The sequence below is a fragment of the Ambystoma mexicanum genome, chromosome 11 (assembly GCF_040938575.1).
Source record: "Ambystoma mexicanum isolate Mex_15411 chromosome 11, UKY_AmexF1_1, whole genome shotgun sequence".
Classification (NCBI taxonomy): Eukaryota; Metazoa; Chordata; class Amphibia; order Caudata; family Ambystomatidae; genus Ambystoma; species Ambystoma mexicanum.
In genome coordinates this window covers 439,282,320-440,435,752 of record NC_090934.1, presented here as the reverse complement: position 1 = coordinate 440,435,752, position 1,153,433 = coordinate 439,282,320, and positions in this window count along the sequence as shown.

Here is a 1,153,433-nt window from a genome sequence, read left to right as displayed (position 1 = left end):
GACCTTGAAGCCCTGCTGGACGAGAATAATTGCTGACACCCTCCTTCACAATCTGAAAACTGTTGTGCCTCCAAGGACTGACCCAGAGAGGACCTGGTAAGGAGCCCTCTTCCCGAGCTACGAGGGACCATCGTGCACCAGCTGACCTTTGCCAAAACTCCCTGGTAGACAGACCTACGACTTGCTGCTGACCGGAGATGGGGACTGCCGCAGAATCCCAAAGAGAAGCGCCCGGACTGTTGTCCGCCACTGTCAACGACCGCTGTCGCCGACCGGAGCCGCCGTGCTCCTGTTTGCCTAAGAACTTAATTGGATCCAAGGACGCTCTTGTCTGCATCGCCGCCCGCTTTATCCCGCTGGAGAAGACCCGACCGTCGACGCGCCAAGGAGCAGCCACCGGTGGGATTCCCACCACCTAAAGACCACAGAGACGCCAATGACTCGACGCCCTTGCTGGGCCACAGTTCATCATCTCTTTGCGGTCCAGAACTATCGTCACCGAGGTGCCCCGCACGCCTCTTCCTTGCAGGACACCAACGCTCCGTCGTCAGTGAGCACCGCTAGGAATGAAGCTGCCACTTCACCGCCATAGTTCACCCTGTTCTCCGTCAGACGTTCGACGACACGTGACTCCTGCCTTAAAGGGAGGGCATTCAAGAAGGGCTGTCGATTTCCCATCGACGAACGCTACAATTCCAGGTACATTGGGGCTGTAGAACTATTGTAGAAGGAAATAAGACTCATAGAACAATATATGGACACGGCTCGTGTTATATCTTTATCTTAAAGGTTGCCCAGGTGGGGGGAGCTCCACACAGAACTGTGCTTAACGGTAGAGGCCAGTATTCTGCCTATTGTTTCAACCATCTTGCTTTCCTTCCTATTTCTATTTCTGCTTTCCTTGTTATTGATCTGTGTGACATTTTGACAGTATAGTTGATGCACTTTAATGAGATCTGATAACACTTGTGGTACCACTTTAGAACTGTATATATTTACCATTGTTGATTTTCTGAGCACAAAGTGAGTTATTGTGATAGTGTACATAACCTTGAATATTAATTATATAAAGACTGTGTTTGAACTAATACAGTGTGTGGACATTCCTTTGTGGGGGCTTGGGGTCTACACTGCACTTAAGAACCAGACTGCATCACCTCCTGAGAAGCTAGACCTTGATTGGTCGACTACGTTACCAATAATAGAGAATCTTGGCTGGGGTCCTCTGTGCCTCTCGTCTACCATATAGAGAACAGAAGTACACACACTGGAGGGGGGCAGTCTTTACACTCACAGCCTGCATTGCTTGTGACTGTTGTTTTAAAATAGCACCTAGGTGTGCTCACATCGTGCTTTGCTTGTGACTGTTGTTTTAAAATCGCCCTTAGGTGTGCTCACATCCTGCATTGCTTGTGTCTGTTGTTTTAAAATCACTACTAGGTGTGCTAACATCTTGCATTGCTTGTGACTGTTGTTTTAAAATCGCACCTAGGTGTGCTCACATCCGGCATTGCTTTGTGACTGTTGTTTTTAAAATTGTTCCTAGGTGTGCTCACATTCTGCATTGCTTTGTGACTGTTACTTTCAACATCCACGTGGCTGCCTGTAAATTAAGGTCAGAACTGTGCACTGCAGCACCCCTGCCCCCTCCCCTCATTATCTCCTTGTCTTTGGAATATTTACTCTTGCTCTGAGGTGGCACTCTCCATCTCTCCAATCTACTCCAACTGCTACACTATCACCTATCCACCTGTTCTCACAAAATCTGGATTGAAAATGCATAAAAAAGACATCCTTGCTGAAAACCCCAGCCTCCCAATTTTAGACACCTATGTCAGTGCATCCTCCAGAGAAATCTTCACTGACATCCTTTTCTCTGTCACATCTCCATACCTATGGACTTCTCATCTCATCTCTACTCTCTCCTCATACTCTTCCTCTCCCATTAATGGTGGCACGAAGTGGGAACTCCTCCAAAAGCCCTGCCAACCTCGTGCACAGACATCCATCCGATGAAACAAGTGTCAGCTGCTGCCTTCACTTTCACCATAATTCCCCCTTGCCCACCCAACTCAGACTCGGCTCTAAGCAACCTCTACCTTTCCATCACCAACACTCTTCACATCCTTGCCCCTGCCATGAGGATCCACCTGAAACCTGCCTCCAAGCATAACACCTGGTATGACTCAGAACTTTCAAACCCGAAATGTAAGTGCAGGGCCGCAGAACGTAAGTGGCAAACCTCAGGTTCACCCTCTGGCAAACTGGACTGCTGTCTGTTCCAATGGCCTTACAGACTCTCTATCCATGGCACAAAAGGGCCCATATTCAGGCAAGAGTATCTGGCACGTCCACCAACACGCCTGAACTCTTCCAAATCCGCAGGGAACTTGCCAACCCATCCGCAATATCCTCTGCCCCTACTCCTTCCCAGGCCCTTTTACAATGCACTCGCCACTCATTTCACCTCCGAAACCCAGGACATACTGAACAGTCTTGTCACACACTCTTCCAACCCATCCCTCCCCCCTTGCCTCCCCTGACCACTTACCCTCCTCCTTCCTCCTTTTCCTGCTTTGCTTCCGTCTCTCCGAAAGAAGTCACCAGATTTGTCAACTCCATGAAGGTCTCTTCCAAACAGGTTGCGCCTTACTCAGCCAGAACAATCAAGGACAACATTTCCTCTCTCACCCCTGCTCTCGCTGATCTTTATAACCACTACTTTGTTACTGGTTATTTTCCGTCCCCCTCAAGCAAGCCCTGGTGTGCCCTCTCATTAAAAAACCATCAGCAGACCCTTCCTGCCCAGCCAACTATCGCCCCATCTCCATCACCCCCTTCCTGGGGTAACTGCTTGAGAAGTTGGCCCTGCCCCAATTTAACCTCCACATTGAACTTGTTGGCGGTCTCCACGACCATCAATCTGGATTCTGAGCCTCCAAAAGAGCAGAAACTGCTCTTCTCAACACCTGTGAAGAACTGCTCTCACCCCTTGTTTCCAACTCCCCTGCTGTCATCATCCCCATTGATCTCTCTTCTGCATTTAACACAGTGAACCACTCCATCCTCATAAAAAGGTTCCAAGACACCCTTGGTTCTCAGAGCAGGCACTGGACTGGCTGACCTCCTATCTTACTGACCACTCGTCCAAAGTCATACTGGGCATCTTCTCCTCCCCTACTTCCATCTCCACCTGTGGCATCCCCCAGGACTCCATTCTTTCACCTCTGTTCTTTAACATTTACCTTACTCTGCTGGCACGCCTCATTTTCTTGTTCTCCCCTAACGCCCAGTGCTACGCTGATGACATACAACTCTTCTTCAAACTTCCTACAGACTCCCATGCACCCTGCATCATCCCTGATTGCCTCTCAACCATCCAAGCATAGTGTATCTCCAATGATCTCTGCCACAATGCCAGCAAAACAGAGATCCTCGCTATTGGGACCCCGGAACCCGACTTCTTCCATTCACTCTGGCCTTCGTCCTTGGGCTCTCCCCTTGCTCCCTCGTCGGAAGCCAGAAACTTTGACTCCTCTTTCTCCTTCCTCCCTCATACTCAGGAATTCCCACTTTCAGCTTTTCCTCCTGAAAGGAATTCTACCTTTCCTCACCTTCCCCCAGAGACTTAAAGTTACCGAGACGCTGGTTCTCTCTTGGCATGAAAATTGCAATATCCTTCTCCTTAATCTCCTTGTGTCCACTCTGCGACCCCCCTAGCTACTCCAGAATAAGGCAGCAAGATTTATCCTTGGCCACAAACCCAGGGACTGCATCTCTCCTGCCTGCCCTACAAAATCTTCACTGGCTCTCAATTGCAGCACAGATTAAATTCACATCCCTCTGCATCATCCACAAGGCTGTCTGGGGCCGTGGGCCACTCTATCTGCAACTCTTGCTGACCAACTATTCCCCCTCTAGATGCCTATATTCCTCTGGCACCAACTGCTTGTGTGTAAAGCGGTTTGCTAAACTGAGGGTGCTCAAACACTTTCTTCAGCGGGCTCTGTTCGTTGGAACAGCCTCCCCCTCCCACTTCGTCTTGAGCAGGACTGCCTTAAATTTCGGAAAAACCTCAATATCTTTCTCTTTACCTCTTGCTTCCCTCTGCCTCTCCCCTGCTAATCAAACAGTAGTTTGATTCATATGATCCCAGCTGCTGTCTATTTTCTGCACTTGCCTTAGCTCACACTCCACCAGGTGAGTTGCACTTAACTTTCTTCATAGCACTTCACCTTATGCTCTTGGGAGCACCAACACACCTATCCCATACCCCTCTGCAGTTGCACGTTCAGAACATTCACAAGGCATAGTAGGTTTGTCTTCCCCTCCCCATCGTCTCTTCTTACATTGTTGTATTGAACTATTTAACTTTGTTGTAATTGTCTATCATCCCCTGTCTCCTCCCTGTTGCCCAATATTTGCTTCCTGTATAAGCGCCTGACAAGTGAACAATAAATAAATACATTTCCATTCGACAAGCAGAAGAGGTAAACAATTTTCAACAGTGGTTGTCTGAAAAGGGTAACATGGCAAGCCAATGAGTCAGGAAATTTGGGAAGCATGTGTCAGATAAGAATGTACTCACTACTTTTTCAAGTCGGTAGTTTGAGCTGATAGTAATGAATTTTTTTAGGGCGCACAAAAGTCAATTTCATTACCAGTGGAGGTATTTTGTATGCAAAATATTTTAGTAACACATATTTCTTTGCACCCAGTCATTTTTGAAAATGAGGGCATACATTTGTGCTTTACAGTTCTTCTTCAGATCAGGCAGTATTAACATTCGAGTTTGTTGCTGTGACATTGCTGTGCTGGTAGCAATGAACCTATTTTATATTTTATTTTATTTATACTGCTTAAAACAATGACCTAGCTCGGGAGCAGCGCAGCACTGTACAGAGTGTGGGTAGCTAGCATTTGGGATGCCATATTTTAACAGTAGCACAGTACTGGGAGGTCTGTGCATCAGATTGTGCATCAATTGGAATTAGTCCTGGGTCAGGTGCTGTTGAAAAAGCAATGTTTCAAGAGATTTGTTAAATTAGATCAATGTGTGGGAAGTCCGAGCCAACACCGGGATATTGTTCCAGAGGGTAGGTGTATGACATGAGAAGAAATGATTGTGGGCCCTCTCTTTGCGGATGACCTGTGATTCAAGCCGGTTGGTCGATTTGCTCCACAAGGAGTTTGTGCCACCAGCTATGTGGAGATTAGCCACATGGTACGCTGGTGTGCTACTTGTGACTGCTTTGTAGATGATACATGCAGTCTTGAACAGTATCCTGGCTTAAAGTGGAAGCCAATGGCGTTCCCGTAGAATGGGGGTAATTCAGCCTGCACTACAGTCTGGACATCCTGCGGTGGGATGAAGGGTTTGCAGAGCCAGGATATTTCTGTCTTCTTGGGTATGTGTTCCTGGAAGGACAAGCTGCTGTAAATTGTGACGCCTAAGGCTTTTGCCCACTGTGTAGGGGACTGTTTAGGGGACATGCCCAATGTGTCTTGTATTTCCTAGTTCTTGGTTGGGAGTATTGTTTTACATATGGTTTATTTATGTGTTTATTTATTTTAATTTTATTTAATTTTTACTTTTATGTTTCATGAATTCATTGCAAATTATTTGTAGGTCTGGGAATAACTAAATCAATATAGTAGAAGGGCCTGCTGCTAGTATACTCTCTAATTGAGGTGCTACTTCAGCTCAACTGTCAACTTCTTGGATTAAAGCAATGCCTGTTCAAGGGTAAAGGCGACATGCTGAAAATCTGCACATGGGACACTGAAGAGAGCACTGCGCACAGCATCTCTAACACTGAATAGACTGATGGCAAACAAGACATTTCAAACGAGAGCTGTGGCAGCTGGTGAATTGTTTTATTGGAGGGACATAAATGTTTGCCACAAATATGCCAGAGTGACCAAGCATAACGAGGGAGCACAAACCAACCAAGGGCAATTAGTTGGGACTTCCCTTTCCAAACATCTTTTGAATAATGGGTTGAAATGGTGGATTATGCAGTGCCCTTTCTATGAACAATTAGGTAAAAAGCCAGACAGTTTGCAATTAGTTTTGTAGGCTAACTCATGAAGGATCCAATAGATTGAAAGTCACCAACAGTGCACAGAGCCTTTCCCTAAACAGAGAACTTCATGTTTCCTGCATATGCACGCAAGAGCTGTAGCGCTACTTTGTCAGCACTCCGTTCGGTCTGAATGTGCGGGGAGGGGCAGGAGCACTCCATCACACATTCTGATGTGCAATTACCAGCATGCATCTCAAATGGATCAGACAGGGCTAGACTAGTAAAACACCCCCACCCTTGCATGGTCAATTGGACATGCATGCTGGGGTACTTGAATTGTCAAAGAGAAACCACATAGTCACAATGAGGGGGAAAAGTGAGAGAAGGGGAATGATGGGCTAGACAGGGATTGATGGGCAATAAAGCAGACAGAGAGCAGTGGGCCAGAGGTGGGGCAGTGGGCCAGAAAGCATATATGAAGGGGTTGGCCGGAAAGAGACAGCGAGCTACAGATTGGGAGAAAGAATGGTGGGGACTGTTGGATACAATGGGAGAAAGTATGCAATATGAAGAAGGAGCAAGGAAGACAGAACGACTGTAGACTGCAGGAGGAGCTTGGGAGTGTAAGGTGTGCATTGAAATCATGGGTTGGATTGTGGCAGGGACTGGGAGTGCAAGTTGCAACTTGGCAGTGTGACAGAGCATGTCATTATTCACATGACTGGCAGAGAGAGAGAGGTTTTGGAGTGAAAGTTGTGATGGGGAATTGGTGAGGTTGAGAGGTGCTGGTGAATGAGGTGTGTGGTTGCTTGGAGAACTTAAAAGGGAAATAGTGTCACCATTACACTTAATAATGTTCAATATAATTAATAGTATTACATAGGCATGCACATAAACCAGAAATGTAGAGCAAAAGAAACACTTTTTTGCCAAGCCATGGACATCTTACACTCTTCTTATTAAATGGATACAAAAGAAGCAAATAATGATATCCAAGCCTTCTTGTAGCATCACACAATGCCTCTTTATTTACAAACTGCCAATCTTACACCCTCCAGTCAATGGCACAAAAATGCTGCAATAAATTCAATTCTGTGCTGCATAATTTAATTGTTTATACTCCAAAATGTTCAATTTCATGATGCAATAACCTGGAGATGTTTCAGCTCCAGGACTGGATGTTGTTAGTCAGTTTTCACGATGCTTGCTTTCATGTGCCTATATATCCAAGACACAGAAAGAAGCTAAAGTTTGTCATTGGCATTTCTCACTATCCATTTTGAGGTCTTCCTGTCAGTTTCACTTTCATCCCGAGGATCTTCACAAAGTTGATGGTAGCGGTGGCAGTGAATATGAGGGGGGATTCACATCTTTCCCTACCTAGATTATTGGCTTATCGAAGTTCATTCCCCTGAACAGGTTCTTGAACATCTCTACAGAACCTGCCACTCTAACCACAAACTGGGCTTCTCTCTCAATTTAAGGCAGTCCCAACTGATACCTTCTCAGAAGCTTCAATGTACTCTTCTTCTGGGTTAGCTTCCCCTCCGAGTTAAAGACTCAGCATATCTTACAGATGGTAACGAGATTTCAGAATGCCCTATGTATTCCTGCATTCGACTTTGAGGTTGCTGGTTCTCATGGTATCCTATGTTTTCCTGGTGCCAGAAGCCTTACTAAGGATGAGCTCCCTCCATTGTCTCCTCATATCCCAATGGTCACAGTTCTCAGGAAGGGTGAAAGACCTTCTCCAGGTCGGGAGCAAGGTTGCACAGGATCTCACATGGTGGATCTGCAAAGAGAACGTGATGATAGGGGAACCTTTTTGGCACCCTAGCCCGAAGATAACTAGTCAGTGATGCTTTCCTCATGGGATGAGGAGCTCACATGAGCGCTCTGACAATTAACCCACCTTGGTCCCCTGCAGAATCAAGATTACACATTTTAGAGCTAAGGGAGATCAGACTGGCGCCAATGGCCTTTTTGCTTTCCATCCAGGGAAAGAATGTCCTGATAATGACTGACAGCACGGTGGACCTGCATTACCTCCACAAGCCAGGAGGTGTAGGGGCACTACCATTGTGAAGGGAGGCAATGCATGTTTTATTTTGGGCTCTTAAAAAAGGATCTTGGTCTGCTGTTCACCTAGACTTGAACAAAATAAAGGACCCTGGTGTAATGTATAGAAGCTCCCATGATATGCCAAAATTGAATGATGTGTGCATTGTGAGTTAAACTGCCACTTGCAAGGGCATTTCACAGGTATGCGGTAGAAGTGCTAACATAGAAAGATGTTGTGGTGATATCATTTTGTATATAAACAACTGTGTTACCAAAAAACAGGTAAGGTTCCCGAACTTTTTTATCGGGGGACCCAGACTCAAAGGGAACTAGCTCGTAGATGAGCACAATATGCAACATGAAAGTGAGTCTGGTACCCCTCTTTCCATTCCCCAGTGTTCTAAAACGAAGCAACAATTGAATCAACCACAGATGCCTCACATATAGGCTACTGTCTATAAACCTAAACCCAAAATGTATATAATGATTAAAAAAGACTTGATTGAAAAATTTATTATTTGCACATGTTGTCTAGCAATTAAAAGGCACTAAGTGCCAAACACACAATAAGACACATTTTAGGGCACTTTGCCAATGAATTAAAAAGGTATGAATCACAAGAAAAAACCAAAAAAAAAAACGTTGTTCAACAATCAAACGTCTCAGAAAAGGGATACACACAACAACAAGGTCTTATAACAAGGTTTCATATCATTCGAACCACTTTGTTCATGTGAAACACAATCCCATATTGAATTAGCATGGGTATTCTAGATCGTTGTCGACATGTTTCGGCCTTTAATTTATTCCAGACACTATCCCTAGTGTCTTTAAACTTTCTTTTCTATGGCCATCTTCAGGACAGAATTTCTTCAAAATAAGTCAACATAGACTTTATACCCCAACAGTAGATTTGAACAACTGAATCTAAAAAAATATAAACAAAAACAACATATCAATCTCAAATACATTCATTTCATGGGTTCAATTATTTACAAGGTCTAAACACCTAGCAATTACTGTTAGGTGTATTACTTTGGCCTATTCCTACTCCTCGTTTAAATAGACCTATTTAAGGCTACAACAATACAAAACATGCTTCACTTCAAAAACTATTTAACACACCAGGGCAATGTAAGAGATCTGTGCAAAGACTACAGCTCCTTTACTTAATTTACAGCTCATAAATGATGTTCTGACTCTTACAGTCTTTCTCCAAATACAATTGCAGCTAGACAATTAATAGGCTTGCCATCTCTTATGTAAACTTTTTTATAATGCCAGATGTCACATCTAATTACTCCACCAGGGTGCGCTCTGTAATCTGCTTATTTATTTAACTCTCTGCTCATACTTATTGGCATTGGTTTTGACCTACAGGTAAGGGACATACCACCAGCACCTATCATAGCCCCTAAAAAGGGGCCAGAGTATTATATGGACCATACATATTTTAATCAGCCTGGTTCTGTTTCAAATGCCTAGTTCTATTTACAAATCATGCACAAAAAATGTGGTGATGCCACTTACTGTTGTTATCTAAAAATACAAATTTACCTTTTCCAAATATAGCCCGTGATTTATTAAATATACAGGCCTCTCATAGAAAGTATCCCACGGCACAGCTACACGGCTTCTTGCGTTGCCAAAATCATCCGGAGGGAGCGAATGCCACAAGACAAAGGTCATTTACGCTGTCCTGGGGAAAGACCAAAACACGGCGAAAAAACTTCGTCACCACCACTTTTCTAAATAAAGGTTGCTATAGTCACAGTGGAGCTGGCAATTGTTCCATTGTTTCCACAGAAACCCACCACATCAGACTATTTAGACACAACCTTCCCTCTGTGGTTTGTTATTGAAAAAATCGCGAATACTCCTAGAGGGGGCAATAGAGAAAGGAAACTGGCATTGTGTGAACAAAGATGGATTTACACTTTAAAGACTGCCCAACATGGCCTGAACTTATCAGTAGAATGGAACACCCTTCTGTAAAGCTGTATGGTCCATATAATACTCTGGCCCCTTTTTAGGGGCTATGATAGGTGCTGGTGGTATGTCCCTTACCTGTAGGTCAAAACCAATGCCAATAAGTATGAGCAGAGAGTTAAATAAATAAGCAGTTTACAGAGCGCACCCTGGTGGAGTAATTAGATGTGACATCTGGCATTATAAAAAAGTTTACATAAGAGATGGCAAGCCTATTAATTGTCTAGCTGCAATTGTATTTGGAGAAAGACTGTAAGAGTCAGAACATCATTTATGAGCTGTAAATTAAGTAAAGGAGCTGTAGTCTTTGCACAGATCTCTTACATTGCCCTGGTGTGTTAAATAGTTTTTGAAGTGAAGCATGTTTTGTATTGTTGTAGCCTTAAATAGGTCTATTTAAACGAGGAGTAGGAATAGGCCAAAGTAATACACCTAACAGTAATTGCTAGGTGTTTAGACCTTGTAAATAATTGAACCCATGAAATGAATGTATTTGAGATTGATATGTTGTTTTTGTTTATATTTTTTTAGATTCAGTTGTTCAAATCTACTGTTGGGGTATAAAGTCTATGTTGACTTATTTTGAAGAAATTCTGTCCTGAAGATGGCCATAGAAAAGAAAGTTTAAAGACACTAGGGATAGTGTCTGGAATAAATTAAAGGCCGAAACATGTCGACAACGATCTAGAATACCCATGCTAATTCAATATGGGATTGTGTTTCACATGAACAAAGTGGTTCGAATGATATGAAACCTTGTTATAAGACCTTGTTGTTGTGTGTATCCCTTTTCTGAGACGTTTGATTGTTGAACAACGTTTTTTTTTGGTTTTTTCTTGTGATTCATACCTTTTTAATTCATTGGCAAAGTGCCCTAAAATGTGTCTTATTGTGTGTTTGGCACTTAGTGCCTTTTAATTGCTAGACAACATGTGCAAATAATAAATTTTTCAATCAAGTCTTTTTTAATCATTATATACATTTTGGGTTTAGGTTTATAGACAGTAGCCTATATGTGAGGCATCTGTGGTTGATTCAATTGTTGCTTCGTTTTAGAACACTGGGGAATGGAAAGAGGGGTACCAGACTCACTTTCATGTTGCATATAAACAACTGTGACAATTTATGAGCCCTGTTCATTACAGTGGTATCCCTCTTTTTAGAATTATTTTTAATGTCCATCTGTCCTTGACAATACCCACTTCCTTTGGAAAAACACTTGTCAAAATCACTTCTGCAAAACTTCCAGTGAATATCCATTTTTCACAGAGATTACAAATGAAAGGCACCAGCCTGGTCCTCCACCAAGGTAGTATGCTAACACCACCAAACATGCACTCGAACAACCAATCTGTCATCTTGAGAGACCAAGGAAAACGACACTGAAATTAAATCCTTCCAAGACTAAGGTATGTATAACCCACGCATGACACAGGAACAGCCCCACATCCATGCACTGTAGAACACTGATATGGCTATGCAAATTCCGGTATAGCAGCTGGAATGGCCATCCACACCAAAACCTCTGACGTACCACAACACTTCTGCCATTAGTATACCGTGATAACCTATGAAAAAATTCTTTCTAGCTGGGCAATCATTTAATATCCTGCAAAAGCACTCTATCCTAATCCACCAACAGCACCCACTGATGTGCCTGATTGCGGGACTGCTTGCTGGGGCCTAGCCAACCCTCCTAAATCCTAACCTGGCAGAATGCACACATGCATCATAAACCTAACTCTAAGAAACTCTCTTACATGTACTTCGGTTCATGAGGCCATTCCAACCACAACGTGCATTGATGCCATACTAATGGAGAAAGGGCACTATATAAATGACAATTACAATATAATATGGTATTTCACTCTTTTTTCTTATGCTCTTGATTGTGGTAGTGTTTCCCCTTCACGCATCCCCATTCCATCTGTATCGCTATGCTGTTTTTATTTTATCTCTTACCTACCATTCCCAATGCATTCAGATGGCACCTATACCTTTCACCCTGCCACAGATGGAGTCCACGTTTTTATCTTACCTCGAAGCCTGTTATATTTCCCCTTTGACACCTTTAAACCTACTACTTCAAAATGTTTTACTTGAAACCTACCCTTCAAAAATCTCAGCACTTTGCCTGCCCTTGCCTAACATACCAAGGAACTCATCAGGAGTTGGGCGATATCCCAGAATTAAATCTGCCAGAATGCTACCCAATGCAATCACTGTTAACGGATCACTGGTGGCGGTGTGTGTACTCATTTTTTTTGGAGTGCATGGAGCTCAATGGGGTATTTTTGGCACAATTACGTCTGTGGTAATTGCACCAAAAATGGGCGGAAAGTCAACTTATTCACCTCAAACTCAGAGCTGGAGGTGAATCCTCTGCCTTTCCGCCAAACTCGTGATTGGGTGGTGTGGTAATGCGGTAATGCAGTAATGCAGTAATGCGGTTGTAAAGCTATTACCACCACATTTTTACAACACTGCCCAACTTTTCATCTTAATTGCCCCCTTTCATCCTCTTTAATAATCATTTTGGCTCCAGTGGCCTTATCCACCTATCATTCCCTTGATTACTTATTCTTTTAATTTCAATTAATCTCTCCCCTCTCCTTACACGTTAGACGCATGCACACCAATTGTCATACTGAAGATTATCACCCTCCAGGCATTAAGCACAACTCTTCTAGACATTCGTCCTTGAATCCACATAGAATGTTGTTAGCACATTTGGTGCTAATCCCACACCTGGAACTACACTCCTCCCCTTACAAGTCTCCAACTGGGGTCTCCTAGAATTCTGATCACCTTCAAACACATACAACCCTGTCACTACTTCCCTCGCTGGTCTTCTTTACCTCACTTCATCTCACCTCCATGGCAACAAATCTAGGACACAATTTATTTCATGTATTTTGTGTATTAGCTTGTAAAGAATGCCGCAACCCAAAAGTTTGAAAGTGCTAGGTAGTATGATAGCAAAGTAACCACCTATCAGTTTAGGTCCTGAGACCAAGCATTGAAAGGAATAACAGTTGTTGTGGAACTTCCAGTTCATGAAATACTTGCAGAATTTGGTGGGTTTTGTTTATTCCACAAATTTGGGCTCAAAATGGAGGTGGACTGGTAGGGTAATTAAATAATGATGCAACTGGATAGTCAAGCTACGCCACTGGCAGGACTGAGATTGAAACAATGAGTGCAAAGTAAATCATGGTTTCAGGGTCTAAATCAGAGGTCTGCATTATTTGGCTATCCATATGTTTTGGGGTAAAACTCCCATTCAGTCCTAACCAGCACATTCAATGGTAAGGGATCATGGAAGTCGTAATCTGGACATCAGGATAGCTGCAGGCCCATGATATAGGTGATTTCCTGGGCTGACATCTGGAGAATCCATGGATGTGTTAGTTGGAGGCACTTTGGAGGATACTGAGAACAGGGTACACTGGAAAGCCAACCACTTAAGGCTGCACAGGAAGGGGGTAGCATGTCTGCAAAGTGGATAATTAGTGATGGCTTGAGCTACATTGTGTTGAATAACTTGTGGTTAGTGGGATTTGCTATAATCTATGTTGGAACGACTATGGCTCAAACTTCAATATTAACATGATTTTTGGTAAATAAGGGCAGATATATCTGAACAGGTGAGTGTTGTAGTAGGCAGAGCTTAAAACTGATTTATCTTACGCTGGCATCTTCATATAAGTGTTGAAAATGCTGTCCGAAGTGTTCTCGTTTAGCAAAACAAGTAATGTGATGGATGGAATATGTGTGGGAGTGGACCTCCTATCTTCTTACCCAAAATTGGCCCACCTTATAAGAAGCGGGTGCATGGTTGTCTGTAAAGCAGGTTTATTGTATACAAACAGCCGGGAGGGGCCAGACAATGCTATAGAGTTGGAACCAACCTGATTCTATAAAAAACACACAAAGGGTACACATTCTATACATTCTGCAACACTCCCACATATCCTATTACAAAGTCATCGCCCCAAACATGATTGGTAAACCCTGTACAAGAAAATCTAATCCCACAAGTTCCCAGGCTCTCATTGGATACATTCACTTAATCATCAACCCCTTTCAACATACACTTGAATGATCTCATATAACAGCCCACTGGCCACATCCTGGTAATTCCTGAGAACTTGATTGAAACCCATAAACCATTTGTCAATTCTGCCCTTAAGCATTCCCTTGATCTGGATTTATTACCTGGCCCCAAGTCGACCCTACCAGGTGGCAGACTTCCCTAGTAACTGAATAACATACTTCAATGTACTCAGGAAGATCTCATCTTCTCTTCACAATAGCACCAAGTCGTAAACTCTAGCCTGGCAGCAACTGATCGTTTGATGTTATTGCTGCTCCCTGAATGCAATTAGCTGTCTTCCTTTAGCCTTTGTACTCAATCAACTAGCTTTACAGGTCGCACACAGTTTAACTTGCCCGCCCCCCGGTTTCTGCAGCCTACACATACCACAACTTATTCACCTCAAACTATGAGGGACCCACGGTGCACAGATGTGTGTATTCACCATGCACCCCCTTCTTCCCCAATGGTCACAAACACATTTCCCTGAAAACCCCATGTATATATGTCTGTGAATATGTGTTCAAGACTACCGCTTCCCCTCACAGTGGCTTCTCCATCTGCAAATCTCCTTTCTTGTGTGCGCATATGAAGCTCTTAACCTTTTGTTTCCTGCAGAAATTCTTGATGATATTTCAAAATCATTACCTTATATCCACGAAGCACCTAACCCAAGTGATCGAGTGGAGTCTCCATACTTCAAACCAAACTAACTCTAACAATCTTACTACAGAAATCAATAATCTAAACACAAAAGCCAAACCTGAGGCACAAAATGTAAAAAAAAAAACATTATTTTCCTTCCCCAATTTCATAAGGCTTCCCCACAGCCACTCACCTCAGTCGCTTTCACCACAATCACCTTACTCGCTATTCACTTGTAATTATACTTCACACTCTTACACAAAAGACTGCATATTATCAAGAAAACACAATGCCGGTCCAAATTCTCTTTACTTCTTCTTCATCTCTTCTTGATCTTGATCTCTTTTACAACACATTCTACTACAAAGTTGTGCTTTTCTAATTACGGAAAGATACCTTTAAATACTTTGAATAACCAGGAAAAGAAAATAACAAACTAGGCAAAAATAGCACCTTGGTGGGGTGAGGGTGGAGGCAAGCAGACAAGCAAAATGAAGAGTGGCAGGGCACACTCCACAAAGGTATCTAGAGGAGGACTTACTAGTAAGATTCCACCACACCACCCTATGTAAAATAACAAACTAGGTAAACATATATATAAAAGGGAATTACAACATGGAACAGTTCATCAACATCTCCAAAACACTCACACTTTCAACCCACCTAACTTTATCAGACTCCACATATACAAGCCTAATTTATTGAACCAGAAAGACCCAGAACCTCTTATTTTCCCCTATTCCCCTCTTGCTTTACCCGCAAAAGTACTCTCACGTCAAATGTTCTCTGAAGTGCTCCAAAGTGATGCTCATTCAATTTTTCCTGCAAACAGACCATTAACCAATATGGCACTTGTAAGCCTCACCTTTTAGCATGCATGAAAGGCTGGTCCCCACAGAGAAGCGCTGAAGATGATTTGTGTGTACCGGAAACCACCAGCATATCACAAAGCCAAGAGATCACGTTGGGGTCCCCAAATGTGGGGTTAGACCTTGGATCCCCTTGCCCAAAATAGTCCCACCTCTTAAGAAGCAAGTGCTCGTTTGTCTTTAAAGCAGGATTATTGGATACAAATGGCTGAGAAGGGCTAGCAAACGCTGCAGAGACAAAACCAACCCAATTCTCTCTGAACCACACAAAGGTTATACATTTTTTACATTTTTCAACATTTAACAAACTCCCACATATTCCATAACAAATTCATTCACTCAAATATGATTGGTTAGCCCTATACATGGAAGTCTAATCCCCCCAGATTTCAACACACTCATTGGATACATTCAATTAATCATCACCTCCTTTCAAAATACATTTGTGTGAACTCGTATGAACAGAACACACCCTTTTCAGGATCTTTCCATAGTCCATAGTGACCTCATCACATAGTCACATATTCAGGTACAAGATACCTACAAGATACCTAATTTATTACAAGTTCCATCTGGTCGGGGACATCTAACACCGGTTGTGATGCACATGGATTTACAAGGACACTTCAACAATATGAGGAGAGAGAGAAACAAACAAGTACCCTTTGAACGATGATAGCCATCTTATTCAGCCAAACTTACTGGCATCCCTGTTATCTCTCACTGATTGAAACCCATGAACCATTTGTCAATTCTGCCCTCAAGCACCCCTTGAGTTTATTGCCTGGCCCCAGGTGGTCTTACTAACTTGGTCACTGAACAACAAACTCCCTTGTACTCAGGAAGATTCCATCTCCTCTTCACAATAGCACCAAGTGGTAAACTCTGGCCTGGCCACAAATGACCTTTTAATGTTGAAGAGAGGGTCCCAGGAATACCCCTACTTGCACCTAGGAACATGACAGGTCATACAGCCTGGAATACTCTAAGTCAGCTATCCTATTTCAGACAAATCCCAAGTGCATTGTTTGCTGACACATACATGGACAGATATCCTCTTACTCAGCCATACAGACCCAATCGTGCATATTCTTACAGGTATAGGGGAGACCACAGAGACTGTAGATTCGAATATTGTGATGGACAGTCTTGATTGAGCACCAAGAAGCCACTATGTTGACGTGTTTAGTTATACCACGTCAAAACAGCGTTAGTCATGAAGGACACTCACAACCATGCACCACATTACACAGACACACACTTGGATAAAGGAAGGACATGCTTACACAGTTCTATAGTTAGAGGATGGATGCATATACATACAGTCAAAGCTTTTATTATTTTCTCTCATTAGCCAAATGCAGTAATGCAGAAATGTAAGGCAACAAGAGATCCTGAGCAAGATTGTAGATACATATGCAGAATAATCCTATGGAACTACAGGAGTGTATATGGCGCCTGGCAGAATCATGTGTGACTAAAAATAGGTGACGGAGTATAACACGAGCATGCATAAATCATATTATAAGTCTAAGGAGATTTACAGGAGGCCTCAAGCCACAGAGCACGAGACAAGAAGAGCTGATTCAAGCTACACAGAGCTCAAAGCCAGCTCACAGCCAAGGCAAGATACGCAGTTGCATTCCAAACGCTAAATGACAAGAGACCAGCTGCAGAGAAACCGAATAAATCCTCATAAATGCAAGATCAAGAGCTTGATTTTGTGGTCTACAAGCACATGATGCAGCCGAGCCAGACAATGGGCATTCACCTGTGGTGAGAAAGCTGAGCCCATCCCAGCAAACCAGACGAGGAATGAAACAAGTGTTACAAAAGTGGATTTCTCATTTCGGAAAACGGACCTTGAACCGCGCATTACCCGACCATTGGGAGTTGCAGGACGCTGCGCCTGTGCCTGGAATAAGCGCTGGGAGTTGCCATCACTCGCGCACCCACAGGCAGCCACAGACAACTGCTCGCTTCCTGGAGGAGGCAGAGCTTTGTGGCTCACGTGACCGCTCACGTGACATCCTCTGCCACAAAAGCAGAGACAGCGCTGCCGAGCGGCGCATTTCTCATTTCGGAAAACGGACCTTGAACCGCGCATTACCCGACCATTGGGAGTTGCAGGACGCTGCGCCTGTGCCTGGAATAAGCGCTGGGAGTTGCCATCACTCGCGCACCCACAGGCAGCCACAGACAACTGCTCGCTTCCTGGAGGAGGCGGAGCTTTGTGGCTCACGTGACCGCTCACGTGACATCCTCTGCCACAAAAGCAGAGACAGCGCTGCCGAGCGGCGCATTTCTCATTTCGGAAAACGGACCTTGAACCGCGCATTACCCAACCATTGGGAGTTGCAGGACGCTGCGCCTGTGCCTGGAATAAGCGCTGGGAGTTGCCATCACTCGCGCACCCACAGGCAGCCACAGACAACTGCTCGTTTCCTGGAGGAGGCGGAGCTTTGTGGCTCACGTGACCGCTCACGTGACATCCTCTGCCACAAAAGCAGAGACAGCGCTGCCGAGCGGCGCATTTCTCATTTCGGAAAACGGACCTTGAACCGCGCATTACCCAACCATTGGGAGTTGCAGGACGCTGCGCCTGTGCCTGGAATAAGCGCTGGGAGTTGCCATCACTCGCGCACCCACAGGCAGCCACAGACAACTGCTCGTTTCCTGGAGGAGGCGGAGCTTTGTGGCTCACGTGACCGCTCACGTGACATCCTCTGCCACAAAAGCAGAGACAGCGCACCCTCGCAGCGTTGAGCCCGATAGGAGTAGAGGGCGTCGGCTGTTGTGTGGCTGTTTGGTGGCGTGGTGACTGCGCATACCCCTACACTTGATCCCTACTCAAAATAGTTGCTGGGATGAAATCATTCCTTGCAGCTACAAATAAGCCGGAAACGGGGCTAAGAACAAGGCTGCAGGTAAGGCAAAGACTGGCGTCACTCCCAGGGGTGACTGAGAGCAATGAATATCCCCAAAAATCGCAAATGCTGAAACAGACTCGTCTACCTTTCTGTAAAAAGCGAAAAAGCGGTTCTGTGGGGGATATTACAGACATGGGGAGTATTAGCCCCCCTATAAGATCAAAATTAGACACTCTCTTATTAGTACCAAATACCCCGACTCAACCAATGGCCTGTACGGTTCCTTCACTTGGTGAGCCAACTCCCCAGACAATCGGAAGTCAAGCTCAACCTACAACACTCAAAAGGTCATTAGATCATGTAAAGGGAGGTTCGCACCTTAGTGGGAAGCCAGAAGGAAACCACCATTGTGAGAGGGTCACTCCTCCTATTGATTATACTATGATCGCTGCTGAGCCCCATCTCCCACTGGAAGATCGACCAGGGGAGACCTTGGATAACCTAGACAATATGGGACTTGAGGAAATAATCGAAGGACAGGTTCCTGAAAGCAACCTAGTGATGAGAGAGGCGTTACCGGGACCTCCTAGCGAAGAGACCCCCTCTTCGGGTGAACTAGGTGATGACCCGATACAAAGATCTAATCAAACAGGCATCGAACTTGAGGTAGGTATGGTAGGCTCACAAGAGGTTAGGGAAAAGCCATGTATAAGTACCTCCCCTAAATTACCAAGAGAACCAGCAAATAATCTGGAGGGGGAGAGGGAAACACCCAATTACATGAGCAAGGATCCTCAAGTGTTTGAGGATTTTGGAGATCACTGGGAAGACCATGAAATGGCCCAATGGGAAAAGGCCCACATCGATTCTACAACTGTCAAGGAGGGGAAAATATCACAATTGAACCCAAGGGGGTCAAACCTAGAAACTTTTGACATTTTTCAACCTTATAGAGAAGATAACTGTGCTCCCTTAACTAAGGTCAAAAGTATTCAGAAAACACAAGATGGAAACCAGGTAGCCCAACAAGACTCAAAACCAAAAGAAGTCACTGAGAGGAGTTGTACATACGGGCACTTTGAAGAGTTATCGATTGAAGTGCCCGTTTGTAATGAGAACTACCCTCCAAAGAATTGCCTAGATAAGCGAGGTCCAATGGAAACGGAAGGAATGACCCTCCCAGGTACTCCGGGGACTAGCAGCAACTTGATGCAATCACCAATAAAATTGACTAACTTAAGCCTGGCAAATAAAATCAAGTATGATATCATGATACTGACGGGGAAAATTGAAAGGGAAAAAAGGAGAAGCTTTTCCCTAATAAATGAGAGGATGGCCGCTCTGGACAGGGATCAAACCAAAGGGGGACCCTGTATGATGGATGACGTGGAGACTACTTTGAACTCCCAGTCACCCATCAATCAACTGCAAATGACCAACTTCGAGAAAACCAAATCCATTTCAGATAAGCGACATCAAGACCCTAAGGGACAATCAATGGTCAATGATCACAATAGGGCATCTGAAATGACACAGACCTCGATAATGGATGAGGTAATGACACCGCCAGCTCTCCTTCAAAAAGACCAAATAATACAACTTATCAGTGAGGCCTGTGCAATTGAGAGAGCTAAGGACAGTGAACATATTCAAAAAGTGGTGATGACCTCATTGAATATTTCGCTGGCTCCTTTTCTGAAACTATATGAAGTCATTAAAGATTCAGTCCAAGAGGTAACCACGACGATTCTGCAAATTAAGGAAGCAAATCGGCAAACGGGTCTCTCTCTACAGAATTTAAACTCAAGAGTAGATAAAGAAGCAGAACAAACTCAGACTTGGCAAAATCGTCTGGGTGACTTGGCCAGAAGGGACGCTAGTGATAAATCACTCCTTATGGAAGCAGTATTAGAAGACTGTAAATGGATGAGATCCCAGCACAAACAAAGTAAATTGGACCTGCAAGTTGTAGAACAGCCTAACCGAGGTAACGGGCCAATGAATTTGAAACAAGGAAAGGTCACTAAGCCCATCGAACCAGAACAGCGATGTGGAGATGTAATTCTTATCTCCCCGAGCAGTAAGGAGGGCCAAAAACAAGACAATTCCCCCATAAAAGAGCAATTGAGCTTTGCTATCTTTGCAGGGTAATAAATCCAAGGAACATCAACCTGAAACCTTGCCTGCAAACAATTTTAAAGAAAAGGGGAAAAAAACCAAAAACGAAACACTTAAACGAAAGGTGAATGGATCTAGAGCATTCCTGAGGAATCTAAGAACACCACCGAGAAGGGAAAACCCACAGTGTACCAAGAAGCCAAGAAGAGAACTCGTGATGGGTGTCTTGGATTGCATAGAAGCCGAGGGGGAAACTGCATCTAAAACATCTGTGGCATCAGCAGATGAAAAAATGGAGGACTTTGAACAATCAGCCGTTTTGAGTGATTTAATCGAACTTTTCTCAAATAACAGCGATGAAGAGGGGTGGGGAAACATCACGCCGTCAGAATGGAAAACAATTGACAACTGGGAGAGGGACGAGCTGAATTGCCATCTGAAGGACAAGCAGACAGAGAAAAAAGATCGATCTAGTAAACCTAGGAAAGAAACAGAAAAAAGTATGATTTCGCCTTGGAATGATTATGACATGGAAATAGAATATTCGAGGTTTAAAACACTAGAAGAAAAAAGGAGGGAGTTGGTTCATAAGAGAAAAACCGTCCACTTTGAACCAAGGAAGCCTAGTCTAAAACAAAGAAGTCACAGTAGAGAAAAAGATCGTATGGGCAGTAAGAACAGTAGAAAGTCGTTAACTGATAAGCAAACACCCTCCTCCAAAGACCACTTTGTGAAACTGGGAACTACATCGAAGGGGCCGAGGAAGGTCCTCTTGAATAGATGCTACGTGATGTCTCTATGCAAACAAACTCCAGCGCTCAGAGCGATTTCAGCTGACGATATAAGAATTGTGGAATTCCCAAAAGAAGGAAGGATGGATCAAGTAATATTACATCTCGTCTCAAAGGAAGTAAAACAAAAATTCCTAAAGGCTGAAGACTGCCTTAAACTAAAGGGCTATCGACTGGAGGACATAGATTGCAGTAGTCAACTGAAGAATCCAAAAGAAACAACAAGGGGCAAAGGGAGACCCAGGGAAGTGGGGATGGAGGACGGCAATAATAAAAAATATATGGTGAAGGACTATAATAATAAAGGACGAGATATGGAGGAGTTGGGGAAAAGGCCCAGAAAACTAAGTGACAAAGTGAAGGAGGTGGAAATAAAGAGTGATGCTAAATCTCAGAAAGCAAATGCCACCTCGCTGAAGTTCTCAGATGAGAATTTGAAAAATCTGAGATTTACGGTGGACAACTCGGATAACCCAAAGAAGGGTAATTCTACATTGAACAAAAAAGGCCTGAAAGCGAATGAGCGGCCTGAACCAAAGAATACGAGCACCACTAAGAAGAAGCAATAGAGTGAGGAGGCCCAGCAAAGATCGGTCTCCTGTGCCTCATGGAATACCCGAGGCTTTCAACACTTATTCTCTAAGGAAAGTGATTTCCTGGCTGACTACGACCTAATTTCGATCCAGGAGTCGTGGCTGCGTGAAGCACCTATGTGTGAAGGCTATGAAGTCTACTTTAATCCGGCTAAGAAAGGCCCTAGAGGTAGACCTTATGCAGGCCTCATGGTATTAAAGAAATTGGACTCGTCACTACAAGTTTTGGAACATGTGATCCCAAATCCCTATGTGCAGATATTAACAATCAACCTTAAAGAAGACACTAAGGAGAAATCTGAGAACATGACAAATAATCAACAAAAAAAAAAATGACGACGATGACTCTAATCAATACCTATTGGAGTGAAAATATGCTGAACCAGAAAAATTATCTAAAAACCATCACGAATGCAATAGATAAATCTATGATTGAAGACAAAGAACGGCTAATTTTACTAAATGGGGATCTGAATATCAAACTCCTTGACAAGAAAGGTAAAATAAGAGATATAGAAAATCTACGAGGTAAAGAAAGTCTTTGGACAAAGGAAATGTGTACTCGTGACATGAGGATGTTAAATAGTCAGACCCAAGGTGATCTAATGGGTGCGAATACATGGCATAGCGGTAAAACAGGGGCCTGTTTAGATTACTGCTTTGTCGGAAACAACACGCTACCCTGGATCAAAACATTTACAATAATCAAACAAGCAAATAGCGATCACAGCCTCTTGAGAACTGAACTAGCATGGAATAGCACATTACCATCATCGATGAAAAAATGGAAGGAAACAGAAGTATCCTGGGGAAGAAACCGACTGAGACTTAAAAATCAAGTTATACCGAAGCTGGTTAAAGACTTTAAAGAAGCGGGTAACAAAGGCGATGAGACAGTAGAATATAAATGGCTCCTGGAAGCTTTTGTAGTTAAGTATGAACCAGCAAAAGTGAATAAAATTGAAAGAAAGCATGCGTACGATGATTCTGTGGTCACTAAAAGGAAGCAATATAGAGCAGAACTTAAACGTATTAAAAAAGAAAATTCCCCGGTGAAAGAGATTCTCCTGCGGAAATGCCGGCAAACCTATAAAAACTGGCTGCGCTCGACCCGCTTCTTAAGAACTCAAAGAGACGCGGAAAAAATGTTGGCGGCACTATCTACCAACAACTCAAGAAGTACCTGGGACTTAATTAATAATAGAGATCTGAATCAGTCGGCAATTGGTGTAAATCAAGTCTCAGAGGAGGACTGGTATCGGCACTATAATGCATTGTTTAAGGGGAAAACCATGGGTACACCCCCAGAAAAAAGAAATACGACTTCAGCATGGGATTTTGAATTCGACAGAGAAGATATACGGATGCTTATTAAAAAGCTTAGCAGTTCCAGGGCAACAGGTCCGGATGGCATTTCCAACAAAAAGCTAAAAGAGAACTGCGGAGATTGGACTGATTTGATCTATGCCCTTTTAAAAAAAATAGCAAAAAAAAGGCAAATTCCAACAACATGGACGGAGGCGTATATAGTTCCGATCTTCAAAAAGGGGGATCGATCGAACCCCAAAAATTATAGGCCAATAGCCTTGTTAGACTCTATTGGGAAACTCTTTGCGGCCATTCTACTAATGAACTTAAAAAAATGGGCCATAAGAATCAACATCCTAGATGAAAGACAAACCGCTTTTATAAGCGGGGTGGGGACATCTCTAAACTTGTTCTTGTTAAACCTTTTGAAAGCTAAGGCTTTGAAAGACAATGCAACAACTTATCTGGCTTTTATTGATCTTCAACAGGCATTTGATAGTATCAACAGAGAGCGACTATGGTCGAAATTGAGAAGCTGGGGATGCCCGAACGCCCTGTTGGCAGAAATCCAAGCGCTGTATACTAATACCTCAATCCAGGTCCAAATTACTGCTAATGGAGGGTTATCTAGAAAAATCTATACCACTCGGGGAATCAAACAAGGATGTGCTCTGGCTCCCTTTCTATTTGTCCTCTATATGGCGGATATGAAGACATCCCAAGAAAGGATCCGTGCGTTCCCTCCAAAAGTGAACGGTATGGAAGTCCCGTGGATGTTATACGCAGATGATGCTGTATTTGCTGATCAGACCCCTATTGGTCTGCAACGTAGAATTGAAGCTTTCAACAAATATCTGAAAGAAAATGACATGCAAATCAATGTAAAGAAATCAATGATACTGTGCATGAAATCGAGTCGTGGAAAAAAACCTGCAGGGAAACGACAGATATGGATGCTGGATCAAGAGAAACTTGAAGAAGTGGATACTTCCAACTACCTGGGTATTAGGATAAATAAAAATTGCAATGAACAAGCACAATACACCCTTATTCGAGAGAAACTCGCAGCGCTAACTAATCAAGGAATCCTACTGTACTATAGATATGGAAAATTTTCATTGCAGCCAATCATCACATTTTATAAGCAAAAGGTGGTGGCAGTGTTAACATATGGAGCAGAGGCACTTTTGTCTTTGGGATGGGAAAGCTGGAATCTGTGCGAGGCCTACTTTTGGCGAAGGATCTTACATCTTCCGAATTCACTGCCCTTAGTTCTGATAAGATCGGAACTTAGACTTCAATCTATGGTTTCAATCACGGTGTGGAAATCTCTTTCATTATTTCGGAAGTGTATTTTGGACAAACCGGCGCAGCCATTTAATGTATTAGCAAGACCTGGTATGCCCAATGAAGATATAATTTTTCATGAATGGAAGAAGAGATGTGAGGATACCTTAGAACATCTAGGTATCTCACTGGAAATTCTAAAGTGTAATCCTGATAAGGCTAAAAGAATCCTGCGGGAAAAAGACTGGGAGGAAACCCAGGTCACTAAATTGGCAGGAAACTAGGCTCACAACATCGTCTGGGAACGCAAAGCATTAAATATTCTCCCACCATATCTTCAGAAATTTGCATCTAAACATTATAGAGATCTGCTATTACGATGTAGATTAAATATCTGGTATTCCCGAGAGGTTAAGCTGAGAAGACGGCTCATTGAAAAAGCATCAGCGATCTGCAGGTTCTGCAAAATGAAGGACCAACTTGAATCAGTGCGACACGTGATGCTAACATGCCCGGTTCTGGTACCAAAGCGATTAGCGTTTTTGGGCAACTATATAAGCAAGATCACGATGGAAACAGAAGAAGAATACTGGGAACGCCTTCTAACAGCGGAAAAGGTGGGTCGAACTATTGACGCACTAAAGTTTGGCGAATCCCTAAATCTGGACCAGGAAGAAACGGAAATGGAGGAGAGATAGGAGCCCTAAAGACTACTGGGTGCATCTGTTGCGGTAAAGACTTCCATTGGAGGGATAACTAAACCGATTGGAACTCAAATAATACTTTAGTAGAGGAACTTTGGACTCTTGTTTCTCGGACTCTTATTTGAGGTTTGTTAAAGGTTTACCTATGATTAACCAATAAAACAAAAAAAAAAAAAAAGTGGAGAGCACTCTCATAGGGAAAGGTAGTACACAACCTGAAACAATACAGACACATTTACGTTCAATTATTTTTGAAGAGGTGCACAGAGAACTGAGAACCTAATTGTGTCCCAGGCCTGGAGAGACCAGCTCTAGCCAACCACAGAAAAGAACATCTGATGTGAATGGCAAGGGGCACGAACCAATGGTAAGCCCACTACTCTGCAAACATTTGATAGATAGTTCCTTGGGGACAGGGCAGGCCAGCCACCTGACATGCAATGACCAGTAGAATAACCCCTATAGGGTACCACTATAGGGAATACCACTCTCAGTGCCCACTCATTTGTGATGATAGGTTTTTTGGGTAAGGGCCCAAGGATGAGGTAATGTGTCCACAAAATTGCAACTAACACCATGGAGAGCTGAGAAGTAGTAGAGAATATTGATTGTCTTGTTTGATCCCTGTTGTTTTTTTGTAATAAACTGCAGTTCTAACTTGCCGTTGGTTGAGTCTTCCATTTATTTTGGGGAAGGGTGTTGGGCCACTGAGAGTCAGGCGGCTCCCCAGATGACCTCATATATACCTGGGAAAACTACCCCGACAAGTTGGTAGCAGATGATTGGTTTGGGCTGCGCCGGTCAGGCATGAACCTGACTCTCATGCCGCAGAGCCTGGAGGGCTGCGGGACACCTTGCGTGTTTTGGGAAAACAGGGAACATGTGCCCCGTGGAAAGGTCATCAGGAGCCAGCCTGGGAAATACCCTGTCCAGAGAGCGTCAGGCGTCCAGCGGACCAGATGGGTGTAGTGGCAGGTATAGGAGACGCGGCAGCCGAACCGCATCATCAGAATATAGAGTGTAAGTATTGACCCAGCTACACAACAATCTGGGCGAAGGGAGAGTAATGGGGGAGCGAGGGAGGTATTGAGTATTTTTAAGTATTGTCGAGCAGTGTTTAGTAGTGTGTAGTATTGTTAACTTTAGTAGGGACAGGAGCAGAGGTAGATGTCATTTCTCTGTGGTTAAGGCACATTTGCGATTGAGGTAAAACGGTTCTGGTGAATAACCTAGACTATTGACTCAAGGGCACGGATGACAGAAGTTATGTAACTAGTGGATTTCCTGTGGGTTGGGCATTTTAGCTCAGTCATAGATGACGGTATCCCTGTAAGGGTTAGCAAAGGGAGCTGACCTGGATTGCGGAAGGTGAGTCGACTGGTTAAGTCTCGAGGAGACGTTTTACTTGTAAGGCAACGCTACAGATACAGATTGAACACAAAAAATATTGGTATACTCTACTAGGAGGCAGGAAGACAGCCGTGGGGTTTGTGTTGGGATTGTGTGAATTTTTGGGCAACAGGATTCTAGCATTGTGTGCCCTGTAATTGGCTTCTTAGCACTACCTTGTTTAGTGAATTGGTGACGTCACCCGTAGGCTTGTGCACAGGATTCGGAGAACAGGAGACGTTAAGGAATAAGCATTGAAAAGTTTGGGTTTGGCAGACGAGGTTGTACAGTGGCGATGCGTGGAAGGCGCATGAGCAAGAGAGTGGCTGTGCCCCAGAAGGCAGAAAGTGTGAAGGGGCGGTGCACGGAGCACACCTGACAGATGTTTATGGAGACAGAGAGGCTCAGAGAAAGTTAAAGGAATTACTATTGTATCGTGTTTTTTTCTAACAGCAGGATATCGAAATTCGGGATTTGAGGCCAGGTGAAAGCAAGAACAATGTATTAGGGGAAGTGTGGGGGTGACACACCCCTACAGCACCTGTGTAAGACCCTCCCACATTATAAGAATAAGATTTACAAATACAGCATAGAATGGACTTAAAGCACTAAGGGAAACTTGGTTGAATCATGGCCACCATTCAAAGTTTCTCCAAAGATGCTCAGCAATCACTTCTGACACACATACAGGGTACCTTAAAGGGAAGAAGCTAGCAAGCCGCATGGCAATATTCGAATTATAGAGAATGGTTCAGGAGGGCCAAGGGGACGCAGCAAGACGTCAGTGGATGCTGAGTCAGCAGGATGCGCAGGGCCCGTAGCCCGACCCACTGCTCCCCCTCCCACTCCAGTAAGCAAGGCCTCCGAAGACACAGATGGCGAGCATGGAATGTACCCATTACGAGAGTTAAAAGCAGCAGAGGGATATTCAAACCCCATATATAAACCACACCATATACCGAGGAAGAGGGACAGAAAGGAACGGGTCTGCAGTTTGGGTAAAAGGGAGCGAGCAGCGAGGCGCAGAAGGGCACGATGGAGGGGCTGAAGGGCATAGCAACAAACGAGTGGGTAGGGGGACAGATTCTTCTAAAGTTCGAAGGGAAGACACCAGGAGAGGCAAAGGGGGTGACCAAAGAAATAGAGGGCCTTAAGGCGATCAGTGAAGCCAAGGACTGGGCAGAGATAATGCTGGAAACATGGAAAGAGGAAGAGGGAGGAAGAGAAAGAACAGGAACAGCTGAAAAAAGGAGAAGAGAGCAACAAGAGATCAAGAGACAAAAGGGAAGCAGAGAAGAAGGAAAAAATGTTGTTAATAGACGGAATGAAGGAAGTGGCAGATAGAACGAATAGCATGAGGCAGTGCACGCAAGGAGGAGGAACATGTGATTAGAGACGTAAAGACACGATGGAGAGTGGGCATGGGAAATGACAGAGCAGGAGGGGACAGATGAGTGAAGCTGGACAGCATGACTACACAGGGTAGGACTATCACTGTATCAGACAGAGCCAGCCTGGGGACCTGTGAGGGTGGGGGCAGGCACGACTTGCATGACATCAACTTTACCATGAAGCCTACCAGAGACACCACTTCTAGGAGACTGAGTTTTGTGGATTACTTTTGTAGTAATATGGGCGTCAGAATCAGAGGACGAAGCAAAAGACAGTGGGGATGAGGGGACAGGGCGACTAAAGCATCAGTCCATGTGGACAAATGTGTGACGTGGGAAAGGGGGACCAGTACAGGGGGAGCTACAGGAGATAAGGACGAGCAACATCATGGGTGGTGGACGAGCTATGCCACCTCGATGACCTAGTCCCATACATTGAGAGACTTAGGGATCTCCCAGGACTAAGTAATTTGGGGGCAGCTATGGTATGTTCTAGAGATAGGATCACAGGGGAAACCAACAACTGTATGCAACTGCCCAGAGAAGAGGTAGTAGACCTATACACTGACATTAGAGATGATGACAGGCAGATCAGGTTGACTAGAGGAGCAAGTGGGGAGGTGGGGTTCACACAGCTGCTCCTACTGGAGAAGGGAGGGGACAACCTCAGTATGTACCATAGAAACATATTGACAAGGTGAACATGATCTGTAGGCTACCCTCATTAACAGAGCATGTATGGAAATGGATAGATGACATGGAAAGAATGACAGCGGGACAGAGATTAGTAGTGGGGGATGTAAAGGGACTACTAGTGGCTATCCTTATGATGTATGGAAAAGGGCGGGGTTCCCAGGCGTGACCACCTAGGACACGGACATGGCACACAATGGTTCAAATTGCAGATCAGCCTTTTGGCAAGCTTTGAGGACACAATACCCAGACATGCCAGACATTAGTAAATATGGCCCTCAAGATGGGGCCAGATGATGACCATTTACACTATATTCAGGCGATCCAAGAGCTTTGGTGCCTTGAAACGTGAGAGCCGTACGACAAAACAGTAGCCTTATTTTGCCACATTTTGTGTCAGGAACTGCCAGAACCAGTACAGGAGCAGCTTAAGAAGTTAGTAGGCATGGCAGCCAAACCTTGTCCAGAAATACAGCTCGCCATATTACACAATTGTACACTATTGCAAGAGAAAAAAAGGAAGAAGAACGAGGAAAGGAAGCAAGAGGAAGCTAGGCTAGTGCAGAAGAAATGATCAAAATACACCTTGGAAGTTGCAGTACTGACAATCGGAGGATCACAAGGGGCACCACAGCAACAGCATGCACTGCCGCCCTCAAGGGGAGGATTTGTGGGGCTGGAGTACATCAGCATGAGTTTCAAGGGAGATGGGGACCACCCAATGACGGGGGTATGGGCAACAGCTACATTACAACCAAAGGGGTTTCCCAGGAGGGTTTCAAGGATATGGACAACAGGTGAAGCAGGGCCCAGGGGACTATGCAGGAGGTTTTCAAGGGCAAGGGAGGGAGCTGCCACAGTGCTGGTTGTGTGGGCAGGTACGGCACATTTTGAGAGTGTGTAGAAGTAGGGGGTGCTACAGAATGGGGGAGTGCAGTACCAACATGCATATCAATGGGACCAGGACAAGTACTACACACAGGACCAACACAACAACAGCAAGGGCCGACACTGAACACTGAGTGCAAACCCGCAGACATACCAGCCCATGACACAGATACCACAGATGCAAGCACCCATACCCCAGTATTGCAATCACCCCAGACTTGAGGTGATGCACAGCAAGTAGCAAAGATAGAGAACAGCATACCGCCAAACGATGGGACAATGGCATGCATAGTCTCCATAGCAATGACGCCCATTAGGAACATGGGGGGTCACCATGGTGGGGAACATTAATTTTCATGGAATGGGAAGTCCTTATACACTCAATAGGACAGCCCACAGATGAACTTGATGTATTCTATCGTGTGAATTCCACCCAACCCTGCGGAGGAACCTTGCATAGAGGTGGTGATAGGTGACAAAACGTTTTCCTTTCTTGTAGACACAGGGGCGACTAGGTCCTGCATTGAAGAGGAAAATTATAGGTTGTCATGTGATGCCATGAATACTCAAGGATTCTCTGGGGCTGAGGAAGTGGTTCCCTTTACAGACAATCTTTCCCTTTCTATAGGGGAGCATGATATATCTTTGCCTTTACTTTACTCTTGACAGACTCCTGCAAACATATTGGGTAGAGTCATTATGAACAGACTTAAAATAACGATTTCATTCACAGATAATGGGATAGTGTGCTCTATGGCAGGGATACACTTTCTCAACATAAGGGAAATCATTCAATCCTTTTGTGGACAAAAGGTACAGAGGGGGGTGCCAGTGGACGAGGAGCTGTTCCAGTACAGGACTGAGATTGCAATTGCATGGCTCCCAGGGATTCAAGGGGAGATGTGGCATGTTCTGAATTAATATTTGTTCAGAGCAGAGCAATCATTGGATGAGACAGAAGGGAGAGTGATACCACTAGAGATCGAAGCAGTGATTATGGGAAACAGTGAATAGCAGTACATGGGATGGACAACACAAGAAGATCATGGTGAGCAGTGATCACTGTAGCTGAGGTGGACGGATTGACAACAGTGACAGACAAATAACTATTCAGAGACAACAGATCAGACCATGAGACAGTGTTCAAAATGAGTGTGACATATTGGATAAAGATACATTACAGAGAGGTACCACAGAGGATGGTGATGGCGCTGAATGCACTACCATCCTTCTGCGAGGAGGATTTGGCCAAGGTGCCAAGCAACCTAACGACCGCTAGTCCCTATTATGTGGGGCTTTTGAATGGAGTGGGGGGAGTGAAGATAAACCTGATGCGAGGAGCAATTTTACCCAGAATTAAACAATACCCACTATCAAAGAAGACCGACAAGGGCATTTATGAGACCATTGCAGCACTATTAGAGCGGGTATTCTAATACCATAAGAATCACCATGCAACATTGCTGTGTACACAGTCAAGAAAGCAAAAGGGGGATCATGGCATTTTATCCAGGACTTGCATCCTCTTATTCATACTATAGAGGCAGATTATTCTCTGCTTCTGAATCCAGTGACATTTTTGTGCAGAATTACAGCAGAAGCTGCCTGTTTCACGGTCATAGACTTCAAGAATGCCTTCTTCTCTATACCACTACACCCAGACTCACAAGATTTGACTTCCATTATGTATTGAAACAGGAAGTGTAAATATACAAGACTTCCCCCAGGGTACTGTGAATCACTCTCCATATTCAATAGGGTACTCCAGATGGACCCAGGCCATGTACTGATGGAACACATGGTCAAACAGTACATAGATGACATTTTGATTTGCAGCACTATAAAAGAACAGTGTAGGGATGATCAATTACACATGCTGATGGTGTTAGCTGACAAAAGGTACAAAGTGGAAAAAGTTAAATTACAGTACTGTCATAAAGAAGTGCTCTACATTGGACAGATGATCTCCCAATGTGGCTGACAGGTGATTCCAGAAAGGGCAGAAACAATACCCAGGACAGCAAAGCCCACAACAGTGAGAGGAATGCAGCAATTCTTAGGGTTATGGAATTGTTGCAGGGCATGGGTCTTTGACTATAGCACCTACACCAGACCTCTACAGAGTGCTCTGCAAAAAGCACAGAAAGGACCCAAGATGATATGATGGACAACAGAAATGACTGAGGAATTCAATGAGCTAAAAGAAGCGATATGCGCAGCTCCAGTGTTAGGGATCACCGACTAGAAAACATTATGATTTTTGTTCTCGCACTCTGATGGGGTTGTGATGACAGCAGTTCTGACACAGAAGACAAGCTTGGGGCACAAGCCACTAGCATACTGCAGTGGGAAGCTAGACTCAGATATGAGAGGAAACTATCCTGGCAAACAAGCTTTGGCTGCTGCTGCATTCACATGGACAAATCAGCAAGTATTACCATGGGGTGCAGCACCACTCTTTACATGGAGCAGGCACTCTTTGCAATATTGGAGAAACCAAAGAGCACACTGACAACACAGAGAGCATCAGAGTATGAGGTGTTACTATCAAACCCAGGACTTAAGGTAATGAGATGCAGACTTGTCAACCCTGCAACTCTTCTCGCCAGCATCTTACAGGACGGTGACTATGTACACAACTGCACAGAGAACATACAATAATTCAGTGACACCTGCAAGATGCAGGAGGACACACTTGAGGGGGGATAGGTGGTTACATTTATGGATCATTGACGATTGATCAGACAGATGGTGTCAGACATACAGGTACGGCAGTGGTGAGGCTAAGATCGGATGGAACAAGTGAGGTGGTGGTCAGTGCACGATTTCCCTAACATTATTCAGTACAGGCAGCAGAACTAGTAGCCCTATTATTGGCATTGGAGCACAGCAGAAGGAAGATGGTGACCATTTATTCAGATTCTGCATATGTAGCATCTACAGTGCAGTCAGGACTGTCACGTTAGATGAGGAGGGGCTTCAGGAGGGCTGATGGGTCCCCAGTACAGCATGCATTTGTGTTGGGCAGGCTAGTAGAAGTCATACAGTATCCTGAGCAAATATCCATAGTGAAATGTCAAGCGCACACTCAAGGGGAAGACCCGGTCTCAAGGGGGAATTTCGCAGCAGACGCAGAAGCAAAGTATGGCGCATATTTTGTAGAGCTTCTAGACATGGAGGCTTCATCACATGCCCGTGAATATTCAAAAACAATGATACTAAAAGAGGGGTACAATATATTACCAGCAACATAAATAATGGAGCTGCAGGGAGCTGCACCCAGGGAGGAAAAATACCTATGGACTAGGAGGGAATGTACAATATCTCTGTCAGATGTCCTGTGGAGGCAGAACAATACAGGGAAAGTGGTCATGCCACTAGCATTGTTGTACACCCATTGACACACACAGTGAAGGAGGTACTTGCCGCCCATATTGAAAAAACATGGTTCTGTCCTAATTTGGCAGAACACATGGCTGACTATATGCCTAGTCTGCAAGCAGTACACTGCTGGACACACATTGAGAGTTGTGAGAGGAGGCACACCTCACCCAGTCGGTCCATTTCATCACCTCCACTATGTTGACATGATCCAGGTTTGCCAAGGATACCACTACATGATAGTGGTTGTGTGCCCATTCTCTCGGTGGATTGAGACAAGCGCCTGTTCCCACCCGGACGCCTTCAGAGTAGCAAAATTCTTAGTAAGGGAAGTGTTTTCAAGATGGGGTGTGTGTGAGGTCCTGCGGTCTAAAAACATCCCTCACGTTACCAATGAGATGTTCAAACATAACAACATTACTGGGCATTCACCACAAATTCTCCTGTGTGTATCACCCACAAGCAACTGGGGTGTGTGAACGCCTCAACAGCCTTTTGAAGAAAGCATTGCCAGAACCAAAAATAGTACAAATAAGAAGTGGCTCTGTTGCTTACACCTTGCACTCTTTGCATTGCCAAATAAGTCCGGGTCTAACCACCATTTAACCCCACATGAGGTGGTGACAGGACGGCACATGCAACTTCCCCTGGCTCCTCCCACTAGAATGCTAAAAGTCACAGAGAGTAGTGCGACTCTGTTAGGATAAAACATTTTTGATTACGTTACTTGCTTGATTACTATTGCCTCTTTTATTTCTCACCAGATACAATGACGCCAGGGAGGTTCTGAAGTCAACAGAGACAGACAGCAACAACATCAATGACCCAAAGGATTTTTTGAAAGAACAACTTGTTTCCCCTGAGGACCACGGCCTGTTGAGAAATGTTCTATGCTGACGCGACGCACCCAGATACACCAGTCCGAATACTGTTGAAGTGGTGGCTGAAAGAGCTGTGAAATTAGACGGAAAGACAGTTTGGAGCCACCTCTCAGACATCAAGCCCTACAAAGCTGTAGCCTCACCAGGCAACGAGATCGACAGGGCAAATGATCATCAGCATGAGGAGCAATAAGATAATTCTGAATTTACACTACCGACTGGAAGACACCCAATGGTCAAGGGCAGCAGAGATAGGACAAGGATTTCCCACACATTGAGAGTGACGATACACTGTCTGTTTGTTATTTTATTCTCTACATACATTCTTTGTGAAAGCGTGACTATGATATTTGATTATTGTTCAGGTTGCCCAATGATTTCCAACCTGATTACTTTTCGGGCCAGTTTGTCCATTTTATTAGAAGACAGAGCTGATTCCAAGTACGTTCACCTAGAGTATATTATCTTTTCTTCATAGCATATTTGGCCTGAGTTTACCCACAACTTGAATGGGGAAACCCTTCAGTTCATGCCATATTTAGAGACCCTGCAATTGGAAGCGCATGGTAACAGCTATTTGATTTTGCCATAAATGACTACATGGTTCACAGGGCTTAAAACGAATCTGACACTTAACAAATTACGCTCACTTTTGAACATTTCAGGCGGGCAACTGATATCTTCAAGCCACACAAGGATCCAGCAGCACAGGTAAAGATGTGTGAAAAAACAATCTGCTTTTTTTGTCATGTCTCTTATTTCCAAGTGGGGTCTTTGTATTAATATTCTGGGGAATATTGCTTGTGAAGCCGTTGTATCCTCTACTAACATTACCCTTACCCTGACCCAAGCAGGTGGAACGACCAAGTCAGGTGGACAGGAGAGCACTGCAAGCATGGTATGGAGAGGTAAGCACAGTGTTGATGCAGACATGGGTTGGGTTGATTTGTATATCACTTACACTGCTCGAGGCTCTAATGACATGTGGTATAAGCACATGACCATAGTAGGCAAGGAAACCACCGGGGAGAGCTGTTATGTCTGCTTATTAATCACCTACACATGCTTGCCTCCAGAACATTTATAACAACTGAAATACCAGCAGCAAAGAGCACAATGCCAGATGTACCCATGTAACACACATGCTTTTTATGCAGTTTTCCCCCATTCACACAGCCTCACTGTCAATCACACAGCAGGGTGGCTGCCCTGGCGGGACAGTCACCACAGCCAATCATACATACAGGGAGTCTCAAACCCTTCCCTCACATCCTTCCCCCCTCAGACATTCAGGCGCCTAAGGAGGACTTCTGTGCAGAAGCCTGCCAAGGGACGGTGAACAAAGGAACCAAACCTGGGTTAGCACGCAGAGTAAAACACGAGAAAGACCTTTACAAAAAGAAATGGAAAATAAACCCAGCCTGAACTAATATAAAATAAAAGGGGTCCAGCGGATTAAAGTTCGAGGCTACTAACTTAACCTAAAACAGTACCAAGGCTAATTTCATAGACCGCTGTAGGGAAAAAATGGTAGATACCACTGCCACCAGCCAAATTCTGGGATACAGTAGTCCGTCCCGGAAAATGGAGTTCAGAGTGGGAAGTCTGAAAAAGACAACCCTGTGTCACTGCACTAAAGGTGCTGTGTGACACACAGTAAAAAGATGATGCCTGTGGAGTAGGTGAGACTCCACAGTCCATGACCACATAAAATGTACAACACATAGCCAAAAACACATGTAAGAGTGGGGAAAAAAGGCTTGCACTCTTACTAACTGAAAAAAAATAAATCCTAGAAATCCAGCAAAGCTGTTGAGGGACTCAGTAGGTAAGGGAAATTAGCCATTCTGGAGAATCCCCCCTAACAGGACTGAAGAGAGATTCCCAGGAATGCCCCTCCTCATTCCCAGGAACATGATAAGATGTAGAGCCAAGAATGCAAAGTCAACCATCTTATTTCAGATGAATCCCAAGTGCACTGTTGGCAGACACGTACATGGAAAGATATACCCTTACTCAGCCATTCAGATTGAATCCAGTGCATATTCTTACAGATGTATGGGAGACTACTGAGATTGTGGATGGGAATGTCTTGATTGAGCACAAATAAGCCACAATGCTGACATCATTAGTGACACCACGACATAGCAGAGTTAGTCAAGAAGCACACTCTCAGCTCTGCACCACATTACACTGACAGACAATCGCATACACGAAGGACATGCTTACTGTGAGAAACCCAAAGTTGTCTCATTTACTAGTTCCCTGGGATCTTTCATCCAGGTGGCCAGGACACGGCCATTGCTATTGGACCCAGTTCCTAGGGGTGGACCAGTGGGGGAGGATCACCTGGGTCAGGGGTCTTCGGGGAGTGGAAGTGGGCACCAAGGGTTGAGACGTGGTATCCCCTTCCTGGTAAAACATTTTTGCCATACTACCCTGTAGGATATTCTGAAGCTCTATCCCCTTTTCCAACACAAAAACCTTCTTACACTGTAACAGACAATGGACTAACACCAGTGCCTTTTACCTGACATGTCCTAACACACGTGTCAGGCAGAGTCAGGCAATTGACACTTACCATGCACACCTGATGGCCCTCTACCTCCCCCAAAGGGATAAAAGGGGGAGCACAAAAGCACACTTCAAGCAAGACTGAATGCACAAGGAGACAGCTACACCAAACCGGGAGTTCAAATGAGGGAGAAAGGCGGTGAGACCTGGAACGATGACGAAGGGGGAACTGCCCTTGCCCTTTTCAACTCAGACCCGCAAAGCCTCCGAAAGGGAAATCATAAGATCAGGAGTTACAGCTGACATGCATAGTACCAGATGTCAACGGTGCATGGCGGCCCTTGGAATTGATACACAGGCGGGGAGGCATGCTGGCTACTGTGGTACGGTCCTTGACTCTAGAGGCAAGGCAAGTCAACGGGTTCAATACAGCCGGTGAGTCGGAGAAAGCTTATAGCAAACTGTTGTGTGTTGAGCCCAAGGTTGCAAGTAGCAACATTAGATGAACGCAAGAACCTGAACAAAGAACTTTTGTGTGTTTGAACTTTAAGTGAAAGCCCAGAGAAGGGCCAGCTGTACAGTGGTGTGGCGCCATAGGCATGCTCAGTTGAAGGACTCCCACGAGCCCCTTTTGTGTTAATAACCGCAAGTACAAGAAGGCCCTTGGAAAGGGTAATGTGAGATGTCAGAGTGGTCCTACAAAGGTCATATCAAATCCTTTGTACAATTGAAAGTCTCTGACCCACGGCAGAGAAAAAGCTAGGGAAAGGGCATTTGCTTTCTGATAAAATTGTGAACTGTGGAAAAAGGCAATTGTCCATCTGACAGAGGGATGCCGAAAGAAAGCTAGGAGAAGGAAACCTACACTTTCTGAGGAAAATGAGTGAATCATGAACTGTGCTGAAATTGCATAAACTGTGTTAGAGAAATGCCATAGTGAACCAGACGGTGGGAGGCCCAAGTTCACAGGTTGAGATACAGAAAAGTAAACTGTGAACATTGTGTTAAAATGGCTATATGAACTCGACGGAGGGATACCAAGGAGAGAGCTGGCGAGAGCGAATACCATACTGTGATAAAGTAAGTTGAACTGTGTATCTGACAAGAGTGGCAAGTTGAATTGTATATCTGACAAGAGTGAACCTGGCCGAGGGTTGTCCACAAGAAGAAGTTGTTCACAAGGATTTCAAGACTCTAGAAAATTGCAAGCTGCAGTTCAAAGGCCGTAGTGAACCCGACAGAGGGAGGCCCAAGTTACAAGGAGGACCAAAACCGATAGAGGGAAATCATAGGGGCAAAGAGGAATGACCCAGGTGCAAAACCACCAAAGGAACTTTTGTTTGTATGTTTGTCATTGTGAATCAGTAACCTCTAAACAGGTAATCTCCCTCAATTTTTGTTTACGGGGGGTCAAAGTCTCGGAACGGGAGAACAAAGCTGAGAATGTTATACAAAGATGAGAGTATTGACTACCCAACTCATAGTCCAAACAAGCTAGGCTTGGTGGTATATGTTATCTACTTATTTTGTGATTAATGCCTTCCAGATTGGTACCACATTCACAATTTTCAAAATTTTCAAAAATTAATTTTTTGCAACAGTTATCAACAAATGCCACATGCTATTGAGACAATACATGGAACCATATCGCTTACACACCCTGAAGAGTGAACACTAAAAATCATCAGTCATAAATTAGTTCATATCAATTTATTATTAAGACAAATTTAGAAAAGTTAAAAAAGAGAGAAAGCAGAACATACAGATATGTCACAAATCAATGCTGCATGATCGACTTAATCTAATCCTAAAAACAGAGTCAATTATAGGGGTTAGTTCAATTAATGGAAACTGACTTATATCAATGAAGCAGTATTTAAAGACTTCAAAAAGTTGGTAAGTTTTTTGTCAAGTGTCAACATGTTTCGGCCTTCTGGAGATTGAGGCACTATCTCTAGTGTCTCTACACCCATAGTTTTTTCAACGGCCTTCTTCAGGACAGACAATTTCTTTAAATCAGATAGGAGACCTCTTTCATATACCCCGACAAGTTTAGCGCAATCTTTTTTGTGCTCCGAGTGATATCTGTTCCTTGCAGTACTGAAAATGGGAATCTTTCAGTCTTTTGCAGCAAGCTCGTCTCTGCATCAGTTATTGCTCCATCACACCAGATTTCATGATAAAAAGGACATCACAACCCTGTGCTTGGATGCCGTGCCTGTACATGGCCCCCAGTGATACACAAAGCTCCTTCAGACCGCAGTTGCAGATTTTCTTTAGAGAGAAATTCTCCTGTGCTTGGATATCGTGCCTGTACAGGGCCCCTCAGTGATACACAAAGCTCCTTAAAACTGCAGTTGCAGATTTGGTTTGTGAGAAATTCTCCTTCTCAATCCTCCATCAACAATTATTAAACCAAATTTCATTACTGGACATATGACCCACGTAGCGGCCTCTGTTTTCCTACACGCCCTGTGCTTGGATGTCGTGTACAGGGCACCCACTGATACACAAAGCTCCTTCAGACCGCAGTTGTAGATTTTGTTTGTGAGAAATTCCCCTTTGCTTGGATGTCATGCCTGTACAGGGCCCCCATTGCAGGCAGCATCCTCTGGAAATGTACGGTGAAGAGACGGAAGCAGTAATTCGTTGTATTGTTCTGAGCACATGTTGACATTAAAAATTGAGAATTTCTCACAAACCAAATCTGCAACTGCGGTCTGAAGGAGCTTTGTGTATCAATGGGGGTCCTGTACAGGCACGACATCCAAGCACAGGGGAACTTCTCACAAACAAAACCTACAACTGCGGTCTGAAGGAGCTTTGTGTATCAGTGGGTGCCCTGTACAGGCACGACATCCAAGCACAGGGCATGTAGGAAAACAGAGGCCACTACTTGGGTCATATGTCCAGTAATGAAATTTGGTTTAATAATTGTTGATGGAGGATTGAGAAGGAGAATTTCTCACAAACCAAATCTGCAACTGCAGTCTTAAGGAGTTTTGTGTATCACTGAGGGGCCCTGTACAGGCACGACATCCAAGCACAGGAGAATTTCTCTCTAAAGAAAATCAGCAACTGCGGTCTGAAGGAGCTTTGTGTATCACTGGGGGCCCTATACAGGCATGACATCCAAGCACAGGGTTGTGATGTCCTTTTCATCATGAAATCTGGTGTGATGGAGCAATTACTGATGCAGAGACGAGCTTGCTACAAAAGACTGAAAGATTCCCATTTTCAGTGCTGCAAGGAACAGATATCACTCGGAGCACAAAAAAGATTGTGCTAAACTTGTCGGGGTATAGGAAAGAGGTTTCCTATCTGATTTAAAGAAATTGTCTGTCCTGAAGAAGGCCGTTGAAAAAACTATGGGTGTAGAGACACTAGAGATAATGCCTCAATCTCCAGAAGGCCGAAACATGTCGACACTTGACAAACGACTTACCAACTTTTTGAAGTCTTGTACCTATAATTGACTCTGTTTTTAGGATTAGATTAAGTCGATCATGCAGCATTGATTTGTGACATATATCTGTATGTTCTGCTTTCTCTCTTTTTTAACTTTTCTAAATTTGTCTTAATAATAAATTGATATGGACTCATTTATGACTGATGATTTTTAGTGTTCACTCTTGAGGGTGTGTAAGCAATATGGTTCCATGTAGTGTCTCAATAGCATGTGGCATTTGTTGATAACTGTTGCAAAAAATGAATTTTTGAAAATTTTGAAAATTGTGAATGTGGTACCAATCTGGAAGGCATTAATCACAAAATAAGTAGATAACATATACCACCAAGCCTAGCTTGTTTGGACTATGAGTGGGGTAGTCAATAGTCTCATCTTTGTATAACGCATTGTGAATCAGTAGACATTCTCAGGCAAGAGTCTTTTGCAGGAAAGAAACTTGGCCTCTGAAGTTTTTGATATTGTTGAACTGGAACTGTGAACCTCGTGCTACCGAGGCGCAGGAGTGTGCTGTGCTCAGAAGTCCCACCTTGTCCTGTGCTTAAAACATGGGGAAGGGAGACACAGCCATGCCATCTTAACTTATCATTTTGTGGACACTTATTTCCTTTCTGGTGAATAGTATCCCACACTCTTTTTGTAACTTAGTAGTAAGGATTGGCAATAGGTTTTTTAGTATAGGCCCTTTTTATTTGACAAGACGCCACTAGAAATGCCTTATTATTGTTGAGGGTTGTAGCTTGCTCCCATCCTAGATGTAGGTTCAGATTAGGTGTTTTTCTCACCCCTGCATACAGTTTAAAAAACACACTTGAACTGTGATCACATGTGTCTGTCTTTACTGCTGCCACCATGAGTTCCTTACATAACACAGTTCTATAGTTAGAGGTGCAGAAAGCTTTTTGACATATTGGGCCTCATTACGACCCAGGCGGTAAGGGGTTTACGGCAGCGTAAACAGCGCCGACCCTCACCGCCTGATTCCGAGGTCCCTTAGCGCCATGGAGGATTTAACACCTGCTTTTAGCAGGTGTTAAAATCCATGGCGCTAAGGGACCTTGTTGTTAATTACGCCACCGTAATTTACGGTGGCGTAATTAACGCCTTCCCCACTCCCATTATGCCCTATGGGGCAAAAATGGGAATGGGGAAGGGTAAATGGGGATTGGGGACTTACCGCCCCGCCAACCTCGGAATGGGGCGGTAAGTCCGCCAACCACCATGGCGTAAACGTAGTTTACGCCATGGTGGTAAAGGTACGACCCAGGCGGTAACTTACCGCCTGGGTCGTAATGAGGCCCATTGTTAAAGCTTTTATTATTTTCTCTCATTAGCCAAATGCAGTAATGCAGAAATGCAAGGCAAGAAGAGATCATGAGCAAGCTTGCAGATGCTTATGCAAAATAATCCCATGAAACTACAGGAGTGTACATGGAGTCTGGTAGAACCATGTGTGACTAATTTATAGGTTACATGGTAAAACACGATTATGTAGAAATCATACTATAAGTCTAAGGAGAATTACAGAAGGCCTCAGGCCTCAGTGCACAAGACTAGAAGAGCTGATTCAGGCTGCATGGAGCGCAAAGCTGGCTCACAGCCAAGGTCAGGGATATGTGGTCACATTCCAAACTCTAAACGACAAGGGAACAGCTGCAGAGAATCTGAATAAATCCTCATAAATGCAAGCAGAAGAGCTTGATTATGTGGTCTGTAAGCACGTGATGCAGCTGAGCCAGACAATGGGCATTCACTGGTAGTGGGAAAGCTGAGTCGATCCCAGCAAACCAGACAACAAATTAAATAACTGTTGCAAACATGGAGCAGACTCTCATAGGCAAAGGTGGCACACAACCTGATACAATATGGACACATAGATGTTCACATCACCGTGAGGAGGTGCACAGAGAGATGAGAATCTAATTGAGTCCCAGGCCTGGAGAGATCAGCTCTAGCCAATCAAAGATAGAAAATCAGGGGTGGGTGGAAAGGGGAAAGAATCAATAGTAAGTCCATTACTCTTCAACAATGTAATAGATATTTCCTTGGATACAGGACAGGTCAGCCACCTGATATGCGAGGACCAGTAGAATAACCCCTATAGGGTACTCCTATAGGGAATACCACTCTAAGCACACAGTCATTTGTGATGATAGGTTTTTCGTGGAAGGGCCCAGGGATGATGCAATTTGTACACAAAAATGCAATGCACGCCATTGAGGGCTGAGAAGTACTGGAGAATCTTGATTGTCTTGTATGATCTCTGTTGGTTTTTTGTAATAAACCGCAGTTCTAATTTGCCGTTGAGTGAGTCCTCCATTTATTATGGAGAAGGGTATTGGGCCCTTAAGAGGCAGGCAGACCCACCCCCAGATGACCTTTGGTATACCAGGGAAAACTACCCCGACAATGTTATCACAGCTGCCCGAATGCAGTTAGCTGCCTTCCCCCAACCTTTGTACTCGATCAACCAGACTCCAGGTCTCACAGAATTTATCTTGCCACCCCCTGTTTCTGTAGCCTACACAAACCCCAACTATGAGGGACACACAGTATACAGATTTGTGTATTGACCATGTACCCCCTCGTTCCCCAACTGTCCCAAACCCATTTTTCTGACGACTCCTGTATATATGTTTGTGCAAATGTCTTCAAGACTACAGCATAGCCTGATAGCATTAATGATGGCATGCCTGATGGCATTGCCCAACAATGCCAGTCCAGCCACTGTGAGAATACCCCCATCATGGCTTTGTCTCATAAGGATAGTCATGCAACTGTAAGAAAACACTTCTTATGGCTTTACCCCAAGATTCCAAATTCTGCCACATTTAGAAGACACTTTGGATGGACGTGCCCCAAAATGCTGGTATATGTCTCTGTAAGAACGGAGTTGTTAGGGGTTTGGCCTCATGCCAATATTTGCCTTCTTGAGAAAACACTTGTTATGGATTTGCCACAAAAGACCAGTATTCGACAATGTATGGTGGCTTTACCCAAACATGATGGTATTTAATCCGGTAAGAATACACATGAGATGACCTTTCTCTAAAATGTATTTAACCCTATCGGAACACAATTGTGATGGTTGTGTACAAAGATGCCAGTGTGTTCCCCTTTGCTGCTAAATATCAGTATGTGAACCTGTAAGAAAAAAACGTGTGATGGCTTTGACTCAAATTGCCAGTATCTTCCAATGTAAGAACTCAATGTTCATGGATTTGCCTCAACATGTCAGTATCTGTTCCTGTTAGGACACACTTGTGATAGCATTCCCCCAACATGCCAGTATTGTCCTCTGTAAGAACACATATATGATGGATTTGCAATATCATGGCAGAATTTGCAACTGTAAGAGCACACTTGTGTCGGCTTTGCCCCAAATGCCAGCATTTGCATCTGTAAGAAAAACTTGTGATGGCTTTGCCCCAAATGGCTAGTATCTGCCCCTGTAAGAACTAAATTTGTATTGCTTTGCCCGACATGGCAGCATCTGCCCCCATTGGAAGATAATTGTGATAGCATTGCCCCAACATGCCAGTTTTTGCCGCTGTAAGGAAACACTTGTGGTGGCCTGCCACAGCATGCCAGTATTTGTATCTATAAGAACACCTGTTTGTTTTTTTCCCCAACGTTCCAGTATCTGCCCCTGTTTGAAAAACAGCTGTGATGGCTTTGTCTCAACATGCTAATATTTGCCCCTTTATCTGTCCAAAATGCCACTATATTCTGCTGTAGGAAAACACTTGGGATTGCTTTGCCCTTGTAAAACCCTCTTTTGATGGTTTTATCCCTGCTTGCTAGGATCTGCCCCTAGAAACCACACACTTGCAACAGAATTTCCCATTACTGCAGTATTCTTCTGTGCACAATTACACCACAACCCCATCTCACACATACTCATATATCATACTCTTTACCCGCACAACCCCCTCCCAATCATGCACCCCATGAGTTTTTAAAGCCTCCCTGATGATTGTCAAGAGCATTTCCATTACTAGTCACCTCAACTCCAGTCCTCTTCCTCTGCCTGCGGAACAGTAGGAAGGTGGAAGGGACGTTGCTTTACTCTTCACTCCCTGAGTCCCACTCTCAAAATGAGATGCCCTCACTGCTGTCTATACCCCAGGCTTCCTTGTCGACACCTGCACTCTGCAGGTACAGGTCTTGCATGTCTTCATTTAAGATGGCATCACAAATGAGGGTCTCCAGTGCTTCCGTCCTGAAAACAACATCAATTATTCTATCATGCAGAATGTTGCTGAAATGAAGCATTGTGCATGACAACATGAGTGACGGCTGGTGCAAAATGGGAGGGGCTGAGTCCCACCGTCCATTATATGGCATCCACCACTGATATTGGACCTAAGGGATGGGGAAGCCGTGAGAAACCAGGTTATCTGGTCATGGGAGGAGTGATTTGTTAAACAAAATGGTGCATTTCTATGTTCAATAGCACACTCAATCTGAAAAGTATGCATCTGGCAGCAGTTTGGAATCCAACATATGTTTTAAAAAGCGCACTTAGCATAATGTGACTATGTTGTACTTTGTGGTGCCATTTTGTGGCAATTATGAGTACGCTTGGTAGGCTCAGCCCAGTAAGTGCCAAGTAGCTTAAACTCTTCTCAGGCCACTGCTTAGGAAAAACACTTGTCGAGACCCACCTGCTGGGGAAAAAAGATTTTGGGGGAGAAAGTAACATAGATTGAGAGAGGTGGGAGATACCAGTCAATGGGCTTCATTACAAGGTTAGAGGTGTGTAAAAAAGTGTCAGTAATTTGTTACTGATATTTTACACACACCACCAAACTACAAATTTGGTGATGGGGTGTCCTAATTTTCCACACACCCCCCCACACAAAGAAGGCATTATTATGGGCAATTCCCCCCATGGAGTCCTATGGACTCCAGAACTTCCAGAACTATTAAGCACAATATTGGCCCTCTTGCCCCTGCACTTGCCGATTTCTGCAATCAGTGCAATCAATCATTTGCTACTGGGTCTTTGCCCTCTTCCCTCAAGCACTCTCTTGTGCACCCCCTCCTTTAACCTTCTGCAGACCCATCTTGTCCAGCTAACTACTGCCCCATCCCTATAGCCCCCTTCCTTAGGAAACTCTTGGAGAAGCTGGTCTTTCCCCAACTGACCCAGCATACTGATCTTGTTGGTTGCCTACACAACCCTCAATCTCAATTCTGAGCATCCAGAGGCACAGAAACTGCTCTTCTGCACAGCTGTGCATAACTGCTGACATCTCTTGATTCTAACTCTCCAGCCATTCTCATTCTACTTGATCTCTCCTCTGCATTTGACATGGTCAAACACTCCATCCTCATAAAACAGCTCCACAATACCCTAGGTATCTCGGAGCAGGCACTGCACTGGCTGCCCTCCTTCCTCAATGACCGTCCCTCCCAGGCTATCCTGGGCTCTTTCTCTTCTCCCACCTCTATCCCCACCTGTGGCATCCACAAGGGCTCCACCCTCTCTCCTGGCTCTTTAACCTCTATCTTGCTCTGCTTGCACACCTAATTTCCACCTACTCCCCTTACTTCCAGTGTTATGCAGATGACACACAACTCTTCTTCAAACTTTCAACTGATCCGCTCTTTACATCCTCCAATCTTTCTGACTGTCTATCTGCCATCCAGTCCTGGTCCTGGTGTGCCTCCAATGATATCTGCCTCAATAGTAGCAAGACTGAGATTCTTTCCACTGGGACTCCTGCCCACTCTTTCTTCCCCTCACTCTGGCCACCTTCTATGGTTTCTCCCGCTTCACCTTCATCTGAAGCCAAACGCCTTGGAGTCATCTTCGACTCCTCTCTCCCCTTCTTCCCTTACATCCAGGACCTTAGCAAGAAGGCCCATTTCCAACTCCACCTCTTCAAAGGAATCCTTCCTTTCCTCACTTTTCCCCAGAAGCTCAATGTCTCTAGATTTCTGGTACTCTCCAGGCTTGACTACTGCAATAGTTTCTTTCTTAATCTACCCTCATGCTCTCTACATCTCCACCAGCTAATCCAAAATAGGGCTGCAAGACTTATCCTTGCCCTCAAGCCCACTGACCTCATCTCTCTAGCCCTGAAAACTCTCCACTGGTTCCCGGTTGCAGCAAGGATCAAATTCAAGTGCCTCTACATCATCCACAAGGCTGCCTGGGGCCAGGGACCACAATATCTACAAATGGCTCTCACTAAATACACTCCCTCCAGATCTGTACGTTCCTCCAGCACCAACTCTCTGTGAAGCAATTCGATAAACAGTGAGCTGGTGGACAATCTTTTTCCTCGGCTGGCTCTCTCCTAGGGAACGAATACCATTTCACCTAATGGCTCCTTCTCATTAGTCGGGTGGAAACGGCGCTACGTTTGGATACGCACATGCGTTTATATAGCGGAACCGCAATTGCAAATTTATTGGATATCTATCTGCCATATATAAAGAACTAGTGGCAAGTCTTCTCAGCCTTGGAAGAAGAGCTCTTGCTCGAAACACGTGTCGGCTGTTGTTTGAATTGCATTAAACTACGCCCAACTGAGCACTTTAATTTTTTGGTTGTGTGCACAATTCTTGGGAGCAAAACAACCCTCAAAATGGTACATGTGTAATGCATAATAGGTGGGATGTGGGGTAAGTGTATACGTTAGGGTAGGTAGGCTGTGTGGGGCATTATTTAAAAAAGTTGAAAAGTAGATTTCTTTTTTTCAGTGAAATGGATTCAGTGAAATCTCCATTAGGTGAATACTTGACTGTCTGAAACATACTCCCTAGCATTTCCCTCCTTGTTTGTATTTGTATTTTATTTGTATTTCATTAAGCTCCTTATACCAAAGTGCTGTACATAGAATACAGAATGGTTACAAAATAAATGTATAAACAAGAAAATCCAGAAAACAATCACTCAAAGGTGTTGAAGTAGATGAGATTTCAGAGTTTGACAGGTTTTGACCATTTATGGACGGTTGGGTTCTGCAGAATATATGTTTTTTTAGATCATATTAAAGACTACAAATGAAGACGACTTTTGAAGATTTTATTTTTTGTTGGTCAATGACAGTCCAATCCTGAAGAAGACAGGCATCAACACTATTACAGCCTTAGATGCTATATAGTCGAAACTAAGATAAGGAAAGTTCTTTGTAAGAAATAGGAAAGACTAATGTATCTGTGAACAAACGTTTGTCGACAATGGACTGTATTGTATGAACTTTGAGACAAACGATTGGAGACTAAAATATGAGCTGCTATGCATTTTTTATCACAAAGTATTGCACATATTTTCTAACATTCTTCGGCATTTGTAAAAACAGGAGGATTGCAATTAGGGTTGGTGCTTTTTAATGGACTTGTTCATTCAATTGATTTGTACTCTGCACTTTGCACTTCTATACCTGCTTTTTGCCTAGCCCCTTTTTTCCTATATGCTAAACAAAATTTGAACGTAAGGTTTTCTATTTGTATTTTATCACATAGATATGGTGATATTATGATGTATATATGATAATAAAATGTGCTAGTTTTGCAGAACTTTGCTGTACTGATTGTTTCACTACTGTCTAAACCCTTTTAGTCAAAGAAATGGGTTGACATATTTGATCCGTGAGGCACAGCGCTCACAGTTTATATTATCATCATTCCCAAGGTGACTACAATGTAGGGGAACACCCACACATAGTTTCATGCATTGTGTATGTGCCATCGTCTTGGAAATGGGGATATGTGACATGCACATTTGTTGCATGTCATTGAGGGGGACAGGCAGTGTGGGGGTTGTTGTTGTTTGTCAGTGTGTGTGCTTTGTGTGTTGGATTTGAGTGCAAGTGTGTAGGTGTTGCTGCATGTTGATGGCTGTCTTGTGAGTTGTTGTTTGCATGTGTTGTATTTCACTGAGGGGGGCCCGTGGGTCTTGATTTCTTGGGTGCATGGATGTGTTAGCTGCACTCTGTTTCATTTTGTTCACAGTCTGCAGATCCTTCCACCAGGGAATGATGGCTATTTCATGGGATGAAATTTGACTGTCGACTGCATGCAAAGGGGACAGGTAAGATGTGCTTTTATCTTGATCGCTATTGAATGGGTACTTTATTTGCTGCATGTCTGGATGTGGCTATTCTGGTGTGCCGCCCTCTTTGTCACAATTGTAAAGTACCTCTTGTAAAAAGGGTTTTTTGTATGGGGTTTATTGTGGTCATGTTGCATAATTGAGTGACCTGTTGATCAATACTGCACTGCTTTTCTACGACCCTCAATGGGGACATATTTGTGCTCATCATGCACATTCTAGAACATGTGTGTAGCTATATGCCATTGTGCTTATTGTATTTTGTATCCATGTTAATTTTTGGGCCATGCATGGCTTGCAGCTCAGACATGATGTTTATGGATTTATTGCTGCTTACACGTTGGACAGGTAAGTTATTTAGTGATATTGGGTGTTTTCTTGTGCCAAAATGGTGATTTCAATCAATGGCTGGCATGGTATTAGTGGTCTACTCCTAATTCAATGTGTTTCTTTTGGAAACACAAAAATAAATGTTTTTTTTTAGTTCTAAGTGATGCACACAAATCTGCACTTCCAAGGGCACTATCTCAGGGTGGTTTTGTGGGCACAGTGGATTAGCCCATTGTCTTCATTGAATGGCACCTGGGATTTGTTGGGAGTGTGTGTACTCCACAGTGGATGGATTTTTGGTGAAATAAGATTGCACAAGCTGGGTATGTGCAGCCTCTCCATGCACCATTTGCCCAGCCATAAGCAAGCAGTGTGCCTGTGGGTGTGGACGGGGTGCCACCACCATGTCCATCGGGACTGTATACCGTTTTGCAAGATTGTGCAGGACACATGCTGCCACAATGATCCTGCAGACTACTGGTGGTGCCTATAGCAACACACAACTTGAGTGGTTAAGGGAGCGGAAACGTGACTTGAGCACTCTGAGTGTGCGTTCCACTATGCCCCGGGTCACAATATGGGCAGTGTTGTACCTTACCTCGGCAAGTGTGTTGGGGTTGCGCATTGCCGTCATTATGTAAGTGCTCATAGGGTAAGCAATGTCCTCTGTAGAGGTGAGAATGGTTGTCATTGTCATTTGTTGACAGTGTCTATTAGTCTGTGTGCAACATTCATGCATGTGCACGGACATTCATGCTCACCAGTGAGCCATGTGTTGTCATGCTTCCCAGCTTCCAGGGCCCGGTGTAGCAGGGACATCCTGAAGATGTAATTATAATATGTGCTGCCCGGACAGTTGGCATATACTTCAGTAATGATGCCCTTGGGATCACACACAACCTGAACATTGAATGAGTGCCAATGTTTCTGGTTGTGATAGATCTGCTTTTTTGCTCGAGGTGGACTTAGAGCAACATGGGTGCAATCAATGGCACCTAGCACTTTTGGGAAGTGTGCCACCCCATACAAATCCTGGATTACTGCCTTCATTTTTGCCCATGTTCTGGTCATATAGATATGCCAGCGGACAGAAGGACGTACAGTTATGATTGCCACCACCTTGTGTAAGCAGTGTGACTGCGTGGACTGGGAGATGCCACCTACTATAGCGTTAGTCAGCTGGAATGAGCCAGTGGCCATAAAATACAGAACTGTGAGCACCTTTTTGCAAGCAGCTCAGTGCTTGGGAGCACAAAGTGAGTAATGTGGGGTCATCGTCCCACTCTGTGACCAGGTCGAGGATGATATGGGGGGGAAGCTATAACTGCCATAGACCTGGACGTCAGGCATCCCACAAAGGCTGGTCCTTGTTTGAAAGATCCAAGCCCTGGCCATCCTCCTCCTCCTGCAGTGTCCCCGGATGACTGCTGCAACAAATGGTGCATTCATTGTGGCTGCATCCATGCGTTTGTTGATTGCACATGCTTTTTATTCATTTGTTAGTGTGCGCATTGACGTTTACGCCTGCTATCGTGTGTGTTTCTGGATTTGCGTGTGCTTTTTTGCGTGCCGGCGTTCCCTGTTCAATTCCATGCTTAATTTTGTTTTGCACGTGTATGGGCGGTGAAATTGTTTGCAGTGGAACTTCCCTCGTAATGCCCACATTTTCGCTTGTTCTTCCTCATTCCATGTGTTCCGCCGCCTTTTTAGGTGGCTGCACAAGTCCGTCTGGCACTTCTCGTGCAAGGCGTTCGTCGGGTCACAGTGACGTGGAGGACCAGCTCGGATTCCTCGCAAGTCTCATGTAAGCTCTCCACATTGTATTCAATGAACCAACGAAAGGGGACTGCCCGGAATTTCGCACGCAAGTGCAGTTTTTTCTGCACAGATTATTCCACAAATTGGGCCCAGAAGCCAGCAGTATATTAAAGTTTCATATGCTGTTTGAAGTACATTACTAAAATGGTAGAGCATTTTTCCTAGAGATACATGCATATTTTCTGATTGGATTAATGACCAAACCTATCAGAACAGGTTCATGAATCTGTAGGAAAGGGCTGTGGCATTTCTATAACTCACCTCCAACTGTATATCAAAACTTAAAATACTGCTGGATTTTATGTGCTTCTCACAGTTCATAATATACTTATAACCACAACTGGGGTTGCTTGTGTTTCCATTTATAAGGAATGTGGCCTAGCAGTTCGAGGTGTAATACTCCCAATGTTGGCAGGAACAAGACTAATTTGCTTATGGCTGTTCGCCTTTCCAATGACGTAGACAAGCTAAAAAGCAATGGCGTGAATGTTTTCCCAGAGCAGTGCCAGTGGTTAATATGAATTCATAGCTTTCCGCCCACAACATCCTTATGGTTATAGTGGTCCCCCTAGGTGAGAGAGGGTATGCCCGTATGTGGGCCCCTTGCTCGCTGCACCATAGAAAACCAAGCTGCACATCACATATGAGGCCCAGCAAGGACAAAACAATTCTGGGTTGCCTGTGTTTCCACACAGTAGGGGGGCAGGGCGTAGCCATTCAGGCAGGACTGGTCCTATCAGTGAGAGGACCAAGACAGATTTGTATTTTATTTATTTATGTATTTGTTTCTATAGCGCCAGAGACCACAGGCATCAGGGCACACTACAACTAGACAAGGACAGACCAAAGACAGACAGGACATCATGGTATCAGTACAGTTGTGGTAGGTTTATGGTTTGTCTTGACAGTTGTCTATTTCAACAGCAAGGTGTTCAGTTTTTTCCTGAGCTGTAGATAGTTGGATTCAAGTCTTAGATGGCTTGGAAGCTTGTTCCATTTGGGGGCTGATTTGGAGGGGAAGGCCCTACCTAGTCCATTGGTTTTTTTTGGGTAGCTGAATTTCACTAGCCCTTGGACCTTAGAGTGCAACTTTGTTCATGTGGGGTGACTTGATTTTTTAGGTAGGCAGGGGCCGAACCAAATAGGCAGTGATGAACGATGGACATTGATTTAAAGTTGATGCAGTCTTCCATGGCTAGCCAATGAAGGGACTTTCTGTCCACCGTAATATGTTCCCTTCTTGATTTTCCTCTGACAGTCCTACCCGCATTATTCTGAATGACTTTATCTTGTTTAATGTATTTGCTGCTGGCCCCAGCATCATTGAGTTCCCATAATCCAGTCTTGATAGGATCATGGTTCTGGTGATGATAGAGCTGTTTTGTCGACTTAGCAGGGGTCTGATCCATTTGAGTAGTCTCTGATGATATTGTCAGTTGCATTTCAAGTATGCAACGTGAGCATCAGCTGCCAAGGCCACTTGGAAATAGACACACAGTGTCTTGACTTTGTCAGAGACCCCAACCTTTGAGTCTTTGATTTTAATGGACGAGTAGGCTGGCTCTAGTTTATCCCTGGCCTGAGGGGATCCAAATATCATGAGCTTGGTCTTGCTTCCATTGAGGCACATCCAGTTTGTCTTTATCCACGCCTCAATGGAGTTGTAAATCAAGTAAGCTTATTGTTGTCTGTGGTGTGACAGCCACTTAGTTCGATGACCAATTGTGTGTCGTCCGCAAAGTTTGTAAAAAAGACACCTAGGTGGGTGAGGAGAGTGCAAAGACAATGGAAGTAGAGATTGAAAACGAGGGGTGAAAGACTTGACCCCTGGGGCACGCCACAGTCAACAAGTCGGGGGGTGGAGGAGTGGTCACCCCATTGGGTCTTGGAACACCTATCTTCTAAAAAGGAGGTTACCCAGTCAATAGCTTCTTGAGAGCAGTTGCCTAATTTGTCTAAGGCCTCCCGGAGCTTCTGATGGTCAAGCAAATCAAAAGCTGACGCGAGGTCCAGTAGTATTAACATGCCTGCCTTTCCCTCATCCAAGATGCTGAACATCTTAGTCTGGAGATCTAGCAAGGCAGACTCTTTTCTGTGTGCTCTTCTAATCCTGATTGCTGAGAGTGCAGGAGTTCATTATTCTTGAAATATTCTTGAAGTTGACTAGTGGCAACGTTATCTAGACTTTTCAATAGAAAATTACATTCATGATAGGACAGAGATTTGCAGGGTCATGTTGGTCTAAGCCTGGTTTCTAAACTAGAGGTGTGACAGTGATGGTTTTAATTGTCACAGCTACTTTGTGGTCACTAAATGAGGCATTAACCATTCTGCAGAGATAGAGGGCAAATGTCTCAGCATTGTCCTGGATTAGTTTTGGGGGTAGTATGTTTTCTGAGCAGGATGTACAATTGATAGTGGAAAGTACTGTATTTATTTTTGTCTAAAGAGACAGAAGAGAAACAGAATGTGTTCCTCTCAGGGTGATTAGGCTGAGAGTTGGTTAGGGTTTGGAGAGACTGGCTATCTACCCTACACGTTTTTATTGTTTTGCGGGCTTTTAAGATTTTATTGTGGAAGGCTGTTTGAACTTTCTTACAGTCTTCGTGAGACAGTGAAAGTGGGGTACAGGGTTGTTGCTTTTTTGACTGATTTCAAAATCTGAAATAGTTTGTCAGTTGAACTGCAGGCTGTGATGATCTGTTTATTATAGTATTTTTTTTTGTTGTTTCTGTCAGTTTTTTCCTGTATAAGTTGTTACATTTTTTCCAGTTCTCATTGTTATTATCGATGGGGTCTTTTTGCCACTTTCTTTCCAATTTCCTTTTTTCTTTCTTAAGCTTACTGGTTTCATCATTAAACCAATTGTGGTGGTTTGGATTGGGTATGATTTGTTTGTTTTTGATGGGGGTGTGTTGGTCTAAAAGCTTTTGAAATTCGTTGTGTGTGGTCACTATTTTATCACAAGAGACCTCATCCGTCGTGTTCATGATGTTATTTATACCTTGTGTCAGGATGATGGGCGGGATTTGTTTAAGATTCCTTCCTTGGACTTCAATGGGTGTTTTGTTCAAATTCCTAACTTTTTCTCTGGGTGTCAGTCTCAATTCAATTTTATGATGGTCAGACCAAAATGCATGGTAAGGTTCCAAGCATAGTAATTTCCACATTACAGTCCACATTACAGTCAAGTTGGTTCCCTTTATTTGAAGTGGGGCTATTGTTTATCAAGAGGAAGTCTGTAGTTTGTAGATCTTTCTCGAGGGATAGGGCTTCCTTGTCTTTGGTGTTCCCTTTCCACCTATTAAGGTCTCCCAGGAGCACCATCCCTATGTTGGGTCCTTTTAGATTGTTTAGTAGGTGAAATAGGTCATCATTGAAATCAGAGGTCAGTGAGGGAGGTCTGTAGATTACGATTTGATTCATACAACTATTTTTTGTTTGTGACATTTTGAGCAGAGTATTTCCAACCTGTACAGTGGATCGGGGTGTGGAAAATATTGAGATCTTGTTTGGCTATTATGGCCAGTCTCCCTCCCTTTCCCAATTCACTATTTTTAAAGTAGATGTTATATCCTTGGGGGACATGGTAGGACCAACGGGTTCCTGCAACCAAGTTTCAATTAGACATAAAATGTCAACTTGTTCCTGAATAATGATGTCATGGATATGCTGGGCGTGTTCGTTCAAGGATCTGGTGTTCAAGAGTCCAATTTTGACCTCTGGGGACTTTGTTAGTTTTATCAAAGAGATTTCTCCTTGTAGGACATTTTTCTGTGTATCTATATTCAGATCTGGCAAGATAGTCGTATTTGTTTCGGTTTCTAAATGCCAATCACCTTTGTGATGTTGGGAGAATAGGTTTTGAGTTTGGTCTACCCCGAGGATAGTGTATGACGGTGGTACATCCGGTGCAGTGTCCAGAATGCTTGGGACTGGAGAAAGGTCTTGTGTATCCCATCTGGTGTCAAGGAAACGCTGCACCGTGAACAGTTGGTGCAGTTATTTCACCTAAGTCGCAAATTGCAATATCTTTAGATAGCCCATCCCTTGTTTGGGACTCCCTGTAGCAAGATGGTAGAAGGAGCAGAATGTCTTGCTGAATGCCGATGGATGACGGGACCGGCGTAGACGGGCTTGTCGCAGAAGCGCCGGCGCTGAAGCGCCTGCCGTTTCTTGAAATGTGACACTGGTGTTGCTGGGAAATGTACTTTCCCAAATGTGTTTTATTGATACCAATGCGGGCAAGCTTGCGTGTAACCAAGGTTTTCCAGCAGAGGAAGAGCGTGTCAGTCCCTTTAGTGGGTAAGTAAGATTGTCAGTAAAGAAATAAAAAAAGATGTAACAGTGCTTTTTTTCCCAGGCGAAGTGCTGGAGTTTAAAGAGCCACCAACACTCACAAACAATAAACACAAGAGCAAGCTAGTGATAGGAAGTTTGTTTAGCAATCCCCAAGGAGAATGTTAATCATAGTTAGAAGCAAAATAATCAGTTCTGCAACCAAAAACACGTTTCAAATGCCGTTATCTCAGTCTCAGTTCAAAATTCAGTATTCAATTGTTCATATGGCGCTGCAACGTGACAGTGTGTCAGCGTCTGAACTAATCTGTTCTAAGTAACCTTTTTATATGGCTTGTCATCTTAGTAATGGTGCAGATGGCCTTAAAAAAAAACAATGGTGTGGAAAATTGACCAAGGCAACACCACTGGTTAAGATTAATTCCCAACCTTCTACCCTTCACATTTTGTTGGTTATAGCGAACAAGACAAGTGCCATCAGGTGACAGTTGGGAGGAGGAGCAGACGGAGCTGAGAATCCCAGTTCACAACATTTTCAAAATGTACACGCACAGGATTGTTTTGATAGAAAGAAGCAGAGATTCATGGAGGCAGGAGATAACAGTCAGTGGGTGAATGACACATTTGAATACCATGACTACAACTGGGGAAGTGGGCATCACCTTTATCAATAAAAAGTTTGAATAATGTTTAATCAATGGCTTCTTGTATTTGGATCACGACAGCCTGCCACTCTCGCAGGCAGTGGCTATATTAATATTTTTGAGTTTGAGTCCAGGGGTAAGGACCGCCAGCACTGTCTGTCCTCTTGCAAGTATCCTAGAATATCGCTGCCCAATAGGTAATTGGTTACAACTTTCTATACTCTGTATTAAAAAAATCTAAAACGTATATGAAACCACTGTTGGGTAGCATAAAATGTGGATCTTAATCGGGAGACGAAATAGGAGAATAAAGAAGTCCTCTGCATTTCGGAATATGGTAAATCCTTCATCAGCGACCAAATCCATCCCTTTTCCAAGTACTCATACCACATTTAGATTTCAATTGTCAAACTGTTGTTGTTTTGTTGGGGTGGCAATATGGACTTGCCGCTGAGTTCTTTGATGACAGCTGCGGCTGTCAATCTGGCTTGCTAGCATGACCTATTGACCTATTGAGCATCAATATACTTCACAAGGGAACTGGAGGACTATACATTTGAACAAAATATCTAGAGAACCCAAAGGAGCCAGAGCCATGGAGAGATGTGATATGATATGATATGGCATTTATAACACGCCAACACACAAGTGTTTCAAGGTGCGACATGGTCTTTTCAAAGGTCATGTGCTGCTCGTGGTCTTTTCAAAGCTGCAGCATCAGTTGCTCTGTGTGCTGTTGGTGACAGAATTCAACTTAGTCATTGAAGGTATCATCTGACTCACATTCCACACCCTGCCCCCCCCCCCCATCGCAAGTTGTCCTGGAGCTCTTGCAACATGCACTAATAAGTGTTCCAAACTGCCATGCTCTTAAAATCAAGGAGGATTTTTTATGTACATAAAATTATCACAGATATCGCTATTTCACAATAAAATTGGTTATATGGTTGAATGACTAAGTAATAAATGCACACATTGGGCCTCATTACGAGTTTGGAGGCAGCCATGGCTGCCTCCAAACTCGGGTCCGGGTCCGTGGTCCCAGAATGGGGAATTACCAGGCCATTACAACTTTGGAGGGCCCGGTATTTCTCCATTCAGTGAACCCGGACCCAGACGTTCTCCATTCCCATTTGAGCCCCCATAGGGCTCAATGGGAATGGGGAGCATGCTAACAACGTGCCCGTTGTTAGCATGCTAGCTCCCTCGCGGGTCCCGCAAAGGACGTCTGGTCTGACCAGACGTCCATAGCGGGACCCGCGAGTGAACCTCGTAATAGGGCGGAATGGGTTTAACAAGCACCGGCACCTTTACCGGCACTGTTAAACCCATTCCGAAAGGGTCGTAATGAGGCCAATTGTCATGATAATCAATTTCATTTTTCACAACACTCATCTAAGAATTAAAGTGTTTGTAACCAAAAAACATACATGTTCATTCAGACAGTGTCAGTATTTGGATGTGAGGACAGAATGGCTGTCACATGTGTCACTCCTGGGGTCTGAGGGCAGAGCAACTTCTAAATTTCAAAAACATATTTACTCTTCTATTGGGCTTGGGAGCTTCAATAAGTTTTTAAAAGGGACAAGGAGATTAAGAGACATTTTAAATTCAACTATTTTAGTTCCATTTTACAATTCGTCAGCACACTATCATGATGGCGATTTCCGTTCTATATGTTTATTGCAGCCTAAATAACAGGCTTAAATCCAGCCGAAAAGTTGTATATCAGACATTTTGCTTGGTCACTCTTCAGGTCTACTAACACAGAAGGCCAACATATACCGTGGTGTGGATCTCCCATGTCTTAAAATAGGGACAGTAGAACAGAGGAGTGCACAGTACCATAATCTGACAGTTTACTCACACTGACTGCTGTCATTAAAGCACCTAGCAGGGGTCATTTTGTCGCCTCTCTAACCACGGGGTCTAGCAGGCATGGGTCTTGGTGAATGCCACTTTCCCATCCTTTCCCTCTGCGTTCCCTTTTAATTTACCCATATTCACCTTTGAATGCCTAACTCTTGGCTCTGGATCTGCCGTCAGTAAATTTGACACTCCCAGATGAAGTCCTTGGTGACAGCAGGTTTGAGGGGCTTTTTAAAATGTATCCACTGGTGAAGTTTACACAATTCAAGGTCACACTTGAGCACACCTCGAACCCATCACACAACGATGTGCTGACTAATTGCAGCATCAGGTAACACAGTGCCAGAATTACCTACACAGGAAACGTTCAATATCACGGGTAGGTTGTATTGTACTTTACCTACCCAGCATCACGTGTGATGCATTATACATGATTACACAAGCACACCTACTTCCACAATCCTACACACTCCCATTTAACCTCCTCCTACTTTTCAAATGGTGTGCTATCTTTATCCTACTTCTGATTCATCTAGTCTCTTTTCTATTGCCATCTTTCCACTCCCTCCCCCCCAGACCAGTGTCTAGTTCCCCAACTGGTTGGAAAATACACCCCTGCCCGGGCAAGCCACTTGTAGTATAATACCTTCAATGAAGACAGGAGCCTCTGATCTGGTGTCGATGTATTTATTCACTTAGACAGCTTTGTGCAGCATGCAGACACATTTGTGCATTAAAGATAAAGACCAACGGGCCTAAAGTGGCAGAGAGAATGCTGCCGTGATGATCTGGGTCCAGGTCGTGTAAGGAGCAGGCCCCGTAGCAGGAGGGCTATGCAGGACGCACCTTCACGTCCTCCGCTCGTCCCGTAATGCGCGCGAAGCGCGCAGGGGCGGAACTTGGTCCACTGGCGAGATCTCGCGAGAGCGCGGGCTCTCGCGATGTCTCTACACATCTCCCCTTTTCAACACACATCAAACTCATTGTAAAACATAGTCATTATATCTCACCGGTCTTCTGTGTTCCCTTCTGGGACGATCAACAGTCTGGGTGAAATTCTCTTGTTGCTCCTGATCAGGATCTTCACCCAATGGTTCCGGTTCAACTTCTGTTTCACCCCTCTCTCTGTCGTCTCTATCTGGTTCTCTTTCTTCGCCTGCTCCAAAATCCCTTTCGGTTTCCGCTGGTGGTCTCTCTGGGGTCTTTGCTCCTCCTCGATTCTTCTGGTATAATGCTACTCTTTCTAAATTCCACGCTCGCCCATCTTCCGTGCGGATGTGGTTTGCCCCTTTGTGGATCACTCTGATGGGTCGGCTAAACCGAGACCCTGTGCTTTGATCCTTCTTTGGTAACTGGATTTTGACCAAGTCTCCCTCTCCGATGTTTGACGTCTGCTTGGTTCTTCTTCTTCGATCGCTCCATGATTTCATGCGTGCCTTGTCGCTTTCAATTCTCCAGACTACTTCCGCCATGTCCACCGCATCATCCTCACGTATTTTCGACAACCATGGTGGGATCAGCGTGGATGCAGCACTCCTCCCTCTCAACAATTTGAACGGGGATATTTGGGTGATCCCATTTGGTGTGAGTCTGTGGGCTGCTATGGCCTCCTTGGTGGTTTTGAGCGGGTCCATGCCCGAAGCTGTCGCCAATTGGATGGCGCCTTTTATGAACCTGTTGGCCCTTTCGACAAGCCCATTTGCTTGTGGGTGCTACAGGGCCGCTTTCTTTTGTTTTATGTTGTTTCTTTTTAAGAACTCCTCCATGTCTTTCGAGACTAGTTGCACCCCATTGTCAGTGACTACTTCCTTGGGAAGACCTTCCCTCTGAAAAATTTCTGTAAGTACTTCTATTACAGTTGCCGTAGTTATGTTCGGGACGAACGCGGCCTCCACCCACTTGGATAGGTAGTCAACCAGTACTACGCCGTACCGGTGTTCCGGTGCCATTGCTTCCAAAGGTCCTATGAAGTCAATGCCGACCTTTGACCACACCGCTTCTGGAGTTTCTGTGGGTATTAGGGGTGCTTGGCGAACCTTGAATCTCTTGTCACTGTTGAGGCATTCATGGCAACATTCTATCATGGATCGAATTTCCTGGTCCATGGATGGCCACCAGTAGGCCTCTCTCACTCTGCGACGGGTCATGGTGTTTCCCAAGTGGCCCGCGTGGGCTCTACCTAGGATGATTCTTCTCATACCTGTGGGAGGAATAATCTGGTCTGACTTCATGATTATTCCCTCCGTTTCCGATAGTTCATCCGACACCTTCCAGTAGCGTCTCATGCCCTCGGGTAACGCCTTTTCACTCGGCCAACCTTCCTTTGTCCATTTGCGGATCATGGCCATGGTGGGGTCTTTTCCATCTTCCTCTTCCCAGTGTCTCTCACTGAGTTCCAGGTACTCTGGCGCTCTCACATCCATAATCGATGCCACTATGCATTCTCCGTGGAGGAAAGTGGTAGCTTTATCCTTACCCTCCGGCAGTTTCGACATGCAGTCGGCTTGTGAATTTTTCCAGCCTGAAATATGCTGGATCTCAAACGTGTACTCTTGCAGCTTGGCTGCGATGCGTGCCAATCTGGGCGTGGATACTTTTGTGCCTCCCGGGCTAAGCATATGGATCAGGGGCTTATGGTCAGTTACCAACTTGAATTTGGTGCCCCATACATATGTCCTAAAATGCTCCACCGCCCATGCGCAGGCCAACATTTCTTTTTCAATGGTGGAATAGTTCTGTTCCGCCTCTGATAATGCTTTCGATGCAAAGGCCACAACATGTTCAGTGTCGCCTTTCTTTTGCGTGAGCACTGCTCCCAGCCCATAGGCACTGGCGTTGGTGGTGACAACCGTTTCCCACGCGGGATTGAACGGTTGGAGGCATGGTGCTTCTACGATATGCTGTTTTATCTTCACCATCGCTCTCTTTTGGGGTTCTTGCCACACAAATTCCGAGCCCTTTTTGAGTACTTCTCGAAGGGGTGCCGTGGTTTCGGAAAACTTCGGTATGAACTTCGCATAGTACTCAGCCAGTCCCAGAAATGACCTTACTTCCTCTTTGCTGACTGGTTCCGGTGCTTTAATGATTGCTTGCATGAGATTCTGTTTGGGACTGATCCCTTTTTCTGAAATCTTATATCCTAAGTATTCAACTTCTTTCACTCTGAACAGACATTTCTCATAGCGTAACCGCACCCCAGCTTCTTGTAGCTTGTTTAAGACAATTCTCAACGTGGCGTCGTGCGTCTGATCATCTTCCGCATACACGAGGATGTCGTCCTGGAAGTACACTACATTTTTAACTTTCTTCAGCAAGACGTCCATCATGCGTTGGAATGCCGACGCTGCTGATGACAACCCGAATGGCATCTTGGTAAATTGGTATGTGCCAAATGGAGTGATGAATGCCGTGAGGGGTTTCGATTCATCATGTAGCTGTATTTGGTGGTATGCATTCCTCATGTCCAGTTTCGAAAATATCCTGGCTTCTTTCATTAACAGAATGAGTTCATTTATGCTTGGAAGGGGGTAGTTATCAGTGATGACTTCCAAGTTTAAGCTGCGTAAGTCTATGCATACCCTGAGTTCCTGTGATTGGGGTTTCTTTATGAGCACGACGGGGCTCAGCCATTCTGATGCTTCGATTTCTTCTATAACGCCCTCCATTTTCATCTTTTCCAGCTGACTTCTAAGGGTAGCCCTTGCCGTGGCAGGTACTGGCCTCACTCGGTGCTTTACAGGGACGGCATTCCTTTTGAGTATTATCTTGTGGAGAAAACCCCTGATGTGTCCCGGCTCCTCAGAGAAAAGTGTTGGGTAGTCGCTTTTGACCACGGGTCCTCTCGTCACCCTGAGTGACAGGACTTGTTCTTCAGTGCTGGGATCCAGTCTGATCTTCAGCTTGTCCTGGTCGTCCCACCCTAGCACTGCTGGGCCTTCATGACTGAAATAGACCCTGGTCGTGGTTCCCCTTCCTTTGAATTCCACTTTGGCTTGGATATATCCTAGTAGTTCGACCGACGCCCCTCCAAACACCGTAGGTTTGTGCTTCGTTGTGAGCACTTGCACCTTTTCCTTTCCCACCATGTCCTTGTACGTGCGAAGGGGAAGGATCGTTAGATCGGACCCTGAATCTGCCATGACCCTAGTTTCTATTCCATCAATCTTGATCACGCAGTGGGGCTTCTCTCTCCTCGCTCTTGTGCTGTTAACCATGATGACAGTGGGTCTCCCTTCATCTTCGGAGGATGACTCTTTCTCCGGATTGCGATCTGCATTGATGCTGGAGACTTTCTTGTTCCTCCACCGACACACGATGGAGAAATGGCCAATGCGTTTGCAAATGGAGCACTCCTTGTCTCTGGCTGGGCACTCCCTGTCAAACGCCAGGTGTTTCGTGCTGGTGCACCTGTGACACTTTAGGGGTTCTTTTCTGTTCCCTCTCCCTTCTTTCGTGTCAGCGGCCATCCTCTCTTTTCTTGCATGGTAACCCACTGCCTGTATTTCTGCCGAACTCTGAGCCCCCGTGAGCTCCTTACGTCTTCCCGCCGTTTCTTCGACTGCCCTGGCGATCTCAATCGCTTTCTCCAACTGCAGTTCTTTTTCGACAATAAACTTATCTTGGACCTTCCGGCTGTTGGTGTGGACGACCAACATGTCACAAATGAGACTCTCCGCGTTGTTGCCAAAGTTACACAGCGCCGCCAATTCCCTCAGCTTGGTGACGTAGTCGTCAACTGGTTCAGATATTTCTTGCTTTCGTGTGTAAAACCGTATTCGGTGGAGCACTGTGTTCTCTTTACTGGCAAACCTTTTTATGATTCTCCTGACAGCCTCCTTAAAAACATCGTCATTGTCGCCAGCCACTGGTATCAGGGTGAGACTCTCAAATATTCTCTGTCCTTCCACTCCCAGGGCATTTAATAGCATGGCCCTGCGTCTAGCCGCTGAAAACCCCGCCCCTCCTAGGTCCTCCACATATGTCGTGACTAGGGGCTGCCATTGTGGCCATGGAATGGCAGGCCTACCTGGAGTTTGGAGAAATGGCGGCGGTGGCGTTGCTCCTTGCATGTTCCTCCGTGGGTTCTGGTGGTGATCCTCGTCGCCAATTTATGTAGTATAATACCTTCAATGAAGACAGGAGCCTCTGATCTGGTGTCGATGTATTTATTCACTTAGACAGCTTTGTGCAGCATGCAGACACATTTGTGCATTAAAGATAAAGGCCAACGGGCCTAAAGTGGCAGAGAGAATGCTGCCGTGATGATCTGGGTCCAAGTCGTGTAAGGAGCGGGCCCCATAGCAGGAGGGCTATGCAGGACGCACCTTCGCGTCCTCCGCTCGTCCCGTAATGCGCGCGAAGCGCGCGGGGGCGGAACTTGGTCCACTGGCGAGATCTTGCGAGAGCGCGGGCTCTCGCGATGTCTCTACACCACTGTTCCCTAAAACCATTAATGGGGTGATAGGTGAAGTATTAGAAACCATTCACATCACACTCTGCTGCCTGTCTCAAACATTTTTAATGTGGTAATTTATTTTGCCACTATCAGGTATTCCCTGTCAGCGAAGACTGCCCCTAATTCATGGGCGCAACACCATCAGACAAATCAGGCTTTAGTCACCACTTCTGGGCTGTTATTGGTGGGCCATTTCTCATCCATAGAGCCGTCATTATCAGAAGAGGACACCGATGATAAACAGTGCCTGGAACTGTGTGCGAAAGGAACGCAAGGTTGCAAAGGCCTGACAGTTACTTCCGTGATACATTTATTTGTCCCCAGCCGCGCTTTTCGATGCATGAATGTGTTGGCAATTGAAACTGTACTGGGAAATTTCCAGCTGAATGCCTCCACACAGCTGAAATCACCTTCTAAATCCACGCTTGCTTTCAAGCCAATTAAAGGGAGTCACAGGTAGGTTATTTTTAACAAAAAGGCGCACATTTTGAAGTGTAGCAGATGAAATCGTATAGCACATTTATACTAAATCAGGTCTCAGTTAAGGAGTCGGAATGTTGCACTTGTATGGAAGGAGGCCAGGCGGACACAATTAAGTGATCAAAAATAAAAAATAAAAAATATAGCAGACGGCAAATTTGGAGGGTTCAGGGAGACAGGACACAATTCCTCAACCCAGCAATCCTCGTCTGATTTCATACACGAAGGGGAGTGTAATGGCAAGCTGCAACTGGAGAATCTCACTTAAGTGCGTGAAGTAGTTAGAATCCCTAACACCACTTTGGAGCTCATTTTGGTGAGGGCATAACGTTAATGGAAGGCGCAAAAGTCTTGTGTAAGGCTCCTATGCATTCCACTAACGTCACGCCCTATTTTCTTCCATTTGTATGCCGGAGAGGAGGGGCTGCACCAGGGACGTCATTTCCCCAAAATGCCACGTGTAGCGGAAGTGACATCACACGACCCTTGACCTATGATGACATCACAGGAAGCAATTTCATTTGACCCCCAACACCAAAAGTCACATCACAGGAAGTGATGGAACACAACCTTTCACCCCTTGACAAAACAGGAATTGGCATCACATAGCATTGTTTCTAAGTACACTACGAAAAATATGGTTACAATATCACTATAAAGTGATATACATTTCATACAAGAACAGATCACCATATGTGTCATTAATATCAGCGCGTATAGGCCCATTTACCACATTTCTGTGAATGCAACTTCAAAGGCCAAAAGATAATGAGGTGTTATTGTATAGCACTTACGCATAAGCGCTTCATAGAGAACACATATGCATACAATATCCATGGCTTTAAGTGGGGTAAGAAATCGAGGGGGGCCCTCATTTGGGGGCGTGGCTTGTGGGGGGCGTGGCCTAAAACGTACGCAAATCGTAAGGTATGCACACACACATATATATTCATGTTATATATCTGTGTGCGTACCTTACTATGGTTTGTGTACTTTGCAAGCCATCTTTTCTAAACATAGAAATACGTATTTCTATGTTTAGAAAAGATGGCTTGCAAAGTACACAAACCATAGTAAGGTACGCACACAGATATATAACATGCATATATATGTGTGTGTACATATCTTAAGGTTTGCCTACTTTTCAGGCCATTTTTTTTTTTAAACATTTCGGTTTTATAAAAGATGCCTTTGAAAGTACACAATTCAAGCCATCTTTTATAAAGCTTTGACTACGGACAAAATTGTCCGTCGGCAAAGCTTTATAAAAGATGGCTTGAATTGTGTACTTTTCAAGCCATCTTTTATAAACCTCGAAAAATGTTAAGGGATCCCCAGGTTCGCCGAGGGTTAAAGACGCCTCGGCGACCTGGGGAAACAAAGGGACAGTAACTGCCTCTGGTGACCCCTTGCGCGAGAGGTCACCAGAGGCAGTTACTTTGACTTACAGAAGTGGCAGCCAGGCACAGCATCGCTGTGGTTGGCTGCCACTTCTGTCAGATCGCCTGACTTCATGGCAGGCGCATCTCCCGTCGCGGCTGCCGCCGCAACGGGATAATGCATCCCGGCATCCCGCCAATGTTGCGTGTGGTGGGACGGGGGCCCCGGCAGGGCCCCGGCTCAGTCCCACTTTTTGGAGACTGCCGGGGCCCGGCCCCAGCAGACCCCGGCCCACGTAAAGCCCTGACAATATCCCCCAACCTGTGTTGCTACTCGTTTATCAACCACAGCAGGATGAAAGGTTGAGTTGATCTTGCCAGGAGCTGAACCCGCAACCTACAGATCACACGCACATTTCAGCAGTGAGCGCTTAACCCACTGAGCTATAGCTATCAGAAAATGAGCCACCCTAGAAGCAAAGAACTGCATGCTGCCACAGCCCAGGAGCCTCAATTTAAAATTAAAATAAATAAAGAATTTGTTTTCAACTTCATTTGTTTTTTGGTATAAGGTGGGCCACAGGGGTAGCAAGGGAGACCACAGGGGGTGCAGGTGTGACCCCTGGTGACCCCTAAATGACGTCCCTGGGCTGCACCTCCTTTCCTCTCTGCCATATAAATGCTCCAGCATGTATTCGCATGCCAATGCAAACGCTGGGGATCCCTATGGAGTCCACCAGCTTTATGTGCCATCATAAAACAGGGGGATTCCTTAGAGATCCATTGCAAACTTTGATGTCATGCGTGCATGGCAGGCAACGTTTACTTCATTTGAATGTTGGAGAGAAAATGTGCAGGGCAAAAGGTGGCGTACAAACTTGCACACTGCCATTTGTCCTGCGCTTGTGCACTCTACCGTGCAAATTACCAACATTTGGTGGTGGGGATCTCTGCATGTCAAAGCGCATAATACAGGTCCTGCCAACCAAATTACATCAGAGATTCGAATATGAGCCCCCTTATGTCAAGATTGCCCAAAGTGGAACGTTTGATGGCATCTATGTTTATAAATATTTTTCATTCATTTATAGAAGTCTTTGTACTTTGTTCTAAACATACTAGTTGGTGCTGCTGTTGTGCCTCTGTTGTGAGCACACAACATTACAGCTAATTTGCTGTAATATTCATGTATTTACAGAGCAGCAAACTGAGTCCATGAGGTCTACTAGTTTTACATGCACAAACATAGTTTTGCATTCTGGTACTTTTAGTCTTACTCTCAGGATGTTGTAAATCAAGCTACTATGACACTCTTTTGGCTTAGCATGTTTCGATACGTACATTTGCTAGGTTGCTTGAGTTGAGTCAATATACTTTGCAAATACATTCTAGAAGACTGTATTATTGTAGTTCTTGAAAGCCAAAATTGTAATATTTGTCCAATTAGACCTTTAAAAGTATGTGGTCAAGTGCCTAAATTGCTGAGTGGGTTAAAATCCTGGCTTCACTACCAAACTGTGTCATCATGGGCAAACAATGTAATCTCAATTGGCCTTACCTGCAAACATTGACCATTTTGGGGAAAACATTGTGTTCCCCTGGTGTCATCTGTCTCTGTTGGTGGCCCCAAAGGCTTGCATCTAGAATTGTATTATTGTAGGACTGGCCTTACCTCAGTCCAAATTCACTTGATTTGACAGGCCGATATATGCTCTGACTAGGCAGCCAGAACGCCAGAGGTGTCTTCAGCAGAACCAATAACAATGTCCTTCCCTGCTGCTGCCAGGTAACCGAAAAGCTGGATCTGGTCATTGCCGTCTCCCACAGGAGAATGAGTGCAACTCTTGGCAGTGCCCTGCTATGCAATGCTATTGAGTCTTGTACGTCACAATCTCTGCCGTTTCCATGGTTTCTTGGTGCGTTAGGATCTTCATGAGGAAGGATTCAGGACTAATGTAAGGTCAGGGCGTACATGTCAACGTTAGTGCGTTGCAAACAAGTGTGCAGATTTGAAAATATATGGCTATCCCTCGGTGCTTAAGGGGAGTTGTGCTGACACATCTGTGTTGCATCACTGAGTTACTTAGGGAAATCTAGTCAGACACATGGCTTTTCGGTTGGTGTATGTTCCATTGTATTAACCCGTGTTGTATTGGTGCTGGAGTTGTATGTGTGTCGATATGTGTTATCGGTTAGGATGGGTGGTGAACTGACTTTGAGTGGATGTTTGTTAATATACATTGCCTAGAGGACAGCTCAATAACAACTAGGGACAATATGTTTCACTGGGGAAATATAACAGCAAGTCACCCTTAATTGGTTATATACATGCTTAACACTCCTATGCCATAATCCATACCTTTTTATGCTATATTCTGTGATGTAAGATAAGTCATGCTATGTCAGGTTTAGCTATGCAACGGCACAGATTCAGTGCCCACAGTTCTACTCCGTTGCCTGGGTACTCCGTTCTGACTACCCATTTACACCTGACGACCCTGCAACCTCAGCACCACACGGTCTTGACATGGTATTGTAACACAGTGCAGCATGGACATGCAGAATGGATTAGCAGCTATTTGTGGCGGGTCAAAGCCCATTCACTTCTATCGGCGCGTAATGGGCTTGGCGGTTGAGAGACTTGCTTAAATAGCAGGCGTCACCACCAAATGCGTGAGATGCATGGCATAACTTCCCCCAAAGGCCACATCCACACACCTTTCAGGTTGCAGTTTATAAGTAGCAGGAAGGGGCACTACTGGCGAACCCTGGAGCAGAAGCCCTTGAAGGAGCATTGGCTTAAGGATACTGACGTCCCCACTTTTTCTAGTAGCGTGCAGTAATGTCTACCAGCAAGGACAAGTTGTGGCTAAGGATCCATCAATCGTGCCCTCTCCCACGTGACCATGTACCATCTCTCACACTACAGTGCAACCTCTAAAGGAATAATGTTCAAAGCTGTTGGTTCTATGACTATTGCATGTCCGCTTAAAGTTGCTCCATAAAAAAGCCCTTTTTGGGGTGCCTCAGAGTGGCCTCAAATAGAGCAGTGTAGGCTTTTATCGGCGGGTGGCATTCCTCGAACCTCCAATACCAATCGTCTCTCACCCTCTACACTGGCCCAGCCACACCTCCTCTGCCATGCCTTTCGCTTTGAGTTCCCCCTTCCAAACACTCCATGGTAGGTTCTCCCTTCACTACTCGTCCAAGCTGCTGCAACCAGATCCCCTCACACCTCTAAGCCCTTATCTGGTTCCCAGACCAGGGATGGATTGGGAACCAAAAGAGCCCCTGGAAATAATGTTCAAAGTGGTCCCATATTAAAAATGTTCAGCCATCCCAACCATTTCCCTGTGGGAACATTTGGAAATACCACACGAAAGAGGCCCATGGTGCAGAGGCCTAGCGGGACATCTCCAGCGTTCCCTATATGCCCGTCCACTCCTGCCTGGGACTGCTCTGCTCTCTGCAGCCCACCAATCTCACTCTGGGGTTCTGGGGCTGCGTTCCCTGGGTGGCCTCTCTTCTGGATAGTCCAGGACAGGTTGTATCAAGTCTCTCATTGAAACGTTCTTCTAAAATATAGTCATTGATGGATGAAACGTGCCTACATCCACCTGGTAGTTTAACTACTGGCAAATCAAGGCCAATCCCCACTTACATTACCACAACTAATGTGCAGCAAACAAACAATGCACGCGTGTGTGACCTGAAGACCTGAAGACATGCCCACACAATTTCCGTTGGGAAAATAAAATAGCGTAAAAGCAACATACTATCCAACATATTCATATCAAAATACATGTGCGAAACACATAAAAAATATAATCTTATTCAAATAGGTCAACATTAAAAAAAAATGCATATGGAGAAGCTAAGAATCAAACCTTCGTCCACACATTAATATACATCAATTATAATAGATACTCTGAGTTAACACTAGCCAGAGCGGTTACACATTTAACACAGAAAATAAGACTCAGATTTCAAAAACATAGTAAGATATTAAAATAAAATAATTCGTTCAAAATTTATTTGACAATTGCAGCACTTTAGTGTTAAAATATCTGACTTAAAATCAATGTGCACACAACAATCACTGCCTGATACGCCAGGCATGAAGTAAGTATTTTGTTGTAGAATAAACTGCAAAGCTATCTTTAGAATTGGAACATAAGGTCAGTGCTCATATTGTCCTGCCCAGAAAAGAGGTATGAAGGTTCTATTCCTCAACGACAACTATTTTTGACAAATAAGCAAAAAGTTAACTGGATGTTCAGCAACACCTGGGCTGAATTGGCAATGAGGAGAAACACTTTAATTCCATGTGTTGCGCACACTCGCCAGTGGCAATAGTCTTATGCAGAATTTGATGTGCAGTGTGCATTCAATTATTGGATTAACATAGTCCAAATATGTTTCAGAACCCATCCCCATTTTCTTGGCCCAGTAAACTGACAACAAGGTTGGCCAATGCTGCAGGGCCTCCCAAAGCGAGGCAGGATAACTGCTGGTACCATACAGCAGACCCATGAGAAGGGCAGCTTGGTGTCTAGTCAAAGGATCGATTACAAAAGGCTCGAATGCAAAAGGTGAGAGTCAATAGGGTCGAAAACCAATGGTTCAATTTTTTTTTATTTATATATTTATTTTTGGGTTTCCATGTAGGTAAAAAAAAGTGTTTTTTACCACAATAACGGCGGTTGGGGGGGTACCGCCCCCCAAAACAAAATATATATATATATATATATTTTTTTTATTTGTAACATCTAGTTTTTTTACAAACTTTTATTACAATTCATACCAGTTCATAAGTCCCAATTTATCTTTACAATTACATTCTATGCTTTTCAGTTTAGGACCTTATCTAGAAAATTTATCACTGAGCAGGTTAAATGTACCGAGCTTCCACTCAGTATCCGGATCCACAGGTCTTCCATCGAGTCATTTGCAGGCTTGAATTCACTCAAGTGGATGGATCTCAGCCCATTTAAGGCCACACATTCAATTGTTAGGTGTTTTATTGTCTCTACGTGGATTTCACAATGCCGACAAGCTTCATCGGTAGCTAGCTTTATTTTTCTCAGCACCAACATTTGGTTTGTTTTCAGTAGGTTCAGTCTAAGTCTGAGAAACCGATCTCTATGATATCGTGAAGGAAATTGGCATAGATATTTCGGCATATTGTCCACTTTATTCTTTGTCGGACCCAGGTCTAAAGCTGTCGGCATCTTTGCGTACCTATCCAAATTGTCTATCCATAGCCACTCTTTCAATTTAATTCTCGCAATTTGCGGGCGATTTAACAATGTATCCATTGAGATTTTTGCATCTAACATGATGGCTTTCACTTTATCTGACCATCTCAAAAGCAAGCCTGTATGTTGATGTTTTCCCTCTGATCTTAATATTTTAAAGGCTGGTTCACAATGCATTATCTCCATCTTGCGTAGCAATGATAAGGATTTCCAGAGTACTGTTCCATAGAGACTTTCCAGTGCCAGTTCGTGGCGTATGATCCTCATTGAGAGATATTTAGGCAGTCTCAGAACTTTCCGCCAGAATAAGCTTTCCAATTTGGTTCACATCTTATGGTCCAAATTCCAGCCGGCTTCTGCTCCAAAAGTTATTGTAGGCACTACTTTTTGAAGGTAGAACATGCGGAGCGGTATTGCCGAAAACTTTCCATACAAGGTGTGTAGTCTCGCTACTTGTAGGGAGAGCATTCTGGTCCGATTGAACAGGTCTTGGACCCAGCTCCAATCCCGTATTGAGATGTTCGTCAATATTCCAAGATAGCGAATTTCTTTGACTTCTTCAATGACTTTATTGTCGATTCACCATTTAAAGTTCTTATTTTTGGCGTTCCGATCACTGCCAAACTTCGTGATTTTGGTTTTGTTCACATTGATTGATAGATCGTTTTCAATCATATAAGTTTCCAGTTTCGACAGCAGCCGTTGTAGGCCTATCTGAGTTTTATCAAACAGTACTATGTCGTCAGCATAGATCACGTAACTTATATGATGTCCGTTGATTTTCGGAGGGAAACAATTCACATTTGCTAGGGCCATGGGAATGTCAGCAATATAAAGCTTAAACAGATTGGCAGCAAGTGGACAGCCCTGTTTCACCCCTCTGGTAGTAATGATTGATTTAGACAGGTCTCCACTTGCATTTAATCTTACATTGATTGAAGTGTTGGAATGCAATGCCTTAACCGGTGACAGCAAAGAGTTTGGAGAGTTTATTTTTTCTAACTTCTCCCATAGTTTATTTTGACTTATTGAATCGAAGGCCTGTTGCAAATCGATAAAGGCCATGAATAACTGGGCCTTATTATTCAGTGCTTCTAGCTTCAATAGGTTCACCAAGGTTAAGTTGTTCTCTATGCCCACGCCCTTTGTAAATCCTGTTTGTCTGATATCTGGTAGATCGATTTCCTTTGCCCATGAAGTTAACTTTTTTTGCAAAAATGTCGCCAGCACTTTGCCGATAGTATCTAGGAGGGCAATCGGGCGGTAGTTGGCAGGATCGTCCCGACTGCCCTTCTTGAATATTGGTACTATTATTGCTTCAGTCCATGATCTCGGCATCTGCTTTCTGTCTGCTATCGCCACAAATAGCGTTCTGATGAAAGTTGACCCCGCATATCTGTGTTCTTTTAACTGTGTATTGCTGATCCCATCCGGTCCAGCAGCTCTCGATGTCTTTAGTTTGTCTATAGCCATAAGAATATCTTCTTTGGACTCAATTATGTTCCAGGCTGTATCAGTGGTGCCACTTTCAGCGCGCTGTATCATCTCCATTCCTGTAAAGACCTTTTGATAGTGCGTCACCCAGTCGTTTTCCGTCACTCCATTTATCATTAGGGCGTCCTGGTTTGCTGTTCCTTTATTCAGGATTACCCAGATTTCTCTTGAGTTGTTTTTTTTGATCAGTGCCAACATTTCTTCACCACGTTCTTGGTCTCTCAAATAGGAAAAGGATTTCAACCAATTCGGATATTGTTGTTTTCTCTGTTTTAAGACGCTCGTAGCATTCATTCCATACTCCTTTTTCAGCTTGATCAGGTCTTTCCTTAGCTGCTTTTTTTGGTTTTTCACGATGAAACTCCATTTATGCTTGTGCTCATTAAGACTTTGATAATTTCTGTTTGAAAAATCTTGTTTCAAACAAGGGAGCAGCGGTATATAGTCAAATGACTCAACATTGTCATGGTATGTTTCCTGGATTTCATTTGATATTTTAATGATTTGACGGTCATTTATACGTAGACGGTTTCTCCCATGATTTACTTCTAGTACTTGACTATTGTTGCCAGATTGCTTTTTGCACATTAGCTTCCAGGACATTACTAATATATAGTGGTCACTGTTTGTGGTTGATGTAATTTGTAAATTATTGATTGTTACAAAGACATTTCTCGATGTCCAGAAATAATCTAAGGTTTTTTTGTAGCCCATGTTTTCCCAGGTAAAATTTGGTGGTATATCGCCTTTCACATGGCCGTTTACCATCATACAATCGCGGGCTTCCAGATTTCCATGCCATTGCGATCTTCTTGCATTACCTTGGCATCCGACAATCGATTTGTCTTCTACAAGCTTCTTGTGTTCATCAAACCATGAGATGTTCAAATCTCCACACAAAATAATTGCAATGTCCAAGCAAGTTCTCTGGTAGTTATCAATTATTTTCATTACAGCAGATATGAATGCATCAGCAGAGATTTTTAGTGGGTTCCAGTACACGTTCAACAATAAAAGATGTTTTCTATTATTGTGAGCGTTAGTGGTCTGAAGTAATGTTCCTTGGACATAACTGTTGGGGTTGATTTTTTCCATTATTTCCCAGTTAGTGCCTGATTTTATCATGGTGAGTAGACCCGAAAATGGCCGTCCCTTGTTGTTTTTTACGGCTGGATTTAGCAGTGTCACATAGCCATCTTTAACCGGGGGCTCACGCATCCAGGTTTCTTGGAGACAAATTGCAAAATTGTCGGTTAGCTCGACCGGAAAGTCATTATATAAATGACTAAAGCCCCTCGTATTCCACGAAATCACAGTCACAGGCGCATCATTTTCATCTTTCGTGAGCTACTTCTTCGTTGACTTGACTCCAGCTCTCCCGTTCTTTAAGTTTAACAACGGTGCAGTATTAAACTGTCTCCGTAGGTCTTCACGTCGCTGATCCATGGATACTTTTACGCTTTTGGACTCCGGTGTCTCGAATGTACTTTGCGTACTTGTTGGATCATAAGACGAGATCTCAAACCCCAAACATAGAAGATCTTGCTTCGCGGTTAATAGCATATTACGTACCGCTTGGGAATTAATGTGCAGTAATACAACATCCACTCGATCTTCCGATAAGTATTCGACAATGCGGATGTCATCGGACGTTATGGTCCGCAGCACTGGTACTGCATGCAGTAGGCGCATAGTGTTAGCACGATTCAGATTGACATCTAGTTCATTTCTAAATATATTTTCAATCATTATTTTGTTGAGACGCAACCTTAAAGGCACTGCAAGGGGCTTCATGTGATTTCGAAGGAGAATGTCGACTCTGCGCTGTTGTGTGTTTTGGATTTAATACAGATCGGCAGTTATTTGATGGCTTGGAACTAGAATCTATATGTCTTTTTTTCCATTCGAATTGAGTTTTATAGGAGGCTCTTTCTTTGGCCCATAACTCTCCATTTTTATCTTTATGGCAACTTGTCTTAATTAAGTGATGTTTCTTTTGTTGTATTCGGCATAAAGAGTTAGAGCTACTTGTCGACGTATTCCCACCGTCCACCACAGATCCTCCAGAACAATCTTCAGCTTCGCCATCAGAATATGTGGACATGTTACATAACTCTTCCATTAGAACCGCAGAGGAAGATGAACTCACGTCGGATTCAATTCTCCTCCGCTTTTTTGGATTTACAATCACTTTATTTGCAGGTGCTGCATTTTTCTCTTCGTGTCTATCTTTGTTATTTGTGTCCGGTTTGCCAAGTATTTTATTTTCATGTAGCTTAGCTTTTACGGGTATGGTCAGGTTTCTTATAAATTGCTTTATATTACTTCTATGTTTTGTAGAAGTCTGTATATTCTTTTTTTTCCAGCTTTTTCTTGGCGTTGCCATTTTTCTGTGAGATTAGTTTTTCTTTAATTGCCATGATCTCAAGATTTTTAGCCGGACCACTGAATATGCCATATGATGCCTTTGCAGAAGAACACGAAGGAATCTCCAAACGCACCTCCGGTGTCGTATTTGCCTCGCAGGCCTGGTTGCTGGAATCAGCCATCACGTCTTTGGTACCTATTGCAGATAGATGTTTTACGCTGGCCGTGATTTTGTTTGCTTCATTATTAGTTCCATTTGTCGTTGACGTAGCTGTTGTTATTCCACTTTTTCCTGTTAGGCCAATAAGAACGTGTAAGTTAGGCTCATTGGCTGCTGTATTTCCGTCATTTGAGTTTCCTGCTACTGCTGTGTCCACTTCTATTTTGCATTGAATCCCTACATCTGTGCCACCGTGGGTGATGTTTGCAATAGAAGCTTGTTTCACCAGTAGTTGAGATTGCATTTGTTTTGTGTTGCCAGATATTCCATCTAGAAGCAGTTTGATTCCTTTATGTTCTAACAACATCTGCTCAAAGTGTCTGCTTGTATGTTCGGCAGATTGAATATTTTCAGCTTCTTGTTTTATTTGAAAAGCCACAAATTGCGTTTCAATTTTATTGATTTTGTCATCTAGTTGCCTCATTATAGCTCCATTATTTTGTGAAGATTCATTTAAGCTTTCATACAGCTTTATAAATGGTATCAAGGCTAGTGAAGTGGCAGCCAAAATATTGTTGTGAATCTGTATGGCAGCAGCAACTCACAAGTTCGATTTTAAGGCAGGGTCTTTACTTTGCGGGCTGCCGCTATTCTCCTTACTTGGTGAACTCAGGTCGCTCCTGTTATTCGCTGGGATGGTTTTCGGCCGTTGCTGCATGTGCTTATCTGACACTTGATCGCTCTGACTTTTCGATTTGGAGCTGGGATCATCCTTAGAGCAAAGGTTCTTTCCTTTACTTTTAAAGCACTCCGTTGTTACATTCGCCAGGTTTAAGCCCAGATTAGCAGTGTCGTTTTCCAGCTCGATAGATTTTTGGTTCGAGCCTGTCGCTTTACCACTGGTAGAGCGCTCGTGTTCACCTTCTTTATTATGTCCCATGGCTGTTTCCATAGTAGTGATATCACTTAAGGTGCCTAAAGAAAAGCTTGCTGTTAATCTCTCCTTCATTTCCTCAAAGTCGGCTAGGAGTCTCTTGGTCAGACGTGCTTCTCTCGCTGCTAAGTCGATCTCCTTCAAGGGTAAGTCATTGCGGGAACCCTGTTGTATTCCATTAATTAAGTTCCCCATTTCAGCTCGTGAAGAATTGTCACCACTGTTTAATCCGGTTGAGGCATTGTTTTTACTGCTATTGCTATTACATGCAAGTGTTGACTTCATGTTTTGGTTGATGTTCTTAGGACCAATTGCAATTTTCTGTATAGGGGTGCTTTCCTTACGTAAGTTCACATGCTGTTTAGCAGACACTGGGAAAGTAAATTTCAGCAAGCTTTGATCTAATGCTATATTCGGCACCTCAAGCGCAAGTAATTCATTATCGGTCACATCAAAAGGAGATTGGAATGCTTCCGCATTTATTTCGATCACTTCTGCAGCATCGTGCTCACAGTCGTTTACCCCATTATTCAGCCTAGCACTTGGTAAAATGCTGCCCCATGTATTCATAATATTTATACTATGCAGGTTCGTGGGATCCATACGATGTTCAACAACAACATTGTTCTTGCTAACCATTCCATTTTTCAAGGCTACAGTACGCGCGCTGACTGCCTGTGCAATTTCGTGGTTCGCTAGGTCACCTAGATATAGTTGTTGTGGTATGGAAAGTACTTCGTCATCAAGGTTCTCCATGGGTTTTACCTCAGTGTCTGCCACCGAAGCCTGAGCAGGCGCTGGGGCCTTTAGTGAGTTATCCGAGGTCGTCTCGAACACCGCAGACACCGGCTCGAGCTCTGCTTGAGTCCGAGTTTCTAGAGTGCTCGATGCTGCTTTTGTTCGACTCTGGGACATCCCCTCTCGCACATCCAAAACTGTGTCCATAGTGCATTGGACCTTACGAGGAGCGGAAGTAACAGCGGGTGCCAGTCCACTCCCACTCCCACTTCTTTCTTCGCCCCCTTCATTTGTATCGTCGGGATGACGCGGCCTTAGAACACTCCCATTCTCGTTTCCACTTTCAACATCACTCCCCGCGACACTATCTACACATAAGTCCATATCTGCAGTGGTACCGGGGAGGGGTACTATTGAATTCTGGGCTCGTTTTAGCTTAAGCCTTGTCAATGGCCCATTGTCACCCATGAGTGCCTCTTACCTCTTGATTTCAGGCAAGCGCCGCTGCCCTCCGCCACCCGCTGCGGACTGCTGCAGACTGGACTCTGCGCACGGACTCCGCGCACGCTCCGTGCTTTGCTGGTCTTTTTAAGGTCAGTTGTGCTTTTTATTTCCTTAAAGGCACATAGAATGCTCAAAATCACTGGAAGCAAAGTTTGTGCACCGTAGCTGAAGCTCCTCTCTCCTTCTCACACTACTGCAGACTGGACTCTGCACACGGACTCCGAAAATAGAGAAAGAGTTTTCCCTCGGCAATTTGAAGGTGTAGATAAGCTATTTTTCATGCTCTCTTTGTGTACTGGTCAGACTCTTCACTTAACGCCTACTACAGATCTCTTTTGATCACATCGCTTCACATCGCTTCAACGATCTTACTGTGGCATGGCATTTGTTACAGGGCATCTTGCAAGCTTTGTATCTGGCAGATCGCTGAAAAGGTTAGAGTCTCCGTCTTGATCTTGATTTTAACCTTTTGTTTTCAAGACTATTGACTAGAACCTTTTTGTCATCTGACCCTTTGCAGTCGATCCTTTAACCTATAACCAGGCAGCTTTTTCCCCCATGCCTGACCCTCTCCTCATCACAGTCAGAGACACACAGTCTCTCCCACTACAAAGACAGGGAAGGGTGAGGTGTGAGCAATCACCTCACCCTTCCACAAAACAACAGGGTGCTAAGCACCCAGAGAAAATCACCAGTCAGGCAGGGAGAACACAATGCCTGCCCCCCCGGGGGGCCAGACAGTCGGCTACTGCCGGCCAGGGGGTTGGGCTTCAGCCCCCCCAGCCACACTTCAAATACCCAGGGCTACCCCTGGGTCTTATAAAAAAGATGCACAGTTCTCACAAAATACAAACTGTTTGTCGACCCTGAACGGGGACCCAAACAGTCAGGAAGTTCACTGTTAACTCAGTGTCTTCCATCTCGTTCTTCTTTCCCCAAAACCCTCCCACCCTAGATAAGAAGGAGGAAGAACAAAGGAAGAGAAAAACAGGACACTGTACGGTGACCGCAACAAGTCATGGGACAAGAAGGCGGCAAGGGCCAGAGGGGGTTACCTCATGACCCTGTGCCCAAAAGTATGATAGCATAAGGATAAGCGATTATTGTTATTGTTTTCATAACCATATCAGTAACAATAAAATCCTACAGCCTTTTATTGCCAACACTTGTAACCTGTGTGGTCCACCTTACTTTACGGGAAGGGTAGGGTCGGTTTATTGTTACTGCATGCATATGGGTCCAGCAGTTATGATTTTTCAATCCCCAAAGTGATTGTCTGTTCCAGCTTAAGTTCATATGCCTTTTGACTACGGCTTTGGTCCAAGGAGACACACTAGTTGGGGTAAGTCAAAGGTTGCTTAACCCCAGGAAGTCCAATTTAATTTGATATGGGGAAACAAGGGAAGCGCTTTCCCTCCAGTTTGGGATAGCAAATCCATTGCCACCTCTCTGAACGTATGCAACTCACTAGCAGACCAAAGCCTCGCCGAATAGTAGACAGGACAGGACCTGCAGAACAACTCTACACACTGCATTCCAATTTCAAGGTGTTCAAGAAAGTAAGATGCACTATGGGGGAGGTCAAGAATGTTTTTGAGGAATTTGTTCGCCAAAATCACAAGCTTAGAGCAGCCAGAGATACCCCACAAATTGGCCCCAAAAGTAGCTGCCTCTCTGACTTTGGCCTTATAAGCTTCAATAGAAACACACACCACCAACCCCCCTACTCATTTCTTAATCTCATTAATGCTCCACTGTTCCTAGCCAGTGTGAGGCCTGTCTTGGCTACTAGGGCATCCCAGCAGCAATTGGCCATCAATTTCACCCCAAGGAATTCACATTGATTAACCTGTTTAAGGGATCCTTCTTTCAGTTGCAGTTGTAATGTCCCTCTCTGCCTCTTACCGCTATGGAAGATCAGGAATTATGTTTTAGTCACATTGACTAAGAGGCTGTTCATGTTAAAAAAATTCTTCAAATACAGCCATACCTACCTGTAAAACTGCTGGTGTAAGGGAGAGAAGGACTGCATCATGCGTGAACATTAAGACTGGGATTTGTCATTTAGCCAAGGTGGGGGTATTCATCTTGTGCGGTAACAGTTTTTTAATGACTCTATTTATGAATGGATAAAACAATCTAGGGGCCAGAACACAACCCTGGTGGACTCCCATTTCAATGTTAATAGACTTGGGAAGAAACAAAAAAACAAAAAAAAAAAAAATGTTAATAGACTTGGGGCCTCATTACGACCCAGGCGGTAAGTTACCGCCTGGGCCGTGACTTTACCACCATGGCGTAAACTACGTTTACGCCATGGTGGTTGGCGGACTTACCGCCCCATTCCGACCTTGGCGGGGCGGTAAGTCCCCAATCCCCATTTACCCTTCCCCATTCCCATTTTTGCCCCATAGGGCATAATGGGAGTGGGGAAGGCGTTAATTACGCCACCGTAAATTACGGTGGCGTAATTAACTCCATGGTCCCTTAGCGCCATGGATTTTAACACCTGCTAAAAGCAGGTGTTAAAAGCACCATGGCGCTAGGGGACCTCGTAATCAGGCGGTAAGGGTCGGCGCTGTTAACGCTGCCGTAAACCCCTTACCGCCTGGGTCGTAATGAGGCCCTTGGTTGTGCTCCTGTCCATGCTCCACCTAACAGCAGCTGTGTTACCAGAATAAAGGCGACAGATTGCATTCAGGAGTCATTGGGACACCCAAATCCTTCAATACATTTCAAATCCATGTCCTAGGAACACTTTTGTAAACTGTGTGCAAATCAATAAATACAGCATATAAGTACATTTTTCTCAATGTGACATATTTCTCACAAATCAAATGCAGGCGAAGATTTTGATTGGTGGTACCAATGCCGCTACAGAAGCCAGACTGAAGATGGTTGATGGCTTCTTTTGCTGAACCCAGGCTTCGAGATGCTCCTAGAGGACACAGTCACATATCTTCCACTGCACATCAAGAAAGGAGATTGGGCAGTAGTTGAATGGAGCAACCCTCGCTCCTTTTTTAAAAACCGGCACATCTCGGCACTGGTCCAAGAAGACGGGAATATACAGTAAATATATTAAACAGTTTTGTTAGATATGGGATCCGCATTTTGGGATCTGAAACAAAAGACTCTGCTGGGTCATTACCAGGGCTTGGTGCTTTGCCTGGACTTTGGCTTAAGGTTGCTTGCCCAAATTCTTCTTGTGAGAAACTCGTCATTGGGGATTTGTGGGTTGAGACACACCTATTAAAATTACTGGCAATTAGTTCCCTAATTTCTCAATATAAATTGGAGAAATTATCTGCCCACTAAGCTTCACTGATACAACACTGGAGACTATTACTTTCTAAAGGCTTTCCCACGCTAATTAAGGTCCAGAGCCCCCTGGTATTACCATTATCAATTGCAGTGAACAATGAGGACCAAAGGTCTTTGGTTCAAATAGCTATTTTTTTCCTTTTTAAAAGTGTATCATAACTATTCCTAACATCTCAAATTATAAGCATGCCCTCATCCTTGCTTGACTTAGCGAATAAGTTTGTTCTTGGCTTGATGGCAGTCTTTGTCAAAATAGGGCGTCCTTCTGTTTGCTTGACGCTTGGCTATTTTATGTGGTTTAGAAAAACAGTCCCCTAGGATTCTAATTAAGTCTTGGTAGTAGGTGTGCGCTTGAAATAATTTTTCCAGTATAGGGAGGATGCTGTTATAACTACTGGCAAAGTTAGATCAAGGTTTAATTTGTCCCATTTTATTGTACGTCTAGCAAGGCCAGGTAATGTCAATGGTAGTCTACCGGGTAGCATGGGTATGTTTTTAACGCCCCCCAAAAGCATGCGCTACCTCCAGAATTTGTGGATGATTATCACTCTCTGGTTTTATCCCAATCGTAAAATCCCTAAGTAGGGACCAAGCTTCCAGAGTGACCAAAGTGTAGTCGATCAACTTTTATTAGCACCATTCACAAAGGTCATCTGGGCTGGAGAATCCTGCAGCAGCTGACCATTGCATGCTCTTAGACCAGAAGTTGAAAGTATTATAGCCACATCTTTTGTGTTTTTATAGCCATGCTTAGGTTTAATGGCATTAAGTTGGTCTACGCCCCAAACTGCATCTTCCTCTTCTTCAAGTAATTCTCCTATACAATCGAGTGGTTCAAATAGGCGATTGAAGTCCCCGGTGACCACAAGGACTTTGGGGCCACAACATTGAGATCTCCAATAGCTAAACCTCTCCTGTAAAATAAGGAAAAGTCTAATTCCTACCTTCTTGGAGTTGTGATTGTATACATTTATAAAGAGTAGTTGAGATCCATCACAGAACTAAATTTGGATGTCCAGAAGATCATTTGAACTTTGTATGTGAGTTGTAGCCAAATGTAGGATAGATGTACTTAGTGAAGGGAAAAGGCATCGCAAGGAGACAGGGGAGTCAGCGCTGCACAAAGAAGTGTGCAGTCAAAAGGTAAGTAGGGCCGGGGTGTAGCGGGTAAGGGGATGTGGAGAAACCTAATTTGAATGATTACACTGCAGCACAATTTTCAAATTTGACATTTTCAAATTTGTAATTTTGCGCCACAATGTAACAGGTAGATGTACTAATCCATGTTAGAAGGCCCCCACTGGGAGACAACAGTGCCTGTGAATGGCAGGGATTGAAAAAAGTAACATATCCTTGTCAATGAGGAGCCACATCAGTGCAGGTTTCCTGGAGGTTAATCACATCATAGGAATGGACAAAGTTAGTCCACTTTGAATCACATACATACTTGTTGACCCCTGCGATGGCCTATGACAGTACTCAAATCCCATCCTCACTCTGGGGGTGCTTGCCTGCAGCTTCAATTTGGCAATTGGTTCTCACTGCAGTTAACCTACCCCCACACTTCAAGCTTCCACTGTTGAGCATGGGATGTGTGTTCCGTCATACGACATCTTCAGTAGATGAACCAAGTCAATAAGATTATTGAGCCCTCATTTTGACCCATCAGAGATGGACCTTATTGGTTGCTCGAGAACTATCAAATCTTGATGGGGGATTGGATGGGAGCCAGATCCTAAATCCGGAATCTGGTTAAATGCCACTAACATGCCCTGGGTTGCAACTTGTTCTGCTGGATTACATCCTGAAGTTAAATGAGCAGGACCCCCATAAGTGCTAGTACAAAAAGAAGTAGATGGATTTTGTGAAACTATTTGTTTATCAGATTTGAACATATTAGTTCTAGAGATGCTCATTTTAATTATAATTTCCAGATCAGGTGGAGGGAGTGTCCACTGTTCCATACTTATAAGCCCATCCACATGTTACTTATTAGCCAGCTGGTCTCTAATGATATCCCTGTCATGTGGTTCTGGTAATCTAGCACAGGCCACGATGTCTGATCTAATGATGGAGTAGACACTTCTTTTAATCCTTAGCCAATGGATGACCTTGTTGGTCAAACTATACTCTGCTTCTTTATAAGCTTATTTCTTCAACTTAGAGACATTCACACAGAATACAATAGGATCATCGAGGGCATCAGGCTCGTGGAGGTTAGACAAAGTCTGCTGTTTCAATAATTGTGACACTTGGGGTAACCTTGATTAATTTCTCAAGCTATTTTTTTATTTTGTAATACTATGGTATTTATTGAGCACAGGCCTAGCTTCGAGAAGCAACGGAGCACTTTTCCAGAGGTATACACCAATACAGATATATAATAGAGTGCTTTAGGTAGGTATACAACAGTACAGATGCATAACAGAGCGCTTTTCAGAAGTAAAAACAGAACAGATATACAACGGGGGATAGGATACAGAGAGGCACAGAGGAGTTGCATGGCTCTACTAGGTGGTAAGGAGGTGAGGAGCAGGCGCCATCTAGTGAGTCATGTGGTGTGAGGGACAATATGATGGCCTAGATGTTGAGGAGGAGAGACTCTTTTTTTCCAACTTTATTTATTATTTTACACTAACTCATAAAACATTAGAACACACATGTTAAAGTGAATTCGCAAAAAGTCCACAATATCAGGTATTACATAGCACATTTAATTTCAAAGCATCTTATCATATCTCTATCAGAAACCCACCCCCACATCTCATCTCCATTACAAAAACAATAAAAACAGCACAATAGACAAGACAAACACCCTCCCACCACCCACCCCCTATATTATTTACACACCTATTAAACAAGTTCTACACTTTAATCAAACAAACTATTGAACGAACCCCACATCTCGGTATATTCCATCTCCCGATCGCGATTCAAAGTTTGTGTCTTTTCATACCACAAAAGTGTTCACATATCCGATACCCAATTTCCATAGTGATGTTTTTTCCTAGATTTCCACACCTTCATAATATGCTTAATAGCCACCAACAGCGCTTTATCAATCCAATTCAAAGAGTCACATATATCTCCACTTCTACCGTCAACTGAAAGAAAAATTACTGACTTAAAAGTCTGAGGGAATAAATCATCTACCACCAAATCAACTCAATCCAGAACATCCTTCCAAAAATGTAATACTCTATTACAGTCCCAAAGCATATGCTGAAAGGTTCCTCTCGAACAATTACACCCCCAATATAAGTATGTATCTGCCAATCCTCTCCTATTCATTCTCACAGGAGTCCAATAAATACGCCCTAAAATGCGTTGATGAATGTATCTCAGGTTTAGATCAACTTTGTCTTTTACCGCTATTTTCCAGGCAAAATTCCATGATTCATCAGATAACTCTGTGCCCACTTCTGATTCCCATTCCATTCTCAGCTTATCCCAACAGTTCAACATACATTCCTGCAGAGGCATCAACTTGATAAAGGTCGAAACCGCCCCTGGTCGTGTAGTAAACAATTCACAGATTTGAGGTCTACAATTCAAAGGTTCATCCAACGTTTGTAACCTTTCCCTTGGCAGCTGTTCCAGAGATCTATATCTCCTAAACTCTCTATTACGCAAACCATAACAACCAACCAGATCCTCAAATGGAACCATCATTCCTTCCTTCCAAACACCTCCTATCTTTAAAATACCCTTGTTGGCCCAAGCTCTCCAATTAAGCATTTTATTTTCAATTTGCAACCCCGGATTCAGCCAAATTGACGCTGAATCATAAAAAAACAAAGATTGTCCACATCCTTCAAACCAAGAAATAAGAGCAGATTTCGAAGCTGCTATTGTTTCCAATTTTATCCCAGAGTTTGGTATGCTTCCATAGGAATATAAACAATTCACAGAAAAAGGATTTAATCTCTCCCGCTCTATCAAAAGCCAATAAGGATCAGGGTTCTTTCTTTCTCCAAAGTAATAGGATGCTTTCTTTAACAGAAAACCCGTATAATAATTTTCCAACTCTGGGTAACCAAAACCCCCACCTTTAACCCTACATATCATAATAAATCTTGGAATCTGTGGCCTATTCCCTTTCCCCCATTAGAAATCCCTGAAGAGCATATCAATATTTTTGAGCGCCTTCTTGGTAAACCAAAGAGGGAGAGACTGAATGTAATATAAAACCTTAGGCAACAACACCATTTTTATTGCTTTAACTTTAGCCCAAATGCCCCAAAGGCAATCTATCCCATCGTTGTATATCTCTAATAAGAACTTTTTCAATGTATCTGCATTATATTCAACCATTCCTCTAATGTCACACACAAAATAAATACCTAAATATTTCACAGAGACTTCAGCCCAATTGCAGTCCCAATCCAGTGATCTTCTATTTAGTGAGTTTATCTTAAGCGAAAAAACCACAGTTTCCCCCAATTTACTTTGTACCCATATAACTCCCCTACTTCCTGCAACATATTCTTTAGTAACGGCCCCCTTATCTCCGGATTTGTCAGATCATCAGCGTAAACCAAAACGTTCACCTCTCCATCCCTTAACATCCATCCACAAATATTCCATTCCTGTCTAAGATATATCAACAATGGCTCAAGAACTAAATTAAACAAAAAGAACAAAAGTGGGAAGCCCTACCTAGTACCTCTATATAACCGAAAAGCTTGAGACAAAACATCATTAACCCAGATTTTTGCTGAAATATTATACTGCAAAGCACCTATTGCATTCAGGAATTGTGGACCAAAGCCCATCCAAAGTAATGTAAAATTAAGAAACAACCAATTCACACAATCAAATGTTTTTTCAGCATCAAAGAAGATAAGGAATATTTCTTCCACGGTCTCTCGAGTCAAAACTATTATATTTAATAACGTCCTAATGTTGTCATATCCATGTCTGTTATCCATAAACCCTACTTGTGAACCATCTATTAATTTGCCTATATACTTTTGTAACATTATAGCCATAACTTTAAAAATCTTTACATCCACATTTAGCAAAGAAATAGGGAGATAAATAGCACATTTTGAAGAATCCTTCCCCTGTTTAGCAATTAATGTGACAATTGCCTCCTGCATCGAGGTACATAATAACCCATCAGAAAGAAACCGATTAAATAAAACATACAAGTTGGGCACCAAAACTGAATCAAAGGACCTATAGAACTCTACAGGTAGTCCATCTGAACCTGGAGACTTACCCAAATTGAGTTGACGAATAGCATCCCCTATTTCAATTTCTGAAATCTGAGCATCAAGCGCCTCTCTACCTTCCTCCGACAAACAGGGAATTTCAATTTTAGCAAAAAGCGTGTTCAGTTTCTCTTCTGCGACGCATCCAAGTAAAGAGAAGTATAAAACAGTCTAAAACAGTCTAAAACATTTACAAATATCAACACTTTTAATCTTCAACCCTCCTGCTCTGTCCTCAATCTTTTGTATAAATGATCTCTCTTATAAACTCTTTAATTTCCTAGCCAACAAACTTTCTTCCCTATCCCCTTCCTGCCAAAATTCCTGCCTCATAAAATATAACCCTTTCTCTGCCTGCTCGTCCAAGGTATTCTTCAATCTTTCCTTAACACATTCCATCTTTAACCTATCTGCACTTTTACCAGATGAAGCATATTGTTGTTGCAGATAAGGTCAAATTCCAGATTTCTAACTTTCATCTCACCTTCCCTCCTCACCCGATCTGTCCAATTAATCAATTTGTCACGTATAGTTGCTTTGAAAGCGTCCCACACCACCAAACAGTCAGCAGAACCTACGTTATCTTCAAAAAAATGAACAATGGAAGCATTGATTGCATCACATATTTTCTCTTCTTGTAATATAAACGTTTTAAGCCACCATTTAATATTGGTAGGTCTGAACATGTTCTGATTCATAGTCAACTTTACCAATGAATGATCAGAAAGGCACTGTTCCCCTATTTCCACAATATCTGTTACAACAACCAATCTCTCCGAATTCAATAAGTAATCCAACCTTGAATGAGAGTTACGGACAGGAGAAAAAAAGGAAAATCCCTTCACAGCTGGATTTAACAATCTCCAATGGTCGACCAAGGCAAAAGTATCAATAAAATCACAAAAGGCACCACTCAACCTTTGACCCGTAAACCTGCACATTGATAGCCTATCTAAAGTGGCATCTAAAATCACCTCCACGAATATTGTGTTTGCCACTCATGTTTCTCAGAGAAGTCTTCAACTCATCTAAAAAACTCATGCCATTAGAGCATGGACTATAAACCGAACCTAGCGTCAATATTTTCCCTTCATGTTTAACATCTGCTAATAGAAAACGACCCTCAGCATCCACAAGTACATTCTCCACCACCATTCCCAATCTCTTCCGAATTAGTAAACCTACTCCTCTCGAACTGCTTGAATAACAATTTAACAAAACCTTCATGAATTTAGAGGCCCCATAAAACTTGTCTGGATTATCTGTCAGATGAGTTTCCTGTAAAAAAATGACAGCGGCTTTCTCACGTCGTAATCTAGCCATTACCTTTCTCCCTTTCTTAGGGCAATTTAGCCCTTTAACATTCCACATAACAAACGTCAAAGATCCCATCTAGATCATCTAAAAAATCAAAACAAAATAAGACATATTGAATGCAACTCCTCAATGTCTCAATGGGATTTGAATCTTTCATACATAACTTTCCAAACATCTCAAGTAAGAAGAATCTCAGATCAATAATGCAGTAGAACATTGACGTTACCCCCACATACACAACACACCCCACACATACACACAACATATAACAAAGTCCAATCATATGAATTGGAAATTGTCCATACCCAAGCAATATGATGAGGTACACACGCACTAAACCCTACTTCTAAACTGTAACCCTAGAATCCTATGCCCAGATATTTACATAAAAAATATAACCCCTCCCCTTATACTTCCTAGCCATAAAAGCAAAAATAAGTATATTTTCTAAACCCTATCCATATTCACATTTTATACCACTCATCAGTCAATGTATAAGTTACAAAAATATACACCCCCCCCATTCCATCCTTGTTACAGTCCTATCTATCCTTAATTTCCCATACTATTGCATATGCTGGATTCAGGCAATGAATGAACCTAAACCAATGAATGTTATACCTACTTCATGCATTAATGTATTCTACCATTATTAAATACATTTGACACCCTTACAACAAAAGCCACTAAAACCACACTTATATTTTCACACTTCAAAACTGAACTCATACACAATCTAACGAAACACATACATAACTGAATAACATTGGATCCATTAGCCATTAAACCATGCATTAAACCTACACATTAAAAACTCACCCACCACTATGGCAATGTAACACAGTAACAGAACCTATCATCCACCTCCACCAATGATCCATACCCCGAATGAACACCATCAGCGAAAACCCATAGTGCAATCTGTGTCTGAACTGTGAAATTACCTTTAAATACCCAACATGTTTCAACAGGGATCTAAACCAATGCAAGAGCCACCCCACAAAAGAATTCAAAGGAGATAACAATTCACCATAGACAGTCAATATAAGTATCATACATAAACAAATCAGAAGCAATTAGACGTCAGCAATGCAGAATAACGTTTCTGTATATATATAATCAGCAAAATTACAAACGTGTCCAGATGGCCCAAACAACTGAGACAACTGTGCATCAAAATAATAGACTAGGGTGTGGGGGCGAGTCTGATGCTGACAGAGAAGAGGTTCCATAGTCTTGGGGCATAGGCAGATAAGGCTTGTTTTCTGGTCCTTTCCTTTTTACAGCAGCGGATTTCAAGTCTGCACATGTTCTGGCTTCTGGTGGTGTGCTGTCCACTATAGATACTGACTTTCTCTACGAGGTAGCTGAGTGACGTGAGGGCGACTGTCTTATAGATAATGCAGCAAGGCTTGAAGATGATTTGTGCATGCAGTGGGAGCAAGTGAAGGTTGATGAGGGCTGGGGAGATATGGTCATGTCTGCATAGACCCTTGATGGGCACAAGGGAGGAAAGCGGGAGGCTTTCAAGGAGTGCATTGCCCCTATCCAGGTGGAATAGGACCAGTGCTTGAATGGTGGAACTAAGGCTGTCCGGAGAGAGGAAGGGCTTGACTTTCCACATGAGTGAGACCTGATTCCAAGGTGTCTGAGTTGTCTTAGCTATGTGTGTCTTCAGGGAGAGGTACTTCTTGATGTGGAACACAAGGGAGTTGACGCAGGAGGGGAGCTCGGGTGTGAAGCTCTCAGAGTTCATGATTGATATTCAGGTCTGTGTGTCTGGGTGTTCTGTGCTGTTGGTGAGGAGTAGGAATTTGTTCTTGGAGGGGTTGAGCTTCAAGTATGCATTGAACATCCAAGACTGGATCAGTGAGAGGCAAGTTTTGAGCCTATGGATGTCCTTGCTGAAGTCGATCTTGAGGTATAGCTGTGTGTTGTCTGCATATTGGTAGATGTGGATGTTGTGTGTGGCTAAAGTGGCTCTGTGTATAGATTGAAGATCATTTCAGAGAGGATGAAACCCTGTGAGACTCCACAGGGGACGGGTAGCATTGGCGATTTAGAGGAGTCCATCTGAACAAACTGCTGGCAGTTTGCAAGAAAGGACTTGAACCAGTGTAACACAAGGTTCCAGATCCCCATGCTGTAGGGTGTCCAGAAATGCCTGGTGGTTGACTGTGTCAAAAGCGGCCAAGAGATCAAGTAGAACCAGAAGGCAAGCATAGTCATCATCACGGATGTGGAGGGTGTTGTCAACCACCTGTATGGTTGCTGTCTGTGTTGCATCTGGGTCTGAAAGCGGGTTGGTAGGTTTGGAGGAGTTTGTTGGTGTCAATGTGTTTATGCAGTTATGCTGCTACTGCTTTCCCGATGATCTTACCTAGGAAGGGAAGACATGTGATGGAGAGATAGTTACCTAGGTTGCCAGCATCCAAAGTGGGTTTCTTTAGTAGAGAGCATATTTCTCCTGTTTTTAAGGTCGATGGGAAGGTGCCTCGAGTTAAGGAGCTCTTGATGATATCCAGGTAGTGAAGGAGATCTTCTGCTGGGAGGGTCTTGCGGATGGATTCTGGGAGGATGTCCTCTGTATATGATGTGGCTTGGAGGGCGGTCAGGGTATCTACCAGGTCCTCTGTCGAGTGTGTCTTGAATATTGTCCAGGGTGTGTAGATTTCACAAGCAGAGATGTGAGGTGGATCTGTGGATGCAGAGCTTGTGTCTATGTGCTGGCAAATCTTGCTGATTTTGTCGATGAAGGTGTTGATGGTGATGGATTGTTCAATGGAGTGTGATACGACAGGGCTGGGTAGCGAGTTGACACAGTGCTTGACCACTTTGAAGAGGGTTATGCTTTTGTTGTTGGCTTCTGTGATGGTATTCTGATAGCAGAAGGCTTTGGCTGTGTTGATTAGTTGTTGATGCGTTGCTCAGAGTTCCTTGAGGAGTGCCAGGTTGGATGCGTTGCTAGAGCGGCACCAGCGTTTCTCTAGTTTCAAGTGATTCTTTGCCCCATAAGCCTGTATGACTTCCAATAATGTATTGTTGTTTGCACCATGATTAAAAATGCCCTCATTTGTTTGAACTTTCTTCAAAGAAGGATTTACCACTGAATTAAAGGGGGCCATTTTAGGGGTAATTGCAACTTTTGCGGGTTTCACTATTGCAGTCCTTATCCGGGGTCGAGTAATCTTGTTTCTTTGACAAAATCCAGCAAGCTTACAAGTATTTCCTTAATGTCCATAATGTTTTGTGCAGGAGAGTGATTATGTGCCTCCAAAGAGGACTTTAAAGTGGGCATTACACCCCTGGCAAGCAGAATATCATCCTGAATGGGTTTATGGTTTGTGCGTTTTCTTATATTTGCCCTGTCTCACACTAATCCAAAAAATCTTCCACTTTGGATGATACCCTGCTCTACAACAGTGAGGGTTTCTAATAATGGTAGGAATCTATTGTATATTGATAGTTCAGGTGGATTAGAAATGTTTGGAGAAGTGGCATGACTCTCATTCCCAATTAGAAAAGGTCCATGAACTAGCGTATTAAATTAAGCTCTACTGGAATATTATAGGTTTAACCTTCCCTCATTTTGTAGGGTTTGGGACCTCATAGCCCGGGAGGATTTTACCAACCTCAACCAGTGGTATTTCTGTGGACTGTATGCTGTTAAATGCCATCCTCAGCATTTTCTCATTACTATTTTGGTAGTTGCACTTCACTCAATTGGTGGATGGCACGCAGTGGAATCTACTGAGGGAACTAAAGAAGATAGCTCCTCACAACCAACCGCCACACATTTAGCACTAACTTCTCCCATCAGGACCTCACACCCCGCTCCTCTCTCCCCTCTTTCCTAATACCAGTAGTCTTTTTGTTCCCTGGAGAGTGTTGCAGGCTGATATGGTAAAGCAAATGGCAAATATAAGTGCAATCACAGTGCAGCCAAAAGATGTTAACAGACTTTATGCTGAACATTAAAGTGCAAAATGGGGCCGAGCCACATAGATTGCGCAAAAGGCAGGTTAAATGACTGTGCTTGGCAGTTAAAGTGCCAGGTGAAATGTAGTTCAAGATCAACGCAATAATAGCAGTACAAAGCAAGACTAAGCATTACCAAATTCTTAAATTGTCATGCAAAATATCACAGCAATGGGCAGCATGGGCACCCAAAGAACGGGCATTGAATAAAATACATTTAAGAACTTGATTAGGTGGAAGCTAGACCAGGGAACACAGCCCTTGTACCTCCCATATCTACTATGCAATCCATCTGATAGCCACAGACGGAAAATCATAGAAAACAAATCGTACATTGTATGTAGCCACTGAGAAACATGATGTGCAACTTTCCTTCAAAGTGCATAGCTTTAGGGATATTAGTTTAGTTTTAAATGTGCAGCTTCTATTATGGCAGGTGTGCCCATTTCAAAAAATTGGTACATTTACGCATCCTTTATGATGCATGTCAGGATTTAAGAAAACGAACTGTTCCTTTCACAAGGCTTAGCCATGTTATGTCACTTTCAATACAAAATATATTTGTTTTTTAAGATGTATAACAGTGCATGTAAGTTCGCAACATGTTTTTATTACCTTCCATGTCGTAAGTATGGACGTTTAATTACACACACAGCATGGTGTACATAGTTACTTTTTTATCCGGAACAGCTTTTTAAAAAAACAATGCAGGTACAATAGGTGACTACATAATAAACACACAGAAATATGGGTACAGTTTACATATTCTGTACATTGCATGTTATGCTAGCAACATAACTGTTAACAGAAATGACATGCATCGCTGCATGTATTGTAACAGCCTTAAAAAAAAAAAAAAGGAATACATCGAAAATGTAGGTACGTGACATTTAGGGGGTAATTCACAGAATTCAGCGCACAAGTGGCGCACGCGGCTGGCGCACAGTGTGCGCGTGCGAATCCCTGCGCCAGCCGCGTGCGCTAAAATCCACTTCCGCGCACAGCGTATTCATGTATTCCAGCCAGCAAAACCAGCCGTGGCGCACAGTGGCGCAGCGACCCTACAGCAGCGCCAGTTACGCCCCCAAGAACGCCTCTCACGCAGGGAAAAGCCATCAATATACCCAATCCAGCACAAAGGGCTGCGCTAACCCTGTACCAGCACGGCAAGCGGGCTACGTGTATCACTGGGGTGCGCGGGAACTACCACACGCGATTGGCCCCGTGCGAGCAGGGTACGCATATTTCAGGGGTGCGCGGGAAGTTCCACACGCGATTTCCGCAGGGTACGCGTATCTCAGGGGTGCGCGGGAAGTGCCACACGCGATATCAGCAGGGTAAGTGTATTTCAGGGGTGCGCAGGAAGTTCCACATGCGATTGGGCCTTTGCGAGCAGGCTACGCGTATCTCAGGGGTGCGCGGGAAGTGCCACACGTGATTTCAGCAGGGTACGTGTATTTCAGGGGTGCGTGGGAATTTCCACACGCGATTCCATCAGGGTACGTGTATACCAAGGGTGCGCGGGAAGTTCCACACGCGATTGGGCCCGTGCAAGCAGGGTACGCGCATTTCAGGGGTGCGCGGGAAGTTCCACACGCGATTTCCGCAGGGTACGCGTATCTCAGGGGTGCGCGGGAAGTGTCACACGCGATTTCAGCAGCGTACGCGTATTTCAGGGGTGCATGGGAAGTTCCACACGCGATTTCCGCAGGGTACGCGTATCTCAGGGGTGCGCGGGAAGTGCCACACGCGATTTCAGCAGGGTACGTGTATTCCAGGGGTGCGCAGGAAGTTCCACAAGCGATTGGGCCTGTGCGAGCAGGGTACGCGCGTTTCAGGGGTGCGCGGGAAGTTCCACACTCGATTCCATCAGGGTACGTGTATTACAGGGGTGCGTGGGGAGCACCACACGTGAATTGCACGTGTGGGTCCTCCCAGGTGTTCCCTCTACACCCTCCACGGCCCCTGCAGGTGGCTCACACCACAGGGGCCTACCCTGCACATGTCCTGCAGGCACACCATCCACCATGGCCATGACCCCCAGCCAAACCACATGTCCACTTGCACTACTGCCCACCAACGCATGTCCCCCTGCGCCCCCAGTCACCAGGGGCACCCCCCACCAGGCCCCCACCCATGTCTCCCAGCACCCCCACCCCCCAGCAGTGCAGGGGGACCCACCACCAGGCCCCCACCCATGTCTCCCACCACCCCCACCCCCCAGCCCCCAGGGGCACCCACCACCAGGCCCCCACCCATGCCTCCCACCACCCCCACCCCCCAGCCACCAGGGGCACCCACCACCAGGCCCCCACCCATATCTCCCAGCAGCCCCACACCCCAGGGGCAGCCTCCACTAGGCCCCCACCCATGTCCAACTCATTTCTCCCACCACCCCCACCCCCCAGCACTGTGGGGCACCTGCCAGCAGGCCCCCACCCATGTCCAACTCATGTTCCCCACCACCCCCACCCCCCAGCAGTGCAGGTGCACCTGACAGCAGGCCCCCACCCATGTCCAACTCATGTTCACCACCACCCCCACCACCCAGCACTGTGGGGCACCCTCCACCAGGCCCCCACCCATGTCTCCCAGCACCCCCAGCAGTGCAGGGGCAGCCTCCACCAGGCCCCCACCCATGTCTCCCACCACCCCCACCCCCCAGCCACCAGGGGCACCAACCACCAGGCCCCCACCCATGTCTCCCAGCACCCCCACCCCCCAGCAGTGCAGGGTCACCCACCACCAGGCCCCCACCCATGTCTCTCAGCACCCCCACCCCCCAACAGTGCAGGTGCACCGGACAGCAGGCCTCCACCCATGTCCAACTCATGTTCACCACCACCCCCACCACCCAGCACTGTGGGGCACCCTCCACCAGGCCCCCACCCATGTCTCCCATCACCCCCACCCCCCAGCAGTGCAGGGGCAGCCTCCACCAGACCCCCACCCATGTCTCCCACCACCCCCACCCCCCAGCCACCAGGGGCACCAACCACCAGGCCCCCACCCATGTCTCCCAGCACCCCAACCCCCCAGCAGTGCAGGTGCACCTGACAGCAGGCCCCCACCCATGTCCAACTCATGTTCACAACCACCCCCACCACCCAGCACTGTGGGGCACCCTCCACCAGGCCCCCACCCATGTCTCCCACCACCCCCATCCCCCAGCAGTGCAGGGGCAGCCTCCACCAGGCCCCCACCCATGTCTCCTACCACCCCCACCCCCCAGCCACCAGGGACACCCACCACCAGGCCCCCACCCATGTCCAACTCATGTCTCCCACCACCCTCACCCCCCAGCACTGTGGGGCACCTGCCAGCAGGCACCCACCCATGTCCAACTCATGTTCCCCACCGTCCCCACCCCCCAGCAGTGCAGGTGCACCTGACAGCAGGCCCCCACCCATGTCCAACTCATGTTCACCACCACCCCCACCACCCAGCACTGTGGGGCACCCTCCACCAGGCCCCCACCCATGTCTCCCACCACCTCCACCCCCAGCAGTGCAGGGGCAGCCTCCACAAGGCCCCCACCCATGTCTCCCACCAGCCCCACCCCCCAGCCACCAGAGGCACCAACCACCAGGCCCCCACCCATGTCTCCCAGCACCCCAACCCCCCAGCAGTGCAGGTGCACCTGACAGCAGGCCCCCACCCATGTCCAACTCATGTTCACCACCACCCCACCACCCAGCACTGTGGGGCAACCTCCACCAGGCCCCCACCCATGTCTCCCACCACCCCCACCCCCCAGCAGTGCAGGGGCAGCCTCCACCAGGCCCCCATCCATGTCTCCTACCACCCCCACCCCCCAGCCACCAGGGGCACCCACCACCAGGCCCCCACCCATGTCTCCCAGCACCCCCACCCCCCAGCAGTGCAGGGTCACCCACCACCAGGCCCCCACCCATGTCTCCCAGCACCCCCACCCCCCAGCATTGCAGGGGCAGCCTCCACCAGGCCCCCACCCATGTCTCCCACCACCCCCACCCCTCAGTCACCAGGGGCAGCCTCCACCAGGCCCCCACCCATGTCTCCCACCACCCCCACCCCCCCAGTCACCAGGGGCAGCCTCCACCAGGCCCCCACCCATGTCTAACACCACCCCCACCCCCCCAGTCACCAGGGGCAGCCTCCACCAGGCCCCCACCCATGTCCAACTCATGTCTCCCACCACCCCCACCCCCCAGCATTGTGGGGCACCTGCCAGCAGGCCCCACCCATGCCCAACTCATGTTCCCCACCACCCCCACCCCCCAGCACTGTGTGGCACCTGCCAGCAGGCCCCCACCCATGTCCAACTCATGTTCCCCACCACCCCCACCCCCCAGCACTGTGGGGCACCTTCCAGCAGGCCCCCACCCATGTCCAACTCATGTTCCCCACCACCCCCACCCCCCAGCACTGTGGGGCACCTGCCAGCAGGCCCCCACCCATGTCCAACTCATGTTCCCCACCACCCCCACCCCCCAGCACTGTGGGGCATCCACCACCAGGCCCCCACCAATGTCTCTCACCACCCCCACCCCCCAGCAGTGCAGGGGCAGCCTCCACCAGGCCCCCACCCATGTCTCCCACCACCCCCACCCCCCAGCCACCAGGGGCAGCCTCCACCAGGCCCCCACCCATGTCTCCCAGCACCCCAACCCCCCAGCCACCAGGGGCAGCCTCCACCAGGCCCCCACCCATGTCTCCCACCACCCCCACCCCCAGCAGTGCAGGGGCAACCTCCACCAGGCCCCCACCCATGTCTCCTACCACCCCCACCCCCCAGCCACCAAGGGCACCCACCACCAGACCCCCACCCATGTCTCCCAGCACCCTCACCCCCCAGCAGTGCAGGGTCACCCACCACCAGGCCCCCACCCATGTCTCCCAGCACCCCCACCCCCCAGCAGTGCAGGGGCAGCCTCCACCAGGCCCCCACCCATGTCTCCCACCACCCCCACCCCCCAGTCACCAGGGGCAGCCTCCACCAGGCCCCCACCCATGTCTCCCACCACCCCCACCCCCCCAGTCACCAGAGGCTGCCTCCACCAGGCCCCCACCCATGTCTCCCACCACCCCCACCCCCCCAGTCACCAGGGGCAGCCTCCACCAGGCCCCCACCCATGTCCAACTCATGTCTCCCACCACCCCCACCCCCCAGCACTGTGGGGCACCTGCCAGCAGGCCCCCACCCATGTCCAACTCATGTTCCCCACCACCCCCACCCCCCAGCACTGTGTGGCACCTGCCAGCAGGCCCCCACCCATGTCCAACTCATGTTCCCCACCACCCCCACCCCCAGCACTGTGGGGCACCTGCCAGCAGGCCCCCACCCATGTCCAACTCATGTTCCCCACCACCCCCACCCCCCAGCACTCAAAGGCACCTGCCAGCAGGCCCCCACCCATGTCCAACTCATGTTCCCCACCACCCCCACCCCCCAGCACTGTGGGGCACCTGCCAGCAGGCCCCCACCCATGTCCAACTCATGTTCCCCAGCACCCCCACCCCCCAGCACTGTGGGGCACCCACCACCAGGCCCCCACCCATGTCTCCCACCACCCCCACCCCCCAGCAGTGCAGGGGCAGCCTCCACCAGGCCCCCACCCATGTCTCCCACCACCCCCACCCCCCAGCCACCAAGGGCACCAACCACCAGGCCCCCACCCATGTCTCCCAGCACCCCAACCCCCCAGCAGTGCAGGTGCACCTGACAGCAGGCCCCCACCCAAGTCCAACTCATGTTCACCACCACCCCCACCCCCCAGCACTGTGGGGCAACCTCCACCAGGCCCCCACCCATGTCTCCCACCACCCCCACCCCCCAGCAGTGCAGGGGCAGCCTCCACCAGGCCCCCACCCATGTCTCCCACCACCCCCACCCCCCCAGTCACCAGGGGCAGCCTCCACCAGGGCCCCACCCATGTCTCCCACCACCCCCACCCCCCCCCCCAGTCACCAGGGGCAGCCTCCACCAGGCCCCCACCCATGTCCAACTCATGTCTCCCACCACCCCCACCCCCCAGCACTGTGGGGCACCTGCCAGCAGGCCCCACCCATGCCCAACTCATGTTCCCCACCACCCCCACCCCCCAGCACTGTGTGGCACCTGCCAGCAGGCCCCCACCCATGTCCAACTCATGTTCCCCACCACCCCCACCCCCCAGCACTGTGGGGCACCTTCCAGCAGGCCCCCACCCATGTCCAACTCATGTTCCCCACCACCCCCACCCCCAAGCACTGTGGGGCATCCACCACCAGGCCCCCACCAATGTCTCTCACCACCCCCACCCCCCAGCAGTGCAGGGGCAGCCTCCACCAGGCACCCACCTATGTCTCCCACCACCCCCACCCCCCAGCCACCAGGGGCAGCCTCCACCAGGCCCCCACCCATGTCTCCCAGCACCCCCACCCCCCAGCCACCAGGGGCAGCCTCCACCAGGCCCCCACCCATGTCTCCCACCACCCCCACCCCCAGCAGTGCAGGGGCAGCCTCCACCAGGCCCCCACCCATGTCTCCTACCACCCCCACCCCCCAGCCACCAAGGGCACCCACCACCAGGCCTCCACCCATGTCTCCCAGCACCCCCACCCCCCAGCAGTGCAGGGTCACCCACCACCAGGCCCCCACCCATGTCTCCCAGCACCCCCACCCCCCAGCAGTGCAGGGGCAGCCTCCACCAGGCCCCCACCCATGTCTCCCACCACCCCCACCCCCCAGTCACCAGGGGCAGCCTCCACCAGCCCCCCACCCATGTCTCCCACCACCCCCACCCCCCCAGTCACCAGGGGCTGCCTCCACCAGGCCCCCACCCATGTCTCCCACCACCCCCACCCCCCCAGTCACCAGGGGCAGCCTCCACCAGGCCCCCATCCATGTCCAACTCATGTCTCCCACCACCCCCATCCCCAGCACTGTGGGGCACCTGCCAGCAGGCCCCCACCCATGTCCAACTCATGTTCCCCACCACCCCCACCCCCCAGCACTGTGTGGCACCTGCCAGCAGGCCCCCACCCATGTCCAACTCATGTTCCCCACCACCCCCACCCCCCAGCACTGTGGGGCACCTGCCAGCAGGCCCCCACCCATGTCCAACTCATGTTCCCCACCACCCCCACCCCCCAGCACTGAAAGGCACCTGCCAGCAGGCCCCCACCCATGTCCAACTCATGTTCCCCACCACCCCCACCCCCCAGCACTGTGGGGCACCTGCCAGCAGGCCCCCACCCATGTCCAACTCATGTTCCCCAGCACCCCCACCCCCCAGCACTGTGGGGCACCCACCACCAGGCCCCCACCCCCACCCCCCAGCAGTGCAGGGGCAGCCTCCACCAGGCCCCCACCCATGTCTCCCACCACCCCCACCCCCCAGCCACCAGGGGCAGCCTCCACCAGGCCCCCACCCATGTCTCCCAGCACCCCCACCCCCCAGCCACCAGGGGCAGCCTCCACCAGGCCCCCACCCATGTCTCCCACCACCCCCACCCCCCAGCAGTGCAGGGGCAGCCTCCACCAGGCCCCCACCCATGTCTCCCAGCAACCCCACCCCCCAGCACTGTGGGGCACCTGCCAGCAGGCCCCACCCATGTCCAACACATGTCTCCCAGCACCCCCACCCCCCAGCACTGTGGGGCACCTGCCAGCAGGCCCCCACCCATGCCCAATTCATGTTCCCCAGCACCCCCACCCCCCAGCACTGTGGGGCACCTGCCAGCAGGCCCCCACCCATGTCCAACTCATGTTCCCCAGCACCCCCACCACCCAGCACTGTGGGGCACCTGCCAGCAGGCCCCCACCCATGTCTCCCACCACCCCCACCCCCCAGCAGTGCAGGGGCAGCCTCCACCAGGCCCCCACCCATGTCTCCCACCACCCCCACCCCCCAGCCACCAGGGGCAGCCTCCACCAGGCCCCCACCCATGTCTCCCACCACCCCCACCCCCCAGCCACCAGGGGCAGCCTCCACCAGGCCCCCACCCATGTCTCCCAGCACCCCCACCCCCCAGCCGCCAGGGGCAGCCTCCACCAGGCCCCCACCCATGTCTCCCACCACCCCCACCCCCCAGCAGTGCAGGGGCAGCCTCCACCAGGCCCCCACCCATGTCTCCCAGCACCCCCACCCCCCAGCCACCAGGGGCAGCCTCCACCAGGCCCCCACCCATGTCACCCACCACCCCCACCCCCCCAGTCACCAGGGGCAGCCTCCACCAGGCCCCCACCCATGTCTCCCAGCACCCCCACCCCCCAGTCACCAAGGGCAGCCTCCACCAGGCCCCCACCCATGTCTCCCACCACCCCCACCCCCCAGCAGTGCAGGGGCAGCCTCCACCAGTCCCCCACCCATGTCTCCCAGCACCCCCACCCCCCAGCCACCAGGGGCAGCCTCCACCAGGCCCCCACCCATGTCTCCCACCACCCCACCCACCAGTCACCAGGGGCAGCCTCCACCAGGCCCCCACCCATGTCTCCCAGCACCCCCACTCCCCCAGTCACCATGGGCAGCCTCAGGCCCCCACCCATGTCTCCCACCACCCCCACCACCCCAGTCACCAGGGGCAGCCTCCACCAGGCCCCCACCCATGTCCAACTCATGTTCCCCACCACCCCCACCCCCCAGCACTGTGGGGCACCCACCACCAGGCCCCCACCCATGTCTCCCAGCACCCCCACCCCCCAGCAGTGCAGGGGCAGCCTCCACCAGGCCCCCACCCATGTCTCCCACCACCCCCACCCCCCCAGTCACCAGGGGCAGCCTCCATCAGGCCCCCACCCATGTCCAACTCATGTTCCCCAGCACCCACACCCCCAGCACTGTGGGGCACCTGCCAGCAGGCCCCCACCCATGTCCAACTCATGTTCCCCAGCACCCCCACCCCCCAGCACTGTGAGGCACCTGCCAGCAGGCTCCCACCCATGTCCAACTCATGTTCCCCAGCACCCCCACCCCCCAGCACTGTGGGGCACCTGCCAGCAGGCACCCACCCATGTCTCCCACCACCCCCGCCCCCCAGCAGTGCAGGGGCAGCCTCCACCAGGCCCCACCCATGTCTCCCACCACCCCCACCCCCCAGCCACCAGGGGCATCCTCCACCAGGCCCCCACCCATGTCTCCCAGCACCCCCACTCCCCAGCCACCAGGGGCAGCCTCCACCAGGACCCCACCCATATCTCCCACCACCACCACCCCCCAGCAGTGCAGGGGCAGCCTCCACCAGGCCCCCACCCATGTCTCCCAGCACCCCCACCCCCCAGCCACCAGGGGCAGCCTCCACCAGGCCCCACCCATGTCTCCCACCACCCCCACCCCCCCAGTCACCAGGGGCAGCCTCCACCAGGCCCCCACCCATGTCCAACTCATGTTCCCCACCACCCCCATCCCCCAGCACTGTGGGGCACCTGCCAGCAGGCCCCCACCCATGTCCAACTCATGTTCCCCAGCACCCCCACCCCCCAGCACTGTGGGGCACCTGCCAGCAGGCCGCCACCCATGTCCAACTCATGTTCCCCAGCACCCCCACCCCCCCAGCCCTGTGGGGCACCTGCCAGCAGGCCCCCACCCATGTCCAACTCATGTTCCCCACCACCCCCACCCCCCAGCACTGTGGGGCACCTGCCAGCAGGCCCCCACCCATGTGCAGCTCATGTTCCCCAGCCAACATGTCATCACAATCTAGATCCCTGGTCCCTATGGTCAGCCTCCAAATGCAAAACACCCACCCGAGTATTGCATCCACCCACTCATAATTTGCAATTACATCACAGAACACCAATTGCAAGTTCCGAAACAAACACATTTCCCTCACATACACCCAATGGGTGTCAGTGAATCTCAAAACACATATCATGAAATGCATGAAACCAATGAGATACCACACATTGAAGTTCACCAAAAAAAATATGTATTAAAGGAAACATAAATAGAATAAAAAATGAAGAAACAGAAATGTGAATGTACAAAAATTAAAAGAAGCATGTCCGTAAAAAAAAGCAAAACCAAAAATAAAATTCCAAAGTAATGTTGTCCAAAGTCAATGTCCACAACCAAAATCCAATGGGAAATAAAAAAGAAAGCCATTGCTCCATGGTTAAAAAGTGAAAAAAAATACAATCCAACAGTGAACTATGTACATGTGAACAAGCCAGGGTCCATTACTAACTACACTAACTAACAAAATAAACTATATACAAAAATGTGGCCAATGTCCGAAAGGTCCAAATAAAAACAAAACAAAAATGAAACCTAACACTACCTACATAACTATGTACAAGGGCAGCGGGCTAGTTTCACGGCTCACTTGTGGATGTCCCGGGCCAGGGCATCATCATACTCCTGCTCAATGTCCCGGAGGCGGTCCTCTTCCATGGCCCCGAGGGTCCGCAGGGCCGTCGCCGTGTCCACCTCCAAACCCCTGCGGATTGCCTCGAGGCACTCGGCCCGCCTCAGGGCCCTCCGCATGGAGTTCTCCGCCCTGACCATTGTGAGCCGTGCCTCTTCGGCCCGCTGCCGCTCGGCATCTATGGCGTGGCCGAACCGCTGCCACACGGAAGACACTCTCTGTCCTGGGTCCTCCTGCCCTCCGGCCGATGCCTGCCCCTCCGATGTTGAAGGCCCCAAGCCTTCATGGCTCCCACCACGTTGCTGCTGCTGTGCCTCTGCCCGTGCACTGCCTCCTGCTGCCTGCACATCCTCCGCCGGCTGGGGTGCAGTCGTAGATGTGGCCACCCCTGCTGGATGTCCGACTCCGGACTGTGGCAGGGATGCCTCCTCCACCAGCCTGGCCGCACCTTCAGAGGCAGCTCCACAGGGCACCCAGGTGACTGATAGGTGGGAAGATGGCACAGAGGATGACTGGCGCGTAGGGGGTCCAGTTGAGGAGGGGGTCGTAGCAAGCCCCATCAGACGGAGGAATCCGGCCTGGGTGACCTGTCCCAGCAGGCTGACGTGGTCAACGAGCCATTCGAGATGACGTGCAGTCTCTTCATGAAAAGACTGCAGGTCACCTCGCATGGCCCGTTGATGCAACGCCACACCAGCCAGGACAGGCTCAACCTGGACCTGGATAGCCACGTCCGCAGGAAGAGGAAGGCCAGTTGACGTGAGCTCATCCCCTGCCTGAAAACGGGTCTGGACGTAGGCATCCCTGCTGGTGCAAGATGATGCAGGGACAGGATCAGGGACAAGATTGCACACAGGCACCTCCGCGGCGGCCTGTGCTGCCTCCTGTCCCTGGTCCTGCACTGCACCACTAGCACCAGTGGGATCCCCACCTCCAGACCCCGTCTCTGGTGCTTGCACAGCCTCTTCCTCCACCAAACCCCCCACCAACCTGGATGACTCCGTGCCATCTTCCCCTGTTGGGCCCTGTGGGGTCCCAGCTGCCCCTTCTGCTGCCGAGGAGTCCAACTCCAACCTCCGCCTCTTGGACCTCCCCCCGGCAGCTGCGGCCTGGGACGCGGCACCGGACTCCTCACTCCCCGACGAGATCACAACCTGAGAGGGGAGCCGGGCCTTGCGTCTCCGGCTGGCGGTGGGAAACCCGCCCTTGTGCTCCACAGCATCTTCTCCGCCCTCTTCATCAGTTCACGCTGCAGACAGGGAGAAACAAAACACAGGCATCAGGGCACTGTACAATGGACACATACACACATGACAGTTGTACATGAGTGGCGTTGGCAAACCTCAGACATGTCATCACAATCCCCAACACACATGTCATTACGACTCGCACACATGAGCCATACCACAGCCATATCGCAACTGCCACCACCATCCATACACATACAACAGCATGAGCAGCCAAAGGTGAGCCAGACATCACATGCAACACAGGAAGTGCACCACACATGTACACACACCACCACACTTGCATGCATGTGTACACCTCTGCCAAGTGTTGCAGTGTTCAGACGGGCATCCATGTCACATCTGCCAATCAGGCTTCCACATACCGCTGTCACATGCATCCATGTTGCATCACTGTTGCACCCTTGTCAAATACACACATATGCACATGTACACAGTGCTGATACATGCAGCCGAAAACAACATACATGCGTGACATCACGGACATGTCTACTTACATACACATTCATCCAAACATGTGTGCCCACACAACTGCATTTGGCATGCAAGCCTACACACACAAGCACCATCCATGTCTCACACATTCCAGCCCTTGCATGTGTCAGCCCCACGGCCCTGTACACCCCCACCCATACTCGACCCCATACAAACAGATGTGCAACCTGCACACTACTGAATAATCACCACACGCACTGCTCACAATCAGGATGCATGTACACTCACCGCTCGACTCCAGACGGGACTGCCTCTCAAGGACCTGGACGTGGAGCGCTGGGGATATGCGTTACAGGACCCTCATCTGTTCTTCCGACAAGTGGCCCCGGCGCCCCTTGGCATCCGCTGCCTTCAAGAGGCGCCGGGCCTTGTTCAGGTTCCTGGACCTGAAGTCCTCCCAGCGCTTCTTGACATGTTGTAAGTCGCGGACTGCCACCCCCTCCGCGTTGATGGCAGTCACAATGTCAGTCCAGATCCGAGTCCGTCCTTCCTTGTCGGCGCGGGAACTTCCGAAGAGGGCATCATACTGCCCCAGGACTTGCTCCACCAGGACACCAACTTCGGTGGCACTGAAGCTGGTGCCCCTCTGCCTCTCTGGCCGGGGGTTGTCAGTGGTCACAGATGGTGTTTGCCCCGACATGACAACCCCAGAGGCAGGAGTGGGTGGGCAACTGGGTCCTGGGGCTGGGCTGTGGAGCGATGGAATCCCAGTCGGGAGTCTTCGGTTCCAGCAGGGGTGGTCACAGCAACAGCACCCCTGGCTGATGTGCAGGCAGCAAATGGCAGGGCACGTGGGCAGCAGGCAGTCAGGCAGCAGCAGATGGCAGGTGGGAGCGTGCTCGGGGCTCTGGGGGGCAGTAGTTCGGCCTTCTGGGCAGGAGCGTGGTCTTCCGTGTGCTTACACGTGGCCAGCTTGATACGGGTGATTTGTCACGTGAAAAATCTGCACGTCAGCGTGTAATTCGAGGAAAGGCCCTTAGCGCGTAAGCGCGTCTGCACGCATATGCATTTTCATTGGACAGAAGGCCCCTCAAGCGCAAGCGCCCCTGTGACGTGACGCGTACAGACGTGCATGGGCATTTCAGCGCGCGTGAAAAAATGCACTTCCGCGTGTAATACGAGGAAAGGGCCCATGCGCGTAAGCGCTCGTGGAAAACTGCATGTCCGCGTGCAATACGAGGAAAGGGCCCATGCGCGTAAGCGCGCGTGAAAAACTGCACGTCCGCGTGTAATATGAGGAAAGGGCCCATGTGCGTAAGTGACGTGACGCGCGCGTGCGTTTCCCTCAGCACGGGTTAAAGGTGAGCGGGCCGAGCAGTTCGCTGTACGTGCCTTTCGTGGAGACCGACGTGTGTTGCTGCTTCCTGTTGTTTCGCGCGCCATCACAACTTCACAGCTCTCAAGGACGTATCTCTTCTTTTGGCGGGGGTATTAGCTACGCTTGTTTTTCTGCATCGCGCTAGTCAGACGGTGAGTCGCACACGCTCTTTTTCCCACTGCGGGTGCCCCTGTGTATCGCACCCATTTTCGATGTCATAGTAGCCTGCGTGTCCCACGCGTACGCGTTATTCGTGTTACTGGGTGCCACCGCGTACTGCGGGAGGTTGAATCCACGCACGTAGGCTGCAGGGTTGCGTGCACGGTTTTACTGCAGTTTTGGGGTGCCTGAGCGTTGCGTGACCCGTTACCACATCACCGGGGTCACATACAGCCTTGCTGGTGCTGGCGGGCTGTTAACATCTTGCTTCCCACCCCCTTCACCCCAATTGCCCGGGTCAATTGTGGTGTACACCTCCCATTGGCACCACTCCATCTGTGCCAGCACTACTACATCTGTGCCATGGTTGGGAGGCCACCAAAGGTGAGGGGTGCCTCAGCTGGTCGTACTCCTCGTGGCGGGTGTGGTCGGGGACGTGGCCGTGGTGACCAGGGAGTAGGGGGACTCCAGGGTGTCCGGGGCAGCCACAGAGGGGGAAGAGGCAGGGGTGCGCCACTTGAGCACAATGTTGTGCCATGTGTCGGTGCAGCCATGCCACCGCCCCCTGTGGTTCCGGGGGATGCAGCTCCTGCATCTGGCACTGGCACCCATATGACCCGGCAGTCCGTTCCATCGACTGCCACGGGCCCAAGGGTAGTGGTAGCTGCAGGTGCAGCTGTGGACACCACCACCCAGACTCAGGGTCTGCCAGCGCAGGCTGCGTTGGCACTTGAAGAGCCCTTGGTAGATCTCCAACAGGCCAGGGGGAAAACCATAGGGGCAGGCCGGGCTGCTCAGACCAAGACACGTGTCCCTGGGGCAGTCATGTCATCTGCTGCCCCGAACAGCCGGGTGCTGGCAAGTGCAGGGGCAGATGCACCCAACAGCACCCCGGTTGTGAGTCTGCCAACCAGGACCGTTGCGGTCAATGACCCTGCCACAGCTGATGTTGCTGCGCAGGGTCCTTTAGTGGGCACCCAGCTGCCACTGACACAAGTCAGGCCTTTGGTCATCCCTCCACCTGCCACTGCCTTGGCTCAATCCACCGAACCCACTGGCCATACTGGTCAGGGCGGCATTAGCCAGCCAGGATCTGCGCCACAGTCCAAGAGGAGGAAGGTTGCACCTGCAGCACAGGCTGGGACCCCACACACAGCCCCGACCTCCTGCACGTCGAGGAAGAAGCCTTTCTGTAAGCAGGAACTGGACTTCCTCGTGGACTACGTGCGGGGCCACAGCCGTGACATGCTAGTGGTTGCCAATAGTCAGACTACGGCTGCCCAACGTGACACCCACTGGAAGCATGTTGCAGAACATGTCAGTTCATTCGCCCATGAGGTGCGCACGGCGCAGGAGTGCAAAAAGCGTTGGAATGACATCAAGCGCAGCACTAAGGCCAAGCGTGCCTCTAATTACAACTTGACTCTGGTGACTGGCGGTGGGCCTGCACCAGAGGAGGAAGAACTCACACCGCATGAGGCTCTCGTTGCGGAGTTCATACCACCTGAATTGGTCGAAGGAGTGGGAGAGATGCTGGACTTTGATGCCCAGTCCAGTGAGTGTTGATGCATGTTTGTTGAGGACGTGTGTGTTTCACTTGTGGGATGTGTTGTGCATGATTGCTGCTACATGTGACGTGTACATGGTTCTGATGTGTAAGTAATGCAATGCTACCGTCATGCATGTCTCCTCTGCCTGCATGCGGGACTCCATGTGGGCATGCTCCCTTGCCCCTCCTCTGCCATTCTGCACTCCAGTTCCACCTTTGCACTGGTCTGCTCCAATCTTGCCAATGTGTAGTTTCTTGTTCATGTGTCCTGTGTAGATGCTAACTTCCAGCGCAGAAACTGCCAGACATATGCCGTGTGGTACAGCCTTAGTACTCGATGCAGGGTATCTCACTTGTACTGTGCATGGGTCAGATGTCCCGCAGGGACATGAGTGCCCATTCATGCTCCATGTGCATTGCACGCATGCCCCTATGTGTCCTTGACTGGATGATCAATGTAATATGAGTCCTTGGTTACATACATTGCCTGCCATCTCATCGGCCTCCCCATGTCAACTGTGGCTCAGTCCTGCGTTGCACACATGTTTAGGCCCTGACAATCTGTGTGGCTCACAGGCCTCAGCCTGTTCAATGGCCAATGACTCTGTCCAACTCTTGTGTCTTCTTCACACATGGGCGGCCTCCGGAGTTTTCATCATGTGTCCTGCCCACTGTCCCAGCATCATTTGCAGTGTTGTAATTTGAATCACATTAAGCTGTTGATGCAAGTCAACACTGCCTGTCAATACACAGGTGTATGGTCAGCCTTTTGATACCATGCTAGGCATCCCTGCTTTGGTACTGGGGTGGAGGGGTGCTTGGCTTCTAGACATGGTACACATTGAATGCACAATGCACGTGATGTCTGAATTTGACATTGCACTGCCTTCACATTTCCTGGCACACACCATGTAGTGCTTGTACATGTAGGTAGTGAGTGGCGTACACATTTTCTGCACTGCATAGACCCACTTCCATGGAAACTGCCACCTTTCAACAGGTCTGATCACAGAAGCTATTCAAAGTAGACCCAGCATGCATGCCAGGTCATAGTTGTGTGTCACATGTCTGCCGGATGCCTTTGCTGTCGGTGTGTGTGTGTCGTGTGCTTCTGACATGTGTATTGACCTTTTTCTCTCTATTTTTCAGGTGATGACGCAATGGAGGCAGAGGATGGTGTTGTCATGCCAGACACAGGGTTGGTAACACCACATCAACCCGGCACTAGTGGGGATCGTGGGGTGGTAGGCCACAAAAACCCCCAAGTGCTGCAGTCCATCTTGTCTCTGGCTGTCTATGAGTCCTGCCTTGATGACGACTCTGACGTCCATGTTGAGATGGATGAGCATCAAGTCCATGTGTCAGGGGTGAGTGATTTTGATGTGGACACTCCTCTGTCTGCGACACCTGCACTGAGGGATCAGACAGTCTTGGTTCCTCCGCCCGTGGTGGATCGGGACGCAGGGTCACCCTCCACACCAGTCACTGATGTGCCTGGGACATCACGTCGATGGGGGAATGCAGTCGTGCAGCCGCAGGCGGTGCCAACACAGCGAGGACCCCCGGTCCTTGGGTCCCGTAGGGGTCAAGCCCGGCAACGCGGTCGCCGCGCGCAACCGCTGTATACTGAGTGGGAGCAAGACATGACTGTCAATTCCGAATGGCAGGGGGCAGCAATGGAGAACATCGCTGAGAGCATGGAGCGTGTGGCCCGATCTGTGCTCCCCCTGCTAGGCAGGTGCTTCTCCTGTAGCAGGCAGCACGGTCCACAGCCCGCTCGCTCAGGCTGGGCATGGCGGCCTCAGACAGGGCACGCCAGGCTGAAATGTCGTCTCTGCGTCAAGCAATTGCTGCTCACGCAGAGGCAAACATGGATGCCCTGAGGGAGGAGTATGCTTCCCTGAGATCCACTCTGGGTGTCCTTATGATGTCCCAGAGGCAGCAGGCAGAGGAGAGGTTTGCACAGCTTGAGCGTACCATCTCGGCTGAGCTACAGGCTTGCCGGGAGGTGCAGCGGTTGTCCAGCCAGGCCTTGCAGGAGGAACTCTGTGTTACACGTGCTACCTTGCAAGAGGAAGCATGTGTATCAGGTGAGGTTCTGAATGCAGACCTACGTCACATCGCCACACAGAACCAGGCTCACCCGTCCGGCAGACTTGCTGCCGACGAGGGGCAAGCTGCGGCTAGGCGTGGCCAGGCTACTGTGCCACGTCCTCCTTTCCAGGATGAGCCAGACTCGGACGACCATCTATCTCCCACATAGGTCATGCTGTGCAGGCATTGAGCCCATGGAGGATTTTTTTTTGGCTCAGCATCATCGCATGTGGATGTTGAGCAGCACTCTGTACCTCCCCCCTCCTGGTTGCCTCCCCTCCCCCCCGGGTAATATCTGGCCATTTTTGATTTTTCTTTTAGTTTAGTTAGTTAAGTTTCTGGTTGATGGTTAGTTTAAATAGGTAATGTAGGTTTTCCATAGTTAGTGTAATTAGTTAATAGTTGATTTAGTTTAAAATTGCTAGTCTATTGTGCTTTCATGTGACGGTGCGGTGCTTTGTGGCTTTTGAAGGCATCCACTGTCTGTTCCAGCTGGGCCCTTCATGGTTGTCTTGTGTATGTGTTTGCTGCTTGGGGTCCTTGACTCACATATGCCACTCCTGCCTCCCTTATCCATGGGCTTGCAAGGATGGTTCGGTGTTACAGCATTTTACACAAGGGCTTTGGACTGTCATATCTGTGGCATGTCTGGTGCTGTGTGACTTGTGTTAACACCCCTAGTGGGGATGATTTAGGTGTCATTGTCCACTGTTCAGCTTTTGCTAGATGGGGTGTGTCATGATTAATGTGGACATTGATTGCTATGCATTATGTAGTATGTTTCATATCTTTCCTGTACATGTGCTTGTTGCAATTCATGCTGTAGATAGTGTTCCACACTTTGGAGGTGAAAGACGGACTGATGGTGTGATTCGTGATGTGACTCTCTGACATGGTCAAGTAATGAGATGCCTGATGAGACACACACAGATGACTTTGAAGCATTAATCATGTGTTTCATGCCCTTTCTGCAGGGGGATGAGCCTCCAGAGCACCTTTGCCAGCAGACATGGCCCATTGGACGACGGAATTCTGGACCCGTTTGTTGGTGCCCACATGCACATGTGTGCACAAGCAGAGGCACAGTGATTGCAGACCCACATCCTAGAACTGCTGACATGTTCCAAGGAACTCCAGGCAAGGTGAGCATCACAGGGGGGCCACGACACAGCAAAGCTTGCACCAGGCGAGTTGCACATGCAGGCTTAGTCACAGCACTGAGGGTGAGCTTAGACGAATATTGGTGTTGAAGCACACAATGCAGCTCAGATGTGTTTGTGGACTGATGGCTGTTGATAGTAGGGTTGTCTGGGACACATGCAGGGGCAGTGGCACATACCCTCCGGTACACCAAGGTCCATTGAGGCACTTGTATCAACCATGTAGCCTTCCGAGACATGGAAAGGGGCAGCTCACAGGGACATACAGCCAACTTTGTTTCGGTCATGGTGGTACGCAACTTGCTCTGTAGTCATGGCTTGCTATATGGGTCTGTCTGCTTACCCAGGGAACATTGCATGTTGTGTGAATTGTGACACATTGGTGTTCCATTTGCCACGCACCCACCAGCGGCTGACTTACTGCATTGACTGTGTATGACCCGTCACAGGGGTGATGTTATATATGGGTACAAAGCATTGAGCACAGAGTGTCTGTTTGTAGAGTAGTTTGTTGCTATGGGGCATGTTTGGTGTTGTGTTTTTGTGTAATTGGCACATTCAGGTTGTTGACTGTGGCTCTCTTTGCAGCATTGCAGTGCTCCTGTAACCGGACCTGAGAGTGCGGAGGCAGGAGGCCAGCACTCAAAACCAGAGCTAAGTGTCTTGTTGTTTTTCTTACGAACTGCTCTGCATAGGCTTGCTGGGGAGTGTACTGATGCATGGATGTATGTGTGGTTCAATTTGGTATGTTTTTTTCTCCCTAATCACCCGTGATCCTATGCAATTTTGAAACCTGTACCCTCTACCCGGTGTTCCTGCTTCCCGTGCCTATCCAAGCAACGTTCCCTGACCCTCTTTCCCCACTGGGGTTGCGGATGCCTGTGTAAGCCCCGAACTTGCAGGCGCCAAAACCCTAGAGGGGGTGGTTGGTTCGTACCACTCCTGAGCCTGGACTACAGAAGGCCATGACAATGATGTCCAAGTTTGTTTGGATTGTGTATGTGTTCATGCAGGTTGTACATTTTCGTGCATTCCCTAGTTTCATGTGTCATTCATCCTCCCCTCTCCTGCCACTCATTCCAGTCATCCAGTGTGTCAACACCTGTCCCGACTGCATATCCCTGAACCTCATTCCCCACCAGGGTCTCAGGGGCCTGTGTGAGTTTGACCTTGCAGGCACCCGGGACATGGTGGGGGTGGTTGTTTCGTGACACTCCTGCGCCTGTACAGGGGACCTGTGACAGTACACATCCATTCATGGTGCATCATCCTATGTCATGTACCAGACATGTCTCACATCCTGTTGTGACATTGTTTTGCTGTGCTACCTTGGTTGTTGCATCATTGTGGTAGTACTTTGCCTTTGTGAGGTACTGCTATGTCAAGTCATCTACTGGAGGGTGTTCAGGTTCGTTTTTATGCCTTGGATTTTGTGATTTTGGAAATGAGTGTGGATTCTGAGGGTTCAGGCATCTTTTTACACACAAGGTGGGAGATGGTGACGGAGGGTAAATGTGATCATGTGGCCAGGTGGAATTGGGGTTTGGAGGCTCCATGACCCAGGTGCAGTTGATCAGTGGGTCATGGTCATTTGTGAGGGAGGGGGGGGTTGTAGTTGAAAGTTGCCTTGCCCTGCAGTGTGATGGGAACTCTGACATAGTAATGGTGGTATCCTATGTACATGTTGTGTTCTGCTGATCAATGCCTGTTCATGTGTTGTGTTTTCCTTTCAGGTGCGAGGGGATAGTTGTGGTTTGACATGCTGGGGTGTACACATGGTGGATGTTCACATGTGATGTGTAGGGAACACTGATGGTCACTTGAGTGCACATGCATATGTGGAGTGCATGTCCTTGCAGGACCACACACTTGCACTCTGATGCACTACATGTACTCCCACCCTTGCATATCCACGTGTACACTGTTTGCCTTCTGGTGCCCACTGTGTCCCGGCAGCACATGTTCTGTGACCGATTATGGATCCAGTACATGCCTAATTTGATGTTTGACGTGGTCTGTCACTTAGATGTGATGCTCAGGGTGTGCATCACACACAATGGCTGTTCACTGTGCTGTGCACTGAGCAGTGTGATGCAGGAGTAGGACACTGCACACATGAGCTGCAGTGTTGATTTTTCAATGCATAATGTGCATGTAGACAGGCATTCATTGTGATGTTACGTCTACGACTGTTGTAATGCATTTGGAAATGACTTATTTTGGGTGGGAGATTTTGTTGGTCTGTCATTTCATCTGATTCCGGGTCAGGCAGCAGTGTCCGATGCCACTGTACATTTAGTACATGGCAATGTGTACCTTATCGTTACTGCGTTGGTGTATGGGTATTGCTTGCCATGTCATGTTGATGTTTGGGAGGGTTTGAGTGACATGACAGTGATGGCCATGGCCTGTTTTGCAGGTGTGTGTGATGCACACCTTGCATGTCCGGGTCATCCGCTTCTCAGAGCAACTAGCTGGGGGTAGATTTCTCTCCGCAGCAGGGCCCTCCCCCTGGAACAGACTTCCGGCCTGTCTTGAACTTGAGGGGAACCATCTCCAGTTCTGGAAGCACCTCAAGACCTTCCTCTTTGCTTCTGCTTACTCTCTGCCTCTCCCTTGCAGAATACTTCACTGGAACTGCACAGGAGCTGCAACTGGGCCACTCTCACCTACCGCGGTCCCTGGCCCATCCACTCTCCACTTGCACTGCCTCCCTGGCAACCCCTGCACTGCAGTACTGTCTCTCTATCCCTACAGCCCTCCCTTCCCAGCACTTGTCTGCACTTACCTTAGTAGTTGCTACCAGGCGACCTATGTATTGTTTTTTTGGGCTACTTCCCCTGTACTGGACTCCCCCCCACCCTTCCCCTTGCACTTTTCCCATTCCCCCTACCCCTGCACTTGCACGATCTCAATGACACCTGGCCTAGTAGTACCGTTCTCTGTGTTCCCTTGTTCCCCCCTCCCTGCCTCATTGCGCCTTGGAATACTTCTGTATGGCGCATATCATGTCATATGTCATATGTGTGCCTTTTGGTCACACAGGATAGCTTGTGTTTAGTAGCTAGGGATGCAGACGATGTGGCACTTCCATGGCAACTATCTCAGGGTGGTAGGGTTGTGACAGTTGACTGTCTCTTTGCCATCATCGATTGTCACCTGGTATGTGCCAGGCCTGTGTGCACTCCGCAGGAGTGGGAGTTTAGGTGAAAAATGTGGCCACAAGCTGGGTCCGGGCTTCCTCGCCACGTGCCCTGTCCCCTCCCATGGGCAGCGCCTGTGCCTGTGGTTGGGGATATGGGGGCACCACCATGTCCACTGGGACGCCCTGCCTTGTTGCAACATTGTGCAGGACACATGCTGCCACAATGATCCTGCACACTACTGGTGGTGCATAGAGTAGTTGGCCACCAGAGCGGTCAAGGGAGCGGAAACGTGACTTGAGCACTCCGAATGTGCGCTCCACTATGCCCCTGGTTGCAATATGGGCGGCGTTGTATCTTACCTGGGGTGGTGTGGTGGGGTTCCGGATTGGCGTCATCATGTGGTTGCTCAGAGGGTAGGCACTGTCCCCTGGGGAGGTGATAATAGTTGAGATTATTAGGGTTTGGATGTTTGTCTGTGTGTGACTTGCATGCATGTGCAAGGGCATTTGTACTGACCTAGGAGCCATGTGTCGCCATGCTGCCCAGCTTCCAGGGCCCGGCTCAGGGCGGACATTCTGTATATGAAACTGTCATGGGTGGAGCCAGGGTAGTTTGCATAGACAGAGGTGATGATTCCCTTTGCATCACATACCACCTGTACATTGATGGAATGCCAGTGCTTGCGGTTTCGGTAGATGTGCTCAATGGCCCTAGGTGGACGTAGGGCCACATGGGTGCAATCTATGGCACCGAGCACTTTGGGGAAGTGTGCCACCCTGAAAAAATCCAGGACAACGGCCTGCCTTTCTGCGGTTGTTCTGGGCATGTATATGTACCTCCGGACTGAGGGGCGCGCTGTCATGATTGACAGTACCTGGTGTAGGCAGCGTGACTGCGTGGCCTGTGAGACCCCCCCACTATGGCAGTGGTCCGCTGAAATGACCCAGTGGCCAAAAAATGCAGGACATTGAGCAGCTTCTCCAAGGGGCTCAATGCTTGGGAGCAAAGGGTGGGGGATGTGAGGTAATCTTCCCACTCCCTGACCAGGTCTAGGATGATATGGGGTGGAAACCTATACCTGCCGTAGACCTGGTCGTCAGGCATCCCAAAAAGGCTTGTCCGTGGTGCGATAATGCGTGCCCTGGCTATTCTCCTCCTCCTGCGGTGTCCCACGATCAGTGCAGCGACAAATGGGGCATTCATCGTAGCTGTATATACGCGTTTGTTGTTTGCGCGCAATTTTATGCTGTGCGCGGGGACGCCTCTGCCTGCCTTCGTGTGGGCGGACGCGTTGACGCCTGTGCACGTCTTTTGCCGTGCGCGGGTTTCCCGTATTCGGATACGTGGTAAGACTGTAGGTCCGAGTGTCATTGCGTGTGATCGGAGGGGAGTGAGCGTACACGCGATTGGCCTGGGTACGTGTATTTCGGGGTGCGCGGGAAGTTCCACACGCGATTAGCCTGGGTACGTGTGTTTCGGGGTGCGCGGGAAGTTCCACATGCGATTAGCCTGGGTACGTGTGTTCCGGGATGCCGGGAACTTTCACACGCGATTGGTGGAAATCCACGTGTGTTCTGTCATCACGTGCAATGAGGGAAACACCTGCGCGCGTCACATCACAGACGCGCTCACGCGCTGAGGGCCTTTGGTCCAATGAAATGCATATGCGTGCTGCCGTGCATACGCGCTAAGGGCCTTTCCTCGTATTACACGCGGACGTGCATTTTTTCACGCGCGCTGAAATGCCCATGCACGTCTGTACGCGTCACGTCACAGGGGCGCTTGCGCTTGAGGGGCCTTCTGTCCAATGAAAATGCATATGCGTGCAGACGCGCTTACGCGCTAAGGGCCTTTCCTCGAATTACACGCTGACGTGCAGATTTTTCACGTGCCAAATCACTCCGTATCAAGCTGGCCACGCGTAAGCACACGGAAGACCACGCTCCTGCCCAGAAGGCCGAACTACTGCCCCCCAGAGCCCCGAGCACGCTCCCACCTGCCATCTGCTGCTACCTGACTGCCTGCTGCCCACGTGCCCTGCCATTTGCTGCCTGCACATCAGCAAGTGGTGCTGTTGCTGTGACCACACCTACTGGAACCGAAGACTCCCGACTGGGATTCCATCGCTCCACAGCCCAGCCCCAGGACCCAGTTGCCCACCCACTCCTGCCTCTGGGGTTGTCATGTCGGGGCAAACACCATCTGTGACCACTGACAACCCCCGGCCAGAGAGGCAGAGGGGCACCAGCTTCAGTGCCACCGAAGTTGGTGTCCTGGTGGAGCAAGTCCTGGGGCAGTATGATGCCCTCTTCGGAAGTTCCCGCGCCGACAAGGAAGGACGGACTCGGATCTGGACTGACATTGTGACTGCCATCAACGCGGAGGGGGTGGCAGTCCGCGACTTACAACATGTCAAGAAGCGCTGGGAGGACTTCAGGTCCAGGACCCTGAACAAGGCCCGGCGCCTCTTGAAGGCAGCGGATGCCAAGGGGCGCCGGGGCCACTTGTCGGAAGAACAGATGAGGGTCCTGGAACGCATATCCCCAGCGCTCCACGTTCAGGTCCTTGAGATGCAGACCCGTCTGGAGTCGAGCAGTGAGTGTACATGCATCCTGATTGTGAGCAGTGCGTGTGGTGATTATTCAGTAGTGTGCAGGTTGCACATCTGTTTGTATGGGGTCGAGTATGGGTGGGGGTGTAGAGGGCCGTGGGGCTTACACATGCGAGGGCTGGAATGTGTGAGACATGGATGGTGCTTGTGTGTGTAGGCTTGCATGCCAAATGCAGTTGTGTGGGCACACATGTTTGGATGAATGTGTATGTAAGTAGACATGTCCGTGATGTCATGCATGTATGTTGTTTTCGGCTGCATGTATCAGCACTGTGTACATGTGCATGTGTGTGTATTTGACAAGGGTGCAACAGTGATGCAACATGGATGCATGTGACAGCGGTATGTGGAAGCCTGATTGGCAGATGTGACATGGATGCCCGTCTGAACACTGCGACACTTGGCAGAGGTGTACACATGCATGCAAGTGTGGTGGTGTGTGTACATGTGTGGTGCACTTCCTGTGTTGCATGTGATGTCTGGCTCACCTTTGGCTGCTCATGCTGTTGTATGTGTATGGATGGTGGTGGCAGTTGTGATATGGCTGTGGTATGGCTCATGTGTGCGAGTCGTAATGACATGTGTGTTGGGGATTGTGATGACATGTCTGAGGTTTGCCAATGCCACTCATGTACAACTGTCATATGTGTATGTGTCCATTGTACAGTGCCCTGAAGCCTGTGTTTTTTTCTCCCTGTCTGCAGCGTCAACTGATGAAGAGGGCGGAGAAGGTGCTGTGGAGCACATCGGCGGGGATCCCACCGCCAGCCGGAGACGCAAGGCCCGGCTCCCCTCCCAGGTTGTGATCTCATAGGGGAGTGAGGAGTCCGGTGCCGCGTCCCAGGCCGCAGCTGCCGGGGGGAGGTCCAAGAGGCGGAGGTTGGAGTTGGACTCCTCGGCAGCAGAAGGGGCAGCTGGGACCCCACAGGGCCCAACAGGGGAAGATGGCACGGAGTCATCCAGGTTGGTGGGGGGTTTGGTGGAGGAGGAGGCCGTGCAAGCACCAGAGACGGGGTCTGGAGGTGGGGATCCCACTGGTGCTAGTGGTGCAGTGCAGGACCAGGGACAGGAGGCAGCACAGGCCGCCGCGGAGGTGCCTGTGTGCAATCCTGTCCCTCAACCTGTCCCTGCATCATCTTGCACCAGCAGGGATGCCTACGTCCAGACCCGTTTTCAGGCAGGGGATGAGCTCACGTCAACTGGCCTTCCTCTGCCTGCGGATGTGGCTATCCAGGTCCGGGTTGAGCCTGTCCTGGCTGGTGTGGCATTGCGTCAACGGGCCATGCGAGGTGACCTGCAGTCTTTTCATGAAGAGACTGCACGTCACCTCGAATGGCTCGTTGACCACGTCAGCCTGCTGGGACAGGTCACCCAGGCCGGATTCCTCCATCTGATGGGGCTTGCTACGACCCCCTCCTCAACTGGACCCCCTACGCGCCAGTCGTCCTCTGTGCCATCTTCCCACCCATCAGTCACCTGGGTGCCCTGTGGAGCTGCCTCTGACGGTGCGGCCAGGCTGGTGGAGGAGGCATCCCTGCCACAGTCGGGAGTCGGACGTCCAGCAGGGGTGGCCACATCTACGACTGCACCCCAGCCGGCGGAGGATGTGCAGGCAGCAGGAGGCAGTGCACGGGCAGAGGCACAGCAGCAGCAGCAACGTGGTGGGAGCCATGAAGGCTTGGGGCCTTCAACATCGGAGGGGCAGGCATCGGCCGGAGGGCAGGAGGACCCAGGACAGAGAGTGTCTTCCGTGTGGCAGCGGTTGGGCCACGCCATAGATGCGGAGCGGCAGCGGGCGGAAGAGGCACGGCTCACAATGGTCAGGGCAGAGAACTCCATGCGGAGGGCCCTGAGGCGGGCTGAGTGCCTCGAGGCAATCTGCAGGGGTTTGGAGGTGGACACGGCGACGGCCCTGCGTACCCTCGGGGCCATGGAGGAGGACCGCCTCCGGGACATTGAGCAGGAGTTCGATGATGCCCTGGCCCGGGACATCCACAAGTGAGCCGTGAAACTAGCCCGCTGCCCTTGTACATAGTTATGTAGGTAGTGTTAGGTTTCATTTTTGTTTTGTTTTTATTTGGACCTTTCGGACATTGGCCACATTTTTGAATATAGTTTATTTTGTTAGTTAGTGTAGTTAGATAGGTTTCCTTTCTTTTGTTGGGATAATGGACCCTGGCTTGTTCACATGTACATAGTTCACTGTTGGATTGTATTTTTTTTTCACTTTTTAACCATGGAGCAATGGCTTTCTTTTTTATTTCCCATTGGATTTTGTTTTGTGGACATTGACTTTGGACAACATTACTTTGGAATTTTATTTTTGGTTTTGATTTTTTTCACGGACATGCTTCTTTTAATTTTTGTACATTCACATGTCTGTTTCTTCATTTTCTATTCTTTTTATGTTTCCTTTAATACATATTTTTTTTGGTGAACTTCAATGTGTGGTATCTCATTGGTTTCATGCATTTCATGATATGTGTTTTGAGATTCACTGACACCCATTGGGTGTATGTGAGGGAAATGTGTTTGTTTCGGAACTTGCAATTGGTGTTCTGTGATGTAATTGCAAATTATGAGTGGGTGGATGCAATACTCGGGTGGGTGTTTTGCATTTGGAGGCTGACCATAGGGACCAGGGATCTAGATTGTGATGACATGTTGGCTGGGGAACATGAGCTGCATATGGGTGGGGGCCTGCTGGCAGGTGCCCCACAGTGCTGGGGGGTGGGGGTGGTGGGGAACATGAGTTGGACATGGGTGGGGGCCTGCTGGCAGGTGCCCCACAGTGCTGGGGGGTGGGGGTGGTGGGGAACAAGAATTGGACATGGGTGGGGGCCTGCTGGCAGGTGCCCCACAGTGCTGGGGGGTGGAGGTGCTGGGGAACATGAGTTGGACATGGGTGGGGGCCTGCTGGCAGGTGCCCCCAGTGCTGGGGGGTGGGGGTGCTGGGGAACATGATGAGTTGGACATGGGTGGGGGCCTGCTGGCAGGTGTCCCACAGTGCTGGGGGGTGGGGGTGCTGGGAGACATGAGTTGGACATGGGCGGGGGCCTGGTGGAGGCTGCCCCTGGTGGCTGGAGGGTGGGGGTGCTGGGAGACATGGGTGGGGGCCTGGTGGAGGCTGCCCCTGGTGGCTGGGGTGTGGGAGTGCTGGGAGACATGGGTGGGTGCCTGGTGGAGGCTGCCCCTGCACTGCTGGGGGGTGGCAGTGGTGGGAGACATGGGTGGGGGCCTGGTGGAGGCTGCCCCTGCACTGCTGTGGGGTGGGGGTGGTGGGAGACATGGGTGGGGGCCTGGTGGTGGGTGCCCCACAGTGCTGGGGGGTGGGGGTGCTGGGAGACATGAGTTGGACATGGGTGGGGGCCTGCTGGCAGGTGCCCCACAGTGCTGGGGGTGGGGGTGGTGGGGAACATGAGTTGGACATGGGTGGGGGCCTGCTGGCAGGTGCCCCACAGTGCTGCGGGGTGGGGGTGGTGGGGAACATGAGTTGGACATGGGTGGGGGCCTGCTGGCAGGTGCCCCACAGTGCTGGGGGGTGGGGGTGCTGGGAGACATGAGTTGGACATGGGTGGGGGCCTGGTGGAGGCTGCCCCTGCACTGCTGGGGGTGGGGGTGGTGGGGAACATGAGTTGGACATGGGTGGGGGCCTGCTGGCAGGTGCCCCACAGTGCTGGGGGGTGGGGGTGGTGGGGAACATGAGTTGGACATGGGTGGGGGCCTGCTGGCAGGTGCCCCACAGTGCTGGGGGGTGGGGGTGCTGGGAGTCATGAGTTGGACATGGGTGGGGGCCTGGTGGAGGCTGCCCCTGGTGGCTGGGGGGTGGGGGTGGTGGGAGACATGGGTGGGGGCCTGGTGGAGGCTGCCCCTGGTGGCTGCGGGGTGGGGGTGCTGGGAGACATGGGTGGGGGCCTGGTGGAGGCTGCCCCTGCACTGCTGGGGGGTGGGGCTGGTGGGAGACATGGGTGGGGGCCTGGTGGAGGCTGCCCCTGGTGGCTGGGGGGTGGGGGTGGTGGGAGACATGGGTGGGGGCCTGGTGGAGGCTGCCCCTGGTGACTGGGGGGTGGGGGTGGTGGGAGACATGGGTGGGGGCCTGGTGGAGGCTGCCCCTGGTGGCTGGGGGGTGGGGGTGCTGGGAGACATGGGTGGGGGCCTGGTGGAGGCTGCCCCTGGTGACTGGGGGGGTGGGGGTGGTGGGAGACATGGGTGGGGGCCTGGTGGAGGCTGCCCCTGGTGGCTGGGGGGTGGGGGTGCTGGGAGACATGGGTGGGGGCCTGGTGGAGGCTGCCCCTGCACTGCTGGGGGGTGGGGGTGGTGGGAGACATGGGTGGGGGCCTGGTGGTGGGTGCCCCTGGTGGCTGGGGGTGCAGGGGGACATGCGTTGGTGGGCAGTAGTGCAAGTTGACATGTGGGTTGGCTGGTGGGCATGGCCATGGTGGATGGGGTGCCTGCAGGACATGTGCTGGGTAGGCCCCTGTGGTGTGAGCCACCTTCAGGGGCCGTGGAGGCTGTAGAGGGAACACCTGGGAGGACCCACACGTGCAATTCACGTGTGCTGCTCCCGGCGCACCCCTGTAATACACGTACCCTGATGAGATCGCGTGTGGAACTTCCCGTGCGCCCCCGAAATACACATACCCCGCTCAATCGCGTGTGTAACTTCCCGCGCACCCCCGAAATACATGTACCTCGCTCAATCGCGTGTGTAACTTCCCGCGCACCCCCGAAATACACATACCCCGCTCGCACAGGCCCAATTGCTGTATGTTGCCACTTTTGTGATGCGCTGGGACTCTACCGCCTGCCTTCGTGTGGCGGACGTGTTTCAGCTTGTGCGTGTCTTTGGCTGTGCGTGGCTTTGCCCTATTCGATTCCATGAATACGTGTGGTTCGATTGCGTGTGGCCGTTCCGTCTGCTTCCCTGCAGTACATCCCCAGTTACGCCCTTATTTTCCCGCGTTGTTCCCCATTCCGCGCGTTACGCCCCGTGTCCCGCCCACTTTCTGGTCTATGCGTCGAGGTTGTGCGCTTTCACTGTGCGCGTCGCGCACGCCTTTCGGGATGTTGCAGTGACTTGTGCGCCATGCACGGGTTTGGCGCACATCCCGAGGTGTACACGCGCAGGGACTTCCATGAATCGCACGCGTGCACGTGCGCCTGTTTTTTTCCGCTTGCGCCTGCTTGCCTGATTTTCGGCGCACGTTTGTTCCATGAATCGGCCCCTAAAGCTCCTTGCTTCTAAATATACATACACTATTATGTATCTTATGTCAGATTGCCATCTAAAAGCATGATGTTACATAAACCAATGTGCATGTTTGCAACAAAAAAAACGAATACCATTTCAAATAAACCATGTGCATTGAGATGTGTTAATCATTCACTGTTACGTTTGCATATGGGATCTTAGTTACAGTTACAAATTACAATTTGCGTATCTACTGTTGTTGACTTTAATGTTTATTTTGTTTTGACCTTGAGAGAGTTCAAGAGAGTCTTGAGTAGAATGGACTGAAATCACACTCCCCGTTTGCAGTTCTGGATGAAGCATATCTTTAATTTATTGATCCCTACTTCCATTAAACATTGCAACAGACCGACATTTATTTGATGTTTCTTTGAAAAGCACTATTACAAGAGAAGTTGCCATGAGAGTGCCATGGTACAATACAGTCTGTTTTCTGTACTCATTATATAGCAATATATGAAGTAACACTTGTTTATTACTCTGTGTTGTTTGTACAAAGTGCACTCAACAAATCCACCTCTTCTCAGTAGACAGTTTTAAAAACAATGTGAGGTAAAGTAATTCAGCCAGGATAGTATCATAAGGTGCAATGGGGAAGCAGGGATTTCATTGCAGCTTTCCTGCTTCCACACTTTTCCAATTTGCAGCAAATTACTTCTTCTGCCATCCCATATTAAGTCTTAAAGAGCAATGCATTCTGCATCGTTGGCTGTACGAGGCTAATCAACTATTCAATCAACATTGATTCCCCTGAACAATCTCAACATTCTGTGAAAACACATCTGTGTTTGCACAGACAGGGTCCAGCAGCATTCCTCAATCTTCTAATTCTCCATACTCAGCTATCCTAGTGTGTTTTACGTGCCATAACTTTATTCATTGTGTCTGGAGCCCAATACTGCCCATGCTGCAGCTCTTGACCTCAGGAGATAGAAGAGGCAAAAGAGAACCCTCTTTTTTGTTGAAGGGGCCTGACTCTGGAGGGTAGGTAGATTAGCACAAGGAAGAGAAAGAGAGTCAGCGACTATCCCTTTTCAGAGACACATTTAAGCTAGGTACGGGATGCAGCATGGACTATGTTTAACAAATACTAGCCAGAGAAACGGTCACAAAAGGAGGATTATAACTCAACATGAGGCCTTAAAAACATAAACATAAACCAAAAACCAAGAGGAAAAAGTGCAATTACACAATTAGCTACACATTTTTGTGAGGGTTAGTAGCAGGATTATTTGTGCAATTTCATGTACTACTTGGCAGTAGTTGTATACAATTGTTGTCGACAAAATAAACAATGGGTGTTTCTGGTTCGGAACAAGAGTAGCCGACAGATGTTGCTGGATGTAAACCAGTTGTCTGAAGGGATCAAACTGTCATCAGGACAGGGTTGATGAACAACAGGTATTGTGATGTACCTATGGAAAAGGATGACATGATGTGTGTCAGGGGAGGTTGACTAAGAGATAGACTCAGGGTTAGAGAGAGAGGATGCTGCAGTTCCAGGACCTACCTTGGTAGTGTCGTCTCATGAAATGCATTGAGTGAAGAGACACAGTCCGTGGTATTGGTAAGCTTGATTGGTGATCCTGCTGTAGTTAGGATCTAAAAAGAAGTGTACATAATTACCAAGTGAGTGATCTAGGAGGAAAGGATCTAGGTGGCTGTCAAAAAGGTATGAATGTAACAGCAATGTATTGAGGTACTAGCCACGTACCTTGAAAAAAGACCGAAACTGGAACAACCAACAGTCTTCCTACTGGAGTGCACCAGAATTGCCCTAACAGAGAACTATTTTTTCCTAAGTATTAATAATAATTTAGCATTTATATAGCGCTACGAACCTTCAGGTATCTGAGCGCTGCTTATTATTACCCACAGTGTGTGGTGCTAATTTATCGACTTCGGAAGGATGAAAGGCTGAGTTTGGCCCTGCCAGGATTCAAACCTGTGTCAGCAGGGTCTGCACAGGTGTCAAAGAGAGTGCTCTACTCGCTGTGCCACTTGACCGGCTATATTATGTACATGATAAAGACTAATTTGCCATTAAACAATAAATAAATAAATAAATACATAAACAAATAAATAAATATTATTATACAATGAATGTGATTGATAATAATAAACCCCCTCTTTTATCGGCCACTATGGAATATGTGAAAGAAACTCTCAACTTATATGGATATTTTTATTTTCTCGAGGGCCACCTCTATAGCCAGTCAATCTGTCTAGGGTCAAACACACTTCTTTTGGCCAGTGTACTAATGTAGCTGTGCTTGTTAATGGCCATAGGGCCGTGTCACTATTGTGTGAGACATGAGTGAAGTCAAAACTGTATTTTAAATCACGCAGTATCTCACTTTTGGCTCACAGTTAACAGAGAAAGTGTGGTGTGCATTAGCACTAAGCACCCTGTTCCACACGGAGAAGATGAGTCCTAACACTCTGAGCTTCCCTTGAATGCAGAACATAGGCCCAAAAGCAGCAAAAGCCTTTTTACTGCTTTGTTCACACAGAACTAATAATGGAAATTGTAATGCATACTTGAAAATACAAAATGAGTCCAATAGACCACAATAAACACTAGCTAAAACATTCCAGGAAGCAAATATAATGTTCTACACAGAATCTTAGAAGGTATCAAAACACAACTAGATCCAGTAAAAAACATTTGTAATTGGAACTTGAAAGAAGATTGCTTTTACACAGTGCCAAGTACCTGTTTCAAATATTTAAATATGCTTTTCCATCCACACCAATGCACAACATTTTGCAAAGTAAGCGTCAGCATCTTTAGGCCAATGTAACACCCCAGCACGTGGCCCTGTGATAATGAATTGTGCCTGATCCATAAAGCATGTTTAGTGGTTGTAAGCCTACCACAAGTCCCATTTATCCTTAAGAGTTTTTTCACTAAATCTGTCCACGAAAAAGAAGCTGCCATGTCCCCACTTAAAAATATTTTACATTAATTCGCACCTTGTGAGTCAGAAGAAGCATGGAGGAAAACCAGTTGTGTTACAATAGTGTGTGTGTGTGCATGTGTGTGTATTAATGTTTGCAAACGTGTGTGTGTATGCATGTACAAGCAAACAAGCAAACATGTGTGCATGTGTGTTTGCCTGTGTGCTTGTATGAATGTATGAATGTGTGTGTTTCTGTGTTTGTGTGTGTGTGCTTGTGTGAATGTGTGCATTTGTGTGTGTGTGCGCAAATATATGTGTGTTTGCAAACATATTTGCGTGTGTGTGTGTGCAAACATGTGTGTGTGTTTGTGTGCATGTGTGTGCGTGTGTGCATGTGTGTGATGCAGGATCTCTGCAGAGATTACATTTTGCTACAAAAAAGTAAATATATATTAACCTATATCCAATTGGAATGCAAAGTTATAATCTTGGAAGTCATGCATTTTGCAAAGAGTTCACACTATTTGAATTACAAACCCCATTTTGTACACTTAAATTCAAGTGGGATTAAGTAATTGGCCAGAATCACACACTTTGGCTAAACAGTGAAGCCGGATTTTAACCCACTCAGCAAATTTTACTTCAGACATTCCAAGCTTTACTATTTTAGTTTTCGGTTTTCAAAGCCCACAATAATACTGTATTTTAGAGTTTACTGACAAAGCACAAAAAATTGTCCAGCCAATCCACATAACATCTAAAACCTTATAGCAATGTGTTAAACCAGAAAAATATCACTGTGGTTTTATTTTTCACATCCTGAATGGCAAACTACATGCCCCTGAATGCACGGACTTGCAAACCTGACACATCTATTTAACTCTGGCTGTACCTTTAGTGCTTAAGATACACCATTAAAGAAGTTGGGTAAAACCCCAATAGATATGGAGACTCTTTGTTACAACCTTCCTGCTCTTTGTTATACCTGATGCTAAGAACATTTCATTAGTAACATAAAAGCAACTATCTTTTTTCTACATGCCAGAGACTAGCAGACATCAGGTTGTCAACAAATCTTTAAAGGTGATATTAAATTATACATTTTTAAACATATAGAACACAGGTCTTACAATTCCCCCAAAGCATACATATATGTTTAGTTTGAAAGTAATAAGCAACTCACCTTAATCACCATCAGCAAGGTTTGCAGCTGATAATTCTGTTAGAACACAGCAGTGGCTCGCAATCAGAGCTCCCCATGGGTCAGGCCCTGCCCAGTGTCTGAGTGTTTCAGCTACGGAAGATCAAATTAACTCCACAGGGTTTCCCTGTTGGCCAGCAGCTCAAATCAATTGGCCCCACAGCAAAAGAATCCAAATGCCTAAGTCATCCATTGTCCCAATCGTCAGAAATTCAGCTCCCCCAACAATCCAAATAAGATCCAAGGATCTCCCTCCCTCCAGAGACAGAGGAAGTGCCCCTTATAGGAAGTAGCGACAGAACCCCCTCACCCACGCCCCCCACCCCCAACACCCCATTCCAAGACCCTGATGCTTCCTGGGCATAGAAGCACAAAAATTGTTATTTTTCAAAATACAAACCCTTGCTGGAAGTGTTATCAACAAACCACAGGTATCCTGCAGCCCGAGTATTTTCTCATGATGCAGCAAAAATGCACAGATTATGAAACAGATGTCTCCTTTTTCCTTCATATCAGCCCAGTGTCATTGTATCAGAAGATAAACATAGCTCGGTCACCACAGATGACTATTGATAATCAGCCCCTGTGTGCATTTTGTGCACCAGTATTTGCACATTGCGAAGGCTGGAATTCTGTCATCTGGTGTTCACACAGCAGAGCTAACTTATCAAAATACAAGCCCTTCTTATCAGTACCCACAACTGTTCTCTGTTGACACCTGAAGAATGCACAAATGTCAACATACAGTGTGAACCATGGGTCTAGACTGTCCTTTATAATACTGCAAGTCAGAGGCCACAAATAGCCAGGCCCTCTCTGGGCTGCACCTCTGTTTACACAGCTGGCACTGACCATTGCAAAGAAAGCCAGGTGTTGTCCCAAACTGCCCCCTATCACACCCTTCCCCACAGACACATGCTTCTGAAATATTTACTGCAAAAGCAAACACTTCTTGCTTGTTGGCAAAATCTGAGATTACGCTCTTCGGCCTTGTCACAGGGCCTCAGAGAGTACAGGATTTTACACTGTTTAGGACATGCCTGTTTCCATGGGTATTCACTTCAGTTTGTATCTGTCTGCTAAAAGGTTGGTAAGCCTTGAACTGTACTGGTCCCAGAAAAATATCATGGGGTGCCTATATATACACATGTGTATGCATCCACCACCGGTTTAACGTAGTAGCTAGGGGTCATTTACAACCTGCTTGGTGGCTCACTGTGATTTGAAAGAGGGCAGAATGGGGATCTCCTGGAGGTATGGTGTTTTTGCACAAGATTACACTGAATGTTTAAGTGCAGAAGGTGGGAAGTTGGGAATCACATACAGTTGTGATGATAGCCTGGTCCTTACTCTGTAGGCTTTTGGGGGTAAGATGTGACAGCACTATTCCATTTAAAAATGAAGGGATTATAGAAGCACTTGCGTACATGTATATTGTAAATGACTTATCATATCGTTCTCGGAGGATAGCTCAAGTGCAACATGATCACCTTCGAAATAAGATGACACAGAGAATCACAGCTTCGGTCCCCGGGGGAAACCTCTGGGTATTATGCGTGTTATAAATGACCTATCATATCACATCATTGAGGTGGGGTGGGGATGTGGACACCGGCACCACGTGAGGAGCTGGTGTAGGCCAATCCTTAAGAAACAACTTTTGCCAAACCTGACGCTTTGTGCCTTTGTGTAGGCATGTCCATGGCAAAGCTTCATGGCGCTGGCTGTTTTAATTATTTAGAAGAAACATGCATTGGCAATGTCAACAGTTCAGGCTTTTGTATAGGTGTGGGAAACACACTTTGCGTTTAAAGCTAACCCAAACGGGGTTATTTCAGTTTGCAATCAAAGGTCTGGACCGTCCTCATGTCATTTAGTTATTCTATATATACTATTTATATCAAGTTGCTATCACATTTTGATATTACTAGGTGATGAGGTGAACTCAAATGTATAGGTTATTTTAGGATGCCAGCAGACATCTGGGGTGTCATGATGTCACCTGTTTATGCACATTGATGACTGTCTTATCCATTTTATATCACATTTGAAATAAAACACATATAAAAATGTTTGTGTTGATTATAATATTTTGGGGTTCATTCAATTGATATCAACATTATTGGAGTATTTGTCAAATTGATATCAAACATTTTGGGAGTCAATCAAATTGATATCAAACATTTTGGGGATCAATCAAGTGTATATCAAAGGGGCAGGGCTAAGACCGGCAATGGGGGTGGGACCACCTGTCAAAATTTTACATGGAAAGAAAAGGTAACCCCTTCTACTAGTAATGATGAAAATAATATGCAAGGAGGAATTTCAAGACTAAGCGGCACAACATTTGCAACCAGTAAATCAAATCACAAATAAGTTGCAATGACACAATGAATTTATGTAAACAGTATGAAAATGGAAATAGACAGCGACTAAAGGTCAAGGTTGTAAGGCTTTGGATCTATGGCACAAGGCTTGCACCATGTATGAGAGTGTTGCCCTTGCCAACAGTGGATCACTGAGAAGTTTCCAATACATTATGGCTGGTTGGCATTGTCTAAAGCCACAATTCTTTAAAATTTGATAATATTATTTCAGACGAATATGGTTGTACTTTGAGCACAATAAAAACGAAATGGACCACTCCATAGTGCCACGATAGAAAGGGCATTAGTTAGCGTGATTAACACCCTCGTACAATAACCTAAGCATATTTACTATGGGGAGAAAACCAAACCTAAAAGTTTTTCCTTTGACGGGTTACCTGTCCAGCTTAATTAGCCATCCATGTGCCTGTACAACGAAATTATATAATGCAATCTAATTGAGGGTTTGCTAGCTTAGCAAGCCTCCTGAACTCATTGAGATATGTAAGCTACATGTTCATGGTTAACAGTTTATCTAACTTGATAATAACATCACGATAGGCATTCCAGTGTTCAGGGTTAATTAGATTCACTACAGTTTCTATGTCCGAAAGCCGGGGCATTTCTAGATCGACATCCTGTGTTAAAATATCACCCATGTAAAATCTGCCCGGATGGTGTTGGGTCAACCAAAGTGCAGTTTGGAGGCTCAGTATCTAATTGTTTTAAAACAAAGATAATCAAATTCAGGTTATGTTACATGCTGGATGACATTGTGTGTTTTTTGTCATATCCCACTATTTTTCTGTGCTTCAGGGCTCATGTTAGTAAAAATGTTCTTAGAAATGGGAGTAATGCTGGCATGTAATGTGGTGTGATTTAAAAAAATACATGAACACCAGCTTGTCAGCATGTCTTCAATATCATAAGTGTATTTAAAGGCTAAACAGAAGTGATATCCCTTTCGGTGACTTCTTTTGCAAATAAAGTGATGATAAACACTTAGGACATGACATCTGTTTTTGGTACAGGACTGGAGTACTTACAAATCCTCGAAGAGAGGCAGTCATAATCCCAGAGCCCTTTACAGGAAAGCTTGCATATCGGATTCTAAACTACAAATGGGACATGGTTCTTTACTAGCACGTGGCTTGTCATTCAGGGCTAATGCCCAGTACATTGCACTTTAGCCAACAAAAACACGTTCTGCTGAAAATATCAATCTCCTTTTATTCACAAGAAATTTTCCACCATTCAGACATTTCTCTGTGCATTGCTTATTTGCATGGTGCACTCTGGAAAACTCAAGATTTGCTCGCCAGCATCATTGGAATCAATGTCAAGAGGAATTGAGATCTGTCGGCTGAGTTTACATTTACTAAGTTCAAACAAGTGGACTTTCTGTAGCATTCTCTAAAACAATACCAAATTGCTAAGAGTATGTTCCTCTAGGGATATGTAGGAATAATGACTTCAACCGAATAGCTGCAGTATTTATGTATCTAATTAAAATGAATTAAATTGATTAATCTTTTATAACACTTTTAATACCGGAGACCATTCTAAAAGGACAGGACCGGGATTCAAAAATTGTTTTGCTTACAAGACAAACACGCTGCCCTTGAGCTCTCCTATCAGCCCTACTCACCTTTCTTTCATCATTTATGCATTTGTTGGTTGTTCTTTGAGGCACCACATGAAGCCATTTTAGAGCACTAAATGTAAGATTGCTAGACAAAGTGGAATCAGAGCTTCCTATCACCAAATGGGGTGACTGCAGTTAACAGGGAACAGCAGAGGCATCCTTGATTTTGCTTAGCAGGCTTCTGAGATGGCTGGTCAACATGCCAAATTAATGGTCCCTGATGAAAGAGATGCATCACATTTGCCGTACTCCCTGCACATAAGGAGTGCAGACGTCATAATATACATGCCCTACAATGGTTACACAGATTGTAATTGTCATCGCAGAACACTTTGAATTGCAGTCTGGGCTGCAGTGAGCCTGTGAGAGCTGCTACAATTATTGGAAACACACAGAGATTCCAGTAAAGCCAGTGTGAGAAATTTGATGGACCACGTGGTGGGAGTGTGCTCACCTGGGCTTTTTGAAATATTACATCAAATAAAATGATGGTAGACCAACCTCAGAAAAATGTGTCCGGCTAATCCACACACATTTTACTATTTTCACACCATGACAAATGCATAGACCTGTGCACTTTGGGTGGACACAGCCTGCAGGCCCAGTCCACCCTGTCATATTTAGTTGGAATCTGATTGCCAGGAGTGAACTATGCCTTCCCCAGGAAGGGGGAGGACCAAGCTTTCCTCTGCCATGGCCAGCCTTATCAACTAACAAAGGCTCCATGGATCCATCCCTGCTCTTGTGTTAGGTCCTGCGGCTGGTGGCAGTGATTAACATACCGATAGATGGTACTTCAAGCTCACAGAAGTTAACAAAGGATACAGGAAACCCACAAACCTTTCATATGTAACTGTGTCCACCTGAAGCCAGAGTGAACCCTCAGTATCAATGGCAATGAGCTGTCATGTCTGGGATGGCTATTTAAAGTAAGCCACCCCACTAGGGGGATCCCATTCATACGGTACAAAAATGTGGTTTGCAGGAGCCAGAGAGTCTGGTCTGGCCACATCTTCAAGGGAGACCTGCCACATTAACAGGGAAAACATACAGAGGACCATTAACCAGAGACGCTATTTGAACACAACAGACAGTATGATGGGTGGAACCTAGTGCCACAAGGAAGTATGGCCAGAGATTTCTGTCAAGATAAGGTTTCTGTCATTTTAGTTTTGGTGCACACCATATCCCTGTCTTCACCCCTTTACCTTTCCTGTTGAAAATCACTCTGTTTATGACCTCACACATACAGGAGATTGTTGATATGGACCCCAGGATTGGTTCATTAAGGAAGGCTTAGCCTACACCAATAACTGTGGCCCACTTGGTGTTTAAAGAGGGCTGAAGCCCTTCTTTAAGGAGATGATCTGAATATTTTGGATGAAGCAGCAAGAAAAACTCAACCTTAGACCATGGCTGAAGGTACAGTGTGCCTTACAGCTTCCGCCAGTGAAGGAAGGCCAAGATCTCCAAGGCTAGGAAGCAAGATCCCTCTCCTACACATCTGCAGGGATCAGAGGGAGATGCAGTACTCAAAGGACCCTCCAACCACTCCAAAAATGCTAGCCAGGCAGCACACAGCATGCCCTGCTAGGCCCTACAGCAAGCTTCCTTTATAGGAAGTACAAGAAGGTCTCTGAACCTAAAACCAAGGCAAGGAAGCTGCCTGCAACACACTCCAAAACTGTGGGCTGTCCACCTTAAAGGATGAAACAGGCCGATTGAAGAAGCTGGGAGAAGTGCCTTAATGAGCATATATCGACATTTGGGAGCCAGTTTAGATCCTTGATATGCAACCAACGGCAATGCTTCAGAACCACAGATCTACACTGAGACAAGGATTCCTGACCCAAGCCACCATGTTGGCCAGCCTGCAGCCGTTAGTGCATCTTTTTTATGCCAAACCGTCTTGCTGCCTAATACCAGCAGCTGACTCCCATCTTGAACCCTGTCACAGAGGTTGCAAAGTGCCCTGTAGCTGACTAGTCCGCGTCGAGCACCAAGAACACCTGCAGCACAAGGTACAATGTGATTCTTTCCCCCTGGCCCTTCCCCAAAGGCCATTATAGACATATCAAGATGCATTGCTACTTGTGTGCTGATGCCAAGAAATCTTAAACTGTTGTGGTTAGTAACCATACCCTCCTGTCAGTATCCAGAGTGCATCTCTTTTCCTTTCTTAAAACGGTCTGTCCTATTCCTTTACAGTGAGGGTTGTATTTTGTACTGTTGCTAGAACTGTCTCTTGTCCTATAAATAAAGTAGATAGTGTTTACACAACCTTGACTGGACAGTACCTTTTATCATTGGGTAATAATTGTATTTTTGCACTGTTGCAACTACTCAACGATCATTGACCTTTCGGCGATAAGCCTGCCGTTCCATCCACGTTACCAAAATTGGACGAGGAGGTTTATGATGTTCTTGTTATTCCAATCTGTTTGGATCTCTTCTGGTGCGTTAGAGGTGTGGGGCTGATTGATGGTTAAGGAACCAATATTCAACCCTGGGCCACTGGTACACTAGGAGTTGATTCGTCACAACCAGATTGCCCCCTCGGCACATGGGATTTCTGTAAGCAAAAAGGAAGTGCACCAAGTGCTTTTGGAGTATACATAGAGCTCCACAGAAAACAACACAAGAGTTATTCATCGAGTAACACTAGAAATGAATCATCAGATCTCACACAAGGCTAAAAATATTCTACATAGAGTGCCACAACATGAGCAGGGCACACGCACTTCATCAGAGTAAAGAGAGAGATCTCTGAGGTGCAGCACATGAAGAGGTCATCAAAGGTGATACAGAGATTTCGGTGCAGCCCAGTGCTACAGAGGGAAGACATTGTAACACAGCACACACAGGGATCATCATAGCATACAGAACACCACTTTGTCCCCATCTTCTTCCCAAGTGAACTTTATTATTTATTTATTATTTGTTTGATTCTAACCCACCACAGCCCGCAGGCATCAGGGCGCACATAGACTTGAGGATGATTCAAGCGGACAAGGCAAGACATAGAAGGAGGTTCCAGATCAGCTCACTATGCAAATAGTAGAGTGTTTAGTTTGTGTTTGACGTTTCTCAGCTTTTTTTAATACCTGTGAGAGAATCTGAAACACAGTATTTGATTGGATTAGGAGGCAGCCACAGTAGGAAAATCTCTGTGAATGCACTGATGCTGAGAGTAGTAGGAAGAAGAGACTCTGTTGCAACTGGACCAGTTGTAATGCTGTTCGTAAGATCCATTGTTCCCATTTCCTTGGTGTGTATTGCTTCCCAGGGTGCTTCAGGCCAGCCTTCCAGCCAGCCTTACAGATGGATAACTCTTAGGGGAAAGCACAAACATGAAAGGAATAGGACAGTGGGTGCTCCCAATTCAAAGCACTTCTCACCCTGCCTGAGTGTCCCCTGTTCACTGCTTTGACAATGATTGTCATGTTTCCAGGGTCTGTGCTACAGCGTGAGACTATCAGTGTATAACATGCAACACAAATAATCCAGTTCTAGTAATGCAACACTTCTGGTTAATTCTCATTCTGTAGTAATGTGTGGGTTTAGCCAAATGCAGTAAATAATGTTCAGCTAAAAGCAATATATCGCAGGAAATTAATACATGTGGGTGCTTGTATAGTGTTTACACTACACATGGCTTTTTAAAAGCGCTGAAGTGGTAAGAAGGCGGTAAGGGAATGCTATAGTAGTGAGATAAAACTGATAATATTCATCATCTGACTGGTGACCCCGTTTTTTCTAGTGAATATTACTGCATTACAAAAACCTTATGTAACAAAATCAAGCAAAATCCTGTTGTTTTCTTGTTTTCTTGGTGACATCCGTTGAAAAACAAATGCTGTGCCTTGTTTACAACTGAGGTGGTTTGACGATTCACAGGTTTTCGTCACTTTTGTACAGAGTGGAGCTCTTCTCTATGAGGGTATGGAGGTGGAGCAATTCAAACCCATGCTGCCTCAAGCAATGAGAGGCAGTCGGTCTCTGAAGAAGAAGCCGTAAGAAACTTTTAGGGCTGGAGTAAATCCGACTCACTGCAAAAGCAGGGAGCAGTGGAACTGCACAACCCAAAGAGGAGGAAAGCTGGAATATATGAGGAACTGTGCAGAACCAACAGTGACCTGAGCCCCTGGGAGAAACGGTAGTGCTCCCCAGTGAAAATACAGGCAACAGGAGTTGTGGGAAAGCCAGATAGACTCCAGGGAGCCTGAAGAGTGGAATATTCCCCCGGAGTGATTTCCCTTGTCACAGTATTGATACCCAAAGTACCAAAGCAGTAGTGGTACCCACAGAACCTCGAGTCAAGTATTCCTCAGGAGTTATCTTCCTCATGACTGTAGTGATACCAAGAGGACCAAAAGTCAAGTATTCCTTGGGAGTGATCTCCCTCATCAAAGTAGTGATACCCAAAGAACCAAGAGTCAAGTATTCCACGGGAGCAATCTCTCTCTTCACAGTAGTGATACCCAGAGAACAAAGAGTCAAATATTTTTCTTGGAGTGATCTCCCTCTTCACAGTGGTGACACTCGAATCCATAAATCGCAAGAGTGCCTTGAGAGCGAATTCCCTGGTCACAGTGGGAATCCCAAACTATGTGAAAGATAACAAAAGGTCCAGAACTGTCAGGGAGACATCTCCCCAATCGTCCAAAAATAAAGTGTCCTGAGAAAGTGCCAGCAATAAGAACAAGAATTGATAATGCCTTAAATCTGTGGCTTGAAAATCCTCGAGAGGAAGCAAAGAGACTTCTAAAAACCTGTACAAAGAACTATCAAGAGACAGTCTCCAAAACTCTTCCAGACAGACCAGGAGAAGGGTATCATCTCCTGGTCTATTGCAAGAGACTGCTGTTAAGCCAGCCTAAAACTTGATTGACCAGGAGAAGGGAGCCATTCTCTGTGTGTCTTGGGTAAGAAGATCATTGAAACCTTTGTTTCTTGGTCTTTTTCTTAGAGGTAGGGATAGAGAAGTTGGTTTGGACAGAGGACGGTATATTGATTTTTGACTTACATCCTGACAAGCACCTGAGTTATTCTGTGTTGCAGTAAGGAAACCCACTCTAGAAATAGGGAGAGAAGAGGTTATTTTCTTTATTTGAATAAAATTCTATAGCCAAAATGATACCACAATGTCAGCCTCCTTTCTTCATCACACCACATCCAATGTCCATCATCAGGGCTAGTTCTGCAGGTGACATACAAAAAGATATGTTTGTTACAGTTTCACTGTGTTGACCTATATCCTTCCTTTAGTAGAAATTGGATTAAAATGAATTAATCGAATCCAAAATGTCCAAAAGAGAAAAAAACAAAAGTTATTTTACCGAAATTAACATTTGGTTTGCTCTCTCCCAGACATTTCTGACAACCCACTTCCACCCACCCACTTACTCACCGGTGGGCAGCACGTCTCCTTTTGTGCTGCTGTCTGCATCCCTCGGCAATGCTGGTTCCCTTCACTTGTGTGCATGGGAACCGGCACCGTAGGGTACTCTTTTCTTTTTTTTTATAACATTATTCTAACGGGTACAGGGGACACCCCTGCTGACATTATAGTGAACAAGGTTTCGGGGGACACCCCCACAGCCCCTGCTGCCCTTGTTCACTATAATACAGTTGAAATTCGAACAAATATCCCATTCGTTTTTTTTTTTTGTTTTTAAAGCAATTATATGGATTCCGTAGAAATGTATGGATCGCTGTAAAGTCATACCTGTCTGCCTGGGCATATGTGTCATCAGTTGAAGAATACTGATAAAGTAGAGCGATGTACCACATACATATCTTTATTTATTATTTATAGGGCTAGCCCTGATGATGGACGACCAGTCTGAAATGCATCGGCTTGCGACTCTGTCACATTGTGATTGTTTTACCAATTGAATTTGTAATGCAGTAGCATTCACTACAAAAAAGGGGGTCACTCGATGTGATGATGAATATCATCAATTTATTCTTACTGTTTCATTCCCTGGAAAAAGTCCATTCCAGGTTCTGGTAAACCCCATGTATGTGTTTGCCTGATTGAATGAGTTGTATATAAATGTGTGGTGCACGCCCATACCCCAAGTCAAGGGAATGTTATTATGCCACGTCTGTTGTCTAGTGCTTACACTGTCCCCAGTCAGCTTGAAACCTCTGAGAAGGAAGATGTGGGAGGTGGTGAGAATAAAGGAAAGAAGACAACCTAATGTTATTTTATTTGTTGTATGGTGTTTCAACTTTCTAAGGGTGCTTCAAAACATTGATGGAGAAGAGAGATGGACGTTTTGATGTGTGGAGTAGTAGGGGGTGTAGGAGAGAAAATTGGGTGGTGGTATTAGAAATGAAGGGATTAGGACCATGAAAGCAATAGGCCCGACAGTTTGAAGGACAATGGAGAAGTGGATGTGGGATCGGACATTTGTGGTGTGCGATGAGAGCAACCAGGCGCAGCATTACAAAATAGCTATGAAACTAGCCCACTGGTATCCCGGTCAGCAACAGCAGCAGGTGGAAAGTTGAATTGTTTGTGTGCCAGTCCGAAATCTTAGCGAGTGAGGCAGCTGGGTGCTTGCACATGTTCCCAGCCTCTCTAAAGGAAGTGCTTATCAAAAGACCAGTCTCTCCTAGAGTACCTCACAATGAATCGCTGTAAGTTGAAAATTGTCTGCATGCACTTTCAAAGTCTCTGAATCTCACATGGAAAAACAAACTTTTCAGCCACAATACATTTGAATGTTTGCAACCTGTTTGTGATCTTTGTTCTTCCTCTCACTTTTCCATGCAGTCAGTAGGCTTCAGAGTCACACACAGTCAGGAGACCCCAGGTCGGGCATGGTAGCAACAATGTTTCCAGCCTGCCTCAGTTTAGAGCCTCCCCTGGTCACTCTCTTCTTCATTTCACCAATTTAGCTGTCTTAAATGGTCCTTTGCAGTGCCTGCAGCTTCTGCTGTCAGCACATGAGTATGCATAGAAGACACATACTGCCAGTCCAGGCCTCAACTGATCCCTTTCATAACCTGCCAGCACTCTCCTGCTGGGTGGGCTCAGGCAGCACACGCTTGTCAATGATCTCTGACTCTGATATGTATTCTTTGCAAGATCCCAGCCTCTAGCCCACATGGTTAATGCTCTGTAACATTTGCTGGGTATGATTCTCAGGCAGCTCTCTAAAATCAATGGTACTCCTCACCACTGCCCTGGAGATGTTGGGCTAAGGTCTGCATGTCAAAGTGTGTTAAGATCAGTCATAGGTTCTGTGTCTGCCTTTTTAGTAATACATAGAACCAGGAACGGTATATCTGGTCAGAGGATATGGACCGGGTGTGTGGAAATGTAAGGTCAGAGGCCCTTTTCAGGAGAGTGCTAATGTTCAAAGTAGTAAACTGTTAAGGAGTCCAGTCTGGCGTCACACTCCGGACCAGGACTCTTGCCCTTAGCCTATGATGTAGCACTCAATTAGAATCATTTTTTTCTTTATTTTCTACAAATTCGAATTGAGCTGGCACCCAACCCATCTCACACCCCCTTTTACAAAAACCATGGATCACAATGGACCATGAACTAGGCTGGTGGTTGGGAATACAGTATTAATTTATTTTAAAATCAAAGAAAAGCACACAATTTTAATATTGGGCAGCAATCACCGATGGGGTGATAATAACAATCTAAACTAATGAAATACACCCATTTTGACCTTCTACAAGAACATTGTAACGCTCAACTGATATCCACGGGGACGCCACTCAGTCTGGTTGGACCACTTCCGACTTTGAACCCCCTCCCTTGGACTCTTGTTCGGCCGAGGACCGGGTCTGAAAACACAGGAATTTGGGTTTAGTTTTATTGTCTCTTCCGGCCCAAAGCCCACCTCCCTTGTGGTCCCAACTACGCCCTGCATGCTCTCCTCACCTTGTTTTATTATATGGTGTGCTCCCCGTCCTGCTGTTCTGCACAGGGGCGCGTTGTTGGATGGGTGCGGTGCAACCTAGATGCTTTACTGGTGCGGGCCCTTAGTGTCCAGACCTGCTGCGACTCCTGTTTGTCCAGGTAAGACTGCTGGTTTGGCAGTTTGTTCTTTACTTTGCAATTACCCCTATTAATATCTCTCCTTCTTCCTTAGGTGCGAATGGAGTTCCGGTGGTGTGTTCTGCTTGGGGCTTTGCACGAGATGGTAAGTGAAAGCGTGATGCACGGCGCTATGTGCCTTATCTTGTGCTGACCTGTTTGTTCTCTCTTCTTTTCAGGCCGCTGCGATGTCCCGGAATGGATGCTGCTGAGAAGATGCTGCTGAGAAGATGAAGAGAGGTGAGTAAAACGTAGCACGTGCCGCCTTCTTGATCTCTTGTATGCTAATAAGTGTGTTCTTCCATCTTGCAGTTTGTTAAAATGGCCCGGAATGGACGTGGGCCAAGGACGAGTCAACCCCAGGAAAGCGTGCGCTTATTTTGATTGTTTTCTATATTGGAGAATAAACGCTTACTAATGCTACTTTTCTGTTCTTTTTTCTTCTCAGGTGTGGCTGTTTTGAGAACACCCCCTTTGCAGCCGGCTTCAGAGACCAAGCACTGGTCTCTAATCATGAACATTGATAAAGTCCGTTTTGTTTAGACTAACCAAACTGTGCAGTCTCATTACATCATGTGATGCGAATCATAATTCAACAGCATCCAAAGTGTAAATTTCTTGCAATATGGGCCTTACTGTATGTACAATTCTTCTTTACATTTTATGAAATGAAGAGCAGGCTCGGACTGGCTTAGGGGGGAGTAGGGCAATGCCCGAATCAAAAACACAAAATGCTAGGGTGGGCCCATTTTTTGGGGTCAAAGTGGGCCACTTACTTTTTTGGCTAATGTGGGCCATTTTGATGAGTTACTTCGCTATGCGGCTAGTTGCTTTGACCATAGTTGCTGAAGAAATATTCTTGAAATAGAACCATTTTCATAACATGTTATCAATAACCTCCCCCCGATCCCGTAAGTACTATTCTAACAGTCTGTCACAAAAGGAATGCATTGCCATTTGCAACTGTGTCCCACATTTTGGTGCCCAAGACAATTTGATGCCCCAGTCCGACCCTGATGAAGAGGACATTCTGTGGTTTGCGAAGTCTTTGTACATAAAGGACCTCAGCTGGACGGATGTAAGGTGCCCGTTAGAAGTAAGATTAGGATTAAGTTTAGTAGATGACCATAGAAATAAGACATACGAGTTAACATTTGGCATCATTAGTGACGTTTGAATTTTTGTGTAGTTATTTTGAGGAGCACTTCTCCATATGATGATGGCTATTAGATGAGCCTAAACGCGTTGAGGAACGTGGAATGTCCTCCCACGTTCAGATAATGTGAAGAAGAATTGTACATACAACATTGTACACCTTACAAAGAATTTAAAATAAAATAATGTTGAATTATTGTTACTATTTCAAAGGTTTTAATGAGCGCGCACAGCTCTCTCAGTCTACACAACATTGACGTTATGCTTGTTCTCGATACTAGCCCGCTGATGCATTGTGGAGGTGCTCAGCCAGGGATTTCAAAAAAGCTGCTGAAGGGAACTCACAATTCTCTTTCTACCTTTTTCCTGGTCAGTGTGAATGCAGTAAAAGTGCTCACAGTAAAGGGAAATCCATGCCGCAGCCTAATCAGACTAGGATTATGCATTTCTAGGGGGGATTCAATTTATAAATGCGTTCTGAACCAAACTATGAAGAAGACATGGCTGCCAACTTTGAAAACCCTAAGAATGCAGAGTGGTGATACATCCCCTCAAATCCATCTCTGGGCACTCGCAATTTTTCAGTCAGCATTACTAGTTTCGAGTTTGCTGACTGTTAAAAAGAAGTGTACATCTAATGTGCTTGCACTTCATCTGTACCACTCGTCATTGGACAGGAAATCTGTTGTAATGTAACCTGTGCGTGTTTACCTGTTTTTACTTCCAGCCATGGGTCCATCTCCCTTTCTGTTGAAGTTGCTCGACGGCTGGGTGGCCATGGTCCATTTCCAAGTAATAAACGTACAGTTCCTTACCTTTTCCTCAGCTTGAGCCTCCTCACTTCACTGACGATGAGGACGACGAGTTGAAGCAGACCCAGGGAGCCCTCATGCGTGCACCCAGCAATTTATGGAAACGGGAGTGCATCTCCTGTACCAGCCCGGAGCTGTGCGAGTGTTTCGGGTGCAACCAAGGCAAGTCCGGCTCCCCATCTGCATTTGTGGAAGCATTGAAGAGTCTCGGCTCCACTGCAAGGGCATGAGTACAGCCCAACTGTGCGTCCTCACAGTTAACTGAGCCTGTCTGAGGAAAGGACCCAGCTGTGACCCTGTAGGTTGCATAACAACCCAGCATCTACAGTGAGATAATACCTGCCCTGATCCGAGGAAAGAGCCCAACTACGTCACTGGCGTGGTTGACATTTTAGGTTGCCTAGCAACCCAGCACTTACTGTGCGGCTTCATATGCATTTATTCGCAGCACCAGCCCTGCATTTAAGTGAGCATTGTTGGAGTGCACACAGCACACGTGAGAGCTGGCACCAGAGGTTCGATACCAAGGTATTTCCATCACATTCAGGTGCAAGTAAGCAAGAAAAGGGTGTTCTTCACAAGATCCTCTATACCAAGGTACTGTCAGCCATTCAGGTGCAAGAAAATAATGTGTTCTTTCTGCACAAAGTACTCTCTACCACATCATTTAAGCAACTGGCAGATCTCAAGGGGAGTGCTTGTGATTCATTACCATGCAACAAAGCAATGCCAGGACCCCACCCGCATTTCTGGTTACTTTAACTGAACTCCTAGTATTATGGCATCTCTGGATTGAAGCTTTCAAAGTGTATTTGAGGGCAGCTGGCGGCACTAAATACACTGACAATGAAAGGGAAGCAGTACTTTTGAACTATTTGGGAACTGAAGGTATTCAGACATTTGCCTGGCGATGATGTATGTGTGCCAGGTGAAGTGGAAGGAGAGACTATAGTGGGTATGTATGAGAGAGCATTGAAAAGGTTGGAAGGGCGTTTTGACAAAAGATCAAATGTGGTATTGGAGAGGTACCACTTCTTTTGGAGGGTACTAGGAGCCGGTGAGTCAATCAACTTGTCACAGCAGTATGCACTCTCATCTTGACCTGCAAATTCACTGGCATACATGACAAATACATAAGAGACCAGGTAATGATGAAAACCAGTAGTGTCAAAGTGAGGGAGAGACTATGGATTAATAGGGACCCAACCTTAGAGAAAGTGATTGAAATAGACAGGGCCATTGAAGAGTCTTGGGTGAGTGTGCAGGCTGTAACAGAGAAGGTGGACAGGACGTGCCAAGGGGAGCCGGTACAAGCTGTCTTAACACCAAAGAAAATCACTGGGGATAATAAAGGCAGAACTGACCAAGGAGACAGCCACTCGAACAAGAGTAACAGGGGACCATCTGGTCCTATTGGCAGGCAGGCTTGCAGAAGATGTGAATGGATGGGTCACTCCACTGGAGCCAAGGAGGGTTCCGCCTGGGCAGTGGAATGTTGGAGATGTAACACCAGAGGACATTATGAAAGGATGTGCAGAACGAGTAATGAGGGAAGACAAGTGGTCAGATTGGGAGAAGCAGAGGAAGGTGTGGATGGAGTGGTGGGGTACATAAGCAAAGCAGCACGCAAAGGTGTGTTATTGCATGTGGGATGCGTTGACCATAAATGGAGTGCAAATAGAAATGTTAGTAGATTCCGGGTCACTGTACGCAATGATATCACTGGAATTATACACAATGGCCCTCATTACGATACTGGCGCTAAACCATGGCGCTAATAGCACCATGGTTGGTGCCGGTATCGTAACGAGTCCGCCAATGTTCAATGGGGAATTACCACCCCATTCCAAGGTTGGCGGGGCGGTAATTCCCCATTGAACATTGGCCCTTCCCCATTCCCATTTTTGCCTGATAGGGCTCAATGGGACTGGGGAAGGCGCTAAGTACGGTACCGCAAATTGCGGTACCGTACTTAGCACAAAAGTCCCTTTGCGGGTCCCTACTTTAACGGCTGGTCTAGACCAGCCGTTCAGGTCAGGTCCTGCAAAGGGACCTCGTAGTAAGGCGCTAATGGGTTAATGGCGCAGCAGCCTTTTACGGCACCGTTAACCCATTAGCGCCAGGGTCGTAATGATGCCCAATGATTTAAGAGAAGGCACTATCAGCTCTCAAACCTGCAAACATCAACCCCTGTGCATATGGACAGGTACCCATAAAGGTTTTGGGTAATGAATTGGCACACATAGAATTCAAGGGATGCACTACAGAAGGGAAGCTATTCAGACTCGTCCAAGAGGCATAACTGCCTAAACCACATTGGATTGAATTAGTCTTCAGTGCTTCAATGAATTGATATGAAGCTTCTATGTACTGCTTTATGTTGAATTTACCTATTGATTGTAATTTTCATGCTAACAAAAGACTAGCTATCAAAGCCTTAACTGTATGTATAGAGAGCCTCCATGCCTGCAACCTACCAGTATACTATATCTGCCTATACTGGACCAGTAATCTAGCCACTATTGATGTGTACTCTCTTGCACATTGCCTAACTTATTTACCATAGCCATCTAGGCGCACTGTACTAACTGTGACGCTGTTGCCATACTGCTCGATCACTCCTACTGCTACATTGCACCACCTGCTCTAATACACTGTGTACCCCACTCTGCTAAACCTAGTCTACATAGGTGCCCTACCTAGCCTATTGGTACTATCCACTATGTTTATGTCCACTAATACAGCAGACACAGTAGACACTCACACCTTGACCTCCAAATTAACAACAGACAAGTCTAGTATACCCATGAGCTCACCCTTCCAAAAGACCCCATGCAACACGGCAGACAGAAACCTTAGACTCCGGGCACAGCTGCCAAAACTATTTGAACCCCCTATCAGATATGAGGCCAACCCAGACCACTATAGATCAGAGTATCTCATATGCCCATAACTAAGACACTCCCCACTCTCAATACCAAGCACCTCTCAAAAAGACTGAAGACTTGCACGCACACATGTTCACCCTCCATACCCCCCAACTTCCTCCACCAGATAAGTTTGTACCAGACCTCAAAGGAGCCCTAATAAATGCAAGATCCTTAGTTGCTCATGCAACCGAAATAGACAAAGTTATCCTAGCAAAAGACTATGACTTCATTGCTATTACAGAATCATGGTTACACGAGACGGCAGGCCCTGCGCTGACCTTAGCAGTACCAGATGACTACACTATCCTTAGCCTAATAGGCACTTCTGTCAAAAACATTCCGAGACTTCAAATCACACAGAACAACGCCTTCAGAGCAGCCCTCAATATTCCTAGGAGGGAACACATCTCTCTAGCAAGACAAAATGCCCATTGGCTCCCAGTCAAAGAGCCCATCCAGTTCAAGAGTCTCACTGTCAAGACCGGTGGGGGGGTCTGTACTTCCGCTCTCTATATGGTAGAGGAGAGGCACAGAGGACCCCAGCCAAGATTCTCGATTGTGGTAGCAATGGACGAGCAATCAAGGCCTAGCTTCTCAGGAGGTGATGCAGGCTGGTTCTTAAGTACAGTGTATCCCCAAGCCCCCACAAAGGAATGTCCACACACTGTATTACTGAAAACACAGTCTTTATATAATTAATATTCAAGGGTTATGTACACTTATCACAACAACGCACTTTGTGCTCAGGAAAACCAATAATGATAAATATCTACAATTCTAAAGTGGTACCACTAATATTAGACCTCATAACAGTGCATTCACAATACTGTAGCAATGGCACGCAGATCAATAAGCAGGAAACCAGCGAATAGAGAGAGGAGAGATAACAGATGGTTGAAACAATAGGCAGAAGACGGGCCCTTGCTACTGGACACCGTTCTGTGTGGAGATCCCCCCACCTGGGCAACCTGTAAAATAAAGAGATATAACACAAGCCCAGTCCATATATTGTTCAACAGTCTTATTCTCTCCTACAATGTTTTTACCCCCCCAATGTACCTGGTGGAGTCGAGTTCTTCGAAGAGGCGTCGACAGATCCTTCTTGAATGACCCCCTTTAAAGCAGGAGTCACGGATCGTCGAGAGGCGTCGAGAAACGTCGAAGACCTCGGGGTTCGGCGACGGGGAATCGACGGCCCTTCTTGAATGCCTTCCCTTTCAAGCGGGAGACACGGGGCGTCGAACGTCCATCGACAAACGAGGTAGAACGATGTCGAGGAGGCGGCAGCTTCGTCCGAGCGGTGCTCGTCGGCGTCGGGGCGTCGGCGTCCTGCAAGGCGGAGGTGTGCGGGGCACCTCGATGACAATAGTTCTGGACCGCAAAGATTGTAGAGACGGGAGCCCAGCAAGGGCGTCGAGTCGCTCGAGTCTTTGGGATCGTGAGGTGGCGGGAAACCCACCGGCGGATTCTCCTCGGCGCGTTGGTCGTCCTCGACTTTCTCCGGCAGGGCAAAAGCGGTCGACGGTGCGGACGAGGGAGTCCTTCGAGTCAAATGTTCTTAGGCAAGGAGCGGACGGCTCCGGTCGTCGGCGGCTCGGCGTCAAGTGGTTCCCCCGGCTGGGCAACACAACTTCGACGGGCCTCCAGCGGTTGCACAGACCTGCGAACCCTGGTCGACGGCAATGGACTTCGACAGCGTCGATGTCCGGGTGCTTTACTTCGGTCTCCTCGGCAGTCCCCTTCTCCGGTCGGCAGCCTTTCGATGGTCTGGCGTCCAGGGAGCTTCGGCGAAGATTCAGCGGTGCTCGATGGTCCCTCGGAGCACGGGAAGAGGGCGCCTTACCAGGTCCTCTCTCGGGTCAGTCCTCGACGATTTCGACAACCTTCAGTTCCGTCGAAGCAAATGCCACAGCAAGTCTTCTTCTTCCAGCTGGACGTCGAGGATCAGCAAATCCAGTTACTCTTGAGTGGAGACTCAGCTTCTGAATGCTTCTGAACAATTTCCAGTGGTGAGAGGTCCCCAGATATACTATTCTGTCTCTCATCCACACTGCTGGCACACACACAGCAGCCAATCACACAGAAGGGCATTCATGCAGTCAGTCAGCCAATCAGGCACACAGTGCATTCAGGCCACACTCCTCCCTTTCAGACACTCACAACAAGGAATGTGGATTGGGACAAGTACCCAGCCATTCAACACTACACACTGCATTCAGGCCAGTTTCGGGCAGGGCTGTCTCAGTCTTTGTCTCTCATGCCAGAAACCAGACAACCACAACAAGGAGTGTATATTGGTCACACACTCCATTCACCCAGGTCCCACCCACAGGAGGTACCCATAACATACAGTCACTGGGAAGGCTCCAGTCAGTCTAGCTGGGCCTTCACAACAACACCATATATGGAACTTCCACCCAACAGCCAGCCAGGGGGAAGGGACAGAGCCAGGGCTTCCCAGGACTTTGGGAAAAACAAGACAACAGGCAATAGAAAGCAAGAGGCCACAGGGGCCATCTTGTTTCCATCAGGAATCAACTGATCCCAATGGCAGGGCCTGGGTATCCCAAAATGGAGGACACCCAGAGCACCTGTCAAGTTTAGCATGGAGCTGCCACCAGCCCATACCCTGCTCTGTGGGCCACCCACAGGTGCCCAAAAACATACACTAGGGGCACAGGGTTGTACCCCTACCCATGGGTGCCATAAGGGTATCCCATGGGTCTGTTCACCAAACCAAAAGAGAGCTGCACTGCCAGGAGTCCCTCATGGACTCCTGGGCAGAAAACATGACAGAACACACGGTAAAAACAGAAAAAGGACAAGGATTCAGAGGCCCTGTCCCTCAGATGCATTTCCGGCATCACACTCACCATTACACACAGATGCATATCCCAATCTGCTGCTAGCTACCTTACTGAACGGATACAACCAGTCCAGTCACTCAGACCCAAAAGGGACATGTACGCTAACCAACTCTCAATCCCCAACTTCACCAGAGCTAAAGCTGGCAGCTCGAGTTTTGAAGTCCTAGCGCCAAAAGCTTGGAACTCCTTACCGCCTAAACTGAGAGCTGAAACATCCCTCATAGCTTTCAGAAAAGCACTGAAAACCACCCTATTTAAGTGAGTCCCACTTAAAATACTACTGCAATGCAATAATGTCTGTAATTTACAACTGTGCCCACGTTCACTGTTCCCATGTAACCTCAGAACTTTAGCTATGTCTGTAACCATGTCTCCATTTGTTCTCATGATACTCACCCATGCCAAGTACACTTTCTTGTAACAGCGCCACTATGCCCGAGGGCAGCTTTGTGCTTTAAAAATGCAAATATATAAATAAATAACAAATAGAATTAGGGCTGATAGACATGGATCACGAGGCAGAGGTTTAGCTATCATTGCCAAATCGAATCTCTCCATGAGAATAACCTCTTTGCCCAATATCAAATCATGTGAATCCATGTCAATCAAATTACCCACAGCTAATTCTCAAACTTTGAACATCCATCTCATATACAGACCCCCTGGCCCAATCAATACTTTTAACAAAGACATCTCTACTATCCTGTCGGAGAACTTAAAAAACACATCACATACACTACTGTTAGGAGATCACAATTTAAGATTCAACGACACTGTGGGTATATTGACCCACTCCTTTGCTATACTACATCACTTTGCTGCAGTGGTGCAAGAAACAGAAAAATGGCACGCTGACTCCTGTGCACGCCAGGATCTCTAAACTGCATTTTTGCAACAACCAGAAAATGGCTGCACCACCCTGCCACACACATTTCAGGTGGGGTGGAATAAAGTACTCACTGCAGGAATGTGCTCTGCAACATTTAACATGGAGTGAAGTGAAAGATGCAGCATTACTTTGTTGAAAACCCAAAATGCCTCTTTAAAATGACATTTTTTTCAAACTTTAGAAGTGCTGTTTAGCGCTAAACTCATCCAGTCCTTATAAACCACTGTGATTAAAAAGGCCCTGCATATGCCCAGGATCATCCATTGTGTCTCAGCAGAACCGGGCCTAATTCTTGAATGACAGCTCCTGTCAAAAGTATCTTTGAAAAATCAACCAGGGGCTTTGTTTTAATTTTACACGGGAAACACGTCTATTTTCTTTGCAAAACTATCCAAAAATCAGCTGTTCAGAGAAAGACTCTAAATAGATGCATGTGTAAATGTATCCATGCTGCAAAATAACTCCAGCACTCAAGAAAAGAACAATAGCTGCATAAAGTGGGTATTTGCTGGAGATGAAAACCGAATTTAAAGAAATAGTAAAATGTGCTTTTTCTAACTGAAGAGAGAAAATCACCTACTTAAAAGTAAATTGTTGTGTGAAGGCCTGCTTACTTAGCAATGTAAAAGGATGTGTTGCTGGTAAAAGTACTCCTATAAACTGTTTAGATTCCACATGTTTAAGTCAAGATGTAAAATGAGAAAATAGAAGCTAAAACTCATAGGCTAAGTTGGCAAGCTATAACAAAAAAAACCTGCTCTGCCAGTTGCTAGCCTTGAGAAAGGGGAACACCTCATAAACTTCTGGTACAGGAAAGCACTAATTGACACCTTGAAAGACTTTGAATGCACCAGGAGAAAGAAACTCACAAGCTCGCCAGACATTCGTCTTTGCTCCAGGCTGGGTCAATAGCAGGCTGAGACTCTCAACTGTCAAGTGTGAGGGGCAATAAAACCTTCAATCAAGAGAGAGGCCCCCTATCCCGCTTCAAAGAAACTGACAATTGACAGTTCCATATCAAAAAGTATATGTTTGATTTCAATTTTAAATAAATACATAAATATTACCTTTACCAACCAGCCTGTTTCCTGGTCCATCGTGACCCTGGGTATTTGAAGAGGGGTGTGATATGAGTGGTGTATCTCTCAAATATTGAACCTACATATATAACAAAATAAGCATTTCGGTTATGTGCTGCATACTAGGCTGAGACCAGGGTATATCGCCTGATTGAAATACTTAACAACACTAACACCAACAGGCCACCTCTTTAGCTAACATCCTGACAGAACTTGGCTTCACCCAGGGAGTGAATGTTTCAACTCATAATAAAGGGAAAATTCTCGACTGGGTGGCAGATCATAACTGTAATGCCTCTATCACCTCCAATCTCTCCCCAAATCTGGACTGACCATCACCTTATATCTTTTACTTTGGCAACAAAAAGACTTATCAGACAGCTACCACCACCTGCCCTTCCTACACTAACTAGAAATAAGAAAAATATCACAGTAGACAAACTCCTTACCCATATCCTTCCTATTCTCAATTTACTACCAGACATTACAGACCCTACACTATTAGTCGAAGAATATAACAAAGTTATGACTACAGCTCTTTACAACATCGCCCCATTGAAATTAAGAAATAGCAAACCTAAATGTCACCTCAACCCTTGGTTCACTCCCTGTCTGAAAAACCTAAGGTTAGATAAAAGAAAATGTGAAACTGTGTGAAAATAAAATGAACTTAGTCAATATTTCAACCCAATAAAAGAAGGACATCCTCTTGGCAAAACAAGAAACTTATAACAACAGAATCACGCAAGCTAATTCTAGTATGAAGGAACTCTTCGCAATACTAAAAGAATTAGAAACTCCTATCCTAGCAGAAGACAACTGTGTCAAAAATAAAATATGGTGCTCCGACATTCAGCACACACTAGTCAACAAAGTCACTAACCTTCAGAATAAAATAGCCGAAAAAAAAGCTTCACTAACATCATCTCCAACACCCTCTAACAAAACACCTCTGCCCAAGACTCAACACCTCACCCAATTTAACTTCTCTAAAGTCTCCATTATCGAGGTTGAGAAAGTTATACTTGCACTTAAACCCTCAAACTGCAATGGTGACCAATGCCCAGCACAACTAATCAAGGATGATGCCAGAGTCTTAGCACCTTTCATCGCCAAACTTATCAATGCCTCCTTCACATCTGGCACCATCCTCGCAACCTTAAATAATCCTGGGTACTCCCACTTCTCAAGAAACAAACGTTAGACCCCACTATACCATCTAATTACAGGCCAATCACCACAGTACCATTCCTCCTGAAAATCTTAGACAAGGTAGCATGCACCCAAATTCAGAACTTCCTAGAACTCAACCAACTCATAGGTTCTCACCAATCAAGTTTCTGGCCACAACATGGTACAGAAACAGCACTAATTGATTGTAAGGGTCAAATAGATAAACTAAGAGACAATGGAAAATTAGCACTACTCCTCCTCCTTGACCTCTCGGCTGCATTTGACTTGGTGGACTACAAAGTCGTATGTAGCCACCTGGACCCAGCAGCCCACTTCTCCAAGGAGGCCATAGCATGGATAGAGTCCTTCCTTACTGACAGGACTATTATGGTTTTCTTGCCATCTGCAGCTGTGGACCCTATCCCCATCACTGTTGGGGTGCCCGAGGGATCATGTGTTTCTCTGACTAGGTACAACATATTCGCCAAGCCCCTTTTTGATGATCTTGATCATCTGGGTATCACCTACACTAACTATGCAGATGATACCCAGATTCTCCTACCACTTACTGGGGATTATGATAAGGATTTATCCTTGGTGAATGGAAGCTACAGCATCGTTCAGGCATGGACAGGCCTTTGCCTGAATGATGATAAAACAGAGCTCATCATCCTGGGCACTGCACCTCACCGTACCAGACTTAGCCCTGATTATTCATCCTTCATTATTGATGGGAACTCTATTAAAGTTGCCAAAGAAGTAAAAACCCTAGGTTTTTACATAGACTCAACCTTAACATTTACAAAACAGGCAAATACTCTGGCCTCATCTACAGCATACACATGCAAATTAATTAGAGCTGGTAAATAATTCCTATCATCTAACAGTTGCATGATTTTAGCCAGAGCTCTAATTTTATCCAAACTTGATTACTGCAACACCCTTTACATCGGTGCAAACAAATACATTATCAATAAAATATAGATACTCCAAAATAATGCCCTTAGAGTGGCCCTAAGCATTTCAAGAAAAGAACATGTCTCTGAAATAAGAAGGAAATAAGAAAAAATAAAAAAAATAAAAAAAAAATAAGGAAAATAAATAAGGAAATAAAAATAAATAAGAAGAAAAAATAATACAAGTGGTTATCTACACACAAGAAAATCAGCCTAAAACAGCATCCCTTATCCACAAATGCCTAAACAATAAGGCTTCACGTTACCTGATAGTAAGTATTTCTAGAAAAACCTCAATCAGACCCATGAGATCAGCTAACTCCAACCGTCTTCAGGTGCCACACTTTAAACTTTCCACTATTGAAGGCACCAGCTTCCCAGTCAAATCGGCACAACTGTGGAACTCCTTACCATCCTCACTGAGAATAGACCAAACCTTTACCAAATTCAGGCAGAATTTGATCAAATGGCTCCTAGAGAATGATAAGTAAAGTCCTCAGGCTACAACTACAATTGTAAATAACACTCCTGCTCTACACTCCACATTAGTTAGCATCCCACATGTATATATTTGCCTGTACCCTACTGTAGGTATCGTCTATATTATATGCTTCTTTGTATTTACTTGTTATATCTTATGCTTTTTTAAAAGATGTATGTCATTTCACAACATTGTAACCAATGTATTAAGCTGTATGCCTTCTTACCTCCTGTGCCCTGATACTCTCAGGTCTGGTGCGCACAATAAATAAATAAATAAACAAACAAACAAACATGGGACACAAGAGTGAGAGTGTCCTAGGTTGGGACAAAAAAGTTACCCTGGTTATAGAAATAAACCCTGGTAAGTCTATTCTGGTGGTGTGCGTGGAGGAGGGAGAGCTAGTGCGGACAGGAGGTGGTGTAACAGCTAAGTATTTGTCAAATACCTTCCTTTTTTGTTTTTTTTGTGGATAATTTAGGCATGTTGGGTGGCTTGTCCCATAAAATTGTGTTGAAAAGAGGGGCAGTTTGCAAGGCCCATATGGTCAGGAGGGTATCAGTGTTGCCAGAGAAGGACGAAATAGTGAACTGGCTAAACTTATGGAGGCAGGTAAAATAGAGATTGAGTATTCCGAGTGGTTGTCGCCGGTGGTCTTTGCACGCAAAGCGGATGTCGGCCTTAGGATGTGTGTCGATCTGAGGGAGCTTAATGCTAGTATCTGGGTAGAACGACCATCCATCACCCAATATCTATGAACTCTTGGCTACTGTAGGACAATCAGCGTGGTTTCCTACATTTGACTTATCTTCTGCTTACCATCAGAGTAATTTGTACGAGGAATCTCAACCCCTCACTTCATTTGTCACACTATTTAGGGCATACAGATTTTGTTGCATGCCGTTTGTACTGGCGTCTGCCTCCGCCATGTTTCAGTGACTGATGCAGACACTGTTTGGGGAGGTACAAGGTGTAAGCTATACATGCATTGGTCAGGGTGATGAGAGAGGCACACTCTCCTGTGAGTAAAGAGCAACGCTCCTGGGCATGACGGAATACTATGTCAAGTTTATTCTGTCCTATGTGGAAAAGACTGTATGCATGCATGCATTGCTGAAACAGAATGTCAGGTTTGAGTGGATTAAGCATTACCAAGAGGAGGTTATCAAATTGAAGGAGGATGTGGAAAATACCCCACCACTGGGTTTGTTTAACTGAAGGAACAAAACTATGCGTACTGTGGATGCTAGCGATGGAGTATTGGGGGCAGTGTTGGAGCAGTGGCAGGATGGCAGGTTTAGACCCATTGTGTTTGCATCCAGAGTGCTCAGGGATGATAAGAGGCATATTGCAGTGATTGAAAGAGAAGCTTTGGTGGCATCCTGGGCATCAAAACATTTCAGGACATTTCTTTGTGGCATCCGTTAATTAATTCGAACAGATCACAAGCCCCTCACGTATGTGTTAACCACTAAAGTCATGGGATATGTGTCCATGAGGATAGCGAGATGGATGTCAGATCTATAGGAGTTTAATTTTAGGGTGGAACACATTGCCATGTCTATAAATATGGTGGCTGATTGTTTGTCTCGGTTGCATGGGACTGTCATAAGGTAGAGGAGGAATGCTAGAACAGTACCCAAGTTGCTTTTGTTCTTCCAGCAGTAGACAGGTGTGAATGGAAGAAGGTGCATGCAGAGGATGCAGAATAAGCCTGGATTAAGAAAGGTTTGCGTGCCACTGGAAGGATGTGAATGTCAAGGAGCATGGGAAAGGCTATGTACATCTTTTGAATGAGTTATCTGAGGGGCGGTGAGGTGTTGTGAGATGTGATAGGTTAATTCCTACTCTCAGTTTAAGGCCGAAGCTTGCGGAGTTGGTGCACAAAAGACATCTGGACAGGTCCTTGATGAAAAGAATATTATGGGAATCATATTGGTGGCCAGGAATCAATGAAAAGGTGGAACAGGTTGTAAAGCAGAGTGTGGCGTGTTCCGTAAGGGATAAGAGTAGGGTATTGCATCCACAGCCGGTCTACCTGGTAGAGGTTCCTTGCGAGATGTGTTCCAAGTTGGCATTAGACATAGTGGGCCCCACTGATGGACTTGGTGGAGAGCTGAGGTTTGTAGTAATTTTGCGGGATTACACATCATGGTGGGTAGAAGCTGCTGCGTTGGAGTCAGTAACTATGGAGAAGATTGTGGGCTTTCTGTGCATGGTATTTGATAGGGATGGGATTCTGGTCAGCATTGCTAGGGACAATGCAGTTTATCTGGTGTGTGGCTGTATAAAGGAGATTTTGAAGAATATGTGCATAAGGCATCACAGGACCTTCTTATACAACCCCTCTGCCAACAGATTGGTGGAGAGGATGAACAGATGTGTCAAGTGGCCGATTCAGTTGGCAGTTGCCAATGGGTTGGTTTGTACCAAGGTTTTGTCAGAAGCATTAGCTGCTTATAGACGTATGCTAGCAACTGCCACAGGATGCACTCCCTTTGACCTTATGAGGGGAAGGAAAGTGTGTTCGAAGTTGAGGACGGCGGCAGAGGTGAATATGTCAAAGGTCTTGGAGCGGGTGCGTGTTCATCAAGAGAGGATGGGGTTGCAGCAAGTGAACAGGAAGCCACTTGAGGTGTTGGTCGGTGATAACATTCATGTGAGGAACCCAAGAATTGTGCCCAAGGGAGGCAGTGTGTATATGGCCCTGTGGACTGTGGTGAAGGTGGGTGCAGGATATGTAGGCCTGGATGATGACTCAAGGTGGAGCAAGAGAAGGTCGGTGGTGAGAGAGAGGTACACTTGTGGTGCCAGTTCCTAATAAGGACGATGATTCTGTTTGGGAACCTGATGGGTGTTCTAGTTCTAATGGGTCTGCGGGTGAGCAGGAAGTGTGATGGTACAGAGAGGAAATGGTGTGAGCGAAATTATAATGAAAGGTTTGACTGCCATGGTTGTTGATGACGGTGTGGGCTAGAGGGCTGAACAGGAACAAGTTGGTACTGCTCGTGCTCCGAGGATCAGGTTGCCTCCGATCAAATTTAGAGACTACGTGGAGTGGGTGTGGCAAGGTGACCTCGTAGTGTGGGTTGCTCATGTTCCCTCCCACTTCCTTTCGCACCTCCCTGCCAGTTCTTCAGCAGAGAGCAGGGGGGAAGATTGCTTTGTTTGGGAGAAGCTGTGGAATGTCTTTGAAGCTCAGTGTGGCTGGCTTTAACTTACTTTTAAAACAATGTTTAAAATAGTCTTTTTCTAAAATACAATTTACATTTTTACAAATATAGCCACATATCTCTTAATTCCAGCCTTTTTAAAACATAGAGATTGAATTGTCACCCTACATTGCTTTTGATGGGAAGTCTCTTCTTTTTCATACTTTGATTTTAATGTACAAGTTTAAACTGACAAGTTAAGTAAATTATAGTTTCTGACACAGGCGAGCGACAGTACTGCACCATTTCTGACATATTGTACCCATGCAAGCACCTTTGAATGTGGATTTTCTTATGATGAAATGTGTTTCTGCTGAAATTGTGCTTAGGTGGATTCTTCAAATAAAATGATGTTTAACACCGAACAAGGATGTCGGATCTTTTCCTGTTTGAGAATCATTATTTTGCAAAGAAAAAACTGATTTTTAAAGCAGTTCTGGGTTTCCTGCTTTTTCAAGTAGTTTCATTTTACTCTGCGGGCAGCCCAATGATAGGTTTTGGCAGTGGTCTCTTGTGTTATCACTGACCTAGGCAAAAATTGATTGGTGGCCTATTTTTCAGGTTTTCCTGCGCATTTTCACAGATTTTTAGCGCATAGATCTTTTTGCGGCCATCCTGTTGTTTTTGATGAAAAGAGCGCACAGTGATATTGCAGGGTAAAGACTAGTGGGTTAGAACATCCCACAGATGGCACACTTCCCCAAAGTGCTTGGTGCCATAGATTGCACCCATGTGGCCCTACGTCCACCTAGGGCCACTGAGAACATTTACTGCAACCGCAGGCACTGGCATTCCATCAACATACAGGTTGTATGTGATGCCCATGGATTCATCACCTCTGTCTATGCAAACTATCCTGGGTTTACCCATGACAGTTTCATATACAGAATGTCTGCCCTGAGCAGGGACCTGGAAGCTGGGAAGCATGGCGACACATGGCACATTGGTGAATACAAATGACTTTGCACATGCATGCATGTCACACACAGACACATACACAAACCCAAATAATGACAACCATCATCACCTCCCCAAGGGACATTGCCTACCCTCTGAGCAACCACATGATGACGCCAATACAGAACCCCACCACACCACCCGAGGTATGATACAACGCTGCCAATATTGCAACCAGGGGCATAGTGGAGCGCACATTCGGAGTCCTAAAGTCTCGCTTCAGCTCCCTTGACCGCTCTGGCGGGCAGCTACTATATGCACCCCCAGTAGTGTGCAGAATCATTGTGGCAGCATGTGTCCTGCACAATGTTGCAACATGGTGGGGCATACCAGTGGGCATGATAGTGCCCCACATCCCCAACCACAGGCACAGGCGCTGCTCATGCGAGAGGAAAGGGCATGTGGCAAGGCAGCCAGGACCCAGCTTGTGGCCACATTTTATACCTAAACTCCCACCCCTGCAGAATGCACACAGGCCTGGCACATACCAGCTGACAATCGATGATGACAAAGAGACAGTCAACTGTCACAACCTTACCACCCTGAGAATGTTGCCACAGAAGTGCTACATTGTGTGCATCCCTAGCTACTTAAACATAACCAATCCTGTGTGACCAAAAAGAACACATGCAAGGTGCATATCACACCACCCCCCTGCAAAACAGGCCATAGAAATCACTGGTATGTCACCCAAACCCTCCCAACCCATATCACCCTTGTTGGCCACACCATGACATGGCATGCAACAGCAAACGAGCAAACCAAAAGCACAACATATGACCAATTAGATACAAAGTGACACGTGATAAATGGAAAGAGGCCTGGGACAATCACACCTGACATGGAATCAGATGAAATGACTGACCAAAAACCTTCCACACATACAAAGTCATACACAAATGCATGCCACCAGGAGTATCATCAACAAAAGACAGAATTCCTGTTGGCATGCACATTGGCCAATCCAATTACACAAATCCCAAACCTGTGTGCTGTGTGTGTCTCCTGCAACACACTGCTCAGCACACAGCACAGTCAGCAGCCATTGTGTTGGGGATACACCTTGGGCATCATATAAAAAGGACAAGCAACAAAAATAAGCCAGTGATGCATTTACATGATGCCCAAATGGTAAGTGATCAATCGCTGCAGGGACACAGCATGCCAGTGAAGGCAATCTGTGTGCACCTGTGGGCATGGAAGGGTGGTTGTATGTGTGGTGGAGCCTCAGTGTCCTGTAAACATCACATGTGAACATTACCCATGTGGACACCCCAGTATGTCAAACCACAACAATCCAATGACACCTGAAAAGTAAACCCAACACAGGAACAGCCATTGACCAGCAGAACACATCATGTACATAGTACCCCTGAATGACAATGTCAGAGAGTGCCCAATCACTGTAGCCCAAGCGTACTGTCCGACAACAAAAGCCCCTCCCTAATTTACTCATCACCATGACCTTCAGAAGAACTGTGTCTGGGGTCCGTCGGCTTCTTCCTTCTAGTCTACCTGGCTTCAGGATCCCCCTTCCCCTTGGTGTCCTTGTTCTTCCTTTTGTGTAAAAAGGGTCCGGCCCCCTCAGAAGCCACCTTGACTAGTAAAAATACCAAATCGCAGAGAACTCCAAGGAGCAAAACCCCCAAACCAGGACAAAAGACTCTAGGCACCAAAAAACCCTGGAAGAGTCTCCAGTAGATTGCTTGAAGTTGCAGAATATGGGCAAGCACATGTCCAAGCAGAATGATAGAATAACTACTATAGTAGCACAGTTGAACAATGGTCCAACAGGATGGGTAGCAATACGAGGACACAATAATCAATGAGGGTGCCACAACTGATGGCTAGTGTCACAGCTCTGGTCTCCAGGTGCAGGAGTGGAACAAACCAACCACTCCCTCTGCGGTCTGGGCGCCTGCAAGGAAAAACTCTGAGACCCTGGTGGCGAAAGAGGGTTAGGGATCCTTTGGTTGGATAGGTATCGGTATTTAGGATAACCGGCAAGAGGGTCAGGAGAGAGGAGGTGAATGGGCAGGGGAAAGTAGGGAAAATACAAAATACAACAATTGACAATTACACATACTCAATTAGAGAAACCATGTTCCTCATGCACATTGTACAAACTGGCTCAAAGGCAAGCCAAAGAGACTTATCTCTGGGGTGAGTGCTGGCTTCCTGCCTGCGCACTCTCATGTCCAGTAACAGGAACAGTTCAATGCTGCAAAGAGAGCGTGAGTTATTATTCTTTGGGTGTTGCCTCACACACAAATAACACCATTCATGCCTTGAAATGAGTGACTCCTCCCCAAATAAGCACTCTTGTCTGTTGCTTTGTTCATATTGTTTTGCTTGCCCCCATGATGGTTTATACACTGTTCATACGGTAAGGTAGCCGCACGTGGCTCCACGGTAAAAGGAAAACCATGTGTTAAGAATCACACATGATAGTATGGGCCTTGGATGTGCTGCTAGCCATGTGTGGCTAGGTGCGACTTCAACGTGGGCAGGGTTTTGTAGTTCTTGTCCCGGTTTCTGCTAGGAAAGGTAGTCTGGAGGCTCCTTTTCCTGCAGGAAGATCATAACAGCCTTTTATAAGGCTGGAATCTTTTCTGTGTGTGTTTCTTTATGCTGCTTGTTACTGGGCCATGTCAGAGACCTACATCTGAACTCCACCCACATAACCCCAGGCTCTGTATCCTGGGAGGTAGAGCTGGAACTTGAGTAGAAAATAACCAAGGAGGCTGGCACAACTGGATCGTTAAGCTGAAACACAATCAATCCTTGATAGCATGAAGGAAGAAAGGCAGAGGCAGCAAACATCTGGAAGGCACAGTGAATGGGAGATAGACAGAAATAGCTGACAGCAAGGTAAGAGCCACAACAGTTGAATAGCATTGGTAAAAGCCAAAAGTCACCATAAAGGCATGCATGTAATAGATGAAAGACAGGAGGAGCGACAGAGAGATGCTGTGGAACAGACGTGTACTGAAGAAAACCAAGGCAGTGTAAGAGTATGTGGAAATAACTGCCCTAGAGACAGGTGGACAGATCTGCAACAAGGACAGTAGCAAGAAGAAAAACAGAGACTAAAGGCACGAGAGTGTGAAAAGAAAAGTAAAGAGCTGTAGTCCAGTAGGAAAACTGCACCGTCAGGCAGCACAAAGTCCAAGAGGGAAGACAGATACAACATGCGTCCAAATGGAACGGAGCGGAGTAGTAGTATAGGCAGACATCTCAGGTGAGGACTGGACTGTGAGTTGTGCCTCTTGGGTCACATACCTAATGCATCCTCCTTTGTCACAATCCCCAGGGGCTGAACTCAACACGTAACAACTTGACATTGTCACCACCCGGCCCCATCCCACCATCAGTGAGACTTTCACAGCTAAAGGGTGCAGGCTACCGTCTACAGCATGAAGTGCATCAAGCATGTATACAGTCAAGAATTGAAAATACATCACAGTCAACATCAATCAATAGACAGTTCAATAAATGTACTCACCAAAATTGATTGCAGACATGCCGTGGAGAAAACATCCATAATCCCCACTAGGGGTGTAAACACAAATAGTACAGCAGCAGACAGGCCACAGATATAAGGAAAGTCCAATGCCCTTGCGTACATTGTTGTCACACCGAACCATCCTTGCAAGCCCATGGATAGTAGAAACAGGAGTGGCATATGTGTCAGGACCCCAAGCCACAAACACATACACGAGACAAGCTTGAATGGGCCCAGATGGAACAGACAGTGGATGCTTTCAAAAGCCACAAAGCACCACACCGTCACATGAATGCACAACAGACAAACAATGTTAAACTAATTTAACTGATTAAAATAATAAAATTAAAAATGGCCACATACGACCCAGGGGGAGGCACCCAGGAGGGGGGAGGTACAGAAAGCAGAAGGTGGACGTGGCACAGTACCCTGACCATGCCTATGCGCAGCTTGCCCCTCGACGGCAGCAAGTCTGCGGGACTGGTAAGCCTGGTCCTGTGCGGCGATGTCACATCGGTCAGCATGCAGCACCTCACGAGATACGTGTGCTTCCTCTTGCAAGGTAGCACGTGTAACACGGAGTTCTGCCTGCATGGCCTCACATGACATCTGGAGCACCTCCCGGCATGCACGTAGCTCAGCCGAGATAGTATTCTCAAGCTGCTCCAACCTCTCCTCTGACCGCTTCCTCTGGGACATGTTGAGCACACCCAGAGTAGATCTGAGGTATTGATGGTCACCCCTCAGGGCCTTCTTGTATGCCTCTGCATGAGCAGCAAGAGCTTTATGCAAATACACCATTTCAGCCCGGTGTGCCCTGTCTGAGGCCGCCATGCTCAGCCTGAGTGAGCGGGCCATGGACTCTGCTGCCCGCTGCTGGAGATCCATCTGCCTAGCAGGAGAGAGCACGGATTGTGCCACACATTCCATGCTCTGAGCAATCTTATCAATAGCTGCCCCTTGTTCTTCTGAATTGGCATACCTGGATTGCTCCCACTCAGTATACCCCGGTGGCGCACGGCCACCGCGTTGCCCGACTTGACACCCGCGGGGCCCATGGAGCCATGGTCCTCGCTGGAATGGCACCGCCCGCGGCTGCAGGACTCCATCCCTCCATTGACGTGATGTCCCAGGCACATCAGCAACTGTGCAGGCGGAGGTTCCAACACCGTCTGGCCCCTCAGTGCAAGTGTCGCGGACAGAAGATCGTCCACATCAGAATCACTCACCGTCGACGAATCGACGTGACATGTATCCAACTCAACATTGTTGTCAGAGTGATCATCCGTGCTAGACTGATTGCCAGCCCTGGACATGATGGTCTGGAGCACAAGTGGGTTCTCGTGGCCTACCACCCCACGACACCCACTTGTGCCAGGTTGCTGATGTAATAGCAACCCCGTGTCAGGAATGACATCACCATCCTCTGGCTCCATTACGTCATCATCTGTAATGTGGAAAAACAAACATGAGTACACATGTCAGAAGCACATAACCCACACACACATAGACATCACATCGACACCCAACACATGAAGAAGACATGTCACGCAGAATGCATCCAGTTGCATTGATATGCAAACACATCCCAAAAGCAGAAATTAATGTGTATAAATAACGAAGCCTACACATGTACTGAATATAGTATATCACCTCCATCACACACCACCTCTGTCAGGCACTTGTCACAGGCAGAAATGACAGATGGAAACAAAGAGATGGCACATACCATAAGCATGTCTGAACTGCCAAATGGTCACAGCTGCAAGTTAATCCAAACATACCAAAGACACACGTAATATGCATGTACACATGCATCACTAAATCATCATCACCAATATAGCTACATCCATCTGCAGCTCGGCCCTTACCGGGCGTCATGGATCATGTAGACATAGTGAATGTCTCGAGCAAAGCGAGGGCCTGCAACCAGGCATGAGGGACCATAACGCCCAGTACGGTCCGATCTGGCGGCCACAAAGCCTCCAGAACACCCCTCAGGGCCTGATTGAGCACATTGTGCATTGATTGTGCCCTAAACCATTATTCAGTGTGTCAAATCATCACGGCCAGGCCCCACCAGATCAGCTAAGTGGGCCTGGGCATACACATACTGCACGACAGTGCACCTTCAGGATTGTGCCAGTTGAACATAACGGCGCAAAGCTGAAATCTCAGCAGCATTAACGTTAAGCAACTACATATTAGTCATCCAACAAAAAAGATGCAGAGGACACATGTGTAAATGAACACTATCACACACACATACGTGAGTAGCCACAATGTTGCACTACACAATGCTGACGCTGCTTGCATATGTACTTGTGAAAGTGTTCAAAAACACACGTGTCCATATACACCCGTATGGTGATTATGAACAGCATCCTATACAGCAAAGCAAGCAGCTACAACACTTTCATTACAACCCGATTGGCAGGCTATACTCAATCTGCGGCCTATATCAGTTAGTATAGGCCGCAGATTGACCAATCAACTTTGCTAAACACCTGCTAGGGTGTTCCAATACTGAGTACATGTGTCACAGGATGCACCTATGCCTGTGCCTTTCATGACAGTGAAGGGATGACAATCTGACCATACATGCCAGGTCACTTTGACATTGCAGCAGTGAGTAGGCATGTAGAATGGTGTAACATGGCTCAGAAGTGGGTTGGTGCAGTAGAAAACATGTGTATGTTACCAACTATCTACATCAACAAGTACATTATGATGTCAATCAATAAACATGAAGGCAGTGTAAGTGCAAGGTCAGGCATCAAGTGCTATGTGCATGCAATGAGTTGCATGGCTACAGGCAAACCTCCCACCCCCTTAGTGAAAATGCAGGGAGGCATTGCATGGCAGTGAAAGGTTGAGCAGAGAATTGTGTATTGGCAGACAGTATTGAGTAGCATCAATTGCATCATCTGAGTCAACTGACAACACAGCAGGTGAGTATGGGACAGTAAGCAGGACACATGATGAACCCTCTGTAGTACACCCATTTGTGCAGAAGTCACTACACCAGTGGAAATGGTCAGGAGCCTGAAACCTGGGGAGGTCTGTGCCCCACAAAGACCATGACACCCTAAACATGTGCGTGATGCAGTATGGAGCCAGAGTGGGCAAGGAATGGATGATCAAAAGCCATTAAATGTATGTCATCCTGGACACGTACTACTGTGATCTTCCAGCCAAGGAAACATAGGGACATGCATGGAATGCACATGGAGCATGAATGGGCACTCATGTCCCTGCGGAGCATTTGCCATCTGCACAGTCGAGTGAGACACCCTACATCAAGGACAAAGGATGCACCCCACAGTATATGTCTGGCAGGTTGGCAGGGGGAAGTGTGCATGTACACAGGAGCGTTGAACAGGCCATTGCAGTAGTCCAACATGTTACCCAACAGTGCCATGGTGAAATTGGGGTGCAGGGGGATGAAGGGGCAAGGGAGCATGCCTACATGGAGTACCCACATGCAGACAGAACACACATGCACGTCAGTCATGCGATGACAATAGTCCGAGTGCTGAGTGGAAAGACACCCCAGGCTACATGCAGAAGGGCCAGTGAGCTGGAACATGGACCGAAGGGGCAGCCGGGTGACTAGCATGTGAGTAGGGTGCACGTGTGGTGATGAGGACAGTCCATGTCTCTTCTACATGTCCAGCATGCTGCACAGCAGGCACGCATTGCATGACTCGCACATGAGAACCATGTACACATAGCATGTAGTGGCAGTCAAGCGCAACACATTACACAAGCAAACCACACATGGGATGGAGAAACACGCAACAACACTCACTGGACAGGGCATCAAAATCCAGCATCTCTCCCACTCCTTCGACCAATTCTGCCGGTATGAACTTCGCAGCGATCAACTCATGCAGAGTGAGTTCTTCCTCCTCAGGTGGTGGCCCACTGCCAGTCACCTGAGTCATGGCATAATTGGAGGCACGCTTTAGATTAGCACAGCATCGGAGGTCATCCCAACGCTTTTTGAACTCCTGAGCTGTGTGCACCTCATGTCCAAATGCACTGACACCCTCTACAACATGCTTCCAGTGGTCCATACACTGGGCAGTTGTAGTGTGACAATTTGGGACCACTATCATCTCACGTTCGTGTCCCGACACGTAGCCCACAAGGAAGTCCAATTCCTGCTTGCCGAAAGGCTTCTTCCTCGATGTGCCAGAGGTCGGAGCCATGTCTGGGGTCCCAGCCTCTTGTGCAGGAGCAACCTTCATCCTCTTGGGCAGTGATACTGACCCTGACTGACATATGCCGCCCTGATCAGTAGGGGCTGTGGCGCTGGTGGATTGAACCAAGGGACTTGCAGGTGGAACTGGGACGGAAGATCTGACTTGCGTCAGTGGCTGCTGGGTGCTTTTGACTGGACCCAGCACAGCAACAGCCGCTGTGCCAAGGTCATTCACTGAGACTGTCCTGGCTGGCAGACTCACAGCCGGGGTGATGTCGGCTGCATCTGCCCATGCTGTTGCCAATACCTGGCTGCTCGGGCCAGCAGATGACAACACTGCCCCAGGGACATGTGCCTCGGTCAGAGCAGCCCTGCGTGCACTTACCACGTGCCTCCTGACCACCTGGAAATCATCCTGGGACTCTTCAGGTGCCAACGCAGCATGCCCTGGCCGACCCTGAACCTGGATGGTGTTGGCCACAGCTGCACCTGCAGCTACCACTACCCTTGGGCCCGTGGCAGTGGACGAAACTAACTGCCAGGTCAGATGGGTGCCAATGTCAGATGCAAGAGCTGCATCTCCCAGAACCACAGGGGGTGGTGGCATGACTGCACCAACATGTAGCAGAACATCCTGCCGAAGTGGCGCACCTCTGCCTCTTCCCCCTCTGCAGCCAGCATGGACACCCTGGAGTCCCCCTACTTCCTGGTCACCCCAGCCATGTCCCTGACCAGGCCCACCACATGGAGGATGCCCAGCTGAGGCGCCCCTCACCTTTCGTGGCCTCCCAATCATGGCACAGATGTAGTAGTGCAAATGGGAGGTATACACAACAACTGTCCTGGGGTACTAGATGTAAACAGCACCCCTGTGCACCTGCAAGGCTGTATGTGACCCGCGAGTCACACAATGCTCAGGCACCCCGAAACTGCAGTAAAACTGTGTACGCAACCCCCGGTAGCCCATGTGTGTGGAATTAACCTCCCGCAGTGTGCGGTGGCACCCAGGAACAAGAAAAACATGTACGCGTGGGACACGCAGACTACTATGACCTCGAAAACGGGTAAGCGATACACAGGGGGCCCCGCAGTGGGAAAAATAGCATGCACGACTCACCATCTAATTAGCGCAGTGATGAAAAACATGCGTAGCCAATACCCCTGCCAAAAGAAGAGATACGTCCTTGATCCGCTGTGAAGTAGTGATGGCGCGTGAAACAACAAGAAGTAGGAACATGCGTTGGTCTCCACGAAAAAGTACGTACAACGAACTGGTGGCCCCGCTCACCTTTATCCTGTGCCGAGGAAAATGCCTCTGTGTGTCACGTCACTTATGCGTTTAGGCCCTTTCCTCGAATTACACGCATTAACACCCGGACATGCTGTTTTTGCAAGTGCAGATTCACTATGCACCCGTGCCGAGGGGAATGCCTGCGCGCTTCACGTCACTTACACATTTACACGCTAAGGGCCTTTCCTCGAATTACACACTGACGTGCTGTTTTTTCACATGCCAAATCACTCCGTATCAAGCTGGCCATGCGAGAACACATGGAAGACCAGGCTCCTGACCAGAAGGCCATTTTCCTGCCCCCCAGAACCCTGAGCCGGCTCCCACGCGTCATCTGCTGCTGCCTTCCTGCTGGCCACGTGCCCTGCTATTTGGTGTCTGCACGTCAGCCATCTGCAGGGTTCCAGTTGCTGTGACCACCCCTGCTGGAACAGAAGACTTCCGACTGCAGTTCCATCGCTCCAGGACCCAGTTGCCCACCCACACCTGCCTCGGGGGTTGCCATGTCGGGGCAAACACCATCTGAAACAACTGGCAACCCCCAACCAGAGAGGCAGAGGGCTGTTGGAGCAAGTCCAGGTGCATTATGATGCCCTCTTTGGAAGAACACATGCCGACAAGGATGGACGGAGGAGGATCTGGATGGACATCCTGGTTGCCATTAACGCGGAGGGAGTGACAACCCGCGACCTACCACACATCTATAAGAGCTGGGAGGATTTCAGGTCCAGGACCCTCAGGACGGCCTGTGCATCTTGGACGCAGCGGATTCAGTGGGGTGCCAGGTCCACTTTACCAACGACCAGATGACGGTCCTGGAATGCATTCACCCAGCACTTCACCTCCAGGTCCTCAAGAGGCAGACACTTCTGGAGTCGAGCAGTAAGTGTCCATGCATTCTGATTGGACGCAGTGCATGTTGAGGTGTGCCAGGAGTGTGCAGCTTGGACATATGTCCGGAAAGGCCCATGTATGGATGTGTATGTGCAGGGACATGACCCTGCTGCATGTGAGTCCAGTCATGTGTGATGCACATCAATGGTGTATGTGTTCCAAAGCATGATGCACAACTGCATGTGGAGACGCACACATGTTAGCATTTCTGTGTATGTACTATGCCATGGTTGGGGTGTGACACATGGATGTTGGTTCCACCTTCATGTACGTGCACGGTGTACATGTGCATGTGTGTGTTTTTGACATGTGTGCGACTGTGATATGCCATGGATGCATGTGACACAGACATGTAGGAACCCGATTGGCAGATGTGACATAGTTGCCGATGATTGCACTGTGACAGGTAGTGGAGATGTACAGATGCATGTCTGTCTGTTGGCGTGAATACATGTGTTCAGCACTCCCCATGTTGCTTTTGACGTCATACCAACCTTCGGATGTTCATGCTGTTGTGTGTGTATGGATGCTGCGGCCGGCTGCACCATTCCTGTTAATTTGTGCATGAGTGTGGGTTCAAATTATATGAATGTTGGGAGTGTGATGCCATCTGTGAAGTTTAACACTGCCACTCATGTGCAACTGTCATGTGTGTATCAGACCACTGTACAGTGCCCTGATGCCTGTGTTCTGTCTCTCCCTGTCTGCAGCGTCGACTGATGAAGAGGGCGGAGACGGTGCTGTGCAGCACAGCGGCAGGGATCCCACCACCAGCCGGAGACGCAAGGCCCAGCTCCCTTCCCAGGTAGTCATCTCTTCCTGGATTGAGGAGTCTTGTGCCGCGTCCATGGCCGCAGCTGCCGAGGGAAGGTACAAGAGGCAAAGTTTGGAGGTGGACTCCTCAGCAGCAGTAGGGGCCGCTGAGCCCACACAGGGGCCTACGGATGTAGATGGCATGGAGTCATCCAGGTTGGTGGGAGGCCGTGGAATACCCACGCACAGAGCCTGGAGGGTGTGATTCCACTGATGCTAGTGGTGCAGTCCAGGGGCAGGGACAGGAGGCAGCACAGACCACCGAGGAGGTGCCTGTATGTAATCCTGTCCCGATCCTGTGACTGCATCATCCGGCACCAGCAGGGATGCCTCTGTCCAGACCCGTTTTCATGGAGGGGATGCACATACAACAACTGGCCTTCCTCGCCCTGCGGACGTTGCAATGCGTGACTGGATTAGGCTTGTCCTAGCTGGGGTGATGTTGCGCCAACGTGGTATTCGGGATGACGTGCAGGGTTCTCATCTGGACAATGCTCGTCATTTCGAATACCGCTTTGGCCGCATCAACCTACTAGGACAGGTAGTCGGCACTGGGTTCATCTGTGTGCTGGATCTTCTTTTGACCCCCTCCTCAACTGAACCCCCTATGCGCCAGTCATCCTCTGTGCCACCTTCCCGGCCAAGTATAACGTGGGCCCCCTGTGGAACTGCCCCTGAGCCAGCGGACAGGCTGGTAGTGGACACATCCCTACCAAAGTCAGGAGTCGGTGGTCCAGCAGGGGTGGCAACGCCACCAACTGGACCCCAGCAAGTGGAGGATATGCAGGCATCAACAGGCAGGGCACGTGCACGGCAGCAGCAGGCTCAGTGTGGGAGCGATCGTGGCTCGGGCCATCAACATCCCAGGGGCAGGCATCGGCCGTTGGGCAGGAGGACCCTGGATTGGGAGTGTCTTCCATGTGGCAGAGGATGGCCCGGCAAATAGATGCAGAGCGGCGGTGGGCAGAGAGGGCAAGGCACACAATGGTCAGGGCAGAGAACTCCATGCGCCTGGGCGTTGAGGCAGGCTGGGTGCCTCGAGGCAACTCGCAGGGAGATGGAGGAGGCCATGGCTGCATGCTTGTGAGACCTCGAGGCCAGGGAAGAGGCCCGCCTCCAGGACATTGAAGTGGAGTTCGATAATGCCCTGGCCCGGGACCTCAATGTGTGAGCTGTCGGACTAGCCCGCCACCTTTGTAAATAGTTATGTATGTGTAGGTTTCCTTTTTTGTTTATTTTTCTTTGGGGCGCATGGAATATGCCCCGCCTTTTTATAAATAGTTATTTATTAGGTAGGATTTTGGTTAGGTTTCCTTTGGATTGTTGGGCTCATGGAGCCATGGATATTTATTTGTATATAGTTATGGACCTGGATTTTCTTTATTTTTTGACCCACGGAGGAATACTTTGCTTTTTTTTTAACTTTGGTTTTTGTTTAATGGAGTGACGCTTTGGAGGCATTTTACTTTGGATTTTATTGATTACAGCCTTCATTTTTTTTAATCATCTTCTTCTTGTGTGCTTTTGTTTTATTCATTCTGTTTATGATTTAATACAGTTTTCATGAGCCAGGGCCTGCTCACAGGTTGCTGTCAATGGGGGTGGGGTGGGGGACATGAGTCGGGGCCTGCTGGCAGGTTGCTGTCAATGAGGGTGGGGGACATGAGTCGGGGCCTGCTGGCAGGTGCCCATCACTAGGGGTGGGGTGAGGGACATGATTCAGGGCCTGCTGGCAGGTGCCCATCACTGGGGGTGGGGTGGGGGACAGGAGTCGGGGCCCGATGGCAGGTTGCCGTCAATGGGGGTGGGGTGGGGGACATGAGTTGGGGCCTGCTGGTAGGTTGGCGTCAATGGGGGTGGGATGGGGGACATGTGTCGGGGCTCCCAAGTGCATGGTGACATGTGGCCTCCCTGCGGGTAATGATCTGGTCTGGGCTGCCTGCAGGGCATGGGGAGGGCCCACACTGCCAAATCGCGTGTAAAACTCCCATGCTCCGCTCGGTATACGTGTACCCCGCTCGAGCCAGGCCAATCGCGTGTAAAACTCCCCGCGCACCCCTCGGAATACACATTCCCCGCTCACACCAGTGAAATCATGTGTAATACTCCTCTGGAACCCCTCGGAATACGCATACCCCGCTCGCGCCAGGCTGTTGCGTGTAAAACTCCCCACGCACCCCCAGAATATGTGTATCCCGCTCACGCCAGGCCGATCGCATGTAAAACTCCCTACACACACCGGAATACATGCAGCAGCCCATCCACCCTCCCCATGCCCCGCAGGCAGCCCATCACCCCAGACCAGGCCCCACAGGCAGCCCATCACCCCAGACCATGCCCCGCAGGAAGCCCATCACCCCTGGGCATGCCCCACAGGCAGCCCATCACCCCAGGCCATGCCCCACAGGTAGCCCATCACCCCTGGCCATGCCCAACAGGCATCCCAACCCCCCTGACCAGGCGCCACAGGCAGCCCATCACCCCAGACAATGCCCCACAGGTAGCCATCACCCGAGTCCATGCTCCACAGGCAGCCCATCACCCCAGACCATGCCCCACAGGCAGCCCATCAACCCAGACCATGCCCCGCAGGCAGCCCATCCACCCGCCCCTTGTCCCGCAGGCAGCCCATCACCCCAGACAATGCCCCACAGGTAGCCATCACCCAAGTCCATGCCCCACAGGCAGCCCATCACCCCAGACCATGCCCCACAGGCAGCCCATCACCCCAGACCATGCCCCGCAGGCAGCCCATCCACCCGCCCCTTGTCCCGCAGGCAGCCCATCATCCCTGGGCATGCCCCACAGGCAGCCCATCACCCCAGTCCATGCCCCGGCGGGCAGCCCATCACCCCTGGGCATGCCCCGCAGGCAGCCCATCAGCCCAGTCCATGCCCCACAGTCAGCGCAGCCCATCACCTCAGGGCATGCCCCGCAGGCAGCCCATCACCCTAGTCCATGCCCCACAGGCAGCCCATCACCCCTGGGCATGCCCCGCAGGCTGCCCATCACCCCTGGGCATGTCCCGCAGGCAGCCCATCACCCCTGGGCATGCCCCACAGGCAGACCATCCACCCTCCCCATGCCCTGCAGGCAGCCCATCCACCCTCTCCATGCCTTGCAGGCCGCCCATCCGCCCTCCCCATTCCCCGCAGGCAGCCCATCCACCCTCCCCATGCCCCGCAGGCAGCCCACATCACAGTGGGGACTTTTTCCATGCGATTTCACTGGCGCGAGCGGGCTACGCGTATTCCGAGGGGTGCACAGGGAGTTTTACGCATGATTTCGCTGGCGCGAGCGGGGTACATGTATTCTGAAGGGTGCGGGGGGAGTTTTACACGCGATTTTGCTGACACGAGCGGGTTACATTTGTAGCGCATTTTCATGGTTAAGGGGCTGTATGCTGGTCCACTGGCCTTTGCGCCATGTAAGGGATTTGTGCAATATTTGTGGAGCACAGGACGGGGTTCGGGGCATAACTGGCGCTGCTGGAAGGTCGCTGCGCCACTCTGCACCACGGCTGGTTATGGATGTAAGAATCCATGAATACGCTGGGTTTTGGCGCATGCAGCTAGCGCACGCTGGCACACGCTCCCTCTCTGCACTGCCCGCGTGCGCTGCTTCTGCGCTAAAATCTATGAATTACCCCCAAGATTTGGAGGTAGAATCTAGAAGTTATGTCACAAAATTAAAAGAAGATTTGGCTCTCCAACAGCAAAATAATGCAGATCAAGAGACCCAGTTAGAGGCATTGAAAGAGTTGTGTAAGGAAAATGTTGACTCTGCACGAGAGTCAACAGAAGTTAAATCAACAGATACATTTTAATAGAGCTTGCACGGAGCAGATAGGAACCTACAAGATCAGATAGAGAAATTGAAAGAGGAAAATAATAAATGAATTATAATAGACCTCCACTCTCAAGCAGAATTTGATCAAGAGCACCAGAAATCCAATACCATATTGAAACAAAGGGATGACCTGGCTGCACAGAGGGGCACCCTAAATCAGGAGAAAGACTTGCTAGGCCAGGAAATAAGCAAGTTAAAAACAGAGTTGCAAGGAAGTGAGTTAGCCCTCCAGAAACTAAATGAACTCAACACAGAGTATGGGAATCTAGTGGAGCACCCAGACGGGTAGAAGGTACTCTGGAAGAGAACAACCAAACCAAAGATGCACAAACTCAGGAGGTGAGTCTCCTGCAACAGAAAGTATCTCATTATTTCCAAATCATACAGGAAGCGCAGGGAGACAATGAAGCCCTCTGTGAAAAGAATGATGGGCTCTGCAGCAGGTGGTAGCTCAAGAGCAGGTCATAGACGCCTGTAAAGCCTTGATAGCTGAGCAAAAGGCTAAGATCTTTGCTTATTATCAAGAAGTAGCGGCTGAGAAGGAGAAACTAGCAAGGTTGGAGAAAGAGGGTGCTAGACTTAATCCTAACTGGAGGGACCCTGAACAGGTAGAGAGGGACAGATCAACCCCTGATCATAGTATAAGGACCTCTGTACTAAGGGACTCAAACCTCTTTAACACTTTGTACACTGCTGACTTCATGGCTGCCGGTTCACATGAGCCGGAGACCAAGAGGCCATCAGAATTTAATAGACCAAGCGTGATGGAACTGATAGGTCAGCGCCCCCCCGAAATTGATGGACGGGCACCCCTGTATAGATACCCAAACATTCAGGCTGATGTCTCTGACAAGGAAGATTCATGTGAGGGTAGAATCAGGGAATTAGTTCCACAGAAATACTACCTCCCAAGGGACCAGTTGGTTCAATTTGATGAAAAACCAAATGAAATGAGGCCCAAAAAGAACATCATGAAGACATCTACCCAATTAGGGCAGTGGGGGTGGTATTCTGCCCACCGTGGGAGCAGGGAAGAGTCAGAAGACTATTCCCCTGAGCACCACAGGAATAGAGAGACTTGGCCCCTCCATTCTGCGAGCCCCTCTCAAGCTCACAGAATCAGGAAGCGCCTAGATGATCATGAGGGAACCTCAAGTAGTAGCACCCTGAGTTTGAGGGCGAGTGGAGTTGGGTGACTAAGCCAAAGAAGGTAAATAAACTCAAGAGAATTAAGACAAAAGACCCCATTAGGCAGATTAAGGCCATTAGGAGTGTCATAACCCCAGAACATAAAAATGCAAAATATTCTGTTTGTGAACACTTGGAACTCTATGAGCAGATGATGGACACTTTTCATCTGAAAGACAACCACAACTGCATAGAGCATGTAAAATGGACCTTCTCCCCTGAGTAGTCTAACTTCTTTGCTGGACTGGAGGAACACAATCATTCAAAATGGTCTGTCTACAGGGTGGCCATCTTGAAACACTTTTCCGGCCACAGAAACCCCCAAGAGGCTCGCAAAGCGGCCTACAATCTGCAGTGCAGGGAAGATAAGGCCCCATGAGAATTTGTGCAGGAGCTCACACGCACCTTTGCACAAACCACTAGCAGGGTGCGCACGGATAGCAGGGAGTTTGTAACAACCTTCTTTCATGTACTCTCAAAGTATATTATGACCCAGCTTTTGAGGGATTGCCATGACAAAAGATCTCTGGACTGGGTCATAGAGCAGACGACACACATTTATGAGGTCCAAAAACATACAGAAAATAAAAATCTGGCCAAGAACCCCAAACCAGCCAACATCCCTGCTGCTGCTAAGGTGGCTGAGGTGAAGGTTGCCCCCATTTTCATCTAGAGATGGGGGGCCTAAAAATGCACCTACACAAAATCAGCACAATCAGAGACCTAGAAGGCCTGGAGGTCAATCTCTAACAGGTTGTAGTCAGGGAGGTAATCCCACTAATGGTACCCCTAACTCCCCTGATTATATCAGTCCCCTATATAAGGGTAACCAACCAATCTTGGGGTATGTATGGACTCCCCCAGCCCATGGGGGATCCAATCAGTTAAGTACTACCCCGGGAAACGTCCCTCCTAACTTCCCCAGAAGGGCAGTAATTCCTCAAATGCTGGGTTAAGTTTCTTCCCCAGGTACTCACAAAAACCCAACCTGCAGGACAACAACTCCTTTTTTTTCCTGCTTTCATGGAACCAGACAACCCAATCCGGGAGAGGGGAGGCCAAGGGTGGAGGGTGATTAAAATTCACCATATTCAGGGTTCTATGGGAGAAGGGATAGTTACCCTTCCTGTGATCCGCCTAGATAGGGACAGAGATCACCGTACCAGCCGGAACTGGTGTCCCAACTGGAGCGCCAGGTCCAGAACCTAAACCAGGATCTGGGTCTCATGTTGAGGGCTCTACAGAACCCTCAGATGAACATGGCAGCTCGGAACCCCACAATCCAAGGGTCTGGTACTCCAGAACAATGATGCGGCGAGAACCCTGACAACTCAACGCTTCCAGAGGAGGAGGCGCGGGGGGAAGGGAGGTGTAGAGCCCTACTTGAAGCTTCCTTCCTTACTTGTGAAAAGCCCCTGGATACCCAGAAACCGGAAAACAAAAATCTCCTGCCCCCGAAAATCTGCAACCCAAGGAACAGAGGGTGGGTAGGAGAAATAAAGAACTCAAAAAATCCCATTTTGTGGAGGAAGTTAGTGTCCTCCAATTTGAAGGGGAAGAATCCTAAGAGGATTCTGGGAAAAAGATCTTCTCCTTCAGAGATGGGGGAACCCCTCTGTAGGAATGTTTGTTGTTCAATAACAGACTCGAGCCTCTGATAGTTTAAGTGTGTTTACTTCTGTTAATCGTGGGTTACATGTGCATATTGAAGTTTGATGCAAGCATAAGGTAAACATCTACCAGCCCCCATGTAGGCTGGCTCCAACTGTCATTCCCTGGAACACTCGCACCATTCACATTCCAGCCATACCTTTGATTCCACCATGATGACATCACACTACAGGAACACTGTGACTCTTAAACCCACACACAGGGAAAATATGTATACAGATCACTACATATCTCCTCCTCATACAATATTGAAATAATTAGAAAATCAACTATAGATCACTCCAAAGAATTTACCAACCTAAAGTCTGAACTCCAAAAGCTTCCCAACACCTGTTACCACATGTAGTAACACTAACACACAAAACCACATCATAACTGCGGGCCCTGCAGCTAACCACATCAAATGGGAACCAGCCCCACACTAGAACATCTATCTGAACCAATCCTCCTCCTTCTGACCCAACTACCTTGATTCCCCAATACACCAAAAGTGCACCTCAACTTGCCAATGAAAGCCAAAACTCTTCACTAGTCAAGGAACCACCTCTGACTCACTAATAGAGGAACCATCTCTGGCTCCCAGTGGGTTTCACGTGATCCCAAAGACATCAGAAATGGAGCAGACTTCAATACGTTTCCAACCTTCCACTCTGACTGGAGAAACACCCCATTGTCCCCCTTGAATGTCCTACATTCCAAACACTGATTCCAAAGGAAATCCAATCTCTTCCCTATGTGCCCACAGCCGGATTCCTAAAATCCATTCACTATACATAGGCTGCATTTATAACCTTAAATCCACCTCTGTGGTCGCAGCCGGATTACCCAAGTCCCTTCACTATAACATGGGCTGGATTTACAACCTTAAATCCACCTCCGTGGCCGCAGCCGGATTTCTCAAATCCCCTCACTACAACATGGGCTGGATTTACAACCTTAAATACACTTCTATGGCCGCAGCCAGATTTCCCAAATCCCTTCATTATATCATGGGCTAACACGCTCCAAAATATTCACCACCGGACCGTCACCTGTACACAACCCATTACCGCATTGCTCCCCTCCTCACAGGCAAGCACTCTTAGCGATCACACAGGACATGCAACGAAAACTTCAAACACACACACATACACCTCTTAAACATTTACACTCCATACTTCTATGTGGTAGTTGACATCAAAGAACACTTAAATCATTTCAGAATTCAGGATAGCGTCCCTTAATTTCCGGTGAATGTGAATATAAACCCATCAGTAGGACTGGAGCAAGTTTTCCCAAAGCCCAAACAAAAACAGAAACATTTCTTAACTACAGTGAAAAACAACAGTGCAATCTCACATCGTTAACCCACAGCAGTCACAACAGAAATGCATCAGCCTACAACATCTCAAACCAAACTCTCGAACCACAAACCAAAACACATTGCCACCCCAAGCATTTAAATTTCACTGTTACAATTCTCTATCATAACATCTACAGGTTCACCGCCAATAAGCTCACCAGATGATCTGCAGTGCCCCCATGGTTCTTCCCAGTGGGCATCAAGCTCTTTAAGTGCTCCAAGGAAACAACTGCAGAGTGCTACACTTCTGTCCCGGTAATCCCAAAACCCATTGGCAAAACATTTTTTTCTCCATGCCGTGAGCGGCCCCAACCTCTACCTGTGGCAAATGCAAATCATCCTGTAAATATGACCAGTTTTGAGAGTTGTTTCTTAGTTGGTTTCCAACATTATACATGTTGATATGTGTCTTATTGCAGGGTTCATGTGCCTCCTTACAGGGTTCGGTTAGTTGATCTCCACACGCCAACCTCAACCTCTTGCCATATTGTGGAATATCCTGACCCTATAGTCCGTTGCCTGCCATGTCATTCCTCTCAACCTTCTGCTCGATCACATAATCCTGTGAGCAAAATGAAGCCCAACGAGACACTTCCTTGATTAGAGAAGAGAACCTTGCTGACGTTTCCTGCGTCATCCACAAATGACCCGCCTTCTAATGCAATTCGAATCTTGTCATTCTTCAAGTATGGCTCCTTTACCGATGACCCGCCCCCAGATGTCATCACAGCTCTTGGAGGCTCCATTTGAACAAAGTTCCCTCACTGCAGACACAAATCGCCACTAGAACTACATGCACACCCTGTGTACAAATAAAGCTTCTCTTCACAATATCTCTGTTAATATTAATAACGTTCTTTTCCTCTCATATAAGTCTCATGTACGAACATTAACGCTGTATCCCTTGTCAGCAGAGCCCAGATCTTCCACTGTATTTAAGTAACACAGACCGTGTACACTCGACTGCAAGCAAATGTTGCCATAAAATTCATGGTCAGTCTCAAATCATATTCTTTTGTAAGCTCTGAAAAATTCAAAGCTACTGATAATTTAACTTTATGCCGTTATGCGCAACTGTCCCCCCAGCTGTCTGTAATACTGTCTAGAGCCAAACCGCTCACCTGGAGCCTGGGGGGGCTGGTAGATGCCTTCTTCACAGATGTTTCAATGCTTACTTACTCCTGTCGGCGAGCGGCAGTCTCATGTGTGCACCTTGCACACTTTCCATCAGTTCATGCTAAGACTGTTTACTGTCCACCTTAGACCGCCGCTCACGCACCGACTTCACTCCTTTCCTTCTGATGCACCAATAGATCCTCGTCGTCAATGTAGGAATGTTCGTTGTTCAATAACAGACTCGAGCCTCTGATAGTTTAAGTGTGTTTATTTCTGTTAATCGTGGGTTACAGGTGCGTATTGAAGTTTAATGTAAGCATATGGTAAACATCTACCAGCCCCCATGTAGGCTGGCTCCAACTGTTATTCCCTGGAACACTCGCACCATTCACATTCCAGCCATACCTTTGATTCCACCATGATGACATCACACTACAGGAACACTGTGACTCTTACACCCACACACACACAGGGAAAATATGTATACAGATCACTACACCCTCCCAAAGAAAAATGGGTCCCAAGAGATCTAAATGAAGACTGGGTGGGTATGGGGACTGAATCATAATCACCCATCCTTGAACCCCAGAATGAGCATCCATGAAACCCAATAGGAACAGAGGGATCACAACCTCACAAACCAATTCTGTTGACTGCCTCCAAAAAGGGGGGCGGGGGTCAGCCCCAAATTCAGAAAAAGTGGAGCCCGAAACTCCCCTAATATCACAATGTAAACCTTTTCTTTCGGATCCCCAAACTCCAACACAGAATTACGCCCAAACTACCCCTGTGTCAGAGTCAAAAATAAGATCATTGACCACCCAACTTGCACAAACTGTACATTACCTTTGCCCATTGGAGGAGAAAGAGGGTAGATTTTATGCCCCAGTCCAAGTGCAAGGTCAATGTACATTATTGACGCGGGGGGACACTGGATCCCAAGCCACTCTTCTGTCAAAAAGGGCCTTCGAGCAGCTAAATTCAGGAAGGGGGGGAGAGATACCAGATCCCTTTCACCCCTCTTCCTGGACAACTCTAGAACTTCGATGGGAATGAAATTCCTGTCGAGGGGACTGCAGATTTGGAAATAAAAATTGGCCAATACAAAGTGAAACACCTGGTCATAGTCGTGACTCCAGAGGGCACACCCTGTCTACAAGGTAATGACATCCTGCGTAGGTTGTGCCCTCTAATAGAATGTGTGAACAAGGTCCTCTGGACTCAGACTAACAGGTCAATAAAATTGAAGCAGAGTGTCAACCATGTTACCTTAGACCGCCGCTGACGCACCGACTTCACTCCACAACCATGTTAGTTTAAATGGCACATGCCACATGGTTGAACAAAAACCTGATCATATTGAGTTTCATTTCCAGAACAATCAAATATCTGACGTGACAGAATTTGCTGTAGGACAACAAACTGGTGATGGGAACGCCTCTCCATTCTTGAAAATCAACCTTCCTTCCAGTTTCAAGTGGCATTCCACACTGGAAGGAAATACTTTGAAATGTTATACCAATTCACAATCAGAAAATTCCAATTCCATAACCAGAAATAATAAGAAACCAGCTCAAAGTTTAGCTGATATTCAGAAAATTAGAGAACAGTTGTTCATCCCTATTTAGTTAAATGAGGGGAAGGAGGCTGTTCTCGCCCGGGTGTGCATGAATAACGTTAAGAGCTTCATCAGCGAAGCCACGTTCAGGCAGCTCCTAAAATATCCAGCCATTCCCACATTTAAATTGATCGATAAGTGGGAAATGGGCCTGGAAACTCCCAGTTCCAAACATCTCCTGCCTAGCAGAAGTATGCTCAAAATTTCCATATGAAACAAAAGCATTGTACATAATTGTTGGCTTGTGTGAGATGCCCCTGCTGCATTCTATTTAGGCAGTGACATTCTCAACCATTTTGCCATTAATTTGGACCTGATAAATTACAAAGCCATGGACTTTGATGAATCAGAAAAAACATTTCGGTCAGCCCAATTGCTGTTGAAGTTCAAATTGGAGAGGAGGTCACCATCCCAGGATGGACATGACTATTCCCACTTGAATTAAAAATTAAAAGAGCACAGAAATTGAAAAACTCTGACGCATATCTACACCTCAATGCCCATCTTCAACAGCAGGGGTTGGGGTTAAACCCAACGCCATTAGTCAATGTAGAACACTAGACCATTCCAATATTGATGGCTAACAGCGACCTTAGGAATATCACTCTGGGCGCAGGCACCAATATTGGAATGGCGGTTGATGACCGACATTTTTCCATGGATCTAGGTAATTAACTGATAGGACCAATCCTCAATGACTGTTTTGACAGTGATAGTGACAATGGGCCTCATTACAAGTACACCGGTCCGGAGTTAACGCCGCCGGTAAAACCATACGGGCACCGTTTCCACGTCCGCCCAATCATGATCCACGGCCCTGGAAATAGCACCTCCCCCAACCGCTACCGCAGAGTTAAGGGTCCCGTAAAGTCCACCTGCACGGAAACCCCTCCGTTACCAGCAATACGAAACACTGCGAGCATCACAACTAGTGCGGACACGGAAACACTGCCAGAAAAAACCGTGATCACGGTGTCGGTACCACCGCCACCGTGAACATGACATTAAACAGTGCCTGCTGAACTGAATCAGGGCACAGGATCACCAAATCAGCCCACCTGGACCCAGCAGCACACTGGGAGCCTACAAAAGGGCCACACCCAGCCCAACACAACACAGAACCATGCAGGCAGCAGTTCTAGTAGCACTTGGACTGGGCCTACTCAACCAACAGGCAGCACTGCAAATGATGGCAGTAATGGTGCAGAGGAGGAGGCGGAGGTGGTGCAGGCGCGAACCAGGCGACACTGCACCTATGGCAAACCCCATTGTCCAGCCGGAACAACACCGCAGGCAGCCTGCAATACCACGCATCAGGGCGTCACCCTGGAACCTTACCCCAGGACAGATTCACACACTATACCGCCTGGACCGCCCAACAATCCTGTAGTACATCACTGCCATGATTGAGGACAACATCAGCAGCCACATAGACACCCCCACCGCCACCCCTCCCCCCTCCTGAAGGTTGTGTCTGTGCTGCATTTCCTCAAAAATCCTGGTACAGGTACTGGATGCCCTGTTGCGCCATGTGTCAGAACACATAGCCCTACCCCGTACCCTCCCCGAGGTCATTGCCAACAAGTTGGCCTTCCATGCCATACCAGGCATGCCAAATTGCATAGGTGCAGTTGACTGCACCCACATTGAGCTGACAGTACCACGTGCAATTGAGATGGTGTTCCGCAATAGGAAACAGTATCACTCGTTGAATGTACAGATGGTATGTGATGCCACGCTACTGATTACACACTGCTGCACACGTTTCCCAGGCTCAACCCATGACTCAATGGTACTGTGGAATTCCACGTTGCCACAGTACATGGAACGCTATGCTGGACAAACACATGGCTATTAGGTGAGTACAGCTGACAATGCTCCGACCCTGTTGAAGTGGTGTGTGTGTCTCCAGGCCAATGAGCAATGTGAGTGTGCCACTGTGACCGCACATGCATCATCCCCCCTGCCATCAACCAAATAGACAGCGGATCCCAAACATCACAAAGGAAGACATGACAGGTCAACACAGCGTGCCCGTACACAGCCTGCCACATGACACACACAGCCGGTACTGTCACTGTCCCCTATACCTTGTGCCACTGCAAACACCCACCCACAAATGGAACACTGCCCTGCCATTGCACATGATGCCTGTAAATGAGACGTCCTGCATTAACTACTTCATTACAGTGGAGTGACTCTGCCATGTGTGCACATCACTGCACTATGCCATACTCACAATCAAATGTCACCCGCAGGGCAGAGTACACATGCACATAAATGTGTAGGTCAATATCCATTTGGCTACATCCACTGTGATGCCAATAAACACTACCAACCACTGCATGGCACACATGCATGAATGAACAATGATACAAGATAGCACAGCATCAGATGAAGACATGATACCACAAACACTGACATGTCCCCCCATCTACATCCCATGTAGGTGATGCTGGATATGCGCTGACACCATGGATTATGACACCTGTACAGAGACCAAGGAACAGGGATGAAGAGGCGTACAATAGGGCACATGTCCGCACACGTGGAATGATTGAGAGGACATTCGGACTGCTGAAGGCCCTGTTCCGCTATTTGAGCAGATCTGGCGGATCACTGCTGTACAGCCCAGTGAAGACGGGTAAAATCACGCTCGTATGTGCCATGATGCACAATCTCTGCCTGCGCAGGAACATCCCAATGCCCCCAGATGCAGATGAAGAAGATGGGGATGGAGATGGGGATGGGTATGGGGATGGGATGGCACCACCTCCCCCTGGGGGTCCACTTGATGGCCAAAGAGCACGGGATGAACTGATTCGCATTTACTTTTGAGACAAAGCACATTCACAGCAATGCATGTACATAGTGATGACAATAAATGATTTGTTGTACTGCAAATGAAATGATAGATGTCCACACATGTATGTTTTGATTTCAAATGATGATATATTGATGAATTAACAACAGGGAAGGAGGTGCAATGGTTAGGGAAGCTGTACACCCGTGCCCACCTACCACCCAAACGTACCCACCCCCACCCAGGCCCCAATGTTCAAACACCCAAAACATGCTCCCCACCACCCAAACGTACCCACCCCCACCCAGGCCCCAATGTTCAAACACCCAAAACAACCTCTCCCACCACCCAAATGTACCCACCCCCACCCAGGCCCCAATGTTCAAACACCCAAAACAACCTCCCCCAACACCCAAACATACCCACCCCCACCCAGGCCCCAATGTTCAAATACCCAAAACAACCTCCACCACCACCCAAATGTACCCACCCCTCACACCCTTCAAGTCCACATGTGTCCTGCAGTGCCCCACACAGATGCCATCACTTCCATGTGCGCTTCTGTGCCTGTGCATCCTTGCCCGAGAGCCCCGTTAGCCGACTCAAGCGCCTCCTTGTACTGGCAGTAGTGGAGCTGGATGGGGTGGTGGTATTGGATGGCACAGAATCAGATATAGATGGCATACGTGCAAAATTTGCCTGTTGCCCAATCAACATGGACTCTATGAGCCTGGAGGTGTTGTCATTACCCTCCTGCACATGGCGTGCCAGGGTGACAATAGTGCTGGCAAAGCAACCAATGGACCTTGATAGGTGATGCATTGATGTGCTGTAGCACTCCCTCTGCAGCCTAGATTCCTCGAGCTGTCTCTCCACCAGCTGGGTGAGGGTAGCCTGCTGCTCCTCCATCCGCTCCATGCGGGAATTAAGTTCTGCCATAGATGGGGTGGGTGACCTCATGGGACTTCGGAGTGATGTGGGACTAAACTCCAGCTGATGGAAGGATCCCAGGTCATCAAATGTGGGCATCTCCCCCTGTGGCCCAGTATCAGAGGGCTCTGCCGGGCACTGTTGTCACTACAGGCCGCCTCCTCTGCAGTGCAGCTGCCTTCTGTGTTGGTTTGGGTGGGCATGATGGGTTCCCGTGGCACCTGTGTTGCCTCAGGCAGCATGGAGACGCTGGGGATGTTGGTGGTGGTGGCCTGCACATTTCTTGCAGTTGGTAGTGGGGGCAGAGATGCCGAACTGCTGGCAGCATCCTCTTGTGCAGGGGCGGTGGCTTGGACATGTGCCGGTGCAGATTGCCTGGCCTGTTGTGCAGTATCACTGTCACTTGATACGGCTCTGGGGACACAGAGGACATGCAATTAGTGTTGTGGTGGTGGCTGATGGGTGCATCACATGCATCATACATGTTGTTCATTCAATAATGTTAGTTACAAGCATCTGATTGTTGGGGGTGTGCATTGTTGTGATATTGGTTGCCATACGGATCATGATGGGTCCTTTGGCCCAGTCATGCACTGCTTGGGGGGGGGGGTTGTTAATGGGTCCTTTGGCCCAGTCATGCACTGCTTGGGGGGGGGGTTGTTAATGGGTCCTTTGGCCCAGTCATGCACTGATTGGGAGAGGGGTTGTTAATGGGTCCTTTGGCCCAGTCATGCACTGCTTGGGGGGGGTTGTTAATGGGTCATTTGGCCCAGTCATGCACTGTTTGGGGGGGTTGTTAATGGGTCCTTTGGCCCAGTCATGCACTGCTTGGGGGGGTTGTTAATGGGTCCTTTGGCCCAGGCATGCACTGCTTGGGGGGGGGGGGTTGTTAATGGGTCCTTTGGCCCAGTCATGCACTGCTTGGGGGGGGTTGTTAATGGGTCCTTTGGCCCAATCATGCACTGCTTGGGGGGGTTGTTAATGGGTCCTTTGGCCCAGTCATGCACTGCTTGGAGGGGGGGGGGGTTGTTAATGGGTCCTTTGGCCCAGTCATGCCATCAACATATTGTCATGTGGCATTCATGTTTCACCACTTACCAGCATCTGCAGGTGGGCTCACTCCTGCCTCAGCCTCCCCAATCCCATGAATGCCCTCAAGGTGGAGGACACTGCTGCAACCTCCTCCCATGCTGGCAGCCTCAGTGGGGAAGGGGGTCCTCCACCTGTCCCACTGCTACGTTGGCGGTCTGTGGAGATCAGGTTCCGAACCCTCAGCCTGAGGTTGTCCCACCGCTTGTGGCAGTCCTTGACGCTCCTCACAGTCACGCCCACAGCGGTGCACTTGCGTGCTGCTTCCGCCCACACCTACTTCCTCCGCTGCTGTGTGTCACGCCGTTGATCGGCACTGAACAGCATCTCTGCATGCTCCACTATATGCTCCACCAGAACAGTTAGCTCCGCCTCACTAAAGCGCTGTTTGCGCTGCCTCTGAGCTGGAATCCTGGCAGACATGCTGGTAGCCCCTTTTGCCTTCTCACAGTGTGGATTCTGCTTGTGCTGACTCTGGATGCCAATGGATTGTGCTTTATATGATGGCCGCCTCTCTGTTTCCTGTTTTGGCGATCATGGTATCTCCGTCGCCACGGACACGGGTTTTGCGCTACTTGTGGCAGCTCTATGTCCATTTCTGTGGCTTTTTCCGTGATGGCGGTAACAACGTTTCCGCGTCCGTGTGGTGCGCGCGACCGACAGCACGTAATCGGACGGTCTTTCCGCCACCTTGCGGACACGGAAACTTTGTTACCGCTGTCACGGAATCACCGCGGTCCAAACCTGGCAGGTTCTAATGAGGCCCAATGACTTACTACCAGACAGGATCTTCACCTGGCAATGGGGGAATTTCCTGGTGTACTTTTCCTGCCCCACAACTCTTCAGGAGCTAAGAAGCCTCCTTGGACTAACTAATTACAGAAGGAAGTTCATTGAGGATTACACAGAGGTCACAAGACCCCTGATCCATCTGTTGAAGGGGGGGTCAAGTGGGAGTGGGGTCCAAGACAAGCCGAGGCAGTAAAGTAACTCAAAAGAAGCCTCTCACAAGCACCTTGTCTAGCTTACCCTGTCACAAACTAGGAGTTCTTCTTGGAGACAGGGTTCTCGAATACATGCTTGACAGCAGCATTATATCAAAAGCATGACAAGGTCAATAAAGTCATCTCCCATGCAAGTAAGATTTTATCATCTGTGGAGGAAAAATTCAATGATTGTGAGAAGGCACTCCTGGCAACGGTGTGGGCATTGAAAAACTACCGCCCGTTCATCCAGGGGGAACACATCATAGTGGAGACTCCACACCAGCCTTTGCAATACCTCCAAAGTGACAGAATCTGGAAATGTGAGTAGTTTCAGAATTACTTCCTAGATTCTGTCAATTCAAGGCTTTCCTGTGGAGGTCAGATATAGCCAAAACAAGAAGAGTCCGCTTGCGCAGGTCTGGCTGACTTAGATGATTGTGCCAGAGAATACTGTCTCGAGGACGAAAGTCTTAAAACCGAGAACACCATGGAGGTGTACCTGAATTCCCTGCACAAAGTTTATGAAGAAGACAAGTGTGAGGGAATGCCCACAGTTTATGTGGATGGGTGCTCTTACCATGTTGACAACAAAGGGGAAAAAGAAACTGGTGGCCGGTGTTGGGAATGCCTGGGTGAATGATGCCCCGCAACCCTCAGCTGGGTACAAAATCAGTCCCTGCAGTAGTCAAGTGGTGGAGTTGATGGCGGTTCATCAAGCCATCCCCACTGCCATCCAACACCAACTCCACGAACTGGTCATATCACCAATTCAGATTTTGACCGGAAGATGTTCGTGGAGCACCTGGAGGCATGCTATGTGCTGACAACTAACTGTTTAAACATTGCAAACTCATCCAAACTATTGATCATCTGGTAACCTCTAGTGGGATGACCATCTATTGGAAGAATATCAAGGGTCATTCCAGAACAAGGGGACCAGACAAAACTGGAAATGACCTAGCAGATCAGCTGGCCAAAACCGGAGCCATTCAGGGGCATCTCCTTGAGATCAAGTCCCTAATGGGGTAAATCAAGTTCACTGCTAGCACTAGGTCACAGACAAATGCTCACAATGAACTTCCAATTGCCCAGTGGAATAAGGAGACCCCAGATGCTGATTTAACCATGGCACAAAAAGGGAATCCGATTATTGGTAAATTTTATCAACACATTGAGGACCCTGAGAACTTTCTCTTGACCAATATTGATTACATTGGGAAAGAGGACCTCAGGGTGTTTATGAAATGTCCAAAAATGTTCTGAATCCAAGACAGTTTGTTGTTAAGGAGATTCAAATATGGCTGTGACCAGTGAGTGGTCCCTACCTCATTCCAAAGCCTGATGTTAAGTCACGTCCATGACGCAGCCACAGCCGCTCATCGGGGATTTCACACTACTTTAGAAATCTTGCAAGAGGTTGCATACTGGCCACACATGGGGCAGGACCTTGCCAAATACTTGAAGGGGTGTCTTGTGTGTGCACAATTTCAGCCAACATTACTCAGTGGCCAGACACTGCATTGGCCAGATTTACAAGTAGATTTTATTGGGCCCATGATTTGCTCCTCTAGAGGGAACAAGTACATGTTAACCGTAACATGCTTGTCTACTAAATGGGTGGAATGTCTCCTGGCCCTAAATTGCAAGGCAGAAACAGCAGATGCCCTGATGATCAACCACATCTTCTCGCGTTTTGGCCTACCCCAAAAGATTGAGTCAGACTGAGGTAGTCACTTCACCAGCGAAGTGATGACAAAGATGTGGGAGATACCTGGGGTAAAAAGGAAACTTCACATTGCGTACCGGCGGTCCTCTAGTGGTGGAGTTGAGAGGTACAATAAAACTATAGTGGGCATTCTAAAAATGTTTGTGGCAGACTCTGGGCCAAATTGGAACATCTGATTACTGCTTGTCCTCATTGCCATCAGATCTACACCTTTTTCTGCAACCAAGATGTCTCCATTTGAGCTGATGACTGGATGAAGGATGATGCTACCTCAGCATTTGCTCTATAGAACACAGGATCAGACACTGATAAACGCCTCCACAACTCATGAGTATGTTGAGAATCTAAGAAAACACCTTTAACATGCTTTTGCATATGCTCAGCTGAATCTAGAAAGATCTGCAGAGGGTATGAAGACTCAATGAGATCTAAAAACAACCAAAAAGGAATACCAAGTAGGAGACAGGGTCTACTTGTACAATTTCCAATGGAACTAGACCAAAGAACATAGATTTTTGTCCAGTTGGTGTGGTCCTTTTGAAATTGTAGATAAAATTTCACTGGTCGCCTACAGAATCTGCATCCCCAAAGGCAAATTGACAGAAGAGAAATGGGTCCATATTAATCAGCTAAAGAGTTCTCACTCTAGGCACACTTTGCAGCAAATTGAGGAGCCAAGAGAGAATCAAATAAAGGAGACATCTGAAGAATGAGAATAATAAAAAGAAGAATCAGAAGGGAATGAGGGATTTATAAATATAATTATGTAATAGGGAGTATTTTTCTTCACTATCCATTGTCATTATTGAATGCATGTGTGTCCTACTCATCACGAAATTAGAAAAGTATGACTGGACTTATGTATACACTCATTCTTCATTATAAATCTGACACCTATATTTAGAAAACCTCAAAAGTATCTTGACATTTTCCCTTCTCCAGCTTCACGTAGATTTATTCTCCTCTTGAGGATAAATAAAATAGCTCTGTTGTCTATCATCGGACCAAAACTTGACTTGCCTAAATCTGCCTTAATCTGCAAGAACATGTTGAGTATGCAGTATTCTGGGGTTAGAAGAAACATCTCGCCATAATTTAACTGAATGTCATGAGTATGGGCCTCTGTATATGAAATTGTTGGGCTCTTTTGTTGTTAATCTTGAAAGTATAAACAGTGATTTGTTCTGGTGTTACTGTTTGAACATAGACAGCTTGAAGGGAACAGGGAAACCTGGCAAAACGTAATTATCAACCAAACTGTAAGATTGTTAATTGCTAATTGCTGGTGCTGTATTATTTGATTAGGATCTTAAAAATATTTTTGTCTATGTGTGGTTGGTGTAGTTGTATTGATTTGTGTATAGTGGTATCTGTCTCCATATGGTTTTATATATGTGCCTATGGTACTTTTATGTATATGAATGTTGTATAAAACAGGAGCACATGCTATTTTATGTATGTCTAATTGTTTAATGTGAAAGATCATAAGAACTAAACACATTATTAATTCAAAATAAGTCACAATGCATGCTGTTTGGGTCTGCCTGCAATGTGAGTTTTGAATTAGAAGTCACATTCAAGAGTAAAGCTGAGAGACTTAGTATTGGGTTAGAATTGAGGCCTTAATCCGTCAAGATTCAGAATATCTATGAATCACTCTTTCCTGTAATTAGCATATTTCCTATTGCGTCCATGTCCCATAAGGAAGGGCTTCACTGTTTAGTCCTCTGGTACCAATGAATGCGCAATTGTACATGTAACACTAATAGAATGGAGCAGCCACGCGCATGAGCTCTAGCATCATTGAGAGTTGGATTCACTCTCTTGGCTTCATGCCATCCTGCTAGGTGCACTGCTTTGTCAAGGGTACTGGTGTGGCTGGGGAGATAATGTAAGCTGCAGGTGTAACCATGGTGTGGCCGCATGCATGAGGTAGAGGCAATCCAATGGAGTTCACTTTTGCTCAAGCAGTTTGTTTCTGATGGGTGCCACAGCCATGGATGTCATGCTTTAAACACATGTGGAGACATAATGGGTACATGTGCGATGGGTCATCCAGCTTAGGGCATGAGAAGGGTTTTACATGTCTGTCGTGCCCTGCAGCTCACCTATGAGGGCAATACAGGGGACAGGGTTCCTTCAGTGAGGGATGTGGATCACTAAAGGAGAACGAAAGAAGAGAGAAAAAAGAGAGGAATGGCCAGGTAGGATGGACATTAGGGAAAAGTTCAATGTGAATGGTAACAAACCAGAACTGAGTTTGACTACTTGTATTATTTACTAGTAACGGTCCCCCTATATTTTACCACCATTTTTACAGCTTCAGAATTGTACTTTTTGCATAGAAAGAATACCTCATAATGTTTCTACATATTTGCTCCTTGGAGCTTATCACTTCAGGTGATCTTCTGCTGAGCTAGTAAGAATTAAAACAATGTGCAAGCAGAGGTGTAGCCAGTATTGTCTAACATATAATTGGGTCCACCACAGTGACATTAATATCTGTAAATGCAGACACAGCACTGCTGAGTGGGCATTTACAGATTTTGGGTGGGCCTTGCCCGCTCAAGCCATACCCTGTATACGCCTCTGTGTGTAAGACATTGTTAAGATCTGCCTTCCAGTTCATGTCCGCATGTGGAAGCTACTGGAGGGGAGTGCTTGATCTGCTTAAAGAAGCACATTTGTGATGTAGGCTGCACAATTGTAGAAACACATATCACATTATGCATCTATGCTGTTCATCTTAAAATGCCTGGCAGAGCGTTGATGGCTTATTCTTTAATCTATGCGTTCCATTATGTGTGCTCTTTTCTGTTTTTAGCTGACTAAAATCATTCACAATTATTGTTCACATAAAGACAACTTCTGAACCACTTTATGGGCATTATCAACACAGCATTTTTAAGAGTCTCTATAAAGGGACAAGATCGTATTTGTACATGATTTCCAATCTCTTAAAATTGAAACAAGAGAGGTGCTGTGGACAGGAGGGCTTGAAAGTGATCCAGTCTGCAGGATTATAGTGTGGTGGGGCATAAAGTGTACGCCCACGCCCGGTTCGTATAGATGAACAGGGTGCACAAGAAGGTGCCAGAGGGGACATTGATGAGTCTCTTCTTGGACGAAAAGCGTGTTTGGTCCCATAACATAGGTGATGAGAATCTTGAGGGAAGGACCATTAAGTGTTGCTAGGCATGGTTTAAAATCCCTGCTATGTATATGAAGCTCATGGAGTGCAAGATAGGTGTTGCAGGTCGGAGGGAGTGGTTGGGTGGTGGTAATGTGTGCTTGCTTGAGAGACTAGCAGGAGCAAAGACAAGCGATTAGGCAGCCAGAAGCATGGTTCTCTTAGTGCTCACTCTACAGGTATCATGTGGACTGTGCTGGCGTGCATGTAGAGTCCCAGATAGTGCTGGCGGAAGTGACTGTGCAAAGAAGCACCATTTCCGGCATGACGGATATGGGTGGAGAGGCTGCAACTATGAGGGGGGAGAGGGAGATCAGGTTAGCAAAACGTGTGCCCTACTGACTTGGACTTGGACTTGCCCATTGCACAGTCTGCCAAAGCCCAAATGGCTAGCCCCAAATGGCTAGTGTGGGCCTTTTCTGACTTCATGTGAGCGTATTTCTAATTGCTTAGTCACAATATCAGTCCATAGCTGTCCCGGGCAAGCAGTAGTGTTCCTTCCAGCCACAGCATGAATACATGTTCTCAGACATGCAGAATGCTACCAGATTCAACCTGGTACTTTTACCTGCTCTATGCCTTGTCCGTACAATTGTTCATCAAGAACAGTTTGCGTGCTGCTGCCTGGCAGCATAGCTTAGAGCAGTGTGGCAGGAACGCTTACAGTGGCAACCACATGCAGCAGTTGTCTGCTGTTGCCACTTTTGCCGCTCAGTCCAGTTTCTCACTCCGGAAGCCCTCCTCCATTGCATATTTCCATGACACCATCAAGCTCTCGCCATTCCAGCAGGATCCACACAACCAGGTAGGAAAAGCTTGCAACCAAAGCAATGTCAGGTGGGTGTAGCCTAAAACGTTCTTTCTACAACTTGACCCGTCCCCTGAGATGTAACCCCGGAGTGTTCATAATGTTTCTTTACACGTTTCGATCTCCAGTTAAAATAACCAATCCTATCTGAATTAATCCTCCATCTTCGCCTAGATCTTATCCTGCTCCGCTCACTTCATGCACAACTGCAAACTTCATTTCTTACCTCCACCTTGATCCACTTCAGAGATATATTGATGACCACCATGTATTTTGCCCTTCGCAACATTGGAAGCAGTAGATACTGCACTACCTTCATACCCAGCCACCTTGTACTCAGCGTCCACAAATCCCTCATCATTGCTTTAATGGTTTCTAGGCGTACCCTCGCACAAAGTCATTTTACCCAGCATGTATCAACATCACATAAGATATCATTTTTCTACCTCTCAAATCAATCTACATCAGCAGCAAATTAGTTACTTGCATTCCCTCTCTCCCCAACCTTACTTCACCACCTTCTTTCAGTTAAAAAAACTTGTCATCTGTATATGGACTCCAGCCCACTTTACAGTGGACTATCAATAGCTCACAATCATCACCAAAGGTAACACCAAAAGCGTACCTGTGCTGCCCCATACCACTATCTGTCGCTTACCTTTTGAAACATTTTGTACCTGGCAGCCACAAATGCACTGTTTCCTGTTTCATTCCCAAATACTCTCATATTCCTACCCCTGGATACATTGTATACTGTACACAGCCTTAAACAATAACATTTAAAACTGTGGAAAACAACACCTGGGCAAACATTTCCACACCCGTCAGAACACCACTGAGGTCATAGCTTTCCCCATGGCTGGCCGCTGACACCTCTTCCTGGTCCACCATTTAAGCATCATGCACTCCATCTGCTTCTTTAGGATCATATCACAAGAACCGTTTAGAATAGAAAGCAACTCCCATCAAGTTGGAACGTATTGTGGCTGGTGGCACACCTTTTGTAAATAGAAACCACTAAAAACCTCATCATCTTTTCCTTCCTGATATCCAACGTTGCTACCATGCTGCCCTCTGGATTAGTGGTCTTTTGCTGACACCTTCCAGAGAGAATGCATGATTTATCAAACAATAGTCCCCAGAGGCAATCTTTGGAAGATCATAAAAGTTGAAATAATCATACAGTCAAACTGAGGCTCCATGAAAGGGGCCACAGTCCTTCCCTCAGCCAACCCCTTTGCCAACTTGTCCCACACAAAACAGGGAGATTCCTCAGCTGATTTCAAATTGTCGACCCATCCTCCAATTCTAACTTGCTCCCTTGTAAGGGATCAGAAAGCCCTGCATGAAAATCATCTGATGCTAAGATTGCCACCTACTTTTCTGGGTCATCCAGAATTTTCCCCTACAAATTCCGAGAAATGTAACTGCCTTGTCCCACGTGAATCTCTGTAGGTTGTGCCTTCTCTGTTGTCCAACTCTTCTTTCTTTCATCACTTGATTGTAGCACTAAATTAGAGACATCATTCTACAGAATTGAGGAGCTCATGTTTGAACCAAAAGGCTGCTCCCAATGCAAATTCCTGTGTTGAAGGCTCACAAGAAGCCATCATGCTCCAAATTCCATCTATTATTGTCGTCAAACACCACCCCATCCCGGGGTCGGATTGATCAAAATGTGGATGTACAGAACTAGACGGCCACTGCTTTGTTGAAACACTATGCTGGAAAGACCCACACATGCAAATATATCTACCCACAAGACAAGAACAGATCTTACATCATCCTCAAAATAAATCCTCATCATACGTGATCCAAGCAAATTTCCCAATTCTTGTTTCTGTCCTTTTGGATTGCATACACATATTTAAAGAAAGCCACTGCCTTTCTTAGTAAACCGTACAGTATACACTTGTTGGAATCAAACATTAGGCACACAAGTTGCATATACTCGGGCAGATCGTTCTCCTCCTACTTGAATTATATTGTCAACCCTATAGCGTTTTGGAATAATTTCATTATCTGAATGCACTTCCCCACACTATCTTGTGTTTAGTACCTTAATTCAGATAAGAACCATAGCATTTAGTGATGCACGTATATATATCTGCAAAACTACCCAATGTTCATTTCTTCCTCCAGCAAATACCTGGCACCCATACCTCCCACATTCCTCTCTCTGTCCGTTTATCGTCTACTCATACCTTGGCTTCCTACTCTGTACTCTTGACCCCGCTTCTGCTTATACCTGTGTTCACCTCTTATATGGGGGTATGGCAGAGGACACAAGTAATTCTGTGCCTAACATCACATGACCCCCTTTTCAATAAACCTTCATAGTGCCTCCCAGCATTCACAATGTTACTGAGCTTACTTTAAGCCCTCGGACCGCAGCCAAGCCCACCCCATTTACCCAGTACAACCATATCTGCTCCCTTCCAGCCTGTAGTTGCTACAACCTACTGGGCCTCTCCAGACTCAGAAAGACACAAGCTCTAAAAGATCTCCATATGTGGTCACTGCCAACCAGCACTATTCCTGGTACAAAGGTAGCCATTGGGGGCTCTTCTTTTGATGGGCCGCCTTATAACCTCACTTATCTGCCTCATGGCAGCTGTCCTATGCAACATCTGGTACTCAATTTAGGGAAGATTAGATAGCAGTTATTCCATGCACCACTATGCTGTAGAATAGAGAGCTGCATTATGCCCTGCCAGGACCACTTTGATGGCCTGCGATGCTATGCAACCTCGACTTGTACTTTCTGGCACAACACTCAGAACCTTATCAACATTGTGAGCCACTTTCTTTGTTGCCCTTCCACTTTTGTCTTCTCCCAAAAGTATGAACTGCTTTCTAAGGTGTGGTCTGCACCATTAGCCGCTGTGAAACCTACACCCTCGGCAGGGACCCATGTGCAATATTGCTGTTCCAACCCCCATGGAGGGTGCAACCATGCCCACACTGCCCCTCTTGACCAGTGCTGCAATTAATTTTCCCCAGCCCTCTGTCAGAACTTCCAGCTTCTGTCCCTGCATCTCTATTTGCACTGTTCCAATGGATTGTGCCCCTGTGACTTCCCCTCCTTCTTGTTCTTTTCTCACATTTTGTCATCAGTATGATCAACCACTACAGGAGTGGATCAAATAGGCAAACCAATGATGCAAGGCGCTAATCCACCTAATCCACCACCACATGCAGGGAAACCACTTTATCAATCAATGGCACCATTGGAAACGAATGATTGACACATATATTAATGCATTAGATAAACAGAACAAGTTACACATAAGCAAGGAAAACAATTATATTGATGAATAGCATAGACACTGAAGTGCAGAGAGGGCTTAACAGTTTACCCAAGTACGAAATAGCAGCAGATGAAGATGATGTGCACGTTGAAATGATTACAGGGCTACAGAAAAGATATGATACGAAATACAACATAGCCTTTTACAGATTGGACTTGTAGACCCAAAGAAAAATCAACGACGAACCAACTGATGATTGCATTCAGTCATTAAACGATGTGCTTATGCTGTGTGATTTCAGGACAACAGCAGCAATATGATCTGAGACACATAGGGGCCGATTCATGGAACAAACGTGCGCCGAAAATCCCAGCTCAAGCAGGCACAAGGTGGCGCAAGCGTGAGAAAGCAAGCGCATGCGCACGCGTGCGATTCAAGGAAGGCGCTGCGCATGTATACCACTGGTTGTGCGCCAAATCCATGTGTGGCGCATGCGGGCGCACACGTCATCAAACGTCATCAAAACAGCGAAAGCGCAGATAGAGCGGCACACACAACAAAAGTGGGCGGAACAGTGGGCGTAACACGCGGAATGGGGAATAACGCGTGAAAAAGAAGGCGTAACTGGGGAAGTACTGCAGGGAACTACACGGAACGCCCACACGCACGCGAACAACCCGTATTCATGGATCCGAATACGGGAAACTTGCGCACGGCAAAAGACGCGCATAGGCGTCAACGCGTCCGCCAAAGGAAGGCAGGCGGAAGCGTCCACGTGCACAGTATAAAAGTGCGTGCAAACAACAAACACGTGAATACCACTACGATGAATGCCCCATTTGTCGCAGCACTGATCGTGGGACACCGCAGGAGGAGGAGAATAGGCAGGGCACGCATTCTTTCACCCCTGACAAGCCTTTTTGGGATGCCTGACGACCCGGTCTACGGCAGGTATAGGTTTCCATCTCGTATCATCCTAGAACTGGTCAGGTAGTGGGAAGATAACCTTACATCCCCCACCCTCTGCTCCCAAGCATTGAGCCCCTTGGAGAAGGTGCTCAATGTCCTGCATTTTTTGGCCACTGGGTCATTTCAGTGGACTACTGCCATAGTGGGGGAGGGTCTCACAGGCCACGCAGTCACGCTGCCTACACCAGGTCTTGGCAATCATGACAGCGCGCCCCTCAGTCCGCAGGCACATATACATGCGCAGAACACCCGCAGAAAGGTACGCCGTTCTCCAGGACTTTTACAGGGTGGCACACTTCCCTAAAGTGCTTGTCACTAGATTGCACCCATGTGGCCCTACGTCCAGCTACGGCCACTGAGCACATCTACCGAAACCGCAAGCACTGGCATTCCATCAACGTGCAGGTGGTATGCGATGCAAAGGGAATCATCACCTCTGTCTATGCAAACTACCCTGGCTCCATCCATGACAGTTTCATATACAGAATGTCCGCCCTGAGCCAGGCCTGGAAGCTGGGCAGCATGGCGACACATGACTCCTACGTGAGTACAAATGCCTGTGCACATGCGTGCATGTCACACACATACACAAATACACAAACCCCAATAATCACAACCATCATCACCTCTCTAGGGGACAGTGCCTACCCTCTGAGCAATCACATGATGATGTTCCAATCCGGAACCCCACCACACCACCCCAGGTAAGATACAACACTGCCCATTTTGCAACCACGGCCATAGTGGAGCGCACATTCGGAGTGCTAAAGTCACGCTTCTGCTCCCTTGACCGCTCTGGCGGGCAGCTACTCTATGCACCCCCAGTAGTGTGCAGGATGATTGTGGCAGCATGTGTCCTGCACAATGTTGCAACACGGCAGGGCGTACCGGTGGTCATGGTCGTGCCCACACATCCCCAACCACAGGCACAGGCGCTGCCCATGGGAGGGGACAGGGCACATGGCGAGGCAGCCCGGACCCAGCTTGTGGCCACATTTTTCACCTAAATTCCCACCCCTGCGGAGTGCACACAGGCCTGGCACATACCAGGTGACAATCGATGATGACAAAGAGACAGTCAACTGTCACAACATTACCACCCTGAGGATGTTGCCATGGAAGTGCCACAGTGTGTGCATCCCTAGCTAATTAAACATAACTAATCCTGTGTGACCAAAAGGCACACATGCAAGGTGTGAATCACACAGACTTGCAAAACAGGCCATGACTATCACTGCTATGTCACCCAAACCCTCCCAAACCACAACATGACATGACAAGCAATAGCTATACACCAACACAGTACCAATAAGGTACACATTGACATGTGAAAAATGTAAAGTGGCATCACACAATGATGCCTGACATGGAATCAGATGAAATGACTGACCAACAACCTCCCACCCAAAAGAAGTCATACCCAAATGCATTCCAACAGTTGTAGTTATAACATAACAATGAATGCCTGTCTACATGCACATTGTGCATTGCAAAATCAACACTGCAGCATCTGTGTGCCGTGCCCACCTCATGCAACACACTGCTCAGCGCACAGCATAGTGAACAGCCATTGTGTATGACGCACACCCTGAGCATCACATCCAAGTGACAAACCACATAGATCATGTGCTGCAGGGACACAGTGGGCACCAGAAGGCAAACACAGTGTACATGTGGACATGGAAGGGTGGTTGTACATGTAGTGGATCATAGAGCGAGTGTGTGGGTCAGTAGGGACATGCACTCAATATATGCATGTGCAATCAAGTGACCATCAGTTTCCTCTACACATCACATTTGAACATTCACCATGTGTACACCCCCACAGCTATTCCCTCACACCTGAAAGGTAAACACAACACATGAACAGGCATTGATCAGCAGAATACATCATGTACATAGGATACTGCAATTACAATGTCAGGGTGTGCATCACACTGTAGGGCAAGTGAACTGTCAACAACAAAACACACCCCTCCCTCACAAATCACCATGACCCAATGAACAACTGCACCTGGGGTATCTAGCCTTCATCCTTGAAGTGCACCTGGCCACAGGATCACCCTTCCCTTTTGTCACCATCTCCCACCTTGTGTGCAAAAAGTGTCCATCACCCTCAGAGGCCACCATGACTTGCAAAAACACCACATCAAAGAGAACTCAAAGCAGGCCAACACAGAAGCCAAGCAAAAAGCCTGCTGGCAGCAAAACAAACCAGAAGACCCTCCAGTGGATGACTTTAAGTAGCAGTACGTCACAAAGCCCATGTACTACCACAATGACATAACAACTGAGGTAGCACAGTAAAACAATGTCACAACAGGATGTGTACCATGTGTGGTACATAACACAGAATAATGCACCACAAACTGATGTGTACTGTCACTGCTCCCGTGTACAGGTGCAGGAGTGGCACGAACCAACCACCCCCACCGTGGCTGGGTGCCTGCAAGGTCAAACTCACACAGGCCTCTGAGACCTTGGTGGGGAAGGAGGGTTAGGGATATGCAGTCGGGACAGGCATTGCTATACTGGATAACCGGAATGAGGGACAGGAGAGGGGAGTAGGATTCACATGGGAAAGTAGGAAATGCACAAAACTGTACTACTCACATTAACACATACACAAGTAAACCAAACCTGATCATCATGCTCATAGTAACAAATTACTAAAATGGAAGACACACAGAAACTTATCTCTGGGGTGAGTGCTGGCCTCCTGCCTGCGCACTCTCAGGTCCGGTAACAGGAGCAGTTTAATGCTGCAATGAGAGCCACAGTTACTAATCTGTGCATGTCTATAACACACAAACACACCACCATATATGCCCCAAAGTAACAAAATACTCTACAAACAAACAATCTGGTGTGGATGCTTCGTACCCATACGTAACATTACCCCTGTGATGGTTCATACACAGTCAATGCAGTAAGTCATGTGCAGCTGGGTGCATTGCAAATGGAAGACCAATGTGTCACGAATCACACAACATGTAATGTTCCCTGGGTAAGCAGCCAGACGCATATAGCAAGGAATGGCTTCAGAACAAGTCGTGTTCCACCATGACCCAAATAAAGTAGGTAGTGCATGTGTCAAATTCTACATGGTAATGAAATGCACTGCACATGAGTCTGTCCCTTGCTGTCTGTCCCTGTGAGCTGCTTCTTTCCATGTATCGGAATGCTACATGACTGATACAAGTGTCTCAATAGACCATGGTGGACCGGAGTGTATGCGCCACTGGCCCTGCAGGTCCCCCAGACAACTTTCCCATCAACTAGCCATTAGTCCACCAACGCATCTCAGCTGTATTGTGCGCTTCAACACCAATATTTGTCCAAGCTCACCGTCAGTGCTGCTACTAAGCATGCATGTACAACTGTCCAGGTGGAAGGTCTGCTGCGCTGTGGCCCCCCTGCCCTGCTCACCTTGCCTGGAGTCCCTTGAAATACGTCAGCTGTTTTCGGATGTATGAGCGCAATCCCTGTGCCTCTGCTTGCGCACACATGCGCATGTCTGCACCACCAAACGTGCCCAGCTTCCAGACGTCCAATGGCCCATGTCTGCTGGCAAAGGTGGGCTGGAGGCTCATCCACCTGCAGAAAGGGCATGACACACATGATTAATGCTTTAAAATCATCTGTGTGTGTCTCTTCAGGCATTACATGACTGGACCATGGGCCTCATTACGACCCAGGCGGTAAGTTACCGCCTGGGCCGTGACTTTACCACCATGGCGTAAACTACGTTTACGCCATGGTGGTTGGCGGACTTACCGCCCCATTCCGAGGTCGGCGGGGCGGTAAGTCCCCAATCCCCATTTACCCTTCCCCATTCCCATTTTTGCCCCATAGGGCATAATGGGAGTGGGGAAGGCGTTAATTACGCCACCGTAAATTACGGTGGCGTAATTAACTCCATGGTCCCTTAGCGCCATGGATTTTAACACCTGCTAAAAGCAGGTGTTAAAAGCGCCATGGCGCTAAGGGACCTCGTAGTTGGCGGTAAGGGGTCGGCGCAGCTAACGCTGGCGTTAACCCCTTACCGCCAGGGTCGTAATGAGGCCCCATGTCAGAGATGTACAACACAAATCACACCATCAGTCCGTCTTTCACCGGCAAACTGTTGAACACACCATCTATGCCATGAATTGCAACAAGCACATGTACAGTATAGATAATAAAGATACTACACAATGAATAGCAATGAATGTACACATCAATCATGAAACCCCCCACCTAGCGAATGAAGAACGGTGGTCAATAACACCCCTATCATCCCCACTAGGGGTGTTAACACAAGTTTCACAGCAGAAGACATGCCACAGATATGACAGTCCAGAGCCCTTGTGTAATAGGCTGTTCCACTGAACCATCCTTGCGAGCCCATGGATAAGGGAAGCAGGAGTGGCATACGTGAGTCAAGGACCCCAAGCTGCAAACACATACACAAGACAAGCTTGACAGGCACAGATGGAACAGACAGTGGATGCTCTCAAAAACCACAAAGCACCAGACCGTCACATGAGAGCACTATAGACAAACAATTTTAAACTATATTAACTAATTACACTAACTATGAAAAACCTACATTACCTATTTAAACTAACTATCAAAATGAAACTAAACTAACTGTGAGAGAACGGACCTCAACGACCGGTGGGGGGTGTCTGTACTCCCACTCCCTATATGGTGGAGGAGAGGCACAGGAGACCCCAGCCAAGATTCTCTATTCGGTAGCAATGGTCGAGCAATCAAGGCCTAGCTTCTCAGGAGGTGATGCAGGCTGGTTCTTAAGTACAGTGTATCCCCAAGCCCCCACAAAGGAATATCCACACTCTGTATTGGTTAGAACACAGTCTTTATATAATCAATAGTTAAGGTTATGTACATTTATCATAGTAACTCACTTTGTACTCTGGCAAAATCTACAATAGCAAATATTTACAATCCTGAAGTGGTACCACCCTAGATCTCATTGAAGTGCATGAACAATACTGTACAATGTCACACAGACCAATAGAGGGAAACCAGCAATAGAGAGAGGAGAGAAAATAAGATGGTTGAGCAATAGGCAGAATACTGACCCCTACCACTAGGCACAGTTCTGTGTGGAGATCCCCCCACCTGGGCAACCTGTAAAGAAAGATATAACACAAGCCCAGTCCATATATTGCTCTGTAAGTCTTATTCTCCCCTATAATGTTTTTACCCCCCCAATGTACCTGGTGGAGTCGAGTTCCTCGAAAAGGCGTCGACAAACGTCGAGGGACTCGCTGTTCGGCGACGGGGAATTGACGGCCCTTCTTGAATGCCTTCCCTTTCAAGCGGGAGGCACGGGGCGTCGAACGTCCGTCGACAAACGAGGTAGAACGATGTCGAAGAGGCGGCAGCTTCGTCCGAGCGGTGCTCGTCGGCGTCGGGGTGTCGGCGTCCTGCAAGGCGGAGGTGTGCGGGGCACCTCGATGACAATAGTTCTGGACCGCAAAGATTGTAGAGACGGGAGCCCAGCAAGGGCGTCGAGTCGTCCGAGTCTTTGAGGTCGTCGGGTGGCGGGAAACCCACCGGCAGGTTTCTCCTCGGCGCGTTGGTCGTCCTCGACTTCTCCGGCAGGATAAGCGGTCGACGAAGCGGTCGAGAGAGTCCTTCGATTGAATGTTCTTAGGCAAAGGAGCGGACGGCTCCGGTCGTCGGCGGCACGGCGTCAAGTGGTTCCCACGGCTGGGCAACACAACTTCGACGGGCCTCCAGCGGTTACACAAACCTGCGAACCCTGGTCGACGGCAATGGACTTCGACAGCGTCGATGTCCGGGTGCTTCACTTCGATCTCCTCGGCGGTCCCGTCTCGGGTCGGCAGCCTTTCGAGGGTCTGACTTCCAGGGCGCTTCGGCGAAGAGTCAGCGGTGCTCGATGGTCCCTCGGAGCACGGGAAGAGGGCGCCTTACCAGGTCCTCTCTCGGATCAGTCCTCGACGAATTCGGCAACCTTCAGATCTGTCGAAGCAAATGCAGCAGCAAGTCTTCTTCTTCCAGCTGGACGTCGAGGATCAGCAGTTCCAGTTACTCTTGAGTGGAGACTCAGCTTCTGAACGCTTCTGAACCCAATGGTCGCTTCTCAACCAATGGTTCCTTCTGAACAATTTTCAGTGGTGAGAGGTCCCCAGATATACTATCCTCTCTCTCATCCACGCTGCTGGCACACACCCAGCAGCCAATCATACTGCAGGGCATTCATGCAGTCAGTCAGCCAATCAGGCACACAGTGCATTCAGGCCACACTCCTCCCTTTCAGACACTCACAACAAGGAATGTGGATTGGGACAAGTACCCAGCCATTCAACACTGCACACTGCATTCAGGCCAGTTTCGGGCAGGGCTGTCTCAGTCTTTGTCTCACATGCCAGAAACCAGACAACCACAACAAGGAGTGCATATTGGTCACCCACTCCATTCACCCAGGTCCCACCCACAGGAGGTACCCACAACATACAGTCAATGGGAAGGCTCCAGTCAGTCTAGCTGGGCCTTCACAACAACACCATATATGGAACTTCCACCCAACAGCCAGTCAGGGGGAATGGACAGAGTCAGGGCTTCCCCGGACTTTGGGAAAAACAAGACAACAGGCAATAGAAAGCAAGAGGCCACAGGGGCCATCTTGTTTCTATCAGGAATCAACTGATCCCAATGGCAGGGCCTGGGTATCCCAAAATGGAGGACACCCAGAGCACCTGTCAAGTTCAGCATGGAGCTGCCACCAGCCCATACCCTGCTCTGTGGGCCACCCACAGGTGCCCCAAAACATACACTAGGGGCACAGGGTTGTACCCCTACCCATGGGTGCCATAAGGGTATCCCATGGGTCTGTTCACCCAACCAAAAGAGAGCTGCACTGCCAGGAGTCCCACATGGACTCCTGGGCAGAAAACATGACCGAACACACGATAAAAACAGTAATAGGACAAGGATTCAGAGGCCCTGTCCCTCAGATGCATTTCCAGCATCACAGTCGCCCCCCCCAGACTGAGGTGGAGGGTGTCTAATCTCCCACGGGATAGACACCCTCATCCAGACGGTCAACATACCTTCTGGAAAGGCCATCTGCATTATCGTGACTCTTCCCTGGTCTGTGCTCTATGGTGAAGTCTAGCCCTTGTAGGCTAATCGAAAACCTGAGCAATTTCGGATTCTCACCCTTCATCTGCATAAGCCACTTCAGGGGCTTATGATCTGTTTGGACCTTGAAGGTGGACCCCGTAAGGTAGGGCCTAAACATTCCTTTTCAACAGTAGCCCACCTAAGTTCTCTACCCTTGAGATGTCTACTGATGAATATGATAGGATGTTCTCTCCCTTTGTCAACTAACTGGGACAAGACAGCTCCAATCCCGGTGTCGCAGGCATCCGTCTGGACGATAAAGGGTCGGCTGTAGTCAGGCGCACTCAACACAGGTGCCCTACACAGACTTTCTTTCAAGCCATCAAAGGCCCTCTCACAGTCTTCGGTTCAATTAACCTTCCTAGGCTGTTTGGCCGAAGTTAGAGCTGTCAGGGGTGCAGCTATGGTTCCATAGTCTGCCATGAAATTGCGATAGTACCCAGTGAGGCCCAAAAAGGCTCTCACCTGGGTTTGAGTAGTGGGAGTCTCCCAGTTCTGTACATCCTGTACTTTACTGGAGATAGGTTGGATTTGACCCCCTCCTACCTCATGACCAAGATAGGTAACTTTCCCCTGAGCTATCTGGCACTTGGTGGCCTTGATAGTGAGGTTAGCCCTTTTCAAGGCCTGCAACACCTTATCCAGATGCGTCAAATGCTCTTCCCAGGTGGAACTGTAGACGGCAATGTCGTCTAAGTAAGCCACACAAAAGGCTTCCAGCCCACTGAGCGCATGGTTGACCAATCTCTGGAAGGTGGCAGGGGCATTCTTCAACCCAAAAGGCATGACCCTAAACTGGTAGAGTCCCTCAGGTGTGGAGAATGCCGTCTTTTCCTTGGCATGGTCCGTCAGAGCTATTTGCCAATAGCCTGAGGTAAGGTCAAAGGTGCTCACAAATTTGGCAGCACCTATGGTGTCCACGAGCTCATCAGCCCTGGGCAATGGGTGCGCGTCAGTTTTGGTGACGGCATTGACTCCTCGGTAGTCCACACAGAACCTCCAATCCTTGGTACCCGCCTGGGAACTTGCCTTGGGGACAAGGACCACTGGACTGGACCAGGGACTGGTTGAGGGTTCAATAACACCCAGATCCAACATCTTGGCGACCTCAGCCTGGATGTGGTTCTTGACGGTATCTGACATACGGTAGCACCTGCTTTTGACAGGTACACTGTCACCAGTGTCAATTTCGTGCTTACACCACGGTGTAAGGCCTGGTGTCAGTGAAAACAGAGAGGCGTACTGTTGGAGCAAAGCCCTGCAGGCCCTCTGCTGCTCTGTTGTCAAATCGGGAGAGAGTTGTACTCCCTCCACTGAGCCATCCTGAGGGTTGCTATGCAGCAAATCAGGAAGGGGCTCACTCTCATCCTCTTCTTGCCCTGAAGCTAGCAAGAGACATGAGACCTCTGCTCGCCTGTGGAAAGGCTTGAGCCTGTTGACATGGAATACCTGAGGGGCTACCCCAGAGGCACCCATGTCAACCAGATAATTGACTTCGCCCATCTTGGAGATTATCCTGAAGGGTCCAGTCCATTTGTCGGCCAAAGCTCTAGGCTTTGTAGGCTCCATCACAAGGATTTCCTGTCCCGGAGTCCAATCCACTTGCGAAGCTTTAAGGTCATGCCAGTACTTATTCAACTCCTGGCTGGCCTTGAGATTTGCTGTTGCCTGACCCATCATTTGTGTCATCCGCCGCCTGAGGCCTAACACATAGTCCCCCACCTGCTTGGCGGGACCTGGAGGAGTGGCTTCCCAGCCTTCTCGGATCAAGGCGAGGGGCCCCCTCACGGGATGTCCAAAGAGTAACTCAAAGGGGCTGAAACCAACACCCTCCTGAGGTACCTCTCTGTAAGCAAACAGCAGGCATGGCAGGAGGAGATCCCATTTCCTCCTTAGGGGCTCTTCCAAAGCACCTAGCATGCCCTTGAGAGTTTTGTTAAATCTCTCAACCAGACCATTGGTCTGGAGGTGGTAAGAGGTGGAGAACTTGTAGGTTACCCCGCACTCTTTCCACATGGTTTTCATGTAACTCGACATGAAGTTGGATCCTCTGTCAGAGACAACCTCCTTGGGGAATCCAACACGGGTGAAAATGCCCAGGAGAGCCCTGGCAACCACCTTGGCCGTAACCGTCCGAAGGGGTATCGCCTCAGGGTACCTGGTGGCATGATCTACCAAGACCAGGATGAACCGATGTCCACCTGAAGTGGGAGGGTCAAGAGGACCGACGATGTCGATGCCCACCCTCTCAAATGGGGTGCCAACCACTGGCAACGGCTGCAGTGGGGCAATGACACTGCCTCCAGTCTTGCCAGACAACTGACAAGTTGGGCAGGTCCTGCAGTGGGACTCCACTTCTACTCCCATCCGTGGCCAGTAGAAATGGGCAGAGAGCCTCTGCTTAGTCTTCTTGGTCCCAAGATGACCAGCCAAGGGCACCTCATGCGCCAACTGCAGTAGGAAGGGCCTGTAAACCTGGGGTACCACCAACCTCTTGCGGGCACCAGGTTCAGGCTTAGTGGGCTCACTAACAAGGAGCTCACCCTCCCAATAAATCCGGAAATTCCTAGGCACCTCTCCTTGTGCCTGGGCCAGGGCCTGTTTCCTCAGCCCCTCGAGAGAGTGGCACTCTCTCTGTCCCTTACAGAAGTCCGCCCGGGAGGGTCCCCCTTCAGTTAACAAGCATTGAAGGTCGGGATGATCCTCCGGGTTGAGCACCTCTCCCACAGGAGAGTCTTCTGTCTCTTCTCCCAAAGGAGTTGAGTTTGGGTTTTCCACTGGACCCAGCTCGTCCGGAGCATGGATCCCAATGGGTGCTGTCGGAACAGCAGGAAGAGAAGGTGCTCCCTCCACAGAGGTGGCCTTCTTGGTCTTCCTTCTTCTTGCCGTAGGCCTCGCCTTTGGCTCGGGTACCTGACCCACAGCCAGACCCGGTGTCACCTGTGACCTAGTGACTGCAGCAGCAGTCATGGGAAGACCATCCGAGATCAACCCTAACTCTACTAGATCATTCCCTAACAAATTGTTAGCAGGGACATTGTCCTGAACCAGGACAGGAAGCTTCGCTGTCTTGTCGCCAATCATGAGTGTGACTAAGGCTACAGGTGATAATTTGGGAGGCCCACCAGCTAACCTGGTGGTTTGCAGAGGAGCACCTTCATAGTCCTCTGGCCTGAGCAGGGTCCTGTCCACCACTGTCATGCTTGCCCCAGTGTCTCTCAAACCAGTAGAAGGCTGGCCATTCAAGAGGACACTTCTCAAAAACCTACGGGTGTTCTGTGGGATAGTCGCCAGTACTTCCGCATACTGGTCCCAGGCCCCCAGGGACACTAAGGAAATCTCCACCGGAGCACCAAATGTGCTCCCGGCAGAGGAGGGGAGGACAGTGGCCTCCACCTCAGACACGGGGTAAGGGTAGGTCAGGCTGACAGCCTGTGCTCCAAGTGCCTTACCGTTACACTTGGGGTCACCCCTTCTGTGATCCAGAGCCCCACAGTCCCAACAAGCGCCAGGAGTGCGGGGTACGGTACTGGAACCACTTGGAGCCTGCTTTGCAGCAGGTGGACCACTACTCTTATTCCCACCCCCAGATGACTTATCCCCACTAGATTTTTGGGTCTTAGGAGAGGAAGGTTTTGGTTTACCCGACTGTGCCTGCTTGGGGGACTCCTCAGCTTTCTGAGAGGCCACCTTCTCTTTGTCCTTGTCCTTCCCACTGGAGTCCTTAGGGGACACCCGGTGGGAGACCCACTTGTCAGCCAACCTAGCCAGCTTAAAGGGGTCCAAAATGTTCTGGTCAGCCACATACTGACGCAGCTCTGGTGAACAGGCTTCAGAGAAATGCTCAAAAAACAAGAGGTGGGACAATTCAACAAAAGTCTTAACCTTGTATCCATCGATCCACCCCATCATGTTCATGTGCACAGCACTCACCCAGTCAACCCAAGACATATTCTCCTTTTTCTTAAAATCCCTGAACCTTCTAAGGTATTGGGTAGGTGTCTTGCCGAACTTGGCAATCAAAGCAGACTTCATACACTCGTACTGACCCCTTTCTTCCACACTCAGCTTCAGAATACAGTCATACCCGGTTTGAGGCACTCTGCTTAACAAACACTTCGCCCAATCTCTTTTATCCACATCATGAATCTCACAAGCCATTTCAAACGCTTCAATCCATTGGAGGATATCCGAACCCTCCACAAATACACCAACCAAATCTTTCATAAACTTGGTGGCGGGGGACCTGACACTCTCACTGGTTCTAGCTGAGGTCTCCACTCTAGCTTTCTCTAGCTGGATCCTCTGACATTCAGTGTCCTGGCTCTTGAGTTCAAGGTCCTTATTTTTGAGTTCAAGATCCCTATTCTTGAGCTCCACTTGTTGAGCCAACTCCTCTTTCTTAAGCTCAGCATCTATTTCCAACTTGCGGTATTCAAAGGCCAATTTCATCCTTAATAACTCAAGCTCTAAGGAATTGCTGGAGTTTGGAATAGAGGCAGCAGGAATGGCGGCATTCCCAGAAACAGATTCAGCAGAAACCCCAGGGGCAGAGTCCTCATTGGTTGCATTCCCCCCCTCATCAAGAGTTTCACTATCAGTCTGGTAGTCCACCAGGGCAGCTATCAGCTCAGCCCTAGACTTCTCCACAAAGTCTAACTCCCTAGCTTCACAAGCACTCTGGAGAGCCTCCAAGCTCATCCGAGTTAATTTGCCATTCGCAATAGACTCCATTGTTTGTAATGCAGTTACCTTGTACACAACTAAACCTTAATTTAATAAAGGGCCAATATCGTTTGTAAGTGGCACGGTTATACACTGATTCTTAAAACCATAAGCATCCCACCGCTGCCACCAGTGTGAGAGAACGGGCCTCAACGACCGGTGGGGGTGTCTGTACTCCCACTCCCTATATGGTGGAGGAGAGGCACAGGAGACCCCAGCCAAGATTCTCTATTCGGTAGCAATGGTCGAGCAATCAAGGCCTAGCTTCTCAGGAGGTGATGCAGGCTGGTTCCTAAGTACAGTGTATCCCCAAGCCCCCACAAAGGAATATCCACACTCTGTATTGGTTAGAACACAGTCTTTATATTATCAATAGTTAAGGTTATGTACATTTATCATAGTAACTCACTTTGTACTCTGGCCAAATCTACAATAGCAAATATTTACAATCCTGAAGTGGTACCACCCTAGATCTCATTGAAGTGCATGAACAATACTGTACAATGTCACACAGACCAATAGAGGGAAACCAGCAATAGAGAGAGGAGAGAAAATAAGATGGTTGAGCAATAGGCAGAATACTGACCCCTACCACTAGGCACAGTTCTGTGTGGAGATCCCCCCACCTGGGCAACCTGTAAAGAAAGATATAACACAAGCCCAGTCCATATATTGCTCTGTAAGTCTTATTCTCCCCTATAATGTTTTTACCCCCCCAATGTACCTGGTGGAGTCGAGTTCCTCGAAAAGGCGTCGACAAACGTCGAGGGACTCGCTGTTCGGTGACAGGGAATCGACGGCCCTTCTTGAATGCCTTCCCTTTCAAGCGGGAGGCACGGGGCGTCGAACGTCCGTCGACAAACGAGGTAGAACGATGTCGAAGAGGCGGCAGCTTCGTCCGAGCGGTGCTCGTCGGCGTCGGGGCGTCGCCGTCCTGCAAGGCGGAGGTGTGCGGGGCACCTCGATGACAATAGTTCTGGACCGCAAAGATTGTAGAGACGGGAGCCCAGCAAGGGCGTCGAGTCGTCCGAGTCTTTGAGGTCGTCGGGTGGCGGGAAACCCACCGGCAGGTTTCTCCTCGGCGCGTTGGTCGTCCTCGACTTCTCCGGCAGGATAAGCGGTCGACGAAGCGGTCGAGAGAGTCCTTCGATTGAATGTTCTTAGGCAAAGGAGCGGACGGCTCCGGTCATCGGCGGCACGGCGTCAAGTGGTTCCCACGGCTGGGCAACACAACTTCGACGGGCCTCCAGCGGTTACACAAACCTGCGAACCCTGGTCGACGGCAATGGACTTCGACAGCGTCGATGTCCGGGTGCTTCACTTCGATCTCCTCGGCGGTCCCGTCTCGGGTCGGCAGCCTTTCGAGGGTCTGACTTCCAGGGCGCTTCGGCGAAGATTCAGCGGTGCTCGATGGTCCCTCGGAGCATGGGAAGAGGGCGCCTTACCAGGTCCTCTCTCGGATCAGTCCTCGACAAATTCGGCAACCTTCAGATCTGTCGAAGCAAATGCAGCAGCAAGTCTTCTTCTTCCAGCTGGACGTCGAGGATCAGCAGTTCCAGTTACTCTTGAGTGGAGACTCAGCTTCTGAACGCTTCTGAACCCAATGGTCGCTTCTCAACCAATGGTTCCTTCTGAAAAATTTTCAGTGGTGAGAGATCCCCAGATATACTATCCTCTCTCTCATCCACGCTGCTGGCACACACCCAGCAGCCAATCATACTGCAGGGCATTCATGCAGTCAGTCAGCCAATCAGGCACACAGTGCATTCAGGCCACACTCCTCCCTTTCAGACACTCACAACAAGGAATGTGGATTGGGACAAGTACCCAGCCATTCAACACTACACACTGCATTCAGGCCAGTTTCGGGCAGGGCTGTCTCAGTCTTTGTCTCACATGCCAGAAACCAGACAACCACAACAAGGAGTGCATATTGGTCACCCACTCCATTCACCCAGGTCCCACCCACAGGAGGTACCCACAACATACAGTCAATGGGAAGGCTCCAGTCAGTCTAGCTGGGCCTTCACAACAACACCATATATGGAACTTCCACCCAACAGCCAGTCAGGGGGAAGGGACAGAGTCAGGGCTTCCCCGGACTTTGGGAAAAACAAGACAACAGGCAATAGAAAGCAAGAGGCCACAGGAGCCATCTTGTTTCTATCAGGAATCAACTGATCCCAATGGCAGGGCCTGGGTATCCCAAAATGGAGGACACCCAGAGCACCTGTGAAGTTCAGCATGGAGCTGCCACCAGCCCATACCCTGCTCTGTGGGCCACCCACAGGTGCCCCAAAACATACACTAGGGGCACAGGGTTGTACCCTTACCCATGGGTGCCATAAGGGTATCCCATGGGTCTGTTCACCCAACCAAAAGAGAGCTGCACTGCCAGGAGTCCCATATGGACTCCTGGGCAGAAAACATGACAGAACACACGATAAAAACAGTAATAGGACAAGGATTCAGAGGCCCTGTCCCTCAGATGCATTTCCAGCATCACAGTAACTAAACTAAAAGAAAAATAAAAAATGTCCACATACAACCCAGGGGGGACGAACCCAGGAAGGGGGAGTTACAGGGTGCTGCTCAACACCCACATGCGATGATGTTGAGGAAAAAAAAACCTCCATGGGCTCAACGCCTGCACAGCCCGACCTATGTGGGAGATAGATTGTCATCCGAGTCTGGCTCTTTCTGGAAAGGAGGACATGGCACAGGAGCCTGACCACGCCTAGCCGCAGCTTGCCCCTCATCGGCAGCAAATCTGCCGGACGGGTGAGCCTGGTTCTGTGCTGTGATCACACGTAGGTCTGCATGCAGAACCTCCCATGACACACGTGCTTCCTCTTGCAAGGTAGCACGTGTAACACGGAGTTCCTCCTGCAAGGCCTGGCTGGACAACTGCTGCACCTCCTCAGCCAAGATGGTACGCTCAAGCTGCGCAAACCTCTCCTCTGCCCGCTCCCTCTGGGCATACTCTTGCCTCAGGGCCTCCATGTGTGCCTCTGTGTGAGCAGCAATTGCTTTATGCAGATACGACATTTCAGCCTGGCGTGCCCTGTCTGAGGCCGCCATGCCCAGCCTGAGTGAGCAGGCCGCGGACCGTGCCGCCTGCTGCTGGAGAAGCACCTGCCTAGCAGGGGGGAGCACGGATTGGGCCACACGCTCCATGCTCTCAGCGATGTTCTCCATTGCTGCCCCCTGCCGTTCAGAAATTGCAGTCATGTCTTGCTCCCACTCAGTATACTGCAGTTGTACACGGCGACCGCGTTGCTGGGCTTGACCCCTGCGGGACCCAAGGACTGGATGTCCTCATTGTGTTGGCACTGCCCGTGGCTGCACGACTACATGCCCCCGTCGACCTGATGGCCCAGGCACATAAGTGACTGATGTGGAGGGTGACCCTGTGTCCCGATCCACCACAGGCGGAGGTTCCAAGGCTGTCTGACCCCTCAGTGTCGGTGTTGCGGACAGAGGAGTGTCCACATCAGAATCACTCACCCCTGACGTATGGATCTGATGCTCATCGAACTCGACATGGACGTCAGAGTGGTCATCAGGGATGGACTCATTGCCAGCCAGAGACAAGATGGACTGTAGCACATGTGGGTTTTCGTGGCCTACCACCCCACGACCCCCACTTGTGCCGGGTTGCTGTAGTGATGACAACCCTGTGCCTAGCATGACAACACCATCCTCTGGCTCCATTGCATCATCATCTGAAAAGTAGAGACAAAAAAAGGTCACTACACATGTTAGAAGCACACAACACACACACACAGACACCAAACACATCAAGCAGACATGTCACACACAAAATAGAACCTGCCATGCATGTGGGTTCAATTTGAAATTGCTTCTCTGATTAAGCATGTCGAAAGGTGTCAGTTTGCACTGAAGTGGGTCGATGCAGTTCAGCAAATATGTACGTTACTCACTATCTACATGTACAAGAACTTCATGATGTGTGTCAGAAAATGTGAAGGCAGTGCAAGGTCAACTTCAGGCATCACGTGCAATGTGCATTCATAGGGTAGCATGTCTACAAGCAAACCACCCCTCCCCCCAAGTGCAAATGCAGGGATGCCTAGCATGGTATCAAAAGGCTGAACATAGACCTGTGTATTGACAGACAGTGTTGACTAGCATCAACTGCATCATGTGAGTCAAGTGACAACACAGCAAATGATGATGGGACAGTAAGGGGGATACATGATGAAACCTCTGGAGTACACCCACGTGTGAAGAAGACACTACACCATTTGGCCATTAAACAGGCTTAGGCCTGTGACCCACACAGACTGTCACACCCTAAACATGTGTGTGATGCAGGACTGAGCCACAATGGAAATGGGTAGGCTGATGAAATGCCATGCAATGTAGGTCCCCCTGGACTCCTACTACAATGATCATCCAGTCAAGGACACATAGGGGCAAGAGTGGAATACACATGGAGCATGAATGGGCACTCATGTCCCTGCGGGGCATCTGACCTCTGCACAGTCCAAGTGATACACCCTTCATCAAGTACAAAGGATGTACCACACAGCATATGTCTGGCAGATTGGCTGCTGGAAGTTAGCATGTACACAGGATGCATGAACAGGGAAGTACTCAACAAAATTGAAGCATACCAGTGTTAAGGTGGAATTGGGGTGCAGAGGGGGGGTGGAGGGGCAAGGGAGCATGCCTACATGGAGTACCCGCATGCAGGCACAGGACACATGCACGTCAGTCATGCTATGACATAGTCCCTGGGCTGAGAGGAAGGTCACCCCACGCTACATGCAGAAGGGCCAGTGAGCTGGAACATGGACTTGAGGGGCATCCTAGTGACAAGCATGTGAGTAGGGTGCAATAGTGGTGATGCGGACAGTCCCCGTCTGCTCCACATGCCCAGCATCCAGCAGAGCAGACATGCATTAGGGAAGCATTGCATTACTTGCACATCAGAACCATGTACACGTCACATGTAGTGGCTATCATGCACAACACATCCCACAAATAAAACGCACACGTCCTCAACAAACATGCATCAACACTGCCTGGACTGGGCATCAAAGTCCAGCATCTCTCCCACTCCTTTGACCTATTCAGATGGTATGAACTCCGCAACGAGTGACTCATGCGGAGTGAGGTCTTCCACCTCAGGTGCAGGCCCACTGCCAGTCACCAGAGTCAAGTTATAATTTGAGGTACGCTTAGCCTTAGTGCTGCGTTTGAGGTCATTCCAACGCTTTTTACACTCTTGCGCCGTGCGCACCTCATGGCCGAATGCACTCACATGTTCCGCAACTTGCTTCCACTGGGTATCACGGTGGGCAGCCATAGTCTGACAATTAGGACCCACTAGCATGTCACGGCTGTGGCCCAGCACGTAGTCCACGAGGCAGTCCAGTTCCTGGTTGTAGAAAGGCTTCTTCCTCGACGTGCTGAGGGTGTGGCTGTGTGTGGGGTCCCAGCCTGTGCTGCAGGTGCAACCTTCCTCCTCTTGGATTGTGGCGCAGACCCTGGCTGGCAAATGTCGCCCTGATCACTATGGCCAGTAGCACCGTTGGATTGAGCCAAGGGAGTGGCAGGTGGAGGGTCAACCAAAGGCCTGACTTGCATCAGTGACAGCTGGGTGCCCTCTAATGGACCCTGCGCAGCAACATCTGCTGTGGCAGGGTCATTGACCGCGACTGTCCTGGTTGGCAGACTCACAACCGGGGTGTTGTTGGCTGCATCTGCCCCTGCACTTGCCGACACCCGGCTGGTCGGGGCAGCAGATGACATTACTGCCCCAGAGACACGTGTCTTGGTCAGGGCAGCCCTGTGTGCACCTACGGTTTCCCTCCTGGCCTGTTGGAAATATTCCAAGGGCTCTTCAAGTGCCAACGCAGCGCACGCTGGCAGACCCTGAGCCTGGGTGGTGGTGTCCACAGCTGCACCTGCAGCTACCACTACCCTTAAGCCCGTGGCAGTCAATGAAACAGACTGCCGGGTCACACGGGCGCCAGTGCCAGATGCAGAAGCTGCATCTCCCGGAACCACAGGGGGTGGTGGCAAGACTGCACCGACACATGGAACAACATCGTGCTCAGGTGGCACACCCCTGCCTAGTCCCCCTCTGCGGCCACCATGGACACCCTGGAGTCCCGCTACTCCCTGGTCACCCCGGCTACGTCCCTGACCACGCCCACCACAAGGAGGATGCCCATCGGAGGCACTCCTCACCTTTGGTGGCCTCCCAACCAAGGCACAGATGGAGTAGTGCCGGCACAGATGGAGGAGTGTCAATGGGAGGTGTACACCACAATTGTCCTGGGCAATTGGGGTGAAGGGGGTGGGATGCAAGATGTTAACAGCCCCCCTGCACCTGCAAGGCTGTATGTGACCCCCCCGGTGATGTAGTGACGGGTCACGCGACGCTCAGGCACCCCAAAACTGCAGTAAAACCGTGCACGCAACCCTGCAGCCTACGTGCATGGAATCAACCTCCTGCAGTATGCGGTGGCACCCAGTAACACGAAAAACGCATACGCGTGGGACACGCAGGCTACCGTGACCTAGAAAACGGGTGCGATACACAGGGGCACGCACAGTGGGAAAAATAGCGTGCACGACTCACCGTCTGACTAGCGTGATAATGAAAAACATGCGTAGCCAATACCCCTGCCAAAAGAAGAGATACGTCCTCGATCTGCTGTGAAGTTGTGATGGCGCGCGAAACAACACGAAGCAGCAACACATGTCGGTCTCCACGAAAGGCACGTGCAGCGAACTGCTGGCCCCGCTCACCTTTAACTCGTGCTGAGGGAAACGCCCGCGTGCGTCACGTCACTTATGCGTAGGCCCTTTCCTCGGATTACACGTATTCACACGCGGACGTGCAGTTTTTTCACTCCGTATCAAGCTGGACACGCAACAAAACACGGAAGACCTCGCTCCTGCCCAGAAGGCCAAATTACTGCCCCCCAGAGCCCCGAGCACGCTCCCACCTGCCATCTGCTGCTGCCTGCCTGCCTGCCTGCTGCCCACGTGCCCTGCTATTTGCTGCCTGCACATCAGCCATCTGCAGGGGTGCAGTTGTTGTGACCACCCCTGCTGGAACTGAAGACTCCCGACTGGGATACCATCGCTCCACAGCCCAGCCCCAGGACCCAGTTGCCCACACACACCTGCCTCTGGGGTTGCCATGTCGGGCACACCACCATCTGGCATAACTGGCAACCCTCAGCCAGAGAGGCAGAGGGCCACCAGCTTCAGTGCCAGGAAAGTTGTGGTCCTGGTGGAGCAAGTCCTGGGGCAGTATGATGCCCTCTTTGGAAGTTCTCACGCCGACTATGAAGGACGGACCAGGATCTGGATGGACATCGTGACTGCCATCAACGAGGAGGGGGTGGCAGTCCGCAACATCAAACATGTCAAGAAGCGCTGGGAGGACTTCAGGTTCAGGACCCTCGACATGGCCCGGCGCCTCTTGAAGGCAGCGGATGCCAAGGGGCGCCGGGGCCATCTGTGTGACCACCAAATGAGGGTCCTGGAACGGATATTTCCAGCGCTCCACATCCAGGTCCTTGAGAGGCAGACCCATCTGGAGTCGAGCGGTAAGTGTACATGCATACTGATTGGACTCTGTGCGTGTTGTGGTATGCCAGTAGTGTGCAGGTTGCACATGTGTTTTTGTAGGGCCATGTATGGATGTGTATGTACAGGGGCGTGAGGCTGACACATGCGAGTCCTCTCATGTGTGAGACACATGGATGGTGTATGTGTGGGTATGCATGTAGGCCAAATGCAGATGTGGGAGCACACATGTTTGAATTACTGTGTATGTACGTTGGCATGGTTGTGGTGTCACGCATGGTTGTTGGTTCCAGCTGCATGTATCTGCACTGTGTACATGTGCATGTGTGTGTATTTGACAAGTGTGCAACTGTGATGCAACATGGATGCATGTGACACTGATATGTAGAAGGCTGAATGCCAGATGTGACATGGATGACGATCTCATCACTGCGACAGTTGGTGGAGATGTATACATGCATGTAAGTGTGGTCGCGTGTGTGCATGTCTTGTGCACTCCCCGTGTTTCATGTGATGTCAGGCTCACCTTCGGCTGCTCATGCAGTTGTATGTGTATGGATGGTGCTGCCTGGTGCAATATTGCTGTGGAATTGCTCATGTGTGTGAGCTGAACTGACATGTGTGTTGGGGATTGTGATGCCATGTCTGAAGTTTGACACTGTCACTCATGTGCAACTGTCATGTGTGTATCAGTCCATTGTACAGTGCCCTGATGCCTGTGTCCTATCTCTCCCTGTCTGCAGCTTCAACTGATGAAGAGGGCGGAGATGGTGCTGTGGAGCAAGGCGAAGGGATCGCACCACCAGACGGAGACGCAAGGCCCAGCTCCCCTCCCAGGTTGTCATCTCGTCAGGGCGTGAGGAGTCCGGTGCCGTGTCCCAGGCCGCAGCTGCCGAGGGTAGGTCCAAGAGGCAGAGGTCGGAGTTGGACTCCTCAGCAGCAGAAGGGGTAGCTGAGACCCCACAGGGTCCGATGGAGGAAGATGGCATGGAGTCATCCAGGTTGGTGGGGGGTTTGGTGGAGGAGGAGGCCGTGGAACGGACAGACACAGGGTTTGGAGGTGGGGATTCCACTGGTGCTAGTGGTGCAGTGCAGGGGCAGGGACAGGAGGCAGCACAGGCCGCCGCGGAGGTGCCTGTGAGTAATCCTGTCCCTGATCCTGTGACTGCATCATGCCGCACCAGCAGGGATGCCTACGTCCAGACCTGTGTTCAGGGAGGGGATCCGCTTACAACAACTGGCCTTCCTCTCCCTGCGGACGTGACTATCCGGGACCCGGTTGAGCCTGTCCTGAGTGGGATGGCGTTACGTCAACGAGGCATGCGAGGTGACCTGCAGTGTTTTCGTGAGGACACTGCCCGTCATCTCGAATGCCTTGTTGACAGCGTTGACCTACTGGGACAGGTCACCAGGGCCGGATTCCTCCATTTGCTGGACCTTGTTCCGACCCCCTCCTCACCTGAACCCCCTATGCGCCAGTCGTCCTCCATGCCATCTTCCCACCCATGTATCACCTGGGTACACTGTGAAGCTGCCTCTGACCCTGCAGGCAGGCTGGTGGAGTACACATCCCTGCCACAGTCGGGAGTCGGACGTCCAGCAAGGGTGGCCACCTCAACAACTGCACCCCAGCCGGAGAAGGATGTGCAGGCAGCAAGAGACAGGGCACAGGTACAGGCACAGCAGCAGCAACAAGGTGGGAGCCATGATGGCTCGGGGCCTTCAACATCGGAAGGGCAGGCATCGGCCAGAGCGCAGGTGGAACCAGGATTGGAAGTGTCTTCCGTGTGGCAGCTGTTGGGCCAGGCCATAGATGCGGAGCGGCAGCGGGCGGAAGAGGCACGGCTCACAATGATCAGGGCGGAGAACTCCATGCGGAGGGCTCTGAGGTGGGCCGAGTGCCTTGAGGCAATTCGCAGGCAGTTGGAGGTCCACATGTCATCGACCCTGCGAACCCTCCGGGCCATGGAAGAGGACCGCCTCCAGGACATCGAGCAGGAGTTCGATGATGCCCTGGGCCGGGAAATCGGGAAGTGAGCCATCAGACTAGCCTGCTGCCATTGTAAATAGTTTTTAGAGTTAGGTTTCCTTTTCCTTTTCTTTTGATTTGTGGTGAATGGACTATGCCATACACATTTGTATATAGTTTTTTTATTAGGTAGTTTCTTACGTAGGTTTCATTTCTTTCGTTGGGCTCATGGATCCTTGACAATGGATTGTACATAGTTGGACAACCGATTATTTTGAACTTTTTCTTTTGATTTCACCATGGATCAATGGATTTATCTTTTTATGTTTCCTTTGGATTTGCGTTGGTGGAGAGTTTGGACTATTTTTCTTTCGGATTTCTTTGGATTGGTTATACTTTTCATTTACTCATCTTTTGCACATGCTTTTCATTTCATGTTTGCTATTTTGTTATGCTTTAATTTCATTGCTTTATTTTTGTATGTAATACATTTTGATATTTTAGTTCCATGTGTGGGATTCGCTCATTGGGTTAATGCATGTGAAAATGTGGGTTTACACAATCAATGCCAACCAGTGTGTGTGTGTGACGGACATGTGTTGATGTACATAGTTGACTTTTGGTTTGTGTCTTGAGATAGGGATGTCAGTGTGGGGTGGATTGGGAAATCATTGTGTCTCAAGAATGGGGTGGCGTGCTGTGGTATTTTGGTGTAGAAGTGGGCCATGATTGTGCATCTTTATTTCATGTAGGGGGGGAACATGAGTGGAGGCCTGCTGGCAGGTGCCCCTCACTGCTGGGGCATGGGGTGCAGGGGGACATGAGTGGGGGCCTGCTGACAGGTGCCCCTCACTACTGGGGGATGGGGTGCAGGGGGACATGTGTGGGACATGAGTGGGGGCCTGCTGGCAGCTGCCCCTCATTTCTGGGGGGTGGGGGGTGCTGGGGGACATGAGTGGGGGCCTGCTGGCAGGTGCCCCTCACTGCTGGGGGGTGGGGGTGCAGAGGGACATGAGTGGGGGCCTGCTGGCAGGTGCCCCTCACTGCTGGGGGGTGGGGGTGCACGGGGACATGAGTGGGGGCCTGCTGGCAGGTGCCACTCACTGCTGGGGGGGGGGGTGCAGGGGGACATGAGTGGGGGCCTGCTGGCAGGTGCCCCTCACTTCTGGGGGGTGGGGGTGCTTGGGGACATGAGAGGGGGCCTGCTGGCAGGTACCCCTCACTGCTGGGTGGTGGGGGTGCAGGGGGACATGTGTGGGACATAAGTGGGGCCTGCTGGCAGGTGCCCCTCACTGCTGAGGGGTGGGGGTGCAGGGGGACATGAGTGGGGGCCTGCTGGCAGGTGACCCTCAATGCTGGGGGGTGGGGGGTGCAGGGGGACATGAGTGAGACATGAGTGGGGGCCTGCTGACAGGTGCCCCTCAGTGCTGGGTTGTGGGGGTGCAGGGGGACATGAGTGGGAGATGAGTGGGGGCCTGCTGGCAGGTTCCCCTCACTGCTAGGGGGTGAGGGTGCAGGGGGACATGAGTGGGGGCCTGCTGGCAGGTTCCCCGCACTGCTGGGGGGTGGGGGTGCTGGGGGACATGAGTTGGTGATCATATTGCAACGTGACATGTGGCTTGGCTGGGGGGCATGCCCATGGTGGATGGGCTGCCTGCAGGACATGACCAGGGGTGCATGGTAGTCCCCTGTGGTGTGGGCTGCCTGCAGGGGCCGTGGAGGGGCTAGAGGGGACACCTGGGAGGACCCACACTGCCAATTCACATGTGGGACTCCCTGCGCACCCCACTGGATACACGTACACCGCTCTGACAGCGAAATTGCATGCGAAACTTCACGCGCACCCCCGAAATACACGTGCCCCGCTCTGACAGCGAAATCGCGTGTGAAACTTCTGACAGCGAAATCGCGTGTGAAACTTCACACGTACCCCTGAAATACACTTACCCCGCTCTGACAGCAAAATCACGTGTGAATCTTCACGCGCACCCCCGAAATACACGTACCCCGTTCTGACAGCGAAATCACATGTGAAACTTCACGCGCACCCCAGAAATACACGTACCCCGCTCACACAGGGCCAATCGCGTGTGAAACTCCCCGCAAACCCAGTAATACAAATACCCCACTCGCACAGGGCCAATCGCGTGTGACACTTCCCGCGAACCCCAGTAATACTCGTAACCCGCTCGCACAGGGCCAATCACGTGTGAAACTTCCCGCGAAACCCAGTAATACATGTACCCCGCTCGCACAGGGCCAATCGCGTGTGAAACTTCCCGCGAACCCCAGTTATACACATACCCCGCTCGCACAGGGCCAATCGTTTGTGAAACTTCCCGCGAACCCCAGTAATACACGTACCCCGCTCGCACAGGGCCAATCCCGTGCCGGGGTTTACATGTATTCGGAGGGGTGCACGGGGAGTTTTACAGGTGTTTTCGTGGTTGGGGCCTGTGCGCCATGTACGGGATTTGTGCACTGTGCATGGCACACTGGGAGAGGTTGGGGGCGTAACTGGCGCTGCTGCAGGGTCGCTGTGCCACTCTGCGCCACGGCTGGTTTTGGATGTTAAAATCCATGAATACGCTGTGCGTGGAAATGGATTTTAGCTCACGCGGCTTGCGCAGACTGTCGCACGCACTCACTGTGCGCCAGCCGCGTGCGCCACTTGTGCGCTGGATTCTATGAATTATTCCCATATACTTCATAGCAAGAATCCAAAGAATCAAGGTAAGCTACTCCATGCAAAAGATACAAGCCTGGACAAATATTTTACTAGATGAAGAATGGTGGAAGGGGCGGTATGGTGAAAAGTGCTGCAAAAGAAAGTGTTTAAATGAAACAAGAAGAAAACTTCACACAAAATATGCACACATGGACAACTACAGTAAACCACAAGTTGAAATTAAAGACCTGTGTTTCAGATGCATCAGCCGGTCTCATAGAGCTATTTTCTTTAATGTTATTATATGTGATTTTGGTTGCCCAAACTCAACCTTGCACAAGTTAAAAGAAAACATTTAATATACTGCTATACAAACATATTTTATTAAAAGTTCATATAAAATAAACCTTACATAAAAAAGAAAATGTAAGAAAAACTAAAAACCACATAAAACCATGTGCAGGATAGTTCATACAACATAATTCTACTATAAACTCATCAATAGAATCCTAAGGGAAACAGAAAGGAACAAAACAACACATTACCATCTTAACCGAATCACACCAGCTGTCTTGAGAATTCTAATAACACCAATCTTGGTAATGGATTCCTCGGCATATGAAATTCATGTAAAGAAAAACTTTGGTTCCAACAGTGCACAACTATGTACAAAATGTTCTAACTATTGCATTCTAATGTTGTTCAGGGCTGGACAAGACAAAATAATGTGCTCTCTATTCTAAGTCACAAGGTCCCTTTTACATAGCCAACAACCACCGTTTCAGATCACAAAGATCTAATATGGCAAATCTCACCGGTGGGTAACAAACCTAACCTAAATCTCAGTCATTAACTAGCCCAATAGCCATTCAGGATTTTTTGATAATTTTTATTAAATATGGTAATTAGTCATTAAGAATATAACATGTAAGTTGCATGCAATTTTAAGAGTTGTCAGATATTTAACATATATTTAGCATATTTGAATATCAGTAGATCAATGAATATAAAATTGTTTAAACCGGTAAGAGGTGATGAACTGGGTGTACGAACAGGATAAGAGCAAACGGAGAGATAGCGGAGGGATAGAGCATTATAAAAACGATATAATGACATTTTAACCTTCTAATTGTTTTAAATAGTCTGATTAAGATATTGAATAAAAATGTTCAATTTTTTTATCAAATGTATGCAAACATGAAGTAGAAATAGCATGGTACATTTCTATATGATGAATAGAACAAATGTAGTTCCACCAGGCAGTGTATGAGAGTTTGGTACAATCTTTCCAGTTGGAAGCGATAATATGGAATGTGTACCAATCATCTGGTTACAGAGTGATAGTTGTTCTTGAAAAGGAAAACATATTTTGAAGAGAAGACCATGCTTCAAGCCAAAAGTTATGTACATATTTCCAATCAAAAATTAGATGAGCAAACTTTGCAATAGGTGAATGGCAAGACCAGCAAATTGTGGAGGAATTGTTAGAGATGTTTGCAATTCTTGAATGGGTAAGGTATGCATAGGGCACAATGAAGAAAAGTGTTTGAGCAAGTTTGTCAGTGACTGAGGAGGAGTAATATAATGTCCAAATGTCAGTCCATAAATTTGGATTGGGTTGGAAGTTCCAGTCTAGATCCCACTGTCTAATGATAGTAGAGTTCAGCGAATTGGTATTGTAATTATCATTTAGAAAGGAATATAATTTGGCATCTTTAGTGGAGGGTCTAAATAGAAAGGAAGTTAGAAGGAGTGAAGGAGATTTTTGGGCTATAGTGGATAAGGATTTGATTAGTGTGTTCACAAGTGATTTGTGAATTTGTGAAAGTAGATATCCATTTCTAGGACATTGTATTGATGGCATAGTTGTACAAAAGCAATTTTAATATTATTGTGAAATAGATGTTGGATTAGTTTGCTACCTGAAGAGTACCACCTATATGAAAGTTGGCGTTATGGGGAAGCTTTTGAAATACCAAAAGAAAATATATTTTGTCTCGGATTGGAAATAAAAGTTTGGAGGAAACTTACTCCATATGGATTTTAAAAAGTGAAGAGACGGGTAAGAAGTACTTTTGGACAATGAGGGCGCTAAAAGAAAGTGAGTGGGGTAATAATATTGGATTCAATGTTGATCCAATTAGGGACATCATGGAGGTGATTTTCATAGTGGTAGAATGTTGCCAGTTGTTTTAGCACAAACGCTTTATAATAGGTTAGAAAATTGGGAGACTTAACTCTTCCTACGGGTTTAGAAAGTCTGATTGTATAGAATTAAGATTTACAACAACAAAAAAAGCTGGTTGGAATAGATATTGGTCTCATGGATAGAAAATTAAAGATGGTGGGACTAATCATCATTTTTATACAGTCTAAGACCCCCACCATGATAACAAAAGAGGAGAGCAACCTGAAACCATTCTAGAAACTGTCTCTGTCATAAGATTAGTGTTAAGGGAAATTGTGATGTGAATATCCTTAGCAATATGAACTCTGAGCTATTTGATGGATGAGGGTTGCCAAGACATTCCAAACAAAGGAGTATTAGATAAGTTGGAAGCATTAGTAATGGACATAATTTCTGACTTGTGAAGGTTAAGTTTATATCCGGAGACCTTCGAGAAATCATTAATAGTGTAAATTAAATGCTGAATACAGATCCAGTGTCAGAACGATTAAGTAATATATCATCAGAATATGCTGAAATTTTAACTGTTGAATTTTTAATCAGTATATCTTTAATATTAACATTATTCCTTATATTTTGTAGTAAGGGTTCCAACTCTAAATTGAACAGCACTGGTGAAAGTGGGCAGCCTTGGTGAGTGCCTTATAGAATTTGGAAAGAGGGAGAGAGTGATTTGTTGATGAGGAGTCGAGTAGATGGAAAAGAGTATCGGATTTGGATAAGATTGATGAAAGGGGGTGAAAAGACATGCCATGTTCATTATTGCAACATGAAAGTCCAGGGAACGTGGTTAAACTCTTTCTCGGCATCTAAGGCAAGAAGGGCTAATGAGTCATTCGATGTTTGGGAGTGAGATAAGGCATGGAAAAGCTATCTAGTTTTCGAGGAGGCGATTATTGATGGACCCAGTCTGATATATGTGGATAAGCTTGGGAGAAATATTTCTAAGGCATTTGGCAAGGATTTTGGCAAAAACTCTAGAGTCTGAAATGATTACGGAAATGTGTCTATAATTTGTGACGAGAGATGGGTCTTTATCGGGTTTAGGGAATAGTATGAGGAGTGCTTCTCCAAAAGAGCCTAAACTTTGTCCAATCTCTGTAAAATGAGTATATCATTCTCAGAGTTTGGGAGGGATAGATTCAGTAAATGTCTTAAAGAAATCAATGGAAAAACCATGTGGACCGGGGGCTTTATCTGGTTTGAGGTCTAAGATTGCTTGATTAATTTCTATGAAAGATGTGGGTACATTTAGGGATGATAAGTCAGTATGGTTATCAGGGTTTTTCTTATTCTGTTCAAAGAAGGAATGGATATCTGGTAATTTTATGGAAGAGTCTTCAGAGTAGAGGCAAGAGTATAAATCTACTTATTTATTTATTTAGCATTCGTAAAGCGCACCAAACCGGTGGGTATCTGGGAGCTGGAAATACAGAGTAAGAAACATTTGCAGTTACAGTAGTCAACACAGGCAACTTACAATAGGTCATTAATTCATACTGATACATCATTACATAATTACACAGCCTCGTTTGTGGCTGTGTAGTTATAGTTAAGTTGCTAATCCCATAGGAAGGACACTTTTTCGGTGGCTTATAACTTCGCTCTCCATGGACGAATCCTCACCAAACTGTGCAAAAAAAGTATATGGCCCACTATGAATTAGCAAAGTTTGATGAGGTTTGGTCCATGGGGAGCAAAGTTATAGGCAAAATGTATTTTTTTCCCATAGACTGAATGGGGAAAAAACTTTGCTCACACCTACAGCCCAAACCGCTGGACGGATTTTCACCAAATTTGCGGCAGGATCAGCGGCTTGCTCCTGAAAGCATGCTTTTGTACATTGGGTGAAAATCTGTCCAGTAGCTTTTTTTTTAATTACCAAAAAGTAGGTCACAAAAAATTAGTAATATCTATGTCCACTCCACGGACATACTTCCCTGTTCGCTCCGCGGACAGGACACACATTGGCTAAACGGCTTGCGTCATGTCCGTGGACACGTGACGTGTTTGCTGATTGGCTGGAATGAAGCATGAGGTGCGTCGCATTGTGTTGATGCGCCCGCCATCTTGGATCCGCGGACAGCGCTGCGACGAATGGGGAAGAAATACAAATTTGGCAAGTGTGTTGGTGTGTAAGAGTGCTTGGGGAGGGTGGGGGAGTAAGAGATGGGTCAAATGCTATATTTGTTCAGGTGGCTTAGGTGGCAGGCACCCCTGATGTTTTTGTCATGTCCGCAGTCACAGCGGCTGTCCGCAGACATTAAAAATGCAATGCAGCTTACTATATAGCCAGTTAAAATGTTTCATTCTATGGGTGTGAGTTTAGGACTAAGAAATCCAAGTTTTCCAACCCCTTTTACTGTGTATTTCAAATGTTTGCAAACTCAAAAATGTGCTGTTTCCCTTTTTTGTTTCTCCTGAGATTTGGTTGTGTGTTTGTTCTATTAGGCTTTGTGCAACTTCATCCATGTGCTTCACTTACTTTTCCTTTGTATTCCCAATTGTCAAAATGTGAAGCGCAAAAAATGATTTCCACTCTTCTCTTTCTTTTTGAGTCTGTTGTGTTTGTGGAGGTAGGTCATAGTACCATGTGTCCACATCCATAGCCTTTGGCAAGTGAGATGTATGATTGTTGGAAGGAAGTGGATAGAAGATAAGAATAACATAAGAGGGTTTCAAGAGGATGATGTGGAGGAGGCTAGGCTATTGCGGCGGATTGCCAGGGCATGGGGTCCTTGTTCCAAAACAAGTGGAAACTTATATCAAATTTACTAGGAGGCCATTGACATAATGTCATCAGGGGAGAGGTTTGTGGAATCAGGATGCACTACATGGTTTCCTGGATGATTTCTGAATAGATCAGACACAAATTTAGAAAGAGTTAGAAGCAAATGCTAAGGAAGAGGGGTGGCAGATAAATATAAGTGATGGGGCTCCCTGGACGAAGATGAGTAGGGCATGAATGTGGTAATCCTACGGGAGACTGAAGAGAAACAGGTGAATAAGGCTGTTCTGGTACCTCAGCAGATGTCTAAGAAGAATGAGATTGACCTTTTGATACATCCCATGTTCCTCTGCTCTTTGTGAATAGCATGCTCATTTTGCACTAGTGGGCCATCCACCAGCAGTATTACCATCTTCATCTGCACATCAGCTTTTTAGTTATGGTGGGATTAGCTGTTTATTCAGTCACAGATGGGCTGACTGATGGGACATGCAGGTGCATACATTCTGTGTTGCCAAAATACCATAAATCTGCAGGAGATACACTCACAGCAGTGAATGATGCAGAGAAATAATGCATGATCCAGCACCATCTGACTTTCTTGTAGGCTGTCCGCAGACATAAAACATGCAATGCGTAGCCCATATAGCCAGTTAAAATGTTTGATTCTATGGGTGTGATCTATGTGTGTGATATACTGCGGTGGTTGTGGCCAGGGCCTAGAGTCTTGGGTGCATGGCCTACATTTGCAAACACAATTGGTCTGTATTGTGTAAGTAAATGTTGTCAACAATTGGTGGTAATTGGTGGTAATTGAAATAGAATATGTATTGGTACATTTGCCTAGTAATTTACACCAGTTATATTTGAAAATTTGAATGGACTAGATAGTTCTGTGCCCAAGTCATTTCTTCGGAATGTGTGTTGTTTCTTTGAAGAAGTACCTGAGTTATTTTTAGTAGTAGATTCTTCTTTGGTTGTAGTAATTGATGAAGTATTAGCTTCTTGTACTCTCTTTGGAGTGAGATTCTGTTGCATTTCTGTTGGAAGTAGTTTTCTTTTACAACGTTTTGCTTTTTGTGGAACAATATAGGTTTTTAGATGGGGGTGTATAATGAACGTATTCTATTGTATTCTAAAATACAAGGAATATCAGCGTTTATTTTAATAGCATCAAAGTTGATTAGAAATAGACCGTCAAGTGTACATAAGCATGATAGTACTAGGTAGCTTGTGCCTTCTTTAAATACTTTGTTCCCAATATCTATCAATGCTTTATCTAGGGTAAGACCTTGTGATTTGTGAATGGTGACTGCGTATGCTAGAGTTAGAGAAAATTGTTCTCTATGTACATACATGTCTTTGAAAAGAATGAATCGAGCTGTTGAGCATCCTATCCTTTTTACTTCTGATAGTTTGTCAAAGAGAATATTGACAAACTGAATGTTGTTGTCACGTGGGTATGTTTCAAAGTCACCAACTGTACCAAGTGCTCCATTAACTAGTCCTTGCTCCACGTCAAGGTTAGGTTTAAGCATTACTCTACAGTTTAAAGATAATTTCAATATTTTCTCCAAACCACCTTTGTTGGAGATAGAGTTTTCTAAGGTATTTAGTCTTGTTGTGGATTTTTGACACATGGAAAATGTCATACCATGTACGTCCAGTTTGTCTGTGGAGCAAATTTCAATTATTGGTTGCATTTCTTTTTTCAACATTGTTTCATTAAATTTGGAACAGGTTGCAAGAGTTGGCATCAAGGACATACAATTGACATTTTTCTGTGCTAAATGTTCCATGACATCAGTAACACATGAGTTATGGCCATAAAGTGCATGGATGTGCCAGGTTTTTAAAATTACTTGTGCTTCTTGACATAGTACACCAACTCTAATAGTTTTTAAAATGTTGGCGTAGGTGAGGTCTGCAGACTGGTGCATGTTTTCTGTTAATTGTGAACATTTCCTATGCTGCCAACAGTTTTACGGCAGCGTTTGTGTCATAAGGTTTTAAAAATACGTTCCCCTTTCACTGGTGTCAATTGAAGAAGATCTCCGAAAACAATAATGTGTTTTCCTCCAATCTGAGCTGAATCAAAGCCTACATTAGGTTGGATACCATGCTCACTTCATCTATTAGTAGCATTTTTATTTGTTTTAACACTCTGCGTAGTTCCATTGCAGCATCTGTAGAAAGTTTGCAATATTGTAATTTGTTTTGGTGTTCTACTGGAAGGAGTAGTAATCGGTGTAAAGTGACACCGTTTATGTTGTAGGCAGCTACACCTGTGGGGGCAGTTACAACAGCTGACACTTTGTTGTTTGTCAATTGTTGAAGGAACTTGCTGATGATTTTGATTAAGAATGTTTTGCCTGAACCAGCTTGACAACTGACGTATAGAAGTATAGGTTTGGAATTTTGGCAGGAACATTCTTTATTTTCATGTTGTACACCATGTGCAATTTCTTTTGTTACTTCTTGAAAAATGCTACGCTGCTGATTGTTCAGTTTTGATTGCAATACAGTTAAGTCTTCTGTATCTTCTTCATAGTAACACATGGTTTTTCTACTTCTATCATAGCTAATTCTGCCTCATTTGTTATTAGTGGTTGTCCCAGTGGTTCTTGGCTTCCTGTTACAGAAGGTTGACGACTGTTGGGAGTGTCCTTATCTAGTGTGCTTGGATTTCTTCTTCGTTTGCTGTTCATTGTGCAACATTGTTTTATACTGTGTAAAGTTTACATCGGTTATAGTGCTTTAATTTGCTTTGAAAGCGTCTTCATAGGAGTCATAGATATCTAGTAATTCATTTTCTTTTCTCCATGGTTTAAAAAGTTGTAGCAGGGGCATGTAATATAGTTTTTTATGTTGAGGAGTTTTTAATGACAATTTAATATGATTAATTAAGCTTTGTTTGGTAAGTTTCACTAAGCTGCATTCACAATTTGTCACTCTGTATCTACCTTTATTTTCATTGGGTTTTATATAATTTTTGTATGTGAGCTTTTGGGCTATGTGTTATAGACACATGGGGACTCATTATGAGATGTGCGGAATGGGTTTAACGGCGCCGGTAATGGTGCTGGCGCCGTTAAACCCACTCCGCACTATTACGAGGTTCCCTCGCGGAACACGCTGTGGACGTCTCGTTTATCCAGACGTCCATAGCGGGTTCCTCGAGGGAACCAGGGAGCTAACAATGGGCCCATTTTGAGTGGGCCCGTTGTTAGCTCCCTCCCCATTCCCATTGAGCCCTAAGGGGGGCTCAAATGGGAATGGGGAAGGACCGGCCCGGGATCCCTGAAGGAGTAATTACCGGGCCCTCCAAACTTGGAATGGCCCGGTAATTCCCCATTCAGGGAACCCGGACCCGGACAAGATTTTGGAGGCAGCCATGGTGGCACTAATAGTGCCATGGCTACCTCCAACATCGTAATGAGGCCCATGGTTTCCAAAGTGGTACTCCTGTTTGGGTAGTATGTGTCTAGTAAATTGTTTTTCAAAATGTCTTGGTTTTGGCTGTTGGGATCATTTTTGGCTATTTTTTCTATGCCTTCATATGATTTGAGAACTCTTTTTCTAGATTTAGCAGGACCAAGACTTAGCCATACCATATTTTCTGATTTTCCATACAAAGCAGCACCAGTTAAACGATCTGCAGCTTCATAGGAGCCACATTCTCTATGAGAGAGCATTTTTATGCCTAAGCTGTACAATTTCTGAGACAGTGTTTTGTCCTATGATAGGTCATTCCAGAGGTCTTGAAGTTCTGTTTTTTTCTGCTTTTGTTAAGTAGGCTGTAACATGTCGGGCAACTGCAGTGGAATTGTTTGCATTCCAAAAGAGGGCAATTATTGCATTGTAATGATTGATATATTTTGCTTATTCTGTTCTTTTTATGTAATATGTGTTCTTAGGTGATTTACCTTTAACACTATGTCTAACTGAAGACATGAAGTTGTTCACTCACCTGTTTCTGTAACTGGTCTAGGGAAACCAAAGCAGCATTTGGTGCAGTATTTCCTTTTGATTTTGTATGTGCGACGACAATATTTCCCACATTGTGTCTTTGAAATTGTACAATTTGTGCATGAAGATCACTATTTGTTGCTTCTGATAGAATTTCACAAGTGACATATTTTTCGATAAACTGTAAAACCGTGGCATCACTGTCTTGACCAAATTTAGGGACATCTTTAATCCATAAAATCATGTGGCTATGTGATGCTTCTCTGGCTTGGTATTCTTTTCTCCAAAAGAAGTGTTGCACTTCTCCGAGGGGAGGAACAATTTTATTACAAATAAAGTGTAGCATAGCAATGAAGCGATGATGGAAATATCTTGAAATATTAACAGGTTCTAGAGAGCAAAGTTCTCCAGGTGTTACTATATCTATGTTTGTTTTGTTTTTGTTTGATATGCATAGGAAATCATGTAAATCTTCCCATGCATATTCTGCACAACTTAATGTAACAAACCAAGTGGGTGGGGCAAGGTTTCTTATCATACAACGTACATCACTGCGACATCGGAACCAGTACTCATATTTGCTAACAGATTTGTAATGCTTGATTGTAGAACCTCCTCTTTTCTTGCACTTTTTGAAGTAATTGCATAGCTGACATATTTTGAAAGTGGGTACCTGATTTCAATGTGTGTGCAACTCCATAGCATAGAGTCGCTAGTTCACTTTGAAAGAGTAGGTGGAATATGTATTCCACATTTTGTCTAAATCTGGGATTTTCAGAATACATTTGTAACAAGCGGTATTCTGATGGTGTTATCTGAATGGGTCTATCATCGTACCTTCCTCCTTTCCCAGTAGGAAAGAGTAGAGGAACAGCACATGCTTCTTTACTTTTCTCCCATATGCTGATTGGTGATCCTTTGGTTTGTCGCATTTGGCACATTTCTAGTGCATCATCTATGGTGTCATTAGAGTGTAATGGATGAATTGTATAATGGTCTAAAATATTGGATATTGTAGCAGGATCTTAAGTTCAAATTGACCACTTTCTGGTGAGTCTTGAATTATTTTAGTGGTTACCCTCAAGTTTTCTTCAATATTAATTTCTTTGTAGTATTCATTATTGTCTTTTAGATATTGCAAGGCGTGTCTAACTTTACGTAAGTCCACGAGTTGCTGCCAAATTTTTTACTAAGACAATTAAAGATTGCTCTATTGGACATTGCACTCCCAGAGTGTGCACATTTTCTTTCAGATCTAATGGTAAAAAAACTACTTTGCCACAAATGCCTATGTAATTTTGCTGTTTTTGGTTGAAATGGGTGCACTGTTTGAATTATGATGCTCTCATATAAATTGAGTTTTTGCAGGATTTTTGGTAGTGGGAATAATTCCAAGTTATTTGTGATAGCACGTGAAGGAGTTTGTTTATTGTCATGTTTTGTAGTGCAGTAAATGCTAATTATTAAGGGGTCAGTCATTTCATATTTGTTTTCTGCTACAAGGAAGAGAGGTAATTCAAACCATTAGGAAACTTCATTGTCTTCTATTTTGTATGTTACGTCTGCAGTTTCTGTGTTAATTTTATAAAACCTCTGCGGCAACACACACACACATGGTTTGATACTTCAGTGGATGTACTTTTAAATGTTAGTATTTCATTTTTTTATGTGTGTAGTAGAAGGTTGCCATCTGTACAATTGTAGCTAGTCTATTGTAAAGCTATTGCATTTTGTAAGTGGCTTACACTTCCAAAATATTTTCTCTGGATATGCTCTATTTCTTCGAGTAGGTCTTTGGCTGTACCATGTAGAAGATTGTTATTTAAATTGTCTAGTGCTAAAGCAGGAGTTTTAGCATAGCACGGTTTATAGACTAGATTTCTTATAGTTGAATGATGTGTTGATATCATTTTGATATGATGGAAGGTACTTTTGCAAATAGGTCCTGAAATGCAGGCTAATGAATGTCCTTGTAGTCCTGTGTGTTTGCGCACTGGACAGGTATCCATATTTTGTAGTAGTTTCATATTGATTTTGTCTTTGCCCTTCACATACTGAATGAGGAACTGGCGTAAAGATTTGAAAGATTTTTTGGCAATGTTACACATTGATGTGCACGGCCATTTGTATACTGGATGTTTTGGTTCAGTTGAATAGAGAGGTGATACAGAGTTTTCTGAGGACATTTTTGTAAGCAGCATTTCTTGTTGCATTATGGTATTATTAAGTTTTTCATACGCTCGTCCACTGTTATGTCTGGCAATTGTGTTTGTTTGCTTTTGTTTGTATGCTTCTTCATTTAAATATGGTTCTGTGCTCGTGGTGTGACTCCATTCACCTCCACAGATATTTAAGAAGTCCTTTTTGTTGACATTCTGTTTATTGAGAAGTGTTTTATTAATTTAGTAGTCAGTTTTGTTAGTGGTTTCATTCTGTTTAACACTAAAATAAATAACATTCTTTTGAGAAGGATTGTACTGTCTATCAATGCTTCTGAGATTAATTTTCTATGGTAGGTTTTAAGGGTTGTGCATGATTTCTCTCCTGTTTTTATAAGATACTGAAGGACTCTGTGGCGGAACATTTTTTCTAAAATATTTTTTTTGGTAGGGTTACTTGCCACTACATCAAAATTTATAGGAGCAGTGTTAGCAGTAGTGGTGGCTGAATTCTTGTTATTCACTTTCTGTTTCGTTAGACATTTTGAAAGAACAGGAAAAGTTTTTGTATTGGAAGCTTGTTTTATTTCGCTTAATGACTCTATTAGATCTTTTGTTTGAACTTTTTGTACAAATTCTGCTAGAGATGGATGCTTATTTTTAACACTTATTTTCATTTGCTCTACTTCTGCGTTGCTCTCTATGGACTTGCGGCTTGGTAGGCATTCTTTGGGGTCTGTTGAAAAAAAGAAGGTATGGGTTGGGCTGTTCTGCAATGTATATGTGCTGTGTGCATGAGTGTCTGAGTATGATGGTAAGGATGTATGTGGTGGTGTGTGATTGTGCATTGGGCAGCTACAACTAGTTGGGAAGGTTATTCTTGTATTTGTGTGTTACTATAGTGGGGTTCAGATGACAGTTCAAAGTAAGCTAGTGGTGAGAAGAAGCACTAATCCTAAATTGAATGGTTTAGAATTAAAACAGTTCTTTGTTCTGTAATACTAACATCTAGGGGCTGGGTTATGTCATTTGTGCGCCGAAAAACAGGGATTTGTGTGCCATTCTGCCTGCTAATCCCTGTTTAGCAAAAGGGGATTTGTGGGCAGAATGGTGCACAAATCTGTGTTTTTCGGCACACACATTCCATGAATCAACCCCACAGTGTGTTTGAGTAACAGTAAGAATATTATGGTAGTATTGTACTTACTTTTTTTGTTTGGAATGAGCAAGTTTCTTCTGAGTTGTTGTTTGTACTTCAGATGCTGCTGCTTTTCAGGAGAGTAGTCTTCACTGCAATTGTAAAGAAATAAGTTAGTAATTTTGTGTGTTTATAGAACTGATGTTAATTTAGATGTTGATTTTTATGTTTTTGTAGTAGTATTTTTGTTTGATAACTGACCATAGTGTGTGAATGCAGTTTACTTTTGACTGTGTGCAGACTTTGGGCCTCATTACGACCCTGGTGGTACGGGGTTAACAGCGCCGTAAAAGGTGCCGGCGTCGTTTACCCCATACCGCCTCATTGCAAGGTCCCCTCATGGGACCCAGGAAGTAACGCCTGGTCAAACCAGGTGTGCTTAGCCGGTCCCGCGAGGGGAAGAGGGAGCAAACAACGGGCCAACTCGTAATGGCCCATTGTTTGCTCCCTCTCCCATTCCCATTCAGCCCTATAGGGGCTGAAATGGGTATGGGGAAGGACCGGGTCCGGGTGGGTCCTAGGAGGGAGGAAGTACCGGGCCTTCCGAACTCAGAATGGCCCGGTAATTCCTCATTCTGTGGACCCGGACCCGGACACAATTTCGGCAGCAGCCATGCCGCCAATAGCGGCATGGCTACCGCTGAGGTCGTAATGAGGGCCTTTATATTTTACTTACAATATGTTAGTTCAATATGCTTTACAAATAAGTAGAATACTAAGTGTATGAAATGCACTTGTTTTCTTAAGGCTGTGTTATTGAATGTTAGGAGATAGAAGAAATAATGATATATGTATTTTGCAATTTTTATAAGGTAAATGGCAGAAACTCTATAGAAAAGCATGGAATGTATGCATTTGTGAAGGTATGGGTAATAAAGCAGAAAGATGTGATTTACAGGCAGTGGTGTTACTTCAGCTGGGAGGTTTTCAATGATAGTGTCTATCTGTGTGAGTGTATGAGGATGCATGACATATTCCTGGCTGTGTGTAATTTTATAATACACTACTAAGTGTTTTTCTACAATTACACTATTATTTCTCCCATCTTTTAATAGTATATTTTTTTAGATAGCTGTGTGTGCAAAATAAAAATTTAGATGGCAGACAGGTTTGGAAGTGACAGTTGATTATAGCAGATGGGAAAAATGACAGTAAGTTCATTTTATACGTTATACATGTTAAGTGGCAGTTACTCTGTTTATATGCATTCATAAGAGCTGTACATGTACTGTGCAGAAAATATGCATACCTGTATTTTGTATTCATGCATGTGGATATGCATGCAGCTGCAAGTAGAAATCTTGGAGACTTGTACAGTAGTTTTTGTAGTAGGTGCTTTCCAATGATATGAAACTACTCAGAGTGATCAACTGTACATTTGAAGTGAAGTGCTGAACTCTGATGATGGAGTTAGATGTGGAGGTCTTGGATGTGATTGGTAGATGGTTGTGTGACTGCTTAGCTGTATCCAATGAGGGAATGGCACAGAAAGTGAAGAGGAAAGGGTAGAAGGGCTGCCAAAGAGGTACGTTTTCCGCGGACACTGCGGCTGTCCAGGACAGGGCATGCCACATCCTGGGTTTTCCAGCAAATCCAGCATGGAAAGGGGACTGTAGGGATTACCCAATCAGATGTTGAGGTTGGGATTTGTGGTGAAAGAGACTGTGTGTACTGAAGATGGCAGAGGTGGAGAAAGTCAGGGTGTTGGTGCTTGGAGATATGTTTGTGCATGGTTTACAGCAGCATGCTCAATGCAGGCATGTGGCAAACAATTTTGATGTTAAAGGAGTGGAGTGTCACACTCACCTGGTCTCCATGGGGGCGTGCTCGTGTCCGCAGGATGATGTCTGCACTGGTGTTGCTCCGCTTCAATGGGGGTGCTAGCTTGCGTCTTCCCTTTGTTCTTGCCTCAGGAGAAGTTCGCCAGCAAGTCGAAACACGATATTAGCCAACTGAATGGAGCTGGTTTTGGTTTTCTCCTCCTCCCGATTTTCCTTCTCTTCCTCTGGCTCACCTTGGTTTTTTAATGGGTGAGCTCTCCGTCCTGCACACTCTGGCAGTGGCGTGGTTACACTGTCATTCCAGGATCACGTTACTTCACTGATCCGATGGAGGTTGCTGAAGTGGAAGGACCGAAGTAAACAGGTAAGTCTCTATTCCGATAACTCCTTGGAAAAGCTGCTTTAAGTCTTTCTGCACAAGGTATCTAATGTTCGTTCTTGTTTTTCAGGTGCGGCATTAAGTTGTTTGCGTATGATGGGATGACTCTTCTGACAATGATGAGCAGGATTCCTGCAGGTAAGTATAGCGCTGTGCGACACGCGCTAATTGTTCGCTTTATTTAGCTTTCCTTTGCTGTGTGTGACTAACCTGCTTTGTCTTTTCTGTTCGGCAGGTGCGGCGCAATTCCAGGAAGAAGATGGAAGAACCGTTTGACTTGTCGAGTGGCGGCACGATGCAGAATGATGGAGAACTGCTCGATGGAGTTCCTGGAGGTGGCTGATTCAGGTGAGTAGTTACCCGAGAGGGTACCTTCTGTTCAGTTCTTCTACAGATGCGGTGGTCCGTGGGTAAGAAGAAGGCGAGGTCAGGATGTTCTGCAGGTAAGGCCTTCAATGCGTGAATAACTCCTGTTCTCTTTTCACAGGTGCCGATGGATAGAAGACTCTGGACGGGCATGGCTGAAGGGAAGCAAGAGCTGAACTGACACGGTGAGCGTTACACTGCAGGAGTGCAGAATAATGTGGAGCGTGTTCAGTTTGCAGGGTGCGGTTTAAATAGCCTTGCAAGTAGTTCCAGGAAAATAGTCCCCTTAACTGTATCCTGCCTCTCAGGTAAAATAGTCCCAAGCCACACCCTGTACTGAATGGCTTAGCATTTCAGAGCCAAGTATATGGACCATATATTTAACACCTACCATGAGCCTGGAGCCAGCGGTGCCAGGACTGAGCCCAGGTAAGCCTAGCTGGGGCCTGAGAAGCCCCCAAGTAAGCCTGAGGCAGGGATGGGCTCACCAGTTTCAGAGTTTTGGGAGCATGTACCATGACATGGAGGTTTTATGGAGCACTGTGCCTGATTGCAATATAAGGGAATTGTGCAAGTTTGTAAAGATATGGGCAGGATGAACAGTCCCCATGTGGTAGTTTTGCATGATGGTGCTTTCCATTTGGGCTATGTCAGTTCCCCTACTTTGTTGGCAGATTTGGAACACTTGGTACAATAAGTAATGAACATCCTTCCAAATGCCAAAGTAATTTTTTCTGGATTGGTACCTAGGGCATTATGGGACAATAGTTCTGTTTTTTGTCCTCAGCAAAACATTGCTAGGTGTGCAATCAACCGAGGCATGTCTGCTTTTATGCTTAGAGCTTGTATGTTCTTCTGTAATAATGAGAATATTGATTCCAGTAATGCTGTTTATTTTGAAGAAGATGGCATTTCCTTATCTTTTTTGGGAAATGCTATGCTCTTTTGGAATATAAGGGTTGCTTTGGAGAAGGTTATTTGAAGATTTTAGTAATAAAGTAAGAAGAAAAAAAAAAACAAAAATACAAAATAACAGGTGTCTGTCAAGCATCTGCAAAAAGACAAAAAAAACGGCTCTTTTAGGAGCCAACCTCAAAGGGGAAATGGGGCACAGTATTTAAATTTACATTCATCGCGCTCAGATTTTCGATATGTCCGCGGACATTGCAGTAGTCCGTTGAAACCGCGTATTACATACAGGGATTTTGGGGTGGAGAGGCATGCAAATGAGAATGAGCAGAGCAAGGGATCGGTCAGTAAAGTTTACTGTGGGTGTTCTGCAAGGAGAGAGTTTGTCAGAAATTATTTTTTCTTGAGAGAATAATAGATAGCTATGGCTGTGTGTTTCATAAAACAGATTAGATGGATTTTGGGAGACTCATGGATACATTGGTTGGAGGTGAATGCAGAACGCTGTGGAGTAGCTGCAGATTCTGGATTCCCTCATGTGGAAGTGCACTGGCATTGAATGTGTGGAATGAAGTGGCTGGACTTGGTACCTCTCTGTCCTGGTTTGGAGACAAAGCATCATCCAGACATAATTATAATTCATTGTGAATGGAACAGTTTAGGACATGTGTCTGGAATTTGATTGCAATTTTCAATCGAAGAATGATTTGGGAATGTTATGGACATGTTCCCAAATTCCCAAGTAACTTTTTCTCGTATTGCACAGAGACAAATGCGGTTGCGTTCTTCTTCATTTGGTCCACAGATGGAGAAAGCGAGGCACATTGTCAACAAGGCTGTTTGTGCCTTTCTAAGAGATGTTTGCATGTACTCTTTTCAGAATTAAAATATTATGTTTCGAAGCACATACATTTTTCACAGAGATGAAGTCCATCTTACTTATGCTGGCAATCAGATTTTTCTGAGAAATATACAAAATGCATTGCAACCTTTTTTGGAATTAAAGCCATCCATTTTGCAGTAGGTGTTGACCATTTGAAGTTTTTCAAACACACACACACACCACCAAAAGGCTCATTTCAAAGCCACCACTTCCTCCCACAGAAAAGTAAAATGGTTTTGATAGGGCATCACCCCAAAATTTAAGATGTCCACGAACTGTCTGCAGACTTCTAAAAAATGCACAGGGCCCTGCTCCATTTATTTGCCACTTCTATTTTTAAAATGTGAAAGCCGGCTCTGAAAAAGCCTTTTTTTTGGATTTGTGTTTTATATTTTTTTTAGTTTTTTTTTACACACAACACATTCGGAGAGGAGGGGAAAGGAGGGTAAAGAAGGGACACCAACCACGGGGATAAGAAAGGGCAGGTGGAGAGAGGAAGATGTAGGGTGGGCCTTATTTAGGTCGGTAGCAAACCTTCTGGTGCTCCTTGACCACAGTCTCAAAAGCACTTCGAAGATTCTCCCCCTGCAGAGTACTGCATTGCAGTACATACACAATATTGTGCCCCTCGAAAGGTAAGGGTCAACAGCATCATGAATGGCCTGTGAGGCAGCTGGAGGGATGCGCTCTCCCACACAGAGTGTCTCCTGTGGTGACAGGAGTGGAAATGGAGGATGTGGTAGAGGAACTCAACCTACTACGTTGATCACAAGGTACAACCTTGCGAATGGCCCCACCGTGGAACGACCTTAGGTGTTACTTCATGGATGTCGTACCAAAGCTGTACGAACCACGCCTCCCACAACTCAGCACCATTTTTCACTGGTTGCAGGTGACCTTGTTCACACATGCTTTTGGTACGTCACCATGAATGGTAAACAACAGCCACACCCAAGACTCACAGCGAGTGCTGGTAGTAGGGACTTCCACTACCTCATCCTCTTCATCCTCTTCATCCTCCTCCTCTACATCCTGCCTGTTCCCCTCTGCAGGCCATTGGGGAGGTGGTGGTGGATGGGTTCTCAGTGCTCAATCTCAGTGTAGTATTAGCAGGAGTGAATGGACAATGTGCAGTGAGGTGGGTGCAGCAGATGTGGGACTAGGTATTCAGTGAGAGGAGCCACATTTTGAGTTTTCTGTGGCATGAAGAATGGGATGGATCAGTTCTGATGGCTAGAGGGAGAGTATTCCAGCTTTTAGCTGCTACAACTGGGATACTGTGACCACAGCTTTAGTGCTTTTGAATTTGTGCACATAGATGAGATGAGCTGATGTAGCGTGTGTTGGCTTAGTAGTTTGTGTTGGGAGGAGCAGGTTGGTGAGATATTTGGGTGTAGTATTGGTTAGACATTTATGGGTTATCCCACAGTGTTTTTAATCTAATTCTGTCATGGGCTCACAGCCAGTGCGCATTGCAAATCTAATTTCCAAGATATGCTCTGTTCTGGGAATGTTTAAGGCAGCTCGGAGGGTGCTGTTTTGTGTGACTTGAAGCTTTTAATGCTGCTGATCAAGGTGCCAGCCAGCAGAACATTACAGTAGTCGAGTTTCAATAGGATAAGGGCTCTGAAAAAAGTGAGGCAGCTGTCAGGTGAGAGGTATGGTCTACATGCGTTAATGAGTTTAGCTATATAGGCTGCTGATGAGGCAGTTGCATTGACTTGTCTAGTTAAGGTTCATGAGGAGTTCAGGTATACGCCCGGTGTTTTGATTTCTTTTGAGATGGTGATAGTGTTCCCATCTATTATGAAAAGTTTGTATCTAGGGTTGAGTTCTTTTAGGCTTGTTGATTGTGTGCCCACCAGTAGTAACTCAGTTTTGTCGTTGTTTAGATAGAGTTCATGTTGGGCCATCCACGATTGGATCATTTGATAGAGGTTACGGAGAATGAGAGATTCTTTGCCATAGTCTCCCGAGAGGTGTACTAGGATCTGCGTGTCATCCGCATGATTAGTGTATGACACTCTAAGTACCTCTAGGCGGTCGAACAGATGCTTGGTAAAAATGTTATACAACATTGGTGGTGACACGCAAGACCCTTGGGGCACACCAGAGAGGACTGGGACAGCGTTTGTGATGTTAGAAAACACTCTCATTGTCCGCTATGAGAGGAAAGATTATATTCATGAGATAGCTTTTGAAGAGAATTGGGCAACGCTGGCTAGGTGACGACACAGTATTTTGTGGTTCACTAAATCAAAGGCAGCAGAGAGGTCTAGGAGCAGTAGGATAGCTAGGTTACAATTGTCAATTATGAGGTCCATTTGGCTTTTAAGGTCTCGGAGTGCTGTTTCAGTGCCATGTGTAGGTTGGAATCTTGAAAGACCTTATTAATATCCTTTTGATTACTCAATCTTGTTCCATCTGTAGAGGAGATAGAAGTAATAAATGATTTTTCTTTCTTATTTTTAAGATAAGATGCTAAAACCTTTCCTGCTTTGTTAGAGCTGCTATAGAATTTGGATTTAGAGCGACGTATATCAATTGATGCTTTATTAGTGTATAACCTGTTGAATTTAATGAGTTTATTCATAAGGTTTTTGGCTGTATTGAGATCCGGAAAACTATAATATAATTTCTCAAGATCTGTTTGTTTGTTTGTTTGTTTATTTATTTATTGTGCGCGCCGGACCCTCAGGTAGCAGGGCGCAAGTGAAAAGAGGGCTTACAGCTTAGTTACAGAAGTTACAAGTATACAGAGCATGGTAAAAACAATTTCCTTAGGCTCAACAGGATGAGGGTAAGGCAGTAAGGTACATGTACAAACCGTATGTAGACAACATGTCGTCATAAAGCTGACATTTACATAATGGCAAATCTATATCAGGTGCATTACATGCAGGTGTACTAAGTAGGTACGTGGGGAGAATGCGGGTTACATATCATTCTCAGTGAGCCATTTTATTGTGTTCTTTCTGAATTTGTTGAACGTTTGGTCAGATCTAAGTGCTTGAGGTAGAGAGTTCCACAATTGAGCTGCCCTAACTGGGACGCTGGACCCTCCAATAGTGGTCAGTTTAAACCTGGGCAGTAGAAGGCAGTTGGGGCTGACTATTCTTGTTGGTCTAATGGAGTTTTTTTTCTGGTAAATCATTCTGTTAGGTAATAGTGGGCTTTGTTGTTTAAGCATTTGTAGATGAGGGAGGCAGATTTGAGGTTGATTTTTTCCCTGGGTGGAGAGCCATTTGTGTTTCCGTCCAATTTCAGAAATATGTGCTCTTCTGGGAATATTTAGGACAGCCGTAAGTGCATTATTTTGGAGCACTTGTATTCTATTGATGATTTGTTTGTTTGCCCCTATGTAGAGGGCATTACAATAATCTAGTTTTGATAGGATGAGGGCTCTGGATAAGATTTGGCAACCGTCATCTGATAGGAATTGTTTCCCGGCTCGTATTAATTTACATGTATAGGCCGTGGATGAGGCCAGTGAATTTACCTGTTTGGTAAAGGATAGGGTCGAGTCGAGGTAGAAACCCAGGGTTTTTACTTCTCTGGCGACCTTGATAGTGTTCCTATCAATAATAAATGCCAAGTAATTTGGGTTGAGTTCTGAGATGCGAGCTGCGGTGCCCAGGATGATGAGCTCTGTTTTATCATCGTTCAAACATAGGCCATGGTTGGCCATCCATGCCTGAACGATGCTATAGACTCTATTCACCAGAGCCAGATCTTCCAGATAATCCACAGTAAGTGGTAGGAGAATCTGGGTATCATCTGCGTAGTTGGTATAGGTGATACCCAGATTATCAAGATCGTCAAAGAGTGGCTTGGTGAAGATGTTGTAAAGTGTTGGCGAGACGCATGATCCCTGGGGCACTCCACAAGTAATGGGTTTCGGGTCTGCTGCCGCCGAGGGGGAGAACACCCTCATGGTCCTGTCACTAAGGAATGACTGTATCCAGACTATAGCCTCCCCTGAGAAGTGGCCCGCAGAGTCCAGGTGATTAAACAGGACTCTATGGTCCACCAGGTCAAAGGCGGCTGAGATGTCTAGTAGGAGGAGGAGTGCTAATTTTCCCTCGTCTCTGAGTGAATCTATTTGGGTCTTTAAATCGATAAGGGCAGTCTCTGTGCCATGTTGAGGTCGAAAACCAGATTGGCGAGCACCAAGGAGATAGTTCACCTCAAGGAAGTTCTGAATTTGGGTGTATGCTACCTTATCTAGTATTTTTAGTAGGAATGGCACCGTGGTGATGGGCCTGTAATTTGTGGGAATGTTGGGTCCAGTGTTTGTTTTTTCAGAAGGGGGACTACCCAGGATTCCTTTAGGTTGCACGGGATGGAGCCAGTAGTAAAGGAGGCATTAATAAGTTTGGTGATGAATGGAGCTAGATCTCTAGCAGGGTCCTTGATCAGTTGTGCTGGGCATTGGTCGCCTTTGCAATTGGATGGTTTAAGTGCAAGGATAGTTTTCTCTACCTCAATCACTGAGACATTAGAGAAGTTGAATTGGGTGAATTCTTTGGGTTTCGAAGTTGGAGTTTTGTTCAGGGGAGTTTGGGTTTGGGCTGATAGTGAAGCTTTCTTTAGAGCAATTTTCATTTGGAGGTTGGCCACTTTGTTGGTTAGTGCCAACTGAATGTCTGTACACCAAGTTTTATCTTTAATAGAGTCATCCTGTACTGCAATTGGGGTTTCCAATTCTTTTAGAATGGAGAAGAGCTCCTTCATACTGGAGTTGGCTTGGGTAATCCTGTTGTTATAGGTTTCGTGTTTAGCCAGGATGATATTCTTTTTGTATTGTGTTGAGATATTTATTAGATTGGTTTTATTTTCTGCGGTAGGATGTCGGTTCCACACCGTTTCACATTTTCTTTTCTGTAATCTCACGTTTTTTAGGTGGGGTGTAAACCAAGAGTTCAGATGCTTTTTTGGTTTACTCTTCCTAAGTTTAAGCAGAGCAATGCTTTCGAGAGCAGTGGTCATAGCCTTATTGAATTCCTCCACTAGAGAGCCTGGGTCACTATGGTCTGGTAAGGAATTAAGATTAGGTAGGATATGGGGCAAGATATTGTCCGTGGTGATGTTTTTCTTGTTTCTAGTTAATGTAGGTATGGCAAAGGGGGGTGTTGGTGCAGTAGGTTTTTTAGTATTAAGAGTAAAGGAGATTAGGTAGTGGTCAGTCCATATTTGGCGGGAGATGGATGTAATGGAGAGGTTGCAATTGTGACTGGCAATCCAATAGAGAGTTCTCCCTTTGGTATGGGTGGGCATATTCACTTTCTGCGTGAAACCTAGTTCTGTTAGGATTTTGGCTACGGAAGTAGCCTGGTGATCATTGATATCATTGTGCCCTAGGTTAAAATCTCCTAGCACTAAGGTTTGTGAGGAGTTTTTTTAGCTTCTCTGAGATAATAGTGGTAATATCTTCATTGAAGGTGCCGATTGGGCCTGGGGGTCTGTAGAGGAGATGGATATTTAATGTTTGAGAGTTGGCGGTGGGTAGTTTAATGGAAAGAGTTTCATGCAAGTTTAATGCAAGTTAATAAATCGTTATAATTAGCTTCAGATTTTAATTTTTGAAAGCTACATATTGAATAATGAACCCACACCAAGTGACTTTAAATGCATCCCAATTATTGTGGACCGAAGTATATATAGGGTAATTATGACGAAATCATTCTGCAATAAAAGAGTTTGTTTTTTGAACAAATATATGGGGCCTGATTCATGGATTGTTTGCGCCAAAAAAAACGTGATTTGTGCGCCTTTCTGCCCGCAAATCCCCATTAGTTAAAAAGGGATTTGTGGGCAGAATGGCGCACAAATCCCGTTTTTTTGGGTGCAAATAATCCATAAATTAGGGGCTTTGTCTTGTAGTAGAAACAAATTGAATCTCCATCTAGGAGACAAGTTAGGTGCAAGAGACCAATCTAGGGTAGTCATGGCCTGGGCAGGATCGGAAATGGCTATATGGCACATTTCAGAATTATTAAGGAGGAGGTTATAGAAGGGCTGATGAATATGTAATCACTACATCGAAGAGGATTGGTGTGGAGGGGAAAAAAACGTGAAGTCTTTGACATCATGGTGACAAAAGCACGAAGAGTCTACTAAATTTAGATTCTCTAAAAAGCTAAGAATGTTTTTGCAGGATTTGGAGTTAATAAAGTGGGAAGAGGATTTACGATCAAGACCAAAATCAAAGATTTGATTAAAATCACCACATACAATAATGCGATAAAAATTTCTCTGCACTAGTTTCAATTTGAAATTAGACCAAAGAGGGGGTCAGGGGCAGGAGGGTCATATGCATTAACCACAATTCCTGTTATATTGTTAACAGTTGCCGCTATAATGATCCACCGGCACTGAGCGTCTTTTCCCCCATTAATTATTGAAAAGGTTAAGAGCTTGAAAATCAAAATTGAGACACCTCCTTTTTGTCAACTGCATTGGAAAATAGGGTATGACTGACCCATGAGGCTTTAACCAAATTTTTCTCATCATCCGAATTCTGGTGAGTTTCTTGTAGACATGCAAGATCAACCTTGGATTTAGTGAGATGAGAAATGGCTTTGCAGTGCTTAATGGGGTGGTTTAATCTGTATACAAATTCCAGATGATGAGTTTAATGGTCATTGTTCAACATAAATGGAATGTTTAAATATCTGTTATGATATGATATGATAGTTTATTTATATAGCGCCTATACACAATGTGTGTGAAAGTGCATCAAGGCAAGGGAGGAAACAAGTAAAAATACAATAATTTCTTAGGGTCCATTAACAATACACGTGTGAAATTAACTATCTTACTTGGCCTGGCGACATTTAAGAGCTAAGACATATATAATGAAGGGAGGAGGAGAGGGGGAAGGAAATGGAAACAGACAGGTGACTACCGTACTAGGGCTGATGAAATTTCTGGTAGAGCCGGAGATTAACAAAAGGTGAGGGAGAGCGCTGCAGAAAGGTAGGGGAGGAACAAAATAAGCGACTAAAATACTAGGTGTGACGACATTTCAGACAGTGCTGGGTGGGGGGGAGAAAACAAGTAGGAGAGGTAGAGGAGACAAACAAGGTTGCTAGCATACTAGGTCAAGGACAATTCTGATAGAGTAAGTACATACAGTATGGGGAGAAGGGGAGGAGATAGGAAAAGGGAGAAAGGGAGAGGAGGAGAGAACAGAGAGTGAGCAGTGACAAAGTGGAGCAGCAAGAGGGGAGAGCGAATACAATTGCAGAGGTCAGTAGTAAAGCATACTGTTGCGAGAGAACAGCAAATACAATCCAGGATTCACGATGAAAATGGGAACAGCATGATTCAGGGCCACCATGAGTACAAGATGCAGGAGAAGTCCAGCATGAGAGTTGAGAGAGGGTGACGCTCTGTGAGTCAATGAAGTCCATAAAAGTCAAATCCAAGCATTGGCAAAAGGCGTTGATGGTGAAACCAGAATGTATCAGGACAGACTCCTGCAGAGGTAGGATGTAGGGGGGAGAGGGATGGAAGGGGGAGGGGAAGCAGGGTAGAACAATCAAGCAAAACAAGCAACTCCTGTATGCAAGAAGGGGGGCACAACGGAACATCACGGGAGACCAGAGGTGGGGATGGCCTGTGGGGACAGAGGGAGTAAACACATGTTGGTGAATGCTTAACTGCTGCCTGGGCAGGGGTTCGTGCGCTGGGTCCTTCTGGTCCGAACAGGCCCAAACAGGAATTTCCAATTTCTTCATCTGCCCTTCGCTTCGGACACCCGGGCGAGAGATGCCCTTGACCTAAGAGTTAAGAGCAAAAGGCAGGGCTAAAAATGAAGGCGAGGCTTAGATGAGGTGACCTAGATCCACTTGTACCTGCTCCCCATCTGCAAAGGAAAAGAGGCTTGAGGGCTGCTTAATTAGGGAAAAAGAGCGGCAACCAGGAAAGCACCAGGTGGGCAGGGCTTAGGCCTAAAGAGTGACTACCAGGAAAGCACCCGGTGGCCGGGACTAATGCCAAAAGAGTGGCAACCAGGAAGGCATCAGGTGGGTGGGGCTTAGGCCTGGTGACCTAGATCCACTTACACCTGCTGCCCATCTGCAAAGGAAAAGAGGCTGGAGGGCTACTTGATTAGGCAAAAGAGCTGCAACCAGGAAGGCACCAGGTGGGCAGGGCTTGCCAAGTAGGGAAAAAGCACGGCAACCAGGAAGGCACTAGGTGGCCGGGGCTGTTGAATGTGTATAACACAGAATACAGTATTAAAAACCACATTAGATCAAATTAAAATGCAAATTGAATATAAATGAAATGTTAACAGCTTTGCGTTGCAGGTAAACTGATAATCTAGGGGAAAGATGTGAGGAGGGAAACATTTAAGGGGAGGTCAGACAAAAAAAGTTATTGATATCAAGTAAATTATTGTGGGAATAATGAGAAATAAAAACAAGGAGGAGTAAAAAGATCCGCATATGGTTGTTGTAGGGGGAGAATATCATCGGGGTTGCAAGGGCACACAGAAAAGTGTGACACAAGAAAAGAATAAGCCAACAGGAGATGACGGTAACACTATTGTGCGGTTAATGTTAAAGGACATTTGTACTGTGCACTATCACCACCGGAGTGGTCCCGTAGTGCTCTGGCGACTCTGAAAAAAAGGGGTAGGGTTGAGTTAGTGGGAGGAAGCAGGAAAAGTGCAAGAGAGCAGTGATGTGCTGTTGGCGGTCTCAGCCCGGTGGGTCCGTTGGCTGGGCCTGGGGTGTTTGTGGCCGGTAATTGTCGTGTACTGTTTTGCGAGTCTATGTGTCTTTTTTGTTTTGTTGTTGCAATGTTGCAATTATAATATCAAGTAATGTTCAGGCTAGATGAATGTTAAAGGACATTTGTACCGTGCACTATCACCACCGGAGTGATCCCCTAGTGCTCTGGCGACTCTGAAAAAAGGAGGCGGGGTTGAGTTAGTGGGAAGAAGCAGAAAAAGTGCAAGAGAGCAGTGGGGTGCTGTTGGCGGTCTCAGCCTGGTGGGTCCGTTGGCTGGGCATGGGGTGTTTGTTGCCGGTAATTGTCGTGTACTGTTGTGCGAGTCTACGTGTCTTTTTTGTTTTGTTGTTGCAATGTTGCAATTATAATATCAAGTAATGTTCAGGCTAGATGAAGATAATAACTTGGGAGGACAATTGAAGTTTAACTTTCCTTGAAGAGTGTAGCCAAAAAGGAGAGATATGTTAAAGTATGTAATGTAGAAATCGAAGGTTCACCAGCTTTAATGGGTAATCTAGATTTGTCTCTGGAGCAACTAGGGCTTCAAGGCGGATCCAAAGGAGCCGAAGATTCAGACCTGCTTTGTGCAGTGCGGAATTTGCTTTGTTTACTCTTAGCTCTTTTACAGAATGGCTGATGCGGGTGATGATCCGATACAGAGGTACAAGTAGATGAATCTGAGGGAGCTGAGACATCAATTGAGATAGGTTGAACTGATAGGAGCAAGTTGAAAAGACCATTAGGGTCAGTGAATTCCTGGTGCGACCATCAGGGATTGTAATAATCATTTTGGCAGGATTGAGTAGTCCATATCTAATGGCAAGGTTTCTCAGAAGGGGTCTCATATCAAGGAATCTTTTTCTTTTGGCTTGTGTGGACTTTGATAAATCAGGAGATATAAAAAGAAACTGAACTTGGAATGAAATAGGAGATTTTTTCCTGGTAGAGTCTGGCGCACTTGTTGGTGTCTTAGGAAACAAGCTATGAAAGGTCTGGGCGTGTAACTGTTGGTAGCTAGTTGAGGTTTAATTCTATGAGCTTACTGCAGTTCTAAGGGTGGATTGAAAGTAATACCTAGGGTTATAGCGATCCACTTGGTGAGAAAATATATAGGGCCATCCAATTCTAGTTTTTCTGGATCCCATAAAATCTGACATTGTCTCTGTGGTATCTATCTTCTAATACAGTAACATCAAGCTGCAGCTGGAGTATTTTCTGCTGCATACTTTCAAGGCCTTCAACTTTGTCTTTGACAAAGGCTATTCTTTCCTCAGCATCAACTAATCTGCCCACCACAGTTTTCATATCATGTTTAAAAGTTTTATTTTCTTCTTTTATGTTAGAGGATCTAGCGTCAAGTGTGGTAATTGAGGAGTGAATACCATGAAGATCTTCAAGTATTTTTTCCATACAGATATTGAAAGTTGAGTTGTCTGACAGAGATTTGGTAGTGTCAGCCATAGTAGTTGATAGCTCCAAAATAAACAGTAAGAGTATCTCAATAGCAGATAGGATGTATGCAATATTTTGTTTGAGCACTGGGAGTCAACACTGAGTAGGCCCAAACAATTTGTGTGTTCCCTTGCAATATTGATTTCCACTGGGGTCGCCATTCCGGAAATATTAATTTCCTTCTGACTTATCTTAGGGTTACTTTACTTTTGCAAATAGGCCCAACTCCTTTGAGTATTTCTTTTGAAGGGTGTTTTTACAGAGTAGCACAGTATGGTAATCCAACAAGGTATATGTACCCCGTCAGAAAACATGCTATGTTAGACTGTCACGAGTGGTATGTCTTATTCAGGATCCCGCAACGAGCCCCCAAGCTGTAAGTGATTTCAATCCGGCACACACCCAAGTCAAAGCTCAGCATGTAGTGCACAACTGAAATCCTTATTTATTTTTGTCTAAAAATTCAGTATTCTGAACGATATACCACTCATATCACACCCTTCTCCTGAAACCACCCCAGTCACACTGAACAAGGAATCAGGCTGGTTTTCAAAGGTAAATATGTATTTATGTATTTGAAATTTAATCACACAGGCCCTCATTACGACCCTGGCGGAAAGTGACTGACCGGACCGCCACAGCGTAAATAGCGTTTCCGCCATTGCACGAAGGAGCAAAGTGCGGCCCATTCCGACCCATCGGGCACGAGCACCACGGCATGGCGGAAGTGCAAAGTCCGCGATGGCGGAAATGACCCCAAAACGGCCCACACCGCCGCCGTACGGCGCCCTAGGTGCAATACCGCCACCCCTCTTAGCGGTCACCGCAGTGTGCGCCTACCGGAAAGTACGGTGACCGGAAATATACGGAAACGGAAGTTAAAACATGGCCCCGGAATGGGAAACATCCCGCCGTACACCTATAAAACCACTAAAACCACACAACCACTAAAATCACTACCCTGAAACACACCCCAACCCGTCATCCACCCTAGCGAAACCAAGAAAAATGGGAAAAGTAGCGAAGAAAGCGTGCGACCGCAAGCGGCAGGTCCACTTCTCCCGTGAGGAACTCACCGTGCTAACAGAGACCCTCCAGGAGAATGCTGCCGTCGTCTTCTCCACGCAAATGACCAGAAAGGCACTTGCAAACAAGAAGGCCATATGGGCTCTGGTGGCACAGCGGGTAAGTGCGGTGGGGACCGCACCCCACAGCAATGCCGCAAGCGATGGGACGACCTGCGGATACGCGTCCGCAGCATACTCTCTGCCAACCGCAACATTGCCACAGCCACCGGGGGAGGTCCTGGATCACCCATCAAGTTGACCCCCTGGGAAGAAATCTGTGCGTCCACCATCGGAATGGAGAGCATAGAGGGAGTCGGAGGGATGGAGAAAGGAGTGCAGACATCCGAAGATTCAGGTAGGGGGGCCAAATAAAAAAATGCCAAATCCACACAGTCCATCCATGTGAAGTACCATGCGTCCACATAGTGCTACAGAAACACATGTCCAGGAGAACGTCCACACACATAGGCCTGATAGCGCACGTTAAAACCCACAATAAATACATAAATAATTAAAATCCCCTAAAACACGCACTACACGTGCAGCAGGCACACCCTAACTGCAGGCTGCCAAACAACTGCACCCTCACTCCACACACAAATGAAAGCACCTCCAAGGCCCCGACCCAATTCACCCTCAGGTACCACTCCAATGCATGTGATACAATGCCATTCCAATTCCCACAGACCCATCAATAACCCTCTCCCTCCTTTACTCCACCACAGGGTCCGATCCAAACGACGAGCTTCAGGACACCCCTACCAGCACACCTGCAAAGAGGGCCAAGACCAACGGCCAGAGACCCTCCACCTCAGCTGCACGCATCAAGACACGGCAGCAGCACAAATCAGGTGGCAGCACAGAGGAGGGAACATCAACAGGCACCCCAGCAGCCAGCATGGGCACACCACCACCACCACAGGTCCCCCCAATGGATGCCACAGAAGGCACTGCCTCTGGTGGCAGCAGCACCATAGGTGACACCCCATTGATGGCAGCATGCTCGGACACCAAAGACGGGGATGTCGAAGTCAGATCCATCCATGACCTGTCCCAATCCCCCTGTCTGTCCCATCCCGTACAACATGAGGATACCACGCAGGGGCACCCACAAGACGACGACTGGCCATCCCCCACAAGCCCTGTGGCAAGGCAACATGAGGACAACAGCCCCTCTGTGACACCCCCGCAAATGGCCATGGCCCAGCAGAGGCAACAGTCCCTCGACCAGTTAATCGTGCAACAGCAGCAAATGGCCACGCTCCTCAAGGACCATGCCGATGAATGTGGGGGCACTAAGGCAGACATAGAAACATCAACTGAGACACTTAGGGCAGAAATGGAGAGAGGTACAGAGACGCTAAGGGCACAAATGGAGAGAAGCACCGAGAGCCTGAGGGGGGAACTGCATGCGACGTCCAAAGACGTATGTGCCGAACTTGCCGCAGTGCGCCGTGTGCTCACTGAGCTCTCGCAAACCCTTAGGGACATGCATGGACGTGAGCAGGCAGAGACATCATCCGTTGCAAGTTCCGTCCAGGGCAGCCCCCAACGTAGATCTGGGAGGAACCTGCGCTCCACAGGCAGGGGTGCCCCTGATACCCGCAGAGGGGGCTTGCAATAGCGACAGCCCACTGACAATGAGCATCTTTGGACACTGGTGTTCGGGGGGGAGGTAGGAGGGTGGAGGGGGTGTGTTGGGCTCACTTGGGTGGCGGGTCGATAGGGTGTTCAACATGATATCACATATGCCATAAACAGTGCACGATCAACCAATGAGATGTGTGGACATTGATCTTTGTGTACTAGGCCATCATAGGCGTACAGTCCATATTGTGCATGTCCCAGACACACACAGTGCCACGAGTCCCGTGTCCATGTATCAGCCACCAGGCGTGAGTGCTAGAAGCATGCATCAATGAGATGCTGACGAATGTCACGGGCCTCCGGTGCCTTGCAGACTCCATGAGGTGCTGCCACATCCCCACCCTCATCATGACCATCATCAGGTGCTTGCAGTTCTGCGTCAGGGGGCATGGGCACATTTCTACGTACGCACATGTTGTGGAGCATGACACATGCCATCACCATCTTTGCAACCTTCTCATGGCGGTACAGGAGTGCCCCGCCAGACCTGCTGAGGCAGCGGAAACGAGTCTTCAGTAGGCCGAATGCCTGTTCAATGACTACACGGGTACGTGAGTGGGCATGGTTGTAGTCCTCCTCATGCTGGTCCCGTGGGTTCCGGACTGGTGTGAGGAGCCATCTCTTCAGTGGATACCCAGCATCACCTGTATGTGGACGAGAAACGCATGATGTGGAATGCCATTGCTACGTACGCACACCCCCCCCCCCTTCCTGCCAGGTCATTGCCAAATCACATACCACACATATTCATGCATGTAATGAGACTCACCGAGTAGCCAGGATCTGTTCCCTGCGTGTCGCTCCATGTAGCGTGGTATTGTAGAGTTCCTCAAGACCATAGAATCATGGGTTGATCCAGGGAATCGGGCACAACAATGTGTAATGATCCTGTTGGAGTCACACACCATTTGTACATTCAGGGAATGAAATTGTTTTCGGTTGCGGTACTGGGCCTCCATGGCATGTGGGACGACCAATTCAACATGGGTGCAGTCGATGGCACCAATGCAACCCGGTATGCCGGCAAGTGCATGGAATCCCACTTTTGTGTTGGTAATTTCCTGCTCCGAGCGTGGTAGAGAGATGTAGTCGTCTGCGTGCTGCAGGAGGGCATCGAGCACTTGCAATAGTGTCCGTGAGAACAGTGGCTGAGAAATGCCATGCAACTGTCCGACTGTGTGCTGGTAGGTGCCTGTGGCCAGGAAGTGTAGTACAGACACCACCTTCAGTAGGGGTGGGATGGCGGTTGGGCTATCTATCATGCTGACAAGGTCAGCCTGTGTCATGTCCACAATGGCGGCTATGGTGTCCCGGTCCAGACGGTAGAGGGTGTGGATCTGCTCATCAGTGAGGTTGAACGGATGTGCTCGGAGGCGTGGGATTGCGGGCTGCCTGCGTGGTGGTAGTGGCTGTGCTGGCGGCCCTTGCTGGCCCTGCCTTGGCCTCCTCCTCCTCCTGCGTCTCCTCCGTGCGGCCGGTTGTAGTTGGTGTTCGTCTTCTTCTTGGAGTTGGAGTACTTGCAGTGCTATCAGGTCCCCCAGGGCCAACATCGCGAGTCCTGCCGGTAGCATTTCGGTGTGGTTGTGGGAGGAGACTGGCTGTGCAATTTATGTGTTTTCAGGCTGTATGGCCTCCACCTGTGGTGATTAATTCCACCTGTGCAAACTGCTCTCCCCTTTGGCCGGGCACGTCCCGCGCACAACGCTGCAATTCGGGGAATGGCATCTTGCTATTGCAATCATGTATTTGTACCCGATGGCCGTGTAAGATTGGTTGATATGTTCATTCTGCTGTGGTCCCATTGTTTCACATACTATCTGTGCAGTCGCGAACAGACTTGTGAAGGGTCAGTGGAACGTAGTACTCGAGTAACGGTGGGCCCTCATGCATCACTGTACCGAGTTGCAACGACGGGCGGGGCGTCCCATTTGTGGGTGAAGGCAGTTGCCATTTTCACACACAGCCGCACTCGATGGAATAATTAGTGATTTCAAACGGCCACAGATGCCTTTTCGACGTGATGTTGCAAATGAGGAATTCGAAGGGCGGCGCTTTCGGTTTCCAGCTAGCGGCGAGGAGATGCCCACAGGTCTGACTGCAAATATAACGTTCTATTGTTCAATGTCCTTGAGACAGGGGCCATGGCGAGGAAGCAATGATTGATATGAATAGTTTGGGATGCGCAATAGCTACGTGGCCGATGAGGCCGGCCGTTCCCAAATACATGTTACTTCACGACACTGGAATTACGGGCTGGGGCACTGTGGATTTTGCAGGCTGCATAACGCACAGACTCAATGGATGTTTCTAATGTCATGTGAGTAATTATTCAGGCGTTTTGATCCCGGGATGAGGGAATGATGAATGGATGCATGGGCAGGTGATTTGATACAGAGTTTGCCATGTACAGGGCTTCTTGGGATCTATCCGCCTCCCCTACGCTATGTGATGCAGGGCTGCCATAGTGGGACCATCGTCTATCTGGCCTTGTTGAGCCCTCCCTGTCTCGACGCGCCCTCAGACACTTGTGTCCATGCACGTTAACATTCCCATCTGATGGATTCTGTTTTGACAGACGCATGCACAGGTACACTCGTTTGTGATGGTGTTTGCACCTCGATATAGATGGTTATGAGTCGCAAGTGGTTTTGGGGTGGTGATGATCCTTTGGAGTGGGCTAGCATGCATATGGCTGTGGATTTAGTGTGATCATTGAAGTGAGTTGTTGGAATGTAGTTCTGATGGCCATTCAGTTCTTTTTCTTTTCTTTTGGTTGACAGGTATCTCCTCCCCTTTTGCCACTGCCATCTGTATGCCACTCCTGCAGATGGATTTTACTCCCGACACCTGCTGCTTCGTGTTAATCAGTGGAGCAGCATTACGATCTTATGGGACGATCGCCAATGGCCCACATGCCCTTACGCAGTACTGGTGGCTCGGAGCAACATTTCGGCCTTTCAGCTGGACTAGTGCCTCCCCATTGGGACGGCCCTGCGGTTGTGTGCGCTTCCATGTTGCCTTTTCGTACGTGAATGTGGCTCTGTGTACCATGAGGGAACAGGGCGTCACACAAGTAGTGGCTGGTCATTTCTTGCGGATGCAGCCCACAATGGTGAAAAGTGTTTTGGAGTTCATGGCCTGATGGCTGTATGGGCTTGGTGATTTTGATGTGCATTAAATTTCTATTCTGATTTGGCCCGTGTAGCGTTTTTCTTTGCAAGTGATGTGGCATATGCCTATTTGGGGGGCGATGTATTTTGGGGAGATCTGCATTGGGTTCCAGCTTCGGAGTTTAGTTGCGTGGTACTGTACTGGGCGCGTTTGCCTACGAAGCCCGTGAGGTCAGGGATGGGGGCTGCCAATATGACAGTTTGAATGTTGTCATGCTCAGGGGCGGGGGATTGGGTTTTGTGTAACAGATGCCGGTCAGCCAGGTGGACTGGTGGTATGATGTGATTCTCGGAATATTGCTGGTCACAGGTGCCTGTGTTTGCGTGCGTTTCTTGGTGGGGGACTGTGGTCATGTCCATTGGGATGGCTTCTGTATTCGTGCCATCTGTGCCCTGCAGCTCCCATTGGCCCCTGTAGTGTTTCTTTTGTTCGTTGGCATGCATGGGTGACTTGTACATTTCAATGGTTGCATTGTGACTTCATTGCACCTACGGGGAGTTGTACTTTGTGGGCAGGGAGCGGTGTACAGGCACTCAGTGGGGCCGTTTACGGTTGATTCGCGATGCCGTACTTCTCACCATGGCGGAATGGTACATTCCGCCATGCTTCATGGCGTTAGGTACATGTCCGCTAGGGTCGGAATTGGCGTACCCTTGCGCCATGGTGGTGTTTGCGGTTTGGCATGGCGCGCGCGTGCTTGGTGCAGTTAGCGTTGGCGTTCACTACGGTGTCGCTAATGGCTTCGTACTTTGCGGTGACGGGTCATAGTCGCACCGAGCGCTATTCGATGGCGGTATTGCATTTCCGCCATCGTTTTCCGAATTCCGCCAGGGTCGTAATGAGGGCCACTATGTTTTAATAGATAAACAACAATCACCAATGGGGTGACAGAACACTGAATATTAACTTTAATACACAAGGAGTAAGCAATGAGCAAAACAAATGCAGCACAGAAAATAATACTTTTGTGTTGGTCCAGATCATATAGCACTGTGGTTAGCAGTTCCCCCTGCAACACCTCTCAACCCCCCAATAGGCAATGTAAAGAGATAGGAGGAGAGAGCAGGTATTCAGGAATGGCACAAATCAAACAGAATATCAGTCCCACTTTCCCCCTTTCAAACACAAGAGAAAACGGAATTGAATGTCCAGCTGTAAGAATGGCTTTTAAGATTGTCTTTAGAATGGACTGGGCAAACACCAAGAGGGTAATTCATAGAATTTCGCAGAAAAGTGTCGCAAGCGGCTGGTGCAGAGTGTCCGCGTGCGATTGTCTGCGCCAGGCACGTGCGCTAAAACCGATTTCCGCGCACAGCGTATTCATGGATTTTAGGCTCCCAAACCAGCCGTGGCGCAGAGAATCGCAGCGACCCTGCAGCAGCGCCAGTAACGCCCCGAAGAACGCCCTCGCGCAAGGAAAAGCCATCAAAATCGCTAAATCATCGCAAAGGGCTGCGCTAACCCTGGACCAGTTCACCGGGCTGGCAAACAGCAAATGCCAAGCGGGGAACGTGTATTTCAGGGGTGCGCGGGAAGTTCCACACGCGATTGGCCCAGTGCGAGCAAGGTATGTGAATTTCAGGGGTGCGCGGGAAGTTCCACACGCGATTTCAGCAGGGTACGTGTATTTCAGGGGTTCGCGTGAAGTTTCTCATGCGATCGGGCCTGGGGGAGCGTGCTACGTGTATTACAGGGGTTCGCGTGAACTTACTCACACGATCGGGCCTGGGGGAGCGGGCTACGTGTATTTCAGGGGTTTGCGTGAACTTTCTCACGCGATCGGGCCTGGGGGAGCGGGCAACGTGTATTTCAGGGGTTCGCGTGAACTTTCTCACGCGATCGGGCCTGGGGGAGCGGGCTACGTGTATTTCAGGGGTTAGCGTGAACTTTCTCACGCGATGGGCCTGGGGGAGCGTGCTACGTGTATTACAGGGGTTCGCGTGAAGTTGCACACGCGATTGTCCCAGTGCGAGCAGGGTACGTGTATTTCAGGGGTGCGCGGGAAGTTCCACACGCGATAGTCCCAGTGCGAGCAGGGTACGTGTATTTCAGGGGTGCGCGGGAAGTTCCACACGCGATAGTCCCAGTGCGAGCAGGGTACGTGTATTTCAGGGGTACGCGGGAAGTTCCACACGCGATAGTCCCAGTGCGAGCAGGGTACGTGTATTTCAGGGGTGCGCGGGAAGTTCCACACGCGATACCAGCAGGGAATGTGTATTTCAGGGGTTCTGGGGAGTACTACACGTGAATTGGCCGTGTGGGTCCTCCCAGGTGTACGCTCCACAACCTCCACGGCCCCTGCAGGCAGCCCACACCACGGGGGACTACCCTGCACCCCTGCTCATGTCCCGCAGGCAGCCCATTCACCATGGGCATGCCCCCCAGCCAACCCACATGTCACCTTGCACTACTGATCAACAATGCATGTCTCCCACCACCCCCACCCCCCAGCAGTGCAGGGGCAGCCTCCACCAGGCCCCCACTCATGTCCCCCTGCACCCCCACCCCCCAGCATCCAGGGTCACCCTCCACCAGGCCCCCACTCATGTCTCCCACCACCCCCACCCCCCGGCAGTGCAGTGTCACCCTCCACCAGGCCCCCACTCATGTCTCCCACCACCCCCACCCCCCGGCAGTGCAGGGTCACCCTCCACCAGGCCCCCACTCATGTCTCCCACCACCCCCACCCCCCTGCCACCATGGGCAGCACCCACCAGGCCCCCACTCATGTCTCCCACCACCCCCACCCCCCTGCCACCATGGGCAGCCCCCACCAGGCCCCCACTCATGTCTCCCACCACCCCCACCCCCTGCCACCATGGGCAGCCCCAACCAGGCCCCCACTCATGTCTCCCACCACCCCCACCCCCCTGCCACCATGGGCAGCCCCCACCAGGCCCCCACTCATGTCTCCCACCACCCCCACCCCCCGGCAGTGCAGGGGCAGCCTCCAGCAGGCCCCCACTCATGTCTACCGCCACCCCCACCCCCCAGCCACCAGGGGCAGCCTCCACCAGGCCCCCACTCATGTGCCCCACCACCCCCACCCCCCAGCCACCAGGGGCAGCCTCCAGCAGGCCCCCACTCATGTCTCCCACCACCCCCACCCCCCAGCAGTGCAGGGGCAGCCTCCAGCAGGCCCCCACTCATGTCTCCCACCACCCCCACCCCCCAGCAGTGCAGGGGCAGCCTCCAGCAGGCCCCCACTCATGTGTCCCACCACCCCCACCCCCCAGCAGTGCAGGGGCAGCCTCCACCAGGCCCCCACTCATGTCTCCCACCACCCCCACCCCCTGGCAGTGCAGGGTCACCCTCCACCAGGCCCCCACTCATGTCCCCCTGCACCCCCACCCCCCAGCATCCAGGGTCACCCTCCACCAGGCCCCCACTCATGTCTCCCACCACCCCCACCCCCCTGCCACCATGGCCAGCCCCCACCAGGCCCCCACTCATGTCTCCCACCACCCCCACCCCCCGGCAGTGCAGGGTCACCCTCCACCAGGCCCCCACTCATGTCTCCCACCACCCCCACGCCCCGGCAGTGCAGGGTCACCCTCCACCAGGCCCCCACTCATGTCCCCCTGCACCCCCACCCCCCAGCATCCAGGGTCACCCTCCACCAGGCCCCCACTCATGTCTCCCACCACCCCCACCCTTCTGCCACCATGGCCAGCCCCCACCAGGCCCCCACTCATGTCTCCCACCACCCCCACCCCCCGGCAGTGCAGGGTCACCCTCCACCAGGCCCCCACTCATGTCTCCCACCACCCCACCCCCCGGCAGTGCAGGGTCACCCTCCACCAGGCCCCCACTCATGTCCCCCTGCACCCCCACCCCCCAGCATCCAGGGTCACCCTCCACCAGGCCCCCACTCATGTCTCCCACCACCCCCACCCCCCTGCCACCATGGCCAGCCCCCACCAGGCCCCCACTCATGTCTCCCACCACCCCCACCCCCCGGCAGTGCAGGGTCACCCTCCACCAGGCCCCCACTCATGTCCCCCTGCACCCCCACCCCCCAGCATCCAGGGTCACCCTCCACCAGGCCCCCACTCATGTCTCCCACCACGCCCACCCCCCTGCCACCATGGCCAGCCCCCACCAGGCCCCCACTCATGTCTCCCACCACCCCCACCCCCCGGCAGTGCAGGGTCACCCTCCACCAGGCCCCCACTCATGTCTCCCACCACCCCCAGCCCCCGGCAGTGCAGGGTCACCCTCCACCAGGCCCCCACTCATGTCTCCCACCACCCCCACCCCCCTGCCACCATGTGCAGCCCCCACCAGGTCCTCACAATCCCCAATCATGTGCGTAATGGTCAGCCTCCACAGCCAAAAAGCCCTACCAAGTAACCCATTCACCCACATGGAAATGGAAATCACATGTTACACCCCCAATGTTCATGAAGCTAATGAACCCATGTCAGTCACACACATTTTTTGCAATTGAATGGGAAAACACACAACATGACATGCATGAAACCAATGAGATGAAACCACACAGTGAACTATGGCAACAAAAATGTATTGAAAAAAATAAAGAATGCTAAAGAAAGAAAACTAACTACAATGTAAATGTGAAAAAATAAGCTGCATGTCCGCATAAAAACACAAAACTGGAAATCCAAATCCTAAAAAAGTTTGTCCAAAGTGAAATGTAAAAAACTCTCCATGCAACAAAGAACTATGTACAAAAATAACAAGGGTCCATGATCCCAACTGAACTAAGGAAACCTCCTAAAAAACCTACCTAAATATCAACTATATACAAAAAGTGGAGCAGTGTCCGTCGACTCCAAATCATAATAAGAACGAAAGGAAACCTAAAACTAAAGAACTATATACAAAGGCGGCGGGCAAGTCCAGCGGCTCACTCTGTGGTGTCCCGGGCCAGGGCATCATCGAACTCCTGTTCGATGTCTCGGAGGCGGTCCAGTTCCATGGCCCCGAGGGTCCGCAGGGACGACGCTGTGTCCTCCTCCAACCCCCTGCGGATTGCCTCGAGGCACTCGGCCCGCCTCAGGGCCCTCCGCATGGAGTTCTCCGCCCTGACCATTGTGAGCCGCGCCTCTTCCGCCCGCCGCCGCTCCGCACCTATGGCGTGGCCCAACCGCTGCCACACGGAAGACACTCTCTGTCCTGGGTCCCCCTGCCCTCCGGCCGATGCCTGCCCCTCTGATGTCGAAAGCCCCGAGCCTTCATGTCTCCCACCATGTTGCTGCTGCTGCTGCTCTGCCTCTGCCCGTGCACTGGCTCCTGCTGCCTGCACATCCTCCGCCGGCTGGGGTGCACTTGTTGATGTGGCCACCCCTGCTGGACCTCCGACTCCCGACTGTGGCAGGGATGCCTCCTCCAACAGCCTGGCCGCACCGTCAGAGGCAGCTCCACAGGGCACCCAGGTGACTGATGGGTGGGAAGATGGCACAGAGGACGACTGGCGCGTAGGGGGTCCAGTTGAGGAGGGGGTCGGAGCAAGCCCCATCAGACAGCGGAATCCTGCCTGGGTGACCTGTCCCAGCAGGCTGACGTGGTCAACGAGCCATTCGAGATGACGTGCAGTCTCTCCATGAAAAGACTGCAGGTCACCTCGCATGGCCCGTTGACGCAACGCCACACCAGCCAGGACAGGCTCAACCCGGACCTGGATGGCCACGTCCGCAGGCAGAGGAAGGCCAGTTGACGTCAGCTCATCCCCTGCCTGAAAACGGGTCTGGACGTAGGCATCCCTGCTGGTGCAAGATGAAGCAGGGACAGGATCGGGGACAGGATTGCACACAGGCACCTCCGCGGCCGCCTGTGCTGCCTCCTGTCCCTGGTCCTGCACTGCACCACTAGCACCAGTGGGATCCCCACCTCCAGACCCTGTCTCTGGTGCTTGCGCGGCCCCCTCCTCCACCAAACCCCCCACCAACCTGGATGACTCCGTGCCATCTTCCGCTGTTGGGCCCTGTGGGGTCCCAGCTGCCCCTTCTGCTGCCGAGGAGTCCAACTTCAACCTCCGCCTCTTGGACCTCCCCCTGGCAGCTGCAGCCTGGGACGCGGCACCGGACTCCTCACTCCCCGACGAGATGACAACACGGGAGGGGAGCCGGGCCTTGCGTCTCCGGCTGGCGGTCGGATCCCCGCCGCTGTGCTCCACAGCACCTTCTCCGCCCTCTTCATCAGTTGACGCTGCAGACAGGGAGAAACAAAACACAGGCATCAGGGCACTGTACAATGGACACATACACGCATGACAGTTGCACATGAGTGGCATTGGCAAACCTCAGACATGTCATCACAATACCCAACACACATGTCATTGCAACTGGCACACATGAGCCATACCACAGCCATATCGCAACTGCCAGCACCATCCCTACACATACAACAGCATGAGCAGCCAAAGGGGAGCCAGACATCACATGCAACACATGAAGTGCACCACACATGTACACACACCACCACACTTGCATGCATGTCTACACCTCTGCCAAGTGTCGCACTGTTCAGACGGGCATCCATGTCACATCTGCCAATCAGGCTTCCACATACCGCTGTCACATGCATCCATGTTGCATCACTGTTGCACCCTTGTCAAATACACACACATGCACATGTACACAGTGCTCATACATGCAGTCGAAAACAACATACATGCCTGACATCACGGACATGTCTACTTACATACACATTCATCCAAACATGTGTGCACGCACAACTGCATTTGCCATGCAAGCCCACACACACAAGCACCATCCATGTCTCACACGTTACAGCCCTCGCATGTGTCAGCCCCACGGCCCTGTACACCCCCACCCATACTCCACCCCATACAAACAGATGTGCAACCGGCACAATGGCGAATGATCACCACACGCCCTGCTCACAACCAGGATGCATGTACACTCACCGCTCGACTCCAGACGGGTCTGCTTCTCTAGGACCTGGACGTGGAGCGCTGGGGATATGCGTTCCAGGACCCCCATCTGTTCTTCCGACAAGTGGCCCCGGCGCGCCTTGGCATCCGCTGCCTTCAAGAGGCGCCGGACCTTGTTCAGGGTCCTGGACTTGAAGTCCTCCCAGCGCTTCCTGACATGTTGTAAGTCCCGGACTGCCACCCCCTCCGCGTTGATGGCAGTCACGATGTCAGTCCAGATCCGAGTCCGTCCTTCCTTGTCGGCGCGGGAACTTCCAAAGAGGGCATCATACTGCCCCAGGACTTGCTCCACCAGGACACCAACTTCGGTGGCACTGAAGCTGGTGCCCCTCTGCCTCTCTGGCCGGGGGTTGTCAGTGGTCACAGATGGTGTTTGCCCCGACATGACAACCCCAGAGGCAGGAGTGGGTGGGCAACTGGGTCCTGGGGCTGGGCTGTGGAGCGATGGAATTCCAGTCGGGAGTCTTCGGTTCCAGCAGGGGTGGTCACAGCAACAGCACCCCTGGCTGATGTGCAGGCAGCAAATGGCAGTGCACGTGGGCAGCAGGCAGTCAGGCAGCAGCAGATGGCAGGTGGGAGCGTGCTCGGGGCTCTGGGGGGCAGTAGTTCGGCCTTCTGGGCAAGAGCGTGGTCTTCCGTGTGCTTACGCGTGGCCAGCTTGGTACGGAGTGATTTGGCACGTGAAAATCCTGCACGTCAGCGTGAAAACCGAGGAAAGGCCCTTAGCGCGTAAGCGCGTCAGCACGCATACGCGATTCTATTGGACCAAAGGCCCTCAGCGCGTAAGCGCGTCTGTGACGTGACCCGCACGGGTGTTTCCCACACAGCACGTGATGACAGAGCACACGTGGAAAGACTGCACGTCAGAGTCTCATCGCGTGTGATTGGTGGAAATGGCCGTACACGCAGAAGTGACAAAGCGTGTAATTGGTGGAAATGGCCGTACACGCATAAGTCACAAAGTGTGTAATTGGTGGATATGGCCGTACACGCATAAGTCACAAAGCGTGTAATTGGTGGAAATGGCCCTAGCGCGTACACGCCGCGTAAGTGACGTTGGACGTGTGGGCCTGTATAAAAGGTAGGCGTAGAACACCATTTCCTTTAACGTGCTTTTCGTGGAGAGCGAGTGGGTGAATTCTGTACTTCTTGTCGGTTCACACGCGATTTACTTCACGGCGTTTCAAGTTCGTATTCCCTGTTACCTCTGACAGATTTTTCTCTTTTTTCTCTTTTACTGGTTTACCTGGGCCTGTTCCCTCAAACAGTGTTCCCTTCTACTGTTGTCCTGTCTCCTCAGACAGCGTACAAATCTTCTTTTGGCGGGGGTGTTGCCAACCAAACGCGCTCCTTTTTCACGTTCTTTTACCTGGCAGACGGTGAGTCACGCACGTATCTAACATCTGTGCTTGCCCCGTGTGTAGCCTACCCCTTCAGAGGTCATTCTAGGCTGCGTGTGACAGGCATACGTTCATTCTTGTGTTACTGGGTGCCACAGCGTAGTGCAGGTTTTTCTTTCTGCACACGTGGTCTAGGAGGGGTTGCGTGCACGTCATCTCCCTTTTTTGGGGCTCCTGTGCGTAGCGTGACCCGTCATCTTTCCCCAGGGGTTACAATCAGCCTTGCAAGAGCACTAGGGTACAATTACCATCTGGTACCCAACCCCTTTGACCCCCAATTGCCCAGGACAATATTTGACAGCCACTCCCATACGCACATCAACATCAGTGCCATGGTTGGGAGGCAAGGATTCCGTAAGGGTGGCAAAGGTGGAAGAGCCACAAGTGGTGGCCGTGGTGGATCCGGTAGGGGACGTGGTCGTTACTTGCAGGGTGAGCCTGTCCCCCATGTGTGGAGGACCAGTCAAGGGCACCCATAATCCCCCCCCCCCTCCCGTTGAGGCTGATGTGGCTGACACCATCCATGCTCAGCCCTTGTTGGACCAGCCCATTGTGGCACCAGACCTGGCTGATTCCATGGCTGACTTCCAGGTCAGCAGGCCTATGACACGTGCGCTGGTGCACGTTGATGTCACCATGCCACGTGCATCTGGGGCAGCAAGGTCATCTGCTGCACCAAGTAGGCAGGGCGGAGAGGCTGCAGGGGCAGCTACGGCTCCATCCACCCCAGCCCTCACACACCCATCCCGGACAGTGTCGGTCCAAGTCCATGCTGCTGATATTCCCCCTGACACCATCACACTAGAGCCAATGCCTGCACCAACTCCCATGCTGAGTGTGCAATCCCACACTCCTGATACAGAGTCCACCAGGGCTCCTGCCCCTAGTGTCCAGAGCGGCGCAGGACACTCAGGATCACCACCACCTTCCAAGCGGAAGAGGAAGAGTGCTCGTCCGGCACAGGCTGATGCCCCAGACACGGCTACACAGTCCGGCCCGTCCAGGAAGCCCAGCTTCACGGATGACGAACTGAATGCACTTGTCGAGTATGTGTCCGCACATGACAACGAGATGGTCATTGTTGCAGGATCCAAGACCACACCTGCACAACGCCAGGCACACTGGCAGACCGTTGCGGACATCGTAAGTGCCCTTGGAATCGTGAGGCGCACAGCCAATGATTGCTATAAGCGCTGGAATGACCTAAAGCGCAGGGCAAAGAGTAAGCTGGCCTCAAGTCATGCCGCAACTCTAGTGACTGGAGGTGGGTCTCCAGTAGTAGACATGGAACTCACTCCACATGAGTCAGTCGCTGGGACCTACGTCACGGAGGAACAGATCCAAGGCGTGGGAGATCTCCCTGATTACGAGGCATTGTCCGGTGAGTGCACATGCATGTGTGTGTCATCCATGTGCATGGTGTGTGTGAGGGCTTCTGTTTGTGTGCCAGGTGAGAGTGTGTGCGCCTGAGTCGTATGGGTCATTCATGTGCTTCATGCAATACATCCTGCGCAGCTGCATTTGGCGATAGCTGTATCCCTTCTGCCAACAGTAGACATATAGTCCAACTGCACGCCAGTTGCCCTTGAAGTGTCACCTTGCCACAACATTGTTGCAAAATTTAGCACTGTTCATTTAGTCAGATATTTACCATTCCACCACTTTTACTAGGCATGTCGCAGTCCTCTAGTCACATGTCTGACATGGCTATGGTAAAGTTGAGTGACTTTGTTACCTGGATATCATTTGTTCAAACATGTCCCTGTGCAATTGCACCATTTCGGACTGGCAGCTCCAGGTGAAGAATCTGACCTGTTAGAATTAGAAAAGCTATTACATGCGGGAACTGGACAGTATGCATAGGTGCTGCCCTCCTCTCCATCTTCACTCAATAGCAATGGTACATGCCATCTGTGTGATGGCATGTGTGTTTCACCTGCCAATCACAGGCCAATGTGTGATGCCACTGCCAGGCAGCATGCAGAAAATGTGTTCATCTTCAATCTTGGTGTCATCAGTGTGTGCCATTTGCCTGCCCTTCATACGCAGTGAGGCTGCATGCATGGGAGGGTTTTAGTCATGTGGGACATGTGTCAAACAAGTACTGTTTCTCTTGCTTCTCAGCCCTCATTGTGTGCCATGGTGCTAATGCCTGTTTCCATTTCTTTGTTTTTATGTCTTTGCAGGGGAAGACGAACCTGATACTGCTGGGGTTGTGGAGATGGTGCTGACCCAGGAGGGGCCCGAGGGCCGACCAACCACCAGTGAGGGACGTGGTGTGGTGGTGGGTGAGAACCCACAAGTGCTGCAGGTCCTGCTCTCAAGGGGTGTCTCTGGCTGCACCTCCCCCAAGCTGTACTCAGGTGTTGATTCAGATGAGACCTACGTGCCGTCGCAGGTGAGTGTTCCAGGGAGGGATTCTGTTCTGTCTCACCCACCTGCACCAGGGTCAGAACCCTCAATGGGGATGTCAGTGTTGGCAGCTACGCCTTTGGTGGTTACGGATGCAGGGTCACACTCTGCGACATCTGATCCTGTTCCTGGGCCAGCAGATCAGAGGGGGAATGCAGTCCTGCAGCCTCAGGCAGTGTCGGCACAGCAAGGCGCAGTTCGCTTTGCCCCAGACAGGTGTGGTGCCCGGCGACGTGGTGGCCGTACGGCACCTGGCAATACTGCATGGGAGCAATCCATTTACGGTATGGCAACCCAACAGGCAGCATCATCCGAGATGATGGCTCAGGCCATGGATAGGGTGGCCACTTCCATTGTCCCCCCTGAAAGGCTGATGGAGCGACTAGAGCAGGCAACCGACACTATCTGCCAGTCACACAGGGAGGACATGTTGGGGTCCAACAGGGACAGGCGGGCGGCACTGGCGACTCTGCAGGAGGCCATCTCCATTGAGTCCCAGGGCCACAGGGAAGCCCTGAGGCAGGAGCTCCTTCACCTCAGGACGACTCTTGTTGAGCTTGAGGCTTCTACACACCAAAGGACAGAACAGCAGCTGGAGCGTCTCACCCGTACGCTCTCAGCTGAGATGCAGGCAACGAGGGCGGAGGTCCGGGCATCCCGTGAGTTGTTGCATGGGGACCTCCGCACACTCATCCTCCAGAACCAGACCTACCACACCCGCATGCTTGCAGCCATGGAGGAGCAGACTAGGGCCTTGCGTGGGCTGCCTCCCATAGTGCAACCACCTCCGGATGCAGCTGCACAGGGTGATAATAGCGACAGCAGTGATACTCCCACAATAGGGTAGCCGTGTGGGTCATGAGCCCATGGAGGTGTTTTTTTTCCCAGGATCCACGCAGGTGGGTTCTGGTGTGCATCCTGTCCTCGGACCTCCTGGGTGGCCTCCCCAACCCCCCCGGGCCCTTCAATGGCCATTTTGGATTTTTATTTTTATTTTTTTTTATTTTTATTTTTATTTCTTTTATTCCCAATTTTTTTGGGACGATTTGTTGGCTTCCGTGGTTCCTGTGGGCATACGCTGCATTGTGGCTGGGCACATGCAGGCATGTGATGTATTTGGTTCAGATGCTTGGGTTTGAGTCACACACACCCCTCCTGCTTCCCGTTTCCATGGGCTTGCAAAGGGTGTGCCCAAGTGACAGTGAATTACACAGTGACGTTGGACTCCCATGAGCTGTGTGGGCAGTCTGTAGTCAATACTGTGTATACATTCCTAGTGCATAATGCTGTTGTGTTGTACACTGCATGTTGCATTGATGTGTAACTCATCTTCTGTGTCTACCTCCCAATTTGCAGGTCCCTTCTCATGTCTACACAAGGACCTCTAGTCTGGAGATGTGGTCCATGTTGGCAGCAGTGCACCTACAACTCTACAGGCGCCAACACTGCACAGTTGGTAGTGGTGGGAGTGCAGGCATTTCCAGGTGGTGAGACTACTAATATTATACATTAGTGATGTCATGTTAATGGTAGTACGTGCTCAAGTTTGTTGTTGGTCCGGCATTACTGTGAGCATTTCAGGTGTTGCAAGTTTCTAATAGGGATACTGTACATTGTGACACTAGTGTCATGTTGTGGGGATTACTTTGTTTACGTGCAAATAGCATGACATGGCACGGTGTGTCGTGTGGCGGTGCTGGGGTTGGGTTGGCTGACATGGCACTGTCCTCTTGTTGCATTTTGCAAGTGGGTATTCATTTCACCTGCTTGAATTTGTAACTTCACAAAACTGCATTGGTGGTGTCAGTGTGGGTAGGGATGCACACATTGTGACACTTCCAGGTGAACAATCTCAGGCTGATATGGTTTTCACGGTTCTTTCTCCAGACATTCAGGATCAGTGTCAGGTTGAGTCATCATTGATTGTCAGATGGAATGTGCCAGGGCAGTGTGCACTCCACAGGGGTGTGATTTCTATGTGAAGTAATTAGCCACTAGCTGTGTACGGGCTGCCTCCCCCGTGCCCTTTCCCCTCCCATGCGCAGCGGCTGTGCATGTGGTTGGGGATGGGGGGGCACCACCATGTCCACGGCCAGGCCCCGGCGTGTTGCAACGTTGTGCAGGACACATGCTGCCACTATGATCCTGCACACTACTGGGGGAGCGTACAACAGCTGCCCGCCAGAACGGTCATGGGAGCGAAAGCGTGACTTCAGCACTCCAAATGTGCGCTCCACTATGCCCCGGGTTGTAATGTGGGCTGCGTTATATCTTACCTGGGGTGGCGTGGTGGGGTTCCGAATTTGCGTCATCATGTGGGGGCTGAGAGGGTAGGCACTGTCCCCTGTGGAGGTGGTGATTGGTATCATTGGTGGGGTTGTGACCTTGCTCAGTATCTGACATGCATGCATGTGCAGTGGCATTCATACTCACCAAGCAGCCATGTATCGCCATGCCGGCCAGCTTCTAGGTCCCGGCTTAGGGTGGACATTCGGTAAATGAAGCTGTCGTGGGTTGACCCAGGATAGTTGGCATATAGTGAGGTGATGATTCCCTTGGCATTACATACTACCTTCACGTTGATGGAATGCCAGTGCTTGCGGTTCCTATAGATGTGCTCAGATGCCCTGGGGGGACGTAGAGCCACATGGGTGCAGTCAATGGCACCTAGCACTTTGGGGAATCGTGCCACAGCGTAGAAATCCAGGGCGGCAGCATGCCTTTCTGCAGGTGTTCTGGGCAGGTATATGTGCCTGCGGACTGATGGGCGTGCAGTGATGATGTTCAAGACCTGGTGTAGGCACCGTGACTGGGTGGCCTGTGATACACCACCCACAATGGCACTTGTCCGCTGAAATGATCCAGTGGCTAAGAAGTGCAGTACATTGTGGACCTTCTCCAGGGGGCTGAGTGCTTGGGAGCACAGGGTGGGTGATGTGAGGTCGTCCTCCCACTCACTCACCAGGTCCAGTATGATGTGTGGTGGAAACCTGTACCTCCCATGCACCTGGTCATCAGGCATCCCGAAAAGGCTGGTTCTGGGTGTGAATATTCTGGCCCTGACTATCCTCCTCCTCCTCCTTTGGTAGGCCACGCCCACTGCTGCTAGGAACGGTATGTTCATCCTGGGTCTGAGCTAGTTATTTTGTTAGCGCGCAAATTAATGCGTTGCGCGTGTTGTAGGCGAGCGTGTGACCCGCACACCCCTCCAATCCAGTGCCCAGTACAATAGCGTGTGGAAATTGGCGCGCACACCGGGATACAGGTGCGCTGACGTACTTGCGTGTGTAAGTGTCCACGCACACCTGATATACACGTACATAGGCCAATCGCGTGTACACGCACTTTTGTCCAATTACACGCGATGAGACTCTCACGTGCTGTCCAATTACAAGCGATGAGACTCTGACGTGCTGTCCAATTACACGCGATGAGACTCTGACGTGCTGTCCAATTACACGCGATGAGACTCTGACGTGCAGTCTTTCCACGTGTGCTCTGTCATCACGTGGTGTGTGGGAAACACCCGTGCGGGTCACGTCACAGACGCGCTTACGCGCTGAGGGCCTTTGGTCCAATGGATTCGCGTATGCGTGCTGACGTGCTTACGCGCTAAGGGCCTTTCCTCGGTTTTCACGCTGACGTGCAGGATTTTCACGTGCCAAATCACTCCGTACCAAGCTGGCCACGCGTAAGCACACAGAAGACCACGCTCCTGCCCAGAAGGCCGAACTACTGCCCCCCAGAGCCCCGAGCACGCTCCCACCTGCCATCTGCTGCTGCCTGACTGCCTGCTGCCCACGTGCACTGCCATTTGCTGCCTGCACATCAGCCAGGGGTGCTGTTGCTGTGACCACCCCTGCTGGAACCGAAGACTCCCGACTGGAATTCCATCGCTCCACAGCCCAGCCCCAGGACCCAGTTGCCCACACACTCCTGCCTCTGGGGTTGTCATGTCGAACATACAACATCTGTGACCACTGACAACCCCCGGCCAGAGAGGCAGAGGGGCACCAGCTTCAGTGCCACCGAAGTTGGTGTCCTGGTGGAGCAAGTCCTGGGGCAGTATGATGCCCTCTTTGGAAGTTCCCGCGCCGACAAGGAAGGACGGACTCGGATCTGGACTGACATCGTGACTGCCATCAACGCGGAGGGGGTGGCAGTCCGGGACTTACAACATGTCAGGAAGCGCTGGGAGGACTTCAGGTCCAGGACCCTGAACAAGGCCCGGCGCCTCTTGAAGGCAGCGGATGCCAAGGAGCGCCGGGGCCACTTGTCGGAAGAACAGATGGGGGTCCTGGAACGCATATCCCCAGCGCTCCACGTCCAGGTCCTAGAGAAGCAGACCCGTCTGGAGTTGAGCGGTGAGTGTACATGCATCCTGGTTGTGAGCAGGGCGTGTGGTGATCATTCGCCATTGTGCCGGTTGCACATCTGTTTGTATGGGGTGGAGTATGGGTGGGGGTGTACAGGGCCGTGGGGCTGACACATGCGAGGGCTGTAATGTGTGAGACATGGATGGTGCTTGTGTGTGTGGGCTTGCATGGCAAATGCAGTTGTGCGTGCACACATGTTTGGATGAATGTGTATGTAAGTAGACATGTCCGTGATGTCAGGCATGTATGTTGTTTTCGGCTGCATGTATGAGCACTGTGTACATGTGCATGTGTGTGTATTTGTCAAGGGTGCAACAGTGATGCTACATGGATGCATGTGACAGCGGTATGTGGAAGCCTGATTGGCAGATGTGACATGGATGCCCGTCTGAACAGTGCGACACTTGGCAGAGGTGTAGACATGCATGCAAGTGTGGTGGTGTGTGTACATGTGTGGTGCACTTCCTGTGTTGCATGTGATGTCTGGCTCCCCTTTGGCTGCTGATGCTGTTGTATGTGTAGGGATGGGGGTGGCAGTTGCAAAATGGCTGTGGTATGGCTCATGTGTGCCAGTTGCAATGACATGTGTGTTGGGGATTGTGATGACATGTCTGAGGTTTTCCAATGCCACTCATGTGCAACTGTCATGCGTGTATGTGTCCATTGTACAGTGCCCTGATGCCTGTGTTTTGTTTCTCCCTGTCTGCAGCGTCAACTGATGAAGAGGGCGGAGAAGGTGCTGTGGACCACAGCGGCGGGGATCCGACCGCCAGCCGGAGACGCAAGGCCCGGCTCCCCTCCCGTGTTGTCATCTTGTCGGGGAGTGAGGAGTCCGGTGCCGCGTCCCAGGCCGCAGCTGCCGGGGGGAGGTCCAAGAGGCGGAGGTTGCAGTTGGACTCCTCGGCAGCAGAAGGGGCAGCTGGGACCCCACAGGGCCCAACTGGGGAAGATGGCACGGAGTCATCCAGGTTGGTGGGGGGTTTGGTGGAGGAGGGGGCCGCGCAAGCACCAGAGACGGGGTCTGGAGGTGGGGATCCCACTGGTGCTAGTGGTGCAGTGCAGGACCAGGGACAGGAGGCAGCACAGGCGGCCGCGGAGGTGCCTGTGTGCAATCCTGTCCCCGATCCTGTCCCTGCATCATCTTGCACCAGCAGGGATGCCTACATCCAGACCCGTTTTCAGGCAGGGGATGAGCTGACGTCAACTGGCCTTCCTCTGCCTGCGGACGTGGCCATCCAGGTCCGGGTTGAGCCTGTCCTGGCTGGTGTGGCGTTGCGTCAACGGGCCATGCGAGGTGACCTGCAGTCTTTTCATGGAGAGACTGCACGTCATCTCGAATGGCTCGTTGACCACGTCAGCCTGCTGGGACAGGTCACCCAGGACGGATTCCTCCGTCTGATGGGGCTTGCTCCGACCCCCTCCTCAACTGGACCCCCTACGCGCCAGTCGTCCTCTGTGCCATCTTCCCACCCATCAGTCACCTGGGTGCCCTGTGGAGCTGCCTCTGACGGTGCGGCCAGGCTGGTGGAGGAGGCATCCCTGCCACAGTCGGGAGTCGGAGGTCCAGCAGGGGTGGCCACATCAAAAAGTCCACCCCAGCCGGCGGAGGATGTGCAGGCAGCGGGAGGCAGTGCACGGGCAGAGGCAGAGCAGCAGCAACATGTTGGGAGCCATGAAGGCTCGGGGCTTTCGACATCGGAGGGGCGGCCATCGGCCGGGGGGCAGGGTGACCCCGGACAGAGTGTGTCTTCCGTGTGGCAGCGGTTGGGCCACGCCATAGGTGCGGAGCGGCGGCGGGCGGAAGAGGCGCGGCTCACAATGGTCAGGGTGGAGAACTCCATGCGGAGGGCCCTGAGGCGGGCCGAGTGCCTCGAGGCAATCCGCAGGGGGTTGGAGGAGGACACAGCGTCGTCCCTGCGGACCCTCTGGGCCATGGAACTGGACCGCCTCCGGGACATCGAACAGGAGTTCGATGATGCCCTGGCCCGGGACACCACGGAGTGAGCAGCTGGACTAGCCCGCCGCCTTTGTATATAGTTATTTAGTTTTAGGTTTCCTTTCTTTTGAATTATGATTTGGAGTCGACGGACACTGCTCCACTTTTTGTATATAGTTGATTTTTAGGTAGGTTTTTTTAGTAGGTTTCCTTTGTTCAGTTGGGCTCATGGACACTTGGTAGTTTTTTATACGGACATGCATGTTTTTTGTTCTCATTCACATTGTAGTTAGTTTTCTTTCTTTTGCATTCTTAATTTTTTTTAATACAATTTTGTTAGCATACTTCACTGTGTGGTATCATCTCATTGGTTTCATGCATGTCATGTTGTGTGTTTTCCCATTATATTGCAACCATTGTGTGTGACGGACATGGGTTCATTAGCTTCATGAACATTGGGGGTGTAACATGTGATTTCCATTTCCATGTGGGTGAATGGGTTACTTGGTAGGGCTTTTTGGATGTGGAGGCTCTCCATTACGCACATGATTGGGGATTGTGAGCACCTGGTGGAGGCTGCCCCTGCACTGCTGGGGGGTGGGGGTGGTGGGAGACATGAGTGGGGGCCTGCTGGAGGCTGCCCCTGGTGGCTGGGGGGTGGGGGTGGTGGGACACATGAGTGGGGGCCTGGTGGAGGCTGCCCCTGGTGGCTGGGGGGTGGGGGTGGTGGGAGACATGAGTGGGGGCCTGCTGGAGGCTGCCCCTGCACTGCTGGGGGGTGGGGTGGTGGGACACATGAGTGGGGGCCTGCTGGAGGCTGCCCCTGCACTGCTGGGGGGTGGGGGTGGTGGGACACATGAGTGGGGGCCTGCTGGAGGCTGCCCCTGCACTGCTGGGGGGTGGGGGTGGTGGGAGACATGAGTGGGGGCCTGCTGGAGGCTGCCCCTGGTGGCTGGGGGGTGGAGGTGGTGGGACACATAAGTGGGGGCCTGGTGGAGGCTGCCCCTGCACTGCTGGGGGGTGTGGGTGGTGGGACACATGAGTGGGGGCCTGCTGGAGGCTGCCCCTGGTGGCTGGGGGGTGGGGGTGGTGGGAGACATGAGTGGGGGCCTGGTGGAGGCTGCCCCTGCACTGCTGGGGGGTGGGGGTGGTGGGAGACATGAGTGGGGGCCTGCTGGAGGCTGCCCCTGCACTGCTGGGGGTGGGGGTGGTGGGAGACATGAGTGGGGGCCTGCTGGAGGCTGCCCCTGCACTGCTGGGGGGTGGGGGTGGTGGGAGACATGAGTGGGGGCCTGCTGGAGGCTGCCCCTGCACTGCTGGGGGATGGGGGTGGTGGGAGACATGAGTGGGGGCCTGCTGGAGGCTGCCCCTGGTGGCTGGGGGTGGGGGTGGTGGGACACATGAGTGGGGGCCTGGTGGAGGCTGCCCCTGGTGGTTGGGTGGTGGGGGTGGTGGGAGACATGAGTGGGGGCCTGCTGGAGGCTGCCCCTGCACTGCTGGGGGGTGGGGGTGGTGGGACACATGAGTGGGGGCCTGCTGGAGGCTGCCCCTGCACTGCTGGGGGGTGGGGGTGGTGGGACACATGAGTGGGGGCCTGCTGGAGGCTGCCCCTGCACTGCTGGGGGTGGGGGTGGTGGGACACATGAGTGGGGGCCTGCTGGAGGCTGCCCCTGCACTGCTGGGGGGTGGGGGTGGTGGGACACATGAGTGGGGGCCTGCTGGAGGCTGCCCCTGGTGGCTGGGGGGTGGGGGTGGTGGGACACATGAGTGGGGGCCTGGTGGAGGCTGCCCCTGGTGGCTGGGGGGTGGGGGTGGTGGGAGACATGAGTGGGGGCCTGCTGGAGGCTGCCCCTGCACTGCTGGGGGGTGGGGGCGTGGGACACATGAGTGGGGGCCTGCTGGAGGCTGCCCCTGCACTGCTGGGGGGTGGGGGTGGTGGGACACATGAGTGGGGGCCTGCTGGAGGCTGCCCCTGCACTGCTGGGGGGTGGGGGTGGTGGGAGACATGAGTGGGGGCCTGCTGGAGGCTGCCCCTGGTGGCTGGGGTGTGGGGGTGGTGGGACACATGAGTGGGGGCCTGGTGGAGGCTGCCCCTGCACTGCTGGGGGGTGGGGGTGGTGGGAGACATGAGTGGGGGCCTGCTGGAGGCTGCCCCTGGTGGCTGGGGGGTGGGGGTGGTGGGAGACATGAGTGGGGGCCTGGTGGAGGCTGCCCCTGCACTGCTGGGGGGTGGGGGTGGTGGGAGACATGAGTGGGGGCCTGCTGGAGGCTGCCCCTGCACTGCTGGGGGGTGGGGGTGGTGGGAGACATGAGTGGGGGCCTGTGGAGGCTGCCCCTGCACTGCTGGGGGGTGGGGGTGGTGGGAGACATGAGTGGGGGCCTGCTGGAGGCTGCCCCTGCACTGCTGGGGGGTGGGGGTGGTGGGAGACATGAGTGGGGGCCTGCTGGAGGCTGCCCCTGGTGGCTGGGGGTGGGGGTGGTGGGACACATGAGTGGGGGCCTGGTGGAGGCTGCCCTTGGTGGCTGGGGGGTGGGGGTGGTGGGAGACATGAGTGGGGGCCTGCTGGAGGCTGCCCCTGCACTGCTGGGGGGTGGGGGTGGTGGGACACATGAGTGGGGGCCTGCTGGAGGCTGCCCCTGCACTGCTGGGGGGTGGGGTGGTGGGAGACATGAGTGGGGGCCTGCTGGAGGCTGCCCCTGGTGGCTGGGGGGTGGGGGTGGTGGGACACGTGAGTGGGGGCCTGGTGGAGGCTGCCCCTGCACTGCTGGGGGGTGGGGGTGGTGGGAGACATGAGTGGGGGCCTGCTGGAGGCTGCCCCTGGTGGCTGGGGGGTGGGGGTGGTGGGACACATGAGTGGGGGCCTGCTGGAGGCTGCCCCTGCACTGCTGGGGGGTGGGGGTGGTGGGACACATGAGTGGGGGCCTGCTGGAGGCTGCCCCTGCACTGCTGGGGGGTGGGGGTGGTGGGAGACATGAGTGGGGGCCTGCTGGAGGCTGCCCCTGCACTGCTGGGGGGTGGGGGTGGTGGGACACATGAGTGGGGGCCTGCTGGAGGCTGCCCCTGCACTGCTGGGGGGTGGGGGTGGTGGGAGACATGAGTGGGGGCCTGCTGGAGGCTGCCCCTGCACTGCTGGGGGGTGGGGGTGGTGGGAGACATGCATTGTTGATCAGTAGTGCAAGGTGACATGTGGGTTGGCTGGGGGCATGCCCATCGTGGATGGGCTGCCTGCGGGACATGAGCAGGGGTGCAGGGTAGTCCCCCGTGGTGTGGGCTGCCTGCAGGGGCCGTGGAGGTTGTGGAGCGTACACCTGGGAGGACCCACAAGGCCAATTCACGTGTAGTACTCCCCAGAACCCCTGAAATACACGTACCCTGATGGAATAGCGTGTGCAACTTCCCGCGCACCCATGTAATACACGTACCCTGCTCGCACTGGCCCATTCGCGTGTGGAACTTCCCGCGCACCCCTGAAATACACGTACCCTGCTCGCACTGGCACAATCACGTGTGGAACTTCCCGCGCACCCCTGAAATACACGTACCCTGCTCGCACTGGGACTATCGCGTGTGTAACTTCCCACGCACCCCTGAAATACACGTACCCTGATGGAATCACGTGTGGAACTTCCCGCGCACCCATGTAATACACGTACCCTGCTCGCACTGGCCCATTCGCGTGTGGAACTTCCCGCGCATCCCTGAAATACACATACCCTGATGGAATCGCGTGTGGAACTTCCCGCGCACCCATGTAATACACGTACCCTGCTCGCACTGGCCCATTCGCGTGTGGAATTTCCCGCGCACCCCTGAAATGCACGTACCCTGCAGAATTTGCGCGTGGAACTTCCCGCGCACCCCTGAAATACACGTACCCTGCTCGCACTGGCCCATTCGCGTGTGGAACTTCCCACGCACCCCTGAAATCCACGTACCCGGCCAAATCGCGTGTGACACTTCCCGCGCACCCCGGTATACACGCACACGTATTTTTTGTCAGCGGGTCCGTGTTTGTGGGTACCCCTTTGCACGTCATTTGTCCTGGAGGGCCACAGTATAGGACATTCATCATGGCAGTATATAGGTGCTATTTGTTGGCGCACCTTTTGGCGCACATTTCTTACAGCCGCAGAGACGCTACCGCCTGCTTTCTTGTGGCGGTCGTGTTTGTGCCTGTGCGCTGGTTTGAGCGTGCGCTTTTTTGCCCTATTCTATTCCATGAATACGTGTTGTAGGCTAGCGTGTGGGCGTTCCGCGCACTTGTGCCCTGTACTTCCCCCGTGACGCCCACGTTTTGGCAAGTTGTTCCCCATTCCGAGTGTTACGCCCGTGTTCCGCCTACTTTTGTTGCGTGCGCCGCGCTATGTGCGATTTTCGCTCTGGCCTGTGCGATTTTCGCTGTGACCTGGCGCACGCTGTTAGATGGCCTGTGCGCCAACGTGCGCCGCGCACTTTTTTATCGCACATCCGCTGGTTTTCTCGCGCACGGACTTCCATGAATCGATGTGCGCTGCTTTTCGTGCGATTTTCGCACTTGCACTGCGATTTTCGCTATTCCACTGCGATTCGCACGTTTTTGCCCACTTGCGCCGCGCTAATTATTCCATGAATCGGCCTGTTTATCTGGTCAAAAATACTAAAATGGTTATAAATTCCTATGGGAGCCGCTTTGAACAGTTGCACACAAGCAATGATTTGGAAAGCAGAAAATAATGGAAATCTCAAGGTCCAAGTCGGAAGCAGTTTAGAGCTATTTTACACGTGTAAAAATTTCAGATTTTTAAAATTGCAGCAAACTTTTCATTGCGCGATATTCAGGATAACGGGAGAATCACACTGATTTGCAAGGCGTCAGATTTGTAGCTACATCAAGGACCTGTAATAATCAGGTAGGATTTTGTTTAGAGTTAATTTTGGTGAATCGAAAAAAAAAACTGAAATACATACTATTTAGAGGAGCATAGTACCTGAGATTTGTAACTTGCAGAGTTAATCCGCCAGAAACAAGGGGGAAGTAGTTGAGGCAATCAAATATACATTCCAAAGGCCAGCCGATGTGGAAATGTTAAACGACCTACAATGGTCAAAACAGGAGTCACTGAATGATATTTTACTTAAAAACTTTCAGTGCGGTTTTGAGTTGAAGTTTTGTTTCCATCACAAAAACTGAGGGAGTTACATAGGTTTTAGTAAAGGTTGTTTTTTGAGAGATAGGCACGAGAATGGAAAACAGGAATACACTTTGAATTGACAGATAGGTTTTCTTATGCTATATTAAAGACTACCAAAAGGTGGAATGCCACACAGGAAGGTCATTCACGGCCGCTCATAACAGTTCAGGTGTGACACTCTACTTCCTGTTTGGTTTGGGAATAACTTTCTTAATCAATCAATAGGAAGTTAGGGTTTATGAACACATATGAGAGAAGAGTCCGGGCAAAGATCGTTCTAACAATACTGGTACAAAATGAGAGATAGGATGGGTATAAACTAGTGACAAGACTATGCGACGTACATACACTATGGTACACAATTCTTCCTATTTATACTCACTGGATAAGTTTTTAAATGGGACTGTAGGCTCTGGTCAGGATTGGGTCTGGTCTAGGAAAAACAGCACATCAGGCACGGGACAGGATCCTCTAGGCCAGTCACCAGATTGACACAGGATCTGGTCTCCTGGTCTATGGGTTTTTGGATCAGCTGGATGGCGAGTTCCTCAGGCAAGCCTAGTGTGGCAAGCCAGAGAATTTCTGGATACTGGTTCAAAATGACCTTCTCACACCACACCCCGCTTTACTGAGTGGAGAGAATAAATTTGAGGGTTGGGGCCTTGCTGGAAATCAATAGTCTCTATTGCTGGCACGAGATTTGGCATCTGGATCTGGAAGAATATTTAAATCTGAATGTAGAAAGCTGGATCCGAGTGCTTGTCCGGAATCAGGAAGGTGGCTGGATCAGGGAGTCCCTATGTGCTCTCAGCTGCCTCTATTTATGCCTTAAAAATGACATCACAAAGGAGTGTATGGGCCGGCTTAGCTAAGCTTCCCCTGTGAAAGGTGATTGGGTCAGAGTCTACTCTCTGCCTTGATAGGAGGAGAGAAACAGAGTGTCATCTTTATGGTGTCATTTTTTGATGCTGAGAATCCACCCCAGCTATTCCTCAAAACCCCGTAGCTGTGGGATCTTGTGTCCGCTTTCTACAGAATTTTGCCCTTTTCACTATGAACACACTTTCCAATTTTTCTGCAAATTTCCACAAGTGTGCATGTTTAGATTTTTCACAATTCTAACGGTAATACATTTTGCGTAAAATCACATATCTTGCCGTTCCTGGCCAGAACATGTAACACAGTTCTGCCATCTCTTCACACGTGCAGCCAGAAATTAAATGAACAATGAATTAATTAAATGAACAACTCTGTCATTTTTATATTTTTCAACATTTTGAATAGTAAGTTTTAAGTCTTTTAAAAAGTGTTCTTTTTTCAAGTTTAACAACAGATGGTCACTTGGCTCCACCTCTATTTGTCTCCCTGCAGTCCAGGGGCATGTTCCTCCTTGTTTGTTCCTTCCAGAGGCCATTTACGACCCTCTTCACACTTCTAGTTTCCTGAGCTGCAGCTTGTCATTGTTCCTTTGCTATCTGTAGACCAGATTCTGTCCTACCCTGCAATTCACACCTCCCGGTGTGTTTCTGCTGAGGGGAAAGCCCTCCTTCTGGGAAAAAAACCCTGCTTTCCCAGTTTTTTTCAACTTCAGCCAAGCTAATTACTTCTTAAACTTAACACAAGCTACATTTGTTGCATCACCTGCAAATACATTTCTTTCTTGGCCCTAAAATCTGTGGAATCAAAAACACAACTAAAATCAGTATTCCTTTTTGGCAACAATCCTATTTATGTTTGCTAATTCAGCAGACTTTTGTTTGGGTTTTATGCCATTTTAAAGCTGCCTTAGTACTCCTCTGACAACTGTCATTCAGGCCGCCCCCGGTACTGCACCCAGATTTTGGCATAGAGGCTGTCAGTTTTCAGACTTTGTATGTTTCACCATGTTTCATTTGATACATGGATTTTAGCACCAGGCAAGACTGAATGTTGAACAGGGTTGTGTTATAGGCATTTTGGAGTTTTTTAGAAAATGACAATTGTAGGCACATTTTGGGGTTTCACTTGCAAAGTGTTGCTTTTCTCTCTGCACTCTGCTTGCTGGTCATGGAGCCCACTGTCACATTTCTGCAGGGTGTGATCTATTACACTGCACATGCACCATGGGTGGCTGGTTGTGCATCCCTCTTTTTTTGTGCTGAAGCACACGTTTTTGTAGATTTTTTTGTAGGTTTTTGGTGCATGCAAGGGTTTTGCCGCCATTGTTGCTGTTTCTTTCCCCACAACTGGCAGGGTGATGCCGCATAGCATAGTGGAGTCGGTCAATACATCCCATTGTTTTTCATCTTGCCTGCTAAAACAGTGCCAGAAATGATCAGACTCCCCTTCTCTGGACCCTTTCCAAGCCCCATAGATGCCATTATGAAGCTGATAAGGTACTGGTAAAGGACTATTGTAACCAGTGCTTTAAGTGGGGTAAGAAATTGAGGGGGGCTGCAAAGAGGGGGTGTGGCCTAAATTATGGGCATGGTCTGAAGTGTGCACAGCACAGGACAATAAAAAAGAAAAGTTGTTGGGTTACATTTTTATATTGTCTCGTGCTGGGGAATCACCCGAGCCTTCATCCAAATTGAACTATGCTGTTTTCATTGGTGCTCAATTCATTTTGTTTCATTTAATAGACCGTGTCAAGCAGCCAATTGAATGAAAACAATGATATACAGCACCTACGAAATAGCATAGTGTGATGTGACACTGGCTTGGGTTTGAATCCCCAACAGAGGACAGTAAAAAAGTTTTTTTTTGTATTGTCCCACGCTAGGGATTCCAACCTGAGTCCTGCCACTGAAAAAACAGTGTTGCAGTGCACTCTGCTGTTTCATCGGTGCACAATTTCTTTTGTTTCATGAAAATACACTGACAAAAAAACCTGTTATGGGTTACATGTCAAGCAGTCAATGAATGAAACAAACTAAATCTACCAACTTAGCAATAGCACAGTGCAACGTGACACTGGCGTCATCCACAAGGCATTCTGGGGCCCCTGGAACCGTGCTACATCCAACTCTCTCTCCCTAAATACCTCCCTGCTAGCGACCTTCGATCTTCTAGCTCCAACTCTCTGTTGATCAGACGCTTCACTAAGCATAGAGTGGAGGGTAGATCTCTCTCACCCGCAGGAGCTTCTCTCTGGAATGGTCTCCCTGCCCCTTGCAGGCTTGAGCTGGATCTCCTTAAATTCCTTAAGCTCCTCAAGACCCTCTTTTTCTCTTCTTTCTTCCCTCTCACCCTCCGCTGCTAACACTCCCATCTGATGCAGTGACTGGCTGCCTGGTTCCCTCTGAGTTCTGCAGGGCACCATGCCCCCACCCAGTCCACCCCGCTCCTCGCACTTAGCATGTGGACCCTCACCCCTGCACCCCATGCAACTCCCTGGCACTTGCATTCCTGGCCTCCCCTTAGCACTTGCCTAGCCCCTGTTGCCCTTCCCCCATCACCACCCCCTTTTACTTGCACTCCCTCCTCTTTACCCTGCACTTCCCTTCCCACCCTAGCACTTTGCATTCGCGCAGACTGGCAATTCCCCCAACCCCTCTCCCTCGCACTTCTTGTTACTGCACTTGCATGATCCGAATGTCACAAGGTGTAGTAGAACCATTATTGTTATCTTTCTCCTTTGTCCCCCAGCCCCATTGTTTGTCTTGTTGCACATTGAAACACCATTTGTTGTATAGACACCTTACAATTATCCAATAAATAAATAAAATAAACACTGGCAGTGTGCAGGTTCGAACCCTGGGCATGGAAAGTAAAAAATAAGGAGTTTTCGTGGCTGACTGGTATAATGTGAGCTCCGGCTCAATCAATGTTTTAGGAGACTCCCGGGGCTCAGCCCCAGCTAGACCCGGCCCACTTAAAGCCCTGATTGTAAGTAAACACAGATATTGGAGCCAAATGTACCTTCTGTTTGTTGGTGAACCCGGTGGTTAGAACACTAACCTACCAGCTGGTAGAACTGTCTCCCTCAAAAAAGGAGCCCAAAGTCCTTGGAAGATGCCATTCGGTAACATGTTTCACGGAATATACAGTTTTGTACATGTGAGAGGCCGTACTGCTTGTATGGATGTTCCTATCCATTGATATATGTATCACACTAGATAGCTTTGCATGATTTTCTGCTTGTGGTATTGCTGTATATGTGTCAGGCCCCCGCCTTTTCCTGCTCGCAATTTCCAGTGCATTATCATAGATGCTCCCTGGATGCGCGCATGAACTTGTTTGTGCACAGCTGCTTTTCTCACACATAAATCTAAATACCTTTGCTCTGAATGTGAAGGACGGCATAGAGAACAGCACAGAATAATGCCGCGGAGATGCAATTTAACAATAATCTGCTGTGATGCTGGCTCGCGGTGTTGCAGAGCGTCTGCCTCGTCTTTGTCATTTAATTATCTCCCCGGTGTGAGATAATTTTTATATTGCGCTCATGATGAAGAAGAATTTCCCTGACAAAGAAACACAAAGAGGAGGCAAAGGGAAAAGTGCTTCCTGCTCAGATCCGGGCACGCGTCAGTTTCAGCTGAGGCCCAAACCTGTGAAGGGATCAGAGGTAAACTATGAACTGCTCGTGGCTCAAACCTGGGCAACAGTTGCCAAAAGAGGATCTTTCATGGCTGCTTATCCAGCGAGTGTTTCCTACTCATGGGGCCTCGTTCACACCTTGACTTCACACCAGAGCTCAGGACAGCACTTTTATGCAACACACTTTCAATGGAAGGGCAAAGAAGGTTTGCACTGACTGCACAGGCCAATCAAGAAGACGGTACTACATATAATGATGCATTTATAAAAGACCAAGCTAGAATAGAGCACAGTTTGAGAACATATGATGCTTGAAAATACAAACCTCTTCAGACACCATCAATCAGACACCAAATCCATTGATCATTGTGTAGATGCACTTCAAAAACGAGCCAGCAGCTGTGCATTTGCTGACATGGGAGACAAACGTTTCCATGAACAGCGTGTTGCCCACTGTCATGCTTCCAAAATCGAAGATGCATTATAGATGATAGTCAACCCCTTTCATGATGAAACAGTTACCATTATGATGACAACTGGACAATCCATCCAGGACACGAAAGAAATGAACTGATCTGACTCCAAAGACAAAGTGTGTTCAATTTCCAGGCAATGCTTTAAAAATGTTAAGCCATGGTACGATTAGAGATTTAGATATACAACCACTTGCAAAGGTGACAGACACATCAAATCCTAGGTCAATATCTGTGAATGGGTTTGGTGTGGCCGCTGTTCCTTTTTACCAACCACAAAGACTTCCTGGCTATATGAAACAAATGCATGGAATGTGGCAAAGTGTACATTTCAGATCTTTGCTGTGAACAGAGGCGTTGCTGGGGGGGGGGGGTCAGGGGGCTATAGCCCCGGGTCTTTTGGTTGTAGCTCCGGATAGAAGCTGAGGGGTTACAACCAAAAAGGCTAGCTAGCCCCCAGTCCCGACAGTCCCAAAATTAGCGTAGCCCTGTATCTTTTCCAGACCTAGCAACACCCCTGGCTGTGAGGAAGTGCCCTACCTCTGCCTAATGTTTAGGGTGGGGATGGACATGGAATCCACAAGCTGCCGTATGAAGCTGGCCCCTGAGGATGTAAATGGGGCTATCCAGTCCATTCCATCTCACTCTCGCTTAGTGGCAGGTGATTATCACAGGTTCCCTTTTATATAGAGAATATTTGAGATTTCGAACACTTGCGAGTCAGCCTCCAGTGTGGGCCCGAGAATACTGGATAAACCAAATATCATATCAGCTGGTGCCATGGTAAAATCCTCATGTCGAGAACACCACTGTAGGAGATCGATTCTCTCCATGAGAAGTCTTTCAGTTAGACTACTGCATTCCGAATAAGCAGAGGCTGCTAGCTGTAGAACTGCTTTGATGCCACTCCTCTGAGAAAGACAAATACAAAATGGAAGACCACCTTAAAGAGGGCTTACGTTCTGCAGCAGATCTGCATGTGATACACCTGATCTTAAGAGGCCATTGCCTACCAACCAATCTCCATATACATGGAATAATCCTTAACAGGTAAAAACTCTCAGCCAGAGATCGGCCCAAAGGAGGAACCAATTTGGGATAAGAAACAACTTGGGAGAGGTTGTTGGCGTTAGGCCGTGGCAAATGCAGTGCGGAGACCAAGAGCGGATAGAGGAACAGGTTGCAGAATTGGAGGGAGCACAAAGAAGTTCAGCTTTACGTGGAGAGTGGGAGAGTTTGGAGGAGAAAAAAGGAGTGAAGGAGGAGGTTGGAGAAGGTGTGACGGAGAATGGTGGACAGTGGAAGGAGGTTGGTAATAACTGGACAGGGCAAGAGAAATATTCAATGGATGCAAATTGAGTATTTGGAAACTGTGGGAGGTTGGAAAAAATTGCTTGCATCTTGGTGAATGAGAAATCCAAGAGGAGCCATTTAGCGAAACAAGATCATGGCAAAACCTTGAGGAGTTTCCAAGGAGGAGGGCATGGAAAAGGTAGTAGGTTTAGACAAGACCAGAATCTCTTTAAGAACGAGCACATTGGGAAACTTTGAGAAGAACAATTTAGAGTTGAAAGGTGGTGTCAGGAGCCTTAGAGAGAGAAATGACAAAACAGATTTAGATCAATGATTCAGCTGTTGGTGAACTCTGTGCTGCTGGTTCAAGTCCCAAGGCCAGCCACCCCAACGCAGAATTGGGAGGGCAATGTCCTAACATTACCCATAGACCTATATGGCTTGGTGTAAATATACAGCCCACTTGACCATGCTGGAAGAGTCCCCCTACTCGAGGCCAAGAAACTGAAAATGTCAGACAAAACTCCAAAATGCCAAGAAAGAAGTACATGGTATACTTAAACCACAGATTGTATTGATTGTTGCTGGTGCTATGATCTGAAATGGCTAAAATAAAAATTACTTCACTATTGGTGTTGGGGACCCGAAACAAAGGGGAAGTTACGGACAGAAGCAAGTAAGAGAGACATTTTTCTGCGAGCAGACAGAAATTGGAGCATCTATATATTTTGCGATAACCAGAACCTAGCCAATGTGACGCCTAAGTCTAACTTTGAAAATAGGGTGAAGAATACGCTGAGGTAAGCAGAGATTCAAGGGAGCGGGAAGCTACCAACTGGGTAGAGGTTGGCAGGCAAATTGGCAGCAAGGGATCTACAAAAAACCAGGAAAGAAAACACGGGGGAGCAAATAACGCAGTCTCAGGTTAGGTAGGGAGTGGAGAGTGTTTTGGACCTATGTGTGTCACGCTCACCCGAGTCTCCGCTGGAGTGATGGATTCCTTCGACCTCTGCTCTGCTCTCCGCTCACCCGGAAACCAACTCTTTCTCCCTTCACCTGGGGTTCTACCTGTAAGATAAATTGATTCGTTTATAATAGTGCCCAGGCCCATAGACCCTCCCTCGAGACTCCCCTTGGGTTCAAGCGCTGTGTCTAAAGGGGGCTCACCTCTTGGTTTAGGAAGGTGGGCTCTCTGTCCTGGCTCTGCAAGGGCGCTATGGTGCGGGCAGGATGGTTGCCGTGCTGACTTGAAGCTGTTCTTACTGCTTGTTGTGGTGGTGCTGCTGAGAAGGCACTGCCGCTTCCCTTGTTGGTTGTTGAAAACGTTCAAAAGTCCCGAATAATGTTCCAGGGCCAGTTACTTCACTGGACCCTTAGTGTTCCGATTCTGTTGAGTATAATGTCCCAATGTCCTCGGATTTCCCAGTTGCTTCACTGGGTTAGCAAGGAAGAAGTGCAGGTTTGTATTGTCTTTGCGGATTTTGCTCACTGAGTGTCTATAAAGACTAACCGTCTTTCTCTTGTTTTTTTTCCTTTGCAGATTGCCAAAGAAACTCCAACGGGCAGTGAAGATCAGAAGGTCCGCAAATGAGGGATGAAGCTGCCAACACCATCGAAAAGCTACTGAAAGGTGAGTAGAAAACTGGCGCTGTACTAATGCTTCTGTTCTTTCTCTTTCAGATGCAGAGCTCGTAGTAGCAAAGATGAAGGTCCAGTCGGGCACCGGAACTGCTGGAAAAGCCATAGAAGACTCCGTAGATTGGGATCAGGTGAACGCGTGATCGATGCAACAGAGGAACACACGAAGCAAGTCTTGTTCTTTGGGTGTGGCTTTTATAGAGAGCCTCGCCCAAAGACTAGAGTGTTGCATTAGTTCTGGTTTGGCCAAAAAGGGGTCCATGCTAGTGGAACAGGAAGTCTCATGTTATTCTATGGCCGCAGGGGGTTTCATTGGCTGACATGGATATTAACCCTGTTTTTGTTCTCCATGCTTTCACCCATAATTCTCATGCCTGTCTTCCCTTCTGCCTACCATGAACTGGATATGTGGGCGACTTGATAATGTCACCTAGTCCAGTACCCATGACAATGTGTTTGGGTGGAGCCATTCCTTGAAGAGGAGGGTCTTGGGCTCCTTCCTGAAATGAAGAAGGGATGGAGTGAACCTGGTGTTGACTGGGAAAGTAACCTAAATATACCTTGTGTAGGGAACGTTTTCTAGTTGAAGTACAGGGGGATACCTTCTGATGACTAAATGTCCCAACTTTTACTACGCATCTTGGAAGATGGTTCTTACAACAAGAGATCAAAGTGATACTGAAATATCACAATTGATAGGGTCTATGTTAAATTGCTGGGCCACTCTGGCACACACAGCATTGCAATTGCTGAGTGCAGCTACTTCACACTCCTTCCAAATTCCTAATTAGATTCAAATGCTTCTTGCTCCTCATATAGTACCTGATGCTAATGTGGGTCGTGAATGCAAGCTACTGGGATACAAATTGCACAATAATCATTTCAAAGGGTAATTATTGACACGCATGGTGTGAGGGCCATATTCTCAAAACATTTTGTGTGCAATCTCATTACTATGCATAGGAATGTGCACCTCTTAGATAAAAGGATACAATGAAAGGGCAGGTCGGGGTGGGCTGGTTTAATCAGGATTGTACGAGAGTACAATCCAGGTTACTCAAAAGAATTGATAGTCCCCTGGTTTCTAAAGCTGGCATAGTTGGTTTAAGAGCTTCCTTTAAGAGGGTCATTGCTAATAGAAAAAGAGGGATCGAAGTTGATGCATGGGCTGACTGGGTCCGTGCATCCACTAGAAAGTATTTAAAATTATCTCGGGAAATTGCAAATAATGGACCATTTTACAAATATAAGCCTAAAGTGATGGATTCCATGGCCTATGGCCTGGCTTGTTTGTCCCATTTTTCTTTCTTAAATAGTGCCGGTCCTGGGTGAGTTATTTCTGAATGCTAGAGGATATCTCGTTTTTCATGGGGTTAGACAATGAAGAGAAGATTGTATTCACTGCAGGTGAAATTACGATTGCTATTAAGTGTCAGCATGGAAACAGGGCACCTGTCGCAGATAATGTGCCTGCTGACCCTTTTCAACCTGAGCCTGATCTGTGGACACCAATTCTGATTTTGGGTTTTAATGCGATATGTGCAAGGGGCATGATCCCGGAGTCCTGGTCGCATGTTATTATCCAACTAATTTATAAGAAATGGCTGTGGGTTCTACCTGCTTCAAATAAGCTAATCTCTCTCAGGATTCTCTCTTTAAAATCTTTGGGCATGCCATTCTGCCCGGGATAAATGCTGGGTAGAGGGTAGCAACATTATTTCTCTGATAAAGCTAGGGTTCAGACCTGGTCTCGGGGCTCTGGAACAGTCTCTGAGTCTCTGTCTTGACGTGGCCCACTCGCTCTTTGTTAAGGCCACAGGCTATAATCAATCTCTTGTCTGGATTGCACTATTCAACCCAAGCCCATGTGAGGGGTGGTGCAATGGGAGAAGCACTGCCCCTTTTCCAGTGGAGCTGGGGTTGTGGCCGGGTTGTGTCCTGGCCCACCTGCTCTTTTATTTGTACATCAATGGCCTACATGATTGTCTCTTAAGCTGCTCTTAGTGTATGCGGACGGTACAATCGTAATGGAGCGTACCCCTCAAGCATTACAGAAGCATATTCATGACTTCAACCTTATTCTTTGGATTTAACGGATAATGCTAAATAATCGCCATGGTGACCTGTGGTAGGGGGAAGCGCCCTCTGAAATGTTAAGCTATGTTCAGTAAGGGTGCTCTGATCCCAAGGGTCCATAGCTTTGAATACCTTGGAGTCAGGTTTTCTTCCAATTTTAGTCCTGACCCACATGTAACCAAAACAACTGTGAGATTTGAGCAGGCCATGGATGGGGTGACCAGAGTCATGGTTATGTTGAAGGCTAAATCAGTTGATCTGGTGTTAAAACTGTATAATGGAAATGCAGCCTTCGTTGCAAGGATTGGCATGGATCAGTGGGCCTATATTAATGTTAATTCTATTCTGGTGGTAGATAATCATTTCCTTAAGAGAGTTTTGGCCATTCCATGTTCAGTTCATGGCTTTGGAGAAATAGAACTGGGTTGTAAATGTGTTACATATTCTCAGCACAGCCTGTCTGTCATTGGCTTTCACTTTGTAATACTCCCAATGCTGTACTGACCATGGAGCTAATCAGATATTTTGTTTCCTATGCTCCCAATGGGAGGATTCCCTGGCTGAAGTCAAAACTGGCAGAAAAATATGCAACCTTTCTGTTTCTTCCATTGGACATGTTGTCTGCCTGTGAACTAAGAACTATAAGAACAAGGGTCTATTTGCATATTTCACCGATCACAGAGTTCCAGGAGATTATAAAACTCTCAAATAGAAACCATGCAATTGTTTCAGCCCATGGTCCTCAAAGCTATCTTCTATGGGCTGTGAATCCCTCTCAATGTATCCTTATAACTAGGGCACGTTTTTACTGTTGTTTTTTTTTTTAGGAGCAGTGGTGGCAGCTTGGTCTAATGAAACTGACAATCGTGCCCTCTGTACAATGATATGATATGACATGATATGATATGACATTTATAACGCGCCTATGCACAAGTGTTTCAAAGTGCGACACGGCAAGGGAGGGGGAACAGATGGATACAAAGATAACGATCCTACTAGGCCAGGTGTCATTCAGATTGTGCAAGTGCAGGGGAAACGGGAAGGGGAAAAGTGTGGGGGGAGAGACAGTGCATTACATGGGGTAAAAAAGAATAATAAAACAATAAGTGTGAAGGGTAAGTGCAGACATCACGTGTCAAGTGCTGGTGTTGGACTGTAGGGATGCAGAAAACAGTCCCTAAGTGCGAGGGTTGCCAGGGAGGCAGTGCAGATGTGCAACTGGCAGGGGAGGGGACCTGGGCCCGAGATCACAGGGTGGCCAGGTAATCAGTGCAGTTTCAGCCAGGAGTTCAGCAGGGGAGAGGAGGAGAGAAAGCAGAAGTAAAGAGGAAGGTTTTGAGGTGCTTCCGGAACCGGAGATGGGTCTCCCCAAGTTTCAGGGAGGCTGGGAGGCTGTTCCAGAGGGAGGCCGCAGCTGAAGAAAGAGATCTACCACCATCTCGTTGCTTGGAGAAGCGACTGACCCTGAGTGATTTGGAGGCGGATGACCGAAGAGCTTGAGAAGGAAGATATTTAGGATGAGAGAGTTGAAGCTATTGAGGCTCCAGGCCCCAGAAGGCCTTGTGGATAATGCAGAGGGTTTTGAACGTAATCCTCGCAGCCACTGGGAGACAGTGCAGAGATTTCAGGCCTGGAGAGATATGATCCCTGGGCTTGAGGCCAAGGACAAGTCTCGCAGTCCTGTTCTGGATGAGTTGCATAGGGCAGAGAGTAAAAGCAGGCCGATTTAGAAAGAGGCTATTGCAGTAGTCCAGACTGGAGAGAACCAGAGCTCTGGATACAGTGAGCTTCTGGGGGAAAGAGAGGAAAGATTACTCTGAGGAGGTGCAGCTGGTACTGTGACTTCTTAGAGACATCAGAGATGTGAGGAGAGAAGGAGAGAGTGGAGTCGAAGATGACCCCAAGGGTTTTAGCCTCGCAATTGGGAGCAGGAAGAGGGCCAAGAGAGGCAGGCCAGAGAGTGACAGGAAAGGAGGGGGTGGGTGTGCCGATGCACCCAGGGAGGCACTGGACCACCTTTTACAGTCTTCCCCTGTTTATTATAGACTGACAGGGCACACATTAAAAATACTCTGCTTTAGTTGGGTTTCTTTCAGTATAGACCCACCACCCTGTGCTATTTGTTATGGGCTGACTCAACTTGTGTGGCATGGGCACTACTGTCTTTTCTGAGAAGAGCAGTATCTATTAGGAAATACTTAATGGAATCTATAGCTATCTGATTTAATTTCTTTGTACTGAATTCTGATGATTTGTGTCTTCTGCAAATGTTACTGTTATTTTATACTGTTGTTTTTATGGAAATAATGTTGTGTTTCCAAAATTAAATGTTATGATGACGAGGTGCCCCTTTTAAACCCTTTGGGCAGTTGTGCAAACCAGGTGTCACTTTTGTACATTTAAATGTGCATCCTGAATTCACAAATGGGATGTGCTTCATAACGCACAGGCCCTCCTACTGTTTGGAGCAGGTGAAGGGGAAGCACATTGCATGACAGGGTATTTTTTTAAGTATGACTGTCACTGTACGAGCTGCCTCTTTCCACTTGTGTTCATATCCCTCAAACAGGGACAACATTCTTTATTTGTCCTCACGTTTTAAAGTGAGAGACTCTTTTTAAAGCTCTGTTTCTCTGAAATGCTCTTACATCAATCATGTAGGGTTGCTGTGAACTAATCATACATTAGTTTTGGGACCACACTCTCAACACTGGCCTTGAATACACTGCATCTTTGCAGTACTGTCCAGCCCCCCTGAAATGCACATGTCTCACCTCCCTTTTTTTCATCCTTTGTACATTGTCTTTTCAATTAAATCTAATGTATATGTGCATATACAAATGCTCGGTAACCATGTTATTGACAACAACTTTAACTTTGAATGTTTTATCACCACTACACCTCACACCACTGTTCTTGGATGGCTTCCTGTGCCACATACAATATGTTAAATTAACGTGAATGTTCCTTTTAAAATCAAAAATAAATGCTAAATCTCTCGATGTCACTGCGCCGGATGTACACACTGTAACACATCACACGATTTCCATCACCTAATCACAGCCTTGATAAAGACTTCGGTTGAAACGCGCGTTGGCTACCCCTTTTCACCACCTTTGAGTGACTTGCCTCACCATAATATATCTAATTCTTGTTGTCACCAAAATGCGTATCAACCAATTGTTTTGTCAACAATAAACGCACACAATCACCAAAATATATGATCAAAGGACTGGACTCTTACTAGACTGGACAAATGTCTCTAATTGGGCTAACAAACCCAGCCAGCGCCCACAACTAACAAAGGTTTGTCACCCCACCAAGCACCAATTCAACTGGGAACCTAGGAGTTGGTCCTCCAGACAAACCACGTGCTAGGCGGCAGGCCTAACCACTACCACCAAGAGAAGGTGCGCAGAGGACCAACTGTCCCGACACCCAAGACTCCACATCCCTTGAAACACACTGAAATAGTACATGCACACATGTATATTATGTAAAGAAGTTGTTCCAGTCAACCATACCGTCTGCCCAGTACCTTTGGGTGCTTGAGAGGAACTTAAAAGAGTTACCATAAGACTTCATTGCTGCATCCATAAATGAAAACATCAGAGCCAGTGAATGGCTAACCCCCATGGTTCTTACAAGGAATGTGGATGACAAAGTCCTCTGCTTATGTGCCGACCTCTGCAACCTCATCAACAGTACAGCCAGGGACTCGTACCGCCTTACCAACATCACTGAGCTGCTCCTTCGACTGAAGGAAGCACATTGGATCTTAAAAGAGCACATCATCCGATCAGGCTTGACCATGAGAGTTTATTTCAGTATACTACATAGACCTTTCAAACCACGGTATTCCAGTGCCTCACCATAAACCATCGAAAAGGCAGCCAACATTTGTATACCTCCAGGACCACATGTGGTTTAAGAATATGTCAAAAGCATTCCATTTGCATGTGTGCGGCAGAATATACACAGGCCGATTCACGGAATCAACGTGCGCCGGAAAAACGGTGCACGTGTGCGAAAACGTGCGATTCGCAGTGAAATAGCGAAAATCACAGTGCAAGTGCGATTATCGCAGTGCAAGTGCGATTATCGCACATTAAACATCGCACATCTATTAATGGAAGTCCGTGCACATGCAAAATGTGGGATGTGCGCTGAAAAAGTGCGCGGCGCACAGGTCATCGAACGCCGTGCGATAAGGCCACAGCGAATTCGCACATAGCGCAGCGCACATAACAAAAGTAGGCGTAACACGGGGCCTCACACGCAGAATGGGGAACAACTCGTGAAAATGTGGGCGTCACGGGGGAAGTACAGGAGGCAAGTGCGCAGAACGCCCACACACTCGCCTACAACACGTATTCATGGAATGGAATAGGGAAAAACAGCGCACGGCCAAAGACTCGCACAGGCCCATACATGTCTGCCACACGAAAGCAGGCGGTAGCGTCCCTGCGCAGGAAAAAAATGTGCGCCAAAGTCCTACACGCGCGAGAAGGCCCACACGCGATCGGGCCTGTGGGAGCGTGTGCGTGTATTCCAGAGGTGCGCGAGAAGTTTCACACGCGATTGGCCTGGGCGTGTGTATTCCAGAGGTGCGCGAGAAGTTTCACACGCGATTGTCCTGTGTGCGTGTATTTCAGGGGTGCGCGAGAAGTTCCACACGGGATTGGCCTGGGCGCGTGTATTCCAGAGGTGCGCGAGAAGTTACACACGCGATTGTCCTGTGCGCGTGTATTTCAGGGGTGCGCGAGAAGTTCCACACACGATTGGCCTGGGCGCGTGTATTCCAGAGGTGCGCGAGAAGTTTCACACGCGATTGGCCTGTGCGCGTGTATTTCAGGGGTGCGCGAGAAGTTTCACACGCGATCGGGCCTGGGGGAGCGTGTGCGTGTATTTCAGAGGTGCGCGAGAAGTTCCACACGCGATTGGCCTGGGCGCGTGTATTTCAGAGGTGCGCGAGAAGTTCCACACGCGATTGGCCTGAGCGCGTGTATTTCAGAGGTGCGCGAGAAGTTCCACGCGCGATATGACCTGTGGGAGCGTGTGCGTGTATATCAGAGGTGCGCGGGAAATTTCACACGCAATTGGGCTGCGTGCGGGTATTTCCGGGGTGCGTGGGAAGATTCACACGCGATTGGGCTGCGTGCAGGTATTCCAGGGGTGCGCGCAAAGTTTTACACGCGATCGGGCCTGGGGGAGCGTGTGCGTGTATTTCAGGGGCTCGCGGGTGGTTTTACATGCGATCGGGCCTGATGGAGCGGGGTACGTGTATTTCAGGGGCTCACGGGTGGTTTTACACGCGATCGGGCCTGGGGGAGCAGGGTACCACTCACCGTCTGCCTTGCATGTAGAAGAACGCATAGCCAACACCCACCCGCTGTGAAGTAATAGCGTGTGAACCCCAACGCCTGCAAGACACACGCACCGCACCCCACAAAAAGCAACGCCCGTGTGCGATACGTCACAGACATGCATACGCGCTAAGGGCCTTTGGTCCAATGGAATCGCGTATGCGTGCTGACGCGCTTACGCGCTAAGGGCCTTTCCTCGATTCACACGCTGACGTGCAGAATTTTCATGTGCCAAATCACTCTGTATCAAGCTGGCCACGCGTAAGCACACGGAAGACCACGCTCCTGCCCAAAAGGCCGAATTACTGCCCCCCAGAGCCCCGAGCAGCCTCCCACGACCCATCTGCTGCTGCCTGCCTGCCTGCTGCCACCGTGCCCTGCCATTTGGTGCCTGCACATCAGCCATCTGCAGGGGTCCAGTTGCTGTGTCCACCCCTGCTGGAACAGAACACTCCCGACTGGGATACCATCGCTCCACAGCCCAGCCCCAGGACCCAGTTGCCCACCCACGCCTGCCTCGGGGGTCGCCATGTCGGGGCAAACACCATCCGAGACCACTGGCGACCCCCAGCCAGAGGGGCAGAGGGCCACCAGCTTCAGTCAGAAGGAAGTTGGTGTCCTGGTGGAGCTTGTCCTGGGGCATTATGATGCCCTCTTCGGATCACCACGCGCCGACAAGGAAGGACGGGCCAGGATCTGGGACGAATTTGTGGTTGCCATCAACGCGGAGGGGGTGGCAACCCGCAACATCAAGCAAGTCAAGAAGCGCTGGGAGGACTTCAGGTCCAGGACCCTCATGAAGGCCCGGCGCCTCGTGGAGGGGGGCCGGGGCAGCATGAGTACCATCCAGCTGAGGGTCCTGGAACGCGTACGCCAAGCGCTCCATGCCCAGATCCTTGAGAGGCAGACCCGTCTGGAGTCGAGCGGTAAGTGGCCAAGCATTGCTGTGTGAGACAGGGCATGTTGCAGCATGCTGGTTGTCTGATACTTGCCTGTATGTGTGACATAGGCCATGTACACGTGTGTGTGTGCAGGGACATCATGGTCATGCATGTGAGACCAGTAATGTGTGAAGCACACGGTTGGTGTATGTGTTGAAATGTAACATGGGGAGCCCTATGCGGAATGGACACATGAGAGCATGCCAGTCTCTGTTCCTGGACATGGGTGTGGGTGAGGGATGGGTGCTGATGCCATGTACATGTATGGTGTCCATGTCTGTGTTTCTGACCTGCGTGTCTGTGACTTGTGCATGCCATGGATGCATGACACATGTCTGTGACAATGTTCAGATTCACTGATGCAGCCTAGTTATCCTTGCATCCACTGTGTCTGGGGTGTACGAGTCCAGATGGATGAAACTACGTTGAAGTGTGTGCATGTGATAGGCATGACCCATGATGCATGTGAGTCCAAAAACAACATTGTATGCTTCAAGAGTCCCTTGGACATGTTTGCTTATGTCCATAGCATGTGCCATGCCTGTTACTGCATGTGTTTTGCCTGCACTGACCCATGTGTTGTGGAGGGACATGATGAAAGTGATCTTTGACAGTGCCACTCATCTGCTATTGCTTCCTGTCTAGGGGCCCATTGTACAGTACCCTGATGCTTGTGTTCTATGTCTCCCTCTACACAGCGCAAAGTGAAGAAGAGGGCGGAGACGGCGCTGTGGAGCTAAGCGGCGGGGATGCCCCCACGGCTGCAGCGGAAGGGGTGGGTGAGCCCCCACAGGGGCTTGCAATGGCGGAAGACGGTGTGGAGCCATCCAGGTTGGTGGTTTCCACAGAGGAGGAGGAGGCCGCTACTGAACCGCACATGGGGCCTGGTGGGGGCATACCTGCTGGTGCAAGTGGTGCAGTCCAGGGGCAGGGGCAGGAGGCAGCACAGGTCACCGTGGAGGTGCCTGTGCATGTCACTGTCCCAGACACTGTGACTGCACCACCATGCACCAGCAGGGATGCCCCATCCCAGGCCCGTCCGCAGGTAGGGGGGATGTCCATGTCATCTGACTCCCCTCCACCTGCGGATGAGGGGACCCCTGGCCGTATGGAGAAGGTCCTGATTGGTGTCGCGTTGCGCACGGCTGTCATTCGTGATGAGGTGCGTGCTTCCCGGGGGGAGCTCGCACGTCATCACGAAGAGCACTGTGCCAACGTGGCCCAGTTGGGAGCGGTCATGGTCGGGGGTCTCGTACATGTGTCGGGCACTCTGGCGACCCTCTCCTCCTCTGTGGAGGCTATGCGCCAGTCGTACTCCATGCCGTCTTCCGGCCCAGATGCCACAAGGGCCCCCTGTGGACCTGCCCCGACCAAGGCAGCCACCTTGGTGGGGATTCCATCCCTGCTACAGTCGGGAGTCGGAGGTCCAGCAGGGGTGGACACACCAGCAACTGGACCCCAGCAGATGGAGGATGTGACGGCATCATCGGGCAGGGCACGTGCACGACGGCGTCGGTGGTTTCCATCAGCCTGGATGCCGTCGTGCTGGCACAGGCAGCTGCGTCGGAGGCAGCAGCAGGCTCGACGTGGGAGGGATCATGGCTCGGGGCCATCAACATTAGGGGTGCAGGCATCGGCCGGAGGGCAGGAGAACCCTGGAATGGGAGTGGCTTCCGTGTGGGAGCAATTGGGCCAGCAGATAGGTGCGGAGCGGCAGCGGGCAGAGGAGGAATGGCTCACAATGGTCAGGGCGGAGAACTCCATGCAGAGGGCCCTGAGGCGGGCCGAGTGCCTCGAGGCAATCCGCAGGGGGTTGGAGGTGGACACGTCGACGGCCCTGCGGACCCTCGGGGCCATGGAGGAGGACCGCCTCCGGGACATTGAGCAGGAGTTCGATGATGCCCGTCAGACTAGCCCGCTGCCCTTGTACATAGTTATGTAGGTAGTGTTAGGTTTCCTTTTTTTTAAATTTATTTTGGACCTTTTGGACATTGGCCACATTTTTGTATATAGTTTATTTTATTAGGTAGTATTTTTATGTAGGTTTCATTTCTTCAGTTGGGATCATGGACCCTGGTTTGTTTATCTGTATATAGTTGACTGTTGGATTTTATTTTATTTTTTTTGATTTACCCATGTTTTTACCTTGGATTTACTTTCTTGAACTGTGACTTTGGACACCTTTCCTTTGGATTATGATTTGTCGTTTTTCCTTATTTTACAGACATGCTGCTTTTGGTTTTTGATTCCCATTGTCATTTGTTTATTTTTTATTCCATTTATGCTGTTTTTAATACATTTTTTTTATCAAACTTCAATGTGTAGTATCATCTCATTGGTATCATGCATATCCTGATATGGGTTTTGAGATTCACTGACACCCATTGGGTGTATGTGAGGGCCATGTGTTCATTTCCAAACTTGCTATTGGGGTTCTATCATGTCATTGCCATTTCTAAGTGGGTGGATGCAGTACTCGAGTGGGTGTTTTGCATTTGGAGGCTGACCATAAGGGCCAGGGATCTAGATTGTGATGACATGTTGGCTGGGGACATGTGTGGGGGCCTGCTGGCAGGTGCCCCGCAATGCTGGGAGGTGGGGGTGCAGGGGGACATGAGTGGGAAATGAGTGGGGGCCTGCTGGCAGGTGCCCCGCAATGCTGGGGGGTGGGGGTGCAGGGGGACATGAGTGGGACATGAGTGGGGGCCTGCTGGCAGGTGCCCCGCAATGCTGGGGGGTGGGGGTGCACGGGGACATGAGTGGGACATGAGTGGGGGCCTGCTGGCAGGTGCCCCGCAATGCTGGGGGGTGGGGGTGCAGGGGGACATGAGTGGGACATGAGTGGGGGCCTGCTGGCAGGTGCCCCGCAATGCTGGGGGTGGGGGTGCAAGGGGACATGAGTTGGTGATCAGTAGTGCAAGGAGACATGTGCCTTTGCTGGGGGGCATGCCCATGTTGGGTGGGCTGCCTGCGGGACATGACCAGGAATGCGGGGTAGTCCCCTTTGGTGTGGGCTGCCTGCAGGGGCCATGGAGGGTGTACAGGGGACACCTGGGAGGACCCACACTGCCAAATCACATGTAGGACTCCCCGGCACCCCTGAAATACACGTACCCTGCTGGAATCGCGTGTGAAAATTCTCACGCACCCCTGAAATACACGCACACGCTCCCCCAGGCCCGATCGCGTGTGGAAATTCTCATGCACCCCTGAAATACACGCACACGCTCCCCAGGCCCGATCGTGTGTGAACCACCCGCGAGCCCCTGAAATACACGCGCCCAGGTCAATCGCGTGTGGAACTTCTCGCGCACCTCTGAAATACACGCGCCCAGGCCAATCGCGTGTGGAACTTCTTGCGCACCCCTGAAATACACGCACATGCTCCCCCAGGCCTGATCGCGTGTGAAACCACCCGCGAGCCCCTGTAATACACGCGCCCAGGCCAATCGCGTGTGGAACTTCTCGCGCACCCCTGAAATACACGCACACGCTCCCCCAGGCCCGATCGCGTGTGAAACCACCCGCGAGCCCCTGAAATACACGCGCCCAGGCCAATCGCGTGTGGAACTTTTCGCGCACCCCTGAAATACACGCACCCAGGCCATTCGCATGTAATACTTCTCACGCACCCCTGAAATACACGCACACACTCCCCCAGGCCAGATCGCGTGTGAAACTTCTCGCGCACGTGTGTTCCCGACACCCATAATACGCGTTCCCCGCTTTGCGTTTGCAGTTTGCCAGTCCGGTAAACTGGTACAGGGTTGGCGCAGCCCTTTGCGATGGTTTTGCGATCTTGATGGCTTTTCCTTGCGCGAGGGCGTTCTTGGGGGCGTAACTGGCGCTGCTGCAGGGTCGCTGCGCCACTCTGCGCCACGTCTGCTTTTGGAGGTGGGAATCCATGAATACGCTGTGCGCGGAAATTGATTTTATCGCACGCGGCTGGCGCAGACATTCGCACGGGCATGCTGTGCGCCAGCCGCGTGCGACACTTTTGAGAGGAATTACATGAATCGGCCTGACAGTTAGCTTGACTTTACACAGAGACAAATGTAAATAATTCGACATGGTGTGAGTGAGCATTTGGGCTACTTCATTTCAGAAGCAGGCAAATTACCAAATTCTGCAGATGGGGAGCAGGTGCAAATGGATCTAGGTCACCTGGACTAAGCCCCGCCCACCTGGTGCCTTCCAGGTTGCTGCTCTTTTCCCCCACTTATCAAGCCCCGCCCAACTGGTGCCTTCCTAGTTGCCACTCTTTTTGCCTACTTAAGGAGCCCTCCAGACTCTTTTCCTTTGCAGATGGGGAGCAGGTGCAAGTGGATTTAGGTCACCTGGCCTAAGCCCTGCCCACCTGGTGGCATCCAGGTTACCACTCTTTTTCCCCACTTAGCAACCCCGTCCACCTGGTGGCTTCCAAGTTGCTGCTCTTTTACCCCACTTAGCAAGCCCCGCCCACCTGGTTCCTTACTGGTTGCCACTCTTTTTCCCTACTTAAGGAACCCTCCAGCCTCTTTTCTTTTGCAGATAGGGAGCAGGTGCAAGTGGATCTAGGTCTCCTGGCCTAAGCCCTGCCGATCTCGTGCCTTCCATGTTGCCGAACTTTTTCCCCACTTAGCAAGCCCCACCCACCTGGTGCCTTCCTGGTTGTTGCTCTTTTTCCCTACTTAAGGAAACCTCTGGCCTCTTTTCCTTTGCAGATGGGGAGCAAGTGCAAGTGGATCTAGGTCACCTGGCCTAAGCACCACCCACCTTCTTAGCCTTGCCTCTTCCTTCCTGCTCTTAACTCTTAGATCAAGGGCGTCTCATGCCCGGGCGTCCGAAGTGAAGGGAAGACAAAGGTCAATTCCTGTTTGGACCTGTTCAGACCAGGAGGACCCAGGACCCGACCCCATGCTCAGACAGCAGGTAAGCATGCACCAACATGTGTTTACTCCCTCTGTCTCCACAGGCCATCCCCACCCCCTCATTTTCCCCCTGTGATGTTCTGTTGTGCCCCCACCCTTCTCGCACGCAGGTGCTGTCTGTTTTGCTTGATTCTTCTACCCTCCTCCTCCTCCCCCTCTCCAGCCTACTTCTGTAGGCGTCTGTCCTGATACATTCTGGTTTCACCATCACTGTCTTGTGGCCAATGCTGGATTTGACTTTTATGGACTTCATTGATTCATGGTGTGTCACCCTTTCTCAACTCTCATGCTGGACTTTCTTTGCATCTTGTACTCACAGTGGCCCTGAATCATGCTGTTCCCATCTTCATTTTGTATCCTGGCTTGCAACATTATGTGTTACTACTAACTTATGCAATTGTATTTGCTCTCCCCTCTTTTTGACTGGTTACTCTCTGTTCTCTCCTCCTCTCCCTTTTCATATCTCCTCCCCTCCTCCACTTACTTTCTTCTATGCATTTATTCTATCAGAATTGCCCCTGGGCCCAGAAGGATAGCAACCTCATCTATCTCCTCCCCCTCCCCTTACCTGTTTTTTTTTCCTGCCCTCCTCCCCTCCAGCACTATCTGAAATGCTGTCAGGCCTAGTACGATAGTCGCTTGTTTTGTTCCTCCGCTCCCTTTCTGCACCCCTCTCCCTCATCTTTTGTTTTTTTCTGGCTCTACCAGAAATGTTGTCAGGACTAGTACGGTAGTCGCCTGTCTGTTTCCATTCCCTTCCCACTTTCCCCCTCCCTTCCTTATCTATGTCTTAGCTCTTGCACTATCTGAAATGTTATCAGGCCAGGTCGATAGTTAATTTCACATCCTTACTGTTCATGGCATGTTGGCCTGTAAGAATGTCATTGGGGGTCATTACGACCCTGGCATTAAGGGTTTAACGGCGCTGTAAAAGGTGTCAGCGCCGTTAAACCCTTAATGCCTGATTACGAGGTCCCTTTTGCGGGTCCCGACCTTAACGGCTGGTGTGCACCAGCCGTTAAAGTAGGGACTCGCAAAGGGACTTCCGAGGTAATTACGGTACCACAATTTGCGGTACCGTAATTACCGCCTTCCCCAGTCCCATTGAGCCCTATGGGGCAAAAATGGGAATAGGGAAGGGCCAATGGTAAATGGGGAATTACCGCCCCACCAACCTTGGAATGGGGCGGTATTTCCCCATTTACCATTGGCGGACTCGTTACAATACCGGCAGCAACCATGGTGCTAATAGTGCCATTGGTTACCGTCGGTGTTGTAATGAGGGCCATTGTGTTTTCCCCTGCTCCCTCCCTTGCCTTGAAGTGCTTTGAAACACATTGTGTATAGGCGCTATATAAATAAACTATCATATCATATCATATCAAATACATTTGCCAAGTTCTTTTTTATGAACTATAGAGACCAACTTCGGTCTTTCATTGACATCATAGTGCATTGCACCAAATTCATGGAGAATTTCTCAGCTAAGATGTTTACATGCAGATGCTTCGTTTCACTAACTTTCCACAACTGCACAAATCAGGGAGCATCTCTGTGCATTTGAAAGCTCAACCCAAACGTACAAGCAACTTTGAAATGTGCATAAATTAAACACATTCCCTGTGCTTGTTTGGGACAGGAGCTGGGGGATGCGCAATGGATGAAGCATTCATTTCTGACGCTGTCATGCTTTTTGTATTGATGTCAATTCGTTTCGACTTTAACACCACTTATAAAGCCGAAACTGTTGAAATAGGAGTACAGATAGGAAGAAATGGGAAGCCAAAATGTACCCTCTCCTTGATTTTGCCGTTGTATGCAGTAACATCAAACTGTAGGTTTTTGTTGGGTTGTTGTCATGTTTAAGCAATATTCTGAAAGGTAAAGACTTAATTGAAATTGGCAATCAGTTCCTATTTTTATACAAATGACTTAACAAAGTGTGCCTCAAGCCAATTAATTGATTGTCAGCAATGTCTGTGCCCTAGATTGCGTTGGATTGCTGTTAAAAACAAGGAATGCAGATTATGCATTTGTATAGATATTATGTAGCCATTTTCCAAGCACTGCCATCATATGCCATGGTACTCACACCATGTTCCAGCTTTGCCATCATAGGGCCAGGCATTACCACTATGACAGTGAAGTGGAACAGCAGAGGCATGACACATTATTGTCAAATTTGCATTTCTCCCACCCAAACAGGGATAGAAACCTTTTGTATTCTATCTTGTGACATTTCACTATAGAATGTGCACCCAGTATCTAATTGATGTCTGGTAGCCTGTTATGCATGATGCTGATACTAATGCATGCAGTAGGGCTGTTCATTTGCAGTGGTGTGCAGCCCCCCAGGAAATGTGCAGGTCATCTTTGTGAATAAGGTGACTTGCACACATCTTAAAGCAATGTCTCTAACCTTGCCAGCCAGACAAGTGCTTGATCCCACACAGTAGATGTCAAATTATTTGGAGGCTGCCATAATACAGAAAGGAAAATCCACCAAAAGAGCCTCCTGGTTCTTTGCAGACCGTTACACTAAAACAGAAATATTTTAACGGACTTGAGATATTTGCAAGCAACTGGCCCAGTGAATATCTCAAGACGTTTCACCTGAACACAGACCACAATGCATTGGTCATATCCTCATACCTGTAGGGTCAAGAAAAGTAACCTCACATGTATCTGCGTTACAAGAATTCATGTTCCCTATTAAGTTGGTCAGAGGATGGCGGAGTAGGCAAACAAACTATCTCTCCTGGCTTCCAATGTATGCCAAGTACCACAAAGAGTGGCTTCCATCCAGGATAATTCTATGGAGATTGTGAACTGTATTAGTGAAGCCACGTGGACTGAGCATGTCATCCATGATATGTCATTGCAATGCTAAAAGCATGTATAAAGAATAGAACACATTTGCCCACTCTATACAGCCCTACTGGAAGTTTGCATCAGCAATTATAGAGGAAGGTGGATTCAATGGTGGATTCAGGAATGATACACAGGTGTCACTCACACCATTGCGAGGAAATATCTGTCAGTAAGTGCCAACCAGACATCACATTATCTAAAAGGCTCCCACGAGAAAAGAACTGATGGCCAATCATGGGCAAAGAGGTAGACAACCACATTAACTTGTGTTAAACATGCGGTGACAATGACAAACCCTAATCATGCATTCCCACTAATGACCAGGCTTGGAGCGGACAGCAAATGTATGGGGAAAGTGAACATCCATCTAGTTTACCCCACATGACATGCCATTCAAGAAATGCCATGCTCTGGCGAATGTTTTGCAGCAAATAACCATTGCTCCAACTCTTGACATAATAAGGTAAGTATGATGCGGAAAGAATTGCCTTCAGTGCATAGTTTCAAGCAGTGAGGTCCACTTCACCTCAAAGGACAGGCCCTTCCATCCTGTGAGGGGCATCGTCCATCACTGCAATGGGAAGGTGTGCTAATAAATTCTTGAAAGGCAGTTTGCAACAGGCCACAACTCCTGTTATTGAATGTGATAATGCAGTGAAGCAAGCTATAACAGCAAGCTATAACAGCAAACAGCATTACTGGAAACTGCAAAGGATCGCACCCTTTGAACTGATGAGAAGTCTTCAGGTTCAGACAAAACTGATGCCATCCTGGCCTTACACCAAAGCCTTTTGACATGCAATCTGCGGAACTGCGAATTGAAACAACTCTGAACCAATGCTCCTGGCCCGTCAGGAAAGCCAAATTGAACCTTGAACAAGGAGGCTGAATTACATCTCAATCCAGAAGCATAATAGTTTCCACAAGAATTTGGAGCTACATTTATATGAAAAACCGGCTTTAGTAAATGAAGGTTGTCGTACTGTCCCTTTTAAAAACTGGCAACACGTTTGCTTTTCTACAGCTGCTGAACAGTTCTTACAGAGGCTATTGTATAGTATAGATTCAACACTAATGGTCCTCAAACTCTGTGTCAAACGTGTTTAATTCTATTGGTCACCACTATAGACCCTGGCCTTTGTTTTGAGGCATTGAGTGTATTAAATATCTGATCTCTTAAATATTGAACCCAAGACCGTAAAACACCAGCTTGCCTCCCGACACAAGATCCAGGTCAATACCTTTGTTATTTGCCCCTCTCCTTTATAAGAATTCATAAAAGCACAATAAGTGCTTAGTCCAATCTGCTTTTGCAATGTCTGTACTAATACCATCTGGAAGTTTAGATTCCCTCATGCCCATTGCAAGAGGATGCCTGAAGAGAGATGATGGTTACCCATTGCAACTAATGTGTGTAATTAATCTTAGACCTCTTCTTTGCATTCAGTTACTAATACTAATTATTTTCTTGGCATTTTTCCACTATTGGGTGAATTTGGATGATAGCAGAGGATGCTTCAGAAATATCCCCACCACTTCTGCATTTATCCATCCTTGGCCTCCCCAACTGTTTCTCGTGTTTATCTGTTCAATACAGACTTTGGATGCAGGGCTGAGTCACTGCATACAGTATTAGGGTACTCCAGGAACCCACACAGTGTTTCTATGTGGATAATCTGCACAGAAATACCTCCAGCGTGCACTGCAGCCTCTGTGTGAAAGCATTAGAGCAATGTCCAGGCTTCGAAACACATGAAGGCCAGGAGTGGAAGGGCCCTGACACTCACCACACTCAACAGCAAAGACGTGTTTTCTTCCCAATTCCTCCTACAACTACCAGAACTCCTGGAATCTGCAGGAATATCATGAGGCATACTTGTCGCTTGACCAGCTACCCTCCGTTATCAACCCAAACCAATGGGTTATTCTCCAGGACCGAGCCTGGGAGGGCAGAAGAACATATTTTCGGATGACAAGCTCTGTGCCCGGATCTATTGCAGAGTTAAGGTGGAGGCTTGTATCTTTGGGTGCGAGGTGTGCAATATCAATCTTTACTTCAAGCTGTAGGCGGATATATATGTCAAGCTCAAAGAATTGTTTGCCATAGCTTTGAGCATGATTAATTCCCCTGCCTGATTCTGGAGACCAGCAAGGTGATGACTCGTGTGGGGTGGGGGAGGCAGGGTGATACCCCAAGCCAATGGCTATTGTGCCTGGGGTGGTATGGGAGGATATCCTTGTTACCACAACCTGGTCCCTGTCACATGGCACGGTGGCAATCACAGTGGCACAACAAAGACAACTTTTTCACATGTGCAGGCTATTCCTGGAAGCTTTGGTCCTGCCCAAACCCTGCTGACACTTGCATGGATATATGTGTGCACCCCTCCAATACTGACAGAGTATGAAGCTCTCCGTGTATAAACCCAAAATAACAACAGAGGAAACGAAAGCTTTCGTTTTCAGGCAAATGATTCCTCTGTGCTTAATGATAATAGTAAATCCTTTGAATCTTTTGCAACTTTACTCAGCAATTGAAAGGTCTGAGTTCATAAAGTGCACGTGACCCGCTGTGAACTCCAGAATTTCAATGTAGCCAGTTTCAGTTTGCAATTTCCTGAACACAAGAGTTCACTACAAATTTAGAGTTTCAAAAGCATTGTTTTCTGGTAAGCAGCTCGCAATAAAATGTTTCTATTTCCCCACTTGCTGAATAAAACAAAACATCCTGAAAGCTTATCTATTGTGTTTCCAGCCTCTAAAACACAAGCTGGAAACACGGAAGAATTCACTACAGCACAAGCAGGGCCCAGGAATGTCAGTGGAGAAAGATGAAACACCAAGATGGTGGACTGGCCCATTATAGTCTTTGGTCCAGCCCTTGAGCCCTAAGCAGGCTCAGATACATTAAGGGATGACAGCCTTTCTGTCCGACGCTAGCTGTTTGACCCTCGCTAGAGCCCTTATACTGTCCCGCCTGGACTACTGTAACGCTCTCTATCTTCGGTCATCTAAAGCCACCACCAGCAAACTTCAAACTCTCCAGAATAACGCTCTTAGAGCGGCACTGGGTATTGCCAGAAGAGAGCATATTACAGCATATTCCCAACAGAATAATTGGCTCCCCATCAAAGACAAAGGGCCTCATTACACGTTGTGCGATAATGGAATACCGGTACCGGTAAAGATTTACCAGTACCGTTAATTCCCTAAGCCAATCACGACCCAGACCCACCGCTATCTGCGCACCCGTTAATTACGGTGCCACTAATAGCGGCAAGGCCGCGGGCGCGCAACCCCCATGCCGGAATTAGCGCCATGGCGCTAATACCAGACCATCACAAGCCATGCGGACATGGTATTAGCGGCATGTAAAACACCCAAAAACCCCTTATCGGCATGGCGCTAATAACGGCATCGAAAAACACCCGTTAAGAGACCTGAGCAGTGTAACCATCAACTACAGGTGGACACAATCAGCACAGGTGCATGCAATGGAGACAGGCAGCACAAAAGAGCACACCACACCCCTACCCACACCCCTTCCCACACCAAGATGGTCCCAATAGCAGCAGCATGACATGACAGCCTTGACTACATGATAGCAGTGCAGCACCAACAACAACAGCCAGCTCCAGAGGTGAGCCATAACAGGTACCCATTCCTCACACCATACAGGCGATGACAGCCATCCACTGAGGAGGTGGCTCCTAACCCCTGTATGGAACCAACAGAACCATCAGGAAGAGGACAACAATATTGTACATCCTTCCAATGACAGTGCTCCGCTGCCTAAGCAGCCTGGGTGTGGCACTCCTGTACGGCCGTGTCAAAGTGGCAAAGACAACCATGGCATGTGTAGAGCATCACAAAATGTGCATATGATGGAATGTGCCTATGCCACTTGAAATTGACATGCAACCACCAGAAGAGTATGATGTGGCTGGGGATGAGTGCGGGTGAAATGCCCCGGCAGGACATGAAACAGGCAGTGCCAAGGAGGCACACGATGTGCATCAGCATCTGATTCTGTAATCTCATCATGCACCAAGGTGAAATAGCATGGACGTAGATGGGAATTGTTGCCCTGGTGCATGTTTCGAGGCCCACAAAGGACCCTGTCCACAATGAATGACATATACACAATAATGGAGACCACGCTTGGGTTTCAAACTCAGAACAGTGTATATTGAACATAATGTGATACTAAAGTGCATTACCCCAACTCCCAAAATACACCCTTACCCCCCTCCCCCTCAACACACCCAAATACACCCTTACCCCCCTCCCCCCTCAACACACCCAAATACACCCTTACCCCCCTCCCCCCTCAACACACCCAAATACACCCTTACCCCCCTCCCCCCTCAACACACCCAAATACACCCTTACCCCCCTCCCCCTCAACACTCCCATGTGAGTCTCATGACGTGAATGTGTCCATTGCCACATGTGGCACCCGAATCCTGGTGGCCCTATTTGCCAGTGCCTGCATCATCATCTGGTGGTTGTGAAGCCGTGCGCCGCAGGTTACGCATAGACCGGCGTAGGGGACTAGTATGGCGTGAACTCCCAGACGAGGAGGGGCCTGGTTCTTCCTGGGCCGTGAGTGGGCACTGACGCTCAATAGCGTCTGCTACGCGGTTCATGGCCTGCCGCAGTTGGGCCATTTCACTGCAGATTCGGCTGGTGCATGCCTCCATGCCCTCCCTTGTCTGCTGTGCAAGTGTAGCAATGTCTTCCCTCAGGCGGGCTGTCTCTGCCACATGTTGCCCTACTAGGCCACTCATCTCGGTCTGCCTCTGGAAGATGGTCAAGAGGTCATGTCGCATGGTGGGTGCTGGTGGGATGGCTGATGCACCTGGACCCATAGCACTTGCATCAGGAGAGGATATCTGGGGGCTCCATATCCCTTCAGGGGTGGGTGAATCTCCATGACTACCCGGACCTGAAGAGTACCTCGGGCTTGCCAGTAAGGGGCTTGTTGGTCTGGGGCTCTGGCTATCAGCATCAATGGCAGGTGTGTCCTCCTCATCTGAAGGTGGGGCCATGGCTGCTGCTTCACCCGTTGAGCTGGTGGCAGCAGAGTGCATTCACTCGATGCTGCCCTCACCTGCTGGGAGACACACTTCCGTGGGTGCCACGACGGGAGCAGCCATGGCCGGTGGATGCGTGCAACTGGTGTTCCGGCTGCCTTTGTCCCTGTGGTCATGGTCACTCGTCCTGGCTGCCCTTGTGGATGTGGCGGTGACCCCTGTGGCATCCCTCCTGGCTTTTTTGCTGGATGTGGGAGCAGGTATGGAAGTGCCTGCCTCCTCAGTGTCAGTGTGTGATCCTGTAAGGGTGAGAAATGTTGACAACCATCAGTAATGGGTCGACCTGCCTTGAGCAAAATGAATACGTCATGCCGTTCTATGCATTCCGGGCTCTTTAGTGTGGATGCAGGTAATGGGGATGTTGGGTGGGTCATGCATGAATGGGTCTGTGTTGTACGGGTATGTGGTGATGCATGCATGTCTGTTTGTGGCTGGAGCCACGGCATTCATATGGACACATGATTGGGGGGAACATCACACTTCACTGTGCATTGTTTAATGCATACACTCACCTCCATCGGACGAAACGGCCACGCCATGCTCCATTTGTCCAACTCCCTCGATGCATTCCACCCCGATGGTTGATGCACAGGTCTCCTCCCACTCAGTGAGCTTGATTGGCGATTCACTGCCTCCTCCTGTGCCCGTAGCCAGGTTGTGGTTCACGGATAGAATGTTCCGCACACGGAGCCGGAGGTCATCCCACCTCTTTCGACAGTCTTTGACTGTGCGGGTTGTGGTGCCTACCGCGCTGACCTTGTGGGCTACCTCTTCCCAGATGGCCTTCTTCTTCACAATGGTCTCCCGACGCATGTCGTTATTGAAGACGACATGAGCATTGTCTGCTAGTGTCTGCGTTAGCATAAGGAGCTCCTCCTTGCTAAATTTCTCCTTGCGTTGCCGCTCAGACGATTTTTTAACGGCCTTGGGCATCTTAAGGGTGTCCTTGGTGTATTTTCCAACGTGGTTCCTGATAAGGTGTCCTGGATAAGGAGGATGGCAATGGATTGTATTTTTAAAGATGGCAGCCATGCACTTTCCAGTTCCGGTGCGATGATGCTATTTCCGGTTCCGCAAAATTACGGTAACCGCTATTAGCGGTGACCGCTAATTGTGGTCACCGCTATTTGCGAAGACCGCTATTTGCATGTGGCGGCAGGTCAGAAGTGCTAACAGCGCTTTCGACGATGCCGTTAAGGGACTTTTTGGGGACTTTTGCGGTATGGCAGTAGGCTCATTACCGGCATGGCGGTAGGCTTGTGCCCGCGATCTCGTAATGGCACGCAATTTGCAGCCTCTTGCGAGGGCGGACACGCTAATTACGCCATGCCAGTAATTAGCGATTTTTACCGCCTACCGTGTAATGAGGCCAAAAATTCTCTAAAAAACTGCCTCACTCACTCACAAATCCCTCAATAACGCTGCCCCTATCTATCTGATCGACAGATTTCATAGACAGCCTTCACTGAGACCCACAAGAACTGCCTAAAAAGACTGCCTTTCTGTCCCCAACTTCAAACGCTCCACTATAGGGGGTAACAGCTTCCCAGTGAAAGCAGCTAAACTGTGGAACTCTCTACCACCAATTCTCAGAATGTATTTGCCCTATCAGAACTTCTGATCTAAGTTTGTTCTATGGTTGAAAATGTAGGCCTCCAAACACATCCAGGATCCTAGTCTTTCATACTCTAGCCATCTGTACATAGTTTACTGCCTACTGCCTGTACCTACTGCCTATTTTTATATATGTTTATAATTCTGATATTACTTTTACTGTGTGTATGTATATATTTTTGTGGTTGTAACTAAGCTTCGCAATCTCATGTAAATGCTGCACACTGTTACCTGAGGGTGTGCTTGTGTATTACAAATAATAAAAACAAACAAACAATCACACCCTTCACCCAATTGCAGGCTCCTGCCGCTCAGACCATGACTGGAAGACCCACCTAGGGTGAGAAGGGAGAAAATGATACAAGCGCCCAGTGCTACATGTTAAGTGTGGACGAAGGCTTAAGAATGGTGGAAGAAGCAGCTGCTGGAAAGACAGAGAGAAGTGGAGAGCTGGAAGCAGTGGAGAGCAGGAGGAGGTGGTGAGAGCTTAAATATTCAAGGAATAGGTTGGGAATCAGAGATTGAGGTAAGAAAGTAGTAGTGACATCAGAGGGCAAGGGGGGCAGGAGGATATGGTAAAAACAAAGGGAAACACTGAACGGGAGGAGGTGTTATCCCTGGAAGAGAAGGTGACAAAGGAGGGTGATTGAGAGTACGAGGAGGTAGTGAGATCTAAATGATATAATACAGGAGATAATTATATTAGCAATTTGACTGTTGAGGAGTAGACAATACCATCCAGACAGTTGTGTTGAAGTCACGAGTACAAAAGTAAGTTTTGCCTGAAACAGTAAGTTGCAGGCAAAACTAAGTAGGTTTTGCCTGCAGCAGCACCACTATGCCCAAGGGCTGCTTTGTAAACTTTATAAATGTAATAAATACATAAATAAAATATGAGCCAGGTTGCAGAGAGGATGTGGAAAGCCCTAAAGAGAAGCACAAAGGAACACTATCAGAGAGCTGAAGTAACACAGAAAAAATAAGAACAGGGAGAGCGAGAGAGAGAGAGAGAGAGAGCGAGAGAGAGAGAGATTTGAAGAGGGAGGGATACCACAAGGTAGAGATGGTAGTGAAGGTAGCAGGGAGGTGATTGGAGAGAGGGCAACCCAATGGTGGTAATGTCAAGAACAGGAAGTGACTTTGTTGCTGCCACAGTTGGCAGAGGGACCAGAGTAGACCCAGTGTCTATATCTGAAGTGTTAAACATCAACTGGTGAGAGAAGGATTAAGGTGCAGAGAGAGTAAGAATATTTGCAGAGCCAGGGCAGGCATGTTCGGTGTTGCCCGGTCAGTTCAAGGCAGGACCAAACAATGGAAAGATAAACAATAGTGGGCCAGGGAAGCTATGTGAGATCAGACAGATGGAGAAAATTGAACCAGAGGAGGACCAGCACATTCCATATTCTAGGGACAGCTCTCCTGCTCTCTTTGACAGCTGTGTCCATTAAATGATCTGCATACAAGACTTTACAACAGAGTCAATCATGGATTACAATAAACAGGGAAAGCCTGCACTATTTGAGACCAAGAAGAACGGTTTGGTTCACCCTTAAACTTGCATCGCCAGGAGGGGAATCATAACCCTCATGTGTATTTTATTAACTAGGATCCTAACTGAACACAAAATGCAATAGCTCTATGTATGAATGATTAAGCATGTGTTTTGATAGTTACTGAATCTCCTCAAAATGTGTTCTTCAGCAAGCACCAGAGAGGCATAGAATTCCTGTAAAAGAGATCAATTACCACGACTTTGCTGCTACATGTTCTGTCATACTCAGTCTAATGTGTCAACACTTAATACCCTACTAGTGTCATGCACACTTCTTCACCCTCTCTAACACCTTTCTGTAGGATATCTGTGCCCCGTCCCGGCCCCTCCATTGCAAGCACACCTACGTTCCCGGACAGGAGCCCGCCCGTGGCAACTCCCATGGCGTTTGTATCCGCGAAGGGCAGTCCAGCGGGGGCCCGTCATGGCAAGATTCATCAGGAGCGCCAGCCCAGGCAAAGGAATTACAGACATGCCACCACAGAACTCTGCACGTCAACTCCCATGACAACGGTCCATGCTGCCATCACGTGACGCACAGACCATAATCACGTGACTGCAGCAACAGGCATTTAAAAGCCGGTTCCTGTACAATCAGTGCTTCTCAGCTGTATTCACAACGTTTGGCTTGCAACCTCGTTGGACCTTGCTTCTTGTTGCTCTGGCCACGGATCTCATTTACCTGGATTGATTTGCTACTCCCTTCTGGTTACATTGCTTTCGAATTGAACTGCAGGATTAGAACAAACGTTTTTTCAAACACGGACTGTTTCACGGATTGCGCTTGGATTCCCTTTGGTTTACTGAACTGCTGTTTGAATCCACGAGCCCCAATAATCCCGGTCTTTCAGATTGCTGCTGCATCCACTCAGGTGCTGCGGGTGAGCTGACTGGGCTCTTCACGACCATCTCCCTTTGTTATCCCACTCCCAAGCTCACCCACTCAACAGGAACCATAGTGGGGACCCCCAGTCCATCACTGTATTTCGATCAACACAGTGTTCATCCTCCAGTAGGTGCTCTGTGGCATTTCAAATTCTGGTAGTAGACATATATTGATCCTTGCTTTAACCTGCTCAATTTACGTTCAGCAGCCATCTGGAGGACCCAGTGTCCCTGTTTTCTTCACCTGTGGCCCTAATCCTCCAACAGAGAGTTTCTTTAATCTCGCTGTTGGTTGCTTAGGGACGGAGGTATTCATATTCCACGCTAAACTCAAGTCCTGACAGACTGAGAAGCCTAAATAGCCTGGAGTATGGAACCCTCTGCCGGAGACCCAGTGGCTGCTTTAGTCCAAGCCATTTCTGTAATATGAGCAGACATGGCAGCCGCCACAGCGGTGATCCATCAATGCTTCGACACTATACAGAGTGAGCGCCATGTACTACCAGCAGACCCTGAGTTTGATCCACAACCATAACCCAGTGTTCCCCAGGCCAGTCTTCCAGCTCCAACACAAGTCTATGTTCCCACTTCGTTTCCACTGCGGCACCCGAGAAATTTCAGGGGGACCCCCGCAAGTTCCGTACATTCCTAAACCAGTGCAAATTGCACTTCCTGTGCAGACCACAAGCATTTCCAGATGCTACCACCAAGGCAGCCTTTACCTTATCACATCTGGGTGGCATTGCTCCCACCTGGGTCAACCCATTGCTTGAAAACAACAGTCCCGCTCTGTACGATTTCGATCTTCTGGTGGCAGAGATGACCAAGGTCTTTGACATTCGGCACAAGGCATAATCTCGGGACCTTGAGCTTCTCAACTTATCCCAATGCAAAATGTCACTCCTGGAATATATCACCCGATATAATCAGTTGGCTGTTGAAACGGCCTGGCCTGAAGATAAGAAAGCCCTGTTTTTTTACAAAGGCCTGAGTGACACCATGAAGGATGCTCTTGCTGTGGTCCCTTCCCTACCTGTCCAATACCACAAACGTGTAGATTTGACCTTACAGGTCAATGCCTGACGCTCTGAATGCAAGGCAGAAACCTGTTTTGCCCCTACTCGACCCCTTGCCGTACCAGAATCACCTGGAGAGCCCATGCAAATCGGCGGGATTTGTAGTCCCATCACAGCCATAGAAAGGGAGCGAAAGAGAACCGCCAACACTTGTTTCTATTGCGGCCTTATCGGACACTACGTCAAAGAATGTCCTCGCTGTCCCAAGCTCAAAACACAGGGTTTTCTGAAGGCCCGTCCCTAGACTCGGGGGACAGACAGGCTCGCTTCTGACCCACTTTGTCTATGGAACCATGAAACCCATTGCTATTCAGGCCAACCTGTTCCTTGCTCATGATATCAAACATCTGGTCCTCCCCGTTATTGACTCTGGAACTACCGGCAATTTCATAGACATCACCCTAGCGACCTCCCTCAACTTGCCAGTACTTAACAAAAACAGACCAGAACTAGTACAAGCAGTAGATGGCACCTCCCTAATCTCAGGACCCATCCGACAACAAACGGCTCCAATGTCCCTAGTAATCCAAGAGACACATACTGAATCAATTACCTTCGACTTAATAACCATACCCCAACACAGTCTTATTCTTGGAATACCATGGTTACGCACCCACAATCCGGTTATTGACTGGACTTCAGGTCGGTTGTACTTCGAGTCCGCTCACTGTCAGTCATCCTGTCTCACACTGTCATCCGCCATCACGGCCATTGCCGTAATTGGCGGTTGTATCCGCGTTGGAGATGGAGACACAGAGGTAGGGTGTTATAGTCCTTTCTCTGTGTATTGAAACTCCCCGCCTCCTGGCAGACGCTGCGTTGCAACCCACTTTTGACACTTCCTGTTTCCGGGTTTCCTCGCTCCGATCCTCTGCCGTTCTCCAGCTTCGGATCTGCCAGAGGGTTTTCCTGTTTTTCTCCTGTGTTCCTGTTTCTTTCCGCGGAACGCTACTATTTACTTCCGCTGCTCCGGGCGGTACTCCGGTGTGCTTATCTACTATTTACTTCCGCTGCTCCGGGCGTTACTCCCGTTTGCTTATCTACTATTTACTTCCGCTGCTCCGGGCGGTACTCCGGTGTGCTTATTTCCGTTTCTCTCTCTCTTCTGATTTCGGGTATCCTTCCCGTACTCTCTTCCTGTTGGGCTCCTCTGAGCTGGCTTGCTGCATACCTATTTTTCCTCTTTCTGGAACCAGTGCCATTTCTTATAACTGCCACAAGGAGCCTCTGTCTCCCCGGACTCTACTACTTCATGGTTTAGATGGTTGGACTTCTTCTACTCTGCTATCCGCCACGCTCCATTGGTCTCATCAGCGACTATTCTGCTCCGCAGGGTTTTTTCCCTTTCGGGTTTTTCCCTGATTCCGGCTTGGTTCTGGAAAGGGAGTCACGGGACAGCTGTTTATCCAGCGGTCACTGTGGCTTCCCTCCGTGACAAGCACATTCATCATAAGAAGGAAAGAGACTACCTTGCACAACGACATCTACAAGAGACCGCCAACTCAGACAGCTCAGGTGAGGAGAGTGTGCTTGCGGGGGAGAAAGAGTTTGAATTGCACCACTCGTCAAAGATGTCTGCTGAGGATCAGGTTCAAGAACTGTGGAAGGCTTTTCAAGCAATGTCTCAGGAGCTACAAGGAGTAAAGACCGAGAATGCTCTGCTTAAACAGATGGTATCAGCTAGAGAACCTGCCCTCCCGGAATTACCACCCATGGCGCTGTCCTCTGGGAAATTTGATGGATCTCCCAAAAGGGTGAAGGAGTTTCTGGAAACATGAATGGTATATTTCACCTTTAGGCCTCATACCTTCGCTACAGATCAAGCCCGGGTGGGTTTCCTAATTTCAAATATGATAGGTAATGCACTGTCCTGGGCTACACCATTGGTGACTAGTGAAAACGCCATTTTGCAGGATTTTCCAGGGTTCCAAAATTTACTGAAACAGACTTTTGAACGACCAGAGCTGTCCTTTACCGCCTGTGAAGATTTACTGGATGTCAAACAAGGTTCTCTAGATGTATTGTCTTACATCTCCTCTTTCAAAACCTTGGCAGTTGGAGCGGGGTGGCCTGAGACAGCACAATATGCCATATTCACGAGAGGATTGAAGGAAGAAATCAAAGATGAACTGGCCAGGTCTCCTCGTTCACCCACTTTTTCAGACCTGCTAGCGGCTGCTCTTCAGTATCGCTTATAGGAAAGAAGGGCAGAGCGTCGCAAACAAAGAAGCCCTGGTTATCCTTCAGAACCCTCTACACCATGGGTGCACAACATAGGGCCCGCGGGCCAGTTGCGGCCCGCCATGCCGTTTTGTCCGGCCCGCGAGGCTCAAAGACTTTCCTAATGGAGGGCGGCCCGCAAGCAGCATCGGCCCTCCATTAGGAAAGTCTCTCTTGTCTTTCGGGCCGGACAAAACACTGGCCCTCATTGGTTCAGTGCACACGAACCACGCAGCTCCTACGAGCCACGTAGTGCGTGTGTGCTGCACCAATGGAGTGCCAGCACTACGGCTGGCGTGGCCAGTAAGGCTTGATGCCGGAAGGCATTTCAGCCTTGCTTGCCACGCCAGCCGTAGTGCCAGAAGCCTCGCCAGTGTTCCAGCACGTCTGAGTAAGTACATGGTGTGGGGGGGGCTGTATGTTTGTGTGTGTCTGTCTCGGGTCCGTCCTGACTGTGTTTTTTGTTTTTGTATGTATGTTGAGATGCAGAGGTGGGGGGGTGTGTCGGGTGTGTATGGGTGTGTTTGTGTGCAAGTGCAGTGTGTGTTGAGATGCGGAGGGTGTGTGTGTGTCGGGTCTGCCTGAATGTGTTTGTGTGCAAGTTCAGTGTATGTTGAGATGCGGGGGTGGGGTGTATGTCGGGTCTGCTTGAATGTGTTTGTGTGCAAGTGCAGTGTGTGTTGAGATGCAGAGGGAGTGTGGGGGTCGGGTCTACCTGGATGTGTTTGTGTGCAAGTTCAGTGTATGTTGAGATGCAGGGGTGGGGTGTGTGTCGGGTCTGCCTGAATGTGTTTGCGTGCAAGTGGATTGTATGTTGAGATGCGGAGGGGAGGGGGTCGGGTCTGCCTGAATGTGTTTGTGTGCAAGTTCAGTGTATGTTGAGATGCGGGGGTGGGGTGTGTGTCGGGTCTGCTTGAATGTGTTTGTGTGCAAGTGCAGTGTGTGTTGAGATGCGGAGGGGGTGTGGGGGTCGGGTCTGCCTGAATGTGTTTGTGTGCAAGTGAAGTGTATGTTGAGATGTGGGTGTGGGGGGTCCGGGTCTGCATGCGTGCATGCTTGTGAGTTTGTTTGGTGAGTTGGGGGTGGGGGCTTTGGGTCTGTATGGGTGCATGGTGTATATTTGTGAGTTTGTATGGTGAGTTGGGGGTCGGGTCTGTATGGGTGCATGGTGTATGCTTGTGAGTTTGTGTGCTGAGTTGGGGGTGGGGGTTCGGGTCTGTATGGGTGCATAGTGTATGCTTGTGGGTTTGTGTGCTGAGTTGGGGGTGGGGGTTCGGGTCTGTATGGGTGCATGGTGTATGCTTGTGGGTTTGTGTGCTGAGTTGGGGGTGGGGGGTGGGGTCTGTATGGGTGCATGGTGTATGCTTGTTAGTTTGTATGCAGGGGTGGGGGGGTTGGGGTCTGTATGAGTATGTATGCATGTATGCATGGTGCATGCTTGGTGGCATGGGGCATAGTGTTTGCTTGAGGGGTGGGTGTCTTGGGGCATAGTATTTGCATGAGGGGTGGGTGTCTTGGTGCATAGTGTTTGCATGAGGGGTGGGTGTCTTGGGGCATAGTGTTTGCATGAGGGGTGGGTGTCATGGGGTATAGTGTTTGGTCGGGGAGTGGGGGCTATGGGCATAGTGTTTGCTTGATGGGTGGGTGTCTTGGGGCATAGTGTTTGCATGAGGGGTGGGTGTCTTGGGGCATAGTGTTTGCATGAGGGGTGGGTGTCTTGGGGCATAGTGTTTGCATGAGGGGTGGGTTTCTTGGGGCATTGTGTTTGCATGAGGGGTGGGTGTCATGGGGCATAGTGTTTGCTTGAGGGGTGGGGGCTTTGGGTTATAGTGTTTGCTTGAGGGGTGGGTGTCTTGGGGCATAGTGTTTGCATGAGGGGTGGGTGTCTTGGGGCATAGTGTTTGCATGAGGGGTGGGTGTCTTGGGGCATAGTGTTTGCATGAGGGGTGGGTGTCTTGGGGCATAGTGTTTGCATGAGGGGTGGTTGTCTTGGGGCATAGTGTTTGGTTGGGGAGTGGGGGCCATGGGACATAGTGTTTGCACGAGGGGTGGGTGTCTTGGGGCCTATTGTTTGCATGAGGGGTGGGGGCCATGGGGCATAGTGTTTGCTTGAGGGGTGGGGGCCTTGGGGCATAGTGTTTAATAAAAATTAGGGGTTGAAAAAGCCTCCTGCAACGCCACGCCACGCCTACTGCCCCACCCACATTTACTTTTCGGCCCACTATAGCCATCATGTAGGGTACTTCGGCCCTCTGTCAAAATCAGTTGTGCACCCGTGCTCTACACACTCACTCCCTGGTCGCTCTACTGCTGCTTCTTCCGAAGAACCAATGCAGATCGGCGCCACCAGAGCACTGTTATCAGCTGCTGAAAGACGTTGCAGAAGAGAAAAAGGATTATGTGCCTACAACATCTTCTCAAAGACTGCACAGAATTACCAAACAAGAGATTTGGAAACGAATACTCTCGGCGTCAGTAGGGACAAACGACCGGGGGTCTCCCAACATTTCTCACCGTCCCTATGTCTCTCTTTCAGTTGCATCTTCCGAGTCCAAAGAGGACTCCAGACTCATAGTGATTCCTGTACATCTTGACCTAGAGAACATACAAGTTAAGACCCTAGCCCTACTGGATTGTGGAGCGGCGGGTAACTTTGTTGACACCCTGTGGGCAGACAAGGTGGGGCTCTGCCGGATACCACGGAAGGAAGGTCAGAAGGTTGAAGGAGTGGATGGGACACCATTGTCTTCTGGTCCTATTACCCATAATACGGAACAACTTTCTTTGACGATAGACCAACACAAGGAAGTCTTATGTTTTGACATCATCAGGGCTGCCCATTTTCCCATCATATTGGGCATCACATGGCTCTGTAGACATAATCCATTGATAAACTGGTCTGAGAATCAGCTAAGCTTCAATTCCCCATTTTGCGCTACCAACTGTTTTCGGTTAGAGTGTAGGAGAGATCTACAGCCGGTCAAGATTTTTTCCAACAATCACGTGGGAGTCCATGCATTGCCCAGTTTTTGCTCAGGATTTTCAGAAGTGTTTCAAGAGTGCCTTCATGCCAAATTGCCGCCTCATCGGCCAGAGGACTGTACCATCGACTTGGAACCCAATGCCCTGGTTCCGTTTGGTCGGATGTTCTCTCTCACGTAGACGGAGAAACAGGTTCTTCGGAAATACTTAGATACCAATTTGGAGAATGGCCTGATACAACCTTCAAAATCCCCTGCAGGAGCCCCTTTATTTTTCATTAAGAAGAGAGACTCCACCTATCTTAGACCCTGTATAGACTAACGGGGTTTAAATAAGGTTACCATTCATGATAGGTATCCGATGCCCCTTATCACTGACATCATTGAGGCTGTACAAGGGGCTAGAGTACTTACCAAGCTTGATCTTGGAAACGCATACCATCTGTTACGGATTGCCCAAGGAGACGAATGGAAGACAGCATTCCGTACCCCTCTGGGGTTGTTTGAATATAAGGTAATGCCGTTTGGATTGGTGAATGCACCAGCGGTATTCCAGAGATTTATGGACTGGATGTTTTCCGACATGCTTTCGATATCAGTCATCATTTATCTGGATGTTATCTTGATTTTTTCATCTAACTTGGAGGATCACATCGAACAAGTCAAGCAAGTTCTGAATTGCCTACAAAAGAACAATCTACTGGTCAAGGCAGAAAAATGCAAATTCGCTGTTCCTTCGGTGCAATATTTGGGATATGTACTGTCTGAGGAAGGGATCGCCATAGACCCAGACAAGGTACACGCCATTCTCAACTGGTCAGCCCTTACTTCTGCTCGGGAGGTGCAGCGGTTCTTGGGTCTCTCGAATTATTATAGGAGATTTATTCCGAACTTTTCAGAAGTGATGTATCCCATTACCCGATTGCTCAAGAAGGAGGCCTACCCGTTTTCCTGGTCCACTGAGGCGGAGGAGAGCTTCTGTCATCTGAAAAGTCTTTTCTGCTCAGCCCCGATTCTACAACATCCGGATCAGACTCTACCTTGAGACGGACGATTCTGCCATTGCTGTTGGGGCCGTGTTGCTTCAGACCTTTCAGGATGTAGAACACCCAGTCGCATACCTATCTAAGACTCTCTCCCCCAGCCAACTCAATTATTCTGTTCTTGAAAAGGAGTTACTCGCGATGAAATTGGCTTGTGAAGAATGGCGGCACCTCCTCATGGGTGCCCGCCATAAGTTCCTCATCCGCACAGATCACAAGAATCTGAAGGCCTTACAAGAGATGGAATGTTCAAACTCCAGACAGGCAAGATGGGCTTATATGTTTTCACAGTACGACTTCCAGATCACATACATTCCGGGGTCACTCAATCAATTAGCTGACGCTTTGTCTCGTAAGGACTCCCATACTGAAACAGTGTCGGTCAAGACCGAGCCCATGTTCCACCGAAACCAGATCCTAGCAGTGGTGGGTTCTTTTCTTCAAGAGGTGAAGGCTGCTGTCATGCAAGAAATGCCTCAAATCTCCTTCTTTTCCAATTCCCCCTTTCAAGTAAAGGATGGATGGGTGTTTTATAAGAAGTGGTGGTATATCCCAGAAGGTCCGCTACGCAGGAAGATCCTGAGATGGTGTCATGACTCACGCATGGTGGGACACAGAAGTGTAGACGGCACCTTAGAACTCATCTCAAGGTCTTTTCTCTGGCCCAACATAACAAAGAAGGTGTTTGAATATGTGAAATCTTGTCCTATTTGTGCCAAGGCCAAGTATGCCTCGGGCAAACCTCTAGTACTCCTCACTCAGGTGGAAAAGCCGACTCGCCCATGGGGACTCATCTCCACGGACATTATAGTGGATCTACCGGAGTCCGAATCTTGTACTTGTATCATGGTGACGTGGATGCTTTTTCCAAATTGGCACATTTCTCGCCCCTTCCGAGATTACCTACCTCAACCAAGATGGCGGAGACCTTTGCCCGAGACATTTTCAAATTACATGGTCTCCCTGACAAGATAATTTCTGATCGGGGAAGTCAGTACATTTAAAAATTCTGGACAGCCTTGTGTAACCGATTAGGAGTAGAAAGCGCCCTTTCTTCCGGTTTCCATCCGCAATCAAATGGCCAAACCGAGCGTCTCAACGCCACTCTATAACAATATCTGAGATGTTTCATTTCTCAACACCAAGACAATTGGGTCTCTTTACTTCCCACGGCAGAGTTCTCCTCCAATAATTCCAAACACTCCGCCACAGGCCTTTCTCCGTTTTTTTGTACTTACGGAGTTCACCCAAGATTTCTAATACCAGAGGTACCCCGATTTTCCAACTCACCAGCCGCTGAAGAGGTTTTGAGAAATATCCAAGAGGCACAGACCAACGCATTGCAAGGATTGGAAGATAGCAGATGAAGGAATAAGGTTGGAGCTGACAAGCACCCCAGAGAATGCCCTTCATGGAAGCCAGGAGACAAGGTGTGGTTGTCTACAAAGTACCTTCCCCTATGGACAAGACCTTCCAAACTGTCTCCACGCTTCTTGGGGCCTTTTTCCATTCTCTCCAAGATCAATCCTGTGACCTATCGTCTTCAACTCACCCCTTCTCTTAAACGCATTCACCCTGTTTTTCATTCATCTCTCCTCAAAACTTACTATACAGATCCCCATCACAGATCTCTCTCCCGACAAATTCCTGTGCCTACATCCACCCAGGAGGAGTATGAGGTTTCTGCGGTTAGAGATTCTAGGTTTTACCGTGGTAGGTTGGAATATCTTTTGTCATGGAAGGGTTACCCAGAGTTGGAGGACTCCTGGGAACCGGCTTCCCAGGTACATGCCTCCTGGTTGCTTGCCAGATTCCACCGCTTGCACCCGGGGAAGCCAGGGTGTTTGCGGTCTAAGGAGGGGCATACTGTCATCCGCCGTCACGGCCATTGCCGTAATTGGCGGTTGTATCCGCGTTGGAGCTGGAGACACAGAGGTAGGGTGTTATAGTCCTTTCTCTGTGTTCTTGCTACCAGCCCCAGTTACGTGACGCAGTGCCGCTGGAAGTATTTAAACTCCCCACCTCATGGCAGACGCTGCGTTGCAACCCACTTTGGACACTTCCTGTTTCCAGGTTTCCTCGCTCCGATCCTCTGCCGTTCTCCTGCTTCGGATCTGCCAGAGGGTTTTCCTGTTTTTCTCCTGTGTTCCTGTTTCTTTCCGCGGAACGCTACTATTTACTTCCGCTGTTCCGGGCCGTACTTCGGTGTGCTTATCTACTATTTACTTCTGCTGCTCCGGGCGGTACTCCGGTGTGCTTATCTACTATTTACTTCCGCTGCTCCGGGCGTTACTCCCGTTTGCTTATCTACTATTTACTTCCGCTGCTCCGGGCGGTACTCCTGTGTGCTTATTTCCGTTTCTCTCTCTCTTCTGATTTCGGGTATCCTTCCCGTACTCTCTTCCTGTTGGGCTTCTCTGAGCTGGCTTGCTGCATACCTATTTTTCCACTTTCTGGAACCAGTGCCATTTCTTCTAACTGCCACAAGGAGTCTCCGTCTCCCCAGACTCTACTACTTCATGGTTTAGACGGTTGGACTTCTTCTACTCCGCTATCCGCCACGCTCCATTGGTCTCATCAGCGACTATTCTGTCATCCGGATTGTAGAGTCTACACTGCTCGGCAGGGTTTTTTCCCTTTCGGGTTTTTCCCTGATTCCGGCTTGGTTCCGGAAAGGGAGTCACGGGACAGCTGTTTATCCAGCGGTCACTGTGGCTTCCCTCTGTGACAAGCACATTCATCATAAGAAGGAAAGAGACTACCTTGCACGACGACGTCTACAAGAGACCGCCAACTCAGACAGCTCAGGTGAGGAGAGTGTGCTTGCGGGGGAGAAAGAGTTTGAATTGCACCACTCGTCACACACACACCCTGACGGTACTGATACACCATCCCAAGTACTCGGAGCCATGGCACAGCTCACGCTCAACAATTCATCACCTATGGATGAGGATCTGCCTCGGCATGTAGTTGGAACCATTGCAACAGTGATCCCAGTAGAATACTTAGATTTTCAAGAGGTATTCGATAAGGGATATGCAGAGGCCCTCCCGCCTCATAGGCCTTATGATTGCCCGATAGATCTCTTATCCGATACCAACATACCTTCGAGCTGATATATTCCTTATCTCCCACAGAGGATTTGGCACTCAAAGAATACATCCACACAGCCTTACGCCTTGGTCACATCAGGTCTTCTGTATTGCCTGCTGCTAGCCCTGTCTTTTTTGTCCCAAAACGGGAAGGGGATCTGCGTCCGTGTATTGACTATAGGCGACTGGACGCCATAACAATTGAAGACCGTTATCCGATACCACTCATAGGCCCTTTGTTAGACCGATTGACCCATGCTTCCGTGTACACCAAGTTGGATCTCAGAGGTGCTTACAACCTGATCCGGGTGCGTGAGGGGGATGAATGGAAGACGGCCTTTTGTACCAGGTACAGGTTATACAAATACCTAGTAATGCCGTTCGGCCTATGTAACGCCCCGTCCACGTTCCAAAGGTTAATGAACGACATCTTCAGCGATATCCTGGACGTGTTCGTCATCGTCTATTTGGACGACATCTTGGTTTTTTTCTCCGTACCTGCAAGAGCATGTGAGTCACGTCCGAGAGGTACTTACTCTACTCCGTAAATATGTCCTGTTTGCGAAGCTTGAGAAATGTCTGTTTCATGTTGATCAGGTTGACTTCTTGGGCTTCCACATAATACCAGGGGGGTTAGCCATGAATACGTCTAAAATCCAGGCAGTCTTGGATTGGCTGATTCCTACCACAATAAAGGCACTTCAATCCTTTCTTGGTTTTGCCAATTTTTATAGACACTTCATTTCTGGTTTTTCCACTATCACGGCGCCGCTCACCTCTCTCACCAGTCCACAAGTTCCGTTTGTCTGGACATCGCTACAACAGGAGGCGTTCATGACACTGAAGGCAGCATTCACGTCCGCCCCTATTCTTCAACATCCAAATCCAGAAGCACCCTTCATAGTGGAAGCCGACGCGTCCTCATTCGCAATGGGGGCAGTCCTTTCCCAAACCTGCACAACTACAGGCCGACTACATCCTGTGGCCTTTCATTCGTGCAAGTTTACTACAGCGGAAACTCATTATACGATCACCTAGGAGGAGTTATTGGCCATAAAGGAGGCCTTCCAGGTGTGGAGAGACCATCTCTTGTGGGCCTCCCACCAAATCACTGTGTATTCCGAACACCGGAATCTTCAAGATCTGGAATCTATGAAATGCACTAATAGCAGACAAGTCCGTTGGCACTTATTCTTCTGTGCCTACGATTTCATCATCAAGCACAGACCTGGAAGCACACATGGCAAAGTTGACGCCTTGTCCCGTTCCCCGGGGGGGTTTCTTTCCCGATTTACCCTGAGACGTTAATAGAGAAAAGACATGTTGTTTGCCTCTGTACACCCCCACCCGATATGTTGTCTTCCATTCGCAGTTGGGTTTCTCACCATTCAGAACAACTAACAGAATGGGGTTTGCTGGTTCACGAAGGTCTGCCCTTCTTTCAAGAGAAACTTTAACTTCCTACTCCTGATATGCGCAATCAGGCCAAAGAATGGTCCCATGATGCCCCCATCCATGCACACCCTGGGCAGAAACGCACTTTGGCCCTACTACAACGCTGGTGTTGGTGGCCCTCGATGTGTAGAGATGTAAAAGCCTACGTTAACACTTTTTCTGTCTGTGCCCAATGTAAAAACAGAAAGGGTCATCCTCTAGGTTTGCTTGAGCCATTGCCCATACCATCCAGGCCCTGGCACACACTCACAATGGACTTTATCACGGACCTACCTAGAGCCAAAGGGTTTGACACCGTATGTGTGGTGGATGACTCCTTCACTAAACTGGCACGTTTTGTGCCTTGTTCTGGCATTCCCATAGCCCTGCAACTAGCGAGCATGTTTTTCCGGGGGATATTCTGTTTTTTTGGGTTACCCTCTTTTGTCACATCCGACCGGGGCTCTCAGTTCACGTCCAGGTTCTGGCGGTCCTTAACCCATTTACTCGTAATCGATGCCGGTTCTCTTCCGCATATCATCCGTAGACAGACAGGCAAACGGAATGGGTAAACCAAGATAGCATATTGTCTTTCCGTTCCTGCTTCTTGGCGGGTTCATCCCATTTTTCACACCTCCCTTCTCTAGCCCTTTCTCGATGCCATGAGGCTGGTATTACCGCCTACTCCGGTGGTGCGTGGCGACACAGTACGCGGTCAATGCCATACTAGGTTCTCGTGTCATCGGGAAACGGTAACACTACCTCGTTGACTGGTTGGGGTATGGCCCAAGGAGATGTCCTGGGAGCCTGCTTCTGCTGTTCATGCTCCCCTCCTTGTCTCACGCTTCCATCGGGATAATCCGTCCAGCCCACGGGGTCGTGGGCCCTTCGGGGGGGGTCCCGTCATGCACACTTGTTCACCCTCTCTAACACGTTCCTGTAGGATATCTGTGTCCCGGCCCCTCCATTGCAAGCACACTGCATTACCCTATGTGCGCCGTGCCGTTCACATGCAGCACCAGAGGTATGGCGGGGTACGTCTACGTTCCCAGACAGGAACCCACCCATGGCAACTCCCATGGCGTTTGTATTCGCGAAGGGCAGTCACGGCAAGATTCATCAGGAGCACCAGCCCAGGCAAAGGAATTACGGACATGCTGCCACGGAATACTGCGAGTCCACGTCCGCTCCCATGACAACGGTCCATGCTGCCATCACGTGACGCACAGACCGTAATCATGTGACCACGGCAACAGGCATTTAAGCGCCGGTTCCTGTACAATCAGTGCTTCTCAGCTGTATTCACTGCGTTTGCCTTGCGACCTCGTTGGACCTTCCTTCTTGTTGCTCTGACCACGGATCTCGTTTACCTGATTGATTTGCTACTCCCTTCTGGTCACGTTGCTTTCGGATTGAACTGCTTTCTTCTGGCTTTGATCACGGACTTCCTTCTGGACTGCCACTGCCTAACCCTTGTTTGCTTGTTTGAATCCGTTTTTGTTTTTTTGACCACGGACTGTTTCACGGATTGCACTTGGATTCCCTTTGGTTTACTGAACTGCTGTTTGAATCCACGAACCCCAGTAATCCCGGTCTTTTGGATTGCTGCTGCATCCACTCAGGTGCTGCGGGTGAGCTGACTGGGCTCTTCACGACCATCTCCCTTTGTTATGCCTCTCCCAAGCTCACCCACTTAACAGGAACCATAGTGGGGACCCCCAGTCCATCACTGTATTTACATCAACACAGCGTCCATCCTCCGGTAGGTGCTCTGTGGCATTTCAGATTCTGGTAGTAGACATATATTGATCCTTGCTTTAACCTGCTCATTTTACTTTCAGGAGCCATCTGGAGGACTCAGTGTTCCTGTTTTCTTCACCTGTGGCCCTAATCCTCGAACAGCGAGTATAATAATAATAATAATATTTTGGCACTTATATAGCTCTACGAACCCTCAGGTATCTGAGCGCTGCTTATTATTACCCACGGTGTGTGGTGCTCATTTATGGACCTCGGAAGGATGAAAGGCTGAGTTTGGCCCCACCGGTTATGTCAAAGCGAGCGTTCTACTCGCTGTGCCACTTGACCGGCTTTTATCTTTAGATCTTTTATCTCGCTGGTGGTTGCTTAGGGACGGAGGTATTCATATTCCACGCTACACTCAAGTTCTGACAACTAGGCATGCTAACCTACCCTGTACCCTGGTTTCTAGTGTCAAACACTGCAACATGAGGTAAATCTGCTTCCATCTCTGCTGTGTATTCTCTTGCACGCAAGCTGAAGATCCACAATGGCTATTGCCAGTACATCGATTCAGCACAGCCCCCACCTGCTATTAGCAGATGCCAACAAGCAGGCAAGGTTGGTGGTAATATCTGTTTCAATGTTAGCACCTGCATAGTTTCCGAAGGAGGACCCACATGGTGTGAACAAGCAGACTGGCAAACTGTGGTCTAACCTGCTTTGTATGTTTCCTGCATCCACACGGTGTTTTGTGTACATAGAATGTGAATGAAAACTGTTTGCACCATTGCACGTGGCCCCTTCCCGCCCCTTCCCACTACCTTTCCTTAATGTAAAGTGACTTGTGTTAACGCTGGTATTGTATTTTGAGGCAAACATGTTCTGAGCATCAGTCAAATATCTGTATACATTTGAGTTGAACTCTGAAATCCACATGCGTGGTGCCATGGAGAACAGCAATCCACTGCCACTGTGCTAGACCCCAACAGTGACTCAAAACAGTGAGGTGCTCCAAGGTACAGATTTTGTTTGGCATACCAGACATGACTCGATGTAGCATTTCCTTGTCAATGCTCTTGACCAGTCATGCTTTGATTGTGAATTCATATTTTTGACTTTTTTGATTCACAACAGCAAATCCAGGACCACAATCAGCTGGATATAATGAAAAAGAAAAAAATCCATTACTGGACCAGCACATACAGAATGTGAATGGTGTTTCAATGACGTCACCTGCAATGGTGGTCGCATGGATTAAATACATTTATGTCCCAGGGTAGTGACGAGGCACTCCCCCATTGGCCAATCTGTAGGCTATAAGAGATGGTATGCATCGGAAATTCAGTATAGCTCAGAGATTAGTCAATGGTATAGGCATCGCTATTCCCCCAGGCTCACTGAGCTAACAGCATGGCTCGCAGCACGAAGCTCCCTCATCACGAGAACGCTGCACTGAGCTCGCCACTCCCGTAATGAGAGGGCTGCGTTGACAGCCATACTACTGCATGGCTCTCAGTGTGGTGCTCCCTCTCATCATGGAAGGGCCACGCTGAGAGCCATGCGGTTCATGGGTCCATGGTACATTGGCCATTTATTTTGTTTTTATTTTTTTAGGGACATAATAGCTTTATAGACCATGCATCGTGCTGTACCAGGAGTTATGGGTTCTGAATACCTCAGTACATTCCCTCGCTGTGCTTGGGCCTATAATTTGGTCGTCATGGCCCTTAGCTTCTGGTATGGCCCTAAAATGAGGGCTATAAAGATTAAATATGCATTACTAAATAACTTTTACAGTACCTCCCCTTTTGTACATAGTAGGTTTTATAAACCATTAAATTGACGCTTATTTCACTATCACATCAATAAACTTTGGAAATCAGATTGTATAAGAAAATGTCCCTTTGCACTCATGGAATTAATGCTCAATGTAATTAAATCAAATGTCTTACGAATCTCATTAAGTCCCCTCAAGTATGTCAGCGGAGCAACAATAGTGGGTGGATGCATGACATTTACAAACGTAAATATGTTTTACCTATAAGTTGTGAATGTATTTAGTAGCATGAATTCTCATATCATATTCACACTTGGAGGGGCCACACAGGACACCAAGACCTAGCTTGAGGTGGTTGAGCAAGAAACAAAGAGGAAGACTAATTAAGACAAGTATAATATATGCTCGGGAACTGTGGAGTTTGCCCTCTTTGTTGGGTTGGGAAGCATGCTATTTCTGTTTGCTATCAAAGGTGAAAACATGTAGTTTTACAAAAATGTTATTTTCTTTGCAGCTGGTTGGAAGTGAAAACGTATTCATTCATAATAAGACGCCTCCGGGCTTGACATAGAAGAAAAGTGCATCGGCAGAGCTGTCAGTTTGGCATCAGTGTCGAGAGCACAGCAGGAGTTGTGTTTTCTGCAGGGCCCAGCTTTCATACTCAGTAGATTATTTCTAAAAAGCGATGCTGGAATGTGTTAACACGAAACACTTGGGAACATCGGCCTTCTTGAATGCTGCTCTTCTAACACAACATCTTGCAGTTTTCTTCCAGCAGACCCGCCGACCGACCAGAGGTTTGCTCATATGCTTGAATAGCGCCAGCTTCTCTTTCCAGGTCCTCAGGAAGGTGGAACGGTCACGTATGTGTACGTGATCCGGCAGCGAGAGGGCTGGAGGATGCCCGAAGCAAGAGCTGCACTGAGCAGAGAGCAGGCGCAGCGGCAGCACAGCAAGAACCGAGAAACTGCTGGTTTTCTGGGGGTGCATGTTATTCAGCAAAAGCTCCCTACTAGAAAGTCTGAATGCAGAAACCAGGCTGATTATCCTCCCTGTCATTCCATCCCAGATCGTCTGAGTGTTGCAGTGGATGTTGGTCGCCATTTTTAGAAGTGTCTTGACGCTAACCGCCTCTCAAACGTCATTACTCTCAACTTTGAATTGTTTGGTGATAGCTGCAACACTAAAGGTACTCGTCTTTCTATGGCCCTTACTTTTATTATATTGATATTGTAATTTGGAGGTCCCAAAGGAGACATTGAAAAATAGGTGTATTACACAGAGAGGACAAGAACTAACTTTATAAGGGCACAAAGGAATCCCTGAAAAGGGGTGTGCTTCACCTGGCGCACACCCAGCTGTCCCATACTCACTGTGCCTATGGAAGTGGGCCGTATTAGAAGCCAAACTAGCCAATGCGGAGGAAGTGCTTGCCACCTGCTCTGACTATTAGGAGATAATACTATCATTTGTGTGCATGAGATAAGTGTTCCTGCAACAGCTCAAAGCCATGGTGTTAAAAGGAAAGGGCAAGCTGCAGAACTCTGCATGTCCAGATTCAAGACTGAGCCTGTCACCTTTAATGAGATGCAGGAGGTGTACGTGGAAGGGTCCTCGACCTGTTCCGCAGTCGCTGTGGTGCATGCAGAGAAGCACGCAGAATCTGCACCTCCCGCTGAGGGAGAAACTGAGGATCAGCTCCAAGATGAGGCACAGCCCGAACTTTAGAAATTCAAACTCTGCATACTGAGGAGGGCCAGCACTGGCCCTGCTTGGGCCTGTAGACCTCTGCTCTGGTCTGGGCACTCGGCAAATATACATCTGCAAAGCTTTGAGCTTGGAACTCATAAAGCAGTGATGGAGGTCCTCCAAACAGGTGTTTCTCGAAGTGTGCTGCATAGGGTTGTGGTACACAAGTCAATCTGTATCCGTGCAGCAGTATCAATGTGCGTCCACCCTAAACATCCATGAAGATCTGCTCACCAACCTTGACTCTAACATTCCATCTGTCCTCATCCACCTCGATCTTTCTTCTGCTGCCTTCGACACGGTCAACCATACCATCCTGCTCAACCGTCTCCGTGAAAACCTGGGTATCAGGCTCTGGCCTGGCTGACCCCTTTCCTCTCAGATCGACCCTCCCAGGTCCAACTTGGGTCCTTCCTTTCATCTATCTTCCTCTCTACCTGTGGTGTTCCCCAGGGGTCTAACCTCTTGCCCTGGCGTTTCAACCAATACCTGGCAACTCTCGCCCACTGCATTGCCATTTTCTGCTCAAATTTCCAGTGCTACGCTGACGACACTCAACTCATTTTCAGGCTGCCCTCTGCCACCTCCTCTCCCTCTCTCATCTCTGATTGCCTAACTGCCATTCAAGATTGGTGTGCCGCCAATGATCGTTGTCTGAATGCCAGCAAGACGGAGATCCTCCTCATTGGCACACCTTCACCATCCTTTCCCCTCACTCTCTGGCCGGCCTCCTTGGCCCTCCTCCTACCCCCACCTGCGAGGCTAAGAACCTCGGGGTCATCTTTGACTCCACCCTTTCCTTCTCCGCCCACATCTCTGAGGTCTCTAAAAAGTCAAATTTCTGACTGCACCTCATCAGAGGTACTCTGCCTTTCCTCTCCTTCCCCCAGAAGCTCATGGTATCTCAAGCTGTGGTTCTCTCTAGCTTGGACTATTGTAACAGACTTTTTCTAAATCTACCTGCCTCTACTCTCCGCCCTCTGCAACTAATCCAAAACAGGACTGCAAGACTTGTCATTGGCCTCAAGCCCTGGGATCGTATCTCTCCAGCTCTGAAATCTCTCCACTGGCTCCCAGTGGATGTAAGGATTAAATTCAAAACCCTCTGCATTGTCCACGAGGCTTTCTGGGGCCTGGGTCCAAAATACCTTCAGCTATCCTTCCGCAAATACCTCCCCTCTCGAGCTCTTCGCTCCTCTACCTCCAACTCACTCAGGGTCAGTCGTTTTTCTAAGAAACGAGCTGGGGGTAGATCTCTGTCTTTGGCTGGGGCCTCCCTCTGGAACAGCCTCCCTGCCACTCTAAAACTTGAGGAGAACCATCTCCGGTTCCGGAAGCACCTCAAGACCTTCCTCTTTTCTTCTGCCTTCGCTCCCCTCTCCCCTTCTGATCTGTTCTCTCTTGGCACCATGCACCTGGCCACCCTCTGTCTTTTGGGCCCAGGTACCTACTCATCCTGTCACCCTCCCGCACTGCCTTCGGGCCACCCCTTGCACTGGGGTCTGTATCTGTACCAATACAGCCCCTCCCTTTTTCTTCCTGCACTTATCGGACCTACACTGTCTGCTGCCTTAAACCTAGCACTTGCAAATTGCTGGCTACATTACCACTGTTTGTTGCCTTTATTATTTATTTATTGTTATTTATCTGTTTCTCCTCTGCTTCGCACTTTCCACCTCTCCCCCTTCCATGCACTTTTCCCCTCCCCCCTCTCCCATGCACTTGCTCGTTCTCAATGTCACTGGGCCTAGTAAGATCGCTGTTATATTCTCCCCTGTTCCCCTCCCTAGCCTTGTCGCGCTCTGAAACACTTGTATACGAGCATGATAGAAATAAAATATCAATCAATCAATCACCCCAAAGCCTGCTTGATGAAACATTGTACCCCACAGACGCAATGGCCAAAGTTCTTTAAAGCCCAACGTCTGTTATTGCTGCACTCGAGTTTTATATATGGAACAGGGGTGAATGCCCTCACAATTGAACAGAACAAATGCCACCCTCTGAACACTCGGATTGTCCCTTAGCAGTCGAAGTAAGTTTGCTACCATTCAAAATCAGATTTTAATATATAGTTCTATTAAAACACAGGATATTTCCAAGGTAAGGCCTAAAATGGCACCTGACTGCACATGAGGATATGCCAACATCAAAAACTCAGAACAGCCAAGTTAGAAACATTTTGCTAAAATATTTCGAAAAGCAATCAGGGGAAGTGGCCACCCTCCAATGAAGTCTGAACATGCCCTGGATGCCACTTGTGTAGTTGCATGTATTGGTTCAACTAGGAAAGGAACAATTTTGAAGCCACATTGAATCCAAACCAAATCTCCTGCAGCATTTACCTACTAACTATGTTGAAAAATGGTTGCCCAGATATTGAGGCCTGTTTACTTGTTACAATCCAGTGACATTTTCTAGCAAGAGGCTTTCCCTATCTATTTCTAAATGCCCGTTGTTTTTGTGAACATGAGCAAGAGCTTGGTTGTAATAGACATGTAGAGAGGCAGATGTATATGTCATCTCTAGTGCCTGCCCCCTCACCTCTGTCATACTGAAAGAATAACAGGAAGATACTGCATATGACACCAGGTATCGTCCTATTACTGCATCGAAGATACGAGAGCCGTTATGCACTCAGACAACCATATCAAATGTACCTCACACTGGCGTGGTGGAAGGATGTCTGCATACACCAGTGGACATAGAAAAGCTGCATACACCAGTGGACATAGAAAAGCTGTAAGAGAAATCAGAACTGAATAAATGTCTTAAAGAGAAGACACAAGGATGCACTGAAACGATAGGAGAATACTTAAAGAACACAGATGCAACTGAATTAACAAGAGAAACCTTTTTGCAAATACAAAGAAATGTATATTGAGAAGATAAGTAAGAAGAAAATCAGTAAATCAGTAATCCAACCACACCATTCGCCTGAGGTTTGACATCACAAGCAAACACTGAACACTGGACCTCAGCTGTGGAGATATAGGAATGAGTCTAAAATTCCCCTCGGGTGCTGAAACACCAAGGGACTGATATGGAGTAGCCAATTATTTATTGAAGAAAATGTTTGCAAGATGCCTTATTGTTTTCCGTAATGTCTCTTACATTCAGCATATGGAGTTCACCCATGGCTTCACACATACGCACAAGGCTGCGTGCCATTGTAATCATATAAACTCCTGAATTCATCACGGTATCAGACAACGGTGCCTGGCGATGTATACTTCTGCCTGCCTGAAAGACCACCTTCTCCTTCTTCATATATAAATGTGATCTAGCAAATGTTAGCTCCTGTGATGGGATCAACTGGGATTTCTCTGACGAGTCAATTATCCAGAAACAAGAGTATTTTGATGTCTTCCAGAAGAAAATAGTATACCAGAGAAGCCAGATGTTTTGTAAGCACTCTAGGCACTGTCCTCAGCCCATATGGTAAGACGCTGACATGGTAGTGTTCCCACTCCATGGCGAACCTCAAGAACCCTTATTGACTTTTCCTGACTGTGATATGGCTATGTGTGTCCTGGAGCTTTAATGACTTTATCCAGACCCCTTTTGATGAGAAGGGCATATTTTGTGCAATGTCTCCATATTGAAATGTATCTGGGTTAAATATTGCTTTAACAACTTCAGGTACATTAACAACCTCAATTTGCCCATTGTTTTGGGTACCATAACTAATATCAAGTAACATTACCACTGTGGATGGCCCATCATACATTTCCTTTTTCTCCAGAAATTCCCATTCCGCCCTCCTCATGGCATACCCCTTGGTCTTACTTCTTGGAGTTGGGGTCGTGATCATTTCTGTTTGTATAATTTCTGTTTGTATAGGAGCTTTTTTGAACTATACTTGATACCTCCATTTCATGGTCTTGTTGGCCCACGTGTCTGAGGACCATTTATCATGAAAACAGGTTTTACCTGCTACCCACAGGCCATTCTTGATTTTCTGGAATTCTACATCTTGGTTGGTGATAGTCATTTGCCTCAATTGCACTGAAACTTCTCTCACCTCTTTTACCAAAATCTGGTCTTGGAGGAGGTCTGCTCTCTGCGGACAAGGACTAGGAGGAGCATAGCTGCTGTGTTATGGACTCTTTGGAGTTTTCTGAGTTGAGACGCAGGGATGTCTGGGTATAGGGATTTAGGGTAGTATAGGCAAGATTGGACGATAGTCATGGTTGCTGTGACTCTGTTGTGAGATGCATTGGAGAATACAAAGGTGTATATAGCAGGATTTAGAAACAAATTTGATGTGGTGTGAAAGTGAGAAATCTGCATCTATTGTACATCCCATTTTCTTTACTGAGTTGAATGTAGCAAGAGGAGTGCCTAGAGAGGACAGCCACATGGGAGGTGGTGGAAGGCGGCAGTGTTCCCGCAGGTCATGATTTCAGGTTTTCCAGGCTGGAATACCAGTAGTCACTTTCTGTGAGGCATGAAGCAAGGGGTGGGGAGGTTTGAAAGGTTTTAGGGATCTTGAAGATGATCTGTGTGTCATTGGCGTAGTTGTAGCAGGTTAGGCTATTTGCACGAATGAGAGCAGGGAGGGGACTCAGGTAGTGGTTAAAGAGGATGAAGGATTGGGAGGTGCCCTGACGTTCTTCATTGGTAACATGGCGTGGGGTTCAGGATAAAGGTGGTACATGGATAATTTGGTTGGTGAGGAAGGGGGGTATCCGCATCAATGGTGTAACCTGGATGCCGAATTAGTGGAGTCTGTCTGTGAAGGTGCAGTGGTCGATAGTTGCAAAGTCTGTTGAGCGGCTGAAGAGGATAAGTGAGGCACTGGCTTTCAAGTCTTCTGTTCTTTTGAGGTAATCTCAGACGGAGACTAGGGATGATTCAGTTCCTCTTAGGCATCTGAAGGCGTACTGTGCAGGGTCGAGAAGGTTAGATTCAGTAAAAAGGCAAAGCTGGGAGAACGCTGTTTGGTAAGCTGGTTTGGCTATGCAACGGTTGTCAGAGATAGATCTGTGGTTGGCCGTAGGAGGGGGACAAGGTTTCGTTTTAGCAGGGGCTTGATGTGGGATGTTTTGAAAGATGCTGGGAATGTATCTCGACGGAAGAATACATTTTAGGAGAGCAGGAGGCACAAGTCTCCTGGGGACCCCGAGCGACAGCTGCTCGCAAGTAGCTTCAGGAATTCATGGGAGAGAAGGAGGAGCAGATAGAGCAGGCTGTGGGAGGGACTGTGAGGTGCAGTGTGGGTAAATGTGATCGGGGAGGAAGAGCAGCTATTTTAGCACTGATGGTGCAGTTTCTTTCCACTGCTATGTTGTGGCTATAGTCTGAGAAGGCATCACAGAGTGCTTGGGAGTGTGGAGGGGGTACAAGTGCAGGGAGGGGCTTTGAAATCTGATATGATCTTGTGGAGTTACCTGCGGAAGTTACTTGTATTAGAGATTCTGTTCCAGTAGAAGGATGTTTTGGTCTTCTGGATTTCTGCCTTGTAGGCTTTTATCTGACAGGCATATGTAGCTCTGTTCTTAGATGTTGGGCCAGCCCACTATTCATTCAGTATGTTGTTTTGTCTTTTGAGAGATTTGAGAGATGGTGTGAACCATCAGAGGAAGAGCCTTTGTCTGTGTGAGGAAGATCTGAAGGGGGAAAAGGGAGGTCTGGGGGCATTGGAGTGCCATTGGTCAGAAGGGATGATGGTTGGGAGACATCCCTGAAGAGGGAGATTTGGTTTGGAGGCAAGCAGGGAGTCAGCCAAGTGTCTAGTTAGCATGACCTTGTTCCTCAGTGGGAAGTGGGTAAAGGGTTCAGAGATTGTCAGCCGGGGAGGAAGAAGGCTGCATGGTCCATCCAGATTAGTGGATGGGGGACAGAGTGGTGATAAGATTGGAGGGGGAAATGGTTCAACACATGGCAGTCACAGAAAATGGACAGTGAGCATACAAACACATGCAGGGGATGCGGGTGAATGTGCCATCCTTACTGTTCATGGCCTGTAAGAATGTCATTGTATTTTCCCTTGTTTCCTCCCTTGCTTTGAAGCACTTTGAAGCACATTGTGTATAGGCGCTTTATAAATAAACAATCATATCATATCATATAATACCAATGCACATGCATGAAACGTGCATGCTGACACATGGACAGATGAGAAGCACCAATGTGTGCCAATATTGTCCATGTCAACGAGTAATACCCCACTACATACATGACAAAATCCCACCTTGGCAGGCCAACAGAGAATGTGCACATGTGTGCACCGTGTAGACCCTTTGCAGGCACTACCCTCACCTACAAGTAGGTGCACTCATTGAACTACCCCACGCAAGCCATTGGCATGAAATGTGTATCTCTGTGACACAAACAATGCTGAATGAGTTTAATGTGAGCCCACAGACCTGTCCGCTAGATGACTCACAACGTGTCATTTAATTCCCTGCAGGTACACAGTCCATAGGCAGAGAAGAGGCCGGACCCTCAACTGCAGGCACACCACCTGTCCCTGCCCCTGCACAGGCCAAACCACTCATCAGCAGGAGCATACAGCAGGGCAAAGCTGCAGTAGCAGCACATCCACCTCCACCTCCACCATCACCATCTACTACCGCCGTGCACACACTGGCAATACCTGAGGGGGACACAATCCCCATGGCAATAGACAGTGGCCTCTACAACAGCCATGCAGGTGACAGCTGTCACTGCAGCTTTCAGTGCCATGCAATAGCCACCACCTGTAGTGGCACACACTGATGAAGTCCAAGCAGTGGGTCACTGACCACATGGGTCCTGCACGCCCGTATCCCCATCATGTGGAGTGCAGCCACTGGCACATGTCCCTACCATGGATGAGGAAGAGGGAGAGGAGGAGTATAATAATAAATAATAATAATGGACAGTATGACCAAACATAGCTGATAACACACTATGCTTCAGCCCGGCACCACCACAAAGCTGACACAGCCCACCAGCATTGCCTGTGACTAACATGTCTGCAATAAGTGCAAGGCTGGATGGCATTGAGAGGCAGCAGGCTGCCAAACATTCACTTGCAGGCCAGCGGCTGCATGAAAATACAGGACTGCCTAGAGGGGTGTACCCTCAAGATAGCCCAATCCGGTCGGCCATGGCACCACAAGCCATGGTCACACTGGGACAGAAAGTGAGTCAGCACACACACGCATCTTCGGCCAGTGCTGAGTTGTTCAAGTAGGCCATCCAGCTATCCCTGCATTACATCCATGTGCTGGGGTTTGAGCTATCCACCTCTATGACCCCCATAGGAGGCTACCTACCCAGCACACCAAGGTGCAGTCCACTGCACTACCTCACTGCCAATGAGCAGGAGAAGGGGCCCAAGTCAAAGAGGAACAGGAAATGACAGTCAGACACTGGAAGGGTGTTTTGAGGGTGGGTCATTGGGGATGATGTTTTAATGGTGGGTCACTGGGGGGGTGTTGAAGGTGGGTCACTGAGGAGGGTGTTTTGAGGGTGTTGTGGTGAAGGTGCAAAGTTACACGTTGAAAGTTGCAAGATACAATTATATTCACTTGAAACAATAACTGGACATTCCTTACTGTGTGCATGTGTTTAATGCTTGCAAGAAAATAGATATATACAAAGGTGCAAGGGGAGTGCAATTTGGTGACTTCATCAGAAGAAGTTTTCAATAGGTTCCTGGCAAGTCAATCACCCGAGCCTGGCCTCCACATGCTCAGTGGGTGCATGCATGAGACCTGCAGCCACCACGTCATCATCCTTATGGGATGGCATGTCCACATCTGGGGCAGGGGTATATTTTGCCAGATGCAGGTGTTATGCAACATTGCACATGCCAGCACAATCTCCAGCTTGTACATGTGCGCACCCCCCATCCGGTGTAAACATCGTAAGCAGGCATTCCACAAAAGGTGTGCTCAATTGACACCCTGGTCAGGACATGGGCCTGTTGTATGCCACCTCCTGTACTGTCAGGGGATTCCTCAGAGGAGTCATCAGCCATGAAAGCTGTGGGTATCCAGAGTCACCTGCAATGGGAAGATACATAGGTGTCAATCAAGGTGATGTCTGGATGTGTTGCCCGTAACAGCAGCATCTCAATGGACAGTCTGTGCATATATGTCCCATGTGTCACTACACCTCACTATTTTACATTCCAGCCCTTGCATGTGGAGTCAACTACTCAGAGGGGGATGGTCAGTCTGTCATGGTTCATCTTGCACAAAGCTCACACCTAACACTTGTAGCTTCCATGTTCGGTGATTGACAGGGCAGCATGCCATGTTCAGTGATTTGGGGCTGTGCATTGCTCCTGTGCATGGTTCCTGATGGGGCCCTGGTTACATGCCATGTCTAATGCCAGTGTCATGTCCCTCAGTTGCAGTTTTTCAGGATGTTATTACATGTATGGTAGTGTTCTTCAGGTCTCAACATGATGGACACTCAATGGGTGCTATTGGTGTTGGATGTCCCTACCCCTGGTCGTTTCTCACCCCAAACCCGTCAGCTAGCACCAAGAGTGTCTGGGGCTGGACAGGCTATTCAGACTTCGAGGATGCCGTAGTAGCAACTACACTCCGTGTGTTTAGTTTGTAATCTGTTGTTTGACTTAGCATGGATGGTACATACGTCACTGGGTATGTTGCCATCTGTTCGGTTCACACTTCTTCCATTGCTCTTTGGACAGCCCATGGACTTACTTTGGACACCCCTAGATGGGCAGTCCATGCTTGTAGTGTGATGTGTGATGTTGCATTCTGGTAACTGAAGTCTAGTGTCTGTGGATGGCCTGTTGGGGAAGCATGCCTTGGCCATTCGCTGCTGGATCGTGAGTCATGCCCTACTCCTTTGGGTTGCAGCATGTCATGTGTTGGGTGTGTGGGTGTGTCCTGCATATATGGGGCCTTGTCAGGGTGGTAACACCCCAATTGCATGCCATTTCTTCAGCAAGGTAATTGTGATGGACCATGACATCATCGTTTTATACTTGGAACCGGGCACAGCAGTGGGTGATCGTGAGGTCACCATCACATTAAGTGATTGGAACTGCTTCTGGTTCCTGTAGACCTCTTCCGAGGCCTAAGGAGCCACCAGCTCTACCTGCATGCAATCCATTGCTGCAACCACTTTGGGCATGTGTGCAACGCCCTAAAATATTGCCTTTGTGGCCTTCAACTGTGCCGGGTTGGTAGGGAGTGCAATGTGTTGTTCCTCATGGCGCAGGAGTGTGTCGAGCACCTAACCCAGCACTTTGGAGAATGCATGCTGCAAAATTCCATGTACCTGGCTCACAGTGTCCGGGAACGTGCCTGTGCCAAGGAAGTGAATGCCCAACACCAGTGAACCCATTTGGTCCTTTTAATTAAGGTAACACATCGTACGATGGATAGGAAGCAGAATAACTCTTACATTAATAAGAAGACTGACTCAGGAAGTTGGAAAATTGTCTGTTTTATTTTCAATTATCTAAATCAGGAAGTTACAACCGAGATCAAGGCTTGTCGCACAGCATGGTCTCAAAGTATTTCATGAAAAAACTGTACTTTTATAGCAACAACTTGTCATATCTGATGTCATACTACGTGGCAAGCTAAGAAAACCTATGCGGGATTGTGATAGGATTTAGGAGTATTTAAGTATACTTTCTATAAGGGATTGGACTGTGATTGGGTGTCTATAGCCAGGTGGGCAACTTATGCCCACTCTTAGTGCAAGTCATCTTCAACAGGTATTAGAAACACAATACATACACAGGCTCTCAAACTATAAGGACCTTCATTATATGTTCCCCTACAATTGGTTGGCACGCTTGAATCCTTCCGGAACAATCAATTCTCTATTAGCACGTAAGATGGTACCCCAGATGCTGGTGGGTGGACTTGACCGGACCTCCCCACCCGATTAGCCCAACATCTCTCATCGCTCATGCCTTCTGCCATTCAGATTGTCTCTGAACTTGGCCTCGCAGTTGATTTTCTTCTCTGAAAATATAAGGGAGTGTGAGGATGTTCTTATCAATGTTCAGGTCTACATGCCCACTTCTATTTCCATCCTGGACTCACATGACAGGAGACCGTGAATCGGCCCATTTTATAGCATTTAATTTTCTTGAATAAAGAAACATGTTAATCATCGTGTTCTCTCTTTGCAACTTAACAAGGGATACCTCGGCGTCTCACATTCACTGTTCTTCAAGGACTGATAACCAGTTTTGGCTGGCTTAGCCTTTTACACCATGGAAAACCGTCTTCCTTTGGTCCCTCTTCAAACCACTGCTTATTTCTTTACTGTGATGCACAATTAGCTATCAATCCTCCTTTCTCCACGGGTTAAGCTTACTAAAATTGTAACATCGAATGTCCAGTTTCTACATACATATATACATATATATATTGGAGGCACCGCCAGCAGTCTATTCACTATGTATAGCCAGCCTTCATGATTTCTTAATCTATGGCATCCGTACAGTTATAAAACATCTTGCATGTTCTGCAGTGCTTCTCACACAAGTAATTTTCATTCCGCATATGAGCGTTTTCTCAATTCTTTAGTTCACCATCAGATTCTATAAAGTCTATGGATTCTCTTCTTCGGTCATTCTTCTCAGTGTGTCACACTCATTTCTTGTGACATCACCAGCCTCTCTTTTTCACATCTTCACACTTATTCGGGGGTCTCCCCCAGGAGACCATCATCTCTTTGGGGAAACATCACATAGGGGGTTCTCAGTGGATAACTTGTCTCAAAGGCTGTTTGTGTAATCGGCACCATTACTGGCATTGTACATGTCGCAATTTCCGGTTCCCAACATATAGGCAGAATAGGGGCGGATCTTCCTGCAGAGGCATTCAGCTGCTCCTCTACACACGCTTTTCCAGCATTGGTATGGCTGTCCTGTTGCCTATCCTGCTCCCTATGTCAACCTGGTTGAGGAGGTCTGCAATGGTCTACCTGTTGAGGCGGTAGAGGGTGAGGATGTGCAAATCAGTTAGGGTCCATGGTATAGACCATTCACAGGATATGGGTGGATGCCTTGTGTGGTGTATCCTCCTCACAATCCTCCTCCTCCTCCTCCCCACTGCCTCTTGTTCCCTCTGGTGGTACTCCAGCCCCTGCAGCACCATGTTGGCCTGGAGCAGCTTCCTGTCAATGCTGACTGTGATTAGTGGCAGAATGGTGGTGCAGAGAAGTGTGTTTGGGGAAGGTGTGGCCTTATTGTACTCTTCCTGGGTGCATTGGGTGCACCTTAATGCATTGGGTGTGCCTGTTGGCCTCATCTACATCACCCTTATGCATTTACTGGCTGCTTTCTGGTGTATGTCTCTCTGACTTGATTTCAAAGGTATTATCAGTGATAACACAGCAGTGTTATCTCCATTTCCCGACTTGTATTCAGCCAGTGATACTGCTGTGCTGGTAATACCTGTGCTGGTTGTGCCTCCATCAGATATTCCATTGCTGGCTTTACCGGCACCGGCATTTCCAGCACTAGAAATACCAGCACCCGTAATACCGGCAATGGTATTGCTGGTAACTCATAATAATAATTTTTTATTTGTTATTTTATTTGTTTGTAACGTTCCGGAGCCCGCAGACATCAGGGCGCAAAACATACAGACGACAGATGAAAAATGTAAGACAGGACTGTGGACAAAGGCTTCATGGTTGAGGATCTAGATTTTAACTGAATAGTATTGTTTTCAATTTCTTCTTGAAAATCAAGAAATTGGGTTCTAGCTTTAGTACGGCCGGCAGCTTGTTCCATTCTGCTGCTGCTTTAAACTGTGAAAGATCATCCTAATCCGTTAGCTTTCTTAACGCAGATGGTTTTCACCAAACTTTGTACTTTTGATCTCAAAGACCAACTTGGTTCATATGATGTCATTGGCTCCTCTAAGTATGTCGGGGCAGAGCCATAGAGGCAGTGGTGAACGATTGAGACTGCTTTGAAAGTGATGTGGTCTTCCATGGCTAGCCAGTGGATTAATTTCCTATCATCAGTAATGTGATCCCTCCTAGATTTCCTTTTAATGACTCTCACCACATCATTCTGTATGACCTGGCATTGGGTAATAAAGCTTTTGTTAGCTCCGAGTAATAAGGCATTTCCTTCGTGCAGCCTTGAGAGAATTGTAGCTCTAGCGATGGTAGTGCAGTTTTTCTCATTTAGAACAGGCCTTATGTGCCTAAGTAGCCTTTAGTAGTACCAGCAGGTTTTTTTTCAGATGTGTTACATGGGTGTCAACCCCAAGGGTTGGCTCTAGGTGCACACCTAAGGTTTTAACTTTGTTAGAGCCTAAGATGTTTGAGTTTTTTATGTTGAAACAAGTGTAGCCTGGGCGGAATCGAATATCATAAGCTCCGTTTTACTACCGTTTAAGCAGAGCCAGTTTGCTTTCATCCATGCTTCAATTACAGTATAGATGTTTGAAACCTTAGAGCTGTCTACGCTGTGGCACCCGCTTAGCTCAACTATCAGCTGGGCGTCATCAGCGAAGTTGGTGAATAGCACCCCTAAGTTGTTAAGAAGGATGCGAAGACAGTGGCGTTATAGATTGAACGAAAGTGGGGATAAGCTTGCCCGTCACGGTATCCCGCATTCTATGCGAGTAGGCTTGGAGGTTTTGTCTCCCCAGTGTATTTTGGAACTTCGATCCGCAAGGAAGGAGGAAATCCAATCAATAGCTTCCAGGGAGCAATTTCTGAATTTTGCAGTGCTACTTAAAGTTTGTGATGATATAGCAGATCAAAAGCTGCTGATAAGTCTAAAAGAATCAGCAAACCAGACTTTCCTTTGTCAAGTATGTTCAACATTCTGGTCTGGAGGTCGAGCAGCGCAGTCTCGGTGCTGTGAGAGTTTCTAAAACCAGAATATTGAGGATGAAGCAGATTACTTTCGTCCAGGTATGTTTGGAGCTGCTTGGTCACTTCCTTATCAAGGATCTTTAATAATAGATTACAATTTGTGATTGGACAAAGGTTTGTTGGATCTTGTTGGTCTAGTCCTGTTGGTTTAACTAATGGTGTAGCGGTCACTACTTTTATGGCTGTTGGAACCTTTTTGTCTCTGAAAGAGGCGTTGACCATTCTACAAACAGTGGAGCGAATTTGTCAATATTTGCCAAGATGACTTTCGGAGGAAGGATATTTTCTGAGCAGGTGGTCCACCTGATAGTGGATGTTTGGTCATTATAGACATTTGTCTTTGCTTCGGTCGCTTTTACTTCATATTGTTTGTCTAGTTCTTTCCATTTCTGCTTGTTTTCTTCTGTTGAGTCTTTTAACCACAGTCTTTCGAATCTCCTTTTTGCTTTTTTCAATTCTTTGGTTTCTACATTAAACCATTTATGATGGCTTACATTTGGTCTAACCTGTTTTTCCTTCATAGATGCGAGCAAATCTATGAATTGTTGGAATTTGTTGTTGTACATCGCTACAATCTCCTCAGATCTGAGGTCAAAGTCATGATTTTAGTAACAGTTTGCGCTAAAATATCAGGTGTGAGATTTTTTAAATTTCTACTCAAAAACATTTTGGGTGTATTGTCAGGTTTCTTGAGGTTGCTTTTTTGTGCCATTTTTAACTCTATTTTATAATAATCGGACCATATGCAGGGAGTTGTCTATTGTGTCGTAATGTGCCCATTGTTGGATATTACCCAGTCTAATTGGTTTTCCTTGTCAGTGGTGGGCTCATTTTTGACCACCAAGTAGTTTATAGACTTTAAGTCTTTGTCGAGAGAAATGGCTTCTTTGTCTTTACTGTTACCCCTCCATCTGTTCAGGTCTCCCAATATCATGGTCCGTCTATCAGGTTATTTTAGCGTGTTTAATATCTCTACTAGGTCTTTGTTGAAGTCTGTAGTCAAGGATGGAGGTCAATAAAGTGGTATGATGTTGATGCAACTGTTTTTAGTTGGTGTCATTTTAAGTAAAAGGGTTTCTCACCCTTGACAGTGGATTGGCGATGAAAACAGGTGTAGTTGACTTTTAGCTATTATAGCGACCCTTCAGCCCCTCCCTAGGTCTCTGTTGGCGTAAAAGATGTTGTATCCTTGGGGCACGGCAAGGTCAACTGTGGGGCCTACTGGCTCTTGGAGCCAGGATTCAGTTAGACATAAAATGTCCAAAATCTCCTGAATTATGTAGTCGTGTATGTTCCGAGTATGATTGTTGAGCGACGTGGTGTTAAGTAGGGCTATCTTGGTGACGGAGCTCATTGTTGTTCTCGGCCTAGGGAATTTATAAGTTATGGGTTTATTCTGTCTGTTTTTTTCATTTGATACACCTAATTTAGTTACTGTTTCGACATCTATCTGGGGGTTTGTCGGTAGGAAAACAGTTGTCCTAGGGTTCTTGACAATTTCTTCCATTCTATTATCCACATAATGCTGCACAAGGTTAAAACGGTGCACCCGTGATGCCTGTGTCAGAAAATGAGTTACTTTGGAGTACCCAATAGCTTACTTGTGAGAGTGGTCCATCTGTGAAAAAGACTACTGGCTGAATACGCAGATGGAGAGGACCGGCGAAGACCGGCTTGCTGCGGAAGCGCCGGCGCTGAAGCGCCGGATGTGCGCCTGATGTTTCCCTAAATGAGGTGCCGGGCTGCTGGGAGATGTAGTTTCCCAGTAGCCTGAATGTCGGTGTGCTGGGTAATACAATGCACACGTGTTAGCAGGTTAATGAGTGCCTGCAGCAAAGATGTATCGTGCCGTGCCTTGCAATGGTAAGTGGCAGAGGAAATAACAAGACTATGATTGCAAAAATGTCTCTGGCAATTACGTGTCTCTTAGTAACGTGCTAATTTAACAGTCAATCAATAAAGTAATATAGCCCCAAGATGCAGTACGTGTTCCGGCGTACTGGAGTTTAAAGATCCTCCAGCACCAGCAGTCTGGGGGAAAGGGTGAATTCAGTAGTATGCAAACGTTGTTCTTACTTTCGTACAAATAACGAGAATCAAATGCAAAGCAACAATAGCAAATGGCGCGCAGCGTAGCGCAACTTAGCATTAATGCCTTCCTTAGCTGGAACAATAAAAGTGCCTATAACCGATTGACCACCTCATTTACCGTATGCTGGTAAAATCGTAATGCGCCCCAATCTGCTTTAAATTGGTACACCTGAGTTTAACGAAGACCATTCCCTTTGCTCTAAGTGGAGGGCGCTGTATTTGGTAGCAGTTCTCCACTGAATGCACAGTTTCAGGACCTATCGTATTTAAAGACATCAAAGGAAAGGACATAATCAATGTAATTCTGGCATGGCTTTATCTAGAGGTGGTCTAACACGTTCTCTTGAATTACCAACTCTCCATTCCCATGACCTGGAGATTAAGTCATGATGTCAGTGAGACAGCAGCAGTCCTCACGGGGAGATGGGATAAGGAAAATATCATAACAAGAAGCCTAAACTAGACAGGGTTGCAGTTTGACAAACAGACTTTCATACACCTAGCACCCAGCATGGTTGAAACTGATTGGAATGGCCACACCCTGTTAATACTTTCAAAAGTGTAAAGATCACCTTCCTTGACCAGACAAAGATTAAGGGAAATCAGCTGGGCATCATGCAGCAAGAACAAATTACCAGAACCATAGTGAAAGGTGACCAAGCTTGGACAGTGGACATGATTTGAGTCAGAAGGCAAAACGGAGTTGGAGCACAAAAAACGAATGCCCTTAAATAAGTCTGACTTCCTCCACAAACAGAACACCTTTTCAAGACCAGTCACTCCAAGGAGACAAGGGTCAATGAAATATGAATGAACCATATTTATAATGAATGTACCCAAACTGACTATGATCGTAACAATGGATATACTGACCCATAAAGTATATAATTTGCTCAAAGTGAAATTGGGTGAAACCATTGTAAGAAAACGTGTTCTGAAGGTGTTGAAAAGAAGACATATTATTGAGTGGTACTGAACAGAGAAAGTTGTTCTAGTGGGTTGGGTGTGGTCATGCCCAATTGCTTACACTTGTAAGTTGGATCTTAAGGGAAGACTATTTAGCAAAGAGAGAATAATTCCATCTCAGCAAAGAGCTCCGTCACATCAGCAATAAGGGTGATTTAGCAATGCCTCCAAGCTCAAGACCTTTCAGGAAAGCAAACACAAAAGTTTGGTTAATCAAATTGTGCTAGGAGGAGCTGCGGCAGAGTCCGTTTCTGTCAAAAAAAGAACAGCCAAGGTAACGCTCACTGAGAAAAAAGATGTAATTCAATGGAGACAAAATCTAGGCCCACACTAGTTTCAACGTACAAGAGTGAGCAGAGCATGTAGGAGAACAGAAAAAGGTTACGGAATGTTCACCTATCAGCCCTGACAATTGTACAAGATGTGACTAGATGAAGTGGAAGAGATAGTAGAAGAAGCAGCATCCACACAGTTTTTATGGAACAATGCAGGATTGCCTCAGAAATGTGGTTGCCCAGATCTCATGAGATTTCTGCTCAATGATGACGTAACCGCGTGGCCTAATGCTTTGGTTACTTACATTTTCAATGCAGGCATCTATTTGAATTTTTGTAAACCAGCCTTACAAGGCTTTGAAGGAAGAAATATGGAAGGGTTGCAGGTCTCATCTGTTTAATGTTGTAAAAAGCACAAGACTATCCAGTGTGCTCGAATATTGCAATAGCAGAGGACCATTATCTTTTAGATGGCTTCATTTTGTGGGTAATCAACATGGAGGCAAATTCCCAGTACGGCAACGGTTTCATCAAGTTTATGGAAAGCATAAATAACGAATCAAACTGTTGCCCCACTTGAAGGGTAAACAACCCTTCACCTAAATGCAAAAAGGGAAAATGGGACAGCAGTAGTGGAAATGCATAAGACATACTTAGAGAGTTATTTTAAATGAAATGCAAATTGCATTCATGGGACCTCCAATGTATGTAACTACATGCTGTTCGGGCTCATACATGCACCTTTAAACATTTACAAAGCTCAGGTTGTGAACAGTAAAACAGGGCAAATTCACCTGTACCGTTCACATTTCTATTTCATTTCTAAAAAATACAATATACCACCTTCAAATTATGTTTTGGCGGTACCATTCCTATGGAATCTGACAGTCCATTAGCAGGCCCAAATGCAAAGCAGATTCATTTGTAATCCATTGCTTTTATTATTTCAAGCACACCTATAATGTTTTGCTATTCCAAGATGTGATGTAATATGTCATTTGTATAGCGCCTATTCCCATTGGTATGGCCTCAAAGCTTTGTAGGCGAATGCCCTTAGTGGGACCTAATTCTGTGGTTTGGGAGGTTCCTCAGAGGTGATTAGAATCTGTGTGGTCATTTAGCCAATACGAAGGTAGGTAGTGGTGGCCAAGTCCCTGATAACGACCCATATCAAGCTGGCTTTTGGATGGTTGCTGTGAGGTTGTCGGAAGAGTATGCTATCCCAGAAGACTGATTATGTGTCCAGCTAGACCTAATTTTTGTCGTGGGACTTAGCTAGATTCTAATATCAGAGGTGTTGTGCAATGTGTCTTGAAGTAGCATATGATTTCAGGTGTGTGCAGTTGGGTGGCCATGCAGAGTGTAATACCTACCCAGGAGTCCTAGATGGTTTCTTGTTTCATTGACGTGGCACAGGGTTTGTCCTGTGGTTTCTCTGCATTACTCAGTACATTCTTGGAGGGACTCATTGATGCCCCAACCTATCTGGCAGGGGTTTAACATAACCCAAGGTGTGTAATGCGTTTGTCAGGATGCAGGGGGAAAACACAGGTCTTGAGGGCCTTCCAGAAAGTAAGGTGATCTTTTAACCGGCAGATGCTCAGGGGAATTGTGCTCCAAATTGTAAGAGCTTAAACAGAAGAGGAGGATCCCCTATTCTGGTCAATTTGAAGGGAGGGATGACAAGGAGGAGTGCAGTGTCTGATCTCGGGTTTCTATTGGGTTTGTAAGGGATGAGCCTGTGTTGTAGGTAGTCTGGGCCTTTCTTGTTCAGAATATGGTTAGTGATGCACATGGCTTTGATAGTGGAATGTTGCCCAACAGGTTGCCAGTGGAGGACACAGAGTGCGGGTGTGATGTGCTCACTGGGGGTAAGGGCTAGGAGGTGCTTAGCTGCCGTGTTTTGGACCCTTTGGAGTTTAGGAAGTTAGCATATTCTAGGCGAGAGATGATAGTCATGATTGCTGTGACTCTGTGACTCTGTGAGGGTAGGAGAGGAAGGGGACGATGTGTCAGAGAATGCAAAGGTGTAAATACCACAATTTAGAAACAGAGTTGATGTGGTGTGAGAGTGTCAGATCGGTATCTATGGTACATCTCAGGTTTTTACTGAGTTGGATGTAGCGGGAGGAGCACCTAAAGAGGATGGCCATGGGGTGGGTTGGGGGAAGTGGGCAGTTTTCACGCAAATCATGATTTCGTTTTTCCCGGCGTTGAGGAAGAGGTAGTTGGCTGTCATTGAGTGTACTATTTCTGTGAGGAATGAGGTGAGGTCTGGGGTGTGCTTTGGTGTGGTCTTAAGGATCTTGAAGATGATCTGGGTATCCTCTGCGTAGTAGTAGCAGGTTAGGCCATGTGAGCGAATGAGAGCAGGGAGGGGCCAGGTACTGGTTAAAGAGCAGGAAGGATTAGGAGGTGCCCTGAGATGCTTCATTGGTGACATGACGTGGGGTTGAGGAGAAAGGTGGTACATGGATAATTTGCAGTTGGTCGGTCAGGTTGGAGGATATCCACATCAGTGATGTGTCCTGGATGCTGAGGGAGTGGAGTCCGTCTGTGAGGGTGCAGTGGTTGATAGTTTCAAAGTCTGTTGAGAGGCTGTGGAGGATAAGAGAGGCACTGCCTTTCGAGTCTGCAGTTCTTTTGAGGTAATCCCAGATGATGACATGGGATGATTGAGTTCCTCGTAGGGGTTTGATGCCAGACAATGCAGGGTCAAGGAGGAGATTGGATTTGGTGAAAAGGCAAAGCTGGGGGTAGGCTGTCCGGTCAGTTGGTTTGGCTATGAAATGGTTGTTAGAGATAGGTCTGTAGTTGGCTGGTAGGAGAGGGTCAAGGGAAGGTTTTTTGAGCAGGGTTTCATGTGGGATGTCTTGAAAGTGGTTGAGATTGTGCCTGATATGAGGAAGAGTCAAAGATAAGTTTTTCAATGCTGCCTGGACAGGTTGAAGAAAAAATGTCCTTAAGGAGAGCAGGAGTGCATGGGGATACCGAGGGACGGCTGCCGGCAAGGCGCTTCAGGAATTCATGGGAAAGAAGGAGGAGAAGAAGGCAGTATGTGGGAGGGACTGTGAGGTGCAGTGTAGGTGCAAGTGATCGGGACAGAAGTGCTGCTAGTTTAGCACTGATGGTGTGGTTTCTTTCCACTGTTATGTTGTAGAAGTGGTCTGAGAGGGCATCACAAAGTGCTTGGGAGTGTGTAGGGGGGAAGGTGCAGGGAGGAACATTGGATTCAGAGATGATCTTGTGGCAATCCCTGCTGGAATTTCTAGTATTATAGATTCTCTTCCAGTATAATGATTTTTGGAATTCTGGATTTCTGTTTTGTAGGCTTTGATCTGACAAGCATATGCAGCTTTGTTCTGGGGTGATGGTTCAGCCCCCCATCTGCATTCCAGGGTGTGTTTTTTTGTTTTGAGAGGTTTAAGAGATGGTGAGAACCATAAAGGGGAAGGGCCTTGTCAGTGGGAGAAAGATCTGAAGGGGGTGAGAGCTCTGAGAGCATTGGAGAGCCTTTTGGTCAAAATGGCTGAAAGATAAGTGACATCCCTGAGAGGGAGATTTGGTAGGGAAGCAATCAGAAAGTCAGCCAAGTCCTGAGCTATTATGACATTATTCCACACTGATAAGTGGGTAAAGGGTCTTGGGAAAGTCAGGTGGGGAGGAGGATGTGCTGTCGATAGCATGAAGAAGATGGCTGTGTGGCCCATCCAGATTAGTGGATGGGGCAGAGTGGTGATAATATTAGAGAAGCTGAAGATTGAATCTAGAGTATGCCCTGCAATGTGTTTAGGACCTGATACCAGTTGAGTCATGTGAAGGTCTTCCAGGTTGTCCAGGAGGTGTCATATCATGGGGTTAAGTGAGAAATCGAACCATATGCTGAGTTGTCTTAGCGTGGTGAGGGAGTGGTGGGTGACCCGGATGGCCACTAGGGAGTTGCTGAGGATATCAGTGCAGTTTCTGTTTTAGCTGGTGAGTCTGTATATGAGGAAAACGCTGTGAGTAAGAGAGGGTTTGATGAGAAATTTCATTAGGAGAGATTTGCAGTCTGTAGATGGAAGATGAAAGCAAAGTAGAGATGCACACTCTCCTTTTCTGCCCTCTTGTATTTGTATTTGTATTTGTTTATTTGTATTGCACACCCGGCTCGTGGGCATCTGGGTGCATTACTTGAAGGTACATAGGCTACAAATCTTATTCCTTGGGTGGGCACACACATGCCCATAGAATGTACATGTAAGGCATACATGGCTAACAACCTGCTTCTATGCCTTACATTTGCACTTAAATGCATTTAAGGAGCCTCCCTTAGTGCACAGGGGAACCCCGTTCTCAGTCATTCCATGACCGTAATGGATTCTAAAGGCAAGTAGCAGATTTGATGTCCACTCAAAATACTTACCCATCTTTGAGCTGGATGTTCCAACATACAATTCCTGGGGTGCAAACAATGTTATTGATTACATCCTGCTGAACGTGGGCCACTGGGATAGCTAAAGACGACTTTGACCTTTGTAGTGGATTAGAAAGTGAGCAAAATATGTTTTTGCTCTGGGGAAGCAAGAAACATTTTGCATTACACAGCAGGGTTATAGCAGAGTGCCGTTGGAAATGGACATGGAGTAACATGAGGGTAATATAGGGACCTAAGGTAGAAGAACCCGCCAGGCTACTCTGGCTACATCTGGGGGTACAGATGATCTCATATAGGACATAATGGACACATCCCTATGTAGGGACCATGAGAAGATAATCCCCAGAGATGACATGCTGAACTTGTATGAAAATCTACTGGCATCATTGACCCTATTTCTTTTAAGGGACACGCGGATGAACTCGAGGTCTGCCCTTGGTAGTAAGGAATCTGGCAGCTGGTATGATTATGACTGCACTAAGTAGAAAACATCTGCAAGAAATAATCAGGGGAGTGTTGGGAAGTCGTTGGATAAGAAATCTACAAGAACAGCACAGGTTCCTAATTAAAAGTTAATTAAATTCACCTGACACAAAAGAGGATTGTGATAGAGAAAACAGTTTGAGTTAATAGCACAGGAACATATTAGTTACTTATATTCAAACGGATGAGCCTCACAAGCTCATCCGTTTGAATGAAGGACACATATTAGATGAAGACCATGTACATCCTTTTTATCAGATCTTCAACAAAATCATAACATTAAAGAATGTTCAAGTGGGCTATATCCAAACCCCGCCTAGTGAAGTAGGGTAACTCCCCATAACTCATCCAGAAGAGAGAGGCAAGAAATGCGTCCTGAAATGTTGAATGATGGAAAGTGGTTGTACAATTAGTACAAAGAGCTACTTTCAACTAAAAACTTAAAGATGGTCATAAATGATTTGGTGCAAGGAAAAGTAGCAGGTCCGAACACCACTCTACAGAAGTTTAGAAACATTTGAATTATTGGTGGGCACTGATAACAGTGGCTTCATTTCAGCATTTTGCAGATGGTAGTACCTTCTCAGACTCCTGGCACAAAAGTGTCATTGTTGCCTTACTTAGGAAGAGAATAACAAGTAAAATTAGTAAAAATAGTAGTAGTAAAATGTATTTGTTTAAGTGCAAACCTCTCACTGGAATTCAGTATCATGGTGCTAGACAAGCATTAAACACAAAAAAGAACATTTTAAACAGAACAACATAATATAAATACATCCCATAAAAAAAAACATAAAGTTACAAGGCAATTCTTCAATTTAAAACTTTCAGCTGTCTGTAGAGAAAACACATATTGCTTAATCCTAATTTTAAAAGTCAGCGACGAAGTGCATTTTCAAATAGTTTGGGGCATTTTATTCCACAGGCCACACCCCAAAGTGTGCAGCAACCAGCCTCCATAGCGGTGCTGTGATGTATTTGTCTAGTACCATCAGCTCCTTAGTGCTAGACCTCAGAAAAAGAGCTGTATTTGAGAGATAATAAGGGCAATCCACTTTACAATTTTTCTCAAAAACTCTCTATGGGTAAGCAATGCAAAGATCTTCTTGCCTCTGAGATGTGGTCAAATGTTCCGCTTCTCTCATATGCCCAAGTGCATAGATAAACAATATTGCACACGAGATAACACCACTGCTTCAACTTAAGTTTTTACATTTTGTTGATCTAGCAAATAAAAAAATCTACTGATAGGTGAAAGTGTGCACTTTTGACAACAGCATCTATTTGTCTAGAAAAAGTCAGCTGATCATCAAAAAGGACACCCACATTCCAGAAATCAGTCGGCATCATATTTATCGATATGCCTGATAGCTACTGATTTCTCGATAAACCTAATAGCTATTGATTGCCAGTGTTTTTACAAGGCTAACCTTAATTGCAGCAAATACCTGGGTTAAGGGTAATGCAATATTCAAGCCAGTTCTGCAACTGTTCAGAGTTTGGCTGGCAATGGTTGACAAGATTTTAGCTTTACAGCACTTGCGCCACAAGCAAGCCATTGTACAGAAACATGGTCTCCTTCCTCTCTTTCCCTGGTGTTAGGGAGAATCATATGCAGTGCCCTTTGGGAACACCACACACAATTAAGACCACAAGTGACAGTACAAATTCACCTTTGGTACAAGCCTGTACTACAAAATAAAGCGGTAGTGATGGCTCAGCAGCCAGACTTATCTCAAAAGCAGAGTGACCAGTATCAGAAGTTACACAAAGGACAGCAATTACTAAGGTTCAAACAAACACTGACTGAAGGTTTCTGAGTAAAAGGATATACATTTATTTACACCATCATTTGTAAAAACAGTTCACTTATATAAAGCAGCAGAAAATCACAATCTTAATATACTACGCACAACCCAATGAATTCTGGACAAGTTAGGCTAAAAATGAAGTGTGAGCAAAATGGCACTCCAGCAATTTAAAAAGGGAGGGAAAGACAAGGTTATTTAAAATCAAGCAGCACCAACAAGTAAGTAGGCAGGGGAATCTAGAAAAGGCTTACTACAGCTAGGATTCGAATCAATAGGCCTGGGCCAATGTTAATGGATCAGAGTCTTTGCAGAGGATCACACATTTCAGAGTAGTTTGCGGTTAAGTCTTTGCCAAGAGTTTGAAATGAAGTTGGTCGAAAGAAAAGTAAATTAAAAGAGTAGAGAAGGACAAGCCCTCAGATTAGCTAAAGATTTCTAACACTTTCACCGCGGTTGGACGGAATGAACAACCGGATTTGAACAGTACCTTAATAGAAGAAGAATGCTGTAGCTGAGGCAGAAGTTCCTGGGAGGTCCTGCAGGCTCACGGTTCCTGAAGTGACTCTGGTACTGACAAGAAGGAGGAAGACTGGAGGGTCTGCACAGCCCAGGGAAGAAACCAGATGCCGAGCAAAGCAATGAATAAATGTGCGCTCCTTAAAACCCAAACCGGGTCCGGTCCTCCTGGCTATCCCGTTCACTGCAGCGATGCACAGCAAATTCGACCAGCAAAGGGAGGCCTTGCTTGGTGTTTGGCGAACTGGTTGGTCCCAGGAGCTCAAGGGAAGAAGACTCCTTGCAGATCTTCTCTGTCATCGAAGTGTAGGAGATTCAGACCCACAGCAGCACTTCACCAGGAGGTTCAGTAGTTGCAGTAGTCCTCTTCCTTCAGCTTCTCTTCGGTTCTCTCGATCAGTGGCGACTCTGCCTTCCGAGTCCCAGAGAGCTGTGTTTTATGCAGTTTTTCCCCATTCACACAGCCTGGCTGGGCTGTCAATCACACAGCAGGGTGGCTGTCCTGACAAGACAGTCACCTATCCAATCAAACAAGAGTGTGACTTGGGTCTCCAAGGAGACCCTGTGCAGTGGGCTTAAAACCCCTCCCTCACATCCTGTCTACCTAGACTCTCAGGCGCCTAAGGAAGGCTTCTGTGCAGTAGCCCGCAAAAGGACAGCGAACAAAGGAACCAAACCTGGTTTGGCGTGCATAGTAAAACATGAGAAAGACCTTTACTAAAAGAAATGGTGAATAAACCCATCCGGGACCAAATAAAATTAAAAGGGTTCCAGTGGATTAAAGTTTGAGGCTACTAACTTAGCCTAAAACAGTACCAAGGCTATTTTCATAGTCCGCGGTAGGGGAAAAAGGGTAGATATCACTGCCACCAGCCACATCTTAAAGAAAGGGGAACAAAATAATGTTCAATAAGAAACTGACAAAAAGGGATAACCTTTAACCCTTTCCAGTACTTTATGGAAGATGGTTTGTACTGGATCTGTGAATTTAAAAAGACTAATAAAGTCAATGGTAACTTTACATGTTCTGTGAGAGAGTAGTCAGTCCCAGAAAATGGAGTTTAAAGTTGGAAGTCTGAAAAAGACAACCCTGTGTCACTGCACTAAAGGTGTTGTGTGACACACGGTAAAAAGATGATGCCTATGGAGTAGTTGAGGCTCCACAGTCTATGAACACAAAAATGTAAAACACACAGGAAAACACATGTAAGATTGGGAAAAAAGGCTCACACTCTTACCAGGTGAAAAAATAAATCCTATAAATCCAGCAAAGCTGCTGAGGGACTCAATAGGTAATGGAAAATAGCCATTCTGGAGAATGTTCCCTAACACTCGACACCCGCCCCCCACGACTAAGGGACAGGAGGATTTAATCTACTCCTGGATGAATCTCTTCACTCTAGTTGGTTAAAAACATCCTAGAGCGAACATCTGCGTTTTGGTGTTGACATCCTGATCTGTGTTCAATGGTGAAATCAAATCCTTGCAGGCATATTGACAATTTTAGCAATTTTGGGTTTTCCCCTTTCATTTGAAGTAACCATCTCAAGGGTTGGTGGTCTGTCTGTATCACAAAAGTAGATCCATACAAGTATGGTCTAAACTTCTTCAGAGACCACACAATGGCAAAACACTCAGGCTCTATGGTTGCCCACCTTGTTTCTTGTTCCTCCAGCTTCCTGCTGATGAAGCAAATGTGGTGCTCCCTACCTTTCTCATCCAGTTGGTTAAGGACTGCACCTACACCTGTATTGGATGTATCTGTCTGCACAATGAAGGGTTGGTGATAATGAGGAGCTCTTAGGACTGGAGCTTGACAAAGGGTTTTTTTCAGGTTTTCAAAGGTTTGAGTGCACTCCTCATTCCATCTAAACTTTGTAGGGAATTTTGGAGAGGAGATTACATTCAAAGGAGAAGCTATGATCCCATCGTTCTCTATGACATTCCTGTAGTACCCAGTGAGACCTGGGAAGGCTCTCACTTGGGTTTGAGTAGTAAGGGTGGCCCAGTTTTTTACAGCGTGTACATTGCTAGGCAATTGCCTTATTTCACTTCCTCCTACCTCATGACCAAGGTAGACCACTTTGCTCTGACCAATTTGACATTTGCTTACCTTTATGGTCAGATGGGCCTGCTCAAGAGCCTGCAAAACATATCCTAAGTGATCAACATATTCTTTCCAAGTAGGGCTGAACACTGCAATGCCATCCAAGTATGCCATGCAGAAGTCCTCCCTCCCATTCAGAACTTGATTGACCATCCTTTGGAATGTACCAGGTGCATTCTTTAATCCAAAAGGCATACTCTTAAACTGGTAGAGTCCTGCTGGGGTTGAAAATGCAGTTTTCTCCTTGGCATGATCAGTCAGGGCTCTTTGACAATAGCCTGAAGTAAGATCAAATGTACTGAGGTACTTGGCTGCACCAAGTTTATCCACCAGTTCATCTGTTCTTGGCAAAGGATGGGCATCAGTCTTAGGGACTGCATTTAAAGGTCTCTAGTCCACACAGAATCTCAACTCCTTGGATCCTGCTTTTGGTACTAGAAAACTGGACTAGACTATGGACTTGTAGATGGATCTATAACCCCGATATCAAGAATCTTTTTGACCACTTCCTTTATGTGGATTCTTACATGTTCTGACATTCTGTAACCTCTGCTTTTCAGAGGTAAACAGTCACCAGTGGGAATATCATGCTGGCCCCAAGTGCTCAAGCATGGTGAAAGTGAAATCAGGGAGGCAAACTGATGTAACAGACATTTCCACTCCTCCTGTTGTTCAGATGTCAGATTAGAAGAGAGATTAACTCCTTCTATGCTCTCATCCAAAGGTTGGCCTCTGAGTAGGTCAGGTAGAGGTTCATTCTCCCCCTCCTCTTGAGCTGAAGCTAGAAGCAAAGCTCCCACTTCTGGTCTCAAGACGTATGCCTTCAAACGGTTGGTGTGAAAGACTTGAAGGGTCTTTTCCACTTGTCTGGCAAGGCCCTCAGACTTGTTGGCACCATAAATAGTACAAGCTGGTCTTGAGTAAAATCAACCATGTTGGCCTTCTGGTCATGCCAATGTTTGACCAGAGCCTGACCTGTTTTCAAGTTATTGCTAGCTTCTGCCATTTTGTGTGAGATTCTCCTCCAGAGACCTATCACATAGTCAGTCACTCTGACTGGCTTGGGGGAAGGAGCGCTCTCCAACCCCTCCTTAATCAGGGCCAAAGGACCTCTGACTTTATGGCCATAAAGAAGTTCAAAGGGAATGTATCCAACTCCCTCCTGAAGGACTTCTCTATAAGCAAAGAGAAGGCATGGCAGTAGAAGATCCCACTTTCTTTTAAGGGGTTCTTCTAAAGCACCTATCATGCTCTTCATAGTACTATTAAACCTCTCTACCAGTCCATGTATCTGTGGATGGCAGGCTGTAAAGAACTTGTCAGTGACAGCACAGTTTTTCCACATGGCTTGCATGTAGTCGGACCTAAAGTTGGATCCCCTGTCGAATATCACTTCCTTAGGAAACCCTACTCTGGTAAAAGTACCAAGTAGAGCCTTAGCCACAGCCCGAGCAATAACAATCCTCATAGATATTGCTACAGGATACCTAATAGCATGGTCTACTACAACCAGGATAAACCTGTTTCCTGAAGATGTGGGAGGGTCAAGGGGACCAACAATGTCGATGCCCACCCTCTCAAAAGGAACTCCCACCACTGGGAGAGGCACCAAGGGTACCACATTCTTTGCTCCACTCTTGCCAGAGGTTTGGCAAGTGTGACAGCTCCTACAGAATGTGTCAACTTCTGATCCCATCTTAGGCCAGTAGAAGTATAAAGAGAGCCTTTCCTTGGTCTTTTTGAAGCTCAAATGACCAGCCAAAGGCATCTCATGGGCCAACTGTACAAACTGGAGTCTGTTTTCTAGGGGCACTACAAGTCTTTTACAGTCCCCAGGGATAGACTCAGTCGGTTCACTGTAGAAGAGGCCATCTTCCCAGTGCAACCTATGCTTCCCAGGCTCTTGCCCATTGAGCTGAGAAGCTGCCTGTAGGTGAAGACCTTCAAGAGTAGGACACTCTCTTTGTCCTCTGCCGAAGTCTGCCCTGTTGGGTCCAACTTCTGCCAGTAAAGACTGCAGCTCAGGATGGTCAACAGGATCCAGATCTCCACCTAGATTAATGTCTTTTTCCAGATCTGACTCTTCAGAAGCTGGCTCAATCACACAGGGTTGTAGCTCACACTCAACCTCCGCCGGTGGAGGAGTCACAGGTGTGACTTTGGACAATCTTGGGGATGTCCTTGTTGGTAGCAAAGGGGTGTTACCTGCTTTCTTCTTGGAGGTCTTCGGTGTCCTGTTTGCCTCTTTCTTTCCTGAAATTGCAGTGAGCAATTCCTGTGGACTGGGGGTGATAGTTTCCTCTATCAATTCAGATGGAGAGCATCTCATGGTCCTCTCCCTTGCAGGCCTAGTGAGCTACTGTCTCCTCTTACTCGGAGGCCTAGGGGTACAACTCCAAGAGTTTTCAGGTCATTACCCAACAGGACTCTCCCAGGCACTTCACTCTGCACACTAACAGGTATCTTGACAGTCATGTCATTGCACTGGGTGAGAGCTGGTAACTGGGGAAGCATTTTCACAGGGCCTCCAGCTAACATGGTTAGGTGTTTGGATGTCTTAGCAACATCCCCTACCTTGAAAAATGATTCATCAACCACAGTTTTGCTGGCTCCAGTGTCTCTGATGGCAGGAGTCCCCTGACCATTCACAAGAACGCTATCTTTTATAATACTCTTTAGTATTATCCTGGATGGAATTATAGATATCTAAATTATGTTGTTCCCACAAAACCAGGGACACTAAATAAACACTAGCTGAGACTTTCATGGGTTCATCAGCCAGTAGGGGAAAGTTTCCACTTGCCAAAGGTACTTCTTCTTCTGGAGAGAAGGCTAAGGAGACAGTGTGGACCCCTGAAGGTTTACCCTTTTATCTGGGATCCCCTTTCACATGGTCAGTTGACCCACAAACATAACATTTCCGAAATGTTTTGATGAATGGGGGTTTGTTCTGACCACCATCTGGTTTGGGTCCAGATGGTACACTAGCCTGATTCAGTTTCCCTTGTGGTTTACCCTTATTGTTTTGTTTGGGCCTTCTTTTGGATTGGAGGTATAAGAATTATCCTTGTTATTTTTCTTTGGCTGCTTTCCCTCATCCTTCTTCTGAGTTGCCCCAGAATCCTTGTGAGTAGCCCTGTTGGCAACCCACAAGTCAGCAGACTTAGCTAACTTCTTTGGGTCTAACTCCTTAGAATCATCCAAGTGCTGTCTGAGCTCAGGAGATCAGGCATCATAAATTGACCCCAACATAACATGATTCTCATACCTTCATAAGTGTTTACTCTGTAACCCTTCACCTAACCATCTATGTTTTTCAAACATTCACATACCCAGGTAGCCCAAGGGGTACCATCATGTTTTTGAGGGTCCTAACCCTCTTAAGATACTGGGAAGGGGTCTTCCGAAATCTAGCAATTAAAGCTGGCTTCACACACTCATAATCCGTCCTATCCACCTCCCCTAACTCGATCGCAACATCAGATGCAACAGTGGGTAGCGTAGAAAAGAGGCAAGGAAGCAACTGATTCCCTGTAATGTCTTGAATCCCATGGTTATACTCAAACATTTTCAACCAATACAAAATATCAAGCTTAGCCTCATACATACCAACAATTTATTTAGGCATACACAGTCTCTTAGGACTGGAAGACCTAGAAGACTCTTGGAGAGAAGCATTTCCAATAAACAACTTTTTCATTTCTAAGGCATAGTTTATCTCCATTTCTCTGAGCGTAAATTCTTGATGCTTTTGTTCAGTTTGAGCATTGATACGTTTGAATTCCAATACAAGCCTCATCTTTTCTAGACTTTGTTTCGCTAACAATTTTTCAATTCATTCTGCCTTTTTGCCTTTAACAGAGAGATTCCTTTCTCTACACAGATTTTTCAGATAATCAACAGTGTAACTAATGAGGGTCTCCTGAGTGTAGCTTTCCATATCAGACATGATTAAAATTGCTTTTTTATTGATGTTTAGCCTTGTGGTTAGTTGATCCAAGGTAATAGCAGCACTCTAATTGTAATCACTATAGTTGATCCTCACCGCTGTACATCAGTGTTAGGCAGAAGCACATGCAGTACCCTTTGGGAACACCACACACAATTAAGACTACAAGTTACAGTACAAATTCACGTTTGGTACAAGTCTGTACTACACAGTAAAGTAGAGGCAATGGCTGAGCAGCCAGACTTATCTCAAGAGTAGAGTGAGCAGTAGCAGAAGTTACACAAAGGACAGCAATTACTATGGTTCAAACAAACACTGACTCAAGGTTTTCTGAGTAAAAGAATATACATTTATTTACACCATCATTTGTAAATCAGTTCACTAATATAAAGCAGCAGAAAATCACAATCTTAATACACTACACACAACTCAATGAATTCTGGACAAGTTTAGCTCAAAATGAAGTCTGAGCAAAATGGCACTCCGTCAATTTAAAAAGGGAGGGAAAGACAAGGTTATTCAAAATGAAGCAGCACCAACAAGTAAGTAGACAGGGTCATCTAGAAAAGGCTTACTACAACTAGAATTCAAATCAATAGGCCTGGGCCAATGTTAATGGTTAGAGTCTTTGCAGAGGATCACACAGTTCAGAGTAGTTTGCGGTTAAGTCTTTGCCAAGAGTTCGAAACGAAGTTGGTCATAAGAAAAGTTTCTTAAAAGAATAGAGAAGGACAAGCCCTCGGATTGCAAAATATTTCAAACACTTTCACCGAAGTCGGACGGACTGAACGACTGGATTTGAACAGTACCTTAGTAGAAGAAGAATGCTGTAGCTGAGGCAGAAGTCCGTGGCAGGTCCTGCAGAGTCACAGTTCCTGAAGCGACTGAAGAACTGACAAGAAGGAGGAAGACTGGAGGGTCCTGTACTGCCCAGGGAAGAAACCAGCAGAAGAGCAAAGCAATGAATAAAAGGTGCGCTCCTCAAAACCCAAACAGGTTCCGGTCCTCCTGCTTATCCGGTTCACTGCAGCGATGCAAAGCAAATTCGATCAGGGGAGGGAGGCCTTGCTTGGTGTTTGGTAAACTGGTTGATCCCACAAGCTCAAAGGAAGAAGATTCCTTGCAGATCTTCTCTGTCATCGAAGTGTAGGAGATTCAGACCCGCAGCAGGGCTTCACCGGGAGGTTCAGTAGTTGCAATAGTCCTCTTCCTTCAGCTTCTCTTCGGTTCTCTTGATTCAGTGGCGACTCTGCCTTCCAAGTCCAAGAGACCTGCTTTTTTGCAGTTTTCCCCCATTCACACAGCCTGGCTGTCAATCACACAGCAGGGTGGCTGTCCTGGCAGGACAGTCACCTAGCCAATCAAACAACAGTGCGAGTTGGGTCTCCAAGGAGACCGTGTGCAGGGGGCTTAAACCCCTCCTTCACATCCTGTCTACCTAGACTCTCAGGTGCCTAAGGAGGGCTTCTTTGCAGAATCCCGCCAAAGGATGGCGAACAAAGGAACCAAAGCTGGTTTGGCGCACAGAGTAAAACACGAGAAATACCTTTACAAAAAGAAATGGCGAATAAACCCAGACGGAACCAAATAAAATTAAAAGGGGTTCAGCGGATTGAAGTTCGAGGCTACCAACTTAGCCTAAAACAGTAGCAAGAATATTTTCATATTCTGCAGAAGGGAAAAAAAGGCTAGATACCACAGCTACCAGCCAAATCTTAAAAAAGGGAAACAAAATAATGTTCCATGAGAAACAGACAAAAAGGGATAGCTTCCAATCCTTTCCAGTACTCTATGGAAGATAGTTAGTACTGGGTCTTTGAATTTAAAAAGACTAATAAATTCAATGGCAACTTTACATGTTCTGGGAGACAGTAGTCAGTCCCAGAAAATGGAGTTTAAAGTGGGAAGTCTGAAAAATACAATCCTGTGTTACTGCACTAAAACTAAAACGATGATGCCTATGGAGTAGGTGAGGCTTCAAACATGTAAAACACACAGCAAAACACATGTAAGAGTGGGAAAAAAAGTTCACACTCTTACCAGGTGAAAAAAATAAATCCTAGAAATCCAGCAAAGCTGCTGAGGGGCTCAGTGGGTAAGGGAAAGTAGCCATTCTGGAGAATTTTCACTAACACCCTGCCTTTGGCTTTGCCCACTTATCCAATCTCTGGGCTTAATTAACAAGAGTGGACCTGGATGCAAATTGACTGATGATTGTAAGGGAGTAGTATATGAACAGTACAGCACAGGTCCATTTTGGACGGGTTGGAAGCTCTCACAGGAATTCCTGACAACCCGAAGGAGTAAAACAAGACTTTTTTTTAGCTCCTTTACTAGTCAGACTATTTATAAGTCATATAATGTACACAATGTTGGAAGCAGCAAAAGATGTTCCATAAACTGGCAATCTGCCAATTTCAGTGAAACTTTATGTTATGTTTTACTGTTGGGATTTATGGTGTGCACCGCTGCTATTACAAATGCCATTTCATATTTGCATGGTCTCACGGAGCTCTGCCAGCTCTTAAATAGAAGGGAGTGGGTTGTCTTAGTGGGAATCATTCTTCATTAATTTTAACCCAGCAGAATTGTTCTCATCTGCTCTCTACTTCTATGTAACCTGTGCCAGATACATCTCCCATGATAATATGACTCTCAATACTGATGATGGTGTTTTTTATTTTGACCTAATTGTAGTGCCTGAGCTTGCTCACTGTCCTTAGTGATCCTTGATCTCCCAAGGAGCAAACAAATAAGACTGCAAGGTAGCTTTTCTGTTCTGTTGATGCATTCAGAACAGAAGTGCCCTGAGCTATGCATGCAGCTCTGTCTCGAAGTGTCATGTGACAAGAACACAGAGGCATGAGTGACCAGATGGGAGCCTTGTGTGCCTGTCATGTTAGGATGCGATGGGCTGCACTGTGATGTGTACATTAATTGTAGAGCTCGGGCATTCTGAATATTTGATGTCTGTTGGGAAGGTTATCTCAGCATCTCAAAGTCACTGTGATTCACTGATGGCACCTCATAAATCTACTCCTATAACAAATACATATTATTCAATTGCTGTGTGAGTGGCTTAGTTGGTACAACATAACAAGGGCTGATCGCAACCGGAATTTCTATTGGAGTCAAGTTTCTAAAAAAGGGGAGTATCCCCTGATTTTAGGGTGACATACAAAGTCCCCCTTCTTTCTAATGCAATTTATTTTCTTTTTAGATGAAAGTACATTTTTGTTTTTTGCTCTTAAAACACAGATTTTGGTCCTGTCCACCCCAGAGCTCAGACCAACACACTCTTAAATGTCTTTGTTTGCTGAGCGGCACACATCATCATACCAACCAGCCTTCCCAAAAGTGTCCTTTCTGAGTGCTTTGAAGGGGACAGTAATAAGTGGACACATCTTTGCCATAAGTAATTCAGACAAAATTGCCATATTAGTGTTGTCTGCCTCAAGAATTGTCTTCAAATTATGTAGAATTATATCATAAATGTGTGGCAATATATTACGATCCATTAAGTTTGACCATTTCAAATATTTTCATGCATTGCTTTCAACCCTTAACTGCTGAGAGTGGAGGGCTGAACAGACATTGGGACAGACTGAGTTGGATGTTGAGAAAGAGATCGACAGAGGGAGGTGATCACTCTCAACCCTCTAGAGTTTCACGAATTTGGTAATTCTTGCCCAGTCTTTGGCTGAAATTAAGATTTAATCAATGTGGGAGCCCCCATTGTAACCTTTGAAAGTATAGCATGTGAGCTGGTCATTTGGGAACTGCCGATTAAAAGCCCGCAGATTTAAATTAAACATTATGGAGGCTGATACAATCCAATATCTTCTAGGGGAAGGATTACCTATCAGGGGTGGGTTGTTCCAGGCTAAATCCTGATCATCCCAAAGCCCCAAAAGTTCCAATGATATATTTTTCCATAATTGATGTTGGTGCAAATGTTATTTATGAGACCCTGGAGACATTACAGGGTGACTAAGCAATGCGTTAGCAAAGGCCTGCTATAAATGTCGATTAAGCAAATCAGTGCATCATGACCGACCCGAATAAGCAGCATTTAAAGGTCTAAAGAGTTAGTTTGTACAACCTCCAATTTCCCATCCAATGACACATCAATCCATATTAGTAAGCCTCCTGACAGCCTTCCTTTAGAATCCTTCATTGCCGGAAAATATGAAAAAACTGGTAACCCTGATACACAGCAGGATCGACCGCCCAGGTAACTTGGAAAACAATAATGTGAAAACTGCAGAGAAATAGACACCAATCCTGGGCATCCAGCAATTTACTGATTACCGCAATGTTCCAAAATATAATATAGTAACATTTAGAAACCATGAGAGGGGCAGTCGACCCCACAGCTTGTCTGTCAATTTATTCCAAAGCACTACAGCTCCCTGCTTCCCCTAACAGGGAGACCTTACTCCCAGGAATTGGAGCACTCGCCCCCTCAGTAATTACCCTGCAGACTCAAGAAACATTGAGCTTAGTGGGAGACATATACTCAGAATGAAAACAAGCGGGAGCTCTGATTACGGTTTTGGCTTTGTCGCTTGGAGGCAACTTAAATCAATACTTAAGAGGCCCATAGCAAGGGACTCTGATGTAAAAACAATTTGGATGAAATCAAGGTTTGAATTTGGGATTCTACCAAGCCGGCATCTCACAATATCATCCCTCATGATGGAAAAACAGTTTTTGATATGTCAGAAGATATGAAGATTCAAAGTCCCGCTCCTAAGTCTGGTTGCATTCACCATGTAGATGGATCAATCCTGCTTGTTGGCAACTTTCACACCTCTTTGACTGATGCTGACTGTCCGGGACTCTCTTGCCTTCACCATAGTTTTTAGGTTGGCACTGGACAGACTTGGACCCTTAATGCCATTGTGGCCAGAGCCATGCTTGTAGCTAGGGCTCAGAAGGGGGCAGGGGGCGCGCACGGAAGGTCGTGAAACACCAGATATATACAGAGGTCCCTCAATAGAAAAAGATGACTGGCTAGGAGCAAGACACCAGGTGGGCTTGTCTGCTGGAGGGATGAAATGCGAAAGTGGACCAGAAGGAACAACAGGCAAGCAAACACCTGGGTCCACAGTGGTTTACTCCAGGGACAGGACCTTGGCCTTAATCTTGTTAAACAGATCACATGCTACACTCAGCCATGACTCTGCCATCTAGAGGACCAGTTATTTGAGGCCCTTAAAAATGTCTTCCATTTTCTGAGATATTTCAAGCCTGTTCAGGGGGACAGCAGTCTCTGCTACGCTAGTTTGGGTGCTCATATTTTGAAGAGACTTTGTCGAAGGAGGTTGGGCCAAAAGCACATGATTTATGGATGAGTAGGGTTCCCCCCCACACTTCCTCCTCTTTCTATACAAGACAGTCATCCAAGGAGGAACACTCGGAGGAGGTTTAGCAGGGGTGGGGGCAGGCAATGCTCAATTAGGGGCCAAAGCCAGAGTGGGAGGGGTTCCTTCTGAAAATAAGTCCAATCAAAAGGTGAGGGTAATAGAGATACTAGGGCGGGCTCCACCAATGCCGCCATCAACTCCGTCAACAGGTGAAGACATGACCCTCCCAGTACAGCTAGATGCCCCTTCTCCCCTGCACCTTCACCCTCCTCAAGAGCAAAATCGCCACCAGTGTGAGGAGCATTTGTTTCATTTAATAGTGTGTCAGGCTCCTGATCGCTCTCATGGCCAGCCAGCTCGAACAGTGGTGACAGCGGTAGAAAGGACTTCTCTGTCTGATGAGTTTCGATGAAGCTAGGCCCATTACCCACTGAGGCAGGCCCCTTGAGATCCACTGGGATTAGCTACTTATGTCCCGCCTCTTGGCCCACCGGGGTTACAGTTCTGCTGGTGGTTGAAATGGACTTTCTTTCCTCTGTCTTGCACTGTGTCCATGTCGCAGAAGGAGATAAGGTTGGCATCGGTCGACTGAGTGATGCAGTTAGATTTTAAGTTGGGAGCTGATGTAGGGGCAGCAGTTACCTTAGAAGTAGGGCCGCTATGGGCCTTTGGATGAGAAATGCCCAGACCATCAATATCCATTAGTAAGTCTTCTATTTCGAAAATCAGAGAGTTCACTTCCTTGATGGCTTAAACATCCTGATGATCTTAGTTTGGCTCTCCCCCATTGTTGCCCCCCCCCTAGCTTTCCTTTTCCCCCATGGTGGGGGGCATTGTGTAAAAATGGTAAGGCAGTACACTAATGCAGGAGAAAACAGCAATACCAAAACAAAGTTCCACAGTGAAATGCTGTCTCGCTTTCTCACCTTCGCAGGTCAGCTCACCAGCTCATCGGATCATTGGGCCAGAACAGTGTAGGTGCCCATTAGTAAACAATTGCAGAGTAGGGACAGCTAGGGAAGCGGAGCACTAAAGCCCAAGCAAGTGCCAACACCCCATCCCTTCACTCCCCGCGTGTATTGCATATAGAGGTTAGGGGCGTGGGATTGCCAAACACGTTTTCACCAGGGCATAGTCTGAGCAAAGCAAGGCACTTTTTGAAATCATGTCATTAAATTTAATGACAAGGATAGGTAGTTAGCCCTACAAACATAATAAAAGATATGTGTAAAACACGAGCAGAGAGAAAGAGAGAGAGAGGGAGAGAGAGAGAGAGTGAGAGAGAGAGTACTCCGCATGTGACCGTATTTCTTACTGCAATCTCATCCCTACTGATTGAAAACCATGGTTTCCAATCTCCCTCTAAGTACCCCCAGCACAGCACATTTCACGCTACACTTGTTGCACTGTATGACTGCACACTAAAGTTTTCTTCAAGAAGCACCCACGTGCAGAAATTCTTAACAAGGTAGAATAATTACAAACCAAATGTATCAAGAGGGAAATAGACAGAGTCGAATTAGCTATTGTCCTATTTCTGGATTGCTCCTTTAAAATACTTGGCTAGGTATTCTTAAAAAACCTAAATGATTGGATAGAAATAAATGGTATGTTACCCTCTGTCCAGTTGGACTTTCTGAAAATGGTGAGGACTCAGCATAAGTCACTTAACTTCTACTTTTAGTAGCAAAATCACTCTTTATTAAACTAGAACATATACATGTAATTTTCATGGACCTGACAACCGCTTTTGAGTTGGTAATTAGAGAAAAACATGGGAAACTCTATGAAGGTTGGGGTAGCATCAGAAATTGTACACATTTTAGTTTCCTGGCATACTGATAAGTGTGTAGTATGAACTGTAATCCTACAGAAGGATAGTCACCAAATATTTTGAGGTAAAACTGGGTGTTTGTAAATGTTGCTTTATTTATGAATATGTATTTATTTTGCGCATAAAAGACAGGCCTGCAGGCATAGTAGTACACACATGACAAACACATAAAAATCAGCACCTATAAATCTCAGAGGTTAAGAAGAAACCAGTAAATTCAGGTATTCAGCATTTGTTTCAACTTGGGGAGAGACCCACATAGCCTCAGATCAAGTGAAAGGTCATTCCAGCTCTTTGAGGCAGCATAGCTGAAAGACCCTTGTGACACAATCTTCAGTTTGAGCTTACATGCCCCTCATGCTCAGTTCCTGGTAAATAACTACACCCAGAGTCTTAACCTCAGGGAGAGTGGGAATACTGCAGCCACCTATCTAAAATGCTTGCTAGTCTGGAGGAAGTTTCTTAAACCGTGCCGCTGTGCCAACTATCATTAGTTCTGTTTTTGCATCATTAAGCACCAGATCGTTCTCCAACATCCCACATTGTATAATGGAGTATACAGAGTTGATGGCCTCAGTGTCTCTACTATAGTCACCAGAAAGCGGGATAAGACACTGAGTGTCGTCTGTATAGTTGGTATACAGCACTTTGTTGGCATTGAGCAGTTCAAAGAGTGACATAATGAAGATGTTAAAAAGAATGGGTGATCAACACGAGCCTTGAGGAACTCCACAGGGCTCTATAAAAATAATCTGCCCTCTGGGAATCAGAGAAAACGTATTGGCCCTTGTGTTATTTAACCTCTGTACAAACCAACCACATAAAGTCTTGTGTGATTGTGGATCAGATATTCAGAAAACTGTTGACATCCCAATTCCTGTATTATGTTATGTGGACAAATGCATACTACTTGCAAGAACTCCAAGTTCCTTCAGAAAATGCTGGGCACTTATTTCGAGCATATGGTCTCCCTAGGTTTAAAAGTAAATGCTGATACAACCTCTGAAGTGTGTTAGGACTTTTGTCATAGGGAGGACATCTATTCCAGTAGTAGACCATTTTCACTACCTAGGCATGAGCTTTTCTCTGTCTGTGTCTGCATTAGCACATGTTAATAAAAAGGATAGGAGGATGAAGAAGACAATATTGGTATATGTACTAGGCCCTTATCAGGCCAAAGCAAGTCCTAAGGTCAACTATGTGGCATGGGTGTGTTTTTTGATAAAGGGAAGGCTTTGGAAAGGACTGGAAATGAGTGTTGAAAGGAGTTACTAAATGTATCCCAATCTTCTCCAAACTACTCGTTTCACATAAAATGTATCACGGATTGAAACCATTTTGCCCCTATTGACCTACTCTTGAATATTTTATAGAGTAAGCTCTTGAAGACAATCATAGGGCATTTGCAATAGTGAGGGATAGTTAGGAGCAAACTATAGTTAGTAATAGTAATCATGAAATATTAACCCTCTGAGGGGTATACAATATTACTTAGTTTGGTTTTCCCAGTTTGCATCATTGAAGTATAGTTATTTAAACTACACGATTCATTTGCCTGCCCCTTAAATCACTTATTGGTGGATGGGTTGCAAAAGGAGTTGAATTAACCTACCAGAAACTTTCTGTTGATGAGCAAGGAAGAGCAACACATTTTCTCTTCCTCTGTCTGAGCTAAAGTCAGATTAGGCCAACGATATCACAACCATTTTATGCTGAGCCCCCCCTTGAGTGACAATATTGTTGTCTGGTACCCTACAAGTTATAATTGCTTACATTTCTTAATAAAGGCAGACACTGTAATCCCTTTTTAAAATGCCACAAGCCCCCCCCCCCATAACCTCTTTCATGCCCCCATACGGGGGCCAGCCCCACAGTTTAAAGACCAGTTTATTCGACAAAGCACACTGAAACCACCCGTAATTGAATTCAATTTTAGACAATGGCGACCGACCCTACTATTTCTGCTGTGGGTGAATTATTCATTTTGCATGCGGGTACTTATGCATTTGTTAAGGAATCCGTAAGAAAAGTGTGATAGCCTAGTAAAGATTGATGCACTAATTGAGACATAAGATGTGATCTATGTCTTGGAAAGGTGTAGCAGTAAGGACTTATTGGGCTTCATTACAAGTATGCCAGTAAGTAATCCCAGTTTTTCCGGCATGCCAGTGCCATCGTTTCCAGCAACCCATGATGCCAGAATCTTCAGGTGATTACGTGTTGTTGTGCACACGCATTCCGGAATGCCAGAAACAGTGGTACTGACATTACAGAAACCCCATCAGAACCCACAAAAAATATCAACACCGTTGTACTCGGTGTCTGTGCCTCAGAATCTGGCAACACAGTCCAGACCCACCAGCACCAGAAACAGTGGTCCCGCAATTACCGTGACTGGAAATAAAGTGATCACCAGAACAGGAAATCGGCCAGCAGCCATTAAAAAACACAATCCATTGCAATCCTCAAAGCACAGGTGACATCCACCCCTCCTGACCAGACAAACTCCACTGTGAGCATGACATCTAGAGTCTTTGAGACCTGAAAGCGGAAGGCACACTTCTCTGAGCCCGAGTTGAACATATTAGTGGACACCACTGTCCAGCATGCTGCAGAGCTCTTCACCAACGACCAGCACAGGCAGGCCCAGCTGCGCAAGAAGAGCATCTGGGAGGAGGTGGCCCAGAAGGTGTAGGCAGTTGGCACAAACCCCTCACAGTGAGAGACTGCCAAAGGATGACCTGCGATTTAGGGTACGCAACCTGACCACTGTTACACAAAAAGGCAACATGTGACCCCCTCATCCCAGCCAGCCTGAGCCCTGAGCATAAATACACAACTGTCCCTGTAACTGCTACAGGCAGCAAGCCCATGCTGACCACACCCATACCACAACCCTCCCCACCCCAACATCCCACAGCGTGAAGTCCCCACTAAAATTGTACCCAGCAATTGACAGTACACCACAACAGTATCCCCAGCGCACTACTCTACCATGTACAAACATCACACTTCCTCCCACTCAGTAAGTATGACACAAACATGTGTGCACCATGCCATCTACCCCTCCATGTCCCCGACACAGCACAGCCACAACCAACATAATGCGTATCTCTGCCTCATCAATCCAAACTGTTCATTGACAACCTGCCTTTCTGACTCCCTCAGGCGCATCATCTGACAATGAAGATGCCCATCCAAGCACCTCAAGGGGCCCCAGCCGCCGCTGCTGGACACCACGGAGCACCACCACCATCTCCACCCAGGATACGAACACCTCCACCCAGGACGCCACAGCCTCAAATGGCACATCTGCCAGCACAGCTGCGCCCATCTTGGCAGCACCTGTCATCCCAGCTGTGCCCATCCAGGCAGCACCAGTCATCCCAGCTGCACACATCAAGACAGCACCAGTCATCCCAGCTTTGCCCCTCCAATCAGCACCAGTCACCCCAGCTGCACCCATCCATGTAGCAAAAGTCTTCCCAGCTACTCTTGTCTAGGCAGCAGCAGCTGCTGCAGTACCACCACCACCACCAGCAGAGCAGCCACATACACGTGCACATCTATCCAGTGCAGAGTACATAGCTGACTATGATGGAGTGGACACAGAGGAGACCATCGACCATAGCACCTATGAGCCAATGGTATTCAGCCCCATGGACCCAATGAGCCCACAACTCCCACCCTTCCTCAGCAAAATGGATGTCAGACTCCGGTGCATCGAGAACCGTCAGGATGCCTTTGTCACAACTCGCCCGCCGTGGAGACTATACCCAAGATGGAGACTGGAAAGAAGGTAGAAGACGGACTCCTTCCCTGGAATCGCTATGCGCGTTCTAGTCTTTTGACTTTATATTCCCGGAAGTTGCTAACGCACTTGCGTTGCAACTTCCAGTGTTTTGGAAAGTGTGTCCCAGCGCTCGTGTGTTATTTTCCTTTTTTCCTCCTGGCCGCTTTCCGAACGGCTTCCCCTTTCCGTTTCTGCCGTTCTCGGACGGCTGTTCCACTGTATGCTGTCTACTGCTTACCTTACCTTCTTGGAACTCCCTCTTTCCTAAACTCGCAGTTCTTGCGAGGAACCTGATATTCTTCTGCAAACTAGCCCTCCGGACTCCTAGTATCCTGCTGATGCTGCTGGTGTATATCTGGAGCCATTGTGGACTTTGCCTACTCCTTCAGTATCTCAGTGCATTCTGGGACCAGTAGTCCCAGCAAGATATCACAACCTACCAGGGTTTTTTCGGCAAGGCTTTTTCCCTGGTCTGGGGTGGGCTCCCTGGGGTCCCCACTGCCAGGCAAATTGCATCTCAGGCAAAGTGGCCTCTAGTGGAGCCCATACCCATCGCACCAAACCAGGAGTAAGGACGCCCAAGAAGCCCAGCGACTCTTGGAGACAGAGAAGAAAGGAGATACCAACGGATGAATCCTGGGACTCTGATTCAGACGGTACCTCAGCCATAAAGACTTCAGGTGAGGAGGGGGTTGGTGGAGATAACAAGGATCAGACTGAATCTGAGAGATTGCAACGCCCAGAGATTATGGCCTCCCTAGAACAATACCAGGAAATGGTAAACGCCATCCAGGCCCTGACGGCTGAAGTACAGTCCCTAAGAGCTGACAATACAGCATTACAGCAACAGGTTCAACAGTTGGGACAACGGGCACCTCAACGGGATGATAACAGAGGAGAACTACTCCCTCTTCCCTTGTCGTGTGGGAAATATGATGGGGACCCAAAGAAATTAAAAGAATTCTTGGATGCCTGCACAATCCAATTCGCCTTTCGCCCCAGGACCTACGAATTAGACAGAACTAAGGTTGGGTTCTTGATATCCAATCTGACAGGCAACGCTCTGGCATGGGCTACGCCTTTTGTTACTACTTCAGATCCGATTCTCATTGATTATGGCCTATTCACACAACGACTAAAAGAAAGGTTCGAGAGACCGGAGGTCTTGTATTCCGCCTTTGAAAATCTACTCGACATACGACAAGGGTCATCGGATGTTCAAACGTACCTTGTGAGATTTCAAAGGATAGCTGCAGAAGCAGGATGGCCCGAAACTGCCCAACAGACTATATTCCGAAGAGGACTCCACGAAGACATTAAGGACGAACTGGCAAGAGTTGCCAGACCTAATTCTTTCCAAGACCTGGTCTCCTTAGTCTTACAAGTAGAGTTCCGCATGGCAGAAAGGAAGGCAGAAAGAAGAAGACCATGCAATTTTTTATCAGGACCAAACCCCTCTTCGATGCCTGAAAAGAGATCCACGGAAGAACCTATGCAAATTGGAACCACACGTGGACCTCTATCTACTAGCGAACGCAAAAGAAGAAGGGACTTCGGCTTGTGTATGTATTGTGGGTCGAACAGCCATCTATTAAGAGATTGTCCTGCAGTACCCCCCAAAAGACAGGGAAACGAAGGACCCCAACCTTAAACAGGGAAAGGGAAGGGGTGAACACCATAAATCCCTGTCACTTAGCGCAGCCTTCGGCTTTGGACTGTTGCAGTCTTATGGTGATCAAGATACTAATAGAATGGGAGCCGACAGGGTCCGTGGAGTGCATAGCCATGTTAGACTGTGGAGCGGCTGGCAACTTTGTGGACGACAAGTGGGCAAAGGAACATCTCTTATCCAGACGACCGAAGATCAGATCTATACCGGTGGAAGGAGTCGACGGTACCCCACTAACATCAGGCCCAATTAGTCACGAAACACAGGAGTTGAAGATAAAGATGGCTAATCATCAGGAATACCTCTCATTTGATCTGATCAGGGCGGCACATTTTCCGGTAATACTGGGTATTCCCTGGTTAAGAAAGCACAATCCTCACATTGATTGGAGTTTGAACACAGTAGACTTCAAATCACAGTACTGCAGTCAAGATTGCTTAACTACAGAAATCACCCCAGTCATTCAAGCAACACTGCATCATTCCTTCAGTGTCAACATGATACCAGCTCCCTATCAGGAATTCATTGATGTATTCACAGACACACAACCCCGCCTTCTACCACCACATCGCAGAGAAGATTGCAAGATTGATCTGACACCGGAAGCAGTTGTGCCTTTCGGGAGAATGTTTCCGTTGTCACTACCGGAAAAGCAAGCTCTGAAAGAGTACCTTGCCACCAACCTAGAGAACGGCCTTATTAGAGAGTCATCTTCCTCAGCAGGGGCTTCTCTCTTTTTTATTCCAAAGAAAGGAACAACAGAACTACGTCCCTGTATAGATTACAGAGGTCTGAATAGTCTTACAGTGCGAGATAGATACCCTATGCCATTAATGAAGGACATCATTGAAGCTGTCCAGGGGGCCCGGGTCTTCAACAAGCTGGATTTAAGAGGAGCTTATCACCTTTTAAGACTCCGCGAAGGGGATGAGTGGAAGACGGCTTTCCGGACACCTCTAGGACATTACGAATATAGAGTAATGCCTTTTGGACTAGTCAATGCACCGGCACAATTCCAACGATTCATGGACAATGTGTTTTCAAATATGCTCTACTCCTCAGTGGTCGTTTACCTAGACGACATTCTTGTCTTTTCTGCCACCCTGGCTGAACATCGTGTCTTGGTAACAGAAGTCTTACAACGTTTAAGGAGAAACAGTCTACTAGCTAAACCCGAAAAATGCATATTTGAGGCATCCACAGTACCATATTTGGGTTTTATATTATCTGCAGATAACCTACAGATGGATCCAGCCAAGACGAATGCCATTACAAATTGGCCTGTACCCTCTAATGTCAAAGGAATCCAACGATTCTTAGGACTAGCGAACTTCTATAGAAAGTTTATCCCCAATTTCTCTGAGATTATTCTACCTATCACCAATCTTCTTAAAAAGGGGGTGAAATTCCATTGGGATTCCGGCACTGAACAAGCCTTCCAAACCTTGAAAAGATCTTTTGTAACAGCTCCGATCCTCAGACAACCAGATCAAACACGCCCGTTCATAGTGGAAACTGATGCTTCCCTCGGTGCTATCGGGGCAGCATTACTACAGAAGGAGGAAGACGGCTTAGAACATCCTGTCTCTTATTTTTCGCGCACGTTGACCACTAATGAACGCAACTATTCCGTGTTAGAAAAAGAACTCCTGGCCATCCGACAAGCGTGTGAGGAATGGAGACATCTGCTACAAGGCTCTGTAGTCCCGTTTTTGGTCCGTACGGATCATAAAAACCTTAAAGTCCTTCAAAAGATGGAATGCCGCAACTCACGACATGCTAGGTGGGCGTATTTCTTCTCACAATTTGACTTTGAGATCACCTATCTCCCAGGAAAGGACAACACTCTGGCAGATGCCCTTTCTCGGAGTATGGGTGAAGATTCGGGAGATCCACCAGAACAGGAACTTATGTTAGCAGGGAAGACATTCATCGTCAACATAAACACATTTTTGGAACGGGTAAAAGCGGAACAACAGAACAATAGGAGTTCAGAAATGGATTTGAAAGGGAAGGGCAACTTTCTCTTTAAAAAGGAAGCTTTGTATATACCAACCCGAGAACTCCAAGTACAAGCAATGTCCTGGTGTCACGATATTCCCTCTGCTGGACACAAGGGCCAAAGAGCCACTCTAGAGTTAATATCTCGCCAATTTTGGTGGCCTTCCCTGGCTAAGGATGTGAAGGAGTATGTAAAGACCTGCCCTGTGTGTGCTCAAAACAAGTACGATTACCACAAACCCCTAGGACTTCTACAACAAGAAAAACAGCCCGAAGGACCTTGGCAACAGATATCCACGGATTTCATAGTGGAGCTGCCAGAATCCTGTGGACACACCGCCATAATGGTCACAATCGATTCCTTTAGCAAGCTGGCTCACTTTTCTCCTCTTAAAGGACTCCCTACTGCCAGCACGACTGCAGAAGTCTTTCTGAGGGACATAGTCAGGCTTCATGGGATTCCCACCAATATAGTCTCAGATAGAGGCGCTCAATTCACGTCCAAATTCTGGACAGTTCTGTGCAGAACATTAGGAATCAGGAGATCTCTTTCCTCAGGGTTCCACCCGGAAAGCAATGGGCAAACTGAACGTTTGAACGCCACTCTCGAACAGTACATACGGTGTTTTTGTAACCAAGAACAAGACGATTGGTTCCATCTTCTGCCCATGGCCGAGTTCTCTTATAACAACACTAGACATACCTCCCTAGGCATGAGTCCTTTCAAGTGCACCTATGGTTACGACCCAAAGCATATACCTCTCTCTGGTATCCCTCCTACAAACACACCTTCAGTGGATCATCTACTGGATACCATACAGAGGATGCATCGAGTATCAGAATCCAATCTCGCAAAAGCTCGACAAGACTGTAAAAGATGGGCAGATCAAAAAAGAAGCCCAAATCCTCAGTGGGAAGTAGGAAGGCAGGTGTGGTTATCCACCAAGTATTTACCCAGATGGGTTCATCCAGGAAAGTTTGCACCCAGGTATCTTGGGCCCTTTCGTATCTCAGCCAAGATCAATCCTGTGGCTTTTAGACTGGACCTTCCCTCGATTCTCAAAAGAGTTCATCCGGTCTTTCATACCTCACTCCTTAAACCATATATTGAGGACCCTCATTCACGAAAGACAAAAAGCTCCCCGCAAAAGTCTCCAAAGGCCACTGAGGAATATGAAGTTTCCGACATCATGGATTCCAGATACAAAAGAGGTGTACTACAATACCTGGTTTTTTGGAAAGGATACCCAAGGACAGAATGCACATGGGAACCAGTTAAGAACATTTCTGCTCCTCGTCTACTACGGAGATTCCATCACCTCCATCCCGGAAAACCAGGGGGTGGAGGCCTAAAAAGGGGTCATACTGTCACAACTCGCCCGCCGTGGAGACTATACCCAAGATGGAGACTGGAAAGAAGGTAGAAAACGGACTCCTTCCCTGGAAACCCTATGCGCGTTCTAGTCTTTTGACTTTATATTCCCGGAAGTTGCTAACGCACTTGCGTTGCAACTTCCAGTGTTTTGGAAAGTGTTTCCCAGCGCTCGTGTGTTATTTTCCTTTTTTCCTCCTAGCCGCTTTCCGAACGGCTTCCCCTTTCCGTTTCTGCCGTTCTCGGACGGCTGTTCCACTGTATGCTGTCTACTGCTTACCTTACCTTCTTGGAACTCCCTCTTTCCTAAACTCGCAGTTCTTGCGAGGAACCTGATATTCTTCTGCAAACTAGCCCTCCGGACTCCTAGTATCCTGCTGATGCTGCTGGTGTATATCTGGAGCCATTGTGGACTTTGCCTACTCCTTCAGTATCTCAGTGCATTCTGGGACCAGTAGTCCCAGCAAGATATCACAACCTACCAGGGTTTTTTCGGCAAGGCTTTTTCCCTGGTCTGGGGTGGGCTCCTTGGGGTCCCCACTGCCAGGCAAATTGCATCTCAGGCAAAGTGGCCTCTAGTGGAGCCCATACCCATCGCACCAAACCAGGAGTAAGGACGCCCAAGAAGCCCAGCGACTCTTGGAGACAGAGAAGAAAGGAGATACCAACGGATGAATCCTGGGACTCTGATTCAGACGGTACCTCAGCCATAAAGACTTCAGGTGAGGAGGGGGTTGGTGGAGATAACAAGGATCAGACTGAATCTGAGAGCCTTGACTGCCCTAGTGCAGTAACACCTCCAGGAGGTGCAGCTGATGTGGGAGAGTGTCCAGGCCAGTGGGCGTCAAAATGCACGTGACCTTGGCCGTTGCACTACTGCCATTGTACAGACGGCCAGGATAGTACGCAAGGTCAGTGTCATGTCCTCCATAGCCGAGACAATGGCAATGTGCCTTCAGGCATTCATCGACAGACAGCCTTGGAATGGGCACACACACCATCCACAAGTTCCACGCCTGCTAGTTCTGTGCCCAGCAGCCCAAGGTGATGTTCAATTGGGCTGACCAGCTCTGCACACAGTCACATGCCAGATACAAAAAGGGGAAGCAAATAGGCCCAGAACTCACATGTGCCCTTTCTGTAACTCATGCAAGGACTACTTGTAGAACATGACAGAAGTTGTGGAGAGACAGTTAGGGGTGGGGGTGGCGAAAAATAGTTGGGGAGGGGCAATGGGGAGGGATATTTTTGGTAGTTGTTGTAGTTCAACATTTGTTATTCATTCCATTATATAAATTACTCTGGGTGTTGCACTGAAATCATAACTTGGTATTTCCTTTATTGTACCTGAATGATTTATTTCCAGTTCAGTGCTTAGTGTGTTAGCTGTTCTAGGATGTGTTTTTGTGATGATCTCAGAAATAGTGGGTAATCAGTGCATTCCGTGCCTCACGGCCATCCACGGCATCCCTGCGATGTGCCAATGGCAGTTCATCATCACTGTCATTCTCATCCTCTGCATCATTTCGGTGCATGTCCATGTCCAGGGCAGTGGTATGTTTCGCCTTATACATATGTTGTACAACATGGCACAGGCCAGGACTATCTTTCCCACCTTCACAGTGCTGTACATAAGTGCCCCCAAATTTGCTCAGGCAGTGGAACCTTGCCTTTAACAGGCCACATGTCTGCTAAATCGTTGTTGCAAAAGCTTTAGAAAGGGACTGGAATACTAAAAAAGAGGCATATTTCCTACAACAAGATAAGTCTAGGACCACGCAAATTTATGTGCTCCCAAAGATTGACAAATCCCTCACTAGAACACCAGGGAGACCAATCTTGTCAGGCTGTGAATCAGTTCTAGAACCCCTCTCAAAGTTCGCAGATGCATTCATGCAACCCATGGTAAAAAAAAGATGTTGTCCTTTGTCAAAGACACTACTCAACTAATAAAAGAAGTAGAAGGGAGACCTTTTAATCCAGAAGACGAAATCCTGATTTGCCTAGATGTGGTTGCACTTTATACCAATATACCACAGCAGGCATCCTTAGAAGTCCTAGAGGAAAGACTTTTGAGTGAAATAAGAGACAGGAAGACCCCAAGTTCCCTGATCCTGTGGTGTGCTGAAGTAGCACTTACAGAGAATTACTTCCATTTCAACTGAAAGTTTTGCAAGCAAATACAAGGAGCAGCAATGGGGGCTGTGTTAGCCCCCGTATAGCCAACCTATATGTGAAGGCATTTGAAAAAAAGCATCATCTACAGTGAAAATAACCCATACAAAAATAACATCAAATTATGGAGAAGGTACATAGATGATGTACTTGTAATATGGAAAGGTGATGAACAAAGAATGATGGACTTCTTCGTAGGGTTAAACCTGCAAAATCAACACCTGAAGTGTACATATAATCATAGTAAAGAAGAAATTGATTATTTCGACATCACCATAAAGGCTGACATAATGAAAGGCACACTCTATGTAAAACCATATAGAAAGCCAACAGATCGGAATTCCATCTTACACTACCAAAGCTTCCACCCAGTCTATATTAGAGACAATTTGCCTTTTGGCCAATTTTTGAGGCTCAAGTGTAACAGCACTAACAGAGAAGCACTAACAGGCCAAATGTCTGCCAAATCGTACAATGAGTCTTAATGTGAGCACGGTTGTACCCCTGCTCGTACTGGTGCTGTAGTTGCCTCATGGGGGTCATCAGCCATAGCATCAATGAGTATCCAGCATCACCAGCATGGGAGCGACACAAAGGGGCAAAAGCTATTGTGGGGCCTAGATCATGTTGGTAAAGTCTGTATATTGTTCACTAACTAATGCAATATTTAACATGCAAATGGCTGAAGAATAAGCATATGTCATAGTAGAGCATGTTAACATGTGCATCGTCAGTGGGAATGGATGTTCATGCATTGTATGGAAATGTTTCAGTGGAATCAGGCTGGTCATATGGATTTATTCTGCAGTCATCAATGCCAATGCAAATTGCAAGTGTGGCCTGTTTGGGTGTAAGTGTGCCGATTCCATTACCAGGTGTTATGTTTCTAGTCTTGCAAATTAGTAATTTGCCTGATACAGCCGGAGTGGCCGACACAGCAGTCTACCGGGGATGCAGACCTACTAGGCTAGAAGATTCCCTATTCATTTGAGATTCAGTACATGCCTGAAGGCCTACTTGCATTTTGATGCACAGGATGTGCTGCATGGAAGTGGTTGCATGGCATCAATGATTCTTGAATAAATGTGGATGTGGATGTATACACAGAGGGGTACCATACAAGGAATTGAATGGATAGGGAAGGCCCTATGATTGCCAACCAGCCAATACACTTTGTCAATATTCGTGGTGGATATGTGATTTGCAGGCCCTTTTCCATGGCCAATTCACACCCACCTTGACCTCTGACATGTTCACTACAACACACGCAAATTAAACTGATGGATGTTCTTATTTAGTTCTGATTTGCATGTCCTATTATGGGCATATAACCCATTCATTGATATGTCAGGCTATTATATTGCCATTCTGGTCACATGCATATGTGCACTTGAAATAGGCAGGGGAGCTGGCTACTTGGTGTGTAGTACGCTAGTGGGGATGGGGTGTTGTGATGCATGATCATTAATAGTCTGTGCTGCAGGTGATGTGGGTTGTGCTGAGTGAGTTTTTGCAGGACTTTGGGGCATTGGTGTGATGCATTCCAGTACCTGTAGTTCATTTGATGATGCAGTACAGCGTTGATGTTGTTATGCATATGCATGCTCTGTCCGGCCATTTGACACACGCCAGTCAATGCCTTCAACTCAGGCATGCTATTTGTGTGTCGGACATTGCATTGCACACATGCACTGCAGATAGGTGTGCCCCCACCCCCCAATTCAACAGTGCACATGCTTTGTTAATTACACTCAACCCACAGCCAGGTACGCTATGTTGAATTATGCCCCCACCACCCTAAATTCAACAGTGCACATGCTTTGGTAATCACACTCACCCAACAGCCAGGTACGCTATGGTGGACTATGCCCCATCCCCCCAATTCAACAGTTCACATGCTTTGGTAATTAAACTCACCCAACAGCCAGGTAAGCTATGGTGTATTATGCCCCACCAATTTAACAGTGCCCATGCTTTGGTAGTTACACTCACCCAACAGCCACGTATGCTATGGTGTATTATGTCTGCCCAATTCAACAGTGCACATGCTTTGGTAATTACACTCACCCAACAGCCAGGTACGCTCTCCTCTGTGACATGCCATGAAGCCTGGCAGTGTGGAGTTCCTCAGCACCATGGAATCATGGGTTGAACCTGGGAATCTGGCACAGCAATGGATGATGAGGTAGTGTGCATCACACAACATCTGCACATTGACTGAGTGGTATCGTTTCGGTTCCTGTACACTGCCTCAAAGGCATGCCTGGTCAACAGCTCCACATGTGTGCAGTCCAATACACCAATTACATTGGGCATGCCTGCAAGGGCATGGAATGGTATGTTCATGGCATGACCTGGTTAGCTCTTCTGGGTAGGCCTATATGATCTGACACGTGATGCAGGAGTGCATCAATACACTGAAAGAGGACCCGCAGTGTGTTGGTAGGGGCTGGTGGCAAGGAAGTGCAGCACAGACACTACCTTGAGCAAAGGGGGAAAGGGTGGCAGTCTGGATCTGTATGAGGCTGACAAGGTCATCATGGATCAGCTCCACTATAAATGTGATGGTGTCCCTGTCTAGCCGGTACAAGGTGTGTATCTGGGTTTAGCTCAGGTCGAAGGGTGTGGCCCTTATGTGTGGTATGGGTGGCTACCTGTGGGCTACAACCTGCTACCCATTGTTTTGCATGGCCATGATGGCCCTCCTTCTCCTCCAGCACCTCTGCCGCATCCTCTCCCTCTCTGCCTCTTCAAGTTGTATCCCTGCATGCAGGACCTCCAGCTCCAATACTGCTACTGCTGCTGGAAGCATGGTAGCGTTGGAAGGGGTGTGGGGTGTGGGAGTGGTCCTTTTGTGCTTTTGCAGTGCTCATGGTGGCCACACGGGCTGATTTGGGCTACCTGTGGCCTGTTTCTGCACACCTTACTATAGTTAACGCCTGGTGTTTCGAGGGCAGAAATGATGGTGCTTTCAGCACATTCATGCCAGTGTTTTCGTGTACAATGTGCTCAGAATGTACAGATACTAACGCCATGCCAGTGTCTTTGGCACGGCTGATGCGTTTTGCCGCAGATTCTGTTCATGGGGTATGGTAGGTCAAATGCGGTGACAGTGTGTTAGGGAGAATTCTCCAAAATGGCTAATTTCCCTTACCTACTCAGCAGCTTTGCTGGATTGCTAGGATTTATTTTTTTCACCTGGTAAGAGTGTGAGCCTTTTTTTCCACTCTTACATGTGTTTTGCTGTGTATTTGTCTGTAACATGTTTGTGTTCATAGACTGTGGAGCCTCACCTACTCCATAGGCATCATCTTTTTACTGTGTGTTACACAGCACCCTCAGTGCAGTGACACAGGGTTGTCTTTTTCAGACTTCCCCCCTCTGAACTCCATTTTCTTGGACTGACTACTGTCTCCCAGAACATGTTAAATTGCCATTGACTTTATTAGTCTTTTTAAAATCATTGATCCAGTACAAACTATCTTACATAGAGTTCTGCAAAGGGTTAATAGCTATGCCTTTTCGACTGTTTCTCATGGAACATTGTTTCGTTCCCTTTTCATTAAGATTTGGCTGGTGGCAGTGTTAACTACCCTATTTTTCCTACCGTGGTTATTTTAAATAGACTTGGCATTGTTTTAGGCTATTTTAGTAGCCTCGAACCTAAACCCGCTGGACCATATTTACTTTGATACAGTTCCTGCTGGGTTTATTCGCCATTTCTTTTTGTAAAAGTCTTTCTCGTGTTTTACTCTGCGCGTCAAACCAGGTTTGGTGCCTTTGTTTGCCGACCTTTGTCGGGCATCTGCACAGAAGCCCTCCTTAGGCACCTGAATGTCTGAAGGGGGACAGGATGCGAGGGAGGGGTTTAAGACTCCCTGCAAGGGTCTCCTTGGAGACCCATGTCGCACTCTGTGTGATTGTCTGTGATGACTGTCCCGCCGGGACAGCCATCCTGCTGTGTGATTGACAGCCAGGCTGTGTGAATGGGGGAAAACTGCATAAAAAGCAGGTCTCTGGGTCTGAGAAGCTGACAGAAGAGGACCTCAACCATGACTGAACCCCGCGGTGAAGCCCTGCTGGGGGCCGAATCTGCAAACTTCGATGACAGGGAAGATCTGCAAGGAATCCTATCCCCCTTGAGCTGGTGGGATCAACCAGTTCACCAAACTGTAAGCCAGGCCTCCCTCCTCTGGTCAAATTTGCTGTGCACAGCTACAGTGAACTGGATAGCCAGGAGGGTCGGATCCTGCTTGGGTTTTAAGGGCCACACCTTTTATTCATTGTTTTGCTCTGCTGCTCGTTTCTTCCCTGGACAGTGCAGGACACTCCAGTATTCCTACTTCGTGTCAGTCCGACAGTCGCTTCACGAACCGTGAGCCTGCAGGACCTGCCAGGAACATTCACCTCAGCTACAGCTTCTTCTTCATTTAAGGTATTGTTCACATCCGGTCGCTCGTTCCGTCTGGGGTAAAATGTTTGAAACCTTTTGCCAATCCTAGGGCTTGTCCTTCTCCATTCTTTAAAGTAACTTTTCATCCAACCAACTTCATTCTGAACTCTTGTCAAAGACTTAATCGCAAACTACTCTGAAATGTGTGATCCTCTGCAAAAACTTTGGTCCATTGACTTTGGCCCTGGCCTCTTGATTTGATTTCATCACTGTAGTTACTCTTTCTAGATTGCGCTGCTTACTTACTTGTTGGTGCTGCTCAATTTCTGTCTAACTTTGTCTTTCCCTCCCTTTTAAATTTCTGGAGTGCCATTTTGCTCACACTTCATTTTGAGCTTAACTTGTCCAGAATCTATCAGGTGCGATTTTTCTAACGCTTAATAATAGTGAAATGTTTTATAACTGATGTGTAAATAAATGTATATTCTTTTACTCGGAAACCTTGAGTCAGTGTTTTTTGAACCATAGTAACTGCTGTCCTTTTTGTAACTATTGGTACTGATCACTTTACTCTTGAGATAACTCTGGCTGCTCAGTCATCGTTACCACTTTACTGTGTAGTACAGGCGTGTACCAAAGATGAATTTGTACTGTCACTTGTAGTCTTAATTGTGTGTGGTGTTCCCAAAGGTACTGGTGGCAGCAGTGAGATCAAGTATAGTAATTATACCTAGAGTGCTGCTGTTACCTTGGATCAACTAACCACAAAGCTAAACATCACTAAAAAGCAACATTAATCATGTCTGATATGGAAAGCTACAGTCAGGAGACCCTCCTTAATTACACTGTAGATTATCTGAAAAATCTTGTAGAGAAAGAAATCTCTTTGTTAAAGGCAACAAGTGTGAATTGAATGAAAGGTTGTTAGAGAAACAAAGTTTGGAGGGTGGGTCTGAAATACCTAACCCCTCAGTAAATGTGGAAAGTTATGAGGACGATAATGTGTCTATTATTGATGAGTTAGATGAAACAGGTGTGTCCCACAATTTAGGCCTCACTGCTCCTTTACCTGCTCAGCAACCTAAAGCTGTGTCCACTGAGACCCATAAAGGTCCTACACTAAGTCCTGAATTCATTGCTCTAGAAAAGATGAGGCTTGAATTGGAATTTAAACGTTTAAATGCTTAAACTGAACAAAAACATCAAGAACTTAAGCTCAAAGAAATGGAGATGAACTATGCCTTAGAAAGGAAAAAGTTGTCTATTGAAAATGCTTCTCTCCCAGAGTTTTCTAGGTCTTCCAGTCCTAAGAAACTCCTGTGGGTCATTACGAGTTTGGAAGTAGCCATGGAGCTATTAGCCTACAAACCCGGTCCAGGTCCGGTCTGGCTGAATGGGGACTTACCGGGACATTCCGACCTATGCGGACCCGGTAAGTCCCCATTCAGTTTACCATTCCATATTCCCATTTGAGCCCCCATAGGGCTCAATGTGGAAGGTGCTAATTTGCGGGCCCGTTATTAGCTCCAAGGTCCCTTAACGGGGTCAGACCAGCTGTTCCGGCTGGGACCCTTGAAGGGACCTCAGAATAGGGCAGTAAGGGTTTACTGGCACCAGCATCATTAACGGTGACCGTTGAACCTTATGGCCCAACTCGTAATGACTCCCTCTGTATGCCTAAAGAAATTGTTGTTGTGTATGAGGCTAAACTTGATATTTTGGATTGGCTGGCAATGTTTGAATATAACCATGTGATTCAAGACTTTACAGGGAATCAGTTGCTTCCTTGACTCTTCTCTAGGCTACCCACTGTTGCATCTGATGTTGTGATGGAGTTGGGGGAGGTGGATAGGATGGATTATGAATGTGTGAAGCTAGCTTTCATTGCTAGATTTGGGAAGACCCCTTCCCAGTACCTTGAGAAGTTTAGAACACTCAAAAACATGATGGTACCCCTTGGGCTACCTGGGTATGTGAATGTTTGAAAAACTTAGATGGTTGGGTTAAGGGTTACAGAGTAAACATTCATGAAGGTATGAGAAATCTTGTTATGTCGGAGGCAATTTATGATGCCTGCTCTCCTGAGCTCAGACAGCACTTGGCTGATTGTAAGGAGATAGATCCAAAGAAGTTAGCTAAGGGTGCTGACTCGTGGGTTGCCAACAGAGCCACTCACAAGGATTCTGGGGCAACTCAGAAGAAGGGATGAGGGAAAGCAGCCAAAAAAATTTAACAATGAGAATTCAAATACCTCCAATCCAAAAGAGGGCCCCACACAGTAACATAAGGGTAAACCCCAAGGGAAACCGAATCAGCCTAGTGCAACATCTGGACCCAAAACAGATGGAGGTCAGAACAAGCCCCATCCATCAAGGCGTTTGGGAAATGCTATGTTTGTTGGTCAACTGACCATGTGAAAGGGGATCCCAGATATAAGGGTAAACCTTCAGGGGTCCACACCGTCTCCTTAGCATTCTCCCCAGAGGAAGAAGTACCTATGGCAAGTGGAAACTTTCACCTACTGGCTGATGAACCCATGAAAGTCTCAGCTAATGTTTCTTTAGTGTCCCTGGGCTTGTGGGAACAACAGAATTTAGATGTATATAATTCCATCCCAGATAATACTAAAGCGTATTATAAAGATAGTGTTCTTATGAATGGCCAGGAGACTCCTGCCATCAGAGACACTGGTGCCAGCATAACTGGTTTATGAATCATATTTCAAGGTGGAGGATGTTGCTAAGGCACCCAAACTCCTAACCATGTTAGCTGGAGGCCCTGTGCAAATGCTTCCCAGTTACCAGCTCTCATCCAGTGTAATGAAATGACTGTCAAGATACCTGTTAGTGTGCAGAGTGAAGTGCCTGGGAAAGTCATGTTGGGTAATGACCTGAAAACTCTTGGAGTTGTGCCTAGTACCCCCAGGCCACCAAGTAAAAGGAAACAGGAGCTCAGTAGGCCTGCAAGGGAGAGGACCTTGAGAGGCTCTACAGGGGAGGAGATAAAGGAAGCTATCACCCCCACCCCACAGGAGTTGCACACTGCTATTTCTAGAAAGAAAAAGGCAAAGGGGAAACCCAAGACCTCTAAGAAAAAGACAGATAGCACCCCTGTGCTACCAACAAGGACATCCCCAAGAACTGTATAGCCAGGAGGATCGGATCCGGCTTGGGCTTTAAAGAGGACACCTTTTATTTGTTGCTTTGCTCTGCTGCTGGTTTCTTCCTTGGGCAGTGCAGGACCCTCCAGTCTTCCTACTTCGTGTCAGTCCGACAGTCGCTTCAGGAACCGTGAGCCTGCAGGACCTGCCAGGAACGTCTTCCTCAGCTACACCTTCTTCTCCATTTAAGGTACTGTTCACATCTGGTCGCTCGTTCCGTCCGACCACGGTGAAAGTGTTTGAATACTTTTCACAATCCGATGGCTTGTCCTTCTCCATTCTTTAAAGTAATCTTTCTTCCGACCAACTTTGTTCTGAACTCTTGGCAAAGACTTAACCGTAAACTACTCTGAACTGTGTGATCCTCTGCAAAGACTTTGGTCCATTGACTTTGGCCCTGGCCTCTTGATTTGATTTTTTGATTTCCTCAATGTAGTTACTCTTTCTAGATTTCCCTGCTTACTTACTTATTGGTGCTGCTCAATTTCTGTCTAACTTTGTCTTTCCCTCCCTTTTAAATTTCCTGGAGTGCCATTTTGCTCACACTTCATTTTGATCTTAAATTGTCCAGAATCTATCGGGTGTGGTGTAAGCGATTTTTCTAATGCTTAATAATAGTGAAATGTTTTATAACTGATGTGTAAATAAATGTATATTCTTTTACTCAGACACCTTGAGTCAGTGTTTGTTTGAACCATAGTAATTGCTGTCCTTTGTGTAACTATTGGTACTGCTCACTTTACTCTTGAGATAAGTCTGGCTGCTCAGCCATCGCTACCACTTTACTGTGTAGTACAGGCTTGTACCAACGGTGAATTTGTACTGTCACTTGTAGTCTTAATTGTGTGTGGTGTTACCAAAGGGTACTGCATATCATTCTGCCTAACACAGTGTTAGCGATATTGCGAATCAGAGTATGCCGGTCTGGATAAAAACCGGCGCTGCTATTTCCGGACCGGCATACTTGTAATGAGGCCCATTGTATAATTGTATAATACCTTAAAAATGTTGGTGATTTTATCCAGGAATTGTGTAAAGTTCTATACCTTTGAGGTAAGGCATACGATAATGTCACGTTAAATTGTATTTCTTATCTTTTATACTTTGTATCTATTATAGGTCACCAGGATTAATGAATATTGTATGATCTGATGTTGATTGGTTATATAAATAAAACTTGTGTTTGGTCATTTCCTTTTACGCAATGTTGAATTCTAACTGTATAATTTGGTGTAAAATTTTAAAATATGATTCATTTTACCAAAATAAATTGCTGACTGACTGACTGAATCTTGAACTAAGATATTTAAAACATATTCAAAACACCAGAGAGAAGTAAACTGTCTGAACAAATAGACGCATTTTGACAATGTAAACATAGCAACAATATAAAAAAGTGGTACAATAGTAATCGATGAGAGTGTAACAAACGGAGCATGAGAACAACCCTGCTGGATCAAAGGACATTTCAAAGATTTGCAGTATAAGGAATAGGTAGTGATAGAGCTTAGAGAAAGAGGAAGAACATTTCAATGCATAGGGCAAGGTGAACAAATATGTGAAAGCTTGATTGGGCACAGGGGGCTGCAACAACAAGACAAAACTGAGAGCTAGAGCAGAGAGAGCGGGGGGGGGGTGGTATAAAATGAGACCAGTGAGGAGAGGTAATCCGGGGTCAGACGGTTGATATGATATGATATGATATGATATGATATGATATGGCATTTGTAACGCGCCTATACACAAGTGTTTCAAGGCGCGATAGATAGATTTAAAGACAAGGGATAGAAAGTTGAATTTGAATTGTACATGGAAGAGAAGCCAATGAAGAGTGAGAAGAGCAGAGGATATAGAGTCACGTAAGGTCAAACAGAAGAGTACATGAATAGCGGCATTGAAAACAAATTTTAAGGGAGCAGGTCGAGAGGTTGGGAGACCGAAAAGTGAAGTGGAACAATAGAAGAGACGTGAACAATTGAGTGAAGATATATGTACCTTTGTTTCATCAAAAGTTAAGAAATAGCGAACATTGGACATATTGAACACACGATAGCGGCAGGCACGAGAAGAGATAGAGATGTGATGTATAAATGATAGGGGAGAGTCAAAGTAGAGTCCTAGAAGTCTAAGGACATACTTACCCAACATGTAAAATGATGTGGCATTACAAGAGAATAATGAAATCTTAGTTGCAAGCAATAAAGTCTGTGAGATGTGGTGGCTTGAATATACACATTTCATCAGTGGAAGCAATCATTTGGTATGACCTTGAATTAAATTACAATTACATTCATATGCAAAAAAATACCTTTTCCGGTGACGAGGCACCTGCATGTATCTTCAACAATGAAATCTGATATATCTGCGATAGCATTACCTTTACATTGTTTTTCAGCACTTGGGATTGTTTGTATTTTAGTTTTCATTGTTCTCTCATCCTCTGTCTTTCATGACTAGCATTCCTTTTGCATTATTTGTTTGCCACTCTTTGTTGTTTTTTTCGTTTATCATTCACTCTTTCTGCACTCGTATCGCACACGCTGCCTTTCTCTATCTGTCTTGTCACACGTTTTTTGTTTGCACGCCCATGTGCTTTCCTCCAGCATACAGGTTCAATTGTGCACATCTACCGTTTCGTCAAGCGATGGTAAATCCACCGGAATACTGCCCAACTGAATTACCGTTACCTCAACTTGGTCCGGATGAATTACCGCCAGATTACAGGTGGCAGTGGTGGTGTGATTCAAAATTGTTTTTGAGTCCATTGCACTGAAAGGGGCTTTATTGGCAGAATAACCAGAGCAGAAATAATTCAGCCGATTCTGCCAATTTTGACGGCAATGAGTGGCAGAATTTACCTCCAGGATTTTCCTGGAGGTAAATCCTGAACTCCAGGGCCAACCTTATAATTTGGCAAAGTGGTAATACCACTTACCACCATACTCATATTGAGGCCATATATTTGCACATGGCACATGACATGACTCTGCATTACCAGCATTTTGCACCTTGTCTGGACCTAATTTCACAGGTACTCTGTCAGGGAAAGGTAACATTTCAAAATTGGAAATCATTCACTCAAGTGACTGAAACCACCATTATGACACTCAATTCACTGGGAACGCATCAACAATTCCTGAACAGCTACTTGTTAAACTGGAACCATTACTTTCCCAAGTCATCAGCCCTGAACCAGTATAGATAAACTTGCAGATTTCAGCTGGACTATGCTATTAAAGATATAGATGAGCTGGGAAATAGTACCGCCTACAGGAATGCTTTTGCACCAGCAATGAAAAATCCATTTCCACGTCATGATATTGAACCAAGATGACCAATCCTGGCCAGAAATTCCATCTTCCATTGTACATTGATTGAATATGAAGGATGGAGAAATAGAGCCTGGTCTCCTTGAAATGTCATGTGCTCAAGACTGCATCCTGCAGTTTAAGATATATCTGTTTGTGAAGAACAGATGCACACTCCTCTGTGCAACTGTTAGCAAAAAACCTGTCTTTCAAAGACATGTGTGGGTATGAATGAAATGACGAACTATGTGATAATAACTATCCCACTCTGCTGAACCTTTCAGACTGTGACAATGAAGAGGATTTCTGCAAAGATGATTTTGATGCAATTAGGGTCCTACTAATGTAGTAATTTTAACAGTGCACTTCTAAAAAACAATCACATTTAATATTGTTAGGCTGTATTGGAACATCCAATTAAAAGTAGTAATGAGGTTACATATAAGAACATGTATATGTTGAGGCACCATTAACTAAGTTAATCTTGTTAGAATAACATTTTTGGGCCTGAATATATCTTCCAAATGAGACCATAGGAATTCAAATCCATCCTTAAATAACAGAGATAAGGAACAGTTTATGAACGTTGTGTTGTAGCCGCCTTGATGACATCATCAGTCCTTCAGGCCATACACTATACAGTGACTACATGGAAATTACCTATGTATTGGTACATTCTAATGACAAGACCAGTCACACCTTTTCTTCACTAAAACGGCCAAAAACGTACACATGCTCCCCTTCTATCTTGTAATGCATTGTTCCCAACATGGTTTACTTTTTGCAAGATATTCTATGCTTGTGTGGGTGAGGCTCGTGTTTCTTATACTTTTTTGCCTGGGAGGTGTCTCTCAAACACCCCAATCCTCTTGTCCTCTGCATGCTTCCTTTTCTTGAACATGATTCACAACTCACTCTGTAACCAGCTTCCCAGCTTCTGACAGTGTGGTTGTCCAACACAAACGTAACAATCCATGGCTGCCATGTTCCATTCATACTGAGTAAATTCAACCATGATCATCGAGGTCCTCTCATTCCCCAGAAAACCATGCCCGCCACTCCATTGATCGGAACCTGAGGAATGCTTATGCTTGCACATTGTATTCATCCATGCAGGGCCAACCGCCTACACTGATATCTGTGGTTTCACAGCTCCTCATGCCAGTCTTGTCTTTCAAACACTTCTACAATCAACGGTGTGCATTTCTCCTATGGACTGTATGACTATGCTTGGCCCAGCTAGATCCTCATTTCTCCAGCCGACTCTGAGCCTAGTCTTTATAACCTCTTTCTGGGCACATTAATGTTCCTGGCCCAGGAGTGCAGGCCATAGAACTGCTCATTGCCCCTGCATAATTTACCCAGGCTCTGATGTTCCTTCTCCATAAATTGGGCCTCCTTGCCCAGCAGAGGAATAGGAAGGTACCCTCTTCCCTACAATTACCTTACATGGCAGTCTATGTTTCTAGGAGATGCTCTACTTTTGTTGCTCTTTAAAGCCAAGCGGATCGGATTTGAAGAAGGAGAACAACCATATTTCTAACGTAGGTCTCTATCAGAAGGACAGGACATGTTTTAACTGAGGGATAATGGGAAATCGTGGGTCTTTTACCTCCACATAGGAAAAGCGCTGAGCTAAAATGTTGTGAAAATGGGTTCCTGTTTTGGTTGTTGGTACCTCACAGGTAGGTATATATGCAAGGAAGAGTACGACTAGGAGTACTGATGACTACTAATCATGTGACAATGAGTGAGTACCACATATTCAACGCTGCACCTGAAAATGGCAGATCTCCCAATGTTGGCTCCAAAACCCTTCTGCATTTCTGAAGAGAAACCTTTGTTTTGAACCTCTGTTGTACTCAACAAGAAGGTCATGCAGAGGTCCAAATACTGTGCAGAAGCCACTATGAACTACTTCAGTGAGACTCAGAAGATCACAGAGAACCAATAGAAACTGTGGATGCTGGAAGATATGCTCAAAGCACAAGGCTGCTCGAACATCACAGCTGTGTCATTCAATATTTGTTGGAGTTTTTTCAACAGGCAGAAGAAGGGATGGCATACTGGAGGATTCCCAAAGTAATTAAATGCTGACGCACAAGTCTGTATGAATGATTTTGGTTCCATTATTGAAAAGAGGAAACACAAACCCTTCACTGTCCTCGGGCACGGTATGCTTCTTGTGCATGCATGACCACAAGTTGTACACCAGAGTCAAATAGAGTGCCCAACCTATTAGTAAATCGTATATACCTTTTATTAACCTTAGGACTATATTAGAATTCAGGATACTCTTCTCTCTAACTCTTGTATGGTTTAAGACATGTTCTCTTCATTCATGTGTCCAGTGTCCACCTCAGTCAGGCAGCTGGTAAGGCAATCATAATATGTCTCATGCCTGCCTTGCAAAGATCTGCCAATCTGAGTGTACATTGGACGTGTAGGACCACCAGCACTGACCTATGTGTGACTTCAAAAGGGGGAGAGGGAATAGAAATCTAATGCAAATTCTTAGTTACCTGTTATGCACTTCTTTGCAGGAAATTGTCATACATTGTAATATTGCCCTTCACAACACCACACTCATCCTAATTTCTTACAGATTACCCATGTGCACCAAAACAGCACACAATCAATAGTATTAAGGCTCTTTGACAGGTCCAACAGGTCAAGGGCTGAAACAAATGATAATTAATTACCATAAGTAATCCATCCCCCAAATAGAAGGGTAGACTACTCCATATCCACCACCAAAGTCATACTATGGAGCATAAAGGAAGGACCTGCCATCTAGAAAAAGCCCACCTTCTGCAATATGGTGCATGCAAATAGCAAGTTAGATACTGGACAGTACTGAATGAGTACAACAAAATCAAGACCTGCTTTAAGAGTGGACACATCCCACAACCTGACTGGGTCCTTCTGATTCCTGCGGGCTTTATTGATGATCTCTACCAAATCTGGAATCATTGTTCAGATTGACTTTATTTCCTGTCTATCCAAGTGGTAAGGGTGAGAAGGCTGGCACAATTCGAAATGTTCTACACCACGTTGTTCCCCTGGGTGAAGGCAACAAATGTGTTCAGCTGACGTAGAGATAGCAACACAGATGCAATAGATCCAATTAAAGGAAATGAAGGCATTTGTAGTATTTTCGCCAACAAACATAGATAGCAGCTACTCACCTTCCTAAAGTGTTTGACATGTCTCTTCATACTGCAACCAAATGCCTTTAGCCCAGGTGGCAGATTCCTTTAGTTGCCTAGTCAGCCATCAGCTGAGACCATATGCAGTGGTGCAGCGTCTAACAAAATTCTTGTTGCTGAGTTTAAGCAAGTGGAGTATGAAGGAACATTGATGATCTTGTAAGCAGGCACCTTGCATACAATGACTCGTGACGAAAATGTGAGCGCCAATGCTCAGCATCAACATGGTCATGTATCCTCATGTGATCACATTCCACTGGCTTCAGTGACATACAAAAAAATCTGGATCGTTGCTGTAAAATGGAAATAAGAAAGCACTGGGGTGGCGGGATGGCGGGGCGGAGGGGTGGTGTTTGCGGTTACTCGCCTTATCTGATTAATAAAATAAAATATCACATGCATTTAATCCCTCTCTAGTTCCAAAAATTCAGACTCTCATCAAGGTATGCTTCCAATATACCTATTCATTTATTTTCAAAAACATGTTTATGGATAATTTATCCAAGTCAAAAATGATGTTTTTTTATGTAGATATCCAACATTAAAACCATTAGTTATGTATTACACCACGCACATCTAATTAAACCAAAATGTGTTTTACTCAAGCTTCGTCAATGCCAATTATTTCATTGTTAATCCTAAACAAAAATAAAAAATAAAAAACGGACAACTAAATATAGCATCAGCTACATGTCATCAATACTCAGCCAACATTTGATTTGGCATTGATTTAAACACTAAACATCTTTTTAGTTAGTCTGAAGTAAAATGTGTTGCAACTTCCAAATACCTGTGACTCGAAAAATCCTAAGAGTTGCACTTGTTTTAATTAAAACTTTCCAAAACTGCTCAGTGGTAGCAATGTCAATATTTCAGAAAAAGATGTCCATGTGCTAGGAACCCGGGTCAGGAAACCACTTGTCGAAGGAAGTGCCCTCTCTTTAGATTCTTCAATCATGTCTTACCTCGCTCTTTCACACTAGAGGAGACATATCTATTTCCATATAATTGTGGTCTCCCCATTCCGAAACCCTCTCTGGGCCTAGAAATATTCTTCATTTGAGCCACACCTCACTAATGAAGCTGAACAAGGCAGATACATGTGTTGATGTTGTTGTTCAAAAGAGAGTCACATCACTTTTGAATTTGGGAGGATCATTGTGGACAGGATAAGGCTGGTATGCACATTATTATGTATTCTATGGTATCGCCTTGCTGCAAAGGCACCACAAGTTATGTGGCCATGTTTGTTCTTAGTAGAGGGCATTTTTAGCATCCTCCTTGGAGAATGTTAAATTCTGTCACCGATGTTAACATTGTCTGAAATATAATTGGTTCCAGCTGCCTCTTAAGACAGGCCAAACATGTTTTATATCCCCTGTTCCTGTTTTGTTTGTTTGTTTGTTTGTTTATTCATTTATAATGCACACCAGACCCAGGGGTATCAGGGCACAGCCATTACAAGGATATGCAGGACCTATTTAACAAGTTACAGAATATAAACAGAAACAAAAAAAATGCAAAGGCGAGGTAATACAGGTATGATACAAGAATGCATGTTAAAATACATAAAGGTACAAGGTATGAGTCACACGTAAACAGGCATTAATTATCGTTAGACTTGAGCCAATTGGTGTAACTGAGTATAACATTCAGGTAGGGTTGATCTTTTCTGATAGGATGTGACAGGGAGTTCCATAATTGGGCCGCATTAAGGGGAAGCGTCTGCCACCTAACTTAGAAAGCTTAAATCTGGGGATGGTGAGGCAGTTGGTATTAATTAGTCTCATAGGTCTGGCGGAGGTTTTCCTCTGGAATCTGTCCATAAGATAGCTGGGGCAGCATTATTCAGTGCTTTATGAGTAAGGGATGCAGTTTTTAACTGAAGGTTGTTTTGGGTTGAGGGCCAGTTGTTTTGACACCTTATCACAGATATGTGTGATCTTTTGGCCACGCTGAGTGCTGCTCTTAGGGCATTATTTTGGAGGATTTTTATCTCCTGGATAATTGATTTATTGGCACCAATGTATAAGACGCTGCAATAGTCAAGCCTAGAGAAGATAAGGGCTCTAGCCAGGATAATGCAGTTGTCGTCAGATAGAAAAGGTTTGCCAGTTCTGATGAGCTTACATGTGTAGGCCGTGGCAGAGGCCATGGCGTTTACTTGTTTGGCAAAGGAGAGGGTTGAATCGAGGTAGAAGCCAAGGGTCTTTACCTCCTTGGCCACCTTAATGAGGTTGCCATCGATTATGAAGGATGAGTAAACCTGGTCTAGTTTCTTGAGATTGGTGTGTCTACCCATGATAATGAGCTCTGTTTTGTCATCATTCAGGCATAGACCATGGGTAGCCATCCATGCCTGGACGATGAGATACACCCTGTTCACCGAGGCCAAATCCTTAACGTAATCCCTGGAAAGTGGGAGGAGAATCGGTGTATCATCTGCATAGTTAGTGTAGGTGATACCAAGATGGTCCAGATCGTCGAAAAGAGGATTACTAAATATGTTGTATAGTGTAGGAGAGACACAAGAGCCCTGTGGCACCCCACACGTGATAGGAATGGGGTCTGCTGCTGCTGAGGGGGAGAAAACCCTCATGGTCCTGTCACTTAAGAAGGACTCAATCCATATTGTATTCTCTTTTGAAAAATGGGTAGCTGAGTCAAGGTGTCTGCATAAGAACTTATGATCCACAAGGTCGAATGCAGCCTAAAGGTCGAGAAGTAGGAGGAGGGCTGTTTTCCCTTTGTCTCTTAAATCATCGACTTGTGTCTTTAAGTCGATAAGGGCAGTCTCAGTTCCATGTTGGAGGCAGAAACCTGATTGTCGCACTCCTAGGAGTTTGGGGAGTTCCGAATACTTTTGAATTTGAAGATAAGCAATCTTATTGAGTATTTTTTACAGGAAGGGTAGTGTCATAATGGGGCGGTAGTTTGTAGGTATGAGTGGATCTAGGGTTTGCTTTTTTAGTGGTGGGAGCAACCACGATTGTTTAAGATTGGATGGGACAATGCCGGATGAAAATGAGGCATTAATGAGTTTAGATATAAAAGGGGCAAGTTCTCTTGCGGCACATTTTATGAGCTGGGCCGGGCTAAGGTGGCCCTGGCAGTTGGAAGGCTTGAGTGAAAGAATAACTTTCTCTACCTCAAGGATGGATGTTTTAGTGAAGTTAAATCGAGCAGTAGGGTTAGATGGTGTTTCCTTCAAGAGGAGGTCTGGGGTACTGTTGTTAGGATGGGATGGAGGATTTAGGGATGCTTTTTTAGGGCTATTTTATTTTGAAGGGTGGTTACTTTGTTGGAGAGTGCCTGTTGTATATCTGAACACCATGTTTTATCCTTAGTAGAGATGTCAGGAGTAGGGATAGGAGACTCTAGTTCCTTAAGAATGCTAAACAGTTCCTTCATACTGGAATTCGCATAAGAGATCTGTTTGTTGTAAGAGTTTCGTTTAGCCCTGTAGATTTCCTTTTTGTATTGGGGTGAAATTGCGGTAAGTTAAGTTCTATTGGCTACTAACGGGGGTGATTTCCAGGAAGATTCACAATTCCTCTTTAGGAGTCTTAAGTCTTTAAGTTATGGGGTGAACCACTTGTTCAGGTAAGTTTTAGGCTTACTTGGTCTAAGTTTGATTGGAGCAATAATGTCAACTGAAGTTAGCATAATTTTGGTATACTCCTTAACAAGCGTTCCTGGGTCTAGGTCGTCCGCGAGCAAGTTCAGGGTAGGGAGGATGGCAGGGATCACTTTGTCCACTGTAATGTTCTTTTTGTTTCTTCTTGGGCATGGAGGGGCAGTAGGAATAGCTGGGGTGAGTATTCTATTAGATAAAGTGGAAAGGACAGGAGGAAGTGGTCTGTCCAGGGTTGTGAAGAGATGGAAGTGATGTTAGCAGTGCAGTTGTATTCCGCCACCCAATCAAGGGTTCTCCCTTTGTTATGAGTAGGTTGGGTGATTTTTTGGGATAGGCCAAGTTCAGATAGAATGTTGGCAGTGGCTGTGGCATACTTATCTGATGGGTCATTGAAGCCCAGTTTGAAGTATGCCAGAACTAACGAATGGGAGGTGGTTTTAAGATTGTTGGAAAGTAGAGTGTAAATGTCCTCCTCAAACGTTCCATTTGGTCCGAGGGGTCTGTAGATAAGGTGAATAGTAAGAGTCTGGGAGTTGAGTAGAGGAAGTTTGACTGTGAGGACTTTGCAGGATTGGGTAATTTGGGGGGGAGCTAGTCTCATAGAGAGGTTGGATTTGGAGATAATGGCGATACCTCCACCTCGTGCCTTATCTCGGTCCTTTCTAAGTATAGTGTAGCCATTAGGGATTGCTAAGGAGAGCAAGCGTCCTGCTGCTTCATGCAACCATGACTCGGTGATGGCAAGAAAGTCCAAGTTGTCTGCCAGTATCAGGTCGGCGATGTCTGAGGCATGAGCAAGCCGGGACCTTGCAGTTATTGAGGCTGCTTTGAGAGGAAGGGCTAATGTTTTGGTGGTGGCCAGTGTATAAGTTAGGTCTCCTTTCTTAGATTTGTGCACGGTATGTTGCTTGGTGGTAGCCTGAGGGCAGGGCTTGATACTGTTAGGATTATCGTTGGTGGTCTTCCGGCTAATAGGGAGATTAGTTTTGTTGTTTGCCATAGGTAGGGAACTGGCAAGTGGTTCAAAAAGTTTATTAAGTCAGGATCAGAGTCTAGAATTTCTGGCGCCTAAGGTACAAGGATTACTTGGGAGTAGGCCTGGTGTGGGATAGCTCATGTGTGCACTGGAGTGGGAGCTGTTTAGTGTCATTTTGGACAGGGTAAATGGGGCTTGTGCGTTAGGTGTAGAGAGGCACCATAGTATGTTGAGCAAAAATAGGATGCTAATGGAACAGAGGTTGAAATTAATGTGTTCATGTTGAGCTGGGGGTTCCAGAGCGTGAGTATTTACTAGAGTGGGCAAGGCAGCGTTCAACATAGACTTAGGTATAGGGTCGACAGGCGGGCCTAGGCAGGTATTAAAAGTAAAAAATAATAAGCTAGGTAGGCTAGTCCAGTAAGAACCAGCTAAAATCGTAATCAACAGAGGAGAATCAATTCTGCAGGCTCGATCGGGATATAGCTAACATGCAGGCTAACGGCTAGAACAAAGAGAATAGGGTTAACATGCTGGCTGCATGCTGGAACAATAAGGCTGGAGTAGTGCTATGGTATACTTGTGCTATGTTTGAATAGATAGGGGAATCAATATGAAAATCTAGTTCAATCGTACAGACTAGAACAAGATAACAAGCTAGGCTAGTCCGATTTTAGCATAACTAGGTATAAATGGGGTCATCCATAGTCTAGGAGTAAAACATAGCTTTAAGTGAATGGCTATGCAAGAGAAGACAATAAAGATCATAGCTACACATAAGCAGGTGAGGCAGTCAAGGATCATCAGGCTATTAGGTAATCAGTAATCATGTGCTCATGTTGAGACAATTGGTAGTGTACAAACATTGTGATATAAACATTGTGATACATACAGTGGGTGAGTACTCACTATGCTGACGATCAAATTTGTAGTCGCGGAAAGAAGGTCCAAGGTATCTGGCCTAGTACGGCAGTACACAGACGTTCATACCAGTACTGTGCCGCATCCGTAAAGTGAACAGTTTGTCAGTGCCACAGATGTTAGGCTCAATAGGAACGTGTTTGCGGGATTCGTTAGTCTGTCCATGTACAGTTAACAGTAAAAAAGTGTCAATTGGACCATACATTAGAGGTGGCTGAATCAGTATTTATACATTTGCAAAGATAAGCAGTTTCCAGTTGGGGTTGTTGGAATGCCCAGCTGAAGAGGAACAGATGCAGCGGAACACCGTGTCATTAAGGTAATGGGGTGTAGATTTGCTGGGCTGGGGCAAAGGCAGTGGGCCACGCCACACTCCCATACACGAACATGCGCAGAATAGGTCTTTTCCTTCGTCTGCCTTTATCCGGAGACGGCTGGCTTCCAGCTGCCGGCGGGGCCTTCTGGGATTATTGCTGTGGTGTTGCTTGGCAATCACAAGCAACCTCATTCTCATGCCGCAAAAGAGGTCGGCCATTTTACAAACAGGCACTTAGCGGGAACAAAGGCTTCCCAGCTGATCGTGTGCAACTCCTAGGCAACAGCTGCTAGGAGCTCACCTCGATACAAAGTAGGTAGTAGACAGACTCTGCTGCAACAAATTGGGCCTCAGCTTCTGGGTGCTCAGTAGAGAGGACTCCTATCCTCGTAATCAACCAAATTTGGGCGATTGAGCAGTGTTTGTTGATGATGCTCCTGGAAGGATGAGGCTCGGTAGGGGCTCCTGCCCGCTCCAGGTCTCCGGCTGTTCTGTGGAGGGGGAGCACAGAACAGGCCTTTTCCTTCATGGGCCTTATCCAGAGAGGAGCGGCTACCACCGGGGCCTTCTGGGATTATTGCTGTGCTGTTGCTTGGCAACTCACAAACAACCTTGTTGTTATGCCGCAAAAGAGGTCAGCCATTTTACAATCAGGCACGCAACAGGAACAAAGGCTTCCCAGCTAATTGTGTGCAACTCCTAGGCAACGGCTGAACCAGAGCTCACCTCGGTACAAAGTAGGTAGTAGACAGACTCTGCTGCAACAAATTGGGCCTCAGCTTCTGGGTGCTGAGTAGAGAGGACTCCTGTCCTCTTAATCGACCAGGCGTGGACGATCGAGCAGTGTTAATGCTGCTCCTGGAAGTATGAGGCTGGGGAGGGGCTTTTGACTTGTCATCCTTTGACAATGGTGTGCTTGAAATGGTCTTGCATATTTCTGCCTATTACTTGAGTGCTTCTGAACTCTGCATATACCTCACCACTAGCCCACAACCCTCATTGATGCATTCCAGAATCACATTCATCACACAATGTTGTCCTCTTTTGTACAAGTATGAATAGTGCATTTTCGTTTGCACTTTCTTTTCCTCAAATCAAGGAAAAACTGATCAGGACATGAATCCCTAATTTCTTGCCACTGGTTTTATGAACATACCAGTGCCTTCTGGAAGTTGCCTTGTACACCTCATGCTCAGTCTGTCATGGGGCAGTTGTTACCGCTCTAACTCTGTTCTTCCAAACCAAACTTTTGCAATGTCATTGTTGCTTTTCGTGTTGGTAATTGCATTCCTGTTGGAGGCTGCTGTCTTCCATTTGACGGTGTGTGAGGAAAGTGATACTCATTTTAAAAGTGATGGATGTTTGTTTGCAGTCTCTTCTTGTATCAGGGCCATCTTAAGGGATTGTGGATCCATAAAGCAATGATAAAGTTGCCCACAACCCCACAATATGAAAGAATTAAAGAATCCAGAATTTCTTGTCATTCTCTTGTTCGCATGACATAATATGCTTAGATGTGTGTTGTTTGGCCGTGGCAGAATTGTTCACAGTCTAATTGATTGTAGTCAATTTCACCACAAAAAGAATTTTACTGTGGCAAAACCCTGCAAATCTCTGTCCCCTCACACCAATACATCCCCCACACCCCAACTTACCTTTTCTGCGTCTGCTTCCTATCCTGACCTTCGCCTCCAAACTACAGGAAGCGGGGAACACCCCTGCAACCCCACAAGGACAACAATACTGATCATGGGGAGCGGGTGACACCACTACTCTCCATGTTTGGTATTTATTACCCAATTTGATCTAATCAAATAGATCGAATGGTACTGGCTGAATTCGGTCAGATGTAGCTTTCGATCAATATCATTCCATCAAATTGGGTAGTACCATATGCTTGCTGACATCAACAATCAAAATAAGTATAGATACCACCTTCAAGTCCTGTTACTATTACACCACCCGTGCTGGAACCAGAAATATAAACAAGTGGCATTTGTAGGGCAAAATTAGCAGTCCACAGATAAGGTATTTCTTTTCTAGTTTAGGTACAGGACAGTTTGTAGCAATAAATACCACAAAAAAAGTATAACCACTGCAGAATGGATGAAGGAAACAGATCAGTAACCATATAAACAAGGTTCTGCAACCAAAGAATAACAGGTGACCAGCCTCACAGAATGGTAAAGTGCTCCATCTTGGATACAGGAGTCATAATCCAAGCAAAGAGGATGATACACACCATAGAAATGCACACATAGAATTGTGTCGCGTGGGTTGTTTTAATTAGGGGACAACGAGATCAGGGAAATTTTTCACCCACTCCAAATCAGGTGCACACAATTTCCAATCATTTAAGAAAGTTCTTTTTATGAACCTGGGACTACGAATTTAACAATATTGATTCCCTACAGCCTCGCTGACTTTTTGGGACAAGAAACAAACACAGTTGCACTGATGATCTGTTTATTGATAAAATAGAAATAATTGAATCAATTTAAATACACACAAATTATTCATCTATGAAATTCCATTGTAGATAATGACTTCAATGAAGAATAATGAATGCATGGGTAACATCACCTTTCTATGCTACCTTTACATGAATGTGGCCTTTTGAAACACACACACAGACATCATCATGTATGCATTTTATTTACCCTAAACGCACATGCACCATTGATTGAAAAATGTATCAGCGCCCAGGATAACCTGTATTCGTTAAAAACAAAGTTAAATCAGAACATCCCTGCCTAGCAAAATCTCTCTACTTCCCCTTTATTGAAAATAGATATCTCTGCTGTTTACACATTGAACAGTGTTCTAGAAACCTCAATTAAAATGACAAGATACTTAACATTCCTGCATGTAAATCAGTTACAAAATGAAAGTGTATGTTTGCAAAATTCCCTTTAGTGGTGTTTGTATTGCATTAATGTTTAATAATGTAAATTTCTCATTTTCAATGGGCAACTTAAAGGCTGGAAAACGGGAACCAGTTAACAACCCTTCCTAGTTTTCTTGAATGATGTAGCCCTGGTGACATGACTCTGCTTTGTGATGTAACCAGAGAAATACTTCAATTATATTACCCTCTTTGGCATTTGCAAAGTGAGATACCAGTTCCTAGTCTGCACTTGGCCATTGAACAGAGAAGGAGCCAAAGTTCTCCCAATGCACACATCCTTTACAAGAATATTCTATCAAATCTAAAATCTCCAGAAGCACTTAATTGTGTTGTCAACTTATGTACCAGCCCCCTCAAATCAAAAGGGCTGATAGTATCACTCCCAGAGAGGTGCACAGTCTCTTAAGGACTGGTTCAATTCTAAGTGGACATCAGTCAGCAAGATGGTGTCAGCTTCCCTACGACCTGGTTTCCCTCATTCTGTATTGGGGCCTGTTTTATGTATTTTCCACTGAAGTAGGCGTGGGACATCACCTCCAGGTAGGACTCTCTAACATTGTCGCTACTAGTAATCCAAAATTGGCCCAAAAATAAAGCAATATATTACATTCTTGTTTCTGTTTTCTCCTTTCACTCCTTCTAATACATCAGTCAGCCAGTTAGTGAATGTGCAAGTGAATGGGTCCAGAATCTATGGGTCTGAACTTTTACTGGGAGTCATTTCTAAACCCAAAACACCTCCCATTTGATGTGATGTTATCTTGAAGATTTGTCTATTAGACATGTGTAACTTTCTAAAACACCATATTCCTCACATGTGATCATGTTACTAATTGGTTTAAAAGATTGTTCTCACTTACTGTGATTTCTATCTTGACAAAACCTATGGTGGGAGTGTTACAAAGGTTGGCTTTTTACTCTGTAACACGTGTATACACAAATTGCTTTTCCATCTCAAAGTAACAAGCTCACAGGCATGGATGCTAGGATATATAAATAACAGGACATTCAAAAGGCTAAGAAATATGTGTTGATATTGAAAACAGACACTTTTTGATCAGGAAGCTACACAATTACTATTGCTCATGGTTGAAATGACACCATCTTTCCTGTCGAACCTCAATTTGGAGGGATCTATATGTAGCCATCTGCACACATGACACTAAACAGTTGTGGTTGCTATTTAAAACCAATGGCTCCCAGCGATAGTTAATCCCATCGCTATCAACGTCTCAGAGTTTTATTTATGCTCTAACTTTTCTGGCAGGGCGTTGTATTGCTTTGCCTCCCGACAGTTCTTTGAACGTATCCTTTGATAGGGATTCCCTGGTTGCTATTCTAAGTAAGTTAAAACAAAATCCAGAGCTCCATGCCCGGCCCCGGATGGTGTGTGTAACATAGTGATAAGGGCTAATCCAGAGCTTGGGGCAGACATACTATTAACCCTGTTTTGGCAAATTGTGGAGGTTAGCCTAATTCCTGATTTCTGGAAGGAATCTGATTTTATCCCCATATTTAAGAGTGGTAAAATTGAGGATCCAACGAAATATAGGATAATATCCCTCCTGAATGGGCCGAGCAAAGTTTTTGCAAAATGTTTATTATTAAAGATTGAAACATGCATAGGTGAAAACCAGATTCTTAGCTCCTTTCAGAAGGGATTTAGGAAGGGCTTCTCTGCCAAATATAATGCATCTGTTTTGAATTTTTTGATTAGACAAGCTCATGTAAAATCTTTGCTTCTGCTTTATGTATTATTCGTGGATTTTGCCTCCACATTTTATACATTCTACCGATTATTACTGTGGGTCAAATTAAAGAAGCTGAAGATGCCAAAAAATCTATTCTTGGTATGTCAAGTATTACACAAAAATAATACTGCTTGTGTGAAGTTCAATGGTAAGGGTGAACTTGTCGATTTATAATCCAATCAATATTGCTAGGGGTGTGAAGCAAGGTTGCATTTTGACCCATGCTTTGTTTAATCTGTTTATGTCAGATATGTGGGAATCACTAAATAACATTTATAACTTCCCTCTTAAGCTAAGTAATCTGAAGTTCTATATCTTGCATAAGCCGACGACCTGGCAATTTGTGATACTACATATGTGGGTGTATGTAGAAGCGTGAATGTTGTAATAGAATACACAAAACTTAACAACTTGGTTTTAAATCTAGATTAATCTAAATGTATGCACTTTGATAACACCAAGACAGAGAAACAATGCATTGGTAAACCTGCAGGGATTTTGCACCGTGTGAATAATTACTGTTACCTTGAATACAGGGTCGAATCACTTCTAAATGAGGTATTAACTCTAAATAAAAACATTATGCTAGAGCGATTACAATAATGTTGGCAATAAAGAAAAATGTTCTGTCCATTGTAGGTTTTAGATTGATTGGGATAATAACACTCTATCAACAAACATTTTTAAAAATGATCTCATATGCACTGGAATGTTCTTATAACAGTCATGACCACTGGGCCAACTCATTGGAGGGTAGGATTTGGCACCGTATTCTGGGGCTGTCAATAGCGACATCAATCCAGGCTATAGGATTTGAGTTGGGCCTAACATCTATGAGCACGATTATGCAGGTGAATTGAGGGAATCAATTTATTAAGGTAATGTGCGATGAAACATCATCTTTGTTGGGCCAGCTTAGGCTAGAACTGCTTGGGGGTGCTAGCAGGTTTTTATCTATGTTTCGTATAGGAATGAGGATTTTTTCTTGTGTCTGTTAGGGTGCCCTGAGTGGGCGGATGGTTTTGGCTCCTTGTTGGCTGCATTTAAAAAAAAAAGTCCAGGAATGGAACTGGGCATGCAACCACGATCATGTTGCAATGTTATCCTCTTTAAGTACCTATTCAAAATTGTTTTTTTCCTATCGAAAGTCCAAAAGTAGATTCATCAATACCCAAGCCCGGTAGCTAAGCAGAGATTCAATTTGGATGAGGCTCAATAAACTGCAGGTTGTGGAGATCAAAGGTTGTTGGTTGAAGCTTCCCATGGAAGAATGGAGTTGTCGTCTGTGTAAGGGAGCGGGAGTTATTGAATCCCTCCAACGTGTACTTACATCCTATAGTAATATGAACGTATTATGTCAAATATTATATGGGTTTTGTCAATGGTTGGTAGGATCACACAGGGGATTGTTTTGGCTAAACAGCCTCTCAGGCTGTAGTTCGAAAAGATCACTTACTTTGGTTTAGGTTTGGCAATTTTTGAGTTTGAAATCGTTGGCTTGCGAGAGTGTCTTTTTTTTTTAAAGGGGAGGGGGAAAAAGTTGTGGTGCCAAGAGATTTTTGGTTTATTGTCGTTTTTGAAATTTGATTAGATGATCTGATTAATTGGGATAAAACTGGGATTTTTCTTTTTTTAAATAGTAGAATGTTTTTAATTGGAACCATTTGTATTGTATATATACATTGTATATTTTGATATGTTGTGATTTGTTTTAAAATGTTGTGAAACTTCATAATAAACTACAGCACAATAAAAATAAAAATAACTGGCTCGTGCCATTTCTGTGTGTAGCATTTCACATTGCCCAATTTCCATAATTACGTTTCGTAGAAAAAATAACTTTACATTCAACTGATAGAGCTTTTCACCCGAAATATTTTAAAAAAATAATAACTTTCTACTTTGTATCAATAGTTGCAAGCACTACCGGCAGAGATGAAGTGAATTTATTGGGAATTCATCTGCCAATTATCAAGGTGAAAATTTCAACTTTCAACCTGGTAGTGGCTACAACAACAGGTCAATGTTTGTGTGTGGAGGGGGCAATACAAAAGCACACAACACACTCACCAGTATCTACTCTTGCTACTTCCCTGTGCTGCCCATAAATAAAGCAAAGCAGCAAAATGCTACAGTCAGCCAGTCCAGGAGTCATACAGTCCCACACATGTGAGGTCATGTGCTCAATCCCAAAGGTTGACTTCTCACTAGTGTATACTGTTGAAAGATGCTGTATTGATGATTGAGTCTGCAGTCTGTCCTTTTTGTGGGGTGTATTTCTTTCTGGTTAAAGGGGTGGTTTCAGCTTGATTTCTTTCTCTCCTGCTGTATCATCGTTTTCCCCTACCTTTCTTTTCTCTTTATCCCGAGTCACTAGTTCAATGGTACATGTCCAGTCTCTGTTTGTAAGCTCCAGCCGCTGAGTATAAGTAGTGATTCTGTTTGCACCTGTCCCCCTAGCAAAGTTAACTTCCTTGCCTGCATTCCCATGCTTCAGGAAACGTCCAACTGCCTTACCATGTGTGTCTAACATATCTGTTTCAGTGCTCTTCCTGTCTTTATAACAATGTTTCAAGGCAGCCTGGGTAACCAGTGCAGAGCAGCTTTATGGTGCCTCACACACACGGGTCACATTAGCCCTGTTTTCCAGACAGATGCTGGGTCACTGTGTAACAAAAAACAGGAGAATTATACATCTGCAGAGTGTCCTATATGAGCATTATTTAATTGTCCTACTGACATCTGTATTATTTTCTCCTGCTTTGCTCTTTCTTTCCATTCATTATATGTTTTTCTACTCTTTCCGCGGGTCTTTCGACTGCAGGTTCTGTTGAAGCCAAAATAAATCCTCATCTGTTTTTTTTTTATTTAGTTTTTATGATTTGTATGTTCTGTTTAAATTCTTAAATCTGCATTACATGGAATATTATTTGTCATAGCTTTTATTGTGTTCATGGTGGTGAAAGGCAACATGTATAAAAAATAAAATGAAGTTATAAAGCAGACATTACTCCTCTATTAACAGTGACCACAAGAGCTGGAGAATTCCAGTTAAACAAAGCATTGACATACTTACAAATATCTAGGTTTTTTGACGTTAGTTTGAATGTATGCAGCTGTATTTTAGCAGTACGTAACGAATGGCAAGAGGTCACTTTAGGTAAATTCTCAATGGGAATCTTAACTACTGTGCAGACCTTTTTCACACCTTGTTTAACACTTCTTGCTGTGCTTTACTGAAAGAAAGACAATGGGCCTCATTATGAATGTTGGGGTAAGGTAACAACGGCGCCGGTAGTGCTACCGGTGCCGTTGTTGCCATGCCGCAACATTACGAGTTACCTCATGGGGGGGCGCTCTGCACGCCTGGCCAGGCCAGACCAGGCTTGCAGAGCAGCACCCGCAAGCAGACAAGGATGGTAGCAACGGTACCATTATGAATGGTACCGCTGCTTCAATCCTCCCCATTCCGATTGAGCCCTCTGGGGGCTCAAATGAGAATGGGGACGTACCGGGTCCGGGTCCCGCAAAAGGGAGTTACCTGGACCTCCAAAGTCGGAATGGCCCGGTAAGTCCCCTTTTGTGGGACCCGGACCCGAGTTTGCGGGTAGCCATGCCCTTACTAAGGGCATGGCTACCTCCAAACTCGTAATGAGGCCCAATGGGTGGTAGGAGAAATATTGGACTGCAGCTATGCAGAGCGAAGTCACTGAGGTCCGAGTTAATTCCCAGTGAATAGATAGCAGAATGATATCTGGGAGTTGGGAAATGTCTGAGCTCTATGCACAAAGGTTACAAAATGTTACTTTTTGACAGGACTACATGATTGGATTGATTGTCTGTGCGATACTGAACTTCCCAATGAAAGGCATACACTCTTCAACACACAATTGCTCAAATATCCTGTTTTCCTTATCAGCAAATACCTCTGTGAACCGTTTCATCCAGTGCTTGAAAATCAGCATGGTTTATAAAGGCAAGGATATTTCTCTAAATTGTGGGTACATATTAAGACACAAGACATTTTGAATACTTGCTGTTATTCCATATCGAAGCTCTGACCTAGAGCAATACAATGTTTATTTGAGAAGCGTTCCCAAATCTGAACTGGTCTGTGGACTACCTTGTCTCCTCGTGGCTCCCCCTAGACGTTCATTCTAATAATAACCCCTTCACAATGTTTAGAGGCGTACCCTGCTGACCAATCCTATTACACATTTTTTTGAATATCTTGTTTTTCTTTATGTGCTTGAGGGCATCTTATCTCATTCTGACACTGCTTAGAATGTGAACCACCCATGTTGGTTGCTGTCCTTGTGATAAATAACCCATGTGGGGTAGCTCCAGAAAATTCTGTGAATACCTAGTGCACCATAATGCTTAGATGTCAAACGCGTGCATCACACAACCCAACCGCAATGGAGAGACTACACTACACATCATTTAGACTGAGATCAAATTATATCTTGAGGACACCATTGCAGTCTTGTGAATGACCAGGGCATGGGCTATTTTGTGAGCATTGCTTTGAATTTGAACCACATCTAAGATGCTGTTTTATCATCTCAAAATCCTACAATGGCCTTTCCCAGAGATTCTGGCTATTAAACCTTTAGACTGGCTGTCAATACTCATGGGTTGCATGTCTTCACATGGTTGTTGTTCCTGAACCACTTCTACAATGTGTCTTCCTAATGCGCCTTCACCTGCCTTATCATACTTACTCAAGGGCTTCTGCCCCACAGCATTCCTTATATTGGAAGCGGGATCCTGCCCATCACCCGACACTGCTTCACCACCCTCCTCTTTTGAAAGAGGGTCCCACCCTTCGCCCCTGACTGACTTGCCCTCTGTCCCACTCACATTGGGCCTCATTCCGACCCAGGCGGTAAGGGGTTTACGGAGCGTAAACAGCGCCGACCCTTACCGCCTGATTCCGAGGTCCCTTAGCGCCATGGAGGATTTAACACCTGCTTTTAGCAGGTGTTAAAATCCATGGCGCTAAGGGACCTTGTTGTTAATTACGCCACCGTAATTTATGGTGGCGTAATTAACGCCTTCCCCACTCCCATTATGCCCTATGGGGCAAAAATGGGAATGGGGAAGGGTAAATGGGGATTGGGGACTTACCGCCCCGCCAACCTCGGAATGGGGCGGTAAGTCCGCCAACCACCACGGCGTAAGCGTAGTTTACGCCATGGTGGTAAAGGTACGACCCAGGCGGTAACGTACCGCCTGGGTCGGTATGAGGCCCATTGTTATTGTTCCCCTTTGTTTCTTCTTTCAGCTCCCTGTCCCAGATGTACCCCTTCCACACACCCCTCTTGTATGGCACAATTCAGTTCAGTATTCTAGTCTTGCATCTTTCCATATAACTTTCGGCAAAAAATGTTTCAAATGAACTCTTTAGAAATAACTTTTCATATGTTGATGCTGGAATTTGTTTTTAAGCACTGGTATAGCTCATTAGTTCAAAATCATCTTATTCCCTAATTTCCTGCTGATTGTCTCAAACTGTTTTTTACGAGAGCATGAAGTAGTGGGATCACATGTTTTATGGTTGCGTTCTCTTTGCTGACAGCTTGAATCTCTTATCCTGGAGACTATGTGATCTTTATCATCCTTACTAAACAGGGATTTACTGTTCATAGATATAAAACATTGACCTTAAACAAGTTAATAATGAGGCGCTATAACCCTAAGAGCTGGGTCAACCCTGCAGGTAACAACCTTCCGTCCAAGCTAAGGGCCCAAACAAGGCATTACCGGTGCGGTTGGGCCTGCCTCAAGGCTTATATAGCTATTAGCACCTGTGTAGTTGATACTCGGGTGCTAATGGTGTGTTTAAATAAAAAATAAAGTACAAAAAATAAATGTTGCATTGCAGCATTTGTGCCACACAGCACTTCCCTAGTCCATTTACCATGTGTATGACTGTGAAGTCATAAACAAAGAAAGTGGACTGGCAAAGAGAAGTGTGGCATTGGATCACAAGGTAAGATTTATTTTTTAAAATACACCCGTACACCCATGTGTTATCTATGCAGGTGGTAATGGGTGAGGAGAGACCGGGACGAGAAGGGGGAGCAGGTAGGCAGCACTTAGGCTACCTCAAACATGGGCTTATTGCAGAGAATACAGCCTGCGTTCTGAACTTCCTGATTGGCGAACACGCCCTTCCAGGATGCTAATGTATATGAGAAATAGAGGGAACTATGGCAGCATTATTACTCAAGATTTATTCTAGGATCCTCCACTCAAAACGGTATGATGATTAGTGTGAATGGAGCACAATGCCAAAATTGATTTTAAAAATGTCTTTTCCTCAATAAACAGCTTAACAGCTCTGTTTGTAGCCCAGTTTGGTGCTGATCTTTGTGAGGTCAAGATAAGCTTGAACGGGGGGCCCTCCAAATACTGAGCATTTATATGCAAAAGGTATCAGGATTTAGAATCAATATGGGAAAGTCAGTCCTTTTCCCCTTTAGCCAAGATGCACGTGATCAGAGGAAGGATATGGTTGCACTCGGGATTCAGATCGAAAATGAAAGCATAAGGTACCTGGGAATATGGATACCTAGGAACCTAGATGACCTGTACTTCATTAATTACTCCCGCTACTGTACAAAATTTCCAGAAACATGGAGGTGTGATCAAGGCCCACCCTGCCATGGCTTGATAGGCTGAACACCGTTAAAATGACACTGCTTTCCAAAGTATTATATTTCTAACAAGCATTGCCTATTGCGATTGCCAGACATCCATTCTACAGAGCTGAAGCAACGAATCAACAAATGTATATGTCAGGGACAAAAACAAAGGGTGCCATACAGGGCGCTGATACAACCGAAGGAGTGGGGTGGGGTTGGGGTGCCAGACATGCGCACGTACTACAGGGTGGCACAGTTCAGCGTGCTGGTCCACCACCTGAGAGGGACACGCAGAGGCGATGGGTGCACATAGAGAACCACATGTGGAGGCCAGTTTCAATGGGAGAATGTCTCCGAGTGCCCCAAAGGCGATCAAACAAAATGGTCATGGGCATCACTTCCTAGGCCTGTTGTGGGCATTATGGACAGCCAAAACGGAAATGGCTGGAGTCACAACGTGCCCGTCCCCACTGAGCCATATATATGCTCCCCCGTTATGGGATTATATTACGGACCACGCCAGGTTTCAGGATTGGTTTGAGGCAGGTTTTGAGAGGGTGGGCCAGATAGTGAAGTGAGAGGAGTTTTGGGGAATAACTGTGTTGGAGGAGAGTTTGGGCATAGGGACATTGTTGGTGTTGAAATACCTTCTGCTTAAAGGAGCATTGATGTCAGTGAGGTGAAGGATCCTCTGCAGAGGGAGCCAACCGCCAGGAGGCGGTATTGAGCACTGATACATCTATGAGAGGCTTGATCTCAAAACTGTAGCAGACGCTACTAGCCACACTGGGCAGGTACATAGAAAAGCACAAGAGAAGATGGGAGACAGATTTGGGGATAGATCTGGAAATGGACCAGTGGAGAATGTTGTGTAGGAATGCCCACAGAAAATCGATAGCATGCCAATATAATGGGCACATCATTAAGCTATTGTACAGATGGCAATGGAACCCAGTAAGGCTATCTTAGATGTTTTCAGGGGAGGTGCAGGTCTTCTGGAAGGAAGTCCTTGGTTGGACAAAGACCCTAGATTGTATAGAGAAATGCCTCCATCCCATGTTGGTGCTGTCTGGATTTGAAGTCCTTGAGGGAGAGTGGAGGAGATTGCCAAATACGGGCGCTTCCTGCTGTTGGATGTGCACGACTGCCTAGTGGGGGACGGAGGTGGCGACAATGGGCTCTTAAAGCTTGAGATACATTGGAAATGGAGCTGCTGACTGGGTTGTTTCATGATTAGCAACCATCACGTGCTATGGAGTGGTCAGTAAATATGGCCCGAGAATGAAATGCCTAAGAAAGTGTGAAAAATAAAAGAGAGATGTGTGATAGTCAGGCCCAATAAAAATCTGGGGAGGATGTCAATGTTATGTAGAACATTTGGACAGGCCTCCTAACCTGACAAGAGAAGGCGGGCTCCCATTGCCATTGGAATGACATTGGGCTGTGGCGTGTTTTACATTGGACTTTTAAGCCACATCTCTTTGCTACCCGGGGAGAGGTTTGGGTAGGGGGCAGACAGGGGGATTCCTTTTTTTGGCATGTGAAAGGAGGGATGCATTTTTGTTGTTGGGGAAAGAAATGTTAAAATACGCAGTTGTAGCCTATCTGACCAAACATTGTTGATCTACTGACCCATTTGATTGTTTTTGTCATGGGTGATTTGGCCTGCGGGGCACTCTGCTCCCCATGTTTTGTATTTTGTGGTTTTAGGGGTGCAGTGGTGTCCCTGCTTCCTTAAAATTGGAGATAGGGAACAAAAACATTTTTAAAAAATGTGCGTTTCAATAGGGCCCAAACAGATACTTTGCGGTCAGTTTGCTGCAAATATAAAAAGATTGTTAAACAACCCCAAACCAATGAAACAGGTATGGTCTCGTTATGCATGACTGAAATGGTGCAACTGCACAAAAATAAGGTTGGTGGCCTGCACAATTTGCAAAAGGCCTCCAGCTTGATTGCACTTAAATTGTCAGTGAAAATTCAACATAGGAAATTCCCTGATCTGTTTTTACTGTCAGCCTTCAAGGGTGAAATTACAAGACCGCAGTCTCCTTCCCCCACAATAAGTATTTTTACTTAATGGGGAGCACCCTTTCTTTCGTAGATGCCCCATACTTGTCAATAAGGCCCTGAAGATCCTTAAGGTTCATAATACTGTGTCATCAGTTTAGCTTAGCAACACTGGGGCGAAACCCTTTCCAGCAAGTACATCCAGAAGTCTTGCAAAAAGGGTAATTTCCACACCATTGATGTTGAAATAGAATAAAAAAGGAACAACAACACACTTTTGACCTCACACTTGCACTACAGAAAAATGTTTAATCACTTCCTCCAATGCCAAACTGCACACAAGCCACATTATTTTGATGGAGTAACTTCAAGATGGTCAAAATATCTGATGCTATCCCAAGGACGTTCAAGATTGTCCATAAAGTCACCTTGCTAACCGGGTTGAAAGAATCTGAAAGATTCATAAATGCTAGGTGCATGTGCATCTCTGCACCAAAGTAGCACTTGATGATTAATAAGTATGGCTTTAAACTTTGTTCAGCGGTTTAGTGGCCCATCCTAAACTCCCCATTGGATAGAGGCCAAAATGTGATTGTTAGAAATACAAACGTAAAAATGGAAATGTGCCATCCTACCAAATAGTTTGAATTTCACATCCAAAAGAGAAATCTAGTAGAAATGGCTGACCTTTTTCAGTTTTGGCTATTAGGTGGCAATGAAGAGCCACATATAAGCCAAAACCTTTGCATTGAAATACAGCCATAAGGAAGTTGGCATGTGAGGAGGGGCACACATATATGTTTATATTTACCCACCCATTGATAGTCCATGGCCATGCTAATCCCTATGATCATTAAAATATACTACCTCCTTTTGCCTGTGCATACAACTTTTACTTGGTTTCTCTATGAGATGGCTTCATCAAGAAATAACATCAAACTTTGGGCTGTGCGTACCGCCCAGTGTTATTTCAAAACAATGTTCTGAGAGTTAATAACTGAATTGCAGATATAAATGTGATACTTGTGTGACAAAAATGTGAAACGCGTTGTGTGCGGGTTGTGCGGGTTGTGCTTACGGGCGTCCTGCCTCTGTTTTTGCTGCTGCTTTTCCGGCTGTGTATATTTTTTTAGGTATTTTTGCAATTATCATTAAATTCCATGATTATTCTTTCTACTGTGAGCTGCGCTATTTTTATCTATTTTTGGTTTCCATTCGATCCGCGGAGAGTGTGGTTCCCTTTATCCTCTTTGGTTTTCTTTGATATATATATATATATATATATCCAGTGAAAAAAATGGTTAAAGGGACGTAACGGTTAAGTTACACTAATAAAAACCTATCAAATTCAGGGGAAAAAAACTTTGTTAAAGAGATGTTATGGTTACAAGTTAAATCGAAAAAACCCAAGAAATTTGGCAGTTATGGTAAGCTATGCAACCATAACTTGTGCCACCGCCATGCACTGCTAACACTAACACCCAGCATATCAATGATGACATCACAAATGACATCATCAATGATATCACTGATGACATCACATATCTAGGGTAGCTGTTTTTATCTGTGACAGTATTCATTTTAAACTGAGGACTTCATGTGGTTATACTACATTGAAACCATGATAGACATACTATAAAGGTGTATAAGAGGTACTAAGCCCTGCCCCCTCAAACTGAATATACATAACATAATAGTGATTTTTGAAGATAAAGAGTGCATATAGGGCAACATATATTTTTAGGGTCAGAATGACTCAGGAAGTAAAGGGTGCCTCGGGTATTACAGGCACATCATGAATTATGCAAAGATATAAGCTGAACACTGGACAGAAAATGAGTTATGCTCGAAAGTAAATTGATTTGGGGTTTGGTAGCCAAACATCTAGGCTGAACAGACTGAGATATGTTCTAAGACGGATGCCAAAAATAAAATGGTGTCTGGAAAGCAGGTGTGTAAAGCCCTGAATCATCCTGATATTGAATATTCTTTGGCATTATTTCAATGTGAGATAAGCCCATCTGGTATGGTATATTTAGAATTTCTTGGCACTTTGACCCCATTGCTGGTCCCTTGTGGTCATTGCCAGTGGCCAGATTGTCCTAGTCATTGCCATGACCCGGAAAATCTGGCCACTGTGCAAGGCCACATTCACAGGCGATATCTCTGTCAGCAAAGTTATATCACAATTTTGTTTACCTACATAATGACACTTTTCAAAAAATAAAACAGGGATACATTTGCGAAACCATGCTTTTGGTTCCTTGCCAATGCTGCCTGAACGAGTTTGCCGCAAATCTGTCCATCTATTATTTTGTGAAAAGTGTCAAAATGTATGTATAATAGTTATATAACTCAGCCCCAACATGGTAAAATTCATTCAAACTGTGCACACACTTTTAAGGTTGCATCTATAATATATGTACAAACGATTGTGCAGATTCATCAAATGACACCAAATGTACAAGCATTTCAATTATTTTGGGACCCCCCTCTAATTTTTGCCGCCTCTTGGCGAAACAGCACCAAAAATTGCAAAACCATTCAGAGTCGGGTCTAGAATGATATTGCAACAAAAAAAAAATCATGCAGTTTGATTGAGTGGCCCTAAAGTTATAGGCCATATCCCATCCCATCCTCATCACCCCTCAGCTCCCCAGACATTTTTGCATTTATTTCTTCAAAAAGTGTAATGTTTTTTTTTTTTTTTAATGTTTTTACCGTGATGTTCGTGGACTATGGGTGAAGTATTCAAATCCAACATGGCAAGTGTTTCAAAGGTTTTCACGCACCTCATGTTTTAATTGACCAATCAGTGAGTGTGTATGATGTCCCTGAACATCATGCTGCTCTTTGATTGGTCCTAGGTGTCCACAGTCTTTGAATCAGGAATTGAGTTTGCTGACCGGACCCAGTAGTTTCTTTCAAACTACTTTTTGGCCATTTAAAACAAAAAAAAATAACTACTGGACAGATTTACACCAAATTTACAAAAGCCCACTTTCCGGAACAAGCCGCCACTCTTTGTACAAGTTGGGTGCAAATCCGTCCAGCGGTTGGGCTGTAGGAGCAAGCAAATTCTTTTTTACCATTGTGTCTATGAGGAATATAAACAGGTGGCGAAGCTAGAGAATTCATTGGTAGAGAAGATCCATCACTGAATTAGGGGTTGGGTTCGCTCTCAGAGTCAAACATGAGCTAGCCTGGCAAAATACCAATACCTGGCTTCCTGCTTTCCCAGCCCACAACACAAAACCTATACATGCACCATGTGTACACACCCACCACAAAAAAACACTTTCACTTGTCATCCTGCATACTCACCAGTATTCTTCATCTTGTGTGAGTGGGTTAATGTGCTTGAGTGTCACAGACTTAGTGGGTCATTCAGAGTTGGGTGGTAACAGTAAAATCATCATTTTTTGGCAAATACTGTTAATTTTACTGTCCACTATCTTCAGGGTTTCAAAACTTGATCAAATTCCATCAGTGGTACTTCATGAGAATTCTGGTGGTTGTATTTTAGGTGTACCTTTTGCAGAAAATCTGTCTATTTTACCTCCACCTTGAAGATGGATTTGAAAAATCCAAACTGGCCACATATTTTTCAAATGTTTCTGTCTAATGTACAAAACAGAAGCACAGGTGTTTTCCTTCAATAGATGGGGTACAAAGGTTGCCATCTCTGATTACCTCCTCCTAACACCCCAGACATATGATGCAGAATCGACCCTTTTGTGCATGAACATAATCAGCAGTAGTGATATGAGCCACTACTGTATATAATCAATTTTTCTGTTCACACTGATGCTGAAAATGGCTACAAAACATGTTTAAAAACCATCACAGGTGGGATTTCTGAAATAGCACTGGAGGTATTCCAGAAATACCACCTCTGGTGGTGGTAAACCTTGAGTAGGACATATTTCCAGAAACTCCACGGTTGAAGCTGGTAACTATCTTCAGCGTTATTAGTAAATCTTCCGAACTCTAAATGAACCCGTTGTAGTCTCCTAATAATTAATATCTGAATACTGCATGCATCTTTCTACTTGTGTTTTTCAAATGTGTCCAAAAGTAAGCACCAAACCAGTACAACATCCATTTCTAGAACCACTATATTAAAGCATACATGGGTGCTATTCAGGTAGTTATTAAACCCTTTTTGTATGAACAGACTGGTGATCAAGAAATTCACAAGAACATGGGAGATGCATACATACAGAATCAGACCGAGGACAAATTCGAATAAGATATGGACTGTTACTTTCTTATCAAGTAGGAGTTGTGATAAGCTGCTGTGGATTGTAACAGACCAATTGTGTATGGCGGGCAGTGGTGAGAATATTACCATCCAGGGTCCCTAAATCTGTCATTTAAATGCATGCATCGTCACAGGGCAGTATGAGCATGCCCCTGCAACCTAGATTGCTTTCCCTCTTACTAACTGTGGAAACCCATGTGTGGGAGCCATCCAGGCACATTGCTGCATCAAGACTAATGCTTCACCAGATTTAGACAGAATCTGAGCAGGCTTTGCAATACTCCTTTCATTTGTGACAGGCTAGATTTTGAAGGATTTGATTTTTTTAAAATCATTTGTTTATATTTTGGAGCTCTGGCCCATGTGACAACAGTCCAACCAGCCTGGGGGTTAATTAGCCATTTGTCCCATCCCCAGACCACCCCTGAAGAGGCACCACACTCTGGGCTCCTAGGCAGCCAATTGAAGTGGAAAAGGGAATCCACTCAGAGCTCCCTTTGCCATTTCTATGTCTCTCAACCTACTTTGTTCACAAGAAACCACTCACGTTCACTACATTATCTATTTCTTTTGGCAAACCATGCCCAGAGCACTCCTGGCTGTTTGCATGGGTTCTTATGCCTATGTAGGACAGATGTATGTAGAGTCATCCTGGCAAGTAGATGTCCCATGCAATCAGGCTGTGACTGGCTAGTTCCAATCAGAACCCTACATTATCACTGCGTTATCACTGCCTTAAATTGAAAATACTAACACCAATGATTGCATCACTTAGAAGGGGAAGAGGTTTGGCACAAAGAGCTATGTAAAAATATGATATATTTATACGTCTATAACAAATGAAGTCCAGTGGATAACGTCCATGTTCTAAATACTGATTGTGGATACATTTCAATTTTTGACACTAATATATAGCCTCTGGCCCACCAATGCCCAGGTCTCTGCGATCCGGAAGCTGGCAAACCATGTCAAAATGTCAATAAATCCCGCTTTCAACACAAGCGCAACATTTTAAAATCATTAATTTCCCACACTCTGAGAGGTTTCATTCAATCTTCGACAGGTGTGGGCTGCTCCTGGCGATTTAATGCTAACATTTATTGAGCCCTGTTTTCGCAGAAGCACTTATGAGTGCAAAGCGTGATGATAGTACAAAGATTGATACGTGGACTTGGAGCACTCAGTACAGGCAATCATTGCTGCTTCTCTGGCAGAGAATGGGGAGGTTTCAGCTGCACAATAGGTGCTCAAGCTATGCAGACCACTAAGCACACGGTAGGGTTTGAAGGGATCCTAACCACAATCGGGGACATTTAGGAATTGGCAGTGCTAGGATCTCTAATGTGTCAGGTGTTCCGACCTCAACTAGTTTAGCACATCTGTGTAAAGGGAAATTCATATTGGAATATGAGTGGGTAGAATGTCGAATTGAGGTGTGGATCTGTACATCGTTTGTGGTTCTAAAAGTGGAATACAAAGATGATGTTTATTATAATGTGTAATGATCTGGTCCCACAGATGTATCACATTCATACATAATTACTCAGACAGTAATGAGATTTGTGAGCTCATGCATTTTATTATGTTCTCTTTATTCTCCAACCAAAACAACTTTTCCACCCCTTTCCCTTTTTGTCACTTCCTATTTCCTCTTGTCCTCCTCTTAGGCATGCCCCCTATAATGATGAGGAGAGGCTGTGTGCTGGACACTAAAAACTCTCCCATAAGTATGAACAAATCTGTTACCCCATTTCCTCAATACTTCCAGTTGGTCTTTTCCTCACTCAAGGGGGTCAGCTTCATATGTTCTTAGGAGTGTGTTCTTAGCAGTTGTTTCTTTGCCTGATGTGTACACATTCTCCAAAGGTTTATTGTCACCAGAGTAACCTATATCACGTCCCTCCTATGTTATTTGGTGAGATTGCTTGTTGTGTCTTCTTAAATAGCTATCAGTGACTTGTAATGTTATTTGTCTCATCCCCTATTGTTTTATTGGATCCATTTGTCTGTGTTGCAGTGAGAAAGTCTGGGTCAAAGGATGCAGAGTGGTGTGTATCATCCGTTGTCTACTAGGTTCAGTTTCACTAATCCTGAGTGATGGGTCTATGGCTTTTCTTCTGTTGTCAGAATATTGCTTCATTGCTTCTTTTGTTTTCTTTCTTCCAAAATGCCTCACCTTCCTTGTACCTGTCTGACAGTGTTGTGTCCTGCGGCAGACAGGTGAGTGTGGTTCCTGACCTTCTCTGGACACACGCTGTGTGGTGTGTTTCGGTAGTCTTTTAATAGGTGATATAGCATTTGTGCCACAAGTTGTTTAGTGAGATAGAACACTTGTAAGGCTCTTTTGACATTTTCCATGAAGAGCTCAGCAATGCCTTTGGCTTCTGGCCATGGTGGTGTGATGCATCTGTGTAGGAAGCTCATGCATTCTGCAAACAGGTGGAAGTCCTGAACTGTGAAAATTGGGCCATTGTCGGATTTAACTACACGTGGTACTCCGTAGACGGTGAATATTTTGTCCAACTCTGGAATGTCATAGGAAGAAGCTGTGGACAGGATTAGCTGGATCTCCTCATAGCTAGAGTATTCATCCATGAATATTAGAACATATGCATTTGACTTCATGGTCCAGAGAAGTCAATTAGTACAGTGTGCAAGTACAGTCTTGTGGCAGTCGTACCTGTGCTTTGGATTTGAGAAGGTTTTTATACTTTTGCTGGAGACTGAAAGAGAATTCCACTTTAAACAGCTCAATGCCCACTCAAAGAAAATAACATTGTGTTTTAGTCCTGCTCTGGCACCGCCTATGGAGAGAGCTCCAGCAAGCACTCTGAATACTGAAATACAGACTTCGCCTTTGTCTGTTGCTCCAGTTTCACAGCTGTCCTCCATCAGACAAAGTGTTACTGAGTGTACCCAACTACTATGGTGGGTCCTTGGAGCATGATTCTCTTAGTCACACCCCTAACCTAATGAATGTGTCAGTGTATTGTGAGAAACCAGAGGGTGCCTGACCCGCTAGTCCCTGTGGATCTCTCTCTCAGATGACCAGGGCACAGACTTTGTCTTTGGATCCAGACCCTGTGGGTGGACCAGTGTGGGAGGATAACCTAGGTGAGGGGTCTTCAGGGAGTGGGGCTGGGGCAGCTGATGGTGAGATGTGGTATTCCCCCCAAATTTTGTTTATCTAACCCATGCTATTTCTTAAGATTACCTGTGGTCCTAACTCCCCATGTTTACACAAACACTGGGCCAAGGAAGAGGGTGACTGAGAGTAACAACATTAACTTTCACACATCGTACTGGACATGTCCCGCTAATCAGGAGAGGCAAAGTCAGGCACTTCATTTTGAGTGCATACACTTGATACCAATTAGTTCTCCTCACACGAATACAAAAGACAGAACCTATAGACACACTCTGCGTAAGGCGGAACACGAGTGGAGTGGGGGCAAACCTACTGGAGCAGAACGATGGAACAAGGCACAAGAGCAGTGTGTTTAAATCCCCAATAATTCCCTACTGGAGGTTGTTGCCTTTGACAGGCCATGAAAGACATGTGGAGAAGGCCAGACCCTACGTCAGAAGGCTGCATTGCGTTTTTGGACGCCATCGACCCTCCCCAGTGAACAGCAGACCTGTGAAAGAAATAAGGACAGCTGTGAAATCAGTAATAATACATAACTGAGTGGTTGGGCGAAAAGAAGTAGCCCACTCAAAGGTCTCTGTGAAAGGTCCATTGTTTGAAGCGATAAAGCGACTGAACATTAAAAATGAAGTAAGCAAAATTAACAAAAGGGAGAGGGAAAGTTAAACAGTGAACCTTGAAAGAAATGGTCCTGCGGTGGTCTGTAAAGAAAGCCACACACATTCGAAAGTCTTCAACATCCGAAAGTAGTCTGAGCCCGACAGTGGAAGACCCGAAGTGTAATAAGCTTGGGGAAGGGAGCCCCCTTGCAAGTTTTTGTTAAACTTTGTTGTGAAAGGTCTGAGCCCAACCAAGGGGGACCTAATTGAACTTTGCTGTGAGAGATCTGAGCCCAACACAGGAGGACATATGTGAAACTTTGTTGAAACATTATTTGGAAGTCAGGAAAAGAGACTTTAACGTGGAAGTGAAGCGGGTCTCGAATCACGTTGTTTAACTCTTTATTGTGTTGAAAACCGAGCCAGAGTGCTTCATCCTGCCTACAGGGACAGCCATATTCTGTCTAATGTGTGATGGAGAGCTGGTTCAACCACATTTATTAATTTGAACACTGATTTTTCCTTTGCATTAATTTCGCCTGTATACACTTTTTGTCCCAGAAATAGGGCAGGCATTAGGTTTTGTTAGCATAGGCCAATTTTTGATTTGATGTACTCCACTAGCACTGATTTGTTTATCATTTGATTCTTGAGACACCTCCCATCTTAGTGATAGGCCAAAGTTTTTCCAGCCCCAACAATTTCAATAAAGGTTTTTACAAAGTGCACCCATTGTGTCAGTGTCATACTTGTGATACCATGCCTCACCTACACTATGCTTCTGACTCATCTCTTACTTCTTTTGCTTCCACTCTGGGCCAAGTACCCCTGAGACATCTGTTGAAACTGCTCGAACGGGTGGATGGTAACATTAATGAAGATGTAGCAGAGCAGGAGAGTTTATTATCTGAGATTAACCAAGTCCTCTGTGCTTTGGTTTCCTTCTGAGGGATTACAAATGGCACCTCAAATTCACTGCTAGAATCCCTCCTGTTTAAATTTGAGCTCATAGATATTCAAACCAAATTGTACTAGTTTTTAGAGGGCAACCTGTTTGCTTACCAGAAGGTGGCAGAGTTGGCCTTTCTGCTCAGACAGAGAAGGACACTGATATATTTTACTGATTGCGGTACATTGGTAACGCCTCTATTCCACAAACGGTTGGTGAATGCAAGCAAGAAATTAGATTAATCCACCTTCCACCAGGAACCCTACCTCAATTGATTTAAATGCCTCTCAAATAGTGGAGGTGTTTGTTAAAAATCATTAATTATAAGTACCTGCCAAACTGCTGACCATAACGTGGATTGCCTGGAAGAAGGAAATTATTGTGTAGAGCCCTCCCTTTTAATTGAACATCCTGAAATTGAAATAAGTTACAAATCTGGAGATGGACCTCGGCCTAATGCTTCTGCTATGAAGAACTCTAAAATCAAATCTGAGTGTAAGGCTCTGAAGCAATCGTTACACACATTTTTGTGGACTTTGATTAATCAACCATCAATTGCTACAGTTCTGAGTAATCCCCCCAGAATTATTTTTTTAAGTCTTTGCTTTGTTGATGCGCAGATGTCGGTTAGGTTTAAGACTACTGAGTCTCAAGTTGTTCAGATAGGCACTTGTGTGACATCTGTCAATTCTGTGTCCGTCTCTGTGACGGATACGCCTTCTATAACAAAATATTGCTCAGCCTCTGATCAGCCTCATCTTTCTTTCGTCCCTCTGAAACCTGCCTCTGGAAATTCAATGTCAATGCTCGAGAATTTCACCTTACATGTGTATGATAATGCTCCTCAATTGATTAAATTGATTTTTGGCCATCAACGTGCAGTATGCTCCTTTCCTACAGTGGGAAAAGATTTTGAGCCCACTCTTGTTCTCATCTCCCTACAAACTTGACTTCTTGTAATTCATTTGGTTTGCATCAGGTCCAAGTGAATGGCTCAGATCAATCGATACCTAGTGGTCTTCTAAAATAATTTAAACACATAGTGTTAAGAGCTATACAGAGCATTCTGAAGAGCTCTAAGGGTCCCAATATACTGCCTGGATGTGAAGTGCCAAGCCAAACTACCAGAATTAGCCAACAATTCAACACTGATGGATGCTTGAATGGTGAGGTTTTGCTTCCTAGTGGTCGACAGAAAATCATTGTTGAAATTCTTTGGCCTGAAAACCGTGATATTTTGTAAAACAGAGCAAATATAATGCGACTCATCGGTATGGTTCCTAATTTTCACGCTCTGCCATCATTGGATATTTACAGAGTTGACTTCATAGATCTGCACAGAACAGATTGAGCCATCATGTTTATTAGTTTGAAAATTGTTATGAATACCATCTTGAAAGAAATGTGTTCTTTGTGACAATTGGGCTTTGACTTTTGTATGTATTGTGATGCTGACTGTAGTGACAATTAATTTTGGTAGTATGTTGCCTGTTCCGATGCCAAATGAGATCTTAGTTTCGACCAATTTTAGCAGGAATATAAGGAGATGGGTGTGTCTGTCAAAGGGCAACTCAGAGAGTTCAGCCAAAAATCACAATTGGTCTTGGCTGACGGGTGCACTTTTTCATTCTATGAAAGGTAACCACTCATGGCCATATTGACCAAACGAGATTTCCTGATGCCCTATCATTCACATACTGTAACTCCAGAGGCCATCACAATTTATTTACTAACTCTGTTTTGGGTAACTTACTAAAAACGTGTCACTTGATCTTTCTTCAAGAAACATGGCTGATTGAAAACCCCTTGTTTGATGGCTATCTTTCCCTTTATCAGACAGCACAGAAAAGTGCTCCTGGTTGGCCTTCTGGGTGCCTAGTTACCCTAATAAAATTGAGTGGGGGATTAGTACCTCTAAATGAAACCAAGATCTGAAGGGGAATTTTGGCCTCTCATGTTAAGACGGAAACCTAAAATTTGATTTTCTATTTATCAATGTGTATTTGCACAAATGGATCATTTATTTACATGTAGCTTTGGATACACTTATCACTTTTGTACATAGTTGGTGTAAAGAAACAGGAGGGGGTTTTCCAATCATACTATGTGGCTTTAATGCTCAATGTATCGATGTTGACCTTGAGTCAACTGTTATCCCTAGGTTGGTTAACACAAATGTTGGGCTGGGAAACGGGCTGACGTGGATGTGAGCTCTTCATGTGTTGGGGCTCAAAATGTTCAATGGTGTGGTTCCCGGTGACATGCCAAATAATTATACTCAGAGTAATGTTACCAATTCCTCTACTATCATTGGGTGTTTGATCGATGCAATTTGTTAAAAATCATTCCTACTGCATTAAGTGATCATTGTATGTTGCACACAGAAATTGATCTAGGGGTAGCATGTGTAGCCCTGGATGGCCCACGTGATCTTTTGGTGAACTCCACAGGTAACAGAATCTCCTGGAGTCCTCATAATATTGAGCTGGTTAAGGACGCTGTTGCTCATTGTGTTCTGGCACACCCCTCAAATCTGGAAACTATAATACCTCCTCAGTGGATGCTTTCAAACCTTTTCTGGACGGTTTCCGTCATTCTATACTGGGTCATTCCTCCATGAGCAGTAAACATAATTATAAACATACTCATATTTTTGAGAAAGAGGTATTTGACAGGTAACGTATTATGAAATCTCAAATCAAAGCATTAAAAGGCAGAAAGGTTCTGACTTTGTCCATAAAATGAATTGAAATCACAAAGTAAAATCAGGTTATAAAAATTGGTTGAGAAATCATCATGCATTGCTGTCCAAAAGAGATTCAGAGATTATGTTTGAACAATTGAAAAACAAAAATTCCACTGAATTCTGGAAAATTATTAATGTCAATGTAATCAGGCAGGTTAATGCCCAGACAAACTGTTTCCGAATTGGTCTCACTATTCAAACGTTTTTCATGAGAAGAAGCCTGGCAATTTTACTGTATTTCAGCGCAATGAAGACCCTGCAAAGTGTGGTGCTTGCCAGTTCATCAGGAGATTGTAGAAGGTGTTTTTTTTAAAAGATGACCTCCTCGCCTGCCTTGGTCCCTAATAAGCTATCAGATTAATTGTTTGAAAGTGCCCACAGGGAGTGGTCAATAATGATATCTATTCTATTTGAGCTGCTCTCAGCAAGCCACCAATTCCCAGGATCTTGGGGTGTGGTGCCCTAGAAACTATTGACCGATATCAATTACTGATGCAGAAAGTAAAGTTTTCACCACACTGTTACGTGTACATCTTCAATTATGGGTGGATGAAATTGGCCGCTTGCAAAGCTGAAAGACAGGGTTCCACAGGCAAATGAGTACAACCCTAAATGGTACAGTACTGAAGTGTTTCCAGTCTTTGGCCTAGACAGGTAAGCTCAACTCCATTTGTATTGTTACCATTGACCTGTCTGCCGCCTTCGATGCAGTAAACAGAAATATATTGGAGACCAAGTTGTGGAACTGGGGCCTGCCCGAGGGCTAGTTGCATTCTATTATTGGCCTTCATGACCAAACCACAGTACAGGTTAGGTTGAATGCGGAAGGTGGATTATCAACTGAATTTCAACATCAAGGGTCATCAGACAAGGGTGCACTTTGGCCCCTTGTTTTTTATTTTTTTTATTTATATATGTTGATTTTTGCAGGACTACTAAACTCCAGCCATCTTGGCTTCACCTAAACGTGATACTATGAAAGTACTATGATTGGGTTACATGCATGATTTTTAATCTTCGATAGTACTGAAAATGGTCTCCAATGGCTTTGAAATGCTTCACTTTGCAACCATTATTTCCTTAGAAAGGTCATGCACTGCATTTTAAAGAAGCATTTGACTTCTTTTGAATAGTGAACTGGATAGTCCAGCCCCTTTCTTGAGCAGCAAGTACCCTTGAGATGGATGGGGATGCAGATCTTACTCATACATCAAATAATAGAGCCGACTCAGGAAGTTGACAAAAGGAAGTCTTTTTATTATCAATTGTCTAAAACAGGGCACATAACGAACATCAACACAAATGCTCGAGCTTCAAACTCAAAGCATTTAAGAAAAAACAGTACTTTTATAAGCAAAATGTGTCATCAATGACGACCTAAGTCACTACAGACACCATCCTACATGGCAAACTACAAAAACATATAAGCATGGGTGAGTGGCTCTGAGTGAACATCTAAATATATGATCCATACTAGTCTAAAAAAGTGTACCTATATGATTGGTTACTTAACATCAGGTGGTCAACTAAGCCATCCTCTAAAAATGACCACTATGAATGTCACTAAATACACAAAGTCCCATTGGTTTAGACAGTATAGGACCCCTGAATACGCAGGTCCTCTACAATTGCTTGGCACGTTCTCCATTTTCAGTACTTTCCCACTAACGTTAGCAGCCTGCAAGCTGGCCATCCAGATGCTGGTGAAGTTGCTTTAACTTTAGCTTCCCACCAATTAGCATATCAATCCATCATCACCTCAGTGGTCTACTATCAATTAGGCCTTTCAACTACGTCATTGAGAGTGTTTTTAATGCTGAGAAAATTAGGGAGTGAGAAGCACACTCTGCCTTCATTCGTAGGTGCAACCATCTTGCTCGTCGAACTGCATGCTTCCATGTGACTAGAGACCATAAAATGAAGACTTTTCGTGTATTTAATATTTTATTCCAATAGACCTCTGACGTCTTCCTTGTTATGTTCATTCCTTCTGGACAGGAGATTTGTTTTTTCACATGATTCTGTATCCAAAGTCAGTTTACTCCAGTTTGATAAGACCTTGGCTCCTTGGGGCTCATCCAACCTCGCCTTTCTGAGCCCCGCTTCTGTAATTCAATGTCTGCTTTTTTAACTGTGACATACTGAACTGAGGCCTTTTTGCTAACATCCAACCTGCTTTAATACACTTAGTGGAGCATCCATAATTCTCTAATTTCCTATGTATTTATATGTTTCCGCTTGCCGCAATCTATTTTACTATAAGCTTAGAGCTAGCTTCATGATTACTTTGCTGCTTGTGTTTCTTCTGCATCTGTACACATGTAAAATGATTTAATATCTTCATCTGTTTCTGCGGCATACATTTCTATACCTTGAGCCAAAGATGTCACTTATCCTTATTGCTTTCATGATGCCTTATAGAATATCCACATTCTCTGATCCCTGCATCTTTTTATGCACTTCATCTTCAGCTCCATATAACATATACTTGGCAATGGCTAGTAATTCATCTTTGCCATTTATTGGTTCTGCTTCTTCAGGGATCTCATTCAGATGACCATCATATATTTTTGTATGCAGGTAAGGTTTTCTCAATGGGTACCTTGGCTCCCAGATTCTCTTAGGTACTGGCCCTTTCACTGGCACTGAACTGGAGTCCATATACTGCTCTTTGTCAATTCAGCTGTTCTGTATATGTCACATACTCTGGTTTCCAGCATACATGTAAAAGGGGTGGGTCAATTGAGGTGGGGGTACTTGGCTCCTTCTCTACAATGGTCTGCATAAATTGAAGCCCTGGAAAAATTAGAAAGCTTTATCTATCTGTGCTTCCCTACTCTCCAAACCACATAAATCACAAATTAGAGAGTGGGTGTACTCTCGAGTATCAGCAATAGCTTATCAAATGATTTGGTTGGATGCATAAATCGGTACATTTTCTCTAATTCCAATCCTTTGTAATTACTGTTTGGCAGGAAGGACCACCTCAATGGTGCTTGCATTGGTAGGTTTTATAAACAGCTTGAAGCTAAATGAGTGTGTCACTCAAAGTATCTTGTAAATCTGTTGAACTCAGGTACCCCACCGGCAAACTTGTAGATGGCCCGTAAGGTAATGTGCTGGCATACGTTAATACCGGCACGTTATCACGGCACTGGCCAACTTATAATGAGCCCCATTGTCTGACACACAGTGCACCATTAAAGAGTGTCTTCCGCCATTGCATCAATTCTTGGAAACCACATATTTTGTCACAGAAGCCATTTCGTCGAGAAGACTCCTCTGTGTCCCTCATGGATGATGAGTATATTTTTTGTCTTAGTACGGCTGGAATGCTGGTTTTATTTCATTGTATTATTATTTGAGTACCATACATTGATAGGTCATCTTTTACTAATATATTTCAGATTTTCCATTTCCCAATTTGAGACACTCAGATTATTGATAGGGTGGTGACTCATGCTGATTTGTTTTGAACATTGTCTGACTCATTCTTTGAATTGGCATGAAGTACTGTATGCTTGATATACCAATCAGCTATGGATTTTCCTGGATTTGATTAATGTTTCAGGTGTCATGCGAGGAAATCAGCTAGTTTAGCTGCCTTTCCTGTTTTCTGAATGATGCGAAATGTGCAATCCTGTGGGTGTAATCACCATCTTGCAATCCCAGGTGGTGTGTATGCATTCTGGCAATCAAAAAAGTGATGGGTGGAAGGTTCCTAATACATTTGAACCACTGGCAATGATCTGGGAAATCTTTGACACCACCATCTTTTAGCCTGTCTGCACCATTGCAAAAGGGGTGCAGCCATATGCAAATCAGTCAGGTACTGCCACCAATGTTAGCAGCCCAACATGAACTGCTAGGGTAGATCCCATTTGCACGGAAACACAAGCCACCCCAGACATGTTTTGACCTTGTTGGGCATCCTCATTGAGGTGCAGCTTGTTTCCCTATGGCCCAGCGAGCTAGGGACCCTCGCCTGGGCGTACCCTCTCACATAGGGAAACAAACGACAACCAAAAAAGTGATGGATTGAAGGTTTTGAATCAATCTGAACCACTGGCAATGCTCTGGGCAACCTTCCACACAACTGTTTTTAAGCCTGTCTGCGCCATTGTGAAATGGGTCTAGACATATGAAAATCAGTCAGGTGTTGCCACTAACAGTAGCAGCCCAGCCTGAACTGCGAGGCCAGGTTCCATCTGCAGGGAAGCGGAAGCAACTCCAGACATGTTTCGGCCTTGTTGGACCCCCTCAGTGAGGTGCTGCTTGATTCCTTAAATGGTGAGGAATGTGTGGTGTCCATTATTAATGTGAATTCCTTACAACAGAGGAATAAGTGGGAATGTTTTTTCAGTGGCTGACAGGCTCTGACTTTCTATTATTTTGTGGTCATATGATAGCTAGGCCTACTTGGCTGGCATTCACTGTTATTTTGGTATTAATGTTTGAATCACAGTAGACTGTGTATACTGATGTTGCAATACTTTGGCATTTTGTACCATGCCTCCTGGACATCTCGAGACCATATGAATTCTTGGTTTTGTTTGTATAAGTTGTATAATGGTACGGGGAACTTTACACTGTCTCATATATATATTTTAAGGTAACTGGATAGACCCCGGAAAACGCACCTTTCAAATCTATGTTGCTGTTGTGCTCTGGTGGTGAGGGCTAAATCCATTTCCAGGTCCAGTTCAATGGCTTTTTCTGAGAATATGTTTGCAAAAGTAAGTGTCTGCTTTTGTCCTTGTTCAGAGTTAGGTGGGTGTCTTTTAGGGCCATGCACATGTGTTGTAGAGGGTCATGCGGCTCCTGTGTACTGCCAAATGCAAGATGCTCCTGCGTACTTCCAAATGCAAGATGACATCACTATAATTTAAGCAATTGGGAAAATGCGAAATTATTTTGAGGATTTTTTGGGAGATTTCTCCACTGCTGAGGATAGTCCAAATGCAAGCTGTTTGTAGCAGTATGATCCCACGTGTGTGACAACAGTCACAATGTTACATGATTCTGGTCATAGTTCTAGCTGGTGGTAACTTTTGTTAACCTTTGTTAGGGTCCAGTTTGGAGTATACTTTTCTTCATTTAATAAATAAATGATATCTGAGATCTTTGGGTCATGATGCCTCACACTCCGAAAGGCTTGGTTGGGAAGTATCATTTCAGATGCAAACTTGTTGCTGCAACCCTATTTTGGGAACAGAGATGATCGACAAAGCCCACAAGTTGGGACCCATAGCTGAATATGTGATATCTTTTTTCCATGAGGTGTCACAGTTCATTCTCTATTTTTAGTTGTATTTTGAAAGGTCATCAGCTAAATGCTTATGCCATGTGTTTCCCTGGCTGATCAATGTGCAGTTTCAATGGGAATTGCTTCATCTTACTTAAACACTTAAAGACTGAGGGGAGTAGCTTGTCAATTTTGTCCTTGGTGTCTCAGAAGTGGTTGGCCAATACGCGATAACGTTTTTGCAGCTGAATGTGCAGCCATTTTGGATCGTGGCTACAATCACATGAAGTAAGATTTTTTGGTGAATGGGATTTGCAGTTGCATGGGGCCAAGAACATGCCATAGCATGTGAATGGCTTGTGTGATCAAAATTGAAATATGTCGATATCTGGCTTGAGCAGCTTTGGTGAATATGTCAGTCTGAGATAATTGTATTGTACTATAACGTTGACCATCACTCCTGTCATGTTATGTTATGTTAGATAATTTTTTGAAGCGCACAGTTGCCCAAAGGGATCATGACTCTAGAGAGGGAGGAGCCCAGAGACCAAAACAAAGGAAAAGCAACATCACAGAATCAGATCAGAAATGTTTTAAGAACCTTTCAGAAAGAGAGATGTTATGTTAGATAATTTTATGAAGCGCACGGTTGCCCAAAGGGATCATGACTCTAGAGAGGGAGGAGCCCAGAGACCAAAACAATGGAAAAGCAACATCACAGAATCAGAACAGAAATGTTTTAAGAACCTTTCAGAAAGAGAGATGGTTAGGCAATGACTTCAGTGAGAGGGGGAGTGTGTCCCAGAGCTGAGCACCAGATATGGAGAAAGCATGGCCCCCCACCGGTATGTGCCGAAAGGATGGCACAGAAAGCAGCCCAGAGGCAGCACACCTCAGGGGCGATTGGGAACATAGAGCGTACACTTAGTGCGCAGATATTCCGCTCCCTGGTCATAAAGAGCGTGGTGCACAATACATAGAGACTTGAACTGAATGCGCTTAGCCACCGGAGCCAGTGCAGGGAGCGTAGCACAGGGGTAATATGGGCCCATAGGGGTACCCAGTTGCCATACGCGCCTCCATGTTTTGGAGACGTTGCAGCCGACCTACCAAGCCCTTAATTTAAGTTTAGCAGGAGCATTCAGTGATGATTTGTTTTCAAAGATGAATACATTTCCTTTTTTCCTGTCTTCCCTTGATGAGGAGCTGCATTCGTTATCTGACAGTGTTATGGCATGCCAATAGCATAGTCACCTCTGCTATTTGTATGTTTGTCTCCATTTCAGTGATTCACAGTGTGGTTGGGAAAATTCTTCTTTCTCTTGATCAACTTCTGAATCTTTCTTCTCTTGACAATGGTGTGCAGTGTTCCATCCTATGTTGACTTTTCTCTTAATAGGACGTAGGCTCGGTGGGTCTGTATGCATGTCATACAGCCATAAAGTGATTTTCCATTCCACATGCAGTGAATAACCGGCCAATGGCTGTTCATTTTCCTCCTGGGGAAAATCATGTCCGCTCTTGTAAACTGTTTTCCAACTGCTGGTGCTGGAGTTGAGGCAATTTGGTGAACCTGAGCAATGATAGTAGGGTTGATTTAAATTTTATACATGGATTCTAGTTGCTTCTCTTTTACCTACGCAGTCCTTGCCGCAGTAAATACTTCCTCTAACAAGTGTGTTTTTTTCAATAGTTACTTACGAAATGTTGATGAGTCACACCCCGTGATTACCTGCACTGTTATCACTTCTTCATTTGAGTATTAATGGAAGTTGCAGTTTTTTACTCTTGTTCTCAAATGAATCATAACATTGATTCCTGTCTTGTGGTGTGAACAATATGACATTCGTAATAAACATTGGCATGTGGTGCAAACGTTGTCATTAGGTTCTGCTTGAGGACTTGAAAGTAGCAATTTCTACCTCTGGCAGGTCATAGATTATGTCTCGAACCTGAGGGCCTTCCCATGTTTGTTTTCATTCGGTCCTATTCCTTCAGCATATAATTCGAAATATTTCATCCGCGTAGACCATCTGCCCCCGAGGTTGCTGGTCAGTCAGGTCAAATAGGAGATGTGCCCGCAGCACCAGTGCTTTGTGGCATACGTGATGCATCAACATCAGAGGGATGATGTGGCTAGTGAATTATATTACTTCTTTTGACATGTTGTCTGTGTTTTATGATGCTTGTGCTTAACTTGTTTGCTCTGTTATTGACTGCATTGTGTGGTTGAAACAGAATGGTGTGCTGCCTTGGTATCTTTCTGTTTTATATTTCAAATCAGTTACTTTGCGTTTAACTAGAAATTCTCATGCACACTTGTAGGTAAGGGAATGGAGAGTATTGAGAGTGTTGTCATGCCACCGTCACCCACCTTCACTCACGAACCCGTAAACAGATCACCTAGATGCGAGAGTTGCTTGCTTGCATTAGGAGAGCTTTTTCTGCATTTGACAGGGCCCATCACGTGCAGTGGGGGGTGCAGAGTCTTGACAAGTTTGTCAACTATAGTTCACAATTCTTACTCATCACTACTTAGCAGTTCGTGTATCAGCTGTTCCTGTGAGCAGCATTCAGTGCAGCTCTGCCTTGCATTAGTCCTGCCTTTTCATGTGCTTGGGAGGTACTGTATTAGGCCAGGAATAGAAGTGTTCCACACAGCACCACCAATGAGGAGAGCAGATACAGGTGGGTCCATGTACCTATGTTGCCAGCCTAATAATCTGACCCCCTAGTTGTATCACACACACATATAACTACTCACTCAGTAATGAGAGTTGGGATCCCATGCATTTCAGAACATTCTGGTTAGTCTCCAACCACAACAACTGCTGCCTCCACCTCTTCCCTTTTTTGGTCACTTCCTCTTTCCTCTTGTCCTAGCTTTTTGCCCACCTCCTTCCACAATGATTAGATGCTCTAGACTGGACACTAGATGGTTGGCATGCATTACCACGGTATGTTTATTATTATTATTTATTAGTGTTGTTGGTTAGTTAAAACCATTAACACAAAATATAGACATCATTAAAAAAACAATTTCATCACACATAAAAACATGTTTTTCCAATATCATCAATATTTGAAGAATAGGTTAATACAATTTTTTTAAATGTCTTGCCACATATAAAAAATTGTTACACTCACTACACGAAGGTGCCAGCATAGATGTTACTCAAAAATATATCAGAATGAATAAAATACAAATCATAATTCAATCTGCCATATCCCTTCAAATATAGGTAATTTACCATTTTACAATTAGTCAATAAATGTCTTGATGTCTTGATTGTTAGACCACACAACCTGCATAATCCTTCCACCACTGGTATGTCAAAACAAGGACCTATGCTAGCTAGTGTTGGTAATAGACCAACAGGCCGATTCATGGAATAATTAGCGCGGCGCAAGTGGGCAAAAACGTGCGAATCGCAGTGGAATAGCGAAAATCGCAGTGCAAGTGCGAAAATCGCACGAAAAGCAGCGCACGTCGATTCATGGAAGTCCGTGCGCGAGAAAACCAGCGGATGTGCGATAAAAAAGTGCGCCGCGCACGTTGGCGCACAGGCCATCTAACAGCGTGCGCCAGGTCACAGCGAAAATCGCACAGGCCACAGCGAAATTCGCACATAGCGCGGCGCACGCAACAAAAGTAGGCGGAACACGGGCGTAACACTCGGAATGGGGAACAACTTGCAAAAACGTGGGTGTCACGGGGGAAGTACAGGGCACAAGTACGCGGAACGCCCACACGCTCGCCTACAACACGTATTCATGGAATAGAATAGGGCAAAAAAGCGCACGCTCAAACCAGCGCACAGGCACAAACACGACCGCCACAAGAAAGCAGGCGGTAGCGTCTCTGCGGCTGTAAGAAATGTGCGCCAAAAGGTGCGCCAACAAATAGCACCTATATAATGCCATGATGAATGTCCTATACTGTGGCCCTCCAGGACAAATGACGTGCAAAGGGGTACCCACAAACACCCGCTGACAAAAAATACGTGTGCGTGTATACCGGGGTGCGCGGGAAGTCTCACACGCGATCGGGCCTGGGGGAGCGGGCTACGTGTATTACAGGGGTTTGCGTGAAGTTTCTCACGCGATCGGGCCTGGGGGAGCGGGCTACGTGTATTACAGGGGTTCGCGTGAAGTTTTTCACGCGATCGGGCCTGGGGGAGCGGGCTACGTGTATTACAGGGCTTCGCGTGAAGTTTCTCACGCGATCGGGCCTGGGGGAGCGGGCTACGTGTATTTCAGGGGTTCGCGTGAAGTTTTTCACGCGATCGGGCCTGGGGGAGCGGGCTACGTGTATTACAGGGGTTCGCGTGAAGTTTTTCACGCGATCGGGCCTGGGGGAGCGGGCTACGTGTATTACAGGGGTTCGCGTGAAGTTTTTCACGCGATCGGGCCTGGGGGAGCGGGCTACGTGTACTTCAGGGGTTCGCGTGAAGTTTTTCACGCGATTAGCCAGGGTACGTGTATTTCAGGGGTGCGCGGGAAGTTCCACACGCGAATATCCTGGGCGCATGTATTTCAGGGGTGCGCGGGAAGTTCCACACGCGATTAGGCTGGGTGGGTCACAGGTGTTCCCTGTACACCCTCGACGGCCCCTGCAGGCAGCCCACAAAACAGGGGACTACCCTGCGCACCTGCTCATGTCCCCCTGCACCCCCAGCAGTGCAGGGGCAGCCTCCACCAGGCCCCCACCCATGTCTCCCACCACCCCCACCCCCCAGCAGTGCAGGGGCACCCTCCACCAGGCCCCCACTCATGTCTCCCACCACCCCCAGCCCCCAGCATCCAGGGGCAGCCTCCACCAGGCCCCCACTCATGTCTCCCACCACCCCCACCCCCCAGCATCCAGGGGCACCCTCCACCAGGCCCCCACTCATGTCTCCCACCACCCCCACCCCCCAGCATCCAGGGGCACCCTCCACCAGGCCCCCACTCATGTCTCCCACCACCCCCACCCCCCAGCAGTGCAGGGGCACCCTCCACCAGGCCCCCACCCATGTCTCCCACCACCCCCACCCCCCAGCCACCAGGGGCAGCCTCCACCAGGCCCCCACTCATGTCTCCCACCACCCCCACCCCCCACCATCCAGGGGCACCCTCCCCCAGGCCCCCACTCATGTCTCCCACCCCCCCACCCCCCACCATCCAGGGGCACCCTCCACCAGGCCCCCACTCATGTCTCCCAGCGTGCTACGTGTATTTCAGGGGTGCGCGGGAAGTTCCACACGCGAATAGCCTGGGCGCGTGTATTTCAGGGGTGCGCGGGAAGTTCCACATGCGAATAGCCTGGGCGCGTGTATTTCAGGGGTGCGTGGGAAGTTCCACACGCGAATAGCCTGGGCGCGTGTATTTCAGGGGTTCGCGTGAAGTTATTCACGTGATCGGGCCTGGGGGAGCGGGGTACCATTCACCGTCTGCCTTGCGTGTAGAAGAACGCGTAGCCAACACCCGCTGTGAAGTAATAGCGTGTGAACCCCAACGGATGGAAAACACACGCACCGCACGAAAAGCACGTACAGAACATAAAGGCACGCGGGATCACCAAGCCCTGCCAGTGCAACGCCCGTGCGCAAAACGTCACAGACGCACTAACGCTATAAGGGCCTTTGGTCCAATGAAATCACGTACGCGTGCTGACGCGCTTACGCGCTAAGGGCCTTTCCTCGATTTTCACGCTGACGTGCAGGATTTTCACGTGCCAAATCACTCCGTATCAAGCTGGCCACGCGAAAACACACGGAAGACCACGCTCCTGCCCAGAAGGCCGAATTACTGCCCCCCAGTGCCCCGAGCAGCCTCCCACGTGCCATCTGCTGCTGCCTGCCTGCCTGCCTGCCTGCTGCCACCGTGCCCTGCCATTTGGTGCCTGCACATCAGCCATCTGCAGGTGTCCAGTTGCTGTGTCCACCCCTGCTGGAACAGAAGACTCCCGACTCGGATAACATCGCTCCACAGCCCAGCCCCAGGACCCAGTTGCCCACCCACTCCTGCCCCTGGGGTTGCCATGTCGGGCACATCAACATCTGGCAACAGTGGCAACCCCCAGCCAGAGGGGCAGAGGGGCACCAGCTTCACTGCCACCGAAGTTGGTGTCCTGGTGGAGCAAGTCCTGGGGCAGTATGATGCCCTCTTCGGATCGTCCTGCGCCAACAAGGAAGGACGGGACAGGATCTGGGCCGACTGTGTGGTTGCCATCAACGCGGAGGGGGTGGCAACCCGCACCATCCAGAAGGTCAAGAAGCGCTGGGAAGACTTGAGGTCCAGGACCCTCATGAAGGCCCGGCGCCTCGTGGAGGGGGGCCGGGGCCGCATGAGTTCCATCCAGTTGAGGGTCCTGGAACGTGCACACCCAGCGCTCCACGCCCAGGTCCTTGAGAGGGAGACCCGTCTGGAGTTGAGCGTTAAGTGGCCAAGCATTGCTGTGTGAGACAGGGCATGTTGCAGTGTGCTGGTTGTCTGATACTTGCCTGCATGTGTGACATAGGCCATGTACGCATGTATGTGTGCAGGGACATCATGGGAATGCATGTGCGACCTGTAATGTGTGAACCGCACGGTTGTTGCATGTGTTTGAATGCGACATGGGGAGCCCTGTGCAGATTGCACACATGAGAGCATGGCAGTCTCTGTTCCTGGACATGGGTGGGGGCGAGGGATGGGTGCTAATGCCAGATACATATGTGGTATCCATGTCTGTGTGCCTGACCTGCGTGTCTGTGACTTGTGAGTGCCATGGATGCATGACACATGTCTGTGACAATGTACAGATTCACTGATGCAGCCTAGTCATCCTTGTATGCACTGTGATTGGGGTGTACGGGGCCAGATGGATGTGACTGAGGTGAAGTGTGTGCATGTGATAGGCATGACCCATGATGCATGTGAGTCCCATTACATTGTATGATTCGAGAGTCCATTGGACATGCATTGAAATATCCATAGCACGCACCATGACTGTCACTGTGTGTGTTTTGCCTGGACTGACACATGTGTTGTGGTGTGACATGATGGAAGTGTACTTTGACAGTGGCACTCATCTGCTATTGCTTCCTGTCTAGGGGACCATTGTACAGTACCCTGATGCTTGTGTTCTATGTCTCCCTCTACGCAGCGGCTAGTGAAGGAGAGGGCGGAGACGGCGCTGTGGAGCAAGGCGGCGGGGATGCCCCCACGGCTGCAGCGGAAGGGGTGGGTGAGCCCCCACAGGGGCCTGCTACGGCGGTAGACGGCGAGGAGCCATCCAGGTTGGTGGTTTCCACAGAGGAGGAGGAGGCCGCCACTGAGGCGCACATGGGGCCTGGTGGGGGCATCCCTGCTGGTGCAAGTGGTGCAGTCCAGGGGCAGGGGCAGGAGGCAGCACAGGTCACCGTGGAGGGGCCTGTGCATGTCGCTGTGCCTGTACCTGTGGGTGCACCACCTTGCACCAGCAGGGATGCCCCGTCTCAGGCCCGTCCGCAGGTAGAGGGGATGTCCATGTCATCTGACTCCCCTCCACCTGCGGACGAGGGGACCCCTGGCCGTGTGGAGAAGGTCCTGATTGGGGTCGCGATGCGCACGGCTGTGATTCGTGATGCCGTGCGTGCTTCCCAGGAGGAGCACGCACGTCATCACGAAGAGCACCGTGCCGACGTGGCCCAATTGGGATCGGCCATGTTCGGGGGTTTCCTGCATGTGTCGGCCAATCTGGCGGCCCTCTCCTCCTCTGTGGAGACTATACGCCAGTCGTTCTCCTTGCCGTCTTCCGGCCCAGATGCCACCAGGGCCCTCTGTGGACCTGCCCTGACCAATGCAGCCAGCTCGGTGGGGATCCCATCCCTGCCACAGTCGGGAGTCAGAGGTCCAGCAGCGGTGGACAACACAGCAACTGGACCCCAGCAGATGGAGGATGTGACAGCATCATCAGGCAGGGCACGTGCACAATGGCGTCGGTGGTTTCCATCATCCTGGATGCCGTCGTGCTGGCAGAGGCAGTGGCGTCGGAGGCAGCAGCAGGCTCGACGTGGGAGGCATCATGGCTCGGGGCCATCAAGATCAGAGGGGCAGGCATCGGCCGGAGGGCAGGAGAACGCTGGGATGGTAGTGTCTTCCATGTGGGAGCAGTTGGTCCAGCGGATAGGTGCGGAGCGGCAGCGGGCGGAAGAGGAGCGGCTCACCATGGTCAGGGCGGAGTTCTCCATGCGTCGGGCGTTGAGGCGGGCTGAGTGCCTCGAGGAAGCTCGCAGGGAGTTTGAGGTGAACATGGGGTTATCCCTGCGAGACCTCGGGGCCAGGACAGAGTCCCGCCTCCAGGACATCGACATGGAGTTCGATGATGCCCTGGCCGGCAACATCACAGAGTGAGCCGCAGGACTTGCCCGCTGCCATTGTATATAGTTATATAGTTAGTGGTAGTTTTCCTATAAATTTTATTTTTTTTTATTTGGTTGCGATTGGACAATGCGCCACTTTTTTGTATATAGTTCAGTTTTTAGTTAGTTGACATAGTTAGGTTTCATTTGGTTGGGCTCATGGACCCGCGATTGTCTTGTAAATAGTTATTCTATGGATTTTTTGATTTCTTGGATTTTTTTCATGGACATTCATCTTCTTTTTGTTGTTTTGCTTTGTGGTTTTTCTAATTTCATTTCCATTCAAGTTGATTTTCAATACATTTTTATTTTCATCCTTCAATGTGTTGTATCATCTCATTGCTTTCATGCATGTCATGTTGGGTGTTTTAACATTCACTTGCAGCCATTGTGTGTGACAGACATGTGTTCATTTGCATTATTTACATTGGGTGTGTAACATGTAATTGCCTTTGATATGTGGGTGGATGTGATAGTTGGTTGGGCCTTTTGGCAGGGGAGGATGGCCATTACGGACATGATTGGGGATTGTTGGGACCCAGGTGCAGGGGGGCATGGATGGGACATGGGCGAGGGCCTGCTGGCAGGTGCCCCACAGTGCTGGGGGACATGAGTTGGACATGGGTGGGGGCCTGCTGGCAGGTGCCCCACAGTGCTGGGGGGTGGGGGTGGTGGGGGACATGAGTTGGACATGGGTGGGGGCCTGCTGGCAGGTGCCCCACAGTGCTGGGGGGTGGGGGTGGTGGGGGACATGAGTTGGACATGGGTGGGGGCCTGCTGGCAGGTGCCCCACAGTGCTGGGGGGTGGGGGTGGTGGGAGACATGGGTGGGGTCCTGGTGGAGGCTGCCCCTGCACTGCTGGGGGGTGGGGGTGCAGGGGGACATGAGCAGGTGTGCAGGGTAGTCCCCTGTTTTGTGGGCTGCCTGCAGGGGCCGTCGAGGGTGTACAGGGAACACCTGTGAGGACCCACCCAGCCTAATCGCGTGTGGAACTTCCCGCGCACCCCTGAAATACACGCGCCCAGGCTATTCGCGTGTGGAACTTCCCGCGCACCCCTGAAATACACGCGCCCAGGCTATTCGCGTGTGGAACTTCCCGCGCACCCCTGAAATACACGCGCCCTGGCTATTCGCGTGTGGAACTTCCCGCGCACCCCTGAAATACACGTACCCTGCTGAAATCGCGTGTAAAACTTCCCGCGCACCCCTGAAATACACGCGCCCAGGCTATTCGCGTGTGGAACTTCCCGCGCACCCCTGAAATACACGTACCCTGCTGAAATTGCGTGTAAAACTTCCCGCGCACCCCTGAAATACACGCGCCCAGGCTATTCGCGTGTGGAACTTCCCGCGCACCCCTGAAATACACGCGCCCAGGCTATTCGCGTGTGGAACTTCCCGCGCACCCCTGAAATACACGCGCCCAGCCTATTCGCGTGTGGAACTTCCCGCGCACCCCTGAAATACACCCGCCCAGGCTATTCGCGTGTGGAACTTCCAGCGCACCCCTGAAATACACGCGCCCAGGCTATTCGCATGTGGAACTTCCCGCGCACCCCTGAAATACACGCGCCCAGGCTATTCGCGTGTGGAACTTCCCGCGCACCCCTGAAATACACGCGCCAAGGCTATTCGCGTGTGGAACTTCCCGCGCACCCCTGAAATACACGCGCCCATCCTATTCGCGTGTGGAACTTCCCGCGCACCCCTGAAATACACGCGCCCAGGCTATTCGCGTGTGGAACTTCCCGCGCACCCCTGAAATACACGTAGCACGCTGGGAGACATGAGTTGGGGCCTGGTGGAGGGTGCCCCTGGATGGTGGGGGGTGGGGGGGGTGGGAGACATGAGTGGGGGCCTGGTGGAGGGTGCCCCTGGATGGTGGGGGGTGGGGGTGGTGGGAGACATGAGTGGGAGCCTGGTGGAGGCTGCCCCTGGTGGCTGGGGGGTGGGGGTGGTGGGAGACATGGGTGGGGGCCTGGTGGAGGGTGCCCCTGCACTGCTGGGGGGTGGGGGTGGTGGGAGACATGAGTGGTGGCCTGGTGGAGGGTGCCCCTGCACTGCTGGGGGTGGGGGTGGTGGGAGACATGGGTGGGGGCCTGGTGGAGGCTGCCCCTGCACTGCTGGGGGGTGGGGGTGCAGGGGGACATGAGCAGGTGTGCAGGGTAGTCCCCTGTTTTGTGGGCTGCCTGCAGGGGCCGTCGAGGGTGTACAGGGAACACCTGTGAGGACCCACCCAGCCTAATCGCGTGTGGAACTTCCCGCGCACCCCTGAAATACACGTACCCTGCTGAAATTGCGTGTAAAACTTCCCGCGCACCCCTGAAATACACGCGCCCAGGCTATTCGCGTGTGGAACTTCCTGCGCACCCCTGAAATACACGTACCCTGCTGAAATCGCGTGTAAAACTTCCCGCGCACCCCTGAAATACACGCGCCCAGGCTATTCGCGTGTGGAACTTCCCGCGCACCCCTGAAATACACGTACCCTGGCACCCTGGCTAATCGCGTGTATAACTTCACGCCTACCCCTGATATGCACGTTACCCGCTTTGCGTTCCTTGTTTGGCAGCCCTGTAAACTGGTCCAGGGTTAGCGCAGCCCTTTGCGATGATTTAGCGATTTTGATGGCTTTTCCTTGCGCGAGGGCGTTCTTGGGGGCGTTACTGGCGCTGCTGCAGGGTCGCTGCGATACTCTGCACCACGGCTGGTTTGGGAGCCTAAAATCCATCAATACGCTGTGCGCGGAAATCGGTTTTAGCGCACGTGCCTGGCGCAGACAATCGCATGCGGACACTCTGTGCCAGCCGCTTGCGACACTTTTCTGCGAAATTCTATGAATTACCCTGCAAGTCTAAGCTGCATGATAAATCGTCTGACTTTTGGGTTTGAAGTATGTTTGATGTAAGGACATGGAGAGCCTGTAGAAAAAAGATTGCATTGAGTATTCAGTATAGGTATGTAGACTAGATAATTTAAAAGTTCTCATATGTCTGTCCCGTATTGCTGATTTTTTCTTAACTTCCCTTTCTATTAGAGACGAATTTTCAAATTCTATAGTGTTGCAACCAATTCTAGTTAAAAAATCTAGAATCTCCACCATCCATTGTCTAAATGATCGGGAAGGTGTATTTACATCCATTTGGTTATAAAAATTAGAGTAGGTAGAGTTATGCTTGTCAAAGTCTCCATGACTTTTAAAAAAGAAAAGCAATTTGAGACCATTTTAGGATTTTGTAAGGATATTAAACCTAGTTCACAGCAAATCAACTCCACCAGCACCCCATTAAGGAGACCAAGTGCACTTTTCCATTCACAATATGTTTATGGTTTGAAACAGCAACCTTTCTTCTAATACCCCTCCCGCACTCCAAGTGTGCTTCTTCCCAGCCTTGCCACACCTGTACAGTGTGGGAGCTGAGGAACATGGGTGAGGAGAGTGAGAACTATGCATGCATGAAAGTGTGAGGTCTGAGAGAAGGAGCCAGCGTGCAGTATGTAAGAAGGAACCAAAGAATGACTGAAGACTTTTGATTTGTTTTTTCTGAGCAGTTACCCATGTGAGCCATACCAGCATAACTATATAATTACATATTGAATTATCAAAGTAGCAACAAGCTTCCTGGGTGTGATCCACTACCCATATCTGCATGTCTCACTCCAGCGACTCCCTCACTATCTCCTACTGCCCTCGGTATTTGCTGCTTAGTGATAACTAGGTAATTGTAGTAAAGTGCAAGGAATTAGCGTTACATTCCCTTACATTACTGCAGTCACATGGCTCTCTGCCAAACAAATGGGCCCAGTAGCATGGCATCCCGCATTCCTGACTTACTTGGAGGCACATATAGACTGGACTTTCTTGCAAACTTTCAGAGGACACTGTGGAAGCTCAAGGAACAGAGGGCCAACCTCTCTTTGCCATAACGCCTACCTCCCACCTTTCTGATGTTGATGACATTGATGATGTATTCCTAGAAGCTCCTACTCATATCAAACAAGGGTTCCGAAAAAAGATGAAGGTAGTATTGGAGCGTCAGAACCTCTATATTCGGTTACAAGCTGTCGTATAGCCCATCAATTAATTTATATGTATTGTAATGTGAAGTTGTGGTATAGAGCGCCCTTATGCTATGTGTGTTGACCTTGATGCCCATGGCTCTTTAAGAAAACAGGGATGGGGAGGTTTTGTAGTGGGATAGCAGGAATGGCAAATGCAAAACCTATGCCGTTGATGGGTGCAAATTGCAAGTACCCGTGATCTGACTGCTGTTTTGATTCCATGGGAATAACAGAGAAACTATGGACTATGTTATTTTGAGCGGTGAGCCCAAGATTGTATAGACTATGCTTTTGGTATAGTTAGCGCTGAGGTGGGGGCGTGTGGTAGGGCTAGAGAGGAGAGATTAGCCAAAGCGTAAATAATGCTTATGTGGTAGTGGCTAGACCTGTGGTGGCCATGTGTAGGGGCTTTCAGGTGTGTAATGTAAGGAGGTAGAATATTTTAACAGTGAGTCAATTGGTTGGGGAAAAAAGGGCAGTACTGAAAGTCGCGGGATAAGTGGTGAGGTAAAGAAGCATTGGGCATCAGTCAGTAGAGAGGCAATAGTTTGCATTTGGGAACATGTTTAAGACAGTCTATTCGATGTTTGTCTAGGAATTGTTTCAATTATGTATTTGATTTGTGTGTTAGGTCTAGATGAGCCTGTTATGCAATGGTGTCTGTTGATGGGTTGCGCCTGGGATTCTAGTGTTTAATGTGGACAGTTTCAATGTATAGCCCTGTTATATAAAGCCTGATGTTCTGGGTTGTGTAATATGCAATTGAGAGTGCTAGTTCTGCTGTCTAAAGCCTGATGATGTGAGGTGCAATATGTGTCTTTTCGGGTAATAGTTTTGCTGTCAGGTAAGGTGCTTCATGTGCAAATTAGGGGGATAGCTTGCTGTATTAAATATGGCCATGCATGATGCTTAAGGTTATGTTGTTATTTTATGGGGATTCATAGCACCCTGCAATGTACTGTGAGTGTGTTACATGAACTGGAAAGCACACTCGTCGTCAGAGGTGTCAGTGATCACAGTTCCATGACAAGCTAATCGTACATTGCTACAACTCCAAAATATAAGATGCACTGTGAAAGAACAGTGATCAGCATTGCCAAAATTGTTGACGATTCAATTAGCTGTGTGCACAAAGCTAGGAAACAAGTGTGCACCCTAACTGGGAGTCACTTTGAGGGTAACAGCAGACAAGAGGACATAGGAGCACTGTTCTAGGGCTGATGCTGCTGGAAGATATGACAGGTATGGCAGATGCAGAGGCATGTTATGTGAATGCTACTCCAGAAAGTCATCCTTCATTCTTGGGTGGAATGAACACCACTTGCTCTGCATCAGGCTAGATTTGTGTGGCACCTTTCCAGTGCCCTCTTTTCACATGTGTTCATGTACTGGTCCGCTTCAGCAGCATGCTCTCAAATCGTACGTGCACAAAATTATGCTACTACAAGAGGCTGTTGCTATTAAACAAAAGGATTATCCAGTCCCTCTGAAAGTTCTGCAAAATCTCTGTGACTTACTTAACAGACTGAACACTGAATACATCATTGAACCTATGGAAGCAACAGTATAGCTAAGCACACTTGTATTAAACAGGAAAGCCAAAGCGCAAGGCCTTGGAATTTGCATAGAGCTCAGAGGTCTGAAAGACATCATTACAGACTGTCACCCACTACCAAATATCGTTCACTGGTCATTCTAGTCAAGGATGTCAAATATGACTTCAAATTCGATTGAAAGTGCACCTTCATGCTGATTCCAAATCACATGTAGCACATGTTAGCTATTAATGTGTCTTTCAATAAACTTGCAAGGACTTTCATATACTGTCTGCGGCATCCACTTTTTCAAAGCCTTGTGACACATCCATTAAAGGTCATACTTAACTCATATAAGTAGAACAACATGTTGGTGCATGTCAACTTGTAGAAAACACATATTGACTGTCTGGATCTAGAGCAACAGGAAATAAAAGAGACGTTGCAGAGAGGGAAAATACAGAAGACACTTCCTGCAATCACAGAAAGAATACCTGGTCCATATCATATTGGAACAGAGTGAAGCAAAACAATTCCCCTTTGCCACAACCAAAGATTTGCTTTGTTCTTGGGCCTTTGCAAAGACAGAAAGACGTATTAGATATATTTTCTGGAGGAGTTACACCTAATCTTGGTGTGTTTTATTATTGTAATATATAGTGGTATCTTATTGTGGTATATTATTATTGTAGTGATGCATTGGTGGCTTTCCTATTTATAGTGGTAACACTCCCCTCAGAATCTATCCTAACACCTGTCCTTTATTCCAGGGTTTCTCCAAATACCAGTCACTGGACTTAATACACTTGGCTTGGGCGGTAAATTGATCATTCAGCAACTTATCTACAATGCTGAAAAATGCCCTGAGTGCAGATCTGCACAGATATAAACATGTGCAACGAAATACTACACACTTGCTCACTTTCTATCTATAGAATTCACATGCAATCATCCCCATAAAAATATTCACTGTTGCATACTTTTCTGTGGATGCATATTAAATAGAATAACCAGAGGTCACAAAATGCATCGGGACATGAAGTAATTATACTGTGCCTTTAATATGACAGATAAACTTACCAATTACACTTGGTAACAGCTCTGCAATGAGCACATTTGTTAGTGAGAACATGAGAAAAAGAAATGATTACTAACGGCACATCTCAAGAATAAAATGAACTGATTTCAATGGTGTGAGAAAAAACTGAAGTACTTGGGAGTTTGGTTGACTCCGGGTGTAAGTGATATGGTTGAGGAGAACATGGGTATGGTTTGTAGGGAGCTGAAATGGAACGTCCAAAGGTGGTCGGTTTTGCATCTATCTCTGTGGGGTAAGGTGAATGCGCTCAAGATGAATGCTGTGCCAAAAATCAATTATATTCGGAGTATGCTTTCCCTGAAAATTGGTCAATGTTATTGGAAGTTGATTGATACCAATCTACAGTCCTTTCTTTGGGATGAGAAACTGCCAAGACTGAAGCTTTGGAAGCTCCAGCTTCCGGTCGAGAAGGGGGGGCTAGGTGTACCAAATTTTAGGGCATATCATTTGGCCTTCTCTTGCCAATTTTTTCTTCCCTTTTTGAAGGAATCTCCTAGTGAGTGGGCTATGGCTGAGACAAGTGTGATGGGCCCACTCACCCCAAGAGCGATATTCACGACTGTTGGCAAACACGGTAGGAGATGTCACTTGACTGAGTTTCTTAGAGATGTCTGGAAGAATATCTATGAGATGTGTGGCTCGGTTGCTCTGAAATCACCTGAGGCATCGATTTGGCTGAATAAAGCTATAACGGACAACGGCAAGGTGTTGTTTTGGCCAGAGTGTTTTCTTGGAGTGATTCAATGGATTAGTCATGTTTTTAAAAATGAGAAATGGATTGACTTTACTGAGCTAAGTGCTACTTTTACTGTTGAAAATATTTGTATCTCGGACTTCAGGAAATTGAAGAGATGTATTGGTGAAGTGGATTGTGACAGGGATGCTAATGTTGAACTTTTCACTACTGGTGTTCAGTCACTTGCAAATAGGGTTTATCATGAAATTGTATCGAATTATAAACAGAATACCGAATTACTTAATGAATGGAGCAGAAGAGTCAGTTGTGAAATCACTTCTGACCTATGGCTTGTGATGTGTGTGAACGTGAAGCTTTGCTCGATAAATTTGACTGAACGTTCAAGACAAATTAAAATTCTCAATAGAGTTTTTTGGAGCCCGGAAAAGCTTAAAAATAGAGGTTTGTGTGATGCAGATATTAGTTGGTGTTGCTGGAGTGAGAAAGGCAGTATGGAACATCTTCTGTGGGACTGTGTGAGGGTTTGTGGGTTTTGGCATGAGGTTTGTATTCTTTGTCTCAGGGTTTTCAACCAAAATATTGACTTGAATTTTAAAAGAATGGTGCTAGGCTGCAATGATTTGCTTGAAGACCTTTCACTGTCAGAAAATAACTTTTTGTTCAGAGCTACTTCTATTTGCAAAAAAACATTTTGAGGAGCTGTAAATCTCGTGACTCACCAATTTTGGAGGATTGGATTACAGAAATGAACTGCTTAGTGAATATTGAGAAATGTATTTACAAAAAAATGGGAAAATTGAGTTTACATGCAAAGGTCTGGGGAGCCTTTTGAGTAGGTACTAGTTCACCTTGAAGATTGTATATTGATGTCTTCTTTTTGTTTTTCCTTTTGTTTCTGTTCCTGCATTTTTTGTATCCTTTATGCTATGTTATGAGACTTTGTGATTTATTGCCGATTCTTGATCTAATTACAAAAATTTTAAATAAAGAATTAAAAAAATCAAATAAAAAAAAGAATAGAATGAACTGTAATCAGTCCTGTTAACCCAACCGTGGAGTACCTGAATTACACTTTGTGAATATCCAACTATAAAAAACAGAACCTGGTAAATTCAGAATTGCATTCACTGTTGACATTAAAATATTGCACATGAAATTAGTCCTCCCTGACTGACTAACAAACAGGCACTTCAAGCACCACCTCACTAAAAAAACATAATTACCTAGAAATTGATGAGATTCTTGGCACTGCTGACTGTGGAAAACCCCTCTCTCTTTGCCGTCATGGATAAGGAAGGTCGCGCTCCCAGCACTGACTCAGCCCAGTTCCCGGCAGATGATCCCTGCTTCCCAAGTCACTCCTACACATCCGTCTGCAAGTCTCCCAGGAAGCTTCTGAACATCTGATCTGCACGCCCTCTCCCAACTCCTTAAAAACCCTCCCACAGCCACTCAAACCAAATCCTTCCCCTTTGACTAGATCATGTCAGAATGCCAATCCCACTCACTACAATGGAATCATCTTCTCCTTCCTGCACACACAATGAGGTTGTTCTTTAACAGCATAACTTCCTATTTTGCAGCAGGCAAAAATTCCACTGCTATGCTGCGTGTTTAATAAATCTCATTGAATAATCCCACATGCATTTAAAATTTGGATTCAGAACATTTATTCCGATGTAAACTAATTTGCACTCCATGTTAAGGATATGGGATTCAGTTTGTTGAATGGGATTCATTAAGTTAGTATGTTAATGTATATTAGTTATTAGATTTGATGCAAATTCAGCCAAATGGAACATTATCCTGAAATTAATTAATTTTAAGATGTGCTCACTGCAATGATGTGTGCATTTCAATTTGGTGCACGTGCTGGCTATTTATGATGTTTGTATTTCTACATGAACCCCCTACCACTACATATGTATAAATCCCTGTACCTCACATACTTACCCCTACAGACTACACAACCTGCAGAAGAAAGGCACCACCTTCTAAGGATACTGGCAATGCTAAGCTCCCTTCTGCTCTATAAAGCAAACAATCATGAATGCAACTTGTCTGCATTTATTTCAACTGCACTGAAGGATGATCATTTCATTGGATGCCACCGTCTATGGGCTATGAGGTGTCAAGTTGCAAAAGGACAAGCAATCCTAGTATTATGTGACCTTCGCCTCTTGATCTCTGACCAACGCAGAAATGAAATATTCAGTTCCTAATTGCAACCTGGGTATCATTTGCCAATCTAGTTCTCTCTCTCTCAATTTGCCCTCTCAATCTCTCTGTCTCTCTCTTTCTATTTCTCTCTCACACGCACATGCACACCCTGGGTATTTGTATCCTTTACCGTGGGCAAGAATCACATTGTGAGGTGTGAATTTACTAGAGCTACCCCAGCTTTTGCTGACAGCAGTAAAACCAGATGAAACACAATGAAATATTGTCATCGGTGAGATTGTGAGAGGAGGTAATGCTGTGTTTTTAATAGATACAAATAGAATGAGGGCATAAGCAAAAGAGACAAATCTTGAAGTGAGTATAGGCCCCGCCTTTGGAGGCATACATACATTTTCCTTGCATGTGTCCTGCAGGATTACTGCATCACAGTGAGGTGCTTTCCCTTCAAGGTGAGGGAGATACAGAAAAGCTCTGCAGGGGGTGCTGAGTTGGTGCTCTCAGAGGAAACAGATCATTGATTGTAATCTGAATGCAGCCCTCTTCAATGGGGAATGACATTTAGAGAGATACAATGATGGCTGTTCCTAGAAATAAGCTATTCAAAAAGGAAATAAATTAGGTTTACTTACATTGTAAGCTGGCTATGTTTCAAATTGTACAGTGTTCCATCTTAATGATCACCTGCTGGCATGTGTTGTAGTTATAGGAATGTTACAACTATCTCATTGAGGAAAGCACATTATCAAAACTCAGAGCCAAATTACCATTATCATTTATTTTCTGAAAAAAATGATATAATTCCTAGATGCATAGTCGGGCATGCTCCTATTGTACTCTTTTGAAATACCTCTATGGGGAAGGAGAAGGGAACAAATACTCCTAATGAGGATTGGCTGTTTCGCATAACACCCAAGAGCATGTTGTGAACAGTATCGAGTAATTTTTACCACAGCAAAGTCAATGCAGATTTTAAAGCAAATATTTGCTGCAAAATGCAGAGAGGAGGCTTGGGTGAGGCAATATTTATGATGGGGAGAGGGTGGGTGGGAAAATGGGGACGGTGGAAGGCGGTTACTTCAGACGGGGAGAAATAGGGTTGAGTGGAGCAATCAGAGATTTGCAACATGTTCTTTGAGGATTAGGGACTTCTGGTCCTTCTTGAACTGTAGGGTGGATGGAACCTGTCTTCCGTTGTTAACTTGTTAAAAAGGGTGCAGAGCAGGAAAAGGGTTGTTTTCTTTTCTCGTTTTTTCTCTCTTACAGTTATATATTTCCATCATAGTGACCTTATGGCTTTTGGAGAAGAACTGGTCTCCAGAGATGGTCAGCTTATCAGTCAACTAGAGTGCTGTTTTGTTTGTGATAGCTTTGTAGGCGATGCAAACAGTCTTGAACATGATGTGTGCTTGAAGGAGAAGCCAGTGTAGCTCCTTTAGAATGTAGGCTATGTGGATAAATGTTCTTAGTTCTGTGTTGAGGCATGCTGCAGGATCCTGGGTGCCTTTCAGAGGGGCCAAGAGGCACTGGGACTCCAGAGAGCAATGGGATGAAAAGCTGAAATTTGCATAGGGGTGCACGCTGGTACCATGCTTCTTGTGTGTTCCTGGATATATGTGTTTTGAATAAGAGGTCGCCATCAGTAAAGCTGAGGGACATTGCATTGGGTGAAAGTTCAGACATGAACCCATTGAGATTCTTGTCAAGTAAGCCAAACCAAACTACAACATTGCATGTGTACCCACTACAAGTTCCAAACAATTAAGCCATTACATATTTCATAGAATTGTGGTATCAGTGCTTGCTCCACATCCCGAAAGACTGAAGTCTATTGTGGACGTGGTCAACCCTGGCATCTTGACTTGTCAGTCCCAGTATGACAATGTATGTGTTTGTTTTAATTGTTTGCAGTATAAAAACTATGTAACATAACATACACTATCATGATCCAGGTGCCTACTGTGATATGGCTGTACTTAATGGCATGACGGAAATTCTGTGCTGCTGCATGTTTGTATTGCACACCTTTCACTTTCATTCCGATTGTAATCAAAACGATTTGGTGGTCACACTGTGTGCTGCAAGGTTTTGTTGTGTAGTCACGTGGCAGTTTTTGTTTGTGGCATGGGCCAAAATTCAGGTTCCTGTTATAAGTATATTGACACATTCAACCTGACCATTTCATCTGCAATTGGCCGTTTGGTAGGCCGCTCTGTTGATGATATTTTGCAATGATGTCACTCTACTCATCGCAGCTTCTCTGCTAACCCTGCACACCCTACTGTATTGCTCGCCAAGAGTGCACAGACAGTTATTTATCACCAGTACTTTTGCAGAGCTGAGCAAATACTTTGAACACAGGTAGACGGAACAATAACTCACAACCAGACACGCAGTTAGAGGATAATGAGCACTTATACGGCTATGTATTCATAGTTAAGCATACATAAGCAACAAGTGATAACACAGAAATAAATCACAGAAAAGATAGGGAATTAAAAAGAATACATCACCATGGTCGTAACTGAATCCCTCATCTCACCAGAAGCAGCTGGAAGACCCCGGTAACAGCCAGGCCGAGAGCAAAACAGCCCACAGGGAGGTCAGAACAAGGCGTCACCCCTCCGACTGAGGTCTTTGTGTTTTTCCCGCCTGACCTTTCCAGAGCTCTGCATATATGCCCTCCTCAAAAGGTGTGGCAATTTCTCAAACCTTCTGGCATTAGCGCTTGCGCATTGATGAGTAACTGTTGGTTGCCAGCCGGGCCAACCGCCAGTAACCCCAAGGAGCAAAGCGCTTCCCTCTCCTAAAGCACCATTGAAAACAATTCCATAACTCATCTTCAACCTTGGCACGGGAATTATCTTCTTATCGGCTATCAGCCGGCACCTGTGAATCCCAGTTTTCCCAGCGCAGTGTCCTTGGCTGAGGCCTGCATACCAGGCTCAGCAACGAATAACGTTGAAAACATGTTTTTCAGCAAAGCAAGTGCAGCTTTTCACAGAGGCATGGAATAAATATCCATTATGGCTCTGAGTGCCCCCAGAATGCACTGCACACCAGCGCCATGTTTTAGCTCAAGCATCACAATCCACCCTTGGATATTTACCTTCCATAGCCTAGTGGTAGAGGAGCCGGTCTCTGAAACCGACGAAACATCAGAACTAAGTTGGGAATACATTGAATACAACAAGAACCAGTTATTATGATAGCCACAATAATACAAATGCAAGCAAAGGCGTAACACAGTGTACCCCCAATATCAGGAATCCATGAAAATAACCAATCCCACCAATTCCCAGTATGATCTTGAGACACTTGGGAAATTAGGTCCCTCAAACCTCTAATATGACTTTCAATGGATAGTGAATGGTCACTTAGATTGAAACAACACATACCTTCAACTGCGTTACAGCCCAAATTATGTTTCAGCAAGAGATAATCAACGGCAGCCCTGTTTTACAAAGTTTCTTTTCTAATAATCATGGGAGTTTGGCTTTTTGATACAGCTGGTCCTGTGGGCGACTCCTTATTCTTCCTATTAGTTGAAGTAAATACGAAATTTGGTATTTATAATACCGTTATCATCAATTGTTGCAGTTCATCGGAGTCAACAGTACAATGCCTAAACCGTTGTTAGTTATAATGGAATATTGGAAGATACTCTGTGAATCTACGCCAAAATATTTGCGCTTAGTTAGATTGAATTGTATAACAGACCCTTGATTTTTCAACCTTGGTTAGATTTTATTGCATTTCTAGCCCTTGATAACACTTGTTTCCGCTTCAGAGCCTTTTTCAAATCTGGGCTGATGAAACAAACTGTATTTAACCAATCAAATTGTATCACAATGTTTCCAGATTGTTCATGGTATATTTAGTCAATATGATGGTGGACAATTATCTTGGGCTTAATCCCAGACTTCCTTCCTCAATACTCCTATGTCACTTGCGTTGGCTCTAATCTCGTTGTCCCAGACAACGAGAATAGAGCCAACGCGAGTGACATAGGAGCATTGAGGAAGGAATGCTTTTCTAATAACTTTGCTATCAAGGAGCAACTCTTCAAATGCTTGAGAAGTATGATTAAGTCATTTTACCACTAAACATGCTAATTTAATTAAAGATTTGTAACCCCCAGCGGCTAAACCCCAAACTCCCACTAATGAAAGGGCTAATGCTAGAAACTCAGCCTCTGATAACAAATACACATGTGAATCACAATCTGGGGATAAACCCACAGATTCAAAAGTTGGCCTTTTGCTTCGAGACATTGCTGGGTGTAAAGGGAACATCATTAGCCCTAATCGAGTTAAGGCACATGGACCTCCGGACATGTTAGCTGGAATGTAAGTGTATTTGATGTTGCCACATGAGAAAAGCCATCCTGTTAGAAGTTTCACATGATTTAGATGACTGGCAGCTATCACTGTATGATTGCAAGACATAGGGCCTCATTACACGGTAGGTGGTACGGGTTTACCAGTGCCGGTAAGGGCGCTGGTACCGGTAAACCCTTACCACCTTACTACGAGGTCCCTTTGAGCGACCCGACCTTAACGGCTTGTGTAGACCAGCCGTTAAAGTTGGGACCCGCAAAGGGACCTTGGTGCTAATTACGGTACTGCAATTTGCGGTACCGTGATTAGCCCCTTCCCCATTCCCATTGAGCCCTATGGGGCAAAAATGGGAATGGGGACGGGCCATGGAGAAAGGGGGAATTACTGCCCCGACAACCTTGGAATAGGGTGGTAATTCCCCTTTTTTCCATGGTGGTACCGGTATGGTACCGGCGGCAACCATGGTGCTAATAGCACCATGGTTTACCGCATTCCGTGTAATGAGGCCCATAGTATTATTCACACTGGTACATGTGCTTGGAACTTGTGAACACAACCTTTTCTCAAACGCAGTTTGATGTTTCTGTTTGGTTAGATTCAGTTGTTGGCATTTGCCAATTTCTTTTACATTGCAGGTCATAAAGTAACACACATCACCTTGAGTTATATTGTATGTTATAATACGTGTCAAGTTTCTCCACTTGTGATCTGTTTCCTCGCAAAACTTGCAGTACTCATAGACTGAAAAGGATTGGCTGATATCGGAATCCTGAACTGCAGAATCATTGTGCATGACGTCGAAAATATGCTTTAGAACCGGAACTGGCATTGTCACCGCTACTAAACAAGTAGTCAGCAAAGCTTCTGCATGATGCACATCAGTAAGGCAAAAGTGCGTAATGTTGAGTACCTGTTGTGCCAAATATGTCCACATATTCTCTGTTTGGGTAATCATCGGGGAATATTTTTGCCGTCCTAAAGACATCTGTTGTATAGCTGGCATCAACGTGGTTTGCGTTTGCACTTGTGTTTGCCGCATTCCACAAATCCATTTCTTTAGTCTGGCTGGCTTTTCGGCATCGACATAGGGGTGCTTTCGACATCATTGCCTATCATCATCAGTTTCCCATGGATCGCTGGCACAGATGTGACACTTCTCATGGGTAGCAGAATGCCGTTTGCCTCTCCCAAATGGGGTCCATTTAGTCTCACAAATACACCAGCCAGACCCAGGATCTACAAGGCAAACCCAGAAAAGAGATATCAGTGTTGAAAATCACTCTGTTAGGTAACATCTGTCTGCGGGCACATAATGCCATTTTTCTTTTCCGGGTTCCATTACTAAGACTACCTGGTCCTTGCCCGATGCAATAACATCTGTGGGCACCGGTGGACCCCTTGGTCTTTCGACCCACACCTCTGCACCCGGTACCATACTGTCTACAGAGCCAAAACCATGATCCCCATGAGTAGTTAACACTGTGGGAGGCTCCCCCTTTTTGATAATGGACAATTTAACAGGAACAATAATCAATTGGGCCACTCAATCACCCTTATGAATTGGTAACACTTGCTCCCCACTATTCATTAAGATAAATTTGATCTCGCCTTGGTAATCGGCGTCAAGGACCCCTTCCAGTACTTGAACTCCCTTCAATGCTAAGCCAGATCTAGGGGCAATCCATCCCATATGCTCTGGAGGAATGTGTGCCCCAATCCCTGTTTCAATCACAACAATCCCTCTTGGGTCTAATCTAATTTCTTCATGAGAATGCAAGTCTATCCCTGCTGACTCTGGAGTCGCCCAATAGGGAGCTAAAGAACCCGGGGTAATTTCCCAGTACAATAGGTTCTCTCTACCTGAGTTGGGTTGAATCTGTAAAGCAGGAGTCATTAGTCGCAACAATGGAGTTTCATGATTATTCACAGGCCTATTGTTTAACACTTGCACCGCATCAAACACACTATCACCCCAGCCTGCTAAACTGCCATCTCCAGATTTGCGCAGCTGTTCTTTCAACAATCCATTGATCGTTTCAATTAATACTGACGCTTCAGGGTGATAGGGCACGTTGTAGAGCCACTCAATACTCTTTTCCTGACAATATTTCTGAATTAATTTGCCTTTGAAGTGTGACCCATTGTCACTTTGAATTTGCAATGGCACTCCGTAATTCAACATTATCTGATACAACAACTTAATGGTGTTCAGTTGTGTGGCACGTCTGCATGGCAAAACCATCATATATCCAGAGTATGTATCCACAATGGTGCATGCATACTGAAAGCCTTTGCTGATTGGCAGAGGACCGATGTAATCAATCTGCCAAATTTGACCTGGTAATTTTCCTCTCCGCAACGTGCCCTGGACAATCTGAGGGATAGGCCTATGCTGTTGTGGTTGACACACTGGACATTGCAAAATGATTGTTTTCCCTACCTCTTAAGGAATACTGATTCCTCGAACTTGTGCCCACCTGATAGTAGCCTTTTCTCCAAGGTGCCCACACTTCTGTTGAGCCCACTTGGCCAAACCCTCCAAATCGACTTCCTGAGCCTCCGCATCCACAGATGAAATCTTGGTGTGTTCATCTGCAACAGAATTAAACCAACGTTCTAATGAATCTGTAGCACAATGCTCATCCACATGATACACAGCGACTTCACTTTGTGATAACATTTCCGCAATATCTTGCCACAGTTCTTTCTCCCACAAATCTTTTGAATGAATCTTCCACTCATTCTTTTGCCAGGTTGGCAGCCACACCGCCAATTCATGTGCCACTGACCATGAATCAGTGTACAAATGACATCGACCAGGGGTCTCTTGTTTCAATGCTTGGTAAACTGCGTAAAGTTCTGCAAACTGACTGCTCTTCCCTTTCCCTGACGTTAAAATCTTTTTAGTCTTGGGACTGTATGACACTGCTTCCAATATCACTCGGTTCCCACATATTGGGCCAAGCCATCTGTAAACCCGGCATGCTCTGTCTGCTCTACGGTCAAATTGCCATAAGGTACTCCCCATTTCACGGGAGACTCGCATTTCTCAGACACTTCTGGTGGTATGTAATCTGAGGGTGGTATTTTGGCTACTTGCTCGTGTAATTTTGCAACCCCACCCTTCCCTGATTTAGCTCTGTCTTGAATGTACCATTTCCATTTGATTATGCTGGCTTCTTGAGCGTGTCCTATTCTGTGTGTTTTAGGAGAGCTCAGCACCCATTGCATAATCGTGATTTCAGGCCTCATCAACACATCATGCCCCACTGTCATTTGCTCAGTATCAACCAGGGCCCAATAACATGCCAGCAACTGCTTCTCGAACGGAGTGTATGAGTTACCAGCATCGGGCAACTTACGACTGCAGAACCTCAATGGCACACGTTTCCTGTCCTGTTTCTGCCACACACTCCAGTTAGCGTAATTGTCTTGCACAGACACATTCAACTCCACTTCACCTTCCTTCAATGACCATAAATCAAGCAGCTGCTGCACGGTGTCTTTCGCCAAATCAAATGCTTTTTGCTACTCTTCCCCCCCAGTGAAACTCATATTTATTTCATGACACTTTGTAGAGGGGAGCCAGTATCTGCCCTAAATGTGGAATGTGCTGTCTCCAAAACCCAAACAGTCCTATGAACTACTGAGCTTGCTTTTTTGTTCATTGGAGTGGTAAACTCAAGTACTTTCTGTCGGGTCTTCTGCACCATCTCTCGATGCCCATTATGCCACAGAATCCCTAGAAATATCACTGTCTCAGCTGGGCCTTGAATTTTGTTCGGGTTAATCTCCCACCCTTCCTTCTTCAATCCTTCAATAATGACTTCTAACTGGTTTTGCACACTGGGCTCATCCTTGCCCTGGATCAAAATATCATCAATGTAGTGAGAACTGTGTATGTCAGGTTTACACGGTATCTTGTCTAAGTGCTCTGCCACCAGCCGGTGACAGATATTCGGGCTATGTATGTACCCCATAGTTAACCTTGTGAAGGTGTACTAACGCCCGCTCCAGGAAAATGCAAACTGCTCTTGGCACTCTTCAGCAATTGGCACAGAGAAAAATGAATTGGCTAAATCTACCACTGTATACGAGGTCCCCTCAAACTTCTGGACATTCTCAATCATGGTAATGGCATCTGCGACTGCAGGCACCAATGGAGGAGTGTGTTTATTTAACTTGCGGTAATCCACCGTCATCCTCCAAGACCCGTCCCCTTTTTTGACAGGCCAGAGTGGGTTGTTCCACGCAGTAGTAATAGGGCGTAACACACCCACCTCTACATACTCTTTGATGGTGTCTGAAATGTTATTGTGCCCCCCAGGAATGCAGTATTGTTTCATCGCTACCTGCTTGGTTGCCACAGGTACCTGCACTGGGGGCATCTTCAATTTACCTATGGTAATGGGTGTGCAGGTCAATGCTCTCACCCCAAACTGATAAGTTTTTCCCCCAAGTCCCAAAGTCAATCCTTCTAGAATGACTAAGCCAATTATGTACTCAGGTATCGGGACAATTAACACTTGGTATTTCTGCCTAGTCAAATTGCCTATTTTCATATCCATTTCTGTTTGTACTGCGGAGGTCTCCTCCCCCCTAGCCCTGTAATGGTAAAGTGTCTGCCTTTGAATCGTGTTGGATTTCCATGAATCAGAGAGGCCTCCGCTCCGATGTCTATCAATGCTCGCACACCTTGCGTATTTCCTGGCCCCCAAAACAATCTTAACATTAACGTGGGGTCGCCTATCAACTTTTATGCGAGCGGACTCTGCGGAGCTTGGCCGTAACCCTAGTCAAATTTTGAATGAGTGCAACCTGACTCTGCCTCTAACATTGCACTCACCACCTTCCTTAAATCAGCATATGTTGGCTGGTGCGGGGAAGGAATCCCCATAGACCCTTCTTCCTGTTCTTCCTCAGGAGGGGCAGAAGGTGAGGTGTCCCCCTGTGGCATAGTCACCACCTGTTTCTTAACCTGTTTTTAGCACTCTTTGGCTGCACACCCCCTCTTTTTGTACAGTTCATACATTACTCTGGTTTCAATGCCATCAATCTCTTCTCATGGCACACCATCTTTTAGCAAGGCCAAAAACATGTCTTTCCGGGACACTCATGATTCTCTACTATCTTGCCTCTTGCCTTCAGATCTTCTCTTACTACGCCCCTCTCTCTCTTGCGGCTTGTCATCACTCTTGTCCCACTCCTCTAAGTCTGCCAATTGCCGGATGGCATCCACTACTTCATCAGTGGGTTTGCCCGTCATACCTACGAGCAAAGTCATAGTGACACTTTTGTATGAGGGCGGAGCAGTTCTGATCACCATATTCCTGGTTGAAACTGAAAGCGGTACGATACACATGTGTCCTGGTTCATCTACATGAATTTCCTCCTTCATAGTATGCTCCCTGACCTTTTGAATCACCTCTTTCAAAGTGTACCACCTCTTTTCCTCTCTAGGACAATCTGTGGTAATAGGATACTTGTGGTTACATGCCTGGGCTGCTAGGTTCAACAATGACCCCTGTGAAGCTTGCCCATTTTCGTCAGGGGGCGGCCCTGCCCTTAAGACCTCCTGTACATTGGTGTCAGTTGACAAAGGTTGACAAAAAGCGCGGTTTATCTGTGCAATCTACCAACAACCCTGCGGCGCCCCCATCTAGCAACCTTACCATCCATGTCAGTAAAGGTTCCCTTGACCTTTGCCTCAAACGAGTAATGATTTCCCCAACCTCCTGCTGGGTGTAATCTGCCAGCGTGGTTAAATCCACAACCCCGCCTGCAGGATTCTGTGGGTGGGGTCTGGTGCGCCGTCTTCTAACCGGCTTCACTGCCACTGTCTTTTGATTACGTTCTGCATTGGAATCTGATTAATTTGCCGAGCTACTCTCTGGGCTTGTTGAGCCAAAAATGTCTACATCCAACTTATCAGGGTCCCAATCCACACCTTCGGTAGCGATTACAGCTGCCACTTTCCTTTGGTTGACCCCCTTCGCCTCGTTTTATACTAGTACCGGGCTACCCTAACTGCGGCCCCCTCTGCCACAGCCTGATATTTATCAGCCTTGTCTTTAAAAAGTTTAATCTGAATTTCCTGCATCAACACTATCTGCTGCTTGGCAGCCAACTCTTTTTCTAATTGCAAAATATGCTCTTTCATTTCTACATTTTTTTGATGTACTTTCCTGTAGGCATGCAAGATGACCCACCCCCGCCTGCCCAACGCGGCAGATTCCTTTCCCCTCTCTACTAAAATCTGTTGTAAACAAAACATTACTTCTGACGGAGCAGCTTCTCCCATACTACAGTTCCATGTTTCACTCAGCAACTCCACACGCCCACACCTGGGCTAGCTTATCATATGGGCTTTTAGCCCACCCTGGAATCATAACTTCGGGACATTCACCGCCAGCGGGAACACCCTTTTTCCTGAACAAACTATCCATCATTACAGTAATTTGCAAAACCTTTTTTTTTCTCTTTCCACTCTGGAGTCACTCGTGAAAGCACGCACACACACACAAAAAAATAACAGATTAACACAGTCCGACACTCACTGCCAAATGAAAAGAAACTTTTGCTTGTAATGTAAGCAAAGCCTATCTGCGTTCAAACAGATTCTTTAGTATTTGGAGCAATTCATCACAAATATCCCATCCTCGTGGCCAAAAACGTATTGCTCGCCAAGAGTACACAGACAGTTATTTATCACCAGTACATTTGCAGAGCAGAGCAAATACTTTGAACGCAGGTAGTTGGAACAATAACTCACAACCAGACACACAGTTAGAGGATAATGACTTATACGGCTATGTATTCATAGTTAAGCATACACAAGTAACAAGAACAAGTGATAACACAGAAATAAATCACAGAAAAGATAGTGAATTAAAAAGAATACATCACCATGGGCGTAACTGAATCCCTCGTCTCGCCAGAAGCGGCTGGAAGACCACAGTAACAGCCAGGCCAAGAGCACAACAGCCCACAGGAAGGTCGGAACAAGGCGTCCCCCCTTCGACTGAGGTCTTTGTGTTTTTCCCGCCTGACCTTTCCAGAGCTCCTCATATATGCCCTCCTCAAAAGGGGTGGCAATTTCTCGAACCTTCTGGCATTAGCGCTTGCGCATTGATAAGTGACCGTTGGTTGCCGGCCGGGCCAACCGACAGTAACCCCAAGGAGCAAAGCGCTTCCCTCTCCTAAAGCACCACGGAAAACAATTTCATAACTCATCTTCAACCTTGGCACGGGAATTACCTTCTTATTGGGTACCAGCCGGCACCTGTGAATCCCAGATTTCCCAGGGCAGTGTCCTTGGCTGAGGCCTGCATACCAGGCTCAGCAAAGAATAACATTGAAAACATGTTTTTCAGCAAAGCAAGAGCAGCTTTTCACTGAGGCATGGAATAAATATCCATTATGGCTCTGAGTGCCCCCAGAATACACTGTGCACCAGCGCTATGTTTTAGCTCCAGCATCACACCTACTTGGAACTCCTTGTTATGTCCCGTTTGCATAGCTGAACGTTGCTTCCCAGCTAGGTTCGCATTTTATAAATACCATAATATATATATACATATCTAAATGAGAAGTAGAACTGTCCTCTCTCTGCACTGGACATATTCAGTGCGCTGAAAAGGTGTGTGTGAGGAATTGTACCATCCACATGGTGGGCAAGCACGCGCCTGAGCTCTTTGAAATTTTGAACTAAATGGAATGATGGTAGAATAGCACACATTTTCCTATGCTCACTCCACAACAAACACATAGACCTGAGTACTCTGGGTGGACACAGCATACAGGCACAGTCTGCCTTGTCATATTTATTTGGAATGTGATAGCCAGGAGTTCACTATGTCATCTCCAGGAAGGGGGGGACCAATCTTCCCACTACAATAGCCAGGCTGATGAACTAAAAAAGGCTCCATGGTTCCACCTCGCTCTTTTGTTATGCCCTGCAGCTGGTGGCAGTGATTAACATACCAATAGGGGATACTTCAAACAGACCTCACAGGGCCTGTCTGCACAGGGTAATCAAGTAGAGAAGGAACCCAACAACCTTTGGCACGCAACTGTGTAAACCTGAAGCCAGCTGTCGCCCTCAGTATCAATGACAGTGAGCTTTCATATCTATGAGTGCTGTGTTCAGTAGACCATCCTGCTAGACGGTACCCCATTCATAAGAGATGAGAATGTGTTTTGCAGGAGCCAGAGAGTATGGTCTTGCCACAATTTCAAGGGGGACCGCCGCTTTAACAGTGAATACATAGAGAGGACCATTAACCAGAGAGACTCTTTTATTAAAAACAGAATGGAAGAGGGGTGGGACTTAGTATCACAAGGGAGTGTGACCAGAGATCTTTCTGCTGAGTGAATATTTCTACCATTTTAGTTCTGAGGGACACCTTGTTCTTGTTTCCACCCCTTTACCTTTCCTGTTGCAAAGCACTCTGGTTATGGACTCAAGCATACATGAGATTGTTGGTAGGCATCCTAGGTTTGGTTAATTATGGTAGGCTTAGACTACACCAATCACTGTGGCCTACTTGGCTTTAAAAAAGGGCTGTATCCCCTCTTTAGATAGATCATCTAATGACTTTGCAAGAAACAGCACGAAGAACTCAATCTTGGACCCAGGCTGAAGGTACAGTCTTCCTTACATCTTCCACCAGTGAAGGAAGGCCAGGATATCCGAAGAGAGAAGCAAGAACCCCCTAAACATCTCACAAGGAACAGAGGACGCTACAGAACTCAGAGGACCCTTTGGCTGCTCCAGAACTAGTAACCAACCAGCACACAGCATGCCCTGCTAGGCTCTGCAGCAAACCTCCTAGGTAGAAAGTGCCAGAAGGTCCGTACAACCAAGGACAAGGCAGCTGCCTGCAAGACACTCCACAGCTTTGGGTTGTCCGACTAAAAGGACAACACAATCCCATTGAAGGAGCTGGGAGAAGTGCCTCAACGAGCATCTACCGAAATCTGCTTCTGCTTTAAAGGACATTTTTGACCCAGTCGAGTTCCTCAGTCTGCAAACAATGGCAACGCTGACCATTGTCAAAATACAGTCGCTCAAAGACATCAGAGACGTCTCAACCAGTGCTTCAGAACTCCCAATCAGCATTGAGACACTGATTCCTGACTCTGAGCTGCCGTATAGGCCAGCCTGCAGCCATTCATCCAGCTTCGTTCGTTGACATGTCTTGCCACCTGATACTCTTGATCGCTGTCACAGAAACCTGCAAAGTTCCCTGAAGCCGACTCAACCCTGTTGAGCACCAAGAACACCTACAACACAAGGTAGATTGTGGGTCTGTCCCCATGGTCCTTCCCAGAAGGCCCCTAGAGACATTTTACGAGATATTGCTCCCTTTGTGCTGAAGCCAATAAACCTCAAACTGGTATGGTTATTAATCATACCAACTACCCTCCTGTCAGTATCCGGAGTGCATCCCTTTTCCTTCCTTGAAACTGTCTGTCCTCTGCATTCCTTTACTGGGTGAGTTGTGTTGCGTAGTATTGTAGACTGCCTGTTGTAATATAAATAATGTAGATATGTTTGATACAACCTTGACTGGACAGTACCTTTTATCATTGAATAATAATTATGCTGTATTGCAACTAACCAACGATCCACGACCTTTCAGAAATAAGCCTGCCGTTCCGTCCATGTCACCAAAATTAGACAAGGAGGTCTATAATTTGCTTGTTATCCCAATGAGTTTGGATCCCTTCTGGTGTATCATAGGTGTGGGGCTTATTGATGGTTCAGCCCGGACCACTGGTACCCTGGAAGCTGAGACGTCACCATGTGCAAGTATATTTGCCAGATGTACTGCTTACAAAGGCATTGCCCTGGCCTCCAATAAACTGAGGATCCTTACCCGGGATAGAACGAGAAACCTTTGGGTATACACAAATGATGCATATATAAATCAATGCATGTGTTTGGGCTTACAAAGAGAACAAATAAAACGAGTACCCCATGCAGTAGCTCTAGGGACCGTGCCTGCTGTGCTTAATGTGAGTAGTGACGTATTTTTTCTAAGGTAAATTAATACATGGCAAGTACCTTAACCGTAATATCATTATGGGCATTTTACTCACCACCATAAGAACACCAGTTTACACGGATGGAAAAAGATGGCAAGCATTTCAAGTAAAATGAAAAAAATAAAGAAAGATTCCATATAATGCAATTTGAGCGCTTAAAAGAGGTGTGTCTTAATAAGTCTGAGGTAAGTTAGTAGAGGTCAATCCCCATTTCAGTGATAGAACTTATGTAACATTTACCTAATGATAAGAAAATCACTTAAACAAAACATTGATTAAAAATGCAACTAGCGGTGAAAGGATGGAGGTCACAGTGTCTGGCAGAGAAAAGAAAATGATCAGGCAGAAGGGGTCTAATACGAGTTGTTGTAGTGGTATTGGGGTGGTCTAAATTACAAATCTGTACGGCAGGAATGAGAGGCTTGTGAATATGAACTGCCATAAAGGAACTAAGAAAGGGAATCCTGAACCACCTTATAATAAGGCACTAGAAAGATAGCCGTGACTGTTGGCATAGTGAAGCATGAAAAAGTATAAGGAGAAAAGCAGCAGGACCTGAAAGACCCGGCAGAGATGGAAGAATAGATTTAGATAGATGGAGCCACACAGGTGCGTACAATCCAGGGATAGCAGGAGACTCCACCATGTTCAATACATGTTGATTTCTACAAGGTCTTGAGGACCATTATGCATCCAATCGCAATTCGGTGTGAGAAAGACTATTGCGAGGTTTGTTCTTTGTGTTGGGGATGCTCTGTCAGGTTGTTTCCCTGTATTGCAATGAAAATAAAATGACGTGTTGCAAACCAAAATCCCAGAGTGGAGCTTTTACTTTGACAAAGTGCTGTGACACGGGTCAGAAATGCCCAACTGAAAAAATGACAGGAATGTGGATCGCTCCCCTCGGAACTCAAGGCGCTAACATGAAAGTTAAGAGACCTTTTGAAATATGTACCGAGTATTGGAGTGGGGCTGCTTGTAAGTGGGTTTCTCTTTTTGGATTTACACGCGTACTGTATTTTATTAAGCAACAGAGAGCATACGCAGGTCGGTGCGGCGGAGGTTTCTACCCCTCAAATTGGTAAAATGGGATAGATCTGAACGAACCACTTGTGCCAGGCGTCAGCAACAGTTATCAGTGTATTACAATGCATGCCGGATTGTGGAAATGAGGATGAGCGAATACATTAGCAATATGCTGCAAGAAAAGAACAGCGCGATAAGCTCGTGGGTATTAACTGGACAAAAGAATGATGGGTGACGGATGAGTATATTAGTTTCTAATAAGGTGTATGACCTGCCCTGGCTTTAGCCACACTCGGGTCCTCCCGTGTAAGTGGCTTCTGAAATAATGAGGAGCCAGTTGACCTGTTTGACCCGGCAGCTGCTTGATAACCTTCCTACCTAGGCCGCACCTGACAGGGCTTCTCTTCAAATGACTGAACACATTTCCTTCCTCAAGCTGCGTAATTAGTTTTCCTTATGTATGAGTGCACGATGGGGTCTGAACAATCTAAGTGACGATTCCGCCAATGGGCACGCAAGCAGATTTTCAATATGCATTTTATATTGGTGAAACTTGCAGGTATATATGCAGCTCCTTTACATTGGATAGTGAGAGTGGACAATTCACATTGAGGGTACCTTGGACATACGTAAATTCGTACATTTAAAAAGAGTACTCAAGTCTGAAAAGGATTTTGGTTTACAGAAATGTGGAGATGATATACCGAATGGTTTGGGTAAGCCTCTGATAGAATTCATGAATCTAAAGTAAGAGGCTTCAATGATTCTAACAAGGAATTGACTTAGCCTCACTCTATCCACAGGTAATCAAAGAGTAAAGAGAGGAAGACGTGATAGAAGACATCATTGATGTTTTATGCAATGTTCATGTCCCTGTACAACAAAATGCTCCACCTCAACAGTCTGTCCTGCACCAACAAGCTGTTTTACACCTCCCACTCCACCACCTCATATATTATCAGAACAGAAACGAATGTTGAGCTCTCGACTTCTTTCCGAAGCAGTGGAAAAAGGACTACACCCTCAGGGACAATGCCAATGGGCCCTTCCACTACTAGAATTGGAGTGCAGTATGGCCATCCAAAAGCCCAACTTCAGGACCTTTAATAGAGCTTCCAGGAACTGCTGGAGATGGGAGTAATGATTTCACTCTACACATTCCTTGGAACCCGGGGATTTAAGAAATGCGCAAAACACTTCCAAATATAAGAGATGGGCCAGAGTCGTTAAAAAAGGAACTTCAGACTGTTAGCTAATATTATAATCTCTTGGGAATATATTAAAGAACTCGTAATTGGCCAACAACAGACCCAGGTATTGGTGCACCATTGAACATTCTGAGAATGTATTTAATGAGAGCATGTCTGACATTTTCCCACACAAAACCAACCATACAAAATTAACTAGTGTAAGCAGAATGAGAAGTCTCCCGGTGACTAAGTTCCTCGACAGGCAAACATTGTTTTCTTCAGCAGTCTGACATAAATAAGCATGCAGACATTGTAAAGGAGATGATTGCTGCAGTTCTTCTTTACGATTTCCAACGAAAAACACAACAGCAATGTAATGTTATTCATGTGGGCTTGCAGACCAAACCACTGGCGGAACTGGCGGCTTCCACAAATCACTGTGTAGGCTGCCAGAAACTGAAGAGGAAAATACAGAATCTAAGTGTATCAAATGAGATTTGCAGTGCTTTTCAGCCCTGAGAAGAAGGTCTGTCAGGGGATTCATCTACAAGGGCAAGTGAGTGTCATCCCCACTCTTTCAATATCCCCTTGGGAAGGAGAAATTGAGACTTTCCTCACAACCTCACTGCAGGAGTGCCAGAATATCTCTAGCAATGGCCTTAAGCGAAAAAGGGCCGGAGGGATGCCACCCAGTCTCTGAATGGAGATGGAGAAAAATGATTGCAATGACCAGATAAGGGCATAAGTACCCCTACCACCTACGTCTTTCAGAGTATCTTAAAAGTAGTATCTGAAATGTTTCCAAACCTAGCTACATGCTGCAATCAGTCTAGTTGGAGGACTGATGCAGTGTGACATTCAAAGGATGATGACCAGGAGGTAGGAAATTCCAGGACCAACCAAATCCAAGGTGATGTTGCAACCTTCACAACGAGGTCCCAAATGCATGCAGCATGAACGTGGATTTCCGCCTGATTGGCTGGTTGTGCGTAAGGTGCAATGCTGTGGACACACACTCAGAATGCTGGGAAATGAATTCTTTGTTGTATCTGATGTGTCCAAGGCTCCATGGGAGGCTCCATTCCCGCAAGAGCATTTGTACCCCTCTACATTCCCTCAGGGCTGTGATAATTCCAGTCTATAAAATAAAACAGTCAGCCTCAAGAGTCATACAAGAGTCAAGAATCTCCCAGACATCATATCATATTCATCTTCTCCCTGTGGCAAATGGGTGCCGGATTTAATGGGCAGGTGAGAAGTGGCTGGACAGAGTATTAGGGGGGATATTTGAAACATGGGATGAACTTTCCAGCTAATGCAGAGTTTTGGCTTGTATGCAAATAGTTGGATAACTTGAAGGACATTTTAAAGATTAGTACAATAGGGATAGAGTTTATGTGTCTTGGGGATACAGAGATGTTGCGTGCCAAACCATAGACAATTGCCATATTCATAGTTTGGGGTCTCCTGTAGTGGCAAGGCAGGAAAGTTAGACCCTGCAGTCTTTATTCTATACTTCTTAACAATGCCTTGAACCGGCTATGCTTGAACATATGCTTGCACTTCCTGGATTTGATGCACAGAGGCTTTCGAGGAACAGCTGTCCAAAAGCTTCAGGGACTCAATGGAAGGGTAGATAGATGCTGACCATAGTGCACACAAAAGGGGGACATTCCAAGTACTGCATGCAGGGTGTTGTTATTTGTGAACTCTGCTGCAATTAGCAGGGAGATCCACATATCCTGATACTGTAATACCAGAGAACATAGTTATTTCTCTTTGGTCTGATTTGCCCTTTCTTTTGGATTGTCCAAATGAGGGTGATATGCAGACAGAAACCAGATATCAATACCAAAAAAACGAGTCTGTGGCCACCAGAATCGGTATGTGAATTTGGAGTCTCGTTCAGAAACAATTACCGATGTGTAATAAAGATGCAAGTACATTGTGGTATAACGGAACACACCTATCAGCTGTGAGAGTAGAACTGTAGAAGGGGAGGGTGGCTCATTATGATACTTGCGGGATAAAAGTCATAATAAAACAAATCCATAAATACAGTGGCACAGGTAAGTATAATCAATCTAAGTGGTAGGAAGAAACATGGCAAATAGGCCTTAAAAGCTTGCTTTTGCAGAAAACGTGTGTTAGCCTTTTGTGTGCTGAAAATAGCACTGTGGCTCGTGACTTAATGCAATGGCAAGCCAGTACTAAAAGAAGTACACAATGGTTGTCATTTTTCGAGGTCATAGATTAGAGCTTGCAGGTTCCGCTAACAAGCAATGAATGCAAGATCATTTTATAATTCAAAATCACTTGTAATATACGATTTCTATTGGAGCCAAAAGAACCACAGCGGTTTCAAATTGCCTGGTAGCACATTTATTCTGGCAAAAGGTTTAGAGTATCTCTGATATGCAACATTTGTAAAGCATGGCTTTAAGTGCTTCTCATGTGAACCAAGATGACGCAACCAGGGCAGTTGATTAAAGTTCTGCTGGTCTGCTGGTCGTCTCAAATGTTTTTGTGCTGTGGGAGTTGGAGGTGGAATGTGATGTCACATGTGATTTAGGGTGGTGTGGGAAAGTTTATGGTCCCAAATATTGATCATAATGTATGTTTTTCTATAAGGGTTCAAAATGCAAACAACAATCAGCTTTGAGTGGGGAGATTTTTTCATGTCATACGATCCTGAATACTAAGTACTTTGCACTGGATACATTTACTAGATTTAGGGGCATTTCTTTGACAGCGCCTTTTCATGCAATTCTGTTCTGCGATCTGTTTGAATATAGCTGTCGCAGCTGCGCCTGTGCCCTGAATAAAACTGTTACTTCTTGCACTGATTTACTCTCCTTTTTGAATACTTTTGTAATTTTTTGGTGAGTTTTGAGGCGAACCCCGACACATTTTAGGAGGCCCCAGGGCGATAACTCAGCCTTTCAACCAAGGGGTGTGAATTCCAGCCATGCTTCCCGGATGGGTGTGCGACAGCACCGTTGGCCAGTACGAAGTACTCTAGTGCGAGGAGGTCCGTGGACGCTGAGTTCCCAAAGTGCACGTAGACCGGTGCTGCCTCCGCTCCGACTGAAGTGCAGGCCTTTAAAGGGAGACGCTGAGGTCGAGAAAAGTGAAAAATCTCCTAAAAGGATAAGTCAGTGTACTCGTGCATGGAAAGCGCAAGGGGTGGAGGGACTATTTTTTGGTGTATAGCAACCACCTTAAGAGTGGTGGTGGGTGATTGACCGTACTAGTCTTAGATGTTAGGTCTGCCGTTCTGATAGCGAGCAGGTAGACAGTGGCACATCTACATTAGAGCAGAGGGTTGCATAGTAAGTGACAGACCTAGTTAGACAAGAGTTGCATGTAGTGCAGGCAATTGGTATAGTTGTGTCATTTTATTTTCTTTGGGGATTAATTCTTTCTTTGGGGAATTTGCGTTTCGTGAGTAGCGGCAGTTTATTTTTAGTGTTGTGGAAAGTGGTTGTAGTATTCGTTTTATGTGGCGTTGGCTGTGGAAAAAACAGAAGAGCCAGAGATCGAAATAACTTATGAATAGTTGCAGAGCCACATATTTATTTATGTGTTTATTTATTTATTTATTTATTCACACTTGTAGAGCGTATAACAGCCCTTGGGAAATGTGGCACTTGTTACATGAAGAGAGCTTTGCTTAGTTACAGTAGCAGCAGGTTTACAATGTGACAGTTTTTTGATAAAAATCCAACATTTATCAGTATATACAGCAATTAAAGGAAGGAGGTGGGGTAAATGGCAGGTTGTGGGTGAGAAGATATGAGGGGGAGTGTTAGTTGAAGAGTGAAGTTTTCAGATTCCTCCGAAAGGCATAGAGAGAGGTTTCTGCTCGGAGAGAAGTAGGGAGAGCGTTCCATAGCTTTGGAGCTATGCATGGGAAGCCTAACCCTCCTGCCTTGGCCTTGTTGATGCGAGGGATGGTGAGTTGATTGGTATAGCATGTTCTAATGGGTCTTGCTGAGGTGTCTACAGAGAGTTTTTGATAGATAGGAAGGTGATGTGTAGTTGACACATTTGTGGGCTGTAGTGAGAATTTTAAATGCAATGCAGTCTTTGACTGGAAGCCAATGAACTGCTTGTCTGGCTTGAGAGATGTGGTCCCTTCTCGGGATACATAGTGCTTCTCTTAGCCCGTTGTTCTGGGTGATCTGAAGTCTATTTAAATTGTTTAGGGAAGTGCCTGCTAAGAGTGAATTACAGTAGTCTAACTTAGCACCTATGGTGGCTCTGGCATTTGAGAGGAAGTTAGACTTGGTTAGGAAGGGTTTGATGGCATTGATGAGTTTGGTGCTTAAGACGGAGACTGAGGCTATGGCATTGACTTGCTTATTCATGAAGCGTGGCATCAATGTGAACCCCTAGTGTCTTGACGGATTTAAGGACGGGGATGATGGAATTATCTATGTTAAAGTTGGAATAGAGGCAGTCTAGTTTTCCTAATGTAGTCTTTTGACCCAGGATGAGAGTCTCTGTTTTATCTCCATTTAGACATAGACCATTTTCCGCCATCCAAGCCTGGATGGTGGCGTAGATTTGGCACAGAGCAGCCGCATCGAGGTCGTATGAGCCAGTTAGCGGTAGAAATACTTGGGTATCGTCCGCATAGTTGGCATATGCGATCCCATGTGCAGCAAGCTTATCAAAAAGGGGCTTTGTGAAAAGATTATACAGCGTTGGCGCAGTACACACGCCCTGAGGGACTCCACAGTGAATTGTGGTGGGTGCTGCATTTGCTGTTTTTGAAAAAACTTTCATTACTCTTGTTTGGAGAATTGAGCTGCTTGAGTGAGGTGAGTGGTGAGAGATTTGTGGTCCAACAAATAGAAAGCTACCAAGAGGTCTAAGAGGAGGAGAAGGGCAGGCTTACCTTTGTCTAGGATTTGGGTTATTTGTTTTTTAAGTCTAATAGTGAAGTGTCGGTGCTGTGCCCTTTGCGAAATCCAGGCTGTCTTTTTCCTAGGACAGAGTTAGTCTCAAGGTGCAATTGGATTTGAGTATGAACTGCTTTGTCCAGAAGTTTAAGAAGGAACGGTACGGTGGTTATGGGCCGATAGTTGTTAGGCTGTGTGGGATCTAGCGTAGGTTTTTTCAGAAGAGGGCGAACCCATGCCTCTTTAAGGCTGGCGGGGACAATGCCAGGATTAAATGAGGAGTTGATGAAGGTGGTAAGAAGAGGGGCAAGGTCCTTGGCACAGTATTTTACAATCTTAGGAGTGCAGATGGCCCCTTTGCAGAGTGATGGTTTTTGGTGTTTGAGAAGGTCTGTAACTTCGAGTTCTGTGATGTCTTTGAAGGAGAATTTAGGGAAGTGGGATGCGATGTCTGCAGGCGTGGTCTGTGCAGGCATGTTTTGGTTTTGTAAAGCTTTATAGTGAGTCTGGATTTTATTTTGGAGGGTGTCTATTTTATTTAGCATAGCAGCTTGGATGCTTGTGCTCCAAGCTTCGTCCTTAATGTTTTCATCTGTGCTGGTGGGCGGTGCAGTGAGTTCCTTAAATATGGTGAATAGTTTATTTGTTTGAGAGTTGGCATTGGATATTCGTAGGTTAAAAGAATTGGATTTTGTAGTGAAGATAGCTTCTTTATAAATTCACGCCACTGATTTAAAATTGTCTCTGGTGGAGTCACAGGGGTTAGATTGCCACATTTTAAGGGCAAGTCGCTGATTTGAGTGCATAGTTTGCAGTTCCTCAGTGAACCACGAATTTGAATGAAATTATTTTATTCTTTTTTACATTCTAGAGATGCTACAATGTTTACTGCCTTGGAGAGGGTGTCTGTAAAGATATCTGCTAGGATGATTGGGTCCTGTGAGAAGGGAGGTGCTGGGCATGGGATGTTGAGGTAGGGTCGGATGTTACCCGTTGTAAGTTTTTTGGAGCTTCTTGCTAGCGTTTGGAGCTCGAGGCTGTGGGGATAGTGAATTAGATGCAATGGTGATCTGTCCAAGGATAAGCATGATTGGACGTGATCGAGGAATTACAATTATGATCAGCAATCCAATCAAGTGTGCAACCTTTGGCTAGGACTAAGGATTTTATGGGTGAATCCTAAGTCTGCAAGGTCATTGAGGAGTGAGTTAGAAGCTTTGTCATTGGGGTTATTGAGACCTAGGTTAAGGTCGCCTAAGAATAGTGTTTTAGTAGATTTTTTAAAGTTGTTACTAATCAAGTGGATTATGTATCCCTGGAAGTCTGCTGGGGATCCTAGTGGACAGTAAAGGAGATGTATATTGATGGTATTGTTAGGTGAGAGAGATAGTTTCACCAATAAGATATCTACGCAATCCTCCCCAGAGTGAGGGGTAGACCTGATGGATATTGCCGCTTTGTAGATTAGTGCAACACCCCTCCTATTTTGGATCTTCTATCCTGTCTGAGAATGGTGTAGCCTAGTGGCAGGGCTAGAGTGATAGCAGGGCCTGAAGCCTCATGTAGCCATGTTTAAGAGATGCATAGAATGTCTAGGTCTTGACTGAGTAGGAGATCATTGATTTCTAGTGCGTGAGCAGTGAGGGAACGAACATTGAGTAGGGCGCATTTAAGAAAAGAAGGTTGTCATTTTTTGTCTGGATCCAGTATGACTATGCACACTTTGGGTGGGGAGTAAGGGAGCTTAGTGCGTGAAGGGGATGGCAAGCTGGCCATAGGCTGTGTTGACTTTACTTTGTGTGTGGATGTGCTAGTGTTGTGTGAAAAGTGTCTGATAATGGAACGGGATCCAAGTCTGGTGTTTCTGCAGGTAGTGTGTGTGGGGCGGGTGAGAGTGAGCATTGGCTGAGTGCATGTTCTAAGACTAGAGTTTGGTGGGAGAGTTGGGAGGGTGAGTAGAGGTGTGCTGTGATTCCATGGTTGTGTAAAGAGGTGACTGCACGTCGCTGATGTGAACAGTTGTTTTAGATGAATGGAGGTATGTGTGGGTAGACTAGGTATTGGTGGCAAGTTGGATGATAATGTATGATGATGTTAGGCACACCAAAATTAATGGGAGTGTAGTAAAGTGTGTAGCGTTTTGGCTAGGAAGAGTTTTTCGCTTCATGATGTGAGGAGGAGTGGAAAGAGGGGAGTAGTGAGAATGGTAGTATGTTTGGTAGATCACTGATGGCAGGAGCGAAGAATGCAGTGGAAATCAGGGGATAGCAGTGGACTTGGCAAGTACAATTGTTTAGCGGAATTAGGCAGTACAGCTATACAATCTCATGGAATAAGTGGCATCATATTGTGCAAGTTTTTCAAGATGCAGCATAATACAACTTTAAAGATGCGTAGTAAAGCATAGGTATAATTAAGAGCATATATATATGCCTGAGTAGTCGGCGCTAAGGATATTTAAAAACACAATCTCAAAGAATACGTGGCATAATATTGTACAAGTTTTTCAGGAAGCAGCATAATACAATTTTAAAGATGCATAGTAGAGCATAGGTATAATTGTGAAATGTACATATATATATGCCTGAGTAGTCGGCGCTAAGGATGTTTAACCATACACTCTGAAAGAATACGTGGCATCATATTGTCCAGGTTGGGGCACATCAGATTCAGCATAATACAGTTGTAAGGTAAGTAGTAGAGCGTAGATATAAATTAAATCATGTATATGTGTAAATGCCTGAAACATCAGCGCTAAAGATGTTTAACCATACAACAGAACATATAGTATAGTGATACACCGCGTGTCGCCAATGAGAAAATGTGCAATGAAACTGATTCAGCGACCGTCCCGATTACGTTGGCCTGCTGAGGTGCGGACATGCGGTAGATGCAGCGTCACATGAGAGTCGGATGTGTCAGACAAGGCTGACATGTCGTGGAGGGCAAATACAAATATGGAGGGAAGTATGAGGCTGATACCTTGGCAGGGCATAGGAGTGGTAGTACGGAGAAGGCAAGCCAAGAAGGGCAGTCTTACCGGATGAGCCGATTATGCAGTATGCAGCGTTTCTAGCCCACTGGCCCTGGACGGCCATGACAGGCTCAGGACAGGAGTCTTTTGCTCTGCCTTGTGTGCGGGTCGATTGCGCCTCTTGGTTTTAGGTGATTGGGAAAAAAGGCCCTGGAGGTGGCCCAATCAGCTAAGGTAGCAAGGAGCACATCAGGAAGTCACTTCCTGGAGTGAAGAGGCGGCGGCCATCTTCGATGTTGTAATGTACTAATCCTCGCGGTTCAAAATGCAAGGTGAGCAAGTGGCTGGAGATCTTAAAAGGGGGTAATAACAGCAATCACAGCTGCACAGTAAATAATGCTGCTGGTAATATACTAGGCTATAGGATTAGTATATTAAGAGGATTGGGAGGTGTGCAGAGCCCAGGGGCTTACCTCGAAGGATAATTAGCATATCTTTGTAGGAATCGCATTGCTCCTGCGCACGCTAGGAAGAGGAGCTCCTGCTCCCTACGACATCATGGCTGAATGAAGATCACAGTCTCAGGACAGGAGCCCTTTGCGGTGCCTTGGGCTTGGGTCGGCTGCGCCTGTCGGTTTTAAGTGATTGGGAAAAAAAGGCACGGGAAGAGGCACAATCAGCTAGGGGAGCAAGGAGCACATCAGGAAGTCGCATCCTTGTGTGAAGATATGGCGGCCATCTTAGATGTTGTAATTTACAAATCCTCACAGTTCAGAATGCAATGTGAGAAGTCGCTGGAGATCTCAAAAGGGGGGAATAACAGCGATCACAGCTGCACTGTAAATAATGCTGCTGGTAATATACTAGGCTAGCTGATTAGTATATTTAGAGGCTTGGCAGGTGTGCAGAGCCCACGGGCTTCCTTCGAAGGGTGAGTAAATCATGCCAAGGATTGAAGGGAGGAGTAACCACTTTTTCTAATGCACTAACATAGGGTATCCTTGTTAAGAAGTATGCCTGGAGAAAAGGAAATTTTTCTACTAATACGATATAACAAAGCAGGCTTGTGGAGAAAGCCAGTGTGATCATGCATTGACTGCGAGGTGGGAAAGGGTGGGCCTGTGGAAAAGGCTGGAGCAAGTGAAAAGAGGGTGTTCGAGGATGCATAAATTTTAAAATAGAAATTTGGGGACAGTACACGGACAATAGTAAAACTGATACTGCAGAAGAAGGGTCCACCATATCAGAATGTGAAGACAGTGGTGACAGCAATCGTGGGGAAGAAGAACCAGACACACACAATTTGACATATAGGAGAAGGAAAAGGAGAAGAAATGAAAGAGAAGAAGAGGAAAGATAAGAGTCACTGTGTGACTAGGGAAATATGATTCGGACTAGGAAAACGAGAATAGCGATAGCCAAGAGACCACAATGTGGAAATAAAAGCAGAGCTCGCACACAGATGCCCCTTTTGCAGAAAGCAAGGGGTGAGGCTCACTACATACCATGGCAGAAAATGGACAGGGACAATTTAGTTTACAATATACCTTAATTAATGTTGGAGGCGAGCAAGAGGTTTTGGGGCCGATTCATGGAAAAAATGGTGCCGAAAAAAGTGGTGCAAGCAGGCACAAGCGTGAAAAAGGAAGAGCACGCGCATGCGTGCATTTCATGGAAGTCCCTGCGTGTGTTTTTCTCGGGATGTGCGCCAAACCCGTGCGTGACGCACACAGGTGCACACGTCATTGCAACATCTCGAATGCTGTGCACGACGCGCACAGGGAAAGCGCACAACGTCTGCGCACATACCCAAAAGGGGGCGGGACATGGGGCGTAACCCACAGAATGGGGAACAACGCATGGAAAAGAAGGCATAACTGGAAGTACTGCAGGGAAATACACGGAACACCCACACGCACACGAACAACTCGTATTCATGGATTTGAATACGGGAAACAAGCGCACGCTATAAGACGCGCACAGGTGTCAACACGTCCGCCACAGGAAGGCAGGCGTAAGCATCCCCGCGCACAGTATAAAAGCATGCACAAACAACAAACACGTACATACCGCTACGATGAATGCCCCATTTGTCGCAGCACTGATCGTGGGACACCGCAGGAGGAGGAGAATAGCCAGGGCCCACATTTTTTCCCCGGACAAGCCTTTTTGGGATGCCTGACGACCAGGTCTATGGCAGGTATAGGTTTCCACCTTGTATCATCCTAGACCTGGTCAGGGAGTGGGAAGATGACCTTATATCACCCACCCTCTGCTCCCAAGCATTGAGCCCCTTGGAGAAGGTGCTCAATGTCCTGCATTTTCTGGCCACTGGATCATTTCAGCGGACTACTGCCATAGTGGGGGGGTCTCACAGGCCACACAGTCACGCTGCCTACACCAGGTGTTGGCAATCATGACTGAGCGCCCCTCAGTCCGCAGGCACATATACATGCCCAAAACACCCGCAGAAGGCAGGCCATCGTCCAGGACTTTTACAGGCTGGCACACTTCCCCAAAGTGCTCGGTGCCATAGATTGCACCCATGTGGTCCTACGTCCACCTAGGGCCTCTGAGCACATCTACTGAAACCGCAAGCACTGGCATTCCATCAACGTGCAGGTGGTATGCGATGCCAAGGGAATCCTCACCTCTGTCTATGCAAACTACCCTGGCTCCACCCATGACAGTTTCATATACAGAATGTCCGCCCTGAGCCGGGCCCTGGAAGCTGGGCAGCATGGCGACACATGGCTCCTAGGTGAGTACAAATTACCGTGCACATGCATGCATGTCACACACAGACAAATACACAAACCCCAATAATCACCACCATTATCACCTCTCCAGGGGACAGTGCCTACACTCTGAGCAACCACATCATGACGCCAATCTGGAATCCCACCACACCACCCCAGGTAAGATACAATGCTGCCCATATTGCAACCAGGGCCATAGTGGAGCGCACATTCGGAGTGCTCAAGTCACGCTTCCGCTCCCTTGACCGCTCTGGCGGCCAGCTACTCTATGCACCCCCAGTAGTGTGCAGGATCATTGTGGCAGCATGTGTCCTGCACAATGTTGCAACACGGCAGGGCGTACCGGTGGACATGGTGGTGCCCCCACATCTCCAGGCACAGGCGCTTCCCATGGGAGGGGATAGGGCAAGTGGCGAGGCAGCCCGGACCCAGCTTGTGGCCACATTTTTCAACTAAACTCCCACCCCTGCGGAGTGCACACAGGCATGGCACATACCAGGTGACAATCGATGATGACAAAGAGACAGTCAACTGTCACAACCTTACCACCCTGAGAATGTTGCCATGGAAGTGCCACATTGTGTGCATCCCTAGCTACTCAAACCTAACCAATCCTGTGTGACCAAAAGGTACACATGCAAGGTGTGTATCACACAGACTTGCAAAACAGGCCATGAAAATCACTGGTATGTCACACAAAGCCACCAAAACCACAACATGACACGGCAAGCAATAGCAAAACACAAACACAATAACAATAATGTACACATTGACATGTGAAAAATGCAAAGTGGCGTCAGACAATGATGCCTGACATGGAATCAGATGAAATGACTGACCAACAACCTCCCACACAAAGCAAGTCATACCCAAATGCATAACAACAGTAGCTTGAACATAACAATGAATGCCTGTTCACATGCACATTGTGCATGGCAAAATAAACATTGCATAATACGTGTGCTGTGTCCATCTCCTGCAACACACTGCTCAGCACACAGCATAGTGACCAGTCATTGTGTGTGATGCACACCCTGAGCATCACATGAAAATGACAAACTAAATAAAAACACAAATCACGCATGTACAGGATCCACAAATGGTCATAGATCATGTGCTGCAGGGACACAGTGGTCCCCAGAAGGCTAAATGTGTGCACATGTGGACATGGAAGGGTGGTTGTACATGTTGTGGTTCATAGTGCGAGTGCGTGTGTCAGTAGGGACATGCACTCAATACATGAATGTGCAATCAAGTGACCATCAGTGTCCTCATCACATGGGAACATTGCCCATGTGTAAACCCCAGCATGTCAAACCACAACTATACCCTCACACCTGAAAGGTAAACATAACACAGGAACATCCATTGATCAGCAGAATACATTATGTACATAGGATACCACAATTACAATGTCAGGGTGCCCATCGCACTGTGGGGCAAGGCAACTGTGCAACTACAAAATACCCCCCCTCCCTCACATATCACCCTGACCCACTGAACAACTGCGCATGGGGTATGTAGCCTTCATCCTTGAAGTTCACCTGCCCACAGGATCACCCTTCCCCTTTGTCTCCATCTTCCACCTTGCGTGTAAAAAGTGTCCAGCACCCTTACAGGCCACCTTGACTTGCAAAAACAACAAATCAAAGAGAACTCAAAGCAGGCCAACACATAAGCTAAGCAAAAAGCCTGCAGGCAGCAAAACAGACCAGAAGAGCCTCCAGTAGATGACTTGAAGTAGCAGTACGTCACAAAGCCCAAGTACTAGCACAATGATGGAACAACCAAGGTAGCACAGTAAAACAATGTCACAACAGGATGTGTACCATGTGTGGTACATAATATCGAATGATGCACCACGAACTGACGTGTACTGTCACAGCTCCCGTGTACAGGCGCAGGAGTGGCACAAACCAACCACCCCCACCGTGGTCTGGGTGCCTGCAAGGTCAAACTCACACAGCCCTCTGAGACCCTGGTGGGGAAGGAGGGTCAGGGATATGCATTCGGGACAGGCATTGGTATACTGGATAACCGGAATGAGGGGCAGGAGAGGGGAGTAGGATTGACAAGGGAAAGTAGGGAATGTACAAAAACATAATAATCACATTAACACATACACAATCAGACCAAATGTGTACACCATGCACATAGTACCAAATTACTCAAATTGAAGTCAAAGAGAAACTTATCTCTGGGGTGAGTGCTGGCCTCCTGTCTGTGCACTCTCAGGTCCGGTAACATGAGCAGTTCAATACTGCAAAGAGAGCCAGAGTCACTAATCTGTGCATGCCCAAAACACACACACACACCACCATGCATGCCTCAAAGTAACAAGATACTCTACAAACTATCTGGTGTGATGCTTCGTACCCATACGCAAGATTCCCCCTGTGATGGTTCATACACTGTCAATGCAGTAAGTAATGCACCGGTGGGTGCGTGGCAAATGTAAGACCAATCTGTCAAGATTCACACAACATCCAATGTTCCCTGGGTAAGCATCCAGACGCCTTTAGCAAGGTATGACTTCAGTACAAGTCGTGTTCCAGCATAACCTAAATAAAGTAGGTAGTCCATGTTACGCTCACCTGGTTCCCACGGGGGCGTCGACCGGAACTGGGCCGCTATTATTTCCACCAGCGTGACGTGTAGCGCCGAGATGACTAACTGGACTGGCCCGCTCAGCCTAGTTTGTCTGGCTCGCAAGAATATTCTTCTGCAAAAGAGAAGAGGAATTAACCACCCGTGGAATTGAGTGTCAACCCACCTTCCCCACTCCCGTTGTCTTCCCACTGATCACTCTTGATGTCCCCTCCTTAGTCTCACCTGATGGTTTAGAAGGATGAGCTCTCCATCCTGCATCGACCGCAGGGGCGCGTTGATGACCAGTTACTTCACTGGCGTAGAGGAATTGGTGAGTTCCAGTATTGACTCTAAAGTCCAATTGTTCATAAGAGTTCAAATGTCTGCTCTTCACTCTGTCCGATTCCTTGCAGGTTGCCGATTAATCCACTCGAAGATTTCCAAATGGCACTCAGTAAGATTCAGGTAAGTCTTTTGTGTTTTTCCCCTTAGGGGCAGGGGTACGGCGATGAGCAGAGTTGACTGTGCCGACCCGAGATGAGGTGAGACCCCCGTGGTAAATCAGGTAAGTTTTGTGGGGGGTAACTGGTATTGTCCTTGCTTTCTCCCCTTAGGGGCCGGGGTACGGCGATGAAGCAGAGTTGACTGTGCCGACCCGAAATGAGGTGAGTACCTCCTGTGGTAAATCAGGTAAGTCCTTGGGGGTAGCTTGTATGGCCTTAGAGAGTCCCCTTGCTCACCTTGCTGTCTTTGTCTTCTTAGGTACCGGAGGGCGGCCACGAGATGGAGAGAGCGTGATGGAATGCTGAAGTACCGCCAAGCAGGTGAGTTCAGCGCGGCGCCGTGGGAATGCGGAGCGATGCTTCAAAGACTTCTGTCTTTCAGTTCCGTGGCGAAATGGTTCAGGATTCAGGTAAGGATTAAAGTTAAAACTCCTGTTCTAACCTTTATCCTTTTTGTCTTCTTGTTTCAGGAGTCCCAGGACTGAAGCGGGCGTGGCTGAAGACTGGAGCTGCTGAAAACACGGTGAGCGTTACGCTGCAGCAAGCAGAATAACGCGAAGCACGTGTGGATGTCCGGGCATGGTTTAAATAGCCTTGGAAGAAAATCCAGGTAAGTATTCTTCCACAGCCCCACCCAAGTAACAAAATAGTCCCTTCAGTAAAATAGTCCCTCCTAAGCCTCATTTGGCTTGAGTCTTCATGCAGCATGGTCTGCCTCAGGTGAGTCATCAATATTGAGCCTGGCGCCCATGGCGCCATGACTGACTTTATCTTCATGAGCCTGGCGCCATAGGCGCCAGGACTGTACCCAAACAGCCCCCAACTGGGGCTTTTGGGCATGCTCCAAATGGCATGATGCCTGCTTCTGGGGCTGCTGGGCCTGGTCTGGTCTTCTGGGGGCAGGCATCATGACAGCACTCCCCCTCAAGGCCCCTCCTAAAGTCGTTCTCCCCCTTGGCCGTGGTTTGTCTGGAAATTCCCGATGGATTCTCTTCACTAAACGAGGTGCATGCACGTGGTCACTAGGTTCCCAAGACCTTTCCTGTGGACCATAATCTTTCCAGTCAATTAGGTAAAAGAGTTTTGATCTCACTCTTTTTGAGTCCAAAATATTCTTGACTTCGAACTCGGGCTCCCCATCTATGAGGATAGGTTCAGGTGGAGTGGTTAGCCTTGTTCCTGGTTGCACTGGCTTCAAAAGAGACACGTGGAAAACGGGATGGATTCGCATATGAGCAGGTAGGTCCAACTTGACGGCCACTGGGTTAATAATTGCCTTGACAGAAAAAGGTCTCAAATACCTGGGGTTAAAGGTCAGAGTCCCCTTGAGTGGTAAGTGCTTAGTGGCTAACCATACTTGGTCCCCTATTTGGTATTGAGGAGCTTCACTTCTGTGCTGATCCGCATCCTTTTTGTATTTTGTAAAGGCTTGTGTAATAACAGCGTGGAGATGGTCCACTGCGGGCAGCTCTAAATGCTGGGGTGAGTCCAAATCCGAGGTTCGAGGATGGTGCCCATAATTGGTAAAAAAAGGACTTTGTCCAGTTCCTGAGTGTAGGGAATTATTGTATGCATACTCTGCGATCCACAGAATGTCTTTCCAATTCCCCTCAGACTGATGTAGCATACAACGGAGGTACTGTTCAAGAGTCTGGTTGGTCCTCTCCGTTTGACCGTCGGTCTGAGGGTGGTGACTGGTCGAAAGCCTAACATCAATTTGTGCCAGTTGGCAGCATTTCCTCCAAAAATGTGAAATGAATTGACTGCCCCGATCTGAAATTAGCACTGAAGGAAAGCCATGCAGGCGGACAACATTTTCAAGGAATTCCTTGGCCAGGATTGAAGCTGAAGGTATCCCTTTTAAAGGAATGAAGTGGGCCATTTTAGAAAAAAGATCTACAATAACTAGAATGGTATTGTAACCTTGGTACGGGGGTAAATCTGTGATGAAGTCTAATGACAACGTATGCCAAGGGGTAGGTGGTATGTCTAATGGTTGCAATAATCCAGCAGGTTTTTTCTTTTGCCCTTTATTTTGTGCGCAAATGCCACAAGACAAATGACTTGACATCCTTTCGCCAGGTAGGCCACCAAAATTGCTTCCTAATTTTAGCTTCGGTTTTTGCAATACCCGGATGCCCTTCTATTAAGGTGTCATGGTAATGGGAAATGACAAGTTCCTGTAGTTCCTTTTGCGGTAAAAATAGCCTGCCTTGGTAATACGGTAAATCATCGATGACAGAGTACTCTGGACCTTTCTTTGCCCAGTCCTGTAGGGCAACGGAATCAAAGAGTTGGTGGATCTTGTTTTGAATGTTCTCCAGTGTCTGTATGGAAGTCAGGCCAAGGATTCTCTGTTCCGGAATTATGGGTACGGGTTCTAAAGTTATTTCTGCTTCTCCCATTCCAATCCAGGACAAGGCGTCTGCTTTACCATTCTTACAACCTGGTCGATAGGTTATTACAAAATGAAACTCGGCGCAGAACAATGCCCAACGGAGTTGGCGCGAAGATTGGGCTTTGGCTGTCTTTAGGTATTGTAAGTTGCGGTGATCGGTGATGACCATGATGGTATGTCTGGCACCCAGTAGATAGTGCCGCCAAGCCTTGAAGGCGGACTTGATGGCCAGCAGCTCCTTGTCGGTTATGGCATAGTTTAATTCGGGGGCTGAAAATTTTCTTGACCAAAACGCCACTGGGTGAAGTTGGCTAGTTTCGGGATCCTTTTGGGAAAGGACTGCTCCCATGGCTGAACTGGATGCATCTGTTTCCACTATGTAGGGAAGCTCGGGGCGCGGGTGTCTTAACATGGAAGCAGATGTGAATTCAGCTTTTAACTCTTGGAAGGCGTTCTCAGCTTCCTCTGTCCACACAAAGCGTTTGTTTTTTCGCAATAGTGTTTTGATGGGATGTACAATGTGCGAGAAGTCCAGGATAAACCTGCGGTAGAAATTGGCAAAGCCAAGCATGCTTTGAACTCCTTTGATTGAACTTGGCGAAGGCCAATTAAGAATGGCATCCACTTTTCGTGTATCCATCCGGATTCCTCTCGGGGTCAGAATAAATCCAAGGAATTCCACTTCCATAGTGTGGAAGATGCATTTTTCCAGTTTAGCATATAGTTTATGCTAGCGTAACTTCTCTAGGACTGCTCGGACGTGTTTTACATGCTCAGATTCTGATAAAGAGTATACTAAGATGTCGTCGATATAAACGACCACACAAAGGTCGATAAGCTCTCGGAGGACATCGTTCATGAAGAACTGGAAGGCTGCTGGTGCATTGCATAGTCCGAAGGGCATCACCTGGTCCTCAAATAGTCCGTACTTGGTGCGAAAAACAGTCTTCCATTCGTCACCCTCTTTGACACGTACCAGATGATATGCCCCCCGAAGGTCTAGTTTCATGTATATACAAGCGTCCTTCACCTGGTCTAGTAGTTCTGGGATCAAAGGCAGTGGGTATCGATTCTTGATGGTTATCTGATTCAGTGCGCAGTAGTCTATACATGTTCTAAGATCGCCTTCCTTTTTTGGTACGAAGAACAAAGCTGAAGATGCAGGGGATTTGGACGGGCGACTGAAGCCATTAGCAAGGTACTGGTCTAGGTACTGGCGCAAATGAAGATTTTCGGGTTCCGTAAGGGCATAGATTCTGCTGCAAGGTGGTTGTGCTCCAGGTACAAGATCTATTTGACAATCATACGATCTGTGAGGTGGTAAGGTGTTTGCCTGTTCCTTTTGGAAGACATCCTGAAAGTCTTGGTATTCAGCGGGTAATTGCATGGCTACTGGAATTACTGGGGCCAGGACTGAGTTTTGAGTTTTCCTTGGGTAGCAGGTGTGAGCACATTCTGGAAAGGTTAGTCTCTTCTCTCGCCAATCAATACAGGGATTATGTTTTTCCAACCAAGGTATCCCCAGTATCAGCTGAAACTGTGGGGCCTTGATTAAGTCAAACATCATAGCCTCTCGATGCCCATCTTGACTCAGCAATGTCATCTCTGCAGAGGAATGAGTTACAGGTCCAGAGGCAATTTCCGTTCCATCTACAGTGGTGACAACGTCGGCCGTGGTCTTGCGGGTGAGAGATAGATTCATCCTGGTAGCCAATTCCCAGTCCAAGTAATTTCCTATGGCTCCACTGTCTACGTACACCTTTACCGCGTGCATGCGTGATGGCTGCTCTGGATCTACAAGGACCATGGGTATGGTGAAATGCAAGGTCAGAGTGTCCTTCTTTAAGCTCGGCAAGCAGACCTCTACGCTTGTCGGGCGTGGTCGTTTCCCGAGTCAGATTTCACATGGTTTTCGTCTGCTGCTCCTATAACTTTCTTGGGTGGTTTTACAGGGCAGTTCTGAAGAAAATGACCAGCAGTTCCACAATATAAACATAAACTGTTTCTTTAATTTTTTGGACCAGCCTACAAAAACTAGGTGCATGCGCGGAACGTGGCGCGGAGTTCGGAGACGAGTTCAGTCTCCTGCAGTCTGCCGCACGTCCGCCCGAGTGTCCGCCCGAGCCGCCTGCACGCCAGTGTGCCTCCGTGAACAGTCAGAGCCATTGAAACCAATCAGTGCAATATGGTGACTGTGAAGGAAGGCCCGCAGACTCGGCATAAATCATTGCTATCCCAAAGGAAGCTGCCACAGAGATTATCTAAGGAGGTAAGCCTGGTCTACCTGTTTGTTCCAAACGACTCAATTGTTTCTATTGACAATATAGACAACATAGACAACATAGATGACTTGGAGGCTGTCAGTCGTTTGTTGAGAGGCATAGTGCCTTCGTTAGCCTCCTTGTCCCAGACAGCAATGGGTCCCCCTTCCATGGGGAATGTATGCACTGGAAAGGAAGGCAGTCTAATTCCTCAACTTTTGTGCTCTGAAAGCTCTGAAAGCCACTCAGTTGAACTGGATACTGTATTTTCGCCTTCGGTGTATATTGATGGCAGTGATGTCGCCCAAATTTCCCCTTTTGAATTAACCGACTCCGATCTTTTGGCAATCAACATTCCAAACGTCTTATCTCAGACAAAAGCGCTGTTGCTCCCCCCCCCGGTTGAAAATAGAAACCTCGGAGCGCAGTGTGCATTCTCATCTCCAATGCCCTCTGACGTAAAAAAAAAAAACACGTTGGTGCCTCTAACAGCGCATGGCACAAAGAAGGCTGGCAGTCTTAAATCGTTTTATGAAAAAAAAACTGGGGGGGGGGGAAGAGTACCGATTCCTTGCCGACTCCAATTCCATTTGAAAATGCTTCAGTTGAGGTAAAAGACTTTAGCCAAATGCCTCTACTTGAAGCAGTCGCAACAAATGCCTTACATACCCTGCCGCTGCAAAAGTTGCAGGACACTCCCAAAAGTAAGACACCCATTGAAGCTGCTTCTACTGAACTGTCAGGTCGTGAAGCGAGGTTGGCTGCAAGGTTAAAGGCTGACTTTTTGGCAACCTATGAGCGCCTAAATGACAGTTTTCGGCAAAATCAAACGGCACACACAAACAGAAAGGAAGCCGTCGAATACAATTCATTAGGGAACTTACCTTGTAATATATAAAATAGTTCTGAGGGATCGATGTCAGCTTTGAACAACTCTCTACATCAAAGATCTTATGGAAATTTAGAGCCTTTAGGCACAAAGGACGTAGAGACGAGGGCTGTAATGAGTAACTCAAAGTTGGCTGGTCTGCCAAAGGAAAAGAGTGCCACCGCCAGAGCGAAACAGGTGGCTGCTGAAGAAGAAAGACTTGAACATCCTTCTAAAAGTTCCCTAACCACGGCGGCAGGAATTCAAATCCATAATAATGTATTGGCCGCAACATCGATTGCCTTACTGCCATTTATGAAACTGTATGAATCTCACCATGATGCCGTGTGTGATCTCTTTTGGCTTCTGGAAACGCAAAGATCTCAACGATTGAATCCTAAAAAGTATAACATCTGGATCAAGGAGCAATGATCAAATACAGGACAGTGGTGTACGATGGTCCAAGGAGATTGCCCTTAGAGACTGCTCTATGCTGAATGGTTGTACACGTGGAGACATCCCCCCAGGTTTTACCTGGAAGCGAGGCGAATCCATGAAGACACTCGATTATATCTGGGTGTCTAGGAACTTTTTAGCCCAAGTAACATCCTTCAAAGTCATAAAGACAGAAAAGAGCGACCACAACGCCTTGATGCTGTACTGGCTGAAAACTCCAAAAATAGCCTCGATAAAATACTCGGAGAGGATCACCATAAACAATGGAGCAATCAGATTACACCTGAATGCACCTCAGTTGGCACAGATGAAAATTAGCTTTGCCAATGCAAACTTAACTACTTCGAGGATAAACTATACATTGTTACTACATCAATTTAAAGTGAGGAGCAACACCCGAATGGGGAATGATGTCGAAGTAAAACATACTTTTAATCCGATAATAAGACGAGAAAAGCAAAAACTTCGGGACGACATAAGGCTGCTAAAAAAAGATATCTCCTCTAGTGACAGCAAGCAAATTCAAAAAAGAAGACAGTGTTACCGAAATTGGATGAAATCCTTTAATTTGAGTCGGGTACAGGACCAAGCCGAACAGATGCTAAAACTAATCATGCAAAAAGATAGCAGACATATCTGGGAGATCATCAATACTGGTAGCGTTAAACATACTTACTCAATGTCAAACAGAGTAAACGGGGCAAGCTGGGTGGCACATTTTACGAATATATTTGACGATCACAACTGTATTGAGGTTTCCCCATTATCTGTAACTGATGGAAGATGGAATGTGGCAGACTCAGAGGAAGATATTGAATGGGCAATTCAGAAGCTAAAGTCCTCCAGGGCAGTTGGCCCTGATGGTATATCAAACGTGATGTTGAAAACTCACAGCTCCGAATGGGCCAACCTGATGAGCATCCTTTTCGAAAGAATTGCACTGGAAAGAGTACTGCCTGAATCCTGGTCTAAGGCGGTAGTCGTTACGATATTTAAAAAGGGTAATCGGGACGATCACAACAACTATCGCCCGATTGCCCTTTTGGATACAAACGGAAAGGTATTCGGTTCCTTTCTCCAGAAACGACTTACACGCTGGGCTGAAGAGGTTGCAGCGGTTGACCAACGACAAACCGGTTTTACAAAAAGAGTGGGGGTTGAGCTTAATCTGGTCCTTCTGAATTGCCTAAAACTAGACACGCTGAGGCAGAAGAGAAAACTGTACATTGCCTTCATAGATCTGAGTCAGGCATTCGACAGTCTCAACCGTAACCTTTTGTGGAAGAAACTGCACGCTTGGAATTGCCCAAGCGAGTTGCGGTCACCACTGATAGCGCTACACTCTAAAACATCCATCAGAGTTCGGCTAAATGAGCAAGGCAATTTATCTGACGAGATTCTCACAAAACGAGGAGTGAAGCAGGGTTGCCCTTTAGCAGCCCAACTATTTAAGCTCTTCATCTCTGACCTGCCACTAACATTAAACGATCTAAAGGTCTTCCCCCCGTTAGTAAATGGGCACAAGATAAGTTGGGCTATCTACGCCGATGACATTGTGCTTATGGATTCCACTCCGATTGGATTGCAGCCATTGCTGAATGGGCTACAATACTACTGCATGCAAAACGACCTACGAATTAACATAAAAAAGTCAAAAATCGTTGTGGTTGGTCAAAGTAAACTAAAGAGATCAAGCAAATTTGCCTGGAAGATAAACGACGAACTTCTGGAGACAACAGAGAGTATCCGATACTTAGGTGTTTTGTTCAACACCTCAATACGAGAGTGGGATTGTACACAGGACCTGGTGGCCCGCATGAAAATGTTTGCATTGCAAGGGGCGAAACTGCATGCAGCATATGGTAAATTCACCTTGAAGCCAGTCCTAACATTCTATCTCCAAAAAGTAGTTCCTGCGATAACTTTTGAGAGTGAAACAAGCTGGAACATGCCACAAGATCTTTGGGACAAGCTCGAAGGGAAATTGTGGTGTAAAGTTTTGAGATTACCAACAGCTCTTCAATTGTAACAATACAATACGAGTTATGTATCAAGTCCCTTTACGGATCCGTTTTGTGGAAATCAATCTCCATTTTAAGGAAAATGCGGCTGGAGACAGTAGTAAACCCATATGAAATTTTACACTCGGCACCAGAGAATCCATCTGCCTTTCTACTGAAGGAGTGGGAGAAAAAACGACTTCTCTTACTAGACAATGCTGGCGTTTCTTTTGAGACAGTACTATTACGTCCTCAAGTTGCAAAAAAGAAAATCCGACAACAAAATTGCATAAGAAATGAAGAATGCCGAAACAAACTGGCATCCTCTTTGCACCTTGGAAGCGCTTTAAACAAACTTGACGCAATCCCTAAATACTTGGAGAAATTTCCATCATGCTATCATCGGAACATGTTCCTACGACTACGACTCAACCTTTATAAAACAAGGGAGATACAGCTGTTGAGGCGTGATCCGCTTGTACAGATGGCACGGTGTCGGTTCTGTAAGCATGGGTCAGAATCTGTGAAGCACCTAATCCTGGATTGTGAAGCAATCACAGCACAGCGTAATTTACACTTAGCACGCTTTGCACCCTTGTCGGGAAACAAGGACGCTTGGTTGTGTTACTTGATTGCAGGATTCAACACTCAGCTAACTTGTGCAATAATACACTTTATGGATGCCCTGAAGATGAACAACATGGAGTTACATTTTTTGAACTCATCTAGTGAAGGAATTGGATCTGTAAATGTAACAAAAAGTTTTTCTTTCTTTTGAATCAAACTAGTGTTACAATAACAAATAAAAAAAAATAAAAATATATATCACTCTGAAGTGGGTCGATGCAGTGCAGCACATTTGTACGTTACTCACTATCCACATGTACAAGTACTTCATGATGTGTATCAGAAAATGTGAAGGCAGTGCAAGGTCAACTTCAGCCATCACGTGCATGTGCATGCAATGGGTAGCCTAGCTGCATGCAAACCACCCCTACCCCCAAGTGCAAATGCAGGGATGCCTTGCATGGCATCAAAAGGATGACCATAGACCTGTGTATTGACAGACAATTTGACTAGCATCAATTGCATCATGTGAGTCAAGTGACAACACAGCAGATGATGATGGGACAGTAATCAGGACACATGATGAAACCTCAGGATTACACCCACGTGTGAAGAAGACACTATACCAGTTGGACAGAGTCATTGGCCATGAAACAGGCTGAGGCCTGTGACCCACACAGACTGTCACACCCTAAACATGTGTGCGACGCAGGACTGAGCCACAGTGGCCGTGGGAAGGTTGATGAAATGCCATGCAATGTACGTCACCCTGTACACGTACTACAATGATCATCCAGTCAAGGACAAATAGGGACATGTATGGAAGCCACATGGAGCATGAATGGGCACTCATGTCCCTGCGGGGCATATGACCTCTGTACAGTCCAAATGGGACCCCTGCATCAAGTACAAAGGATGTACCCCACAGCATATGTCTGGCACATTGGCTGGTGGAAGTTGGCATGTACACAGGACGCATGAACAGGCAAGTACTCAATGGCAAAATTGAAGCAGACCAGTGCAAAGGTGAAATTGGGGTGCAGAGGGGAGGTGGAGGGGCAAGGGAGCATGCCTACCTGGAGTACCCGCATGCAGGCAGAGGACACATGCACGTCAGTCATGCTATGACATAGTCCCAGGGCTGAGAGGAAGGTCACCCCAGGCTACATGCAGAAGGGCCAGTGAGCTGGAACATGGACCGGAGGGGCATCCTGGTGACCAGCATGTGAGTAGGGTGCAGTAGTGGTGATGCGGACAGTCCCGTCCGCTCCACATGTCCACCATCCTGTAGAGCAGCCATGCATCAGTGAAGCATTGCATTACTTGCACATCAGAACCATGTACACATGACATGTAGTGGCAGTCACGCACAACACATCACACAAGTAAAACACACATGTTCTCAACAAACACGCAGCGACACTCACTGGACTGGGCATCAAAGTGCAGCATCTCTCCCACTCCTTCGACCGATTCAGGTGGTATGAACTCCGCAACGAGTGACTCGTGCGGAGTGAGGTCTTCCACCTCAGGTGCAGGCCCACTGCCAGTCACCAGTCAAGTTGTAATTTGAGGCACGCTTAGCCTTAGCACTGCGTTTGCGGTCATTCCAACGCTTTTTGCACTCTTGCGCCGTGCGCACCTCATGGCCGGATGCACTCACATGTTCCGCAACTTGCTTCCCGTGGGTATCACGGTGGGCAGCCGTAGTCTGACAATTAGGCCCCACTAGCATGTCACGGCTGTGGTCCCGCATGTAGTCCGCGAGGAAGTCCAGTTCCTGGTTGCAGAAAGGCTTCTTCCTCGACATGCAGGAGGTTATGGCTGTGTGTGGGATCCCAGCCTCTGCTGCAGGTGCAACCTTCCTCCTCTTGGATTGTGGCGCAGACCCTGGCTGGCAAATGCCGCCCTGATCAGTATGGCCAGTGGCACCGGTGGATTGGGCCAAGGGAGTGGCATGTGGAGGGACGACCAAAGGCCTGACTTGCGTATGTGGCAGCTGGGTGCCCTCTAATGGAACCTGCGCAGCAACATCCGCTGTGGCAGGGTCATTGACCGCGACTGTCCTGTTGACAGACTCACAACCGGGGTGTTGTGGCTGCATCTGACCCTGCACTTGCCAACACCCGGCTGGTCGGGGCAGCAGTTTACATTACTGCCCCAGGGACACGTGTCTCGGTCAAGGCAGCCCTGCGTGCACCTACGGTTTGCCTCCTGCCCTGTTGGAAATCTTCCAAGGACTCCTCAAGTGCCAACGCAGCCTGTGCTGGCAGACCCTGAGCCTGGGTGATGGTGTCCAGAGCTGCACCTGCAGCTACCACTACCCTTGGGCCGTTACAGTCGATGAAACGGACTGACGGGTCACACGGGCGCCAGTGCCAGATGAAGAAGCTGCATCTCCCGGAACCACAGGGGGTGGTGGCATGACTGCACCGACACATGACACAACATTGTGCACAAGTGGCGCACCCCTGCCTCGTCCCCCTCTGCGGCCACCCTGGACACCCTGGAGTCCCCCTACTCCCTAGTCACCACGGCCACGTCCCTGACCACGCCCGCCACAAGGAGGACGCCCAGCTGAGGCACCCCTCACCTTTGGTGGCCTCCCAACCATGGCATAGATGGAGTAGTGCCGGCACAGATGGAGGAGTGCCAATGGGAGGTGTACATCACATTTGTCCTGGGCAATTGCGGTGAAGGGGGTGGGATGCAAGATGTTAACAGCAAGATGGACGCTCCACGTCCAGGTCCTTGAGGGGCAGACCCGTCTGGAGTCGAGCGGTAAGTGTACATGCATACTGATCGGGCGCTGTGCGTGTTGTGGTGTGCCAGGAGTGTGCAGGTTGCACATATGTCTTTGTAGGGACATGTATGGCTGTGCATGTACAGGGACGTGAACCTGCCACATGTGATTCCTATCAAGTGTGAGACACATTGATGGTGTATGTGTTGGTAAGCATGCTGTGCAAATGTATTTGTGGGTGCACACATGTAATGACTTATGAGTATGTACTGTGGCATGGTTGTGATGTCACACATGGATGCTGGTTCATGCTGCATGTATCTGCACTATGCACATGTGCATGTGGGTGTATTTGACAAGTGTGCAACATGGATGCATGTGACACTGACATGTAGAAGGCTGAATGTGAGATGTGACATGGATGGCGATCTCATCACTGCGACAGTTGGTGATGATGTACACATGCATGTAAGTCTGGTGGCGTGTGTGCATGTGTTGTGCACTCCCCATGTTTCATGTGACGTCAGGCTCACCTTCGACTGCTCGTGCTGTTGTTTGTGTAAGGACGGTGCTGCCTGGTGCAAGATTCCTGTTGATTTGCTCATGTGTGTGAGTTGACATGACATGTGTGTTGGGGAGTGTGATGCCATGTCTGTAGTTTTACACTGCCACTCATGTGCAACTGTCACGTGTGTATCAGTCCATTGTGCAGTGCCCTGATGCCTGTGTTTTATCTCTCCCTGTCTGTAGCGTCAACTGATGAAGAGGGCAGAGAGGGTGCTGTGGAGCAAAGCGGCGGGGATCGCACCACCAGCCGAAGACGCAAGGCCCGTCTCCCCTCCCACGTTGTAATCTCGTTGGGGAGTGAGGAGTCTGGTGCCGCGTCCCATGGCCGCAGCTGCCAAGGGTATGTCCAAGAGGCGGTGGTCAGAGGTAGACTCCTCAGCAGCAGAAGGGGCAGCTGAGACCCCACAGGGTCCGTCGGAGGAAGATGGCATGGAGTCATCCAGGTTGGTGGGGGTTTGGTGGAGAAGGAGGCCGTGGAAGGGACACACACGTGGTCTGGAGGTGGGGATTCCACTGGTGCTAGTGGTGCAGTGCAGGGGCAGAGACAGGAGGCAGCACAGGCCGCCGTGGAGGTGCCTGTGTGTAATCCTGTCGCCGATTCTGTGACTGCATCATCCTGCACCAGCAGGGATTCCTACGTCCAGACCCGTTTTCAGGGATGGGATGAGCGCACAACAACTGGCCTTCCTCTCCCTGCGGACGTGGAAATCCGGGACCGGGTTGAGCCTGTCCTGGCTGGGATGGCGTTGCGTCAACGGGGCATGCAAGGTGACCTGCAGTGTTTTTGTGAAGACACTGCACGTCATCTCGGATGCCTCGTTGACCGCATTAACCTACTGGTGCGGGTCACCAGGGCTGGATTCCTCCATATGCTGGACCTCATTCCGACCCCCTCCTCACCTTAACCCACTATGTGCCAGTCGTCCTCCATGCCATCTTCCCACCCATGTATCACTTGGGTACCCTGTGGAGCTGCCTCTGACCCAGCGGCCAGGCTGGTGGAGGACATATCCCTGCCACAGTCGGGAGTCGGACGACCAGCTGGGGTGGCCACCACAACAACTGCACCCCAGCCGGAGGAGGACGTGTAGGCAGCAAGAGCCTGGGCACAGGCACAGCAGCAGCAACAAGGTGGGAGCGATGATGGCTCGGGGGGGCCATCAACATCGGAGGGGCAGGCATCGGCCACAGGGCAGGAGGACCCAAGATTGGGAGTGTCTTCTGTGTGGCAGCGGTTGGGCCAGGCCATAGGTGCGGAGCGGCAGCGGGCAGAAGAGGCACGGCTCACAGTGGTCAGGGCGGAGAACTCCATGCGGAAGGCACTGAGGCGGGCCAAGTGCCTCGAGGCTATTCCCAGGGAGTTGGAGTCCAACATGGCATCGTCCCTGCGAACCCTCGGGGCCATGGAAGAGGACTGTCTCCAGGACATTGAGCAGGAGTTCGATGATGCCCTGGCCCGGGACATCGGAAAGTGAGCCGACGGACTAGCCCGCCGCCATTGTAAATAGTTTTTAGTGTTAGGCTTCATTTTCGTTTTGCTTTATTTTGGGGTGATTGGACTATACCCCACACTTTTGTATATAGTTCTTTTCTTAGGTAGTTTTTTAGGTAGGTTTCATTTCTTTCGTTGGGCTCATGGACCCTGGATGAACTCGGTGTACATAGTTGAACAGTGGATCATGTGAGGATTTTATTTTATTAATCACCATGGATCAATGACTTTTTCAATTTACGTTTCCTTTGGATTTCATTTGTTGGACCGTGAGATTGGACACATGTTTTTTTTTCATCACTTTGGATTGGTTCTTCATATGTCTTTTTTATTCTGTTTCGGAGATACATTTCATTTCATCGTTTGAAATATGTTTTATGCTTTCATTTAATTTCATTCATTTTGTTAATAATACATTTTTGTTTCTTACTTCCATGTGTGGTATTCGCTCATTGGGTTACTGCATGTGAAAAAGTGGATTTAGACAATCACTTGCACCCAGTGTGTGTGTGAGGGACATGTTTTGATGTACATAGTTCACTTTCGTTTTGTGTCATGGAATAGCCATTTCAGTGTGGGGTGGATTGGGGACTTCATTGCCTCTCAAGACTGGGGTGGCGTGCTGTGGGTTTTTGTGCACATGAGTCCTATGATTGTGCATCTTTATGACGTGTTGGGGGGACATGAGTCGGGGTCTGCTGGCAGGTGCCCGTCAATGCTGGGTGGGTGGGGGTGCTGAGGGACATGAGTCGGTGCCTGCTGGCAGGTGCCCGTCAATGCTGGGTGGGTGGGGGTGCAGGGGGACATGAGTCAGGGCCTGCTGGTAGGTGCCCGTCAATGCTGGGTGGGTGGGGGTGCTGAGCGACATGAGTCAGGGCCTGCTGGCAGGTGCCCCTCAATGCTGGGTGGGTGGGGGTGCTGAGGGACATGAGTCGGGGCCTGGTGGCAGGTGCCCCTCAATGCTGGGTGGGTGGGGGTGATGAGGAACATGAGTCGGGGCCTGCCGGCAGGTGACTGTCACTTTTGGGTGGATGGGGGTGCATGGGGACATGAGTCGGGGCCTGCTGACAGGTGCCCGTCGAAGCTGGGTGGGTGGGGGTTCAGGGGGACATGAGTCGGGGCCTGCTGGCAGGTGACTGTCACTGCTGGGTGGGTGGGGCTGCAGGGGGACATGATTCAGGGCCTGCTGGTATTTGCCCGTCAATGTTGGGTGGGTGGGGGTGCTGAGCGACATGAGTCGGGGCCTGCTGGCAGGTGCCCCTCAATTCTGGGTGGGTGGGGGTGCTGAGGGACATGAGCCGGGGCCTGCTGGCAGGTGCCCCTCAATGCTGGGTGGGTGGGGGTGATGAGGAACATGAGTCGAGGCCTGCTGGCAAGTGCCCGTCAATGCTGGGTGGGTGGGGGTGCTGAGGGAAATGAGTCAGGGCCTGCTGGCAGCTGCCCGTCAATGCTGGGTGGGTGGGGGTGCTGAGGGACATGAGTCGGGGCCTGCTGGCAGGTGTCCCTCAATGCTGGGTGGGTGGGGGTGCTGAAGGATATGAGTCGGTGATCACTAGTGCAAGGTGACATGTGGGCTGGCTGGGGGGCATGCCCATGGTGGATGGGCTGCCTGTGGGACATGACCAAGGGTGCAGGGTAGTCCCCTGTGGTGTGGGCTGCCTGCACGGGCTTGGGAGGGGGTCGAGGGGATACACTGGATACACGTACCCCGCTCAGACAGCGAAATCGCGTGTGAAACTTCCTGCGCACCCCCGAAATACACATACCATGCTCTTGCACAGGGCCACTCGCTTGTGAAAGTTTCCGCGCACCCCAGAAACACACGTACCCCGCTCGCACAGGGCCAATCGCATGTGAAAGTTCCCGTGCACCCCCAAAATACACGTACCCTGCTCGCACAGGGTCAATCGCGTGTGAATGTTCCAGCGCACCCCCGAAATACACGTACCCCGCTTGCACAGGGCCATTCACATGTGAAAGTACCCGTGCACCACCGAAATACATGTACCCTGCTCGCACAGGGCCAATCGCGTGTGAAACTGCCCACGCACCCCCAAAATACACGTACCCCGCTCTCGCAGGGCCGATCGCGTGTGAAAGTTCCCGCGTATGCCCGAAATACACGTACCCTGCTCGCACAGGGTCAATCGCGTGTGAATGTTCCAGCGCACCCCCGAAATACACGTACCCCGCTTGCACAGGGCCATTCACATGTGAAAGTACCCGTGCACCCCCGAAATACATGTACCCTGCTCGCACAGGGCCAATCGCGTGTGAAACTTCCCGCGCACCCCCGAAATACACGTACCCCTCTCTCACAGGGCCGATCGCGTGTGAAAGTTCCTGCGAAACCCCGAAATACACGAACCCCGCTCGCACAGGGCCAATCATGTGTGAAACTTCACGCGCACCCTCGAAATACACATACCCCGCTCACACAGGGCCGATCGCATGTGAAAGTTCCCACGCACCCCCGAAATACATGTACCCCACTTGCACAGGGCCAATCGGTTGTGAAACTTCCCGCGCACCCCAGAAATACATGTACCCTGCCTGCACAGGGCCGATTGCTTTACACAGCGGGGTACGTGTATTCGAAGGGGTGAGCGGGGAGTTTTACAGATGTTTTTGTAGTTGGGGGGCTGTATGCTGGTCCACTGTCCTGAGCACCGTGTACAGGATTTGTGCGCTGTTCATGGCGCACGGGAAGGGGTTGGGGGCGTAACTGGCGCTGCTGAAGGGTTGCTGCGCTACTCTGCACCACGTCTGGTTATGGATGTTGAAATCCATGAATACGATATGCGCGGAAAATGATTTTGGCGCACGCGGCTGGCGCAGACTTCCGCACGCGCACACTGTGCGCCAGCCACGTGCGCCACTTGTGCGCTGAATTCTATGAATTACCCCTTTATGTTTTTGAAAAGGAGACAGCGGGAATCCCATTGATCATAGAAGATATAAAAATGTTATTGTCAGTATTGGTTTGGGAGAGAAGGGACAAAATATGACAACAGGCTGGATACACTGGGGTAAAATGAAGCTCTAACATACATGATGGAGCACCTTTTCACAACTATCGAGCACATGTATGGAAGGCTCTTAGGGATCTGTATCCAGATATATCAGATATGGGCTTAATATTAGCTCGCAAAATTAAGCATAATGAGGATACCGCGGAATACATACAATCTATACAAGAAATGTGGACACAGTCATGGGACGAAAAAATACCCTTGTTTTACCACATCTTAGTGAGGGGGCTCCCCGCAGATGTGCAGACGTCTTTAGAAAAGATATTGGGAGTTGAGGCAAAAGGGTGGCCTGAAATACAGGCAACAATTGTACACTTATTCAAAAGGAATCTGGAGAAGTATAAGGAGGCAGTTGATAATGTAAAAAAGCAGAAAACAAATGAGTTCAGAAAAAAACTGATGAAAATACATATGGAGGGATTAGTACTCGCAGGGCCAGTTGTCGTTCCACACACTCAGCAAGGAGGGCTTCCAGTGGCCACAATAATGCAGCCAGGAGGTTACATTCAGGTGTCACCCAATCAGCAGTGGGGAATGGTACAAGTGCAGCAGCAACCCACATTCATGAACGTGCAGCAGCCAGGGTGATGCAGGCTGGTGGGTAAAATGGATACATGGGACCATATTAGGCTGGGAAAGAATGTTATGCACATGGAAGGGGAATGGAATATAGGGGAATTACACCACCTTTCGGAATACAGTGTTTCGCATGTGGGAATTTTGGACATTTTGCATGAACACCCACTTATTGCACAGGCAGGGCAACAAACACAAGGTATTTCTACCCAGGGACAAGTACAGGTACAAGGTTGGGAATGGCAGGAACTCAAGGTACAGTGGGCATACTGAAGGTGCCAGTGAAGATGCAAATAACAGAAGGGGTAACAATACCGGGATAGAATATTGTTCCCCACTACACAGGAGTGACAGTGGTGGGCGGTAACCCATTTACTTCATCCACAAACACATTTTCATAATAGGGGTGCCCACGCAGAGTGCTAGTGTGTACTGTTCTAGCAGTAACTGAAGACCCACAGGAAGAACTGGAGGTAGCAGTCCAGAGAGGACAGAGGGGATTTTCCTTTCTTATAGATACTGGAGCAACCAGATCATGCATTAAGAAAGAAAGATTTCCATTATCTGACAAATGTTTGAATACACAAGGCTTTTCAGAGAACATTTTGAAAGTTCCTCTGACAAAAGATTTACCCCGACAATAGGGACAGAGCATATTGTAGCACCATTACTGTTTTCAAAAGACAGCCCCATCAATATTCTGGGGAGGGACCAACTCAGCAAATAAAATGCCACAATTTAATTTTCAGAGAAGGGGATGGTGTGCACCACAACTGGAATGTATCCACCTACGGTGGTAGTACCGATTCCCAGCATACTATGGACACACCACAATGACATAGTTACCCACACACATGCAGGTGTTTCTGCACGGGGTACACGTGTTGTTAGGATGGTTGCCAGGGATTTAATTGAAAGCAGTTCAGCTGTCCCAAAAAATGTTGTTCAGGCCCCATTGTTCCTCCTCGGTTCAGGCATACACACTTTACTGTAGCTGGAGGAAGTAGTAGTACGGAAAGACATGCTTATACTGGTTGCCTTTATTGAGAACAACATGCAATGGATTTCATTATTTAAGCAATATGCCCCGAGCGGTGGGGGTATTACCGAGTCAGGTAATGCCCCAGGACCCATAGTTAACGAAGGCCCTGGGACATTACCTGACTTGGTAATTCCCCCGCCGCGAGGGGCATATTGCTATTAGTACCCCGGCGTGCAAGATATGCGTGACAGGAGTACTAAAAGCTGTTTTTTTGTCCCAAAATGCTGCAGTGTTTCGGGACAGAAAAAAAAAGAATGACCAAGAAAATGGCAGCCGGGAAAGGGAAAACGGAGTCTCTTTTGCCTTTCCATGGCGGCCACTGGAGCAGACGCGCTGAGAACAGAAGTGTTCCCAGCATGTTCGCTCCTGAAAGGCGACATGGAAGAACCTAAGTGGTGTTGGGAGGGGAGGGAAAAGAAAAAAAATAGACGTACCTTAATCCCCAGCAGGGGACGAAGGCAGCCCCCAGCCGTGTGGAGGCTTGGAGCAGGGCTGGCCCCGCTCCGAGCCTCTACACAGCTGGAAGCTGCTATGCTGCTCGCGTGGACAAAGGAGGCAGAATATGGGTGGGATGGGGAGATCGGGAAGATGGGAGGAAAGTGAAAAAATCAAATCCTGAGTCCCCGGCATTGGGCGAAGGCAGCTTCTCAGTCGTGGGGAGGCTCGGTGCGGGGATAGCTCTGCTTTGAGCCTTCTCATTGGCTGAGGGCTACCACGTCCCAGCCAGGAACAATGGCCGTGGAATCCAGGCCGAGGGATTCCCGGCTGGGTAGTGCCCTGACGAGGGCTAATCCAAATGCTTGTTTCATTCTGATTGAGCTCTTGCCGGGTACTTATATGGGTTGATCCCACACTGATATTGACAGGAGTATGTGAACAGAGTTGTTTGCTACAAAAGACAATGAAAAAGGAGAGGAAATGTATGAGCTGAGAATACCTTGTCCAGTACACATAAAAGAAAGGGCAGTGCCCAAAATATTTCAGATAACAAAAATGAAAGCAAAATATTTACAGGAAGATTTGGAAAAGGTGCCCAAAGGTTTGTGGACAACAGAACACATGATGTGGGAATATTCAAAGGGGCTGGGGCAGTACGCATCAAGTTAAAATAAGGAGCACTATTAGTAAAGCACAACCACTTTCACAATTAGCAGATGTGGGCATATATAAGACACTGCACACCCTAAGGCAGCAATGCATAATACAGGTGAGATAATCACCTTGAAACATGGCTATTTATCCAATCAAGAAAGCAAAGTGAGGGGTTTGGCATTTTGTACTGGATTAAGCCCTTTGAACAATATTATTGAGGCAGAGTATTAATTGGTCCCCAAATTCGTGACGATTTTTTGAAGCATCCCCACTGAGGCACACTCCATTGCACTACATCCAGACTCCAGGTATCTCACCGCTTTGATGTATAGCGGGACCCGATTCAAACACACTAGAATGCCTCAGGAGTACTGCGAAGGCCATGGCATATTTAACATAGCAACATAAATGGACTTGAGCAATTTGAAGGTTGCAAGCACAGTAATACAGTAGGTTGATGACTTATTGGTGTGCAGCCCAACAATAGAGGAGTGCATAAGGGACTCAGTGACACTACTGACTTTGCTAGTGGACAAAGGATACAAAGTGGACAGAGAGAAATTACAGTACTGTCAAATATAGATGGTGTATTTGGGTCAGTTCGTGTTGGCAGGTGGGAGAAAAATAAAACCAGAAAGAGTAGAAGCCACACAGAAAACTCCACAACCAAAAACAGTAAAACAAATGCAGCAGTTTTTGGGCTTGTGCAATTACTGCAGATCATGGGTTTTTGATTATTCCACATACACCAGGCCATTGTTGCAAGCATTAAAAGAAGCACAGAAAAACAAAACACACAGAAAATGGACAGCTGAAATGGGTGAAAGCTTTGATGAGCTAAAACATGAATTAGCACATGCACCAGTGTTAGCATCACCCATGCCAGCAGTACTGAAACAGAATAAGGGATAGGGCATAAGCCACGTGCATATTATAGTGGGCCACTGGATTCAGTGATGCAAGGTAATTTCCATGTGAGGCGGCACTTGCTGCTGCTGCATTTGCAATTGAGAAGGCTTCTGTGGGGTGCCCAGTAGTTTTGTACATGGAACATGCATAATTTCAATACTGGCAAAAACACATTAAACAGTGACAACTTGGAGATCGTCAGGGTATGAGGCAATACTAACAAAGCCAGCGGTGAGATGCAGGACCATAAAAACAGCAGAGTTCACTGCAGAGAAAATAGAGGAAGGGGATTATGTACATGACTATATTTCATGCATAGACAGGAGTGAAGGTAACAGCCTGGTTATGGAAAAAGTGATGGAAGGGGGGACAATATTTTCATTGACAGAAGTTCTAGCATCGACCAAACTACTGGGCAAAGACATTCAGGTTCCACAGTGGTGGGGCATAGATGATGAGCACACAAATGGGAGGAGTTGGCAGTGTACTCACAGACAAGACTACCAAACCATTACTCTGCACAAACAGCAGTGCTGGTGGCCTTGATTGCAGCACTAAACATGTCAGAGGGCCAAGCAGTGAACATCTTATTTGATTCGGGCTATGCTAATTCATTAGTGCACTCAGGGTTAGCAAGTTGGTAAAGGAGAGGTTTTAAAAGAAGCAATGGCACTCCCGTTCAGCATGCACAATTACTGAGTAAACTACTAAAAATGTTATTGCTCCAGTAGAGTTAGTGTTAATAAAGTGAAATGCCCATACAGGTGGGAAGACTTTATCTCACTAGGAAACAAAAGAGCAGACAGAGCAGCAAAAGAAGCAGCATACCTGCCACAGCGGTCACACGTGGTGTTCCCTGGTGAATAAGGAAATACACCTCTAAAAACAGTATTGAAAGTGAGCAAAGAAAAAGGTGCATTTCCAGAAAACTTTCATGAAACTCCAAAATTGCAGATAATTGAGTTGCAGGGAGAAGCATCAGATTCTGAAAAAAAAATATGGAAAAGGCGAGGATGTTCTTTGTCCCAAACTAACTAGGATGGCAACATGATAGCACAGGAAAGGTTGTCATGTTTAAAAAAACTGTTACAATTTGCATTGGAACAGCTTCACTACCCTACCTACGAATCGGAAGAGCATGTGGCTGCAGGGATAAGTCAGGACTGATTTGTCACAAATATGTATGAGTATGTCGCAGAATTTGCAAATAACTGCATGACCTGCCAGAAATTTCTGTCAGGTCACACATTGAGAGTTATACATGGAACATTGCTGTGACTGGAAGGCCCCTTCCAGAACTTGCATATTGATATGTTGGTATGTAAGAGAGATGTACTTGCTAGTTGCGTATCCATTCTCACGTTGGCTTGAGGCAGTTCCCTGTGCCCATAATGATACCTGCTCTGTGGCTCAATTTCTTGTGAGGGAGGTGTTCCTGAGGTGGGGGATTCCAGATGAAATTTGTTCTTATAATGGGCAGCAGCACTTTGCTAATGATTTGATAAGGGACATAACAATACTGCTGGTGATAAAGCATGAACTATGCATGGTTTACCATCCTCAAGCCAATTGTTTGGTGAAAAAATATGAATGGAGTCCTCAAGACACAATTGGCAAAGCTTACGCAGATGATTGAAAAATCATGGGTGCACTGCTTGCCTCCTGCTTTGTTTGTGCTGAGAAATATGCCTGGAGGAGATCACCAGCTGACTCCTCATGAGATTGTTACAGGGCGGAGAATGCATACGCCTATTCAGTCGTCATGTGCAATCTCTGATGCAAACTCTTCATCTTCTATCTATTCTGGACAAGGGATTTGAAGTGTATCTCAAAGAATTTACCAATTCCCTTGAATATATATTCTTGCAGAGGAGGCCAAAAATCCAATCTGTACAATCAGGTGACCCAAACAAACAGTTTCCACAAGCAACACTTCTTTACCCGGGTGACCAGTTCCTCATAAGGGATCATGATAGAAAGTGGAAAGAGGAGTGCCTCACTGTTCCACATACCGTTATATATCCATCACCAACTGCTGTCAAGCTTGACGGTCGGCGAAGATGGGTTAAAATCACTGATGTTCGCAAAGACAAGAACACCGTCTCCCAAAGCACAACACAATGGGGGGTATCTCTGAACTTTCTTTTTTTTTTTTTTTACAGCCATTAGAATTTACAAAAAAACAACAAGAATACATTTTTAATGGAAAATGTGAGCAAAGAAAATGAAATGTTTTGTTTGTTGGAGCTTGATGATGTTCATATATTACTGATTTTTCTTTGGTTGTTTTTAAAGAAAAATATGAAACACAAATGAATGAAAAAAGAAAGAAGGGATAAAGAAATATGGTGAATGGGGAGGGCTTCCACCATGGCACTGAAGAGGAACATAATTAATTAACTGGAAATGTTTGGTATGATGTAATGATGCATGTGGGAAGAGAGAGAGTAAATGGCACATGCTATGTCTGCTCTCTAATTCCACACGTAATAGGAGCACCCACGGTTCTCTTGCCCCAAGGATTGTCTTTTGAGGAAGCAGGATGCCTAATGTTCTTGTCCCTATGCAAAACTTGAAGTTTATTTCAAGGAAATAAAGTAATAGTTGAGTGGATGGATGAAGGATAGCAGCTATATGAAGATAATTTAGTGAAATTGACAACAATTATGGAAAAAGAGGAAAGGCGGTACAAGGTAACAGAATATGTGACAAAAGGTCATGAAGAGGGGGAACTGCAAATAAAATACCATAAAAGATTGCAGTGCACAACTAAAGAAGGGCAAAGCATCCCCTGCTGTCATACAAGGCACCTGATGAGAATAGAAGGAGCAGTATGGAATGGGGACACGTGGGAGGGGGGATAATGCAGTGTCGTTCTGAAGGATTGGTGGGTTTTGAACTAAACGGGGCAGCTAAAATGAATGATCGCTGCCGAACAACTTTGGGAAAATGTGTGCATGCCTTAACCTAGCTACATGAAAAACATCAACCAGTTGACATAAAGAGCTTTACACAATTCCATATGTGTTTCAGGTCAAGTGGGTCAATTGTCCTGGGGACTAATTTGGGCTGCGCCAAGGTGGTGAAGAATACAGCACTGATGCAGGGAACAGCAGTGGTGATGAATATCTGGGTGGCCTGCAGAGCCAAAGCATATTTCCAGCTTCTGCCTGACTGGAGTGGAGTGTGTGCTCTCGTCACGTAAGACAGTCCTGATCTAGTGGTGCCTCAGAATAGCACTGCCATGGAGATTGCACTGCAGGGAACATTGTAAAAAAAAATGAGGAGAAGGAAACAGGAGAATAATTACTTCTCAAAAAAGAGCACAGAGAACCTGGCTGCTATCTCGGATGAGTTTTGTTTGTTCTCCATGGCTGCTACCTTCTTTACTTCATTATTGCTTCAGAGGAGTGCAGGCTGCAGCAAATTCAAAATGGCTGCAGCTAACTTGGTATGAGTTATTAAAGCTGGAAAATTCAACAGCAAAATGTTTGAAGGTAATTAAAGAGGAGCAGAGGGCTTTGCACTTGCTGGTCCTTCAAAATCGTTTTGTGCTAAACCTCCCAACATCGAAGGAGGTGTTTGTGCAAAACTTGGGACCAGTTGCTGTATGGCCATACCTGCTGATGATGCCTCAAAAGGGACTCAAAATACAGACACTCCAGGAAAAGTTGACAAGCAAAGTTAATGGAGTACAAGCAAATGTCTGTCTGGACAGCGTGTTCACATGGGTACACACCTGGCTTTCCTGATTGTTTTGAGTGACGGGGTCCATGTTGGTTCTCATTCTCATCACCTACTGCGTTCTTATTCTTAAAGTATATTTTAACAAGCGGAATGTTCAATTGATGTTACCCCTGAGTATTGACAATACAAGGTTTTGAAATGAAGAGTAGGAACAAAGTAAAGGTGAAAGATGAAGAGGAGGGTCCTGATGGATGGGTTTTACACAGCCTGCTGATGTAGAAAACTATAAAGAGTTCTGGATTCATGTCTATAGGATGGGACAGGGTGTGACTAGGTGGGGAAGATTTCAATGGTTGAGAAGAGTTTGGGGGAGACATGACATGAATGGAAAAAAATGTGAATACATAAAGATGACGTTGCTAAAAAGGAACAGGAGGCCCAAAAAGATTTAGTTATGAATACATTAATAAAAGGGGCGAATAATGTAATAAAGATGCAAGTTCAACGTGGTATAAAGGAACACAATTATCAGCTGTAAGAGTAGCACAGTAAAAGATTTTGATACTTGTGGAATAAAACCCACAATACAATGAATCCATAAATACAGGGGCACAGGTAAGTATAATCAAGCTTAGTGCTAGGACGAAACACAGTAAATAGGCCTTCAAAGCATACATTTGCAGAAAAAGTGTGTTAGTCTTTTGTGTGTGGAAAAATCCACTGTGGCTGATGACTTAATGCAGAGTCTATGATCCAAGGCTAGTACTGAAAGAAATACACAATCGCTGTTATTTTTCGAGTTCATAGATTAGAGCTTGCAGGTTCCGGCAACAAGCAATGAATGCATGACCATTTTATAATTCAAAATCACTTGTAAAATACGATTTTCTAATGCAGCCAAAAAGAACCACAGCGGTTTCAAATTGCCCTGTAGTAAATGTTTTCTTTGAAAATGGTTAGAGTTCCCCTGATATGCAACATTTGTGTAGCAGTGAAACCGTGGATCAAGGCTTTAAGTGCATCTCATGTGAAACAAGATGATGCAGCCAGTGCAGTTAATTAACGTTCTGCTGGTCGTCTCAAATATTTTTGTGCTGTGGGAGTTGGGGGTGGAATGTGATGTCACATGTTGTAATTGAGGGCGGTGTGGGAGGTTCATGGGCCCAATTATTGAAAATAATGTATGCTTAAGGGTTCAAAGTACGAACACCAATCAGCTTTGTGTGGGGAAATGTTTTCATGTTGCACGATGACAAATGCTAATTGCATAAAGGTTCTAGATTTACGGCCGTTTCTTTGACAGCACCTTTTCATGCAGTTCTGTTCCGCGATCTGTTTGAATATAGCTGTCCCAGCTGCACCTGGGCCCTGAAGAAAAGCGTGTTACTTCTTGCACCAGCATACACTTCTTTTTGGCTACTTTTGTAATTTGTTGATGAGTTTTTGAGGCGACCCCCGACACAGATGGTAGACCAAATGAACTATACACATGGGCAAAACCAAATTGGTCTGAATAGGTGCTGATGGAACACCACACAACAGGTTTTCCATCTGCACTCTTTTCCTGTGCACATTTGACACAATTCCTCAAGCCCTACTGCACATCTTTCCCCATTTGTGGCAACCCACACCATCTTCAAAGGATGCACAGTTGTTGGGATGTGCAGCGATTTATGCACTGTGGCAAAGATAGATAGCTGTTCTTAAAGAAATGTTTAGGCAAAAAATAATGATCTGATTGGCCCGGTAATCCTTCATGATTGAATAGTGATATGTTTCTTGACCATCAGGATGGCTCTGGGTCTATTCTTTTATGTCCTTCAGCATATCTCCAGATGGGGTAAAAAGGCAGATTACCTTTTCAGAGGCAGTGTTGGAATGTTTCCCTCCCTATTTCCAAACTGGTGAAAGAGAGAATCAGCTTTGCCTCATGTTGAAAGGTAAAAACAAAATCAAACATGGAAAAAACTGCTGCCACGGATATTGGTGAGCATTGATACAGACAGTTGATACTAAATCCACTAGGTTTTGCTGATCTAAGTATACAGTGAACATGTGTTTGGCCCTCCAAGAGATGATGGCACCATGCCCGGAAGGTATCTTTAATTAAGCAATATGCCCCGTGGCCCATAGTTATAGTTAACGAAGGCCCAGGGGCATTACCTGACTCGGTAATGCCTGCGCCACGAGTGGCATATTGCTATTAGTACCGCGGCCCACAAGATCTGTGTGACTGGGGCACTAAAATCACTTTTTTCTGTCTCGAAACACTGCAGTGTTTTGGGACAGAAAAACAAAAAAAAATTAAAACGCCCAAGGAAATGGCAATCCGGGAATGGTAAAACAGAGTCCGTTTTCCCTTTCCATGGTGGCCATCGGGAGCGGACGTGCTGGGAACAGAAAGGTTCCCAGAGCGGAAAGACGACAGAGAAGAAGGTAAGTGGGGTTGGGAGGTGGGGGAGGGAAAGAGAAAGAAAAAAAAGAAAAAAAAAGAAAAAAAGAAAAAGATACACCAGAATCCCCAGGAGGAGAGGGGGGCTAGACGATGGTAGCCTCAAGCCGTGTGGAGGCACGGAACGCGGGATAGCCCACTTCGAGCCTTCACGCAGCTGGAGGCTGCCACGCCACCCGCCGTGGACAAAGGAGGCAGAAGGTAAGTGGGATGGGGAGGGCAGGGAGGTGGGAGGAAAGGGGGAAAAAAAACTTTCCTGAGCCCCCGGCGGGGGGTGAAGGCAGCTTCTCAGCTGTGGGGAGGCTATGAGTGGGGATGGCCCCACTTCGAGCATCCTCATTGGCTATGGGGCTGGCGCGAACCCCGCCGTCGACAAGGCGGCTGGAATCCCGGACAAGAATCGAGGGATTCTCGGCCGGGTAACGGCCCAGCGAGAGCCAATCAGAATGCGTGTTGCATTCTGCTTGACTATCGCCGGGTACTAATTGCCAATATTTCCAACTTTATGACTGTATAGTTCTGCTCAGCTGGTGTGAAATTGCAAGAATGATAGGAAACATAGTGCAAAGTTTGTTTTTGGGACAGCGTTGGAATAGAATGGTGACTATAGCCACGACAGTGGATTCATCTTACATACAGAACAGCTCTTCAGGGTTGTGTTGTTGTAGAAAAGGAGCAGTGGTAAACGCCTGTTTTAGGCAGTCAAAAACCTGCTGAGCCACACCCATCCAATGAAATGGGACTGAGGACTAGGACAAACACACAAGCAGAGCCAATGTGTCAAAGGTGGCATGGATAAAGCACTGATAGAAATGTCCAAAGCCCAGGAATTATTGCATTTCTTTAAACATCCTGGGCACAGTCCAAACTAGAATGGCTCTAATCTTGGCCAGACTCATTTTCATCACTTCAGAGGAAAAGACAAAACATATAAACTCAACCTCTGGATTAGTGATTTCTTGGCATACAAACAATGATCACACATCCTTTGAAATGCTGTTTTTACTTGTCCAACAAGAGGGGTAGTACATTAAAATAACATTTAAATAACTGAAGGCAGGTTATTCTGTGGCAAGGCGGGAACTGTGGGATTGCCTCGTGGCTTTGTGGAGTTAATTATTTAGGGAAACTTCCAGGTGCAGCTGAATGTACTATCAGCCAAGTTCCCACAGAATATTAAGCTTATTCTAATAGGTTATCTGAGGTAGAATAGCGAAATATGTTAACTGCAGCTACCCATAATCTAAATCACCCCCACAAGAAATCTCCATTGGTACTGGGCCTACGAACTGCTATGCTGTCGACAGATGATATAAATCACCCAAGCCTTCCCACATGAGAGACCTGATGTCATATTAGTGTTCCTCTATATTTTTCTAAAAGAGGTTAAAGATATTTTAGTGTAATCCAGTGACCTGCAGATGGCAAAGTATTAACAAATGTTCATGACATTACAAATGGATTAAGTTTTTATTTTTTATTCCTCTCTCTAAGGTATAGATATGGTATTGTGAGACTGTTGATGAAGAAGGATCTTTTTGTTTTCTGATACCACACTTAAAATCCAATTAGACTTATACTAAAAGGGTATGTGCTAATTACCTTAGGATATTATATGAGTTTGGTGGTAATTCATCAATCAGTACATCTGTCGAATTACCACAAGAGTCAAATACCGTTACCGTCATGTGGTCCCATGGAGATACCACGGGATTACAAGTGGTGGTAATTCCCCATTTTTTGAGTCATATGACTTCATGGGGATTTTTGCCAGCTTTACCAGTGGCAGAAATACTGCAGGTAAATCCCCCGATTTTTGGAGGTAAAGTGGATGATTTATCTCCAGCAACAAGCAGAAAATCGTCAAATTTACTATGCAGTAATTCTGACAGCGGTACATCCGCCAATAATTATAATTTGGCATTGAGGGAAAAGTGGCAGTAACGGATTTACTGACACTCTTTTCCGACATAGCCAAACTTATAATGAGGCCATATATTTTGATGGATACTTGTGGGTAAAGTAAATGCTAGAACAGATCTGCCATGATGTAAGTTAGACAGGAAAGCATGAACCATGACATAATAGGGAATTAGAAAGGTAGCAATGTTTGTTGGCACAGTGAAGCGTGAAAGACCATAAATCCTATAGTGTGCTGTCGAGACAGGGGCACAGAGGTCTCACAGCCAGAGGTTAGATGGAGTGTGAATGTTTGAAGATAGAGTGGGGCATGATAAACATGACCTAGAGAGGGAGGGTGATGTTCAAGCCAGGGACCGCACCATATGTAATTAATGTTGCTTTCTACAAGGTCAGGAGACCCATTATTTTACTACTAACAGCCCTGAATTATTGGTAAAATGGAGGGGTGGAGGGATGGTTCATGTGGCAATGGGATGTCAGCAGAAAGTTGGCAATGTAAGAGAAACCACATATTGGGTGCTGTGGTGCAACGTGGCGAGAGCAAGTGAGCAACTAGTAAGAAGCGGTGAAGGGTAAGGGGACATGTGGAATGACAACGGAATGACTAAAGAACCGTTACGTGCGCAGTGATAGACAGCTCCAATGAAGAGGCAGGTGAGAGAAATGAAGAGGAGGAAATATGGGTGAGTAGACCAAACAGGTGACAATTAGACAGGAAGGGTGAACATGCCAACAGTGAGAAGTCCTAAAGCAATGCATGTATAGCAAGATACTCCCAAGAATAAAACTTTTAACGGCTCTTGCAAGACATCTTGAGATGTGTAACTTCCTAGGATGAGGCAAGGGAGTGAATAGGAAAATTATGTTCCCAATTGCTGACTGCTGACCTTAGAGTCAGTCAGGTGAGAAGCTGTGATTATACCAATGTCACAATAACAAGCAGGTCCAAAAGCACATTGCATGGGTTAAAGGGACTCTAGTCGTGAAACAGACTAACCATGTGGCATGAAACAGAATGGATCCTGCAGGGAATCCAGTCGGATGCCTACCTGCCGACTCATACCTGCCTATAGACAGACTCCAATTGTAGCAATCAGGGAAGCTTTGGAGCAGGATAAGTTCTGCAAAACCCAGCATGGCAAAGGTGCAAAACGCAACCACAGTCTGAACACCTCACAAACTCAAATTGACCTACAACATAGACTCTGCTTCCAGGTAGAGGGCACCTCTAAAGGTCTAGAAAATTGTGAGGAAATACATGTGGCAGAAGGAGGAAAGGTGTGTGCAGAGTTGTTCTATAGAAGTTCAATGGGTATAGGATGTTGAGCAAAGATGCTCATGGGCGCAGAACAGATACAACAACAGCACATCAACGTGGAGCAACAATCAACCCATTAAATACATGTACAGGCACAACCGAAAATGGGCCTGAACAGGAGACGTCACAGGCAGCACACTAATTTGTTATGCACTGAACCTAACATTGCCATGTAAGACTTTCACATGAGCGACCAAGGTATATGTTTGTATGCCAGCATGAACAAGTGCTACCAGAGCGCTGTAAATAATGCACTATGAGGTGAGCCAGGAGCTCGTCTCTGCCAATGCACCAGGCCTAAACATCTGCCTGGGCCTGTTTTACATACCCTGCTGAACCTGCACCTCTGAGTCCCTTCCTTCTGTTCATATGAAACGAGTGGCATCACAAGCAACTTGCCCAAACCTGCCAACCACAACCACCTGGCTGTCTGACATGATGCAGCCCTACAGCCCAAGCCTGCCTCCACAGCCACCATTTGACATGGTCACCAAAGCATCCTCCCTAGGCATGAGGTGAGTACTGTGGCTAGGTCACTCCAACCATTGTTTCCAGTCACTGTGTGAAAACATAAAAATTAATATGAGGCTGGGAAGCCCAAAGGAAACACACCAACACAGGTTACAAAGGACATACAAGTGCTTTATTTAAAAGCTACAACAGTTACCAAAGTCAATTGACAAACGGATAGCTATTCGGCTCTCAGAGTAACGTAAAAAACTTCAACGAGGGTTCGATGCATTAGTAGAGAGACCGAACATTGGAATACTTGGGTCTTTTATATGATTTGTCCAGCCCTTGGCCAACCCTCTCGCGGGTTATCCATTCATGGGATCAGGCCTAGGGTTCCTTGCCAGGGTAATCTCATAATTTATGCATTTTGATCAGTTTTGCTGATATAGTTGTACATTTACACATAGGTCAGCAATAGGACAAGGTCTCAGTTCGCGACCCCAACAAGTGGCCTGCAGGCATATTAATTATTCGTGTGTGCGGAGGTCACAACGGCCAGTATCTTACTCAGAATGTCATTCAGCCTCCATTTTGATTTTCAGGGTGACTTCCACATTACAAGAGAACCTAAAATGGCAGCTAAATCCAAGATGACGACTTACATTACTTTCTCTAAGGTCAAGACCTTGCCGCGGAGTCTATTCGCATGATATTTTAGACAACTTGGCGTAGGCCAATACACATACAATTACTGCGATAGGAGGCATAATATTATTTCGATTCCGACAGACCCTCCTTTTGGCCTATGCCAAGTGCTAATATCATTTCTAATACTTTTGCAAATAACTCCATGCATTGTCATCCATACATCCCGAATCATTGTCTGTAATGTCTATAGCCATTAGGTCGTTCATCAGAACCTCTTGTAACACGAACTTTGTAGATGCTGTATCTGGGGCATACATTCTGTGCCCTACTGTGCTCACTACTTGAGCACAACATCCCCCTAGCATTACACATATACTCGGTAGACATTGAAAACAGCAACAAAGGAATAGCAGGATCCCCAAAATAACCAGAATGACAGAAAGCACCTTCCAACCCCAAGATCGTAAAGAATCCCAAAACCAGGTGCTAATATTCCAATCTCCTACAGGAATATGCACTTCAGAACTAAGGATATGCAAGTTCTGTATTGCTTTAAAAATTGTCGGCGAGGAATCTGGTACGAAAACACAACAAGCGGACCCCACCAATTTGCATACTACACCTCGTTCTGCCAGAATGACATCTAATGCCATCCGATTTTGGAGTGCTACCAATCTTATTGCTTTTTGTTCTAGTGTCATATTGTAGAGTATGTCCGTGGTCCGGTTGATGGTTCTCTCCAGTACCCTTGCTAGTCCCCTAATGTTCTCAGAGTTTGCTATCTGTCCCCAAAAGGGCACAACTGATTTTGCTATATCTTCCAATACTTGCCCAGGGGTATCTCCGTTCTCGTCCCGCTGTGGGCGAGCCTTAGAAACCTCCAATGTACTAGCTACAAATACCCCAGGTAACAGGATTCCTAAATAACAGGTTCCCTGCCAATCCTTGGGCAACCAGGGAAATGCTGAACTACCACAAACAAAATAAACAGGCCCCCCTACATACAGAGGCCTGTTTTCTCCAATCAAATTTACAATGTTCATACAACCTTCAAAATCTCCCATTGGCCGAGTGCCATTTCTTTGTACACAAAAGGGGACTGAATAAGGGCTATGATTTATAGAGTAGGAAGGAGGCACGGTGTCCTTATTGCCTATCGGAGCCATTTTAAAGGAAATTAGAGTTTGAAAGAGAAGAGATAGTTTATGAGACGGCCTAATAGAAGCAACATTAGGTTTACTTCTATTTGCAAAAAGTGAGCATCCCAGGGGAGTTAATTCACGTACCTCAAAATCATTCAAATTAGTTCCATCAAAGTTCCCTGAGATGATATCATTCCAACGGCCAAAGAATAGTGCTCTAAGAGAGGCATAGCAAGCAGTCGTTAAAGGCAAAGGGTGAATATACCATCCTAGCCCCTTGTTCCCATGTTGCGGTAAATGAGCGCAAATCCAACAATTACTCTTATTAAAAATGGCATGCGTTGCATTCATTACTATCATTAAAGTGTTATTATGATACTTTCGTCTATGTTGGGAGTCTCTAGGGGACAGAGTGTGAAGGTGTACAGAGGGAGTCAAAGCAGTAGGTACAATCTCAATTGGCAGTAGAGGTTTTAGAGGGTACATTTCTTCGAAGTACCAAAGTCCTACAGCAGTAATCGCACAAATACCAATTATCATTAACACAACACAGCAATACATTTTCGGGGCCCAGGCACATTGTTCATTGTCCAAGTTGGTCACCCCTCTATTCACAAGTCCAGTGCGGGGAGCAGCAGTGGAGGTGGCAGGCATTGCAGTTTCTCAATCGACGACCCCAAAGTTCGTTGCTGGCGACACTACGGTCGCGCGACTTCTTAGTCTTTCCCAACCTTAGCCAGCAGAATCCCTTTTTTTTTGCTCCTTTTGTTCGAAAGGAACTTTCTTATACAAAGAAAACTTTCAATCACTTCTCCTTTCCAAATGCACAGAAAGACCCGTGCCGTAGTTCTATTTTCTTCGTCGAAGGTTGTACCTGGTGGTACCCAGAACTGTTTGATCTGAAAATAAGGTGTTGTCACTTCCTGATGGAAGCGGCGTATCGGAGGCGACAGAAGTCGCAGAACTTGAAACAGTGTTTTCCAGAAGTGATTTTTCAAAAGAGTGCTGAGACGAAATGGACTGTTCCCCGAGCTCCACGGGCTCAGAGAAATTCTCCGACGCACTCACAGCGCTTTTTGCTACTCCAAGATCAGAGATTGTAGCATCAGCGAGGGGTTCTGCTTCTTCTGTAACGTGTGGCGTCGGGTGAGGAAGTTTCTTGATATGCGTTGCGTGGATCCAGTGTTTTTTCCCAGCCACCCGCACTGCTGTCCGGGTGACCAACAGCACCTGGTAGGGTCCCTTCCAGCGAGGAGCGAGACAGGAAGACCTTTCGTAGGCCTTCACTAGGACCCAACTTCCAGGCTGAATATCGTGTCCTGGGCCCGTGAACCGTACAGGTAAAGCCGAGCAAACCTGATGATAAATGAAATACAGGTTTTTAGTCAACTGGTTGCAGTAGTCTACAAGCAATAAATTTTCCACCTCCCTCAGGGCTTTAGGCTTTGGGAGACCCCAAATGTTAGCAGGTCTCCCCATCACTACCTCAAATGGAGAAAGCCCAGTCTTAGTTTGAGGTGTGGTACGCATAGCTAATAATACAATAGGTAAGGCATCTGGCCATTTCAGTTTGGTATCGGTACATGTTTTTGCAAGCTTATTCTTTAAGATACCATTATGTCTTTCTACCAACCCAGCACTTTGAGGGTGTCTGGCTGAGTGAAATTGTTTCTCAATATGTAACGCTGTGCATATCTGCCAAATTAGTGCTGCAACAAAATGGGGACCATTGTCCGACCAAATTACCCTTGGGAGCCCAAATTGAGGAAAGAATTATTTTACCATAGTCTTTGCAGTGGTCATGGCAGTAGCATCTTTAACGGGGAAAGCCTCGACCCATTTACTAAAAGCACAAATAATTACAAGAGCATATTTTAGATGGTTACACCGTTCCATCTCAATAAAATCAAAGTGGATGGCATCGAAGGGAACAGAAGAGGGCCCAAAGCTTCCCCTTGGAGTTACTGTCCCCTTCCCCACATTGTGCTGTAAGCAAATTATACAGTTCTGGACGTATCGTCGCACACACATGTGTAGGACCGTGTGCCATCGTAACCATTGCCAGTACATATGAATCAGGGAGCAACCATTTTCCTTCAGATGTATCCACCCAACACCCATCATCATCTAGTTTCCCCATTCCTTCGGCCCACCTTTTAGACTCTGCTATTGTGGCATCAGTTTGAATATCTCGCACAGACCCACTACCTTCATCCATTACATAGGCATCTTTTGTTTCCCTTAGAGCATACATGTCCGTGCTAAGGTCTGTGGTTGTTTGCCTGGCTATCAGGTCAGCGAAAGCGTTCCCTTTTCCCACATCATCTATGACCTTACGATGTGCTGCACATTTCATGATCGCTAACTGCCTAGGGAGCGAGAGTGCCGAAAGCAATTGCACTATCAGGGGGCCATGCTGGATCTTAGTCCCATGTGAGGTCAGGAACCCTCTTTCCGACCAGAGCTTCCCGAAGCTGTGAGCCACCCCAAAGGCGTACTGGCTAACAGTATATATATTTACTATACGCCCTTCGGAGAGTTCACAAGCTCGGGTCAACGCTATAATCTCTGCGGCCTGCGCGGAGTTATACGAAATTCTCTTAGTTTCAACAACTGTACTCAACGTAGTAACTGCGTAAGCAGCTGTAGATGTACCATCTGAAAGTTTGAAGCAGGAGCCATCACAAAACAGCTCCCCTTCTGCATTGTCCAAAGGAGTATCTATAAGATCTATCCTGCCCTTCGTTTCCTGTTCAGTGGTATACAGGCAGTCATATAATTCTTCGTCACCATAAACAGTGTTTTGCGGGAAATGTAAGAGTTCAGCCGGATTAAGAACACAACACCTCTTAATTTGAATGTGAGGGGCAAACAGAATTAATTCATACCTTGTTAGCCGTGCAGAGGTGAGGTGTTGCGTTTGGGTTTTGTTCAATAGGATATCTACAGAGTGAGGTACCATCAAAATCAAATCATGGCCTAGGACCATTCCCTCACTCTGTTTTACAGACGCGGCAGCAGCAGCGACGGCTCGCAAACATTTTGGCAAAGCGCATGCGACAGGATCAAGGGCGGAGGAGTAGTAGCCACACGGCCTATTCTTCCCTCCGTGTTCCTGTGTTAACACAGCCAAAGCACATCCATCACATTCATGCACAAACAACACAAAGGCCTTGTCATCATTTGGAGTACCCAGAAACGGTGCAGAGCATAACGCGGTTTTGAGAAGCTCAAATGATCGTTGATGTTCCGATTTCCATGGCAGTGGCAGAGAAATGCCCTTCTTCGTCAAAGCCAACATCGGTTTTATCACTAGTGAAAAGTTCGGGATCCACAACCTACAGTAAGAAGCCATACCTATTAAGGCTCTGACTTCCTTCTGTGTATTTGGAACAGACATGCCAGAAATGTGTTTAATTCTTTCAGGTGTCAATCTTCTCCCCTCCTTTGACAGGAGGTAGCCTAAATAGGCGACCTCCTGACAACAATATTGAAATTTTTTGAGCAAAGCTTTATGACCATTTTTAGCTAGATGAACAAGCAACAGTACAGTGCCTTCTTTACAAGCACTTTCAGAATCTGCAGCCAAAAGCAAATCATCGACATACTGAAGCAGTGTACAAGTAGGTGGCAATTCAAGGGTGTCGAGCTGCTCTTTCAAAGCTCTACTATAAATGCGTGGACTTTCAGTATACCCTTGAGGTGCCCGAGTAAATGTAAATGAACATCCCCCCAAGGTGAACGCAAACAAATATCTACTCTCCTTATGTATAGGAATGCTAAAGAAAGCATTCTTTAAGTCCACACCGCTGAAGTGCATAGCCGTAGCAGGCATCATTGTCAATATCGTTGTTACATCAGGCACAATTGGAAATTGTGGGGCGACAACTCTGTTAATAGCACAAAGATCAATTATGAACCGGTATGGGATTGCATTGTCGCCTTTCTTGTATACAGGCAAAATCGGACTGTTACATAAACTACCTGTAATCTCCTCGATCACCCCACGATGCACAAAATCGGAGAAAATGCATTTCAAAGCACGCTCGCCCTCAACTGATATTTTATACTGCGGAATGCGTGGTAATTTAACTCCATGTTTCAAAACTATTTTAACAGGCTCAATCTGTAGTACCCCTATATCATTGTCGTCAATCGCCCATAAACATTCCGGGACAACGCTAAACTCAGGAGGCAATGGTCGAATCAGAAACTGAGAATTGGGAAGTTGCTGTGGTGAAACCGTCAGCCGTACTCCGTCAGAGGAACAATGAATTACTGCATTCAATTTCTTTAACAAATTTAACCCCAGCAAATTCTCTCCACAGTTCGAAGTCAGAAGAAAAGGGCAATGGTCCGTAAAGGGACCCAAAGAAACAGACACCGGCGAAGAAACCGGACAGACAATTGGTATACCAGAAAACCCTACAGAAACATTTGTTTGCCCTGACAGTGGAATGTTTGGAACCCGGGAATGATCAATGGAGCACTTCTGTGCTCCAGTGTCTATCAAAAACTGGTGTTTCCTATTCCCCACTAATAATTCAACGTAGGGGCCTCTCTGATTAACGGGAATAGGTGAAGGTTCCAAACCCTGCTTCGGGCAGTCCTAATGAAATAGAGTATCGTCGGAAGGAAGCTCTTCAGAAAGGTAGGCAGCAGAAGGGTGATCAAATATGTTCCTCGAGTCCACACTTGAGGTCTGATTTTCCCGTGAAAAAGGTTGTTGAGGATCTTGCAAAAACTGACCTCTATCAGGGCCCCCTGCTCCAGGGCGGCCTCTAGGTCATCTACCCATACTCCCAAACGCACTGTTTGACCTTTGTCGAAGGACGGGGCACTGTGCTCGCCAATGACCTTCCTGGTGGCAATAAGCACATTGATTAATATTCACAGAACCCAAAGGAGCGTTTGCTTTTGGGACATATTGACCTCTGGTCTGCGTCGTGCCTCCTCTGGGGTTTCTAACAATTTGTTGTAATAATACTCTAGTTTTCAGATCTCCTTTCCTCTTCTTATTTTCTCGTTCTCATTATTAACACGGTTCTCGTAATACTGAGCCATGTGCAAAACTTCAGATTGAGATTTTGCCTGCCAAGCGCTCTCAGAGGACATAATCTGTGACTGGATGTCGGGCAACAATCCACGTACAAATTTGTCCACAAACAACCTTTTCCCACACTCTGTACCCAAGTCCTGTCCACTGAAGTCAGAAAATACTTGCTCAAATCTATTAAAGAATTCGGTGGTGCCTTCAGTTTTCCCTTGAACACAGGCCGTAAGCTTGTCCCAAATAATTCTTTTCTCTGGAATTATAGTTTTTAATTTTGCGAGAATTCTATCAGGAAAAGTGAGTATTACCTGAGGTGGTTTCTCACCAGCTGGTCTTTCCCCATCAACCCTAATAATATTAGCCCACGTATCTCCAAACCCTGGCACATCGTCTATTGTCCGAACCTGCTTCCATACATCCATGGGTAGGAGTACAGGGAATAGCAAGTCAATATCACTCAAGGTGAACACAGAGGACTGCAAGACGGACTCTATCTCTTTGTAAAACCCTGTCGGGTTTTTCCTGATATCGGGAACTGATTGTTTAATAGTGTTCACTTCCTGTCGTGAACACGGGACGTGAACGAATTGCGATACATAATGCGCAGGGATATCCACAGCGGGTGCACCAGTCCCAGCGTTAGCGGGAATCTCAACCTTTGGGATGAATGTCGGAGGAACCTCTCTCATAGGCAACTGAGATATAGGTACCTCCGACCGCTTACTAAGCAACAGAGCCAGGTCGAGCGCTAAGGCAGTCGAAGAAGTGTCGGGCGAAAAAGCCCTTTTACAAATTCCCAACAACTCTATAGGACAACCAACCTTCTTCCTTACACAGTCTTCTTGCAGGTACTGTACCCTTACCTGAATTACCTTCCTTTGCATTTCTACTGCATACTGACTATACGTGTCATATACTTCACCTGGCGGAATCGATGAATCCGAGATACATCGAATCGCATCTTTGGTACAAATTCGTACTTCCTCAGGTGCCGATCTACGACACAGAAGGAACCGTTTCTGTACATACATACTATCGTCTTCATCATCCTCATCTCGTGACTTTTCAAAGTCCTTCCTATACTCAAACAATCTTTCAACATGACCATGTACTTTCTTCTCTGTTTCCCTTGAAAGTGCTAAAGCATTTAGATCCCTTACCCCTTGTGGAAGATCCGAATTTTGTAATCTACCCCGCATCACACATAAATGAGTCCCCAAACCTTCGATAAAAACATTTTTCTCGGGAAACCTGTTCAAATTAGATAATGTGGAAAAAACATTAACTTGATCACCTTTCTCCATACAGTGCTTAGCCCATGCAAACAATTCCTGTTTCTTATCTGCAGAAACAGTATTACGAGTGACAATCTTTGACCCCGCACCTTGATCAACTTCAGTCAATACTGGACCACTCGGGAGCAGAGGTGCAGGTAAATTTAATAAGGGTGCAACTATCGGCGCAAGAGGAAGGGGCGGTGCGATAGGTGGAGGAACAACAGCTAGAGGAATAGGAACAATAGGTTGTACAGGGGGAACAGGAATAACAGCAGGGCCAACAGCAGGAATGGGCAGAGCACCCAGGAGAGGATCATACGGAGGTGGCGCAGAGGCACCAGGCCTGTGTTTGTTTAACAATTTTTCAATAAATTCTTCAGAACCATGGAAATCTTTAGAGGGATACATTTTATGGATTCTGAGTGAAAAAGCCCTATCCATATTTTTAACTGACTCTGAATGTTTTTCCCTATCATATAACAACGCTTTTTCGGCATTTGTTTTATGACGGCGTGCATGTTTATCCCTACTTTTAAGCTGCTGCAATGCTTCTTTTTTCCAATTCTGCAAAACATCAAAGGCTGCAGGTCTAGCCTTCTTTTTTAGCAAAACCGATTCTAGGTATTCAATACGGGGGATCTCAAAACTGCCATTGATTGGCCACTGAAATTCGGAGGCATGTCTGGTCTGTCTGTGCCAAATATCATTAAATACTATACTTCCAATGCCATACTTACAGTACATAGTGCATGCCGGCGACCCCTCCTGTGGTGCTGGGCGGCTAAATTCCAAAGATTGTCGATCGCTGCGGAACAGAGCCCTAAAGCAGCTAGACAATTTCCCAGGCATTTCACAAAAAATTGGTGTTACCTGGTCAATAATTGTGTCTGCAGATACAATACGCCAAATTCAAATTGTCACGGTTAAATTAAAAGCCGGGTCACGACTGCACCTGACCAAACCTAAGGAGGACCGTACGGTTTACCAAAGAACTTACCTAACAAATTTTACCTTGTGTTTGGTGGTTTCGACAAATCTGCCCACCTCAAAAATGGACCCTCGTCAAGATGCTGTGTCAGACCACACGACTATCGTCCAAGGATCGGATCGTGCAGCGCTGCCAAGGTATCGCGTCTCGTTCGGTCGGGCCCGCAGTATCACACCGTCCGATCCCGGTTCGATAGTCTGCGTCAACCTTCAATGATCCGGCATCAATCTTGAGGGTCCCTATTCGGGCGCCAACTGTGAAAACATAAAAATTAATATGAGGCTGGGAAGCCCAAACGAAACACACCAGCACAGGTTACAAAGGACATACAAGTGCTTTATTTAAAAGCTACAACAGTTACCAAAGTCAATTGACAAACGGATAGCTATTCGGCTCTCAGAGTAACGTAACGAACTTCAACGAGGGTTTGATGCATTAGTAGAGAGACCGTACATTGGAATACTTGGGTTTTTTATATGATTTGTCCAGCCCTTGGCCAACCCTCTCACGGGTTACCCATTCTTGGGATCAGGCCTAGGGTTCCTTGCCAGGTCAATCCTATAATTTATGCATTTTGATCAGTTTCGCTGATATATTTGTACATTTACACATAGGTCAGCAATAGTACAAGGTCTCAGTTCGCGACCCAACAAGTGGCCTGCAGGCATATTAATTATTCGTGTGTGCGGAGGTCACAACGGCCAGAATCTTACTCAGAATGTCATTCAGCCTCCATTTTGATGTTCAGGGTGACTTCCACATTACAAGAGAACCTAAAATGGCGGCTAAATCCAAGATGGTGACTTACATTACTTTCTCTAAGGTCAAGACCTTGCCGTGGAGTCTATTCGCATGATATTTTAGACAACTTGGCGTAGGCCAATACACATGCAATTACTGCGATAGGAGGCATAATATTATTTCGATTCGACAACTGTAGAGACTTATCTAGAAGTAATGTGCTCAACTATCGTACATCTGGTTGGTGATGAAGTACATGATCTTTTAAATCTGTAATGACTGTTCGATCTGCCTGCTTCGAGTCTCAAATCAACCAGACCTGCACATGATTTCATCTGCGTGGCATGGATAATCCCTTGATGCCGTACACTCATGACTCTATCATCTAGCAAGGTCTTGTCAATTGGTTGTGGGAACTGGCAAGCCAGGAGATACAAGGCTGTGTGCCAGGTGGCCTAGGATGTAGCATACTTCATGAACCCTGCATCTTATGGTATCATATGGCATTTATAACGTGCCTGTACTCAAGTGTTTCATATTGCTACAAAAGGTACCCAAAATCTAACCCAATAATGAATTGACTTATTCCAGATAATCGGCTTGGACAAAGCTCTAGAAAGGCCCATGAGTGAAATAGCTCATCTAATCCAGCAACCAAGCACCTCAGAAATTACCTTGTCGTGATGTGTGCCTCCCCCAGTGCCTCCTCCTGCCACTGTTGCAAAATGCGCAGGGGGCTGGCCCTCATTTCAGGGCATTTAAAAGTGCATCCTGTTTTGTAGTTCTGTTTTTTTTTTAAACTTAAGTGATCATGGGCGGAGCCTACAATGATTCCCTATGTGGATTCAGGACAAACATAGATGCCCTTAGTACTTAAGGGTTAAATGACCCGAAACACCCCCTTATTTGGGCAAATACGCAGAGGGGAGAAAAAGAGCATCTAAGATGCACTCATTCAGTTGCCCTTTGTGAATTGAACTTCTCCTTTTTTTGGTGCAAGTGAGGAGATATGGCGGTGCATCTCCTCACTGTGCCAAAACAATTTTTGAGAATCTGGCTCATAGTGTCTAAAGTGTCATAATTTCCAGTCCCTAAACATTTCAAAATTGTCAGTAACTAAGATTGATTTAATTCACGCTGCAAAGTAATTAGTTCCTTGTCTCTCTAATGGCAACACACATTTGAAAACCACAGCCCTCTTCTAATCTCAATCTATATTCGCATATGTACACTTTCCCAGTAACCTCTTACCTGTATCCAGATCGGACACTATGGGATGTGGACCTTTCTCGTTGCTTCCAAGACCCCTACCATATTCATGCTTGAACCTGCTAATTGACCAGTTCTGTGCAGTTACGTAGTGAGCCTTACAGGTAATTACCCCCTGTGTTATAACCCCAGACCTCTGTAGTACAATAGGTAGGATTGATGGCTTTACTGAGCAGTCTGTTGAGCTCTGTGTTGACAGCTGCCCACATAGCAGGGAGCTTCAGGCCAGGGTCATACTTATTTATATGTTATAACTGTATTGAACTGTACTGTTAACAGTGTGTGTGGCAATACTTTGAGACCCCTGATTGCTGGAAGTTAGTCACTGGTAGAGCTGTGTATTGGTAACACTGTATAGATATAAGGGGTGCGGCGGGGCAGGAGGCACATCAGTAGGGCTGTGTGGGGTTAGCTGTTATCAAAAAGCAGAGGTGCCAAAGGTTAGTCCAGCTTTGTCAGAGCTCTTTATCGGTCCCAATTTTACAATTGGCGCGGGATGCTGAAGACCAGGCATGAGCAAATTGACAGAACTGTGCGTGGATTCCAGTACTGGAATATCAGTGGATGCAGCATGTTTGAAATGCAGTGCCGTGACACAGGTGTGAGGAGGGCCTTTGCATTTCACGTGCTGGTGCAGAGCAAGACTGGGATGTATTGGCAGCGCTATGGTTGGATCTGAATACCAGTTCTTGCACAGAATCAGCACTATGGTGCATTGGCAAATTAGTGTGTGGACCTCAGTGATTAAATAGCAAAGGATGTCAAAGTTCAGGACTGCCATGCATTGAAGTGCACTGGACTTTTGTGATTGGTTTCCCATAGTTGAATACTGAGATACATTGATTGAGCTGCCTGTAGACCTCACATGCTGAAAGGTAGAGGGTGACAGATGTCAGGTTTGTATTACTATGACAGAGCTCTTGTGCAAGTCAAGGGGCATCATGGTTTAGGAATGAGGTACATCGGCACAGCTGCATGGTTTAAAATGTTTGAAAGGCACAGTATGAAATAGCAGAGCTGTTCCACATTCTCTTTTCTGCACATTGAAACTGTCAGGCCTTCATCCTATAATCAATAGGATTATCCGAGGATTTTCCACGGATAAATCCGCGGCAATGCCATGCACCCTGTTGCTGCTTCAAAGCACCGCAGATGAGGCCGATGGCGGTCTGTGCAGCAGCTGCCTCTAATTGGCTGAAAATCAATCTCCAGGCTTTAGTGTCCGATCCCTGCAAGGTGATGTGCAAAGCACCAGTCGGGATTAGCTGCAATCCCATAGGGTTAGGTTTAGTTAGCAGTTGTTTGCAGAATCAGACCATTTTATTTGGGGAAAAAGATCTCTGGTGACTTTGAGAGACAGGGGCCTCTAGATCCAAATCAGTCGCATGTTTTATCACGATAGTTTTTTTTTGTTTGTTTCAATCCAGGGCTTTACAATGGGTACAACTGAGGTTGTCAATAATAAAACTAGAATGCAAAATGAAGTTCCATTAGTTGACAGGAAGGGAGTTGTGTTCTGTTATAACGCCACACAAATCAAAGGAGCCTTGTAATCGCGCGGAAACAAGTATATTATTCCTCATAATAGTCGGCGACGTCATCATCATTTTTAATGCGTTTGACCCGATTCTGATTTCTTGACAACAGTATGTGTGGAAAGCAGATATTCTTCCCTCCAGTTTCCAGCACCACAATTCTGAGGTGGGTGGAAGGACGGGAGGGAAATGTTTTGCTTTCCTGCTGCAAAAGCGACTAAAATATCTTATTGTGGGAGAAACATATGCATCAGTAGCACTACAAGCATTTCTTTAAAGACTGCCTCTTTTCCAATTTGTCAGTGTCCTTAAGCTTTCGCCAATTTAGAATAGCGTGCTGTCGTAAATCAGGCACATGCAAAAGCTTTTAAGAAAAGTGTTCCTCCTTCATGGAAGAACTCTTTCCTTTTTTTTGTTTTTTTTTTTAACTTCTGTTTATTAGGTTTACAATACAGCAGTTTTACATAGGATCAAACTAACATTGCAGTATTCATTTTCAAATGAAAGTCATGAGCAAACCATTTAAACCAAATCCAATCATAAAATCAACCATGCAAAACGTATCTAAATGAACCCCGCTAAATATTATACCTAATACATATAAAATACCACAAAGAGAAAACCAAACATCACAAAGAAAAAAACAAAAAAAAACACCCCCTTATCCTACCCTCTAATTATCCACAGAATATAAAGTCAATCATAGAGGGCATCAAACGATCCCCACAGCAACAAATATTCATCTTCCTTGCCTCTATTTTTCAACGAAAACCTTATCATACCTAGATAAAACCCTCAAATCCATCAACCAATCCTCAATGCTGGGTTTCTTCCTAGTTTCCTTTGTTTGAATGCACCTCAGAATCGGTATAACGTAGAAGCGGTTTGGATGAACAAATAATAATAATGACCAGCTTAAAAATAAGTGAAATCATGCTGACAGATGCTGTTCTCTGCAATTTCAACAGTGCAAATAATGAGCAAACTACTCTTAAAATGTCCTTATCGGTTAATGGCTGAAAAGGCTATCTGAAAAGATATTTATTGCAGAAATTTTCCAGTAGAAGCTGAAAATGTGTTCTGTTCCTGCTCATGTAGCAGGTATTGTGATGTCACAACCCAACTGTAATACATTATTAAAGTTAAAATATGGATGTGATTTTCTTTTTACATTTGAAAAGTTATAACATTGATATACTGTAGTAAATACATTATTTACCAGCATTTATACAGATATTACAAGCTGCCATGTACTATATATACATACATTCAGTAATAGAGCCTTATAGGCAGAGGAAGGGGTCATTATTGCGGGATGCGCTTCGGGCATAAATTGGGGAAGGGTCATTATTCCAAATGATAATTACCCCCTTCGTCCCCCCTTCAAGGTCTGTAATTGATATTGGTCTATAATACAACATAAGGCTGTTAGCACATAGCAGTAGTAGCAATAATTGTTTTGATGGTTTGGTGGTAAAGTAAACACATTTATTTAATAGCGAGTAATGGAAATAGACACATTCAGTAAAGGAAATATGGTTTTACTTTGTAATTTTAATATAATAGGGTTATCTTCAGAAGTTTAGTATTTTATTTGCAAACCTATTTAAACTGGACTGGGTTTAACAGGAGCATGCATTAAGCTTCATGTAAAACTAAATTGTTTATCTCTAAGAACGTTAAAGCATATTCCCATGTATTAGCTTTAACTCTGGATTGTTAAATAGTATGTTGCCGTGAAAAAAAGGTCTCCCCAGAAAGGAAGTATCTTGGTGAAAGAAACCTGGCATGGAAATTGCATTGTTGTTTGTTTGCTTTTGAAGACAATCATATCAGTGGTTATTGACAGCACTCTAAACGTTCTGATTTGCTGCGAGGAGATCAATGATGATCCCAATGTGCTAATTAAGCATATGCCCCGAGCAGCGGGGGGTATATATCTATTAATACCCCGGCCCGCAAGATCTGCATGACTGGGGCAATAAAACCATTTTATTTGTCCCGAAATGCTGCTGCGTTTTGGGACAGAAAGAAAAAATGACCAAGAAAATGGCCGCCTGGAAAGGGAGAACAGAGTCCGTTTTGCCTTTCAATGGCAGCCATCGGGAGCGGACGTGCTGGGAACAGAAGTATTACCAGCATGTCCGTTCCCGAAAGACGACAGAGAAGAAGGTAAGTGGGGTTGGGAGGGTGAGAGGGAGGGGCACGATGGAAGCCTCCAGCCATGTGGAGGCTCGGAACAGGGATGTCTGCGCTTCGAGTCTCCAGACGGCTGGAGGCTGACAAAACAGGCAGAAGGTAAGTGGGGGGAGGGAAAGAGGGGCGAGGACAAAAAAATTAACATACATGAATCCCTGGCGGGGGACGAAGGCGGCCTCCAGCTGTGTGGAGGCTCGGAGCAGGGATGGCCCCGCTCAAGCCTCCTCATTGGCTGAGGGGCTGCCACGCCCCCTGCCAGGGACAAAGGCATGGAATCCAGGGATTCCCGGCTGGGTAATGCCCGAGCGAGGGCCAATCAGAATGGTCCTTTCATTCTGATTCGCCCTCTCCGGGTACTAATAATAGTTATACACTAGATAACAAAATAAATGAATCTGTCTCCCAAACCTCTTCCCCAAGTTTCCACCTCATGTGCAGACCACCTTCCTAAAGTCCTACCTTTAATGAAAAACGTGATGATGTAGCCACCAACCTACCCATGGATTGTCAATATATAACAACACTCAATGACTTCAACATCTGGCTCAAGAAAGAAGACAATCTCATCTTAAAATCCCTCAGAGCTAATCTCACAACACTGCATCGAAAACAATTGGTGAAGGGTGTCACCCATATAGCTGGCTGCATGCCAGACGGCATTTTCACTAATGAGAACCATATCACGGTTTGATCCCCCGTTTATCTTCACTGGGGAGATCACTTATCCATTACATTCAAAATCCTCACAGAGGCACCACCACATGCACAACCATCCCTGGGAGCTTTGAGCATGGAAAGAAGTCTGAATCAACAAATAATTAGCATTGCTAGAACCAAACAAACCATCCATCACATCAGAACAACCAAGGAAAACTCTGTTCAAGCACCGCACAATCCGCACAACTGGTTAAACTGAGCCAGTGAGCCATAGACAAAAATCCTTTAAAATACAATCTTTCAAAATATTACAGAAGAAGAGATCTGCTGAAATTGTGCAGTTCAAAATGACACTGCATGCAGAAAGAGAATTTAAAATTAGAGACAATCTGGTGGAAACCCAATATACACCCAGACAGATTTACCTACTGTGATGCTGGAAATGCATCGGAGTGACAGCGCCTCCATATCCTTGTCCTTTACTGCTTTTTATCGTGTGTTCTGTCGTGTTTTCTGCGCAGGAGTTCATGTGGGACTACTGGCAGTGCAGCTCTCTCTTTTGGTTTGGTGAACAGACACATGGTATATCCTTATGGCACCCATGGGTAGGGGTGCAGCCCTGTGCCCCTAGTGTATGTTTTTGGACACATGTGTGTGACCCACAGAGCAGGATACAAGCTGGTGGCAGCTCCGTGCTGAAATGACTGGCACCCTGAGCGTCCTCCATTTTGGGATGCCCAGGCCCTGTCATTGGAATCGGTAGATTCCTGATGGAGACAAAATGGCCCCCATGGCCTCTTGCCTTCCATCGCCTGTTACCTTGATCTTCCCGAAGTCCTGGGAAGACCTGACTCTGTCCCTTCCCCCTGACTGGCTGTTGGGTGGAAGTTCCATATATGGTAGTGTGGGGAAGTGCCGACCAGACTGGCTGGAGCCTTCTCAACAACCGTATGTTGTGGGTACGCCTGTGGGTGGGACCTGAGTGAATAGAGTGTGTGACGAATACGCATTCTATGTTTTGGGTGTCTAGAATCTGGTGGTTGACACAATGACTGAGACAGCCCTGCCCGAAACCGGTACGAATGCATTATGGAGTGTTGAATGGCTCGGTACTTGTCCCAATACACATAACTTGTTGTTAGTGTCTGGAGAGAAGTGAATGTCTGAATGCACTGTGTGTATGATTGGCTGCCTGCCTGCCTGAATGCCCTTAGTCGTGATGGGATGCTTGAGTGTAACCCAGCGGAATGAATGGGATATCAAAAATATATCTGGGGACCTCTCACTGCTAGGAATCGTGTTCAGAAGCTGAAGTCCACTACGACGAGTAACTGGAGTGAAGCTTAACCTTGAAGCCCTGCTGGATGAGAAGAATTGCTGTTGCTCTCCTTCACAATCTGAAAGCTGCTGTTCCTCCAAGGACTGACCCAAAGAGGACCTGGTAAGGCGCCCTCTTCCCGAGCTACGAGGGATCATCGTGCACCAGCAGATCTTTGCCAAAGCTCCCTGGTAGACAGACCTTCGAAAGGCTGTCGACCCAAGACAGGGACCACCGCGGAATCACAAAGTGAATCGCCCGGACTGTTGTCTGCCACTGTCGACGACTGCCATCGCCGACAGGAGCCGCTGTGCTCCCGTTTGCCTAAGAACTTCATTTTGATCCAAGGACGCTCTCGTCCGCATCGTCGCTGCTGTATCCTGCTGGAGAAGGCCTGACCGTCGACGTGTTGAGGAGCATCCACTGGGGAGTTTCCCGCCACCCAATGACCACAGAGACGCCGAGACTTGACGCCCTTGCTGGGCCACAGTTCTTCAAACTCTTTGCGGTCCAGAACTATCGACACTGAGGTGCCCTGCACGCCTCTTCCTTGCAGGACGTTTATGCTTCCCCATCAACGAGCACCGCTAGGAATGACGCGGCCAGTTCAATGCCGTAGCTCGGCCTGTTCTCCGTCAGACGTTCGACGACCCATGCCTCCTGCCTTAAAGGGAGAGAACTCAAGAAGGACCATCGATTCCCCGACGAGGAACCCTACAGCGCCAAGGTACTTTGGGGTTGCAGAACTATTGGAAAGTCTAGTGTAAACAATATATGGACTGGGCTTGTGATACCTCTTTGCTTAACAGGTTGCCCAGGTGGGGGGATCTCCACACAGAACTGTATCTAGATAGCGGGACCAGTATTCTGCCAATTGTTCAACCATCTTGCTTTCCTTCCGCTCTCTACTGCTGGTTTCCTCTTTATTTTGATCTGTGTGTCATTCTGACCGTATACACTTTAATGAGATCTGATAACGTTAGTGGTACCACTTTAGAACTGTATATATTTACCATTGTTGATTTTCGGTGTACAAATGAGTTATCGTGATATTGTATATACCTTTGAATATTAATTATATAAAGCCTTTGTTTTAACCGATACAGTGTGTGGACATTCCTTTGTGGGTGCTTGGGGACTACACTGTACTTAAGATCCAGCCCGCATCACCTCCTGAGAAGGTAGCCCTTGATTGCTCGACCAGGATACCAATAATAGTGAATCTTGGCTGGGGTCATCGGTGCCTCTCCTCTACCGTATAGAGAGCAGAAGTACAGACACCACCCACCAGCGTCCTTACACTGTTGGCAGTGTGGGATGCTTATGGTTTTAAAAATCAGTGTATAACCGTGCCAATTACGAAGGATATCTGCACTTTGTTAAATTAAGGTTTAGTTGTATACAAGATAACTTGATAGCCGGTCAAGTGGCACAGCGAGTAGAGCGCTCGCTTTGACATCCGTGCAGAGCCTGCCAATGCAGGTTCGAATCCCGGCAGGGCCAAACTCAGCCTTTCATCCTTCCGAGGTCTATACATGAGCACCACACACCGTGGGTAATAATAAGCAGCGCTCAGATACCTAAGGGTTCGTAGCGCTATATAAAATGCCAAAATAACTGCATTACAAGCAATGAAATCTATTGCGAATGGAAAGTTGACTCGGATGAGCTTAGAGGCTCTCCGTAGTGCTTGTGAAGCCAGGGAGTTAGACTTTGTGGATAGGTCTAGGGCAGAGCTGATAGCTGCCCTGGTGGACTACCAGACTGATTGTGATTGAAGGGGGGGATGCAACCAATGAGGACTCTACCCCGAGGGTTGTCACCGAATCTGATTCTGGGAATGCCACCATTCCTGCTGCCTCTGTTCCAAATCCCTGCACTTCCCTAGAGCTTGAGCTATTAAGGATGAAATTGGCCTTTGAATATCGCAAGTTGGAAATAGATGCTGAATTTAAGAAAGAGGAGTTGGCACAACAAGTGGAGGTCAAGAATCGAGATCTTGAACTCAAAAATAGGGATCTTGAACTCAAAGACAAGGACACTGCATGTCAGCCAATCCAGTTAGAGAACGCTCGAGTGGAGACTTCAGCAAAACCAGTTGAGAGTGTCAGGTCCCCAGCAACCAATTTTATGAAAGATTTGGTTGTTGTGTATGCAGAGGGTTCTGATATCCTCCAATGGATCGGTGCGTTTGAAATGGCTTGTGCAATTCATGATGTTGATAAGAGAGATTGGGCTAAGTGTTTGTTAAGCAGAGTGCCTCAAACTGGATATGACTGTATTCTGAAACTGAGTGTGGAAGAAAGGTGTCAGTGTTACGCTCACCTGGTATCCACAGGAAAGCCCTTATGCCCTGGTTGCCGGATTCACCCTATACCCTTCCTGATTCCGGACGGTGCCCTCTATGGAGGTCGGGCCTGAAAGCACAGGAGGACTGGATTTAGGAACATATTTAGTTTCCTCCCACCAGCCCCCTGGACTCGATCTGATGGCCCACTCATAACCTTGTTGTGATGTCTGCCGTGCTCTCCGTCCTGCCTTCTGTGCAGGGGTGCGTAGTTTTCTGCGGGTTAGAAGGACCGAGTTAACTTCACTGGTGCTAACCCATTCAAGTGTCTTTAAGGAGGTAAGTCTGGTCATAGCAGTCTTAAAATGTCCTTGCTTTCCTTTCTTGCTATTAATGTATTTTCTTTATTTATTCCCCCTTAGGTGCACAGAGGTTAGGTGGATGCGCTGCTTGGATCAGGCTCCTGCCAGGATGATGGACGCAAGATCGTATGAGGGATGGTAGGTTAAGCGCGAAGTGCGGCGTGGTAATGTCTTTTCTTGCTAACCTGTATTCTTTATTCCTTTTCAGGTCGCAATGGTCTTTGTGGGTGTGTGAAGATTTCCGGAGCTGAACCGGTCAAGAAATTCCCAGCCAGATGAGGTTCTTGTGATTACTGCCGTAAATGCAGTGAGTAACCTGTTTCAACGTTGTCCTTCTTTCTGTCTCCCTCCAGGTGCTTTGTTCCAGTGCATGCGTGGTGTCTCGATGTTGTTGCCGACTGGATGATAGACCGCGAGCAGCAGGAAGACAGATAATCGACGGATGGAAAGTTGCAGGTAAGCAGAGACTGCTAATGATGTTCTTTTGTCTCCTCTGCAGGTCTGCTGTTCAAGGATCGCCGGGTGCTGGTCTCTGGACACGATGAGCATCACACTGCTGGCTGCAGAATAACGCAAAGCACGTTTTGTAGCTTTGGTGTGGTTTATATAGCCTCCCCGAGTAAAGTAGTCCAGGTAAAGTAGTCTGGGCTGCCACACCCAAAACACTGCACCGCACAGTCTGGTTCTAAGAACTAGACTGTGTGAGTGCCTCCATGTTGACTGCAGGCTTCCAAGGAAAAGTAGTCCCTTCAAGGCAATGTCCCAACCTGAACATGAGCCTGGCGCCAAAGGCGCCAGGTATGACTCCAGCAGAGTCCATGATGTTACTGCAAGGCCCTTGGTGCCCCAAGTGAACCCTGAGTCCTAACCCTACCTGGCATATGACCATGCCAGTGGGGATTTGGGTCACGGGTCGTGACAGTCAGTATGAATGCATGAAGTCTGCTTTAATTTCCAAGTTTGGCAAGACACGACCCAATATCTTAAACGGTTCAGAGATTTTAAGAAACGAGAGAATGTGTCCTGGATTGACTGGGTGAGTGCTGCGCACATGAACATGAGGGGGTGGATGTGAAGATACTGGTGCGGGGTACCTGTACTTCCGCCCTCTATATGGTAGAGGAGAGGCACAGAGGACCCCAGCCAAGATTCTCAATTGGTAGCAATGGACGAGCAATCAAGGTCTAGCTTCTCGGGAGGTGATGCAGGCTGATTCTTAAGTACAGTGTAGTCCCCGAACCCCCACAAAGGAATGTCCACACACTGTATTACTGAACACACAGTCTTTATATAATTAATATTCAAAGGTATGTACATGATCACAATAACACACTTTGTACTCGGAAGTCAACAATGATAAATATGTACAATTCTAAAGTGGTACCACCAATGTTATCAAATTTCATTAAAGTGCATCAACTGTACGGTTAAAATGTCACACAGATCAATAACGAGGACACCAGCAATAGAGAAAGGAGGGAACACATGATGGCTGAAACAATAGGCAGAATGCTGACCCCTACCCTTAGGCACAGTTCTGTGTGGAGATCCCCCCACCTGGGCAACCTGTAAATAAAGATATATAGCACAAGCCCAGTCCATATATTGTTCAATAGTCTTATTTCCTCCTATTAAGGTTTTACCCCCCCAATGTACCTGGTGAAGTAAGGTTCTTCGAAGACGTGTCGAAGGATCCTTCTTGAGTGACTCCCTTTAAAGCAGGAGCCACGAATCATCGAGAGGCGTCGAGGAACTCGGCGTTCAGTGTCGGGGAATCAATGGCCCTTCTTGAGTGCCCTCCCTTTAAGGCAGGAGTCACGGGTCGTCGAACGTCTGACGGAGAACAAGTTGAACTACGGCGGTGAAGTGGCAGCTTCGTTCCTAGCGGTGCTCATCAATGACGGAGCGTTGGCGTCCTGCAAGGAAGAGGCTGTGGGGCACCTCGGTGACGATAGTTCTGGACCGCAAAGAGAGGATGAAGAACTGTGGCCCAGAAAGGGCGTCGAGTCGTCGGCGTCTCTGTGGTCTTTCAGGTGGCGGGAAACCCACCGCCGGATGCTCATCGGTGCGTCAACGGTCGGGCCTTCTCCAGCGGGATAAAGCGGGCGACGATGCAGACGAGAGCGTCCAATGATCAAATGAAGTTCTTAGGCAAACGGGAGCACGGCGGCTCCGGTCGGCGACGGCGGTCGTCCACAGTGGAGGACAACAGTCCGGGTGCTTCTCTTAGGGATTCCGCGGCAGTCCCCGTCTCGGGTCGGCAGCCTGTCGAAGGTCTGTCTACCAGGGAGCATTGGCAAAGAGCAGCTGTGCACGATAGCTCGTAGCTCGGGAAGAGGGCGCCTTACCAGGTCCTCTCTGGTCAGTCCTTGGAGACACAGCAGCTTTCAGATTGTGAAGGAGAGCAACAGCAATTCTTCTCTTCCAGCAGGGGTTCAAGGTCAAGCTGCAGTTACTCCAGTTACTCATCGTAGTGGACTTCAGCTTCTGAACAATTTCGAGTGGTGAGAGGTCCCCAGATATACTATTCTGTCTCTCATCCACACTGCTAGGTCACACTCAGCAGCCAATCATCCAGAAGGGCATTCATGCAGTCAGTCAGCCAATCAAGCACGCAGTGCATTCAGGCCATACTCTTCCTGCTCAGACACTCACAACAAGGAATGTGGATTGGGACAAGTACCCAGCCATTCAACACTACACACTGCATTCAGGCCAGTTTCGGGCAGGCTGTCTCAGTCTTTGTCTCTCATGCCAGAAACCAGACAACCACAACAAGAAGTGCATATTGGTCACACACTCCATTCACCCAGGGCCCACCCACAGGAGGTACCCAAAACATACAGTCACCGGGAAGGCTCCAGCTAATGGAGTATACTCCGCGCACCTGTCAAATTCAGCATGGAGCTGCCACCAGCCCATACCCCGCTCTGCGGGCCACGCACACGTGCCCAAAAACATACACTAGGGGCACAGGGTTGAACCCCCACCCATGGGTGCCGTAAGGGTATCCCATGGGTCGGTTCACCAAACCAAAAAAGAGAGCTGCACCGCCAGGAGTCCCACATGAACTCCTTCACGGAAAACACGACAGAACACACGATAAAAAGCAGTAAAGGACAAGGATACCGAGGCCCTGTCCCTCCGAAGCATTTCCAGCATTCTTCAACCCAAAAGGCATGATGCTAACCTGGTAGAGTCATGGGTAGAGGTGCAACCCTGTGCCCCTAGTGTATGTTTTTGGGCACCTGTATGTGACCCACAGAACAGGGTACGGGTTGGTGGCAGCTCCATGCTGAAATGACTGGTGCCTTGAGTGTCCTCCATTTTGGGATGCCCAGGCCCTGTCATTGGAATCGGTAGATTCCTGATGGAGACAAAATGGCCCCCATGGCCTCTTGCCTTCCATCACCTGTTACCTTGATCTTCCCGAAGTCCCGGGAAGCCCTGACTCTGTCCCTTCCCCCTGACTGGCTGTTGGGTGGAAGTTCCATATATGGTAGTGTGGGGAAGTGCCGATCAGACTGGCTGGAGCCTTCTCAACAACCGTATGTTGTGAGTACGCCTCTGGGTGGGACCTGGGTGAATGGAGTGTGTGACAAATACGCATTCTAGGTTGTGGGTGTCTAGTATCTGGTGGTTGACACAATGACTGAGACAGCCCTGCCCGAAACCGGTATGAATGCAGTATGGAGTATTGAATGGCTTCTTACTTGTCCCCATACACAACTTGTTGTGAGTGTCTGGAGAGAAGTGAATGGCCTGAATGCACTGTGTGCCTGATTGGCTGCCTGCCTGCCTGAATGCCCTTAGTCGTGATTGGATGCTTGAGTGTGAACCAGCGGAATGAATGGGAGATCAACAGTATATCTGGGGACCTCTCACTGCTAGGAATCGTGGTTAGAAGCTGAAGTCCACTAAGACGAGTAACTGGAGTGAAGCTTAACCTTGAAGCCCTGCTGGACGAGAAGAATTGCTGTTGCTCTCCTTCACAATCTGAAAGCTGCTGTGCCTCCAAGGACTGACCCAGAGAGGACTTGGTAAGGCGCCCTCTTCCCAAGCTACGAGGACCATCGTGCACCAGCAGATCTTTGCCAAAGCTCCCATGTAGACAGACCTTCGACAGGCTGCCGACCCGAGACAGGGACCGCCGCGGAATCACAAAGTAAAGCACCCGGACTGTTGTCTGCCACTGTCGACGACCGCCGTCGCCGACTGGAGCCGCTGTGCTCCTGTTTGCCTAAGAACTTCATTTTCATCCAAGGACGCTCTTGTCCGCATCGTCGCCGCTGTATCCTGCTGGAGAAGGCCTGACTGTCGACGCTCCGAGGAGCATCCACCGGTGGGTTTCCTGCCACCCAAAGACCACAGAGACGCCGACAACTCGACGCCCTTGCTGGGCCACAGTTCTTCAAACTCTTTGCGGTCCAGAACTATCGACACTGAGGTGCCCAGCACGCCTCTTCCTTGCAGGACGTTTACGCTTCCCTGTCAACGAGCACCGCTAGGAACCACACCGCCACTTCAACGTCGTAGATCGACCTGTTCTCCATCGGACGTTCGACGACCCGTGACTCCTGCTGTAAAGGGAGGGCACTCACGAAGGGCTGTCGATTTCTCGACGAGGAACGCTACAACGCCAAGTTACTTTGGGGTTGCAGAACTATTGGAAAGTCTAGTGTGAACAATATATGGACTGGGCTTGTGATACCTCTTTGCTTTTCAGGTTGCCCAGATGGGGGATATCCACACAGAACTGTGTCCTTGCTGTCCTTCCTCTCTCTACTGCTGGTTTCCTCTTTATATTGATCTATGTGTCATTCTGACCGTATGCACTTTAATGATATTTGATAACGTTAGTGGTACCACTTTAGAACTGTATATATTTACCATTGTTGATTTTCGGAGTACAAAGTGAGTTATCGTGATATTGTATATACCTTTGAATATTAATTATATAAAGACTGTGTTTTAACCGATACAGTGTGTGCACATTCCTTTGTAGGTGCTTGGGGACTACACTGTACTTAAGAAGCAGCCTGCTCACCTCCTGAGAAGCTAGGCCTTGATTGCTCGACCACGATACCAATAATAGAGAATCTTGACTGGGGTCCTCTGTGCCTCTCCTCTACCATATAGAGATCGGAAGTACAGACACCCCCCACCGGCATCTTTACACCTACCATCAGCAACTACATGTCTGCAGTCCAGAAAACCAAGAATGTTCACTACTTAAGGTGAAACGAATGAGCACAACACAGCCACTGGAACACTTATCGCAAGCAACAGAAATAACCTTTTCAACACTTTTCAGCCATTATTCGATGACAAAGAAGTAATCTATAAAGTTGAAAACAACCCTTCAATTACCTCACCAGATCTAAAGAAAAATGCCTTATACAAGTGGAAGGTGGCACACATCCATATGTCAATTTTATTGAGGTCTAGCTCAACTCTAAAACAAAATTCATGCTTTACAGTGCATCCCTTTCAAACATCTCAGTCACTAGGCCCGAAGAATTGGGATATTGCCCAGTACCATCTTCCATGGTAAGGAAGGTTGGAAACATATTTACAAAGCATCTTACCATACCTATTCTTCAAAAACTGGACCACGATCATGATTTCACTGGTCATTACAGGACTGGATTATGTAAATAGTTTCTATCTAGCACTCCTGAAATATCACAAGGAAAAGCTACAAAGAGCACAAAATACAGTGTCCAGTATACTCCTCATGATTAACAATTTTGAGCACATCAACCCTGCATTTTGCATGCCTCCCTGGTTCCCCTTCAAGAAAAACATTAATTTCAAAAACCCCTGCCTGGCAATGGCCCAGTATGTATGACAAGGAATTTCCAGCAGTACACCTCTTCCAGGAGACTTAGATCACATGATGCCACTCTAGTACTTGGTCCTGACTTCAAAAGAAAGAGAAAAGGAGGATCCACATTCTCCATATTTGCAACCAAACTTTTGAGCTCAATTCCTAAGCATGTTTGCATTTAAGTTAACCACCTGACATTCACAAAACAACTAAAAACATGGCTCTTCAAGTAATTGAACTGATCGTACAACAATTTGAGGAACACTCCAACTTGAAACCTTGGCACTCTTAAGTCTCAATTCTAGTGCTTAGGCGCTTAAACGTTAACTCTCTTCAATGGAGTCCAGGCTGCTCTACTGCACTACCACTCACCTAATGAAACACAATAGCAATTATGGATACCTTTCCGAGATGCATGTCTCCTCTCACATTGCACTCAACTAATCCTCTGCGAACGCTATCAAAAGTGATCCGCAGGCTCCCACAATGCTCCTTGAGATATTCGTCTAGGTTTGCAGGTCCACAAAGATTTCTCCTCCAGCCCAAATCTTCCAAATAATACTAAAATCTTCAGAGAAGTTTGAGAAAAGTTCAGGCAAATGCAGTCTGATTCTTGGGCAAAAATATACAGAAAAAAACTTAAAATGCTTCCGGAAAGGGAGGTGTGAGGCTGGGTGGTGGGGCTGTCAAAAAGAAATGGAGTCCTGAGCATCAGTGATTATTTTGCAAGTAGGAGACAACATTACAATCTGCAGTAAGATCTATTAGATGGTCAATGCTCCTACTGTTGGTATCTATGTGTAAAAACAAAGAGGGGATGGCTGGAAGGTTTAGACTGAATCTTAACCACTGGCATTGCTCTGGGCAACCCTCCATACCATCGTTCTTCGCCTGCTAAGCCATTACAGAAGGTGAAAGACCATATGCAAATCAGGTTTGGTCCTACCCCAAAAGGGGCAGTCCAGCCTGGCCTGCTAAATCGCATACCTTCTGCACAAGACCACAAGCATCCCCAAACATGTTTCGGCCTTGTTGGGCCTCATCATTGACAAAGACTTATATGTAGTGGACATTTCTCTTCTGTGAAAGAATGGTGAGCTAAAGACTCTGGTTGAGACTGTAACCCGGGATATAGGCCTTTAGTAGAGAAACTTCCAGAACCCCTCTTGGTTTCGGTTATGTGTAACCTGTATGTCCCAGGTTTGAATCTGCGTAAGAAGTACTTCTGAAGTTGATAGAATTATTAAAGAAGGACTGGAGAATTTTAAGATTGCATATCAGACCAGAGTCAGTCCCATGTGAGGCATGTCTGGGTCTTCTTTTCTTCATTTAGAGGCCAACAAATTGGGTATAACTGAGGTTTATAATGTTATAATATAGGGAATTCATGGCAGATGTGGACCTCTGAAAGGCCTATAGCGATGGGGAAAAACTGGTTATGCTTTATAGGTACACAATATTTCATCCAGCTGTGTTTGTTTCCATGTGGCCTACTCAGGTCATTTATGTACCAATAGAGAGCGTCCATAGCTGCATACTGCAGAGTCATGGACTTCATCCTGGAGCTTGACTGGCGTGGCAATGTATGTTGCTGGGTAACTGTGTGGCACCTCAATATAGTGATGGCTGAATTATTCAAGATTACCGCACACCCACTTGCGCTTTGTGTGGTGAGTGTTGATTTGTTTTGCTTTAAATTGAAAAACACTGCATGCTGAACATTCAAAGTGAGTGGACATCCCATAACTTTGGTGGCAAATTTCTGTACAGCAAATGCCTCAGCAGCTAATGTTTGCTTGCATGAGTAGTGTCCTTGCATTACTGGATCTAACAGACCACTGTAGTGTGCCAATGGCTTGTGTTTCTAGGGTGATCGCTGTGTGAGTACTGCTGTCATGACGTGTTTATTTGAGTGTGAGAATAGGACAAACTGCTTGTCATAATCTGGGGTTGCTAGTACTGGTGCACTGCTGATAGCTGTTTTGAGATCCTCAAAGAATGCAGCCATTTCTTCTGTCCATTCAAGTTTGCCTTGCATTTTCTGTGCTTATTTGAGTGCCTGCAATAGGGGTCTGATATATGTTGAATAATCAAATACCCATGTGCAGCAATAGTTGCAGAGGCTTAGGGATTGCTGCATTTCTCTGATTGTTTTAGGCTGTGGTGTGCTCCTCAGTGCTGTGGCTCTGTCTGGGCATATCCTTATCTCTGCTGAGGATATGCTTTGTCCTAAATATGCCCCTTCCTTCTTGCAGTATTGTAGTTTGTCTTAGTCCACATTGTACCCTAGGTGTGCAAGTATTGTCAGGAGCTGTACTGTGTCTTTTCTGTACTGGTTTTCTATGGTGCTGCGTGCTGAAAAGTCATCTTCGTATTGTAGAACTGCACTGGTCATGTTGATGTTCCCTAAATCCATCTGGAGTACCCTGTTAAAAACACTGGTGGATTCACAGTGTCCTTGGGTAATCAAATGGGTTGGAAACCTTTCCCGCGTTATGAGAATTTGATCATGTATTGGGAGTCTGGATGCAGTGGGATTGTGAAGAATGCTTTCTTAAGATCTATCACAGAAAGTGGACTGGCTCAGCAGGTATGTTACGCAATATTGATGCAGGGTTTGGCACTAGTGGAAATTCTGCTTCCACTATATCATTCAGAGGGCGGAGATCCTGAATGAATCTCCATGAAGATCCCTTTGCTTTCTTCAATGAATATATGGCCTGTTGCATGGTGAGTCTGAGGGCACTATGATGCCTTGATCGAATAGTGCTTTGTTTGTGTCATAAATTCCCTCATCTGCTTCTTAGGGCAATGGATATTGTTTCACTCCAGGGAGTATTGTGCCTGGTTTGAGTTTGATTTTCACTTCCCCAATGCTGGTCAGTCACCCTACGTGATGTGGGATGCTTGTCCACATTAGACTAGGTACTTGTGTTAATCTTCTTGTATCTGTGAGTGTGCTGCTGTGACTTTCAGTATTGTCTGTGGTAGTTCTCGGTGCTGCACTTCCACATGGCAGGGTATGGTGATTTTAAAAACTACTTCTCCATCTCGGTTTACATTTTTGCCAATGGCTGTTCATCTGTGATCTCTCTTAGTGGCAGTGTGGGTTCTATGCATAACACTGACCTCCACTCCATTCCTTCCGCATCTGTGCCTGTTATGATGACTGTGTTTTTACTCATGATCACTGCATCAATGTGTAATATCACTATTTTCCCTGGTGCTTCCTCGTGTGGCAATGCTGGTCTGAATAAACATTCTGCTAGTAGAAGAAATATTACATTTTATATGCCTCGTAACCAACCAATCAAAACGGTCAATGCGTCTGCAAACAGGGCATCACGCAATGGTAAAGCTCTAAATGTGTTGGTGGTGCAAAGTGCTTGTAGTACTGTAGCTATCCTGTTGTAATATGTGCCTGGTGTAGAACAAATGATTAATCGGTTAGTAAATGAAACAGTTATATTTGGTTTCTGAAGGAGACACCTCCCCAATTAGTCTCTCTGCTGTAAAGTAATGGTGCAACCTTCTCTTGAGAACCTATAGTGAGGGGTAACTCTTCTGTGAACATAACCCTTACAATTGCCCCAGAAAAACCCTGAGTGTCCATATTGTTGTTTGGCAATGAAAACTCTACTTCCCTTATGCAAGATCGGGTGGCTCCAGTGTTTACCTTGAGGGTAAACATTCTGTTCCCTATCCTCATCCCCCACTTTGGGTTCCTTCTCTGCATCTGGGATGATTGAGAGAACTGGGCACATCAGGACTTGCTGTGGGCTGTCCTATTGTGTATATGTATTGGACCCTGCGAGTGGGAAAGCATTGCTTCCTAAACACTGGCACCTGTGTAGTGTGTCACTGTCTCTCGTGGAAGGGCATTCTGTTCCCCTGGGCCCCTCCCCTCACTCTCATGTGAGGCTGAAAACTTAGGTGTCATCTTCGACTCCTCTCTCTCCTTCTCTCCTCATATCGCTGACCTTGCCAAGAAGGCCCACTATCATCTTCAACTCCTTAGAGGCATTCTCCCTTTCCTTACCTTCCCCCAGAAACTCAATGTCTGTAGAGCTGTGGTTCTCTCAAGGCTTCATTACTGTAACAGCCTCTTCCTAAATCTACCTCTTTCCTCCCTCCGCCCTCTTCAACTAATCCAGAATAGTACTGTGACACTTATCCCTGGCCTCAAGCCCAGGGACTGCATCTCTCCAGTCCTAAAATCTCTCCACTGGCTCCCGGTGGTCACAAGGATCAAATTGAAGACCTTGTGCATCATCCAGTAGGTTTTATGGGGCCTGGGACCATGTTACATCCAACTCCCTCTCCCTAAATACCACCCTGCTAGAGTAATTTGGTCCTCTAGCTCCAACTCTCTGCAGATCAGACATTTGTTTCTCCAAGCAGAGTGTGGGATGTAGATATTTCTCTTTGGCAGGAGCCTTCCTATGAAATGGCTTCCCTGCCCCTCTCCAACTTGAGCAGGATCTTCTTAAGTACCAGCAGCTCCTCAAGACCTTTGTCCTGTGTTCCCTTATGAGTCTTCTGGGGTCAGGTCATCCTTCGACCAGCCTTCCCCCAGAGCCCTTTCTACCAGTACCTCCCCTTGGGCACCTTTCCCTAACTAGCCTTCTGAGGCCTGCCCTTCTCCTTACTCGCACTTGCCCCTCTCCCGTGTTTTCTCCACCTGGTACTTGCCTTCCTGGCCACCCTTTAGCACTTTCCCACTGCCAGGTTCCCTCCATCCGCACCTCTCCCTCTGCATCCTCTCCCTTTTCCATCCCCTGTCCTTCCCCCTCCCCCTGTACTTTTATACACCACTTGCACGATTTGAATATCACAAGGCCTAGTAGGACCATTATTTTTGTTTTTCTCCTCTGCACCCCATCCCTCTCTTTTGTCCTGTGGTGCCTGGAAACACTTTCTGCTGTATAGGTGCCATATAAATGTTCAATAAATAAAACATGTTTGTGCTGTAGCCGCTGGGTCACATTCTGCATTACATTAGGTGTTGGATACTATATGGGTTGTCTCTGTGTGGGTGCAATCATTTTCTACTGAGCCTATATTCTGGGGTTACGAAGAACCTGGGGCATACATTCTTACTGGGACTGTGGCTGGGCTTGGGACATAAAATCCCTGTTTTGGCCCTTGTGCATTATATGGAGCTGGGGGTGCTCTTGGGTTGTATTGCATGGGGGTCCTGCTTTAACAGTCCTTAGCCATGTGTCCTGTCTTTCCACATATCCAACATGCTCCCTCAAAGTGTGGCCTTAACCCTCCAAATCCGCCCCCGTCCTTTATGTGAGTTGCCTCTTGCCTCTTGGACACTCCCCTGTCATGTTGATTGCTGTCGGATTATTTGTCAATTCTTGTGGTAAACCTGACTGCTGCTGTGCATCTGTGGGGTTGATTACTACTAATCCTTCCATGCTAACTTTTGCTAGTTTCTTTTGACCCAGTTTGGCTTCTGCGCGCCGTGCCTTTTCTTCTGTCGTCCTTTAATTCTCACGCTTGTGTTAACAAAAGTGCACTATATGCTCTTGTATCTCACCCCATTCTTTCGCTTCCATACATACTATTCTGTCTAATTCTACTTGCACTTCTGTGGGAATGCCCTTTCGTAATACACGGTAGAAGAATGGTCTCCTCTCCTCTCGCCACATTTCTTGGTTTGACTGAATATACAATGCAGGTTCCTCATCATGTTTCATTGTTCGTTCCCCACATCAAGTCTATCCGGGTATGTCCTTCTCAGTGCATCTCAATGTATCCCATACACGGGCTCAACTGTTGTTAAATGGAGCCCCATCATATGCATCACTCTTTAAACCTGGATACCCTGCATATTGCCAATCTGTATCAATCTGATCTCTGATTATGGTTGCTAATAGGCTTTTTATATTTCCAATTACTAGGGTAGTCGCTTTTGGAGCCTGTGTCGACTGGGTGCTTTTCTCTATACCCACCTTGGGTACCAAATGCTCAGGCATCAAAGCCAGTTTCATATTTGTGCTGTATGACAGGGGCAGGGTGGATGCTCCCTCAGTGTTCACCTTCTCCTTAGTGCTACTCTCATCTTCCTCATATTATTTCCACAATTCTAATATACTCTGGGGGTAATCACGGGAAGGGTGGAGTGGCAAAAATGCGGCATTACCACCACATTACCACTCCGCCCAATCCTGAGTTTGGGCAGAAAGTGGGAGATTTACCCCAGCTTTTTGCAGGAGGTAAATCTCTACACTTTCCAACAATTTGCGGCACAATTGGTGCGGTCCAATGGACCCAATAGGAATGAGGACTTACCAACGATCACCTGACCCTCGCTACTTGGGATCCACTGCAAACACCACGAGACTGAGTTTTGGTAACGCAATTTGCATTGGCAGTAGCCTGGCGGATTTACCTCTGGGATACTGCCCAGGTCCTGATGGAGCCCTCTGTCGCTTCTTCAGTTTTTTACCTACTCTTGTCATGTGTCCCCTCTGCTGGCCAAGCTGTAAACATGTTTTCTTCTGGTCCCAGCTCCTGACTGTATTTCAATATCTTCTCTCAATAAGTCGGAAACACTTTACACATGTGCTCTGATGGAGTACTCATTTTTCTCCTACACAATAAGCACAAACACAACAGATCAGTATTACTCTTTGCACAAAAAACTAAATCAACACAATACCATCAATATCACCTTGAAGGGTGGCTCCCATATGCAGCACCCCTGAAATACCTCAGAATCACTAAAACGTAAAAGTCAACACAAGAAACAACACCTAAATAAAAATTCAAAGTGAGCTCATGTGCTTAAATGAAATTTCAGAAACCACGCCAGCTCCCAAATGCGATCTCCACCCCAATCTTTTCCCCCAACTCAACAAGTTGCATCAACCAGTTCCCTCAATCTCTCAATACCATATGTATATATTCACACAAAATGCAAGAATGTGACATCACCACTCCCCAGTACAGGAGCCTTCTTCAATTTCTACTAAATGGAAAACAGAAAACAAGGCAACACAAATCATGTGGCTCACACCGTCATTCACTCCACTTCCACATTTATACTCAATTCCCCATTGTAGTTCTCGCATCAGGTGCACTGCCTCGCTATGGTCATCTGAAGTCTTCTGGGGATGCCACTCCCGACAATGGCCTTCACTCAAGGTGGCGGGCCAGGGCCTAGAGCGATCAGGTAGGCCTTCTGTGTTGGCCCACTGTGTAACTCCAGCACCTGCTACCTCCTAGTGGTCTGCACAGTCTTCTGCTCTCTCCAGGCAGACCTCGCTTGCCCCAAAGTGCGGTGGAGGAAATCCCAGCTGTCCAGAAAAACATGGATTCCCCATACTGACCACCTAAATATGTAAGGCAAGTCCCACTCCATATAATAAAAATCGATCAAAAAGAGCCAAAAAAAGAATGCATGAGATATAAGAAAAGTCTGGGAATTATCTAAAAGACATTCAACAGTAAGTAGGAAATTGGCATTTTATATAACATCTTAGAGAAAAGAAATGACAACAAATGTTACGGGTTATCCACACTTTCCTGGTTTCTGATTGGTATATAATCATTCACACTATAGATGAATGCATACACTAACTACCCTATTAGCTTATTCTAACTGTGTGATCGGGTCAACATATAATTTTGTTAAGTAATTAGAATTGAGATAATTTCATGTCCCATGGTTCTGATTGGATAATGTTCTTTTAAACTTGTATCATCTGAATTTGACATTTGTTTGGTTGCTCCAGGAGGAGTATGTGTGGAGTGAGTGACTAAGTTCCAACCAATCCCTGTGTGAGATGTGACATTTGTGATGTCATCTTTGATGGACGGGATGTTAGTCTTAACAGTGCACGGTCGAGGCGCAAGTTATGGATGCTTAGTGTGGAAATCTGGGTTCAGGTAGAATGACTCTGACATCATGGTATGGATGAGTGACTTCTTTATTATGTTTCCAAGCATAACATCCAGTTTCTAGAGTCATATTAATCGGATAGTAGATTCCAGTTCACATAGGCAAGCACCAGCATCCTCTCTCTCAGGCTTACATCTTCAACTCCCCTCCAGAGAACACCAGTCATACACAAACATTCCATCCAGTAACATTCCAATGTCACTCAGCACTCACTCCAGATTCCACTAGGATGCAGGAGAAGACAGATCCTTACATATCTCCCCTCCTTAGAGATATCAAAAACACGACCAGCTAACTCAGCATGACAGCTATATAAAACACCCACACACACAGACACCTACACGTTTAATGCACATGCATCATTTCACCAAACAAAGACATTCTGCTAACAACTTCCCAACACCAATGAACGTCCTCACAGCCGTGGGACACACTTTAAACCAATGCCCCTTCCCCTTTCTGCTAAGTGAAGAAGAGGCACCTCCGACTACTGAAATACCATAACTAAACTTTCCACACATAGAGGCACCCAGACCTCTCATACCAATCCTAACTCCAACATCCCACAATAGAACACACACTTATCTCCCTTGCACCCTACAATCACAAGACCCAGGTGTGCCTAAACACACACCACTTCCAACCAGGCTGAGTATATCTAATACTCGGGTAACTACTTCACAAACTCAGTGACCCCACTACCCCTCATTTGCCCGTGTTGAAAGTTCTCTTCACACAAAAACCTAACTCCGGAAGTACTACACTACATACATACCACTAGTGTATCACATATCACTAGAATCACTCACATTATACTCATTACCTAATCTTCACATATAATGTTCCTAACATTGCACTTAATAACAACATTGTACACACTACTTTAAAACTCTTAAAACTCTAGCATGTATAAACCGATCCACCTGAAAAATTAAAATATTAGTCAAGTCATAGCATTTGAATTTAAAACATCAGTGTTTTCCACTCTCAATTAAAATGTCCATCCTGGAAAAGAAAATTATTAGTGCAGCAAACACGTGTCATATCAACTTGAGCCAGGTATCTCTACCATCCTGGTCAATCAACACTGTAATTCACTTTTGAGACCATCTGTGTGAAGAACAATTTGTTATACACGCCAATGACCTAGAATCATCATTTTGCTAAATACCTATTAAAACCACAGCGGCTACTACATGCACTCTACCTTCACTCCATTTACTCCAATTCATTCACACAGAAATGACCAATTAATCAACAAGCCTCACATGACAATGACATATAAGTCAACAACTAAAATTGACTGCTTAAACCAAAATCATCAAAAGCAAAACTCAATTTTCTTCTTTTACTGTTCCTCGTGGCAGCATCTTTTAAAGTCAAAAGTACCTCCGGGGATCCTTGTATAACGCAGTTCCCAAAACAATAAGCACACAGTTCTCCAAACCATAGGCAAAGACACTGCCCCTCTGCTATCCGGCAAGAGACACCATGCCCCTCCTAGGCACATCACAAACTCCAAGCTCTCTTCAAGTCCAGTCAAAGCTCACAGGTGCTGAACCACAAATTCACAATGCCAGCAGAACATAGCAAAAAACTTCAAGCTCCTTCAAACCCACTTGCACAGGCTCCCAGCCCCACAAGACGCTACTGTTGTGGGCTCCAACTCATTATGGTGTTGCTGCAAATGGGCTACGAGCCCCTTAATAAGCCCAGTCACAGGCTCCAAACCCCTCCAAGCGCTGGAATTGCCATCAGGATCCTCCTCTGCTCCAGGCGCCTTGCACATGAGCCACAAGTTTCTTCAGCTTCTTCATCCAACTTCTCTGTCACTTCTAGGCACAGCTTAGGTTCCCAACCTCTTCTAATACTGCTGCCCTGGGCTCCAAGCCCCCAGCTGCGCAGCATGGCTTCCCATATTTCCAGGCGTAACTTAGACCCCAGGCCTCTTCACTTGCTACTGCCCTGGGCTCCAAGCCCTCCATGCCGCAGCTTGGTTTTCCAAACCCCTTAAAACTGTTTCTGGGCCCTCAGCCCTGCCAACGTCTCTTGACTTTCACTGTGCTTGACCTGTCCAACTGTTGACAGGCCAGTTGGCATCTGGCCCTGGCGCAGCTCCTTATTGCCTCCGCTTGTGCCCTTGGCGCTAGGCCCTTCTGCGCCTACTGCATTTAGCGCTGGCCTTACCTGAGAGAGAGGGTCTTCCTTGGTTTGGGGGGGCGGTGCTTGTCTCTTCTTCTGTGCTGTCCCCCCAGCACAGCCAGCATCCTCGTCGCCAATGTGGAAATCTGGGTTCAGGTAGAATGACTCTGACATCATGGTATGGATGAGTGACTTCTTTATTATGTTTCAGCATAACATCCAGTTTCTAGAGTCATATTAATCAGATAGTAGATTCCAGTTCACATAGGCAAGCACCGGCATCCTCTCTCTCAGGCTTACATCTTCAACTCCCCTCCAGAGAACACCAGTCATACACAAACATTCCATCCAGTAACATTCCAATGTCACTCATAGCACTCACTCCAGATTCCACTAGGATGCAGGAGAAGACAGATCCTTACACTTAGCTTACCATAACTGGTGAATTTCTGAGGTTTCTTGGTTTTACTTGTAACTATAACGTCCCTTTAACCAACTTTTTTCATTGATATTTATATTAATATATTATAAGGCAGCAATCGCCCACCCTATACTTAAGGTGAGACAAACTCCCATAGGAATCCCTCAAAATTCTATTGTTAATAACGTTTGATTTGACTAACGTAAAGTGATAAGGGACTCACAAGCCAGCCCAGACTGCAAAGGTTTGTACAGATATGTAAAAAAGAAAGTTATTAAGAAGATAAAAGCATTTTTTTCCAAAGCTACAGCCTACGACCCATTCATTTTTCCATAGACAAACAAAATACATTTTTGCCAAAACGCACAGCCCAAAACGCTGGATGGATTTGGACCAAGTCCAAAACAACTTGGGCACAAAGCATTGACTCGCGATCAAATCATGGTTTGGGGTTATTCCGTGCAGTAGTTATTTACCTTTTTGACAGAGAGGGGGGTGCCCCCTTCTCAAAAATTGATAGTTGTATCTCCCATGGTGCATTGCAGGATCATGGTTTTCAGAAATGAAAAAGCAACCATCTTGTTTTTCTCTTGATGCAAGTCGTGGCGCAAGTTATGGATGCTTAGTTTACCATAACTGGTGAATTTCTGAGGTTTTTTGGTTTTACTTGTAACTATAACGTCCCTTTAACCAACTTTTTTAATTGATATTTATTTAAATATATTATAAGGTGGAAATCGCCCACCCTATACTTAAGGTGAGACAGACTCCCATAGGAATCCCTCAAAATTCTATTGGTAATAACGTTTGATTTGACTAACGTAAAGTGATAAGGGACTCACAAGCCAGCCCAGACTGCAAAGGTTTGTACAGATACGTAAAAAAATAAGAAAGTTATTAAGAAGATAAAATCATTTTTTTCCAAAGTTGCATCCTACTTCCCATTCATTTTTCCAAAGACAAACAATGTAATTTTTGCCAAAACGCACAGCCCAAACCACTAGATGGATTTGGACCAAGTCCAAAACAACTTGGGCACAAAGCATTGACTCGTGAACCATGCATGTGATGTCATCTTTGATGTCGTGGGTGTTAGTCTTAGCAGTGCATGGTGGTGGCGCGAGTTATGGTTGTTTAGCTTACTATAACTGGCGAATTTCAAGGGTTTTTCGGTTTTCCTTGGAACCATAACGTCCCTTTAACAACGTTTTTTCACTGAATTTCATAGGTTTTTAGTAGCGCAACTTAAACATAACGTCCTTTAACATTTTTTCACCGAATTTCATAGGTTTTTAGTAGTGCAACTTAACCATAACGTCCCTTTAACAAAGTTTTTTCATTGAATTTCATAGGTTTTTATTAGTGCAACTTAACCATAATGTCCCTTTAACAAAGTTTTTTCATTGAATTTCATAGGTTTTTATTAGTGCAACATTACCATAACATACTTTTCAATAGATGAAGACCACTAGCATTTTAGGTCCTCAAAGTGGGAACCCCGGGTGGTAAAAAAAAGATTTTTCTTCCCAAACCGGGACACCTGCGGCATCCCGGTGTAGGAAGGAAAATCTTTTACCAAGATGGCCAAGATGGAAAGGGAAGGTGGGGTGTATAAAGATAACACAACAGGGCATCAGCAGGGGGTGGGGGGGAAAGGAGGGAGACACGGTGCATGAGCGGGGGGTGGGGGGAACAGTAGGGAGACACAGGGCATGAGCGGGGGTGAGGGGCACAGGGGAGACAAGGGACATGAGTGGGGGGTGGGGGGAAAAGGAGGGAGACACGTGGCATGAGCAGGGGATGAGGGGAACAAGAGAGAGACACAGGCCATGAGCAGGGGGTGGGGGGAACAGTAGGAAGACACGGGGCAATAGCAGGGGTGGGGGGGTACAGGGGAGACACATGGGCATGAGCGAGGGGAGGGGGGAACAGGGGAGACATGTGGGCATGAGCGGGGGGTGGGGGGAACAGAGCGCACATGGGGCAGGGGGTGGGGGGAACAGGGGAGACAAGGGGCCATGAGCGGGGGTGGGGGGGAAAAGGAGGGAGACACAGGGCATGAGCAGGAGGTGGGGGGAACAAGAGAGAGACACGGGCCATGAGCGGGGGTGGGGGGAACAGTATGGAGACACAGGGCATGAGCGGGGGGTGGAGGGGAACAGGGGAGACACGTGGGCATGAACGGGGGTGGGGGGGAACAGGGGAGACACGTGGGCATGAGCGGGGGGTGGGGGAACAGGGGAGACACGTGGGCATGAGTGGGGGGTGGGGGGAACAGGGGAGACACGTGGGCATGAGCCGGGGGTGGGAGGAATGGAGGTAGACATGGGGCATGAGCGGGGGGTGGGGGGAAAGGAAAGAAACACAGGGCATGAGCGGGGGGGTGGGGGCAACAGGGGAGACACGGGGCATGAGCGGGGGTGGGGGAACAGGGAAAACACAGGGCACACACGGGGCATGAGCAGGGGGTGGGGGGAACAGGAGGGAGACATGGGGCATGAGTGGGGGGGTGGGGGGGAAAGGAGGTAGACACGGGGTATGAGCAGGGGTTGGGGTGGAACAGGGGAGACACAGGGCATGACTGGGGGTGGGGGAACAGGGACAATATGGGGCATGTGCAGGGGTTGGGGGGAACGGGAGGGAGACACGGGGCATGAGCGAGGGGTGGGAAGGAACAGGGCACATATGGGGCATGAGCAGGGGGTGGGGGGAACAGGAGGGAGACACGGGGCATGAGCGAGGGGTGGGGGAACAGGGCAAACACGGGGCATGAGCGGGGGTGGGGGGAACAGGGCACACACAGTGCATGAGCAGGGTGTGGGGGGAACAGGGGAGACACGGGGCATGAGCGGGGGATTAGGGGGTAACACGAGGGAGACACGGGGCATGAGCGCGGGGTGGGGGTAGCACAAGGGAGACACAAAGCATGAGCGGGGGGTGGGGTAGAACAGGGGAGACACGGGGCATGACTGGGGGTGGGGGAACAGGGACAATATGGGGCATGTGCGGGGAGTGGGGGGAACGGGAGGGAGACACGGGGCATGAGCGGGGGTAGGAGGGAACAGGGCACACATGGGGCATGAGCAGGGGGTGGGGGGAACAGGAGGGAGACACGGGGCATGAGCGGGGGTGGGGGGAATGGGAGGGAGACACGGGGCATGAGCGGGGGGTGGGGGGAACAGGGCACACACGGGGCATGAGCGGGGGGGTGGGGGGAACAGGGCACACACAGGGCATGAGCGGGGGTGGGGGGAACAGGGGAGACACGGGGCATGAGCAGGGGGTGGGGGGAACAGGGAAAACACGGGGCATGAGCGGGGGGTGGGGGAACGGAGGGAGACACGGGGCATGAGCGGGGGGTGGGGCGAACAGGGCACGCACGGGGCATGAGCAGGGGGGTGGGGGGGAACAGGGCACACATAGGGCATGAGCGGGGGATGGGGGAACAGGGCACATACGGGGCATGAGCAGGGGGTGGGGGGAAGAGGGGACACACAGAGCATGAGCAGGGGGTGGGGGGAAAAGGGGACACATGGAGCATGAGCAGGGGGTGGGGGAAAAGGAGGGAGACACGGAGCATGAGCAGGGGGTGGGGGAAACAGGGGAGACACGGGGCATGAGCGGGGGGGTGGGGGGTACAGGAGGGAGACACGGGGCATAAGTGGGGGTTGGGAGGGAACGGAAGGGAGACACAAGGCATGAGTGGGGGTGGGGGGGCAGGGGAGACACGGGGCATGATCGTGGGTGGGGGGGAACACAAGGGAGACACTGGGTATGAGTGGGGGGTGGGGGGAACAGGGCAGACACGGGGCATGAGCGAGGGGTTGGGGGGTACAGGATGGAGACACAGGGCATGAGCAGGGGGTGGGGGGAACAAGAGAGAGACACGGACCATGAACAGGGGTGGGGGGAACAGTAGGGAGACACAGGGAATGAGCAGGGGGTGGGGGGACAGTGGAGACATGGGGCATGAGCGGGGGGTGGAGGGAAAAGGGGAGACACAGGGCATGAGCGGGGGGTGGGGGGTAACACAAGGGAGACACGCGGCATGAGCAGGGGGTGGGGAACAGGGCAGATACTGGGCATGGGTGGGGGGTACAGGAGGGAGACACGGGGCATGAGCGGGGGTGGGGGTACAGGAGGGAGACACGGGGCATGAGCGGGGGTGGGGGGAACAAGACAGGGACATGTGGCATGAGCGGGGGGTGTGGGAAACAGGAGACACACAGGGCATGAGCGGGGGGTGGGGGGATACACGAGGAAGACACGGGGCATGAGCGGGGGGTGGGGAGAACACGAGGGAGACATGGGGCATGAGCGGGGGGTGGGGAGAACACGAGGGAGACACAGGGCATGAGCGGGGGGTGGGGAGAACATGAGAGAGACACGGGGCATTGACAGGGGGGTGGGGGGTAACACGAGGGAAACACGGGGCATGAGCGGGGGGTGGGTGGAACACGAGGGAGACACGGAGCATGAGCAGGGGGTGGGGGGCATCAGGAGACACACAGGGCATGAGCAGGGTGTGGGGGGGTGCACGAGGAAGACACGGGGCATGAGCGGGGGGTGGGGGGAACACGAGAGAGACACGGGGCATGAGCGGGGTGTGGGGGGAAACCGAGGGAGACACGAGGTATGAGCGGGGGGTGGGGGGAACAGGGCACACATGGGGTATGAGCGGGGGGTGGGGGAGGAATGTAGGGCGACACGGGACATGAGCGGGGGGTGAGGTGGAAAGGAGGGAGACACGGGACATGAGCGGGGTGTGGGGGGAAACAGGAAGGAGAAAGGGGGCAGAGTGGGGGTGGGGGAAAAGGAGGGAGACACGATGCATGAGGGGGGTGGGGGAACAGGGGAGACACGGGGCATGAGCGGGGGTGGGAGGAAAAGGAGGGAGACACGGGGCGTGAGCGGGGGTAGGGGGGTAACAGGGGAGACACGGGGCATCATCGGGGGGTGGAGGAACGGGAGGGAGACACGAGGCATGAGCTGGGGGTGGGGGGAATAGGGGAGACACGGGCCATGATCGGGGGGTGGGGGGGAACAGGAGGGAGACACGGGCCATGAGCGGGGGGTGGGGAGGAACAGGGGAGACACGGGGCATGAGCGGGGGTGGGGGAACGGGAGAGAGACACGGGCCATGAATGGGGAGTGGGGGGAATGGGAGAGAGACACGGGCCATGAGCAGGGGTTGTGGGGAACGGGAGAAAGACACGGAGCATGAGCGGGGGGTGGGGGGAACGGGAGGAACACACAGAGCTTACTGTGCAATGCTCTGATGAACTGATGAACAAAGATGGCGGGCGTCTCTCACAATACGACACACTGCACGCTTCATGGCAGCCAATAGCAAAACATGTCAGATGTCCGCGGACATCACGCAAGCGCTTGCCCAATCCCCGTCCTGTCCGCGGAGCGAACAGGGAAGTGTGTTGATATCACTCATTTTTTTCACTTACATTTTTGTCATTTTTTAAAAAACTACTGGACGGATTTACACCAAATAAAATAAGCACGTTTTTGGGACCAAGCCGCCGCTCCCGCCTCAAGTTTGGAGTAAATCCGTCCAGTGGTTTAGGCTGTAGGCGTGAGCAAATTTTTTTCCCATTATGTCTATGGGAATAAAAGAAGTTTTGAGACCCCCCCTATTACTTTGCCCCCCCTGGACCAAACCTCACCAAACTTTGGAAAAAAAATTCAGAGTGGGCCATATACTTTTTTGCAAAGTTTGGTGAGGATTCGTCCAGGGGGACCAAAGTTGTAAGCCACCCAAAAAGTGCTCTTCCTATGGAAACAGCAACTTAACCATAACTACAGGGCCACTACTGTGGCCATGTAATTACACAGCCACGTTAGTGGCTGGGTAGTTATGGTTAAGTTGCTAATCCCACCGCTTAGGTGAGGTTTGGTCTGGGGGGGGAGTTATAGGGGCGATCCCAAAATTTATTTTTTTCCCATATACTGAATGGGGAAAAAACTTTGCGCACGCCTACAGCCCAAACTGGTGGATGGATGTTCACCAAATTTGTGGCCGGAGCAGCGGCTTGGTCCCGAATGCGTGCTTTTGTAAATTTGGTGAAAATCCGTACAGTAGTTTTTTTTAAAACAATCAAAAATGAGGTCTAAAAAAATGTGTGATATCTATGTACGCTCCGCGGACACACTTCCCTGTTTGCTCTGTGGACAGGACACCGATTGGCTAATCGGTTTGTGCCATGTCCGCGGACTTGTGATGTGTTCGCAGATTGGATGGTGAAGTGCGTCGAATTGTTCCGATGCACCCACCATCTTGGATCCGCCGACAGCGCGGCGGCGAACAGAGGGAAAATGCAGTTTTTGGGAGTGTTTTGGTGTGCAAGAGTGCTTGGAGAGGTTTGTGGAGTAAGAGATGGGTCAAATACTGTATTTGTTTAGGTGGGAGGGGCCTCTGATGTATTTGCCATGACCGCACTGTCCGGGATGTCTGTAATTAGTCAAAATGAGGGGTGTCCTAAGGACACTATTCCTGTCCGTGCTGCCCGCAGGCAAGTTGAAACTGTTCTAAGGACACGCGCGGTGTCCGCAGACATAAAAAATGCCCATATGGCACAGTTAAAATGTTTGGTTCTATGGGTATGATATGCTGCGGTGGTTGTGGCCAGGGCCTAGAGACTTGGGTCCATGGCTATGCACCCAAGACCGAAGTTATATGCACCGAAGTTATAAGCCACCATGGAAGTTATAAGCCACCATGGGTGGCTTATAACTTCGCTCTCCCTGGATGAATTCTCACCAAACTTTGCAAAAAGTGTGATATGGGTGGACCCATATAGACAGTTAAAAAATTTGATTCTATGGGTGTGATCTATGGGTGTAATATGCTGCGGTGGTTGTGGCCAGTGCCTAGAGTCTTGGGTGTATGGCCGATGGCCGTAGGCCATAGGGCATGCACCCAAGACTCTAGGCCATGGCCACTTGTATAGTTTGTATGTGAAGTTTTGGCTACGTCATGTCATTAAGATTGTAGAGTTTGTTAGCAAGCACTGCAGAATAACATATCCATTGAAGTAAACATTTTGTTTTGTGCTGTATGGTTAGATGTTTGCTTCAATGGTTCTGTTATGCAGCTGTGTTTATGCGTTCTATTAGAATATACTTACTGTTTGATTTTTTGTGATTGGATATATTTTTTCATGAGTTGGGTAACTGGAGCACATATTATTTTTCAATTTCTGTGATAAAAGAAAAGATCATGTTAGTGTAGGTCATTTATAAAGACTTACTACAATTCAAAATAGACATTTTAGCTTTTTTTCAATCCTCATATTTAGTAGTTTACAAACCAGTGTACTGTGCAATTTGCTCAGTTAATGTGTTTGTTTTTTTAAATCATTGGGTCTGTGGGAAAAAAAAAAAAATCTATGTTGGATTAAAAAAAACATTTTTTTTGTTATGCTTCGGTCTATTTGTTTGTTTGTTTTCAGTGTTCACTTGTTGTTTCTGGCTAATGTTCTATCTGTTGGCTTGTTGCAGATTTTTGGAGCAGTTAGATACCTGTTGGCGTATTCTAACTGTTTATTTCTTGTTATAATTTAGTGGTATTCATTTATCTGTTTGGTTGTTATAGAATCTTGGGGCAGTTAGATACCTGTTGGCATATTCTAACAGTTTATAGTTTTTTAATTGAAGATTTGTTAATGTTTAAGTACAGATTAGTTATTCAATTTTTGTTTTAAGAATATTAAATAAGCATTTGTAAGATTTTCTGGCAATCTCTGCTTTAGAGTAATGGTACTATCATTACATGTGAACCATCCACATTTCTTTTTTATGTATGCAGTGTAGTGACCTGCATTGGTTGTGGCTCCTGCGTGGTAGATTATAAATATTGTTGTGAAGGTTTTCTTACCAAGTGATACTTGACCATGTGTGAATCCAGTCAGCTTGCAGTTGTCTTTGGTACCATCTGCATTGTAACGTAGAAGCATTAGTATTACGTATTTACTATGTGTTTGTATTAGTAAGGTGGAGCGATTATCTGAATTGCAGGTAGTACATAATCTACCATGGTTTGCATTTTGTACAAGTTGCTGAAATGGAACGGATTCACAATTAGGTATGGATACATACACAACGCGCTCATTAGGGATTTGTTCCTGTGCCACATTGTTGCATAGACTGTATGTATGTTTCCACATGTATGAAATCTGGAAGATTTCATTTATAAGTATGTTTTTGTTTTCCAGTACTTGTAGTAAGTACATTAGAAATTCCTGTGGACCTTCTTGTGAGTTTATAGTGAATTTCACCATTCCAGCACAGTAGTAGTCCAATTCTTGTCTTATTCCATGAACACTATATGTGTTGTCAGGATTGTGTGTTGCGTTTCTATGAAGAACTAACATTTGCAAACACAATTGGTCTGTACTGTGTAAGTAAATGTTGTCAACAATTGGTGGCAATTGAAATAGAATATTCATTGCTACATTTGCGTAGTAACTTACACCAGTTATATTTTAAAATGTGCATGGACCAGATAGTTCTGTGTCCAAGTCATTTTTTCGGAGTGTGTGTTTTTGTTTTTGAAGAAGTATGTGAGTTACTTTGAGTAACAGGTTATTCTTTGGTTGTGGTAATTGATGAAGTATTAGATTCTTATACTCTATTTGGAGGATTTGCAGCGAGATCTTGTTGCATTTCTGTTTTAATTCATTTTCTTTTACAGCGTTTTCCTTTTTGTGGAACAGGATATGTTGTTAGATGGGGGGTGTATAGTGAACATAGTCTATTGTATTCTAAAATGCAAGGAATATCAGTGTTTACTTTACTTGCATCAAAGTTGATTAGAAATAGACCATCAAGAGTATGTAAGCGTGATAGTGCTACTTAGCTCATGCCTTCTTTAAAGACTGTGCTCCCAATATCTATCCATGCTTTGTCTAGGGTAAGATCTTGTGATTTGTGAATGGTGACTGTGTATGCTAGAGTTAGAGAAAATTGTTTTCTGCGTACATAAATGTATTTGAAGAGAAGGAATCGAGCTGTTGAGTGCCCTATCCTTTTTACTTCTGAAAGTTTGTCAAAGAGAATATTGAAAAACTGAATGTTGTCACGTGGTTATGTTTGAAAGCCAACAACTTTACCCAGTGCTCCATTAACTAGTCCTTGCTCCACGTCAAGGTTCTGTTTAAGCATTTCACTACAGTTTAAGGATCATTTTAATATTTTCTCCAAACCAGCTGTGTTGGAGATAGAATGTTCTAAGGTATTTAGTCTTGTTGTGGCTTGTTGACACATGGGTAGTGTCATACCATGTACGTCCAGTTTGTCTGCGGAGCAAATTTCAAATATTGGTTGCAATTCTTTTTTCAACATTGTTTCATTGAATTTGGAACAGCTTGCAAGAGTTGGCATTAAGGACATACAATTGATATGTTTGTGTGCTAATTGTTCCATGACATCAGTAGCACATGAGTTATGGCCATAAAGTGCATAGATGTGCCGGGTTTTTAATATTGCGTGTGCTTCTTGAGATAGTACACCAACTCTAATACTTTATAAAATGTTGTTGTAAGTGAGGTCTGCAGATTGGTGCATGTTTTCTTTTCATTCTCGTATTGGAAATGTTGCCAAAGGTTGACATTTCCTATGCTGCCAACAGTTTTACGGCAGAGTTTGTGTACTAAGGTTTTAAAAATATGTTCACCTTTCACTGGTGTCAATTGAAGAAGATCTCTGAAAACAATAATGTGTTTTCCTCCAAAGAGCTCTTCGTAGTTTGTTTTAAGTACTTCTTGCAATCTGACGTGAATGAAAGCCAACATTAGGTTGGCGACCATGCTCACTTCATCTATTAGTAGCATTTTCGTTTGTTTTAACACTCTGCGTAGTTACATTGCAGCTTCTGTAGAAAATTTATAATATTCTAATTAGTTTTGTGTTCTACTGGAAGGAGTAATAATCAGTGTAAGGTGACACTGCCTATGTTGTAGGCAGCTAAACCTGTGGGGGCAGTTAGAACAGCTGACAGTTTGTTGTTTGTAAATTGTTGAAGGAACTTGCTGATGATTTTGATTAAGAATGTTTTGCCTGAACCAGCTTCAGCACTGACGTATAGAAGTATAGGTTTGTAATTTTGGCAGGTACATTCTTTATTTTCAAGTTGTACACCATGTGCAATTTGTTTTGTTATTTCTTTTAAAAAATGGTACACTGCTCTTTGTTCAATTTTGATTGTAGTACAGTTAAGTCTTCTGTATCTTCTTCATAGTGACACATGGTGTTCTCTACTTCTGTCATAGTTAATTCTGCCTCATTTGCTGTTAGTGGCTGTCCCAGTGGTTCTTGGCTTCCTGTTACAGAAGGTTGACTATTGTCGGGAGTGTCCTTATCTTGTTGGGCCTGGAGTTCTTCTTCGTGTTGCTGTTCATTGTGCAACATTGTTTTGTACTGAGTAAAGTTTACATCGGTGATAGTGCTTTCATTTGCTTTGAAAGCGTCTTCATAGGAGTCATAGATTTCTAGTATCTCTTCTTCTTTTATCCATGGTTTAAAAAGTTGTAGCAGGGACATGTAATATAGTTCTTTATGTTGAGGAGTTTTTAATGACAATTTGATATGATTAATTAAGCTTCATTTGGTAAGCTTCACTAAACTGCCTTCACAATTTGTCACTTTATATCTAACTTTTCTTTTCATCAGGTTTTATATTATTTTTGTATGTGAAGTTTTGGGCTATGTGGTATAGACATATGTTTTCCAAAGTGGTACTCCTGTTTGGGTAGTATGTGTCTAGTTAATTGTTTATCAAAATGTCTATGCTGTCCGGATAATTTTTTACTATAGTTTCTATGTCGTCGTATGATTTGAGAACTCTTTTTTCTAGATTTAGCAGGACCAAGACTTAGCCATACTATATTTTCAGATTTTCCATACAAAGCAGTACCGGTTAAACGATCTGCAGCTTCATAGGAGGCACATTCTCTATGAGAGAGCATTTTTATGCCAAAGCTGTACAATTTCAGAGAAATGTGTTTTGTCTGATGATAGGTCATTCCAGAGGCCTTGAAGCTCTGTTTTTTCTGCTTTTGTTAAGTAGGCTGTAACATATCGTGCAACTGCAGTGAATTGTTTGCAATGTAATGCACATCTATGTTTGCATTTCATAGGAGGGCAATGATTGCATTGTAATCATTGATATAGTTTGATTCTTCTGTACTTTTCATGTAATATGTGTTCTTAGGTGATTTACCTTTAACACTATGTCTAACTGAAGACATGAAGTTGTTCACTTCACCTGTTCCTGTAACTGGTCTAGGGATACCAAAGCGGCATTTGGTGTAGTATTTCCCTTTGTTTTTGTATTTGCGACAACAATATTTGCCACATTTGTGTCTTTGAAATTGTACAATTTGTGCATGAAGATCACTATTTGTTGCTTCCAATGGAATTTCACAAATGAAATATTTTTCGATAAACTGTAAAACAGTGACATCACTGTCTTGACCAAATTTAGGAGCATCTTTAATCCATAAAAACATGTGGATATGTGGTGCTGCTCTGGCTTGGTATTCTTTTCTCCAAAAGAAGGTTTGCACTTCTCCCAGGGGAGGAACCGTTTTATTACAAATAAAGTGTAGCATAGCAATGAAACAATGATGGAAATATCTTGAAACATTAACAGGATCTAGAGAGCAAAGTTCTCCAGGTGTTAGTATATCTATGTTTGTTTTGTTTTTGTTTACTATGCGTAGGAAATCATGTAAATCTTCCCATGCATATTAAGCAAAACTTAATGTCACAAACCAAGTCGGTGGGCCAAGGTTTCTTATCATACAACGTACATCTTTGTGACTTCGGAGCCAGTACTCTTTCGTACCACGCATGTTTGCTAACAGATTTGTAATGCTTGATTGTAAAACCTCATCTTTTCTTGCATTTTTTGTATTAATTGTGTAGCTGACATATTTTGAAAGTGGGTTCCTGATTTCAATGTGTGTGCAACTCTGTAACTTAGAGTTGCTAGTTCACTTTCAAAGAGTAGGTGGACTATGTATTCCACATTTTGTATAAATCTGGGATCTTCAGAATACATTCGTAACAAGCGGTATTCTGATGCTGTTATCTGAATAGGTCTTTCATCGTACCTTCCTCCTTTTCCAGTAGGAAACAGTAGAGGAAAAGCACGTGCCTCTATTCTTTTTTCCCATACGCTGATTGGTGATCCTTTGGTTTGTTGCATTTGGTACGTTTCTAGTGCATCATCTATGGTGTCATTAGAGTGTAATGGATGAATTGTATGATGTTCTAAAATATTGGATACTGTAGCAGGATCTAGAAGTTCAAATTGACCAATTCCTGGTGACTCTTGAATTATTTCAGTTGTTTCCCTTAAGTTTTCTTCAATATTTATTTCTTTGTAGTATTCATTATTGGACAAAGCAGCCTACCTGCAAGTTCAAAAATACATTGAGGACAATCACCTTCTTGGACTTCGCCAGTCTGGCTTTCGCAATGGCACAGAAACGGTACTACTAGATTTGAAAAACCAAATAGATGACCTTAGAGATGCAGGCAAACCTGTTCTCCTTCCTCTACTAGACCTCTCCGCTGCCTTCGACCCCGTTGAGCACAAAAACTTATGTCACCATCTCACCTCCACGGCAAACTTCTCTCCTAAGGCCTGCGACTGGATCAACTTGTTCCTTCAGGAGAGAGTAATGAAGGTCTTTTCTGAATCGGCCAATGCAACCCGAGCCCTATCAAATGTGGGGTCCCACAGGGCTCATGCATAGCCCCTACGCTGTATAACCTTTTCACCAGACCCTTATTCAAAATCTTAGACTCACTAGGCATCTCATATACAAATTATGCAGTTGACACCCAGGTGCTCATACCTCTCACAGGAGACTATCTAGCTGACTCTGACACCCTCAACCTCATCTACTACACCATAAAATCTTGGATGGCAGATAATTGGCTTTGTTTAAACAGTGACTAAACTGAATTCCTGCTGATAGGATCCCCCTTCACTCTAAATAAACTTGCCAAAGAATACCATGCATTCACAATTGATAACATCCCTATCACAGTGTCACAAACGATCAAAACACTAGGCGTGTACCTTGAACCAAGCCTCACCATGGACAGGCAGGTCAAAGCCATCACATTCTCTGCAGCTTACCACGCCAAACTGATTAACACTGTCAGACCATTCCTGACCCAACAGAACTGTATCACCATAGCTAGAGCCCTCATCGGCTCTAGACTGGATTACTGTAATGCCCTCTTCATTGGCACATCTCAAAAGAACCTGGCCAAACTTCAGATAGCACAGAACAAAGCCTTAAGGGCAGCCACTGGCCTTTCACGCAGGGAACACATCTCCACGATCAGAAGACAGGCACACTGGCTACCTATTAAGGAAAGAGTCGTCTTCAAAACACTAGCCCTAACCCACAAATGTATTCACGGCCTCGCCCCCAGATACCATACGCAAAGGATCTCCAGACAAACAGCCTCCAGACCTGCAAGAACTGCATATGCTAACCGCATCACAGTACCTCACTCACGCAGAGTGCGTGCTGGAGGATCTAGCTTCCCAACTATGGCCGTCACTCTTTGGAACAAACTCCCAGACCAGATTAGATCTATCGAGTCCCATGCCGCCTTCCGCAAGGCCCTAAAAACAAGGCTCTTTGTATAAAGAGCCTATTCTACCTCCTGTATAATGTTTCTGCTACTGATATAACTTGAAATCGACACACACTGTATTGTAGAACATTGTACCCAGTAATTCAACTGTATAAATAACTGTATGTTGTTAAGCTTCACACATTGGGCTGCTTATTGTAACCCACAAGCAAGCCTCCTTAAGTATACTTATAGCACCTTGTTGCCTAGAGGGCTGCAGTGCACTTTACAAATCCAAAAATAAATAAATAAATACATTGTCTTTTAGATATTGCAAGACTTGTCTAACTCTATGTAAGTCAACGAGTTGTTGCCAAATTCTTTTGTCTTTTATAGGTACACCATTTACTAAGACAATTAAAGATTGCTGTTTACTTACTAGTTTCTCTGTTAAGTTATATTCTTACTGTTGTGTAGGTCTACTGTTGCTCCTAGCTGTGCAGTTTCTGTGAGGTAATTATGTTGGAGGCATATCTTTTTTGTTTTGGTATATTCCATTTTAGTAGATTTGGTATTTAAATGGATGGTTGATGTGTTAGATATATAGGTTCCAGTTCTTATTTATTATTACATATAATATGTTTATGTGCTGCTTTTTGAATTTGTGCAGTGTTTATATGGCATGATAGAACATTTTAAGATACCCCCTGAGTGTTTGGGTAGTGTTGATGTTGTCCGCGTCCTTTTGCGGACATACGCACAGTCCACAGATATCAAAATCATTAGCAGACGGTTCAGTATGTTCTATGTTACATTATATAAAGTATGGGAATCCTAGTAAACATCTATCAAATTCACACTGTGAAAATGTATATTCAGTAAAAAACCTTTGCTAAAGGGACGTTATGGTTAAGTTGTACTTCTAAAAACCTATGAAATTCAGTAAAAAAACGTTGTTGAAGGAACGTTAAGGTTCCAAGTAAAACCGAGGAGATCAAAGATGACATCACAAATGTCATTGATGACATCAATGATAACATCACATGTGCATTTACTTTTCATGACAACTCTGTACAAGGGAATTTTATTATAATGTTGACAGAAAAAGTGTGAAGGATAATGGGAATAGATATCTTGAGCTTTGTAGTGCATTAGGTAATGCATTGATATAAATAGCATGCTATTATAAAGTTCATTACAGTATACTAAGCTACTCAAGTATAAATATAAGCATTGTGTGCAGCATACATCATGGAGGTGCAATATTCATAATCTTACCATGTTGAATAGTGAAATGATAAATGCTTTCTTAATAGAGTTTTGTGTACTGTGAAACATGTAATAAGTAGCTAATAAAACCACTTACTACATAATTTCATGATTACATACAAAACACAAAGACACAACAACACATACAAATATGAGTATATATAAAGAAAGTGAAATATGCAAACAAGCAGCAGTAGAAGCAGAAAGTGTTCACAATCCAACTGATTATCTTTATGCACAGAAAGGGTTGCTCCGCTTCAAACCTACTACTTCAACTATGTACAAATATCACATGATGTGACTGTACCCTAAAGAAACTAATGCAAATACAAATATTAGCAAATCCAAAGTGCAGTAATAAGAAAACAGCAAAACAATAAGAAAATGTTGATAACCTTACTGATTATGTATTTATGTACATGTTTTATATGTTGTGAGTGGACCCTAAGTGAATTATTGTAAGAACATATTCAAAGTATAAGTCTACAAATATAGTATTTTTTGATTTTTTTGTTCCTAACTATTACTGTCTAAGATATATCACTAAATAAAAAAACAGCGAGTCAGACATGTGATGTTATCAGTGATGTCATCAATGACATTTGTGATGTCATCTTTGATGTCCTGGGTGTTAGTCTTAGCAGTGCACGGTGGTTGCGCGAGTTATGGTTGCTTATCTTACCATAACGCCAAATTTCAGAGGTTTTTCAGTTTTACTTGGAACCATAACGTCCCTTTAACAAAGTTTTATTTCTGAATATTACACGGCCACGGTAGTGGCCATTTAGTTATAGTAAGTTGCTAAACCCATAGGAGGAACACTTTTTGGGCGGCTTATAACTTTGCTCCCCCTTGACAAATCCACACGAAACTTAGCAAAAAAAGTATATGGCCCACTCCGAATTCTTCTGCAAAGTTTGGTGAGGTTTGGTCCAGGGGGGGGGAAAGTTATAGGGGGGTCCCACAATTTCTTTTTTTCCCATAGACTGAATAGGGGGAAAACTTTGCCCATGGCTGCAGATCAAACCGCTGGACAGATTTTCACAAAATTTGCGGCAGGAGCAGCAGTTTGGTCCTGAACGTGTGCTTTTGCAATTTTGATGAAAATGCGTCCACTACTTTTTTTTTAAACGATCAAAAAGTAGGTCTGAAAAAATTAGTGATATCTGTGTCCGCTCCGCGGTCACACTTCCCTGTTCGCTCCGCGGTAAAGATAACGATTGGCTAATTGGGCACGTCATGTCCGCAGACATGTGATGCATTCCCTCATTGGATGGTGAAGAGTGTGAAGTGCGTCACATTTTTCCGCTGTGCCAGCCATTTTCATCCGAGTTTTGGTGTCCGCGGACATCGCTGCAAAAATATATAAAAAACACAACATTGCACTTGTTAAACTTATCAAATACTGTCTCGGAAGGTGAGGGTTGATGAGGCTGGGATGGGATGTGGCAGCAAGAAGTAAAAAAGTGGTGTTTTTTTGTCAGGATAGTCATACGGGACATTCGCAGATGTTCCTCCATGTAATGTGAGTAAAGTACAGGCGAAGAACTAATGTGTCTGCGTTAGAATGTATTTAAAATAATATTGGAGTCAGACTGGCACCCCCTAGAGTTTGGCATCAGAGACAGCCACCTGCAGTGTTTGATGAAAACAGCAGCTCTGCACGTGTATGCGAGTACCAGTTCTCATGAATGCATTGAGCCATGTTGTTGCAAAGTGAGAATGTATTTGGATTCTGAGTGAAGGTCACCAGCTTAGATTTTTTGGTTGTGAGCTAAGGGAGCCCACACATGGGACTGAAACTATAAGAGTCAATTGTTTTTAACCTTGAGGGAAAGGGAATATTCAGTAAGAATGCAGGGGAGAAGTTTGGGAATAAGGAACATTTGATAGGGTTATGCATCCCAAAAGTTTGTAAGGCACATGTAAAATCAGTTCATGAAGATTCTTTGGTGCCAGCGCATTGAGCATTGCAGTCTGAGTTAGAAGAAGAGAATGGAGATGGTTAATATTATGTAAGTTTGGCTTTGACGACTATACACTGGACTCAGCTTTATTTTATTATTATCTGAACATTAATTTTGGCAATGTAACTGAAGTACTGTGTTTTTCTTTGGGTGTCATTTTTTTGTGATTATGGGGAGTGCAGATTCTTAGTGTATGTAGACTATGACTAGATTCACCCAGGTTCAACGCTAAAATTTCTTTAAAATGTCATCAATGCCTATATCAAGTTGTGCATTAGTTTCCACTTTTTGTCTTTTTTGAGATTGTTTGCTGTGCGTGCTAATCGTTAGTTTAAACTGTATGCCAATTTAAGAATTCAATAGATGTATTGTAATAAAGGTTGGATATTCACACATGTTTTCTGTTATGTTTTCCAAATAGCTACATGCTGCCTTACAGCGATTGTCATGGATTCCAGATGCCAAGTGATGGATTCTTCATTCGGCAGGTGCACGTAGTCGTGAACGGCTGGATCACCATGACTGTTTTGTGGGATGACCGGCCAGGGCCATTGTGTCCATATGCTGCACTAGCAATTAGGAGTAACATTACATCTTTTATGGTGGTCTAGGCCCAAGTTCATGCCAACACTCTGGAATTCACTGTGGCACCCAAGCGGTTCCTTTATCGAAAACAAACACTTTGTGTATTGGAAAAGAACAACGTGTGCCTCACGATTAACATTTTCGATCACGAGCGAAGAAATAAAGTTGCAATTTGATTGAATATGGGAATAGTCGGATGTTCTCGGAGAGTTTATTGTGAAATAAAAGTCTTTTAGAAATTGTGCAGTGTTATTGTTTTCTTTTAAAGACCGGTTTAAACTTTCAAATTGTGACGTGCTATGTTGTTAGTCCATGTGTGTTGATTTTCGGGTTCTGTGTCATGGCACGTAGGTCATTATGGATGTATTTGGCTACGCTGAAGAGGAGCGTCACAGAGAAAGGTGTTGAATACCACTCGGTTGGTTATGTGAGGGTCAGGGGTGGAGCATATGAGTGATGTCAGGGCAGTTTACTTTAGGCAGATGAAGCGATGGATAAGAATAGCTGAAGATGGACGTGCCCTGCTGTCAGATTTCGTATGTTTCTAAAAGAGGAAAAATGAGGTAAGGTGCACTGGAAATGTTTCCGATACATCAACGTATGTACAAAAATACATGGTCGAACTCTCGGGACAACAATATTTTCTGAACGTTGCACTTATGAAACTTATGAAATAATGTTTGGGGAGGTGAGAGGTGATGATGATGGGTGGGATATTTCTGGCGTGATTTCGAATGAGTTTACAATGTTTGCAGGGATTTTGTGCACACCTTTTAAGATGAATCATTTGTGTATTCTTTTGACAGTTTTGAAAAAATAAAACATGGGTGGATTTCCAGTAAATTTGCGTAAGGCTTATTTGCAACGATCGCAAAGCATGGTGTTGCAAATGTGGCAGTGTTTTCTTATTTGACAAGTGTCATAATGTAGTTAAAAAAATAGCAGTACCGCTTCAGTGACTGAGGGGTAGGCTGTAGCCATGGGCAGTGGGCAGAATGTCGGGGTCATGGTATAAGGTCATGATCCGGACAATGTGGCTACTGGCCATGACCAGAAGGGACAAAACCTAGGATTAAAGTGGCCATGTCCACTTCAGACTGGTTTTGTGGTAAAGTTATTCGAAATTAGGATAGATTTGAAAGGGACGAAAAATGTGCTCGTGGTAATATGGTCTCAGGGTTTCGTTTTTGCCTTTTGCAGGCTGCCATGGAAAGCGAAGAGGGGCCCTGTATGAAACCCCTGCCTTCAATTTCCATGTCGGCCATCTTGGAAAAGGATTTTCGTTTCTAAACCGGGACGCCAAATGCATCCCGGTATAAAACGAAAAATCCTCTTTTTTAGTAGCACGGGTTACTGCTTTGTAAACCTAGCCTGCTGATGGCATTCATCCCCCATTTTAGGGGTTGGAATGGGGGGTAATGGTCCAGAGATCTCTTTATCCACTCTTGCTTCGATTGGGCTGATAACTTGGGCTGCTGGCTCTTTACCCACCATTGCAGTCTCTGGAACGGAGGATGAACGCCACAATATTCCCATTAGCATAACACAAAATGCAAAGGGAAATGTTGGAAAATCTTATTGCGTCTATGTACTTTACAGAGAAATATAAAGTAGATGGAGCCTATGCATTTTTTTTAGTTCTATTTTTTATCTGTGAAAGGTGTTTCCTAAAGGAACATTTATTTTGTTTTTGGATGGCTTTTTTTTTGGCAGGAGAGCTAAGAACGACAGTTGCGGAGGGAAATGAGGGAAGAGGCACCAAACAGTAATATGGAGGGCCAGGTGGACGGGGGAAAATTTTTGCGTGTGTGTTATTTGTAAGGTAGGGAACATTGTTTCTCATGCTCCTTCATTATAGCAGTGGTGGTGTCTCTTGGGGAGGAGGGATGGCCTTAGCTGATGTAATTTTAAGATAAATATCAGTTTTGCTAAAAGCATGTACTGTGTACTTGATTGTTAATGGCGGAGTACAAATAGGTGTTGGAGCTGTGCAAGGGAAATGTTGAAGTTGCAAGTTCCTACATCAGTAGTAAATGTAGTTCCACACTGTCCACGAAGCACAGATCTTATTGTGAAGTGCGTACGGGTTCTCGGACACGTTATCATGCTGTGCGCCAGAATATGGTCATGTAGCATTCTCCGGAAGGTGTGCAATGAAGTCAGATGTTCGTACACATTATGGTTACGCTGCACTACTAAAAGCCTATGAAATTCAGTAAAAACACTTTTTTAAAGGGACGTTATGGTTAAGTTGCGCTACTAAAAACCTATGAAATTCAGTAACAAAACTTTGTTAAAGGGACGTTATGGTTGCAAGTAAAACCGAAAAACCCTTGAAATTCACCTGTTATGGTAAGCTAAGCAACCATAACTCGCGCCACCACCGTCCACTGCTAAGACTAACACCCAGGACATCAAAGATGATATCACAAATGTCATTGATGACATCACTGATGACATCACATGTGCATTCAGGTTTCATGCAGAGCCTCCACAAGGGTTTGTCATTATAATTTTGGCAGAAACGTATCAGAGATCATTGAAGAACTATCATATGCCAAAAAGTTAATTAAGCAATGCATTGCTAAAAAATTCCATTGCATTACTGAGTTCTTTCAGTACATGAACGCACTCATGAAGAAACGTAGGCATTGTCTGCAGCATGCCCTATCGAGGTGCAATGTTCGAAATCTTCCCATGTTCGATACTAAATTGATAAATGCTTCCATTACAGAATTTTGTATTCTGTGAAACAAAAGTATCTACAAATGCTTACCTTACTGCATAATTGTACTATTAAACACAAAAGATAAAGAGGCCACAATGCATACAAATACAAGCATATGCAGGGAACGTAAAGTAAGCAAAAAAAACTGCAGTATTACCAGAAATGGTTCATAACCGAACTAATTCTAACTTTATGCACAGAAACGATTCTTGTGTTTCAGGATTCCTTCTTCCCCTGTGTATATGTATCAGATGATGTAACTGTACCCTAAGGAAAGTATAGTAAGAACATATGAGAAGGGGAAGGTCTACAAATATAGTCTTTTTTACTTTTTTAATTCCAGACTGACAGTGAAGAAAGCCACGTGGCTTACATATGTCAGTGAAAAAAAATGAGGGAGCTAGACATGTGATGTCATCAGTGATGTCATCAATGACCTTTGTGATGTCATCTTTGATGTCCTGGGTGTTAGTCTTAGCAGTGCACGGTGGTGGCGCGAGTTATGGTTGCTTAGCTTACCATAACTGGCGAATTTCAAGGGTGTTTCTGTTTTACTTGGAACCATAACATCCTTTTAACGTTTTTTTAACCCAAAACTGTAAAGCGAAAGCATTCATGATGTCACTATGTAACATGAGAAGATTTTCAAGATTACACTTCTATGGGGCATGGTGTATATACTGGCTATGTGTCCACATGAGTTGGTTCATGTACTGCAAGGAAGTCTGTAATACAATGGTGTGTATAACAATGCTCATAAATTTGATTGATGTGCTGCTTATCTTTCCATGACCCGTGAAACAGACACATAGTGTCTGCACTGGGCAGTGTGACGGAAAGGGTCAAGAGGTCACCTGCGGGTCACACAGTTAAAGAAGACATGTAACTGTTGGTGTAGCTTGCTCACGCATATACAAGTGCATGTAACAGAAAGTAAGCAAACAGTGCAATATGCAGAGCAAAAACAATGTTAGCGGTGCTTAGAAAATATGGGTCACGCAGAATAAATGCCTTCCTCCTCCATGTAATGAAGCTATGTTTCGTGTTGTTGTAAACATTCTTGTATTCCAGAATGTATGCTACTACATAAATTCTACCCCTAAGAGTAATGGCGTAGCATGAAGTGTTTGTACTGCATGATACAACAACAAAAATGAAAGCACAAGGGCCCAGTGGGCAGTGTACTGCCCTTCCAACAATTACGTAGGATAAATGCATGTACAGCATTTGCCACATCCGCTGCGGGCAACAAAAGGGGCACTCTTGTAGGGCAGCGGAGCTCTAAAACATCCTTGCAGACCATATGGCACGCTATAGACCCTTGCCCGGCAAAGGGCATTGTATTGTGCATGTACTGCAATGGGTTAAAGTACAGAGGGAAGGTACTTGGAAGTGCATGTAAAGGGTCCTTTTGGCAGCATGAAAATGACTGGCACCTAGGTAGGTGAGGTCCACCCAATAATTGCATCTCTGGACATATCCCCTATGGTATCCATGCAGGTGCTGCCCCTTCTGTACTGGTCCTTTCCTCCTGTTGCTTCTGTGGGTTGTGTCAGAAGACCATAAGAAATGGAAATGAACTGGGAAAGGAAAAAAGGAAAATAAAGAAAGCACCTTTTCCAGATGAACAATGGAATTGCCAATGAACGGATGCAGGGCGGGAGGCGTGGCACTGTGCAAAACACTGTTCAATAGTTTGAAAGGGGGTTGCCTTTTAATGAGGTTTAGGTGTTGCTGAGCATTGTGAACACTGTCAGCGCGCAACACTTACTACAAAAATGTTTCACTACTTTCAAGAAGGGCACCTAGGCAATTTGGATGGGGTGTGCAGAAATCGGCATGGCATGCATATTAAAATGAACGTTATAGCTGGGGAAAAGTGTTCATGTTGTGAAACATCATAAACCCATGTGTGAAGCACTCCATTTCACATGTTGTACAAAGACACAAATACACTTCTTCGCAATGTACCGTGCTTTCTCCATTTGCGAACCAAATACAAAATGATGCAGCCACATCGATGTCTGCATAATACTATGGAAAGTTATTCAAAAGAAACAAATGCATGACCTGGGCAAGTGCCTCTTTTATCGTAAAGGGCACTGAAACTTGTGTAACATGCTGTGAAATTTTCCCTCCACAATCAACAACAATAATATTGGTGATTGCGTGTCACCAAAGTGTCACACAGACCAAACAAAATCAGACACTTCATTGTAGGTACTCCATAACACTACACATCCACATGATAGATTCCAAAATGAGCAGCCACTGCACAGTGTTTTCCATTCACTTTCAGTTACTGGATTTTGAAACCCCCTAAAACCTGCACGTTGTGGCTCGTGAAACACACAGCCATAACTGCACCCTCTGCATGTCTGGTGACAAATACACTGTGTACCAACCTATGCGTGTATACACCACACCCAGAAAACGTATTGACCAATCCCGTAGGCTCAACAGACCCATTTCTATGGGTGTCATCTGCAAAAGGGGCGTATCTAACACGTGCCACCATGCAAATATTGCAATATTTGCTGGCTTTTTGTGCTGGCCGTGAGCAGGAGTAGGGGAATAACTTTCGACAAGGGTAGGGGACGTCGTTAGTTGTGGCAGATCTTCAAAGAACCTTTGATAAAGACATGCCCTTTCCTTTGAAAAGGTGTAAATAGCGAGAACAAATGTTGTCATTCACACAGGAGAACATCCCAGCAGCACTCAAGAAGTCACACATGCTTCTGTTGATAAGACCCCTTCTGACCTCTGGCTGGCGACAGGAAACATTTCAAAAGTTCCACACTATTCTCAGGGGTATATATGAGAAAATCACCTTGGCATTGTGAAAAATGTGCTTCGCTGCTTTCATCATCTCTTCTGTTGACGGTACACACGGGAACAAGGCATGAAAACCAAAAAGTGCACAATCACAACATGTACAGGTCCAAAAGTGGCCATGCATTGACATTCTACAAGCAGTCTGCTGAAAAAGCATGCTTCTACACTGCGCCACAAAGCCTCCACTCCCTCCAAATCAAAATTGACATAAAATCCTTCTTGGATGGCATACACGACCAGATCTTCCACAAAGGCATCAATCACGAGGAAAACTGTGCGTCCTGCCATGTTTGCTAGCCACACTACACAAAGTAATGGAACAAATAATTGCTGCCCTTTCCTGTGACGTACACCCAGACCACCTGATTGGCCAAAGGCCATATTCCCATTTCCATTGGCCACCATGGTGAGAAGCGCAAAATGTGGCACGTGCCTTTCCCCAATGACCGCGTGGGCCGCGCCCCAGTGAAGCTTTAGGACTCCTTATCCCTATTGGTGTTCTTTCATGTGACGTACACCCTGATCACCTACAGGCAACACAATGCGTTTGGCCATGTCAGCCACCCTCATTATGCAGAGTATAATGTACAACAGGTTCACCTCCCCTTTCTGTTACCAACACTACCTGATTGGCTAATCCCCACACTGCCATGTCAATTGGGCAAGGAGGTGTAAAGGGCAGATTTTGGCACATCTGCCTCCCAAAGTAGCATGAGGGCCGCACTCCTGTAAAGCTGGAGCAGCCCTTCTTCCCTTTGCACTAACTTCTCTGCAGCTCTACTTCATTGGGTTACATGTAAATAGGCACACACACATCCACCAAATGCATCAAAGCCGCCATCATCCAACACTGTCACTCCTGTACAACACTTGAAATGTACCGTTACACATTTACAGTACGAATGTCATGCCATTCCAAAGCACATCCACTACAAAGTTCAATGAAAGTATGCACCATTTCTCCATCCGCATACATCCACATAGTCACACAGGATGTGGCACTCGTAATCCTGAAAGTACCGTGTAAGCCACTACCTTTTCGTGATAGCGCAGGAGGGGGTGGCGGGGTAAACAATATCAAACTGGGTAGGGGGTTCGGTCTTCCATCGTAGATATATAAAGGTTTTTGTTTGTTTTTTTTTGTTTTTTTATGTGTGCAAGCAACTTTTTTTGGTTTTCTCTTTATATGCGTTTCTTTTTGCCTCTCCTCACATTTTTACTACATTCTGGTCAATGCTTCTTGCACAGTGTAAAAGAAAACGGCATTGCCAATGGCGCTCAAATAAATGTCATTTCTAAGTAACCACTGCGTATGTTGTGACCTCATAATCTCATAGTGGGTGGAGAACATGCCAGCAGTCTGCATAAATTCACACATAATTAAGTTTGTAGCACACCTTCCGACCGCTGGCTGGGGAAAAATTACACCGTCACGGACCCATACTCCTGTTGGTGTTATGCATGCGAAAATGACCTTGGCAGTAGAAAAAATCTGCATCACTGCGGTCAGCAACCTCTTCAGGTGACGGCTTAATCGTCCACACGACATGTAACCCAAATGTTGACTTCCAAAGTGCACCACGACAGAGTCAACGTTTGTGACGGACGCCACATATATGCAAAGGCGAACCATCCTGCAGTAACTGCAGTGACCCTGACAGGCCTAGAAAGCATCCACTCCTTCGAACCTGAAATTACCAGCAATGCCTCTTTGCACACAACACCTGTGCAGATGGTGCACAAAGGTATCACCGACGATAAGCACTGTGCGTCTCTCCATCTCGACCACCCTCACCACACAGTATTGGGACGAAATGGTACTGCCCCTTCCTATGAACCACACCCTAAACTACTAATTGCCTATTTCTCACAATTCCATTTCCCTTTCCACCCTGCTCATAATGGCAGGATGTGGCACGTGCGCTTTCGCATTTACAGTGAGGGCCACAGCCCAGTAGAGCACACACAATACTTCTTCCCTTTGCGCAGTCATTTTTGCAACACTCTCCCATTGGGTGCTATAAAATTTACAAACAAGCATGCAGCAATCACATACAAAACCTCTCCATTGCACACTGTCATTTTTGTACCCTACTCCATATTTACCGTTAACACTCTGGGTACATGGACCGTTTGATTGCAAAGCCCCTCCACCAGAAACTTCTGCTAAAGAATCCACGATTGCAGCATCCACAAAGATCCTAAAACGCACCAGGACATCTTTGGCCATGCACACAACAGTGCAGCATTTCCGCACCCACCAAAGCACTATACATCCAAGCAAGCAACCATGTAAGCACCTAACATTATGCACAAACGTAACATGCATATCAGCACTTCTACCCAACTCCTCCACACCATAAAACACCCATTAATGCAAATGTGCCACACTTAGCAAAATCCACAAACATACCACAGCCTGCACCACCCCCACGCACTGCCATTCACAAAATATTGTGTCACTGGCAACCTATGCACAACAGCTTCACAACATTGGGCCTACTTCAATAAATCTGCACACAGCAGAGTAGCCAACCACATATAAACTGCACTTGAACCATACTCTCTTCCATACTCACATTACGTACACACTGCACCCTGTGGCCACACTACACAACTTTTCACTTCACCATCTCCTGCCACACACCAAATACTGTAGCATGTTGCAACTATCACCACAACCATGGAACACACAATACACGCTTTACAACTCACTTGTGGTGCTGTAGCCCCTCGACAATGTGCTCCACACCCATTCTCCAATGATCACCACCCTGTGCATGATGCACTGTCAAACCAGCATTGCTCCAGTGGGTGTGCTCCTTGCACACATTCCCTGCACCGTAATGCCACCATGCCTGTCAGCATGTCACCAACTGCCACTATACACATACGCAGCACTGGCACCAGCACTCCTAACCAACCTCCACACCGCAATGAATATGCACAGCGTTACATGCAACAGTTACCATAATGTATAAACATTACACTGTCTCCGGCACCCCTACGCCCTTTCATTCACATACTATTGTTGTACCCACTTCCACTCAGAAAGTATTGTGTCACTGCCAACTTAACCACAAAATGTTTACAACATTGCCCATACTGCAAGCATTGTGCACACATCACACTATCCAAGCACATATAAGCTGCCCTTCAACCATACCCTCTACCATACTGACAGTATGCAAACACTGCACCCAGTGCACAGACTGCGTGACTTTTCATTGCAGCATCTCCAAAAACAGCGCACCGCCATGGAGCTATGCAGCAACAAATTGCAACAGTTACCATAATGTACAAACAAAACATTCTCTCCTGCATCCCTGTGCACTTTCAATTACATACTATGGGCGTACCCACTTCCATTCACAAAGTATTGTGCCACTGCCAATCTACCCACATTCTGTTTGCAACACTGGCCTATGATGTCTGAAATGTGCTCCACAACCATCTTTACATGTCACCATCATCTAACTGATGCGCAGTCAAAAATGCATTACTGCTGTGGGTGTCCTCAAAGCCAATGCTCTTGAGTGCATGGCCTACGGCCTACGGCCTTCGGCCATGCACCCAATAGTCTAGGCCTTGAACACACCCACAGCAATGTAATGCCACCATGCATGTCACCAGGTCACCAACTACGGCAATCCACATACACACCACTGCCACCAGCACTCCTACCCAACCTGCGCACCGCCATGGAGCAATGCAGCAACAAATTGCAACAGTTACCATAATGTACTGAACACACCCACAGCAACTTAATGCCACCATGCATGTCACCATGTCACCAACTATGCAAATCCACATACACACCACTGCCACCAGCACTCCTACCCTTCCAGCGCACCGCCATGGAGCTATGCAACAACAAAAGGCAACAGTTACCATAATGTACAAACAAAACACTCTCTCCTGCACCCCTGTGCACTTTCATTCAACTACTATGGGCTTACCCACTTCTGTTCACAAAGTACTGTGTCACTGCCAACCTACCCACATTCTGTTTGCAACACTAGCCCTACTGCAACCAATCTGCACACACCACACTATGCAAGCACCACCTCTACTGGATGCAGAGTCAAACATGCTTTCCTGCAGTGGGTATGTTGAGACCGTAAGCTCTTGAGCGCATGCCCTACAGCCTACGGCCTCTGCCATGCACCCAATAGTCTAATCCTTCCACAGACAGACCGCAACTTCATTCACCCATGCATGCCACCATGTGCACAACTACTGCATTCCATCCACAGCACACAGCCACCCGCGCTCCCACCCAACCTATGTCATGTGGAATTCACTCCCCTTCAGCAATTGACCTGCCACCCTTCACCATGAAAATAGGTCGCTGCAAACAGGTTGCGGCCGAAGCTATGTGACCATTACGACAGCTGCCTCCAATCACCACACAAAGTACTTGCCTGTCTTGGTACCCACGAATTGGCACAATATGCGTGAATACTGCAGGCACTCCTCTGTCTTCTTCCACCTATGTACATATGTCACATGAACCGCTTCTTACTCCCCCACCTGTTCACTCCCTTATTGCTGCCAACATATTGCGTACGGTACATTTTCCAATCCCTCTGCCACCGTACTGTCCTCTGATACACCATGGCGGCTTTCAAAACAATGTTGACGCACTGCACGCTTCCTCCAGCCAACCACCGGTCATGTCCAAACTTCTCTGACAGCACGCCGTACCTCAAGCCAATGACACTTCTGTCCGCAGAGCGAACAGGGAAATGGGTCCGCGGAGCGGACCCAGATAGCACTAATTTTTTGGGATGTGTATTTCAGTTCTTTGCAACAAAAGTACTGGTCGGATTTCCACCAAACACACAAAATCATGCTTTCTGACACAAGCCCCAGCTCCGGACGCAAATTTGGCAAAAATCTGTCGAGCCGTTCGGCTTGTAGTTTTTGCCCAAGCAGTCTATGGAAAACAAAATGTTTGTGGGATCCCCCTATAACTTTGCCTCCACCCCACACAAAACCTCGCCTAACTTGGCAAAAGAATTCCGAGCCAACCATATACTTTTTTTGCAAAGTTTGGTGAGGATTCGTCCAGGGGGAGCAAAGTTATAAGCCGCCGAAAAAGTGCTCTTCCTATGAGTTTAGCAACTTAACCATAACTACACGGCCGCTGCTGTGGGGCATGTAATTATAGCCGCTGCTATACAAAAATCAGAGCGATTGGTGTATTGAGGATCGTGCCTAGAATCCGCAATGACTGGGATGTTTACTCGTGGCTGTCCCAAACCATCCTACAACATCGGTTGTTACCAGCCGGTATACTGTGCAGCTGCAGCAAGGAAGCAGCCACCGGCTTGTTGTGCATAGCCGTGGCTATACAATGTATTAAAAAAAAATATACGTGTGTGTGGCCGGTCGTCTTGGAAAGATTTTTTATGATGTATTGAATGTAGTATTTTAAAGTTTTTAAGCAGTTATTGTAACATTTGTAATATTTTTTATTCATTAATAATACATATAAGTGCACATAATTTAAAAAGGTAAATAAATATGCAATCAATGTTTTTTTTAAAACAGGTTTATTTGGGAGGTGGGGGGTTTGTGGGTTTCCTTTTTCTTTTAGTTTGAACACATGATACATCTTCTTCCTTAGCCCATTTATCTGGATTCATACTGTCAATTTTTTGTCCTAAATTTGGAATGTCATTTTTTATTGACTGTATTTCTTTTTGAACATTAATTAATAGTTTCTTTTAATGTATCCATGTTTAGTTTTGTGGGTAGTTCGTGATAATTGAATGACTTCTTCATCTGTTTGAAAATATTTGAAATATTTTTAAACAATTGAAGATATAATATACTTAAAACATATGTGTTTTGGTTACATAGATATTTAAAAGTAATTAGATAAACTTTATCTGTTTGGTGACTGAAATGTGTTTAATAGCATATTATTGTTAGTCTAATTTTACATAAATATAAATAATGCACTTACAAAATCCTGAATTCAGCTTATTTTCTTTGGTTTCCTTTTCTGGAGCATCTTATTTTTTAATTTCTTCCTTAGGATAATTTTCCTCCATCCATTCCATGTAGTTTTCTATTGTACTGTGATAGAAAAACATACTGCTTCTCATCTCAGATATTAGAATTAAAAATGGAGGATGATTACATGAGGCGAGAAGGTGACATTTCTTGTATTTACTTTCGGATTTTTTGTTTATTGTTTGTGTGATGGGTAGCTGCCGATAGGATGTGAAGTACCTCAGATGCTGTTCAACTGTTTAACCTATCAGAGAACATACTTTTCTTGAGTGATGTTTATATGTGCCAATAAAACTGCAGATTATATTGTATAATTATGTTAAAGGGTCTTTTACAAACAATCCAGAGAACGTTTTAAGTCTATTGGAAAAGGAAAATACAGTTGATGCTTTTTTAAATATCTGCGGTTACGACAGCAGCCAATGAAATGTCATGCCCTGTCAGATGGGTTATAGCCACGTGTACCACAAAGCCAATTGGACGTTGTGTATTTTTGGCAGGTGCAGCTGCGGCTACACCTATTGCTATACCTTTTGCCTTAGCAGCGGGTAAAGCGATACCAGTTCTTGTGCATTGGTCATGATATTTCAATGATTTTGCACTACACAATTTTACATGTGTTCTGATTCTATGCCTTCATATGTACCTTTCTGTTGTTTACACCTTGTTAAAATCTGTACAAATTTTACTGGTAGCCACAGCTACCTGCGGTTTTCCACACCCACAGCTATTAGCGCTCCAATTGGAAATCAAGCATTTTGGCAGGCTGGGATAGCCATTGGTATGAGCCCGTCTGCCCTATCCATGGCTACAATGTTTTGTATTTTGTTGCAGTGATCATATTATTTTTGGATGTTTTACCACAGAATGATACATGTCTTTCTATTTGGATGGACTTACCTCAAGGCATGTGTATTTGAATCTGAAACCTTTGCAATATGTGTTTTTCAATGTATGGAACCATTTACGTGTATGCGCGGCAATGGGAGGGTCCTCTCAGTATAACCGGGGTTATAGCCGCGGTTATGTACTTTGTGAAATGTAAAAAAACATGGTTTTATTTAATTGTGTTTCTACATGTTCTACACATTAGTCTTTAGAAGGATTGTTTTTGGGTTTATTGACTGTTATAGGTTATTATAGGAGCTGTGAGGGTCATAAAAAGTTGAGAATTAAATTGTGGTTTTTAAAGTGTGTGTTTTCTGTTACTAATTATGTTTTATTTTATTACAGATAGAAGGGTATTATTGTGTTCCCTTTTCTATATGTAGTGATTCTATTCATAGCGTCTGTACCTTCGAGAATAACTGTACCCCCACCTCTTTTTTTTGATTGACTTTACACATATATGCATTTTGTTTTTATAAACATACATCCATAACCGTGGCTACCATATCATTCAATGTGGTTTTAAGGGTACAATATGCTGAACAAGTACTCTTTGTACCTGAAACATGCCTTTTTAAGAAGTATCTATTACATAGTTATGTATGTATGTATAAAGCCCTATGTGAGACCCCCTCTAACTAACAATGTGTAACTGTGGCTATAAGAAAAGTCAATGAACTCTATCTGCGGTTATACTAAAAGAAAGCATTATTTTATTATATTTGTGTATTTATATGTGATAAGTAGTCCTTAAGTGGACTGTTTTGGGGTACACCGAGTATAGTATTTTAGCACATTTAGAGTACTGGTTTGATGTCATGAAGGACCACTGCATTTCCTTCTTCGGTTAGGTGTACTCCTTCATGTCTATAGAAATTGGCCATATAGAACTGTATGTTGTTGTTTGAAATCCATAATTAGTTGTGGTTTTTCATGAATACTGAAACCACTTTATTGACATTTCTCAGTGAATTTCCAATTTTACCATTGAATCTGGTGGTCTATCTCCATTTTTGCCTCAGAGTCAAATTGGAAAAGAAAATGATGGTCTGAGGAAAATGTTCCATTAGTTTTCCCATGTCTTGTTTCATCATTAAAGTAAGCAACACACCTGGTACATTCCCCAAATCATTGCCTCCACGATTAATTAGTATGACGTCTGGCTGCCCTTTACTTCTCAGGCTGAAGAGTTTTGGAATAACTTTCCCTGCCATCCAAACCATTCCCTGCCATCCAAACCATTTAATTGTAACATTTCTCAAACCTAGGTCCATGTTAATATTTAGTTGTTCACAAAAAGGAAGTAACCAAAACAGCCAACTGTCTCTGATCAGCCACACAGTTTTCAAACCAGCCATGATATCTGCAGTCTTTCTCTGTTCCTAGTTTGAATTTCTAGTAATTTGTATGAGTAGGGTATGCATTGTGAGAAACCAGAAGGTGTCTCACCCTCCAGTCCCTGGGGATCTATCATCCAGGTGGACCCAGCCATCACTTTTGTATCCAGTTCCTGGGGGTGGACCAGTGCAGGAGGATCACCTGGATATGGGTCTTCAGGTAGTGGGAGTGAGACACTGGATGGTGAGACACATTATCCCCTTCCCGGTATCACCTTTTCCCCATCCTACCAGGTAGGATACTTAGGAACTCAAAACCCCCTCCTTTTCCAACATGAACACTTTCTCACTGACAGCTCACTGTGAGAGAAAACAGACTAACACCCTAGCCGTATACCTGACATGTCCCAACACAAGGGTCAGGCAGAGTCTGGCAGTTACTGATAATTACACAAACCTAACTTCCATAACACTTCCCCACACATATAAAAGACGGAGCATGAAAGCACACTCTGAGCAAGGCAAAACACATGAGGACCACTTCTTTGTAAATGTTTCTATTACAGTGGATTTCCCTATAAAACTTAAATGCCAAAATGACACTGAAGTATTACACCGTAATCTGAAAAAGATTACTCTTAAAAAGTCAAACTGCTACTCCACACTCTACCTAGCCTGTCCAAAGTAGACACCCCTGAGGAACTATCCAGAGTGATCTCCTCTAACCTAGAAAGAATTGCTAACATTCTAGCCCCTACCAGGAAGAAAATACCAGTCTGAAATAAAATGTAATGCCTGGTTCTCACCGGAATTGCAATCCCTGAAATCATTAACTCTTAAAACCTACCCTGCTTGGAAGGTCTATGGTACACCTTTGCATTTTAGCAAATATAAATCCGTGCCCACTACCAACAAAAGGGCTATTTTAGAGGCTAAACAAACCTTTTTTAACAAAAGAATACAAAGTGCCCAACATGACACTAAATAACTCTTCAGTATTTTGAAAGAGCAAGAAAGCACTAATCAATCTACACCAGAGAGATCCATTAAAGACAATGGGCCTCATTACGAGATTTGCGGTAATGAAAAAACGATGCCGGTAAGGGAATACCGGCACCGCATACCGCTCAGGCCTATTATGAGTCCACAACCCGGTATCAGCTCCACCACTGAGACCATGCACCACCGTACCGGCATGCACGCAGGCACACAGCCTTTCAGGCCGGCAATACCGGCATGCCACTAACAGGAGGACACCACAAGTCATGCGGACATGCATCTACCGGCATCCCGAAGGCGGTAATAAGGGATACAACGATGCTGGCATCACCGGCATCACAGATCACCCGCTAATAGCAATGTGCTGTGTTCCCAACTGCCACATGTGCACACAATCAGCACAGGTGGAGGCCATGGAGTCTGGCCCAGCACAAATGGAGCATACCCACACACCACACACCTTCCCACCCCAAAATGATCTCACTTGCAGTTGCGATATTGGGGCTGGAGGACATGCTTGCATTGCTACACCATGAGCAACAACTACAACAGGCAACACAGAGGAGATGCAGGAGGAGAATGAGGGTGAGACAGGCCCAGCAAGTCCCACCAGTGCAGCCAGTGGTACCACACAGGCAGCCTCCAATCCCTCGCATCAGAGCCAGTCCATTCAACCTAACCCCTTAGCAGATCCACACCCTGTACCGCCTGGACCGGGACACCATCACCACCATTGTGGACATGATACACAACAACATTGTCAGCCTAATTGAAATCCACACCGCCACCCCCCTCTACTGAAGGTAGTGTCTGTGCTCCACTTCCTGGCCACAGGCACCTACCAGCACAGAGTGGGGCAGATGCATGGCATATCACAACCTTTTTTTTCACGCATGCTGAACCAAGTGCTGGATGCCCTCCTGAAGCACTCAAGCAACTACATATCCCTACCACCGACTGCCGAGGAGATCTTTGACACTAAAATTGGCTTCCATGCACTGGCAGGCATGCCAAATTGTATTGGTGCCCTCAACTGCACCCATGTGGAATTGGTAGTGCCACATGCCATGGAGGTGGCGTACCGCAATCGTAAGCTATACCACTCCATCAATGTGCAGATGGTATGTGACTCCAGCAAGTTCATCACACATTGTTGTGCCCGATATCCCAGATCAACTCATGATTCAATGGTCCTGAGTAACTCCACGATACCACGCTACATGGAGCGACATGCCGGACAACGTGTCTGGCTGCTTGGTAAGTTGCATGAGAGGCACATGGCAGTTTAATGGGGGTGGGAGAGATGCACACACCACCCGGGTGAGATTAGGGTGGTGACTGGACAATGCCCATACTGCAATACACTGTGCCCCAAAGCATCCCAAACTGAACATTACACCTAAACCTCAGATAAATGATGGAAGCTGCACACCAATATCAATATGCCAGACTTGCAACCAGCCCACATCCCTCAACACGTCCACTGCACATCATCAGACCGTACCCTCTGTAGCACAATGCAGCAACATGCTGTGAGTATGCACAATGTGAATGACCGCAGCAAAGCAAAACACACACAGGACATGCATCCATGAGTGTGCACAAATAAAAGTCACTGGCCCACCACCACAGAAGCGCAGCATGTCACCATGGGAATATTAAGCGATGAATGAGAAATCATGATGAGACTAGTGCCAATGGTGCCAGTAAAAATACATACGATTCACTCCGCATCACATAGATGATAGCAAATACAGCGGTAGACATCCACAGTGCATGAACACCAGCAAGGAAGTGGACACCCTGCATCATCTGGACGACGCAACCCACACCTGTAGGCCATGGAACATCACACATTGTGGCAAATTAAAATGTGTGCATACATCCAGGGACATGTGCATGTGAACAACAAATATCTGCATGCATGAGAGTGATAAGTACAGGTGTCATGGTAGGAATTGACTCACACATACCTTATATTGCTCCCTTGCAGGTGATGCTGGCTATCCCTTGAAGCCGTGGCTCCTCACCCCTGTCCAGAACCCACAGAACAGGCACAAAGAGGACTACAATCGGGCCCATACCCGTACCCGTGTGGTGATTGAGCAGACCTTTGGCCTGTTGATGGCACGGTTTCGCTGCCTCAGCAGGTCGGGTGGGGCACTCTTGTACGGGCATGAGAAGGTGGCCAAGATTATCATGGCATGTGCCATGCTGCACAACATGTGCATCCGACGGAACGTGCCTCTGCCCCCTGACATTGAACAGCAACCACCAGGTGAGGATGAAGATGATGAAGAAGAAGGGGTTGCACATCAGCCAGGTGGTGATCCACATGAGGGACGTGCTGTGCGCCAGTCTGTGATAGGCCAATATTTCTAAGACACATGGATGCAGAGGGTGCCATGGATGTGGGAATCTGGGCACTGGGTGTGGGGGTACATGGACACTGTGCACTGTAAACCAATAAAGCACACATACACAATAAGCAATGTCCAGTCATGTGATTTTGTACACAACGGGTGTATTGAACAGGTAACATAAACAAAGTGCTTTTACCCTCTACCTCACACACACCGTCTCCCCTTCCCCTCCCCCCACAATGCCCCCACACACTCCATCCCCCTTCCCCTCCCCCCACAACTCCCCCACCAACCCTCTCTCCTCCCCCGTTCCCACAACTCCACCACACACCTCGTCCCCCTTCTTCTCCCCCACAACTCCCCCACACACCCCTCCCCCTCCCCCCAAAACTCCCCCACACATGGTGTGCAATAGTCATTATATGCAACATGAGACTAAATTAGTCTGCACATGCAGGCTGCCCCTGCTACTTGTGTCCCCTGACGGCCTCCGGGGGCTGCATGTCCGAGCGCTGCATGGTGCATGCAGACCGACGCAGGGGGCTCGTCTGGGTGGAGCTGGCCGATGATGCTGTGGCCGCATGATCCACTATCGGTGCAGGATGTTGAGCCTCCAAGGCATCGGCAATCCTGACCAGGACCTGCCTCACCCCTGACAGCTCCTCACAAATGCGCCTGGTGCTTGCCTCCATGGCCCCTCTCATGGCTGCAGTGTTCTCACGGGCCTCCTGCCTCGTCAGGGCACCATCAGAGACATACTGTTTCACGAGCCCTGTGAGCTCCTGCTGACGCCCCTCCATTTGTGCCATGCGCAACTCTCCATCCCGAGTGCCCCTTGAGGTGGATGGGACATTTGCCAAGGGACCCAATGCAGGTGTGTCCCGCGGTGGGGCTCCAGGCCTCTGGTATTGCCTCTCCTCCTGACTGGTCGAGTGTGGTGCTGGTGGGGGTGCTCTGTGGGGTGGGCTGGGGTGTTTGCCGGGGACTGGTTGTGCCTGCCACATCTATGGACAGATTGTTGTCCTCGGGGACACATACCTCAGCCTGGCACTGTCCTTCATCACCACTCAGGGGTGCTGTGGCAGCTGCCTCCCCTACTGAGCAGTTTTCAGCAGACAGGGTCCCATCTGCCACTGTCTCGTGATCAGTGGATTCCACCACTTTAGCCACAGTTGGTTTTGCGGCAGTACTTTGCCGCCCCTGTGCCTTGGGATCCAGTGTTGGCTTTGCCTTGGGTGGCTGTTGTTGCTTTCCTAGGCCCTTAGATGTGGATGTCCTGTTGCTGTCATCCCTGCCCCTGGCCTTTTTGGTTGGTGTTGTGGCCTGTGCAGCTGTGTCCTCGGCATCGCTGTAGGAATCTGAGCCTGTGGATGACCGAGAGAGGGACGGCATCAGTGATGGTTGTACATGCATAATGCATACATTGGTATTAGTGCAGTTGTGACATACAGGTTTCTTGCTATATGGGGGGGTTATTCAGGCATACACCTGGTTCACCCATGTGTAAGGTGGTGTATGCTGTGTGAAATGCCTTTGTGTTGTGGACTGCGTGCAGTGTGACACATGCCGTTCCAATGATTGGGTGGTGTTTCTCAGGTATGACATTGGCATGGTGGATGCATGTTGATGTGACGGTGCTGGGGACAGCATCTACGATGCCCACGGGCTGCTGTGTGCTCAACAAATGTGAATAAATAAATAAATAAATAAATAAATAAATAAGCAGAGATGTGTCCATGTGTGTGTGATGGCCCATGCATTGGCTTATGTCACTGTCACATTTGTGGCCCATCATCATGCTTTGCATTCCAGTGGTTTGTGTGGACACTCACCTCCATCTGCCGATGATGGGACTCCGCGCTCCATGTCTCCCACTCCCTCTCTCGCCTCCATGACAATCGTGGTGGCACAGGTTTCCTCCCATCCGGTGAGCTTTATGGGGAGTTGGACCCGCTGCCTGTAGCCAGACCCTGGCTCTGATGTGCCAATAAGATATTGCGCACACGGAGGCGAAGGTCATCCCACCTTTTTTTGACATCCTTGATGGTGCAGGGGGCGGTGCCGACTGCACTGACCTTTTGGGCCACTTTCTCCCATATTTCTTTTTTTTTAGCTGGGCAGGTCGCCTGAGGTCTGAGGCAAAGACCACATCTCCATTCTCGGACAGAGGGTCTGTCAGCATCTTTAACTCGTACTCTGAGAAGCGCACCTTTCACTGGCGGGATGCACCTTTTTTATGGCCTTAAGCATAGTGCTGGAGATGTAGCTGAAGATGTAGCTGGTGGTGGGTGGATCCAGGTCCTGTTTCTCGAGGATTTCAATGGATTGTGTTTTTCAAGATGGCCACTGTTGCATTTCCCATTCCAGCATAATGACTTTACTCCGGTTCCAGTATTTTTTCCGGTGCCTGTTATTTAGGGGTGGACGAAGGCGTAGGAAGTGTCAGTGCTTTGCATGATGCTGCTAATGGGGGTTTTAGGGTTATTTACGGCATGCCGGTACAGACGATACCGGCATGCCGCTATGCGCGTGCACGCATTCTCGTAATCGGCCACTGTTAGTGGCGTCAGTGCTACCCGGACACAGTATTGCCTCCATGCCAGTAAGGTTTGGTTTTTACCGCAAATCTCATAATGAGGCCCAATGACATTTGGTGCAATGTGATGCAACAAGCCATGCACAATAAATTACATAGTATTAAGGGAACATTATGGAAAAAAGTAACAAAAATAAAACACAATGAGCACAAGTCCCCAGAGTGGGCCTACAATTGATCCCCTTTTATTCCGGTCTTTAATTTCATACCTATTATGGAAGAAGAATTAGAAACCATTATTAAACAACTCAAGGCCACTAAATGTAAAGATGACATTCATAATACTATGATAATCAAAACCTTTTCTCCCACACTAATTACTACAATTTGTGAATGTATTAATGCTTCAATAACATCAGGCACAGTACCTCAAGACCTCAAGAAAGCCTGGGTTATGCCTATCCTAAAGAAGCCAGGCCTATCAGTTGACCTTCCTAATAACTGTAGGCCTATTACAAATACTGCCTTTCTACTAAAGATCCTCGATCATGTGGCTTACATACAAATCTCAGATCACCTAAACAAGTGTTCTATAGTAAATGATCACCAGTGTGGGTTCCGGGTTGGTTTTGGTACTGGGACTGCCCTCTTAGAGCTCAAATCTAAGCTACTGGCCCGTATGGATCGGAACGAAGCATCTCTTCTTATGTTGCTTGATCTTTCTGCGGCATTCGAACTGGTGGACCACTCGATCATGTCCACCAGGTTGTATGAGGTCACACATTTTTCCCCCCTAGCATCCAACTGGTCTCTTCATTCCTCGGTAACCGCGACAGTAAGGTGTTTTGTGGTTATGGATGAGTCAGAGCCCATTACCATTTCCTGTGGGGTGCCACAGGGGGCTTGCACCTCTCCTTGTTTCTATAATATTTTCACAGCTCCTTTATTTGCCATGCTAGACCATGAGAATGTAATATTCACCAATTACGCTGTGACACGCAATGTGTCATCCCGTTATCTGACTCACACGATTTGGATGAACTTGCTATCAAAAAAGTCGTCACCATTATCAAGACTTGGATGGTTCAAAACAAATTGGCATTAAACAAATCTAATACCAAGCTCTTAGTTATTGGATCCTCTTATATTTTGAAAAAACTTGGTCCAAGCTATGATAGCTTTCAACTGGGAGATGAAACTATTATCCCTCTAAGAAAGTGAAAAATCTTGGTGTCACTTGTGATCAGAGACTCTCCATGAAGCAACATGTTAGCAGCTGGTCTCGTCATGTACTTATTATATAAAATTATTAGCACACTTAAGAACTTTTATATCACAAGAAAATGCTTAAACTATTGCCAGAGTAATAATAGGGTCTAAAATCGATTACTGCTCAATCCTCTTACTGGGACTGGACAAAACTGATCGTAACAAACTCCAAGTATGCCAAAATGGTGCTATTAGAGTTGTTATGAAACTCAAGCGTAGAGATCATGTTACACCTGCCAGACGCGCTCTTCATGGGCTTCCCGTGGAGGCTAGAATCCTATTTAGAACCCTGACTATAATATACAAATGTAGACAGGGTAAAATGCCGGACTATCTACAACAGCCTCTCCCTATGAGAACAAACTTAAGAACCTTGAGATCAAACAACCAGCATCTTCTAATTGCTAGAAAATGCAGAACGACAAAGGTGGCTAATTCAGCATTCTTTGCTATTGGGCCCAAAGTCTGGAATGCTCTCCCCTTTGAGATGAGAAGAATTGAATCGCAGGAGACTTTTTAAAAAAGCAGAAGACTTACCTTATTAATGAATCTGCTTGTAATTTACAAATGATATTGTAATTCTTTTAGTCTGCATTCTCGCCCTTGATTTTTATTTGTTTATCGTGATGTTTTGTCATGTAGCGCCTTCAAGCCCTTGGGTCCATAGCTGCGCTATACAAATATGGTAAAGTAAAGTAAAGTAAAAGAAGCAGCAGTTCAAAGATGCCAGTATAATACAAAGTGAAAGACGGCATGACCAGAGAGGGTTGCTAGGAGTGAACTGCCGTTGACCTTTTCAGAGGAAACAACTACGTTCATGAGACGTCTAGAATAAGAAACCTGAGACCCGGAATTAAAGCTGAAGAAAAGTGCATTGTATGTTGGAGATACCCCGGGCTTGTCTTTGTGGATAGCCAAGGTGGGGAGGAGCAATTGCTGCCATGGTACTGTCCTTGGCTCCTTCCACAAAGCAGTGCCAGTAAAGCCAGCACAGCCAGTGAGTCTGGGAGACTGATAGCAGACCGGTCTGTGTTAGAACCAAGGTGGCAAGCAGCAACATTTTATAAAGCAATATGAAGAAACAGTGTGTGAAGAGTATGTGATGAGCAATGCAAATATAATTGAGCATCTAAGGAGTGACAGTACTTTTGAAGCCAAGATAGATACCATATACAGAATGGTCCGCCACCACATAGGTTTTAATACGAACGTCTTTGTTGGGTTACCAACTGTGAGGTGGCAAATGTGAAATGTAAATTGGGAAATCGAAGTGGTGCTGCAATATGTCAAGCTACATCCTGTGCACATTCAAATGTCTTTGATAGGTAATGCGAACTGGAATTGGCCCGAGCCCAGCTGAGGGAGACTGATTGTGCAAGAGGAAGGATCTAAGCCCGCTGAGGGTGATCGGGGGTGAACCGTGCGTCACCCGAGAAAGGGTATTCTCTTAACATTGGAGAAGGGGATCTGAGCCCGGAAGATGGGGAGCCAAAGTCCCTGGTGCTGGTAATGGAACTGTGTCAACGTGCTGAAGAAGCCCGAGAGAGTGCTATGCTCGTGTGAACCACCTTGTCTCATGCTGAAAACGTGGGGAAGGGAGGCCAATGGCCAGAACATCCTGACATTTCATTTTGCGAGCGCTTGTTTCATTTCATGAACACTACCCTACACTATTTGTATTTAGCTGTAAGGATTGGAAATAGTTTGGTTTTTAGTATAGGCCGTTTCTTTACGAGACTCCTCTAGGACTAATTTATTATTATTTGATGGTCATATGTTGCGCCCATCTGTAGATTTAGGATTAGATAGGCATTCATCACATCCTTGTTAAAGTTCAACAAACACCCTTGAACTGTGGTCACTTGTATTTGTCTTACTATCTCATGCCTGCCTTACAGTATGATATGTGTATTTTGGTGTTTGTAATTGTTTGATGGTACTGTTGTAATTCTGTGTTTGGCTGTGATAGGTTACACTAATAAAGTGTGGGCCATTTTAATATTTTGGTTAGAAAATATGGTTCTCTTTTTGTGGTTTTGATTTTGGAAAGTATAAAAGCTATAATTGTATGCAGTTTTGTCCTTCTAATCGTAGAACTCTCTATGCATATACTCTTGTTTGTGTCCAGCCCATCATTTCCCTGTTTTTTTAATCTTATCCACCCTACCTAACCCTCATCTTCTAATCATAACTACTATGTGTATGTTATCATCATCCACTTTAAATTATTCTATGAGCAGTCATTTATTGTATTGACACCTTTGAAGTGTTATTGCATCACTACTCTCTTTTGTCATTTATATTCCATAATCAGATTTTATTTGTTTTAAATAATCCTTATAGCCACAGCTATAAAAAAGGGGAGTGATTGGTGTATTGAGCATCGTGCCGAGAAACAGCAACAACTGGGTTGTGTATCCCTGGCTATTCAGTACACACCTTGTGCTCAACATTGCTATCTGTGGATAAAGGTGGGGCACTGTGCAGCCACGGCTATATTCCAGCAACTAGCATGTTGTGGATGTGTGGTACCGCATTGAGAGTTTTGGGGGTTTGGGAGAGACCAGGGACAAGAATGAGGTCCATGGGGAGTGGAGGTGGGGCTGGTAGGTGTGTTAGGGACTCTTGTTTGGAGTTTGGGAGAGTTGTCTGCAATTGTTTTCACAGAAACAATGGCTAAGTACTGATAAACAGATTATGAAATAATTGTGAAACCCCTGGAAAACCTCCAATGTAATTGGAAACATTCCAATACTGAATACAGGAAAGCCTTGTTACATGCAAACAAGTTTTAAACAGTCTCTTATTTTCACGTATGCTTACTTGTCATACCAAAACAAATCATTTTTTTAATAAGTCACAATTTCCTCACTTCATATATGAAAAACTATAAAAACACGACTTCTTGCTCTTTATCTTTTGTTTCAAGCCATTAAGTCTGGAAAGTACATTTAAAAAACCTGCTGCTTATTTTTTTTTAGCTCATTGTGGAAATGCATTCTGGTATTTGTAGTCTTCCATTTAAGATGGGAAAAAGTAATGCCATAAATAAGCTATTTTTGCTTGGCATATTACCCTAAAGTATTTTATATTTGTCCACATTGTTTGTTATAATTGCTGTTTTTTTAAGTCATCCCTAGAACACGGAGCATTAATGAAAGAAAGGCAAACATAGGAGTGAAGAGGGAAAAGGAGGGCATAATGATTTACCAGGTACAAAGATGTGGGAAGAGAGTTTGCTGGCATGGATACTGGAGAGGTTCTTTTCCCTGGTTTGAGACCTCTGCAGATTTCATTAACATCTGAAGACCTGCAGATTTGCTGACTATTGCTGCCTCCGGACACCCTTGGCATAATGGCTCAGCACCAATGACATCATAAGGCAATCTGCAGTAGACTTGCTTTGCTCAGTGTCCCTTAAACCGACTTCAGGTCATTATGTCCTTGGAATCTGCTGTCACAGCAGGAGACATTCTTTAGGCATATAGCTTGCCTTATGCCTTAAAAATCTCTAGCTTCTGAATTCACACTTTTCCCTTTCCCCGCCCACCCCTTGCACTTGCGCGATCTCAATGTCACTTGGCCTAGTAAGATTATAGTCTCTGTCTTCCCTAATACCGATACTGCCCCTAAATTGCTGGAAATACTGGCACCAGACTTACCAGCGCCAGAAAAAGCATCACCGCCAGAACGGGAAATTCGCTGATGGCCATCTTTAAAACTCAATCCACAAGAATCCCTCATTTCCACTTGCCATGCAGTTCCATAAGAGGTGGCAAAAGAATTTACCGGCAGAATAAGTCTCTGATCTCTGGCTCTCCAAGCCCTATTTCACAGACGTGGAGCGGACTTCATTGGCGATGCAGTGGTCGAACACTCTGATACTCCTTTTGGCACCCTGCACAGGAGAACGTTGTGCAGAGAAAACTGCATTATTGACAGAGCTGATTACAAGGGTGAAGGCTGTGGGTATACAGCCTCATCGCAAAACACAGGCGGGAGAATGCCACCACAGGAGGATGGACAGTGGAACCCCTCTGCCTCATGCCTTGGGAGGAGATGACCATCGCCATACATCACATGGAGGGCATAGATGGAGTATACTTTCGATATAGGAATGGGTTGTGATTGGGTCTCTATAGTCAGGTGGACAACTTATGCCCACCCCTAGTGCAAGTCATCTTCATCACTTATTTGACACAGAATTCTATTGGCTCTTAAACTATGAGGACTTTCATTATGTGGTCTCTTATAATTGGTTGGCACGCTCATGCCATGTCTGGAACATTCAGCTCCTTAGCAGCACGTAAGCTCATACACAGGGCCCGGGAGGTAGACATGACTTTGCTTCCCACCAAATTAGCCCCACATCTCTCATTGCCCATGCCTTCTGCCATGCAGACTGTCTTTAAACTTGGCCTTAAAGTAGATTCTCTTCTCTTGGGAATAAAAGGGAGCATGGCTACATGCTTATCACAGTTCTGGTCTGCATGCCCAACTCCTATTTCCATCCTTGGCTCACGTGACAGGATACCGCAATTCGGTCCATTTTATAGCATTTAATTGTCTTGAAATAATAAACTTGGCACTCATAGTATTCCTTCTTTGCACCTTAACAAGGAATAATTCAGCATCTCACGGTCTCTGTTCTTCATGGCTAGATAACCAGTTCTTGACGGCTTCCGCTTTGATACCAGGCCAAACAGCTTTGCCCTTCAAGTCCACAATCTCCAGCTAATTCCTTGGTGCGACACACACAGCTCTCGGACCTTCTTTCTCTGTTGGTTGGTCCTACAGTTTGTGGCACTGATGTCCAGACACCATATAATGGCGGCTTCGCCTGCAGTGAATTCACTACATATAGCCAGCATCTAAGATTACTTGATCTACTTGCGTTGCTGCATCTGTACAGTTATTAACCGGCTTGCACTTCCTGCAGTGCTCTTCACATGTACAATCTTCTTTTCTGCATAAGGATGTTCACTCGATTCCTTATTTCATCATCAGTTTCTATAAGGTCCATCCGCCTTCTTCATCAGCCACTCTTCTTAGTGCGGCACTCTAACTTCTTGTAACTTCACCAGCTTCTCTTTCTCTTGTTTTCATATTCCTTCAGGGACCTCTTCTAAGAGTTTGTCATCTCTTCGGGGATACATCTGGTATGGCTTTCTTAATGGATACCTTGTCTCAAATACTCGTGTTATGGTCACATCTACTGGTATCAAGCATGGTGCAATTTCAGGCTTCCAACATACAGGCAGCAGGGGAGCGGGACTTCCTGCAAAGGCATCCAGCTGCTCCTCTACATAGGGGTTCATTATGCCTTTTCGTCTTTGCGTAACCTCCGCCTTTGATGGAAGTTCTGCTGTGACGTATGCTCTTTTCTTGACTCCTCCCTTTCTATGTTTCTGTCCTGAGTTCCTTTCGTAAATAGGTGTAAGTTACCTCGACATAACTTCCGACTTATTATGGGGGTAATTTGGACTTACAACTCTATTTTACTTGAGAAAACAGGCCTTCATATACATATATAATATTTGAAAAAGAGAGAGAGGGTTATAGGAGTGTTATGGTTAATTAACCATAATATAAATTCAATGAAAAAACGTTATTATTCTGTGCAAAATCTTAAATCCATATAGATTCGCAAGTTGTGTGGAAAACTACAACTCCATAACCTGTACTCCTAACATGCACTGCTCAAACACCCACAGACAATGACAGCACAACAGACATCATTGATGGTCGAGCCACATGAAAGCTAATGGGGAGGCTGCAATGTCTGGGCTGTGGATGTTGGCTGTGGCCCGGCTATCATGTTGGCAGCACTCTGATAAGCATGGCCCATACTGCAATGCATGGAGCAAACAAGAGAACAGCTGGCAGGAAGCGATACAGAGCCCAGGGGGGCATGGGCTTCAGTAACGGCTTCCCCCCTGCACTTAATAACATATCTGGGGTGGTGTGTGCTTGTGGTATCAACCAGTATTTGATTTCATTAAATAAGCAACAGAGCGTTAAAAGGTTCCCTGCAGGAAATTCCTACAAGCACGGTCATGTTTGACAAGGATGTGCTGCTGGGCAGTTCCTCCTGGCAGGAGGCATCCACAACCAAAGCCCAATGGCTCCTTTGTGAGTGTTATCAACTTCCACATTTTTATTTTCCTTAGGAGCAAAGCAACATCCCAAGTACAGTCCAGGGGCCGTACCAATTGTAAATAAGACAGATAATCTTACTGGGTTAGAATCTGCACTTTGGTTTCTTGCTCGAAAATGCATTAGATTGATCGAAACTTGTTTGCATATTGTCAGTTTGCCATTGCTCCTTATCACTGTGCACTTTCATGATGATTTATTCTTTGAAAAAAATACCATGGGTATTTTTAAAGATATTAAATTGATTTACAGGGGACTAAAATGTGAATTGCATTATTATGGTTACTTTTTGTTTGCTACATGGACTTATTTTGTTCTTCTGCCATTGTATTATTTGTGGACTTACATACATGTATTTATGTATACATAACGTGTAACATGTAGGTAACCTGCACATGTGTTTTAATGCATTTTATATCATTGTAAGACTGTCCTTTACATTGCTGCCTTCCCAAATTGTTCTGTGACCACCATTTCCATCAGGGAGTTACAATAGGAATGCTCTTGTAGAAATAGGCCCGGTCACCCAAAAAAAAGTGTCCCACCCCTCGCCTCAATAAAGTGGCCCACCCCTCGCCTCACGACCCTTGACCTCTGATGACCCCACCTCAAAGTGACATCCTGGGAAATGATGAAACACAACCTTTCACCCCTTGAAAAAACAGTAAGTGGAATCAAATAGCATTGTCCCTAAGTACACTAAATTACTGTGAACGCAAGCAGACCTCCTAGGCCAAATGATAATATGTTACTGTATAGCACTTACGCTTAAGCTAAATATGCATACATTATCACCCACCTGTGTTGGTACTCATTTATCGATCTAAGAAGGATGAAAGGTTTTTTGAAAATATAAATATGTATTTTTTCTATTTTATTTTTCTTCCAAACCGGCCCAGGCATGGGCAGAAATCGGCCCCCACTTCCCAGGGACGATTTCGGCCCACCCACGGGCCGAAAGGCAGAGGGGCCAATCCGACCCTGTCCATTGTGTGTGGGTGTAGGAAAAGTGCTGCCGATAAGTCAGATTTGTCAGATCCATTATCCAGCAAAAAATGTCTTTGGTATAGTCTGTTAGACTCCTTTATAAGGTGCAGAAGCCTGGATTTACAGTCAGGATTTTAGGATCAGGGAGACACATTGACCCGCAAGACTTCTAGAATGACTGATAAAGATCTTGTAGGTTTGCACGTGGCAGATTTAAGGCAAAGAGATTCTTGGGCAAGGCTGACACATGGCCAGGGCAGGCGGTGCATGTGTGTGGAGCTCATGGCAGAAGTAGTTACTGGCTGTCATGAATGCAACAAATGTTGAATGTTTTTTAAGTTGTTTTTTTCTCCTATTGGAACTGTGTTTTTAAGGGTATGAGTGGAAACATTCTCTTTTGCTGACATAAGGTGATTTACCCAGGTTCACTACATTTTTTCAAGCAGAAATCTGCTCTCTCCTTCCATCTCCTCATCCCTTCCAAAATTCATATGCTCTCATCTTCCATTTGCTTCTTTAATTCTTTCCAAAAGCTCCTGCACTACTTTGACTTTCCATTTGCTACTCACTTCATCTTCCATGCGCTACCCTATCCCCATAAGGAAACCTATTGCCAAAGCATGAAAAATGAAAGCTGTAACTGCAGAACCCTTAACAAACTTCTGAGAGATTAATCTCAATTAGTCACGCCCTAAGACAAACTTCTTGTACCTTTTTTTCAACATAATGCTTTAAGTGAGCTATAAAAGAAATCAGTACTGAGCAAAGGAGAAGCAGAAAAAAACAGTGTGGCAATATCAATCTACCTATCTTCCCTTTATATTTGCTCTCCCCTTACTATTCTATCCACTAGTCCTTTACCTTTCGACCCTTGTCACCTTCCATCAGGTCCCCCTGACCACCAGTCCCATTTACAACCACTCTCCTCTACCCCACATAGTCCCACCATGTCTTCTTGGCCTGACTGGGACAAATCGAGGTGCCTAGGGACCAATCCGGTGGTGACGTTGTGCGGTACAAATACCTTTAACATTAACATAATGCCACCGTCTCCCCTGCAGGGGCTGAGCAATGAGGCCCCCAGTGCTTAGTCCAATTAAGATGGTGTTTGTTCAACAATACCTTTCTGAATACTGTGGTGCTATCATGCAGGAAAGAGTGGGAGCAGGAGAAAGACAGTGATAGTTCAGAGGTTTCTGGCTTCCTGGTATTGCTCCCGGTTGGATGAGGCAGGGAGGAGGGGCTGCTGCTCCCCTGCCAACTCCTATACATCATTGTTTGGTACATACTGTTTGCATACTGTTTATAGAATTGCATTCTTCCTACTAGCAACCTTATTGTATATACTTTGAATGTAATTGGTTATGGCCTTCAGTCAGTCTGATGGATGTAAGTCTCTGAATCAATTATAATCACTGGCATTGCTTTCGTCAGACTTCCATATTGTTGGTTTCAAATCAGCCTTGGCCTCCCTGCCACTAATGTGAGCAGTCCTGGCCAAACTGCCGGACCACAAGGCATAAAAATGCTTGCATTGGCGTGTGTTCCAGTAAATGTAATTTGTCAGAAGCATCAGCCGTTTATGCACCTGCTGCAGAAATCTGTGTCCAAGCATCATCACTTGCCGCTTCTTGTTTCCTACAGTTAATCATCATATTAAGCATGATGGGAACAAGAAGCTCATTGCACAATTGTGGGCTTCTTGTTGATTGTGTAACACGAAGCGCTTCACTCACAATTCCCTTCTTGGTTTTCATTTTTAAGGTGTGTTTTGTTTGGTGGACCTGCCCACCTGCCCTGTGACGCCTATCCAGCCCTTTAAAAATCTGCGCACCCGCGAAAAGTACTGTTGACTGTTCGCTGGTGAGGCTGGGTTGATTCAATTGAAAATGTATGTTTTCATTGAAGTTTAGCAAGTTGATATGAGAAAGTAAGCGGTTGCTGTACCCTGTACTTTGAAGTTATTGGGAAGACTTAGCTTCCCGTTGTGTCTAACAGTTGTCACGTGACTTTTTGCCTGTGCCTCCCCCAGTTAGCCTTCTCCCAACAACCCTACATTAGGAGTAGCACCCGCGCTTTTGTGTGCGTGCATATGTGTTAGGGATTTCAAAAGGGTTGTTTTAGCTGCTAGAGCGTGTGAGTGGCGAGGGGTGAGGCTTTATTACAAGTGTTGACTTGTTTTGTGTACTAATTCACTGTGTAAGTGGCTAGTCTTGGTTGATCTTAGTGAAGTGTTATGAATTCCTCCACTAAGTTGAGTAAATGTTTACCTTATGAACAGGCATGCCACCAAAAGGCGCTAGAAATGATGATTTTGACACTGTAATGGTTACACCCAAACATGCTAACAGCATCCCGAGCGCTCCACGCAGGGACGTATCACGTTCCAGATTGATATCTAACATGCCGGATATTCGGAAATTCTACCAAGAATGCCCGTCTTTAAGTGTTTCAACAAAAGTGGTATCTAATGTCGGGCGGGAAGTTCAAAACCTAACTGATAAGGTGGAGGGTGAGGTAAATACTGCAATAGATTTATGCTCCCCCTCTGATTCCCTGATGATGGCCTTCTCTCAGAAGGACCTTTTGGGTGGATTTGTTGTGCTGGCAAAATCAGGGCCGGCCTTACCGCCAGCATTAAAAGAAATAACCACTGTCCAGATTCATATATCGGTAACTGCCTGCCCTCAAGATGGTTCTTAAGGGGCGATAGGAGAGACCGTCGAGATTCAGGAATTACAGAATGGATGTGGGGATATGGGACTAGAGGAGGCTAATGGGTCTCTTGATTCGAACATGAATAATCAGGATATGCAATCAGGCGAATTGGATGAAGGAGATTATCTATCGCAATCCCCAGTGATGTTTCCTGACTCACAACATGAGTCCTCAGTACTCTCAATTTCTTTTACGCATCCTACACCACGACAAGGCAGGTCTAAAGAAATGGATTAAACGAAGGTGGAGGGCAAGCCGCACCATTAGGGACAGAAATTACATTGCAGACTATGAATACTGCCCTTTTTACACTGGCCAAGCTATATGAATCTTTAGACCTTCGCCTTACAGATCAAAACTTTTTATTGAAAGAATTGGTTGAATCAAGATTGATAAATGATCAACGAGAAGTAATAAATGTGCCTCAGATACAAGGGGACAATAAAGAAAATGAAATAATACAAACTCAAATAGTAGAGGCTGTGAGAGCGATAATGCGTTCTGATGAAGAAGATCAATCCAATGAGGCAAAGGCAAAAGTTGCAAAACCGAAAAAGAATAAATGTAAAGAACAAATAAATGGTTGTGCGATGCATCAAGAAAAGGGTGAAGAAATTTCAGAGATAAGTGATCAAAAAGAACAAAATAAGAATAATATCATTGTTCCTGAGCATAAGGTGATAACATCAGATACTCCGGTTTATAACATAATTTCTGCTCAGAATCTGCAGTTACAATCTAAAAAAACTGTTCATAGGCCTAAACCATTAAATCAAAAGAAGGAAAAGAATCTGAAAATAACGAAGTTACAGAAAAGCAAAAACTCCAGGCAATTTATAAAGTTATTACCCTTGCCTGATAAACGAGTGCAGGATAAAAGTGCTGCAATTGTGAGAAAATATGCGGCCCTAGCCAAAATAAAGGGTTTATCAATGCAACATACTAAGGTATTGATAGAAAAATCGGACTCCTCCCAATCTGAAATAAAATATGCCCCGCTGGATAATTTGGTGCTAGAAATTTGCAAAAAAGACGGGGAACAGGAGGTGGTTAAAAGAACCGAGGTTAGGACTGGTGAGGCGGAACAATCTTTAGAAATCGGGCGACTTGTAATGCCTAGTCAAGCTAACTATTTCAAATTAGAAGAACGCATAGAAGAGATTGAAAAATCACTGAGGCAATATTTGATACAACCGGTAGGGACCCCTAAACACATGGATGAAAACCCATCAAAGTGGTTGAAAGAGGGGAGAATGAATGTGCCTATGCAGGCTCCGTCGAGTCATGTTGAATTGAATAGGGGGGTTGTTGGCAGGCAAGTAGAGGCGAGGGTACCTCTCATCCCCTTTGCCCAGAACACTCCTGGCAGTAACAGAACTTTTATTGGGAGACACAGTGAAAAGAATGAGAGACTGAACAGTAGACACGGAAATTGTAATGAGCTGACTCATGTATGTTTGATGATGCAGTGCAGGGGGGAGTTTGGGGTGTACGATCTAAACAGATCATCAGTCCTAAACATTCTGGGAAATGTTCCACGGCTGCAAAGTGTGAAGTCATCTGATCTAGCTCAGAATGAATTCATTCATGAATATGATAGAACAGTGGTTAAGATCTGGAAGATGTCAAATATGGTAAAGGGTGCTATCTGGCAAGAAAGAATGGAAATCTATCAGATGGGGTTCATGCTGCTAAATTTGGCTGAGAATACGCAGAGAACGGAACTAACTCAATCGAAACCGTTTAGCATGCCTGAAGGTAAACCTTGGAAGCAAGACCCTTTTACAGTCTCGTATCCTACTATGCCCGCCAAACAATCACGAGTAGTGACCTTCACAGCTAAAGATGTAATGCAGGCAATGGAACTTGATGATGAATGAAAGAGGGCTAAATATGGTGAATGGTGCTATATCTGATGACATTCCCCCTAAGCATACTTGGCGTAGAGGCAAGTCAACGTCTCTAATTGATTACATCTTTGTCGACAACAATATGTTCAATATGCTAACTGAGCTCAAAGTTTCTGAGCTTAAACAAAGTGATCACAGCATATTCGCAATGAATTGGCAGTGGACTATCGATATGGTGGGGAAAGTCAGGGAATCATATCACAACTCCTTATTGGTTTTGGAGAAGGGCAATCATTTCAGATGGACTATGTTATCAGACTTCCTGAAAATCATCTCATACCCAAAAGATATGTTGAAACCAAACCTGTTATATCAAGAGGGGAACTATCTTCCGGCATTGCATTTATTCAAAAAGAAAAGCGTTAATGGGGGGCAGAATCATCATAAAACTTGTAGACATGTAAGTGATAATGAGGTGTCCCTAAGAAAAACGAAACTCAGGAAGGAGATACGTAGCATCAAGACATGGGACCCTGTATCAGGTAAAGCAGCAACTAATAAGTTGAAGAACTCATATAAAAATTGGCTAAAACAGCATCGAGCCCATATGATTTCACAAGATGCCAAAATCATGCTATACTCATTGACAACTAAAAGCTCTGCTATGATATGGGGGTCGATAAAAAGTGTATATGTGCCAGCTCAATCTATTAGCCAAGTCAATGCTGTGCCGGAGGAAGTTTGGGCAGAGTATTATACATCTCTATATGCGAGTAGTGTGTGGGTAAAACATCTACCAGGCCAGTTTCCCAAGGGATTAGTACAACTAAAAATCATGGAGGAAGATATATTATACTACATAAAGAAATTGAGCTCTTCAAGAGCTATTGGCCCTGATGGGCTTCCAAATTCCATGCTCAAAGAACACCCGGAAGCATGGGCTTCCGTTCTGCATGTAAAATTTGACCAAGTAATATACACAAACAAACTACCAGCCTCATGGCAGAAATCGATACTAATCCCTATTTATAAAAAAGGGGATAGAACTAACCCCAGAAATTATAGGCCAGTGGCTTTATTAGACGCACCTGGGAAATGATTTGCCCGTTTTGTGTTAGACAAATTTAACCAATGGACCATCAAATCTGGAATTAACGATCCATTTCAGATGGGCTTTCGCCCTGGGTTAGGAACAGCAGTTAATCTACAGGTCATTCATGCCATCAAAAAACACGAATCCCAGATGAATCAAAACTTATGCATGGCGTTCATAGATTTTGAAACCGCCTTTGACTCTGTGTCTAGGCCTCTGTTATTTAGGAAGTTAGAACTCAAGAGGTGTCCCGAACATGTGAAACATTGGATTCAGGAGTTTCACTCGAATACCTCGATTCAAGTGAGAATTTCACTTGATGGCAACCTAACTAGCAGCATTCTTACCTTTAAGGTTTGAAGCAGGGGTGCCGAATGGCCTCTGCCTTGTTCAATTTCTATATAGCAGATATAGCTGAGGTTTTTAAGAATGTGGTGTCGGACGTGCCACGGCTGGCCACAAGTGTGATCCCCTGGTTGTTTTATGCGGATGATTTGGTTCTGCTGTCAAGAACAGCCAGGGGATTACCGAGGCTGTTGGAAGTAGTAGGAACATTTGTCAAGCAGAATGAATTGAGTAGCAAAGACTATGATGATTGAAAATAAGCGCAAGATAAAATCTGCTCATCTCTCCTGGTTTTTGCATGCTCAGCGGTTAGAAGATGTTAAAGAATATAAGTACCTAGGCCTCAATGTGAATATAACTGAGGCTGATACACCTTATTATAGGGAAATCAGACAGAAAATGAAAACAGCCACTACCCAGGCTACCTTGTTGAATCATAAATATGGAATGTTTTCATGGAAACCTACAATCATATTTTACTGCCAGAAAGCAGTACCTACATTGATCTATGGTGCTGAAACGAGATCCTGGAGAGATGATAGGTTTTGGTTGTGTTAGAGGGAACTTATTGGAAATCACCATTGAAGTTGCCTAAATCGGTGTCAATATATTTAATCGATATGAGCTGGGGTTGACATCACTCTACACAATGTATATGTGGAAACTGTGCTGTGTATATCGCAAATGTCTTATTTCAATAGCAGAGAACTCAATTATGTACATCTTGTCAACATATATTCTAACGACAGAGCATCATGCGATGGCATTGTGGAGGCGAATGGTGTGAGAATTTTTGATAAAAACTGACGTGTCTGATAATATGTTGATTACTAATCCAGTGAAGACAAAGACAAAAATTCTATTATGGGATTGGTGTAACACCTATGATCAATGCATAAATTGCAAACATGGAAATGTGTATAAGGTGGAGATAAAAAAAGTTAAGAACAGCTGAATCATATGTAATGAAATTCCCTGGTGCAAGAGATAGAGATATGCTCTTAAGATTTAGGCTTAATATCTGGCATACAAAGGGATGTATTAGCCAAATGGAAACTAATCCCTGAAAAGTTGAGTTATTGCAGATTTTGTAAAATCTCTGGAGTGAGGGAAACATTATATCACTTATTAGTCATCTGCCCATCTTTAATTGAGAAAAGGACTGTGTTCTTTACACCTCACTTCGAAGATTATACGCTATTGTCGAAGGAATCTCTGTGGTGGTATTTATATAATACCAGACTGAACAAAATCAAAATTGCTGTAGTCAATTATCTATTGGCCTTGACATTAACTAATGACAAATGATTCAATGTATGATGTGATAGTTGAGTATGATCGACAAGCAATATTGTGTTAAACCAATGCCATGGTCTTGTTAAATGTTTTTAACTTTGCTGCCGGATAAGGGCGTCGGCTGCTAAAGCAATGAAGTATAAATACTATTATAAGGGCAAAGAATGGGGGAAGAACATTTTTAATATATTTCTTCTTCTCATTTTTCTCTCTCTTTTTTTTCTCGAGTGGGTGTTGCAAATAGAGGGTTATATTTGTGTTAGTTAATGACATTAAGGACTTGCTTTTGATTGTTCATAATTTAGGGATCGATCATTAGTTAATGACCGTGGCATTGGATAGGGTTTCCTTTTTTTTTCTTGTTTCCCTTTTTTTAAGTTTTAATCTATGTTCTCTTGTTGTTTGAGTGATCTGTAATGTTTCAATTTTGTAATTTTATTCTGTATTTCATATTGAAAAGTTGATTTATCAACTGTAACAAGAAAACATAAAAATAAAAATATATATTTTGTTCAGGCTGTAAGTCCTACCATGGCTTGGAACAATTTGGATGGGTCTGGTACTAAGAAGATCACACATTCTTCAGTGGGGTGAGTGATGTCTGTCATCATAGTGATTTCCCTCTAAGACCTACTCATTTGGATGGTTTCATATACAGTGAAGTAATGTTCCTGATGCTGTTAGAGTACAGAGCACTTTCCTTTTACTACAGTTGCTTTGGATTTGGTTACAACAGGGCTGCCCATTAGCATCAGCATTCTGTTCCATCGCCCACAGCCGTCCTGCTCATGTTGGTCTTGCAGGCATCAGCTGGCATGTATAAACCACCTGATACAGAGCGTCTGATTACAATATTGCCCTTATTTTCTCTCAGAATATTGACAAACGGTAATAGTAAATGCAATAATGTTAATGGTCTGCATGTTTCTATGTGTTGCAGACCCTTAAGTTATTTCCCATTTTGGAGTCCCATAGGTCTCCAAGGGGATTTCACATTACTGCATAGGCTAATTTCTGCAGCTGTAATGCTTTTGAGTAGCACTTGAAAGTATTATTTCAGGCACAAAGTAAATGACTACTATTTCATAAGCAAATTCAAACAGAATGAATGTAAAACATGTATTTACATGCTGTACTCAATAAGAGAAAATACAGAAGGATAAAGACATCATTACAAAACGATATTGAACAAAGTTGACACATCATGACAGAACAGATGACAAAAACGCTTTTAAACCTAGCTAATGCTGTTGTGTGGCAGTAATTAGTGCAGGTGGAGTACATTATTTTTTTAGTTGAAACACATAGTGTGATGGAGTGGTAAAACATCCAATATTGGATGTTTTACAACAGGGCTTGAAATAAAGACAGGATAAGCAGGAACTAAAAGCATTTCCTGGTTATCCAGTATCATGCAGGGGCCAGGAGCTACCACTGGGGAAAGATGAGCTAGTGAGTACACTGCATTTTGCAAAACAAACTCCCACAAAAGATGAAAACATCTCATGCAGGACCCTTGTTGCTTTAAATGTGATATATATGACCTAAGGTGAATGTATAGATTGCCTCAAACACGTAGATTCACATAGATATGTGTGTTCTGCATCAGTTGGCCAGCTGTGGCACAGCTAGCTCCTGGTAGCAGTTGCTGTCAAGCGAACAAGGCTCCTATGGGTACAAGCGGAAATTAATAAGTTCCAAGGTCCCCCAATTTCGAACCATGTAACCGTATCAGCCCGTTTAAAGTGCTTTGAAAGTGATTGCAGTGTTTCCAGACGTGAGGGTCTTTTTCCTGCCTATCCCCTGGGAGTCTTTGCGGTCTCATCCCAATCCTCTCTGGTCCGGAGACAAATCAACCACTGTCTCAGGGCCACAAACCGTTGCAAAGCAGGTCCCAAAGGAGCCTTACAAATACCTAACTAACTGTTTTCTTTGTTATAGCAAAACATTTTAATTGAGGTCTATTTTATAAGTGATGTATCATTTGCATGATACTATTTTTCTACATGACCTTGGTATTTAGTATTTGGTATTTATAATGCACAAAACTGAGCAGAGTTAAATGCATCTAGGCACAGATGATAACAACAAGTCATGCACTGAATGGCATTACTGGGAATGAGTGGGTAACATCAATTAAGGGAAATGTCTTTAGAGCTTTGGGGAGAAGCAATAAGCCATCAATTGATTGTAAATGAACTGGGAGTGAGTTCCACAGAAAAGGACCCATAACAGAGAATAGCCTTTCTCCCTGTGACACACAGCAGGTTTTGGGGACAGCCAATACATGTATTGCATGGCAGGAAGACAGGTACGGGATGGATGATACTCCCTACTTCGTTTTGAGAGGTGAAGTAGAGCTAGCCCGAGCAAGCATTTGATGACTAAGCACAGAATTTTGAACTCTATCATCTGGTTCACTAGCAACTAGTGCACAGATCTGCACAATTGAGAATTTGAGGCATGTATGGGCAGATAAAAGACCAGCCTGACTGTGGCTTTTTGTGCAGTCTTCAGTCACGACAGCTGTCACTCTTGCAAGGATCATATTAGTGTAGTCCAATTTAAAATTAGTCAGTGCTCCAACAACAGTTGGATGATCAGTTAAGGGTATACATGGCAAACTAGCTTGTAAGAAACATAACATAGGGCCTGATTTACAAAGTGCTTTTCCAATTGGATTGTGTCGTGGACAGTGCTTTTGTAAATCAGGCAGATAGTCTATAAATGATAGACTTAACTGTCTGCCCACCATGGGTTTCACAGCCCAAATTGGATTGTCAGTCTTTGGAGTCAAAGCAGGGTGGATATCCAAAATGAGGAGGAGGAGATGCAAATCTAAGTTGATCATTAAGAATATGCCTAGGCCCAAATAATATGACCTCTGTTTTTGATGGATTAAGTTAAAGTCGATTGAGGATCATCCAAAGGTTAACTTCATGCAACAGTCCAACATTTAGCATTATTGACACAATGATAGATCTTTTTGTCATCAACAAATGAATGGTAATGCAGACCGAAATTAGAACATTTTGACATCAGGTGGCAAATGTACGCATTAAAAAGCAATGGTTATAAGGAGGAGCCCTGTGGTACCCCACAATGAACAGGAAGGGTGTCCAATAGATAACCACTGACATTAACTCTCTGAGTGTGATCGTTTAGAAATTAGGGAAACCATGTCAAGGTCAGATAAGATTTTTGATAGTTTTATTGATCTTAGTTTTCATGTTCAGGCGATAACAACTGCAATGTGGAATTTATGTTCAAGTACACAAAGCACCTACTAGCTACCAAAATCTATGCCTTTTTTCAATACAAACTATGTTTAGGCTTTTTGCATTTTGGAGAAATCTGATTTAATCTGATTTCTACCCCTCTGTAAATAATGTTCCCTTTTAGGAGTTTATCCAAAAATGACAGACAATGGGCCTCATTACGACCTTGGCGCTAAGTGAAAAACGATGGCGGTAAATGGTTACCGCCATCGTTTTCCGCCAGGCACGATTATGACCCGTGACCGTTAACTACGATGCCATTAGCGCCATCGTAGTTAACGCTGCCGCTAACTGCATCAAGGGAGCGCGCACGCGACCTCCCACACCGTACTTAGCGCCATGGCGGTAAGGTACGCGAATGCCAACCCGAGCGGACATGCACCTAACGCCATCACCCAGGCCGTTAAGTACCTTACCGCCATGGTGCTAATTACGCCATCGCGAACCAACCGTAAAGGGACATGTAAGTGAATGCAGCTGCCACAGGTGCACAGAAACAGCACAGGTGAAGGCAATACAGACTCAGGAAGTACAAAAAGTGCACACCCCACCCCTTCCCACACCCAGTCACACTCCACAATGATACCAATACGACTAGCAATGTTGGGGCTGGAGGACCTGATAGCAATGCGAGTGCTACAACTGCAGCAACAACAACAACAACAACAACAGGCTGCATGGAGGAGACGCAGGAGGAGAAGGAGGGCAAGGCAGGGCCAGCTAGCCCCACCAGCACAGCCAGTGGCACCACGCAGGCAGCCCCCAATCCCACGCATCAGAGCCAGTCCATTCAACCTCACTGCAGAGCAGATCCATACCCTGTACCGTTTGGACCGGGACACCATTACCGCCATCGTAGACATGACACACAACGACATCGTCAGCATGATAGAAAGTCCAACCGCCATCCCACCCCTACTGAAGGTAGTGTCTGTACTCCACTTCCTGGCCACAGGCACCTATCAGCACACAGTGGGGCACTTGCATGGAATCTCACAACCATTATTCTCACGTACGCTCATCCAAGTGCTCGATGCCCTCCTCAAGCACACAGATGACCACATCTCATTACCACGGACTGCCCAGGAGATTGCAAACACCAAAGTGGGATTCCATGCACTAGCAGGCATACCTGGTTGCATTGGTGCCATCGACTGCACCCATGTGGAATTGGTTGTTCCACGTGCCATGGAGGTACCGTACCGCAACCGGAAACAGTACCACTCAATTAACGTGCAAATGGTCTGTGACTCCAACAAGATCATCACACATTGTTGTGCCCGATTCCCCGGATCAACCCATGACGCAATGGTCCTGAGGAACTCCACAATACCACGCTACATGGAGCGACATGCAGGCCCAAGATCCTGGCTACTCGGTGAGTCCAATGTCATGACCATGGAAATGTGAAGTGGGTAGGTGAATGACATACCGATGCATACTCCACCTGGCTGAAAGGGGGGGGAATGATGCATACTCCACCTGGCTGAAAGGGGGGGGGGAATGATGCATACTCCACCTGGCTGTGAGTAGCAGAGAGAACAGGGATAGATGATACCCTAGAGCAACCCAGACTCCACCCAACGCCAGTAAAGCCAATACCCAATGTATGCAGCCCTCCCCTGTGAATGAGGTCGTGCCCCAACCATGACACAACCATCTGCATGTGCATTTTACCAAATCAGACCCCATTGCCAACAATGCAGAACACCTAAATGCACCCAACACCATCAACCGACAGGCCTGTCCCCCACAACTGACCACGAAGGAGGCACATGACGGACAGAAACATCAACACACCATTACACAGACAGCAGGGCCCCCAAAATGGCCCTGTCCACATCACCATCGCTCACTGGGGCCATGATGAGGCGCACAGAAATGTTGCAATGATGTGTGCATTGCCATTACAGGACATGTGCCAGGCCAACTAACCAAACAGCATGAACGGACACAGTGGATGGGCACTCACAATGCACTCCACCCCACTGCATACATTGGGTGATGGCATGCAAGACAGGCCATGGGAGACATGAGCATATACTTGTTGCATTGTGTGAATTGATCAGTGCATGTAGGAGTGATCCTAAGTAACAGTTGGATACAAGCCATGGTGGCACATCATGTTTTTTGTCATACGTCATGACTGACACATACAATCTCGCCCAAATACAGGTGATGCAGGCTATCCCCTGAAGAGGTGGCTCCTTACACCAGTCCGGAACCCGCAGAACCAGCACGAGGAGGACTTCAACCGTGCACATACACGTACCCGTGTGGTCATAGAGCAAACATTTGGCCTATTGAAGGCACGGTTCCGATGCCTCAGCAGGTCTGGTGGTGCACTCCTGTACCGCCATGAGAAGGTGGCAAAGATCGTCATGTCATGTGTCATGCTACACAATATGTGCGTCAGACGGAATGTGCCCCTGCCCCCTGACGCAGAACTGCAACCACCTGACGATGAGGATGAGGAGGGTGCTGATGGGGCGGCACCCTATGGAGGAGGCGATGCCCAGGAGGGGCGTGCAATGCGCCAAACTATCATCGACCACTGCTTCTAACACACACGGCTGGTGTGTACCACATGGAGACTGCACTTGGGCCACTGTGTGTTCCTGGGACATGCACACTGTGGACTGTACACCAATGAAGCACACATATGCAATGAAAATGTCGACACAATTCATTTTGGAGAAGCAAAAAGTGTATTTCGGAGATAACATGTCGTGGCACACCCCCTCCCCCCTCCCCCCTGAATACCCCAACACACCCACTCCCCCCTCCCACCTCCCTCCTGAATACCCCAACACACCCACTCCCCCCTCTCCCCTCCCCCCTGAATACCCCAACACCCCCTGTGATCAAGTGGCTGATGTATTATTGCACCAGGCAGGCACTATTGGCAGCCCCCTCTCCCAGACCCCGGGGCACCCCTGCCTGTGCTCCGCAGGGTCCGGCCTGATCGGCGGACGGAGCTGCTCGGGGTGGAACTGGCAGCGGAGGATGTGCTTGGCTGCTCAGTTGGATGCATGTCCCGAATTGAGCGTGCAAGCTCAGACAGCACGCGCCGCATGTCAGCAAGTTCGGCACAAATGTCCTTTGTGCAGGACTGCATGTCAGCCCTCAGGGTCTCGGAGGTTTGCACCATCGCTGCCCTCAGGGTCTCGGTGCTTTGCACCATCACTGCCCTCAGGGTCTCGGTGCAGTGTTCCATTGATGCCCTTGCACCCCCACATTCCGTGACATGCTCATTAAGGAGCGAGGAGAGTTGCTGCTGGTGAGTTATGAGCTCCTCCAGGCTCTGTTGTTCCCTCTGTACCATGCCTATTGCCTGTGGTGTGTCCATGGGGCTGCTCCCCTCCTGCAGACTTACAACAGGGCTTGGGGGGGATGGCCAATCGTCATCATCGATTTGCACCTGTGTGGCATCCTCATGTGGGCTGCTTTGGGACAGGGTGGGGGATTGGAGGTGGGCCGTGGGGGGTCCCACATCAGTATCCTCTGCATCCCCTGCATCACTGTCTGAGCAGGCTGGTATGGCAGCAGTTTCCCCCATAGTGCTGCTTCCTGCTGAACCTGTCCCCTCTGTGGGAACCATTTGGGGGATGTTTACTGCTTCTGCTGCAGCTACCTTGCTACCTGCTGGGGTGCCGGTCAGTGGCCTGTCCTGTTGTCTGGCACCGGCTTTTGGCTGCTGTGGTGTTTTTTTTGCTGCAGCAGAGGTGGAGGGTTGTAGTGTTGGCCCTGTGGTCCTGGCCCTCTTGACAGGTGTGGTGTCAGGTGTGTCCTCATCATCGGGTTCTGAGTCTGAGCCTGTGGTGGAGCAAAGGAGGAAGAGTGTTATTGATGGGTCTGCGTACATTGCGCGTGCATCGTGATGGATGACATCATTTGGGTTACTAGATGCGGCACATTTGAGGCAGGGGCATACAGGTTGTCTCACTTTTGCGTGGAAGTAGCATGGAGGTATGTGGGTGCCTGCAGTTAGGGTGTGCATACTGCATGCGTACTGGGTGGAGGTCAGATGTGGCTCTAGGCAGTACCCTGCTGATGTGTTGCATTTACACTATAGGGTAACATTGGGCTTCACATGAATGGACTTCAGTGACTCTAGCATGGCTTCATTTGAGGCACCTACCTGCATCGCCTGATGCCAGTGCTCCTCGCTCCATCCCTCCTACCCCTTCAATGGACTCCATCCCGATTGTTGAGGCGCATATTTCTTCCCAGGGCTGTAGTTTGATTGGGGACTCAGATCCTCCCCCGGTCGCCATGCCCATGTTGCGGTTCGCCGAGAGGATGCTCCTGACGCGGAGCCGGAGATCGTCCCAGCGCTTCCGGCACTGCCTTGCGTTGCGGGGGACGGTCCCTACTGCACTAACCCGCTGGGCAACTAAGGCCCATATGGCCTTCTTCTTCACAATAGCCGGCCGGGTCATCTGTGTGGAAAAGACCACAGCGAAATTCTCCTGTAGGGTCTCAGCAAGTATATTGAGCTCCTCCCTTGTGAACCGGTCTTGCCGCTGCCGGTCACAGGCTTTTCGGACAGATTTGGGCATTTTCGAGCAGGGAAATGGGTAGGTATTGGTTTTTGCAGGGTCTCAGGGTCAGATGTCCAGTGGTTGCGGAGGATGCCGATGGATTGTGTTTTTCAAGATGGCCGCCGTGCTCTTTCCCGTTCCGGCGCGATGGCGGTACTTCCGGTTCCGCTTATTTACGGTGACCGTAAAGTACGCTGACCGCTAATTACGGTCACCGCTAAGATGGATGGCGGAAGTGTACCTAGCGCGGCGGACGACGCCGGTGAGTGCCGTTTTGGGGTCATTTCCGCCATCGCGTACTTTACATTACCGCCATGGCGTAAAGCTCGTGCCCGATGGGTCGGAATGAGCCGCACTTTACGCCATCGGGCCAAGCCGTAAACGCTATTTACGCCATGGCGGTAATGTCCGATACTTACCGCCCGGGTCGTAATGAGGCCCAATGTGCATCAGATGGCAGCAGTGCCCTTGCCACACATGGATATCGGTATTTGATTGAACATGAAATCCAAGGCCAGCACTGCCATTTTAATGCATTGTTGTACCGCAATGTGATCCAAACTGAAATAAGCCATATGATATGTTCCCTGTGATAATTATTTATTGTATTGGCCATGTATTTTAAAAAGCTGCAATTTGGAGTTAATTATTTGTTTCCTGCAGCTACAGGGCTAAAATCACTTTGTTAGCCACTTGTCAGAGAACATACATACAAATGGCCTACTTGTATTCCAATCATTCACTATCAAATATTATTCCATTGAAGTTCTATTTGAGAAATGAACCAAAGCAAGACATGTTTTCAGGATCATTTGTTTGAGCAGTTCATTTACAAAATAGCATGGTTACATCTGTGATTTGGATTCCCTAACTCCCATCAAAAAATGTCCAGCTCGTTTTTATGGTCCCAGACCATATTTAAAAGTCCAATTAGTAAATATGCAAACTTTATATTTTACCAAAGGCTTCATTTTTATTTGTGTGCTCAGAAGATGACTTCCATTAAAGAGCTTTTTTAAATGTTTTCTTAGTTCTTTGTCCTACATGCAGTTTTAAAAATGAATATGCATATCTACCGGCCACAACTTTCTCCATCTCCCATTCACCATGATTTATTTTAACTTTTGGAAGTGCATGTTTTATGGTGCACAGCTAAATTAATTAGAGGTCTTATTTTGTCCCAGGCAACTGCAGCCCATCAACTCCTTATTTGGTTCTTTGCAATTTGTATGTGTAAAATTCTGTTTCAATTATAAATCAATGCTACATGTCCAAGAGTGAAAAGAGGTAACAATGACTGTATCACCATAATCTGTGATGTTTTTTGTTTCAAAAGAATTATGCATAATATACATGCAGTAATAAAAGATACATTTTGTTCACTGCAAAAGACCATTGTCTGCAATTCTTTTCACAGAAACAATAGGTAAGAACTGATAAACAGATTCAGAAATAATTGTGAAACCCTGGAACACCTCCAGTGGAATTGGAAAAATATCAATACTGGTCCTTGTTACATGCAAACAAGGGCTCTTATTTTCATGTATGCTTACTTGCAACACCAATACAAATCATTTTAATATGTCACATTTTCACTTTCTTGCTCTTCATCCTTTGTTTCAAGCCATTAAGTCTGGAAACCTGCTGCTTATTTTTATTTAGCTCATATTGAAAATCCATTCTGGTATTTGTAGACTTCCAATTAAGATTGGAAAAAATAATGCCATAATTAAGCTATTTAAGCTTAGCATATTACCCTAAAGATGTTTATATTTGTCCATGTTGTTTATTATAATTGCTGGGTTTTTTTGTAGTCAGCCCTAGAACATGGAGCATTGATGAAAGAAAGCCAAGCATGTGAGTGGAGAGGGAAAAGGAGGGCATACTGATTTACCAGGAACAAAGATGTGGGAAGAGAAGTTGCTGGCATGGATACTGGAGAGGTCCTTTTCCCTGGTGCCAGACCGCTGCTGATTTCATTAACATATGAAGACCTGAAGAATTGCTGACTATGGCTGCATCCAAACTTCCTTGGCATAAAGGCTCAGCACCAATGACATATAAGGCAATCTGCAGTAGACTTGCTTTGCTCATTGTCCCCCAAAACAACTCCAGGTCATTATGTCCTTGGAATCTGCTGTCACAGCAGGAGATATTTTTTAGGCATACAGCTTGCCTTATGCCTTAAAAGTAAAATTAAATGTTGTGTGAATATGTCTTTTATTTACAGTTGGCATAATTCTCATCTCTAGCTTCTGAATTCAAGGCATATTGACCATTTGGACAATTTGGCCAAATATACACATCATACATATACAAACAATCAAAAAGCTGCAACAAAACAGTGTATTTCAGTTAGCAAAACACAACCATGTTATTTTACACTGCATTCCAAAGTAGGCTGGTGTTTCAAACAACAGTTGCAAAAGGACCCACAAAAAACACTGTTATCCTCATTTCGTATTGTACTGAGTGGTAAATAGCAGCGGAAATACCAGACATAGGGTTTCATTATGAGTAGACCGATAAGACAGTGTAAATACCAGCATGCAAGTTTTATCATTACGGCAGGGGCGTCCACTGGAATTACCAGTTTATCAACAGACACATGCTTCTCCCCAATGGAAACAGTAATAACAGCATGCTGGTATTACCGGTGTCAACAGCCATGGGCTGGTATTACTGGCTGTTTTATGCCAGTAATACCGATACTGCCTCCAAATTGCAGGAAATACTGGCACCAGACTTGCCAGTGCCAGACATTGCATCACCACCAGAATGGGAAATTTGCTGATAGCCAGTTTTAAAACTCAATCCACATGAATCCCACATTTCATTTTGCCATCCAGTTCCATAAGAGGGGGCAACATAATCTACCGGCAGAATAAGTCCCTGATATCCAGCTCTCCTAGCCGTAATTCATAGACGCAGAGCTGATTTAATTGGAGATGCAGTGGTCGAACTCTGATGCTCTTTTTAGCACCCTGCACAGGAGAACGAGTGTGCAGAGAAAGTCTGCATTATCGACAGAGGTGATGACAAGGGTGATGGCTGTGGGTACTGATCCCAGCATGACAAGGGATTGATGCAAACGGTGGCACAACCACAAAGCAAATGTACACAGCCTCATTGCAAAACACAGGAGGGAAAACTCGGCCACAAGAGGAGAGACGGTGGAACCCCTCCGCCTCATGCCTTGAGAGGAGACGACCAAGTCCATACATCACATAGAGGGTATTGAGGGAGTTGGGAGTGCAGAGGCTGTAGCAGGGACTAAAGGTGATTGCGGTAAGTACAACAATCAACATGTACAAACAAATCTTGTGTCCAAAAAGGGTGTGTTGAGGGTGGGGTTCTGGGGAGGGTGTGCTGAGGGTGGGGATTTGGGAAGCTGTTTTTGTGTCGTGCATTTCAGATATCACATTTACACGTAGTCACATTTTTACTTGAAACAATGACAGGTGTGAGAAACCTGATAGTATTCTCCCATCTACTCCCCCAAGATCTTTCATTCAGGTGGCCACAGAAGGGCCATCACTTTTGGATCCTGTCCCTGGGGGTGGACAAGCGAGGGAGGATTATCTGAGTTGAAGGTCTCAGTGGATTCAGAGGAGAATACCCAAGGTTGGGACATGGTATCCCCCTTCCTAATTGCCCACCAACCATCTCCCTCAGTCTTCATGGGGTGTTCCCACTCTTACCCAATCTCCCCCTCCCTATTTCCAATAAGTACTAGGATGAGGAAGAGGTGATCAGGAAAAGTATAGATTACCCATAGACACAACATAGGGATACAAAGGGAGGCCTACCATCTAACACCTTTGAATTGTCCCACTAATAGAGTCAGCCAAGGTCAGGCACATTTCCCCAATTGTGCACACCTGACTCCAAGTGACTCTCACATGCAATATAAAAAGGGTAGTTCTGCCAGAATCAGAGAGCGAGATAGGGAAGTGAACTTGACAAGAGGAGCCAAGGAGAAGAAGGCTGCAGGAAGAGGAGCCCAGAAGGATTGGTGGAGTGTGGGACACCAAGATGCTAGCCCGGTAAGTGTAAGCAGATTAAGTGTGGCAAGGGAACCGTGTCTCCAGGAAGCCGGAGCGGATGAAAAGCAGTCTGTTGGCCTTGTTCAGACCAGAGCTCATTCCCCTAGGATGTGTGCTGGTCCCAGGGGTATCTGAGGGGCAGGTGGTGAGACTCTGACCTTGACCCAGTAACCCTTTTACCTGCTTGCCAGTGCCACCAAAATGAACCTCAGTAGCGTACGAGTGGCTGCAGTGGGAGCAGGAACGTTGAGAAACCAAACAGCCTGGTTAGTAAAAGAGAGGAAAAGAAAAGAAAATCAAGAAAAGGTAAAAGGCAAAGCAAAGTAAGCATAAGCAGTGCGGAGAAAGAAAAGCAAGTGAAAGCTGAACAAGTGGAAAGAAAGCAAAGCAGAGTAATAGAAAAGTGTGTTAAAGGCATGGAAATAGAGACACAGAACAAGTGCGCTGGTGGCGTGGAAACAGCCAACAGTGGGTGCGAATGGCCTGAAAGTAAGGAAAAGGGGTGCAAGTGACCCAAAACCGAGAAAGACAGTAAATAGACAGAGAGAAGGAAAACAAATAGCTAAGAGAGGGTGTGCGCATTTTGAAAGTGAGAAAGAGGGTACCCGACGTAAATGCAGAGAGTGCACGAGGCACGTAAATGAGACAATGAAGGTGCAAGAGAGCACAATGAGAAAATGAAGGCGCAAGAGAGCATGACAAAAAGCAAAAGGAATTGTTTTAGAAGCACGAAAGGTGGAAAGAAGGTGCAGGTGTTGTGAGTGCATTTAAAGGCCCCAAACAGAAATCTCTTTCACCTAAAAAGCCGCATTTAATCACTGCCATCAAAAACAGCCTTGATTTACTTTTAATTCACATGAGGGGCAAGAATTTCAACATTACAACCAGAAATGGCCTTTGCTTTCCCTTTCACTTGAACAGCAGCCCTTTAAACACTGCAAACAAAAAATGTCTTGGCTTTTTCTTTTGTTCACATCAAATTAAAGAACCATGTCGATGGGAGCCTACCCCTCTTTATCAATGAACCAACAGCAAATGCAAAATTGCTCAAAAAGGAGAAATCAAAGACTCCTGTGACCTGCAAGATAGGGTTTTAAACATTAAAAACAAAAAAATGGCCTGCACACATGTGAAAAGAAATATGGCTTTAAAAAGCCACACTGGGAAAAGCTAGCACTGCTCACACAGTAAATGTCATGGAAATATGATGTGGGGGTTTCATCAAAGCGATAGCATATTAGGTTCCAACCCACAAAACTTCAGTCACCTTTGAAAAGACACTTATTACAGGAAAAAAACTGTTTGGGCTGAGGCAGGAAACTTCACAATTAAAAGCACTGCTTCCAGATGGAAGTCGCACCTACCATTAAACAACCCTACAATAAATTGTGATGCTGCTGAGGGCGTCATAATTCGCTGCTCTGCCAGACATAAAGGCAGGAGCCCAGAGATTTCAAAGAAGGCAAAGTGTGGCTAAAGCTTGACCAGGAGGTGTGAGCCCTTCCTGCACCCACCTCAAAGAGCAAACTGCAAAGTTTTAAGGGACTAATAAAAATCTCTGGTCACCGGCTGAGCCCAGATGAAGACAGATGGCTGTGGGGGATAAAGCGGCCCTCCCACAGGGGGGACCAACACTCCCAATTGACATTAAAAGACTGATTTCATTTCAGGCATGTTTCACAGCAATCAGAATGAGAATTAATTTCATTTTATGCTATTTGTGCATGTAATTTCCAGGCGGTTTTAAAGAGATAAATTGCATTTACCTAGGACTTTGGGGATTGAAATGGCCAGTTAAGACTAGTTTCTGGGTGATCTGAACATGTGACGAATGGGACAGTTGGTGAAAAGATGGAAAATTACATTAGGAATATGCTTGATCATTTGCAGAGACATAACTATTGTACATTTTATGAAAATGACAAATATGTGCAAAAGGGCCATGCTTCCTCATACAGAGTTGGTGATCGGCTTACATAATTTCCTATGACCAGATAAAACTGAATATCTGTTTCATATGGCAGGGGCTAGTATAATTATGAAGTTATGAGACATAACTAGTTTTTGCCAAAATGTATTAATGAGAACAAAGAATTGTAATAAATGCAAACAGACAGATGGTGCTCTCTTCCCTTGAACCAATCATGCCAGAGGGCGGAGAGAGGAATGGTAAACTGTCCTATCTGAGCAGCAGGGATAATTACAGGGTACTCACCCAGATTGTAAAGTTAGCAATGTCATTTCTTCTATATAAGAGGGACTGTACTAGGCAGCCACACAAGAATCCGGGGAGACAGGAGAAGGAGGACGCAGAGAAGGCGGCTGAACCGTAAAATCTTTGACAGTGCATTGACCGGACCCCGTGCCCTAGCTGTCCAGAATGTCTTGAGATCCAGCTGGCTTTCATGAATCCTAAACCAAAGCTTGCTTAGTAAGTAGCATATACCCCAGCCCTATATTGCATAATCCCATCATTATTGTGGCATTGTATCCAATATTTTCCCCATTGAAAACCCCATTGAAAACTCCACATTGCCAGTGTAATACAGTTTTCTTCCCATAGAAGAATCTATTACTAGCCTGTGTATGTTAGCAGATCACGATTCAAAACCTCTCAGTTGACTGTGTAAATCCTTAGTATTTTTCTTAAGTAAATCAATAAATTTCCCCATTGCAATTCACAGTCCAAAATTGCTGAAGTTCGAAATCAACCATCTTGTCCCTGGTGTTGTATTGAATTATTATAGTCCTAAGATGTTACCTCAAAATAATTAGTCTCCTTGTAACTGAAAACCGAATATGTCTGTGTATTGTGTGCATGAACAAACGGATTCATATTTGCATCTGTCTTATTAAAACCATCCCGTTGTTCTATTGTGAGCATTGCCTTTCTTTGCTAGCCACCCATCTGGTGGTGGTGGGCTTTACCCCAAATCCGATTTTCTCTCTCTATTCCTACTTCTTGCCACTGCCTTCCATTCAAAGGAATCAAGTTTAGCTGATGTTTGGGGGTGAGTGTTGCAGGGGGGAGTGCTAACCCGTTGGTGCTGTCACTTTGTAAAATATATTTTTTTTTCTGTTTTGCCATTAAAGAACTGTTTGAATTGTAATAGGATATCTTAATCTAATTGTTCTGTAGAGATCCTTGCATTGGCATTGCCACAACATTGGTGGCTAATGTGTATTGATATTTTTCCTTTTTCATTAAATAATAAATTAATAAATATGTTATTGATACACACTGCCCTGGTTCCTAGTCCAGTGTGATATGGGGTGTTTGTGGAGGTTGGGTGCGAGACGGGTTGGAGCCCTACTCAAAAGAGGCTGTAGTATATTAAAAATAAACAGGAAGGAGTTCCCTAGTTGGCGTGTGCCGTGTTATAAAACGTGACAATGTGCACGATAGAAAAGGAAGGTGTGCAGGAAGTACAGTAAAGAGGAAAAGGACAGCGTGGAAGAGGCACAGAATAAGAAGAGGTGTGAGAGAATAAGTAGAGGTGGTGGAGGTCAGAGTGGTCACACCTGAGAGGAACAAAGAACCCTGCGTTCTCGAAAGAATCTCTGATACTACCCCATGAAAGAACTGTACAGTGAAATGTCCATCCTGACATGAGCTACAATTGTTTGTTTGTTGAACTGCATAAAGAGGGGCATAAGCTTGGGGCTTGGGGAAGGGATCCCTAAAAGGCCCACTAAATATATGTTTTAACTTTGTGAAAAGAGGACTAGACTTGGTGAAGGGAACCCTGAGAGGCCTAACAGGAACTGTGTTTGTGTGTTTGGAACTTGAAGGATCAAATCTTTGGGAAGGGAACTCCAAGAACCCAGCAAAATTGTGAACTCTATTGACTTGCTGCAAGAGCGCCCTATGTGAAAGGTTCCAAGAGCAACTGTGTTGAATTGAACTACTTTGAAATGACAGAACTACCCTAAAACCAGCTGTGGTTTCAATTTTCTTTTGAATCTCCATTTTACCTTTAAGAAAATTCCTATCACATCTGATTTAAGAGTCAGTGCAAGCTTAGGTTTGGACACAGACAAACTTTGGCTTTGGAGTTATGGACATCAACGGCCCTTAGAAGCATCAGTTTAGGGAACAATCTCTGAGGGTTAGAGCCAGGTAGGCATTACACCAACCCCACAAAGTCTGATAATGAAGGTTTTCAAACTGTTAATTTTGAGTCAGTGTCTCTCTTGATACCATGCCTGTCTCAGACAGGACATTTGTATTTGTGTACAAGTGTTGAAAGTGAATGTGCAGAACATATACATAGGTGTAAGGGGGGGATAAAAGTTGGGTGTGGCAATGAGAAGAAATTCTCAAGCAGTTCCTGTCGGGCCATTGCTTCCATATGCTCTTTGTATACATGCATAGGTCCCACAGGCACTGCTGCATCATCGAAACAAGAGGGTATCTCAAGAAAACTCAAGAGCACAACACTCACAACCCCACAGGTTGTAACCGTAATACTTAATTCAAGTGAAATCAAAGAGATTTTTTTCAACAAATTTTATTCATTGAGAAGTGAAATTCAAACAGTTTTTAGAAAACAATTTTTGTAACCACAAAGGTTTTGTCAAAAATAACAGTTCCACACAACATAAGGAATCAAAGTCTTCCGTAATGTGTTCTACTACTCCAATGTCATAAATTATACAATTTATTAGTAACCATATATTTTTTTAAAAATGTCAAAGACATTGTATCTAATTTCTTGAACTAAATCAAAGTTTTTCCCATAAGTTTTCTTGATATCTTGATAGGAGATGTTAGTCCTGTTGACTATATAAGTCAGCAATCTATCATTTACGATGTGTTTCGGGCTAGATGCCCTTCTTCAGGTTTTGATATCAAACAAATATTTTCTGTAAATATAGAGATAAATCTGATTGCGCCACTGAATTATTCTTTAATAATAGCTCAAAATGTCACTCAAAACTAAGAATATAGTCAAAGATATCTCCACAGACCTGTGTAGGAGTTGTTACAACAACTCTTTCTTGCCAATTGTTTCAAAATGTCTTATATAAGAATGAACAGAATAAACCACGATTACGTTATTTACTGACTTATAGTGATAAAAACGGTCTGGTTAGCGAACAGTCGCTATTTCAGCGCTGGGTCCCGCTATACCAGACCAAAATAACATTAATCAGTCTTTAACTGAAAGTTAGATTTCTTTGACATAAAGTAAGCTCACCTGACACTGCAGTGATTCAAAGAGACCACTTTGTTATATATAACTTGCTGATGTGTCTTTTAGATCAGAAGTTTCTTAAGATTTGTCTCAAACTCTCCAATAGCTGTAACAGCATATATCTTAATGTTATTGCTAGTGACGAGAAAGTGTTTTGGTTTTGCATTTTGTTGCTACCTCTCAATGCGTAGAACAAAAGTAATTTAGGTAACATACCTCTTTTAAGTCATTGGGATCTTGAAAATGCAAGGAAAGTGGCACAATTCCATGTGTCCTAGAGTGTGTTTTTAACCAACTCTATTGCTTCCAACTGGAGGAAAAGTCTATCTGTAAGAACAGAAGTTGTATACTGTGTATTAATGTAAGTGCATTATATATTTCTGTACTGTATTATCCTGATGCTACGAAAAATCAAAGTTATTCACAGTTAAATAAAAGCTCCTGCCCGGTAGATACTATTTACGTGACTATGTAAATTACTATTCGAATAGTCACACCAAGTCCCGTTTCTTCCCAAATGGACTCGTTCAGAAGTACCTTGTTTCCGTTCCAAAATATTACGACAAAAGTCTCTGTTAGTTTACTAATTATTTAGCACGCTACAAATATACTCAGCGTATGTCAAAAAGACATTAAACCACAAGTTTGCTGCAATTACCTCAGACTAGCCCACACTGGGTCATTTTAGCGGACAACTGCCATAGTTGGGGGTGTCTCACAGGCCACGCAGTCACGCTGCCTACACCAGGTGTTGGCAACCATGACTGTGCACCCCTCAGTCCGCAGGCACATATACATGCCCAGAACACCGGCAGAAAGTCAGGCCATGGTCCAGGACTTTTGCAGGGTGGCACACTTCCCCAAAGTGCTTGGTGCCATAGATTGCACCCATGTGGCCCTACGTCCAACTATGGCCACTGAGCACATCTATCGAAACCGCAAGCACTGCCATTCCATCAACGTACAGGTTGTATGCGATGCCCATGACAGTTTCATATACAAAATTTCTGCCCTGAGCCGGGCCGTGGAAGCTGGGAAGCATGGCGACACATGGCTCCTAGGTGAGTACAAATGCCTGTGCACATGCATGCATGTCACACACAGACAAATACAGAAACCCAATTAATCACAACCATTATGACCTCCCCAGGGGACAATGTCTCTGAGCAACCACATGATGATGCCAATACGGAACCCCACCACACCACCCAGCTAAGATACAATGCTGCCCATATTGCGACCAGGGGCATAGTGGAGCGCACATTCAGAATTCTGAAGTCACGCTTTCACTCCCTTGACCGCTCTGGCGGTCAGCTACTATATGCACCCCAGTAGTGTGCAGGATCATTGTGGCAGCATGTGTCCTGCATTATGTTGCAACACGGTGCGGCGTACTGGTGGACATGTTGGTGCCCCCACATCCCCGCCAACAGACACAGGCGCTGCTCATGGGAGGGAAAGGGCACGTGGCGAGGCAGCCCAGACCCAGCTTGTGGCCACATTTTTCACCTAAACTCCCACCCCTGCCGAGTGCACACAGGCCTGGCACATGCCAGGTGACAATCGATGATGACAAAGAGACAGTCAACTGTCACAACCTTACCATCCTGAGAATGTTGCCACATTGTGTGCATCCTTAGCTACTTAAACATAACCAATCCTGTGTGACCAAAGGAACACATGCAATGTGTAAATCACACCACCCTCTGGAAAACAGGCCATGACAAACAGTGGTTTGTCACCCAAACCCTCCCAACCCACATCACCCTTGTTGGCCACACCATGACATGGCAGGCAACAGCAAAAGAGGAAACCAAAAGCACAACACATGATCAATTACATACGAAGTGACACATGATAAATGGAAATAGGCCTGAGACAATCACACCTGACATGGAATCAGATGAAATGACTGACCTTCTAGTCTACCTGGCTTCAGGATCCCCCTACCCCTTGGTTTCCTTGTTCTACCTTTTGTGTAAATAGGGTCCAGCCACCTTAGAGGCCCCCATGACTGGTAAACATACCAAATCGCAGAGAACTCCAAGGAGCCAAAACCCCAAACCAGGGAAAAATCCTGTAGCCACCAAAAAACCCTGGAAGAGTCTCCAGTAGATGACTTGAAGTCCCTGAATATGGCCAAGCATATGTCCAAGCAGAATGATAGAATATCTACCAAGGTAGCACAGCTGAACAATGGTTCAACAGGATGGGTAGCAATTTCAGTACATAATAATCAATGAGGATGCAACAATTGATGGGTAGTGTCACAGCTCCAGTCTCCAGGCGCAGGAGTTGCACGAACCAACCACCCCCTCCGCTTTCTGGGCACCTGCAAGGTAAAACTTACACAGGCCTCCGAGACCCCGGCGGGGAAAGAGGGTTAGGGATCCTTTGGTTGGATAGGCATTGGTATTCTGAATAACCGGAAAGAGGCTCAGGAGAGGGGAGGTTGATGGGCAAGGGAAAGTAGTGAAAATACAAAATACAACTATTGACAATTACACATACTCAATAAGAGAAACCATGTACTTCATGCACATTGTACAATATGGCTCAAAGGCAAGCAAAAGAGAGACTTATCTCTATGGTGAGTGCTGGCCTCCTGCCTGCGCACTCTCAGGTCCGGTAACAAGAGCAGTTCAATGCTGCAAAGAGAGTGTGAGTTACTATTCTGTTTTTCCCACACACACATAACACCATCCATGCCTCGAACTTAGTGACTCCTCGACAAACAAGCACTCTTGTCTGCTGTTTCGTTTGTATAGTTTTGCTTTCCCCCGTGATGGTTTATACACTGTTAATGGGGTAAGGTAGGCACACGTGGCCCTGCGTTTAACGGAGACCATGTGTTAAGAATCACACACGATAGAATGTGCCTTGGATGTGCTACTAGACGTGTGTGGTGAGGTGCGACTTCAGGACAAGTAGCGGTCTGCCAGCCGCGGCTTTCTATAGGCAGCGCAGGCGGTTAATTACATATACTAATGACATGCACTGCACTCAAGTTTGTGCGTCACTGGGTGCCCCCCCCTTGTGCTGTATTAGTTTGTGGCTAGGAACGCTACTGCACTAATAACTTAGCTTCTATGGAGCAGGGGGGACTCGAGGATATGGGTGATGCCCCCTGCGTGTGCCCCTGACAACTTGTAAAGCTTCTTGGCATTAGCGCCTCAACGCGGCTTTGCTGTACTGTGCGCATCTTCTACAATGCATGGCTAAGTTCACCAGCACTGGTGCTACTTAGCTTGCATGTGCAAGGGGCTTGGAGGAAGGTCGGCTGTGCCGCGGTCCCTCTTGCTGCTCACCTTGCTTGGAGCTCCTGGAAACACGTCTGCTGCTGTCGGAAGTCTGAGCATGAGCCCCGTGCCTCTGCTTGCGCACACATGCGCATGTGTGCACCACCTAACGTGGCCAGGGTTTTGTAGTTCTTGGCTCAGTGTCCGCTGGGAAACGTAGTCTGGGGGCTCATTTTCCTGCAGAAAGGGCATAAAAGCTTTTAATAAGGCTGGAAAGTTTCCTGTGTGTGTGTCTTCATGCTGGTTGTCACTGGGTCATGTCTGAGACCTACAATGACCTCCTCCCACACAACCCCAGGTTCTGTACCCTGACAGGTAGAGCTGGAACTTGAGTTGAACAGAACCAAGGAGGCTGGCACAACAGGATGGTTGAGCTGATAGCGTGAACAAAGAAAGGCAGAGACCGCAGAATTCTTGAAAGGCACAGAGAATGTGAGATAGCCGGAAAGAGCTGACAGCAAGTTAAAAGCCACAACAGTTGAATAGCATTGGTAAAAGTCAACAGCCAACATAAATGCATGGATGACATAGATAAAAGACAGGAGGAGCGACAGAAAGATGCTGTTGAACAGAATTGTACAGAGGTAAACCGAGGCAGTGTAAGAGTATGTGCAAATAACAGCCTGAGAGACGGGTGGACAGATCTGCAACAAGGACAGTAGCAGGAAGAAGAACAGGGACTAAAGGCACCAGAGTGTGAAAAACCAGTAAAAGAGCAGTAGTCCAGTAGGACAACTGCACCCTCGGGCTGCATCAAAGTCCAAGAAGGAAGAAAGAAACAATATGGCGTTCAAACCGAACGGAGCGTAGTAGTAGTATAGGCGGACATCTCAGGTGAGGACTGCACCATGAGTTGCGCCTCTTCGGTCACATTCCTAATGCATCCTCCTTTGCCACAATCCCCAGGGGCTGTACTCAACACGTACCAACTTTACACCAACTCACATCAGTGTGAGTTTGACAGCTGCAGGGTGCAGGCTACCGTTTACAGCAAGAAGTGCATAAAGCACGTATACAGGCAAGAAATGAACATATATCCCAATCAACATCAATACATGGACATTTCAATAATGTACTCACCAAAATTGATTGCAGACATGCCATGGAAAAAACATCTATAATCCCCACTAGGGGTGTTAACACAAGGAGTACAGCAGCAGACAGACCACAGATCTGACGAAAGTCCAATGCCCTTGTGTAAATGGTTGTAACACCAAACCATCCTTGCAAGCCCATGGATAGGGGAAGCAGGAGTGGCATATGTGAGTAAGGACCGCAAGCTGCAAACACCTACACGAGACAGGCTTAAATGGGCCCAGCTGGAACAGACAGTGGATGCTTCCAAAAGCCACAATGCATCACACCGTCACATAAATGCACAATAGACAAACAATTTTAAACTATATTAACTAATTAAACTAACTATAAAAATAAAAAATGGCTACATAAAACCCAGAAGAGGAGAGGTACCCAGGAGGGGGGAGGTACAGGGTGTACCTCAACACCCACATGCGATGATGTTGAGATAAAAAAAAACCTCCATGGGCTCAAACGCTGCATGGTGCGACCTATGTGGGAGATAAGTCGTCGTCCTGCTCACCCTCTGACTCAAAAGGTGGACATGGTACAGTACCCTGACCACACTTATGCGCAGCTTGCCCCTCGTCGGCAGCAAGTCTGCGGGACCGGTGAGCCTGGTTCTGTGCTGCGATGACATAGGTCAGCATGCAGAACCTCACGTGATACGCATGCTTCCTCTTGCAAGCTAAAAGGTGTAACACAGAGTTCTTCCTGCATGGTCTGACATGACATCTGGAGCACCTCCCGGCATGCACGTAGCTCAGCCAAGATGGTATTCTCAAGCTGCTACCTCCTCTGTCGGCTGCCTCTGGGACATCAAGAGCACACCCAGAGTAGATCTGAGGGATTGATGGTCATCCCTCAGGGCCTCCCTGTGTGTCTCTGCGAGAGCATCAAGTGCTTGACGCAGAGACACCCTTTCAGCCCAGAGTGCCCTGTCTGAGGCCGCCATGCCCAGCCTGAGTGAGTGGGCCGTGGACTCTGCTGCCTGCTGCTGGAGCTCCACCTGCCTGGCAAGGGGAAACACAGATTGGGCCACACGTTCCATGCTCTGAGAGATCTTATCAATTGCTGCCTCCTGTTGTTCTGAATTGGCACACATGGATCGCTCCCACTCAGTATAAGCCGGTGGCGCATGGCCACCGCATTGCCGGGCTTGACACCCGCGGGGCCGAAGGAGCCGCGGTCCTCGCTGGGTTGGCGGCGCCTGCGGCTGCAGGACTACATCCCTCCGTAGACGTGATGCCCCAGGCACATCATCAAATTGTGTGGAGTGTGACCGTGCGTCCCAATCCACCACAGGTGGAGGTTCCAACACTGCGTGGCCCCTCAGTGCAGGTGTCATGGACAGAAGATCGTCCGCATCAGAATCACTCACCGTCGACGAATGGACATGCGCGCATCCAACTCAACATTGAAGTCAGAGTGATCATCCGGGCTAGACTCATTGCCAGCCCTAGACACGATGGGCTGGAGCACACGTTGGTTTTCGTGGCCTACCACCCCACAACCCCCACTTGTGCCGGGTTGCTGGTGTATTAGCAACCCCGTGTCTGGATTGACATCACCATCCTCTGGCTCTATTGCGTCATCATCTGTAATGTGGAAAAAATCAAACATGAGTACACATGTCAGAAGCACTTAACCCACACACACATACACATCACATCGAGAGCCAACACATGAAGCAGACATGTCAGACACAACTGAAATTCTGGCATGCATCCAGTGGCATTGATATGCAAACACATCCCAAAAGCTGAAATGGATGTGTCTAAATAGCAAAGCCAACACATGTAGAGACTGTAGTATATCACCTCCATCACACACCACCTCTGTCAGGCACATGTCACAGGCAGAAAAGACAGATGGCAATGATGTGATGGCACATGCCATAAGCATGTCTGAACTGAAAAATGCCCACAGCTGCAAGTGAATCCAAATACACAATGACACACGTAATATGCATGTACACATGCATCACTAATCCATCATCACCAATATAGCTTCATCCATCTGCAGCTCAGCTTGTACTGGGCCTCATGGGCCATGTAGACATAGTGAATTTCCCGAGCAAAGCAAGGGCCTGCAACCAGGCATGAGGGACCATGACGCATAGTACGGTCCAAGGTGCCAGCCATGAAGCCTCCAGAACACCCCTCAGGGCCTGATTGAGCACATTGTGCTATTAATGTGCCCTAAACCATTGTTCAGTGTGTCAAACCATCACAGCCAGGCCCCAGCAGATTAGCTAAGTGGGCCTGGGCATACACATACTGCACCACAGTGCACCTTCAGGATTGTGCCAGTTGAACATAATGGGCGCAATTCTGAAATTGCAGCAGCATTGACGTTAATCAACTACATTTTAGTCATTCAACAAAAAAGCTGGAGAGAACACATGTGTAAATGAACACCTTCACACACACATGAGTGAGCAGCTGGAATGTGGCACTACACAACGTTGAAGCTGCTTGCATATGTACATGTGAAAGTGTTCAAGAACACTGTGTCCATATACACCCGTATGGTGATTATGAACAGCAACCTATACAGCAAAGCAAGCAGCTACAACGCTGCTTGCTTCGATGTATGTGAAAGTGTACACATTCACACGTGAAGGCAGCTCCACAGTCATTACAACCCAATTGGTAGGCTAAAATCAATCTGCGGCCTATACCAGTTGGTATAGGCCGCAGATTGACCAATCAACTTTGCTAAACACCCACTAGGGTGTCCCAATACTGAGTACATGTGTCACAGGATGCACCTGTGTCCGTGGCTTTCATGAGAGTGAAGGGATGACAATCTGACCATACATGCCAGGTCACTTTGACATTGCAGCAGTGAGTAGGCATGTAGAACAGTGTAACACGGCTCAGAAGTGAGTTGGTGCAGTGCAGAACATGTGTACGTTACCGAATATCTACATGAACAGGTACATTATGATGTCAATCAATTAACATGAAGGCAGTGTAAGGGCAAGTTCAGGCATCACGTCCAATGTGCATGCAATGGGTTGCATGGCTACTGTCAACCCCCCGCCCCCCTTAGTGGAAATGCAGGGATGCATTGCATGGCAGAGAAAGGTTGACTAGAGAACTGTGTATTGGCAGACAGTGATGACTAGCGTCAATTGCATCATCTGTGTCAACTGACAACACAGCAGATGAGAATGGGACAGTAAGCAGGACACATTATGAACCCTCAGTAGTACACCCATTTGTGCAGAAGGCACTGCACCAGTTGAAGAGAGTCAGGGGGCCAGAAACAGGGGGAGGCCTCTGCCCCACACAGACTATGACACCCTAAACATGTGCGTGATGCAGGACTGAGCCAGAGTGGGCTTGGAATGGATGATCAAATGCCATTAAATGTATGTCATCCTGGACTCGTACTACAATGATCATCCTGCCAAGGACACATAGGGGCATGCATGGAATGCACATGGAGCATGAATGGACACTCATGTCCCTGTGGAGCATCTGCCATCTGCACAGTCCGAGTGAGACACCCTGCATCAAGGACAAAGGATGTACCCCCCTTTGTGTGTGGCTGGCAAGTTGGCAGGGGGAAGTGTGCATGTACACAGGAGCGGTGAACAGGTCATTGCAGTAGTCCAACATGATACACACCGTGCCATGGTTAAATTGGGGTGCAGGGGGGTGGAGGGGCAGGGGAGCATGCCTACATGGAGTACCCGCATGCAGGCAGAGCACACATGCACATCAGTCATGCGATAACACAGTCCCTGTGCTGAGTGGAAAGACACCCCAGACTACATGCAGAAGGGCCAGTGAGCTGGAACATGGACCGGAGCGGCAGCCGGGTGACTATCATGTGAGTAGGGTGCAAGTGGGGTGATGAGGACAGTCCCCGTCTGCTCTACATGTCCAGCATGCTGCACAGCAGGCACACATCAGTGAAGCATTGCATGACCGCACATGAGAACTATGTACACATAGCATGTAGTGGCAGTCAAGCACAGCACATCACACAAGCAAACCACACATGGTCTGGACAAACACGCAACAACACTCACTGGACAGGGCATCAAAGTCCAGCATCTCTCCCACTCCTTCGTACAATTCTGCCGGTATGAACTCTGCAGCGACTGACTCGTGCAAAGTGAGATCTTCCCCCTCAGGTGGTGGCCCACTGCCAGTCACCAGAGTCATGGTATAATAAGAGGCACGCTTTAGCTTAGCAGAGCGTCGGAGGTCATCCCAACGCTTTTTGCACTCCTGAACAGTGCGCACCTCATGTCCGATTGCACTGACAATGAGAAAGGCTTCTTCCTCGACGTGCCGGAGGCCAGAGCCGTGTCTGGTGTCCCAGCCTCTGCTGCAGGTGCAACCTTCCTCCTCTTGGGCAGTGGTCCAGACCCTGACTGGCAAATGCCGCTCTGATCAGTAGGGGCAGTGGCGCTGGTGGATTGAACCGAGGGAGTGGCAGGTGGAACAAGGACGGAAGCCCTGACTTGCATTAGTAGCTGCTGGGTGCCCTTGACTTTACCCTGCACTGCAACATCTGCTGTGCCAAGGTCATTGACCGGGACTGTCCTGGATGGTAGACTCACAGCCGGGGTGGTGCTCGGGGCAGCAGATGACAATACTGCCCCAGAGGCATGTGCCTTGGTCAAGGCAGCCCTGTGTGCACTTACCGTGTGCCTCCTGACCTCCTGGAAATCATCCTGGGACTCTTCAGGTGCCAATGCAGCATGCGCTGGCCGACCCTGAGCCTGGGTGTTGGTGTCGACAGCTGCACCTGCAGCTACCACTACCCTTGGGACCATGGCAGTTGATGAAATGGACTGCCGGGTCACATGGGTGCCAGTGCCAGATGCAAGAGCTGCATCTCCCGGAACCACAGGGGGTGGTGGCATGACTGCACCACGTGGCACAACATTGTGCCGAAGTGGCGCACCCCTGCCTCTTCCCCATCTGCAGCCACTCTGTACACCCTGGAGTCCCCCTACTCCCTGGTCAGCCCAGCCACGTCCCCTGACCACGCACCCCTCACCTTTCGTGGCCTCCCAACCATGGCACAGATGTAGTAGTGCTGGCACAGATGTAGTAGTGCCAATGGGAGGTGTACACGACAATTGTCCTGGGCAATTGGGGTGAATGGGGTGGGATACAAGATGCTAACACCACCCCTGTGCACCTGAAAGGCTGTATGTGACCCTGGTGATAAAGTGACGGGTCACGCATTGCTCAGGCACCCGAACACTGCAGTAATACCGTGTATGCAACCCCCGTTAGCCCACGTGTGTGGAATTAACCTCCCGCAGAACGCAGTGGCACCCAGGGATACGAAAAACACATACGCGTGGGACCGGCAGGCTACTCTTACCTCGGAAACGGGTACGCGATACACAGGGGGACTCGCAGGGGGAAAAATAGCGTGCGCGACTCACCATCTGACTAAAGTGGTAATGAAAAACACGCATAGTCAATACCCCGCCAAAAGAAGAGATACATCCTTGATCCGCTGTGAAGTTGTGATGGCGCGTGAAACAACCAGAAGTAGCGACACACGTGTCGGTCTCCACGAAAGTCACGTACAACGAACTGCTGGCCCTGCTTACCTTTAATCCATGCTGAGGGAAACGCCCGTGCGCATCATGTCACTTGCGCGCTTTGGCCCTTTCCTCGAATTACACACATTAACACGCGGACGTGCTGTTTTTTAACATGCTGAATCACCATGCCCCCGTGATGAGGGAAACGCCTGTGCATATCACGTCACATACGCGCTTATGCGCTATGGGCCTTTCCTCAAATTACACGCTGATGTGCTGTTTTTTCACATGCCAAATCACTCCATATCAAGCTGGCCACGCGACAACACACGGAAGAACACACTCCTGCCCAGAAGGCCATTATCCTTCCCCCCAGAACCTTGAGCCGACTCCCACCAGTCATCTGCTGCTGCCTGCCTGCCTGCTGGCCACGTGCCCTGCTATTTTGTGCCTGCATGTTAGCCATCTGCAGGGGTCCAGTTGCTGTGACCACCCCTGCTGGAACAGAAGACTCCCGACTGCAGTTCCATCGCTCGACAGCCCAGCACCAGGACCCAGTTCCCACCCACACCTGTCTCGGGTTTGCCATGTCGGGGCAAACACCATCAGAGACCACTGGCGACCTCCAGCCAAAGAGGCAGAGGGCTACCAGCTTCAGTGCCACAGAAGTTGGTATCCTAGTGGAGCAAGTCCAGGTGCATTATGATGCCCTCTACGGAAGAAGACGCGCTGACAAGGATGGACGTGAGAGGATCTGGAAGGACATCGTGGCTGCCATCAACGTGGAGGGGGTGGCAGCCCGTGACATACGACACGTCCAGAAGCGCTGGGAGGACTTCAGGTCCAGGACCCTCAGGAAGGCCCGGCGCCTCTTGGAAGCAGCGGTTGCAGTGAGGCTCCGGGTCCACCTTACCACCGACAACACGAGGGTCCTGGAATGCAATAACCCAGCACTTCACCCCCAGATCCTAGAGAGGAAGAGCAGTCCGGAGTCGAGCGGTAAGTGTCCATGCATACTTATTGTACGCAGTGCATGTTGAGGTGTGCCAGGAGTGTGCAACTTGGACATATGTCTGAAAACGCCCATGTTTGGATGTGTATGTGCAGGGACATGACCGTGCCACATGTGACTACTGTCATGTGTGATGCACATCAATGGTATATGTGTCCCATAGCATGATGCACAACTGCATGTGGAGATGCACACATGTTAGCATTTCTATGTATGTACTATGGCATGGTTGGGGTTTGAGACATGGATGCTGGTTCCACCTTCATGTACGGGACAGCATATATGTGCGTGTGTGTGTTTGACATGTGTGTGACTGGGAAACGCCATGGATGCATGTGGCACAGACCTTTAGGAACCCGATTGGCAGATGTGACATAGTTGCCGATGATTGCACTGTGACAGGTGGTGGAGATGTACAGATGCATGTCTGTCTGTTGGCGTGTGTGCATGTGTTCGGCACTACCCATGTTGCTTGTGACATCATGCCAACCTTTGGATGTTCATGCTGTTGTATGTGTGTATGGATGCTGCTACTTGCTGCACTATTCCTGTTAATTTGTGCATGTGTGTGGGTTCAAATGATATGAGTGTTGGGGAGTGTGATGCTATCTGTAAAGATTGACACTGCCACTCATGTGCAACTGTCATGTGTGTATCCGACCATTGTACAGTGCCCTGATGCCTGTATTCTTTCTCTCCCTGTCTGCAGCATTGACTGATGAAGAGGGCGGAGCCGGTGCAGTGGAGCACAGCGGCAGGGATCCCACCGCCAGTCGGAGACGCAAGGCCCAGCCCTCCTCCCACGTAGTCATCTCTTCCGGGAGTGAGGAGTCTGGTGCCGCGACCAGGGCCGCAGCTGCCGAGGGAAGGTCCAAGAGGCAGAGGTTGGAGGCGGACTCCTCGGCAGCAGTATGTGCAGCTGAGTCCACACAGGAGCTTATGGAGGAAGATGGCACGGAGTCATCCAGGTTGGTGGGGGGTTCAGTTGAGGAGGAGGCTGTGGAAGGCCCATGCACAGGGCCTGGAGGGGGGGGATTCCACTGGGGCTAGTGATGCATTCCAAGGGCAGGGACAGAAGGCAGCACAGGCCGCTGCAGAGGTGCCTGTGTGTAATCCTGTCCACGATCCTGGACTGCATCATCCCGCACCAGCAGGGACGCCTTCGTCCAGACCCGTTTTCAGGGAGGGGATGCGCATACAACAACTGGCCTTCCTCTCCCTGCAGACGTGGCAATCCGTGGCCGTGTTGAGCCTGTCCTAGCTGGGGTGGTGTTGCGTCAACATGGTATTCGGGATGACATGAAGAGTTCTTTTGAAGAGAATGCATGTCATTTTGAGTACCTCATTGACCGCGTCGGCCTACTAGGACTGGTCACCGGCGCTGGGTTCCTCCAATTGCTGAAGGTTCTACCGACCCCCTCCTAAACTGCACCCCCTATGTGCCAGTCATCCTCCATGTCATCTTCCTGCCCAAGTATCACCTGGGCACCCTGTGTGGCTGCCCCTGAGCCAGTGGCCAGGATGGTGGAAGACACATACCTGCCACAGTTGGGAGTCGGAGGTCCAGCAGGGGTGGCCACCCCAACAACTGGAACCCAGCAAGAGGAGGACGTGCAGGCATCGACAGGCAGGGCACATGCACGGCAGCAGCAGGCTCAGGGTGGGGGCGATGATAGCTCAGGTCCATCAACATCACAGGGGCAGGCATCAGCCGGAGGGCAGGAGGACCCTGGATTGGGAGTGTCTTCCGTGTGGCAGCGGTTGGGCCAGCAGATAGATGAGGAGCAGCGGCAGGCGGAGGAGGCACGGTTCACTATGGTCACGTCGGAGAACTCCATGCGCAGGGCATTGAGTTGGGCTGAGTGCCTCGAGGCAACTCGCAGGGAGTTTGAGGAGGGCATGGCTGTATCCCTGGGAGACCTCGAGGCCAGGGAAGAGGCCCGCCTCCGGAACATCGACGTGGAGTTCGATGATGCCCTGGCCCGGAACATCAAAAAGTGAGCCGTAGGACTTGCCCGTCGCCTTTCTACATAGTTGTTTAGGGTTAGGTTTCCTTTTTTTAATCTTTTTTTTTTGGCGTTCATGGACTTTGCTCCACTTTATGTATATAGTTTTTAATTCATAGGACATTTTCGTAGGTTTCCTTTTGTTTGGGGATCATGGACCCTTTGGACTTCCATTGTATATAGTTCCGGACTTGTACATACTTTCATTCTTTGGACATCCCATGGATGTTTTTAAAAAATGTTTTTAAAAAAAATGTTATGTACTTTGTTTGGACATTGGCAATGGACCACTTCTATTTTTTCCTGTTGTGCGTTTTTGTTTTACATTGGATTTTTCTATTTTTCTTTTTTTTTTGCTTTCATTATTTCTTAATTTGGAAGTTTGAATTTTCATTATGTTTTTTCATTACGTTTTAGAATACATTTCATATATCTTCATTATTGGTGTTGTGTACTCTCATTGGTTTTGTGCATGTCTCTATGAGCATTGCCTAAGTTGGGGCCTGCTGGCAGGTGCCCGTCAATGGTGGGTGGGGTGGGGGAAATGAGTCGGAACCTGCTGGCAGGTGCCTGTCAATGGGGTGTGGGTAGATGGGGTGGGGGACATGAGTCAGGGCTCCCAAGTGCATGGTGCCATGTGGCCTGCCTGCGGGGCATGGTATGGGGTGATGTGCTGCCTGCGGGGCATGGACTGGGGTGATGGGCTGCCTGCATGGCATGGACTGGGGTGATGGGTGCCTGCGGGGCATGGCCAGGGGTTTGGGGTTGTACCCTGTGGTGTGGGCTGCCTGCAGGGCATGGGGTTGGAGGCACACCCGGGAGGGCACACACTGCCAAATCGAGTTTGAAACTCCCTGCACATCCCCAGAATACCCATACCCCACTCGTGCCAGCGAAATCCTGTGTAAAACTCCCTGCGCACCCCTCAGAATACAAATATCCCGCTCGTGCCAGCGAAATCGCGTGTAAAAGTCCCGGCGCACCCCTCAGAATACACATACCCGCTCGCGCTAGTGAAATTGTGTGTAAAACTCCCTGGGCACCCCCGGAATACGTGTACCCGGGCATCCCCGGAATACATGTACCATGCTTGCGCCAGGCCTATTGCATGTGAAACTCCACACACATGCCTGGAATACACATACCCCACTCGTGCCGGCCCAATCACGTGTGAAACTCCCAGCGCACCCCCGGAATACACGTACCACACTCGTGCCAGTTCAATCGCATGTGAAAGTCCATGCGCATCCCCAGAATACGCGCAGGCAGCCCATCCACTCTCCCCATGCCCCGCAGGCAGCCCATCCACCATGACCATGACCCGCAGGCGGCCCATCCACCCTATCCATGCCCCGCAGGGAGCCCATCCACCATGACCATGCCCCGCATGCAGCCCATCACCCCAGTCCATGACCCGCAGGCAGCCCATCACCCCAGTCCATGCTCCATAGGCAGCCCATCCACCCTTCCCATGCCCCGCAGGCAGCCCATCCACCATGAGCATGCCCTGCAGGCAGACCATCACCCCAGTCGCTGAACTGCAGGCAGCCCATCACCCCAGTCCATGACCCGCAGGCAGTCCATCCACACTCCCCATGCCCCGCAAGCATCCCACGCCACAGGGGGGACTTTTCCCACACATTTTACCTGACGCGAGCGGGGAACACGTATTCCGAGGGGTGCGTGGGAACATTTACATGCGATTCGCCTGGCGCGAGCGGGGTACGTGTTTTCCGGGGGTGCTTATGGAGTTTCACATGCGATTGAACTGGTGCGTGCGTGGTACGTGTATTCTGAGGGGTGCGCGGGGAGTTCCACACGCGATTTCGCTGGCGCAAGCGGGGTACGCGTATTCCGAGGGGTGCGCAGGAGTTTTACACGCGTTTTCGTGGTTGGGGGGCTGTATGCTGGTCCACTGGCCTTTGTGCCATGTACTGAATGTGTGCAATGTTTTTGGCTCACAGGGCAGGGTTGGGGGCATAACTGGCGCTGCTGCAGGGTCGCTGCGCCACTCCCTGCCACGGATGCTTATGGATGTATAAATCCATGAATACGCTGTGCGCCGAAATGGGTTTTGGCGCACGCGGCTGGCGCAGACTTCCGCACGTGCACTCTGTGCGCCAGCCACGTGCGCCACTTGTGTGCTAAATTCTATGAATTATCCTCTTAATCCCATAAATAACCTTTTTGTTATCACCAGTTGAGGTATGTCTCAACAGGATTTTATTTCCTTTGTGAGGATGATTGATGTAATTGCCTTTAATGATGTTGTGACAGCAGTTGCAATTACTACAGGGAAGAGTGCCCCTGTATGTTGAAGTTTGAATGCGTTGTTAGCTGAAATCTGACTTGATCAGATAATCTTGAACCGCCCCACTCTTATTGTACGCAAAGAGGGGGGTGCTGGGAATAGTTTTGCAAGTTTAGGGTCCAAGTTCACAGTTTCCCAGTTCTTCTTGATGATTTGTTTAATCTGACAGCTTTGTTGAGAGAAAGTTGTTGCATATACTAACTCGTTATCTTTCTAGGTGTAGGTTCCAGAGCTTGTTGTCTCGTAATAGCTTTAACTTTACTTATATCCATCTGAATCTTAGTTGGTTCATATCCTGTGGCCAAACTCCTTTTCCTCTGAGATGATTCTTCTATATCGCATTAACTGGCTCAACGGTATGCTTTCAATATTTTTTCGCGGATGGAAACTTGATGACATCAGTAGGCTATGTCTTTCCGTTTTCTTTGTGAACACTGTTGTCTCTAGTGTGTGATGTTTGGGATATACTAGTACATCTAGAAATTCCATCGATGTCTTACTTTATTTGTAGGTAAATTGAATTCTTGGGGTAAGTGAATTCATGAAGTCAAAAAATAACCACACCAGTTCTACTGCTGCATCATCCTCAGGTGTGGGCATGTCCAGATCTGGGGCCAGGGGAATGTTATACCCGACACAGATGATATGTAACATCACACAGGCCAAGACAATGTGTCCCACCTTTTTGGACCTGTAAATTAGCGCACCCCAGAGCGGTGTAGAAATCTAAAGTGGGCTTTGCACAGGCCGAGGTTCACCCTAGTCCGGACATGGTCCCTGTTGTATTCCACTTCCTGTGGTGTCTGGGGATTACTCAATAGGGTCATCAGCCATGGTAGCTGTGGGTATCAAATATCACCTACAAGTGGAAAGACACACGTGTGACACATGATGTTCATCGGATGTGTTGCCTGTTACAGCAGCATCTCCATACAGAGTCTGTGCTTTCATCTCCAATGTGTCATTGCACCACACTTTTTCACATTCCAGTAATTTCATGTGGATTGCATTGCTTTGGCACTGTCCAGTCTGACATGGTGCTACTTACACACAGCTCACGGCCAACACTCATTGCTTTCAGGGTTCATGACAGACCGGGCAGCATGCCACAGTGGGTGGGTTGGGCCTGTCCATTGCTCCCATGCATTGTTCCTGATGGGAGTTGGGGTTAAATGTGTGGGTAGTCTGTGTAGCATCCATGATGGGGTGGATTGCATGGGGCACCGAGTGCATGCCATGTCAAATGCATGGGACATGTCCCTCAGTTGCAGTTTTGTAGTATATCATCCCATGTAGGAAGGTTGTATTGGAAATTCATTTTGCGGGATCCCCATGGGCACCATTGGTGTATGTGGGTCCTCCGCCTGATTACTCCACACCCCCTCACCTCACGCCAAGGGTGTCTCTGCCTGGGCAGGCTATTCAGGACAACTGAGTGTGTTTAGGGAAACTGAGGTAATTGTGTGGCATTTTACTATGTGAATTGTAATGTGCATGGATGTCGATCTTGGTCATTGTCCTTGTTGTCCTATGTGATCTTCACCTTAATCCGCTGGGTCTTGAGGGTGTCTCTACACATAGTTTGGATACACCTAGTTGGCAAGGCCCACCACTTTGCTGCCCATGCATTTTGTGGGATTTGTGGTGTTGCATTCTGGTACCTGTAGTACATAGTGTGTTGCTGGCCTGTTGGGGTTGCAGGGGCTGGCCAGTGATTGCTGTATCTACAGTCATGTACTCCTCCAGTAGGTTCTACAATGTCCTGCACAATGGTGGTTCCTGCATGTACAGGGCCTTGTCAGGTCATGCCATCACAACATTTGCCCCCCTTTGTATGCCACTCATACAACGGGTTAAGTGAGATTGGGCATGTATTTACCCAACATCCGGGTCCGCTGGCCTCTATGTCCCTCCTTGTATGCTGGCAGCGTACTGTTTCTGCAGGGTCATTGCATCATGGGTTGATCCTGAGAACCAGGCACATTAGTGAGTGATGGTGATGTTGGCATTACAGGTGACCTGGACATTCAGTGAATGGAATTGCTTCCAGTTACTGTAGACCTCCTCTGAGGTCTGGGGGGCCTCCAGCTCAAGATGTGTACAATTCAGGGCTGCCACCACATTGGACATGCCTGTAATTGTGTAGAACTGTGAGTTGGGGGCTTTCACCTCTTCCTGGGTGGTAGGGAGGACCACATGGTGCAGGAGTGCATCCAACACCTGACCCAGGACTCTGGAGAAGGTAGGCTGCAAAATGCTATGCAGTTGCCTCACTGAATGGTATGGCTGTCCTGATGCCGATCCTGCTCCCTATGTCCTCCTGGATGTGGGTGAGGAGTTCTGTTATCGTCTCACTGTTCAGGTGGTACAGGGTCAGGATTTGTGTGTCTGTGAGGGTCCATGGTTGGGCCATTTAATGGGGAATGACTGCATGCCTTGCATGGTATCACCTTTCAACCAGCATCGCACTCCTCCTCTCCAATCCCCCCTCTTGCCTCTTGTAGTCCTCGAGCCTATGCAGCTCTAGATTGGCATGGTGCAGATCCATGTCCATGTACACTGTGATGAATGGCAGCATGGATGTGTAGAGAAGTGTTTTTCTGGAAGGTGTGGCCCTTCTGTACTCTTCCTGCATGTGTTCGGTGTACCTGGTTCGATTGGGTGCACCTCTGACCTCATTTCAAACACCTGTGTGCATTTACCACCTGCTATGAGGTGTAGGCAGGCCAAGCTGCAGCAGGCGAGTCAGGTCGCCCAAAGGCCATCCCATGGTCCACCTAAAAGGGAGGCCTTGTCAGTGGTGTTACCCACCCATGGGACTTGGGGGAATTTGGGGGGTTGCATGTGGGGCGGGAGGGTAGCAATTAGTATTCTGAGGGGCTGCACTACAGGTGGCCCGGCCAGGATTTGTTTGCTTACCTTGAACAATGATTTATGCCCCACAGCCATGAAAACAAAAATGATCGGGGAGGTGGAGAGCCATTCACACCTATACGTAAGGTTGCACATTTGTTCAAGCGGGCAGGCTTCAACTATCATGCAAGATCCTGTGTTGCTTTTATTAACGGCACTGTTCATCTTACTTACATTTAAAACCTCTCATTTTCATGGTAACTATTTTTTCAAACCTATTAAGATGATTTCTGTAATTGAAAGTAGGTTTTTTTGTCGGGGAATATTACTGTTGTTCTCATCGTGCTTAACCCAATGGTTAATTGTAGCAAGCAATACATGGCGGGTGATAATGCTTGGACACAGATTTATGCAGCAGATGTATAAATGGCTGATGACTTTTACAAATTACGTTCACTGGAACACAAACCACAACAAGCATTTCTAGGCCTTTTGGTCCAGCAGTTTAGGCAAGGCTGATCACCCTAGTGGCAGGGAGGCAAATGCTGATTTGTAAACAACGGTATGGAAGGCCGACCAAAGCAATACCAGTTGTTGATTAATTCAGAAACTTACATCCATCGGACTGCATGCACTTACAGAGTATATTCAAAGTATATATTTTTTTTCTGTATGAAGTACTTGAGTATAAGTGAAACAATAGGTTTGATAGTAAAAAAGATGTAATTCTGGAGGGACAGTGTGGTAGAATATTAAAACCAAAACGTGATTTGATGTAAGGCTTTGAATTGTGCTATTAGGTGTAAGCCAGACCAATTGCTTTGGAGCAGACATAGGATATAGAAAGGATGTTAGGAGGGACACAAATTCTGGGGATGCATTCAGTCATTTACCCATCCATTGCCAAGTTAATCCTTTTGGTATTCCACTAACTACCTGCCCCTTCCCTGCTGAAACATGCTCTCTTGGGTACTCTTTGAGCTGGCTCTGTCACAAAGTAACATCAAACTTTGTGCTGTATTGGGCCTGCTTGTGTTATTCATTCTCTTGAGAGTTTAATGACGTAACTGCCTCTGTAAATGAGCTTTCTGTTGTAATAAAACATTTCTTAACAATATATGTTTTTCAGCCAGCAGATTTAAAAGCAATATGGGTGTCATCACATCTGTTCCTTGCATTGGAATTCTAAAACAAGCAATCGCAAAGCCAACCATTTTAACTTGTGTATAGGTATTACACAGGCATTTGCCATACAATGTCATCATATGCATACTTACTCAATTTTCCAGATGTTCCCACCTTATTGTCACTGGCAAATGCCTACCACATGTATACTCAAAAGCCCAAACTACCGGCTTTGCCAGTTCGTATTGGTTTCAGTTTGCCTCCCTAAGTGAAGGTATACATGCCCAGATGTGGGTGCCGTGTTTGATGTGCCTAGAAAACTGAATTGCACCTCACTGAGTTGGTCCAATAACCTACCTGAACAAGTCAACTCTAGGATGGCAAGTATGGACCAGCTTCAGATCTTCTTCTCATGCATACTTACCAGTGATGGTCTGCCCTAAATAGTATGTATCTTTGTCTCTGTGGAAGCCTATCCTGCCTGGACAGAACTTTTCAGGAAATTAACAGATGAATACTGACTTGATAATATCACACTGTTGACTAGCCACTAACAATGTGTATATGCAAACAGAATACATCATAGATATTATGGGCCTTGTCTGAAAAGTAGGATATAACTTCTGGGTATTTAGGCAGTGCTGGAAATGGAAGTTATTTACTATGGCATCACACCAGTGGCAGTGTGCGGGGGGGGGGGGACTGGAGGACTGAACCCGCAAATAAATATTTGCCTCTCAGAAGATTGATCATGAAACCTTGCAAATAATACAAGAAAAGAGCATTTCCTATTGTGTTGCTGGCAAAGCAGAAACGGTGCACATCTCTTAAATCTAAAAATAAAAAGGGTATTGAAATATTTCCTGTGAAATGCAATCGCAGGTGGATTTAACAGTCAGACAAGGGAGAAATGCCCATCAGGCTCCCTTGCTCTGCCTTTCTCCTCTCAAACGCATCCAGGACTGCTCAGGCCCTCCCACCCCGCGAGGGCTGATCTTTTAAATATGTCTCAGAGCAGATTATTTAAAACAGGAAATGGTTTGTGATGGGAAAAGGTAAATATCACTTTTTTTATTCAAATTTATCATGAGCTATAATTATGACATTAGGGTGTCAGTATGTATACAGATGTACACATGTGGCACCAATGTACACATGCATACATACTGGCACCCTGATGTCACTTTTACAATCAGGAATATTTTGGATTATAAGATTACACAAATTGGTTTATTTAGTAGATACAAATAACAAGTTGGTAAGCCATATGCAAATGCTCCTATAGAACCCACATGTATGATCTAAACAATTACTTTCTTATGCATTTCATTTCACTTTGTGTCTTATGAGATTTTTGTAAATTCTCATTAATTTGCATTCTGGAGCTTGTAGGCTTCCATTCAGGAAAGCTACAATCAAATAATTTTACTGCCACTTTGTCCAGTCCCCAGGACTTGGAAAATTACCACATATGATTATACCTTTATTGGTAAAAGCAATCAGATTCCAAATCGTTAATTATGGGAGAGATATCACTGTCCAGACACATAGAGCCTCATCACGAGTTGGCCGGTATCCCAGTGGTAATACTGCCGGGATACCGCCGGGGCTATTAGCATTACAGCCAACTCCCCCGGCTCTATTAGCACCGGATCACAGGTTTGGTGGAGCAGTAATTCCCCATTCGCCATTGGGCCCAATGGGGAATTTTCGGCACTACTACCACTGGCAGTATTAGCGCATGGTACTAGCAACGAAAATCAGCAAATTCACAGCGGATTTACCCCCAGCTGTGAGCTGGGGGTAAATCCTGGCAAACCCGTGATTTGGCAGACCCTTAATTGTGGCGGTAATAGCATTACTGCCGTATTTAAGGGTCACCACCAAACTCGTGATGAAGCAGATAGTGTCAAAGTGAAGAGACAAGTTGATTTTGACTATGTTCTGCTTTTTAATTTTCCAGTACTTGGTGGAAACAATTCAAATGACCTGTAGGGCCCCTTTTGGAAAGAAGTGCAAACAGGAGTGGGCCCATACATGCAATTTAGGATTCAAAACAAAACTACCCCAATACTCTTTAATGAACTAATATCTAGAATTATGCACAAATGTGTGCGTTGTATTATCATGTGACTTCTATTTTTTTGTTTGTTTATGGTTTATTACAAACCTTTACAAAAGAAGTTAGCTAAGTAAGAAAAGGAAACAAAATAAATGGAAAAAGAAATGCATAGAGAATAATTGAATACAGAAACTTACAATAATAAACAATATTCCATTTTCATGGCTTACAATCATTGGTATAAATGTACATAATTCAGAACAATGCCATGTGTTTTCCTGTAAATCATCCCTATCACTTAAAATGTCTCTTATATAATGAGTAGAGGTAAGTGGGATAGAAGTGCCATTTACAATTCGGTACAAAAGGTGACTTGTGTGCAAAGACTCAGGATTGTATTATTTAAGGTATTGAAAACTGAACTACAATACACATTTGTACCAACTGGAGCTGGGAAGATGTGTGGTCAAGTACCTCGATTTCAGAATAGGTTCAAATTTTGGCTTTACCACTTAACCAAAGTATGTAATCCTGGGCAAATCATGTAATCTCAATTTGTGAAGTGATTCAGTTTGCAGTATGAGCTATTAAAAAAAGTCCCATTCATGGTTCAACAAATGGTCAGGGCAGGGGTCAGGGCCAAGCAAGGATACACACACATATCTTTCTTTGGAAATTAGTACCCAGCGAGGGACAACAAGCCTGTAACAAGCACTGTCTTTGACCCTTGCCGCATCAGTACCAGCCGGAGTGACAATCAATGTTCTAATGTCTGCCATGGAAAGAGAGTAGGGACTACATGTAATCCATTCTCCCTGTTCCCTGGTGGCTATCTTCTTTGTTTACTTTTTTGATCTGCTTTTTAATGGTTGCCAAGGAAAGGGAGAAGGGAATGCAAAGAGTCCCTTTTCACCTTTACAGGGTGGCCATCTTCTTTGTTTACTTTTTTCTTTGCTTTTGAATGGCCACCATGGATAGGGAGAAGGGACTACGTGTTGTCCCTTCTCCCCATCATGTGGTGGCCATCTTTTTTGTTTGTTTGTTTTCCATTGCTAAATGCCGGATGAGTCCCGCAACTTAAAAAAATACACTATTAGTACCCCAGTCTTATGGGCTGGAATACTAATAGCAATAAACCCCTTGCTGGGAGGCCTAATCACTTCAGGGAATGCCCACAAGCCTGCGTTAAGGCCCTCATTTCACTTTGGCCTGTACCTCTGGGCCCCAGACCATTACCTGAGGCAGTAATGCCTTCCCAGCTCTAGCCGTATTGCTTAAATATGAAGCCACAATTATTGAACAAAATTGTGACATTCAATAGCAAAGCAAGGTAAACATGTGAAACAAGAATTCATCATGGAAAATTGCATATTATAAACAGTATGTAAACAGTATGTACCAAACAATGATGTATAAGGGGGGCAGGGGAGCGGTGGCCCCTCCTCCCTACCTCATCCAACTGGGAGCAATACCCGGAGACCGTAAACCACTCAACCTGCACTGTCTATCTACTGTTTCCACTCTCTCCTGCATGACAGCTCTCCCAAACACCCAGAACTTAATTAAAATGTTCTGCAGAATTGCAACAAGAACTACAATGTTGTGCTTCAAAATGTCATTTTGTAAGAAACAAAATGTCCTATTCCTTGCTTCAATATTTATTGAGGAGATGCAGGGCTGTCTTTCACAACAAGAGGGCTGGACCACAAGCACCTCCTCCGGGGTCTTCTAGGAGTAGCCATCAAAACACAAATGACCAGGGAGGTAGAGGGCCATTCACACCTATACGTAAGGTCACACGTTTGCTCAAGCGGGCAGCCTACAACTATGGTGCAAGATCATGTGTTGCTGTTTTTAACTGCACTGTTCATCTTACTTACATTTAAAATCTCTCATTTTCATGGTAACTATTTTTTCAAACCTATTAAGATGATGCCTGTAATTGAAAGTCGGTTTTTTGTCTGGGATTATTACTGTTGTCACCATCATGCCTAATACAATGGTTAACTGTAGCAAGCAAGACATGGGAGGTGATGATGCATGGACACAGATTTCTGCAGCAGATGCATAAATGGCTCATGACTTTTACAAATTACGTTCACTGGAACACAAGCCACTGCAAGCATTTCTAGGCCTTGTGGTCAAGCTGTTTAGGCAGGGCTGATCACATTAGTGGCAGGGTGGCCAAGGCTGATTTGTAAACAACGGTATGGAAGACCGACCAAAGCAATACCAGTTGTTGATTGATTCAGAAACTTAAATCCATTGGACTCAAAGCACTTACAGAGTACATTCAAAGTATATATTTTTCTGTATGAACTACTTGAGTATAAGTGAAACAATAGGGTTGATAGTAATAAAGATGTAATTCTGGAGGGACAGTGCAGGGCTGCACCACAGAACCTCCTCCGTGGCCGCAGTATTCAGGGAGGTATTTTTGTGTGCACACCAACTTAGATGTACTAAGTACTGGGGGGTCTCGTTGCTCAGCCCGTCCAGAGGATGAGGTAGCATCATCCTAAATTCTCCCCATCCAGGCCAAGAAGACATTGTGGGGGTAGGGTGGGGTATGTGGGAGTGGTTGTAAATGGCAATGGTGGTCAGGGGGAGATGATGGAAAGTGATGGGGTGAACGTTGAAGGAGGGGCCACACTATTTATTCTGCTTCTCTTTTGCTCCGTACTGTTTTTAATAGCACACTTATAGCATTATGTTGAAAAAAATTCACAAAACATTTGTTTTAGGGCATGATTAATTGGGATTAATCTCTCAGACTTGTGTTAATGGTTTTGCAGCATACAGCTTTGATTTTTCATGCTTTAGCAATAGTTTTCCTTCTGGAGATGGGGGAGTGTACAGAAGATGAAGTGAGTAGCGGATGGAAAGGTCAACATAGTGAGGGAGCTCATGGAAAGAAACAAAGAAGTAAATGGAAGAAGAGAGCCTATCATTTTGAAGGGATGAGGAGATCGAAAGAGATTTCCTCTTGAACAAATTGAGTGAGCCTGGGTAAATAACTTTATGACAGTAAAACCTTGTGAGGTGAACAGATCGTCCAGCCAGTTATACCCCTAAACACACAGCTCCTATAGTAGAAAAAGACAACTTAATAAACGTGTAACATTTGTTGCCCTCGTGGCAGCCATTAACTATTTCCCATCATAAACTTCACACCCATGGCTCACATACCTAGGGCCACCTCTATGCATTGCCCAAGTATCAGTTTGACTTAAATCTGGCACGGAGAACAATCCTAACAAGCATCTTTATCAGACATTCAATTAGTCTTGCGGGTGAATGTGTCACCCTGGTCCTAACAACCTGGGACTGAAACCAGGCTTCTGAGCCTTATAAAGCAGTCTAACAGCTTAAACCAATTTAAGGGTGCAAATGGATTTTTCAGATTCAGGAGGCAGGTTTTTCAGGATCACGTTTCTGAGAAATCTGGCTTAATGCCAGCACGTTTATAGGGTACTCCCACACTCACACACAATGGAAATTGGGCCCCCCTAATCACAAACCTGGCCCTCCCAGATACAAATTCATAGATCTGGCCTGGGTGTAGTTATCTTCATCTTGGTTTGACTGGTATTACCACCTAAAAACACCTGTATTACCAGCGTTTCCCGTCTCGTAAACGGTCGGTAATACTGTTGTGCCAGTAACACAGGCGCTTGTAGCTGGGTCATCAGTAATTTTGTTGCTGGTATTAACAGTGCTGGTATTTCCAGCAGTGTGTATACCAGCACTGCTAATACCGGCAATGCTGTTACCGCTGACCCGTAATTGGCCAGAACTGTAAGAGTGCGGGTAACCAGAAATACCATCAATTTTACCATATACTGACAAAGTATTAGTGAGCCCCATAATGCTTTTACTCCTCCATTTCCCACTCTACCCAATTTTTAAGCAGTGCCAACATGGCAGAGGGGCACAAAGCGGAAATTAGAACTTTGTTGTGTATTTCCCCTCTGTCTTGCCAGAGAGTTTTGGGTTACACCTGCATTGCACGGTCATGCAGTGTTTAAACAAATTGGTTCCTATCGAGCCTGCCTGTGTTTTACACCTGCTAGAGACCAAGTGGATTCCACAGGAATCCATTAAAAAACACGGTCTGCAAAGAGCAATTTTCAGGAAGCGTTTACTTTTTTACAATGCTAAGAGGGGAAAAAAAAAGGAGCAAAAAAGACTTAATCTTGCTTTACTCTTTACTTTCCCTCCCACCTGCCTTTTGAATGTTTAAAATCTCATGCACATGACCTCGCCGCACATAAGTGCTAATGTTGGTTGTCCCCTGGATGCAATTTGCATACCTTATAAAACAAGGCTGTATTCCTGCCAACTACTGCTGAGAAGGTGCCTGAGTTGCAACCTGGTCTCCAATCCCATATTCGCACTCAGCTAAAGTGTGTGCTCCTAAGTAAATCATTTTATCTCACTATGCCTTATCTGTGAAAGTTAGAAGTCTGTACAAGTGATTTCTCTCAAACGCTCTGGTACAACACAGATGCCTCACAGTTTACTTGTCTCCTATAGCACACGTGACAACTTCTTTTAATGTAACGTCAGTCCCATGAGTATCAAAGTCTCGTTCTGTGACATTATTTTCTGTAAATTGTTCAAAAAAGCAGGGGCGAGGCGCGCACTCCAATTCCTGGCCAATATATTACCTGAACAAATATCCAAAAACAATCACAGAGTTAAATTCCAAAGTGTCCAAAATATTCACAGGGTTAAATCCCCAAAAGGTTCACAGGGTTAATTCTCTTCTTGCACTGACCAAGTGCTTTCGTATCAGCAATACTCATCAGGGAGGCTGAGTTGCCATTCAATTCAGGTGAAACCAATATAAATGCAGTTGCAGTCTCTAGGAATTATGGTCAATGTAGTGAACCCATTTAAACAATTCAGGTGACCAGTGAAAGTCTCCCCTCCAACACACACATCATACCCTTAGCAGGGGGAGGAGGGAAAACCATGATTATGGCTCCACAGTGTAGGGCAAAATAACCCTGGTGCTGCAGCCTCTTTTCTGTAATGTCACTCAGGGCACTGCATATGCAAATTACGGGTCCCGCATCTTTTGATACAGGCTGGTACTAATGTTATGTTATGTTAATTACACGTGTTGAGTGCATGTACACCCAAGGGCATCTTGGCTAGAGCAGGAAGTGAGGGGAATTTACAGGCTGCTATTAATTAGAAGAGCAGAGCCTTAAATTTCCACCGGAAGGTCAGGTGGTCGCTGATCTCATGCATGGACAGAGGTAAATCGTTCCATGATATGGCAGCAGCAGCTGAGAAAGTGCGGCCCTCTTTACGGGCTAGCCTATAACAAAGCACCACCACCCGAAGGGTGGCTAAAGAGCGGAGGGAGCAAGTAGGCAGATAACGGAGGAACTTGGCTTGTAGAAATTCAGCACCAACCGCATGGAAGGCTCTATGCACTATGCACATGGAATTAAACATAATCCGATGCGCAACGGGGAGCCAGTGCAGTTGTCTAAAACTGGCCAGAGAGTCGTCAGGGGAATGTGTGACTTCTGTCATTGTAGTGCTGATACTTCCTGTCTAACTACTATGGATTGTGTCCTATAAAGTGCGGTGATGCTCTGGGTGTGGGGTAGAGAGTGTCTATGGTTTGTGGGATGTGGGAAGCATTTGGCTGTCTAAGGATGCATTAATTAGTGGTTGTGGCCGGGCAGGATGCTCTGAAATTGATTTACACGGTTCTGCGTTCTGCTAATGAGGATGCTGAGTGCTTGTTTGCAGGATTTCTTCCGCACATCTCACTGCGTTTAATGAAGGAGAAAGAGTCATTAGGAGGTGTGTGATAATGGAGTTGGAGTTTGTTGTGCCTCACGGGAAACGCAGGTTTTTCAAAACATATTTGAATAAAGACATTCTTTATATATTCTCAGATTTTAGACTAGCATTAAAGGGTATGCAGTAATAAAATCGTGGCAAATATGTCGCCTATACAAAAAATTGCGTACCATTTAAGGGGAGCCGGAGTTGTGGCGGTGTCCCCTGCTCCTCTTAAATGGTATAATGGGTCTGGGGTTGCGGGGCTGTCCCCCGCATCCTTTATATGTATTGTGGCAGCAAAACCACAGCCTTTATCCCGCAATTTATTTGTGTGTAAACTGCCATTTGTGCCATGATTTAAACACATGGAACCATTTAAAGCCTGTCATCAAGGGCTGCGCCTCCCATTACCGGAATGGATGAGTTTTAATCATTTTATAGAGCTTGTATACTGTGCCAAACCATCAATGTGGTGGTCCCAGAGTGCCTAGGCTTGTGCGAGAGTTGGGGTGGTGTTCAGGTCCGAACTGCGGAAAAAAAGAGGAGATTTAGAGGGCTAAGGGTTGGAAAGGAAAGTGAGTGAGGGTGAGGTATCTGTGTTGAGAGTGCTTGAGCATTCGTGTTGGTCCTGTTATTTAAATGTTGTAGCATGGCAATTGTGTTGTTTTGTAAGTGTCAACAATAAACATGGATGCAGATCAACATATCTATTGTAAGGTACACATGGTGCACTGATTGTGTGGGTCTCGAGGTGTGCTCAAGCAAGCTTTGGATAAGAAAGCTGGATTCCCTGGATGTGTCTTACATGTTTCAGAGGGTAAACTGCCGAATCTAATTCTTGGATTGCCGACCCTGAAGACAAGGGAAGGTCTAGTCGAGTCATTAGGTGTCAAGACTAGAATGCTGGGGAGGGAAAAGAAAGGGAGTATAGAGAGACTATTGTTTGTTTAATTTGAAGAGTGTTCATGAGCAGCGTCCTGTGTCAGTGACTATGTGACAGCTGGACCAACTTTTTTGTGGGATTCAGGCGTATTCTATGGATGTGGCACTAAAGGTGGAACGGTTGCTAGTATAGTCAATCAACCCTAAAGGCAACTGTCTGCACTGGAGGGGTCCTTTGTACTTAACACGCGGAATACATAGATAATGACTAACATGCAATCAAATGCACATTTGTCAGATATTTCAAAGATTAATTTGATGTTTGTCCACTTGCCAGACTTTCTGTATTATCTATACATACTGTGTGAAATATGCAAAACACTGCAACAAATCAATGTATTAGTGTGGTAGGGTTGTTCTTGCTTATAAGTGCACTGAAAGTGAATATTCAACGTACAGTACGCAGAAGGAAGCACCACTCACAGTGAGACCTGGACAACTGGGCTTTGTTCAGTGGTTGCTGGGATGAATATATCGTTTTCCATGTTTCAAACAGAAGAAAACGTAATTGAAAGAAGGGCAAGCATTCCCCCTATTTCCCAGCATAACTTTCATGGAGGCCATTTTTTACTGTGATTGTAAGTATTTAATTAAGTCATGTTGTAGATGAGTAATGGCCTTCAGATGTGTTAAATAGTTTCTATGAGTTGTGGAGCTACTCACCAGATAATCATATTGGATTCTCTTGTGTTTGTAACTGGAGAGGAGTGGAGGTTTGACAAAGCAGAGCTCGCTGGAGATGTTAGAGCCAGGAATTGACTTCATGCATAATGGGGGGTGAGGGACACAAAAGGAGAGTTTGACAAAATGATCTCCCATATATGAACCATGCCATTTTGGCCTCGGGTGGACAAGAGAGAATTAGTAAGTATGCCAATGCAATGCAGTATAAGAGAATTAAACTAGATTTATGGTTGTAAAATAATGCATGGCATGCTAGCTAGTACAAAGGAGATATTCAGCATTACGGACAACCCTCTTAGCAGGCAATAGTCTGTTATAAGGCACATATGCTATTGCTGCCTGGTACCTTCAGGACAAAAGAGTAGGAGAGCAGACATTCTTCTACACACACTCCAGCCCTGAAATCTCTCGATGATTGGCTCCCACTGGTAGCGAGGATTAACTTCAAGACCCTTTGCATTGTCCACAAGACTTTCTGGGGCCAGGGCCCAAAAAACCTTCAGCTCTCCCTCTGGAAATACCTTCCCTCACAAGCCCTTTGCTCCTCCACATCTAACTCCCTCAGGGTCAGTCGTTTTTTTCTAAGAAAGGAGCTGGGGGTAGATCTCTGTCTTCGGCTGGGCCTCCCTCTGGAACAGCCTCACTGCCACTCTTAATCTTGAGGAGAACCATCTCTGGTTCCGGAAGGACCTCAAGACCTTCCTCTTTGCTTCTGACTTCTCTCCTCTTCTCCCCTGCTCATCTGTTATGTCTCAGCATCATGCACCTGGTCACCCTCTCACTTTCGGGCCCAGGTACCTGCTCACCCTGCCACTCACCCGCACTGCCTCCTGGCAATCCCTTGTACTGGGGTCTGTATCTGTTTTTATTTATTTTATTTATTTAATATTTGTAGTGCGCCGGTAGCTCGCGAGCCTCGGGGCGCAGAGATAGGAACACGATAGACAGACAAACAGTAAGACGTACATCTGAGACGGGAGGGAAATACAGAGATTATTCCGGCTGGGGTTTGAACATGTAGAGTTTATTTGAAGATGTGGGTTTTTAGAGATTTGCGGAAACGGGTGTAGTTAGGCTCTATTCTTAGGTGGTCCGGGAGATTGTTCCACAGGTTGGCTGCAAGGGTCGGAAAGGCTCTGCCTAGGCCGCTTTTAAGTTTATGTGGGGCTATAGCAATTTTGCCGAGTAGGGATGATCTCAATGTTCTGTTTGGGACCTATGAACTGATCCTCGTTTTTAGGTATGTTGGTGCCTTTCCGTGAATGCACTTATGAACAATGGTTAGGGTCTTAAAGTGCACCCTATCTTCGATTTTGAGCCAGTGTAGCTCCCTTCTGGAGTCGCTGATATGCTCTGTCCTAGATTTAAGTTTGACGGTTCTTACTGCGTTGTTCTGTACAACCTGGTAGCTTTGTATGCACCGTTTGGAGGCACCCAGGAGTAGGGCATTGCCATAGTCGAGTCGTGATAAGATGGTAGCTCTAGCTATGGTCGCGCAATTGTCTTCTGATATGAAGGGTCTGATAGCTTTTATTAGGCGGAGGTGGTAGGCACAGTTTTTCTTAACGTATTGTGCTTGGGTCTCTGCCCCTAGAGATGCTTCAAGCAGCATACCGAGAGTTTTGACTTTGCCTAATACTGGAATGGGTGTGTCTTTGATCTGAAAGGATGCGTAGGATGTGGGTAGCTTAGCTCGGGCGTGTGATGAGCCAAAGATCATGAGCTCCGTTTTTTTCCCATTGAGGCACATCCAATTGGAGTCCATCCATTGCTCTACGTAGCTATAGATCATGTTGAGATGCTCACTGTCCTTTTGATAATCGCCACTTAGCTCAAATACCAGCTGCGTATCATCAGCGTAGTTGGTGAAATAGGTGTTGATATGGTCAAGAACTAGGCATAGGTACCTCAGGTAGATGTTAAACAGCAGTGGTGACATGCTTGCCCCTTGGGGGACTCCACATAGGATTTCTTTTTCCAATGAGAACTTGTCCCCCCAGTGCACCCTGGATATTCTATTTTTTAAGAATGACATTATCCAGCTTGTGGCTTCATCAGAACAATTGGTGGACTTTTTCAGAGCAACCTGGAGTAGGTTGTGGTCCAGAAGGTCAAAAGCGGCACTGAGGTCGAGTAGAATAAGAAGGCCTGTCTTACCCTTGTCTATAATGCCGAGCATTTTGGTCTGGAGATCTAGCATGGCAGTTTCGGTGCTGTGGGCGGGTCGAAAACCAGATTGTTGTGGGTGAAGGGCGTTTGACTCCTCAACGTATGTCTGGAGTTGCATGGTGGCAATTTTGTCCATGATTTTGAGAATGAAATTGCAATTCGTTATGGGTCTAAGGTTGTTTGGGTCTCTTTGGTCCAGGTTGGGTTTTTTTACCAGGGGGGTTACTGTCACCTTTTTGATGACATCGGGCACTTTCTGGTCTCTAAAAGAGGCATTTATGATTTTTGTCAAGGTGGGGGCGAATATGTCAATGTTATCCAGTATTATTTTGGGTGGGATGATGTTCTCTGCACAAGTCGTAGGTTTCATTGTTGTCAGTACCTTGATCATGTCGCTACTGTTGATCTCTGTGAATTTAAAGGTTTCAGTACCTGGTGTTGACATCTCGACTGGCAGGGTCTCTGTCATTTGTTTGTTGGATAGTGAGTTAATGATTGAATCCCTGGCTTTAGCGATTTTATTGAAGAAGGCGGTCTGAGTAGAGTCGCATTCTTCTTGGGATGGTAGAAAAGGAGGGGTAATAGCTTTTGGGTTTTCTATAGATTTGAGAATTTTAAACAATTTGCTGGTGGAGTTGGCTGCTGTAGAGATCTGTTCATTATAGAAATTCTTTTTGGCCGTGATTATCATGTGTTTGTATTTTGTTTCACTTTCTTTCCAAAGGGCTTTATTGGCTGACGAGGGATCTTTTAGCCATGCGTTTTCTCTGTTTCGTTTATCTCTTTTTTGTTCTGCTAGTTCTTTGGAGAACCATTGTTGGTTCTTTTGGATAGATCTGGTTGACTTGGTTTGGAGGGGAGCTACTTGGTCTATGAGTTTATTGAAGTGACTAAGTAAATTTAGTAGCATGGTTTCACAGGTGTCATTCTCAGCTTGCTTTTTTTCTACCTCGGCTAAGCAGTGTATGAGATGGTTCCTGTCGATGTTTTTGTAGTTTCGATAGGTCGAGAGAATGGGGTTGTTGGGGGTTTTAGGTTTAAAGAGGGGAAGACTGATGTGAAAGGATATGCTGTGGTGGTCAGACCATATGCATGCTTCCGTCTTAAACTCTCGTGTTTCTAGATTGTTGGAGATGACCCAATCAAGAAGGTGACCGTTATTCATTGTGGGCTCTTGGTTGTTGATCTCGAAGTCAATGTTGTTTAGGGATTTTTGTAAATTTCTAGCTTCTTTGTCTTTGGGATCACCGTACCAGCGATTGAAGTCTCCCAATACTAGGGTAGCTGTATTTGGTCCTTTAAGTAAGTTAAGTTGGTGAGTTATTTCGTCATTAATGTCAGGCATGGACGTGGGAGGCCTGTAGAGTACTATCAAGTTTAAGCAACTGTTGGCCGTGGGGGTGTGTTTAAGGTGTAGTATTTCACAGCCTGTGCAAGCTATGCTGTTTGGGAACATGTGAATATGGTCTCTGGCAATAACTGCAACCCCCCCCCCCCAGCCCTTCTTCTCTGTTGGAGTAGAAGATGGAATAGCCTTCTGGTACTGCGATGTCGCAGGTGGGGCCTATGGGGTCCTTAAGCCAGGTTTCAGTAATGCAGAAAATGTCTATTTGTTCGCTGACAATCCTGTCATGAATACATTGTGCGTGTTTGTTAAGAGAGCGTGTGTTTAGTAGGCAAATTTTTAGGACGAGCTTTGTTGGGGGGTGAGTGGACAATTTTTCCTTTTTTGCGGGCCTTTTAATGGCAAGTTGTTCTCTAGTGTCCTGACTGTTGCGGTCAAGGACAGAGTCCACCGCTTTTTTGACCAAGTTAATGCGCGCAAGTTTACTGAGGTCTGCTGTAAGCTTGTCAAAAGGGAGCATTCCCATGGTTGCCTGTGAGGATGAAACTTACGTTTGGTGCAGAAATGAGCAGCGGTTTTCGCCCTGGACGCCCTGGACGGCGTGGACCGGCGTAGACCGGCTTGCCCCTGAAAGCGCCGGCGCTGAAAGCGCCTGACGTATCTAGATGTAGGCGGCAAGGGCACCTGGGAACAGTTTTCCAAAAAAGAAATGCTGCAAAGTTACAGAATAAACAAGATACAAGTGCTTGCTCGTTGCGCTAATTATGTATGAGAAACTCTTAAACAAACAAGGCAGTTACAAGTTATTCTGAATAAACAAGGGAATCCAAAATGTAATGCACTCGAAACACTTTCTCAAAGCACTTTTCCCAAATGACAAAGTATTCTAGGAACGTACTTTATCACGTTATCTGGTAAGGAAATGGAAGGGGAAAGGGCTCTGCTTCTGGCCCACCCACAAAAGAGCCTGTTACCTTACTAAAGGACACCGTGTGTCTTGGGGTTGATGTAGAGGCCGGCGGGACCGGCATAGACCGGCTTGCCCCTGAAAGCGCCGGCGCTGAAAGCGCCTGACGTATCTAGATGTAGGCGGCAAGGGCACCTGGGAACAGTAGTTCCAAAAAAGAAATGCTGCAAAGTTACAGAATAAACAAGATACGAGTGCTTGCTCGTTGCGCTAATTATGTATGAGAAACTCTTAAACAAACAAGGCAGTTACAAGTTATTCTGAATAAACAAGGGAATCCAAAATGTAATGCACTCGAAACACTTTCTCAAAGCACTTTTCCCAAATGACAAAGTATTCTAGGAACGTACTTTATCACGTTATCTGGTAAGGAAATGGAAGGGGAAAGGGCTGTGCTTCTGGCCCACCTGCTTCTGTAAACTTACAGTCCCCGCCACCTCTTTTTCTGCACTTATCTGACACACACTTTCTGCTGCCTTATACCTAGCACTTGCCACTTGCTGACTGCACTTCCTCTATTTTTTGCTATTATTTATTTATGATTTATTTATTTTCTCCTTGCCCAGCACGTTTCCTCCTCCCCACCCCGGCACTTTCCCCTTCGCCCTCTCCCATGCACTTGCACGTTCTCAGTGTCACTGGGCCTAGTAAGATTGTTGTTTTTGTTCTCCCTTGTTCCCCTCCCTTGCTTTGTCGCTCTCTGAATCACTTGTGTACGAGTGCAATATATATAAAATATCAATAGCAATACTTATGCCCTAGAACATGAATGGTCAGGTTGTATAGTCAGGAAAGCTGAAAGGATCTACAGACACTTTTAAATCAGGGCGGCTTTTGGTCTGTCGCTCAAGTGCGAGCAAGGCTTTGAACTGGGATAGTTTAGTTTAGTTTGTTTATTTACAGTGCGCACCAGACCCAGAGGCATCAGGGCGCAGGATACAAGGAAACGTTCAGCTTAGTTACATGGGTACATGAAATGCATAGGCAACAATAGGTGCATGAGATACATCGGCATAGATATAGTGTAGATTCCATATTCAGCTAGATACTAAAGTGATCACAGTACAACAGAAAGGGTGTCCAAAGGGGACTAACACATGATGAACAAGTCAATATGCAGAAGGGTATGCGTGATGGAGAATATGGGTAGTCAAGTGAATGTTTATCACAATGATTATTTATCGTTTTCTTTAAGCCAGTTGGTCAGATTCTGCCTAAATTCAGAGAAGGACTGCTGTTCTCTGATACCAGGAGGTAAGGAGTTTCACAATTGCGCAGCCTCAACTGGGCAGCTGTGTCCTCCGATAGTGGAGAGTTTGAAACGTGGTACTTGGAGGCAATTAGAGTTGGCTGTTCTGGTCAGTCTGAAATAGGTTTTTCTGCAGATTCTATCAGTAAGGTATGGTGGTGCTCTATTATTAAGGCACTTGTATGTGAGGGGGGCAATTTTAAGTTGGATTTTATCAAAGGTAGATAGCCATTTGTATTTTCTTCTAGTAGAGGAAATATGTTCATTTCTGTTGATCTTAAGTGCTGCGCTCAGGGCATTGTTCTGGAGAACCTGTATTTTATGGATAATCTGTTTGTTCGCACAAATATAGAGCATGTTACAGTAATCCAATTTAGAGAGTATGAGGGCTCTAGCAAGGATAAGCAGCTGTCAGTGGAGAGGAATTGTTTACTAGCTCTGATTAGTTTGTACGTGTATGCGGTATCCAAGGCTAGGGAGTTAACTTGTTTAGTGAAGTTCAATGTGGCGTCTAGGTAGAAGCCTAGGGTCTTCACTTCCTTTGCTACTTTTATGTTATTTCCATCAATGGTGAAATTAGCATAATCAGGGCTGAGTTTGGATAGGTGGGTTGAGGTGCCTAAGATAATAAGCTCAGTTTTGTCATCAGTCAGACATAGTCCATGGGTGGTCATCCATGCCTGAACAATGCCATAAATTCTATTCACCAGAGCCAAGTCCACGACGTAATCTTCGGTGAGAGGTAGGAGGATTTGGGTATTGTCTGCGTAGTTCGTGTAGGCGATACCCAAATGGTCCATTTCGTCAAAGAGGGGCTTAGTGAATACATTGTAGAGTGTTGGTAACACACAAGATCCCTGAGGTACACCACAGGTTATAGGGTTAGGGTCTGCTGAGGCCGAAGGTGAAAAGACTCTCATGGTCCTGTTACTCAAGAATGACTCGATCCAATTTATAGCCTCCTTAGAGAAATGAGCTGCACAGTCTAGCTGGCTACATAGGACTTTGTGGTCAACCAAGTCAAATGCAGCTGAGAGGTCTAGTAGGAGGAGTAGGGCTGATTGGCCCTTATCTCTGAACTCATCTATTTGGTCCAGGAGATCAATTAAAGCCATTTCCGTAACATGTTGGGGACAGAATCCGGATTGGCGAGAACCTAGTAGGAGGTTGGATTCCAGGAAGTTCTGTATTTGAATATAGGCCACTTTATCTAGAATTTTTAATAGAAATGGCACAGTCGTGATGGGTCTGAAGTTTGTGGGTATGGAGGGGTCAAGGGTTTGCTTTTTGAGTAGTGGTAATACCCAAGATTCTTTCAAATTGTTCGGGACAGTGTCAGTTGTGAATGAGGTGCAATTGGACGGTTTCAGTCCCAGGATGACCTTCTCCACCTCAATGAGAGAAACTTTAGAGAAGCTAAAGCCATTTTCTTGTTTGCGGTGGGGGTGGTGGAGCTACACTCTGAGTGGTTCGAGGTGGTAAAGAAGCTTTCTTATGGGCAATTTTGGTTTGTAGGTTGGAGACTTTGTTAATGAAGGCCTGCTGGATACTAGAGCACCGCTTTGCATCTTTAATGCAGTTCTCTTGTGGTACAATAGGTGTTTCCAGTTCTTTTAGAATACTGAACAATTCATTGATGCTAGATTTTGATTGAGATATTCTGTTATCATATGTCTGCTGTTTGGCTAAGAGGATGTCTTTCTTATATTGGGTTGAAACGTTGGTTAGGTTTAGTTTATTTTCTGCTGACAGAGAGAGTCTCCAAGCAGTTTCAAGCTTTCTTTTAAGTAGTCTAAGGTTTTTTAAGTGAGGGGTGAACCAAGAGTTAAGGTGTTTTTTGGGTTTACTTTTCCTTAATTTGAGAGGTGCAATATTGTCAAGGGCTGAGTTCATGATTTCGTTATACTGTTCAAATAGGGAGTTGGGATCCCCCTTGTCAGGTACGGAATTAAGCTTAGGTATTATGTGGGGCAGCAGTTTGTCAACTGTCATGTGTTTTTTGTTCCTCTTGAGTGTAGGTGGGATAAGTGGGGATGTCTGGGCTAGTGGCTAGATTAGTTTCCAATGTGAATACTAGGAGGTGGTGGTCTGTCCTCATCTGGGGAGCAATGGACGTGATGTTAACATTGCAATTATATTCTGCTATCCAGTCGAGAGTTTGACCTTTGTCGTGCATGGGTAGGTTTACTTTCTGAGTGAAGCCAAGTTATTTCAGTGACGTAGCAATGACAGTAGAGTGGGTATCCAGTAGAGGCCGCGGATATATCATCCGAGAAGGTTCCAATAGGGCCTGGTGGTCTATAGATAAGAGAGATATTCAGCATTTGGGAGTTGGCAGTGGGGACTTTGACCGTGAGGCATTCACAAGATTTCATAGTGGGTGTTGTAACAATTCTCATATCTAGGTTGGTCTTAGCTATAATTGCTAGTCCTCCACCTCGAGAGATATGTCTGTCTGCTCGCAGGATGGTATAGTTATCAGGAACTGCCAGAGATAGGACAGGGCCTGCAGCATCATGTAACCATGATTCTGAGATGGCCAGGAAGTCAAGGTTATCTGTTAGAATAATGTCTGATACTTCAGTTGCATGAGCAACTAGAGACCTGGCATTTATGAGAGCTCCTTTAAGGTTCGGTAGGTGGCTTTCTAATGCGGGGGTGGTAGTAGGACAGTCTTTAGACTTCCGCCTAGGATGGTTCGGTGTAGGTCTTTTGTGATTGGTAAGGCTTGTAGTAGGCTCTGTAGCTACTTTATGAAGTAGGCACTTTTTTAAGGTCATTTAGTTGCTCAATTCTTTTTGCTGGTAGTTCATACAGTTTGGATAGGTGAGCGTGCAATCTTAGAGTTCTATCAGCAGTGCTGCATGTCACCTGTGCGATACAGTATTCTTGTTGCTGGCTAGTTTTGTGTACAGTTTTGTACTTTTGTGTGTCTATCATAGTAGGGCAGGTTTCAGTATTAGGTATGGTCATTGTACAAGAGAGCATAATGGTGCTAGTTTTGGTGAACAGGCTGTTGGTCTGTAATGCTAAGAGGAAGGAAATGGCAATGTGGAGCGTTAGCCAAGCTATTTTAGATAGGGCACCTGTTGGGAGTCTGCCTGGACCGTGAAGGTACATAATGACAGTAGGTTGTAGGCAGTCCTCGTTGAGCCTGGAGGGCTACTAATGGTCTAATTCCAAGATAAGGTGCAATGGAGTGCAGAGTAAGTAAGCTAGTACAGGTATATCTGAATTGGCCGGCTAGTTATAATCATTATAGTGCACAGTTGGGCAGGTTACTTTTAGTCTATGCTAGTACAGCAGGGTGCATCAATTAGTGTAAAGCTAGGCTGTTGTAATAGGGCACATCAGAAAGTGAGGGCAGGCTAATATAGTAGGCTAATGTAATAGGGCGCAGCGGCAGGCAGACAGGCAGGCAAGAGGCAGCTAATGCAGTGGCAGCCGTGTTCATGAGGCAACAGTAGTCCTGGGGCAGGGCTAGTGCAGTGGCAGTAGCATACCTATGGCTGGGCAACAACTGCAAAACGGTGCAACAACTAACAAGGTAATAACATGCATCTGCAGTAATATGTCACAATGACTAGCAGGCGGTAACATACCTATGGCTAATAGCAATAATGTGGCACAGTGACTAGCATGGGGCAGACTAATGCAGGTGCAGTGACATACCTAAGGCTAGGCAATTACAATAATACGGCGCAACAACTAGCATGAGGCAGGGTTGGAACAATGGCAGCATCAGTCATACGGCAGGGCTGATTACAGTGCAGGCATGACGACCAGCATGTGGCTGAATAGGTACATTATGGGCATAGTGACCATGGCAGTAGTGGTATACATGTAAACAGTATGGCCAGGGTTACGTGTGAAATCCTGATATGGCACGATAAGGTATGGGCAGGTGTACAGTGTTCTAAGGTCAAACGAGTCTTAAAGGAGTACGAGTATGTAAGTCTTGAGGATCGGCCGATGAGTAGGCTTACCGAATCTCAACGTTCATGGTATGGATGTCATCATTAAGTCGGTGTAGCATTACTCGGCTGGTGATTCTCTTAGTAAAAGGGATTGGCAGCTAGGCAGGTGCAAGGAGTTAGACTCGTGGCCCAGGCACAGAGAGCCACAGAGAGGCACACGACAGGCACAGACAGGCTGCGCGCCTTATATCAGGTGCCTTGGTGCAGGGTGCCAGCTCACGCCTTCCGGCGGGGCTGGGCACGATATAAACAGAGGCTGCCCAATGGGATGCGAGGAGTGTTGCTAGGCAACCAGCAACATGATGAGTGTGGGGAAGGCACGCTGTTTCCACGTCTGCTGTAAACAATGAGGAAACCCAGATTAATTAATTCTGCAATTTCAAAGTGCAGAAAATCAGTCGGCAGAAGGATGAACATAGGTGTCGTGGGGGCCTTGGGGCAGCTGGATGCGGCTCAGCTGCGGCCTCGGAGTGGTCCAGTGTCGGGGATCAGCTGTTCTAGCTTGTCGATGGGTGTGGCAGGATCCCACCCGCGTGAAGGAGGAGGCGGGCGGGATACTTGGGAGTTCCTGAAGCCTGCTAAAAACAATTTTGTGGATGGTTTAGACGGGTGAGCAGTCTTCTGGGAGATAATCTTCATAATCCAGCCTTGCCTACACATCTCAATGTGGGCAACATTTTCATCCATCCCACCATCAGGGGCTAACCTTTTCGTGTTTGTGCATATGCCCTGTACTTCAGCCCAACAATTGAGAAGAACATTTGCACTGCAAAGGTGAGGATGTCTAACTGTAGAATTTCCCGAAGGTTGGCCATTCCAGCATTCTGTGGGAATGGGGAAAAGAGACAGGGAGAGGAAGCACATACTGTTAAGTCATTTGCGTATTCATTAAAAGCTCAAGTGTACTGGAGGAGTGGACAAAAAGATAACAGAAAATGTTCCTGTCAAAGGTGTTTTCTCTGTTATTTTATGTAAGGAAATTTATTTTAGTGTGTTAAATATATCTATGAATCTGTGACTGGCACAAACACTACACAGTGATCTAGGAGGAACAAAGCCTGTCTGCAGAGCGGCATATTGTGATGCCTCCAGGGTGTTGGAGAAAATGTTCAATTAAACACTCAAACAGTATTATGGGCCTCATTACAAGCATGGCAGTAGTCGTGCCTGTATGGCAGGCATGGCTACCGCCATGCTCGCTACTGACACTGCCTCGCGCAATTGGGCTATAACCGACCCATTAAGAGATGAAGGGGCCGGTAAACGCCCATTCACGGGAGGCGGTAATGCCGGGCTCCTGATCCGCATTCTGTTCATAGGGCACAATGGGGGTGGGGAGCATGGTTGCACCAGCACCGTTGATAACGTTGCTGGTGCAATCACGAGTTCTGCTTGCGGGTGCCGCACAGCCCGCCAGGCAAGACCTGGCGGGCTGTCAGGAACTTGCGAGTAGAACTCGTAGTGCAGCAGCCCGGTATGAACGGTGCCAGTGCCTTACCGGCACTGTTCATACCATGGCTGCCACTATTGTAATGAGGCCATTTGCATTTCATTTTAATAACATCATATTTTTGCAATCCTTAGTTACACAATTTAACAATTTGTCTTTATTTTCTTCCCAATAAAACAAAAATGTTTATCAATATAACAATTCAATCAAATTATCCTTCCAATTTTCGATAGACCACTTATACTTTCTACGAATTTCGAGCTCTGAACAACCTTATTGCAAAAGTTGTCTAACAAAATATACATGATGTAACTATGATGAATTGCTCATGTGGGAGTTTAGACATACCTAATAATGTACATTTCCACATGTTAACCATATTTGTTTCTTCCAGTAAAATGTCTTTCTTGTCATACAACAAGTTGAATTGATGTAAACAAATATAAACTTTATGTAATAGGCATAATAATGTAAATATAGTTTTTAATAGCTACCAAAAACTGGGTAAACCATTCAGATCTTATCTGTCCTATGCGATTGGTGCAGAACTTCAAATACATTTATACATTCCTCTCTTTCACTACAGGTGTTTGGTAATAATCAATCAAATCCAACATTTATGTTGATGTAATAAGAGTGTGCTATCAAATAAGTCCATGGTACAACCACTCACAATTAAAATAAAATGTGCGTATTTACTGGTAGGTTTCCATAATCCTTACTGAATGACTTGTTTGCTGCAATGTTGTTACAATATTCTAGACTTCATGTATACCAAGAAAAACACTGTTAGTCTAGAACGCTACCTAAAGTGTTCAAAATGGCAGCACACAATGTGTGATATCATATGTATTACACAAACATCATAAAGCCAGCATCGTTGCAGGGTACACATTCAGTTCCTTTCAGATCTCTGTTTTTGAATAGTTGAAAATATGTTCAACTAATCATGTGCATTCATCTTCCTGTTGAATCCTATTAAATTATACTCCTCAATAAACAACAATCTTTATGTCAGTGTAATCTAAGCCATTTTTTGTGTTGCTTTAGAAATGATAACCATAAATGAAAGATAACGTGATAGGTCCCATTCCACATTCATCCTTGTTGGTTCAAAAGCATACACTTTACTAATCCAATACATGTATCTTCTCACCAAGAATGAATTTAGATTTCATTCTCTCATTGGTGTCTTCGCCTGTTCAAATGTTAAGAATTGTGTTTGAGCAATTGTGCGGTGTTTCTGTGAAAAATATGTAGCAACTGGAGCTCTTTCATTATGAGCACTTGTTTTGGACATGTGTTCTGTTCTCCTTATGTCAACATTCCCGACAAGCCTGTTACAGAAGAAAAACACTCATGAGTGCTTGTCGTAGATTGTGACATCACTTATAATGGAGGCAGATGAGGCAGTGGTGAGCATGCATACATCAGTTAAGAAATGTATCAAGTCTTCTACCGTCATGTTGTCTTGCTTGTCATCTATGATCTGATGACAAATCAGTCAGGAGTATTTCCCTTGCTTCTCAAAAACATGATTTTCCCATTTAATCATTCATTTGAATCCTTTTGTCCTCTATGCTTCAACAAGTTCTGTCAATCCGAACCTCCTTAAAAAATAAAGCATATTCCCCACCCCCTTCCCCCGTTGACTCTGACCTACTTTCCCTTTGCCTGCTTCTAGGGTTCACTTCAGAGCTACCAATGTCCTCAGGTGGAAAGCCCCCTCCAACAGAAACGGAGTGTCTTATTCTCCCATGTCAGATGGTGCCAGACTTCAAGAAGCTCATCTGTAGTAGTGTTGTAGTTTATGCACATGTAATGGGCAGTTGCACCCTCATCTGATGTGGGCAGTTGCTCGGTCTGCCCACTGCCCATGTCTGTCCCTCATTTTAGCACCACTCACTTAAAGCTCATCGACCCTGTTTCATACATACTGCAACTCAAATTTCTATGCAATCGTGAGTGGAAAGGAGCATTAAGGAGACATCGCTGTGTGGTCCTGTAATTGATCGGGGCACTCACTGTCAACTTGCCCCATCTGTCCCTATTAATATGTGCGGCCCCAAATGTTTGTGCCAGTGTATTATCCATTGTTAATTTTATTCCCATTCTTTAAACATCAAACCAGATTATCAGAGAGTCAGCAGACCCTTACCAGACCTGCCAATATTTTTGCATATCTACAATAATCCAAGAGAAAATAAACAATACCACTAAATCATCCCACCTGAATCTCCAGCCCATATTAGCATTACACTGAAAAAATGTGCATCTTGTTTAGTCATAAAGGAAACACTTTGCTGTCAGGAGGGACCCATTCAAGTGCACCACTTACAGTCAACCTTGTCCCGACCACCAGTTGGGGGATTTTAAACAGGACTCCTTACCTTTTAGACGGTTGTGCATGAGAGCATTCGAGGGTAGGTTCATGCATCAATTATTTGGTGATGTCAAACAGAGGCATCATTGTACAAAAGTCATTGTAAGATTGAATGTAGTGAATGGGTCGTTTTTGAATGTTTGTAAATAATGGAAGGGTTTTACAGCCTAAGAAATGACCTCACTATATAGCCTATAATACCTATCAACCAGGAAGGTCCTTATGCTCAATAGGAAGTTGAGGGACAGTCTATTCCATTTGTAGAAGATACTGGAATCTGCAAATAATTTCTGGTGTTTCTTTCTCCTCTAGAACTGTGGCAGCAATATGGCTATCCAATGTCAGTTTAGGTCTAATCACTGACATTTCCCTTTGGCCCCTCACCTCATGTTAATCTACTTGAAAAGTTTTTTTGTGTAAACTAATTTGCACCATTTACTCTATCCATAATGGAGTATTTATAAGCATCCCCAGTAAAAATAATAATGTTGTTTTAGCTGCACTACTTGTTCTACAGGAAACGCCTGTGCCACCTATATTGGGGGACTGGTCAACGGATTTAATAGAACTGATTGATGCTACCTCTGAATTTATTTCGTCAATACATGATAATGAAGTAGGTTGCATTAGGATTGCCAGGCCAGTTTTAAGATTGATACATCCAGAAAGCTACTGTGTATTCCTCAGTGCCCATTGAAACCTGAAGCAGAAGAAGGCATTGCACAAGTTATAGAGTCAATATCAATGGAAGGAGTTATAATTCCCACCTTGTCTTTAGTCTCAACAATACTCCAATGGTGCCTGTCACGAACCCCAGAAAGAACACACACAAGATCTGAAATTTGTAAATTTAGTACTTATTCCAGCTTTCCCAATGGTGCCAAATCCTACTACGAGGATGTATTGCACAATTCCTACTGCCACAGATGTAACTGTTGTTGATTTGTGTTCTGCATTCTTTTCTATACCAGTGCATCTCGAATGTCTTTTCTTGTGTGCATTTTCTCATACAGGAATTTGTTACAGATGGACTAGGTTACCACAGGGTTATTCAGGGTCACCTACCCTTTTTGTTGGTACTATCAAATATTCCTTTCCCTTATGATCTTGTTGATCTTGTTCAGACATGGAAAAGTTTACAGGGTCTTGTAGACATTGATAATGGAGCCCACACATAGCCTGCAGGAAAAGATCCTCTCTGCCTTTGGTTTTCTAACCTCTGTGATCTCCTTCGTGGGTTACAGATTTAGCCAAAAATACATAAACTGACGTTGAAGCCAATTACTTATTAAATGTGATTAAGTAGGCAGGAAGGCATCCCCTTGCCCTTACTTCTGTGGTGGGCCTGCCATAAAGTTTACATCTGTCCTTCGTCTCCATTGAATTAATCCAGTCCAAGTCCATCCGTTTTTTTCTTCACTGAGGTTGGATTACTCAGAAGGTCCTCTTGGGTGGCGTTTACTGAAGCCAGTTGGGAGTTGCAGATCATACTCCATAGATCCAGGAGAGGCTTGGTCTTTCCCAACAAGGTTTTTTCAGGACAGCCGTCCCTCCTTTCCCTCAAGCACATTTGCTGAAAAGTGCAAGGGACTTCCAAACAACCACTCTGTAGAGCGGATTTAGTACTCTAATAGCCTGAATTGGTGTCACGTTTGTCAGGGCGAATACCTTCCTCCAAAGTTTTGGCCATAAACTGTGTGGTAGGGCCAACATTGCTTCCGAACCATATGCCAAGATGGGAGCTACTTTTTTACAATAAAGGTCTTTATTTGCAGTACCTCTTTAATATCGGTTTTGCCTGTGATACCAAACACTGCTTTCATAGTGCACATCCGACTTGCTGTTTCCAATGTCCATACCAAGATATTTCAAAGAGGCAACCTCTAAAATCTTTTCCCCTTTCAAATGCCAGCTATAACAGCTCTTTTCTCTACCATCAGCAGACCAGCCATGGGCCTACCCTTAAGGCTTTTAATGGCAGGATTAAGGTATACCTCAAATCCGTCCAGGACTGGGGGTTCCCTCAACCATGTCTCCTGTAGGAAGACCGAGTCAAATTGTGCGAAATCCCAACCCTCAATAAATGGTGGAACCCCCTAGTGTTCCAGCATCCCAGTATCAATGGCGGAGCAACAACAGGTTCCTGGTTCTGTCAGCATTATAAGTTATCTGGTTTTGATGCTAGTGCGGGTGCAAGCCATCTCCAGTCTTCCCCCTTGACCCCTCGTGCTCCCACAGCCGGTGGATATCTTTTGTTCTGTTCTTGTTCGCGTTCTTTTATTGTGATGCTCAAGTCTGGTTTCCCCCTAGCCACTGACTTGTGGTTATATTGTCTTGGTACTGTGCTTGCTCTTTGTGCTGGATTCCCAAGTTTCTTTACATGCTTTAAGGGACTGGTTTTCTAGACTGATTCTGTTGCTTTGTGGGTGTTACCTGGTCCCTTGCCCTTGGCATGTGCTGGGTTGACGAAAAGCCCTTTTGTAAAAATGTTGAGGCCTCCTTCAAAAGGAGATGTTTGATCTCGTCTGATGTTAGGTAAATAACTACCTTGTTTAAACTTTCTTTGTCCGAGAACACTATAAAAAATAAATCCCCAGTATCTATCGATTTTAAGGTAGCGATGGAATTGACAAGTCTTAGGACATTTGCCCTGTTCAATATTAGTTTGTCTGTGACAAGTAACGCCCATTGTAGAAGGAATCTATGTGTTTCCGATTCTTTTTCCGAGCTGTTTTTATATTTCTTGGAGTGTGAGTTCCTTTTTCTAGTGGGCGTTGTCACTTCAGACGGTGTCTTATCTTTTTCTATCTTCCAAGGTTTTAAAGGATGAAACCTCACTCCTAGAATCTATTACTTTTGATTTGGGGCTTTCAGCAGAAGAGAGAGGCCCTGTGAGGTTGCATTCTTCTACAGGCTCTCTTCTTCTGTCAAATGTCCTTTTTGGGTATTGAATTTTTCTTCCTTCGTTCTTTTCGGAAGTTTCCTCAGTCTCGCTGAGTAGTTCTTCATCCTCTTCACTACTAGGTGTGTTTACTTCAGACATTACATCCTGCTCATTATAATCATAGGAGTAAATAGAGAAAGCTGACTGAGGCAACATGGGCATAGGACATGGGGGGGCAAGGGGGACAAATCCCCCACACAATTTTAAGTGGGGGGATGTAATGGCATTTATCCCCCCCAGAATATATATTTGGTGTGTTGTGCAGGGATCTGTTTTTGAAGTGGGGGGAGGGGCTGCTTACTATGTAAACTGCCCTCTCCCCCCTCGCCCCCAAAGCATGGGGGAAATACCCTGGGGGCAGATGGGTGATCATCTTCCCCCAGGAAAGTGGGACAAACAAAATATATATTTTTTTTTAATTGTAGTTTTGGGTGGGGTGGGTGTGGGTGAGACCACTAGCCACCAGGGATTTTTGCAAGGGGGTGGCCCTCTCCCCTCCCACCCTAAGTGGATGGGGGCACCTTATGTAGCCCTCCCTGGGGGCAGTCTTCTGCCCCTAGGAAGGGGTACATGAGATACCCTCCATCCATTTGGGGTTGGGGGGAGAGACCACTGCAAATATTGGCAGAGCCACCTCTCCCAAGCCTGGGCAGTACGTTTTGACCCCCCCGCCCCCCGGGTGCAGATGGCCACACACATGTGCCCATCTGCCCCTAGGGAAGGGCAAAAGCAAAACAAAAAGATATATATTATAACTTGTTTTGGGTGGGGGGCCCACTAGACCACCAGGGTTTCTGTGTTTGAAAGGGGGGGTGGCCCTCTCTCCCCACCCTAAGTGGATAGGGGCACCTTATGTAGCCTTCCCTGGGGGCATATTTCTGCTCCTAGGAAGGGGTACATGAGATGCCCCCATATATTTGGGGCTGGGGTTAGGCCACTGCAAATACTGCCAGAGCCACCCCCAAGCCTGGGGCAGTACGTTTTGCCCCCCACCGGGGGGCAGATGGCCACACACATGTGCCCATCTGCCCCTAGGAAAGGGGCAAAGCAAACATAAAACCAATTATAACTTGTTTTTGGTGGGTGAGGGGGGCCACTGAACCACCACAGATGTTTTTAGTGGAAAGGGGGGTGGCCCTCGCCTCCTCACCCCAAATAATTGGGGGGCATCTCATGTAGCCCTCCCTGGGGGCAGATTGCTTGCACAATCTGCCCCTAGGAAAGAGGCAACACAAAAACAAAAAATAAAAAAAATGATGACTTGTTTTGGGTGGGTGTGGGGGTCACTAAACCACCATGGATGTTTTTAGTGAAAAGGGGGGTGCCCACAGGTGTCTTCTTTTCGGAAATGCATGGGGTTCTGTGTTTTCCTTGGTGGCTTCGATACCCTGGGCCCAAATCTGTATGTGGTCCATATGAGCAAAATCTGCTCTGCCGAAAGGCTTGGGGTTATCAGTAGGTTAGCATTTTCCCTTTGTGCCGAGTTAGGTGCATCCAGATATGTGAGGTACCATTTTTGTTGGGACACCTGGGGGAACGCGGGAAGGTAGGACATCTGTTGTTGACGGCGTGTTTCGGTGGGTGGGCAGAGGGAAATGTCTCTGAAATTTGGTGGAAAAAAAACACTATTTTCAGATATTTCACTCTGGCCACCCACTGAAACACGCCACCAACAACACATGTCCTACCATCCTGCGTTCTCACAGGTGTCCCAACGAAAATGGTACCTCACATGTGTGGGTGCACCTACCTGGGCAAAAAGGGAAAAGGCTAACCCACTCGTAACCCCAAGCCTTCGCGACTCGCCCCAGAATGTATTACCCACAATCCCAGACAAAGTGAAAATTGTGTTTTTTCCACTAAATTTCAGACTTTGTCAGGGATTGTGGGTCATAAATTATGGGGCGATTTGTGCAAGTCAGACATTTGTGGATTCCCACGGGTGTCCTCTTTTCGGAAAATGCATGAGGTTCCCCGTTTTCCTTCGTGGCTTTGACACCCTAGGCCCAAATCTGTAGGTTGTACACATGAGCAAAATTCCTGAAAATCTGCTGTGCGAAAAGACTTGGGGTTACCAGTGTTTTAGGCTTTTCCCTTTGCACCCAGGTAGGTGCACCCACACATCTGAGGTACTGTTTTCATCGGGAAACCTGTGGGAACGTGGGAAGGTAGGCCATGTGTTGTTGGCTGCGTATTTTGGTGGGTGACCAGAGTGAAAAGTGTGGAAATTGTGTTTTTTTTCCTGTCATTTTCCGATTTCCCCCCAAACTATGGAATCTTTTCTTACATAGTAGCTGCCTGACCTGCGCAAATCACCCCTTCCTAAACTTAGAATATTGTCTATTTTCATAAACGTATGCATTTCTGGCTTCCCATTCAGCTTTCTAATGGACTATTATTTTGTTTTCCACTCAATCTGTTTTTTAAAGCCTGTAAAATGGCGAATCCAGCACAGCAAACCATTTGTTCCTAACTCTTACAAGGAAAACACCATAGGCTTCTTTGTACAACAGTTTATTGGCATTTTCTGAAAAAAACCCAAATGTTCTCCTTTTTGGTTATTTTCTCTCACCCCCTACATCAAACTAGGATTCCTGGGTGGCGTTACATCCGCCTGAATGTAGGAGAAAAGGGCCCAAATTTGGCCGAGATATCTCATGTAACAAAGAAGTTACAAGGGATTGAATGACGACGTACCGAAATCACCAAAAAGGCCTTGGCACTGGGGGGAAATACCTATGGCAGTTAAGGGGTTAAGACGGTAAAGCCCCCGGGGAGATATCATTTGTAAGGTAGCTCAGTTAGTTAATTCTCCAAATGCAGATGGTGCACAGGAATATGTAACACCTGTGTTCAGCACCTGGCTCAATCTTCTGGTGGGATAATAGAGTGAATGCATTCAGCTTCCGATGCAACACGGCATTTTCCAGGTCAATTGGGTCAGTAAAAATAATGAAAAACACTATTAGTGTCGCTTTTTCTAATTGGCCAGATTTTCGTGCATTTTCTGGATGGAGTTCGGGAGCCGAGTGAACACACCAGGACCCCCTGTATTTCCCGCTCTACCAGACAAATGCGGCCTTACTGCCAGCATGGATTCTCATGCTGGACCTAAGAAAAGGGATTCCTCTGGGATCTGCTTGGAAATGAAACCTGGTAAAAGCGGGCGGAATCCAGAGGAAGCCATTGTCAATTATGCCAGCAATCGCTGATTGCACAAGGTATTTACACTCTTCCAAAGTGGAAAAGCAATGTGATTTCACCTTCCTTTTACACTAAATTCTTCCATTTTGTGGCGGAAAGTAAAAAAGTGCGCCAACGGAAGTGGTCCACTCCATGCAGTTTACTTTGCGCCTTGATGCTTGGGGGTTTTGCGTGATGCTACATATGTAATAAATAAATAAATACATTTAACATGACCCCAGATAAATGCCAATTCGCGATCAGAATGAGTGAGCATGGCATGTCGCTTGTAAGAGGGTGTCCTGTGCTTCTTGAGTGCGTTGGAAAATGCCCTTAATTGCCATCTCGCGTTAAGCAGGTGGTTAAACCCATCAGTGTGGATTGCGCAATAATAAGTCGACATAGGTGTTTCAAATGGCCATTTCGCTCTTTGGGTGACATTGCCAAAGTGGGAGAATGTTGCCCAGCATGTGGCACTTTCTCTGCGGAGTGAATTGTGCCCACCCCAAGGAAGAAGTGTGAAAAACCCACAAGGGCACTGTGCCCCGCTCTTTCTGTGTCTGTCTTCCCCGCCGGGTGTCAGATGCCGACTCAGACATGGGTAATTCTCTGGTGGCAAGCCTGTACCCTAGATGATGTGGCAAAGGATTCCAAACTTCTGAGGCTGATAACATTAGTAGCATTGAGTTGCATGTCACCTGACAGGTATGTGTGATAAAGTTGCAAAGCAGAGCTTTTAGTGGGCTAAAGCAGTAGGCAATGTTTGCCCACCCTCAAAGGGTATGTACAACCAAACGTAATAGGCCCCTCCCCCATCATGGCTGTAGGGGCCAGGATCCAATCCAGGGCAAGAATGCCCTCCAATCATCCATGAGTAGGGTACCCCTCATGCTCCAGGAACCCTGTTAAGCAACCTCTGTGCTTTCCAGGAGATACTAACATTATTTAAAGCCAGAAGTCTAAAAAGTAATCGCTTACTTGCAGCTGGAAATTAGCTCCTGGCGTGATCAAAATGTTTTAACCAAGTGTGACATCATCTCCTTCATTTATGCGCAATATATGTGTTCTCACGTTTCTTAATCTACTGAATTACTGTTAGAAACAAAGGCAAGAGTTTTGTCTCTTGTGTAGGAATTATGAAGGCAGTTGCCAGCCTCTGGCATAATATGCCATGTTCTTCCAATATTGGCTAGCTGTTGCCCTCTTATGGCCAGGTGACTAGCAAATGCCTTTCCCCTGCAGACAGAAAAGCGGAAATAAGAGGCCAATTCAAGGCACAGGACAAATAGAAGTTAAAGGAATGGTTTGCCAAAAAATTTTAATTTCAAAAATAGATAAGCAATATAAAAAAAAAAAGATTGGCATTTCTTTTTTCGAAGTCCCTATGTAAAATTTTGAGCAATTCAAGCTCAAAGATAGCACATGGGGGCATCCATTTTGTGAAATGGATGCCCGCCGCTGTGCTCGCTTTGGCTTTTGTGGCACTAATGAAGGAAAAGCCAGCCAGCTGTAGTAAACAAAAGCTACCACTGGGTGGCTTTTCCTTCATTGGTGCTGTACGCGGAGGACGGGGACCGGAGACTACAGGCAGAAAAGCTGCAGCTGCATCTCGGTAAGTGCTATTTTTTTAATAAAAATAAACACTAGCTGCGTTTTTTTTTCTAAGTTTTCCGGGCTGGAGGACCCCGGAAAACTTAGAAATAAAACTGCAGCTTTAAAAACATTGTATTTATGTTTACGGTAGCTTTTGAAGCGACCGCAAACATAAATACAACGTCATTGTGTTTGAAAACGCTGCGGTTTTTCTTTTTAAGTTTCTCAGGCTCCTCCGGCTCGGAGGAGCCTGAGAAACTCAGAAAGAAAAACTGCAGCATTTTCAAACACAACCGCGTTGTGTTTCTGCCTGCCGTGGCTATCACTTTGGGTCTCCGGTGCTCCCCCGTGGGAGCACCGGAGACCCAAAGTGAAAGCCAAGGCAGGCATAAACACAACACAGTTGTGTTTACATGCCGCAGTGTTTTTGCCTAAATCTGATTTCCCATTTGGGGCTCTCGGGCTCCCCATGAGGATCCCTAAAGCCCCAAATGGGAAAGCAGATTTAGGGGATCCCTACAGCCCCAAATGGGAAAGCAGATTTAGGCAGAAACACAACGCGGTTGTGTTTGAAAATGCTGCGTTTTTTTTTCTAGGTTTCTCAGGCTCTAGGGCTCCCCGTGGGAGCCCAGCTCTTCCCCTTTCATTTCACTCTCCCTGGTATTATCCTCGTCTATTTTCCTTACTACCTCCCTCTCTTCTCCTGTTAATGAACCTCGTAATTTTAATAGTATCTGCGCAGCTACCCACTCATCATGTCCTGTTTCCGCAGTTGGTTCTTCTCCAGTCCTCCCCTCCCCTGCTGGCATCTTCCTATGAGCCACATATGGTGGCGGGCTGTATGCCGGCTTCGAGTACCCCTCAGCCGCCCTTAACTGTCCTCTTTCTATTTCTCCTAATTCCCTTAAAGGGTACAACCCCCCTCCCTCTGTTTTCACTACCTTTGCGTGGGGAGCCCTAGAGCCCCAAATGGGAAAGAAGATTTAGGCAGAAACACTACGCGGTTGTTTTCCGCAATGCTAAATGCTGCAGTGTTTCTGCCTAAATCTGCTTTCCCATTTGGGGCTCTAGGGCTCCCCGAGTTCCGACCGGCCCGAAATCTGCAGAGCGAATCTGGCTCAGGGCTAACCGTCCACACCAGGCAAGTCTCTGACTAGTCACCAGCTAGTTGCCAGCAATCATCAGCAAACAACGGCAAAGTAGTTTGGCGTTTTGTCAAGCCGCAACCACGACCACCTCCGTACTCTGTTCCTCGTTCAGCGAAGTCAGAGGGATCAGAGGAAAGCACCCTCAACAACATGTTAATCTGCACCTCAGAGCACCTAGAGCCTGCAAAGGATCAGGAGAGGGTGCTTCTGACACTTTACTCACACACTCTTGGCATTCCCTGGACTGTTGATGGAGCCTGTGAGTTGGGTGGGAAGATCTGTTAGTGATGACTACCTGGAAACATATTATTTTGTCGGCTTGAGGTATTTACTGGTAACTTGCAATACTTTTTCAATATTTAAATTCCCATGGTGCCACAGATAACATCCTCCATGACACAAGAACAGGGAGTACGCCAAGAAATGTAGACCTTGTTGAGTGCTGAGAGTTGCAGATCTAATGCCGCTTTTATTGTTATAACAGTTTTCAGGTATTTGACCTGTGATCAAATGTGTTGCAATTCATCCCCATTCCAATACAGGTGTCATGAGACGAAATCACACTTTTGGGATCATTATTGTCAACCAGTATGCAAATGGTATCAACTTTGAGGTCTACCAATGGTGCTGGGTGCAGGGGAAGAGCTTATTGCTGAAGAATATTATTAAAATGAATAAAAGCCTTTTTCATTAAAAACGTTTTGTTGTTTCCCGATTTTTAAATGTGATGTATATTGGGCCTCACTACGAGTTTGATAGTAATTCTATCAGGATTACCATCTGAATCATTTACCATTGCCTCTAATCAGTCGGAACGTTTTGATGAGGTATTATGAGCGGGTTAGTGGTAGAGTTAGTCCCATTTTTGGAGACGAAGGACAACACAGGGATTTTGATAGAGTTACCACGAGCAGTAAATCAGCTCCAGTAAATCTGCCTATTTTGGAAGTAATGTGGAAGATTTACTTACAACTATATTCTGGAGGCAAACCTGACCGTTTTCCTCCAAAGTCAGAGTTTGGAATTGCAGTAAGGTGGTGCTAAAGTGGGGGTAATGGACTTCCTGCTACTTTACTGGATCTTAAGCTGCACTGGGGGCCATTCTCTAGTATTTCCAGGGGCAGTAACTTCTCCTTTTTCCTAGACTGCAACAGCACAGGGCAACAATTGAGCAGACCAATATTACTCTTGCAATTGGATGAACTCAATCTGTGTCCCCCCAACCTGGACCGCACTTTGTTAATACATTTAAAATGAGTTGCTAATCTCTGTAGTATATCATTATCAACAACAAAGTCATAAATAATATTGCTCATGGCCCACCAATGGTGATTTATCATTTTTGTTCCAATGGTAATCTTCTTCATATACCTGTTAGTAATCAAAGGTTTAGAGACATCGTATCAAGACTGGATTGCCATTTATATTACAGATCAAATGTGGGGTCTTCATCGTTTGGTAACTGCATAAACAGTGTTTCACTTCCAAACCAGTTTTTGCTCGACTAAACACATTTTTTGAGCTAACAGGATCCTTACTTTCATTCAAGTAAATAGTGCTCTTTTTTCCTTTGCATAGTAGCTAAACTACAGATATAATTTTGGGAATTATCCAATGATTGAACATCTCTGGACAGCTACCAAGGATAAAACGTCAATGTATTTCCATCCAAAGTGGTAAACAACTAATTTTTCCAATGGTCTTGTTAAGGATGCCTCACTACCACTATTTTAATTGGCAGACAGGATATTGAGGCTATGCACTAAAGTATTTACTGAAATGGATTTCCACTCATTCCAGATGCTGCCCAATTTAGTGACAAGTACCGTTCAGGGTGATGCCATTGGCACTCCTTTTTTAATTTGGTCAGGTAACAGGTTAGGGTCCAAAGGGCCTGGTTCAGCAAGCAATCAAAAGTGAAAGCCGTCAGAGTAAATCGTTCCTCAGAAAGAACGTTGTGGCCTCAGGAGCTACAGCTATAATTAGATCAATGATTATGTGTCACCCTATTTTGATTTCTTATTCTGTAACTCTGTCTACTGACATTTCTTTTCCATCAAAATTGTGCAGTTCTTCAAGAAAGGTGTTGAGGATGATGTAATCATTCTCTCCTCATCCTTGTCTGACGGGGTCTTGGGACTGACTCTGTCATGGGGGCAGATGACCTCTCAAACACTGGGGTAAGCAGTCTACCAGGGCAGTGTCACAGCCAGACCTACCTCACAGGTGGTGTGTCGGAGATGTGGGTGAGCCCTGTCTCTGACTCCCTGGCATGTAAGAAGATGTGTACATACATTGGCACCTCTTTCTAGGACAGGATGCCTATCAGACTCTGTCCTGTCTTGGACTCTCTCTCTCTAATCTTTCAGGTGTTTCTCGGGAGTCAGCAACATTCAGAGAATAATTGGGACTACATTGACCACAATGCACCTTGGGCCAACGGACAAGACTCATGTTTTCAATGAAGAAAGTCAAATGTTTACCTCTGATGTCTCTCCAAGCAAGAAGGTGCAATTATGACCAATTCTAAAGCCAATGTCCCATCTCTGTTCATTTTGGCATGGGCGTAGTTTCAACACCTAGACTTAGCAAAGCCCAGGGCTGGCACTACAATAAGGCGATTATATGCAAGATTTGAATGGATTTGGAATTCTCAAGATGATGCACTCGTCAATGGTTACAGGACCCCTGGTATTAGACTTCTGCAGATCTGGTGAGTCACAGCAAGTCAGGGGTTGCACCAAATGGAAGTTTGACTTGAGGCTAGTTGGTCCCACTAGCCCAAGGGACAAAGTCATCCCGTACGGGTTTTCCCATTCGATATGAAAACATGTTCAGCGCAGCTGCAGGGCTTCACCGGGCACTCCGCGGTCCAAGTGGGTGCTGCTGGCATCTCATCACATCTTCTTCTTTGGATGCTCCTCTCCAGTGGTCGACTCTGCCTCTAGTCCCAAAAACCTCACTTTTATGCGATTTCCTATAAATTCACAGCCTATACTGTCAATCACGCAGCTGGGTAGTTGTCCTGTTTGGACAATCAGCAAGCCAATCAGGACTGGTTTCATTCAGGCACACCTAGAGACAAAGGACAGGGACGTGTTGGGACCCTTCCTCACTTCCTGACTTTCCAGACACATTGGAGCCTGGGCGTGCTTCAGGGCTGAAGCCTGCCAAAGGCATAATAAACAAAGGGCTCAAACCAGTTTCAATTACCAGAGTAAACGCCCAGAAGAAACTAACAAACAGAAAATGGAGAAAAAAGAAGACAGAGACCACTTTGGGAAAATGGACACCCATGGGTGCTGTACTGCAGCTGAGGGTTCAGTCAGCGGTAAAAATAAACACTGGTAGTAAAGGTAAACCACTTCCACCAGCCATTTAAATAAGGTGATGTGTGATGGTCCCACAAAGAGAAAGGTGATTAAGACAGGGATTATCTTACTATTCTTGGGAATGGTGGTTTATCCAAGAAAATGTATTTAAACATTAAGAGAAGTCCATGTGACTTCTTAGTGGCACTGCACCTACTGTGTGTGTGTCACTATACAAAAAGCAGATGCCTATGGAATTTGTCAGACACCATAAAACAGTAAAACAAAAACATCTGAGTCAGGAAAAATACATGAGAGAGTGAGAAAAAGGTCCCACTCACTCAGGAGGAGAACAAGTCTAATTCCAGCAAAAGAACTGGGGGATCTCTAAGGTTGACGGGAATAAGCACATAAATTAAAATTCTCTGTAACAGTCCTCACCACGCTCAAGTGCATGGGCAAGGCCCTGGAATTTAGAAATGAAATACTCAAGATGTTTATCACCTGTCCCAAGTATTAAAACGTGCCGGTGCAAACATGACCACTGACCCAACCCCACGTGTTCCTATGTTGACATTGGAGTCTGAATGAACGTTCATGTATTTATTGTCATCAGCAAACAAGCACCAGGGCCACAAATTAGCCTATTATATATGCGTGCGGTGGTAGTTGGGACGGAAGTCTCTCCAAATTCTAACATGCATTAGCCCATTTGAGCTAATGGGGTGAAAACCTCCGGGCGACTCCGCAATCCCATGGACGTCATTGAGGGGTTGCCAGGGGTGGCACTTGCGACCCCTGAGGTCGCCCTTGCTACCCCTAAAAAAAAACATTATTTTTTATTTATTTTTAACAAATTGAAGCTCCTGGGCTGTGGCCAATGCCGTTTGGCTCTTTGTTTCTGGAGTGGCTGGCTTTCTTGTTCAGGCTTCTTTAATAAAAACAGGGGGTTCCACAAGTGTAACACTTTGAGCAGTGACCCTAAATAAGAAAAATAGAAATAACAAATAATTTGTTTTTCTGGGTTTCTATAAAATAATTGCTAGACTGATTAAAGATTTATTCCAGGCACACTTCAGGAGGTGATTGACTTCATAATGCAGACAAATTCCTCCAAAAAGAATACGCATCAATTTGAGACTATGGGCCTCATTACGACCCAGGCGGTAAGTTACCGCCTGGGCCGTGACTTTACCACCATGGCGTAAACTACGTTTACGCCATGGTGGTTGGCGGACTTACCGCCCCATTCCGAGGTCGGCGGGGCGGTAAGTCCCCAATCCCCATTTACCCTTCCCCATTCCCATTTTTGCCCCATAGGGCATAATGGGAGTGGGGAAGGCGTTAATTACGCCACCGTAAATTACGGTGGCGTAATTAACTCCATGGTCCCTTAGCGCCATGGATTTTAACACCTGCTAAAAGCAGGTGTTAAAAGCGCCATGGCGCTAAGGGACCTCGTAGTTGGCGGTAAGGGGTCGGCGCAGCTAACGCTGGCGTTAACCCCTTACCGCCAGGGTCGTAATGAGGCCCTATGTATTTTGCTATTCGCAAGTTGCAGTTATAGCATGTTTTTTTCTGCGGATACATATGGTGATCCATTCTTGTATGAAATGTATATCATGTTACAGTGATAGTGTAACCATATTTTTCTTAGAGTACTTAGAAACAATGCTATGTGATGCTGCTTCTTGTTTTGTCAAGGGGTAAACAGTCGTATTCCCCATCGCTTCCCGTGATTTAACCTTGGGGTGGGATCAAATGACATCACTTCCTGTGATGTCATCAGAGGTCAAGGGTCACGTGATATCACATCTGCTACCCCTGGCATGTTGGTGCAATGACGTCCCTGCACAATCCTGTGCTATTTCTTCACATGCAAAGGTGTATGATTGCATTCCAGTTATACACGATCCAAGTTGACTTTGTGAGGGTTGACACAGCTGGTGTTGCGCTCATTAAACTACTGTCAGTGTCACATAAACATTATGATCATGTGTTGCTCTGTCTGTGCTTCCCGTGTGGTGGTTGTTGTGTACGCCTTACGTCCCACTACGCAGTGACGTAAGGCGCGATCTAAACAAAGGCCCTGCCCCGTTGCGCGTGGGCAGTTCTGGGTGCACCAGTCTCTTATTGCTCCCGCCGGAGCAGCGCAGCAAGGCTCTGGTGCCCAGGGCCCCATATATCCTACAGCCAAACGTCGCATCGGCTGAGGCCTAGGACACAACACTGGCGACGAGGTAACAGGATCACATGTTGCACGTGATGCCCAATTATTCAAGCCCTCAGCACAGGCACAATTTTTGGAAGCACGGTGGGGGCCCATCCCCCACCCAAATCTTTTTTTTTTTCATCAACTGAATGATGACAGCATGAGAGAAGATCCCAGCACTATCCACATGAACATCTTACCAGCGTATGGTACCAAGGGGTTCACCACAACCTGGCCAACTTCCAGATGATCCAGCAGCTTACCACCCGCTACAGGACCTCCCACAGGAGATAAGCACCTCACAGAGAAGGACAGGAAGCTCGGACATCCACTGGCCACAAAGGTGAGGGGTTCTCTATGCTCGTGGGCAGAAAGAGCCACCAGTATCACAGGAAAATGGCCACAGGCCTCTCCGCTCCCAGGCCCAGCACACCATCAAGAATGGCAGCCAACCTTTTGCCATCCACGCCACACATGCCCTCCCAAGGAGGGACGTCATTGTTGCTCTGCCCATTCCACCCATACACCGACTCCTCCTCTGTCGGTCCCCGGTGGCAGCTGTGGATCCCGAAAATCGAGATGGCCATGGATTGTAAAGACATTACCACCTCACGCAAAATGAGGTCACACCGCCTTAATGTCGGTGATGAGGTTCTACGCATATTCAACTCGCTGGCGATAGCAGATGGCTCTGACGTCTATCAACAAACCAAAGACACTCTCACAGCCCACTTATTGCCCCAGCTGAATCCAGACTATGAAACATTCATTTTCTGTACCACCTTCCAGTCCGAGGACGAGACACTTGACGTCTATCACACCAGACTACGGAAACGTGCAATCTCCTGCGGTTCTGCCGACGTTGAAAAAGAAATCCGACGCCAGATCATCAATGGGATACACTCAGAGAAGTTAAGGAGAATGGTGTTAGGTGAAAAAGGCATATCTTTGACCAGAATCTTGGAACTTGGGCGCCAGAGGGAGTTGTCACATGCCAGAGCAGCGCACATGGGCACAACCTTGCAGAAACTCCAACCGGCACTAACGATGGCGACAGTGGCCCAAATCACAAACCGCCAATACACGAGGGATGAGGCCAGCGGCAACAACACCCCCCTCTGGTGGTAACCAAGAACCCCGGGACCCACTGAGTGTGGGTGGTGCGGAGGACCTCGCCATGGGAGACGAAATTGCCCGGCCCAAGGCACCACGTGTGGTCCATATGGCAGAAAAGATCACTATGCAAAGGTAAGTAGATCGTCTGGGTCACCCCAATACCCCTAAACGCCTCAAGACAAAAACACAGGGAAGAAGAAGAAACTGTCAACTCGTCAACCAACGAGGAAGGGCACAATGATGCACAACCTCAAAAAGAAGCAGCAAACGAGCAATGGAGAAAAGGAAAAAAGGTATACTTGGTCTCAGCACTGGATTACAGAGGCGCGACCCCAACAAAAAGACTGAGAAGACGGAAATGCCTAGTCGCGATTCAAGAAACACAGATGACTATAGACACCAGGTCGTCCGTTAATGTCATGCCAATGACCACATTCAGGAAATTGCGACCCCCACCAATCCTGAAAACAACGGACACGCTGCTGTTTGCATATGGGTGCAAAACTCCACTGTCCATAATGGGACGGCTCCGAACGACTCTCAGCAGTGGAGACAAATCACTGCAATCTAAAATTTAAGTCATAAACGCAGGAATTGAGAGCTTGCTGAGCGGAGATGCGGCAGAGGACCTGGGACTCATAGGTTTAGTCTGTGATATAACAGATACACAGGACATCAACAGCATTCTCGGGAAATACCCAAACCTCCTAAACGGCATTGAATGCCTAAAAGGAAAGTCCATCAAACTTCATATTGACAAGTCCGTTCAACCGCGAGCAGTACGCCATCGAAGAACTCCGTTCCACATAAGAAATCAAGTTGAGAAAGAACTCAAGGCACGCGAGAAAGCAGACATCATTGAAGAGGTGACCGGACCAACACCGTGGATGTCACACATGGTTGTAACCAAGAAACCCAAATAACCGGGCAAGGTGAGAATATGCATTGACATGCGCCTCCCCAATGCAGCAATAAAGCGGGAGCGTCACATCACCCCCACCCTTGATGAAATTATAGCAGACCTCACAGGATCGAAAATGTTCTCAAAAGTCGACCTAAAGACTGGATACCACCAACTGAAACTCTACCGGGACTCCAGGTACATCACAACATTCTCCACCCACATAGGGTTGCACAGATACAAACAACTCAGTTTTGGAATCTCCTCTGCAGCCAAAGTGTTTCAGCAGACCATCCAGGAGGTGATACGTGGCTTCCCGGGGGTACTCAACGTCAGCATTGACATTCTCATTCATGCAGGCGACAAGGAGGAGCACGTACGACGGCTCAACATGCTACTCAGCAGGCTTGAGGGTGCCGGCTTAACAATCCACAAGGACAAGTGTGAGTTCCTAAAGGAAGAGATCTCGTTCTTCGGATATACATTCAACAGCGCAGGCATCTCTGCAGACCCTCAAAAAGTAGCGGACATCCGTGCAGCCTCGCCCCCAACCACACCAACAGAGGTACGCAGTTTCTTAGGGAAGGCAACATAATGTGGAAGATTCATCCCTAGCCTGGCCACGGTGTCTGAATCTCTGAGGGAATTCACTAAGACCAGCATGAAATGGGTCTGTAGCCCTACCTGCCACGAAGCATTCAAACAGATAAAGGCCTCACTCTCAGGCGACAACACCATGGCATACTACGATCCCACATTGTCGAACAAGCTATATGTCGATGCCAGCCCGGTGGGTCTAGGGGCAATCCTGATCCAAGTAGCTGCCACAAGAGCATCGATGCCGATCTCATACTCCTCCCGCGCCTTGACACCGACGGAGCAACGGTACTCCCATAGAGAAAAGGAAGCAATCACAGTACTATGGGGCTGCCGCCATTTTCACCTGTACCTGTACGGCTGAAAGTTCAAGACATACACGGACCATAAGCCACTCCTCCCCATATTCACAGGCTCGTCATCGCACCCCCCAGCCAAAATAGTGAAATGGCTACTCCACCTACAACAGTATGACTTTGAGTTCGAATACCAACCTGGCAGCGAGAACCCAGCAGATTTTCTTTCCAGATACCCCAGAGCAGCCACACCAGGGGAGATACACGTGGCTGAGGAAACAGAGGAACAAATCTGCAACGTGGTTCACATGATGAAACCAAGAGCCATCGGCATCGAAGACATTACGGAGGCCACACAAGCCGACCCATGATGTGACCTGGTAAAAGACACGATCATCTCTGGCAAATGGAAATCCTTCATTGAGAACATTCACGACGGGATTTATTCCACTTACCGGCTCGTCAGCCCCTGAAAGATTCAGAGGAGACCCAGGCTTCCTTGCCACACACCCCCATTTTCCTTTTGAAGAGGCAACGTGGAACTGGTGATTGCTCTCCTGTCCTGAAAAAGGTTGAATATAAAATCACTATACGAGGGAACCAGTTGCCCTCGCCGAGAGAACTCAACCGAAACATGTTGACAACAGTTTTCTAAACCCCCTGGATATAGGCAGAGGGGCACATTATAAAATAATTGAGTGTATAATTAATAACTGCTTCATTTGCCTTTGTGATATGAACAAGATATCATTTCTTTGTTTCTATTTTTGTGACTGTGATGAACGCATGAGGAAGTTGTGAATGAAGTCTGTATGGAGGGATGTGTTGTTGTTTTTGGTATACGGAGCCATACTTTACATGAATATAATTGTTTTTGTATGACCTGGTGTGTATTTGTTAAAATAAACAGCAAATGACTATGATTTAAACAATAGTCAGGTGTTATCTCTAGTCTGGTTGGCCAAACTCTCGTCTATTACATTATAAAATTGCCTGTAGGTCCACAGACAGTAAATCAGGCTTCCCTTATATTCTTTTCCCCTGTCAAATCACCAGCACCCTGTCGAATCCTGAACCAATACTGTCGACAGAACGAGGGTCCTCCAGATGGGATGCAATCAGCGTCAATTTCTGCATTGAGGGCATGTACCTGTTAGTGGCAATCGATGACCACTCCAGGTACCCAGAGATTGAAATTGTATCCTCCACAGCGGCAGAGGCAGTCCTACCGGCCATGGGAAAAATGTTCGCCACTCATGGCCTTCCACAGTGAATCCGGAGTGACAATGGACCACCGTTCCAGGGCGATGAATTCAAGAAGTATCTAGCCGACCTCCACATCCATTACCACCTCATAATGCCAAGATGGACACAGGCCAACGGACACGTGGAAAGGTTCATGCGAACCCTCAATAAAGTACTGTGCCTTTCCCGTGTCAACTCAAGCCCCTGGAGGGTGGACCTATACAGGTTCCTAAGAAACTACAGAGTGACACCCCACAGCACTACGGGGATACTGTCATTCTAGAAAAATTAGATTCCCCTCGAACGGAAGGCAATGTAGGATACTTGGTTGGCCGAAGACCAACCGCCTCATTTTCAGTGTTAAGAATATATAGTTATTAGTCATTATATAGTCATTAGCTTAACTAGAGTGGAGCCATTTTAAGAGGACCAAAATCGCAATTTTGTTTTCTCTTCGTTTTCTCTAACGCTGCCTCTTTGCCTCATGTAAAACTGTTTTGCTGAGATATTATTCTGCTTCAATGGTCCAAGGTTGTTAAAAGGTATGTTGAAACATAACGCTGTAAGCCAGACAGAAATGCCCGGTTCCCTCCCTCACGTATCCTTGGAGGCGAGGAGCAAGGCCTTCTAATCAGTACACAGATGCCAGCGTGTCTACCTAGAAGACTAGCAATGTACGAAACTAATATTAAAAGGTTTAAATTATGTTCTTCTTTGTGGCCCCCCTTCTGGAGCACTGTCAGGCCCAAGAGAGTAAGCTGACCTCTAGAGTGTGAATAGAAACCAGGAGATAGCAAGGCCTGGAATGTGCCATCTCCCTATGCACAGCTTGTCCACGAAAACAGAGGCGTTGTGTTCTTTAAAATAAAGACTTGTGTCTGTAGGTCCGAGATTATAAACTGTTGCTAAATATAATGGTCTAAGCTGTCATATTCGTCACTTTGGTCAATCATCGCCTCCAATTCAAAGGGAATTAATTGGGGGCGGCATCGAATGTGTCATTACTGATTGTAAGATGCTCATTTTGTATATATGTAACTGATGTATGACTCTCGCTCTCTTGCGTCCCCCGAGGTCGGTTTGACACACGTCGCGGGACGTGGGACCATTTGGCCAACTGGGACTATTTACTTTGCAATAAACCCTAGATTTTGGGAATACAACCTCGTGTCTGGCATATCAGTTTGAGTGTGGTGATTGTGCCTTGATTCCACATTCGAGGGTCCCTCAGGGGCCCCTTCAATACCACCAGCGGACATCATGTATGGAACCATGATCAATTCATCCATCCCACACCATCTGAGCAGGGGTACAGACACGTATGACAGGGCAAGAACTCAACAAAGAAGGACTGTGGCGAACAAACACATGAGCACCAAGAATCACGGCAAGAGGTCAGATCACCGAGTCGGTGACCAAGTAATAATGGTGAGGAACCCATGCAACACCAAGCTGGACACCCAATACGATTCCGTCCCATGGACCATAACACAAAGACGAGGGACCTTGATAACACCCACAAGGGGACAAAGACAAGTCACAAGAAATGCATCATGGTTCAAGGCGGTACCAAGAGACCTGTTGACAGATAGAGAGCAGCAACCAGTGGAAGAGGAAGATCTGCAAATTGAGGAGGAGCATCCCTATCAGGAAGGAGAATCGACCATGGATGGGGAAACGGAAGGGCTGCCGAGCGAACCATAGGCGGTAGAGATGAACAATGAAGGTGAGCAATCCAATGGGAGTCAAGGGATAGCCCCCAAGGGTGGCTGGTATGCCCTAAGAACTGCGACAGACCCCTGGAAAGACTCAAAGACTATGGGCCTCATCATGAGTTTAGCGGTAACCCTTAAAATCGGCAGTTACGCTATCAACGCCGATTTTAAGGGTCCGTCGGATCACAAGTACAAATACCGCCAGCACCATTACAGCCGGCGCAAGTAAAGCCGGCTGTAAAAGCATTGGCTGCAAAAACGCCAGTATCCATTTGCGCTAAAACATAGCAATCACGACTCTGGCCAGGCGCTATTAGTGCCAGAAAAGCGGCGGATAATCTGCCTAAAATACCCCCAGCACAATGCTGAAGGTAAAAGAACACAGGGCACAGCAATAAGGGCCCAGGTGAAACCATTGCAAATCAGAGGCCTACAAAGGAGCCACCCATGCGCAACACACCCTCCCCAACACCATTACACCTGCAGGAGCAGGGAGGAGACAGCAATAAGGGCCCAGGTGAAACCAATGCAAATTAGAGGCCGACAAAGGACCCACCCATGCACAACACACCCTCCCCAACACCATTACACCAGCAGGAGCAGGGAGGAGACAGCAATAAGGGCCCAGGTGAAACCAATGCAAATCAGAGGTCTACAAAGGACCCACCCATGCACAAAACACACTTCCAAACATCATGCTGCCATTTGGAGCCGGGAGCCTTGATGTGGACATTTACCTGCTGCGCCTGGAGCTACAGAGGCCAGCCAACCAGGCCAGGGCCCTGGGAGCACAGGGGGTGGTGGGGATGAGGAGAAGGAAGAGAAGAGCAGCACCAGCAAGGCAGCCAGCCATCCCCAGGCCCAGGTCAACACGCTGGGCCCTGACTGATGGCCAGTTGGTGACCGAATATAGGCTGGACAGGGCAACCATCACCCAGTTGCTGGACACAATCCAGGCTGACATCGGCAGCCGTAAAGCCATCAGCACAGCAGTACCCACGCTTGTGAAGCTTGTGTCCGTGCTACAATTCCTTGGGACTTGCAGCTACCAACACACCGTTGCCATGATGCACAGCATGGCCCAGTCCATCTTCAGTGCCATGCTGGGACAGGTGCTGGATGTACTGTTGATCCATGTGAATGAGCACATTGCATTGCCAGCCACACAGGCACAGGTGACCCAGTTGAAGGTTCAATTCCATGCCACTGCCCAAATTCCGAATGTAATAGCAGGCCTGGACTGCACATATGTATCACTCGTACCACCCCAGGCACATGAGGCAGCCTACAGAAACCGGAAAAATTACCATTCCCTGAATGTGCAGATGACATGTAGCCCTGACCTCACCTTCAGCCACTGCTGTGCCCGATACCCAGAATCCACCCACAACTCCATGGTCCTGCGCAACAGTACCCTGCCAGCGTACATGGAAAGGCACCAAGGCCAAAACACATGGATGCTGGTTGAGTACAAACGTAGTCCGTAATGCATGTTGATTCACATCTGATGGGACTGGCCACACACAGTGAAATCCCTGCATGGCAATAGGTAGCACAATCACTGCAGAATGTCCATGCATCTACCTTGCACGAGAACCCTTGGACATGTCCAACACAGCAGAACACACCCAGTCAGGATTTAAAAGACATGTGGCAGCACAGTCACATATGGAAGGCCTACTACCACAAAGCCTCCTGTGTGTGTTGCACTATAGCTTCCCACCCCGACACAGTACAGACATCCCACCCTGGCCACCCGACAGGCATGCCAATGTTACACAAAAGTCGGCATATCCACAAAAGCACTACACATAAGTAGTCTGATTAACGACAATGTATATCCCTGAAACACTGACCCCTGATTGGCCAATCACATGCCTGGAGAACAGTACATAATAGTGGCAACCAGCAAATGCAACAGCAGCCAAAGGGAATGCCAATGACACATGGGCTAACCACTTGTCGCATGCACACGCAGATGGAAGGGTCCCCTCCTCCAGTGACAAGGGACAGAGTACTGTTACATTGAGAAACAGAGGCATAGCAAGTTGTGAGTACTCCATTGATTCAATGCTGCTCCTAGCACAGCACACTCCACAATATAAGTGACCAAATGATAAGTAGGCCATATGTAACACATGAGTGTGATGCACATAAAAACTCACAAAGACATAGATACACAGCTATATGGCAACCTCACACCATGCATGTCCTGGAAGTCAAAGGTTGGATGCCAACATTGCAATGAGATAGCATGACCTTCTCAACACAAACTTGAACCTGCTGACAATGTCACTGACGACTGAGCCTTGTGCACCCACTGAACCTACCTTGTCCACATACCTGCTTTCTCTCCCCTGCAGGTGATTCTGGATATCCCCAGTTCACATGGCTCATGACCCCTGTGCGTCATCCACACACTGCAGCAGAGCGGGCATACAACATTGCCCATGGACGTACACACATCTGCGTGGAGAGGGCATTTGGACTGCTGAAGGAACGCTTCCGGTGCCTAGACCGTACGGGAGGGGCATTGACGTATGCACCTGAAAAAGTTGGAAAAATTGTACTGACATGTGCCATGCTGCACAACATTTGCTGTCACAGGAATGTGCCACTGCCCCCGATGCTCATGTGCAGCCATCTGAGGATGGGAGTGAAGGTGATGATGTGCCAGAAGGTGTTGCACGTGCACACAGGAATGGGCTGAGGGAGGGAAGGTTGGCCAGACAGGGCTTGATTGATATATTTTTTTTTTTGTATACGGTCGACGGCTACATTTTGCACATATCACTTGAACATTAAAGAGTATTTAATCACAATCACAACTGTACATGCTTTGTATGAATTTTAAGCGTGATTTATTCTAAGATTGTCTATCCCCCCACCCCCAGTCAACATCCAGCACACAATCCCCCCTCCCCCAGTGAACACCCAGCACACAATCCCCCCTTCCCCCAGTGAACACCCAGCACAAAATCCCCCCTCCCGCAGTGAACACCCAGCACACAATCCCCCCTCCCCCCGGTGAACACCCAGCACACAATCCCCCCTCCCCCCAGTGAACACCCAGCACACAATCCCCCCTCCCCCAGTCAACTCCCCACAACAGTGCAGGTAGGGGCATGTTCTCAGGGCACCCACAACAATGCCATGTCCAACTATGATGGTCGCGGGCGCTTTCCATGTCCTGGCCCCTCTGGTGTGCGGGATCTCAGGTGGCGCAATGAACGGCGCCTAGGAGAAGGCTCAAGGGATCCCTCCGTGGGTGTAGTGGAGGTTGATGGGACTGACCCGGTTGCCTGCAGATGCTGACAGAGAAGGTTGTTTGCTTCCCTTGTCTGCTCAGCGAGTGCAACTCCCGTACCCTTCGGCCAAAACCTGTCAGGGCTAAGATGCATTGCTCCACCACTCTGCGTGTGCGCGCATTGTCTCGGGCAATGTACTTGCAGCCATGCCGTATGGATGCGCTGATGGCCTTAATGTGCCGGCTGTGCACTTTGGACATGGATTCCACTTTTGCCTGTTTGGCCTCAATTATGTCCAGACGTCCCATCACAGCTCCTCCCGTGACGAAAGGTACCCCTGGTGTGGCAGGTACCGGCCTGGCACTTGTGCCCTGTTGGGGGGGGGCTGCATGGGGACATGTTGGCGGCTTGGATGGGGCTGCCCGGCTCTGAGTGCCGGTCTCCAGGGCTGCCATATGATGGTGTATCTACATCTGACTCTGGTGTGCGGACACAACGCACATGCACACGTGGGGTTTGTGCTCCCTTTGTGACCGGCCCTGGGGTCTCCTGTGGTGTGCCCATCCCTTCGGCATCGCTGCTTCCTGGGGAATGCAAAAGTCCTGCCTGATGTGCAGCTGGAGGTGTCACTCCCACATCTGGCTCTGACCCACAGGTGACTCCCTCTGCATCAGAAGACTGCATGGTGGCTTGGGGTGAGTTAGGCGCTGACACCTTGCGGCCATGTGGGTGCTGCAGCGGTGTGGTTGGGCTGTGTTGTGGTGATGTAGGATGGGTCCGGCGTCGGTTCCCTTCCGCGCGGCTCCTTTGTGGGGTGGTGGTGCTGGTCGAGTTACGCTGCCTCGGGCGCTTTGATTGAGTGGCCTCCTCACCATCATCGTCATCCCGTGAAGTTCGCCATGTGCATGTGGGGTACATAGTGTGTGGATTGAGTTCAAGGCAACCTACATAAGTATCAAGCAGTTCATGCCATCAAGTGTGATTGTAGGCAGTATCAATTATGCATGGCACTTGCATTTTGTTCAATCTCCATGTAGTGATTGGTGGAATGTGTGAGTGTTAAGGAACACTGCATGGAAATGTTTGTGTGCCATCATCACATGCGGGATTGGAATGCACCATGCTCAAGGTCCTGGGGGTGTGTTCATGCACACTCACACTCTACGTATCTGTCCCATGGCTATGGATGTCTGTCTCCTGCCCCTTGTATTGATGCACTGCACGTGCAGGGGAGTCTAGGCGGCACTACGGTTCAATGGTTCAAGGGCTCAGTTATGGGTGTCTGCAGTGCCTCACACACATTTCATCACATTCATTAACTCAGGGTCTGCATGTGTGGTCCTTTCAGATGCATGCATTCGGGGTGGGGCTTACCTGCAGTCAGCTCAATACCAGTGCCTGCCTCCGCTCCACCAATCCCCTCTATGGTGCCCATGTCGATTAGGTCAGTCATCTTCTCCTCCCATGGTGTGAGTTCGGGTGGTGGTGGCCTTCCTCCAGTGCCCCTGCTTGCACTCCTGTGCTGTGAAAGAATGCCGCAGCCTCTCACCCGCAAGTAATTGAGACACTTGCGACAGTCCTCGCCATCCCGGGGCACACACCCCACTGCTGACACCCTTTGGCTGATGTTCCGCCAGATCTGTGCACGGCGCTGGCCACTTGTCTTGCACTGCTGCAGTTCATCATGGTGGATCTCTGCCTCTTCCACCAGTACGGCAAGCTCCTGGTCACAACATTTTGGCTTTCTGACCCTGTCCAGATCTGACTTGCTGCTAGTGCGCTCCTCTGACATAATTCACTCTTCCCAGGGGTGGATGGCTTGCAGGGGCTGTGATATCCGACGGATTGTGATTTCCAAGATGTCCACCGCTTTATTTCCCGTTCCGGCGGTGACGCGTTTCCTGCGCGCTAATATCGCACGCTATTAGTGCAGTGTGGCGGAAGCGCACGGTGCGCTGGATTTATGGGTTCTTGAGCCTTTTTTCCATCGAGCGCTATTTGCACTACCGCCATGTCCCTGTGCGCGTGCACGCAAACTCGTGATCTGGCGGACTATCCGCTGGGGGGCCTGGCGTTAGCGCTAATTACGCTCGACGGGAAAACCGCTGCATTACCGCCCAACTCGTGATGAGGCCCAATGAGTGGTAAAATCCCAGCCCGCGAGGCATAATGAAGCACAGTTTAGGACATTGGTTAATAGATAGCATGTTTGTTAATGTTTTGTTTGGGAAAAAGGAGGAATGATGTGTACGCCTTACGTCCCGCTACGCGGTGACGTAAGGCACAATCTAAATAAAGGCCCCGCCCCCGCTATGCGGGGGCAGTTTCGGACGCACCACGCATCAGAGTGTCCGCGTCTCTTATTGCTCCCGCAGAAGCAGCGCAGCGAGGCCCTGGCGCCCAGGGCCCCATAAATCCTACGGCCAGCCGATGCATCGGCTGGCCTAGGACACAAAAGTTGTGACTGCACAAGCCCCACCGGATGTCCCTCTCTTCCTCCAAAACCTCCATGTGGTCCCATGCTTGATCACAAAGCACGTCATCAGAAGGTCCCCCTCAATTTCCGCCTGTCCCACTGCACGGCAAATGCCACCATTGCATCTGCGCAGTGCACGACATGCGCGCCTTTCCGCTTGATGTTTCCCACTTGTTTCTTAGAAAATGTGGCTGGGGTGCCAAAGAGCTTCCACCCCCTGCTAACTAATTGGGCGACGATCCATTGCTCAGCCTGCGGACATCAATATTCAGAACCCTGGACGCCGATGCCACGCTCATTATGAAGGAGGAGTGGGGGCCGAGATGGCGACGGGCTTGGAGATCATTAGGCAGCTCTCTGAGTCTTTTAGGACCCCTGGAGCTGTAACGATGAGTGATCCCCGCTGAGGGTGGCTGATAAGAAAGCTGCTCGTTATGACCTCCCTTCTTCCGAGCATTAAAAACCTTTGGAGCTCATTCATTCCGTTTGCCTCTCTCCTCATCAATTATCTGTGGCGGTCCAGATACAACTCAGATCCAGTCCTGCAGGGGGGAGGGAGGCGAGGATAGGAAAGGCATGGGGAGAAATTAACGACAAAGCCCTACGTGCAAAGGCTTACAGTGAAACTGACAAATGCCATTAATGCCTTCAGATCCAGGGGCTCCGATAATGAGATTCCTTTGTCAATTACTGGAGGAGCGGGGGAGGCGGGGAGCTCAGCCTCGCGGTCTGCACTCTACCTGTCTTGGCCTGGATCACTCCACTCATCCACGGCTGTCATTTAGCCTTCTGCTGCAGACAATGTGCATTTGTAGGAAGATGGTGTGATATATTACAGACCGTTTTCTGGATGATTTTTTGCTTTTCTTAACGGGCGTTAAGTTTAGTACCTATTAAAGGTCTCATGAAGATTGAAAATTAAACATTTCAGAAACGAAAACCCATCACACTACAAATCAAACGGCACACCACCAGACGTAACATGACACACTCTAGAGTACTGATGTAAGTGAATTAGGGCCCACTTCGGCGAATTTTTTGCACGGTTCAGGATGACTTTGCACTGCTGAAAAGTGGCGTTGCTCTGCCCACACAAACCCAGACTTTGCACTGCAAACATACACTTAGCACAGTTCCATGAAACAGGGTTTGTGTCAGCAGTGCAAAGTCACTTTTCTGCAGTGCAGAAAGTTCCATGAATCGGGCTCTATGGGCCTCATTACGACCCTGGCGGTAAGGGGTTTACGCCAGCGTTAGCTGCGCCGACCCCTTACCGCCAATTACGAGGTCCCTTAGCGCCATGGCGCTTTTAACACCTGCTTTTAGCAGGTGTTAAAAAACATGGCGCTAAGTGACCATGGAGTTAATTACGCCACCGTAATTTACGGTGGCGTAATTAACGCCTTCCCCACTCCCATTATGCCCTATGGGGCAAAAATGGGAATGGGGAAGGGTAAATGGGGATTGGGGACTTACCGCCCCCGCCAACCTCGGAATGGGGCGGTAAGTCCGCCAACCACCATGGCGTAAACGTAGGGAGGCTCGGTTTTCAGGCAGACTTTGTGATGAAGCCCAGGACTGGATCAATTGTCTAGAATTGCATGTGTTATTTTCTAATATGTTAACATGAGTCATTAGTATCTGTACATATAAATACAAATTCATGGTTTGGACAGCATTAACAGCAATCAGTGGCCACCACTCAGAATTAAAGACTGCCTTGGTGGTCACAAAAGAAGCACATCATTGGTTGTGGGCAAAATCTTTTTCCAGAGGTAAGGGCATTTTGTGAGACTAAGGGGCTGATTCATGGAATTATTTGCGACGAAAAACAGGGATTTGTGCGCCATTCTGCCAGCAAATCCCCATTTGTTAAACAGGGATTTGCAGGCAGAATGGCGCACAAATCCCTGTTTTTCAGCGCAAATAATTCCATGAATCAGCCCCTAAATCATTTGCATTCCTTCCCAAAGAAAGGTCATTGATTAACTGTAGTAACATTGTAAACCGACTCTTTAAAGCTGTGCAATGTTTATTTCAAATAATCATTTCCAGTATATATCGGAGTCATAATTAGAACATTGTCCTACTGAGCAAAGCACACAATATAACCGAGGATACATATTTAAATTACTTTCTGATAGAAGGTTATCATTCCAGGATGGACAGTCTTATTTATACATTTGTATTGTGCACTCTTGGAATACCCCTATGAGAAAGAGGAATGGGACAAATAGCACTGATGAGGGTTCCTGACTGCTTTGCGTACAATCAATGAACATTTTGTGAAAATACGAATTAGCACAGATTTTCATAGCTGACAAGCATGGCTGACATAAAAGGTCTGTTGACTTGAATAATTACATAATGCACACTGGGCTTCATGTGCATTTCATTTTTCACAACACTCACCATAATACTAAGCTCTTTGCAACTATGAACTATAAATTCTCATTCACACAGCTTCAAAGTTCGGTGTGTGGATAAACTGGCGGGGGTCACCTATTATTCCATTGAGATCTGTGGAGGCAATGTCGATAGATCTTTAAAAATGGGAGAGGCAGAGAAGGAATCCCAGTGCACAGACATCCTCAGAACATGAAATACATAGGATGGATATGTTAAACTGAGTCAGCAATACTAATTCCATAGTTCTGCTCAAATCAGAAGCCCACTAGGTGGAGACTTTTTTAAAACACTTCTAACCTTGGAATAGTCCCACTAATATGCACACAATTTTACAAATGAAATATACATATAATTGAACATTTCTCATACGTTTTGGGAAGTTGTGTCTGAGGAGGAAGAGCATTTATAGAGAGGTTGCAAAACATTTATTGTGCAATTTCTCAGTAGGTTTCAGCCAGGTCTTTGGGATAGAGCTTGATCAGCAAGGTTTTGAACCCTCGAGGAAGGTGGGTGAAGGGCTCAACTGAGTGATACAATATGTACAAAAAAGGCAAAATCCGCTGGAGCCCGTGTGAAGTTTGATAGGGAATGAGGAGCCCCAGCGGGTAAAATGAAACTGCAATATGTTTCCATGGACTCACAAAGTAGGGAAGAAATTATATTTATTATTTTATAACAGGCTTAATAACAGAGATTGGTTTCTAAGCACGGGATTGGGTTTCGAACATGTGTTGTGCTGCAATGTCTTGCTTCCAAGACAAACGCGTTGCCCAGAGCTATCCCCCCTCACCATCATTTGCATTGTTTTCCATCATTAACACACCCCCCATTGAGGGAACGAGGCCTGCGATATGTCACTTTTCCAAATATTTGAAGTGCAGAGTCCACGGGACCACTCAAGAATTCAGCATACAACAATGGCAGAAGATTGGAAGATTTTTTCAGGATCCAGGACCATCAGATTGTCTGTTTTGCAAGGAGACAATTTGATTATCCGTTTCTAACGTTGCTAAAATGTGGACAAACGCAGATAATCCTAGCAGGATGTCATATGTAGGTAAAATATGTATTTAGTGCAGACTAATCCCCAGATACTAGTTTCAAGGTGCTATAATGAAATATATAAAACCAGTCAAAATGGCTTCACAAATGACAAATATAAAATCAAAATAAAAAAGGAGCAGAAAATGTAAAACAATATGTAACGTTATTATAAATAAAAGCTAAGCACCAAGATTATATGTAGGAGATTATTAAGCAAATAGGTGTTGTTTTAGTTTCAATTTACTTTAAAAACCTGAAGTGGGGAACAGTTCACGCTTGTCCGAGCTAGGGTTTTCCATAATCAGCAGCCTAAAACCTTGAAAGAGTTACCACATAAGTAGGCGTTTTCAAATTTGCAGATTATGAGCAAGTATGAAGATCTTGAAGGGAGAGCCTGTTTTTCGCCATAATGCACTGTTACGTTTTCCAATCCGGAGCCAAGACGGTAAGAGTTTTCCAAATTCTGGAAGCCAACCGAAAGACAGGCTAGCCTGCGTCAAATGCTCACATTTTTTCAACTGAAAGAGAATGCGAATGGCCTTATTGTGGACTTGCGCTTGCGCTTGTCTGGACAGTAAATACGAAAGACTGTCATACTGAGAAGCCTCAGGTCTGCCCTCACGGCACTAAACAAGCAGCAAAAGCCCCCTACTGGGAGTTTCTGCTTACTGTAGCCAGAGCAGAGCTGAGGAGGCTGCCTTCACTTTCATTTTATGTTTTCGGTGCTCCCCCAAGCCCAGGGAAACACAGAAAACATAAAATGAAGACAAAAAGCAAAGCCTCTGCAGTAAGAAATACAGCATTGTTGTATTTGTGATTGCTGTGGTTGGAAAACCACGGAAATTATAAATACAAGTACGTTGTATTTCTGACTGCGGCGCTTTTGCATGGAGTCTCTGGGGTTCCCCCAAACCAGGTGAGCCCAGCAGACTCCAAGCGAAAGCCGCCGCAGTCAGAATAACAACGTTGTTGTATTTGTAAATACCACAACATTTACAAATACAACAATGCTGTATTTCTCACTGCAGCGGCTTTTGCTTGGAGTCTCCTGGGCTCATTCAGGGTTGGTGGAGATCAGGAGACTCGACGAGAAAGCCGCCGTAGTGAGAAACACTGCATCATTTCAAAACACACCCGCGTTGTGTTTCTGCCTGCAGTGGTTGGCAGAAACACAACACGGTTGTATTAAAAAATGCTGCATTTTTTCTTTCTAGGTCTTTCTAGGTGTAACCTTCCTCAGAGGATGATGTGGTAGATGGTATCGGACACAGCAGAGAGATTAAGGAGGATGAGTTCTTTTTAGTTCGTACCAGATGGACACTAGGAGGTCTCCATTCCGTGGAGCGGTCTTAAGTCACATTGGGTAGGATCCAGGAGGTTGTTGGCTTCAATGAAAAGGCTGAGCTGCTTGTATTCAGTGCAGTCCATGAGTTTGGCCATGAATCCGGTGTTGGAGATGGGCTGGCAGTTATGGGGGAGAAGTGGGTTGAGTGTCAGTTTTCTGAGGAGGGATTTGATGTAGGAGGTTTTTACGGCTTCCGGGAAGGTTCCTGATGTAAGGGAGTGGTTCAGGATTGAGCATGTGATAATGCCTGCACATGTTGAGGCTATGATGGTTTGGAGGAGGTTGGGCGGGCAGGAGTTCTCAGGGGAGCCTGATGGGTGCCTTTGTGCTAGGGGTGAAAGGAACTGCCGGTGTGAGATTGGAGCGAAAGAGGTCAAGGTTTCTATAAGGGGGGGGATTTGGATGGGGGTTTGGGTTTGGGTGGTTGGGGGCGGGGGCATGTGTTTCAATTTAGAGATGATGGCAGAGTGTTTGTCGATAGCTACATTGTGGAAGTGATCTTGTCACAGCTTCGACTTCCAGGCACAGGAGTGGCACAAACCAACCACCCCCTCCGTGGTGTGGCGCTTGCAAAACAATGCTTACACAAGCCTCCGAGACCCCAGCAGGGAAAGAGGGTTAGGGACTCGTTGGTTGGATAGGTACTGTTACTGAGGGTAACCGAAAAGATGGTTAGGAGAGGGGAGATGGATAGGTAAGAGGACACAGGGTGACCACAGATGAAGAACAGTATTAATCACACTGATCCTTTGAATTGACATTTGTTCCATGTTTCATGTATATTTTGTTGTTCATTGCAAAGCGCCTTGGATTAAGGCGCTATATGACACAATAAATACAAATACAAATACAAATACATGCACACTACACACAGAACAAGGCTTAAGAGCCAGAAAGAGACTTATCTCTGGGGTGAGTGCTAGCCTCCTGCATGCACACTCTCAGGTCCGGTGTCTGGAGCGGTTCATAATGACTGTTTCGACAGTCAAAGTTTCGACTGGTTTAAGTTCCGACACAAAAGTGTTGAAAAAAAGGTTTCTAATTATTTTTTTTATTTTTATTTTTATGGCGGGGTCACCCCAACCCACGTTTTTATTTAAACACCTATTTAACTATACCAAATAAAAAGAAACCTTTTACTATTTAAAAAAAAATTCAAAACTTTTGTCTTCGGCACTTTTGTGTCGAAACGTTTACCTGTCGAAACTATTTTTTTGAAACTTTCACTGGACACTGTCTGGAGCAGTTCAAATGCTGCAAAGAGAGCATGGGTTACTGTGATGCTGGAAATGCATCAGAGGGACAGGGCCTCTGAATCCTTGTCCTTTACTGCTTTTTATCGTGTGTTCTGTCTTGTTTTCTGCCCAGGAGTCCATGTGGGACTCCTGGCAGTGCAGCTCTCTCTTTTGGTTTGGTGAACAGACCCATGGGATACCTTTATGGCACCCATGGGTAGGGGTACAACCCTGTACCCCTAGTGTATGTTTTTGGGCTCCTGTGGGTGGCCCACAGAGCAGGGTATGGGCTGGTGGCAGCTCCATGCTGAATTTGACAGGTGCTCTGGGTGTCCTCCATTTTGGGATACCCAGGCCCTGCCATTGGGATCAGTTGATTCCTGATAGGAAACAAGATGGCCCCTGTGGCCTCTTGCTTTCTATTGCCTGTTACCTTGTTTTCCCAAAGTCCTGGGAAGCCCTGACTCTGTCCCTTCCCCCTGACTGGCTGTTGGGTGGAAGTTCCATATATGGTGTTGTTGTGAAGGCCCAGCTAGACTGACTGGAGCCTTCCCAGTGACTGTATGGTGTGGGTACCTCCTGTGGGTGGGACCTGGGTGAATGGAGTGTGTGACCAATATACACTCCTTGTTGTGGTTGTCTGGTTTCTGGCATGAGAGACAAAGACTGAGACAGCCCTGCCCGAAACTGGCCTGAATGCAGTGTGTAGTGTTGAATTGCTGGGTACTTGTCCCAATCCACATTCCTTGTTGTGAGTGTCTGAAAGGGAGGAGTGTGGCCTGAATGCACTGCGTGCCTGATTGGCTGACTGACTGCATGAATGCCCTTCTGTATGATTGGCTGCTGAGTGTGTGCCAGCAGTGTGGATGAGAGACAGAATAGTATATCTGGGGACCTCTCACCACTGGTAATTGTTCAGAAGCGTTCAGAAGCGTTCTGGAGTTGAGTCTCCACTCTAAGAGTAACTGGAACTGCTGATCCTCGACGTCCAGCTGGAAGAAGAAGACTTGCTGTTGCATTTGCTTCGACCGTTCCGAAGGCTGCCGAAATCGTCGAAGACTGACCCGAGAGAGGACCTGGTAAGGCGCCCTCTTCCCGTGCTCCGAGGGACCATCGAGCACCGCTCCATCTTCGCCGAAGCGCCCTCGAAAGGCTGCCGACCCGAGACGGGACCGCCGAGGAGATCGAAGTGAAGCACCCGGACATCGCCGCCGTCGAAGTCCATTGCCGTCGATCAGGGTTCGCAGGTTTGTGTAACCGCTGGAGGCCCATCGAAATTGTGTTGCCCAGCCGTGGGAACCACTTGACACCGTGCCGCCGACGACCGGAGCCGTCTGCTCCTTGCCTAAGAACATTTGAATCGAAGGACTCCCTCGTCCGCACCGTCGACCGCTTTATCCTGCCGGAGAAAGTCGAGGACGACCAACGCGCCGAGGAGAAACCTACCGGTGGGTTTCCCGCCACCCGAAGACCACAAAGACTCGAGCGACTCGACACCCTTGCTGGGCCTCCGTCTCCACAATCTTTGCGGTCCAGAACTATTGTCACCGAGGTGCCCCGCACGCCTCTGCCTTGCAGGACACCGACGCTCCGACGCCGACGAGCACCGCTCGGACGAAGCTGCCGCCTCATCGGCGCCGTTCTACCCTGTTTGTTGTCGGACGTTCGCCGCCCCGTGTCTCCCGCTTGAAAGGGAAGGCATTCAAGAAGGGCCGTCGATTCCCCGACATCGAACGCTGAGTTCCTCGATTGACGTTCGACGCCCCGTGTCTCCCGCTTGAAAGGGAAGGCATTCAAGAAGGGCAGTCGATTCCCTGCCGCCGAACGCCGAGTTCCTCGACGCTTCTCGACGCCTCTCGACGATCCGTGACTCCCGCTTGAAAGGGGGTCGCTCAAGAAGGATCTGTCGACGCCTCTTCGAAGAACTCGACTCCACCAGGTACATTGGGGGGGTAAAAACATTATAGGAGGGAATAAGACTTGCAGAACAATATATGGACTGGGCTTGTGCTATATCTTTATTTGACAGGTTGCCCAGGTGGGGGGATCTCCACACAGAACTGTGTCTAGTGGTAGGGGCCAGTATTCTGCCTATTGCTCATTCATCTTATTTTCTCTCCTCTCTCTATTGCTGGTTTCACTCTATTGATCTGTGTGACATTGTTACAGTATTGTTGATGCACTTTAATGAGATCTAATACAAAGGGTAGTACCACTTTAGAATTGTATATATTTGCCATTGTTGATTTTCCTAAGTACAAAGTGAGTTATTATGATAAGTGTACATAACCTTGAATATTGATTATATAAAGACTGTGTTCTAACCAATACAGTGTGTGGACATTCCTTTGTGGGGGTTTGGGGACTACACTGTACTTAAGAACCAGCCTGCATCACCTCCCTAGAAGCTAGGCCTTGATTGCTTGTCCATTGCTACCGTAATAGAGAATCTTGGCTGGGGTCTTCTGTGCCTCTCTTCTACCATATAGAGAGCAGAGGTACAGACACCCCCCACCGGTCCTTTACAGCTGGTGGCATCGGTGGGATGCTTATGGTTTTAAGAATCAGTGTATAACCGTGCCACTTACAAAATATCTGCACTTTATTAAATTAAGGTTTAGTTGTGTACAAGATAACTGCATTACAAACAATGGAGTCTATTGCAAATGGCAAATTGACTCAGATGAGCTTGGAGGCTCTCCAGAGTGCTTGTGAAGCCAGGGAGTTAGACTTTGTGGATAAGTCTAGCGCTGAGCTGATAGCTGCCCTGGTGGACTACCAGACTGATGGTGAAACTCTTGATGAGGGGGGGAATGCAACCAATGAGGACTCTGCCCCTGGGGTTTCTGCTGAATCTGTTTCTGGGAATGCCACCATTCCTGCTGCCTCTGTTCCAAACCCCAGCAATTCCTTGGAGCTTGAGTTATTAAGGATGAAATTGGCCTTTGAATACTGCAAGTTGGAAATAGATGCTGAACTTAAGAAAGAGGAGTTGGCTCAACAAGTGGAGCTCAAGAATAGGGATCTTGAACTCAGAAATAAGGACCTTGAACTCAAGAGCCAGGACACTGAATGTCAGAGAATCCAGCTAGAGAAAGCTAGAGTGGAGACTTCAGCTAAAACCAGTGAGAGTGTCAGGTCCCCAGCCACCAAGTTTATGAAAGATTTGGTTGGTGTATTTGTGGAGGGTTCAGATATCCTTCAATGGATTGAAGCGTTTGAAATGTGCGATTCATGATGTTGTTAAAAGAGATTGGGCTAAGTGTTTGTTAAGCAGAGTGCCTCAAACTGGATATGACTGTATTCTGAAGCTGAGTGTGGAAGAAAGGGGTCAGTATGAGTGTATGAAGTCTGCTTTGATTGCCAAGTTTGGCAAGACACCTACCCAATACCTTAGAAGGTTCAGGGATTTTAAGAAAAGAGAGAATGTGTCTTGGGTTGACTGGGTGAGTGCTGCGCACATGAACATGATGGGGTGGATTGATGGATACAAGGTTAAGACTTTTGTTGAATTGTCCCACCTCTTGTTTTTTGAGCATTTTTCTGAAGCCTGTTCACCAGAGCTGCGTCAGTATGTGGCTGACTAGAACATTTTGGACCCCTTTAAGCTGGCTAGGTTGACTGACAAGTGGGTCTCCCACCAGGGGTCCCCTAAGGACTCCAGTGGGAAGGACAAGGACAAAGAAAAGGGGGCCTCTCAGAAAGCTGAGGAGTCCCACAAGCAGTCACAGTCGGGTAAACCTAAACCTTCCTCTCCAAAGACCCAAAAATCTAGTGGGGATAAGTCATCTGTGGGTGGGAATAAGAGTAGTGGTCCACCTGCTGCAAAGCAGGCTCCCAGTGGTTCCAGTACCGTACCCCGCACTCCTGGCGCTTGTTGGGACTGTGGGGCTCTGGATCACAGAAGGGGTGACTCCAAGTGTAAAGGTAAGGCACCTGGAGTACAGGCTGTCAGCCTGACCTACCCTTACCCCGTGTCTGAGGTGGAGGCCACTGTCCTCCCCTCCTCTACCGGGATCACATTTGGTGCTCCGGTAGAGATTTCCTTAGTGTCCCTTGGGGCCTGGGACCAGTATGCAGAAGTACTGGCGACTATCCCACAGAACACCCATAGGTTTTTGAGAAGTGTCCTCTTGAATGGCCAGCCTTCTACTGGTTTGAGAGACACTGGAGCAAGCATGACAGTGGTGGACAGGACCCTGCTCAAGCCAGAGGACTATGTAGGTGCTCCTCTGAGAACCACCAGGTTAGCTGGTGGGCCTCCCAAATTATCGCCTGTAGCCTTAGTCACACTCATGATTGGAGACAAGACAGCAAAGCTTCCTGTCCTGGTTCAGGACAATGTCCCTGCTAACATTCTGTTAGGAAATGATCTAGTAGAGTTGGGGTTGATCTCGGATGGTCTTCCCATGACTGCTGCTGCAGTCACTAGGTCACAGGTGACACCGGGTCTGGCTGTGAGTCAGGTACCCGAGCCAAAGGCGAGGCCGAAGGCAAGAAGAAAGAAGACCAAGAAGGCCACTTCTGAGGGAACACCTTCTCTTCCTGCTGTTCCGCCAGCACCCATTGGGATCCATGCTCCGGACGGGCTGGGTCCAGTGGAAAACCCAAACTCAACTCCTATGGGAGAAGAGACAGAAGACTCTCCTGTGGGAGAGGTTCTCAACCCGGAGGATCATCCCAACCTTCAATGCTTGTTAGCTGAAGGGGGACCCTCCCGGGCAGACCTCTGTAAGGGACAGAGGGAGTGCCACTCTCTCGAGGGACTGAGGAAACAGGCCCTGTCCCAGGCACAAGGAGAAGTGCCTAGGACATTCCGGATTTATTGGGAGGGTGAGCTCCTTGTTAGTGAGCCCACTAAGCCTGAACCTGGTGCCCTCAAGAGGTTGGTGGTACCCGAGGTTTACAGGCCCTTCCTACTGCAGTTGGCGCATGAGGTGCCCTTGGCTGATCATCTTGGGACCAAGAAGACTAAGCAGAGGCTCTCTGCCCATTTCTACTGGCCACGGATGGGAGTAGAGGTGGAGTCCCACTGCAGGACATGCCCAACTTGTCAGTTGTCTGGCAAGACTGGAGGCAGTGTCATTGCCCCACTGCAGCCATTGCCAGTGGTTGGCACACCATTTGAGAGGGTGGGCATCGACATCGTCGGTCCCCTTGACCCTCCCACTTCAGGTGGACATCGGTTCATCCTGGTCTTGGTAGATCATGCCACCAGGTACCCTGAGGCAATACCCCTTCGGACTGTTACTGCCAAGGTGGTTGCCAGGGCTGTCCTGGGCATTTTCACCCGTGTTGGATTCCCCAAGGAGGTTGTCTCTGACAGAGGATCCAACTTCATGTCCAGTTACATGAAAACCATGTGGAAAGAGTGTGGGGTAACCTACAAGTTCTCCACCTCTTACCACCCCCAGACCAATGGTCTGGTTGAGAGATTTAATAAAACTCTCAAGGGCATGCTAGGGGCTTTGGAAGAACCCCTAAGGAGGAAATGGGATCTCCTCCTGCCATGCCTGCTGTTTGCTTACAGAGAGGTACCTCAAGAGCGTGTTGGTTTCAGCCCCTTTGAGTTACTCTTTGGACATCCCGTGAGGGGGACCCACACCTTGATCAGAGAAGGCTTGGAAGCCACCCCTCCAGGTCCCGCCAAGCAAGTGGGGGACTATGTGTTAGGCCTCAGATGGAGGATGACACAGATGATGGGTCAGGCAACAGCAAATCTCAAGGCCAGCCAGGAATTGAATAAGTACTGGCATGACCTTAAAGCCTTGCAAGTGGATTGGACTCCGGGACAGGAAATCCTGGTGATGGAGCCTAAAAAGCCTAGAGCTTTGGCAGACAAGTGGACTGGACCCTTCAGGATCATCTCCAAGATGGGCGAAGTCAATTATCTGGTTGACATGGGAGCCTCTGGGGTAGCCCCTCAGATATTCCATGTCAGCCGGCTCAAGCCTTTCCACCGGCGAGCAGAAGTCTCATGTCTCTTGCTAGCTTCAGGGCAAGAAGAAGATGAGAGTGAGCCCCTTCCTGATTTGCTGCATAGCAACCCTCAGGATGGCTCAGTGGAGGGAGTACATCTCTCTCTGGATTTGACAACAGAGCAACAGAGGGCCTGCAGGGCTTTGCTCCAACAGTATGCCTCTCTGTTTTCACTGACGCCAGGCCTTACACCGTGGTGTAGGCATGAAATTGACACTGGTGACAGTGTGTCTGTCAAAAGCAGGTGCTACCGTATGTCAGATACCGTCAAGGACCACATCCAGGCTGAGGTCGCCAAGATGTTGGATCTGGGTGTTATTGAACCCTCAACCAGTCCCTGGTCCAGTCCAGTGGTCCTTGTCCCCAAGGCAAGTTCCCAGGCGGGTACCAAGGATTGGAGGTTCTGTGTGGACTACCGAGGAGTCAATGTCGTCACCAAAACTGACGCGCACCGAATGCCCAGGGCTGATGAGCTCGTGGACATCATAGGTGCTACCAAATTTGTGAGCACCTTTGACCTTACCTCAGGCTATTGGCAAATAGCTCTGACGGACCATGCCAAGGAAAAGACGGCCTTCTCAACACCTGAGGGACTCTACCAGTTTAGGGTCATGCCTTTCGGGTTGAAGAATGCCCCTGCCACCTTCCATAGATTGGTCAACCATGCGCTCAGTGGGCTGGAAGCCTTTTGTGTGACTTACTTAGACGACATTGCCGTCTACCGTTCCACCCGGGAAGAGCATTTGACACATCTGGATAAGGTGTTGCAGGCCTTGAAAAGGGCTAACCTCACTATCAAGGCCACCAAGTGCCAGATAGCTCAGGGGAAAGTTACCTATCTTGGTCATGAGGTAGGAGGGGGTCGAATCCAACCTCTCTCCAGTAAAGTATAGGATGTACAGAACTGGGAGACTCCCACTACTCAAACCCAGGTGAGAGCCTTTTTGGGCCTCACTGGGTACTATCACAATTTCATGGCAGACTATGGAACCATAGCTGCACCCCTGACAGCTCTAACTTCACCCAAACAGCCTAGGAAGGTTAATTGGACCGAAGACTGTCAGAGGGCCTTTGATGGCTTGAAAGAAAGTCTTTGTAGGGCACCTGTGTTGTGTGCGCCTGACTACAGCCGACCCTTTATCGTCCAGACGGATGCCTGCGACACCGGAATTGGAGCTCTCTTGTCCCAGTTAGATGACAAAGGGAGAGAACATCCTATCATATTCATCAGTAGACAACTCAAGGGTAGAGAACTTAGGTGGGCTACTGTTGAAAAGGAGTGTTTTAGCATAGTTTGGAGCCTTAGGCGTTTTAGGCCCTACCTTACGGGGTCTACCTTCAAGGTCCAAACAGATCATAAGCCCCTGAAGTGGCTTATGCAGATGAAGGGTGAGAATCCGAAATTGCTCAGGTGGTCCATTAGCCTGCAAGGGCTAGACTTCACCATAGAGCACAGACCAGGGAAGAGTCACGATAATGCAGATGGCCTTTCCAGAAGGTATGTTGACCGTCTGGATGAGGGTGTCTATCCCGTGGGAGATTAGACACCCTCCACCTCAGTCTGGCGGGGGCGACTGTGATGCTGGAAATGCATCAGAGGGACAGGGCCTCTGAATCCTTGTCCTTTACTGCTTTTTATCGTGTGTTCTGCCGTGTTTTCTGCCCAGGAGTCCATGTGGGACTCCTGGCAGTGCAGCTCTCTCTTTTGGTTTGGTGAACAGACCCATGGGATACCCTTATGGCACCCATGGGTAGGGGTACAACCCTGTACCCCTAGAGTATATGTTTTTGGGCACCTGTGGGTGGCCCACAGAGCAGGGTATGGGCTGGTGGCAGCTCCATGCTGAATTTGACAGGTGCTCTGGGTGTCCTCCATTTTGGGATACCCAGGCCCTGCCATTGGGATCAGTTGATTCCTGATAGGAAACAAGATGGCCCCTGTGGCCTCTTGCTTTCTATTGCCTGTTACCTTGTTTTCCCAAAGACCTGGGAAGCCCTGACTCTGTCCCTTCCCCCTGACTGGCTGTTGGGTGGAAGTTCCATATATGGTGTTGTTGTGAAGGCCCAGCTAGACTGACTGGAGCCTTCCCAGTGACTGTATGTTGTGGGCACCTCCTGTGGGTGGGACCTGGGTGAATGGAGTATGTGACCAATATACACTCCTTGTTGTGGTTGTCTGGTTTCTGGCATGAGAGACAAAGACTGAGACAGCCCTGCCCGAAACTGGCCTGAATGCAGTGTGTAGTGTTGAATGGCTGGGTACTTGTCCCAATCCACATTCCTTGTTGTGAGTGTCTGAAAGGGAGGAGTGTGGCCTGAATGCACTGTGTGCCTGATTGGCTGACTGACTGCATGAATGCCCTTCTGTATGATTGGCTGCTGAGTGTGTGCCAGCAGTGTGGATGAGAGACAGAATAGTATATCTGGGGACCTCTCACCACTGGTAATTGTTCAGAAGTGTTCAGAAGCGTTCTGGAGTTGAGTCTCCACTCTAAGAGTAACTGGAACTGCTGATCTTCGACGTCCAGCTGGAGGAAGAAGACTTGCTGTTGCATTTGCTTCGACCGATCCGAAGGCTGCCGAAATTGTCGAAGACTGACCCGAGAGAGGACCTGGTAAAGCGCCCTCTTCCCGTGCTCCGAGGGACCATCGAGCACCGCTCCATCTTCGCCGAAGCGCCCTGGAAGTCAGACCCTCGAAAGGCTGCCGACCCGAGACGGGACCGCCGAGGAGATCGAAGTGAAGCACCCGGACATCGACGCCGTCGAAGTCCATTGCCGTCGACCAGGGTTCGCAGGTTTGTGTAACCGCTGGAGGCCCGTTGAAATTGTGTTGCCCAGCAGTGGGAACCACTTGACGCCGTGCCGCAGACGACCGGAGCCGTCCGCTCCTTGCCTAAGAACATTTGAATCGAAGGACTCCCTCGTCCGCACCGTCGACCGCTTTATCCTGCCGGAGAAAGTCGAGGACGACCAACGCGCCGAGGAGAAACCTACCGGTGGGTTTCCCGCCACCCGAAGACCACAAAGACTCGAACGACTCGACGCCCTTGCTGGGCCTCCGTCTCCACAATCTTTGCGGTCCAGAACTATTGTCACAGAGGTGCCCCACACGCCTCTGCCTTGCAGGACGCCGACGCTCCGACGCCGACGAGCACCGCTCGGACGAAGCTGCCGCCTCATCGACGCCGTCCTACCCTGTTTGTTGTCGGACGTTCGACGCCCCGTGTTTCCCGCTTGAAAGGGAAGGCATTCAAGAAGGGCCGTCGATTCCCTGCCGCCGAACGCCGAGTTCCTCGACGCTTCTCGACGCCTCTCGACGATCCGTGACTCCCGCTTGAAAGGGGGTCGCTCAAGAAGGATCTGTCGACGCCTCTTCGAAGAACTCGACTCCACCAGGTACATTGGGGGGGTAAAAACATTATAGGAGGGAATAAGACTTGCAGAACAATATATGGACTGGGCTTGTGCTATATCTTTATTTTACAGGTTGCCCAGGTGGGGGGATCTCCACACAGAACTGTGTCTAGTGGTAGGGGCCAGTATTCTGCCTATTGCTCAACCATCTTATTTTCTCTCCTCTCTCTATTGCTGGTTTCACTCTATTGATCTGTGTGACATTGTTACAGTATTGTTCATGCACTTTAATGAGATCTAATACAAAGGGTGGTACCACTTTAGAATTGTATATATTTGCCATTGTTGATTTTCCTAAGTACAAAGTGAGTTATTATGATAAGTGTACATAACCTTGAATATTGATTATATAAAGACTGTGTTCTAACCAATACAGTGTGTGGACATTCCTTTGTGGGGGCTTGGGGACTACACTGTACTTAAGAACCAGCCTGCATCACCTCCTGAGAAGCTAGGCCTTGATTGCTCGTCCATTGCTACCGTAATAGAGAATCTTGGCTGGGGTCTTCTGTGCCTCTCTTCTACCATATAGAGAGCAGAAGTACAGACACCCCCCACCGGTCCTTTACAGTTACTAATGTGTGTTTTTCTTCACACACACATGAGTCTAGGCAAGTATTGCTCATGCAGTTTGGTTAATGACACCCTCCCAGAGTGAACTATGGACCCATGCAAGCCTAAGCGTCTACTGCTGCCTCTGCGTTAAGTTGCATGCAGCAGTGAGTGGCTAAACAATTCACATACGGAATTCTAGCCACACGTGGCTCCGCGGTATAATTGGTGGAGTTCGCCATACATGGTTGCAGGTAGGCATGCCCAAAGCTGCCCGCCGCACATGGCGAAATGGTTTGTGCAGTCTGCCGCACGTGGCTGGTTGCGGCTTTCTCTTGAGCTGCACGTGGCTACTCAAGTATGCAAATGATATGCACTGCCCACAAAAGGTTCTGCGCATGAGATAAGGTTGCAAATATGGGCACTATGGCGTAGAATACTTAGCTTCTCAGGAGCAGGGGGGACGTAAAGGACCATGTGATGTGCCCCCTGTCTGTGCCCCTGGCCGCGTCCTGAGCCCTCTGTGTGTTCACTTCTCCCCTCTGCTCTGCAGTGTGGCACGTGATTCCTCTGCGCTTGCTTGGGCTCCCCATTGGTGGCGGTACTTAGCTTTTGCTGGCGAGGGGCCTGTAAGGAGGTTCTCTGGGGCATGGACCCTCGTGCTGATTCCTGTGCTCAGAGCTCCGGAAAACATGTCTGCTTCAGTTGGACATCTGAGCACAAACCCTGTGCTTTTGTTCTTGGGTGCATGCTCGCAAGTGCCTCACCCAACGTGGGTGTGATTATGTCCTTCTTGGCCCAGCGTTTGCTGGGAGATGTAGTTTGTAGGCCCTTTCTCCTGCAAAACAGACACAGAAGCCTTTTGTAAGGCTGGAATATTTTCCTTTTGGTTTAATTTCTCTTTTTGCTTGCTGTCTTTTGTCTATGGCCCATTGAAGGGTCCATCACACAGAGTCCCTTGCCCTGTACCCTGTCAGTTCTGATAAGGTGTCACAGAAGCAAGTTGAGTGGAGTGGGGGTTAAAGCAGCTGGGAGAATTTAATTCAGAGATGATTCTATGAAGTTCTTTGCTCATGTTGTGAGCGTTAAGGATTCTGTTCCCATACAATGCTTTCTTGGTTTTTATGATTTCCAATCTATATGCTCTGGTTAGTCTTGCTAGGGCAGTTTTGCTCTGGGCCATAGGGATGGTTCTCCAGGCTCTTCCAGATGGTGATTTGAGGTTGGCAGTGTACCAACTGGGTGTGGGTCCTGATCTCTCAGAGAGCCGTTTTATTGAGGTTAGGGTTGTGAGGGCTCTCGAGAGCCAGAGGGTGAAGAGTTTGATGGTGGGGAGGTGCTTTCCGGGAGTGAGAGTAATGGGAGTGAGGTGAGGAGGGAATTGGCTAAATCTGGGGTGACAACAACTTTATTCCAGAGTGGCGTGAGTGGTGTGGAGGTTGATGGTGTTGGTGTTGAGGCCTTTGGCGTGAGCCGTGGTAATCAGTGTTGCAGAGAAGAAGATTGCTGAGTGATCTGTCCATGAAAGGGTGTGTGGAGGTATGTGGAAATGCTTTTTGTGGGGATAAAAATCACATCGAGGATATGTCCTCCAGTGTGGGTCAGCGTGGAAATGCATTGTGTAAGGTTGAAGGCTTCTAGGTTGTCTGTGAGAGATCGGGTCATAGGGTTTGAGGGTCAGTCAAACCACATGTTGAAATCACTTAGGATGGTAAGTGTTGGATGCAGGTTGAAGTTAGTTGTTAGAAAGTCGCAGAGTGTGTCTGCAAAGTTTTTGCTGTAGCCAGCGGGTCCGTAAATGTGTAGGAAACTGTACAAGGCGGTAGGTGAGAGTTGGAGTTTTGCCAAAAGGGATTCGTAGTCTGTGGTGTTGGCTGAGGTGTCCTTAATAAGTAGTGGGAATTGGTGTTTGTGTGCTATTGCAAGTCCTCCACGCCTTTGCAATCTATTCTGAACAGTAAGGTTGTAGGTGGGTCGGAAGGCCTCATGCGCAATGGGCTCTTAATTGTCAGCAAACCAGGTCTCTGTGATAAAAAGGATGACTAGAGTTTCTTCTGTGATAAGGTCAAAGATGTGGAATTTGTTTTTGGAGCCTGATCTGGCATTGATAGGGATACAAGAGAGATGGTGAGGTATACTTGCAAGTGCTGAAGATGTTGGTATGGGGATTGAAAGATGGGTGGCAGAGGGGGAGATCGCGGGGGGTTGGGAGAGGGTGTGACCAGGGGAGGGCATTACGAGAAGGGGCTAGGTCAAGCTTGGTAGGGGGAAAGTGTTGGATGGGGAGGGTGTGGGGGGTGTGGGGAGGTAGAGGTGGACCGGGGCATGGGCAAAGTGGGGAATAGGGCTAGGACTGGCTTGGGTGCCAGCTGGGATGCTTGGGCCTTATAGTTAGGTGGCAGGGTTTGGAATCAGGTTGGAGAATGGGTGATTTTAGGTGGCACCTGAGGTGGCCTGGATCTGGGCCTTTCCTAGACTTTTGGGTGGCCCATGGGTTGTGGGTGAGAGTTGGAGGCACTGTGGAGATTTGTGTTTATGCCAGTGCAGCTCTTGCTGCACATAAAGAAGAGAAGCATGAATCGGGGGAAGCGGTGCTCTGTAATTCGGGAGAGGTGCGAACAGAGGGTGCAGGTGAGTAGCTTGCAGGGGTGGGTGGGAAGGTTGGTTTTACCCTGGTCACCTGGCCGTGTGATATGCTCCATGGGTCAATGTTTTCACCTCCTGCTCTCCATTGTGCTGCTCTCAATTGAGCGGATCAATGTCTACATGGAGGATGTGGTAGGTGGGGAAGGGGTGGTGAACAAGTGAGGTGGAGGGCCATGTCCTTTGAATTATGGAGGATGGGTGGAGGGCAGTGAGTTGAGGTGGAGGGTTGGTATGTTGTGCTGTGAGTTGGTTTTGGTTGGGTTAAGGTGTGTGGCACACCAGCATACAGCTCTGATTTGGGCAGTGTGTGGCAAGGTGTCTACCCTGTGGGTGGGATACATCCTTGGTTGCGAGGTCACACACGTAGGAATGGAGCAGTTCGGTCAGGTCTGCAACTAGGGACGGTGGTTAGGGCAGTAAGTGTAGAAACTGAAACACCTTCAATTTGGAACACCAGAGTAGAGGGGGCACAAAGAACTGGGGTGCACTGGTTGATGTAGACTCACCTGGACTTGGGATACGTGGCCAGAGGGAGGAACGCTCAAGGACTGGGGGCACAACAGAGAACACAGTAGCAGCGGTGTTGAGGCACCTGGAGCACCTACATGGGGTACATCAGCAGACAGAAAATGCAGTAACACCTACCTTTGGGACACCTGGATACAGGGAGAAATGTCTAAATGGGGGACATCAGTGCACAGTAAATTTAGTAGCACTTAAATAGAGGGGGAAATGCGTAAATGGGGGAACAACCGTAGACAGAAAATGCAGCAACACCTATACTTGGGACACCCGGACAGTGGGAGAAACACCCAAATTGGATACAAGAGTGGACCGTCAATGAAGTAACACCTACATTTGGGACACCTGGATAGAGGGATAAATGCCTAATTGGGGAACAATAGTGCACAGTAAACGCAGTAGCACCTAGATCTGGTACACCTGGATAGAAGGTATAGAAGGAGAAATGCCTAAATGGGGGTGCAGCAATAGGCAGTCAATGCAGTAAAACCTACATTTGGGACACCTAGATAGAAGAAACAAAGCCTAAATCGTCTACAACAGTGCACAGTAAATGCAGTAGTATGTAGATGTGGTACACCACGGTATAGGGAAGAACGCCTATATGGGGTGAACAGTAAATGCAGTGACATATAGATTTGGAACACCTGGGAAGAGGGGGAAATGCTAACAAGCGCACTCTACCAAAATGCCAGATATGGCTAAAATGCAACTGTGGGTTTTGTGTGGCAGATTACAAGCTTTTAAGGTGGTAAGATGATAAGATATATTGGAAAGTTCAATGGGGAGTAGTAATGGCTAGTCCCCCTGTCCTGGCCCTTGCTTACCTTGTCAGGCGCTGCTGGTTGACGGCTCCAGGCTCTACTGGTCTACACTGGCAAACACAATCTGGAGATGATTTAACAGGAGATGCCCTTTGCCTCTGGGTTTTTAGCCAAATGGGCTGCATGGGCAGAGGGGCTGCACTGGGAGGTGTACTTAGAAGAAGAGAGAGGGCCAATCACAGGTCAGTGGGAGGGCAGGGGAGAGGTCCGGAAGGGGGAAGAAGGAAACAGCTAACACAGGGCCTACCGATGATGCGAGATTGCACCAGAGTGTGCAGAAAGTCCCAATTTAAAACAAAATGTACCAACACTATATCCTGCACACAAGAAACGGGGGGAAACACTTACCCTGGTACTAAGAGCTAAAGAAAGTGCATGGGTCACTGCAGAGGGGCCTGGGGTTTAGCTCTAACTAGCTCCAATACAATAGCCAATCACAAGGTGGTGGGAGGGCTGGGGGGAGATACAGGGAGGGGAAGAATTAAACAGCTAGCACAGGGCCTGCCAAGGATGCAAGATGATGCCGGAGCAAGCCGAAAGTCCCAATGTAAAACAAAAATGCACCAAAACTATGGTCTGCACACAAGAAACAGGGGAAACCACTTACCCTGGCACTGAGAGCTAAAGAAAGTGCACAGGTCGCTGTAGAGGGCCTTGGAGCTTAGCTTGATGTGCTTTACATCCTGAATTAAACTGTACAGAGAATGGGCCTGTGTGGCTGGCTGACATAATCCAGAGCAGACATTGGGGGGAGGCGAGATTTGGTGTGCTGTTGCATACTGGGAGCTTTTGTGCTCTCTCCCCACCTTTCGCCTCCCTGTGGCATAGTGCAGTTCGTTGCGGTGCAATGCGGTGCAAATATCTCCAAAAAGGTGCATCCTAGGGCCTTGAAACATAGTTTTCGAGGGCCTCGAGTTATGTTCTTTGTGTCACAATCGGTCCGTCTATGACCACATTGATGTTTCGCCAATTTCAGGCAACTGTCTCATGTGTGAAGGTGTTGAAATCCGTGGAAAGGGTTTGAGAGTTCAAATGTCATTGAGCCATTAATTTCTGCAGGGTCCTAACAGGGAACTATGCAAAACTCTCTGCAGATTGGTGAAACAATGTGGATTTGTGTAAGGAACAAGGATTCACCAAGAAACAAACCCACAAACACATTTTGACTTTTTCTGAAATCCAGGGAAAGTGGTTGGGTGCACCCATGTCATCTAGTCAGTCATGTTTGGGTGCTTCGAACAAGTAACTATGCAGAATTTGGTGGAAATTTGTGAAACGGTTTGGAATTGTATAAGAAACAACACTTCGCTAAGCCACAAACCCACAAACAATTTGTAACTGTTATTAATATAGATAGATAATTTAACAGCAATCCAACCCATCTGCAGTAAAACCTGAAAATTAGGACCAAACTTAGAAAGCTCAGTACCACCACCCCAGAACAAATCTGGAAGTTTGCATTCCCCTCACCAAAATGAAAGAACTTCTCACTAGTGGTCAATAGTGGTAATGTCATATTAAATAGTAAATGAAGACTGAAAGACTAGAAATGGTTCTATGTCATATTTCCGCATTTTAAAGACCAAACACAAAAAAGACTGATTTATTTGGGCCGTTTTTGTGTCGGCTTTAAAATGCCAAAATATGACATATCCCCCTCACAAGGTGATCCGTTCCGCTCGCCCACCCTCTCCTGCTAGTTGTTTTGTTAATCAGGGGGGATTAAATCCCAAAATCCCCTTTTGCCCACCCACCACCCCCTTCCCAGCACAACAAACACTTACCACACATGCACAGACACAACCCCCCCCACACACACACATAGACAGCCCCACATTCAATCACCTGAGACTCCCACGCCTGTCAGTCCCTGCACACACTTGTGTCTGGCAGGGGTGTGACAGTTCAATTTAGAATGACCACTCTGTGCGGTGACAGAGTGGTCTTTCTAAATCGATCTTTCTTTTCATTCTTTAGAAAAAAGTTTTTGATCTAATACCCTAGAAAAACGTATTTGATTAGTATTCTGTTAGTAATCGACTAGTTTTTAGCACACTGAATAGTCTTTACAAAGTATTCTGCTTAAAAAGAATTCCATTCAATACAAAAAATGCTAGCGTTTGACGTTGACTACTTTGAACATGCAAGTTAAATACTGGATGTTGTATTCAACTTTGTTAAGGGTCTTTCATCTACAGTGATCCATGCTCAACACCCATTATTAATAAACATTTCAAGACAGTTACCCGTCCATTGCCCAGGCTGTGAAATTTCTCTCTCACCAAAGACTCTATACCCAAAATCCTAAACAAGAAAAGGTGAACCACGATGTTAAAAATACTGTGCAGTCCCAAAAACTGGGCAACGTTTTGCTCATATAGAACCTATGAAGTTTAGAAAAGGTTGTGGAAACAAATCACTGAAGAGCTCCAAGATTATACCATTATCAGTCCACTATCCTATCGGAAGTAAAAGATAAATGCATGAACCTAATAGCTTTGACTATAGTCATGTGACCAAGCCCACTCATCTGCAGGAATTTCAAACTAATGCTGAGGAAGAGAGTGCATGGGAAGGGAGGACACATGCACAATGAAAGAGTGAATACTGGATGGAAGGAGGACAAGAGACTGCAACCAGTGAGCCATCAGCAAGATGACCATGTTGCCTCGATCAAAGTTTGACAGGCCTGATGAAGGTTACTGATCAGTAGACACTAATACAGAGGGGGAACTCTGAATAAGGAACTGGAAGATCAGAGTTGGATGCCATGGACACTGCAGAAAGCTGATGATTAAGAGTGGGAATGGAGTCACATGCAGATCTTGACCTCAGGAGCATCCCTTACAGAGATCATGTCAGAAAGAGAAGAAGTGGGAGTGATTTGTGGGGATGTTATGAGAAGTGTAACGTTGAAGAAAGAGAAGACACTCAAAAGGGGGGCAAAAAGGGGGGCAACAGACATGGAGGCTCAGATAGGACTAAAACTGGGCAGAGGCAAAAGTTGGGCCCAAGCAAAATTGTAAACAATCTAATAAATTGTAGTGCATTCTGAGAAAGGATGTGCGGTACATAATGCAGGCTTATCCAAGACTGTGATCGAAAGCTTGAACACATTTTATACATCCTGAGAAGGACATTTCAGTAGCTAGTCAGGTTACTGACACAGTATACAAATTATTCATATATATATATGGAAACAAAAGAAGAGGAGAAAGTGAACTGCACTCTCCGCGGTCAGCTAGCAGACAAAAAATCCATAGAAAGACCCAAAATTAGGACAGCTCGCAAAAGAAATTTAAGGTCTTGAAATACTTTAATATGACCAAAGAAATGGACAAAAAATACATAAAAAACGGCTGGGAAGCAGCAACAAAAACAGGGGCAGGACGCCAGTATGCACGGCCCACACACAACGCGTTTCACACTCAACTGAGTGCTTGTTCACGTGAAGAGAAGAAGGACTAAAGCACTTTTATAGTTTAACCAAAAATAGTCCTTTTACTATTTCCCTGGAACAGCATAGGTGCCTGCACAGACGGGGAAGGCGGCGGCCATATTGGAATGTAATGGCAAAAAATGAACAAAAAGAATGGCCAAGTGGCGCTACAATAAAGCGAGCGCAAATTACATAAAAATGTACCACGAAATATAATAGTACAAAATTATAATCAAAGATGCACAAACACAGTCGAGAAAGTATTAAATACACAGTACTATTGAATAAAACCATTATATAAAATAGAATGGAAGTAAACATAGCGTCTAGCAACCACATCAAAGGAACAGTGAAATCAATCTGGAGCATCAAGACATAGATGTACATAACAAATGCCGATGAGATGAGCATGATATTAAAAGCAATTCTAGCAGCCAATTAATGTGCAAAAATGCAAAACATAAGTGACAATGGCAGTATGTGGCAACAAAGCAGATAGCAGCATTCGGGCAAATGGAATAAAGTGCAAATGCATATAATAATAGCAGCATAGGTATGGAGCGCAAGTGCGCTGCAACGAGGTAGCAATATGCAAATCTAAGACAATGCAAGAGACAGCAAAATGGCCCTATTTAAAATGGTAGTAAAGTGCAAGTGCGAGCAGCATAATAGTGTGCAAATATACGGGGCCATTAATGCAAAATCAGAAATTATAACAATTGCAAAGGGTCGGCACCATTAAAAGAAATTATTGCAACCTCGAAAGATGTAATAAGCAAGAGCCGAAATGATAGCAAAGAACACATATAAAATCACACAGTATATGGCTGACCAAGAAAGGAGAAAATAAATGATGCCCAGAGTCACAGATCCTAGTAGAGTGGTGGAAAGGCGGAATAATCTGATGATAGCAAAAATATACTAAATACAGAAGTACAAATAAAAAAAGATCAACGACTGTTTAGCTGCATCAAGGAGAAGGTGGAACCACAAGGATGGGAAAAATAAAAGGACAACTAATAATGATAGTAAGAACAAGACAAAATGGTGCTTAAGTCCAATCAAATCGTGCTGCAGCAGATAGACAAATAAACATGCACAAGTCTAATACAAGAAAAATAAATGCAAGGACATCAATAAAAAGGATACGGTGTAAAATAACTCAAGCAGGCCAAGAATGAAGAATATTAAAGCAAATGGAGATTAAGAACCCCGGAATCAAAGAAAAATCGAGATATATCAATAGGAGGGAGAGCATAGCACAGAAAAAATGAAAGAGTCAACGGCCTCAAGTCCCGAGGAACGTAAAAAGCTCCTCATCGAGATTGTGTCCATTGGGGAACTTAGTGTCAAGGTCCAAAATAAATTGTGTCTCAAATTGTCTGAGCTTTAAAATGCGGTCTCCACCCTTAGGATGAATGGGAATGTGTGCCACTGCAAAGAAAGTAAGCAAATTGAAGTCATTCGCATGCTCCTGCACGAAGTGTTTGGCCATGGAGTATGCCGGATCAGAGTTTTTAATGGCCCTGAGATGTTGGAGAATCCTGAGTTTCAGCTTGACAGTGGTACTTCCGACGTACCACTTCCTGCAGGGGCATGAAAGAACATAAACAACATGGGTAGTGTCACAATTGATGGAATAATTGATAATTTGCTTGCTTTTAGTAACTGGATGCAAGTAAAATTTGCAGGGAGAAGCATGGGCAAACGCTTTACATTTAGTACATTTGGTAAAGCCAATGGGGGATACCGCCAACCAATTGGAAGAAAATGGACTTTTATCAATGGGTGACAGAAAGCTGGAGACCAACTTGTCTCTGAGCGATGGTACTCGTTTGTACGTGATGGTGGGGAGTGTGGAAAGTACAGAGCATAAATCTTGATCCAAAGTTAAAACACGCCAATGTCGCTCGATAATCCTACGTACATTCTTGGAGGCATTATCGAAGGAGACAATGAGTCTAGGTTCGTCATCCGTAACAGTTTTACACGGTTGAATGCCATACAATAATTTGTCCCTGGACAGTCCTCTGGCCTTATTGTAGGCCATTTCAATGTTCTTTTTGGTATAACCTTGTTGCAGGAAGTCGGAGGCAGCTCGGGCACAGTGCTGGTCAAAGGAGGCCAAGTCGGTGCAATTCCTGCGGTAACGAATACATTTGCTGTAAGGAATACTGCGTTTACATGGCCCCGGATGATAGCTGGTGGCATGCAAGAGTAAACCAGTGTTAGATGGTTTCTTGTGAAGAACTGTGTGGAAACCAGAAATATCCAGGGTTACCACCACATCGAGATAAATAACCTCAGTGGTACTGTGACATTCAGTAAAACATAAATTCACTGTGTTAGTATTGATGGCTCTAACAGAAAGTTGCCAATCACTGACGGCCCCCTTCCATATTACAAAAACATCATCGATGTAGTGCCACCAGGCAACAATTTAGGTGGAGAAGCTGGATGCAAGTAAATCGTGTAGGAATGTGGCCTCCCATCAACCCATCGTCAGGTTCGCGTACGATGGGGCAAAGGTACTGCCCATAGCAGTACCCCTGACTTGCCGGTAGAAAGTGCCATCAAACAGAAAGACATTATTGGTGAGGCAGAAAAACAACATCTCCAGAATCATAGAGCTGTGGCCATGAAAATTCAATGAGCGTGTTTCCAGAAAAAATTGACAGGCCCGCATCCCAACCTGATGGTCAATGGAAGTATACAGTGACACAACATTGAGGGTGGCCAAAAGAAGACCCTCTTCCCAAGGAATATCATTAGTGTGCTGTAAAAAATCCCTTGTGTCCTGCAAATAAGATGGCAAAACAGAAACAAAAGGAAACAAAGACTCATCAATAAATTGGGCCAAATGCTCAAGAAGGGAACCACAAAGCGTAACAATAGGTCTCCCTGGTGGGTGAGTGAGAGATTTGTGTGTCTTCGGGAGAAAATAAATGGTAGGGATGGTGTGACAGGAGGGAACAAGAAATTTAACAAGATCCTCATCAAGAAGCCCATTATCAGCTCACTTGGTGCAAAGATTGCCTAGTTCCGACTGTATATCGTGAAAAGGATTTTTTAGTAGTTTAGCGTAACACAGTCAGTCCCTAAGTTGGCGGTTGGCTTCAGAGACATAATGGACTCTATCTTGGATGACAATGTTTGACCCTTTGTCAGCCTGCTTAATAACAATATTGGGCAGGTTTTGCAATTCACCTATGGCCTTAGACTGTGATGCGGTGAGATTATATTTAATCCTGTCAGTGCTAATCCATAGTTTTCTCAGATCACTGACACACAAATCATAAAAGGATTCCAAGCAGCCACCCACGGGGAATTGCGGATTGAATTTGGATTTGTTCTTGAGTTTTGTATGCACATCCCAGTAAGGGTCAATGTCAAAATCAGTAAAGTCAACATTGGCGGAATCAAACTCAGTGTCTTCAAGACTGGCTAGATCCAGAAAGGATGGGATATCGGAAATGAGGAGGTTGGTACGATCAGTCCCAGAAACAGAAGGCTTCACACCAGTAGGATTTATAATGAAGAATTTCTTAATCTTGATCTTGCGAAAGAACAAGATCTAGACGAGCTTGGACATAATCGAAAGCCTGGGTGGGGCAGAAATTGAGCCCAAGAGAGAGAACCGAGGTTTGAGACTTCATAAGTATGTGGGGGGACAGATTAATTATTTGGCACATCTTCATAGTATTGGTAATTATTTTTTCGCTCCAGAGCGCATTAGTCTGCCCTCCTGGTTTGCGTCCAAGCCGTTTCCCACGGCAGCCTCGGCGGGTCCTTTTCGGGATTTCTGTCCTTTGCCTCTTCCTCTTGGCTTGCCCTGCCCTCTGCCACGTTTTTGATTTTTCCCATCTTGGCAGAGTAGCCGCATCTCGTCTAAAAAATTAAGTTTGACGATAGGTTCCTCATTTTCTGAGACTGACACATCGGATTCAGATGAAGTAGTGCCAGGATCACCAGAAGCAGCGGATGCAGACTTAGTGACAGGTTTCCGCAAGGAATCAAAGCGTTTGGCAAAGGTGAATATCCTGCCAGTTTCATAGTCAAGTTTATCCCTTATAAACTTACGATGTTTGTGCTGCTTGATGTCATCTTCATATATAGTGAGAGCCTCATTGATTTTTGTATGCAATTGCTTACCCTCCTCTGTGCTGGGATCTTTATTAAGTTCTGTTTCCTTTTTATCCAGTTCTTCCAGAGCCAGGCCACGATCAGATTTTGCATATTTAACCAAGATGGTAAGAAAATGGGCAGAACAGCCCTTGCTAGCTTCCCCCCATTCTTGAAGCATGCGGGGGTCTTGGTCCTCAAATGATGGCATTGTCATAATGCGCAATCCGCGGGGAATACGTCCAACATCCAAATAGTTCTGCAATGAGTGTTCCTCCCACCATTTCGAGATCTCCAACCTGCGCAGCTTCTCAATATCTTTGAATAAGGTAATCTCCACACTATAATTCGAGTTAGCCTTTTTTGCCCCAGTAGTGGGAAATAAGAAACTCCTGCTGTTCGCTAAACAAATCCTTGGCCTGAATGAGCCGTGCTGCTGCCCAGGCGTCCTGCATGTTTAAGCCACTACTAACCAAGCCGTAAAAAAATATGTATAAAAGCAAAAATAGCAAAAAAGACCTAGAAAAATGCAGGCTAACATGTGCTAAAATCAAAGAGGGGACCGCAGCATGCTAAGCTAGTGCTGTAAAGCAGTATAGAGAGGCAACAAAAAAGCTGGTGTGGAATAGACAGAGGTACAATGCCGTTTGAGTGAAGAAACAAGGGAGAACGACAAGCACATGAAAAAAGCACCTACCGTATGGTCGGGGTCCACGCGTCCTCCGGCACGTTTAACCCGTGCCAACAGAAAGGGCTACTCAGGCTCATCTGCCAGGCGGGTACAGCCGAAATCCAATGAACAGTGAAGTCTGCCACCAGCGGCAGCAGATCTGCTTAAAAAACGCCCCTAAGCAGAAGCACGCCACAATTGTAAAAATGGTGCTGGTTCAACACGGTGTGCGCCGTGTAAAAAATATGGAAACAAAAGAAGAGGAGAAAGTGAACCGCACTCTCTGCGGTCAGCTAGGAGACAAAAAATCTATAGAAAGACCCAAAATTAGCACAGCTCGCAAAAGAAATTTAAGGTCTATATATATATACGCAAAAAACACATGTGTTTTGGTAAGTTGTAACACTGCAAAAAAACAACAACAACATGTAACAAAATAATCCCTGCACAAACGACCACACCGCTTTCTTAGAAAAGTATTTTATTCAATTACAAAAAACTTGTGCGACCAACACTGCATAATAGCTTAAATAGGGTAGGCATCTGTCCTAGGCCTCCCTTGATGGCATACAGGTTATAAAACACTCACCGCACCAGGGTGGAAACCGCCACACGTTCCTCTTGTACACCAAGCTTTCTCAGGCTTTTTTCTCCACGTTCGTGAAAACACCTTCATATTATAAAAACAGGAAGAGAACCAGCGCCAGCATTAGGCTCCTCCCCTTTGCTCTCGTTTTTACCGATCCCGTGATCGCAAGTGGCTGCTATTGCTAACGTGCAAAAAGGCAGCCATCCATGAAAGGTTTCATAATACAATAAATAAGAGTAAATACTGACCCCAGCCCTGCTAAATACAGTATCAGGGAATATACGAGGCTCAGGGGTGAAGCCTGCTGAATGCCGGATACTACAACCTCTCACCATATTAAAAATCAATCATGGGTTTATGTGCGCAAGCGCGCAAAATTCATTAGTTGGTTTGGTTTCATCCTGCATGACGAAACAACAAACCAATACACCCCATGGCTTGGAGTGTTTCAAAAAAGCCAGAGTTAAGCGCAGCACATCTCCCTTTCAAAAGAGTCCTCACATGACCATATTCTGTATGCAATATACATTTAAAGGGCCTACTCCTTTATAAATGCTAGTATTATTACTCTGCATTTATCTAGGCACATCATGATGTGACAAAGATGTCTAATGAAATGCAAAGTAAGTTATCAGCAGAAAAGTGCATAGTGCATATATAGCAGCAAAACAACATGGCCTATACATTGTAATAAAGTGCAAGTGCATTATAACAAAGTCTAATATGTCTATAACGTAAAAATAGACTGTCTGTTGGTAAAAGTCCAGATTAAAGTGCAAGTGCATTTGGACTCTGGAAGCCAGCTATGTCCAATACATAAAGGTAGTTTAGTCAGCCAAAGTTCAAAAATAGTCCCAGCATGATATCATATTGTGGCTGATGATGTATGCCAATTGATGCTGTGTTGCTGCATGTGACCATTAAACAATGTAACATAGTATAGGGATAAAAAGTTAGAAAAGGATAAAAGACAAGTTAAAAATAACATTCGATCTGTAATAGTAATGACTTGCCAGTCCTGCCAATTCTAAGTTTCAAATTAAAGTCCAACAGGTTCATACCTTCAACAAATTCATTGTAGGAACACAAACATTTCAGGGTGAATGATCAGACCCAAGTGTCTCAATGTATCAAATTTACATATTAATGACGCCTCCAGCTGTCGCAATTTGAGTTCCCGATTACCCAGTCTCTTGTGTAGTGGGATGTGAGCAAGCCCCAAAAATGACATTTCTTTTACATCACCTTTATGTTTTTCTATGAAATGTCCCGTCAGGGGGTTGGTTAGATCCCCATTCTTAATACCTCTGTAGTGTTGCAATATACGCAGCTTCAGGACTTCTATAGTTGAGCCAATGTAATGGAGCCCACATGAGCATGTGATAACATTGTCACGCCCCTACGGAGACCGTGGTCGCTGTGGCCTCGATGGTCCCTTAGACGGATTTCGGCCATCTTTACTACCAAGATGGCCGCCGCTACGGAAGGTGTGGGTCTAGACGTTGGACGACCCCGTGCTGTGGAAGGATCACCCTCCTGCTCGGGAGCCGGTTTATCTGTTCCTGCCAACAACGCACGGATGCGTTGCTACTCTTCTACAACAACGCTCCGTGAGTTCGATTCTAGGATCTTACTGCCTACCTGTTCATTTTCTATATTCCTTCTGTTTAACCCTGCCCTTCTATTTCCCTATTACAGACTCGACTTATTCTCCCAACTCCTGCTTGACTCGAGCTACCGCTCTAACTCACGCTCGTTTCGAGCAGTACCTCACTGAACAGTCCGCTAGTGAGATTCCCTCCCTAACGTTTGGTACGTGAGACTTAATAGTCAGACAGTTCTTAATACTCCCGGGGGATAGTGAGAGAATCATCAGAATGGACACTTTCTATTTTTCACCAACTTTAGAAGCTGTGAGACTCAGGGTCCAATCCGCATTATTGGGGTTCGATAACAGTTTTCTTCCTGATACGTCCTCGAGACTGAACCCATAAGAGTATCATCGGAGGACCTCCAATCTAGCTTGATAGGTCGCTACCCCATTTCATTCAGGTACTACCTGGCTTTTCTCTGTTTATACTCTGCCTTCTACTTACCCTTCTCATACTCACCACACTTTTCTGTCTTCATTCAGACGGCTCCCCACCTGCGGATATTTCGGATACCGGAAACCTCTCCGTCCAGACAACATCTATCCAGCGGCCGTCGACACAGGGTTTTGTTCCCCAGAGGGTTTGCCTGAGGTCCTTCCCCTCCTCTATCCTTTACTTGAAGGCAGAGGAAGGGTCTTGGGGAGGCACTCATTTTCACCCCCGCTCGGACCCTTTTCTGGAATAGGAAGTTATAAGGAGGAAGAGCGATTGGCGTTTCTCTAAGGTAACCTTTCAGTTGAATTCAGATTACTCACGGAAAGTATAAATATTACAGTTAGCAACGCCCGAAAAGGAAACTGGGCTTACCCAGGCGCTGAACGGTTACCTTAAGACCACGATAGCTCATAAGAGGTACCATGGCTCCAGCCCAACAGCAACAATTAGTTTCTGCAGTCCAATCCTTGACAGCGGAAGTGCAGGCATTAAAGCAGGAAAATGCCTTTTTGAGGCAACAGGTCGGACGAGTTCCTAGCTGTTCAGAATTACCTCTAGGTCCTATTCCGGGAGGTTTATATGATGGGAATCCCCACAAATTTAAGGCCTTTATCAAGGCATGCACAGTTCAGTTTTCTTTCAAAACTGCCTTCTTTCAGAATGATCGAGACAAGGTGGGACATATGATAGCTAACTTAACTGGACCGGCATTGGCCTGGGCTACACCACTGGTCGTCACAAACAACGCTCTACTAGATTCCTAACCCGCCTTTTTGAACAGTCTTCGGTCCATGTTTAGTAGACAGGAGATCACAGTTTCTTCCCAAGAACAATTGTTAGACTTTAAACGAGGATCACAGGATCTACTGTCTTACATCACCACCTTTATACAGCTAGCAGCTGGAACCTCTTGGGCGGATGATGCGCTGATAACACTATTCCGTAGGGGTTTAAATGAGGAACTGAAAGACGAGGTGTCCAGGGTATCCCGACCTCCAAACCTAGCGAAATGATTACATTAGTAATGCAGATGGATTACCGTCTACAGGAAAGACTCAGAGAACGATGTCGGAATCGTTCTATGAGGCCTTTGACTACGCATCCTCCTAGTCCTATGAAAACTCTGACAGACAAACCTATGCAGATAGGAATTACCAGAGGTAGACTCACTTTGGAAGAACGCAATCGACGTAGAGCTAAAGGCTTGTGTATGTATTGCGGGTCCAAGCACCGCACAGTACAAGATTGCCCAATCACCCCTACCAAAAGACAGGGAAACGCTTCCTCCCAACCGCACGGGGTGTGATGATTTCAGATACATACTTCGCCTTCCGACCTACTTCCAACATGGCCGCCGCTTCTAGACCAAGAAATAGCCCACACCGCTGTCTAGTTGATGCTGATTCCAAGATGGCCGCCGCAGCGGTACCCATCTCAAGCGTGCTGTTCGGGCTAGCTGTTCATTCCCAGGAAGCCTCTCAACCTTCCATCATCACTTCCTGTTTTCCCACTTATAATCCAGTGACACCAGAAAGAAGACGCGTTGCTACTCTCGCAGGAGCCGGCACACGCTTCAAGGTATTACGGAACCTTTCATTTTCATTTCCGGGATCGATTCTACTACTAAGCACGCTTAGACCCGGAACCTCCTCCATACCTCCCTCTAGGGAGTCTCTAGCAATACCTGGTTGGGAACCTCCAGATTCTCCTCATCCACTCAGGCTGGCTCAAAAAGACTTGGAAGTGAAAGGTGCCATCTTACTTTTGCAAAACGACGGAGATTCCTTACCTCTCCGCACTCTTCATGTTTAACACATGGTAAGCTCTTAGAACCTTCTATAGGAACTTCTCCTTTCCTTACTTTCAGGAATAACTGTGTTAATTTTACCCACTATATTTTAGCTCAGTTTCAAAGGCCACTCGTCTTAACAGCCAGAAGAATACCCAGACCAGCTTTCTCATCGGGTCTCCGCAGGAAGACAACGCCCAGCAACAGCTCTTCCAGGGTTTTATTCCCCACGAGGGTTTCCCTCAGAGTTCCACAAAGGACAAGCTCTTGCAGGTCCTTTGAGGAGTTCTCAGGGGGATTTCTCTTACTCTTCGAAGGTTCACGCCGAATTCGAAGAAACATCAGGGTTTCTTCAGACACCGGTTCATCCAATATAACCCCAGGTAGGTGGTTTTTTTGTTTCTTCCCAGTGTATTTCGGAACAATTTTGTTGTCTTTACAAAACAGTTAACAGTTAGCAACGCCTGTGTTATATTTTGTTCCTAGTACTCTGGGTAGAAACATAGGAATCACAAATCATGGATCAGCAACAGCAACAACAGATTCAACAGCTGATTGCTGCTGTTCAATCCCTAACTACTGAAGTACAGCAGTTAAAGCATGAGAATGCCTCCTTAAGACAGCTCCAACAGCAAACGGCCGAACAGGCTGCAGCCCCTCGTATCCCACACTGCTCAGACGTTCCTCCAGGACCCTAACCAGCAGGACAGTTTGATGGTAACCCACATAAGGTTAAGGAGTTCTTGGACTCCTGCTCTGTGCAATTTACCTTTAAAGTAGCTTATTTTCATAGAGATTGTGTGGGATATATGGTCTCACAAATGACTGGACCAGCATTGGTTTGGGCCACACCTTTAATCACAAACAATAACCCTATTTTAGATTCTCATACTGCATTTTGCAATAGCATCCGTACCATGTTTGGCCGCCAAGAGATTCGTGTGGCTTCACAAGAACACCTCCTTGATCTAAAACAAGCAAGTTTAGACATTTTGGCTTGCATAACCAAATTCAAACAGATGGCAAGCGAAACCACCTGGTCAGATGACGCTCAGGTCACACTCTTCAGAAGAGGTTTATCTGAAGACCTCAAAGACGAGGGGTCTCGGGTCCCACGCCCCTCTACACTAACTGAATTCATCGCATTGGTAATGTAAATAGATTACCGCATGAAGGAAAGAGTAATGGAGAGAAAAAAGGGAAGGAATACACGAACTACGTTCTCTCCTTCTTCTTCTCGTCCACAGTCCAATGATGAACCGATGCAATTGGGTACAACAGCTCGAGGCCCTTTGACTCCCGAAGAGAGAAACCGGAGGAGGACCTTGGGTCTTTGTATGTACTGTGGTTCAAATAACCACACGGTACAAGATTGCCCAATTACACCACCTCGGCGTTCGGGAAATGCCAGCTCCCGGCCGCAAGGGGAACCACGGTACGGGAACCAACACCTAAACAGGGTTTCTCACAAACCTCATATTCCTCCTTCTGTACTAGTCAGACCAATTTTCGTATGGTGGTGCTCATGGTCTCTTTTTCCTTCGGTGATTGTCTGCTACAGAACATACCAGGAATAGTGGACAGTGGAGCGGCCGGAAATTTCATTGATGATCAATGGGCCATCTCACACAGTATTCCCAGGTCCACTAAGGTAGAACCTATTCCAGTGGAAAGTGTGGATGGTAGCCCTTTGGTTTCCAGACCCATCAAGGATCAAACCAACCCAATCTTGATGAACATCTCTGGCCATCAAGAGATTCTCACGTTGGATATCATTCGGGCAGCCCATCATCCAGTAATTCTAGGATTACCGTGGTTAAGGAAACACAACCCGTTCATTAACTGGACAGCTGGATCTTTCTTTCTGGGGTCTGAATACTGCATCACCCATTGTGTCAAAAATCAGCAAAAGGTGATGGTTGACTCTGCTCCAGTCCCCTTGAATCACCAGTGGGTAACCTCCCTTAACCATGTATCTGGGCTTCCAGAACTTTATCATAAATTCCAGGAAGTTTTTTCTGTCTCAGAATACACTCAACTTCCACCTCACCGTAGGGATGACTGCTCTATAGAGCTGGTTCCTGACCAGCCATTACCATTTGGGCGAATGTATATCTTGTCTGAAAACGAAAAGGAGGTCCTACGTGAGGATCTTAGAACCCATTTTAAGAATGGACTGATCACCTAATCCACTTCACCTGCGGCTGCCTCTTTGTTTTTTGTTTCTAAAAGAAACTCTACGGAACTCCGCCCGTGCATAGATTTCCGTGGGCTGAATAAAATCACAGTTCCTGACAAATACCCTATGCCATTAATACCCGATATTCTTGAAGCGGTCAGAGGGGCAAACATTTATACCAAATTGGACCTCAAGGGAGCTTATCATATTATTCGAATAAAACCGGGTGATGAATGGAAGACAGCATTTAGAACTCTGTTTGGACATTTTCAATACAGAGTGATGCCTTTTGGATTGTCCAACGCCCCGGCTATTTTCCAGAGGTTTATGGATCACATCTTTGCAGATCTGCTACTTCATAGTATGGTCGTCTATTTAGATGATATCTTGATATTCTCCTTCAATATCCAAGAACATCAGAAACATGTTGAAGAGGTGTTACGGCGGCTCCAACAAAACCATTTGTATTGTAAGATAGAGAAATGCTCCTTCCACCAAACGCAGGTTACCTACCTAGGATATGTCCTTTCAGCCGAAGGAATAGCAATGGACCCTGAAAAGGTTTCTGCAGTCCAAAACTGGCCCACTCCCTCTTCCGGCAAGGACATTCAACGCTTTGTAGGATTCGCTAATTTCTATTGAAGGTTTATTCCCGAATTCTCAAGACTTACTCAACCTTTGACGAATCTACTTTGCAGATCTGCTACTTCATAGTATGGTCGTCTATTTAGATGAAATCTTGATATTCTCCTTCAATATCCAAGAACATCAGAAACATGTTGAAGAGGTGTTACGGCGGCTCCAACAAAACCATTTGTATTGTAAGATAGAGAAATGCTCCTTCCACCAAACGCAGGTTACCTACCTAGGATATGTCCTTTCAGCCGAAGGAATAGCAATGGACCCTGAAAAGGTTTCTGCAGTCCAAAACTGGCCCACTCCCTCTTCCGGCAAGGACATTCAACGCTTTGTAGGATTCGCTAATTTCTATTGAAGGTTTATTCCCGAATTCTCAAGACTTACTCAACCTTTGACGAATCTACTTAAAAAGGGAAAAAAGTTTTTATGGTCCCCGACCACAGACCAAACATTCAACAAACTTAAGGAGTTGTTTACCTCAGCTCCTATCCTGTTAACACCTGATCAATCCCGCAGGTTTATTGTTGAAACCGATGCCTCACAGTACGCCCTAGGAGCAGTTCTACTTCAACTAGACGATTCTAATCAAGAACGCCCTGTAGCGTTTTTATCCAAGACACTTGCTCCTGCCGAACTAAACTATACTGTCTAGAGAAAGAACTCTTAGCCATCAAGCGAGCCTTTGAGGAGTGGCATCATTTACTCTTAGGAGCAAAACATCCTGTTGAAGTCAGGACAGATCATCACAACCTCCGGATTCTGCAGTACGCACAAACCTGTAATAGCCGCCAGGCTCGCTGGGCTCATTTCTTTTCACCATACAGGATCACTTTCTCATTCATTCCCGGATGGGATAATTTGAAATCTGATGCTCTTTCACACAAAGAACACCTTCCCAATGAACTCTTCAAGACAGAACCCATCTTTCCTCTAATGGCATCGGGATTACATACCACATCGGATTTTCTGTCACGACTCAAGATCCAATCCAAACACATTACCAAGAACCAGCTATCACGTGCAGATAGAATGGCTTTGACCAAGGAAGATGATTGTTATTTCCATGGAAATAAGGCATTCATTCCCACTCGACCCCTCCAGAAAGAAGTTTTAGACATATGTCACTCTTCACAGACAGCGGGCCACTGTGGATTCCTGTCAACTCTGGAATTGATCTCACGTTTTTTCTGGTGGCCGACAGTCCGGAAGGATGTCAAGGAATACGTTAGATCCTGTCCTGTCTGTTTACAGACCAAGGTCCCTCGAAAAGCACCTCTTGGAGAATTGGTAAAGATGCCGTTACCCTCTCGCCCCTGGCAGATAATATCAACAGATTTTATCGTTGACCTTCCTCCTTCAGGGGGTTGTTCCACCATAATGGTAACTATCGATACACTAACCAAGATGGCTCACTTCACTCCTCTGGTAGGGGTACCTTCGGCAGCACGAATGGCTCGCATCTTTATCAGTAACATCTTCACCTTACATGGTTTACCCGAAACCATCATCTCTGACAGAGGGTCACAATATACCTCGCGATATTGGAAGCTTGTCTGTTCACATCTCGGAATTTCTCAGGCTCTCAGTTCAGGTTATCACCCTCAATCTAATGGCCAGACTGAGAGACTAAACCAAACTTTGGAAGGCTATCTCCGGAGCTATGTATCAGTAGCTCAAGACAACTGGAAGGAATTGCTGCCCATGGCTGAATTCACATACAATAACTCATACCATTCTGCCATTAACACAACTCCCTTTCACTGTATGTATGGATTCAATCCTACATCATTTCCTGTAATGAAGAAATCCGAAACCAAATTTCCAGATGTGGACTCCTTAATGCTTCAGATACGTCACGGTCATCACGCAGCCTTGACTGCGTTACAAAATTCACAAGTCAAAAGAAAATATTTTGCAGATCCACACAGAACTCCAGCACCGGTGATCAAAAAAGGGGACTTGGTATGGCTATCTTCTAGATTTCTCCCTCGACATCTAGTACCATCAAAACTTTCTCCTCGATTCTTTGGACCTTTTCAGGTTTTATCGGCGGTTGGTACAGCTGCTTATAAACTCCGACTCCCTGTCTCCTGGTCTCGGATTCATCCTGTCTTTCATATATCACAACTAAAACCTGACAATCGAAGTCCTTTCCACCCTGTGGTCTCGGTTCGTCCTCCCCAGAGATGTGCGACTCCGGACCAGAATACGAGGTCAAAGAAATCTGTGACTCCAGATATCGGTTACAGTATCTAGTAGATTGGAAGGGGTATTCTCCTGCCGATCGTACATGGGAACCTGAAACAGCGATCCATGCTCCTCACCTTGTTAAGAATTTTCACCACAAACATCCGTCTAAACCTGCAGGGAGCAGGCCTAAAAAGGGGCATACTGTGATGATTTCAGATACATATTTCGCCTTCCAACCTACTTCCAACATGGCCGCCGCTTCTAGACCAAGAAATAGCCCACGCTGCTGTCTAGTTGATGCTGATTCCAAGATGGCCGTCGCAGTGGTACACATCTCAAGCGTGCTGTTCGGGCTAGCTGTTCATTCCCAGGAAGCCTCTCAACCTTCCATCATCACTTCCTGTTTTCCCACTTATAATCCAGTGACACCAGAAAGAAGACGTGTTGCTACTCTCTCAGGAGCCGGCACACGCTTCAAGGCATTACGGAACCTTTCATTTTCATTTCCGGGATCGATTCTACTTCTAAGCACGCTTAGACCCGGAACCTCCTCCATACCTCCCTCTAGGGAGTCTCTAGCAATACCTGGTTGGGAACCTCCAGATTCTCCTCATCCACTCAGGCTGGCTCAAAAAGACTTGGAAGTGAAAGGTGCCATCTTACTTTTGCAAAACGACAGAGATTCCTTACCTCTCCGCACTCTTCATGTTTAACACATGGTAAGCTCTTAGAACCTTCTATGGGAACTTCTCCTTTCCTTACTTTCAGGAATAACTGTGTCCATTTTACCCACTATATTTTAGCTCAGTTTCAAAGGCCACTCATCTTAACAGCCAGAAGAATACCCAGACCAGCTTTCTCATCGGGTCTCCGCAGGAAGACAAGGCCCACCAACAGCTCTTCCAGGGTTTTATTCCCCACGAGGGTTTCCCTCAGAGTTCCACGAAGGACAAGCCTTTGCAGGTCCTTTGAGGAGTTCTCAGGGGGATTTCTCTTACTCTGGTTCACGCCGAATTCAAAGAAACATCAGGGTTTCTTCAAACACCTGTTCATCCAATATAACCCCAGGTAGGTGGTTTTTTTGTTTCTTGCCAGTGTATTTCGGAACAATTTTGTTGTCTTTACAAAACAGTTAAACCGGGGAACCGCGGCTAGGGAGTCAATAACAGGTTCCTCAACCATGTCTTAACCTTCTCAAGTCACAGACATACCAGATCTTCCTATGATTGTCATACAGGTATTGCTGGAATGGGGGGCCTCAGATTCCATTTTAGTCCCCGCATTGATTGATTGCGGAGCAGCGGGAAATTTTGTAGACACCCACTGGAAGAACGACAAGAACATACCATGCTCCCTCAAAACCATTGCGATCCCAGTAGAATCTGTGGATGGAAGTCCACTGGTTTCCAGCCCCATCAAAGAGCAAACAAGACCTATTCAGATGAAGATTGCTTCCCATCAAGAGACTATTGTATTCGATGTCATCCAACAGCACATTACCCATTGATATTGGGGTTACCCTGGCTTACAGCCCATAATCCATACATCAATTGGAAGGCCGGCATGATTTTTCTAGGATCGGAACATGGTTTGACTCATTGCCTTTCTGATGGTGCACTTGGATTCCGTTCCACAAGCTCAGTACAAGAAAAGAAATGCACTACCTCGGTGTTACATAACATCCAGGAAATTCCCCCTGACTACCAAGAATTCCAAGTAGTGTTTTCTGATTCAGAATTCGCAGAATTGCCTCCTCATCGAAGAGATGATTGCGCTCTGGAACTTGATCCTGATGTTCCAATCCCTTTTGGGCGCATGTATATACTTTCAGTGCGTGAACGAGAAGTCCTAAAGGGGTACCTGCAAAAGAACTTACACAATGGTCTTATTCAGGAATCCACTTCTCCAGCCGGCGCCTCGCTGTTCTTCATCCCTAAGAAGGATTCAGCAGAACTTCGACCGTGTATTGACTATCGGGGGTTGAATAAGATCACGACCCCTGATCGTTACCTGATGCCCTTAATACCTGATATTCTTGAGACAGTAAAGGGGGCTAAGATCTTTACGAAGCTGGACCTACGCGGAGCTTACCATCTTATCCGAATCTGCGCAGTGGATGAATGGAAAACAGCCTTTCGTACCCCCCTGGGCCATTACGAATACAAGGTGATGCCATTCGGACTTTCCAATGCCCCGGCTGTTTTCCAGCGTTTTATGGACCATATATTCTCGGATATTCTTCTACATACCGTCATTGTCTATTTAGATGACATATTGGTCTTCTCAGTCTCCATATCTGATCATATCCAACATGTAAAGGAAGTCCTGCAGAGACTGGAGTAAACCCATCTCTTTTGCAAGTTGGAGAAAGGTGAATTCCATAAGGATAAGGTGGCTTATTTGGGATACATCCTATCAGCCAAGGGAGTCGCCATGGATCCCAAGAAGATCTCTGCTATCAAGGAATGGCCAGTTCCGTTGTGTGTTAAAGATCTGCAGAGATTCTTAGGATTCGCCAACTTTTATAGGCACTTCATCCCCCACTATTCTGAGAAGATCCTCCCTATGACGGCACTCCTTAAGAAGAATGCAAGATTCCTTTGGTCACAGAACCTATACTCCTTACCCCTGACCAAACCAAAAGATTCATTGTAGAATCGGACGCCTCGCACCATGCGGTAGGAGCCGTTCTACTTCAAGAAAATGAACAAGGAGAAGAGTGTCCTGTGGCCTATCTCTCCAAGACAGTCTCACCTTCGGAGATCAATTATTCGGTTCTCGAAAAAGAATTATTAGCTATCAAGAGGGCTTTTGAGGAGTGGCGACATCTACTACTAGGGGCCAAACATGTCATCGAAGTACGAACCTATCACAGCAATCTTCGAGCCTTACAATACTCACAAACCCGAAATAGCCGCCAAGCCCGCTGGGCCCATTTCTTCTCACCCTATGAGATCATTTTCTCCTTCATACCAGGAAGAGTAAACCTTAAGGCAGATGCATTATCCAGAAAAGATTATAAATCTACCACTCCTTTCCGCTCCGAACCCTTGTTTCCCAGAGCGAGAATGTTGCAGGAAATCACCACCTTTCTTCAGCTGGTGGCTATTGCTACCTCTCAATTTCTACAGATCAATCCCCGGTTTGTTACTATCTGGAAGCTGGACTCCTCTCAAGGATGCTTCTATAGAAACAAACAATTGTTTATTCCCTCCGAAGGATTAAGAAGAACGGTACTCCAACTCTGTCATGATTCTCAGATGGCTGGTCATCGGGGAATGGCTAATACCAAGGAGTTGATCCAACGCCATTTCTGGTGGCCAAAGATAGGTCGAGATATTCGAGACTATGTTTCAGCATGTGCCATATGCTTACAAACCAAATCCCCTTGGTCGGCCCCAGTGGGTCTCCTATCTGTGATGCCGGTTCCTGATTGCCCCTGGCAAATGATTTCGACAGATTTCATAGTAGAACTCCCTATCTCTGATGGTTGTACGGTAATCATGGTTACAATAGACTACTTCACGAAGATGGCAAACTTTATTCCTCTACCTCGTATTCCCACAGCAGCACAGATGGCTAAATTCTTCCTTTCACAGATATTTACGCTCCATGGGCTCCCAGAAACAATCATCTCCGACGAGGTTCCAAATATACTTCACGTTATTGGCAACAGATATGTAAGAGCCTTAATATCTCCCGAGCATTGAGTTCTGGCTTTCATCCACAAACTAACGGCCAGACAGAACGGCTGAATCAAACATTGGAGGGCTATCTGCGCTGTTACATCTCGGCTTCAGAGGATAACTGGGTTTCCCTATTACCATTGGCAGAATTTGCCTACAACAACTCTCATCACTCCGCTCTGGGTTCCAGTCCTTTTTTTTGCTCATATGGATTTCACCCTTCCTGTTTTCCTACTGGCCGTCCTTCTTCATCCCGATTCCCAGATGTGGACAATCTGCTTCAAGTTATTCAGACAGGACATCTGGCGGCCAAAACTTCGCTCCTTGAGGCTCAAGGTAGAGTCAAACGGTTTGCGGACAAACGCCGTTCTCCGGCGCCGTCCTTGATGCCGGGTGATATGGTGTGGCTGGCCTCTTGATTTTTTTTCCCGGCACTTGGTCCCATCCAAGCTGTCTCCTAAATATTACGGTCCCTTTCCCATTCTGCAGAAGCTGGGTTCCTCGGCTTTTAAACTCAGACTTCTCCCTTCATGGTCCGGGATTTATCCCGTGTTTCATGTGTCCCAACTAAAGAACGATGCGAAGGATCGGTTTTTCTAGGTTACGAAATACTCACCCTCCTCCTGTTTCTACTCCGTCAGGACCTGAATATGAAGTGGCAGACATTTGTACATCTGGCATTAAAGCTTGTAAATTCTATCTAGAGACCAGATCCATTAGTCATAGACAACATAATGACATGCTATTATAAATGTTGCAGCTTTGTTTGGAACACAACTACTTCTTACATGAGGCCTCTATATACAAACAAACACAAGGAACGACCATGGGGTCTTGTATGGTCCCCCCTTATGCTAACCTCTATATGGGGTGGTGGGAATCACAAGTAGCATGGGCTGAAGAAAGAGAAAGATTTACGAAACATATAGTGGTATGGTACCGCTTTATAGACGCTCCATTTATAATATGGGACGGACAGAAGAATTATTGCATGCCTATGTTAAAATCTTGAATGTCAATGATTTGAATCTTGAACTTACATCTGTCCACAACAGAAAGGAATTGGTCTTTCTGGATGTGAAATTTATTGTCATCAATAATGTATTGACAACTAAACTTTTTCGTAAAGAAACCAGCTCCAACTCTACTTTACATGCTTTGAGCCACCACCCCACAGAATTAAAGAACTCGATCCCCTATGGAGAGTTCTTGAGAGCTAAGAGAGCCTGTAGCAATGAACCAGACTATCAAGAGGAAGCCCAACATATAGGCCAAAGATTTGTAAAACGTGGCCATAAAAAGAAGGTTGTGGCTGACTGCTATGACAAAGTTCAAAACATAAAAAGAGCGGAATTGTTTAGAGCACATAAAGTTAAGAAAAAGGATGGTATTAGACTCATCACTAATTTTACCCATCAGGCCAGAAATATTAAAAACTTTATGAGTAAACACTGGAAAGTCCTTCTAACAGACCCAGATCTCAAAGTAGTATTGGGAACAGTCCCTAGTGTAACTTATCGCAAAGCTCCCACTCTGAAAACCATTTTGTCTCCGAGCATGGTGATCACCGAAAATAGCATGCCTGTGAGTCATTTTATGAAACAAGACAGCGCTGGGTTTCGTAAATGTGCCAACTGTAAAATGTGCAATTTTGTATCTAAAAAAACCTTCATTAGCTGTAATGGTTTGAAATGGAGATACAAACATAAAATAACATGCACTACGAAGTTTGTAGTGTAGGTTATCACATGCTCATGTGGGCTACATTACATTGGCTCAACTATAAGAGACCTGAAGCTGCGTATATTGCAACACTACAGAGCTATTAAGAATGGGGATCTAACCAACCCCCTGACGGGACATTTCATAGAAAAACATAAAGGTGATGTAAAAGAAATGTCATTTTTGGGGCTTGCTCACATCCCATTACACAGGAGACTGGGTAATCGGGAACTCAAATTGCGAAAGCTAGAGGCGTCATTCATTTGTACATTTGATACATTGACACCCTTGGGTCTGAACATTGACCGTGAAATGTTTGTGTTCCTACAATGAATTCGTTGAAGGTATGAACCTGTTGGACTCTAATTTGAAACTTAGAATTGGCATGACTGGCAAGTCATTACTATTACAGATCGAATGTTATTTTTAACTTGTCTTTTATCCTTTTCTAACTTTTTATCCCGTTAATTTGTTACATTGTTTAATGGTCACATGCAGCAACACAGCATCAATTGGCATACATCATCAGCCACGATATGATATCATGCTGGGACTATTTTTGAACTTTGGCTGACTAAACTACCTTTATGTATTGGACATGGCTGGCTTCCAGAGTCTCAATGCACCTGCATTTTATTCTGTACTTTTACCAACAGACAGTCTATGTTTACGTTATAGACATATTAGACTGTGTTATAATGCACTTGCACTTTATTACAAATGTATAGGCCATGTTATTTTGCTGCTATATATGCACTATGCACTTTTTTGCTGATAACTTACTTTGCATTTCATTGGACATCTTTGTCACATTATGATGTGCCTAGATAAATGCAGAGTAATAATACTAGCATTTCTAAAGGAGTAGGCCCTTTAAATGTATATTGCATAGAGAATATGGTCATGTGAGGACTCTTTTGAAAGGGAGATGTGCTGCGCTTAACTCTGGCTTTTTTTAAACACTCCAAGCCATGGGGTGTATTGGTTTGTTGTTTCGTCATGCAGGATGAAACCAAACCAACTAATGAATTTTGCGCACTTGCGCACATACACACATGATTGATTTTTAATATGGTGAGAGGTTGTAGTATCCAGCATTCCGCAGGCAGCTTCACCACTGAGCCTCGTATATTCCCCGATACTGTATTTAGCAGAGCTGGGGTCAGTATTTACTCTTATTTTTTGTATTATGAAACCTTTCATGGATGGCTGCCTTTTTGCACGTTAGCAATAGCAGCCACTTGCGATCACGTGATCGGTAAAGACGAGAGCAAAGGGGAGGAGCCTAATGCCGGCGCTGGTTCTCTTCCTGTTTTTATAATATGAAGGTGTTTTCACGAATGTGGAGAAAAAAGCCTGAGGAAGCTTGGTGTACATGCGGAACGCGTGGCGGTTTCCACCCTGGTGGGGTGAGTGTTTTATAACCTGTATGCCATCAAGGGAGGCCTGGGACAGATGCCTACCGTTTTTAAGCTATTCTGCAGTGTTGGTTACACAAGTTTTTTGTAATTGAATAAAATACTTTTCTAAGAAAGCGATTTGGTCATGTGTGCTGGGATTATTTTGTTACATGTTGTTGTTGTTTTTTTTTCAGTGTTACAATTTACCAAAACACATGTGTTTTTTGTATATTTAGAAATCTGGCCAATATTTCTTTCCCTTGCACCAGCTACATGTAGGCAGAGCACTATTTGGCAAACGTGTTGTTTTTTTATATATATATATATATATATATATATATATATATATATATATATATATATATATATATATATATGTGTATATATATAACCAAGTCGTGTTTGTGGGTTTGTATATGGCGTTGATCTTGTGGACGTAACCCCTCATGAACAGTGAGGTCTGGTGTCAGGAATTTTGTATGGAATATTCCTTATTTCATTGCCGAATTAATGCAATTATTTCTTGCTCGGTAGGTCCTCCCATTCCCGAGATAATTAAATGTATGTCTTTTCAGTATCACATTTTGTGGTGTTCTGCGCGCCATCTACAGGTAATTTGTAGAACGTGCTCATCATCACGCTGTCTGTGCTAAACTGGTCTTGCTTTTTGTTGTTTTCAAAATATTATTGTTAGAAGAGAGTTAGTGTGTCTTTCTTTCCATTGATTTATTCCGCAATAAACTTGATACATGTTAATTTCACTAATTAATTAAACACCACATTTTTATTTAAATTCTCACATGAATATCATATTTGTATGCTTACTCTGATTATTTGCAGTATGTGTTTAGCAGTGAAAATGGTCATCACTGCTAACAATGCCGCCAATAATCAGAGTAAGCATACAAATATGATATTCATATGAGAATTTAAATCAGAGATACATGAAAATGTGGTGTTCAATTAATTAGTGAAATTAACAAATATTGCGTTTTTCCTTTCTGGCAAACAACAATATTGGTTCATCTTTTTTGGTGGAATATGAAAAAGAATCGCAGAATGGTATCCCAGGCGAAGCCGGTTACTTCAGGTAGTAACATCATATAACCAAGCAAATGAGAGAAAGCCTGAAATATGATAAATGCTGGGACTCAAAGTTTGATACTCAGTTTTATATGACAACAATTCTAGGCAATCATTTGCTGCATGCTGGCATGTTCAGTGTCCAACACCAAGCAAGTCTAACTCCAATTGTGGAAGAGCATGTTGTATACTGAAACATGAAATCCAATACTCAGCCAAGTCTAATGCACAGTGTGAGAGATCATTTTGTTGAACTCTGCATCCAAGTCTTCAAAAAGCCAATTTTATGAAACTGTGAAAAATACTCATTGGGCCTTATTAAGGGTGAGCTGGTCTGGTAAAAAGGACGAAATAAATGTGACCTGCCAGGAGTTCAGCCCCCTACCAGCAGAAAAATGACTGAATCACAGGTACTGTTAACAATGGTGCCAGTTATTCAGTAATTTTCATCACATGGAGTCCTATGGGACTCCATAGCATGGGAACGTACCGCCATTTCCGGCAACTGTAATATTCCGTTAACACTGAAATATCAAGCGGCGGTAACAGTAAGGTGAGTTTACCGGTAACCTGCTAGTAGCAAAGCCGTTTTAAGACCCATTGACTGTAAGTATCTGAAGAAATAGAAAGGGAAATACAACATTTGTTTCGAGTTAATTCCACGATTGAAAGGGGAATTGAATAATGGGTTGCAATTTATAAATGAGAGAGAGGCACGTATTGTAACTCCTGAAAGTCTGACAGAAAATTCAAGTATGAGTTTGAAATTTCTAGGAAATACAGAAGGTCTGGAGAAATAGCTGAACTGCTGGTTGAGTCAAAAAGCAGCTCACCCATTTGTTGGTGCTAAGAATAAAAGTACTGGATGATCAATTGCAAGTTTAGTTAAAGGGTTATGCCAAATCACTGAAAGATTGTCAGAAAAATCAAACATTACTCCAACATTTATTTCAAAACCTATGCAAACATCAGCAAAGCTATGATGGGTATATTGTGGTTTAAAAAAACACTTCTAACTAAAATGTAAAAGTCGAATAAGCAATTTCAGCTATGTAACACAAGCCATATCACCACTAAGTAACCATCCCTGGAAGTTCATCTCGAGGAGAGAGCCAGATGAACAATGCATTGTGTGTATGAAAATTAGCTCCTGTGTAAGCCCATTGATTGAGAAAATGTTGTCTATTTAAAGACTCCTGGGGGTATTGAACTCTTCATTTCAAGCTTATGAAGGACATAGGAAGGGTCAGTTGTTTCAAGTATCTAAAAGACTGACAGAGATCCTCAATTAGTTGTTCCTAGTATATGATTACAGAGAAAGGAATGTAATCATGTGGGGCCTGCCTATGACAGGCTAAGAGATAGAGCGATCCAAAAGTTCTAGGAACGCTGTTCCCCCGGTATTGAACTCTATTGTCTGTACTTGTATGGAGTGGCACTGTCCATGTTACGGAATACAAAGAGTAGACCTTTTGATTAGCAGATGTGCAGTGACATCCTTTGCATAGTTATGCAGAGGTACCATCCAAATAGGCATTCAAAACTGGAGATGAGTTGTGATGGCAAGAATGCTTTAATAAACTGAAAGTGATTATTAGATGTATGTGCTGAACACAGCATTGAGACACAGAGGCAAGCATCACTACAGTTGTTGGCTTTTGGAGAAAGGCACAAGCTTGTATGAACTTTCAAGGACACTCTAACAAAAAGGTACCCTAAAAATGTTCACCCTGAGGAAGGCAGACCACATCTTTAAGTGCCGCCGAAACTAGTTGGTGTTTGCTTTCTATGAAGACATTTGTTCCAAGAAAAGCCTGGAACTTTGGCAGGCATGTATGCTTAATGTTTTGCATAGTGGGAAAGGTTTCAGTTTGTTTGTACCTATATCCAATCATGTTAGTCTCTGTTGTGATCTGGTGGTGATATACAATAGTCATATTGGTGAAATGTGCATAACATGTGATGATTTTAGAATTAAAGTGATTTTTCTTTACTACTTCTCCCATGTCCATATCCTTTGTTTGAGCTCAAACATGTTTTCTTGTATAAACTAAACATTTAGCGTACCTTCTCAGGCAGTGATATATTCACTGGAATATTGATATTGTATATTGTTTATACCTCAGAGTATCCTTCCTTTACTCACTAAGAGAGTACGCAAGACAGAATTATCCAAGGAGTGAATTGTAAAGACGTGAAGCACATTGGGAGATCAAGGTCAAAGTTCCCAGGCTATGTTCAAGGTTCAGATGGATAAAGAAAGAGAGTGCAGTAGAAGTTCATTGTGAGAGATATTGAACAAGTTTGCAGCAATCCCTCGTGAAGATGGCAGAGATAAGAGTAACTTCTAGGGTCGCAAGCAGACAGAAAGCACAAACAATGTCCAAATATATCCAATCTCCAATACCAGATTGGATATATTTGGACATTATTCATGAAATAAATATACTACCAGAGAATTTCTGGAGTTGTTTTACCCAAAAGGTGATTAATTAAGCTTTAGATGATCTTGCCTTAATCAAAAATTAAAAAGTGTGTGTTTTAAGAATAGTGTGTACAAAATGTACATTCATGCTTTCTTTTTTGTTAAATTACAGCATACTTCACAGTAGAATGCCCTGATGTAGAGTTGTGTAGCTTGAAACACGTTGGGTTTCCTATTAAAGTAACAACTGTGAAGAAAAAAGGAATATGTTTGAAATTCATGCATTTTTTGGAGTATTGTTTGTTGCACCATTCATATAATTTCAGTAACTTGTAAATTGTCTTACTTCACATCATAACTAACCGCTGTTTGGCTGATAGTCGGCCTTTGAGAGTGTGCAGGTGACGGGAGTTTCCACACCATGGGAACTTTATTTTGAATTACCAACAACGCTGGGAACAGCTGGGCAAACTTCCACACACCATCACCTGGTGAAGGTAAGTGCATCTATAACCTTCTTCTAACAACCAGGTTTATGTGCCACTGGTCTGCTCTCCAGCACCACTGAAATGGCCCACAGTGCCACTGACCTATATCACTGCTACTCCACCCTGGCCCCAGTGCCCAATAAATGGGCTCCAACCCCCATTAAAACATCCCCATAGCATTTCAGGGCCACATCCTCTCTAGCACCAGCAATGTTTATGCTTACTCCTTAACTGCCCACTGCACCATCTTTGTTATTTTGGACCATTCCCAAAACTGTAAGATCTACACGGGACCTCAGGCTCCAGCACCCCCAGAACAATTTCAAAGCAACAGGCCTCAGAGACCTGAGTATCAAATCGTCTGACCTCATTCATCTTTCAGATTTCTGGCACTGACGTTTTCCAAATTATAGAGAGCTTTCCAGCCATAGTAAATGAGAACATCTACAACTCTACTGTTAAAGCCAACATAAACTAATCCTGACTTTGATGTGTTCACATTCCACAACGTATATCAGGAACCTGATGAGTCCATTGACTGACACCATCAATGCTTGCCTTAGGCACATAATATCATCATGAGCATTCAATCCTACAATAATTATATGTTGTCATTCACTGTACCTGTGTAGATACACACTGTGCGCCCAAGGACTGTCATTCCAGGGATTACTTGTCACAGTTTGTGGCCAAGAGAACAACCCAAAACAAGTAATCACCACAAAGGCACAACTCATATTGCCCTTGCGCAGGTTCACACAAACCCATACCATTAAAAACTGGATCGTATCTTTGCCCATTGCCAAACATGGCAGGCATAAGAGGCCACCCTTAGCCACAACCTTCTGCAGTTCAATTTCTGTGCAAATTCACTTAGCTGAATTACAATTGGCGGGGCCCCATCCTATGTTAGTAACCATGCCCCATGAACACACAATGCCAGAACTGCAGCAGGCTCGATCATTAACCAAACGTCTATTGATCTGCACCCATGCACACAGTTGATTCAGCTGAACACCATGCACTAAGGGAACAGCACTACCCACTCGACAGGCTACATAGGTCAGCCCATCTAAGCATTGAATCTCTCCCGGATGAGCCCTTTGATGATAACTATACGCTGTACCAACAACACATGCTCCAACATCACACAGAGGAGGGACTGTTCACCCCAGAAAGGTATCTAGAGAAAGATGAGGATTTCAAATACAATCTTTATTTGACATGACACATACAATATCTATTTGACATGGGGAGGGATAAACTGATCTGGGCACTGGAGGTGTGACATACACATCTTAGTTGACATCTATCTGTTCTATAGACAAATGAAAATCGGGGGCTGCCATCTTGGTGATGTCATGGTGTACCCAGAAATTAATGCATTGTCAGGCATGAGTGGTGGCCCAGGGATGATTCCATCCATCATTCTCCTCTACCCATGCACCGGCGTTCAATTTCTTTAATGTGATAATTGCATAGACAGTGCTATTGTCATTCAAAACCATGTAGCAATGTCGTCCAACAAATCCTGTGTATAATTCTCTAACCTTGTCTGTATACCGGCTTCCCTTCTTAGCCCCTCCTCCTCTAAAAATCTGTCTCAATTGGGCTTTCTAACTTCGATGGAGTGATGCATGTTGCAGCCATTTAATAGACACGTATAGATTATGATGCTGTCTGAAAATGTATGCATGGATTTTGATTACAAACAATTTAATGTGAGGGTGAGTGTTCTGAGAATGAAGTGAACACCAAAACCAGTCTGCATTACTATATAGTTAATGAATTAAGCGTACACACCTTTTATCACAGGCATATTTGTCAAATATAAAGACCTGTAGTCATTCTTATATTCTCAAAATGCTCTTTGATTTTATGCAAAGCAGCCACACAAAAAAACAATGGTGCACTTTGCCCCCATTTCACTTCTTATCAGAGAATTTTGAAAGAGTAAAATAGAAGCGTGAAAAACTGTCCATGTTAGAACAATAATCTTCTAACAGAAAATAATCTATAGTGTTACTATTATGTGTTCTTTTAATAACTACAATACATACTGGAAGTTATTGGTGTAAAATGTTAGAACAATTCAATTATTTCTCTTATAAGTAGCTACATTTGTTAGAAATAGACACCATTTAACCTCAACATTTTTGGAAAAGGTCTGTTCAGATTAAAACCAATAATCTGTTTCTTCTGTAAACACCAAGGTAATATTTGTGGTTGCTGGCCACTGATTTGTTGGTAGTGCTTATGAATTCATGCCTTGTTACATTATTCCCAAAAATTAATAATTAACAAAAAATATAAATTAAACACAATGGGAGACCATGCTGCCTAGTCCTAGTGTCCTTTACAGGGTCTGTCAACCTAGCATCTTATCTGAGTTCAGCCTATCTCCTCAAATCGAAAAATGCACCCTCAATGTGATAGTGACATTCCTGCAGGATGCTTGTGTGGAAATGTGTGCCTCCAAGTACCGGCTTGGCCCCACCCCCTGTGAAAAAGCACACAATGCTTCTCCTCCTCCCTCCTTCATGATATCTGTGTTTATTCTCTTCTCATTCCACTGTCAGTGACAGTTGGGTTGTCTCTAGCAAATGTGTATCTGACAACTTTGCTCTGGCCCACAGAAAGAGAAACAGAGACTTAGCATGAGACAGAGAGAGAGAGAGAGAGAGAGAGAGAGAGAGAGAGAGTGAGAAAGAGAGATAGCGGAAGAGAGACAGTGCTAGATCAGATTATAAGAAGCTGGTTACAGATACTTCATCTATACATTATTCAGTGCCATTGAAATCTGAAGCGCAATTAAAATCTCCTCCTAAAATAATCAACTCCCCCTTCATACCACACAGCTACACATGGACCATAAATGGAAGCTAAAGTAATACGTTTATCCTCTTATTTCAAATCAACTAAAATTATACGGCCCATATCGTCCATAGCTACTTTATCCACTCTAATCCCCAACTCCCACCAAATCAAAATCCCAATTCCTCTTGATTTAGAAGAGAAAGAGTTTAGCCACATTCTTATGTATCTAGAGCTAGAAAAAAGTTTCCCAGCATCCTCCACAAAGTGTGTCTCTTGCAAGAAAATCACATCAATTCTCTCTCTCCAAAGTTTTGACAGAACTTTCTTTCTCTTAATTGGGCAATTCAAGCCTTTCACATTCCAAGTTTCTACCCTTAGCATCCCCATAGACTTAAGGCATCCAGGTTTCTAGGTTCCGACTATGGCATAACATCATCATGACTAAATTAATCCCAGCAAACAGTATATACATATACACCAAAGAAATGGCAACATATAGATCCGGAGCATACAATATTATAACCTCCCCAACCCAGATGAACATTAAGACAGCACACAAAAACATACATTTGTTTCGATTGAAAGGTGTCTGACTAGAGTCAGGCTCAACAAAAATTCTAGTATTTACATGGTTAAACCAGTTCTCAACTACCACCCAGCAACCCATGCCTTCATTTTGACAATTTTATTCAATCCCTCCCCCTTTGGCTCAACCTTAAAGTAAAGCAGAAAAAAGAAAAGAAAAAAGAAGCAAAACAGTGTAGAACTTACAAGCATACAGATATGAAACAATCACAGCGCTAATCAACCCCATACCTTAACCCCTTAAGTGCCAAGGACAAGATATCTCGTCCTTGACAATGCGTACGCAGTGCCAAGGACGAGATAGCTCTTCCTTTTTGGCACTCTGTTGTAATCCAACCCCCGGGCTATGTGTGGGGGAAGTCCCCCCTCACTTCCAGGGGGCTGGATTACCTTCAGTTTCACACACGCCTGCGTGAAACTGAAAGTAAATTCACTGCGGCAGCCATTTTCAGCTGCTGCGGTGAAGAGAGAAGGTGAGTGCCCTTCTCCCTCTGCCTCGAACTCCCGCTGTATTTCAAGCCGGAGATCGAGGCAGGTATCGTTGGAAAGGGGAGATTCTCCCCTTTCCAACAATACCTTGTGACAGCATTGCTGCTCCCGGATCGGGCTAGACAACACGGATCTGTTAGAGAGGCGGGAGGGGGAGCTTACTAGGTAAGCGCCCCCTTCCCCCTGTGGCCCCAACGCATGGGGCCACATGTATGGAGACCGCTGGGGGCGGATGTGTGACCATCTGCCCCCAGGGGTGGTGGGCAAAAAAAACCCAAAGAAAAGCAGAAAAAGAAGCATGGGAAGGGGGAGGGGGTAGGGAGCCCTAGACACCAGGGATTTTTTTGGTTAGGGTATCGTTGGAAAGGGGAGATTCTCCCCTTTCCAACAACACCCTTTGTGTAAGCACTGCTTCTCACGAATCGGGTGCAGCGCGCTCGATCCGTGGGCAGCAATGTCACTGGACCACCAGAGATCTGTTTGTGACGTGGGGGTGGGGGGTGCTGCTTACTAGGTAAGCGGCCCCCTCCCCCTGTGGCCTCAAAGCATGGGGCCACATGTGTGGAGACCCCTGGGGGTGGATGGGTGACCATCTGCCCCCAGGGATAGGGAAAAAAAGGGAAATAAAAAAATACTATGGGAAGGGGCGAGGGGGTTGAGGACCCCTAGACACCAGGGATTTTTTTGGTGAGGATGTCGTTGGAAAGGGGAGATTCTCCCCTTTCCAACGACACCCTTTGTATTAGCATTGCTGCTCACGGATCAGGCGCAGGGCGGTCGTTCCATGGGCAGAAATGTCACTGGACCACTAGGGATCTGTTTGTGATGCGGGGGAGGAGGGGCTGTTTAATAGGTAAGCAGCCCTCTCCCCCCCGTAGCCCCAAAGCATGCGGCCACATGTATGGAGACCCCTGGGGCGGATGGCTGACCATCTGCCCCCAGGGGTGGGGGCAAAAAAAATAAAAAAATAAATATCATGGCTGGTGTTGGAGGGAGTGCCCCCCCCCACTGGACCACCAGGGATTTTTTTTATATGGAAAGGTGTTGTCACCCCACCCAAAATGGACTTGGGGTCATGTCATGCAGCCCTCCCTGGGGGCAGTTATTTGCTCTTAGGAAAGGGCATGTAACACCAAGTAGGGCTGCATGAGAACCCCCCTTCTTATATGCCCCCAGGGAGGGCTGAATGAAATTGGGTGTGGGGGAGAGGGTAAACCCCCAGTACATTAGAAAACTGCCTGGTAGGGTGTAGGGTGCCCCTCAGCCCCCCCTTAAGAGCAGCCTGCCATTTTGAATTATTTTCTTTGTTTACTAAACTTGCCTTGGCGCAGAGGGGCACATTGGTGTGCAAATCTGGCCCCCGGGGTGCCCAAACATTACTGATCCACCCACTGGGGGCCCTGTCCCACAATTTTTGGGGGCCCCTCTCCCCCCAACCCCAAATGGAGGGGGGTGTGCCTCACGCAGCCATTTGTAGGAGGCCCAGGGAGGCCTGCATGAGGTGCCCCTGCCACCCATTTGGGGTAAGGGGGGAGAGAGCCCCCAAAAATTGTGGCACAGGCCCCCCAGTGGGTGGGGCAGTAAGGTTTGAGCACCCTGGGGCCAGATTGGCACACCAATGTGCCCCTCTGTGCCAAGGGGAGTTGGGTTACAAAAGGAAAAAAGTGAAAATGGTGGAACGCATTTTAGGGGGGGCTGTGGGGCACCCCAAAGGGATGGGGAATTTTCTAATGGGATGGGGTGGTGACCCCCTCCTCCCCCACCCGCAATGGAGAGGGTGCCATGTCATGCAGCCCTCCCTGGGCCCAGATATCTGTTCCTAGGAAGGGACACCTGAGCCCAGGTAGGAGTGCAGGACAGCCCCCACTTATCTGCCCCCAAGGAGGGCTACATGAGATGCGCCGCCGCTCCAATTGGGGTGGGGGTGGAGAGGTGCACCCCCCTTAACATTAGTAAATTCCCCAGCGGTGTAGGGTGCCCCACAGCCTCCCCTAAAGGGCATCCTGCCATTTTATTTATTTTTATTTTTTTTACCAAACTTGCCTTGGCACAGAGGGGCACATTGTTGTGCCAATCTTGGTGCAGGGTGCTCAAAACGTACTGGCCAATGCCATAGGGGGGCAGTATGGGTGGTTTGGTATTTGAGTGGGCTGACACTGATAATTTATGTTTTGTTTTTCCCTTTACAGATCTTGAGTAGTTCAAGCTTCTCGCTTGTTATGTACGTATGGATTGTGGGTTATTTCAAGATTGTATAGTATGTGGAGGGCACATTGCTATTGGGGTGGGTGGGAACTGGGCCTCTAGTGTTTATGTTGTGAAGGGGAGTGGGTGCTCTGGGGAGGTATTGGGGTGGCCAGGAACACACTTGCTGAGGTAGTGCACAAAATGCCCCCCAGTCCAGCTGAACAGTGCTGTTCCCCTGGGAGGGCAGTTTGCCACTTAGCCATCTGTAGAAGGTTATTTTTTTTTGTGCTAGGGGTTGCCATACGCCCATTGGGTCTTATTCTAATTTCCTATCATTGTGCAGTCCAGCCTCCCGTGGTGGTAGATGACTGAGAAGTGTATGTATCTGGTGGAAGGAGCCGAAAAATGTACAGATATCTGCCAGACAGTTTGGATGTGTTATTGGTAGGCAAAGCACTGAATGTAATTCTTTTATGTTTCCTTTACAGTTGCGGCTACTGAAAAGCTTTCACTGACTTATGTAAGAACTACATATATTACTTGGTAATGTGGGGGTGGAGGGTTACTGTGGTGGGAAGAACTGTGGTTGCAGTGTCACTGGTATGGGTGGGAAAGGGTAGTGGGGCGGTTCGGGTGCTGTGATGGGTGTGCCTTGCATTGAGGAAGGTGGCTGCTTTGCAGAAGGAAAAGTGTGGCTGAAATAAGTAGCAACAAACTTTCAAAAATGTTGCCGGTAGTAATGCAGTTGGTCATTTTTTCTGAGCATGCTCTGCACACTTGGTACAGAGCTCATTCCTTTTACTGCAATGGTCACCATTTCTGTGGTCCAATCCCAGCAGTGGTCCCAGTGAGCCCTGCCAGGGTCCCCATCCTTTTGCAGGGTGAAAAGCTGTAATGCAGGGTAGCTAGAGGGCAGGACAGTTAGGGGGGTGATGTCATTGGCCTTGGGCGTCCGTCTACCAGGTGGATATTTTGTCCCCCAAATTCAGCAGTGGGTGTAGTGTGCCCCGGCAGGGTCCCCATCTCTTCCTGGAGGGGAAATCGGTAGGGCTGGCCAGGCAGAGATGTAGGGTGGTGGTGGTTGATGCGTGTGACCTTGGCCGCCTCTCTGCCTTGGAAGTCGAGTGCCCCCAAGTTCACCAGTGGTCCTTCAGCTGCACCGGAAGCTCTCATAATCAAAGTGTCCAAAATTGCATCCATTTGTGATGAATGGCGCACATTCTGTCAGGGTACATGTATTCACAGAGCATACAAAGCATACTTGCTGCAGAGTTCATATCCTCTGTCAGACTAGTCACCCTGCTAAAGTACAATGGTGTAGCATCTGCAAGTCACCTTACCACCATGCAGTGCAGTTGGTGGGCCACAGGAGCAGACAACCTTCACTGATTACAATTGCGCCAGCACAACTGTGTTATTGGCACAAGGTGACATACTGTCTTCCTCACCTCTGTCCCCTGAAAAGCAAGTGCCTATTACTATCGCCCGACTGTAATCTCACATGAGAGGTACATGTCCGAATGGGTGAAGTGTGTGTCTGGGATTGTTACAAGAGCCATGTGTTGAAACAATCAGTGTGCTATTTGGTAAACTGTAGGTCTGGCCATATTCATGGGGGTTTGCTTTTTTTCCATTTCCTAGTGAAGATGAGGGTTGTGTAGATAACTGGATACTCTTTCATCCAAAGGGCTGCACGATTTTTCTGAGGGCCAACCACATCTGGGTCTGGAAGGGATGGCCTCGCGATGCATTGGTTTGGGGTCGGGGGATGCGCCTTCACCAGCTCAGAAGAGCCATCATCGATGCCCAGGCAAAAGGAGAGCCCCCCCCCCGACCTTATAGTGGTGCACCTCTGAAGAAATGATTTTTTGTCTGTGGGACAGAAGGGGATATGGGAGCAGCTCATGGTGGACCTGGAATGGATTGCTCAGAGGTTTCCAAGCACTGTGGTGGCCTGCTCCCAGATGATTCCCAGCAGGGATTGGAAAACTCAAGGGAATGCAGGGGCCATTAACCGCTCGGTGTGGAAACTGAATGGCGAGTTCACTAGACTGACAAAGGGCAACAACGGAATACGGACCATTCACCATGGCTTTATCAAAGGTGAAGTGATGTTTCACAGAGATGGGGTGCACCTTTCGAAAACAGGCATGGAGGTCTTCATTGCATACATATGGAATTTTCCCATATGCTATTTTATGGGGGGTGCCCAGTAACTGATGGACGCACTGGATTGTGTGAAATGTGAATAAAAATGGTAGTAAGTATGTTGGCATTGAGACTGCCACTTCCTAGTAATTGTTTGTGTTCATGGCATGTCAATGCATTCAGTATGTCTGTGCTGCTTATTTCTTAGTTACCCATCACTACTTGCATCAGCCTAAATAAATTTGCTTGCCCTTGCATTAATTTTGTCCTTGTGACCTTTCCCCTTTCAACACACACCCCTATGTGAATGAGCAGATGTTTTTGTCAAAAGTGTGCCAGCAATTTCCTGGAAGGGCATGCCATGTACTTTTCTCATCTTCCCTGTCTACGTCTTGATTGCCTCTGGCTTTTCAACTCACCCAATCACGAATACGTTGCTTGGTTGCTTCGCACCTTCATTTCCCTTCCACCAGCATCCCATGGAGGAGGGCATGGTGCAAAGCACATTGGCTCTTTGTAAATAGGTAGTGTGGCTGCAATCCTCGTCCCCACACTTGTATTTGTGTAAAGTATAGCGGAAGAGGACATCGTCCTTAGCTTTTTTGTTGTCTTTCTTTTAGGTGCAGGTGTGTTGTAGCTGTCTACCCACTTGTAGGAAAGCAGTCAGCTGGTCCTTAGCATTTCACGTGTGTGTTTGCAAAGCAGTACTCCATTTATTGTAGTTTGCAGGGAGTATGTCATATTGCAGAGGGCTGCTACAGTTTGTGAGCAATGTCTGGACCTTTTGGTGTACTTGTGTGGAGTAGGTCTGTGGCACTGAATACCACTTACTCTGCTATGTTCCATACTTTGAGAAGCACACATACTTATTGTTTCAGTCTTCATCTGGTCTTTGGGCAGTGAAGGGTTCCATAGCGACAATACTCATGGCTTCTCATCGATCAATATCTAGTGCAGAGGCTTTAGCTGCAGTGATGGAGTCTGGTTCAGAGCAAGGCACAGAGGTGGACATGCAATCTGAAACAGATAGTGCTTCTGAGGGTCAGGAGGGAAGTGATTGGGGAAGTGAGTTGTCCATTAATGAACGTCCCTCCTCCATCTCATCATCGTCATGATCTGATGACGAAGAGGAAGAAAGAGTGCATCCACCTTTTTGCACACTTCGCACATGCAGGGAACCTGTAAGGGGGAGGGGACATGCAGGACGGCCACCCAATGTGGCAGTTCCTGACATGGCTGAAGAATCGCAGAGGGTGCCTCCAGCAATGGATCAGCCTGTTGTGCCCCCTTTCACTGGTATTTCAGGGTGCACAGTGAATACAGATGGGTTTCAGCCTATTGATTTTTTCAACCATTTTGTTGATGATGGGTTCATTGCAGATGTGGTTCAGCAAACCAATGTATATGCTGCACAGTTCTTGAGATCAAGGGGTCCCACTCTGAAACCCCAGTCCAGAGCACAAGCATGGGTTCCCACAACCGATGTTGAAATGAGAAAGTTTTGGGGTCTCATTTTGCTCATGGGAATTTCCCACAAGCCGTCTGTCTCGATATACTAGTCTACTGTAGCTCCTCTTTATTGCCCATTTCTTGCAGCTACATTGAGCAGAAATTGCTTTCAAGCACTGCGTCGTATTTTGCACTTCAATGACAACTTGGCAGCATTACCCAGAACGGACCCAACTTTGATAGGCTCTTCAAACTCCAGCCATTTCTGGACCAAATCATTCACCGATTTGCGGAGTTGATGTTGTATAAAGGTCAGCTACTGTTCAGGCAATACATTCCAAGCAAGAGAGCAGGGGTGTACTCTTTTTGGAAATGCATGGGTTCCCTGTTTTCCTTGGAAGCTTGGACACCCTAGGCCCAAATCTGTAGGGTGTGCGTATGAGCAGAATCCCTGAAATGATGCTGTGCCGAAAGACTTGGGGTTACCCGTGTTTTAGGCTTTCCCCTGGCGCCCATGTAGGTGCACCCACACATGTGAGTTACCGTTTTCATCGGGCTACCTGTGGGAACCCAGGACGGTAGGCCATGTGTTGTTGGTGGCATGTTTCGGTGGGTGAGTCGAGTGGAATGTGCAGAAAATGCATTTTTTTCGCCACATTTCAGACTTTGCTGGGGTTTCTGGATAATGCATTCTGGGCCGATTTGCACAAGTCAGACCTCTGTAGATTCCCACGGGTGTCCTCTTTTTGGAAATGCATGGGGTTCCCTGTTTTCTTTGGTGGCTTGGACACCCTAGGCCCAAATCTGTAGGGTGTGCGCATGAGCAGAATTCCTGAAATGATGCTGTGCCGAAAGACTTTGGGTTACCCATGTTTTTGGCTTTCCTCTTGGCTCCCAGGTGGGTGCACCCACACATGTGAGGTACCATTTTCATCAGGACACCTGTTTGAATGCGGGACGGTAGGAAATGTGTTGTTGGCGGCATGTTTTGGTGGGTGAGCCGAGTGAAATGTGCAGAAAATGCATTTTTTTTGCCACATTTCAGACTTTGCTGGGGTTTCTGGGTAATACATTCTGGGCTTATTTGCGCAAGTCAGACCTCTGCGGATTCCCACGGGTGTACTGTTTTCGGAAATGCATGGTGTTCCCTGTTTTCTTTGGAGGCTTGGACACCCTAGGCCCAAATCTGTAGGGTGTGCGCATGAGCAGAATTCCTGAAATGATGCTTTGCCAAAAGACTTGGGGTTACCCGTGTTTTAGGCTTTCCCCTTGGCGCCCAGGTAGGTGCACCCACACATGTGAGGTACCGTTTTCCTCGGGACACCTCCGGGAATGCGGGATGGTAGGCCATGTGTTGTTGGTGGCGTGTTTTGGTGGGCGAGTCGAGTGAAATGTGCAGAACATTTTTTTTTAGCCTAATTTTGGAATTTGCCGGGGTTTCTGGCTAATAAATTCTGGGCCGATTTGCACCAGTCAGATGTCTGCAGATTCCCACAGGTGTCCTCTATTCGGAAATGCATGGGGTTCCCTGTTTTCCTTGGTGGCATGGATATCCTAGGCCCAAATCTGTAGGGTGTGCACATGAGCAAAATTCCTGAAATGATGCTGTGCCGAAAGACTTGGGCTTACCCTTGTTTTAGGCTTTCCCCTTGATGCCCAGGTAGGTGTGCCCACACATGTGAGATACAGTTTTCATTGGGACACCAGTGGAAATGTGGGACGGTAGGCCATCTGTTGTTGGCGGCGTGTTTCGGTGGGTGAGCCGAGTGAAATGTGCGGAAGATGCATTTATTTCACCACATTTCGGAATATGCTGGGGTTTCTGGGTAATACATTCTGGGCTGATTTGCGCAAGTCAGACCTCTGTGGATTCCCACGGGTGTCCTCTTTTGGAAATGCATGGGGTTCCCTGTTTTTCTTGGTGGCTTGGACACCCTAGGCCCAAGTCTGTAGGGTGTGCGCTTGAGCAGAATTCCTGAAATGATGCTGTGCCGTAATACTTAGGATTACCCATGTTGTAGGCTTTCCCCTTGGAGCCCAGATAGGTTCACCCACACATGTGAGGTACCATTTTCATTGGGACAGCTGTGGGAACGCGAGAAGGTAGGCCATGTGTTGTTGTTGTGTTTTGGTGGGTGAGCCGAGTGAAATATGCGGAAAAATGTTTTTTTTGCCACAGACTTTGCTGGGGTTTCTGGGTAATAAATTCTGGGCCGATTTGCGAAAGTCAGACCTCTGCGGATTCCCACGTGTGTCCTCTTTTTCGGAAATACATGGGGTTCCCTGTTTTCCTTGGTGGTTTGGACACCCGTGGCCCATATCTGTATGGTGTGCCCGTCTGGAAAAATTGTGAAATTCAGATGTTGGAAAAAACTTGGGGTAAGGGGTGTGTTCGGGACACGTGTGGGAACGTGGGAAGGTATGACATTTGTTGTGTTTGTGTGGGTTTCATAACAATTTTACCCATTTGCTAGAGCCCTTTGTCACACAATTCTTTCATTTCCCAAATGTGCCCTACATTTAGTCGCTGCTTTAGGCACCATACACCTTTGTAACCTGCACAAGTCACCTACCCTTGAAAAGGTCTGCCTGTGCTCTTTCAAAAATGGTATGCTTGCCGGCCTCACCACAATGGTTTTGATGATTTACACATGCTAAGTACATCTGTTCAGGCCGTAAGCATAAAACTCCTGTGTACCAGGCTCAGTATTTGGCTTGTGGTAATGCTTGTTTTGTGAAACACCACAAAAAATGTGTGCTTTCCTAGCTGCATGAGTCGGGGGAATGTAGCGGAGCATTGTTTTTCTCAAAATTCATAGAAGCCATTGCTGTACCAAGCCAACCATGTCCACCACATACCTTTTTTCAGTAATTTTCCTGCTTTTCCCCATACTATGGCAATTTCCCCTATCTAGTTGTTGCCCGACCTGCGCAAATCACCCCTTCCTGCACTTGGAATTTTGTCTACTTTTCAGAAATGTATGCGTTTCTGCCCTGCAATTTGGCTTTCCTTCCCTTTTCTTCCATTCCGTCAATGCATGTTCAATTGGCAAAAATGGCCAAAATCGCCTACCTCTCACAAAACGGTTGATAACCACATCAAAATATTTTTTCTGTTGTTTCCACTCAACCTGTCCTTGAAAGCCAGGAAATTGGGAATTCAGCACAGCAAACCATTTGTTCCTAGCTCTTAAAAGGAAAAAAAACACAAGCTTCTTTGTACATCATTTTATTGGCATTTTTTGAAAAAAACACAACATTTTCACCCTTTTTGGTTATTTTCTCTCACCCTACTACAGCAACCTAAGATTCCTGGGTGCCGTTACGACCACCTACATGTGGAGAAAAAAGGAGGCAAATTTGGCCGAGATATTTCATGTAACAAAAAAGTTACAAGGCATTGAATGGTGACATACCAAAATCACCAAAAAAGGCCTTGTCACTGGGGGGAAAAACTCATGGCACTTAAAGGGTTAAATTGCATTCCCACTATTAAAGACCAGTCAAAAGGAGCCCACCTTGTGATGCAAACTCAGGATTATGTCATGTTAAATATGCAATCAAGCAGACAGAAGAAAAATGTTGACTTATAATATGGCAAGAAATGTTAAAATGCTTTACAGTATTATTACATTTTTTCGCAGAATATTTCTTCACGCAGCCTATAAACACATGAACAATCCCATTTAATTTATGAGCGAAATAATCTAAAGGACAGAACTCTCCAGTCTCCCGAATGTGCCAGTCAATCTAGTCTCATGACCCTCAGATCCTGCCCATCTAATTCGAATGACTCATCAATACATAGGGCCTCATTACGACTCAGGCGGTAAGGGGTTAACAGCGCCGTAAAAGGTGGCGGCGCCGTTAACCCCTTACCGCCTAATTACGAGGTCCCTTTGCGGGTCCCTACCTTAACGGCTGGTTTTATCAGCCGTTAAGGATTGGACCCGCAAAGGGACCTCGGAGGTAATTACGGCACCGCAATTTGCGGTACCGTAACTACCGCCTTCCCCATTTCCATTGAGCCCTATGGGGGCAAAAATGGGAATGGGAAGGGCCAATGGTGAATGGGGAATTACCGCCCCGAACAACCTCAAGCAGGCATGATTATTATACGTCAACATATCCAATTCAAGAACAATATGATTCAAAGGGTCTGCCAAAGAAACATATTTGGGTTATATAGTTATATATATCATATATTTGCTAAAACGAAAACACTTTCCCCCCAACAAGCATCCAACGCAGACCACCTAGATGTGAAGCACCACCCAAACGCCACCCATCCTAACCATTCACACAACTGAAATTACAACTCATTACCCAAATCCATTCAACATGTCCTTCACTCCAGACAGCTGCTAGCCATACGTAAAGCATTGCACACCTGAGATATGAAAGGTAAGTACCCTCAACCGAGCCCTTGCAACTTGAGACAGGGGCTACGAGCAAGACATAAAATCAGTCATAGCCAATGGCAGACAGCGAAATTTGGGCACCACCACTGCACCATACATTCAAACAATTTGCCTGCATGTTACATATTAAATCGAAGTTGACATGACAAAGTGCAGATCTAAAGGCCATAACATCAACTTATTATCAAGGGGGTAATTCATAGAATTCAGCGCACAAGTGGCGCACGCGGCTGGCGCACAGTGTGCGCGTGCGAATCCCTGCGCCAGCCGCGTGCGCCAAAACCCATTTCCGCGCACAGCGTATTCATGGATTCCAGCCACCAAAACCAGCCGTGGCGCATAGTGGCGCAGCGACCTTGCAGCAGCGCCAGTTACGCCCCCAAGAACGCCTTCCACGCAGGGAAAAGCCATCAAAATCCCCAATCCAGCGCAAAGGGCTGCGCTAAGCCTGTACCAGCACGGCAAGCGGGCTACGTGTATTCCAGGGGTTCACGTGAAGTCACTCATGCGATCGGGCCTGGGCGAGCGTGCTACGTGTATTTCAGGGGTTCACGTGAAGTCACTCACGCGATCGGGCCTGGGGGAGCGTGCTACGTGTATTTCAGGGGTTCGCGTGAACTTATTCACGCGATCGGGCCTGGGGGAGCGGGCTACGTGTATTTCAGGGGTTCGCATGAACTTTTTCACGCGATCGGGCCTGGGGGAGCGTGCTACGTGTATTTCAGGGATTCGCGTGAACTTATTCACGCGATCGGGCCTGGGGGAGCGTGCTACGTGTATTTCAGGGGTTCGCGTGAACTTTTTCACGCGATCGGGCCTGGGGGAGCGTGCTACGTGTATTTCAGGGGTTCGCGTGAAGTTCCACACGCGAATAGCCTGGGCGCGTGTATTTCAGGGGTGCGCGTGAAGTTCCACACGCGAATAGCCTGGGCGCGTGTATTTCAGGGGTGCGCGTGAAGTTCCACACACGAATAGCCTGGGCGCGTGTATTTCAGGGGTGCGCGAGAAATTCTACACGCGAATAGCCTGGGCGCGTGTATTTCAGGGGTGCGCGAGAAATTCTACACGCGATTTCAGCAGGGTACGTGTATTTCAGGGGTGCGCGAGAAATTCTACACGCGATTGGCCTGGGTACGTGGATTTCAGGGGTGCGCGAGAAATTCTACATGCGATTGGGCCTGTGCGAGTGGGGCAGTGTATTACGTGGGTGTGCGGGAAGTTGAAGAGGTGAATTGCCAGTGTGGGTCCTCCCAGGTCTCCCCTCTACCCCCTCCACGACCTCTGCAGGCAGCCCACACCACAGGGGACTACCCTGCACCCCTGGTCATGTCCCGCAGGCAGCCCATCCACCATGGGCATGCCCCCCAGCCAAGCCACATGTCCCCTTGCACCCCCACCCCCCAGCAGGCCCCCACTCATGTCCCCTTGCACCCCCACCCCCCAGCAGGCCCCCACTCATGTCCCCCTGCACCCCCACCCCCCAGCACTGTGGGGCACCTGCCAGCAGGCCCCCAACCATGTCCCCTTGCACCCCCACCCCCAGCAGGCCCCCACTCATGTCCCCTTGCACCCCCACCCCCCAGCACTGTGGGGCACCTGCCAGCAGGCCCCCAACCATGTCCCCTTGCACCCCCACCCCCCAGCACTGTGGGGCACCTGCCAGCAGGCCCCCAACCATGTCCCCTTGCACCCCCACCCCCCAGCACTGTGGGGCACCTGCCAGCAGGCCCCCAACCATGGCCCCTTGCACCCCCACCCCCCAGCACTGTGGGGCACCTGCCAGCAGGCCCCCAACCATGTCCCCCTGCACCCCCACCCCCCAGCACTGTGGGGCACCTGCCAGCAGGCCCCCAACCATGTCCCCTTGCACCCCCACCCCCCAGCAGGCCCCCACTCATGTCCCCTTGCACCCCCACCCCCCAGCACTGTGGGGCACCTGCCAGCAGGCCCCCAACCATGTCCCCCTGCACCCCCACCCCCCAGCACTGTGGGGCACCTGCCAGCAGGCCCCCAACCATGTCCCCTTGCACCCCCACCCCCCAGCAGGCCCCCACTCATGTCCCCCTGCCCCCAGGTCCTGACGAAACGCAATCATGGCAGTAATGGGCAGCATACCCAGCACAAACACCCAGCCAAGGATTGCATCCACCCACATAGTAGATGCAATTACATGATACAACCCCAATGGCAAGTATGTAAATGAACACATGTCCGTCACACACACATACACAATGGGTGCAAGTGAATGTCAAAACCCATATCATGACATGCATGAAACCAATGAGAAAATACCACAAATGTAAGTAATAAATATATGTATTAAAGATGAAAATGAAGTAAAGAAAAAAAACACACAACAATGGGGATGACAAAACAAATGGTCCATGTCCGAGAACTAATAGAAAAAATCAAAAAACAAAGGAATCCAAAAACTATTGTAGTCCAAAGCAAAATAATGGGGGGAAAAAATAAGGAAAAACCATTGCCTCATGGTGAACAGAAATATAAATCCAACAAATGTTTTCCAAACATCAAACTATGTAGAAGAAGATCCCAGGGTCCATGAGCCCAACACCATAAATAAAACCTACTACTACTAACTAATGAAAAAAATATATACAGAAAAGTGGCCATTGTCCGAGCGGTCCAAAAAAAACTTAAAAAATAAAGGAAACCTAACACTAACTAACTAAAGAACTATATACAATGGCAGCGGGCAAGTCCTGCGGCTCACTCTGTGATGTTGCCGGCCAGGGCATCATCGAACTCCATGTCGATGTCCCGGAGGCGGGACTCTGTCCTGGCCCCGAGGTCTCGCAGGGACAACCCCGTGTCCAGCTCAAACTCCCTGCGAGCTTCCTCGAGGCACTCAGCCCGCCTCAACGCCCGACGCATGGAGAACTCCGCCCTGACCATGGTGAGCCGCTCCTCTTCCGCCCGCTGCCGCTCCGCACCTATCCGCTGGACCAACTGCTCCCACACGGAAGACACTGCCATCCCAGGGTTCTCCTGCCCTCCGGCCGATGCCTGCCCCTCTGATCTTGATGGCCCCGAGCCATGATGCCTCCCACGTCGAGCCTGCTGCTGCCTCCGACGCCACTGCCTCTGCCAGCACGACGGCATCCAGGCTGATGGAATCCACCGATGCCATCGTGCACGTGCCCTGCCAGATGATGCCGGCACATCCTCCATCTGCAGGGGGACAGTTGCTGGTGTGTCCACCCCTGCTGGACCTTCGACTCCCGACTGTGGCAGGGATGGGGTCCCCACCGAGCTGGCTGCGTTGGTCGGGGCAGGTCCACAGGGGGCCCTGGTGGCATCTGGGCCGGAAGACGGCATGGAGCACGACTGGCGCATAGCCCCCACAGAGGAGGAGAGGGTCGCCAGAAGGCCACACACATGTAGGAAACCCCCGACCATGGCGGCTCCCAAATGGTTCACGTACGCACGGTGCTCTTCGTGATGATGTGCATGCTCCTCCCGGGAAGCATGCACCTCATCACGAATGCCAGCCGTGCGCAACGCGACACCAATCAGGACCCTCTCCACACGGCCAGGGGTCCCCTCGTCCGCAGGTAGAGGAGTGTCAGATGACATGGACATCTCCCCTACCTGCGGACGGGCCTGGGATGGGGCATCCCTGCTGGTGCATGGTGGTGCAGTCACAGTGTCAGGGACAGTGACATGCACAGGCACCTCCACGGCGACCTGTGCTGCCTCCTGCCCCTGGCCCTGGACTGCACCACTTGCACCAGCGGGGATGCCCCCACCAGGCCCCATGTGTGGCTCAGTAGCGGCCTCCTCCCCCTCTGTGGAAACCACCAACCTGGATGTCTCCACGCCGTCTTCTGCCGGTGCAAGCCCCTGTGGGGGCTCACCCACCCCTTCCGCTGCAGCCGTGGCGGCATCCCCGCCGCTCTGCTCCACAGCGCCTTCTCCGCCCTCTTCTTCACTTGCCACTGTGTAGAGGGAGACATAGAACACAAGCATCAGGGTACTGTACAATGGTCCCCTAGACAGGAAGCAACAGCAGATGAGTGGCACTGTCATACATCACTTCCATCATGTCCCTCTACAACACATGGGTCAGTGCAGGCAAAACACATACAGTAACAGGCATGGCGCATGCCATGGACATTGGCATACATGACCAAGGGACTCATGATTCATACAATGTTGGTTTTAAACTCACATGCATCATGGGTCTTGCCATCACATGCACACACCTCACCGTAGTTCCATCCATCTGGCCTCGTACACCACAGACGCAGTGGATACAAGGATGACTAGGCTGCATCAGTGAATCTGAACATTGTCACAGACATGTGTCATGCATCCATGGCATTTACAAGTCACAGACACGCAGGTCAGACACACACACATGGACACCATACGTGTACATGGGACCAGCACCCATCCCTTACCCCCACCCATGTCCAGGAACAGAGACTGCCATGCTTCCATGTGTCCATTCGGCACAGAGCCCCCCATGTTGCAATAGAACACATGCACCAACCATGTGGTTCACACATCACTGTACTCACATGCCTGACCATGATGTCCCTGCACACACACATACGTACATGGCCTATGTCACACATACAGGCAGGTATCAGACAACCAGCACACTGCAACATGCCCTGTCTCACACAGCAATGCTTGGCCACTTACCGGCCAACTCCAGATGGGTCTGCCTCCGAAGGATCTGGGCGTGGAGCGCTGGGTCTACGCGTTCCAGGACCCTCATCTGGATGTCACTCAGGCGTGCCCGGCCCCCCTCCGCGAGGCGCCGGGCCTTATTGAGGGTCCTGGACCTCAAGTCCTCCCAGCGCTTCTTGATGTGCTTGATGTCGCGGGTTGCCACCCCCTCCGCGTTGATGGCAACCACTACATCGTCCCAGATCCTCTCCCGTCCTTCCTTGTTGGCGCGTGGTCTTCCGAAGAGGGCATCATAATGCCCCAGGACATGCTCCACCAGGACACCAACTTCCTTCTCACTGAAGCTGGTGGCCCTCTGCCTCTCTGGCTGGGGGTCGCCACTGGTCTCAGATGGTGCTTGCCCCGACATGGCGACCCCCGAGGCAGGCGTGGGTGGGCAACTGGGTCCTGGGGCTGGGCTTTGGAGCGATGGTATCCCAGTCGGGAGTCTACTGTTCCAGCAGGGGTGGACACAGCAACTGGACCCCTGCAGATGGCTGATGTGCAGGCACCAAATGGCAGGGCACGGTGGCAGCAGGCAGGCAGGCAGGCAGGCAGGCAGCAGCAGATGGCACGTGGGAGGCTGCTCGGGGCACTGGGGGGCAGTAATTCGGCCTCCTGGGCAGGAGCGTGGTCTTCCGTGTGTTTTCGCGTGGCCAGCTTGATACGGAGTGATTTGGCACGTGAAAAATCTGCACGTCAGCGTGTAATTCGAGGAAAGGCCCTTAGCGCGTAAGCGCGTCAGCACGCGTACGCGATTTCATTGGACCAAAGGCCCTTACAGCGTAAGCGCGTCTGTGACGTTTTGCGCACGGGCGTTGCCCTGGCAGGGCTTGGAGATCCCGCGTGCCTTTATGTTCTGTACGTGCTTTTCGTGCGGTGCGTGTGTTTTCCATCCGTTGGGGTTCACACGCTATTACTTCACAGCGGGTGTTGGCTACGCGTTCTACTACACGCAAGGCAGACGGTGAGTGGTACCCCGCTCCCCCAGGCCCGATCGCGTGAAAAAGTTCACGCGAACCCCTGAAATACACGTAGCCCGCTCCCCCAGGCCCGATCGCGTGAAAAAGTTCACGCGAACCCCTGAAATACACGTAGCCCGCTCCCCCAGGCCCGATCGCGTGAAAAAGTTCACGCGAACCCCTGTAATACACGTAGCCCGCTCCCCCAGGCCCGATCGCGTGAAAAAGTTCACGCGAACCCCTGTAATACACGTAGCCCGCTCCCCCAGGCCCGATCGCGTGATGAAGTTCACGCAAACCCCTGAAATACACGTAGCCCGCTCCCCCAGGCCCGATCGCGTGAAAAAGTTCACGCGAACCTCTGAAAAAAACGTAGCCCGCTCCCCCAGGCCCGATCGCGTGAAAAAGTTCACACGAACCCCTGTAATACACGTAGCCCGCTCCCCCAGGCCCGATCGCGTGATGAAGTTCACGCGAACCCCTGTAATACACGTAGCCCGCTCCCCCAGGCCCGATCGCGTGAAAAAGTTCACGCGAACCCCTGTAATACACATAGCCCGCTCCCCCAGGCCCGATCGCGTGAAAAAGTTCCCGCGAACCCCCGAAATACACGTGCCCCGCTCGCACAATTGCTGTATGTTGCCACTTTTGTAATGCGCAGGGACGCTACCGCCTGCCTTCGTGTGGCGGACGTGTATCGGCTTGTGCGTGTCTTTCGCTGTGCGTGGCTTTGCCCTATTCGGTTCCATGAATACGTGTGGTTCGGGTGCGTGTGGGCGTTCCCTCTGCTTCCCTGCAGTACATCCCCAGTTACGCCCTTGTTTTCGCAAGTTGTTCCCCATTCCGCGCGTTACGCCCGTGTTCCGCCCACTTTCTAGTGTATGCGCAGAGGTTGTGCGCTTTCACTGTGCACGTCGCGAACGTCTATCGGGATGTTGCAGTGACGTGTGCGCACATCCCGAGGAAGACACGCGCAGGGACTTCCATGAATCGCACGCGTGCGCGTGCGCCTCTTTTTTTCCGCTTGCGCCTGCTTGCGCGTAGATTTTCGGCGCACGTTTGTTCCATGAATCGGCCCCCAAATATGTACACCAAACAATTCCAATAAGATTTTAGGTAAAGACAGGAATTCATCTGCTTTTACAAAGGCAGCAGTAAAGACCCTCTGTTGTAGCAATACCTTCAGAAATGTAATACCCCAGTAATGTTTTTTATGAAATCTATGGTACCGCTAAGTGGGAACGAAGCAACGACCAACAACTTAACAGACCAACATAGAGGTTTTTAACATGAACAGTAATGCAACGGCATTTGGTAACTCATAGTTCAAAATTGATCTGTACAGAATTACATTACTTGGCAGAACATTTCTTCACGCAGCTATCATTTACCTCACCATGGAAACATATGATAATTTCTGCCACTAGCAAGTAATAAATACTGGTACATTAAATAACTGTTTTACTAAGGTGCAGGACAAATTAAGCTACGTTATGTCCCAGCTTCACGCGATTGCACCACTACTTTCATCTGTCTGTGACATGAAGCCCGGTTATAGCCATACACCTTCACGTGCAGACAAACCGAAATATTTGCTTCTCTGGCAACATTAATTAAGCCTTTTATTTCAGTACCTCAGATTCAGTCACGACTCCGAGTGTGAGCCCATGTTATTTTTCTTTGCTCCCTCCCCATAATAAAATATTTCACAGTCTTTCTCTTTGGCACAACTGATCTACAGAGATTTTAATAGGGTGTATATCAGGTCAGGAGCATGTGCCAATCCCACTCCACGATCTGTAGTAGACTCACGTGTCACCAAGTCTAAAAAAAGGAACTCGCTCAGAACTTGTGCGACCTTGGAGTGCGCTCCAACATAAGCTCGCTTCCACTCGGGCCCCAAAAGAGGGCCGGCAGTTCGACAGCGGGCACCGGGATAATCACTGCTCAGTCTAATGACGCGATGACCCTGCCCACGGTTACGGCGACTGTATGAGGCCACGTAGGTGCTTTCCTCGAACAGGAACAAGTCTGCTCGTATCAAACAAAAACAACCAGAGGAAAACCGTTGAAACTAACAGTAAAACAGGGAAAACAAAAAAACAAGTTTTACAAATCCAAATAAAGTCCAAATGAAAAGTAATACAAAAATAAAATATATTGAGTATTAAACAACTCAAGAGGGTCATTTATCTTCTTCTGCTAAACAGAATTTTGGGTCACTGATGCTACTTCCATAGGTTCAGTGTCCAGGTCTATCTAAAAGGCTTCAGCCTGCTTATGTTCAGAAAAAGAAAAAGAATGAACCTGACCATCCACAATAATATGCAGAATTGCCGGATACATCAAATAATATTTCAGATGCTTGTTTCTTACTTTCTCCTTAGCAGCATTAAAGCATTTCCTTTTCTCCATGGCATCCTCATGTCAGCAAATACCATTATTTTGTTCCCTGCCCAGGTGAGGCCACCAATTTCACAGGCTTTCTTGAGGATTAACTCTCTGGTGGGATATCTTAGGAATTTAACAATAAAATGCCTGTGTCTTTCTCTAGGAAGGCCACAGGGTACCCACGCTCAGCATTCTCATGAAATCCAGCAATCCTCACATTATTCCTCCTAGAAAAGGTTTCCTGCTCTGAAAGCTTGAAAGTAAACTTCTCATTCACCATCTCCAGAGGTCTAACTTTATCTGCAAGCTGCATGTTCTAAACATCAACATTAGAAAAGTGTTCCTCCACAGAGACCACTTTAGTAGTAAGGTCCAAGTACATTTCTTCACAATTGATCAGCTTTGCCTTGATATCCGCTATATCAGCTGTCACCTTGGTAAGCAGATCTAAAGGTTTATCATCTCTTCCTTCCTCTCCACCCTTCTGTCTTTTGGCAGGTTGAATGGTCCCAGTTGAGCCTGGATCCTCAGCAATTATATAGGAGGGATAGTATGTATAGCACTATGCACAGGAGTTCAGCCTTTTGCTCTAATGTCATGTTATATAGGATGTCGGTGGTTTCATTGATGGTTTTCTCTAAAACCCTCACTAATTTTCTAATATCTTGGGAGTTTATTCTCTGTCCCCAAAATGGTACAAAGGATTTAGCAAATGTCCCCCAGAATCTGTGAGGGAGTGTCACAATCCTCATCCCACCTGGGACTAGTTCTAGAAACTTCAGCAGTGTTGGCGACATATACACCTGGTAACATTATTCCTAAATAACATGTACTCTCCCAGTCTCTTGGCAACCATGGATACACTTCATTAACACAAAGTAAACGGGTTCTCCAACATACAGATGTCTATCTTCACTGCTTAGTACGACAGTATTCATACATCCCTCAAATGTACCCATTGGCTGGGAACCCTCTCTTTCAATGCAAAATGGAACAGAGTGTGGACTATGGTTAATGCTATAGGAAGGAGGCATGGCATCCCTATCACTTATGGGAGCCATTTTAAAGGTAATCATAGATTGGAAAGGTCTGGAGAGTCTATCAGAAGGCCTAATAGAAGCAACGTTTAGCTTGCTCCTACTTGCAAACAGAGAACATCCTAAAGGTGCTAAAACTCGTTTTTCAAACTCGTTGAGATTAGTCCCATCAAAATTCCCAGTGACACCATCGTTCCACCTCTGCCAAAGAATAATGCCCTAAGTGAAGCATAATAAGCAGTAGTTAGAGGGAGAGGATGTATATACCAGCCCAATCCTTTTTCTCCATGTTGTGGCAGATGTGAACATATCCAACAATTGGTCTTATTTAGAATGGCATGTGCAGCATTCATAATCATCAAGAGGGTTTTGTTGTGATAACCCCCTCTATATCGGAGGTCTCGAGGACGAAGAGTGTGCAAATACACATATGGTGGAGACATAGTGGAGACACTTGCAGTTGGCAAAAAAATATCAAGAGGATGTGCACTGTCCAGATACCAAAATACGAGTGTCAATATAATTACAATACAACCTGTTATTGTGATCAGTATCCATTTGGTCCTAGGGGACCATGGCCCTCATCGGGCGGACTCATTATCAGCAAAAGGATCAGTATCCTTATTAGTACGAGTGGCCCCAAACACAAGCATAGTTTCTCAGAGTCCGTTAAGAAGCCTCAGTGTTAGGCTCTTTTAGTTCATCTGTGGGTGCCACTTGACCACATGGCCTATCTTGTTTGAAGGTAACTTTGCCGGTCCCTGCCTCTTATCATATGCAGCAGAGGAATGACGAGGGACTGGCTCAACATTGGTTTCTTATGGGTACAGAATCCTAGCTGCTCTTTCCTATTCTATATACATTAATGTAATATCAGCAAGCTCTAAATCTTAATCCTGTTTTATGGTCGCAGATTGTACCTTGAGACACCAGGTACGGAATGGTCAGTGAACAAAGCGTCTACATTTCCTGAAAAAGATAAAGAATCAGAAATAAGATGGATCGACGGTGAAGAAGAAATTGAAGAAGAAGAAGCAATCTCTGCAGGCCCCACAGGCTCAGGAAGGACTTTCAAAGAAGCAACAATCTCCCCAGGTCTCACGGGCTCAGGAAGAATGTTAGTGGCACCCTCAGTGTCGCTCAAAGCATGCTCGTTATGAGCATCAGGATCATCAATTCCCTTCTCCTCCCCTTCGTCAAAGGGTAGAGGAAAAGGAATCCTCTTCACATGTGTTGCGTGGATCCAGTGTTTCTTTCCAGTCTCTCGTACTGCAGTTTGCATAGCCAAAAGGATCTGATGTGGTCCTTTCCAACGAGGTGCAAGACAGGTGCCCCTTTCCAAATTCTTCAACAGGACCCACTGACCAGGTCAAAGTCGATGACCTGGACCATCGTATTTTACAGCGAGGGCTGCTCGTACCTCTTGGTGAATCAAAAGCAAGTTTTGAGTCAACTGGTCACAATAATCAGACAAAAGCAGATACTCAATATCTTTCAACTGTTTGGGCCTCAGTGCATTCCATATGCTGGCTGGTCTCCCCTGACAATCTAATAAGAGGAGAGCCCTGTCTTTGACTGTGCGGTCGTCCACATCGATAATAAGGCTATTGGCAAACCATCTGGCCATTTCAGATTGCTGTGTGCACAGACTTTCGCAATTTTATTCTTTACGATACCATTATGGCATTCCACAAGGCCGACGCTCTGAGCATGTCTGGCCGAGTGGGACCGTTTATCGATCTGTAATCCAGCACATACTTGCAGGATGACAGCAGCAATAGAATGTGCGGCATTATCAGACCAAATTACTCTCTGCAAGTCAAGCCTAGGGAAATATTCCCTAAGCATGGTCTTTGCTGTTGACATTGCTGTGGCGTCTTTCGGTGGTAAAGCCTCAACCCATTTGCTAAAGGCACAGATCACAACTAAGACATATTCATAGTTTTGGCAATGTTCCATCTCAATTAAATCAAAATGGATCACCTCAAAAGGCATGGAGGGGGGACCAAAACTGCCCTTTGGTGTCGGTGTTCCCTTCCCAATGTTATGTTGCAAACATATCATGCAACTCTGGACAAAACATTCAGCAGTTTTCTGGATATCAGTGTTATACAAGACAGGATCTAATTGTTGACAAATCTTTTTAGCACATATGTGTGTTGGGCCATGAGCCATGGTGACCATAGCAGTGACATAGGCATTGGGTAGCATCCATCTTTGCTTCTCATTATCCACCTAACAACACTCATCGTCTAGACCCGCTGGACCCTCAGCCCACTGTTTGATTTCCTCTGGAGTAGCTTCAGCCTGAATTTCTTTTACACTGCTAACCCCTTCGTCCATCATAGTATCAGTAACCCATCTTGCTGAATCGAGCATTTACATTTTTGAGTGCAAATCAATAGCAGTCTGTTTGGCTATTCTGTCAGCAAAAGCATTTCCTTTTCCTACATCGTCCATCACTTTCTGATGTGCGGTGCACTTCATTATTGCTAGTTGTGTAGGAAGCGTAAGTGCTGATAGCAACCGGACTATCATAGTGCCATGTTGAATTTGTGTTCCATGTGAGGTCAAGAATCCTCTCTCAGCCCATATTCGGCCAAAATAATGAACCACCCCAAATGCGTATTGGCTATCTGTATATATGTTTACACTAAGCCCTTCAGAAATTTCACAAGCTCTGGTTAATGCAATAATATTAAATAATGCAGAATTTGTTTATTCTCCACAACAGTGCTTAATGTGGTGATTGCATAAGCAGCGGTAGATGTACCATCTGGTAGTTTAAAACAAGAGCCATCACAGAATAGCTCCCCTTGTGGATTCTTTAAAGGTGTATCAAAATAGCCGCACTGACTATTCTTGCCCTCATGTTCCTGTGTCAAAACAGCCAAAGAACATCCATCACGTTCATGCACATACAAAACAAAACCTTTTCCATAATTTGGTGTGCCCAAAACTGATGCTGAACACAACGCAGCCTTAAGCAAATCAAAATCGTTCTGGCAATCCATGTTCCATGGTAAAGGCAAAGAAATGTTCTTCTTTGTCAGTACCAACATAGGTTTTATCAACAACGACAAATTTCGGTATCCACTGTCTACAATATGAGGCCATGCCAATTAAAGCTCTGACCACTTTCTGTGTGTTTGGAACAGACATATCAGAGATGCTTTGTATCCGTTCAGGTGTCTTCTTCCCTCCTTTGACAGGAGATAGCCCAAATAAGCAACCTCCTGTCGACAATATTGAAACTTCTTCAATTAAACCTTATGCCCATGATCTGCTAAATGAATTAGCAGCAACACAGTGCCCTCTTTGCAGGCATCTTCAGAATCAGCAGCTAGAAGTAGATCATCAACATATTGCAACAATGTGCAAGTGGAAGGCAACACAAGCGTATCAAGCTGCTCTTGCAATGCTCTACTATAGATATTTAGACTTTCAGTGTACCCTTGTGGCACACAAGTAAATGTGAACGAGCATCCCCCTAGGGTGAACGTGAACAAATATCTGCTATCAACATGCACATGGATATAAAAGAAAGCATTTTCCAAATCCACGACACTAAAATGTGTAGCCGTGGCTGGAATCATAGTCAGAATTGTGGTGACATTGGGTACAACCGGAAACTGTGGAGCACTACCTTATTAATTGCGTGCAAATCAATAATAAAATGAAAAGCATTATTACCTTTCTGATAGACTGGTAAAATCCGACTATTACACACACTCCCTACAATTTCTTCAATTACACCTCAATGTACGAAATCAGAAATAATACTTTTCAAAGCCTGTTCACCTTCGACCGAAATCTTACGCTGCGGAATATGCTGCAATTTTACACCTGGTTTCAACTCAATTTTAACTGGCTCAACCTGTAAAATTCCAAAATCATTGTCATTAACTGCCCATCAACATGTTGGAACCTTATTCAATTCAGATGGTAATAGCATAGATAAAAATTGTTGAACGGAAGTTAGAGTAGGGCGAAATTGTTAGGTACACTCCATCAGTAAATCACAGCATTCAATTTCTTTAATAAATTCAATCCCAAAACATTTTTGCCACAATTTGTCCTTAATAGAAACGGACATGAATCAGTAAATGATCCTGTGAAATTGGTACCGGCTGAGAGACCCGACTAACCACTGGTGTACCAGAGAACCCTACAGAAATGTTGTTCTGCCCTGACAGTGGAATATTTGGAACCCGTGAATGATCAATAGAACATTTATGTGCTCCTGTATCTATCAAAAAGAGATGCTCCCTATTCCCACCTTCATTTTAACGGTGGGCCCTTTCTGATCGACGGGAATGGGTATCGGTTCCAGACCCTGCTTCGGGCTGTCCTAACAGAACAGTATATCATCAGATACAAAATCCTCAGAAAAATAGACATTCTAAGGATTATCAAAAATATTTCCACTACTAACACTCTGTTGCTTATTATCTTGTGATGGTGTCTGTTGGTTCTGTGCAAACTGATTTCTACCAGGGAGGGCGCTGTGGAGCAGCCCAAGATGGCTGCCTAGCTTTTCAGCTCTGTGCGGACTCGGCATTCATCTGCTCACATCTGCGGTCCCCGTCACTGTGAAGGACTATCGGCTGGCTGTGCTGTTGCCGCCTCTGCACTGGACACTTTGTGCGATTTTGGACTCGATCGGTCCACCCGGGACCCGGCTGGCACCTCTGTTGGATTTGGGCCTAGCATTCCACCCGGCCCCAGCGGTTGCCTAACATCCGGCCCTCCCGCCTTGCCTGCCTGACTCCCGGATCCCCCCCGCTCCTGTTTCCCGCCGCTCTGTGAAGTTGTTGCAGCTGCCTGGGAGTCCCGCTGCGGACGCCGCCACACTGTGAATGCTACCTGTTGCATCAGCAATCATCGCGGCCTCCCCCGGCGGCGACAACACAGAGGATTTATTTGCCCCGCTGCTGCGGCGGACCAGGTGAGCGGGGGCTGGAGCGCGTGGGCGGCGAGGCTTCTGCCCGCTGTGTGTGACTTTGCGGGCCCCTGCTGGGTGCCAAAACTGCCATAAGGAAGCGTTCCTTACCATACTGTCTGCCCACTTTCCCGCTGGCATTGGCGCCGCCCCCGCTTGCGCCCTCTTCAGTCAGATCCCGCTGGCCGCCCCGTGCAACCTGAACACATGTGGAGGCCGCGAATGCCCACCATCACAGCTTTGCTGCTCCGCCGGTAACTCTCTGCTATCTGCGGTGGCCCCCCAATCGCCTCGTGGCACCCGCTGGCAAAAAAGACACTACGGTTGCGCCTGTCGGCCCCTGCCTTCCCCAGTTCTTCATCCTACTCATAAGTGGGCCCTCTCTGCAACCGGGTCCACTACAGGGACAATGCCTAGCGGACACAAGGAGGAGGCGCAATGGACAAGTACACTAAAGTTGTCCCCCGAGATGAGTCAGCCAGCACATCATCGCCCCAGGACGAGCCAGACCTGACCCTGCACCAAGTGGTCGGAGCACCTGACCTCACCCTTCTAATGGAATCTATGGCTAAAAACTTTGCCTCTTTCCATGAAAAACTAGACAACATCAATGCTAAAGACTCGAGTAGATCAGGCGGGATCGAGCATCACCGAGGCTGAAAATAGAATCTCGGTAAACGAAGATGGTATTAACGCGCTCCAAGACACTGTGGCCTCCCTAACGCGTGACATGAAAAGTGTCAAGGCGAAATGTGACGATCTGGAATTGCGCTCTCGTAGGAACAACCTGCACATCATTGGGGTCCCCGAGAATGCCCTCAAGGGGCGGATGGAAGACGCAGTGGAGAAACTCCTCAAAAACCTGCTGGATCATCGAGCGGGCTCATCGGGCCCTATCACCGCGCCCCAGACCCGGCGACATCCCCAGACCCATTATTGCCAAGATACTCAACTACCGCGACAGAGATCTCATCCTCCGCCTGTCACGGGAAAAGGGAGACCTTCGATTTGAGGCCCATACCATTAGAATCTTCCCGGACTTCTCGCTGGCGGTGCAGCAGGAGAGGCGCCAATTCTTAGGCGTCAAGAAGCTGCTCAGGGAGCGCAACGTCCCCTACGCCATCCTGTTCCCAGCACGGCTAAAGATCACTCATGATGGCAAGATCTTCTTCTTCACTGTCCCTGACGAAGCGGTGAAGTTCATTGAGTTACATATACCTCTTCCTGGGCCGCGAGGCGACCACGCGCCATAGACTGCACAGCCCACAATGTTATAAGGGGTCCACAGATCCATGCCTTATGATGTGTTGATGGCAACCTCACCGTGTCCACTCAGCAACTGCGGCCTCTTATCATATGTATGCGGGCCACAGGCTAGCTCCTAAACTGCTTACTTTGCCTCCTTCCCCACTTGGTTCTCGGAGCTATCCCTGTATCCTACTCTCTCGTGCGATGTTAACCTACCAGAGGGCACTCTCTGGTCTCAGAGGCTGTCTGTGATACCTGTTTACCGCAGCAACACATTCGGGACAGCATTTGCTGCCCCACACTAAACTCCAGATGCCGGCCGCACGGCACCAGCGCCCCCCGTTGCAGTTGCAATATTTGCTTTCAATTTTATTTTGTTCTTTTTAATGACTGGCCCCTGATAGGCTGGGATGTGGCACTATCCATGTTGGATGTGGTCCTCTGACCTTTGGTTTCCGGTCGGAGCAGGCCCAAAGAGCGTCATGTGTGTTCTGAGGTGGGAGGTCTGCTCTGCATGTTGGGGTTGGGCAGTGAGGGTGGGGGGTGGCGAAGTTGGGGTTGAGTTAACAGTTAAAAACATGGCTGAGAGATACATGACTTCGACTTAATACTACTGTGCACACGGCAAATGCAAAAGGTGGAATGCTAACGAATACTACCACTGGGATGTTCCATAATGTGACACTATGGCTCTGAACATTGTAACATGGAATATCCGTGGTCTGAGCAATTTCACTAAGTCCCGCAGGATAACTGCCTATGCCCAGCGACACGGCAACAAAATCCTCTTTCTCCAAGAAACCCATGCCCTTGGGCGCCTAGCAACATGTCTCGCCCCCACATGGGGCAACAATAGATACTGTACGAAGTACTCCACCCAATCCAGGGGGGTCCTAACTCTAATCCACAAGTCAGGCCAGTTTTCCCTGTGTTCCAGCCATATTAACCCTGAGGGTAGATACGTGACCCTCCATTGCTCTCTCGCTAATATGGAATGCCTTCTAGTGAACACATATGCCCCACACTTTGACGCCCCTGAGTTTTTTGATGCCATCACCACCACGCTTCTGAAATATATTGGTATTCCCATCATATGGGGCGGGGACATGAATCTGATCTTAGATAAAGACCTGTATAGGTCCGGGACGGCCCGCAGAGCCCCATCACGCGCAGCCCATAGGTTACACGCCCACATAGACACACTTGATCTCAGAGACGTATGGAGAGCTCTCAACCCACAGGTTAGAGAGTACACATTTTATTCATCGGTACACGATAGCCTCTCCAGGATCGACCTTTTCCTCATATCGAGCTGCATGATGGGCAGGGTCACAGAGGCCAAGATATTACCGCGCACATTATCGGACCATTCACCGGTAACACTTCAGATAACACTGGGACACGACCAGCCATCTCGCTCCTCTTGGAGATTTAAGTTGGAGGCCCTCCTAGACATAGGGCCTGATCACGACTTCAGCGGTAACGCTAACGCTATTAGCGCGGGGGCTATTAGCGCGACCGCCATAGCCCCCGGCGCTAATAGCGTGGGATCACGAATTGGGCGGACTTGGAAGTCCCCATTCCCCATTGAGCCCATTCGGGAATGCCCCATTCCCCATTGGGCTCAATGGGGAAAATTTGCGCTCTTACCGCTGGCGGATTTCCAGCCGGCGGTAATAGCGCGAATTTTCGGCGGATTTCCTCCCAGCCAAGAGCTGGGGTGAAATCCGCCGAAGCCCTGATTCGGTGGACCCTTAAATCCGGCGGTAAGAGCACTACCGCCGGATTTAAGGGTTACCGCCAAGGTCGTGATCAGGCCCATAGTCTTCAAAGCCTATATCCTAGCTGACATTAACACCTTCTTTGAATGCTATAACAGTCATGACACCCCAGATGGACTACGCTGGGAGGCATTCAAGGTCTTCATCAGAGGGATGTACATCTCTAGGGAGGCTGGGGTCCTCAAAGCCATAAAAATAGCTTGCAGCAGTCGGAAGCGAAATTAAAGGAGCTTGTGAGGGCATATGCCACCACCCCTTCCCTGACCATACTGGCACAGATCAGAGCGGAATTAGAAACATTTGAGTCTCATGATCTAGGAGAAGTTTGGTACTTCGCCCTTCCCGTAGCGGCCAGGAAGTATGGTGAGGGGGATAGGCCGGGTAGGACACTGTCCAGACTGGTCCGCACTGAGGGGGGCAGGAACTGCATTGATTGCGTCAAAGACACAGGAGGCACACTGTGCTGGTCCGACCATGACATCCTTGGGACATTCACTGTCTTCTACACGACCCTGTATGGCCCCCAGCAGGAACACAGCCTGCAAGACACTGACACTCTGCTGAATCAAATCAATATGACCCTACTATCCCACGTGACCAGCGACCTACTTGAAGCCCCTATCACCCTCAATGAGATAACCACGGTCATCTCAAACTGCCCTAGGGGCAAAGCGCCAGGCCCGGACGGCCTAACCTCAGAGTTTTATCGGGAACATGTAGCCATTCTGGCACCCAGACTCCTGGAGGTGTGGAACGAATCCTTAGAGTTAAACATCCTACCCCAATCCATGCATGAGGCGCTTATAACTGTACTACCCAAGCCGGGTAAACCGTTGGACGAATGTGGGTCCTATAGACCCCTCTCCCTGATTAACAATGACACGAAAATATTTGCCAAGATTATTGCCAACAGGTTTCTCCCCATTATGCCCCACTTAGTCCACCCCGACCAGAGTGGCTTTGTGCCCGGCAGATCCACCGCCCTCAATATCCATCGTCTGTTCAATGTTTTGGCTAGAATTGACCCCGACACACAGGCCGTGGCGGTCACCCTCGATGCCCAGAAGGCGTTTGATATGGTGTCATGGCAATATATGTGGGCGGTGCTCCATAAAATGGGAATTGGTCCACACATGAGATCGTACATCAAACATCTCTACACAAGCCCCAGAGCCAGAGTCCTAGTCAACTGCAGGGCCTCGGCCCCCTTCGCTCTCTACAGGGGTACCCGCCAGGGCTGCCGGTTCTCTCCGATACTTTTTGCGCTCGCTATAGAACCCATGGCTGACAACGTTAGGGACAAACACACGCGTAAAGGTATACGTCTTCGTGACACACCCGAGATCATTTCTCTATATGCCGACAACGTGCTTCTATATATTAGATACCCGGCTGCCCACCTGGACCCGATATTGAGAGACATAACCAAAATTGGCACTTTCTCGGGCTTCACCATAAACTACTCCAAATCTGAAATCTTCCCGCTCACCCCGTCCACTACAAAACCGCCCTGCGAATTCCCCCTCTGATGGTCACCGAGGGACATCAGATACCTTGGAGTGCAGGTGTCCCTCACTAAAGATTCACTGTTGGCTGACAACTACGCGGCTGTGGCGCATCTTGCTGAGGCTCAAATGTTGAAATGGCGCAGTCTTCCACTCTCTCTGTCGGGTAGACTATCTCTAATCAAAATGATCATGGTCCCTAAATTTCTCTACGTCTTCACTAATGTGCCGATCAGGCCCGGAAAGCGATATATCAGGAACCTGCAAGCTGCATGTGCCCTATTTCTATGGCACTCGGGCGCGGTTTGTAAGAAATGGCAGCACATGACTCTTCCCTATTGAAACGGGGGTTAATACTCGACAGCTGCGCAGGCCCAACTCGCCACATAATGGTACACAATCTCCGACCCCCCCCCACATTTGAAGCTCGAGAAACTAGCAAGCGAGAGTGTCAACACCCTCTCCCTCATTCTCCATCACACATATCACGCCAACGCCCCGGCAGACCCTGTAGCGGCCACTATCAGGGCCTGGAAATACATCCTGCAGACACAACCCCACCACCACCCATACTACAAATGGCTGCCCATCTGGCAGTTCCCAGGCCTCAGCCCTACACATGATAAACTCTTAATGAAACACTGGCACGACCTGGGCTACCGGGCCCTGACCGACTTTTACCCCGACGAGAAGTTTATCACTCCGCAGACGTGGCGCCCCAGACACCTGGGTACTGCGTTGGAACTACTACAATACTATAGGTTGAGGGCGGTGTTCCATGCCTGGTGGCCATCATACCCTGATGAGCCCCCAGACTCACCTGAGATTCACTACATATCCAACTCGGCTGGAGCTAGGTGGATAGTGTCCTCGCTGTACAAATTGTTGATGGCCGACCCCGCGGACGTGCCACTCAAGGCACGGGATACGTGGAGTGAGGAGCTGGGTCTCCCCATCACTGACGCAATGTGGGGGAAAATTGCATACACACCCGAACCACCTCTCTGAATGCCAGACATAGGTGCATACAATACAAGCTCCTGAACAGACTATACTACACACCTCAAAGAGTGGATAGGTTTACACACACCCAGTGCGTTCCCTAAGTGCGGGGCTCCTGCTGCAGATCACACTCATATGTTCTGGTCCTGTGATGCGCTGGGCCCATACTGGAAAGCCATAATTGAAGCTCTCTCAGATATTACAGCGTCCCATATCCCTCCAGAACCCCTAGCTACACTGTTCGGCCTGTGGGATAGCCCTGAATTGAGGAAGATGTCTAGGTTTCTGAATGTTGCCACCATAATAGCCAAAAAATGCATATTACAATGTTGGAAGCGCCGATCCCCCCCTTCGTTTGAGATGTGGTTGGGGGCCCTCATCTGGACTCAAGCGTGCGAGGAGGACTATATCAATACCCTCCCGCTGACCTCTCGACCCAAGAATGTATGGACGGAATTTTGCACCTATTTGAATAACAAAGATGACTTAGAACTATCGTCCCCCCCCATCCTTGTGAAGTAAACTAACCCATTGTTGTGCCGCATAAATCCAAATCATGGTCCTATCTGTCCTTTGCTGGCATTTCCCGTGTATTGCATTACCATTAATATATCTGATACCCTTGTTATGATGTACATTGTGTTGTTTGTCTGTTCTCTCACCATGCCAATAAAGAAAAGTAAAAAAAAAAACTGATTTCTGCCAGGACCTCCTATTCCGGGACGGCCTCTGGATTGTCTACCCATGGCACCATTTGTACTATTTGATCTCTGCTGTAGGATCGGGCATTGTGTTCGCCAATGACCCTCCTGTCTACAATACGCACACTGGCTTATGTGCACGGGACCCAGTTGTTCACCATCCGTGGTGTAAATTGCCCTCTGATCTGTGCATTCCCACCTCTGGCTCCTCTAGCTATCTGCTGCAATAACATATAACATGTTATATGTTGATAAGTCTGTGTGTGGATTGTTGCATGAAATCCAATAACAGATCATGACTTTTGAGAGTGTGTGGCAAGCAAAATCACAATCTGAAGTGTTACACATGGCTCAGTATTATGGAAATAGGGTTAATACAGAGAAGGAGAAGGTGGAAAAGAAGAAAGGAGACCTGAAGACTAGAGTGTTCTTTCCTAGCTCTGCACTTAAATCTTAGCTCTGTACTTAAATCTTGACCACTAAAATCCAAAAATACTTGCTCAAATCTGTTAAAATACTCGATTGCACCTTCTGACTTCCCTTGCATGGAAGCCGTAAGCTTATCCCATATAATTATTTTTTCAGGAACCAAAGTTTTTAATTTAGACACTATTCTGTCTGGCAACATCAATATCACCAGTGGAGGTTTTTCACCGGCAATCCTTTCCCCATCTGCTCGTACTAAGGCATCCCATGTATCACCCATCCCTGCCTGATCATCTACAGTTGTAATCTGCTTCCATAAAAAAAGCAGGAAGGATCGCGGGAAACAACAAATCTATCTGACCCAGCTTGAAAACTGATGAATGCAAGACAGATTCAATTTCTTTATAAAATCCTGTTGGATTCTTCCTAATATCTGGAATTGATTGCCTAATGGTATTCACTTCCTGTCTAGAAAATGGGACATGGACAAACTGTGAGACATAATGTGCTTCAATAGTGATGGCAGGTGATCCTGCTGCAGCATTAGCAGGAATCTCTACTTTCGGAACAAATGTTGGAGGAACCTCCCACATCAGCAATTGTAAAGAATGCAAATCTGAACGTCTATTAAGCAACAAGGCTAAATCAAGTGACATAGAAGTCAATGCAGTATCAGGTGAAAATGCTCTTTTATAAATAACCATCAAATCTGCGTGACAACATTCCTTTGTCTTCATAAATTAATCTTGTAAATAGCATACTGACTAAACGTGTCATGCACTTCCATGGGAGAAATTGAAACATCTGAAATCCATCTAAGAGCATCTCTTGTGCAAATGCGCATTTCTCCACTCATTGGTTTCAACAGAGGAAGAAATGGCTTCTGCACATATGAAGCCTGCCGTCCATTACCATCCATCTCATCTATCTGTAACCGAACTAGCTCCCTTTTAAACTCAAATACCGTCTCTACATGCTCATATACTTTTGTTGCAGTATCCTTTGAGTGGGCAAGGACATTGAAATCCCTCAACCCCTGTGGGACATTCATGTCTGTCAAATCACTCCATATATCAACTAAATACGTTCCTATCCATTCTATCAAAATATTCTGTTCAGGAATACCCCCTTGATCAGAAATCGCAACTAAAACAGCCGATTTATCACCCTCTTCTATGTACTTTTTAGCCCAAGTATACAATTCTCTCTTTCTGTCTTTAGATACTGTGCCATGAGTCACTATTGTTGGATCAGCTCCCGCCCCTTCAACCACTGCAGGTGGAGCAGAACCACCTGGCAAAGAGGGTTCATACAATTCTTGTTCAATAGGTAGCTGAGGCAATACCAGTGCCGGTGCAGATGGAATTATGGGGACAGCAATTGTTGGCATGGTTGGAGGTGGAGGAAGGGGAACAACAATGGGAGGAAGAGGAACAACAACGGGAAGAGGAGGAACAACAACGGGAGGAGGAACATAAGGAGGTGGTGCAGTTGAAACAGTCCTGCGTTCATTGAATAATTTATTAATCAATTTGTCGGATGCATTTAAATCCTGAGAGGGATATATCTTTTGCACATCTAGTTGAAAAGCCGTGTCCATACCGCAAATGGATTCTTACTGATTATGCTGATCATGCAATAATGCTTTCTCAGCGTTCGTCATGTGTCTACGCACATGCTTTTCTCTACTTTTGAGTTGCTGAATAGCTTCCTTCCTCCAATCTCTAACTGCATCAAATGCTGCAGGCCTAGCCTTTTTTCTCAACAATGCAGATTTTAAACGCTGTAGGCTGGCAATTTCAAAACTATCATAAACTGGCCACTGAAGTTCGGAAATATGTCTAGTCTGGTCTACGATAGCTCCCAGGCCACACTTACAATACATTAAATAAGCCGGCGACCCTTCGGGTGGTGCCGGTTGGCCATGTTTCAAAGAATGTCTTTTCCTGTGGAAAAATACAGCGAAGCAGGATGACAATTTCCCAGGAATAGTTAAATCGCTATCTTACCTGGCTATGTTTGTTTCTGCAGAGACAACACTTACAAAAAATATCAGGATTTTTTGGGAATCGGGGTACGACTCACATGATTTCAACCAACAAAGGTCTGATCGAACATCAAATCGTCATGGCTCCCGTTTTTGACAAATAAGCCTTGATACAGGGACCCTCGTCATGATGCCCTTCTAAACGCTGCTCACTGTCCAGGGATTGGGCGTGCAGTACTGAGGAGGACTTGCATCTCACTTTGCAGGGTGCCCAGTCACTCTCAGATCCCATTCTGGTAGCCTCGTCTTCGTCTAACGATGTGGCATCAATCTTGAGGGACTCTATTCGGGTGCCATCTGAAAGATTAAAGAATATCGAGGCTTAATACCACAGAATAGAAATACGCCAGTCACGAGTCGGAAGGTACAATGTACTATTTATTAACAGGCAGCTGTCTGGCTCTCAACACCCCGGAATGTGTGCAAGCAGACACCGTGAGATGAGATGGTGCTGGACATTTCAAAAATACAAGTGTTTATACAAGTTTTCCACAATCCCGGACACATCGTTCAGCCCCTCTTCATGTAATATATTTACCTATGGTTCACAGCCTTTCCCCATAACTAATTCATGTTTAAACATCTTTACATAGTTTGTTGTTTTTCCTTAAATATTTCACATGTTTTCCAAACAAAAGACACAAAGGTAACATTCCTTATTTTGCTTGCTTACATTTGTCTATCATTTGTTCTTGAGTTTAAATCAGATTAGTTTCAAAGCGCGAAGACAAAGATTTCTGCAAAAAGAGCACATTCAACTATTCATCATTCTACTTTGCTGTTTGAACGGAGAAAGCACTATTGGAACAGATGGTATCTAAATTACTGATTAGTATGGCTTTTGTTTAACTCCAAGGTTTCTCAGTGTAGGACAAACAATCCACTTTAGCAGCTTCATCTTATCTATGTTGACATCATGAAAACAGTACAAAGTTCATTTTGCTCTGCTGGAGCTGAAATCACAATTATAAACATGGGACAGAAAGCAAGAGGCGTTCAAAATGGTGGATAACTAAAAATGGCGGCGTAGTCAGCCTGTTTGAGGTTCATTCAATGCGATTTATAGTGCAATGCGAATGTGCTTAGGCCAACGTTTACTGTCAGGCGGTATTCATGCAAAATATTCTTTTACACCTGCTCAGAAGGCATGGATGAAAACAAGGAAGACGTCAGAGGTTTATTAAAAAAATTGTATTTTAAATGCACCAGAGCTCAAATTTGTGGTCTTCGGTCACATGGATGGATGGAACTGGACAAACATGACAAACCACACCTACGCAGAGGGGCAAAGCGTGTATCTACTCCCCTGAATTCTCCAGAGCAAGGCACATTTTCAAGGCCAAGTTCAAAGCTTTCATTGAATTGCCGACCACTGAGGTGATGATAGATGATATGCTAATTGTGGGAAGCTATGATTATGAACAGGTAACCAGCACCTGGAAGTCAAGCCTGCATGCTGGTAACGTGGGTGGAAAGGTACTGACGGATGTAAGAGTGCCAACCAATCATAGGGGGCCACATAATTAAGAGCACTATAGTTTATACACTGACAGATGTAAGAGTGCCAACCAATCATAGGGGGCCACATAATTAAGGGCACTATAGTTTATACAACCAATGGGACGTTGTGTATTTAGTAATGTTCATAGTGACTTATTTGAAGGGTGTGCTTAGTTGTCGACCCTGATATTGAAGAGCCTATCACTTTCTAGATTAGTATGGAACGTATACTTAGATGTTCCCCTTAAGCCTATCACATTTGTCACTAGGTAGGATGATGTCAACAAATACGTAGGTTAACGTCATCAATTACGAGTTTTTGTTATATAAAACATGTTTTTTATGAAATGCATTGAGACTGTGCTATGAGACGTCCGTTGATGTCCATTGTACTCCCTGTTTTAGATAATTGATATTAAAACAGTCAACTTTGCCAACTTCCTGGGTCGTTTTGATTATTGATGTTTGAGTATCTTCTGCATCCTCCATCATCTCAAAGTATTGCTACCTCATCTTAAATGGCTGGGTGGACTGTCCCGGTTCATTATGGAAATATAATTTCAAACACTGGCTAAAAATGCTTGTCAGCTGATGTAAGATTTTGGGCTACTCCATGTTCTGACAAAAGAGCTCCTCCTTTAGTACTAGGAAGTGGGCTACCGTGGGTTCTGGGCCCTTCAAGAGCAATAACGGGGCAGGAAGTAACACAAGTTGCATTCCAGAATGAGGTTGATAGTGAATCTAATAAAGTTTTAGAACCTGCCCTGCTCCTTACTCAGGACAAATGGTGGCCAACAGTGGAAATGTTCTTCAAAGAAAACAAGATGACATGCAAGGAGGGTTGCAAACATTTCCTTTATATTGGCAAGTGTGGTTGAAGATGGAAAGCCCAACAAAATTCAAAAGCTGAGTTTCGCCGCCTACGATTGTAAAGACTGATAGATCGGGACTAAAGGTACATTTTGAACAGAAGAAATGTCCGGGCCCTCTTTAACTGTAGTCTGAGCCTCTGGCAAATTCGCTCAGAGGACTTGCAGGTAATTTAATTTATCAATGAAATCTGCATGAATGCTGTCTTCCTGCATATCCTGTCAGCTGTATTCAAGCATACTTTGCATGACGCAAGTTGGAGCCTCTGATTGCTGGGCTATGGCTTGTCCTCCCTGATGGAGGTTTGTCTCAACACTCAGGAGGTCCCCCGTAAAAACCCCGCTTCAGTACTGGAGCAGTTTACTGGAACAAAGGTTCCAACAATGGAAAGCCAGGCTACCATGACCAACAGAGGTGGATAATCTATGTTTGGGGGACAGAGTCACTGAAAGATGCCATTTATCACTTATGAATCTTCCTCTGTTGTGAAACAGGACTTGAGAATGACCTTTTCATCAAATGGCAGTTCTTTAACCACAAGAACGATGGCAATACCAAAGAAGATCTTCTTGGTCGCCCCCATTAAATCACAAGGAGCTTGGCCTCTTGGGGGGCTATCAAGATCAAATGTGCAATAGCATATTGAGGACGGGGCGATCAAAGCTCTTGGCCATGGTATGATAGAATACTAGGGGCTTTTCTCACCTTTTTAAGAACGGCGTGGTAAACCTCAGTGACTTCAATCTCATCTGCCTCCACGTGGCTTTACTGTGATAGTAATCACGGCAATATATGCAAGAAAAGGAAGACCATCTTTAGGCCTGTTATTTGAAATGATAAATGGTATTGGGCTTGAACTGAAGAGAGTTGAAAATCCAAATCCTTTGACGCATTCGGTGACTTTGGAAAAGCAGTGGCCCACAGTCTATGAAGCAAGTGGCTGTCTCTAATAAACCGTTATTGGAACCTGGCCTAAATGACTGTTGATGAGTTTATTGAGAGATCCTCCATCCTTATCTATGAAGCAAATGCTGATGGGGAGGATGGTTCAGTAATAATTTGTGGGGATTTGAAAAACACTTGCATTATTGGCCTTGGCACTATAAACCGTGTGGCTAGAGTAAATCTGAAAAAAGAGGTCTGGCTTGCTCTAGGCTAATGGACTCAAGAAACCTTCTCCTCCTTAATGGCTGTTTTGCGAGGGACACTCTGTTTAAGCCAACATGGTCTAGAGCCACAGAAACGGCTATAATTGAATATGTATTTGTCTCTAGTGATGTGTTTAAAATGGTGAAGGAGTGAGGTGGTGGGAACCTTTGCAAGTGATCAGAACTTGTTGAAATTTCAGTGGTGGGAGGAGACAAAGCAGGTTGAGGAATGGATGGTTTTGAATGTGGATGTAGTAAATGGATGGCACAGATTTAGAATGTCTGGAACGTATGTAGAGATCCTGGTGGCACAATACTGTACAGGGGCAATCCTGGACAAAGGAGTTCTTGCTTACTCCCAGCTGGTCTATGTTATGATCTTCAAAGAGGTTGACCAGTCAGACTGCGCTAAACATCTGAATTTTTATGCACGATTGTACATATATTTAATTTGAAAGCACAGTCAGCCTGACACGTGTTTCAAGACTTGGCTCTTCTTCTGAGGCTGAAGTATATATATATATATATATATATATATATATATATATATATATATATATCCAATTGTAACATAAGTCAAAATCATGTGTAAACATTAAGACACACACATGCACCAAAATACAAGAGTTAACAAAGAAGGGTGGTTCGACACAAGAACAGCCAATACACAAGTGAACAAATTATGATTGATCACTAGGTACAATGCTGACAGCAACAACATATACAACATATACAACATTTTGAAACGTCACTGGCATTTGCTCCACCTAGACCAAGATCTAGCAAAATGGCTAGAACCCATTCCTGGAATCACTTTCAGTAAGGCTACAACACTCATAAACATTTTGTGTCCATCCTTCATGTCCAACCCGATAGGGAGGGAGACATGGTTAATTCATGGTCGACCGAATGGCCTCCACAAATGTGGTGGCTGCAATATGTGCATGGTGGCTGCATACATGCTCATGAAACAGCTTTGCTTGACTTTGGTTCATTGGGGAAACATGCTATTAATTGTTTTATTAATTGTAATACAAAATGTGTGCTTTATTGCATTATTTATGTGTGTGGTTTGCGATATATTGGCAGCACTATCAGGCCTTTGAAAAATTTGAATAAGAGAACACTTGTCATCAATGTCCAAACAAGAGATCAAATATCCTTTAGCAACTCACTGGCAAGAAGTCCATTAAATGGATAACAAAATGGATATACAATTCACTGGAATAGCTCAATTTTTGTATATGTACAAAATGGGGAGTATCACCCACCCAAGATGGCGGCTACAGCTAGCCAAGTAATTGTTGTCTAGCTGATCAGTGCAGAGGCAATATGTGCGCATCTTGGAAGCGCCAACCGGCTCTCCCTGAAAATTAGCAGAATGCAGAAAGGCCAGTAAGAGAGGAGGTTGTGAGTTTTGTTACGGTCCAAGACGGGCGAATTAGGCTGATAATTGAATTTGAATTGGTTTATCCACTAATTAAACATGTGGTTTTGCCTTCTATCTCCCTTTATTTTTGTTTTTGTTTTGCTGTTTGGGGCATGTTACTATTTGGACTACTATATTGGCGTTTGGTTGGACTGTGGTCGCATTGGTATTATTGTGATTGTGTGAAACATTGATAGCAATTACCAAGTGTCGGTGCAACAGCATGGTGAATACAAGGTACCCTTACTCTGGCTTGGGTTTTACGCATTAATTTGGCTTTTTGGTACACATGGTGATAGTTCTAATATTATCTATCATATTGCCCTTATTTGACAGGCATTAGAATAGATCGAGCAAGTATCAATTATTTGGTAAGTTACGGATCAGTGTTAAAGGGTAATTTTGCCTACAAATGGATTATCCAGTACCAATTTAGGAGCACAATTTAACAGAGGACACATGTTATTTATGTTTATCTTTCCAGCTATTGGAACAATTCAGAGACGTGCATTTGATAATTATACCTTTTTAAATATTGGTTATTTCGAAAATGGTGTGGTGCACCGCGTTTTCGATCTCAGACATACAAGTACAATATAGGTGTGCATCTATACATGACTGAGTCTTTTTATTTTATCTTCTTTTCTCTATGTCTATGTATTTTGTGTTATTTCACCCTCCATAATTTTGATTGTTTCTCTTGCCTCAATGATGCCTGTATGGCTATATGATTTGCATATCAATGAATTGTATTGGTCATTTGGGTACAATGGATTTATGCATATGTTGCATTGTATGTTGAACCACCTTTCTTTGTATTTCTTTGTAACCCTTGTATTTCGATGCCTGTGTGTGTCTTAATGGTTACTCATGATTGTGACTTATGTTAGCAAATGGATATATATATATATGTACGTTAGCCTCAGAAGAAGAGCCAAGTCTCTTAACATGTGTCAGGCTGACTGTGCTTTCAAATTAAATAAATGTACAATCGTGCATAAACATTCTGATGTTTGGTGCAGTCTGATTGTCAACCTCACTGAATGTTTTACTTGAATTGTGGAGTGTAGGGCAGTACATCCACAGATCACCAATCAGCCACAGCCCTAACATACACTAATTTACACTCTTGCAAGCACTGGGGATCTCTGTTCTTTCTTTGCCCCTGTCTCGCTTATGTTATGATCTTGCAGTCTTTTCTGGTTAAAAAGCATCACTCCCAGACCATCTCGGTGAAACATTGTCATGTATATGATGCAAAGGTGGTTGGGAAAAGAAGGGACTTATAAAAAGCTGTTAGGAGGGCAAAAATGATAGGTCCTGAGTCATCGTCACTCAAAATCAGTGAGCTGTAAAATGCATATAAATATTAGCTCCGGGGGCATACATCATAAATGGTCCAACAAAATGCAGAGGATATGTTGAGGGTCATATGTAAGAAAAGCACAAGGGAAACTTGGGGGCTAATCAAGTCCACCCACATGGATGCCCTCCAGATAAATGGGGTTCCAGAGTTCTCCTGGGTGCAACAATTAAAAAAATGTTATTCTGCACATACTATATCAGAACAAGTGGATGCCATTGGACTCGTAGGTCCATGGACGGTTCCGCAAACTATTGATGATATAGTGGAACTAATTAAAAGGACAAGCACTTACCATGCCCCCGGTCCCGATGGGCTTACGAATGCAATGTTTAAGCAGGAACCAGAGTTGTGGACCCATTTTTATATGGGCAGTTTTGGGGCGGATTGAGTGTGATAGAGCAATGTCCCCAGGTTGGGAGTCGAAACCTCGAATCTTCCCTAACGTTATATCACACTCGGATTCGAGTTACATTTATTCTGTTATTGCCTCTCTTTTGGGTTTTTGCTCCATTGTTAAAGATTCCTGAGTTTTGTCTTCAGGGTTCCACACAATTTGGGGTTTATTTTCAACATTGCTTTCCAAATAAACAATGATTTTTTATTCACGTTTTCTGGATTTTACAACTAATTAAAATTATAGAGTGTTAAACCTCGACTATAGCTAGTCAGAGCTGGCTAGTAGACAGAGGTAACTCCTATTTGTTTAGGGGGAAGATTTCGGAGATCTGCTTTTTTTAATATTATATATACGTGAGCTCCGTTCCCCTATCGGTAAAAGTCAGAGATCCCTTCTTGGTGTTGGGATCAGAAGAGGAGATCTGATGTAGGGATCTTCCTGATCCGTGTTGGTCTACTCAGATCACACGAAAAGCCGACCGGTTTCAGTGGTATAGCAGTAAGTGTAACCACTTTCTTCAGGGCTGGAGACTCGCACTATGTGTGTGCAGTTGGATTTCTTCTGTTTTTTTAAAGCTGAAACTGAAGTTTCCAGAAATAGGAGGACGCCCCAATAGAGCTGTGACAACTCCCATCTATCAGGGTAGTGGAGTTGAGCTGGTATTTTCCTGTCCCGAAACCAAACATGTACCTTGTGTACCTCCCAAAAGCTAATAATGCCGCAGTAATATTCATTCTGCGGTCAGCTTCCCACTAAACAAATAGGAGTTACCTCTGTCTACTAGCCAGCTCTGACTAGCTATAGTCGAGGTTTAACACTCTATAATTTTAATTAGTTGTAAAATCCAGAAAACGCAAATAAAAAAGTCATTGTGATAGAGCAATACCTGACTCCTGGATGCGGGCCATCATCGTACTGACATTTAAGAGGGTTAGTAGGGACGACCCTAACAACTATCACCCTATTGCCCTTCTGGATGTCATGGGAAAGATCTATGGCAACTGTCTCTGGAGGAGATTAAACTAATGGGCAGAAAGTGCTGGCCATTGGAATCCATTCCAGAATGCTTTGTTGAAGGCCTGGGAACCAGCCCTAACATTGCCCTGAGTAACATCCCCTTAAGTGCCAAGGACGAGGTATCCCGTCCTTGGGATTACCTCCCCTTTGCTAAGGACGAGATAGCTCATCCTTGGCAATTAAGGGGTTAATGAAGGAGAACATGTTAGAAGGCTTTGAATGGTGAAATACCGAAATCAGCAAAAAAGGCCTTGGCACTGGGGGGGAAAACTCATGGCAGTTAAAAGGGGCAGGGCCCTGGAGGGAAGGGTAAATATATACGTGGCCTTTGTCGACCTGGTTTAGGCTTTTGATAGCATGAGCAGTCCAGGACTGTGGGACAAATTGAAGAAATCGGGCTGTCCAGGGTATCTTTTGGACCATCTGTGGGCTTTGCACATGGGAACTACCCTGAGAGTGAAGTTGAACAGACCATGCCTGCTATCTGAGGAAATATCAACCTCTGGAGGCCTTAAGCAGGGCTGCTCAATGGCTCCCATCCTTTTCAACCTCTATATCTCTACCATAGGGCTGACATTGAACGATGGATGGTACTCCGATGAACCATTTAATGTATGCAGACTATCTGGGACTGATTGACCAGATGCCCATCGGACTGCAATGCCAGCTGACCAAATTGGAGCAGTATGTCAGGGAGAACACGCTGGCCATTAACGAGGCAAAAACAAATATCCTGATCTTGGGGAAAGTACTAGTGAGGAGGAAAGTGAGGTTTCGCTGGTGCCTGGGTTCATCAAGCGTTGAGGAAGTCAAGTCGTTTCAATACCTGGGTGTTTGTATAAACTCAAGTACGGTGGATGCCAAAACTGAGGAGCTAATAAAGAACGGGGCCAGAATGTTGGCTGCCCAAGAATTGATTCTCAACAGGCGATTTTGTCACTTTTCGATTTTACATCTGGTTGACTTTTATAAATGAAAGGCAACAGCGGTTTTGACTCAGAATCACTATTGGTCATCCACCAATCAATATGGCCCATAGCTGAGGGTCTCTTTTGGAAGATAGTTTTGGGCCTGCCGTGTTTCAACCCCTAACCAGGTGATTAGGTGGGAATTATGGTTCATCTCGCTAAAGAAGTGGCTGAGTGGAAGTCCTTGGCGTTCTTAAGGAAGTGCATTTTGAAGACTCCCTCCCCAATTTTCCGGCTACTAAACAATGAAGTGACAACGGGCAGTGACAAATGTGGATGATTTAAGATCAAATCCAACTAAAGTAAAGGGTAATCTGTGGAGGGCTGATTGGATAGAGACCTTGGATGAGGCAAATCACTTTAAACTGTTCTATAACTTAAAACATGAAGCAAGGGCATCAGCACTCTGCCAAGGTATGTCACCAAATTTCCAAATAGCTACTACAGAGCCTGGTTCATGAGGCTAAGGTTTAACTTATTTCCCTCAGGCGAGGTCTTGACCGCAAGATCGGGCAAAGGAACGAGCAATGCACAATGCCGCTTTTGTATCTAAATTGGATCAGTGGAAACCATTAGCCACTTATTGTTATTTTGCACATCCTACACAGACATAAGAACTAGGCTCTTTTCAGGTTTTGTTGAGTAGAGCTAGCACCCTGACTCCCGCAGAGTGGTGGTCGGTTTTATTGAGTGGGGAATGCTTTTCATTGGTCTTTTCAGCAGTGTCCTTTTAAAATAATATACTTAAGAAATTGTGAAGGTTCTTGCCTGACCAGGATGCAGGTGTTACAGGCTTATTTATTGATTTTATGTGATGAATTTGGGGAATCTGTTGTTGATGATTTATAAACGTGGGTGTAGTTTTTAAGGATTTTATATGACACTGTGAAATGATGAAATGAAATGATAAATGTATGCAATACATTTGGGGAATTAGCTGGGGTGACATATATATGTGGGTGTAGTGCCTAAGGATTTTATATGACATTGCGAAATGATGTAATGATGACATTTTATGTTTGTCAAGTTTGTGTTTGCATAAAGGTTTGTATTAAGCCAGTTAATGCAATAAATACATAATAAAAAAATATACCGGGTTCCTGGAAACATTTCATTTTGTGCCAGTTCAACAATTACAAGAAAAGAAGGATCTTTCACATGGCGTTTGAGCTGTGCTGATTTGTATGAGAGTATCAAACATAAAGTTAACCTTCTGACCTCTAGTTGGAATCCATGCTTATAATCATACTACTTCCCCTATTCTGTAGGCGCTCTAAGCTTTAAGATTCATCGGTTGTATCCCCTCACGTGGATTCCACAATTGTGAATGTCAATGAAATATTGAAATTATTCATACTTGTCCTGATGGATGATATACTTCTGTTTTGAAGCACAGCATATCTTTTTGTTTCTTCAATTTTTAACTCTGTGAAGGTTATGGTGTGAACATATTCTTGCTCTTTAATAACTGCTTCCTGCTTTGGTATTTCGATATTTGCTAGAATTCAAGCTCTGTGAAAGTGAGTTAAAGTTTGTGAAAGGTTCACATCTTTGTTTTACATATTTGGTATAAAATATATCAGCTCCACATCTCTCAAGTGGATATCACACAGGACCAGTACATTGAGGCTTTCCATTCTTATCGTGACAAAGTCCCATCCAGTCTGTGGAGAGATGTGATGAGGTTACGAAGGGAACCCTGGGGAGGAACTGGGAGGAAATGCAGGTCACTATCACAGTGCCCACAATATGGTAAAGGATAGTTGCATACAGCTTTTCTGTGTATGGACTGGACCCTTAAGACAACTGCTCATTTATGTCTGCCACCCTACATATACATGACATTTTGACTATTCTACGGAATCAGCCCCTTATATAACTGCGGCTCACAGTGTAAAGAATCGATGTAGAATCTGAGTCCAATAATCAATGTGTGTATGCATTGGAATTGACTCTAGTACAGGAGACAGATTTTCCAGCACACGGACAGAAGAACTTGTTTTGTTAATCCGAGATATCTTGAATGATGCAAATGCAGGACAACGATTAAATCCAAGATATCTTGGATTTAATCTTTGCCCTGCACTTCCAAGCAGGATGCCCCACTTAGATTAAGTACAGATGAGAAAAAGTCACTTATCACATCATTTATCACCTCCACACAATCTCTATCCATTCTCATTCAGAACCCCACAAGTGCAGAACTTTAGAAATAGCCCAACTGGGCATGAACTATGCAGACCATATAAACCAAAGTCCTATTGAGGGAGGCTCTTGTGTTTGGGGCAGACAGGGTAGCAGGCGACAAATGTGTTTTGTGTGAGTTGATAAAGGAATGGAAGCCGAAGAGGAAGGGCACCAGATGAGCTCAAAAGATGGAGTGGGCGAGCAAACACTTGGAGAGAAGAGGCTGATTAAAAAATGAGTGGGAATTCAGAATCTGAGAGAGTGAGATGCCATGATGATAGGGGAGGTTTTAGGAGAAAAGGGGAGATCTAGCAACAGGACAGAGAATAATAACAACAGGAGAGAAAGAGAGAGAGAGTGAGAGAGAAAGAGAGAGAGAGAGAGAGAGAAAGAGAGTTACATCAGGAGTGCACAGGTGTGTATACAGATAAAGGGAGGTATCATCAGATGAGGAAAAAGTTGTAACAGAATGTGAGAGATATACTATCAGTAAATGGGGACTACCAGAGAAGAGGGGTATCAGAGTGGCAGAAGCTGGCAGAAAGACAAATAATGATATCATCTGGAAGTACAAGATGAGACACATCAGAGGAAGCTGGTGACAAGATGGGGAAAACGACAACCAGAAGAAAGGAGATTGGAAGGGAGGAGAGAGTCAGCAACAGGAGGGAGGATTCTATAATCAAAAAAGGCTGCTGAGTGATAGGCCGGAGCAAGAGGAAGGGGCACATCTTAACCAAGGCAGGGGGTAGCGATGTGACCCCCAATCAGAAGGGTCCTTGTCCATTGCAGGAGGTGGCAAGAACATGTGCAATGGCTTTAAGGAGGGCAAGAACAATTTATTTATTTATTTATTTATTTATTTATTTATTTATTATTAATGTGATACAGTTTTATACATAAGTAAACACTTTACACATAAAACAATCAAACAATCACTATAAAGACCTAAAAGAAAGCAAAATAGACAGGAATTCCCGAATATGTATAGATGGATATTACAATGACCTAAAACTCAGGCGAAGGTGCAAGGTGATTCTGTTGGCTGTTTGGCGAGTGGCGGAGGCGAGGCTAAGTGTACGGCATCTGCCTGACCTGCAAATCCACACAATGATTACTGCTACTACCACACTCCCTTCCCCGCGGACTTGAGTGCAAACTAAGGGCTGTGCCAGGGATGAGGATGTTATGGCAGAGCGATCTAGACAATCCCAAACTAGTCGCTATTACTCCTGTGCTTCGGACTCTGAAGAACTGATTTTACAGGTACATCAGCCCAATATTAATATTTTTGTCTCTGACTTGAAACATACCACTGCTTTGGATACTGACACTGATTTACACGTCTTTCATGAGACGAGCTTGGATACAACATGTATTGAAAACACTCGACTCACCATGCGAACTGATGCAGTGTCTGAATTGAGTGTGTCATGGCTGCCATTGGAGCTTGGTCTTAGCCTCTTGGGGGGGCTGTGTGTCTCCACGGCTTGGAGTGGTGCTTCCCGCGGAGGTGGAGCTGCGCCAGACTGCCTGCGGGTCCTGGCTGCGCAGGTGGCTGACTGTGATGGTGTGCGCGGAGGGTCTGCAGCGGCCAGCCTGGTAGGGGCAAGCCCCGTGTCGGCCGTGCTTGTTGGGTCTGGCCATGGTGTATTTGTGGGGCCTGCAGCGTCTGGTGACGTGGGCGAGTGGCACTGTCTGGATTCGGGCTGCGTCCCACCTCGGGGCAGTGGGGGTGTCGGGGCGCCTCGACCGGCTGATGGGGTGGTTGCACGCGCTGCTCGCGGGGAAGGGGACGCCCATTTGGATTCCAGATGTTTGGGCGTGGCTGCGAGCGTGGCTCCATCGCCGTGGCCTCAGGTGCTCGTTGACCACAGCGACCAGGAGTCTCAAGAGGAAGCTCTTGGTATTGCTCCCATGCAGTATTACTGTATTCCATCGTGTAACAACGCACACAGACTTTCTAATGGTGCTTGTACAGTCCTCAGCTCTGCTACGTTGCAGGACACCTCACTTTCATTTGAAGCAACCTCAGAGCGGAGAAATTCTTTAGAAGTGGTAAACAGGTACTACAGAACCTGCTTCTAATAAACAAAGCCCGTACACCGAAACAACTTCATGACCCAATTCCAGAAAATGAGCCTGGTACCAGAACGTCTCTAAAGAGAAACAGCACCAAACTCTCAAATTGTAACAAGGATATCTGGGAGAGGGTCACATACAAACGCCCGAGATTATGTGAAGGCCAGCATAACCATGAGTCCACTCAGACTTGTCCATCGACAGTGCTTGACTCTCAAAAAAGATCTAATAGCAATCGGAATACTTATGTTCCAAATCAACATGGTGTATTAAATACATCATATCTGAGACCTAGTGCTGATTCGACCTCAGATGAAACTTCAACATCAGATTCTTCATTTGCGGATGGCCAATTTCGAAAATAAGGAGGTCAAACATGGCACTTTTCAGCATAAACAATCCAGCAAAGATTCAACTCACAGTTTACGGGTTCCACTGTCATCATGCGACCATGTGCCATTCAATGAACTACAGGCACTGCTAACTTCTTCAATGGCTATTTCAATGGTGCCATTCACAAAACTATATGAGTCCATTAATGACAGCAATAAGGACCTAACGACCTTGGTAGCGCTAATGAACAACACATTGATACATCTGGAAGAGTTGCAGTCAAGACAAACCAACAAACAAGATGAGGTTACTCACAAGCTGACGACACTACTTTCATCCGTGAATGACCAAAAAAGAAATGACGCCCTTGACAAAAAGCCACTGGCAGATGTCACAAAAGAGGCTCTGGTATTATTTCGAAACAACCACAGGGATGCATCTCCGGCAATACAACCTCATTGTCCAATACTGACATTCAAGAACCAACTCAGTCTCTGACCGTATGTACTCAGGCGGTAGTCATTGATCAGGGCTCGGTCTCTGACGTCTTAAATCATAATCCCGTTCTGCCTGCAGTTGGGCAGGTATCAAATGATGTTAACAGACTGGTGCAAATGTCTGAGGAAGTAATAACCCCAACCTTGGGGAGCAATGCTGAAAAGAGGAAATTACCTGCTGTTTGCTCCTCGCCCACGAGTAAAGGCTGCATTGCCCTTGACTCTGTAGACGGTACCGTCTCGCCGGAAATGTGGCTGAGACTTCTTTTAATAGTGCCTTTCTTCAGGCAAGAGGTACCGCCAACTTGGCACAACTCAGCAATTAAGTAGCGGGATCCTCATTACTTCCCAATCTTGTGCTAACACTTATTACTGAGGAAGTGGCTGGTGTGTCCGCTAATTCCAAGACCGCCGGAATGTTTGCCGTCTTTAACGGTGGAACTGAAACTCCTCAGGAAACAATGAAACAGATACGGCAGCCCAAACTACAAACAAAGAAACCCAAAAATCTTTCAAGGAGGAAGATGACTCGAGCATGTGAGGCATGAAAATTCTTAAGGAACATTAAAGTGATTCATTTTGTAGAGAAGACGGATACAAGCCATATACGCCCTTTAATAAAGGCGCCTGAGAACAAGACTACAAGAAATGCTCCACCAATTAAATTACCTGTGAAGGAAGTTATTCAGATCGATGATGCCATACATGATAGTTCAGACGCACTTTTGGACCTTTCTGTGTACAACGATTCAGAATGTGACGACAGTGAGAGGTCGTCCGCTATGTTCACCATACCAGACAAGTCTCCTGAAATTCCGAGAAAGGCCATTCTTACGATGTCATCTAACAGTATTGTTGAGCGACCTATGAGAAATTTGCTTCCTTCCTCTGAAGAGCTGAGTAATGTCAGAGTGGCATGCAATAGCGATAGAATTTGTTCAATCATCATTGAGAACTCTGCCGACTCAGCAATTGACTCAGCGCTGCTAAATCCTGTGTTCCTCACTTTACAAGAAAAAAGGGACTTACTAGAGGTCCATCCACAAAGAACCTCCTCGTCTATCATGAAGACTAAGCATCAGTCATCCGTGGTTGTATGTGCCGGGCATGAGAAGATCCATGCCAATGATTCAATATCATCATCGAAGTATCTACTACAACGGAATAAGGATAAACACTTTACGGTGTCAGTTGCTAACTCTAATGAAAAAATAAAGTCTCATAAAGACAAAACTCATGAAGATAATAACTTTATATCGAGGATCCTGCTAGAGAGAATCGACTCCTGCGACAATTTGATTCTGAATCCCACCAGCGCGATAAAACCTTTACACCATATTCCTCAATTACGAGCATTGGGTTCTCAGGACGTAAAAATCATAGAGTTCCCTGACAAAACGAGGAATGACAGGTGATTCTACATTTAGCCTCAAACATAATCGCAGGAGCAATCTTAGAGGCATCAGACGCCTTATTGTCATTGGGATTTGAAATCTATAGGATCAATGAGACAACCCTCAAACACTCTAAGGAGATTATGACATATGATCGACCCGCTCACACGAGGGAAGGTATGTCTCCCTCTCTCTTCTCGAAAGAGCATTCTGATCGCTTAATTAACACCAAGAAGGCAGCTCACATGCAGAATTATGTCTCTCAGAAAGCACATGGAATCTTAAAACCTGGTTCGCTGAAATCCAATCTGAGGCTTTGATCAGCAAGATGGATAACATCTGAATTACCATAAATGGTGGAAATTATAGTAATACTGCTGTGAACACACCTTTAAGCAGTCCCGCTATTAAGGATCAAACAGGCAACTGGAATTGGCTCGCAAAATCGCTGAATAACAACAGATTAAGCTAATGCCAGACTGAGGATAGTAATCTGTCATGTACATTTATATCATGGAATACGAGAGGATTTGTACATTTGCTCAACTCGAATTGGCTGCAGGGAATCCACATCGCTTGCCTGCAAGAAACATGGATGAGCAACCTACCGGTGGTCTCAGAATTTGAATGTGCTCTCAATCCTGCCATCATATTGGCGAAGGGTCGCCCTATGGTGGGTTTGGTAACGCTTATTAGGCGATCTTCAGGCTACTGCCTTTTAAAATCGACAAACCATTCACCTTACATTCAGCTGTCTGAGATTGGGAAACATGACGCCTCAAAGTATTGTTCGGACCTTATACATATTTTCAACATATATTGGAACCACGAGAGGGCAGGAACGTTTTCCTTCATAGACCGAATTTCCACAATTATTGAAGACCTGATGGAATCCATACGACCATTAAATATAATAATCTGTGGTGACATCAACATAGATTACTTTAAGCCGTTAAAATCACAAAAAGCAAGATTTGCAAAAGAATGGCTGGAAGAATTAAAAGCTCGGGACCTCATGATGCTAAATGGATGCACCCAAGGAGATATTCCACCTGGTTCAACGTGACAACGTGGCGAGTGCACATCTACCATTGATTACATCTTTACATCGGACGCCCTTCATTCACGAGTCAAATCTCTAAAGGTCATTCAAATGCACAATAGCGATCATGAGGTGCTTAAAATGGAGCTTCTAAGTACTAGTTATAAACCTGGTCTACAGTGGTCAACGCAGGTCTTGGTGGAATCTAGTAGAATCAGATTGCAGTTGTATACAAATGAGGTAGCGTATCTATCTGAAAAATGTAATGGGGGAGGCTCCACAGTAGAATATGCACCGCCGCTGTCTGAGTTCAAAGCAAAAAATACATGGCTTAAAAATCAGTCATTTAAAAAGACCCATTGCTTTGACTTAGAAGTGCTGAAGAGGAAACGTCTGATGCGTTCAATGATCCGTAAAAACAAAATGTTCCCTAGTCAAGTAAGAAAAGCGAGAAATTGGCTGGCGCTACAAAATTACAAAAATGTGCTCAAAGAACATAAACATCTTCTGCTACAGCATGACAAAGAGAAGATGCTGATGTGCTTAAAAAGCAAAAACAGCAGAGCTTTTTGGTGCACTATTAACAACCTTGAAGCACCCCAAAAGGCACTCGAAGCCTGTATGGTGACGGAAGCGGAATGGCAGACACATTTGGAGAGCCTTCACAGCAAACCTAATGTCACCCCAATTCCATCTGCCCTAATTGAATCATCTGGGGACACATTTTCTTCAAAAGAAGAGATCATGGCGATAATAAAAAAAGCAAACAACTCCAGAGCACCCGGACCAGACGGTCTAACGAATTTCACAATCAAACAACATCCTGATATCTGGGCCGATGTGTGTCTGGAATTGTTTGAAAGGATAAGAGTACAACATCTGACTCCTATGTCCTGGAAATCAGCTGTAATTGTACCTATTTTCAAGAAGGGTAATAGAGCCTGTCCAAAAAATTATCGTCCAGTGTTCTTGATAAAATTTATGCAACAGTGCTTCAAAGAAAACTGATCGAATGGTCCATAAAGGCTAATCGGGTAGACATAAGACAAGCTGGGTTTGTTAAATATGTTGGATGCTCATTGAATCTACTTATTCTAAACTTGCTGAAGATGGAGGTCATACGTACCAACACAAAAGTTTACCTTGCTTTTATCTAATTCTCCCATGCGTTTGATACTATCAATCGCAAAATTCTTTGGAACAATTTGCGATTATAGGGTTGCCAGCTGGTCTGCTAAATGCAATTAAAGATCTACTCACGGAAACATTGATTCGCATTCGATTAGACCAAGCGGGAACGCTCTCCAAAGAGATTAAGATGCACAAGGGAGTGAAGCGGGGTTGCCCCTTCGCCGCAGCTATCTTTAGCCTTTTTATATCTGACATTGGGGATGCTATAAACTCTGTGCGATCATTTCCGCCCAAGCTTCACATGTCCCACATTAGTTGGCTGCTATATGCGGATGACTTGATTTTACTAGATGTAACAGCTATTGGCCTTCAGAGAAAGTTAGACGCAGTGCAGAAATACGTGACCACAAACCAATTGGAGATCAATACCTCCAAATGTGAAATCATGGTGCTTAACAACTTCAGAACAGTTCGAAACAAACACAAAGTCAAAGTTACATGGAAGCTGGGCCAAGAATCCTTAGGTCTGTCAGGCAATGTAAAATACCTAGGTATGCGGATATGTTCTAGCATAAACGACTGCCCATGGATCATTGAAATCAAGAGGAAATGTCATCAACTTGCCAACCAAGCATTCCTTTTTAATAAAAGATTTGGAAGATTCTCTTTAATCCATGTTTGAAACTTTTACCAACAAAAAGTTTCTCCAATTCTAACGTATGGAGCTGAAAATGTGCTGGGATGTCCTTATTCCTGTGGTCCACATTGGAGAATACGTTTTGGTCCAAAGCGCTGAGCCTGCCAAAGGGATTGTCTATGGGATGTATAAGTTATGAATTAGCTCTAACGTCCTTGCATGCTAGAATTTGTTGAAACCTTCTATCCTTATATCGTAAAACACGAACACGTGAGAACATTCCGCAATTTCAAATCCTACATGATGTAACCTCTAACGGAAATAACATGGTCTCAATGTGGGCTAAACACTGTGAAGACCTTCTTGTGGAATTTGACATTAATTTGGAATAATTGCACAACAATCCAAATGCTGCAAAGCTAAAAATCTGGCGTGCTGACTGGGAGGCGACATGCGCACAGAGATCTGCCAACACCCTGATGCCTGCTGTACCGAGCAAAGCAAGGGGTTTAATGAACTTCAAAGGTACATAGGTCTGTTTCCGAGTGCGAATGCCGGGAGAGTGTTCTTGCTGTTTAGATTGAACGCCTTTAAAAGTAAAGAGCGGCTTAGAGTATGGGATAGTAACACATCCTTAGACACGGCTTGCAGATTCTGTGCTCATGAGGTGGAGACCCTCAAGCACCTGGTAGTGTTCTGTGGCAAACTGAGAGACGCGCGATCAATTTATCTGGGCCCATGGGCCGAGAAACATCCTTCATTGTTTAATGGGATTGATACGAAGCTGGTACTCCCACTAACGTCCTTTTTAATAGAGATTGAGAGCTTGTTGAAAGCGGACTTAACTCAACCCTAATGATTGGTTGATGGAAAGATGTAACAGTTAATTAGGGATTGGCAGGAATGAGAGGATTTAATGAGCTATTGTGATGGAATTGATGTTTGTAAAAAAATCCTTTTTAAAGGTTTGTTTTTAAACCAATAAAAATATATTTTTTTAAAAAACTTATTTTCAGCTCTGCAGTTTATAGAACAATTTTCACAAAGAGAACGAGTATATAGGAAAACAAGTAAAGTAAAAGTCCAGAAAAGCATATAGAATAAAAGATAAAGATAGGTAAGAATAATGTAGAAAGTGCAAACCAAACAGGCGAATTACTAAATAAATATACATACAAATTAATCACCTGCTTTAGTTTACACATTCAGACCTGACTTTCTAATTACATTCAAAAAGAGACTACATGGTCACAAGGCCCACCCTGATTCAACGGCTCATGGAGATTAATGCTTCACGCCAGACCTGGAATAATGCTAAATGCAATTTGGATTCAGTGTATTTATACACTGATACCAAAGCTCCACCTGCCCTATATTTTGGAGTCTATTCACAAACTTCCCAGGGTTTTTTGCACGACTTCTACTCATCGATCGACATCGAGCGAGAATATGTCAGGCAGTTTCTAACTCTGTACGTGATTCACGTATTCTCCAATACCTTTCTGTTTTCAATGAGCCCATTTCTGGGCTTCTGGATTCCAAAGGTGGCAAATGGTTGATGCGTAATAACAGGACAAAATGCCTTAGAGATTCAGAGGGGCAGAGATTTAAGTATGGCTGGGCCTTTTTATAGGTAATCAGAACATGAGAGATATATTTATAACTTTTCAGATTTTCTAAATGTACAAAATTGTTCTGCCAATCCCAAAGATTTAAGCGTTTATGCAAAAGGTGAAACAGGTATTCATTATCCTGTCTCCACTCTGGGGACCCGCTTATTTCCTCAAACAAGGTATTCATTTGCATTATTTCTAGGCCATGTTGTCTGCTACATAAGTATAAATAGAAAGGTTGATTAGCGATGGGGCTGAATCCCAGGTTGGAGAGGTGGTGTTTTCGGACCCTACTGACCAGAGTTCAGAGTAAGTATCCTTGTAGATTGAACTTTCTTCATCATGTAAAGTCTATGGATGAGAAACATGGGAAGCAGCATGGACTGTGACTGTGAGTGAGCAACAAACATGAGCAAGAACTGTTCCATGACGTTTATGTTAAGCAGAGGTGGCGGGGAACCCAAAGTGGCCCTGGAAATGTTTTTTTTCAGATTGGCCCTATAAAACAATGCGTGTTTGAATGTAGCGAGCAAGTGCAATCCATCTAGGCAGGGTTTGGGGTGTTCTCTCCAGAAAAATTGGTCAAAATGGAGTAACAGTAGTTAAAGATAACAAAAAAGGACATCAAACATGTGTTTAGAGTTACAAATAATATACTAAAATAAAAATGTAAATAACATACTGAAATGTTTAGAACAAATTCTTTACTTCAAAGAACTGTGGGGTATGAAGGGAAATGGAAGGATCATGGGGTGACTGGGAGAATGAGGCAGTGAAGTGAACAACCAAGGTACCAACACAAAATAGTTCCAGGGTCTAGAGGCCCAATGCAATATCTCCAGAGTTCCCTAAAGGCCAGTCCACCACTGATGTCAAAACATTTTAGAAACGTCTTCCAAGTTGGTTACATTTGTGCACCAAACTGAGGTTTGCAGGATCAGACCCCAGGGCCTTAAATAACTTGTCAGTTTGTGACTTTACTGCCCTTCTATTTGCTAATCCAGAATGAGAACAAAAACTTGTTGTTAGCTAAGCTCAAGAGAAACAGGTGACCATAGACTACAAGCCTCCTTTGGAGGGAGAGATTGAGAACCAAAGGTGATGAGGGAAGCAAAGGATATTTCCTAGAAAGAAGTGAGTACTCCACTAGAAATTGGGATAATGGGGTCATTACGAGTTTGCAAGTATCCCAGCTGTAATAGGGATACTGGCAAACAGGAATACTGTTACTGTCACTTGTCTGCCGGTATTATTGGCAGATTATAAGTACCGGTTTAAATGTTAAATCCCCATTTCATTGAGTCCCATAGGACTCAGTTGGGCATATCTTGCCAGTAATAACAGAAAAGGTATTATGGTGCTGGTAATACTGGCGGTTTTATTCTAGTAGGGGTCAGATTTACCTGTAACACTTAGCTGGAGGTAAATCCTCCATCCCTACCAGCAAACTTGTAAATTGCTGGTTTGGTAAAAGTGCTGGTAAACATTATTACTGGCACTTTATTACTAGACAAGCAAATCTGTAACAACCCCATGTTCTCTCCACTAGTATATACCTGGCCAAACCTGCATAAAACACCATTGTCATATTACCAACAATGGGCCTCATTGCAAGGGTGGTGCTCCCGTAATGAAGGGTGACGGTACGGGACAGGCACCCTTCATTACGGGAGCTCCGATTACGAGGTTCCCTTTGCGGGACCCGGACCAGAAGTCTGGTACAACCAGACGTCTTTTCCGGGTCCCGCGAGGGGAAAAGGGAGGTAATAACGGGCCATTCATAATTGGCCCGTTATTACCTCCCTCCCATTCCCATTGACCCCTATGGGGGCTCAAATGGGAATGGGGAATGGTTCCTTCAAGGAGGAATTACCGGGTCCTCCAGTGTTGGAATGACCCGGTTATTCCTCATCGAAGGAACCCGGTAATGGAGCCCGGTTTGGAGGCAGCCATGGTTTAATAGGACCATGGCTACCTCCAAACTCGTAATGAGGTCAATGTGTGTTTGAGTATTCTGTTGATCCATGCACACAGTGACGTTATCTGTTCCTTGGTTGTTCCAGGATTTTTGGAGTTATATGTGCTTGCAAACCCTAGCAATAATGTGTTTTCGATGCTCATGTTTCTTATACTACCAATCTTCCGTATCAAACTTCTTTTTTTTATTTTCTTAGCATAGTTATAATTTACTTTGCTTATTTCTGGTTGAATATGGGTGAGAGTGCCCTTTTAATTGATTAGTGAGCCATCAGTTATATCCAAATGACCCATTTGGTTTCTTGCTTTTCTCAGAGAAATTGGATAGGTTTCAATCAGGCTCTTCTTCTCTATGACTTTTTGTTTACTTTCTGATCACTTTCCTCATTCACACTCATGTCCAATAGATCAGACTGCTCTACTGCTGGCTTGCCAATTTGCTGCTTATTGAAAGTTTGAGATGTATCATTATCTATCAATCATAGTCCTTTTATTGGGCCAATTATTTTATAGTTTGTGATAGCTAATTAATTTTAGGCTGTGATATCTGATTTAATTATGCACCTTTGTTGCAACTCACAACTAAATACTGTTTTTACTTTGGATCTTGAAACTGCATTTTGATAGGAACCGACCATAAAGTCTCTTGTGTTTTGATCTTATTTTGCTTCACTGGTGTAACCAATCACATCATTATGCCATAAATGGAAATGAGGGCGCTCACTAGAGGGTTATCTGATTTCATTTCGCAGGTCCCCATGAGTGATTAATTTGTTGACAGTGATGGCTAAGCAGTTTTGAATTTAAGAGACAGCCTTTCTGCTAAATGTATTACTAGATGTTGCACGCATTGATTGTTATAATGCCAGGGCCCCTTGTTACTAAGCAGCTACCTATATTCCTAATTAGCTGCTAAACCTTCTATTTCAACATCATGTTTTCATCAGAACTATGTAAAATATTTGAGCTGGAAGGAAAAATATGCTTGTGACCTGTGAGTAGTACTTTCCTCTATTATCCCTCCTATCCATGTTTTTCTTTTGTCTTTTTGTTTATAAAATATATGTAACAAAGTTTACTGGTTTGCTTTTTCATTTGGAGTCAAAGAATCGTTATAGCATTCCTGTTAGGCTTTGTGGATTTGGGCACACATGATTAATTTTGACCCTATGCATTAGAAGAAGATTCCCCATTTCACCAGGTCAGAAAATCTTCATATCTCTCATCATTAGTCAGTACAATGGTATAAGACTCTGTGCAATGGGAAGGTTTGGTGTTATCCTACAGATATCATGTGCTTAGGATGTGCTTTGAGAATGTAACATGTCCACAGCTCTCTTACCCTGAGACCTTCCCAGATGGCTGCTGGATCGCAATCCAGTGATAAATATTGCAGCCATTGTTTTCTCACATGCAAATACTGAGGCCAATGCTACAACCATTTTAATACTAGGGTGAGCATTGTGAAAAATAAAATTAGCACCATTCACAGTGTGTGTTTTATACTTAGTGACTCAACCATGTATCCATATTATCACAGACAAATTTGTCAAATATAAAAAATCTGTGGTGGTTCTTATCTTTCCAAAATTATTTGTGAAGTAAGTGAGCAGCAACAAAGTATTTCCACAGGTCCAAAAAGGCAAAAGGTTAAGGGTATTTTCGAAGGCTTGAGTTTCTACTGGGTTTGTAGAAACCCAGCACAGTCGATGGATGGCATTTCGAAGAGAAGGAGTGGCTCACGCGTGTAAGAGAATGAAATTATAGCTAGGATAGCATAGGTTTGAGTGAAGATAAATCAATAAAGGTAGAGTTATAGAATAACATTAGAATTTTCTAGGAAGGGAGATCTGAGTGTCCATGAATCGTGGGTGAGTGTGAGTGTGAATTTTTGATGCAGGGCAGTTCCAGTTTTGTAGGTGGAGAAGAATGCCAAAGCACTAAGATCCCCAAGGTCACATTTTAGACATAGGATAAGGTCTACACTCTGAGAAGTCCACATTTGTTTTGTTGGTGGAGGAAATGGCCAAAGTAGTAAGTAAACTATGTGCAATTAATAGGTTTATGGGTGGCAGAAACAGCCAAAGCATTGAGAACCCCATTTTAATTTAGTAGGTGAAGTAGAAAGCCCAAACATTGAACATCCCACAAGTAATTTGTAGGCATATGAAAAGGCAAGAAAACCAAGAACCCCAGATTCATTTTTTAGGCTTGGGAAACTGACAAAGTACTTATAAACTCACATGTATTTTGTAGGCATAGACAGGGCAAATACTGAAAAGCCTACCGCAGGGAGATCTATGCAAAAGAAAAGAAGGCAAAGCAAATCTTTATGCTTAAAAACGAAAATGTGAGCTGCAGTCTGCACACATCATCTGTTAACAGCCCATCTACAACAAGAGTATATGTCCAAAGTATATCACAATGTACACAAATAAATCTCTTCCATTATATGGAGGACTGCAGCAACCTTTTCTTAATTGGACAACAGTCAATTTTCTTTTTTTTTAAGCACAATATTTTATAGGAAAATGAAATACCAAATTGGGCACTACATTTTGTGAATTTTCTGTTACAACATGGACAATCATATTTATATAAAGAAACATACAGAGTTATTAAACATATATATGTAGATAGGAGTTTGAATGCAAACATATTATAATGATGCCCTGTTTTGTGGAAATGTGAAAACAAGGGGAATAAAATGACTTTTAAAGTCTGCATTTGTTAATCAAATCAAACTTGGCCTGCACAGCCAAATGGCATTCCTGCCCCCAGCACCATAACAAGAAGGGAGGGTGGGTTGCTTTCCCATGAGAAAAGTGTTTGCACTGGTTTTGTAGCTGAACTATAAAAGGAAGGTTATGACTTTGACTGAAGCTGGTTCTCAGTAACCAGGCACTGCAAGCAAAACACATGCTCTCCATTTACAACTTCCATCTGTCTCTGGGATTAGGCTAAAACCCTTAAAGTATAAACATCTCCCCATCATCAAGGAGAAGGGAAAGCACACCCTTGGAGACTTGGTGTCTGGCACAAGGGACAGGTGGATTCGGGAACCTTTCATGTGGGCACTACTGAGTCAAATGGCCCTAACAGCAACTGGATCTGAAAGGACATTTGCCATCACACTCAGCATTCACAGTCAGGTTCTCAGTAACCAGGCATTGCAAGCAAAACACATGCTCTCCATTTACAACTTCCATCTGTCTCTGGGATTAGGCTAAAACCCTTAAAGTATAAACATCTCCCCATCATCAAGGAGAAGGGAAAGCACACCCTTGGAGACTTGGTGTCTGGCACAAGGGACAGGTGGATTCGGGAACCTTTCATGTGGGCACTACTGAGTCAAATGGCCCTAACAGCAACTGGATCTGAAAGGACATTTGCCATCACACTCAGCATTCACAGCAGCCATAATTGACCAACATTCAGCTTCAAAGGAACCAACAATATAAGAAATCAGATGCTCTGTTAACAGGTATAGGAACATGGAGATGCCATTTAATATTTGCTAAATAAGAAAAAAGTCTGCCTTTTGAAGATTACATATGGAATCTCAATTTTGCTTGTAACATTTGAAGGGAATGTCCTAGAGACTTAATTTAATTTTTTTAATTGTTCAGGGTGAAAGGTGATATCTGCTGAATGTAAAACAATTTTCTATGTAGGCAAATGTAGATATTTCCATGCAGAAACAGCACACATTAGTGATTCATATATCCTAGTGTTTATGCCAGTGATCTGGTTAGTCTGATCTGGAAATGGATTCTATGTGTTAAAGTATCAGAGAGCAAAAGACAACACATACGTTATCCCAAAATCAGACTTGCATATTTAATTAGAGTAATCTGATAATCAATCATCTGAACTGATTAGTAACATGATCACATATCAGGAAGATCATTTTTTAGAAAGTTGGAATTGTTTAATGTAGAAATCTCCAAGATGATATCAGATAAAATGGGAGGGAAACTGGGTTTAGAAGTCACTCCCATTGCCACTGCCCTCTTCGCTAATATGCCAATTGGGTACAGAAGAGATGGTTTAGTGCAATGCCTCTTTTGTAACACTGTACAATCACATACACTGACCAATTAGATTAGATTCACCATAGCCACCTTTAAAGGGAGGAGTTTCTAATTCATAAAAAGTCCAAACCAATGTATTCAAGGGACTCACTTGCTCACTCATTGACTGACATGGACTGCCCTACAAACTGAATGGAGAGAAATTAAAATTGTCAACATCAGAAGGAGGAATGTAATGGAATGCTTTCTTGTCGGAAAAGATTTGGATTACTACCAATGGACTGCAAATGTGGCCAACCTGTAGTTAAAATCCCAGTCTTCTTCAGTGGATGAGACAGCAAACACACCACATCTTGATGAATGATGCCCACTTGTTTCTAGAGGGGGAGAATTGAACAAGACAATACAAGGGTGCCCAGTGGTATGTTAGTCAGCCAAGAGAAAGGTATATGTAAGCATGACAATAAGGGGAACACATCCTGAGGGGAGCAATAGTCTTAACTGGAATAGATTAATTCCCAGCCGTTTTTTTTTTATTAGTGGATCTTCTGATGAGCTGGGGAAGATAACTTGATTATACATCCTAAGAAATGAATACATATTTCAGAAATATATATGCTTCTGGAATTATAAATGCAGACAATTGGTCCTAAGGTGTGTATACTGGGAAAGCCCCTTGCCTTCTTCTCTGTGTAATGATGAACAACAGAAGACACATTCTGTAAGTAAAATAATATCTCACTGTGTTCATATCTAGAAAGATGAGGTTATTGAATAGCGTTCTGGCTACCCAACCAAGCTGAATCTTGTTATTAGTGCTGAACTGCTCAAGACAAAATGGGAAGGGTTATTAACTAACTGTTATACATTTTCTCACCTTTCAGTTACTCATTAAAAATTAGAAATGTGCATTTTTACTTGCTAGTGTAACAGAAGCAAACGTGAAGGAAATCTAGCAGACATACATTTTTATTTTGAAAGTGATGCACATTCAGGAATGTTAAGTAGCGTGTCTTTCAATTGAGTTTTCTAGACTGTTGTTTGACATTCTGACTTGTCCTTTGAGTGAGGGGGGGGCAGATTCATTTTTCAATGAATATGAAGAAGAAAGACTTATATAGGAAGGGATGTTCTGATTTAATTTGGTTTCCTATAAAATGACAGTTCTCATACTATCTTCAGCACATGGTGGATTTTGCCCTCAGGAGAAATCAAATGTGTATACGGTGATGAAAAGTGATGTGACTAGTGTATTGATCATTCTCCATTGAAGCTGTAATTTCATAGATGCATGATGGTAAAAGTGCGGATCGGAGGAAACGTCAGACAATCCACATGTTCATGTGGAGGGAGCCTGGGTGTAGGGGAGATGCCAAACCCTAGAGAACAGACAGAACCCCTGAAGAATTCTCAGCCTGAAAGTGACTCTTCTACCCCGGAAGGTTAGAACCCAAAGAGCAAAGGGTAAGTAGGAAGAAGAACGTGCTTTGTGGAGGGACTTAAGGTCATCCCCTTCGAAAGAGAAGAGTTCCTAGAGGATTCAGGTAAGCAAACCTCCCCCTCTCAAAGAAAAAGTTGTCCCAAAAGACCCTGGGGGTCATTACAAGGTATGGGGTAACCATGTCGCTATTAGTGGCATGTCTACCCCCTTACTGGGTACCAGGGCCGGGTTCCTTGAATGAACCGGGCCATTCCGACCTTGGAGGGCCTGGTAATTCCCCATTCAAGGAACCCAGACCCTGAACATCCCCATTCCCATTTAAGCCCCCATAGGGCTCAATGGGAATGGAGAGGGCCCGTTGTTAGCACCTTGGTCTGCTTGCGGGACCCGCTAAAGGCGCCTGGTAAAACCAGGAATCCTTAGCGGGTTCCCACGAGCAAACTCCTAATGATCAAACCCTGATCAAATGTGTAAACAAGGTCATCTGGGCCCATTCTAAACAGCTTAAAAAACTAAAATGGAGTACCAATAATGTAAGCTTTAATGGTACCTGCCATTTAATTGGCCAACACTCTGAGAAAGTGGAATTCCATTTCCAGAATAATCAGGTCCCAGAGATCACCATCATCTCAGTAGGACAACCACCTGGCGATGGGAACCCTTCACCATTCTTGAAAATCATTTTTCCTCCACATTTTTAAGTGTCATTCCACACTGGAAGGGAACACCCTGAAACTTTACACCAGTCCAAAAATCAGAAGAAACATCGAGCCCCAAGGAAAAACAAAAAATGAAGAACCAGCTCAAAGTCTGTTGGACATTCAGGAAAAGGAGGAACAGTTGTTTTTTCCAATTCAGATAAATGAGGGGAAGGAGCCTTTGATTGCCAGAGTATGCCTGAATAATGGAAAAAGCTTCATCAGCAAAGGATTATTCTGGAAACTCCCCAAACATCGCACCATTCCTACATTTAAATTGATTGATAAATGGGAAGAAGGTATGGACACTCCAAATTCCAAACATTTCCTGCATAGCAGGTGTATGCTAAAAATGTCCATTGGCTACAAAAGAAGAGAATATTATTGTTGGGTTGTGAGCGATGTCCCTTCTGCCTTTTAATTAGGTAGTGACAATCTCAACCTATTCGCAACCAATTTCAACCTAATAAATAATAAAGCCCGCTCACTACTGGGGGGAATCCTCATGGCTTTGACAACACTGAAAAAGCATTCTGGTCAGCTCAATTGGTGCCTTATGTGCTTGATGTTCAAGTGCGAGAAGAGGTTACCATCCCAGGACAGGTGTGACAATGCCTATTTAAATTTGAATTCCCATCTTCAATAACAAGGTTTGTATTTAAATCCGGTGCCTCTAGTGGATCTAGAACATAACACCATTTTAATATTGGGGGATAACAGTGACCCTCAAAGTATAACTTTGGGCGAAGACACCATTATTGTAATGGTGGTTGATGCTGAACATCTGTTAAGAAAGGAATAAGGCAATGAATATGGCAAGGGAAATGTGCACGGAATCGCACAGTGAACAACTTTGAATCTAACAACGTGCATACAATACCCAAGACTCGTGTATACTAAAACCCAGGAGTGCAAATAGAGTGAAACAATAATACCAATATATGAAAAGGGATGTGGGGTAAGCACTTAGAACCTCCTTATGACTGAAAGGAAAGTCGGCAAACTCCTTACCCACTATGCTATTACAGATACTGACAGCGCTAAGCCCACGTAGAGGGCAAGCAAGGACAGGATCTGTGAGCTGACACTCTGGATGATACTGAATAAGGAACTTAGAAACAGTACTCACGAGGACCGGAAAGACCACTTGAATGTCAGTAAACCCACAAAACCCAGTTGATGAAACAGGGACCCTGAAGGCTATAACAGCAATGGGTGGAGGAAACTAAATACATAAGACCCTAGCCAAGGGGCAAGTAGGAAAGGTGATTTTAGAATAGAGAGGAAAACAAAAGGCATTCACACAGGGACAAGTTACAACAGCACCCCACACCTAATAATCAATGGGAAATAAATGTAGAAGTGCAATGGAAAACATGGAATGGATCTCAATAGAAAGTAAGGATCAGGAGCAGGGAAAATTATATCACAAAAGGAAACCTTTCCCACCCATCCAAGGAGAAAAGGCAGGAAGCTAAATCTATAAAGGGAAAGAGTAATGCATCAAGTTTTTCAGTAGCAAAGGACAGCATCAAAGAAACAGAGAACACAGGCAAATTGGGCAGCATCAAAGGGTAAAGCACAGAGAAAGGCTGCCTGCAGACAGAGGAAGACAGAAAGGGAAATCCAGAAAGCAGAAATCAATAAAGCACATAAATCCGAAATCCAGGGCAGAGGAACAAGAAACTAGGAATTAGGCACAAAAGCTAGGAACAAGGAACAAGGGACCAGTCACAACAGGAACACTGCAACAATGACCAGTGCTGGACTGAAGTAAACTGAGGCTTTTAAAGCTCCTTAACGAGCACACCCCTCATCTATGGAATCACTCACGGGGATTATTAAGAACTTAGAATCCTGTTGGATGATTTGTCTGAACTACAGTACCTTTAATAACCTGGTACCGGGGATACTCAAACCAAACAGCCAATGGAGACTATGCGCAGACCTGAGGGAGTTGAACAAATCGGTCCACATGTCAAGATGGTCACTTCCCTCCATTGATCATGGGCTGGCGCTGATCCAATGGTCAAAAGTGTACATAGCCATTGATTTGACAAACCCGTGAGTAGGGAAGACCAATACAAGTGTGCCTTTACCTTCAGGGGCAGTAATACACATGGACTCAAATGCATTTGGATACATAAACTCTGGCAATGAGTTAAATATCTTTCTGCATAAGGCCATGCCTGATTTGGGCAAAAGGGGAAACCTGGCTTATGTAGATGAGGTTCTGATCAAGAGCTCTACTATGGAATAACATATTGCAGAAATCTGCTATGTTCTGACCCAGTTGAAGGTTGCTGGAGCAAAACTGTCCTTTCAGAAAGCACAGTGGTGTAAAACCGAGTGAACTTCCTGGGGCACAAAATCACCCCAGATAGTCTCAATCACCAGGCGAAGAAGGTGGAAGCCTTAATGAAAGACCTTACTATTCTGTGAAACAACTGAAGAGAAGCCTTTCCCATGCTCCTTGTTCGGCTTACTCCATCAATAATAAGACATTATGTTTGGAGCGGTATTGTACCAAAAATATGAACCGGTCCACAAGGTAATCTCGTATGTGAGAAAAACGTTGTTGTCTGTCTGTGGAGGAAACATTCAATGACTGTGGAAAGGCACTCCTGCCAACAGTGTGGGAATTGAAAAAATACCAACCATTCATACAGGGGTAGCACATCATCGTAGAGACTCCTCACCCACCCTTGCAATATTTACAAAGTGAAACAATTCAGGAAGGAAACATCCGTTATTTCAGAATTACTTCCTGGATTCTGTCCATGAAAGCCTTCCCTACGGAGGTCAGATATGGCCAAAACAATAAGAGTCCTCTAGCGCAAGAATTGCCAGACTTGCAAGATTGTGCTCAAGAAAACTGTCTCAAGGACGAAAGTCTAATGGCCAACAACAATATGGAAGCGTACTTAATTTCCCTGCACATGGTCTATGAAGAAGACACATGTTAGGGGATACCCACAGTTGATATGAATGGGTGCGCCTACTATGTTGGTAATAACGAGGAAAAAGAACTAGTGGCTGGAATTGGGAATACCTGGGTGAATGATACCCAATGGCCCTATGCTAGTTACAAAATAGGACCCCAAAGCAGTCAGTTGGCAGAGCTGATGGAGGTTTATTGAGCCATCCTCACTGCACTGCATCACCAACTCAAATAACTGGTCATAATCACTGACTCTGATTATGTCAGGAATGGGTTCGTGGAACACCTGATTAACTGGAAGAATCGAGGCACGCTTTGCGCCAACAAGAAACCCTTAAATTATGGCAAACTGATCCAGTCGATTGATTATCTGGTGACCTCCAATGAACAAGGGCATCCTATTAGAATAGAATAAGTGATATTGAAATGCAGTACCTTTGACAATAACTCTACAGCCATGACTCCTTGACTCCTGCTGCAAACCACGTCAAACGACACTCGATCCCCACACTCCGTGCTGCACTATCACGCCACAAGATGTTTTTGAAGCAGCTACAGTTAAGGCAGTGGTGAAGGTCCGACTCCAATTTTGAATGCCAGCAAGGAAAAACTGCCAAAATACACAGCAAACCACACTCAATTGCCACACTTATAGGTTCACAGAAAATGACTGATAACTTAAATTGTCCAGCCCTAAATTGTCTGAGGCTTTTGCCCAATAGTTCAGGTAAAGTTCCTCAGAAACTTTGAAACAGGAAAAAATGCATGAAGAGACTCTGGGGTCCAGTGAATGGTCCTAATTGTCATAGTACAAGGTAAACTAGCTAACAGAAGTAGCCCTAACTTTCAGAAGTCATGTGCAAGCAAGCACTGGCAAAGCCAATATTGTTATAATAAATTTTATTATAAGTCCATAGAATTCTAATAGTAGTTTAGGGGTAGGTAAAAATCACTGTAATTTACCCCTGGACTCCGATTCTTCCCCAGACTTGGCAGGACAAAGGAAGAGTGTCTGTGGTTGCTTTTCCTACTGATAGTTGCAGTCCTCGATTCACAGGAGTTGCAAGTTCTAGCTGATCTCCGGTTCGTGTCTTTCACTGGTGCAAGGACTCTCGAATGGAGAATGCAGCAAAACTCAAGGCAGGATCCCTCTCAGGACTCGACTCAGGTAAGGTAAGTGATTTCCGATGGTGGTCACCGCAGCACGGTGACGCAAAGGGACTCAACTGCCGCAGTCAGACTTTCCCTCCTATCTCGGGTCTCCTTGAAGCTAGGATGCCGAAATTACACAGAGGTGGGTCGTGTAGGGCCAGCTGAGGTACCTCAAAGTTCCAGGTTGAAACCCGGAATGGAGACGTCGGCAGCACAGTAGCCCAAACTCAGAGTTGGTCAGACACAGGACAGTCCTGGGACACTTCCGAAGGCTCTTCTTTGCAGGGTACCGAGCAGACATCAGGAATGGATGTTACCTCCATTCCAAGTCTTGAACAAGACAGGGCATCTCCAGGACAGTAGCAGAAGTTGGTAGCCAAGACTCCTTCCGACGGGTCTCTGGTTTCTTCATAGGTCTCACAAGTGTATAGGATTCTTGGCTCCTTCAGGTTTCTCCAGGACCTCTGAGGAATGGGTGCAGGGGTCCTCTTCTTATCCTAAAAGCCAGGTAAGAGCAGCTGCCTTCACTAGCTAATGACAGGACTAGCCCACACACACACATCCCAGCAGTGGTCCAATCAGGACCACTGGTGGGAACATTCATCCATACCACTCAGACACACTAAAACCAGTTTGTGGATTGGGACCAGACAAACACAGCCCACATACTGTCAGCAAACACACACAGCCCTCCAGTAGCCCGCCAAAAGCTTCTGCTTTCCCAGGCACTTGAAGTCCTTATAAAATCTCTTGGCACAGCCATGTTTGACCAGTAGCCACAGTTAGTAGCCAAGCACGGTAAATGCAGTAAGGCTAAAACAAAAGTCCCAAAAAGTGGGAAAAAGTCACTACTGCCACCAACTTATCCTTTTAGCCCACCTAGAGTAATCAAAATCCTCTGAGTGTTAGTCTAGGTCAAAACAAGCATGTACTCCATTGTACTGAAGTGTAGGCCGCATTGAACAATGATAAAAAGTTGCCACAAGTTATACAAAAGTGACCAAAAGTAGTAACACAGTAACAAGGCTAAGGGAAAACAAGGTTTCCAAGTACTGCCAACCTGAAGGACATGTCAGTTTCTCCATAACATATGAACAAAAGTCAGTGTAGTGAAGCTTAAGGCTTCACTGCACTGCAAAAAGAGTAGGTCAGTATCAAAAATAAAAGCAAAAGGTTTGGGGGTTCCATAAAGATGGAAGGAAAGGAGCAGTAAAGAGAAATATTTCCTAACAACTTATGACCACTGCACATGTATTCACTGAAGCACTGTTTCCCCACCAAATGCATACCATGTATTCCTTATCCACCAAGCAGCCTGTCACATACCAATCTTTGTGTTTCTTTAGGGAGCAGCTGCACATTTCTGGCATTAAATATAGGGTTGGTTTGTCCAAAATGGACAACCAGGTGCTGCCCCTTTATGGAGGAGCAATGCCAGCCCAAAGAAAACACTGAGCAGTTCCGCTGCTGCAGCATCCATGATTTCACTGTGTAGGGAAATGGGGTTTCACTTTGACAGCATAGTACCCCAGTGTACATGCCAATGGTCCATGCAAGTATGGGAATGTTTTATTTCACCCGCCTTCATAGCCCATTGGGGATGTAGGCAAGGGTACTGCAGGGCTAACTGTGGATATGGGTGCTTCTGCACCTCCCAGCACATTCAGAGGGTTTGGCACAGTGAGATGGTCACTCTCTGGCTTCACGGTGTATGTCAGAAATAAGGAAGTTCGAACAGCTTCCTGGTTCCTGTTTGTGTGATATGTGGGAGCAAGAGAGCCATCCTGGTGGAATGTGAGGATGTGTTTGGGGCCCAGAGCTGGTGCAGGTAAGAATATCATGTTCCTGTATGTAAGTGTGTAAGTGTGTAAGTATGTGTGCTTACAAAGTTTTGTGTCTGTTAAGTGTGCATGTGGATGTGAGCATGTGTGAATAAGAGTACAGTCACTGCACATGTTTCAGTGTGCAGGCGATTGTGTAAATTAAGTAATAGTGTGTATGTTTGCTTGCACACGTGTTATTAAGAGAGTAGTTCATGTTCGAATGGGATAGAGTGTATTTCGAATGGGTGCATGTAAGAATGTGTGTGTGTGTGTGTGTGCGCGCACACAGGTTGGCCAGGGATAGAGGCTCAGATTGGGGGTGTGGAGCTACATTTTTGCAGCAGCAACCAGAATGGACATGTTTCCTGCAATGCCATATATTTACTTTTAATGGCATTATGGACAAGGCCAATGTGATGAATGTTATTACATGGGGGCATAGGGATACATTTATGCAACCATCTTGGGCATATTTTCTTATGGTGGGCATAGTATTTGTATTGATCTTATCAACAAAGCCAACATGTTGAGTGATCTTATGTGGGGGTGGAAGGGTGTACATTATTACATAATGCAATTTTTTACTGTCATTATAGGCAAAGCCAGCATGATAGGTGTTCTTTTATGGACATGCTTTCTATACTGGTGAGACCAATATGAACATATATTTTTTTTACAACTGCCACACGTGCATACATTACTGCAGTAGTAGGGTTGTGTTTTACTACAATGGTATGTCATCTCATACTGGCATTATCGGCAACACCATCATTATGAGAGTGCTTATGTAGCCATACTGGCCTACATTAGAGCAGCTCGTATAGGCATGTTTTCTTACAGTGACATTGCATTTTTACCAGCATTGTAGGCAAAGCCAATATGATGAGTGTTCTTACATGGACATATGGGTCAACCTTCCCCCAGAAGCTCACTGTCTCCAGAGTCTTGGTTCTCTCTAGGATGGGCTATTGTAACAGCTTCTATCTAAATCTGCCTGCCTTTACGCTCCGATCTCTGCAACTTATCCAGAACAGGACTGCGAGACTTGTCCTTGGCCTCAAGCAGAGTGATCGTATCTCTCCAGGACTGAAATCTCTTCACTGGCTCCCAGTGGCTGCTAGGATTAAGTGCAAAACCCCCTGCATTGTCCACAGGGCATTCTGGGGCCTGGGGCCGCAATACCTTCAACTCTCTCTTCCTAAATATCTTCCTTCTCAAGCTCTTCGCTCATCAGGGTCAGTCGCTACTCCAAGCAACGAGTTGGTGGTGGATCTCTCTCTTTGGCAGGGGCCTCCCTCTGGAACACCCTTCCTGCCTCCCTGTAACTCGAGGAGAACCATATCTGGTTCCGGAAGCACCTTAAAACCTTTCTCTTTGCTTCTGCCTTCTCTCCCCCTATCCCCGGCTGGATGCCTGGCTGATACTGCACTGGTTACCTGGCCACCCTTCTGATCTCGGGCCCAGGACCCGCCAGTTGCACACCTGCACTGCCTCTCTGACAATCCCTGCCCCTGGGGACTGTTTTCTGTATCATTTACAGTCCCCCTACCAGCACCTATGTCTGAACTTACCTTGCACTTGCCATCTTTCTGGCTATTTTACTTTCTTATTTATTCTACTATCCCATGTACTGCACTTTCCCCTCTCCCTTGAAACACTTGTGTATAGGCGCATTATAAATGCCATATCATATCATATCATAGTTACCATTGCTAGCCATTGTTGGTACTTTCAACCGACTCCTCCCTCTTGCACACACTAAAACTGCAGAGTCGGCAGTATTAACTTGAAGGTTTACTGCATTCATATGTTCTGTGAATTTATCTATTAACATTTTTAAAGATGTTGGTGTTTGAACAATTAGGACAGTATCATCTGCATATGTCAACATGGGTATAGCTGACCCACCAATCTTAGGGACTTCAGCATCACATTTTCACAAACCATTCTTCATGGCATTAAAATAAATGGAAAAAAGCAAGGGAGCTATCACACATCCTTGTCGCAACTCAGATTTAATTGGGACCAAGACGTGCAGTGGCCGAGATCACCACTCCTTACACAGGCCTCAGTATCTGCAGGAAATAAAATCTACATTTCTAAAACACTCTCAGAGAAATTCAGGAACCTGAGCACTGCCTAAAGTTGATCTCTTTTAACTTTATTAAGAGCTGTGCTCAGGTCCATGAACACCAAAACACAAGGTTCTTTATTTCAGATAGAGTGAATGGGACAAAAGAAAATAGAGGATGAAAATCCCAACTGAATGGCTGAAAAAATGGTATTCTCAGTTACCCGGATCTCTAAGGTGCTTAATACACATCTACCAAAAATATTTAAAGACTTATTTAATAAAGAAATTGGTCTATTAGCTTTTGGATGGCTTCCATCACCTTTCTTAAAAATAGGAAATATCACAGCTTTTTTCAAGGTTTCCAGTACTACCTTCATGTGTATAAAAGCATTGAACACCTGTGTGAGTATTTGTGCCCAAACCTCTATTAGCTGTTGGAAGAGGTCTGCAGGAATACCATTTGAGCATGGTGTTCGATTATGTGACTGTACGGTAATTGCTTTTGTCACTTCCTTTACAGAAAAAGAAAGAGGGAGAGATCCATACTGTACGATTACCATTACTAAGGGGTGCTAGATCTGTGGAGATGATTTTTCCACTTTCCTGTGGGGTACTTGAAATTAGATACATACATTTAAAAACAGGGATTGTTGCCTCCAAACCTGTCAGAGACCAACTATAGCTATGGCCATTGGTGATGATTTCCGAGTCGCCCTTGAGAACCTGCTTCAAGATAAGAACATGCTATTTGATCTGCTCCGATTTTCCTATTCTCCAGAGCCATCTTATAGGCTGCTTTTGCATTCTGAATGACCATTTTCCCATTTTTTTTAAAGAAAGCAATAGATGTTTCCTAGCGTAACAACTTTGATCATTAAACCAACGATGTTTGTGATTTAGAGGCCCTTGGATTCATAGAAACCTCAAAGAACTCCATAAGATTTTTAATCAAATCAATAAAATGTGTTAAGATTTGATGTGAGTTGGATTAATCAGCCAGTAGTGTCCTAAATATGGAGATATTTGAGGATGTACTATTGTGATGTAATATTTCAGGATTAAAGGAAGCCCACTTGGGTCTTTTTGTTGAATTATTAAATTCATCAAGGTGAAGAATATTTCTGACGTATTTTAAGTTGCTTCCCACTTAATTACTAATTTGAGACCATAATGATAGCTAAAAAGATCCTTTAGGAGTTCAAATTGCTGTACACCATTCCAATGGTTGATAGATATTAGAAAATAATCGATTGTAGAACTCCCTCTGTGACTCTTCAATGTAATAGCTTCCAGACGTTCCCCCCCTAATTCTCCCCTTAATCAAACACAACCCCACTCTATCAACCAGTTATGGCAAATTGAACTGTTGTTACACACCTCCGAATCAACCATTTCTGGTTTTTGAATACTGGTTGCTATATCCTCATGGTGCTCTATATTAGCTGGTGGAAGATACACTACAAGTCTAATATTCAAGTCCACCCTCTGAATATCATACTTCAGATATTCTTTTCCAAGGTCACCAGCACATCCATCTCCACTTTTATGATGGGCAAACTATTAAATCTAAATCTATTATTTTATCAAAAGTGTTTGTATACATTAACTAATAGCAGCTTCAGATCTTTGTTATCCCATAAATTAAAAGTTTCCATACTGGATATATTGTTTAGGATATTTTCCTCCACCTTATAACATAGAAAGGTTTTAAAAAATATGGTCAAGCCTCCATATGCTCTCCTTCTATGGTTTTTATGCGCATCAATCTGATATGAAAAATCCCATCCATAATTAATGTCTCTGCCCAAATTCCCTGAAGCATTATTGCATCCAAAGTTTTCAAATGCAGGAGGATTATTTTTAAGACCAAACTTGCTTGCATCACGAGCAATAGTCCAGGAAAGAATGGAGAGAGTTGAGGATAACGTAGGCTCAGTAAGTGTCTGAATCATATCGTTTTTTTGCCATAAGGCCTTGAGGTTGGGACTCATTTATAATAAGAGCACCCTTTTTGGACCTGTGTTGAGGTGCATTTAGTCAATCAATTTCCCCCATCAAGGACAGAGCCGCATATCATTTTGCTGATACTATGGTCTGTGTAATGTGCTCTGTACCACCCAATACACTTTGATCCTGACTCTCTCCTATGCTTCCTGGAGGATGAGAAACACACGACGCACATAATGGATTATTTTTAGCTATAGTAGGCATGACTTTTGTGTACTGAAACAGTACATTTCAGAGGGCAGAAATAATTCAGAGATAGTATCCGTGTTGCTCTCATATGGGATACGTGCATTACGTTTGACTGCAAATATAAGAAGCCACATCATTGTATGCAAAAGTAATCTCTACGCCGTGCCCTTCAATGAATTTCTGTGTTCTGCCCAACCACTTGATATGCCTAGCCATCAATATATCTTGTGGGTTGATTAGTGGGCCAGTAATGCTTGTATTGATCCAATGTGCAGCTTTATTCATAAGGGGAACAGTTGTTTCCAAGGTTCTTTCCTCAAGAGGTTTGACTTCCCACACTTATGAGGGGTGCTGGTGCAGGAGCTAACTCTAATGTATCCAATGGTAAGTAATGTTTATTGCTTTTCAAGTTACTTGCTGCCCTTTTTGATCCAATTGCTTACTTCCAAGATTTTGTGGAGCTTGCAGTTCAATGGTAGTGGGCATCATTCTATTAAAGGTGCTGCTGAAATCTTCTCTTCCAGAACTGGCTGCAACGTCATTATGCATTTTGGCTTTGGTACAGTTAAGACAGCTTGGTCAAATATATCTTTTAGACCAATGGTGTCCGGCTTTATTATACTTTTAATGTCATCCATAATGTAAAAAATATTTAAAAGAGTAGATTTCAAATTCTTCATAAAATCCCACAATGTTTGGAACTGTCTCTCAGGAGCAGTTGAAATAAGATTTTGAAAATAAATCAAGTTTCTCCCCTAATGGATTCGTAATTGTAGAAGGGCTTTCTTTTTTACTGTGCTGATTTTTGGAATAAATTTGACACTCTCTGTCAGGAAGGGAAGTAGTGGTCACTGGACTTTTATTAGAGCCTACCGTTTGGTTTGTCAAATCATCCTCATTTTCAGACTCTAGTACGTCAATTACTATGACAGACTATTGCTGGAGGATCGCATTAACATACTACTGACACTTGGATCACTGGTCACCTTAATATCTGTTATGTTTTTGTTTTGCCAACCTCCATGGCACTTAGGGTGACTAGGAGCAGCATTGCACGGAACTACATCGCTTTGGAGAGCTGTTTTTTGCAATTAAATTAACACAGTTGCGAGAGGTGGAAGGGGCAGGGTTATTAGGCCCTGCCTTTCATGCTCAACTATTGTATATATATATTTTTTAAACACGCTTTATTGTTTTGTTACTTTCAAGACAACATTACTCGATATATAAACATAATTTACATTCATTTGTTTAAGCCACTGTGATTATTTATGATTTCTAGGTACAGTTCTTTAGCACGTATCTTGACAGTCCGTGTGTTGGATCATTCCCATATTCAAAAGTGTTGTGTTTCTGGGTTTCTTGGTTAGCTGTTTATCCCATGGTCTGTTCCCATTTATGCCAAATTTTGTTAGCCTTCCCAGGGCATCCTCTCGCTAGGTAGACTCAGCCCTCCATTATTATTCAGGTGTCCACATCAGTAATCCATTGTTCATATTGTGGAGTAATCTCTGAGCCCCATAGCTGTGCAATGTTACTTTTGGCCAGTCCTCTGGTCGTTGACAGCAGGAGTTGTTCGAATTTGGTCATTTCTCCATCCTCTGCCATCCGCAGTAAAAGGAATTTTGGTTCAATTGGAACTGGTCAGCCTATAACCTTTGACAAAGTAGCACAGCATTTCTGCCAGAAGTATTATATGCGTGTGCATTGCCATAGGATATGGTAAAAGGTACCTTCTTCTTGTTTGCATCGTAAGCATTTGGCATCTGTGGTCTTGCCCCACTTGTGTAGTGGCACTCGGGGGAAGTATATTCTGTGCAGAATCTTTAGTTGTATGAGTGGAATCCTGGCCGATATTGCTGTCTCTCTGGGATACAACAGGGCTGTCATCCACTCCTCAGGTGGTAGCGGGCCCACATCCTTTTCCCATTTTGCTTTTAGACTACACATTTCTTTTTTAGCAAAGGAGGAAATTGCATGTACATAATTGATGTAGTTTTGGCCTTCACACTGTCTAAAACTATGTTCCTCTCTATTGGGGTGCACTCTGGGAGGTCTGCGAGGTCTGTTATTTGTTTGGTGATTGCATGAGATAGTTGTATGTTGTGATAGTTCTGAATGGGTGGGAGACCATGAGTGTCCTACAATTCAGCAAAGGGTATGATTTTGCCTTCCTTGATCACCTGTTGGATTGTCAATATTACCGACGCTTCCCAGTTCGGCCATTTAGGCAATTTTTTTGTAGCTCCGGGAGGTGGACATTGTTCCAGAGAGGTTGTGTGAGGGTGATTTTGTTTTCCCAACCTATGTGTCTATGGGATACCCTCCAAATTTGAGTTGTGTGGGCTGTTATTGTGCAGGCGGGGAACGCCCCCCATATTGTATAGGCTTTCGATTGGGGGTGTGTCTTGTCTTCCTGCTTTCTCGGCTCTTATGTGTGGGAGCACCGGGTTACCGTGCAGAATATCAATTACAGTCGCCATTTGGCTCGCACAGTAGTATGTTTGGATGTTTGGGAGCCCGATCCCTCCCTCCCACACAGAGCGCTGAAGGGTATTTAGCGCTATCCTTGGGTGTCTCCCGCCCCATAATAGTTTCCGTAATATTTTATCTATTTTGCGAAATTCTGCTGTAGGGATGTGTAGTGGGGCATTTTGTAATATATATAAGAAGCGGGGTAACGCCGGCATTTTGAAGAGTGCTGCTCTTCCTAGTAGTGTCAGCGGCAACAACCCCCAGTGGACCACACCTTTTGCAAAACGTTTTGTAATTGGATGTAGGTTAATGGACACGTAGTTTTCCTGTTTGTTCGAGATCAGGATGCCCGGATATCAGAATTGGTTTAGTTCGATTTTGTATGGGGAGCCCTCTGGAGGTATACAATCTATCCCCTTAACTGGGAAGAGCAGCGATTACGTCCAGTTCACTCTGAAGCCACTGAAAGTACTGTATTTTTTCAGTATTTGTGTAACTATGGGGCAGGAAACCGCCGGATCCCCTAGATAAATCAGCAGGTCATCCGCATAGAGAGATACTTTGTCCTCCCAGGTTGGATTCCATCGGAAGCTTGACCACAATGTTGTATTTCAGAGCATTATTGTCAGTGGTTCAATAATCAGCGCAAATAGCATAGCCGATAGTGGGCAACCTTGTCTTGTTCCTTTCCCCAGTTGTATGTTACGGGAGGGCCAGCCGTTCGCCCTCACTTCTGCTATGGGGGCATTGTACAGGAGCTGAACACAGTTTGTGAATTGTTCCCCGAAGCCCATTTTCCTCATGATTAATCATAGCGCCTCCCAATGGACCAAGTCAAAGGCTTTCTCGAAATCAATGGCTAGTAGTGCCAGTGATTGTTGTAGGGATGGTGCTCTTTCAAGCGCTAAGTGTAGTCTACGAATATTCATTCTCGTGGATCTCTGCGGCATAAAGCCACATTGATCAGGATAGATCATGGATGTGATTACATATTGAAGTCTATTGGCGAGTACCTTCGCCAGTATCTTGGCTTCGGTTTTGATGGGGGATATGGGTCTGTAGGAGCTGCATTCATCAAGGGGTTTGCCCTCTTTTGGTATTATTATTATGGTGGCTTTACGTAGGTCCATCAGAAGATCCCTTCTCTTTTAGAGTGTTCAAACATGTTGAGCAGATGGGTAGCAATGTCTAGGTGGCTTAGTTTTTTCCAATTTTCAACTGGGAGGCCATTTGGGCTTGGGGTTTTGCTTGATTGGAGTTGGGAAATGGCTATCGTTATTTCTTCCTCTGTTAGTTTACATTCTAGTGTGCCCGTTTGCACTGGGGTGAGTGTGGGGAGATCTATCTAATCTAGTACTGTGGTCACTATTGGGTCATCTGGGGGGCTATAGAGCTCTTCGTAGTATTTTGCGAAGCATTCTGCTATTCCTTTATCCGTTGAGACCTGCTCAGCGTTCAGATCTTTAACGCTTCTGATTTGTCGATGGCCCTCATCTCGTTTTTCAAGCCATGCCAGCAATTTGCCCACTTTTCCCCCGGTTTCATATAGATGTGCCCTCATGGCTTGGTGTAACTTTTTGGCTCAGTTCAGTGACAGATTATGTAATTTCTTTTGCGCTAGTATTATGTCTCTATTTGTCTCTGGCGTGTTATTTTCTATATGTTGTATTGCTTTGTGTAACACCTCTTTTTCAGCATCTATAATTTCTTCCTGATGTTTCTTTTTCTGTGCTGCAGTCCATGAGAGGATTTCTCCCTCAGTACCGGCTTGTAAGCTTCCCATAACGTCCCGGGGTTATCTACGGAACCTGTATTTAACTCGAAATTGGTGGAGGTGACATTCTCTATTCTTTCTTGTAGGTCCGGGAACCCAAGATAATAGTTATTTAGCCGCAAGGTGGGCGGAGGTCGTGGTCTTTCTGTTTCAAGTTCTAGCATTAGTGGGTAATGATCGGATATACCGCGTGGGAGTAGGGACGCATTTTGAGCCTTATGGATATTCTGAGCTGGTAGTAAGAAATAATCTATCCTAGATAGCGAGGCATGTACGCCTGAGTGAAAGGAGTAATCGCGTGCGTCTCCATGTAGGTTCCACCATGCATCTCTGAGGCCCAGTGTAGAGGCAAAATTAGCTAGTTTGGTGCTGGTTGTGGTGTTCCTCCTTCTCATATGTGTACGATCTAGGATGTTGTCCATGACCTCATTGAAGTCCCCCCCTAAAACCCAGGTGTCAGCTGTGTTCGTGGCAAGGATGGGTGTGACGTCTGCCAGTAATGCAGTTAGCAGTGCTGGCGGTGAGTATATTTCCATGATTGCCAGGGTTTGGTCTCATATTGTGGCATTTATGTGTACATATCTTCCTCCAGTGTCTTGTGTCACCTTTGTTATCATTAGCGGCAGCCTTTTATGAATTAGGATCAACACCCCTCTAGCTCCCATGGAGAAACCTGTGTGTACTGCAGTGCGGTAGTTGGATCTCTTAAAGAGGCTGCACGCTGTTCCAGCGAGGTGTGTCTCAGTTAGAAGCACTATGGTGTGTGCCGATTTGTATATTGCAACACCAGGCATCTCTTGATGCCGGATCCTTCTTTGGGATCCGTAAAGTGTATTGTTGTGCCCTTGTGGAATATTTTTAGCTGGGCCAGGAATATTAGCCCGTATTTGACTTTCATTGACTACAGGTGCCTTTTAAGCGGATCAAAGGAGTGGCGTGCTTTCTGTACCTCTCTGGTAAAGTCAGGGAAGAAAGCGATTCTGGAGCCATTGTAGGTGACAGAACCTTTTGTCCTCGCCATCTGTAGTATATCGTCTCTGTCCCTGTAATTTAGGAGCTTTGCGATGACCGTGCATGGTGGTGCTCCTGGTATAGCTTTTCCAGTTGGTATGCAGTGTGCTCGTTCGATCGAAAAGAATTTCGAAAAGGATTTTATTTCAAATAGATCTATGAGCCATTGCTCGAGGAATAGCTCCATGCTTGCTCCTTCGTTTTTTTCTGGGAGGCCCAAAATGCATATATTATTACGTTTCGATCTCCCATCACTTTCCTCCACCCTCCCCTCCAGTATTTTAATGCGTTCCAGCACGCCTGACATCTGACGGTTGACTCCTCGCAGGCTGTCCTCAGTCTCTGAGATGTGGGCTTCGGCTTCTCCGGTACAGGAGGTATGTTTTTGTAGATCGTGCCTCAGAAGGGACACTTCGGCGCTGATGCTGTCCATTTTCTTCTCCATTGATGATCTGGATCTGGCTATGGCACCCATCACATCTCTGAGGGAAATGTTATCTACATTGTTTTATGGTTCCGTTGACGCAGGCCATTCCGGTGACTGGGACAGTGTTGTTGTCGTGTATTACTCTATTCTGCTCTGTGTGGAGGTTTTCTTGGGTTTATCCTTCCCCATGTTGTAGATTCAATCGCTGTGCGCTAGGGAGACCAATAGGTTTCGTGCGTGGAGTTTGTTGCACTCAGTGTTGGTTACTGGCAACCGTGTAGCGATTTGGGGTGTTGTCCGTAGGGCCACGTGACCCACTGCTGTGACAGGTGATGCCTGCTTAGGGATGTATTTCGTTAGGCTTCTATTCTGCCCTGTGAGTAGTTGTCCTAGCCTTCAATTTTCAGTGCCCATTCCACAGTGGGTGAACTATTGTATATTTTGATCCAGCTTACCAATAATTTCTTGCAAATAGGAGTCAAGGAGAGATTGTATTTGCTTCATTTGAGGGCCCTTTGAATAGTTTTGATCTCTTTCCCTGCCCAACCTCCATTAGGTCACTACCCTCTCATTTGCCCATTGCGACTAGCACTCAGTGGGTCAAAAGGTTTATATGTAAGAACCTGCAATCACCAAACCAAGACTTCCCTAATGGGCCTACCAACAGCATGAAGCTACAATCAGTTGTATGGTGCTCTAAGGTGTGAGTTATAATACATTAAGGGCTGGGAATGGGCCCTAACCAAATTCCAAATACCAATAAAAAGGCTGTGTTTATATGATGCAGTCTTTTAAATGTTTACCATTCTATACTTAACATGGGAGGGACAGCATCCTCCAAAGCTTATTTTCTTATATATGTGTTTTATATCAGATGTCCTTTGCCTCTAATTGCCCAACCCAGCTCCTTGCCACTTGTTCTTCGAGTCCATGCTGGACCTGTATTTCTTCAGGGGCTAGGAAGCTGGTTCAAACTTTTATTTGTCTAGTAAAACATTGTGGAGTACAAAAATGACCGCAATCTTCCAGACTCCAGACTCTCCCGCAAGCAAATCCAATCTGGACTACATCCACTGGAGGCTCCAGCCTCCCTCAGCCACTTCATCCTCTATGTGAAGTTGGAGCTGAAAAGTGGGTAACAGCAAGGAACAGCCTTCTACGGTCACACTCCCTGGGCACGGAAATCTTTGGGCCCCCCATCGACCATTAAAAATAAGCATGTTTTCTCCATTTAAGTCCACTTACCTTCTTCATTCTTGCTCTAATAAGCATGATAATCAAATTGCATTTGAAGGCTAACATTAGCAATCTACGAAGAGGTTGATGCAAGAGACATTTCTTTCAAATAGCATCCAGGTAGGTATACAGCCTTTAGTATTAATGCAGGATTGCATGTGCAAGGTACATGTAACGCAGAATAGATAGGGAACTCACATTAGCTACCTCACAGAATGCAAAAGTGCTTAAGCATGGACAGAGGAGACCAATTGGAGGGAAGGAGAAAGCTACACATACCATAGTATGGATAGAGGAGGCAGATTTGAAGCTACCAGGAAGGTGTCTCTATCCAGAAAGAGATTAGAAGTGGGACCTGGTTTTCGAAATAGTGTTGTGAAGTAATACAAGCTTCGAATGAAAAGATAAAAAATAAAAAATTCAAAACACTTATTTATAGATTGACATCTGGATTCAGGCCGCTGCACAGTGCTGAATCATTTGTACTTGAATTTTGGATGATTTGATGTGAAGTCTAGTTGACTGTACTAATGCTGCTGGACCTGTTGTTAGCTGTTTAACTCGTAATGTGTACAGTTCCTCAGGCTACCTGCTGGCAGCTTCAGGACATTTGGTTTGAGGGGTAAGTTACAAATCCTCAATTGTGGATACAGTGAAGATTGTTGGATGCCTAAATGGATACATGAGAATGTCAGACTGGATGGAGACTTTGATTGGTTGAGACCCAAGGATAGGTCAATGAACTTTGGAATTTCAACAGGTTTCTTTCATTTAAAGTTTCATGCAACCTCCACATGAATCATGCAAATATGTTGATTTGTCTGTTAGATGGCCCATCTGTAAGAGTAATAGAGACTTTGACGAAAGGTGAAGCCACACCCTTGGTGATAGGCTACCTCAAGGAGGTATATGGCACATCCATCAGGGTCCATTCACACCATTCAATTATTCCTGCCTTAGGAGTACAGGTATAGTGACTAAGCCAATTTGACTAGAGGCCATGGGAAATAGGAGAATGAATGGTAGACCGGTGCTCTCCACCTCCAGTCAACCTGATCTATAGTAGAACAGGATAGGCAACCTACAGGCATTCTTCACTGGAATGCCCAGAGAGGACATTGCCCAACACTTTAATAATGCAGATCGGATGAGTATGGCAAATGAGGCAGTGTGTGCCTTGTCCATGCCTCACTTCCTTAATGTATTAGAACAATCAACCCAGCATCCTCCCTTTGCATTCTTGAGGAACCATGGAATAGAGTGCCAATAGACAGGTAATAGTTCATAAATTTGCCAACTCTTTGGTGGAGCACAATCCTCAAGTGCAACACCAGAAGACACCCGTTATGACACCCACCAACAAAGTCCTATCTCTCACACAATTCAAACCATTTCATGACCTGAGCAAGATCCATCACCTGAGTGGGCCATCTCTTTATGGGGATGCACAGGTCCAACACACTTCTTCCTGACTTCAAAATGGCGTCCAGGGATGCACAACATTTGGTAGTCCCAGAGAACGGGGTAATTAATGCTAATTACATTATCAGTGGACACAATCAAAACCAGTTAAGGAAATCATGGGGTGGATCTAGTACACCTCAAAATAACTACTTTAGGGGTATAGCTACACAATCCCAAAGTTTATTGGGAAACAGTATTGTGTTAATTACCTTTTCAGAAAGAGATAACAACATTCTTATTTCAAATGACAATTGCTTTATGAAGTTGATCCATTCCAGCTGAGTGTGAAGACGTTCCTACTTAAAATGACATCTGCCTTATAGTTTTGATCCATTGGCCTTTAACTAACTTCACAAAGATAGTGCCACATATTACCTCAATAACACACCAACTCCCAAATACAGTTACATTATTTGTATTGATTTTATGAACAGACTCTAAGGGCATTTCTTCTCTCTTATCTAGGGACATCAAGGCTATCCCTAACCCAGGTGACCCTACTCGCCGGTTAGTGTCTGCTGGCTATTTACCCCTACTGTTTGGATTCTAACTGTCTGGTTTTGATGGTCTTTCTATTTAACTCCCTCAGGGGCATTCAAGGTGTGACCTACTCTACTCCAGGCTAGTTCTAGAGGTCATGGGGGGCCTTCCAGCCACTCATTCCCCACTCTTTATCCATCATTGTGTGCCCTGCTATTCCTATCCCGGTATCCCACTGTTGCTCTCCCTTCCTCCACCTACTCTCCTCTCTCCAACTCCACCCACCTTCTCTGCCCTCTCTCTCTGCCTCTTCCTCCTCTGTCCCTCCACTTTCTCTCTGGCACTCTCGCTCTACGATCTACCTCCACTTTCTGATCTCACTCCCTCCTCTCCACAACACTACTACTCTTTCCACTCCACACTACTACCTCTCACCCCACTCCATCCTACTACTACCCTGACCTCTCATTACTACAAATAATATTATTATTATCATTATTATTATTATTATTATTATTATTATTATTATTATTATTATTATTATTATTATTATTATGTTTTACAAAGAGAACACGCCTGCAGGCCTCAGCCTACTACCCCATGTCCACTCTACTAGCACACCTTCCCAATCAGTCCCCTTACTTTTACTCCCTCATTCACTTTTCACTCACTCCCTTCTGTTTCACTACTACTCTCACTCACACACCTTACATGCACACTCATAAAACAGTACCACATTTTTTCACCAACCGACATCTCACATTTTTGGAAAACACGCTCCACACTCCTGTCCATCATCTTTACTATTACCGGTCTCTAGGTCTGCCACCTCCTTCTACTCTGATCTCACCCAAACAACTCACACTTTCCTCCAGCCTGCTCTACCCTGTCCGGGTGGTGTTACAAAAACAACAACACATAAAAAGGGGGGCAAGCCCGACCCCTTTCTTCCTTGTGGGTCCACCATGCCTGTCCAATGGCAGCACGCATTATATAATTTTCAAGTTTGTGTCAAGGAGCCGCTCCATGGCTAGATTATAGGTAAGTGGTTGAGGACAGCTCGAGCTCGCGTCATGGAGCCGCTCCGTGGTTGACTTCCAGGTAAGCGGCTCATTAATGCTTGCATCAGGGAAGCACAATGGGGACACTCTATCCCTGAAACTCATAGTGCCCTAGCTGCCACATATGGCTGTGGGTGGGCAGCATACATGTTCTCTATCTCACTGATGCTAGTGGAGATCGCTTGACAAGAGATGCTTTTCTCGAGGTTCTGGCAGGCTGCTTTGTTGCTGGCGATCCACCAAGAATGCTCATAGATGTCTTTGCCTGAAACGAGAGAAAATAGACATGTATGTGGTGGTTAAGAGTGGTACTGCCCAAGCACATATAGGCACTTATTGAGGGGACAGGAACTGGCGCCCTCCAAACTTCCATGTTCCACCTTTGGAATAGGAATGGCTCTAACTTCCACCCCTTGTAGGATTCCTACCCAATTTTTAGCACAATGTACAGTCTTTCCCATCTCCTGCTCTAAATGTGATATCTGCCACTTGTTAGGTTCTTGTGATTGTACTTCCTTGTTATTGCCTTACCAGCATTTCCTCAGCCTTGTATTTAAACTGATCAAAAACATTGTACGCAAGACCTGTTATTGATAAAATGTGTAGCGTCCCTTCCTCTATTTTAGCACAACATGAAGTAACTGTGCTTGCAGCAGGTGCCATGAAAATCAGCAGTGCACGAATGAATGAATGAATTTGAATGATCAAGCACTTTACATGCATGCAGAGCCTGCAGAAGGAACTCACACAGTTCTGGTTTCAGATCTGTAAAATCAAGGAGTGGAAAAGGAGCCTAGAGGAAAAAGAACAGATGACAGCCTGAATTTTCACATTGAAAAAATCTGTCTTTACATTCGTGAATGAACAAAGGAATCCACAACTGTCACAGAGAAATGACAGAAGCTGTTTTCTTTTTTGATCGTTCCATGTTCAGTATTTGAACGACTGGCAACTTGGTGAGAGGTACTGCATATCTGCAGTTCTATGCCCAATCAATGTCAACATGTGTGTGTTGTTTTTTTGTCACCGCACATATGCCTGAATGTTGCGGATTTCACGCGCAGCACGAGAGTTTCACAGTGTCGGCCTAAAGCAAGGGGTATAGAGCACAATTAGGAGTGTGTCACGGTGATACCCTAAAGCCAGAGGGAGGACACACTTGCTGATAAGCATGTCAAAAATCATGCTAGATGCTATATCACTGCAACTGTGAAGCACCGATGTGTGCTGTGTGCTATATCCCTGCGAGAGAAAAGTCAATTAGCACACTGGACGATATAACCGTGGGGCTGAACTATGAGGCAAGAGGCGGCGGTGTTCTGTATCCCCGTGACATTGTGTAAGATAAGTATATTCTAACAACTACAGATAGTCCTTTAGGTACTGTAGTTCCATACACCATTTAGGTGCACATTCTTACATTTTAAAGAGTGTGGTCCCTGTTGAATCGAAGTTGAAACCGGAGGCCCTGTAGGCGTTAATACCATCGCTTATATTAGTCACTGATAGAAGTGTATCGAAAAAAGTATGGAATTGTGGTCTCGGCAGGGGAGAGGGTAGGCGGAAGCAAAGTGCAACACGTGACACATGTTGCGGCGGGGGCATTGCAATAGTCTAAGTGACCAGTAACTAAGGCTCCTATTGCAACTTTACAATGGACTAATCCTCTACATAGAATGATGAATATGGTTGTAAAAAGTAGAGGAATGGTAAACAGAAAAAAAAAGTAGTGGAACGCCACTCCCGACTGTTCCCGCTCACTTCTATAACTGATATTAGTAGATATGAACCCGGGGGCACTTTAGCAGCAGTAAAATAGTGATTAGCCAATATCCACGGGCTCTTGAAGAACATTCAATAAACCCGGAGGCAACAGGGAACCCTGCCACTTTGAATTGAAACCGCAGCCCAAGATCTGCGCTCAATAAGGACGATCTTGTTTAAGTTACAGCGTGAGTCTGAATTTTTAAAGACATTTGTTTAACAGAGGGAAGGGGAGCCTGCATGTATGTATAAGTACGTATGTATATAGTTGTATTTAGCAACCTTAACCTGCCCCTTTCCGGTCTCAAGCAGCCCCTTCTGTACCTGTAGCTTAAAGATAATACTTGGTTCTTCTGAATTGAAAATGGATAGAGTGGTCGGGAAGAGGAAAGGCGGGTAGCAAGGGAAGGGCCCCTATTCCCTAACGGAAATACAACATTGGGTTATGGCACTTTCATAATAAACAATTCACAAGGCAGCACATCAAGAGTGCTAGTGTACGGTTTCTTTATAACATAAGAGGTTTCTTATACAGTCTAGCAGGGTTGTCCAACTCCAGGCCTGCAGGGCTGGGATCCTGAGGGGTTTTCAGGATGCCCCTCATTAATATTCATGAGCATAAATGTGCATACATGTAGAATCATTGTATGCACATTTATCCCATGAATATTAATGATGGGTATCCTGAAAACCCGACATGGATCCGGGTCTTGCAGCCTGAAGTTGGACAACCTTGGTCTAAAGCTTTGCTCCCCGATTCTAATAGGGACAAAGTTACTCTAGTACAACAGCAGTAACAAAAAAACAAACAAAGATTAGAACACACCTAAAGATTAAAACCTAACTATCCCTCCTAAGCAGCTGCATAAAAAAATAAAACAATAAATAGTATTTAATAATATTTGAAGTCTATAAAGTGTGCTCTATAAAAAGGTACATACAAAGGGTCCTTACTTGTAGCAGACAACCATGCGTGCATGAAGTAACACGTGACTTTCTTGCTTCTATGTGTTCTTGAAGGCCTGCGCCACGTGTGCTGGGTGGCTCAAGCAGAAGCAGCAGCAGCAGAAGAAGTCCCGACTGCACATCCCATATGCTATGAATGGCCCGGCTTGTTTGCAGCAGCAGGCATTCCCCTAGAGGTCCTTAAAGCTGGATCTTATATGCCAGGAGTGGCCCATTGAATGTGGCAACAAGTACTGGTAGTTTTATCCCAGGCCGCATATCCTTCCGGCCTGGAGATGAAGGGAAGGCCCGCTGTGCCAGTAGGAAGGCCAAGATATTGGGCCTCATTACGAGATGGGTGGTAGCCATGGAGCTGTTAGCTCCATGGCTGCCTCCCATACCGTGCCCGTGTCCTGTCTCGTTCAATGGGGACTTACCGGTGTAGTCCGACCCTGGCGGGACCGGTAAATCCCCATTGAACAGACCACTCCCCATTCCCATTTGAGCCCCCATAGGGCTCAATGGGAATGGGGAGGGCGCTAAAAACGGGCTCGCGACTTGAAAGCCCGTTATTAGCGCCCTGGTCCCTTAGCGAGACTCGTAAGGGACATGTGGTCAGACAACACGTTCCTTACGGTCCCCGCCAAGGGAACTTGGAATAGGGCAGTAAGAAATTACCTTCTGTAAAGAAGTCTCCTTACTGGTGCCTGGTATCCCTTACCGCCCACCTTGTAGTGACCCCCATTGTCTCTCTGGAACTGCTTCTCTATGTCAGCAAGTGCTGCAGGAGTCTGAGGCAACCATACAGCATTTGTGTGTGTGCTTCACCCCCCCCCCCACACTCCTTGCGCCTGGGTTCTGCACTGTGCCCCTACCAGCAATGGGGTGCCTTGAAGAATTTGGCTCCAGGCTACCATGTTGAACGTTGCACAGCACCCCTCTTGGAAATGGGATGCTGCGTATATGAAATTTGGCAGAATCAACCAGGAATTGGTTTTGCAGGCACCTAGCAGGGCACCATCTCAGCCCTACGAAGTGAGGGTCGGCTTAATAGACTTAATGGTAGTCAGCCTATGCCTCAGGTAATGTTCTTGTTTGTGCTGATTCGAAGAGTCCCTGAGTGGCACACGCACAAAGGAGACCTTCACTTGGGAACAGCATGGGGAGTCCTGGGCTGTACCATCTCCATTAACAAAACAACAACACAAAACATTTGCCTTCATGGAAATCCCAAGAGGGCGAGAATGGAGGGTGGCTACATTTGTCAGCCCAAATAGTGTTTTGCTAAAACAGATGTTGAGCCCTATATTGCCTTGTGTGCTCTTTTGATCCTTTGTCACACAATCCAGTGTATGCTGATGACATGCAGCTGTTGACACATATGAAAACATATGAAAAGCAGGTGATAGAGTTGGATGGGGGTTTCATGCGCCTGTGTGCTCCATACATGACAGGCTGGCCTCGTGGGGATCATCAGAAGGTAGATGAATCTGAAGATAGAGTGGTCTGAGAAACCATGACAGGTTGGCAGTCTCGTGAAGTCCACTGGATACCAAATGAATCGTAGATGCAGTTTAATTTCGGTAGCCAGTGTGTATGTCCACCCTTGTGGCAGCGGTTTCAATAGAAGGGCCATACGTGAGAATGGTACGAACAAATGGGAGCACACACCCATGTAATAGCAATATAATGCATTTCCTGTCACAGCCCCGTGAATCAATGGCCTGCCCTCTGACATAACACGTACGAAGCATTACCCAACCTACCAGGCTCTGCAACACAACATCTGGGCATGAGAGATATGCCAATCCCCAATAGTACAAAGGTTGAACTGTGGTTACAACACATAGGGAAACCATACCAAGACAGGACAACCACAGGTTTTGCTACTCAGAGGCAGCGATGACATGAAGGCTGCACCAAAACGGTTATGTAGCTGTTGAAGAGGAGAGATAACAGATGGGAGCCTTGGGGTACCTGGCAAGTGCTGTCGCCTAGAGGCAATTGTGAGTGAGGCATGCATATGGTATGCATTCTGGAGGAAAGAAATTGTGTAATTGAGCAAAATATGGTTTGTTTGAGTCCTACAGCATTTCAGTAAGTCTTTTAAGCAAACCTCATGACTGATAGTGTTAAAAACGGCCAATTTTGTCCATAAGAATAAGTGGTACGATGTCAGCATTCTTCTTTGTGTCCCATTTGGATTGGAGCATTGATTCAGTTCCCCTCAATGGTCTTAATCCATGCAGGGTTTAGTGCAAGATGGTATTGCTCTCCACCTTCTCCAGAAGTTGTTGCCAGATGAGTTTCCCATAGGCTATTACTGGGAATTGAGCATTGGTGAGAACGAGGTAGGTGCTTGGTTCATCGGGGTCTGTTGTGGATTTTTAGTAGAGGCTTCATAAATGCAGACAGAAGGTGCAAACAACTCAAAGTGTCCCGAAACGTGTATGCGCGGACACTCTGTTACGTAGTCAAGTATTGATGTTTTTGCTAGTGTCATGTCATTGTGGATTTGATTCTCGCTATTGTTTTGTGCTCCTAGTCTGCATCCTTTTCAACAGGGACAGTGCTGTAGGCTTGCATTTTGGATCTCACTGTTGCTTTGTGCCACTATGCTGCATCTTTCTCCACAGGGATAGTGCTGTATAGCCTTGCATTGTGAATCTCATGGTTGTTTTGTGCCGCTATTCCCTCTACAATATCACTATTGTTTTGTGTATGATACGATCTGCATACCCTCATTGCAACTAGATATCAGCCTGATTCTCTGGTATGTATAGCACCACATCTCAATGGAACGTAGACATATCCCTTCCGGAGCACAGCCACCCACCCACATACATCTGCAACAATTCACTACTCGACTTCATAACGCACATTACTTCTGCCCTTAGAATGCAGCTGAATCCCACAAAACAAATTCGGTCCAGATGGTCACATAATCAGTCTCCTTGACTTGCCTACCCTACTAACAGTCTATCACAGCACCCATCCATTAACCAGACCTTCATGGGACGCTAGCATGGACTTACCCTCCCCTCCCAACCTTTGTGCTGGCTAAAATGCACACAGGCATTCTACAAATTTTCCTTTCAGTTCTCATACCTCAAACTTCAGTCCTCCAATGTCTTTCACCCCACAGCGCTTTGAGGCCAAACGACTGGCATTAGGCACTATACAAATACCATATGACATAACATATGTACAATTATTTTGAGGAATTAGGTGGCCAGTGCACCACAGAGCAGTTGGGATGGGATCAGTGCAGTGTTGTCAGATTCTGTGATAACTTTGAACATTTCCTTTTTTGGGTATTGTGCGTTATCAAAGCATTTTGCAAAATGGGCTTTCTTGGTTGTACGTCTCCACACCGAAGAGTTGAAGCTGCTAATGGTATATAGATGTGTTGGTCTCGCTTTTTAATTTTTCTCTAGATTTGTTGCATCCTTACGTTTTTTTTTTTTCCTTAATATCCTTGGGGTTGACGGTGTACCGTGTCAGTGTGCCTTTTTTTCTGGGCGGCTTTGAAAGAGTTCAGCAGAGTGAATTTGTCTAGGCCTTATGTTTTCCAGTCAAGCAAAGTTCAGAGTCCTTCATCTGCTTTTCTCTGCTACCAAGTGAGGACAGAGGTTTTGTGTGAAAGAAGTCTTTCATTTTGGTGGACATCCATTGTATAGTGACTTTACGTTGGGTCTTGGCACATTTAAGCATGTCAACAGTGAGTGTGTATATGGGTGTAGCCGTAGCCATATGGTAGCCTCAAGAGAATGAGAGATGCTGTTCCAAGACTTGCTTTGCAGAATCATTTATCCAATGTGTGTCCAACTGTGCTGGGGAAACCCTAAAGCATGTGTTTGGGTGATGCATATCTATGTTAGCTGAGTGTGTTCTTGTTTCCAGGATTGCTTTTTTCTCCATTCACGTGTCGAAGTCTCCCACAGTGGAGACATACCTGCAGTTGACCATAAGGCAATGCTAACACAATTAGTGCTATAACTAGGTGTAGTTGCAGTTGATGTTCACATAGTATTAGTAGTAGACGTGTCCACAATATGACTGGTACAAATCTTACTTCTCCTAGTAATAGTACTGTAAGACTAAAAATCATAGTAATGTAAACATTACTATTACCACTAGTGGTGGTAGTAGTTATAGCAACTGTACAAGCAAAGGCTGTGCTCCTATTAAGAAGCATTGACAACAAATGTGGCGTATGTATACATATGGTAACATCACCCAGCAGAAACCTGTTAGTATTTTTAAATCATTTAAGAAAAAGTGTAAAGGGTGATATTCACTATCGATTTTCTCACCTTTAGGTTATCCATTTAAAATGACAAAGGTTCGGTTTTATGCGGTAACGCAATGAAAGCATTGTTGTAGGGAATTTAGTAATATATGTATGTAAGGAAACCAGATACTATGCATTTTATCTTGTAGATACACACATGATGGTGTTAAAAACAAGGCTTGTTCATGAACCCACAAACATATTTTCATAAATACATCATATTAGAATTAGAAATATACATTTTTATTTAGAAGTACACAAATCCATACAATATGTATTCTTTTTTGTATATATATATATATATATATATATATATATATATATATATATATATATATATATATATATATATATATATATATATATAAGGATTTTTTAACCCTAACACCAGGTTAGATAAGACGATCACACACAACACATAAATGCAAATTACAACACATACATTGCACATTTGATTGAAAGAAAACCAACAACATTAAACATAAAAAATACCTCTCAAACGTTTGTTGCGTTCTTCATATAACGCATGTTTTTTTTTTCTGGACACCACCAAGTGTGTATCTACAAGATACAATTTATAGGATCTGGTTTCCTTACATAAATATATTGTTTGTTGGTGTGGTGTTCCTAGACAGTGGAAATCAGTAGGTCTGTGCAGTAGACCTTTCTGAGGGGACCGTTATTTTGAGTTTCACCTATCTTAATTTGGAAGGGAATTTAGTAAACATACACGTTGAACATACATTTTCCTATGCACATGCAGGAACTGTCGGTAGCCGGTATTTCAATAGATTGTTCTATAGCGCTGTTTGAAAGTGACATGTGTATTTACAAAGGGGGGGAGTTACCTATTTTCAATAAAGGGGAAGTAGAGAGACTTAGATAGGCAGGGAAGTAGTGATTTAATTAGTTTTTTAGCAAATTAAAGCCTTATTGGGACCCTCATTCTTTTTTCAATCCATGGTACAGGTTTGGCAAGTGTAAGCAAAATGTATGTATGGTGATGTATGTGTTTAAATAAAGTCTGAGAAAATGAAGCATAGAAAAGTGTTATGATTTGGCATGGAACATTCATAGAGGGATAATTGGTTGATACTTTTATTTATTTATTTTTATTGGATGTTTGTAAGATGCCAATTAAAAAAGGTGCCACAGCAAAAAGGGGGGAGGGGCAAGGGAGGAAGACACAGTAACAGTCCTAGGCCTTGTACTTTCGGCATGTGCAAGTGCAGGAGTGCAGGACAAGAAGTGCAAGGGAAGAGGGGGTGCTGGTTTGTGCCAAAAAAAAGTGCTAAGATGGAAAGGGAAAAAGGTGAAGAAGTGAGGTGCAAGTGCTAAGTGGAGGCCAGCAAGCAAGTGCCAGGGAATGCAGGAAAGTACCAGGAGGCTCCCGCAGAGGAGAGACATCTACCTCCAACTCTTTGCTTAAAGAAGGGTCTGATTCACATCGAGTTGGAGCTAGCCGACTGAAGGGCTCGACGGGATAGGTATTTGGGGAGAGAGAGATGGATGTAGCAGGCCCCTGGCCGCAGAAAGACTTGTGGATGATGCTGAGTGTCTTGAATTTGACCCTAGCAGCAACCAGGAGCTAGTGGAGAGAGATTAGGGCTGGAGAGATGCGACCCCTGGGCTTGAGTTCTAGAATAAGTCTTCCAGTCCGCTTCTGGATTCGTTTAAGGGGGTGAAGGGAGGAAGAAGGAAGATTGAGGAAGATGCTGTTACACTAGTCAAGCCTAGAGAAGATCAGAGCTATCTAGACATTGAGTTTCTGGGAAGATGAGGAAGATGAGGACAGGGAGAATACCTCTGAGGAGGTGAAGTTGATAGTGTGCCTTCTTGGCAAGGTCCACAATGTGAGGAGAGAAGGAGAGAAAGGAATCAAAGATGACACCAATGTTTTTTGCCTCACAAGAGGGTGAGGGGTAGGGACCCACAGAGGGAGGAAGGGCAAGTGGTAGATGGGTATATAATGAAAAGGATCTCACTCTCACTGGCATTAAGGCAGAGATCATTTCCAGCACACCATGACTGAATAGCAGTCTGGCAGTCAAGGATGAAAGAGGAGGAAGAGGAAGAAGAGGAGGGAGGCTTGAAGGAGAGTTGCACAGTGTCTGCATATCACTAGAAGCGAGCAGAGAAGGAAGAGATTAAGTGGGCCAAATGGGCAAGGTAGATGTCTAAAAGCCATGGCAATAGGATAGAGCCTTGAGGGCCACCACGGGTGGAAAGAGTGATAGAGGAGAGAGAAGGGCTGAGTTGAATTTAGGATGGTTGGTAGGAGAGGAAGGAGATAAACCAGTCCAGTGGCAGGTCTGTGTTGCCCAGGGTGTCATAGAGCTAATTTGTCAGGATGGCATGATTGACCATGTTGAAAGCAGAGTAAAGATCCAGGAGGATAAGAACAGATGGAGAGTTAGAGTCAAGATTAGACAGCAGGTCATCAAGGTGTTCAGTAGAGCAGTTTCTGTGCCTTTGGCAGCTCTGAAGCCAGACTGGTGATCGTGGAGCTAGCTGACAGATTCAGTGTGTTTGGTCAGTTGGGAGATGGCTAGATTCTCCATGAGTTTACCTAGTAAGGGGCTAATGGAGATAGGACAATAGGTAGCAGGGTCAGAAGAAGGATTATAAAGAGGGGAAGCACAAGGGAGTATTTGAGCAGAAGAGGGAAGGAGCCACTTGCAAATGAGTGGTTAAAGAAATCAGCCAGGGAAGGCACAAGGGAGGTAATATTGTCCTTGATAGTTCTGGAGGAGCAGGGGAGGAACTGTTTAGTCTAGAGACCTCATCCAGTGCTATGGGAGAGAAGGAGGGGAGAAGTAGGTAATTGATTCAATGTTTTCCATTTTATTAATACATAAAACTTCTGTGCAACTTTTTGCGTGTTTCTCATTCCAAAAGGGGGGTAGGCTTTAGGGAATTAATATTAAATACATGAAAATTATGCACACCTGATTTGGGGTGGGTGGGAAATTCTCAGAAATCTCTAATGTTTAATAAAAACACCCAAAATGTTGTGGTGGGTTTAAAAAGGCTTCAGAAAAAAACCCTTTCACCTGAATGTGACAGTAGGTTGGTCCATTTGAACCAAGTCACGCACTCCGCAACAACACCTAGTAGCCAACTCTGTGCGTTCACCTACAGTTCTGAGTTACATCAGCAAGTCATTGTGGGTATGCAAATTACCCCAAATGCAAGTCCTTTCTCCAAGAAATGGTCATTGTCTCAGAGGTCAGTGCTACCTTATACAGAACTTAATCTACCCAAGACAAACATTTTTAAATGCTGCCAGGACAACTACATTCTTTGTTTCACACTTATTAGGCATCATCACTGCAATACAGTGCTGACAGCCTTCTTCTTCTTAATTACTGAATGCGTGGGCGGACACACGCAGGCACTTACCCATCCAATAGGATGATGTGCACCAACCCACCAATCAACACATAGCCCACATAAACTCACAACTCCTCCCACCGCCCTATCTGTTGTCATTGCATCACTGGGGCATGTTTTCAAAACACCCAAAAAGTTATGGTGGATTTAAAAAGACTTGACAAAAACCATTTTACCTAAAAAGTGAAAGATAGTCCATTTGAGCCACTTCACACATTCCACAATGTCACAAAGAGGCATTGATGAAAGTTCACCGTCAGTGCTTTAGCCACATCAGCAAGCCATTGTGGGTATGCTAATTAACCAAAATACAAGCCTTTTTACCAAGGAAACTGTCTTTGTCTTAGAGGGCAGTGCTACTTTATGCATAGCTTAATCAACTCAACACAGACATTTTGTAAGTCTGTAAGTCTGTCAGGACAACTACATACCTGGTTTCACCTTTATTAGGGATCATCAGTCCAGTATAGTCCTGATAGCCCCATGATTGATTGGAGCATTGGGGCATGGTGTTTTGTATACACGCCCCAATGCTCCAAACACAGGGCTGTCATGTGAACTTCAATTGAGGGCTATTAGGTGGCATTGTGAAATGTGTCACTTGGCTCAAATGCACTTGCTACTTTAACATTTGCAATGTTTATTCAGCATTCTCTTGAGCATATTTGTATTATTATTGAATGTTGTAATGAGTATAATCTGTCCTGATGGTTTTCTGTTATAATTGACCCTTTTTAGTGACATATCTTCTGTTTTCCATTGTCGTGCATTCTCATAAAATGTATTGATGACATTTTAGCTGCGCTTATTTCTTTAAACCTTATCACAGTTTGTCATGAACATTTCAAAAATTCGGACTCATCAGAGATATTCCTTTACCCACTTCCAAACTCAATTTATGATATGCTCCATTTTAAGTGCTTTGGATGAAAACCGTATTTATGCATGTGTGTTTATATCCTTTTGTGTACCTGGTGCTTTGTAAACTATCACGTATTATGGATATCTTTACATCAAGATGTTATCTCAACTTTGCTATGTCATTCAGTGAGCTTGTTGCCGAATCATTAAATCCCCAGAATAAACATTGTTGGGACCAACAATATTTGTGTTTCCTATTCTCCAGCATTCTCAACATATTCTAAGACTGGTATAATTATATAAAGTAACTCCAGTCCTTAGAATATGTGGTGTAAGTGCTAGATAGTGGGAGAATAAAATACATCACATATAAAACGTTTCTCCTACATATCAGTAATCTCAATCTAAACAAACCAGAGTCCTAGAATATTGTCAAGGATGGCACACTATTAAGAGTGGCACAGGACACCCAGAAAGGGTTTGGGTGGTTGTGCCAAATAAAGTGGACAGATAAGAACACACACAGCGGAAAGGAAAGAGAACGAAGAGTAGGCAAGAGTAGCAAGGGAAAAGATACAGAATGAATACCCTCTTGGGGTGTATGCAGATATAGGAAAAGAGTATTCCACGAACCTTGGAAATACTCTAGCCTTCTGCACAGTTTGCTATAACAGAGGCCCACGCTGTTTGCTCATGACTTGGAACAGCAGCTATGGGTGTCTGTAATGTAGAAACGAGACAAGGGAAGGGGCAGAGGTTGACTGATGGGAACCAACAGACAAGCTCTGTACAAAAGGGTCTACAAACAGTACAAGAGAAGATACTACAGACAAATCCAGGAAAGGAGGTGATAGCAAACTAGCAGAAGGAAATTAAGGGAAAGTCGTGTAACAGGATAGGATAGCAGAGGACAGTAAGGAACAAGGTTGAGAGCTCAGAGGAGCAGGAAAGCAATGAGTAAGCCCACAGGAGTAGGACTGTAAGGTAGAAAGCCCAGAGGAAAAGGGCTTAGGGCAGTAGAGTAAAGCAGACTGCACGGCAAGGATCCCAGAAGGGCCTGGCAGTAAGGAGTGAACCCTGAGGGGCAGGGCCGCTGAACGTAGAAGGTAGCAGAGGACTGTAGAGGGCTGCTAGGCCGAGAACCCAGCGGAAAAGGTAGGTAGTAGGCAGCGGAGCGTGATAAGCTGCAAAGTAGGAAGGCCCAGAGGACAAGGGCTGTAGGTAGTCAGAGTGAGGTAGGCTGCAGAGTAGGGAGCCCAGAGGACAAGGGCTAAGGCAGCCGGAGTGAGGCAGGTTGCAGAGCAGGGAGCCCAGAAGACAAGGGATGAAGGCAGCCGGAGTGAGGCAGGCTGCAGAGCAGGGAGCCCAGAGGACAAGGGCTGAGGCTGGAAAGCAGCAGAGCGTGATCAGCTGCAATGTAGAGAGCCCGCAGGGCAAGGGCGGAGGCTGGAAGGCAGCAGAGCGTGATCGGCTGCAATGTGGAGAGCCCGGCAGGGCAAGGGCGGAGGCTGGAAGGCAGCAGAGCGTGATCAGCTGCAGTGTGGAGAGCCCAGAGGAGCAGGGCTGTGAGGCAGGGAGCCTGGAAGGCTATGGCTGGAGGCAGCAGGGTGGAGCAAGCAACAAGGCAGGGTCCAAGCAGGAGTGAAGGTAAACAGCATACAAGATCCGTAGGAAGACGCGAAAGGTGGAGGAAGGACTCTCAATGCAAGAGGCTGAGCCACTGCAGGCAGCAGCCTTATATACTGCCTAGCCCAGCACAGAGGCAGGCTAATTGGTTGCACCTGGCAAAGCACACCTGCAGGCAATCGGCCACCTCCCTTTCTGTTCCTGGGCTGGTGGAAGCAGAGCAATCCCTAGGGCTTCTGGGGGGTGTAGTTCCTTTGATGACCAATAGGAACAGCCAGGGATCGATGCTTGTAGCCAAGTGCATTATGGTATGCGTAGTTTGTTGGAAAAAATAATAAAGCACCAAAGTCTCGCAAATGGGAAATAAAGTCCCCAAAGTAAATATAGATGGATCCAAGAGTCTGTTGTAAATAAATGATAAACAAATAGTCCATATTGAGCGCAAATGGATGCGCCCATGGCGCAGGCATGACAGTATGCCCCTCTCCAGGCCCCTCTCCAGGCTCCCTGAAGACCGACCTACAAGAAGAATGTCTGTCACACCGTACAAGAGTCTTAATCCAAAAAGGCACATCATGAAGCACCAGAAACGGGTTGCAAGGTGAAAGTCTTGAATGACGGAGACAGCACCAATGTTCTGAACTTTTGATGTAGAAATCAGAAAAGACGAAGTCTTTGGAACACAGACCCCAACTGAGTGTGCATGAAGAGAGGAACTGCGAAAAACTGCTGCAGGCTCCATAATAGATTTTGCTTTGACGGGCAACAGTATGATGCTGGAAAGTGGAGCCATAGGTACAGCAGAGTTGGTAGCTTTAGGAAGGTTTTCCAAGACATCCGGAGCAGCAATGACAACGTTAGGGTTAGGCGCAGAGAGTTCAGGAGTCACAGCGGCGATTTTCCCATGATTAGTAGACAGTTCAGAGGTTACAGCAGCAGTGAGATCTTGAATGGCTGTAGAGAGTATCAAGGCTGTAGCAACTGGGTGTGTGGGTGCCATGAGAGAACCAGCGGGCTGGAACGCACCTGAGACTGGTAGAGTAGAGTCTGGCAGTCTTAGTGCTATAGATACACCAGCAGGAACAACTGGAACAGTAGTCTTAACAGGGAAACCCTTCGCTGACTTTGCAACAGTTAACATGGCGGATGAGGGATCAGGAAGAGTAGGTGCTGCGGGATCAGGTTGTGTAGCAGAGGATTCTGCTGCAGCGAGCACAGCTGCGAAGGAAGTAGAAATCTGGGCATCGGGAGCATCAGAACTAGCAGTAGCTTCAGGAATCACAGTAGCTATAGCAACCTCAAGATTTGCAGCAGGGACTTCAGGAGTCTCAAACGTGACAGGGAGTTTAGGAACCACAGCAGCAGGAAGATCATGAATTGCAGTTGGAAGTTCGGGTGCTGTAGCAGCTACAGACAGTTCAGGTGTTGCAACTACTGGTAGATCGGGTACCACAACCACTGGCGATTCAGGGGGTATTGAAGAAACTGAAGATGTTGATTGCTCAAGAGTGTTGTCTGATAGCACAGCCACACTTTGGCAAGCCCCGCTTGCCAACTCAGCATGCTCGGTGTGAATTGCGCCATTCTCTTCAGCTGCCGTTGTCATTTCAGAAGAGGTTGTAAGTGTGAGTACTGGACAATAGGCAAGGGTGAGGGCGGAACCTTCCCTTGACTCAGAGGGATTTCCAATCAGAAGACCACCCTTGTTTTGTGGTGTTATGGCTGTGTGAGTGATTTGACCCACCGGAGGAGTTAATTATTTTCTGTCAGTACAACAACCTGAGTTACTGTGGCTGGAAGGTGAAAGAGCTGTGTCAGTCTTTAGAAGGGATACATATGCTATATTTAGGTCTTCCATCTGCTTGGTATAAGTCTGTATACTTTTCTGCGTGGAAATTCCAGGCCTTATCATGTCGATCTCTAAAGATAAGATGTCTGGTGTTGGACATAGTGTCAGATGGTCTGGTAACTTGTGTCCCTTCATAAGATTCTTATAATGCAAATAAACAAAGTCATCATAGAGGTCTTCGGTCTTTCTTTTAAGGCGTAGAAGTTGTTCGTGTAGCAGGTAAGTATCATTAGTTTGATCTAAAGCTTCAGAAGCTGGTGTGGCAGAAAATTCGGTTGTAGCAATGGGAAGACTGACCTTAGGGTTATTGTGGTTAGTAGATACTGTGGAAGCATTAAGACAACCGATGGTTAGTATAGGTCTTTTGTACCCAGGAACAGATGCACAAACCTCAGGATACTGACTGCCTTGTCCTGTCAAATAAGGGGTTCCAGCATTCTGGGGAGCGTGCCAAGCTGGTCTTGCGCATATCACTCTGGCAACAGCGTATTCTGGTTTAGAGTCTCCCACAATGAGTGCTATATCCTTGGCTGTTGCGGTGTTAGAAGGCTTGTCAGAAGACGCAGGAGTGTTTTTCACTGTTTGGTCTAACAAGATCTGTAAGAATTCATTATCTTGCTGTAGCTCTGCAACAGATAAGGACTGCGGATCATAGTCGCAAATGTCATAATAATTGTACATGGAAGAAGGGTCAGCTAGCCAGTGAGTATAGTACCGTGCTTGTAAATATTTGGTTACTAAGGCGAGTCTGTCCTTTAGACTAAGGTTCTTGTTTGCTGTCTTTAGGGAAACCATAGGTTTATGCAAAGGTTTCTTAACTCGAAAGGAAAGCATCCTTGGGTGCGTGTGCCTTTCCGGCCTATGGAACAAGACATTTTTAGCTCTTGCATTCTGTCAAGGATGGCACACTATTAAGAGTGGCACAGGACACCCAGAAAGGGTTTGGGTGGTTGTGCCAAATAAAGTGGACAGATAAGAACACACACAGCGGAAAGGAAAGAGAATGAAGAGTAGGCAAGAGTAGCAAGGGAAAAGATACAGAATGAATTCCCTCTTGGGGTGTATGCAGATATAGGAAAAGAGTATTCCACGAACCTTGGAAATACTCTAGCCTTCTGCACAGTTTGCTATAACAGAGGCCCACGCTGTTTGCTCATGACTTGGAACAGCAGCTATGGGTGTCTGTAATGTAGAAACGAGACAAGGGAAGGGGCAGAGGTTGACTGATGGGGACCAACAGACAAGCTCTGTACAAAAGGGTCTACAAACAGTACAAGAGAAGATACTACAGACAAATCCAGGAAAGGAGGTGATAGCAAACTAGCAGAAGGAAATGAAGGGAAAGTCGTGTAACAGGATAGGATAGCAGAGGACAGTAAGGAACAAGGTTGAGAGCTCAGAGGAGCAGGAAAGCAATGAGTAAGCCCACAGGAGTAGGACTGTAAGGTAGAAAGCCCAGAGGAAAAGGGCTTCGGGCAGCAGAGTAAAGCAGACTGCACGGCAAGGATCCCAGAAGGGCCTGGCAGTAAGAAGTGAACCCTGAGGGGCAGGGCCGCTGAACGTAGAAGGTAGCAGAGGACTGTAGAGGGCTGCTAGGCCGAGAACCCAGCGGAAAAGGTAGGTAGTAGGCAGCGGAGCGTGATAAGCTGCAAAGTAGGAAGGCCCAGAGGACAAGGGCTGTAGGTAGCCGGAGTGAGGTAGGCTGCAGAGTAGGGAGCCCAGAGGACAAGGGCTAAGGCAGCCGGAGTGAGGCAGGTTGCAGAGCAGGGAGCCCAGAAGACAAGGGCTGAAGGCAGCCGGAGTGAGGCAGGCTGCAGAGCAGGGAGCCCAGAGGACAAGGGCTGAGGCTGGAAAGCAGCAGAGCGTGATCAGCTGCAATGTAGAGAGCCAGCAGGGCAAGGGCGGAGGCTGGAAGGCAGCAGAGCGTGATCGGCTGCAATGTGGAGAGCGCGGCAGGGCAAGGGCGGAGGCTGGAAGGCAGCAGAGCGTGATCAGCTGCAGTGTGGAGAGCCCAGAGGAGCAGGGCTGTGAGGCAGGGAGCCTGGAAGGCTATGGCTGGAGGCAGCAGGGTGGAGCAAGCAACAAGGCAGGGTCCAAGCAGGAGTGAAGGTAAACAGCATACAAGATCCGTAGGCAGACGCGAAAGGTGGAGGAAGGACTCTCAATGCAAGAGGCTGACCCACTGCAGGCAGCAGCCTTATATACTGCCTAGCCCAGCACAGAGGCAGGCTAATTGGTTGCACCTGGCAAAGCACACCTGCAGGCAATCGGCCACCTCCCTTTCTGTTCCTGGGCTGGTGGAAGCAGAGCAATCCCTAGGGCTTCTGGGGGGTGTAGTTCCTTTGATGATCAATAGGAACAGCCAGGGATCGATGCTTGTAGCCAAGTGCATTATGGTATGCGTAGTTTGTTGGAAAAAATAATAAAGCACCAAAGTCTCGCAAATGGGAAATAAAGTCCCCAAAGTAAATATAGATGGATCCAAGAGTCTGTTGTAAATAAATGATAAACAAATAGTCCATATTGAGCGCAAATGGATGTGCCCATGGTGCAGGCATGACAAATATTTGGAGACAGTTTAGGATAATGGGGGAAAAATACTGTTTCCCCAACAATGTTTTTTCCTCTCCATATGACTACCTGTAGGCTTGGTGTTATACACATTGTTATTAAGTGTATTTATAATGTGCAATCATTCTGTACAGTGTAGCAGACAAAAAAGGTAGTAAACACTGAAGATGCACTTAGATTATTTTAAATCGTGTGTTTATGGGTTCACAATCCATTCTGAGGAAACCTGTAAGGCTAAAATGTGTTCATCGTGCTTTCCTGTAAGACCTTGAATCAATAATATTTGTTGGGAATAAACCTGGTGGGGTGAGATTGTTTCTCTTTTATGCTGCTTCTAGTCCTGCAGAGTGCAGCAGATGGAGGTTTTATACTTGTGTATGTTTGATATATTGTACAACTTTAGAATTCTAATACAGTTACATCATGTCTTATTTAATAGCTTCTTTTCCCAAGAATCCACACCATTTTGTCACGCAAAATGTCATTTCAACTTGGAAAATCCATAAAACTCGACAATGTTTTTCTTCTTTGAGCACCAAGGCAACATTTTATTTTGTGTTTTTGCCACTGATTTGTTGGTAGTGCTACATAATCCAGACCTGTGTAAAAGAATGCACAAACACTAACAATTAACAACCACAAATAGAAAAATAACTCATCGATTTGTAGACCTTGCAGTCTGGCCCTCTGGCCCCTTATAAGAATTACCAGAACACTAGCACCCCAACAGTCCTTATACACCCCCTCACCTTCCCCTTACAAATAATGCACATAAGTGTGCAACAGAAATACTGTAGGACACAAGCGATGACACTGTATGTCTACATATTCCAGCACAGCCCCCTCCTCAGATAATGCCTATGCCTATGTCACTGATTATATAATTTTACTTTTAACCAGAAAAAGGCACCCTCCCTCCTTTTAAGATAGCTGTGTTTGTTCACAGGTTGTGCTACTCTGAGCAACAGCTTGGGTGATTTGTGCAAATATGCACCTGACAATGAAACACTCACCGAGAGAGAGAGAGAGAGACTGAGACAGAGACCCAGAGTGAGAATGAGAGTGACAGAGAGAAAGGGAGAAAGGGCGGCAAGCAAGACAGAGAGAGCATGACAGAGAGAGCAAAAGCAAGATATATATATATATCAGTGAAAAAACTTTGTTAAAGGGACGTTATGGTTAAGTTGCACTACTAAAAACCTATGAAATTCAGTGAAAAAACTTTGTCAAAGGGACGTTATGGTTCCAAGTAAAACCGAAAAACCCTTGAAATTCGTCAGTTATGGTAAGCTAAGCAACCATAGCTCGCGCCACCACCGTGCACTGCTAAGTCTAACAACCAGGACATCAAAGATGACATCACAAATGTCATTGATGACATCACTGATGACATCACATGTGTATGTATTTTTCATGAAATATGTGTACAAGGGATTCTTATTATAATGTTGCGAAACAAGTGTCAAGGATCATTGCAATAAATATCATACCCTAATTAGTGCATTGAATGATGCATTGATATAAATAGCATTCTATTATGGGGTTCTATCTAGTATACTAAGCTACTCATACAGAAACATAACATTGTGTGCAGTGTACAAGATGAAGGTATAATATTCGTAATGTTAATATGTTGACTAATGAAATGATAATTGTTTTCTTAATAGATTTTTGTGTACTGTGAAATATGTAATAAGTAGCTAATAAAACACATGTATTAGATAATTGCATTACTATAGACAAAACACAAAGACACAAGAACACATACCAATATGGGTATATACAGGCAAAGTGAAGTTAGCAAAAAAGCACAAGTAGTAGCAGAAACAATTCATAATTTAACTGATTATTTTCATGCAAATAAATGATTGCTCTGTTTCAAAGCTGCTATTTACCCTATGTATATGTATCACTTGATGTGATTGGACCCTAAGGAGAACTATCAGAAAGTGCTCATAAGTCTATTGATTATCTTTATGCACAAAAAGGATTGCTGTCTTTCAAGCTTGTGTCTTCCCGTATGTATATGTTTCATATGATGTGACTGGACTCCAAGGGAATTACTGTAAGAACCTACTTGAAGGATACGTCTACAAATAAAGTACAATTTTTAGTTTCTGACTGATACTGAAGAAAACCATGTAGCCTAGATATGTCAGCAAAAGAAAAAAGAGTGAGCCAGACATGTGATGTCATCATTGATGTCATCAATGACATTTGTGATGTCATCTTTGATGTCCTGGGTGTTAGTCTTAGCAGTGCACAGTGGTGGCGGGAGTTATGGTTGCTTAGCTTACCATAACTGGCGAATTTCAAGGGTTTTTCGGTTTTACTTGGAACCATAATGTCCCATTGACAAAGTTTTTTCACTGAATTTCATAGGTTTTTAGTAGCGCAACTTAACCATAACGTCCCTTTAACAAAGTTTTTTCATTGAATTTCATAGGTTTTTATTAGTGCAACTTAACCATAACGTCCCTGTAACATTTTTTTTAACTAAATTTCAAAGGTTTTTATTAGTGCAATGTCACCATAACATCCTTTTCAATAGATGAAGACCACTAACATCTTATGTCCTCAAAGTGGGAAAGCCGGGTGGTAAAAAAAACAAAAAAGATTTTCCTTCCTACACCGGGGCGCCGCAGATGGCCATCATGGAAAGGGAAGGCGGGATGTATAAAGAACACAACAGGGCATGAGCGGGGGTGGGGGGAACAGGGGAGACACATGGGCATGAGCGGGGGGTGAGAGGGAACAGGGTACAAACGGGGCATGAGCAGGGGGTGGGGGGGAAAGGAAGGAAACACGGGGCATGAGCGGTGGTGGGGGGAACACGAAAGAGACACAGGGCATGAGCAGCGGGTGGGGAAGAACACGAGGGAGACACAGGGCATGAGCGGGGGGTACAGGGCACACACGGGACATGAACGGGGGTGGGGGGGAAAGGAGAGAGACAAGGGGCATGAGCGGGGGGTGGGGGGAACACGAGGGTGACACGGGGCATGAGCGGGGGGTGTGGGGGGTAACACGAGGGAAACACGGGGCATGAGCGGGGGGTGGGGGGAACACGACAGAGACACAGGGCATGAGAGGGGGGTGGGGGGCAACAGGAGACAGACACGGGGCATGAGCGGGGTGTGGGGCCAACAGGAGAGAGACACGGGGCATGAGCGGGGGGTAGGGAGAACAAGAGACAGACACGGGGCATGAGCGGGGGGGTGGGGAGAACAGGAGACAGACACGGGGCATGAGCGGGGGATGGGGGAACAGGAGACACATACTGGGCATGAGCAGGGGTGAGGAGAACAGGAGACAGACACGGGGCATGAGCAGGGGTGGGGGCAACAGGAGACAGACACGGGGCATGAGCAGGGGTGTGGGGGGCAACAGGAGAGAGACACGGGGCATGAGTGTGGAGTGTGGGGGTACAGGAGACAGACACGGGGCATGAGTGGGGGCAAGAGGAGCCATACACGGGGCATGAGCAGGGGGTTGGGGGGAACAGGAGACAGACACGGGGCATGAGAGGGGGGTGGGGGAACAGAAGACAGACACGGGGCATGAGCGTGGGGGTGGGGGGCAACAGGAGAGAGACACGGGGCATGAGTAGGGGTGGGGGTACAGGAGACAGACACGGGGCATGAGCAGGGGTGGGGGGCAACAGGAGAGAGACACGGGCATGAGCGTGGGGTGGGGGGTGCAGGAGACAGACACGGTGCATGAGCGGGGGACAACAGGAGAGAGACAAGGGGCATGAGCGGGTGGGGAGAACAGGAGACAGACACAGGGCATGAGCGGGGGGTGGGGGGGTACAGGAGACAGACATGGGGAATGAGCGGGGGTGGGGGGGAGTGAGAGAGACAAACGGGGCATGAGCGGGGGGTGGGGGGAAGGGGAGAGAGACACATGGGGCAGGTGCGGGCGATGGGGGGAGGGAGAGAGACACACGTGGCATGAGCGGGGGTGTGGGGAGGGAGAGAGACACACGGGGCATGAGCGGGGGGTGGGCGGGAGGGGGAGAGACACACGGGGCATGAGCAGGGGCTGGGCGGGAGGGGGGGTGACACACAGGCATGAGCGGGGGGCGGGCAGGAGGGGGAGAGACACACGGGGCATGAGCGGGGGTGGGGGAAGGGGAGTGACACGGGGCATGAGCGGGGGTGAGGGGAAGGGAGAGAGAAACACGGGGCATGAGCGGGGGTGGGGGAAGGAGAGAGACACACGGGGCATGAGCGGGGGTGGGCGGGAGGGGGAGAGACACATGGGACATGAGCGGGGGTGGGCGGGAGGGGGAGAGACACACAGGGCATGAGCGGTGGTGGGGGGGAGGGAGAGAGACACACGAGGCATGAGCGGGGGGTGGGGGGAAGGGGAGAGAGACACACGGGGCATGAGCGGGAGGGGAGGGAGAGAGACACACAGGGCATGAGCGGGGGCTGGAGGGGGAGAGACACACAGGGCATGAGCGGGGGTGGGCAGGAGGAGGAGAGACACACGGGGCTTGGGCGGGGGTGGGCGTGAGGGGGAGAGACACACAGGATATGAACAGGGGGTGGGCGGGAGGGGGAGAGACACACAGGGCGTGTGCGGAGGTGGGGGGAGGGAGAGAGACACACAGGGCATGAGCGGGGGTGGGCGGGAGGGGGAGAGACACACGGGATATGAGCAGGGGGTGGGCGGGAGGGGGAGAGATACAGGGGGCATGAATGGGGGTGGGGGGAGGGAGAGAGACACACAGGGCATGAGCGGGGGTGGGGAGGTGGGAGAGAGCCACACGGGGCATGAGCAGGGGTGGGGGGGAGGGAGAGAGACACACGGGGCATGAGCGGGGTTGGGTGGGAGGGAGACAGACACGGGGCATGAGCGGGGGTGGGGGGCAACAGGAGACAGACATGGGGCATGAGCAGGGTGTGGGGGGCAATAGGAGAGAGACACGGGGCATGAGTGTGGAGTGGGGGGTACAGGAGACAGACACGGGGCATGAGTGGGGGCAAGAGGAGCCATACACGGGGCATGAGCAGGGGGTTGGGGGGAACAGGAGACAGACACGGGGCATGAGCGGGGGGTGGGGGAACAGAAGACAGACACGGGGCATGAGCGTGGGGGTGGGGGGCAACAGGAGAGAGACACGGGGCATGGGGCATGAGCGGGGGTGGGGGTACAGGAGACAGACACGGGGCATGAGCAAGGGTGGGGGGCAACAGGAGAGAGACACGGGCATGAGGGGTGAGGGGGTACAGGAGACAGACACGGGGCATGAGCAGGGGGTGGGGGGCAACAGGAGAGAGACAAGGGGCATGAGCGGGGGTGGGGGGAGTGAAAGAGACACACAGGGCATGAGCGGGGGGTGGGGGGAAGTGGAGAGAGACACATGGGGCATGAGGGGGATGGGGAGGGAGAGAGACACACGTGGCATGAGCGGGGGGTGGGGGGGAGGGGGAGAGACACACGGGGCATGAGCGGGGGGTGGGCGGGAGGGGGAGAGACACACGGGGCATGAGCAGGGGCTGGGCGGGAGGGGGGGTGACACACGGGGCATGAGCGGGGGTGGGCGGGAGGGGGAGAGACACATGGGGCATGAGCGGGGGGTGGGGGAAGGTGAGAGACACGGGGCATGAGCGGGGTGAGGAGAAGGGAGAGAGAAACACGGGGCATGAGCGGGGGTGGGGGAAGGGGAGAGACACACGGGGCATGAGCGGGGGTGGGCGGGAGGGGGAGAGACACATGGGACTTGAGCGGGGGGTGGGTGGGAAGGGGAGAGACACACGGGGCATGAGCAGGGGTGGGGGGGAGGGAGAGAGACACACGAGGCATGAGCGGGGGGTGGGGGGAAGGGGAGAGAGACACACGGGGCATGAGCGGGGATGGAGGGGAGGGAGAGAGACACACAGGGCATGAGCGGGGGTGGGCGGGAGGGGGGGAGACACACGGGGCATGAGCAGGGGGTGGGCGGGAGGGGGAAATACACACGGGGCGTGAGCAGAGGTGGGGGGAGGGAGAGAGACACACGGGGCATGAGCAGGGGGTGGGGGGAAGGGGAGAGAGACACACGGGGCATGAGCAGGGGGTGGGCGGGAGGGGGAGAGACACAGGGGGCATGAATGGGGGCGGGGGAGGGAGAGGGACACAAAGGGCATGAGCGGGGGTGGGGGGGAGGGAGAGAGACACATGGGGCATGGGCGGGGGTGGGGAGGAGGGAGAGAGACACACGGGGCATGAGCAGGGGGTGGGCGGGAGGGAGAGAGACACACAGGGCATGAGCGGGGGATGGGGGAAGGGAAGAGAGACACACAGGGCATGAGCGGGGGTGGGGGGAGAGGGAGAGACACAAGGGGCATGAGCGGGGGTGGGGGGATAGAGACACACGAGGCATGAGCGGGGGTGCGGGGGAGGGAGAGAGACACACGGGGCATGTGCGGTGGTGGGGGGAGGTAGAGAGACACACGGGGCATGAGCGGGGTTGGGCAGGAGGGGGAGAGACACACCGGGCATGAGAAGGGGGTGGGCAGGAGGGGGAGAGACACACGGGGCATGAGCGGGGGGTGGGCGGGAGGGGGAGAGACACACGGGGCATGAGCGGGGGGTGGGCGGGAGGGGGAGAGACACACGGGGCATGAGCAGAGGTGGGGGGAGGGAGAGAGACACACGGGGCATGAGCGGGGGGTGGGGGGAAGGGGAGAAAGACACATGGGGCATGAGCTGGGGGTGGGCGGGAGGGGGAGAGACACAGGGGGCATGAATGGGGGTGGGGGGAGGGAGAGAGACACACAGGGCATGAGCGGGGGTGGGGGGAGGGAGAGAGACACACGGGGCATGAGCGGGGGTGGGGGGAGGTAGAGAGACACACAGGGCATGAGCGGGGGTTGGGCAGGAGGGGAGAGACACACGGGGCATGAGCGGGGGTGGGCGGGAGGGGGAGAGACACACGGGGCATGAGCAGGGGGTGGGCGGGAGGGGAAAAGACACACGGGGCATGAGCGGGGGTGGGCAGGAGGAGGAGAGACACACGGGGCTTGAGCGGGGGGTGGGCGGGAGGGGGAGAGACACACGGAATATGAGCAGGGGGTTGGCGGCAGGGGGAGAGACACACGGGGCGTGAGCGGGGGTGGGGGGAGGGGGAGAGACACACGGGGCATGAGCGGGAGTAGGGGGGAGGGAGAGAGACAAACGGGGCATGAGCGGGGGTGGGGGGAGGGAGAGAGACACACGGGGCATGAGCGGGGGTGGGGGAAGGGGAGAGACACACGGGGCATGAGCGGGGGTGGGCGGGAGGGGGAGAGACACATGGGACATGAGCGGGGGTGGGCGGTAGGGGGAGAGACACACAGGGCATGAGCGGTGGTGGGGGGAGGGAGAGAGACACACGAGGCATGAGCGGGGGGTGGGGGGAAGGGGAGAGAGACACACGGGGCATGAGCGGGAGGGGAGGGAGAGAGACACACAGGGCATGAGCGGGGGCTGGAGGGGGAGAGACACACAGGGCATGAGCGGGGGTGGGCAGGAGGAGGAGAGACACACGGGGCTTGAGCGGGGGTGGGCGGGAGGGGGAGAGACACACGGGATATGAACAGGGGGTGGGCGGGAGGGGGAGAGACACACAGGGCGTGAGCGGAGGTGGGGGGAGGGAGAGAGACACACAGGGCATGAGCGGGGTTGGGCGGGAGGGGGAGAGACACATGGGATATGAGCAGGGGGTGGGCGGGAGGGGGAGAGATACAGGGGGCATGAATGGGGGTGGGGGGAGGGAGAGAGACACACAGGGCATGAGCGGGGGTGGGGAGGTGGGAGAGAGACACACGGGGCATGAGCGGGGGTGGGGGGGAGGGAGAGAGACACACGGGGCATGAGCGGGGTTGGGTGGGAGGGAGACAGACACGGGGCATGAGCGGGGGTGGGGGGCAACAGGAGACAGACATGGGGCATGAGCAGGGGTGTGGGGGGCAATAGGAGAGAGACACGGGGCGTGAGTGTGGAGTGGGGGGTACAGGAGACAGACACGGGGCATGAGTGGGGGCAAGAGGAGCCATACACGGGGCATGAGCAGGGGGTTGGGGGGAACAGGAGACAGACACGGGGCATGAGCGGGGGGTGGGGGAACAGAAGACAGACATGGGGCATGAGCGTGGGGGTGGGGGGCAACAGGAGAGAGACACGGGGCATGGGGCATGAGCGGGGGTGGGGGTACAGGAGACAGACACGGGGCATGAGCAAGGGTGGGGGGCAACAGGAGAGAGACACGGGCATGAGGGGCGAGGGGGTACAGGAGACAGACACGGGGCATTAGCAGGGGGTGGGGGGCAAAGGAGAGAGACAAGGGGCATGAGCGGGGGTGGGGGGTGTGAAAGAGACACACAGGGCATGAGCGGGGGGTGGGGGGAAGTGGAGAGAGACACATGGGGCATGAGGGGGATGGGGAGGGAGAGAGACACACGTGGCATGAGCGGGGGGTGGGGGGGAGGGAGAGAGACACACACACGGGGCATGAGCGGGGGGTGGGCGGGAGGGGGAGAGACACACGGGGCATGAGCAGGGGCTGGGCGGGAGGGGGGGTGACACACGGGGCATGAGCGGGGGTGGGCGGGAGGGGGAGAGACACATGGGGCATGAGCGGGGGGTGGGGGAAGGGGAGAGACACGGGGCATGAGCGGGGTGAGGGGAAGGGAGAGAGAAACACGGGGCATGAGCGGGGGGTGGGGGAAGGGGAGAGACACACGGGGCATGAGCGGGGGTGGAGGGGAGGGAGAGAGACACACAGGGCATGAGCGGGGGTGGGCGGGAGGGGGGGAGACACACGGGGCATGAGCAGGGGGTGGGCGGGAGGGGGAAATACACACGGGGCGTGAGCAGAGGTGGGGGGAGGGAGAGAGACACACGGGGCATGAGCGGGGGGTGGGGGGAAGGGGAGAGAGACACACGGGGCATGAGCAGGGGGTGGGCGGGAGGGGGAGAGACACAGGGGGCATGAATGGGGGCGGGGGAGGGAGAGGGACACACAGGGCATGAGCGGGGGTGGGGGGAGGGAGAGAGACACATGGGGCATGAGCGGGGGTGGGGAGGAGGGAGAGAGACACACGGGGCATGAGCAGGGGGTGGGCGGGAGGGAGAGAGACACACAGGGCATGAGCGGGGGATGGGGGAAGGGGAGAGAGACACACAGGGCATGAGCGGGGTTGGGGGGAGAGGGAGAGACACAAGGGGCATGAGCGGGGGTGGGGGGATAGAGACACACGAGGCATGAGCGGGGGTGCGGGGGAGGGAGAGAGACACACGGGGCATGTGCGGTGGTGGGGGGAGGTAGAGAGACACACGGGGCATGAGCGGGGTTGGGCAGGAGGGGGAAAGACACTCCGGGCATGAGAAGGGGGTGGGCAGGAGGGGGAGAGACACACGGGGCATGAGCGGGGGGTGGGCGGGAGGGGGAGAGACACACGGGGCATGAGCGGGGGGTGGGCGGGAGGGGGAGAGACACACGGGGCATGAGCAGAGGTGGGGGGAGGGAGAGAGACACACGGGGCATGAGCGGGGGGTGGGGGGAAGGGGAGAAAGACACATGGGGCATGAGCTGGGGGTGGGCGGGAGGGGGAGAGGCACAGGGGGCATGAATGGGGGTGGGGGGAGGGAGAGAGACACACAGGGCATGAGCGGGGGTGGGGGGAGGGAGAGAGACACACGGGGCATGAGCGGGGGTGGGGGGAGGTAGAGAGACACATGGGGCATGAGCGGGGGTTGGGCAGGAGGGGAGAGACACACGGGGCATGAGCGGGGGTGGGCGGGAGGGGGAGAGACACACGGGGCATGAGCAGGGGGTGGGCGGGAGGGGAAAAGACACACGGGGCATGAGCGGGGGTGGGCAGGAGGAGGAGAGACACACGGGGCTTGAGCGGGGGGTGGGCGGGAGGGGGAGAGACACACGGAATATGAGCAGGGGGTTGGCGGGAGGGGAGAGACACACGGGGCGTGAGCGGGGGTGGTGGGAGGATGAGAGACACACGGGGCATGAGCGGGAGTAGGGGGAGGGAGAGAGACACACGGGGCATGAGCGGGGGTGGGGGGAGGGAGAGAGACACACGGGGCATGAGCGGGGGTTGGGCAGGAGGGGGAGAGACACACGGAGCATGTGCAGGGGGTGGGCAGGAGGGGGAGAGACACACGGGGCATGAGCAGGGGGTGGGTGGGAGGGAGAGAGACACACAGGGCATGAGCGGGGGTGGGGGGAGGGAGAGAGACACACGAGGCATGAGCGTGGGGTGGGGGGAAGGGGAGAGAGACACACGGGGCATGAGCGGGAGGGGAGGGAGAGAGACACACAGGGCATGAGCGGGGGCTGGAGGGGGAGAGACACACAGGGCATGAGCGGGGGTGGGCAGGAGGAGGAGAGACACACGGGGCTTGGGCGGGGGTGGGCGTGAGGGGGAGAGACACACAGGATATGAACAGGGGGTGGGCGGGAGGGGGAGAGACACACAGGGCGTGTGCGGAGGTGGGGGGAGGGAGAGAGACACACAGGGCATGAGCGGGGGTGGGCGGGAGGGGGAGAGACACACGGGATATGAGCAGGGGGTGGGCGGGAGGGGGAGAGATACAGGGGGCATGAATGGGGGTGGGGGGAGGGAGAGAGACACACAGGGCATGAGCGGGGGTGGGGAGGTGGGAGAGAGCCACACGGGGCATGAGCAGGGGTGGGGGGGAGGGAGAGAGACACACGGGGCATGAGCGGGGTTGGGTGGGAGGGAGACAGACACGGGGCATGAGCGGGGGTGGGGGGCAACAGGAGACAGACATGGGGCATGAGCAGGGGTGTGGGGGGCAATAGGAGAGAGACACGGGGCATGAGTGTGGAGTGGGGGGTACAGGAGACAGACACGGGGCATGAGTGGGGGCAAGAGGAGCCATACACGGGGCATGAGCAGGGGGTTGGGGGGAACAGGAGACAGACACGGGGCATGAGCGGGGGGTGGGGGAACAGAAGACAGACACGGGGCATGAGCGTGGGGGTGGGGGGCAACAGGAGAGAGACACGGGGCATGGGGCATGAGCGGGGGTGGGGGTACAGGAGACAGACACGGGGCATGAGCAAGGGTGGGGGGCAACAGGAGAGAGACACGGGCATGAGGGGTGAGGGGGTACAGGAGACAGACACGGGGCATGAGCAGGGGGTGGGGGGCAACAGGAGAGAGACAAGGGGCATGAGCGGGGGTGGGGGGAGTGAAAGAGACACACAGGGCATGAGCGGGGGGTGGGGGGAAGTGGAGAGAGACACATGGGGCATGAGGGGGATGGGGAGGGAGAGAGACACACGTGGCATGAGCGGGGGGTGGGGGGGAGGGGGAGAGACACACGGGGCATGAGCGGGGGGTGGGCGGGAGGGGGAGAGACACACGGGGCATGAGCAGGGGCTGGGCGGGAGGGGGGGTGACACACGGGGCATGAGCGGGGGTGGGCGGGAGGGGGAGAGACACATGGGGCATGAGCGGGGGGTGGGGGAAGGTGAGAGACACGGGGCATGAGCGGGGTGAGGAGAAGGGAGAGAGAAACACGGGGCATGAGCGGGGGTGGGGGAAGGGGAGAGACACACGGGGCATGAGCGGGGGTGGGCGGGAGGGGGAGAGACACATGGGACTTGAGCGGGGGGTGGGTGGGAAGGGGAGAGACACACGGGGCATGAGCAGGGGTGGGGGGGAGGGAGAGAGACACACGAGGCATGAGCGGGGGGTGGGGGGAAGGGGAGAGAGACACACGGGGCATGAGCGGGGATGGAGGGGAGGGAGAGAGACACACAGGGCATGAGCGGGGGTGGGCGGGAGGGGGGGAGACACACGGGGCATGAGCAGGGGGTGGGCGGGAGGGGGAAATACACACGGGGCGTGAGCAGAGGTGGGGGGAGGGAGAGAGACACACGGGGCATGAGCAGGGGGTGGGGGGAAGGGGAGAGAGACACACGGGGCATGAGCAGGGGGTGGGCGGGAGGGGGAGAGACACAGGGGGCATGAATGGGGGCGGGGGAGGGAGAGGGACACAAAGGGCATGAGCGGGGGTGGGGGGGAGGGAGAGAGACACATGGGGCATGAGCGGGGGTGGGGAGGAGGGAGAGAGACACACGGGGCATGAGCAGGGGGTGGGCGGGAGGGAGAGAGACACACAGGGCATGAGCGGGGGATGGGGGAAGGGAAGAGAGACACACAGGGCATGAGCGGGGGTGGGGGGAGAGGGAGAGACACAAGGGGCATGAGCGGGGGTGGGGGGATAGAGACACACGAGGCATGAGCGGGGGTGCGGGGGAGGGAGAGAGACACACGGGGCATGTGCGGTGGTGGGGGGAGGTAGAGAGACACACGGGGCATGAGCGGGGTTGGGCAGGAGGGGGAGAGACACACCGGGCATGAGAAGGGGGTGGGCAGGAGGGGGAGAGACACACGGGGCATGAGCGGGGGGTGGGCGGGAGGGGGAGAGACACACGGGGCATGAGCGGGGGGTGGGCGGGAGGGGGAGAGACACACGGGGCATGAGCAGAGGTGGGGGGAGGGAGAGAGACACACGGGGCATGAGCGGGGGGTGGGGGGAAGGGGAGAAAGACACATGGGGCATGAGCTGGGGGTGGGCGGGAGGGGGAGAGACACAGGGGGCATGAATGGGGGTGGGGGGAGGGAGAGAGACACACAGGGCATGAGCGGGGGTGGGGGGAGGGAGAGAGACACACGGGGCATGAGCGGGGGTGGGGGGAGGTAGAGAGACACACAGGGCATGAGCGGGGGTTGGGCAGGAGGGGAGAGACACACGGGGCATGAGCGGGGGTGGGCGGGAGGGGGAGAGACACACGGGGCATGAGCAGGGGGTGGGCGGGAGGGGAAAAGACACACGGGGCATGAGCTGGGGTGGGCAGGAGGAGGAGAGACACACGGGGCTTGAGCGGGGGGTGGGCGGGAGGGGGAGAGACACACGGAATATGAGCAGGGGGTTGGCGGCAGGGGGAGAGACACACGGGGCGTGAGCGGGGGTGGGGGGAGGGGGAGAGACACACGGGGCATGAGCGGGAGTAGGGGGGAGGGAGAGAGACAAACGGGGCATGAGCGGGGGTGGGGGGAGGGAGAGAGACACACGGGGCATGAGCGGGGGTGGGGGAAGGGGAGAGACACACGGGGCAAGAGCGGGGGTGGGCGGGAGGGGGAGAGACACATGGTACATGAGCGGGGGTGGGCGGTAGGGGGAGAGACACACAGGGCATGAGCGGTGGTGGGGGGAGGGAGAGAGACACACGAGGCATGAGCGGGGGGTGGGGGGAAGGGGAGAGAGACACACGGGGCATGAGCGGGAGGGGAGGGAGAGAGACACACAGGGCATGAGCGGGGGCTGGAGGGGGAGAGACACACAGGGCATGAGCGGGGGTGGGCAGGAGGAGGAGAGACACACGGGGCTTGAGCGGGGGTGGGCGGGAGGGGGAGAGACACACGGGATATGAACAGGGGGTGGGCGGGAGGGGGAGAGACACACAGGGCGTGAGCGGAGGTGGGGGGAGGGAGAGAGACACACAGGGCATGAGCGGGGGTGGGCGGGAGGGGGAGAGACACATGGGATATGAGCAGGGGGTGGGCGGGAGGGGGAGAGATACAGGGGGCATGAATGGGGGTGGGGGGAGGGAGAGAGACACACAGGGCATGAGCGGGGGTGGGGAGGTGGGAGAGAGACACACGGGGCATGAGCGGGGGTGGGGGGGAGGGAGAGAGACACACGGGGCATGAGCGGGGTTGGGTGGGAGGGAGACAGACACGGGGCATGAGCGGGGGTGGGGGGCAACAGGAGACAGACATGGGGCATGAGCAGGGGTGTGGGGGGCAATAGGAGAGAGACACGGGGCGTGAGTGTGGAGTGGGGGGTACAGGAGACAGACACGGGGCATGAGTGGGGGCAAGAGGAGCCATACACGGGGCATGAGCAGGGGGTTGGGGGGAACAGGAGACAGACACGGGGCATGAGCGGGGGGTGGGGGAACAGAAGACAGACATGGGGCATGAGCGTGGGGGTGGGGGGCAACAGGAGAGAGACACGGGGCATGGGGCATGAGCGGGGGTGGGGGTACAGGAGACAGACACGGGGCATGAGCAAGGGTGGGGGGCAACAGGAGAGAGACACGGGCATGAGGGGCGAGGGGGTACAGGAGACAGACACGGGGCATTAGCAGGGGGTGGGGGGCAAAGGAGAGAGACAAGGGGCATGAGCGGGGGTGGGGGGTGTGAAAGAGACACACAGGGCATGAGCGGGGGGTGGGGGGAAGTGGAGAGAGACACATGGGGCATGAGGGGGATGGGGAGGGAGAGAGACACACGTGGCATGAGCGGGGGGTGGGGGGGAGGGAGAGAGACACACACACGGGGCATGAGCGGGGGGTGGGCGGGAGGGGGAGAGACACACGGGGCATGAGCAGGGGCTGGGCGGGAGGGGGGGTGACACACGGGGCATGAGCGGGGGTGGGCGGGAGGGGGAGAGACACATGGGGCATGAGCGGGGGGTGGGGGAAGGGGAGAGACACGGGGCATGAGCGGGGTGAGGGGAAGGGAGAGAGAAACACGGGGCATGAGCGGGGGGTGGGGGAAGGGGAGAGACACACGGGGCATGAGCGGGGGTGGAGGGGAGGGAGAGAGACACACAGGGCATGAGCGGGGGTGGGCGGGAGGGGGGGAGACACACGGGGCATGAGCAGGGGGTGGGCGGGAGGGGGAAATACACACGGGGCGTGAGCAGAGGTGGGGGGAGGGAGAGAGACACACGGGGCATGAGCGGGGGGTGGGGGGAAGGGGAGAGAGACACACGGGGCATGAGCAGGGGGTGGGCGGGAGGGGGAGAGACACAGGGGGCATGAATGGGGGCGGGGGAGGGAGAGGGACACACAGGGCATGAGCGGGGGTGGGGGGAGGGAGAGAGACACATGGGGCATGAGCGGGGGTGGGGAGGAGGGAGAGAGACACACGGGGCATGAGCAGGGGGTGGGCGGGAGGGAGAGAGACACACAGGGCATGAGCGGGGGATGGGGGAAGGGGAGAGAGACACACAGGGCATGAGCGGGGTTGGGGGAGAGGGAGAGACACAAGGGGCATGAGCGGGGGTGGGGGGATAGAGACACACGAGGCATGAGCGGGGGTGCGGGGGAGGGAGAGAGACACACGGGGCATGTGCGGTGGTGGGGGGAGGTAGAGAGACACACGGGGCATGAGCGGGGTTGGGCAGGAGGGGGAAAGACACACCGGGCATGAGAAGGGGGTGGGCAGGAGGGGGAGAGACACACGGGGCATGAGCGGGGGGTGGGCGGGAGGGGGAGAGACACACGGGGCATGAGCGGGGGGTGGGCGGGAGGGGGAGAGACACACGGGGCATGAGCAGAGGTGGGGGGAGGGAGAGAGACACACGGGGCATGAGCGGGGGGTGGGGGGAAGGGGAGAAAGACACATGGGGCATGAGCTGGGGGTGGGCGGGAGGGGGAGAGGCACAGGGGGCATGAATGGGGGTGGGGGGAGGGAGAGAGACACACAGGGCATGAGCGGGGGTGGGGGGAGGGAGAGAGACACACGGGGCATGAGCGGGGGTGGGGGGAGGTAGAGAGACACATGGGGCATGAGCGGGGGTTGGGCAGGAGGGGAGAGACACACGGGGCATGAGCGGGGGTGGGCGGGAGGGGGAGAGACACACGGGGCATGAGCAGGGGGTGGGCGGGAGGGGAAAAGACACACGGGGCATGAGCGGGGGTGGGCAGGAGGAGGAGAGACACACGGGGCTTGAGCGGGGGGTGGGCGGGAGGGGGAGAGACACACGGAATATGAGCAGGGGGTTGGCGGGAGGGGAGAGACACACGGGGCGTGAGCGGGGGTGGTGGGAGGATGAGAGACACACGGGGCATGAGCGGGAGTAGGGGGAGGGAGAGAGACACACGGGGCATGAGCGGGGGTGGGGGGAGGGAGAGAGACACACGGGGCATGAGCGGGGGTTGGGCAGGAGGGGGAGAGACACACGGAGCATGTGCAGGGGGTGGGCAGGAGGGGGAGAGACACACGGGGCATGAGCAGGGGGTGGGTGGGAGGGACTGAGACACACGGGGCATGAGCAGGGGGTGGGCGGGAGGGGGAGAGACACACGGGGCATGAGCAGAGGTGGGGGGAGGGAGAGAGACACACGGGGCATGAGCGGGGGTGGGTGGAAGGGGAGAGAGACACACGGGGCATGAGCGGGGGTGGGCGTAGGGAGGGAGACACACGGGGCATGAGCGGGGGTGGGGGGGAGGGAGAGAGACACACGGCGCATGAGCGGGGGGTGGGCGGGAGGGGAGAGACACACGGGGCAGGAGAGGGGGTAGGGGGAGGGAGAGAGACACACGGGGCATGAGCGGGCGTTGGTGGGAAGTTGAGAGCCACATGGGGTGTGAGCGGGGGTGGGGGGAGGGAGAGAGACTCACGGGGCATGAGCGGGGGTGGAGGGGAGGGAGAGAGACACACGGGGCATGAGCGGGGGTTGGGGGAGGGAGAGAGACACATGGGGCATGAGCGGGGGTGGGGGGAGGGAGAGAGACACACAGGGCATGAGCGGGGGGTGCGGGGAAGGGGAGAGAGACATGGGGCATGAGCGGGGGTGGGCGGGAGGGGGAGAGAGACACACGGGGCATGAGTGGGGGTGGGGGGAGGGAGAGAGACACATGGGGCATGAGCGGGGGTGGGGGAGGGAGAGAGACACACGGGGCATGAGCGGGGGGTGGGGAGGAGGGAGAGATACACACAGGGTATGAGCGGGGGGTGGGGAGGAGGGAGACATACACACGGCGTTCGTGTGCAGGCGGCAGATCCCGCTCCTCGGCCCTCCGCTGGCCACCGTGTGCCGATAGCGTGAGCTGGGGGCTGGAGGAACAGGGGAGACATGGAGCATGAATGGGGGTGGGGGGACAAGAAGGACACACAGGGCATGAGCGGGGGTGGGAGGAACAGGAGACAGACACAAGACTTACTGTGCAGGCGGCGAGGAACAAATATGGTGGGCGTCTCTGAAGCCAGACGCACTGCACGCTTTCACCTCATCCAATGAGAGAGCACGTCAGATGTCCACGGACATCACGCAAGCTGCTTGCCCAATCACTGTCCTGTCCGCGGAGCGAACAGGGAAGTGTGTCCGCGAAGCGAACACAAATATCACTAATTTTTTTCACTTACATTTTTATCATTTTTTTAAAAACTACTGTACGGATTTACACCAAACGATTTCGGGACCAAGCCGCCGCTCCGGCCGCAAATTTGGTGTAAATCCGTCCAGCGGTTTGGGCTGTAGGCGTGAGCAAAGTTTTTTCCCATTATGTCAATGGGAAAAAAAAAAGTTTTGGGACCCCCCCTATAACTTTGCCCCCCCTGGACGAATCCTCACCAAACTTTGCAAAAGGATTCAGAGTGACCGAAATACTTGTAGTTATGGTTAAGTTGCTAAACCAATAGGAAGAACACTTTTTGGGCAGCTTATAACTTCGCTCCTCTGGGACGAGTCCTCACCAAACATTGCAAAAAAAAGTATATGGCCTGCTCTGAATATTTTTGGCAAGTTTGGTGAGTTTTTGTCAAGACAGGGCAAAGTTATAGGGAGGGGATTGAAAAATAATTTGCTCACACCTACAGCCCAAACCGCTGGACAGATTTCCACCAAATGTGCAGCAGGAGCTGCGGCTTGGTTACGAAAGCGTGCTTTTGTAAATTTGGTGAAAATCCAACCAGTAGTTTTTTTTAAAAAAACAGGCAAAATGTTGGTAAAAGAAATAGTGATATCTGGCTCCGCTCGCAGACTCAGTTCCCTGTTCACTACGTGGACAGGACTCTGAATGGTATGGAAGACCGCTTCATGTCTGCGGGTAACCCAATGCACCCCATGATTGGCTGGATGGCAGTGTGATGTCCATCACATTTTCCCTAACGCCCACCATGTTGTATCCATGGATATTCGCGGATAGCGCAGCAACAAACAGGACAGTAAAACATGTTTTGGGGCATCTCTTGTTGGGTAGAGGGGCTGGAAATGGTGGGGGAGTGAAAGATGGTTCAGATGATGTATTTGTTTAGGTGGAAGAAGACTGTGTTGTGTTCTCAGCAGTCTGCGGACACCGCAGCAGTTTGTGGGTAGGTCCTCAGGTGAGCAGCTAATGTGGTGACTGCAGACAGACTTTATTAGTTTAGGGGAGTGAAATGTAGACAATATGATGATGTTTCTATAGGCTTTATTATGCTATGGTGGTTGGGGCCAGCTACTAGACTCTTGGTTGCAAGTATCTGCTTACTTGTTGAAGTACTGTAATAGTGTGTGTAGAGAAGTGCACAGGGCTTCAGGTGGCTGGCCTATTGCACTCAAGAGTCTGCCAAATGGTTGAAGTACTGTAATAGTGTGTGTAGAGAAGTGGAAAGGGCCTCAGGTGGCTGGCTTATGTGTGTGGGCTGTGGCCAGTGTGCTGATTGTTGGGTACATGGCTGTATTATGCTGTGGTGATTGTGGCCAGCTACTAGAGTCTGCCCACTGGCTGCAAGTAGTGTAATAGTATATTTACAGAAGTGGACATGGTGTGAGGCAGCTGGCTTATTGTACTGTCCAGAGGGCTGTGGCCACTGGGCAGAATCTTGGGTGCATGGCTGTATTATGCTGTGGTAATTGTTGCTAGCTACTAGAGTCTTGTGCCAACAGTCTGCCCACTGGCTGCAAGTAGTGTAATAGTATGTGTAGAGAAGTGTACAGGGCTTCAGGCGGCTTGCTTATTGCATGCAAGAGTCTGCCAAATTGTTGCAAGTACTGAAATAGTATGTGTGCAGAAGTGGACAGGGCCTCAGGCGGCTGGCGTATGTGTCTGGGTTGTGGCCAGTGTACAGATTCTTGGGTGCATGGCTGTATTGTTTGGCCACTGGGCAGATTCTTGGGTGCATGGCTGTGTTATGTTGTGGTAATTGTGGCCAGCTAGGCCATGCACCCAATAGTCTTCCCACTGGCTGCAAGAGTCTGCCCACTGGCTGCAAGTAGTGTAATAGTATGTGTACAGAAGTGGACAGGGTGTGTGGCAGCTGGCTTATTAGACTGTCCTGAGGGTTTTGGCCACTGGGCATATTATTGGATGCATGTCTGTATTATGCGTTGGTAATTGTGGGCAGCTACAAGAGTCTTGGGTGCATGGCTGGAGGCTATGCACCAAGTCTGTCCACTGGCTGCAAGAGTCTGCTCACTGGCTGCAAGTAGTGTAATAGTATGTGTACAGACGTGGACAGGGTGTGTGACAGCTGGCTTATTGGACTGTCCCAACGGTTGTGGCCATTATGCAGCTTCTTGGGTGCATGGCTGTATTATGCTGTGTTAATTGTTGTCAGCTACTAGAGTCTTCACATTCACCCAAGAGTCTGCCCACTGGCTGCAAGTAGTGTAATAGTATGTGTACAGAAGTGGATAGGGTGTGTGGCAGGTGGCTTATTGGACTGCCCCAAAATTATTGGGTATATGAGAGTCTGTTCAGTGGGTGCAAGTAGTGTAATAGTATGTGAATGGGTAGCAAGCAGCTTATCTGGTGACTGTAGGCAGGGTTTATTAGGGTAGGGGATTGCAATGTAGATGATATGAGAAAGTTTGTATAGGCTGTATTATGCTGTGGTGGTTGTGACTAGCTCCTGGACTCTTAGCATCTACCCACTGGTTGAAGTACTGTATTAATATGTGTAGAGAAGTGCACAGGGCATGAGTCAGCTGGCGTATTGGACTCCCTGAAATTTGTGGGTGTATGAGCATATGTGCAGTGGGTGCAACTAGTCTAATAGTATGTGAAGTGAAGTGGACAGTCCTCAGGCAGTTGCCTAATGTGCGTGTGTTCTGATCACTGGGAAGAGTTTTGGGTGCATGGCCGTATTATACTGCTGTGTTTGTGGCCAGGCCCTAAACTCTTGGGTGCATGACCAGAGGCCATACACCGTAGGCCATACACCCAAGAGTCTAGGGCCTGGCCACAACCACTGCAGCATAATGCGGCCATGAACTCAAGAATGTGACACTGGCGTACTGATTGCACAAATATGTGTATAGACATGCAATTTGCTGATTACTGAGGGATGTTCTGACCCACTAGGCTCTGCCTGCGACATCACTGTGTGCGGCTTTCACCAGAACCAAAAGAATGGCCGCCAAAAAGCCCTATGGCCGCTAAAAATCTCTGAGAGTGCGCAGGGAAACCGGAAAAAATAGGCCGCCAATCTACTTTGCCTGTGTCAGTGGTAGAACAGGAGACCACACTGCCAAAACCTGTCATTGGGCTGCCCACAGAGTGAAATGGAACTACCTGAAAAGGCAGTGCTGCATTGCCAGGAAAACTCAGAAGTGCTCTAAAATCCGTTTTTCCTTGGCTGATGAAATTGCAAAATAATGGTTCCCAAACATCAGAAAAGATCTAACATCCTTGTTGGGTGTTAACCATCACCTTATTTAAGGAATCCCCATAAGCACAATGTCAGGAGAAGCACATTTCATCACAAGAAAATCCACATTCAAAAGGTGCTTGCCTGGAAAAATGTGTCAGATATGGGCGCAGTACCGCTGCCTGCCTGTATCAAGGCTGTCATTACTTATACTGTTAGTTAAACTTGTACATTAAGATCAAATTGTGGAAAAGAAGAGACTTGCCATCAAAAGCAATATAGGTTGGTACTATTCAATTTCAATGTTTAACAAGACTGGAATTAGAGATCTGTGTGTCTACTTTTGAAAATGTAAGTTTTTGTTTTAGAAAAGACAATTTTAAACAAAGTGTTTTAAAGTGAACTGATACCAGATAAGGACTTCAAAGCACATTCCACAGTTTGCTCCAACAAAGGGTGCCTTCCTTTTGCTCTCTGCCCAGGAACTATCCTTTAGATGCTAATGAAAGGAGGAGGGGATTTTGCTCTGCTTCTCTGAGGAGAGACAATGGGCTTCCTGGACTGAAAGGGAATGCAAATCCAGGTGTCAACAGAAACTAACTGCGAGCAGGAAGAGGCCAGGAGTGCTCTGTACCCAGCCAAACCTAGGGGGGCGGGACCAGACAGATGTGTGTATCTTAAACCTCAAGAAATTATCTTTTTGAAAAAGACTCACAGAGAACTGTGCACATTTTGTAAAAATCAGTTAATTATAGGTTGTTAACAGGACAATTCTGCCCACTGATTGAAACTACTCTGAACTCTGTGCTATGTTCAGAGACAGGACTGCAAATAATTCGATTTTGTAGCAATTGTGATGATACTAGAAATGTGAAACTTCACAGGATTATGCCCAAATGTCATGTGCATATATGTAGAAAAATCTGTACATATCTGACACTGGGTAACCAAACAATAGAGCGAAAAACTGTCAAATTTGATCCAAAGCTCTCACTGAGCTGGGACTCGGACGGATACTTGCGCTACTAAATCTGTGATATAAATATGTATTGTTAGCAAGTTGGTGATATTGGAAATATGATTTATGTGAAAAATAGATTTACTGTACATAAACAAAGGGGAGGTACTCCCTGGATTGTAAAATACAGCATCAATATGACACTGGATTTCCTTCTCAAATCAGGAGAGAGGACAGACCCTAACCAATAGGATTCCTAGAGGGTGTGCTTAGTATAATTCAGCCTACCCACCCATTTGGGAAATACATAAATAGGGACAGTTTAGGACCTAGAGAGACACACAGATTCACCCATCAACGGATTTACTGGCGAAGCGCTCTGCAGTAGAAACCCATATCCAAGACTCCAGAATTCTGAAAGCATAAGGCCCAATTCCAAAGCTGAACCCTTCTCAGCTTGGCCTTTAAAATCTTGAAACAAACCTGATTTTACCCCCAGACTTCCAAGGGGAACACCAGAAAGAACAGTCTGGCCGTGCTGTTCCTGCTTTCTTGCCATTAACTCTTGCTAGAACCCAGAGATCCAAACCAGTAGAGCAGACCTGTAACCTGATGGCTGCAACCCAGAACCAACCCAGAACCAACCCGTCAGATCCAGTCCAGAGGCCGTGCAGAGTCCAGAGTGCCGTGCTGAGTGCAGGAACCAAGCGCGCTGAATCCTGTCCGGTGGGCTAGCAGAATTCCAGTCCAGAACCTTTGACCAGATCCCTGACGGGCCAATTCCAAACCATAGTTGTGAGTATCTATAGCATAGAGTTGTCCATAGCCAGTATCTTATCCTTAAGTAATCCTGTCCCCACCATTCTATCATATCCAGAACTGCATTGTAGAAAATTGCTTTTGTTTTCTCCTGAATCTTTCCCTTATCCATATAGTCCTTGGATAATTGTAGTGATAATATCATCTCTGCGCTATATATTTGCTGAAAAAAGACAAGCGTCTCGGCAGGTAGAAACCACCCAGAGGCATCACCGGGTCGGTGGCTGTGCTGTCATGTAGCTTGTGGCTTCATAGACTCCCTAGTGTAAAGAAAATCCTGTTTGTAATATTCAAAAGCACATCTTTCATTTGAAAATCTTGACTCTTTCTGAGAAAAACCAACCTCTACTAAAACCTCTATAACTTCTGAACCGTGTATGCTAGAAACGAAATTTAAGTGTCAAATTGAAGCTAACATCCACAGCTTCCCAAGAAACCCAAAACAATCGTGTTTCTGGGGCGCTGAAATGTTTGCCACAGATCTTTCGTTTGACTCAATTTCATCACGTGTCAAACAGTTATCCTTTGCATCCAACCTCAGAATTCAGTTTTCAACCTGCTAGTTATTCAATCATCATTGCTAGTGATTACCTAGTATTTACCTGAAACTATACAAAGTGGCTCCCACTAGTTTTGAATCCAATTCAGAGAATTAAATCCATTTATCAGTGTTTTTCCCATTCATTCAAAATCACATTCAAAAGCATTTGACCTGTTTTGAAATCATTCCTGTTTCTCTCTATGCTTGCTGGGGCGAATTGGGATTGAAACTGCATTTGTTGAGTGTGTATTTCCTGAAACCTGTGTTTTCTCCTTGCATCCCTATATTGCATATTGGGAGGAATTGAGTAGTGTGCAGGGGGAAAGAGTGACATTGCATTTGACTGAACCCACACAAAGTTTTATTCTGTGCTACATTATTTTTCTTATCCATACTCCTTCTGATTAAAGAGATTGCTGATTGTAACATCACCCATTGGTGATTATTGCATACATATTAAATAGTGTGATATATATTGTTCAAATCCATAAAATAATCTTTTAACTTTGCAAAGAACCTACTTCTTGGTTCAGTGAGACCGGGGTGGGATTCAAAGAGAGGGGCGTGATATAAGGGTACATCATTCAGAAAAACAAGAATTTATAGACACAAATATATAATTAAGGGTTCCGGCTGTCCATCACACACTAGGCTTGACTTAGGTGGAGTGCTGGGTTGAAATCAATTACATTACAGAGAAGCATGACACCAGTAATCGTATACTCACTGTATTTATTGTTGAGGAACTGTACATCTTTTTCGAATTCAGTAACAGAAATACAGAGTAAGTGGCAATATCAGATTTGAATATTATGGCACTGCGGGCACATATTGTCTTTATTGCATGTGGAAATTCAGGAGAAATCTTTGTTTCATTGTCTGTGATAACATAACATGTTAAGGAAGGTACTCCATAATGTCGAATTGCATTCAATTTCAGACATTTATGTACTTTGTGGACCCTCATAATTAATACATTACAAGTACTATGCTTAAGCAATTGCAATGTGCTCAGTTCCTGTGTTTTTTTGCATAATCATTGGGTCTGTGGGTAGGGAAAGGGGACCAACCACAGGGATACAAAAGGGCAGATGGAGAGAGGCAGATGTTGGGTGGGCCTCATCAAGGTAGGGGGCACTTTCTGTCATGCTCCTGGACTGCAGCCTCGAAAGCACTGCAGAATGGCTCACCCCTGCAGAGTACTGTGTCACAGTACACACACACAAAACAGTGACCTTTGAAATCTAAGGATCTACAGAGGTGAGTATGGCCTGCAAGGTGGGAGGGGCAGAATCGAATGAAGGCCTCCAGTGCCTAGTGTGTGTGTGTTACCATTACATCGCGTTTACACCCAAACTTCTGGCTTTGTTTATTATTTGTGACTGAGTGCCTGGAATGCCTGAGGCAGCGTGAGGGAGCTAGATGAGCACTAATCTCAGGGGAGTAGGACGAACCCGTGGGGTGGCTTGAGGAGAATGTCCCTCTTGATGAAATTGTACTTATGTAAAATGCAAAGCTACATATTCATCTCCTCCCATTAGCCGTACGTATTCATAACACTTATTTTTCATCTCTTCTTATTGTATCTATGAATCGCTAACCAAAACCCTTGCATTACTTCTACATAAGCACATTGCAATAAAAACTATTCTTACTCAACAAGGAAGCAAGAAAAATAAAAAAAAAATCATTACCAAACTAAGACAGCTTATTTATATCTTTACTCATTTAAAGCCATTCACTGTACTGTATTGCATAAAGAACACCCACTATTAGCATCAGCCAGAATCTAAAATGCATCTAAAAGACCAAAAACAGGCATAACTACACGTCCCGCCCTTTCTAGCTCTGAGCATCCCTCTCACACTCACATTCAGCAACACCCATTCATGTGTCTGTCATGTTTGTTTTCACTGTCCAAGTCAAAGTCTCCCTTACTTTCCAGTATATAGTAACCATCCAGTACCTCACAGTCCATAGGTGCACCCGCAGTCAGTGTCAGCAGCAACTTGTCAGTGCTGGTCATATTTTTCCCAAGTAGCATCTTGCATGGGGAATACCTGGTCGCTGAAAACTCTCTCAGCAGCCCATGGAGAACAAATGACAGCTATTCTCCAATCTTTGTGTCTTTCACATCCATCTGTTTGAACTTCTCCTTATTTGGCACCTCTTTCTGTTTTTTCTTCCAATGAGCCACACAAATGTCCATGTGCTTGTGCCAACCTTCTTTTGCCATGGGCCACCAGGCCATCTATGTCGGGAACTGAAATGCATTGTCTTGCCCTTTCTCTGCATTGATGTGCTGCATGATTTCTTCATCTTCCCCTTTCCAAATGGCCAAGAGGCACTCACATTTCCTTTGATCCTGCTTCTTGCTCTTCTGTAGGATAATCTCCTCTACTTCATGTTATGGTCACAAGTAAAATCAAAAAACCTAATAAATTTGTCAGTTGCGGTAAGCTAAGCAACCATAGTTTGCGCCACCACCGTGCACTTCTAAGACTAATACCCATGACATCAAACATGACCAAAATGGAAAAGGCCTATATATCTTTTGAGGACGACATAAAACGGAGGAAGCAACAGAAAATTCTCTGCGATAAAGAGGATTATGAAAAGGGCAGAGTGCTGACATTTGCCAGACACTTTGATATTTTACAGCGTAATCTACCCATTCTTCCACATTCACTGCCCAAGGAAAACCAAGCCTCAAACTCATCTTCAGATATCACAACTACAGAAAGTGAAAGTGTGCAACCTCAACGCAAGTTGAATTTTTTTTAGAAGAGATGAGACTTTTGGGGCTAGATGGGAGAAACAACAAGAACAGAAAAAGCAGAGGCAGAGGCCGAGGCAAAACAATGGCATACAGAGGAAGAAACAAACAAGGCGGGGGAAACGGCTCAAGCACCTCAGACACAAACCAATCCAAGAGGCTCACTAGCTCTGGAGCAAAGAAAACTCAATGAACAGCACAGATTAATTAGAAATGTTGATAGTGAATCTGTCCACTCATACCTTCAACTCTGCAGAACCCAAGATACTTCAATTGCGACTCAATTTTTGTCCAACTGCTTCCTTTAACTATGTCTAGACCAGGATCGATTTTGACAAGGATATGAGGAAAGTCAGATTAAAAAAGTGTTTTGCCATGAATCCACCTAAAGATCGCCCCAACTGAAATTCAACATGGGCATACATCAGTGCCCATCAACGTTGTTAAGACTTTCAACTATCTCCTCTCTCTAGAATCTGAAAGCATCATCCTGGCAATGTCCCAGATTCTGAGTGGGTTCTCTGCAAGTTCGCTGTTACTGCTGCGAGCTGCTGCACTACGCAGGTCAACGTGCTGTTTTCCCTGTACTCGCTCGTGCCTTAACTGGCAAGTGAGAACGCATTAAAATTTATCATCTGACGTTGGACTGTGGCTTATGGGTGCTTAAGCAATGCTTACTAGCATATAAGGGAAATTACAACCTTATATTCTTTTCTCCAAAGTTGGGCGCTGAAGCCCTCCCCCATTACCCAGCTTTCTACATACTGAACATGCAAGCACTTTGCAAGTTTGTTTTTGAATTTCGCTGTTACTGCTGGGAGCTGCTGCACTAAGCTGGTCAATATGTTGTTTTCCCTGTACTCGCTTGTGGCTTAACTTGCAAGTGAGAACGCATTGAATTGTATCAACTGACTTTGGACTGTGGCTTATGGGTGCTTATATACTGAATATGCACGTGCAAAAGCGTGTGCTTTGCAAGTTCGCTTTTGAAGTTCGCTGTCACTGCTGTTAGCGCTGTGTCAGCTTGGCAGCTTGGGTGCCCACTCTTCCTTTCATAAGAATGTATACATACTAGGAAGTACGAGTGTGTGGCTCCCTTTGGTGTAAACCTTGCGGTCTGTGTGCACAACTTGGTGGCTAAGCAATAAATAAGGAATGACATCTTTGTTTATAAGAACGCCGCGAGGAGAAGCACGTCATGAAAGGCATAGCGTAATCGGACATGCCAGCTAACATGGTCACAAGAGCCTCTGTATTATTGAAGACGGTTCCTCATAAGCCCTCTCCTAACATTTCCCTAAAGAAAAAAATAGTGCACAACCTGTTGGTACGCCAGAACGACATAGCTCTGCAGGCGATATTCGAGGCTTTTGTGTACCGCAATGTGAATCTGACATATTGGCTTCCTCCCTTGCCCCAAACAATGCAGGCTTGCCTGGCAATTTTGAATCTGCAAATGTAGATCTCCCCCTAAAATGTGAAGCCCCTCACGTGTACATTTCTGATACAGTACTTATAAATGAAAAGTGTGCCACACAGTCAGACCCAGAGACGGGTCTCCTTGTGGATTTAACCACACAACCTGTCAATCTCATAACCACTCTAGAACCCAGAACGTCTAACCAACCTGCAGAAACTGTGAGCCCAATTGTTGCTGACGGTATAATTCCGGCCGCGAGAGTACACATGAATATTGACAATGTAAATGGTATTGACCAACGTTTATCTGAAAATGGCTCACCCCCATACGAGTCACATATACTAAATAACAGAACCAAACATAATGCTGGAAGATCCCCTAGTCTCTTTGACCAACACACACAGAGATCGGACGGTCTAGCGTTGTCCTTTGTATACCCTACGCCACATGCTCCACCCAAGAAGTCTTATGTGGAGCAGGAAAAGGCGGCCAAAAACATTAACACATGAAATCAACATAATTCGCTATTAGAAATAACTTTAAATGCGATAAACACCTCGGCAATGTCTCTGTTTAAACTTGTTGAATCATTAGATGCAAAAATCACCTTGCAAACCAGGCAGTTAGATCATATGCTGAAAAACCTGGAAAAACTCAATAGAGATGTTAAATAACAACAATTAATGAGCCACCCTGGTATAATTGATGCCTTGACCAATACCCACACCGCTCACCAACAGCTTCAAACAGACCTTAATCTACAACAAATTGAGAAAGGCCTAGAGACAGTGTTACCAACTTTTGCCACAGTCATCCACCCAGATATACCTCCCTTGGTGGATGAATCTTGTGTAATAACTGGCTCAAAGGACATAATACCTGCAATTGTGGCCTGTGAGAGTAATGACCATACAAGCCAGACCTTGACTCAGAAGCTCAACTGCAGAGCCTCTGTCTACAATATGTTTGATGTGCAGTCTCATTAAAAAAAGAATGATCTTCCGCGGGATATAAATAAAAAACAAAAAATCTGAAAAAAATTCTGTGTTCGGCTCAATTAGGCATCAAACAATTTATTAGACGTAACCAAGATGTGGCCAAAAAAGTTGAGTGACAGATGGAAACATTTGTGCCAAATATAAGAATTTGAGATGGCAAAGACAGCCAGTATCCAGTGAGACAGTGCAGGTTGTTCCATCTTTCGATCATCTACCCTTATATTAATTACTAGCCTTACTTGGTGAGGACAATGGAACTAAACAAACTCAGACTTGGAAGACCAGTGTAATTGCCGTAGACAACAAGAATGAGCTTGTGACATCTGGCATAGTACCAATGTCTTCCTTACCCCCCAACAATACAGACATGTCCAACTTAAGCAACACTAAAATCAATCATGTACCTGTGAAAATGTTGACGGATATAAGAGTCTCTATCCAAAATTCGGTTGATGAATATGTGAAAATAAAGCAAGGCGGGGACCTTGCAGCCAACAACAGGCTTACCAAATCGATGACTTCTGTCGGGCCACCCAAATTCGTTCTGAACTCTAAATCTGTGAGTACTTCTAATGTAATTGCCCCTGAGGCTAACCATGCACCAGCTGATATTTTAAAAGATATTAGAGCTATGATCCAAAAATCAGTAGACAAATATCTAAAAATGAAACAAGAACATAACACACTAACAAAAACATTGTTAGAAGCTAAAGTAATGACACCCCCTTGTACCATTTCATCAACTCATGAGAGACATTTACCTAATGGCGATGATGGATCCAAATAAAAACAACGAGGATTGATGGATCTCCCGAAGCAGAGTCGCCGGCAAACCTCAAAACATTTCTTAGACCCAAACAACTACCATAGATTTATACTTAAATGCTGCCCTCAATCTCACACTGCGTATGATTTAAATAGAGCAAGTGTGGTGGAAATTGTTGGGGATGTCGAGACACTAAGAGAAATTGCCTCCACAGATATTGTTTAAGTAGAATTCCAACACAATGAAAACTTAGAGGTGGTACGTTTGTGGATCTCCACGAACCTGGTTAAGAATACGATTTGGCAGGCAAGAATGGAACTCTTTCCTATGGGGTTTCTTCTTGATGTAGATCCGACAATATTGTCCACGCCTAATGGTAATGGACCTCATGATGAGAGAAACAAGGGCCCTATGATGAGACAAATGCAAACATATCCAAATCAGAGCTCAAACAATCAACTAGCATGGAGGACGGAGTCACACTATGAGAACTTGGATACATTCGTGAATGACTCAACAATCTGAACCCTATCAAGAGTCATTAAGTTTAGTAAGCTGGAACACTTGAGGTCATGCACATTTGTTGGTTGAGGGTGATAATGGCTTAGAGGAATTTGACATTGTTGCATTACAAGAATTGTGGTTGCTGGAGTGCCCGGTTTGGATGGGCATGAGATCATCTTTAAGGCAGCAAAAGCAAATCATAAGGGCCGTCCTTCTTCGGGTCTGTTTATTGCAATAAAAACAGGGAAAGGTTTAGCCATTTCTCCATGGGATGTACCTAATATCTTTATGCAACTCGCTAAAATCACATAGCCCGGTAGCTGTTTGGCAATAATCAACATCTATCGCAATCCGGTAGCCATAACAGACCACCTGCTAATGCACGAACTTGAGGTTCTTTTCAACACAATTATAATGGACAAGGACATAACAAACACTTTCCTTGTCAGCGACTTAAATGTGCAATATTTGAATCTTGGCAAACTTACCCAACAAAATGCAATTCACGAGTTGTGAACACGTTTATGTCTAGCCACAACATGATAATGCTAAATGGAGCAATCACAAGTGATGTTCCACCAAAAGAAACCTGAAGTCGAGGAACGAGCAAGTCAATTATTGACTATATATACACTGACGAAACAACGTTCCAAAGGGTGACTTTGTTTAAAATTGTCCCACAAAACTCCAGTGATCATCAGATGCTGACTATGCAGGGGAACTTTGGTGGTACTGCCAATGAAGCCAAACAGAACAGATTCAATGGCTGCCTAACAGTTAATAACTCAAGAATCCGATTTAGGTGGTCCGATACGACACTTAGTGCCTTTAACGCTAAGCTGCTTGAGAGACGATCATGTGCCCAGTAGGCTGAAGAACCCTACAATGTCACACTTCAAATGTTCAGACTCCACTCTTCCACAAGAACAACCATGCACTTTACACCTAGACATAGCTGTGACCAACAATTTCAACAAAGAAAGACCTTTCTGAGACCTGAGAAAAGGAGAGCTCATCATTTACCACTAAAGGTTAAGAATGAAAAAGTGCATGAACTGCAACGTGTGTACTCAGTGTGGGTGAGATCCCGTAGATGCAGTCTGTATCAAACTGATGGTGAATGATGCTCAAAGTGATAATCTCTAAAAATGTGGCAAAGATTTGGGCCTTACTTAACGCAGCAAACCATCTAAAACAAGCCCCAGTTCAGATAAACGGGGTAACAGAAACCAAATGGATCGAGTATTATACAAAATGATATGCTCCCTCGCATACACATCAAAATACCTTTGACCCAAAAGTGAGAAATAGCCATTCACTTCAGATATGCGAAGAAGATGTCTTGGAATACATTTATAAATCATCTAACTCAAGAGCCCCAGGCCCTGACGGGCTTACCAACTTAATGATGAAGCAAAATCCTCAGCAATGGGCTCAGATCTTATTTGACATCTTTTACAATGTGATTGACACAGACGGCATCCTACCATCTTGGAAATCATCTGTAGTCATTCCAATTTTTAAAAGAGGTGACAGGGCATGCCCGGCCAATTATAGACCCATTGCTTTATTAGATATTGTGGGGAAAATCTTCTGTAGGTTCATTTTATGAGATCTCAATAAATGGGCAACAACCAACAACAAACAAGATCCACACCAAACTGGGTTTATTCCAGGCATGGGGACGTCAATCAATCTTCTATCATTAACAGCAGTAATACAAAATCAGGCACTTATGAAGCAACCGCTATAGTTTGCCTTTGGTGACTTTATTGCTGCCTTTGACTCCGTAGCACGACCAGTCCTGAAAGATAAACTGGTGCGTGAAGGTTGCCCTGACTATCTGATCAAACTAATACATGCCTTGCACTCTGATACGACCTTGAAAGTTAGACTTAATCTGCACGGTCTTCTAACTGATCATATCAAGACCTATAGAGGACTCAGAAAAGGGTGTATACTCGCATCCATGTTGTTTAACTTCTTCATAGCAGACATTGGCAGAACCTTTGAAGGTATCATAGCTGATCCCCCGAAACTGGTGGGGAAACCACTGATGGCCCTATTATGCACGGACGATCTTGTGTTAATCTCTAAAACCCTGCCTGGCCTCCAAAATCTACTCAACGGTCTTGCAGAATATGTCACCAAGAACATGCTTTCCAGCAAAAACAAAGTGATGGTCTGCAACCTGGATGGGAGAGGATTTCAGAAAAAAACAAGAAATCCCTAAAATGGGATACTGAGGGCGAGAACCTAGAAATTGTACCCCGATATACATACTTATCAGGGGTCATACTCAGGGGGTCATCATTGCTGGGACAAACAACAACTTATACACACAACATCTCAACGATAAGGTAAAGATGACAGACCAGGCTTCTATCATTCAATTAAAGTACGGCAAATTTTCAATCACACCTGCCCTGTCTTACTTCAAACAGAAAGTCACCCCAGTATTGCTATATGGGTCGGAAACTAAACCATATATAACAGAGAATATATGGTTGCGTCTCGAGAGTAAATACTGGAAGTGTATTTTGGGGTTGCCGCAATCAACCCCTATAGCCTTGATTAGATTTGAAGTGGGTCTTATATCTTTACAGGCCTGTTATACATGGCAGATAATAGTGTTATTCAGAAAATGTATCTTAACATCGAAAACAAACCAGCTGATTTGTACTTTAGCAGAATATGTCTTCGCTACAGATGACACATTTATGGCTAACTGGTGTAGTGTTATCATCGAGGTCCTTGCTGATGCCGACATTTCCCTGGATGAACTGCTTGAGAATCCAACTAGAGTTAAAGCAAAAATATTTCTATGTGATTGGAATTGCACAAGAGAAAAATGTCTGATGTATTGTGACTTCCCTAAGAATCCCTTTTTGCACAGAACATGTAGTAGTGTTGAACCATACCTATTAAAATCCCCTTCACAAAGACATAGGCCCTCATTAGGACTCCGGCGCTCCATGGTCCATGCCGGAGTCCGCCATGGAGAAAGGGGGAATTACCACCCCATTCCAAGGTTGGCGGGGTGGTAATTCCCCCTTTCTCCATGGCCCTTCCCCATTCCCATTTTTGCCCCAAAGGGCTCAATGGGAATAGGGAAGGCGGCAATTGCGGTACCGTAATTGCCATCAAGGTCCCTTTGCGGGTCCCTACTTTAACAGCTGGTCCAGACCAGCCGTTCAGGTCGGGAGCCGCAAAGGGACCTCGTAGTAAGGCGTTCAGGGGTTAACGGCGCCGCAACCTTTTACGGCGCCATTAACCCCTTAATGCCTGGGTCGTAATGAGGCCCATAGAGTGCAATTCCTTAGAGTGAGATTTAATCTTTGGGAAACAAGAGAGCTGAAAGCCAGACGTAAACTTATATAAATACGACATAATGTGTGTCGCTTTTGCAAGGGTGTAAATCAACCTGAAACCTTGAGACACCTACTCACTGAATGTAACATGCTGAAGCCCAAACGCAAACATTTCAAACGAATCCGAGAGAACTTCAGATTACTTACAGCTGATAGTATGTGGTGGATGATATATTGTGGTCGCATAATCTCCCTAAGAATTGCAACCATCGCCTTTTTAAATGAGATAAATTCGGATGAAGATGCTGCTGAGGCACGAGTAAAAGAAAGTTGTTCGTAATTGAAAGACATGAAATCATCAAACTGTGGATATGTGTCTCATGATTTGATGTAACATTGAATGTAATGTCTGACATACTTATGAAACAACCCCACAGAGTTCAGGATGTAATAATTGTTTTTTGTAGATAAGTCTATAGCAGAAGAAATCTTAGTGTCACACTGTGTGTTTTAATAGGTCTAAGTTGATAGCCTTTTATCCTTTTCCATATTGAAGATTGCAATTACAAAATAAGATGATGTATAAACAATCACTTTAGGAATCTATTGGACAGATGATTATAGCTGTCGTGATGACACTGAACCCAGAGCAAAGTGTATTGTTGAAACATTTTCTTTAGTATTTTTAGGAATGAGTCTGTTTTTTTATAAGATGTTCAAAATTGTTCTCTTTTGTTTTATGGAAGAATATTGTAAAACTGATTAAGTTTGGTTATATCAATAAAAATAAAATAAAAAAAAATACAAAAGAGTGGGACCAAACTAATTTGACAGGAAACAGCAAATTAAAACTTAAATCCAGGCTTAATCCCATCTTTAACCCTGGTGGTCATATTGATGCTTTTCAGGATTTGGTCATCAATGACCTGAAGAGGAAAAGAAAGAGGAGAATCTCTAATAAATACAATCTCAGTCACCAAGAACAAGAGACTCTAATCAAGTTTTGTTCACTTCTGGAATGCATCATCAAACCCTCGGATAAAGGCACAAATATTCTGATTATGAACCGACATGACTATATCAAGGAGGCCAAAAGACAACTCAATGATCGAGCCTGTTATGCTAAACTGAAAAGGGATCCCACTGAAGACATGACTGCAAAACTTGCCGAGCTCCTCAAAAATTGGTCTGACAAAGGCTTACTGGATGAAGATTTGTGCACATTTTTGCATCCTAATTTTCCGGTAATGTCGACTATTTATTTTCTACCCAAACTTCTTAAGAATATGACAAGACCTCCGGGCAGACCAATTGTCACCCTTTGTGGAGCTCTACTAGAAAATGTCTCTAAATTCAGGGATGAAACCTTGATATCATTTGTCACTACCTTGCCTTCATATCTGAGGGACACTAAAGATTTTTTGAATAAAATAGATGGCATCCCTTGGGAACCAACTTTTTTACTTGCCACCTTAGATGTGGTTTCTCTCTATACATCTATCAAACACAAAGATGGATTAAGAGCATGTGAGTATTTCTTACATACCAAATCTATGAACTATTTGGAACATAGCAAAATGCTCTAGGAAATGATAGGTTTGTGTTTAAACAAAAACACGCTCCTTTTCAAAAAATAGTTTTTTATTCAGCCCCAGTGGACCGCTATGGGTTTTACCTTTGCCCCCATCTGTAACGCTCACCTGATATCCACAGGGACACCACTCAGTCTGACTGGACCACTTGCGATCTCGAACCCCACCCTTGGACTCTGTTTGGCTGAGGATCGGGCCTGAAATACAGGAATTTTGGGTTTAATATTACTGTCTCCTGTTGCTTGGATTCCACCTCCCTTGTGGACGCAACTTTTCCCTTAGTTCTCTCCTCGCCTTGCTTTCTTGTATGATGCGCTCTTCGTCCTGCCTCTTGGTGCAGGGGTGCGTTGTTGGTGTGGGCACGCCATAACCTAGTTGCTTCACTGGTGCGGGCCCTAAGAGTCCAGACCTGCTGTGACTCCAGTCCATCAAGGTAAGTTTGCTGGTTTTTTGCAGTTTGTCCTTTTCTTTCCAATTGCCCCTGTAAATGTCTCTCCTTCTTCCTCTAGGTGCAGGAAGAGCTCATTAGTGATGTCGTGCTGCTTGGGACTAAGCACGAGATGGTAAGTGAAAGCGCGATGCACATCGCTATCTGCCTTTTCTTGTGCTTACCTGTCTTTCTCTCTTTCTTGCAGGCCGCTGCAATGTCCCAAGATGGATGCTGGCTGAGAAAATAGTGAGTGGTGAGTAATGCGTAGCACGCGGCACCTTCTTGACCTTTCGTGTGCTAATCTGTGTTTCCTCTCTTTTGCAGGTCATTGTTATGGCCCGGAATGGATGTTGACCAAGAGCGACTCGAACCCAGGTAAGCGTGCGATTGTTTTAGCTATTTTCGGAATTGCAATATAAACGCTTACTAATGCTGTTTCATTATCTTCTTCTCAGGTTGTGGCATTTTCAAAGATCGAGGGGAAGTCGCTGATATGCTGTGTTCTCTGGACCAAAAGAGCGATGGATGGCGGGCAGGATTCACTCACAGGTAAGTGTTATGCTGATGGTGTTCTTGTTCTTTCAGGTACGCGGCTCCGGGAAGGCAGGCGAAGATCCGAGCAGAACATGGTGAGCATCACGCTGCAGAGCGCAGAGTAACACGAAGCGTGTTTCTCTGCCCGGGCGTGGCTTATATAGCCCCCAGGTAAGCCTGACCACACTTAAAACACTAGCAGGCCGATTCATGGAATCAATGTGCGCTGAAAATTCCAGCGCAAGCGTGCGAAAACGTGCGATTTGCAGTGAAAGAGCGAAAATCGCAGTGCAAGTGCGAATATCGCAGGGATACCATTGCACATCTATTCATATATATATAAGTCCGTCAGGTCATCTAACGGCGTGCGCCAAGCCACAGCGAAAGTGCACATAGCGCGGTGCACTTATCAAAGTAGGCGGAACACGGGGCGGAACACTCGGAATGGGGAACAACTCGTGAAAATGTAGGCGTAGCGGGGGAAGTACAGGAGGCAAGTGCGCGGAACGCCCCCACGCTCGCCTACAACACGTATTCATGGAATCGAATAGGGCAAACCAGCGCAGGGGCAAAGACGCGCACTGACCCAAACCCGTCCGCACCAGGAAGGCAGGCGGTAGCGTCCCTGCGCAGGAAATAAATGTGCGCCAAAATGTGCGCTAACAAAAAGCACGAATAAACAGCTCTGATGAATGTCCCATATTGTGGCCCCCTAGGACAAATGACGTGCAAAGGTGTATGCGACAAACAGCGACACCTGTGTGTGAAAAATTAGCTAGTGCGTGTATTTCGTGTGTGCGCGTGAAGTTTCACACACAATCGGGCATGGGGGAGCGGGGTACGTGTATTTCAGGGGTGCGCGTGAAGTTCCACACGCGATCGTGCCTGGGGGAGCGGGATACGTGTATTCCATGGGTTCACGGGAAGTTTCAAACGCGATAGGCCCTGTGCGAGTGGGGTGCGTGTATTCTTGGGGTTCGCGTGGAGTTTCACACGCAATTGGGCTGGGTACGTGTAAATCTGGGGTGCGCAGAACGTTTCACACGCAATTGGCCTTGGTCGAGCAGGGAACATGTATTTCGGGGGTGCGCGGGAATTATCACACGTGACAGGGCCTGTGCGAGTGCGAGTGGGGTACATGTATATCTGGGGTGCAGGGGAGTCCTACACGTGAATTGGCAGTGTGGGTCCTCCCAGGTGTTCCCTCTACACCCTCCACGGCCCCTGCAGGCAGCCCACACCACAGGGGACTTCATGTTCCGCAGGCAGCCCATCCACCATGGGCATGCCCCCCAGGCAAGCCACATGTCAGCTTGCACCACTACTACTACTGATCACCAACGCATGACCCCCTGCACCCCCACCCCCCAGCAGTGCGGGCCACCTACCAGCAGGCCCCCACTCATGTCCCCTTGCACCCCCACCCGCCAGCAGTGCGTGGCACCTGCCAGCAGGCCCCCACTCATGTCCCTTTTAGGCAGAAACCTGTGCAGTTCCCTCTGGGACCACTGCAAAAAGTTTAAGACTACAGGAGTTAGTGGTAAACCCAATTGGTAGCAATCTGTACCACCCAGATTTACCTGGTAGCAGTGGCTGAGCAGTCAGACTTCTCTCAAGACGAGTTAGGCAGTATTTGGAGTATACAAGATAGGGTAATTTACACAGTAGAACAACCAGACACTGATCAGAGCTTGGGTGTAAAGATATATAGTTATTTATTTAAAAACACATCTACGAAAACACACTGGCACATATACGGCAAACAACTCCAATCACAAGTACTATAAGTATATATCAATCCCCGAACAATATTTCGACAAGTCTAGGTTCAACGGCACCACTTATTTGCAGACAGAGGTGAATGCTTTAACCCAGATGGCACTCTAATATTTGTTTAGAAAGGGAGAGAAAAAGGCAGGGTATGAAACCAACTCGGTATCATCACTTTTACGAAGCAAATGCAAGGCAAGCAAGGCAGGGTCTACTGTGGATCATCAAGTTCAGAGGCCAGGCCCACTCGGAGAGAGGCAAGGCGGTATGTCCCAAAAGTATCACAGTGGAAATGCACTTCAAGTCTTTGTAGCAAAATGTCACAGAAAGGTTGGACCAGTTTAGAACAAAAAGTTAAGAAGGTCTGGAGGTGACCCAGCGGAAAGGTAAGGATTTAAGACACCTCACGCTAACCGTCACAAGGGAAGCCAGGCGGACACGGTACCTTGTAAGTGAAGAGTCAGCTCTGGCGGGGGCAGTTGTTCCTGGTGGTGGATGCAAGTCGGGGCTTTGCCAGAAGATGAGAGGATCTCGTCGTCGAGGAAAAGTGGAAGATCGTTGCACCACCAGGGAAGAGACCGGCCGCGGAGTGCTCCGTCACAAGGCACCACCTTTTGGTCGCAGTACAGTGGTTAGTGGCTATCCGGTTGCCGGGGTGCTCAGCACGGGCAATTCGACCACTAGACGTCCTGGAAGCAAAGAAAAAGCAAGGGACTGGTTGTTCCCACCAGTCAGGGAAGAAGACTCTCCAGCAGGGAGATCTCCTCTGTCGTTGGGAAGTGGTGAGTCGGTTCAGCAGGGCTCCACCGGAGGTGTCGTTGTTGCAGGTCGGCTCAGCTTTACCCTCGTCAGATTCTTTAGGTCCTGTGGCGACTTCTGAAGTTCCAGTCCCAAAAGCCCTGCTTTTATGCAGAAAACCCCCATTCATTCAGCCTAGCTGTCAATCAAACATGCTAAGTGGTGAGCGGGGCGGCTCACCACTTGGGCCAATCACACCAGAGTGCGACTTGAGTTGGCAAGGCAACTCAGCCCAGGGTGCCTAAACCCCCTCCCACACCCCCTGTGGTACCCAGACAGAATGGCACCACTCTGGAGGGCTTCTGTGCCATTTTAAAAAACTGAGTTCTGGCAGAAAATACCAACCGGTGGATTTATTTAAGATAAATAAACCGGTGGTATGTTAGAGACTAAGGTGAAAAAGTATTAGCCTCGAACAATAGGAAGAATCCCATAGGAATATATTCGCGGTCGAATATAAAAAGTAGTATCCACTGCCACCAGCCAAAACTCGACGAGGGGGGACGGGATAGTGCCCCCTCGAGCAACAGACCCAGGGGTAATCGAATTACCCCTACCATTACGTCCACAATAGGATGGTTTGTACTAGTTCTGTTAGTAAATTTAGGTCTAGTAAAGCCAATGGTGACTTTACATGCCCTGGGAGACAGTAGTCAGTCCCACGGTATGGAGTCTATGGTGGGGGTCACCTAGGACACCCCAGTGTTACGGCATGGAGGGTGCGGTGTAACACGCATAGCAAAACAGATGAGACCCGATGGAGTAAAAGACCCCATAGCTCATCGAACACATTAACATTCAAAGAAATACCACAATTCATGTCCAAGAGTGGGAGAAAAAGAGTCTCACTCTTGGCAGGATGAAAAAAACAAACTCTAGAAATCCAGCAAAGCTGCTGGGGGACTCACTGGGTTAGGAAATTTAGCCTAAACAGAGAATTCTCGCCTAACACTCGCCCCCCCCCAGACTAAGAGACAGGAGGATTTAAACCACTCCTGGATGAATCTCATACCTCTAGTCGATGACATACATCCTAGAGTGACCATCAGCATTTTGGTGGTGACACCCTGACCTGTGCTCAATGGTGAAATCAAACCCTTGCAGGCAGATTGACCATCTCAGTAGTTTTGGTTTTTCCCCTTTCATTTGCATTAACCATCTCAAGGGTTGGTGGTCAGTCTGAATGACAAAAGTAGAACCATACAAGTATGGCCTAAAGTTCTTCAGAGCCCACACGATAGCAAAACACTCTCTTTCGATTGTTGCCCACCTTGATTCAGGCTCCTTCAGCTTGCGGCTGATGAAGCAAACGGGGTGCTCCCTACCTTTCCCATCCAGTTGACTGAGTACTGCACCTATTCCTACATTTGAAGCATCTGTCTGCACAATGAAAGTTTGGTGGTAATCAGGAGCTCTGAGTACTGGGGCTTGGCAAAGAGCCTTTTTCAGGTTTTCAAAGGCCTGATTGCACTCCTCGTTCCATCTAACCTTTTTAGGGAATTTTGGAGAGGAGATGACATTCAGAGGAGAAGCTATGGTCCCATAGTTCTCAATGACTCTCCTGTAATACCCGGTGAGACCTAAGAAGGCTCTCACCTGGGTCTGAGTAGTAGGTGTTGTCCAATTTTGCACAGCTTCAATCTTACTGAGTAAAGGCCTTATTTCTCCACCTCCTACCTCATGTCCAAGATAGACTACCTTACTCTGTCCAATTTGGCATTTACTCGCCTTTATGGTCAGATTGGCTCGTCCAAGAGCCTGCAAAACATCTCTTAGATGGGTTACATGTTCTTCCCAGGAATTGCTGAACACTGCTATGTCATCCAAGTATGTCATGCAGAAGTCCTCCATCCCATTCAGAACCTGGTTTACCATCCGTTGAAATGTAGCAGGTGCATTTTTCAATCCAAAAGGCATTACCTTAAACTGGTATAAACCAACTGGGGTAGAAAATGCAGTTTTCTCCTTGGCATGGTCCGTCAGGGCTATTTGCCAATAGCCTGACGTCAAGTCAAATGTGCTGAGGAACTTGGCTGAACCAAGTCGATCCACCAACACATCTGTTTTTGGCAAAGGGTGGGCATCAGTCTTGGTGACTGCATTAAGAGCTCTATAGGCCACACAGAATCTAAGTTCTTTAGATCCTGCCTTTGGTACTAACACAACTGGGCTAGACCATAGGCTAGTAGAGGGCTCTATTACCCCGAGATCAAGCATCTTGCTGACCTCATCTTTGATGTGGGTTCGTACATTTTCTGACATTCTGTATCCTCTGCTTTCGACTGGCAGACAGTCACCAGTGAGTATTTCATGCTGGCCCCAAGGGGGGTCAAGCCTGGTGAAAGTGAGAACAGAGAGGCAAACTGATTCAACATAGATTTGCACTCCTCTTGTTGCTCAGGTGTCAGATTTGAAGAGAGATTTACTCCTTCAATCTTTTCGTCCAAAGGTAAGCCTCTGAGGAGATCCGGAAGAGCTTCACTCTCTTCTTCTTCCTCTGATGATGCTAGAAGCAACGCTCCTACATCAGGTCTTGAGACATACACTTTGAGTTGGTTGGTGTGGAAGACTGTTGGAGCCTCCTTGGGATTGCCCAAGTCCACCAGATAGTTGACCTCTCCAAGTTTACCCACAACTCTGAAGGGTCCCATCCATTTGTCTTGCAAGGCCCACTGCCTTGTTGGGATCATAACGAGAACTAGCTGGTCTTGAGTGAACTCAACCATGTTAGCCTTTTGATCATGCCAGTGCTTGACCAATGCTTGTCCAGCTTTCAAGTTATCGCTTGCTTCTGCCATCATGTGCGACATTCTCCTCCGGAGACCTATCATGTAGTCAGTCACTCTGACTGGCTTGGGGGAAGGAGCACTCTCCAACCCCTCCTTAATCAGGGCCAATGGACCTCTGACGGGATGACCATAGAGAAGATCAAAGGGGGAATAACCTACTCCCTTCTGAGGGACTTCTCTATAAGCAAATAGAAGGCATGGCAGTAGAAGATCCCACTTTCGTTTAAGGGGGTCCTCTAAAGCACCTATCACGCTCTTCATGGTTCGGTTGAACCTTTCTACCAATCCATTGGTTTGTGGGTGGTAAGCTGGTGAGAACTTGTAAGTAACTCCACAGGTTTTCCACATGGCTTTCATGTAGTGGGACATAAAGTTTGACCCCCTGTCAGAGATTACTTCCTTAGGAAACCCGACCCTGGTAAAAATACCAAGGAGGGCCTTAGCCACAGCCGGGGCTGTAACAGTCCTCATAGGAATGGCCTCAGGATACCTAGCAGCATGGTCTACTACAACAAGTATAAACCTGTTGCCTGAGGAGGTTGGAGGATCAAGGGGACCAGCAATGTCAATCCCTACTCTCTCAAATGGGACTCCCACAACTGGGAGAGGCACTAAAGGTGCCACATTCTTGGAGCCAACCTTACCAGAGGTCTGGCAGGTGTGGCAGCTCCTGCAGTGTTTTTCTACTTCGGCCCCCATCTTTGGCCAATAAAAGTAGAGAGAGAGCCTTTCCTTAGTCTTCTTGAAGCTGAAGTGACCAGCCAAAGGAATCTCGTGGGCTAACTGCAAGAACTGTTGTCTGTTCTCTTGGGGTACTACAAGTCATTTGTAGTCTCCAGGTTCAGACTCTGTCGGTTCACTGTAGAAGAGGCCATCTTCCCAGTGCAACCTGTATTTCCCATGCTCTTGCCCTTCAGCCTGAGCTTGTGCCTGGTGGCGAAGACCTTCCAGAGTTGGACATTCTCTCTGTCCCCTACTGAAGTCTGCCCTGTTGGGTCCACTTTCTGCCAGTAAAGACTGCAGCTCAGGATGGTCAACAGGATCCAGATCTCCAATGAGTTCCTGGCCTTCCGTTAGTTCTTCCTCAGAGTCTAACTCTACCACACAGGGTTGTACCACCCTCTCAGCCTCAGCTGGAGGGGGAGTTACTGGAGTAACTTCGGACAACCGAGGGGAAGTCCTTGTTGGCTGCACTGAAGTGCTGGTTGCTGGTTTCTGCTTAGAAGTTTTAGGTTTCCCTTTCACATCTGATTTCTTTGAGACAGCAGCTGACAATTCCAGTGGAGCAGGAGTGATATCCTTCTTCATCAACTCCTCGGGAGTACCTCTCATGGTTCTCTCCCTTGCAGGTCTGGTTAGTTCCTGTAACCGTTTACTAGGAGGTCTGGGGGTATGAGACACAACTCCAAGAGTTTTTAAATCATTACCCAACAGAACTCGTCCTGGTACCTCACTCTGTATGCTGACAGGTTTCTTCACAGTCATGTCATTACACTGGATGAGAACTGGTAATTGGGGAAGCATCTGCACAGGCCCTCCAGCTAACTTGGTGAGGCGTTTGGGTGTCTTAGCAACATCCTCAGCCTGAAAAAAAGATTTATCCACCACAGTTATGCTGGCCCCAGTGTCCCTAATGGCAGGAGTCTCCTGACCATTCACCTGGACACTGTCCTTATAATACTCTTTAGTATTATCTGTGATAGAATTATAGACATCTAAATTCTGTTGTTCCCACAAACCCAGAGACACTAAAGAAACGCTGGCTGAGACTCCAAGGGTTCATCAGCTAGCAGTAGAAAGTTTCCACTTGCCATTTGGACTTCCTCCTCTGGAGCGAAGGCTAAGGAGACAAGCTGGATCCCTGAAGGTTTACCCTTGCATCTGGGATCTCCTTTCACATGGTCAGTAGAGCCACAAACAAAGCATTTACCAAATGCTTTCTGGAATGGTGGCTTGTTCTGTCCTCCCTCTGGTTTGGCACCAGAAGGTACACTATTCTGCTGTGGTTTTCCTTGTGGCTTACCCTTATGGTTTTGTTTGGGGCCCTCTTTGGAATTTGAGTTATTAGAATTCTCTTTTGAGTCTTTTTTAGGCTGTTTTCCCTCATCCTTTTTCGGAGTTGCCCCAGAATCCTTATGAGTAGCCCTGTTGGCAACCCACAAGTCAGCAGCCTTAGCTAGCTTCTTGGAATCCAATTCCTTTGAATCAGCCAAGTGCTGTCTGAGCTCAGGAGAACAGGCATCATAAATAGACTCCAACATAAAAAGATTCTTCATACCCTCATAAGTGTTCACCTTGTAACCCTTAATCCATCCCTCTAAGTTTTTCAACCCTTCACTCACCCAGGTAGCCCAAGGGGTACCATCATGCTTTTTGAGGGATCTAAACCTCTTAAAATACTGAGAAGGGGTCTTCCCAAATCTAGCTATCAGAGCTAGTTTCACACTTTCATACTCTTTCCTATCCTCCTCCCCCAACTCCATTACCGCATCAGTTGCAACAGGGGGGAGCCTAGAGAACAACCAGGTAAGTAACTCATTACCTGTGATGTTCTGGAGCCCATGATTATACTCAAACAAACTCAGCCAATCCAACACATCCAACTTTTGTTCATACATACCAATTAATTCCTTAGGCATCCGGGGTCTTTTGGGACTGGAACTTCTAGAGGAGCCAGAGACAGAAGCAGTTTCAACAGACAACTTTTTCATTTCTAACTCATGCTTGAGCTCCATTTCTCTGAGCCTAAGAATTTGTTGCATTTCTTGGTGCTTCTGTTCGGTTTGAGCAGTAACCCTTCTGAATTCCAAGTCTATTTTCATTTTTCTAGTTCAAGGGCTTGAGGACTTAGTGTGGGACCTGCTATGGGCCCAGTAGGTACAGCTGGTAAGGCAGACAGAGGAGCAGGGGAGACAGTTTTGTTAGCCTCTCCTTCCTCTTCAGCCTCTTCATCACTATCATCAGAACTTTGATTTAGATCAACACCATTACTTTCATCTACATTTGCTGGAGAAGTTGGTTCCTCTGAACCAGTACCCAGACTTTGGTTTTCCAGCAATCTCGCTATCAGTTCTACTTTCTTGCCTCTTACAGAAAGATTCTCTTGTCTACAGAGAGCTCTCAAACTCTCAGTATTTTCACCTGATAAGGACTCTTGACTGTAAACTTCCATAGTAGACATGTTTTTGAAAGTTGCTTTTTTAGTGCTAAGCTTTGTGGTTAGTTATCCTAAAGTGTTGAAAAGCACTCTAAACTGTGTACTCGATACAAATCCCACCGCTGTACACCAGTGTTATGCAGAAACCTGTGCAGTTCCCTCTGGGAACACTGCAAAAAGTTTAAGACTACAGGAGTTAGCGGTAAACCCAATTGGTAGCAGTCTGTACCACCCAGATTTACCTGGTAGCTGTGGCTGAGCAGTCAGACTTCTCTCAAGACGAGTTAGGCAGTATTTGGAGTATACAAGATAGGGCAATTTACACAGTAGAACAAGCAGACACTGATCAGAGCTTGGGTGTAAAGATATATAGTTATTTATTTAAAAACACATCTACGAAAACACACTGGCACTAATACGGCAAACAACTCTAATAACAAGTACTATAAGTATATATCAATCCCCTAACAATATTTCGACAAGTCTAGCTTCAACGGCACCACTTATTTGCAGACAGAGGTGAATGCTTTAACCAAGATGGCACTCTAATATTTGTTAAGAAAGGGAGAGAAAAAGGCAGGGTATGAAACCAACTCAGTATCAACACTTTTACGAAGCAAATGCAAGGCAAGCAAGGCAGGGTCTACTGTGGATCATCAAGTTCAGAGGCCAGGCCCATTCGGAGAGAGGCAAGGCGGTATGTCCCAAAAGTATCACAGTGGAAATGCACTTCAAGTCTTTGTAGCAAAATGTCACAGAAAGGTTGGACCAGTTTAGAACAAAAAGTTAAGAAGGTCTGGAGGCGAACCAGCGGAAAGGTAAGGATTTAAGACACCTCACGCTAACCGTCACAAGGGAAGCCAGGCGGACACGGTACCTTGTAAGTGAAGAGCCAGCTCCGGCGGGGGCAGTTGTTCCTGGTGGTGGATGCAAGTCGGGGCTTTGCCAGAAGATGAGAGGATCTCGTCGTCGAGGAAAAGTGGAAGATCGTTGCACCACCAGGGAAGAGACCGGCCGCGGAGTGCTCCGACACAAGGCACCACCTTTTGGTCGCGGTACAGTGGTTAGTGGCTATCCGGTTGCCGGGGTGCTCAGCACGGGCAATTCGACCACTAGACGTCCTGGAAGCGAAGAAAAAGCAAGGGACTGGTTGTTCCCACCAGTCAGGGAAGAAGACTCTCCAGTAGGGAGATCTCCTCTGTCGTTGGGAAGTGGTGAGTCGGTTCAGCAGGGCTCCACCGGAGGTGTCGTTGCTGCAGGTCGGCTCAGCTTTACCCTCGTCGGATTCTTTAGGTCCTGTGGCGACTTCTGAAGTTCCAGTCCCAAAAGCCCTGCTTTTATGCAGAAAACCCCCATTCATTCAGCCTAGCTGTCAATCAAACATGCTAAGTGGTGAGCGGGGCGGCTCACCACTTTGGCCAATCACACCAGAGTGCGACTTGAGTTGGCAAGGCAACTCAGTCCAGGGTGCCTAAACCCCCTTCCACACCCCCTGTGGTACCCAGACAGAATGGCACCACTCTGGAGGGCTTCTGTGCAGAAGCCCGCCAAAAGTGGAACAAAGGGCTCAACCTTTGGTTTGGAGTTTCAGAGGCGAACACATACGCCATTTTAAAAAAACGAGTTCTCTCAGAAAATACCAACCGGTGGATTTATTTAAGATAAATAAACGGTGGTATGTTAGAGACTAAGGTGAAAAAATATTAGCCTCGAACAATGGGAAGAATCCCATAGGAATATATTCGCGGTCGAATATAAAAATTAGTATCCACTCCCACCAGCCAAAACTCGACGAGGGGGGACGGGACAGTGCCCCCTCGAGCAACAGTCCCAGGGGTAATCGAAATACCCCTACCAGTACGTCCACAATAGGATGGTATGTACTAGTTCTGTTAGTAAATTTAGGTCTAGTAAAGCCAATGGTGACTTTACATGCCCTGGCAGACAGTAGTCAGTCCCAGGGTATGGAGTCTATGGTGGGGGTCACCTAGGACACCCCAGTGTTACGGCACTCATGTCCCCTTGCACCCACACCCCCCAGCAGTGCGGGGCACCTGCCAGCAGGCCCCCACTCATGTCCCCTTGCACACCCACCCCCCAGCAGTGCGGGGCACCTGCCAGCAGGCCCCCACTCATGTCCCCTTGCACACCCACCCCCCACCAATGCGGGGCACCTGCCAGCAGGCCCCCACTCATGTCCCCTTGCACACCCACCCCCCAGCAGTGCGGGGCACCTGCCAGCAGGCCCCCACTCATGTCCCCTTGCACCCCCAGCAGTGCGTGGCACCTGCCAGCAGGCCCCCACTCATGTCCCACTCATGTCCCCCTGCACCCCCACCCCCCACCAGTGCAGGTAACCTGCCAGGAGGCCCCCACTCATGTCCCACTCATGTCCCCCTGCACCCCCACCCCCCACCAGTGCGGTGCACCTGCCATCAGGCCCCCACTCATGTCCCCTTGCACACCCACCCCCCACCAGTGCGGGGCACCTGCCAGCAGGCCCCCACTCTTGTCCCCTTGCACACCCACCCCCCAGCAGTGCGGGGCACCTGCCAGCAGGCCCCCACTCATGTCCCCTTGCACCCCCACCCCCCAGCAGTGCGGGGCACCTGCCAGCAGGCCCCCACTCATGTCCCCTTGCACACCCACCCCCCAGCAGTGCGGGGCACCTGCCAGCAGGCCCCCACTCATGTCCCCTTGCACACCCACCCCCCAGCAGTGCGGGGCACCTGCCAGCAGGCCCCCACTCATGTCCCCTTGCACACCCACCCCCCACCAGTGCGGGGCACCTGCCAGCAGGCCCCCACTCATGTCCCCTTGCACACCCACCCCCCAGCAGTGCGGGGCACCTGCCAGCAGGCCCCCACTCATGTCCTCTTGCACCCCCACCCCCCAGCAGTGAGTGGCACCTGCCAGCAGGCCCCCACTCATGTCCCACTCATGTCCCCCTGCACCCCCACCCCCCACCAGTGCAGGTAACCTGCCAGCAGGCCCCCACTCATGTCCCCCTGCACTCCCACCCCCCACCAGTGCGGTGCACCTGCCAGCAGGCCCCCACTCATGTCCCCTTGCACACCCACCCCCCACCAGTGCGGGATACCTGCCAGCAGGCCCCCACTCATGTCCCCTTGCACACCCACCCCCCAGCAGTGCGTGGCACCTGCCAGCAGGCCCCCACTCATGTCCCCCTGCACCCCCACCCCTCAGCAGTGCGGGGAACCTGCCAGCAGGCCCCCACTCATGTCCCCTTGCACACCCACCCCCCAGCAGTGCGGGGCACCTGCCAGCAGGCCCCCACTCATGTCCCCTTGCACACCCACCCCCCAGCAGTGCGGGGCACCTGCCAGCAGGCCCTCACTCATGTCCCCTTGCACACCCACCCCCCAGCAGTGCGGGGCACCTGCCAGAAGGCCCCCACTCATGTCCCCTTGCACCCCCACCAGTGCGGGGCATCTGCCAGCAGGCCCCCACTCATGTCCCCTTGCACACCCACCCCCCAGCAGTGCGGGGCACCTGCCAGAAGGCCCCCACTCATGTCCCCTTGCACCCCCACCCCCCACCAGTGCGGGGCACCTGCCAGCAGGCCCCCACTCATGTCCCCTTGCACACTCACCCCCCAGCAGTGCGGGGCACCTGCCAGCATGCCCCCACTCATGTCCCCTTGCATCCCCACCCCCCACCAGTGCGGGGCACCTGCCAGCAGGCCCCCACTCATGTCCCACTCATATCCCCCTGCACCCCCACCACCCAACAGTGCGGGGTACCTGCCAGCAGGCCCCCACTCATGTCCCCTTGCACCCCCACCCCCCACCAGTGCGGGGCACCTGCCAGCAGGCCCCCACTCATGTCCCCTTGCACACCCATCCGCCACCAGTGCGGGGCACCTGCCAGCAGGCCCCCACTCATGTCCCACTCATGTCCCCCTGCACCCCCACCAGTGCGGGGCACCTGCCAGCAGGCCCCCACTCATCTCCCACTCATGTCCCCCTGCACCCCCACCAGTGCGGGGCACCTGCCAGCAGGCCCCCACTCATGTCCCACTCATGTCCCCCTGCACCTCCACCCCCCACCAGTGCGATGCACCTGCCAGCAGGCCCCCACTCATGTCCCCTTGCACACCCACCCCCCAGCAGTGAAATGGCGATCCCACGACACAAACCAAAAGTCAACTATGTACATCAACACATGTCCGCCACATGAAGGCAGGCGGTAGCGTTCCTGTGCATTAAAAAAATGTGCGCTAACGAAAAGCTGTATATACAGCTTGATGAATGTCCCATACTGTGGCCCTCTAGGACAAATGACGTGCAAAGGGGTACGCAACAAACACGGACACCCGCTTTGTCAAAAATAGCGTGTATTTCGGGTGCTCGCGGGAAGTTTAACACGCGATTGGGCCTGGGCGAGCGGGGTACGTGTACTTCAGGGGCTCACGGGAAGTTTCACATGCGATTGGGCCTGGGCGAGCGGGGTACGTGTACTTCAGGGGCTCGCGGGAAGTTTCACACGCGATTGGGCCTGGGCGAGCGGGGTACGTGTACTTCAGGGGCTCGCGTGAAGTTTCACACGCGATTGGGCCTGGCCGAGCGGGGTACGTGTATCACTGTGGTGGGCGTGGAAGTACAGGAGGCAAATGCGCGGAACGCCCACACGCACACGCAAAACAAGTCGCGCTAATCCGGAAACACGTACGCAAGCAGGAAGCAGGCGTACGTCGACCCGCGCAGCATAAAAGTGCGCGCAAACAACAAACAAGCTAAGACGCCAGGATGAGTATACCATTCCTAGCAGCAGTGGCCATGGGATACCGGAGGAGGAGGAGGATAGCCAGCACCAGAATTTTTACACCCAGAACCAGCCTTTTTGGGATGCCTGATGACCACGTGTATGGGAGGTATAGGTTTCCACCTCACATAATACTCGACCTGGTCAGGGAGTGGGAGGATGACCTCACATCACCCACCCTCTGCTTCCAAGCCCTCAGCCCCCTGGTGAAGGTCCTTAATGTACTGCACTTCTTGGCCACTGGATCATTTCAGCGGACAAGTGCCATAGTGGGGGGGGGGTGTCACAGGCCACGCAGTCACGCTGCCTACACCAGGTCTTGGCCATCATGACTGCACGCCCATCAGTCCGCAGGCACATATACCTGCCCAGAACACCTGCAGAAAGGCAGGCTGTCGTCCAGGATTTTTACGGGGTGGCACACTTCCCCAAAGTGCTAGGTGCCATTGACTGCACCCATGTGGCTCTACGTCCCCCCAGGGCCACTGAGCACATCTATAGAAACCGCAAGCACTGGCATTCCATCAACGTCCAGGTAGTATGTGATGCCAAGGGAATCATCACCTCAGTATATGCCAACTATCCAGGGTCCACCCACGACAGTTTCATCTACAGAATGTCAACCCTAAACCGGGACCTAGAAGCTGGTCGGCATGGCGATACATGGCTGGTTGGTGAGTATAAATGCCACAGCACATGCATGCATGTCAGATACTGAGTAATGTCAAAACCCAACTAATGATACCCATCACCACCTCCCCAGGGGACAGTGCCTACTCTCTGAGCACCCACATGATGTCCCCCCAGCGAGTAGAGCGCTCGCTTTGACATCCTTGCAGAGCCTGCTAACGCAGGTTCGAATCCCGGCGGGGCCAAACTCAGCCTTTCATCCTTCCGAGGTCGATAAATGAGCACCACACACCGTGGGTAATAATAAGCAGCGCTCAGATACCTGAAGGTTCGTAGCGCTATATAAGTGCCAAATTATTATTATTATTATTATTATTATGATGCCAATTCGGAACCCCACCACGCCACCCGAGGTAAGATACAACGTAGCCCATATTGCAACCCGGGGCATAGTGGAGCACACATTCGGAGTGCCCAAGTCACGCTTTCGCTCCCTTGACCACTCTGGTGGGCAGCTGCTATACGCTCCCCCAGTAGTGTGCAGGATCATAGTGGCAGCATGTGTCCTGCACAACGTTGCAACACGCAGGGGCCTGCCGGTGGACATGGTGGTGCCCCCACATCCCCAACCACATGCACGCCCGCTGCGCATGGGAGGGGAAAGGGCACGGGGTGAGGCAGCCCGTACGCAGCTGGTGGCTAATTACTTCACCTAAAATCACACCCCTGTGGAGTGCACACAGCCCTGGCACATACCAGCTGACTATTAATGATGATGAGTCAACTGACAGTCAACTGTCACAACCATACCAGCCTGAGATTGTTCACCTGGTAGTGTTCCATTGTGTGCATCCCTACCTACACAAACACCACCAATGCTGTGTCATCAAAAGACGCACTTCTATGCTGCTAAAATCATTACCCCCTTGCAAGATACAACATGACAACAGTGCCATGTCACCCAGCACCGCCCCCAACACACCATGGCATGTCATGCTATGTGAGAGCAAACAAAGGAATCCCCAAAACATGACACAAGTGTCACAAAGTACAGTGTCCCGAAGGGAAAATGGCCACACACAATGTGCTCCCATTAATGTAGAACTGACAACACACATGACCAAAGACTTACCACAATACAATGCAGCTAGCCACCCCAAACATAGCATTCACATGACAGTACTAAGTTAAAGGATATGTAGACTTACAACCTGGTGATGCTAGCACATCGACCACCCCCGACTGTACAGTGTTGGTGCCACGCAAATCTGGAAGTGCACTGCTTACAACATGAACTCCATCTCCAAAGTAGACGGCCTTGTGAAGACATGTGGAATGAACCTGCAAATTAGGAGGGAGACATGGATGCACAAGCACACATCAATACACCATGCAGTGTACAATACTACAATAATATGCACTAGGAATGTATACACAGTATTGACTACAGACTGCCCACACATGTCATGGGAGTCCAACGTCACTGTGTAAGTTACTGTCACTTGGGTACACCCTTTGCAAGCCCATGGTAATGGGAAGCAGGAGGGGTGTGTGTCTCACGAACCCAAGCATCTAACCCAAACTCAGGACAAGCCTGCATGTGCCCAGCCACAATACAGTGGATGCCCACGGGAGCCACACAAGGCAACACACTGTAACAAAAAAGCAAAAATCAAAAATCAAAAACCAAAATCCAAAAATCAAAAATCAAAAATGGCCATGTGGGGTCAGGGGGGATGGGCGAGGCCACCCAGGATGTCCGAGGACAAGGTGCACAGCAACAGCCACCTCTGTGGATGATGCGAAAAAAAAACACCTCCATGGGCTCATGGCCTGCACGGCTACGCTAATGTGAGAGATTCTGATTCGCTGTGGTCGCTCTCATCACCCTGTGCTGCTGCCGCCACAGGAGGTGGTGGTGCTATGGGAGGCATCCCACGCAAAGCCCTAGTCTGGTCCTCCATGGCAGCAAGCATGCGGGTGTTTAAGGTCTCGTTCTGGCGGATTATGGTGCTGAGATCCCCATGCACCACCTGACGTGATGCCCGGACCTCCTCCCGCGTTGCCTGCATCTCTGCTGAGAGCGTACGTGTGACACGCTCCAGCAGCTGTTCTGTCCTCGTGACAGTGGAAGCCTCAAGCTCCACAAGAGTCTGCCTGAGGTGACGGACTTCTACCCTCAGGGCTTCCCTCTGGCCCTGGGACTCTAAAGAAATGGCTTCCCGCAGAGTGTCCAGGGCCGCCCGTCTGTCCCTGTTGGACGCCAACATGTCGTCCCTGTTGGACGCCAACATGTCGTCCCTGAGTGATTGGCAAATGGAGTCTGTTGCCTGCTGTAGTTGCTCCATCTGCCTCTCTGGGGGGACAATGGAAGTGGCCACCCTCTCCATAGCTTGAGCCATCATCTCAGATGCTTCTGCCCGTTGGTTTGCCATACCGTATATGGATCTCTCCCATGCGGTATTGCCTGGTGGCATACGGCCACCGTGTTGGCGGGAACAACACCTGTCTGGGGCAAGGCGAACTGTGCCTTGCTGTGTCGGCACTGCCTGAGGCTGCAGGACTGCATTCCCCCTCTGATCTGCTGGCCCAGGAACAGGATCAGATGTTGCGGTGTGTGGCCCTGCATCCGTAACCACCAAAGGCGGACCTACCAACACTGACATCCCCATAGTGGGCTGTACCCCTGGTGCAGGTGGGTCGGACAGAACAGAATCCCTTCCAGAAACACCTACCTGCGAAGCCACATAGGTCTCATCATCCGAATTAACACCCGAAAAGAGGTCTGGTGAGGTGCACCCAGAGACACCCCTGGAGAGAACGGTCTGCAGCAAGAGTGGGTTCTCACCCACCACCACATCCCGTCCCCCACTGGTGCCCGGTCATGCCCGAGATCCCTCCTGGGTCTGCACCATCTCCTCACCCTCAACAGCATCAAGTGCATCATTCCCTGCAGAAACATGAAAGACAAAAAATGGAAACAGGCGTTAGCACCATGGCACACAATTAGGCCTCACGAGGTACAGAACCAGTACTTGATTGAAACATGTCCCACATGACTATAACCCTCCCATGCATGCACTGTCACTGAGTTTGAAGGGGAGGAAAATGTCAGAAACTGATGACACCAAGATGGAAGAGCAACACATTAGCTGCATGCTGGCTAGCAGAGCCATCACACATTGGCCTGTGAGTGGCATGTACCATAGGCATGTCACATATCGTTTGACAATAGGGCTCAGATATGCGTAGTGAAAGTGGGGGGATCGAAACAATCAGCCTGAATGAACAATGAGAAATACGGAAAAAATGTTGTTGCAAGATGCCACTTCAAGGGCAACTGGCGTGATGTCGCACAAAAAGTCTACTGTGGGCAGAAGGGATACTGTAATACCCAAATCCAGGGGCGCAGAATGTTTTGGATGAAGCACATGGGTGACCCAAACCAGTCAGGTACACACACCCTCACCTGGAAATCAATCTGAACCCCTCACACACACAACATACACATGGATCACACACACATGCATGTGCACTCACCGGACAATGCCTCGTAATCTGGCAGATCTCCCACACCTTGGATCTGTTCCTCTGTGACGTAGGTCCCAGCAACAGACTCATGTACAGTGAGTTCAATGTCCTCTTGTGGAGACTCACCTCCAGTCACCAGAGTAGCGTCATGACTTGAGGCCAGCTTTTTCTTTGCCCTACGCTTAAGGTCATTCCAGCGCTTGTAGCACTCACCAGCTGTGCGCCTCACTGATCCAAGGGCACTTATGATGTCCGCGACGGTCTGCCAGTGTACCTGACGTCGGGCAGGTGTGGTCTTGCACCCTGAAGTGATCAACATTTCGCTGTCGTGTGCGGACACATACTGCACAAGTGCATCACGTTCGGCATCATTGAAGCTAGGCTTCCTTTGCGTGCCGGACTGCGTAGCCGTGTCTGGGGTATCAGCCTGTAGTGGACGAGCACTTTTTCCTCTTTTTTTTGGAAGGTGGTGGGGATCCTGAGTGGCCTATGCCGCTCTGGCCACTATGGCCAGGAGCACCGGTGGACTGGGTAGTTTGAGTGTGGGAATGCACACTGAGCATGGGACTTGGTGCAGGCATTGGCTGAAGTGTTACGTAGTCAGGGGGAACGTTAGCAAGATGGACTGGGACCAACACTGCCCTGGCTGGGAGAGTCAGAGCTGGGGTGGATGGAGCTGCAGCTGCCCCTGCAGCCTCCCCACCCTGCCTACTCGGGGCAGCAGATGACATAGCTGCCCCTGATCCACGTGGCCTGGTGACACCAACTTGCACCGCCACATGTGGCCTAGACTTGGCGACCTGGAAGTCAGCCTGGGAGTCACCCTCTGCCAGGTCAGGTGCCACAATGGGCCAGTCCAACAAGGGCTGATCAGAGATGGTGTCAGCCACGTTACCCTCAACTATGGGGGGGGGCATGGGTGTCCCTGACTGGTCCTCCACACATGGGGGGCTAGGGGTGCCCTGCAAATCCCGGCCACGTCCCCTACCACGCCCACAACGGCCACCTCTTAAGGGTCGGCCACCTTTGCCACCCTTACCGCTTGGTCGCCTCCCAACCATGGCACTGATGTTGTTGTGCGTATGGGAGTTGCAGTAAACTATTGTCCTGGGCAATTGGGTGTAAAAGGGGTAGGGTACTAGATGGAATTCGTACCCTAGTGCTCTAGCAAGGCTGTATGTGACCCCTGGGGAAAGATGACGGGTCACGCAACGCACAGGCACCCCAAAAACAGAATATAACGTGCACGCAACCCCTCGTAGACCACGTGCATGGAAAAATGAACCCGCACTACGCTGTGGCACCCAGAAACACAAAAATGAACATACGTGTGTTACACGCAGCCCACAATGACCTCTGAAGGGGTACGCGACACACGGGGCAAGCACAGTTGGTAAATACGTGCGCAACTCACCATCTGCCTGGAAAATGAGCGTGAAAAATATGCGCGTGTGCGCGTTGGCAACACCCCCGCCAAAAGAAGAATTGTACACTGTCTGATGAGACAGGACAAAAGAAGAAGTGAACGCTGTTTGAGGAAACAGGCCCAACAGAAAATCAGAAAAAAGCTGTCAGAGGTAACAGGGAGTACGAACTAGAAACGCTGTGAAGTAAATCGCGTGTGAACCGACAAGAAGTACAGAATTCACCCACTCGCTCTCCATGAAAAGCACGTACAAGGAAATGACATCCTACACGTGCCTTTTGAACCGGCCCACACGTCCCACGTCACTTCCGCATATACGCGCTAAGGCCCTATCCTCCAATTACACGAGCTGACACTCGGACGTGCAGTTCTTGGACGTGTAACATGCACCCGTGTACAGGGAAACGCGTGCGCACGCACGTCACAGACACGCTTACGCGATAAGGGACTTTGGTCCAATGAAATCGCGTACACGTGCTGACGCGCTTACGCGCTAAGGGCCTTTCCTCGAATTACACACTGACGTGCAAGATTTTCACGTGCCAAATCACTCCGTATCAAGCTGGCCACGCGTAAGCACACGGAAGACCATGCTCCTGCCCAGAAGGCCGAATTACTGCTCCCCAGAGCCCCGAGCACGCTCCCACCTGCCATCTGCTGCCTGCCTGCCTGCCTGCTGCCCACGTGCCCTGCTATTTGCTGCCTGCACATCAGCCAGGGGTGCAGTTGCTGTGACCACCCCTGCTGGAACCGAAGACTCCCGACTGGAGTACCATCTCGCTCCACAGCCCAGCCCCAGGACCCAGTTGCCCACCCACTCCTGCCTCTGGGGTTGTCATGTCGGGCCCTACACCATCTGGCACCACTGGCAACCCCCAGCCAGAGAGGCAGAGGGCCACCAGCTTCACTGCCACTGAAGTTGGTGTCCTGGTGTAGCAAGTCCTGGGGCAGTATGATGCCCTCTACGGAAGTTCTCGTGCCGACAAGGAAGGACGGACCCGGATCTGGACGGACATCGTGACTGCCATCAACGTGGAGGGGGTGGCAGTCCGCCTATTCCATCATGTCAAGAAGCGCTGGGAGGACTTCAGGTCCAGGACCCTCAGCAAGGCCCAACGCCTCTTGAAGGCAGCGTATGCTAAGGGGCGCCGGGGCCACCTGTCGGAAGATCAGATGGGGGTCCTGGAACGCATATCCCCAGCGCTCCACGTCCAGGTCCTTGGGAGGCAGACCCGTCTGGAGTCGAGCGGTAAGTGTACATGCATACTGATTGTATGCTGTGCGTATGGTGGTGTGCCAGTAGTGTGCAGGTTGCACATGTGTTTTTGTCAGGCCATGTATGTACAGGGTCGTGAGGCTGACACATGCGAGGCCTCTCATGTGTGACACATGGATGGTGCATGTGTGTGTGAGCTTGCATGCAAAATGCTGATGTGCGGGCACACATGTTTGGATGACTGTGTATGTAAGTTGGGATGGTTGTGGTGTCACACATGGATGTCGGTTCCAGCTGCATGTGTCTGCACCGTGTGCATGTGCATGTGTGTGTATTTGACAAGGGTGCAACAGTGATGCAACATGGATGCCTGGGACACTGATGTGTAGAAGACTGATTGCCAGATGTCACATGGGTGCAAATCTCATCACTGCGACAGTCGTAGGAGGTGTACACATGCATGTGAGTGTGGTGGCGTGTGTGCGTGTCTAGTGCACTCTTTGTGTTTAATGTGATGTCAGGCTCACCTTTGGCTGTTCATGCTGTTGTATGTGTATGGATGGTGCTGGCTGTTGCAATATGGCTGTGGAATAGCTCATGTGTGTGAGTTTAAATGACATGTGTGTCAGGGATTGTGATGCCATGTCTGAAGTTTGACAATGACACTCGTGTGCAACTGTCATGTGTGTATGAGTCCATTGTACAGTGCCCTGATGCCTGTCTCCTATCTCTCCCTGTCTGCAGCGTCAACTGATGGAGAGGGCGGAGAGGGTGCTGTGGGGCACAGCGGCAGGGTTCGCACCGCCAGCCGGAGACGCAAGGCCCGGCTCCCCTCCCAGGTTGTCATCTCGTTGGGGAGTGAGGAGTCCGGTGCCACGTCCCAGGTCGCAGCTGCCAAGGGGAGGTCCAAGAGGCGGAGGTAGGAGTTGGACTCCTCAGCAGCAGAAGGGGCAGCTGAGACCCCACAGGGTCTGACGGAGGAAGATGGCACGGAGTCATCCAGGTTGGTGGGGGGTTTGGTGGAGGAGGAGGCCGTGCAAGGGACAGAGACGGGGTCTGGAGGTGGGGATTCCACTGGTGCTAGTGGTGCAGTGCAGGGGCAGGGACAGGAGGCAGCACAGGCCGCTGCGGAGGTGCCTGTGTGCAATCCTGTCCCTGATCCTGTCACTGCATCATCTTGCACCAGCAGGGACGACTACGTGGGGGATTGGCTTACACCAACTGGCCTTCCTCTCCCTGCGGATGTGGCTATCCGGCACCGGGTTGAGCCTGTCCTGGGTGGGGTGGCGTTGCTTCAACGTGCCATGCAAGCTGACTGCACGTCTTCTCGCATGGCTCGTTGGCCAGCGTTGACCCACTGGGCCAGCTCACCAGGGCCGGATTCCTCTGTTTTCTGGACCTTGTTCCAACCCCCCCTCAACTGAACCCCCTATGCCCCAGTCATCCTCCATGCCATCTTCCCACCCATGTATCACCTGGGTACCCTGTGGAGCTGCCTCTGACCCTGCGGACAGGCTGGTGGAGGACACATCCCTGCCACAGTCGGGAGTCGTACGTCCAGCAGGGGTGGCCACATCAACAACTGCACCCCAGCCGGAGGAGGATGAGCAGGCAGCAAGAGCCAGGGTACAGGCAGCGGCACAGCAGCAGCAGCAACAAGGTGGGAGCCATGATGGCTCGGGGCCTTCATCATCGGAGGGGCAGGCATCGGCCGGAGGGCAGGAGGACCCTGGACGGGAAGTGTCTTCCGTGTGGCAGCGGTTGGGACATGCCATAGATGCAGAGCGGCAGCAGGCGGAAGAGGCACGGCTCACGATGGTCAGGGCGGAGAACTCCATGCGCAGGGCCCTGAGGCGGGCCGAGTGCCTCGAGGCCATTCGCAGGGACCTGGAGATCTGGATGTCATCGTCCCTGCGAACCCTCGGGGCCATGGAAGAGGACCGCCTCCAGGACATTGAGCAGGAGTTCGATGATGCTGTGGCCCGGGACATCAACCAGTGAGCCGTTGGACTTGCCCGCTGCCCTTGTAAATAGTTAGTTAGTTAGTGTTAGGTTTCCTTTCGTTTTTTCTTTATTTTGGACCGCTTGAACACTGAACCACATTTTTGTATATAGTTATTTTTATTAGGTAGTAGTATTTTGTAGGTTTCATTTATTGAGTTGGGATCATGGACCCTGGATTCTTCGATTGTACATAGTTCTACATTGGATTCATCTTTTTTTATATTTTTTTTGTGTTCACCATGGAGCAATGGTTTTTACTTTGTTTTAAACCTTGCATTTTATTATTTGGACTGTGACTTTGGACACCATTCCTATTTGGATTTCTTTGGCTTATTATTTCTTGTTTTTCATTATTTACCGGACATGGACCATTTCTTTTGTCATTCCCATTGTTGTGTGTTTGATTTGATTTACGTTCATGTTATCTTCAATATATGTTTTTTAATACTTCCATTTGTGGTATTATCTCATTGGTTTCATGCATGTCATGATTTGTGTTTTGAGATTCACTTGCACCCATTGTGTGTGTGTGACGGACAGGTGTTCATTTACATACTTGCCATTGGGGTTGTATCATGTAATTGCCTTTTCGATGTGGGTGGATGCAATACTTGGTTGGGTCTTTGTGCTGGGTAGGCTGGCCATAAGGGCCATGATTTAGGATCATCATGACTTGGGGGCAAGGGGACATGAACGGGGGCCTGCTGGCAGGTGCCCCTGACTGCTGGAGGGGGGGTGCAGGGGGACATGAGTGGGACATGAGTGGGGGCCTGCTGGCAGGTTCCCCTCACTGCTGGGGGGTGGGAGTTCAGGGGGACATGAGTGGGACATGAGTGGGGGCCTGCTGGCAGGTGCCCCTCCCTGCTGGGGGGTGGGGGTACAGGGGGACATGAGTGGGACATGAGTGGGGGCCTGCTGGCAGGTGCCCCTCTCTGCTGGGGGGTTGGGGTGCAGGGGGACATGAGTGGGACATGAGTGGGGTCCTGCTGGCAGGTGCCCCTCACTGGTGGGGGGTGGGGGTGCAGGGGGACATGAGTGGGACATGAGTGGGTCCCTGCTGGCAGGTGCCCCTGACTGCTGGGGGTGGGGGTGCAGGGGGACATGAGTGTTGGCCTGCTGGCAGGTGCCCCGCACTGCTGGGGGGTGGGGGTGCAGGGGGACATGAGTGGGGGCCTGCTGGCAGGTGCCCCACACTGCTGGGGGGTGGGGGTGCAGGGGGACATGAGCTGGTGACAAGTAGTGCAAGGTGACATGTGGCTTTGCTGGGGGGCATGCCCATGGTGGATGGGCTGCCTACGGGACATGACCAGGGGTGCAAGGTAGTCCCCTGTGGTGAGGGCTGCCTGCAGGGGCCGTGGAGGGTGTAGAGGGAACACCTGGGAGGACCCACACTGCCAAATCACGTGTCGGACTCCCGGCACCCCTGTAATACACGTACCCTGCATCAATCATGGGTGAAACTTCCCGCGAACCCCTGTTATACACGTACCCTGCTGAAATCACGTGTGAAACTTCATGCGCAACCCAGGAATACACATACCCCGCTCCAACAGGGCCCTTTCGCGTGTGAAACTTCACACGCACCCCAGGAATACACGTACCCCGCTCCAAAAGGGCCCTTTCGCGTGTGAAACTTCACGCGAACCACAGGAATACACGTACCCCGCTCCAACAGGGCCCTTTCGCGTGTGAAACTTCACCCGCATACCAGGAATACACGTACCCCGCTCCAACAGGGCCCTTTCACATGTGAAACTTCACGCTGCTGCAACAGGGCCCTTTCGCGTGTGAAACTTCACGCGAACCCCAGGAATATTGGGCCTGTGCGAGCGAGTGGGGTACGTGTATTACTGGGGTTCGCGGGAAGTTTCACCCGTGATTTCTGCAGGGTACGTGTATTACGGGGTTCGCGGGAAGTTCTACACGCGAAAGGGCAACGCCTGTGCACAATACGTCACCGACGCGCTTACACGCTAAGGACCTTTGGTCCAATGAAATCGTGTACGCCTGCTGACGCGCTTACGCGCTAAGGGCCTTTTCTTTGAATCACACGCTGACGTGCAATTTTTTCACGTGCCAAATCACTCCGTATCAAGCTGGCCACGTGAAAACACACGGAAGACCACGCTCCTGCCCAAAAGGCTGAATCACTGCCCCCCAGAGCCCCGAGCAGCCTCCCACCTTCCATCTGCTGCTGCCTGACTGCCTGTTGGCCACGTGCCCTACTATTTGGTGCCTGCACATCAGCCATCTGTAGAGATCCAGTTGCTGTGTCCACCCCTGCTGGAACTGAAGACTCCCGACTGGGATGCCATCGCTCCACAGCCCAGCCCCAGGACCCAGTTGCCCACCCACGCCTGCCTCTGGGGTTGCCATGTCGGGCACACCACCATCTGGCAGCACTGGCAACCCCCAGCCAGAGAGGCAGAGGGGCACCAGCTTCACTGCCACTGAAGTTGGTGTCCTGGTGGAGCTTGTCCTGGGGCATTATGATGCCCTCTTCAGATCATCACGCGCCAACAAGGAAGGACGGGACAGGATCTGGGACGACTTTGTGGTTGCCATCAACGCGGAGGGGGTGGCAACCCGCAACATCAAGCAAGTGAGGAAGCGCTGGGAGGACCCTCATGAAGGCACGGCGCCTCATGGAGGGGGGCTGGGGCACCATGAGTACCATCCAGCTGAGGGTCCTGGAACACATATGCCCAGCGCTCCACGCCCAGATCCTTGAGAGGCAGACCTGTCTGGAGTTGAGCGGTAAGTGTGGCCAAGCATTGCCGTGTGAGACAGGGCATGTTGCAGTGTGCTGGTTGTCTGATACTTGCCTGTATGTGTGACATAGGCCATGTGCGTATGTGTGTGTGCAGGGACATCATGGTCATGCATGTGGGACCAGTAATGTGTGAACCACATGGTTGGTGCATGTGTTGAAATGCAACATGGGGAGCTCTATGCGGAATGGACACATGAAAGCATGCCAGTCTCTGTTCCTGGACATGGGTGGGGGTGAGGGATGGGTGCTGATGCCATGTACATGTATGGTGTCCATGTCTGTGTGTCTGACCTGAATGTCTGTGACTTGTAAATGCCATGGATGCATGACATATGTCTGTGACAATGTTTGGATTCACTGATGCAGCCTAGTCATCCTTGTATCCACTGTGTCTGGGGTGTACGAGTCCAGATGGATGAAACTACGGTGAGGTGTGTGCATGTGATAGGCATGACCCATGATGCATGTGAGTTTCAAACCAACATTGTATGTTTCAAGAGTCCCTTGGACATGTATGCTAATGTCCATGGCATGCGCCATGCCTGTTACTGCATGTGCTTTGCCTGCACTGACCCATGTGTTGTGGAGGGACATGATGGAAGTGATGTTTGACAGTGCCACTCATCTGCTATTGCTTCCTGTCTAGGGGACCATTGTACAGTACCCTGATGCTTGTGTTATATGTCTCCAACTACACAGTGCCAAGTGAAGAAGAGGACGGAGACGGCGCTGTGGAGCAAAGCGGCGGGGATGCCCCCACGGCTGCAGCGGAAGGGATGGGTGAGCCCCCACAGGGGCTTGCAACGGCGGAAGACGGTGTGGAGCCATCCAGGTTGGTGGTTTCCACAGAGGAGGAGGAGGCCGCTACTGAGCCGCACATGGGGCCTGTTGGGGGCATCCCTGCTGGTGCAAGTGGTGCAGTCCAGGGGCAGGGGCAGGAGGCAGCACAGGTCGCCGTGGAGGGGCCTGTGCATGTCACTGTCTCTGACACTGTGACTGCACCACCATGCACCAGCATGGATGCCCCATTCCAGGCCTGTCCGCAGGTAGGGGGGATGTCCATGTCATCTGACACTCCTCTACCTGCGGACGAGGGGACCCCTGGCCGTATGGATATGATATGATATGATATGGTATTTGTAACGCGCCTATACACAGGTGTTTCAAGCAAGTAATGGCAGGTGGTATGGAGAAGGTCCTGATTGATGTCTCGTTGCGCACGGGTGTCATTCGTGATGAGGTGGGTGCTTTCCGGGGGGAGCACGCACGTCATCACGAAGAGCACCGTGCCAACGTGGTCCAGTTGGGAGCGACCATGGTCGGGGGTTTCCTACATGTGTCGGGCACTCTGGCGACCCTCTCCTCCTCTGTGGAGGCTATGCGCCAGTCGTTCTCCATGCCGTCTTCTGGCCCAGATGCCACCAGGGCCCCCTGTGGACCTGCCCCGACCAACGCAGCCAGCTCAGTGGGGATCCCATCCCTGCTACAGTCGGGAGTCGGAGGTCCAGCAGGGGTGGACACACCAGCAACTGGACTCCAGCAGATGGAGGATGTGACGGCATCATCGGGCAGGGCACGTGCACGACGGCGTCGGTGGATTCCATCAGCCTGGATGCCGTCGTGCTGGCAGAGGCAGTTGCGTCAGAGGCAGCGGCAGGCTCGACGTGGGAGGCATCATGGCTCGGGGCCATCAACATCAGAGGGGCAGGCATCGGCCGGAGGGCAGGAGAACCCTGGAATGGGAGTGTCTTCCGTGTGGGAGCGGGTGGGCCAGTAGATAGGTGCGGAGCAGCAGCGGGCAGAGGAGGAACGGCTCACAATGGTCAGGGCGGAGAACTCCATGCGGAGGGCGCTGAGGCGGGCTGAGTGCCTCGAGGGTATTCGCAGGGAGTTGGGGCTGGACACTGCATTATCCCTGCGAGACCTCGGGGACAGTGAACATGCCCGCCTCCAAGCCATTGAACAGGAGTTCGATGATGCCCTGGCCCATGACATCAACCAGTGAGCCGTCGGACTAGCCCGCTGCCTTTGTTTATAGTTATTTAGGTTTAGGTTTCATTTCTTTATTATTATGATTTGGAGTCCACGGACTTTGCTCCACTTTTTGTATATAGTTGTATTTTAGATAGGGTTTTTGTTAGGTTTAATTTGCTTTTGGGATAATGGACCCTTCAGACTTTCTTTTTCAATTTTCAGGACATGTATATACTTTCTTTTAGTCATATTCACATGGAGTAATGTTTTTTTATGCTTTTCATCTTTGGATTTCGTTCTGTGGACTTTGGGGATGCACCACTTATATTTTTTAATTTTTGGGATTTCTTTTCTTGCTTGGATTTGACTTTCTTTTTCTTATTTAAAAAATGATTTCTTCTTTTGCATGTGTGCTTTTCATTTTGACATTTGTTGTACTTTTTAATACATTTATTTATTCTACATTATTGGTGTGGTGTACAGTGATGGTTTGGTGCATGTCTCCATGAGCATTGGCACAGTCATGTGTTGCAACTGTGTGGCTCTGTAGGACATTTGCTGATGGGCATGCTGGTTCTTTTCAGACTATCATGGAATGGGTGATTTACTAGGGAGTGGGTGCAGTGGATCGTTGGGTGTTTGCACTGGGGGGTGGAGGGTTGGGATTTGGGTTGGCATTAGGGCCATGGGTCTGTATAGTCATGGCGTGGTGTTTGGGGGACATGTGTGGGGGCCTGCTGGCAGGTGCCCCTGACTGCTGGGGGGAGGTGGAGGGGGACATGAGTGGGACATGAGTGGGGGCCTGCTGGCAGGTGCCCCTCACTGCTGGGGGGTGGGGGTGCAGGGGGACATGAGTGGAACATGAGTAGGGGCCTGCTGACAGGTGCCCCTCACTGCTGGGGGGTTGGGGTGCAGGGGGACATGAGTGGGACATGAGTGGGGGCCTGCTGGCAGGTGCACCTCACTGCTGGGGGGTGGGGGTGCAGGGGGACATGAGTGGGACATGAGTGGGGGCCTGATGGCAGGTGCCCCTGACTGCTGGGGGTAGGGGTGCAGGGGGACATGAGTGGGACATGTGTGGGGGCCTGCTGGCAGGTGCCCCTGACTGCTGGGGGTGGGGGTGCGGGGGGACATGAGTGGGTGCCTGCTGGCAGGTGCCCCTGAGTGCTGGGGGTGGGGGTGCAGGGGGACATGAGTGGGGGTCTGCTGGCAGGTGCCCCTCACTGGTGGGGGGTGGGGGTGCAGGGGGACATGATTGGGACATGAGTGGGGGCCTGCTGGCAGGTGCCCCTGACTGCTGGGGGTGCAGGGGGACATGAGTGGGACATGTGTGGGGGCCTGCTGGCAGATGCTCCTGACTGCTGGGGGTGGGGGCGCAGGGGGACATGAGTGGGTGCCTGCTGGCAGGTGCCCCTGAGTGCTGGGGGTAGGGGTACAGGGGGACATGAGTGGGACATGAGTGGGGGCCTGCTGGCAGGTGCCCCGCACTGCTGGGGGGTGAGGGTGCAGGGGGACATGAGTGGGGCATGAGTGGGGGCCTGCTGGCAGGTGCCCCGCACTGCTGGGGGGTGGGGGTGCAGGGGGACATGAGTGGGAGCATGCTGGCAGGTGCCCCACACTGCTGGGGGATGGGGGTGCAGGGGGACATGAGTGGGGGCCTGCTGGTAGGTGCCCCGCACTGCTGGGGGATGGGGGTACAGGGGGACATGAGTTGGTGACCAGCAGTGCAAGGTGACATGTGGCTTTGCTGGCGGATAAAATGCAAGGCAGGAAGGCAAGAATCGCAATAGATCATAAAGTTCAGAGGCCAGGCCCACTCGGAGAGAGGCAAGGCGCGATGTCCCAAAAAGTCTCTAGTGGAGATGCATTCAAGTCTTTATAGCAAAATGTTATCGGCAGGTTGAATCAGTTCAGAACAAAGAATGAGCAAAGCTTGGAGGCGACCCAACGGAACGGAGAGGATTAAGACACCTCACTCGAACCGATCGAAAGGGAAGCCAGGCGGACACTGTACCTTGTTGTGGAGGGCAGCTCCGGCGGGGGCAGTTGTTCCTGGTGGTGGATGCACGTTGGGTCTTTGCCAAGAGTAGAGATGATCTCGTCGTCGGAGGAAAGTGAAGTCCGGTGCACCACCAGGGAAGAGACCAGCCGCGGAGTGCTCTGTCACAAGGCACCACCTTTTGGTCGCGGTACAGGGGAAGTGGCTATCCGGTTGCCGGGGTGCTCTGCACGGGCAATTCGACCACTGCGTCCTGAGGCGAATAAAAAGCGAAGGGGACTGGTTGTTCCCACGAGTCAGGGGAAGAGACTCTCCGGCAGGGAGATCTCCTCTGTCGTCGGGAAATGGTGAGTCGGTTCTGCAGGGCTCCACCGGAGGTGTCGTCGTACAGGTCGGCTCAGCGTTACCCTCGTCGGATTCTTAGGTCCTGTGGCGACTTCTGAAGATCCAGTCCCAAAAACCCTGCTTTTATGCAGAAAACCCCCATTCATTCAGCCTAGCTGTCAATCAACACATGCTAAGTGGTGAGCGGGAACGCTCACCACTTGGGCCAATCACTCCAGAGTGCGACCTGAGTTGGCAAGGCAACTCGGTCCAGGGTGCCTAAACCCCCTCCCACACCCCTGAGGTAACCCAGACAGAATGGCACCACTTTGGAGGGTCTCTGTACAGAGGCCCGCCAAAAGTGGAACAAAGGGCTCAACCTTTGGTTTAGGAGTCACAGAGACGAACACAGATGCCATTTTAAAACCGAGTTCTGGCAGAAAATACCACTCGATAACTTATTTAAGATAAGTAGATCGGTGGTACGTTAGAGATTAATGAGAAAAAGTATCAATCTCCAACAATGGGACGAATCCCATAGGGTTATGTTCGGGATCGGACATAACAAGTAGTTTCCACTGCCACCAGCCAAAACTCGACGAGGGGGGACGGGACAGTGCCCCCTCGAATAACAGATCCAGGAGTAATCGAATTACCCCTACTAGTACGTCCACAATAAGATGGTTGGTACTAGTTCTGTTAGCAAATTTAGGTCTAGTAAAGCCAATGGTGACTTTACATGCCCGGGGAGACAGTAGTCAGTCCCCGGGTATGGAGTCTATGGTGGGGGACCCGCTAGGGCGCCCCCGTGTTACGACACATAGGGTGCGGTGAAACACATAGAAAAACATATGAGACCCTATGGAGTAAAAGACCCCATAGCCCATCGAACACATTGACATTTCAAAGGATTTACACACACATACATGTCCAAGAGTGGGAGAAAAAGAGTCTCACTCTTGGCAGGATGGAAAAACAAACTCCAGAAATCCAGCAAAGCTGCTGGGGGACTCACTAGGTTAGGAAATGCAGCCTAAACAGAGAATTCTCCCTAACAACGTACCCAGCATATTCACGTGTAAAACTTCCCGCGCACCCCTGAAATACACGTACCCAGCCCATTCACGTGTGAAACTTCACGCGAACCCCAGGAATACACGTACACCACTCACACAGGGCGTATCGCATGTGAAACTACCCGCGCACCCCTGAAATACACGTACCCAGCCCATTCGCGTGTGAAACTTCCCACGCACCCCTGGAATACACGTACCCAGCCCAATTGCGTGTGAAACTTCCCACGCACACCCCTGGAATACACATACCCAGGCCAATCGCGTGTGAAACTTCCCGCGAACCCCAGTTATACACGTACCCCGCGCGCACAGGCCCTTTCGCGTGTGGAAGTTACCGCGAAACCCGTAATACACGTTCCCCGGTTGGCGTTTGCTGTTTGGCAGTCCGGTAAACTGGTTTTGGGTTGGCGCAGACCTTTGCGCTGGATTGGGGATTTTGATGCCTTTTCCTTGCGCAAGGGCATTCTTGGGGGCGTAACTGGCGCTGCTGCAGGGTCGCTGCACCACTCTGCGCCACGGCTGGTTTTGGAGGCTAGAATCCATGAATACGCTGTGCGCTGAAATGGATTTTTTCGCACGTCATCTTGGATGGTACTTGGCTTGAATGGCAGGAGTTTGTGAAGATTTTGAATGTAAACCAGCTCAATCTACAATTCTCTGAAAGTCACAGTAAGACAGATATCATATTTTTAGACTTTCTTATTACAGTTGCACAAAATTAGCTGATTGCAGTACTGTAATACAGAAAAGCGAGCAGTTCCAACACACCGGTCCATGCCAAAAGTAATCACCTGGTAGCCCTTAAATGGAGCATACCCTACGGTGAATTCATTCGTATTAAGAGAAACTGCTCTAATATTGAAAACGTTGACACTGAATGTGCATTTATGGTTCACAATTTCAATCAGCATGGATACCCCAAGAAAATACTGGAAAGAGCATACATGAAAGCCTGTGAGCAAGATAGAACATCACTGCTGACATCTAATAAAACCTCTCAAACCCGAAACATTGCGCAAGACTCGCGCCTGATTTTGACCTATGGTAATGGATCCAGCGCCTTATGACGGATCATACATAAAAGGTAGCAGGCACCCCTCTCTCGAAAGAACACAGCATGATAACCTGTTCAGTGGTTATTAACCACTTGTTTGCAGCCATCTGCGTTTTGTTCACTGTACCTTTCACAGATGGGAAATATCCATTTGCCTATCAGTCTATGGGCCTCATTACACGGAAGGCGGTAAGGGTTAAACGGTCACCGGTAATGGTACCGGTGACTGTTAACCCTTACCGCCTGATTACGAGGTCCCTTTGCGGGTCGGTACTTTAACGCCTGCTTTTTAGCAGGCGTTAAAGACCAACCCGCAAAGGGACCAGAGTGCTAATTACGGTACCGCAATTTGCAGTACCGTAATTAGCACCTTCCCCATTCCCATTATGCCCTATGGGGCAAAAATGGGAATGGGGAAGGGCAATGGGGGAAGGAGGAATTACCGCCCCGCCAACCTTGGAATAGGGCGGTAATTCCCCTTTCCTCCAAGGCGGTGCCGATATTTTACCGGCATGGACCAAGGTACTAATAGCACCTTGGTCCACCGCCTACCGTGTAATGAGGCCCTGTGTCTCTCCCTTATGGGCAGTCCAGCACCAAAATGCTATGGCAATTCCTTTCTGAACAGGAGTACCAACAGCAACCCCATACACGTGTTTCAGCCTTGTTGGGCCTCATCAGTGAGGTGAAGCTGTGCCTCTCTGAGCAAAGTGAGCAGGGAGTCCACGTCTGGTTGCCCCCAGGTAACTTAGGGTGACGAACCCCAAGTTCCTTCCGAAAATACAAAAAAGGTAGCAGGCACCCCTCTCTCGAAAGAACACAGCATGATAACGTGTTCAGTGGTTATTAACCACTTCGAGAGTTCACAGCCATCTGCTTTTTGCTCACTGTACCTTTCACAGATGTGAAATATCCATTTGAATATCAGTCTTTGTCCCGCCCACATGGGCAGTCCAGCACCGAAATGCTATGGCAATTCCTTTCTGAACAAGAGTATCAACAGCAACCCCATACACGTGTTTCAGACTTGTTGGTCCTCATCAGTGAGGTGAAGCTGTGCCTCTCTAAGCACAGTGTGCAGGGAGTCCACGTCTGGTTGCCCCATGTAACTTAGGGTGACCAAGCCCAAGTTCCTTCCAAAAATATAAAAAAGGTAGCAGGCGCCTCTCTCTCGAAAGAACACAGCATGATAACCTGTTCAGTGGTTATTAACCACTTTGTGAGTTTGCAGCCATCTGCATTTTGCTCACTGTACCTTTCAGAGATGGAAAATATCCATTTGCATATCAATCTTTGTCCCACCCATATGGGCAGTCCAGCACCGAAATGCTATGGCAACTTCTTTCTGAACAAGAGTACCAACAGCAACCCCATACACGTGTTTCAGACTTGTTGGTCCTCATCAGTGAGGTGAAGCTGTGCCTCTCTAAGCACAGTGCACAGGGAGTCCACGTCCGGTTGCCCCAGGTAACTTAGGGTGACCAAGCCCAAGTTCCTTCCAAAAATACAAAAAAGGTAGCAGGCGCATCTCTCTCGAAAGAACACAGCATGATAACGTGTTCAGTGGTTATTAACCACTTCGAGAGTTTACAGCCATCTGCTTTTTGCTCACTGTACCTTTCACAGATGTGAAATATCCATTTGCATATCAGTCGTTGTCCCGCCCACATGGGCAGTCTAGCACCGAAATGCTATGGCAATTCCTTTCTGAACAAGAGTACCAAGAGCAATCCCATTCACGTGTTTCAGACTTGTTGGTCCTCATCAGTGAGGTGAAGCTGTGCCTCTCTAAGCACAGTGCGCAGGGAGTCCACATCTGGTTGCCCCCAGGTAACTTAGGACCAAGCCCAAGTTCCTTCCAAAAATACAAAAAAGGTAGCAGGCACCTCTCTCTCGAAAGAACACAGCATGATAACCTGTTCAGTGGTTATTAACCACTTTGAGAGTTTGCAGCCATCAGCATTTTGCTCACTGTACCTTTCAGAGATGGGAAATATCCATTTGCATATCAATCTTTGTCCCGCCCATATGGGCAGTCCAGCACCAAAATGCTATAGCAACTCCTTTCTGAACAAGAGTACCAACAGCAACCCCATACACGTGTTTCAGCCTTGTTGGGCCTCATCAGTGAGGTGAAGCTGTGCCTCTCTGAGCATAGTGAGCAGGGAGTCCACATCTGGTTGCCCCCAGGTAACTTAGGGTGACCGACCCAAGTTCCTTCCAAAAATACAAAAAAGGTAGCAGGCGCCCCTCTCTCTAAAGTACACAGCATGATAACCTGTTCAGTGGTTATTAACAACTTTGAGAGTTCGAAGCCATCTGCTTTTTACTCACTGTACCTTTCACAGATGGGAAATACCCATTTGCATATCAGTCTTTGTCCCGCCTGAATGGGCAGTCCAGCACTGAAATGCTATGGCAATTCCTTTCTGAACAAGAGTACCAACAGCAACCCCATACACGTGTTTCAGCCTTGTTGGTCCTCATCAGTGAGGCACTTTATCTGATGGACTTTATATGATGTAGTATTGTGTAGGCATGTTTGTATTAGCTCCAGTATGATGCTGATTATTATTATGAAGTACTGTGCACTTTATTATATGTTCTGTATTGTGATTGTTTGCACATGCATTATTATGTAGATATATCTGATACTATTGTGCATTATGCATTTTATTGAATGCACTTTACATGATTTACATGATGTCGTTGTGTGCAGGCATGTTTGTATTAGCTCCAGTATGATGCTGTTTATTATTATCAAGCACTATGCACTTTATTCTATGTACTGTATTGTGATTGTTTGCACATGTATTGTTATGCAGATATGTTTACTTGCACATTTTTGCACAATCTGCTCTGTCATCCCACTCTGTATACTCTCATTGGTTTTTGAAAATTGAAGCTTACTTAATGTGGATATGACCTTTTAATATACTGGTTGGTGCCACTAGGACAGAGTTTTTGTAATCCTGTGTATGTAATACTGACCGTTACATAGCCCACGGTAGAGGCTGTGTAGTTATGGTTAAGTTGCTAATCCCATAGGAAGAGCACTTTTTGGGCGGCTTATAACTTCACTCTCACTGGATTAATACTCACCAAACTTTGCAAAAAAAGTATATGGCCCACTCTGAATTTTTTCATGAGGTTTGGTCCGGGGAGGTAAAGTTATAGAGTGGGTCCCAAAATGTCTTTTTTTCCCATACACATAATGGGGAAAAAAACTTTGTGCACGCCTACAGCTCAAACCGCTGGACAGATGTCCACCAAATTGAAATGTCAAAACCTAAGGCAAAAAAATTAGTGATATCTATGTCCGCTACGCGGACATACTTCCCTGTTCGCTCCACAGACAGGACACCAATTGGCTAATCAGCTAACGTCGTGTCCGCGGACACGTGACATGTCCGCCGATTGGCTGGAGTGAGGCGTGAGTTGCATTGCATTGTTTTGATGCACCCGCCATCTTGGATCCGCCGACAGCGCATCGGCGAACAGAGACAAAATGCAATTTTGGGGAGTGTGTTGGTGTGCAGAAGTGCTTGGGGAGGGTTGGGGAGTAAGAGATGGTTCAAATACTGCATTTGTTTAGGTGGCTGGTACCCTGATGTGTTCGCCATGTCCACGGTCTTCACGGACATAATAAATGCACTACTGGCTATTTTACTTTAGTATGATGTTCGTTTTGGGTTGTTAGTAGAGGATTGATTGTAATTAATTTCCCCTGTGGTATGGTGACTGTGGTATAAGCAGTCCCCATAGCACAGTCAAAATGTTTGGTAGTATAGGTGTGTTATGCTGCGGTGGTTGTGGCCAGGGCCTAAAGTCTTGGGTGCATGGCCGGAGGCCGTAAACACACCCATAGAATCAAACACTCATCAAATATCCACAACCCAAAAGTTGTGTACGGTTTCATTTGTAGATTTTGTATGTGAAGTTTTGGCTAGGCTTTGCAGTTAAGATTGTACAGTTTGTAAGAAGGAGTGCAGTGCTTCAGAGTCTATTTATTGTATACTTACTGGCTGAGTTTTCTGTGGTTGTATGCAGTTTTTTCATGACATGGGTAACTTGACCAGACATACTTTTTCGATCTCTATGCTAAAAGAAAAGATCATTTGTTAGAGCAGGTAGTTCATAATGAGTTATTGAATGGCATAATAGACATTTCTATATTTTTCTACCCTCATATTTAGTACTTTACAAGTACTATAGCTCAAACCAGTGTACTTTGCAATTTGCTCAGTTTCTGTATTTGTTTTCTAAATCATTGGGTCTGTGGGAAAAAGAAATCCATGCTTGGTTAAAAAAAATAAAACTTCTATGTTGTGATACAATGTATTTCTTTCAGTGTTTTACTGTTTATTTCTTGTTTCTTGCTAATCTTCTATCGTTTGGCTTATTTCAGATTTGTGGGGCAATTAGATACCTGTTGGCGTATTCTAATTGTTTATTTCTACTTTTATGCTATTCATCTATCTGTTGGGTTGTTGCAGATTTTTTGGGGCAGTTGGATACCTGTGTGCGTATTCTAACTGCATATTTCTTGTTTGATTTTAGTAGTATTTGTTTATCTGTTTGCTTGTTGTAGATTTTTTGGGGCAGTTAGATACCTGTTGGCGTATTCTAACTGCATATTTCTTGGTTGATTTCAGTGGTATTTATTTATCTGTTTGCTTGTTGCAGAATCTTGGGGCTGTAAAATACTTGTTGGCGTATTCTATATGTGTATTTCTTGTTACATTTTAGTGGTATTTATGTATCTGTTTGCTTGTTGCAGAATCTTAGGGCAGTTAGATACATGTTGGCGTACTCTAACTGTGCACAGTTTTGAAGTTGAAGTTTTGCTTATGTTCATACACATATTACGTATAAAATTTTGGTTTTAAGAATATTAAGTAAGCGTTTTACAAGATTTTCTGGCAATCTCTGCTTTAGAGTAATGGTACTATCATTACATTGGAACCATCCACAATTCTTTTTTATATATGCAGTGTAGTGACCTGCATTGGTTGTGGCTCCTGCGTGGATGATTATACCTATTGTTGTGAAGGTTTTCTTACCAAGTGATTCTTAACCATGTGTGAATCCAGTCAGCTTATAGTTATTTTTGGTACCATATGCATTGTAACGTAAAATCATTACTATTACATATTTACTATGTGTCTGTATTTGTAAGGTGGAGCGATTATCTGAATTGCAGGTAGTACATAATCTGCCATTGTTTGCATTTTGTAGAAGTTGCTGAAATGGAATGGATTCACAGTTAGGTATGGATACATACACAAAGCGTTCATTAGGGACTTCTTCCTGTGCCACATGGTTGCAGAGAGTGCATGTATGTTTCCACATGTATAAAATCTAAAAGATTTCATGTATTGGTATGTTTTTGTTTTCCAGTACTTGTAGCAAGTACATTAGTAATTCTTGTGGATCTTCTTGTGAGTTTATAGTGAATTTGACAATTCCAGCACAGTAGTCCAATTCTTGTCTTATTCTATGAACACTGTAAGTGTTGTCAGGATTGTTGGTTGCATTTCTATGAATGACTAACATTTGCAAACACAATTGGTCTGTACTGTGTAAGTAAATGTTCTCAATAATTGGTGGCAATTGGAATAGAATATTTATGGCTACATTTGCGTAGCAATTTACAGCAGTTATATTTGAAAATTTGAATGGACCTGACAGTTCTGTTGCAAAGTCATTTGTTCGGAGTTTGTGTTGCTTCTTTGAAGAAGTAGTTTTCATGATTCCGGGAACCTCTAAGGCTCAGAGAGGCACCTGGACCGAGAAACTGGCTGTCTGGTTCAGACACAGGCTTATGTATGCCTTTAGCCCTTTCCAAGATGGCCCCCAGGCTGAACCAGGCAGTGACATTCAACATGGCCCCTAGAGGGCCACTGTGTTAGTTTCTATGGTGGTCTAGTGGTTCTGAGTGGGCCCAGGGCTATATAAACCCCGCCCTTGGCCACACCCAGTGCTTAGCGTTTTCTTCGGCTGCCAGCGTGATGCTTGCCTGTCACGGTCCTGTTTCATTCTGCACGTCAGATCAAGATTTGAACTCCCGATCAGCATGACGTGTCAAGGCATCGCATTTACAGATCTGCACTACGTGGGAAACCAGAGTCTTCACTACGCGGGTCGAGATCTGCTACTTACCTGAATGCGGGTCGCGGAACTCTCTGACTTCTTCTGCAAATCTTCTGACTTCTTCTGCAATGCCCGCTCTGCAACGCCCGCTGGATACCACCCGTGCGATGGAGTTCTGCAACCTCCGCACCTGAAAAAGAAAGACAAAAAGACATATGGTAATTGGCGGTCTTGTCAAATAACCCCACCCGCCACCCTCGCAATATCTTACCTGGACAATATATATCAGCAGCAGTGCCCGTCTTCTCCCACGCTAACCTCTTCCATCAGCATACCAACCCTAGGAAGAAAGCAGAGAATAGAGTAAGGCAGCGCAGTAGCAGGCACAAGGACATATTACCCACTAGCTAGTGGAGAGGTGCCTATAACTAAATATAATAACACAACTGAAGGCGGATTGGGGGTCGCAGCAGGCCTGGGTGCCCATTTCACTAGTGGAGCAACTGGTAAACCGCCACGCCTCAGGGAAGGAACTGGAGGCGAGTGTACCGGGGGAACTAAATAATACTCAGTGAAGGAACTGAGCAGGACTGGTACTGGCCCAGTGAGGAAACCGGGCTAAAGCATCAACATCGGTAAAGAGACTAAGAGACTTGGTGCAACATGCCTTGGAGGCTCAACATAAGAGTGATCCAGATCCTGTACCTCCAGGCCACTCTTGCCCCTCTGACCGCTGGGTGAGCTCACCTGCAGCGAGCAGAGTGGAGGGAGTGTTTTGGGTATCATCAGAAGGTGTTTACAGACCGGACCAGAGTTCGCCGACAGACCGGACCAGGCACTCCTGCAGGGCCCCAGAGGTAAGCGTTACATTAGTTGAGTTACTTTGACCAGTAGATTCTTCTTTGGTTGTGGTTCTTGATGAAGTATTCGTTTTTTTTTTCTTTGGAGGAATTGTAGTGATATCCTGTATTGTTTCATTTTAAAGAAGTTTTCTTTTACAAGGTTTTGCTTTTTGTGGAACAGGATAGGTTTTTAGATGGGGGTGTGTAGTGAACGCAGCCTATTGTATTCTAGAATGCAAGGAATATCTGCATTTACTTTACTTGCATCAAAGTTGATTAGAAATCGCCAATCAAGTGTATGTAAGCGTGATAGTGCTACATAGCTCATGCCTTCTTTAAAGACTGTGCTACCAATATCTATTAATGCTTTATCTAGGGTAAGACCTTGTGATTTGTGAATGGTAACTGTGTATGCAAGAATTAGTGAACATTGTTCTCTGCATATATACATGTCTTTGAAAAGAAGAAAGCGGAATATTGAGCGTCCTATCCTTTTAATATTGACAAATTGAATGTTGTTGTCACATGGGTATGTTTGAAAGCCAACAGATGTAACAAATGCTCCATTACCTAGTCCTTGCTCCACGTCAAGGTTACGTTTAAGCCTTACTGTACAGTTTAAAGATAATTTTAATGTTTTCTCCAAACCAGCTGTGTTGGAGATAGAGTTTTCTAGGGTATTTAGTCTTGTTGTGGCTTGTTGACACATGGGTAGTGTCATACCATGTACGCCCAGTTTATCTCTGGAGCAAATTTCAATTATTGGTTGCATTTTTTTTTCAACATTGTTTCATTGTATTTTGAACAGCTTGCAAGAGTTGGCATCAAGGACATAGAATTGACATTTTTGTGTGCTAGTTGTTCCATGACATCAGTAGCACATGAGTTATGACCATAGAGTGCATGGATGTGCCTGATTTTTAATATTGCTTGTGCTTCTTGAGAAAGTACACCAGCTCTAATACTTTTTAAAATGTTGGCATATGTGAGGTCTTCAGACTGGCACATGTTTTCTGTTAATTATCTGTATTGGAAATGTTGCCAAATGTTGACATTTCCTATGCTGCCAAGAGGTTTACGGCATAGTTTGTGCTCTAAGGTTTTAAAAATAGGTTCAGCTTTCACTGGTGTCAATTGAAGAAGATCTCTGAAAACAATAATGTGTTTTCCTCCAAAGAGCTGTTCGTAGTCTGTTTTGAGGACCTCTTGTAATATGAGGTGAATCAAAGCCAACATTAGTTTGGAGACCAAGCTCACCTCATCTATTAGCAGCATTTTCATTTGTTTTAAAACTCTGCATAGTTCTATTGCAGCTTCTGTGGAAAGTTTGTAATAGTCTAATTTGCTTTGGTGTTCTACCGGAAGGAGTAGTACTCGGTGTAAAGTGACACTTCCTATGTTTTAAGCAGCTAAACCTGTGGGGGAAGTTACAACAACTGACAGTTTGTTGTTTATCAATTGTTTAAGGAACTTGCTGATGATTTTGATTAAGAATGTTTTGCCTGAACCAGCATCACCACTCACGTATAGCAGTATAGGTTTGTAATCCTGGCAGGTACTGTTTTTATTTTCATGTTCCACACCAGGTTCAATTTGTTTTGTTATTTCTTGAAAAATGCTATGCTGCTCATTGTTTGTTTGTAATTTTAGTACAGTGAAGTCTTCTGTATCATGTTCATACTGTCAAATGGTGTTTTCTACTTCTATCATGGCTAATTCTGCCTCATTTGCTATTAGTGGCTGTCAAAGTGGTTCTTGGCTTCCTGTTACAGAAGGTTGACTACTGTCGGGAGTGTCCACTTGTAGTTGGGCCTGGAGTTCTTCTTTGTGTTGCTATTAATTGTGTAACATTGTTTGGTACTGTGTAAAGTTTACGTTTGTTATAGTGCTTTCATTTGCCTTGAAAGTGTCTTCATGCATCCAGTAACTCTTCGACTTTTCTTCATGGTTTAAAAAGTTGTAGCAGGGACATGAAATACAGTTCTTTATGTTGATTAGTTTTTAATGACAAAAAGGGGGCGGAACAGGGGGCGGAACATGTGGAATGGGGAACAATGTGTGAAAAAGAAGGAGTAACTGGGGAAGTACTGCAGGGAAATACACGGAACGCCCACACGCACGCGAACAACACATATTCATGGAATCAAATACGGGAAACCGGCGCACAGCTAAAGACGTGCACAGGCGTCAACGCGTCCGCCACACGAAGGCAGGCGGAAGCGTCCCTGCACACAGTATAAAAGTGCATGCAAACTACAAACATGTATATACAGCTACGCTGAATGCCCCATTTGTCGCAGCACTGATCGTGGTACACCGCAGGAGGAGGAGAATAGCCAGGCCCTGTATTTTTTTGCCATGGACCAGCCTTTTTGGAATGCCTGACAACCAGGTCTATGGCAGGTATAGGTTTCCACCTCGTATCATCCTACACCTGGTCAGGGAGTGGGAAGATGACCCTACATCACCCACCATGTGCTCCTAAGCATTGAGCCCCTTGGAGAAGGTGCTCAATGTCCTCCATTTTTTGGCCACTGGATCATTTCAGCGGACATTTCATAGTCGGGGGTGTCTCACAGGCCACGCAGTCACGCTGCCTATGCCAGGTGTTGGCAATCATAACTGCGCAACCCTCAGTCCGCAGGCATATATACATGCCCAGAACACCCGCAAAAAGGCAGGCTGTGATCTAGGACTTTTACAGGGTGGCACACTTCTCCAAAGTGCTCGGTGCCATAGATTGCACCCATGTGGCCTTACGTCCACCTAGGGCTACTGAGCACATCTATCGAAACCGCAAGCACTGGCATTCCATCAATGTGCAGGTTTCAAGCAATGCCAAGGGAATCATCACCTCTGTCTATGCAAACTACCCTGCTCTACCCATGACAGTTTCATATACAGAATGTCTGCCCAGAGCCAGGCCCTGGAAGCTGGGAAGCATGGCGACACATGGCTCCTAGGTGAGTACAAATGCCTGTGCACATGCCTGCATGTCACACACACACAAATACACAAACCCAACTAATCACAACCATTATCACCTCCCCAGGGTACAGTGCCTACTCTCTGAGCAACCACATGATAACGCCAATCGGGAACCCCACCACACCACCCCAGGTAAGATACAACGCTGTCCATATTGCAATAAAGGGCATGGTGGAGCACACATTCGGAGTGCTCAAGTCATGCTTCCGCTCCCTTGACCGCTCTGGCGGACAGCTACTATATGCACCCCCAGTAGTGTGCAGGATCATTGTGGCAGCATGCGTCTTGCACAATGTTGCAACACGTCAGGACGTACCGGTGGACATGGTGGTGCCCCCACATCCCCAACCACATGCAGAGGTGCTGCCCATGGGAGGGGAAAGGGCACGTGGCGAGGCAGCCCGGACCCAGCTTATGGCCACATGTTTCACCTAAACTCCCACCACTGTGGAGTGCACACAGGCCTGGCACATAGCAGGTGACAATCGATGATGATGAAAAAGAGACAGTCAACTGTCACAACCATACCACCCTGAGAATGTTGCCACGGAAGTGCTACATTGTGTGCAGCCCTACCTACTTAAACATAACCAATCCTGTGTGACCAAAAGGAACACATGCAAGGTGTGTATCACACCACCCCTTGCAAAACAGGCCATGACAATCCCTGGTATGTCACCCAAACCCTCCCAACCCACATTGCCCTTGTATGCCACACCATGACATGGCATGCAACAGCAAAAGCCCAACATATGTCCAATTACATATGAAGTGACATGTGATAACTGGAAAGAGGCCCGAGACAATCACACCTGACATGGAATCAGATGAAATGACTGACCAACAACCTCTCACAGATACCAAGTCATACACAAAAGCTTGCCACCAGTGGTAGCATCAACAAAAGACTGAATGCCTGTTCTCATGCACATTGGCCAAGCCAAATCCGCTAATCCCTAACCCGTGTGCTGTGTGTGTCTCCTGCTTCACACTGCGCAGCACACAGCACAGTGAGCAGCCATTGTGTTGGGGATACACCTTGAGCATCACATAAAAAGGACAAGCAACAAAAATAACCTATTGACACACGTACACGATCCCCAAATGGTAACTGATCAGGCGCTGCAGGGACACAGCGTGCCAGATAAGGCAATCTGTGTGCATGTGTGGGCATGGAAGGGTGGTTGTACGTGTGGTAGATCATTGTGTAAGTGTGTGTGCCAGTAGGGACATGCACTCAATATATGCATGTGAAATCAAGTGACCCTCAGTGTCCTGTACACATCACATGTGAACATTGCCCATGTGTACACCCCAGCATGTCAGACCACAACAATCCCCTGACACCTGAAAAGTAACCACAACACTGGAACAGCCATTGACCAGCAGAACACATCATGTACATAGTACCCCACAATGACAATGTCAGAGAGTGTCCAAACACTGTAGCCCAAGCTCACTGTCCAACAACAAAAGACCCTCCCTCATTCACACATCACCATGACCATCTGAACAACTGTGTCTGGGGTCTGTAGCCTTCTTCCTTCTAGTCTACCTGGCTTCAGGATCCCCCTACCCCTTGGTCTCCATGTTCCACCTTGCGTGTAAATAGGGTCCAGCCCCCTAAGAGGCCACCTTGACTGGTAAAAATACCAAATTACAGAGAACTCCAAGGAGCCAAACCCCCCAAACCAGGGAAAAAGCCTGGAGCCACCAAAACACCCTGGAAGAGTCTCCAGTAGAAGATTTGAAGTCGCAGAAAATGTCCAAGCCCATGTCCAAGCAGAATGATATAACAAACAAGGTAGCACAGTTCAACAATGGTTCAACAGGATGGGTACCATTTTCAGTACACTATATACAATGAGGATGCAACAACTGATGGGTAGTATCACAGCTCCGGTCTCCAGGCGCAGGAGTGGCACAAACCAACCACCCCGTCCATGGTCTGGGCGCCTGCAAGGTAAAACTTACACAGGACGTCGAGACCCCGGTGGGGAAAGAGGGTCAGGGATCCGTTGTTTGGATAGGCATTGGTATTCAGGATAACTGGAAAGAGGGGCAGGAGAGGGGGGTTGGATGGGCAAGGGAAAGCAGGCAAAATACAAAATACAACTATTGACAATAACACATACTCAATCAGAGAAACCATGTTCTTCATGCACATTGTACAAAATGAGTCAAATGCAAGCCAAAGAGAGACTTATCTCTGGGGTGAGTGCTGGCCTCCTGACTGCGCACTCTCAGGTCCGGTAACAGGAGCAGTTCAATGCTGCAAAGAGAGCGTGAGTTACTAATCTGTGTGTGTTTTCAACACACACACAACACCATTCATGCCTCAAACTAAGTGACTTCTCCACAAACAAACACTCTTGTCTGCTGCTTTGTTCGTATACTTTAGCTTGCCCCCGTGATGGTTGATACACTGTCAATGCAGTAAGGCAGGCGCACGTGGCCGCGTGGTAAATGGAAGACCAATGTGTCAAGAATCACACATGATAGAATGGTCCCTGGGTGAGCTGCAAGACGCGTATGGCGAGGTGCGACTTCAGTACAAGTCGTGTTCTGCCAGCCGTGGATTTCAATAGGTAGTGCACGTGACAATTTGCACATGGAAATTATATTCACTGCACTCGAGTCTGTGCCTCGCTGGGTGCCCCGTGTGCTGTATCAGTTTCTGGCTAGGAACGCTCCTGCGCTAATAACTCATCTTCTATGGAGCGGGGAGACTTGAGGATATGGGCGACAAACCCTGCGTGTGCCGCTGACAACTTGTAAAGCTACTTGGCATTTGTTCCTCAACGCGTCTTAGCTGCACTGTGCGCTTCTTCCCAAATGCCTGGCAAAGCTTCCAGCACTGGCGCTACTTAGCATGCATGTGCAAGGGGCCTGGTGGAAGGTTGACTGGGGTGTGGCCCCTTGTGCTGCTCACCTTGCTTGGAGCTCCTGGAAACACGTCTCCTTCTGTCGGACGTTGGAACACAAGCCCTGTGCTTCTGTTTGTGAACGCATGAGCACATGTGCAGCACCCGACGTGGCCAGGTTTCAGTAGTTCTTGGCACCGTGTCTGCTGGGAAAGGTAGTCTGAAGGCTCATTTTCCTGCAGAAAGGGCATACAATCTATTAATGAGGCTGGAAAATTCCCTGTGTTTGTGTCTTCATGCTGGTTGTCACTGGGCCATGTTTGAGACCTACATCCAAACTCCTCCCACCATCAGTGTGACTTTGACAGCCAAAGCGTGCAGGCTACTGTCTGCAGCATGAAGTGCATCAAGCACACATATAGGTAAGAAAATAACATATATCACAATCAATATCAATAAATGGACATATCAATTATGTACTCACCAAAATTGATTGCAGACATGCCGTGGAGAAAACCTACCTAATCCCCATTAGGGGTATTAACACAAGTAGTACATAAGCAGACAGGCCACAGATATGATGAAAGTCCAATGCCCTTTTGTAAATGGTTGTAACACCGAACCATCCTTGCGAGTCCATGGATAGGGGAAGGAGGAGTGGCATATGTGAGTCAGGACCCCAAGCTGCAAACACATACACGAGACAAGCTTGAAGGGCCCAGCTGGAACAGACAGTGGATTCTTTCAAAAGTCACAAAGCACCACACCGTCACATGAATGCACGCAATTTTAAATCATATTAACTAATTAAAATAACTATAAAAAACAATATTAACTAAATAACTAACTATAAAAAACAATGTTAACTAATTAAACTAACTATAAAAATCAAAAATGGCCACATACGACCTGGGGTGGAAGGCACCCAGGAGGGGGGAGGTACAGGGTGCACCTCAACACCCACATGCAATGATGTTGAGATAAAAAAAAAAAACTCCATGGGCTCAACGCCTGCACAGCCCGACCTGTGTGGGAGATAAGTCGTCGTCCTCCTTACCCTCTGTCTCAAAAGGTTGACGTGGTACAGTACCCTGACCACGACTATGCGCAGCTTGCCCCTCGTTGGTAGCAAGTCTGCGGGATGGGTGAGCCTGGTTCTGTGCAGCAATGACTCGTAGGTCAGCATGCAGAACCTTGTGTGATAAGCGTGCTTCCTCTTGCAAGGTAACACGTGTAACATAGAGTTCTTCCTGCATGGCCTGGCTGGACAACTGGTACACCTCCCGGTAAGCACGTAGCTCAGCCGAGATGGTATTCTCAAGTTGCTCCAACCTTTCCTCTGACCGCTGCCCCTGGGACATCGAGAGCTAACCCAGAGTAGATCTGAGGGATTCATAGACAACCCTCATGGCCTCCATGTGTGCGTCTGCGTGAGCAGCAATTGCTTGATGCAAAGACACCATTTCAGCCCGGCGTGCCCTGTCTGAGATCGCCATGCCCAGCCTGAGCGAGCAGGCTGTGGACTGTGACGCCCACTGCTGGAGATCCACCTGCCTAGCAGGGGGGAGCATGGATTGGGCCACAGGCTCCATGCTCTGAGCAATATTATCAAATGCTGCGCCTGTTGTTTGGAATTGGCAACCATGGCTTGCTCCCACTCATTATACCCCAGTGGCACGCGGCCACCGCGTTGAGGGGCTTGACACCTGCGGCCCAAGGAGCCGCCGTCCCTGTTGGGTTGGCACTGCCCGCGGCTGCAGGACTACATTCCTCCGTTGACATGATGCCCCAGGCACATCAGCAACTGGTGTGGAGTGTGACCCTGTGTCCCGATCCACCACAGGCAGAGGTCCCACCACCATCTGACCCCTCAGTGCAGGTGTCATGGACAGAGGAGTGTCCACATCAGAATCACTCACCGCTGACGAATGGACCTGATGCACATCCAACTCGACATTGTCGTCAGAGTGATCATCCGGGCTAGACTCATTGCCAGCCCTAGACACGATGGTCTATAACACAAGTGGGTTCTCGTGGTCTACCACCCCACGACCCCCACTTGTGCCGGGTTGCTGGTGTGATAGAAACCCTGTGCCTGGCATGACAACACCATCCTCTGGCTCCATTGCGTCCTCATCTGAAAAGGGGGAAAAAACAGACATGAATACACATGTCAGAAGCACATAATCCACACACACATAGACATCACATTGACAGCAAACACATGAAGCAGACATGTCACACACAAATGAGAACCTGCCATGCATCCTGTGGCCTTGATATGCAAAGACATCCCAAAAGCAGAAATGGATGTGTATGAATAGCAAAGCCTACACAAGTACAAAAAGTAGTATATAAAATCCATCAGATACCACCTCGGTCAGGCACATGTCACAGGCAGAAAAGACAGATGGAAACAAAGAGATGGCACATACCATAAGCATGTCTGAACTGCAAATTGACCACTGCTGCAAGTGAATCCAAACACACAATGACACACGTAATATGCATGTACACATGCATCACTAAACCATCATCACCAATATTGCTCCATCCATCTGCAGCTCGGCCCCTACCGGGTGGCATGGGCCATATAGATATAGTGAATGTCCCAAGCAAAGAAAGTGCCTGCAACCAGGCATGAGGGACCAAAACGGCCAGTACGGTCCGAGCTGCAGGTCATGAAGCCTCCACAACACCCCTCAGGGCCTGAGAGCACATTGTGCTGTGAATGTGCCATATCCCATCATTCCTTTTGTAAAATCTCCACGGCCTGGCACCACCATATTAGCTAACTGGACCTGGGCGTACACATACTGCACAACAGTGCACCTTCAGGATTATGCCAGTTGAACATAACGTGCGCAATGCCGAAATCTCACCAGCATAAACGTCAATCAACTACATATTAGTCAGTCAACAAAAAAGCTGCGGAAGACACATGTGTAAATGAACACTTTCACACACACATAAGTGAGTAGTCGCAATGTTGCACTACTCAACGTTGAAGCTGCTTGCATATGTAGATGTGAAAGCATTTAAAAACACCCCATAAACCTGTATTGTGAACATGAACACCATCCAATACAGCAAAGCAAGCAGCTACAACGCTGCTTGCTTTGATGTGTGTGGAAGTGTACACATACACACGTAAAGGCATCTCCACAGTCATTACAACCCGATTGGCAGGCTACATTCAATCTGCACCCTATGCCAGTTGGTATAGGCCGCAGATTGACCATTCAACTTTGCTAAACAACCACTAGGGAGTTCCATTACTGAGTACATGTGTCACAGGTTGCACCTGTGCCCGTGGCATTCATGACAGAGAAGGGATAAAAATCTGACCATACATGCCAGGTCACTTTGACATTGCATCAGTGAGTAGGCATGTAGAATGGTGTAACATGGCTCAGAAGTGGGTTGATGCAGTGCAGAACATGTGTACGTTACCCACTATCTACATGAACTAGTACATCATGATGTCTATCAATAAACGTGAAGGCAGTTTAAGGGCAAGTTCAGGCATCACGTGCAATGTGCATGCAATGGGTTGCATGGCTACAATCAAACCCCCCCTCCTAAGTGAAAATGCAGGGAGGAATTGCATGGCAGCAAAAGGGTGACCAGAGACCTGTGTATTGGCCGACAGTGTTGACTAGCGTCAATTGCATCATCTGAGTCAACTGACAACACAGCAGATGATAATGGGACAGGAAGCAGGACACATGATGAACCCTCAGTAGTACACCCATGTGTGCAGAAGCAACTACACCAGTTGATTGAACAGAGTCAGGGGGCCTGAAACAGGGGGAGGCCTGTGCCCCACAAAGACTGTGACACCCTAAACATGTGCGTGATCAAGGACTGAGCCAGAGTGGTCATGGAATGGATGATCAAATGCCATGAATTGTAGGTCATCCTGGACACGTACTACAATGATCATCCAGTCAAGGACACATAGGGGCATGCATGGAATGCACATGGAGCATGAATGGACACTCATGTCCCTGCAGAGCATCTGCCATCTGCACAGTCCAAGTGAGACACCCTGCATCAAGGGCAAAGGATGTACCCCACTGTATGTGTCTGGCAGGTTGGCTGGGGGAAGTGTGCATGTACACTGGAGCCTTGAACAGGCCATTGCAGTACTCCAACATGATACACACCAGTGCCATGGTGAAATTGGGGTGCAGGGGGGTGGAGGGGCAAGGGAGCATGCCTATGTGGAGTACCCGCATGCAGGCAGAACACACATGCACATCAGTCATGCGATGACATAGTCCCAGTGCTGAGAGGAAGGACACCCCAGGCTACATGAAGAAGGGCCAGTGAGCTGGAAAATGGACCGGAGGGGCAGCCGGGTGATTAGCATGTGAGCAGGGTGCAAGTCTGGAGATGAGGACAATCCCCTTCTGCTATACATGTCCAACATGCTGCACAGCAGGCACGCATTAGTGAAGCATTGCTGACTCGCACATGAGAACCATGTACACATGACATGTAGTGGAAGTCAAGCACAACACATCACACAAGCAAAACACACATGGTCTGGACACACACGCGACAATACTCACTGGAGTATCAGGGCATCTAAGTCCTGCATCTCTCCCAGTCCTTCGACCAATCCTGCTGGTATGAACCCCGCAATGACTTCCTCCTGAGCTGGTGACCCACTGCCAGTCAACCCACTCACGGCATAATTGGAGGCACGCTTCGCCTTAGCCCAAAGCTTTTTGCACTCTTGAGCTGTGCGCACCTAATGTCCGAATGCACTCACACAATCCGCAACTTGCTTCCAGTGGGACATATGATGGACAGCCGCAGTGTGACAATTCGGCCCCACTAGCATTTCACGGTTGTGGTCCCACACGTAGTCCACAAAGAAGACCAGTTCCTGCACGCAGAAAGGCTTCTTCCTCGACGTGCCAGAGGCCCGAGCTGTGTCTGGGGTCCCAGCCTCTACTGCAGGTGCAACCTTCCTCCTCTTGGACAGTGGTCCGGAACCTGACTGACAAATGCCGCTGTGATTATTATGGGCAGTGGCACTGGTGGATTGAACCAAGGGAGTGGCAGGTGGAACAAGGATGGACGCCCTGACTTGCGTCAGTGGCTAATGGGTGCCCCTGACTTGACCCTGCGCAGCAACATCTGCTGTGCTAAGGTCACTAACGGGACTGTCCTGGATGGTAGACTCACAGCCTGTGTGGTGTCTGCCCATGCACTTGCCGACATCCCGCTGCTCGGGGCAGCAGATGACAATACTGCCCCAGGGACATGTTCCTCGGTCAGGGCAGCCCTGGGTGCACTTACCCTGTTGCTCCTGAAATTCTGGAAATCATCCAGGGATTCTTCGGGTGCCAACGCAGCATGCGCTGGCACACCCTGAGCCTGGGTGGTGGCGTCCACAGCTGCACCTGCAGCTATCTCTAACCTTGGGCCGTGGCAGTCGATGAAACAGACTGCCCGGGTCACATGGGTGCCAGTGCCAGATGCAAGAGCTGCATCTCCCGTAACCACAGGGGGTGGTGGCATGACGGCACCAACATGTGCCACAACATCGTGCCAAACTGGTGCACCCCTGCCTCGTATCCCTCTGCGGCCACCCTGGGCACCCTGGAGTCCCCCTATTCCCTGTTCATCCCGGCCACATCCCTGACCATGCCCGCCATGTGAACTACGCCAAGCTGAGGCACCCCTCAACTTTTGTGGCCTCCCAACCATGGCACAGATGGAGTAGTTCTGGCACAGATGGAGTAGTGCCAATGGGAGGTGTACACGACAATTGTCCTGGGCAATTGGGGTGAAGGGGGTGGGATACAAGATGTTAACAGTACCCCTGTGCACCTGCAAGGCTGTATATGACCCTGGTGATAGAGTGACGGGTCACGCAACGCTCAGGCATCCCAAAACTGTGGTAAAACCGTGCACGCAACCCCCGGTAGCCCACGTGTGTGGAATTAACCTCCCGCAGTACGCGGTGGCACCCAGGGACACGAAAAACACGTACGCCTGGGACACGCAGGCTACTATGACCTCTAAAACGGGAACGCGTACACAGGGGAACCCGCAGTGGGAAAAATAGCTCACCGTCAGACTAGCGTGATAATGAAAAACATGCGTAGCCAATACCCCCGCCAAAGAAGAGATACATCCTTGATCCGCTGTGAAGTTGTGATGGCACGCGAAATAACACGAAGTAGGAACACACACGTCGGTCTCCGCGAAAGGCACGTACAGCGATCTGCTGGCCCCGCTCACCTTTAACCCATGTTGAGGGAAACGCCCACACGCGTCACTTCACTTACGCGCTTAGGCCCTTTCCTCGAATTACACGCATTAACACGCGGATGTGTTGTGCTTTCAGGTGCTGATTCACTATGCACCCGTCACAAGGGAAAAGCCTGCGTGCATTGCATCACAGACGTGCTTACGCGCTAAAGGCCTTTCCTCGAATTACATGCTGACATGCAATTTTTTCACGTGCCAATTCACTCCGTATCAAGCTGGCCACGTGACAACACACGGGAGACCATACACCTGCCCATAAGGCCATTTTCCAGCCCCCCAGAGCCCCGAGTCTGCTCCCACCTGCCATCTGCTGCTGCCTGCCTGCCTGCCCTGCTATTTGGTGCCTTCACGTCAGCCATCTGCAGGGGTCCAGTTGTGTGACCACCCCTGCTGGAACAGAAGACTCCCGACTGAAGTTCCATCACTCCACAGCCCAGCACCAGGACCCAGTTGCCCACCCACACCTGCCTTGGGGGTTGCCATGTCGGGGGAAACACCATCGGAGACCACTGGCAACCCCCAGCCAGAGAGACAGAGGGCTACCAGCTTCAGTGCCGGAGAAGTTGGTATCCTGGTGGAGCAAGTCCTGGTGCATTATGATGCCCTCTTCGGAAGATCACGCGCCAACAATGAAGGACGGAAGAGGATCTGGAAGGACATTGTGGCTGCCATCAATGTGGAGGGGGTGGCAGCCCATGACATACCACACGTCCGGAAGCGCTGGGAGGACTTCAGGTCCAGGACCCTCAACAAGGCCCGGCGCCTCTTAGAGGCAGCGCATGCAGAGGGGTGCCTGGTCCGCCTTACCAACATCCAAATGAGGGTCCTGGAACGTACACGCCCAGCACTCCACCTCCAGGTCCTTCTGAGGCAGACCCATCTGGAGTCGAGCGGTAAGTTTCCATGCGTACTGATTGGACGCAGTGCATGTTGAGGTGTGCCAGGAGTGTGCAGGTTGGACAAATGCCTTGAAAGGCCCATGTATGGATGTGTATGTACAGGGACATGAGCCTGCCGCATGTGAGTCCAGTCATATGTGAGGCACATCAATGGTGTATGTGTTCAAATGCATGATGCCCAAATGCATGTGGGGGTGCACACTTGTTTACATTTCTGTGTATGTACTATGGCATGGTTGGGGCATGACACATGGATGTTGGTTCCACCTTCATGTACGTGCATGGTCTACATTTGCGTGTGTGTGTATTTGACATGTGTGCCACTATGATACACCATGGATGCATGTGACACCGACATGTAGGAGGCTGATTGGCAGAAGTGACATAGTTGCTGATGATTTCACTGTGACAGGTGGTGGAGATGTACAGATGCATGTATGTCTGGTGGCGTGTGTGCATGTGTTCGGCACTCCCCGTGTTGCATGTGACATCAGGCTGACCTTCGGATGCTCATGCTGTTGCACGTGTATGGATGGTGCTGCCTGCTGCATCATTCCTGTTAATTTGCGCATGTGTGTGGGTTCAAATGATCTGTGTGTTGGGGAGTGTGATGCCATCTGTGAAGTTTGACACTGGCACTCATGTACAACTGTCATGTGTGTATCAGACCATTGTACAGTGCCCTGATGCCTGTGCTCTGTCTCTCCCTGTTTGCAGCATCAACTGATGAAGATGGCGGAGACGGTGCTGTGGAGCACAGCGGCAGGGATCCCACCGCCAGCCGGAGACGCAAGGCCCAGCTCCCCTCCCATGTTGTCATCTCTTCAGGGAGTGAGGAGTCTAGTGCCGCGTCCGCAGCCGCAGCTGCCGAGGGTAGGTCCAAGAGGCAAAGGTCGGAGGTGGACTCCTCGGCAGCAGAAGGGGCAGCTGAGACCCCACAGGGGCCTATGGAGGAAGATGGCACAGAGTCATCCAGGTTGGTGGGGGGTTTGGTTGAGGAGGAGGCCATGGAAGGCCCATGCACAGGGCCTGGAGGGGGGATTCCACTGGTGCTAGTAGTGCAGTCCAGGGGCAGGGACAGGAGGCATCACAGGTGGCCGCGGAGGTGCCTGTGTGTAATCCTGTCCCCGATCCTGTGACTGCATCATCCGGCACCAGCAGGGATGCCTTCGTCCAGACCGGTTTTCAGGGAGGGGATGCACACACAACAACTGGCCTTCCTCTCCCTGCGGACATGGCAATCTGGGACCGTGTTGAGCCTGTCCTGGCTAGGGTGGCGTTTCATCAACGTGGCATTCAGGATGACAAGCAGGGTTCCCGTGTGGACAATGCACGTTATTTCGGATGCCTCGTTGACCGCTTCGACCTGCTAGGACGGGTCACCAGTGCTGGGTTCCTCTGTGTGTTGGACCTTCTACTGACCCCCTCCTCAACTGAACCCCCTATGCGCCAGTAGTCTTCCGTGCCATCTTCCTGCCCATATCACCTGGGAACCCTGTGGAGCTGCCCCTGACCCAGCAGCCAGGCTGGTGGAGGACACATGCCTATCAAACTCAAGGGAGACTTAGAGGAAATCATGTTTGGACCTCTTATGAACAGCCCTCTACCAAATAGGTTACAATATAAATTGTTCACCGGGTCACTTGCTTCCCCAGTACCATTCATGTTTAGCCCTTTTGTATGTGATTCACACTCATTAAATTCTCACAAACAAATCAGATTTGTATCAAAAATAGTCGTTTCTTTGTTCTTTATATAAAGTATTTCATAAAAAAGTTTTTCATCTACAATATTAAGAAATCTTTTCACACAGTTCTAAAGATAGACGTTTCATAACCGTACTCAATTCTACTGTACTTCTTCAATGATTTGTAGTCCTCAAATTCTTTAGCAATTCACAAGGATAATTTTTCAATTAGGATCTGTTGTTTGCTACCCTCTCTTATTAGAGAAGCACAGCCCAGTCCAAACAGTTTTCAACTACCTGTGCACATATCACTCATTCCTTCGTTCATACAACATTCATACCGTACCCAGCATGTTTCAATCCTATACACTGTCACACTTATAGCTCGGAAATTCTTCAGAGGTTATACACTACATGCATTAGAAAAGTACATATGTGTTTGTCTTCATGAAGATTCATTAGGGGCTTAACTTCAATTGGCCTCCATTTGATCCTTTCTTCGGGTTAAATCTCCGAACAGATATCTGTGGGAAGCAAGTATAGGATATTCGAGTTTTAATAATCGAATAACATCCTAGTTGTAGTTTTTATTACATACAACTTGCTCTACTACATTTTCCAGCTAGAAGGGTATCTTTAAATTAACAAGCTCCTTCTTATCATCTGTTTAGAAAACATTTCTCCTAAAACTTGGTACAGGATATACAAGGACAGGCCATTCAAATTTCATTATTAAAGTGGCTATTTCTAGGTGCAGTATTCATAACATGTTCTTTTAGAATACTTAGTGATTTTACCATGCAGGATTCAATCTACAGGTCTCACCCCGTCTCTTTACCTTTGAGATAGTCACTCTGTTTCATTTATTTTTATATTGGCCTGTGTCTATTTAGACCACACTTCCAGATGTATGTGATGGGCAGTGTCTCCTAGCCACGCAGACTGGTGACTGGGGACCGCGCCTATACAGAAATAAAATGTGCCTCATGAGCATTTTATCCCCCGACTATTGTACAGTTATTACACATTACAGTCACAGACTAACCTATCTGATAATAGTTCCCAGGGGATCAGGCTCGTGTCAGCGGCTTGGTTCACTTATTCATCTAAGTCCTTCCGTTGCGGTAACAATTGCTTAGTTCTTCCTCTGCTCGATATTTATGGGGTTTCTATGGTCCTGACTGTAAGAGACACAACATACCTTCAGTCCTCCATGGGCCTATTATGCTATCCTTTGCCTAGCATCTAGTTGGTTGAATTTTTTAATTCAGAGACATATCCATTTGCCCCTTTCAATCTTACCCCCAAACTTCTGGTTGCGTTTTGCTTGAAGTTATCACGGGTTTCAGCATCCATGGCCTTAAAAAAGATCTCTCAGCGCCTCACTAAAGTTTTTCCTTGAGCTGGCAGTCCAAGGCCCTCTGGGGGTATATCGCTGGGTGCTGTCCCACCTTGTATCTAAAGAAAAGGGGAGACATGGTGGAGGAGGGGGAGCTAGGTCAATCTTCTTTCATTTGTCTAGTCCAATCTCCAGTTCTATGCTGTTGCTCGACAGCCTGTTTCTCATCTCTGCCACTCCAGACTCACCTGGGATTTCATTAAATCCCGCGCTCTGTTGAGACTTGAATGTCGTATAGGCAGAAGAGTCTTCTGTCCCTAAATGCCACACAGAGAGAACTCAAAGTAACTCCCTGTGCGACCGTTGAGGCCACAGGTGGAGATGGTCAACTCCGGAACCGCGAACCTCTGGGACCCCAATTCGCTGCAAGAAAATACTGATTAAGTACCAAGCAAATGACAGTAAATGACAGTGCCAAGATAACATGAAAAAGGTCTTACCGGAGGGGTCAGGAGAAAGGCAATGAACCTATGAGGTAGGGGTCCGGGACTCATGTGGGCAGGTAGACTGTAGTCTCAAATAATGGCATGAGAACTACCTGATGACAAGAACATGGTTTGGTAGCTGTGGAGCTTGAAAGCAAGAAGTTCCAAAGAAAACCAGATGCAAAAGGGAAATCCGTGTTGCAGTCCAAAGAGCAGTCCGTATTCAAACTACAGGTAAATCCAAGGTAACAAAGCCAGTAAGGTAATCCAAGCGAAGTCCAAGTAAGCAAACCAAGGTCAAAAATCCAAGAGTCAAGAAATCCAAACGGACGCGTAATGCCAAACAGGTTGCAAAGAACAGCTGTGAAGCAGCGAGTACATGGAGAGCCGTGTTTAAATACTCGCGCTTCTGGCATTACTTCCCGTCACGTGACGCGCTATCGCATCATGTGAGTGGATTCCCGGGTCACGTGAGCACACAGCGCTGGTCACGCGACGCGGAAGCATAGTAGCGTTCCGCCGATTACCTAGGCGCCAAGGAAGCTGCCAATGCAAAAAAGGACACAACCTGGAGAGCGTTCTGTTGTGGGTGAGGCGTGCATGTGCACGCGAGTCATCAGGAGGCCCATGTGAGTACCGGAGTGTGAAAGGGGAATAAGATGGGACAGAGGGAGCGGGGCGAGCTATAGTGATTCTAGAGTTTTGGGCAGGGGCAGGAGTGGCAGTATTGTCAGGTGTGTGTATAAGGGAGGGTGTGACAGAGACCTCCCCAAAGGCACATGACCCCTTGGGATGGAAGGATGATCCCTGTGAAAGCGAGCCACCAAGCGAGGAGCGTGGACATCAAAAGCGGGAACCCAGGACCGCTCCTCCGGACCATATCCAGCCCAATCCACCAGGTACTGCAAGCGCCCCCGGCAGATACGGGAGTCCAAAATGCTAGAGATCTCATAGACATCCGGGGCCGACAGGGAAACCGGGGTAGCAGGGGCGCAAAGACAGGAAGGACCCGGACAAGGCTTGAGGAGGGAGACGTGGAACACAGGGTGAATCCGCCAGGAGCTCGGAAGTACAAGACGGTAAGTAACAGGGTTGATCACCCGAGACACCACATAAGGACCCACAAAATGTGGCAAGAGTTTCCTGCAACCCACCAACCGCAAATGACGAGTAGAGAGCCAGACACGAGAACCCACTGAAAGAACAGAAGCCACCACATGCTTCTTGTCCACCTGGGATTTCATGGATTCCTGAGGCTCACGGAGGTGTGCCGTGGTGCGGGCGTGAATAACAGACATATCCCTGACACAAGCACTAGTGGCTGGATTGGAAGAGGCCGCGAGGTCGGGTATAGGCAGAATACGGGGATGCTGGCCATACAGGACATAAAAGGGGGAGAACCCAGTGGAGGCATGGACCGCATTGTTGTAACCGAATTCAGCGTGACGGAGGGAATGCAACCAGGTGGACTGTTGTTGAAGTATCAGACACCGTAGGTACTGTTGCAAAGTCTGATTGACCCTTTCGGTCTGACCATCCGTCTCCGGATGGTAGGCCGAGGAATACCGGACATCGATACCCAACAATTTGGTCAAGGCCCGCCAGAAGCGTGAGGTGAACTGAGAACCCCTGTCCGACACAAGGACAGAAGGCAGGCCAAATAGGCAAAACACAGAGTCAAAGAACATTCTGGCCATGCTAGGGGCGGAAGGAATACCCTTACCCTGATTCAAATCCAGGAGCTCCAGGTCTCTCGACTGAACTTTATGTCTGGTGTCGAAGACCCTGGACATTTCCGTGACAAGAAGGTCAAAGTCATAGAGGGTGGGGTTATCGCTTCCCAAAAGGGGGTTGGCCCATGCGGCAGCAGTGCCTGCTAGATGAGAAAGGATGAATGCCGCCTTGGTAGTGGGATCCGGAAAGGCAAGGGCTCGACACAAAAAATGCAACTTACACTGGTTTATAAAGGTTCTAAATTTCCTGGGATCTCCATGGTACCTTTCAGGAGCCGCTAATGGGAACGGGGAAGGCAATACAACAGGGACAGGATTTTGGGGCGATGGAGCTGGAGGTGGTGTTGGTTGGGAGACAGAGAGTGTATCCCCAAATTCCATGTCTGGGGGCATTGGGTGTCTAATACTTTGCATGTGGTCAAGCCGCTGGTGAATGGAGGTATTAGTGGCAGCCATGTCTGCCCGTAATACTGTGATGGCTTGGACTATAGAGGACATGGGATCTTCAACATATCCCTCGATTGCCTAGACGACAATATGGCTTCACAGTCTGCTGAGACTTGAATGTCGTGTAGGCAGAAGAGTCCTCTGTCCCCAAATGCCACACAGATAGAACTCAAAGTCACTCCCTGTGCGACCGTTGAGGCCACAGGTGGAGATGGTCAACTCCGGAACCGCAAACCTCTGGGACCCCAATCCGCTGCAAGAAAATACTGATTAAGTACCAAGCAAATGACAGTAAATGACAGAGCCAAGATAACATGAAAAAGGTCTTACCAGAGGAGTCAGGAGAAAGGCAATGAACTTATGAGGTAGGGGTCCGGGACTCATGTGGGCAGGTAGACTGTAGTCCCAAATAATGGCGTGAGAACCACCTGATGACAAGAACGTGGTTTGGTAGCTGTGGAGCTTGAAAGCAAGAAGTTCCAAAGAAAACCAGATGCAAAAGGGAAATCCGTGTTGCAGTCCAAAGAGCAGTCCGTATTCAAACCACAGGTAAATCCAAGGTAACAAAGCCAGCAAGGTAATCCAAGCGAATTCCAAGTAAGCAAACCGAAGTCAAAAATCCAAAAGAGTCAAGAAATCCAAACGGACACATAATGCCATACAGGTTGCAAAGAACAGCTGTGAAGCAGCGAGTACACAGAGAGCCGTGTTTAAATACTCGCGCTTCCGGCATTACTTCCCGTCATGTGACGCGCTGTTGCATCACGTGAGTGGATTCCCGGGTCACGTGAGCACACAACGCTGGTCACGCGACGCGGAAGCATAGTAGCATTCCACCGATTACCTAGGTGCCAAGGAAACTGCCAATGCAAAAAAGGACGCAACCTGGAGAGCGTTCTGTTGCGGGTGAGGTGTGCAGGTGCACGCGAGTCATCAGGAGGCCCACGTGAGTGCCGGAGTGTGAAGGGGGAATAAGATGGGACAGAGGGAGCGGGGCGAGCTATAGTGATTCTAGAGTTTTGGGCATGGGCAGGAGTGGCAGTATTGTCAGGTGTGTGTACAAGGGAGGGTGTGGCACGCTCCTTCTAGGATACGGGTAGCTCCTAACCCAGTTCTTGACAGGGTCATATGCATTCTCAACGGTTTTGCACCGTCTCTCCACTCTTCCTTGCACTGCCTACTTGCACTACGGGACTGTCTCTGTATCCTACAGCCCCTTCTCCCGGCACTTACCTTCGCACTTGCCACCAGCTGGCCCTATTATTTATCTCGTATTCTAGTAACCATGTACCACACTTTCCTTGCACTTGCCACCAGCTGGCCCTATTTTTTATCTTGTATTCTACTAACCATGTACTGCACTTCCCCTCTCCCCTTTCCCTGCACTTTTCCCAGTCCCCCTACCCTTGCACTTGCGCGATCTGAATGACACCTGGCCTAGTAGGATCGTTGTCTGTCTCCCTTTGTTCCCCCCCCTGCCTCGTTGCGCCTTGAAACACTTGTGTATAGGCGCGTTACAAATGCCATATCATATATCATATATCATATACCTCAGCCGCTTCTAACCTTCCTGTTCACCTCTTTTTCTTCTGTGTAACGTCTGACTTTTATTTGTTCACATAATCACGTGACATCTTTGTCACGTGATCGTACATTTTTTTCGGCTGCTTTTCTCTCTTCTATTTACTGTCCGGGCGGCCGTATCTTGCCTTTGGCCCCCCATATCTAGGGGTTTGAAACATTCACCAAACCCGCGCATCATGATGGCATTGATCCGGATGGAAAGCCGTCTCGCGCACCCTTCTTCTATATCACGCAAGTAGCTTTGAGGTTACTATCTTTTAAGCAACACCCGTCTCGCGCACCCTACCTCTCTGTCACGTCAGTAACTTTGAGGATACTATCTCTTAGGATGATACACACAATCTAGGGACCCCCTCCAGAATTTTGCAACTTGCCAGGATTCCTCATCTGGAGTACGGATTGTGCAGCACGGTATCTCAGCCTAGTGTTGTGCCATATATTTTTATTTTTATTCTGTGTCCTGAGATTCAGGGAGTTCTAGGGTGCATAGTGATCGCATTAACAAACACGGTCCCTACCACGAGGCACTAGTGGCAGTCACCCCATTTGTCGCGTGAAAGGATAGGTATGGTGAGTTTCATTATTCTGTTTTTTCATTCAAACCCAATTCTGTGCTTTTGATTAAGAAAATGAATTCCTTTTCTTTCTGTGCCAATTTTCTTCTGTCGACATTGGTGTCATTGGTGGGCCTCACTAGGTACATGATCGACCACCTGAGGTCTTCAGCTTTGTGTATCATTTCTATGAAGTTTCCAACTAAAGGGGCGGAATGCACTCTGTTCTTTATGCAATTTTTGTGTTCTGTGATGCGGATCTTGATTTTTCTTTCCGTCTTCCCTATATAGATCTTCTTGCAGAGGCACCATATAGCATACATCACAAAGCAGGAGTTACAGTTTGTAAGGGCTTTCTGTTTCCATGGGCTATTCAGACCTAGATCTATCTCGGTCGATTTTTTAGTCTGTTGACAGCAAACACAAGACCCACATGGAAAATGGCCTTCTGGTTTTGTCATGCCCCATGTTTCTGTTAAAGTTGGTTGTGGCTGGATATGTTTGGTGATGTCATTTCGCATGATCTGATCCTTCATGGATCTGCTCCTTCGAAATGCAATCACAGGTCTTTGCAGAGGGACTTTCCCTTTCTCCAAAATACCCCAATTCTGATGGACGATTTTTCGAATCCGATTAGAGAGGTTGCTGTATGTGTTAACAAACACTAGATTATCTTTGTTTTTGTCTCTAGGGATTTGTTCGAGGATAGCTTCTCGGTTGTTATTGTTGGCACTCTTCGTGGCCTTTCTTGTCAAATTAGCCGGGTACCCCCTTCGATATAAAATGGGTCTCAGTTTCTGGGCTCCTTCTTTATAATCTGCCCTATTGGTACTATTCTTTTTCAACCGAAGAAACTGGCCAAAGGGTAAGTTATCACGTGTGTGGGAAGGGTGAAAGCTCATATAGTGCAACAGAGCATTTCGATCTGTAGGTTTTTTGTAAGGTTTTACATATAGCTCTCCCTTCTGTGGGTCCACTTTGATTGTGACGTCGAGGTAATTGACTTCTTCCTTACTATATTTTTCGGTGAATTTTAGATGTTGATTCTGTTTATTGATCCACTCGAAAAAAAGGATTGCCATGCTTTCTTCTCCTCTCCAGATAATAAGAACGTCATCTATGTACCTTTTCCATAGTAGTATGTTCTTTTTGAATGGTTTACTATCACTATAGACGCAGTTCTTCTCGAAAGCTTCCATATACAGATTTGCGATACTCGGTGCAAGTGTTGCTCCCATGGCCGTGCCCTGGATTTGTTTATAGAAGGCACCATTGAAATGGAAATAGCTTTCCATCAGTGCCATTTCGGCACACCACATGATGAACGACGTGGGATTGTTTGTGTTTGCATTTTCTATAAGCAATCTTTCTTCTAGTACCTCGAGTGAGGCCCTCTGTGGTATATTAGTGTAGAGGGCTACTACGTCAAGACAGATCAAAATCTCCTTAGTCGTGTCAAATGGTCTACCCTCCACTTCTTTTATAATCCATGTGGCGTCTTTTACAAAAGAGTCCATTTCCCTGACCATCGGTTGCATAAAATGGTCTGAAAATTTTGACAGCGTCTCCAAGATCGAATCACACCCTGACACTATTGGTCTCCCTGGTGGCCTAGTGAGAGACTTATGTATTTTTGGGAGTATGTAAAATTGTGGGATCCTAGGTTTCTCTACTATTAGGAATTCCGCCTCTTTTTTCGTAATCCATCCCCTTTCTTCAGCTTTTGTCACTGTTTGATGGATCAATCTTTCCAGTTTTTGTGTTGGATTTCCTTCTAGTTTTTGGTAGTTGTTGGTGTCACTTAGTTGGTTCATGCACTCCCCTACATAGTCTTTCCTATTAAGGACCACCGTGGCACCACCCTTGTCTGCTTTTTGGATTATTATTGAGTAATTAAAAAGCAGTGTTTTGAGTGTAGCCTTCTCAGCCCGGTTGAGATTTTGGAAAATGTTTCCTTTTCTTTTCTGGACACATCCCTGCCACAGTCGGGAGTCGGCGGTCCAGCAGGGGTGGCCACCCCAACAACTGGACCCCAGCAGGAGGAGGACGTACAGGCATCGACAGGCAGGGCACATGCACGGCAGCAGTAGGCTCAAGGTGGGAGTGAGGAAGGCTCGGGGCCATCAACATCTCAGGTGCAGGCATCGGCCAGAGGGCAGGAGGATGCTGGATTGGGAGTGTCTTCCGTGTGGAAGCGGTTAGGCAAATAGATGCGGAGTGGCAGCAGGTGGAAGAGGCACGGCTCACTATGGTCAGGGCGGAGAACTCCATGCGGAGTTGGAGGGGGCCATAGCTGCATCCCTGCGAGACCTCTGGGCCAGGGAAGAGGCCCGCCTCCAGGACATTGAAGAGGAGTTTGATGATGCCCTGGCCCAGGACATCAACAAGTGAGCCATTGGACTTGCCCGCCGTCTTTGTACACAGTTCTTTAGGCTTAGATTTTCTTTGTTTTTTCTTTATTTTGGAGTCCATGGACTTTGCTCCACTTTATGTACATAGTTATTTTTATAGGGTTTTTGGTAGGTTTCATTTTGTTTGGGCATCATGGACCCTTCGGACTTTCACAGACTTGTACATACTTTAGTTATTTTGTCATCCCATGGATCTATGTATTCTTTTTATTTTTTCATGTACTTTATTTGGACATTTGAAATGGACAACTTCCCTTTTTTCCTCTTGTGGATTTTTGGCTTACATCGGAACATTGGATTTTTTTTTTTTTTGATTCAATCATTTCTTAATTTACAAGTTTGATATTTCTTTATGTTTTTTCATTACGTATTTTAATACAAATCATATTTTTTCATTATTGGTGTTGTCTACTCTCATTGTTTTTATGCATGTCTCAATGAGCATTGCCTCAGTCATGTGTTGCCACTGTGTGGCTCTGTTGTACATTTATGCATGGCCATGGTGGTTCTTTTGAGGCTCTCTTGGCATGGGTTATTTGGGAGTGGGGCAGTGGATGCTTGCGTGCTTGTACTGGGGGGCAGGGGTGATTTGTGTAGACATTAGGCCCATGGGTCTCTTTTGTTAGAACTTGGTGTTTGGTGGGCCACGTATCAGGGCCTGCTGGCAGGTGCCCGTCAATGTTTTGGGTGGGGGACATGAGTCGGGGCCTGCTGGCAGATGACCGTCAATGGTGGGTGGGTGGGGGACATGAGTCGGGGCCTGCTGGCAGGTGACCGTCAATGGTGGGTGGGTGGGTGGGCGACATGAGTCGGAGCCTGCTGGCAGGTGACCATCAATTGACATGAGTCTGGGCCTGCTGGCAGGTGCCTGTCAATGGTTGGGGGACATGAATTGGGGCCTGCTGGCAGGTGACTGTCAATGGCGGGTGGGTGGGGGACATGAGTCGGGGCCTGCTGGCAGGTGCCCGTCAATGGTGGGTGGGGGACATGAGTCGGGGACTGACCGTCACTGGTGGGCGGGTGGATGGTGTACATGAGTCAGGGCCTGCTGGCAGGTGCCCGTCAATGGTGGAAGGGTGGGTGTTCGACATGAGTTGGGGCCTGCTGGCAGGTGCCTGTAAATGGTGGGTGGGTGGGTGGGGGACATGAGTCGGGGCCTGCTGGCAGGTGACTGTCATTGGGGGACATGAGTCGGGGCCTGCTGGCAGGTGCCCGTCAATGGTGGGTGGATGGGGGACATGAGTCGGGGCCTGCTGGCAGGTGACCATCAATGGTGGGTGGGTGGCTTGGAAAGACATGAGTTGGGGCCTGCTGGCAGGTGCCCGTCTTGGGGACATGAGTCGGGGCCTGCTGGCAGGTGCCCGTCAATGGTGGGTGGGTAGTTTGGTGGTTGGGGGACATGAGTCGGGGCTCACAAGTGCATGGTGCCATGTGGGATGCCTACAGGGCATGGTCAGGGGTGTAGGTTAGTCCCCTGTGATGTGGGCTGCCTACAGGGCATGGTCAGGGGTGTAGGGTAGTCCCCTGTGGTGTGGGCTGCCTACAGGGCATGGTCAGGGGTATAGGGTAGTCCCCTCGGAGTGGGCTGCCTGCAGGGCATGGTGAGGGGGGAAAGGGCAGACCCGGGAGGGCCCACAATGCCAAATCGTGTGTAAAACTCCCTGCGCACCCCCGAAATACATGTACCCCGCTCGCGCCACGCCTATCGCATGTTAAACTCCACGCGCACCTCCGAAGTACACATACCCCGCTCGCGCCAGGCCTATCGCGTGTTGAACTCCACACGCACCCCCGAAATACACGTACCCCGCTGACGCCAGGCCTATCGCATGTTAAACTCCCCACGCACCCCCGGAATATGCACAGGCAGCCCATTCACCCTCCCCATGCCCCGCAGGCAGCCCATCCACCCTGGCCATGCCCCACAGGCATCCCACACCACAGGGGGGACTTTTTCCACACAATTTACCTGGCGCGAGTTGAGTACGTGTATTCCGTATTCCGAGGGGTGCGCAGGGAGTTTTACACACGATAGGCCTGGCGCGAGTGGGGTACAAGTATTCCGTGGGGTGCGTGGGAATTGTACACGTGATTTTGCTGGCGCGAGTGGGGTACGTGTATTCTGAGGGGTGCGTGGGAGTTTTACATGCGATTTCGCTATCACGAGCGGGGTACGTGTATTCCGAGGGGTGCTTGGGGAGTTTTACATGCATTTTCGCTGGCGCGAGCAGGGTACGTGTATTCCGAGAGGTGCGCGGGGAGTTTTACACGCGATAGGCCTCGCGCAAGCGAGCTACGTGTATTCTGGGGGGTGTGCAGGGAGTTTTACATGTGTTTTCGTGGTTGGGGGGCTCTATGCTGGTCCACTGGCCATTGCACCATGTACTGGATTTGTGCAATGTTTTTGGGGCACGGGGTGGGTTTGAGGGCATAACTGGCGCTGCTGCAGGGTTGTGTCACCACTCTGCGCCACGGCTGCTTATGGATGTATAAATCCATGAATACGCTGTGCGCCTAAATGGGTTTTGGCGCACGTGGCTGGCCACTTGTGCGCCAAATTCTATGAATTACCCCCTATGTCTGACTGAAGACATGAAGTTGTTTACTTGACCTGTTGCTGAAACTGTCTAGGGAAACCAAAGCAACATTTGGTGTAGTATTTCCCTTTTTCTTATATTTGCAACAACAATATTTCCCACATTTGTGTCTTTGAATTTGTAAAATGTGTGTATGAAGATCACTATGTGTTGTTTGTGAAGGGATTTCACAAGTGACATATTTTTGGATGAACTGCAAAACAGTGGCATCACTGTCCTGACCAAATTTAGGAGCATCTTTAATCTATAATAGTATGTGGATGTATGGTGCTTCTCTGGCTTGGTATTCTTTTCTCCAAAAGAAGTGTTGAACTTCTCTGAGGGGAGGAACAGTCTTATTACAAATAAAGTGTAGCATAGCAATGAAGCGATGATGGAAATATCTTGATATATTTACAGGACCTAGAGAGCAGAGTACTCCTGGTGTTTTTATATCTATGTTTGTTTTATTTTGTTTCCTATGCGTACAAAATCGTGTAAATCTTCCCATGAATATTCTGCACAACTTAATGTAACAAATCAGGTGGGTGGGCAAAGGTTTTTTATCATACAGTGTACATCTCTGTGATGTTGGAACCACTATTCTTTTTTACCACACATTTTTGCTAAAAGATTTGTAATATTTGACTGTAAAACCTCATCTTTTTCTTGCACTTTTTGTAATAAATGCGTAGCTGACATATTTTGAAAATGGGTACCTGATTTTAATTTGTGTGCAACTCCGTAGCTTAGAGTTGCTAGTTCACTTTAAAAGAGAAGGTGGAATATGTATTCCACGTTTTGTCTGAATTTGGGGTCGTCAGAATACATTCATAGAGAGTGATATTCTGATGCTGTTATCTGTATGGGTCTATCATCGAAACTGCCTCCTATTCCAGTAGGAAAGAGTAGAGGAAAGGCTTGTGGTTCTATACTTTTTTCCCATATGCTGATTGGAGATCCTTTGGCTTGTCGCATTTGGTACATTTCCAGTGCATCATCTATAGTGTCTTTAGAGTGTAAAGGATGAATTGTGTAAAGGTCTAAAATATTGGATTCTGTAGCAGGATTTAGAAGTTCAAATTGACCAGTTTCTGGTGACTTTTGAATTATTTCAATGGTTTCTCTCAGGTTTTCTTCAATATTAATTTCTTTGTAGTATTCATTGTTGTTTTTTAGATATTGCAGGGCTGTCTAACTTTATGCAAGTCGACGAGTTGTTGCCAAATTATTTTTGTCTTTTGTAGGTACACCATTTACCAGGACAATTAAAGATTAATCTATTGGCTGTTGCACTCCTAGAGTGTATTCATTTTCTTTGAGATCTAATGGTAAATAAACTACTTTGCCACAAATGCCTTTCACTAATTCAGAGGGAGGTAATTAAGCTGTTTTTGGTTGGAGGTGTATTATTGTTTGAAATGGGTTAACTGTTTGAATTATGATGCTCTAATATAAATTTAGTTGTTGCACTGGTTTTGGTAGTGGGAATAATAGTTATTTGTGATCACACATGAAGGTGTTTGGTTGTTGTCAAGTTTTGCAGTGCAGTAATTACAAAGTATTAAGGGGTCAGTAATGTCGTATTTGTTTTCTGCTATAAGGTAGAGAGATAATTGGAACCATTTTGAATCTTCATTGTCTTCTATTTTGTACGTTATGTCTATAGTTTTTGTGGTACTTTTATAAGAAGTCATGCAGCAACACACACACATGGTTTAGTACTTCAGCGGAGGTACTTTTAAACTTTAGTATTTCTTTTTTGTATGTGTGTAATAGAAGGTTGCTATTTGTACAGTAGTTGCTAGTTTCTTGTACATCTATTGCATTTTGCAAGTGGCTTTCAATTCCAAAATATTTTGCTGGATATACTCTTCGAGTAGTTGTTTGGCTGTACCATGAAGAAGATTGTTATTTAAATTGGCTAGCGCTAAAGCGGGACATTTAGCATAGTAGAGTTTTTGGACCAGATTTCTTATAGGTGAATGATGTGTTGATATCATTTTGATATGATGGGAGGTGCTTTTGCAAATAGGTCCTGAAATGCAGGCTAATGAATGTCCTTGTAGTCCTGTGTATTTGCGCACTGGACAGGCATCCATATTTTGTAGTAGTTTCATTTTGAATTTGTCTTTGCTTTTTACATACTGATTGAGGAACTGGCATAAAGATTTGAAAGATTTTTTGGAAATGTTACACATTGATGTGCATGGCCATTTGTAGACTGGACGTTTTGGTTCAGTGGAATGGGGAGGTGATACTGAGTTTTCTGGGGATATTTTTGTGAGCAGAGTTTCTTGTTCCATAATGGTGTTATTAAGTTTTTCATACCCTTGTCCACTGCTATGTATGTTAATTTGGTTTGTTTGCTTTTGTTTATATGCTTCTTTATTAAAATGTGGTTCTGTGGTTGTGGTGTGACTCCATTCATCTCCACAGCTGTTTAAGAAGCAATTTTTGTTGATATTCCGTTTTTTGAGAAGTCTTTTTAGTTAGATTTGTTAGTGGTTTCATCCTGTTTTAAACTAAAATAAATAACTTCCTTTTGAGACAGATTGCACAGTCTATGAGAGCTTTTAGGATGAATCTCCTATGGTAGGTTTTAAGGGTTGTGCATGATTTCTCTCCTGTTTTTAAAAGGTTCTGAAGGACTCTGTGGCAGAACATTTCTTTTGGTATGCTTGCCACTAAATCAAGATTTATAGGTGAAGCGTTAGCAGTAGTGGTAGTTGAAGTCTTGTTAATCACTTTCTGTTTCGTTTTACATTTTGACAAAGGAGGGAACGTTTCTGTAGTGGAAGCTTATTTTGTTTCACTTAATGACTGTATTAGCTGTTTTGTTTGACCTTTTTGTACAAAATCTGCTAGCGATGGATGCTTATTTTGGACACTTTTATTTTGATTTGCTCTACTTCTGCATTGCTTTCTACGGAGTTGCTTTTTGGTAGGCATTCTTTGGGGTCTGTTGGAGAAAAAAAGAAAGTGTGGGTTGGGCTGTTGTGCAGTGTATGCGTGCTTTGTGCATGAGTGGCTGAGTATGATGGTAAGTATGGTTGTGGAGGTGTGTGATTGTGCAATGGGCAGCTACATCAAGTTGGGGAGGCTATTCTTGTATGTTTGTTTTACTATACTGGGCATTAGATGACAATATAAAGTATGCAACTGGTAAGGGGAAGCACTAATACTACATCTAATGGTAAAGGGTTAATATACTTGTTTCTTCTACAATACTAAAATGCTAGTGTGTTTGAGTAACAGTTAGAACATGATGTTAGTTTTCTACTTACTTTTTCGTATGGAAAGAGTAGGTTTCTTCTAAGTCCTTGTTCGTACTTCAGACGCTGCTGCTTTTCAGGGGAGTGGTCTCCACTGCAATTGTGAAAGAAAGAAGCTAGTGAATATGTGTGTGTATTGCACTTTTATTAATATAGACATTGTTTTGCACTTTCCTTTGCCTATGTGCATCCTGTATATTTTATATAGAATTGGTTAGTTGAATATGTTTTTCAAATGAGTATACTAGTAAACGTATAGAGCACACTTGTTTTTTAATGTTATGTTAATGGATGTTAAGAGATAGAAGAAATAATCACATGCATTTGTTGCTATTTTTACAGGATAAATGGCAGATTGTACATACAAGTATTCAATATATGCCTTTGTGAAGTTGTGGGAAATAAAGTAGAAGGATTTCATGTAGAGGCAGTGTTGTTGTTTGATCTGGGAGCCTTTCTAATGATATTGTCTGTGTGTGAGCTTGTGAGCGTGTGCTTGAATGAAGATGTATTTACTCATCTTGGCTGTGTGTAATTATAGCACACTGGACAGTCTTTATCATAATTATGCTGTTATTTCTCCCATCTTATAATATTAAACATTATTTTTTTAGATAGGTGTGTGTATGTAAACAAAATTTGGAGAGCGGAAAGGTTTGCAATTGACACTTTATCATAGCAGATGGGAGAAATGACAGTAAGTTCATTTTACAGTTTATACAGGGTAAGTGGCAGTTACTCTGTTCATATTTCATTTATTTTATTTTACATTTTTAAAGCAGTTACACAGCCCGTGGGCATCGAGGCGCTGTTACAGGAATTGTTTGTTTTTTAGTTGCATAATTATTTTGTTTTATTTGCGTATTTATAATGCACTTAAACACCCTGAGGTTTCTAAGCACGGACCCGGGGTTCGAACCTGTGTTGCTTCATGTTGTCTTGCTTCCAAGGCATGCACGTTGCCGCTGAGCTATGCTCCCAGGATGTATTGTATTCCTAGAAGTGGTGTACATGTACTGTGTAGAAAATATTCACACCTGTAGTCTGTGTTCGTGCATGATACTGCAAGTAGAAACCTTGGGGAGTTTTATAGTAGTTGTTGCTGTAGGTCCTTTGCAGTCATAGCCGAATTGAACTGAGAGTGATCGATAGAACATCTAAAGCAGTGATCTGTGATGACAGAGTTAAATGTAGAGTTCTTGGATTTTATTGGTGGATGATTGTGTGACTGCTTAACAGTAGCCAATGAGGAAGTGGTGCAGAGAGTGCAGTCGAAAAGGTAGAAGGGCTGACCCAGTGTTACTTATGCGCTCCACGGACAGCGCGGTTGTTCGCAGACAGGATATGCCACATCCGGGGTTTCCGATCATGAAGTGGGAGTGTATTTTGAGGATTAGCCAATCAGGTGTTGTGGTTTAGCTTCGTATTGAGAGAGGCTGTGTGTAGTGAAGATGATGGAGGTGCAGAAAGTCAGGGTGTTGGTGGTTGGAGATAAGTTTGTGAATGGCTTGGAGCAGTATGCGAAATCTAGGAATGTGGCTAACCACTTTGACACAAAAGGAGTAGATGTGGTGTGGAGCACTGTGCCTGATTTGTATTTGCATGCAACTCTAGTAGTTTGTCAGGATATGGCTAGGTTTCATAGTCCACATGTAGTTGTCCTACACTTTGGTGCTGTGCTTTTGGGCTATGTCAGTGCCCCCACTTTGTTGCAAGATCTGCAAAACTTGGTTTAGGAAATCATGGAAGTCCTTCCAAATGCCAACTTTATATTTTCTGCTTTTTTACCGAGAGCTGTATCGGACAATAGTTTTGTTTTTTGTCCTCAGCAACGTATTGCTAGGTGTACAATCAACCGAGGCATTTTTGTGCTCATGCTCAGAGCTAGTATGTTCTTTTGTAATAATGAGAACATTGATTCTGTTGATAATGTTGTTTATTTTAAAGAAGATGATATTTCTTTATCTTTTATGGGAAATGCCATGCTGTTTTGGAAAATAAGGGGGTTGCTTTGGAGAAGCTAATGTGAAGATTTTTGGAGGAAAATAAGAAAAAAACTAAAAAAAAATACAAATTAAAAGGTGTTTCTGAAGCATCAGCAAAAAAAAAAAGGCAAAGGCTCTTTTCAGAGCCGACCTCAAAGGGGAAATGAGGCGCACAGTGCGTATTACATATTTTGGGTTTGAGAGGCATGCAAATGAGACTGAGCAGAGCAAGAGATTGGTCAATAAGGTTTACTGGGTGTGTTGTGTAAGGACAGAGTTTGTCAGTAGGTCTTTTTCCTGAGAGAAGAGCAGATAGATATAGCTGTGAATTTCAGAAAGCAGATTGTTTGGATTTTGGCAGATTCGTGGATAAATTGGTTGGAGGTGTATGCAGATCGCTGTGCAGTGGCTGCACATTTTGGATTCTCTCATGTGGAAGTGCAGTGGCATGGAGTGTGTCTAATGAAGTGGGTGGATTTGGTACCTCTCTGTGCTTCTTTAGTGACACAGTGTCATTCAGACATTATTATTATTCATTGTGAAGGGAACAGTTTAGGACATGTGTCTGGAATCTCTTTGCAATTTGCAATGAAAGAAGGACTTGGGAAAGTCATGGACATGTATCCAAACTCCAGAGTAATTTTTTCCTGCATTGCGCATAGACAAATGTGGCTGCATTCTTTTTTATTTGGTCCACAAATGGACAAAGCAAGGCACAATGTCAACAAGGCTGTTTGTGCCTTTTTGAGAGATGTTGGTATGTCCTCTTTTCAGAATGAAAACATTATGTTTTGTAGCACACACATTTTTACGCAGAGATGGAGTACATCTTACTTGTGACCCTCGAAAGGTAAGGGTCAACAGCATCATGAATGGCCTGTGAGGCAGCTGGAGGGATGCACTGTCCCACAGGAGTGTCTTTTCTGGTGACAGGAGCGGAAACGGAGGATGCTGCAGAGGAACTCAACCTACTACGTTTATTGCAGGGTACAACCTTATGAATAGCCCCACCGTGGAATGACTTTAGGTGTTGCTTCATTGATGTAGTACCAAAGCAATACGAACAAGGCTTGCCACGACTCAGCACCATGCGGCACTGAGTGCAGATCACCTTGTTCGCATGAGCTTTTGACTTTCCATCAATGGTGGTAAATAACTGCCACAACCAAAACTCCGATGAGTGCTAGTAGTAGGGACTTCCACTACCTCATCCTCTTCATCCTCTTCATCCGTCTCCTCTGCATCTTCATGACTGTTCCCCTCTGCAGGCCCTTGGGGACGTGGTGGTGGTGGATGGGTGGGGGTGCTGATGCGGAGGCAGTACCAGCAGAAGCAATTTGGGATGCCATCTGGAAGGTTAATAACCAGGAATTAGGAAGCAGGAACCAAGAACAGCAACCTGCACAATTGTCTTGTTGTAAATCTTGGAAATCCAAAAGTAGAATGAGGATCAGCTCTGGGGTGTAGCCTTTTATAAGGGTGCTGGGGCACGCTTCACTGACACCCGTGCCATCCCCGAACACTTTGAATACCAAGAAAGGGCTCCAAAATTTCCAAAAAGTATGTAGATCGGCAGGGACATTGTCTGGGACATGTGCAATGGTGAACCTTTACTGTAAAATACCTTGGATTGCTCAAAAAAGCATTTTTAAATGTTCGGGGGCCCGGACATTGTCTGCAAATAAGGAGACATGCTCAGCGTGGGTGCGGTCAAATGATGATGTCACAGACACGTTCACAAATGGGACGGCTGTCCACAGGACACCAAATGCACAGGGACGGTTGTGCGCATGCGTGCGGGTATTCTACGGACAGTGTTCAGTTCCCTGAACTAATTAAAAGTGCAACACACATGCGGCGGACAGTTGCGGAGAGGCACGATGTTCGTAGGTCCCAAGTGTGTGATGCGCATGTGCACGGGTGTTCTATGAATAAAATAAATGTGCGTCAAAACTTAGTGGACAGGTGGACGGAATATTTGTTCCAAGGACACCCCCATTGTCTGGTTGCAGACATTACGAACAGCGGGGTGTTCTTATGACACCCCCATTTTGGGTGATTGTGGACATCTTGTGTGTTCTAAGGACAACTCCATTTTAATTACGAACAGTACAAACAGGTATATTGTCCTTAGGACACCCCATGTGTGTTAATTGCGGACAAGCGGGCATCTTGTGTGTTCTGAGAACATCGCCATTTCAATTACGAACAGTACAAACAGGTATATTGTCCTTAGGACACCCCCATTTCGGTTAATTACAGACAGGCGGGCATCTTGTATGTTCTAAGGACACCACCATTTTAATTATGGACAGTACAAAAAGGTATAGTGTCTTTAGGACAGCCCCATGTTGGTTAATTGAGGACAGCCCAGACAGTTACGCTGTCCACAGACACCCTGACTGCCTTCTTAAAAAAAATAAGACACAGGCATATACTAAGAACACACTTTAAATTGCTTCAGTGAAAAGGAAGTTGGTATCCTGGTGGAGCAAGTTCTGGAGCATTATGATGCCCTCTTCACACCCTCACGCACCGACAAGGAAGGACGGAAGAGGATCTGGAATGACATAGTGGGTGCCATCAACGTGGAGGGGGTTCCCTGGCCCGAGGTCTCACAGGGATGAAGCCATGGCCTCCTTCAACTCCCTGCGAGTTGCCTCGAGGCTCTCAGCCTGCCTCGATGCCCTGTGCATGGAGTTCTCCGCCCTGACCATAGTGAGCCGTGCCTCTTCCGCCCACCGCCACTCTGCATCTATTTACCGGCCCAACCGCTGCCACATGGAAGACACTCCCAATCCAGGTTCCTCCCGCCCTCTGGCCGATGCCTGCGCCTTTGATGTTGATGGCCTGAGTCATTATCGCTCCCACCTTGAGCCTGCTGCTGCCATGCATGTGCCCTGCCTGTCGATGCCTGCACGTCCTCCTCCTGCTGGGGTCCAGTTGTTGGGGTGGCCACCCATGCTGGACCTCCGTCTCCTGACAGTGGCAGGGATGTGTCCTCCACCAGCCTGGCCGCTGGGTACGGGCAGCTCCACAGGGTGCCCAGGTTATACATGGGCAAGAAGATGGCATGGAGGACGACTGGTGCATAGGGGGTTCATTTGAGGAGGGGGTCGCTAGAAGTTCCAGCACACAGAGGAACCCATCTTTGCTGGCCCGTCCTAGTAGGTCGACGCCGTCAATGAGGCATTCGAAATGACGTGCATTGTCCACATGAGAACCCTGCATGTCATCCCGAATGCCAATTTTATGCAACGCCACCCCTATCAGGACAGGCTCAACATGGTCCCGGATTGCCACGTCCGCAGGGAGAGGAAGGCCAGTTGTTATGTGCGCATCCCCTCCCTGAAAACGGGTCTGGATGAAGGCATCCCTGCAGGTGCCGGATGATGCAGTTACAGGATCAGGGATAGGATTGCACACAGGCACCTGCGTGGCACCCTGTGCTGCCTCCTGCCCTTGCCCCTGGACTGCACCACTAGCACCAGTGGAATCCCCCCTCCAGGCCCCGTGCATGGGCCTTCCACAGCCTCCTCCTCAACCGAACCCCCAGCAACCTGGATGACTCTGTGCCATCTTCCTCCATAGGCCGCTGTGGGGTCTCAGCTGCCCCTTCTGCTGCCCTGCAGAGGCAGCACCAGACTCCTCACTCCCCGACGAGATGACAACCTGGGAGGGGAGCTGGGCCTTGCGTCTCCGGCTGGTGGTGGGATCCCTGCCGCTGTGCTCCACAGCACCGTCTCTGCCCTCTTCATCAGTTGACACTGCAGACAGGGAGAGACATAACATAGGCATCAGGACACTGTACAATGGTCTGATACACACATGACAGTTGCACATGAGTGGCAGTGTCAAACCTCACAGATGTCAACACACTGCCCAACACAAATATCATTTGAACCCACACAAATGCACAAATTAACAGGAATGTTGCAGCAGGCAGCACCGCCGAAACACATACAACAGCATGAGCATCCGAAGGTTAGCCTGACATCACATGCAACATGGGGAGTGCGAACACATGCACACACGCCACCAGACATACATGCATCTGTACATCTCCACCACCTGTCACAGTGAAATCATTGCCAACTATGTCACATCTGCCAATCAGCCTCCTACATGTCAGTGTCACATGCATCCATGGTGTATCACAGTTGCACACATGACAAATACACACACACACACACACACACATGTACACCGTGCACGTACATGAAACCAGTATTCATGTGTCAAACCCCAACAATGCCATAGTACATACACAGAAATGCAAACATGTGTGCATCCCCACATGCATTTGGGCATCATGCATTTGAACACATACACCATTGATGTGCCTCACACATGACTGGACTCACATGCGGCAGGCTCATGTCCCTGTACATACACATCAATACATGGGCCTTTCAAGACATACGTCCAAGCTGCACACTCCTAGCACATCTCTTCATGCACTGCTCCCCATCAGTTTGCATGGAAACTTACCGCTCGACTCCAGACGGGTCTGCTTCTGAAGGACCTGGAGGTGGAGCGCTGGGCGTATACGTTCCAGGACCCTCATCTGGTTGTTGGTAAAATGGATCTGGCACTCCTCTGCATGCGCTGCCTCCAAGAGGCGCCGGGCCTTGCTGAAGGTCCTGGACCTGAAGTCCTCCCAGCGTTTCCAGACGTGTGGTATGTCACGGGCTGCCACCCCCTCCACATTGATGGCAGCCACAATGTCCTTCCAGATCCTCTCCCATCCTTCATTGTCGGCGTGTGGTCTTCCAAAGAGGGCATCATAATGCACCAGGTCTTGCTCCACCAGGATACCAATTTATGCGGCACTGAAGCTGGTAGCCCTCTACCTCTCTGGTTGGAGGTTGCCAGTAGTCTCTGATGGTGTTTCCCCTGACATGGCAACCCCCGAGGCAGGTGTGGGTGGGCAACTGGGTCCTGATGCTGGCCTGTGGCACGATGGAACTTCAGTCGGGAGTCTTCTGTTCCAGCAGGGGTGGTAACAGCAACTGGACCCCTGCAGATGGCTGACGTGCAGGCACCAAATAGCAGGGCACGTAGCCAGCAGGCAGGCAGCAGCAGATGGGTGGTGGGAGTCGTCTCGGGACTCTGGGGGGCAGTAATTCGGCCTTCTAGGCAGGAGCGTGGTCTTCCATGTGTTGTCGCGTGGCCAGCTTGATACGGAGTGACATGGCACATGAAAAAATTGCATGTCAGCGTGTAATTTGAGGAAAGGCCCTTAGCGCATAAGCGCGTCTGTGATGTAACACGCGCGGGCCTTTCCCTCGTGACGGGTGCATAGTGAATCAGCACGTGAAAAAACAGCAAGTCCACGTGTTAATGCGTGTAATTCAAGGAAAGGGCCTAAGCGCGTAAGTGAAGTGACGCACGCAGGTCTTTCCCTCAGCACAGGTTAAAGTTGATCGGGGCCAGCAGTTCACTGTACGTGCCTTTCGTGGAGACCGACGTGTGTTGCTACTTCTGGTTGTTTTGTGCACCATCACAACTTCACAGCGGATCAAGGACGTATCTCTTCTTTTGACGGGTGTATTGGCTATGCGTGTTTTTCATTATCACGCTAGTCAGATGGTGAGTTGCGCACACTATTTTTCCCACTGCGGGTGCCCCTGTGTATCGCATACCCGTTTTCAATGTCATAGTAGCCTGCGTGTCCCACGCGTATGTGTTTTTCGTGTCCCTGGGTGACACCGCGTACTATGGGAGGTTAATTCCACATACATGGGCTACCAGGGGTTGCGTTCACTGTTTTACTGCAGTTTTGGGGTGCCTGAGTGTTGCGTGACCTGTCACTTTATCACCGGGGTCACATACAGCCTTGCAGGTGCAGGGGAGCTGTTAACATCTAGTACCCCACCCCCTTCACTCCAATTGCCCAGGACAATTGTCGTGTACACCTCCCATTGGCAATATTACATCTTTGCCGGCACTACTACATCTGTGCCATGGTTGGGAGGCCACGAAAGGTGAGGGGTGCCTCAGCTGGGCGTACTCCACGTGGCGGGCATGGTCATGCACGTGGCTGGGGTGACCAGGGAGTAGGGGGACTCCAGGGTCTCCAGGGTGGCTGTAGAGGGGGAAGAGGCAGGGGTGTGCCACTTCAGCACAATGTTGTACCATGTGTTGTTGCAGTCTTGCCACCACCCCCTGGGGCTCTTAGAAATGCAGCTCTTGCATCTGGCACTGGCGTCCATGTGACCTGGTAGTGGTAGCTGCAGGTGCAGGTGTGGACACCACCCAGGCTCAGGGTCAGCCAGCGCATGCTGCGTTGGCACATGAAGAGTGCCAGGATAATTTTCAGGAGGTCAGGAGGCACACTGTAAATGCACGCAGGGCTGCTCTGACCGAGGCACATGTCCCTGTGTGTCATCTGCTGCCCTGAGCAGCCGGGTGTCGGCAAGTGCATGGGCAGATGCAGCCGACACCACCCCGGCTGTGAGTCTACCATCCAGGACAGTCCCGGTCAGTGACCTTAGCACAGCAGATGTTGCTATGCAGGGTCAAGTCAGGGGCACCCAGCAGCCACCGACGCAAGTCAGGGCTTCCATCCTTGTTCCACCAGCGCCACTGCCCATACTGATCAGGGCAGCATTTGCCAGTCAGGGTCTGGACCACTGTCCAAGAGGAGGAAGGTTGCACCTGCGGTAGAGGTTGGGACCCCAGACACAGCTCCGGCCTCTGGCACGTCGAGGAAGAAGCCTTTTTGCCTGCAGGAACTGGACTTCCTTGTGGACTATGTGTGGGACCACAACCGTGTAAGCTAGTGGGGCGAATTGTCACACTACGGCTGCCCATTACATGTCCCACTGGAAGCAAGTTGCGGATTGTGTTAGTGCATTCGGACATGAGGTGCGCACAGCTAAAGAGTGCAAAAAGCATTGGGATGACCTCTGATGCTGTGATAAGGCGAAGTGTGCCTCGAATTATGCCAGGACTGGGTTGACGGACGGTGTGTCACCAGCTCAGGAGGAAGACCTCACTCCGCACGAGTCGATTGTTGCAGAGTTCAGACCGGCAGGATTGTACGAAGGAGTGGGAGAGATGCAGGACTTAGATGCCCCGTCTAGTGAGTGTTGTCGCATGTTTGTCCAGACCATGTGTGGTTTGCATGTGTGATGTGTTGTGCTTGACTGCCACTACATGTCATGTGTAAGTGGTTCTCATGTGCGAGTCATGCAATGCTTCACTGATGGTGCCTGCTATGCTGGACATGTAGAGCAGACGGGGACTGTCCGCATCACCACACTTGCACCCTACTCACATGCTAGTCACCTGGCCACCCCTCCGGTCCATGTTCCAGCTCACTACTGGCCCTTCTGCATGTAGCCTGGGGTGTCTTTCCTCTCAGCACTGGGACTATGTCATTGCATGACTGACGTGCATGTGTGTTCTGTCTGCATGGGGGTACTCCACGTAGGCATGATCCCTTGCCCATCCACCCCCCCTGACCCCCCAATTTCACCATGGCACTGATGGGTATCATGTTGGAGTACTGAAATGGCCTGTTCAAGGCTCCTGTGTACATGCACACTTCCCCCTGCCAACCACATACAGTGGGATACATCCTTTGTCCTTGATGCAGGGTGTCTCACTCGGACTGTGCAGATGGCAGATGCTCCGCAGGGACATGAGTGCCCATTCATGCTCCATGTGCATTCCATGCGTGCCCCTATGTGTCCTTGACCGGATTATCATTGTAGTACGTGTCCAGGATGACCTACATTTCATGGCATTTGATCATCCATTCCATGCCCCCTCTGGCTCAGTCCTGCATCACACACATGTTTAGGGTGCCACAGTCTGTGTGGGGCACAGGCCTCCCCCTGTTCAGGCCCGCTGACTCTGTTCAACTGGTGTAGTGGCTTCCGCACACATGGGTTTACTACTGTTCATCCTGTGTTCTGCTTACTGTCCCATTATCATCTGCTGTGTTGTCAGTTGACACAGATGATGCAATTGACGCTAGTCAACACTGTCTGCCAATACACAGATCTCTGGTCACCCTTTCGCTGCCATGCAATGCCTACCTGCATTTTCACGTGGGGGGGGTTGCTTGTAGCCATGCAACCCATTGCATGCACATTGCACGTGATCCCTGAACTTGCCCTTACACTGCCTTCATGTTTATTGATAGGCATCACAATGTGCTAGTAGTTCATGTAGATAGTGGGTAACGTACACATGTTTTGCACTGCATCAACCCACTTCTGAGTCGTGTTACACCGTTCTACATGCCTACTCACTGATGCAATGTCAAAGTGACCTGGCATGTATGGTCAGATTTTCATCCCTTCTCTGTCATATGCCACTGGCACAGGTGCATCCTGTGACACATGTATTCAGTAATGGAACTCCCTAGCGGTTGTTTAGCAAGGTTGATTGGTCAATCTGCGGCCTATACCAACTGGCATAGGGCACAGATTGAATGTAGCCTGCCAATCAGGTGGTAATGACTGTGGAGCTGCCTTCATGTGTGTATGTGTACACTTCCACATACATCAAAGCAAGCAGCGTTGTAGCTGCTTGCTTTGCTGTATTGGATGCTGTTCATGTTCACAATACAGGTGTATGGGGAAAGAGGTGTTTTTAAATGCTTTCACGTGTACATATGCAAGCAGCTTCAACGTTGTGTAGTGCAACCTTGCGACTACTCACTTATGTGTGTGTGAATGTGTTCATTTACACATGTGTCCTCCGCAGCTTTTTTGTTGACTGACTAATATGTAGTTGATTGACGTTCATGCTGGTGAGATTTCTGCATTGCGCACATTATGTTCAACTGGCATAATCCTGAAGGTGCACTGTTGTGCAGTATGTGTACACCCAGGCCCACTTAGCTAATATGGTGGGGCCTGGCCATAGAGATTTTACACAAGGAATGATGGAATAGGGCACATTCATAACACAATGTGCTCAATCAGGCCCTGAGGGGTGTCGTGGAGGCTTCATGTCCTGCAGCTCGGACCGTACTGGGCGTTATGGTCCCTCATGCCAGGTTGTAGGCCCTTGCTTTGCTTGGGACATTCACTATATCTACATGGCCCATGCCACCCAGTACGGGCCGAGCTGCAAATGGATGGAGCTATATTGGTGATGATGGTTTAGTGATGCACGTGTACATGCATATTACGTGTGTCATTGTGTGTTTGGATTCACTTGCAGCAGTGGTCAATTTGCAGTTCAGACATGCTTATGGTATGTGCCATCTCTTTGTTGCCATCTGTCTTTTCTGCCTGTGACATGTGCCTGACCGAGGTGGTGTCTGATGGAGTTCATATACTACTTTGTATACTTGTGTAGGCTTTGCTATTCATACACCTCCATTTCTGCTTTTGGGATGTCTTCGCATTTCAAGGCCACTGGGTGCATGCCAGGTTCTCATTTGTGTGTGACATGTCTGCTTCATGTGTTGGCTGTCAATGTGATGTCTATGTGTGTGTGGATTATGTGCTTCTGACATGTGTACTCATGTTTGGTTTATTTCCCCTTTTCAGATGATGACGCAATGGAGCCAGAGGATGGTGTTGTCATGCCAGGCACAGGGTTGCTATCAAACCAGCAACCCTGTGCCATCCCAGTACCGCGCAGCCCAAGCCAGTCCAACACCACGCCCGGGTGGGAGAGGCAGAGCCTCTACTTAGGCACCCCTACGGAGCCACTACCACTGGTATCCACATTGATGTATGGATCAGTCGGAACCAATAGCAATCCCAGCCCTGAAGATGGACTTTGTTCAAGTCTGAAACACGTAGACCTCATGGTGCTATTTGGGACAATTGAATTCACAAATCCTTCTTACATGACTGTGTGTGGATGTTGTGAAAACCATTCATTTGATTTGCTTTGGATTTGTTAAAGAAAGTTTGTACACTTTTAAACAACTTTTGCTTTGTTAAACCTATGTTGGAGTTTAAGTGGAGCCAAGTCAATTTGGCTGACAAAAAGACACTGATCTGGTTTATAAATATGATTTTATGCACATTGGAACTCATTTGACATACTGGGTATATGTCAATATTGTATACTGCTGACTTAAAGCAAGTATTGTTTCTGCAAATTAAAAATTAAGTTTGACACAAACTGTTGTGGTTTGAAAAAGCAAGTTGACAGATGCATAATTTTGTTACATGCAATTAAAATTAATTCCCTTGCTCTCTCTGAGGGGAGCGAATGTTGAGTCTTGAGTTTACTGAATGTGTTTATATGTATAACTAAACCTGTACTCATGATTGCACCATCCCAGTTGGGACTTCAGGACTAAGGATTCATTTCGGTTGTGCCCGGTTGTATTTCAGTAACTAAGTTGCACCTTCTAGAGTGACCCTCTTGCCCTAAGTGCCACTAACTTTGGTGCTAAAACATCACCATAATTGTACCTTAGTCCCTACGGGATTAGTTTAATATACCAGCCACTGTGTCATTTTCGCCCAATATGCGCTCACTACAGACTTGCCTCCTATACACATCCTGGTCCATAGCCTGGACCATTCTATCCATCACTATTATAATGGCCCTCACCAATACCACCCCATGCAATCTACAAGAGAGAAACTTGCGACTCAGAGCTAGGTTGCCTCGACTTTATGACATCAAAAACAAAAGAACCAGTCCACCAGTCCCCACACGCACCTCCACTAATCCTGACCTCCCAGCCTCAGCGACGGTAAATCGTCCTGACCCACAAGGTGACCCATATCACAAACAGAGGAGACCTAACTACCCTAGTCTAAGATCTGTCAAAGGCACCACTACAACTCCCACCTTATCAGGAGCCCTTATTAATGCTAGGTCCCTTATAGCTCACAATACCGAAATAGCTGATTTACTGGCTACGGACAACTTAGATATTCTTGCTGTTTCCGAAACCTGGCTCCACGATGCAGCTGGCCTTGCCTTCATGACTGCCATACCGGACAATTACAATATCCTAAGGGTCGACCGGCCTAACACTAAAGGAGGCGGCCTGGCCATCATAACCAAAACGTAGCTAGCTGCTAGACTTACCCCACACCCAGCAATCACATCATGCGAACTTCTCTCAGCTAAAATACCGATCTCCAACAATAGCACACTAACGATACTCCTAGTGTACAGACCTCCAGGCCCACTAGGCAACTTCGAGCAAGACCTATCCAGTCTCCTCACTAACAGCATTAAAGACTCCACCCAGCTCCTTTTACTAGGTGACTTTAACCTAGGCTTTAACGACGCTGAGGACAAACAAGCCCAATCTATCCAATCCATTTTAGTCAATCATGACATTACCCAAAAAGTCCTAGCTCCTACTCACATAAAAGGACGTACACTAGACTGGATAGCCAACCATAACTGTGACATCACCATATCTAGTATTCTACCACAAATATGGACGGACCACTATCTTATATGCTTTACAGCCAGCATAGAGCCTCCCAAACTTATTAAGAATAAAATAGTACCCCCCATGCCTACGAGAAGCAAAAAAGAAATCACGGCTGAAAAACTTCTCCCACTACTCCTACCAGCTCTCTCCGCCAGTTCCAGTGAATCTAACCCTAGCGAGTTAGTTGAGGCATTTAACAATTCCATGACCAAAGCTCTGGACTTGATTGCCCCTATCAAACTCCATAAAAGTAAACGTGAAGCTCACCTTAACTCATGGTTCACCCCCCAACTCAAAGAAATGCGCATCCAAAAACGCAAATTCCAAGCTATCTGGAGGCACACTCCCTCCGCTGACAATAAAACCACACTTGCCAACTTTGCAAAAAGTTACAAGAAGGAAATAATTCAAAGTAAAAAAGATTAATTCAACGAAAGAATCAGCAAAATCAACTCGAACTCTAAAGAACTCTTCACTATTCTCCGGGAATTGGAAAACCCAATTGCCCCCACAGACAATGTCCCCAAGGACAAACTTTGGTGCACTAGCATCCAAAATCCCCTAGCAAATAAAATCACAACTCTTCAATCCAAAATTGCCAAGAAAAAAGCCTCCTTGAGCCCTAGTGGAACTCATACCACCCCACTGAAAGTGACACCCAGCATATCCACCCAAAGCAATAGTAATCCCTTCAGGTTTACTAACATCTCTATACTGGAAACTGAAAAGGTTATTCTATCCCTTAAACCATCGAACTGCCAAGGCGACAGTTGCCCTGCGCAAATCATCAAGAATGCAGCCAGAGATTTAGCACCCTTCATCTCAAAACTAATCAACGCCTCCTTCAATATGAGTACTGTACCCACTAACCTTAAAGAATCTTGGGTACTGCCCCTACTCAAAAAACAGACACTTGACCCAGCAATTCCCACCAACTACAGGCCCATTACTACGGTCCCATTTCTCCTTAAAATCATCGATAGAGTAGCATACCTACAGATCCAAAACTATCTGGAGTCACACCAGCAATTAGGTTCACGGCAATCTGGCTTCAGACCAATTCACGGTACTGAAACAGCCCTAATCGACCTCAAGACTCAAATCGACGAGTTGAAGGATAAAGGTAGAACAGCTATGCTCCTCCTCCTTGACCTATCAGCGGCCTTTGACCTGGTGGATCATGCAGTATTATGCAACCACTTAGCGTCCGACGCCCACTTCTCAAGTGAAGCTATAGCATGGGTACAATCCTTCCTAGCTAACCGTACGATGAGAGTGTTCTCCCCTGTAGCTGCAGCGGACCCAATCCATATCACTTGTGGTCTCCCACAAGGCTCATGTGTCTCCCCAACTATGTATAATATCTTTACTAAGCCACTCTTCGACAAACTTGACAGATTAGGGGTAACCTACACCAATTATGCGGACGACACGCAGATTCTCATACCTCTATCAGGCAATTTTGTCGAAGACACAGCTCTAGTAAACAAAATCTACCTCCTCATTCAGGCATGGATGGCCTCCCACGGCCTCTGCCTAAATGACGACAAAACTGAGATACTGATCTTGGGTTCCGACTCCACCCCAATAAAACTCAGTGCCAATTATCGCAATTTCAACATAGATGGCAATACAATCAAGGTGGCAACCGAGGTAAAAACATTAGGCTTTTACCTCGATTCCACTCTATCTCTCAAAAAACAAGTTAATACATTGGCATCCTCTACAGCGTATACCTGTAAATTAATCAGGACTTGCAGACGTTACCTCTCCAAAACTAACTGCATCACGCTAGCTAACGCATTAGTAATGTCGAAGCTGGACTATTGTAATGCCTTCTATGCAGGAGCCAATAAAACTATCATAAATAAAATGCAAATCCTTCAAAATAACGCTCTTAGAGCAGCCCTTGACATACCCCGTAGAGCACATATTTCCAACATCAGGAAAGACCAACACTGGCTAAAAATCAGCGACAGAGTCCTTCTCAAGACACTTTCTCTCACACACAAAGGGCTCAACAACACAGCACCCCCTACATCTCGGCCAGATTGACCAGAAAATCGTCTAGCCACCACACCAGAGCTACTAACCACTTCCTGCTAGAAACCCCTAGATTTAGATGATCCAAAGCGGGCGGAGCAAGCTTCCCTGTTAGAGCTGCCCAGGCTTGGAATGCATTGCCCACTGCATTAAGAGCAAACCTATCCTACTCCAGCTTCAGAAGTAAGGTAAAAAACTGGCTCTGGTCCAACGACAACTAACCTTGCTGCACCTAACTGTCGTGATATTCCTGAAATCCGGTTCTATGACCACTCTGCCCTCACCCTTCTACCTCTCTGTATACATGTACTCTTAACATTGTAACTTGTTAGCTCTCATTTCTACTGTTTGTATTGACATATATGTACTGTACTGATATGTTTCTTATCATCCGTATGTATGTAACCTAAGTTTAAGTAACCTTGTACCTGCTGCGCCCGGCTACCCCTGGGTTTTGTGCGCATTATCAAATAATAAACATAAACATAAACATAAACCCATCACAAGTGGGGGTTGTGGGGTGGTAGACCACAAGAACCCATTTGTGTTCCAGACCATCGTGTCTAGGGCTGGCAATGAGTCTAGCCCGGATGATCACTCTGACGACAATGTCGAGTTGGATGTGCGTCGGGTCCATTTGTCAATGGTGCGTGATTCTGATGTGGATGCTCCTCTGTCCGCGACACCTGCACTGAGGGGCCAGACAGTGGTGGGACCTCCGCCTGTGGTGGATCGGGACGCAGGGTCACACTCCACACCAGTTGCTGATGTGCATGGGGCATCAAGTCAACAAAGGAATGCAGTCCTGCAGCCGTGGGCGGTGCCAACCCAACAAGGACGGCGGCTACTTGGGCCCCCAGATGTCAAGCCCAGCAACGCTGTGGCCGCGCACCTCTGGGGTATACTGAGTGGGAGCAAGCCATTGTTGCCAATTCCAAACAACAGGGGGCAGCAATTGATAATTTCGCTCAGAGCATAGAGCGTGTGGCCCAATCCGTGCTCCCCCCTGCTAGGCAGGTGGATCTCCAGCAGCGGGCGGCACAGTCCACGGCCCGCTCGCTCAGGCTGGGCATGGCAGCCTCAGACAGGGCACGCCAGGCTGAAATGGTGTCTCTGCGTCAAGCAATTGCTGCTCACGCAGAGGCACACAGGGAGGCCCTTCCCTCCGAGCTACTCTGGGTGTGCTCTTGATGTCCCAGAGGAAGCGAACATAGGAGAGGTTGGATCAGCTGGAGAATACCATCTCGGCTGAGCTACGTGCTTGCCAGGAGGTGTACCAGATGTCCAGCCAGGCCATGCAGGAAGAACTCTGTGTTACATGTGTTACCTTGCAAGAGGAAGCTCGCGTATCACGCAAGGTTCTAAATGCTGACCTACGTGTCATCGCCGCACAGAACCAGGCTCACCCGTCCCGCAGACTTGCTGCCAACGAGGGGCAAGCTGCGCATAGGCGCGGACGAGGTACCTTGCCACATCAACCTTTTGAGCCAGCGGGTGAGGAGGATGAAGACTTATCTCCCACACAGGTCGGTGCTATGCAGGTGTTGAGCATGTGGCTGCTGAGGTGCACCCTGTACCTCCCCCTCCTGGGGTGCCTCCCCCCTGTGGGTCGTATTTGGAGATTTTTGATTTTTACAGTTAGTTTAATTAGTTAATATAGTTTAAAAAAGCTTGCCTATTGTGCATTCATGTGACGGTGTGGTGCTTTGTGGCTTTTGAAGGCATCCACTGTCTGTTCCAGCTGGGCCCTTCAAGCTTGTCTCGTGTATGTGTTTGTAGCTTGGGGTCCTGACTCACATATGCCACTCCTGCTACCCCTATCCATGGGCTTGCAAGGATGGTTCGGTATTTCAACCATTTACACAAGGGCATTGGACTTTCATCATATCTGTGGCATGTCTGCTGCTGTACTACCTGTGTTTACACCCCTAGTGGGGATTAAGTTGGTTTTCTCCATGGCATGTCTGCAATCAATTTTGGTGAGTACAAAATTGATATGTCCATTTATAGATATTGATTGTGATGTATGTTCTTTTCTTGCCTGTATATGTGCTTGATGCACTTCATGCTGTAGACAGTAGCCTGCACCGTTTGGCTCTCAAAGTCACACTGATGGTGGGAGGAGTTCGGATGTAGGTCTCAAACATGGCCCAGTGACAACCAGCATGAAGACACACACATAGGGAACTTTCCAGCCTCATTAATAGCTTTTATACCCTTTCTGCAGGAAAATGAGCCTCCAGACTACCTTTCCCAGCAGACACAGGGCCAAAAACTACAGAAACCTGGCCACGTTGGGTGGTGCACATGTGTGCATGCGTGCGCAAGCAGAAGCACAGGGCTTGTGCTCAGACGTCTCACAGAAGCAGACGTGTTTCCAGGAGCTCCAAGCAAGGTGAGTAGCACGAGGGGCCACACCCCAGCCGACCTTCCACCAGGCTGCTTGCACATGCATGCTAAGTAGCGCCAGTGCTGGGGAGCTTGGCCAGGCATTGGGGAAGAAGCACACAGTACAGCTAAGACGCGTTGAGGAACAAATGCCAAGTAGCTTTACAAGTTGTTAGGGGCACACAGGGGCCGTCGCCCATGTCCCCCCCTGCTCCATTGAAGCTGCGTTATTAGCGCAGTAGCGTTCCTAGCCAGAAACTAATACAGCTCACGGGGGCACCCAGCGATGCACAGACTCGAGTGCAGTACATATCATTTGCATGTGCAAATTGCCACGTGCACTACCTATTGAAATCCGCGGCTGGAAGAACACGACTTGTACTGAAGTCGCACCTCGCCATACGTGTCTTGCAGCTCACCCAAGCACCATTCTATCATGTGTGATTCTTAACACATTGGTCTTCTATTTACCGTGGGGCCACACGCGCCTGCCTTACTGCATTGACAGTGTATGAACCATCATGGGGGCAAGCTAAAGTATACGAACAAAGCAGCAGACAAGAGTGTTTGTTTGTGGAGAAGTCACTTAGTTTGAGGCATGAATGGTGTTGTGTGTGTGGTGAAAACACACACAGAATAGTAACTCGTGCTCTCTTTGCAGCATTGAACTGCTCCTGTTACCGGAGCTGAGAGGGCACATGCAGGGGGCCAGCACTCACCCCAGAGATAAGACTCTCTTTGGCTTGCATTTGACACATTTTGTACAATGTGCATGAAGAACATGGTTTCTCTGATTGAGTATGTGTCATTGTCAATAGTTGTATTTTGTATTTTACCTTCTTTCCCCTGCCCATCCCCTCTTCTGCCCCTCTTTCCAGTTATCCTGAATACCAATGCCTATCCAAACAACGGATCCCTGACCCTCTTTCCCTGCCGGGGTCTCGGAGGCTCTGTACGTTTTACCTAGCAGGTGCCCAGACCACAGAGGTGGTGGTTGGTTCGTGCCACTCCTGCACCTGGAGACCGGAGCTGTGACACTACCCATCAGTTTTTGCATCCTCATTGTATATTATGTACTGAAAATGCTACCCATCCTGTTGAACCATTGTTGAACTGTGCTACCTTGGTTGTTCTATCATTCTGCTTGGATATGTGCTTGGACATTTTCTGCGAATTCAAGTCATCTACTGGAGACTCTTCCAGGGTTTTTTGGTGGCTACATGCTTTTTCCCTGGTTTGGGGGTTTGGCTCCTTGGAGTTCTCTGCGATTTGTTATTTTTACCAGTCAAGGTGGCGTCTGAGAGGGCTGTACCCTATTTACACGCAAGTTGGATCATGAAGACCAAGGTGTAGGGGAATCCTGAAGCCAGGTACACTAGAAGGAAGAAGGCTACAGACCCCAAACACAGTTGTTCAGAAGGTCATGGTGATGTGTAAATGAGGGAGGGCCTTTTGTTGTTGGACAGTAAGCTTGGGCTACAGTGTTTGGCCACTGTCTGACATTGTTATTATGGGGTACTATGTACATGATGTGTTCTGCTGGTCAATGGCTGTTCCTGTGTTGTGTTTACTTTTCAGGTGGCAGGGGATTGTTTTGGTTTGACATGCTGGGGTGTACACATGGGCAATGTTCACATGTGATGTGTACAGGACACTGAGGGTCACTTGATTTCACATGCATACATTGAGTGTATGTCCCTACTGACACACACATTTATACAATGCTCCACCACACGTACAACTACCCTTCCATGCCCACACGTGCACACAGATTGCCTTCTCTGGCACGCTGTGTCCCTGCAGCGCATGATCAATTACCATTTGGGGATAGTGTACATGCGTCAATAGGTTTATTTTTGTTGCTTGTCCTTTTTATGTGATGTTCAAGGTGTATCCCCAACACAATGGCTGCTCACTGTGCTGTTTGCTGAGCAGTGTGTTGCAGGAGACACACACAGCACACGGGTTAGGGATTAGCGGATTTGGCTTGGCCAATGTGCTTGAGAACAGGCATTCAGTCTTTTGTTGATGCTACCACTGGTGGCAAGAATTTGTGTATGACTTTGTATGTGTGGGAGGTTGTTGGTCAGTCATTTCATCTGATTCCATGCCAGGCGTGATTGTCTCTGGCCTCTTTCCATTTAGCACATGTCACTTCAGTATGTAATTGGTCATGTGTTGGGCTTTTGCTGTTGCATGCCATGTGCAGGGGGTGGTGTGATACACACCTTGCATCTGTTCCTTTTGGTCACACAGGATTGGTTATGTTTAAGTAGCTAGGGATGCACACAATGTAGCACTTCTGTGGCAACATTCTCAGGGTGGTAAGGTTGTGACAGTTGACTGTCTCCTTGTCATCATCGATTTTCACCTGGTATGTGCCAGACCTGTATGCACTCCACAGGGGTGGGAGTTAAGTTGAAAAATGTGGCCACAAGCGGGGTCCGGGCTGCCTCGCCATGTGCCCTTTTCCCTCCCGTGGGCAGCGCCTGTGTATGTGGTTCGGGATGTGGGGGCACCATCATGTCCACCGGTACGTCCCGCCGTGTTGCAACATTGTGCAGGACACATTCTGCCACAATGATCCTGCACACTACTGGGCGTGCACATAGTAGCTGGCCACCAGAGCGTTCAAGGGAGCGGAAGCGTGACTTGAGCACTGCAAATGTGTGCTCCACTATGCCCCTGGTTGCAATATGGGCAGCGTTGTATCTTACCTGGGGTGGTGTGGTGGTGTTCTGGATTTGCGTCATCATGTGGTTGCTAAGAGGGTAGGCACTGTCCCCTGGGGAGGTGATAATGGTTGTGATTAATTGGGTTTGTGTATTTGTCTGTGTGTGACATGCATTCATGTGCACAGGCATTTGTACTCACCTAGGAGCCATGTGTCGCCATGCTGCCCAGCTTCCAGGGCCCGGTTCAGGGTGGACATTCTGTATATGAAACTGTCATGGGTAAACCGAGGGTAGTTTGCTTAGACAGAGGTGATGATTCCCTTGGCATCGCATACAACCTGCACGTTGATGGAATGCCAGTGCTTGCAGTTTCAATAGATGTGCCCAGTGGCCCTAGTTGAATGTAGGGCCACATGGGTGCAATCTATGGCACTGAGCACTTTAGGGAAGTGTGCCACCCTGTAAAAGTCCTGGACCACGGCCTGCCTTTCTGCGGGTGTTCTGGGCATGTATATGTGCCTGTGGACTGAGGAGCGCGCAGTCATGATTGCCAACACCTGGTGTAGACAGCGTGACTGCATGGCTTGTGAGACACCACCGGCTATGGCAGTTGTCCGCTGAAATGACCCAGTGGCCAAAAAATGCAGGACATTGAGCACCTTCTCCAAGGGGCTCAATGCTTGGGAGCACAGGGTGGGTGATGTAAGGTCATCTTCTCACTCCCTGACCAGGTCTAGGATTAAGCGAGGTGGAAACCTATACCTGCCATAGACCTGGTCGTCAAGAATCTCAAAAAGGCTAGTCCGGGGCAAAAAAATCCAGGGCCTGGCTATTCTCCTCTTCCTGCGGTGTCCCAGAATCAGTGCTGTGACAAATGGGGCATTCATCGTAGCTATGTATACGTGTTTGTTGTTTGCGTGCACTTTTATACTGCGTGCGGGGACGCTTCCACCTGCCTTAGTGTGGCAGATATGTTGATGCCTGTGCGCGTCTTTTGGCGTGCGCAGGTTTCCCGTATTTGATTCCATGAATACGTGTTGTTCGCGTGTGTGTTTGGGCGTTCCGTGTATTGCCCTGCAGTACATCCCCAGTACCGCCTTCTTTTTCACGCGTTGTTCCAAATTCTGCGTGTTCCGCCTCATGTTCCGCCCCCTTTTTGGTGTGTGCGCCGTCATTGTGCGCTTTCTCTGTGCATGTCGCGCATGGCTTTCGGGATGTTGCTGTGACGTGTGTGCCCATGCGCGGCACGCTCAGATTTGGCGCACATCCCGGAGTAAACACACGCAGGCCCTTCCATGAATCGCACGGGAGCGCATGCGCTTGCTTTTTCACTCTTGCGCCAGCTTGCGCCACGATTTTCGGCGCATATTTGTTCCATGAATCGGCCCCCAAATGTTTTCTTTAATGTGGTCCACAACACACACTTTTAGTTGATTGAAGTGTTGCATTAACAAATAAATTTTTAGTTCCATTTGTTTCAGAGGATCTTCTAATATCTCTTTTGGTATATTATTTTTATGGGTTGTCTCGTCTGTTAAAAAGTAATGGTTATTAATTGGCTTATATAGAGAAATGTTGTATCTACCATTATTATAACTCTCTTTACACATTTCATCGTGTTGGAAATTTTCTTCCAGCCATTCCAAAGTACTGGACATTTCTGTGTTAAAAAAAATATATATATTAGTTTTAGTGTACCTAATACAGAAAATGTATAAGTATATGAAATAAATGTAGTGTACTTAGTAGTTTCTTTTACAAACTTTTGCTGTTACTGCTGTGTAAGTATGCTCTTGCTTCTTGCTGTGCAGTTTCGGTGAGGTAATTCAGTTGGAGGCATATTTGTTTTGTTTTGGTACATCCCATTATATTGGAAATGCTACTTCAGTGGATGGTTGGTGTCTTACATATACAGTTTCCATTTTTATTTATTAATAAATGTAATGTATTTATGTGGTGCTTTTTGAACATGTTTGGTGTTTTTTTGTTGTATGATACAATAATGTAAGATACCCCCTGAGTTTTTGGATAGTGCTGATGGTGACCACATCCGCCCGCGGACATGCGCACGGTCCACGGACATCAATATCACTTTCAGGACAGGGGTTTCGTATTTTCTATGTTATATAAATGTAAGGTAAGGGAATCTTAGTAAACATTTATCACATTTCCATTATCTATATCTATATTCAGTGAAAACAACTTTGTTAAAGGGACGTTATGGTTAAGTTGCTCTACTAAAACCTATGAAATTTAGTGAAAAAAAACTTTGTTGAAGGGACGTTATGGTTAAGTTGCGCTACTAAAAACCTATCAAATTCAGTTAAAAAAACGTTGTTGAAGGGACGTTATGGTTAAGGTGCGCTACTAAAAACCTATCAAATTCAGTGGAAAAAAAATGTTGTTAAGGGGACGTTATGGTTCCAAGTAAAACCGAAGCTAAGAAACCATAACTCGAGCCACACCGTGCACTGCTAAGACTAACACCCAAGACATCAAAGATGACATCACAAATGTCCTTGATGACATCATTGATGACATCACATGTGCATTTAGTTTTCATGCACAGCCTCCACACAGGATGGTCATTATAATGTTGGCAGAAAAATGTCAGAGATCTTTGGAAGAACTATTATTCAGCAAATACTTCATTAAGCGCTGCATTGCTATAAACACCATTGCATTACTTAGTTCTTTCCAGTACATGAACGCACTCATGTATCCACGTAGGCATTCTCTGCAGCATGCGCCATAGAGGTGCAATTTTCAAACCCTTCCATGTTGGACAGTAAAATGATGAATGCTTTCATTTCAGAGTTTTGGATAGTGTGAAATATGTAATAAGTACAATGCCTCCCTTACTGTATAATTGTTCTACTACACACAAACCATAACAAGACTACAATGCATACAAATATGTGTGTGTGTGCAGGGAAAGTACAGTATGCAAAAAAACCAGCACTATTACCAGACAGTGTTCATAACCTCATTAATTAACTTCATGCACGAAAATAATTGCTGTATTTCATTCTTCTCCTTTGTATATATATCATACGATGTGCCTGCACCCTAAGGAAAGCAGTGTAACAACATATGAGAAAGGTAAGATCTACAAACATAGTACCTTTTCCATGTTTAGTTGCTGGCTGTTAGTGAAGAAAACCACCTCCCCTACATATGTCAGTGCACAAAAAAAGAGGGAACCAGAACTGTGATGTCATCAGTGATGTCATCAATGACATTTGCGATGTCATCTTTGATGTCCTGGGTGTTAGTCTTAGCAGTGCACGGTGGTGGCGCGAGTTATGGTTGCTTAGCTTACCATATTCTTCTCAAACGGCAATAACCATGTTCTAATGGATCAAAACACACTCCTTACCACATGGATAAGACTGATAGTATATATAAAAGAAGGTGTAAACACCGGACAATATATACACAGGGATGACAAACACAAGAAACCGTATATTACCAAATATACTTCTTAATACATATATTTATTTAATTATGACACTCTTAAAATGATCATGTTACATAAAATTCATAATCAAACATACAAAATATAAAACATATAAAAGGACTGTACTTCACAAAACACATGAAAATCCCAAATAATGGGTTAATTCTGCTGATTTTTAAATTGGCTCTGTGTGGGGCTCCACACTGGAGTGATTTCTCTTTTATCTAGGTCTTATTATTACTTTCTCAATAACCCAACTTGTACAAGTTTCTGTCCTAGAGACACAGATTAATGTGGGACATTCATCAGGGGTAAAATGATGTGTGTTTGTTTCTCAAAGGTGATGGTATTTCCTTCCTATCACTTTCTTGCAGCCATAGAACTTCTAAAATTGACACCCTGTGGAATAAAAACAACATATATTACTAGATTGTACGGATGTATTGTGTCTTATTAAATAGACTACAAACAAAACCACCCTGATCCAAAAAAGGGTGTTTGGTATATATCTTCATTTACATACCTTCTAGACTGTGGTCATAACTTACACAAAACAACACCAAATCTTTGGTATTGATAAGAGCGACTTCCAAGTGGTTACAGAAGGTCGCTCACAAACTTCCTCTCGAGTTCTACAAAGAAACACATAGAAAGAATACAAGACCTAGTTTTAGAATGGGGTGGGAACCTTACATGGTCCTATATCTTTAGACACCTGAATCTTACTTACAGATCCTTCGCATAGATCAGTGCTCGGGATTGGAATATGCCTCCATCTTGATAGGTGGTTGAATGAAAAGGTGAAAAAGGGCTTCCTATGGAATCAAAAGACAGGAAAGCAATGTCGGTCTTAAAATAAGTGGACTAAACTTTCTACGAGACGCCCAAAACACTTATTTCTGAAACAAATGTTTACATGTCCCAATGTATGTGGTTACTACATTAGGGAGTCGAATTCAACCCAGACCCTCAAACCTCTAGGGTTGCAACAGGTAATTTGGATACAGTTTTTCTTACAGAAAGAGTTTTTTTTAAAAGTTAATTATGTGTCTATACTGCAGGTTAGTATGTACACTCCTTCTTACCTCAAAAAGGAGACAGGTTCTGGCCACAAAACAGGTTTCAGGTACGCGTGTGCCATTTGCAAAAGCAAAATGGCCGCTTTTTATATCACTAACGTGACGCGGTCGCATTTCACGTGCCGTGATGACGTCACGCATCAAAAAATCATGTGATGACGTCATCACGTGTCGCACGACGTCGGTTCCTCGTCCGACACAGTAAATGAAACGGAAAACCAGAGGCATTGGAGGGGGCGCGGTGGAACACACCCTCTACTACCCGAGCCTGCGGCAGAAAATGAATGAAACAGAAAACCAGAGGCATTTAGCTTACCATAACAGGCGAATTTCTGGGGGTTTTCGGTTTTACTTGGAACCATAACGTCCCTTTAACAATGTTTTTTTCACTGAATAAATAAATATATATATATATATTGCTGTTTCAGCATCATGCTGTTTACTCTATCGGCAGACCAAGTATTGCACAGACATCATTAGTCGTTTCACACGAGCTGTTTTCTGTGATTGTCAAAAAAAATTTATTGTGAGAAATTTGCTTCATTTTGGATGACATTGAGGAACAATAGGGCGCTTGGCACTTTACCTGAATATTTGCACTTGCTATGTTTTTAACATACATGCATTAGGAGTTGGTCTTTCGGATTCATGCATATTGCATGCCATTCGAGCTAATCAGACACAATGCCATTTTCAAGTTGGTTGACACAGCTGCAAATCTTTAGGGGAATACAAGACCAGTTATTGCGCGGAACAGATTTTTGCAAACATCTGAAATTTATCAGTGATCATGTTTTCAAATTTGATCAAGTCATGAATTGTGTTGGATTTTCTCTTATTTCATTTTTCAGCATATGTTATGTTAAGTCTTACTTACTTTACTATAGTGTTCCATGTACTACTTTGGCTTGTGACTAACCCATTGAAAGATGTCTGCCTTGATTACTGCTTTGACAATGCCACTTTTTCTGTGTACTTTTACCATGTTTACTGCTTTCCAGAAGCACAAAATAGCCATTGTAGCTTTAAATACCTTTCTGTTAGACATACTCCTCATTGTGATCAAGCGGCTGGACAGCCGCGAACCTGTCAATTTCTGAGCACTCTCATTTTTATTCCTTTGCACCAATAAAGATTGTTATGATCGGTGAACTTTGACTGTGTCTTTCATTGTATCCTGCCTATTTACACGGGTTGCTGCTCTATGGAGTGCATTTTGGTTTTTGGACTCAGGTACATTGTTGTTTTTTGATATATATATATATATATATATATATATATATATATATATATATTCAGTGAAAAAACTTTGTTAAAAGGGACGTTATGGTTAAGTTGCGCTACTAAAAACCTATCAAATTCAGTAAAAAAACTATGTTAAAGGGACGTTATGGTTCAAAGTAAAACGAAAAACCCCTGAAATTCGGCAGTTATGGTAAGATAAGCAACTATAACTCGCGCCACCGTGCACTGCTAACACTAACACCCAGGACATCAAAGATGACATCACAAATGTCATTGATGTAATATATATATATATATATATATATATATATATAGAGAGAGAGAGAGAGAGAGAGAGAGAGAGAGAGAGAGAGAGAGAGAGAGAGAAAGAGATGGAGAGAGAGAGAGAGATAGAAAGAGAGAGAGAGAGAGAGAGAGTGAGAGAGAGAGAGAGAAAGAGAGGGAGAGAGAGAGAGAGAGAGAGCGATAGATAGAGGTAGAGGTAGAGAGAGAGATGATCATATGATGCACTGCTACTTTATAATGAAATAGCGACACCTATGGAAACTGCAAATACATTTCACTTCAAGCTATGCCTTTCTTAAATTATAAAATAGATCAACCTCCTTTGGTAACATTTATTTTATTATATGTACCCTTGCAAGTTGCAAAAGTGTCTGCAAATGTAAAGCCAGCTCCTTCAGACCTGCATTCAGGCATCATAACATATATGAAAATAACCCTTGCAGGGATGGCTGGACTTTTGGTTCGTGTTTTAAATTAAGAAATTATTACATACATCTATCTGAATATTTTAACAAAGTATATTCTACAGTTCTATTCAGAGTCATTTTCAAATATCCTTTTCCTATAGAAAAACAAGCACTTTATTGATAAATATGTATAGGTACAGCATATTTTAAGCAAAACAAATCAAACCGGTTATTAAACATAGAGGTTTATAGGCTACAATCAGGAGATTTGTTTCCCAAAATCTAGAGTTCAGAAAGAGAAATTCCCAAACATGCTTTAGTCCAACATGCCAAAGCTCATCTGTATTGATGTGCATATAAATGCCTGGGCACCTCACTGGGCCTCATACAAAGTGTGACATCCTAGAAAACATGTGGACATACTGTGTTTCGGCTCATTATGTAGGTACAAATGTCACCCCGTTGCATTCCCGTTTTCACATGCACAGATACATAACAAGTGCTATACCAAGCTGATCCTATAACACATCAATAAAAAAGACATAGATGAGGGAAATTAAGTTAGTTTGACAATAGTGTAACATGAGTCATCTTTTTTGGACTTCATTTTAGAACATTGCCTGCATATATTCTCACAGGAATTATGTAATTACTCTCATCATTCATCTGACCATTGAAGGTCTCAAAGCCATGATTACTAGAGCTGTCACTTCTCTAAATATCCCCATGTAATGGTTTCAGAAATCTCCAGCACAAAGAATATATTTGCACTGAGCTATCACTAGTATGATAACATAAACCAAATATGTAAACAAATCCACATTACTTACCTTCGTGTTACTACTCATGGTAATACATCTAACTTTCTGAGCATGGTAAATTGAAAACCAATGGGCTGTAACTCCTTCCTATAATCAATAGTCTATCTGAGAATATTACTGATAATTAAACAGAAAATGGCAAACTCACCCTAGCGTAACTTCCATGTTTGGTTATTTGTCATGCTCCTTTATAAATCACCTATGATCTAACCTAACAAACAATAGACCCAATGAAATGAGCCCAAATTTTTTTTTTGTATTGTTTAGTTTATTACAAACTTTTTAACAAAATTTCGGATTTTCGTTGATACGCTTTTCCTGTACAACCATCTACAGACTTCATTTCATGACCTCCTCAGCTCTAATTTTTTTGAAAAATGTTGTCCAGAAAGTTCACTACAGAGCAAGTTAGGTGCACCGAGCTCCCACTCAGAATTCGAGCCCACAAGTCCTCCATATTTCCTGTTTTTGGAGCGTATTTGCTCATATGTAGTGAGCGCCTATCTTTAAGAGCTGTACATTCCATTAGTAAATGCTTTGTGCTTTCTTCATTTATTTTACAATATCTACATATATTGTCTGCTGTGTCTTCCATATGTCGCATATATAGCATTTGTTTTGATTTGTAGGCATTTATGGGCAAATGAAAGAAACCATCTCGGTGATGTCTCGAGGGAAATTGCTGCAAATATTTCGGCATGTTATCCAATTTGTTCATTGACATTCGGCAGATTTGTCGGCAGATTTTCATATTTAGACACGTTTTGGAGCCATGACCATTCTTTAAGTTTTTTTTACGCAATTTGTGGTAGCATCAATAATGTGTCCATTGTAATATTTGCTTCAACTATTATTGCTTTCACCTTTTGGGACCATATCTGGAGCAGATCCGAATTGCCGCAATTGTGTTTTGAGGCAAACATTTTTAATCCTGGTTCTGGGACTGGCATGGTCATTTTCCGCAGTAATAATGGTGATTTCCATAGGACAGTGGTATAGAGTCCATCTAATGCTAACTCATGCCTTATTATTATCATCGAGATGTATGTTGGCAATCTCAGAACCCGTCTCCAAAACATCCCTTAAAGCTGGCTCCAGATCTTACAGTCGATGTTCCACCCAGCTTCTGCTCCGAATGTGATTGCAGTGATCACTTTCTGCAGATAAAACCTGCGTGTCGGGATCATAGACAATTTGCCATAAAGTGACTGTATTCGTGTTCCTTGTAGGGCTAAGGTCCACATTCATTGGCAAAGTTCCTGGACCCAGCTCCATTCACGTATTGAGGTGTTGATCGGTATCCCTAGATAGCGGATTTCCTCTACCATCTCAACCTCTTTGTTGTATATTCGCCACTTGAAGTTCTTATTTTTTATTCCTTTAGTGGCTCCGAACTTCATGATTTTAGTTTTCCCAACATTTATTACTAGGTCATATTTGTCCATGTAGTTTTGGAGTTCATGGAGAAGTCGTTGTAACCCGATCTGTGTTTGGTCGACCACGACCAGGTCATCGGCATAGATTACACAACTTATTGCAGATCCATTGATCTGTGGCGCAAAGCATTTTGCCTTTGCTAGGGCAGTTGGTACATCGGCAATGAATAGTTTGAATAACGTTGCTGCCAGTGGGCACCCTTGTTTTACCCCTTTGTCTGTTGCAATCGGGTCTGAGAGATCCCCTTGTTCATTTATCCGGATCCTCACCGTGGTGTTTGCATGTAGTGCTTTTATTGGGGTTAGCAGCGATTTTGGACAGTTATGCTTTTCCAATTTCATGCAGAGTTTTTTGCGGTTTATTGTATCAAATGCTTGTTGCATGTCAATAAATGCAAAAAACAGGTTTGATTTTTTCTTTATTGCCTCCAATTTCAGGATATTTACAATTGCCTGGTTCAACTCCGTCCTGACTCCTTTAATAAAGCCAGACTGTCTTATGTCTACCATTTCTGCCCTTGTTGCCCAAGATGATAGTTTTTTCTGAAGGAACGTGGCGAACACCTTGCCAATCGTGTCCAAAAGGGCAATCGGGCGGTAGTTGGCAGGGTCAGCCCAATTGCCCTTTCTATAGATCGGCACAATTATTGCCTCTGACCATGAAGGTGGAAGAGATCGTTGGTCTGCGATCACAGGAAACAGGATTTCCATAAATTCGGACCACTCATGTTTGTTTTCTTTTATCATCACATTCGTGATGCCATCAGGAACAGCAGCTCTCGAGTTTTTTAGTTTTCCGATAGCATTTTGAATTGTTTCTTTAGACTCAGAGACATCCCATTTTGAGATTTCACATGCCGGCTGTATCTCTTTTTGCAGTGTTTGCGTTGAAAATACCTTTTGGAAGTGTTTGTGCCATTCTCCTTCAGCAACTCCGTTTTCAAGTCTCTTCGAGTGATTTTCGTGACCTTTATTCAGGATTGACCAGATCTCTCTTGTGTTGTTTGTTTTTATTAACCCCAACATTTTCTCTCTGCGTTCTTGGTCTCGTTGGAATTTAAAGGCTTTTAGCCAGTTCCGGTATTTCTGTTTTCTTAATTTAATTCTTCGTTGTTCTTCGGCTGTTCCGAACTGATTTTTCAATTCGCCTATATCCTTCTTAAATTGTCTCTTTTCTTGGATCATTTTTTTACTCCAGATGTGACGATGAATACGAATTGTTTTTCCACTATATTTAGTTTTTTCACATGTGCATGGTAGTAATTTCGAGTAATCCGTTGGATCGCTCAGCTCATTATCAGCTGTTAGTAGGGCTGAAGTCAATTTCTTAATTTGGTTTGCTTTTAGTCTGAGCCTGTTTCTTCCACTGTTTATTTCCAGGACTTGGATAATTTTTGTGAGTGTGGTTCGGCGTTTTAGAGGCCATGACATGATCAGCAGGTCATGGTCACTATTTTCGGTCAACACGATCTTCAGATTTTTAATTGTAGACCATAGATTTTGTGATGAAAAACCAAATCTAGATAGTCCTAGTGCACTCCCAATACATTCAGTGACTTTCAATCTTTAAATTTTCTATATGTACTGTAATGGGGTGCGGGGGAGACAAAAACAACCCTGGCACTGGGTTGTGGTACTAAGATACAATACAACAGATGTCCACAACCTTGTGGATCTCTCCCGTCCCCTGCACACCCTATGTTTGTTGTAAATACAACCAAAAAGTAATATGTTTTTTGTAGGTTCAAACCTTATTATAAGCGTAAATTTCAAAAACAATAGTGTCAAACAATCTTGTGATGTATTTCATCAATCAATTTATAATAAAAATAACATTCTTTTCCAATCTTCATTACTATTCAAACAAAGTGCATTTCGAAATTGGTATTAGCTTTTGACTTATGTTTTGTTTCAACATAGTATGGATAAACAAATTCAAATCAATAATATCAGATAGTTTTTCATTCCTTTCAATAATACTTCTTATTGAACATCCGATATTAGATTATGTGTCTCTACGCGTTTCGGGGTATTCCATCCCCTTCATCAGGAGTTGTTTATCCTTTTTCATGTGCAGTTATCACATCTACAACAAATAAGAATATAGAGTATTGTCACTCATCTATTACATTTACATTTTCTTATTTATATCTGTCATTCATTTTCATCTCATAATTACCTGTGTTCTTTCTTATAGCAACCATTTCTGTTATGCTAGTGAAATCGGCCTGTAAAATTAAAAGAATAAATATAAGGATGAACCTACTATTATTTACACTTCCAGAAAGGTTCTTGTGATAAAAACCCATATGTGGATAATGAGAGTCATGGTGTAGTACCAATGGTTCAAGAGTTACCTGTTCGCTATACTCAGCTGATGCACCAATGGGTGCTCAGATGCCTCTCTCCTACGTCAGTATTCTTCAATCAAAGTTCTAAAGAGAAGGTTTTTGTTCAGGAGATCAACCGGTACCATAATCCGATGATATATGTCCTTGTTCCAGTGAGGGGTATTCAAATTGTCCTCCCAGTTTAGTGGGTTAACTTTACACCCGATGGTGAATCTGTACAGAATTAATATGGAATTACTTCTTCATTAAGTTTAGAACTCATGCTCCAGTCTATTAAGTCCTCAATGGTTCTGTGCATATGGTTCTGAATTCCCCATAGTTTTAGGGCGTTTTAGTGCTTACCTCAGTTCGTTCTCCTAATCTTGCTAAGCTGCCGCGGTAGAAGAGATCCGCAAAATGGCCGCTTTTGTTTATGTAAGCGTCACGGTGATGACGCGTATGCGTGCTGACATCACGCGGCGGCGTGATGATGTCACGCTCGTATAGTCTAAATAAGTATCAACAAGTTGATATTCATATGTGTCACCAGCTTATAGAGGTGATAGTGACTCTGGGTGTCTAGATCATGATGATTCACTGTCAATATGATCTGAATTGAAACTGTATTCCGTGTAGAAAACTGACTAATCTCGCCGTTTACCAGAACGAAAAATAGAAGATTCCACTAGGCGTTAGGTGATATATGTTAATGTACTTTAGTCTTAAATTCTCTATTGTCCAACTATATACTCATCTCCTGATTCATAAAACATTTTTTTTACTGTGCAGTACCCTGATCTCGTACCTTAATAGTTCATATATTTAATATATAGGTAATATAGGATGAAAAGGTGTGCTCACATTCTGATTTCTCTTAACGTTATTTATGCATTGCATGTTGCATCCCTCTTCCAGCTCAATTCAATACTGTGCTTAGAAGATTCATCCACAACATTCACAACAATATTCACAAATATACTCCCAAGTTGTAGTCTTCGTTCATGCCCGTAGGGGCTAAGCTACTCAGCCTGTCTACCCAATAGATTTCTCTCTGGTTCAACCTTTTGGTATGATTCCCTCCCCTTGTTGCTTTTTTGACTACTTCTAGGACTATTACCTTCAATTGAGCTACACTGTGTTTCTTCTCGTCGAAATGACGTGCCACTGGTGACCTTATGTTTTTGGTTCTGATGTTACTTTTATGTTCATGCCATCTTTCTTTGACTTTTCTGTTTGTCTGTCCTACGTAAAAGATGCCACAAGGGCAACTCCATCCATAGATCACCGACTTAGTGTCACATGTGGCATTGTCTCTTAGCTTGATTTTAGTTCCATTAAATGGATGTCTCACATGTGTACCTCTCATTATGTTATTACAATGGCCACAGTTCAAACATGCAAACGTCCCTGACTTTCTTGGTTTCAAAGTGGATTGTTTCTCCATGGGTGGTCTTTCAGCTTTAACTAATGCGTCCTTGAAATTGCGTCCCCTTTTGTAGGCTATAATTGGGGACTTGGGGAACAGTCTCTTCAACTGTGGATCCATTCCAATTATTCTCCAATTTTTCTTGATCATCTTTGTGATATGATGACTTTGTCCTGAGTATCGTAACGCATAAATAAAGGGAAATCCTTCTGGTTTCTCTTTCGGAGTTAGTAGTTCAGTTCATGATATTCTTTCCGTTTTCTCTCTAGCTACCTCAATAATGTTTGCTGGGTAGCCTCTTTTCTTGTATTTGGCGGTCATAGCCAGGTTGGCTTCTTCCAATGTGGTTGGAGAAGATATGATCCATTTCAAACAAAGAAATTGGCTGTATGGTAGGTTGTTACGTAAATGTTCAGGATGGTGACTCAAGAAATGTAGAGAATTGTTGACATCCGTTTTCTTGTGGTATATATTCGTTGTTATGCCTGTTGCTCCAATTTCCAATTCTACATCTAGGAAATGTAGTCTGGGTGTGCCCACCTCCATAGTGAATTTAATTCTGTCATGTATGGAGTTTAGATATTCCAAAAACTCTTCCACCTCACTTTTGTTCCCCTCCAGATCACGAAGATGTCGTCTATGAATCTTTTTCATATAATCAGGTGTGTTTTCCATCTTGGCTCAGGTAATATGAGGGTAATTTCTAGGTAGTACATGAATAGGTTGGCATATGCTGGGGCTATAGATGACCCCATGGAGGTTCCTGCCGCTTGTAAGTAAAATTGGTTTCCATATCTGAAATAGTTATTAACTAGAATAATTTTACTCAACTCCAATATGAGTACTTTATTCGCTTTACAGTTATCGATATTCATTACTGTCCATTCCAAAGCTTCCAGTTCATCGTGGTGGGGTATTGACGTGTAGAGACTCTGGACATCAAAAGACACTAGCATGTCGTCCTCTTTGATTTCCGGTAAATTATATAAATTGTTTAAAAAATCAGTTGTCTCCTTTAGGTACGTTGTGGTGGCTTGTACCAGTGGTTGTAAGGCTTTATCCACGTAAATTGCAAGTGGGTTGAATATGCTATCAGTGCCTGCGACAATTGGTCTTAATGGAGGCATTTGTAAATTCTTGTGGATCTTTGGAAGTCCATAGAACACTGGAGTAATCAGAAATTCCTGGGTCATATATTTTCATGTTTTGGCAGAAATCCAACCTGTTTCAAATGCTTTGTCTAGTGTTGTTTGAATGATCTTGGCAATCTCTGGAGTAGGGTCCTGTCCAATCTTTACCTAAGTATCTTCATCATTTAATAATTCCTTAATTTTGATGTCGTAGTATGTGGAATCCATTATCACGATGGTGCCTCCTTTGTCCGCTGGTTTCAAAGTTAGGCTTGGATCATCTGCTATTTCTTTACTTAGCTGACTTTGGTGTCTTCTAATGTTGTAGTGCTTGATTTTAGTGAAATTGACCCTAGTGAGGTCTTTCTGCATTTGCTCCTCGAACATTTGAATGCCGATATTGTTCACTTGGGGGTCAAACTTGCTCCGTGGTTTTATCTCCAAGTATTCATGTTCTTCCGGTGGTTCGCTCGTTTCTATCTGTGTGTCAAAAAATACTTTGAGTCACATCTTCCTGGTTAGTCTGTGCAAGTTAACTTTCTCTTCCAATAAATTCGAGTTTTATGTTGGTATAAATGACAAGCTTAAATTTAGGGTGTCCATTTGTTCTTTGGTCAATGGTTTACTCGAAATATTAACTGCTAGTTGTTCGGTTTATTTTTTGACCTGAGGTTTCTTTTTGCCTCTTCTTGTTGTCTTTTTTCTAAAAAAGAAATCGGTTCAGCATCTGAAGTTGTTGGTATTTGTGATGTGTGGAGATTTGTAGCGTGTGAGTGGATATTCTCTGTGTTGGTGTCGTCTTCTCCGCTATTCGGTGCTTCGCTACTTGGATTGCTTACATCTTCTTCCCGTGCTTTTGGATTAGTAGGTTGTCTCTTAGAGGGTGGTGGTTTCCGCTGCGCGTAGTGTTCCTGCCACATGTACACTATATCTTGTAGATAATCTAGGGTATCTCTCCTAAATTTTCGCACTTTACGTTGTTCTATTTCCTTCTTATACTGTTCTGATGACTCGTTAACCTCCTCCAAGATTTTATTCAGATCTTCTTTGTTTTTGAATGTACTCAATTGTTCCGTTAATTCTTTGATTTCCGTGTCCAGAGTATTGACGGATTTTGCTAATTCTTCTATAGTCAATGAAATCAAATCAAGTGAACATTTATTCAAGATCTGTTCCCATTTCCTTACGAATTCAGCATTTTCTCTACATACGGTAGGTCTTAAGTACACACGGAGGCCTCTTGGTATGCGCTGTGCTCGGTAGTATTGGGCCGACGTGGTGGCATGTAATTCTTGTGATATTTCTCGCCTAATGACTCTTTGCAACAGGGTTATTAATTTTTCTGGATTAGTAGTTGTTGTTATGCTTGTTTCTCTGTCTTTCAAAAGGCCTAATATTCGATCTGCTTCCTTCACATCAAATGCTAATGTGGTGGCATGTTTTTCTGTGAGTGAATTAATTTTCGAAAATGACATTGCAAAATGCCACTAATCTCTATGGGTGCTACTAGGATTTCTGGGCCACTCCCTATTGCTAGGGGATATAGCCAAATAACCAAATCTAGATAGTCCTAGTGCATTCCCAATACATTCAGTGACTTTCAATCTTTAAATTTTCTATATGTACTGTAATAGGGTGCGGGGGAGACAAAAACAACCCTGGCACTGGGTTGTGGTACTAAGATAAAATACAACAGATGTCCACAACCTTGTGGATCTCTCCCGTCCCCTGCACACCCAATGTTTGTTGTAAATACAACCAAAAAGTAATATGTTTTTTGTAGGTTCAAACCTTATTATAAGAGTAAATTTCAAAAACAATAGTGTCAAACAATCTTGTGATGTATTTCATCAAACAATTTATAATAAAAAGAACATTCTTTTCCAATCGAAAATTAATTCACTCACAGAAAAACATGCCACCACATTAGCATTTGATGTGAAGGAAGCAGATCGAATATTAGGCCTTTTGAAAGACATAGAAACAAGCATACCAACAACTACTAATCCAGAAAAATTAATAACCCAGTTGGAAAGTAGGCGAGAAATATCACAAAAATTACATGCCACCATGTTGGCCCAATATTACCGAGTGCAGCGCATACCCAGAGGCCTCCGTGTGTACTTAAGACCTACCCTATGTAGAGAAAATGCTGAATTTGTAAGGAAATGGGAACAGATCTTGAATAAATGTTCACTTGATTTTATTTTATTGACTATAGAAGAATTAGCAAAATCCGTCAATACTCTGGACACGGAAATCAAAGAATTAACGGAACAATTGAGTACATTCAAAAATAAAGAAGATCTAAATAAAATGTTGGAGGAGGTTAACGAGTCATTAGAACAGTATAAGAAGGAAATAGAACAACGTAAAGTGCGAAAATTTAGGAGAGATACCCTAGATTATCTACAAGATATAGTGTACACGTGGCAGGAACACTACGCACAGCGGAAACCACCACCCTCTAAGAGACAATTTACTAATCCAAAAGCACGGGAAGAAGATGTAAGCAATTCAAGTAGCGAAGCACCGAATAGCGGAGAAGACGACACCAACACAGAGAATATCCACTCACACGCTACAAATCTCCACACATCACAAATACCAACAACTTCAGATGATGTACCGATTTCTTTTTTAGAAAAAAGACAACAAGAAGAGGCAAAAAGGAACCTCAGGCCAAAAAAGAAACCGAACAACTAGTAGTTAATATTTTGAGTAAACCACTGACCAAAGCACAAATGGACACCCTAAATTTAGGCTTGTCATTTATACCAACACAAAACTCGAATTTATTGGAAGAGAAAGTTTACTTGCACAGACTAACCAGGAAGATGAGACTCAAAGTATTTTTTGACACACAGATAGAAACGAGCGAACCACCGGAAGAACATGAATACTTGGAGATAAAACCACAGAGCAAGTTTGACCCCCAAGTGAACAATATCGGCATTAAAATGTTCGAGGAGCAAATGCAGAAAGACCTTAGTAGGGTCAATTTCACTAAAATCAAGCACTACAACATTAGAAGACACCAAAGTCAGCTAATTAAAGAAATAGTAGATGATCCAAGCCTAACTTTGAAACCAGCGGACAAAGGAGGAGCCATCGTGATAATGGATTCTACATACTACGACATCAAAATTAAGGAATTATTAAATGATGAAGATACTTACGTAAAAATTGGACAGATTGCCAAGATCATTCAAACAACACTAGACAAAGCATTTGAAACAGGTTGGATTTCTGAAAATACAAGAAAATATATGACCCAGGAATTTCCGATTACTCCAGTGTTCTATGGACTTCCAAAGATCCACAAGAATTTACAAATGCCTTCATTAAGACCAATTGTCGCAGGCACGGATAGCATATTCAACCCACTTGCAATTTACGTGGATAAAGCCTTACAACCACTGGTACAAGCCACCACAACGTACCTAAAGGATACAACTGATTTTTTCAACAATTTAAATAATTTACCGGAAATCAAAAAGGACGACATACTAGTGTCTTTTGATGTCCAGAGTCTCTACACGTCAATACCCCACCACGATGGACTGGAAGCTTTGGAATGGACATTAATGAATATCGATAACTGTAAAGCGAATAAAGTACTCATATTGGAGTTGAGTAAAATTATTCTAGTTAATAACTATTTCAGATATGGAAACCAATTTTACTTACAAGCGGCAGGAACCTCCATGGGGTCATCTATGGCCCCAGCGTATGCCAACCTATTCATGTACTACCTAGAAATTACCCTCATATTACCTGAGCCAAGACGAAAAACACACCTGATTATATGGAAAAGATTCATAGACGACATCTTCGTGATCTGGAGGGGAACAAAAAGTGAGGTGGAAGAGTTTTTGGAATATCTAAACTACATACATGACAGAATTAAATTCACTATGGAGGTGGGCACACCCAGACTACATTTCCTAGATGTAGAATTGGAGCAACAGGCTTAACAACGAATATATACCACAAGAAAACGGATGTCAACAATTCTCTACATTTCTTGAGTCACCATCCTGAACATTTACGTAACAACCTACCATACAGCCAATTCCTTCGTTTGAAACAAATCATATCTTCTCCAACCACATTGGAAGAAGCCAACCTGGCTATGACCGCCAAATACAAGAAAAGAGGCTACCCAGCAAACATTATTGAGGTAGCTAGAGAGAAAACGGAAAGAATATCACGAACTGAACTACTAACTCCGAAAGAGAAACCAGAAGGATTTCCCTTTATTTATGCGTTACGATACTCAGGACAAAGTCATCATATCACAAGGATGATCAAGAAAAATTGGAGAATAATTGGAATGGCTCCACAGTTGAAGGGACTGTTCCCCAAGCCCCCAATTATAGCCTACAAAAGGGGACGCAATTTCAAGGACGCATTAGTTAAAGCTGAAAGACCACCCATGGAGAAACAATCCACTTTGAAACCAAGAAAGTCAGGGACGTTTGCATGTTTGAACTGTGGTCATTGTAATAACATAATGAGAGGTACACATGTGAGAAATCCATATAATGGAACTAAAATCAAGCTAAGAGACTATGCCACATGTGACACTAAGTCGGTGATCTATGGATTGAGTTGCCCTTGTGGCATCTTTTACGTAGGACAGACAAACAGAAAAGTCAAAGAAAGATTGCATGAACATAAAAGTAACATCAGAACCAAAAACATAAGGTCACCAGTGGCATGTCATTTCGATGAGAAGTTACACATAGGTAATAGTCCTAAAAGTAGTCAAAAAAGCAACAAGGGGAGGGAATCATACCAAAAGGTTGAACCAGAGAGAAATCTATTGGGTAGACAGGCTGAGTAGCTTAGCCCCTAGGGACATGAACGAAGACTACAACTTGGGAGTATTTTTGTGAATATTGTTGTGAATGTTGTGGATGAATCTTCTAAGCACAGTATTGAATTGAGCTGGAAGAGGGATGCAACATGCAATGCATAAATAACGTTAAGAGAAATCAGAATGTGAGCACACCTTTTCACCCTATAATTACCTACATATTAAATATATGAACTATTAAGGTACGAGATCAGGGTACTGCACAGTACAAAAAGATTTTATGAATCAGGAGATGAGTATATAGTTGGACAATAGAGAATTTAAGACTAAAGTACATTAACATATATCACCTAACGCCTAGTGGAATCTTCTATTTTTCGTTCCGGTAAATGGCGAGATTAGTCACAGTTTTCTACATGGAATACACTTTCAATTCAGATCATATTGACAGTGAATCATCATGATCTAGACACCCAGAGTCGTATCACCTCTATAAACTGGTGACACATATGAATATCAACTTGTTGATACTTATTTAGACTATACGAGCGTGACATCATCACCACGCATACGCGTCATCACTGTGACGCTTACATAAACAAAAGCGGCCATTTTGCGGATCTCTTCTACCGCGGCAGCTTAGCAAGATTAGGAGAACGAACTGAGGTAAGCACTAAAACGCCCTAAAACTATGGGGAATTCAGAACCATATGCACAGAACCATTGAGGACTTAATAGACTGGAGCATAAGTTCTAAACTTAATGAAGAAGTAATTCCATATTAATTCTCTACAGATTCACCATCGGGTGTAAAGTTAACCCACTAAACTGGGAGGACAATTTGAATACCCCTCACTGGAACAAGGACATATATCATCGGATTATGGTACCGGTTGATCTCCTGAACAAAAACCTATCTTTAGAACATTGATTGAAGAAAACTGACGTAGGAGAGAGGCATCTGAGCACCCATTGGTGCATCAGCTGAGGATAGCGAACAGGTAACTCTTGAACCATTGGTACTACACCATGACTCTCATTATCCACATATGGGTTTTTATCACAAGAACCTTTCTGGAAGTGTAAATAATAGTAGGTTCATCCTTATATTTATTCTTTTAATTTTACAGGCCGATTTCACTAGCATAACAGAAATGGTTGCTATAAGAAGGAACACAGGTAATTATGAGATGAAAATGAATGACAGATATAAATAAGAAAATGTAAATGTAATAGATGAGTGACAATACTCTATTTACTTATTTGTTGTAGATGTGATAACTGCACATGAAAAAGGATAAACAACTCCTGATGAAGGGGATAGAATACCCCGAAACGCATAGAGATACATAATCTAATATTGGATGTTCAATAAGAGTATTATTGAAAGGAATGAAAAACTATCTGATATTATTGATTTGAATTTGTTTATCCATACTATGTTGAAACAAAACATAAGTCCAAAGCTAATACCAATTTCGAAATGCACTTTGTTTGAATAGTAATGAAGATTGGAAAAGAATGTTCTTTTTATTATAAATTGATTGATGAAATACATCACAAGATTGTTTGACACTATTGTTTTTGAAATTTACGCTTATAATAAGGTTTGAACCTACAAAAAACATATTACTTTTTCGTTGTATTTACAACAAACATTGGGTGTGCAGGGGACGGGAGAGATCCACAAGGTTGTGGACATCTGTTGCATAGATTTTGAGACGCCCAAATGTAGTTCAAAGTCTTTTTCAGGCCCATATTGTGCCAGGTGTAATTAGGTGGACTGTCGCCACTTACGTTTCCATTTACCATTACACAGTTACGTGCTTCTATTTCATTGTCCCATTTTAACTCTTTATCCGTATCGAGCCAAGTAATATTCATGTTGCCGCAGATGATTATCGATAGATCTAGATGACTTCTTTGATTTTTATCGATTATCGTCATTACCGAAGTGACAAAATTTGCAGTAGATATTTTCAACGGGTTCCAATAGACATTAATTAGAAGCAAGTATTGGAATTTATTGTCATGTCCAATTGACTGTTGTAAGAGAGTTGATTGTACATGACTATTAGGGTTGTTTTCTTCAATGACTTCCCATGTTGTCCCAATCTTCACCAGAGTTAATAGACCGGAAAAAGGTCTTCCTTGTGTGTTTTTTACAGCTGGGTTTATTAAGGTCAAGAAGCCATCCTTTGAGGGAGGAGATCTCATCCATGTCTCCTGTAAACAGATGGCGAAGTTATTTGTCAAATCTACTGGGAAATCATTATACAGTTGGCTAAATCTGCAGGTATTCCACGATAACAAAGTCGAATCGCCCTCCAGTCCAATTTCAGATAGCTAATTCTCATTCTGCTTGTTTTTTCCAATTCCGATTTGCAGGCGCTGGGATGACTCAGCTGTCAAATGTTTTCTTATCTCATCTCGACGTTGTTCTAAGGATTTCCTGCTGGTAAATTTTTCTCTGCTTTCTGAATCATGAGAGTTTGTCGCTTGCTCATATTCAGCATATTTGAAACCCAGACAAACTAGTTAATCTTTTGCATCCATCATGGTTTTCCGTACAGCCTGAGAGTTTATGTGCAGTAGCACCCGATCGACTCTATCTTCAGACATGTACTCCACTATTGCAATGTCTTCGGATCTGATGGTTCTTAGGGCCGGCACTGAGTGCAGCAGCCTCATGATATTACCTCTATTCAAGTTGACATCCATGCCATCTGGGAGCACGTTTTCAATTCTCACTTTGTGTGTAATTGTGCTCTGACCATTTTTAGTAGTCTCTACTGATCGTCTTTTTTTCAATTGCTGTGCCGCTGTATGTTTTGGATTCAATTTTATTAGGGAATCTCGCTTGGCATGATCATTAAGTATCGGTCTCTTACTTGTCACCTTCAAAGATTCAGCAGCTCCTGACTCTCGGTCTTGCTTCGTCTCATTCCCCTGTTTCATTGTAGGTGGCTCGAACAGGTGCTGAGTTTTAGCCATACTTTGAATTCCACTTGTTCGTTGATCAGCGATATCGTTGTTTGGTCCTTGATGCAACTCCATGTTTTGATCCTCCTCGTCGTCATCGGTGTAGGTGGATAAATTACACAGGTCTGTCGAGTTCATCTCTGAATGAGTTGAATTCTTATCCGAGTCGAGTCTCATTCTCTTCTTTGGATTTTCAGTGCACGATTTTGTGGTTCCACTTACAGGTATTGAAGACCGCTCTTTGTGCGTATCTTTCATTGTTTCATCATTTTTTGTCTTCCTTGAAAAAAACGAAGTTTTAGGAGGCGTCAACAAATTTCTTATGAATTTTTTGCAATTCTTGACTGATTTGTCGATCTCACTGTATGTTTTGTCTTCATTTATTTTTTTCTGCAGTCACTTGCCACTGCTTGCGGTTTTGATAACATTTCCTTCAAGGAAATATTCGCCGCCAATCCACTGAATATCCCATAGGATTCCTTAGTGGCGGCTACTGCCACACCCGAGAATGATGCCTGTTCACCACAATTTCCCTCCTCGTCCTCCATATTTCTGAAGTCCAACCTAGCTTGCTTTCTTCTTTCACTTTCGGGTCTTTTCTTCTTTGAGGTGCCCTTATCTAAGCCGGTGGAGTTAGGCTCTTCCGGGGCCTTTTTTTCCCCCGTGTTTGATATACTTTCAGCCTGAGTATTTTCCTCCACTACGATTGAGGGTGCCGTTGCGGCACTGGGTGTTGTTAAGTCAACAACAATTGAATTACTACCGCACTGCGTTCCGACATGCTTTCCCTCTGTTACAGCACTATAGCATGATAGTAAGTGTGGCACTTTGTTTTCATGGAATTGTTTTAATAACTCAGCAATTGTCTCGATTAGGAGTGATTTTTCCTTATTTTCTTTCAGAATTGTGTCATGCAATCTATTAACGTGTTCAAAGTGCTGGACAGATTCTGCTTCCAATCGTGAGTGCCAAGCCGAACTTGTAGTTTCCATTATATTTATTTTTTCCATTATATGTCCAAGAACCGCTCCATTGTTTTGTGTCGCCTCATTCAATGTGTCATACAGCTTTATACATGGAATTAGTGCCAGTGAAGTTGCAGCCAACACGTTGTTGTGTATTTGAATGGCTGCTGCCACAGACAAATTTTATTTGTTTTTGTCGATATCTTTTGTTGAATCACAATTCAGATTTTCGTTTGTGGAGTTTTCCGATTCGGGTGGGTCATTAATGAATGAGTTAATCGGTGCCTGTGTTTTTTGTTCACACTCTCCCATCAAAAGCGCACGCTTCGGCGTTGAACAGCTAGCCGGGATCTTCCCACAATGACGAATCTCACCATCCCGGCGACGAAAGGTCTCTGTTCCACGTCCTCGATGGCCTGCATCGCTTCCCTGCAGAGACAGCTGCGTGAGTCCGCAGTTTGTCTCCGCTATAGGGCACTTTTCCTTTTGCGTCGTTTGTTGATTTGAATTTGTTTGAAATATTGCTTGTCTTGTTACTTGTGTTCCTGTATTTTGATTGTTTAGAGACCGATTTTGTCTTCCGTTATTTACTTTATTGAAGCTGTCAGATAACTTTCCTTTCATTAATTCAAAATCTGATTTTAGTCTTTCCGTCAAGCGGGCTTCACGGCCCGCTAAATCGAGCCCCAGATTCGACATGGATGGTCTTTTTTTCTCGTGCTGTTGACTCCCAGGCTGTAGGCTGATGGTTGTAATACCAGTGCCAGCAGGATTTATAGCTATTAGATGACACAAGGTTCCTATCGCCTCATTTCCTCTTATGTTTTCATTGATGTCTGGGTCTTTTCTCATCTCTAGTGTATTGTTTACATGTGCCTGCTGGGTATTATCTCTTTGAGTCTCTAGCAGGGAATTTTTGAGGTCAGCATTTTCTGTTGGAAACGTTAATTTTTGTGAGTTGGATTGGAAGAATCTATTAGGGACCTCAATTTCCAAGAGCTCCGTGTCAGTAACGTCAAAAGGTGATTGAAACATGCCTGCATTCACTTCAATCACATCAGGCACCTTAGCACTTTCAGAACATGCATCTGTCAATTTTAAAGTCTTATCACATTCCTTGATATGACATGTGTTGCTTACAACCCCAGCTACAGCAGCGGCATGTTGTCCATTTGAATTTCTGTTTACTTTAGCAACTATGATTTCATTTGTCTCAAGTCCTGGCAACATATCTGTCAAATCCCCTTTCTCTGCAAGTAGCTGCCATTGTGATATTTTATCAGATACAAGTTTTTGCAAGGACGGACATATGGCAGAAGCATATGCAGATTCTGCTTCTGCAGTGTTCCGCTCTTTTGACCAGTCATAACCCCTCAGATCACATGATGGTGCTACTTCTTCAGAGTCCGTTAAGAGGCTCTTATCACAACCATGGTCGACCTGACATTTTAATGCTTGTTTTAGTTTTAAATGGGTCAATGGACCATTCTCAGCCATGGATCCCGCTTACCTGCGTCTGCTGCGGACTGCAGCAGTCTTTTACTCCACTCACAGACTCTGTGCGCCTTTCGCGCTGCTCTTGATTTATACAGGTAGATTTTGCTTTCTTTCTTGAGGAACTCAGGTAGTTGCGCTGTCAGCTTCCTCCTGCATTCACCTCGTGTGATTTGGGTGCCCGTAAAAGGGATCAAAGAGATGATTTCTCCGCAGTCTCCCCAATACGAGTTTGGCGCCACCATCGCCAAACCGCCGCACAACAGCCGTCGCCCTCTACCCCTGCCGGGCTCAACACCGCGAGGGTGAACGCGGGTGCGTTTTGGCTGCTGTTGCGGTTACGTGACGCTTCACGTCAGCTCCAAGTGGCTCCGCCCCCTCCAGTGAACGAAGCGGCGAGCAGCGAGAGTTCAAAGTGGCAAAAAGGGCTGAGATTCGTCTTACAGCCTCTAAGCTCAGGTTTCCCAAAAGTTTGAATGTTCTGTCCAAATAAAGCACTGCTCGCCTGGACGCGGGTGCGTTTTGGCTGCTGTTGCGGTCACGTGACACTTCACATGAGCTCCAAGTGGCTCCGCCCCCTCCAGGGAACGAAGCGGCGAGCAGCGAGAGTTCAAAGTGGCAAAAAGGGCTGAGATTCACCTTACAGCCTCTAAGCTCAGGTTTCCCAAAATGTTGAATGTTCTGTCCAAAGAGCCCACATTTTAGTAACGAGATGCTCTATTTATCCTTAGACATAATATAATACCACTGGACCTTAACTCATGATTAGCATCAAGCTACCTAAAACACCTAAAGCTACCTAAAACACTGGTTGCTGGTAAAAGAGTAATTGAAAAACGTCACAGAATAAACCCACCGCAAATATGTGCCATTCCACGTTGCATCTTTACACATGTTGAGCATGGTTATCCCACTCGTCTAATCTAGACTATATTGAATACATCTGTGCCACAACACCCACCATATTGCAGTAATAAATGTCATCCCAAAGTTGTCATTTCCTAACATAAACAGAACCCAATACAGTGTCCCTAAAGCAAACTTATGCTGAAAAACTGCAACCTGCACTCTTCCTTTTAAGTGTGAGGCAGATGTTCAGTGTAGGGAGAATGAAAGACCATATGGAGGCTGTTTCAAGTTTAAGTGAGACAGGCACCATAAAAATGCATCATATTAGTTTTGATGTCAGCCTCTAACTCACAACCACGTCAATGGCGTGGGATCCAGGTAATCAATCACCTGCACACCTTAGAGGAACACTCAACACATTTCACCCAAAAACTGGGCCCAAAAGTGTCAAAAACATAAACCATAAGAATGGAAGAACACACACTATGTTACAGAAACATTCAAATTATTACATTTTGTCAGTACAACGTTGTCAAATGTTGTCAATGGCATGCTCATATATTTCTTGTTGTACATTCAATGAACGCAAGGAACCGTCATTCATTCTAATTATTAGTATAACTGTAATGTTTTATTTCTCTAACAACTGTCAGAATAGTATGCACATTTTATAAAAATATAGTGGATTTAAAAAATATCCCACTGTATAAATATGTGGATAAGGTGTCATTTTTTTATGTGGTTTAACTAACATTGATGTTTGATTCAGTTTGAAAGCGTGCTGGCTTCAAGTGCACCTGGTTCTCAATTCAGAGACTTCAGCAGGAGAGTGTTAGAAAAATACTCTAACATTCCAGGAAAATAGGATTTGCAGTCTATGTAAAAATGAATGTCCAGTGTGAACAGATGGTCAGAGGTGCAAGCCAGATTTTCATTACACTGAACATGACTTGTTGAAAGCATCCATCATCATAAAACCACACATTTGAGTTGGTATAATGTGAGCAAAACAAAAAAGCCCTGTCAAGTGACTCACATTAATCAGGTCCTCAAAAAGAGCTGTTTATTTAACTCACATGCTGATCATGATCTTCTAAGTTGAATTACAGGCCAAGTATAGAGATGTACATTTCTCTTGGTTTTAAAACAGCACATATTTACCATGATTTTAGCTGTATTTAGAATTCTGGCACTTGTTGAATCCTTATCCGTTTTAGTATGTACCCACTTTTAAAAGAAAATCTAACTGTGCTTTAGAAATGTAGCCACTGGTTTGATTCTAGCTGCATTGAGAATCTAACCATTGTTTGCTGCACCTTTGACATCAGCCACTGTTTTAATTCTAGCTGCATTTAGGATATTGCCACTGTTTTGAATCCTGCTGCGTTTTAGAAATGTGGCCACTGTTTATATCTAGCTGCATTAAGAATGTTTATTTAATTATAAACATTTAAATAATAATTTAAAATGTCTTTTTTTTTTTAAATGTATAAAGCGCACTAGCAGCCCAGAGGCATTGAGGAAGAATCTAGCCACTGTTTTGAATCTAGCTGCCTTTCTAGAATCTAGCCTCTGTTTTGAATCCAGTTATGTTTCGAATTTAAATTTAACAAATTAAGAAACCACTATAAGGAAGCCATGATCTCAACAGTAATTATCCAAGTTTCAAAACCTTTATTTGGTATTCAGCAGGCTTGGAGTAATTTCTAACTGGCCCTAATCCTAACATGGCAGTATTCTCAACCACAAAACAAAAGAAAAAACAGTCCCCATCATTCTTAGTCAACATAAAAAGGGCTATACTAAAGAAACCTAACCTAGCCCTCCTTCTAGAATAACAAATGTGTACAGGAAAGTAAAGAAAGAGTTGTGTTGCAAAAGACATGTCAGAATGACTTGGATAATGGACTCCTACTTCACTTTCAATAGCACAGGGGTTGTTGAGAGTTCATATGGACAGGCGGCTGGCACAGTTTTAACAAGTTCAGCACACTCTGGGCCTCATTACACGGTAGGCGGTGGACCAAGGTGCTTATAGCACCTTGGTCCATTCCGGTAAAATACCAGCACCACCTTGGTGGAAAGGGGAATTACCGCCCTATTCCAAGGTTGGCGGGGCGGTAATTCCCCCTTCCAACATTGCCCTTCCCCATTCCCATTTTTGCCCCATAGGGCATAATGGGAATGGGGAAGGTGCTAATTACGGTACCGCAAATTTGCGGTGCCGTAATTAGCACCAAGGTCCCTTAGCGGGTTGGTTTTTAACGCCTGCTAAAAGCAGGCGTTAAAGCACCAACCGGCTAAGGGACCTCGTAGTAAGGCGGTAAGGGTTAACGGTCACCGGTACCATTACCGGTGACCGTTAACCCTTACCGCCTACCGTTTAATGAGGACCTCTGTCTTACTGAGATAACTCGATAGTTCAACACGTCTTTCAGGCTCCCTATGCCATAACATCAATGGACAATTCACTTCCCAGCTATTATTCAATCACAGTCCCACACAGACTTCTCTCTGTCAGACTCAAGCTTGTAACACTCTCCTTTTTCTTGGGATTCCCTTCCCCAAGTTGTTATTCAACTCGATACAACTATGTCAATAGGTTTCTTGCTGTTGAAGACATTTGAAACCTTGTGGATTTTGTGTCGACCTCTGCATGACCACTTCAACTTTCCCCCTCTCAATAGTTCGTGGTTTCCCAGTATTAAGTTAGCATTTAGCAGCAATTCATCTTGGTACTTGTAGTTTCCGTTAAGTTCAAACACAATTTCAGAATGTTCAGCGTTTCCTCATTTTGCCTCTTGGCTATTCGCATTCACATATCACAGTTCCTTTTCTCATTCATATTCACACAGAGTCTTTCTAATGGGTGATTTCTCCTTGCCGGACCACTCTGTGTCAAACCTTTCAATTCAATGGGTACAGCAACAGTCTTTCATGTTATACGATTACAAGCGTAACTTCCAATTTTCGTTACCCTGGTTTCATTCCTTCTGAAGACAGACCGCCCCTTCTCGGACTTTGATCACTCACTGGTCAAGTTCGCTTGGACTTCTCTCTGTGGCGCCTTCTTTCTCCGCACAACGCCATGAACTGGATCTCTCGTGCATGTCCATCAAACTCTCTCTTTGTTCGGGAGGGCCGCTCGTGATTCCAGAGCACTAGACAGGTATGCTCCACCTCTCTTCCAAGCCCAGACCCACAAAGCTCACGGCTGCACAAAATAAGCAATGGCCCTTCCATGGCCACCTGAGTACGGGATCCCCTGGGACTAGGATGTGAAACACCCTCTGTTTTTCACACCACCCAGGATGCATGGGAACATGTCACACTCCATGCTGATGAAAAAAGCTGCAGGCAGAGCCACCCACCCGCACGCATCTGCAATCATATGCCACATGATGACACATCGCACAACACCTCTGCTAGAATGCAGCTAAGTCCCACAATAAAAGTGTGGTCTAGCTGGACACACAATCAGTCTCCTGTACTTGCATACTCTCCCAACAGCCTTCACAGTACCCATCCACGAGCCAGCTCTACATGGGAAGCTAGCAAGGATTTAGCCACCCCTGGCTATCTGAGTAGTGGCTAAAATCCACAGATGCATTGTAAATTCCTCTGACTAATCTCTAATACCTTGGATTTTGGTTAACCAATGGTGTTCACCTACAGTGATTTAAGGGCATAACAATGGGAAAAGGCACTTTACAAATGCCATATTACAATACATTTAATTTACCATATACAAAAGTGAATATCGCATATAACAATCACAATAAGAATTTGAAATTTGAGACTGGACCTGTTGAGAAACTGCAAGTCTCTTATTTGTTTTGACACCAAATTCACAATCTCAGAGATGTTTATAATAATTATTTGTTTAGAATTATAATTAATAACCTGAGAAAAATTGATACATTTATGAAGGAATATGCCAGATAGTATGTCACATATCCACACGTGTCTGCAAACACAAATTTGTGGCTGTCACCTTTTCTGACCACAAATATAGAAATATGGACATCTAATGAAGTATGACAAATCCCATAGTATTGTCTCTGCTCCCATGGGGGATGCCCCATTCCATGACACCAAAGAGGTGAGGCTGCTACCGAAAGTCCCCCTGGGGGTGGTACTCAGGGGATGGATCTCTTGGGGAGGGAAGCCCTCTCTGGGACCAGTGACGATAGCCTTGGAAGAAAATGGTATTCAGCACCTTCCATTCTGTCCACTCATTCCTTTTACCCCACTCAATTCCTTGTGGTTCCCCATAACTCTATGTATCTCTGTAGGGTAGAGGACTTCATGCATACAGATCATACTGGGATGAGGAGGAGGGAGGCTTACTCAGTTGCAACCCCTAAAATCACTGACATGAAGAAGATCAGACAAGGAGGCACAAGTTGACAGCGGACACAACATGAGCAGTACAGTTTGCTAAAGACCGCTCTGGCGATAAAAAAGACGGAAGGACTGTTTACAATGTCAACCCAGCCCTGGATGATCGAGAAACCAGGTGTCGGTTCCGTGGTGAGAGATGCAAGGAGAGGAGAACAAGATGCTGCTGACAAGGGACGAGTGTCCCCAGCAGCTTTGTGGAGCAGGAACAAGTCTGCTGACAAGAAAAAAGGAACCCCGCCTGGAGAAGCCAAAGCAACATAAAGACGCTGGCCCAAGATAGAGTGTACTATGGCAGAGCTGCCGAGAGCAGGATGCCTAACATGGAAGCAGTACAGAAGACCTCTTCCACTCCAAGGACAGACCAGAGATGGCAACAACCCTTCCCCAAGGCAGGGAAAGTGTTGGGCTGGCTGGTGGGATTCGGAGGGCACCATATAAGATAAAAAGACATACCAATATACTGACAGACAGAAAGGGAAAGCGAACAAATGTAGAAGTTGGAACAAACTTTACAAAATATCCTAGGTGGAACAGTACCTAGCATGAGAGTACATCAGGTCTGTTCAGTTGGACATTGAGTGAAGCAGGGGTAGAGAACCAGCAACAGCAGCACAACAGGGTCTGGCACCCATTTGAAATTGGGCAACCACCACAGAAGTGAAAGGACACATATATGATTGAAGAAACACACAGCCAAGGGGAATGGGTGCCAGAGCAAGTCGAGGAGAGCCTGAGATAAGATAAAGGGATCAGAGGCCCACACAAAAGAGAACAAAGCTACAGAACAAGAAAGGGAGGCCGAGACAACCCAGAGGGACCAGGGATTTATGTGATAAACAAAGATAGGTGAAAACCCCACATAAACAAAACACACAATTCAAGAACCCATACAAGCCCAAAGGAGCACATAGTCCAGAGGCTGGGGCATAGAGAAAGTCAGTGAGAGCCTGAGAGAATATAATGCAGTCGGGCACCCACATAAAGAGAAAGAAGCTGCAGAACAAGTCAGGAGAGCCAGAGACAACCGAGTGGGACCTGGGACTTGTGTAAGAAAGAAAAAGAGGTGCAAGAAGCTGAAACAAGGGGTTGAGGACCCACTACTTAAATAAGAGACATTATCTGAAACTCGAAGATCTAAAGTGAAATCTGGCAGGATAGTCTCAGTTGATTATTGGGAACTGTGTTTAAAGACTCACTATAAAAAGGTCTACAGTTAAGTCTGGCAGGATAGTGAGCAAGACTGAATATTATGTTTGCAAACTGAAGAGAAGAACAATGGGAAGATATCTGCCCCCTTGATACTTGGGAAATGTGTTTAAGGAGTTACTCATTGTGTTTTCGCATCATGAATTGAACATTAAAAGTCTGCATCCAGAACAAGAAAAGCCTGCCTCGTGATCAAGAAGATGCAGCGTTTTTCATTAGTTAGTTTAGTGTAAGTGACGGAAATAGGTTTGGACACAGGCCAATGGATATTTTGCTTTGAAAGGCATCCTGACAGAATCTTGAGTGTTTTTGTTGAGGTAGTGCAACCCTCATAGAAGTAGGACAAGGTAGGTTTTCTTTTTCTTTTCTTTTATATAACATAAATCGCTTTACCAACAAGCATACCACTACTGTGTCAGGCTCTTACTTCTGCATCCTTGCAGAAACTTGTGTTTGCATTCTATAGGAGTGTCTATGCGAAAGGCCAATGGAAGAAGTTAGCCAATCACATAGTGTTACATAATTATGACACAAGTTAGGAATTCTGGACTCTTTTAAAATTATGTGAGCACAGAGGAGAACATTCTGAAACATGAAATATTGCAGGGAAAAAGAACGCCTGTCCCCATCAGATGATGATGAATCTGTATACTATCAGGAAAATTGGACGTTACTCATGAGGGATCCTGAACCAACTTCACTGGTGCAGACTTGCTTTCAAAGAGGGATGAGAATATGAACAGAAGTGATTTTGGAAACATGAACGAGCCCATTTTCACTCAGTGCCTTAAAAGAAAGATTTCAAAGTGTGTATAAAAAACTCTCCAAATATATTAGATACATCCCTTATAAATATTGCCCTAAATTCCCTGGGTGGAACAGAAGGGGTGGTGGTTGCCATATTGGAATGAAAAATGGCACGATAATGGACGTTATAGTTTAAATTAGACAGGTACTCCATTATATCACACATCTAGCCATTACAGAATCAAAAATGTCTCCCAAAAATATTCATCAAGTGCCACAAGTATGATCATTGAAAGCACACTGATTTTCCTTATTGACACATGACATATAGCTACCTTGTGCTATTTAAATCTGTTCTATTAGCTGTTCTATTTTCTGTGTTGCATTAAAACAACATAAAAGACACAGAAACATGTATAACCATAACTTGTGTTCTAAACATGATCACAAGTTTTTGGGTCATATTTGTTGTCACAAAAGCAAAATATTTAATGTATGATAAATATAAGCAGTCCTTTCAGTTTGAAGTGACATGCACTATGTACATCAAATAGAATCCTATGGGACTCCATGTAATGGGGATTTACTGTCTGCCCCTGACCACGTAATATGCTGGTATTACTGGCATGTCGGGTGCCGGTAACGTTATTACTGTTTGCCGGTATCCTGGGGGTAATACCACCAGGATACAGGCAAACTCGTAATGACCCCCTATGTCTTTACTGTTGCACACATAATTGTATGTTCTCTCCTGTTTGAGGACATTGGCATTGTTAAAGTGGTAACCATTTACCAGAGATAAGACATGTATGTAAGGATCAATGTTTCTAAACACTCACTGTTTCTCTTTCATTTATTTGTAAAAAAAAAAAAAAAAAGATTCTAGAGGAGTCATTCATGTAATACATTTCGGAGTTGAAATACCTGGTTATATCATAATAGCACATTTTGATGTTTTCGCAGTGCGAGAAATCTAAATGTATTGTTTTCACAGTATCATCATCATCATCAAAGCTTTGCGAAGATACATGCAAAACCACTATCATAAAATACATACAGGCACAAACAATAAATGTAACAATCATGAAATAACATTAAGAAAATGATACAGAAAGAGTCCAACCTTAATACAAAAGACATCTACATATGTATGTACAGTAAAACATGAGCCCCAAGGCCAAAATGCAAACTATGCAGCAAAGGTGTAAACATTCTGATCAGTGTAAACTCCGCAATGAGACAAGGTGCAAAAACATGCAATACATGTTTTACAAATGTTGGCATGTCATAATTCATTATTTGATCCGCTATCCACAGACCTCATTAGCCTAGATCTTTTGATCCAGGCTTGGTGGATATAACTGACTGCACAATATACAATCTTGTAATTGCTTGTCTGCTTTAACATGACGTACATTGTAGGCATTGCAAATCGGTTTAAAAAAAACTAGAATGGAGAAAACGGTACCCCTCAAAGAAGAGCAAGACATTACATGTTGTTTCTTTTGTTAGGCCACACATTGAGCACGTTTCCGTCCACTGTCCAGGCGCAAATATACCTCGCTGTATTCAGTATTTTTAAGGCCTGATTCGCAGAGTTTTCCAATGGGACTGGTCCAGTATAAAACACTTCTGTGAATCAGGCCCTAAGTCTAATTTTCAAAAACAGACATTGCGGCAAAGGTGAACACACAACATCCAACTGTTTTTCAAATCCTGCCAGTCAGATACAATTCGCCCGTGTGTGGGATACTGCATGCGTCAATACGTTTGACTTCTGCCAGTTTGTGGACCATTGTCACAGTATCAGGAAGCTTCTGACACTTTCTACAGACTTCAAAATAACTTGAAGATGTACAGACCTAAGTTTCGCCTTCTCATTAACAGAGCAATGATTACAAGTCTTAATGACAAACCCCGGCCATTTGACTGTTCCCTTTGCATGTTTTAGTCTACAAATAACCCAGCCCATTTAATGTACATTTCATGATATTGTTCCCATGTCCCCTTAATGATGAAAACAAAAGCTTCCCTTTGAGCATTCCAAAGAACAAAAGCAAGTACAAACTCCGATTCATGACTTATGGACAGCAATGAAGCTCATGTTATTACAAATATAACAATCACTAGGGTATTTAGCACAAACAAGACACAGAATTCAGATAAACAATAAGACAGAAACAAACATGTTCTGACAAGCCTTGGAAATCTAGAACGGTTTCTAATACGTTGAAAGAAAAGGTGAGCAGTTACAACTATGCTACACCCTTCTTTACCTTCTTACCTTTCACTTTCCCAAATGAAAAATCCTGAAAAATACACATGGAGGGAATAGAGACGCAGACGCATGCATACTTTTTTATTTTATTCTTTAATGTGATATAGATTGAAAAAAAATTCAAACTTTACACATAATAAACAATTATTCATTAATGTCAGTAAAAACAATAAACGAGTAGTATTCAAGAAAAAGGAAAAAAAATATTTAAATGAACAAATAGTAATGTGGCATATATCAAATTAAAAATGAGCAATATTATTATTATCTTTTCTCAAAGTGCTGTACAGACTTGTACACTGGAATAATAATATGCATATTTCCAGAGCTACTCACATAGAGATCATATATTAAATAAGATTTGCGGTGTACCTACAACAAGTCCCACAGTGGCATATATTTTCTTCACATTGCGGTTCTCAAGTTACTCAAATCAATGGGCCCAACTTTAATTCAATTTTTAGCCATATATTATAGAGGGCTATAAACAGATGCATGTTACTGGTGTTTGTGCAATATAGCCAAAATGACATTTCACAAATGGTTTGGGGGTTATGTACAAATTCACCAAGGTGTAGTGTTATTGTACTAGTTAATGTCTGGCATTCCGTTAGAAGATGTTTGGCTTTCTCCAAGCATTCGGATGACTTACAAAGGTGACAAACTCGCTTTAGGACAGGAATATTTTCCCTGGCTCCCAAGTTCCTCAGAGTAGGTAGTTGTTCCAATCTGAACAGAGTGATGAAACGTCTGAGTCTTTTCGTCGGACAAAGATTTAAACACGTTTGGGGCTTCATGTAGGTGTACAATCTGTATTTGATAAATTGATAGCTCTTTAAAGTACTCAGGTGTGAAAAGTTCTCAAGCCAATCCCAGAGGTCCACCCTTTTCCCAAGTGCTTTTTGAACTTCCTTAGTATAAGCTACCCCTCTGTGTATCCAACCTATGTCAACAAGAAATTTTGTCATAGATTTAAATAGGGGTGAAGCGGTATGTTTTTTAACCACTTCCTGATGTATCACAGACAGTAAGGGATTTGAGCAGCAACTGGTCATCTTGAGATAGTACCTAGCTCTCCTTTTGAGTACTGTTGCTTTTAGTGATGGAAGACCCAGTTCTAGTCTTATCAAGGCCATTGGAAATCCTGGGGGCAACCCCAATATCCGACACCAAAATTTACCTTCCATCACTTGGAGCCAAGATAAATCAAAAGAGAGGAGGGCCTTAAGGAGGTAGATGATCATGGGTGTGAACACTTGTATATATAGGTGCCGTGTCCCCCAGAGCGTGAAACCGCCCTGCTTGTTTGAGAATGCAGAAATCAGTGCAGTAACATGCGCCACCCTGATTTTGCGTCCTTGTCTACAGTAACGGTAATCGCCGTTAGGCTCAATTTCTACTCTGAGGTAACGATAGGAGGGTGCGTAAGGCATATTTGTTTTACCCACCTTCAGGTTAACTCGGGATGCTCTTTTCCCAGTGAATCTGAGCACTTTGGTCTTGTCTAGGTTGCTAGTCAGACCATTAGAACTAGCATATTCTCATAAAGTGGTAGCAGAGCGCCGAAGCCCACTAATGGTGTTATCAAATACTACCAAGTCATCGGCATATGCTAGTACTGTGCAAGGCGCCTCACCAATGTTCGGCGGACAATTGTCAATTTCAGCTAGTACTGCAGGAATGTCATATACATAAAGGTTGTAAATCAGGAGTGCGGTGACACATCCCTGCTTTACCCCCCTATTTTGAGTCACTTTTTTGGTCATATTGCCTTCTTGATTTAACCTGAGTCAGGCCGTATTCTTTTGGTGCAGGAGTCTCAGATAATACAAAAGACCTCCCGGGCATCCCATTGATTCAAGTTTCAACCACAGTCTATCTCTGGGGATGGAATCGAAAGCAGCCTTGAATTCAATGTATAAAGCATACAGAGGAGGCTGCCCCTTGGTGAGCGCCCGTGTGCGACATATGTCCATCTCCATGAGATTGTGTGAGGTAGAGTAATCCCGCTGAAATCCACACTGAAATTTTCTGAGTATGTTGGCCTCGTCTCCCCATTTCTGCACTTCGCTTGACAGCAATGAAGCAAAAAGTTTACCTTTTATATCCGGCATGGAGAGAAGCCTATAGTTATTGGGATAGGCACGGTTACCCTTTTTAAAAATAGGAATGGGGATTGCTGTTTGACAAGATTGGGGGATTCTCCCCTGTGCTAAGATCTTTTCAAAAAGTACGGAGAATAACTTTGCCCAAAATTCAGGGTAATTCATAATTACTACATTAGCCAGCCCTTAGGGCCAGGGGCTCTTGAGGACTTAAGAGCTTTTATTTTATTCAGAATGACCACAGGGGATACTTCTAAAGCCAGGTAAATAGGGGCCTTATACAGGGATGTATTAAGAGACTCAGTCTCCCCTGAATTACGTCCTTCTACAAATTGTACCCTGACCTCCTCGCTAATAGGATTGGCTAATTGGCCTTTTCCATTCTCCCTAGTCTCATTCAGGAGTGACCAGATACTGTGAGAGTTCTTAGAGCAGATAGTCTGCACTAGCCTTTGATAGGCACTATTTCTATCTGCCTTTTTTATATTCTTGATGCTCGTTCTATAACTGTTTTTAGCTTTTCTAACTCTCTCGCAGTAAAAGACTGCTGGTAAATTCAAGGTCTTAATACTACGAATTTCAGCTCTCAGCCCTCTCTTAGCATCTCTAATTCCTTTATTGTAGGGGCGACTGACGCCCTCTGTTCTTAGCATGTAGCCCATTTTAGCCGCAGCATGTTTTCCCGAAAATGCCAGAATCCATTCTTTGATGGCATTAACGGTCATGGTGTTAAAATCCAGAGAGCTATCAGAGAAAATGGGTTTGAGGGCTTCCGTAGCCGATCTAATATTCTTTTCGGACCAGACGATTCTTGACCCTGTGCTATTGGTGTTAATTCTGCCAATATTCAGTGGGGGAGTGGCATGACTAGATAATCGGAGAAAACATTGGAGCATTGCATGGTCACTCCAGTTGTTAGTGATCACTTTCATATCAGCAACTCTCGACTGCATCTCGGGGCACATGAATATGTAGTCCAAAGTGTTGGAACTGTCCCATTTGGCCAGGTATGTTTCCCCGTCCTATCAACAGGCATGCGGCCGTTAATCATCTCAAGGTCCCAAAAAGCGAACAATTGTAACCAACCTAGCCCCTCAGCCTCCCTTTTCTCGTGGATCATTAGGCATGTTGTACTAAGATTAGGGTTAGACGATATATGACCCTCGCCTGTCATGTGGCAGTTGAAGTCCCCCTTAACCACTACTGCCGCATTACCAGGTTTCATTGTCCAAGATGACATTAGATCCTGGAGTGCTTCTTGTAAGGATTCTCTAATGACTTCTCCTGGTGGATTGTAGAGGTTAACAAGGAGGAACCTAAAAGAACAACTTTCCTCCATACTCAACCTCTACTGCCATGAGGTAATCCTCAGAATTACAATGAATCCTTCGGGAAACTACTGTGTTAACCACCCCAATGAGTAAACCCCCAGAGGGGCGGCCCCTTGTACCCCATTTTGCAAAATATTGATACACAACAAATCCATCCCATAACAGAGGATCCATTGCCCAAGTCTCTTGGAGACAAATACAGCTGTGTTTAGACAAGAGGTCAACTGAACCCTCCAATCTCAATAAGTGGGCAAAGCCTCTGCAGTTCCAAGTAAGAAAAGAAAAGGCTCAATGATTGTGTAAAACTCCCGGGAGGGATTCCATCAGCCATTTTAGAACTTGCTGTACTTCAGCGAGTTCAAGATTTTTCACTTCAGCTGGCTTGAGACAATTAGGTACGGGGACTGGAGCTGCAATGTCATCAGGGCCAATGCTAGGATCAATCTCATTCAGGTCCACGTCAATATCAACGTCAACAGCCCTAAATTCCTCTTTGTATTTCCTGATCAGCCGTGCTGTCGACAGAAAAGTACAATGTAGGGCAGAGACGTTGGGTTTGGGACCTATCAAAGGTTCTACAAACAGGAAGTCATCAGATTTCAATACTCGGAGTTGGGGAATGCAATAAAGTCTGACTAATAACTCAGATCACGCAAGCCAAGTGTTTTTACCACTCTGATATAAGTTCTTAATAAGACAGACGCGATTCTCGTTGATGTCTTTAGAATTGTTCCCAGGTTCAGAAAGTGCAGGCACCGGTATGTTTCCCTCATATGCGAATGCTGATGGTTGCTCAGTGCGTGCTGGCAAGCTAGGTTCAAGTTCCAGGTTCAAGTCTTTCAAAAGGTCCTCGTCTACGACCGGACTGATGGATTTCTCTTCAGGCACTAGCCAGCTAGAAAGGAGTCCTTTGGTCGTAGGCGCCCGTGCAGCTGCTCTAGCTAGTCTCTTCTTAGCTTTTTTGGAACGTGTGTCCAGCCCTATCCGTGGCACAGCAATAGAGGGTGAGGCACTTGTTTTAGATTTTTTATTTTTGAGCGCCTTCTTCGACAATCTATGTTCCTTTTGTGAGAAGAAAACGTAGGGGCTTTGTACCATCTCAAGGTCACCAGCATTCTCCTGGGGTGCGTCATAGGCTCCAGCGCTGATGATGGATTCTGATAGCTTAACTTCAGCTTCTTCCATATTATCCTGGTCTTCACTTACTTCCACAACGTGTAAGGCATCGGATAAGTTAGCTTCCGTCTCTTCACGGAGATGATCCTTCTGATATAGTGCCATAGTGAGTGTGTTAGTGTTAGTCAGGATACAACCTGACATTTGCAGTAAGATCTTAAGCGCAAATTGTAGAGCAGCAACTGATGATTGAAGCTCAGCAATCTCGGTTGACCCAGGGTATTGACAGTCCATATCCTCATCCTCTTTGTCTGGTAGGGGAAGCAGACAATCATCCACTGCTTCCAATGGAGTTTTGTAGACCAGGAGGAGTGCTCGGGTTGCTTACATTATGGGGTAATGAGCCACTTGCTATCGTCAGTGGTGTTTGTGATGACATCCCTCTCTGAATATTTAAGCACAGGTCTAAAAGAGAATTGTTGTCAATATCATCAAAATTGGTAGTATTCATTGAGATGCTACCACTGGGGCCTAGGACTACGGATTCCTCAATTGTAGTTGAGTTTATTTCCAGAGGTGGATTCCCTGGAAAGAACTCAGTGATAGCACCTTGGTCCACCAGCTTGGAATACTTTGCATTCTTCTTGGGTTTGACACCCTTCGTATGAGTCTCCATGTTCTCCTTTACGGGTAGGGTCTTGATTTTCTGCAGATTATAGTTCAAGTGGGAGGACCTTTTCCCGTGCTGCATGTCAGCGGAAGATAAAAAATCGAAGTCCGCCAAAGTTCTCTAGTCAGAGGAAAGGAGACTCTCCAATGCTGAATTAGGTGATAAGTACAGGGGTTATTGAGAGAAAGTTGTTGTTCCCTTCGACCCCGAGGAGATAGAGGGGGATAAGCCACAATCCTCAGGGGCTATCCAGGCAAGTCCTCTCACCTGGGAACCAAAAGGTTGATCGAAAATCAAAATGTCAGGACGCCCAGGATCAAAGGCCTAAGCCCACAGTCTCCTGGGCGTGTGACCTTGAGACCAGATTAAATATAACAGGTGACAGTATCCCGCCTGCTCTAGTGCAGCAGAATGGTACAGTAATGCAAATACAGGGCCCTACACTCCTCCCACACAAGCCAGAGCTAATGGAGGTTACAAACAGTAAAGGGTCAATAGGAAGCTGGGACTCTCGGCAAATATATAGTGTTATCTGACTTAACACTGTAATTGTGCTGCTCTGATAAATTGATGCACAAAACCAATGAGCCTCAATGGGCTCAGAGTGAAAGCCAGAGAGAGTGAAAAGCAGCCCAGAAGATGTCACTCCCAGCTCTCCACTCACCTCCAAAACTGCGGCAAGTGGGCCCTGTGCAGAAAGAGCCGGCTGGAAAAAGCACAGGGCCACGCTTTGATGTTCAGCCGTTACACCGGGGCAGTGCGTGGAGCCGCACAGATCTGGCCCTCGGTCGCGGTCGCAGTCCTCAGTCACCCCCACGCCTGGCACTGCTCCACTACAGCAATAGCTCCCGTGGGCGCAGGGGGACGTAGAGGGACCCGCCAGTTCTGGGCTGCTGCGACGGGGACGGAGCCGCGTTCAATCAGCCGTTTGGTCCGTTAGAGGAAAGGACCCTACGGCGTGAATACGCAAGCTGAACGAGCCGTGTCAAGCCGCACCTCAATACAGCGTGTGAAAAACTACGTTGTGAGAAGCCGCCTCCGACACCGCTAATCATACACATTTACCATCTGCCCCAATCTATAACAAAACGATGTTTTAACATAAATATAAAAAATAAACTGCAGAGGCAATTGTTTCTCTCCTGTTCATGTTCTGTGATTATGGCTTGATGTAATTCGGCTTTTGCCATTTGCAGGCCTCTTGGTACTTTCATATCACACACAGTAAGTGCAGCATAAATATGCACACGTCATAAGAAAATGCATAGCAAATAAATGCCACATGCACCACATCTGTCAAACGTGGTGGCATTATTGAAGACACTGTATAGCTAAAAGGTCACTGTTCCTGAATTAGTTTCAAACCTACATTTTATTAGCCAAGAATGTTTCAGCGACCATGCATCTCCTACCTATATGCAGCAGAGTAGCTCTCATGATTTCAATTTGCATGCAGAACTTGTGAATAAAGAACAGAACTGAAATCTCAGGAAGAGAATGCAAACCCAAGGAAGAACTCTGGATTAAAGGACATCAAGGACATCAAGATGATACTGACTTGAAAACCAGACTTCGTGACACACGTGCTACCCAAGGCCCTAACATAAAGGTGAATGAGTGAGGCCATTATTGCACCAACCAGAATCAGAGTTAGCATTAAGTGAGCCTATGTGGATATGAAGGGAAAAGTATTGGTACAGCTGAGAGGTCTGGCTTCGAAAATCGGCTTTATCAATGCTCGTTTTAAAAAATCATCACAGTATTTCAGACCAGCCATGGCTTCAAGGCATCTCTTTAACTCAGTGTGTTTGTGAATAGGCCGGGCTATACAGTACCCCACAATTAAAAATTTGATGGGTGTGCTAGATTGCGGTGTGTCAGCGGCGCCTTGGGTGCGGACCTGTGGGGGAGACAATTAGAAGAGGGGGTGTTCGGGCGCAGGGGATGCTGCAGTTATGCTGTGGCAGCTAAGAGCCAGCCTGTGCAGAGTCAATAGTGGCAACAATGACACCCACCCATGTCCCTATCGTCTTGGACATGGAATTCTTTCCCTGGATAATTGAGGATTCCCTGATGCACCCTGGCTGGATCCCTGACATTACGACCAAGCCTGAGTGGCTCCACAATGCCGGGGAATGTATACATACGGGGTAATCCTGTCCTCACAAATTAAAGTCTGCAATCAATTCTTGCAGTCATGATTTAAACCTTCCTGAAAAACCCAGACAGTGGTAATTAATACTCATTGCGGGGGGAAGAAACAACCACCTACTGAGGTTAGTCTACAAAAGCCTTTTTATTATTTTGGCTGTTCATGCAGCTTTATATACGTTTTTTTCTCAAACAATGTAAAAAAAACAACATGATTTTTTTGAACGTAACAAATAAAAATGGTGACAATGTGCAAAATAGTGAACAGTGCAGAATGCAGTCAATAACAGATCTCGAAGGCAAGCAAATCTCATCTCCATACAATCATTGAAGAGGTACAAGAGATGAACACAATATAACTGCATATGGGTTTCAATCTCAAGGATCTTATTCTGTAAAGTGTTGCATTCAGAACTCTGCTTTCTTTAGTCCAAGCAGTAAGGGCCAAAAGGGCTAGAAGATGTATTGTATTTTGGCGCCTAGTGCTAGTAGTGTGCCCAGGAGGGGCTCAGACAGATTCTAAAACAGTGAAGACTGTCTGTGTCTGGCACTTTGTGGGCATCTGTAATTGACTGCATTCTGCACTGTTCACTATTTTGCACATTGTCACTATTTTTATTTGTTGTTATGTTAAAAAAATCATGTTGTTTTTTACATTGTTTGAGAAAAAGACGTATATAAAGCTACATGAACAGCCAAAATAATAAAAAGGTTTTTGTAGACTAACCTCAGTAGGTGGTTGTCTCTTCATCCCACAATTTACTCTTCAGCCCATGATATTCTGTCCGTTTTAGGGCTGTCCCTGTTGCCACAATGCAGGGGAGCAGACTGGTATCAGCCCCATCTGAGGCACTGCAGGACTTGGCCAGTAATTATGCCTGAAGGGAGGCACCAGGGGTGTTGCTATTTCTGGAAAAGGTCTGGGGCTAAACTAATGTCAGGATTGTCGGGACTCGGGGCTAGCTAACCTTTTGGTTGTAGACCCTGAGATTCTATCCGATGCTACAAACAAAAGACCCGGGGCAATAGCCCCCAAATCCCCCCTAGCAATGCCTCTGGGTGGCACACACTGCCCGATGGCACTGAACTGTGCACACAGTGATCGGTCTCTAAGATGTTTTCTCTGATGCTTAGTGGCATACTGTGTCAACATGAAAATCCTGTGCCATGCTTCAGATGCCCACAATTCTGGTAGTGAGGTGTCAGCGGGCCGTCCTCTGCAACCACGCTCTTAGTATGAGGGCAAACAACTGCCAGTTACATGGCTCATGAGCTAGTTTGGTACTTGGCAGGACATTTGCTCCCCACAGTTCATTTGTCAGCTTTTCACGCTGGCCACTGAGATTGAGCTATCCTCACTGTTTGCCTTAGACATCACTGTTTGGCTTAGGCAGTTCTGATGGGAGGCATGGCATCACAAGTATGACACTGACACACAAGTTATAAGTTTCAAAACCTTTATTAGATACCTGTGATTTGGAAACACTCCTATGCTGCCCTATAGTTATGATGGGAGTAGAGTAGTCTCTACCATCAAATAATTAAGAGAGCACAGTCCTATTTAGTCTATATAAATCAAAATGGCTATACTAAAAACCTAATACCTACCCTATCGCTTTTACAAAAAGTGTGTAAAGGGGAATATGTATGCAAAGAAAAGTAAATGTTATAACATAAAGGATCAGCTCTCCTCCCCATGTTGGACATCATGTATTAAGGCGGCCCCCGTAAACAGGATGACACACTCTGGCTCAGGTTATAAAAAAAAGGCAGTTGAAAATGTGGGTCGATGCCTGCTTGGCTTCCACGTTAAAGTCACCTATTCCCGCTTTCCAAAAGTTCTTTCACAGTTCAACATGATTTCACGTAGGTCTCCCTCTGTCGGGCTCGGACCTTTCAATCAAAAAGTACCTGATTCAACATAGATCTTCCTCAGCCAGGCTCAGACCTCGCAATCACAGCACTTGCAGGGGTTCCCTTGCCGAAGCTTAAGTCACTGGGGACCCATGCAATCCAAAAGGAAGGACTTTGAATTGGATTAGTGCTAATGGCGTTGAGAAAGCCGTTGTTTCCTTATCAGGTCCATGTACAGGGACCTACCAATATCCTTTAGTTAAATCTATGGTTGACAAGAATGTGGCATTTCCTAGTTTATCTATCAAATCATCAATGCGTGGCATAGGATATGCATCAAAGACGGAGACAGCGTTGACTTGTCTAAAGTCTTTGCAGAACCTCCAAGAGTGATCGGGTTTAGTCACCAACACAATAAGGGAGGACCATGGGCTTGAAGAGGGCTCGATGAAATTTGCCTTTAACATTTTTTTTATTTAACCTCATCAATCACCACCTGTTTTCGTGCTTCTGGCAGTCTGTATGGCTTCAAATGGACCACTTTCCCCTTTGGAGTTCTGAAATAGTGGTAAAAACCCTGTACTCTCCCTGGTTTCTCACAAAATACATTGGCATATGCAGTAATATGGTCATTCAAATCCCTTTGGTTATCTTTAGGTAGTTCTTGGGGAATACGTTCTAAATTGTCAATCTCCTCGGGTACCAAACGGGATAATATAGAGGAGACAGTGGTGTAAGGATTTTGTTTCCACTCTTTCAGGAGATTTGCGCGTTAGAGGTGAGTCTTTTGCCTTCATTTGGGTTGGGCAATTTTATAGGTACAGGTTCCTGTTTGCTCTAGTGCCTCATAGGGCCTGTGCCACTTTGAAACAAGTTTACTTTCAGAGGTAGGTAACAGGAGTAATACTTTCTGACCTACTGAAAATAACCTTAAATTGACCTTCTTGTCATAGGTAAGTTATGGTTGGGCTTGAGCTTTCTCCATATGAGCGTGAACTAGACTTCTGACGAGTTTCATATGCTCTCGCAATTGGGTAGCTGTCTGTGTGAGGGGTATTGGTGCCTATTCGCTTTCTTCCCAGGTCTCCTTGAGCATGTCTAAGACATCTCTTGGTTCTCTACCGTAGAGTAACTCGAAAGGGGATGCCTCAGGGATGACTCAGGGGTCTTTCTCACTGCAAACAGGGCCCAAGGGATCATACAAACCCAATCCTTCCCATACTCATCTACTAACTTTCTCAGAATCATTTTGAGGGTCTTATTAAATCCCTACACTAATCTGTCCATTTGGGGGTGGTAATGTGTAGTACTTCCTTAACTTCACCCATGAGCTTACTCATGAAATTGGATCCCTGATCCATGAGAATTTCCTTGGGGAATCCAACCCTAGAAAAGAATGGTAGCAGGTGTTTTAAAATGTTTTAGGTTGTGTTGCCCTACATGGGGAAGGCTTCTCCGTCCCGGGTAGTCAATCAATGATTAAGAGAACATATTTATTGCTCAGTTTCGAAGTTTCCAACGGTCCAATAATATCCATCCGATTATAGAGAAAGGAACTTGTATTATCGGTAGTGGGATTAGAGGGGCAGGTAGGGGAATATGTAAGCTTTTTTTTGGCATATCTCACATGTCTGAATAAAGTTCTTTATGTCAGCATGCATACCCGGCCAATGGAATTTCCCCCTGATATGAGCTTGCATTTTAGATTGCCCCAAGTGTCCCCTTTTCAAATGAGAGTGTGCAATCTCTAGCATGATCTTATGATGGGTTTTGGGTCTTACTAATTGAGTTATATGTAGGCCTTCCCCAGAGGTTTCCCTTCTATATAGTAATCCCTCTTTCAGGAAGAAATAGGAACTTTCCTTTTCTTGTCCTTCTCTCTCAGAAACCATTTGCCAGAAAACCTCTGCCAGTACTGGATCATTTCGATGGGCGAAGGCTAGGTCGGGAAGGAAGGTAGGTTCATCTTCCCCTTTTGATCCAGTGGTACATTTTTCATTGGCCTCTCCAAAGCCTACGTTACCTCTCCCAGTTTCCTCAGGTTCAGTGTCTTTCTCAAAATGGCACAATATAGCTTTTTGAAGAATTCCCTGTGCAATTATGTCCCCAGGTCGTATTTCAAACGAGGTATGGCCATGGTTTTGTAAAAGAACCTTAATGTCTCCCCAAACATCTGGATCTATAACTACTGCTAGGACAACTGGACCACATCTCCAGGCTAGGCCATTCTTTGGGGACACCCTTATATAACAACCCGCAGGCGGTATTAGAAATAAGTCAGTGGGAATCATCCCTCTTTTCCCAAGGAGGGTTAGTGGCCCCTTGGCTGCTACATATATCAAGGCCTTCCCTAGAGGTTTCCCTTCTATATAGTAATCCCTGTTTCAGGAAGAAAAAGGGACTTTCCTTTTCTTATGCTTCTCCCTCAGAAATCATTTGCAAGAAAACTTTTGCGAGTACTGGATCATTTTGTTGGGCAAAGGCTAGATCGGGAAGGGTGGTAGGTTCATCTTCCCCTTTTGCTCTAGTGGCACATTTCTCACTGGACTCTCAAAGCCTAAGTTAAATCTCCCAGTTTCCTCAGGTTCTGTTTCTTCCTCAAATCGGGGAAATCAAGCCTTTTCAAGAATTCTCTTTGCAATTTTGTCCCCAGGATGTATTTCCAACAAGACCTCACCATGGTTCTGTAAAATAACTTTTATGTATCGCCAAAAGTCTGGATCTATAACTCCTGCTAGGACAACCAGACCAAATTTCCAGGCTAGGCCAGACTTTGGGGCCAGCTTTATATAACAACCCGCAAGGGGGTATTAGAACTAAGTCAGTGGAAATCATCCCTCTTTTCACAGGAGGGATAGTGGTCTCTCGGCTGCTACATATATCAAAGCCTATGGATTTGTTTGTGGTGGTAAAGGGGTCTGAGGCTCAGTGGCTACTTTTTTGGAATTTTAGGGTCCCCCATTTTGTCTCAATTGAGTCGTATCCCACGGCTGACACCATCTGTAAGGGAGGCATGGTATCACAAGTATGACACTGACACAAAAGTTATAAGTTTAAAAATTTATTAGATCGTTGTGGTTTGGAAATACTGCTATGTTGTCCTACAGCTGCGATGGGAGTATTCTCTATGATTGAATAATGAAGCAAAAACAGTCCTTGTCAGTCTATGTCAATTCAAAATGTCCTATACTAACAGGGCCTAATGCCTGCTCTATCTCTTATATAAAAAGTGCGTAATGGGGAATGTGTATACAAAGAAAAGTACATGTTATAACATAACATTTCAATGTCTGAGTCAGCTCTCCTCCCCATGTTGGACAGCATGTAGTAAAGTGGCCCCGTAAACAGGATGACACACTTTGGCTCAGGTTATCAAAAAAAGGGCAGCAGAAAACGTGGGCCGAGGCCTGCTTGGCCTTTCACGTTAAAGTGACCAATTTCAGCTTTCCAAAAGCTCTTTCACAGTTCAGAAAAGGTTCACATAGGTCTCCCTCTTTCGGCTCAGAACTCTCAAGGCATCAATAGTTCATGTAGGCCTCCCTCAGTCGGGCTCAGACCTTTCTATCAAAAAGTACCTGATTCAACATAGATCTCCCTCAACCAGGGTCGGACCTCGCAATCACCGGCCCTTGGAGGAGTTGCCTTCCCCAAGCTTATTTCACATTGTTTAGGGGTTCCCTTCCCCTAAATTATTTCATGTTTCCGGCCTCCCTCAGCGGGGCTTGGACCTTTAACTGGTGTTGAAGACTTTCAAATGTGCAAGTCTTCCGCAGGACCACTTTGACTTTCACTTCAGCTTTCCCTTAATATTATTTTCCACAATGTCTCTTGGTATTGGTAGTTCCATACCTCATTCAGAAAAGTTCAAAGAAATCTTCCTCTTCAAGCAATCACCTTTTAACTTCCCCTTTTGTCAGGGTTAATCTTGACCAATGTACATTTCAGAGTTTGTTCACTTTGCCGCTTTATAACATGACATCAAACATTTTGTAGGGACGTTCAAGTGTGCTATTTCCTTTCGCTGGGCCACTGCATTACTCTGTATCACTGGCTTCACAGTTATCTGTAACTTAAAAGTTAATTACTGGTTTGCTTTCTTTGGTGTCTCATCAGCACATGCGCAACCCTTCAATCGTGCAATGGACTGTTGCAGCTTCAATCTTTTATTGACTCAAACCGGCCTTTCATTTCTTTTGTTATCTCACCGGTAGTGTGCATTCCTTTCTTGTCTTTGCAGCTTTGATTCACAAGTCAAGGTTGATACCACAGGTTTGGCCTCGCCTCCCCAACTCTGTCATTCACCCAGGAGGGTTGCTGGCATCCTTGAAACACAATGCAGGCTTCTTCTTGTAATCTTGTATGGGATTTGGCTTTCTCTGCATCTCCTTCACTGTTTCCCAGAGCCAACAACCTACTGCAGGGAACTGAAGGGTTTTCTACCCCACGCTCTGGTCCCTCGATCAGTTGTCCTGCTCCAGTGGGTTCGCCTTCGCCTTAGATGATCTGATCCTTCTCGTGCCTCACCTTGCTCAGAGTGAGTCTCTATGTGCCGCCTTTTATCCATGTGGGGGCAGCTAATGGGTATCAGATGAATGTGATTAAGGTCAAATGCCTGACTTTTTCTGACCTGATTAAAGGGACAGGTCCAATGAGATATGTAAGGGTTAGCCTGTTTACTCTAAGTCGCCCTCTACCTCGGCCTAGTGGAAAGGGGGTTTGGAACATTGGAGAATCTTAAAAAATAGGATAGGGTATGTGCACAGGGCATCGTCTCTCAGATGAAGGCATGATTTGACTCAGTGAACAGTAAATTGGACTTCCTCACATGCAAGGTTGACCTCATGCAACCAATGATCGATCAGGGGAGTGGCTTAATTATGGAAGTTAGGGCACTAACCGGTACCCTGGAAGACAGTGAGAGACAAATGTTATGGGAACTTAAGCAACTGCATTCCGATATGAAGGTGGTTCATGCCAGGAAACAAGATATGGAGGCGATGACCAGAAGGAACAACGTGCAAATTGTGTGGCTGTCCGAGTCGGTCTCAGCCAACAAGATGGAAACTTTCAAGGAAACATTTATCAGGGACATCCTCCAAAACATCCCTCTTTCCCCACAGTTCCTAGAGGATAGAGCACACAGACCATTTGGTTGAGCGCCGAAGCTTGACCAAAATACTCATTATGTGATAGTGCACCTACTTAACAACTGCAACAGCAACACTTTTTTTAATGGAGCATGTAAACATGGTAATCTGCAATACCAGGAGGCCCAGAACTCTTTCTACCCAGACTTAACGTGAAAAATCCTGTCAGACCTTCTCCTCTGCCAAACAGTGTCTTTCAGACAAAGGCATTAAACATGTTATGATCTTCCCAGCAAAGCACAGGGTAGTGAATATTAATAAGACCCACCTATTCACTATGGCTGAAGAGGTCCATTCTTTTCTGGATTTACTGCCCGCTGGCCCGCATAGGCCTGCCTCTGCTGGTGTGAACCCAATGTCGGGTCAGTAGCTGGTGTAACTCTCTACAAGCATGTAACATATCTGCCTAATATGCACAGCTAAATGATCAATGTTGCTCTGGGTGCTACCAATCCCTGTCCAGGGAACTCTGGGTTCGGCTCTCTGCTCAACCGGTGATAGCCTCAGTTGTATTGGGTAAATTGGGTTGATCATTACAAGCTTGAATGAGCAGGGTTGTTTGTTTTCACTCTTTATTGGTTGTGACTCAAAATAATCTTAGCACTTGACATTAGGACCACTTTGACACTATGCATCAGACAATTCAAAAACTGTGGTGACATTATTATGTTCCAGGTAGATGGTTTTTTGAGATATTGAGTGATCGATGCATGATAATAAGGTGGCACATCAAGGGTTTAAATAAAGTTGTGAAGGCTGGGAAGGTTCAGTCTTATTGTGGATGCCAGCAAGCTAAGATCATTCTTATGGAGGAGTCCCACTATGGAGGGACAAGCCACATTTCTTTTCCTAGGTCATGGGGATACTCCCATTTCTACCTGACATAATCTGCCAAATCACATGGGGCTCTAATGCTGATTCATATATCTCTTCCATTCACATTCACATTTTTTAGAAGGCAATTCTGAAGGTTGCTATATCCTCCTGAGTGGGACTCTATTCAGGACAAAAATTACATTGGTTAATGTTTATGCCTCAAATGTTGAACATCCCCAATACTTTTTGACTTTAGCAGAAAAATACTTAAAAATATGCAAGCACACAAATATTTTGGGCGGGGTATTTGAACACTATACTAGACATTTATAGGGATAGATCCTGCTCCAAGCCCAGATCCCGTAAACTATTAGCTCAAGAAGTGCTCAAGGCTTTATCTTTCTTTGATGTCCATGATCTGGGGCACACTCTTCTTCGGGACAAGGGGTACTTTTTGTTTTACTCCTCGGTGCATGATATTCACTCACGTATATACTTCATACTAAGCACCCCTGCGTTGATATGTAAGACAGAATCCTGCACCACACTGCCCAGAACCTTGTCAAACCATTTCCTGATAAAGTGGACCTTTATATTTGATGAGGTGTCGAGAAAGTTGCCCCTTTGGACGTCTAAACCACATGCAATTTTAGATGCTGCCTTCAAATGGGAGCGGGATATGGCAATTGCTGCATTCCTTGGTATTAACTTGGGCTCCAACACAATTATGGTAATGATCTGAGAAGCTTTTGAAGTTTGTATAAGAGGGATATGCATTTGCACTGAAGTAGGTGTCCTCTGTGCAGTGAGACATGTTTGGAGAATGATTTCAAGTCCTTCGAGATCCAGATGGCTTGTAGGTCAGAGAAGGCGATCCAACTTCTGCTAAAAAATAAACAGGATACATTTAGACAGGTGAAGGACATAGATGTCCGCTTTAGGCAGGGCTGAGTAATAGTCCACAAGTATGGAGAGACTGGCCGTCCAGGTTGTACACTGACATGGTTCATGTGTGATTAAAGGGACAATACACATATTGCTGCCACTGAAAATAAAGATGCTTTGGTCTAGACTTCCCCAGGTTGAATTCTGCTGATGATTCAGGAATACTTTGTCAAAGTATACAAAGCAATGTGGTCCCACTGGGAGACCTGTAAGCATATCTCGGGGTTCCCCCTCAGCAGTTTAGAAGCTGGGCCCTTTGATGCCCTGCACTTGCCTTTACGACTGAGGAAATACTTAATGCAATTAGCAAACATTACTTAACCTTGATACTAAAATATTTGGAAAATGGCTTGCTTCAGATTTACTTAAGCATGTTCTGCCTCTTACATATGATATGATATGGTATTTATAACGCGCCTGCATATTAGTGTTTCTAGGCGCGACAAGACAAGGAGGGGGAGACAAAGGGAGGACAAAGCAAAGATCTTACAAGGCCTTGTGTCATTCAGATAGCGCAAGTGTATGGAAGAGGGAGGGGAGAAGTGCGGGGGGGAAGGCAGAAGTGTAGGTAACTCAGTAAGTGCAGCCAGTGGGTGGCTCATAAGCACGGAGCATGTTCTGCCCCTTATATATGATATGATATGATATGGCATTTATAATGCCCCTGCACATCAGTGTTTCTAGGCGTGACAAGACAAGGCGGGGGAAACAAAGGGAGGACAAAGCAAAGATCTTACAAGGCCTTGTGTCATTCAGATAGCGCAAGTGCGGGGAAGAGGGAGGGGAGAAGTTCCGGGGGGGAATTGCAGGTAACTCAATAAGTGCAGCCAGCGGGTGGCTCATAAGCGCAGAGAGAAGGGACTGTAGGGTTGCAGGTACAGACAATTAAGTGCTGGGGGAGCCCGGAGGCAGTGCGATGGCAACTGGACATGTGTGAGCCTTTCCCAAGTCCTGAGGGTAGCCAGGTGACCAGTGCATGGAGCAGTCAGGGACATCAGCAGGAGAGAGGAAGAGAGAAAGCGGAAGTGAAAAGGAAGGTTTTGAGTTGCTTCCAGAACCGGAGGTGGTTCTGCTGAAGTTTGAAAGAGGCAGGGAGGCGGTTCCAGAGGGAGGCCCCAGCTGAAGAGAGGGATCTACCCTCACTCTCGGCTTGGAGAAGTGTCTCAGAGAGTTGGAGGTGGATGAGCAGAGAGTTCGAGAAGGAAGATATTTAGGAAGAGAATGTTGGAGGTAGTGCGATCGCAGGCCCCAGAAAGCCTTGTGGATGATGCAAAGGGTTTTGAACTTGATCCTTGCAGCCACAGGGAGCCAATGAAGAGATTTCAGAGCTGGAGAGATACAATCCCTGGACTTAAGGTCAAGGACAAATCTAGCAGTCCTGTTCTGAATACGTTGTAAAGGTAAAAGAGTAGAGACAGGCAGATTTAGAAAGAAGCTGTTGCTGTAGTCCAGCTTAGAAAGGACCAGAGCTCTGGAGACAGTGAGCTTCTGGGGGGAAAATGAGGAAAGAAAATATACCTCTGAGGAGGGACAGCTAATAGTTTGACTTCTTAGAGACGTTGGAGATGTGAGTAGAGAAGGAGAGGGTGGAGTCAAAACAGACACCATGGTTCTTAGCCTCACGGGAAGGAGCATGAAGAGGGCCCAGTGTGGGTGGCCAGAGAGAGAGAGGAAAGGAGGGAGCAGGTTTACCGATGAGGAGGATCTCTGTCTAACTGCCATTAAGGCATCATTGGTGGCACACCAGTCCTTAATTGTGGCCAGACAGTCTGGTATCAGAGATGGAGCAGAGGTGGCTGAGGGGAGCTGGGTGTCATCTGCATAACAATGAAAGTTGGAGCATCAAGTAGCAATGCAGTGGGCAAGAGGTGCCAGGTAGTGGTTGAAAAGCCAGGGAAAAAAAGGTGAGACCCCTGGGGAACACCACAAGTAGAGAGCGAGAGATAGAAGAGAGGAACTACCCGAGTTGGACCTGAAAGGGCCGGGTGCTAAGAAAGGAGGTCAACCAGGCCAGGCCTTGATCAGTGATACCGAGGTTATCACAGAGCCGATTGGGCAGGATGGCATGGTTGACCATATTTTTTTTATTTTTTTATTTATTTGTATGTGGTTTACATATGAAATCTTTACAATTACATTTAATAAGTACAATTCATTAGAACAAGTAGATGTCTTTAAAAATGTATACAAAGCAGATAAAATCAGTGCAACAATATAAAAATTCAACATTATCAAAAATAAGTATAAATTCCGAATTCATGCAAAGAAGGGTATTACATACACTCATAGTTTACAAAAACAGCTTAGATGATAGGACCAATTATCAAAATAGAGAAATACAGATGGAGAAGCATTAGACGGCACCCTTAAAGAGAGCTTGGAGCAATCAAACCAAGGGTGCATAAAGGTCTAGAGATTTGATAAAGCCAGCAACTGCAAGGCCCTCCACGACATTAGAAATTGAAAGACATCTTGGCCAAATAAACACATCTGCCCCCAGAAGTCCCAGAGTGTTGTATGTTCCCAAATAGAGAACCCTTGAACCTTTCAATTCAACTCAGTCTAGAAACAAATGGCGAGCAGTTCCAGTAACCCCTGTCATATGACAAAAGCAACAGAGGATATTGGTGTCTTTGATTGCATTGTTTCTATACAAAATTTCCTTGGTGGGAAGGATATTCCGTCTACTTTTCAGGAGAAGGGAACGATAGTAGCGATTAGCGAATTGTGTCATAATGACGGACAGAGTTCCTCTCTTCTTGTGTTCAAATTTTAGATCGCTAAGAGAAGGTTTCAGTTGTACTATTCCAGTCATGGGAATAAAGACATTTTTTTCACCTTATTAGGATTGGTCATCAGAGTAGCTCTGTCCGTATACAAATCCAGAAAAGTCCTATCACAGAGGTCTCTGAATTTTGAGAGATATAGATTACAAACCAAGCATCCCTGTGAGAAAAGAATGTTGCCCAAATCAACATAAAGAGAATCCTCTTTAGGGCAAAGCAAGGAACGGAAAAGGGCCAGAACCCGCCAAAGGGATTTAGCACTCAGAGAAACAAGACCCAATTCAAACCTTATAGCCACGGTTGGAATGCTGTTAGGGAGTTTCATGACCTTTCTCCAAAAAATACCCTCTATGGAGTCCCAGAAAGTATTGATATCCAAATAATGGAGTTCCATGCCATATATTAACTTCGGAACAACCTTTCCTTCAAAGAAATCTACCGCTGGCTTAAAGGAAAACCTGCCATACTTTTTGTCCAACTTAATGGTCTGGGAAATAAGAGGTAAGGCCTTATGTCTAATATGCTGCCTAAATTCACAGACTGAAGGTTGAGCCAAAATCAAGAATCCCAGATAGACAATTGTTTGTGCTTTGACAATCGGTTCCCCACCAGTTTTCCACACTTTTTTGTTCCCTTTTTTTCCTTTTGAAAATACGATAGTATGGGTTTTGTTGGGGTTAATTATTAACCCATTCATTGAAGCGTATTGTTCCAACTTATATATTAGTCTTTGTAGACCGACTTTGGTAGGATCAAAAAGGAGAAAATCATCAGCATAAGCCAACCACGAGAACCTGAGAGCCCCCAATTTTACACTCACCAACCTTGCATCTCTGAGACATTCCCCAGCATCTGCCAAATATAAGATAAAGAGGCAGCGGGCCAGAGAGCAGCCCTGTCTCACGCCTATTTGTGTTCTTATTCTTCTGGAAAGAGTCCCTTCCAAGTTAAGCCTTACATGAATCCCTGAGTTCTCATACATAGCCATGATAAGTTTAAGTAGACCTACAGGGAGACCCCACTTGGAAAGTTTGGCCCAGAGACGAGACCTAATGACTAGGTCAAAAGCATTTGACAGGTCAATTGAGGCAACACATAATGTACCCCCAAATTTGCTCCATGCTGAATCTTGGAGAGCAGTTAGAATAAAGCCATTAGAGTTGGTTGAGTGTCTGGCCCTGAACCCTGTTTGATATTTATCTAGGAAATGGTTCTCTTTAATCCAGTCGTTAAGATGTGAGATTACCAAAGAGGCAAATAGCTTGCAATCCGCATCGATAAGAGAAATGGGTCTGTAATTCTTAACAAGGTTCTGCTGACCTCTCTTAAAGATGGGAATTGTGTGGGCAGTTTGCCAACTGATAGGTATTAGGCCAGTTCTCACTACATTTTGGAAGAGCATGGAGAGTACCTTAGCCCATATTTCCGGTAGGGCTTTCAATGTGTTGTTCGTCAAACCATTTGGTCCTGGTGACCTTGAATTCTTAGCTTTGGCAATTAGCCTGAATACTGTCTCGTAGTCAATAATAGGCTCCCATAAGGTGATGTGTACAACCTCCCCAATTACGGATTCTTGGAGTACCTCTTCCCCTTTTCCAAAATGCTCAGTGAAAAAATCTACCCATTGAACCACAGAGATAGAATTCAGTGGATCAGTAACTGAAATAGTCTCCTGAGAAGAGAAGAGAACCCAAAAATCCCTGAGATCCCTCTTGACCAGAGCACAGAGCATCATCTCAGGATGATTTTGGAGCAGTCTGCATTTTTTTGCTATACTGTACTTTTTATATCTTTGCCATATTGAACTAATCTTAGCATTTTTATCAGACTGGTCAATAGCGAGATTTTGGGTTTCTGTGAGGAGTTTCCGTACGTGGTTGACCATATCAAAAGCAGAGAATAAATCAAGGAGAATGAGGACAGAATGAAGATTAGAGTCAAAATTAGATAGCAGGTCTTCACGGGTGTTCAGGAGAGCACTTTCTATTCTTCTGGCTGCTCTGAAGCCAGACTGGTGATCGTGGAGACAACCAACAGATTCAGTATGCAAATTAAGCTGGGAGATGGGCAGCTTTTCCAAAGTTTGCCCAGGAAAGGAGTCATGGAGATCGGACGAAAGTTAGCTGGAGAGGAAGGATAAGAGAGGGTTTCTTAAGAAGGGGGTGCACAAGGGAGTGCTTGAGTGGGTAGTGGAAGATTCCAGTGGAAAAGGAGTGATTGCAGAAATCGGCCAAGGATGGAGGCATTATACATCTCGACCAATCGCGCTACCTTTCTCAGAGATTCTCTAGGCCCCCCTCCAACACAACCAACTAGATCTAGCCACACCAACCGCCTAGTAATTCCAAAAAGCATCAGAAGCAGAGCAGGTGGCGCTAGCTTCCCAGTCCTCGCCGCCACCAACTGGAACCTACTACCCGCCGAGATTAGAGGCACCGAATCCCACTTGGGCTTCAGGAAAGCAATAAAAACTATGCTGTTTGTATAAACCCCACCGGGGCCCTGTCAACTGTATAACCTCTGTAAAGGCAAACGTCCTTTTTCCCACGATAGGGGTAGATACGATCTCGCTGTAACACCCTCAATCTACCCCTCCCTGCACTGCAACTAAGCCATTTTCTTGCAACAGCGCCCCGATGCCTCTGGGCTGCGTGGCGCTTTACAAATGTAAAAATAAATAAAATAAATAAAGGTTGATGGCAGTTCATCTATGCTGACATTTTGTTATATTAGCCCAGCTTGACTCACAAACTCAAGCTATCACTGCATTCTTAGATGCTGAGAAGGCATTAGACTTTGTTTCATGGCACATTAGAAACAATAGGGGTTTTCAACTGCTTCCTAAGAAGTGCCCATCTACTTTACTCGAACCCATCAGACAAGATCCTAGCTCTGGGCAGGGCTGGACTGGCCCGTCAGCCAATCGGCCCGTGGCCGATACGTTCCGAGGCCCTGGGGGCCGGTTTGCTGTGTGTGGGCCGGTGTGCTGGCTGGCTTGCACGGCGCACAGCGTGTGCATTCATTAAAGAGAGGTAACACGCGAGTGTTGCCTTTCTTTGGTGAATGCACTGGCCTGGTGGTGCCCTGGGCTCTGGGCCGATCCGCCGACAGTGTGGCGCCAGTTGTTGCAAATGCAGTGGGTCACGGCAAGGGGAGCGGCTCCTGGGCCAGGAGCCGCTCCTTTTGTTGTGATTCATTGCATTTGCAATGGCAGGTTGTTGGGGGCTGGGCCGGTCATGTGAGTTCCTGAAGTCTTCCTGGTGCTGAGAGGGCTGAGCGGCTGCGTTCTCTCTGTCTAGTTCCCCTCTTCCCTTGTCTGTTTCATCCGTCCACTTCCCCCCACTTCTCTGCTCTGCTTCCCCCCACCCCATCTCCCCCGGTTTCGCAGTTAATCCTCGGGCTGTGGCTGCCATCGATTTCCCCTCAGATCCGGCCTCAGTGATCACTTCTGCGGCTTGAAATCGCCTGCAGCCGGAGCCGAGCCGTCAATGGGCCGCCGACACGATTCAATTAACAGCGAGCAGGGCCGGGCGGGGGGCGCCCAGGGCTTGGAGAGGGAGGAGGGCAATGGGGAAACTCCGGGGATTAGATTCGGGTGGGGAGGTGACAGAGCCTGATTGACCCGACGGTCATTCAGCCCGTGGCTGCTGGACCGAAATCATGGATGAGGCACTGGGCCTGCGGCCGGTTGCTGAAGCCCACGCCTGGGCCCGCAGTCGGCGGACGTAAGTTACACATTTCTTTTTTTTTTTTTTTTTTTTTTTTTTTTTTACTGGCTGGTGTGATTTCCAATACGCCAATCATGCAGTGTTAATAAGTAACGCTGGTGCGCACAGAGTAGTCCTCCATTACGTGTTTGTGATCAGAGGGAATAGTCATGAGGATTTCCAAAATGTGACCGACTATTTCTTATGGCCTATTTGGCGTGGCCTGGCTGACCCAGAGTCATGGCAGGGCAGGACAGGACACAGAAAATAAATAGTGCCCTCGGCTGCACAATTAACACAAGCCCGGCAATTACTAATGTAACACGTTTCACTGTTAGTACTTGCGTTCTTATACATACGTTTGTAGACAATTGAAATCGGGATTGGTGGGGGGTGGGTCGGGGAGTTAGTACTTGCATGTCAGTGGAGGGATCGGAAGATTAGGGGGTTCAGACCGCTCATTCTCACTGCAGTTATTAGGTGTGTGTGGTTTCAGATATGAAGGGGAGAGTTAATTGCTTGTAACGTTGCGAGTGCGCTAGAATAGTCTCTTTTGAATGCGTAAAGAAGTTAGCTTCCCCCACACAAGGAAGTGTCCCCGCCAGCCCCCACACATTCTGTGATGTTAGCGCCCCTCCCAACGTTTGAAAGGTTAGCCCCAGCTCTCCCGACAAAATGTTAGTGTAGATGCACCCCTGCCTAGTCCTACTCTGTATTTCCAATTGCATGCTGGAACTTGTAGTTTGTTTTTTCCCATTGTAAGGAATAGCCTACAAGTCCCAGCATGCAGTGGGGAACAGAAACAGGACTGGCTCGAGGAGTCAGACATGTATGTGGGCAACTTGGCAGCTATGCTAGTTCAGGGAGTAGGGTCTGCATGAAGAGTTGCGTGAACGTGGCACTCTCCAATCAGGGTGTCAACAGTGAAGTCCCTTAATGTGCGCATGCGGGGCTGGCTATGCAGGAAGCTTTGCATAGATTGCAAGGGAACATGAAGGCCCTGACTCGGTGCTAGGGGAGTGAACGTACGCTGACAGGGGGCGAGGTCTGTTGCTGCCCCAGGTGCCCTTGTGTTCGGTTGTGTGAGTGTCCACACGCAGTCTGTGAGATTCTGTGCCTCGATAGCCCTCTGCACAGATGACTGGGGTGTGTAACCATTTCGATGATTGTGAACTTTCCGCCTCTCTCTCTTTTGGCATAGCATTTTCTGTAAAGTCGTGAATTGATGCGATTCAGGGATTATGGTTTGAGGGCCACTTTTTTGAGGCGATGGGTGGGCCACTTTTTTGAGGCGAGGGGTGGGCCACTTTTTTGAGGTGAGGGGTGGGCCACTTTTTTTCGGACGTCCGGGCCTTTTTCTTGTCCCAGTCCGACCCTGGCTCTGGGTACTACCAGCAAGCGCTTAAGCTTGGGCAGAGGGACCAGGCAGGGTTGGCTCCTGCTGCCACTCCTCTTCAGTATTGCTATGGAACCCCTGTCAATTAGACTATGGCAAGTGCATGCAGTGAGGGATCCAGTGACAAGTGGCTGAGAGAAACTGGCTCCTTATATGAGGACATTGGGCCTCATTATGAGTTTGGCGGTAGCCGTGCCTGTATGAAAGTCACGGCTACTTCCAAACTCGCCTCTGGGACCGGCATCCGCAAATGGGCAATTACCGGGCCATTACGAGTGTTGCAGCCTGGTAATTGCCCATTCGCGGGTGCTGGTAATGCTGCACTCCCCAGCCCTATTCTGCTCCATAGGGCTGAATGGGGATGGGAAGCATGGATGCACTGGCACCATTAAAAACGGTGCAGGTGCATCCACGAGTTATGCTCGCGGGTGCCCCACAGCCATTGGGGGCTGTTAGGCACCTGTGAGCAAAACTCGTAGTTCAGCAGTACGGTGACAATGGTGCCGGTAAGCTTACCGGCACCATTATCACTGTACTGCCAAACTCCTAATGAGGGCCAATGTCCTTCTATACATTAAAACTGTCAGACACACTCACCCCGGAAGTGATCCAATTTGGGCTCCATTTGGGACTGCAAATGAACAGTTCCAAATCACCACTATTCCACCTCACCTATGGCACCGTACATCCACCAAACATTGAGTGCTCTAGTTTGGGAGAGTTCCTCTGTGAAATATCTGGGTGTGGAGATTAACTGGGATCACGAGAGAAATCGGGCAACAATCACTGGGATGCTCTAGAAACACTTTGTCAAAAGGTATTAAGATGGAAGCAACTGCTGCTCTCAGTCTGGGAGAAAGTCTCCCTGATTAAGATGCTGGTCCTCCATAAGATGGTATATATATATTGCATTTCCAGATTTCACCAGGAAGGCATTTTTGAAAAACTGCAGGGTCTTCTGATCCAGCTGAACTGGTGTCCCAAAACCCGTCGTATCCATTGGGAGATACTTGCCAGGCCATTTGAGTGGGGCTGGACTTGCAGCTTCAGACATAGAGCTGTACTACTTGGCTGCTAAGGCCCACTTTGTGTCCCATTGAATGCTCAAAAATCTTCCACATTCACATCTAAGGGCCAAACTCATCTCGTATGCCCCCTTACTCCTCAATCATTATTGAGCTCTCTGGAGGATGAATGCAAGTATGACCAGGTTAGCTGCACTATAGATGCATGGCCACAGCTATACCAGCACACCGGCACTACAGTCACATATACGACAGAGTTTGGGCTTTGGGGATACAGAACTTACGGCCAATGTGTGATAAGTGAATAGCTAAATCCTGGAAGAACCTGGGGATTGTGCGCATCAGAGACATGTACCCAGAGGCCGTGTGTGTCATGAGGCAACAGTTTATTGACAAGGTGGGTGGAACACTGTGCCCTCTTTTCTATTAATAACGAATGTGAGAAGCTTTTTGAACATGGGAATCTGACTTCCCCACCAAGCAAACACCTTCTCCCCTATTGAAATAGATGGTAGTCTTGAAGGGGTTGCAGGCGTATGGTCTCCATGTTATATAAATTGGCACAGAGCCTAGCACCTACACTTTAACCTTCTGTTAAGACTGAAAGGGAGAAAGAACTGCAGACAATGTTACGTGGAAAAGGGCATGCATTAACACTCGTAGGGTGTCTCTCAAGTCTAGGTACAAGCTCATACAGTTTAACGTTCTGCACCGTGCATATATGACTCCATCACGACAAGCCAGATTTGATCCCACACAAAATGGAGCCTCTAAGAAGTGCGGAAGCGAGGATGCAGGTTTCATCCGTTTAATATGGTCTTTTCTTATTATAAAACACTTCTGGGGTCAGGTACTGGAAATAACAAGACGTTGGAGAAGAACATCCTGTGGCAACCTCTCATGTCCCTACTCAGGAAGAAATGTGACCTAGCTAAATTCTACAATAAATCTCTGGCAATGAGCATTCTCCTGGCAACGAGTTCAATCCTTCTTTTGTTGTCGCATAGCCTTCTCCGCCAACCGCTGAAATGTTGAGCAACCTTCTTTGGAGCAGTGATATGGGAATTAATTACTGGAGATTGGCTCCCACCGTCTTTGGCCAACAGACATGTTGACTGAGTTTAGAGACTAGCTGAACAATATGGGGAGTATAGATCAAGCTGGAGGTGACTGTGTGGTCCCTTGTAATATATAGCAGGTCTTGATCGACCCCCCCCCGCCCTCCCTCTCCAATGCTCATTTGATATAGCTACCAACTGTAGCTGTGCTGAAATGCCGAATACTGTGGGTGGGTAGTATGTTACAATGCTGATATCAATGCTTGTGCTTATCTTGTTTTGATGTGGCTTGATGCTGTACATTGACCAGACCTAATATACACAGTTTACAAAAAAAAGTAATGAAAAGTCTGTGGGCCCACTGCTCTGCTAGTGATACACAAAGGGCTTGAATGTGCACACAAATACTACTGCTAGTTTGGGTTAAGATGGGATGTGTAAATAGCAAATCCCCTGGCTTTCGCTTAACCTCTCTCCAGGCGTGCTGTGTCTATGGGGTGTGCTGTGTCTATGGTCACAACTATACCAGCAATTCATACCTTTATACAAAATGATCACTTCGCTTTTCAAAAGGGATGCCACAATCACTGATAACTGATGTACACCTCACTGTGACTGAGGGTGATTAGGGATTCCATTTCGGTGAGTTCCATGTTTTAAAATCTGTGCTTTCTTTCCATACCCTCTGGAAAGGTACTGTTACGTGAAGTCCGTGTAACAGTGACCCTGCTCTCGAAGGGTTGGGTTGTTCTGTCACCCTCTAGAAAGTCTGATCTGAGCATGCCCATTTACTGGCAAACGTATGATAAGTATTGCCTCGGGTGTCTGGATTAATCATTATAAGTAAGGCACAGAAGAAAATGTTCAGGTACTTCCATCAAATTGGAAGCGTGGCTCTCAAATGCCCAAGTATTGCCATGTTTCTCCACATAAAGTGTAGCATGTCAAGGGCATTGCTCTGGGCAGAGGCCAGATTCCTGACTCCCCCTTGTTCAGTCATAGCTTCTTTGCGGTTTCTGAGGGCCCTCATAAGGACCTGCCCCCTATTCAGCCTACTACACTACAGGAGCAGGAGCCCACCAATGCAGGCAATGTAGTGACCATTGTACCAACCAACACCCAACAGATGCCATCAAACACTCACCAGGACACTTGCTAAGAAGCAAGCAGTACTCAGAAAATGAAACTCTCCACAAAAGCAATTAGCCCTTAACACTTCATTTTCAATCACACACAATAGGCAGCCATTGGATAGCTGGTAATGGCCTAACGTTCTTTCATCGATGGTGTGCAATTTCTATGTGTTTTTTAACAATTGCATTTTACCGAAAAACCTAATAAAAATATAGACGGGGGGGGGGGCTTGGAAAAATATATATAAGGGGTGTGGGGGTCGGGATTAGGTAAGAAAAACAAAAAAATAACAATAGGGGATGGGGGTTAAGGGGGAACTGCCCAAAAATATTTTATTTTACAATTTCAAAGATTTTTTCCAGTAAAACATACTCATAAAAAACATCGAAATTACACCTGTCAATGAAGTGACATCGAACCCTCGTAAAGTAGCCCAGTGAGTTAAGCACTGACTTCTGAATGGTATGTGCAATTGGGATTTAACCCCATTAGTTTAGACTCATCCCTTCATAATACCCCAAACAGTAAATTGACAACCAGAGCTGCGTAAGTGCTCGGATTCGCCTGGATATTTGGGGTTGTGAAGCCTTTGTCTGGGGATTTTCACAGACCTCTGAGGTTGCCAGTGTCCTGTTTGGGTGTGCGACTTCACTGCCATTTGGCCTCTTCGCCTCTGGCCAAAGTGAAACAAACAGAGCCTCATAGTCTCTTCCATTAACAACTATGCCTCTCTTTCTTCAATGGATAAAGGTTTGGGCTGGGGGAGAGGGGAATTATGCTTCGGCCTGGCCTCTAAGGGCATTGGAAACTGTATCCTGGATAACTCAATATGGTAGGATGCATGACCCTCGTTAAACTATTTGGCCAATAGAGCACTTAATGAGTTGCCTGACTTGCTTGTCCCACACCTCTCTGAAAGAGCAAGCAAACAGAGTTAGCAAGCTCAGTCAGAGTATAGTATCTGATGGGAGGGTGGCTTATGCTATGCAACTTTTGAATCAGATGTTTTACACTCAACAAGAGCTCACAGCCTTCACTTACACAAACGAGCAGTGCTCAGAGGATGCCTGTTTCAGTAAATTACAGGTTATCTGACACAAACGACTTTGTGTTCTTTCAGAGAGGTCTCAAATCCCAGCTTCAACACTTAATTAAAGTGTGTGATCCTGGGCAAACCAAGCAAGTAAGTTGTGTTTTGTCACCAAATAAAGGATGATCTAATGTTAAACAGAACGGATGTGACCGTGTTGCTGTTTTTAATTATTAATTTTAATGTTAAAGGTATTGATACCGGGCACCGTCACCAAAGGAATTGGTCCCCAGACGCTGAGGTGGATCTGCAAATGAGGAAGAGGGGTGGGGTTAGTCAGGTGAAGAGAGAGTAGGAAAGTGACAGAAGTGGGGTACTGTTGGCAGCCTCAGTTCGTTTTTTAACGTACGCTGAGCTTGGGTGTGAGTATCGGATCGATGTCAGTCCTTGTGTGCTGTTAGTGCGGCTTATGTGTTGTTTGTTTGTTGTTGCAGTGTGGTTAAGTGCATGCGGTTTGCTGTGCGTGAGTTGGTTGTATTGTTTTTTGTGTGAGTTAAGTATTTTTGAGTTAGTGGGTTTTGTGTCTCTCAGCTAACATTCACAGTTTGGCTCAATGCCTAGATTTGAGAATCCTGTATAGTGAGAGAGAGGCCCAGGCTTCACAATGCAGTAGGTTTCACAATATGATAGGTAGAGATGGAGGTCACGCCTTGATATTGGGAACCAACCTAGAGTTGAGAGTCCTGTGTAGTGGGAGAGACCTCGGTTTCAAAATACAGTAGGTTTCATAGTGCAAGAGGAAGATAAGGGGAGCTCACCTAAAATCGAGAGTCCTGCATAGTGAGGGAGAGGCCCAGGTTTCACAGACGATTTGGGTGCGAGGGACACCCCCTAGAATACAGAATCCTGTATAATGGGAGGGAGGCCTATGCTTCACAATACAGTAAGTTTGTAGCACAGTAGGCAGACATGGGGAGCACACCTAGAATTGAGAGCCCCACACAGTGGGAGAGATGCCCAGGCCCGACAATTCAATATGGTTGCTGGAACACACCTAGACATGGCCGCTCCGCACAGTGGGAGACGGACCTGTGTTCTGCAGTACAGTCGTTTTCACAATATGGTAGGCAGGTATGGAGAAACACCTATGCGTGAGAGTCCTGTATATGCATGGTTCTATTTCAGTGTGGATCAGGCTAACATTCGCAGTTCTATTTCAATGTGCCGCAGGCTAACATTATCCGATCTGTTCCAGTGTTGCACATGCCAATGATCACGGTTCCGTTTTGATGTGGTGCAGGCTAATATTCACAGCTCTATTTCAATGTGGCACAGGCTAAATGCAGTTCGCAGTGCAATAGGTTTCACAATATAATAGGCAGAGAGTTAGTGTTAATGTTAAAGCACTACGCACTAATACCGGCACTGGCTAATACTCACAATCCTGTCTGGAAGCGGCATGAGCCAACATTCACAATATTGTCTAAGTGTAGTAATGGCTAACATTCACAGTCCTGCCGAGATGTGGCGCAGGCTAATAATCACAATTCTGTCTAGATGTGGTAATGGTTAACATTGACAATCGTGTCTAGATGTGGTAATGGCTAACATTCACAATCCTGACTAGGATTATGAACGAAACAGCAATATTTATGTTTGCCAAGGTGGCAATAAAAAAAAATAAAAAAAACTATGTTTTGATACTAATTTGAAATCACTTGCTTTATTGTTATTTTTTTTCAGATATCCCAGTGCTCGCGCTACCGAAAACAGGGATCTTAGTTTTATTTTTTTTTAAATATAGGGTATAGTGAGTACCCTCGAGTTGGATTATTTTAACATCTGTTATTGCAGCCTTTGGATTTGAAAGGAATCCAGCATGAAACACAATATGACATTATTATTCCCAGATCAGACTTGGCAACAGAATTGTGTTTTAAATAATACATGTACAGTATTGTGTTTTAAATAATTCATGTATTTGTCTTGCATTTTGCGATGATTCATAATGCAACTATCCATTTTGTATGAGGTAGCAATAGACATGTCTATGTTTCAAGTCAGCTCTTTAGGCTGCATGGGGTTTAAATCCAGCTAAGGGCTCTTTTTTTCTGGTCCTTGTGATTGCTGCTTCATAATCTATTCACCTTAAAAAGCAGTAGGAGATGTAGAGAGACCGCAATGAAAATCCTGTGTTACTTGTCAGCATCAAACGCTGCTCCTCTGAGGATTACTTGCATTTTCTTCTGAGTATATTTCTGAAATCTTCAGTCATTCTGTGCTATCCCTGTGCCACCACTGCCCACCGGTGGCGGAGCCAGCCTTTGATGCCAGTGGGGTGAAATGCTCCTCAGGGAGCACCAAATCGGTCGGGTTTGAGGGGCTTCGGGTCACTACCACTCCCTCACATTTTGCGGGTAGAACTAATAATTGTTGATAGGGAGGCATACCTTTTCATGCATTATGTCTGTATGTTGTAGCATTTATTTGGTGTTCAATTATAAATAAAAACAATTACTATGATTTGTATGCTTCAGCATTATTTACTCCTTCAATGTCTGCAAACTGCTAATTGGGAAGCTTCGTACTCAAGGCAAAACTGGCACAGTTTTTCACCGGATATATATTTCATTTACAATACAAGCCACGTCTACTAACAGTTACACACCACACATTTGTTATAGAGGGAATGTCCAACTCACCTTTTATTTGAATTTGATATTGAAATCTAGAGATTTTAATCATATCCAACGCAAGGCAAAAATGAACCATTTCAACAAACATGTGCAACCAATATGCCCTTGTACACTGCTGCGCTAGGTTTGCAGTTTATAAATACCTCTAAATGGTTAATAATTATGCAATCGGCCACAGCCAGTAAGGCATGACAGTCAGACTGATTCAGGACACTTTAAACAAACTCCAGTCACTTCATTTTGAAAGTACATCACTCGCTGCTGCTAGAAAGCTAGCACATGTGGATGCCTGCCTCGTACTGGATTGTAAGGCTTTCATCTTCCGTGGCTCCACTCCAGCCTATCAGCTGAAAATCTCATCATCATAGGGTTGGTAGCTTGAGAAGCAAGATGTTTTCATCTGCAAGTGCAAATAAATCCCAAGGTTTAAAATAGCCAATGTAGTCCTTTTTAGGAAAGGATGTGCCCATTGCACATTAGTCTGGACTGACAGCATGCTGCACAGTCTGTCCTGTCATGGATGGAGGCTTGAACTTCAAGCTATTGGACACATATTAAAAACTTATCTGTTTACTTCAATTGTTGGACCAGAATTAAGTTGCATATAGCACCTTTCTTGGCCTTGTCTCTGGGCTGTGGGGAGGAAGTGTTTGCTTCGGAGGAGAGCTGAGCCGAATGTAATACATGTTACTAGAGACTGAGAGAGAGACTGGTGCCTTGTGAGGGCTCTTGAGGCTGTGGCAGAGCAATATGCATTGCAATGGTGCGTAGTGAAACAGGAGGCTGATGCTTCTGCACACCACATTTTTACAGCACATTTCACAGCAGAAATAGGAAAAAGCCACATAATTTAGAGGGAGTTCTAAATGTATAGCATCTCAGCAACAGTCACCTAACCTGCTGAGTTGACTTTGCAGCATTGTGCTATAGGATCCTCTGCTACTCCCACACCTGCAAAGCAGATTTGACCTGTCTACGCCCCCTACAAACAAAGCTCAGATCGTCCATTAATGAGGCTCCGATCCAATTTTGATGTAAGCAGCAGTTGCTAATTTTGCAAGATGCATGCTAACACATTACCAAGCTTGAACCCAGCAAGAGCGGAGAAAGAAATAAAAAACTTTCACAAGTGATTTAGATGGGAATGGCAAGGAGAAAGGGTGAGCTTATGCCCTCTGCCCCCATGTACTCAGTGACTATGCTTCTATTATTGAGACTCCTGCACCCCCCATGCCCCAATTTCTTTATAGGGCTCGACCCCTGTTAATTGTGATAACATTTGAAGACCTGAAAATGCTTAATTCCCTGCCTCAAGTAAATAGTTTCTATCACACAATAAGGCAATCCTGCAGCAGGCACCACCAGCCTGTCTGTCCCACGGCCAATCCCATCACATGACATCCTTGGAACTTCCTTGGAGTTTATTTGTATTGACAGTCAAAATTACACTATCTGCAGTTTATGAAATAAAAGCATATTGCTAGTTTGGACAATATTGCCAAATATATCTACAATAAAAATAAAAACAAGTATGACCCTTCTGAAAATCCAGCAGTTCGCTTCAGTTGTCAAAACACAATCACCATTTGTTTGCAATGCTTGCCACGGTCAGATGGTGTTGTCAAATCTTTCCAAAAGAACTTTTACAAACAATATTTCTATCAAATTCATCTGGGAAGAAATGTGTTCAAGCAGCTCCAGAACTGCAGACCGGTCTCAGCTTTTCCACTTAACCAAAGTGTGTGCTCCGGCCCTTATTCTTCTATCTAACTATCCCTTATCTGCCCAAATCAGGTCTATATAAGGTACTCAGCTCATACTGTGTGCTACTTCAAAAAGAGTCTCACATCGATATTTCTACAAATATTAACAGTGAATATTCATATACTGGACACTGCAGTTTCTCTCCTGTCTTCTTACTCATAATTTAACTTCCTGCATTGGTGCGGTGTAGACCTACGTGCGTCCTGATTCCCTCTCGTAATGGTGGGAGGGGAAGGAAGTCAGGTCTGTCCACCCGAGAACATTCGAAGAAAACATCTGGGCGCGTAAGCGTTGCGCCGAAAAGAAGGGGCCAGAAACGTAGTAAATCTAGCAGAGACTTTACGGGAAGAGTGTGGGGAGTAATGGATCGGTTTAAAGCAGCTTCAGCGAACAGCTCATAGACCACTGATCTGGCCGGGTAAGGACAGTATTGTGAGCGCTGCTAGTGTGGAGATACTCGAGTGAGGCTGCTGACATGGTTACACAATCTCATCCTTTAGAGCGGTTTATGACAGTGAGGAAGCTAGGCCTGTGAGAAGGCGAGACTGCGTGCGACGGCATAAATAATAACCCAGCACTGGACAGGCATCGCCTGCTTGAAATGGAGAATGTTGCATGTATGAGTGAGTGGCTTGTAGGCGTTCCTGCATCCAGTGCACCAAGGGCGTTCAGAACAGACTTTTCGGAGGTATGTGTTCAGCCAGCAGCTGTAAGACTTTTCTCCTGCAAGTGTTACCCAGCCTCATATTAGAAACCAGTGAGACTCCATCAGATGTCTACATTGTACACCCTTCCCATAACTTTTGGAGGCTAATTCACCCCCACCCCACTTTTATCATCTCTTTCTTCAGCTCTCTCCTTAAAGACTGCTCTCAGGCCGTCCTGGCATTCTTGGGAAGCATCCCTTTCCCTATGTTCACTCATGCATTCATTCTATCTCTCCCTTCCTTCTCTCTTTCGTCTCACCCCTACCTACTCATGATTGCTCCATGCAGCAGCAGCAGCACTGGAACTTGCTCACCGTGCCATGTGTTGAGCATGAACAAGGTGGCATATATGGGGCCCAATAACACCATGCCTCACCAGAGAGAGACAGAGAGAAGGGTATACTGGATCTGAACGGGTAACCCAATATATCACAACACCGACTCAGCCTGGCTCCCTCTTGGTGTTTGGGTGATAACAAGACAAATAGGTTTATGAAATGCATCACCACTTGTAGAGAATCAGAAAGAACATTAACCATCTTCTGAATCTATTAGAGCGGATTATGAAAATACTTATGTTTGGGAAAAATGATAAATTTTTGAAACCGTTGGTCTGGTTTCTGGGAATCCACCATTTATATGGCAAATGAGGGTGGTGAAATATTAGACTTTGAGTAGATTAAGAAGAATGCATGTTCAGGAGTGGGACGCGTGTACTAAAAAATCATAGGGCTGGGAGAGGGCAAAATATAACTGCTCTGGCTAATTTGGGAGGTTTGGGCGACATGATCGACCGGGCAAGATGCTGTAAATCCGCTTTCAGGTTGATGAAGATGGTGCTTTGCTACGTGCTGTGCTCTAGTGTGAGCTAATAAGGTTTATACACCATCCACCTACCAGAAGCTCACTCAGTCACTCACGGATGGTCACAGTCACACACTCTCATGGCTCGGCTCGCTGACCTGCTCACTCAGTGCTCATCGTCACACGAGTTCTCTCTCTCTGCAGTTGCGCAGCACTCACGGTCTGTCAGGTGTTCAATCACGCTCGGCTGGCTCTGCTGCTCTGCATGAAGGGGCGGGGCACTCCACTAGGCAGGTCAAGGTCAGATAGCCGGGTTGGCACGTGGGGCAGGCTGCAGGATAAACAGTGGCATTGCTGTGCCCGTGGGTGGCTCTCTCTGACTCTATTTATTTTATTTATTGTGCATTTGTAAGGCGCTTATACACCAAGAAATTGTTTTTCAGCATCTGGCTGAATAGCTGAATAATGCGTGGACTGCGTACGCATGCACGCACCACCAGTAACTACCAGGCTGCTGGTTATTGGGCAAATTTGCTACAGAATAGAAAATGTCTGCCTGTGGAGTGGAGGAGATTACCGTGCATGCACATGCCCCATCCCCAGCTTGTTGCCTTGTTGTCAGGGCCTGGAGGCAGGCAGGCTCCAGATAGTCTGCCTCCAGCCAGGGAATTCAAAAATGACAGATTTCAGCATATACCAGGCCAGCACCTTTAAAGGGGTAATTCCGTCAAAAATGTTATAGTTTGAAATGATGGGCCATAATGAAAAATATATATAAAAAATAATTTTTACAAAAAGTTCAGATGTTAAATTTTCGTGAAATGAGACTCAAAGTCAGGATTTTTAATCACTAGGAGTCATTCATTTTGTGAAATGAACACGCCTCTGTTCATGTTAACTCTGCTATTGAGGCACTAATCAAGTAAAAGCCCCCTAGTGGGAGCATTTGCTTATTGCTGTCGGAGAGTACCTGTGCTCCTGGTGAGTGCTACCCAAACCCCTTAATTTATATTTCTATTTACCCCGGCTGGCGCAATCCTATATCAATGAACTTAGGTTCTCTGAGTTCATGAATATAGAATTACGGCGGGCCGCAGAGTATTCATATTTGCCAGTACTTTAGTTTGAATTTCCCCGGCTCCCCTGGATATTTAAAAAGAGAGTACTGGCAATTATAAATACTACACCACCCGCCGCAATCAGCGGGTGGTGTAGTATGCATAATTGCAGTGATTTTCACCCGGAAACGTAAAACGAAAGTCAAGGTATTCATAAATACTCTGCTGCCCCTGGACCGGGGGAGCACAGGAAACTTAAAATGAAAGTCACAGCAATTATGAATATTGAGGTGGTCGGCAGAGTATTCATAATTGCTGTGAATTTCGTTTTAAGCAGATTTGACCTGTCTATGCCCCCTACGATACAAAGGTCAGATTGTCCATTAATGAGGCTCCGATCCAATTTTGATGTAAGCAGCAGTTGCTAATTTTACAAGATGCATGCTAACACATTACCAAGCTTGAACCCAGCAGGAGCGGAGAAAGAAATAAAAAACTTTCACGACAAGTGATTTAGATGGGAATGGCAAGGAGAAAGGGTGAACTTATGCCCTCTGCCCCCATGTACTCAGTGACTATGCTTCTATTATTGAGACTCCTGCACCCCTCATCCCCCAATTTCTTTTTAGGGCTTGACCCCTGTTAATTGTGTTAACATTTGAAGACCTGAAAATGCTTAATTCCCTGCCTCAAGTAAATAGTTTCTATCACACAATAAGGCAATCCTGCAGCAGGCACGACCAGCCTGTCTGTCCCACGGCCAATCCCATCACATGACATCCTTGGAACTTCCTTGGAGTTTATTTGTATTGACAGTCAAAATTACACTATCTGTAGTTTATGAAATAAAAGCATATTGCTAGTTTGGACAATATTGCCAAATATATCTACAATAAAAATAAAAACAAGTATGACCCTTCTGAAAATCCAGCGGTTCGCTTCAGTTGTCAAAACACAATCACCATTTGTTTGCAATGCTTGCCACGGTCAGATGGTGTTGTCAAATCTTTCCAAAAGAAATTTTACAAACAATATTTCTATCAATTTCCTCTGGGAAGAAATGTGTTCAGGCAGCTCCAGAACTGCAGACCGGTCTCAGCTTCTCCACGTAACCAAAGTGTGTTCTCCGGCCCTTATTCTTTTATCTAACTATCCCTTATCTGCCCAAATCAGGTCTATATAAGGTACTCAGCTCATACTGTGTGCTACTTCAAAAAGAGTCTCACATCGATATTTCTACAAATATTAACAGTGAATATTCATATACTGGACACTGCAGTTTCTCTCCTGTCTTCTTACTCATAATTTAACTTCCTGCATTGGTGCGGTGTAGACCTACGTGCGTCCTGATTCCCTCTCGTAATGGTGGGAGGGAAAGGAAGTCAGGTCTGTCCACCCGAGAACATGCGAAGAAAACATCTGGGCGCGGAAGCGTTGCGCCGAAAAGAAGGGGCCAGAAACGTAGTAAATCTAGCAACGACTTTGCGGGAAGAGTGTGGGGAGTAATGGATCGGTTTAAAGCAGCTTCAGTGAACAGCTCGTAGACCACTGATCTGGCCGGGTAAGAACAGTATTGTGAGCGCTGCTAGTGTGGAGATACTCGAGTGAGGCTGCTGACATGGTTACACAATCTCATCCTTTAGAGCGGTTTATGACAGTGAGGAAGCTAGGCCTGTGAGAAGGCGAGACTGAGTGCAACGGCATAAATAATAACCCCACATTGGACAGGCATCGCCTGCTTGAAATGGAGGATGTTGCATGTATGAGTGAGTGGCTTGTAGGCGTTCCTGCATCCAGTAGACCAAGGGCGTTCAGAACAGACTGTTCGGAGGTGTGTGTTCAGCCAGCAGCTGTGAGACTTTACTGATTCTCCTGCAAGTGTTACCCAGCCTCATATTAGAAACAAGTGAGACTCCATCAGATGTCTACATTGTACACCCTTCCCATACCTTTTGGAGGCTTATTCACCCCCCACTCCACTTTTATCATCTCTTTCTTCAGCTCTCTCCTTAAAGACTGCTCTCAGGCCGTCCTGGCATTCTTGGGAAGCACCCCTTTCCCTATGTTCAGTCATGCATTCATTCTATCTCTCTCTTCCTTCTCTCTTTCGTCTCACCCCTACCTACCCATGATTGCTCCATGCAGCAGCAGCAGCACTGGAACTTGCTCACCGTGCCATGTGTTGAGCATGAACAAGGTGGCATATACTGGGCCCAATAACACCATGCCTCAACAGAGAGAGACAGAGAGAAGGGTATACTGGATCTGAATGGGTAACCCAATATATCACAACAGCGACTCAGCCTGGCTCCCTCCTGGTGTTTGGGTGATAACAAGACAAACAGGTTTGTGAAATGCATCACCACTTGGAGAGAATCAGAAAGAACATTAACCATCTTCTGAATCTATTGGAGCGGATTATGAAAATACTTATGTTTGGGAAAAATGATACATTTTTGAAACCGTTGGTCTGGTTTCTGGAAATCCACCATATATGGCAAATGAGGGTGGTGAAATATTAGAATTTGAGTACATTAAGAAGGATACATTTTCAGGAGTGGGACACGTGTACTAGAAAATCATAGGGCTGGGAGAGGGCAAAATATAACTGCTCTGGCTAATTTGGGAGGTTTGGGCGGCATGATCGACCGGGCAAGATGCTGTAAATCCGCTTTCAGGTTGATGAAGATGGTGGTTTGCTTCGTGCTGTGCTCTAGTGTGAGCTAATCAAGTTTATACACCATCCACCTACCAGAAGCTCACTCAGTCACTCATGGATGGTCACAGTCACACACTCTCATGGCTCGGCTCGCTGACTTGCTCACTCAGTGCTCATCGTCACACGAGTTCTCTCTCTCTGCAGTTGCGCAGCACTCACGGTCTGTCAGGTGTTCAATTACGCTCGGCTGGCTCTGCTGCTCTGCATGAAGGGGCGGGGCACTCCACTAGGCAGGTCAAGGTCAGATAGCCGGGTTGGCACGCGGGGCAGGCTGCAGGATAAACAGTGGCATTGCTGTGCCCGTGGGTGGCTCTCTCTGACTCTGATCTTATTTATTTTACTTATTGTGCATTTGTAAGGCGCTCATACATCAAGAAATTGTTTTTCAGCATCTGGCTGAATAGCTGAATAATGCGTGGACTGCGTACGCATGCACACACCACCAGTAACTACCAGGCTGCTTGTTACTGGGCAAATTTGCTACAGAATAGAAAATGTCTGCCTGTGGAGTGGAGGAGATCACCGTGCATGCACATGCCCCATCCCCAGCTTGTTGCCTTGTTGTCAGGGCCTGGAGGCAGGCAGGCTCCAGATAGTCTGCCTCCAGCCAGGGAATTCAAAAAGGACAGATTTCAGCATATACCAGGCCAGCACCTTTAAAGGGGTAATTCCGTCAAAAATGTTATAGTTTGAAATGATGGGCCATAATGAAAAATATATATAAAAAATATTTTTACAAAAAGTTCAGATGTTAAATTTTCATGAAATGAGACTCAAAGTCAGGGTTTTTAATCACTAGGAGTCATTCATTTTGTGAAATGAACACGCCTCTGTTCATGTTAACTCTGCTATTGAGGCACTAATCAAGTAAAAGCCCCCTAGTGGGGGCATTTGCTTATTGCTGTCGGAGAGTACCTGTGCTCCTGGTGAGTGCTACCCACACCCCTTAATTTATATTTCTATTTACCCCGGCTGGCGCAATCCTATATTAATGAACTTAGGTTCTCTGAGTTCATGAATATAGAATTACGGCGGGCCGCAGAGTATTCATATTTGCCAGTACTTTCGTTTGAATTTCCCCGGCTCCCCTGGAAACTTAAAAAGAGAGTACTGGCAATTATAAATACTACACCACCCGCCGCAATCAGCGGGTGGTGTAGTATGCATAATTGCAGTGATTTTCACCCGGAAACGTAAAACGAAAGTCAAGGTATTCATAAATACTCTGCTGCCCCTGGAACGGGGGAGCACAGGAAACTTAAAATGAAAGTCACAGCAATTATGAATATTGAGGTGGTCGGCAGAGTATTTATAATTGCTGTGAATTTCGTTTTAAGCAGATTTGACCTGTCTACGCCCCCTACAAACAAAGGTCAGATTGTCCATTAATGAGGCTCCGATCCAATTTTGATGTAAGCAACAGTTGCTAATTTTGCAAGATGCATGCTAACACATTACCAAGCTTGAACCCAGCAGGAGCGGAGAAAGAAATAAAAAACGTTCACGACAAGTGATTTAGATGGGAATGGCAAGGAGAAAGGGTGAGCTTATGCCCTCTGCCCCCATGTACTCAGTGACTATGCTTCTATTATTGAGACTCCTGCACCCCCCATGCCCCAATTTCTTTTTAGGGCTTGACCCCTGTTAATTGTGTTAACATTTGAAGACCTGAAAATGCTTAATTCCCTGCCTCAAGTAAATAGTTTCTATCACACAATAAGGCAATCCTGCAGTAGGCACCACCAGCCTGTCTGTCCCATGGCCAATCTCATCACATGACATCCTTGGAACTTCCTTGGAGTTTATTTGTATTGACAGTCAAAATTACACTATCTGTAGTTTATGAAATAAAAGCATATTGCTAGTTTGGACAATATTGCCAAATATATCCACAATAAAAATAAAAACAAGTATGACCCTTCTGAAAATCCAGCAGTTCGCTTCAGTTGTCAAAACACAATCACCATTTGTTTGCAATGCTTGCCACGGTAAGATGGTGTTGTCAAATCTTTCCAAAAGAACTTTTACAAACAATATTTCTATCAATTTCATCTGGGAAGAAATGTGTTCAAGCAGCTCCAGAACTGCAGACCGGTCTCAGCTTCTCCACTTAACCAAAGGCCCTTATTCTTTTATCTAACTATCCCTTATCTGCCCAAATCAGGTCTATATAAGGTACTCAGCTCATACTGTGTGCTACTTCAAAAAGAGTCTCACATCGATATTTCTACAAATATTAACAGTGAATATTCATATACTGGACACTGCAGTTTCTCTCCTGTCTTCTTACTCATAATTTAACTTCCCATGATAACCGACTGAACATTGGTGCGGTGTAGATCTACGTGCGTCCTGATTCCCTCTCGTAATGGTGGGAGGGGAAGGAAGTCAGGTCTGTCCACCCGAGAAAATTCGAAGAAAACATCTGGGCGCGGAAGCGTTGCGCCGAAAAGAAGGGGCCAGAAACGTAGTAAATCTAGCAGCGACTTTGCGGGAAGCGTGTGGGGAGTAATGGATCGGTTTAAAGCAGCTTCAGCGAACAGCTCGTAGACCACTGATCTGGCCGGGTAAGAACAGTATTGTGAGCGCTGCTAGTGTGGAGATACTCGAGTGAGGCTGCTGACATGGTTACACAATCTCATCCTTTAGAGCGGTTTATGACAGTGAGGAAGCTAGGCCTGTGAGAAGGCGAGACTGCGTGCAACGGCATAAATAATAACCCCACACTGGACAGGCATCGCCTGCTTGAAATGGAAGATGTTGCATGTATGAGTGAGTGGCTTGTAGGCGTTCCTGCATCCAGTAGACCAAGGGCTTTCAGAACAGACTGTTCGGAGGTATGTGTTCAGCCAGCAGCTGTGAGACTTTACTGATTCTCCTGCAAGTGTTACCCAGCCTCATATTAGAAACTAGTGAGACTCCATCAGATGTCTACATTGTACACCCTTCCCATAACTTTTGGAGACTAATTCACTCCCCACCGCACTTTTATCATCTCTTTCTTCAGCTCTCTCCTTAAAGACTGCTCTCAGGCCGTCCTGGCATTCTTGGGAAGCACCCCTTTCCCTATGTTCAGTCATGCATTCATTCTATCTCTCTCTTCCTTCTCTCTTTCGTCTCACCCCTACCTACCCATGATTGCTCCATGCAGCAGCAGCAGCACTGGAACTTGCTCACCGTGCCATGAGTTGAGCATGAACAAGGTGACATATGCGGGGCCCAATAACACCATGCCTCACCAGAGAGAGAAGGGTATACTGGATCTGAACGGGTAACCCAATATATCACAACACCGACTCAGCCTGGCTCCCTCTTGGTGTTTGGGTGATAACAAGACAAACAGGTTTGTGAAATTCATCACCACTTGGAGAGAATCAGAAAGAACATTAACCATCTTCTGAATCTATTGGCGCGGATTATAAAAATACTTATGTTTGGGAAAAATGATACATTTTTGAAACCGTTGGACTGGTTTCTGGAAATCCACCATTTATATGGCAAATGAGGGTGGTGAAATATTAGACTTTGAGTACATTAAGAAGGATACATTTTCAGGAGTGGGACACGTGTACTAGAAAATCATAGGGCTGGGAGAGGGCAAAATATAACTGCTCTCGCTAATTTGGGAGGTTTGGGCGGCATGATCGACCGGGCAAGATGCTGTAAATCCGCTTTCAGGTTGATGAAGATGGTGGTTTGCTTCGTGCTGTGCTCTAGTGTGAGCTAATAAAGTTTATACACCATCCACCTACCAGAAGCTCTCTCAGTCACTCACGGATGGTCACAGTCACACACTCTCATGGCTCGGCTCACTGACCTGCTCACTCAGTGCTCATCGTCACACGAGTTCTCTCTCTCTGCAGTTGCGCAGCACTCACGGTCTGTCAGGTGTTCAATCATGCTCGGCTGGCTCTGCTGCTCTGCATGAAGGGACGGGGCACTCCACTAGGCAGGTCAAGGTCAGATAGCCAGGCTGGCACGCTGGGCAGGCTGCAGGATAAACAGTGGCATTGCTGTGCCCGTGGGTGGCTCTCTCTGACTCTGATCTTATTTATTTTACTTATTGTGCATTTGTGAGGCGCTTATACATCAATAAATTGTTTTTCAGCATCTGGTTGAATAGCTGAATAATGCGTGGACTGCGTACGCATGCACGCACCACCAGTAACTATCAGGCTGCTTGTTATTGGGCAAATTTGCTACAGAATAGAAAATGTCTGCCTGTGGAGTGGAGGAGATTACCATGCATGCACATGCCCCATCCCCAGCTTGTTGCCTTGTTGTCAGGGCCTGGAGGCAGGCAGGCTCCAGATAGTCTGCCTCCAGCCAGGGAATTCAAAAATGACAGATTTCAGCATATACCAGGCCAGCACCTTTAAAGGGGTAATTCCGTCAAAAATGTTATAGTTTGAAATGATGGGCCATAATGAAAAATATATATAAAAAATAATTTTTACAAAAAGTTCAGATGTTAAATTTTCGTGAAATGAGACTCAAAGTCAGGATTTTTAATCACTAGGAGTCATTCATTTTGTGAAATGAACAAGCGTGTGTTCATGTTAACTCTGGTCTTGCAGCACTTATCAAGTAAAAGCCCCCTATTGGAAGCGTTTGCTTATTGCTGTCGGAGAGCATAGAATGCTGGCAGGCTGCAGCTGGAGCCTTGTACCTGTGCTCCTGGTGAGTGCTACCCACACCCCTTAATTTATATTTCTATTTATCCCGGCTGGCGCAATCCTATATTAATGAACTTGGGTTCTCTGAGTTCATGAATATAGATTACGGCGGGCTGCAGAGTATTCATAGTTGCTAGTACTTTCATTTTAATTTCCCCGGCTCCCCTGGAAACTTAAAAAGAGAGTACTGGCAATTATAAATACTACACCACCCGCCACAATCAGCGGGTGGTGTATTATGCATAATTGCAGTGATTTTCACCCGGAAACGTAAAACGAAAGCCAAGGTATTCATAGATACTCTGCTACCCCTGGACCGGGGGAGCACAGGAAACTTAAAATGAAAGTCACAGCAATTATGAATATTGAGGTGGTCGGCAGAGTATTCATAATTGCTGTGAATTTCGTTTTAAGTTTCCAGTGCTGGAAACTTGAAATGAAAGTCAGGGCATTTATGAATACTCGGACTGCCACTGCTATTCTATATTAATGAAGTTCATTAACATAGGATTGCAGTGACAACCACAATATTATGAAGCCTGCCAGTATTCTCTGCTCTCCTGGCTTGATTAGTGCCGTGAGAACAGAGCTAACAGAAAATCAGGAGGCTGCTTCATTGTACAAAATGCATGCCTCCTAGTGAAAACTTTGAGGATCATTTCCTGAAAGTTTTACATAAAAACCTTTTGTAAAAATAATTTTTATATTTATTTCTCATCGTGTCCAATCTTTTTAAACCATAACATTTTTGCCAGAACTACCCCTTTGGATAACACCAAACCATCATACCAGGTCGGTTTGTGCCCCAGTGACAGCACACATCAGTGCGCCCAGTATTTTTTTTTTGATTTGGAACATTCAATTCACAAAGTAACATCACCATCATCCCCACCCGACCCAGGCAGGCAAGGACTGAAAACAGGGTTATGGCACAGCGCACGTTGGTGTGTGCCCAGTATTTATTTTGTTGACATGAATAGAAACTTCATGTTGGAAGATCTCAGAGTGAAGCTCCTGCTGCTGACAGCTGTGGAGCAGCCAAAGAGGGGGTGCACCGGATACCAGGGTGAAAGCAGGGGAGGCACCGCTGCACATATTACGTCTCACCCGCCTTGCACAGGTCAGTATGACAAAGGCATAGTTCTAAGTTCCATGCAGCTGTCCACTTCTCTAGAGTCATCACAGCTCTATATGGCATTCAAGTCACATTGGTGGCCCCCCAGGAATTGGAAGAGGTGATCCAGAACAGGAAATAATGACATCCCCTCAAAGTACAGGTGTCCTGTGATGCAAACCTCATTATGACCCACTGTTCTGCCCACACCCCATGTTCTCCCACAGGAGGCCATGGACCTGCTCAAAAGCAGTACACTTCCAGAATATATGGAGACCCACAGAGGGCAGCAGACTTGGATCCTGTGTAAGTGAGATCACCCTCAAACAACATATGCAGGCTTCACAAATAAAAAGGGTAGGAATGATGGTGAGGGCTATTCTCATATTTCATGGCAATGTAATGCATACCCTTTCACAGTCCCGTGCATGAACGACCTGCCATCTGACAAAGGACATAATAAGTAGTACCCCACTGGGCAAGGCCCTGCAGGACAATGTCATGGCATAGCAGAAATGCAAAAACACAAATGTACAAAGAGTGAACTACAGGTACAACAATGCCTAGGGAAACCACACCCAGACAGGGCACAGCACAGTTTTCCTGTGCAAGATGACAGAGTAACACTAACAGGCAGTGATGTTAGTGTCCCCCATGAATGTAATATCTTGGGTACATGATTACTATCAGAAAGTGCACACTATTATCAGCAAGTATATTAGAGCACATGTATGAGTGCCCAGTATTGGACATCCACAGATAATATGTTCATTGACAATTCAGCTACAGCTAAGTATGTTACCTCTGGTGGGTCAGTGATGTGTGGAATGCCGATTCTCCTGTTGTTATTAAGCATTTCCCCATCTCATTCCATGAGAAATTACATACTTTAGGGAAAAAGAGAGAAATGTTACAAAAATCAAATTTGCCATAGGTATGTTGCCTGGCATGTTGACCATCATGTGAAGACTACTCGTTACACTTGCTGAATATTCTGCAAACAGGACCTATCCACATTGCCTTGGCAGGTGACACCACCTGTCCTCAGCTCTCGTGACTGATGACACCTATCCAAAGCCCATGGACAGCACAGGAGGAGGCATACAATAAGGCACACATTAGGACCAGTCTCTGCACAGAATTTACCTTTGGCCTGCTGAAGAGATTGTGCGGTTGTCTCCATCAGACAGACAGGAGGTGCCCTTGTGTACAAGCCAGACATAGCAGGCAAATGCTTTGCTGTGAGTGCCATTCTGCACAACATGTGCTTTGGGAGATATGTCCTGTTGCTCCTGAATGCCGACATGGCACCCCAAGAGGATGATTATGACACACATTCCAGGGACTACTTGCCACCACACAGTGGATGTAATGAAGGTAGGGATGGACATCTCTTTGTTGTGTATTCTAGCAATGATTGGGATTGAACACTATCTCAAGTGGTGTAGTCTTTAAGCATGATGGCATGTGCATAGTAAAATTGAAAAATATGCATACAGTGAGCATATAACAACAGTTATGCAAATGTTTTCCTGTTCAATTTGCAAGTATGTGCTTCAAGCCAGGCTAATTATGTGTTTTGTGACACCTGGGTACACTGAAATAACAAAGCGTTTGAGCTGCACTCTAGTGGTCTGGGATGTGTTCCAATCATATCTTTTGTTTTGGTAAATAGCACCCAGTGTTCTGATTAACAATAGCAAAGTCCTGGGCTGCACTTCAATGGTCTGGGATGTGTTCTGATTGTTCTTTTGTTTTGGTAAATAGCACCTATTGCTCTGAAAAGCAATAGCAAAGTCCTGGGTGGCACTCCAATGGTCTGGCATTGTTTTGGTTAATAGTACTTACGGTTCCAATAAATTATTACAAAGTCTTCATGGACTACAATGATTCTCCGCTAGGCCAGATGTGAGGGAGATTGTGGACTGATGGGGTTCAAGATAATTTGGTTTCATGCCGTTAGAGATAATCCAACTTTGTGTCTTGGAAATAATTTGACTTAGTGCCTTTGGTAAATAGTTGTCCTAAAGCTATAAACGTCTGACTTCTAAAGCTGGATGTGAGAGCTGTTTGTGATCCTGGACAATGCAAGGCTGGTGGCAGAGGCAGAGCAGAAGGACCTAGGAGCAAGCTGGAACTACTATCTCCATGATAGTCATTGGAAAAAGGAGGGGGACCATTCTTTCTTTTTTTCTGCTTGGATTTTGAAGCATCTGAAATTACATTTTGGGCTACAGAAACACAAAGGGCTTTTGTGCTGTTTGAGAGAACTATTATTTTTGATGGAACTTCATAGGGACCATTCCTATCTATTGCAATGACTTCACCACCCATGTGCATATTTTATTCATATTTGGCTGTTGGCTGCATCATTGCCAATTCGAATTGAAAGCAGGGGTCCCTACCTACCAGAATCTGGAAACCATCAGAAATACATACTGATAGAATGTCTGGATTAATAATTTCTGGAAAGCGTGAAGGCATGTATAGCATTTTTTACAGCCTATTTTATAATCTGCTCAAGAGAAAAGTTCAAGACTAAAACATTATTTACAAATCAGATGGACAACCACACCCAACAAAACATACTCAAAAATTGAGTCACAATTAATCACTATTCAGAACTTCCTCTTTCAATACAAATACATATATATAACCAGTGTGGATAAATCAACACAAAACTGTAAACACAAAAATGACCATTACAAATTCATTATTAAAAAAAATGAAAATCATGTCTAACCCCGGGGAGATGGTGATGCTCTTCACACTTCCATCTTCAGGTTACATAGAAACCTCACGGAACAGTTTCAATGTAAATATTTATTTGTGTTGTTGGGTGTCCTGACCCACGTTTGAGCTATCATGCTGCAACATTTGGTGCTGTGGGCTTAGAAAATCCAAGATGGCCAAAAAGCCCACATGTGCGCCAGAATCTAGGAGAACCACGCAGTTTGTGCACACTAAAATGTTTGCCTAACTTGCCACCCACCAGTGCGAGCAGGATGGGCCGGGGTGCCAGGAGTGAAATGTGTGCCAAAGGAAAAACCACACTTTAAAATCACCTTTTGTTTCTCTGAATGCCAGCTCAAAATGCCTATTTTCAAAGATTGCAACACATCCAAAAATCTCACTGAACACCAGCGGACATCTGGCAGAATGAAGTATGTGTGCATACTAAATCTGGGAAGTTGAAGAGCCCCAAAACAATGTTCCTAACAAGACTGGCTGAGCTCTGCAGGTCTGCAGCAGCCTAACTGAAACTGGATTTAAAACTACCAAAAATCGAAAATGTTTAAATTAACTGAGTGACCTACTTTTGAGTGTCACATAGTTTGTCACTGTTGAAATGTCATAGTTTTGAACTTAGAATCAGCATTCTAGCTGCATATGTAAAAATTGTCTTGACTTAAACTGGGGAACAAAAAGTGACATTTTATCTGAAACCTGGCTTAATGAAACTGAATTCTGCCTGACATCTACCCCCACAGGAGTTAAAACCTGCTCAGCCACTCTTCCCCTTGCCAAAAGGAGTTGTCACCTCTCTGATTAGATTAGGGGTGGAGCAGCTACAGGGAGTTGAACAAAGGCCTGTCCTGGGCCCAGGCAGATGGTTTATTAGGGTGGCCGTAAAATAGCTTCCTCTTGGCAGAAGCTGGGAGGGGCAGGGTCTCTGAGCTTGGCAGAAACTGGATAAACTGGTTTCTACATCATGTGACCTGAAAAGACACACCCCTGTTGGCCAGAATATGATTCTAAGAAAGATGTATAACTCATGGTGCGGACTTGTCAAAATTATTTAAATGATACCATAATTCTTGTGATTATTCTGTGCACATTTTAAGACGCGTTGGGAATTTGTGTGATGTTCTGGGGCAAAACCCTGCTATTTATGGATACTACAGACTCTGTGTTTAAGCTAGAGACATGGGAATTTACTGGAGTATGTATGGACAGGCCGTGTATATGTGTATAATTTTTAATGAAGAACCAAGGTTGCATAACCCACTAAAATCGAAAATGTTGCCGTTTCTGAATGCAAGCCCTCAGGAAGAGCAGATTTGGGACAGAGACTACCTCATATGATAGGTAATATGTACATGCAATGACAAACCACTATGTATTTGAGAAATGTGTATTTTGATCAAATATAGATTTGTGGGCAAACTGACCAGGGGAGGATCCTCTGACCCATAAAACCTACAGCATCACTCTGACTCACAGTTCCTTCCCCAATCATGGGAGAGGGGAGAATTGGGCCAATGATAAGTTGAAAGAGGGGCTGGCTAGTGATGCTGCACACACACCCACTTTCAAAAGACATAAAAAGAGCCACTGGAAGCTAGAGAGGACATTCAATTCTATTTGCTGCGGAGCATGCTGCCGGACCATACAACATTCAGAAGATACCAGATTCAACACTTAGACTTTAAAACTCCAAAGAACTTGATTCAGAACTCAAGGCAAGGGCCTAAACCCACAAACTGAGAACTCTTCTCAGTAGGCCTCAGCATCCAACAAACCTAACAGCAGTAGCAGCATCCAGGAGCCTTGCAGATCAGCGCTGGATCCAGAGAAAGCTGTGCAGAAAGATCCAGAACCTGTAGCAGTACCCAGAAAGCAGAGCAGTATCCAGAATCCAGAGAGGCTAGACCAGCAGAGCAGTATCCAGAATCCAGAGAGGCTAGACCAGCAGAGCAGAGCTGACCCAGACCGCTGTTAGCAGAACCAGAGAGCTGACCCAGATCACTGTGAAGTGCCGGGACTAGAACCGGAGTCCAGTCCAAAACCCAACCAGATCCGTGGGGAGGCCTAATTCAAAAATATATTGTGAGTACCTAGCAGAACTGTGCAGAACCAATCTCTTAGTTAAAATAATCTAATCCAAACTATTTTAATCTAACCAGAACTGCCTCCTAACTGTCACCTGTCATTTGCAAAGCTGTCACCTGTCATTTTCTAGCTGCAAGCTGTAACCTGTCGCTTTGAACTTTTAAAATTTCAAATCCGAAAAACTACCTTTATTTAATCGTCCGTATCTCTGGGACCGTTTGAGCTAGGAACTTGGTTTAACTTTCCTCCTTATACTTTCTCCGTAATCACGATTCTCGCCCCCGCGAATTTTGCCGCGATTTGCGATTTGGCCCGATTTCTTTACTTGTTAAAAGATAGCTGCTTTTGCCTGAACTACTAAATTTCGTTTGCCTCTTAAGAACCATCCCTGAATCATTGCTAGAGTGAGCCTGGACTAATATTAACTAGATACCACTCACCCTGAACCTCCTGAAGGGAATTAAAAGCATTTTCAGCATATTTCTCACTGCACTGTCACCATATTCAAAGCACTTGGGTCTGTGTTTCAAAACTCCTATCTGTTGTATAAGCTGCTGGGGGGGAATTGAACTGAACTCTATTTGATTGCATTCCTAAGAACTGAGTCCCATTCTATTCATCTCCTTACATTGCATTAAGGGGGGGGGGGTGAATTGTCCACGAAAGTGATTACATTGTCTTTTGCTGAAATCCTATCAAGTTATTTTCTGTACTGCATTTCATTCCACATTGCATCCATTTGAAACCATAAAAGTATTGTTGCTATCGTATCCATCCTATAACCACTCATCATTGATTATAAAGAAGTGTGCTAGTGCCGGACTATCCATTATTGATTACTGCTCAGATTAAGTGTGATATTCAATTATTAATTTATTATAAAGTGTGATATATATATATATATATATATATATATATATATATATATATATATATATATTGTTTAAATTATCAATTAAATCTTTTAAACTTGCAAAACAGAACTACTTCTTGGCTCAGTGGGGTCAAGGGGATTCCAAGAGAGGGGTGTTATATAGGGGTAGTCATCCAGAACTCATGAACTGGACGTAAAGATATATCAATAAGGGTTTCCATTCAGTATCACAGACTAGGCATTGACTTAGCTGTAGTGTTGAATTGAATCCTCTTACAGTGTATCATCTTCTTCAGGGGACTTATTGGGGCAAAAAAAAACAAAGCTAAAAACAATTGAATTTCCTTAATGTAACTTTCCAAGAAATTGGACAAATGGATATCACTGGGTGAGACAAAAAAAAAAAAACAATCACCAATAGGTGGCTCACCATTTGTCTAAAGCAAAAGGAATTTCTCTGGGACTCCCCAAATAATTCAAGTGATGAGAATTTGGTACGATTATGGCTGGCAGCTTTAATTAGGAGCGGTGCATTAACCACACTTGATTTTTCTTGCACTGTGTCTATCAAGGGCAACACATGAGTGCTGGGGCATGCATGCATACGGAACAGAACCCACATTGTTAGCATATGGCCAGAAATCTATGTTATAAGAAAGCGGGTGGTGGCATTAAGTCTAACTCATTTAAGGCATGTTTACATTTTGTCACCTTTTTTTGCTAAAACACAATGATGATTTTGAATGTGGGTTTTCAATTGTATTTTATATTCTTGTATTGTGCACACCACAAGCCTTAATCCAAGCTCCGGGTTCTAGGCATCCAGACTTCAGCTCTCTTTTCCCTACAACCAGAGGACAGTAGTGAGTATGAAAGCCAGTTTTACCAGTTTTTAATATCACATTGGGAAAGAGGAGAGTTAAAAAGGCAGTACATTTTATGAGGCTGTGTAGTGAGAATTGATGATGTAGTCAGCTATGTGTAAATTAGCTATTATGGTTTTGAGATGGTTGACTTGTCCTGAGTAGACATAGCGGCCAAGAAAATGATAGCTGCATATTCATTTATAACCTTTTGCATATTGAGTGTGTTATGCACAGTTACAATAATAGTGGCAGTGTTATTGTATTACTTATTTCTCAAAAAAAAAAAAATAACACTTTACAGGAGAGTGTGAGAGCATTCAGTGAGTGTGTAGTATTGAGAATCAAGTCAGAAGCATTTGTGCCATTGTATTAAATATGAGGCATCTATTTCTAAGTACTATACTTTTTCATACTATGTATAGTGCATGTTTGTTGATAAGGAAAGGGTTAGGAGAAGGTTTGAACAGTGGACCCTCAATAAAAATAAATGACATTGGTAAATCAGTCCTGTGTGGATGAGCGAGGGTGCAGGGGGTTGTTGCCTACTCTTTCTTTTGATGCATAGTGACAGCTATATAATTTTCTCTATCTCTATTCCTGCCACAGATCGTACTGGGGGGCAGGGGTCTAGTACACGCCCCTTGAGGTGGAGGAAAGGTTGTGTGAGGTAGAGGTGATAAGAATCATGTATCCTGCGCCAACCACTTATTGACAATTTATTTGAGGGACATTGGACTACACATTCCTCACAGAATAATATGTAGTCAAGGTAAATTGTTCACACCCACTCAAAGATGAATGTGCTCACCTAGGGTTCTGTTCAAACAACACTTTATTTGCAGGCCAAACTACACCCCTTTCTCACACCCCTCCATAAGGCCCAATACCTATGCCCTCCCTCCACCCTCAATCCTCAAAGCACATGCCCTCCCTCAACCCTCGAATCCCAGCACCCATGCCCTCCTTCCACCTTCATTCCCCAGCACCCATGTTCTCTCTCCATCGTCAGTCCTCAACACCTATGCCCCCCCCATCAAATTCTATCACCCATACCCTCCTTCCACATTCAATTCTCATCACCCATGCTCTCACTTGACCCTTAGGCCCTAACACCCATGCTCGCCCTCCACCCTCAATGCCCAGAACCCATGGCCTCCCAATGGCCATATCCCCATGTCTAATAATAGTCTTCATACATGTGGTTGTTTGCCATGTCCATGCATAACTGTTGGGGCTGTGGCCATATTTAGTGATGGACAAATCCCTCTTTGTGATTGGCTCGTATATAGATCGCTGAATCCACTTCCCAGAGGTGTTGAAGTCCGAAAGTTATGGCTCTCATCTCAATCTCATTTGATGCAGGCATGCCTTCTGCTAATTCACGCCCCTCTGTGCGACAAGAGGGACCCCAGCTGCCCAAACGCAAATCCTCCTGCTCAGCTCTACACAGCATTTACCCCTGCCTTGATGCCCCCTGAACTGCTTCCCTCATTACCTGAAAATGGCCTGCTTGTTCTAATCAAATTCCTAGCATGCACTCCTGGTTCTCCTTTATCACAGCCTTTCCCAAATGGCAATGAGAGTCGATTGTAATACAGTGGGTGCTTGATCACAGTACTGGTCCCTCCATAATGCACTGGCTCCATGCAGTGTTGTGTCATTGTAATCATGTGTATCATTGGTGTGCTGCAGATGGTGATACTGCTGTGCATGAGCAGTGTGTAAGTAGGAGAGAGTGGTTGTGAAAGGTTGGAAAGGAGAGAGGAGTACAGCGGGTGAACGTCTGGACTTGAACATACAGGACTGCATACACCAGAGTGGCGACAGTTACAGACAGAGTAGAGGATGCGGTGGCAATCTCCTCTGTAGTGGTTGGAGCTGCCTCTGCAAGACTTCTAGCAGTAGCACTGGTGGTGGTGTTGGTGGGTTGGAGCCTCTGTATCTCTGACCGTATGGTGTGGCTATTGCCAGTGGTTGGTTTGAACATGGGCTATGTGGAGGCAGATATGGTGGTCACGGGCAAGGAGGTGCCAATAGTTGACTTGCCTGTTTTTTTCTTGCTACTGGTGGAACTTCTCTATGGATTGCTGTTGGATTGCCCAGTATTAGAGGTGGCAATCGCTGATGTGGCGGATATGTTAGCACCTTTCTCCCCCACTTGGCTGCATTGGGCTCCTGTTGGGAGAGATCAACATGCTGTCATTTGTAGTGATCTTAAGGGAATTGTTTGGACATTACAGTCATGTGCATTGTGTGCAGTTTGTGACTCATGTAGAGAAGGGCTTGGCCATCACACGTCAGACATCTGTCACTTCCGTCATGGCCAGTGTGCACCCAATGTAGTGCATTGCACTGTCTTGGACGACCATGGAATGTGTTATGTGTACATGTAGTTGCCTTGGTGGTGTCTGTACTTAGTCGTGTTCATGATACACTATGCATGTGTTCAACATGATTGTCATAGGTGGGCACAGGCAATGTTGTGGCTAGTGAAGTCTGATGGTACTATTCATGTTAGGGCCATGTTGGTTTGTGATGCATCTTGCACATACTTTGTTCCAAGTGTGTATGTGTTGCTGAATTATGTTCATCTGACAAGAATATGTTTATGGCATGGGATGAAGACAATTGCCCAGCATAGATTTGTCAGGGACAATGTATTTCAGAAGTGGCAATCAGGGTTTGCCATATTTTAGGCATACATATGTGTGGGAGTCACATGCTATGATGGCAGGGCATAGAGTAAGGACTGAGCAGGCACCCCAGAAATGTTTCATGCATGCTATTTCTTGATGAAGTCCACTTCATAAGATGTCCCCTGCCTTGGGCCATGATAGTTAGATTGAATATATTAGTTGTCAACATTGTGCATTGTATTTCCAACCACAGGGCCAGCTGGATCTCATCAGTGCATTGATTTGGCTTAAGTCATTGTATAATTGACATTTTCCTAGTCACCGGGGTCAGTTTGGCTGGCTCCTCCAAACTCTGCCACCACAAATCCTTCATGGCCAGCCATGTGGAGGCTGATGCAGACAATCTCCTCCCATTGGGGTTCATTTGGAGGGCTCCACTGTTATCCTCCCGTGGCTGCTGTCTACTTGTGGTGGAGTGCAAGGAGTGAGAGGACCCTGGCCTTCAAATAATTCCAACATGCTCTTATGTCCTGAGCATCCTGTGGCACTTTCCCAACTTTCCGAATGGTTACACGCACAACATTCCAGATAGCTGTCTTTCTTTGGAGTGATATTTTTTGATTTGTGGCCCAAAGAGCTCATCAGCCAGGACCACTGCCTCGTCTGCCAAGAGGAGTAGCTCTATGTTCCGATAATTCTGTCTTCCTGAGCCTCACTTTTCTTTTTGATTCGTCCCCTGATATGATGTCTGCCTTCTCACCCAGGAAGTGGGTGATTTAAACTGGATTCTGTTTTTAAAGAGGGCTGCTACTCCGATTCCTAATTCTGCTCAGCATTAATTCCACCACTTTTCCAACTTCAACACTAATTTCAAATTTGAGGATTTACTGATTGCTGCTAGTTGGTGGCGCAAATTCACCTGGACGGAATTACCACTCCTGCCGCTAGCTGGGGCGGGCACAGGTGGTGCCACGGTTTGACTCTAATTACACTGGAAGCCATGGCAGTAACATGTAACTCAGCATGGCGGAATTAGCACCGGCTTTAATGCTTTACTTGTAATGAGGGCCATATTATTTAAAGGCAGTTCTAAAAGGTAACACTTGAGATATTCCAATATTTCAGAGTCTTGGATTGCTGTTGTATCCGCAAGCACTTATGAGCGCATCAAAAATGTTTGGGCGCCTTATGGAAATGCTGAATGCACAGTAGACATAAGGTTTGTGCAGCATTATTCAAGCAGTCTTTCATCCAGTGTGCAATTATCACCTAAGAAAATCCATTCAATAACAGTAGAATTTATACTACATTTACATATTGCCACCAAGACATGAATACATCAACTTTAAGCATGTTTCAAAAGCTAGAATGCGGATAGTGTTTCTTGTGTTTGCTGATACATTTTGCATTTTTAGGAAAACTACAAAAAACAATTGCTATTGTATACTTCATTAGTACAATTTGCCACTATTTTGGCCCTAAATCATACCTTAGATGAGGCCGATATAGCCACGCAAGGCAATGTCAATAGTTATGCCACACAGTGTCTCTTTGCCCTTCAACAGTGGCACATACATGCTCTTTGCACAATTCTGAGGAAAAGTACTTTCATATCCTGTGAGTCGTTCTTCTTTGCCAGGTCATTTGTGGATCATAGGTAGGAACCATGCCGCTATAGGATCTGTGTGTCTTATCCTATCCGCGAATGATCTCACATTAGGAATTTTACTCCACCCATAGTTTATGATAACAAAATAATTCCTAGTGCAATATTAGGAAGTCGTCTGAGATCGTCAGACTAAAGTGAGAAACAAGGATTCTATTGTGCTTATATGTTAAAGTCTATTTGTGTAGCATTTATTCAGACATTTTGGGGGAGGGCTTCGGAGGACTATGATAAATAGCTAAGTATGTATAATGGCATCTCCAGCCTAAACTGGTTCTGGGTGTCATCAGTGAAATGTAGCTTGGGTGGGCACAGCATGATCGGGCCTACATCTGGGCATACCATTCCCACTCACACTACCTATAGCATATCTGAAGAGTGAAGGCTGAAAGGTTTTGAAGGAACCATAATCATTTGCATTGATCCAAACTATCATTTGTTTCAGCCTGCAAAACATGTACATCCCTATTTTCTTGGTACATTAACTTGCGGCTTGTTAGGAAAAAGGAAATCCCCAATTTCTACCATAGCCTGTAAGCAGTAAGAATAAAGTCCACTAATGTCCTTGAGCAAGGTGCCACACAAGCAGCTAGTCACCAGGCTTGACATTTTAGCTGCATTGGCAAATCAAAGAAATCTATTAAGTTTCTCTTTTGAAAATGAATTGAACCTTGTGCATTTGTTATGATAATTTAATATATAAAGCACACGTTCATCACAGGGGTATCATGTTGCTACCCGATAGCAAGGCAAGGGAAAAGGAAATTCGAATCGTTACATTTTAAGGGCACAGCAGAATGTCAGATGTTTGGGTAGAGAGCGGACTCTGTGAGGAAGATAATTCCAAAGAACGGTGGTCACCACCGAAAAACTCTGCCCCACAATCTGACAGAGCCTGACCCTAGGGACTTGCAGAGGTCAGTACTCTGTAGAACGCAGGACACAATCCAGGATATACGGGCACACATTGGCCTACAGGTGCTCAGCCCCTAGACCAAAGCCTGATGAATAAGGCAAGCAGCCTTTAACAAAATGTGCTGTGTAACCGGCACCCAAGGAAGAAGATGGACAGCAAAGATGTGGGCCGTGCACAGAGTAGAAGTGGCAAGATGAGCCACCACATTTTGAAGTCCCTGAGGTGCCGGAAAAGATAAAGAGGCTGAGCTAAGTATAGGGAATTGCAATAATCGATTGAGGAGGTGACCAGTGCTGCCACCACAGGGGCCCTAGCATGAGCCGGGATGAACGGGAGGACTTTCTGAAGAAATCTGAGATGAAGAAGCCTTATTGACATATGGAGCTGACCTGTTGTTCCATGGACAGGGATGAGGGAATGTTCACCTCTAGATCCTTCACCATAGTAGTTTGGACAGGGAGAGGGCACATGAAAGGGTGCCAGAAATCATAAGTCCATAAAGCAGAAGCAGAAGGGGGTCCAACCACTAACACCTCAGTGTTTGCTCCATTGAACTTGAGCCAGTTGTTCTGCATCCATTCTCCCACGTCTTCCAGACAGACCCTGAATCTGGTGGCCGACTCAGGAAGATCAAGGTCACGCAACACCTTCAACACCTACTTTGAGAGACCATGTCAGACTTCAAAACTAGCATGTGCTTTCAGTGTCCAACCATCATGGCCCTGCAAGAGCAACCTGCTGGGGGTTTTGAGGACACCAATCGATGTGCCATCCATGTCAAGAGAGGAAACATTATACCAAATGACAGTCAACTGGTCTGCCACTTCTTGGGCAAGTGGCTCCAAGTGTTAGTTTTATGAGCAGTGCAGATCTTCTTCTCATGACTGAGAGCCCTCTCCATGTCATGCTTAATGCTTACCATTACTTCCACCATCATCACTGGGCGGGGGGGGGTCATTATGAGTGTGGCAGGATTAATAAAAACAGGCAGTGCTTCAAATGTTCATCATCACTATCCTTTTTATAGTGCAATTTGAGCCAACTCATTATTATTTTAAATACTGCCTGTTTTACTATCCACGCTGATTATGGTTTCTAAGATATTTATCTCAGCCAGTTCTCTAAAAGACAACATGCTGTTAATATGACAGGATACGGGTTTGCAGGACCTGCAGAAAAGCAGTGAAAGAGTTCTAGCTCATCATTTTACTTCCACGCAAAGGGATATAGTACAACACTTAAAATCATGTTTGTATCAACAGTACATGCACACTTTATTTACGGGACAAACAGATGCAGAGTTCTTCCACATTCCCATGCCCTTTTCTTAACTTCCACTTCCGTGCATTGTTTTTGACATGGGACAACAGCAGGGTGAATCCATTCTGTCCCGCATCCGTTTCTATCCCTAGCATATGGTTGGAAATGCATGTTTTGCACATTTGGAAATTTGAGCAAAATGCACGCTGTATCGTACATGCAAAATGCATATGTAAGTAAAACTGCATGTTCGGCATGACTTTACTGCCACGAAATAAGATCATAAGGCCTTCCTGTGCCTCAGGATAACACACGCCACACTGATAATCAGAGCACGCAGTATTCCTTACGGAAACTGTAAAATGGCAAATTAGGTCCCATGGGCTATTCATTTCTCTGCCTCGAAACCTTGCAAATGTGCAACGCTAAATCAATCTTACATCTTACCTGTTCAATACAATACATTCTGTCATAACACGCTTTGCTTAAGTTGTGTGGCACAATGGAAGAACAATGAAAGGAACATTATAATTTCTGTGACACTCTGGTCACTATGGTCAATATGTTTTCAATTCTGTGCTGATAAAAAGGATGGCATGTTGTAGTACACACTATAGAAATACTTGTAAATCATAGTCTTTGCCTGTTTCGCTCATCCTGTCTAGAACGAAAATACCTCTAAATATACAGTTGAGTTATAATAAACTGGCATGCAACAAATAATACATACTTTCCTGCTTTTCATACACATAGAAACAACTTGTGGGGGGGCCTCTCTCTCTCTCTCTCTCTCTCTCTCTCTCTCTCTCTCTCTCTCTTTCTCTCTCTCTCTCTCTCTCTCTCTCTCTCTCGAAATCCCTTTAAGAAAACAAGTATTTGCAATTATGTTTAACAATTAAACTAATATAAACAACACCTTGCTGCTGGAACAGTGTTTAGTCTGCAGAGCAGCGATGCAGCAAATTAATGTGTGTTTCACCTGCGTTTTGAAACGGATTGTGAAGCATTTCCCATCCTATCGACTGGTCAGATTCCTGGGCATCCTGCTGCTGGCAAAGTGTTTCTGTCAGGAAGTCAGGTCTGGAGAAAATGAATGTGTTATGACAGGTTTAATGCAATTCCGCCTGTGTATTTTAAGTTTTTGTGAAGGATTTCCAAGCCTATCTCCTACCCAAATCCTAACCTATTCTACTGATGCCAAAGTGCATAGGTCTGGAAATCAGCTTCGGAGCAAAAAAGATGCGAGTGTGATCAATTTGAAGGCAATACTGCCAGCTTTCAATCAAAAATGTTTAAGATGAAGAGAGAGCACCTTCATATTTTGAACTCATTTTGACAGATTTTCATATGATCCATAATTATGTATGATTTTTTGGGAAATGAAATTAAAGGGGGGAAAAAAGGAAAAAAGGGGAAAAGGAGGGGTAAGGAGTAGGGACAAGGGAGGGTACGGGAGTGCAACCCTAAAAAGCAAAAAGCAGAATTGTTGGCCAAAATGAACATCACAAATGTTACTCCTTTTTCAGGGAGTCCATGCATTGGCAACTCACACTTCTGACAAACAGCCACTCCGATTTATTGCCATTAAAAGCCCTTCCAAGTGCATCATACGCCCAGATCACCATTTGTGTCTTGACTGTTACTTAATTTTGGAGCACATTAATGTGCGTTTCAAGCCCATTCTCTCTGCTTTGGCCCTGAACACTGTTCTGGGACATTGATACTGAGCAGTGTTAGGTTCTGTTGTAAGGCTGAACAGAACCAAGCAGTCCCCCTAAACCTATATGGGTTCCTCCTAGTGCCACCTGTTACCCTAACTAGGCAACTGCAGGTCAGGAAATATGGTGCAAAGGGTGGTTTATATTTAGGTTATCCACAGTGGAGCAAAGCAACTGCCTAAAAGGAGAACACACTCCACTCCACACTGTCCTAGAATCCTCACAGTTTACTGGCACGGATCAGTGACTGCTCGGGCAGCAGCCTCAGGGCCATATCCTCAGCAGTGAATCTTCACAGTGAAACCCACCCTAACAAGGACGGACGTGTCTTACGGGTGCCCTGCTTATCCCCATTATAGAACTTGCTGTTCAGGGTAATTGGGGCTGAGGGGTCCTTTCTTGCTGATCTTTGGTCTGAGGTTGGTGGTTTTCAGCTTGAAATATTCTCTCTCGCTCCTCAGTGCAATGAGATGGCCTGTGACAGAAGGTGTGATCCAAGTAACAAGCATGTCATTGCCTATATGGTAACAATCTTGGATCATATGTAGCACCATACACAGGACTCCTTACTTGTTCCTCGACTGCACCCTGAAACAATATGTCACGCTATGTTCTGTAAGAGTATTTAGCATTTTATTTTAATGCAGCATTACTGCCTGGGTTTGGTGCATTGCTATAATGTGGTACAGCAAGGCACAGTTCTCCCTTTTTCTGAGTGCCAGATTTGCAACATATCCTAGATAGTGTCCACAGAAACATAGCAGCCTGCCCTACCCTTTTATCACCAACTATATTCACCTTTCACAGTCTGTACAATAGTGGGCAACATCTGCTGTCCCTAATTGTCAGGCCTCAATTACTGGTCAACATGCCTCCATGATTTTAATGGGTGACCAGAGTACATTTGAAGCCCATCACACAGCCAAACACTATCCTATTCAGTGCCCATTGCCTTTCTAAACTACTTCACATAGACAATCTGTGTAATGCCAAATACCTTTAGAGCAAACCTTGCTTCGTGCAATCCCAGTCTATGGTCCAGTTTAATGGATACATTTGCACCCAAGTTATCACAAAACATTCATTTTCAATGTCTACATCAACCCAACCCTACCTCTGTGTCATTTCATGCTCTTTCCCATGCTCTTATCTTCTCCAAGGACTTTTGCCTCCGCAGGCGGAGGCTGAATACGACAACCTTCAAGCAAGCCAGATGCTCTGAGACCACTACAGTGCTACTTTGCCAAGGTATAAAAGCCATGCAATATAACACAATGTCTTATAAGAAAAAGCAGCACATTTTACTTGTTTAATTCTTATATTTCTGCATTCCACCCAAGTTAGTAAGCAATGTAGTGCATCCTTCATTAATAGTTATTTTCTAAATGTATAATATCAACGCTGATCAGTGTTTGGGTCTCTATCAGGACTGGATATGCTTTGCTACCACCCACAGTGTTCTAAAGGGCATGGATCTCCTTCCCTCAGAGATTAGTCACATGATGTAACTGTTGTGTGCCTTTGAGTGAACAATGCTGGTGAACACAGCCTGCCCTTGTATAAACCACCTTCCACATTCATGATTATCACTGCTTTGGAAACAGCATTCATAAGGGTGGTCTCATCACAGGTGATGAAGGGATTGAATTAGTTGTGTAGGCCCTCCTTTACTAAATGGAGATGACCTGAAAGGGCCCTATTCGCAAATATGCACACTGGAGACAATCACGAGATGACCTTAGCATCAAAAGTAGTGCAAATGTGAAGCTACCTGAATATTTCTGAGATGATCTTGAGCAAATCTTTTTTACTGCATTTGCATACAAGCATCTCGAAGATGCCCCAGGAAACTCCGGATTTGCAACAAGTTTCTGCTTTGTGAAAAAGAGATAACCTAGCAGGATCAAATCTGAGATGGACAAGGCATCTCCTGATATGTTCCACTGCAAATCTTTGTGAATTAGGGCCAAAGCGTCAATGCAACTATAATGTGAAAAATACCTTGATCCATTAATTATATTCTGTTAATTTTGTATGTATACTATTGGAATCCAGCTTGCACACCATTGCCAGTTAGGCCTGGTTAGCCAACTAGCTCATCTGTACTGATTTACATTATGCTCAGTTACAACATTTCATAATTCTCAATTAGCAGATTGTGGGGTTCTGTGTTTTAGCAAAATGACTCTGACATCAAGGTGTGGATGAGTAACTTCTTTAATCAGTTTCCAAGCATAAGATCCAGTTTCTTGAGTCATTATTCATCAGATGGTAAAGTCCAGATCTCGTAGACAAGCAGTGGCATCCCCACTCTCAGGCTACATCTCCAACTCCCTCAAGAGAACACCAGTCACACATATACATTCTAAACAGTAACATTCCATTGTCAATCATGACACTCACTCCAGATTACATTAGGATGCAGGATAAGACAAGATCCTTACATATCTCCCCTCAGAGATATCAAAAAGACAACCAGTTAACTCAAGCATAACAGCTATGTACAGCACACACACACACACACACACCCACCCCACAAGTTCGATGCACATCATCTCTCCAAACTAAGAACATTCTGCTAAACACTTCCTATATTCCATGAACATTCACACTGCTGTGTGACACAATTACAACCAATGTCCCTTCCTCTTTCTACTAAGTGAAGAAGAGGCATCCAACTACTGAAAACTATTACTACACTTTACAAACATAGAGGCACCCATACCTCTCATTCAAATCTTAACTCTAATGTCCCCCAATAGAACACATACACAACTCCCTCATACCCTTCAATCGCAAACCGGTATGTGCCTCAAAACATACCACCTTCAACTAGGCTGAGTATCCCTGATACTCGGGTATCTACTTCACTACTCAGTGGGCCTCATTACAACCTGTCAGGTCTGGACCGCAGTGATTCCGTGACAGTGATGACACAGTTTCCGCGTCTGCAAGGTTGCAGAAAGACCGTCCGATTGCGTGCTGTCGGTTGCGCGCACCACACGGATGCGGAAACGTTGTTACCGCCATCACGGAAAAAGCCACGGAAATGGACATAGCGCTGCCACAAGTAGCGCAAAACCCATGTCCACCACCGTCGCCCCGGACACGGAACCGGAAATACTGTGATCGCCAAAACAGGAAACAGAGAGGCGGCCATCATATAAAGCACAATCCATTGCCATCCAGAGTCAGCACAAGCAGAATCCACACTGTGAGAAGGCAAAAGGGACCACCAGCATGTCTGCCAGGATTCCAGCTGAGAGGCAGCGCAAACAGCGCTTTAGTGAGGTGGAGCTAACTGTTCTGGTGGAGCACATAGTGGAGCATGCAGAGATGCTGTTCAGTGCTGATCAACGGCGTGCCACACAGCAGCGGAGGAAGGAAGTGTGGGCGGAAGCAGCACGCAAGTGCACCGCTGTGGGCATGACTGTGAGGAGTGTAAAGGACTGCCACAAGCGGTGGGACGACCTCAGGCTGAGGGTTCGGAACCTGATCTCCACACACCGCCAACGCAGCAGTAGGACAGGTGGAGGACCCCCTTCCCCACTGAGGCTGCAAGCATGGGAGGAGCGGTGCAGCAGTGTCCTCCACCTTGAGGGCATCCATGGGATCGGGGAGGCTGAGGCAGGAGTGAGCCCACCTGCAGATGCTGGTAAGTGGAAAAACATGAATGCCATATGAGTATATGTTGATGGCATGACTGGGCCAAAGGACCCATTAACAACCCCCCCCAGGCAGTCATGACTGGGCCAAAGGACCCATTAACAACCCCCCCCCTGCCAGGCAGTGCATGACTGGGCCACAGGACCCATTAACAGCCCCTCCCCCCAAGGCAGTCCATGACTGGGCCAAAGGACCGTCATGATCCATATGGCAACCAATATCACTACAATGCATACCCCCAACAAGCAGATGCATATAACTGCCACTATTGAATGATCAACCTGTATGATGCATGTGATGCACCTATCAGGCACCACCACATAACTAATTACATGTCCTCTGTGTCCCCACAGCCGTATCAAGTGACAGTGATACTGCACAACAGCCCAGGCAATCAGAACCGGCACGTGTCCAAGCCACCGCCCCTGCACAGGAGGATGCTGCCAACAGTTCGGCATCCTTGCCCCCAGTAGCACCTGCAACACATGTGCCGGCCACCATCACCGACATCCCCACCGTCTCCACGCTGCCTGACGCAACACAGGTGCCACGGGAACCCATCATGCCCACCCAAACCACCACAGAAGGCAGCTGCACTGCAGAGGAGGCGGCCTGTAGTGACAACAGTGCCCCGGCAGAGCAGTCTGATACTGGCCCACAAGGGGAGATGCCCACATTGGATGACCTGGAATTCTTCCATCAGCTGGAGTTCAGCCCCACATCACTCCGAAGTCCCATGAGGTCACCCACCCCATCAATGGCAGAGCTAAATTCCCGCATGCAGTGGATGGATGAGCAGCAGGCTACTCTCACCCAGCTGGTGGAGAGGCAGCTCGAGGAATCTAGGATGCAGAGGGAGTTCTACAGCACGTCAGTACGTCGCCTCTCAAGGTCCATTGGACGCTTTGCCAGCACTATAGTAACCCTGGCACGCCATGTGCAGGAGAGCAATGACAACACCTCAGGCTCATAGAGTCCATGTTGATTGGCCAACAGGCAAATAGTGCACATATGCCATCTATTCCTGATTCTGTGCCATCCAACACCACCACCCCATCCAAATCCACTACTGCCAGTCCAAGGAGGTGCTCGAGTTGGCTAACAGGGCTTTCGGGCAAGGATGCACAGGCACAGAAGCGCACACGGAAGTGATGGCATGTGTGTGGGGCACTGCAGGACACATGTGGACTTGAAGGGTGTGAGGGGTGGGTATGTTTGGGTGGTGGGGGAGGTTGTTTGGGGGGTTAGAACATTGGGGCCTGGTTGGGGGTGGGTACGTTTGGGTGGTGGGGGAGGTTGTTTGGGGGTTAGAACATTGGGCCTGGTTGGAGGTGGGTACGTTTGGATGGTGGGTGGGCAACGGTATACAGCTTCCCTAACCATTGCACCTCCTTCCCTGTTGTTAATTCATCAATATATCATCATTTAAAAACAAAACATACATGAGTGGACATCTATCATTTCATTTGCAGTACAACAATTCATTTATTGGCATCACCATATACATGCATTGCTGTGAATGTGCTGTGTCTAAAATGTAAATGTGAATCAGTTCATCCCGTGCTCTTTGGCCATCTAGTGGACCCCCAGAAGGAGGTGGTGCCATCCCATCTCCATCCCCATCCCCATCTCCATCCCCATCTCCATCCCCATCTTCTTCATCTGCGTTTGGGGGCATTGGGATGTTCCTGCGCAGGCAGAGATTGTGCAGCATCGCACATACGAGCATGATTTTACCCGTCTTCACTGGGATGTACAGCAGTGATCCGCCAGATCTGCTCAAACAGTGGAACTGGGCCTTCAGCAGTCCGAATGTCCTCTTTATCATGCCACGTGTGCGGACATGTGCCCTGTTGTATGCCTCTTCATGCCTGTTCCTTGGACTCCATACAGGTGTCATCCTCCATGGCGTGAGTGCATATCCAGCATCACCTACATGGGATGTAGATGGGGGGACATGTCAGTGTTAGTGGTATCATGTCTTCATCTGATGCTGTGCTATCTTGTGTCATTGTTCATTCATGCATATGTGCCATGCAGTGGTTGGTAGTGTTTTTTGGCAATCACAGAGGACGTTGCCAACTGGACATTGACCTACGCATTGACGTGCATGTGTACTCTGCCCTGCGGGTGAAATTTGATTGTGCGTATGGCATTGTGCTGTGATGTGCACACATGGCAGAGTCACTCCACTGTGATGAAGTAGTCGATGCAGGACGTCTCATGTACAGGCATCATGTGCATTGGGAAGGCTGTGTTCCATTTGTGGGTGGGTGATTGCAGTGGCACAAGGTGTATGGGACAGTGATAGTATCGGCTGTGTCTGTCATGTGACAGGGTGTGTACGGGCACACTGTGGTGACCTGTCATGTGTTAATTTGTGATGTTTAGGATCCGCTGTCTATTCAGTTGATGGCTAGGGGGGTGATGCACGTGCAGTCACAGCAGCACACTCACATTGCTCATTGGCCTGGAGACACACACACCACTTCAACAGGGTCAGTGCATTGGCAGCTGTACTCACCCAATAGCCATGTGCTTTGTCCGGCATAGAGTTCCATGTACTGTGGCAAAGTGGAATTCCGCAGTACCATTGAGTCATGGGTTGAGCCTGGGAAACGTGCGCAGCAGTGTGTTATCAGTTGCGTGGCATCACATACCATCTGTACATTCAGCTAGTGATACTGTTTCCTATTGCGGAGCACCATCTCAATTGCATATGGTACTGTCAGCTCAATGTGGGTGCAATCAACTGCACCTATGCAATTTGGCATGCCTGCTATGGCATGGAAGGCCAACTTGGTGGCTATGACCCCGGGGAGGGTACAGGTTAGGGCTATCTGTTCCGACACATGGTGCAACAGGGCATCCAGTACTTGTACCAGGATTTTTGAGAAACAGGGTTGTGATATGACGTGCAGCTCACCAACCGTGTGTTGATAGGTGCCAGTGCCAAGGAAATGCAGTACAGACACAACCTTCAGGAGGGGGTGGTGGCGGTGGGGGTGTCTATGTGCCTGCTGATGTTGTCCTCAATCATGGTGGTGATGTACAGGATTGTTGGACGGTCCAGCCGGTATAGTGTGTGGATCTGTCCTGGGTTAAGGTTCCAGGGTGAGGCCATGATGCGTGGTATTGCAGGCTGCCTGCAGGGTTGTGCCGGCTGGACAATGGGGTTTGCCATAAGTGCAGGGTTGGCTGGTTGCCTCCTGCGCCTCCTCCGCCTCCACCTCCTCCTCTGCACCATTACTGCCATCATGTGCAGTGCTGCCTGTTGGTTGAGTAGGCCCAGTCCCAGTGCTACTAGAGCTGCTGCCTGCATGGTTCTGTGTTGTATTGGGCTGGGTGTGGCCTTTTTGTAGGCTCCCAGTGGGCTGCTGGGTCCAGATGGGCTGATTTGGTGCACCTGTGCCCTGATTCAGTTCAGCAGGCACTGTTTAACGTCATGTTTATGGTGGTGGCAGTACCGCCACCGTGATCACGGTTTTAACTCCATTTTTCAGGTGGTGTTTCCATGTCTGCGCTAGTTGTGATGCTCGCAGTGTTTCGTATAGAAGGAAACAGAGGGGTTTCCATGAAGGCGGACTTTACGGGACCCTTAACTCCGCAGTGGCGGTTGGGGGTGGTGCTATTTCCGGGGCCGCAGGTCATGATTGGGCGGACGCGGTAACGGTGCCGGTATGGTTTTAACAGCGGCGTTAACTCTGGACCGATGTACTTGAAATGAGGCCTAGTGACTCCATTACCCCAATTGTGCCCATGTTGAAAGTATTCCTCAGTACATCAAGCTCCTATTAGGGAGAACCCCACTTCATACACTCAAGCAACACACAAACATCAATAACTCTGCTAAAATTCTCATATTATCATGACAACTACTGTAAAGTTTCTAAGCACAACCATTAACTTTGCTTAACCATCAGCACATATACACTTTAACATAACCAAACTCTCATTAATTCTGCATTCTAAAAGTCCCACCTGTGGAGAAAAACATTAGTACAGAGAAGCTCTACTTTAGTTTCCACATACCAAACTCTAGGAATATTGACTACGCAACCTATAATTTAATAAAAAAGTCCATCTCTGGCGGATTCCAAGATGGCCGCCGGCACTGATTAGATGTGCCGACAGCACTCTCCGGACCCGACTGATGTGAGGTGCCCACCGCCCCATCAACAGGCTACAGTAGAGGCCAGGGAAGACCCTCGGGGAGTGAGGAAGAGGTACAGAGTTGACTGGTGCTGTTGGGCAGCCTGTACCGGACTCTAGGAGTGGCGCTACCGAGAAGGGAGTCGTGGCCGGTGGGAGAAGTACGCATTGAGGAGCCACGGCTGTGAGGGGTAGCATCGGGAGGAGCCAGGCTGCTCTAGGAAGCAAAGGTGCACCGAGGAGAGTGAGCCACGACGGGGCTCTGGAAGCGGGCTACAGGAGCGGGTGAGCCCGCGGAAAGCGGCTCTTTGGTCCACCTCCCTGTGGCGAAAGGGAGAGGAACGCCCAGAGGAGCCGCGGCAGTCCGGTGCTGCGCTAAGAGGCGCTGCGGAGCGCAGGAAGGAGAACGAGCCCAACAGAGGTAAAGGCGCGGTGGGGCACTGGAGGGGCCCAGCGGGAGAGCTGGCGAATGTGAATCAGAGACACACCCGTCCCTCCTGACAATGCCCTGCATGACTGAGAGGCCTGCTGCGACGAGACACCCCACAACTCCATAGCAAGTTGAAAGAGCAACGGCGGGAAAGCTGGTGAGGAGGGGGAGGCTACCAGCGGCTAACCCGGGATCTAGAAAGCGAGTGGAGGGCGGGGAAGCTGCCCCAGGCAGAAGAGGAGAACCAACCCCGTCTGGAGCCCTCTGAGAAGCAGGAGCATTGCAAATCCCCGCGGCGAGTGAAGGAGAGGTCGAGGGACACGCGGCGAGGCAACGGGGGGCTGACCGCTGAGAAGTGCGGCTTTGAGGTAGATACGGGATCAGGCCCGAATGGCTTGCCCCAGCCCCCCTGGAGAGGAGAAGAACCCGGTATGAGAGTTTTATGGGAACAGAGTACCCCTCGCTGTTTGAGGAGGTTCTGAGAAAGGGATCAGAGTGGAACTACCTAGGGGAGAAGCCAGGATTGGCGTTATCTAGAAAGCCCCAGCTGAGGGTTCAAAAGGAGCGGCAATTGGCAATCCATTACCCCTCCCAGGAAAGCAAAGCGGCCTAAACATCTAAAGAGAATCGCGGTGGCAGGAAGCCCTGACCCCCTGTGGCAATAAAATCCAGTTTTTTCAGGCATAGAGGAGGAGCAGCGGAGCGACGTTTGCTCACGGACTGCCTTTCAGGAGCTCTATAGAGGCATAAGATTTAGGGAAGTGAGCAACATGACCACCAAAACCAAAGCAAAAGGGGGGAAAGTGGCCCAAGCCATGGGTGACATGATGGGCACGCTCCCTGCAATCTGGCCAGTGCATACTCCGCTGGAAAGCCCTGGGTCATCTCGAGAGAAGTTCGGGGAGGATTCCGACCAGGGGGTTTCGGAGGAACAGACTGTGATGTCCAGACAGGAATTTCTAGGGGAGCTGCATGCTTTGCAGTTGAACTTGGCAAACACTTTTCAGGACCAATTTCAATTGATGAGAGCAGACCTGAATGAAACCCTACAAGAGATAAGACAAGAGATGCGGCAACTAGGAGAAAGGAAAAGGCCTCCAAGAAGTAGATGAAGAAACTACAGCCAACATTGAAGCCATATAGAGGTTGAACATGGCAACAATAAATCATGAAATATAAATGGAAGATTTGGAAAATAGATCCCGAAGGATCAATATCAGAGTGAAATTGCTGCCAGAGTCAGTGTTAGACAAGGACTTGAAAGCGGTGCTTCAAGGCATTTTAGCCGACATCATGGATGAAGAGTGCCCTGAGAAGGTTGAGCTGCACCGAGTACACAGACCTGGGCGGAAGACCAAAGGCCAGATGGCGAGGCCTATGGACGTTCTGGCAGCATTTGCTAGGTACGCCCAGAAGGAGGTAGTTCTTCGAGCAGCACAGCAGCGGGAGCCCATTATGTTCAAAGGGCAGCAGATAACATTATTTCAGGATTTGGCGAGTAGCACACTCATGAAAAGGAGACAAATGGGCCCACTGTTAAAGGATCTAAACGAGAAGGACATACGGTACAAATGGACATTCCCGTTTGGCCTGCTTTTTGAGTGGGAGGTAGCTCAGAAGCGTATTACATCTCTACAGGAAGGGGCTGATCTCCTTCGCATAGAGTTGGAGGAAACTCCTACGAGCTCAGGAGCACAGGGTGTGACGGTTCGCTCCAGGCTGAACCCCTGGGGATGTACAACAGTAGGAGAAAAAAGGAGAAGAGGAGGCAAAGAAGGCAAGAAGCAGTGAAAAGGGATTTCGAGTGAAGAGAGGAATGAGACATCAACTGACTCCTGAATTATGATAGCGGTAAAAGGGGTGGTGGGCCTCTAAAAGGAGAATTGAAGTCATGGGCCATAGGAGGAGCAACCATTTTAGGTATGGAAAGGGCAGATATGCCCGAGTTAGGAGTGGTGAGCAAGCGGGAAGGGGATGTCCTTCCAGGGAGGGAGGGGAGGAGGGGAACAGGGAGGGAGGAAGGGAAGGGACAGGGGGAGGGCGTGGATGAGTCATTCAAAGAGGGGAGGGGAGAGAGGGTCGTAGCTCATAGTAAGGCCCAAGTCTCAAGCTCTGACTCCTTAAGTGATTAACGCATAATGCGAGAGGGCTGAACTCCCCACTAAAGAGGAAAAAGTTGGAGCACTTTGTGAGAAAGGAAAGACCCGATATTATGGGGCTCCAGGAAATGCACCTTGTATTCAAGGACCAGGGGAGGGTGAAGCTGCGGGGATTCGATCAGATTTTTCATGCCTCAGGGCAAAGTAAAACAAGGGGGGTAGCTCTAGCCATTAGGAACACGGTCGACTTTAGAGTTGAAGCGGTGACAAGAGATAAGGAGTGGAGATAGCTTGTGGTCAGGGGGAGATATCAGGATGCCCCTTACACAATTGTGGTTGTATATGGCCCTGACTCCGGTCAGGAACAGTTTTTGATGCGGGTCCTGAAAGTATTAGAAGAGCAATCTTGGGCAAAGATTGTTTTGATGGGAGACCTGAATATCGCTTGGGATAGGGAGAGGGACAGAGATGGTAAATGAGTGAGAGGTGGGGGGGGGTGGTGATGTTGGCTGAACTGAAGGAAAAGATTGGTAGGCTGGGATTGAGGGATGTATGGAGAGAACTAAAGGGGGAAGAGGAGGGGTACACCTTCTTATCTGGAGTGCATGGATCGCAGTCCAGAATAGATTATATATGGGTCTCGGTAGGACTAGTTGGAGGCATTCGGGAGGTGAATGCGGGACCGATAGGGATAGCGGACCATAAGATAGTCTCGGCGGTACTGGACCTGGGTAGAAGGGTGAGGGGAGTATGGGGCTGGAAGTTTCTAAGGGTGGTCCTAAGAGACGCGGAAGTTCGGGGAGACATTGAAGAGAAGATTAGGGCCTTCTGTGCTGTTAATAGGAAGGAGGATACGGGAGAGGAGGTACGGTGGGACGCATTTAAGGCCACTATCAGGGGGGACCTAATTGCAGCAACTGCTTTTCGCGTGAAACAATTGAAGGCTTTGGAGGCCCAGTTAGAGACTGAGGTGGAAGCGGCTAGATAGGCAGCGGATACGATGCCATCCCGTGTAGCTATGCGGGAATACAGGAAGGCGTTAGGGCAGTTAGACATTTTGCATACCAAAAAGGCATAGGGTGCACTATTAGCTGTGAGACAGAAATACTACGCAAAGGCAAATAAGGATGATAAGTTTTTGGCACGGCTACTCAGGGGAAAAAGGGCGACAAATGCTATAACAGCATTGAAATTGGGCTCAGAGGAAAGGGTCAAAAAGCGGGAAGAAATGCAGGAGGCTTTAGCGGAATACTATGACTCCCTTTATGCATCCCAAAACCCCCATAGCGATACGCATGAAACGTTTTTACAATCTGTACAGCTACGGAAAATTGATAGGGAGACGAGGGAGGCCCTAAACCGAGAAATCACGGAAGAAGAAGTTCGAGAGGTGATTAGAGCCCTCCCAATAAACACAGCCCCAGGCCCGGATGGCTACACTGCAGCCTTTTATAAACTGCAGCTGGGCCCACAACTGACCTCACTATTCAATTCATTTCGGCAGACAGGCAGAAGTGCCCCGTCTATGGAGGAAGCAGAGCTGACCCTTCTTCTTAAACCACATAAAGACCCAGAAGAGAGAGCAGCCTATCGCCCCATTGCCTTGATCAATATCGATGCCAAGATATATACAAGATATATACAAACATTCTGGCAAATAGACTGGATGCCATTCTCCCTTTTTTGATACACCCTGATCAGGCAGGCTTCATCAAAGGACAGCAAACCGCAGACAATATCAGGTGGGTGGCCCATTTAATCGAAAAGGTCCAGAGAATGAGCACTCCTGCGGTCTTGGTGGCACTCGATGCGGAAAAAGCTTTTGACTGCGTGGAGTGGTCCTTTCTGTTCCGAGTAAAGGAAAAGATGGGCATTAGGGGGGAATTCTTGACAATGGTTCAGGCCAATTACCAAGCCCCATCAATTAGAATAATGGTGAATGGGACAGCTAGCAGATGGGTAAATCTGCAGAGAGGAACAAAACAAGGTTGCCCGCTATCCCCAATCCTTTACGCAATTTATTTGGAACCACTGTTGCAAGCGATAAGGTAGGTGCCGGGGATAGGGGGCATCCAGTCGCAGCCTTTGCTGATGACATGTTGTTGATGCTGACGGGGCCAAGAGAATCGCTCCAGGTTAGCTTGTCCCTGTTGGAAAAATTTGGGGAGGCCTCAGGGTTAAAGGTTAACGCTAACAAATTCGAGGTCCTAAACCTAACGCTAAGGGGAGAGACAAGCTAAAGGGGGGCACTCATCTCCTATGGAGCCCGGGAGGGATTAGATATTTAGGGGTGAGAATCACAGCAACTCTGGCCGGGTGGTACTCAGCACATTTTCCCCCTCTCCTTAAAACAATCAAGAGGGATTACCAAAGGTGGAGAGGCCTTAGGGTATCTTGGTTAGGACGGATTGCAGCGGTAAAGATGGTAACAATCCCGCGGTTGTTGTACTTATTCCAAGCGATCCCACAGCCGGTTCCCTCAAGCTTTATTAAGGAATTAGGGACCCTGACTAAAGAATTCATATGGGAAGGGAAGAGACCTAGGGTGAGCGGTAGTTTACTGATGGCTCCTAAGAGAGAAGAAGGCTTAGCGTTACCAAACTTTCGGTGGTGTTATGAAGCAGCTCAGCTACGAATCATTAGGGAATGGTTGAAGGGGGATGAAAGTCAGCAAGATAAACTCTGGGTCAGAATGGATAGAGCGGTGGCCCACCGCAACCCATCGGAATCGCTTTGGCTCCCCAAAGAGCATAGACCTCGGAACCTTTATGAAAGCACTATAACTAAGCTAATGGCAGATATTTGGGATAAGTTGGTGGGATCTAAGGGAATCACTACGTTTCCATCCCCATTTACCCCTCTCTTTGGTAATGGAGACATCACCCTGGGTCTGGAGAAAGGTGCATTTGAGAGATGGCAGGAGGGAGGCTGTGGGAAGCTAAGTGACATGTTTCGAGGAGGAGAATTGTTGTTGTTCGAAGAATGTAAACGAGAATTTGCAATACAAGAGAGGGAAAGATTGAGATACGCACAGATAAGACACTGGGTACTTCAACTGGGAGTCAGAATGGCGGCAACTTGGGAACCAACGCAGTTTGAAAGATTCCTACTAACCAACAACGGAACAAAGGGCCTCATTTCTAATATCTATAAGATCCTAGATAGCTCTCATTCAGATCCTCAGTGTGCTTATATGCAGAGATGGGAACAGGTTCTAGGGAGAGAAATCAGTAGGGCTGAGTGGGAGAGCTTGTGGAGGAGGATAACTAAATTGGCTAGAGCGCCCCAGCTACAGGAAGCGTGGTATAAGATTTTTTTCGGATGGCACTATACCCCAGGCCGGCTTCATAAAATGTTTCCCACAAGATTGGGTAGTTGTTGGAGGGGCTGTGGTTTGGCAGGGACAGCGGAACATATTTGGTGGAAATGCCCTAAGGTTGCATCTTTTTGGGGAGAAGTACAAAGGGTGCAGGAACAGGCCTTTGGCCTGGGGGATGTACGAACTCCAGTACAGATCCTCTTGGGCGTCCGTGGAGCCTCCGAAGTGGGGAGAATCAGAGGAAGGGAGAAAGCAAAAGTGATCCTGATTCTTGCAGCTTTGTTGTTGATAGCTCAGAGATGGAAGAACCCCGAGACCCCCATGAAACAGGATTGGCGACGGAAAATTTGGGAAATAGTGGCCATGGAGTGGGCAACTTATGCCATGGAGGATAAAGTGCAAAACTTTGCTGCAGATTGGGGGGAGATTATGACTTTTCTTAAAGATGACTACAGAGTGATGTGGTGCCCACGGCGCCTGAGACTACTGGAGGTACAATAAGGTGGACGGACTGTCCGGAAGAAAGAAGTGTTAGGTTTTGAATGCTCGTCACTTGGGGGAGGGGGAGTAATGTTTTTCTTTGCTTTTGACTTGTAAAATTCAATAAAAAGAGTTTAAAAAAAAAGTCCATCTGTGGAAGGAAATGTGTGTTAGTTAAACATGCCAGTAACACTCTCTTCCACTACTAAGCATTTGTTAACAGAGGCCACGACTTTTACACTCCATCCTTGCACACCAATCAATATCATGCACCACCACTTGCAACAGGCCCCCATCACAAATGTTCTCAAAACACAAATACTGAGTAACATTTCAAAATATCACTAGAACTACACATGTTTCAATCACTTCCTTCAAATATGTCACTTTAAACCTCGTTTAAAACCCTTCACATCAGGATTTAAATCCTGAACGCGCCTGGCTGACTGAGCACAAACACCTTTGAAACCTAAACTCAAAACAAAATTTGTAAACAAAAATTGTAAACCTTGTTCTCTGCTCCACAGCATTCGACCACTTTGATGGAGCACCCAAATATCTGGACAACATATCCCTCAAGAAACTACAACCGTCAATTTCAAACTCACACTCTCACGCACTCACGCTCTTCAAATGTTATATAGGCCTCACATGACATTTATCACCAAACTAAACTGCTATTCCACTAATAAACAAATCCTCAAAAGCAAAGAAAAACGAATAACTCTGTTCCTTGCTCCTCATGTCCACATCTTACAAACAGTACCTTCTGGGACACGGCCCCTCTTCCGGCTCAATGATGCAGTGCTCTGCATATTTGCGATATTGCTTTCATAACAATGCGACAGCAGCACACCATAATCTGATCCCTAATTGAGAGCACAGACTTGAGAGTGCAGACTCTTCCAACTTCTCCTTTTTGCACTCTTCCGCACAAGGAAACCTCCTACACAGTGCAGGCTGCTCACTGCACTTCTCGCTGGCACACTTTTTGCAAGTGTGTCACTCTGCCTGAAAACAGCTGGTTCCAGAGCCTAATATATGGAGTCTTTTCTCCTCAGCAAAGCCAGAATTAAGAGCCCCATCTAGCACTGTAATGGGCTCTAACTCTCTTATGTTGTTGCTGAATATTGGCTCCGAGCCCCTTCATAAGCACATTTGTGTCTCTGAATACCTCCAACTGTGCTATGGGCTCCAAGCCCCCAAGTATATTCACAGGCTACAAGTCTGTTGTAATGTATCTTGGTAGCTGAGGTGATGACATCACTGTACATGGAATGTGGTGAGGTCAGTGTGAGTGGAGTGTTTGTGTGTTGTGATCTGAAGGGGATTCTATGCCTGGCGGTTGGAAGTATGCTGACTTGGAAAGGACATACCAATGTTTGTTCCTGGCAATTGAACTACAATAAATCTACTTAAATAACTTACCTGCTGGTCCGGGTGTTCCCCAGCATCCAAGTTATTACACTGGCGATGAGGATGAGATGCTGTTGTGGAGGGGACAGCCCAGAATCAGGAAACATTGCCCTCCAGCTGGTCCATGTCCCGTGAGGAAGCTGTCGGCAAGTTGAGGGCTCTGAGTTGATTAACTGGCCTGTTTATTTTCTGCAGCAGGCCGGGCCATGCTGTCTTGAAGGTCCAGTCGGCACTCAGGTCGGGGTGCAGTGCCTGTTCGGCATAGCTGCCCTTGCAAGCTGCCTTTCCCAGTGACCGGGTGGTGCTGGAGGTGTCGGGGGCAGCTATTGAGCACATTGTCCGTGTGCTGTGGCGGCCTGACCCAGTGACCGGGTGGTACTGGGTGGTGTAACTCGGCACACAGGTCAGTGTGCAGCGTGAAGGCCCTTCAGCCGGGTAGTGCTTGGGCCTGGCGTGAAAACCGCAACAGTGGAGGCAGTGGTGGCGCGGGCTGACCCCTCCCGCTTTAACAAAACACATTTCTAGCGCACCTGTAAAAGAAAAATACGTTTCATGTACAACAAACAGGATCAGAAGAAGCCCCAACAGCTTTTGGGAAGAGCAGTAGAAGTACGGGCTCCAAGCCGTCTCAAACGCTGGAATGGCACCCGGGACCTCCTCTGCTCCAGGCGCTTTGTACCTTAGCCCAAACTCCTTCAAACAACTTCCCTGTCACTTCTTGGCACAGATTAGGTTCACACCCTCTTCTGATGCTGCTGCCCTGGGCTCCAAGCCTCAAGCTGTGCAGCATGGCTTCCTAATAATCCAGGTGTAACTTTGACCCACAGGCCTGTTCAAATCGCTACTGCCTTGGGCACCAAGCCCTCCATGTCGCAGCTTGGGTGACCAACCCCTTAAAACAGTCTTTGGGCCCTCAGCCTTGCCAAAGTCTCTTGACTTTCTCTGTGCTCGACCTGTCTAACTACTGACAGACCAGCTGGCCCCTGGCTTTGGCAAATCTACTTATTTTCTGCGCCATAATATAGCATTAATCGCTCTTCCTACCTGAGAGAGAGGTTCTTCCATGGTTTGCAGGGCAGTGCTGATCTTTGCTTCTGTTCTGTTCCCTCAGCACAGCCAGGGTCCTCGTCGCCAATGTAGAGTTCTGTGTTTTAGCAAAATGACTCTGACATCAAGGTGTGGATGAGTAACTTCTTTAATCAGTTTCCAAGCATCACATCCAGTTTCTAGAGACTTTATTCATCAGATGGTAAAGTCCAGATCTCATAGACAAGCACTGGCATTGTCTCTCTCAAGCTACATCTCCAACTCCCTCAAGAGAACACCAGTCACACATAAACATTCTAACCAGTAACATTCCATTGTCAATCATGACACTCACACCAGATTCCATTAGGATGCAGGATAAGACCAAATCCTTACACAGATCATTGTCAAATTAAACTAGGACAAAGGGGCACATGAGATGCAGTTTCCTGTGTCCATGCACAGCAACTCGTTGAATACTTAAATTATGCCTACTTTGCACATAATTGCTAGCTTCCGTTATGCCTCACACTATTGCTGGCTTTCAGTGTTCTAATTTATCACATCATTGCACACCATTGACTGACTTTTTCCTGTATGTTTTGCCGTCTACTGATCCTGTCAGAAATAGGGAAGGGAAATGCTCCACAGAGTGGTTTCTGACTGGAAGGGCAGCAAAACTAGAGCCTACAGGGGAGAAAACAGTAAAGATTCTGCACCGGGCCATGTCTTTTATTGGAGTGCAGGCTGGCTAGAGTTGCCTAGACTGCCAGACAAAGTTGGCCCCAGCCAGCCTGCACCTTTCTAAGAAGTAGTTACAGTATGTGTCGGATAAAAGTGGGGCTTCCCAGAGAACATTTTGACACACACACACACACACACTCACACACGCATGCACACACACATACATACACGATACTTGATGTAACACCTTGGCAAGAATCTAATTCATGCTAATCTTGGTGCTGGAGTATTGACTGAAATGTCACTGGAGAAAGCAGGTGCTCCATGAGTGTATGTTCATTAAGGGCAGCACAGGCTGAAACAGTAGCACATTTATTTATTTATTTATGCATTTATCTTAGCACACCAACCCCGAGGCATCTGGGCGCTAGTTACAGGAAGTGCATAGTACATTAGTGAAGTGCAAGAATACACATAAGTTGCAGGTAAAGATTGATGTGTGTATACCTACTGGAAAAGCATCACCTCATGGTACAGGGGCTACATCAAACATGCAGTTAGTTACAGGTAGGTAAAAAAGTGACAATGGTCTGGGTGCACAGTTTGGAAAGACACACTTTATGTTACGGGGGCTACATTAAACATGCAGTTACAGGTAGGTAAAAAATGACATTGGTCTGGGTGCACAATTTGGAAAGCCGCACATCATGGTGCCGGGAGCTACATCAAACATACAGTGACAAGTAGGTAAAAAGCGACAATGGTCTGCTGAACAATTTGAAAAGCTGCACCTCATGGTATGACGGACTACATCAAACACACAAGTTACAGGTAGGTAAACAGCAAAATTGGTCTGGGAGCACAATTTGAAAAGCCTCATCTCATGGTACGGGGCTACATCAAACATGCAGTTACAGGTAGGTAAAAAGCGAAATTGTTCTGGGTACACATTTTGCAAAGCTGCACCTCATGGTAAGGGGGTTACATCAAACATGCATTTACAGGTAGTTAAAAAACGACATTGGTCTGGGTGCACAGTTTGGAAAACCACACCTCATGGTACGGGGAGCTACATTAAACATGCTGTTACAGGTAGGTAAAAAGCGACACTGGCCTGGGTGCACAATTTGGAAAGCCGCACCTCATGGTATGGGGGCTACATCAAACATCATCTCTGTTCTGTGGACTAGCCCTAATTCCAATACAAGTTTTGCAATTGCACCGGCACTGAGCCAGAGACAACTGGGCCAAAGAACTTGGATTACTCTATGTATCCCATACACAATGACCAAAAATGGCTCTTCCTATGCCTGGTACAATGCCAACATTACACAATTAATAGCAATTGAAGTAACACCAAAGCAAGTCTGATAATTGTGCCAATACTAACAGCGTACCGATTTCCCATTGTGACAGCAATCAAACGAGCACAAATCTGGTCACTATGCCAGTGCCACACCACACTGTGTAAGCCTACCCTCAATGCAGTCCCAGATGCAGACATTTGTCAAATCCAGCATATTCCAGGCTTGCACTATCCCTGTCTATCCTACTTGGACATACACACCGTGCTTCCAATAAATTAAAGTTTGACCACCCCAGTATATTTTGATTTCACTGGCTGCTAGTTTGAAATTCTCAGTTTGCATTAGCCCTGACAATCCCACTGTGTTTCCAGAATTTGTAACAAGAGTTTAATCATCTATTAAATCGAATTGTATTTGTATCCTGAAAATCCCTACGAACTCCCAATTTGACAATAATATTTAACCCTCAGTTTCACAACCCCAGTGTGTTACATGTTTGCACAATCCCATAACTATATTCACATTATACTTCCAGGTTCACAATTCCATTATATTCCATATTGACCATTCCTGTATAATCCTAGTTTGCAGAAGTACAAAATATGTGTTGACAAACTCAATAGAATTTAATTTCACATTATATTGGTATACATTCATTGTTCAAAATACCTGCTGTGATGAAAGAAAGAACTACGCCCCGATATTTGTTTTCGCTTTTCAAAGACACCTGGGGAATTCTGTGGTTCATCACCTCATTTAGAAATAAAGGCCCTTGGGAAGGGGTGCAATGGTCATCAACATGGCGGCTGTGAGCCACACCATCAGCACAAGGAGAGGATATGCATTACAAATTATTCTTGGAATGAGAACCAGAGAAGATCCTTTGAGCGAGGACAGCTTCACAATCGTAGCTGGATGTCTGAAAAAAAGCTGGCGAGCCTGGCCGAGGGGGTGGGGAAAACTGCACCGGAATGGCAAGGGATCAGGGGAATGCTGGCAGCTTAGTAAAGAGGTACAGGTGTCGGTGACACTGAGAAGAGAGAGCAAAGTGAGGAACGCAAAGCATTCAAGGTTCCAATTAGAAGTGAGAGGGAGAGTCTTCAGAAACACAGCCGCATGCAGAAGGAGAGAAAGGGCAACGTAAGGAAGTGGAGAATTAGGAAGTGAGACTCCCTCCAGACTCTATGCCCATGATGCCATTAAGCTATTTCTGATGAGTGAAACTAGAAATCGCGACATGAGGGAGAGTGTCTGGAAGAGAATTGAGCAGAGAAAGACACACATATGTGAACCAGTGTATGAAGTGAATCCCAAGGAGTAAAGAGGGTTATCAGGAGCTGAAGAGGTAATCCTGGAGCACCTTAATGGTGAGAGCTACAAATATAATGTTTATGGTCTCCCTAGCCTTGCATGTCATGGTTGCTTGGAATCGTTCATGGTGATTTATTAATGGTCCAGATCAGCCCCTGGGAGTACTTTGGGAGGGGCCAGATGTGCACAAAGACCCTCAGTCTGCCAATAGGGGAAATGTAATTCCATTGATTGCGACAAGTGCCTAAAGTCAGGGTGGTCCCTCTTGTTTTTCCTGACATTAACCCTTTAATATAGCATTGTGTAGGTTATTTCCAAGTTCATTCATGTCAAAACTGCTATGGTCTTCTAGTAGGGCCACTGTGTTGTTCCAACAAATGGCCCTTTGGGTCTGTTTCAAAAAGGTTGCTGGGCAGTGTCTTCCAGGGTAATTGTTTGATTTGCTCCCACAGCAGTAACAGGCTTTCTTGTTCTTGACTGCTGGCTTGAGCACCATCAGAACTGTATTTGTTGTGGTGCCAGAGGGAATGGTTTTCTACTGCGAGGAAATGTTAAGAACGGTTTATAGTGATAACATCGAATGACATTATGTCAAAAGTCATAATGTCGAAAAAGAAAAGTCGAAAAAATAAAAATCAAATTTTAAAAAAGAATTGATTTTTGTTCGAAATGGGGGGGTTCCCCCCGGGGGTTCCCCCCCAAACCCTCCTTTTTTGTGTTTTACCCTTTTTTTTACTCCCAGAACCCAAAATAAACATATAATAAAAAAAATAAAACATTCGATTTTTTTTGTTTAACTTTTTTTTTTCAACATTATGAGGCCGATTCATGGAATAATTAGCGCGGCGCAAGTGGGCACAAACGTGCGAATCGCAGTGGAATAGCGAAAATCGCAGTGCAAGTGCGAAAATCGCACGAAAAGCAGCGCACGTCGATTCATGGAAGGCCGTGCGCGAGAAAACCAGCGGATGTGCGAAAAAAAAGTGCGCGGCGCACATTGGCGCACGTTGGCGCACAGGCCATCTAACAGCGTGCGCCAGGTCACAGCGAAAATCGCACAGGCCACAGCGAAATTCGCACATAGCGCGGCGCACGCAATAAAAGTAGGCGTAACACGGGCGTAACACTCGGAATGGGGAACAACTTGCCAAAACGTGGGCGTCACGGGGGAAGTACAGGGCACAAGTGCGCGGAACGCCCACACGCTCGCCTACAACACGTATTCATGGAATAGAATAGGGGAAAAAAGCGCACGCTCAAACCAGCGCACAGGCACAAACACGACCGCCACAAGAAAGGAGGCGGTAGCGTCTCTGCGGCTGTAAGAAATGTGCGCCAAAAGGTGCGCCAACAAATAGCACCTATATACTGCCATGATGAATGTCCCATACTGTGGCCCTCCAGGAAAAATGACGTGCAAAGGGGTACCCACAAACACGGACACCCGCTGACAAAAAATACGTGTGCATGTATACCGGGGTGCGCGGGAAGTGTCACACGCGATTTGCAGGGTACGTGCATCACAGGGGTTCGCGTGAAGTTATTCACGCGATCGGGCCTGGGGGAGCGGGCTACGTGTATTACAGGGGTTCGCGTGAAGTTCCTCACGCGATCGGGCCTGGGGGAGCGGGCTACGTGTATTACAGGGGTTCGCGTGAAGTTCCTCACGCGATCGGGCCTGGGGGAGCGGGCTACGTGTATTACAGGGGTTCGCGTGAAGTTCCTCACGCGATCGGGCCTGGGGGAGCGGGCTACGTGTATTACAGGGGTTCGCGTGAAGTTCCACACGCGATCGGGCCTGGGGGAGCGGGCTACGTGTATTTCAGGGGTTCGCGTGAAGTTCCACACGCGATCGGGCCTGGGGGAGCGGGCTACGTGTATTTCAGGGGTTCGCGTGAAGTTCCACACGCGATCGGGCCTGGGGGAGCGGGCTACGTGTATTACAGGGGTTCGCGTGAAGTTCCTCACGCGATCGGGCCTGGGGGAGCGTGCTACGTGTATTTCAGGGGTTTACGTGAAGTTTCACACGCGAATAGCCTGGGCGCGTGAATTTGAGGGGTGCGCGGGAAGTTCCTCACGCGATCGGGCCTGGGGGAGCGGGCTACGTGTATTACAGGGGTTCGCGGGAAGTTCCACACGCGAATAGCCTGGGCGCGTGTATTTCAGGGGTGCGCGGGAAGTTCCACACGCGAATAGCCTGGGCGCGTGTATTTCAGGGGTGCGCGGGAGTTCCACACGCGAATAGCCTGGGCGCGTGTATTACAGGGGTTCGCGGGAAGTTCCACACGCGAATAGCCTGGGCGCGTGTATTTCAGGGGTGCGCGGGAAGTTCCACACGCGAATAGCCTGGGCGCGTGTATTTCAGGGGTGCGCGGGAAGTTCCACACGTGAATAGCCTGGGCGCGTGTATTTCAGGGGTTCGCGGGAAGTTCCACACGCGAATAGCCTGGGCGCGTGAATTTCAGGGGTGCGCGGGAAGTTCCACACGCGAATAGCCTGGGCGCGTGTATTTCAGGGGTTCGCGGGAAGTTCCACACGCGAATAGCCTGGGCGCGTGTATTTCAGGGGTGCGCGGGAAGTTCCACACGCGAATAGCCTGGGCGCGTGTATTTCAGGGGTGCGCGGGAAGTTCCACACGCGAATAGCCTGGGCGCGTGTATTTCAGGGGTGCGCGGGAAGTTCCACACGCGAATAGCCTGGGCGCGTGTATTTCAGGGGTTCGCGGGAAGTTCCACACGCGAATAGCCTGGGCGCGTGTATTTCAGGGGTGCGCGGGAAGTTCCACATGTGATTTGACAGTGTGGCTCCTCCCAGGTGTACCCTGTACACCCTCCACGGCCCCTGCAGGCAGCCCACACCACAGGGGACTACCCTGCATCCCTGGTCATGTCCCGCAGGCAGCCCACCCAACATGGGCATGCCCCCCAGCAAAGGCACATGTCTCCTTGAACTAATGAACACCAACACATGTCCCCTTGCACCCCCACCCCCCAGCACTGTGGGGCACCTGCCAGCAGTCCCCCACCCATGTCCAACTCATGTCCCCCACCACCCCCACCCCCCAGCACTGTGGGGCACCTGCCAGTAGGCCCCCACCCATGTCCAACTCATGTCTCCCACCACCCCCACCCCCCAGCACTGTGGGGCACATGCCAGCAGTCCCCCACCCATGTCCAACTCATGTCCCCCACCACCCCCACCCCCCAGCACTGTGGGGCACCTGCCAGTAGGCCCCCACCCATGTCCAACTCATGTCTCCCACCACCCCCACCCCCCAGCCACCAGGGTCACCCTCCACCAGGGCCCCACTCATGTCTCCCACCACCCCCACCCCCCAGCACTGTGGGGCACCTGCCAGCAGGCCCCCACCCATGTCCAAATCATGTCTCCCACCACCCCCACCCCCCAGCACTGTGGGGCACCTGCCAGTAGGCCCCCACCCATGTCCAACTCATGTCTCCCACCACCCCCACCCCCCAGCCACCAGGGTCACCCTCCACCAGGGCCCCACTCATGTCTCCCACCACCCCCACCCCCCAGCACTGTGGGGCACCTGCCAGCAGGCCCCCACCCATGTCCAACTCATGTCTCCCACCACCCCCACCCCCCAGCACTGTGGGGCACCTGCCAGCAGTCCCCCACCCATGTCCAACTCATGTCCCCCACCACCCCCACCCCCCAGCACTGTGGGGCACCTGCCAGTAGGCACCCACCCATGTCCAACTCATGTCTCCCACCACCCCCACCCCCCAGCACTGTGGGGCACCTGCCAGCAGGCCCCCACCCATGTCCAACTCATGTCTCCCACCACCCCCACCCCCCAGCACTGTGGGGCACCTGCCAGCAGGCCCCCACCCATGTCCAACTCATGTCTCCCACCACCCCCAAACCCCAGCCACCAGGGTCACCCTCCACCAGGCCCCCACTCATGTCACCCACCACCCCCACACCCCAGCAGTGCAGGGTCACCCTCCACCAGGGCCCCACTCATGTCTCCCACCACCCCCACACCCCAGCAGTGCAGGGTCACCCTCCACCAGGCCCCCACTCATGTCTACCACCACCCCCACCCCCCAGCCACCAGGGTCACCCTCCACCAGGCCCCCACTCATGTCACCCACCACCCCCACACCCCAGCAGTGCAGGGTCACCCTCCACCAGGGCCCCACTCATGTCTCCCACCACCCCCACCCCCCAGCACTGTGGGGCACCTGCCAGCAGGCCCCCACCCATGTCCAACTCATGTCTCCCACCACCCCCACCCCCCAGCACTGTGGGGCACCTGCCAGCAGGCCCCCACCCATGTCCAATCCATGCCCCCCTGCACCTGGGTCCCAACATTCCCCAATCATGTCCGTAATGCCCATCCTCCCCTGCCAAAAGGCCCAACCAACTATCACACCCACCCACATATCAAAGGCAATTACATGTTACACCCCCAATGTAAATAATGCAATTTAACACATGTCTGTCACACACAATGGCTGCAAGTGAATGACAAAACACCCAACATGACATGCCTGAAAGCAATGAGATGATACGACACATTGAAGATTAAAAAAATAATATGTATTGAACAGCAAATAAGAAAAAACACAAAGCAAATCAAACAAAACAAGATGAATGTCCAAGAAAAAATTATGAAAAATTAAAATAAGCCAATCAAGAAGATCATCCTGGGTCCATGAGCCCTACCAAATTAAACCTAACTGACTACTAACTAAAAAGGGAACTATATACAAAAAAGTGGTGCATTGTCCAATCGCAACCAAAAAAAAATCAAAAAAACAAAGGAAACCTAACCCTAACTATACAACTATATACAAAGGCAGCGGGCTATTCGGACGGCTCACTGGTTGTTGTCATGGGCCAAGGCATCATCGAACTCCTGGTCAATGGCTTGGAGGCGGGCATGTTCCCTGGCCCCGAGGCCCCGCAGGGATAACGCAGTGTCAAGCTCAAACTCCCTGCGAAGACCCTCGAGGCACTCAGCCCGCCTCAGCGCCCTCCGCATGGAGTCCTCCGCCCTGACCATCGTGAGCCGTTCCTCCTCTGCCCGCTGCCGCTCCGCACCTATCCGCTGGCACAACCTCTCCCACACGGAAGCCACTCCCATTCCAGGGTTCTCCTGCCCTCCGGCCGATGCCTGCACCCCTGATGTTGATGGCCCCGAGCCATGATGCCTCCCACGTTGAGCCTGCTGCTGCCTCCGACGCAACTGCCTGTGCCAGCACGACGGCATCCAGGCTGATGGAAACCACCGACGCCGTCGTGCACGTGCCCTGCCCGATGATGCCGTCACATCCTCCATCTGCTGGGGTCCAGTTGCTCTGGTGTCCACCCCTGCTGGATCTCTGACTCCCGACTGTGGCAGGGATGGGATCCCCACCGAGCTGGCTGCATTGGTCGGGGCAGGTCCACAGGGGGCCCTGGTGGCATCTGGGCTGGAAGACGGCAAGGAGAACGACTGGTGGATAGCCTGCACAGAGGAGGAGAGGGCCGCCACATTGGCCAACACATGCAGGAAACCCCCGAACATGGCCGATCCCAATTGGGCCACGTCGGCACGGTGCACTTCGTGATGACGTGCGTGCTCCTCCCGGGAAGCACGCACGGCATCACGAATCACAGCCGTGCGCAACGCGACCCCAATCAGGACCTTCTCCGCACGGCCAGGGGTTCCCACGTCCGCAGGTGGAGGGGAGTCAGGTGACATGGACATCCCCTCTACCTGCGGACAGGCCTGGGACGGGGCATCCCTGCTGGTGCATGGTGGTGCACTCACAGGGTCAGGGACAGCGACATGCACAGGCCCCTCCACGGTGACCTGTGCTGCCTCCTGCCCCTGGCCCTGGACTGCACCACTTGCACCAGCAGGGATGCCCCCACCAGGCCCCATGTGTGCCCCAGTGGCGGCCTCCTCCTCCTCTGTGCAAACCACCAACCTGGATGGCTCCTCACCGTCTCCCACCGTAGCAGGCCCCTGTGGGGGCTCACCCACCCCTTCCGCTGCAGCCGTGGGGGCATCCCCGCCGCCTTGCTCCACAGCGCCGTCTCCGCCCTCTTCTTCACTAGCCGCTGCGTAGAGGGAGACAAAGAACACAAGCATCAGGGCACTGTACAATGGTCCCCTAGACAGGAAGCAATAGCAGATGAGCACCACTGTCAAAGTACACTTCCATCATGTCCCTCCACAACACATGGGTCAGTCCAGGCAAAACACACACAGTAACAGGCATGGTGCATGCCATGGACATTTCCATGCATGTCCAATGGACTCTTGAAACATTCAATGATATGTAACTCACATGCATCATGCCTCATGCCCATCACATGCACACACTTCACCTCAGTCACATCCATCTGGCCCCAAACACACCAAACACAGCGGATACAAGGGTAATTTTGCTGCTTTACTGAATCTCTGCATTGTCACACACATGTGTCATGCATCCATGGCATGCACAAGTCACAGACACGCAGGTCAGGCACACAGACATGGCTACCATATATGTACCTGGCATCAGCACCCATCCCTCACCCCCACTCATGTTCAGGTACAGAGACTGGCATGCTCTCATGTTCATAATCTGATTAGGGCTCCCCATGCGGCATTTCAACACATGCAACAACCATGTGCATCACACATCACTGGTCGCACATGCATTACCATGATGTCCCTGCACACATACATGCATACATGGCCTATGGCACACATACAGGCAAGTATCATAGAACCAGCACACCGCAACATGCCCTGTCTCACACAGTAATGCATGGACACTTACCGCTCAACTCCAGACGGGCCTCCCTCTCAAGGATCTGGGCGTGGAGCGCTGGGCGTACGCGTTCCAGGACCCTCATCTGGATGGTACTCATGCGGCCCCGGCCCCCCTCCACGAGGCGCCGGGCCTTCACAAGGGTCCTGGACCTCAAGTCCTCCCAGCGCTTCTTGATCTTCAGGACGTCGCGGGTTGCCACCCCCTCCGCGTTGATGGCAACCACACAGTCGGCCCAGATCCTCTGCCGTCCTTCCTTGCTGGCGCGGGACGATCCAAAGAGGGCATCATACTGCCCCAGGACATGCTCCACCAGGACACCAACTTCGGTGACAGTGAAGCTGGTGCCCCTCTGCCCCTCTGGCCTGGGGTTGCCACTGGTGCCAGATGTGGAAGTGCCCGACATGGCAACCCCAGAGGAAGGTGTGGGTGGGCAACTGGGTCCTGGGGCTGGGCTGTGGAGCGATGTAATACCAGTCGGGAGTCTTCAGTTCCAGCAGGGGTGGACACAGCAACTGGACCCCTGCAGATGGCTGATGTGCAGGCACCAAATGGCAGGGCACGGTGGCAGCAGGCAGGCAGGCAGGCAGCAGCAGATGGCACGTGGGAGGCTGCTCGGGGCACTGGGGGGCAGTAACTCGGCCTTCTGGGCAGGAGCGTGGGCTTCCGTGTGTTTTCGCGTGGCCAGCTTGATACGGAGTGATTTGGCACGTGAAAATACTGCACGTCAGCGTGAAATCCGAGGAAAGGCCCTTAGCGCGTAAGCGCGTCAGCACGCATACGCGATTCTATTGGACTAGAGTCCCTCAGCGCGTAAGCGCGTCTGTGACGTGACCCGCATGGGTGTTCCCCACTCAGGACGTGATGACGGGGCACACGTGGAGATACTGCACGTCAGAGTGTCATCGCGTGTAATTGGACAAAAGTGCGCGTACACGCGATTGGCCTATGTACGTGTATTTAATGGGTGCGCGGCCACTTACACACGCAAGTACGTCAGCGAACCTGTATCACGTGGTGCGTGTGAATTTCCGCACGCTATTGGACTGGGAACTGGATTCCAGGGGTGCGCGGGTCACACGCTGTATCCCGTGGTGCGTGTGAATTTCCACACGCTATTGGACTGGGAACAGGATTCCAGGGCTGCGCGGGTCACACGCTGTATCCCGTGGTGCGTGTGAATTTCCACACGCTATTGGACTGGGAACAGGATTCCAGGGCTGCGCGGGTCACACGCTGTATCCCGTGGTGCGTGTGAATTTCCACACGCTATTGGACTGGGAACAGGATTCCAGGGCTGCGCGGGTCACACGCTGTATCCCGTGGTGCGTGTGAATTTCCACACGCTATTGGACTGGGAACAGGATTCCAGGGGTGCGCGGGTCACACGCTCGCCTAGAACACGCGCTAAGCATAAATTGCGGACTTTAACAATAACAAGCTCAGACGCCAGGATGAACATACCGTTCCTAGCAGCAGTGGCAGTGGGCTACCAAAGGAGGAGGAGGAGGATAGTCAGGGCCAGAATATTCACACCCAGAACCAGCCTTTTCGGGATGCCTGATGACCAGGTGTATGGGAGGTACAGGTGTCCACCACACATCATACTGGACCTGGTGAGTGAGTGGGAGGATGACCTCACATCACCCACCCTGTGCTCCCAAGCACTCAGCCCCCTGGAGAAGGTCCTCAATGTACTGCACTTCTTAGCCACTGGATCATTTCAGCGGACAAGTGCCATAGTGGGTGGGGTGTCACAGGCCACCCAGTCACGCTGCCTACACCAGGTCTTGAACATCATGACTGCACGCCCATCAGTCCGCAGGCACATATACCTGCCCAGAACACCTGCAGAAAGGCATGCTGCCGCCCTGGATTTTTACGCAGTGGCACAATTCCCCAAAGTGCTAGGTGCCATCGACTGCACCCATGTGGCTCTACGTCCCCCCAGGGCATCTGAGCACATCTATAGGAACCGCAAGCACTGGCATTCCATCAACGTGCAGGTAGCATGTAATGCCAAGGGAATCATCACCTCAGTATATGCCAACTATCCCGGCTCCACCCACGACAGCTTCATTTACCGAATGTCCACCCTAAGCCGGGACCTAGAAGCTGGGCGGCATGGCGATACATGGCTGCTTGGTGAGTATGTATGCCACTGCACATGCATGCATGTTGGATACTGAGCAAGGTCACAACCTCACCAATGATACCAATCCCCACCTCCACAGGGGACAGTGCCTACCCTCTCAGCCCCCACATGATGACGCCAATTCGGAACCCCACCACGCCACCCCAGGTAAGATTTAACACAGCCCACATTACAACCAGGGGCATAGTGGAGCGCACATTCGGAGTGCTGAAGTCACGCTTTCGCTCCCTTGACCGTTCTGGCGGGCAGCTGTTATACGCTCCCCCAGTAGTGTGCAGGATCATAGTGGCAGCATGTGTCCTGCACAACGTTGCAACACGCCGGGGCCTGGCCGTGGACATGGTGGTGGCCCCACATCCCCAACCACATGCACAGCCGCTGCGCATGGGAGGGGAAAGGGCACGGGGGGAGGCAGCCCGTACACAGCTAGTGGCTAATTACTTCACATAAAAATCACACCCCTGTGGAGTGCACACTGCCCTGGCACATTCCATCTGACAATCAATGATGACTCAACCTGACACTGATCCTGAATGTGTGGAGAATGAACCGGGAATTCCATGTCAGCCTGAGATTGTTCACCTGGAAGTGTCACAATGTGTGCATCCCTACCCACACAGACACCACCAATGCAGTTTTGTGAAGTTACACATTGAAGCAGCTAAAATGAATACCCACTTGCAAAATGCAACAAGAGGACAGTGCCATGTCAGCCAACCCAACCCCAGCACTGCCACACGACACACCGTGCCATGTCATGCTAATTGCAGGTAAACAAAGTAATCCCCACAACATGACATCACTCTCACTATGTACAGTGGCACTATTAGAAACCTGCAACACCTGAAATGCTCACAGCAATGCCGGACCAACAACATACTTGAGCACGTAGTACCATTAACATGACATCAAAAATGTTACATATTAGTAGTCTCACCACCTGGAAATGCCTGCACTCCCACCACTACCAACTGTGCAGTGTTGGCGCCATGTAGAGTTGTAGGTGCACTGCTGCCAACATGGTCCCCATCGCCAGACTAGAGGTCCTTGTGTGGACTTGAGGAAGGGACCTGCAAATTGGGAGGTAGACACAGAAAAAGAGTTACACATCAATGCAACATGCAGTGTACAACACAACAGCAATATGCACTATGAATGTATACACAGTATTGACTACAGACTGGCCACACAGCTCATGGGAGTCCAACGTCACTGTGTAATTCACTGTCACTTGGGCACACCCTTTGCAAGCCCATGGAAACGGGAAGCAGGAGGGGTGTGTGTGACTCAAACCCAAGCATCTGAACCAAATACATTACAAGCCTGCATGTGCCCAGCCACAATGCAGCGTATGCCCACAGGAACCACGGAAGCCAACAGATCGGAGCCAACAGATCGGAGCCAACAGATCGGAGCCAACAGATCGGAGCCAACAGATCGGAGCCAACAGATCGGAGCCAACAGATCGTCCCAAAAAAATTGGGAATAAAAGAAATCAAAATAAAAATAAAAATAAGAAACAATCAAAAATGGCCATTGATGGGCCCGGGGGGGTTGGGGAGGCCACCCAGGAGGTCCGAGGACAGGATGCACACCAGAACCCACCTGCGTGGATCCTGGGAAGATAAAACACCTCCATGGGCTCATGGCCCACACGGCTACCCTATTGTGGGAGTGTCACTGCTGTCGCTATTATCACCCTGTGCAGCTGCATCCGGAGGTGGTTGCACTATGGGAGGCAGCCCACGCAAGGCCCTAGTCTGCTCCTCCATGGCTGCAAGCATGCGGGTGTGGTAGGTCTGGTTCTGGAGGATGAGTGTGCGGAGGTCCCCATTAAAACAACTCACGGGATGCCCGGACCTCCGCCCTCGTTGCCTGCATCTCAGCTGAGAGCGTACGGGTGAGACGCTCCAGCTGCTGTTCTGTCCTTTGGTGTGTTGAAGCCTCAAGCTCAACAAGAGTCGTCCTGAGGTGTAGGAGCTCCTGCCTCAGGGCTTCCCTGTGGCCCTGGGACTCAATGGAGATGGCCTCCTGCAGAGTCGCCAGTGCCGCCCGCCTGTCCCTGTTGGACCCCAACATGTCCTCCCTGTGTGACTGGCAGATGGAGTCGGTTGCCTGCTCTAGTCGCTCCATCAGCCTTTCTGGGGGGACAATGGAAGTGGCCACCCTATCCATGGCCTGAGCCATCATCTCGGATGATGCAGCCTGTTGGGTAGCCATACCGTAAATGGATTGCTCCCATGCGGTATTGCCGGGTGGCGTACGGCCACCACGTCGGCGGGCACCACACCTGTCTGGGGCAAGGCGAACTGCGCCTTGCTGTGCCGGCACTGCCTGAGGCTGCAGGACTGCATTCCCCCTCTGATCTGCTGGCCCAGGAACAGGATCAGATGTCGCGGAGTGTGACCCTGCATCCGTAACCACCGAAGGCGTAGCTGCCAACACTGACATCCCCATGGAGGGTACTGACCCTGGTGCAGGTGGGTGAGACAGAACAGAATCCCTCCCTGGAACACTCACCAGCGACGGCACGTAGGTCTCATCCGAATCAACACCTGAGTACAGCTCGGGGGAGGTGCAGCCAGAGACACCCCTTGAGAGCACGACCTGCAGCACTTGTGGGTTCTCCCCCACCACCACACCACGTCCCTCACTGGTGGTTGGTCGGCCCTGGGACACCTCCTGGGTCTGCACCATCTCCCCAACCCCAGCAGTATCAGGTGCGTCTTCCCCTGCAAAGACATGAAAACAAAGTAATGGAAACAGGCATTAGCACCATGGCACACATTGAGGGCTGAGAAGCAAGAGAACCAGTACTTGATTGACACATGTCCCACATGACTAAAACCCTCCCATGCATGCACCCTCACTGCGTATGAAGTGCAGGCAAATGGCACACACTGATGACACCAAGATGGAAGATGAACAAATTTTCTGCATGCTGCCTGGCAGTGGCATCACACATTGGCCTGTGATTGGCAGGTGAAACACACATGCCATCAAACAGATGGCATGTACCATTGCTATTGAGTGAAGATGGAGAGGAGGGCAGCACCTATTCATTCAGTCCAGTTCCCGCATGTAATAGCTTTTCTGATTCTAACAGGTCAGATTTTTCACCTGGAGCTGCCAGTCTGAAATGGTCAAATTGCACAGGGACATGTGTGTACAAATGATATCCAGGTAACAAAGTCACTCCACTTTACCATACCCATGTCAGACATGTGACTAGTGGACAGCGACATGCCTAGTGAAAGTGGTGGAATGCAAACAAACTGACTGAATGAACAGTGAAAAATAAGCAAATATGTTGTGTCAAGGTGACACTTCAAGGGCAACTGGCATGCAGTTGTGCTAGATGTCTACTGTTGGCAGAAGGGATACTGCTATGGCCAAATGCAGCTGCGCAGGAAGTATTGCATGAAGCACATGGCTGACCCATACGACTGAGGCGCACACACTCTCACCTGGCACCCAAACAGAAGCCCTCACACACACACCATGCACATGTATGACACACACATGCATGTGCACTCACCGGACAATGCCTCGTAATCAGTCAGATCTCCCACGCCTTGGATCTGTTCCTCCGTGACGTAGGTCCCAGCGACTGACTCATGTGGAGTGAGTTCCATGTCTACTACTGGAGACCCACCTCCAGTCACTAGAGTTGCGGCATGACTTGAGGCCAGCTTACTCTTTGCCCTGCGCTTTAGGTCATTCCAGCGCTTATAGCAATCATTGGCTGTGCGCCTCACGATTCCAAGGGCACTTACGATGTCCGCAACGGTCTGCCAGTGTGCCTGGCGTTGTGCAGGTGTGGTCTTGGATCCTGCAACAATGACCATCTCGTTGTCATGTCCGGACACATACTCGACAAGTGCATTCAGTTCGTCATCCGTGAAGCTGGGCTTCCTGGACGGGCCGGACTGTGTAGCCGTGTCTGGGGCATCAGCCTGTGCCGGACGAGCACTCTTCCTCTTCCGCTTGGAAGGTGGTGGTGATCCTGAGTGTCCTGCGCCGCTCTGGACACTAGGGGCAGGAGCCCTGGTGGACTCTGTATCAGGAGTGTGGGATTGCACACTCAGCATGGGAGTTGGTGCAGGCATTGGCTCTAGTGTGATGGTGTCAGGGGGAATGTCAGCAGCATGGACTAGGACCGACACTGTCCTGGCTGGGTGTGTGAGGGCTGGGGTGGATGGAGCCGCAGCTGCCCCTGCAGCCACTCCGCCCTGCCTCCTTGGTGCAGCAGATGACCTTGCTGCCCCAGATCCACGTGGCATGATGGCATCAACGTGCACCAGCGCACGTGTCGTAGCCCTGCTGACCTGGAAGTCAGCCATGGAGTCAGCCAGGTCTGGTGCCACAATGGGCTGGTCCAACAAGGGCTGAGCATGAATGGTGTCAGCCACTTCAGCCTCAACGGGAGGGGGGAGGGGGGGAGGGGAGGGGGATGATGGGTGCCCTTGACTGGTCCTCCACACATGGGGGGACAGGCTCACCCTGCAAGTTACGACCACGTCCCCTACCGGATCCACCACGGCCACCACTTGTGGCTCTTCCACCTTTGCCACCCTTACGGAATCCTCGCCTCCCAGCCATGGCACTGATATTAATGTGCGTATGGGAGTGGCTGTAGACAATTGTCCTGGGCAATTGGGGGTCAAAGGGGTTGGGTACCAGATGGTAATTGTACCCTAGTGCTCTAGCACGGCTGATTGTAACCCCTGGGGAAAGATGACGGGTCACGCAACGCACAGGAGGCCCAAAAAAGGGAGATGACGTGCACGCAACCCCTCCTAGACCACGTGTGCAGAAAGAAAAACCTGCACTACGCTGTGGCACCCAGTAACACAAGAATGAACGTATGCGTGTCACACGCAGCCTAGAATGACCTCTGAAGGGGTAGGCTACACACGGGGCAAGCACAGAAGTTGGATACGTGCGTGACTCACCGTCTGCCAGGTAAAAGAGCGTGAAGAATGAGCGCGTTTGGCTGGCTAAACCCCGGCCAAAAGAAAATGTGTACGCTGTCTGAGAAGACAGGACAACAGTAGAAGGGGACACTGTTTGAGGGAACAGGCCCAGGTAAACCAGTAAAAGAGAAAAAAGAGAAAAAGCTGTCAGAGGTAACAGGGAATACGAACTGGAAACGCCGTGAAGTAAATCGCGTGTGAACCGACAAGAAGTACAGAATTCACCCACTCGCTCTCCACGAAAAGCACGTACAAGGAAATGGTGTTCTACATGTACCTTATATACAGGCCCACACGTACAGCGTCACTTACGCGGCGTGTACGTTCACCAATCACACGCTTTGTCACTCCTGCGTGTAGATCCATTTTCACCAATCACACGCTTTGTCACTTCTGCGTGTAGATCCATTTTCACCATTCACACGCTTTGTCACTTCTGCGTGTAGATCCATTTTCACCAATCACACGCTTTGTCACTTCTACGTGTACATCCATTTTCACCAATCACACGCTTTGTCACTTCTACGTGTACATCCATTTTCACCAATCACACGCTTTGACACTGGGACGTGTCACGCAACAATTTCCTGCACGTGCAGGTGACTATAGGCGCGCATATGCTGTTGACGGGTTTACGCGCTAAGGGCCTTTGCTGACGTGTGGGATTTCACTACCTATCAGGCTGTCCACGCGTTCAAACACGAACCACGCTCCTGGCCAGGAGGCCAAATTACTGCCCCCCAGAGCCCTGAGCACGCTCCCACCTGCCATCTGCTGCTGCCTGACTGCCTGCTGGCCACGTGTCCCACAGTGCTGGTGGGTGGGGGTGTTGGGAGACATGGGTGGGGGCCTGGTGGAGGGTGCCCCTGCACTGGTGGGGGTGGTGGGAGACATGGGTGGGGGCTTGGTGGAGAGTGCCCCTGGTGGCGGGGGGGTGGGGGTGGTGGGAGACATGGGTGGGGGCCTGGTGGAGGCTGCCCCTGGTGGCGGGAGGGTGGGGGTGGTGGGAGACATGAGTGGGGGCCTGGTGGAGGCTGCCCCTGCACTGCTGGGGGGTGGGGGTGCAGGGGGACATGAGCAGGTGTGCAGGGTAGTCCCCTGTTTTGTAGGCTGCCTGCAGGGGCCGTGGAGGGTGTACAGGGAACACCTGTGAGGACCCACCCAGCCTAATCGCGTGTGATGATTCCCACGCACCCCTGTAATACACGTACCCTGGCCAATCGCGTGTTAAACTTCCCGCGTACCCCTGTAATACACGTACCCTGGCTAATCGCGTGTTAAACTTCCCGCGTACCCCTGTAATACACTTACCCTGGCTAATCGCGTGTTAAACTTCCCGCGTACCCCTGTAATACACGTACCCTGCCTAATCGCGTGTTAAACTTCCCGCGTACCCCTGTAATACACGTACCCTGGGCAATCGCGTGTTAAACTTCCCGCGTACCCCTGTAATACACGTACCCTGGCTAATCGCGTGTATAACTTCCCGCGTACCCCTGTAATACACGTACCCTGGCCAATCGCGTGTTAAACTTCCCGCGTACCCCTGTAATACACGTACCCTGGCCAATCGCGTGTTAAACTTCCCGCGTACCCCTGTAATACACGTACCCTGGCTAATCGCGTGTATAACTTCACGCGTACCCCTGTAATACACGTACCCTGGCCAATCGCGTGTTAAACTTCCCGCGTACCCCTGTAATACACGTACCCTGGCCAATCGCGTGTTAAACTTCCCGCGTACCCCTGTAATACACTTACCCTGGCTAATCGCGTGTTAAACTTCCCGCGTACCCCTGTAATACACGTACCCTGGCCAATCGCGTGTTAAACTTCCCGCGTACCCCTGTAATACACGTACCCTGGCTAATCGCGTGTATGACTTCACGTGTACCCCTGATATGCACGTTACCCGCTTTGCGTTCCTTGTTTGGCAGCCCTGTAAACTGGTCCAGGGTTAGCGCAGCCCTTTGCGATGATTTAGCGATTTTGATGGCTTTTCCTTGTGCGAGGGCCTTCTTGGGGGCGTTACTGGCGCTGCTGCAGGGTCGCTGCGATACTCTGCGCCACGGCTGGTTTGGGAGCATGAAATCCATGAATACGCTGTGCGCGGAAATCGGTTTTAGCGCACGTGCCTGGCGCAGTCAATCGCACGCGGACACTCTGCGCCAGCCGCTTGCGACACTTTTCAGCGAAATTCTATGAATTACCCTGTTAGTCTTTCGACATAATCTTTTCGACGTTTTGACTGCACACCGTTAAGAACACACACACTGTGTTGCACCTTTCTGCCACTCATCTTTTCTCCTTTTCAATGGCATAACTCCAGGCCATGCATTGTTCAACATTTTGGCAAGGGTGGTCAATCGAGGGGTCTGCTGCCTGCCATGGTCAATCCCTGGTTCGGTTGCAATTAGTATGGGCCATAATTTGGTTCTGTAGGACTTCCTCTAGGAAGGTGCCAAAGTTGGTGGCAGGAATACATAATATGGTGACATATATTTCAATGGTTTCAACTTGTTGCTGGTACCAGGTGTAAAAAAAAGATGACCTTGCATCACCACCTTGAGGGGAGGGCTGCGCCTTGGTCCCCTCGTTCTTGCATGGTTTAAATGGTTAATTTAGAAAGAATGCAGGGAATGTCTGGTAGATGTCCCTGATGTAACATCTTGGTTTGGAGAATTGCAGGAAATTGGCTGGTGGCCGCACAAAGAAGTGTTACACGGAAGGCACTTAGGACATTGGTTGGCCGCTGCATCTGTTGACGGTGTCACGATTGATGAGATATCTTAGCCAATTCTTTGCTGGCTGATACGGTCCAAGCGTACTGCATGGGATGATTGAAAGGGATTGGATGTTGGCCACATGTGTAAGTGGCGTCACGGTTGCTGGGTAATGTGAGCTTGCCATGTGTGCTGGCTGCTGATGGTGGTTCATGGTGTAATGTGCGGGCAAAGTCACCAGCTGAACCACTGTTTCAGAGAGAAGATAGGCAGAGACGCTCATCAGACGATAATACTGAATGTGAGGGAGGATCGGTATGTAAGTGTAAGTTGGGCAAAGCAACACATCTTCAGTGTAAACGGTATACGGTCGAGAGCGGCCACGTGGGTGAGGATGGGGCCCCTGGCAAAGGTGGAGGCTAGAGGCACTTGTCACGAAATTGTTGTATTGAACAAGGTGGGGGCAATTTACAGCGCAAAGTAGTTTAATGGCAGGCAGCCTGGATCACAGTGCACTCAATTCTAACACACAGAATTGATTAATCTAAGCACCCTTTTACATCCCAATGAATTGCACTCTAAGGCATGAGGGGAACGGATGCAGGGAGGGTTTCAGGAGAGAAAGACAAGCAGATGCAATATAACAGCATGTAAATCATCTTCGCATGTACATGTAAGAACATATCGGGCTACCAGGCAATATGCACATAGCAGAGTTGCATTGATTTCCAATAGTTACCACCTTCAGAAAGTCTTCTAAAGACAAAAAGCATTTACAAACGTGTAGTGTATACTTTACTTCCCGAGATGTGCATAGGCAACCTGTATTGACTGTGCATGATATTCTATAATTGATTAAGATAATCTGTCTTTCATTTTTATTTTTTTATATGAACTACAAAAATGGCACTGCGGTGCATCATAAACATGTTTTGTAATTTACAGTGGAAAACAAATGCAGAATGGAATGCACTCTGATTTTATATTTAATGAGACTGGTACTAACAGTGCAAAGCATCTGACTCACACATACATTTTATAGTAACTAAACTTCACTGTCAAATGTTTTCTTTTTCTTCTAAAAGTCGAGGTAGGAAGTGCAGGTAGAATTTTGTGCGTAATTGATTTGGATTTCCGGTGCACATTGTAAGACTATAGATACAATATTCGGAGAGTGGGGGCGGCCTTCTCTGATAACTCTGAGTTGTCTCTCCCATATTTTCCAATTAGGTATCCCTTTCATGTGGGTGACAGAATGGTGGGTTGCAGCACGACCTCTGTAATCGCTCTAACATCAACAAATTACACATTTAATAGTGCATGCAATGAATACAGCCAATGATGTAGCCAATGGTATAGTCATTAAATTGCACAAAATAACTTGAAGTAGCAGAAATAGTTAAGAACAGCAACCGTGAAAAGAAATGTGATAAGTGGCACGAGGACATTGCTCCATTTGCCACAGAAAAATATCTATCAGTATGTGGCTTCTGATGACATTTTTACTGTAAGATTCAATGAAGGACAAACCCATGGATGTTCTACCAAACGAGGGAAGAAACGTGGGTAAAGTTCTGAGTCGAGCAGTAACAGCTATGAGGGAGATAACACCCAGTACACCCCACTAGTAGCAAAGATGGGGCCATGGCAAGGAAGATAACAATATCCTCTTTAAAATGACCAGAATCAGGTTCCAGCCAGGATCATCAAAAACCAGCAGGTGAGCATACCATAAGTAGGCATTCCTATGTTTTGTGCATGACCTTATTTAGTCTGACTGATGAACAAACTGCTGTCATCTCAAAAGATATTACATTTGTTCTGGCAACTGTATCTCTCACTTGACAACTAAGATAGAATTACAATATCGTTTTTGCATTAGTCAGTCTATGAGTTTTCTTTACTGATAAGGACATTGCTTAAGATAAAAACATTGCTGGTCTATGACAGTGTTCAGTCGTTTTTTCGACAGAGCAGAAAAGACCCCCAAACATATGAAATGTTCATAATGAGAGACGTTGAAGCAATCTTTCACAGCTCTTGCTACAAGCCGAATAATCTCACACAAGAGGAACACAAAACTTGGTGTCCTTTCAGAATACTGCTGTTGTCACATTTAACCAATGCATAAGGCAGGAGCATTGCCTTACTCAATTTGTTGCATCAATGGGATGGAAATGCTGAAATAATTCAGTCTCAATCAAACAACATGTTACATTACCAAACAGTGAACAGAAGAAATCTAGATCCTTGATCAATCATTGGAAGCAGGTGTTCTAAGTAAATAAGAGGCATATTTCTTAATCCTCTTCCTTACCAGGGGCCTAGTTTATTATGTTATGAATACACTATACAATGATTCAATCCATCCTACTGGAGGACACATTTTAGCTCTCTCTTGGTCCTTTTTAGAATCTGTGGGGACATATGTGGATACAATACCCCAGTACCAAAGGCAACACACTTTTGATTTTATTTGTTTGATTTATTAGTGTGTTGTTCACAAGTGACACCAACATATGTTTTGACCATAAGAACAGGTCTTCTTCAGGGCAAAATAGGTGAACAGTGGCGTTCGCATAGCAAACACATCAGTCCAAGTATGGACCCATGGAGATAGCTTTTGTAAAGGACCGGATACGGTCAGATCCACTGTCATGAAGTGCAGCACTGACATAGGGTACTGGCATGTGCGCCTTGCAGTTATTTGCAAAATTAGGAGAGAGGCGTTTTCAATAACTAGTCCAAATTGACAAATAGTGCTGCTACAAATTGGTGGCAAAGGAAACTTTCGGTATCAAAGCCAGATGTGGCAAAGCATGGCTGTGCAGGGCTCATGCAGGGAGAGCCTTTCGGCATGTAGGGATTTGCCACATCCGGTTGTAATCCGAAACGTTCTATTGCAAACAATTTGTAGCAGCAATCTTTGTCAATTTGGAATTGTTATTGAAAACGCCTCTCTCTTAATTTCTAAATACCCTAGATGCAAAGAGATGAGTACAGCTGAACTTTCATTCTTTGGGGACACACTCATACACACACTTGCAAAGGGGAATATTCTGCAGCCACTTCGGAAACAAGTGACTTAAATGAGAGATACTCTGGGGAAAGGAATTAAGACAAGAAAGGCAAACTTGTAGCAAAACAAGTTTTAATGCATTGACCCTAAACAATCAAAGAAAGAACAGAGGAGTCCTTGTAATTCATTTTTGAGCTAGCTCATGTTGGAACAATAATACATATTATCATTAATTGGAATCAGGAACCTTTCTTAGTCATAGTAAACCAGCATACCAATATCATAATACCCAGGGACCTATTGTTCAAGTAACACAAGTTCCTAGAGTAATACAAACAGATGTGTATGTCTGTGTTGCAATGTTATACGTATCCCTAGCTGCCACAGTGATCTGGTGTGACGTGTCAATTAACACAAGTTTAGCCCACAGCCTGATATATATTTTCATGTTGAGATCTAAGAAAGATACTAGTGTTTATCCTAAATAATAGCTACATGATTGTGAACAAGTCACAGATGCGACCCTTTCCATGGATGATGTGGATGGTTTAGAGACATCCTAGTCCATAACCCTCCACAGTGTGTTAACATGGGGAGGGATATTGGTACCACTGTCCTTGTGGAAATATTCTATTTGTCTCTGTCTTGGCCAGGTCTCATTTTCTTCATTTTCAGAACTGCATCTCCCGGAATGCAATTGGGCAAAATCAGGGAAATCCAGAACGGCACCAGTGGATTGGAATCAAGAACAGAATGGAATGGACTGGGATTTTCCCTGCCCAAAAAAGATGAGGCACCCAAAACCAGACCCACCAACACCTTATGGAGCACAGGGGAGTGGTGGAGAAACAAAAAAAAATTACTGAAAGTGAAATGAAGCTCCAGCGGAGAAGCAGAGGCAAAGACATCCTCCCCAAACCTAGTTGGAAACAAAACTCACCAGCACAGGGAGAAAATGAGCAACCACAGCACATTGATGTAAAGGTCCTCCTTCAAAAAACACTCAGTGTGCTTGCAAGCCCAGAATGACTGTGACACCTTGTATGTGAAAGCTCTGATGGACCCATACACTACCATTGATATTTGTTTGATCTATCAACTGCCCACCTCTATGCCTGATTTCCAGTATATCTGGGTGACATCTTGACGACTTTATGATGAATCAGACACCCTGGCCTCCATTACCGAATCATTGAGTCTCCCATCAAAATGTCTTCACCACAACCCATGAAAAAGGCAGAATGCTTGACTGCGTGAGCAGTCTGAATGTCACCATTGACAAGGTCACCATCTTGGCTGTCTTCCCCAGATGAGAAAACTAAAACAGGAATGAGTGGCCTCCACTTTTAGAAATACATTTCGGCTTACAGCCTCAGCACTAGCCCCTTCCTTCAAAACCTTCCTTGAAGATCTACCTAATTTAGATTCTGCTGAAGAGATAGCCAATGTATACATAAATATGTTTGAAACAGCAGTAGACACGCTTGCTCCAGAAACAAACACAATGTGTATTAAAATAGGAGTCAAAAAGCTGGTATACTGATGAAATTCAAAAACTCAAAGTTGCCAAGCGTAAAGCTTTTGAATGCTGGAAATCCACCACCTGAAATAAGTAGAGTAAAATATACAATAGCAGCAAAGGAGCACATACGTGCTATCTCCAATCCTAAAAACACTATGTATGACCAAAGGATCAAGAGTGCAGATTCAAACACCAAATAACTCTTTAACATACTTAGAGAACTGGAGGACCATTGTCCCTCCATACCATTGGTAAACAAAGACAACATTTGGTGTCAATCCATTCAAAATGCCAATAATAGAAAAATGTGCAAGATACAGGAGGATATTCATTTGGTGTCAATCCATCCAAGATGCCAAGAAGAGCAAAATTAGCAAGATCCAGGAGGGTATTCGTGCTAAACAAGAAAGTCATAGTAGGGATAGCTGTTGTGATACTCCTCATGATGCTAATATGAACATTCCACCTTTTGAGTTCACCCCAGTTACGGAAAGCGAGCCACTCACCCTGATGCGCCAATTTAAACCCATTTTTTGTGAAGGGGATGTATGTCCATCTAAGGTTGTGAAAGCATGTGCTGAACAGTTGACGCCCATAATTACAAAACTGATAAATTGCTCATTTAGGGAATGACTTGTGCCAGCCATTATCAATAGACTTGGATTCCACCTCTACCCTAGCGTGCCCTCCAACTATAGGCCCATTTCTAATGTTCCATTTTCACTTAAGATTCTGGACGGGCTGGCTATCTGCAAGTGAAAGATCACATGAAGAACCATCAGATACTGGGGCAGAGGCAGTCAGGGTTCTTAAAAACGCAGAGCACCAAATCCGCCTTGTTTGAACTTCAGGCCAAAATGTTGATAATATTGGATGGAGGGAACATTGCACTTCTTATGCCTATTGATCTTTCAGTGGCCTTTGACTTGGTGGACCACAGTATGTTGGTCACCAGGCTTGTGCTCTCCTCCTACATTTTATTTTCAGCGGCAAGATGGGTGAATTTCTTCTTAACAGGTTGCATGGCTAAAATATTTGCTGATGATCGCAAGGCTGATGATGATGTGTTGAACTTTAGGTGTCCCACAGGGATCGTGCTTGTCGCCGGCCCTCTTTAATATATTTACTAGGCCTTTATTTGAGTTACTGGATGCCAAATGGGTGCTTTATAAAAACGATGCTGATGACACTAAGTGTCTCATTCCCCTCTTGGGAGATTACATTGGGGACACTGATGCCATCAACACAGTATACTCCACAATACAAAACTGAATGATGGACAATGGTCTCATGCTCAATGATGCTAAAACAGAGATCATAATTGTGGGCACAGCGGCAGGTTTAAGAAAATTGAACCAGGCTACAAGAAGTTGCTTATTGCTGGCTGCACTATCACTACTCTCCCCAGAGATAAAAGAGTGGGCATGGTTATCAACCAGGATCTTAACATGAAGGCTCACGCAAGGTACCTGGTTTCATTCACCTACTACTATTTAAAACTGTTTGCAGAGCTGAGGCCTTTTTGTCCCGTGAAAACTGTGCATCAATTGCATGGATGATTATTGGAGGAAAACTACGCTATGGTTGTAGCCTGCTATAAGGCATAAACGAAAGGGAAATCATGTGTCTCCAGATCATTCATAACAATGCTGGCAGGGTGGTGGGTGGATTGACTAGGAGGGATCATGTCTCAGAAAATGCCACGAGGACACTACGCTGGCTTCCCATTGCCAGCAGAATCTCTTTTCACACTTGGTGCATCGCACACAAATGTCTGTATGGAACTAATCTGACCTATTTGTCCAATTGTCTTGCTTGGCTGCTGGCCCGAGAGACCCTGAGATCTAACAATCTGGCCATATTGCTTACCTCCTGAGCCAAGATGGATGTTTTGGCTCAAGGATCCTTTACACAAGCTGGAATGGTTTACCCCTGAACTGAGACTGTGCCAGTATTTTACGAAGTTCAAACAGGGGCTAAAATAATGATGCCCTGCTGACCAACTGCCTAAGAATGAAGAAAGTGCTGCTTTTCTAACTCTTATTATGTTTTATGTGTGTATGTTGATACTGGTTGCACTGTTATGCCCACATGCCTGTCTCATGCACTATGTGATTAAACATAAATAAATAAATTAGGATGCCACCACACAAATGGAGGTTGACAAGGGGCTGGGGTTAGAAGCATTCTCATAAAGACTTTGAGTAGAAGTCCTGACCACCAAGGCACCAGGTAGTGACCAAGTGGGGCAAGAGACATGGTGGATCAATATGAGCAGGAATGAACTCCACAACAAGGTAGGCTGGTCTATAAATTGCTAGCAAGTGCAGAAGAGGGTGAACAGTGTTTGGGTGAAGTCGAGGGAGAGAGGTAAGACCAGGAAATGGAGAATAAGAAGAAGGGAGAGATCAGATGGCGTGTGAAGATGGGAGATGTTGGAAAGACTAATAAAATCATAGTTGGGAGTTTTTAGAGAAAGAGTGAGATGGGGTGACAAGGGAGGATGTAAAAGAACATAGAGAATCTGTGGAGTTAATCATTTTCAAGGAAAGAGACAGGAGAAACAGGAAACCCCATAATGTCCCTTAGGGAGCTGCAAATTGAGAGCAATTAGAGAAGTCCACATGCTTTCGGCCAACCTTTAGATTAAGGGATAGGTTCAGGAAGTAGGGGGTCACCTGAATGTAGTATGTCCAGACTGAAGAAATATTAGGTTGGAATTGGGAATCCTGGGCTAGGGAGTTTTGAGGTTGAGGTATCTGGTTATTTTTCAAATAAAAAGCTGAACATGTATCCTTGGGTATACAAATATAGTTGGTGCCTACCTTGGGTGTTTAGTCTGCTCAATTATAACCCAACATCATCTTGGAAAGAGGAACCTCCTTTAGATAACCTAAAGGACTACAAGTAAGACTTGGTGTAGTGCATACCGCCAGTGAGAGGCAAGGATGTAGTAGTGGAAGAGACGTGTTGCAGCATCACAGGGGCAGCCAGAAGACCAAGATCTGCCCCAGTGAGCCAAAGAGAAATCCTGAAGAGGAGCCAGAGAGTGTAACATAGAAGGACATCCACCCATTCCTGTCTGATTCTTCTGTAGAGACCGATGTTGATTTTCTTTTTTGTTTTTGTTTTGTTGTATTGTGTAATAGACAAAATATTAAACCTTTCACAAACAGGTCGAATTTGAGTAATTAACCTTGCAAATCCAAGAAAGGCATAGCCCCAACCAAGTTCAAGAAGTTTAACAATTGAAGGGGACCCATGCCTGTGCCCACAAAACTCTGGAGGGAAAGTGCTGATTGTCAACTGGATGGGGTCAGAGGTATGGCAGGGAGACCAATCTCAAGGTGGGCCTAAGTGGAAAACCCTATAGGGGGCCGATCATCCACCTCCATAAAATATACATGAGACCAAGAAGGCACTGCCACATATGGCGGGAGACAACTCTAGGGTGTATGCAGATTCAAACATCTTTCACTACAGAGGGAAGAGCTCTCTGATAGGGGGAAAGGACCCTCCCTGAACGAAATTAGACAGGTCAGGGCAGTAGCCATACCGCAATGGTCTGGGGAGGAAGATTACATTCACTTCCGCTATAGCAGTGAGAGCAAATCTGAGAAAGCATTGTGCCTAGTGTGTGGGGTGAGAGGAACCATTGAGAAATTCTGTCAACTCCCGAGGTACCAGGAGCTTGGCCTTAACCCTTTCTTGAAACCAGTACAATCAGGGACGAGTAAGAAAATGACTTTTAAGGGATGCTCACACTACAATTATCTGTATGCCGGGGGTGACAGGCCTGAAGAAACCTTCTAGGAGCCAGTACTGACTTAAAAGGAGAAGGATTTAGCCATGATTTATTCTGGAAGCCAAATGTCCTGAACTGCTATCACTGCACACTTCCATGCAGAGAACAACCTGTCTACTAGTTGCATCCATGGGGACTGGAAGACGTCCAACACAACAAGTGTTCTAATTCAGGTTGGTAACACCATTTTGAAGGTGAACGTCTGGTATTGTATTGTTCATTTATAACTGTAATCTTCCCAAGGATTGAATGCTGAGGAGCAGGTTTCCCGGAATCAAGAAATTGATGGATTCCCTCTGCCACAAAGAACATAGAAGATACTAGCAATACCCTTTTTGATAAACCAGGCATTTAGGTATTATGTCTGTAGGAAGAAGAGGAACATTGTCAGAAAAACCCTCGACATCAAACTCAAAGTTAGCCAGGAACAGAAAACTTTTAGAATAGAGGAGGTCCCGAAAACAGTCTAGGAAAAGCTTAGAGAGTTGGCCAAATATCCATTGGACAGTGGCAGGGACAAACTGCTGGAGGGGGGGCTTATTGTAAAGTGTGACATATGTGAAAGGGCCAGGGATGCGACCCTGTCAAACGAATGGAGTAAGAGGGAACGTAATCCCTACCCCCCCCCAGAGTGTGTGAGCATGAGCTGCAATATTTATGCTGCTGTCCCTACCACAATGCCTTTCAGCTTCTGTCCTGGATAGGTCTCATTTTCAAGACGGCAACTTCCAGAATGCACCTGAGGGAAACCAGAATAACTTGGTCTGGAACCAGAGAATGCAATTGAGACCAAAAATGGAATGCAGTGGGATTTTGCCTGCCCAAAAGGTTTAAGCCACCCAACACTCAACCCACCAACAGCAGATGGTCCCAGGGGAATGGATGGGCAAATAACATGGACTGAGAGGGAAAAGCGACTGCAGGCTTGCAGGAGAGACACAGATATACTCCCCAAACTCAGTTGAAAAAAAAATAAGAAAATAACTCACTAGCCCACGAGGAAACGCATAGGGGAAATTAGCAGCCAAAGCACATGGCTGCCAACACACAAATGGACACTGAAAAAGGAAGAGCGACAGAAGCCTTCATGAATACTTCAGGAGAGGGTCCAACCCTCAGGGAAATAGCTTAGCCACAGAATTGTGAAGGAGAAAGTGTGTTATGGAGGGCCAGTATGAGCCGGGAAGAACTCCACAACAGGGAATGTTGGGATGTAAAAGAACATCAAGTGCAAAAGACGGTGTAAGCTGTTTGGGTGAGGTCTGGAGAAAAAGAGGTGGACCGAGAGACCTGCAAGGAGGGAATGTCAGATGGAAAAGGATACTAAGGACGCCGTTGGATGGCTCTCTGGGAGTGAAGGTAATGTGTTGGGTCTGAGAGGATGGTATCAATTGGGTTCTGTGTGCTAGTGAGAGAGTGAGAGACTGCCCTGATTTATAGCTGAGAGTCGAACGAGGGAGTTGAGAGTAGAGAGCAGGGGTTTGGAACAAGAGAGTGTCTGTGTGTGTGCATGTGGGTGTGCAAGAGAGAGAGGGGAATGCGAGAGACAGGAGGGTAAAACAGGTAGAGGCAGGGGTAGCCGTGAAAGCAAGGAGTGTTGGAGAGCGGGGGAAACCGGGAGGTAGTTGGAAGGCATACATAGCATAATGGAGATATAGATAGAGAGAAATAGAGAGAAAGAGGGAGAGAGAGAGAGCGAGAGAGAGAGAAAGAGAGAGAGAGAGAGAGAGAAAGAGAGAGAGAGAGAGAGACAGAGAGAGAGAGAAGGAAATAGAGAGAAGGCAACACGACAGGGGGCAGTGTGTGAAGAGAGATAGATAAAGGGAGAGAGGCATGACCTGGAAGTGCATTAAAGGGAGGGGTGGGAGATCAGTTGGAAGCTGGTGCTTGGAGAATTGGGAGACACCAGTAAAATCAGAGGACTGGTTTGGCATAATACAGAGAGAGAGAGAGGAGGGGCTGTGAGAGAATGAGGAGAATCCTTGGAGTTAATCATTTTGAAGTGAATAGACAGAACCATCAGAATAACCAATCTTGTCCCTAAAGAAGGCCCTGAGGGAAAGAGTTAGAGAAGGCTACGAACTTTAGGCCACCCTTTACGTTAAGGGATATATCCAGGAAGTAGGGGTCACCTGTCTGTAGTATGCAGCGACTGATTAAAAGGGTTGGAATATAAATGCTTTTACTAGGGAGGTCGGAGGAGACGTAAGTGCAGGAGCCACCCCTAGTCTTAGAACCCCCAAATGAATAAATGCAAATAAAACATTTAAAATGAGTCCTTGTTGTTCGATTTTTGGCACAACGTGTCACAGGTTAAAAATAAAAGAGATCAGTGGACATCCTTTAGTACGAAAATAAGTGTTGATAGTTGCTTTAAAAAAATAAATCATGCATAATAAAGGATTTCTCTGATGTACTTGAGAAATTCATTCTTAACCGTGTTTGTAAGTTAGGAGAAGGTTAAACATCTAATTGTCTTTTTCGGATAGTTCGGACCATCAGAAGCAGAAGAGAAACTGATCTGATGCGAAGGGTTGGAAAGTGCCTTTTCATTTTTGATTGGGTGAACTTGGGGCCTTTTTTCAGGGATTAATTTGGAAGTAATGCAAAGGGTTTTGAAAGCACTTCTTTGGAATACTTGTGGCCAACACAAAGACAGGCGAGTAGGAGAGATGCACTCCCTGTTCTAAGATGAAGGAGGGTGCTGGTGGCGGCATTTTGAAATCCCTGGAGTCTGGCAATGATGTATGCTGGAGCACCTGGGTAGAGAGTATTCGTGTAGTCAGTGCATTTTGGGGGGAAAGCCAAGAAGGGAAGTATTGTTCTTAGAACGTTCAACACAAAAAAGCTCTGAAGCTAACAAGATAATTTTGGGACCAAGCATGAGATCTGTATCAAATGAAACACCAGGATTTTGCACAAGCACAAAAGCAATACATGCCAGAGTTTGTCTGTATTCCCTGCATAATGTTTTGCTCATGCTGGTTCTTACAGCTTTGACATACCATTGTTTCCCATTGGTCAGGGGTTAGTGATCTGATGGTGACGAGGTGTGCTTGCTTGTTTATTCCATGGAGACATGCAGTGCTAAGACTCCCAACACGGCAGTACTGATCAGTTTGCGATTACATGAAGGCTGCATGATAGCACTCTGCCCATTCTGTGCTTATCTCCTTTGTTTTTTATGGTGATTATACCTTGCAGTAAAACAGATTCATTCTGTATCAGCCTGACAGGACTTCTGTCTGTCTTCAAACTGGCACATGCCTTTCATCAATTCAGTGGAGGTAGGCGTGGATGTAACGTGTGAAATTCACGTATTCAAGGGTTTTTCAAAAAACAAAGCAAGCATGGAAAATAACAAAAGCATCTGTTTGGTCATTCTTTTTAGATTTAATGTAAGCTGTGAGGCTTGGTATAATGAGTGAAGAACGCCTTGCAAAGTCCTGAAGTAGCACAAGAGTGCTGTTTTATTTGTGGAAACGTCAGTAGAGCATGTTTATATAATAAAATAAAAAAAAAACATTACAGAATGCCTTTAGCAAGCTCAATACTGTGGTGATTTATACATCCACACCGTAAATTCGACTGGATGTCATTTTGTGCAACGAATTATAATATATAGTATAGTTTACCACACAGAATATTCCGTTAGGTAATGTGAAATTGATGTGGTGTGCTTTTTATAATTTGTATTGCATGCATGATTGGTTAGGAATTTGAATGGTTAGGATTCTCGTGTGTGTGTTTTTATTTGTATAACGTCTTCTTCTTTGATACAGTTTAATATGTTGAATGTAACGTGTACATTTTGCTTCAGAACGGTGTGTGGTTTTCTGTTTTTACATTTAATATATTATGGTTTAAAATAACGTTGTATGTTCAACGATGATCAATACCACACGGCATTTCTCCCTAAATTTTCTCTCCGCACTTCCCTCTGGGGTACAGAACGATTTAAGCAGAAATCCTCCTTCTGTTTGACACTCAGCACCACACGGTGCAGAGCTTTAGGGATATCAACATTTGTAACATTTCAAAATACTTTCATATTCTTTGCAAATGCAAAGGCTTAATTTGTGTTATGGAGAGAGCGGAAGACACTCTCTCAATAATGCAAATGTAAAAAAAAAGATGCGTTTCTGCCAAGTCGCCACTCTGAGGATGGTTTTCAGTACTTCGCTGAACATGACTACAGACGGGGTACAGCAATCCGAATGCAGAAAGATCTCGAGACTAACTTGTAGGGTTTACAATCTCTCCCATATGCTGCATAGTTCTCTCCATCCTCTGGCCATGAACAGTTTGGATCTCAAATACTTGGGAGAATAGAGATGCATGCTTTAAAAAGATAGGCAGGGTGTTTTTTGAACATGCAACGAGCTACAAGAAAGTAACAATGGAGAGAGTAGGACTCACCAGTGATCAATCTTTAAGAGTGCCACGTGGCTACTTAGGAGGTCCTTCAGGAGGACACCCTTATGGGGTCAGAGTGGCATTAGGATATCTAGAGTTAGCGCCGTTTTTGTTATTATTCCAGCATGTGCTTGATGTCATAGCCCAATCAAGCAGGCCCCTCTTCTATGCTGATTTAGCATCATCCTGGTAAAAGTGCCCTGCTGCAGGAATAGGATACCAAAAGCGTACCCATGCTTTTCCTTTTGCATGAGAAGGCTTCAAGTTAGCTCACTAGAGCAGTGCCATCTTAACAGATTTTGAGACATAGGGGCACAGACAACCTTGACCGCACAACCCTCTGAAACCCATGTCCCCACACCAGTCCCCCCAAAACCCATGCCCCCCCGAAACCCATGCCCCCTCCCACTATGCAAAATGAAGTGATTACAAACCTCAAGTCAAATTCCTCAGGTACTCCTCTAGGCTTTGAATGGATTGTCTAGTTGTTAATAAAATATAAACATTACACATCTGTGTGACCTGCTTTTTAAAGGGCCATGATGATTAATGTGCGTGGGCTTGTGTCTGGCCTTGCGGCCACACAACCTGTGTATGAATCCTGGGCTTTGAGCTGTTTACTTCAACTATGTGGGTGCAGCAAAAAAAAGTTTCATTCATCAAAACACCCCAAGGCAACTACAACCGCCTTCTGAAAAAAGTGGGTTGATGCCAACCACCTGCCTCTGTTCCATCAACTTGTATCGTGTGCACAAGTTAGAAAATCATATATCACATTGAGAAAAATATTAGGGCGGTCGACAATTTATAGGTGGACATGTTTTTTAGTTGTGGCTAATAAATGGTTCTTTGGTGCACCGATAGGCCCAGACCTCTGGCCTCGGAGTACGGATAGGAGGCGTGATGGGATGTGAGGAGAGACACACACCCTTTGTTGTTTGGCATTTTACCCGTCCAATGACCGCCCATAGCCATGGTTTTCCTACCCACTACATACCTACCTGCACAAAATACAACCTCCCCTGGGAACTCTTGGGTCTAACTCAACTGTGCACTGACATCAATCTGTTGGATTTTATGGAGATTCAATGGTTATTTCCAGGCAGTCTTCAGAAAGGTAAAGGATTAAATGCAGCTGTAAGTCGGGTGTAACAAAAATGTCTTATCTGGGTGTGCCTTCAGCCTCTTGATTTAAAAGCAATATGAATGTCCTTTTATCTATTCCTAATATTTATTAAAAACTAGCAATGGCAAAGATAACAGTTCTGGCTCTGGTATAGACATTAGATAGGCACTTGCTAGACATTGAAGTCATATGCTCAGGTACCCAAACATTTACCAGCTGTTGCATTCTTATAACCAGGTAGCACCATTAGGTAGAGCTTGGCACTTGCCTAGCCCATGCCTACACAAAAGCCAGCTGTAGGCTTTGCCAATACTTGTTTGATTTTGAATGTGTGTCTCGGGTGAGTGGCATGTAGTCACTATGAGTTGTACACATTTGTCTTGAGAGATTGCAATGCCAACTCACACATCTAAAATATTAAAGGGTTAGTGACCATCAGCAAGAAAACAACATATGGGCCCTTTGGGCTCTCAGGTGCTGAGGCAGTCACATAATGGACGCAGCAGAAGGGGTGGAATGACAGGTATCAAGAGAAAAATGCATCATACCGAAATCGATTGAAATTTGTAAGGTAAAACGACAAAATGTGCACAAAAACATACTTCTAAGTGACTAAACTGTATGTTATTGATGGAAAAGTGATGGATGTACAAAGCCGCTGTGTGATTCCAAAGCCTATGTCATGCTTACTGGCTCATATGGGTTCACACAGAATGTGGCTGTCAAATTTTGCGACTGGCAGTCTGGCTCTTCCTGGTTCAGTCCAGACTGTCTTTGCATTCTCGGTGCACTGGTAGAGTCGCTAAATGCATTTCTGAACTCTATTTACCTGGGCATTTGCCCACATTGTGTGGATCAGGGGTGTTGCTAGGTCTGGAAAAGACCCGGGGCTACGCAGATGTCACAACTGTCGGGAATGGGGGCTAGCTAGCCTTTTGGTTGCAGCTCCTGTGATTCTATCCGGGGCTACAACCAAACGATCAGGGGCTATAGTCCCCTAAGACCCCCCCCCCCCTAGCAACGCCTCTGGTGTGGATAGTCAGATCAAGCAGAAAAATGACGTCTTTCTCTGCATTAGGTACCAGACAATCAAATGGCCAGGAACTTGCTCGGAATCCACCAGGAACAGCTCCTGTTCTCTCCTGGCCACCAGGGGCCCACTTGTGGGCATGACATTCTGTATTTCCTGCCATTGTCCCAGGCTATAGTTCCCTCTTTGCCCACACACCCCTCAACAGCAGTCAGTGTCCTGTGCAACTGTCCACCACCAGAATCCTACACCCCTCTCCTCCAGGACCATACTTAGCTTCCCTTGTCTGCCTCCTCACATTGCTCTCCCATCATCCCAGACAGAGGTATTGTATATATTAGAGATTCTACTGACGCTGCTATGATTTTGATACCTGGCTATAGATGACAACAGCTGGAAAATGGTCTTAGTATTTGAGCATATTAAGGCAGTGCCTGTAAAATGCCTTATGTAATTCCTATTCAAGAGCAGAGGTTCTGGCTTTGCCAATGCTTGTTTTAAAGGGAATCCAGTGCAGGGAAGGCATGGAATAACACCTATATTGCTTATAAATCAAGTGTATGAAGATAAAGTGGATTAAAAAGGTGTTTATTGTGCGAGGAGCTGCTTACAGCTGTGATTAAGCCATTACCTGTAAGAAGACTGCTTATAAATAAAAACAGTGTCCTCTAAACAGCACAGAGTTAATTCAAAGCGACCCCAGGGGAGGGAGTGTTTTGGGTGTGGTGGCTTAGGAGGTGGTTGCCCATTTTCATAGAAACTAGTATGGCCATGGTCAACCAGTGGGTATGGAAAATGACCAATATGACTCCTAGGCTGTGTTGTGTCCGTCATCACATCCCATCTGTCCCCTATGTCCACTTGCCATGTCAAAGGTTTTGGCTTATGGGCAGTGCATACATCACCTAATAGAAAAACTAACAAACATCCTACCAAGAGTTCAATTCGTATTGCAAACCCTCCCCATGTTCATCTCGAATAGATAAAAAACAAAACTGCAAACCACAAGAACAAAATAAACCGGGAGGCCATCAATTCACAAACTTGAAAGACCCAGCCTTGTCAGCCACCTCTATGATTTACAGCTACTATGAACAATGCTATGTCCCATGTAGCAGTGTGCATGGATGTTACATGAAACCAATACATGTGCAACCATATAGCCAGTTTTAGAGGATAAACACAGTCGGTTTGTAACAACTAAAAGCATGATGCTCCCCTCCCTTCTCGCAGCTCCCACCTCACCACCATGACAACAAAGGACCAAGGCAATCAGTTTGCTCAGTCCCGGTCTCCGGGACAAGTTCACAGAGGTGGGGATACTGGGAGAAGGGAGGGGAGCGCTGCAGCAGCGAAACTGACTTGTTTTGTTTAATGTGTGTCTGCCAGGCACAGACACGGGGCACAGGTGGTTTATTTTTCCAGGCCAGGCCCCCTACCTAATGGTCCGGGAGCTTACCCCTTCAAGCTTGACTCCAGCGCCCCTCCCCAAGTTGGGTAGTAGGTGTGTGTCTTCCCCCTGGTATCCCAGGTTGGGAGCCCAGTACACGTGCCCAGTTTGCCCACCCATAAAGACTTCACTGCACTAGAGTAAAAACTTCAATATGAGGGCCCCCAGGACTTTACCCTCCGGCATAGCCCATGTAACGGGTACTTAGCGCCATTAGCACCTGTTCCACGGTTGGAATGGGGCTAATTAAAAGTATTTTCTTTTCGTGAATGGGTTGCCTCATGGTGTCCCGTTCACAGAAGAAAAAAAAATGCACAATGAAGGCTGCCATGGATTGGGAAGGCGGGGCTCCGTACAGGGACCCTTCTTCCATTTCAATGGCAGCATCACAGAGTGGAGGGGTGAGAAAGCAGCAGCTAAAATAAATGACAGCATTTGGCACCACCACCACAGTGATAAAGTAAGTGGGGAGGGCAATGGACAGTTGGGGGTAGATGACGGGCTGGGGATCCGGCCATCAGGAGGCTTGGAAGTGGGCTATATCGGCAGTATCATCCTGCATTCCTAGCCTCCTGATTGACTGGCAACCCCACCAAGGGTGCTAATTGCAAATACCATACCATATTTCTGTTTTGATAGAAGATCCAACAATTAATTATAATGACCTTCAAAATATTCTCTTGAAATAGAAAACGCAAATACCAACAACAAAAATAATTAGAGATAAGTGCATGTGGGCGATATCAGACATGCACAAAGCAAAAGGTCAGAAAGAGAGAATTTTAACATCATCCTCTCGTGAAGACATAGGCTTGCACCTTGCGGGTATGTGTTATTTAAAATCCCATGCTTATAATTGGCGTGTTCTGTCTTGGTAGAATTGAAACTGTGAATGAGCTATAGAGTGACTTAATCAACACACTCACCTTCAGTTCAAAATATTCTGAAGGTGTGTCAGTAATTTAGAAAGAAATGTAGGGTGCGCGGTCCACATTTAGCTAATATTCATGTATTCAAAATGGGGTGCTGGCCCCACTCGAGGGGGGGGCAAAGTATGTCCAGTGGGGGCCCAGATTCTTTAAGTAGGGATTAGGATGAGTCTTTTAATATAAAATATAAGCATATGTTCCACTGCTTATATTTTCTGTTAAAATAAGTTACTGTAATCATTTTTTAAACTGCTTCAGGCCTCACTGGACATCCTCTGCCCCCCCCCCCATCCCCCCGGATGGAGGGTGTCCAGTCCGTAGGGGTGGGGATCCCAGAAACTATATTTTTACTTAAAGGAGAGGTGGGTGGAGGGCTCGGTATGAAAAAGTGTGTATCCTACTGTTTAACAATGTTTTCCTGATCCTTCCAAGGCACCAGATAAGTGAGCGTACCCCTTTGCTCCTCTTCCACCGACTCTTTAGTTGTTTGCATACCTCGCTGCAAAGTATTGCATGCAAAGTAACACTCAATTCTACTCTGGCCTTCACAGGGATCCAGTCTTGACATTTTTGGAAACAGGTGTTTAGTTTGCGGCACTCTCACCAATAGCCTCGCTGCCAAATTTCGAATATCATACAGCCTGCTTCAAAAACGGATACAAATCGCAACATTATGTTTTCTATTAATATTTTTTGTTTGTGTTCATTACTTTTTTTTATTAAAGTATTAATATATAAACATATACGCAAGCGAAATAACAGTAGTTCTGGGAAATATAATGAGTCCAGTGCAAACAAGTGGCGATAGACAGATGAAGAAAATAATGCAAAGATATCGTTGGTGAGTAGTGAAATAATCAGAAGTGTAGCATGTGTTTGCAGCAGTAATTAAGAACCACAGCTGATAGGAAACCTGAAAAGGACAAACAGAGGAAGACAAAAGACATACGATTAACACGATGCAATAAAGAAACAGGGAAGGGGGAGCTAATACGTTTATGCTATAACCATGAAAGATTGGTGTAGAAACCACTGATATTACAGAAATTACTTGACAGTAATTGAGATACTCAACAAGAAATGGCTGAATCACAAACAACGAGTAGAAATATTATGACATGCCAGATATTTGTTGACATAAACCCATTTGGCATCAAATTTAGATGTTCTATTGGGGTGCACAGCCATAAATCGCTCCACCACATGCAGCAGAAACATTCTGATATTGTTTCCAGTTTACCGGAACTTAATAGCTTAATAGCTCCGACAATGCATAAATCATACAATATACATGTATCATCATCCAATTGCATAGTACAGCAATGCTACCTAACAAAATGTTGGCAAAAGATAAAGCTGGGTTGACTTTGAAAACAGTTTTGAGGACGGACCAAATATCATGACCGAATGTTTGTCTCAGGGGACAAGCAAAACACATATGTTTGAAGGATCCAATATTTTTTGCTGCAGGAGCAACAGAATGCATCCCAGCCATGGCCAGTCTTATGTATCTTCATTGGGGTAATATATGCTCCGTGGAGGAAATAGAAAATGTTCTGTGTGATGTTAGCTGATGTTTTATTTATTTATGTATGTATTTTTTCATTTGTAAAGCGCCTAAAACCCTGAGGCGCCAGGGCGCTGTTGCAGACCAGTTATCTGATATAAAGCTTCATCGGCGGTGTGTCCCCGCCCTAACCATATAGACACAGCAAGAGTATAGGCTATTGCAGGGAATGATAGATATTCCCAGGGCGGTTGCAGGGGGATCGCTAGGCAAATAACCAAGTTTTTAGTGCCTTACGGAAGGCCCAGTAGGAGTCCTCTGCTCTTGGTTTAGCCCATATCAATTACCATGGGCCTCATTACGACCCAGGCGGTAAGTTACCGCCTGGGCCGTGACTTTACCACCATGGCGTAAACTACGTTTACGCCATGGTGGTTGGCGGACTTACCGCCCCATTCCGAGGTCGGCTGGGCGGTAAGTCCCCAATCCCCATTTACCCTTCCCCATTCCCATTTTTGCCCCATAGGGCATAATGGGAGTGGGGAAGGCGTTAATTACGCCACCGTAAATTACGGTGGCGTAATTAACTCCATGGTCCCTTAGCGCCATGGATTTTAACACCTGCTAAAAGCAGGTGTTAAAAGCGCCATGGCGCTAAGGGACCTCGTAGTTGGCGGTAAGGGGTCGGCGCAGCTAACGCTGGCGTTAACCCCTTACCGCCAGGGTCGTAATGAGGCCCCATGTGTTATCATCTAACACTATATCACAATCAGTCTCCCATTGGCAGTGAGCAGCCCATTTAATAGTGTGAATTTTATGAACAGTGAGTATTTTACATATAAAGGCAGCTTTGACGTCTGATGGGATGATTGTTTGTTTGTTTGTTTATTATTTGTAATGCACCGGAACACCCTAGGGTAACAGGGCGCAGCAGATACAGGAATTTGTGAAGCTTAGTTGCAGACAATAAAATATATACATGGCATATACACAGTAATAATGGAGGAAAGCAGGGAATATATACATATATACAATTAACAATTGTGTGTCAGGTATGTCCAAGTGACAAGAGGGAGAAGCAGATCCTAGCTCAATATGTTTAGACAGCGGCTGTCTTCAGCCAAGACATCATCTTGGAACGGAAATTTTGGTAGGGTAAGTCCATTCTAAGAGTGGGTAGTAGGGATTCCACTTTCACTGGGAAGCTATTGCCACCTGTGGTAGAGCGTTTGTAGTTGGGGACGGAGAGGCAGTCTCTGTATGCTGTCCTTGTCGGTCTCAGGGATGTCTGTCTGTGAAATCTGTCGATCAGGTAGATGGGGGCCGCATTATTGAGGGACTTGTGGTGAGTGAAGCAGTTTTTAGGGAGATTTTGTCTATGATAGGGGTCCAGTTGTTCTGCTGGCTGTGTGCTGTGATGTGGTCTCTTCTGGAGATGCCCTGGGCCGCTCTGAGTGCATTATTCTGGAGGATTTGTAGCTTGCTGGTGGTGGCTTTGGTGGACCCAAGATAAAGCATGTTACAGTAGTCTAAATGGGATAGAATGAGGGCTCTGGCCAGGGTCAGGCAGCTGGTATCGGATAGAAAAGGTTTGGCTGTACGGATCAATTTACACGTGTAAGCCGTGGAGGAGGCTAGTGAGTTCACCTGTCTATTAAAGGAGAAGTTGGAATCCAGGTAGAAGCCCAATGTTTTGACTTCGTGTCCCACTCTGATAGTGTTGCCATCGATCATGAAAGATGAGTAAGCTGGGCTTAATTTCTTTAGGCTGGCAATGGTGCCCAGGGTGATGAGTTCAGTTTTATCATCATTCAGGCATAGTCCAAGAGTGGCCATCTATGCCTGGATGATGATGTAGACCCTATTCACCAAGGCCAAATCCTTTCCATAATCTCCAGAAAGCGGAACGAGGATCTGGGTATCATCTGCATAGTTAGTGTAGGTGATATCGAGATGATCCAGATCATCGAAAAGGGGCTTGGTAAATATGTTATACAGTGTAGGGGAGACACAGGAACCCTGTGGTATGCCACAGGTGATGGGTATGGGGTCTGCAGCATCTGTAGGCGAAAAAACCTCATGGTTCTGCCATCAAGGAAAGATCTGATCCATGTAATGGCCTCAGGGGAGAAGTGGGCGGCCGTGTGTAGGTGAGTGCATAGGACCGAGGGGTCGACCAGGTCAAATGCTGCAGAAAGGTCAAGGCGGAGGATTAGGGCTGCTTGGCCATTGTCTCTGAGCAGATCGATCTGTGTTTTGAGGTCGATAAGAGCTGTCTCAGTCCCATGTTGGGGTCGGAAGCCTGATTGTCTGGCTCCTAACAGGTGGTGTTCTTCCAAGTGCTTCTGTATTTGAACATAGGCGACCTTGTCCAGGATTTTCAGGAGGAATGGTACAGTTGTTATGGGTCTGTAATTAGTAGGGGTAGCTGGGTCAAGTGTAGTTTTTTTTAGTAATGGTAATACCCAGGATTGTTTTAGATTGGTTGGGATGGACCCAGTGGAGAAGGAGGCATTGATTAACTTTGTGATAAATGGGGAGAGGTCGCGGGCAGCATCTTTTATAAGCTGTGCTGGACATAGGTCTCCCTGGCAGTTAGAGGGCTTCAAGGACAAGATGATTTTTTCAACTTCGAGTTTTTCAACAGGTCTCCTTGCTATCACAGAGTCAGAGACCTGGCTCCATTCATGGATTTTGGCTAGTCTAGCTCTGAGTCTTGTATTCCTGTATATAGTGGGGCAAGGGATGCTAGTCGGTAGCACGAGAGGTGCCTCAGTTATCATTAGTGGTGAGCTGTTAGATAAAGCAAGGAGATCTAGGTCTTCATTGATAATTAGGTCTGCAATTTCAGTTGCATGAGCTACTAGTGATCTTACGTTGATTAGAGCTCCCTTGATCTGGGGGCTCACTATGGGTGTAGTGGTAGCAGAGGCCGACACTTTCTGTGTGGATTTGGTACTTCTCTGGTTAGTGGGATAAAGTAGAGATTTATTATGGTGGTTCGAAGATAATTTAAGTTTGAGGTTGTTTGGGCTGGTCGGGGTGGAGCTAGGTCTCTTTGTGGTGGGCATGGAGCAGGCGAGTGGCTCATGGATTTTGGCTAGTCTAGCTCTGAGTCTTGTATTCCTGTCTATAGTGGGGCAAGGGATGCTAGTCGGTAGCACGAGAGGTGCCTCAGTTATCATTAGTGGTGAGCTGTTAGATAAATTGGAGTTAGGTGTGGTGGCACGCATGGTAGTTGGATGTTGAGGCGGCATGTTGGGCAGTACTATGGTGATTAAGAGGAACAGGGAGCAGGCAAGCCAGCTACTGGGCAGGGGAGGCATGCTAGTTAGTTGCAAAATGCAAGATGCATATGCAAACAGGGTACACCTAGATACAGAATTCACCCTAGGGCTAAAAATGCATGTGCAAACAGGGTTCACCTAGATACAGAATTCACACTAGGGCTAAAAATGCATGTGCAGACAGGGTTCACCTAGATACAGAATTCACACTAGGGCTAAAAATGCATGTGCAGACAGGGTTCACCTAGATACAGAATTCACACTAAGGCTAAGAATGCATGTGCAGACAGGGTTCACCTAGATACAGAATTCACACTAGGGCTAAGAATGCATGTGCAGACAGGGTTCACCTAGATACAGAATTCACATTAGGGCTAAAAATGCATGTGCAGACAGGGTTCACCTAGATACAGAATTCACACTAGGGCTACAAATGCATGTGCAGACATTAGGATTCTGTAGTGTGGGGCTACTGGCAATTAGCATATGTGGCAACGTGCGTTTAGCAATTCTGGTAGAGTCGGGTGCATAAGAACCATGCACTGTACTGTGGGGGCTAAGCAGATACCACACATGATGAAGAAGTGTTTTGTAGTGGGAGCCAGAAAGGTAATAGTTCAAAATACACAAACAGTAGATCGCCTAGGTTTGGGTAGGCAGTGAGGAATGAATAGAGTGTAAAAAGAGCAAGTACAGCAGAATGCAGAATGCACAGGTAAGGGAGCATCAGGAATCAGGCTGTAAAATAGGGGCTGTCGCTGACTGGCACTCAATATTAGCCTTACAGTAATGGGGCATCTAGGTTTAGTTTGTGCATGTAGCTTTGCAAATGCAGTTGGTTTAGGCAATCATAGGTTACTCACAGTCTCGGGAAGTACGAACAGGGGGTATGGCCCTGGGCTCTGGACAGCTTGCGGACAGTCTCAGGACAGTTGCTGGCTTTAATAGTGGCCTTATTACAAAGGCCGGCTCGCGCCATCCGGTGTCGCAGCTTCAGTGATGTTGGCTCCGCTCGCCAATCGCCGTGCAGGGCTTGCACTGGCTGTTGCTAGGCAACAGGCGGCGTTAGGTGGTGGCGGCCATTTTCTATGATCCTCGTGTCGGGATCACATATGCTGCCGAAACAGCTGTTGTCGTGTGGGTCGGGCGCAAATCATTCGGCGGCAGCGGGGCTCTGATGGCCTACTTGCAGAGGGGAGCAGGCACAGACGTATACGGACGTATATACGCTTACCCATTCATTGGACGTATATACGCTTACCCATTCATTGGGAAGCGCGAGGCTTCACACGATGCAGTGGCCTCGGTGCGGAGGGGGCGGGCTCCAGCCCTCCCTTGATCCAGTGCTGCTGGGCGAACGGGGGCACAGACTAGTCTGGCAGGATCTACTACACGTTCATTTACAAAAACAATATCCAGTTTATCACGGCAGGCATCAACAAAATTGTTATAAAAGTTATATTCACATATGGGCAGAGAAAAAAGCAAATGTCCAATACCATTAAAGCCTCCATGTAAGCACTAAGGGTTTTTCTATTCCCAGCCATTGCTTCCCCCTCGCAAAGTTTCTCACCATACTTGGCACAATAAACATAGTATTCATAAAGATAGAGTGTTATGCAGAAAACGGTGGATAAACAAGGGGATCAGATTTATTCATCGAATATTTCAAGATTCAAGTTTAATCTCGTTTGATTATCTCAAACATGTTTTTTCTCTTCTCTTATCTGAAAATGTATTTTTAGTAGTTTAACTTGCCATCAAAAGAGTTTGGCCGCAAGTGTTTCTAGTGTTTCCACATGGTTGAATGTTGTAATATGTGAACCCTTTCATGTAGAACTGGTTGGTCTATGCAATTGTATTCGTCTTCCCTACTAACATCAGATATGTTTTTTTAACTTCATTAATTGCATGAAAGTTCTACTCATGTAATCCATGTCTTTATAGTTGGGATTAAGCATGAAACATACCATCTTCTGACCCACCAATCACTTGAAAGAATACCCGGGATGCACATGTGTAGGTGTAAAAATGAAAAATCGAGATATGGTGGGTGAAACGTGTTGGATGGAGAAAAGGGTAGGTGAGTGGGGAATCAGAGTGGGCGTACAGTGGGGGTAGAGCATGGAGGCAGGGAGGATGGTGGTGGTAGATAGAGTGGTGGTTGGGTGTGGGTAGAGAGAGTGGTGGTAGCATGGGTGAGTGGAGAGAGAGTGAAGAGGTAGGGTGGGTTGGTTGGGTATAGAGGGTGAAGGTAGAGTCAGTGGGGAGAGAGAGAGTGGAGGTAGGGTGGTTGTAATTTTTTTTTTTTTTTTTCTGGGTTTCCTAATAGGGCATTTGTCTCTGCATATTTCTCAAAGGCTGTGATCATTCTTTGCAGTCCTACCTGAGTATAGTCTAACAAGACTATATCATCCACGTATGCCATCCAATTGATCTTACATGATACTATTTTGGGACTGGCCAAGGCAGGAACTGAAAGGGATACCACCAAATCTGTGTGTTACAGATTAAAGAGGCACAGTGCTGTCCTGGAACTCTGTCTCACACCCCTGTAAATCGAAATCTCAGAGGATACATTTTCGTGCATGTCAAGCCTAACTTGAATGCACATATTTTCATACAGGTATATAACTCTTGCCAGCAGATTCTCTGGTTATCACCATCTTTTTAACTCTTCCCACAACCTTCCCTTGTCACTGGTGTCAAACGCTTTTGATAAATCTATCCAAGCTGCATAGATCGGTCTAGCATTTCTCTTACCCATTTTATCAGTGACTATAGTCATTGAAGCCCCATTTAGTGTTGTTGATAATCCTTTTTCTGAAACCTATCTGTTGTTTTGATAGTATATTATTTGCTTGCGCCCATTGCTCTAATTCTCTACGTACCAACCCAGCAAATATATGGCTGTTCACATCCAAAAGGGCAATAGGCTGAAAATGTGCTGGATCTGATCTATCGCCCCGTTTATAGATGGGGACAACAATCGTTCTGCTCCAGGAATCCAGGCGTCTTTGTTTTTTATAATGTTTTAAAATAATTCACAAATAATTTTTGCCCAGGTATCTGTATCTTTTTTAGGATCCTGTTCATCAGCCCATTCAGGCCTGTTGCTCAAGACCTAGCGGCTTGCCTTATGAGTACTTCGACAGAGCCCTTGTCAAAATGCAATTTATAACAAGTACCCTCTGATACCCTTGGACAGTTTTGGAATGGCTCATCACCCCCTCACCAAAGTATTTTACCATAACATACTCTGCAACCACATTCGACTGTAGAGAACTCTGTATTGAGTCTTGTTGGTTTACCGCAGACCAGAAGCTTCTTGCACTTCTTGGTCTAACCGCTTCCAGCATCATCTGTCCATCTCGCAAGCTCCGTTCAGCTCAGAGATTTTGAAACCTATTTCTGTATGCGTTTTGTAGTTTCCATTTCATCTGAATAAAAATCATGTCCACCTGGCCTTGCTGTTGTATATGTTAATGTTAATTTTAATGTTAATGTTAAAGGACATTTGTACCGCACGCTATCACCACCGGAGTGGTCCCCTGGCATTCTAGCTGTTCTGAAAGAGGGGAAAAAGGGAGGGTGAGTTAGTGGGAGGAATCTGGAAAAGAGCAAGAGAGCATTGATGTGCTGTTGGTGGCCTCAGACTGGTGGGTCCGTTGGCTGGGCATGGGGTCTTTGCGGCCAGTAGTCGTTGTGTACTGTTGTGTGAGTCTATGTGTGTTTTATGTTTTGTTGTTGCAATGTAGTGAAGTTTGTGCGGTTTGTTGTGCTGTAGGTTTGTGGTTGTGTTTGGTTTGGAGTTTGAGAGGTGTATGCAGAGGGGGAAATTGTTAGTGGATTGGTTAGTTGGCATTTCTTTCTCAAAGTGAGGCGCTGGGTTTGCGTAATCTCCCAGATGGGATGTGGGAGCATTTCTGCGCCTCTGTTGTGATGTGGACTTGTCCGGTACTCACAGTCCCATTCACATCTGGCCTCCACTTCCATCTACTTCCTTCATTACCTTACCTGCCTTCCTTTTCCACTCATACGGACAGTGTCCCTGCTAATGTCCACAACTCATTTTGATTGTGGTGGTTGCTAACATTTAGATACCTCTATAACAGTGGTAGCAATTATGGGGCAAGTGAGGATGTTGGCTGGGTTTGGCTAGGTTGTTGATTCTGCCTTAATGGGTGTCGCTTGTGTTCCATTTGACTTGTCTGGTTGTAGTGGGAGTTTCTTAGTCGGTTATGGGTGTTGTCAGTGTCCTCTTAAGTTTAGTCATCCTTTATCCTTTGTTGTTTTGGTTTTCACTTTGAGTCTGTGGTGTTGAAGGGCAAGGTTTTTAGTAATTTCCGGAATTTTAGGTGATCTTTGTTGTTTCTTATTTCTTTTGGGATGTTGTTCCAGGTTTTTGCAGCTAAGTGGTAGAAGGAGGTGCCTCCAAGTGTTTTCTTAAGGTAAGGTATTTGTTCCAGGCAGATTTTGTTGCTTGACCTGAGGAGTCTTGTTGGCTTGTAGATTGTTATTTTCTTTTGTAAGCATTCTGCTCCTTGTCCACTGATAGCCCTGTGCGTTATGCACATTGTTTTGAAGGTGATGCAATGTTTTACTGGGAGCCAGTGTAGTGTTTTTAGGGCAGGGGTGATGTGGCCTCTTCTGGATAGTTTGAGGAGTAGTATGGCTGTTTTTTGGATCTGTTGTAGTTTCTTCAGGAGGTACTCTGGTATTCGGAGGTAGAGGCTGTTTGCAAAGTCCATTCTTGACATGATGAGAGTGACGATTGGGAGTGTTTTGTGCGTGAAGGAGAGGAAAGGTAGGATTCTTCTTGCCCTATGGAGGAGGAAGAAGCATTTCTTGACTGTTGCATTTATTTGTGTTTCTAAGGTTAGGGTGTTGTCCATCAGGACTCCCAGATTATTTACTACCTTAAATGGTGGTGGTGCAGTTCCCATTTCCGTTGGCCAGTGGATGGCGGTTTCGTTCTCTTGGTCTTTGGATATGATCATGATTTCTGTCTTTCCTGGGTTGATTTTCAGATTGTTGGCATTCATCCAGTTGAAGAATTCTTTTAGAGACTTGATTAGGGTTCAGTGATCGGCTTGGGTGTCTTCAATTTTGTAGATGATTTGAGCTTCATCTGTGTAGTTGTAGCATGTAATGTTGTATTTTTTGAAGATTCTGATAACTGGAGTCTGGTAGATGTTGAAGTACAGTGTTGATAGTGAGGATCCTTGTGGCACTCCACTGTCGTTAACTTGTGGGGTGGATTTGAAGGGTTTAATCCATACAGTTTATGTTCTGTCTGCTAGGAATGATTTAGTCCAGAGTAGTGCTGTGTCTGTTATGACTATGTCTTCTAGTCTTTTGGTTAGGGTTTCATGGCTGACTGTGTCGAAGGCTGAGGAGAGGTCGAGCAGAATCAGGGCTGGGGTTGTGTTTGAGTCTGCATTCGTTTTTAGGTCGTCACAGATGGATAGTAGTGTTGTTTCTGTTCCTCTTGCGGGTCTGAAACATACTTGAGCTTGGTCTAGCAGGTGGTGTTTTTCTACGTGTTCTTGGTTTAGTTTGTATACATAGGTTTCAAGTAGTTTTGCTGGGTAGGACATTTTTGAAATCGGCCTGTAGTTGGAGAGGCCTTCTACTTCACCACTTGTGTTTTTTAAAAGTGGATTGATATATTCTGAATTGAAGGTCCTTGGTACAGTTCCTGTTGCTAGTGATAGATTTCAAAGGTTTCGGTAATATTCTGCTGGCGTTCCTTTTGAGAGGATTGATTTATAGATTTCCATGGGACAGGGAGTTATGGGTGATGCTGCTTTCTTGCTGTGTTTTACCAACATGGCGAATGCCCCTGCTGATATTTCAGGAAAGTTTTGGCGTTTGTGTTGCGGTTGTGTGTTGGGTTCGTTTGGTTGTGTGTTGTGGTTAGCTGGTCTGTTTTGTATGGTTTGTCGGATGTCATTGATTTCTTTCTTGAAGTGGTCTGCCAGGTCGTTGCATAGTTTCTCTGAGGGGTTTGGGGTGTTGTAACAGCCTGGTGTGTTTCTCATCTTTTTAATGATGTTGAACATTTTTTTCTGTGTGTTGGTGGCATTGGAGATTCTGTCATCATAATGCCTTCTCTTTGCCTTTTGAATTTCATTCTTGTGTGCACGGATTTATTTCTGGAAGAGTGTTTTTTTTTCTGGGTTGTACTCTTTCCTCCATTCCAGTTCCATCTTTTTGTTTTCTTTTTTCATAGAGCTTGGTAGTGGGGTGAACCATTTTGCCATTGCTTTTTTTTTTGATGCAGTGAATGTTTTTTCTAGGATGATCTTGTCAATTGTATCTGCAATCCATTTGTGTAGTAGCTCCGCTTTCCCGTCTAGGTCAGCTAGCTCTAGTTATGTAGTTGAGGGTTTGGTCAACTCCAGTTGTTCGAATAGGTTGCTTTCTTTGATGTGTTTCCAGTTTCTTTTTGTGATGGTTGTTAGTTTAGCGGGTTGGGTGTAGACTTGAGATGGCGGAGTGATCACGAATGGGATGATGAGATGGTCGCTCCACAGTATTGTATCGGCGGTGCCGTGGTGATGAGTTTTTCCTTGGCGAAAATTGCATCAAGGGTGTGTACTGCTGAGTGTGTTGCCCCTTTGACTAGTTGTCGTAGCTTCATGGTCGTGAGTTGTCCAATCAGTGAGTTTAAGGAGCTGGTGTGACTGTCTTCAAACCAGATGTTGAAGTCCCCCAGGATGATTAGATATTTGTGCTTGATGGCTATGTTGGTGATTGCTTCTATGAAGTTGTCGACAAAGGTTGCATCATATGTCAGTGGTCTGTACACCAGGATGAATGTGATGTTGGTTTTTGGGCTAGTTGTTAGGTGTATAACCATGGTTTCACAGTTGACGATGTTTAGCGGTTTGTTTTTATTTTCAGGTGTTCTTTGAATGCTATTGCAATGCCTCCTCCTTTTTTGTTTTTCCTGTTTATTTGAAGGCATCTGAAGTTGGTTGGAAGGCAGATTTGGAGTAAGATGTTGTAGTTGTCGTCCAGCCATGTTTCTGTGATGAATAGGATGTCAATGCAGTTATCATCGAGTAGGTCGAAGATCTCTGTTGAGTGTTTTGACATGGATCTTGTGTTAATTAGATTGCAGTGGAGTTTGGAGGTGTAGTTTGGTTTGGACTTTCTTGTTGGGGTCGTCTTCTGGTCAGTTTTGAGGTTTCCTTTCTGGTTGATCTCTTGTTGAGGTCTTTGGTGCCGGAGTGTCAGTGTCATCGAAGAGTTCTTCTAGGTTCTGTCTTGGATTTTTGCTTTCATCAGGTTCATCTTCCAGGAGTTGTGGGTGTCCATTGGAAGTTCCTCTTGTTTTAGTGATGTAGGGTGTTATTGCATCAATCATGTTTTTATTGTTTCTAGAGTTGCTCATCCTTCTTCTACGTGGTTGTGTTTGGTTGTTTGATGTTGCTGCTTCTAGCATTCGGTTGGTTTGTTCTGGTGACCAGTTGTCAGTGAGGTATGGAGTTAAGTAGAGGGATTTGTCCCATCTCACAGTGTTGGTTCGATTTTTGTTCCTGTCTGTGGGGGTGTGTTTGTAGTTGTGATTCTTTGTTGCTGTTCCGGAGTGTTTGTTCTTTCTTCTCTTTTTCTTTCCCTCGGTATGGGTCGTTTGCGCAGCATTTTAAGATTGAGAGTTGTTTCAGTCCTTATTTGTTTGCTGATGCCGAGTTGATTTTGCTTTGGTCGGGTTGTCTTGTGCTGTAGTACTGGGTGTGGGGGGGTTGTCCGCTACCAGTTTGAGCTCTATCTGTAGTTGGTCATTTCAGCCGGTGTTGCTGACTCGTTCAGTCACCGTCTTGAGAGGGGTAGTGGAGGTGGTTAGGGGTTATATAGTTGGGTGTTATCGATGGCTGTCCTTACTGCCCGTCATCCTGGACGCGGTTCACTGCGATGAGCTAGAAATGTGGGTTAAAGGATATCTACTAGCTAAAAAAGGTTACTTTGAGGGGCGCAGCTAGGTCTCACTGTGTTATCTTATGAGGCGTGAGCTCCTAATCGTAGTGTAATTCCACAATAATCCCTACAATGCAATTTGAAAACAAAACCCATGCTCAATTTGAGAGACCTGTGTAGTGGGAGAGAGGCATATCAATGCAATCTAAAAATCATACAATGCGTTTTGAAAACAGAACCCCTGCTAAATTTGAGAGACCTGTGTAGTGGGCAAGAGGCCTATCGATGCAATCTAAAAATCATACAATGCAATTTTAAAACAGAACCCCTGCTAAATTCGAGAGACCTGTATAGTGGGAGAGAGGCCTATCAATGCAATCTAAAAATCATACAATGCAATTTGAACAAAGAATCCCTGCTAAATTTGAAAGACCTGTATAGAGGGGGGAGGTCTATGCCTAGAAGGTCAGATGAGTACAGTATTAAACACTGCTTGAATTTTGTCTGACTTGAGGGTGAGGAAGAGAGATGCAGTGACGAGTAATCACATTGTTAAATGTGGGTTTAAGTGGCTCGGATTCTAGGGTAAAGTGGTTGCTCTACTCCTAACCCAAGGCCACTCCTAACTTAATGGTCCTTGTAGTCGATGGTTGACGGCTGGCCACTTGTAAAGGCAAAAGGAAATATCGAGGCTGAGTACCACAAAAGGAAATACACCAAACACAGGCTTATAAAGATTCACAGATCTTTATTCTACTGCACAGAGACAAAGAAACAATTTCAGATCTGATACAGGTAGCTATCTGGCCTTCAATACATCACAGTGAGTACCAGCCCTTCAGTGTGAGGAGTGAGAGGTACTGGACATCTGGACATTCGCGTATTTATACAATTTAGTAATAATGTCCAGCCCCTCTGCAATTTAATAATCTGTGGTCTAGAGTTTGTGCCGAGTTCACTTATGGCTCATACAACAATATGCACACGGATTACATTTGGTTTACATTACAAACAAGTTACAATGGCAAAGTGTATTCCAGGATTTAGCAGTAAGCCTTAGCACATATCCCTTCACAATGTGTTACAGCCAGTGTCCACGCTCGACATCTGCATTACATTGTCTTCAATGTATGTTTGTGGATGAGGCTTATCGGTGCAGACAATCCACAAGTCATGTTCGGGACAAGGTCTCATTACCTAGTCTAAACATTCGGCCCGCTAACAGTCTAACCATTAACTTGGGCACGAAGGTCAGGAAGGCTCTGTTACAAGTTGGAAACACAGTCCACCATTTTAGAACACAGAATTACATATGAACAGAAATCAAAATGGTGGATGATCCTAAAATTGCCGCAAAGTCGATCTATAACTTTGCAATGCGGTTTTCTTCGTAGAGCAACTAGGCTTAGGCCAATATACATTAGAAAGGAGGCACAATATGATTTCCCATTTAACAAACCCTCCTTTTGGCTTAACCCAAGCGCTAAACTACTTTTAGTCACTTTACTAGTAACTCCACGTCTCAATGTCCATACAACCTGAATCACAATCATCAGAGATATCGATCGCCATAAGGTCAGTAACAGAAATTTCTTTCAACACAAGTTTGTTTGTCATTCCTTCCGAGGAGCGTACCTTGTGTCCTAATGTTCCCATCGTCTGTGCATAACATCCTCCTAATACCGAACATATTCCAGGAAGACATTGTGTACAGCAACAGCAGAACAACAGAATACCCAGAATAATCAATAAGAATGAAAGTAGCTTCCATCCCCGTAAGGTCCCAGAACCAAGCGCTAAGATCCCAATTTCCCTCAGGAACGTGCACTTCTGAACTAAGGACTCGGAGATTTTGTATAGCCTTAAAGATGGTTGGGGAGGAATCCGGTGCGAAAACACAGCAAGCGGACCTCACTAATTTACATACTCCTCCTCGCTCAGCCAGGATGACGTCCAATACCATCCAGTTCTGTAGGGCCACTAACCTTATCACTTTCTGTTCTAAAGTCATGTTATAGAGTATGTCAGTGGTCCGGTTGATGGTCCCATCCAGTACTCTCGCTAGTCTTCTGATATCCTCAGAGTTCAATATTTTCCCCCAAAAAGTTACAAAGGATTTAGCTACGTCACCCAGAACTTGTGATGAAGTATCGGCATTCTCATCCCGTCTTGGACGAGCTTTAGAGATTTCTATGGTGCTTGCTCTGAATACTCCGGGTAAGAGAATTCCTAAATAACAGGTTCCCTGCCAATCCCTAGGTAGCCATGGGAAAGCTTCATTACCGCAAACAAAATAGACAGGTTCGTCTACATACAAAGGTCGGTCCTCACTGGTCAAGTTCGCAACGTTGGTACAACCCTTGAAATCGCCCATTGACTGAGTACCATTCCTCTGTATGCAGAGAGAAACTGAACCGGGGCTGTGGTTAACAGTGTAGGACGGTGGTGTGGCATCCCTATTGCCTATAGGAGCCATCTTGAAAGAGATCAAAGATTGAAAAGGACGAGACAGCCTATCGGAAGGTCTAATAGAATCAACTTTAAGATTGCTCCTATTTGCAAAAAGTGAGCATCCCAGGGGCGTTAGAACTCGTTTCTCAAAATCATTCAAATTTGTTCCATCAAAGTTCCCCAAGATGCTATAGTTCCATCGGCCAAATAATAGTGCCCTTAAAGAAGCATAACATGCAGTAGTCAGAGGTAAAGGATGAATATACCAGCAGAACCCCTTATCTCCATGTTGCGATAAATGCGAGCAGACCCAACAATTAGACCTATTAAAAATAGCATGTGTGGCATTCATTATGAGTAGTAAAGTGTTATTGTGGTAACTCTGTCTGTGCTGAGAGTCTCTAGGAGCTAGAGTGTGCTGATGCACGAAAGGGGTAGAAGTAGTAGGTACATTTTCTGTCGGCAAAAGAATTTCAAGCGGATGTACTTCTTCCAAATACCAAAATCCCAAAGCACTTACTATTGTGAAGCGGTTAACATGAATACAAGACAACAAAACGTTTTAAGAGACCATGCATTCGATTGTCCATTGTTTTGATCGGTCACACAGTCACTTATTTGTTCCGTACGAATGAGAGCGATTGCAGGCATTGTTTCTTTAAACAAAATACTCTAGGGTTTATTTGCTGGCGATCTCCTGATCGCGTGTTTTCTTAGTCCTTCCCTATCCCTAGCCAACAGATTTCCTTGTGGGCAAAAGACAGGGCCAAACGACAAGCCCTATGATGAATTTCTCGTTGGCACAGCCAAACCATGCAGTAGGTCTAGCTCCGTGGACGCAGATCGTACCTTGTGACTCCTAGTACGGTGTGATCTGCGAACAACGTGTTGTTGCTTCCTGATGGAAGTGGTGGATTTGAGACAGAACCCAACAATGGTGAAAAAGGATCTGTAGGAGAGTGTGTAGATAAAGCGGCTGTTTCCCCAAGCCCCACGGGCTCAGGGAGAATCTCCGAAGCACTCTCCATGCTGCTCAATGCTGCATGATCGTTGGGGCAGCACAGGTAAGATGTGCTGTATCTTCTGTATCGTGTGGCAAAGGGAAGGGAATCCTCTTGACATGCGACCAGTGGATCCAGTGCTTTTGTCCGGTCAGTCTTACGGCTGTCTGTGTGGCCAGTAGGACCTGATGAGTGCCCCTCCAACGCGGTGCGAGACAGGATGCTCATTCGAATGCTTTTATCAACACCCAGCTATAAGGCCGAATGCTGTGACCTGGGCCCTCGTACTTGACTGGGAGGGCTTCTCGCACCTGTTGATAAATCAAATACAGATTTTTAGTTAACGGTCACAGTAGTCGGAAAGAACTACATGTTTAATGTCTCACAAGTCCTTTGGCTTAGGTAAATTCCAAATGTTAGCTGGCCTACCCATAACCACCTGAAAACGGGAGAGCCCAGTCCTAGTCTGTGGGGTTATTCTCATTGATAATAACACGATCGGTAAGGGGTCCGGCCATTTCAATTTGGTGCCGGCACATGTCTTAGCGAGTTTGTTCCTTATGATTCCGTTGTGTCTCTCTACCAAACCAGCACTTTTAGCATGTCTAGCTGAAAGGAACCGTTTATCGATCTGTAATCCCGTGCATATCTGCAGAATCACAGCAGCAATAAAATGTGGACCATTGTCCGACCAGATGACCCATAGCAAACCAAACCTAGGAAAATATTCCTTAAGCATGGTTTTCGCCGTTGTCATTGCTGTAGCATCTTTAACAGGAAAGGCTTCAACCCATTTACTAAAGGCGCAGATAACAACTAATACATACTTATAGTTATTGCAACTCTCCATTTCAATGAAATCGAAGTGTATGACTTCGAAGGGGACAGAAGGTGGACCAAAACTACCCCTAGGTGTCGTTGTGCCCTTTCCCATATTATGCTGTAGACAGATCATACAACTCTGAACAAAACGATCAGTAGTTTTCGAGATTGTGTCATTCACCCAGATATTTTGTAACATTTTGGAAATCTTCCGTGCAGAGATGTGGGTGGGCCCATGAGCCATTGCGACCATCATTGTAATGTACGCATCTGGCAGCAACCATTTTCCTTCTAACTTGTCCACCCAACGCCCGTCATCATCCAATCTTGCCAAACCCTCAGCCCAGTGCTTAGACTCCTCTAATGTGGCATCGGTTTAGATATTCTTTACAGATTCAATACCCTCATCCATAGTACAAACATTGGTGGCTTTCCTTACAGTATACATTTCTGAATAAAGATCAGTGGCAGTTTGTTTGGCTATCTGGTCAGCGAGAGCGTTCCCTTTTCCCACATCACCTATGATTTTCTGATGTGCTACACATTTCATGATCGCTAACTGAGTGGGGAGTGCAAGCGCTGAGAGTAACCGTACTATTAAGGAGCCATATTGGATTTTAGTTCCATATGAGATCAAGAAACCTCGTTCGGCTCAAAGTCTACCGAAGATGTGAACTATCCCAAAAGCATACTGGTTATCAGTATATATATTTACTCTAAGCCCTTCGGAAAGTTCACAAGCTCGAGTCAATGCTATAATCTCTGCGGCCTGCGCAGAGTTATGTGTGATTCCTCTGGTTTCCGCAATCTTGCTTAATGTAGTGATGGCATAAGCAGCCGTGGATGTACCATCCGGAAGTCTGAAGCAGGAGCCATCACAAAATAGCTCCCCTTGTGGGTTATTCAAAGGAGTATCTTTCAAATCGATTCTGCCTTTAGTCTCTTGCTCTGTGGTGTAGAGGCAGTCATGTGACGCTTCGTCACTGCATGCAGTATCTTGCGGGAAAGGTAAAAGTTCAGCCGGATTCAATACGCAACACCTCTGAAATTTGATGTGCGGTGCGAACAAGATCTATTCGTATCTCGTTAATCGTGCGGACGTGAGGTGTTGCGTTTGTGTTCTGTGTAATAGAACATCTACAGAGTGAGGTACCATGAGGGTTAAAGCATGGTCTAGGACCATACCCTCACTCTGTTTTACAGACGCAGCAGCAACAGCTCTCAAACATCTTGGCAAAGCGCATGCAACAGGATCAAGGGCGGAAGAAAAGTAGCCGCACGCTTATTCTTCCCTCCATGTTCCTGCGTTAATACAGCCAAAGCACATCCATCACTTTCATGCACATACAACAATAAAGGCCTTTTCATAATTTGGTGTGCCCAAAACTGGTGCTGAACACAGTGCAGTCTTGATCAGATCAAATGCTTGCTGGTGTTCCAAGTTCCACGGCAATGGCAAAGAAATGCCCTTCTTTGTCAAAGCCAACATTGGTTTAATCGTTAACGAGAAGTTCGGGATCCACTGCCTACAGTAAGAAGCCATTCCTATCAAGGATCTGACTTCCTTCTGTGTATTTGGGACGGACATGCTAGAAATTATTTTAATCCGCTCAGGCGTCAACCTTCTTCCCTCCTTTGACAGGAGATAACCTAAATAGGTGACCTCCTGTCGACAACATTGAAACTTTTTGAGTGAAGCTTTGTGTCCATGTTTTGCTAGGTGAATAAGCAATAACACGGTGCCCTCCTTACAGGCACTTTCTGAGTCAGCAGCTAAAAGCAGATCATCTACATAATGAAGTAGTGTACAAGTGGTAGGCAACTTGAGTGTGTCAAGCTGCTCTTTCAAAGCCTTACTATAGATGCTCGTACTTTCCGTGTAACCTAGTGGCGCACGGGGGAATGTAAACGAGTGTCCCCCTAAGGTGAACACGAACAGATATCGGCTATCCTTGTGTATAGGAATGCTAAAGAAAGCATTCTTAAGGTCTACAACACTAAAATGAGTAGCAGAAGCCAGGATCATGGTTAGTATCATTGTCAAATCAGCACAATAGGAAATTGTGGAGCAACAATTTTATTGATGACGCGTAAATCAATGATAAAACGAAAAGGAATTGCATTATCGCCTTTCTTTTACACAGGCAAAATCGGACTATTGCACAAACTACTTGCAATGTCCTCAATTACTCCACGATGTACAAAATCAGAGACTATGCACTTCAAAGCTTGCTCACCATCAACCGAAATCTTATACTGAGGAATACATGGCAATCTTACTCTGTGTTTTAAAATGATTTTAACAGGCTCAATTTGTAGAACACCGACATCATTGTAATCAATCGCCCATAAACACTCCGGAACATCATTAAATTCTGGCGGCAAAAGTCTAGTCAGGAACTGAGAGACAGAAAGTTGCTGTAGTGAAATCGTCAAACGCACTCCATCCGAAGAACAATGAATTACTGCATTTAATTCCTTCAACAGATTCAACCCCAACAAATTCTCTCCACAGTTCGTTGTCAAAAGAAATGGACAGTGGTCTGTGAATGGACCAATGTAATCGGTACCGGCGAAGAAACCGGACAAACTTCTGGTTTACCAGAAAACCCTACAGAAACATTGGTTTGCCCTGACAGTGGAATGTTTGGAACATGTGAATGGTCAATGGAACATTTTTGTGGTCCTGTATCTATCAAGAATAGATGTTTCCTATTTCCCACTATCATCTCAATGTAGGGACCTTTATAATTAACGGGAATAGGTGTCAGTTCCAAACCCTGCTTCGGGTAATCCTAGCAAAACAGAATGTCGTCAAAAGGAAGGTCTTCAGAGAGATATGCAGCAGAAGAATGATAAAAAATGTTTCTATTTTCCACGCTCGGTGCTTGATTATCCTTTGAAAAGGGTTGTGAATTTTGATAAAACTGACTTCTACCAGGACCCCCTGCCCCAGGGTGACCCCTGGATCATGTACCCATGTTACCAAATGTGTTATTCGACCTCTGCTGGAGGATCGGACATTGTGCTCGCCAATGACCCACTTGTCTGCAATAAGCACATTAGTTTATGTGTACAGGACCCAACGGCACATTACCCTGTGGAGCATACTGCCCCCTAAATTGTGAAGTACCCCCCCCTCTAGGACCTCTAACAATCTGTTGTAATAGAACTTTAGTTTTCAGGTTACCCTTTCTGTTTTCAATTCTCTCTTTCTCATTATTGACTCGGTTTTCATAGTACTGAGCCATATGTAATACGTCAGACTGAGACTTAGCCTGCCAAGCACTCTCAGAAGACATAATTTGCGACTGGATGTCAGGCAACAATCCACGCACAAATGTATCTACAAATAGTCTTTTTCCAGACTCTGTACTCAAATCTTATCCACTGAAATCTGAAAATACTTGTTCAAACCGATTAAAGAATTTGGTAGCACCCTCAGACTTCCCTTGGACACAAGCAGTAAGTTTGTCCCAAATATTCCTTCTTTCAGGAATTATGGCTTTTAGTTTCGTGACTATTCTATCAGGAAAAGTCAGTATTACCTGTGGCGGTCTCTCGCCTGCTGGTCTTTATTTTGTCTAACCATATTATCCCAAATGTCCCCTAACCCTGGTACATCGTCTACAGTCCTAATCTGTTTCCACAAATCAATAGGTAGGAGTGCAGGAAATAATAAGTCTATATCACTCAAAGTAAATACTGATAACTGCAAGACAGATTCTATCTCTTTATAGAACCCTGTTGGATTATTTCTAATATCGGGAATGGATTGTTTCATGGTGTTCACTTCCTGTCTTGAGAACGGGACGTGAACAAACTGCGATACATAATGTGCAGGAATGTCATAAGCAGCTGCACCTGTTCTGGCATCAGCTGGCACCTCGACTTTTGGGACAAATGTCGGCAGGATCTCTCTCATAGGCAACTGAGAGATAGGAAACTCCGAACGCTTACTGAGCAACAGAGCTAAATCGAGCGCTAAAGCAGCTGAAGGAGTGTCAGACGAAAAAGCCCTCTTATAAATGTTCAATAATTCTGCGGGACAACAAATCTTTCTCTTTATACATTCATCCTGTAGGTATTCTACCATAACCTGTATCACTTTCCTCTACATTTCTGGCGTATACTGACTATATGTGTCATATACTTCTACAGGAGATATCGACATGTCTGAAATCCATCTAATCGCATCCTTCGTGCAAATTTGTGTTTCCTCACTTATGGCCTTACAACAAGGAAGGAACCGTTTCGGTACAAAAATAGATTTCAAACTACCACCATCAATTTCTTAATTCCGTAACCTTTCGAACTCCCTTCTATACTCAAAAACCCTCTTGACATGCTCATATACTTTCTCAGCAGTATCCCTTGAATATGCTAAAACATTTAGATCCCTCAACCCTTGTGGGAGACCTATATCATCGAGTCTATTCCACATTACACATAAATGAATTCCCAACCCTTCGATAAAAACATTTTTTTCAGGAAAACTTTCTAAATTAGAGAGTTTTTCAAAAACATCAGATTGTTCACCCCTCTCCATGCACTGTTTGGCCCATGCAGTCAAATCGTGCTTTCTCTCTTTAGAAACAATATTACGAGTTACAATTCCGCTCCCTTACCAACTACAAGTGGGACAGAATCACTCAGAAGAGGAAGATTAGACAAATCTTGTACAATCGGTAACAAAGGTGCTATCACTGGTGCAGAAGGCAACCCCTACCAGACCCGTAACAGTAGCCAAAGGCAGAGGTGCAGGTGGAGAAGTAGCGATAGGAGTAGGAACAACAGCTGGAGGAAGAGGAACATTAGGAGGAACGATAGGAGGATCAGGGATTACTAAGGAGGAGGAATGACAGCAGGAAGGGGTAAAACAGCAGGATTAGGTACATACAGAGGTGGCACAGTGGCACCAAACCTTTGTTCATTTAGAAGTTTGTCAATTAACCATCAGATACATGAAAGTCTTTAGACGGGTACATTTTCTGAATACCAAGAGAAAAGGCCCTATCCATATTCCTAACTGACTCAGACTGTTTATTTTGATCATACAACAATGCTTTTTCGGCGTTGGACATATGGCGACATGCATGTTTCTCTCTACTTTTAAGTTGCTGCATAGCTTCTTTCTTCCAATTCTGTAACACATCAAATTCTGCAGGTCTAGCCTTTTTCTTCAATAATATAGACTCTAAATATTCTATACAAGGAATTTCAAAATTTCAAAACTAACATCGGTTGGCCACTGAAGTTCGGAAGCATGTCTAGTTTGTCTGTGCCAAATATCATTAAAAACTATACTACCAATGCCGTGCTTACAGTACACGCCGGAGACCCCTCCTGTGGCGCCGGTCAGCTAACTTCCAAAGATTGTCTGTCCTTGCGGAATAATGCCCTGAAGCAGGCAGACAATTTCTCAGGCATATCAGATTCCTGGTGTTACCTGGTCAATAATTGTACTTGCAAGAACAATACGCCAAAACAAATTATCAGGATACTTAAGAATTGGGTCACGACTCACCTGATCAAAGGACAATGGAGGTCCGATCGGATTACAAAGGACTACAAAGGACCCACATGGCTGGTGATTTTGGCAAACCTGCCCGCCTCGATATATGGACCCTCGTCAAGATGCCGTCTCGGACTGCAGGGTCACCGTCCAGGGATAGGGTCATGCAGTACTGTTGAGGTATCGCTTCTCATCCAAGAAAGGGGCCCCCTTTTTCACCGTCTGATCCCAGTCCGATACCTGCGTCAACCTTCAATGAGATGGCATCAATCTTGAGGGTCCCTATTCGGGCGGCATCTGTAAAAGCAAACGGAAATATCGAGACTGAGTACCACAAAAGGAAATACACCAAACACAGGCTTATAAAGATTCACAGATCTTTATTCTGCTGCGCAGTTACAAAGAAACAATTTCAGATCTGATACAGATAGATATCTGGCTCTCAATACATCACAGTGGGTACCAGACCTTCAGTGTGAGGAGTGAGAGGTACTGGACATCTGGACATTTGCTTATTTATACAATTTAGTAATAATGTCCAGCCCCTCTGCAAGTTAATAATCTGTGGTCTAGAGTTTGTGCCGAGTTCACTTATGGCTCATACAACAATATGCACACGGATTACATTTGGTTTACATTATAAACAAGTTACAATGGCAAAGTGTATTCCAGGATTTAGCAGTAAGCCTTAGCACATATTCCTTCACAATGTGTTACAGCCAGTGTCCACGCTCGACATCCGCATTACATTGTCTTCAATGTATGTTCGTGTTTGAGGCTTATTGGTGCAGACAATCCTAAGACCACAAGTCATGTTCGGGAAAAGGTCTCATTATCTAGTCTAAACATTTGGCCCGCAAACAGTCTAACAACTTGGGCACGAAGGTCGGGAAGGCTCGGTTACAAGTTGGAAACACAGTCCACCATTTTAGAACACAGAATTACATATGAAGAGAAATCAAAATGGAGGATGATCCTAAAATGGCGGCAAAGTCGATCTAAAATCAGAACTTTGCAATGCAGTTTTCGTCGTAGAACGACTAGGCTTAAGCCAATATACATAGAAAGGAGGCACAATATGATTTCCTGTTTAACACACTGCCTTCCCCTGCGGACACCTGCTAACACTTTCTGGAGCTGCCTCTGTTGGAGCCGCCCTTTGTCTTAGGGCCCTTAGCCGAAGGGCTGCACGGGCAGAGGGCTGCCCTGGAGGCATCATATATGGCTTGGGGACACACAACTATGCAGACCGATGAGAGAAGGGGGGCAGGTCGGGAGGCAGGAGGGAAGGGAAAGCAAGAAGAGGACGCGGGGTGGGAGCAGGTTTCTCTTATCACCTTTCTCAATCCTTTTTTCCACGCATTTGTCTCCTCATCAAATTTATGCACGTTGTAAGGAAGGCATGGTATCAACAGTAAGACAGACACAAGTGACCACAGTGCAACGGGGTTTATTGAACTAAAAAAAAAGGGTTTGAAAAACGGTTATCTAATCCTAAATCTACAGATGAGAGCTAGCTATGACCATCAAATAATAATAACAAAGTCCTGGTAATGTCTTCTTAAAATAAAAGGGTCTATACTAACAAATCTATTGCCAGTCCTCACCTCTAAATACATTTTCAGCACAGGACAAGGCGGTACACTCAAGCACGAGGATACAGTTAATTCATTAGCATCAGAGCCTTCCATGCCCAAGTCTCTTTGCCTTTCAAAGTCTCTTCATTCAGAGGGCTTAATGCGACAAACAAACAATACATTTGTTTCCTCTTTTTGAGATTTCCACAAGTACTCAATTTTTTAGCCGATTCACTATTCACCTCGGATTCCCCTCAGCCGGGCTTGGATCCTCTTAACACAATGTTTGTGAATTATATATGCATCTAATTACTCATAAGATATTCTTTCTCGGGTGACTCACGTGTCACCCTGGATCCCCCTCAGTTAGTCTCAGATCTCAGATTCCCCTCAGTCGGGCTTAAATCTCGGATCCCCCTGATTCTGCTTCAGATCTCCGATCCCCCTCTGTAGGGCTCAGATCCCTTTTTAACACAATGATCTATTATTAGTCTCCCTCCACCGAGCTCAGACTAATTCCAATTTCCAATATAACCTTACACAAACTTGCTTTAACCAAAAGCTTTTAGCTGATCTCCCTCCGCCAGGCTCGCTCCAATGTCATATCATTTTTCTTCAACTTTTGAAGACTTTCAAATGTGCATGGGGTTTCACTTGGCCCGTTGCAGGACTACTTTGATTTTACTCTTCAAATTTGCCCCTTTCATCTGGATACCTAACAGAGACTTTCAAATGAGCACCCACCTGACGGTCTTCCTTCTTTCTGCCGAACTGCCAGATGTTTAAAAATTACAAATCTGTCTAATTTAATTTTATGCAGGAGCCATATCTCTTGTAGGAACACTAGATCATGATTGTGAAAGAAAAGTCTACTAGAGACGTATTTATGAAAGATCTGGAACCTCATGTGTTCCAACTAATTAATTTCCATTGCTTCTCTACTAAAGTAAGTCATCACATTATTTCAGCTTTTGAAAAACGTCTAACAGGATTTTTGGGAGTAATGACCATATCCTTCACCATATCCTTCACTTCCCACTGTCCATTACATCCCCTTGATCGCTCTTTGTCTTACTCTGATTATCTTCATTGGCATTCTGTCTCTCTTTCACTTTAATGATGCTTTTGAATTACTTTATGTCCTCTTTTTACTATATCTCCCCAGATCCTGTTTGTGAAGACAATCAAAGACTTCAATGCCTAGCTTTTTCCAATCCACAGCTGAGCTTAACAGAGCTTGTTGGTCCAATTCTTTTATAGCACAATTTCCACTTTATGAGTTATATCATCATAGGGCAAGCTTATCCAATGAATGTCGTGTGATGAGAAAAGATACAAATTAGGAACCTTCTTAATCAAGGAAAGAATTGCTCCACAATTTAATGCTCTGCCATTTTCATTATTTTTCAGCTGTATTAGTCAGACCCTTGTTAATGAAAAAGGCTTAATTGTGTCACTTCTTAACTTCCTGGTATTTACGCTTTCCTCTTCAAATTGTTCCCTAAGGTCATTTTCTAGTTCTTCTCTCCTTGGGTTTATAATACTTTCCAACAATGGATCCGTTCCGTACATATTAGTTGCACATTCTTTTCCCAAAACCTTTGTTTCTTTAATCAAGCTATGCAGGGTACTTTTCGCAATGCAGAAGACGGGTGCCATTTAAAGGGGCTTATTTGCAGGGGAAATATTTGTCCTTTTGTTTAATCCAATACTACTTTTAGTTGGCGATTTGGTATCATTTCCAAAACGAATTCTCTCTACTTTTTCACCTTGTTCAATCCTTCCCCTTTTTGATCTTCCTTGCTATTTGATTTAGGTCTCTTTTTCATCCATAATTTTATTCAGAGCTTTAAAGTAGTTCTTCTTCCCTGATTTCCTTTGTCTCATTTGTTTTATGATGTTTACTTATTATTTCACTAGAGTTTTTTCAGATTCAGTAGTGACCTTTTTCATTTCTTTACCACTTTTCTTTTTCTTTCCATTCTTCTTAGATTCATGGTGATCCCCTTTTAGCGGTTCCATGTAATAATGTCGCCACAAAAATCTCGCCATGCAAAAATATCGCCGAAAAATGGCCGTTTTTTGTGGCAACATTATTGCATGGAACATGCGGGGGACACCCCCGCAACCCTCAATTATTATTATTTTTTTTAAAATGTTTTTTTATTTTTATTTTTTTTGCCCCTTTCCCCATATATATGGTCACCCATATAATATCGCCACAACCTTTTCCCAGCGATATTATTTACGGCGACCATATATATGGGGATAATATTACCTGATACCCTTTTAGCAATTGTGTTACAGGTAAATCATCCTCCACCACAATGGTTGGCGTAGATGAGACCAGCTCTTTGCAGGATTTGATTGTTTCTGTTACCACTCCACTCTTGGAGTCTCCTTGTTCTCCCATGGTATCCGTGCTTTGTGCCAATCTTATCAATTTCTCCATGATCAAATTTGATAGCAGAGTAATCTGTTAAGACCTCACCATCCCTATGGAAATTACTCTGCTTCATTTCAGGAGTTTTGCATTTATCAGGAACTTTCATATGTTTCACTTCTGTTTCCTAGTGATCCAGTCAGGATTCCAACTTATTCAAGTTCTCTTTTATTATTCTTGTCTGATCCAAGTTTACTATGTTCAGGTTCTTCAGTGACTCAGTGATTGATATATTGATTGCGACCCTGAGGCCCACCAGAGATGATTCACAGACCCCCCCCTCTTTTGTCAATTCCAATCCAATGTCTGATTGTGTTTGCACCTCACTCTTTAGAGACTAGAAGACCTTTACCATTGAATTAAGCACAAAGCTGAGTGCCGTTAGTAGGATCTCTGGTACTTGTGTTTCCACCGGTTGATAAGAGCACTCTGCAGATCGATCTAAGTCTTCTTGCATTTGTATACTGCCATTGTTTGGAATACATTCCATATTCCTCCGCCTTTTGGGGCACAAGTGTCTGCAGAAAAGCTCACTTCCTGATACGACCATGTCAAACTCAGCAGCCTTAGAAGAAGTATCAGAAATATCCACAACCTCCTCCCCTTCCTCCTCACCTGAATCCTCAGAAGAAGTTAAATGGCGGATAGACTTCTTCCTGGTCTTCTTTTTTGAGAGGAGATATGGCCGTCCGCGGTGTGAAGCCACCCTGGTTCCCTGCCAGGCAGGGAAGCAGGAGGCTTCCTTTCCGCAGGGACCGAATATAAGAGGGAAAAAAGCAGACGCTCAAAAAAAACCTCTGTGAGTAGGAAGACAGTTCAACAGGTCCGGAAGGTGAAGCGAAGAAATCCTGCAGACCCAGTGACAGATGGAGGCAGCCTGATGGAGCTTTTCTGGGCTGAAGACCGAAGGTGAAGCAAGTCCTTCAAATGGTTCCGGGAGAGACGGATGATGGAAACAATCCAAACGTTGGAGCAGGAGCGTCCACAGGGACAAGCAAGAAAGGAATAGAAAGCAAAGGCAGCAAGCGGGAAGACAGGAGGACCAGAACGGCGAAGGAACGCCGCGGGAAAAAGGTAAGAAAAACGGATCGGCGAGGGGATGCCGCGAGGTAGAAACAGGAGAGAAGGGACGGCAAAGGAATGCCGTCAGAGGGCCAAGGGGCTGAGCGAGAAGCACGGAGGAAAAAACACACGGAGCAAGCAACAAAGTAAATAAACAAAGTTGCAACACGCCAAACCCGGAAGAGGGCGGAGCTTAAGTAGTGAAAGCCAGGAAGACAGAGCAAAGACTAGAGCGGGAAACCCGGAAGAGGACAGAAAACCCGGAACATTCTAATGTCGCCACCAGCTCCAGGCGTTCCATAGCCCCCACCGGCGACTAGAAACCGGCGGCATGACAGCATGCCCCCTCCCCATGGAGACCCCCCCCAGGTTTGCCCGGAAAGAGACGTTGAAACCTCTGAACCAAAGATGGGGCATGGACATGAGAGACCGGTTCCCAGGAGTCCTCAGAACGGGGGTACCCCTTCCAATGGATGAGATATTCCAGGCGACCTCCCCGAAAGCGGGAGTCCAAAACGGAGGCCACCTCATACTCCTCCGGGGGTAAAGCAGCAGGGACTGGCACAGCTGGTATGGAGCGATGATAGGGGTCTGCCCTATACTCCTTTAAGAGAGAGGAATGAAAGACAGGGTGAAGGCGGTGCATATGTTTGGGTAATGAAAGCCGATAGGCAACAGGATTGATCCTGCGCAGTATGGGGAAAGGTCCCAAGAACCTGGGAGACAATTTAGAGGGATGCAGCCAACGCAGGAGGTATTTGGTGGATAACCATACCTTAGTCCCCTTCTTCCAAGCGGGGGAGGGCAAGCGCTTGGGGTTACTCTGATCGCAATAGCGCTGGCTACTTGCCCGTAGACTATTGACAGCAGTTTTATGGGCCTCTGTCAAACTAGTGAGAAGAGAATCCACAGAAGGAACAGTAGAAGGAGAAAGAGACAGGGAAGGAGTAAAGCTGGGATGATACCCAAAGGAACAGTAGAAAGGACTAAGACCAGTGGCACTGTGTACAGAGTTATTGTAGGCAAACTCAGCAGTAGGGAGAAGGCTAACCCAATTGTCCTGCTGATTGTTGGTGAAGCAGCGTAGATATTGCTCAAGGGTGGCATTCGTTCTTTCCGTTTGTCCATTGGTTTGGGGATGGAAGCCGGACAATAAGGCACATTCAATGCCCAGCCTCTCACACAATTCCCTCCAGAAGCGAGATGTATACTGCGAACCCCTGTCAGAGATTATCTTGTCAGGAGTGCCATGCAGGCAGAAAATCTCTCTGGCGAACACGGTCGCCACCTTAGCAGTGGTGGGTAACCCAGCCAGAGGTGTGAAATGGGCCATTTTAGAAAAACAATCAACTGTAACCATGATGCAGGAACATCCCTCGGAAGCTGGCAGATCCACGATGAAATCTGTTGAGATAAGACTCCAGGGTCTTTTCGGCACCTCACCTTGCTTTAGGAACCCAATGGATCATTGAGTTGAAAACTTAGATCTACAGCATATCGGACAGGAGCGAACAAACGAGACCACCTCTTTAGACATGTTAGGCCACCAAAAGCTTCGCCGAAGCAGTTCCAGGGTGTTCTTTACCCCCCTGTGCCCGGCCACAAGATTGTCATGACACCATTTTAGCGCAGTGCGCTGAGTCTGTGAATCGGGTAGGTAAAGACATTGTTGCTTGAATCCCAAACCATCCTGGATGGTTATGTCTTCCGAGCGTAGAGTAGTAAGAGGAAGACCATCAGAATGAGTGACTTGACGTACCTTCTCCAAGAAAGCATCGACGGTACATATGAATTTGACGTCAGAAAGCAACAAACTGGGAAGTTCCCTGGAAGGACAACCGGGACATGGTCTCCTGGAAAGGGCATCTGCTAGAATATTCTTATATCCCGGCAGGTAGGTCAGAAGAAAGTCATATTGTGAAAAAAATGGGCCCATCGGGCCTGGCGTGAGTTGACGCACTCCATATTCTGCAGGACTTTGAGATTTTTGTGGTCTGTTCTGATCTCGAATGGATGAATTGCCCCCTGCAGAAGGTGTCGCCATTCTTCACAAGCAATCTTCATGGCCAGTAGTTCCTTCTCGATGACGGAGTAATGAGTCTGACTGACATTCAGGGTCTTGGAAAGGTAGGCTACCGAGTATTCGAGACCAGCATGTTCCTGTAAGAGAACTGCCCCCAAGGCAGCTGAAGAGGCATCGGTTTCCACTATGAACCATAACCCTTGGTCCGATTGCCGGAGAATGGGAGCAGAGCAAAACTTCTCCTTTAACAGTAAGAAGGCTTGGTCAGCTTCTTGAGTCCAGGAAAAAGGGTTAGAAGTTTTCTTAAGTAGTCTAGTAATGGGAAGAACCATTTCCGAGAATCCCTGAATAAATTTGCGATAAAAGTTCGCAAGACCAAGGAACTTTTGAATCTCCTTCACTGATCCCGGAGGAGGCCAACGCAAGATAGCTTCGGTCTTGGCTGGATCCATGCGAATGTCTTCCGAGGACAGTATGAAACCAAGGTAAGATACTTGAGGGACTTCAAAGACACACTTTTCTGCATTGGCTTTGAGGTGGTTGTCTTGTAGCCTTTTAAGAACTTGGAGATGAGTATTATGGATCTGGGTGGATTTCGAGTATATCAGAATATCATCGAGGTAGACAATAACACAATGAAAGAGAAGATCCAAGAAGGTTCGATCCATAAAGTGCTTGAAAATTGATGGCGCATTGACCAAGCCGAAAGGCATGACACAGTACTCATAATGTCCAAACGGAGTGCGGAACGCAGTCTTCCCTTCGTCTCCTGAATGGATGGGCAGAAGATGGTAGGCTCGTCGGAGGTCGATTTTGGAAAAGATCCGCGCTCCCTGGACCGCCTCCAGAATATCCTTTATGAGAGGCATGGGGTAACGGTCTCTTATCGTCACTTGATTGAGGCCCCGGTAGTCGATGCAAGGTCGTAATTCATCAGAGCCTTTCTTCGGAACAAAAAACAGGGATGCCCCTGCAGGAGAGTGGGAGTGTTGTATGAGACCGTGTTGTAGGTTGGAGGCAAGGTAGTCCTTAAGTACTTTCTTCTCCTTGAGGGAAAGAGAGAACATACATCCAAATGGTACCACTGCATTGGGTACCAGGGTGATGTGGCAATCCTCAGGCCGATGCGGAGGTTGTTCTTGAGGACCCTCATCATGAAAAAATTCCTGATAGAGAAGACACTCATTGGGAATGTTGTTCAAAGATAACACATCTGTCAGGGTACGAGGATCAGGCAGTGTGTGGACTGTAGCAGCCAAAGGTTGTACTGAGCAGGATTTTTTACAAAAACTAGAAGAGAAAGATAATTGGTTCTTGGTCCAATCAATTGTAGGATTAGGTTTCCAGAGCCAGGAAACCCCCAGAATGACGGGGAAATGAGCTGCTCGGATCAAGTCAAATTGGATGGTTTCGGTATGATGGAGCACCTTCATTATCATGGGAGAGGTAGCGTGAGTGATGAGACCGGAGCTTAAAGGCGTACCATCAACACCCTCAACCTTTTGGTCTTCTTCCTTCTCCAGGCGGCTAATACCTGTCTTGTCTGCCCAGACGACGTCCATGAAGCATCCTGCCGCCCCGCAGTCTAGTAGCACTAGGACTTCGAATGTCTGATGTGAGGGTTCAACTGGATTGCGATAACCATGAGACGGTTGTCATCGTTGGCGCTGACTGTTGGTGTGATAGACAAAGAGACCGGAATATCCCCCTCGGTAACTGGTCCCCACTAGTTCCGAGGTATGGCGTTTCCCGACCTGCGGGGTGGTACATCTGGGCAATCCCTTAAGACATGGGTGTTGGAACCACAGTACATGCAGAGATTGAGGTCTCTGCGCCGCTTTCGTTCTTTGGCCGTAAGTGGTCCTCTAGTGGTTCCAATCTGCATGGGCTCGTCTTTCATTGAACCTGTAGGAGTGGGGCAAGACGGAGCTGGGTCAGCAACATTTTGAGACTCACGTTGCCTCCGACGCTCAGACCGTCTTTCAGATAGCCGGAAGTCGAGCTGGATGACAGTAGCCCAGAGTTCCGAGAGAGTGGAAGGACGATTAACCCTGGCTAGTTCATCCTTAAGGTCTTCCCTCAGACCTCGACGAAAGATAGTATACTGAGCATTCTCCTGCCAACCTGCATCAGCGGCTACCCTCTTAAAGCGGGATATGTAGGACAAAAGGTCCATGTTCCCCTAAAAAAATGTCTAGTAGCCGTTCACTGGCTACTAGAGTAGTCTCTTGTCGTTCAAACACCAGTTTGAACTGGGCTGTAAACCCAGCATAATCCTGAAGGAGAGGACTGGCACTAGTCACCAAAGGGGCTGCCCATGACAGGGCATTCCCGGTAAGATTAGAAATCAGAAACCCTATGCGGGCTTGGTCTGTAGCGTAAGTATGGGGTCTGAATGTTTAGTAGATCACACAAGCCTCCATGAATTCCTTGAATTTGTTGGGTGATCCGTCGTATTTACCGCAGGATAAAGGTATGGGAGGAAGGTCACTGCGAGACTGCTCGAAGCGGTCTAACCTCTGTCTGAGGGTAGTATTTTCCGTTTTGACTGCCTGTAAATCCAGTGTGAGAGTATGCACAGCTGTGAGCAGTTCTTGCACCTGCTCGGGAGAGGCCATAGCTCTTAACTGTTGGCGTTGCAAACTGTCAAACTCAGCAGCCTTAGAAGAAGTATCAGAAATATCCACAACCTCCTCCCCTTCCTCCTCACCTGAATCCTCAGAAGAAGTTAAATGGCGGATAGACTTCTTCCCGGTCTTCTTTTTTGAGAAGAGGTATGGCCGTCCGCGGTGGGAAGCCACCCTGGTTCCCTGCCAAGCAGGGAAGCAGGAGGCTTCCTTTCCGCAGGGACCGAATATAAGAGGGAAAAAAGCAGACGCTCAAAAAATCCTCTGTGAGTAGGAAGACAGTTGAACAGGTCCGGAAGGTGAAGCGAAGAAATCCTGCAGACCCAGTGACAGATGGAGGCAGCCTGATGGAGCTTTTCTGGGCTGAAGACCGAAGGTGAAGCAAGTCCTTCAAATGGTTCCGGGAGAGACGGATGATGGAAACAATCCGAACGTTGGAGCAGGAGCATCCAGAGGAACAAGCAAGAAAGGAAGAGAAAGCAAAGGGAGCAAGCGGGAAGACAGGAGGACCAGAACGGCGAAGGAACGCCGCGGGAAAAAGGTAAGGAAAACGGAGAGGCGAGGGGATGCCACGAGGTAGAAACAGGAGAGAAGGGACGGCAAAGGAATGCCGTCAGAGGGCCAAGGGGCTGAGCGAGAAGCACGGAGGAAAAAACACACGGAGCAAGCATTGAAGTAAATAAACAAAGTTGCAACGCGCCGAGCCCGGAAGAGGGCAGAGCTTAAGTAGTGAAAGCCAGGAAGACAGAACAAAGACTAGAGCGGGAAACCCGAAAGTGGACAGAAAACCCGGAACATTCTAATGGCGCCGCCAGCGCCAGGCGTTACATAGCCCCCACCGGCGACTGGAAACCGGCGGCATGACAGACCACTTTACTCAATATCAATATCAATACTCAAAGTGCCTTTTCTCAGCAGTGCTTAATATTCTCCAGTTATTCATTCCACTGACTTGAGGTGTTGCCTTGATAATGTCACAAGGTGTATTGACATTTCCATCTCATCTAAACTGCGGGCTCTTCTTATTTTCCTTCAAAAGATGTATTTTCCCTTTCATTGAGTTGGTTGAAAGAGTATATTCCCATCAAATCCAAAGTCGATGGAAAAAATAGTCTAGTTGGTGATGTTCAAACCTCCTCTGCAACATCCGAAGATTTCTCCTCACTCAAGCCAATTTGTGCTTGACTTCCTACAGTTTTTGGGGAAAAAGGGCTTGGAACCCTTTCTCTCACACCATATTGTGTACATTAAAATTCTGGTGCGCTCAAGTCCTCCCTCAAGTGCGCACTCCTGAGATTGTACATGGTGATTATTTGCCCTTCACATAGCCTTTTCAGCAGAGAAACAGCATGCAAACAAAAGTAACTGAGCCCAGTGCATGTAATGGAGCAGGTCTATTCTTTGACCCTTGTCTGAGTCCGTGTGTTACCTTAATTCATGCCTACTTTCTGGAGAACATTCAAAAACTCAAATCATCACCAGGAAAACGTTATTAATATTCAGTCTGTGCTTGCAGACTCACTGTTTCATCGATTCCTTCCTGGCCCTCTGTCTCCAGAGTCTGCCACTCACAATCTGAATCCGGTCCGGCCGAGCATCTCAGCACCCTGCCAGATGAGGTTTGGAATGAACTCCCATGCAGCATAAAACAGGAGATGGGGAGCTGGAGATTGTGAATGCGGGAACAACGGAAACACGAAAACACACTTGCCGCAATCCACCACTCTCCGCTACTATGGTGAGTTCTTGTATCTGAAGGCCACCTCCTCTCAGAAATCAGCACTGAAAAAACACTCTCCCTGCATAAAGTCCAACACGGCAACACACTCGCAGCTCCCGGTCATGCTCTGCTACTCTGGTGGGTTTTAGTATCTTCAGGCCGCCTCCTCTCAGCAATGAGCACTGAGAAAAGACTCTCTCAGCATAGAGTCAAGCACAGCAACAATTCTCAGGGTGTGCCGTGAATGCTGAAATGGTAGTCATTTAGATTAGATGTTTCCGGGATGTCAGTAAAGTTGGGGTGAATGAGATAGTTATTGCCAGTTCAAAAGGAACCTGTTTACTCTGCTTTCCTCCTGTTATTTGAAGTATCCATGCAAACCATGTGCAAATAACATTTAGGGTTAAGAGGTTTCAGGCCAGTTGTGAACTGTAATGAATTATGTTCGTATATAAATGTGTAACCATGAGCTGATGTCATGACCTACCACAGACGAATCCCAAAGAGGGTTGTGCTATGAATAAGATCTGAAGATGGTAGCAAACATATCAATGACCAATGATAAGGGAGGAATTGGAGAAAGATGGGATTTCTTTGTATAGGTATTGTCCAATCACATGTTGGGGGTGGATTGTAATAAAATATATGGGGATGTTTAAACTGTTGCAAAAATGTATTTAATGGGTCAATTTATGTGATTCAGTGAGACTTGGGTTAGGTTGATTTGACAGGGTCATCTAGCTCCTCCCAGGACGATTGTACAATAAAAATGCTTTACATACAAACGTGCACTCATTCCTTAAGTGTTGGACCTGATGGTTAAGGTGATTAGAGGCCCATCCATGCATTTGTTTGCCGACAAAGGGACCCCAGGCTTTCTGAGACATTGGGGGTCTCCTGTCTGCACAACTCACTGTGGAACCTCTCTGTGGGGACCGGTCTTCCGTGCATGGTGAAAAAGAGAGGTTTATGGGGTGCTATACTGGTTAAAAGCCTGTCTGTTCCCCAGAGGCGTGATACCGTGGTCCAGCTGTGCAAGGCGACTTGACTGAGCTCCACATCAGAGCACTTTGGGTTCGTGTCAGTGTCCTTTTGGGGGTAAAGCAAGAGGGGAAATAGGGAGAAAACTGGGTTGTTTCTTTGACTTAAGGGGTATGGTAAGGTTAGAATCAGAGTGGATGTCTGGATTTTGCCGAGGTCACAGGGTTTGAAAGGATTAATGCTTTGAAGGAATGAGTGAAGTTGTATATATTTTTACCTAGTTTGTTTTTTTAGAGGTGTGAGGTGGTATCCTACCTAGCAAGTCAATTGTGAGGTTTATCCTGATACCTTTCTGTTTGCTTGTCTGGAGCCCTCACCTAGAGGTGAGGTGGCATCTTATATAGTAGAGAATACTGTAATAGTGATGAAGAGAGAGAGACCAACGGTGTTGTAGTGACAAACATTGTGCACCTTTTATGCTCGAGCGAAGAAAAATCTGAGATATTGGCCATCGATTGTTTTTGATAATATGCTGTCTTTTGTGTAAGAGTGAGAATTATAACTAAAGTAATTAGCTAAGCAAGGGGATTGCAGTGAAAGCAAGTGGGGTGAATGGTTGTAGGGAAGATTAAGAAACCGATAAGGGGAAAAAGCGAGGTTCTATGGGTGGAGATTTTTTGTGCCACAGGTTCGGCTTCACTGTTATTTTTGCTGAAATTATTTCTGGGTAACTGGGGTTGGAATATGGAGACTCCTTTCAATCATTTGTGTCAGGTACTCCCTGGATGTTGTATTGCATTGTTTTCATCCTTTACATATAGCGCCCTTTCCCCATTTGTATTGCCTCAATGCACTTTCTGTTTGGAATGCCCTTGGGGACCGAAGTCCATCTCTGGGAGATTCTAAGAGTTAACTTTAGGATGTGTTTGTGCATTTTGCTAGGTTATGACTTAGGTGGGCTGGCTAGTCTCCAGTAAGCAGCCCAGAGGTAAGGCACATGCACAGGTGCTGTTGATCGATTGGGATAGAGAGCTAGTGCCGGAAACTCGATGTGTGCTCATTTATTGCCAATTTATTTTGTAGGTTGTCGCTGTATACTAATGGCAGAGGTGTTGAGGAATATCAGGGATTTCATTGTGGACGGCTATGCGAGCTGCTAGACTAAATTTGCAAAACCACAACTGCATTCTATATTGCATGGATGGGTGGCTGCACCTGCGGCCTGTGTCCACAGATGTGGTGCAAGTTATACATACCTGCAACTCAGATGGAGTTCATCTTTGATGCTCTTTTCCTACATCCAGTGCATTTAGCTTGTCTCGCCAGCGGAGGTCTCCATATATTGAGAGCCTGAGCAGTTGGAGGGGGCCCGGAGGAACAGGGGGGTGGTGGATGATCATCTGAGGGTGAGAAGGGGGGCAAGTTTATCACAGTGTTCCACTGAGAACGCTGCCGGCATCCGTGGAGGTTTGGGTGAATGGGTGTGTTGTCCGGTTTGGGCCAGTGCTTTTGTGCACGTATCACAGCATTGAGTGTGAGAAGATTTCAAGAGGCACAAGGAAAGATACAGGTTTTGAGGGCCTTTCTGAATGCTAGGTGAATGTCAATGTTGCAGATGAGGAGGGGCAGAGAGTTCCAGATGATCGGAGCTTGGACGGAGAAGGAGAATCCACCAAGTCTGGTGTAGCTGTAATGTGGGCCAACTAGGAGAGATGCTGTGGCAGATCTGAGTGTCCTGGAGGGGTGGTAGCAAGTGAGTTTGTCTTGGAGGAATTTTAGGCTGGTGCTGTGGATGGAATGGTGAGTGATTCACATGGCTTGAAAGGGAGTACATTGACCAATAGGGAGCCAGTGGAGGACTCTTAGTGTAGTAATGATGTGTTCTATGGGAGGGAGGCCAATGAGCAGGTTGTCGCAGCGTTTTGGATTCTTTGCAGTTTCCTTAGTTGGAATGCCAGTGTATCTAGATAAATGTGGTTTGCATAGTCTAAGTGGGAGAGGATGATGGAGATGATGTCCTAGAAACATTGAAGAAAGGTAAGGCATTGGAAGATACACCTGAGGATACGTAGTTGGAAGAAACAGGTTCTAGATACAGAATTGAAGTATTGGTGGAGACATAGGTTCATGTCCAGTGTGCATTCAAGGTTTTTCACCGAGTTGGTGGTTGCAGGCGGGATGGAGCCTAGGGAGTGAGGAAGGCCAGGGAACAGGTTGGGAAAGGAGTGCTGTTTTCCTGCAGACTAGGATTTTTGTTTCCCCAGGGTTGAGGATGAGGTGGTTGGTCGTCATCCAGTCGTCAATATCTGAGAGGCATGATGATTGATCTCGATGGGTGGAGCCCAGTGATTTTGGAATTTTAAGGATGATCTGGGTATCAGTTGTGTAGTTGTGTAGTTGTAGCAGGTTAAGTTTCTAAAATATGGTCTTGAGAGGTTGCGGGAAACTAAGGGTAATATGCTAAATTCTTGGCATATGGAGGGGACCTATGATGAGGGGATATTGGAGAACCTGCATACTTTTTTAAAAAGGGCACAACGTTAGATAAATGGTTAAACAGTTATGGAGGATGTATGAAAAAGGCGGGAAAGACCATCAATGTAAAGTCTCAGAGGAGGGGCGGAAAAAGGATGGTTGGGGACTTCCTTCTGCACCGCCTCATAATGGTGCTATCCTTTATCGCCCGCAGAATGGTATATAGACCCCAAGTTTCGAACCTCCATTTTCCCCATGGGCCACTGCAGTGGTTACAAGACTACAAGACGGACACAGGTAACTCTTCCATTAGCTATGATCTCTGGAAAATCGGATAGCGAGAAAAGTGTAAGGGTAACTCCTTCAATGATTAGAGCTGTAGTAAGGTTGAGGACGGTAAGCTGGAAGGTAATAAGGCCCCTGACTGCTACCAGAGAGCTTAAGGATGGAAGAACAATAGAGAATGAGGCTAGCAGGTTGAAGATCAGATGAAGGGTTGAGAATGAGGAAGATGCATAATGGGCCTGTGCCACAATACAAATATAACTGAAAATCAGTGGCCAGTTACCCACCTTTATTATATGGTTTAGTCAGCTCTGACCGCTTCCTGGAAACCACGCCGGAATGCCAGATAAACTTCAATATCAGCAAATCAAGTTCCTTGAAGAAGGAACATCCAGGCCAGATTGGGATGTTTGAGAAGTAGTATACAAGCTTTGGAAGAACTATAATTGTTAATACTACAATCTTACCCAATTGTGATAAGGTAAACAAATCCTCTGTGTTTTTAAGTTGTTAATATATCCAGATAGGTATGATAATTATAGCCACAAAGTTTGTCCCACTTGTCAGAAATTTTAATACCCAGGTATGTAATGTGTGACGGTGCCAGATAAAAACCTGCATGTCTAGAGGTTGTGTCGTAGTCCTTGTAAGCGTAAACAGTTTGGATAAGAACCATTTATACAGAAACCCTAGTAGAGGCCAAATACGGCTATAGCTTGCATTACAGGCCCTAGGTTGTCCTGTGGATGCCTAATATATAGTAAAACATAATCTGCAAAAGGAGATATGATGTTTGGTACACCACCAAGTCTAATACCACTAGTCAAGTGTTTCAGATTCATCATGTCTGTAAGCGGTTCTCCAATAATTGCAAATAGTACAGAGGATAATGGGCATCCCTGCCGAGTGCCTATCTCTATGTTAATAGGATCTGATAACTCCCCATTGGTGTATATCCTCACTGCAGGTGAAGAATATAGCAATCACACCCAGGAAATAAAACGAGTACCAAACCTACAATGTTTCAATAACCCACATAGATATTCCCACAACACCGAACTGACAAATGCCTTCTGTGCATTAAGGGTGGCCAGGACAGTCTGCACGGTAAGATTCAATTGTGCCATGACTGTAAACACCCTATGGAGATTCAAACTAATAGACGTACCGGGAATAAACACAGATTGATCCAGGTGTATTATATGCCCCATCAGTGGCATAAGTCTATTAACCAGGATCTTAACAAAGATCCTAATGTCTAAGTTTATCAGCGATAGCAGCATATATGATCCACAGTCTTCTATTGATTTCCCCGGCTTCAAAAGCACTGTTCTGATCACCTCTTCCATCGTAGCAGGAAGCAGCTGTTTTTCCATAGCCTCTTCCCAAACATGCAGTAGATACCCACTGAGAAGAGTCTTGTGTTTCTTATTGAATACCCCAGTGAGTCCATTTGACCAAGGAGCTTTACCAGATGCAAGCTCATCTAAGCTTTAAATATTTTTACAACAGTTATTGGTGAGTCCAATACCATTCTGGTGTCTTCTGACAACTGCATCAGTCCCCCAAGAAACACAGCTATATGTGCACCCGTACATGTGTCCTGTTGTGTGTAAAGAGCAGTGTACAAGTCCCTGATCCCATCATTAATTTCTGCACCTGTGTAAACCATTTACCCCTTCCAGTTTTTATTATACAGGATGCAAAACCTCCTCTGTCCAGCTAAACCAATCGTGCAAATATTTTTCCAGGCCTCTTCTGCTCTCCATATCGGCAAGCCGCAATTAGAGTTCCCAAATATGTAAGCTCCCTATCATTGTTCACACAACATTTCTCAAATGCTTCCCTAAAAGGTTCCAGTTTGGCAGGTGTAGGGTCAGCTGTACAGTCCACCTCGAGCTGGTGAATTTCAACCTCGCAATCCTTGATATCCTTACAGATCACTTTAAGTTCACTGAACTCAGTAGGCATAGCTATATCTCTTATTAAAACTTTATGTCCCGCCAGAACTTCCCAACTTCTATAGCAGTGCCCTTGTTAATATTCAATAACTTCACAATTGTATAATGTAGTCAAGAACTGGAGAAGAACGCAGTGTCCTTCAACTCCAAAGATTTAAAGCTCCAAGTGTTATATTGACGATGAATGTTCTGAGTATGCTCTGGGCAAAATCGTAGGTGAAGTATTAATTCTCACAAGTGCAGGGGAGAGAAGCCACAACTCTAATCTGGAAGGTGAATCATGAACTGTGCAGTAGTATATATATTCATGCCTATCTGGGTTCTGCACCATCATACATCTATTAGCCCCAAAGACTGCATTCCCTGAACCACCACCTGAACAGCATGTATCAAGCTTTTCGGTATTGTGCCCATGCGGTTCGGCATAGTGTCCAAAACCATATTAAAGTCCCTGCACCACAATATGGGCACTTGCGTAAATGAATGGCAAACATCAATTATATCTGTGTAAAATCGTGGATCATTAATAATGGGGCCACAAGTATTAATTAATACGATGTCCATGCTCCCAAGCTTACCATGTACCATTACATAATGTCCATGGGTGTCTAACAAAGACCTGATAGAGTTGAACGAGAGGTGTTGATGCATAAAGATCAACACTCATTTTGATTGAGTAGAATAAGTTTCAAAGTATTTGTATCCTCCCCAAGTATGGGCAAATTGCAAAATAATCATATTCTTGGCATAGTTTTAATAAAGAAATAGGATCTTAACCATATGTCATTCAATCTGTGCTAGCAATTTCCTCATCTTGATAGGGGTTTCCATACCCCAGATATTCCAACTCATCCACACAACTCAATCCATCATGCAGCTGTACTCTTCCCACTGACTACAAAGTCCAGATTTCGTGTATTACTGTCCCATCCCACATCACCTGACTGCACACTACATTATCTTTTCTGACAACACTGAGCATAACATTTAACCCCAACAACCTTCCTCTTTCGCACCCCCGCCCTCCCCACTCCAACCACAGTAGTTTAAACCCCAGCTCCCTAACCAGCAAACCTCAAGTAACTTAGCTCAAGGATAGCTGTAATGGCAGTTACACCACCACCTCTACTCAAAGCAAAAAATGATAGGCCAATATGGGACCTGAAGAACCCAACAATTATTAACACAACAAAGAATGTGCAAACGATGAGTCATTTCAACTGAGATCTATCCCTGCCTCCAGGACAGAGGATGGTGTTCTCAATGAAAGCAGTTGATTCAGCAGGTAGCAGAAAAATATGTTTTGTTTTGAAAGACAAACTGCAAATTTGGCTCCAGGAAATGCACTGCCTGTCTAGGACTGAAAAAATGATTTACAAATTGAAATGTAAGTTGTCTTTATATGAGAAGATCTGGAATGTGTTCAACGATTTCTTTTAGCTTTTGTTTCTCCTTGCTTGTCTTTCTGAAACTTTTCTGATTGTTGTTATGCTATTGTTTCTGTACATACTTGTAAATAAAAAAAAAAACTTTGCTGGATACACCATTGAATATGAAATGGACCTATCACGTTAAAGTTTCTTTACACCCAGAAATGTCCTTTGTTCCTGTTGGACTGCCATAGAAATGTCTAGATAAATGAAAATCCTATTGGATGCTAAGTGTAGCTCGCCTTTTTCTCTCGCCGGTTTAAGAATAGCATCCCTCTCTCTATACATCAGGATCTGAGCAATTATGGGACGAGGAGCGGCACCCGACTGCAGTGGCATCACAAGCAATCTATGGACACGTTCAATCAAAAATTGAGGAGAAAATTGGGGCTGGTTCAGAATTTTCAATAAAGTGCTGTCCACACACTGAAACATACTGCCCTTGACAGGGCCGTCTGGAATCCCCAATATGCTCACATTATTTTGTTGTGATCACGATTACAAATCATCACACTTTATCTGTGCAAGGGCATCATGTGTAGGTTTCATTGAAATAACCATATCCTCAATCAGCCCCACTCTATGTTCAGCTTCAGTAACGAGGCCCTGAGCCTTCTCGAGCTTGGCGTTAAGTGCAGTAATGTTGATTGTGATGTCATCCAATCTAGAGCTTACTGAGGAAAATCCTGGCGCCATAGAAGACAGAATTGTTTGTAAATCAGAGGATTCATTCGCAAACATAGTGGCGCTAGCATCTATAGCAGCACTCAGGCTTGGGCACCTCATGATGCTTTTGTAAATATGTCCATGCTTCCATGCATTTGTGTGAACCTTTCCTCATCTTCCGTCTTCCGGACATATAAGAACACCAGGGGCCTCATTACGAGGTTGGAGGTAGCCTTGCCGGTTTTACCGGCATGGCTACCCCCAAACTCGGCTCCGGCACCTGCGAAAGGGGAATCACCGGGCCATTCCGACCTCGGCGCACCCGGTAATTCCCCTTGTGCGGGTGCAGGAGCCAGTACGTCCCTATTCACATTTAGGGCTCAATCGGAATATGGCAGCAGCCGTACCGTTCACAAGAAATGTTATTGTGTGCACACCGCAGACATGCTGGCAGTTGACAGTGCATGAAGTTTAAGAAGAGGAAGTTGACCCGCACTCAAGATGGAGAAAAGATGACATCACCACAGCAACAAACAGCACAATGCACAAACGTTGAACAAAAGGCGATTCAAGGAAATCTGCCCCCTCCAACTTCCTTGGAAACAGAAAACAATAAAGGCCATGACAAAGATAGTGCTCCATCCCCTGATTTAAGATTGAAACCCAGGCATCACTTTTCTAAGGATACCACAGATAACACCGAGAGAGGGCATGTGGGTCCAGGCCCTGACAAACCCAAACAATTGTCAAGTGTAACAATAGTGTGCAGGCAAGAAGTTTCAGACACTCCCCTTGCACCAGTGTCCAATCTTTTCCAAAACGTAAAAACACATGCTCCTTGTTTAGACGTGTTGTCAGTTACAGCACCACTCCTTTCAGCTCTGTAAACAGCACTCATATACCATCCAGTGCAAAGTACACTGGGCAGAAACCAAAAGCGGGAGAATCTAGGACCCATCTCAACCCTCAAAATAATTTTGGGATGTGGTTTCTTTTCCACTTGCCATTTATGCAAAAGAAAGTATTGGGAGAAAAGCTGTGTAGCCATTTGAGCACATCTTCCCTGTGGGCTCAGGTGGGGTGGCATCACCCACACGCGTGTCAAATGCTTAAAGTTCCAGGTAAGCATCTCATCTCTTAACTCTATCCCACATGCCTTCTAAAATGCCTTCTTTACCAGCAGATCCTATGACATGCAAACAAAATATTTCACCCTCAATGCGCAAACTCTATATTTTCAACATGTTACTAAATATCACAGAAGGCAGATTCATGGTGTAATATTGACAATCAATTGTCAATATTACACCAATAAATGTACTGCCTAAACTAGCTTCAAGCTGACACTCTGGCATATCAAAGGGGTGTTAGCCCTGCCTTCCTGTTGTCTCGTCCGGCAACCAAGCCTCTTATCCAGGGTTGCCTTAATTATTCCTCATTAGTATGCACTGCCACAGCCGGATTTGACAAAGGGAAAGCAGATCCATGGGGCCTTTGATATTTTAATTAGGCTGGCCATGGCTGGAGAAAGGTGTGGCTTCCGCCTTCTTTTGATGCTTTGATGTACCTGTGGGTGTCACACTCCAGCTGAATATGACAGGGGAATATGGGGCCTGTAGGCCGTGTCTTCCTCGAGTACACGTGACTATGCGTTTCGTGCAGGAAGCAGATGAAATGTGTGCGGAATGGCCACATTTCTCGGAGGCTGATCTCCCATCATTCATTTTCATTATCAGAAAATAAAAGAGCTCAGGTGAGCACACTCTCTCCGTGCCAATGGTCAGATTCCTCACAGGCACCATTTTATTGTATGTGGGGAGGCAACAGGAAGCCTCAACCTGTTGCCTCCCCACCTCACCAACCCCCAAAACCAACTAAGCCCCTTTGTCACCGCCTATCACCCTCCCAACCAACCTTTCCCCACACTCCTTTCCGATCCTGGCTGACACCATAGAAATGTAAAATTGACTTAGTCTGTTTCACTATGGCACTGCCCCTCTTTTTTCATTTTTATCACACCTCTTATAAACCTACGGGTGTTAATAACTTTCACCCCCACAGCAGGTGGGAGGACAGGGGCAGTAATGGCCCAAAGCCCTCACCTTGGCTCAGGCTGGAAGGCTGTTACCGGCCATGTCCGCCACCCACAGCGGTGGTGAAAGCCACATTCATATACAAATACAATGGCTTTAATTCTGGAACGTATTAAAAGCAAATAAACATATCTTAACCCCTCTTCACCCTACGCATCAACTTATCTGTGATGAAGGCACAGGGTGGGGCATCTTTGGAGCACCAAATGATTTCAGATTGACTTGCCCGCTGCTTAACTTTATTTACACTTAGCAAGGTCAACATTGCTCTCCTTTTAAACATATACTGGTTATTTTTTTTGTGATAGGTTGCAGACCCGTGCTTTTGTACAAGCAGGGTAAAAAATTGTCTCAGTTTAAGAAAGAGGGTGCTTTACTGTTGCATTAAGACCCGATCTGGTGGGCCGGACCAGTTCTTATCGGCCCAGGACCCGAGTTAAAGGCCAAAGCAAAGCGAGGAATTTGAACAAAGGTCCCCGGGCTGATAAGACCTGATCCAGTCTGCCAAAGAGGCTCTTATGGCTAATAGCACCCCAGGTTACCCAAGCGGTAACCCATGGTGTTAAAAAAAAGCATGTTCTTTCATTGAACGCGACGCAATGTGCATTCCGTTCAATGAATGAAAATACTGTCTAAAGATGTTCATTGTGGAAATGGAAGGCGGGGCTGCATATAGAGCCCCTCTTCCATGTCCACAGTGGCTACGGAGCAACAGTAGAAGAGCGGCACAGGCACTGGAGGGGCCGGCATTGAAAACAGATAAGTAGCGCATGGGAAGGAGTGAAACATAAATAAAAATAAGGGATGGTGGGGGCAAAATGGCGCTGCGGTGGGAGCAGCAGCCAGTAGGCTGGTCGGAGCGCAGGCTGAGAGTAGCAGTTTCAGCCCATGTTTCGAGCAACCTGATTGGTTGGCTCCCCCGCCTCAGATGCTAATAGTAGTTCATGTTGAGGGCCTTGCCAGCAATCTGCTGTAAAAGTGATATTTCAGTGTGCCACAGAGAGACAATGTGACAGCTGTCACTGGAATACACATTGTAAAGAAGAGAGGTGACATTTCGTTTCATAACCATTTGGGTTGGCAGGGCTAGGTAAAAGGGGTAGCCTTTCCTCTGCAAATTACAACACAGTTACTGCCCAGGCACAACATGAAAGAACAGATAAAATACAGATGCTTGAGCAAAACATCTCCTTCACCACCTTAGCAAGATTAATCTTAGCTGAGCTGCTGTTCGCCAACTTGGACCTGCCTTTCGCCTGAAGCAGCTTTTCAGTCCCCAACCCTGGATAAGCTCCTTGGTTGTTCCATTTCCTACTGGGGCTACTTACCTGCCCATGGAAGAGAGCTGCTGTCCGCTGATATTGCCACTCATCTCAGAAAAGGAACGGTGGCATGGCTTTTCAATTTTCTTCGTTGAAATGGGCCTGAGCAGCTGCAAGGTTGGCAGTTTTATGACACAGAAACAAACTCCTTTCATTTGGAACATCAAACAAATGAAGCACACCCATTACAGTCTATGACAACGTTCTTGGCACCTCATAGCCTTTTTATTTTTGTTTCTCCGAGATTAGCACACTGCTGATCAGTTAATTGCTTTTCAGGCGGCATTTAGTGTTTCAGGCCCGTGGTAGCTGCATTTCCCATGATAGCATGCAGCTATTAACCACCTTTCTGCGTTTTTTCAACTTTATTATAATTTAAACAATCAACTTGCTCACCTGACTGTGTTTACCAGCTGTTAGGCAGTGGGAGGGCTCTGAAACATCATCTTGAAAATCCCCACCAGCCTGCTCTGACACATTTTGAGCTAGCCCTGCCCCAGAGATACCTGCCAGACTGAGCCAAGTTTTTACAGAACACAGCTTTGCTGTCCAGCTCTTCAATACATGTAAATACATTCAGTAAATATGTGTATGCGTGTACAGTTTTACTTTGACATATTATAGGTGATAAAAGATCTCAGTGGGTTGATGCACCAGCTTCATCCGATCAGATCCAACTCAAACTTTCATCCTACTGAAAGTAACTAAATGAGTGCCATTCAGTGGGCTTTAAAAACATGTGTTGATTACAAGAGTGCTAAGAAGCGGCAGGATGTGTCATGAAGTACTAACAACAATGCAATTGTTTTAACAAACATTCTTTTATTTCTAATATTGGCTGAAAATTGGCAATGTTTACCTCCTTAATTAAATTGAAATGAAATGTGTTTTAAAATGTGTTCACCTGCAAGGACTTCCTTTAATTATAAAGCATGAAGGGGGCACAACATTTGCACACGTGCCCTTTGGCAACAAACATGCCAGACCTGCACAGGGAGCTCATAGCACTGCATATGCACAAACACCATATATCAATGGCCCCTAGCCATGTACACATACAAACCATCCCTGCACTGGCTTCACACCAACAAACTGCTCTAGAACCACACACCCCGCACTGTGTATACACCTTACTCCACAGCACATCTGCTCCTCCCAGAACTGTGCATACACTCCTCGCCCCTCTACTACACATCCACACTGCCCAGCCCAGCTCATACATACCACCCCACTGCACACCCACAATGCTCTGCGCTCACACAACCCACTGCTCTGCACACATACACACAATCATTACAATGGTCTGCATGCAAACCATCCCCAAACTGCATAAATGTACATAGCCCCAACCCTGCTCTTCAGACATTTCCTACCAACCTGCACTCGCTGTCTTCACTGAATGCAGGCTCAAGTCCCAAAACTGCTAAGTGCACATTGCCTCCACCACTGCACACCCCACACACAGCCTCTTGCACTTAACACATGCTCAAACATGGTCCCAAGTATTGTACTGTACCCACAAATCACCCTCACCAGCACACACATTGTACCCAGCTTTGCATTGTACTGTAAACAGACAGACTAACTCCATCAGCACTGCACACACATTCTGGCCAGCATTAACACATAAACTGTTCGAGCACTACACAGACACACTGCATCCCAGCACTGTTTAAACATGGTTTGAGCACTAACCTGCCTGCACACATACCACCCCAGCACTGTCAGTCTAGAAAATTAGACATCCCTCGAATGGAAGGCAATGCAGGATAATTGGTTGGCCGAAGACCAACCGCCTCATTTAAAGTGTTAAGAATATATGCTCATTAGTCATTACATAGTTACTAGCTTAACTAGAGTGCAGCCATTTTAAGATGACCAGAATCGCCATTTTGTTTTCTCTCTCTGTTATCTCTAACGCTGCTACTTTGTCTCAAGTAAAACTGCTTTGCTGAAGATATTATTCCGCTTCAATGGACCAAGGTTACTAAAGACATGTTGAAACATTACGCTGGAGAGCCAGACAGAAATGCCCAGTTCCCTCCTGCACATATCCTTGAAGGCAAGGAGCAAGGCATTTTAATCAGTACACGGATGCCAGTGAGTCTCCTTAAAAGAATAGCAATGTACAAAACTAATATTAAAGGGTTTGAATTATGTTCTTCTTTACGGCCCCCCTTCTGAGCACTGTGAGGCCCCAGAGAGCAAGCTGACCTCTAGAGCGTGAATCGAAACCAGGAGATAGTAAGGCCTGGAATGTGCCAGTCCCCCTACGCGCAGCTTGTCATGAAAACAGAAGCGCTGTGTTCTCACAAATAAAGGATAGTGTCTGTAAATTCGAGATTGCAAACTGTTACTAAATATGGGGATCTAAAGTGTCATATTCGTCACCATGGTCGATCATCGCCTCCACTTCAAAGGGAATGAATTATGGGCGACATCGAATGTGTCAAATGTGTCATTACTGATTGTAAAATGCTCATTTTGTATATATGTAACTGATGTATGATTTTTCGCTCTCTTGCTTCCCCTGAGGTCTGTTAGAGACACGTCGCGGGGCGTGGGACCATTTGGCCAACTGGGACCATTTGTTTTGCAATAAACCCTAGTTTTTGGGAATACAACCTTGTGTCTAGCGTATCAGTTCATGTGTGGTGATTGTGCCTTGTTTCCACATCTGAGGGTCCCTCAGGGGCTCTTCAAGATGGCGCCCGAATAGGGACCCTCCCCTACTTGTTCCATCGTGTACGTTGCAATATAAGGAAGGCGGTAAGAATGGCGAGGACGGGAGCGATCGAGCCGGGATAAAGAGGTGTTCGGGGCACCCTGCGTAAGTGATGAGATTCCTTTCTGCAGATCTGCACACAGCTGATCCCTGATTGACGTCCCTGGCAAGCGAACAAGGGGGCGAGGGTCCCGAAACGAGGCCGAGCCAAGATACGCAGACACGACATCATTGGTTGCGTCAGTATATGGATGAATTGTGTCTTTAAAAGACAAATTGACTAATCAGGTGAGTCGTGCCCCGATTTGTAAGTGATCCTGATATTGGTTGAGAGTTGATTTTACAAAATCAAACACCCAGAGTAAGTTTGATTAGCCAAGGGTAAGGTTAAAACATGCCTTGGGTATTGTCCACTTTATTGGGATTTTTCCGCTGCGGCGAACAATCTTTGGAAACTGGCCAGGTCGCGCCTCCAGGGGGAACGCCGGCTTATGATATGTATGTAAAGTATGGTGTGGGAGCAATAATGTTTTGTGAGTAATAGTTTGAGGAAGAAAAATGGACGCGAGCAATTGAATATTGAAAAAATATATCCAGAGAGAGAGTTACACTCATCAGACGAATTAATAAACAAAATATTAACTGAAACAAAACAAGGCCGAGGGGAGAGAGGAAAAAGACTTTGTCAGTAGTTGTCATTCAACCCCCTCCCGTTGCTCATCCCCTCCCAACTCCAGCACAGCCACAGGCTGCATCAGTAATTGCACTGCCCACTAGTCAGCCAGCCCCGAGTGTTTCGCAATTATCACAGCCCCAACAGACATCTCTCGCTCTCACTGCCCCCTCTGTACCTCCCGCCCAAGAGGGTGCCTCTGTCCCGACTGCCCCCCCAATGAGCGAAATTGAGCAAAGCGAATGTATGAGAGTGACCCGCAGCGCGATCAGCAAGGAGAGAAAGTGTGAGTTTCAAGAGCAGGCGGAAATGTATATAGAAGAAAATGATGGGGCATCCATGCTAGCATCACTGTATGACTTCAGAAGGAACAACGAGAGACAGGTATTGTTGGAATTCATGGGGGAATATTTATCAGCACAACGGAAAAAGATAATTGGGAAGTTAAAACCGCAACAATTGTTGGATTTGAATGCATTAGCCCTTTGTAGAGGGAGAGATGAAGAAATAAAAGATCATGTGAGCAGACTGTTTGAGCTTAAGAATGAACTTGATGAGGAATATTCCAAAGTACTTGCCACACCCGGGTATGGGAGGAAGGATATTGAGAGAGGTAGGAAGAAAGCGACGGGACCTTATATTCAGCAGAATTCTTTGCCGCCACCAGGTCAGGTTGGTGGTGTACTAAAAATATGCACACGAGAAGCGCTAAAATGGATTTCAGATCCTAGTATTCCCGTCATGGAAATACATGGAATATTTGATGAATATTCTTTACCAATGAAAAGGAAAGCACTACAGACGATGGTTGAATATCTGATAAACAGAGATATAAGCGAGGAGAAAGCCAGCCCCCCCAAGACCATGGCAGTATATAAGAGGGCAATGGAATGAGGGACGGGAGAAACAGCCTTATACCTCGATCTGGGAATATTGTTGTATATGAGAGAAGGGGGAGGAACAGTGAGTGTGGCATTCCCCATGAGGGAAGCACCCCCTACCTTTGTACCAAAGGTAGAGGCTCCCGCTGTAGGCACTACGCCAGCTCAGGTGATTCCAGCACATTACACAGCCCAATATGTGCACGTCCCCTTCTCTAGACAGGAAGTGAATAATATAAAACAAACGATCCCTGACATACGGTAAAATCCATTGGGTTTCTATAAAGAAGTAGAGTCTTTATTGCAATCCTCAGTGTTCACTATGAGTGATATAGATCTAATATTCCCCGTAATTCTGCCAGCGCACATATGGAAACGAATAAGGAAGGTAGATGATGAGACAGCCTATGGTGCCACTTGGGCAAATTTAATGCAGGAGGATAAAGATAAAGGAGTGGGTGTGAAACAAGGGCCGAACATGATAGCATTGCCGGCACGAATAGTATAAAAATTGAAAGAAATTGTCCCAGAGAAAAGACTTCAATTGGACAAATTGACTGCGTGTGTTCAAGGTAAGGACGAGCTGGCTACAGATTATTTTAACAGATTCGAAGAGGTATTTACAGATTTCAGTGGCAAGGATGTAAGCACGGAATCGGGAAAAAGGTTATTTGTTGATAAATATGTGACAGGATTAAAACTTCCGATTCAAAATTTAATAATGACATCAGAAAGTGCATGGCAAGCAAAAACATTAGGAGAAGTATTACATATGGCCCAATATTACGAGAATCGAGTGAATACCGAGAAAGAAAGAGAAACGAAGGATAGAACAAATTTGAAAACAAGGGTGTTACTCCAGCAAGTATCAGGACAAAACAGGGGAAGGGGAAATGCACAGGGCAGGACTAATTTAAACATGCATGGTGGGCCTTTGGGATTAAATCAATGTGCGTATTGCAGAGAGGAAGGACACTGGCGAGCGCAATGTCCACATTTGCAAAATAGAGGCGGGTATGGTCAAAGAAGGTAGCACCGAGGGCACCCAGGAACAAATGGCCACAACAGAAGCCATATGCAGCTGCACCAGAATAATCAAGGGAATGGTGCACAGAATCAAGGTCAGGCTCCGAATCAAACTAATTTTACCCAGAGCCAAAATCAGCAGGGTATACAAAATGTAAATAGAGGAAGAGGCGGGAACATTTTTGATACTCAATCGGGTGCATATTACAACAATAGCAGTGACTACACTTCGGATGATGTGTTGTTACCGCAAAAGGACAGCCCACGACAGGGGTCGTAACCGGTGTCCATTCCCGTGAATCAGAAAGTACCCTACGTAGAGATGAAAGTCGGGTTGAAGAGCATAGATTCCTCGTATATACGGGGGCACAGAAGTGCTCGATAGACCATCACTTGGTTCCAGATATACCTGTGGCAGGGTGACAAAATATCTTAGTAGGGTTCTCAGGTACCCCGGTAATAAATCCCGAGTCCAAATCAGTAGCAATGACAATAGGGCCTTTTACTGAACATTGTCCATTTCTTTTAAGAGAGAATTGTGGAGAAAATCTCCTGGGATTTAATTTTGCACTGTACACCAGATGGGGTATTTTTGACCATTTCTCCTCAGAATATGCCAACATCTGAATTTGTGACTAAACCTTTAACAGGAGAATTGAGTGAGGTGCCAACTTGTATTTGGGCAGTGAATGACAATGATGTGGGATGCTTGAAGATAGAGCCAGTGAAAATTATTTTAAAAGAAGGAGTAACGTTACCGTGCATCCCGCAGTATAACATTTCAGCAGAAGGAGAGAAAGGATTGAAAAGTATTGTTTTCTGATTTGGTGAAATTGGGAGTGATTGAAGAGATTACAACAGCCCCATTCTTCCAGTGTATAAGAAAGGGGGTAATGAGGTACTGTACCGTTTTATAATTAATTTGGGTGCATTAAACAAAGTAGTAGATCCCCAATTCCGTTAGTTCCAGATGTTACCACAATTTTGACCATGATTCCTGCTTCGTCAGAGTACTTTAGTGTTATTGATTTGAAGAATGCTTTCTTCAGTATTCCAGTACACAAGGAAAGCAGATATTTGTTCGCCTTCACATTAGGAGGACGATCATTCACATTTACACGTATTCCACAAGGCTATACTGAAAGTCCAAGTATATACAGTAGAGCATTGAAAGAACAGCTAGACATGATAGAACTTCCGATAGGCTGTGTATTGCTCCAGTATATTGACGACCTATTAATTGCTGCTGACACGGAAGAGATTTGTAAAAAAGGTACTGTTTCGTTATTGACTCATCTAGCTGCGCATGGTCATAAAGCACGCTTAAAGAAATGTCAGTATTGTCAGAAGGAGGAGGTAGCTTATTTGGGTTATCTTCTCTCAAAAGACGGGATCAGACTAACGCCAGAGAGAATAGAGAGCATTTCTGGTATGCCTATCCCGAAGACACAGAAAGGAGTCAGAGCTATAATTGGCATGGCTTCTTATTGCCGTCAGTGGATTGTGAATTTTGCATTAATTGTGAAGCCAATGGCGGAGTTGACAAAAAAGGATGTAGTGATGCCGTTGCAGTGGAATGAAGAATGTCAGAAAGCATTTGATTTGCTCAAGACTGTATTGTGTTCTGCTCCTGTTTTGGGCACGCCAAATTATGAAAAAGTTTTTAGGTTGTTTGTGCATGAGAATGAAGGCTGCGCGTTATCTGTTTTAACACAGGAACAAGGTGGAAGAAATAGGCTGTTCAGTTATTTTTCTTCTGCGCTGGACCCTGTAGCGCGTGCACTACCATGATGCTTGCGAGCTGTTGCAGCGGCTGCTGCGTCAGTGAAACAAACAGAAGGGAGGGCATTGGGGCACACTTTAATTTTGATGGTGCCACATGCCAAAGACGGTCTACTCAATAGAACGCAGACTCAACACCTCACCTCTGCTAGATTAACTAGATATGAAATAGTGTTGTTTGCACCCCACATCCAAATTATGAGGTGTAGCGCTTTGAATCCAGCAGAATTGATGCCAATGCCCGAGGAAGACCTTGGTGGAAATGAATCACCTCCCCATGATTGCTTAATGGTTACTGAGGAGGAAACGAAAGGGAGAATTGATTTGAGTGATACTCCACTAAAAGAACCAGATGGAGAACTGTTTTGTGACGGTTCCTGCTTTAAATTGTCTGACGGCACATCAACTGCTGCATATGCCATCACCACGTTAAAAAGCATTGTAGAGAGTAAAAGAATTCCTTATAACTCTGCCCAAGCAGTGGAAATACTTGCCTTAACGAGAGCCTGTGAAATCTCTGAAAATCTAAGCGTGAACATATACACTGACAGCCAATACGCCTTTGGCGTGGTTCATAATTTTGGCCGACTGTGGGACGAGAGAGGTTTTCTAACTTCACACGGGGCTAGAATCCAACATGGCCCTTTAATTGTACGATTGCTGTCTGCACTTACGTGTCCAAAGCACTTGGCAATAGTAAAATGTGAGGCACATAAAAAGGTGACATGCAAGGTGGGAGAGGGCAACGCATTTGCAGACAGAATTGCGAAACAAACTGCCACTGATTTGAATACAAAAATGTTAACACTACAGTCGGAGTAAGTACCCTGTATGATATAGAATGGAATTGTCACTGTCAAAGAGATGCAGGCGGAAGCCACTGTCGATGAAATACAACACAATGTGGGAAAGGGAACAATGACTCCAACAGTGCCTGCCATTGAGCTCTGCATGCTATGCCTCTCTGAGTGCCTTCTATTATGGGAAATGGAATGAGAGTGAAATTGGTCAACTAGACAAAACAAACATGAATGAATTCGAGGAAGTAGTTATGAAACCGGTGGGTTGCTCCATATTCCATAAAACACAATTAATTACACCAGCAATAATGCCACAGGATAGATTGTCTGTGTCTTATAAATCATCTGTGATCACGTTTCATATGAACCCAGAAGGAAACAAGGATGCAAAGCCCCCTTCCTATACAGCAAATTATAATCCATGTTTGGTCCCTTTTTGTTTACAGAAAAAGGGCTCTTTTCAGGTGGGGACATTCACTGGTTGCAAAAACATAGCATTCCTTGACAAAGAAGTGGAACCAATATATGTGGGGGATCTGTGCACTTCATATGTGGAGAAAAAGCATATCCTTAGTTACCTAGAAACTGGGGAGGTACTTGCTATTTAAGATTTCTGTTTCCTGGGGTGTTTCTTTCAAAAACAGCAAATATAGCCAAATTGACTAGGTCACAACCTCGCTGGAATATTGAAGACGGGTTGATTGTGGAAGACATAGCAAAATCATTTATACCATTTTGGGGCCAGGCAATAAACTCTTATGATATAAGACGACTGTCCAGAATATTGGAAGAGACAATAAATGGAACAACCGACATATTATATAATATGACTCTTGAGGAAAAAGGAATTAGATTGATGTCACTACAAAATAGAATGGCCCTTAATATAATCTTATTCGACCGCAGCGGTGTTTGCAAAATCGTGGGATCAACGTGTTGCATATTTGTAAACTCCTCTCCCATGATAAGAAAATTGCATGTTTTAAGATCTGATCTTCACCCCCCTGAAGGAGGCTGGAAATTGAACATAAGCTCCTGGTTCTGGGAAGTGTTGCGGTCCTGGTTCCAACAGGGCTAGAAGGGTACAAACTAGAATAAAGACTCCAAATATGGGTTATTAAGGACTCCTGAGGTGGCAAGGCCTGCAGAAGAGTAGGTATCAAACTCCAAAATGGAGTCAATTTGGGAAGAGATACATTTACTAAAAATAGTAATGGAATGCATACGCAGTAAAATTGAAAAAGTGCACATGTGTGAGGTTACAAATATGTCAATATAAAGCTTTTGTTGTGTATAGACTAATACATTTAAAACTATATTAAAATATTAAGGAAGTGAGTGAACATTTGGACCAAGAGACTGACATCAATCTGGAGGGTAAAAAGCAGAAGACATGAATATATAAATAAAGAAGAGATACTTAAAATACAAAAAAATAAAAGAACGAGATAACACAAATTGATAAAAGTGTAAACAAGGGAGCAAACAGAACATCATTGTATATATTTTGTTTTAAAAAAGTAAGTAGTTAAAATATTTTTAGGGTTTATAAGCGGTGATTGATGGTACCTGTGGCGATTGATCTGTGTGGTATATTTGATCAAATAAAGAATTGGCTAAAAGGACGGGTAAGTATTGACAGTTGAAACTGACTCGTCATCATGGCGGACACTCCTCTTTTACATCTGTGCAGGACAATGCTAAAATACACAGTGAAAATAAGGAAATATCATTCCGATTGGGTCCAAGGCACAAATAATAGGACACTCATGCCGTGGCCTCAGGAGGGTTCGCTTTCAAAAACCATATTATGGCATATGACAACATATTTTCATGCCACATATAAGGGAAAAAAAATTACTGAAAAGGCTGCCTATTTTAGAACTTTGGAATATGTACTAGAGTGAGAAAGAAGATCGAGCCGAGAACAAGTGGATGCTTAATCAGCATAAAGGGGATGATTAAACACATTTCGCTCCTGTTTCCCATCCTTAAGCTAACAGCATAGACATAGGAGAAGGGATTTTATCCTTTAAAGGAATAAAAAGCAGTGGCACGGTATGTTAATACAACATATGAAGCCCCCGCTTATAGAATCTAGGATAATGCAGAAGAGAGCAAAAGTACAGAATGCAAAGATACATTAACATGCAATGAAAGTAAATAGCGTGATGAGAGAAAGGACGGACAGGATAGACCAACAGGGATAAAGGAAAAAGCAAGGAAACAGAAAGAAATAAAGGATAAAGCTAAGGGAATAACAATAGCACAGAATGAATGAATGGAAGGATAAATATGACTTAAACTGGATGCAAAGGGCATTGATGGGGTTCGAGAGAGCGAGGAAAGAGAAGAGTGGGAAAAGAAAGAGGAGGAAGAGGAAAGAGCATACAAAGAAGAGAGGGATAAAGAATGCAAATGAAGGGAAGAACTAAGAAGAAATGAGGCAAGGAAAGAAAAGTAGAGATTAGAAGAGAAGAAACGAGAAGAGATTGAAGCTCAAAGAATGAAAGTAAATATGTAGCAAAGAAGGCGAGAGGAAGATGAATTGAGGGAGATGAGAAAAATAAACGAAAAGGAGTAGGGGATTAAAATATGATGAGATCAAATATCTATGTCATAAGAGCGTAGTACCGATTGATGCACAAAAATGATTGGAGAAAAAGGGGTCACAATAGACCTGCATGGAGCTAAACGTTATGGCGAGATCAGCATGGGCTGATGAGCAGGATACTGAATATATAGTGCAAAGGCATGGGATTTTATACAGGCAAATAAGGGATAAAGCCAGGTATAACATCCAAGGGAATGTAGAAGGACCTCTATCAAGGGGAACTGAAGGTACTTCAGATGATGCTATAATAGACAAATACAGAACTCTGCCTTTAAACAGATTATAACTTGATGATGTCGAGAAGGACAACAGCCATACGAGCTGGGCCATAAAGATGGCAGATGAAGAAAGGGAGGAGAACGAGAGGGCACATGGGGTTTTTCGAAAGAATCAAGTGTAGAATAATTGTAAAATGTTCAGTCCTAGAGGATCCTAAAGAAAAAAGCACCAGAACCGACGCCATATACTCAGAGACCACAAGCACAATTGTGCAGTACAGGGGATGTATGCTCGCCTTCTGTAAGCAGATTAAGGTCACTACCAGGAAGGAGACACATGGGCGTGATTAGTCCCACCTGAAAGACGAGGAGTGTATTCAGGTATAATTATGGACCAGGATTTTCACAATCCCATTATTAGAGAAGCGGGAACGACGACCACAATATATACAGTCGCCACAAATGGACAAAGATCATTTGAGATGTCAGTTTGACTCCCAGTGCGGGAAAATGTATTGATGAGTCAGAAAGGATACATCAGACATGACATCAGCTATAGGCGACAGAAAGGGCTTGCTAGAAGCCATTATATGGGAGAGAGCTGATGACATTTGGAAGTGAGAAGGATACATGTTGGAGCGTCATTTAATAATTGCAGAGCAGATGTGTGGCGGGTGGTCAGAGTACAATATCTTGATACATGACTAGGAAAATGGGGGAGGACAAAGACCCTGTCACCTTTATTCAATATAGTAAAGAGAATTGGCTTCTTGAGATGCGTGAACCATCGGATAAAATGGTGGCATAATTTTACCACATTTTGTTTCAAGGGCTGCCCGAGCCAGTGCAACAACAATTAAAGAAACAGGTGGGAATGGAAGCAAAGCCATTGACAGAAATACAATTGACGATCAGGCATCAGTGCCGATTGTTGCAGGAGAAGAATAAAAAGAAAGCCGAGGGAAGTAAGCAGGAAGAGTCAAAGTTAGTCAAGAAAAAGTTATGTAAACTAGCTATATTGGGAGCAGTATTAACAAGTAACAAGAGTTTGGTGACACAGGAAATGTGACCAGCACAACAAAACAATGTAGCGTACATGGAATAGGGTGGGTACAATCTATGCCCAAGAGGAAGAGGGAATGGGCCTAGAGGAGGAGGACGAGGTGGATTTCAGAACCCTCTGGGAAGAGGAGATTTAATGGCTGACAGCAGCAATAATGTTGGAATTGCAGAAGAATAGGCCACATAGTGTTAAGATGGATTTCTAAACTCTGACCTGGTGGCCAGAAGTTTAGGAAACCACCCTAGTTTAGTGGAACAGGGGAATCCTCTGGACAAACCAACCCAATCTACGGTAGCTTGGCAGGTGGTCAAGACTAAGTCTCAGGAGGGGTGACAGTGATCGGAAACCCACAATGAGCACAGACAGTAAAATTCTAAAGTATACATTTAGACAAGTGTATATAAAAATACATATACATTTATAATTTGCCTTAATAATTAAACACAATATACCAAAGTAATATCACACAGTTACCACACATGCCTTTCAATATTTACCATATATACAATTGCATTGTGCCTAATGCGGTGAAGGGGAAAACACAACTACAACCTGCAACAGAAGGGTAAGTTCACACAAATATTATTAATTATTTGTATTTATTTCATTAAGTTGTAGTTCATAAGGAACTTTTCACATATAAACACAGTACACTTTAAAAACATCACAATAGAAACAAGTTAAAAAAAATTAAGACATATTAGAAAAACACTTTAACCTCAGCTTTACATATAATCATCATCATAACACAAATATAGCATTAGGCATGTCTTCAGAGTCGATCCCGGCTCAAATGTACAGTAGTGCGCTGAAAACACACAGTCATGGTTTATGAGCGAAAGTGGGTCCTCTTCAGGGAGCTTTAGCAGTTAGGAAGGGGCTTGAGGTGATGAAGAACAGTGTCCTACTATTCAAGCAGGGTCTACCCTGGCAGGCAGAGCGATTTATGAATTTTGGAAATAGCTAGGGTTGCGCAGGATAGCCCAGCTAAGGTGAGTATCTTTTCAGGGATTCTCATGCGTAAAGAACAATGGCGGTGCCATGGGGCCACAGGTAAATAATGCAAGTACTCACTGACTCTTGATGCAGTCCGGCCCAAACTTTGCCAGTCTAGGCCAGGTCGCTTGCAGATTCAACACCTGCAGTTACACGTCACTCTGGCTCTCATCGGCTGTGAGACGGAATAATCATCCGTGGCGGGAAACTAGCCTTTTCTCAGCTCTCAATGAAGAAAAGAGGACAGTTCCAGGGCAGCACGTTCAGGGCACATGAGTGCAGGTATGCAAGGCTCCTACTATGACTCTCACCACAGCAGGGTGACACAGGGACTGCAAATGCTCATGGCATGGCACACTCCCTTAAATCGCAACCCAGTGGAGCTAAGACTAAGATATTTGGTGTGAGAGGGCCCGGGACAACAAGCTTCTGATTCCTTAAGTATCAAGTGTCAACTCATGTCAGCAGCGCTTCTAGGCGATACCGCTTGTTCGAGCTGGTCAGTTCACTGAATGGCCCAGGAATACTTCTGAAGAGGCTCTATTGGAGGGTAATCAGGAGATGCCGAGAGTAGTGTTTCCACTTCTCCAAAGAGTCAAAGCGCCCTTGCAGGCCTTCAGTGATCAATGAAAAAAACAGTGGTCCAACGGGGGACAACAGTGGGCTCAGGGTGTCAAACCTTCCAACGCATCTCTGTCAGTTCCACAGGTGTGCTTTAGCATTTCAGGATACTTGGCTACTTCTGTAGTTCGGTGTGAACTTCAGGTGATCGATCTGGAATGGATGCAGAGCGCCTTCTCATATCCAAGATTTGCTTCACGCTCAAATCTGGAAAAACCAATCAAAGACCTGCTCTCTTGCATTCCCGCCAGACACAGGCCAATCATTGCCCATAGTGGTTCCAGTCATTCAGGCATACCAGACATACTAGCACCAGTAGTGTGATTGGGACCAGACAGTCCCAATCGTCTTCCTGGGCACTAGCACACTCGTGGCATGCAGGAGCCCACAAAAGTTGTGAGTTTCATTGGAGGCTGCCTGCCCAAATAAGGAATTCCTGGGCCAGCTCAACCTGGGAGAAGGAAAAGGGAGAAAATGGCCAAAGGACAGAACAAAAGACTTTGTAGCACAGCCATCTTCAGCACTGGCCACAGTCTTGAGCCAAACGTGGTAAATTTGATATGGTTTGTTAAAAAGAAGTAAACATACTATAAAAGTAAAATGTTGTCACCAGTTTGTCCTAGACACACACATACAATCACCCAAAAATCCTTGAAGTGTGTCTAGGGCCATAGAACAAAATGACCCCTGTGTGCATTACTGTAAGGTAATTGGCACATAGATAAAAATGTACCCAGAAATGGCAACATATTCAAAGACTAAGGGAAACATAGTTTCCCAGTACTGACAGTCTGAAGGATTTGTCATTTTCCCCATAACAGATTAGCAAAAGCCCAGAGGAGCACAGCGGAAGGCTGTGCTACACTGAAAAATTCAGTTTAGGTTAGTCCATAAATGGAGGGGAAATTGCACCTAGGGGAAATCTTTCCTAAAACATAGCCAGAACATGCAGAGGCAGAGAAGGCATGTAACAGAATTGGCAAGCTCCAAGAGGGAGGGATGGGTTATGCTTCACAATATTGGTATTGGTAGTATTTATTTATAAAGCGCCTATACACAAGACAAGGCTTTCAAAGCACTGAAGGAGGGAGCGAACAAGGGGAAAAACAACAGTAGTTCAGAGCCCTTGCAATTCTGAAATGATAATAGTCTGCCCAGGCAGAGTACATGCATATAAAACAATTAACAGTGACAATAACAGCAAATCTGCAGTTATTCAAAGTGCATTAAGGCACCACCATACAGGGAGTGAAGATAAGGGGATCATACAGACAATCTTCAGGCATGGTGCACAAGGATCACACATGTGCACAGTCGGTTATAGGGCAGGGGGATGTGGGGTGGAACAAGTCCTGCAGGGGTTCAAGTGCATCCAGCCAGTGGAGGCTGGGGTAAGTGCAGAGGGATGCCACTCTCTTTGGTCATTGTTATATATATATAATACAGAACCACAGGAATATTATGCCTCTGGAGCGATGTGTTTAGTTCCTTTTACAGATGAATTACCAATCTATATAGGCAAAAACAATATGTCAATGCCATTACTATATTCTAGGTAGACACTAGTAAACATATAGGATGTGACTTGATGACGAAGCTTAACATGACGATAACCTTCACCAATGAAGGAATAGTGTGTTCTACTACAGGGATACACTATTTGAATGGGGGCAGTTAATATTAGCCTTTACATGCCAAAAAGCAGTACAAGGAGTTCCTTTAGATACAGAGGTATTTTGGTTTGGAGTGACTGTTTTATTATCATGGTTAGCCAGATTGGTGGATCAAATATTGAGAATACCGGATTAATTCTTGTTTCGACCAGAGATTTGTATGGACGATGAAGAAGGGCAGATTATCCCATTAGAGTTAGAAGCAGTAGTGGTCAGAGAAGAGAGGGTGATGTTTCATGGGACATATGATGAAGGAAGAGGATGGAGAACAGTGATAGCCCTCAGTGAAGGATACAGGTTGACATATTTTACAGATGAAAAACTGTTTAGATATGACTACTGAGACATTGAACTAGTGTTTTCTAAAAGTCTCACTTATTGGATTAAATTAGAGGACATAGAAATACAGCAGAGAATAGTGTTGGTAAAAAGAAGGCCGTCATTTTTCCATGAAGACTTAGAGAAAGTGCCAAAGATTTTATGGACCAAGAGCCCAAATGATGTGGGTCTATTAAAAGGAATTGGAGCTGTTAAATTTAAACTAAAACCAGGAGTCCTTTTACCACGAGCAAGCAATATCCCATGTCCAGAGAAGCGGATGAAGGTATATGTGATACCATTGCTGCTTTAATGAAGCAAGAGACATGTTAGTGCTATCAGATTCATCATGCAACACAATTGTATACCCTGTAAAGAAATCAAAGGGGGGTCATGGAGATGTATACAGGACCTTCGCCCCCTAAACAATATAGTTGAAGCTGAGTTTCCTTTAGTTCCAGGTCCTGCAACAATACTGTACGACATTCCAACTAAAGCTAAATATTTTACATTTATAGATTTTAAAAAATGCATTCTTTTTGATTCCCCTTCATGATGACTCACCAGATTTGACTTCCTTTTCAAATAAAAATACCCACCTGAAAATTCTTGTTTGCACATGGGCACTGTGAGTCCCTTTTCATTTTTAACAGAGTCCTTCAGATGGGCCTGGGTAATGTCCAACTCGAAAGTGTAATAATCCAGTACATGGATGACATTCTGGTGTGCAGTGAGCAGAAGAAATATGCAAGGAGACTCAGTTAAACTCATGACTGTACTCTCAGAAAAAGGATACACGGTAGACAAACAGAATTTACAATATTGTCAGGAAGAGCTATTCTACATAGGACAGTTGATCTTTCATGGAAGGAGAAAAGTGACATCTGAGAGAGCAGAAGCAATCACGAAAACAATTGTGTCTAAAACAGTCAGGGAAATAAAAACTTTAAACAATAAATATGAAAACCCAGTGTGCTGGATAGAGGTGAATGGAAGAGTAGGCCAACACATCTGCAGAGCTACAGGTGGCAGAACCATGGTGTAAACTATAAAATATATTTCAAGTAACTATCCCTCTAACTCAGAAGTTCTCCTCTCTAAATCTATCTGAGAAATAGATATGTATCATAATATAAAGCCTACTCGCTATTTTCATTAGGGAAAGGAAAGGTCAGAGGAAACTGACAATAGGAAGTTAACACAAAGTACAGACTTAAAGATCCAGACCAAGGAAGATGGGGTTTGGGGAAAACAGCAACAAGTGTTGTAGAAGCATGCTAAGGAAGAAGGGGTGATGGAACAAGACAGACAAAAGGAGTTACCTGTACAAGCAATAAGGTTTAAAAGGTGGGATATTCTACAGGCAGTGTTTGCTTCAGGGCTTCACATCAAAGACGATAAGGGGAGAAAGTGAACTAAATTAATCAACTTTTAATAGACCTACATTACCCAGTAGAACAAAAAAATTGTTCAAATTGGCATAAATAAGTCATAATAATTCGAGAAGCAGGTTTACCACATACAAATTGCATAATGAACTTACAATAACAGTCGCAGTTCATTTTGTTGTTGCTTTTTAAGTGTTGGCTTCTCTATGTCTACCAGAGCCATGCCGGCTGAGTCCTCACCATCTCGGGAGCTTACATGGTGGCATCCTTTTTTCCTTTTTCTGGACGTGTTTTCTCTGTTTTATGTTCCTCTACTCCCTTTCTCCTCTCCTCTATACATCAGAAAAGCGATGTAGGTAAGGGATGCCTCAATTGTAGGGGTGACAAAGATTGTTTTTTCCTCAGCCTGTCAACCACATTGAAGACTTGACACAGTTTAATAATGGGTCTAGGGAGGCTTTTGGCAAGACATAAGGCCTCATTACGAGCTTGCCGGTCCGGATACAATGGTACCAGTAAGCTTGCTGGTGCCATTGTATCCGGACCAGCAAACTCGAGTTGTGCTGGTGGGTGCCTTTCATTCCGCCACGTCTGACCTGGTGGAATGAAAGGCGCCCTTAACCACAGCATGTCGGATGCACCGGCAAATGGTGCTGGTGCATCTGACCTCCTCATTCCCATTGAGCCCTTATGGGGCTAAAATGGGAATGTGGAAGAATTGTTTTCCGGCGCCCAGGAATCGGCAAATACTGGGTCCGGCAAGGCCGTAATGACCCTCTAATTGCCCATTTCTGGGCGCCGGAAAAAAATTAATAGAGGCACGTTTACCGCCAGCCTCGTAATGAGGCCTATAGTCTTGACACTAGCTTGATTAGCGCTCACACCTCCTCCATCCGGCAGCAAGTATGAACATATTGGCACCCTACTGACTTTGAATTGAAAGAGATAATTGTAATAAGTGTCAAGTTGATATCAATTAATGCTCGCATTGTTTTTCTCATCTTTTCTAATATGACACCAACCCAAGACTTAAATACAAAGGGGAAATAATGGCTTGCCACCAATTATATTTTTTATTAAATCTTAAATCTCAAAAAGATGTATCTGATTGCATTCACAGATCATGACTAGTAGAACCCCCTCTGGAGATCCCAATGAAAACACAAGCTTGACTCCAACATTGCTGCTTTTTGCAGGTGAATTAGTGATCAAACATCACCATGGAATAGGTGATATGTAGCACAATTCAAGGAAGCTGCTCCTCTGATTATCTATAAATTGATACTTTGATCCTCACAATAGCAATACCTTTTAAAAGTACATAGCTCCCACCAGAAACGGAAACGTTTATTGGTGATTGATAATGTTTTTAATGTAGCTGTTCTCAAACAATTGACCTTAGAAAGATAAAGGCCTTTGTTGGATTTGCCGGTTTTCAAGTCTTTGACTGCATGTTGCACACAAAAGTCACCAGCATGTTCCTAGCCCATTGAGACAGCTTACCAGAGTGCATTTGGGCATCTGCTTGTTTTAAATATACCATTGTGTAGGCCACACAAGATCCTGCTCTGAGTTTGGTGGAGAAATACGCAGCTGGGTTGCTTGACATCAGAGAATCTTGCCTGTGGTATTCCCCAGGGTATTCGCACCTGGGGAATCATGCTCAGCCAATCAGGTGGCTGAGAACATGGGCTAGAGCACTCAGTGTATTGCCTGTGTTTTTCAACCACCGGGTGACGCCATCTTGATTGTGGGTAGAAGAGGGAGTCCTTCCCTGTTGCCTCCCCATGCCCCCAACCTCCTCCTACACCTCCTAGACATCCTGAATAGAATACATTCCCTACTGCCCTCTTGTAATCCCTGATTACCTCCTGGGCTGGAACTTTGTACTCTAGTGCAAGCGCTCCTCCCTCGAATGCGCAACCATAGGAATAGAAAAGGGGCTGTTTACTATGGTGGTATCCCTCTTGTTTTAGTTTTTGGGCTTGCGCAATGTGCACAGAGCCCGTCTCCTGTAAAAATAAAATTGACTTTTCACACCCAAAGTGAACCACAGGGTGCAAATAGCAATCATCCCTGCTTAGCAGTGGCGTACAGGGCCGGTAACAACCCTGAGACCTCGCAGAGGCCCTCACTTTGCTTGAGCCTACCTACCTGTAGACCCACCTAAGCGGGTTGATTGTTACAAAAAGGGCCTCTTCAAAAGGTGACCCATGATTGATTCCTCTACTAAGTAAACTGTGTTTATTTCATTGATCATGTCTTTGATTGAGTGTAGGTTAATAGGGAAATACAAAGATCATGGACCTGCCAAAATCCTTCTACACTCCACATGTTGGAGATCAATATTAAAACTTGTGGTGCTAGTCCAGCATGTTGATAACATGTACTTTAATACATTCACTGTCCAGACTTAATTGATGTTCTATGATGAGTAGGACATAGATATACATTTAAAGGGCAGAGAATGGCTTAATACAATTCAAGTTTCTGATGACATATGGTTACTCAAGTGGGGGAAACGTGGACGTTTCCAGCAGCGCACCTGCCGATAAATCACTAGGTCTTGCTTAAAACGCTGGTTGGTTAATCGAATTGTGTGCAAAATGAATGCTGCCAACAATCTTAGGGAGACCAAGGGGTCGATTCATGGAAATAATGTGCGCCGAAAATTCCCGCGCAGAGGTGCCAAAACGTGCGAATCGCAGTAAAAGTGCGAAAATCGCAGTGCAAGTGCGAAAATCTCAGGGAAACCAGCGCACATCGATTCATGGAAGTCCGTGCACGAGAAAAACATTGGATGTGCGCTAAAAATGTGCACTGCGCACGCCGGCGCACAGGTCATCCAACAGCGTGCGTCACGGCCACTGTGAAATCGCACATAGCGCGGCGCACATCACAAAAGTCAAAGACGCGCACAGGGCCAAACAAATACGCCACAAGAAAGCAGGCGGTAGCGCCCCTGCGACTGAAAAAAATGTGCGCCAAAATGTGCGCTAACAAAAAGCACCCATATACAGCCATGATGAATGGGCCATACAGTGGCCCTCTAGGACAAATGAGGTGCAAAAGGGCACCGACAAACACGGACACCCGCTGTGTGAAAAATAGCGTGTGCGCGTGTTCCTGGGTGCGCGGGAAGTTCCACACGCAATTGGCCTGGGTACGTGTACTTCGGGGTGCGCGGGAAGTTCCACACGCGATTAGCCTGGGTACGTGTACTACGGGGTGCGCAGGAAGTACCACACGCGATTGGCCTGGGTAGGTGTACTACGGGGTGCGCGGGAAGTTCCACACGCGATTGGCCTGGGTACGTGTACTTCGGGGTGCGTGTGAAGTTCCACACGCGATTGGCCTGGGTACGTGTATTTCGGTGGTGCCGGGGAATGCTACACGTGATTTGGCCATGTGGGTCCTCCCAGGTGTTCCCTCTACACCCTCCACGGCCCCTGCAGGCAGCCCACACCACAGGGTACTACCCTGCACCCCTGCTCATGTCCCACAGGCAACCCATCCACCATGGCCATGCCCACCAGCCAACCCACATGTCACCTTGCACTACTGATCACCAACACATGTCTCCCATCACCCCCAGCCACCAGGGGCAGCCTCCACCAGGCCCCCACTCATGTCTCCCACCACCCCCACCCCCCAGCAGTACAGGGGCAGCCTCCACCAGGCCCCCACTCATGTCTCCCATCACCCCCACCCCCCAGCAGTGCAGGGGCAGCCTCCACCAGGCTCCCACACATGTCCCCCTTCACCCCCACCCCCCAGCCACCAGGGGCAGCCTCCACCAGGCCCCCACTCATGTCCCCTATCACCCCCACCCCCCAGCAGTGCAGGGGCAGCCTCCACCAGGCCCCCACTCATGTCTCCCATCACCCCCACCCCCCAGCAGTGCAGGGGCAGCCTCCACCAGGCCCCCACTCATGTCTACCAACACCCCCACACCCAGCCACGAGGGGCAGCCTCCACCAGGCCCCCACCCATGTCTACCACCACCCCCACCCCCCAGCAGTGCAGGGGCAGCCTCCACCAGGCCCCCACTCATGTCCCCTATCACCCCCACCCCCCAGCCACCAGGGGCAGCCTCCACCAGGCCCCCACTCATGTCTCCCATTACCCCCACCCCTCAGCCACCAGCGGCAGCCTCCAACAGGCCCCCACTCATGTCTCCCATCACCCCCACGCCCCAGCCACCAGGGGCAGCGTCCACCAGGCCCCCACTCATGTCTCCCATCACCC